Here is a 1153433-nt window from a genome sequence, read left to right on the forward strand (position 1 = left end):
AGGACAGCAATGCCAACTAACCAACCAACAAATCCATTCCTCTGCATACACCTCTCAAACTATAACCAACCACAAGCCTAAAACGCAGCAATCCGCACAAACTTCACAACAATGCAACAACAAAACAAACCACACATAGACTTGCACAACAGCACACGATGACTACGGACCATAAAACACCCCAAGCCCAGCCAACAGACCCACCGGGCTGAGGTTGCCAACAGCACATCACTGCTCTCTTGCACTTTTCCAGCTTATTCCCACTAACCCACTCCCTCCCCTCACCTTTTTCAGAGCCGCCAGTGCGCCAGGGGACCACTTCGGTGGTGATAGTGCACGGTACAAATCTCCTTTAACATTAACATTAGTCATAGTGAACAGGGGAACTCTTGACAGGTTAGCGAAACCCAATCAAGGTAAGCGTGGAGAGTGGTCAAGGCTATTAATAGAGTGTGAGTGAGGTCAGGGTTCCACAATGAGCCCACACAGTGAAGCACACAATAATTAAATTTAGACAGGAAAGTACAAAAATACTATATTTACTGTAGGGCCAAAAACACACACAAAGAAATAAAATAAGCAGGTAGTAATATCGCACAATACTCGAATGAAACAAGTATGCACCCACCTTAAGGTTTGTAGGTATGCATACAATAACTCAGATTACTAAAAGAAGGTAAGTAGTGATGCAGTAGAAAGAAACCAGTTTACAAGAATGATGCCCCAACTTTGTAAATCCAATCCCTATGATGTATGGGGTCTTGTGGCCAAATTGCAAAGCTTCTTTTTAGGAGAGTGTAGGAAGAGTTCTTCTGGTGGTAAAATGTTCCAGAAGATATTCAACATCGTTACAGGTCAGTAAAATTATATTCCTTTCTTTTAAATACCAGCTTTTAGATCTGATCAAAAAAGCAATGGAATTGAATAACCATAGTTTGTTGTAAGGTTTATTCTAAGGAGAACCGGGAGAGGTGAATATCCGATTTTACCAGATGACTAGATGGGTTGCTGGAGATAGGTTTTGTCTTGATGTTGGTTCCAGTGAGTTCCCAGGAGCAGCAGGTTCAAGGATTCTTCCAGTAGTTTCCAGGAGTACAGTGCAACCCTTTACGAAGAAGAAATGCAGGGGGCACTGATGCAGACATCTTCAGGACACTTCACCAGACTGGGGAGATGGCGAGTTCCAGTGACTGCTACTGCACACGGGCGACAGAAGACATCCTTCCAGTCGTAGTTGAAGACGATCTTCCAGAGCATGATCCTTTGATGTTTGGGCTGCTGAAATTTGCCAGGAAGGTGACTTAATTCACAAGCTGGCAACTGCTGTGTTTCCGGTGACAAAGGTAGAACTGCAACAATTCTACCGAGGTAGCCCACTGGAGAGCTGGTCAGTCCATCGGGGGTGGTCCAGGAAGACTTCAGACGGCTCAGGATGGCTGGATCCTTGGGAATGCCTTGAGACTTGTTGTTCCCACCAGTCCAAGGGTTGTAGTCCTGCAAGGCTTAACTGTGCCAATCACAGGAAAGGATGCTGGGCCTCTTCCGGAGGCGTCCACAGATCTTCAGTTGGCTGCTCTTCTACAAAGGATAGTTGGCTCCAGTGCTGATCTGAAGAAATGGCTGCAGGAGTCCTCTTATCCTAAATCCTGGCTGGAAGCAAGTCCAATCCCACCAATGGTAAGGATCTGTACCATTCAAACAGCCATCAGTAGTCCAATCCGAGACCACAGTGGGTTTTACTCATGCCACACACTGAGATTCTCTGACACCACGGATGTGGAGTGGGACCACAGCGTCCCACCCCCTTTCTGAGCCACACACAAAGATATTCCTAGCCTGCGGAAACAGCAGCTTTCCTGGGCAAGTGTATAACCTTATATGGGATTCCCCCATCTAGAAAGGCAAGAAGAAAACCAAACAATGTGGTCAAAGGACAAACGGAAATTCTTGTGTCATGGCCATTTTAGGGCACTAGCTGCGTTTAGTAGTCAAACACAGTAAATGAGAATGTGCACGCTAAAAAATACTGCACAAATGGTAAAGAGGTAAAAGTGCTGCTACCAGCTTGTCCTCGGGCTCATATAAAAGTAACCAAAAATCCCAAGTGTGAAAGACTAGGGTGTTGCAACTGTATCCCCACTGCACTGTGCATGCTATGTACTGTGGTTGCATGGAATGAGGAGTCTGACCAAACAGTGGCATAGTGATTGCTATAAACTTTTGTTTGATTATCAAACCTACTTCTCCGTAACTAGAGGTGGATTCCCTCCCTCAAACTATCAAATTCCTGGGCAGTCGGGAAGTCTGTGTAGTCGAAATCAAAAGTTCACTGACCTAGTCCAAACACCTATTCTTTCCCTGCTACTTAATAAGGGAAATAGTTCCTTCTAGAGCCCAGGAGAATGACTCCCTTCTCCTGGGTATGAGTCTCTTAGGGTGCAATGTTTTCCACTTTAGGGAATGTTCCAAGCTTCATAAACAAAAGGGGAGGTGTCAAGGTTCACAAACAAAAGAAACAAAGTTCCACAGTATCTATTTGGGGCTAGGAGAATGACTCCCTTCTGCTAGCTTGTTCCACAGTTCTCTGTAAACCTCTTTCAGGCTATCTTGTCTTCAACAAATCCTGTAGTTCCCTTTAAGGGACGATGAAGAGACTCCCTGAGTCCTCCATGACTCTCTGCTACCACAATCCTGCCGAACTGGCCAGGGAATTGCCTCACAACGTGTTTCACTGCTTTCTCTTCTTCTGCTTCTCTATTCAGTCTCAAACTTTCCCAGCTCCCTCCTGGATGTACTACTATTCCTGTTACCGTCTCTGGGAATGCTTCACCGGTTTTGCAAGGGACTGTGGATTTGCTCTTCTGTCTTTTACTTCTCTTTGTAGGCCCGCTTGTCTTCGTGACCAAGTACTGCTGGGCGGTCTCTCTGCCAGTTTCAGACTGGACAGTCCACCCATTACAGGTCATGCCACCACCACAGTTTCTTGTGCTCCCCATACATTTGCCTACACTGCTCCGGTGGTGGCCTCGGTGCAGTTTGCGGACCCCATGGTCCACCCACTCCACCACTTCTCAGTTCCTCCACTTAAAGTACGGCGGCTCCCAGCCGACTCTCCCTGGGTGTATCACTACTCTTGTCTGCTACTCTGAAGAGCTGCCTCGCTGCAGTCTCCCGAAACCCAGGTTCAACCTTGCAGGCTTCGCGACGGTGTCCTCGCTCGCTGGGTTATCATTCTGTGTTCAGAACCAAGTCCTGTTTGGTTCAAATAGCAGGGACTGCTCCAGCGTAACGTCAGTTCGATTGACAACTGCTTAGTCGAGCACTCTCCCTTTGTCCCTGTACTTGTCATATTGAAACAGTTTGCAATACCACATAGTTTCAGACTGTATCATAGGTAGAGAAGATTTGGGTGTTGCTATTACCCTGTGTGGTTGGGAGTTAAAGGGGCTTTGTCCTAGACTCACGTCCTTGTCCCTAGGAGGGGAATTCCTCCCCATGAGGTCTTCCTGCATGTTATCTGCCCCCAACAGGTGGGCTATTGATTAGCAGCCCCTCCTCCTTGGCCTCACGGAAAGGGGCTCCCCTCTGGGGAGAAGTAATTCCATCTGGAGGAACGTCACAGTCCACTGTTCAAAAGTTACCAAAAAGGTAAAAAAGGCAAACCTAGTTTCCCAGGGCTGATAGTTGTAAGGACTGATCAGTTTCCCTACGTTTGGGGGTCTGAAGAATATGGAGGGAAAGTTGCATGAAGATAAATCTTTCCTAACGATCGCATCTGCCCAGCGACAGTCTTCCAGGCACCAGAGGAAGTGGATTGAAATTAGGCAATCCCGCCCCTTCCTCTGGCTCGCACGACAGCCAAAGCTTTCCCCAGGAAAGGGATTTCATATAGGGTATTCCCTGACCTGAGAAGGCGGCCAAAGAATAGTGTCGCCAAAGAGCAAGTGAAAACTCTCAAGCCACCTTTCAGCCATTTGCGGTTGAAGCAAAAGTGCACAAGTAAAATAACATAACTGTATCAATTACACAGCTACCATCAGCTTGCCTTATGCAAACTGTCAAAGTAACCAAAAAGAATGTTAAAAGATATGAGAATACCAAGTATCCTAACTTCAATTCACTGGAAGGTGATTTCAGAAACTTTAAAAAAGCAGGACATAGCATTAAGACTGTCAGGACAGAGACTAAGTCTATTTCTCCATAAGAATGAGCAAAACAGGCAATGGAAGTAAAACAGAAGGCTTTATTGACCTCCAAAAGGTTAGGACCATAATCAGAATAAGCAGAATGCTGTGTGTATTGCATAATTGATGGAGGAAAATGTTCAAATATAAACTCTTTCAGAACAAGGAGAATCTATGAATAACTGAAGTCTCCGTAGGATAAGGCGTGCCTCAAGCCTGTTTTGGAATAGTCACATATTACTAGCTTGAAGAACCTCCATTTGTCCATATTCTTCTCAGTGAGAGAAATGCCTGCAGGAGCTAAACAAAATATGAAGGTTTCTCTGGGAAGGTGTCAAGATGGGAAATGTACTTGAATCAAGTGAAGGGCCTGTTCTAGTGAGGCACCGAGTCCAAAATGCAGGACTTAAGCTCAGTTGCAAGATCCTGGGGCATCTGCAACTTGGAAAGTTACTCCGAAAATACTTTATTTCGAATGGATTGTGTCCTCCCACATATTCCTCATCTTATGATATTCGTATCCAAGCTTCAGCTGCTCTGGAATTTTTTTTAACTAGGGAGTGCTGTGTTTAAGACCTCAGAGTCGAAGTCTCTTGAGGGCCGCCATCGGGCATCGATGTCATCTGCTGTATAAAGGGCTCAAGCAGCACCCGTTACCTCAGTTCCGTTTTTCTGACGCAACGGCTTCCTGTTACGAACGGCGCATCAAGAATTTCTTCGACGATGTCCTCGTCTTCAACTCCCTCCACACCCAAGACAGGGTTAAAAAGAATTCTGAAGTGTGACAGGAAGATGTCTATAACTGACCCCCATCGGAATTGCCTCTGGTGCCTCAGCCCAGACCATTGGGTTGATGAGTGCGGGTCCTGTCAGGCCATGTCAAATAAGACACTTGGGGAACGCAGAGGTAAGCTGGCAGTGGGAGAGGAGAAATATAAGTCTGAAAAGACAAAAGGATTCAAATGAATCTGGTAGAAAAATCTCGTCACGAGTCGAGGAGGTCGAGATCAGAGAGTCGCTTGAGGAAATCTTCCTCGTCTTCGACTAAAAAGTCAAAAAAGCAACGTCATAGGTCTTCTTCCTCTTCGTCCTCTTCTGAGAGGAGAGTAACTTGCCCATCAAAGCACAATTCCCCATAAAAATGGGAGGACTTCAGGGCTTCGATGCTTAAAATATTCGAGAAAGCTGCCCAGACTGGCTCGAAGTTGCTGCGTGGTGATTCATGCCTCTCTACTCACTCTAAAAGTGACCGAGGAAAATCAAGATCTAAACATGCAAAGGCTGAAAGAGTCGATAGTGTCTTCAAGGGAAAGTTCCCTGACGCCTCGCACTAAGTCTAAGCCTCTGGTGCATAAATCGGGGCTAGCGGAATCGGCATCGATGTTGAAGCCAAAACTCGACTCGACACAGTCGACGACCATAGCGTTGAGACCGCTGACAAAGATGACGTCAACACCTTTAGCTGTATCGAAGCCTCTTTCGACAGCATCAAAGCCAGCGTCTACTCTATCGACGCCTTTATCAAGGCCGCCTTTAATATCAAGACCCAAGCCGATGCCATTGTCCATGCCTAGGCAAATTCCACCTTCTTTGCCTGAAAAGATTTTCCACCCTCAACCTAGACAGGACTTTTTTAGCTCCATGTCATCTATATATGAAGAACATTCCTCTGAAGAGGATGTCACTCCAGCTGGAGTTAAATTTTGAGCCAGAGAGGTTCCTGAAGAACTAGTGGGCCCACAGTCTAAAATAACAGACCTTTAGGACTATCTCCAAAATGCCAGTGTCTTAGACAGTTCACCTGAAGTGGATTTTGAAAGGCCAGATCATGCTGATCCCAGTTATAGGAATCTTATGCGAAGGGTCATTGATTTTATGGGTTGGAAAGCAGCTTCCCCAGATTTTGACCAGGATGACATGACTGACATCCTGAGTGAGGGTCCTTTAAAAATATCCTGTTCTCCCATTCCATAAAGCACTGCAAAAAAGGGTAATGGTAAATTGGAACACTCCTGATTCAATTGCAGCAGTAAATAAGATACTGCTACCAAAATATAGGCCAGCTTTATCAGATCCAGAATATTTATCCAAACATCCATCTCCTGAAAGCCTAGTGGTGCAAGCTGCAACCTCCACTAGGCAATCGGCTTACCCATCAATACCAGCAGACAGGTACGATAAAAAAGTTGATGCTTGGGTGCGGAAAGCTTTTTCTTTGGGCAGCATGGCCCTGAAATTGACTGTCACTTGCACATTAGCAAGATTTATTTATACCCTGTGTGACTGCATGTCATCAGCGGCTGAACGCATCCCGGAAGGTGAGGAACGGGATGGTTTCCTGGCTATAGTGAAGGATGGTAAAAAGGCTATGGAGGAATGCTTTCAGTCAGGATTGGACACTTGTCATGATGCCTACCCCCGGGTATCCGGATCAAGCCCATCAGCCCCGGGAGCAGGCATCCAGACATTTACAAAAACCCCGGCAGCCCCAGCTAGGGGGCTGTCTGGGTTCAGTCCAGGCTCATAATAAAAATCAGTCCTGGCACCATAGGCGCCAGGCTCATAGACATTACTTACCACCTCATGCAGACCATGCTGCAAATAAATCCAAGCCAACGTGAGGCCTGGATGGGACTATTTTACCACAGGGACTTTTTTACTCGGGTGTGGTCCTGGGGAACTTCTTTCCTGGGACTACTTTTGGAGACTATTTAAACCACACCCGAACAGCAGCACATGCTTCGTGTTATTCTGCATCCAGCAGCGTGACTCTCACCGTGCCTGCAGCCAGCATCCAGTCTTCTGCCATGCCCGCCTCGAATCCAGAGCTCCTAGAATAAAGAGGAAGAAAAGGACAAGGTTAGAAAACAAACTTATTTCAAATTCCTCACCTGATTCCGGATCCATTTCATCTCCCGACCTGGAAAGTACATCAGTCCTGCACGCTTCGCCAGCTCCAGCACGGCGCCATACTCACCAGTTCTCACAGCATCTTTCAATCCGGCACTGTCTCCGTCATTTCGAGGGGATTGGGTCCTCCGACGTATTCCATATCTATGACATGTAATCACCACAGCTGTGCTGCTTCGGAAACTTTTTCTGCGTCCTGCGTCGATGCGCCGTCGTCGAGGACCTCCTCCGACGTCATCCGATGTGATAAGTAGGACGCACAACGCCCATAGCCTCAGTTCCGTTTTTTCCGCGAACGTGTTGCTTCGTGTTTCTCGGTTTAAACGCCTCGACTCTTTGGAGTTCTGTTCTTCTCGGTTCTTCGAATCTGTTTGTTTGTGAAAATCCTTCAGAAGATGTCTACTTCGTCTTCGACCCCGCGTCCGGGTTTCAAGAAGTGCGGGGAGTGTGGGTCCAAGATGTCGGTGACGGACTCGCACGACGCCTGCCTCTGGTGCCTCGGGGAGGCCCACGACACAGATGACTATCGACTGCCAGTCGCTCACGTCCAAAGCCTTACGCGAACATAAGAAGTTGTCGGTAGGTCGGGTGTCCAAGCCCCGGAAGTCGAAGTCTGCTGGGCTTTCGACGGATGATTCGAGGGGTGACTCTCCGTGTCATCGTCGGAAGTCTTGTGGGTCTCCTTCTAGGAGTCGGTCTCGCCACTCCTCAGCCTCTTCGAGGCATTCTCGGAAGCGCCGACACCGGTCGTCTTCCAGGTCCTGTTCGGAGGGCTCTGCCCGGCACGTCGCTTACCCCTCCAGCCGTGCGACGCCGGAGGAATGGGCTTCCTTCGGGAAGAAGATGCTGGCGATTCTTGAGTCGCAGGGTACTCAGCCGTCCGCGCCCCCGAGTGGGGTCGGTCGTGTGAGGTCGAGAGACACCGCTCGCAAGAGTGGTCGGCACGAGTCACTGGAGAGGTCCCGTTCGGACAAGGGGACTCGTTCTCGACGTACCCGTTCCAGGTCCCGGTCCTCGACGCGTTCGAGACCGTGTGCACCTGTGAGGTCTTCGAAGAAGGCATCGACGTCTGTGGCGTCGAGGGCGTCGACAGGCTTTCTCGAGGCTCTGGCTCCGAGGAAGTCGTCGATGCCGTCGACGCTCAGGACGTCGAGGGACACGCTCGGTGCTCCGGCCTCGAGGGCTGTGTCGACGCCGCCGATTCTGGAGGCGCTGCATCTGAGGTCGACGCCGATTTCCTCGACGCCGATGCCGGTTCTCTCGACGCTGGCGCCGATTCGCTCGACGCCATTGACGCCTTTCGTGTCGGAGGTACCCCAGGGCACGGGTGGTCCCCCTAGGAAGGCTCTGGTTAAGAGCAAGCACTCTCGAGTGCCTTCTTTTCGCCACCTGGACTATATTTCAGAGGCGGATGAGGATTCTGATGGCCTGGTTTCTAGTCAGGTTCCGGATGAAATTGTCTCGGGCCATAGTCAGTTTGACGAGTTGAGACAGTCACTGCATGATGCCAGTGGACTGGACACCTCTCCGGAGGTGGAGTTTTGTAGGCCTGAGCCTGGCTCTCATACTGATTCCTCGTACCGGCGCCTTATGGCTAGGGTTTCTGAGTACTTGGGATGGTCTGCTCCCCCAGGGGAGTTTGTGCAGGAAGATCTGACAGACATCCTTGATGTTGGTCCCCCAACTGACCCGGTTCTGCCGTTCCATATGGCTTTACAGAGCAGGGTGGCGGCGGCTTGGACTGCTCCGGAGAGTCTCCCGGCGGTGGGCAGATCCTTGTCGCGAAAATACCGTCCAGCCAGTGGCGACCCCTGCTACTTGACCAGGCACCCCACTCCGGAGAGTTTGGTGGTGCAGGCGGCCACGGCCCCGGCGAGGCAGGCGTCGTACCCTACCATCCCTCCTGATAGGGACGACAAACGTTTTGATGGCTGGGCGAAGAAAGTGTTTTCTTCTGGTGGTATGGCGCTTCAGGCGGCCAACTCCATTTGTGCCTTGTCGCGTTTCACGCACACTCTGTGGAACTGTGTTGCGTTAGCGGCTGAACATATTCCCGAAGGGGACGAACGGGATGGTTTCCTTGCTATGGTCCAGGATGGTAAGGATGCCATGTGTGAGTCCGTTCAGTCGGGTTTGGACTTAGCTGCATGCGTCAGTAGGTCCATGGCGGCGAGCACCGTGATACGCAGGTTTGCGTGGTTGCGGAAGTCGGGGTTTGCTCCTGATGTGCAGTCCCGGCTCCTCAACATGCCCTTTGACGGTGAACACCTTTTTGGCAGCAAGGCTGACGAGAGCCTTGAGAGGTTGCAGACCTCAAAAGCTGCAGCGAAGTCATTGGGCGCTGCAGTTCGCCAACCTCCGCCTTTTCGTCCTAGGGGACAGCAGTAGAGGGGTGGTTCCTTTCGCTATTACTCATCCTTCAGTAAAGCGAGAGGAGCTGGCAGTCAAAGAGGCCAACGCAGGGGTACCAGAGGTGGACGACAGGGTACCCGTGGTGCCAAGGCCGCTCGGGCAGTTGCCTCTCTTTGCCCTCAGGTAACTCCGCAGCCGCTCCCACTCAGTCGTGAGGCCATGTCCCATGGTTCGCCGGTTGGGGGAAGGCTGGCGCAGCATCTTGTAGAGTGGCAAGCCATTACTTCAGATGTGTGGGTTCTGGAGATCATAACCCACGGCTACTGTCTTCCCTTTCGGCACAGGCCTCGCGACAATCCACCGGGGAACCTCTCTTTGCAGAGTCTGGATCTGCTCCTTGCGCAGGAAATTCGAGCCCTGCTGGAGAAAGGCGCCATAGAACTGGTGCCTGTAGCGGAGAGGAACAAGGGATGGTATTCCCCTTATTTTTTGATTTCGAAGAAAGACGGGGGATTGAGACCCATCATGGACTTGCGCGGTTTGAACAAACTCCTCAGGAAGGACAAGTTCAAGATGGTTACTCTCTCTCAAGTCCTCCAGGCCCTTCAGCTTCAGGACAGGTTGGTGTCACACGACCTCAAGGATGCTTACTTCCATGTGCCGATCCATCCCAAGCACAAGAAGTACCTGAGGTTCGCGGTTGGCGACTCGCACTTTCAGTTTCGGGTCCTGCCGTTCAGATTGACCTCCGCCCCGAGGGTTTTCAGCAAGCTCATGGTGGTGGTGGCAGCGCATCTCAGGCAAGGGGGGATTCACGTCTACCCCTACCTGGACGATTGGTTGATCAGGGGGAGCTCTCCCGAGCAAGTCCTGGGTCATCTATCGGTCACCTGTCGCTCCCTTCACAGGCTGGGCTTCTCCCTCTATTTAAAGAAGTCCCATTTGAAGCCAACACAGCAGCTCCAGTACATCGGAGCAGTGCTCGACACTTCCCTGGGGAAGTTTTTTCCTCCCCAGGTGAGGGCTCTTCACATTCAGCAGATGGTGCACAAGTTTCAGCATGCCCAGACGCTCCCGGCGTTCGAGTTCTTGAGGTTGCTCGGCCTCAAGGCATCCTGCATTCTTCTGGTGCCAGAGGCTCGCCTGCGGATGAGATCTTTGCAGTGGGCACTCAAGACGCAATGGTCGCAGTCCTCTGGCAGGATGTCGGACTCGATTCAGGTGCCGTCTTCGGTCGCCCGGGACCTTCTGTGGTGGGCCGTCGAAGGCAACTTGATGAAGGGGGCTCCATTTTGGCTTCCCTGGCCGGAGGTGACGATCGTGACGGATGCATCCCTCACGGGATGGGGAGCTCATGCCAACGGGCTGACAGTCAGCGGTCGTTGGTCTCCGTCGGAGTCCAGACTCCATATCAATCTGTTGGAGCTGAGGGCCGTCAGGCTAGTCCTGAAGGCTTTTCTGCCGTCTGTGCGAGGGAAGAATGTCCTGATCCTGACGGACAACACAGTGGCCATGCACTACCTCAACAAAAGGGGGGGCAGGGTCACTTCCTCTGTGCAGGGAGGCGATGCAGCTCGAGTTCTGGGCCATCCAGCAGGAAGTTTCGATCTCGGCAGTTCATCTGGCCGGAGCCGAAAACGTGACGGCGGACGCTCTGAGAAGGCAGAGCGCGATCTCTCACGAGTGGGAGTTGGCTCAGGAGATTCTCCTGGAGATCTTCGCCCTTTGGGGGACCCCTCAAGTGGATCTCTTCGCCTCCAGTGTCAACCGGAAGTGCAAAAGGTTTTGCTCGCGGGAATTTCCTCCAAAAGGAGCCTTAGGAGACGCGTTCGTGGTGGAGTGGTCATTCCCGCTGCTGTAAGCGTTTCCTCCAGGCCCCGTCATCCCGCAAGTGCTGCAGAGGTTGCGGAAGTTCGGTTCCCGGATGATCCTCATTGCCCCGGCGTGGGCTCGGAGGACATGGTACCCGGATCTACCCTCCACGTCGTCTTCCCTACCGAGACGATCTGCTCTCACGGGAGGGGGGGGGTCAGGTTCTCCATCCAGAGGTCAGATCCCTCAACCGTCACGCTTGGCTTCTGAAAGGTTGAGGTATAAGGATTGGGACCTCCCTGAGGACGTGATGGAGGTGTTGCTTTCGGCCCGAAGGCCAGCAACAAAGTCTCTGTACCGTTGCCGTTGGCGTAAGTTCTGCGACTGGTGCAGAGTTCAGAATGTGGATCCTTTTGCATGTGACATCCCCATGGTTCTGTCCTTTTTACTTTCTTTGGCCCACAGGGGCTTGCAAGTGGGTACCGTTAAGGGTTACCTGGCGGCGCTGTCCATCTTTAAGCACTCGTCTGAAGAGTGTTCTTACTTTAAAATCCCTTTGATTTCACAGTTCCTGAAAGGGCTCACTAATGTGTTCCCTCCGTCACCTTTCCTGGTGCCCGGTTGGGATTTAAACCTTGTTCTTAAGTTTCTTATGGGTGCTCCGTTTGAGCCTTTACATTCTTGCCCTTTGAGGCTGTTAACTCTGAAAACTGTGTTTTTAGTTGCGGTTACTTCCGCTCGCAGAGTGAGTGAGTTACAGGCACTTTCAGTTAAGCCTCCCTTCACTGTATTTCACAAGGACAGGGTTGTCCTTAGAGTTCGTCCTTCTTTTCTTCCGAAGGTAGTGACAGAATTTCATTTGGCCCAGAAGGTTGTTCTTCCGGCATTCTCTCCTCCTCCGCATCCTGGTAAGGAAGAGGAGAGGCTCCATAGGCTTGATCCTAGGAGAGCTTTAAGCTTTTATGTTTCACGCATGTCCTGGGTCAGAGTGGATGATCAACTCTTTATTGGTTACGCTGGAAAGCGTTTGGGGCAAGCTGTGACGAAACGGACTTTGTCTCGCTGGATTATTTTGGCCATCTCGGAGTGCTACCGCTTGGCGGGTAAGGACCCACCGGCTGGCTTGCGGGCCCATTCTACCAGGGGTATGGCTGCGTCTACTGCCCTGCAGAGGGGTGTTCCTATTCGCAACATCTGTGATGCAGCCACCTGGGCTTCAGTACATACATTTGTATGTCACTATTCCCTCGATTCCATCCGAGCACAGGATCTGGCCTTTGGCAAGGCGGTCCTTTGCTCTGCTATTTGATTGGCTATTCTAAATTTTGATTCTAAATTCTTTCCCTCCTCCTTGCTTTGGTACTGCTTTGGGAGTCTGTCATAGATATGGAATACGTCGGAGGACCCAATCCCCTCGAAGAACAAGTTACTTTCTTACCTGGTAACGTTCTTTCGATGGGATGGTCCGACGACGTATTCCATATCGCTCCCGCCCTGCCTTCCCTGCTGCAGAATTTCTTTTGCGATTGCAGCTTACGTTCCGCAAGGCTTTGTGTCTGACTGGCAGTTGACTTATGTCACACGTTCTGGGGGAAAAAACTACAACTGAGGCTATGGGCGTCGTGCGTCCTACTTATCACATCGGATGACGTTGGAGGATGTCCTCGACGACGGCGCATCGATGTCATCGACGCAGGACGCAGACGCCGAAAAAGTTTCCGAAGCAGCACAGCTGTGGTGATTACATGTCATAGATATGGAATACGTCGTCGGACCATCCCATCGAAAGAACGTTACCAGGTAAGAAAGTAACTTGTTCTTCTTCGCCGTACTCCGGCACCTAGGGGCACAAGAATAACAAGGTGAGCCAAGGGAATCAACAAATACCCCTTACCACCATAGACTTACCTGATTTACCACCGGCGGTATTATTCTCCATATCTTCATATGCCGCATCTGTAAAGAGGGAGAAAAACAACACGTTAACGCATGCAATAGTTACCGGACAGCGTTGGGTAACAGACTCTTACCTGAACGCCAGCAGCAGCTACGAGACCTTCTTCTCACGAACTCAGTTGCAACTTAAGGAAGGGGACAAGAGTGAACATCAGGCACATTGAACTCTTTGATACTTACCAATCCCGCCTGGAACTTTAGAGTCAATGCTTACCGGAACTCTCCCAACGCCTTCAAACCAGTGAAGTAACTGGTATCTATGCGCCCCTGCAAGACACGCAGGATGGAGAGCTCATCTTTTACAAACATAAGGTGAGGTCACTAAAGGGATATCGGAGGTGATTAGTGGGGGAGAGCGAGAACAGTTGGGAGGCTATCACTAAAACCCACAGGTGGCTAATCCCTGTCTCCACGTGCAGGAAAATACTTCTTCGGGTCCAGCAGACAAGACTAGGTGGGTCAGTCCAGACAGTCATCTCTGCACTACGCATCACGTTGACGGAGACCGCAGCTGTCCGGATCCGATCGACACCCCTGTGGGGTCCAGGTGAGCGTAACAACACTACGGATAGTATAAGCAGGTCCATGGCATCTAGCACGGTCTTGCGCAGATTCGCATGGCTAAGGAAATCTGGTTTTGCACCTGATGTGCAGTCTATATTATTTAATATGCCTTTTGACGGCTGGCGGTTGTTTGGCAGCAAGGTGGACGAGAGCAGCTGCAGACATCGAAAGCGGCAGCAAAATCATTCAGCGCCGCTAGAAGGCAACCTCAACAACACTCTTACGCAGGCTCATCTTCCTGGAAGAATTGCCCTTTTCGCTTCTATTACTCTTTTGGAAAAGGGAGGGGGCAGGCCAGTCAGAGAGGCCAACAGAAAAAAACCTTTCGTGGTGGAAAAGGGAAGAGGTGCTAGATCAGGCACAGCAGCAGCGACTACCTCCTCAGCCACTGCTGCAGCAACTGCAAAGCCACTTTGAGGTCTTAACCCAAAACCCCCGGTGGGAGGCAGAATCAATCGGTATCTGGACGAATGGCGGGGCGTTACATCAGATCCTGGGCACTAGAAATAGTTACCCATGGTTACTGTCTTCTTTTTCATCAAAGACCTCAAGATCATCCACCGGGAGCCAACACTGTAAAAATTCCAGACCCGCTCCTTGTGCAGAAGATTTTAACCCTGCTAGAGAAAGGTGCAATAGAACATGTACCTGTAGCGGAGATGAACAAGGGCTGGTACTCTTCCCCCCCGTCCCCCCTTATTTTTTCATCCCCAAAAAGGACGAAGGATTGAGACCCATCTTGGACTTGAGAAGCTTGAACAAGTTCCTCAGGAAGGACAAGTTCAACATGGTGACCCTTTCTCAGATCCTTCAGGCTCTTCAGCTTCAGGACTGGCTGGTTTCATTTGACCTTCAGGATGCTTACTTTCATGTGCCAATCCATCACAAGCACAGAAAGTACCTGAGGTTCGCAATTGGTGGTTCTCGTTATCAGTTTTGGGTTCTACCATTTGGGCTGACATTTGTTAAGCCAGACCCAGGGGAACATGCCGAAACACCCTATAGAACCCTGATGGCAAGAATTATTGAATTCATGGGTTGGTCTGTGCCTTCGACTGTTTTTCAACAGGATGACCTGACAGACATATTAGACAAAGGTCAACAGGAGGATCCTGTGGTCCCCTTCCATACAGCCTTACAAAGAAAGATTGCATCTAACTGGGAAACTCCTGAAGTTATCCCTACTGTCAATAAAAGATTATCAGCCAAGTATAGGGTAGCTGCAGCTGACCCTGAATACTTATCGAAACACATGACTCCAGAGAGCCTGGTGGTCCAAGCGGCAACTTCATCAAGCAGCAGGACCGCTTACCCTACTGTCCCACAGGATAGAGATGACAAGAGGTACGATTCTATGGCAAAGAAAGTCTTCTCTGCTTGTAGTATGGCATTGAAGTCCATCAACGCCACCTGTACGCTCGCCAGGTTCAGTCACATACTGTGGGAGTGTGCTTCATCAGCGGCTGACTGCATACCCAAAGGAGAGGAAAAGGAAGCCTTACTTAACATTATTAAAGATGGCAAAGATGCCGTGTGTGAGTCACTTCAAACAGGCATCGATTCCGCTGACAGTATCAGCAGGGCCATGGCGGCAAGTACAACAATCCGCAGGCATGCGTGGTTGTGAAAGTCTGGCTTCGCTCCAGATGTACAGGCCAGACTTTTTGAATATGCCCTTTGACGGCTCTTCATTATTCGGAAAAAAGGCTGATGACAGTCTGGAAAGGTGCAGACATCTAAAGCAGCAGCAAAATCTTTAGGAACTGCTGTCTGCCAAACTCCTTCTCGCCCCTCAGGAACCTCTGGGAGAGGAAAGTCCTTTCGCCATTATTCTGCATTCGGGAAAGGCAGAGGACAGCCAGCTCAAAGAGGCCAAAGGAGATCCACCCGAGGTGGACAGGTCAAAAGTTCTAAGGCCGCAGCAGCAGCAGGTGCCTCTTTACTCTCGGCATCTGCATCAGCCGCCCCCAAACCACTCTGAGGTCTTTCCACACAAGACACCTGTAGGGGGCAGGTTAACTCACCATCTGACGGAATGGCAGGCTATTACGTCAGATGCTTGGGCATTGGAGACAGTTGCCCAAGGTTACTGCCTACCCTTTCTACACATCCCCCAGTCATCCACCGGGGAACAGCTCTCTAAAAGTTCCAGATTTGCTCCTCTTGCAGGAAATTATAGACCTGCTAGAGAAAGGTGTCATAAAACTGGTACCTGTAGCAGACCGGAACAAGAGCTGGTACTCCCCCCTACTTTCTCATACCAAAGAAGGACGGAGGACTGAGACCCATCCTGGACTTAGGAGAATTGAACAAGTTCCTCAGGAAGGACAAGTTCAAGATGGTAGCACTCTCTCGGATCCTTCAGGCCCTCCATCTCCAGGACTGGCTGGTATCTCTGGACCTTCAGGATGCTTATTTCCATGTGCCAATCCATCTCAAACACAGGAAATACCTGAGGTTCGCAATTGGCGACTCTCATTATCAATTTCGAGTTCTGCCATTTGGGCTGACCTCTGCCCCGAGGGTCTTCACCAAGCTAATGTCAGTAGTGGCTGCGAGTCTAAGGAGGGAAGGGATCCACGTCTACCCCTACCTAGACGATTGGCTGATCAGGGCTGTATCTTCAGAACAAGCTCAGACCCAGCTAGATTATGTCTGCCACTTCCTTCACAAACTGGGCTTCTCCCTCAATTTAAAGAAGTCACAGATGATACCATCACAGAGACTCCAGTTCATTGGAGCTGTCCTGGACACTTCCCTGGGAAAAGCCTCGCCACCAGAGGTGAGGGCTCAAAATATTCTGCAGATGGTCAACAAGTTTCAAAATGCCCAACGTCTCCCAGCCTTCGACTTTCTGAGGTTGCTAGGCCTCATGGCATCCTGCATCTTCCTTATGCCAGAGGCTCGCCTGAGAATTAGATCTCTTCAGTGGGCACTGAGAAGTCAGTGGTCGCAATTCTCAGGGAGAATGACAGATCTCCTCCGGATTCCGGACAAGGTAGCTTGTGACCTTCAATGGTGGGCCTATCCAAAGAACATCTTGAAAGGAGAACTGTTTTGGCAACCATGGCCGGAGATAACAGTAGTCACAGACGCCTCACTCACGGGGTGGGGAGCCCATGCCAACGACTTGACCATCAGCGGTCGTTGGTCTCCATCGGAGTCCAGACCACACATCAACCTATTGGAGCTGAGAGCGATCAGACTAACGATGGCCATGCACTACCTCAACAAAAGAGGATGCGTAGGGTCACTGCCACTGTGCAGAGAGGCAATGCAGCTCTGGTTTTGGGCAATTCAGGAAGGAATCTCTCTATCGGCAGTCCACCTAGCCGGAGAGAAGAACTTGACAGCGGATGCTCTGAGCAGGCAGAGCACAGTCTCCCACGAGTGGGAGCTAGCTCAGGAAGTCCTTCAAGAGATCTTCGCCCTTTGGGGGATCCCTCAGGTGGATCTGTTCCCCACAAGCACCTACAGGAAGTGCAACCTGTTCTGTTCAAGGGAATTTCCCCCGAGAGGAGCTCTAGGAGACGCGTTTGTAGTGGACTGGGAGTTTCCACTCCTTTGTGTTTCCACCAGTCCCTGTTATTCCTCAAATGATCTGGAGGTTGAGAAGATTCCGGAAAACCATGATCCTAATTGCCCCGGACTGGGCCAGGAGACCGTGGTACCCGGACCTTCTAGATATGTCCATCTGCCCTCCAATCCGTCTTCCACTCAAAGAGAATCTTCTCTCGCAGAAGGGAGGTCAAGTTCTCCATCCAGACATCAGAACCCTCAACCTTGGCTTCTGAAAGGGTGAGGTACAAGGATTGGGATCTCCCTGATGACGTCATGGAGGTGTTGCTTTCGGCCAGAAGGCCAGCAACAAAGTCTTTATACCACTGCCATTGGAACACATTTTGCAGCTGGTGTAGAGAAGGGACTATCGACCCTTTTTCATGTGGTACACCAACAGTGTTATCGTTTCTACTCTCCTTGGCAAACTCAGGCCTTCAAGTTGGCACTGTAAAAGGCTATCTCGCAGCGCTTTCAATCTTCAAGCGCACTGCGGAGGAACCATCGTATTTCAAACTGCATCTAGTGATACAATTTCTCAAGGGATTAACTAATGTTTATCCTCCAAAACCATTCCAAGTTCCCTTATGGGACTTAAATGTAGTCTTAAACTTCCTAATGGGCACTCCATTCGAACCACTTCACTCTTGTTCGCTGAGATTTCTCACGCTTAAAACTGTCCTATTGGTACCACTAACATCTGCTAGGAGGGTGAGTGAGCTACAAGCTCTTTCCTGTAAACCCCCACATACAATTTTCCACATGGACAAAGTTGTCCTACAGGTGAAGCCTAATTTCCTCCCAAAGGTGGTTTCTGAATTTCATATTACTCAGAAAATTACCTTACCTTCGTTCTACCCTCCTCCCCACCCGGGGAAAGCGGAAGAAAGGCTCCATAGGCTGGACCTAAGGCGAGCTCTAAGCTTATACATCAGCAGAATGGCTAGGATCAGGCAAGCAGACCAACTGTTTGTAGGATGCTCAGGTCACAAGTTGGCATTACCCATAACAAAACAAACCATTTCCAGGTGGATTATTTTGGCCATTCTGGAATGTTACGAACTGGTAGGGAAAGAGCCACCCCAAAATCTTAGGGCTCATTCAACCAGGGGTATCGCAGCCTCTTCGGCCCTCCAAAGAGGAGTACCGGTCAGAGACATATGTGCGGCTGCCACATGGTCGTCCGCACGTACATTCACAAAATTTTACAATCTGGATTCCTCCACTAGTCAAGAGACCAGATTTGGCAAAGCCGTATTACATTCGGTCCATCCCTAAAGGGATACATGACATTCTTACTCCCACCTCCAATTACATGCCACTGCTATGGGAGTCTATCAAAGATAAGGAATACGTCGGAGGACACAATCCCTTTGAAGAACAATTTACTTCTTACCTTGTAACGTTCTTTCGATGGGATGTTCCTCCGACGTATTCCTTATCGCCCCTCCATCCATCCTCACAGTAATACTTCCCTTGTGGTTGCAGCTTACGCTCCTTCAAGGTCAATAACCAATTCATGTAAAACAACTCTTAACGTAAAAACGGAACTGAGCAACGGACGCCGCGCGTGGCTATTTATGGGCATGGTGACGTCAGCGCCGATATGGTGGCTGTTGAGGGACATCGACTCGGCGGACGTCGACACGCAGCGCCTTCTACAGAAAAAATTTCCGAGGCTAGCAAGCTGGAAACGCATTATCAAAGATAAGGAATACGTCGGAGGAACATCCCAATCGAAAGAACGTTACAAGGTAAGAAGTAACTTGTACTTCTCTTACTTAGCCAATTTGGGGCTCCAAGTTGGAACTTTAGAAGGTTACTGGCAGCGCGATCTAATTTTAAGCGCACCTTGGAAGAGGTGTCATATTTTAAAATGCCTTTAGTCATTCAATTCTTGAAAGGGCTGACAAATGTATACCCTCTGACACCTTTTCAGGTCCCCATTTGGGATTTAAATCTAGTCTTAAAATTTCTCATGTGTGCTCCTTTCGAACCTTTACATTCTTGTCCATTAAGACTGCTCACTCTTAAGACAATTCTGTTGGTGGCTATAACATCAGCCCGCAGGGTAAGTGAGTTGCAGCCAATGTCTTGTAAGCCTCCTCACACCATTTTCCATAGGGACAAGGTTATTCTAAAAGTCAAACCATCTTTCTTGCCTAAAATAGTGTCTGATTTTCATCTGTCACAAAAAATTGTCTTGCCTTCCTTTTATCCTCCACCTCACGCTAGTAAGGAAGAGGACAGATTGCACAGACTGGACCCAAAAAAGGCTCTCGGTTTCTACATTTCCAGATTCGCAAATCTCCGACAATGTGACCAACTATTCATTGGATATACTGGGCACAAATTGGGCCTTGCAGTATCTAAACAAACTCTATCCAGATGGATAATTCTAGCAATCTCTGAATGCTATAAACTAGCTGGGAAAGAGCCTCCAGATGGATTAAGGGCTCATTCAACCAGAGGAATGGCAACTTCCACGGCTCTTCAGAGGGGTGTCACGGTGCAGGATATTTGTGCTGCGGCCACCTGGTCGTCAATGCACACCTTTGCAACGCATTACTGCTTCGACTCTACTTCATATCAAGGAGGACTATTTGCAAAAGCTGTCCTTCATTCAATCCATAATTAAAATATCTAGTACTCCCACCTCCAGAATTACCACTGCTATGGGAGTTTATCATAAGATGAGGAATACGTGGGATGACACAATCCATTCGAAGAACAAGTTTCTTACCAACTGTAATGTTCTTTCGATTGGATGTTCCTCCCACGTATTCCTCATTTACCCTCCCACCCTACCCTCTGTACAGTTTACGCCAGTTGCACTCTAACTTCCTTAAGAGCCTGAGGACTTGAGACCTGATCAGCTGATGCGACCATGAACACCATAAAAACAGAACTGAGGTAACGGGTGCTGCTCGAGCCCTTTATACAGCGGATGACGGCGGTCCTCGAGGGACTTCGACTCTGTGGTCTCGAACACCGCGCCGACTGGTGAAAAAAAAATGCTGAAGCTGGGATGCGCATATCATAAGATGTGGAATACGTGGGAGGAACATCCAATCGAAAGAGCGTTCGTTGGTAAGTAACTTGTTCTTTGGTGCTATAACATAAAAGCAAGGAAGCAGTAACATCGCATTCATAAAAAGCCTTTTGTGTATAGAGCAATTAAATAAATCACAGATCCATTTAGCTTAAGTACAATTATAAAGGAAAGTAATAAAAAAATCTTCAGGGCAAATCATTGAGCAATACGTTTTCAGTTCGGTTTTCCCCCTTCTTCATGCCCCGACTAGGTAGTTGCCTACAGTAAATGCCATGTCAAGGAGGAGAGGACTCCTGCACAACATCCATACTCTGTGGTCCTTAGGACACAATTTCAAATTGCCTGAGCAAATTCTGGCGTATCCTGGGCATAAACAAACTGTTGAAGAGATTCGGTAGTGCCTTCACAAAAAGTATAGCAGGCTTTTTCTGTTTGGCACCAGAGATTCGCGAGGCGGCGCAAGTGGGAGAATAGTAAATCCTAGTTTCATGAAAAGGGAGCATGCAAGTCTGATAGCTTTCATGATCCCATATTTTTTTGTTCGCCAGGTAAGTTTATCCAGCTGTTTGGGACAAAACAGTCAGTGGCCTCCTTTGTACGCACCCCTTCACTAAAGGCGTCTTTGATTATGCTGTTACTATTCCCCTGGATAAGCCTCAAGCCAGACCAAGAAGCCCCAAATTCAAAGGAAGCAATTTAGACCTAATATAGGCTAGCCATTGAAGACTATTGGCACCTGTGCAGCTCATCAAGTTGTTGAGAGCTTCACGATCGCCCAGGCTCTTGATTGGACCAATGTTTGGCTCAATATAGCAGTGGTTTAGGGTAATTAGTTCACCAATACTGGTCAATCCGTATGGTCTCCACTAGGTTCGGCATACTTTTAGGGAGCATGTGTGACTTCTTAAGGAAGATATTTTCTCTAGCTGCTATACAAGTGAGTCTACTATTGTGCCACACTGCACCATAAACTGCTGTCCCCACTGCCTGAGATCTATGGATCTCCATGGCAGTATTGACCACATTATTACGGAACTTTTTGATGAAGTTAAGGATTGCTGAACATCTGTGGGGCAATTATTTGGCTTTCTCATTGCTTTTTCCCAATTTGCCATTATTGGACAGTTTGAAGCCCAGATATTTAAATGATGTGACTTCATCTACTACACTGTCTCTGATTTGGATGGTTGTGCTTGTGTGTTTCTTCATTCGCTTTCCACGGTGCATCATATTTGTTTTGCTGGTGTTTACCACAAAGCCCTTCTCAAGGCAAACTAATCTTGTGAGGCTACTAGGGGTTCGGGAGACAAAAACAGCATCATCAAGCTGTTTCCCCCTTCTAGCCTATGTGGATCATCAAGATATATTGCCAAGTAGTTATTGTCATTAAAAAAGATGGAAGAGAGTGGGGATCAACACAGAGCCCCGTTGCACCTCCTCCTCTATTGAAAAATGCCTAGTGCACTCACTACTGCTCCCACATCTAACTGTAGGAGTATGGATTGTGTCCTCCAACGTATTCCACATCTTTGACATGTAATGGCCACAGCGGTGCTGCTTTGGAAATATTTCGGCAGAGGGCGCCCTGCATCGATGACGTTGGGTCGATGTCCCTTGAAGGCCCCCGTCGGGGGTGATGTCATTGGATGTTTTAAGTAGGACGCATGGCGCCCGTAACCTCAGTTCCGTATTTTCCCCAAATGTGTTTGCTTCGAGAGCAGCCGGGAGCTATGGATATTCCTATTTTGAAGTGGCTTCCATAGCTCAGAATGGGGTATGCCATTGAGTACTGTCTTATGGTCTACAAAGAGTAGATGCAGCTTGCCATTGCCCAGGACAACATACTTCTCTATCGGGGTGCCGAGTCTAAAGTCCTGTTTTGTAGTGCTGACTCCTAAAACCTGCTTGGAGATTACTAATACAGTTGGCATCATCTCCCCATTGCTCTAATCTTTTAAGCGCAAGTTTACCAAATATCTTTCCTGAGGCGTCAACAAAGGAGATGGGGTGATCATTTCTTGGGTCATGCCTACTCCTCTTCTTGTAAATAGGGACAATATCGGCCTGGGTCCAGGTTGGTTGGGGGGGGGACTCCATTTATCCTGCAAAAAAGTTTCACACAAGCTGACGTTAAGGGGCCCATACCCTTTGTTCCAGCTTGGAGACATCCACTGGGATTTTGGCAGGTCTGGGGCTTTCATCCCGTATTGAGATGCTACAGCATCGGCTACTTCTTGAGTGCATATACTAAATGTTTATAATTAGTTCCAGAGACTAGTAAAAGGGAATCTATTCCCCTTGGTTCGAGGTAAGCCAGTCTGTCCTCTTCATAGTGTTTGGAGAATTGACTATACCAAGCTTCTCCAGCTTGTGGTCTGGCATCGATTCACATGCTCATGAATATTTCCCGTTGTCAGGTTGGGAATCGATGGTAAAAGAAACAACAGTTTCACTTTCACTCTAAAACTGTATTTCGAATGGATTGTGTCCTCCCACGTATTCCTCATCTTATGATATTCGTTATCGCCAGCTTCGCTGCTTTTTTTTTTTCTTCGACAGAGGGCCCTGTGCTCGGGGGTCGTTGCGTCTATTGTCCCACAACGGCCTCTGTACCTTGTCAACGTCACTGTTGGTATAAATAGCTCGAGCCCCGCCGGTTGGCTTCAGTTCCGTTTTTCCGATTGCTTTGCTCTCGAACGGCGCGCTTCGAAGGAGGCGATGTGAGACTAAAGCTTTTGGGGATCTCCGTGTTAATTGTCCGCTCGATTCACGAGTAATATACTTACGTGGCCATTACGGCAGGGATTGTTATTTGGATGCGATGTCCGATTGAGTCTCACATCGCCTCCTTCATTTTTGAGGGATTACCCCTTCACGCTTTTTCAACAAAGTCACTCTGCATACGCCTTGAGAACGACCAGCGTGTCGAAACACGTGTCGGCTGTTTCTGCTACTATTAAACATCAACTATATTATTTGTGTGTCTTATTGTTGCAATATCTAGCGCATCTCCACCTCACCCCATCTTCAACCAATTTTCAGTTCCAGCCAGGGTGGTCTGGCTGTGTAGGTGGTAATGCTGCTGATATTTTACAAATTCTTTTGTTAGAACTCTTATTTCAATCAGTGATTACTAGCGCACAGACCGTATTTGCGAACCCACAGCCTTTCTTCAATTACCTGATTTTACCACCGGGGGTACTATTCCTCTTTACGGGTCGGCGCAGCTTCCACTGCATCTTCGTCGAACCCCGGCCCCTAAGGGGAAACAAAAGGACAGCAAGGTGAAACAAAGGGACTAACACACAATAGACTTACCTGATTTTACCGCTGGAGGCATTATTCCCCGAGACTTCATACTTTCTCTCAGCGCCTGAATAAGGGAGAAAGCAACATGTTACATATTGACATTATTTGATCGAACTGTGTTGGATAATACAAATCCTTACCAGAATATCACCGGTTGCCACGAGGAACTCTTCACTAGGGTCAAGAAACCTCAGAAGAGCCGGACCCCTGTCGCTCCATTGGACGACATAGGGAAGTCAGGAACTGCTGTGGTAAAACCCAGTAATATGGATGAAACTCGAAAAACTCGAGTCGACGCCAAGTCGTCAGACTCATCGAGAGTCGACTATTTCTCTGACACCTCATAAGAAACAGAAGTCGTCGCAAACATCCACAACTTTGTCGATGCCATCGGCGCCTGCAGCTTCGACTTCGAAGTCAAAAGCGTCTTCGACACCTGTGTCGAAGACTTCCTCAGGGTCGTCGCAGATTCCTTCCATTCCTTCGACGAAAACTCAGGAGGAAGAGAGGAGATTTACGCCATTACCAAAATCAGACTTTTTTAAGTCTGTCTTCGATTTGTGAAGAAACTGGATCTGAGGATGAGGAAATATCTCCTTTTGGAGTGCAATATGGCATTAGACAAGTTCCAGAAGAACTTATAGACCCAGAATCTAAAATGAGAGACCTGTGCGAGACTCTGCATTCTGCTAGTGCCATCGACACGTCACCTGAATTAGAGTTTGCAAGACCTGACCCTGCAGAACATGCAGATTCATGGTACAGGAGTTAAATGAACAGAGTAGTAGACTATATGGGTTTGGGTAGAGCCTCTCCCACTTTTGAACAGGACGATATGAGAGACATAATTGTTTGGGGCCCCCTGAAGGATCCATTTCTCCCCTTCCATAGGGCACTTCAGAGAACAGTGGACAAGAACTGGGAAATGCCTGACAATATTGCTGCCGTAAACAGTAATTTTCCTAAAAAATATAGACCTTCTAGTTCTGATCCTGAATATTTAAACAGACATCCCACTCCAGAAAGTCTGGTTATTCAAGCTGCAACTACTTCAAGACAGACTGCATATCCTACTTTCCCCCCGGATAGAGAGGATAAGAAAGTGGATGCTTGGGCCCATAAAGTTTTTTACTTTGGTTAGTATGGCTCTTAAATCAACCAATGTCCGTTGTACCCTGGCCAGGTTTACCCATACCCTGTGGGACTGCATTTCGGTGGAGGCTGATCATATTCCGGATGGTGAGGAAAGGGAAGGCTTCCTGAATATTGTCAAAGACGGAAAGGAGGCAATGGGGGAATGTCTCCAGTCAGGACTGGATACTGCTGATAGTATCAGCAGATCCATGACTGCGAGCACTGTGCTATGCAGATTTGTCTGGTTGAGGAAGTCGGGGTTTGCACCAGATGTGCAGGCCAGACTTCTCAACATGCCTTTTGATGGCTTGAGACTGTTTGGTAGGAAGGCTGATGAAAGCCTAGAAAAACTACAGACCTCAAAAGCAGCAGCTAAATCTCTTAGCCCCTCCATGAGACAGCCTCAGAAACCCTATTCGGGCTCATCTTCCTGGAGGGGTCGTTCTTTTCGTTACTACTCCTCTTTTGGTAGAGGAAGAGGACAGGCTTTTCAAAGATGCAAGAGAAATGTCACTCGTGGTGGACGAGGAAAGATTACAAAGCCAACCTCAGGAATGGCATCTTTGCCCTCAACCTCGCCTGCAGCTGCCTCCAAATCACTCTGAGACCTTGTTACACAAAACCCCAGTGGGAGGCAGGATCTCTCAGCATCTGAAGGAATTGGTGGGGCATTACCTCAGATGCTTGGGAACTGGAAACAGTAGCTCAAGGTTACTGTTGCCCCTTCCTAAAAAGGCCTCGCATCCACCAGGAACCAACTCTGTCAAAATTCCAGATCTGTTCCTGTTGCAGGAAATTTTAACCCTGCTAGAGAAAGGTGCTGTAGATCAAGTACCTGTAACGGAAAGGAACAAGGGTTGGAAACTCCCCATAATTTCTCATCCCAAAGAAGGACAGAGGATTGAGACCAATCTTGGACTTAAGAAACTTGAACAAGTTCCTCAGGAAGGGCAAGTTCAAGATGGTAACCCTTTCTCAGACCCTTCAGGCTCTCCAACTCCAAGACTAGTTGGTATCATTGGACCTTCAGGGTGCTTACTTTCTTTCATGTGCCAATCCATCTCAATCACAGAAAGTACCTGAGGTTTGCGATTGGCAATTCTCACTATCAATTTCAAGTTCTGCCATTCGGGTTGACCTCTGCCCCGAGGCTTTTCACCACATTAATGGCGGTGTTGGCTAATGGCGGTGGTGGCAGCGAGTCTCAGGAGAGGGGGGATTCACGTCTACCCCTAGCTGGACGATTGGTTGATCAGAGCATGTTCTCCTGAACAAGCTCAGGAACATCTTTCGATCACCTGTCACTTCCTTCACAAATTGGGCTTCTCCCTCAATTTCAAGAAGTCCCACATGATACCCTCCCAGAAGCTCCAGTTTATCGGAGCAGTCTTGGATACTTCCTCGGGCAAAGCCTCGCCTCCCGAGGTGAGAGCTCTCTACGTTCTGCAGATGGTAACAAAGTTCCAAAATGCCCAGCATCTGCCGGCCTTCGATTTTCTGAGGTTGCTCGGCCTCATGGCGTCCTGCATTTTCCTAGTGCCAGAGGCCAGATTGAGAATGAGATCCATTCAATGGGCACTCAGAACTCAGTGGTCCCAGTTCTCAGGGAATATGTCGGATCTTCTGCAAGTCCTGAGCGCAGTTGCTCAGGATCTGCTATGGTGGGCTTGCAACAACAACATCCTCAAAGGAGAATCTTTTTGGCAACCATGGCCGGAGATAACAGTAGTAACGGACGACTCACTCACAGGGTGGGGAGCCCACACCAACGATCTGACAATCAGCGGTCGTTGCTCTCCATCGGAGTCCAAACTACATATCAACCTATTGGAGCTGAGGGCAATCAGACTAGCGCTGAAGGCCTTCCTGCCCTCTGTACAGGGAAAGAATGTCCTGATAATGACGGACAACACGGTGGGCATGTACTACCTCAACAAGAGAGGAGGCCTAGGGTCACTACCACTGTGCAGAGAGGCAGTGAAGATCTGGTTCTGAACAATACGAGAAGGAATCTCTCTATCAGCAGTTCATCCAGGCCGGAGAACAGAATACGGCGGCAGACGCTCTGAGCAGGCTGAGCACGGTCTCTCATGAGTGGCAGCTAGCTCAGAAAGTCCTTCTGGAGATCTTCACCCTTTGGGGAACCCCTCAAGTGGATCTGTTCGCAACCACGGTAAACTGGAAGTGCGAACAGTACTGCTCAAGGGAATTTCTTCCGAGAGGAGCTCTAGGAGACACGTTCATGGTGGAGAGGAAGTTCCCACTTCTGTACGCGTTTCCTCCAGTCCCAGTGATTTCTCAAGTAATCAGGAGGTTGAGAAAGTTCAGGAACCCCATGATCCTAATTGCCCCAGATTGGATCAGGAGGACGTGGTACCCAGACCTCCTGGACATGTCCATCTGCCCTCCAATACGTCTTCGGCAAAGAGATGATCTTCTCTTGCAAGAGGAAGGTCGGGTTCTCCATCCAGAGGTCAAGATACTCAACCTTCACGCATGGTTTCTGAGAGGTTGAGATACAAGGATTGGGATATTCCGGATGACGTAATGGAAATGTATCTTTCGGCCAGAAGGCCAGCAACGGTGTCATTGGAATAAGTTCAGTAACTGGTGCAGAGATAAGGATGTGGACCCTTTTCAATGTGGCACCCCAATTGTGCTTTCTTTCCTATTATATCTAACCAATCTAGGGCTCCAGATCAGAACAATTAAAGGATATCTGGCAGCGCTATCCATTTTCAAGCGCTCCTCGGAAGAGGTTTCTTACTTCAAAATTCCATTGATAATTCAATTCCTGAATGGGCTTACTAACGTATACCTTCCAGTACCATTTCATGTCCCAAATTGGGATTTAAATCTAGTACTTAAGTTTCTAACTTGTATACCTTTTGAGCCTCTGTACTCTTGTCCCTTGAGGCTTCTAACATTAAACACTGTCCTTGTGGCCTTAACATCAGCCCGCAGGGTTAGTGAACTACAGGCTCTCAAGTAAACCTCCATATACTATTTTTTACAAGGACAAGGTAGTTCTTAAAGTTAAACCTTCCTTTTTACCAAAAGTAGTTTGTCTTTCATTTGTCACAAAAAATCATATTACCAACATTCTAGCCTCCTCCTCATTTGGGCAAAGAGGAGAGACTGCATAGACTGGACCCCAAAAAGGTTCTCAGTTTTTCCATTTCAAGAATGTCAAAATTACGTCAAGATGACCAACTCTTTGTAGGTTATACATGTCATAAATTGGGATTATCGGTGACCAAACAAACCATATCCCGCTAGATCATTCTGGCTATAATTGAATGCTACAGATTGGCGGGAAAGGACACCCCAGATGGGCTTCGAGGCCATTCCACTAGGGGGATGGCTCCTTCTGCAGCTCTGAAGAGGGCAGTTCCTGCAGCAGATATTTGTTCAGCTGCAACATAGAAATTGATGCATACTTTCATGAAGCATTATTGCTTAGATGCTTCCTCCTCCAATGATGGTTTATTTGCCAAGGTGGTACTTCATTCTGTCCATGAAAACAGTATCTAGTACTCCCACCTCCAAAATTGCCACTGCTATGGGAGCCTATCATAAGATGAGGAATATGTGGGAGGACACAATCCATTCGAAGAACAAATTACTTACCAACTGTAACGTTCTTTCGACTGGCTGTTCCTCCCACATATTCTTAACATATAACTTGTTCTTCTCCTCTAATCCAATCCCTGTCCTCTTGGTCACACTGCCCATATCCAATGACCATCCTCTCCCTAAGCCCTGCATCTGGCAGCCATCTTCAGATTGTTACTGCACGAAGCATTTTTGGGAGTCCTTGAGTTGCTCTCTGAGCAATTTGTACGTGTTTCCAGGTTTTTTCATGGAAAAGTTCTATTTTTCCACCAGAGCCTATGTGCTCCTCAAGGGCGAAGATTCTGCAAAGTTTCGGGAACACCGTCTTTGGCCTACTTTGCGCTCTGTGGCCATGACTGAAGAGAAAAAGGAGGGAAGGGTCCTCTTCAGGCCCTGCACCAAATGTGGGCTATGAAAATTCTTGGTAGAGGACAAGCATTTACAATGTCTTTACCGTCTGCACCTGGACCACAAGGAGATAGAGTGCGAGATATGTCTGGGCTTCTCGAAGAAGACAGACTGGCATAGGCTGGCGGCATGGCTCAATTTGAACAAGGCTCCTGTCTGGTGCTCTGAGCAGGAGCATGCCTTGCCCAGGTCCGGCCGGTCTGAAGAGCAGTCTCCCTCTGGGAAGAGATCTGTCCTTTTGAAGTCACCACATCTGTGGGGCTCCAAGATAAGGCCAAGAACTACAAGTCCAATTCCACCGGGTTCGCCACTGATGCGGGTCCCAGGCTGGATAGGCCGCAATCAAAATTGCCTTCAGCCTACGTAGCCAGCCTGCCATCAAGCTACTCCTCAAAGAGAAAGTTGTCCAGCCCAGCCAAATTACGGGAGAAATCAGATAAGCCTAAGGCAGATGAAGAGAAGAAGGCAGCGCTGCACAAGCAGGCTCGACCAGTGCAGCCAAAGTCCTCTTCAAACGCTTCGTCGACACCTACTTTGACAACCATGGTGAAGGTAGGTGCTGATCCTTTGAGGATCACTCCTACGGCCCAAAGGGTATCCCTACCTGCAAGGTGCGACATGGCTGCCGTGGCAGCATTGAAGACTGTAGGTGTCACTGGGGGGAGGGGAGTGAGGAGCACCGGCCATATCCCAGTACAAAACCCTCTGGGAGGAAAAAGGGGGCGAGGTGGGGGGGGGGGGTGAATAGGCCCCAAAACAGCCCTCCAGGGTTGACGTTCAACCGATGGACAACTTATCCACGGACGACGACAACCAAGTGTCTGTCCATATGGTCCACGAGGACGACAGTGGCACAGGGCCTAGTCATCCATTGTTCCCTTTGCAACCAAGGGACATAAATGGATACCCACACACTGGTGAATTGAGATCCAGCAGATGTTGCCCCCAGAACAGACACTGGTAGTGCCGCAGGCCCCTGACCAGCCTCTGTGGAAGATCAGCCTCCTCCATGTCGGCCCCTGACTCCACCAACAGACACTGGTTATGACACTGCCACGACGGCCACGGGAACCAACGATGATGAGGACTTTGTCGCTGCAGATGATGTATCACTGTGTCTGGACGCCCCTACTAGAGTCTCTCCACTTGCTGAGATGGGATCATTCCTCTGATTTCCAGGGCCTCAGAGCTGTTCCAACTAGTGCCAGAGGAAACCAGGAAAGAGGGCTTCTTGTATCGGGATGTGAGTCCAAGAGGAACACTATCATGGTGGTGCCCTTTCTGGATGACTGCCTAGCCCTCATGAAGAACCAATGCACGGCTCCCACCAAGAGGGACAGGTTAGAGAAGAAATACTGGGTGCCGGACTCCACGCCCTTGAGGTTGCAAACGTTGCAGGTCTCGGTAATGTTGGCTGCCTCAAGGAAACGCTCGGCTAATCCGGCCCCGTCATCGGTCCCCCGGGACAGCGAGGGGAAGAAGATGACCGCCATGGGAAAGAGGGTGATTTACACCACGGCTTCCACGATCAAGGTTGCTAATGCTCTGGTCATCTTGGCCCGATACCGGTAGGTTTGGTACAAGCTGGGCCCGATCCTGGAATTCCTCCCCGACAACAAGAGTATGGAAGCCATTGTCCTCTTTCAGGAAAGGGAGGTGGTCTCGGGACTATGCCCTTACGGTGGCAGTGGACATCGCGGACACAGGTTTCTGGCAGATGGGAAACAGAGTCTGCCTTCATCGGCAGGGACGGATGAAGGCCTCAAACTTTCGGCAGGACATTCAGGGGAAGGTGCTGGACATACCCTTTGATGGAGAAAATTGGTTTGGAAAGGCGGTGGACAAATCCCTTATAGCCATAAAGACGGATACAGAGACTGCCCTTTCCCTTGGCACTCTTCAACAGTATTGCTCGTCTTTTCACACCTCCAGGGGTAAATTGATGAGATCAGCTAAGGGATCATACAGATCCCTGCCCCTCCTCCACGCAGGAAGCCTACAGAGGTCACTCACAAGCCTACGGTAGCGAATGTTAACGTCACCCGCAGGGGAGGGCACCAGTGCTCAAACAGGACTGAACCGGCCAAGACGTCGGAGCTGTACCGGTGCACCTCGGTGGGAGGCCGGCTGACTAGGTTCGTCAGCGAGTGGAGGAAGATCACCACCGACAGATGGGTGCTGAACGCTCTTGCCAAGGGACAAACCTTGGCGTACCAACGCAAGTGCCCTTGTATCTCACCGGTTTCTCGTCAGGCGCTCCACATCCCTCAGCTACTAGAAGAAGTGCAAGCCATGTTACGGAAAGGGGCAGTAGAGCTTGTTCCCCCAACGGCTGCTGGGCTCTGGAGTCTATTCCAGATACTTTCTGGTAAGAAAGAAGACGGAGGGTTGGAGGCCCATCCTGGACCTACGCCGTCTGAACATGTACCTGATGTCCCAGAAATTCAGGATGGTCATGTTGCAGCATGTGCTCGGCCAGCTAGAGGATGTGTACTTCCACGTCCTCATCCACAGGAAACATCAACAGTTCCTATGGTTTGTGGTGCAAGGCCAGCACAACCAATACAAGGTCTATCATTTGGCTTAAAATTGGCCTAAGAGTGTTTACGAAATGCCTGGCCCTGGTGGCGACCCATCTGCGTCTGCAGGGAATACCCCTATACCCATTACCTGGACGATTGGCTGATACAGGCCGGCTTGGAGCTAGGATTCGCCGTAAACTATACGAAATCCTGCTTAACGCAATCTCAGAACGCCTGGTTCCTCGGCACCAGACTCAGAGACTAGCAGCCATTCAAGGGAAGGTGTGTAACGTCTGTCGGCGAACGGCCACAATACGGGCCATCAAGTAATTGCTGGGCATGATGTCATGCATCTGTCTTGTCCATCTCTGCAGATTGCAGATGCAACCCCTACAGGAATTCTTGGATGCACGTTGGATAAAAGTGTCTGGAAGTATTGCAGACAAGATCCCTCTCAACGATCCCAACGAGGAGTTGCGGCGGGTGATAGTATGGTGGGGGGAGTGCTCCTTCATCACCCAGGCGATGGGATTTTAGACCCACCCATACCTCCAGACAGTCAACACGGTTGCCTCTCTGGAAGGTTAGGGGGCTCACACCAGATTTCTACACACCAGATGTCTGTGGCTTCCGGAGGAAATAGGATCTGCACATCAACGTCCTGGAGCTATGGGCAGTGTTCTGGGCCCTCAAGTATTTCCTACCGTCACTGACAGGCAAGGTTGTGAGGATTTTCACAGACAACACCACAACCATGTTCTACATCAGGAAGCATGGGGGAACTCATTCGCTAGCGCTCTACAGGGAAGCTCAGGACTTGTGGCACTGGGCCATCGACCAGGGGATGTTCCTCATCCCTCTTCACCTGGCAAGCATCAAGAACACCATTGCAGACTCCATCAGCAGGGAACTGCGCGCCTGCCATGAGTGAGCACTTCATCAGGATCAGGTGGACAGCCTGTACTTCAAAAGGGGCAGACCCCTGATTAATCTCTTTGCCATGGCGGCAAACTCCAAATGCCAGCATATTCCACCAACCCAGGAGTTTGGGGGGGAGGGTACGCGTTCTTCCCGTGGGAAGGTCTGTTTCTGTACCCCTTTTCCTAGTTTCCTCTAATGCTACGTGTCATCAACACACTCGGATAGTGTTGATGCAAGATGATACTCATCGCCCCAGCGTGGCCGAGGCAGATTTGGCATGCGCCACTTCCAGTCAAGTTGCCAGTACTTCCAAATCTGCTTGCCAGAAAGGGAGGTGCAATCCTTCATCAAGATCCAGGCTCTTAGAGTTTGGAGGCTGCAAGTTGCCAGCGGACTGCAGGGTAGTCCTTGCCAAAGCCAGGGTGTTGTCGACTGAAGTACTTTGGCCATAAGTGGAAGCGCTTTGCAAATGGTTCCAGTCACACAAGATTACCCCTCTGAGGTTCACGGCTCAAAAGATTCTTCCATACTTGCCGTCTTTAACAAAAGCTGGACTCCATCAAGGTACACCTAGCAGCCATCTCTCGCTACACCAGATTGATTGTTTATTTATATAGCGCTTATACACAGTTGAAGTGCTTCAAAGTGTTTCCAAGGAAGATCCTCGCTGTGGTCCCACAGACTCCTCAAGGAGTTCTTCCGTTCTTTCCCACCAGTGAAGGCTCCTGCCCCGGCATGGGAACTCAACGTGGTTCTGACAAGGCTCATGGGGGCACCCTTCGAACCTATGTATCAAGCCCCACTCAAGTTTCTCTCGTGGAAAATGGCTGTCCTCGTGGCCATCAGGTCTGCCAGACGTGTGGGTGCGATCCAGGCCCTGTCCTGCAAGCAGCTGTATCTGGCTTTCCACAAATCGAGGGTGGAGCTGCGGAGGCACCCCTCGTTCATTGAGGGTTCTGTCGGAATTCCACCTCAGCAAGTTTTTGGCGTTATCTGTTTTCTTCCCGAAACCTTTGTCGCCGGCAGAGAGGACCTTGCATTCGCTGGAACTTTCTTGTGCCTTGAAGTTTTACGTGGCATGCACAAAGAGTTTTTCAGAAGACTTCACAATTGTTTGTAAACTTTGGACCTGTGAATAGTGGCAAGGCCTTGTCCAAGGCTACCATCTTAAAATGGCTCTCCGGCTGCATCATGCACGGTCATCGGCTGGGTAACCGGCCTCTGCCGTGCCACCCAAAAGCCCACTCCACGAGAGCGATCGCTTTGATGACGGCGTTCCTTTCTGCTCAACATCTTCAGGGCTACGATGTGGAGGTCAATACATACCTTCACAAGGTTCTTCTGCGTTAAGACAGTAATTCCAGGGAGGAGTCCAGAGTCAGCCAGGTAGTGCTATGCAACCTGTTTGCATGAGGTGAGTTTGTTCCAGGGCTAAGTGTTAATTACTTCTGTTGAGCCTTGCCACCTTCTATGGTTGTGTAATGCTTTGTATTAGTTATTCATGAGCACGTGAATCCAATCCAAACCCCATGCTGGAGAAGGAACAAGTTACCTCTAACTATTGTTCTCCAGCATGAGTCTGGCATGGGTTCACATGCAAACCCTCCCTCCGGACCCTCTTGGTCATACTGCCACTTTATTTGCTTACCAAATCAAAATATGGCTGCCAGAGTGAAGCTTAGGGAGAGGACTGTCGCAGGATTGAGGCAGTGTGACCCAAAGGACAGTGATTGGTTTAGATGAGAAATACAGTTTTACAGTGAAAGTGGAGCTGTTCTTTCTTTTACTGAGGATTCCCAGCCTGACGACAGGGAATATTCATGGACATGTGAATCCATGCCGGCCCCATGCTGGAGAACAATAGTTACAGGTAAGTAACTTGTTCCATCTTCAGTAATGGCAAACTCAAAGGGAGTGCCCTCATCTTCATCACTTAATAAGCAATTTGCCAAAAGGCTTTTTGGTCTTTCTTCTTTTAGCAGTGATCAAGTTCTCCCTTCTAGTGACTGCCCTGATGCTTTTGGTTTACCAGTCCTTAATAGGCTTTCCAGATAATGGACAACCCTCTCGGGGTAAGAGATTGGCTGATTTAAGTGTGAATAATAATCATGCTTTTTATTTCTGCATTTTGAGTCAAACCAACCAGGGCTCCACTTATGGGTTCTCTTGTCCTTTGAGGTTTTTACAAGGTTTTGTCAAATGATGATTTAACACTACTGACATTTTGTTGTTCTTTTCCGAAAGCATCTCGCCGTTAGCAGAACCATGGGCAGGTGCTATCTCTAGAAATGGCAATATGTCAGAAATAATTGTAGCCACAGTGACCTCTAGATCAATTGCATCCCATTTCAGTCTTAGCCTTTTCATAAAACGAGCAAGAGCAGGATTGTCTAGCAAAGAAGGCCTCTTGCTCTTCTGGATGACTGTTATGAACGATTGCAATAAAAAAATAAATTGCTTTCAGTATTAGATATATATTTGAACCCTGGGTGGTTTTATTTCCTGAGCAAACGGTCTTAGGGTATATAATTGATAACACTTGGTGAGGGGAGGTACCATCACCAGTACACGCCCATTGCACGCCCTCACACCTATTCTGAATAAAACGTGGGCCATTTCCAGGGTATATTTATATAACCGTGATGGTTTATATTGCTGCGAAGAGGGGATGTCCCGCATTTCATCAACTTCTAAAAAGTCAGATAGTTCTAGCTGTGGTTCATATTGCAAGTTAAAATCACTCAAGATCAGGATGATCCTTACCTTATTTGCCTTCATTTATAAGTGGACATTCTGCCAGTGTGTGAAAAGGCTATGTAAAGTCTGAAGAGCCTTTCGCCATAAGGGTGGTTGTAAATGTTAGCCAAGAGCAAACCTAGTTGTTTGGGTAACTGAATGGTGAGGCATTTTTACGAGCAAGAACTTCAACCTGTGCATTCAGTGCTGTTTTTACCCCTACAATCAAGCCCCACTCTGTCGTCCTGTGTCCTTAGATCTCACTGCAGGAATTTCAAAATTAGCGTACTCTATATTCACTGTGCTATAGGCCCAGGTCTTTGGAGTATTATTGTTATGAAGACGAATGAGTCTCAGGTAAGTCTTCATATAAGTTATTTATTTAAGTAAATGGATGAAAAGACCCCCCACAGCTGAGGACCTTTCTGCTCCAGTGCAAAGATACCAACTGACAAACATAGAACATTGAAACAACATAAAAGCTCGCAGGTTGGTTCTATGACATCACCAGAGCTACTTGAACCAGATTAACATAGCATTCTAATACATGCCTATTATGCATTACTCTCTGAATAAGCAACTTCACAACACATCTCCCCTTTTTATTTTTAAAGATGCACATGCATAACTCCATTCCTCACCTTTGGCTCACCTCACCTCGGACCTCTCTTCACAGTAGCAACTCTATTTTTGTTCCAAACCTGACCACCATCTACTCGCACTGCACCTTTCATAACTGCAATTACTCTAACTGGGTCAGAGTATAATGGCTCTCCCTTCCTCTTTACCACACCTTTCTTTATTCTTACCCAGTCACCTAGTTCCACATGTAATTCCTTCCTTCCTCTCTTCTTGTTTTCTCTCACAACCCATTCACTCTTCTTCTTTTTCATAACATGTCTCACTTGATCAATAACTACATCCGAATCTCTGCTCCTCCCTAACCATGGAGGACATGCCATAGAGGACGGTTTTCTACCCCTCATTAACTCAAAAGGGGACAATCCAGTGGCTGAGTGTGGCGCCATGCGCAAAGCCCACATTCTATTTTGAATGGTTACTAACTTGTCGAAACCACACTGTTCACCCATTCGTACACTCTCCATCACACATCTATTCAACCTTTCTACCATTCCATTAGTTTCGGGATGATATAATGCTGCCCTCTTATGATCTACCCCACATTTCTTTAGATATGCAGGGAATACACCTCCCACAAATTGAGTTCCATTATCCGTGAGAACGCTTTCAGGTAACCCTTCATTCGCAAACATTTCCTGCAACACCTTCACCATGTTTTCTCCTGATACTTCACGAACAACCTTGAATTCTACCCACCTCGAAAATAAATCAACCACAAGCACCACATACTTTTCTCGTCCATATCCTAGCTCAACAGGACCTAAAATGTCCATTGCTATTTCACTCCAAACCTTGGTTGGAACACCTACATCAATGAGAGGTTGTTTTCTAGCTTCCACCCCCTTCCCACTCTTGATGCAAAACTGACATTCTGCCAGTCGATTCTCAACTTCCCTGTCAAATCCCGACCACCAATAATCCGATCTCAAAACCCCCTTGGTTTTGGTCATCCCGATATGACCAGCATGTGCTAGGTCGATAATCCTTCTCCGTAACCCTGCCGGCACAACTGCTCTCTCCCACCTGAACATAACACCATCGATAACAGATAACTCATCCCTAACCTCCCAATAAGGTCTTTCCTCCTTGGCCAATTCAGATTTGTTGGGCCATACGGACGTCAATACGTAAGCAATTACTCTGCTAATACTTACGTCCCTTCCAATCTCTGCTAACCACTCTTCTTTGGACACAATTCCTTCAGTGTTTACAAATACCATTTCCATTTCCATCTCCTCAATTGACCCTTCCTGGTCTGCAACTTTCACCCTTGAGAGATTGTCTGCTAACCTGTTCTCCTTCCCAGGAATCACTTCCATAGAAAATGTGTGCGCTTGCATCCTGGTAACCCACCCGGCTACCCTGCGTGACACCTTATCCAAACCTTTACTTTCGAAAATAATCTTTAGGGGCTTATGATCCGTGCGTAAAATGAATTTCATACCCCACACAAAATTCTTGAACCTCTCAACTGCCCAATAACATGCTACAGCTTCCTTCTCAAGTACAGAATACCTTAACTCCGCACCTTTCAAGCCACGTGATGCATGCGCTATCACTTCTTCTGAACCATCATCCTGTTTTTGTGAAAGTACTGCACCCAGACCACCCTCACTGGCATCTACTGTGATGATGGAACACCTTTTTGTATCAAAACACCCTAACGGGCGGGCCATATCAATCTCTTGTTTGATCCTTGCAAATTCCATATCACACTTTTTGTTCCATATAAATTCAACACCCTTTTTTAGAATCTTCCTCATTTCCAACACCTTTGATGCATAATTCATGACAAACCTTTGATAGAATTCCGTCATGCCCAAAAATGAACGCAGTTCACTTTTATTGGTTGGTTTTTCAATCACCTTTATCGAATTTACAATGCTCTCTTTGGGTTTCACTCCCTCATGTGAAACTTCATGGCCTAAATAATCAACTTTAGAAACAGCGAATTTGCACTTTTCCTGCCTCAAAGTAATTCCTCTCTCCTCAAAAATTTTCAACACCTCAAGCACTCTCTTGTCATGTTCTTCCAGCGTTTCCCCGCATACTAAAACATCATCTTGGAAACAAAACACCCCCTTCACACATCTGAGCAATCGATCCATCACTTTTTGAAAAACCGACGAGGCCGATGCTAATCCAAACGGCATCCTTCTGAACTGAAAAACTCCCTCGTGAGTGATGAAAGCAGTACATTTTCTACATCCCTCCTCTAACTCAATATGATGATAAGCTGAAGCCATATCCAATTTTTAAAAGAATTTTCCCCGCCCAACCATGGTTAACATTTCACACATGTTAGGCAACGGATGTCTGTTCACCATGACACATTTGTTGAGTTCATGCATGTCTATACACAATCTTAGATCCCCTGAACTCTTTTTAACAACTACCACAGGGGACACCCATTCAACACCTCCTGCCTTCTCAATTACACCCGACTGTAACAACTTCATCAACTACTTTTTGACCCCTTCCCTTAAGGACAATGGTACTGGCCTGAGTTTTGCAGCTACGGGTATACTGTTTCGTTTTAGTACAATTTGGTGTATAAACCCTTTCACTTTCCCCATGTTCCCATTAAACACACCTCTGTGCTCTTCCACATATTTGCATGACCCTACACGTGGTTCTGACACCTGAAAAACCTGCTCAATTTTATTGGGATCTAGTCTGATGGCAAGATTTTTCTGCTCCCTCCATCCTAATAATGTCTGACCCCTTTTTGTTATATAAACCTTGCCATTACATTTGCGTCCCTTGAACTCAATTTCGCTCCAGACATACCCCAATAAGTCGATCTTATCTTGATTATAACCACCTGGATTTATATCAGGTTTGGATAAACTGGACACTTCTCCTTTCATGTCCTTCTCAAACACACTTTTAGGAACTAAAGTGATTTTAGACCCAGAATCTGCCATCATAGATATCTCATGGCCATCTACTCTGACTAATGCATATGGACGCTCACAATCATCCATGTTTTCGCTCTCAGACGCAGCATTAACAGTGTTAATGACAACATTCTGCAATGGAATGGACATTTCCTCTTCAGACGATCTTCCATCTTCTTCTTCATTTACATATAAGACTTTCCTTTGGTTACTCTGTCCAAATTAAAAGTTTTTACAGCAGTTTGCATAATGCCCCTTCCTTTTGCACCTAGCACATGTAGCTTTGCGACCCGGGCACACAACAGATGATGCAAAATGTGTGTTGCTAGCACAACGGAAACACAGTCTTTCCTCCTTCTTCTCAGTCTTCTGCACTGTCTCTTGACCTCTTTTCTCTTCTACAACTCCACGACTTGGCTGCCGAGTCCTGGACTTTTTCTTTGGCTTCCCATCCGTCACACTGAAGACTTCAGATTTGTTCTCCTTTGTATCTCCTATCTCATTTTTAGATAACTTGGCCACACATGCTAAAGAATGTTCCACTCTTCTTGCAATGTCCAACACCTCATCTAAATTAGGCTCATCTCGCAGCCATATCTCCTCTCGAATTTTATTTGCCCTGCAATGTGTCATAAACTGATCGCGTATGTGTTCATCAAATTTCTCTTGAAATTTGCAAGACAACGCAAGGTGTCTCAATGCTGTTACATATTCTTCCACCGATTCTCCAGCTGCCTGCATACGCATGCGAAAATTATAACGCTCTAATATAGTGCTGGTCTTTGGGTTGAAGTGCTTATCCAACTTCATCAAAGCCGCGTCAAATTCGTTCATGTCATCTCCAGAGGCATCACCATGGGATTGTGGGAGCGTCTCGTATACTCTTTGACCCTCATATCCCAAGAAATGCAGTAACAAAGTAATTTTCTCTCACTTGAGTAAGATGTACCGACAGCTACTTTCAAATAGTGCAAAAAGCCTTTGCGCCATTGGGCCCATAAAATCTTAACAGGTCCTGGATTTGGCATAAAAACTGGTGGGCCAGCGATGCCCGGTAATCCTGCCATGCTGCTGAGAAAGGCTCCTAACTAGGACAATGCACAGCTTTATTAACACCTATTTACTGTAAGAAGAACAAAACTCTTGGCCGGCTCTCCACACTCGAATCTCGAATCTAAATTAGACCAAGCGGTAGGTTGCACTGCTACTGTGTGTGCATCTGAGCTTGCGTTTTATTTGTGCTGCGCGTTCTTCACCGTGTATACGGTATTGTTCTCTGCTGTGCCCTGCCCACTGCCTGCCCGTCAAACACTGGGCGTCTTCGAGTTCACAACGCGGAATCGTTTCCGCACACAAACGTTGTGAGCCTCCTCGGCACACACGGGTGAGCTGATCCTTCGCTTATGCACTACGGGGCAGCAACCCAGTGCTGCCGGGCTAACGTACTCCTCCCCGTAATGTACGCACAGGGAGTTATGGTCCGGCCCCGAAAAGTTCTCGTATAGATACGACAGCACTGCAGGCCTCCGCGACGCTGGCAGGGCAACGCGCGCGTCACTTACTTGGCAGTGGGCGGCCGGCTCACACTGGGGAATAGCATCCGGATATCTCATTCACAGGCCCCGCTCCTGCACAGCCAAGAAATCAGGCGGTCCGGATCTCCAGACGACCGAGATCAGCAGGGAAGGCACGGCGCTGAGGGCACGACGCTAGAAGCTCCCTCGGAGGCCACTCAACGCTAGGGGAAGCGGAGCGACTTACACACAGTGGACTGGTCGTGGGGGGTCTCCTAATCATCCCATCCTCGTCGCCATTGTTATGAAGACGAATGAGTCTCAGGTAAGTCTTCATATAAGTTATTTATTTAAGTAAATGGATGAAAAGACCCCCCACAGCTGAGGACCTTTCTGCTCCAGTGCAAAGATACCAACTGACAAACATAGAACATTGAAACAACATAAAAGCTCGCAGGTTGGTTCTATGACATCACCAGAGCTACTTGAACCAGATTAACATAGCATTCTAATACATGCCTATTATGCATTACTCTCCGAATAAGCAACTTCACAACAATTATATATATATATTTCTGACGCTTGTGGATCTGCTTGGATCACGCGCTCTGCATAGTCTGACATCTAGTGGTAGTCACAGAGTATTAAAATATTTGTTTTCTAAACTCAAACAGATGTCGACAGGGCATGTTAATAATACTATCCCTAGTGTGACGTGTACTATACAGATGGGCCTTCACGCGTTGAGAGCCCTCAGATTGTTTCTTTCACCATAGTAGTTGTTTGCATGCTGTGGAGTTCCTTTCATGGCTGATGCCTTTGACTAGTTAAAGTTTATTTGTAGACTTCTTTCTTTTACTGTCTGCTTTTTGCTGCAGCATCATCCAACTGCTCGCTGGCCCTTGGCAAACAGCTCCATTTTTGTCATTGACGATGTCTGACTGTCTGTATGGCAAGGCACAGCATTTACAGGCCTCTCCGGGGCTCGGCCTTTACAGTAGGGAGAGCGGGGGAGGACTCATATAGCTACTTTGTTTAGAGAATGCATATTCTGCCACCCCTTTTGTCGCCAAACAGCCCTTTCAATTTATTATGGAAAAAACACCTGTAAATCTTTCCGGCCACAAACTCTTAAAGACTGCCAGACTACCTGCTGGGCTGGCCACTTGATGCAGGCTGAAGCCTCCATTGACGTGAAGTGGGACTCCAGTGAGGGCAGTATCAGTGTCCTTAGTGGCACCAAAAGTGACTGGAATTCGTCAGAACCCATGTGTGGGCCCCTGACTCCACTAAGCAGGCCTGTGGCTCTGTGCCGGAGATGACACCCGGCGGCCATAGCGTATACACTTCCAAACACACCAGGCACATAGCCCATGGCTGAACTTCGGCTGTCAAAGCCCACACAGTGTCTGCTGGGAAAAACCTCTCGACCTTCCCTGTCCTCTGGGCCATCGCTCACTCGATCACCTCATGACAAGCCTCCAAAACTGGCCTCAAAAGTCTGTTAGGAGACAGGCGGCAAAAGGCGCATCGGCGTCCCTCAAACATATGCTGAAAATGCAGAAACTTATTTAAAAAAAAAAAACAACTGTCCCTGCTATCCTTTTGAAGACACAGTCAAATCCTCAACACCATTGTGTCCAGACCTCGGGCTCCTCCTCCCCTGCAGGGGCAATGCATCACAAAGAGCAGACACCCTCCAAACCCACCTCTACCCCTTCAGGTTTCCCACCCTCCTATGAGTGGACCCCTGAACAATTCAACAAAATAATGAAAAGGATGTCATGCTTTGTTGACTTCATGGCTAAGCAGCCAGAAGAACTTGTGTCCCTTAGAGATGGCTCCGGGTTAGAGGCTGCAAAACATCAAGCCCCTGCCAAAAGACAAGGTCTTGACCTACAGCCAAGCACTTCTGCCCTAGGCCCCCCACCTCCATTTATCAAGATCTATGTCATCAAATAGCCTGACCACCCAGATCAGCTTGTAGCAGATTACACAAGGCCTTCTGGGTCCTCAAGACCTTCAACTCTCTCTGCCTAAATATCTACCTTCTTGAGCTCTATGCTCATCCGCCTCCAACTCCCTCAGGGTAGTCGCTTCTCCAAGCAACGAGTTGGTGGTAGATCTCTTTCTTCGGCTGAGGCCTCCCTCTGGAACAGCCTCCCTGAAACTTGTGGAGAACCATCTCTGATTCCAGAAGCACCTCAAGACCTCCCTCTTTACTTCTGCTTTCTCTCCCTGCTGAACTCCTGATTGAATCTGCGCTGGTCACCTGACTACCCTCTGATCTCGGGCCCAGGTCCCCTCCCCAGCCAGCTGCACACCTGCACTGCCTACCGGCAACCCCTGCACTTGGGAGCTGTTTCTCTATCCCTATAGTCCCCACCCTCTCTTGACGTCTGCACTTACCCCTAGCTGGCAGCACTTTTTACCTATTATTATTTTTATTTATTTTTTACTATTTACCCTATGTATTGCCCTGCTCCCCCTCCACCACCACACTTTCCCTTCCCCCCCCAGGCCCCTTATGCAATCTCAGTCACCTGGCCTAGTAACAACATTGTGTTTGTCTCCCTCTGTTCCTCCTTCCTTGCCTCATCGCGCCTTGAAACACTTGTGTATATGCGCATTATAAATGCCATATCATATCACCTGTATTTAATCAGCTTCGATACAACAAACTGCTGCTGAAAGCTGGCCAACATTTCAGTATTAACACCCAAGTGGCACAAGGAGACAAAGACTTTGTGGAGGACATTCTTGGCGACAAAATCCGCCACTCAGTTTATTCCACTGTTACAGTCCATACAAACACGTATACATACAGCCCTTACTTACTCCTAAACTCACAAGGGCGGTTAACCCTACAATCGAAATATTATTCAGGCCAGCGCCCACAGACCCCACTGTACATTAGGGGTCAGCACAAGCCTGGCTCACTTGTCATCACCACTACTAGGAAGATGGCTGGTACTCCTCTGGCGTCGCCTGAAGCCCCGTCAAAGAAATTAAAAAAGATCTACACTTTTGAAAGGAAGGTTGCATCCTCCATGGCATATCAGTCTAGAATTGTAAATAATTCTACACTCCTACCTATATATGTCATAAGTGGGATGAGTTGAAACACCAGGTTGAAGCGGTTCCAGAGTCCCTAAAATCACAACTACTAAGCACCATCTCAGAAAGCAAGCAGTTATCTAATTGCATCCTTAAAAACAACCTTGATGCAGCAGACGATGCAGTCCTCATCATTGCAGAGGGCACACTTAGACAGTCTGGATTTAAGTTGGAGAACACAGGCCACCCTCATTAACATGCCGGTGGAACCTAAATTCCTCTTCGGCAAGGCCATAGAAGATGTTCTCAAAAGCGCAAAGAAAGAATATGATACTCTCGAATCCCTTGGCCAACTAACCAATAAAACCCTACGTCCAATGGGATTCCTCAAACTCCAGGAGGTTTCGAGAACAGGGCACGCAATGCTTTTCCGGATACAATCAGGGTGGCCAGTCTTCCACATGGGGTCCCTCACAAGGACAATCTATCTCTTAATTTTCAAAGAGGACAAAAAAGATCCAGAGGAAGAGGCTCAACCACACCTGGGAGAGGCTCCACCCCTCCCAAGCAAAGACGCACCGCTACAGGTCCCCTCTATGCCACTCCAGTACGAGGTCGCATCTCATGCTTCAACCACGCATGGGAGGGGATAACGTCAGACAAGTGGGTGTTGTCCACCATAGCAGGCGTGAATTGCATCAAACCTTTGCAAAAACCACCCAACCGCCCGCCAATACACAGAAAGATGACTCCAGAAGGACAGTGAATTTTATTGGAGGGAGTAAAGACTGCTGTAAAAATACGCCATAGAGATTGTCACAGCAAATCAGGTAGACAAGGGTATTTATTCAACTTACTTCCTTGTGCCAAAGCAAGACCTGTCCATGTGCCAGTCTGATCTGGGCCCTGCAAATATGTTAAACCTTAAATGCTTTGTATGACCACCCTTCAAGAGGTAATCCCCCCCTCTTAAAACGGTGGAATTACATAACATTGGATAAGAAAGATGCATACGTTCATATTTCAATGCACCCATCTCAGAGAAAATATCTGTGATTCAAAATAGCAGGAGTTCACTACCAGTTCAAAGTGCTCACCTTCAGCATCTCCTCAGCCCCAAGAGTATTGACAAAGGTGTTCAAATTTGCAGACAAAACGCCCAAATAACTATAAACCTTCTTTTCCACTTGGGTTTCTCCATCAATGAGAAAACATGAAGTCTAGTTCCCAGCCCAATAAAACAGTTTCTGGGAGCCATTTTTAAGTCAAAATAGGAGCTGGCTTTCCCGCCAAACAAGAGAGTACAAAATCTGTTGCAAATACCTCACTACAAGGCTGGTCACCACATAACTACACTAAGCAATGCGCTTGCTCAGGATGATGGCCTCATGCATTGACTTGGTTCCACATGCGTGCCTGCACGTGCGCCCAATGCAGGAGTGGTTAGTAAAACAATGGTATCGGGCAAGTGGTCAGTGGGACGATCTAATGGTTGTTTCACTAACCCCAGTACAGGCCCTTCGCTGGTGATCCAGGGACAACTTCCTAAAGGGAAACCCTTTCGCATTCCACCGCCACAAGCAATCATGACTACAGACTCCTCACTCGCCGGATGAGGTGGCTCACTTCCTCCACCACACAGCACAAACACACATCAATTTCCTAGAACTTCTGACAGTTCTCAAAGCTGTACAAGCAACATCTATCAAAAGAAACAGTACAAGTCTTAACAGACAGCACCACTGCCATGTTCTACATAAACAAACAGAGGCACGCTCGCTAAGTCTGTCCAGGCTATCCCAAAAATATGCAAGTGGTCACTCAAGCAGAACATGTTCCTAACCTCTCAACCCGTTCCAGGAAAACCCAGTTCTCTGGCAGACACTCTAAACAGATACCCTCTACCAGAAGAACATGAGTGGAAAATCAACAGAGAGATAGTCTAGATGGAATCGTCTCCCAATGGGGTCATCCCACATTAGATTTGGTTGCAACAAGCCTAAACACGCAATGCCCAGACTTCGCATCCAAGTTTCCCCAACCAGGATCCAAGGGGAACGCCCTGTGGATGAACTGGTCAGGGAAATTTGCTTACACTTTTCCTCTGATGCCACTCCTCAACAGGATAGTGTACAAGATGCTCTAATCCTGGTTGCTCCTATGTGGGTGAGACAACCTTGGTTCCCACATCTGCTCAAACTGGCGATGTGCATCCTGATGAAGCTCCTGTACTATTACAACATGCTATCACAACGCAACATCTCTCCACCCTCATCCTCAATCTATGAACTTGACAGCCTGGCTCCTGAAATCATAGAGTTCAACTTAAATCTTCCACAACGGTGTATGGATATCCTAAAGAAGGCAAGGAAACCCAACACCAGACACTGCTATTTCAACGAGTAGAAGAGATTTGTGACATGGTGCAGGTCACAATCCATAAATCCAATTGAATGTTCCACAGCTAACATTCTACATTACATGCTTTACCTACTAGACTCCGGCCTAGTATTCAACTCCATCATAGCCTAGTATTCAACTCTATCACCTGGCGGCTCTGTCAGCTTACACCACTTCACCAGAACAAAATATCTTGGTGGAAAGTTCCTGTCATTAAAGCATTCATGGAAGGGATAATGATCCCACTGGGTTGGGATCTTAATTGTAACGCTCACCTGATTCTCGCAGAGGCGCCGGTCTTGACTGGGCGACTACCGTATCTTCAAAGGTGATGTGTAGCACCCGGTTGGCTCTTTGGGCTGGACCTCTGTGCACTGTATGCCTGACGTGTAGAGTAAGATGTCTGCAGATAGAAAATAAGGGGTTAAAGAACTGGGGTTATTGGGGTGTCCCTATCTCTTTCCTCTTCTCCTCTCCTGTAGACCCCCAAAGGTTAACGCTCTCACCTTAGGTAAGTGAATGCCGAGCTCTCCATCTGCCTCGGGGCAGGGTGCTGTAACCAGTTTCTTCACTGGATAGGTAGCGCAGGCCTCTTGACTTCAGAGGACTGCTGTCCGTCGTTTACTGCACGAACGGTAAGTTTTGAGTCATTCAAATGTCTGTAAAGTCTTTAGTAATGATGTCTCTTGTTTTGCAGGGTTCCGGCGATGGCGGATGACGGGCTGAAGTGAGTTGAAGATGGAGCCCGTGTGATGAATAGAAGCGCCTGGAAGCACGTAAGTAAGCGCTTGTTGCCTGCTTCACGATGCGCTCTAACTGTCTTTTTATTTTGCAGGTACGAGTTCGGAGCGGCTGCAGGGTGCCGGAATACCCACTGGATTAGATGTGGAAAGGAGTAATGGCACGTGAGTATTAAAGTTCCCCAATGTCTTAAACGCACCTTGTTGCGAAGAGTTGGTAAGCTTTTGTCTTTCAGATGCCGGAATGCAGTGTGAAGACCTCCGGAGCGCACAAAGAGTAGGTAAGCCTTTGCCTTTCAGATGCCGGAATGCTAACCTGTTCTTCCTTGTCTTTATAGGTGTTGCTGAAGACTGGATTCAGGATGGTAAGCCTTTGCCTTTCAGATGCCGGAATGCTAACCTGTTCTTTCTTGTCTTTATAGGTGTTGCTGAAGACTGGATTCAGGATGGTAAGCCTTTTTTCCTTAGGCCCAGGACCGGATGCAGAAGACACGATGAGCGTTCTGCTGCAGAGGTTGCAGAATAACGCAAAGCAAGATTCATCCACCGGGTGTGGTTTAAATAGCCTCCTGTAGTGCTTCGGTGTCTCCTTCCACAGCCACGCCTAGGTAAGAAAAGAGTTCCTGCTTTCCAGAAGAGTTCCAGTGTTCTGAATCTAGGGAGTGGCTCCAGCCCCACCCAACAGGAAAAGTAGTTCCAAACAGAAGGGGATCAGAGGTTCAACTGGCAGGCAAGTAAGCAGCATGGTCTGCTGCAGGTAAGTCCACCCAAGCATTATGAGCCCGGCGCTTCCAGCGCTGGGACTGGGCATATTTATGAGCCTGGTGCCACTGGCGCCAGGACTGGGTCCAAAAGGTCCCCATTGGGACTGGTTGGCACTCGGAACCTGGGTTATGGATCTGCTTCCAAGGGAGTTGGGAAAACCCTGACCTTTTGGAAGCAGAGATCATGACAGTACCCCCCCTCAAGGCCCCTCCCAAACCGGGCTTCTCCGGGGGTTTTGGCTTGTCAGGAAATGTTCGGTGAAATCTTTTGATTAGGCGAGGAGCGTGGACATATTCAGCAGGTTCCCAGGATCTCTCTTGGGGGCCGTAGCCTTTCCAGTCAATTAGGTAGAATAGTTTAGATTTGGAGATCTTGGAGTCCAGAATGCTTTTGACTTCAAACTCGAGTTCTCCATCAACTAGGATAGGTTTTGGAGATTTGGTTAGTCGGGTTTGATGTTGCACGGGTTTTAATAGAGAGACGTGGAAGACCGGATGTATCTTCATGTGCGGGGGCAAGTCCAACTTGACCGCTACTGGGTTTACTATGGTAGTGATGGAATAGGGACCAAGGTATCTTGGGTTGAATGTGCGTGGCCCTTTTAGAGATAGATATTTGGTGGATAACCAGACTTGATCCCCTACTTGATAGTGAGGGGCTTCCTTCCGATGTTGATCTGCTCCTTTCTTGTATTGTTCTTTAGCCCTTTGAAGGTGAGAAACAGCTTCCTTAAAGGCTTGGGTGATTGTAGAATGCAGGTAGTCTACTGCTGGTGTTTCAAGATCTTGGAGGGGATCCAACTCCGAGGTTCGAGGGTGACTGCCGTACAAAAGAAAAAAACGGGGTTTTCCCAGTTCCCGAATGGACAGAGTTATTGTAGGCATATTTGGCTATCCAAAGGATATCTTTCCAAGTTTTTTCAGTTTGTTGCAGCATGCAGCGTAAATACTGTTCCAGAGTTTGATTGGTCCTCTCGGTTTGTCCGTCGGTCTGAGGGTGGTGACTGGTCGATAGTCTCACATCAATTTGAGCCGACCGACAGCAACTTCGCCAAAAATGAGAAATAAATTGACTACCTCGATCCGAAATTAGAACCGAAGGAAAACCGTGCAGTCGGACGATGTTTTCGAGAAATTCTCGGGCCAGAGTTGCTGCTGTTGGCAAGCCTTTGAGCGGAATGAAATGCGCCATCTTGGAGAATAAGTCCACGATTACTAGAATCGTATTGTATCCGGAGCATGGAGGTAGATCGGTGATGAAGTCCATAGAAAGTGTATGCCAAGGGCGAGGTGGGATGTCAATAGGGCATAAGAGGCCTGCTGGTCTTTCCTTTTGACTCTTGTTTTGGGCGCATACTCCACAGGACATTATAAAGTCTCTGATATCTTTCTTCCAAGACGGCCACCAGAAGTAGCGCTTGATCTTTTCTGAGGTCTTGGCCATACCGGGATGACCTTCCATTAAAGAGTCGTGATAACAAGAGATTACTTTTTTCTGTAAATCTGTGCTGGGTAGGTATAATCGTTCTTGGAAATACAATAAGTTGTCCTTTACTGCAAAGTCCTTTCCCTGCAGATGCCAATTCTGTATGTCTGCTGGAGTTACAAGTTGCCTGGCTTTATCCTTAACTTCCTCTATGGATTCGGTGGCGATTACACCCAGAATTCTTTGTTCGGGAATGATTGGTACAGGTTTAGGGTTGATCAAGTGTTCTTCCACTCCCATCCGAGAAAGTGCATCAGCTTTACCGTTCTTTGTACCAGGTCGATAGGTAATTATGAAGTCAAACTCGGCAAAGAATAATGCCCAACGGAGTTGTCTAGAGGATTGGGCTTTTGCGGTTTTCAAATATTGCAGGTTTCGGTGATCCGTAATCACAGTAACGGTGTGTCGGGCCCCCAGCAGATAATGCCGCCAAGCCTTAAAGGCAGACTTGATAGCCAGAAGTTCCTTGTCAGTAATCGTGTAATTGATTTCAGGAGGCGAGAATTTGCGGGACCAAAATGCCACGGGATGCAACTGATTGGTTACCGGGTCCTTTTGTGATAGAACTGCCCCCATGGCAAGGCTTGAAGCATCAGTTTCCACGATGTAGGGGAGTTCGGGGCGAGGGTGTTTTAAGATTGGTGCAGAGATAAATTTAGTCTTCAAATCCTGGAAAGCTTGTTCCGCCTCGGTAGACCATTCAAAACGTTTGTTTTTCTTTAACAAGGCAGTGATGGGCTGGACTATTCGAGAGAATTCGGGGATAAACCTGCGGTAAAAGTTAGCGAAGCCTAACATGCTTTGCACACCTTTTACGGAGGATGGTGATGGCCATTTGAGAACTGCATCGACCTTCTTTGAATCCATACGCACTCCGCCAGGTGATAATATGAATCCCAAGAATTCAACTTCAGTCACGTTGAAAACACATTTTTCCAATTTAGCGAAAAGTTTGTGTTGACGCAATCTTTCGAGGACCATTTTCACGTGTTTCCGATGTTCAGATTCCGATGAAGAATAAACGAGGATGTCGTCAATGTAAACAACAACACATACATCTATGAGCTCTCTGAGGACATCGTTCATAAAATATTGAAAGGCGGCCGGGGCATTGCAAAGTCCGAAGGGCATGACCTGATATTCAAATAGCCCATACTTGGTGCGGAAGGCCGTTTTCCATTCATCGCCCTCTTTTACTCGTACCAAGTGGTAAGCTCCTCTAAGATCCAGCTTTGTATATATGCATGCTTTTCTGACTTGGTCCAGGAGTTCAGGGATCAAAGGTAACGGATATCTATTCTTAACGGTGATCTGGTTCAGGGAGCGATAATCGATACAAGTTCTAAGGTCTCCTTCCTTTTTTGGAACGAAGAACAAAGCTGAAGAAGCAGGGGACTTGGAAGGACGAATAAACCCATTTGCCAGGTATTGATCCAGGTATTGTCGAAGGTGAAGGTTCTCAGGCTCGATGAGGGCATAAATTCTACTACAAGGAGGAGTAGATCCAGGTATCAGGTCTATCTGGCAGTCATAAGACCTATGAGGAGGTAGAGAGTTAGCCTGATCCTTCCGGAAAACATCTTGGTATTCTAGGTATTCGGGAGGTAACTGGGGAGTCTCTGAAGAAATTGCGGCCAGTGCAACACCAGGTGGAGGGTGACAAGTAGAGACACATTCTGGAAACTGGACCGTTCTTGCTCGCCAATCGATCAGAGGATTGTGTTTCTCTAACCAAGGTATTCCTAGAATAATCTGAAACTGAGGGGCCTTGATCACATCGAACACGATCTTCTCATGGTGTCCATCTTGACTTACTAGCGTCACCTCTTGAGTGGTATGCGTTACTGGCCCGGAGGCTATCTCCGTACCATCCACCGTAGTAATGACGTCCTTTACAGCCTTGGGACAAAGAGTTAGATTCATCCTCAAAACCATTTCATGATCCACATAATTGCCGATGGCACCGCTGTCGACGTAAGCTTCAATTGCATGTAATCGATCCGGATTATCAGGGCTAATGAGGACCATCGGTATCACGAAATGCGAGGTCACGGAACTGGTTTTCACGCTCGGCAAGAGGACCTCTATTCTTGTCGGGCGAGGTCGTTTCCCTGCTCAGAGTTTGTAACTTTGGTAACTGCAGCTCCTACTGCCTTCTTGGCAGGTTTCACCGGACAGTCTCGAAGAAAGTGTCCTGAGTTTCCGCAATATAGGCATAATTGCAACTGTTTCCTCCTTTCCCGCTCCCTTTGTGTTAGAGGACCTTTCAGACCCCCTATTTGCATGGGTTCCCCGGAGTCTACACCTTTGGAAGGAGTTGGCGGTTTGGAAAATACTCGAGCATCAAACTTGGAACGATCGGCCTTCCTGTTCTGCAGCCTGTGATCTATTTGAACGACCAAGTCTATATAATCCGAACAGTCTTGTGGGGGATTCACTACTTGGGCTAAAACGTCTTTGAGCTCTCCACGTAGACCTCTATAAAACAGCGTAATCCTTTTGTCCTCAGGCCATTGAGTTTCCACTATTAGTCTATTGAAAGATGCAATATAAGCCAAAAGGTCTTGATTACCCTGTCGCAACGAAAGAAGCTCATTGTCCAAGGCCTGCCCCTGTGAATGTCTTGCGAACAGCTTTTCCATACTAAGCTGAAAGGCTTGAAAATCATGGAGAACCGGATCATCTTGATTAACTAGAGGGATCGACCAGTCTGCCGCATTGCCACTAAGGTACGAAAGTACAAAAGCTACTTTTGCTTGATCAGTTGGAAAGGCTGCTGGCCGGCATAAGAAGTGCAACCGGCACTGATTGATAAATACTGCAAACCTCTTTGGGTCACCAGAAAATCGTTCGGGCGGAGCCAGAGGTACATTCCCAGGTAGGTTGATCTGCACTGGATTCATAGAGGAGGTTGAAGGAAGATTTGCCCCTGATGCGGGTAACGGGGTCTGTCCGGCTTGTGACTGTAGCACTTGTCTAGCAAGATTGTCTGTTCTCTCCTTGGAAATAATTAGTTCCCTTCTTAGAGCATTCGTTTCCTGACGAGCTGCATGCACTTCTGCCCTTAGTTCCCCAAGTAACCGGGCTAGGGGGTCAGTATCCGAGGTTTCCATAGCGCCTGGGCGAGAGTTTTGCGGTAGGCTTTGCGTTCTGTAACGCTCACCTGATTCTCGCAGAGGCGCCGGTCTTGACTGGGCGACTACCGTATCTTCAAAGGTGATGTGTTGCACCCGGTTGGCTCTTTGGGCTGGACCTCTGTGCACTGTATGCCTGACGTGTAGAGTAAGATGTCTGCAGATAGAAAATAAGGGGTTAATGAACTGGGGTTATTGGGGTGTCCCTATCTCTTTCCTCTTCTCCTCTCCTGTAGACCCCCAAAGGTTAACGCTCTCACCTTAGGTAAGTGAATGCCGAGCTCTCCATCTGCCTCGGGGCAGGGTGCTGTAACCAGTTTCTTCACTGGATAGGTAGCGCAGGCCTCTTGACTTCAGAGGACTGCTGTCCGTCGTTTACTGCACGAACGGTAAGTTTTGAGTCATTCAAATGTCTGTAAAGTCTTTAGTAATGATGTCTCTTGTTTTGCAGGGTTCCGGCGATGGCGGATGACGGGCTGAAGTGAGTTGAAGATGGAGCCCGTGTGATGAATAGAAGCGCCTGGAAGCACGTAAGTAAGCGCTTGTTGCCTGCTTCACGATGCGCTCTAACTGTCTTTTTATTTTGCAGGTACGAGTTCGGAGCGGCTGCAGGGTGCCGGAATACCCACTGGATTAGATGTGGAAAGGAGTAATGGCACGTGAGTATTAAAGTTCCCCAATGTCTTAAACGCACCTTGTTGCGAAGAGTTGGTAAGCTTTTGTCTTTCAGATGCCGGAATGCAGTGTGAAGACCTCCGGAGCGCACAAAGAGTAGGTAAGCCTTTGCCTTTCAGATGCCGGAATGCTAACCTGTTCTTCCTTGTCTTTATAGGTGTTGCTGAAGACTGGATTCAGGATGGTAAGCCTTTGCCTTTCAGATGCCGGAATGCTAACCTGTTCTTTCTTGTCTTTATAGGTGTTGCTGAAGACTGGATTCAGGATGGTAAGCCTTTTTCCTTAGGCCCAGGACCGGATGCAGAAGACACGATGAGCGTTCTGCTGCAGAGGTTGCAGAATAACGCAAAGCAAGATTCATCCACCGGGTGTGGTTTAAATAGCCTCCTGTAGTGCTTCCGTGTCTCCTTCCACAGCCACGCCTAGGTAAGAAAAGAGTTCCTGCTTTCCAGAAGAGTTCCAGTGTTCTGAATCTAGGGAGTGGCTCCAGCCCCACCCAACAGGAAAAGTAGTTCCAAACAGAAGGGGATCAGAGGCTCAACTGGCAGGCAAGTAAGCAGCATGGTCTGCTGCAGGTAAGTCCACCCAAGCATTATGAGCCCGGCGCTTCCAGCGCTGGGACTGGGCATATTTATGAGCCTGGTGCCACTGGCGCCAGGACTGGGTCCAAAAGGTCCCCATTGGGACTGGTTGGCACTCGGAACCTGGGTTATGGATCTGCTTCCAAGGGAGTTGGGAAAACCCTGACCTTTTGGAAGCAGAGATCATGACATTAATATAACGCTCTCCAAACTCATGGGTCTGCCCTTTGAGCCTATGCACAAAGCCAGCCTAAAACATCTGACATACAAAACTGCATTCCTAGTAACCATCACCTCTATAAGACAAGTCAGTGAGCTTCAAGCCTTGTCTGTACAAACCCTTCATAATTCACAAGGACAAGTCCTTAGAACACACCCTAGGTTTTCACCTAAGTTCATTTCAAAGTTCCAAGTTAATCCATAGAACTTCCTACCCTCTTTCAAAATTCATTTAACTCGGCTGAAAGAAGCCTCCACACATTTGATGTACGAAGGGTGGTCCTGTACTATGTAAAGAAAACTAAACTAAGGAAAACGGCCAACTCTTTGTTCCCATAGAACCTGGGAGAGAAGGCGATTATTTATAAAAAAAAAAAGCCATCTCCAGATCGATAGTTAAATGCATTTAGCTCTGCTATTCCCTATCCAAAAGAGTTTCACCTTTCGCTCCCAGGGCTCACTCTGCCAGAGGTACCGGAGCTACCTTAACCTTAATTTCAAATGTCCCTCTAGACGCCATTTGCAAAGCTGCTACGTGGAGTTCCTTTCATACTTTCACAGAGCATTATTTTTTTATTTATTTAACGTGATTCAAGTGGTTATAAAATCAACAATCTTTGATCACCAAGTCATCATTCGATGCATCAAAAAACCTAAATTGCAGACTAAAACCAAATTCAAAAGCAAAAAGAAAGAAAATACAAGTTCATCTGTCATCTGCTAGCTTTCTTTGAATAACAATAATTTCACCAAAGCCAGAGTTATTGGTATTTTTTTTGCCTGACAGCATCATTGGTCTGCATCCCCATATTTGTTTATTACACCAGACATTAGGAGCACTCTTTGTGATGTCAAAGCTGTACAGTCCATGACCAAGTGCTGCATGTTTTCAATGGAATCACCTTCTTTGCATAGTATACATTTGGGGGAGCTTTCTTCCAGAGTTCTACACCATGTGGTCTCCTTCGTTTTCAATAGGTTCCGTCGAAACCTGAAGAATTGGTCTCTGAAAAACCAATGGGGAAATAATCGAAGATGGCTCCATAATGAGTTTGGTTTCCTGCTATCCTCCCACAATTTTCCATAGGCCCTATAGACCAGTCTTTCTTCCTCCGTTCTAAACCAGTCTTGAGCTTCTTTTTGACCTTATCGGGATTATTGATAAAAATGACATTATATTCCCCCAGGCTTTGTAGAAGACTTTGACATTTGGCTTCCCACTGAATCAGTCCCAGCTCTCTGTGTTGGATTAAGGCTTTTTTTCAAACACTTATCCCTCTTGGGAGATTCATCTATGCATTTCTTATAAAAGGAAAGCATCTTACATTTTGCTACTGCTGCTAAGGAAGTCAAACCCAGTTCCATTCTCACAGCCTGTATCGGGGTGTCCTTGGGCAGTCTCAATGTCTTTTTCTAGAAACTCCCCTCCAATTTTGGCCAGTTCTTCATTTCAAAGTTGAGGGAGGTTTCTGCTCCGTATGTTAGAATGGGAACAACCTTGGCTTTGTAGAATTTGATTAGGGGAAATTAGACTGAACCCACAGTAACGTTTGAGCATGATCTTCCCCAAGCTAGCCAGATTTGTGGGGTTTTTTTTTTGCTAGAGCTTGATACTTTGGGGCGTCTACCCTGCTCTTATTCAGGCAAACCCCTAAGTACCCAAGTGAAGGAACCACTGGAATTCTGATCCCCTAGCAAGGACCAAGATAATTTTTTAGTTCTTGCTAGACCTTTATGAACACCCAGGGGCATAATAGCAGATTTCTTTGAATTGATGGTAAGTCCGTTTTGGCCAATATAGGTCTGTAAGGCGTTTAATTGTCTCTGCAAGCCCACTGGGGTCTGATCAATAAGGACCACATCATCCGCATATATGAGTCTTCCCAACTGTGTCCGCTAGTGATGGAGGGAAGCATCTGGTATCCACAAATACTAGGTCCACATCAGAGATGAAAAGGTTGAATAATTCTGATGCCATCAGACAACCCTGCTTTAGGCCTTTGTTGGTGGTTATTGGTCTAGTTAACAGGCCTGCTTTATTGAGCCAGATTTTTATTGTAGTATCTAAATGAAAGTCTTTGATAGAAGCCACTAAAGCTATGGGGCAGCACCACTGTGAGAGTTTCGCCCATAGTAGGAGATGTGAAATGGTATCAATCGCTTGCGTAAGATCGATAAACGCAATATACATTTTCTGATCTTTTCTCCTTTCAGTACGACTCTTTAATACATTCAAGATGAAGATGTTAAGAGCTGTCCCAATCCCTTTCATAAACCCTGATTGCCAAGGGTCCAGGTGACCAGAGAGATATGCCCAAATCCGTGGGGATTTTAATATTAAAGTTCCAAAGATTTTTCCCGACAACAAGGTTTTCGGACGATAGATGGTTCCAGCCGACTGCCCTTTTTGTGAATCAGTATGATTATTGACTCATTCCACGAAGAAGGTATCTTCTGAGGTTTGGAGATGTAAGCGAAGAGAATAGGCAGAAACTTGGCCCATTGAGCTATGTCTTCCTTTAGGGTCATATTACTGAGCCCGTCCGAGGCCGCATGCTCTCGAGCGAGACAGTTTTTTGATGACATTTGTAACAGCATCAATAGAGGTGTCTATTAGTCCCCACTCATCATTAGGGGTACTTGATGTTAAAGCGTCGTCATTTCGATCACGGAAAGAGTCAAAATGAGAAATCCACGCCTCGGGTGGTATAGGCGTCGTCATTAGTGAATCCTGGGAAGTATCTAACTGATATATCAGTTTCCACATTCCCAAAGTTTTTGAGCTTCTTAATGTATTGAGCATTTTCTCTGCATCAAGCCTCCCTTGCGTCTGTTTGTGACGGCATGGCCATTTGTGGTAATGCTGCCGAATTTTATGTCTATGTATTGCGGCCAAGGGAGAATGGTCATGTTTTATGATGTTGAGTCGTTGCCTCGTGAGCTTTTTTTTGACAAGCAACATGATCATCATAGCATGGCGATGCAGTAAGTTTTTTGACCCAATTCGGTTGGGTTTCATTTCAAATGAATTAAAAAGGCTCAACTAGTCTAAGGTGTTAATGGCCCCCTCCGATTGAAGATGCTTCACAGAAGTGATTAAGCTGTTGATCAGCCCCCGGTATTTCTGGAGGAGGGATTTTTAATTGATATCGCCCCATCGTAACTTCCATAGGTGCCAAGTCAATGTAGCTACAGATGTTGAAGACTGGCATCAGGGGAGAAGAAAGTAGGTTGTGGTCGCTATCATTCATATGATCTACTACCATTCTGTTCTTTGGGGAAATCATCTCCAAAAATACATATGTAGTCCAGGATTGATCTCCACTGTGATTTTTTCCTAGTGATTTTTGCAGGAATGTCTCCCAAGGTGGAGCCAATAAGGATGTATAAGTCTTTTGATTTTACAGTAGAGATCCATTACTATCCTCTTTTTTCCCCTGGTGTTGCTGTGACAGAGTCATGATTAATAGGTTCACCCTCTTTGTCAAAGCAGTTGGAATTCAGATCTCCACATATCACAAACCACATATTGGGCCACTTTAATCTGCAATGATCAATCCATTTCTCTACCTGTTCTGAGAATCTCACGCTTGCCATACTTCCTGGATTCCAATATAAGTTAAAGATGATTAATGACTTATGGACATTGTCCTTGCTGATTTTCAACTTTCCCACTAAGATTTGAGTTAGTGGGGTCAGAGTCAGTTCTTCCATTATTGTGATCTGGAGTTTATTTCTGATAAGAATCAAGAGGCCTGACATGGGTCTTCCTTTATCACCCTTGACTGCAGGATTTAAATTGCTGGAATAGCCATCAACAATTGGGGGGTCACGCAGCCAAGTTTCTTGCAGACAAAATATGTTGTGTGCCTTAATTTGATCACCTCCTTTGGTAAAGAGGTGAGTAAAGCCCCTTGTATTCCATTATGCAATTGTCAGGAGTTGTAAAGCATTCAAGGCCCTGGCCTATGACAATTTGATTTGGTCTGCCACTAGGCCCATTAACCACTTCCAATGTTCTTCAATGCCCTTTGACGACAATCTCTGGTCGTTCCTTTTTGATGGATATCTATGCCGATCAGATCTTCTTGTGGAGGACAATCTCTGCTCCTCTCTTCTGTATTGCTCAGTTCTACTTGTGCTGGGAGTACGTCGCAAAGAAACCTAATGTAAATCTTTTCCATCTGCCTTCTTATCGGGTCGCCTCTCATAGGCTTTAGTATGATACACTCCTTTTTCCGTCGAGTTTCTCCTCTGCGACCATCGACGTCTGCTGATAGGGCTCGTTCTTTGAGCGTGCTTGTAATCCACTCTTGATGGTACGTGTAGGGATTTAGATGAACAAGGTGGAATTGTTGGTTCTGTAAGATCAAATCCCAATGATCTTGGGTAACTTTTGTTTTAGCGACTGAGTTATCAATTGCGTCATTGGGTAAATAAGTACTCTGTCTGGCGGGTATTCATCTATAAACTCCACTATAGCCAAGTCGCTGGATGTTAGTGGTCTTAATGAGGGTAATAATTTAATTTTGCATTTTCATATAGCGCTATGAACCCTCAGGTATCTGAACGCTGCTTATTATTACCCACAGTGTGTGGTGCTCATTTATCGACCTCGGAAGGATGAAAGGCTGAGTTTGTCCTGCCAGGATTCGAACCTCCGTCAGCAGGCTCTGCATAGATGTCAAAGCGAGCGCTCTAATTGCTGTGCTATCGGATCGGCATAGACATGGTGCAATAATCTCATCACATCCGCTCGATTCAGAATCAAGCCATCCTTTTCAGGACAGAGCCTTTCGAGCAATAGGCCATCTTTGTAATTGATCAACTTCGTCGAGTTCTGACCATCTTTCTTTGTCCAAACTTCTCTCTGATCACGCTCCAGTTTTGTGTCATAAATTCTGGATGGGCATGGGAGTTTTAGATGTGATATTTGATATGGTTTTCGCCAGCTGGGACATCGATCTTAGGGCCCCTTGCTGCAGTCTCCTGTGCATCGACGGTTGAGTTTGAGGTCACTAAAACATTCGTGTTGTCTTGAATGTTACTGGCCTCCTCACGTCCTCCTGACTTGACTAAGGCAATAATGGATTCAGGTCTTTTTTGATGAAGTTTCGGCATTAGGTCAAGTTCATGTATCACCAAAGGTGCACCTGGGAGCATTGTCTCCATCATCTTAATTTTATCTTTGTCAAGTTGTGTATGTGCAGACCTCCCTTATATATGTAGATGGAGTGGACCTCTAGGTACACCCTTCCATTCAGGCTTCTTGTTGGGATCCATGTTCTCATTTTCCTCCTCACTATAGTGGAGGAGACTTCAGTTGGCCTCTCCTCAACATCTTGACAAAGATTAGACACAGTTGTTTTTGCAGGTTTTGAGATTGCGAGGATTCAGCAGTTGGATTTTCGCTTAGCTCATCTATTGTCTCACACATGACTTGAGGGTGCTGCTTTCTATTAACTGAATAAGTGGCGTCCGATGAAGGATTCTTGTCACAAAATGCTCGCTGGTTTGGCTCCGCTATTTGATAGTTTTCACCCTTCCGGGTCGATTCAGTTGCTGGCAAGCAGGATGGCACTGCTTCAAAGGGGTTCACATTTTGGTCCTATGTCTTGTCAGGCAGTCCTCCAAATCCTAATGATACGAGACGTCTTGAGAGGCGTGATCTTCTCTGTCTTTGATTACTGGATCTAGAATTGAATGAAGCAAGGTAGCCACCTTTGCTTGACTCGCATCCATGTCCTTTTGTATAGCAGTGATGACTGCTTCTACAAATATTTTTTTTATTTTTATTGCGTTTGGTTACAAAGAAAACCTTTACAAATTAATTTCAAGCAAGAAAAAAAGCAAGAAATAAAACATATAACATTTTCCTTATACCATTTACATTTCAAATTTGATCTACTTAAAACAATATTTTGTGTCAAAATGACACCTTAAACATTTAAAATAATTTCATTCAAGATTACAACTTTGTTTCCTTATATAATTCACCCTTTGCATATAATTAAAAGATAAATAGGCATCCTCCTTTCGTATTTTTATTTCATTACATTTCCTAGTAAACAAAAACACACGCACTACGGACTGGTCCTGGGGTGGCACAGAATTCCCCCTTAGGGCCCCCCGGACTGCAGCGGAGCCCGCGGCAAGGGACCAACGACACCCCATGAGCTGGAAGAAGGCCCTACAAACGTTTTGCTTCCAAGAAACAGCAAACACGACTGAGGTCCCCACTGTCTCCGGAGCCATGGCCCACACGGAACCCGCAGGCCAACCCGCAATGACAATGGAAAAGGGCTTTGCCTCCATCCTTCAGGAGATCAGAGAAATGAGATCCGACATTGCCCAGAAGTTCGAGAAACTGGACCAAAGGGTAGACAAAATTGAGGATAGAGTCCTACAAGTGGAAAACTATCAATCGTCCTCTACATCTCAGGAAATCCAATTTGGCACACGGCTTGCAGCTTTGGAGAAGAGGGATGAAGAGAGAGCCAGGATCATGGACGACTATGAAAACAGGGAAAGGCGGAACAATCTAAGGTTCTTTGGAATCCCGGAGACAGAGGGTGAGACGGAGAGAGAGCTGACTCGAGTGGTGAGAGACATCATCACCCTCTTGTTTGCTGAAGAAATGACGACGGAACTCACGTTTGACCGGTTACACAGGGCTGGGGGAAGAGAGGGGGGGCCCAGAATTGTTCTGGCCCGCTTCCACTATTACACGGAGAAAGCCAAAGTTCAGGAGGCTGCGAGGAAGGCGGGGGCGATAACCTATAACGGCGCACAGATCGCCATTTTTCAAGATCTTTCAGCTTACACCCTAGCCAAATGGAGGATGTGCCGCCCTCTGACACAACAACTGAAAGAGAGGGATGTCCGCTACAGATGGGGATATCCCTTCTCCCTGTCCTTTGAATATTCTGGCCAACGCACAACGTTGGTAACCGAAGAAGACATTAAGGGCGCTATTTAAGATTATGTGGGCGAACCCGCCCCCCGGAGGGAACCAGTGGGTCCGGAGGCGCTCAGAGGGGGGTCCCCCGGGCAGCCCAACCCCAGAAGGAGAAAAACCGGAGCGAGGAAGTTCAAGAAATTGAACACACCACCAATACCAATGGAGGAGGACCGGGCCGACTCAGAGGGGTGACCCCAGCGACCCCACGGAGATCATCGGGTCTAGAAAGCAGAAAGACACTGGAGATGCCTGGTTTGCTGCACCCCCTTGAACTGCAAGTATAAGGGGGCATAGAGGGGATCATAACTGTGGGAACCAAGAGATGCATCAACCAAGGCCCGGGAGAGTAACCAAATTGGGAGGTTCGGGGGAGCGACGAAAGGGGGCAACGGGGGGGGCTCACGGTAGCGAGCTTGGGATCTGACGCCTGGCCGAGGGGAACCGGCTGGTGGTCCAGCCAACAATCCAGGAATGGAAGAACTACATGGCTGGACGCCGGGGAGGAGTTTGGGGGTTTGTTCACAAGTTGGGGGTTTTAGGGCGGGGAATCTGTTGGGGGGCATGTTGGGGAAACTTTTCAAAGAGATCCAAACAAGAAAATACAGTAAGCAGGGAGGGAGCGTCCATGCGACATCGGTGACCAAGGGGAAAGGAGACAGCGACTATGGCTGACGACCGACCGGCCCTAGGGGTGGGAACCCTGAATGTGCGGGGCTTGAACACCCCCACGAAAAGATCCCTGATCAGTAGGGAGTTTAGGAGGGCTAAGCTGGACCTACTCTTTGTGCAGGAAACACACTAGGCGAGGGGGAAGGAGCCCAGGTTGCGGGGTGGCGGAATTGAGGAGATATTCTATGCATCCCACAAGGGGAAGAAAAGAGGGGTTGCAATTCTGATCGCAAGGGGGTTGAGTTTCGAGAAAGACTCCATCCTAAGGGACCCCGAAGGCCGCTACCTCTTCGTACGAGGCTCCCTACAGGGATCACCCATAACCCTGGCGGTTGTATACGCCACGAATGAGGCCCAGGCCTAATTCTGGGAGGGAGTGGGGGAAAGGCTGAAAACCTTTGTCCAAGGCCCATTGGTGGTGGGAGGCGATTTTAATATGGTCCTAGACCCATCCAGAGATAGACAACGGGTAGGTGCACCAAACCCCAGACCCGCTGGAGACGCCACGTCACGCTGCTTCCAAAGGGTGAATGATGACCTGAATCTGGTGGACACGTTACCCACCCCCGAGTGGGGACTCCCTCTTTCTCGTACTACTCCTTCACCCACAAAGCCTTCTCCAGAATAGACTATATCCTTGCGGACGAGGTACTCCGACCACACATAGCGGGTTACAGGATAGACCCCGTCCCCTGGTCTGACCACGACTTGGTTAGGGTCACCTTGGCAGGGGACTGGTGCAGAGAACGGAGGAGACGTTGGAGATGTAACAATGCCATCTTGAGAGACGAGGTCCATACCCAGACTGTACTGGAGGCCATCACAGAGTTCTTCGAGCTCAACGATAACAGGGAGGTGGGCACGCACACTCTCTGGGACGCCTTTAAGGCAACACTAAGAGGAGTGCTCATAAAAATTGGTTCCCGACAGAAGAGGGAAAGGGAGACCCAGGAGAGGATTCTGAGGGAAAAAATAGCGCACCTCCAACCGGGGGGCTCCCCGGCACAAACCCTAGAGCGAGACCGCATGGCCACCCTGGAGGACTACAGGCTCCAATTGAAAGACCTACTCCTCCATAAAACGGAGAAAAGCCTCCAAATGGTCAAACAGAAATATTACGAGAAGGGGGACAGAGCGGATAGGATCCTGGCCTGGAAATTGAGGGAGGTCCAGAGAAGCAGAATGGTTAAGGGTGTGAGGGACAGCAGGGGTACTCTGGGATATGACACCCCCAATATAGGTGAAGCCTTCCGTCAATATTATGAGGCACTAAATGCCTCCGAATATGACGGCGGCGATGCCCATATCGAAGAGTTCCTCGACTCCATACAGATACCTTCCCTCTCACGGAATCAGGCAGAGGGGCTGGAGGGCCGGGTGACCGAGGAAGAGGTGGAGAAGGCGATTAGTGGGATGAAGGTGGGGACTTCCCCGGGGGAGGACGGCTTTTCGGTGTATTTCTATAAGAGGTTTTGATCCACCCTGTCTCCATACCTGGCGAGAGTCTTCAACTCGGTATTGGGAGGGGGCACTCTCCCCGACACCATGATGGGAGCCATTATAGTGGTCCTTCCCAAGGAAGGTAAAGACCTGAGGGAGTGTTCGTCCTACCGACCCATATCGTTGCTCAACATCGATGTCAAAATCTTGGCTAAGGTGGTGGGTAGGCGGATGGAGGGGATAATGCAGAAGCTAGTCCACGGGGACCAGGTGGGTTTCATTAGGGTCAGACAGGGATCGGATAATATCCGCAAAACGATAGACTTGGTTCATTTCGCCCAAAACTCAAATCTCGAGGCATGCATCCTGTCCCTGGACTCGGAAAAAGCTTTCGACAGAGTAGAATGGAGATACATGACACTCCTCCTCCAACGAATGGGCTTTGGGACGCACGTCCTGAGCTGGGTTGCCGCCCTCTACAGAGCCCCTACTGCAAGGGCCCAGGTGAACGGAGGGCTGTCAGAATCTTTCCCCCTCGCCCGAGGGACTAGATAGGGCTGCCCTCTTTCCACCCTTCTGTATGTCCTCACGATGGAGGCTTTGGCTATAGCGGTCAGGTCCCACGCAGATATCAGGGGTATTGGAAGGGGAGAGGTGGAATTCAAGCTATCCCTATTTGCGGATGATATCCTAGCATATCTAGTGGACCCGGGCTCTTCGATCCCTCCCCTCCTGTCCCTGGTTAGTTCGTTCGGGAGGTTCTCAGGCCTGAAAATAAATACCGCCAAGTCTGTCCTCCTTCCGATGCGCCTGGTGGACCCGGTACTAGACCCCCTGACTAGGTTTCATGGGATAGCGGTGGGCAAGAACAACATAAAATACCTGGGGGTTCTCCTCACTAGGGTTTTAACAAAACTAGGGTCCTCCAACTATGAGCCCATGCTAACTGAGATCGCCTCTGACTTGAGAAGATGGGGAGGAATGATCCTCTCATGGTACGGTCGGATGACGGCAGTCAAAATGAACATACTGCCTCGGCTTTTATACCTTTTTACAGCCCTCCCTACCCGGGTACCCGCTCAAACATTTATAGATTTACACAAGGGGGTCCGAGACTTCATTTGGCAGGGGAAAACCCTGCAGATTGGTAGGGCCACCTTGACGCTTCCGAGAGAGGAGGGGGGTTTTGGTCTCCCAGATTTTCAACTGTATTATCACGCAGCACAACTGCGGGTCCTTCTAGAACACATGAAGGAAGGTTTACGGACATATTGGTCATACCTAGAGGACATGGATGTCCACCCTCTAAAAGTCTGTGACCTGCTGTGGGCTCCTCGCAGGTCTATCCCGAAACAAGTTCTATCCCACCCGACTCTGGGTGTTCTTTGGGACATTTGGAGGGAAAGCCTCCGGACAGCACATCTTTCTTCATGGCCCCCCCTGAAATTAGGCAGCAGGGGGTTTAGACAATCCCAGAGTTGGTCAGATGCGGAACTGGAATGGGCGGGCCAGCTGTTCAGGGAGGGAGAATTCTTGAATTATGAGGACCTCCGGGAGGGACTGGGAGGCGGGACCCTCTCCATTTTCGAATACCTCCGTCTCAAGGGCATCCTTAATGACCCTGCGTGGGGCCCTAACCTGCGGAGACAACTAACTCCCTTTGAGAAACTCCTTGACTCAGCAACCTCTAGAAAGGGAGCGGTCTCCCGTATGTACACTGTCCTAAACACCCATGACCTCCAGGCTAGGCGAGGTTTCTGTGGTTTTTGGAGTTATCTGGCGGGGGAGGAGATATCAGAGGACGCCTGGGCTCGCATTTTCAGGATATCGTTTCATGGCAATCTTTTCACCTCGGATTTGGAACACAACTTTAAAATCCTGCAGGGGTGGCAGAGGGACCCAGTAAAACTCTCGAAAATGTTCACAGGGGTATCACCTGAATGCTGAGGGGCTGTGGCCAGTTAGGGACTAGAAGTCATATTTTTTTATTTTTTTATTTTTTTTATTTTATTGCATCAATTAGTTACCAAAGGAAATTTTAAATGCATTGTGGAGATAAAAAGAAAAGAATTGAAAAAAAGGAAGAAAAGGAAGAAGAAGAAAACAAAAAATCACAGTTACATCAATTATATATATATATAGGGGGGGAAACAGTATAACTCGAGAAAAATAACTAAATGTCCAAAATTGTAAAGGTTTCTCTCATAAAGTTCAACAGAGCCAGGGTCGTAGATACTTTTTCCCCCCTTCTCAGAATTAGCCACCTGTCCTGCAAGGTTAAAGTGCTTAAATTTGAAAGGTGCGTCCCCAACCATTTCTCTCTGAACTTAGTTAAGGTAACACAATTCATCACTAGATGCTGTAAGGCTTCAGCCTCTTGCCCACAGCCTCGACACAGCAGACTGGGTTTTTCCTCTTTTTTGGTTCTTCTCCCTAAGACTTCTCTTGTGTGGAAGAGGTTTAGTCTGAATTTTAAGAACCGCTGTCTTTCCGTATTTGAGGGAAATTTATCCAAGTAAGGGTGGACGGTGCCTCTGCAATAGTGCTCGTCCATGCCTTGGGTGATTGATGGCAAAGCACTGAGCCTGTCAGGGTGGCTATCCAGTCCAAGTCCAAGAGTTTTCTCTTTCCATGAGCGGATTTAACATGAGATTGTCTGGTTTTAGTGCTATGGTATTCAGGATTTCTAAACAAATTAATTGCCACTTGGTTAGGACCGGAATCAATTGTCTTTTGATTGCTTCATTAATTGCCACAAATCCACTTCTTTCCTGGGGGTGCAGACATTTGCAGAGGAGTGTCAGGGATTTCCAGACCGTAGATATGTAAAGGGACGATAGGCCTAGTTCCTTACGCACACTTTCCATTGGAGTTGATGTCTTGATGTCGGTAAGCCCAATACTCTTTTCCAGAATAGGCCCTCCAACAGTTTCCAAACATCTGAATTGATGAAGAATTTCGCCTCTGCTGCGTAAGTGAGAATTGGCACAACTTTCAGTTTGTAGAAATCTATCAGAGGACGAAGGGAAAAAGAACAGTATCGTCGCTTGATTAACAAGGCTTGCAAAGCTAAGTTCGTAACTTTACTTCTAAGACTGCAGACCTGGACCATCTTGGATGCTGTTGTTTAAAGTTACTCCAAGGTATATCATGGACGAAACCACTGGTACTTCTTCCCCGGAAAGGTACCACCTTAGATTTTTCATGCCGATGATAGGTCCTAGCCTCAAGATCTTTGATTTTTTTGGATTTATACGGAGGCCGTTTCCTTGTGTGTATGACTCGAGTGTCTTTAGTTGCCGCTGAAGTCCGATGGCCGTTTGGTCTAGCAACAGAAGATCGTCCGCAAATAACAGCCTTCCCACGACGGTCTCCGCGATTTTTGGGGGGAAACACCTCACTGCTTCGAAAGCTTGCTGCATGTCGGATATAAAAAGGCAAAAAACAGCGGGAGCCAACCGACAGCCCTATTTCAGACCGTGCATGGCCACCACATTGTTTGAGAGGTTGCCCTGTCTGTCCAACCTTACTCTGAGGGTTGTCCCCGTGTGTAGTGCTTCGAGAGGTTCTCTCAGGTTGGTCGGACATCCCCATTTCCTTAATTTGTGCCATAGCATTCCGCGATCAACAGAATCGAATGCCTGTTCCAGGTCTATTGACGCAATATAGAAGTTCTTATATTTCTTGGCCTTAACCATGCATTTGATTATGTTGATGAGTAGCACATTTAAGGATGTTCCAATGCCCTTTCGAAAGCCTGATTGCCAAGGGTCCAGATGGTCTGCCAGCCGACTCCAATCATTTAGATGTTTCAAGATTAGTGCTGCAAATATTTTGCCGACGACATCCAAATCGGTCTGTAGTTAGTGGGCACGGACCTATCTCCCTTCTTAAAGATCGGCACCATTATGGACGTCGTCCAAGATTTAGGTAACTTTTTTAGTCTTGTTATGTTGTTATACAAATCCAGCATGAAGGAAGCCCATTTTTCCGGGTCCCTTTTGAGGATGTCGTTGGTGAGACCATCAGGTCCTGCAGCCCTTGAAGAATTGGACTGTTTAATAAGGTATAGAATATCTTGTTTTCCAAATTTAAAGTCCCAGGGCTCATTCGATGGTAAGAATGGGGCAGGACCACAGATTTTCCCCATAGAGTAAAGGTTCCGAAAGTGAGTTTCCCAAACTTCTGAGGCTATTGGATTTACCATTTTTGAGTCGGAAGGGATGTTTATTTCATTGATCAACTTCCAAATACCAGTGATGTTTTTAGTAGATAGTAGGTGAAGCATCTTCTCACTGTCTTGTTGCATTATTTGATGTTTGTGTTGCTTAAGCCAGTTCCTGTAGGTGTTTCTAGCTTTAGTATACAGGACTAAGTCAGCTGGTGCTCTAGTTTTAACATATAATCTCCTGGCTTTTTTAACCAGTTTTTTTTTGTCACTACTTTGTGATCATAGTGGTGCCGCTTGCATTGGTGAATTTCCTTGGCGACTACTTTTGGGCGAAAGATCTTCAGTGTTTCAGCATATTCTATCAGGTTTGGACATTGGTCCTTGATTAAGGAATCCAGCACCAGGGCCATCTCTTTTCTTCCCATGCGTAGTCTATTGCCACCAGGAGTTGACTCAAGAAACTGGTTTGGTAGATGTTTGCCTGGTACAGACGAGAGCTTGTTCCAGGCCTCAGATTTGAGTTCCAGGATGTTGTGATCACTCTGGATTGTGGGGATCACTTCCAACGATATTAATTTGCCAAAGAGATTTTCTGATGCAGACATATAGTCCAGTGTACTTGTTTGGGCACCCAGTTTCCATGTGCGGGTGGCTGGTTTGTCGCCCGCCAAGTTACCGTTTACCAAGTATATATTTCTGGCTAGTAGTTCCTTCTCCATGACCACGCCTCTCGTTATTTTTTTTGAGGCGTTCAAAGGCAGGAACTCTATTTTCCTCTGCTTCTTGTCGTAACATTCCATGTTCAAGTCACCACATAGCAGAATTTCAAGTAGTGGGCATTCAATCCTGGCGTCGTCTATGGCTTCCAATAGGACTTCCATAAGTTTGTCCTCATCTCGGGCTGTCGGGCCCCAGTATACGTTGCATATAAGCAACTGCCAGTCTGAAGTAAGTGAAGCTGGTTCTGATGTGGATGAAATCCTAGTAAGTTGGATCCAAGGGTTTCTGTTTAGAGAAGAGAGCACTTTTATGCCACTGGTGCGCTTTACCCCCAACAGTAAACCCGAGCTCGGTCTGCCTTTTGAGCCCTTTGTTGCGGGGTTTAGATATAGCTCAAACCTGTCCAGAAGAGGTAGATCACACAACCAGGTTTCTTGCAAGCAAAATAGGTTGTAAGAGGACAGGTGTGTTGCTGAATTGCCAAGTAAATGCACCATAACCCCTTGTGTTCCAACTCATGATCTTTATCCCTTTTGCTTTGGAGTTGGAGTGGGCAGTCGTAGATGGGTGTTGGCGTTATGACTTAGCAGATAGGACCCCAGCCAGCCAACTCCAGTCGTCTTGGCTATTCACCAAGTTTAGTCCTGCTTTTTCTGATTGAATATGCACTTGGTCTCCTCCACTATCAACCTCTCGGGTCCCTCTACCACTATTTCCTGCTTTCATCGGATGATCCTTATAGGGTTTGATACTGGTACTTCGGTGGTTGTGTAGTAGATGTTTCCGAGTAGCTACACGGTCGGATCTGTTTTCCTCCTCCAACTACCTAAGCACGAATCCACATAAGTTAAGTTTTGGGCCCAACTCTAAGAGTACATTTTTAGTGTTTTGATCAGTTGTGTGAAGAATCACACTGTCGTGTCGCTGTTCATTATGAAATTCGATCCAGTCTAAATCCCTCGATTTTAATTTCTCCAGAAGATCCAGGGATTGTAAGAGCCTCATAACGTTAGCCCGATTCATAATTAAGTTGTCTTCGTAGCCTAGAGTTCTTTCCAATAGTATTCTGTAGTGTTCCTTGGCATTTTTTGCCCCCGGTCCATTGTGGGCATTGTGATTGTTGGGCCCACATGTCGGTTTTCTCTCAATCGTTTCTGCCCATGACACTGTTCTTTTTGTTTCCTTTGACGCGTCAGGGCTGACTCCTTTATTACTGGTAGTTTCCAGGGATCTCTGGACAAGAAAGTTCCGTCTGTCTTCCAGTGTTGTTTAAACCAAGGCGTTAGATGGGTGTATGTCTACCCTCTCTTTTTCTGTGGGGCTGGCCGATATTTCTCTACCGGAGTGCACTCTAGTTTTCCACTTGAGTTTTTTATCGAAGACCGAGTTCGGAATCGATAACGTGGGCATTGAGGGCTTTTTGAAGGACACTAGCTGCACCGCCCTGTCTTTAATCGTCTGAGCCTTCGTCTCCCCTTTAAGGTCGACTTCTTTTATCTGCTGTATATTTCTGGATCTTCTTCCTCGATACCACTTTCTGTTCCGGAGGTATTCAATCCGGACTCCCCCTCCCATGTGGTGTTTATGTCTGAATAAACAGATAAGTCCATGAGAGAGATGTCCTTCCTTCGGTGCTAGCCTACCCTCCTTCATTACTGGGCTAATTGCCCGCACAGCAGGGTCCGTGTTGGTAGAACTGTCCTTGTATTTAGTAGTGGAAGGTTCCTCAAAAGTACTCTTTGTAGACAGAACCACCTGCTGGTTATGAGTCTGTTCCAGGGAAGTCGGACCACTCTCCGGGCCACCTGCACTCCCTAACCTGAGACTTGTCCTTTCCGATCTTCTTATTTCTTTTTCTTTTATGATTGGCTCGATGATACTTTTCAAAATGTTTGTCGTATGTTCGTCATTTTTTTCGAGTTTCGACTGAATTGCCGAAGCAAAGCCTTCTATAAAGATCATTTTAGAAAACATCATTGCAATTGTTGTCGTATGGTCCCGAAGCTGATCATTTTGCGACTCAATAAGTTTCATAAAGGGGGCCATTACAAGAGCAAAAGCTGTGATCATTCCAGGATCGATTTGGGGATCCTTTTTAGAAGGAGCATCTCCTTGAGTTGATTGCAAGACGGACAAGAGATCCTCGTCTGTGGGAGAGGGTTGTCTTCTTTGCCGTTTACTTGGAAACGGCGCTTGCTGGGGGAATACTCCTTTATGGAATCTTTGTGGGGGTCCCTGAGGTAAAGTTTTGTTGACTGAGGCAAGAGACCCCCCCATTTATTTGGTGATGACCCCTTACGCTCAGGGATAAATGTGTACGACCCTGGGGTGGTCATTTGTTGGGATCTAGACCGTGGCGTAGAGGGGTCCAGAAGACACTCTCGAATAGTCACCCTGTTTTGCTGGTTCGTACTTGAATAGTTTGTGTGGAAATCGGTGTTCAGTAAGGAAATCCCGAAGGGTTTCCAACCGTTGTCCGATTTTTTTGCTGAAGGCTGTTATCTCTTTTGTTCCCATTTAAGGAACCGAAGACAAAGGGGTTCACAACAGGAGGTGCAGTTGGCCTTAGAGAACCCGTCTCATCATCATAAGTTGCGCCCAAGTCCTTTGGGGAGGAGAGAGTAGAATTTAAAGGAATCGAATTGGGCGAAACCTCCCACACTGTGGCCTTGGGGGACAGTCCTATTTGTGGTTTTGCGTTCTGGCCCCTATCGTCAATGACCACCGTGCTATTAAAAAGTCCCCGATTTTCAATTTCTATGGGGGGCACTGATGTATCCGGGGTCTTGGAAGACTGTTGGGGCTGTAGGTGAAGCTGTGTGTGGGAGCCTTCCCCTTCTCCTATACTTGATCCGTTAACCACCTCCTCAGCCGTTTCCACATTTGTTTGTAAAATATTTTCGAATGAGGCAGTGCTGCATGTAATGGCTACCTCGGGGTAGCAGCCCACCCCTGTCCTATATGGCGAGAGCTTTGAGACCGGTGAGTCCGCCATTGTCAACAGTTAGTCAGTAAGACCAGGCCGAATTACTAAGATTTCAGAAGTACCAGGTTGATATAAAGGTCTTTTCAGAATAAATAGATCTTGCAGTTACCTTGCTGCCTTCTTGTCTCCCTGCCACAGTCTGCACATAGGCGCACTTCCCGAGTGAATCTGGCACCACCAGCGTTTAACAGCCGCATAACAGCTGATGGGCTTTTCCCAGCCGGGCTTAACGCCGCGAGGGTGACCCACGGCTGAATAAAAGGTCCGGATAAGTCACGTGATCCGTCACGTGATGCAGCATGGCTCTGCCTCCTCCAGGAAGCAGAAGGGGCCACAGCAAGAGCTATCTGCAGCTCGCAATGCTGTGAATCGCAGGGTAGCGTTCAAACTGCAAAACGAAGCTCCAAGGTAATACAAACATAACGCTCAGCTGACTCACAGCTGAATAAAAGGTCCGGATAAGTCACGTGATCCGTCACTTGATGCAGCGTGGCTCCGCCTCCTCCAGGAAGCAGAAGGGGCCACAGCAAGAGCTATCTGCAGCTCGCAATGCTGTGAATAGCAGGGTAGAGTTCAAACTGCAAAACGAAGCTCCAAGGTAATGCAAACACACCGCTCAGCTGACTCACGGCTGAATAAAAGGAAGGTCCGGATAAGTCACGTGAGCCGTCACGTGATGCAGCATGGCTCCGCCTCCTCTAGGAAGCAGAAGGGGCCACAGCAAGAGCTATCAGCAGGTCGCAATGCTGTGAATAGCAGGATAGAGTTCAAACTGCAAAACGAAGCTCCAAGGTAATGCAAACACAACGCTCAGCTGACTCATGGCTGAATAAAAGGTCCGTATAAGTCATGTGATCCGTCACGTGATGCAGCGTGGCTCCGCCTCCTCCAGGAAGCAGACGGGGCCACAGCAAGAGCTATCTGCAGCTCGCAATGCTGTGAATAGCAAGTAGAGTTCAAACTGCAAAACGAAGCTCCAAGGTAAGGCAAACACACCGCTCAGCTGACTCACGGCTGAATAAAACGTCCGGATAAGTCACGTGATCTGTCACGTGATGCAGCGTGTGGCTCCACCTCCTCCAGGAAGCAGAAGGGGCCACAGCAAGAGCTATCTGCAGCTCGCAATGCTGTGAATAGCAGGGTAGAGTTCAAACTGCAAAACTGTAATGCTCACCTGATTCCCACGGAGGCGCGGGTCTTGGCAGGAAGGTGTCTGTGTCTCGAAAAGTGATGTGCAGGACTCGATTAGCTTCTGGGGTCGAACCACTTCGCACTGTGTGTCGAACTCGAAGAGTGAGGTTTCTGCAGGTGAAAGCATATGGGGGTTAATGGTCTGGGTTGTCTCTCTCTCTCTCTCTCTCTCTCTCTCTCTCTCTCTCTCTCTCTCTCTCTCTCTCTCTCTCTCTCTCTCTCTCTCTCTCTCTCTCTCTCTCTCTCTCTTCCCAGCTTTTTCGTAGAGCCCCCAGGTCAACATGCTCACCTTAGATAGGTGAATGCTGGGCTCTCCATCTGCGTCTGATGCAGGGTGCCGTTGCCAGTTCCTTCACTGGTGAAACATAGGCCTCTTGACTTCAGAGGATGGTTACCGTCGTTATCTGCACGAGCGGTGAGTTTCTGGACACCTTTTGTCTTTATAGTCTTTAAATGCATGACACGTTAATATTGAAGACACTGTATAATGCTTTTCCCTTATGTATTGCAGGACTCTTGAGATGGAAGATGGAGTGAAGCGCCTGGAAATTCGTAAGTATGGCAAGCGCTCTAACTGTCTCTTTCCTTGCAGCTTAGTTCGTGTTAAAGAGACGCCGGAGTATTCGCAGGCGTTTTATTGCGACGAGCGTGATGGGCGTAAGTAAATACCTGCTTAATGTCTTTTCTTTTGTCTTTCAGATGTTGGTTTGCAGCACCGGGGTCCGCGGAATGCCAGTAAGTTGTAACAATACTTTGTCTTCACAGGCGGCGATGCAGAATGAAGAAATCCGGAATTCACGGCGTGCCGGTAAGTATAACAATGCTTTTGTCTTTGCAGGCGAAGGTGCAGCGTGAAGACACGGCCGCTGCCGGTGGATCAGGTGAGTAAGCACTGCGTGTAAAGGTTGCCTTGCTAACCTGTTGTTTCTTGTCTTTTGCAGGTGCTGATGATGACTGGATACAGGAATGGTAAGTATAATTCTTGCAGGTTCAGGATCGAAAGAAGAAAGGCTGGAACAGACTCGGTGAGCGTTCTGCTGCAGATGCAGAATAACGCGAAGCACGTTTTATCTTTCGGGTGTGGTTTAAATAGCCTTGGAGTGATGAGGCGTCTTCTTCCACGGCCCCGCCTAGGTAAGAAAAGAGTTCCAGTTTCCAGAAGAGTTCCAGTGCTGTATCCAGGGAGTGGAGCTGCCCCACCCAGGTAAGAAAGTAGTTCCTGTTCACAGAGGGCTTCTAAGTGGCTGGTAAGTAAGCAACATGGTCTGCTGCAGGTAAGTCCACCAAAGCACTTTCACACCAATTATGAGCCCGGCGCTTCCAGTGCCGGGACCGATGGTTTTGATGAGCCTGGTGCCACCGGCGCCAGGACAAGGTCCAAAAGGTCCCAGTAGGGACCGGCTGGTGCCTAGGATTAGGGTTAGGGGCCTGCTTCCAAGGATGTTGGGCTGGTCCTGGCTCCTTGGAAGCAGTGATCATGACAAAAACGAAGCTCCAAGGTAATGCAAACACACCGCTCAGCTGACTCACGGCTGAATAAAAGGTCCGGATAAGTCATGTGATCCGTCACGTGATGCAGCGTGGCTCCGCCTCCTCCAGGAAGCAGAAGGGGCCACAGCAAGAGCTATCTGCAGCTCGCAATGCTGTGAATAGTAGGGTAGAGTTCAAACTGCAAAACGAAGCTCCAAGGTAATGCAAACACACCACTCAACTGAAGTCAAATGTGGTGGCTATGTCCTAAGGTACAGACCTATTGGGAAGCGGTGAGAGATTGGATAGCGGAGGTAACGGAGGACCCTCTACCCCTCAACCTGCTGACCATGCTGCTGGGCCTCCCCCCGGAGGAAGCGGAAATACACCGGTACCCAAGGATGTGGAAAACTATGTTGAGAGCAGGCAGAGTGGCCCTAGCCCAGAGGTGGAAGAGCCCGGAAACACATTCCAAAGAAGATTGGACAAAAAAACTTAAGAACATGTTCTTGATGGACAAACTGACTGCCTTAGTGAACAATGACTCATGCTCATTCCTCGCTGAATGGTATGGGGTCCAGCAGACATGGGGATGGGATGTCACTAGTCCCGAAAATCGTGCCCCCGGTTGGTCAGGGCGTGACCATCGCTGTGAAGGACAATACCCAAATGGGGGGTCCCCACGACCTGGGGCGACGTCGGCTTCAAGCCAGTAACTGAATGGGTCACATGTTGCGGCGCTTCAAAGACCTAGGAAAAGATGTGAAAGTTTGGTCTCATTTCTGCTGTTATGTTTGGTTTGGACACGGTGAGGGGGAGGGAGAGAGGGGGAGGGTCAGTTAGGCCCCATTTCCTGTCTTTACGTTTTACAAAATGCTAATAAAAACCAAAGTTTAAAAAAAAAAAAAACACTACTTCATTATTCATCAATGTGTGATAATTGTTCATCAATCTCTGCAAGGACTTTAGTGAGTCTAATGACTAGGTTAATACTATTGACATTAAGACATCGGAAGAAGTTTCACCCCTAAAATTGGGAAAGTGCATGTGGGAAGGCTCCTGTATGCAGATGATGTTATACTCCTTGATTATACACCAATAGGACTGCAACGTCAGTTGAGCAACCTCCAGCAGTATATGGAAAGAAACAACCTGGAGATAAATGACAAAAAAACCAAACTAATGTCGCTGTCCAAAAACATTAAAACCACCGGAAAGACGAATCTAGTCCTGAATAAAAACCAGATCGAAAACGTGACAGAATTTAAATATCTGGGCGTCATTTTGGACAACTCCAAAAAAGAAAAAACTAGAAAACTCATAGCACAAGCAAAACCTATTGATAGGAAATTTGGCCGATTTTCCTTGATCCCGGTGATCAACTTTTATAAAATGAAGGTGGTCCCAACTTTAGCCTACGGAGCAGACGCGTTGCCTAACATTTCCACATCCATCTGGTCTACCCTGGAGGCAATGTTCTGGCGGTCTATCTTCGGGCTCCCAAAATGCCTGCCTATAGCGTGCATAAGACAAGAACTCAGTCTCCTCTCCCTCGAGGGATCAGTAAGATGCAATTCCATAATGCTCTTCCGCAAATGTCAAACGGCGGACATTCCTTCTGTCTACTACTTGATTCTTCAAGAAATAAACGAACAAAAATGTCAGATGCTAAACAGCTGGTCAGACCGAATCAAGAAAATCCTTCGAGAAGTTTCCCTCGATATGGAGACTCTTAACATCAATCCAGTAAAAGTACTGACCAGAGTGAAGGAACTTGATTGGATCAAAACAACTGAGAAAGCGGCTTCAAACAAGCTAACGAGTCACCTGCCAGTGAATATTCGCAAACTAAACGAGCTACAACCATTCGTCAAGCAGTTCCGGTCCAAGCAAGCAAGGTCTCTGTTACTAAGAGCTACACTGAACTTGCTATATACAAATGAGATCTTATTCATACGGGGGCCCAACGGAAGAAACAGAAACAGAAACAGAAACCATCCCTCACTTGCTGCTTTCTTGTCCTGAAACCTTGAAGTTAAGATCTTCGTACCTGAGACATATCTTTTCGGACTACGTGCTGCAGGACGAAGCACTCTGTTGGTCAAGGCTAATAGCGGGTGACAAGACCCCATGGCTCTTAGCATCCTATAACATCTTACGCAAAATACAGGAAATCCTGCAGGCTCCAGCAAATGTAGTGGTGTCCGGCTCTTCACAAACTTCTTCTCCACATTAAAACAAAAGTGTCTTCGCTGACAGTTCCATAGAGACTCAAGATATGAAGTCAGATAAACAGTATCAAGTGGTAACGGAAAATTATTCTTCCTTTTGTAAAAATCTTACAGATTAAAAACAAAAAAAAAATACTATTTCCCCACATATTTATTTATTTATTTGCATTTGTTGAGTGCTCAGGCAGCCCGGAGGGCATCGTGGCGCTTGTTACAGATATGAAAATGACGTGTTGTACATACAGTGAAGTCATTACTTAGTTGCAAGAGAAGAGTAGTAGCTACAGGAGAGGAATTAGTTAAACAAGGTGGTTTTAAATTTTTTTCAGAAGGCAGTGAGAGAGGTTTCTGCTCTGAGCGTGCTAGGTAGTGCGTTCCATTTATTCCATGAAGCGCTCCTTGATAGGGCAGATCCTGAGTACCAGTAGGTCCCAAATTCTTTCACTCTCAGCACCTCAAATTGATCACAAAATATCATCAAATGCTTCAAGGTTTCAACCACATTTGGTGTCCTACAAAAGCGGCATTCCCCCCCTTTGATTACGAGAAATTTCCTTTCCTTTATCCCAGTGCTGCACACACTCGTTAGTGCAAATTGGTTCAATCTGCACCGCAGATATAGCCCTCTTGCAGCTAAACTGGGAAATTGCAGGATATATTTGGGTGAATGTCCCAATTGCCTCCTAAAAAGTGCATTTTCAGCATAGGCTTTATAGTTGCCAATACGATCCGACTGGACACACCAATTTAGCAATTAGAATTTGCGCTTGCAGCAGGGGAAACCTGCTATGAGTTCTTCCTTTGAAACTACAATCGGATCAAGAATTGTATCCGTTTTCTTTTTACAAATTTAGATAAGGATACCAACGACCCTGACGTAATCATAAGATTCAGATCTTCATATAGCGAGTTCTTAGGAGGAACTAACATCTTACTATAGTTGTTCAATATCCTCCAATTCCTTTTGGCTGAGAGAGGTAGTAAGCCTAGTTAATTGCGAATTATATCATTTGGAATTGATTTCGCCAGACCAAGCACTTTTTTCCAGAATTTACCCTTAGCTGTGGCCATCAATCTCTGCGGTGCAGATATAAAAAATATAGAGAATTGATGATTCCATTTTTAACAAGTAAAATTGTATGATGGGCAATATAGAGAACTTGCAATAGTTATGGTATATGATACACATCTGAGCAGTCAAAGTCTTAAGTTTTTCATTTAACAACTCATTCCACCATCTCTTTGAATTCTGATCCGATAATGTGTATCCCAAATACCTAGCAGCTTTCGCAACCTCAAGATTCAGCTTTCCAATGGTCCATTTGAATTTTACCACCCTTTTTCCCCATCTGAGAAGATGATAATCTGTGATTTTGCCTGATTCACCTTTAAATTAAGAGAGTCAGCAAATTTGGAAAAAAGATTCAATTTATTCTGCAACCCCAACAGAGTTTTGTCCAATATAAGCAAATCATCAGCAAAACTGATCCAATTTAGTTTAAGGTGGGCTATTTGCACAGGGTAAATTATAGCATCCTTCCATAAAGTTTCAAGATCCGAAAGGTAAAAATGAAATAAGGCTGCTGCCAGTGAGCAGCCCTGCTTTAACCCAACTTCTGTCACTATTGCCTCAGTAAGTGCACCCAGTCCATTCAGGCGTACCCTATAATTGGTCTTAGAGTGCAGAAGTGCAATAAACGCTACTAAGTGCACCGGAAAACCAAACTGGATCATTTTGTCCCACAACAATTCTCTTATCACATTGTCAAAAGCTGCGCTTAGATCGAGTGCCGCCATATACACTGCTCCAACATGAGGGAGTTTCGTCTGACACTGCAGATGAGAGACAATAGTCGCATTTCAAAGGGCAACCCATTTCCTAAACCCTATCTGGAATTTAGATAGGGTGTTGTGCTTGTACATATACTCCTGTATTTCCTTCAGAATTAGTTGGGAGAAAACCTTAGAAGAGGCGTCCGTCAGCGCAATTGGTCTAAAATTGGCAGGTTCATTAGTAAGCCCTTTTTTGTAAATGTGGACTATGATCGCAGAACACCAGGTAACAGGAATCTGCCTTGTTGCAAAAATATTGTCAAATTTATTCTTGAGGTTCCACACCCATAAGTGAGAGTCAGTTTTTATCAGGCAGGGAGGAATCCCATCCGGACCCGCTGCTTTTGATTCCTTTAATTTAGCAATGGCATCTGCAATGTCTTCCATGGACCAAGGGCAGCGCTCTAAAATTAATTCCGAATAATCCTGAGAGAGTGCCATTTCAAACTTTTGGGGCAATTTTTTTGTGATATAATCCACCCATACTGAAGCTAGTATGGCTGGTTCCTTCTGCCCTATAATTTGGGCGTTAAGAGTTCTAAGGATGGCCCAGGCTTTCCGTGTGTCATGTTTTAGTAAATTATACATGCCTATGTTCGTTAGGAGTGTATACCGTATTTGAGTCCCAAGCAAAATGCATTAGGTGCCTTTGGGTGCTACTCGTAATTTGTTTTTTCAACTCCACACCCTCACCAATGTCATAATGTCCCATGAACACAAAAGTTGGATCCCCTCTGATACAATTCATTAATCTCCGGCAAATGGCTGGATTCCATCTAATGGATAGCCCAGGTCTGTAGATCTCAATTACCTCAAGCATGATATTCGAGTCGTATCACCAATTTGGAATCCGCAACTCTATGGAGATGGCAAAGTGGTCCCCAAAACCTAAATCCCTGATTACCACAGGCTCACAGCCTTTTAAGATGCAGGCTGACAAAAAAAAAGTGATCTATATAAGAGCTAAGGCAGCCTCGATTCCAAATGAAAGGACTCAAATTTACTTGAGGCGGTACCAGCTGTATGTCCCAACCTAAAAGGTATTTTGCCCAATTCTGACCATTCCTAACGGTCAAAGGAACTATTCTATTAGACAAACTCCTGTTGTTAATTAGTGGCTGATAACAGGTGGAGATAAAGTCCCCTCCTATCACAATCCCTACCTGATCATTTTTCACGAATACACCTTCAAGTATTGAATCCAAAGTATCCACCATCTGCTCCCAGGACATACAGACCCTATTCCAATATATACATAGGATCACAATAACTAATTTCGTTACTCCTTGTGGGTTCAACTGTATCGCCATCACGGCAGCATCCTCATAGAGTAACTCTGTATCAAATTTACACAAGTTATTAATGAGCACAGCTAGACCCCCAGAGGGACGCCCCTTAGTTCCTCTTGTAGCCAAATGGGTATAACATCCATAACCCGCAACATCAAAGTGTGCCACATGTATGGTCTCTTGGAGCAAAATCACCTTGGGCGGTTCTCAATGCCTTTCTTACCAAACCATCGTAGAAAGTTTGCTAGACCACAACTATTCCATGAGATTAAAACAAAAGGTTCCTTGTTACGCTAAAATATCAGAGTTACCCATAGGAGGTGGGATAGCTTTTTTGCTTGTCAATGTCGTAATGCCACTAAGTGCAGCTGTTAATGCAAGAATTTGCTTTAAGGTATCTTCATTAATATTTGAAAGAGGACCATTTAGCAGCACTTCACTTTCAGAGCTCTCATTCTCAAGGGGTGTTTCCAAAAAGGTCTCTGCCTCATGATCATTTTGAAAGATATATGGGATCAAGCCAATAGAGGGAAAATTCTCCCTCTGCCCCCATACCCTCCTCATAATGATCATAGACTGGAACCCACATATGCAACGGTTAAAGTTAGTAGCTAGGCAAATCCATTCTATATCATCCGATCGTAAAGTTCTTAGTGGGGGGAACGCTTGAAATGTTTTGAGCATGAATGTTCTATTTAAGCTCGTTCTACCATTAATTGCAACATTGCTTTCCCATCCGATAAATATTGACATTCAATGGTGTAAGATCCCCTCATAATTACCATTCCCATTTCTTTCTTCCTCTTTGCCCCTTTCTTTTATCAATCTATAGGGTACTTGCTCTTCAGTACAATTCGGGGTGACATTACGACCCACGTCGCTGCCGGACAACTTATTCTTAGTTGGTCCTGCAAACACATGTTCCGCCTCCTGAACTCCCTCCTCTTCCCCATCACTTCTCCACATCTCTACGTCCCCTACTTGTTCATACCTACCGACCATTGCCATCATCCAGGGCTCGCCATTTCCCTCATTTCAGATCTTGGCAGGGCTGACTACTTCCGTGCTGTGCGAAGGTTCCTTACAATTCTTAGCCTTGATTTTCTTGTTCTTTACAGGATAAAATCGTGATAAAGCTGTTAGCACCTCCAGGGGTGGTATGGCAGGAGTGCAATCTGCCCTTTTTTCTGAGTTTGAGTTTGTATATCCTGAGGAACTTTTGATCCAGATGGTTTTCCCACCCCCTCTATGTGTTTCAACTTCTGTGTGCACTTCTTTAGAATCTTTAATCCGTTAACTGGTCCCTCAGAAAAGAGATCCAAATCCACCTTTGATTCATCATCTAATTGATGGAAATCAAACCCATTTTCCTCATCATGTTTTCCTACCACTTCTTTCAAGTAGGTCCCAAGTTCAACCTTCTCATCACATTTCTTTGACTTGGCTTTCTTGGCCTTGTTAATTCTAGCATTCCTTTTCTGTGCTCTTGCAACTACCCTCCTTTCGAAGGGATTGTGTCCTCCGACGTATTCCTCATCTTTGATAATTCGTCTCCAGCTTGCTGGCCTCGGAATTTTTTTTCAGCAGAGGGTGCTGCGCATCGACGTCCGTCGAGTTGGTGTCCCTCGACAGCCACCGTATCGGCGCCGACATCACCATGCCCATAAATAGCCACGTGCATCGTCCGTTGCTCAGTTCCATTTTTCCACGCTTCGTGGGGCCTCGGAATATCGTTGCTCAGTTCTTCAGTCAAGTATACTTCATTATTCCTCGTGAATACCGACTCGTACTCGATGGCTTCCTCATCCGAACCGACGACTCCGCGGTCCGACTTCAAAAAATGTCGAGACTGTGGAAAGAAAATGTCGTTGACGGATCCTCACAGGATCTGTTTGTGGTGCCTGGGAGTGGAGCACCATTGTTCGGAGTGCAAGGACTGCATGTCCATGACGGTGAAAGCCTTGAAGGAGCGTAAGTGGCAGCTCGAGAGAGGTAAGACAGTTAAAACTTCTTCAAAAGTTTTCTCGGCGGAGTCGAGACATTCGTCTCCTCACCAACACAAAAGACATTCTCTTTCTAGGTCTCGAAGCAGATCCCATCACTCTTCGAGATCTAAGCATTCAAAAAAGAGATGTCGAAGATCCCCTTCCTCGTCTTCTTCTTCTTCTTCTTCCGTTTCCACAAAAAGGGTCTCCTGCCCCACAAAACATAGCTCTCAGGCTGAGTGGGAGGAATTTAGGAAAAAGATGCTTAGCGTCTTCGAGAAAGTGGCCTCGACCCCCTCGAAGACTGCTGAGGGTGATACCCTGGGTGAAAGACCCGAAAGATCAAAACACCGCGAGTCGCAGTACCCGGCGAAAGACGCTACTCGAGAGCGTCACAAACCCTCGAGTAAAGGCAAGGTCGCGTTTTGACGCCTTCGTCGACGATCCCTTTGACGCATAGATCTATGTCTTCGACGCCATTATCGAAGGGTTCTTCGATGCACAGGTCAGTCGATTCTAGGCCGTCTTCGATGCCGACGTCGACGCCGAGAAATGACAAACCCACGGCCACCTCACAGCCAGTGGCCATACCCAGAGCCTCGATCACGAGAATGTCGTCGACAACCTCGAGTAGAATTCCGATACTCTCGAGTTTCTCGAGGCCTCTACCAACTTTCTCGACGACTTTTTCGATGGCTTCGAAGCCTTTAACGTCCGTGTCGACGACGTCCACGTTTTCTCAGCCAATTATGACTAAATTGGCCCCTTCTGCTCTGGAAATGGGATACCATTTCCAAGATCTGATCATTCCAGAGCCTTAGCATCTATTTATGAGGAAGGGGAGAATTTGGATCAGGAGAAACCTTTTGAGTTGCAGGGATCTGCAACTCCTGTACCAGAGGAATTTACCTCCGAGGAAGGTAGGTTTAAGGACCTCCAAGAATCCTTACATGAAGCAAGTGGGTTGGACACTTCCCCAGAAGTGGAATTTGCCAAACCAGACCATGGGGAACATGCTGAAACCCCTTATAGAACCTTGATGGCAAGTATAATAGAGTTTATGGGGTGGTCTACACCTTCACCTGCTTTTCAGCAAGACAACCTCACAGACATTTTGGTTAAAGGTCCACAGGAGGATCCTGTGGTGCCATTTCATGCGGCATTACAAAGGAAAATATTGGCAAACTGGGAAACCCCTGAGGTTGTCCCGGTGGTTAACAAAAAAATTATCAGCCAAGTATAGGGTGTCTACTGTTGACCCTGAATATTTATCCAAACACCCAACTCCGGAGAGTCTGGTTGTTCAGGCAGCAACTTCATCAGGTAGTAAATCGGCTTACCCTACTGTTCCACAGCACAGGGATGACAAGAGATATAACTCTATGGCCAAAAAGTAATTTTTGCATGTAGCATGGCGTTGAAATCCATCAATGCTGCTTGTATGCTCGCAAGGTTCAGCCACACACTTTAGGAGTGTGCTTCATCAGCGGCTGACTGCCTCCCGGAGGGAGAAGAAAGGGAAGCGTTTCTCAACATCATTAAGGATGGTAAAGACGCAATGTGCGAATCCCTTCAAACTGGCATCGATTCTGCTGACTGTTACGCTCACCTGGACCCCACAGGGGTGTCGATCGGACCCGGACAGCTGCGGTCTCCGTCAACGTGATGCATAGTGCAGAGATGACTGTCTGGACTGGCCCGCCTAGTCTTGTCTGCTGGACCCGAAGAAGTATTTTCCTGCAAGTGGAGACAGGGATTAGCCACCTGTGGGTTTTAGTGATGGCCTCCCAACTGTTCTCGCTCTCCCCTACTAATCACCTCCGATATCCCCTTAGTAACCTCACCTTATGTTTGTAAAAGATGAGCTCTCCATCCTGCGTGTCTTGCAGGGGCGCGTAGATACCAGTTACTCCACTGGTTTGAAGGCATTGGGAGAGTTCCGGTAAGCATTGACTCTGAAGTTGCAGGCGGGATTGGTAAGTATCAAGTTCAAAGAGTTCAATGTGCGCGATGTTCACTCTTGTCCCCTTCCTTCCTTAAGTTGCAACTGAGTTCGTGAGAAGGTCTCGTAGCTGCTGCTGGCATTCAGGTAAGAGTCTGTGTTACCCAACGCTGTCCGGTAACTATTGCATGCGTTAACGTGTTTTTTTTTCTCCCTCTTTACAGATGCGGCATATGAAGATATGGAGAATAATACCGCCGGTGGTAAATCAGGTAAGTCTATGGTGGTAAGTGGTATTTGTTGATTCCCTTGGCTCACCTTGTTATTCTTGTGCCCCTAGGTGCTGGAGTACGGCGAAGAAATGATGGAGACAGTGCCGGATCGAAAGATGCTGTGAGAACTGGTGAGTATGGCGCCGTGCTGGAGCTGGCGAAGCGACGCGTGCAGGACTGATGTACATTCCAGGTCGGGAGATGAAATGAATCCGGAATCAGGTGAGGAATTTGAAATAAGTTCGTTTTCTAACCTTGTCCTTTTCTTCCTCTTTATTCTAGGAGCTCTGGATTCGAGGCGGGTGTGGCAGAAGACTGGATGCTGGCTGTAGGCACGCGGGCGAGGCCGAAGACTGGATGCTGGCTGCAGGCACGGTGAGAGTCACGCTGCTGGATGCAGAATAACACGAAGCATGTGCTGCTGTTCGGGCGTGGTTTCAATAGCCTCCAAAGTAGTCCCAGGAAAGAAGTTCCCCAGGACCACACCTGAGTAAAAAATAGTCCCTGTAGTAAAATAGTCCCATCCAGGCCTCACGTTGGCTTGGATTTATTTGCAGCATGGTCTGCATGAGGTAAGTAATGTGGTAAGTAATGTCTAGGAGCCTGGCGCCTATGGCGCCAGGACTGATTTTTATTATGAGCCTGGTGCCTACGGTGCCAGAACCGAACCCAGACAGCCCCTAGCTGGGGCTGCTGCGGTTTTTGTAAATGTATGGATGCCTGCTCCCGGGGCTGATGGGCTTGATCCGGATGCCCGGGGGTAGGCATCATGACACTGACAGCATCAGCAGGGCCATGGCGGCAAGTACAACAACCCAGAGATTTGCTTGGTTGTGAAAGTCTGGTTTTGCTCCAGATGTGCAAAGCAGACTCTTGAATATGTCCTTTGACGGCTCTTCTTTGTTTGGTAAGAAGGCGGATGACAGTTTAGAAAAGCTTCAAACATCAAAGGCAGCAGCAAAATCCCTGGGAGCTGCAATCCGTCAGACACCATATCGCCCCTCAGGAACCTCTTGGAGAGGTAAGTCCTTTCACTTCTATTCCGCATTCGGAAGAGGCAGAGGACAGCCGGTTCAAAGGGGTCCGAAAAAATTCACCCGAGGTGGACGGGTTAAAAATACAAAAGCCGCAGCAGCTGCCTCTTTACCCTCGGCATCTGCATCAGCCACCTCCAAACCGCTCTGAGTACTCTCCTCACAAGACACCAGTAGGGGGCAGGTTAACTCAACATCTGACGGAATGGCAGGCTATTACGTCAGATGCTTGGGCATTGGAGACAGTTGCCCAAGGTTACTGCCTGCCTTTTCTACGCATCCCTAAGAGTGATCCACCGGGGAACAGCTCTCTGAAAGTTCCAGATCCGCTCCTCTTGCAGGAAATTGTAGACCTGCTAGAGAAAGGTGCCATAGAACCGGTACCTGTAGCGGAGAGGAAAAAGGGCTGGTACTCCCCCTACTTTCTCATCCCAAAGAAAGATGGAGGACTGAGACCTATCTTGGACTTAGGAGAATTGAACAAGTTCCTCAGGAAGGACAAGTTCAAGATGGTAACTCTCTCTCAGATCCTTCAGGCCCTCCAGCTCCAGGACTGGCTGGTATCTCTGGACCTCCAGGATGCTTATATCCATGTGCCAATCCATCTCAAACACAGAAAATAACTGAGGTTCGCAATTGGCGGCTCTCATTATCAATTTCGAGTTCTGCCATTTGGGCTGACCTCCGCCCCAAGGGTCTTCACCAAGTTAATGTCGGTAGTGGCGGCAAGTCTAAGGAAGGGAGGGATTCACGTCTATCCCTACCTGGACGATTGGCTGATCAGGGCTGTATCTTCGGAACAAGCTCAGATCCAGCTAGATTATGTCTGCCACTTCCTTCACAAACTGGGCTTCTCCCTCAATTTAAAGAAGTCACAGATGATACCATCACAGAGGCTCCAGTTCATCGGAGCGGTCCTGGACACTTCTCTGGGAAAAGCCTCGCCACCAGAGGTGAGGGCTCAAGATATTCTGCAGAAGATCACCAAGTTTCAAAATGCCCAACATCTCCCAGCCTTCGACTTTTTGAGGTTGCTAGGCCTCATGGCATCCTGCATCTTCCTTGTGCCAGAGGCTCGCCTGAGAATGAGATCTCTCCAGTCCGCACTAAGAACCCAGTGGTCGCAGTTCTCACGAAAAATGACAGATCTCCTTCGGATTCCGGACAAGGTAGCCCGAGACCTTCAATGGTGGGCTTATCGAGAGAACATTTTGAAAGGAGAACTGTTTTGGCAACCATGGCCGTAGATAATAGTAGTCACGGACGCCTCACTCACGGGGTGGGGAGCCCATGCCAACGACTTGACCATCAGCGGTCGTTGGTCTCCATTGGAGTCCAGACTACACATCAACCTATTGGAGCTGAGAGCGATCAGACTAGCGCTGAAAGCTTTCCTGCCATCAGTACAGGGAAAAAATGTCCTGATAATGACGGACAACACAGTGGCCATGCACTACCTCAACAAAAGAGGAGGCGTGGGATCACTGCTACTGGGCAGAGAGGCAATGCAGCTCTGGTTTTGGGCAATTCAAGAAGGAATCTCTCAATAAGCAGTTAACCTAGCCGGAGAGAAGAATTTGAAGGCGGACACTCTGAGCAGGCAGGGCACAGTCTCCCACGAGTGGGAACTAGCTCAGGAAGTCCTTCAGGAGATCTTCGCCCTTTGGGGAACCCCCCAAGTGGATCTGTTTTCCACCAACAGGAATGATCTCAGGTGCGATCTGTTTTGTTCAAGGGAATTTCCCCTGAGAGCTCTAGGGGACGCGTTCGTAGTGGACTGGGAGTTTCCACTCCTGTACGGGTTTCCACTAGTCCCTGTCATTCCTCAAATGATCAGGAGGTTGAGAAGATTCCGGAGGACCATGATCCTAATTGCCCCAGACTGGGCCAGGAGAACCTGGTACCCGGACTTTCTGGACATGTCCATCTGCCCTCCAATTCGCCTTCCACTCAAGGAGAATCTTCTCTCACAGAAGGGAGGTCAGGTTCTCCATCCAGACATCAGAACCCTCAACCTTCACGCTTGGCTTCTGAAAGGTTGAGATACAAGGATTGGGACCTCCCTGATGACGTCATGGAGGTGTTGCTTTCGGCCAGAAGGCCAGCAACAAAGTCTTTATACCGCTGCCGTTGGAACACATTTTGCAGCTGGTGTAGAGAAGAGAATATCGACCCCTTTTCATGTGGTACACCAACAGTGTTATCCTTTCTACTCTATCTGGCAAATTCAGGCCTTCAAGTTGGCACTATCAAGGGCTATCTCGCAGCGCTATCCATCTTCAAGCGCACTGCAGAGGAGCCATCGTATTTCAAATTACCCTTAGTAATACAATTTCTAAAGGGATTAACTAATGTCTATCCTCCAAGACCATTCCAAGTTCCCATATGGGACTTAAATTTAGTCTTAAATTTCCTGATGGGTACTCCTTTCAAACCACTCCACTCTTGTTTGCTAAGGTTTCTCACCCTTAAAACTGTCTTATTAGTGGCACTAACATCTGCTAGAAGGGTGAGCGAATTACAAGCTCTATCTTGTAAACCCCCTCATACAATTTTTCATAGAGACAAAGTTGTCCTACGGGTGAAGCCTAATTTCCTCCCAAAGGTGGTTTCTGAATTCCACATCACTCAGAAAATTACATTGCCTTCATTCTATCCTCCTCCCCATCCGGGGAAAGAGGAAGACACGCTACACAGGCTGGACCCAAGGCGGGCTTTAAGCTTTTACATCAGCAGACTTGCTAGGATTAGGCAAGCAGACCAACTGTTTGTAGGTTACTCAGGGCACACATTGGGACTACCGATAACAAAAGACCATTTCCAGGTGGATTATTTTGGCCATTCTGGAATGTTACAAACTAGCAGGGAAAGAGCATCCTCAAAATCTTAGGGCTCATTCAACTAGGGGTATCGCAGCCTCTTCGGCCCTCCAAAGAGGGGTTCCGGTTCGAGATATATGTGCGGCTGCCACATGGTTGTCCGCACATACCTTCACAAGATTGTACAACCTGGATTCCTCCTCTAGTCAAGAGACTAGGTTTGGCAAAGCAGTATTACATTCTGTTTATTCCTAAAAGTAAACATGGCGTTTTTACTCCCACCTCCAATTACACAACACTGCTATGGGAGTCTATCAAAGATAAGGAATGCGTCGGAGGACACAATCCCTTCGAAGAACAAGTTACTTCTTACCTGGTAACGTTCTTTCTATGAGATGTTCCTCCAACGTATTCCTTATCGCCCCTCCCATCCATCCCCGTAGTAATACTTCCCTTATGGTTGCAGCTTACGCTCCTTCAAGGTCAATAACCAATTCAGGCATGACTTATCTTATGCTACAAAACGGAACTGGGCAACGGACGCTGCGCATGGCTATTTATGGGCATGGTGACGTCGGTGCCGATACGGTGGCTGTCGAGGGACACCAACTCGACGGACGGCGATGCGCAGCGCCCTCTGCTGAAAATGTTTTCCGAGACAGCAAGCTGGAGACGAATTATCAAAGATAAGGAATACGTCGGAGGAACATCCCATCGAAAGAACGTTACCAGGTAAGAAGTAACTTATTCTTCTCTCTGCGCCAAATCCACAATCTGCTTTTCAGGCTCATCTTCAGGGGCCAGTTCTATCGTATTTGAAAACATCTCATTCATGCAGCCATCAGAGAGATCAATCAAATCCGTTAACACAGTCGGGCTATCCACCCCCTCCCCGATCGAGTCAGTCCCCTGTATTGGTGGTGTTGGAGTCGCTAATTGACCACCTCTTCCAAACATAATACAATCCTTAATTAGCTCAATATCATTCCTAATTTGCTGAATAATGGTAGCAGCGGAGCAGGTATCAAATTGCTATCCTTGTTAACCACCTTTAAAGCTGCCATTTCAGCAAAAGATTTCATTTCCGCAGCTATCATTCTTGAGTCCGCAGGAGTTTGTGTCAAATTGTAAGACATTACCACACCCTTATTTTGGTCAGCTGCAAGTGCTGACGCTGCTTTGCAAGTAAATAACAACCCCTCCACTTTGTTTATCTTGCATAAAAGGTCTGTCATAGTTGCCCTTAGGATCCCTATCTCACAGTGTGTCCGCTCATGGCCTTTATCCAGTAAATCTAAAATCCTAGATAGTACTGGAAAGTCAACCCCAAAGAAAGGCGCATCTCGGACACAAAGATCAAGTTCATCTTCTTGAGCTGCATGCTCGAATCTTCTTTCTCTAGGGATAATCCCTGCTTTTTGAGGGTCAATGAAAGGAATTTTTTGAGCTGGGGAACTGGCTTTCTGTGCGTAATCCTTTTTCTCATTTTCTATTTCCCTTTGCCATTCCCCTTTACACATCCCAGCATCAGTGGTGTACTGGGAGGCTAAACATGTGGACATCCTCTCTTCCCATACATCTTTTGGACACCAGGGTGGATGGTCCAAGTGAGAACCTCATTCGCTTCCCCACCTCGGCCTCTATTGCAGGTCCTAGCATTGAACAATCATTCAGACCTCCACTTGTGTGATTTATCATTCCCTTTGTATTCACCTTAGTTTGCAACCACTCCTCCCCTTTGACTTTTGTCTTATCTGAGGCATCTACTGATGAAATATTGTTTACTTCCTTGACATTATACTTGATAGGGGAGGGTTCTAGTACAAGGGACACCACATCTATTTGCACTTCATCACTATGGTCGACCATGATCACCTCCCGCTCATGGTTTGAACTCAAGTACCGGGACCGGGCTGGATTCTTTGCATTCAGAGTTCCCAACCTCACCCTGTGAGGCAGTTAAATTCCCAAAGTCATCATGTTCGCTTAAAGACGTCTCATTCGAAAAGTCGGGGACAACTGTTACTAGTTCATAGGCACCAGTGAGTTTTCTTCCACTTCTCAGCCCATTCACCATATTGGAGGTTGCAATCCTAATTCACTCAGCAAAAGAGTAGGATTGCAATCCCCACCAGACTATGGGCCTCATTACGACCCAGGCGGTAAGTTACCGCCTGGGCCGTGACTTTACCACCATGGCGTAAACTATGTTTACGCCATGGTGGTTGGCGGACTTACCGCCCCATTCCGACCTTGGCGGGGCGGTAAGTCCCCAATCCCCATTTACCTTTCCCCATTCCCATTTTTGCCCCATAGGGCATAATGGGAGTGGGGAAGGCGTTAATTACGCCACCGTAAATTACGGTGGCGTAATTAACTCCATGGTCCCTTAGCGCCATGGATTTTAACACCTGCTAAAAGCAGGTGTTAAGTCCGCCATGGCGCTAAGGGACCTCGTACTCAGGCGGTAAGGGTCGGCGCTGTTAACGCCGCCGTAAAACCCTTACCGCCTGAGTCGTAATGAGGCGCTATGTGTTAACATCTGTGTCATAGAATCATCTATTCATAATGCCTAAGGAATATACATTCCACACACCAATTTCAAACAATAATAATGTCACAGGAGATAAATTATGTCCGGGCTAAATACATATCCTTCCACTTTCAAAGTTCAAAGATGACGTCTGTACCTCAGTATGAGCCTTCAGCTCTATTCACAATCATACTTTACAATAGTTTCCTTTCCGAATATCGGTTTCCTTTTCAGAGCACATTTCTTACTTAGCGGCAGGCACCACGCACCCGCCGCGCAGCAAAACAGCACTTGCTGGCACTTCCGGGGGCGCACGGGCCCCGCTGTGAATATAGTGAGTGGAGTCCGGTTTGGCGCTAGTGATCCTAGTAAAGAATAAAGGAGACAAGCTCAGTTAGACACTGGTCCAATCAGGAACTTAGAACAATCAGTGCAGTGCAAAGTTATGCATCGTGCAACGTTAAACAACGCTAACAAGTTCCAATACCAGTGAAAGTTCCAACACCACACGTTACGGCGCAGTTTCTCCTCTGTAGCCTTCTCCTTGCCGACTCCTTGTTGACTCGAGAGTCACGAAGTGGAGAGGGGTGCAGAAAAGTGTTCAACACACAGCACGAGCAGAGGAAGCAGGGTCCACAGCAAAACAGCACTTGCTGGCACTTCCGGGGACACTTCTGGAGGCGGCTTCTACAAATATCACTTTTGAAGTTAGCATAGATAGTCCAGTCGTTTGATCTCTCAATTGGTCAGCCATCTGTTCATGAACGGGGCCAGAATTGCGTGGGTGTGGTGATGACATTAAAATCCCTTTCTGCCTTTGCCTCGAGAGTATTGTCCCTTGTTGGGACTTCACAAACTAGTTTTGCGGTTTGCGTAGCAACTTCTTCCCTGTTTGAGATGTTGGGCAAGGATGCCTGTGTCTGGACAGCAGCATGTTCTCTCACTTGGGTGGTTCGATCTTGCAGAGGGTAAGATCGTTTATAAGGGGCGATAAATCAGCCCCCTGATTCTTCAAATTAATGATGTTAAACTTGTTGTAGTTTCTTTCGACTTACTGTATAATGCTTCCAACTAGGAAGCTGATTCTAATAGTTGCTGATCAGAGACTTCCAGCTCCAATGGCCCTCCAGTTGTGGACAACCCCAAATGATGGCAACGCCCATTGGCATTTTGGCATTTTTTTTCACAATTGTGTCGCCACTTCACGGTTCCTCCAGGCTTCCAAATGGATTTTTCAGGTAGGTAGTAGGGCATGGAGAGCTGTTTATGCGGATGGATGCCCCGAAGCTTTATCTTGCCACTGGCCATCAGTTCTTCATGGGCAATGCAAGAGACGCCACCACCTGCCTTTTGTGGCATCATTCCAGGACCCACAGAATTAGAAACCCCTGCGCATTGACCTATTAAAGAGGCCAAAGAGGGCAATGTCACAGGGGAGTTTGGATCCATCATGGGGGAGTTGATTGGCACAACTAATTCCCTACCTGATTAGTTTGTTGATCTCTCGGATGTCTAGGGGAGTCTGGGAGTGCTTCATGGAGCTCCCCAAACGGTTCTTCGGTTGGCGGCAGTTTGGTTTCCCCCCTTTCCTTCAGACGGTTGGATGATGCTATATCCATCACTGATTCATGTCGTAGCCTGCTCACCCAAGTTTGAAGTAGCAGGTAATGTATTTGGACTAGTGTGTAAGTATAGCATTATTGCATTGACATTAAAGCAGGTTCACAGGTGGGACAAGCGGTTCTAAAACATCTATTTGCTGCTGTACCTTCTCACATCCCACCTCCTCCAGATCTATACTCGCTTGCTAATCTATACAGAGCATGTGATCTAAGCAGAGTCACAAGCCTCAGAAGGGATACATTATTCACTGTAAGCGTATTTCTGATGCTTGTAGCTGCTTAGATTCACATGCGTCCACGCTGCCTAACCTAATGGAGTCGAATGTGCATAGATGTTTTCTGGTACATCACTGTTTCTGCTTTATCACATCTGTACTCGTGCTACACTTCATGCAACCTCATGTCAGAAACAAACAATGTGAGGGACCTTAACGCATGAAGGACCATGGGTACAGTACACGTCACATTAGGGATAATATTACTAACACGCCCTAACGACATCCATTTTCGAGTTTCGTAAGCAAATCTTGTAATACTCTGCAGAGCATGTAATTCTAAGCAGATACAAGCATCAGAAATAAGATTACGGTGAGTAATGTATCATATATGTATATATATTTGCACATACACATACACATATGTATATATATATATAAGTCCTGACTCATCAACGCCCAGCTCAATGGTTTAACCTAGGAAATGAAATGTGGACGATGCATTTTTTTCATGAAGTAGCCACCCACTATGGACGGATTTTTTGTAATTCCATCCCTAATGTGGTGAAAAGGGGGGGTGAATTTGTTTAAGGATTCCTATATCTCATAAGATAAAGTTGTTAGATGTGAAAATTGGTATTTAGATTCTTCTTCAAAAATAGAGAAACACATGTTTTACCATTTTATGAAAATCCAGTTAAGGGAGGTGGAAATAGGCGGGGGTTGGGGGGATCGTGGAGGGTGAATTTGTTTTGGAAGCATACCCATAGCTCGCAAACTGAAGATGTTATAAAAGTCAATTGACATATTGAATCTATATTATAAAGTAAGTTTACGTGCCAAATTTCTTGCTCCTAACGTCAGTAGTTGGCAAGATATGGATTTCACTAAAACAAATGAGTACTCTTTTTTCTTCTTCACATGACACTCATAATACATAATTAAATTGCAATGTAATATTACAGTAATTGTAAACAGAATAATAACAATTTTAAATTGCCTGACTGACACCCTGCCCACAACTAAGCTGATTGGTGCCCATGTATGAGAAACGCAGCGAATTAACAAAAACTCACAAAGTTAATGTCAGCGAGTGTACAACCCAAATGGGCACACAGGTCGTTGCGAGTGGTCGCATTTTTCAAATTCAAAATGCAAATTGAAAATGTAGATGTAAATTGTTTAATGACACCACATGCAGTCATAACAATTGTAGGTGATGGAGCGTGCCTATTCCCAGGTGCTATTTTACGTTATGTATGGCAGTGAAAATCTAGATAGGAAGGTACACAAACAATTAGTTGATCATGTCAATGAAAACCGGGATGATTTCTCTATAATGTACCACGACAGTGAAAGTAACAACTATGTGACTGCCGATGCATACTTTGACGACATGTCCTAACTCCATACTTATGATGGTCTATGCGAGTTGACAGCAGCTGGACAGCTTTTCGAGTTAGCTTCAGAAGGTTATCGTAACTGAGCAATTTGTGCAAAATTCAGTGGCAATGGTAAACCCTGTAGAATGGTGCGTTTTACTCAAAATCTTTCCAGTAACGTTATTTGCCATATGAACCTTATGGTGTTTCTAATAGCAATACATTTTCCACTCAGGTCAGTAGTATCACACACTGCTCTCAGGAATCATCTGTTTCTATTTCCATACCTAAGACATCTCGCAAACGTTTTGCTAGATACACCAATGCCATGAGGCAAACACAACTTGGGACCGTAGCAAAGAACTATACTCCGTGTAATCCTGAGGTTCGCCATTCTGCAGTGGCTATTTATCAACAGAAGAATTCAAATATCCATAAAGCAGCATCAGCTACATAGCAAAAAAACAAGGTAGAGGTGCATAGGGCAGCGGCGGCGGCAAAGAAATATCAACAAGAAAAGCCAGAGGTACATAGGGCAGCAGAAAAGAAATATCAACAAGAAAAGCCAGAAGTGCATAGGGCGGTGGCAAAGACATAACAACAAGAAAAACAGATCCTGGTAAACGAGTCTAACGGCGTACGGTACTGTGGAAAGTTAAAGCTTACTCAGGCTTACAATATGCCCCTAATATGAGTTAGGAAAATAACAACACTGTACCTCTCAGTGCTATGTGCCACAAATGTCATTACTGCAGCACTCTCAAGTGGAGGGAAGAAGCTTGTGGTAGTGCTGGTAAAGTGCAGCTTCACCTGAGCCTCTTTACACTTTGCTAATGAACATCACCCATAACATACTAATTTTATTGATCTGTATTCGGAAATATAACGGTTGTTTTCAAATGACATCATTTGGTGTAAAATAGATAATCGAAGACCGTTTTATGCCAAGGTGCACGGTCAGGTATAACACTTAGTCGAAGGTCTTCTACCTGTTCCACATCAAGAACCTCAATTCTTGTGAAAAAAAACATTGGATAGGATGGAAGGGAGGCACGCTTAAGTGTCATGATTCCTGCCCCTCATGTCCCCAGCCCTCCAAGATGCCAGGCTGGACCCAGGCCACAATCACCTACATGGCCCTCAAGGGCCTCTCCATCCCTCTAAAGACCCACTTGCAGTCAGACTTGGCGCTTGTGGCACCAGAATCACTCACTCCCATAGGATAACATTGGGGATTGGACTTGTAGTGCTTTGATGGGGACAAGATGGATGTCCCCATATATTTTGGTTCCCAGAACTGCATGTGCAGTCTAGTCTTTTGGGTGTGGTTCAGCCCAGAGACACCTGGGATACCCAGAGACTATTTAAGCCACGCCCAGGCTCAGAAAAATACTTTGTGTTTTCTGCACCTGCAGCGTGACACTCACCGTGTTCGGATCGGTCTCCAGTAGGCCTGCATCTTTCTTCTGTGCTCAGCTCCTGCAAGAACAAGAACACTGTTAGGAACAGCCTTACCTTGCGGCGCTTCTGCCCATCATTCATCGCTTCTTCTATTCTGCGGGCATCTTCGGCGGTGTCATTCCCATCCTGACACGCCGCTTCCTAAGGAAAAGGGAAAAGAACAGAAAAAGGCATTCGTAAGCATTCAGCAAATCTTCGTTTATTTTTAAAGACTGTACAAGCTTCAAACGCTTACCTGAATCTCAGCCGCTCTGGGGGAACTCTGTCTCCGGAACTTCGCATCCATGTGCAAGAGGGAAAAGACACTCCAGGTTAGCGTGGAAACATCTAGAGGCACTGCATCCCGCGCTTACTGCATTTCTTCTACATAACCGGCATCCACGCTGAAAACATCGGGGCACCTAAAAGACACAGAAAAAGAACTCAGTTCAATACAAATATGAAAGGGTCGCATCGCGCTCTCACTCACCTTCAGCGCCACTCATCTCAGCAGCACGTCGCCATCCCCGGACGCCGGCCATCATCTAAGGAAGGAAAGGAACAAAGTTTGAGAACTGTTCAAAAGACTCATTATACTTACCTGTCGGACTCTTGCCAGTGAAGTAACTAGGCAGCAACGAGCCCGCATCAATAAACGCGCCCCTGTGCTGAAAGCACGATGGAGAGCACACTTTCCAAGAAAACAAGGTGAGCTGTGGATCAAAGGGAAGGGTTGCACCCCGGGGAAGAAGGGGTTCAAGCACACAGAGACAATAGGGAGTTAAACTCTACCAATCCTGTGTTTCAGGACCAGTCTCCAGTCGAATAGACTCCAGCGAAGGGTTTGAGGTCGTAAGAGGTCAGAACAGGCTCAGTGACGTCCCCGTAGATACCAGATGAGCGTTACATTAAGGTGCAGCAACTTTCCTGGTGTAAAACAAGGTTTGGTGAAACAATTGCAGCGTATGTTTGATACCTGAAAACCACTTTATATTATAATAATTGTTCTTTTATAATGCGCTTAATACCAGCGAGTGGTTTCTAAGCGCGGGATCAGCATATGAACTTGTGTGGCGCTGCGTTGTCTTGCTTCCAAGACAAATGCGTTGCCCCTAAGCTATCCTTCCTCCATTAAGGCAAGGTGCCGCCAAACTGCAAATTTGTATTTTGTATTTTGTTTATTTGTATCAGGAGTGGCACTCTATTAAGAGTGGCACAGGACACCCAGAAAGGGTTTGGGTGGTTGTGCCAAATAAAGTGGACAGATAAGAACACACACAGCGGAAAGGAAAGAGAACGAAGAGTAAGCAAGAGTAGCAAGGGAAAAGATACAGAATGAATACCCTCTTGGGGTGTATGCAGATATAGGAAAAGAGTATTCCATGAACCTTGGAAATACTCTAGCCTTCTGCACAGTTTGCTATAACAGAGGCCCACGCTGTTTGCTCATGACTTGGAACAGCAGCTCTGGGTGTCTGTAATGTAGAAACAGGACAAGGGAAGGGGCAGAGGTTGACTGATGGGAACCAACAGACAAGCTCTGTACAAAAGGGTCTACAAACAGTACAAGAGAAGATACTACAGACAAATCCAGTAAAGGAGGTGATAGCAAACTAGCAGAAGGAAATGAAAGGAAAGTCGTGTAACAGGATAGGATAGCAGAGGACAGTAAGGAACAAGGTTGAGAGCTCAGAGGAGCAGGAAAGCAATGAGTAAGCCCACAGGAGTAGGACTGTAAGGTAGAACGCCCAGAAGAAAAAGGGCTTAGGGCAGCAGAGTAAAGCAGACTGCACGGCAAGGATCCTGTTAGGGCCGGGCAGTAAGGAGTGAACCCTGAGGGACAGGGCCGCTGAACGTAGAAGGTAGCAGAGGACTGTAGAGGGCTGCTAGGCCGAGAACCCAGCGGAAAAGGTAGGTAGTAGGCAGCGGAGCGTGATAAGCTGCAAAGTAAGAAGACCCAGAGGACAAGGGCTAAGGCAGCCAGAGAGAGGTAGGCTGCAGAGCAGGGAGCCCCAGAGGACAAGGGCTAAGGCAGCCGGAGTGAGACAGGCTGCAGAGCAGGGGAGCCCAGAAGACAAGGGCTGAAGGCAGCCGGAGTGAGGCAGGCTGCAGGGCAGGGAGCCCAGAGGACAAGGGCTGAGGCAGGAAAGCAGCAGAGCGTGATCAGCTGCAATGTGGAGAGCCCAGCAGGGCAAGGGCGGAGGCTGGAAGGCAGCAGAGCGTGATCGGCTGCAATGTGGAGAGCCCGGCAGGGCAGGGCGGAGACTAGAAGGCAGCAGAGCGTGATCGGCTGCAATGTGGAGAGCCCGGCAGGGCAAGGGCGGAGATTGGAAGGCAGCAGAGCGTGATCGGCTGCAATGTGGAGAGCCCAGCAGGGCAAGGGCGAAGGCTGGAAGGCAGCAGAGCGTGATCCGCTGCAATGTGGAGAGCCCGGCAGGGCAAGGGCGAAGGCTGGAAGGGAGCAGAGCGTGATCGGCTGCAATTTGGAGAGCCCGGCAGGGCAAGGGCGAAGGCTGGAAGGCAGCAGAGCGTGATCCGCTGTAATGTGGAGAGCCCGGCAGGGCAAGGGCGGAGACTGGAAGGCAGCAGAGCGTGATCAGCTGCAGTGTGGAGAGCCCAGAGGAGCAGGGCTGTGAGGCAGTGAGCCTGGCAGGCTATGGCTGGAGGCAGCAGGGTGGAGCAAGCAACAAGGCAGGGTCCAAGCAGGAGTGAAGGTAAGCAGCAAACAAGATCCGTAGGAAGAAGCAAAAGGTGGAGGAAGGACTCTCAGATGCAAGAGGCTGAGCCACTGCAGGCAGCAGCCTTTATACTGCCTAGCCCAGCACAGAGGCAGGCTAATTGGTTGCACCTGGCGAAGCACACCTGCAGGCAATCGGCCACCTCCCTTTCTGTTCCTGGGCTGGTGGAAGCAGGGCAAGTCCCTCGGGCTTCTGGGGGGTGTAGTTCCTTTGATACCAATAGGAACAGCCAGGAATCAATGCTTGTAGCCAGGTGCATTATGGTATGCGTAGTTTGTTGGAAATAATAATAAAACACCAAAGTCTCGCAAATGGGAAATAAAGTTCCCAAAGTAAATATAGATGGATCCAAGAGTCTGTTGTAAATAAATGATAAACATATAGTCCAAATTGAGCGTAAATGGATGCGCCCATGGCGCAGGCATGACAGTATTGTAACGCTCACCTGATTCCCGCAGAGGCGCCCGTCTTGACTGGGTGAATGCCGTATCTTCAAAGGTGATGTGTAACACACGGTTGGCTCTTTGGGCTGGACCTCTGTGCACTGTATGTCTGACTCGAAGAGTAAGATGTCTGCAGATAGAAAATATGGGATTAATGAACTGGGGTTATTGGGTGCCTCTCTCCTCTTCCCTTTCTCTTCTCCTGTAGAACCCCAAAGGTCAACGCCCTCACCTTAGGTAAGTGAACGCCGAGCTCTCCATCTGCCTCGGGGCAGGGTGCCGTAACCAGTTTCTTCACTGGATAAGGGTGCAGGCCTCTTGACCTCAGAGGACTGCTGTCCGTCGTTAACTGCACGAACGGTAAGTTCTGGGCACTTCAAATGTCTTAAAAGTCTTTTGTAATGATATCTCTTGTTTTGCAGGGTTCCGGCGATGGCGGATGGCGGGCTGATGAGAGTTGAGGATCGAACCCGCGTGAGGTATAGAAGCGCCTGGAAGCACGTAAGTAAGCGCTTGTAGCCTGCTTCACGATGCGCACTAACTGTCCCTTTTATCTTGCAGGTACAAGTTTGGAGCTTTAGAGAAGCTGAAGGGTGCTGGAATACCCACTAAATTCGGCGTGGGAAGGAGTAATGGCATGCGAGTAATAAAATTGCCCAATGTCTTTAAACGCACCTTCTTTTGTCTTTCAGATGCGGGATGCAGCGCCGAAGGCCTCCGGAGCGTGCGAAGAGCTGGTAAGCTTTTGTCTTTCAGATGCCGGAATGCAGTGCGAAGACCTCCGGAGCATGCGAAGAGTAGGTAAGCCTTTGTCTTTCAGATGCCGGAATGCAGCGCGAGGCGTTGGTGCCAGCCGATGGACCAGGTAAGAGATGCGCTGCCACTGAAGACCGTAGTGCTAACCTGTTCTTTCTTTGTCTTTACAGGTGCTGCTGAAGACTGGATTCCAGGATGGTAAGCCTTTGTTCCCTTAGGCCCAGGATCAGAAGCAGAAGACACGATGAGCGTTCTGCTGCAGAGAATGCAGAATAACGCAAAGCAAGATTCATCCATCGGGTGTGGTTTAAATAGCCTCCTGTAGTGCTTAGGTGTCTCCTTCCACAGCCACGCCTAGGTAAGAAAAGAGTTCCTGCTTTCCAGAAGAGTTCCAGTGTTCTGAACCTAGGGAGTGGCTCCTGCCCCACCCAACAGGAAAAGTAGTCCCAAACAGAAGAGGATCAGGGGTTCAACTGGCAGGTAAGTAAGCAGCATGGTCTGCTGCAGGTAAGTTCACCCAAGCATTATGAGCCCGGCGCTTCCAGCGCTGGGACTGGGCATCTTTATGAGCCTGGTGCCACTGGCGCTAGGACAGGGTCCAAAAGGTCCCATTTGGGACTGGCTGGCACTCGGAACCGGGGTTATGGGTCTGCTTCCTAGGGAGTCGGGCAAGTCCTGATCTTTTGGAAGCAGAGATCATGACAGCACCCCCCCTCAAGGCCCCTCCCAAACCGGGCTTCTCCGGGGGTTTGGGCTTGTTAGGAAATGTTCGAAGAAATCTTTTGATTAGACGAGGCGCCTGGACATATTCTGCAGGTTCCCAGGATCTTTCTTGGGGACCGTAGCCTTTCCAGTCAATCAGGTAAAATAGTTTAGATTTGGAGATCTTGGAATCCAGGATGCTTTTGACTTCAAACTCGAGTTCTCCATCAACTAGAATAGGTTTTGGAGATGTAGTTAGTCGTGTTTGAGGTTGCACGGGTTTTAATAGAGAGACGTGGAAGACCGGATGTATCTTCATGTGAGGGGGCAAGTCCAACTTGACCGCTATTGGATTTACTATGGTAGTGATGGAATAGGGGCCAAGGTATCTTGGGTTGAATGTGCGTGGTCCTTTTAGAGGTAGATATTTGGTGGATAACCAGACTTGATCTCCTACTTGATATTGAGGGGCTTCCTTCCGATGTTGGTCTGCTCCTTTCTTGTATTGTTCTTTAGCCCTTTGAAGGTGAGAAACGGCTTCCTTAAAGGCTTGGGTGATTGTAGAATGCAGGTGGTCTACTGCTGGTGTTCCAAGATCTTGGAGTGGATCCAACTCCGAGGTTCGAGGGTGACTACCGTATAAAAGAAAAAACGGGGTCTTCCCAGTTCCCGAGTGGACAGAGTTATTGTAGGCATATTCGGCTATCCAAAGGATATCTTTCCAAGTTTTTTCAGTTTGTTGTAGCATGCAGCGCAAATACTGTTCCAGAGTTTGATTGGTCCTCTCGGTTTGTCCGTCGGTTTGAGGGTGGTGGCTGGTCGAAAGTCTCACATCAATTTGAGCCGACCGACAGCAACTTCGCCAAAAATGAGAAATAAATTGACTACCTCGATCCGAAATTAGAAAAGAAGGAAAACTGTGCAGTCGGACGATGTTTTCGAGAAATTCTCGGGCCAGAGTTGCTGCTGTTGGTAAGCCTTTGAGTGGAATGAAATGCGCCATCTTGGAGAATAGGTCCACGATTACTAGGATCGTATTGTATCCGGAGCATGGAGGTAGATCGGTGATGAAGTCCATAGAAAGCGTATGCCAAGGGCGAGGCGGGATGTCAATAGGGCGTAAGAGGCTGGCTGGTTTTTCCTTTTGACTCTTGTTTTGGTCGCATACTCCACAGGACATTATAAAGTCTCTGATATCTTTTTTCCAAGACGGCCACCAGAAGTAGCGCTTGATCTTTTCCGAGGTCTTGGTCATACCGGGATGTCCTTCCATTAAAGAATCGTGATAACAAGAGATTACCTTTTTCTGTAAATCTGTGCTGGGCAGGTATAACCGTTCTTGGAAATATAATAGGTTGTCCTTCACCGTAAAGTCCTTTCCCTGCAGATGCCAATTCTGTATGTTTGCTGGAGTTACCAGTAGCCTGGCTTTATCCTTAACTTCCTCTATGGATTGTGTGGCGATTACACCTAGAATTCTTTGTTCGGGAATGATAGGTACAGGTTTAGGATTGATCAAATGTTCTTCCACTCCCATCCGAGAAAGGGCATCAGCTTTACCGTTTTTTGTACCAGGTCGATAGGTAATTATGAAGTCAAACTCGGCAAAGAATAGTGCCCAACAGAGATGCCTAGAGGATTGAGCTTTTGCGGTTTTCAAATATTGCAGGTTTCGTTGATCTGTAATCACAGTAACGGTGTGTCGGGCCCCCAGAAGATAATGCTGCCAAGCCTTAACGGCGGACTTGATAGCTAGAAGTTCCTTATCAGTAATAGTGTAATTGATTTCAGGAGGCGAGAATTTGCGGGACCAAAATGCCACAGGATGCAACTGATTGGTTACTGGGTCCTTTTGTGATAGAACTGGCCCCATGGCAAGGCTCGAAGCATCAGTTTCAACGATGTAGGGGAGTTCTGGGCGAGGATGTTTTAAGATCGGTGCAGAGATAAATCTAGTCTTCAAATTCTGGAAAGCTTGTTCCGCCTCGGTAGACCATTCAAAACGTTTGTTTTTCTTTAACAAGGCGGTGATGGGCTGGACTATTCGAGAGAATTCGGGGATAAACCTGCGTTAAAAGTTAGCGAAGCCTAACATGCTTTGAACACCTTTTACGGAGGATGGCGATGGCCATTTGAGAATTGCATCGACCTTCTTTGAATCCATAGGCACTCCGCTAGGTGATAATATGAATCCCAAGAATTCAACTTCAGTCACGTTGAAAACACATTTTTCCAACTTAGCGAAAAGTTTGTGTTGACGCAATCTCTCGAGGACCATTTTCACGTGTTTCCGATGTTCAGTTTCCGATGAAGAATAAACGAGGATGTCGTCAATGTAAACAACAACACACACATCTATGAGCTCTCTGAGGACATCGTTCATAAAATATTGAAAGGCGGCCGGGGCATTGCAAAGTCCGAAGGGCATGACCTGATATTCAAATAGCCCATACTTGGTGCGGAAGGCCGTCTTCCATTCATCGCCCTCTTTTACTCGTACCAAGTGGTAGGCTCCTCTAAGATCCAGCTTTGTATATATGCATGCTTTTCTGACTTGGTCCAGGAGTTCAGGGATCAAAGGTAACGGATATCTATTCTTAACGGTGATCTGGTTCAGGGTGCGATAATCTATACAAGTTCTAAGGTCCCCTTCTTTTTTTGGAACAAAGAACAAAGCTGAGGAAGCAGGGGACTTGGAAGGACGAATAAACCCATTCGCTAGGTATTGATCCAGGTATTGTCGGAGGTGAAGATTCTCAGGCTCGGTGAGGGCATAAATTCTACTACAAGGAGGAGTAGATCCAGGTATCAGGTCTATCTGGCAGTCATAAGACCTATGAGGAGGTAGAGAGTTAGCCTGATCCTTCCGGAAAACATCTTGGAATTCTAGGTATTCAGGAGGTAACTGGGGAGCCTCCGAGGAAATTGCTGCCAGTGCAACACCAGGTCGAGGGTGACAAGTAGAGACACATTCTGGAAACTGAACCGTTCTTGCTCAACAATCGATCTGAGGATTGTGCTTCTCTAACCAAGGAATTCCTAGAATAATCTGGAACTGAGGGGCCTTGATCACATCGAACACGATCTTCTCATGGTGTCCATCTTGACTTACTAGCGTCACTTCTTGGGTGGTATGCGTTACTGGTCCGGAGGCTATCTCCGTACCATCCACCGTAGTAATGACGTCCTTTACAGCCTTTGGACAAAGAGTCAGATTCATCCTCAAAACCATTTCATGATCCACATAATTGCCGATGGCACCGCTTTTGACGTAAGCTTCAATCGCTTGTAATCGATCCGGATGTTCAGGGCTAATGAGGACCATAGGTATCACGAAATGCGAGGTCACGGAACTGGTTTTAACGCTCGGCAAGAGGACCTCTATTCTTGTCAGGCGAGGTCGTTTCCCTGCTCAGAGTTTGTGACCCTGGTAACTGCAGCTCCTACTGCCTTCTTGGCTGGTTTCACCGGACAGTCTCGAAGAAAGTGCCCCGAGTTTCCGCAATAGAGGCATAATTGCAGCTGTTTTCTCCTTTCCCGCTCCTTTTGTGTTAGTGGTCCTTTCAGGCCCCCTATTTGCATGGGTTCCCCAGAGTCTACTACTTTGGTAGGAGTTGGTGGTTTGGAAAATACTCGAGCATCAAACTTGGAACGATCGGCCTTCCTGTTCTGCAGTCTGTGGTCAATTTGAACGACTAAGTCAATATAGTCCGAACAGTCTTGCGGGGGATTCACTACTTGGGCTAACACATCTTTGAGCTCTCCACGTAGACCTCTATAAAACAGCGTAATCCTTTTGTCCTCAGGCCATCGAGTTTCCACTATCAGTCTGTTGAAAGACGCAATATAACCCAAAAGGTCTTGATTACCCTGTCGCAATGAAAGGAGCTCATTGTCCAAGGCCTGCCCCTGTGAATGTCTGGCAAACAGTTTTTCCATACTGAGCTGAAAAGCTTGAAAATCATGGAGAACCGGATCATCTTGATTAACTAGAGGGATCGACCAGTCTGCCGCATTGCCACTAAGGTACGAAAGCATGAAAGCTACCTTAGCTTGGTCAGTTGGAAAGGCTGCTGGCCGGCATAAGAAGTGCAACCGGCACTGATTAATAAATACTGCAAACCTCTTTGGGTCACCAGAAAATCGTTCGGGCGGAGCCAGAGGTACATTCCCAGGTAGGTTGATCTGCACTGGGTTCGTAGAGGATGTTGAAGGAAGATTTGCCCCGGATGCGGGTAACGGAGTTTGTCCGGCTTTTGACTGTAGCAATTGTCTAGCGAGATCGTCTGTTCGCTCCTTGGAAATAATCAGTTCCCTTCTTAGAGCATTTGTTTCCTGACGGGCTGCATGCACTTCTTCTCTTAGTTCCCCAAGTAACTGGGCTAGCTGGTCGGTATCCGAGGTTTCCATAGCGCCTGGGTGGGAGTTTTGCGGTAGGCTTTGCGTTCTGTAACGCTCACCTGATTCCCGCAGAGGCGCCGGTCTTGACTGGGTGAATGCTGTATCTTCAAAGGTGATGTGTAACACACGGTTGGCTCTTTGGTCTGGACCTCTGTGCACTGTATGTCTGACTCGAAGAGTAAGATGTCTGCAGATAGAAAATATGGGATTAATGAACTGGTGTTATTGGGTGCCTCTCTCCTCTTCCCTTTCTCTTCTCCTGTAGAACCCCAAAGGTTAACGCCCTCACCTTAGGTAAGTGAACGCCGAGCTCTCCATCTGCCTCGGGGCAGGGTGCCGTAACCAGTTTCTTCACTGGATAAGGGTGCAGGCCTCTTGACCTCAGAGGACTGCTGTCCGTCGTTAACTGCACGAACGGTAAGTTCTGGGCACTTCAAATGTCTTAAAAGTCTTTTGTAATGATATCTCTTGTTTTGCAGGGTTCCGGCGATGGCGGATGGCGGGCTGATGAGAGTTGAGGATCGAACCCGCGTGAGGAATAGAAACGCCTGGAAGCACGTAAGTAAGCGCTTGTAGCCTGCTTCACGATGCGCACTAACTGTCCCTTTTATCTTGCAGATACAAGTTCGGAGCTTTAGAGAAGCTGAAGGGTGCTGGAATACCCACTGGATTCGGCGTGGGAAGGAGTAATGGCATGTGAGTAATAAAATTGCCCAATGTCTTTAAACGCACCTTCTTTTGTCTTTCAGATGCGGGATGCAGCGCCGAAGGCCTCCGGAGCGTGCAAAGAGCTGGTAAGCTTTTGTCTTTCAGATGCCGGAATGCAGTGCGAAGACCTCCGGAGCATGCGAAGAGTAGGTAAGCCTTTGTATTTCAGATGCCGGAATGCAGCGCGAGGCGTTGGTGACAGCCGATGGACCAGGTAAGAGATGCGCTGCCACTGAAGACTGTAGTGCTAACCTGTTCTTTCTTTGCCTTTACAGGTGCTGCTGAAGACTGTATTCCAGGATGGTAAGCCTTTGTTCCCTTAGGCCCAGGATCAGAAGCAGAAGACACGATGAGCGTTCTGCTGCAGATAATGCAGAATAACGCAAAGCAAGATTCATCCATCGGGTGTGGTTTAAATAGCCTCCTGTAGTGCTTAGGTGTCTCCTTCCACAGCCACGCCTAGGTAAGAAAAGAGTTCCTGCTTTCCAGAAGAGTTCCAGTGTTCTGAACCTAGGGAGTGGCTCCTGCCCCACCCAACAGGAAAAGTAGTCCCAAACAGAAGAGGATCAGGGGTTCAACTGGCAGATAAGTAAGCAGCATGGTCTGTTGCAGGTAAGTCCACCCAAGCATTATGAGCCCGGTGCTTCCAGCGCTGGGACTGGGCATCTTTATGAGCCTGGTGCCACTGGCGCCAGGACAGGGTCCAAAAGGTCCCAATTTGGACTGGCTGGCACTCGGAACCGGGGTTATGGGTCTGCTTCCAAGGGAGTCGGGCAAGTCCTGATCTTTTGGAAGCAGAGATCATGACAAGTATGCCCCTCTCCAGGCTCCCTGAAGACCGACCTACAGGAAGAATGTCTGTCACACCGTACAAGAGTCTTAATCCAAAAAGGTACATCATGAAGCACCAGAAACGGGTTGAATGACGGAGATAGTACCAAAGTTCTGAACTTTTGATGTAGAAATCAGAATAGACGAAGTCTTTGGAACACAGACCCCAACTGTGTGTGCATGAAGAGAGGAACTGCGAAAAACTGCTGCAGGCTCCATGATAGATTTTGCTTAGACGGGCAACAATATGGTGCTGGAAAGTGGAGCCATAGGTACAGCAGAGTTGGTAGCTTTAGGAAGGCTTTCCAAGACATCCGGAGCAGCAATGACAATGTTAGGGTTAGCCGCAGAGAGTTCAGGAGTCACATCGGCGGTTTTCCCATGATTAGTAGACAGTTCAGAGGTAACAGCAGCAGTGAGATCTTGAATGGCTGTAGAGAGTATCAAGGCTGTAGCAACTGGGTGTGTGGGTGTCATGAGAGAGCCAGCGGGCTGGAACGCACCTGAGACTGGTAGAGTAGAGTCTGGCAGTCTCAGTGCTACAGATACACCAGCAGGAACAACTGGAGCAGTAGTCTTAACAGAAAAACCCTTTGCTGACTTTGCAACAGTTAGCATGGCGGATGTAGGATCAGGAAGAGAAGGTGCTGAGGGATCAGGTTGTGTAGCAGAGGATTCTGCTGCAGCGAGCACAGCTGCGAAGGAAGTAGAAAACTGGGCATCGGGAGCATCAGAATTAGCAGTAGCTTCAGGAATCACAGTAGCTATCGCAACCTCAAGATTTGCAGCAGGGACTTGAGGAGTCTCAAATGTGGCAGGGAGTTTAGGAACCACAGCAGCAGGAAGATCATGAATTGCAGTTGTTAGTTCGGGTGCTGTAGCAGCTACAGACAGTTCAGGAGTTGCAACTACTGGTAGATCGGGTACCACAACCACTGGCGGTTCAGGGGGTATCGAAAAAACTGAAGATGTTGATTGCTCAAGAGTGTTGTCTGATAGCAGAGCCACACTTTGGCAAACCCCGCTTTCCACTTCAGCATGCTTGGTGTGAACTGCGCCAGTCTCTTCAGCTGCCATTGTCATTTCAGAAGAGGTTGTAAGTGTGAGTACTGGACGATAGGCAAGGGTGAGGGCGGTACCATCCTTTGACTCAGAGGGATTTCCAATCAGAAGACCACCCTTGTTTTGTGGTGTAATGGCTGTGTGCGTGATTTGACCCACCGGAGGAGTTAATTCTTTTCTGTCAGTACAACAACCTGAGTTTCTGTGGCTGGAAGGTGATAGAGCTGTGTCAGTCTCTAGAAGGGATACATATGCTATATTTAGGTCTTCCATCTGCTTGGTATAAGTCTGTATACTTTTCTGTATGGCAATTCCAGGCCTTATCATGTCGATCTCTAAAGATAAGATGTCAGGTGTTGGACATAGTGTCAGATGGTCTGGTGACTTGTGTCCCTTCATAAGATTCTTATAATACAAATAAACAAAGTCATCATAGAGGTCTTCGGTCTTTCTTTTAAGGCGTAGGAGTTGTTCGTGTAGCAGGTAAGTATCATTAGTTTGATCTAAAGCTTCAGAAGCTGGTGTGGCAGAGAATTTGCTTGTAGCAATGGGAAGACTGACCTTAGGGTTATTGTGGTTAGTAGATACAGTGGAAGCATTAAGACAACCGATGGTTAGTATAGGTCTTTTGTACCCAGGACCAGATGCACAAACCTCAGGATAATGACTGCCTTGTCCTGTCAAATAAGGGTTTCCAGCATTCTGGGGAGCTTGCCAAGCCGATCTTGCGCATATCACTCTGGCAACAGCGTATTCTGGTTTAGAGTCTCCCACAATGAGTGCTATATCCTTGGCTGTTGCGGTGTTAGAAGGCTTGTCAGAAGACGCAGGAGTGTTTTTCACTGTTTGGTTTAACAAGATCTGTAAGAATTCATTATCTTGCTGTAGCTCTGCAACAGATAAGGACTGCGGGTCATAGTCGCAAATGTCATAATAATTGTACATGGAAGAAGGGTCAGCTAGCCAGTGAGTATAGTACCGTGCTTGTAAATCTTTGTTTACTGAGGCGAGACTGTCCTTTAGACTAAGGTTCTTGTTTGCTGTCTTTAGGGAAACCATAGGTTTATGCAAAGGTTTCTTAACCCGAAAGGAAAGCATCTTTGTTCTGTGTGTGCCTTTCCGGCCTATGGAACAAGACATTTTTGGCTCTTGCATTCTGTCAGGAGTGGCACTCTATTAAGAGTGGCACAAGACACCCAGAAAGGGTTTGGGTGGTTGTGCCAAATAAGGTGGACAGATAAGAACACACACAGCGGAAAGGAAAGAGAACGAAGAGTAAGCAAGAGTAGCAAGGGAAAAGATACAGAATGAATACCCTCTTGGGGTGTATGCAGATATAGGAAAAGAGTATTCCACGAACCTTGGAAATACTCTAGCCTTCTGCACAGTTTGCTATAACAGAGGCCCACGCTGTTTGCTCATGACTTGGAACAGCAGCTCTGGGTGTCTGTAATGTAGAAACAGGACAAGGGAAGGGGCAGAGGTTGACTGATGGGAACCAACAGACAAGCTCTGTACAAAAGGGTCTACAAACAGTACAAGAGAAGATACTACAGACAAATCCAGTAAAGGAGGTGATAGCAAACTAGCAGAAGGAAATGAAAGGAAAGTCGTGTAACAGGATAGGATAGCAGAGGACAGTAAGGAACAAGGTTGAGAGCTCAGAGGAGCAGGAAAGCAATGAGTAAGCCCACAGGAGTAGGACTGTAAGGTAGAACGCCCAGAAGAAAAAGGGCTTAGGGCAGCAGAGTAAAGCAGACTGCACGGCAAGGATCCTGTTAGGGCCGGGCAGTAAGGAGTGAACCCTGAGGGACAGGGCCGCTGAACGTAGAAGGTAGCAGAGGACTGTAGAGGGCTGCTAGGCCGAGAACCCAGCGGAAAAGGTAGGTAGTAGGCAGCGGAGCGTGATAAGCTGCAAAGTAGGAAGGCCCAGAGGACAAGGGCTAAGGCAGCCAGAGAGAGGTAGGCTGCAGAGCAGGGAGCCCCAGAGGACAAGGGCTAAGGCAGCCGGAATGAGACATGCTGCAGAGCTGGGGAGCCCAGAAGACAAGGGCTGAAGGCAGCCGGAGTGAGGCAGGCTGCAGGGCAGGGAGCCCAGAGGACAAGGGCTGAGGCAGGAAAGCAGCAGAGCGTGATCAGCTGCAATGTAGAGGGTCCGCAGGGCAAGGGCGGAGGCTGGAAGGCAGCAGAGCGTGATCGGCTGCAATGTGGAGAGCCCAGCAGGGCAAGGGCGGAGGCTGGAAAGCAGCAGAGCGTGATCCGCTGCAATGTGGAGAGCCCGGCAGGGCAAGGGCGGAGACTGGAAGGCAGCAGAGCGTGATCGGCTGCAATGTGGAGAGCCCGGCAGGGCACGGGCGGAGACTGGAAGGCAGCAGAGCGTGATCGGCTGCAATGTGGAGAGCCCAGCAGGGCAAGGGCAAAGGCTGGAAGGCAGCAGAGCGTGATCCGCTGCAATGTGGAGAGCCCGGCAGGGCAAGGGCGAAGGCTGGAAGGCAGCAGAGCGTGATCGGCTGCAATGTGGAGAGCCCGGCAGGGCAAGGGCGAAGGCTGGAAGGCAGCAGAGCGTGATCCGCTGTAATGTGGAGAGCCCGGCAGGGCAAGGGCGGAGACTGGAAGGCAGCAGAGCATCATCAGCTGCAGTGTGGAGAGCCCAGAGGAGCAGGGCTGTGAGGCAGGGAGCCTGGCAGGCTATGGCTGGAGGCAGCAGGGTGGAGCAAGCAACAAGGCAGGGTCCAAGCAGGAGTGAAGGTAAGCAGCAAACAAGATCCGTAGGAAGAAGCAAAAGGTGGAGGAAGGACTCTCAGATGCAAGAGGTTGAGCCACTGCAGGCAGCAGCCTTTATACTGCCTAGCCCAGCACAGAGGCAGGCTAATTGGTTGCACCTGGCGAAGCACACCTGCAGGCAATCGGCCACCTCCCTTTCTGTTCCTGGGCTGGTGGAAGCAGGGCAAGTCCCTCGGGCTTCTGGGGGGTGTAGTTCCTTTGATAACCAATAGGAACAGCCAGGAATTGATGCTTGTAGCCAGGTGCATTATGGTATGCGTAGTTTGTTGGAAATAATAATAAAACACCAAAGTCTCGCAAATGGGAAATAAAGTTCCCAAAGTAAATATAGATGGATCCAAGAGTCTGTTGTAAATAAATGATAAACATATAGTCCAAATTGAGCGTAAATGGATGCGCCCATGGCGCAGGCATGACAATTTGTTAAGCGCGCTGGGCCCCAAAGGCATCTGGGCGCATAATCTTAGGAGAACAACAATGAGTATTTCAAGTCGTCATTGTCATAGAGGTTGCTTTAAGGTAAAGAAAGGGAATGAAGAATCATAAGGAAATGGGGGGCGTGAGGGGGGGACCCCCGAATAAATCACATAGAACTACCTGGGTAGTACCTTATAATCCTGTGCTTTCACATACATTTAATGTATATATTAACGTTAAGTACTGCAACTCTGTTAAGTCTATAAAATACATTTGCAAGTACGTGGACAAGGGAAGCGACTAAACATATATTGCCCTTGAGAATGACAAAGATGAAGTAAAGCTTTACAAAAGTGGTTGATACGAGGTAGTGTGACAAATCTGGGGGTTCTCTTTTCATGAGGGATACCCAACTGTTTTACATCTTGCTGTCCACCTGGAAAATGGTCAACAGGTGGATTTTTACTTGAATAACTTGGTTGATAGAGTCAACAAAAGAAAAAACTTGGACACTCCTCGCTTTCTTCAAACTATGCAAAACTGATAGCTTTGCAAAGACTCTCCTGTACTCTGAAGTCCCTTCGTATTTTGTGTAGAAGAATAACAAGTTCAAGAGAAGGAAGCAGGGAAAGGATGTCGAAAGTTGGCCCGGCGTAAAGAAGGATCATGCGTTGGGAAAGGTATACACTATACACCCTAGCAACAAAGAATGTTATCACCTCTGCCTGCTTCTACATGAAGTGCCCGGTCCAACGTCCTTCTCTGATCTGAAAACTGTCAACTGTGTCCTCCATCCCACTTACCAGTGAGCATGTAAGGCGCTTGGCTTGATGGAGGATGACAAACATTGGGATACTACCTTAGAGGATGCTCTATGTGATTCTCCTCATAAATTGCTGAATCTCTTTTCAGTAATGTTGGTGTTTTCTCAACTCTCCAATCCCTTGAGTCTTTGAGGCAATGCGCTGCATGTGACGGATATTGTGTATTACAAGTGCCTGTTAAAGATCAAGAAGGAGGTATCAGCTTTGGGAGGGTAAGGGTTATCACAGTATAGTCTGCCGCATCTGTGAACGTCTGGAGGAGATTGGGGTAACACAGATTATTTAATGGATACCAGCTATGATATGAATTCTTTAGCACAATAAGTCTTGACTAATAAAGGTTCCTCGACAGATGAGCAGCTTACTGTCTATAGGCACGTCCTTAAGACCATTGACACAGTATCTGGTCTGGTGTTTTTCTTATATGCTCCCGGTGGCAGTGGCAAAACCTTTCTCATTAACCTATTAGCGAAAGTAAGGGGTAACAGTGGGTTAGCCTTAGATCATCTGGCATTGCCGCAACTTTGTTGAAGGGTGATAAAACAGCTCATTCTGCCTTTAAACTGCCTCTTAACCTAGCACTTAGCCTGAGGCGCTCCTCCTGGCTCCCCTTAGCACTTACCTCGTTGGCCCTTCCGCAGAACTTGTCCACTCCTCTGCTCCCGCTTTCCATCGCCCTCCCTCACTTCTCTTCAATGCACTTGTGCAGAAGGCCTAGTAGGACCACGACTGTATATATATTATTGTTGCTTTTTGTTTCTTGCCAGTGTTATCTCCCCTGTCATTTCCCTTCCCATTTAGCCTTTTGGCACTTTGAAATACAATTCTGTTGTATAAAGCGCCTTACAAATGATCAATAAATAAATAAATAATACACACAAACTCCTCTGGGCAATATTTCAAACCGAAGCAACATGGCCCAAGTGCGCTGGGATTGCAAACTCATTGTGACTAGAGCACTATGACACATAAGGGAAGTTTTGAGACTTTCAGCAGAACCCTTAAAGACATCAGGGGAAACAATGGAGTGATAGGAGGTGTCACTGTGCTTACTAGCTATGGAATTTTTGCAGACTTTGCCTGTAGTGCCTAGAGGAACGCAAGTTGAGGAAGTAAAGGCATGCATCAAATCGTCCTATTTATGGCCATTTATACAAAAACTGTCCCTCAAGCAGAACATGAGGGTTCATTTGGGAAATGTTGTGTCTGCAGGTCAGTTCTCCGAACTGCTTCTTAAAATTGTTAATGAAGAGTATCCGATATTTGAGAGCCAAATTGTCATCCCTTCTGACCTAGGCACAGTTGTCAATTCCCGAGCAGACCTCCAATCCAAAATGTACCCCGATGCAAAAAAATCGAATGGACAAGTCTACAGAATGGTTATGTGAGTGTGCCATGTTAACGCCAAAGAACATCTTCGCTGCCGCAATCAATAAGAAACTTAATCATTCTTTCAGAGTAGTCCAAATCTGTAAACTCAGTGGTACAATGTGATGATGCAGTCCATTACATCGTTGAGTTCTTGAACACTTTAAATCCTCCTGGTCTTCCGAACACAAACTTCTTCTCAAAGTGGGAGCACCTGTGATATTATTGCGGAACCACAACCCACCTAAGCTCTGTAATGGCACCAGATTGCAAGTGAAAGCTCGCCACAGAAATGGGATTGAGGCTAGGGTGCTAACCGGTTCTGGGCAGGGGGATTCTGTTCATACCAGGAATACCATTTATACCTTCAGAATATCGGTTTGACTTCAAAAGACTTCAGTTCCCCTTAAAGGTTTGTTTCGCCATGACCAGCAACAAATCTCAGGGGCAGACTTTAAAGGTAGTAGGGATTGACCTAAGTGAACACTGCTTCTCGCATCAGCAGTTTTACATGGCCTGTTGCAGAGTGAGCTCACCTAACTCTGTGCTAATCTTAGAACCTGAAGGGAGAACCACCAATGTAGTTTACAAAGTACTGAAATAGTATTTTTTTTGTAGGTTGCAGATGCCAAGTAAGTTATTTTCATTTTTTTGTCTGTCTCGTCTGCTTTTAATTGCAACACGAAAACATTTCTGGCCGCACATCAATGGAACAACTATCTTTATTGTTAAAACATCAACCTGTAAATTATATTTTGTACAGTTTGAACAAAAAACACATGTGTCTCTTAAAAACAATTGTACCAAATCCACGTGAGCAAAGCTGCGGTCAACAGCTAATATCACATATAGAAATGAAGTTGGACCAGTCTATATAAACTGTTTCAGACGTCCTGCTATGTTCCAACAGAGTACATTTACTTCCCCAGACAATTTATTTTCATGGGCCATATGGGCACTTCTAAGGGTGTCAAGTGCTGTGTGGGGGTTTAGGTGGCAGGTAGTTTCGCCAGTTTTCTGGTTTCTCTCGGTAGGATAAGTTCATACTGACGTTCCCCCTGATAGTAATTTGCAGTCCCGCAGGGGGCGCTGTTCTATAATCTGTAGCTAAAACATTTTAGGCTATATCATCTCAAAGAAACTTATTTTTATATAGTCTTACTCTGGGCGCACTATATCTTGAAAGTAAACCACTCCCTTAATGTCTTCTCTGATATCAGAGTAGCAGCCCTTCTTGCTTCTGATGAATATGTTTGTTTTTTCAGAGAGCCTACCCCTTCTTTGTGGTTCTCAGTAAATTTTGGAACCTTTTGGGGGGCGTGGCTAACATGCAAGCTGTGAGGACGTAGTCCGCCGAATCTCCTGCGGCCCCGATGATATCCTGATTCCGTGGTGGATTATTAAAAGGAAATACACCTACTGATTGGGAAATACTCACGGCACAACTGGGTAGCAGGAGAAATACGGTCTCCCACTCCTGGAGGAGAAAACAGGGACGGACCACAGCGCCGCATCGGCGCGTAACATCTTCGAGTAGCAGCCCTTCTTGCTTCTGATGAATACATTTGTTTTATCAGAGAATCTACCCCTTCTTTGTGGTTCTCAGTTAATTTTGAACATTTATTATGTACATGGCATCCACATTTGTCAACCTGCTGGATGATTGGGTTCCCCACATAGAATACTGATGCGGGGCGTTAGGAATCCTACTAGAATTATCGGCAACAAGGCCCCTTTACCCTAAGGAACTTAGTTGTTTAGTGAGCACAACATTGTGTGACTTATTCAGACAATTGTGATTCCCTGATGGTGGCGGGTGATTCTTAGCAAAATTCCCAATCATTACTTGGATAGCGGCAAGGTGATCTCCTGATTTGGCTGATTGACTGCTATTCACAGGCTCCTGACTGAGTGGTTTCCAGGGGCTTGGATGATATTGTTTTAAAGGCTCACCTGGGCTAGTGGGGATAGTCTTTTCCAGAGGTTTTCTCAGCATTGTTGATTGGGGCATTATCTAAGTTAGTTAACTGAGCAACCCTATTGAACAGCTTAATGCTACTAGCGCCCTGGAATAGCTATTTTAATGCCATTTCTGCTCCTCCCACCCCTGCACAGGCTACCCTTCAGCCAGCAATTGTGAATTAATTTGCTAAACCTTGATGCATTTCGTTTGGCAGTAATACCCTTTGGCCTGGCTTCTGGTCTGGATTTCTGGGAAGACGTTTCTCGCAGTCTTAACATTTCCCTCCAATGGATTCCTTTAGTAGCAAGATCAAAGGGTAACTTCGACTGCCTAAGCATCCCAGCATCGCTGGGGTTAGCGTGAATAGTGGCACTGAAATAATTGTTGTATTGGTTACATTAGAGTGTGGCTTAATGTCCACTTCATCATTTGTACAATCATACAACAGGACCTCAATTTCATCAATGAGGATGTTCACCTCTTTGAGTGGGACCATTATACTGGCTGTTTTCTATTTGGGGTCCTGTTTAGGAGAAGCATTGCCCAAAGCGTTGCATGTGGATGTTTTGATAGGTGTATATTATATATTAACAGCTATATCACAAATAATCATGGCAATAATTCATCAAAAAAGCCACAATTAAGAAATTGATCAATAAAGCTTGAGGGGCTGCCTTAACTTGTCTGTCTTCCAATCAAACTTCAAATGCTTCGATAGCATAAACTGCATCACCCTGATATTACCAGTAGCAAGCAGAAAAGGATGGGCCTGTGATGGCACAGAAAACAGACCAGGACAGACTTCATCAGAAATTGCCAGCTGACGGCCTTACAGGGATGCACAGGAGGGTAGAGCTGTAGTTCAAGGAGGAAATCTGCCAGAACATCAGTCTCAAGAACAGACTTGTGGTAGGTAAGGTTCAGTTAGTGGTTGCAGTGACACATGAATGCTGTGGAGAATGAGTGGCTAGCACTGTGCCAACAAAAATGTGCTCTGAATTGGTGATAGAGCTAACAAAGGCTATCCAAAGTAATTCTGGTACATAAAGTTTTGCACAGAGGACTTGGAAATTGGCTAGTCCTGAGCAATTCTGGCAAACAGATACTTGAGTTCCAGTTAAACCCCAGAAAATGCCACCTTTTGGCTGAACCTTCAGTTCCTGGGCCCTCATTAGGACCCTGGCGCTAAGTGATTAACGGCGCCGTAAAAGGCTGCGGCGCCGTTAAACACTTAGCGCCTTACTACGAGGTCCCTTTGCGGGACCCGACCTGAACGGCTGGCCTAGACCATCCATTAAAGTAGGGACCCGCAAAGGGACTCTCGAGGTAAGTACGGTACCGCAATTTGCGGTACCGTAGTTACCCCCTTCCCCAGTCCCATTGAGCCCTATGGGGCAAAAATGGGAATGGGGAAGGGCCAATGTTCAATGGGGAATTACCGCCCCGCCAACCTTGGAATGAGGTGGTAATTCCCCATTGAACATTGGCGGACCCGTTACGATACCGGCACCAACCATGGTACTAATAGCGCCATGGTTTAGCGCCAGTATCGTAATGAGGGCCCTGGTCTTTTAAAGATAAAACTGGATTGCATTGACATGGAATTGTAGGCAGGTTGTCTGTTGCAAACCTTCTGGTTTGTTGATCTGCATGTCAACCACAGACTATGCATGTGGCAAAAACTAAAATACAATGTAGTGTTAAGTCAAGTGTTTTCATATAGGTTATATAGCGTGTTTCCTGCACAATGATCACAAACTGGAGTGCTGTTATCTGTAGCACTCATGGGGATGCTGTAGCTACTGCATATCTGAGGAGAAGGCCTAGACAACTCTTACAAATGCACCTTCTCTGTGACCTCTTACAAAGTATTGTTTTATTGCTGGCATAGTGACTATTGAGGAGCTGCAGTCACCACCCACGTTTTTGGTAATTTTTGTGAGATCCATGCTTTTAATCTGCTTTACCTTCATGAAGTGGCATCTAATGTCTGGATCTTTCTCTTTATGAAATTTAAAAGTGGTAATTGCCTTTTATTCATTTGTATAGCACACACAAACCCTCAGGCAATCGAAGATGTTACAGACGTGAACATTGGTATTCAGATTCTTCTTCACAAATAGAGAAACATGTGCTTTACCATTTTCTGAAAATCCAGTTAAGGAGGTGGAAAAGGGGGGTGAATTGTTTGTGAAGCATACCCATAAATCACAAACTGAAGATGTTAGAGAAGTAAAAATTGACATTTTAAATCTTCAGTATAAAGTAGGTTTACGTTCCAAATTTCTTGCTCCTCATGTCGGTAGTTGTTGAGACATGGATATCACTAAACAAATTAATACTCTTTTTTTTCACATCTGACAGTAGTCATAATATATAATTACAATTTAATATTATACTATTACAATGTAATATTACAGTCATTGGGAACAGAATAATAACATATTTTTAATGTGCCGGACTGACGCTCTGACCACAACGTAGCTGTTTGTTGCTCATCTATGAGAAATACAGAGAATTAGCGAAAATCGCTAAGTTAATGTCAGCGAGTGCACACACGTCGTTGCAAGTGGATGCGTTGTTTGCTGTTTTTTAAAATTCGATGATTAATATTTTGGATCTGCATTGGTCTGTTCCTAGATACGATTAATTTCTTACTTCAATACAATTATTGTTTCTGTTTCTTTCATTTAAATTATCTTTCTACATTTAAGAAGTTTATTTATAGAAGTATAAATAGTAGAATAATATAGTCACCAAAAATAATATATTGACCTGCTTCATTTCTTTTGCTCCTACATAAAAAAAAATCAAAATGCAAATTGAACATTTTGATGTAAATGGTCTGATGAGACCACACACAGTCCTAACAATTGTAGTCGATGGAGTGTACCTATTTCGGGTGTTATCTTATGTTATGTAAGGCGGTCAAAATCTAGGTAGGTATGTACGCAAACAAATCATTGATCATGTCGTTGAAAACTGGGATGATTTCTCTATAATGGCCCACGACAGTGATAGTAACAACTATGCGAGTGCCGATGCATACTTTGGCGACATGTGCCAACCCCATACTTATGGTAGTCTATGCGAGTTGACAGGGGCTGAACCGCATTTCAAATTAGTTTGGTGGAGTTGGCTGCTGAGCAGTCTTTGGAGATCACTACCTCAACCCTGCTGTGATCTTCCGTCTTTCTACTATTCCAATTGAAATAAGGCGCTGCTTCACATACCCTGTCCTGCCACAGAACGGCCGAGGAGTTGTGCAGTCTTTGCAGTCCACAACCTCTTTGCTCAACCCTGCTGTGGTCTTCAGTCTCTACTATTGCAATTGAAAGGAGGCGCTGCTTCAAATACCCTATCCTGGCGCGTAGTTGGCTGCTCAGTTGAGCAGTCTTTGCAGATCACTACCTCTTTGCTCAACCCTGCTGTGATCTTCAGTCTCTCCTATTGAAATTGAAAAGAGACACTGGTTCAAAGTACCCTGTCCTGACGCGGAACTGCCACGGAGTTGGCTGCTGAGTTGAGCAGTCTATGGCAGCAATGGCGAAAAAGCTAAACACCGATGAGGAGGGACCCTGCCTGCGAAGCTCACGGCCCTGGTGGGAGGGGCCTGGTGAGCTGGGGCAGCTAAATTTATCTTTAGTGATGGTCTTTCCCCTGGCCGCTCCTCGACTTATAACTGCTCGGACTAGGACTGGGACCGATGGAGACAATGATCCAGGTACAATTCTAATTGACATTTTAAATAGTTCAATTGAAGCAGAACCTCTCTTGCGGAAAACTCATACAATTTAACCTACACTTCCTGTTAGTAGTGACTTCTCTGGTTTTGTGTCCTTGGTGGTTAGTAACCCTCTGTTTGACCAAACTAAGAGTGACCCACATAAACCTCCGACCAAAGAATCGTTTGTGCGCGGAAAGAGGGTTCGCTCTCTTGACACTTGTCTTACCTAGAGACTTATCCGTGCATTTTGCTGCCATAGCGACTGCAGTACGGTACACCTGATTAATCCACAGGGAGCACCTGCTGCATACCCACTTGAGAAAGCAGTCGGATCCGTTTTACCGACGGAAATCTCTGCGACTTGTAGAGGTCTGGTGAACGCCCTTGAAACGATTGAAAATAACCAGCAGAAGAATGCAGAGTTGGACACGGACCGGGCATGACCCCGTTTGTGGTTCAAATTCAGATTGATCTACGCAAACTGAAGATCTGAAGAGCCTATCTCCATCTCTAAATACATCTCGTTGCTCTCAGATGGAGTCTTCAACTTTATCAGTCCAATGTGAGACAGACAGAGAGGAACAATTAATGCTCCTTCCCAATAATGAGACACAAGAGACTATGCTACCTGCTTGCTGGGCTGAGAGGAATCAACTGAACCCTAATAACAAGATCCAAAATAACCTAAAGGAGAAGGACAAAGCACAACCGATTATCCGTCGTTGTGGAAAATCTTCAACAGCAATAAAGATATCGAAAGCTACGGAAAAGTCAACTTTAACATCTAAAACCTCACAGCCATATAAAAACATTCAAACTAAATACAGTCAAAATGGCTCAAAAACATCTAAAACAAAATGCTGAACCTACAGGGAAATCATTCCAACCAGATCACCTCATTCTAACTCGTTAGCAGGCTTCTTCCATAAACAAGGCAAAGCTACTCAAGCCAATACAAGTGAACTTTCGGACCCAGAGATTCTGGAAGGTGCTCAAGAGCAAACAGCCTGTGAAATATAATGGGAGGCGGATTTAACAATTTCCAAGGTGGCCCGAAACTGGGGACAGACATCGGCGTCTGTGAATTCAATGGCACCAAGAAAATGGTACTTTGGTCGTTGTCCAATCCTAGAATTCGTCTCACCAGCTATACAACATAATGGAAATCAGACTGTAACAACAAATTCAGCTTATTGCTTTGGCCAGCCAAGTGAAGTACGTACCACAGAAGAAGGGGGGCGCCTAAAGACGCAAAGGCCAATGACGAGCACTAAACGGATGATGGAAAGCACATCTCCTGAAACAGGCTTAGTGGAAATTAGTGGAGCACTCAGCTTGCCCACTCGAGATTCAAGCCCGACTGATTCTGGACATTGACCTGACCATCCCTACTTAAACAAATCATCCTGTCCACGAGAACCGAGAACCAAGAACCAAACGATAGTTCACATCAGTCAGTGGAGGCCTCCAACCAGCCAAATGAGGGTCCCTCGTCAGGAACTGGGGAGAATACGCAAGAAGTGGGGCACAATGGTTAACGAGAGGAAAAAATACTTGCTCAACGCCCCCGGTACACCATTTTTCCATCTCATCGCCTCGAAACAGAAGATCAAGAGGGACCCCGCACAAAAACAGAAAGGAGACCCCAAACAAAAAGCCTAACTTATTTACAATAATGTCAGCAGTTACCATCACATTAGCACCATTCAGCAAGCTTTATGAAGCTCTGACCGATACACTAAAGGATAGTACCACCATGATTGCGTTGATGCACTCCAAGTTAATTTACTTGGACGGCTACATCACAGCAATCGAAGCACGGAAATTGGACATGAGGGAACAAGGCTCTCTAATGACATTATTGGAGCCAACTGAAAGGGACCTCACGCTGCTGGACTTAGCTCCTAAAGAACAGTGACTGTTTACAACAGGTACATAGACGAAGACTGAAAAAAATAAACCAGCGGCTAGTCCTTACGGAAATAACAGTACGGAACACACTGTTCAGAGCCTTGATATAGCAGGTATTCTCGAGCGAAAGGAAAAAAGGACGCCTGAAATAATACCTAGCGTCTAAGAAAAGTCAACCGAAATGCAATTAAAAAAGACAAGAACAACAATGGTGATCGATGCTGAAAAATCTTCAGTCCATTCGAAGAAGAGGCTAAATGGATGTATAGTATTGGAAACTCGTGATCATGTACAAACTACGAGATCACCAATTTAAGTCACGCAAATGGGAAACAGTAATACTATGAACGATGACACAACCAATTTTTGCAATTTTTGCTCAAACAAGGAACAAAAATGACGACTTAAGAACCATTTCTGTAAGAGGAGCTCCACGAATCAATTCTCCCCTAATTAAATTAAAAATAGTAGAGAAAATAAAGAAATAAACGCAGCTCCTATGGCGGCTCCGCGGAAAACTAGTAACTGAAATCAACCGAAAGTCCAGGAAATTATATCAAAGGGAAAGAAAAAACAAACTCATCATTAATAACTATAGATGACTTGGAAATTAGCGTTGACTTGATGGATCTAAGCCAATACTCAGTCGAAGAGTCAGAATCTGAACTGACTAAAGTCCTGATGGTCAAACAAAGAACTGTAACAACTTGGCAAAGTCCACCGGCCCCTTAAACAACGAAGAACCAAAAGACAGATAAGGTGAAATCTCCAGATTTTTTAACATTGGCAAAGAGATGTGAAAAATTGGACAAGACAAGGTTCAGGCGAGAAGGAAGAATTAGCGAGCGGTCACCAACGACGGAAAGGACAAAAAGAAAATCCTCTCCAACCACTACACAAAGTCACACAAGAAGGAGAAACAGGAGCCGGCCATATGAGAACTCCCCAAGAAGAAGATCCGGTGGCTCCTGCTATACTTCCCAGTATCATAAAATCAAGACTACCGGGAAAAGATTGGGGTGAACCGAAAACTCAAGAACTCAGGATTGTGTCCATCCAGATCCTGAAGTGAAAAATCACAACAAAACGGATCATCGTCTTTTAAATCAAAAGAAAAACTGTACTGTCAAATTGGAACACATTTTAGACAAGGCAGACAACGTTATCTTTAACAGAAAGCAATCCTGTCGCTGTTTCATTGTATTCCTAATCTCTGGCAACTTCATTTAGAAGATCTGAAGATAATTGAATTTGGAGAAGATGGTCGACTAGACAGCGCTTACCTTCACATAGTTTCACCAGTAGTGAAGGGTATGCCATTGGACACAACGGAGAGCCTCTTGATGCTCAGTTTTAGCCTCATGAAGATCAAATCGGGTCCCAAAGATCCACAAGATCAAAGCCACTTTGAATGGGGGTCCAAACAACAAACAACTCTCTCCACTCACTCTGATTCGCATATTGCCGTAAAGCTGACCAATCAGAATAGAGAAAGAGATCCTCCTAACAAAAACACCTTTCAGCATCATACTTGAGGCAGAAGACCATCTGAACAAATAAGCATTCCAACGCATCACGCTACCTCGCGAAAAATATAGAAGATGGAAACTCAAGAGACATGAGTCGAGGAACTGAAATATATAAAGATCCATTGGACATAGGTCGGATGCCCCAAGGCCCATTACCAAAACCTAAAGTGACCTTTGAGCAACACCTGTCCACCAAGAAGTACAAACTAGCAATAATTCCAAGGATAAAAAAGAGCAGGAACATCAAAAGTGGGCATGGATCCCTGAGGTCTTAGCAACTCAGCAGAGAAGATAGCTACCCGAGGAATTGTTTCATCACGAGCCGTAGAGGATAGGGTTGGAGAACTAACTGTCAGTCCCAAGTGTATTGACAATGGCCTCATGGAACACATGAGGTTTCAACCATCTGACTATCACCAGCGATGTTAACTTGGGAAGTTTTGATATCTTCTGTCTCCAAGAAACCTGGCTTGTGGACAAACCCTATCTGGATGATTATGAGATCTTCATCTCACCAAGAAAATGGTACTTTGGTCGTCGTCCAATCCTAGAATTCGTCTCACCAGCTATACAACATAATGGAAATCAGACTGTAACAACAAATTCAGCTTATTGCTTTGGCCAGCCAAGTGGAGTACGTACCACAGAAGAAGGGGGGCGCCTAAAGACGCAAAGGCCGATGACGAGCACTAAACGGATGATGGAAAGCACATCTCCTGAAACAGGCACAGTGGAAATTAGTGGAGCACTCAGCTTGCCCACTCGAGATTCAAGCCCGACTGATTCTGGACATTGACCTGACCATCCCTACTTAAACAAATCATCCTGTCCACGAGAACCAAGAACCAAACGATAGTTCACATCAGTCAGTGGAGGCCTCCAACCAGCCAAATGAGGGTCCCTCGTCAGGAACTGGGGAGAATACGCAAGAAGTGGGGCACAAAGGTTAACGAGAGGAAAAAATACTTGCTCAAAGCCCCCGGTACACCATTTTTCCATCTCATCGCCTCGAAACAGAAGATCAAGAGGGACCCCGCACAAAAACAGAAAGGAGACCCCAAACAAAAAGCCTAACTTATTTACATTAATGTCAGCAGTTACCATCACATTAGCACCATTCAGCAAGCTTTATGAAGCTCTGACCGATACATTAAAGGATAGTACCACCATGATTGCGTTGATGCACTCCAAGTTAATTTACTTGGACACTACATCACAGCAATCGAAGCACGGAAATTGGACATGAGGGAACAAGGCTCTCTAATGACATTATTGGAGCCAACTGAAAGGGACCTCACGCTGCTGGACTTAGCTCCTGAAGAACAGTGACTGTTTACAACAGGTACATAGACGAAGACTGAAAAAAATAAACCAGCGGCTAGTCCTTACGGAAATAACAGTACGGAACACACTGTTCAGAGCCTTGATATAGCAGGTATTCTCGAGCGAAAGGAAAAAAGGACGCCTGAAATAATACCTATCGTCTAAGAAAAGTCAACCGAAATGCAATTAAAAAAGACAAGAACAACAATGGTGATCGATGCTGAAAAATCTTCAGTCCATTCGAAGAAGAGGCTAAATGGATGTATAGTATTGGAAACTCGTGATCATGTACAAACTACGAGATCACCAATTTAAGTCACGCAAATGGGAAACAGTAATACTATGAACGATGACACAACCAATTTTTGCAATTTTTGCTCAAACAAGGAACAAAAATGACGACTTAAGAACCATTTCTGTAAGAGGAGCTCCACGAATCAATTCTCCCCTAATTAAATTAAAAATAGTAGAGAAAATAAAGAAATAAACGCAGCTCCTATGGCGGCTCCGCGGAAACTAGTAACTGAAATCAACCGAAAGTCCAGGAAATTATATCAAAGGGAAAGAAAAAACAAACTCATCATTAATAACTATAGATGACTTGGAAATTAGCGTTGACTTGATGGATCTAAGCCAATACTCAGTCGAAGAGTCAGAATCTGAACTGACTAAAGTCCTGATGGTCAAACAAAGAACTGTAACAACTTGGCAAAGTCCACCGGCCCCTTAAACAACGAAGAACCAAAAGACAGATAAGGTGAAATCTCCAGATTTTTTAACATTGGCAAAGAGATGTGAAAAATTGGACAAGACAAGGTTCAGGCGAGAAGGAAGAACTAGCGAGCGGTCACCAACGACGGAAAGGACAAAAAGAAAATCCTCTCCAACCACTACACAAAGTCACACAAGAAGGAGAAACAGGAGCCGGCCATATGAGAACTCCCCAAGAAGAAGATCCGGTGGCTCCTGCTATACTTCCCAGTATCATAAAATCAAGACTACCGGGAAAAGATTGGGGTGAACCGAAAACTCAAGAACTCAGGATTGTGTCCATCCAGATCCTGAAGTGAAAAATTACAACGAAACGGATCATCGTCTTTTAAATCAAAAGAAAAACTGTACTGTCAAATTGGAACACATTTTAGACAAGGCAGACAACGTTATCTTTAACAGAAAGCAATCCTGTCGCTGTTTCATTGTATTCCTAATCTCTGGCAACTTCATTTAGAAGATCTGAAGATAATTGAATTTGGAGAAGATGGTCGACTAGACAGCGCTTACCTTCACATAGTTTCACCAGTAGTGAAGGGTATGCCATTGGACACAACGGAGAGCCTCTTGATGCTCAGTTTTAGCCTCATGAAGATCAAATCGGGTCCCAAAGATCCACAAGATCAAAGCCACTTTGAATGGGGTCCCAAACAACAAACAACTCTCTCCACTCACTCTGATTCGCATATTGCCGTAAAGCTGACCAATCAGAATAGAGAAAGAGATCCTCCTAACAAAAACACCTTTCAGCATCATACTTGAGGCAGAAGACCATCTGAACAAATAAGCATTCCAACGCATCACGCTACCTCGCGAAAAATATAGAAGATGGAAACTCAAGAGACATGAGTCGAGGAACTGAAATATATAAAGATCCATTGGACATAGGTCGGATGCCCCAAGGCCCATTACCAAAACCTAAAGTGACCTTTGAGCAACACCTGTCCACCAAGAAGTACAAACTAGCAATAATTCCAAGGATAAAAAAGAGCAGGAACATCAAAAGTGGGCATGGATCCCTGAGGTCTTAGCGACTCAGCAGAGAAGATAGCTACCCGAGGAATTGTTTCATCACGAGCCGTAGAGGATAGGGTTGGAGAACTAACTGTCAGTCCCAAGTGTATTGACAATGGCCTCATGCAACACATGAGGTTTCAACCATCTGACTATCACCAGCGATGTTAACTTGGGAAGTTTTGATATCTTCTGTCTCCAAGAAACCTGGCTTGTGGACAAACCCTATCTGGATGATTATGAGATCTTCATCTCTCTTGCTTTAAAAGGAGTGAAGGGACGGCCAATCTCGGGCCTAATAACAGCAATTAGATCCGTAAAGGGCTTACATTCTAACAAAACACTTGTCTCAAACTTATTTCTGCAAGCAGTATTAGTGACCTGGCACCAACAAAGTCCCCTAGCAGAGAAAGGTGCCGAAAGCTCTATATTAATTATGAACGTATACTGGAACCCCAACACTTCAAGTAATGGACATTTCTTAAGAACTTAAAATAGTGACCATAACCTGTTGACCACATCTTGGTAGACTCTGAGTAAACCACGTCTCAAAATGATGGCTCAAGTAGAGGAAAGTAATCGCGGTATGCGCCTACGATTAACTGCAAACGTCATTGGTAAATTAACCGAAAAGTACTTAGGGAACAATGGGCAAGGAGACAAGAACAATGGTGGAGTAGGGGTTGATTAACAACCTCTCCTCATTGTCATGATCTCTGCTTCCAAAAGATCAGGACTTGCCCAACTCCCTTGGAAGCAGTCCCATAACCCCGGTTCTGAGTGCCAGCCAGTCCCAATTGGGACCTTTTGGACCCTGTCCTGGCGCCAGTGGCACCAGGCTCATAAAGATGCCCAGTCCCAGCGCTGGAAGCGCCGGGCTCATAATGCTTGGGTGGACTTAGCTGCAGCAGACCATGCTGCTTACTTACCTGCCAGTTGAGCCCCTGATCCTCTTCTGTTTGGGACTACTTTTCCTGTTGGGTGGGGCAGGAGCCACTCCCTAGGTTCAGAACACTGGAACTCTTCTGGAAAGCAGGAACTCTTTTCTTACCTAGGCGAGGCTGTGGAAGGAGACACCTAAGCACTACAGGAGGCTATTTAAACCACACCCGATGGATGAATCTTGCTTTGCGTTATTCTGCATTCTCTGCAGCAGAACGCTCATCGTGTCTTCTGCTTCTGATCCTGGGCCTAAGGGAACAAAGGCTTATCATCCTGGAATCCAGTCTTCAGCAGCACCTGTAAAGACAAAGAAAGAACAGGTTAGCACTACGGTCTTCATGGCAGCGCATCTCTTACCTGGTCCATCGGCTGTCACCAACGCCTCGCGCTGCATTCCGGCATCTGAAAGACAAAGGCTTACCTACTCTTCGCATGCTCCGGAGGTCTTCGCACTGCATTCCGGCATCTGAAAGACAAAGGCTTACCTACTCTTCGCATGCTCCGGAGGTCTTCGCACTGCATTCCGGCATCTGAAAGACAAAAGCTTACCAGCTCTTCGCACGCTCCGGAGGCCTTCGGCGCTGCATCCCGCATCTGAAAGACAAAAGAAGGTGCGTTTAAAGACATTGGGCAACTTTATTACTCACGTGCCATTACTCCTTCCCACGCCAAATCCAGTGGGTATTCCAGCACCCTTCAGCTTCTCTAAAGCTCCGAACTTGTACCTGCAAGATAAAAGGGACAGTTAGTGCGCATCGTGAAGCAGGCTACAAGCGCTTACTTACGTGCTTCCAGGCGCTTCTATTCCTCACGCGGGTTCGATCCTCAATTCTCTTCAGCCCGCCATCCGCCATCGCCGGAACCCTGCAAAACAAGAGATATCATTACAAAAGACTTTTAAGACATTTGAAGTGCCCATAACTTACCGTTCGTGCAGTTAACGATGGACAGCAGTCCTCTGAGGTCAAGAGGCCTGCACCCTTATCCAGTGAAGAAACTGGTTACGGCACCCTGCCCCGAGGCAGATGGAGAGCTCGGCGTTCACTTACCTAAGGTGAGGGCGTTAACCTTTGGGGTTCTACAGGAGAAGAGAAAGGGAAGAGGAGAGAGGCACCCAATAACCCCAGTTCATTAATCCCATATTTTCTATCTGCAGACATCTTACTCTTCGAGTCAGACATACAGTGCACAGAGGTCCAGCCCAAAGAGCCAACCGTGTGTTACACATCACCTTTGAAGATACGGCATTCACCCAGTCAAGACCGGCGCCTCTGCGGGAATCAGGTGAGCGTTACAGAACGCAAAGTCCACCGCAAAACTCCCACCCAGGCGCTATGGAAACCTCGGATACCGACCAGCTAGCCCAGTTACTTGGGGAACTAAGAGCAGAAGTGCATGCAGCCCGTCCGGAAACGAATGCTCTAAGAAGGGAACTGATTATTTCCAAGGAGCGAACAGACGATCTCGCTAGACAATTGCTACAGTCACAAGCCGGACAAACTCCGTTACCCGCATCAGGGGCAAATCTTCCTTTAACATCCTCTACGAACCCAGTGCAGATCAACCTACCTGGGAATGTACCTCTGGCTCCGCCCGAACAATTTTCTGGTGACCCAAAGAGGTTTTCAGTATTTATTAATCAGTGCCGGTTGCACTTCTTATGCCGGCCAGCAGCCTTTCCAACTGATCAAGCTAAGGTAGCTTTCGTGCTTTCGTACCTTAGTGGCAATGCGGCAGACTGGTCGATCCCTCTAGTTAATCAAGATGATCCTGTTCTCCATGATTTTCAAGCTTTTCAGCTCAGTATGGAAAAACTGTTTGCAAGACATTCACAGGGGCAGGCCTTGGACAATGAGCAACTTTCATTGCGACAGGGTAATCAAGACCTTTTGGCTTATATTGCGTCTTTCAACAGACTGATAGTGGAAACTCGATGGCCTGAGGACAAAAGGATTACGCTGTTTTATAGAGGTTTACGTGGAGAGCTCAAAGATGTGTTAGCCCAAGTAGTGAATCCCCCGCAAGACTGTTCGGACTATATTGACTTAGTCGTTCAAATTGACCACAGACTGCAGAATAGGAAGGCCGATCGTTCCAAGTTTGATGCTCGAGTATTTTCCAAATCACCAACTCCTACCAAAGGAGTAGACTCCGGGGAACCCATGCAAATATGGGGCCTGAAAGGACCACTAACACAAAAGGAGCGGGAAAGGAGAAAACAGCTGCAATTATGCCTCTATTGCGGAAACTCGGGGCACTTTCTTCGAGACTGTCCGGTTAAACCAGCCAAGAAGGCAGTAGGAGCTGCAGTTACCAGGGTCACAAACTCTGAGCAGGGAAACGACCTCGCCCGACAAGAATAGAGGTCCTCTTGCCGAGCGTTAAAACCAGTTCCGTGACCTCGCATTTCGTGATACCTATGGTCCTCATTAGCCCTGAACATCCGGATCGATTACTTGCGATTGAAGCTTATGTCGACAGCGGTGCCATCGGCAATTATGTGGATCATGAAATGGTTTTGAGGATGAATCTGACTCTTTGTCCAAAGGCTGTAAAGGACGTCATTACTACGGTGGATGGTACGGAGATAGCCTCCGGACCAGTAACGCTTACCACCCAAGAAGTGACGCTAGTAAGTCAAGATGGACACCACGAGAAGATCGTGTTCGATGTGATCAAGGCCCCTCAGATCCAGATTATTCTAGGAATTCCTTGGTTAGAGAAGCACAATCCTCAGATCGATTGGCGAGCAAGAACGGTTCAGTTTCCAGAATGTGTCTCTACTTGTCACCCTCGACCTGGTGTTGCACTGGCAGCAATTTCCTCGGAGGCTCCCCAGTTACCTCCTGAATACCTAGAATTCCAAGATGTTTTCCGGAAGGATCAGGCTAACTCTCTACCTCCTCATAGGTCTTATGACTGCAAGATAGACCTGATACCTGGATCTACTCCTCCTTGTAGTAGAATTTATGCCCTCACCGAGCCTGAGAATCTTCACCTCCGACAATACCTGGATCAATACCTAGCGAATGGGTTTATTCGTCCTTCCAAGTCCCCTGCTTCCTCAGCTTTGTTCTTCGTTCCAAAAAAAGAAGGGGACCTTAGAACTTGTATAGATTATCGCGCCCTGAACCAGATCACCGTTAAGAATAGATATCCGTTACCTTTGATCCCTGAACTCCTGGACCAAGTCAGAAAAGCATGCATATATACAAAGCTGGATCTTAGAGGAGCCTACCACTTGGTACGAGTAAAAGAGGGCGATGAATGGAAGACGGCCTTCCGCACCAAGTATGGGCTATTTGAATATCAGGTCATGCCCTTCGGACTTTGCAATGCCCCGGCCGCCTTTCAATATTTTATGAACGATGTCCTCAGAAAGCTCATAGATGTGTGTGTTGTTGTTTACATTGACAACATCCTCGTTTATTCTTCATCGGAAACTGAACATCGGAAACACGTGAAAATGGTCCTCGAGAGATTGCGTCAACACAAACTTTTCGCTAAGTTGGAAAAATGTGTTTTCAACGTGACTGAAGTTGAATTCTTGGGATTCATATTATCACCTAGCGGAGTGCGTATGGATTCAAAGAAGGTCGATGCAATTCTCAAATGGCCATCGCCATCCTCCGTAAAAGGTGTTCAAAGCATGTTAGGCTTCGCTAACTTTTACCGCAGGTTTATCCCCGAATTCTCTCGAATAGTCCAGCCCATCACCGCCTTGTTAAAGAAAAACGTTTTGAATGGTCTACCGAGGCGGAACAAGCTTTCCAGAATTTGAAGACTAGATTTATCTCTGCACCGATCTTAAAACATCCTTGCCCAGAACTCCCCTACATCGTTGAAACTGATGCTTCGCGCCTTGCCATGGGGGCAGTTCTATCACAAAAGGACCCAGTAACCAATCAGTTGCATCCCGTGGCATTTTGGTCCCGCAAATTCTCGCCTCCTGAAATCAATTACACTATTACTGATAAGGAACTTCTAGCTATCAAGTCCGCCTTTAAGGCTTGGCGGCATTATCTTCTGGGGGCCCGACACACCGTTACTGTGATTACAGATCACCGAAACCTGCAATATTTGAAAACCGCAAAAGCTCAATCCTCTAGGCAACTCCGTTGGGCACTATTCTTTGCTGAGTTTGACTTCATAATTACCTATCGACCTGGTACAAAAAACGGTAAAGCTAATGCCCTTTCTCGGATGGGAGTGGAAGAACATTTGATCAATCCTAAACCTGTACCTATCATTCCCGAACAAAGAATTCTGGGTGTAATTGCCACACAATCCATAGAGGAAGTTAAGGATAAAGCCAGGCTACTGGTAACTCCAGCAGACATACAGAATTGGCATCTGCAGGGAAAGGACTTTATGGTAAGGACAACCTATTATATTTCCAAGAACGGTTTTACCTGCCCAGCACAGATTTACAGAAAAAGGTAATCTCTTGTTATCACGATTCTTTAATGGAAGGACATCCCGGTATGACCAAGACCTCGGAAAAGATCAAGCGCTACTTCTGGTGGCCGTCTTGGAAAAAAGATATCAGAGACTTTATAATGTCCTGTGGAGTATGCGCCCAAAACAAGAGTCAAAAGGAAAAACCAGCCGGCCTCTTACGCCCTATTGACATCCCGCCTCACCCTTGGCATACGCTTTCTATGGACTTCATCACCGATCTACCTCCATGCTCCGGATACAATACGATCCTAGTAATCGTGGACCTATTCTCCAAGATGGCGCATTTCATTCCACTCAAAGGCTTACCAACAGCAGCAACTCTGGCCCGAGAATTTCTCGAAAACATCGTCCGACTGCACGGTTTTCCTTCAGTTCTAATTTCGGATCGAGGTAGTCAATTTATTTCTCATTTTTGGCGAAGTTGCTGTCGGTCGGCTCAAATTGATGTGAGACTTTCGACCAGCCACCACCCTCAAACCGACGGACAAACCGAGAGGACCAATCAAACTCTGGAACAGTATTTGCGCTGCATGCTACAACAAACTGAAAAAACTTGGAAAGATATTCTTTGGATAGCCGAATATGCCTACAATAACTCTGTCCACTCGGGAACTGGGAAGACCCCGTTTTTTCTTTTATACGGTAGTCACCCTCGAACCTCGGAGTTGGATCCACTCCAAGATCTTGGAACACCGGCGGTAGACCACCTGCATTCTACAATCACCCAAGCCTTTAAGGAAGCCGTTTCTCACCTTCAAAGGGCTAAAGAACAATACAAGAAAGGAGCAGACCAACATCGGAAGGAAGCCCCCCAATATCAAGTAAGAGATCAAGTCTGGTTATCCACCAAATATCTATCTCTAAAAGGACCATGCACATTCAACCCAAGATACCTTGGTCCCTATTCCATCACTACCATAGTAAATCCAGTAGCGGTCAAGTTGGACTTGCCCCCTCACATGAAGATACATCCGGTCTTCCACGTCTCTCTATTAAAACCCGTGCAACCTCAAACCCGACTAACTACATCTCCAAAACCTATTCTAGTTGATGGAGAACTCGAGTTTGAAGTCAAAAGCATCCTGGATTCCAAGATCTCCAAATCTAAACTATTTTACCTGATTGACTGGAAAGGCTACGGTCCCAAAGAAAGATCCTGGGAACCTGCAGAATTGTAACGCTCACCTGAAACTCTGCGGGAACCTTCTGGAACTCCAACTGACTTCTACCTTCCTGGGAACTAGACACTGAATTTCTGTGAAGAAAATAACAATTTTCCCTTCCTTAGTTTTCTCTTGTAAAACAGAAGGTCAAAACTGGTAATATGGGAGCCAGCAAATATCTCACCTTGTTATTTAATTAGTTGAGCTCTCCATCCTGTTCTATAGAGGGGCGCAAGTTCTGAAGATGGGACACTGGATAACAGTTTCTTTTGAAAGGGACTAAAATGGCACAAAAACAATGACATAAACCCTATGCTATTTGAACCTACAAGGGGCCAATAAGCTGAGGTGTAATGCAAATGTAGAATTACAGAAAAAACTACCTCACTACATTACGGGATGGAAATAGGAAAACACCTTATCACTGAGCGTAATATGAATCTTAGCGTGACCAAAAAATATCTGACTAGAAAATCAGCTTCCAAGACAAAACTCCACAGGAAAGGGCGCGAACCCGCTAAAAACAACGTGATATCCTGACAATGCATGAGGAATTCAAATAACATTCATACACAACTTCAATGTATCTGATAAGGCAACAAAAACGGAGCAAATGCATTTGCATATATTAGGTGTACTTGCGTGAGAGAAAACTGCTACGAACTGAGAGATGAGGAGACCGCTATGACAGGACTTCAACTATGGACTGTGACTGAGCCGGGAACGGCAGCAACTGGAAAACACAGGAAGGGAGCTGATAACTAATTAAAGTTACTCAAGGAATGAATGGAATTATCTGTGGACAAGGTATATTGAGCGGTGACAGGGAACGGAGGTACGTGGCGAGCGTTCAGTCTGAACTCAGACAAACGACGCGAAGCGTGAGCCTCCTGAGGGGCGGGCCTTAAATAGCTGGCACATGAAAACAACTAGACCCGCTAACTAACTGACCAGAGGCGCCACCTAGCGGCCATTAAAGAAACTCAACCAACCATTAATATGGGGAGTTAGAATCAATAAATAGCTAGGGCAAATAAATTCCCTATGAACCTGGAACTCTTAGGACAAGTATGGGAAAATAAAATAACCTGTGGTGATGACAAGAATATGTCCACGCGCCTCGTCTAATCAAAAGATTTCATCGAACATTTCCTAACAAGCCCAAACCCCCGGAGAAGCCCGGTTTGGGAGGGGCCTTGAGGGGGGGTGCTGTCATGATCTCTGCTTCCAAAAGATCAGGACTTGCCCGACTCCCTTGGAAGCAGACCCATAACCCCGGTTCCGAGTGCCAGCCAGTCCCAATTGGGACCTTTTGGACCCTGTCCTGGCGCCAGTGGCACCAGGCTCATAAAGATGCCCAGTCCCAGCGCTGGAAGCGCCGGGCTCATAATGCTTGGGTGGACTTACCTGCAGCAGACCATGCTGCTTACTTACCTGCCATTTGAACCCCTGATCCTCTTCTGTTTGGGACTACTTTTCCTGTTGGGTGGGGCAGGAGCCACTCCCTAGGTTCAGAACACTGGAACTCTTCTGGAAAGCAGGATCTCTTTTCTTACCTAGGCGTGGCTGTGGAAGGAGACACCTAAGCACTACAGGAGGCTATTTAAACCACACCCGATGGATGAATCTTGCTTTGTGTTATTCTGCATTCTCTGCAGCAGAACGCTCATCGTGTCTTCTGCTTCTGATCCTGGGCCTAAGGGAACAAAGGCTTACCATCCTGGAATCCAGTCTTCAGCAGCACCTGTAAAGACAAAGAAAGAACAGGTTAGTACTACGGTCTTCAGTGGAAGCGCATCTCTTACCTGGTCCATCGGCTGTCACCAAACCCTCGCGCTGCATTCCGGCATCTGAAAGACAAAGGCTTACCTACTCTTCGCAGGCTCCGGAGGTCTTCGCACTGCATTCCAGCATCTGAAAGACAAAAGCTTACCAGCTCTTCGCACGCTCCGGAGGCCTTCGGCGCTGCATCCCACATCTGAAAGACAAAAGAAGGTGCGTTTAAAGACATTGGGCAACTTTATTACTCACGTGCCATTACTCCTTCCCACGCCGAATCCAGTGGGTATTCCAGCACCCTTCAGCTTCTCTAAAGCTCCAAACTTGTACCTGCAAGATAAAAGGGACAGTTAGTGCGCATCGTGAAACAGGCTACAAGCGCTTACTTACGTGCTTCCAGGCGCTTCTATTCCTCACGCGGGTTCGATCCTCAACTCTCATCAGCCCGCCATCCGCCATCGCCGGAACCCTGCAAAACAAGAGATATCATTACAAAAGACTTTTAAGACATTTGAAGTGCCCAGAACTTACCGTTCGTGCAGTTAACGACGGACAGCAGTCCTCTGAGGTCAAGAGGCCTGCACCCTTATCCAGTGAAGAAACTGGTTACGGCACCCTGCCCCGAGGCAGATGGAGAGCTCGGCGTTCACTTACCTAAGACATCTTACTCTTCGAGTCAGACATACAGTGCACAGAGGTCCAGCCCAAAGAGCCAACCGTGTGTTACACATCACCTTTGAAGATACGGCATTCACCCAGTCAAGACCGGCGCCTCTGCGGGAATCAGGTGAGCGTTACACACAGACTATTTAAGGGAGACCAGCTATGATATTAACTCTTTAGCACAAGAAGTCTTGACTTACGAAGGTTGCTTGACAGATGAGCAGCTCACTGTCTATAAGCAGGTCCTTAAGAGCATTGACAAAGGATCTGGTCAAGTGTTTTTCTTAGATGCTCCCAGTGGCAATGGGATACCCTTTCTCATTAACCTGCTATGAACGAAAGTAAGGAGTAATGGTGGGATAGCCTTAGCTGTTGCATCATCTGGCATTGCTGCAAAGGTTGTTGAAGTGTGGCAAGATGGCTTATGCTGCCTTTATGCTGCCTCTTAGCCTAATACACACAGAAACTCCTCTGTGCAATATTTCAAAACAAAGAAACATGGCCCAAGTGCTTCGGGATTGCAAACCTATTGTTTGAGATGAGAGCACTATGGCGCATAAGGGAAGTTGTGAGGCCTAAGCAGAACCCATAAAGACATCAGGGGAAACAATGGGCTGATAAGAGGTGTCACTGTGCTACTAGCTGGGGACTTTCAGCAGACTTTGCCTGTAGTGCCTAGAGGAACTCAAGCTAATGAAGTAATGGCACGCATCAAATCGTCCTATTTATGGCCAGTTATACAAAAAACGTCCCTCAAGAAGAACACAAGGGCTGATTTGCTAAATGATGTGGCTGCAGATCAGTTCTCCGAACTGCTTCTTAAAATTGGTAACGCCGATTATCCTGTATTTGAGAGCCAAATGGTCATCCCTTAAGATCTAGGCACAGTCGTCAATTCCCTAGCAGACCTCACATCCCAAAATTACCCTAACATAAAAAATCGAATGGTCAAATCTATAGAATGGTTATATGAGTGTGCCATTTTAGCGCCAAAGGACAGCATGGCTGCCGTAGTCAAAAATATACTTATTAATTCTTTCGGAGGAGTCCAAATGGACTACAAATCAGTTAACTGAGTGGTTCAAAGTGATGACGCAGTCCACTACCCTGTTGAGTTCTTGGACACTTTAAATCCTCCTGATCTTTCCAAACACAAACTTCATCTCAAAGTAGGAGCATCTGTGACATTATTGTGAACCTCGACCCACCTAAGCTCTGTGATGGCACCAGATTGCGAATGAAAGCTCTTCACAGAAATGTAATTGAGGCTACGGTGCTAACGGTTCTGTCCAAGTGGAGTCCATGTTCATACCACGAATTCCTCTTATACCTTCAGAATATCGTTTGAGTTCAAAAGACTTCAGGTCCCCTTAAAGGTTTGTTTCACCATGACCATCAACAAATCTCAGGGGCAGACTTTAAAGGTAGCAGGGTTTGACCTAAGTGAAGACTGCTTCTCGCATGGGCAGTTTTACGTGGCTTATTCCAGAGTGAGCTCACCCAACTCTGTGATAATCCTAGCATCTGAAGGGAGAACCACAAATGTAGTTTACAAGGAAGTACTCAAATAGTTGTTATTGTCGGTTGGAGATGCCAAATACGTAATTTTCATTTTTTTTGTATGTCTCATTGTCTGTTTCTAATTTCAACCCGAAAACATTTCTGGACGCACATCAATGAAACAACTATCATTGTTTTGTAGCCAATATGCACTGACTAATGTCTGCAATAAACATTGCTTATTGCATTAAGACAACAACCTGTAAATTATATTTCGTACAGTTTGAACAAAAAACTCATGTGTCTTTTAAAAACAATTGTACCAAATCCCCAAATCCACACAAGTGAAGCAGGGGCAACAGCTAGTCATAAAGAAATGACGTTGGAGCAAACCGTATCATCCGTTTCAGAAGTCCTGCTATGTTCCAACAGAGCACATTTAGTTCCCCGGACAAGCTCTTTTAAGTGGTCATCTGGGCGCTCCTAAGGGTGTCAAGTGCCGTGTGATGGTTTAGGTGTCAGGAGGTTTAACTATTTTTCTGGTTTCTATCAGTAGGATAAGCTTGTACTGGGGCTCCCTCTGATAGTAATTTGCAGTCCCGGAAGGGGCACTGTTCTATAATCAATTGCTAAGACATTTTAGGCCATATCATATCAAAGAAACCTATTTTTATATAGTCTTACTCTGGGCGCACTATATCTTGAAAGTAAACCACTCCCTTAATGTCTTCTCTGATATCAGAGTAGCAGCCCTTCTTGCTTCTGATGAATATGTTTGTTTTTTCAGAGAGCCTACCCCTTCTTTGTGGTTCTCAGTAAATTTTGGAACCTTTTGGGGGGCGTGGCTAACATGCAAGCTGTGAGGACGTAGTCCGCCGAATCTACTGCGGCCCCGATGATATCCTGATTCCGTGGTGGATTATTAAAAGGAAATACACCTACTGATTGGGAAATACTCACGGCACAACTGGGTAGCAGGAGAAATACGGTCTCCCACTCCTGGAGGAGAAAACAGGGACGGACAGCAGCGCCGCATCGGCGCGTAACATCTTTCCAAAATAGCTGCTGACAAATTCCTGGGCTCAGGTGAGCCTCTGCCTGTGTGGAAATGCTGCATGAGACCGTGACCGCAACCCCGGAGCCCATCGAACCACAAACCGAGTGCAGGAGGACGGCTGCCCGCATGCAGCACCTTCTGTGTTCTGGGTGAGTGGAGTGGACCCACCTACATGATCCTACTCAGCCAGAGACGCATTGCTGCCGGCATCTGTATAAAAGGACCCGAAGATCGGAGCTCCATGACCAAAAAAAGAGGTGGGAGCACTGACGGATGCCTCCTCCAACCTGAGGTCCCGGAGAGCAGAAACAAGACCCCACATGCCCCGATAGTCCCTGGAGGGGACAGGTGCTGTAGGGAGCCAACACCACGTGAAGGTGCATCCAGTCGACAACGAGCGGCAACGCCCCTCGTGGCTCTACACTGCTCCTGAACACATGTGAAACTCCCCGGGGAACAGAGGGTGCCGTGCTGCAAGGGGGAGCTATGATCGGTGGAGGAAGGTGCTGCATCACGGACCCGGTGCGACGCGGCCCTACGCATAGCATCTACCTGCAGAGTCAGCCTGCCTTGATGCCATCTAGAGCCCGCAGATCAGCACAGCTGAGACGAGGCACATCAATAAGAAGGGCCACGACATCCAGACCATTAAACAGTAGAGCGACCCCACGACAGAGGTCCACGGTCAAGACCGGTGAAACATAGACTGGCCGAACACACAAAACCCTCACGAACGCACTGTTGAATTACAAGAACAGTGCAAGATCTGTCCACGCTCCAACTCCTGGCAGACACCACACCGTGCTAGCTAACAACACACGACTGGGGTCATCCAGAGCAAAAAACTACCCCAAGACGGACGGTGGAAACACAGCTATGTCAACGACAGCACTCTGGCAGCACTGACATCCACAAGGCCACAAAATAGATAGAAGTATCTCTGAAGGGATTGCATACGTTACACTGATATACAACCCAGATCGGGCGGCCTTGCCCACGGATTAAACCGCCACCCCCTTGCTACAGGGTCACCCGAGAGACTTGGCGAGACAGAGTCCCCGCCCGCCAACCCCTGCTTGGCCAAAACAGTAAAAAAGGCTTGGCAACAGTGGCCACACTTCCGGATAGAGCTCACCCGATGGCAAAATAACCCTGCGATACCTGGTCATACCTGAAACCAGTTCAATACAATGCTAAATCTATTGCACCGGATCCTGCCTATAGATGTTCCAGGCAGTCTCTCAGAATAAAACGCATAGGTCATCGGGACTGAAAAAGAAACAACAGACCTATACAAACATAGACACGCAGAAGCAAGAACTGATTGCACAAAAATACCCATAAAGCACACGACTGCTGAGCAACACTCTGCCTAATTGCCCTAGTCCCACGCTACGATCAACAAACGGACCTGCAGACACCAGCAGTAACCCCTTACACAAGGCGACTGTGGGCGTAACCACTTGCTTCACAACATGGTTAAAGACAAACCTAAAAAGGCATCCACGCAGAGTAAAATGGACCAATACGCAACAACCACTGCTGCTGCGCTGGTGGATCAGGCACAGAACTCAGATACCCCGGCCATGGAATAATCCCTCTTCTTGAGAGACGTGATGGCTGCCATAGCCAGTTCCCACTCCTCAATGGAGAAAAAAATGGACGACATTACGACAGAGGTCTCCTTTCTCCATCACGACCTGCAAAAACGTTCCACCCGTATGGGAGAGGTGGAACAACGCATATCAGGAACGGAAGACAGCATCAGAGGAATTAACCAACAACTCTCACAGGCACTGACCCGTCTGAAGACCTTAGATTCCCGGGTCGACAAGGGCAGGTTGCGCCGCAACAATGTGCACCTCCTTGGGCTCCCTGAGGGAACAGAACGGCCCAGCATGGAAGTTTTCCTAGAACAATGGCTGGGGGATATCTTCACACCCAAATCCTTCTCTGTGGAAAGGGCTCACAGGATGCCATCGGGAAGACCCACCCCAGGTGCACCGCCAGGAACAGTGATTGCTAAACTGCTAAACTGCTAAACTATAGGGACAGAGATGCGCTCCTCCAGAATGCCCGCACGAAAGGACCGATCACACACAAAGGCTCTCGGATTGCCTTTTTCCACGACTATACCCGCGAGGTGCAGTGCGCTAGACAATCATTCGAACAGCTGAAAATGCAACTGTCTTCCATGAACGTGAAAGACGGACTGCTATTTCCGTCCAACTCAAGATTTATCACACCGGCACCACAGTGCACTTTACTGACCCACGAGAGGCCTAGAGATGGGCTGAAAGTCAAATTGAGGGCAACTGGAAAACAGCGCCAAAAGGATAAAGGGGAAAATCCCGTCCCGGCCCGATCGTGCCCCTCCTGAGAGACGCCCGGGACTGACATAGCAGAATGGCCCAGAGCAAGGAAAACACCCCAAAAGGCAAATAGCAGGATGAAGAGGACATAGAAACTGACAGGAACTGCGATGACACCGACCAGAGGACCAATCGACAAACTCTCTGAAATTTAAAGTTGAACACACCACGGAATTACCCTGACGGCGGCTCGTGCCGCGAAATCCAGTGACATTTTTCTTTCATCCCCCACACTCTTCTCCTCCTCCTGCTTCTTCTTGTTTTCTGGCTCTGCCCTTGACTGACTGTGGTACCAGGGCCTATTGCTAGTCAATGCCCGAGACCCTTTTGGATGGTCTGTGGACAGGCTATGTTTTTGGGTATTGCTGCCATCGGTTCATTTTGATTGGCAGATGTTGTTCGGGTGACAGATGCTTCGGGTTGGGGCGGAGTATAGGGCGGGGGGAGGCAGGGTTGTTTATCCATATTTAATAGGCCCACATTGGGGCTGGTTATTACCTATTGTTTACAGGTTTTGGTCACATGACAGCAGCAAAATCAGAGTCCACTGGCTGCGACACACGCAAAGAAAGCATGCAGAGACGGGGAGCGACCAACTAGGCCCACAACACATGACATCTACCTAGAACCCCACAAAACACTGTAAGACTACACATGGCACCTGATGGGGAGATATCTCACTGACATGGAATGTTAATGGGCTGGGATCAAGCATTAAAAGGAGGCTAATCCTTCAGTTCCTAAACCGATACTCCCCTGACTTTGCCCTCCTCACTGAGACTCACCTGCTAGGTATCGACTCCCATTTCTTTAGAAGGTCCAACTACTCACAGGCATATCACGTTGGGTTCTCACAGCGAGCTAGTGGTACCATGATTCTCATACATAAAAGAGTACTATTCCGGTTGAGAAAGGTGCATACTGACCCACGTGGCAGATTTGTTATGGTTCTCGGGACATGTGGGGGAGTAGCTGGGGTATCGTAGTGGTCTATGCTCCCCCTCCACTCACTAGAGAACTCTTGAACGACCTCCAGCTAGCAATACCTACTGAACGGGTGGACAAATGGGTCCTGGGGGTAGACTTTAAAGAAGTTATGGAATTGGGCAGGGAGAGATTGCATGGGGTAACAGGAACAGAGATACTCCGACCAAACTACACTCCTTTACGGAGGCAATGGGATTGATAGACACATGAAGGGCACTGCATGGCACAGAGTCTGGGTACTCATTTTACTCCAACGCTCATAGGTCACTTTCCAGGATCGACTATCTCTTTGTCCTGCGAGATATGGCCCATAGACTGCTGTCCGCGAACTTCCTAGTGGGAAGCATATCGGACCACTCCCCATTACTGATAACAGTGAAAAATGGGCACACCAAACCTGAGACAACCTGGCTCCTAAACGCATAGCATCTGGGAATACCAGACATTATGGAGGGCCTCTCTCATAAGACTACAGATTATTTTGGACTTAATGAGGTTCCGCGGATTCCCCGGTAACGCTATGGGAAACATATATAAGACGGTCCTCCGAGGGGAAGCCATCTCCCTGATATCGGCCTATCGCCGACAACGCACCTAGGAGATTATGGAAGCGGAGGAACTACTATTGGAGTCGGGGTCCAGAGCCTCACAAGAGGCCCTAGTGACAGCACAGGAGGTTTTAGGAAACCTTGCATTAGATAACGCACGCACCGCCCACTGGTCAGTCCTTAGTCAAATCTATGAGACTGGAGACAAAGCAGGTAAGACTCTCGCCTGGCTAGAAAGACAAAACAGTAATATGGAACAGGTGCGTGCCCTACTTGCAGAGGGAGGGGTATCGTTAACTGCAGACTCTGAAATCGTTGAGTCATTCGTTGCCTTCTACGAAAAACTCTACTCCCCCCGCTAGACGGATGACCAACATGGGCGTCCCAAGCTTTCTAGACTCGATCGAACTCCCTGGTCTCTCGGAACCACAGATACTGGATCCCAAAAGAGGAAATAACGAACGCACTGTCACAACTCCAGTCAGGGAAATCCCCCGGGCCCAATGGATTCCTGATGGAAACCTAGAAGAGGCTCGGGTGCGCGATAACTGGACACATACATCGCATGTTCCTACGAAGCAGAGATCAGGGACGCCTCCCCCAGGACCTTAGGAGAACATGCATAGTAGTGATTCCCAAAGCCAGGAAGCCCTCCAAGCGTTGGGCATTGTAGCGGCCCATATCTTTAAAAAATGGAGAGGCTAAGATACTTGCACGGGTCCTAGCTAATAGACTACTGGGAGTGATAGGATCCCTGGTCCACCCGGCCCAGTGTGGGTTCATGTCTGATAGATCTACCTGGATGAACTTGCGTAGGATACATCTTGCTTTAGAGCCGGCACCCACCATCTCGGACCCACTATTACTTTTTGCTGTGGACTTCGAGTAGGCGTTTGATTCTGTAGGGTGGGATGCCTTGTTGGACATAATGGGTCGGATGGGTTTTGGACTGGCATTCATGTCCTGAGTGATATTGCTCTATGATTCTCCAGAGGCGGTCGTAAGGGTGAACAACAAATCCTTCAGGGTGTTTTCGTTGGGGCCTGGGACCAGGCAGGGATGCCCCTTCTCCCCATTGCTATTTCTCCTTGCTATAGAGCCAATGGCAATAAGACTTAGAACAGATGAGAGCTGGACTGGATTCTCCTGGCCCGGGGGAGAGGAGACCGTATCTCACTGTATGCGGACGACCTTCTCATATATCTCAGTAACCCCACAGTGTCCATCCCGGTGGTGTCGCGTATTCTTTCGGAATACCAAACATTTGGAAGGCTCCAAGTTAACAAACAAAAAACAATCTTCTTCTCTCTCCAGGGAGGAGACGCCGCAATCCCTGAACAATGCCCTTACAAGACCTCGATTCTAGGCTTCACCTATCTTGGCATACACATTAGTCTGGTCTTGGAGGACTTTCCCCAGCTAAAACTACAGCCTGTGGTGGATAGATTCACAGCTGATATGTCCCACTGGAAAACCCTCCCCCTGACATTAATGGGCAAGGCAGCCCTGTACAGGATGCTAGCACTCCCATGCTTCCTATATATCCTCCAGAATGGCCCATTCTACAAACCCCAAACCACCTTCGCGGCTACAGATGTCATCTTCCGAGGGCTGCTATGGGGCGAAAAAAGTAACCCTGCATCACCAATAAGACCTCGCAATGCTCAGTGTGGGAGGGAGGGATAGGCTTGCCGTGCCTCCGTACCTACTACTGGGTGACACAGATAGGGGTGGTGAACGACTGGATACATGGGGACCCCACACTCCCGCACATTGGGGCCGAGATGAGCAAACTAGGCCTGATCATGTAAACAGAAACATGTTGGGGATGTCTAAGATGACACTACACATCCGTCAGGCTTGGGAAGAGGCTCACCAACATATTGGGTGGAAAAGTAAACCGACACTCGACCAACCATTGTGGCATAATAGACACCTCCCTGAGATCCAGAAAACGGGGCACTTCACAACCTTGAAGAAGCATGGCATCTGCACACTTGCAGATATGGTACGGGATGGACACCTATATTTCGAGGCTCTGCGAAGGAAATTTGGGATCCAATCGGGTGATTACATATGCAACTAACACATGCCATGAACACCCAATTTTACAATCTGAGCGATATCCCCAAATGCTCTCCCCTCGAAGCCAATGTCTTTCCCGAGCACATCACGACCAAAGTCACCTCCATGCTACATCAGGTCCTCAACTCCTTCAGAACACAGGAACTGCTGAGACTAAGACAGAAATGAGAAAGAGACCTGGGCCCACTGGACACTGAGGTATGGAGGTATGGTGAATTCGACTCAAAATACTATACTGAGTGTACTATTTTTGTACAGCGATGCTACACTGGGGGTGGGTGGACAATCGGGAATCCCTGTGTTGCAAAAGAGCTGGTGCCACTTTATTACACATGGTGTGGGGTTGTGACACAATCCAAAGTTTCTGGAAGAAATGTATTGACAAAATCTTTAATGTCTTGGTGTCACCGGTTCCACATGACCCAAAACTGATACTGTTGGGTATATGGGGCGAGACAGACTTTACTAGTCATGAGAAGACCTTTCTTACAGTGGCACTGGGTGTGGGGAAGAGACAAACTGCTGCAACTTGGGGCTCACCGGATAGATTGAGCATGAACAGGTGGACTAACAAAGTAGATAGATGTGCATCCCTGGAAAGACGCATGTATAAGGCTAGGGGATACCCCGAGAAGTTCTGGAAGGTCTGGGGGAAATGGGAGGATTATTGTTGATCGCATGAAACAATGGGTCTGGTAACCCCAGAGCGCCCCCCCTAGATGCACTAATGGACCTGGACTATCGGAGAGGTACTCTTGTGGCGCCCTCCGACTACACCCCCTGGCTAGCCGGAAAATTACTGTTGTTGTTAAATTCTGTATCCAAACCTGTAATGTGACTGTTGGGGGATGGGTTCAAGGTTATGTTGTATTGGTTTGATTCAATAAACAGATTTATAAAAATAAAAGAAATGTTGGAACCTTTATCATGTACATGGCATCCACATTTACGGACTTGTTGGATGATTGGGGTCCCCATTTAGAATACTGATGGAGGGCGTTGGGAATCTTACTAGAATTCTTGCCCACAAGGTCCCTTTCCCATAGGGAACTTAGTTGCTTAGTGAGCATAACAGCATGGGACTTTTTCCCCCATTTGGGTTTCCCCGATGGTGGTGGGAGATTCCTAGCAAAATACCCAATCACTACTTGAACAGCGGCAAAGTGATCTCCTGATTTGCCCGCTTGACTACTATTCACAGGCTCCTGACTGGGCGGTTTGCAGGACTTAGATCATATTGTTTTAAAGGCTCACTTGGGCTAGTGGAGATCGCCCTGTCCAGAGTTTTCTCAGCATTGTTGATTGACGCATTATCTAAGTCCATTAACGGGGCAAACCTATTGGACAGCTTAATGCTACTAGCTCCTTGGAAAAAAGCTACTTTAATGCTGTTTCTGCTCACCCCCCCCCTCCCTTCCGTTCTCACAAGCTGCCCTTCAGCCAGTAGGTGTGACTTAATTAGCTAAACCCTAATGCATTTCGTCTGGGAGTAAAAACCTTTGGCCTGGTCTGGATTTCTGGGAAGAAGATGTGGCTCGCAGTCTTAAAATTTCCCTCAAATGGATTCCTTTAGTAACAAGATCAAAGGGTTATCTCGCCTGCCTAAGCATCCTTGCATCGCTGAGTTTAGCGAGAATAGTGGCACTTGAAATAATTGTTGTATTGGTTACATTAGAGTGTGGCTTAATGTCCACTTCATCATTTGTACCATCATACAACAGGACCTCAGTTTTTAACTCATTCTTTCATAGAAAGATCAAGCTGATTCAGGAAAAGATCACACAATCACTCCATACTGGGATAGGTTCTGAAAATGATATCAAGGAACCAGATCTAATACGTACTTCTTTGTCCCGAGGAGCCTTTCTCTTTAGTCAAGGAAGATGGGGTGCTGTCTTTGCTGGAAAATCTAAAGCCCACCAACGATACACTCTTCTCCATACCAGCAAACGTAGAAAAATGGCTCTTGGCCTATTTATCTCCATTTCATTAATAAATCACTATTATCGCATTCAGTACCTGAAATGTTAAAATAAATCTGTGGTTATCCCTCTCTTAAAAAAAAAAAACGGGATCGCCAAGATTTCCATAGCAATCGGCCAGTGGCGGGGCTACCATGGCCTGTAAACATTTTGGAAAGGATTGTAAAATCTCAGTTACAGGATTATGTGGATAGGGAATCTCTATTAAACCCCCCTTCAATCGGGTTTCCGACCGCGTTTTAGAACCAAGACGGCACAGATGGTGGTGTGGGATGACCTCCTTGAAGTGGCAGATCAGGGAGAGTTGTCCCTACTGGTCATGCTGGATCTCTCCGCAGCATTTGACACAGTGGATCACTGTATCTTGCTTAGACGCCTCAGGGGGATCAGAAATATTTCTGACCAGGCACAGAGCTGGTTCCAGTCTTTTCTGTCAGAGCAGGAACAACGGGTCATACTGGCCGGTTGTCTGTCAAACTCCTCTCCACAGAATCCCACAGGGACACTCACTCTCTTCCCTCCATTTTAATTTATATATTACCCAAGTGTTCATCAAGATAGGGAAGGTGGAGGAGAGCTTTCAGTCGATCGATGCTTGGATGAAGTTAAATGGTGGATGTCCTCCAACTGGCTTCTCCTGAATGCTGGTAAAACAGATGTAGCACTATTCGGCCAAAAACATCTGTTGGAGTGTAGCAGGTGTCCACGGTTACCTTGCTTTTTGGGCTCACACTTAGTACTCGTTCCAAAAATAAAAAAATCTGGGTTGTATTTGGCAGAAGGACCTGGGGAGCAAAGCCCAGGTAAATGCTAAAATGAAATCCGTTTTCAGCACCATGCGCCTTCTAAGACAGGTTATCCCATTTATTCCTGCCAAGGATCACGCAGTGGTAGTAGGAACCCTGGTGAATTTGCACCTGGATTAATGAAATGGGCTGCTGGCTGGTATCCCTTCTACACAAATCTAGAGACTGCAAAAAGCCCAAAATGCAGCTGGTAGACTCTTCTTTGGAGTAACAAAATCCTCCCCAATCTCGGGAATTTGGGTAGAGATGCTTTTTATCATATTATTGCGTGAGTGTAGTCCATCAGCGCCCAGATACGATTTGGTTTGTTTAGGTGCGCTACATAGACTCAAAATCAAAAGAAATAAAATAAAAAAAGGACCTTGATTTGATCAATGAGGATGTTCACCTCTTTGAGTGGTACAATGATACTGCCCATTTTCTTTTTGGGGTCCTGTTCAGGAGAAGCATTGCTTAAAGCTTTGCGTTTGGATGTTTTGATAGGTGTATAATATATTAACGGCTGTATCACAAACAAATTCATCAAAAAAGCCACAATTAAGAAATTGATCAATAAAAGCTTGATGGGCTGCCTTAATTTGTCTGTCTTCCAATCAAACTTCAAGTGCTTCGATAGTATAAACTGCAGCACCCTGATATTACCAGCAGCAAGCAGAAAAGGTAGGGCCTGTGATGGCACAGAAAACAGGCCAAGAAAGACCGGACCAGAAATTGCCAGGAGACTGCTTTACAGAGATGCACAGGAAGTTACAGCTGTAGTTCAAGGAGGAGATCTGCCAGCACGTCCGTCTCAGAAACAGACTTGTGGTAGGTCAGGCTCAGTTAGTGGTTGCAGTGACACATGAATGCTGTGGAGAATGAGCGTCTAACACTGCTTCTGCTCTAACCAGAATTTGCTCTGAATTGGGGATAGAGCTAACAAAGGCTATCCAAAGTGATTCTGGAGTAGAGGACTTGGAAATTGGCTGGTTCTGAGCAGCAAGTCTGGCAACCATATACTTGAGTTCCAGCTAACCCCCAGAAAATGTCACCTGTTGGCTGAACATTCAGTTCCTGGTCTTTTAATAATAAAACTGGATTGCATTGACATGGAATTGTAGGCAGGTTGTCTGCTGCAAACCTTCTGGTCTGTTGATTTGCATGTCAACCACGGGCTATGCATGTGGCAAAAACTAAAATACAATGTAGTGTTAGGTCAAGCTTTTCATATAGGTTGTATAGCTTGTTTCCCGCACAAGGATCACACACAGGAGTGCTGTGATTTGTAGGACTCATGGGGAAGCTGTAGCTACTGCATATCTGAGGAGGAAGCCTAGACAACTCTTACAAATGCACCATCTCTTTTACCTCTTACAAAGGATTGTTTTATTGCTGGCATAGTGACTATTGAGGAGCTGCTGTCTCTCCACCCACGATTTTGGTACATTTTTGTGAGATCTATGCTTTTAATCTGTTTTACATTCATGAACTGGCATCTAGTGTCCGGATATTCCTCTTTATGAAATTTAAAAAGTGGTAATTGGTATTTATTTTTTATTTTGTTTTCATTTGTATAGCGCACACAAACCCTCAGGGCTGTGGGAAACCAAAGGGTGTCTCACCCGCTAGTCCTCAGGCACTTGTCATCCAGGTGACCAGGACACAGCCATCACTTTTGGATCAAGTTCCTGGGGGTGGACCAATGTGGGAGTATCACCTGGGTGAGAGGTCTTTGAGGAGTGGCGGTGAGGCAACCATTGGTGAGACACAGTATTCCCCCCTCTTTTGTTTATCTGATCCATCCTATCTTTTAGGATCTTCCGAAGTCCCAACTCTCCCCTGCCCCTTTTATTCCTTTATTACACAACCACTGGGCCGAGGAAGAGGGTGACTGAGAGTAACCAGACTAACTCTCTCACATCGTGTTGGACATGTCCCTTTTATCGGGTCAGGCAAAGTGAGGCACTTTAAGTGCATACACCTAATACCAATTAGCTTTCCTCACATGAATAATAGGCAACACCTAAAGACACACTCTGAGCAAGGTGGAACATAAGTATGAGCAGAACTTCCGGGACGAAGGAAAACCTACTAGAGCAGAGCAATGTACCAAGGGACGAAAGCAGCAGGTCAAAAACCCCAGGAGTTCCCTACTGGACATCTTTGCCTCATACAGGCTGGAAAAGGCATGTGGATAAGGCCTGATCCCACAAGTGAAGATAGCATTGTGTTCCAAGGATGCCAGCCACCCACCTGGGTGAACGGCAAAGTTGGCAGAGGCGAGGCCTGGTCTGTGTTACTAACCTTGATGCGTTAATTCATAAATAGCAAAAGAAAAAAAGAGATGCACAAAGCCGATGAGTTGGCTAACGACCTGAGAGATTAGTGTGTGTTAAAGCGAATGAAATAGCAACATTATATCGCAAGTGAAGGTTGCACGCATATGAATGAGACGTAAAGAAAGGCAGACCTGTGAGTGAACTTTGTAACAAGGACAGCTGTGAGATCAGCGATACTAAGTAACAGAGTGGTCTGGCGAAAAGAAGTAGCCCACTCAAAAGTCTCTGTGAAAGGTACATTGTTTGAAGCAATAAAGCAGATTAACAGAAAAGTGAAGTAATCAAGAATAGGCGTGAACTTTGAGTCGAAGTGGTCCTGCGGTGGTCTGTAAAGAAAGCCAAGCACCTTCAAAAGTCTTCGATGTCCGAAAGTGGCCCGAGCCCAACAGCTTGGGGGGAAGGGAGTCCCGTTGCAAGTTTCTGTTGAACTTTGGCGTGAGAGGTCTGAGCCCGGTAGAGATGGACCTTTGTGAATTTTGGGTTGAAGTACAATTTCGGAAAGACAAGAAAAGAGACTTTAACATGGAAGGTCAGGAGGGCCTCAATCAATGTTTTGGATTTGTTTATAGTGTTGGAAACCGAGCCAGAGTGTGTCATGCTGCTTAGAGGGACAGACTTACTCCGTGAAATCTAACATGGGGAGGAGAGCTGGTTCAACCACATTTATTCTTTTGAACACCGATTTTCCTTATATTTCTCCTCTTTTCACTTTTTGAACAAGAGATAGGGCAGGCATTAGGTTGTTAGCATAGGCTATTTTGATTTGACTGACTCCACTAGGACTGTTTTGTTTATCGTTTTGTGCTCGAGACTTCTCCCATCATAGCTATAGGGCAAAGTAGGAGTTTCTCCAGTTCCAACATTTTCAATAAAGGTTTTACAAATTGTATCCATTGTGTCAGTTTCATACTTGTGATATTATGCGTCCCCTACATTGCACTGTGGTCAACCGGTTACATGTGGCCCGGAGGCAGGGAAACACCTAATCAAATGCACAGAGTTACAAACAGTGTGTGCATTACATCAGGTACAACGGATCCTTACATGATGAGCAGAATTCAGGCAAATAGCCAGGTTTTGAAGGCTCTGTGGAAGGCCCACTAGGATTCTTCGGCCCTTAGCGCAGGTGGGAGAGAATTCTATTATTTGGCGGCAATGACTGGAAAGTTTTGGCGTGTTTGAACTTGGGTTGTACAACTCTATGGGTCAAAGGGGTTCTGGTAAGTCTAGCCGCCTGATTCTTAGCAATTTTCTGGGCCAGGTAGGGTGGGGAGGATTTGGAGATGCACCTGTGCGTGATAGTGAGTGTCTTGAATGAAATCCTTTCCCAGATTGGGAGCCAGTGTACTGCTCTATGGGCAGCAGATGTATGTTCTGATTTCAGAAAGTGCAGTGCGGCTTGTAGGGCGTAGTTTTGGATAGTTTGTAGTTTTTGTATGTTGCGTGCCGATGTACCTGCAAAGAGCGCATTGCAGTAGTCCAGCATTGTGCCAACCACTGCACGAGTGATCGTTAGGCAGCTGTCTTAGGTCTGGCATGTTGAGGAGTTTGGTTGAATAGGCTGCTGCATAGGATATGGCGTTTACTTTCCGGGTTAATGAGAGTGTTATGTCAAGGTATATGCCTGAAGTTTTTACCGCTGGAAGGACTGAGATCAGCGTGCCATCAATGTTGAAGACTGAGTGTTCTGGGTCCATTTGTTTAGCACAGAGGGGGCCCAACGAGGAGAAGTTCAGTCTTCTCATCGTTAAGGCAGTGGCCATGGGTCGCCAACCAGGCTTGGATGGTGGCATAGGTTGAGCAAAGCATGGCAGCTTCATTGGTGTAAGTAACGGAGAGAGGGAGGAGAATTTGGGTGTCGTCAGCATAGTTGGTATACACTATGCCCTGGGAATCCAGGAGGTCGAAAAGAGGCTTTGGGAATATATTGTACATAGTCGACGAGAGGCATGACCCCTGGGGTACTCCTCAAATGATAGAGGAGGAGGACGCAGCACAGGCTTTTTTGGAGAATACTTGCATTTGTATATGTATTTGTATTTTGTTTATTTATAACGCGCACCATCAGGCCCGGAGACATCAGGGCGCAACTTGTGCAGAGGTTACATACAAAACTTATATATATATACATAATTATATACACGGATAATATACAGACTTAGATAAGTACATGAGTTACAAGATGTTAACATTGGAGGCATAAAGATGAGCATGTACATCGAGCAGGGAGCAAAGGGGATGGCCGGCAGCGGCAGTACTTGTAGGGTAGTAGTGTGTAGAGCATATATAGGAGTGTCTCAGTTCTAATTGAAAAGCCAAGGTTTCGTTTTAGACTTGAAGGTGTTAAATGAGTCTTCAGATCTTATGGTGACGGGGAGGGCGTTCCACAGCTTGGAGGCAAGGACAGGGAAACTCGTGCCCCCAGCTCTTTGGAGTTTGAATCTTGGAATCGATAGACAGTGGGTCTGAGCAGTTCTTTGAGGTCGGGTGGAAGAATGGAGTGAGATCCGACTACAGAGGTGGGGGGGGCTTTATTAGCCAGGCATTTGTGTGTGAGGGCAAGAGTTTTCAATGAAATTCTCTGCTTGACAGGTAGCCAATGTAAGTTTGTTCTAGATTCTGAGATGTGGTGGTTGCGCGGGATGTTTAGGGCTGCTCTAATGGCATTGTTCTGGGTGATTTGAAGTTTGTTCAGATTCCCTTGACTAGTTCCTAAATATAGGGCACTGCAATAGTCAATTTTAGACATAATGAGGGTTCTGGCTAGGGTGACGCTGTTAGGAGTAGTCAGATATGGTCTACAGGCTGCGATGAGTTTACAGGTGTATGCAGAGGCTGATCTGACTGCATTTATTTGTCGGGATAAGGTTAGAGTGGCGTCAATGTAAAAGCCTAATGTTTTTGTGTCTTTAGAGACTTTGATGGTATTACCATCTATGATAAATGACTGGTAGGAGGGCTCTAGTTTTCTGAGACGCTGTGCAGAGCCCAGGATGAGGAGCTCTGTCTTGTCGTCGTTGAGGCATAGTTGATGTTGGGCCATCCAAGCCTGGATGACCAGCTAGATGTCGTTAAGGGCCTTGGTGTCAACTAGATAGTCTCCAGTGATGGGGATGAGTATCTGGGTGTCGTCTGCATAGTTTGTGTAGGAGACACCCAGATAATCAAGTACATCAAAGAGCGGTTTAGTAAAAATGTTATAGAGTGTAGGAGACACGCAAGATCCTTGAGGAACGCCGCAAAGAATTGGAGTGGTGCCCGCAGCTGCGGTTGGGGAGAAGACCCTCATGGATCTGTTACTCAGAAAGGATTTGATACAGGCCGAGGCTGAAGCCGAGAAGTGGGCAGCCGAGTGAAGGTGCCTGCATAAGATTTGGTGGTTGACCAGATCGAAGGCCGCAGAGAGGTCGAGAAGGCGTAGCATAGCTAGTCTGCCCTTGTCCTTCAGGACCTCAATTTGGGTTTTTAAGTCTATGATTGCCGTTTCAGTCCCATGTCTCGGGTGAAATCCAGTCTGTCGTAGACCTAGAAGATTGTTAGATTCCAAGTAGTCTTGGATCTGTAGGTATGCTGCACGGTCTAAGATCTTGAGCAGGAATGGGACGGTGGTTATAGGTCTGAAGTTAGTGGGTATGCTTGGGTCTAGAGAGGGTTTTTTAAGCAATGGGATCACCCATGCATCCTTTAGGTTGTCGGGGACAATGCCTGTTTTAAAGGAGGAGTTGATGAAGGCCGTGATGAATGGAGCCAACTCGCGGGCGGAGTCTGTGATGATGGGAGTGGGGCACAGGTCACCTTGACAGTTAGATGGTTTGATTCTCATGATGATGTTTTCCACTTCAGCAATAGTGAGAGGGGAGAAAGCAAAAGGTTTGATATTAGAGGTGTCTAGAGGGAGGACCCTAGCAGGGGTGTGTGGACGGTTGTCCAGTTTCAGACTGTCTTGTTTTTCTTTGATTTTAGATTGTAGCATAGAGATTTTACATTACTCTACCTTCTCTTCTAGGAAGGAGGCGATCCATGATGCCGCTTCCGGGGAAATAGATGCTGCAGAGGTGGCATAGTATATTATGGTCGAGTTGGTCGTAGGCCACAGAAAGGTCTAGTAGGAGCAGTAGGGCAGGTTTCCCCTCATTACTGATCTCGTCCATCTGGTTCTTACGGTCTAGGAGACCTGACTCCGTACCATGGCCTGGGCGGAAGCCAGACTGACGGACTCCTAGGATATGGTTGGATTCTGGCTGCCGTTGGATTTGAACATATGCTGCTCTGTCAAGTATTTTTTAATAGGAAGGGGACTTCTAGTGATGGTCCGGTAGTTGTTGGGTAGAGTCGGGTCAAGTGAGTTTTTTTAGAAGGTGTACATCCCAGGCTTCTTTAAAGGGGAAGTTTGCTCAGAAATGCTATTGTCCCAATCGATCGGGCATGTATTTTTAAGTATTCTGTAATCGATCTTAAAAGAATGTCCTATGCATCTTACCTTAGATTTCCTCACTTTTACACATATTAATGTTAAAGGTATTTATATAGCGCACCATCACCAAGGGAGTAGGTCTCCAGGCGCTCAGGCGGATCTGTAAACAAAGAGGTTGGGGTTGGGTTAGTGGATGAAGAGGGTGTAGGAAAGAGAGAGGTGGTGTCCTGTTGACAGCTTCAGTTCGGTTTTCACTGTGCGCTGAGCTTGGGTGTGAATACCAGATCGAAGCGAGTCCTCGTGTGCTGTTGTTGCGATTTATGTGTTGATTGTTTGTTATTGCGGTGTGGTGAAGTGTGTGACGTTTGCTGTGAGAGAAGTGGTTGTGTGGGTTTTTGTGTGAATTTAGTATGCAGAAATTAGAAATTATGGTTAGTGGGTTATATGTCTCTTAATCCTTGTAGTTTTGTTCTATGTATATCGTTATCATATTGGGTAGGTATAGTCTTTCTCTTTCTTTCCTGACTATCTAGTTTCTAGGGCAATGGTTTGGCTGGTTCCTAGCTAAGTTATTGAGCTTAGTATACCCGAGAGGGCGAGCATTATCCCTAGTTCGATAGTAGTGTTATATTATCATTCCCCCGGCTCCTTCCTATCTATTTACTGTTGCTAGTCCATTTGGTAGGTATATTCTTTCTCTTCCCTTTCCTGACTTTCTAGTTTTTAGGGCAATGGTGAGGCTGGTCCCCAGCTAAGTTATTGAGCTTAGTACCTTAGTGGTGTTATATTATCATTCCCTGCTCCTTCCTATCTCTTTACTGTTGGTGGTTCATTGCTGCCTGTGATTACAAGGTGGGCCAGGTGTTGTTGCTAGGTTATACCTTGCCTTCTTTCCCGATTGATCTGTGGATGTTTTGGCATGCTTCCATGTTGTTTATCTTTCAATTGATGAGTGGATATGTTGTAGAACCGTATATCCTTACTTCTTTTAAGGGTCGGAATAGGTTCCTCTCTCAGCCTAGTTCCGCTGTGTATGTCCTTATGTGCATTCTTTCTAGTTATGGGGTGAAAAGCCAGGATTTGAGGAGTTTCCTGAATTGTAGGTGGTCTCTTGTGTTCCGTGTGTTGTTTGGTAGCTCGTTCCAGGTTTTTGGGTTGAGGTGAGGGAAAGAGGATCCTCTGAGTTTTCTCTTGTTGTATGATTTGGGTTCCAAACGGATGTCACTACTGGATCTCAGTGGCCTTGTAGTGTGATGTATGTTTATTTTTCTTCTAAGGAACTCTGCACCTTGTCGTGGATTACTCTGGGCGTTAGGCACATTGATTTTAACTTGATCCGCTGTTTGATGGGTAGCCAGTGTAGCATTTTCAGTGCTGGCGTGATGTGTTCTCTTCGAGGTAGTTTAAGGAGCAGTATGGCTGCCGCATTTTGTATGTGCTGGAGTTTATTTAGGAGTCGTTCATGCATGCCTAGATATAAGCTGTTGGCGTAGTCTAATCTGGACATGATGAGAGCGATGATGGTAGTTGTTTTGTTGGTGAATGAGAGGAATGGTAGGATCCTTTTAGCCGCTCACAGGAGAAAGAAGCATTTCTTGATTAGGGCGTTTACTTCTGGTTCTAGAGTGAGTTTGTTGTCCATCAGGACTCCCAGTTTTTTTACAATCCATGATGGGGCTGGGGTTTCACCAAGTTCTGTTGGCCATGGGATGTAGAGGTTGTTTTTTCCATTTATTGTGATGGTCATTATTTCTGTTTTGCCTGGGATGAGTTTGAGGTAGTTTAAGTTCATCCAGTTGTATATTTCACAAAGGCAGTTCTCTAGTGTTGAGTTTTCTTCTTGTGAGTCTTTTATTTTATAGACTATTTGTGTGTCATCAGCGTAGTTGTACCAGGTGAGACCATGTCTTTCGATCATTTTAATTAGTTGAAACAGGTAGATGTTGATTAGTAGTGTCGAGAAGGATAATCCATGTGGGACTGCGCATGACGATTCTCTTGGGCTTGATTTGTAAGGTTTCATCCATATTGTTTCTGTTCTGTTTGTTAGGAAGGATCTGATCCATAGTAAGGCGTTGTCAGTGATTCCGAATTCTTTCAGTCTCATGATGAGGATATCGTGGTTAACTGTGTCGAATGCCGTAGAGAGGTCTAAAAGTATTAGAGGGGTGCTGTTGTTTGAGTCTGTGTTTGCCTTTAGATCATCCCAGAATGAGGTAAGTGCTGTTTCTGTTCCTCTCATCGGTCTGAAGCCTGCTTGCGTCTGGTTTAATAGGCAGTGTTCTTCTATGAATTATTGGGTTGTTCTATGTGTGTGTTTCCAGGAGTTTAGCTGGGTAGGGGATGTTGGAGATGGGTCTGTAATTGGAGAGGTCCTCTACGTTTCCTGCTGTATCCTTAAAGAGTGGTTTGATTTATGCTGATTTGAAGGATTGTGGCTCTCTCCCTGTTGAGATCGATTGGTTGAGGATGTTCCTGTAATATTCCATTGGTGTTCCTTGTGAGAGGATTGATTTGTAGATGTCAGGGGGAACGGGATCTGCGAGGGAGCCTGATTTGTTGCTTCGATTTACCAGTTTGACGAAAGTCTCCACTGATATGGGCGGGAAGTTTCGGAGTTTGTTCTGGTGTTCCTTGCATCGGTGGGTGTCTTCAGTGTTGTAGTTGTGTGGTCTGTTTTGTATGGTCTGTTGGATGGTCATGATTTTATTTTTGAAATGTTCTGCAAGGTCACTGCATAGTTTCTTTGATGGTATTGGAGCGTTATTGCAGCCCGGTGGGTTTTTTATTTCGTTTATGATTTTAAAGAGTTCTTTTTGGGTGTTTGGTGCTTTGAGGATTCTATTGTTGTAGTATTTCCTTTTTGCTTTTTGTATTTCCTTTTTGTATGAGTGGGAATGTTGTTGAAGTTTACATTTTTTTCTGCAGTCTTTATTGAATCTCCATTCTAGTTCAAGTTTTTTCCTTTTCATGGCGCCTAGTACTGGGGTGAACCATTTTGCCATTGCTCTTTTGCGGGGGTGGATTGAAAGGTTTTTCTTTGGTGATCTCGTCAATTGTTGTGGTGATCCAGTTGTGAAGTATATCTATTTTAGTGTCTAGGTCAGCTTCACCCAATGTTGTTGTTTGGGGTTTGGTGATCTCCAGTTGTTCTGTTAAGTTGGAGTTTTTTATGGTTCTTCAGTTTATTTTCATGATGTGATTACGAAGGGGATGATGAGGTGGTCGTTCCAGAGGATCTAAATCAGTGGCGCCGAGGTAATTCGTTTTCTGTTGGCAAAGATTGAGTCTAGTGTATATCCTGCCATGTGGGTTGCTCCTTTGACTAGCTGGTGTAGTTTCATTGCTGTTTGTTGGCTGGTAAGAGATTTTTGTGAGGTTGTGGTTTCTTCATCGAACCAGATGTTGAAGTCTCCAGTTATAATTAGGTGGTTACGCTCGATAGCTAGGTTGGTGATTGCTTCTATAAAGGTGTTTACGAAGGCCGCATCATACGTTGGTGGTCTGTATACCAGTATGAATTTCATGTTTGTTCTGGGATTTGTTGATAGACGTATGATTAGGGATTTGCATTTGTTGATGTTTAACGTGTCCTCTGCTTTAATTTCCAAGTGTTCCTTGTGGATGATTGCCAGTCCACCACCTCTTTTTGTTTTCCTATTTGCTTGGATGCACTTGAAGGTATTGGACAGGCAGTTATTGAGGGTGATCTTGTAGTTGTCATCTAGCCATGTTTCAGTTACGAAAAGGATGTCGATGCCTCCATCACTTAGGAGGTCATAGATTTCAGTGGCAGGTTTGCACATTGATCTTGCGTTGATTAGATTGAAGTGGATCTTTTTGGTTTCATTTGGTTTATTTGTTGTTCCCGGTTTTGATTTGAGGGTGTTCAGTTAGTGTGATTTCAGTGGCACCGAGGTAATTCGTTTTCTGTTGGCAAAGATTGACTCCGAGCGGTTCCGGTTCTGTGAAGGTGGCTTCGTCGTTGAGTCGGTCTGTGAGATTGATAATTGGGTTGCTAACTTCTGTTGTTTCTTCATCTCTTGTCATTTGATGTGGGTATCAATAGTGCCCTTCTGTTCTTGTGATTTAGGGAGTAAAGGAGTTGGCATCATCCCATTATCTTCTTGGGTCCACTCTTCTTTTGTTTCGTTGTTCGAGGGGGGTTCTTTAACCGTCTGGAAATCTCTGTGTCATTGAGGTATGTGAAAACAATGGTACACATGCGAAAACAACGGGTTGGGTGCCGCCATCTTGTGCTGATTTTATCCATTGATACATTGCCCTAAGTTTAAGTGCCCTTGCGGCAAGAATATAGATCGGCCACCCCTCAAACTGACATCCATTGTCCAATCGATATGCTCCACCTATTTTTATGACGTTAGTGGCCATAAAATTACCTAATGCAGAACCAGGAAGATAAACACACAAATCCACTCATAGCGCGAAACGTTTATTTCTTTTCACAAATAGGAGAAGAAAACATTTATTTTGAATAAAACAACAATAGTCTGCAATGTAACACATACTTTTATTTTTCACATAACGCTCAAAATAGAAGATTATGTTCAAGAAAATGTATAACTTTAGTCAATAGAAGTTATAACTAGCGAACAACGCATGCTTCGAATGTTTTATATTAGTTCCTCATGAAAAGATGATTGCGTTTAGCGATCGATTAACCCCAGTCTTTCATTTCTTCTATTTTCCTTGTGCCCTTATGTTACATCGCTGATGTTTTTTGTACCCACATGCTGTTCCATTAGTCAGATTATAAGGAGTTGTTTGACTATCAAACACAACGCCTTCACAACAGCTTGTTTTCGCATAAAAAATGCTGAGAGGTTGCTCCTTATTGCTGCTGCCACTAAAGGACAGATTGGTCCCTGGTGATCGCACCACATAATGGTAATCAAAGAAGACCTGTTGATGATTATCGTCCAATGTTGATTGAAGAATCCATCAGACGGGAGCTGGAAACTATGGCATACGCAGAACGGTAGAATATAGCTACGTAAATGACAGAATAAACAAATATATTTCAGTAGCCATTTTATATTCGAATATATGTTAGCTGACAAGTTACGGTATAATTCAGCACCCAAAGAAAATGATGAGCAACACCCACACGACACAGAATGAACACAGAGATGTCAAGAGGGGGAGTATGTCATACCACAACGTGCACGAATTAGTCAGACCACTGAATGGGAGGGAGTACCAGGTGCACCAGTTTCCCATAGCAGCCACTAACAGAAACTAAGGACACAGATAGGAACGTCTTAGGTTGAACCGCAGACAGAGGGCATTATAATTGAACTGAAAATAGTAGCAAGCAAACAGATAACCCCTGGGACCGAGGGAGCCCAAAGGCACAGGGAAAAGGTTCTGCCCCTGCCTTAATGGTGCCCAAAGATGCGATGGTGGCTGCACACCGGGATATGCCATGGGAAAAAGCAGTGTAGAAATCCATAGCCTGAACACAAGTTGTGGGTGCAGGTGTTGGATGAGTCATCACCACAATATAGGCCACCTAACAACCCACAATTCTGCACAGAATATATGATTGCAAAAGGCACAACAAACCCCAAGTGCAATACTCGGGCGGTTATAGTGCGCAGTATAAATATTCTTCCACATAACATAACATACAATGTGCATTCTTTTCGTCAAAAAATACATTTGTCTGTCACATAGTTATCAAGCACACAGCATGCATGACATTTTCAATCGCCTAAATATTATATAAAGTTACGCTTAGATAATTTCATGGTGTTACGTTCTCTGGATGTCAAGCAGAACAACCGTGCCGAACAACAGATCCCAGAAATGGAAACTGAAGTTTCGTATGTCCACTTTCAATGTCAGTATGCAGTATGCAGTAATAAAATCGCAGCAAAAAAGTTGTCTGCACAAAAAAATCGCAGAAATACGCCATTATACCATTTAAGGGGAGCAGGGGTTGCGGGGGTGTCCCCCGCTCTCCTTAAATGGTATAATGGGTCCGGGGGTTGCAGGGATGTCCCCTGCATCTATTACATGGATTGCGGTGGCAAATCCATGGCCTTATTGCCGCAATTTGTTGTGTAAACAGCAATTTGTGCTGCGATTTTAACACATGGAACCATCAATTCTTTTTGGCTATTCGACACATTATGTCGTTCGAACTATTTATGTGTTTTATCCAAGGACAAATAACAATGCCAGCCTGTATTCAGTGATCTAAGCAAGTGAAGGGTAGGTTATGTTTTGGAGAAAGAATGCCACAAAAAAAGATACAGCATAACACCTTGCTTCTGACACGTGGTTTAGAAAGCTAAGGACAGTTAAAAACAGCAATTTACACTATGTGCTATCTCTGCGCTGTAAGAATAGGAGATCCACACCCCTTTCTCACTCGTCCTGCACTCTTTCTTGGCCCAAAGCATACCCCTGCGCCTAGAGTCCTAAAAAACCTTAATTACTAAGTCCCTGTTCCACCATTGATTTCTTTGTTCGCTACCTACATTTCTAGCATATATTGTACGCTTTTTACTATAATTCCTGCATGCCCGTTCATCCTCATTTACGCACCTGAAGCAGCACCATGTACCATCAGGTGATACTGGGTGAGGTGGCGTGCTCACACTACATACGTCTCCCGTGTGTTTATTCTCATGGCAAATAGCCACACATACCACGAGGTGAGGCTTTAAAACTCTGTGGGCCTGATTCATGGAATTCTTTGCACAGTGCAAAGTGACTTTTCACTGGTGCAAAGTTACTTTGCAGTGCCAACATACACCCTGATTCATGGAACAGTAGAAAGTGCCTTTTTGTTGTGCAATGTCACTTTGCACTGCAAAAAGACACTTTGCACTGCTCCACCCTGATTCATGGAGCAGTGCAAAGGGTATTTCTGCAGTGGAAAGTGACTTTGCATGGGAAAAAGTCACTTTGAACTGTTCCATGAATCACAGTGTTTGTTGGCAGTTAAAAGTCACTTTCCATTGTGCAAAGAATTCTATGAATCAGGCCCTGTGTACTCATACCAATTGTGTCTCTAGCCTTTTTAATCGCACTTGAAGTGACAATTTCTGCTAGCTGGGAATTCATTTTGGTGTATTTATCTAGTATTTATTTTATTTTATTCAGCATTTGTATGGCACTTTACACAACAGAATTGTGTTTCAAAACGCCACAATGCTTCATGGGAACAGAACATGGGAAATAATAACAATGGCAACACCGTAATATACTGTCGTTGTCCTACTAGGCCTTGTGGCATTTGTCCATGCAAGTACATTGTGGAGCGGTGAAGGGGATGGAAGGAGGAGCAGAGGGGTGGACAAGTGCTGGAGGAGGGCCCAGGAGGGAAGTGCTAAGGTGAGCCAAGGAGGAAAACCTTGTGCTCAGTGCTAGTACAGGCGGCTCTCAAGGGTGGTATGTGAGCCATCAAGCAGGGGACCGCAGGGCAGTGAAGTTTTGTGGAGCGGTGTTGGTATTGACTGGGAGGATGGTCCTGGCGTCCTGTGATATTCATGAACATCAGGCCACTGTTCACAGCAGCAGTGGGGTGATTAGCAGTGAAGCGAATAAGGGATGATGCAAAAGTTCCTTGTCGATGATGAAGAAGGTCTTGAATTCGATCCTTTCAGCCACTGGGAGGAAGTGCAGAGATTTTAGGGCTGGACAGTTGCAGTACCTGGGCTTGAGGGCAAGGATAAGCCTTGCATCCCTATTCTGGATTATCTTGAGGGGGCAAAGGGAGGAAAGAGGAAGATTGAGAAAGAGGCTGTTTCAGTAGTCCCGTCTGGAGAGGACCAGAGCTCTGGGGACACTGTGCTTCTGGGTGAAGGTGAGGTAAGGACCTCTTCCTCGCACTTCTTACTAATGCACCTGCACTATCCAAATTTCAAATTAACTAGTAGGTAGGACCGCTATTGTTATCTTTATTCCTTGTCCCAGGGGCAGAACAAATCATTTAAATCTGGAAGTCAACCTCTCAACAAGTTCAGGTTTTAAGCCTCTTTTGCAATGTTGTGTGGCATAGTCCGGGCCCTGGAAACAAACTGTGGAGCCATTCCATGCGTATGGTCAGATCTTTCTCAAATTCAAAAGCCATTTCCTGGAATATTTGGTTGGCCTCCCACTGTTCGCATCATTTTGTAAACACCATTTCGTAACTAAGCATCCCAAAAGTTCCTGCAGTTCTTGCTTGTTCCCTCCCAATGTTCTTGTTGTACGCAAGTAGAGCCAGTCTTGTTCTGGCCGCCGTACCATCTATGCCAAAATGCAAACTTTTTCGCCTGTACTTTAGGCACATATTATGAAATGCATTTAAATCTCCAGTGTGGCAGAATTTGGTGAGTCCCTTCAAGTCTCTTGAAAGCGCTTTGTCGTACACAATTTTTTCCAGTGCTGCATGAGGAGGGCAACCTGACACCAAACACTTCTTCTTACGCTCCTGCTCCTTATTCAAAGATCCATGTCCGCATTTGTGGAAATGTTCATTTTCTCTCCAAGAGTTTATGTTGGAACAATGGTGCATCAATGAATCCCACTTTTCAAGTAGAATTTCTACAGATCCATTGCAAGTTTTTGAGCTCCACCAAAGATGGTTGCTGATAGACGGAGAACACTTTAAAATGTTTTCTGAACCCTTTTTTTTACCAGCAGCTGTAATTTATTTAGAAATTGATTTTGCAACGTGCCATAAATCAAATTGATGCTGTATGTGTGGGAACTGCTCTTGCATGGCCCTTGCTATTCCAGTGTGCCTGTCAGTGGCTATCAGATCTATTTTCATTACCCTGGATTCCAGATGTTAGATTGATTTAATGAAACCAGGTTTCTCCATGGCAACAGACAATGTACATTCCGACACCTTCACGATGACCGAACACACTATTTTGTTACTTTTCTTTTTGTTATTATTTCCTGTGTTCTGTTCCCATGTCTTGAAAGTGGTTAGTTCAGTATTTAGTGGAAAATCCTGGACTGTCACATTGTCCGTCACCAGCAACCATAACCCTTTTGCCAGCGAGTGTACTGTCAATTCATATCTGTTTGTGTTTCCAGGTCTGGATAATAGCGGGGTACAAGAAATCCCTCTGATATTTGTAGTACTGTGTTTTAGCTAAGAACTCAAGTCCCACAAATTGACAGAAACTTGAAATTGTACTGAACGTTGATCCACTGAACAGCAAAGAAGATGAACAAAGTACATTTTCAGCAGGCACTTTCACAAGCATAGGTTGTGCTGACCATGAAAATGTGTTATGGTTGTGGACACAGCTAGCCTGGATGTTCAGGGTGGTGCCTTTGACTACATGAGTAAAATTCACCAATGGCACCCCACATATCCTCCTATGTAATTTATTATCACATTTAATCATTTGTATAATCTCTAGCATGCAGCAGTTGGATACAATATATTATTGCCCCTTTAAAAGCCAATCGTGCTGCAGTACTGTGGTTTGCGACTTGATGGTGGTGGACAACTCCACCAAAGTAGGAATACTGAAGTTGAGATCATGAGCAGATTCGTCGATGTTTTGCAATGTAGCAATGACCCTTGGTTACTTTCCATGGCTCGCTCGTGACATACATTCATATTCCAGCCACTGGATATCTGCATCCCGACTCTGAATCTTGACTCGACCATGCTGTGACATAAAAAGGTAGTTGCTCCATAGTGAGATCCGTTTGGCAAGCGACATCATTAGTTTCTGTTGTTGTCTGAGTGTTTATGCCCCTCTTCCTCCAAGGCCTCTAACAGATTGAAATAAAAACATGCTCAATTTATAGCACACATACAGAAGATATGATTTACCAACTAAAAACGTAATATCAGCAAAATATCTGCTTACAAACTTCTCCTAAGCAAACTGGTTTATTCTTTACCCTTGTTTTCTTTATTTGCTTTGAAACAGTGACCTTTGATGTGCCGGCCACAAGACCAACGCAGCAAATTTCTTTTCCACTCAAAGAAACATATATGCATATCTACAAATAGAACCTACTGTACGTCGCAAAATATTGTAACATATTAAAAATGACAATGAACCCAAGAGACTACTCATATCTAACAACCAGTCGCTGTTGGCGGTCCCCCGCTTCAAAACCTTGAGAGCAGGAGGCAGCAGTTTCTTGGTCATGGCCCCTAAACTCTGGAATGAGCTTCCACTTCACACAAAAAGTGAAGACTCCTCCCCTCGCTTCAAAAAGGCCCTAAAAACTGGGCTCTTCAACCGATACTAACCAAAATCAAATTACCATGCCGAAACACCCATGCCCAACCACCCACTGTCCCAGTGGCGGTTGAAACCGTTATCGCTTCTCCACCACTGTAAATCACCACTAAATTCTTTAACCCGTGCAATTTTCTTGGTATTTATGATTGTGATCATGTCCTTGTATTACTGTGAATCTAACATTTGCATACTTCCTTTTAATTATGCCTGTGACTATGTATTTTTATTACTGTAAATTCTTCATCATAAGCTGTCTGTAACAACGCTGTGATACCTGAGGGTCTGGGCGTTTAACAAATAATTTATTTTTTAAAAAAGCCAATCAGATAAATGCGTATACATGATATTTCAGATTATGTTATGTATACCTCTGGTCTGTGTCTATTCAATTTCGACCGCTTCAGTGGTACATTGCTTGGACAAAATATTTATTTAAAAAAATTAACTGTCAAGCACATTTAATTGTACAATCTTTAATCTCACAAAGTGCTTCTTGACAAAGTTGTTTTAAACAATTGTCAACCGGAAATGATAAGGTTAGTCGTCGTAAAACAATTTGAAAATTCTTAACAAGATAACGTGTGATGTTTTTAACATATATATTTTACAATTCACCTGATGACCTTCCCAGAGGTCAAATGTAGTTGATGTGATATCCTACAAAACACAGTGACTAAAATGCTGCCTCCCAATTCCAAGATGGCCACCGGTGAGTAAGGACGTGCGGTCCTTTGCTTCGCTCTGGGTCAAAAAGAAAGCAAGCCCTGCTTCTCAATTTGGAGGCGGGCTTGGCACCAGTAAGGACCATAAACTGTAGTGTGGGGCAATTGGAGAACCATGGCAGTGTTCACCCCCCACCCTCTCCGAGCGCTGTGAAGATCCGGCAGGCTGGAAGAGACTGGGCGTTGGCCACACGTGCGACTGGCGGCGGAATCGATCCAGGCTGAAGCAGGGTGCCAGGAGGAACATCGGGGACAAGGAGCAACGTAGTGTGAGCAAGTAGCTCTGATTTGAAGACGCCGGGTGGGGAGGAACAGGGCCCCAGATGGAACGAGACAAGAATAAAGACTCTGGTAAGGTTAGAGGTGAAAGAGGGACGCATAGTGCTTACTGTGGCGGCTAAAACTGGAGATTGCTCCCAGATGGAACACCGTGGGTAAATAGCGGCAGGAGAAGGAGAAGGGGTGAGATAAGGCCTAAGGAGATAACAGAAGAAAGTGACTGTTTTTTTTTTTCAAAATTGCTTTTATTGTTTTAGGCCCAACAAGCTTTGCAAATATTCAAGTGTTACATGCTTTTAAGACTTGTAATGGCACACAAGAAAAGAAACTGCAATTAGTACAACTGAATCATAACAAATCATAAACTTTCTCTGAGAACAGAACAAATAATAAATGGAGGGGGGGAAAGGGACAAGGTTCAGGGTAGGAACAGGAAAACTGCTTCTTTCACAGTTGGCGTATTGTGAAAAGAAAGTGACTGTTTAAGAATTATACCCCACTGGATGAGAAATAAGCTTCCAGACGGGTGAAGGTGTCTGGGGAGGGAGCGCTAGAGTGTCCTGATGGCAATTTAAAAGTGGGGTGCAGCCTGGCAAAACTTTGTGGCACGCTAGTTAGGGTGCCCGCAATCAAAATAGCCGGTGGGGATGGAAGTGGTGATTGGACAAAGAGTTACTGGCAGATAGGTGTACAGAGGGATTGATGTACAAATGAAACTGTTAAACAAATAAATAAGAAACTGAGAGGAGGAAGAGAGGTCCATACACAGGGTGAGTGGCTAACCCCTACAACGAAGGATGAAGGGACATGCATAATACACAAGGGGAGAGACACCTCCCAGATGCCAAAGCCCAAAGAAAAAGATACCCCGGCCAGAAGAAAACAACCCAAACTGTGCAGGAAGGTCAGTTAGAGCAGTGCTGGAAACAAGGCAGAGATGGAATAACAAGGGCTAAAAAGAAAGCCATCGAAGAAGAAAAAGGAGACACCTTGGAGAAGGGGGTGATGGCTTCAGTAAGGAAGAGCTGAGGGAATGTCTGAGCGATATGGAAGGAAGAATAATTAACAATTTTTAGGAACAGTTTACTTCACTGCGAGAGTCTACCGAACTAAAGCCAGCGACCTTTGAGTCAGTGAGCATTCCAAAAGAATTCTATCCTTTTGACTTAGAGGTATCACGTAACTCTTCCCGAATTCAACTTACAGCAGCAAACATCAAGGAGATCCCCCGGAATTTCGACGAGGCAGACGAAACCATCACGTCCTCACAAACCAGGCCAAACTACCTCCCGCTACTTGTAAAGTACAGGAAAAAGCAAAGAAACCAAAGCTCATCAAATGAAAACAGGACCCACGAATACGATGTGCAACTGGTGGTGAGAAGAAGAGAAGTTCGCAAACTGAGGCGTTTGGCTAGAGTCTCTGATAATAACGAGCAAAAAGAAATCGCCATAGCTGCCGCGAAATCATATAGAGCATGGCTGAAACATCATAAAGGGGCCATGTATCAGAACAATGCCAAAAAAATGCTTAAAATCTTGCTGTCAAAAAACTCGAAAGATTTCTGGGCACTGATTAAAAATAAAAGCAACGAGACAGCCAACCAACTATCAAATGGAATATCAGAATCGACTTGCATATCCTTCTTCGCAGCCCAATTCGCACCCTTGCCTGAAACTACTGAAATATACACACCTCCCAAGGCGACATCATGGGCTGATCTCGCAGACCAAGAAGAGATTTTGGCCACAATACTGAAATTGAAAACATCTAGGGCACCGGGCCCTGATGGCCTAACCAACATGGACCTAAAACAGCATCCCCGGGAATGGTCCATTCTCATAACCAAAATTTTCAATCAATGCCAGGAAAAGAAACAAATCCCCAAAACATGGACAGAAGCACTGATAGTGCCCATCTTTAAAAAGTGAAACAGAGACAACCCAGTGAACTACCGACCAATAGCCCTCTTAGATATTATGGGCAAGATCTTTGCAACTCTTCTCCTCACTAGATTTCACAGATGGGCAAGAACAGCTCCATGTCGGGACGAACTCCAAAAAGGCTTTGTCAAAAAAGCGAGTACAAGTATCAATATCATGATACTAAACATCATAAAAGAAAACGTGAAGAACGGCGCGCCAAAAGTATTCATAGCGTTCGTAGACTTGACGCAAGCATTCAATAAAATCAGTCGACGGAAGCTTTGGTCGAAATTATCAAAATGGAACTGCCCGGGAGAAATCCTAGGACCTGTGATTGCTTTCCACACAGATACAAAGCTGAGAGTTTGTCTTAACAAACAAGGTTTGATGTCAGAGCAATTTCCATCTGAACTAGGCGTGAAGCAGGGGTGTCCGCTCGCCCCGGCCCTCTTCATTGCATTTCTGGGCGATTATCAATACACCCAACCGGCGGTAAGAGCGTTTCCACCAAAAGTAGTAAATATTTCAATATCTAGACTACTCTACGCGGATGAATGAATCCTTATCAGACCCAAATTGGGCTCCAGCGCCAACTTAACAACTTGGCCAAGTACATTGACGAAAATTACCTGGAAATAAACACCACCAAATCCAAAATTCTGATCATGGGGAAAAACCGAACACCCGCAAGTAACAGCGGACGCTGGTTTTTGAACAATAAGAGGATAGAAACTGTCACCAGTACAAAATACTTGGGAATAATGTTCGATGCTACATGCTCAGAAAAGGCTATCCACTTGGCCTTGTGGTCGAAAATAAAAACACTAACCACCCAGACTAAACTTGTAGACCGGAAATATGGAAGATTTTCCCTACTGCCAGCGATACAATTCTACAAGCAAAAAGTGGTTCCATCGATAATCTACGCAATGGACGCGGCTCTAAACATCGAAGATACGATATGGCCAAAACTGGAATGTTTTTTGTGGAAAGCCGTATTGGGCCTCCCAAAATCAACATCAATTTCAGCTATTTCCTCTTATCAATGAAAGCGTCTGTCAAGCAAAGTCAAATAAGACTCCTGCGCAAAATAATTTCTCCAGATGCTCTACCACTATTTAAAGCAATCCAGAAGGAACTTATTCAAGGACACTGCATTGCCCTGAATAAATGGGAGCAAGAACTACAAAAAAAAAATATATCTGACTGATCTGGCCTGTACGCCGGAGGACTTAATGCAAAATCCTGGCAAGATAAAGAGAAAAATAGCTCAGGAGGACTGGATTCAAACATGTGAGGTAACGATGACAAATAAGTTACTCACTCACCTACCGCCGACAACAAACAAGCTCAACATACCTTTGAATTATTGTATAAACTTTCCCGACAAAAGGTTACAGAAAATTTTCATGAAAATGAGATTTAATCTAATGCTAACTCAGGAAATCAAAGCCATTCGGACAAAATCCCTCTCTAAAACATGCAGATAATGCCCCGAGACTCAAGAGGTGGAAACTGTAAAACACTTACTTCTAAATTGTGCAAAAACAGCATATCTGCGAGAAGCTTTCCTGTGACCTTTAATGTACGATGCGGTACTTCGAGAGGAAGACACATGGTGGTGTCGCCTGGTTGCATGCGAAAAGACAAAATGGTCAACTGCGGCGGTAAAGATGCTGGAGGCTGCACTCAAACTAGCAATAGAGAGTGATAGCTCACTCAGTATCACCTAACAAAGTTTCTCCTACCCTGTCTGGCATCTCTTCTTATGTTCTACTGTGTTTTCCTAATTTCTACTTAGTCTTCGTGCAATGGTTTTTCTTCTCCTCCACTATGTGAGATATGAGATGTGATTTCTTGTAAAAATCAAATTTTGTTTTGATTATAGACAAGTAAATAAAAAAATGTTTAAAAAAAATAAAATTATGGATTCTGATTTGAAAAGCACGATACAACAATGTTTTTGAAATTCATTGACAGATGTACAGCCGGAAGACATAGGAATTGACTGGGTCCATAGAGTGGGATCTAGGACAAGGGAATCTGAAGATAGACTGCGTGATGTGTTGGTTGCCCTAACTTCATATGGTATAAAGGAAAACATTTTACGTGCAGCAAGAGTTGAAGGAGATATCTTAGTGAATGGGGCACAGGTCCAGCTGTTCCAAGACCTGCCACTGGCAACATTAAAAAAGCAACGAGATATGGGCCAGGTGACGCAAGCTCTGATAGAAAAACAGATCCTATATAAGTAGACATTTCCGTTTGGATTGCTTTTCAACTTGGAGAGTGCACAGCATAGCATAACAACATGCGCGGAGGGCCTGGCATTGCTGAATTTGGAGGAAGAAGAAGGGCATGGAGAGAGACGAATGAGATCATCCTCCAAAAGGGGAATGCGACAATTGGACTAGTCCACTGTGCACGGGAAGAGGGGAGCAGGGAAGAGGACAAGGGGACAGGGCGTAGGGTGGAATGGATGGTGTATCGTAAGAGTAGAACTATGCAAGGTAAAGCTAAAGCTAAGAGAGAGGTGGGTTTACGAAGAGGGGTTGGATATGGGAGTTTATGCCTGGAGCAGAGGACTGGCAGAAAATGTTTTGGAATCCGAGGGAGGAGTGAGGATACTTTCCAGAGTGGGTTACCTCAGGTAATTGTCTAGGCCAAAGCTTTGGGGATGGTCGCCAACGGTATCATAGAATATTTTGCATGGTCCTGAGATGGTTGTGTGCGGTCTTAGTGGGGCAAGTTGGGTGGGGAGGGGAGGCAGAGGGTGTGGAAAAATGGTCACAGATGGCAGTGGGGGAACGTAATAGGCATAGCACACAGCAATTTAAGTATATGTTGCATTCAAGGTTGTGTCTTATAATGTTTGGAGATTAAATAGCCCTGTAAAGTGAAAAAAGGTTGAGGCCTTAATGAAGAAGGAGAATGTAGATATCATTATGTTACAGGAGAGACATATTAAGAAGCCAGATAAATCTGTGCTGAAATGGCGGTTTTACCCGAGAATATTTCAAGCCAACACGAGGGGGAAGACTCTAGGGGTTTTGATAGGAATCCAAGACTCACCTAGTGCTACGATAGTGCAGTCTCTGGTGGATTCTGAGGGGAGATATGTGCTTCTGTTAGTACAAATGGAATTTCAGACAAATTACCTTGGCAACGGTATATGCGCCCAACACGGGGCAGCTGAGGTTCCTATAAAAGGTGACAACTAAGCTGGAGGGTTTTGCAGCAGGCGAAATTATATTCACAGGTGACTTTAATTTGGCATGGGACCCCATTATAGATAGCAGTGGAGGAGCAGGGAAGGGATCAGTAGTCTCCTCACGGGCGTTGAAGTAATGCTTTGAAAGTGTTACACTATGTGATGTTTGGCAGACTAAGAGCAGTGACGCAAAGGGATAAATGTGATTTTCGCACATATACCAATCCATGTATAGAATTGATTGTATTTGGGCAACACTGGTGCAAATGGGGGAAGTAAAGGAAATAGAGTTACGGTCCATATCATTATCCAATCATGCCCCTCTGATTATGACAGTTAGGGATGTGGGGCCACATAGGTGGTTGTGGGCCTGGGCGTTCCCAGCTAAATTACTGAGTGATGTAGTGGTGGTAGATGTAATTAGGGACAATACCAATGAATATTTTTCTATCAATAATAATCAAGTTGTCTCGCCAGAGGGGACCTGGGACGCTTTTAAGGCATTGATGCGGGGAGAACAGCAGATTACGCTACCTGACGGATTGAGTACAACTGAATCGGTTGCTATAATTGAGGCGTCCGCCCAATTTTATGAATCTTTATATACGTCAGAACAGCCCAGGCCTCGAGAGATCCATCAGTATTTCTCTGATGTATTAGTATCAAAGATAACGACCGGGGAGCAGGAAGGGTTGGATGGAGACATCAAGGAGGAGGAGGTGGAAGCAGCTATTAAGGCATTGCCATTGAATAAAGTGCCTGGATCAGAAGGCTTCACTGCAGCCTTCTACAAAAAATATGCTAGACAATTGGTCCCAAAGCTGGTGGAGTTATTTAATGCTATACTGGCAAGTGGCGGGGGGGGGGGGGTAACGTAGACTATGATGGAGGTGAAAATGGTGGTGATTGGGAAACCGGGTAAAGACTTAACGAAAATGCGGGTCGTGCAGACCTATCGCATTGATGAACATATATGCGAAACTATATACAGGTATTCTGGCAGCGAGACTGGCCCCTCTCGACCCAGACTTGATAAACACTGACCAATCTGGCTTTATTATGGGGAGACAGACTTCCGACAAAATCAGGACAGTAATACATTTAATAGAGGAAGTTAATTCTAAACAGATTCTATCAGTGCTAGTGTCGCTATATGCCGAAAAGGCATTCGACCGGGTGGAGTGGCCTTTTCAATTTACAGCAATGGAGCAGATGGGAATGGGAACTAAATTCATCCAGATGGTCCGGGCAAACTTTCAGGCTCCTAAAATATGTTTGTTGGTTAATAAACAATTGTACCGTAGTAAAGAAATAGGTTGGGGAACGACAAAGGGATGCCCACTATCGCCACTTCTACATGCTACATATTTGGAGCCATTTTTGCACAAACTCATATCGAGGCAGGTGATATGGGGCATCCCCTTTGGAGGGGAAGAGCATAGGTTCGCTAGCATGGGGTCTTGCATGGATTCACATGCTCATGAATATTCCCGGTTGTCAGGCTGGGAATCCACAGTAAAAGAAAAAAATGTTTCACTTTCGTTTATAAACTGACTTTCTCCTCTAAACCAATCACTGAGCTCTGGGTCATACTGCCCCCAGCCAATGACTGCCCTCTCCCTAAGCCCTTCCTCTGGCAGCCATCTTCAGATTTTTACTGCACGTTCAAGTGTTGGGAGTCCTCGTGTTTCGCTCCTAGAGCTTTTCTACGTTTTCGTACTTTGCTAGCTTAAAAGTTCTTATTTTTGAAAAATAGAGCCTGTGTGCTCTTCGTTTCTTTGACCGGCAAACAGGGATCCGTTGTCGGCGTCTTTCAACAACCATCAAGGGCAAAAATCGTCGAGAGTTTCATCAAAGATTCCAGAACGCCATCGGGCCTACACCGCGTGCCAGACCATGCCGGAAGAAAAGAAGGACAGAGGTTCCATCTTCAAGCTCGGCTCCAGCTGCGGATTGAGGAATGTGTTTGTGGAGGGCAAACACTCCCAGTGCCTCCACTGTCTTCAGCTGGATCACAAGGAAGTGGATTGTGAGATCTGCCTTGGTTTCACCACGCGCATCAGCAAGGACCGGCACAGTGGATTGGTGGCGTGGCTCAACGCCAAGGCCTCTACCCCATGTGGCTAACAGGTGCATGCCTCACCCATGACCGGCCGGTCCGAGGAGCAGGCTTCTAAGTCCTTTGAGGGTGCTGCATCCGTGGGGGCCCAAGACAATGTGGGATGTTCTTACCCATGCATCCGAGCCCTACCTCAAAAACAGTACAGTACTGACATGGAAAACATCATGATGGCCAGAGATTCCCAGAAAATGCACAGGGAAATGCATGAAGAATAGGCTGCCACTCATTTTTGCCGATGTTATGGGCACAAAAGGGCACTGCCTAAAACCACCATTGGACTACCCACACAGTAGCCTGAAACCATTGGGAATGGCAATGCTGATTGCCAAAAGCAACCTAGAATTGTGGGGAATTCATTTTCTTAAATCCCAAAAATGGGTGCATTACCAGTACTCACCACTATCAGAAAGCCGGCGGTTTAAAACAACACCAGACTTTTTTTCTTTTTTGTGTAAAACTGAATAAATGAACCCAAGGCAGGCCAAAGAAAGACTTACTGAGAGGTGGATACAATCTAAAGTTATATTCTGAAGTGACTTGAAGGTTTATAACAAGACTGGCTGAGTTGTGGATTTCAGCAGTTTAAGTAAATTTGGACTGAAAGACACTAAAAATCTAAATGTTGAAAAGAAATGAGTGACCTACTTTTGAGTGTCACATAGGTTGCAATTGTTTAAATGTCATAGTTTTAAACTTAGAATCAGAATTCTAGCTGCATATGTAAAAATGGTTAGTTTTATTTGAATGCAGAAAACGGGGTAACTAAAAGTGACATTAGCTGGGGCCTGGCTTAAGGAACTGAATTCTGCCCACCAGCTACCCCCGACAGGAGATGAGACTTGCACAACAGCTGTGTTCCCAGGCCTAGCTGCCCTTTTGCTGCTCCCACCAAAAGGGATATGACACTTCTCTGATTGAATTACCTGGGCTCTGCAGGAAATTGAACAAAGCCCTGTCCTGACTCAGGCAAATGTTTTATTATGGGGGCCGTAAAAAGTGGCTTCCTCCTGGAAGGAAAGGGGAGGAGCACTGCCTGTGAGAGCAAGCTGGCTTGGCAGAACTGGAAAAAACAGAGATTCAACCTTGTGCTGGGGGGAAACCACACCCCTGTAGCCAGAATATGGTTTTAGAAAAAGATGAATAACTCATAGTACGGACTTGTCATAATTATTTAAATGATACCATAATTCTTGTGATTTTTCTGCCCACATTTTAAGAGGTTTTTAGAACCGGTGGCATGATCTGGGGGAAAGCTAGCAGTTAAGAGGGTATTACTTAAAATGTATGCATGTTAAAAGTCTGATACTTCATCAATTAATGCCTGCATGCCTTGCACACATTTGGGTAAATTTGAGTAAGAATCTGATATTGGTAACCTGACCAAAAAGTGAAATATGTTGCCATTTCTGAATGCCAGATTTGGACAGGATATACCTCCTGTGATATGTGATGGGTGCATGTAATTTTAAACAAATGTGTACCTGTGCAAATATGTCTTTTGGGTCAAAATATAGATTGTGTGTAATTTGACAGGGGTGGGTTCTCTGTACCATAAACAGACCTCATCATGATGACACTTCATTTCATTCCCCCAATCAAGAGGATGAAGTGGCCAATGACAAGTGGAGAGGGGTAGAGCCTAGTGATGCTGCACACACACCCATTTTCAAAACACATAAAAGCAGACAGTCAGGACAGATCAGGACATTCAATTACATTTGCTGCAACGCGCTCTGCCGGACCATACCACATCCAGAGATCCAGACTTCAAATCCATCAATCTCCAGAATCCAGAGAGGCTAGACCAGCAGAGCAGAGCTGACCCAGACCACTGTTAGCAGAACCAGAGAGCTGACCCAGATCACTGTGAAGAGACCCAGACCAGACCGGAGCCCAGTCCAAAACCTGACCAGATCCGTGGCGAGGCCCATTTATTTCAAAAATATATTGTGAGTACCCAGCAGAACTGTGCAGAACCAATCTTCTAGTTAAAATAATATAATTCAATCTATTTTAATCTAAGTAGAACTGCCTCCTAACTGTCACCTGTCATTTGTAAAGCTGTCACCTGTCATTTCTAGTTGCCAGCTGTCTCTTGTCACTTTGAACTTTAAAATTTCAAATCTGAAAAACGACCTTTACCATATCGCTCATATCTCCGTGACCGTTTGTCTTAGAGACTTGCAGTAACTTTCCTTGGAAAGCTTAGAATCTTGGCTTTTCAACGAACCTAGAACCGCATTCCTATTCCATAGAATTTTGCCGCAATCACGAAAAACGCACTCGCAAATTTTACCACGATTTGCAAATTTCTCCACGTGTGAAAACAAAGCAAAGGTTTCCTTGCTAAAATTTCGTTTGCCTCTTAAGAACCATCCCTGAATCATTGCTAGAGTGAACCTGGACTAATATTAACTTGATACCACTCACCCTGAACCTCTAGAGGGAATTAAAAGCATTTTAGCATATTTTTCACTTCATTGCCAGCACATATAAAAGCATTTTGGGCCTGTGTTTCTAACTTCTGTAGTCTAAGCTTGCTGGGGTGAACGGGATTACATTTGATAGCATTTCTGAGAACTGTGTGCTTTCCTTCCATTTCCTTGCATTGCATAAAGGGGAGGGGATTGCCAGAGAAAAGTGATTACATTGTTTTGTTGAAATCATATTGAGTATTTTCTGTATTGCATTTTCATTCAACATTACATCCATCTGAACCCTATAAAGCATTCTCTACCACATTATTCTTCTGTCCCTATTTACCAGTGTTGCTATCTTATCCATCCTATAACCACTCATCATAGATTATAAAGAAGTGTGCTAGTGCCGGACCATCCATTATTGATTACTGCTCAGATTAAGTGTTATATTCAATTATTAATTTATTATAAAGTGTTATATATATATATATTGTTTAAATTATCAAATAAACCTTTTAAACTTGCAAAACAGAACTACTTCTTGGCTCAGTGGGGTCAGGGGGATTCCAAGAGAGGGGTGTTATATAGGGGTAGTCATCCAGAACGCATGAACTGGACATAAAGATATATTAATAAGGGTTTCCATTCAGTATCCCAGACTAGGCATTGACTTAGCTGTAGTGTTGAATTGAATCCTCTTACAACAAGGCCAAGCACTGTGAGCCCCTTTCCGACAGGGTCACCACGCAAGCGGCTCCCGTGACAAGTACGGCGCGCTCATCTTCACCTTCTGCCTCCATCTCAAGTCATCACTCCAACTCCTCCTCGAAGAAGAAATCGGCTAACCCGGGGAAGCTGCGGGAAAAGCTGAAGAAGACCAAGGCCCAGGGTAAGGTATCCGACCTGCTCCTGAAGGCCCAGGTTGTACAGGCAAAGTCATCCTCGACGATCGAGCTGGTGGCTGCCGCCCTCTCGAAGACGAAAGGGGCTGACCCGGTCCAGGAGACCCTGATGGCACCCAGTGTGGCCCTTCTCCCCCGGACGAGGTGGGATTGTTCCACGCTCATGCTAGAAGAGACCAAGAAGGAAGGTTTCCTTTAATCAACTCCGGGAGGCCAAGAGGAAGACAATTCTGGTGGTGCCCCTCCTGGACGAGGTTTGGGATGAGGGCCTGGCGCTGATGAGGAACCCCACCTCAGCCCCAGCGAAAAGAGACAGGCTGGAGAAGAAGTAGCAGATGCTGTAGTCTGCACCTAACTGCCTGCGGTCACAGCCCTCGCTGGACTCAGTGGTCTCGGCGGCTGCGAGGAAGAAATCTTCGAATCCCTCATCCTCAGCTTCTGTTCCTCCAGACAGCAAGGGGAATAAGTTGGACGCTGTGGATAGGAAGGTGATCTACTCGGTGGCGTCGATGGTCAAGGCAGCGAATGCGCTTGCGATCCTGGCCAGATACGACAGGAAGCTTTGGTATAAGATGACCCTGCTGCTAGAATTCCTCCCCGGCAACAAACGGGTGGAGGCACTGGAGATCCTCTAAGAGGGCGAGGTGGCATTGAACCATTCCATCACTGTGGCCCTGGACATCGTAGACATGGGGTTCCGACAGATAGAGAATGGGGTCTACCTCTGTCGTCGTGGCTGGTTGACAGCCACCAACTTTTGGCAGGAAGTTCAGACTACGTTCCTGGACATGCCTTTCGACATGAACAATCTCTTTGGGAAGGCTGTCAACGAATCGTGGCAAACCATCAAGACCGACACGGAGACGGCCGTGCCCTTGGCATGCTTCAGCAGTATTGTCAGTCCTTTCGTGTCTCAGGAGGGAAATCCGGGAAGGTCGTCAAAGGATTTCAGTGGGGGATCATCCTTGTACCGTCAGCCCTCCCGTTCCACGTCCCAGGAGGGCTAACAGGGTCGCTTCAAGGCCTTCGGATTTGGCCGCCGGGGACTTCCTGACGTTGCTGGATCTAGAGGACGCTTACTTCCACGTCCCCATTCACGAGAAGCATCGGAAGTTCCTGCGCTTCGTCGTACAGGGAAAGCATTACCAATTCAAGGCCCTCCCCTTCGGACTGATGTCGGCCCCCAGGGTGTTTACGAAGTGCCTGGCACCAGTGGTGGCAAATCGACGTCTGCAAGGGATATATGTATACCCGTACCTCGACGACTGGCTCATCCGGGCCAAGTCTAGGGAAATCGTTTACAAACACAAGGACCGGACCATCTGTTGAGGTATCTGGGATTCTCAGTGAACTATCCAAAGTCCTGCTTGATTCCATTGCAGACGCGCTCTTCCTGGGGTCCAGGCTCAACACGGTCTCCTGCCTGGTGGCCCCCTCAGATGAGAGAATAGCGGCCATTTTGGGCAAGGTGCAACAACTTGTGGTACTGAAGATCGCCGCGGTACAGACCATCAAGTCGCTGCTTGGCATGATGTCATTGTGTATTTACCTGATCAGGCTCTGCAGGTTGCGGATGCGGCCCCTTCACAAATTCCTGGATGCTCAATAGGTCCAGGTGTCTGGAAGCTTCGCAGACAGGATTGTGCTCAACGAGGAGTTCCGTCGAGTGATAAGGTGGTGGGACGTGCGCTCAAACATTGCCGGGGGCACAGATTTCCTGATTCCCCCATACCAAGAGACGGTTACCACGGACACTTCCCTGGAGGTCTAGGTAGGCCACACTGGACATCTCCACGCCAGAGGCCTGGGCTACCGGAGGAGAGGTAGCTCCACATCAATGTCCTGGAACTGCGAGCAGTGTTCTGTGCCCTCAAGTCATTCCTTCCAACCCTCAAGGGCAAGGTGGTGAGGGTCTTCACGGACAATACCACCATGATGTTCTATATCAGGAAGCAGGGGTGCACCAGATCCCCAGCGCTCTCCAGAGAGGCACAGGACTTGTGGCACTGGGCCGTAGCCCAGGGGATCTTTCTCATTCCTTTTAACATGGCGGGAGTCAAGAACACTACCGCCGACTCCCTCAGCAGGGAGCTGCACTCTTGCCACGAGTCGGAGCTTCGGCAGGATCAAGTGGACATAGTACTTGGAATATTTACTGGTTGTAATGGTGTGATGTGTGTTGTTTTGCTTTTATCGCTTAACACACATGCTGTGCAATCCCTAACAAGAGCTTCTAATTCACTCCACATGTCGGGTCACCAATAAGCTTCTCTCACTCTTCTCTTTGTTAAGTTTCTTCCTACATGTCCTTCATGCGCTATTTTCATAATTTTCTCTCTCATCTTTGCTGGTGGTATTATCCGATCTCCTCGATAAACACATGTAGTATCACTCGTTAATTCATCTTTTATCTTTTCCCAAGATTTTATATTCTCCTTGGTATCTGTCCACCAATTTTCAATGGCTTTTCTTAACAATCTCTGTTCAAAGTCTTGTTCTCTCGCCTCAATCCATTCCTCTTTTGAAAAGCTTGGATGTATTTGTGCTATAATGCACTCCATGTTTTGATCGTCTGTTAGTTCTCCTTTGGCATCACATTCCATTGTGTCACAGTTACATGGCAGGCGAGAAAAACAATCTGCCACTACATTTGTCTTCCCAGGAGTGTATTTTATACTGACATTGTATTGCATGATAATTAGCGTCCATCTCCTTATGCGTGGAGAAGTCATGTGGGGATTCTTTGAATTCAAAACATGTATACTTTTAAAATGTTCCAGAACCCATTTAACTCCCAAAGCATCCTTCTCAATGGTCGAATAATTCTTCTCAGCTCCTCTCAATGTCCTGGATGCAAAAGCAATGGGAACTACCTCACCATCTTGAATCTGCTCTAAAACACCCCCTAGGCCCATGTTGCTGGCATCCACCGATATTCTGGTCTTGGCACTTGAATCAAACATTTTAAGCGCAGGTGCCCTGTTGAATAATGGGCCTCATTACGACTCAGGCAGTAAGGGGTTAACGCCAGCGTTAACAGCGCCGCCCCTTACCGCCTGATTACGAGGTCCCCTAGCGCCATGGTGCTTTTAACACCTGCTTTTAGCAGGTGTTAAAATCCATGGCGCTAAGGGACCATGGAGTTAATTACGCCACCGTAATTTACGGTGGCGTAATTAACGCCTTCCCCACTCCCATTATGCCCTATGGGGCAAAAATGGGAATGGGGAAGGGTAAATGGGGATTGGGGACTTACCGCCCCGCCTAGGTCAGAATGGGGCGGTAAGTCCGCCAACCACCATGGCGTAAACGTAGTTTACGCCATGGTGGTAAAGTCACGGCCCAGGCGGTAACTTACCGCCTGGGTCGTAATGAGGCCCAATGTCTTCATTGTTTCAAACTCCTTCTTGCATCCTCCAGGCCAATCAAATCTCGTACCTTTGCACATCAGATTTCTCATTTGTTCCGTTCTATCAGCATAGTGATCCACAAACTTTGAATAGTATTCTGTTAATCCTAAAAAACTGCGGAGTTGATCTTTATTGACCGGATCAGGAATTTTGAGAATGGCGTCAACCAATGACTCTTTGGGTTTTATACCATCAGCATTTATACGATGACCCAAATAAGTTACTTCGTTTTTCTTTATCTTACATTTCTCAATTTTGAGTGTCATGCCTTTCTGTTGTATAACTTGTAATACTCCTAACAACTTAGCATCATGTTCTTCTTCAGATATCGCAGATATCAAAATCTCATCCTGGAAATAGTGAACTCCTTGAAGACCATCAAACAGATGATGCATTAATCTCTGAAATACTGCAGCTGCAGAAGCCAAACCAAACGGCATTCTTTTATATCTGAATGTCCCCAATGGTGTTATGAATGATGTTAAATGTCTGGAATCTTCATCTAACACTACCTGGTGATATGCCGACGATAGGTCAAGTGTCGTGAAAAAATTCGCTGGCTTCATCAACATTTCTCCTATATTTAGTAGTTGGTGACCGTCCACCCAGATATTGGCATTCAGGTCTCTCAGGTCGACACACATTCTAATTGATCCATCCGGTTTCTTAACAATAACAACAGGTGATAACCATTCAGAGCTTTCGATGGGTTTGATGATGTCTTGCATGCTCAACTTCTCTAGTTCACTTTTCAATGCTTCTCTGGTGGCAATAGATATGTTTCTTACTTTGTGTACCACAGGATTTGCCCCTCTTTTAAGTATGATCCGATGCTTGAAACCTTTAAGAATCCCGATGTTATCATTGAAGATTTTGGGAAAACTCTTGGCCAAATTCTCTGATGTACTACAGCTATTTTCATTAATGCAAAGAATAGGCACATTCTCGCCTGGATGTATCCGGATCTTCAATGAGGCTTGTTCCCACCATCCAACTATGGAAACTCCATTTTCAGCAACATACAATCTACAGTATGTCTTCCTCCCTTCAAAATTTAAATGTACCCACACATATCCAACTATATTGATGGGAGTTTTACCACATCCACCATAGTATATGGCGAACCTGTGTCCACCATGACCTGCAACGTTATTCCATTTATTTCCATTGGCACCCACGGGCCCAAACCACTCTCATTTGGTGTGAAAGCAAGTCTCTGTACTTCTTCTTCAAATCTGTTTGTGATTGCTAATAGACTACTTGGACCACCAATTTCTTCTAAAGCCTTTATGCTTGTCATGGCAGCACCTCTTCCTCTACCATATCGACCATTATTTCTTGCATATCGGGCATTGAATCTGCCTCTGCTGTTTTGACACATTTTACCAAAATGACCTATTAGTCCACACTTATAGCACTCAGCTGATACGGCAGGACAGTCCTTCTCTGCATTAACATATCTGAACCGACCACATTTGAAACACTTGTTGGTCGTTCTGTATGTACTGTCTCTTTCTTGTCTAGATCCAACATCACTGTCAGATTTAACTATTCTTTTGACAATGGCAATCAAATCCTCTTCACTGCCATATTGACCCTCCATTGTTTCTCTAACTGACTTTATTTCTGCAATCTCCATTTTGTTTTGGACTTCCTTCATGCATTTTTCACCAAGTTCGATGGACCTAGCTATTTAAATTGCTTGATCTAATGTAGGGTTCTTTGCCTGCCTCAAACGCTGTTGGATGCGTGGATCTGCCACATGCAAAACCAATTGATATCTCAAGTATTCCTCCGCCCCTCCTGTAAAGATACACGTAGCCAGTAGACCTCTCAAAGCAGCTATGTAGGCATCGGTGCTTTCCCCCTTATTCTGTTTCCTTGAAAAGAATCTATAACGTTCCAACACAATGTTGGTTTTATTTCCAAAGTGTTTGTTCAGTTTAGTAATTGCCACATCATATTTCCTGGCTCCACTTGATGATTCACCACCCAGAACTACATCCGTGTGGTCCAATTCTGGCAAGTTTCTGAAAATCTGAGTGCCTCAGCATCTATGCAGTTGAGGAGCGTGGCTTTCTTTAAATCATCATTAAACTTGGACCCTCCTATCGCTTTCAAATACACTTGAAAATTGTCCTACCATTGTTCCAATGGGCATACCGGATCCCCAGGTAGTGCCAAAAATGTCATTGGAGCCGCTATGTTCTTCATCATTCCTAATTGATAACACACTATCTCTGTACTTGTGTGGTTATCACAAATCCTTCTTGTTGTACAATATTGTCTGTATTTTATTATTCGCCTGCTAATTGCCTGGCAACTGCATTCACTCTCTACCACTTGAAACTTGGTGCCATTTGCCAATTTTCCTTTCAGTATCAAATTTCTTCAATTCAGTCCATATGCATCTCCACCAATTTTCACGTTGCAATGACTGATATGTGCGTGTTTTAATTTAACTGTGCTTCAAACTATATCAGCTGTCACACTTTGCTGCATCCGCTTGGGGCGCTCAGCATCACTTCACAAATGAACTCGATTCCTCAACACGTGTGTGCACTTCGCCTGAACAGCTGGGGCTGTAGTTCAAACACATTAACGCACGCAGGCCAGCGTACACATCATCTCCTATATCCTCGTAATGATACGCGCATTGTATGGCCCTTCGCGTAGCATTTGCCGGTGTGGAGAAAACGTTGTATCCCTCAAGATGGCGGTACGCAAGCCACGCATATAGGTGCTTTCCTCTAGCATTTACTCGCTGTCGGCCTCGCGCAGCGTTCAAAAGATGCCGATTTAACGTAAGCATATTTATCCACTTATAATTTTACTTCCAATGCGTGTCATTCACGCCGCTACTTGTGCTCACTTGCCTTAGTCATAGTACTTCTGTGGGTTCTGCCGCCTTGTAATATTTCTGATGTCGTTGGCAGGATCGGCAAACTCGCTTTCCGCTGCGTCTGGAGGCTCCCTCCCTGTGGACTCCTCGTCGCCAATTGTTAAGAAGTATGATGGCACTTAAATCATACCGCAGATTTATAGTTTTATTGGGAGGAGCCCCCATGGAGGGCAACCTTCATCTGTTGAAGCATCTTCGTGTATGGTTCCATCAACATTCTGGAACCATACACGCTGTTTTGGTTACAGAACTATGTACATCATAGGTTCATGACCCTGTATACATAACTCATGTAATAAACATCACAACAGTCATCTATTAAATATCCTGTAACTACTTTGTCCATGAATGACTTTTGATTCCCTGGCTGCGACGTGATGCTGTGAAAGTGCACTGTGGGCTGAACATAACACCTGGCTGCGAGTACTAACCCTGTATTTGGTCATCACTCGGTATTTTGATCAGGTGCGGTTGCTTTTCACAACAGCGCCATCATTTCAATTCGATCCACTTTAGCCCCGCCCTGCTGCGTAGCACCGCCTAGCGTCCTGACGTCTCGGCACGCGCAGAAGTCTTTAAATATCGGCAACGCGGGCTCCTGCGCTCCTCAGAACGGTTGGCACGTGTTTTGGAGTAGGAGAGCCCCCTTCATTCCCCCAGGCCGCCTGCACGTGCTGACAGGGGCCGCTGTGCGCGAGTCTAGGGCGCGCGCCGCGGAGGTCGGTCACCACCAGACGTCGGTGGAGTGTGCATGCGCACGCCGCCTGGGCGCGCGCGGCATCTTCTGACAGCTCGAGGCCCGGGCGCGCGCCGCGGCTCTCCGGTGCCATCTAGTCTTTCCTTTCGCGACCCCTCTGCTCCCCGGACATGGCGGACTATCTGATCAGCGGCGGCACCTGCTACGTGCCCGACGACGGGCTCACCGCCCAGCAGCTCTTCAGTTGCGGCGACGGGCTCACCTACAAGTGAGTGGCAGGAGTTGGAAACTAGTGGCGTGCAAGTTTAGAGGCGGGGTGCCGTGTCACGCGTGGGGCACACCGGGGCTCCACGTGGGTGGCTGACCTTGCTCTTGAATGGCGGGGGCGGAATCGCACGTGCCTGAGCGGCTGACACCTGCTGCGCTGATTTACAAGTTTAGTTGACACTTTTTTTAAGCAAAAACTGCGATTGATGCCCCGCCTACTTTGTGGAGATGCCACCCCCTTGGCACGCCCCTTTATTTATTTTGATTTATTTTGAAATTTGTATAGCGCCCCCAACCCGGAGGCATCGGCGCAGTTTATAGATTTGGAAACTAGTTCAAGCGCAAATAAAACACAAAATTAAAAAATCATTCTTGCAGCTTTTTTTTTAAAATAGTATTTACATTATTAAAATGCTGAAATAACCCTTTTTTGACCTAGAAAAGATGAAAAGCTTAGCTGGTTCTGACAAAATTGGATGCACTGACTGTTGCACTATTGATTTTAATAAGATGTTATGTTACTTGTCATTTATATAGCGCCTTATGTATCATTGGTATGACCTCAAAGCGCTGCTTTGAATGCCCTCGGAACCGTAGTTCGGGTCAGTAGAGAGAGAGAGAGAGTGTCGTGTGGTGCATGGGTGCACCGGATTTGTGCAGCTGGTGTAGTTGGAGGAAAGCTGCTTTCTAGTGATAGGTGTGGTGCTGAAGATATAAATTGGACATGTGCAGTCTGGTGGGTGGCCACTCAGACTGGGTTCTGGCTGCGTTAGGCCCGAGGAACGCCTGTGTGAACAGCTAGGCTGTAATGTGCTCCGCTAGCTGCGTTTTATTAGGGTGATGAGGTGTTCATGGGGTAGTATTCGTAAGTGAACAGCCAGGCTGAATTATGGGGGTATAGATGTGTTCTAGTTGAATGATGATGTATAGTAGAGAGTAAGCGTAGTGGTGTGATATGGTGGTTATCTTTAGAAGCCTGAGACACGGCACATGGACAGGACGGTGGGGCCATACAGGAAGGTTGGACATATGAATAAATAGTGACAGGTCTATACAGGTATATATGGGAATACAGATACACAGGGATACAGAAATATATCGTATATAGGGGGATACAGATATTTGGCAGCAATTCCATCGGCTCTGTCCAGTTCCGTTTCTTCCGTCCCGTGCTATTTACTCTGTCCAGTTTCAATGTATCTGATTCTATTCACCCCATCCATTCGGTCATTCAATCCACTCCATTCATCCAGTTCTATCCAGTACCACCTATTTCCTCCAGTCGTCCAGTTCCATCCATGTCATCCAATTTGATCCACTCTGTCACTCTATCCACTTAATTTCACCCGTTCCGTACACTCGATCTGTAGCGTCCGTTCCATCCGCTCCATCTGTAGAATCCACTCCATCTGTAGCATCCGTGCCATCCACTCTGTCCGTGCCTTCCGTTCCATGCACTCCACTACCATCACTCCGCCCGTGCTGTCCACCCTATCCGTTCCGTCCACTCATTTACTCCTTTATTTTCTCCACTAACTGTCATTTCGTCTACTCTGTCCACCCACTTCGTTCATCCATCAACCCCATTTACACCGACCATTCCCTCTATTCCATTCTATCCTATCCTGTGGGTAGGATCAGAGGTATTGAACACCAGGTAGGACAGCTTCATTGTGTGTTTCGTCGTTGCGTTGCTGGGGGATTCAGACACATCTTTAGTTGGTCATCGGTGTTATGGAAAGATGTGCATTAACCCACTTGACCATTTTGCCATGGCATTTAATTTGTGAAAATGTTACTAATTTTATAAGCGGCTGTAAAAGCATTTCTATTCGAATTGTGTTAAGCTTTGAAAGCCAGTGAATCCCTGGAATAGCACAATGGGTTAAGAACCTGCTGCTGTTAGCTACAGGTTTCACATCACTGCAGCAGGCTCCTTAATCCACCAAGCCAACATTGCATAAGAATCTTCTTGGGAGAAAAGTTGAGGGTGCTTTAACCATTTTATAAAGCGCACACCAATTACAGAATGGTCTGTTGCACTTTTGAAGAAACTTTGCCATAGTTGCACATCAAAATAAAATGTATGAGCACGAGTTTAAACCCTAGTTTAGGTGCACATAGCATTAAGATGGTACTTCCCAATCTCTGCCAACCCTTTGGAGGCAGAGGCCAGTCATAAAATATTTTCCACCAGAATTGCATTTGTTTTGTTAGATGAGATACTGGCTTACGACTTTCCCAGTTCCTTTCTAGCCTTCCGGAGATACTGCCTTGTTAAATCTCCGCATTTTGTTTCTTGGCATATGATTCGGCAATATTATGGGTATCTTGCTCCCTTAGACCATAATCAAACCACCCATCTTTTAGCAATTTTTTGCAATCTTTTAAAGTACAGGAAAATGAGCCGTCTTGCAAAAACACCTGCAAAATTAGCTGTTTTTGTAAAAACACATACAAAGACGGCAGTTTTTGTAAAAATACCAATTTATGGCAAAAAAATCTGTATTTTTAAATAAATTAAAAACTAGTCGCCATATGAGGGTAGCAGTGGGCCAGAAAGAAAGCCCAAAGGTGGGCCAGAAAGAAAGAACATCCGGGCCAGAGAGGGGGAGCGGTTGGCCAGAGAGCAGATTGGCCAGAGAGCACTGGGCCAACAGGGGGGAGGAGGGGAGTAATGGGTCAGAGGAGGGGGGTTCGCTGAAAAAGAAAGCGGGAGGAGTGGGCTAGAATGTGCGCTGGTTGGGTGTGAGTTTAAAGCTCGATTGATCGTAGTAGGGAGCAGGCAGTGCTCATTTGTGGCTTGTCAGTGTGACAAGTATGCATGCACATGATTGGCAGAGTGAGTGATTTGGGAGTACGTTAGATGGAGAATTGCTGAGTGGGGGCGTCGGTGCTTGGAGGATTGAAAAACATGGAAGGAAAATATATGCACCATTACAAATGAAATGATTGCGATGAATAAAGTTGACATAAAACAGGCATGTACAATAAACCATATAAGTAGAGAAAAACAATGTTTAGTCAAGCTGCGGACATCTGGGACTATAGCAGAATCTGCATACACAAGGGGCAAATAATGACCATTGGCTCTTTTGCAGCTTCACACAACCACTTTGCAATCTAGTCCTCTAGAACCCTCCCATCAATATAAAAAGTGAAGCACAAATACTGCAATAAATGTACATTTGTGCCACAAAATGTGATTTTCTTTTTTCTTTTTTGTTTTTTTTTGTTCAGTAAAATGTAAAATTTCATGCTGAAAAATCTTGGCGTGTCCGACTAATGAAGTTGAATGTTTCCCAATGGAAATGCTGATCTACAAATGGCAGGCTTGAAGGTTGATATGGAGCTGGATGCAATGAATGCTGTAACTCTCGGTTGAAATTGGTTAGTTAGATATTTCTAAGAGGAGACGGGGTTCCAAAAACTAGATAAGTGATCCCATAACATGTCTTCCCATCCAGCCCACTGCAGTTTTAATTCTGGGACTTCTAATGAATCTCTTCCCAAATATTTGTACCACACATCAAATGCATATTTGCTAGAAAGCAAACCCTGACAAATAGTCGGCTTCTTTCACATCACCTTCTCCTTCCTGTATAAAGTGGTTGTGAAGAAGAGATGTATATTCTCTTACACCATCTGGGCCAGGTTTGAGGGGTGCATCCTGTGCGGAGTGTTTCGTTGAAATCTGATATTCATAGTTTTGCTTTTCATTTACCATTGCAGAACTGTGACAGAATGCAAAAAAAATGAGGTAAGACTGGATGCTCTAATCACATGTAACACTCCAACAATTTAATGTCTGAAGTCTGGTTGTATAATTAGTATTGCTTACTTTTTCATTATTGAAAACCAGCATCTACTATATTGTGCATAGGTGTACATAAAATGTGGTTTTGCAAAAAAAGTACTTTCCTTTCAAACAAGCTGGACATTTCTTTAAATAAGCAGTTTACACTTTCTTTCACAAATACACCAAATAGCTGGTTAGATTTATTGTCTGGACCAAGCTTTAAAATGCATATGGGCCATCAAAATGAGGACCCCCAGCATTAGCACTTTGCACGAAGAGTTGGAATTGTGCACATGAAAGGGTCACTGAAAGGGAATCGGCTCCATAACTCCTTATCCATTCATTGTGCTGTACTGGGAGCCCTTATCAGTTGATGGAACTGTAAATCACAGCTCTCAGGAACTCATCAGTAAGTCCGTTCAGCCCTATCTGACACACATTGAACCCCCACAGGCCTGCCATCTCTTGGGAGACCTAAATCTGGATTTACTGTGTAAACCGGACAAAGCTCTGAAAATGCGGTCAGTCCATTCTAAATCCGGATGGCTGGCTACTCAAATGTTTGGATGACTAACAAGGCATGAGGATGGTCTACATACTGCTTCAAAAGTATTATGACCTCCAAAGTGAGTGAAAGGGACTTGAAGAGGAGATCCGATTCTGTTTGCGTACAAACTGTTCATTGGTTCGTTGCTCTGAATTGGAATTGGATTTCTGGAGTTTACTTCCAGCAATGGCTACGAAGTGGTGCTGTGATATGTGTGGCTTGTTAATTTAAATGGGCTTTTCTGATCACATTAGGTGGTAGATCTGTGAACCCGCCATAATATTTGTGTATAGCAAACTTGTTTCAATCACAAGTATGTCTGCTACCCATGCTAGCAATCTTCAATGAAGGTGAAACACATTACTGCTTCCTTCAGAGCTGTTGGTCTTGGGCTCGTGAAGATGTGTATGAAATGGCATTTCCCCGCAAGACGACGATTCTCGTTTCACATAGAGCGAAAATATGCAAGTATTAATGTACCTGGCCATGTGTGGCTTGTAAACCGAAATGGCCTATTCTACTCATGTTGTACATTGTGGGAGAGTTTTTCTTGACGTTTTATTTTGTTTTACTCCACCGCAGTGTTCCTGGTGTTTGGTTTTCATACCCCCAGTGATATTTACTATATCGGGCCACCTAAGAAGGCTAATGAATACAAAATCACATGGGAAACATTTTAGTGCTTTGTGTGGATGTATGAATGACCCTTGCAAATTCTTAAAAATCCCACTAGACGTGCACGACAAGTTCCTTAGTTTATATACTCAACCTGGGAGAAATGCACTTGCCCCAAGGTGACTGGGGACATAAAATTTACCAGTGCTTTTTATAAAATGGTGCTTGTCGCCATACGCACACTTAATATTTGGTGCAAAGCTGCTAAGTATGCACAGAGAAACTTGCATTTGCCAGTTTCTGATGGTGTTTGCAGTAAATGCAAACTAAGTTCTAACATCCCCATACTCCCCAGCAAGGTCGAGTATCCTGCAAATACTTCTCTCCCTTCATAAAAATGACTACAATGCTAGTGGGCTAGTAGATTTTGCAAGCCCTTCATGTTTGTGAGCCTGCTGCGTTCATGTTGATTGGGGGGGGGGGGGTTGCACCGGGAGTGCAATGCTGTATTTTCTATGGAGCGCTGGTATATATTGGAGACTAGGGCTTCGTGAGCATGTGCTTTATGGTGCAATTCTGGCATATATTGTGGGCACCATCATGAAGGTATTTTCTATGGACAAAATTGATCATTTGGGAACAGCCAGCATTACAAAGTGTTTTACACTGCAATGCTTGCATACACCAAGTTCTCATTCTCGTAGCCTGCTTTAACTCCATTCGCTTCCGGTGAATAGCTGTGTCAAATTTAAGATCCTCTGCATGGAGCACCGCGCAGTTCATCGGGTGCCGAATTTCTACAATCTAAATTGACCCTCTATATTCCAGCTATGGTGCTTAGCTCTGCTGCACAAAATGTGTTGAGTGCGCCTAGATGCTTCAGAGCTCGGTCTGAAGGCCATTCTTTTCCTGCGCCTTCACTGTGGAATTCTCGCCCACTTCAGTTTTGCCAAATGAACGATTATCTAGGTTTTGCGAAACTTTTAAAAACATCTAGATAATCTGTGTTCTTTTTTTATGGACTGTCTACCTTAGTGCCTAGATGCCTTTGGGACATAGTTAGCGCTTTATAAATATAATTACATCTCGTTATATTGTAATGCATGCTTTATAAACTAGTGTTTTATTTACAGTGGAGGTGCTGTCATATACTGTGTGCACAAGCAACATAAAAATTGTGTATTTTCCTTCGGTGTACTCTTGTTTACCTGGCATCCTTTTAATTGATGTTTTCCATGTTGCCTTACAGAACCAATTGTATGTCTTCTTACCCAGTTTTTCAAAAATCATTGTACAGTAAAATGCACATCCTGCAACCCATTATTCAAAACAATATTATCAATGAAACCTCCATCCCCTGAACTACCTTAAGTTAGTTACTTATTCAGAGAAAGTATTAATGCATTGTAAGTGAGATTCGTCACAATGCTTGTATCATGCATGCTTTTTCACCCGGATGTATCCATCCCTAGATGCTTATTTGATAGGGTTTTCAGCCCATACAACCTCGCACCTTAAACTTTCATTCATCTTCATATAATTCATTTTCCCCTTTCAACATGTCCCCATCTACTTGAGTCTTTGTGCTTTATTGAAAACTCAACCAATACACTCCCAGCTTAAACTTTCAATCAGCCCTGCGCATGACGTTGACGGTGTCCTCTCAAAGAAGAAATTGTGAGGATCCTCCTTTTAAATTGTTGCACCACAACTCTGGACCACTTCCCAAAATAGAACCTTACAGCACTGCCCCCAATTTAAGAGCATCACATCTTGGCTTTTCACCTAATAATACCTTTAACTATTCTCCAAACCACTTCAATCCACTAGATAGTGGTTCAATGACCCACAGAAACTGGCTGCTCACATCCTAATTGCATAAGGATCCAGGAAGTTTAGTTATGCCTCATTTTCACCCCACAGCACTTGCATGCTAACGCTCCTTTCACTACACTATGGAAACAGTTCAGTTCTCGCAATCAATGGAAAGTTGGACTGCCTTGGACAAGTCTCGCTCTGTTTTTCAAGTCACACGTGCACCCTACACTTTTGATCACTAATATCCCACCGATATTTGTTTCCATCATAGCTTGGTGTAACCAGACTAATTTCGCTCCTGGTGATTTTCCCCGCTCACCCAACCATATTTATAAATGACTGACTTGCCTCTAAAATAAAGTTCTCTGCTCAACCCCAAGTTGCACTTTGTGGATTCCTTATCCTTTTTGACATTTTACACCATCTTGCGCTTTCTCTGAAGTATTAATCAGTTCGATGGACCTGAACACTTAAAGCAGCATTCTACTTAGAATAGACGTATACTCTCCATGACCTGAAGCCTTTTGGTTTCGGCGTAGGCTTGGGAATCCTGTGTTGGACTATTATGACTTTGGTGCTTGGGGCCCCCACTCTGTGCTTGTCTGCTGCACGGAGGGACGTTTCCTTACTATTCTTGCTGACGGTCTCGATCTGTCAGTTCGGTGTTCTGGATACTGCTGCGGATCAGCCTCATTGCTCCATTTTCTCTTCCGAAATTATGAAACAGCCTTTCTCCGGCTTGCCCTCTGTAATAGAGACTCTACCTCTGTTTGCGCCCATCTTGTCATAATCTGAACCTTGCTCATACAGCTGCTACATTATTGCAACACTCCAGCTTCAGTCCTATTTCACTCTGCCTTTAGCAGCGGTACACATTGCACTTGTGCCATACTTCCCTGGCCAATGTTACAAGTGCCTTGGTTTAATGTTAAATGCTTGACTAAGCATCAGTCTCTTTGCTTAGGCTAGCCTAACTTCTTGCCCGTTAATTGCTGTGGCATGGTAAAGGCTTATAGTACGCTTCAACAGGTGTTTTTTCGTACTATATATGGATATTGCACTATGGCCTATCGATGAAGTTCCCGCAACCAGAAGCAGCACAGGCTATCCTGCCAGAACTCTGCACAGTATAACAACTTTCATTCTATTTCTATTGTTCCACCTATAGCATAGCATAAGTCCAGGACTTTCTATTACAATAAGGTGTGCCCTCTTCTATCCTCATCACGGATGCTATCAGAATATGGCTCCAGGTTGGAGGAGATTAGTTTATTTCACCCTTTTGTGTCCAACAACTTATCTTTCAGCGCACAGACAACGCTTGGCGCTGAAACCCCTGTCAGCAGGCTCCGTTGGACCAGGTATCTTGAAGACTTTCCCTATAAGGGATACCTTAAGCACATCTGGTCTCTAAGCCGCCACAACATCCAGGGACTCTTGAGGCCATCTCGCATCCATAACCTACTTAATATGAAACATACAACACATTATCAAACACACTGTATGTAACACTTGATGGTATTCTGCAGGCAGACCATCAGTGGCTCCAAAATGAGCGGATCGCCAGTTCTTTATAAGCAGTGGAAACAGTCTAAGGTGTTTGCCACTTCTGGTATTTCGCTTCTGTTCTCAAACAGGAAGTGTCAGTTGTGTAGAGGTTTTTAGGATGGTGGAGGCACCTGATTTGTGTTTGCATGCACGGTAGCCAATGTGCTTCTTCACAGCAGTTATTCGTCCATCTAGCTCCTCTCAAGGAATGAGTTATGTTAAAAGTTAACCCAACTTGCTTTCTTCCGTGTTCCCTAGCAATGTACCCTTTCTAATTAAGTTTCCTTGCATGCATTTTCACTTTTGGTTTACTAATACATGTAGGACCTCGGACCTTGCTGCTCTACAGCAGGTCCTGTCCGTTTAGTCTCACTTAACTCTCTGCAATGGCTTGCTACCTGATCAGTGGCAGCGTCGGCTATGTGCCAGATGATGGGTTCACTGCAAAGCAGCTCCTGAACTTCGAGGGTGGGCTCACCTACAAGTGAGTGGAGAAGAGGTGCTGACTAGCAGGGGAGTAGTAGCCAACTGAGGTACAGGGCAGGGTAGCTAGCAATTTAGTGCCGGGCACAGGTGCGATGCAGACTCACAAATGAGTGGGGAGATGATTCCAGGACAAACCAACCCTGGATTTAATGCCAGAATTAATTTGTCAGTGGAGTGTAGCAGCTTACCTTAAAGAGTGTGAAGTCTTATCTCCAGAATGACAGGATGGGTGGGCGGGGGAGGATGTCTATTCTTGAAGTTATTGGGTGGAGGGGATGGGCTTACTCATTTTTTTTTTGTGCTCAATTGATGAGCAAGCGTTTCACTATTAGACATTACTTGCATATTGAGCAGTATCAGAGATTTGAGTTAGTCTTTCCTTACTTCGACAAGGGTGTGCTGTGACCTGCCATTTAAATGGTCTAACACTAATGTGGACTGTCCTAGGATTAGCAAGCGGGTGACCTGTATGAATAGGACCGTCATTCAAGTGCTTGGAGAGCTGCCCTCTGGTGGGAATTGACATAAGTTAATGCAGAGCTAAATCAATGAAAGGGCAAGCCTCTGTCCTAGTAGTTGGTAATGGGTGCGGGGTGCAGTAGACTCAACATTGAGTGTGGGTCGGATGATCTTATCGGAGCTGCAATTTCTGATTGTCCTGCCTTGCATTTGGATCCTGTAAATAATTTATCTTGCCACCTTCTTTTTTTATCTTAAAAACTTCAAGTTTCCTTTGACTTTCTGGTTGTTTACATTTTTAACATAAAATAACTGCACTGTGCTCGCTAGATGCTTTGTCTCATGTGCCTTTTAAATATCCCGAAACAGACTTCTGTCACAATGTTTATGTGATAATGTATGTATAAAGCGCTTACTCCTAAGCACTGTACATGGAACATATTTACATACATTTAACTTCCCAACCGAAGTTGCACTCATTTACGCCCTCGGATGGTTGAGAGGCTGAGTTTGCCTTGTGATTCGAACGTGGGACCTGCAGATCACACATAGAGCACAGCAGTGAGCACTAAACCCGCTGAGCTATCTCACCAGCTGTCCTCGGGAGTAGTCAAAAGTAGCTGTTTGTTGTCAAGCTAACCAGGCTCTTTTGGACTACAGGAGCTCCATAGCACCCAACAATTTAAATTCATGCACCAATAGTTTACTATAAAGACCGATGCAAGAACTCCTTCCTCACTCCTTTGTCCACGTGTCAAGTGAGGGGCCATTGTCTTGCATTTAGTGGAGCTCTGCCCACAAACTTTCACCTTGGCTTAACCATTTTCCATAGTTGCCGCGACACTCCGGAACCCTAGCTCATCAGGTGGAAGGAGATTTGATCATTTTGCAGGAATGGTCTAGAGGTTTGCTGCTTCCAGGACCTGTTACTCCTGCCGTAACAGTGTGTAGCAGTAGTGAGTTTACATTTAGGTTTTTATGCTACTGTGCCGGTGAAGTGGCGATGTGTAAACATTAATAATGGGGATGGCATGTTTGTGTGCATGCACTTTGTCAGCGTACAGTATTGTAATTTCCCTATCTGACGTTTAGCTTATTTGCCAGGTGGATAGTTTGCCAGGTGGATAGTTTACCTAAGTTCCCTCGCCCCCTCTGCCCCCACGTTGTCTAGATTTGTACCCATTTGCAACCCTGTTTGGTTGCTCGTAGACTGCACGCCTTGAATTAATTTTAACTTTTATTTTGGGCTTTGCAATCTCTTTACATTTTAATTTGAGAAGATTTGGGCAAACGTATTTTTTGTGGTGTCATTAATTTTTCCAAAATGTTTTCTCTTTTGACCCGTTCAGATAAGCCACTGCATTAAAAAATTGAAGTGACATCTTTTTGGTGGATGTATTGGCAATAGTGTACCACTTTGAAAAGGTTGAATGGGGTTAATTAGTCACTTTGGTCCAAAGACTGCAGTTGTTTACAACGAGCTTAAAAATGTCTGCTTGCGACCTCGCGGAGTAGTTCTGCCCTGGCAGCACATGCATGGTGGTAGTAAATGCGAAGGCTAGGATCACTAGTTTATCTGTGGCCCTGACTTATGACCCAGACAGACTTCAGAGTATTAAATGCTGTTATTCCTTGGCTGTTGTCTGTTTTAACTCTAGGACCAATTTCAATGTCCTATTACTTAAATACTTTCCACTTCTTTTAGCAGGCGTTTTTATGACTGTCTTGAAACGCAGAATTTAGTGTTAAAACTTTACAGAATGTGCTAGTTTTAAAGTCTTGATCAAAGCTCCTACCTTGTCAAATTAGAATAGCCATGTCTTGAATTGCCCCACAAAGGTGTTCTACGAGTCCCGAGTTGCACAATGCGGTCTTTAAGCAATACCGACCGTAATTTCACAACACAGGTCCTCTCGGGTTACATCAAAGAAAGTTGACTTCCGTCAACCCACGGTTCGACAGTGAATGCGCAAAACTAAAGCTACGTTAATGGGTTGCTTTCCAAAAATCTCGGATGCTTGCACAACAGTTACCAAGTTCGTAAAGTGGAGGCTGAAGTTGAAGATCGTGGCAGCAGTAACGCAGTTGAGCTTGAGGCCACTGAAAACCTGAGGCATGTTCACGGTGGGTTCAGGGTATTTCTTCTCTGGTGGCTTCTGAAAGTTTACATGAGCTCTGTTGCTCTTTAGAGAACTTGGAGGCAAGTGGTAATTTCACAATTAAAAGCATGAAGGCTTTCGTCAAGAAGGGTGGCTCTACATAAAATGTCGGCAGTTGGCACTGTGATGGTCTTTCGGGACGCTGATTCTGGGACGAACATTTGAACAGCCTGCCGATGTCCAACTCTATGGAGTTTTCTGGCAAGCTAATCTTATATTCTTCACAGATCAGATTACTGCCACACTGGCCAAAGGAAGTGGTCACTTATGTTGCGGAAGTCTCTACCACCCAGAACTCTCTACTCTTTCAGTTTGCTTTCTTTCTGGTTAGCTTTTCGTAAGGCTTTTTAAACCTCTTCTGTAGCTTATCCTCAGTTTTGTTTTACTGAAATATATTTTATCATTCTACTGATTTTTTTTTTAAAAACTCTTTTTATTGAAGATTGCAAAAAGTTAACTGAGAAAAACATTCTCTCCCCCCCTTCCTCCTCCTCAATTGACGAACATTCAAGAGCAAAAACCAATTTGTTCCGGGCGGGTCCCTCAGCTTCACTGTAGGTCCAAGAGGTTCAATCGCTGCGGGCACCAGATCATTCTTTAAGAAAAGACATTATTTCCCCCCAATCTGCCGCAAAGTTCTGCACTTTATCGTTCATGGCGTAAGTTGCCCACTCCAGAGCCACTATTTCCCAAATTTTTCGTAGCCAATCCTGATGCAATGGGGTCTCGGAGCTTTTCCACCTCCGCGCTATTTGCATCATAGCCGCAAGAGTCAGGACCACTTCAGCTTGTTCCCTTCCTCTGCATCCCTCCCCTTCCGAAGTCCCACGGATGCACAAGAGGATCTGTACCGATGACCTTTCCTCCCTCTGACCGACCAAAGACCTGTTTCTGAGCTTCTTGTACCTCTCTCCAAAAGGGTTCAATCTTGGGGCATTCCCACCAAATATGCTCTGCTGTCCCTGTCAACCCACATCCCCTCCAGCAGTTGCCTGATCGCTCTGGGAACATCTCATGAAGCCGGGCGGGGGTGTAATGCCATCCGAACAGAATCTTATACCACGCTTCCTGTAGCTGGGAAGCTCTGGCCAGCTTCGGTATCCTCTTCCATAATCTCTCCCACTCCTCCCTGCCAATGGCCGGTTCTGTTATTTCGCCAAATGATTTTACATCGTGGGACTTTTCATCGCCACCCTTTCATCGCCAAAAACTCATTTTTTTTTTAATTTATGGGGGGGCTTTGCCCTCCCAAACCCCCCCTTACTTAAATAATCATACCCCAAACCGCACCAAACACCCCCCCCTAAAAACGTTTAAAAAAAGTTTTTGGCGATGAAAAGTCCCACGATCTAAAATCATTCGACGAAATGCGTGTATACCCCAATGGCCCTACCCAATACACGCTCCTATTTCTGCATGCAGGGATTATTGTTAATGTACATTTTGAATGTGCAGTCTCCTTCGGTTTTGTTGAGCATTATACATTTTTAAATAATAATGGGACTGGAAGTGACTGCAGTGACGAACCTTCAGATGGCATCACTTCTCGCCATGAGTGAGTCACTTTTTACGAGGCTATGGTGGTGAGGGCTAGGGTGGTGAGGCCTCAACAGATCCTGACCCCGTGGTGTATGCCAGTGTTTACCAGTTCATTAAAGGGTATAAACGAAGGGAGTGCCATTCATCAGGTCCATCATAGTAGCGACATCATGGGGGTTCCCAAAGCGCACGTAGGCCCTTCCAGGCCTGGGATGCAGTAGGAACAAGTGAGGCTAGGGGAATTTGTACTGAGAATGGGTCTGACAGACGCATCAATTTTCGTGCCCTGTTGAACATTCGGATGCCTAACAATACGAGGTGTGGGTGCCCTGTGGGCTGTGGTTTCTTGTACCATAATAGCTCTTTGAGAAAGTAAGTAGGTGTAGGGGGCTTAAGGAGCTTGATATCTGCAGTAGGCTCATCTGCCAGCCAACACACCAAAAACTGCAGTTGTCCTGCTGTGTAGAATGACTAAATGTGTGGAACCTTGATGCTGCCTTCCTCATGGGGCCTTTGTAAGGATTTTAATGCTATTCTGCATAAACTGTTGCGCCTTAGGAACAAAGGTTTTAAAAAAGGTTTTTGGAATATTATATGGGACATTTACAAAATGATATAGTAGCCTGGGGAGTACTGCAATTTTCCAGCAGGGCAACTCTGCCCAGTAATGAGAGGGGTAGTTAGATCCAGAACGTCGAGTTTCTTATGGTATCTAGCGCTTTTAGGGTGTTAATGCTGCGTCATATATGTTGATTCTAGGTATCTGTATGTGTCGGTACTCCATTGCAAAGCCAGAACAGGTAGGCAATCGTGACGTGTTTTGGTTAAACTTGCTAGTGGGAAAATGGATGAGTTGTCTTTACTAACTGTAATACTGTGCAAAGTTTCCTAGAGTCTCCATGATTTGCAGGTTTTCTTCGGGGTTGTGAACATAAAGCAATGTATCGACATACAACAATATGAGATGGCGTGTGCTGTCGATTAGTATGCCTGCGCCTGAGTACTCTGCCCTTAGGTATATTGCTATTGGCTCCATTGCCAAGATCTAAAGCAATGGGGTTAGTGGGCAGCCTTGTCTAGTACCCCTCACTAGTTCCCATGGCCATGAGAAGTGTTTGCCTCTTGCCGTTGGTTGGGTGTACACCAGCCTCACCCATCCAATTAACGTCTGCCCAAAGCCAAACCGGCGCAACGTGGGATACAAATACTCCCATTTAATGGAGTCCAATGCTTTTATGACATCTAACCAAGCTATCGCACAGGGACCTTCCTATGTCGCGGTGCACTCTTTTATGTGGTGCAAGCGCCTTTAGGTTCTAGGACATACGTCTACCTGGCACGTATCCTGTCTGATCAGGGTGCACCAGGGAATGTATCCCCCTTTTCAACCTATTAGCTAGTAAGGCTGTCAGAAATTTGCTGTCCTGGTTTAGCATGGACAAGGGTCTATATGAGCTACACTCTAGTGGCGATTATGCAGCTATGATTATTGATTCTCTTAGGCTTTGGGGAAGGATGCCAATTTCAAATGCCCTTTGTTAGCGTATTTAGTAGCAAATTCTTTATAGAACTCGCTTGGCAGGCCGTCTGAGCCCGGGGCTTTCCCTGATGGCAAGGACCTTATTGTCTGTGAGTTCTTCTAATGTGATGGGGGCATCCAAATTATTGACAGCCTCGTCCTCTAGTTGGGGTAGTTGTATCTCTTCTAGCACTTCCTGTGCACATGCACGTGGGGACGTAGGTTCATTGCTGTACAAGTTATGTTGGAAGACCGCACAAATGCCTTCATGTGTAGAGCAAGTGGTGCTTTGTGGTCTGTGAATCGAGTAAATGGGAACTCGCTGTTCTTTTTTGCTGGCCTGGTTTGTCCCCCTCAATGTGCTGTCTTGCTATATGTTGTAATTGTACATGCCAAACCTGTCCCAGCACTCCTTGCATTTATGCTGTAATGTTGCTTCATTGGGGCCCTCATCATGTTGGCCCTGTCCGACTGTGCAAGCTTTTCTAGTGCTTCTACGGAGGTAAGTTCTTTGTATAGTGAGGCATGTATGCCTCCTGATTTGCTGTTCCTCTGATACTACTTTTATCCTCCTTCCAAAGGGTGCCAGCCCCGGTGACGCTGCCAGAGATATGTATGAAGTATTCCGTAATACTGTCTTTGGTATGGTCGCGAAAGAGGGTTTCTTGCAGTGCCTCAGCTCTGAGTCTCCAAGTCAGGATTGGAGGTCTAGGAGGTGCCTATCACCACTTTAGTAAGAGGGGGGGGGCATGGTCTGATGAGACCAAACTTATATTTAACATCTATAAATTCAGGGGCCAGGTCCGTCCCAGCAAAGAAGTAGTCCATGTCCGGTGTGAACGGCATGCAGTGCTGAAAAGTGTGACTAGTGTCTAGAATACGGGTGGAGAGTTCGCCATATGTCTAGGAGATCAAAGGATGAAAGAAGTGTTATCGGAGACCTGTGTGGCGGGGCAGGTCTATGAAATTTGGTATCAGACCTATCCATTAGCGGGTTTATGACGCAATTAAAATCTCCACACAATATATTGCCATCTCGGTATGGCCCGATGGGTGGATACAGTGTTTGAAAAAAGGAGGCTGTGTCATGGTTGGGGGCGTATGTGCTAATTAAAAAGGTATACATGTTTTCTAGGAATCCCTGTACAACCACCATCCTGCTGGTCATTTTAAAAGGTACTGTAGGAGCTATCCAGATTAACACACAGCGGGCATACGCTGAGTATGGGGAGCCCAGAGTATGCCCGCCCCACTTACTGGCAATTAATGCCTGTTTATCTACAGTGAGGTGGGTCTCTTGTGGGAAGACCATGTCTATTTTGTGTCTGCGTAGGAATGTGTATGCTCGGTTCCTTTTCACAAAGCTATTCAGGCCTAAAACGTTCCAAGTGAGCAGATTCAGGTCGTTGGCCATATTGGGTTGTTTGATTTGGCAGGGTCCTGGGTGTTGGACCATGTGCCTTCGTTCTGGCACCTTGTAAAGGTTGATGTTCCATGATTATCCCCCAGGTTCCGTGTCTGGGGCCTTTGTCTTATAGTACATTTTAAGCGGTGGGCCAGATGTACTGGATGGCCTATTGGTGTGTTCAATGGTGCAGGCAAAACCAGATTCCCAATAACTTCCCCAACTTGCTTAACTGATAACAATCGCCGAACATTGTGCCTATGCTCAGTCGCGTCTGCTTTTCGCGTCCACCTCCAGAGTGCTTCCCGGAGGCTTGTGTGCAGTGGATGGGCGCAGAAACATGCGTTCCTAGGAAAAGCTTTGAGGGCAGGGAGGTAGCAGCCCGGGATCGGTCCCTCGCGTGCAAGAGTCATGGCTGCATACTTAAGGTGGGTCCTGCCATATGTACGCGAAGTGCTGCCTGCTATCCTGGAAGTGTCTTTTTCAGGTTGCCCCTAAATTGTACTAGGGTGCACAGCCTGGGCCAAGACCGAGGAGAACAAACATGATCAAGAGTGGGTGACATCCTCTTAAATTCTTATGTGCTGCTTACATTCTAGAGTGACTGCTATAAGTTGGGGCATCGCCGCCATCTCAGAGGGCTAATTTTTTCCCTGTCCATCCACGTATGTGCTTTTTTGGTGAAGGCCTCTTAATCGTGCCGGGTACAACATGTATTTTAGTCCAGTTCTATGGGTCCTGGCTTTGACTGATGCAAAGTGGGCCCTGCTTTTCTGGACCTGGAGGGTATAGTCTGGATTTGCTGCCAGGTTTACCAAAGCTCTTTGTATCATTCCATCTTGCCTTGAGTGGGATAAGATCTTATCCCTATCCTTGTAGTTAAGGGTGGAGTAGCTCCTGGTGGAGGTTTACGAGTCAGGGCTCGATGCGCTCTTTCTATTGTAAAGCCTTGTTTGTGAAAGATTCCCTTGGTCGAAATCTTGCAAAACAGGTTTTCCACATATGATGTGGGATCAGGACCATCTTCTCCCTTTGGCAGGCCGATAATACGAACATTATTGCGTCTCGCTCTCCCCTCTCCTTCGAGCAGTCTAACTTTCTGCTGTAAGATCTGGACCTCCAGGTGAATTTCATTGTGCTTGGCAGTATTATCTGTGACTTGTTTCCTGACATCTTTGTGCAGTAAGCCCACGTAAACCATGACTGCGTCTATTTTTGAGCACATTGAGGCTTTTAGTTCTGCAGTCGCCTGCAGGATTTGATTATCCGGCCCATCAAACTCTTTAATTTTTTGTTGTGCTGCCCCCATCTGCTCAGTTGGTGTCTGTGGCTGAGGTTTAGTGTAGCTGTCAATTGTTTGGCTGGCTTTTGTTTTAGGCGCATTGGGAGGCATTCAGCCCTGGGTGTGTAATGCTTATTCAGTGCTGTTTATTGTGCTCAAATCGTGGATGCACTTTCCTTCAACCAGAGGCGGGTGTTGACTGGTCATAGATGAGTGTATTTTCGTTCGTGTGTAGTTCACCTCGGATAACGCTGGCTGTTTTTAGGGCAGAGAGGAAAGTCTATCAGAGTGCAGGGCCGCCTGCGTTCTGTGTTTATTTAAATTTTTTTCCTTAGTTTTCCTCTTTATTTCGTGTTTCTTTGCTACCTTTTATTTTTGTCTAGCGTGCGGCTATAGAACCAGAGCCACAGAAATAGCGCTTTGGGCTGCTTGTGCGCTTACATCTTGTGTTGTCTATGGGGCCGCTGTGCCGCACTGTAGTATTGGGGTGCCCAATCTGTAACTGGTGCTGTGGGCTTCTGACGTGCAAAGAAGGGATCCATCCAGTGGTTGGTGGTCATGCTGGGGTTGTGTGGGGAGTGTTGATCGCGGGTTCGCGAACGCTGCGTTCCTTTACATGCAACTTGCAGGCCGCCATTTGGTGGCCAGCCTGAGATAGTCTTCGCTTGTTTGTGCGTTGGTACCTGGTTCGGGAAAATACCTGTTGAGCTCTGCGTAGGTTCCAGTCAGTGCGCCCTTGCGCTGACTGTTTAGCTCACTTTTTGCCTTGTTAGGGGTTTGCCGTCTTACTTGTGCACGCTCCGTTGTGTGGTCTGGTTCGTTCCTGTTTGGCTACAGCTACCCTGGTAATTCCCAGTTGTTGTCTGCATTTACTGTTACCGTCTCTCTATGGGGCCGGGTCGCAGGTGCCATTTTCTCTCCTCTGTCAGGATACAAGCTAAACCCACGAGGCTTCGATCTATCAACCCACAGTTTAAGTGCACCGTGGCTGGTGAGCACGTCCCACAAGTTCTTAGGCAGGTTTGTATTAAGTGTAAAGTAGAATCGGCTAGGCAGTGCAGTAATTCTTGAACGTATTGTGCTGGATCACGCTATAGTGCACTGAACTCCATAGGCTATTACCCCTTTCACCTTGTCTACGACAAAGGTGCATGGCTATTTGCAGTGTCTATCCAAATTTGAGATACTGCTTCTGTGCTTTTTGCACTACTAGGCCTACGCATAGCCCATCCAGTAGTTATGCTGGCCTGTACATCTGTACCTGCAGTTCCTGGTCCTACTGTACTTCCACTTGAGGACACATTGCAACCTTCCAGTGAGACAGTTTGAGCAGGGAGGGGTGTTCTGTCGACAATCACACCCCTGTTGACACTCGAGCAGAGGTTCTTCCATCTGCTTCAGCTGGAGGTTCCACAGATAAGCCACCCCCAAGGGAACTCTGCTCCTGCTGGCCAAATCTGAGGCCGGGTCTCACTCAACTGAAGTACTTTTGGTCGAGGAAGATGAATCTTTCAAGGATGTTCTGCGATTACAGGTCTTCATACTGGTACCAGTCCATCAACTTCTCGGCATCCAAGAGCTACAAGGGTAAGTCTCAGGCCTAACTGTTGTGGCTCCTCCTTGCTAGGGATTTCTACCTGCATTCTGTACATTTTCCGCACTGCAGGCTTCAAATGTGGCCTCTCCAGGAGTTTCTTGCTCGATGGAAACGGGTATCTGCATGGGGAAAGGCCAGATACTGTTAACCCACACCTTTCGCGATGTTCTTTGTTTGTGGATGCTTCACTTCAATCTCACCCAGGGAGAGAGCACCCTTTCGTCTGCCAGCCTACACTGGTTCTTTCCAAGTCAGGGGCCTATGGTCAGCTGAGGTGCAAACTTTACACATGAACTTCCTGGAATTGCGAGCTGTGTTCTGAGTGCTGAAGACCTTCCTACCGCAGCTCCAGGGCCGGGTCTGTGTGTTCACTGACCGCACATACACAGACTGCAGCCGGTTCTCTGTTCTGTCTGTGGAAGCTCAGACCCTACGAACCTGCGCTATAGCCCACAACCTCATCCCAACCCATTCCATCTGCCAGGGGAACACAACACACAACATGGTGGTGGATTCCCTCTGCAGGGAATTACGATCCTGCCACAAGTGGGGACTTCTGGATGATCAGGTCCTCCATCTTCAGCAGGTGGAACATCAGGTGTCCTCTATTTGCAACCAGGTAAAACGAGAAATGTGAAGTCTTTGCCAGCAGATTGCATCCCACAAGGAGCCTATGGGACGGCTTCACGTTCCCTGGGGATGGCATGTTTCTGTATGTGTTGCCTCCAATGATCTTGTCCCTAGAGTGATTGATTTGTTTAGAAGGCATCAGTACTAACTGATATTGGTGGGCCAAGCTTGGCAGAGGCAATTTTAGTTCATGCATCTCAACAGCCTCTTGTCGTCACCTCCCATCGAGCTACCACTGCTTGTTCACATTCTGTCCAGGGACCAAAGAGCAGTGCTACACCACGGCCCGGCCTCCCTCAATTGGTTGGACTTGCTCCTGCTTTCTTAGTTTAGAAGAGGAAGAATACCTAAGTCAGGTGAATGTCGTGAGGTGCTGGCCAAAGCCTGGGCTGCCTCCAGTTTTCTGCTTCAAGAACAGGAGGAAACTTTTCTACTCTTGGTTTCTGGTTGTGGCCTCTACTCCCATCCATGCGCAAGCTCAGGGCATCTTTTCCTACCTTTTGTCTTTGGCGTGGGCCGGTCAAGCCCATTCTTCTATCAAGACACACCTGGCTGCCTAGGCGTCCCAGGTTTATGCGTTCCCTGGGACACCTTCTCTGTGCTCATATACTGAACAAGGAATTCCTGAAAGGGCTGTTCTCGTTCCCACTTGTCAGAGCACCTGCTCAAGCGTGGGAGGTGAAAGTGGTACCCTCCAAACTCATGAAACTTCATGCCTCTTATCAAGCCTTTACACAAAGCCTCATTGTTTGCCAAGGAAGGCTTCTCTGTTGGTTGCCATCACGTCTACAGATCGAAGGCAGTCCTTCGCACTAGCACCCACAATCCCCTCCCCCACACTGCCCCAGCTTGGAAGCTGTGCATCCCATCCTTTGGATTTGTCCGCCCCAGCACTTAGCCTGAGGCCTCCTCACTGCACTTGCACGTCCGAAGGCCACAAGACCTAGTAGGACCAGGAATGTTTGTTTGCTGTTTTGCCATTGTTAATAATTCCCACTTTTTCCCTCCCCACTTAGCCTTGTTGTGCTTTGAAACACAATTCTGTTGTATAGGTGCTTATCCAAATGCTCAATAACCCAACTTTCATGCCCAAGGTTGTCTCCATTCCACCTTACTTGGAGGTAATAATATATTCCATCTCCCTGCTGTGGTAGTGGAGGTGGCGAAATGACAATAGGCAAGGACAGGCGCTGGGCCTTAAACACTGGGCCTTCAATACCGAGGCCGGCTCACGCCTTCCATTTCCGGCTTTCTCCAGATGAAGGTAATGGCCTATCTGAGCTACTGTGATTTGCAAAAATGTAAAACTGCAAAAGAAAATGTTCTGTGTTTAAAACAACCTTACACTGGTGCCACTTTCATCTTTAAACATCACCCAGCTTGGTTTTAGTAATGCACAGCCTTGTCCATCTATATTCAGGTTGAACACCATCAAATGAGGGCCATTCCTCCCTGAACAGCATTATTGTGTCAGTCCGTGAAAAGCAGGCAGTCATTTCAGTCCGCATGGCTAACATTCATTTTGGAAACCAATTAACACATGCAAAGCCCTTCAAAGTAGCTTTCTCTCCTTTGCCTGGTGTCAGTTTCAAAGAACACATTTCTCAAGCATATCCCCATCTATAGAAATTGACCAGAGCTATGAATGAAAATGCGAGGAAAACTGCATTTGTTAAATGAACATGAAAAATAAAATGAACCCGTATTATTCAGCTTTGCAAAGCAGTGAAAATGACAGTGTGAAAGCTGAATGGGAATAATACTGTAAAATGCACAGACACAACTGTATATTTTGGGAAGAAAAGCTGCAAAACTATAGATATATTATCTGTATATTTTATATTTCCTCACAAAAAGAAATTCAACAGCCTGGCTGAAGCTCCGGCATTCCTGTTGGCTTAAAGGCCAAATGTCACACCTCTCTGTGATTTGATCCTGCCAGGGCAGGGACTCTGTTCTTTGGGCTGACAAGTGTGATAATTACAGGGTGTCTCTGACTGCATTCCCTCAGAAGTGTGAAATCCCCCTGCATTCAAACTGAAAGACTTCAAAGGAGGAGTCATGACAACCCCTGAGCAAGCTGACCAGGGAGACATTTGGGTGGGTGGATTGGAAATGCCACCCACATTCGGGAACAAAGCCAGCCCATTTGAATGAAAATACTTTTTACATTAACACATTTATTTCAGTAATCTGAATAAGCAGTAATGTGACATTATGATGGTTTTCAATGAAATGTTTGTGTCAACAAGGTGAGACAATGTGGGTCTTCCTAGCATGTGGGGGACGTCAACGGCATTAAAGAGGCATTTCTGAGGAAAGCGTACATGACAGATTCAAATTTGATGGAAATATGCCTGACAATGTTAGGCTTATGTGTAGCCATTTGTAGAATTTTAGGTGAAATGTTTTCCAAAGAAATTGCGAAAGAGTGCCAGAAGGGCAAAGCAGCATCGCACAGACTTGGGGATTAAAATGGCATATTCCTTGTAAAATATGGAATCTGCCTATCTGATTTTCATGAGACTAACAATTGTAAATATAAGGGTTTTGTTTCATAAGTGATTTTGGCAAAAGTAACTGCAGTTCCGCCCACATAGTAAAAAATCCTGTAATCCTGCTTATAATAGGAGGAAGCATAGCAAGCCAGGAGACATTCAAAATCCGACATTCAGAATTCAGGACATCCAATATCCAGACCTTCAGACATTCCACATTCACCCTGCAAGACTCCAGAGCCAGGTCAGAGGTAGCTGATCCTATCCAGGCAGAACCACTAACAAGAACTAAACCCTACAATAATTCAGGGAGAAGGGAGGAAAGGTGGCTGATCCCTTTGGGAGAATCCAGTGACCAGACCTGTCTGGCCCAGCTGATGCATCCCGCTGTCCACTGTGATCAGACCCCGGTTGCCCCGCTGTTCCCTTAAAGGAGAGCCCAGCCGTTGCACAGTGACTAGATTCTTGTGCTGCTGTCCAGAGACCCAGTTACCTGTCCAAACTACCTGTAAGTATCGCCCCTCCCCAGTAACCAAAAAGCTGCATACACCGCTCTGTTACCTTGCATTCTGTCTAACCCTATAAAAAATCCTATAAATACCCTAGTAACTTTTAAATTGTCAAAATCCTCTCTGTATCTTGTCCTTAGAAGAATCTGTGTTAGTCTCCATGTGTTAGCGTATTTTGTTCCAAATCCTTTCAGTCCTTTGTGTAAGTCATTAGTACTATTTTAAATTAATTTCCCATAGGGATGAAAGCAGCGTGAATAGGTTAACCTTGCGTACCGTCTTTCTTTAATAATCTAGCCACTAAGATATAGTTGCAGTAAAACAAATCATTCTGTTAACAAAACAGAGTTTGCCCGTGAAAGTGTTTCCCTTTTTAAAATCGATTTTCCTTTCCAATAAAGATTCCTATACTGTCACCCTTTCACTTTAGTCTCATACCTCTTATGTGCCTTTGTACTTAATCAGTAAAACCGATTTTGACTATTTAGCAAATTTCTTAAGCTCTTTACTTACAATACTACCACGTGTGATTTTGCTGCACGGTTTACCTTCCCAAAGTCGATTTTCTTACTTGAATGCATGGTGTTTAGTACCTGTAAGTGATTTCAGTCCGGCACTCACCCAAGTCAACTCCTAGCATGTAGTGCACAACTGAAATCCTTATTTATTTTTTGTCTAAAAGTTCTTTATTCTGAACGCTATACCACTCATATCACGCCCCTCTCCTGGAATACACCACCTCCCCCCACCCCCCGGTCACTCCGAACCAGGAATCGGGCTGGTTTGCAAAGTCAAAATATTTATTTATGGATTTACAATTTAATCACTGTTTTAATGGGTACACAATAATCACCAATGGGGTGATGTAACACTGAAAAATCTTTAATACACAAGGAGTAATAGTGAGCAAAACAATTCAGCACAGAAATTGTACTTTTGTGTGTGTTCAGATCAAATAGCACTGTGGTTAAAGGTTCCCCCTGCACACCCCCCAACACCCCAATAGGCAATGTAAAGAGATAGGAGGAGAGAGCAGGTATTCAGGAATGGTAGAATTCAAACAGAATATCAATCCCACTTTCCCCCAGCAAGCACAGGAGAAAAACTGAATTGACTGTCAAGCTGTCAGAATGGCTTTTACAGTTATCTTAGAATGGACTGGGCAAAAACACTAAATATGGTCAAAATCGGGGAAATTGTTATAAATTCTTATGGGAGCCGCTTTGGGTAGTTGCACACAAACCCAAGCAATGATTTAATACCAAGAAACAATTTGAAATCTTAACATTCAAGTCGGAAGCAATCAAAAGCTGTTTTACACATGTAAGAATTTCCCTAAACGAAAATTTGCGGCAAACTTTTCACTGCGCAATAACAGGAGATCCATATGGATTTGGAATGCGGTTTTAGATTCAATTTATAACTGTGGGTGTTAGCTACAAGCAGAAATTTCTAGCACGAAAAATGAGGGAGTTATAAGTGTTTTAGTGAGAAAAATGAGGGAGTTATAAGTGTTTTAGTGAGGCCGTTTTTTTCGAGATGGGCGCAAGAATGGAAACAGGAATGTACTTTTAAAATGACAAAAGGATTTCTTACACTAAAGCGTGACTATTAACAAACGAATACCACACAGGAACACAGACACTTGATCCGAATGACTGCATGCAGAGGAAACTCGCCTTCTTCAGATGAGAAAGGAGCAGCGCAGAGATAGTTAGTACAGGAGAAAGATAGGATGGTTTGGATAGAGGTCTGACAATTCAAAAATACTCCTAACAATACGGGTTCTGAATACAAGATAGGATGGGTTTAAGATGGGGATAAACTAAGCAAGGTACATATGCTAGTGACACAGTTCTTTCTATACTCACTAAACAGAACTGTCAGGATTCTGGTCCGTCAAGATTCTGGTCCTGGAATTGGATCTGGTTCTAGGACAGACAGCTGGGCACATCTGATTGGGCAGCGTCAAGGCACTCTAGTCACCGGACTGGATGGGATCTGCAAAGCACTCTGGTTACAGCACGGCACAGGATTGGATTGGATCTGCCCTTCTTGGTTATGATGGAATTTATTTTCAGCAGGCAAGCAGTACAGCACAGCCCGGCTGTATATGATGCTTCTCCTTAGGTTTGTGGGGTTCTGGTTCTGGAATTTGAGGTCTAGCTGAAAATGGTTCAGCTATGCAATGGGCCTTTCTGCTTTGCCAAGTTTCTGGAGTCTGGACTAAGGAAGATCTAGAGTTCAGCAGCAGGGTGTTCTGCGAGCATCAGGATAGTGAGTGAATCTGCCTGTCTTGAGTTGTGAGCTGTCTCTATTTATTCTATGATAAAGGGGGTGTGTGAGCTGGTTTAGTATAAGCTCCCCCTTTGACAGGTGATTGGTCAGTCTCTCCTCTTTGCCTTGATAGGAGGAGAGAAAGTGTGTCACCTTTATGGTGTGGGTTTGAGGCTGAGAAACCCGCCCCTTGAACACAAAATCTACTTTTGGCAACATACATATTCACACATGTGCAACCTCTATAACAATCACATTATATATTTTGTATAGCAGCTGCTCCTCAAAACCCCATAGTTGTGGGATCTTGTGTCTGCTTCTCACAGAATTTTGCCCTTTTCATCAGCAACACAATGTCCTTTTTATAAGGAAATTTCTACAAGTGTGCGCGTTTAACGTGGGCATACGTGTTTAAAGTTTTATACTTCTAGTAGAAATACATTTGGTGTAAAATCACATTTCCTGCCGGTTCTTTCCAGAACATGTCACACGATTTTGCCACCTCTTGAAATGTGCAGCCACAATTTAGATCAATAAATCTGTTACTTTTGTCTTTTTGACAATTTTGAGTGGTAAGTTATAAGTCTTTAAACAAAATGTTCTTTGTGAATGTTCAACCACAGATGGTGGTTGGGGTCCGCCTCTTTCTGTCTCCCTGCAGTTCAAGAGCAGTCTCCTCCCTGTTTGCTCTTCGCAGAGGCCATTTATGACTGTCCTCACACCTCACACCTCGCATTTCCTGCTTTGCAGCTCGTCATGGTTTCCTTCCCCACTACAGCCCAGGTTCTTTCCAAACCCTATAATTACCACTTTGGTGTGATTTCCTGCTTGGGGTGGGGGAGCCTTTTCTCTGTGAGGAACGCTGTTCTCCCAGTTTGGTAGCTTTAGCCAAGCTTATTTTAATTGTTACGTGCGTTTACTTTTCTCTTAGCATACAACAAACTTGTGGGATCAAATCACAGCTAAATACTTAATCAAGATTTTAAACCCTGGGATCAAACCAATTACAAGATGGGTTACTCTTAATAACCGGCCTCTTAGATTGTAAACCTTTGATTTCAGTTTATACATGTTTAAAGTTTAAGCAGGCATGCTCCTGACAGCTATGATTCAGGCCGCCAGGGGTACTGCACCCAGATTTTGACAGATCCACAGGCAGGCCCCTTTTGCTGTGGAAATCCCTTTATACTTTCAGCTTTCCAGGACATTGTAAGTTCACACACTACACTAAGTGAATTGTAGCACCCAGCAAGAATTTTGGGTGTTTGAGGGTGTTTTGTACCAGCATTCTGCAGTTTCGGCAACAAAGAAAGTGATTTAAAGCAAGAGTTTGGGGTTTTATTTAGCAAAGCACTGCTTTTTCCTTCTGTACTCCATTTTCAATTGTTGTGGAGCCCAGTGACCTATTTCAGGAGTGAGATCTAGGTTCCACCACTAACAACATGCGTGGCAGATTGGGCAACCATCTTTTTGTGCGTTGTAAAGCGATTTTCAGGGGTGTTGGCGCGCACAAGGGATTGCAGCCATTGTTTCTGGCACCATCATAACACAATGATGCCGCATATCAGAGCAAAAAGTGGGTCAAAACATCCCTCAGAGCTTGCTTTGTAGCTTGTAAGTTTTCTTGCCTTTTTAGTACAGCCACACAAATTCCTGTCTTATTCATTCAACTGCACATGTAAAATAACTATTCAGTGAATTCTGAGTGCCATTTTGCTCATCTTCAATCTGATTTTGGCATCCCATTCAGGGGTGGTAGGTCGGATCTCCAATCTGATTTTCGCCTCTTATACCGGACTCCTTGATTGTCATGATCTCTGCTTCCAAAAGGTCAGGGTTTTCCCAACTCCCGTGGAAGCAGATCCATAACCCAGGTTCCGAGTGCCAACCAGTCCCAATTGGGACCTTTTGGACCCAGTCCTGGCGCCAGTGGCACCAGGCTCATAAATATGCCCAGTCCCAGCGCTGGAAGCGCCGGGCTCATAATGCTTGGGTGGACTTACCTGCAGCAGACCATGCTGCTTACTTGCCTGCCAGTTGAGCCTCTGATCCTCTTCTGTTTGGAACTACTTTTCCTGTTGGGTGGGGCAGGAGCCACTCCCTAGGTTCAGAACACTGGAACTCTTCTGGAAAGCAGGAACTCTTTTCTTACCTAGGCGTGGCTGTGGAAGGAGACACCTAAGCACTACAGAAGGCTATTTAAACCACACCCGATGGATGAATCTTGCTTTGCGTTATTCTGCATCCTCTGCAGCAGAACGCTCATCGTGTCTTCTGCATCTGATCCTGGGCCTAAGGAAAAAGGCTTACCATCCTGAATCCAGTCTTCAGCAACACCTATAAAGACAAGAAAGAACAGGTTAGCATTACGGTCTTCAGTGACAGCGCTTCACTTACCTGGTCCATCGGCTGGCACCAACGCCTCGCGCTGCATTCCGGCATCTGAAAGACAAAAGCTTACCAACTCTTTGCACGCTCCGGAGGCCTTCGGCGCTGCATCCCGCATCTGAAAGACAAAACAAGGTGCGTTTAAAGACATTGGGGAACTTTAATACTCACGTGCCATTACTCCTTTCACATTTAACCCAGTGGGTATTCCGGCACCCTGCAGCCGCTCCGAACTTGTACCTGCAAAATAAAAAGACAGTTAGAGCGCATCGTGAAGCAGGCAACAAGCGCTTACTTACGTGCTTCCAGGCGCTTCTATTCATCACACGGGCTCCATCTTCAACTCACTTCAGCCCGTCATCCGCCATCGCCGGAACCCTGCAAAACAAGAGACATCATTACTAAAGACTTTTAAAGACATTAGAATTACTCGAAACTTACCGTTCGTGCAGTAAACGACGGACAGCAGTCCTCTGAAGTCAAGAGGCCTGCTCCCCTTATCCAGTGAAGAAACTGGTTACAGCACCCTGCCCCGAGGCAGATGGAGAGCACGGCGTTCACTTACCTAAGGTGAGAGCGTTAATCTTTGGGGGTTCTACAGGAGAAAGGGAAGAAGAGAGAGACATTCAATAACCCAGTTCATTAATCCCATATTTTCTATCTGCAGACATCTTACCCTTCGAGTCAGACATACAGTGCACAGAGGTCCAGCCCAAAGAGCCAGCCGTGTGTTACACATCACCTTTGAAGATACGGTACACGCCCAGTCAAGACCGGCGCCTCTACGGGAATCAGGTGAGCGTTACAGAACGCAAAGCCTACCGCAAAACTCCCGTCCAGGCGCTATGGAAACCTCGGATATCGACCAGCTAGCCCAGTTACTTGGGGAACTAAGGGCAGAAGTGCATGCAGCCCGTCAGGAAACGAACGCTCTAAGAAGGGAACTGATTATTTCCAAGGAGCGAACAGATGATCTCGCTAGACAATTGCTACAGTCACAAGCCGGACAGACCCCGTTACCCGCATCTGGGGGAAATCTTCCTTCTACATCCTCTATGAATCCAGTGCAGATCAACCTACCTGGGAATGTACCTCTGGCTCCGCCCGAACGATTTTCTGGTGACCCAAAGAGGTTTGCAGTATTTATCAATTAGTGCCGGTTGCATTTCTTATGCCGGCCAGTAGCCTTTCCAACTGATCAAGCTAAAGTAGCTTTTGTGCTTTCGTACCTTAGTGGCAATGCGGCAGACTGGTCGATCCCTCTAGTAAATCAAGATGATCCGGTCCTCCATGATTTTCAAGCTTTTCAGCTCAGTATGGAAAAACTGTTCGCAAGACATTCACAGGGGCAGGCCTTGGACAATGAGCTTCTTTCGTTGCGACAAGGTAATCAAGACCTTTTGGCTTATATTGCGTCTTTCAACAGACTGATAGTGGAAACTCAATGGCCTGAGGACAAAAGGATTACGCTGTTTTATAGAGATCTACGTGGAGAGCTCAAAGATGTGTTAGCCCAAGTAGTGAATCCCCCACAAGATTGTTCGGACTATATAGACTTAGTCGTTCAAATAGATCACAGACTGCAGAACAGGAAGGCCGATCGTTCCAAGTTTGATGCTCGAGTATTTTCCAAACCGCCAACTCCTTCCAAAGGAGTAGACTCCGGGGAACCCATGCAAATAGGGGGTCTGAAAGGTCCTCTAACACAAAAGGAGCGGGAAAGGAGAAAACAGTTGCAATTATGCCTCTATTGCGGTAACTCAGGGCACTTTCTTCGAGACTGTCCGGTGAAACCTGCCAAGAAGGCAGTAGGAGCTGCAGTTACCAAAGTTACAAACTCTGAGCAGGGAAACGACCTCGCCCGACAAGAATAGAGGTCCTCTTGCCGAGCGTGAAAACCAGTTCCGTGACCTCGCATTTCGTGATACCTATGGTCCTCATTAGCCCTGATAATCCGGATCGATTACATGCAATTGAAGCTTACGTCGACAGCGGTGCCATCGGCAATTATGTGGATCATGAAATGGTTTTGAGGATGAATCTAACTCTTTGTCCCAAGGCTGTAAAGGACGTCATTACTACGGTGGATGGAACAGAGATAGCCTCCGGACCAGTAACGCATACCACTAGAGAAGTGACGCTAGTAAGTCAAGATGGACACCATGAGAAGATCGTGTTCGATGTGATCAAGGCTCCTCAGTTTCAGATTATTCTAGGAATACCTTGGTTAGAGAAACACAATCCTCTGATCGATTGGCGAGCAAGAACGGTCCAGTTTCCAGAATGTGTCTCTACTTGTCACCCTCCACCTGGTGTTGCACTGGCAGCAATTTCTTCAGAGACTCCCCAGTTACCTCCCGAATACCTAGAATACCAAGATGTTTTCCGGAAGGATCAGGCTAACTCTCTACCTCCTCATAGGTCTTATGACTGCCAGATAGACCTGATACCTGGATCTACTCCTCCTTGTAGTAGAATTTATGCCCTCACCGAGCCTGAGAACCTTCACCTTCGACAATACCTGGATCAATACCTGGCAAATGGGTTTATTCGTCCTTCCAAGTCCCCTGCTTCTTCAGCTTTGTTCTTCGTTCCAAAAAAGGAAGGAGACCTTAGAACTTGTATAGATTATCGCTCCCTGAACCAGATCACCGTCAAGAATAGATATCCGTTACCTTTGATCCCTGAACTCCTGGACCAAGTCAGAAAAGCATGCATATATACAAAGCTGGATCTTAGAGGAGCCTACCACTTGGTACGAGTAAAAGAGGGCGATGAATGGAAGACGGCCTTCCGCACCAAATATGGGCTATTTGAATATCAGGTCATGCCCTTCGGACTTTGCAATGCCCCGGCCGCCTTTCAATATTTTATGAACGATGTCCTCAGAGAGCTCATAGATGTGTGTGTTGTTGTTTACATTGACGACATCCTCGTTTATTCTTCATCGGAATCTGAACATCGGAAACGCGTGAAAATGGTCCTCGAAAGATTGCGTCAACACAAACTTTTCGCTAAGTTGGAAAAATGTGTTTTCAACGTGACTGAAGTTGAATTCTTGGGATTCATATCACCTAGCGCAGTGCGTATGGATTCAAAGAAGGTTGATGCAGTTCTCAAATGGCTATCACCATCCTCCGTAAAAGGTGTGCAAAGCATGTTAGGCTTCGCTAACTTTTACCGCAGGTTTATCCCCGAATTTCTCGAATAGTCCAGCCCATCACTGCCTTGTTAAAGAAAAACAAACGTTTTGAATGGTCTACCGAGGCGGAACAAGCTTTCCAGGATTTGAAGACTAAATTTATCTCTGCACCAATCTTAAAACACCCTCGCCCCGAACTCCCCTACATCGTGGAAACTGATGCTTCAAGCCTTGCCATGGGGGCAGTTCTATCACAAAAGGACCCGGTAACCAATCAGTTGCATCCCGTGGCATTTTGGTCCCGCAAATTCTCGCCTCCTGAAATCAATTACACGATTACTGACAAGGAACTTCTGGCTATCAAGTCTGCCTTTAAGGCTTGGCGGCATTATCTGCTGGGGGCCCGACACACCGTTACTGTGATTACGGATCACCGAAACCTGCAATATTTGAAAACCGCAAAAGGCCAATCCTCTAGACAACTCCGTTGGGCGTTATTCTTTGCCGAGTTTGACTTCATAATTACCTATCGACCTGGTACAAAAAACGGTAAAGCTGATGCCCTTTCTCGGATGGGAGTGGAAGAACACTTGATCAACCCTAAACCTGTACCAATCATTCCCGAACAAAGAATTCTGGGTGTAATCGCCACACAATCCATAGAGGAAGTTAAGGATAAAGCCAGGCAACTTGTAACTCCAGCAGACATACAGAATTGGCATCTGCAGGGAAAGGACTTTGCAGTAAAGGACAACTTATTGTATTTCCAAGAACGATTATACCTGCCCAGCACAGATTTACAGAAAAAAGTAATCTCTTGTTATCACGATTCTTTAATGGAAGGACATCCCGGTATGGCCAAGACCTCAGAAAAGATCAAGCGCTACTTCTGGTGGCCGTCTTGGAAAAAAAGATATCAGAGACTTTATAATGTCCTGTGGAGTATGCGCCCAAAACAAGAGTCAAAAGGAAAGACCAGCAGGCCTCTTACGCCCTATTGACATCCCACCTCGCCCTTGGCATACGCTTTCTATGGACTTCATCACCGATCTACCTCCATGCTCCGGATACAATACGATTCTAGTAATCGTGGACTTATTCTCCAAGATGGCGCATTTCATTCCGCTCAAAGGCTTGCCAACAGCAGCAACTCTGGCCCGAGAATTTCTCGAAAACATCGTCCGACTGCACGGTTTTCCTTCGGTTCTAATTTCGGATCGAGGTAGTCAATTTATTTCTCATTTTTGGCGAAGTTGCTGTCGGTCGGCTCAAATTGATGTGAGACTATCGACCAGTCACCACCCTCAGACCGACGGACAAACCGAGAGGACCAATCAAACTCTGGAACAGTATTTACGCTGCATGCTGCAACAAACTGAAAAAACTTGGAAAGACATCCTTTGGATAGCGGAATATGCCTACAATAACTCTGTCCATTCGGGAACTAGGAAAACCCCGTTTTTTCTTTTATACGGCAGTCACCCTCGAACCTCGGAGTTGGATCCCCTCCAAGATCTTGAAACACCAGCAGTAGACTACCTGCATTCTACAATCACCCAAGCCTTTAAGGAAGCTGTTTCTCACCTTCAAAGGGCTAAAGAACAATACAAGAAAGGAGCAGATCAACATCGGAAGGAAGCCCCTCAATATCAAGTAGGGGATCAAGTCTGGTTATCCACCAAATATCTACCTCTAAAAGGGCCACGCACATTCAACCCAAGATACCTTGGTCCCTATTCCATCACTACCATAGTAAACCCAGTAGCGGTCAAGTTGGACTTGCCCCCGCACATGAAGATACATCCGGTCTTCCACGTCTCTCTATTAAAACCCGTGCAACCTCAAACCCGACTAACTAAATCTCCAAAACCCATCCTAGTTGATGGAGAACTCGAGTTTGAAGTCAAAAGCATTCTGGATTCCAAGATCTCCAAATCTAAACTATTTTACCTAATTGACTGGAAAGGCTACGGCCCCCAAGAGAGATCCTGGGAACCTGCTGAATATGTCCACGCTCCTCGCCTAATCAAAAGATTTCACCGAACATTTCCTGACAAGCCAAAACCCCCGGAGAAGCCCGGTTTGGGAGGGGCCTTGAGGGGGGGTACTGTCATGATCTCTGCTTCCAAAAGGTCAGGGTTTTCCCAACTCCCTTGGAAGCAGATCCATAACCCAGGTTCCGAGTGCCAACCAGTCCCAATTGGGACCTTTTGGACCCAGTCCTGGCGCCAGTGGCACCAGGCTCATAAATATGCCCAGTCCCAGCGCTGGAGGCGCCGGGCTCATAATGCTTGGGTGGACTTACCTGCAGCAGACCATGCTGCTTACTTGCCTGCCAGTTGAGCCTCTGATCCTCTTCTGTTTGGAACTACTTTTCCTGTTGGGTGGGGCAGGAGCCACTCCCTAGGTTCAGAACACTGGAACTCTTCTGGAAAGCAGGAACTCTTTTCTTACCTAGGCGTGGCTGTGGAAGGAGACACCTAAGCACTACAGGAGGCTATTTAAACCACACCCGATGGATCAATCTTGCTTTGCGTTATTCTGCATCCTCTGCAGCAGAACGCTCATCGTGTCTTCTGCATCTGATCCTGGGCCTAAGGAAAAAGGCTTACCATCCTGAATCCAGTCTTCAGCAACACCTATAAAGACAAGAAAGAACAGGTTGGCATTACGGTCTTCAGTGACAGCGCTTCACTTACCTGGTCCATCGGCTGTCACCAACGCCTCGCGCTGCATTCCGGCATCTGAAAGACAAAGGCTTACTTACCAACTCTTCGCACGCTCCGGAGGCCTTCGGCGCTGCATCCCGCATCTGAAAGACAAAACAAGGGGCGTTTAAAGACATTGGGGAACTTTAATACTCACGTGCCATTACTCCTTTCCACATCTAACCCAGTGGGTATTCCGGCACCCTGCAGCCGCTCCGAACTTGTACCTGCAAAATAAAAAGACAGTTAGAGCGCATCGTGAAGCAGGCAACAAGCGCTTACTTACGTGCTTCCAGGCGCTTCTATTCATCACACGGGCTCCATCTTCAACTCACTTCAGCCCGTCATCCGCCATCGCCGGAACCCTGCAAAACAAGAGACATCATTACTAAAGACTTTAAAGACATTAGAATTACTCGAAACTTACCGTTCGTGCAGTAAACGACGGACAGCAGTCCTCTGAAGTCAAGAGGCCTGCTCCCCTTATCCAGTGAAGAAACTGGTTACAGCACCCTGCCCCGAGGCAGATGGAGAGCACGGCGTTCACTTACCTAAGGTGAGAGCGTTAACCTTTGGGGGTTCTACAGGAGAAGAGAAAGGGAAGAAGAGAGAGACATTCAATAACCCAGTTCATTAATCCCATATTTTCTATCTGCAGACATCTTACCCTTCGAGTCAGACATACAGTGCACAGAGGTCCAGCCCAAAGAGCCAGCCGTGTGTTACACATCACCTTTGAAGATACGGTATACGCCCAGTCAAGACCGGCGCCTCTACGGGAATCAGGTGAGCGTTACATTGATACTCCTCTCCACCCACATAAAACTTGGTTAGCAGGGGTTTGGGGGAGTGTTGCAGGGGGAATGGTTGTGCCATTTTAAAAGTATTACCAAAAAGTAATCTTGCTTTCATGTTTGCATGGATATGTCTGATGTTAGAAAGTTAAATTAAGGGTATCCTAACATTTTGTGGTGTAATTATCACCACACTGGTGATTGCTGCCCTATTCTGAATCTGTGTGATTTTTCCTTTGAATTTAAAAAATAAATATTTCATTATTACACACTGGCCTAGTTCATGGTCCATTGCGACTCAGGGTGTTCAAGGGGCGTGTGAGATGGGTTGGCTGCCTTCTCAAAGCAGAATCTGAAATCAATACATTTGAAAGCGTTATTGTGCGCTACATCCCTGGCCAGTGGAAAGAGTCCTGGACTGGAGTGTGCCTTATCTTTAAATCCGTGACAATACACATGACATCAAACCTTCAATGCTCACTCGCCAAGCTTAGCACCATGCACACTTTTCCCAGCAACACCTGCTGAATACTAAACGTTCAGTCTCAGGTGAGCTCCCAGAGGCCAAGGCTACACGTCATCAAGGCTGCACGTCTTTCAGTTGCTTCAAGCAAATTTGTGAGCTCTTTTTGAAACTTCATATCACACCACATGACGGTTCTTTGAAAGTCTGAATATTTGACTAATCGCATCAAAAAGGAACTCCACAGTGCCCTTTGACCGACAGAGTTGGATCTGAATACACTACCTAAAACGCAGTGCTTCCAAACTGAACTATTAGTTCTCTTCTAGGTGTCTTAACATGATCTCCATCAAACTGGGTGAAAACGGTCCGTTGTAGAAAATCCATTTCCTATATTTATTTCTTCATAAATCGGGAAAGCCACTGCATATTAACGAACGCTATTCAGTTTGTTCGCGCATGAAGGAAAGCATGGGCTTAGGAACAATGGGAAGCTGCCCTGTCCCTTTCCGAGCATCTGCCCTGTGATTTCCCTCTGGGGCGCAGGGTTCCTTTATCCCGCCCGCTACCAAGGGTGCATGCCAGTTTCTTGGCCTGGGTGCAGAGGTAAACGGCTGAGAAGGGTGCAGGAAAGGGCCGGCCCACCCAGCTAGCTGCTCGCTGTTGACTTGTGAATGATTGCGATACGTTCGGAATATGCAAATAAAGGAATGCATATTCCAAACGCAGTGTGTGAGATGCTCTGAAGTCAGTGTACCCCTCATTCTTGGTGTTGACAGCCTTCCAAGAAGGGCAATTTATAAGTGATGGCTCATTTAACCAGCCATTGTTTTTACATAGTATGCACTTAACATTTCAGCGTTAAAAACTGAACATGGGGCATTTTTATTCAGAAGGACAGAACAAGTATGTTAGTTGAGGGCATCCTTCAAAGAGAATTAACGTACCAAACAGAAAGTTTTAAACTATTTTCATGTCTCTATTTGACACGCCAATACATTTTTTTTTCTTTTTGTATATTACTTTTTAGTTCCATATGGCACATCCCTGTGAAGGTGAACTGTCATTTTCTTGCTTAAGTATTCTAGTGCCTTCTTTGGGACATGGACTAAATGTGTCCGCTCAGCATCAAAGATCTGTTGCCTAGTGCGCACACCGGATGGCAACTCCATGTCACTTGGCACCTTGATTAGGAAAGTAGAGTTCATTGTGTCTCACCATGCAGAAAGTCCATGGCAAATCAATGCAGTGATGTGTGCAGCAATGCTTAGTGCGCTTCATAAGTCGCCATCATGTTGGTTAATGGCATTTATGTGGCGCTCCTGTATGTAACGGCACATATGCCTGGAACGTTTTGTGTATGTGGCTCTGACGGGTATACCACACTTCAACACACAGCAATCAAAGACGTTGCCTCAAATTGTACATCCACTAGGTCAAAAGCCCTTTCTACACTGCCATGATTTTCACTAGTTGAAGGCCAGCACTAATAGGAGATGCTAATGCTAGCTCTGTTAGATAAAGCATCAGCCTGCTCTTTTCTTCAGAAATGACCCCCGAGGCCTGCGTAATGGTGAGGAGGAAGTAGCTGGAGAACTGGACCCTTTACCATGCATTAGAAGCTGGTTTTGTTTAAAAAGCTTAATCAGCTTATTACTGGTCAGGCTAAAGTTTGTAAGGGGGTACAAACCTTTCTGTGTATCCTTTCTGTGCATTGTTTATTGGGTGTCTTTTGTTGGTATCCTTTCCGTCTAGATATATTCCCTAAAGATGTTTCTGTATTGGGTGTTGGGCCTGCTCACATTGAGACCCAGCCCTTCTAAAATTCTTCAGAAACCAGAAGCAAAAGAGCCTTTGTACCCCATTTGAGTGGCTGATGTTCCAGCAATTTTATTCACATCTAAAACTAAGCTGTTGGAATACGTATGTATGGTTCATGGTTATTAACATTTTAATGTTGGGGTGAGTGTTGTGAGCACCAAGCCGTGCGTCTGTTATGAATTTAGAGATTCACACATTCAATCCTTTATCACAAACTTGTTTATAAAATATAGAGATCTGATTACCATTATATTCCTGAAATGCTCTGTGATTTAATGCAAAGCATACAGGAGCCCTCATTGGTGCGTTTTGTCCCCTTTCCCACTCTCATAGATGTATTTTGAAAGAGTGCAATAAGAGTGTACCAGACTGCCCATCTTGGAATGATAACCTATCAGAAAATAATTCATACTGTTAGTCTTGTGTTGCCCCTTGCGAAATACAAGTGATGTGGTAAGAACAGGACACCTGCAACCCAGGGCCAGTGGGCACTCGGACCGCAGCAGGCTGGTCACACCGCAGTTTGCCAGTACGAACAGTTGTACGAAGCTGCATTCAGACAAGGCTTTCCCTAAGAGCAGATGATCGAAAACCCATTTACTTGGGCAGCAACTTGTATTTTTACTTGTGTTTTCTCATTACATTGTAATTTAAGTACTTTACATAAGAAATGCTCAATTTATATAGCTATTGTATATTGATATTGAGTTTTTGTCAAACGACATGGGTGATGACACGTGTAGTTTGAGAGGTGTGCCAGTCTGGGGCGGGGGGCCCATTCTAGTGTTTCGTCCTGGGCACCAAGTTGGCTAGAAACTGCCCTGCATGGGGGTGTGCTACTCACGTGATGTGGTTAGATTGAAGACCATAAATACAACCGCATTGGTACAGTTTGGGCTTTCGAGTAGGCATTGGAAAGGCACTTGCAAAGAACTGCTGTAGTGGTAATAACTGGCCATTGATGGTGGCAGGTGCAAAATGGTGCAAGCACATGGGCATCTTATAGCGGTGCCTGGCAAATGCTTAAGAATTGTACACCAGCCAAAACTGTTGCCTTTGCCAATGCTTGATATGTCTTCAGGACATTGCGGTTGGTTAGGCCTGTTATGTGTTTGTTGTGATTTTAGATTGGTTCCCCATTGGTATTGAATATCTTGGAATTCAAATCCCTTTACCTGGCTCCCGTTGCATTTATTGCACGCACCTATTGGTTCTGTAGCATTTTAAATGCAGTGCATAGTGTTGCTGCCATCTTGTAAATGCTCTGGTATTTTGTTGCCTCTGCCCAACCATCAGGACTGCTGTTACCCACGTTCTGATTTCCTGACGTTGTTGCTGGGCCATGTCCCGACTTTATTCTGGACAGTAAATCTCTATTGTCTAAGGTGGCATGCAAGTCTTGTACTGAGTTTTGCTTAGCCGCCTGATTATATTTCCTTGGGTGTTTCGGAAGTGGGGATCTGCATCACCTCTCTGAATGCCCTAACGTGTCTTGGTGGGGGTGGCATGTCCACGAGATCCCACTTCCACCAGTGGGAGGCACACCGGTTGGCAGTCGTACCAACCCGTTCTCTAGTACAGCTCGTGCTCCTCGCATCGCAAGATGAGCGGTTTACTCCACTCTCCCATCAGGATGAGCTGTTTACTCAACTCACCACAGTTAGATTATTTTTTTTTCTTTGATTTTATTTATTTTTTTTAATTGTGGAGGTCATTTGTAAGTGAGCTGGCATGCATTTATGAGTGGTATTTTTATTTTTATCTTTCTTATAACTCCGGGATTGTGGTTGCACAGCAAAACGATTTGAAGCATTCCAGCGTGCCTATGATACACTTTGTATCTGGTTTCTTCCAAGAGGAAGAAAGTTTTGTTCCGGGTTGTAGCATTTTGAAATGCTCTATAAATAAAAACATCTCCCCGTTTTGAAACAAGTGTGGTGCTTATCATGGAAGCCTTGCACAGTGTTTGCAGTTTCCTTCTTAAAATAGATTTGGCATCGAGGTGTTCTTGTGCAGCTGTCGGTTATCCTATACACTGATCTTCACCGAACGCCAATGCAGTCACTGTCTCGCTTTTATCGAGCTACCGCTGCTTTCGAAGTATGCGCTATGTAGCGGTCAACATGTCATTTAACAATTTCATTTAGTGTCATTTGACCTATAGTCTTGTGGTATTGTTAGAAAATAGGCTAAACCAGAATGCATTGAGAAGCTAGCCGTTTTGGCTTTTGTATACGATCCCCTGTTGCTGAATGGTTTTCCTTCCAGGTCCATAACGGTGATCAGGGTGGCAGTATGGCTGCTTTCAATCCATGCCCTGGAACTTGCCTCATTGCTAAGGATTTTTAAGTTTCCAGATACTGACCCATGCCTGCTTCCACCACCTTCTTGCACCTCCACTCTAGTGGGGAGGCAGGTGTGCTGCAGTGTAAAGCGATACTGCAGCTTACCTAGTTCTGTTTTCTCCTACAAAGTGTAGAGATTTCCTGTCCGAATTTATTTTATTGTGAAGGACATTTCTTCATTTTTTATTTTCTCTTCTCTCAGCAGATCCAGATTTTCTTCCCATCTTTGGGGTCACCATAGTTCAGTTCACCAGGACTCAAAAGATGTCGCATCTCCTCAGACTCTTTAAGGTCTATGGTCAGAGTTCCAAGCGATCTCATGCTCGGTCAGTCTCTCTGATACAGTCTTGGTCTTTACTAATTGCTGTGGTGGGTGGGGGGGGGTTCGTGAACCATACTTTCCGGCCTCAACTCGAGTGCCTTCTTAACAGGACTCTGACATTCATTATGCTGGTCCGCGTACAGAGTTACTCTGCGTTTATTTTGATACTGATTTAAGGTTGCAGTTTTGAACTAGTGATGATACTTTTGAGAATTTGTTACGCGGTTTGGCTTACAAGGTCCCAGGTGAATCTGTTGTGGAGTGGGATGGCATATTTTTTGGTGAGTGCCTAGGCAATGACTGCTTAAGGCAGGGGCAAACACTTTAACTTGCAAGCTACTAGCCAGACATAGTCCCTTGTAACCACCGTTCTACTCATACACAGCACACAATTTCTTACTTGCCAAGAGTCCATTGTAACCAGGCAATGGCTAGCGACCACAGCATATTTTTATTGCTGATGGAAGGGTTGTCAAACACTTGCCTGTTAGCATAGCTGCATAATCTAAAGTATGGTAGTAGAAGGTATTATGACCCCTTGGGGTCAAATGCACCTTTTCGGAATAAGACTAATGTAGTGTGAGTATACATCTTTTTCTTTAAAGAAGCAAATGAGTTGATTATGTAGGTGATATTGTTGGATGAGAGGTTTTATCTGTACTTGTAAATCTTAATATCTAGAACCACTTATAAATTCAGATTCACAAGAGAAAATTCAAATAAATATATTGCAGATGTGGTAAACACTAAGATCGCAAAGTATACTTTACCAAATGTTTTATTTTTATTCCCAATACCATCAAGAGCCTACATGTCTTTTATTTCTTATCTCTGGATCCCTTGCAGCATTTGGGTACTGCTGCATGCTGAGAATTCGCTTCCATGGCCACATTGTTTAGAAGGCTGGTGCATGAGCAATGTGGTGGTGTGCCAGGATTAGCTGTCCAAGCTATTAATGTGAAGTCAAAGTAAAGGGGTCAGTGTATGAAGCGTGCCATTAATAAGGAAGGAATAATACCTAAGTGATGGCTAGTAAACGAGAGGCTGAATGTGTCGATACCTTTGAACAAGGATCAGATATGTTTATTTTTTCTTAGTTGATTATTGGGCCAGATATATACCCAATTAGGCAGCTTAATCCAGTACGAGAGCACTATCAAAGCAAAACCTTCTATTGGGACACAGAGTACCCAGAGAATTTAATGATTAGAAGAGCTGTGAATGTTTCTCGTATTTTATAAATGTTTGATGTCAAGGCATTCATTACTGTCGAGCTCATAAGTGAAGGTTTGACGAAGACTTGATTTAACACATTAGTTGCAATAGCTTTTGCTTTCGGGGCATTACACGGACCATGAACGAATCCTGGTCTAATTTCATGTAGACTCACTTGTAGCACTAATGACGGATACAGCATAGTGTCCCAGCAGTGCCTTCAAAAGAGTAGTCTAGGTGCTACGTGTGTGTGTGTGTGTGTGTGTGTGTGTGTGTGTGTGTGTATGACACACTGGATACAGGATTAAAGTGCTCTTTCCTTGCCAGTCGGATGTGGGACTTGCAGTGCTTAACTTGGTCTTTTATACACTGATGGACATAGACCCTTCAAATGAGACCAGGTACATGCATCTCCCCTTGATGGATTAGTTGAACCTTCATGAATGGAAAGGATCAAAACGTTTAAAAGGCACATGACAGAGTATCAAGAGTCGCATCTGCATGGCTGTGTGTGGTCTAATCTGGCATTGCGACACTAAATGGATAGTGCTGACTCTTCTAATCCTTCACTTGGGTTGCCTACATCACTAAACTGGGGACCCAGCATGGTAGCTCTCTGTCCACTTACTGTCACTTGCGTGCAAGTGCCTCTGAGGCTGAGCCAAGGCTACCACCCAGCAGTTTCTCTTACTGATTTTTCCTTGAGTTACAAGGCACACACTGTAAACTGGCTCATGGTGGTACCCCAAACAGACCTGGATTCGGGAAAGGAGCAGATTTAGTGCTTAGACTGTCGTAAGTAGTTCAAAAAGTCGAGATAAGCCGAAAATTGGCATTCATTATGTGCTGGGCTAGGTAGGTGGCATAGTCCAAAAGGCAGAAAGCCTACCAAGCCCGCAGTACGGACATTTGAAAATACTGCGACAGACCATAATCAAAAAGCAAGAGAGGCTATTGCTGTGGGTGTACGTGGGGCCCTCCACCTAAAGGCAAGTGAAGAGTAGCAGGTGTTGGCAGCCGACAGACAAGGGCTTTATCAACAACTTTTACTCCCTAAAAATAGGCAAGTACTCCCAAAAAATAAAGATAGGAAGTAAAAATACTTCAACAGAAAATAGGACCGTGTGCTCCTGCTTTCACCCACAGAGCTCCATGGATATGTTTTGATCAGTAGTGCACATAGTACCACAGGAAGAATGTACTATTACTGCCTGATGAAAACATGCATCTTTAAATATGTATGAATAACTAGATGCAAAAAATAATTATTACAAAAACATTTTTCCAAGTAAAACATGTTTCTGATGCTTAATCTGCTTAGAATCACATGCTGTGCATATAGTGCGACATCTAGTGATAATCGCGGAGTATTGCATCTTTCTTTTGAGGATCGAAAGGGTGACGTCGACATGGGCGTGCTTGTAACACTATCCTTAACGTGACGTGAAGGGTACCCCTAAAACAAACTTTTACTCCCAACATTAAAAAATAGGGAGTAAAATACTAAAATCTTATCTGGAGCACCAGGTGAAGGAATCCAGCTGCTTGATTGAGCACCATTCGCATTGGGTCACATGAGCTGCAGCAATGGAGAGGACGCATTATTTCTGGCCCATTTCTGGCCCATGTGTCTTAGTTTATACCATGTTCCACACAAGTTTCCCAACTCGTAATGTATGACGGCTTAAGTTGCAAAGGTTTAACCCGCAGCAATTTACAGACCTGAGATACCACATTTGAATATTTGACCCATATCGAAGAGGGAACCCATAGGGGTATGTGCGAAGGAATTGTCTACATAGCAGGGACAGAGCACAGAGCCTTGGTATCTACGGACAGGTGGTGTCAGGGGTTTTAGGATACCCCACTTTTTTGTCCCTGGAGAAATTGGTGATTAACTGCAGCGGGCCAATACCCGCAAACCTACTAGGTATTGTGGATCACACCAGGGGAGGGGTGGGGGAGAGAAATTTTAAGCAGTCCTTCATGGGACTCTCACTAGAGGCAATGGGGTTTGGTCCTTACAGTGAACTATATAGACCAGAAGATCAGGCTGCTCGTTAATAGCCTATTGTCCACACTGATAACAATTACACCGTCAGTGCTCCAGATATGATTTCGGAGTGAGAGTATTTCTCCCAACTTTCTTTCTAGCAGTGTGGTTAGTAGTGGCGCACAAATGGAAAAAAAAACAAGGGGCAACAAACAGGCTACAGAAGGTATGGAGTTTGTACAGCTGGTATGGGCTACCCACATGGCCCAAAGAGACCAAGCCGCCTTCAAACGTAACTGGGAAGATGTGCCTCCAAAGTGACTATGTTCCAATGGTGTCCAAGACTGGTTACAGTTCCGCAGCTCCCCCGCCCCATTAGACTGGAATCGATAATTGGGGGTGATGTGGGGGTGGTCCGAATTGTAGAAGGACAAGCAGTTATAAGTATTGGACCAACCAAGAGAGAAATACACTATGGAGCTCTGTACAATTTGTCCCGGATAGAGCGTATAGGTTCCGGTGATCTCCTGTGCCCCCAACTGGACATGGACGCAGCAGAGGGGCAAAACTGCCCTGGTAAATTCAGGCCACGAAACCCCCCGCTTCCCCGAAACTCCTGGACACTGCTTTACAACTTTGGCCGGAAAGCCGGAACTACGGGGCCAGCTTGGATTCGGTGCACATCCAGCACATTGCGATCAGGAACTGAATTCTGCACAGTTGGGGACCATGAGCTCTCTTGGCTCCTCCCGCCAATGCGTGGCCAATTCCCCTCACCAAATCTGCTCCCCTTAGTGCTCCCGAGACAATGAGCAGCCACTGATTGGCATTGGATCCAGAACAGCATGGAGGCCATCGGAGGCATCCTCTCATGAGCCCTCCCAGGCCATGCCACGTCCGCATATTTTATAAAAATGTATCCTTTTATGTAAGGAAGGTGAAGAGAAAAGGCAATCACAGATGAGTAACTTTGTAAAACGGAAGATGCCACAAAGTATCGGGTAAGTACAGTTTTGAGGAAAGAGTTCTTTAGTATCAAGAGTCCCTCCTAGAAAAGTAAGTTTCTGGTGGCTTTTCTGTCTAAGCTAGCAAGTTCCAAGGGACGAGTAGGTGGGCTGGGGGCGGTCTGACCCGATATTGTGCATGCAATTTGCCCAAAAGAGCAGTTCCAGGACTTCCAGTGGAGGGAAGCCCTAAAGGGCCCTGTGAAGATAAAGCGGTCCAAGGACCAAGAAATGTCGGAGAAAAGACTTTCCAGCATTGCTAGAGATTCGGAGCAATACCTAGGGACCAAAATGGTAGTTCTGTAGCAGACTGTCAGAGCTTTCCTAATTGAGTTTCTATACCTGTTCTTCAGAGACCATCAATGGCTCCAGTGACTCACCATTGCAAGAGGGACGCTGAGACCTTTAAGAGCAATTCTCTTTCCAGTGATTCCCAGGACAGTGGTTGTAGCCAGAGGGGCAGAAAGGCAAGTCTCCTGCAGTCTGTGGACGGTATTTGCCCCTGGCACCGGTTTTGTAAATCTTTCTATAGCACAAGAGTGTGCTTCTTATCTTGGGGAGACCGCCAACAAATATTGAAGAAATGTTGCTATATTGCCCCAGAGAGGAGCCAGCCACTGAAGGAAGACCGGATAGGTGAGTTGGGTGGTGTGGTTGTGGTTGCAGGATCGGTGGAAGCACGGGTCCCTGGAGCTTCGTACACTGGGCATATGGAACCAGGGAGCTCTCCTGATGTCCTGGGGATAAAGATTCTCTAAATGTTAGTCCTGGCAGTGAAGAGGCACCCGCTTCTGTGTCGAATTTTTTTTTTAACAATTCCTATTGCGTTTTATCCAAACAAACAATACAGGTAATGAGTCTCTTATTCATATCCATGAACATGTAGATATTCTAACACTATACTACTGCCCCCCCATAGCATTTCCCTTCTGTCAATAAATCGTCTTTAGCATGTTGCATCACCCGCCCCCGATGCCTGCTCAATTACTTCTCCGTTCGTCTCATTAGAACAATGTCTGTCAGGGTTCTCAATCGCTGGATGTCTTGGCTTGCTTCCGTTTTTTGTTCCCTCGGTGCCTTCTCCTATGCCCAAGTTTCTGCTTTGATCCATTTATCGAATTCCCTCCACCATCCAACAATGCTTGATCATTAGGATTCCTCCAGTTCATGGCTATACTCCGCATGGTTAATATATACATCAGATCTTTCAGCCTATTCCACGGTTTGTCCTTCACATTTCTCTTGTAGCTTCCCAGTAAGCACGCTTCTGGTGTCTTGAGTATCTAACTCGACGCCTCCCTGGGCTGCTTTGTCTGCTACTCCTCTCCAGAACTTCTGTACTATCGGGCAGCCCCTAAACAAATGTATAAGCTCTGCATTGACCACTTTGCATCTCAGACATTCCTGTTCGTCGCGCCTTTGAAGCTTCTGCGTCTAGTTAAGCAGGCACAGTGAAGCTTCAAGGACTCTAGGCCTTTGCGCTGCAGCTGTGATCCATTTGTCCCCACCCAATTAGGGGAAAGGATCACATCTGTGGGTTCCTTCTGGTTGCCCTGAAGAGGCAGAGCTTTGCCGTTTTGTTTCTTTGAAGTGTTAAAGGATGCTGGTTCTCAGCTGCAGGCCTTATTGAGCGCAGGTTCAGAGTTTCAGCTTTTGACAACGCGTGTCCCCAAGGGCTTTTTTCCCCCTCTTTGGCGGCAGTAAGTGAACACTGCACCCAATCTCACTCCAATTATCATTCTTGTAGAGCTGTGGTCCGCTAACGGCAGACAATCTCTCCAAGCACACCAAATACATCTGTCAGAAAAGGTTTCAGCCCCAGTCCTGAGATACATCCAGTGGTTAAAGATGACCACCTACTTTCATACAGAGGGACCAGTATTAGCCGTGCGACTCCACCCCCACCTCCTAAAAAATAACATCTAGTTGACTGCGGAGGTGGTTGAAAATGACCCAGCCAGTTAAAGATGCATTCTGCCCTGTGGAGCCACCAGCGGCCTTGTCATGTGACAAATGCACATTTCCTAGAAAAGAATGCACTGAAATAAAACTAAAACCAAAATTATGATTTTTGGTTAACCAAACAAATTGTACAGTTAGAATATAAAAGGTGTAACCGTTTACAGTAGTGAACTCCCTATGTTTACCCTAGGTCTGCTGTTTTCTAGTTATGGCCAATGGACCGCCCACATAAAATATCCAGCTAAGCTGGCCCTTAGTTTAAAAGGGCGTCTGAGCATCTACCATTTATACGGGGCGCTGAGGTTGAGGCAAGTGTATGCAGGCAGGGAGGTTTGTAAGTTGAAAGGATTATGATTAATGCTTAGTAGAAGTGATGTATGAGAGAGTCGGAACTGTAAACCTCTGGAGGTAGCACAGAATAGATTCTTGAGACAATTATGGGCCCTTCCACGTGGTCGTCCAAGCGGCGAATGGTCGTTTGAGCTGGGGCTCCGGACTGGTGGTAGTACTAGCACAGTCCAGATTTGTATCTTATTTTATAAAAACTAAAACTGGGCTATGCAGATAACCCCAATGTGGTTGCATGGTTCTCGGAGATGGAAGCATCCAAGAGCATGAGCAAACACCATATAGTTGGTAATGAGTGAGCAGGTGCCAACATAGTCATGGGCACCTTGAAGTAAGCCAAATTGTCTATCAAAATATTGTCCAGTAGAAGGACTCTTGAGACTGAAGTAGAAACAAATAAATCCTTATGCTCTTTGGACATGTACACAGACCTAAACAATGTTATGCCGAGTCATGGACCTACGAATGCGATTTACTTCCCATTGCTCAAAAGAACAAGCTAGTTGACAGTCCAACACAAATGTCAGTGGCACATGGAGCTGGACATGGACTTGGATCAGTTCCTCTTAATCTGTCCATCCTATCGCAAGGAAGGGAAGGTATATTCAAACATCCGATTGTGCAAGGGAGCTATGCCTGCTGCAATCTCAGGATGCATCTCAGGATGCATCTCAGGATGCATCTCAGGATGCATGGGCAATCTGAGTTTATAACTGGAATTTTAAATCTGAGGCTGCCCATCATGCTCGATATATGGACCTGAGCTATCATGAGCAACCAAATAGTACCTTACATGTTTAATATAATCTTTTTTAATTGTAACATTAAGCAGCAGACTGTCAAGAATGTAATATTGTATCAGTTCTTTTTATGTATGTGTATTTCACTGTTAATGGAGGAATCCGAAATAAATGTAAAGTGAGTAATGCGCGGGGGGGGAGGGGGCGGGGAGGGTAATATGTGAAAGATACATTTTGTTAAATTATTTTATTGATACCCCTGCCTTGGCAACCATAATTACTCTTAAGACGGAGTATATAAAACACAGAGCATCCCTGTCCTTTGGGTTACGCCTGGCTTGGAGGAAAAGTAGTCCAAAACCCAGTAAAGCCAGCAAAAGGTACAGGGGCCTTCCTGTGTGGTAGAAAGTGGCTTTCTACGGAACACATCTCTAGTATTCTGTCTTGACTGCTATTTTTGATTAATGCAGCTTTTAAAAATGTTGCTTTTTCTCCCACAGTGATTTTCTCATACTGCCTGGATACATTGATTTTACTGCAGATGAAGTGGTAAGTACTGAGAATTCTGTTTTATTACAATTGTTTTCTCAACGGAACTACACTTCTTGGCATTGTGAAAGTCTTTGTCTTCTGTAATTCTCTTGCAGATCCATTAACTTTTTACGTACAGTTCTGCTTATTTATACTTGCTGCTCTTTCATGTGTCTATTTTTTCATGCTCACTCTGTTTTGACAGTCTTCAGCCTTGTAAAATCTGGACAATTCTCTAGACTTGACTATTAGTGAAATTTACTAGAACCAGGAGTTCTCACTTTATTTCTGCCTCATATTCTAGTGCTGGCTCTTCCTCCTTTCTTTTGGTTTATTATTCTTTTATACATTGGTGCTTACTCAATCTTTAATTCCAGTTCCTTCACCTTTGTAGTAGACCCCTTCTTAGGGTGGGGAGACCTTTGTTCAGACTTGTTCTCAGTCTTTAAAGACCTTACTGAAATGCAAGACACTGGGTAAAATAAAATGCAAGTCCTCATTTAATGGCACCAAATCCTGATGTGGGCTCCTCATTGGTCCATACTTGGATATTTAACGGACGGGAGAGAAACTGGTATGGTGGCTGTGGCCTCCACCTCCGGTCTTGCAGGAATTGTGGGGAAGGTGATCGTGAAAACTAGCCTCACCAGAATTGGTTCTAGAAACACCTTTCTGTGAACGTAATGTTGCATGGAGGAAGGTTTTGCACACGAAGCAGCATGAGATCTTTGCTCCCTCTTTTTGAATTCTGCTGATGCTTGAACTTTTATGGGACTGCAGGCTTATTTATTTTTTTCTTCGCTCCCTCATGCCCCAGTTTTTTTTTGTCATTGCATGCCTCCCCCTTGTAAGTTGAAGTAGGCGGCGCTTCTGGTTTCCCCTTATTTTCTTAGGCGCAGTATATTTTATATTTTATTTTTGCCCCTGCACGTATTTGAGCAGGTTGTTCATGCCCCATGCAGTCAAGGCTTTCCTCTTTTACATTCGTCCCATTTAAAGCCTCTGTTTTGAGTTCTCATTTTTGATAGGTTTCAAATGACCACTTTTTTCTTAAGGGGTAGGCTGCCTGCTGCCCCTTGTCCGAGTGAGCAGAATTGCCTGCTGTGTTGCTGGACCGTGCACGATGTGTGGTGGTGCAGACATCCTTCCTGCTGCTGTTTGTGCTATGAAGAGGGAGTCTCTTCAGGTTTGGATGTGGCATAGCTTCTCGTTTTCATTTGATCTTAAAAGCTAATCTGAAACTTTAAGAGGTAGGGGTTACAGGAGAAAGAACCACTGTTTACGAGTGTAGGCTTGATTTTATGAACAATATTGGGTTGGTGGTTGTAGCCTTGCCGAACGAGACCAAATGTGAGTTACAAATGCTCCTTAAATTTGTGTTAAGTCATTGTTATTCTTTAACTATATTACTAATATTAAAATTTGTCTTTGAAGGACCTAACCTCTGCTCTCACCAAGAAGATCACTTTGAAAACACCAATGGTTTCATCACCCATGGATACCGTTTCGGAGGCCAATATGGCCATTGCAATGGCAGTAAGTATCAAAACCAGGGCTATGAAAGTGCTGCACCAACATCATGAACTTTGTGGCATATCTATACATTTTGTTCACGGGGTTGGGGGCGGCGGGAGCCTCTTGCCGAATATAGATGCCTATATCTTTGGCAACCCCAAAGGGAGTTCACAATCTGAAATGTGACTTAAAATAGATGGTGTGCTTTACTTCTCTTAAATAACGGCTGTTGGGTAAGAATCCCTGTGGGAGACTACACAACACCTGTCCTCTTGGTATTAGGTAACCCACCTTTTTGGTATAGGCCTGTACTACACAAGTTGGTAGTGTGACTGAGCAGCCAGGCCTTTCTCAAGAGTGGTAAATGTGAGCTCCAGAGCTGTAGCGATGGAATTCGCAAATGCAAGTATCCAAGTAACACTTGCACTCAAGGTTTAGTTTATAAATAGTTATTTATTGAACATCAATTTTTAAAAAGGGCAAGGTAGGTAACAATCAAATAGACTTTTCAGAATCAAACAAGTTAGTGGATACCCTTTGGATATGTTTCTTACACACTTACTACACCCTAGTTCTACTTTGCAGATTCTGAGGTTGCGGAAAGGTTTAAGGAAGGAAAAGGTTCTAAGGGCCTGTGAGTATACTTAAATCTTCCAAAGAAGTCTAGACAAGCCTTTCCCAGCAATAAGTCTAAAACAAGTTACCACCTACGAGGGACAGAAATATCAGTCAATGGACTAGAGTCTGCAGGGAGCCAGGACAAACCAGTGTCATTTGGAGCAGTCTATGGAGCTGAGACAAGTCTTACATAATATGTCTTGCATAGAGTTTTGTAGAAAAATCACTTGAAGGGTCACAAACTGTTAAGCTTGTTAAAAGCAGAGTTGGAATCAACTCTAAAGGTAAGCCACTGCAAGTCGCAACTGAACAAAGCACAGCTCAAAAACACTGAGGTAAGTACCCCAAGTCTAAACGTTACCTCTGGTTTGAAGAAGTGGTCCTACTGGATTCTGTCCTGTTGCAGCGATGCAGAGTTCCTGAGCCTCAGTCGTAGGGACAAGAGGGATGACGTCTGGAGGGCTCCTGCAGCAGCAATTTAGATGTCAGCAGCTACGCGGTCTTTTTGGATTAGCGGAACCTCACGGTTTCAGCGCTCAGTAAACAGCACTAACGTGGATCTCTGATTCCGGTTGGGCTTCCTACATTCCTTGGGTCCTGCACTCTAGTGAGGGGACTCGAGCTCTGATCGTCCTGCTAAAGAGGGTCCTTCGGAGACTCCTGGAGATTCTGGCTGGACTTCAGACGTTGCATGAGACTGATGATTTCTTGACCCCTGGCATTCAGTTATTGCAGCATTGAAGAAGTACCGCCAATCAGTGCAGATGGTCCAATGGAGTTCGTCTGGGGGTTAGTTGGTCCCACTAACTCAAGGGAAGAAGTTGTCCCTTCCGGTGCTTCCCTTGTCGATCAGAAAAGTTTCAGCACAGCAGCAGGGCTTCACCAGGCAATTAAACGGTCCACGAGGATGCAGCAAGCTTCATTCACGGTTTCTTCAGGTGTTTCTCCCAGTGGTCGACTCTGCCTCGGTGTTGTGGGACCTGTTACTGTCCGGAGATGGGTGACGTGATTCAGGAGAACAGTGCCTCGGGTCCTTCTCTGGGTATTGTCTGGGACGCAATGAAGGTGGTGGTTCGGGGTGAACTAATCAGCACAACCTCCGCTTACACCAGGGAGCAACAGCTGGTCCGGAAGGGGCTAGGGAGTGAGGTGGTAAAGAGCGAACAAAAGGCTGGGTCACGTGCGGCTCTGTGTGCATTGAGTGGCACGCAAAAAGTTGGGAAGAACACTTGGCAGATAGGACAGCCCAAGCAATGCTAAAGAACAGACAATACTACTATGCTACCTGAAATGGGGCTAATTGGCTCCTAGTAGCAAAATTAAGTGCTCCAAAATAAATCAAAATACAGTACTGGCCTGGCGTAGTAACCATGGAGTGATGAGATGGAATGAGGCTGACAAATTGGTGTTATTGGATGCACAATTCTGAACAGTGTTTTGGGAGGGTGCCGGTCTGGCTGATGCCCAGGTCAGCTACATCCTGTGCGCTTGCCGAGGTTGTCTGCAGATGAGCGCAATGCTTTAGAAGGACGGATCTTGCTGGCAGAAGTAGAAAGGGCCATTAAGTCACTGAAGAACAAGGCCCCTGGTCCAGATGGATTCACCGCTCTGGGGTGCTGAGGTGGGGATAATAGCCGTTGATGCACATAAAGCTTTTGCAAGGGTAGACGGAGGGTATCTCCAGGGGGCTCTGGTACAGTTTGGCTCAGGGCCGGGGTTCATTACACGGGTCATGGCCTTCTATCCGGACCAGTCCAGCTGTATAGGTGTCAACAGGTGATGCTCATCTGGCCTGTTGATAGCCAGCGGGACAAGACTGTGCTGCCCGTTGGACCCACTGATATTTGCACTGAGCATGGTACCCCTGGCTTGCCACATTAGGAACAATGCGGCCATTGAAGGGATTGTGACTGGGGGGTATGGATTAAAGGTTTTCTATATGCGGATGAAGTTCTGCTAACTCTGCAGACTCCCTGTTCCCCCTTGGCCACGTGGCTGTGTGAACTGGTGGATTTTGGCTGACCCCCTGGCTTCAAAGTCAATTATGATAAATCACATGGGTTGGATGTCTCTTTGCAGCCGCAGAATAGATTTTTGGTATCTTCTCTAGCCCCGATACAGTAGTCCCTAGAGCTTATCCCCTACCTGTGCGTGCATATTGCAAGCAAGACGTCAGGTTTTTTTGTCATAATTTCCTGTCCTTATTTCAAGAGCTGACTGAGGACCTGACTAGATTGGGAGGAGAGTGAGGGGCAGGACATATCTTGGTTTGGCAGGATTGCTGCATTTAAGATTAACCTAATCTCAATGTTACTTTATCTGTTTGACATTGCTCGTCAGGGTCCTGGACGCAGATCTTCACACATTACACGGGAAGATTCTCAAATGTATTTGAGGTCACAAGTGGGGGCTAGGATCTCTAGAAAGGTGTTTGAAACCAATAAGGTTGGGTGGGTTGGGGGTCTCAGTTGTTTCGTTGTAACTTGCCCGCTTGGGTCTCACGTGGTTTCCTGGGGTGATGCTAGCATAAAGCCAAAATATGAAACTATTCAACAGCCCTGCTTGCCGGTGGCGTTGGAGCATCTCCCTTATGTTGAGGAAGGAGAGCATGACTGGGGCATCTGGTTTCTCCTTACTGACAGCGACAATGACTAGGTGAGGGGAGTTGTGGTGTGGTTGGCTGGAAGGCTGGTTAGTCTAAAACCACTATATAGGGATGGTTGCCAGCCGACCTTTTAATGAGTGTAAGGAGCATTTTGCCTTGTCCGAAAACTAGAGATTTTGCTACACTCAACTGCGGAATTGGGCTTCTCACCCTCTCGTGAAGTGGGGTGCCACTAGGCTGTTGAACGCATTTGAATCGACACTTCAGACGGGGCTCTCGATGGGGATATATTTCTCACATATTTTGGACACAGGGGACCCAGTGGTATGTCTGCCGTATATGCGTAAGCGAGAAGACCTGGGTGGAGCAATGGTGGATGATGCTTGGCTGAAAATATGGGCAGGGATGCTCAAATCTTCTAGATGTGCGACGGACGGAGAATGCTCCTATACAATTTGCTATAAATGTGACTGAGCACTAGAAAGACTGCAGCACATATCTGCCGAATACTCGACGAATTGCTGGCATGGTTGTCCCACTGTGGGCTCACTTTATTTATCGTATCGTATGGCGTGGATGTGTGGGAAGGTGGGTCTCCTTTGATTAATAACGCCTCCCACAAATGTCACTGGTTTCTCTCTTCCAATGGATCCCTGGGTGGTGGTGGGGGGGAGGCGGTCAGATACGGGGATCGGCCTTTTCCTTTGTCGGGCTCCATGACTATGCTGATTGGGAACCTCCTCCTGGCGGCCAAACTAACATTTGCCCGTAACTGGAAATCAGTGGAGGGCCCGGTAGTCCAGATTTGGTGGGTGAAAGCCTGGATATCTTGATCACACAAAATCAGTACAGTAAGTGAGGGGGAGATATGGCAAATATGTCACCACCTGGAGACCTTTTGCACACACCACCTTATGTGGAGTGGCAAGTGGATGCCTAGAATCCCCCTTCTCTCTGCTCCTGTGACTTTTTAGTCAGACAACCTCCTAGTTATGCCTGGTGGAAGTAGATGTGTCCTACCAACTATTTTATAATTTATCCACTGCAGGCTATGTGCATAGCCTCGGTAGTGCACAATAGGGCCACCCAAGTACCAACTTGGTGCCTCCCTTGTTTTTTCCCCATTGCTAGCATGGTTGTACATTGTTAGCCTTTCTACCATTCTGGGAGGGGGAGGTTCTGTGTGGTTTGCTTTTGGCGGAAACCCTTGGGTGTCCGTCCTGTCTGCCAGAGTGCTTGAATAGAATCCGCTCCCACTTGCTGATTGGACAGCCAGCGCCCCTTTCTGTAAATTGCTGAGAGATTGCAGAGGAGTTTGTGCTGGAACTGTATAAAAGGGGAGGCTCCTGGAGGGAAAGAGTAAGTTGACCACTGAAAGCTGAAGTGACCGAATAAGACCAGAGATGCCTGCAGACCTTTTGCAACACAGTGAAGCAACCACTGCTGTCCTTACCCTGTTTTCAGTGCGACAGAGGAGCTCCGACGAGAACGACTCCTTCCCTTTGACTGATGGGAACGACCAGTCCCATGACTAACTTTGTTTTGAGCCATCTCCCGAGGTCCTGAGAGTTTCCAGAGCTGTGCAAACCTAATGCCAGGAGAGCTGCTGTCCATTTTGAGTTCATCATTGTGGAAAGGCTGAATTTTCAAGTTTTCAAGGACCTTCCAGAAATCTGATCCACCTCGCCCAGACCCCCTCAGTGTTGGACGCCAGGAAGCGAAGATGATTGACCGGGTGCATCACGTCCTTTGTTGGTGCTGCAGAAAAGGCGCCAAGACCGCAGTGACCAGAGAAGTTGCTAAAAGACGTGCCAGAGATCCTCCCTTGAGATTGCTGCAGAGACCCGTCCTTCAGTCATCAGACCAAGCAATCCAGAGGTCGGGTCCAGAGCTGCAACATGGCGGAGCATCCACCACAAACGTTTTCTTTTAACCTAAGGTTCTGTGGAGAAAAATGTATTGCTTACCTGATTGCAGAAAGTCGCTCAACAGCATTGGAGTGCAATAGGTGTCCATGGCAACACCCTCTTACTTCTGACTCAAGCCGTTGCTTGTGTCCCTTTCGAGTCCTTTAACAGGGTCTCCAAGGTTTTCTTCTAGTTTCCTTCCTAGAAACTAGAAAGCATGCAAAGGAACTTTTGATTGCTACTGCTTTTCAAGATGTTAAGCCGATACAAACTGCCTTTTTAGCTAGGGTTGCCTTTTTATACTTTGAAAGACTTGTTGTGCTGCGAAACTGCCTCTAGTACCTGAAGCTCTGATAGGATAACACTAACCAACTGTTTTTCCTTCCCCAAAAATCACCACTTGTATGTGTATGCAGACTAAATACAATTACTGTATTACTTTGTAGGTGTACGGTATTGCAGACAGAACTGTCAAACTCCTGTAACAATTGTATACGTTCAGCAAATACCAACTAAGAAGTGAACATTTGAAAGTATTGAAAAGTATACCCAGTGCTCCAGATAAGATTTTGAGGTGGGAGTATTTTACTCCCTATTTTTAAACTTTGAGAGTAAATGTGATTTTAAGAGTAAAAATGACTACTCCTTTGCAAGAGTAAAATGTATGTGACTTCCAGCTGACGTGTGCAAAAACTGTATGGAAATAATTACTATGCGGCAGCTTTCTGCATTGTGACAGAATACACCTTTCATTATTTCTCTAAGGTCTGGCCCTGTAATCTCTCCTGTATTTATTTAAATGTTGAAATCACAAAAATCTAGCCAATTACATAGTAAAGCAAACATGAATTGTGTGTTGAGGTTCGATAGCAGAATTGTCTTTTGACGTTTAATGAAAGTCCTAATTTCCTGGAGCTATTACTACCTAATGGTATGCCAATGTTGGGATACAACCGTGCACAGAAGCAAGGACTCCATGCTAAATTCTATATCTAATCTAATGGTCAAGTGGTTATTGTAAGTGATTTCAATCCGGCACTCACCCAAGTCAAAGCCCAGCATGTAGTGCACAACTGAAATCCTTATTTATTTTGTCTAAAAGTAAAATATTCTGAACGATGTACCACTCATATCGCACCCTTCTCCTGGAACCCCCCCCCTCGGTCACACTGAACCAGGAATGAGGCTGGTTTGCAAAGGTAAATATTTAATTAGGTATTTAAGATTTAATCGCAATATGTTTTAATAGGTACACAACAATCATCACCAATGGGGTGACAGAACACTGGATATTTTTTAGTACACTAGGAATAGGTAATAAGCCAAACAAATGCAGCACCGAAAATACTTGTGTTGCTTCAGATCAGATAGCACTGTGGTTAGCAGTTCCCCCTGTAACATCCCTCAACCCCCCGAATAGGCAATGTAAAGAGATGGGAGGAGAGAGCAGGTATTCAGGAATAGTACAGATCAGTGTCTCACTTCCCCCTTCTCCCCTTAGAAGTGGGCTTTTCAACTGTCAGAATGACTTTTAAAGTGGCTGAGCAAGAACTCTAAATGTGTGGAAAAATGCTTCAATTATTCTAAATTCCTACGGGAGCCGCTTTGAACAGTTGCGCACAAGCAATGATTTGGTCAGCAGAAAACAATGGAAGTCGGAAGCAAATAGAAGCTATTTAACACATGTAAAAATTTCTCAAAATGAAAATTCGCGGCAAACTTTTCCGTTCGCGATAACGGGAGAATTGCACTGAAATTTCGTTTCTATCACAAAAACTGAGGGAGTTATAGAGGTTTTAGTAAAGGTCATTTTTGCGAGATAGGTGGGAGAATGGAAAGAGGCTTCAGTTTTAAAATAAGAAAAATATTGACTAGGACTAGAGCATTCAAGATCAGCCGCTAGGACGGCACAACGCAAGAGTCAGGAGTGATTCGCGACTCAATCCTGGTTCCTCGCTGTCCACCCTGGAGCGCTAGGCTGGTCACTCGAATGAAATTAATACATCAAAGTTGACAAAATGACTACATGACTAGGAAAAGGTTGCCTTTACAGAGACAGAATACGATTTCACTACAGAGTTAAACAATATTACTGATTATGGAAGTAAGGATAGTTCAGAGGTTGGGAGGGGACAAGATAATGCACGGGAATCAACAGTTTCTTGCTTCCTGTGAATACTCACAAAACAATTGGATTTAAGATTCTGGACCGTCCGGATTCTGGACCATGAATCGGATCGATCAGGGACTGACAGCTGGGCACATCGGACTGGACAGGGTCAGCAAGACGCTCTGGTCACAGCACGGCACCGGATGGCACGAGATCTGCTCTCCTAGTCTGTGGGTATTAGGATCAGCTGGATGACGAGTTCCTCGGGCAAGCCAGAGAATTTCTGGATACTGGTTCAAAAGGCCTTATCACACCACACAGCGCTTTACTGAGTGGGTAGAATACATTTGAGGATTGAGGCCTTGCTGGACATCAATAGTTTCTATTGCTGGCAAGAGATTTGGCATCTGGAAGAATATTTCAAGCTGGATGTAGAAAGCTGGATCAGAGTGCTTCGCCGGAATCAGGAAGGTGGCTGGATCAGTGAGTCCGTATCTGCCCTCTATTTACGCCTTAATGACATCACAAAGGGGTGTATGGGCCGGCTTAGCTAAGCTTGCCCCTGTGAAAGGTGATTGGGTCAGAATCTTTTCTCTGCCCTGATAGGAGGAGAGGAACAGAGTGTCATCTTTATAGTGTAATTTTATGATTCTGAGAATCCACCCCTAGCCACTGGAACAGTCTAATTTTGGCAAAACACATATTTGCACATGTGCAACCTCTATAAAAATCACATACACAGCATATTTTCTGGAGTATCTGCTCATCAAAATCTCGCAGCTGTAGGATCTGTTATCAACTTTCTACAGAATTTTGTCCTTTTTGCTATGTACACAATGTCCAAATTGTATGCCAATTTCCACAAATGTGCGTGTTTAACATAGGGATATGCGTGTACATTTTCACAATTCTAACAGTAATCCATTTAGCATAAAACCACATATCTTGCCATTCCTGTCCAGAACATGTCAGAGTTCTGCCGCCTCTTCACACGTGCCGCCAGAAATTAAATTAACTGTAATTTTTATATTTTTCACCATTTTGAATAGCAAGTTATAAGTCTTTTAAAATGTTTTCTTTGTTCATGTTTAACAGATGTTCGCTTGGCTCCGCCTCTTTTGTCTTCCTGCAGTCCAGGAGCATGCTCCTTCTTGTTCCTTCCAGAGGCCATTTACGATCCTTCACACTTCTAGTTTCCTGAGCTGCAGCTTGTCATTGTTCCTTTGCTCTCTGTAGACCAGATTCTGTCCTACCCTGCAATAACGCCTCCTCGTGAGTTTCTGCTTTGGGGAAGGCCTTCTGGGGAAAAACCAGCTTTCCCAGTTATTTCAACTTCAGCCAAGCTAATTACTACTTAAACCTAACAAAACCCACATTTGTTGCATCACATACAAATACATTTCTTTCTTGGCCTTAAAATCCGTGGAATCAAAAACACAACTAAAATCTGTATTCCCTTTTGGCAACAATCCTGTTTGCTAATTCAGCAGACTTTTCGACTTTGAGGTCAATTTAAAACTGCCTTAGTACTACTCTGACAGCTGTCAGTCAGGTCGCTCCGGATACTGTACCCAGATTTTGGCATAGAGGCTGTCAGTTTTCAGACTTTGTATGTTTCACAATGTTTCATTTGATACATGAATTTTAGCACCAGGCAAGAAAGTGTTATAGGCATTTTGGAGTTTTCGGCAACAAAGCAAATGTCCTTTGTAGGCACATTTTTGGGTTTCATTTGCAAAGTGCTGCTTCTCTCTCTGCACTTCCCACTGGCACATTTCTGCAAGGTGTGCTCCATTCCACTGCCCATATACCATGGGTGGCAGGTTGTGCATCCCTCTTTCTGTGCTGAAGCACATGGTTTTTGTCGGTTTTTGTAGGTTTTTGGTGCGCACAAGGGTTTTGCCGCCATTGTTGCTGTTTCTTTCCCCCACACTGGCAGGGTGATGCCGCATAGCATAGCAATACATCCCACATTATTCATATAGAACTTTTGACAAAGCGCTCTACATAGAACATATTTGTCATAATTATCACCAAAACAAAGTCTATTCCTTTATCGACCTTGAAAGGATGAAAAGCTGAGTTGGCCTAGCCGTGATTCGAACCTGCAACCTACATATCATGCACAGATTGCAGCATCGAGTGCTCAACCACCTGAGCTATCTTATTGGCTAACATCCTTCAGAGGTTGGTTAACGGAGTATCGACTGAGGTATAATAATCACAGTACCTAGATGTATGACAAGCCATTCATGAAGCGCTACATAAAGTTAAATCCCTATCTGGGTTATTACAGGGACAGGTTTTGGTGTGTTTCTATTTCAATTAACAATGTAACTTTCATTCGTCTTTTCGCTTGTACTCCCTGAAGTCAGGTTTTGGATGTTGCAATTGTAGCCTTGCAGATTTGAGAGGCTAGAACACCTGTGTTTGGTGTAATGACTTACCCTTGAGCAAATAATCTGCTGCCACTGACCATTTATAGTAATATACCCCATTGACTACAAGGTTGAATGGATGTAAACTAGACTGTGCGTATTCATAATTTTACACACTGTTTTTATAATTAGATTGCATATTAAATTGGAAGTGTAAAAATTATGCATCTCTGCATGATTATGCACACAGCACCGGAACTCTGAAAAATACAATTGTGCAATACTGGTTTGCTCTCACTGGAAAAAAGCACAATTTGTTACAAAATATTCTCAATTGCAACTTGTCCATCTTATTATACATTCATAAAGTTTTATGAAAATCAATACGCACAGTGCTTCTGTTTGATCCATCAGCATCAACACAGCAGAATCTGAAGGGAAAGAAACCATTCCTTTTCAGTGTGCAGTTTCTTTTTTGAAAGGCTTCAGAGAAATTCTGTTTCAGAGGTGGCTTGCAATTACATCCATGTAGATAAAAATCAAAAGAAGCCTCCTGGTTTCTGTCAAGTAACCTGACCTTTGCACTGCTCTCTGCTCTAAACCAGTGTGTTAAAGTACACAGAAAAATAATAAATCTGTTGTATTGACAATATTTTCATGCGTAAAAATGCCAGGTATGCACCTTATATGGAGGACTGCGTATACCTATGCGTGTTGGTTTATTGTGCTAAGTATTTAACAATGACGTGTGTGTATATAGGATCTATATTTTAATGCACATTTGTGCATTACTGATTGGGTACGGTGTACTTGCCTACAGCTCACATTTTCCTCTTAAGATAGGCCTGACTGCTCTGCCCCTCACCGAGGTCCTTGAGTAGTATAGATTGCTACTGAAAGTTGGCGATCTACGTACCACTGAGATTGTTTACTTAAAGGCCTTACCTCCAAGTGGGACTTCAGGAAAACTCCCCGAACAGTACATTTCCCACAGTATGTTAAATATGTTTTGAAGAAAAAGAAGTTGCAGGTTGGCCCACTTAAGGAGAGCACTTATCTCTTCAACTCTTTACTAAGACATTGAGAAAATTGCATGCAATCATGGAATCAACGTAATTGACTTATGCCAGAATGTGAATTGGTATTGTCAATGGTCTCCAGTTACAATGGGTTTTGTCAACCATTCCTGCTAAATTTGTAATGATGTGCACAATCGCACTGATTGAAAAATCTGGTATTAAAATGCATCTGTTTTTGTTTGTGTACAGCTTACAGGAGGAATTGGTTTCATTCATCACAACTGTACTCCTGAATTCCAAGCAAATGAAGTTCGCAAAGTAAAGGTAAACTATTGAAATACATCTATGGCTTTTAACCACTGACACTGGGGAAATGATTCTACAGTTTAGAAGTGCAAGCAGGGATGCTTGTGGTTGAATGCATAGATTAGGAACGACTTGACTTGTTCTAGATTGTCTTTAAATGGGAAGGTCCATGCCAGCAGATGCCCAGCACTAACCATGCTCCAAGTTTTCTCGATGCGCCCTGATATAGCCACCCAAATTCCAGCAGTACCCACTGCTACAAGGTACCGCCTGCTACATTTTCAGACACTGGGCTTTGGTGCGTATGCGATGGGAGGAGTAGGAGGAGGGGGGGATTTAGGGAGGAGGAGGGAGTCCTGGTTGGGAGGTGGAAAATGAAAGGGTTATGCCAATGATGGAAGCACAGGAAGGAGTCTAGAAAGGTAGCCGTTGGGGAGATTTATCATTTTTATGCCTCATCCCCTCTCCTAGTGAGACCCCTAGCACTTGTTGGAGTTTTAGACCTTTTTCTTTCAATTCTAAATGAGTGGAGCCTTTTTCTACTTGTTCATTCTTGTGGGATCTGCCATTTGGAACTCTATTGTTTTGATACAACCTGTACTATGGAGTCTGCCTGCCCCATAGCTCTTAAATGCATCAGTGTTTTTACTACTGCAGCATGCAGTTCCTTATGGGCAGTGTTGCTGGGGCCTTTAGGGTTCACCTTTAAGGTTATTTTTCTATATCCACGAGCAACTACAGTTCTTAGTATCTCTCCCGAAGCTCATTGGACAATCTCCTAGTTAAGGCTGTTGGATGTGTTCTACCAACTGTTTTGTAATTATTTTTACTTCAAAAACTTTCTCTGCGAAGAAACCCTCTAGAACCTTGAACCAGGTTAAAGTTACACTAACCATTTTCCTCCCTTAAAGTGACTTTAATGTGTGTTTCTCCAGCATGGGGTCTAGCATAAATTCACATGCTCAAGAATATTCCCTGTCAACAGGCTGGGAATCCTCGGTAAAGGAAAAAATCAGTTTTGTTTCTACTAGTAACCAAACACTGGTCTCTGGGTCATACTGCCCCCAGCCAATGACTGCCCTCTACCTAAGCCCCTCCTCTGGCAGCCATCTTCAGATGTTTGACGCACGTTCAAGTGTTGGGAGTCCTCGTGCTATAGCTCTCAAGTTTTTACTGCGTTTTACTCTTATATTTTCGGTCGATCGAGCCTCAAACTCCACCGATTCTACTTCCGATCAATGGGGACCCGTTTCGGATTTTTCTATGCCCCTACAACAGCCGAGGGGGAGCGAGGCAGCGACCTTCCCCCCCTAAGGTGAAGGCCTCAGGCGCACCCAAGGTCTCAAAGGCCCTGATTCACCCGGCGAAGGCCTCGATCGAAGGAGTCGTGGCACCCATGGCGAAGCCTGTGGAGGCTACCCCAGTGGAGACGACTGCCGGGCCTAGAGTTTCCCTGCCCCCCCCAGAGGGAATCATCATTTCAGCCTATCGAGAAGACCCCCGTGAAACCCCGGGAGGAGAAAGAGGGCGGGGGGGGTACGGTAGCCATAACGGACACAGATACCACCTCCGAAGCTGAGCTGGCTGGCGTTGCAAAGATCCTTGACAAGAGGTTTGAGGAAGTCCAGTCCTACGGAAGGTATCCCGACGAGGTGGACGTAGAAAGCGACGGTGGAGCCGACGAGGAGCAGCAGGCCTTGGAGGAGACAAAGGAACCCGCTCCCCAGCCGTCGCTCCCGTTGCAACCGATGCCTATGCCACAGGACAACTCGGGAGCAATCTTGATGGCTATCCAGACCCTGTGTATGGAGATGAGGACAAGGTTGCCCTTACCCCCAGTGGATAATCCAGCGGCACATGGACCGTCGGGAAGCGCATGGACCGTCAGGAAGCCCACTGAACAAGCAGAAGCGACATCATTCTCCCTCTCCCTTCCAGCCTTCACCTCCTTCCCCTCCACCGAGGGATGAGACGGGAACGGCGACAACGGGGACGGACGCCGATGGTGGTGACGACAGGACACATCTCCCATCACCCCCTCCCTGGTACTCCCCTCCCGACGAAATTTGCTCCTTTCACACCATGATCGCCAGGGCATCAGAGCTCTTCCAGCTTTGCCCCGAAGAGCAGAAGGAGGGTTTCCTCTACCAACGACGGTAGGCCAAGAGGAAGTACGGTTGCTGCCCGACATCTGGGCCGAAAGACTGTTACTGCGCAAGAATCCGTCCACGGCTCCTGCGAAGAGTGGCCGGTATGAGAAGTACCAGGTCCCAGATTCCGCCCAATGTGCCTTAGAACTCTGCCGTCCCTGGATTCGGTAGTGTCCTTAGCGGCCAAGAAGAAATCGGCAGGGGTGACGGGGTCAACTTCCACTTCCCCACCGGATGGTGAAGGGAAGAAGCTGGACGCCATTGGACGAGTCATCTCGTCGGCGGCGACGACCATCAAAGCGGCCAACGCTCTCGCGATCGTGGCTTCGCTACAACGGGGAGCTGTGGTTCAATATCGCTCCCTCCTGGATTTCCTGCCAGGCAAGAGGACGGAGGCCCTTGAAATCCTACAGGAAGGCGAGGTGGCATCGGACCAGTCCATCAGTGGCCACGGACATCGCTCACACCGGGTTTCGACAGGCAACAGCGTTTGCCTTCGCCGATGTGGTTCGGTCAAGGTGACTGACTTCCGTCAGGACGTTCAGACCAGGGTACTAGACATGCCCTTCGACGGGAACAACCAATTCAGCAAGGAAGTGGACGAGTCACTGCAGGCCATCAAAGTGGACACCGACGGCCCGGGCCTTGGGTTCTCCGACGGCCACCCTTTCGGACCTCCGGAGGCAAGTCTCAAGGTGCCTCCAAGGGATTTGGTGGCGGTTCCTTGTACTGCCAAGCGGCCTGTTCATCGTCGCAGGACGCCTACAGATGCCGCAGCAAGGCCAGAGGACGTTGCCAAGTCCTCGGCGAAGCAAGATTGAACCTGCTACGACGTCGGGGGCCCCCACCTAAGCACCCCGGTGGGAGGCCGGCTGGCGAAAATTCATCAGCGTGTGGGAGTCCATCTCCACCGACTGTTGGGTGCTGGACGTGCTGGCCCACGGGGACACTTTGGAATGCCAAAGAAAGTGTCCCCGTCTACCACCTCTGGCCAGGAAGATAAACCACGTGCCAAGCTACTTCTGGAGGTACGAGCAATGCTGAAAAAGGGCGCGATAGATCTCGTCCGAAGAGGCTTCGGGGCTCGAGTGTACTCGCAGTACTTTCTCGTCCGAAAGAAGAATGGCGGTTGGCGACCCATCCTGGACCTTCGTCTAAACAAGTACATCAAGTCCCAGAAATTCCGGATGGTCATCCTTCAGCACGTGCTGGGGCAGCTGGAGGAGGGCGACATCCTATCGTCGCTGGACTTGGAGGATGCCTACTTCCACATCCCCATACTCGAAGGACATCAAAAGTTCCTACGATTCATGGTCCAAGGGCGACACTACCAGTTCAAGGCCCTGTCATTCATTTTGAAGTTGGTGCCCAGGGTCTTCACCAAGTGCCTGGCACCGGTGGCGGCGCGTCTGCAGGGGATCCACGTTTACCCCTACCTGGACGATTGGCTCATTCGAGCAAAGTCAAGGGAACTCGCCGTCGAACAAACAGCGAAGACCGTCCAACTGCTCACGGATCTGGGATTCTCGATCAACTTCGCGAAATCCCAGATGGTACCGTCGCAAGACGCCCTGTTCCTGGGAGCCAGACTCGACACAGTGGCGCGATTGGCTTCGCCGTTGGAGGAAAGGACGAAGGCCATCCTGGGCAAGGAACAACGGCTGTCGACCATGGACATGGCCAGGGTGAGGTCCATCAAGTCCCTACTCGGCATGTCATTGTGCATCTACCTCATGCGCCTATGCAGGTTGCGGATGCGACCACTGCAGGAGTTCCTCGACGCCTAATGGATGCAAGCAGCGGGCAGTTCCGAAGACGAGATCTCCCTCGAGACGTTCCGCCAAGCAATCTGGTGCTGGGGCAACCCCACACATCTTGCGGCGGGTATGGACTTCCAGACCCTGACACATCAGGAGACTGTGACAGACGCCTCCCTGGAAGGATGGAGAGTGCACACCAGAGATCTCCACGCAAGAGGTCTTTGGCTCTCGGAGGAGAGATCGCTACACATCAACGTCCTGGAGCTCCGAGCCGTGTTCTGGGCCCTCAGGTTGTTCCTCCCGTCCCTCAAGTGCAAGGTGGTGAGGGAGGGTCTGCACCGACAACACCACCACGATGCAAGGGTGCACCATTTCCCCAGCCCTATCCAAGGAAGTGCAGGATCTGTGGCACTGGGCCGTTGCCCAGGGGATGTTCCTGGTACCCTTCCACCTGGCAGGAGTAAAGAACACAGTCGCCGACTCGCTCAGCAGGGAGCTGCGCTCGTGCCATGAGTGGGAACTCCAGCAGGATCAAGTGGATCTGCTATTCCGACGATGGGGCAACCCCCAGATATATTCGCGACGGCGACAAACACCAAGTGCCGGAGGTTCGCCAGCAGGTTTCCCCAACGAGGGAGCATGGGCGATGCATTCTCCTCCCCCTGGGATGGCCTGTTCTGTGTGCGTTCCCACCGTTGCTCTGCGACTCATCAGTCAACTCAGAGGGTCTCGGTGCAGGATGATCTTCGTCGCACCGGTGTGGCTGAGGCAGATATGGTTCCCGGACCTTCTGGACTTGTCAGTGTTCCCCCCGCACCCAGTCAAACTACCAATGGACGCAGATGATCTCACCAGAGAAGGAGTCGCCATCCTACATCACGACCCGGGATTGCTGAACCTGCAGGCCTGGCTCCTGCAGCACTATTGTTCGGAGGCTACGATATCCCGGCGGACTGCACAAAGGCCAGGGTGTCCTCGACTGCTACGGGCATAAATGGAAGAGGTCCTGTGTCTGGTGCTGTGCACAGAAGATCAACCCTCTACGGATTACGGCCCCTCAAGTGCTGCCGTACTTGCCATCGCTGGCCAAGGCGGGGCTGGCGCATGCCTCCATCAAGATCCATCTGGCGGCTATCTCCCGCTACACCATAACTCTGGGGCGGTCGTCACTGGTTGCACGGCCTAGTGAAGGAGTTCATGAAAGGACTGTTCCGCTCATTCCTGCCGGTAAAGGCCCCGGTGTGGGAGCTCAACGTGGTGCTGACCAGACTCATGGGCCCTCCATTCGAGCCTCTGCATTTGCCACCGTTGACATTCCTATTGAGGAAAACAGCGTTTCTTGTGGCGCTCACCTCCGCACGACGAGTGGGAGAGATCCAGGCCCTCTCCTGTAAACCTGACATTCCACGAGACGAGCGTAGTGCTGAGGACGCACCACTCCTTCATGCCCAAGGTGCCGTCTGACTTCCATCTCAACGAGCCCTTGGTGTTACCTATTTTCTTCCCGTCGCCTTTGTTGCCGGCTGAGAGGACTTAGCACTCGCTGGATGTGGCTAGAGCGCTGAGGTTCTAGGTGGACCGCACAAAGTTTTCGGAAGACATCACAGCTGTTTTTAATTTTTGAACTGTGAACCAAGGGAAGGCCCTCTCGAAGGCTTCCATTTCCAGATGACTCTCCGGCTGCATCATGCACCGTTACCGGTTGGCAAAACGGCCGTCCGAGCGACCATTTGACCAGAGCGATCGCTGCTACCACGGCGTTCCTGTCTAGTGTGCCCCTGCTGGACATATGCAGGGCTACTACGTGGAGGTCGACGCACACCTTCACGAGATTCTACTGCGTCGACCGGGATTCCAGGGAGGAGTCCAGAGTCGGCCAGGCAGTGCTGCGCAACCTGTTCCCTTGAAGGTGAGCCTGGTGAGGAGGTGAGAGATGCTTAATGTTGAGTTGTTGTAATGTTTAATGTTGAGCCTTGCCTCCTCCCGTGGTTGTGCATGTGTACTACTATGTATTCTTGTATTCATGTGCATGTGAATCCATGCCAGACCCCATGCTGAAGAACGAACAAGTTACTTACCTGTAACTGTTGTTCTCCAGCATGGATCTGGCATGGATTCACATACAAAACCCTCCCTCCAACCCCTCTGCAGCTCTTCTCTTGGTCCTACTGCCACTTTACGTGCTACCAAATTTGAAGATGGCTGCCAGAGGGGCTTGGGTAGAGGGCAGTCATTGGCTGGGGCCAGTATGACCCAGAGACCAGTGATTGGTTATTAGGAGAAAGACAGTTCAGAAACGAAACTGATTTTTTTCTTTACTGAGGATTCCAAGCCTGACTGGGAATATTCATGAGCATGTGAATCCATGCCAGACCCATGCTGGAGAACAACAGTTACAGGTAAGTAACTTGTTCCTTTTACTACAGAGTAAATGTAGTACCGTATAAAATGTTAAAAACCGCAGGTGTGCATAATAACAGGTAATACGATAACATTTACTTTTCCAATATTGCAAAAAATGTAACCGCGAACAAACACAAAAGTGAAAGTGTCCTTTGAAGTGTATTCCGAAGTGTTACAGTGTAAACGTTTGAAGTCATTCTGGTGTGTGTGTGTGTGTGTGTGATTTATAAGTGTGTGATTTATAAGTGTAAGAGTTTCTTTGATATGCGTGTCTAAGGTTCAGTGTACTTGCCTACATCTTCCTCTTAAAATGAGGCTGACAGCTCTGCCACTACCAAGGTCCTGAGGTAGTACAGACTGATACTAAGAGTTGGAGATGTACAAAACACTGGCATAGTTTACTAAAGTCCTACTCGCACTAGGACTATAGGAAAGCTCTCCTAACAGGATCAGTGTTCCATAGATGGCCACCCTGCATGAAGGCAGTGTGCTGAGGAGGCCAAAGATATTCAACCTGTTTCATGGAATTATTTGCACCTAAAACACACATTTGCGCACCTTTCTGCCCGAAAATCCCTGTTTGAGGTATGGGGATTTTTGGGAAGAATGGCACGCAAATGTGCGTTTTCCGCGCAAATAATTCCATGAATCAGGGTGATTGTTTCTAGATGGCAAGGTTCAATACCTTGTCAAGAGGAGCAAAGGAGTTCGAGTCTCATGAGGAGACTATGGCAGTAATCCGGCCCGCTGAAAAGGGTTGCAATGAGTTTTGGTAAAATGAAAACCGAGATGGGGATTTCTCGGTCCTCAAAATGTGCAGTTGGAAATGGTGAGCATTGCATTTGAGGAATTGAGGGGGCAAGTGACTTTTTGTGCCTGGCTAGTAGCTTGCAAATGGAAATGTTTACCCCTGGAAGGCAGAATTCCTAATATTACAACTAAGCCTCCTGGCTTTATAGTATGTTAGTTCTATTTGTTTGGGTAATTTTTCTGTATTTCTCCCCATTTGTCATTTAAAAAGATAATTTGCTCCATTTGATGCAAGTATTTAAAATGCATTGGCTTAAAGCGACTATTAATCGATACGTATGTGGTTTATGTACAAATATACTTCCAATCCTCAGCTGCAATAATATACATGAGCAATCTTTTCGACAGCTTTTTCGCACTAATCATGTGCCCTTCTTTATTTTTCCACCATGAGTTTAGCATATATTGACACCAAGCCGTCATCTTCATCTGAAGCTATGATATCCTGCGCAAGGCAATTAAGGGAGGTTCTACAGGGAGTAGGGGGAATATCTGAGCTAATATTTAAATCTGAAATGGGTTAACGCTGAGGTCCTACCCCACACCCTAAACTCACTGAGCATTAAGAATTGACCACTTTGGAAACAAATATGCACCCCTGTCCACTCCAATCTTGACCATGGTGTTAGGCAGAAACCTGTGCAGTTCCCTTAGGGACCACTGCAAAAAGTTTAAGACTACAGGTGTTGGCAGTAAACCCAATTGGTAGCAGTCTGCACCACCCAGATTTACCTGGTAGCTGTGGCTAAGCAGTCAGGCAGTATACAGAGTGTACACATTAGGTACAAAGAGACAGTAGCACAAGCAAACACTGACCAGAGCTTTGGTATAAAAGTATATAATTATTTAAAAACACACTTGTAAAAATACACTGGCACTAATATGTCAAGCAAGTTCAAACAGTCGCTGGAAATATATACACCTCCCTGATTAATTATTTGACAAGTCTAGGTTAGTACACCACTTATTTAGCAAAACAGAGGTGAGTGTGTAACCATAGATGGCACTCCAATAATGATTTAAAAAGGGAGGAAAAAGGCAGAAATAGGAAAACACACAATACCAACACTTTTAAAAGAATCACAGCAAGTCAAGAAAGGCAGGGTCTACTGTAGAGCAAAAAGTTCATAGGCCAGGCCCACTCTTGGAGAGAGCAAGGCGGAATGTGCCCAAGATCACACAGTTGGAGTACACTTTAAAAGTCTTTGCAGATAGTTCAAAAAGGAGTTGGGTCAGTTCAGAAAAGCTAGTTAACAGGGCCGAGGTCACCCCAGGATAGAGAGTCAAGGATTTACGGGACACCTTGGACAGTCTGTTGCAAGGGAGACCAGGCGGGACACAGTACCTGAAATGGTGAGATAGCTCCAGCGGGGGCAGTTGTTCCTGGCAGCGGGTGCAAGTTGGTGCTTCATCCAGGGGAAGAGAAGATCTCGATGTGGAGGAAAGCTGGAGGTCATTGCACTGCCAGGGAAGAAACCAGCCGCAGAGTTTCCCGGTTAAAAGGTACTACCCTTTTATTCGCGGTAGTGGTGAAGTGTGGCTATCCGGCCGCCGGGGTGCTTGGCACGGGTGATTCGACCACAGGACGATCCAGGAGGCGAAAAAGGCGAACTGGTTAAGCCCACCACCTCAAAGGAAGACGACTCTCCTGGAAGATCTCCTCTGTCGTTGGGAAGTGGTGAGTCGGTTCAGCAGGGCTCCATCGGTGGTGTCGTCGTTGCAGGTCGGCTCAGCTTCTCCCTCTTCGGATTCTTTAGGTCCTGTGGCGACCTCTGAAGTTCAAGTCCCCAAAGCCCTGCTTTTATGCAGAAAACCCCCATTCATCAGTCCTAGCTGTCACTCAAACATGCTAAGTGGTGAGCCGGGCGGCTCACCACTGGGCCAATCATGCAAGAGTGCGACTTGAGTTGCCAAGGCAACCCAGTCCAGGGTGCCTATTCCCCTCTCCCACACATCCTGTAGATCCAGACAGAGTGGCACCACTTTTGGAGGCTTCTGTGCAGAAGCCCGCCAAAAGTGGAACAAAGGGCTCGACCTGGGTTGGAGTTAGAGGCGAACACAAACGCCATTTTAAAACCGAGTCCTGGCAAAAAGACCCAACCGGGGAATAAATATTAAATAAATAACCCGGCGGTATCTTTAACATTGTACCAAAAAAGTGGTGTGTTTAAAATGAATGGGAAAATCCCATAGTAAATATTCTTAAGGAATATTTCGCGTGGTAACCACTTCCACCAGCCAGAAACTCAACAAGGGGGGGGGACTGTACAGTGCCCCCTTGGAAAACAGACCCAGGGGAAATCGAATTACCCCTACCAGTACTTCCACATTATGATGGTTTGTACTGGTTCTGTTCACAATTTGAGACTAATAAAGTCAATGGTTACTTTACATGCCCTGGGAGACAGTAGTCAGTCCCAGGGTATGGAGTCTATGTTTGGGGGTCACTATGACACCCTTGTGTTACTGCACTGAGGGTGCTGTGTAACACACATACCAAAAACCACATGAAGCCCTATGGAGTAAAAAGACCCCATAGTCCATAAAACACATACAAAGTCATAAGGATATCTCAAATCATGTCTAAGAGTGGGAGAAAGAGTCTCACTCTTAGCAGGAGAAAAAAATAAACCCCAAAAATCCAGCAAAGCTGCTGGGGGACTCACTAGGTTTGGGAAATTAGCCTTAACAGAGAATTCTCCATAACACATGATTCACAAACCTAGTTCCTCACTACAAATTACCTCATGGATGTGTACAACCAGTATCAATGTTGAATAAATGGTGCTCGAATTTGGATCCAAGCCCAGCAGGTGGTAGACACTACATTTCCTTTCCAGGGTTATGCTTCACTCTTTTTGAAATAACTGTTCTCGACTAAGGGGGCAATTGCTGCCCCAGCTCTCTGACCATGCAGTCTGTCAGGCTCCCTTGTATACTAGAATGCCAAGAACTGAGCCTGAGCGGCCAGATAGTGAGTTTTCACATCGGGAAATGCAAGCCCACCCTGATTAAGGGGCAACGTGTGGTTAGTCAGCTGACCTTTGCCTGCCCATAGAAAGCCTCTGATGGTACTATTCAGTTCCTTGAAAAAACAGCACTATTGGGACATTAATAAGTACAGCTGGGGGACGGCGGGGGAAGTTGTGCAATGATTTTGATAAGGGATTGCCTGCCTGCCAAGGAAAGGGGAGACATATCGGTTTTTGGCCAGCGCATTTGCATAATTATTGGAAAGCAAACCGCTGGGCTTCTTGCCATTGTTGCCCAAGATATTGGGATTTCTCCAGATGCCATTGAAACCCAAAATCATCCTCAAACTTGCCTGTGCCTACAGTAAGCGGTAACAGGACCGATTTACTGGCATTGATCCATGACCCTGAATCCCAAAACCTCATTCCACAATTGGAATAAGATTTACAAGAGGATTTTAAAAAAACTGCCTCATATCGGCATACAATGAAATGACAAGCTTATGCACTTAGAGTTGAGTCCCCAGTGTTGGTGCCACTCTCGAACTAGGCCCTATACACAGAGCAAAAAGCAAGTGCCCCCCTCTAGCTCAGTCTGTTCTGGGAATCTCCTATTTACCTTTTATTCTAGTAGTAGGATGATTATACAACAGCTTGAGTAGTTGCCTATCCCCATCCGACTGAACAGCGCGAAGAGTAAAGGCCACTCTACAAATACCTTCCCTGCGTGAGGAAGCATGGTTGTTGCCTCAATCCTGGGGTCTAGGGCCGACTAGTCCTCTGAGTCCATATGACATTGATCTAAGAGGGATAAACCCGGCTTCGTCTGCTAGGACTCACTTGGACATGATCGGTAGTGGCCTATTTGACAATATCCTGGAAAGAATTTTGTCCGTAGCAATGAGCAATGTCAGGTGATAGCCCACACACTCCCTCTGGTCCTTACAACTTTTGCCAGTACTATAATCAAAGCTTCCTTCATCGTACTCAGCAACACACCTTTTTCTGTTGCATAGCTAAACACGTTGAGGCCGTAAGTTGCAAAGGTGACGCATACGCTTTTATACAATTCGACTGGCAGTCTCTCAAAACTTCGGGAAGTCAATTTTTGATCTTCATCGCCTCGTAAATGGCTGTTAAGAATTGAGACGGATTTAATCTAGATACTAATTGATTGTTGCCCCAAAGCTTTGCTCTTTGAGTATAGACCGAAACGTCCTGGGTTGCTTTGTTTGAGATTGTACCCTTTGTTCTTAATGATGTGTATAAACATATGCTTTCGCTCTACCTTGGCAAGACACTCCAAAACCTTGCCAGGGTTTTACCCCATCCACATATGGCCTTGCCAGGGTCTGATCCCTTGGGTATTTTCCTTCTCGTTGGCCCGTGGAAATGAATACCTTGCAATCTTTTTCATTGTATTTCTATTCCAACCTAAACTCCTCCACCTGTCCAAGGCAGCCCTTATTGTTTTTTGGACACCTACCTTGCCTCACTAGCAATCCAATGGCCACGGATGTAACACTTAAAATGGTCCCACAGCGTAGATGCTGAGGACACTGACCCATAGTTTATTTCATTTCCTTCCTCAGACTTGTCGCAAACACATTGATAAGTGCATCCGTTTTGAACTCTACCAACCTTTCTCACCGCTGGTGGGTCTATACCTACGCTATCAAGATTTGACAAGCTTTCTGGGGAATATGGCAGTCTTTGATCCACCGACACCCACTTTCCGATATCAAGATAGTCTATCCAGGACGACACATTGGGCTTCCTACACCTCTAAACATTCATCAGCCCGTACATTTCACAAAGCTGCTTAATCCTCTGCGCTGCTTTGTCTCCAGGCGTCGTTGTGGACCTGGCCCTCTGGGGTTCTAAAACCGTATTCTAGTGCTCTGCCCATATTACAACGCTGTCCCTGTGGATAACTGCTGGGTAATCAATTCATAGTACTCTGGTATCTGTGTTCGGTGCTTAGCTATTAATGTGACCTTGTGATCCCTGTAACTAATGTTCTCCCATCTGAAGCCTTGGCCTGTTCCATCAAACGAAAGGGGGGGGGGAGGAAGAAGGGGGATAGCCACCCCGAAAAACATTGCAAATCTTGTAAGCTTTTTCGGCCTAAAACTTTAAAGGACTGTAACACTAAATACTGGGCCCATCACGCCATGCAGGCTGAAGCCTCAATTGGTGTGGACGGAGCATCCAGCTATGGCAGTGTAGGCGTCCTAAGTGACACAAAGCGTTGGAGACCTGATGTGTGCAAGCCCCCGATTCATCAAGCAGGCCAGTGGTCCTGTTCGGAAGATTTCACCCGGCGACCCCAGGCACTCACACTGCACGCAAAACACATATCCCATGGCCGACAGTCGACCATGTTGTCGACTGAGGCCCACGCAGTGTCGAAGGGAAGGTCCTCCCAAACATCACTGTCCTCTTGGCCCTCACGCTCGCTGCATGACGGGCTCCCAAAATGGACATCCAAATCGGTTTCCAACACCGCCAACACCGCCAACACCGCCAATAAATTAGACCACACCACATTTCGGGTGCCAGAGAACATGCTTCCATAGACAAGTTGAAGGACCCCTCCACTACCTCGAAAATGAGGGTACTTAAACATGTGCCAGAGACACTCCTAAAGTCCGAGGCGTTTAACTCCCAAAATGTTGACGCCCCTAACGTCAAAAGCCTCTACTTCACAAAAATACCCTATTTTCCAGGCTAGGACCCTTCACTCCCCAAAGACACTTTCAGGTGCCATGTACCATAAACGGCCTACCCCTATTCCCTCAGTGTTCCCTAGCTCCACTCGATGGACCACAAAGTTTTGACAGGATAATGTGGAGAATGTCATGCTTTGTGGACTTACTTGACCGCCACCCTGATCAACTTTCTAGCCTTAAACACCCCTCACAAGGGGATGCAGCTAAAAGTCAACCAGCTGCCAAAAGAGCTCAGTTAGACGCCTCACAGGATGCTTCTCAGGATCTCTACTTTGACACATCAAGCTCTCAAGATCCTGGCTCGCAAGGAGATCAATATGATGGTGACCAGTATTATGATGACTGACTTCTGTTATACAATCTCCGGACTATCATGACCAGCCTGTAGCTGACTCCCCAGTAGATAACCAGCTCCGGTATAATGAGATCATCCTAAACGCTGAAGAACATTTCAAAATTGACACACAAGAAGCCCAGGTGGGTAAGGACTTTGTGGTGGACATCCTCAGACAAAGATTATGCGGCACAGTTCACCCCCCATCTCCCCCCTGCAGTCTATTCAGAGACTCCTTCAGCCTTCCCTACTTATTCCTAAACGTATGAGGACAGTTAGCCCCTGTATTGCGAATGTTCAGGCCAGCCCCCTCTGTTCCCTTGTACATCAGGGGTCAGTTAAACCGGACTCTTGTCGTAACCACCACAAGAAAAAGGGCGCGCAGACCTCTAGCCTCTGCTAAGGCCCCTCCTGATAAGGAGAGTAAAAAGATGTATACATTGGGCAGGAAAGTGGCTTCCTCAGCTACCTACTAAGCAAGAATTGCCAGTAACACCACCAGCTTGGATAGCTACAAATGCCATAAGTAGGACACAATGCTTCAGCAGATTGAGACCGTCCCAGAGCCGTTAAAATCACAGCTCTTATACACAGTGGCTGAGGGTAAGCAAGTGGCCAACTGCATCCTAACGAATAACCTGGATGCTGCGTATAGTGCGAGCCGAATAATGGCAGAAGGCACTCTAACAATGCCAAGGCGGTCGAGGATGCCCTTAAAAGCGCAGAAGAGGTGTACGATGCACTAAAATCCCTTGGCCAACAAACCCTTTGTGCAGAGAGGTGCTTTCAACACAAGGTGTTTTCGGGGACAACCTTCTCGACGCTCCTTAGTCAGGGAGGCCAGGCATCATTTTTGAGTCCCTCACAAGGACAGGCCTCCCTTCAGAACTTTCAAAGGGGCTACAGAAGATCTAGAAGCAGATGTAGGGCCTCCCCTGCCAGAGGCTCCGCCCCCCAAATCAATGTCCTCACCCCAGGTCCCCTCCCATGCCTCTCCAGTAGGTCACGTTTCACACTTCACTCGCGCATGGGAGGGGGATCACCTCAGACAAGTGGGTACTATCAACTGTGGCGGGCGGTTAGTGTATAGAGGTCATACAAAGGCCATCCAACCACCTGCCAAGACAAAGGAAGACACAGGAAGAACTCATACTGCTAGGAGAGGTGCAAGCATTGCTGGAGAAAGATGCTATAGAAATCGTCCCAGAAAACCTGGTAAACAAGGGTATCTATTCAACATACTTCCTTGTGCCAAAGAAAGAAACAATGCGCCTGGTCTTAGATGTGTGTCCAGTAAACGGATACCTCAAGCCCCAAATATTTCACATGACAACTCTGCAGGAGGTAACCCTCCCCCCTATTGAAACAAGGAGACTACATGAGATGGCAACATTGGATATGAAAGATGCATGCTTTCATATTTCAATGTTCCCAGTGCACAGAAAATACCTGCGCTTCAAAATAGTGCAACACTAACAGTTCACTGTAATCCCCTTCGGCATAGCCTCGGCGCCAAGGGTATTCACCAAGGTATAAGTGGTAGTGGCGGTGCACCTGCGCAGAGCATCAGTCCCACTGTACCCTTATCTGGACGACTGGCTGATACCAGGGAATCCACTGAAATTTGCAGGCACAATATCCAAAGAACTATCGACATTCTATTCCAATTGGTGTTTTCCATCAACGAGAAGAAAGTCTCGTCCCCTGCCAAACAAAGCAATTTCTGGGAGCAAACATAAAATCAAGGGAGGGATTTGGCTTCCCCCTCAAACGAAAGTTCAGAACATGCTGCTGCAAATACCTCACTATCTAGCCAGTCGCCAAATAACCGTACGCAAGACAATGCACCTGCTTGGGATAATGGATTCATTTATCTAGTTCCACACGCACGGCTGCGCATGTGCCCAATGAAAGAGTGGTTAGCGAAACAATGGTCTCAGACAAGTGGTCAGTGGGACGATCTAGTGGTTGTTCAGCTAACCCTACAAGAAGCTCTTTGCTGGTGGTGCAAGGAAAGTGTTTTAAAAGGAAACCCTTTCACATGCCACCAGTTCAAGCGATACTTAAACAGACTCCTCAATCTATTAACTTCACCACACAGTGCATGGCCATTGGACACACCACAGCCCCAAACCACATCAACCTTTTGAAGTTACTAGCAGTTCTCAAAGCCTTACAAGCTTTAACTGCATCTAGCAGGTCAGACTGTGCAAATCCTCAGACCACACCACTGCCATGTATATCCCAAAAAAATGTTGAAGTTCACACTCAAGCAGAACATGTTCCTAGTCTAAACACGTTCCAGGGGAACTCCATGCTCTAGCAGACACTCTAAGCAGAAACCCTCTACTGGAGGAGCATGAGTGGCAACTCGACAGAGACATTCTAAACTAAATCTTCTCCCTGTGGGGTTATTCGCCTTAAGACTTGTTTGCCACACACCTAAATGCACAATTCCCATAATTTGCATCCAGGTTTCCCCAACCAGACTCCAAGAGTAACATCCTGTGGATAAACTGGTCAGGGAAATTTGCTTACGCTCCGCCACCCCCCTCCAGACACCACTCCTTAGCAGGATACCGCATAAGATGCACCAGAAACAAGCCACACTAATCCTGATGGCCCCTATGTGGGCTAGACAACCATTGTTTCCGCATCTGCTCAAACTGGCGATGGGCATACCGATCAAACTCGCGTGCTCCTACATGCTCCATCCACATACTCTGTCTATGAACTTGGCAGCCTGGCTCCTGAAGTCAGAGTTGGATAATTTAAAATTACCCCAAAGGTGTATGGATACCCTAAAAAGAGGAACGCAAACCCAACACCAGGGACTGCTACTTCAACAAGTGGAAAAGATTTGTGATATGGTGCTGATCACCATCTTTAAATCCAATTAAATGTTCTCCAGCAAACCTTCACTACATGCTCGATCTACTAGACTCCTGCCTCGTTTTTAATTCCATCAAAGTTCACCTAGCAGTGATGGCCTCGTATACCACTTCTCAAAACAAGGTGCCTGTGTGCAAAGTTTCTGTTATCAATGCTTTCATGGCGGAGTAAAGATACTTTAACCTCCCATTTCCAATCCGCCACCAGGTTGGGATCTTAATGTTGTACCCTCAAAGCTCATGGGTCCCCTTTTGAGCCTTTGCACAAATCCAGCCTCAAACACCTGACCTTCAAGATGGGTTTCCTAGTAGCCATCACCTCAATAAGACCGGTTAGTGAGCTACAAGCATGGTCAGTGCAAGACCCTTTCTTTGTTATACACAAGGACAAGGTGGTACTTGCAACACACCCGAGGTTTTCACTTAAATTCATATCCAGGTTCCATGTTAACCAGTCCATTGGACTACCCACTTTTTTTATATCCATGTAACTCGACTGGGAGGAGCCTCCTTACCTTAGATGTAAGGAGGGCAGTTTTGTACTATGTTAACAAAACCTCTAAGAAAAACCGATCAACTGTCTCCTTAGCACCTGGCAGGGAATGTGATCACATTTCAAAGAACGGCATCTCCAAATGGGATAGTTAAGTGCATACAGCTGTGCTATTCTCTATGAAAGAAAACCCTGCCTTTCACACTAAGAGCTCACTGTACCAGAGGTACAGGAGCTACTTTGGCACTTAATGCAAACGTCCCTCTAGACGCCCTTTGCAAAGCAGTTACTTGGAGTTCCATACATCAACATTACTTTATTGACGCACATTCTGAAGCAGATTCACAGGTGGGACAAGTGGTGCTAAAACATTTATTTGCCGCCATACCTTCTCACAAACCACCTTCTCCAGATACTGCTCGCCGATCTATTCATAGCATGTGATCTAAGCAATTCCATAAGCCTCAGAAGGGATGCACATTACTCACCGTCATTTCTGATGCTTGTATCTAATTAGATTCACACGCGGCCACCCTTCCTTCCCTCATGGATTAGAGGGTGCATAGATGTCTTTCTGGCTTTATCACTTTTTATCTCTTTTATTACATCTGTACTCGCACTTAACTTCATGCTACCTCATGTCAGCAAAAAAATGGGACCTCGATGCGTGAAGGTCCATGGGTACAGTGGATGTCGCACTAGGGCTGGTATTTAGTTTAGAAAAATAATGTAATACCGACTACCACTAGATGTTAAGCTATGCAGATCATGTGAATTAAACAGAAACCATCAGAAATACGATTACATTGAGTAATGTATCCCATATACCTGATCTGTAAAATATGTTCCTCGTTTATCTTTTCTTGTGCCTTCTAAAGTGGGGTGAATGAGATTTAAACACTGTAAATTAACCCTACATCATTTTCCATAACGAGAAGTCTATCTTTTCCTCACTTTCTTCCATAAGCGGTCCTGATAACTTTCAGTCAGACTTCCTAAAATACTTTATTTCCCCAATCCATACTTTGATGCAGAAAAGGGATTGTCCATGACACATCTAAAGATAGGAGTCGGAAGATCTTTAAGAAGTTATTACTGGATCTCCGACATCTAAATCAGTAGTCAAGTAGGTTGATTTTTCAATTTTCCTATTTACAAGCTACCAAATCCTTCCCAGGAAAGCCAAAAGCCCATTGCATGAGGGTGGGTGAGCTGGCTACGGAAGAAGCATTCTGATATCTGAAAATAAATCCACATATTGACTGCTAATTGCTGGCAGGCTTCACATGCTATGCAGGGGCCCAAGTGGGCTGTGCCTCTGACATTTTCTTGTCCCTTTTAGTTTTTGCACTTCTTGTCCCATCCTCCAAGAGATAAAGGATGGCTTTAGTTTTCTATTCAGGGTTTGAAAATATATATGAAGATTTCATGAAGTTGCATATAATCGTAGTACGCCAATGTCTCGTCTGTCTGCCATACTGTAGGCATTTTGTCTGCAACAAGTATGCCCTCTTGAAATCTAGGGCACTTGCCGCAACATACAGACTCTTGTTAATGTAGTCTCTTTCAGGTAAGGAATACCTCCAAAACCTAGGATTTATGGAAGTTGGTATTAATTCTGTGTACAAGGATACACCAGGGGGACGTGGCCTGGCAGGCATGGAGTAGGCTGCACTCAACCTGGGCTCCTGTATCCTGCATCGATCCGTGCAAGAATCTGAATAAAAAAAGACCTGTGGCTGTATAAGATCGTGTGGACCACATTGGGAGAAACTGCAGCCTGATTGAATGAACACTGCCGGAGAAATGGATTGCTGAAGCTTGTGTTCGGACTGCGGACGCTGCTCAAAATGGCCGCTGGCCATAACAAAGGACTTTTAGAATGTCTGAGATATGGCCGCGACCAAGAGACACTATCGGCACACTGACGCCTCTGCCTGAAAGAACGAGAACAGCGGTACGGAATGCTCAGTGCGTTTGCCACATGCCTGAGGAAGCGAACGGCACACACCGAACGACATTTGGGGAAGAGGCCCCCATCGGAGAGCCGCAGATCAGGAAGCGCACTGTCGTGGATGAAGCCGGGACAGAGACCAGATGGCTCCGTGAGGAGAGCATGGCTCGAGTGTAGCTGTGCAGGCCGGTAGGCGGACTGCAGTATTGTAACACCGGGGCGGGCAGTAAGCGCGCGGTTCCATCTGCGTGACGAGAGGTTCCCCCGGGATGGTGGGAAAAAAAGCAGCCTGAAAAAGTGTAATGAACAGCCCATGCGATGCAGAGCACGAATAAAGACACATTGTTGCGCTGCGGAGCGCGAATAAAGATACATTGTTGTGCTTCCTTGCTACACCAACAGTGCGCCGGAGCGAACAGGAAGGAGGCGGGCCACCGGGCATAGCGAAGCTGTGCACAAGGGAGTTGACACTGCTGATAGTCTACGGTACTTATTAAATGGAGTGATCTGCCATGCGCACGAGGCGCGGAGAGCATGTTTGACAGAATTTAAAACATTTTTTCGGAATAAAATGCAGGAGAGACAGCTCTCTGCAGCTTAATGCTAGCAAGTAGTCAGTACGGCTGCACCAACCAAGGGACTACGGAAAGGAGGACACTGCTGAAAAAGACCTGGGGGCATAATAAGGGGAGAAGCAGATGCAAAGGAGAATGTCCAGTATCTCCACTTGAATGTAAGAGGAAACTGTAATAGTACTTGCAAGAGGGGCAGATGGTGGCATGACCCACAAAATTGCACAGTGGAATGACCCAGACGGGGATGAAAATCATGCTGTGAGTGAAGATTAGCTCGTGAAGCACCTAGTGGTCCCATCTGCGGTGCGGTCGGTGGTCACACTCGTCTCAATGAAAGGTATGTTATCGCACTGAAAGAAAGGGGGCGGAGAAGTGGCCCATTAAAGGACTGTAGGACATTATGGTGATACCCCAGCATCTCATCAAGTGGAGTGAGCACTTCTGAAGACCACGGAAAGTGGATGACCTTGGGGAGGTGGGGCACTGCAATAGAAGCCACCCAAAGGGCAACCTTCTAGTCTGGCGGTGCAGAGCTAAATAAGGAAAGTACAAGACTACGCATCAGCAAGGTCGACAGGACGCTAAGCTGTGACGAACTGCGCACAACAGCGCACAGTGGAAGACTGAGGACGGAAAGCTGAAGCAATGGCCCAAAGAGGAAGCAAGAGTAAAATCAAACAACCCTCCATCGACATTTTTGCCAAACCACAAAAGACCCCTAGTACGCCTACACAAGCAATGGCTGCGGCAGCAGAGGAAGTGGCTCCGTTGACGAAGGAACCCCAAATTTTAGTGGCCATAACGGAACTCCAATGCTCCTGGGGGTCTGCGTTGGATGACATGAAAGTGTCTTTGGAAACAAAGATTGATGCAGTAGGGCTGGAAGTTAATCTGCTCAGGCAAGATGTGAGAGCGCTGGCCGAGCGAACCAGCGAGTTGGAGAGCGCAGTAAAAACTAACAGACAAGTAATGCCAACGCAAAGGAAGTCCACATACTGAAGTAGCAAGTAGCCAACCTAGAGATTCGGGCTGAGGAGGCAGAAGGGAGAGCGCGACGCAACAACGTCCGGCTGGTGGGCTTGCCAGAAGGTGAAGAACGATCTGACCCTACGGACTATGTAGAAAACAGGCTCATCCAGGAAATTGGTGCCGGTGAGCTTTCACAAGGATTCACAGTGGAAGGCCAATGAGAAGGCCAAAACCGGGAGCTCCACCCAGAGCGATCATTGCTAAAATATTAAACTACAGAGACAGCGAAAAGATCCTGGAGTTCTTTCGGAAAGTGGGGAGGGGACTGATAAAACGCGCGTCGGCATAGGTCACTGCTTACCCGGATTACACGATGTTGGTACAGAGGCAGCGGTAAAGCTATGTGGCAGTGAAAAGAAGATTGAGGACTTCTGGCTTCAAATACATGTTGCTGTACCCCGCAAAACCTAAGGTCCTGCACAAAGGCAAGGCACACTTCTTTGAGACTCCTGAGGAGGCGACGAATTGGCTAGAGGCTCAAGGGATTCCGGATGTTGGAGAGATGCAAGGAAGCAGTGAACAAGATAAGTGACTTGAGCTGGAACGCAGCTGTGAGAGATGAGGGGGTGCATGATGGAAAGGGTTGCAGAATACATGGCAGGCAGGGGGTGCCGGGAAAGGAAATGGCAGACAAGGGAAGGAAGACCAACCAGCAGCCATAATGATGGGACATTGTAACATGAGACATTTGAATAATATAGACGGTGCAAGGCACTAGGCTTTAGGCGCGCTTGACTCGATTCGAAAAACGGAGCAACAGGGCGAAGAGGCCCCACCCCGGGATTTAGAATAGTAGGAACGCCACTAGGGCTACACCACCCTGTTGGGCTGCGAGTACGGCAATGGCCGAAAAGGGCTAGATGCAGGGGTGCACGAGATCCAGGGATGGAGCTGGGCAACAGTTGGGGAAGGGGGGGAGGGGATAGGGAGTTGAAGGGCGAAGTGAGGAGAGAGGGAGGGGGGAAGTTGGTGAACAGATGGGGTTGGGAAAGGGGGAGGGTGGGGTTGAATTGGTTAGTGGAAGTTTAAGTTGGGGTATGAGCCGACACCCTGAAAAGATGATACATGGACTGTACTTGTGTGGGGAGGAGTTGGAACATATGTCATGGGAGAAGTAGTTACCTGGAATGTCAGGGGACTCAATAGCTATCTAAAAAGGAATAAGGTAATGATGTACATGCGCAGGCAAAAAATAGACATAGCTGTGCTACAGGAGACACGCTTGACACAGGAAAAGCTAGAGTTGCTCTGGAAAAGGTGGAAGGGGACAGTTGCGGGTGCATCATATTCAGCATATGCCAGAGGGGTGATAACTTGGGTCGCGCTGCATGTCCCTTTTCAGCTGCTGCACTATACGGCTGAGCCAGATGGGAGGATGGTGATGATAAAGGGGTTAATGGAAAATAAAAAATGCCCCGAACCAGGATACAGCGGCATACTTTAGAACTCTATATAGCAAACTCAGTGTGAGCCTGGGTGAGGGGGCGGTGATTTGGGGAGGAGACTTTAGATCTGATACTTAAATAGATAGACCCACCCCAGCTGCCAGGTCGTTGCAGTCCCTGTTGGCGGATCTCGGGTTAGAGGATGCATGGAGGTCGCACCATCCACAAGATAGACAATATTCGCACTATTCAGCTCTCCTCAGAGTCTACATACCAGACTGGACTATATATTCGTCACACAAGAACTAATGACAGAAATAGTGCAGGTAGAATATAAAGCGAGGGTCCTCTCTGATCACGCACTATTGATATTAGTATGGCAATATCGGCCCCCGAGAGCAAGGACACCAACATGGCGCCTCCGAGCGGAGGCGTTGAAAGATATTTTCAGGGAAGACAGAAGAAATAAGCTATTTCGAGATCAACACTGGTAGCGTGCAGACAGCGGGTACGCTTTGGGAAGCCTTTAAAGTGGTAGTGAGAGGGATAGCTATAGCCAAGTCCAAGGCGCTACAAGGAGGTATTTTAGCGGACCTACAAGCAGCGGAAACGGAAATGGAATCAATATTGAAAAGGGGGTGGGAATACTAAGGCAGACAACGAAGAAATACTAAGGCTGCAGCAGAAATGTGTAAGATACTGGGAGAGATTGTGTAATCTTAATTACAAAAAATATGTAGAGAGGCAGCATGCAGGGGAATATAAGCCAGGGAGAATCATGGCATGGTTATATAAAAGTGAGACTCCAAGACCCATAATCAGAATGGTAACGAAAGAGGATGGGTGTATAGTAGATACTCAAGAGGCGGTCAATCAGGAATTCGCAGATTACCGCCTCCTGTATAGAGATACGGAAGACATCAACAGTGAAGAAATAAGGGAAACACTGGAGGATATAGGATTGCTGCAAATCACCCCAGAAGAGCGAGAGGAGCTAGATGCACCGATCACTCTGGAGGAATTGGAGGAGGTAGTGAGACAACTACCCACTAGTAAGACCCCGGGCTCTGACGGACTCCCCAGCGAATTTTATAAGACGTATAAAAATTAGGTGCTCCCTCCGCTCCTAGAGATGCTGAATGTGGCATATGAAGCAGGGAGACTAAGAGAGGCTATCATTATACCACTTCCTAAGCCCAATAAATCAGGTTGTGAGTGCGGCTCCTACAGACCCTTGTCGATGTTGAACCGGGGTAGTAAAATATTGACGGCGGTACTGGCTAACAGGATAACAAATTGATACACCCCGACCAGACAGGCCCCAATAGAAACATATCCAACAATCTTAGGCGACTACATAGTTATTGAACATGCAGATGGGGATGCGGGCGAGATGGCAATAGTTTCATTGGACGCAATAAAGGCCTTTGATTCGGTCAAATGGCCATGGCTGATTGCGGCCCTGACCAGTTATGGAATAGGACCGGGGTATTTTAGGTGGGCCAAGATATTGTACAGCGTGCCGCTGGCCAGGGTTAAAACGGGAAACGGTGATATCGGAGAGGTGGCAGCTTGGCAGGGGCAATAGGCAGGGATGCCAGGGGTCTCCCATGTTGTACATCTTGGCCTTGGAGCCTCTGGCGATCTACCTGAGACAGCAATATGATATAATAGGCATCACTATAAAGGGGGAGCCGCACTTAATTTCCTTGTACGCTGATGTTGTATTTACGCTACCCTGAGGAAAATCTTCAGTGTATTCTGGAAGTGATGGAGCGATTCGCAAGGCTTTTAGGGATAGCTGTGAACCACAAAAAATCTTGTGCATTTCCACTGGGCAGGTATAAAGGCATCTCGTTAGAGCAGTTACCGATCCTCCAGATACCATAGGAGGTCAGCACATTTCGATACTTGGGAGTAGATATATACCATATGGTGGAAGCAGAGCACCAACATAACACTGAGAAGGCTATGAAAAAAATCGAAAATAGTATGAAGTTCTGTTCTGGGTGAAGCTCCCTCTGGCAATGATGGGACGAGGGGCGATGTTGAAAATGGTGGTTTTGCTGAGACTGCTGCATTATTTTGGGAACCTCCCATATTTGATACCCAAGCGATTCTTTGCTAGACTAAGCAGCATGTGTAGGGAATTTCTTTGGCACGGGACAAGGAACAGAGTAGCCCTCTGGAAGCTACAAAACTTGCATGAGAAAGGGGGTATAAAATTACCTAACTACGAGATTATATAGCAAGTCAACTTCTATATGTAGCTAAATGGCTCTGAGGAACCAACCTCAGAATCTAGACTGTTCAGATCAGTCTGTGCCCCTTTCTTCCTGAAAGAAATGATGTGGTTGCCTAGATCGAATGTGGAAGGACGCCCAAAGATGGGAAGCCCAAAGATGATGATACTCTGGTGGGAGATATGGCGCAGAGCTTGTCAGATAATGGAAAATCCGTCCCCGTGTTCCCCGCAGGTGCCATTAGTTGCGCTGGCGGGAAAAGATAAGCAACTAAGATTAACGATTAGGAAGCACTGGGAAACTGTAGGGATAGCAACAATGGGCGACATATGGCAGGAGGGGAATATTGTGGACTTTGAAGGGCTAGTGGTGGAAACGGGGTTGCAAATGGGGCAGACATCACACATCATATGGTGGTGAGGCGAATTAGAGACATGGTCCGAAGTAGTACTGGCAGATGAACCGGACGCCACTATAGACACAATATATGATATAGCAGAGGGGGGGGACATGAAATATCTAGAATATATGAGCTGATGACCAAAGCGGGGAAGGAGGTGGTACAGCTTAGACAGGACTGGGAAGAGGAAGCGGGTACCCCAATGAGCGACGGGATGTGGGAGCGTGCTCAGGGATACCACAAGAAAGTGTCAAGAAATGCTTGATTACAATAGATACAATTATATATAACTCATATGGCGTATATGACACCCCAAAAGATAGCCAAATTCAAAAATGTAGGACGAAAGTCATGCCCTAAATGCGACGAAGTAAACGCCGGAATGGTACACATGTTCTGGTCATGCCCAATAATAGAGAGATTTTGGGGAGAAATAGCATTTAGGATGGAGGAAAAAGGGATTACATTGGTGGTGGATACGGTGTGGGCTTGTCTGTTAGGAGGGTTTCCCAGACCACATAAACTCAAGCATGTGAGCAAATTGAAAGATCTGGCGTATGTATTAGCAAAGAGAAGAATTGCTATGGGGTGGAAGGCATGCCATAGATCGAGAATAGAAATATGGTGGAAAGATCTACAGAAATGGGCAGAGGCGGATACTGCAGTATGGCAGGAAGCAAGCAATGTTGGGGGGGGAGGGGCCAAGGGGGGGAGATGAAGAGGCTGAAACCATAATAGCGTGTAAACAACTAATAGCAGAATTATTTGGGCTTACGCATGATGATGCAAGTGACCATGACCAAACCGGAAACGGAACCCCTACTGCAAGATGGAGAAGCAGAACATGAGGGATTGTAGGCTCAGGAAGGGGGGAGAGAATGGGGGGGATACAGTAGATATGGACAACGCGATGTGTATCTAAATATTATATGTACTGTAAGTTTGTGATGTTGAAATAAAATCAATGAAAATTGTTTTAAAAAAGATAGACCATCACTTACTGCTGGTGAATGGGCATGCTCCCCTTCCTCTCTTGAGACTCTGATGCCTGCCTGAGCAAATGTATGTTTGGACTTGGCACTTATCACACTGGTTACATTCGGTTCAGCACACAGCCTGCACTGTTCCGTGCCCCAGTCTACACCAATTGTGTTGCAGCAGACTGATCTATTTTGAGGATGTGTGTATGTGAAACATTTGCGATACCCAGCATTCTGCTACCACTGCTGTCCCCCTCCCACCTACTTGTATGCATAAACACAGTTTGGGGACTGCTGTGGTGGACTGGATGAGTCCTTTTGGGTTGAGTACTGTTCCAGTAGACCTGCCACCGTCCCGGAAGAGACACCATGGGGGAAAGATCCCCTCATATCGCTGGTCAGTTAAATGCAGGTGTAGTGCATTGTGCGAACTGACTTAATGGGCAGTGTAAGAATACCTTTCACAATATTCTACCACTGAAGAGGCAGTGTTTGCTTCTGGTGTTAGAATGTTGTACACAGTTTAGTTGATCCCACCAGGTTTTATTGAAAAGGTACCATCACATGGTGAATTGAAACAATGACTTTCGTTTGACACATTACATGTGCTACCTTGTAAAGCTGCGGAGGACTTTCTCCCCAGAGACACATGGTTTTTAAGGTTCCCATTTTAGGATTTCACTAAGCGCAGACCTACTGTAGTAAGTTGTGATCTTTCAGGGCATTACCACAACTATTTTGTTTGGTCTTATACGCTTACTCCTTGTTTCCAACCTATTCTGCTCTCAATTGTATTTCACCACACACTGCTTCCCTCATTGTGTTCTTTTCTGTATGACTTCTAACGTGATCTGCTTCCCGAAGGTAGGTCCACCCTCCATAAATGGCCTTTTAATAGCAGTAATTGAATCAGAATGCTCTTTTTTTCAACGTTGTGCAGACGGCTACTCCTGACATAGCTGATAGGCTGTGCAGTGTTTCCGTTCCATAGGTGACTCATTACAATGCCTGGTGTTGGGTAAGATTTTCATATTAATGATAAATCTTCCTGTCCTGCCTCAACCCCACAACATTTTGCTTTAACTAGGTAACTATTTGACCTTGTCCCTCGGTGAAGGGGAATCATTTTTTCCCCCCTCACCTAGCCTATTAATCTTTTCATGGGTTACCTTGTTTAGGTCCATCTACAGTGTATGGTTGAAATGAGTTTCCTACACATTTTGGGCTTAGTCTGGGCTGCCCCTACGGGCTCCCCTGTTAATTTCTCTCACGTACTTGGTTGAACTGCAGTTCCCAAGTAGGGAAGAGGGATTTTCATCCCCCTTTACATTTTAATATAGTAAGCCAGCACACCCCACTGGGGGATGCAGTGGATCCCCTTTCTTACTTACCTGGTAACATTTTGTTATAATTCAGTTTTACATGAATCGCTGGTGGCAGTGGTTTTACCTTTTGACTTTTAGTCTTTATTGCTCGCAGGCTGTTAATTCAGCTTCGGTAATGCACAGAAAGGCCTCCTTTTCTTGCCATTTCTTGTGTGCCTGCTGTTTCTGAAGTCTCCCCCTCCCATTCTAGGTGGGAACGACCTCGGTGGCTTTTTAGTCTTCGGCTGGATTACCTGCCCAGGCTCCAGAGTGTCTGGAAAGGCAAGAAGCATGGGAGGAGTCAAACTCTGCAGCCCTTTGTCTACCACTTTGTCTGAAGGGGAACAACTCCCAGTTGGGGAGGCTGGCTGCCTAGACCAAGGAATCCATCTACCAGTTTTTTGACTTCATATCCTGAAGTCTTCCTGCTGCAACACTTCTGTGCAGAGTTACTGTATTGGCGGGTGTATTTAAGTCTTTTGTGAGTCCTGTGTATCCTTGGGGTGCTACTGTGATTGGGAGGTCTCTCGTCCTGTTCACCTACTGCTGGAATCCCCCTAGAGTGTCATCTTTGAAGTCCCTGGATCCTAACATCAAAGTGAACTACTGGTTTGCCCAGTCTTCACTAGAAACTCTGACTTTGCCTGCAACTGAGCCATATCTTACCCTGCCTACTGCCGGTCCCTCTTCTTTTTGAGAGAACTCGTATGCAGTATAAAATTCAAATCCCCCTGCATCGCCAGAAGGCTGTCTGGGGCCGGGGACTATGCTATCTACAACTGGCCCTCACTAAATACTCTCCCTCCAGAGCTTTACTTTACTCCAGCACCAACTCTGTCAAGTGCTTCGCTAAACAGCAAGCTGGTGGCCAATCTCTTTCCTTGGCAGGCTCCTATAGAACAGCTTCGCCCTTCCTCTTCGTCTTGAGCCAGATCTCCTCAAATTCCAGAAGCTCCCAAAGACCTTCCTTTTCGCTTCCTCTTTCTCTTACTCCCTCTGCTGAACCCAGCAGTTGCCTAGATTGGTGACCAGGGCCCTTGTGTCCTCCTGGTTCCTGTCCTCCCACACCCAATTGCCTTAGCCTGCTCCCAGCACTTTCCTTGGCACCCACTGGCATATGCCACCACAGGCCTGGACTTATTTATTGGTAGCTGACCACTCACCTAGTCACTTAACAGCTGCTTACTCTCTAGCACTTCCCCCACACCCTCATCCCTAGTAGGTCCACCATAATCTTTCAACCATAATCTTTCATTGTTGCATTTGCTTTCCTTCCCATGTTCCCTCCCTTTTGCCTTGTGGGTGCTTTGAAACACAATTTACATGAAGTGTAAGCACATTACACATGCACAATAAAATAAATTAAAATAAATTGTGGCATCTCAAGTGACATGGCCATCCTGGTGAAAAACTTCACACCAGCAGAGTTGAAAACCCAGAAATTGGAGTCATACTCGAGGAATATTTATATTCTAGGACTACTTGAACTAGCTGAACCGGGATATATAGAACTCTTCATTGGAAGACTCTCCTGACATGTTTGGCAAACAAGTCTTGGTAGTAGCTTTATTGCTGGCTTGGCCACGATTCCATATCAAATAAGGCAATTCAACAAACAATATAATCCCTATTGAAAACTATATAATTCACTACAACCATAGAAATCTATTGATCCAGTTTATAAAACAAAAATAAACAATGTATTACTCTATCAATAGGATAGAAAATCTATTCAAATTAGACTAAATCTGCTAAAAAGGTGTAGAACATGTATCGTACAATACAGTTACCAATGATGGCAAGACAGCCAGCCAAGATGCATCCACCTTCATTAAATCTTGCCTGTTTAGTACGAAATCTCCATGCTCCCCCTATAAATTCAGTAATTTCAAAGAGTAGGAATGCATTGCACCATAAACCCTGCGTATGTTGTGCCTCCTAAATAAGAGTATTTTCTTAAATTGTTGAATGCGGTCATACCCGCAAAGCATGCTGAATTTCTTGAACATTTGTTTTTGTGTTTTTCTTTTGCAAAACCATTAAATATTTATAAGGCCGCCTCTGCATAAAACTAGAGGTAAAACACCTAATGTACAGTTTTAGAAAAAAGCAACATAGTCCTCAAATTTATCTAATCTTTGTCCAAGTGTACATATCCCCTCAAGATGATGGTGAAATAGCTGTTAGAGTGCAAGAGACTGACCACTTATACTTTCTAATGAAAAACCTCTGTGTAGGTAATGGCATCACTACCCATATTATTCTACATGTCTCCCATTTCCAAAGCAATCTGTATATGAACCAGGCCAAATCACGAGCTCCACCAATAGGCCGTTTTCTAATCCCCTACGGTAAGGTGGTAATGCAGAGTGGTTCCAGATTTGCAGCCAATATAACAATAGTTACAATTTTATATCTTAAGCGATACCCTTTATACCTAGTTTGAAGCAGAAGGGGGAGTGGGGTGGAATCGAAGTAGATTGGCTTCTAGAGTCAGGTGAGACCAGGAGTCAATGGAGAAAAGAAGAAACAGGAAATTCTGGGTATGAAAGACCTGGGTTCCCTGTAATCGTATCAAATCTATTTTTAACAAATTATAAATAACAAAAACATATTGAATTTCTTTGTTACGTTTGACCGACCCCCCCACCCCCCCACCACCCTCCAGGCCCCCTGTGTCCCTAGATTTATTACCCATCCAACCCTTTTTATTCCCTTACCCCACCCCATATATCCTTTTAACAGAAAATTGTGTTTTCCGTTATTTAGGCTTCATTATAAAAGTAATTTGTTATTGTCGCTTTAACATCACTGTATACCAAGAACTTTAGTAGAGAGGCAGAGTGAAAGGTGCTTGGGTGAGGTGCAGAGATGGAGCGAGAGACCAGGCGGATAATGGAAGGTGGAGCATTGTGCTGAGGAATCTACTCTGGTGGTGGATGTGAGTGCAGTCAAGGGATTATCTGTGAGCGCCGAGAGAGCGAAGCTGTGATTCAGCGTATGTGGGAAAGTGTGGTAGGAGACTGGTGTGGGAGAAGAGCCTGAGTGAGATTGGGAAGGAGACGTGTAGAGTTAAACTAGAAGGAGCTGAAGAGTGAGGGGTTCAGTTGGACAGAAGTGGAAAGGAGGACCAGAGAAGGAAAGACTAGTTGGAGGGGCGATGTGGATGATGTTTCTTATATAGCGCTACACACCCATAGGTCTTCGAGCACTGAACTAATGGAAGACATTATCCCACAGTGGTATCGACCTCAGGAGGATTAACAGCTGAGTTGAACCTGCCACAGCAGGTTTCGCACAGATGTCTGAGGTGAGCGCTTGGGACCGGGAGAGGGGGGAGAGACAGGTGGCAGTAAGAGGTCAAGGAGAGGCAGAGCTAGTAAGGGCAGAGTTGGTGACAACGAGTAAGTAGGGGGAGAACAGAGGGAGAGCTAGGAGGGAAAAGATGGGGGAGAGATGGGATGTGAGAGGCAAACCGGAAAGCGTGTATGTGGGCACAAACCCTGCCTTTAATAATATTGATAAGATCATGGGAAAGGGTAGTATACCTGTAGACAATCCAGTGGAGACCGATGGAAAAGGCCATGGCCATAAGGCTCTCACCAGAAACGTAAGAACAGACGGTAGGATTTGCCAATCTCTATTCTTGGCTACCACCATGGGGCGCAGGGTGTATATGCAAGGCCAAGGCAATTGTTTGCGATCCCCATTAGACTGTACCATCAGACAGTGTCCTACAAAGAGAAAATCATGATTATTTTAACATTGTCAAAATTCCTCGAACCATCTCTTTGGAGTTGAGCGATTATATTAGTATTTCAGTATTTCACCCGGCAAGTGTCACAGATGATTAAGTCAACGTTTCCCTGCCGACTTTCAGCTTGTCTGCTCTGATCTCTTCCCCATTCCATTTCCACACTAGTTGACCTACATGAGTTATATTGCCAGTAGAAAATCTTTAACTACCTGCCTTTCTGCATCCCTACGGTATTTCCCTTTTTGTTTCATACATTATCAATGTAATGATGTATGAAGACATGAATTCCTGACCTTCCATTTGTACCTAAGCAGAGGCATGCATCTTTCAATTTTGTGGACTTTACATTGGTTTTCAAATTTGGTTGCCTTTGCAGTGGGTTAGTAAACTCTAAAGCTGGATAATGCAGACAAGCTGGGATATTCCTTTTAAGGTGGTGTTGCTGCAGCAACGTTTTGTTAGCCCTTCCTACATGTAAACTATACTGTAAAGAGTGACCTGTGCATTTTTGAGACTCTAGAGCCTATAGCTGTGGGTTGGGAATCTAGTAAATTGCATGTCGAACGTCCCTGTGGTGTTCCTCTACTGTTGCTTTACGAAACTGCAAGATTTGTCTCCTGTGTTTTTGCTACCTACCAGTAGTGCTACCTTTGGACACAAAATGGTCTAAATTGTGGAGAATGTGAGCAGACTTTGTACAGTTTGTCAGCTTCCTCTTATTTCCCTTTTTCCATCCAACTGCTATACTTCACTGACAAGGAATGTTTGAATACCTTTGTTGCTTGCAAGTAATCCATTTTTTAAAAAACATTTTTTTCCTCAGAAATATGAGCAAGGATTCATCACAGACCCAGTAGTGCTCAGTCCCAAGCACCGAGTTGGGGATGTATTTGAAGCGAAGGCACGTCATGGATTTTGTGGTATTCCGATCACGCATAATGGAAAGATGGGAAGTAAACTAGTTGGAATAATCTCTTCCAGAGACATTGATTTCCTGAAAGAAGAAGAGCGCGACCTTCTCCTCAGTGAGGTTAGTAGACTGGAATTTGCAGCATGGGAAAATATTCGTAGTTCAATATTGGATTATTGGCTGCTCTGGAAACCTCACATTCCATCCTTGTGATCTTTCTGTGGGTTCATGGAATATCTATGACCAGGTTTAAATGCCATTGATTGATTTTTGATTGATATTTCATTTCTATCGCGCTTGTACACAAGTGTTTCAGAGCGCGACAAGGCAAGGGCGGGGAACAGGGAGAACAAAACAGCGATCTTACTAGGCCCAGTGACATTGAGAACGCGCAAGTGGATCGGAGAGGGTGGAGAGGAAAATGCATGGAAGGGGGGAGAAGTGGAAAGTGCGAAGCAGAGGAGAAACAGATAAATGACAATAAAGGCAATAAACAGTGGTAATGCAGCCAGCAATTTGCAAGTGCTAGGTTCAAGGCAGCAGACAGGGTAGGTCTAAGTGCAGGAAGAAAAAGGGGGGTGCTGTATGGGTACAGATACAGACTCCAGTGCAAGGGGTGGCCCGGAGGCAGTGCGGGGGGTTTCAGGATGAGCAGGTATCTGGGCCTGAAGGGCAGAGGGTGGCCAGGTGCACAGTGCCAAGAGAGAACAGATCAGCAGGGGAGAGGGGGAGCAAAGGCAGAAGAAAAGAGGAAGGTCTTGAGGTGCTTCCGGAACTGGAGATGGTTCTCAAGTTTTAGAGTGGCAGGGAGGCTGTTCCAGAGGGAGACCCCAGCCGAATGGGCAGTGCGGGAGGGTGGCAGGATGAGCATTCTGATTTATATTTTCTTGCAGGATATTTGATTGGTGTATGAAAATCTTTATCCTTTCTTCCTACTAGATTATGACAAAACGAGAAGATCTTGTTGTTGCGCCTGGTGGTGTAACCTTAAAAGAAGCCAATGAAATTCTACAAAGAAGTAAAAAAGGTATTTTAACTGAATATAAAGGCCTGTTAATTCTTGGGTTACTATTGAGGGCGGGCAGTCAGGCTGTTTCACCCAACTAGTAAGAGCCACTGTCTTTAAGTAGCACTTAGTCTGCCAGCTCCTGTTGTGGAAAAGGCACCTTGCTGTATATATTTTAAAATATTGTGTAGTTCACGCTTCAATGGGTCTATGTATCTCTTTGCACTTGAGTGGTTTTTATGTGAATCTAAGCCAAAGGTCAACCTCTGAAGCACCATGTATATAGGAATTCCTTTTTCTAGAAGTGAAATTAGTGCAAGTTTCTCGTGTATATTGTAGGTGTGGATTTTATAAAAGTTTAATTCACTATAAAGACCACCCCGGACTGTACATGGATGCCAGTGAGATTCCTGGTGTTCTCAGAAAAGACACTTGTAGAAGTCTTGTTTGTTGTGGAAAATCGTTGTAAATATGTTGCAAAGTATCAGTTGTCTGGATATCTGTATCTTCCTTCAGAGTCTGTCCTTTTCGTGAATTTAGTGGCAGAATTATTTCTACTCCCAACATGTAGCATGTTGGTTCTTGCGTTCTTTCCCATAATGGTTTGTGGACACTTTGGTAATTTTAGTACACATGCCACAGTGTAGCACAAGCGTTCTTTTTCTAGCATAGATTTTGCACACTTAGCATTTTTACTGTCTTCAATCCAGTGTCAGTGGTTTCATAGTGTTTTTCTAGAAATGGCATTTTCTAAGGGCGCATGACTCGAGTTCCCAGAAAGCAGCAGGTCGCTTGTCGCCATCCACTGCCTGCCTACTGATGCAGGTTCTTGGAATTGTCGCATTCCTTCTTGTCTGTGCGTAGCGGTAAATGGAGAGTGGGAGGGCAGGCAATTTGGCAGCAAGGGGATCTACAAGCAGCCATGGGAGGAAACTGTGGAGAGCAGATCACCCAGCCTCGGGTAGGGTAGGATGTAAAGGGTGGGTTATTGGAACCCCGCCTCCTGAACTGTACATGCCGAGGGGGGATGTCGACGGAGGAGGTTGCAGTGTGTGGGGGCGTAAATCTGAGAAGGCCTATCTTCTGGTCCTTGCCCTTCTGTGCCGGCAGAGTTAAGGTCTGCGTTAGGGAGAATTCTAATTCCCTTCTACCTTGGATACATACCCCCAGCTCTTTTTGCTGGACTTTAGGACTTTTAATTTCTAACCTGGAGAGAGGGAGACCTTTTTCCCCACTCTCCTGTATTTTTCTATGATTTGGATTGGTTTCTTTTGACTTTGGAGTCTGACAAACTCCATCAGCGTCAACTTTACATTGTGACACACAGCACCTTCAGTGCAGTGGCACAGGGCAGTCTTAGATTTACCTTCTCTTGGTAAAACTGTTTCCAAGAGCAGTGAAGTGAAATTGACTTTATTTACATTTAGTAACTTTCTAGACCCAGCACACACTTACCATATGGTGCTGGAGGGGTTACTTAGTATCCCCTTTGTCTAGTTTCTCATGTAACATTTTTATGTTACTCTTTCTACAATTAATGGCTGGTGGCAGTGGTTTACTTTTTCCTACCGTGTGTTTTTACCTCGGGCTGCAATCGTCAAAATGGCCCTGGTATTCTTTTTTTGCCATTTCTTGTTGGAAAGGTCCTTCTTGTGATTTACTCTCCGTGCCAAACCAGGTTTGGTCCCTTTCTTAGTTTTGTCTTTGGCCGGATTCACGAGTGAAGCCTGCCTCTGACTCCAGCGCGTCTAGCAGGGCAGGAAGCGAGGGAGGTACCCGTAACTCCCTGTGCTTACTCTCCTTGGTTACAGGAATGCACCCATGGGTGATTGGCTGGAGGACAGCCCCCCCCTGCTGTGTGATTGACAGCTAGGCTGTGAATGAATGGGAGAAACCTACATAAAAGGTGAGGCTTTTTGCTTGGAAGACAGTTAACCACTGGACGAAGGAATCCGAAGAAGAACTTGGAAGAGACGCCTGCGGCAACTCCTGGACCGTTTGATTGCTCAGTGAAGCCCTGCTGCTGTGCTGAAGCTCCAAATTTGTCTAGACTAGAGGAGACCTGCAAAGGACGACATGGGTTGGTGAGACCAATTGACCCCAAGACGAGCTCTTCTGGAAATTCTCTCGGAGCTGGCTGTACTTCCATTGCTGCTGCAGGTACCGAAGTGCCAGGGAGATGATTGCCACAATCGAGTGGGTGCCTTTAAAGTCGGACCCGAGCTCCAGGAAGATACTCCGGACTCCCAGGAAGCAGGACCGACCAAGCCTGAGCCACCTCAACAGAGTGCTGGACCCCAGATGCGAGGAAAGTCCAAAGTGGTGTCCAAGAACCGTAGTGTTGCTATTTGCGAGAGCCGCGAGGAGCTGAAACCGTGAAGTGCCGCTGATCTGAAGTTTGTCCATTGCTGCCGACCTTCAATTTGTAGTGCAGGAGTCCGCAGACGTCCTTCCTCTTGTCCCCACGACTGAGGCCCAGGAACAGGATCCGCAGACCTACACAGGAACAGAAGCCGGCTGGAACAGATTTCTTCTAACCAAAGGTACTGTAAAACTAAGAGGACTTACCTCTTGTTGTGTAGCCTTACTTGTTCTCAGTTGAGACTTGTCCAGGTTGCTTTTGCAGAGTTGCTTGCAGCTTTGCCCCTCACAGCTTGTAGCCCTACAGTGATTCTCTTTTTTTCTTTGTGTAGAAAAAAAGACTTCTAAAACATTGAGACTTTTACTTAATTGCAAGAAGTTCTTCAGCTCACCTACACTTTGTGCAATTAAATGTGGCTGGCCTCGCTCCCTGACACTCTTCTCACCTCTGACATTATGCTTTACATTTCCTCCAGGAAAGGGTTAATTTACCTTGCATGGGGGGGAGAAGGGGTTCAAAAGTACTTGCCTGCTTCAGAATATTTGTGTAACCTTTGTTTTATTCCCAAACCCTTTTCTTTGACATCAAACTCTGTATTGCTCTACTCTAAATGTACCAGTGATATATTAATGCCCACAGTGTCCTAATTATTTAAGTCACTTCAGGGTATAGGAACCATCTGTGTGCCATCCCAAATGGGTACTTGCTGATTTAGAGAAACTAAGTGTATTTTGTAGTGTTTTTGTGTTGTATATTGCTCCCTTCTGAAGAAGGCTTATTCAACCGACTGTTAAATACATTAATAATTGTTTAATCAATAAACTTTGAGTGTAAGAGTTTATTTGAATACTTGTCACTGTGAACCTCTGTGTAAAAACCCTACTGCTCACATTTAACCCTCTTGAGATGAGCCTGGCTGCTCAGCCACATTACCAACCTGTGTAGTACAGACTGTTGCCAAAGGTTGGGTTACCTATTGCCAGGAGGACAAGGTTGGTGTAGTCTCCCAAAGGGCACTGCATACAATCTTGCTTAACAGTCTGCACACATGTCCTTACTTCTGGTGGATCGTGGGCTTCCGGAGATGTTGAGTTTGGCTTCTATGCCGACTTCAAAGGCTTGCTGCAGTTAGCCCACCTTTTCATCGCTTAACGGCTCCAACTGATGCCAGTTTGCTTTCTTTGGTTCTGCAAAGCTCTACATGACTGAGTTACTCAGCCTGTCTATACTCTGCTATGCTTAGGTCGAACGCAGGAGTGTGCTTGCCTTTTTGTAGCGTGGCAGTGCTCATGCCTCACAACCAGGTACTACTTCTGACACTTCTCGGGCCCTTTTACAGCGAGTTTCTCTCTTTGCATCTGCATAGCTGTGTTAAGCCTCTCAGCTTTTTGTGGTAGTCTCTGCCACTTCACCAGATACCAGTCTTAACAGCTCTGCTCAGATTAATCATGGAAAGGCGAAGTTCAGCTTTGATTTGGTCATCTGTTTTCCACAAGCAAATTGTGGCATGTTTGTTTTTCAGGCAGTTGTCTGGTTTTAGTATTGAATCTCCACCACCACCAATCTGTAGCAGTTGATGTTTGAATATATATACTCTGTAGAATATATATTTTTTTGTATTGGTGTGCTCCCGCAAATCTTTTTGCACTTATTACATGAAACAAAATCATTTAAAATAAGATGGAAGAAATGTAGACAAATAGATGGATAAAAGAAAACTGCAGCAATTTTCTACATAATAAATCACCTCTTCCAATCTTGCCATGAGTTACTATCACATCTACTTGTACTATAGCCACTAGACCTAAGAGGTAATCGTGCCCCTTTTGTGCAGCACCTCAGTTCTATGATCCATCTCGTGCAGCTACACAGTAAACCAGCTTGTTGCATTCATCTAGCAATCTAGATGCTATTTCCCGTTGCTTCATGATAGCAATTGTTAATCCCGTGATGGAGCCAGCCATACATCTCCCCAAAACATCAGGGAGGTAATTGTGCTATTATCAGGCAAACTGATTTAAAAGAAACTTGCACTCCTGCTGTTCCAGTGTCAGATTAGAAGAGATTAACGCCTTCTATTTTCTCATCTAAAGGTTGTCCCCTGAGATCAGGTAGAGGTTCACTGTCTACCTCCTCTTGAGCTGAAGCTAGAAGCAAAGCTCCCACTTCTGGTCTTGAGACCTAGGATTTTAGACGGTTGGTGTGAAAGACCCTGGGGCCCTCCTTAGGATTGCTGAAGTCCACCAAATAATTGACCTCCAAGTTTTCCCACAACCTTGAAGGGTCCAATCCATTTGTCCTGCAAGGCCCTCTGCCTTGTAAGTACCATAACAAGAACTAGCTGGTCTTGAGTAAACTCAACCATGTTGGCCTTCTAGTCATGCCAATGCTTTACCAGAGCCTGACCTGCTTTCAAGTTTTCTGAAGCTTCTGTCATCATTTGTGTCATTCTCCTTCGGAGACCTAACACATAGTCAGTGACTCTCACTGGCTTGTAGGAAGGAGCACTCTCAACCCTTCTTTGATTAGGGCCAATGGACCTCCAACTGTATGACCATAGAGAAGTTCAAAGGGACTAAATCTAACCCCTTCTTGATGGACTTCTCTATAAGCAAAGGGAAGGCATGGCAGTAGAAGGTCCCACTTTCTTCTAAGGAGTTCTTCTAAAGCACCTATCATGCTCTTCATAGTTCTATTAAACCTCTCTACCAACCCATTCGTCTGGGGATGGTAGGCAGTTGAGAACTTGTAGGTCACTCCAGTTTTTCCACATAGCCCGCATGTAGTGGGACATATAATTGGATCCCCTTTCAAAGATAACCTCCTTATGAAAACCACTCTGGTGAAAATACCAAGTTGGCCCTTAGCAACTGCCTGAGCAGTAACAGTTGTCCTAGGTATAGCGTCGGGATACTTGGTAGCATGGTCTACCATAACCAATATAAATCGGTTGCCTGAAGATGTGGGAGGGTCTAATGTAGATTCCTATCCTCTCAAAAGGAACTTGCACCACTGGTTGGGGCACCAAGGGAGCCACATTCTTGACTCCACTCTTGCCAGATGTCTGATAAGTGTGACAGTTCCTACAGAATTCATCTAAATCAGACCCCAACTTAGGCCAGTAGAAACATAGAGAAAGCCTTTCCTTGGTCTTCTTTTATAACCCAGTGACCAGCCAAAGAAATCTCATGGGCTAACTGTAGGAACTGAGGCCTCCCCTCCTGGGGCACCACAAATCTCCTGTAGTCTCCTGGGGCAGACTCAGTAGGCTCACTGTAGAGGAGGCCATCCTTCCAGTATAACCTGTGCTTCCCTGGTGTCATGATCTCTGCTTCCAAAAGGTCAGGGTTTTCCCAACCCCCTTGGAAGCAGATCCATAACCCAGGTTCCGAGTGCCAACCAGTCCCAATTGGGACCTTTTGGACCCAGTCCTGGCGCCAGTGGCACCAGGCTCATAAATATGCCCAGTCCCAGCGCTGGAAGCGCCGGGCTCATAATGCTTGGGTGGACTTACCTTCAGCAGACCATGCTGCTTACTTGCCTGCCAGTTGAGCCTCTGATCCTCTTCTGTTTGGAACTACTTTTCCTGTTGGGTGGGGCTGGAGCCACTCCCTAGATTCAGAACACTGGAACTCTTCTGGAAGGCAGGAACTCTTTTCTTACCAGGAACTCTTTTCTTACTTAGGCCTGGCTGTGGAAGGAGACATCTAAGCACTACAGGAGGCTATTTAAACCACACCCGGTGGATGAATCTTGCTTTGCGTTATTCTGCAACCTCTGCAGCAGAACGCTCATCGTGTCTTCTGCATCCGGTCCTGGGCCTAAGGAAAAAGGCTTACCATCCTGAATCCAGTCTTCAGCAACACCTATAAAGACAAGAAAGAACAGGTTAGCATTCCGGCATCTGAAAGGTAAAGGCTTACCTACTCTTCGCACGCTCCGGAGGCCTTCGGCGCTTCATCCCGCATCTGAAAGACAAAACAAGGTGCGTTTAAAGACATTGGGGAACTTTAATATTCACGTGCCATTACTCCTTTCCACATCTAATCCAGTGGGTATTCCGGCACCCTGCAGCCGCTCCGAACTCGTACCTGCAAAATAAAAAGACAGTTAGAGCGCATAGTGAAGCAGGCAACAAGCGCTTACTTACGTGCTTCCAGGCGCTTCTATTCATCACACGGGTTCCATCTTCAACTCACTTCAGCCCGTCATCCGCCATCGCCGGAACCCTGCAAAACAAGAGACATCATTACTAAAGACTTTAAAGACATTTGAATGACTCGAAACTTACCGTTCGTGCAGTAAACGACGGACAGCAGTCCTCTGAAGTCAAGAGGCCTGCGCTACCTATCCAGTGAAGAAACTGGTTACAGCACCCTGCCCCGAGGCAGATGGAGAGCTCGGCATTCACTTACCTAAGGTGAGAGCGTTAACCTTTGGGGGTCTACAGGAGAGGAGAAGAGGAAAGAGATAGGAACACCCCAATAACCCCAGTTCATTAACCCCATATTTTCTATCTGCAGACATCTTACTCTACACGTCAGGCATACAGTGCACAGAGGTCCAGCCCAAAGAGCCAACCGGGTGCTACACATCACCTTTGAAGATACGGTAGTCGCCCAGTCACGACCGGCGCCTCTGCGAGAATCAGGTGAGCGTTACAGAACACAAAGCCTACCGCAAAACTCTCGCCCAGGCGCTGTGGAAACCTCGGATACTGACCCTCTAGCCCGGTTACTTGGGGAACTAAGGGCAGAAGTGCATGCAGCTCGTCAGGAAACGAATGCTCTAAGAAGGGAACTAATTATTTCCAAGGAGAGAACAGACAATCTTGCTAGACAAGTGCTAAAGTCACAAGCCGGACAGACCCCGTTACCCGCATCAGGGGCAAATCTTCCTTCAACATCCTCTATGAATCCAGTGCAGATCAACCTACCTGGGAATGTACCTCTGGCTCCGCCCGAACGATTTTCTGGTGACCCAAAGAGGTTTGCAGTATTTATCAATCAGTGCCGGTTGCACTTCTTATGCCGGCCAGCAGCCTTTCCAACTGATCAAGCAAATGTAGCTTTTGTACTTTCGTACCTTAGTGGCAATGCGGCAGACTGGTCGATCCCTCTAGTTAATGAAGATGATCCGGTTCTCCATGATTTTCAAGCCTTTCAGCTTAGAATGGAAAAACTGTTCGCAAGACATTCACAGGGGCAGGCCTTGGACAATGAGCTTCTTTCGTTGCGACAGGGTAATCAAGACCTTTTGGCTTATATTGCATCTTTCAATAGACTAATAGTGGAAACTCAATGGCCTGAGGACAAAAGGATTACGCTGTTTTATAGAGGTCTACGTGGAGAGCTCAAAGACGTTTTAGCCCAAGTAGTGAATCCCCCACAAGACTGTTCGGATTATATAGACTTGGTCGTTCAAATAGATCACAGGCTGCAGAACAGGAAGGCCGATCGTTCCAAGTTTGATGCTCGAGTATTTTCCAAACCGCCAACTCCTTCCAAAGGAGTAGACTCCTGGGAACCCATGCAAATAGGGGGTCTGAAAGGTCCTCTAACACAAAGGGAGCGGGAAAGGAGGAAACAGTTGCAATTATGCCTATATTGCGGAAACTCAGGGCACTTTCTTCGAGACTGTCCGGTGAAACCTGCCAAGAAGGCAGTAGGAGCTGCAGTTACCAAAGTTACAAACTCTGAGCAGGGAAACGACCTCGCCCGACAAGAATAGAGGTCCTCTTGCCGAGCGTGAAAACCAGTTCCGTGACCTCGCATTTCGTGATACCTATGGTCCTCATTAGCCCTGATAATCCGGATCGATTACATGCAATTGAAGCTTACGTCGACAGCGGTGCCATCGGCAATTATGTGGATCATGAAATGGTTTTGAGGATGAATCTAACTCTTTGTCCCAAGGCTGTAAAGGACGTCATTACTACGGTGGATGGTACGGAGATAGCCTCCGGGCCAGTAACGCATACCACTCAAGAGGTGACGCTAGTAAGTCAAGATGGACACCATGAGAAGATCGTGTTCGATGTGATCAAGGCCCCTCAGTTTCAGATTATTCTAGGAATACCTTGGTTAGAGAAACACAATCCTCTGATCGATTGGCGAGCAAGAACGGTCCAGTTTCCAGAATGTGTCTCTACTTGTCACCCTCCACCTGGTGTTGCACTGGCCGCAATTTCTTCAGAGACTCCCCAGTTACCTCCCGAATACCTAGAATACCAAGATGTTTTCCGGAAGGATCAGGCAACTCTCTACCTCCTCATAGGTCTTATGACTGCCAGATAGACCTGATACCTGGATCTACTCCTCCTTGTAGTAGAATTTATGCCCTCACCGAGCCTGAGAACCTTCACCTTCGACAATACCTGGATCAATACCTGGCAAATGGGTTTATTCGTCCTTCCAAGTCCCCTGCTTCTTCAGCTTTGTTCTTCGTTCCAAAAAAGGAAGGAGACCTTAGAACTTGTATCGATTATCGCTCCCTGAACCAGATCACCGTTAAGAATAGATATCCGTTACCTTTGATCCCTGAACTCCTGGACCAAGTCAGAAAAGCATGCATATATACAAAGCTGGATCTTAGAGGAGCTTACCACTTGGTACGAGTAAAAGAGGGCGATGAATGGAAGACGGCCTTCCGCAGTATGGGCTATTTGAATATCAGGTCATGCCCTTCGGACTTTGCAATGCCCCGGCCGCCTTTCAATATTTTATGAACGATGTCCTCAGAGAGCTCATAGATGTATGTGTTGTTGTTTACATTGACGACATCCTCGTTTATTCTTCATCGGAATCTGAACATCGGAAACACGTGAAAATGGTCCTCGAAAGATTGCGTCAACACAAACTTTTCGCTAAGTTGGAAAAATGTGTTTTCAACGTGACTGAAGTTGAATTCTTGGGATTCATATTATCACCTGGCGGAGTGCGTATGGATTCAAAGAAGGTCGATGCAGTTCCCAAATGGCCATCACCATCCTCCGTAAAAGGTGTGCAAAGCATGTTAGGCTTCGCTAACTTTTACCGCAGGTTTATCCCCGAATTCTCTCGAATAGTCCAGCCCATCACTGCCTTGTTAAAGAAAAACAAACGTTTTGAATGGTCTACCGAGGCGGAACAAGCTTTCCAGGATTTGAAGACTAAATTTATCTCTGCACCAATCTTAAAACACCCTCGCCCCGAACTCCCCTACATCGTGGAAACTGATGCTTCAAGCCTTGCCATGGGGGGGGGGTTCTATCACAAAAGGACCCGGTAACCAATCGGTTGCATCCCGTGGCATTTTGGTCCCGCAAATTCTCGCCTCCTGAAATCAATTACACGATTACTGACAAGGAACTTCTGGCTATCAAGTCTGCCTTTAAGGCTTGGCGGCATTATCTGCTGGGGGCCCGACACACCGTTACTGTGATTACGGATCACCGAAACCTGCAATATTTGAAGACCGCAAAAGCCCAATCCTCTAGACAACTCCGTTGGGCATTATTCTTTGCCGAGTTTGACTTCATAATTACCTATCAACCTGGTACAAAGAACGGTAAAGCCGATGCCCTTTCTCGGATGGGAGTGGAAGAACACTTGGTCAACCCTAAACCTGTACCAATCATTCCCGAACAAAGAATTCTGGGTGTAATCGCCACAGAATCCATAGAGAAATTAAGGATAAAGCCAGGCAACTTGTAACTCCAGCAGACATACAGAATTGGCATCTGCAGGGAAAGGACTTTGCAGTAAAGGACAACTTATTGTATTTCCAAGAACGATTATACCTACCCAGCACAGATTTACAGAAAAAAGTAATCTCTTGTTATCACGACTCTTTAATGGAAGGTCATCCCGGTATAGCCAAGACCTCAGAAAAGATCAAGCGCTACTTCTGGTGGCCGTCTTGGAAAAAAGATATCAGAGACTTTATAATGTCCTGTGGAGTATGCGCCCAAAACAAGAGTCAAAAGGAAAGACCAGCAGGCTTCTTACGCCCTATTGACATCCCACCTCGCCCTTGGCATACGCTTTCTATGGACTTCATCACCGATCTACCTCCATGCTCCGGATACAATACGATTCTAGTAATCGTGGACTTATTCTCCAGATTGGCGCATTTCATTCCGCTCAAAGGCTTGCCAACAGCAGCAACTCTGGCCCGAGAATTTCTCGAAAACATCGTCCGACTGCACGGTTTTCCTTCGGTTCTAATTTCGGATCGAGGTAGTCAATTTATTTCTCATTTTTGGGGAAGTTGCTGTCGGTCGGCTCAAATTGATGTGAGACTATCGACCAGTCACCACCCTCAGACCGACGGACAAACCGAGAGGACCAATCAAACTCTGGAACAGTATTTACGCTGCATGCTGCAACAAACTGAAAAAACTTGGAAAGATATCCTTTGGATAGCCGAGTATGCCTACAATAACTCTGTCCATTCGGGAACTGGGAAAACCCCGTTTTGTCTTTTGTACGGCAGTCACCCTCGAACCTCGGAGTTGGATCCCCTCCAAGATCTTGAAACACCAGCAGTAGACTACCTGCATTCTACAATCACCCAAGCCTTTAAGGAAGCTGTTTCTCACCTTCAAAGGGCTAAAGAACAATACAAGAAAGGAGCAGATCAACATCGGAAGGAAGCCCCTCACTATCAAGTAGGGGATCAAGTCTGGTTATCCACCAAATATCTATCTCTAAAAGGGCCACGCACATTCAACCCAAGATACCTTGGTCCCTATTCCATCACTACCATAGTAAACCCAGTAGCGGTCAAGTTGGACTTGCCCCCGCACATGAAGATACATCCGGTCTTCCACGTCTCTCTATTAAAACCCGTGCAACCTCAAACCCGACTAACCAAATCTCCAAAACCTATCCTAGTGGATGGAGAACTCGAGTTTGAAGTCAAAAGCATTCTGGACTCCAAGATCTCCAAATCTAAACTATTCTACCTAATTGACTGGAAAGGCTACGGCCCCCAAGAGAGATCCTGGGAACCTGCTGAATATGTCCACGCTCCTCGCCTAATCAAAAGATTTCACCGAACATTTCCTGACAAGCCAAAACCCCCGGAGAAGCCCGGTTTGGGAGGTGTCTTGAGGGGGGGTACTGTCATGATCTCTGCTTCCAAAAGGTCAGGGTTTTCCCAACTCCCTTGGAAGCAGATCCATAACCCAGGTTCCGAGTGCCAACCAGTCCCAATTGGGACCTTTTGGACCCAGTCCTGGCGCCAGTGGCACCAGGCTCATAAATATGCCCAGTCCCAGCGCTGGAAGCGCCGGGCTCATAATGCTTGGGTGGACTTACCTTCAGCAGACCATGCTGCTTACTTGCCTGCCAGTTGAGCCTCTGATCCTCTTCTGTTTGGAACTACTTTTCCTGTTGGGTGGGGCTGGAGCCACTCCCTAGATTCAGAACACCGGAACTCTTCTGGAAGGCAGGAACTCTTTTCTTACCAGGAACTCTTTTCTTACTTGGGCGTGGCTGTGGAAGGAGACACCTAAGCACTACAGGAGGCTATTTAAACCACACCCGGTGGATGAATCTTGCTTTGCGTTATTCTGCAACCTCTGCAGCAGAACGCTCATCGGGTCTTCTGCATTCGGTCCTGGGCCTAAGGAAAAAGGCTTACCATCCTGAATCCAGTCTTCAGCAACACCTATAAAGACAAGAAAGAACAGGTTAGCTTTCCGGCATCTGAAAGGCAAAGGCTTACCATCCTGAATCCAGTCTTCAGCAACACCTATAAAGACAAGAAAGAACAGGTTAGCATTCCGGCATCTGAAAGGCAAAGGCTTACCTACTCTTCGTGCGCTCCGGAGGTCTTCACACTGCATTCCGGCATCTGAAAGACAAAAGTTTACCAACTCTTCGCACGCTCCGGAGGCCTTCGGCGCTGCATCCCGCATCTGAAAGACAAAACAAGGTGCGTTTAAAGACATTGGGGAACTTTAATACTCACGTGCTATTACTCCTTTCCACATCTAATCCAGTGGGTATTCCGGCACCCTGCAGCCGCTCCGAACTCGTACCTGCAAAATAAAAAGACAGTTAGAGCGCATAGTGAAGCAGGCAACAAGCGCTTACTTACGTGCTTCCAGGCGCTTCTATTCATCACACGGGTTCCATCTTCAACTCACTTCAGCCCGTCATCCGCCATCGCCGGAACCCTGCAAAACAAGAGACATCATTACTAAAGACTTTAAAGACATTTGAATGACTCGAAACTTACCGTTCGTGCAGTAAACGACGGACAGCAGTCCTCTGAAGTCAAGAGGCCTGCGCTACCTATCCAGTGAAGAAACTGGTTACAGCACCCTGCCCCCAGGCAGATGGAGAGCTCGGCATTCACTTACCTAAGGTGAGAGCGTTAACCTTTGGGGGTCTACAGGAGAGGAGAAGAGGAAAGAGATAGGGACACCCCAATAACCCCAGTTCATTAACCCCATATTTTCTATCTGCAGACATCTTACTCTACACGTCAGGCATACAGTGCACAGAGGTCCAGCCCAAAGAGCCAACCGGGTGCTACACATCACCTTTGAAGATACGGTAGTCGCCCAGTCAAGACCGGCGCCTCTGCGAGAATCAGGTGAGCGTTACACCTGGCTCCTGCCATTCCAGCTGGGAAGCTGCCTGTTGGCAAAGTCCCTCAAGAGAGGGATTCTCTCTTTGACCTCTATTGAAGTCTGCCCCACAGGGGCCACCCTCTGCCAGCAAAGACTGCAGCTCAGGATGGTCTCTAGGATCCAGATCTCAACAGGATCCACGTTCCAGCTCTGAATCCTCAGCAGCGTACTCAACTTCTCCTGGTTGTGTCTCACACTCCACCTCAGCTGGTGGAGCAGTCACAGCTGTGACCCTGGACTGTCCTCTCGGAGATGTCACCGTTAGATGCACAAGCATGCCATTCTACTTGTTTCCCGAGACCCTTTGCCTCCCCCTTCTTGGAAATAGAAGTTGGCTTCTCCTGTGGACTGGGTGTTATATTTATTTAAATTTATATAACGCGCCACATGCCCGCAGACCTCAGGCAGCACACAGAACAAGAGACAAGACACACTAACATAGAGAAGAACAGGCAAGAGGAAGGGAATAAAGCAGAGCGTTCTAAATTGAGATTAAGGCTGGATGTTCTTAGTTTAGATTAAAGAGAGTAGTTCTGAATTTGGCATATAGCCGTCGGAAGTAAATTCCAAAGTATGGCGGCCTGAGAATCAAATTTGGTGCCTCCGAACTTGGTTAGTTTGGATCTTGGCTGAACAAGTACTGTAGCTACAGTGGAACAGACTTCTGTAATTTGGTTTCATCTTGATAAGCTCTAATAGATAAGTAGGACTAGAAAGCGACACGCATTTGTGCGCTAATGTGAGCGCTTTGTGCGTTAATCTGTTTTACAGGGAGTCAGTGTTTTTTCCTGAAAGAGATGTTTCAAAGTGAGCTTTCTGGCCTTCCCTGTCTGCTCCTGCTTCCTTTCACTGGGAGGCTTGGGGGTGCTTGATACAACTCCAGAGTTTCAAAGTCACTCACCAGCAGGGCTCTCCCAGGTATCTCACTTTGTACACTAACAGGTATTCTTACAGTCATGTTGCACTGGATGGGAGCTGGTAGTATTGGAACCATTTGGATATGGCCTCCAGCAAGCCTAGTGGGGCCCCTGGGTGGCCCAGCAACGTCCTCCAGGTTTGAAGAAGCGTTCATCCACCACTGCGATGCTGGCCCCAGTGTCTTCAATGGCAAGTACACTGTCCCTGTAGTAGTATTCTGTGTTATCTGGTATCGAGTTGTACACATCTACATTCTGCTGCTCCCACAGACCCAGGGACAATAAAGAAACAGTGGCAGAGACTCAACTGAGGTCCTCCGCCAAAGTTTCCACTTGCCACATGTACCTCTCCCTCAGGGACGAAGGCCAAGGAGGCAGTGTGGACCCCTGAAGGTCTACCCCTGCATCTACGATCCCACTTCACATGCTCAGTTGACCCACAAGCACAACACCTTTCAAATGCCTTCACAAATGGGTCTCCGCTGACCACTATCTGGTCGGGCATCAGAGTCCTCACTAGACGGACCTGGTTTCCCATGTGGCTTACCCTTTTTCTGTTTGTGGCCCTCTTTTGGATGGGAGGTTTTAGAATTCTTTGTCATCTTTCCTTTGCTGCTTCCCCTCATCCTTTTTGAGTGGCCCCAGAATCCTTGTGAGTAGCCCTATTGGCAACCCACAAGTCAGCAGCTTTTGCTAGCTTCTTGGGATCAATCTCTTTAGAGTCAGCCAAATGCTGTCTCAGCTCAGGAGAGCAGGCATCAAAAATAGATTCCAACAAAAACAGATCTCATTCCTTCAAAAGAGTTCTCTGTAACCCTTAACCCAACCATCTAAGTGTTTCAAACATTCACACACCCAGGTAGCCCAAGGGGTACCATCAGTCTTTTTGAGGGTCCTAAACCTCTTAACGTACTGGGAAGAAGTAGCTATCAAAGCTAGCTTCACATTTTCATACTCCAATCTTTCAAGTTCCCCCACCTCCATTACAGCATCAGTTGCAACTTGGGGGAGCCTAGACAAAAGCCCAGTAATCAACTGATTTCCTGTGAAACCCTGAATCCCCTAGTTATATTCAAAAGCACCCAACCAATACAAAATATCAAGTTTCACCTCATGCACACTCACAGCTTCCTTAGGCATGCAAGAGCATGTTGTAATCCCATTTCCCTTAGTTTGAGATCATGTTTGTCTTCAGCTTGGATTTGTAATCTTTTTTAAACAATAACTCAAGTCTAATTTTTTCAATAGAGACAAATTCTGGACTCAGTACTGGACCTGGTAAGGGTCCCTGTGGCTAAAGGTTGAGGTATTATAAGGGCCTGTTGAGGTAAAGGGGGCTCACATCCTGAGACTCCTCTAACTCTTCAATAGAATCATCATCATCCTCATCATTTTCCACATTTCCTGGATTAGTAGGTACGACAGGCCTACTACTCTGACTTTGATCTTCAAACAACCTTGCAATAAGTTTCTTTTTCTTTTTTTATTGTGATTTTTTTGTTTATACAAACTTATCACCAAGTCTCCATCTGTTCACATTCATCTCTACAAAACATATGTTTCCACATTGCCTTTATCCAAGGCTTGCGTTCTGTCTAAGAGTCTTTTAGCATCACATCCAGAAAGTCGATTGTCGCGCAAGTTATTTTCATATTTTGACCTGAAGTCACGCACAACCCCCATTCCTCAGTATTGCCGTTTAGTGGGAAACAAAACCCCAAATAAAAAGTCCTTTGAGGTGAAATTGCCTCGCATCCTATAATCAAGTGATGCAATGATTCCGTCTCTTTTTTTACAGTGTCTGCATAAGTTGTTTTGTATATCCGGGTCCTTTCTTACCCATCTCATCTCTTTTGTTTAGAGCGCATTTAGCGGGAGCTGCAAAAATTGGTCTCGGTGATGCCGTGAGGGACATTTTAAGAGATATTTTGGTTGTACATTTAATCTATTTGTTGTCAACCCTAGTGGTAGGGTGTTTTTAAAGCGAGTTCTTTTTTCGCTATTCAAGATCCACTCCCACCGTTGGAGACGTTTTTTAACCAGTTGTGGGTGGTATTGCAAAGAATTTGTGTCAATGTCTGCCGCCACCATAATTTGGTCTACTTTCAGTGCCCAGTCGCTCATAATGTGAGGAGTTAACTCAGAATTGTTCTCTTTAAATATTTTATAGGCTGGTTCGCCAGAATGTTCTCATTTTGCGCAACAGTGCACAGGCTTTCCAGATTGTAAAACTATATAGAGAGTTGATTGCCAGTTTGTGACGCAACATTGTCATTGGCACAAATCGGGGTAATCTTAAGGCTTTGCGCCAAAACAACCCTTCCAGTATATCCCATACTTTAAAGTCAAGATTCCACGCGCACTCGGCCCCAAATGAGATGTCAGGTATTACTTTGTTCAAATACAATGTTAACAGAGGACGAATTGAGAATTTTCCATATTAGTTATGTAGTTTTAGTCCTTGTAGAGCATATGTTAACATTCTACTTCTCAGATCTTGATACCAGGGTCATTCGCGAATAGAAGTGCTGAAAATGACTCCGAGGTATCGGATTGATGTTGTTATTTCGAGTTCTTCATTTGCCACATACCATTTGAAATTCTTGTTTTTTTGCCTATTCAAATTCGTCATTGATATTATCTTAGTTTTAGCTGTGTTGATTTCGAGCTTATTCTTTGTTAGATAAATATTTAATTTGTTCAGCAAGCGCTGTAGACCTATTGCTGTTTGATCAGCTAGGACAATGTCATCTGCATAGATAATGCAGTTTACCGCTTGGCCGTTTATTCTCGGAGGAAAGCATCTTACTACTTTTAGCTCAGCAGGTAAGTCGTAGATGGCTTAAATAACAGCGCGGCCAGTGGGCAGCCTTGTTTGACTCCTTTGGAGGTGGGGATTGAATTTGTCAAATCGCCGTGCCGATTAGTACGAATTTGCACTGAAGTTTCTTCATGTAAGGTTCTGATTGGATCCAATAATTCTGACGGAAAATTCCACTTTATCCATTTTTGCCAAAGGAGTTTTCGATTTATTTTATCAAAAGCTTGCTTCATTCCCACAAAGGCTAAAAAGAGGTTTTCGACCTTTCAGCAAGGCTAATTTCAAGAGATTTAATAGTAATAGGTTTACTTCAGTACCTATACCTTTTGTAAAGCCTGTTTGGCGGCAATCGCCAATTCCCGCCTTTGTTACCCAAGCTGACCATTTTTTTTGTAAAATTAGGCGAATATTTTGCCGATTGTGTCAAGCAAAGCTATGGGACGGTAATTGCCCGGGTCGGATCTCGAGCCCTTTTTGTGGATTGGCACTATTGCAGCTGTTCGCCAAGTTGAAGTAATTTGTTGATGAGTTGCTATTTTTCTAAATAGCAGTGCGATGAACTGTGCCCACCGTTCTTCCTCTTTTTTGAGCATCACGTTTGAGATGTTGTCGGGTCCTGCAGCTCTCGAGTTTTTCAATTGCTTGATTGCATTCCTAATATCGCTAGATTGTACAACCTGCCATAGTTTGGCTGGTAACCTTTGGTTGAGATCTTTTTCAGCTTCGCCGTCATTAAAGAGATTGGAGAAATAAGCTTCCCACACTTGCGGTGCAATTTCGTTACTCAGTAGTTGGTTACTTTTGGTGTTACCAGATTTCTCTCGAGTTATGTTTTTGAAATGACTCTAGCAGCATTTCTGCCTGTTCTTGATCTCGTTGAGTCTTAAAAGATTTGACCCAATTTCGATAAAGTTGTCGGCGATGTCGTAACAGTTCATCTTGATTTCTCTTATTTGATTTCTGAATTTTCCTTACATCTTGCAAAAGGCTTTTTTTTCTGTCACCAGTTGACTGCTATATTTATGCTGATGTAGATGACCTGCTGAACCTTTTGTATTTGTCCTCACCAAGAATTTACTCAGCAATGGCATATAGTTTAGATCTTTTGAGACTGTGGTCTGATCAAGTGTGTTAGTCATCTGGGAGATCTGACTCCCGTTAATACGCAGACGATTTCCAGTTGCATTTGAGCAAACAGCATTTGTGTATTTCGACAGAGACCTCTGCTTGATCACCTGCCAGGTTAACTTCAATGATATGATATGATATGGTATTTGTAACGTGCCTATACACAGGTGTTTCAAGGCGCGACGAGGCAGGGAGGGAGGGAAAACAAGGGGAAGACAGACAAACGATCCTACTAGGCCAAGTGTCATTCAGATCGCGCAAGTGCAGAGGTAGGGGGAAAAGGAGAAAGTGCAGGGGGAGGAGGTGGGGGGGAAAGTGCAGTACAAGGTAAGTAGTGTAATAAATATTAAATAATAAATAATATATAAAAAGGGCCAGCTAGTGGCAAGTACGAGGTAAGTGCAGAGCAAGTGCTGGGAAGTGCAGGGAAGGGGGCTGTAGGGATACAGTGACAGTCCCACAGTGCAGGGGGAGCCAGGGAGGCAGTGCAAGTGGAGAGTGGCTGGGTCCTGGACCGAGGTCGCTGAGAGTGGCCGAGATGCAAGTTTAGTGCAGAATTCAGTGGGGAGTTAAGCAGGTTTAGCAGGGGAGAGGGAGAGAGAAGGCAGAAGCGAAGAGGAAGGTTTTGAGGTGCTTCCGGAACTGGAGATGGTTCTCCTCAAGTTTCAGGGAGGCAGGAAGGCTGTTCCAGAGGGAGGCCCCTGCTGCGGAGAGAGATCTACCCCCAGCTCGTTGCTTAGAGAAGCGGCTGACCATGAGGGAGTTGGAGACGGATGAGCGAAGGGCTCGTGAAGGAAGATATTTAGGAAGAGAGAGTTGAAGGTATTTAGGCCCCAATGGGAAATGGTTGCTATTGAGCGCAGTTGTCACATTGAAGTTTGTGACCTTTATGAATAGATTATGACATCCAAATATAATCTAGCGTTTTCTTGCTCTGCTTTTGCTGCCAGGTTATGTTCGCTGGTGTATCCCCTTGAACCTGTCCATTCACCATTACGCAATTTCGACTCCTCATTGCCATTTGCCACAATTTTGCTTCTGCTGACAGTTTATCAAACAATATGGCCTTTTGATTGATTTTGGTATTATCAAACTCGTGCCAGTTATTTAAGTCTCCACATATCATAATTTCAAGATTTTTGCTTAGTGTTAAATCAGTGTCCATCATTGTTGTTACTGATGTGACAAATTTGTCAGAGGTGATCATTGCCGAGTTCCAATAAATGTTTATCAGCAGCATCCAAGATTTTCCAAGAGTTGAGTCACTTCGCTGCTCCAAAAGAACTCCTTGTACAAATAAATTTAGAGTTAGGACTTCTTTCACCTGCCAGTATAGAGTGTTTGATCATCGTCAATAGGCCTGAGAAAGGACGTCCATTTCGATTTTTCCCTGCTGGATTCAATAGGATTGTATAACCATCTTTTATCGGGGGTTCACGCAGCCACGTTTCTTGTAAACATATGGCAAAGTTTGCATCAAGGTTTACTGGGAAGTTATTAAACAGATGTACGAAACCTTGAGTATTCCAAGAGATTAGATTCTGCGCTTGCACTTTCCATTTGGTCCGTGGCTAATTCCCAGTGATGTTATGAAATCGCCGCCTTGACACGTGGGATTGTGGAGACATCATCAGTTTGTCTTGCATTAGCCCCAATGAATAGGGCTTCAAATGTGCCCTTCTTTGTTCTAATCGTTTCACTGGGACAAACTGTCCTTTAGGTGCATGATCGTTATTGATTGTTTCCTGTGGTTCAAGAGAAAGATCAAAACCATATAATAGGAGGGCGTCTTTTGCATCAAAAAGCGTTCTCCTAACAGCCATTGAGTTGATGTGCAATAGCACTTGATCAGAAGATCGTTCAGTAGCATAAGTTCATTTTTCTTTCTTTAACAGGGAGAGACGTGACTTTACACATTTCTTTCAGTTGCTCTGTCAAAATGATCAGGGCTTCCTGTCTGAAGTTAACCATATCTGGCATGTTACAATTGCTTTTCTAGTGGAGCATAGCCTTGTCAAGGTTACTATTTGAACAAAGGTAAAGTAAACTCTAAATGTAACAACTCTACAATATATCCTCACCGCCTGCCACCAGTGTTGGACAAGGTTTGTATGCAGTAACCTCTGGTAACACTACAAACAACTATGACTACAGATATAGGCAACCCAACCTTTGGTATAAGCTTGCACAGTTCTGGTAGCAAGTTGAGCAGCCAGGCTTATCTCAATAGGGGAAATGTGAGCTGTAGTGGAGTTACACAAAGATTCACAGTTACAGGTATTCAAATAAATGTACACTCAAGGTTTCTTGCATAAACAATAATGTATTGATCCTTCAGTTATAAAACCTTCAGAAGCGAGCAATAGAATAGTAACACACAAATATACTTCAATACTGTACCCTCAGTTTCTGGATCAGACAAAGCCCTTTTGGGTTGGCCCACAGACACAACCTACACCCACAGGTGACTTCAGTAACAAGGTTGCTGGGGATATTAATACCTTAATGTTGGCATACACAATACTCTTTAAAAAGTAAGGAAAAGGCAAAAGTTATTAGAACACAAGAAATACAAATAGTCATAAGCAGGGCAAATACTTTTAGATGGCTCTGAGAAGAGTCATTCGTTTTTACAGTACCTTAGTAAAGAAGAAAAAGATGCAGCTGAAGACATCTGTTCCTGTACAGCTCTGCCGATCTCACTGTTCCTGTGCCTCAGTCGTGAGGACAAGAGGGAGGACGTCAGGACTCTTGCACTGAATTGGCACAGTCAAAGCTGGCAACCGGCAAACTTTACTTGCAGTGGCTGTTTTGCGTTTTAGCTCCTTGCGGTACAGCAAATAGCAATAAGCACAGTTCCTGGCTGTCAAGGTGGACATTACTCACATCGGAGGTCCCGCACTCGACTGAGGGGGTCAGGCTTGGACAGTCCTGCTTCTTGGGAGTCCGGAGGATCTTCCAAAAACTTTAGGCCAGCTTACAAGCAACGCACACAATCTGGTGTCCTTCTGCCTGGTTCTACAGTTTCCTGCAGCAACTCTGAGAAAATTCAGGAGTAATTTTGCTCCCTATTCTTATTTTTGTGGAGTACTTGCCGATTGTTAGCGAGCGAAAGTGGCTGTTACTTCCCTTATCTATACAACTTGACTAGGGTTACCCATTACAACAATAGGCAAATGGGCAAATGAGCAATAAGTAGTTGCAACTTATTGTGTATTTGAGCAACTACCCCTCCACCCAACCTTGGTTATGTGTATGCAACTTGTATTTCACTAGAATGTTTGAAACTTATAATCTTCAAAGAGCTATATCTTTTCTAAAATTTCAATTAATTCAGTTTTATTGTAATTTTTAAGTGACTGTTCATAATCCTATTCTTCCTTCTTTAAGGCAAGCTACCAATTGTGAACGAGGAGGATGAGCTGGTAGCCATCATCGCTCGTACAGACCTAAAAAAGAACCGGGATTACCCCTTGGCTTCGAAAGATGCAAAAAAGCAGCTGCTGTGCGGCGCCGCAATAGGGACCCATGAAGATGACAAGTACCGTTTAGATCTTCTGGCACAGGCAGGCGTAGATGCCATTGTACTTGTAAGTACCTTGCTATTCTTGCTTTAACAGTTGCTCTTTCCATCATCAATCCAGCATCTCCGGTAATAAGATTAGTTTGGATAATATTGAGAAACCCACGCTGAATGGGTTGAATAACGTTTGACGGTAAGTTGCTTTCTTGTGCCACTAGATATTGCCGGTTTTGTTTTTGTTCAGCTTATTCATAAATATCAAACAGCGGACATTGATCAAATAGGCCAGAAAATTCAATATAGTTAACCAAAGGTTTTATTAATAAATGTGCAGATTTGGTCAATAAAAACAAATGGTGTCCGATTTTACACTCTGTTGCCAGATTGATTCTTCTACTTGGTGTTATTGTGCTGTGGGAAAACATATCTAAAGAAAGTGTCTTGTGAGAATAAAATGTACAAACTAAAGTGCTGCCTTTCTCCATATGTTCAGGGACTGCATGTCCCCTAGAATTTCAACCAATAATTGTGAGCTCAGTCCTGGGTTTAAGGGTTCGCGCAACAGTAAGCAATTTAAGGGTGTTGAGATGGATTTCTAGAATCTTTCCTGGTAGACAGATTTTAGGCAGGCACCCTAGTTCTAGTGAACTGGGGGAACTCTGAGGTTAACCAAACCCAATCAAGGTAAACATGGAGTGGTCAAGGCTATTCTCAAAGTATGCCTAAACTCACGGGTCCACACAGTGAAGCAAACAATTCAATTTATACAGGCAAGTACAAAAACATTACATTTTTTCTAGGCTGAAAACAGATACTAGGAAATGAAACGAGCAGGTGATATTACACAACACTCAATTATAAGACCTATATAGTCACCTTTAGGTTCTTAGAAGAAGGTAAGTAGTGATGCTGTAGAATGAAACCAATTCACAAGAATTATACCCCAACGTTAGAAGTCCAATCTTTGAGCCAGGCCCTGGGCCCAAAAATCACAAAGCTTCTTCGAAGGAAAAGGGGCTGATGTAGGAAGAGTTCTTCTGGTGGTGAAATGTTCCAGAAGATATTCAACAAAATTACAGGTAGGTCAAATTATATTGCTAACTTTCAAGATTCTGACGATCCAAAAGCGAAGGAGTGGAATAACCAACGTTTATTCGAAGGATTAGGGAGAGGTGAATGTATAGCGATTACTTAGCCCCCCAGCCCCACCCGACTGATTTTTCAAGCCGACTAGATGAGTCGACAGGGTCGCTGGAGGTGGGTTTTCCCACTGTTAGTTCCATTGAGAGGGGCCCAGGAGCTGCAGGTGCAAGGATTCCAGTCGGTTCCAGGAGCAGTGCATAACCCTATGCGAAGAAGAAATGCAGAAGGCACCAATGCAGACATCTTCAAGACACTTCCTCTAGACTGGGGAAGGCGAGTTCCAGCAATTGTCTACCACACACAGGTGACTACATGCGTCCATCCAGAGCAGAACCCTTGACGCTGGGAGGCTAAACTTCTGTAGGAAGGTGACTTGCATCACAAGCTGGCAGCTACCGAAGATCCGGCGGAAAACTTGGAACTGCAACACTTCTAGCGAGGTACCCCACTGGAGAGATGGCCAGTAAACCGGTGTGGTCCACAGACAACAGAACAGCTGGATCTGGTGTCGACTAGTTAGTCTCACCAGTCCAAGGTTGTGTTGGGGAGAATTCTCAAAAATGTGCTAATTCCCTTCACCTTAGAGACCCCCAGCAGCTTTGCTGGATTTTGAGGACTTGTTTTTTTTCCTGAAAGAGTGTGAGCCTTTTTTCCCCACTCTTTCATATCCTTTGTATGTTTTACTCTTGTGTTCTTTGACTATGGAGTTTTAGGATAACTCCATAGGCATCTTTTCATGTGTTAAATAACACCCTCATTGGATTGACACAGGGATGTCTTTTTAGACTTCCCAAAGGTTTAAATACCTTCTCTGGGATAAACTACTGTTTCCCAGAAAATGTAAGGTTAAATTTACTTTACTAGTATTTTTAAATTCCTAGACACAGCACACACTATCTTCCCATAGTGCTGGAGTGGCTACCTAGTATCCCGTGTCTAGAAACTCATGTAGCAGTCAAATTCTAGCCTTTTCCATCGAAATGGCTGGAGGCAGTGGTTTTACAACGAACTACCATGACCTTTCCTGACCGTGAACACTGGTAGCGAAAAATCACTGAAGCCATGTTTTTCAAGATGGCGCCTTAAGCCCCTTTGTTTAAACAGGTACCGGTCTTCTTTTTTCACCATTTCTTTTTGGAAAGGTCCATCTAGTGTTTGTCTCTGCGTGCCAACCCAGGTTTGGTCCCTTTGTTTCTATGCCTTTGGCGGGCTTCAGGACTGAAGACTGCCTCTTTCGTCTGAGTGTCTGGGGTGGGCAGGAAGTGAGGGAGGTGCCCGAAACTCCCTGTGCTTAGTCTCCTAGGAGACCCAAATGCACTCTGGCGTGATTGGCTGGCTGACTGTCCGGCAAGGACAGCCACCCTGCTGGGTGAGTGGCAGCAAGGTTGGAATGAATGGGAGAAAACAGTTCAAAAAGTGAGTCTCTTGGACTGGAAGGGAGAGTCGACCACTGGACGAAAGAACTGAAGACGAGCTGGAAGAGGACGGCTGCTGCAAATCCTGGACCATTGGTTTGCCCGGCAAAGCCCTGCTGCAGGTCGAATTGCCAAGTTCACCTCGACAGAGAAGCAAGCCCCTTCAAGGACGACTTCTTCCTTTGAGTTGTTCTGACCAATCAACTTGTAAGCCACCTGGATATCATTCTCGAAGCTGGTTAGGATTAACCAGGGGGAACGACACCAGCTTGTGTGCTTGAATTACAGCTACTAGAACTGAAGTGACTTCATTCTGTCAGTGTTTTCTGATGATCCCGTGCAGTGCAGGGGTCCCCCGACGTTCTCCCGCTTGTCCCCGCGACTGAGGCGCAGGAACAGTGAGATCTGCAGGAACTACCAGGAACCAACGTCTTTTGCATCTTTTGCTTCATACTAAGGTACTGTGCCAACCCGATTGAGAGAACGCATCTCTCGTGGTGAAAGTTTGAGAAACTTTCCCAACTTGCAGACCTAATCGGCTTATGATTCTTTTTTGTACAAACTACTTCTGAGAACTTTTTCAAAGACTTTAAAGAACTGCTCTTTCCTATCCAAGACTTTTGCCTAGGCCTATTGGACTGAATCGAGTCCTCTAGGGAACTAAAACTACTTGCACTGCCTAAGAAAATATTTGTGGTCTATTTTGCTAACTTGTGCCTTTTTACTCCCATTGAAAGTAACAAATGCCATTTTGCTCCTATTTCAGGGGAGCCTAATTTGTTCAGAAACTCATTGGTTTGTTATTGAAGTTTGTGTATAATATTAAGTTGCTTCCTTCTAGTGAATGTTTTCTAAATGATTGTGTAATAAATTAATAAGTGTTTTACCAAGAAACTTTGAGTGTAAGTGTCTACTTGAACCAATGGGATTGTAAGACCTCTGTGTAACCTCTTGTACTGATCACATTCCCTCTTGAGATAAGCCTGGCTGCTCAGCTCGCTACCACAAAACCGTGTAGTACAGACTTATACCAAAGGTTGGTTTTGCTTACACCTGTAGTCCTCATTGTATGTGGTGGTCCCACAGGGTACTGCAGGCAATTTTGCCTAACAGGTTGAAGCACCTCACAGGGCCTTCACAGATCAGGTAGTCCAGCAGGGCTTCTGTGCCAAATGCAGGAAGGGACTGCTGGGCATAGTTGGGAGTCATCCACAGATCTTCAATCGGCTGATTGTCTATACAGGTTACAGGATACGCTAGTCCTATTCTTATCCTAAATCCTGGCTGGACACAAGTTCAAGCGCACCAATGGTAAGGATCTTAACCATTCAAACCGCCATCATTAATCCATTCGGGGACTACTGTGGGCTTCACTCATTCCACACACCTAGACTCTCATGCACCACAGATGAGGAATGGAACAGTCCCACCCTCATCCTTGGCCAAGCACATAGGAATCACTAGCAGGCAAAAGCAGCATCTTGCCCGGGCAAGTGCATACCTTTTATGGGATTTCCTGACCTAAGAAGGCAGGAAGGGAAAACCAATATGGCCAAGAACAAGCAAAAATCTCATGGCACAGCCATTTTTAGGGCATAAGACACGTTGAGTAGCCAAACGACACGTTGAGTAGCCAAACGTGGTAAACTTGAATGTGCGCACAAAAAATAAAGAACCTTTTTAAAAATGCAAAACAAGATGTTGTTCCATGGAAGATGTGCTTTCACATATATTTTGTTGAACGAGAAAACAGATCGCACAATTTGCAGTCCGTGTTTAATCACAACAATCTGCTTTGTTTGGTACTGTCTTTGCCAACACGCGTTTCAACCACTTTTGGTCTTTTTCAAGGCACAGCTTATTACAAAACAAATTGATGTCCATAAATGATCACATTACATATGTCAATCAAAACCATCAAAGAAAAGCAAATGAGCAAATACATTGCATGGAAGGGAGAGGAAATATCCTTCGCATATCCTGTACTTTTGCGCCCTCTTACCCTCGGGTCTGGTGCGCATTATAAGTGAATAAAACAAAGGATTGGACATATTCAAAAAACAGATGCGTTGAATACATTATGGTAAGTACCATATACAAAAGGAAAAACAATACGAAATATAGAGGAGAAAATCAGAAAAAAAACACTGAAAAATCTAAGGTAACAACTTTGCTCTCATTCTTGTTCAACTCATTTGACGTGCTCAGTGTATCATGCTAAGTTGCCATGTCAACCAATGTAACAACCCCCATTGGACTAAGAGTAACAAGTTGCATAACTAAAAATGTTATCATGCCATATCCTGACATTTGACTTCGGTGAGATGTTGAGAGATACTTGAAAAAAGACAATGACAAGCAGTTCAAATCGATATTATATAGACACTGCAAATGCAGTAAACCAAAGACTCATTTGTAACCGGGGTAGATGATGGTCTCCAATGCAGAGGATACCCTTTCGTTATTTAACAATCGGTTGTCAAACATTTGTGTTGAGAAACTGCTAAATTTGAAGCACCTGTGTTAAAAAAAATGGATTACCTTCAGGCGGGTGCCGTAAAGTCCTATAAGGGTTCATTATTATATGTGCTCCCAATAAGTATATTGGCCACCAGTTTGCATGCATTGTGCGATTAAGTTAACCTTCCTTATGGTGCGCATAAGGAAAAGGTGAGATACCAGTTAAATTATCTTATCACCTTTCCCCATTAAAGTGTTGAGTCGTAAGACTGTAAACAAAGGGAATGACCCTGTTTTATGGTCAGTTCTTGTGAGAGAATAAAGCAAAAGTATATTGTTGCTCATATTGTTCCGTGAAGGACTAAGATTGTTTGCGATAAAGAAATCCATGGAAGTTATACTTCGGCTATATTAACCTGAGTCCTGTGTAATTCTCATACGTTCGTGTCTTCTTGGTAACTGGTTATCTCGTATGTGTCCCAATAATAAGTCACGTTGCAGAGTTCCTATAATTGAATATAAGTGAACAATTTGTCTCAAGATTTTTGTCACAAAGTCTTGCAAAGAAAAGATGGCAAGTACACACACATTGTGAAGAAATGAACAAAAGTTACTGTGTCAGAGTTTGGATTCCATGGATGACCAGCTGCCGGACTGCTGCTACTTGTGACCTTGGAACTGTTAAGGGCCAAATTCTGCGTGTCCCCCAAGCGTTTAGGTGGTCTTATGCATAATCAATTTACAGGTGGGTTCCCATAGGGTGTGCTAGTTAGCAAAGTACCTGTGTTTAAAAAGAAAAAAGACTGGATTGTCTCATTGTTGAATCGACGGAAACCACAGTAAAATCGGAGTACATGTATGATTTGGCAATGTTCGAAATGGATTACCATGTGTCTGCAGGGGTAACGCTTGTGATAATGTCGGTGCACCGCCTACTAAGTTGAATCAGATTCTCGTGTTTCCGGTTGCTGTCAGATCCTCGGGAGCTAGATTCTAGTACTGCTAAATACAAACTTTGCTAGGTCGTGTGACCTAGAACAGTCACATGACACATAGCGCGGCACTGTTTAAATAATTGCTTCCTGTAATTATTGCTAAATTAGGATTAAGTCCACCAGTGGCCACAAGCGATATAAATTAAGTCGCAACAGTTTCCCATATTGTCAAGGAACATTACCCTGACCGGGTAATCTCCCTCGGGTGTTGAGACGGCGCTTTCTGTCAGGGAAGCTTGCCATACCCTACAGTAGGGTCAAAGGTACTGAGTTACATGTTTGTCCAACAACTCGCCTGTTTGTGGAAGGGGATGAGCAGCTGTTTTGGTGACCGCATTAAGAGCTCTATAGTCCGCACAGAATCTCAAATCTGTGGGGACTGGACCATGGACTGTTTGTTCAATCACCCCTAGACTCAACTTCTTGTTGACCTCCAGTTTGATGTGTGATAATCTTGTCTGACATCCTGTATCTCCTACTTTTTTGTAGGAGCACTATCGCCAGTGTCATTTGTCATACGGGCACCAAGCTGTCAAGACTGGAGTCGGAGAAAACCAAGGGTTGAGAGGGAAAGCACAGGTTTCACTGCTCCCTGAGTTGAAGGGGCACTTTGACGCCCTCAATGGAGCCTTCTGAAGGATTTCTCTCGAACAGATCATGGTGAGGTTCAGATTCCTCTTCTCCCGATGTGAAGCCAGAAGCAGTTTCCCTTTCAACCCTTGGGACGAATGGTTTCAGTCTGTTTACATGAAACACTTTAGGAGACTGATTAGGCCTTCCAAGGTTGACTGAATACTTTACCTCGCCTGGTCTTTCAATTATCCAGTAAGGAACAGCCCATCAGGATTTCTTACCCTGGTGAAAATGAACAAGTGAAGCTTTCTGGTCATAATCATTGTTTCACCAATGCTTGTGCAGCCTTCAACTTGTCATTGGCCAGGGCCATCTTTCTTAAACCGGTACAGTCTTTTCCATTTGTGGTAACCGGAGGAGTGGGGGACTCTCAACCGTCCTTGACTAAAGATGAGGGACCACTGACTGGGTGACCAAAATGTGCAAAGGTAAAGCCAACCACTCCTTGAGGCACCTGACTGTAGGCAGAAAGTAAGCATGAAAGAAGGTTCCACTTCCGTCTCTCGTGCTCCTAGAGCTCCAATCATGCTTTTGATAGTTACTAGATGATTTGGCTGCAGATGGTAGGCCAATGGAAATTTGACACCCCACACTCCTTCCACATGGCCTGCATATAATTGGTCAAAGTGTTTGCCTGTCGGGCACAACATCTTTAGCCAGGCCAACCCTAGTAAAAATGCCTAATCATGCTTTAGCAACTGACTTGAGTCACTGTTTTCAGTGGGATGGCTTCTGGGTATATGGTGGCATGGTCAGCAGCCACCAGGATAAACCTTCTGCTGAAGCATCAATGGGACCAACCACGTCCATTCCAACTACAGTAAGTGGTACCAATGGAGTCTGAATCATTGTTCAACGTTTGCCAGACAGCTGAAAACTCTACTTGGACCCCTAACTTAGGCCAGTAGAAATGCATGCAAACACTCTCCTTAGTCCTCTTTACACCAAGATGACATTCATGTGGGACTTCAGGCACCAGCTGCAAGAGTAATAGCCTTGAATGCTTAGGGGCCATCTATAGTATAGTAAATCCCCTTTCCAATAGATTATATGCTACCCAGAGGATGTACCCTTCACTGGGAGTATGCCTTCCTCCGAAGACCTTCCACAGATGGACACTCCGACCCTTACTAAATGCATCCCTAGATGGACCCCCTTCTGGAAGCAAACTTTGAAATTCAGGATGTTCACGGGCATTGAACAATTTTCCTTGTCATGTTAAGGGGTTTGGTCAGTTACCTCATCCTATTCATACCATCCTATTCTAGGTAAAATAGGGGAGCCATTTTTCTTTCCCTTTTTAGGAATCTTTGACTCCTTGGGTGTGCATTTCGGCTTCCCCTTAGGTTTGGCTATGGTAGCCTTTGTTTGAGACCTAGTACATGGTAGCTATGCTGTATCCCCCACAAGACTGAAGTCTGAGGTAATTTCCCATCCGAACCCTACCTGGGAATTGCCTCTGAACACTTCCGGACCACTCCTCCATTTACTGCTAGAGTGACTGACATTACCGAGATGTAAAGGGAGTGAGGGGTGGAGATAGCTGCCATCTTGGTGGGCATCAGAGGAGCTGTGGCCAGAGATTTAGGGTTTACCAACGTTGAATCCACCAAAGATCAACTTGTCCCTGATGGCAGAGGTTTCCACACTATCTACCAGTGCACTGTACTTGATACTAAGCATTCTTTCATCAGGCATGGAAACATACGCTTCACCAACTCTAGGATTCCAGGTACACAAACTACTTCTGATCCAATGCCACTGGGCAAGGAGTGAGAAAAGAAGGCTGCCCCTTTGAGTAGCTCTTCCTCATAAGGGAATGCTAGATTCACAAAATGGTCCCCCAAGTTCTTACCCTCACTTCGGTGATCCCCTTTTCACATGGTCACTTGCTCCACAGGTTACATAAGAACTTGTGGAACTTTGTATGTAGACCTGCCCACTTCCTCGGTTAGGATGGCAAGTCCCACTAGCGTTTAAATGATCACCATGAGACTTACTCCCCTTTTGGAACTTTTGAGAGTCTTATTGAATGCAGGTTGTCAGTAGACCCACCCTCTTTCTGCTTTTTGGTCCTCCACATGCTTGCTCGAATACTGTCCTTATGGGTCACCCATACGTAAGCAGTAATTGCCATTTTCCTGTATCAAACTTCTTGAAATCTGAATGCTGTTTGAACCGTGGGGAACAAGAAGCAAGAATATGTTAAAGTATAACCATATTTTCCTATCATTAAAAGTGGTTAATGAATGACCTTCAACCCAGCCACTCAAGGTCTTCAGAGTAATACACATAGGCCACTCCAGTCTTTTTTTTTCTTATGGTCTCAAACTCAAAGATTAGGCAGGATTCTTCCCTTGAAGAGCAGAGCCCGCTTTAAAATGTCTTTTCTTTTCCTTAGGCTTTGACAACTACTTAATTGCACTGCAGCCGTACTGGGCAAGTCTGCTGAGCAACCAGGCATTTTTATCAGACTCGCCTCTTGTGCTTGAGAAGCATACTCCAATGCAGGCAACCAATCAAGGCCATTCTTGTATCATAAGCATTCAACAGATCCTTAGGAATTCTGGATGAGGGGAAGATGCAGAACCATTCCCAGATGCTCTGGAAGAGCCTGAAGACCCTTGTAGTCTGGCAACTCCAGCTGGAATGCTCTGTTCTTCTTTCTCTAATATTTTTTTAAATTTATTTATTGTGCACATGTTTAATAAAAACATTGCACAAATGGTACCATTTGTATATAAATAAGACATCAGAAAAGATGTACAAAAATACTTAAGGAACAGTGTTCTTTGCAGACCCAACCAGTGTTCCCTCGAGTGCCAAAGGGGTTTGCTTTGGTGCACACACTGTTCCATGTGCACAACTGACTAAGTAATCCACTTTGTGAACATTTGTATTTAGTGAGCTATCCTCTCTGAAGGGAGTTTGGAAGAGAATGTCCCCTTCCTGACCACTACAATTCTTTACAAATCAGTGTAAAGGGTCATCACTTTCTTCAAATATATAGGCTACAAGCCCAAATGTTTTATGTGATTACAAAGGGAGAATGTTTAATCAACCAGTTAAAGATTTAAAGATCTGCTGCAGTTCTAGCAAAATTACTTGTGCATGTCGAAAAAAACAAAGTATGCTCAGAATTACCAATGGGTTTAGTTGTGGCTATTCATTTGTCAACCATGCTCCAGGGGGTCAAAATTAAGATTGGATAGGCAGGCGCAAAAAGGAGATCCTGGGTATCAAGCATTAACCTGTGAGTAGGAGCTACCACTGGAGAAAGAGTAGCTAGTACATAGTGTTTCTTAAAGCTAACTTTCACATAAATAATAGACAAAATGATAGGTTTACATCTTATGACCCCCCCTTAGTCATCAAATGTCATATAGATGTGTCCTAATGTTTGTCCCAAACAGAGTTAAATTCACGTAGGTGTTTGTTAGGTACCACGTGGCCTGGGCATCCAAAAGTAGCTCCTGGTAGCTGTTGTCAAGCTAAGCAGGCACTTCTAGACTACATGCAGGTGCTGAATGGCTCCCAGCTCACCTCCATTTCAAACCCTTCTGCTCAGACAATGCTGATCAATACTATAAAGATGAGAAAGGAAGGTAACCATGTACAAAAATCGATTCATAACATTTTAAATGAATCCATGTCGCTGCTTATAGCTGTAACCACAAAAGTGATGGGTGGAAGGTTTTGAATGAATCTGTACCACTGGCATTGCTCTGGGCAACCTTCCACACCACCGCTTTTTAGCCGTCTGCGCCATTGCAAAAGAGGTCCAGCCTTTTGCAAATCAGTCAGGTACTGCCACCAATCATAGCAGCCCAGCCGAACTGCTAGGCCAGGTCCCCCTCCCCCCCGCACCCCCCTCCTGCACGGAAACACAAGCAACCCCAGACATGTTTCGGCCTTGTTGGGTCTCCTCAGTGAAGTGCAGCTTGGTTCCATATGGCACAGCGAGCACATAGTGAGACAAACTGTAACCGGAAAAGCTGGCCAGTGACTGTAAGGCAGAATTGCATGCAGTACCCTCTGGGACCACCGCACACAATTCGGACTACAGGTGTAAGCAAGACCAACCTTTGGTATAAATCTGTACCACACAGTTTGTTGGTAGCGAGCTGAGCAGCCAGGCTTATCTCAAAGAGTGAACGCGAGCAGTACAAGTAGTTACACAAAGGACTGTCAATCACAGTGGTTCAAGTAGACACTTCTACTCGAGGTTTCTTGGTAAAACACTTATTAATTTATTTACACAATCATTTGTAAAACATTTCACTAGCAGAAGGCAACTTAATATTATAAACAAATACACTTCAATACGAAACTAAGCTTTTGAGGCAGTTTGAGCTCCCCTGAAATTGGAGCAAGATGGCAGTTCAAGTACTTAGCAGTGAGCAAAAAGGACAAAAGTAAGTCAAATAGATTATATATACTTTCAAGGCAGTGTAAATAGTTTAGTTCACCAGAATAGTTCAATTCAAGTCAATAGGCCAGGCCAAAGTCAATGGGCTAGTGTTCTGGATAGAAAGGAGCAGATCTTGTATCAAACGTTAAAGTCTTTGCAAGTGTTCTCAGAAGTAGTTTAGGCGGAAAAGGATCATTTGTGGGGCCACAAGCTGATTAGTCCTGTAAATTGGGAACGTTTCACAAGCATTCACCGCGAGAGTTAGGATCTCTCAACCGGATGGCACAGTACCTGAAAGTGAAGCAAAAAGATGCAGCTGGAGATGTTGGTTCCTGGCAGTTCCTGCAGATCCCGCTGTTCCTGAGCCTCAGTCGTGGGGACAAGAGGGAGGACGTCGGACTCCTGCACTGCACGTGATCGTCGTCGGAGCAAACAAAATTGAATCACTTTGGTTTAAGTAGCAGTTACTTAAAGACACAAACTGGTTTCTCTCTCCCTGGCTAAACCTTAACCAGCATTGAGAATGGTATCCAGGTGTCTTTTGAGTTGTTTGGTCCCACCAACTCAAAGGAGGAAGCCGTCATTGAAGGAGCTTCTCTGCCGAATGGAGTTCTGGCGATTCGGATTTGCAGCAGGGCTTTGCCGGGCAAACCAACGGGCCAGTGGTTGCAGCAGCCGCCCTCTTCCAGCTCCTCTTCGATTCTTTTGTTCCAGTGGTTTCCAATCCGAGACTCGTCTTTTAAACCGTTCTCTCCCTTTCATTCCAACCTAGTTGTCACTCACCCAGCAGGGTGGCTGTCCTTGCCGGACAGTCAGCCAGCCAATCACACCAGAGTGCATTCGGGTCTCCTACGAGACTAAAAACAGGGAGTTTTGGGCCCCTCCCTCACTTCCTGCCCACCCCAGACACTCTAACGCCAAGGGCAGACTTCAGTCATGAAGCCAGCCAAAGGCACACTAACAAAGGGACCAAACCTGGTTTGGCGCACAGAGACGAACACTAGAAGGACCTTTCTAAAAAGGAAATGGCAAAAAAAACCGGGACCCGTTGGCTCCCGTGATTTTTAGCTACCAGTGTCGGCTGTCGGGAAAAATGATGGTAGTTCGTTGTAAAACCTCTGTCACCAGCCTTTTCAATAGGAAAGGGTAGCATTTGACTGCTACATTAGTAGTTGGACACAGGGGATACTATGTAACCCCACCAGCACTCCACTGTAAAATGGGGTGTGCGGAGTCTATGAATTTGGAAAAGACTAGTAAAGTCAATTTCACTTTACATTCTCTGGGAAACTGTAGTTTATCCCAGAGAAGGTATTTAAACCTTTGGGAAGTCAAAAAAAGACCTCCGTGTCACTGCACTGAGGGGGCTGTTTAACACACATGAAAAGATGCCTATGAAGTTATCTCAAAACTCCAAAGTCAAAGAACGCAAATGTAAAATGCACATCAAAATACATGGAAGAGTGGGGAAAAAAAGGCTCACTCTTTCAAGGTAAAAACATCCTCAAAATCCAGCAAAGTTGCTGTGGGTCTCTAAGGTGAAGGGAATTGGCACATTTATGAGAATTCTCCCTAACAGTGATGTACACAAGTTAAAGAAGAAGAGACAGACCTACAAAACAGTCGATCATAACAAAAGCATAATGAAGAGGTTAGTGCATGGATGTAAAAAACAAAACGATGAAAATGAAACCTATGACATACATTTATATCCTGTTCAAAGGGGTTCCTTAAAGGAATGGTTCGCCCAAAATGTTGTATTGCACAAAAAGATGGGCAATAATGAAACAAATACTCACACTTTTTTTTTTTTTTTAGTTCCTATGTAAAATTTTGAGCAATTCAAGCTCAAAATTTGCAAAAGCAAGCACAGGGGGGCATCCATTTAGTGAAATGGATGCCCGCCTGTGCTGGCTTTTGCGGCACTAATGAAGGAAAAGCCAGCCAGCTGTAGTAAACAAAAGGTACCACTGGGTGGCTTTTCCTTCATTGGTGCCGGGACTCGGAGGACGCGGACCGGAGACTACAGGCAGAAAAGCTGCAGCTGCATCTCTGTAAGTGCTATTTATTTTTAAAAAAATAAGCACTAGCTGTGGTTTTTTTCCTAAGTTTTCTGGGCTGGAGGAGCCCGGAAAACGTAGAAATAAAACCGCAACTTTAAAAACGTATTTATGTTTGCGGTAGCTTTTGAAGCGACCACAAACATAAATACGACAATGTGTTTGAAAACGCTGCGGTTTTTTCTTTCTAAGTTTCTCAGGCTCCTCCGCCTCCGAGCTAAATGCTGCAGTGTTTCTGCCCAAATCTGCTTTCCCATTTCCCAAATGGGAAAGCAGATTTAGGCAGAAACACAACGCGGTTGTGTTTGAAAACGCTGCGGTTTTTCTTTTTCTCAGGCTCAGAGGAGCCTGAGAAACTTAGAAAGAAAAACTTAAAGCTGCGGTTTTATTTCTAAGTGTTCTGGGCTCCTCCAGCTAGTGCTCATTTTAAAAAAAAAAATAAATGGCACTTACCGAGATTCAGCTGCAGCTTTTCTGCCTGTAGTCTCCAGTCCGCGTCCGAGTCGCGGCACCAATGAAGGAAAAGCCACCCAGTGTTTGCTTTTGTTTACTACAGCTGGCTGGCTTTTCATTCATTAGTGCCGCAAAAGCCAGCACAGGCGGGCATCCATTTCACAAAATGGATGCCCCATGTGCTTGCTTTTGCAAATTTTGAGCTCGAATTGCTCAATTTTACATAGGAACTTAAAAAAAAAAAGTGCCAGTATATTTGTTTTATTATTGCCCATCTTTATGTGCAATACAAAATTTTGGGCAAACCATTCCTTTAATAGCAAACCCTCTTGATTCACAATCTGACAATTGAGTCCAAATTGAGTGGGGGGGCAAAAAGCAATGTCCGTGATTGCCTGTGAGACCAATTAACGGGTGACCCTGGTATCCGGTCTACTAGGTGAGACAATCTGGATCTAAACGATTGTCTTCCAATGTATAAAAATCTTGAACACTGTGGTGGGGGTGGGGGCGGAGACAAACTGTTCGCCCCAATCCTAGTTTCAACTAAAGCCAAAGATGGGCTGGTTTTATTATATGCCACTAAAGACTGGTATCAAAAACCATGCGCTGAATAACAGGTGTATCAAGCATAAAAGCAATCTATAAGAAAATAAAAATGGACCACCGGGTGCAATTTGATGCCATTCAAGTACGTGCACGGTATACTCTGGCGTCATGTGTCGATCACCCACAGTAAACTGAAGAAATGCTGAAAAAAAACCCAGAAGGGTTAAGGTTAAGCATGTAGAAAAAGCTTCGCCTAAATGTAACACTTAAAGCAGGTAAGTAAGGGAATGTACTCACTTGCTGGTTAAAGACTTGGTGAGTTGTGTGTTTGAAACAGTATACCTGGGGCTACACTGCAATAGTGAAGGAGACAGTGGGGGAAACAGCACAACAAGGAACGAAGGATAGACAAACCCGCGTTAGTGTGGCTGGAACACGCTGGGAATAAGGATGCCGGTAGGAGGCCAAGAAGGGTATGGGGAGGGGGGGCCAGGTTGATCCGTTGCCCTCTGTGGGCCAGGGGTTACCTAAGCATGAGGGTCCAGGGAGACTGCCTCGGATGGCGCTGCCTCGAGGGGTAGATAGAGGAGCCTAATGGGGAGAAATTTCACTTAAGTGCTAAATTCCTCCCACCTTGGAGACCCCCAGCTCTTTTGCTGGATTTCGGACTTTTTAACTTTAACCCTTTTCCTCTCTCTCATGTGTTTTTACCCGATTGGTTTTGGAGTCTGACAAACTCCATAGCATCTGCTTTTTGTATGACACACAGCACCTTCAGTGCAGCGTCACTGAGAAATCCTTTGAATTTCTCTTAAGGTTTAAATACCTTTTCTTGTGTGAACTACAGTTCCCAAGAATAGTAAAGTGAAACTGACTTGACTTCATTTTTCTCTTTGTAGGTTCAGCGCACACCATCTTATGTGGCAGTGGTTTATTTTTTCCTACCATTGTGCTTTTCTACCGCAGGCTGAACTCTCAGCTGCAATACAGTACCATGGGTGACCATTTTGTCAAAATGCCCCATCTCCTTTCCCCCCCCCCCCCCACTTTCTTGGATTTTAATGTGCATTGACAGGTTTGAGCCCTTAGTTTGTTCTGCCTTTGGTGGCCGTCAGCCCTGCGCCTGCCTCTCCTTCCAGTGTGTCTGGAAGGACAGGATGTGAGGGAGGGCCCCCAAAACTCCCCTGTCCATTGTCTCTAGGAATGTCTGAATGAAACTATTCCTGAGTGACTGGCTGCCTGTCTTCAAAGGACAGCCACCCTGCTGTGATTCACAGCCTAAGCTGTGCATGAATGGGAAAAAACGACTTTAAAGGCAAGCGTTTTGGGACTACAGGCAGTCGACCACTTGAACAAACATCTGATTAAGAAACTGAGAAGAGAAGCCTGCTGCAACCTCCTGGACTTTGAATTGCCGGGGGTAGCCCTGCTGCTGTGCTGACCTCCTTTTCACCTCTACAGAGAAGCTCCGGACAGAACGACTTCTTCCCTTGGGCTAGTGGGACCAACTAACCCCAAGACAAACTCCTCTTGTGCACTATCCCCGACTTGCTGTTTCTCTATGTTGCTACAGAAGCCCAATGCCAGGGTCGTAGGTCCATAGTTGAGTGCAACGTCTGCTGTGGAACGAATATGGCTAAAAACTCCAGGAGCCTCCTAAGGACCCCTCAGAAGCAAGACCTCCAGTTCCAGAGTCCCCTCACCAGAGTGCCCGGACCGAGGGAGCAAGGAAAGTCCAACCGGTGTCCATTGTTCTACATCAGTGCTGTTTGCTAAACATTGAAACCGCAAAGTGCCGCTGACCTGAAGAAGACGACGATGGCAAGTACCGCCACAGAATCCCTACAGACGTCCTCCCTCTTGTCCCCACGACTGAGGCTCAGGAACCAGGGCCTGCTTGGCTGTAGCAAGACGTAATCCAGCTGGACCACTTTCTTCTAACCAAAGTTACTTGTTCAAGCTTGGGGGTACTTACCTTTTCGCCTTAAGTCGTTCTGTCTCACTTGAGACTTGTACCTGCTTACATTCTGAGTTGATTCCAACTCCCTTTGCGCAGGCTTAACAGTTTGTGTTCCTACAAGTGTTTTTTTTCTGAATTCTCCAACTTTGTGCAAGACTTTTTATCCAAGAAGTGCATCAGATCCATAGACTGTCCCAATTACTTTGGCTGTCCTGGCTCCCTAAAGACACCCTTTTAAATCTGTTAACTTTGATATTGCTTGTCCCTCCTAGCTTGTGTAATACTGTTGAAGGATTTTGTTGTCCTAACCTTTTTACTTACTTAACCCTTCCTGCAACTCAGGGTTTATAAAAAGTATTGGAGTGATCTAGAAGTGCAAATACTATCCTTGTGATTGAAGTCACTTCAGGGTGTATGAGAAGTGTATCAAGCATATCCAAAGTTTATCCACTAGCTTTACAAATTCAGAAAAATAATTTCAAAGTTAACTTGAATTGTTACAATCATTTGCCTTTTTAAAGATGTTTATTTAAAACTGATGTTAAATAAATAACTTTTTATAGCTGAAACCTTGAGTAGAAGTGTTACTTTGCTACTTGTATTGACTTCATCTGTACAGCTCACATTTACCCCTCTTGATAGGCCTGGCTGCTTAGTCACACTACCAACTTGTGTAGTACAGACCTATACTAAAATGTGGGTTACCAAATACCAAGCAGGTAAGACTTGTGTAGTTTTAGTGTGACTGCACCAATTCTTACCTAACGGAGCCTGTGGGTTCGTAGCCGAAGGAATAGTGGGGAAGGGGCACACCCAACGAGACACATGGTGCCGTGGAGGCCAGTGGCGCACTGAGGTAACCATTGGATTGGGTACAGGATGGCAGTAACCAAGGAAGTAGTTGTCGGCATCATGGCAACACTGCCGCGAGAATAAACGGCGGCGGAAAAAACCGCCGGTGGAGGGGGCTACCAGAGATGGGTCAACCCACATGGATCAAGAAGCACAAGGGCAAAATTATGCGCCGCTGGAATGGACACAGACACCGGGGGTGACATCTGGTTTGTAACGACGGGCTTCAAAAGGCACACTGGGACATGCCATCCTGATGGACAGGGGCTGGACAAGGTAGTGGATATTTACAAAAAATGGGAATGTGTATGGATTAAACCCAGACAGTGTGGGTAGAGGCACCCAACTGTTGCCATTCTTCTTGCAAATTAAGGCCAGTGTGAAATGTGTCAAGAGTGTTTAACCAGAATTGTTCTCTTCTGGCTCGTTTGGTATCAATTCGGATGGTGTTGGTTCCCTGTATTTTATCCACCACCCACCATTTGATGTCATTTTCATTGTGGTTCATGGACAAAACAAAATTCCACCAAAGGTGCAGAGATGTTCTTGGTCCTGATTTTAGATCGATATTCAGTGATCCTAAATTTGACTTGCCTTGAGGTTTTCCGTACATAGGATTTTTGGCAGGGACGCTGAATCACATATTGCATTGCCGCTTTTGCATGTACTGTGAAAGTCCAGATGCCAAACTTTGAGGGCTACTTTAAAGTTAAGCATTTTCACTGTGAATTTGCAGATATTACTGCTACCACAGGGCAACGGTTGGCTGATACTAGTGTTATGCTCACCTGGTCTCTGTGGGGGTGTTGAGGCACGGTTTGAGCCCTCCCTTGACTTGACTCCTCTGAATCGTCTCCCCCTCCAGGTTGCTGCTGGGCCTGCTGCTCGAGATACTGGTGTTGCCCCTGAGTGAAGATGAGGGGCAATGAAAATGGAGTGGGGATATCGTGACTTCCCCCAACCCTTTCGTGCCAAAATACAGTGTGCAAGCACTTTCCCATACAAGCTCACCTGTTTTGTAATGTTGAGCCATCTGTCCTGCTTATCAGAGCAGGGGTGCGTAGAACGGACAGAGTTAATTCACTGGTCCGTGGAAGTGTTGATCCAGACCAGCTGCGACCAATCCACTTAGAAGGTAAGTCTTTTAGTTATGACTATTGTTTGATTAGACTGTGTATTGTCAAACAATAATTCTTGCAATGTCTCATTGCATCCCCATAGGTACGAAGAAGTAAATCGGAGCCGAGGAGGGTCCGGGAAGCCCTTAGAGACTGATGGAGTTTCAACAGTGACAGGTAAATTGGTCTTAATAAGGAAACTCTAGTCTCTTGTATGGCGCGGCCAAGCGTTCGTTATTCGCATGAGCTCTAATTTGTTGTGTTCTTTATTTCCTCGCAGGTGCAGGCCGACGGTGAAGAATGGCGTCCGGATGCTCAATGAAGATTCACGGTTACAGGATGAAGATACTGCTGAGAAAATGGAGAGAAGAGGAGCTTGGGGTAACTGGGCGCTCGGATTAGGTAAGATGAAAACTCAGACTCCGGCCGTGATGGAATGCAGGTAAGATGCGCGCACAGCGATGTAGCGGCTGGCAGCAGGTAATGAGCACCCTCAGAGATGTCTTCAGGAATGGAGCTGCAGGAATCCACTGATGCACAGGTAAGCACAGCGGAGAGAATTGTGTTTTTTTTAAGGCAAATGAAATGAAAGTAGTCACACAGTCCTAGATGTTTCTTTTTTTTTATGGGCCGACTTGTCTGTTTTTTTTTCTATATTTTCTGAGAGCATGCCTGGGTTAGCCCCTATCAAGGAACCTTTAAACAATCACTGCTTCCTTTTTGCAATCCTCAACGAGGGTACAATTTCTTCAGACCCGCAGAAACTGTCCAAATGGTATGTTGTCCCAGAGGGCCTTTGGGTGGAAACTCTGGTGATCTACGGTGGCATTTCGGTCATTGGCCTTCTAAATAGGCTGGTACTGAATGTGCCATCAATCAACTGGATTGTCGAGTCTAGAAAGGGAAAGCTTTGTGTTTTTTTACACATAGTGAATTTCAAGTTGGTACTGAGATTGACCCAATCAAAAAAGGTTTGAATATTAGCTGTCCCATACAATGAGGATGTTATCTGTCTTTTGTATAGACACAATACTGCATAATGGGGGTTAATGGGCATTTTTTTATTTTTTTTTGTATTTAGTTAATAACACCTTTTACAAAACATCGTACATTCATTATTAAGTCCATTACATATTTACAATACTAAAACAATTTACTTTCCAACAGATAAAACAAGAGACCAAAATTATCATATCCACGATATGTAAAAACAATGAAAATATCGAATTCATATTTTTCCGCATAGGTCATCCTTAGACATTCAAGGCCAGCTTGTTTTCGATGATCCTTATGAGATGGCCTAGTGCAAATATTATCGGATAGTAATTGCAATTCATCAACCTTTTCCACATGTATTCTTTTGAGTCAGCAAAGTCAGAATTTGCAAATTTCATTAGGAGCATAGAGCGCGCTGATTTGAAGTGTGGACATTCCACACTTGTTTCAGTGTCTACAAGGCTCGTAACAATCAGGAAATCGACAATTCATACATTGCATTTCAGTTGACATATTGGCCCAATTTCTACATCGCGCCTTTGTATGATACTGATTCAATTTGAAGCGCATATAATATGCTCTTATGGTCATACTTGGAAAAATAGATATACTTGCTACAGGGAACTCGCTTATGGATAAATTTGGCATATTCAGTATATGTTGAATACTGTTGTATTTGTTCGATAGTATAAATCCAGTCTTTCTCAAAGTTTTTTTTAAACATATGCCGGTCTGAGGTAAAGATCATCCTGGGAGACCAATAGACCATCCAATACATTCTGCATACGTGTTTTATACTGATTAATCGAAGGGACCGTTTGTGCCTTAGTCAATGCTTGCAATTCAACATATAGGCTGTTACTCGAAGGATTTAACATTTTTGCATAGTTGCATAAAACACGCCATAATACCCTACATGATGATTGAATTATCCCCAACTCATGCCTAATGACACAATTGGGTATAGCGAATGCTAAATGCAGTGCTCCTTTAATTAAATGGCCCTGTAACATGTCAAGGAAAATGGTTAGGTCGAACAAACACATATCTAAAAAGTCAATTAATACAGTGTGTACTTTCATTATGAGAAAATACTGCAACGGGATTAAAGAGAAACAGTATTTCGCAAAGATGATTTTCATTTGGCTTGCTAGGGGCCGTGCTTTTTGATTAGATTCTTTCTTTCCAAAGGCTAACCGAGGAGTTGCTACTGAGTTGGTAACCTAAATAGCATATCTCTGGTGGCTGGGGCACCACCACGTCGCCCAATTTCCATTTAAATGTCTAACTTCTTTCCTGCATGGAGGACCAATATACTTGTTTTTGCTGCGTTAGGTGCAAGATTGATCTCATGAGCATAGTTCTCAAAAACATACAACTTTGCTTGCAGGCCCGCTGGCGTAGAATCCATAATAGATTGTCAGCGAAAGCCAGCCACTGGATTCTTAAACCACCCATTCTTACAGGGTACATACCCATCACACTCCAGATATAGGCTCAGTCGTGGCTCCCTCTTTATTAATTCTCGCACTGTATGCTGTTCATGAGTATAATCTCATGATCCATTATATTAGTCCTGCTGGAATGCTGAGGTTAACCATTTTTTCCCCAAGTAGCTCCCTCACCACATTGTCAAACGCTGCAGTCATATCAACACTTGCGCTATAAACCGGAGCCACCCCATTTATTTTTGTATTTGCCAAAAAGTGCAACATCAGAGTTGCATTCAACTTTGGTTTTAGAAAGAATATGGGAACAATCTGTGCTTTGGATAAGATGTTCTTCTTTGATATATAGTTCTCAAGTTCGTGCAACACTAAGGATGCAAATATTTTTGCACTAGTATCGATTAATGATATTGCCAGATAATTCCTAGGATCGCTACAGTTGCTTTTTTAAATCTGGGAACTATTATTGATGTTCCCCATTGCTTGGGGGTGTTCCCTATCGTTCGTATTAAGTCAAATTTGATCTTCAAAATGCGAGCCCATATGGCAGGATCGGCCTTGTACACATACACATGGGGGACTCCCGTCCGACCAGGCGCTTTGGAGTGTGAAAGCTTTTTTTTATAGCCCAAGAGATGTCAGATTCAGAGCAAGCGAAAGATTCCCACTCCAAATTGGTGATAAGACACTGTTCCACGATTTCGAAGCGCGGGCAGGAAAGCACATTTTTCAGATATGAATTTTTTCCAAGTTTGTGCAGCTATATATAGTATGGTCACTATTTATTAGCTTAATATCTGAGGTACTCCGTATTAAAATCCATACTGACTTAGTATCATGTTTACAAATCTTTCCTATGAGCTCAGAATTGAGATTGTTCTCTTTAGTAATACGCAAGAATACCAGTTTATTTTTGTATCTCTGAAGGATACATTTTTTAAGTAAGCATACTGCCCAGGATTGCTAGTTTATTTTTGAATAAGACGAAGATCTTTATTTTTATTTAATTTTAGCAAATGGATCTCAGGATCAAAATGCAGGGCTGGAGCCATTGGTTTGAGGATCCATTTTTCAAGAATAGTTTTTATTCCATTGGCAACAATCTCATTGATCATATTTTCATCTTCATATATAGAGGCCATTTTTAAGAATTTACTTAAATAATTTCTTACTAACTCCGTTATTTTCAAACATAAAAATGGATTCCATCTTATCGAAGGGAAAGGTCGATCAGTTTCAATCAATACGAGTAATGTGTTAACTTTATGACAGTTAAAGGAAATGTCCAAATGTAGCTGTATAGGGGCGTGGGCACCACTCATTATCGGATGAATTAGAACAGGGTCAAATGCATGCATGCATCAGAGTGTTCGACACTGCAAAAAAATCAATCATTCATCTCGAATCCCCACGACTCCATGTAAATTTAGGTGAGACTTCTACACATGCTACAAAAGAGAGCCCAACTTTCAAAATATGCAATCCACTTTCTTCCTCTATTCCAGGCAGTTCTCTTATTTCCTACTAAATTACAACTCAATTCACCAGACCCTGGAAGACACATTGCATTAAAATCACTGCCAATTAAAATTTTGCACATTGGCATTGCGATAAGATATTCGCTAAACATTGATCTAAATCATCAAACATGGCCTCCAAAAGAACTTTCAATGGGTTCCAATATATTGTGATGACTAATAATTTCTTCCATGTTATTACCCATCTTGAGTGATACTGCAAGCACATTGATGATCTATATACAATTTCAGATTTACATTTCACATGATTGCCGATAGCTAATACAAGTCCACCCATTGGACGACCTTCTGAGTCCCTACTTGCAGGACAGCAATAAGTATTAAAACCTTCAAGCGTTATCATCTGTACACTCATAGTTTCTTGTAAAAAATATCACATTTCAAGTTGAATGAGTTAGCTGCCGACCACCTTTGTAGCATCAAATGCCCACAAGTGTTCCATGAAATGATATTCAAGCCCAACTTGCATTCATGCTAGGCTGAAGGTTTTACAGATTTCATATTGGAAATTGAACGCAGTAGCGGTTCCACCCAAGCCAATTCCTAATTACCCGCTGCAAAGGCTAGTAAATCAGTTATACATTTTTGTTCTTCACCTGAACCATTTAAATCAAGTTCACTCTTTTTTTTAAAGGTTTATGAAGAAACTCATGTGCTTCAGTTTCATATTTAAATGTATAGAGGAAGAAGCCCATCTCCTTTAGGTCAGATCTAAAGCTCCAGATATGTTTTAGAACACGTGCGTTGGTTGCGTAGCTTAGCATACAGTAATTATTTTTTTGTGCTAAGGCAATCCTATCAAAGTTATTACTCTTGAGAATTTGCAATGTAGGAATGAGTGCCATTAGGTCCATAAAATATCTCTGATTAATCCTTTGACCTCGTAGGACCTCGGGATCACGCTCAAGACCAATTATATCAAACTCCTTTGGGTATTCTGTGGTTCCACTTGAGTGTTAGGAGCAAGTGCTACCTGTTGGTTTGAATCTTTAGTAGGAAACAGGAGCCTTATTGCTCATAGATGGACCCCCAAAAAGGCCTTCGGCATGAGCCAACATTTCCACCCGTGGCACAGCGGCAGATAGTTCTGCAGATTTTGCTACTTCGCTTTTGTAAAAGGTAACTACTGCTGTTTATTATTGGGATTCCATTTTCTTCCAATGTACACCATTTCCCACCATGGACATTCACTTCATTTCTAAATGGTTGTACGAGGGATGAAACACCTCCCACCTCAATATTAGGGGGTAGCTCAATACTTAAATGATCAGTTTTTGAGGTCGACAAAGATTTTGCATTCACAATCGGACCTAAGAGAACTCTTAACGGATCTCGCCCATATGGAGTCTAAAGGATTACTGGTGCCATTGAGGGGCATGGTCGGAGCTCATTAATAGTACTAAAATCTATTGGAGAGCTCCTCGTCTCTAATAGATTTGCGTTCCTCTACTACAGGTATGTGTCTACATTTACCCGAGCCACTATTTATAACATAATCATTTTGAGTGGGTGGATGTGTTAGAAATTCCTTTTCCTGTGGACGATTGCACATTTTTGGCATAAGAAACACCATTATTGGAGTTTACCTTTGCCTGGATGCATACTTGGTTGGCCTTTATCTTTGTTTCGGTCTCCAACAAGGGAGTCTTTGATTTGTCTCCCACTAAAGCCACCTTATTAGTTAGGTTCTCAGTAGTAGTCGGTAAGCTCTTAATATGCTTCTCGCCTGGAAAAGTAATTCAACATACTATTTCGAGGTTTATCATTCACATTTGTGTATGGGATGAGGGGTCCAATCGAAACCTTTTTGGATATTGCATTTCCCTTAATATCAGGGTGAATTGTTGGCTTTAGTGCTACGGTTTGTTTGCATTTCTTCCCCTTGTTAGCGCAAAGGGGAGCAGATTCAGAATCCAATACAGGACTGGGTAGGAGAAGCACACAGCTTTCTTCCAATAATTGCTCCATGTCAATTATATCGTCATCCTGTAATAGTATTGGAAGAGTAATCTGCCCCTGATCCTTGTTTGTCCTTGGAACCGTAGGCCCCTCTTCTCCTTCCTGTGGAGTCGGCTCCTTTCCCAAGGACTTTGCGCGTCTCCTACGTTTCTCTGCTCGTTTAACGGCTTTGAGATGTTTTTTTAGCCTATGGGATAGAAAGCCTTTTTTCCTTTTTGATTCAGAATTGGGATAATCCTCGAGGTTGGTTTCTTCTATTATTTTTACCAACGCAGAAGGACTAGCTGGAGTCGCATCCTCCGTATTTTGCGTGGGGTCCACAGGAACAACTAATCCTGGACTCAAACTGGTTTTTATTTCCCTGATGTCATTTTTTTTATGGCATCAATATCCTTTTGCAAGCATTCATATGGGAATGTATAGGGAGTTGCAATATTGTCCACCATCTCACCTTCTGGGACCAGCGTTTGAGTGTATTTCGTCGATTTTTTTTGTCTGAAAGTTTTTTTTCATTATTTGACCCAGATGGATGCTTCATACAATCATGGTGACAAATTGCTACTGGTGTAGCTTCTTTTGCCATCACAAAGCCTTCCAACCGGTTAGGTTTTTGGAGTAAATCATTGGATATTGCTTTTAGTTCCCTTAACTCTAAATGCGTAAAATTATGTCCTTTATCTAGGAGATCCAGGATTCTAATTATCACTGGGAAGGGAAGGAGTAGGGACTAGGTGGATTAGAGTTTTGGTTTGAGTCGCCATCCCTGTTTACTTGCTGCATGTCGAGGTATGTTCTTTGTGGGTGTGAAGTTACTCACTCTCTTCAAGAGGTGCTTGTGAGATATCCCACTTCATATCCTGAGTCTTATTTGTCGGATATAAGAGTTTTGGATCCATATTGTATAGAAGCTTGTTATGCAAAGCGGCGCCTCTGAATGGTGTAAAAGATGGAGGTTCATAGTGGACATTACGGTGAACTATGGGCAAGCAAAGTGAGCAAATGGAGAACAGGCAGCACTCCAGCCCAAACACTTTCGATGTCACTTGCGAAGGGCGCGCGATGCGCGATCATCGCTTATTTGAAGCTAGTTCCGGGAGCAGGGTGGGCGTGGCTGAGCGGGGGAGCGAGTGAGTAACGTTGATGCACACCAATACAACCAATGCATTGAGGTTGGAGCGTTCAGGCAGTATCCACGTTACGCGGCAGTGAAACTTCTTGCTGACTTGTGAAACAAGAATGGGCAGGCAAAGTGAGGAAATGGAGAACGGGCAGCTCTCCAGACCAAACACTTTCGATGTCACTTCCGATGTTCATACTTATTGGGCATTAGTATGAACATTTCTTCACATGTGGAATATACATTTGTCAGGTTTGGGCAAATGCAGCTCCCATGGCAGTTACTTTTTTATTTTTTTTATAATTTTTTTTTTATTTTTGTTATTTTATGTGGACAAAGAATTGGGTCTTTTAATAGTTCAAGAATAAAGTCTGTGGGAACTGAATGCGGCTCTGAGATAATCTTTGCATACTCGTATGGCTCCCCCCTGGGATATATTGGAATAAAGGGATTCAACATCCAATGTCATCAGATTGTCGTTGGAATCAAAGGAAAAACCTTCAATCATGTTGATCACATCGGTAGTGTCGGACAGAAAAGCAGAGCTGGCAGTCACCAATGGCTTGAGAAAATAATCAAATGTCCCCACTTGTTCAAGCACCATGCCACACAGTGATACTATGGGTCTACTGGGGGGTTTTGTACGACTTTTGTGTATCTTAGGTAGGATATAAAAAAGTAGTGTCCTAGGATTGATGTTCATTCATTCATGATCTTCGTTGGTGATGAAGCCTGCTTTTCCTGTCGTAGAAATTTCATGGGTTCAAGCTTGTACAATTGGGGTGGGATCGCACTCTAGTGGCTTGCAAGTGTCAATGGCATGGAGGATTCTATAAGCTTCAAGGTCATAAAAATCACTATCCATGATGATGATGACTCCTTTGTCAGCACTTGTTATTCCAATACTGTTGTCTTTCTGAAGATTTTGCAAATTCGTTTTGGGGTTCTGTCCAAAGTTGTAGTCCCCTTGAACTCTGAAAATGGCATCAAAACATCTGCGAATAACTTTCTCAAAAGTAATTACTTCCTCTGAAATCATACTGTTGGGTGGGGGTCAAATAATGGCCGGAAGGGCCTCTTAGCCATTTCCAGATCTGCATGATGGCCTTCAAAACAATTGTGCAGGACGATTTTGCGAAAGAATTGTCTTTATTCTTTTTCGCAATTCATTTTAGAGCTGCAACGCATGGGTACGAAGGACAGGACAGTCCCAATTGGAGGACTGCTTCAATAGTCGGAATGTTTTTAGAAACGTTGAGGACTGAGTCTTTTATCTCCAGTGTCCCGTTTCTGGTTTCCATGCCATGTGGCTTGTGTAATGGAGGTATCTGTGTGGGTGGTGGCGGTGGGGCCATGTCTCCCCGCGGTTGCATCGGGAAGAAGTGTTGGACTTCCCCTACTGTTCTTGCCCTCCAAGGGCCTCTCACTGAAAAAGGCCTACTAAAATGTCTGCGTCCTTGTTTCCCTCGTTCTCAATAGGAATCTTGTTCAAGGTCTGTACCAGACAAGGAATCTGAGGTTATCCATTTCTTGCGGTCCCCCTCCTCTGAAGCCTGTCCCTGTCCAGATGTCCACTGGGCTCTGCCCATTTAGTCGTCCTGCAAGTATGCATAGACATTCTGTAAATAAAAAGAGCCAGATCCTTTTCAAGTTTGTCCATTTTACGATTGGCAAGGGTTTTGGTGAATTAATCTCGCTGCTTTTGGTTTATTTCTATTTTGTCTTTAGCCTTTTGGATTGTGCCATCATTGATTTTGCACTCACATTAAGTGCTATGTTGATGTTCAGAACTATCCAATCTCGACTGCATTTGGTCTCGATGTTAGAGATTGACATTTTGTATTTCTCGTTTAAAAATAAGACAGGTTCATTCTTGACTTGTAATCCTACTGGAATAATGTTGCCTCTGAGATATTCCTTGAGTAAATGACTATGCATCAATGTCCAAAAGTGTTTCTTTTTAAGTTTGAGTAAAGAGTCACTGTTGATTCTGTTTGAGTAAGGAGTCTGAGTTGTCAGAGGGTTCTATAGCAAAAAAAGAAGTGCTACTAATGGACTCGGCTAATTGTTCTTCGGTGAAGGAAAGAACTTCCATATTGGCAATGTGTGGAAATAGCTTGGTGGGTGGGGCAGTCACAAAGTGGTCAAATGAATAGAGTATATAATTCGGCCTACTCTGCCCAACTCGCTGTACTTGTAGCTTACTATAATGTAGGGAAGCCTATAGATCCTCTCATTCAGGGCAAATACAATATTAATACTACAAAGATGAGAAAGGAAGATAACTGTGTACAGAAAATGAAGTTTATACCATTTTTAATGAATCCATGTCGCCACACATAGCTGGCCAGTGACCCACAAGATAACCCTCTTGATAATCTTTACAATTGAGTCCGAATTGACTTGGGGGCAAAAAAAACAACTGTCGCTGATTGCCCGTGAGACCAACTAACAGGGGAGACCAATGCGAACATGTTTTGTCATAACGTTACTCGCCAGACTACCTCGCCACACCCATCCACATGCCTGACTAGCAGGGAACTGGCCACCCCTACCTTCATATTGGCTAAAACGAACCCACACGTTCTAGAACGATGACAAACTTACCATACCTGGACTTCTGTACCCTCCCAAGGGCGTTTATCCTACAGCGCATTTGGTCCATACCAATGGTCAAGGGCGTTATACAAATGACAATTACATTGGAAAGAAACACTTGTGTGTATTACAAAGCATAAAGTGCTTATAACTGATGTGACATACAAAAACTTCAGACATGATACATAATTTGCCAGCTGGAATAAAAGGAGTGTGCCAGAAAACATGCCACTAGGAGTTCTTGTGGCACTAATGAAGTAATTGGGCCAAGAGAATATGCCTCTCATAAAATTGGGCCCGGGTTATAATTGCACCAGAATAACTACACCAGAGTACGATTTGCATATCCGATTTCCTGTGGCATTGGATACCAATATTACATTGTCCTGTGAACAGAGCAATGGTAACTCATCAAAAACATGCCTTACTGCTAAGCATACATGCCACCCAATCTAACTCCCCTTAAAAGGGAAAATGTGTCCAAGAAAGATGCGAAATAAAAACAATCTCCAGAAATTGGGAACAGCAAATCCCTTGGTATTTTTGCATCCGTGACCGGCAGATCAGTTGCATAGGAAGGAGCTCTAATAATTTTCCAGCCCATCAGATGCATAACCAGTAGTATAAACACCCGCCCAGAGAAAGAACAACAAACACCCAATAAAAGGTAGACCATTAAAGTGAAATGTTTCCACTCCAACATGAAACACTTCTTTCTTCAACATCAAGTGGTAAAATTATGTTAAAACCTTTTAGTTGCAATCATGTTGAGGTTTAGTAAGCACTGAATGTCAAAAGGTAACCATCAACATTTACAACCCTTTGACCAAACCCGTTCTAAGAATTGAACACATGTCCTCATAAACGACATTCAAAACCATACTGATCAGTAGTGATTTCTAGTTCTTGAGGGCTAGCCCCCTTGGCAGTCTCTGCTTCCTTAAATGTGACACACCTATATTAAATCTCATGTCGGATTTGTCCTCCGGTTCTCTTCTCCTGTAGATTTCTGCATTGCTTCCTCCTGCACTGATCCATGGAAGTCGATCTTGAAGTCCAATGTGCAGATGATCAGGCCTCTTGCGTAGCTCGGTCCTCGTTTGTATCCACCATCCACAAGATTGTTGCTTCACCATAGGTTGTGCAGTGCTGCTGTTTTCAATTATAATGAAAGACTAAAGGGGTGGCCCCATTTGAGGTTATCCTTTTTTACCCATGGCCACATCCTGAGGACCCTGCATCATCGGAGGGTTCTGCCTACAAGACAAAGTTCTGTTTACCTAGAACACCCAGGACTCTTCCCGCAAGTGTGGAGCCATCTGGAACACTTAATTTATGTTACATTTGTATAGCGCGCAGGCAGCCCTTGGCATTACAGCACTGTTATTTGTGAAGAGCTTCGTTACAAGGGAATAGTTGCATGGTTACAGTATTTGATATACACAGCAGTTACATGTCATACAGTATACATTTTCATAAAGGTATCATTCCAGGCTAGAAGAGTGAGGTTGAAGGTGATCGGGTGAAAATATCCACATTTTTACCCTGTTTTGGAATGCTAGATGAGTTTTCCGCTCTCACGGGTGGTGGTTAGGGCATTCCAATGTTTGGCTGCTAGGTAAGGGAAGCTGACCCTTCCTGCTCGGTCTCTTGATTTTGGGTAATGTGAGCATGTTTGTGTAGGGCATTCTGGTCGGTCTTGTGGGTGTGGAGCAGAGAGGTAAGGAGGGGCAGTTAGAGGGACGCACTTGTGGGTCAAGGCTAGGGCTTTAAAGAGTACTCGCTCTTTGATTTGGAGCCAGTGTGCTTGCTTCCTGGCGGCAGCAATGTGCTCCCTTTTGGGAATGCTGATGGCTGCGCGCAGGGAGTTGTTTTGGATAATTTGTAGTTTTTCTATGTTTTTTTGAGATGTGCATAGGGAGAGGGTATTACAGTAGTCTAGTCTCGACCCTGTAATGGCTCTAGCAATGGTGATGCCATTGTCTTTGGAGAGGAATGGTCTGACTGAATTTAGATTTTTGGTGTGGTAGGCTGCATATGAAGCAATGGCGTTGACATGACTGGTCATTGATAGGTTGGAGTCAAGATAGACTCCCAGAGTTTTCACTGAGTCTGCAACTAGGATTCTGATTCCATCGATGTTGAAGTGGCTGAATTGAGGATCGAGGTTTGAGTGTTTCAGTAGATCCTATCATGAGCAGCTCGGTTTTGTCAGTTTAAGACAGTCCGTTTGTCACCATCCACACTTGGGTGGTGGCGTAGATCTTATTGAGGGTCTTGGAGTCAGTGTCATAGTATCCTATCAGTGTGAGAAGGATTTGTGTATAGTGTGCATAATTGGTGTAGGAGATACCCAGTGAGTTGAGAATGTAGAAGAGAGGATGTGTAAAGATATTATAGAAGGTGGGCGAGATGCAGCATCCTTGTGGTACTGTGCATAGTATGACGGTGGGCGAGGCAGAGGCTACGTCAGAAAACCTGCATGCTCCTTCCCTCTAGGAAGGATGAGATCCATGCAGTGGCTTCAGGTCAGAACTTGGCTGTGGAGGTTAAGTGGTGGCATAGGACATTGTGGTCCACAAGGTCAAATGCTGCTGAGAGATCAAGGAGAAAGGAGAGCAGGTTTGTCAGAGTCTCTTGCAGAATCATCTGGTTTTTAAAATCAAGTAAGGCTGTCTCAGTGCCGTGTCCTGGGTGGAAGCCTGATTTACGAAGCCCAAAGAGTTTGTTGTGCTCAATAGATTGTTGCACCTGTAGGTAGGCAGCTTGGTCCAAAATGTTCAGCAAAAAGGGGACAGTGGAAATGGGCACATAGTTATTGGGTGAGGTAGGGTCTAGGATGGGTTTTTTGAGAGGGCGCACCCAGGCTTCTTTTTTGGCAGGACAGAACTTTTCCGGTGGCGAAAGAGGAATTGGCGAATGCAGTGAGAAATGGGGTGAGGGTGCCGGCACAGTCCTTGATGATTGCGTCCGGGCAGATGTCTCCTTTACAGTTGGATGGTTTAATGGATTTCATGATGTTGATCATGTCTTTCCATCGATTATCTTTGAAAGAGAATGAGGTGGCTGTGTCTGTGGGTAGGAGCTGCGTGGTAGGGTTGTTCGTCGGGGTCTGTCAGGTTGTTCGGATTTTGGTTTTGGGGGTGTTCAGTTTGTTCAACATAGCCGTTTGAATTCCATCCCACCAGGTCTTGTCTTTAATAAGATTCTGTTTTATCGGCCAAACTCACACTGTCACCCAACAGCACCATCAACATTCACCTACTATACCACCCCCACAGGCAACACCCCAGACTCCCAGGACAACATCATTCACATCCTCAGCAATAATATCAAAAGCTCCACCAAAACCCTTCTACTAGGAGACCTCAATCTCGGATTCAACGATACTAAGGACACATCTGTAGCCACTCTCACCAAGGAACTCAATGACCTGGGCTTCACCCAAAAAGTAGAAAGTCCTACTCTCATCAAAGGCCGCATTCTTGATTGGATTGCAGACCATAACTGCCTCTCCACTATTGCCTCTAACTCCTCACTGCCCTGCACTGACCACAACTGCATCAAGTTCTCTATTCCTATCACCAAAAACCACAAAACTCTGACCCATGCTAGCGCTGCACAAGTCAGAAGCTCTAAAAAACCCATAGAGGATAACCTGCGCCCATACCTCAATATCCCCGAGTTAGCTCTCTGTTCGCTAATGACCCCAATATCCTAGCAGACATCTACAAGGATGTCATCACCAAAGCTATCAATGAAATAGCACCGCTCAAATGGAAAAAAGAGAAGAAATCCCTACACACCAACTCATGGTTTACTGAAGAACTGCACTCAATGCGATCCCACAAAAGAGCAGCACTAAAAAACTGGCAATCTAACCTCTGCACCAGTACCAAAAACAAATTCAATGTAATCTCCCACCAATACAAGATAGCTATCACCGATGCCAAAGCCAACGCTTTCAACACACGAATCTCCAATGCCAAATCATACTCCAAAGAGATCTTCGCCATTTTTAATGAGCTCATCTCCACCCTAATACACCGGACGAAATAATCAAAGATGAAGCTTGGTGTACCAGCATTCAAGCTGCCATGCTACACAAAATTGACCTTCTCCAAAAGAAAATCAAAGACCACTGTAAAGCACTTCCTCAACGGACAGGAACTAAACCTACCAACACCCCACCCACCTCATCCAAGTACACCATACCTGACTTCTCATTCAGAGATGTCACTGAATCAGAAGTTATTAACCTACTAAAAAATCTCAAACCCTCCCCCTGTAAAGGCGATATTTGCCCACCAAACTCGTCAAAGACTGCGCAGACTGCTTTGCGCCGCTCTTCACGGCTTTCATCAACGCGTCCTTTAAAACAGGCATCATCCCAGCTAACCTCAGAGGCCTGGGTCCGGACTCTCCTTAAAAAAAAAAAAAAAAAAACCTACTCTCGACCCCTTACAACCAAACTACAGACCAATAACCACGGTGCTATTGCTGCTGAAATTACTGGACAAAGCCACACACTGCCAAATCCAACACTTTCTGGAAACCCACTCCATCCTCGTGGCTAGGCAATCAGGTTTCCGGAAAGGACATGGCACAGAAACAGCCCTGGTAGATCCGAAGAGTCAGATCACCCAAATCATGGACAAAGGCAAGCCTGCTCTTCTGCTCCTTTTAGATCTCTCAGCCGCTTTAGATCTGGTTGATCACAAGACTCTCACTTCACACCTCACACACTCAGCCAACTTCTCCAAAAAAGCAGCCCTCTGGATCACTTCCTTCCTAGAGGGAAGAGTCATGAAAGTCTTCTCGGACATTGCCAACGCCACTCCCACAACAATCCACTGCGGGGTCCCTCAAGGATCTTGCACTGCACCCACACTCTATAACTTGTTCACCAAGCCCCTCTTTGACAAACTTGACTCATATGGCATCACATACACGAACTACGCGGACGACACACAAGTACTGCTACCCCTTTCAGGATCATACAACGAAGACGCCAAGGCACTCCACACAATCTACTCAGTCATCAAGGTATGGATGGCAGTTAATGGCCTCTGCCTCAATGGTGACAAGACTGAAATCATATTAGGTCAACAGAACACCCAAGACAAACGTGTACGCTAACTTCTCCATTGACAACTCCATCATCCCTGTATCCACAGCCGTAAAGACACTGGGAGTATACCTTGACTCTTCACGATCTATGACTAGACAAGTCGGCACAATCACCTCCGCATCCGCACACACCACCAAACTCGTAAACGGCATCAAGCCCTACCTCTATAAACCCAACTGCCTCTCTATAGCGATGGCAACCATTGGAGCCAAACTGGACTACTGAAATGCACTACTAGCAGGCACATCAGCCAAAAACATAAACAGACTACAGGTCACGCAGAACAATGCTCTCCGGGCCGCTCTTAGTATCCCAAGAAGAGAGCAGATCACCCGGGCCAGGCACTCAGCCCAATGGCTCCCGGTCAAAGAACGGATCACTCTCAAAATCCTCACCCTCACTCACAAATGCCTCTCTCTCCGCCCCGTCCTATCTATCAGAAACCACCCTCAAACCTTCCTCCTCCCACTCCCACCAGGACGCAATACTCCAACCGTATCTGCATCCCACGCATCAAAAAAGCCAAAGCCGGAGGTCTAAGTTTCCCCTACATTGCAGCCAAAACCTGGAACGCTCTCCCTGCAGACATTAGAGCAGAAAACTCACTCCTTATTTTTCGCAGGAAACTGAAAACCTCATTCTTTGCAAAATAATTAGGAAACTCAGGAATCCATGTAAATATACTGCATTGCTAATGTATACATGTCTACTGTAAATTCTGTATTGTATGTAATTACTGTATCCTGTGTAACGAAGATATTGTCTGTAACAAGCGCCATGATGCCCCCGGGCTGACTTGCGCTCTACAAATCTGAATAAATGAGGTGTGGGAGTTTTCTAGGTCTCTGAAAATTGAGAAAATCTCTTTGGTGTTGGATTGTGCTTCAGTGATCCTTGTTTCAAATGAGGTGGCTTTAGCTCGAATGATGCTTCCGTGTGGGTAGTTTAACATGGGGATAGTAGGGCTGCTCGTTTCTTAGTCCAGAGTAACAGGAGGCCAGCAGTGAACCAGGCATTAGTGTGGCTAGTGGGTTTGGCTTTTTGAGGTTTGAGTGGGGCGATTGCTTCCACGGCTGATTTGATAGCCTTATCATAGTTAGGGCGAAGGTTTCTGGGTCAGGTGAGAAAGGGGGGTCTGAAGGCTGGACCTTGTAGGTAAGGCAGTATACTTTCTCTTAGTGAGCTGCCTGGAGTGTCTAGAAAGTGTTTTGGGCATGGGTGGTGGTGCAAGGTGCTTGTTCCTGGCAGTGGGAATGTTGAAGTGGATGGCATGGTGGTCAGACCATGGAATAGGGGCATTGCTGGTGATGGTGAGGGAGCAATTGTGTTGTCTCCCAGAGGAACAAGTGCCTCCCTTCCACTTAAATGTTTGTCTCAAACAAATACTGTCTGTGCATGCATTAGGCTTTCCTCACAGCATCATTTTGTGTGTGTGACACTCTGCTGTCCTTTTTTGTGCTTTTCTCCCTCTAGGTGTGGCGTTCCTGGTTGTGCTCTGCACACTGCTTCTGCTGTGCTCTCTAGGCCTTTGTTACCTGCTCTAGGTTCCTACCCCATTTCTGTATACTGGTGACTACTATTGGTGTCGACTATGCTTTTCTCCCTACTCTAGGTTCCTGCTCTGCAGTACGACTACTGTGGGATACTGTTGGTGTGCACTAGGCACTGTACGTGATGGTGCTGTCTTCTGTTGCATTCTTCTATCACCTTTCCTATCCCTCTCACAAAGTCTGGAAGCAAGAAGTTAGAGGATATCCTGGTCTCCAATCCAGGCCTTCCCATCGCCGATGCCTACATCAGTGCCTCCTCCAGACACACTCGACGACATCCATCATTCCCTTTCCTGACATATGGACCCTACATATGGTCACAGTTCTCTCCCCTTCTTCCTCCTCACCCATCAATGGTGGCAGAAGATGGAGGTCCTCTGGGCCTCCTTCCTGTCCTCCAAAGCCATCATTGTCCGTCCAAATGGCACCGTCATGGCCAGGGCACTCGACCCAACATCCTCCTCTTTGATGGGCGACTCACGCGTCTCAACTTCCTCCCTTCTCCTGCTACTCAATCTACCACACTATAGATCCTGTGCCACCTACCTCCTCTACCTCTCTAGCTTCCCAGCCACTCCCTTCTGCTGCCTCCTCGATCCGCCACCCCCTCTTCCTTCACCCTTGGCCCATCGCCCTCTCTTTCCACCTCTGCCCCCTCTTGAGCCCCCCTGCCACTTCCACTGGTTGTACCTCTCTCCTGTACCCCTCCCCCGGAAGTCTTTCAAAAGTGGCAACCTGCTCCACATAGCTACTCTAAACTCTCACTCTGCTGTCGCACTCCTGACATCTGCCACCTGCTCGATGACCTGGATGCCCTTGACCTAGATGTCCTCATGGTTCACGGTCAGCTCTGTCATGAGTTTTGAGACTCGTACCTGAGGGCTACAAGATACTCAGAGCCCAGGACCAATCGGCCCGGGGCTGGAGTGGCCCTGATCTGTCCTGAATGGGGCCCTGCCTCTATCATTCCCACAGACCTATTCCTCATTTGAATGCCTGGTTTGCAGGCTCTCCATGTTACCCGTCCTCTGACTTTAGCCACCTGGCCAGGTCACCCTCTATTTATCTGAATGGGCTGATCACGCATCCACTCTCCTGGTCTCTACCGCTCAGATTCTCTTCCTTCGGGATTTCAACATCCACTTGGACTCCTCTGACCCCACCTGTTTTTTTTTTTCTAGGACATATGTAACTCTTTCCTGCTCTATTTTTCCCTCTGGTCCGACACTCAGCCGTACACACCCTGGATGTTCTCATCTCTACAGACATCCCCCGCCCCTTCTCTAACCCTCACTACTCGATTCTCTTGGACTGACCACTTTCTGCTTTCCTCTCCCCTGAAACTGCTGGTCCCCCTGGCAAAAACTACCTCAGCACCTTCCGTCGCAGTCATTCAACCTATGAAGCGAAAGTCAGTGACCGCTTTTGCCTCCACTTTCTCTCTTCCTACCCCTGTGGCTGACTCTCATTCTGACCCAGCCCCTTTCAACCTTCATCTCTTTATCTCCAGCCCTCTTGATATCCTTGCCCCCATCATGAGGATACACCTGAAGCCTGCCTCCAAGTGCAACTCTTGGTATGACTCTGAAGTGCAGAGCGGCTGAGTGGAGGGCTTCCAAAACATCCTCTGCCAGGCCAGTTTATCAGGACTGCGGACGCGGTCGTCTCCTCCAAAGATGAGGAGGGCCGCTATTTGATGAGCACAAGGACTCGAGCAACTACGATCACGCCACAGCAAGAAGACTCCTGCACGTCGGCAATGCTTGCCACGCTTTAAACGCCCGGTAAGCAGAAAGGGATGGTGAAAATTCAACCTACATCGAGATCATTGTCGCCTAAACCTGCCTTATTAGAACATTTGCAGGTTAGCCCCCCTAACTTGCTAAATTCAAGCATTAGTGTGGTTACGCCACACCTAGAAAACATCAGTGACCCTGACCAGAGACTTGCAACAAGAAATAACATGTCTCACCTAAGTGACGGAGATGCCGCCTTAACGGTCCGCTCACCTGCCTGATTACAGCCTCGGTTTGCGCCTCGGCCCCTGCCAGCTTATGCTAGGCTCCGGTGGCCCCCCGGGGACACTGTTTGAGCGGGTGGCTATTTCGGGGCGTAGCGCCGAGCAAGAGTTCTGTCAGACCAGGAACATCAACCTCAAATTTTTTCAAACTGTGCCCCAATGCAAGAAACGAAAAAAGAAATGACCATTTGGAACTTTCAGGCATGAAAATCCTGGAGGCAGTCAAAGAATGTTTTCCGCTCTCCAAACAACGTAGGATGGAGAACGCCTCAATAAAAATGTCTAATGACGCGCTGCCTCAGCATAGTAATGTATAGTTTCACTCAGCCTTTTTCAAGAGCAGCCAGAACAAGAAGTTTTTAAATCTGGCAGCACCCTTAGAAAAGGACTTGTTGTCAGTAGCCCAGTAAAAGGCAAAACAGTCCATCAACCTGCCAACCAGCCTTGAATTCTCCAATTCCATCAGCAAACCTGGACTCCTCTATTATGCTGGAAGGGTGCTGCCCAAATTCGACTGCTCAGAACTCCTCTTCAAGAGAAAGCGAGACCACAACTGAAAAAGACCAAAAAACTGGCAGTCAAGGGAGACCAGCCCTACCAGTTATTCACCAAATGAGTGACCAAGACCATAACACAAGTACTGGAAAAATGGGACTTAAAGCGACCAAACAACAAAAAGACAGAACTCTGGTCTGGGACCTGAACAATCAGCTAGCAAGCCAAATTGAAGACCAGTTTTTACCTCCTTCACAATCTGGTGCAACCAGAAGGTACTTGCTTGACACATACAGATCTAACAAACCTCATTGATTGCAATTTACGGCCCGCCAATTAGAATCACCTACCAAAAGACCTTCCACAAACTTAGTCGCTGAACCAAACAGACTTCTACCAAGAAACCGGATATTCTTTCCATAATGTCAGCTGTGACGATTGCTCTAGCTCCGTTCACCAAGCTCTATGGAGCTGTAGCCGACACTTTAAAAGATCATACAACCCTACAAGTGATGATACACACCACGTTAATGTTTCTTGAAGCCTACGTCATGGCTCTTGAAGCGAAAACCAAATCTCTGCCAGTCCTACAAGATCAACTTCCGATGATGACGAAAGTGGCTAAAAAATGTATAGAAACAGGAACACAAACAATATGGATAGACCTGACAAACAACCCAGAAACTTCGATTTCCAGCTCCTACCTTGTTGGCAACCTCACCCTTGAGAGTCCCTAGACTGCAAGAAACAAATCACCTGAACAGTTGAAGCGGTAGGAAAAAAGGCTGAAACTTGGACTCTGGCAACGAAAAAAACAAGTCCATCACTACTGGGGGTAAACGCGAACCTGAAAATCTTCAGTTAAAGCGCTGGGAAAGCCAAATAGTCTTTAAGGACGGAACCTATTTTTCAGATCAACAGCTCCTCAAGGAGAGCCCAGGACCAAATGGTTACTAACATTGCTAATATAGACTCCATTTTCTCTAAGAAGCACATTCTAGCCAGCGTCTCTGCTGCCAATGACAGCATGGCCAGACTTTTTAATCTGCAAGGAGCTGACCAATCTGCAGTCTCTACCTCTCCTGCACCCTCCCAGGCCCTCTGTACGGCCCTGACTTCTCATTTCACCACTAAAACCCTGGACATCCTGTGCTCCCTTTCCTCTTCTCATCGTTCTCCCTCTACCTCGCTCAGGCCCCCTTCCACCTCCTCTCCTCTCTCTCTCCTATAACACTGATGTTTCTAGACCATGCCGATCTATGAAAGTTTCATTCATCCAAACAGGTGCTCCGCTGCTCCTCCAGAACCATTAAGGACAACATTGTTTCCATTTCTCCAGCTTTGGCAGATTTCTGTAATCATTCCTTTGCTACCGGAACTTCTCCTCTCTTATCAAGCACTCCCTTGTGCACGCTCTTAAAAAAGCTGTCGATTCCTCAGTGTGATGCAAAGATCTTGAGTTTGCAAGAGCAATTCCCCTAAGATTGGCTTGAGCAGCTGGTGTTGAGTGCATGCACTGATTCGAAGAAGACTGCTTGGCTGCAGGTGAATACAATTTGGCCTTCTACAAAACCTAGCGATTTGCTTCTTTTTAATTTAGCTGTTCCTATTGTTGTAGATCGATATTCAGAGGTTCTGGCCACACTTCTATATGACCTATATCTTCAACTTGGTGAAAGGCGAATCTAGGGAATAAAGCATTAAACGTCATTTTTGGAAGTTGAATTTTCCACAATGCTGAATTTAACTTGTTATAAAACCTTGTTTTGTCTTTCAATTTTTCTTTTCTTCCTTATTTTTAGGATTCTTCTCAGGGAAATTCCATTTTCCAGATTAATATGATCAAATACATCAAGGATAAATACCCAGAATTGCAAGTCATTGGAGGCAATGGTAAAGAATATTAAAATTGTATACTTTTTTTTCTCTTAACTATTGTACCATGTAGAATATGCAGCAGCTGTGTAACAAAACACTTTTTTACTGCAGATTCTGGGTAGTCAGTGTGGTTACTGATGCATAAAATTATAGTATTTAAACGTCCCTTTTCCTTTCCTCCTTAATCATGGGACCAAAGCCTTTTTGATCAACAACTATTTTTGCAGTTCAATATTGGTTTGTGTGCCCAGAATACTGCCCCTTTGCCCTGCTGTATGGCTTCATCTGCCAGTGTTTTCAAAAGGGTGCGGTGGAACTAGATCCCTTTCAGCGCGCAGGACATTTACTCCTGTGTTGCTCCACGCACTTTCTTGTTTAAAAATGTTTTCCTTCGGCCTCATGCAAGTTGTCACTGCTGGCTTCTGCTGCAGCAAGATGTTTTTCCTCCTGTAACCTGCGCAACACACATTTTTCTTCAGCGGATCTGCGCCCAATGTGTTTGGGATGTTTAGGTCCAGATGTTTAAGTGCAGACCATGCATGCAATCTTTGTGCTCTTTGTAGCGGTCTTCCGTCAGATCCCCGAAGGGACTATTGGGAGGCCCTATTTTTCAAGGCTCCCCCTTAAACTCTCAAGCAGCTCATGACGAGCAGCTATAAAAGAAAATACAAGTTAAGCCTAGGGACGTTTATTTACATACAGGAACAAAAATGCTCTTTTGATCGAAAAAGAACATACAATAGATATGAAATCAGGGTGAGCTTCTCACAATTGGGTGAGTTTGAGGGACATTTTGACTAGGTTGTGGAGGGGAGTAAATGGAACAGTCACCAGGAACAATGCAGAAGTGAAGATGCATAGATTAAGGACAATCCAACATTTGACATTTTTAAGTGTAAGTAGGCGGTACGGCCAGCTGTGCTCAGGATGCGACCATGCTCGGTGAAGTGCAAGAGTGGAGGCGGTGGAAGTGAGGGACAGGCCTGTTAGAGGCAAGGAAAAATGGTTAGCTGTCAGGCAGATGAGATAGGTTAAGAGGGTAACTCACAGGTGAGGAGGTAGGCTTTTAGTTTGGTGTTGAACACTTACATTTATTTATATCGCGCTCAATAGACCCGCAGGCATGATGGCACATAAAAGATATTAAAGAAAAAAACACAAAATAATATAACATAAAACCAGATGGACACAAGGGTTAGAATTCTAAGACTGGGAAAAATGGGCAGGATCTGATTAAACAGATCAGTTCAAGACAAAGTTCATCTCAGAGTGTAATGATGCTAAATCCGGTTAGTTAATATATGCAAGAACTGGGGGAGACTGCTAGATCCGCACCCCACCACAATGCAATCAGTTTTGTCAAGGCTGCACCAGTTCTCAATTTGAGTTCTTCGGAAGACCCTAAAATCCTGTCGTCCAATACAGTTAGGGGCCACCTTTAAATTTAGCCAAGCAAGAATTTTGTTTTTTAGGGACTCCTTAGATTCATAGTGGTCCGGTTTCTCCACGTTTGTAATAATAGTCTTTTATCCAGAACGAAACTCCTGAGGTTAGGGTTTATAATTTTGGCATTGTTGATTTAAGTAGGTCCTTCTGATTGTCAGATGGTATAGCGGATTTGGCGGAAGATACGGACCCAACCAATGTAGTTTCAACTTCAGGATGTTGGGGAGAATTCTCTTTATGGCTAATTTCCCAAACCTAGTGAGTCCCCCAGCAGCTTAGCTGGATTTTTGGGGTTTGTTTTTTTCTCCTGCTAAGAGTGAGACTCTTTTACGCCCACTCTTAGGCATGATTTGAGATACGTCTTCGACTTATGTGCTTATGGGCTTTGGGGTTTCTTTTTACTCCATAGGGTATCATCTGTTTTCCTGTATGTGTGGTACACAGCACCCTCAGTGCAGTACCACAGGGGTGTCACAGTGACCCCCAAACATAGACTCCATACCCTCGGACTGACTACTGTCTCCCAGGGCATGTAAAGTCACCAGTGGCTTTACTAGTCCAAAATTGTCACAGAACCAGTACAAACCATCATATTGTGGAAGTACTGGTAAGGGGTAATTCGATTGCCCCTGGGTCTGTTTTCGAGGGTGCACTGTCCCGTCCCCCTTCGTCGAGTTTCTGGCTGGTGGCAGTGGTTACCACGCGAAATATTACACCGGAATATTCTCTATGGGATTTTCCCATTCATTTTAAACGCACCACTTTTTGGTGCAATGTTAAAGATACCGCTATTATTTAATATTAAATCAACGGTTGGGTCTTTTTGCCAGAACTCTGTTCTAAAATGGCGTTTGTGTCCGCCTCTGTAACTCTGACCAAGGTCGAGCCCTTTGTTCCACTATTTTGCCGGGCTTCCCCACAGAAGCCCTCCAAGTGGTGCCACTCTGTCTGGGTTCCATAGGAGGGGTGGAGGGGGGAATAGGCACCCTGGACTGCATTGCCTTAGCAACCGAAGTCGCACTCCACTCGGATTGGCCCAGTGGTGAGCCGCCCGGCTCACCACTTAGCATGTGTGATTGACAGCTAGGCTGATGAATGGGGGTTTTTCCTACATAAAAGCAGGGCTTTTGGGACTGGAACTTCAGAAGTCGCCACAGGACATAAGAATCCGAAGAGGGACAAAGGTGAGCCATCTGCAACGACGACACCACCGGTGAAGCCCTGCTGCAGCTACCTCACCACTTTCCTGACAAGAGATCTTCTGCTGGACGAGTCTTCTTCCTCTGAGCTGGTGGGACCAACCAGTTCCCTTTTCGCCTTCCAAAGACGGCCCTTGGTCGAATCGCCCATGCCAAGCACCCCGGCAGCCGGATAGCCAAGCTCACCACTTTTGACCGCGAACAAAAGGACTGCACCTTTTAATCGGGAACTCTGCGGCTGGTGGTATCCCTGTGCAGTGCAACGACTCCAAGTTTCCTCCTCGACGAGATCCTCTCGTCCCCTGGTCGGAACGACGAACTGCAGCCACTGCCAGGAACAACTGCCCCCGCTGGAGCTTCCTTCCTCTTTAAGGTACTGTGTCCTGCCTGGCCTCCCCTTTCTTCAGATTGCTAAAGGTGACCCTTAAATCCTTGGCTTCTATACTGGGTTGGCTCCAGACCTCTATACCTTTTTGAAGCACCCCAACCTCTCTTTGAACACTCTGCAAAGACTTTCAGTGCACTTTAAACCGTGTGATCCTGGGCACATTTCGCTTTGCTCCATTTAAAGTGGGCCTGGCCTATGAACTTTACAGTATAACCTGCCTTTTCTCCCCTTGCTCTGAACTCTTAAGTGTTGGGAACTGTTTTATTTTATGACCTGGCTTTTCTTTCCCTTTTTAACCTAAACTATTGGAGTGCCATCTAGGTTAAGCGCTCACTCCTGTCGTAACAAATAGTTGTGCTTTAACCCTGACCTGTCTGATAGTTATCAAGGGTGGTGTATATACTTACCTGCCTACGTTTTAGATTACTTTTCATTGAGTGCTAGTGTATTACCTAAAGTGTGTTTTAAATAAATAACTATATACTTTTTATACGAAGCTCTGGTCAGAGTTTGTTTGCTCTACTGTGTTTTGGCCCTATTGTGTATACTCTGCCTACTGCCCTACTCTTCTTGAGAAGTCTGACTGCTCAGCCACAGCTACCAGGTCAACCTGGGTGGTGCAGACTGCTACCAATTGGGTTTACTGCTGCTCCTGTAGTCTTAATCTTTTTGCAGTGTTCCCCCAAGGGAACTGCACAGGATTCTGCCTAACACAGGACAAACAGAAGCCACTAATTTGTCTTGTACTGCTGCAGTTGGATTATTCAGTACCGAAGAGGATGTTTGACAGGCTTTGTGAGGCCCATACTGGCCGGGCGCTGTTTGAGAGGACTTTTCACTTCCATGCTGGCCGAGTGAAATTTGAGAGGACTTTTCACTTCTTTCCACTTCTGAGATGAGTACGTTTTGTGATATAGAATGGGGACACTTGAGGAATTCATGACCCACCGATAACACCCAGCGTTGCTAATCCTCAAAGTTTCAGCAAGACTCCAAGTCTAGCATTAACTTCCCCTTATATGGCTCCCAATTCTGATTGATCTTCGGGGTAACAAATTCCTTGTCATACTTCTCAACAGATGTCCCTTTTTCTCTCCGTGTACTTGCAAAAACTTTGCAGAAGAGGGCTGTTCATATATAGGAGAGGTGACATCGGAGCATAGCACCTCAACTCCATTCTTGATTTCAACGTTGAGCTTTACATTGTTACAGATAAGTTTAGATAGAAGGTGCTGCTCCTTCTACAGCATCTGCCTCCTCTTAGCTCTAAGCGCTAAAACCTCAGAGGCGACTGCTTCTCGCCTGATATTCCTGCGATGTGCAAGGTATACAAGGTACAGGGTTTAATGGGAACATCTCCATTCTCCCCATGATCGACTGGTCATGGTATGGCGGTGGAGTGGATGTTGGGTCTGCTTCCAAAGAGTGGACTGTATCCCTGTCCATACAGAGCTTGTGTTTTAGCCTTGTGTTGGGCATAGCTATATAATGAGGTGCAAAGCAGTTGAAGAGCCGAATCGTAAAATAATGAAAAAGTTGCAAAGGTAAGGAGAAAGGGACACATTACCCACCTATTGGGAACAGGACCGACATGACTCCAAACCTGAGCGTGATACCGGCTATCAGGGGCTCCCACGGAGTACAACCTTCGACCGGCCGCCTGCAGATGACTGGAGTAGAACCTCTTGTTTGTGAGAAGAGGGCTCTATGCAAGTGGACCAAAAAGAGCAGAAGCAAGAGGAAGCACAGAGATCTAAGGAGGCGGAGCCGAGATTAAAAGGAGGCTTTTGTAGAGCTGGATAGAGGATAAAGTGGTGCTTTACCGTGAATCGATTTGGAAACCGGGAGAAGAAATGTAAATCTGGTCCTGTTTGCATTGTCAACCATCCAGCTTGGTGACAGTACGAGGAAGTAGGTGTGAAGTGTGAGTTCAGATTCCTGATAGCGAAGTTAATGATGCTGGCACACTAGTCCAGTTTAGAGAAGACCAGGGTGGTTAAGAGATGCTTGGTGGTGTTGAAAGGAATGCAGTTCCTAATTTTCCTAATATTTAGGCGGTTGCAGCTAGCTGCTGGTTCCTGTTTTGGAGATTAAATTGGAGAAGGTGTGGGAAGGGTCATAGATGTTGCTGAGGTATGCTCAGGCTCGCTCTCACTCTCATTGTGAGCCTGCCAGTAACATTCACTGGCTGGTATCTTTCTTGAATGTTAGCATGTGCCACACTTAGACAGAATTCTTAACTTTAGCCTGCGTCGCATCTAGATATGATTGTGAATGTTAGCATGTGCCACATTTAGATAGAATTGTGATCACTAGCCTGCCTCACATCTAGATAGGATATTGAAGATTAGCTAGTGCCACACTCGGATGGAATCGTGAATGATGACAAGCATCACACCTAGACATAATTGCAAGGACAGCAATCCCAATTAACCGATATAACAATTTCACCCATCTGCATTCCCCTCTCAAACTCTAACCAAACACAACCACAAGCCTACAACACCACAATCCGCACAAACTTCACTACACTGCAACAACAAAACAAACCACACATAGACTCGCACAACAGCACAGGACTACCGACCATAAAACACCCCAAACGTGGCCAACGGACCCACCGGGCTGAGGGTGCCAACAGCACATCACTGCTCTCTTGCACTTTTCCAGCTTATTCCCACTAACTCAACCCCCACCCCTCTTATCTCTTTCAGAGCCGCCAGGGGACCACTCTGGTGGTGATAGTGCACGGTACAAATCTCCTTTAACATTGATATGGCTTTTGTGACTCCTATTTTCTCTTTTCCCCAATTCTTTTGTCATGGCTCATGTCTGTCCCATTCCTTGGTTTATTCCAGGAATAACTTACTACTTGTAGGTGTACTTGCATCAGGACTTTTGTCCTGACCACCACTGGGACGTGTGCAGGGTCTACGACTCTCTAGTAGTTAAAGAAGCTCTTCCTATGATAAGAGATGTTATGATCACTTCATCCTGGGCATCTACAAATGCCCAAGGAAAAAAGTTAAGGGGCCCTCTGTATCAGGGCATCTTCTGGAATCCTTCAGCGTCTATGACTCGTTGCCACTTTACGAGGGGGTTTGGGCGTTCAACCCAGAGGCTTGTATGCTTTCTACCAGCACATGCATCAAAGATCCGATTGGCTCGCCTACTAGTGGGAGCAAGGACGCATCAGGGTATCACCGGTGGTGTCACTGAGTGTCCATCTGGGCCTCCGGGCACTTGCTCACATTCCAAAGGCTTTAGACCGCCTGCAGCTTGCTCCACGTGGCCCAAGCCTATGTCACAGGACCTAGGAAAGAACAAGACCTCTTCAGTCCATAATTGTTTTGAAGCCCTTACAACAGTGGCAGCTCAATCTGAGGCATGGGCGGCTGCTGCCAGTGACCACTGACTGGGCTGGATCCTCGCCTCAGGACTGATGGGTAGTACCTTTAGGAGACAGGTTGTGTCTGTGGCCTCGCTAAATAGGAGTTTGGGCTTGTTTAACGTCTTCTTATAGTTCCAAGTTGTCTTCTGTGCCACGTGTTGGTCATCTTTGAGCACAGCTTCATGGTCCATGTCCAGGAGGATCCCTAAGATTCTTGGACGGTACACCATTGACTCCCACCTGTTCGTAGACGCTCCTCCTCCACTTCGATGACTGCCTCTATCTTATTCTTACTGCTTTCAGGACTGCATGGTAGGATCGTTTTTTTCTTTTTATTTAAACGTTCAAGTGCATTATACAGTTAACGTCTACAATGTCCTATTTAAAGGGCTTTATCAAGGAGATGTTGGAACAGGCTATGCTGCGTCCTCACCCTCTTTCTCCACCACAGCCAGTTTCGGCACAGACTGCCACATTGCCCTTAGCACTTGGACCTCTAATAACATTCAAATGCCTGTGGACCCAGCTCAGAGTACCCACAGATTCATTTGCTCTGTTACCATTTAACTAATTGTTATGGTAATGTGGTGGGGTTGTGCTTATATTGGAGTCCAGTATATTGCATTTATAAACTATAAATCAATGTGAAATAAATGGAAAATAGGTATTGAAGAAAAATGAATACATACTGAACTCAAACTGCCTATTGAAATGTGTAAGCATGTGGCTGCTAAAGCTAAGAAACATAATTATGAATTTGGGATTATATTGGGAATTCTTTTTGTTTACCTTAGTTTTAGCCCCCAGTTCCTGACAGTTGGGTGTGGTCTCCCTTTCGTATAGCAGTTCTGTTAGTTTTTACGGTACTAGGGACCAATGTTCCTCCTAATTCTTTCTCTGTGCGGAACTGGCCTGCTGTTGTGCGCACATTATTTTCCATGTGCGCAACTGACTAACGAGGTAAGCTACTTTGTGAGCATGCGTATTCAGAGAACTACCGTTGCAGAAGAGAATTTGGAAAGGAATTACCTCTTCCCAGCCACTGAAATTCTTGACAAATCTTAAAACACTTTTTACAAACTCATAGGCTAAAATAGAATGTCATATCTGATTAAACAGAAAACTCATCAACCAGTCCAAGACTTCATCATCTGCCACAGGACCTTGCAAACGTTTTATGCCACTGGAAAATTACTCACGTGTAATACAAAACACAAATATCTCTAGTCCTAAACTGATGTAACTGCCAAAAAATTCAGACAGACTACAACATGTACTGATGAATTAATGGCAATGTGTCAAAAAACATGCTGATAGGAGATCAAGTGCCACTTTAAGTAATTCAACGTCCAGGAGAACATGCCTCTAATAATTTGTGTAAGGTTGATAATTGCATCAGATTAACTGCATCTCAGAATATGATTGATCAAATATTCATGTGCCTCTGCTTACTATCCACATTATGTTGTCCTTTGGGTAGTGATGACACCAGCCTTACAGCTAAGAAACATAAACATCATCCATTTGTACTCCCTAAATATGAAAATGCGCCAAACAAAAACGAGAAACAATACACATTTTGTTGCTTCAACCCACAAAGCTCCACTGATATTTTTTCAAATTAGTGACCAGTAGAGCAGTGGCATAGGGAGGAACTCTAATAATCATGCCAGAACTCAACAGGAATTTTAAGGGGAAGAACCACTTTTAATAAGCAGAAAGTATCCCTATTGGCAAAGCAAAGTACTTTTTTACACCCTGAAAAATCATTTGATTCCAATTAGGGAGCAAAATCTGATTAGAACCTTGCTTGTAACCTTGACGTAGAAAGTGAAATTACAGAGAACACAATGTAGTCTATAGTTTTGCCCACCCTTCCTCACCAGAGCGTAGACAAATTAAACAAGAGCTTTATTGAGGTTTATTATGGATCCCTATGTAAGAACAATATATATATTTCTGATGTTTGTTAATCTGCTTAGAATCACATGCTGTGCATAGGTCCGACATCCAGTGGTCACTGCGGAGTATTGCATTTTGTTTTTGGTAGTCGAAAAGGGACGTCGACAAGGCGTGTCTGAAACACTATCCCTATAGTGACGTGCGTTGTACCCACAATCCCTCACGCGTCGAGGTCCCTCAGATTGTTTTTTTCCGCCCAGCTACTGGTCGCCTTTACGCGGAGCTCCTCGAGAGACATTGCAAATTTCATCTCCTCGACCTTTGGTCGTTTTCTCATTAATATTAAACATATACTCCCTCCCTCGACGCAGTTGTGAAGCTGTTCTCCGCCGAGCAAGATCTTCGACGGAGGGTCGAGCGGAGGAGATCCTTCGGCGTTGCCGAACACGTGGCCTGGCCTCGCAGGCCATATACAGTAGGGAGAGTGGGGTCGTGGGACATCTCTGGTTCTTTTCTGAGAATGCCTTTCCCTTTCCCCTTCCTTTCCCTTGGGGTGGTTATCACGATTTATTACCTCGGCTATGGAGAGGACACCATTTAGATTTTGCCCGCTTTGCAAAGGCAAATTTACTTGGAAGGACAAGCATTCACGGTGTAACCGCTGCTTGCCCCTCGATCACAAGGAGGAAGGTTGCGCGGCTTGTCGGCTTCTTAAGCCTAAAACTCTAAAAGACCGTAGGGTTAAAAGGTGGGCGGCCTACGCGATGTCGACGGCCGAAGGTTCACCCGCCGCTGCTACCACCGACAGTGACGAGGAACGCGATAACACGACCTCCGCTACGGAAGTCGAAAACCCCTCTAAGGAGCGCTCGCGCACTTCGTCGTCTGTCCCCGGCCCCGACGGGCTCGGCTCACGCCCTGCTTATGGGGATGAACACCCCGGCGACATTGACGCACACAAAAACACACTTAAGCACACAACCCACGGCTCTTCTTCGTCTAAGACGAAGAGAGCTTCGGCGCCCAAGGAGATGCGGGTTCCACCGGCGGCCTCCTCGGACCGTTCGGGTTCGAAGCCCCTCTCGCAACCGCAGCCGCGACCAGCGACTGGGCTTTCGGCAAATAAGGGCGCCGCCCCCAAACCATCGGCCGGCGCGCATCAACAGAAGGCGCATACCGCCGTAGAGCGATCGACACCCGTAGCGTCAAAAACGCAAGCTTCCGCCGACAAACAAGTCGCCGACAAACAAGTCGCCGAGAGCTTGGCGAGGATCGCTGTAGCAGACGTCCAGAAGCGTACGCCGAAAGTCACGTCGAGCACAAGTCGAAAGACACGCCGAAAAAGCACGAAGGAAGGCAGGGACTACCCCCTTCAGTCGGGGGGTCACCCAGCACACCTAAAGGCTTTTCGGAGGGCGACGGGACACTTTCCTCGACGCTTTGGGAGAGGTCGAGCCGTTTCCAGCTAGATGACTCTATTTTTCCCCCGCCAGACCGCTCTGGGGTACCCCATGAAACCATGGAAAGACTCCACCTCTGTATGGAGAGGATGGAAAGGTACCAATTCTGGTATATGGTGCAGAAAATGCCTTTGGTTCTCAGGCTCATTATTAACCTGCGTTCTCTTTTAATTTCGCTTCGACAATAGCCAGAAAGGAAGTCCAGGGCAAGATTAGTTTCATGTCCAGTCCATTCCACATTTTCCGCCACCACTCCTCTGCGCACGCAGAACGATTTGCATCTGACCATTGGCCCAGATGTATTGATCTAGCGTCTCTTAGAGCTGAGCAGAAGAGGACTAAGTGTTTTAAGGACTCTAGCTCCTTATTACAAAAGCGACAAGTAGAGGTTAGTCCCGCATTACACGCCCAATAACTGGTTCGCTCTTTGGTTCTTAATGCATTCAACCGGAACAGTAAAAATAATCTTCTTGCATTTGCGTTTGGAAAGCGGGACAAGTATTTTTGCAAGATGTTGTACCCTCTTGCTTCCATAGGAGAGTCTGTCATCGCGTTAGCCATCAATCGCTCACATGTATTTATCCAGTCAGCACGCCATAGTCGCACTTTTGCGGCCGCAGGATTACTATGGAGAATTTGCAAGCTGATGTTGTTGATCACCAGAAGATCTTCACAGCGTTTTATCCATTGAGAAAGGATATCTGGACTTCCTGATGCCGCCTTATGAAATATCTGGAATTGAAATATTCCCGCTTCTACACACGTTTTTCGAAATAGTGCAAGTTGATTCCAGCATATTCTCGCATGCAAGGAGATTAATGCTAATTCGTACCGTATACAGGCAGTTGGGATTCCAGGTGGTAGATTTAGGGTCTTTGACCAGAACATATGTTCTAGTGAGCTCCAATGTGTTTGTTCATAAAAGTTGCGTAATGGTATCATTGAAAATTGCCCATATTTTTTGTGTATTACCAGACCTTGACAGGCCAACTGGCCACATTTCCTTTTTGAATCGGCCACCCAAGGCTCCTCACAGATACTGGAAGCCCTGAGGACCGAAGGGCTGTGGATCTTGCTGTTTGCTGTGGCGAGTGGAAGGAGAAGGAGAAGAAGGTGTTGAGGTGCGTGTGCCTATACCTTTAACAGCAGCTGGCCTGGTCACCTGACTTTGGTCACAAGGTATATAAGGCCGCCTCTTTCACCCTTGTGGCGCTAAGCCCTGAGGACCGAAGGGCTGTGGATCTTACTGTTTGCTGTGGCGAGTGGAAGGAGAAGGAGAAGAAGGTGTTGAGGTGCGTGTGCCTATACCTTTAACAGCAGCTGGCCTGGTCACCTGACTTTGGTCACAAGGTATATAAGGCCGCCTCTTTCACCCTTGCGGCGCTAAGCCCGGAGGACCGAAGGGCTGTGGATCTTACTGTTTGCTGTTTGGCGAGCGGCGTACGGCGATATCGCACAGGTTAACTGTTACCCGAGAAATGGATCCATCAAATCTATATACGTCTAAGGTGCTACGAAGGACTAGAGCACAAGTAAGACAAACAGCAATGACTACCATGACCCAAGCAAACATCATCAGAAGCAACAAAAAAGTGAGTGAATACTTTTCTTGTGGGTCGCAATCTGGTAATACTGACTTAACTGATGATAACGCTGCCACACAGTTGGAAGAGGTGTTTGAACCCGTGCAATTCACGGACGAGGTTGCACCCATTAAGCAGATCTCGCCATCGTCCCTGGCTCCTCCAGTGTTGGCTGAACTCAATTCACCCCCCCATCCGCCCCATTTTTCCATGTGCATCAGGCGGAGGAAGAGGGGTGCATAGTTATAACATCCTCGAACGAAGCGAAGGGGGCAAAGAATAACCTTGATTTGTCGAGTAATACGAGCACATCTAACCTGGATGAGCCGACTAGCAGTGGCGCCATGCCGCCAGCGATGTGCGCGTCGGCTGTTGCCGGTGCGACTGGAGGCGTCCCGGTTACAGAGGGGGCCGCAGCGGCCTGGTGGTCCAGTGCTGCGTCTGACTCTCCTGCCGCGGCGCTCGTTGATGACGCAGGTGGGCCGGCTGGGGGGGCGTGGCCTTCAGCGGCAGCCAAGGTCACGTGTGGGGAGCGTAATGTGGGCGTCCCGGAGCTGGTGTTGCGCCTGGGAGATCTGGCTGCCGCGGTGATTGACGCAGCAGCGTCTGCTCGCCCCGAGATCCATACGGGGCTGTCCAGTGGAACAGACAGTGCTAGGTCTGCCATTAATAAAGCTTTGAACGACAGCCCTTTTAAGGAGCCCAGTGGGACGACCGTTTGGCATCAGAATTTGAGCCCGCTTACACCCCACGTTAAAGAAGCTGCCCCGTTGGGCAATGACAAAAGAAACTCACTAGAGGTCGTCTCGGCCGTGTTACAGAATCTGATTAACTTAAATAAATCTAGATCGTGTAAACGGCCATCTGTATCTACCCTAACAGTCGAAATATCTCCAAAAGCCCCTCAGAAAAGAACTTGTATGAATGTCACCGAATTAAATCGTGATATATGGGGATCGAGCAACTACAAAAGAAGCAAAGCATGCACTGCTGAATCGCCTGAGAGCCTTATTCAATCTCAAGTTGGTAACGTTGTCGATTCCCAGAAAAGAATACCGATCCCACACACGAGCGGTCACTCTCATAACAGGAAAACCCAGTTCGGTGTAAGGGAAAGTTTAACTTGTGAAGAGTCGTCTGATGATTCGGAAACGTCAGATTCCTCAATGGGAGACCGTCCCTTCCCAAAGATAAGGAGGAAATGGGCCGGAGGGAGGCGTTTTGTTCCTGAGACAGAGAGGAAGATAGCAGAAGATCGAACCGCTCCTTGTGTTCATGTGCCCTCTAGCGATCTCATGATGGCGCTTACATCGGCAATGGCAATCTCGATGGCACCCTTTACTAAGTTATACGAATCCTTGAGCGACAATGTCAAGGACGTCACTACGTTACTAGCCTTGTTGAATTCAAAACTGATCCATCTTGAATCAATGCAAGAGATGGAGAGACATAAACAAGAAGATGTATCGCATCAAATTTTGGCTGGTATCACAGCAGTAAAAGAGGCAAAAAAGAATGACATGATTGACAAAAAATTATTCGCTGAGGTTGCAAAGGAAGCCTTGTCCTTGTTTCATAGATCACATGTTATCAAAAAAAGCGAAGACCGGCTGGGCGACGAAAATCCAGAAGAGCCGGGAAGTAAAGCCCTGCCCACTAATGTGAATACATTTGCAAGTTCCTCACCGTTGGCTAAGATGTCGCCTCTATGTTCAGAACCAATCCACCAATTGAAGCAAGTCCTCCAGGATGATAAGGCAGTTGATGCCGTATCAAGTGAGGTGATTAACATCTCACATGAATCACTGAAGGACAGACCAATGACTGTGAGTGAACCTCGGGATAAAAACGTTGGCCAAACACCTTCTCTTGATATTTCCTTTAACACAGCATTTCTGCAAACAAAAAATGCATTCAATCCAGCTTTAGGGGACGTGCAAATGGCCTCCGGCACTTCTATAGTACAGAAAACTACAGAGTTGGCCCCCGAGCTGCAACTCGCAAAAGTGGCAACTCCAAAGCCTGTAGGCTTGTTTTCCATCTTCGGAAGCTTAGACAACGAAGTGCATTCGCCTATACATGCTGGCAGAAAGTCTTGTAACGTACAATTGAAAAAGCAAAAAAACATGCCTGCCAGAAAAAAATCGCAACTAAAAGGAGCTCGCAAATTTCTGCGGAACTTAAACATGTTCCAAATAGTTGACAAGGCTATTACTACCAGCTTGAAATTAGCGGACACTATTAAGGAGACTCAAAATGCTCATCACGAACTGGATGACTTAAAGACCAAGGTGTCGCAGAATCCGTCGAACGTTGAGGACTCAGTCATACAAACAGAACTCTTGAACATGTCAGTTTATGATGATAACATCGATCCTGATGATGAGGTGAATAAAACTACTGATGACACATGCGCCGTTCAAGAAGTGGTTACTTCTTTAGCTGGTAAAAACATAAGTAATAACTCTCAGAATCCAGCACCAGAAAACCAAAGCTGTCCTAAATTGGAAGCACAGCAATGTGAAACTCCTTCAACTTGCCCCATTCGAGTAGCCAAAAATAGAATTTGCGAGATTATGCCACAGGTTAATGATGAGCCTGACATAATCAGAGAGCAGAGGAGTCCAGTTTTCCTGACCTTGCATGCGAAAAGGGAAAGACAAAGGCTTCAAGGCCTACTTAAGTCTCAAAAATCTGATCTAACTGGGCCACTTGCCAAAAAAAAAAGAATTCTGTTCAGAGGTGTCCCCCGTTTTTGACGCCATTACAGAGAAATCCCAGAAACTGGTCTTTCATAAGGCCTCCCCGGCGACACTAAATCTGAAAAATAAGACAGCGCCGCATGCTCCTAGACAAACAGAACCCTCATTGCTGATCAAATTAGTGCTTGAGCGTCTGGAGGGCGAGGACAAACTAATTTTGAACAGAACCAATGTGTTAAAACTGCTTCACTATGTACCCCGACTTCGCTCTTTGGAGTCGAAAGACTTGAAAATAATCGAATTTCCTGAGGAACGTCGCACCGATAAGGTGATTCTACATGTAAATTCCAACTTAATCGCAAATGTAATCTTGGAGGCGAATGAAGAGCTACTATCAATGGGTTTCGACACGTATAAAGCGAGAAACCCGGAACAACGAGAAAATGTTAAAGATGCGACGACAACTGAGCTTGGCGATATCCAGCTTCCTATGAAATGTACGTCTAAAGCTCACAAAGAGGCGAGAAAACCAGTTCAAGGAGAATTAAATCGGCAGGTCCATCCTGAACAGATCGATCTCTCTTGCACGGCCCAGTTTCCATCTCTTCCGTCCCAAGGCTTTATGGCGGCAGAAAAGAACCCGCAGAGTCGAATTGTCCCAATTGAGAGAATTAAAATTACCATTGAAAATGGGAGATGCCCAGGAAATTACGTGCCACCACAAACAAATAATCAAAGGGAACCCGAACGGGCGGAAGACTGGAAATGGATGGCTGTGGCCTTGAATGCTCATTCGATCAGCTAACGCCCAAATACTATTACCGAGCAGGAATGTTCCTTTGCCTCATGGAACACACGCGTTTTTTTACATCTTCTAAACAACAATTGGGCACAAGACCTACAATTTATTTGTTTACAGGAAACCTGGAAGCGCGAACTACCAATAGCTCCAGAGTACGAGTGTGCGCTAAATCCAGCGATTAAAGCCGAGAAGGGCCGTCCAGTTGCAGGCCTGTTAACAATGATCAAAAGATCATCGGGCTACCAACTGCACAACTCAGTCAATTACACAGCATTCATTCAAGTCTGCGAGATACGTAAAACTGCTGCTGCTGCCAATGCTTGTGATGTGATCTATATCATTAATGTATACTGGAACCATCAACGGACTGGTTCACTGCCATTCGTCGACCAAATTACTGCAATCCTTGATAAGTTGCTGGAATCAAGCAGTGGAAGCGCAGTGATAGTTTGTGGTGATCTAAATATCGATTTCTTCAAACCTCAGAATTCCTCTAAAAACCGTTTGGCAGAGATATGGAGAGAAGAGATGGAAGTGAGAGGGCTCGCGATGTTAAACGGTCACACGCAGGGTGACATTCCAGCTAAGTCCACATGGCAGCGTGATGGGCAAAGTTCCACTATCGATTACATGTTTGTATCCGATACGTTGCACAGAAAAATAAAAACTATGAAAATCCGCTCAATGCCCAACAGTGATCACGATATGCTGGAACTTAGATTCCTTGACACGAAAGGCCCGCAATGCAATAAGTGGAACTCCAAAGTATTGGTGGAAACCAATCGCCTTCGCTTAAAACTGAAAGAACACGACGTGATGAAGATAAGCCGCCAGTTTAAGGCAACGACGGAAGAGGTTGAATATACGCCAATTCTGTCTCAGTTCAAAAGCAGGAATCTTGGTCTCAAAAACCAGTCATTTACGAAAAAACATAGCTTTGAGCTTATGATAATGCAACGGAAAAGATCCATGAGAGCAGAGATTCGAAAAAACAATCAGGGCACCAAGTCTGAAATAACTGCAAAAAACAAAGCGGTTAAACAAGCCTATAAAAACTGGCTTAAAAGTCATCGAGTTGTACTACAGCAAAACGACGCCGAAGCAATGATGAAGATTCTCAGGAATAAGAACAGTGGCGAGTTCTGGCGTACCATCAACTGCATGGAAACCTCGCAAATGGCTCTGCAAGCGTGCCCAGTATTAGAAAAGGAGTGGGTCAAGCACTTTACAGACCTATACTCCAAAGACGTTGTTCCAATTGTGCCAATCTCCAACATAACCTCATGGAACCTACACTTTACCAAGGATGAAATCCGAGAGATAATTGTGAGAGCTAAAAACTCTCGTGCGCCCGGTCCTGACGGGTTATCTAACTGTATGATCAAACAATTTCCTGACCTATGGACTGACATATGTTTTGATCTATTTACGAGAATCAACCAACAAAAGCAAGTCCCAACCTCTTGGAAGACTGGCATTATTGTGCCGATCTTCAAGAAGGGGAATAGGGCATCACCAAAAAACTATCGCCCGGTGGCCTTGCTTGATGTGTTGGGTAAGATTTTTGCATCTCTTTTGCAAGTGCAACTGACTAACTGGGCCAAATCAGCAAAAAAAATAGATGAACGACAAGCGGGCTTTGTGAAATTTGTTGGATGCTCGCTAAACCTGCTGATTCTAAATCTGCTTAAAATGGAAGCCCTAAGAACGAACACGAGAGTGTATCTTGCCTTCGTCGACTTCTCTATGGCCTTCGATATGATCGATCGTGAACTGTTGTGGGAAAAACTAGAGTTGTGGGGTTGCCCGGTTGGCCTACTAGCGGCAATTAAAGATCTCCACACAAACACCTCAATTGCCATTCGGCTGGATCCTTCAGGAACGTTGTCCACCCAAATCAAGACACTGAAAGGAGTGAAGCAGGGTTGCCCACTAGCAGCCGCGATTTTCAGTCTATTCATCTCCGATATCGGTGAAGCGATTCAAACAGTGAGATCCTTTCCACCTAATCTCAATGGATCGAAGATAAACTGGCTGCTGTACGCAGATGATTTAGTAATCCTGGACTTAACATCTATCGGGCTCCAACGCAAACTTGATGCTGTACAGAACTATGTTTGCCAGAATAAATTGAAGATCAATACATCTAAAACAGAAATATTGGTGTTCGAGAACTTGAAAACAAGTCACAACTCAAAAGGCTCAAAGTATGTATGGTCTCTAAATCAAGAGAAATTGCAGATATCAAAAAGTGTAAAATAACTTGGCATGACACTTAATTCCAGTATCTGTGAGGAGCCTTGGGTGGCCGATTCAAAAAGGAAATGTGGCCAGTTGGCCTGTCGAGGTCTGGTAATACACAAAAAATATGGGCAATTTTCAATGATACCATTACGCAACTTTTATGAACAAAAAGTAGTACCAATTCTGGTATATGGTGCAGAAAATGCCTTTGGTTGCCCATCAACACATTGGAGCTCACTAGAACATATGTTCTGGTCAAAGACCCTAAATCTACCACCTGGAATCGCAACTGCCTGTATACGGTACGAATTAGCATTAATCTCCTTGCATGCGAGAATATGCTGGAATCAACTTGCACTATTTCGAAAAACGTGTGTAGAAGCGGGAATATTTCAATTCCAGATATTTCATAAGGCGGCATCAGGAAGTCCAGATATCCTTTCTCAATGGATAAAACGCTGTGAAGATCTTCTGATGATCAACAACATCAGCTTGCAAATTCTCCATAGTAATCCTGCGGCCGCAAAAGTGCGACTATGGCGTGCTGACTGGATAAATACATGTCGTGAGCGATTGATGGCTAACGCGATGACAGACTCTCCTACGGAAGCAAGAGGGTACAACATCTTGCAAAAATACTTGTCCCGCTTTCCAAACGCAAATGCAAGAAGATTATTTTTACTGTTCCGGTTGAATGCATTAAGAACCAAAGAGCGAACCAGTTATTGGGCGTGTAATGCGGGACTAACCTCTACTTGTCGCTTTTGTAATAAGGAGCTAGAGTCCTTAAAACACTTAGTCCTCTTCTGCTCAGCTCTAAGAGACGCTAGATCAATACATCTGGGCCAATGGTCAGATGCAAATCGTTCTGCGTGCGCAGAGGAGTGGTGGCGGAAAATGTGGAATGGACCGGACATGAAACTAATCTTGCCCTTGACTTCCTTTCTGGCTATTGTCGAAGCGAAATTAAAAGAGAACGCAGGTTAATAATGAGCCTGAGAAAAGGGCTGAGAACTCTTAAAAACCATCTTCAAGGGGAAATCTGGGTGACAATCTCTGTTCGAAGGTATGGGGAGAATGAAATCGATCCAGTCGGGGGCATTGATAAAAGATGACGGAGTCGGTAAAACTCTTGTTTTGTGTAGATGTTTGTGCAATATTTTAAAGGTTTGTTTTAAACCAATAAAATTAAAAATAAAAAAAAAAAAAAAGAAAGGTTTATGAATACCCAGACCTCTCAAACTCCCAAGAGGACTAGAGAAGGGCCTCAGGAGGACCCCAGGGCCAAAAATCCGAGGCTAGTCGATCCCCAGGTGGACACAGCTTCAGACTTCCATAATGTATACGACCTCACTGGGGAGGAACAATACTTGGAGGAGGAGGATGATTTCATGGACGATGAAGGACAGAACCAGGAGGAATGTCTGGAAGACAGGCCAGACATTATAGAAGAAGGCTTCGGAGAGAACACAGAAGGACGACCTTCGCACCCCTGGCAATCCCCATGAGTATATTCCGACACTGATGTCCTAAACCTAAATCCTCCTGACAATTCACCGGTTAGGAACACGTCTCCAATTGACGATCAGCCCACTTTCAATGCACTGTTGCGCAGAGCAGCAGCACATTTCGAACTGGACACGGGGGAGCTCTCTCCAGAATTAGACTTTGTGGAAAGAGTAATTAAAGAGAAACCCCCGGTCAGCCAGACCATTCCCCTCCTAGCTTCAGTGAAGAGAAGAATCATCCCTTCGCTGGCCGCTCCCGCATTGATCAGAGGGGTCAATCCGAGAATTGAAAAACTTTTCACTCCTTCTCCCTCGGAGAATCCCGATTGTCTTTTACCTAGGATGGAGTTAGCTTCGAAGAAGTGTTGAATCTGATTGTGAGTCGCTTTGTCCAGAATCTTTAGGAGAAACGGGACAGTGGTGTATGGGTCGGTAGTTGCTGGGGGAGGTGGGATCTAGGGAAGGTTTTTTTTTTTTTTTTAGTAGTGGGCGCGCCCAAGCTTCTTTGAGGCTAGGTGGAACAGTGCCTGTTGCAAAAGACCCATTAATGAAGCCGTTATGAGAGGTACTAGTGAGTCAGCACATTCTTTAATGATGCTAGGACGACAAATGTCCCCTTTGCAGAAAGATGGTTTAAGGTGCTGAAGGAGGTCAAGGACTTCCGATTCTGTGATGTCTCGGAAGGAAAAGAGCGAAATCGGTGGCAGGAGTTAGGAGACTGGGCAGAGGAGGATGGTCTTGGTTAGGTAAGGCTTTAAATTGTGCCTCCATTTTTCCTTTATGGAGTTCAATTCTACTGAGTAAGGCTGCTTGAATGCTTACGCACCACCCTTAGTCTTTAATTATTTCGTCAGGGCTAGTAACAGGCGTGATTAGGTCTCTGAAAATGGTGAACATTTCCTTCGATCGAGAATTGGCTTTTGAGATACGTTCATTTAAGGAGTTACACTTGGCTTTGATGATTGCTTCTTTATATTGTATGCACAGCCTTTTGAAGTCTTCCTTGGTGGAGTTACTGGGTTTGGATTGCCATTTGGTTAATGCTTCACGTTTACTTGTGCGTAGGGCCTGTAGTTCATCTGTGCACCATGAGTTAATGTGCATTGATTTCTTCTCTTTTTTGCATTCGAACAGCGCTATGGCGCCACTACCTTTAGTGAGGGTGTCCACATAGATATCTGCTAATGTGCCAGGGTCACTAGAGAATGGAGGCTATAGTTGTGGGGGTGTCAGAAATGGATGATGGTTGTCCTTGGTTAATTTTTTGGAGCTTCTAACCTGTGCTGGTGGCGCATAGTTGAGAGCTTTGGAGTATGGGCTGTGGGTGAATTGAAGACCGTTATGGTCCGTTCAAGGGTAGCAGAAATGGAGCCAATAGTGGTGGAGCAGTTGTGGTCAGCCACCCAGTCGAGTGTGCATCCTTTACAGTGAGTCAGGCTGTTGATTTTTGTAGGAATCGGAGTTCCTTAGCTAGGGCTGTGGCTGCTTTATCTTTGGGATCATTAAGGCCCAAATTAAAGGTTACTGAGTACGAGAGTTTTAGTGGAGCATTTTAAGTTATCACCTAATAGGTGGAGGCGGTGCCCTTGAAAGTCTGGAGCTTGGTGGCTGGTAAACTGGATGTATATTTATATTACATTTAGGGGACAGATAGTTTAGTACAGATGATGGCGGTGTTGCCTTCCCCAAGGGGTGTTGCGAAGCATGATGAGGGAATCTTTCATCATGAGAGATACTCTTCCTCCTTTCAACAGCTGTCTGTCTTAATGGAGGATGGAATATCCAGGTGAGCGGGCTAGAGCGATGGCAGGACCTGAAGCCTCGTGGAGCCATGTCTCCGCAATGGCAAGTCTAAATCATGGACAGTGAGGAGGTTGTGGATCTCTAATGCATGGGCAGAGAGGGAATGTGCATTTATGAGTGCATATTTGAGCGAGGGTGGTGTGAACTTCTTGGTAGGGTGAGAGGAAGCAAGAGCTGCAGGGTGAAGGGAGGTGGCACTGAGCTGAGAAGTCGAAGTCACTGGCTTGGTGGTGTGGTGTGAGTTTTGAGCGTACGGCCGGAGTAGTTGGGGGAGGCGAGAGTCTCATGAATGGGTGTCTTGGATGGTGTATCTGGCGAGATGTCTGTGTATGGCTCTGGTCCGCATGGAAGCATAGGCGCCTCGACAAAGAGTGCCCAGTCTATAATTTCTCAAGTCTGTGGGCAACAAGAGACAATGATGTTGTAACGGATACTTGCGAGATCCGAGCCTAGCAAGCCTTAAGGATGCCGAGAGGGGCAAGAATTGGGTTGTGTCACTGTGGTGACTGCAGGAGACCAGGTTATCATGGAGAGTGTGTTGGGGGTTGGTTTCGGTATTGGTGCTCCAGTCCCATGTGGGGACCAGGGATGGGTGTGTCACATTGAGGTTGTACATTGTAGTTGGGCCAGAACTGAAGTGGGTGATTAGGACAACCATAGGAGAGGCATATGAAAGCTAGTTGGTGTAGTGAGATGTGTGTTATGCGTCATGAGCATATGAGACGCATGTAGCTTAGATTTGGAATACATTGGAGGTAGGGGTACAGGTAAGAATGATGCACCGCTAGTGAGTGTCAACCAATAGGGAAGGAGTAATTGACAACAGACAGTGATAAAACGGTATATATAGTGGGCAGTGTGGCACGTCAGATAGTCAATGGCAGGCACAAGCATGCAAAATGCAATGGGTAAGGTGGTACCTAGATATACAATGACAATGCAATGGGCATGGTGGCATCTAGATACACAAAGGGGTACAAATGCAATGGGCAGGGTGATAGACACTGGTACGCAAAATGCAATGGGCAGTGTGTCACCTTAGATAGTCAATATCAAGGGTGGGCACAAAGCATAGAGGGTGCAATGGACAGGGTGGCACCTAGATACACAAAGGAATACAAAATGCAATGGGCAGTGTGGTGCTCAGTGTGAGAAGTTGGAGGCATGTTGCTGTGAGGAGTTTGAGAAAAAGGCAAGAAAGACTACAGCGGATGGTTGAAAAGGGGGATATGTTCTGTAGACAGAACACCTCTTCAATCTGTGCTGACAATAATTGCGGCAGAGTCGATTGCCAGTACTGTAGAGCGCATATCCAAAACAACCTGGCTAGATGTGCAGTTGAGCTGGTGCAAGGGGAGCTAGGTCACGTCACCTAAACCCCCCCCACACACACACACGCTTACTGCTGCCCCTTCCTTTCCCTTCTTAACTATTAATACACAGGATGTCTCTCACCCGGGTAGTCGAAGAAAAGGGCGACACCCGTTTGGTCCTGGTAAATATCACCATATGTCTCCACTCGCCACAGCCCATTCCCATCCTTTCCAAGGATCGCACAACTACACACCCAAATCAGCCCCGGCAGCTAAGCTGCGAAACATCAGCAATATCCCCCCCGTAAACCACCTACAATATGTACCTTCTATTTTGGTTAGCGTGTGCACAGCGAGCGCGCACGCTTACGATATGATTGACCTCCGTTTCAATGCCATTTTCATTACTAAAGCATGTTTTGCACCCTCCTCCCACTACATCTTTGATGTCCTCCTACCCCATAGCTATAGGATCCAAAATACTGCTGCACAAGAAAAACTGAAGGTGGGGTAGAATTCATCTATAATGACTGGCACCCTATGTGAATTCCAACTCCCCGCACATAGCTCCTTTGAATCCCTGGCAGGCTGGTTCTACATCTCAAACAACATTCCACCTTATTTATCGGCCACTTCAATGGAGTGGTAACTTTATCGATGACCTTTCTAACTTTCTCTCCCCTGCAACGGTTTCCTACTCTAATATCCCCCTCTAATATTTCAACATCCCGAGACCCAAACAGCTAAATAGCTGGTGGGGGCATAGCCAATGGGCAGCGGATGCCATTTGAACTCCCCGAAGCTCCAGCGGCCGCACATATTTATCCGACATTTATCCTGATGCCAGATCCTCGTAAAAGAAAGTGGACCGGTATACCCAGGGCACCTGGAAATTTCTCTGTAATGCTACGAGAAGGTTTCAGCTGTCGAAGCCAGCAGTAATCTCTGGACAGAGGGGCGCGCACCGCTGATATCAGAATTGACACCTCACGTCCCAACTAACCCAGTTGACATGACACAGGCGGAGCGGGCTGGACCGAATCGGGCTGTCTGAAGGTCCAACCGCAGGAGTGGATATCCATGTTAAGTGTCCAGGGAGTTTGAGGTCAGGCACTCTTAGTGAAGGCCGCCCCAAGCAAGAGAGCACGCTGTGGAGGACAGCGAGTGCCCATATCCTAATCCACACGCCGCACAGAGTAGTGGACAGCAGCAGCATCACGGCTGGGCCTGGTCAGATGGACCCGATCGGCACAAACTTAATAGCTGCCTGGATCTTTAGATGAATGATTGCTAGTGGTGCACCAGTCAAACACACATGGGCAAAGCCACCGACGCTCACTCAACGCATACAGTGGGGAGGGAGACCCAGATCCTTTGAGGCTGCACATGTTCAGACAACTGCATCTGGACAGTAATCTCGAGGCATCAAACCCACGGTACAAGTGCTCGTGCCTCGATACAAGGTATTGCCCTTTTTGTATCATTTACCACTGCCAATTTGGTGAGCTCATACAACCCCCCTCACCCCTGGCCTTCCTCCCCCTCTCCATCCCATGTGCTGAGTTTGGGGACACGAGGCTCCTTTGTTTGAGCCGGACCCACGGTAATAGAAGCTCCACTGCGCTGAAGGCAACTGCGCAGATACAAGGCCACATCGAACTAAACACTAAGCCACATACAACTCCAGTCAGAAGAAGTCTATTGAATTTGGAATCCTTCAATTTTACCCCAACAGCTCATGTCAGTGAGAAACAACTTTACCTGGATGAGCCTGGGGCAACAACTGCACATAGGGAGGCACGCACCCTCTAATCCCACACATTAAGGCCTACGTAACATCAGTTTAATAAAAGGAGTGCTGGGCCCATGTCAACATAAATGGAAATGAACAAACCAGTCTCACAATGTGGTTGGTGTGTCCAGGTTTCTCATACCCTCCGGAATGAAACAATTCATAGAAAGCAACCCACTGATGGGGGAGGAGGGGCAGAGGACGGCAACCAAAGAGATAAATATGCATTAACAATGCACTTGCAGAGGGCATGAGCGCAGTCTCCCACGTTGAAAATTAACCCCACCATAAATTTAGAGAGAAAAATTGCAGCAGTACTACTGGCAGTACAACATTCTAGGGTACAGTGGACGTCACACTAGGGAAAGTATTACTAGCACACCCTTTTCGAGTTTCGAAAACAACTAATACTACGTAGCATCCACTAGATGTTGACTTATGCACAGCATGTGATCTACGCAGATTCCACAAGCCTCCGAAAGTGTGTTGCACAGGAACTCTGAGGGTACTATAATGCCCTACTGCCATAACAATTCTCATGTATTTCCTCATCTTCTCTTGATAATAGATCTTGTTGCACTCTGGATACCACTGCTCCCTGCTTCAACTTCATATGTACTGTTCCTATGCTCTTCAAGAGCCCTACATTATTATTATTACATCATGGGGGTTGTCTGTCCATAAGGTGCTGGGGACATTTAACAAATCTTCCTGTAAATACGAGGGCATGCACTTGGCAATCGGAATGGGGCAATGTACATTCCTATGCTGGATCATTATTTGACATGGAATACAAACCTCAGGTATCATCTCACCATTGTTATCAGCATCCTCAAACAACTTCCCATCCGACAGCCCACTCAATGGTTGTCGGGGGGGGGGGTCAAACACTGCACCACTCATATCCCTCTTTGTCATTCCCTATGAGCAATATCTTGGAATCAGCACCCCTCCAAATCTGGCATAACAGTACCCGCAGCATGATCTTGGGGTACTGCCGACCTAAACTAAAATTCTGACAGCACCCTCCACGGTTTGTTTACGGATGCCTGGCACCCAACACACACCACGGTCTCTCCATACATAAACAAATCTTTGTGCAAAGGTATTCCCCCTAGTAGCACCATGACTGTTACGCTAGGGTCCTGGCAATAACAAGAGCGTTGTACAAATTTCTGGTGTGGACCACACTACCCCTTCTTCCAAGAATAAAATGGACAGCTTCAGCTAGCTTACCAAATCCCAGCCCAACAAATTCACTGGTGTCACCGTTGAAAACAATAGCAGAACCAATACCTCTTGGTTACCTACCTTGATGCGCAATTCTGCAAATGGAACCCTACTTATTGCCCCAGAGAACTCCTGCGTGTCAATAACCTTACTTCATAAGGGGAAACGTCCTTCCTTTATATATGATTTTGTTGCGCCTGTGTCAACCATAACTACTAGGGCTTCTTATTCCAAGTCAGCTGTGACTGACTGGGCACGTCAAGGCTCTCTGTGGGCTGCCCTAATCTGGATATATGTACGCACCTGGAAACACAAAGGAGTTACTGCCCACCACACTAACCCCTGTGTATGGGGTCACTGGGCCATGCGGGAAAGCATTTTTGTCCCAAACCTGTGGGGCTGGCTGTGCCTGCTGCTGCACATGCACTGGTGCACTAATGGACACTGGGAGTTGCATCAGTTGTGGTACTGCCCCTTGACTGGGGCTGTTAAAGCACCTGCGCAGGCACCACTCTATACAGGGCACTTTGAGGCATTATTCCATACTGCTGTTTATACATAACGGAGGGCAGCAGGATAACACACAAGCTTGCCTGCGCCACACTCGTGCAAAATGGCCCATTCTCCCACATGTCCAACACAGTCCTGGACCACCAAATCTCAGTTCCACCCAGTCAAATCCTCCTCATCCTTCCCCATCCACCATTGGGAGCCTCCTCTTACCTGTGGATAACCTCTTTAGTAACCTCAGTTGTCTGGATAACCTTGGTACCCTTCTATCCACTCCGTTGCCACTCTCCCTTCTACTGGAGCCATTCTTGGTTCTACCTGCTGTATAAGTGGATCCATAATCACGGCTCCTTCACCAATTTCTTCAGTATTAAATTTCACTTCTGTGCATTATTCACTACTTCCTTTTCCTGCTCCTGTCGCCATCAGCAATGATGTACTAGGATTGCCTGAATTTCTGCCTATCCCTTAATCTCGATCCCTACTACCTTATCCAAATCTTTCTGCTCTTCTTTTGTGTCCCTAACGCATGATAGACTATTGGTATAGTGTTATCCCACGGCTCTCCCGTCTCAGGCCTCCAAATCACCTGAACCTGTAATATGCATTGTGATGGTTCTTCATCTTCCTTCATAGTACGTGCCATGATTGAATGTATGTCCTTTGTGTCATAATATACTGCTCTTAATGCAGCACATACTCTAGCCCAACAATCGTTAAACTGTGCCCCATCATGATAGTCATTGCCCATCCGTACCCCCTGGATATCCTGCCCTTTTCCAAATATCTGCTTGATACCGTAATAATGCAGCAAACGAGCTTCATCACGTCTCCTACCACTGATGTAATGCCTGCAGTCTTGTTTTCTCGAGCGCATATATCCACCTTGATGCCATCTACTGCAAGCAATGCAGTCCCTACATCAAACTGTTTCTATCATGTGGCCAGGGCACGTATTGTGCTGTCGGGACCTTTATGTAATAATGGCAACTGTGCTCCCACCTGCTTCGACAGTAACTTCTGCGTCCCATCACTTCCCTTTCACCAACGCCCTGTGACCTGGTAAAGCTCTCAGCCTTCGACCCCACAATCTACATTGTTACTCAGTGGCATCTTCTCCCAATTCCTCGTCTGTTTCCCCCATTCCTCCTCCTCTGCTACTCCTGCATCAGCATCTGATCTAATTGACTCAAAACTATCCACCTGTGGTAGTCCCTCTCAATACCTCCTAGTTGGGGCCGACACCCGCTCTCCATACATAGGAACCAATTGGCACTCTTTACCTTTCTTCCCGTTCTAAATTTACTCGTGCAAGCTCATCCTCCATCTTTCGCAATGCTGTTTCCAAGTCTCTATGTGCCCTGTTCTCTGTCTCCGTTACTAATGGGTCACACATGACATTCGCTGTTGGGGGCTGCAGGACATTTTGATATGCTGCAGGAGCTCTGCACTGCATGGGGCACACACCCTGGATTAGCATACCCTGCGGCTGCCAGCATGGGGTAACACCCATGTGGGATTGTAGGTGCATCAAGGACACGACATTACAACAAGTGCAAGGTTGACACATCGCGCTTGCATTACAAGGTCTTCCCTTTTAGGATCCTCAGTGACATCTTCCAAATCTAGAATTGAACAAAGTTAAAGAATAACATTCCTATTCTTCAACTTCTTCCCTGTATATTTCACAGCTAAATAAGTGTACATGTGGTACAGATCATCTTTGTTATTCGTTCCTTCTTCGGGTCAAGGCTTGCACATTCCTCCTCTCGTATCAGCAACCCACTCCCCGCAACATTTCATGATCTTTTCCCAGTCTAGCGGGAGTGCTGTACAGATGTATTCAAGAGGAGTAAGGGAACTAGTTACTTCTAATCCCACTCTTACTAATTCATCTGTTTCCTGCACACTGATCCAAGCGGGTTCAATGTAACCCAACCTCCCACACCTGCCCACACTCCCAGTCCCCCATCCTATTCGCCCCACACAGCTGAACAACCACCACTCCACGCTACAATTCAACAAAACGTCTTAAACCACAAGTCACCAAAAACACAATTATATACACAATGGCTTAGACCCTTCGTCAGTCTCCACTTCGAGGCGAGGGAATTTACCTCCCTAATACTGGGCAAAGGGATCCCAGGCCCAACATTTAATGGGCCTACACAACAAAATCATGCCTATTTACACAATGGTTTAGACCATTCCTCTTTCCCCTTACCTCGGGAAGAGGGACTATACCTCCTCACACTCCCGTGTGCCGAGTAGAGGGATCCCAGGTCCTCCATTTACAGGACCGCAACCGGTATTTTACTTGCATCGTTGCCTTTCCTCCACAATGGAGGAGATACAGTTTCCTCTCCCTTTTCTCATGCAATATTATCATGATATCACCCTTCAACGGAGGCACCTCCTCTGGAGAAATATATATATATGTGCAACTATATATTGCCATGTGGCCTTTCACAATCCACACCCTCACAATCAACTCACTCCCCACACATTGTCTGCATTTTCTCCCACAAAGGTGAACTTACATCCATGCTTTCTCCAGAGTAACACGGATACGGGGTCTCATTAACGCCCTGTATAATTTGGGAGCAATGCCCCACTCCAAGAAACAGGCAGGCCTTCTGGCAACATGGTGCCTGCTAACCTCTTCAGATCGTGCACAGGGGACTGGTCACTGCAGATTGGCGCCGCATCCCAGCATGCGTGGCTGGGAGACCTCCAACTTCAAAGAGCATAGGTTCCCGTTGGGGTCACCAATATGTAAAGAGAAACAGCAACTCCATACTCGCCAAACATTATCTTCTGGATTCCTTTGCTTGCAGGGATTCTTGAGTGGGCTGGTCGGACCAGCAACATCTTCTGTTGTAGGTGGCCTCATCCTTATTCCAGGCACCTTTTTGTTTGGGCACAGCTTTTGGGGTCCGTCGAAAGATGAATCTGTAAACGGTATTTATTTTAATTTGTTTATTTCTATTGCGCCAGTAACTTGCAAGTTTGGGGGTGCAGATACAAGTACAACATGTAGAAGACGGGACGGACAGATATGAAAGCTGTGGGATCCTTTGGAGGGAAAGTTAGTTGAAGATGTGGATCTTCACGAGTTTACGGAAACGCATATAATTGGTCTCCTTTCTGATGTTGGCTGGAAGTTTGTTCCGCAGCCCTGCTGTCATGGTGGGGAACGACTTTCCCAAGGCCAATTTGCGCTTGAAAGCAGCAGCTGATATTACACCTTGGTCGGTTGATCTCAGCCTGCGATTAGGTATGTATGGGTATATTTTAGTTTTTAAGTAATCAGGTGCTTTTCCGTGGATGCCTCTATGTGCCAGGGTCAGTCCCTTGAACTGCGTTCGGTTTTCAATTTTAAGCCAATGCAGATCTTTGTGTCGTTAATTGTTCAAATTTAGTTTTGGTCTGAATGATCCTTACATCATTGTTTTGTATGATCTGATATACTTGGATGCATTTTTTATTGGATCGTAATATCAAAGCATTGCCTTAATCTAGGCGCAAAAGTATGGTTGCTCTGGCCACCGTAGCACAGTTACCCTCCAAGAGGAAGGGCCTAATGGCTTTGAAAAGTCTTAGATAGTATGTACAGGTTTTCTTTATGTATTGGGCCTGTGCCTCGGCACCCAGAGAGGCCTCAAGCATCATGTCCAAAGTTTTGCCTTTATCCAGTACCGGTATGAGTGTGTTTTCTATCTGAAAAGCACGGTACTCAGGGGGAAAGAGTGGCTCTGGCTTGATGGGAACCGAATACCATTAACTCTGTCTTCTTGTCGTTCAAGCACATCCAGTTTGTATCCATCCACTGTTCTATGGTATGTATACAATCAATGAACAAATTGCCTTGGTAATGTTCTTTGTGAGGGGATATGGTTATTTCACACAAAGTAACTCCAGCAAACCTACCTCACTCAATTAAATGTTCTCAAATTGAAGTACTTTTCAGTCAACCTTTTTAAAGAGTGGCCCTTGTGCTGTTAATGTAGGCTGAGATAATCACCAGTTTCACAGGGATGGCCAGCCCCCCCTTACATTCTTTGTCCCTGGACATTGCTAATTTACTTTCGGTGAGACTTGGCTATGATGTTCTGTGTTGTCTAAAAGGAACTCTTCAATCTAGTACCGGAGGATGAGGCGTCACTCTGCACTTTTTAGAGTCGAGGATGTGGGGCACAGAAGTATTACGATTGTGTAGCCAACTAATTTCTTTTCCCAACTTTACTTCCGAGCTTGACCTGACTTTGTCCCCTTCTACTCTTCAAGCTGTGAATCTCTGCAGTGAGAGGGTAAAAACTCCAAGTCTCTACTCTCTTGAAGTCTCTCCTTCTGGTCAGTGTATCCAGTCTCCCCCGTTCTATACTGTCACTCTTTGGCCTGTGGCCATGTCCAACTCCTAGTTTGGCCTGCTCTCCTTCCCCTCTTTGACCACAATGATCACTACACCCCCTGGATGGATTTTCTGTTTCTGTTATTAATTCAGTTCCCCGCTTTACCTCAGAGTATGGCATTACTGTAACCATGCAAGGGGACCAAAGTATGCCGACCCTGCAGGACCCATCCCTCAGTTCCTTAAGGGTCTTTTAACTGCGCGGGATCGTCAGGTTCAGGAGAAGCACACGACTGCTGCTTTGGGATTGGCGAAAGCCCGATTTCCTGGATGCCACATTACCTTCACTGCCAAAGTGCAGGGTCTGGGCCACTTAAAGGACCTGGACCCTAGCTGGTGTCATGTGACTGGCCTCTGCCCTAAAAATGGGATAAAATGATGATCAGGGAAATCCTCCCCATACTGTTTCTAGTTAGGTCGGACACAGATACTCACATATAGCAACACAGAGCAACAAATGTATTAATGTTGCGGTGGCAGAGGTTATAGATCGGCCCTGTGTTTATAAGTAAAAGACCAAATTGTGTTTTTGGTTTGGTGTTGACAAGAACCGAAACAAGTGGAAGATGGAGTCAGAAAGGTACTGTGGTAGAAGAGAGGTCAGCATGTTATATGGCAGAAGTGTCACCAAATTGGAAGTTCAGCTCAAGAGACAATGAACGAGAATAGAAAGTAGGCATTGATGTGGAGCCTGTGACTCTTTAGCTCAGGTCCAAAACAAATCCCCTTTGTTTCCCAGCAGACAAGCCGAGGTCAGAGGCACCCATGGTACACAGATGAGTTCTACATTTATCTAGCTGCAGGGTCTGAACGTGGTAGGAAAGTTGAAGAAAGGGCAGGAAGGGATGCACCCTTTGAAGAACAAATTCATGAAAATAGGGTGAGAGGTTTTGTGCTGTCAAGAGGCCAGGCGAAGAGTTGGAGCACTACTGCCCTCAAACAAAGAGCGGTCATCCCATTTGAATTACAATCACACGTACAACTAAACACCAATACATGCCTGAAATTCAGACTCGTGGTGCCCTGGTCACATTATTACCGGGCACCTGGGGTTGGAAAGAGATAATGGGGAGCCGTGTCTGGAACGTTCTGTAATTTGGTACAAGGCTAGAGGGGGGTTCAGCTTGTGTACGCCTATTGTCTTATCAAAGCACAGTTGGCCTCACCAGTTTACTTTGAACAAGTCTGGAACGGAGGAGTGCACATCTTGTGACAGTCTCAATGTATTGGATTTGCTAGTGACGATGCAACGGGGCACGTGTCTGGGGGAATGGGTTTAGATATGGTGTAGCCAATTGGTCGAGGGACTATAAGGGGGTTATTAGCATGTTCTATAGGCGGTAGCCTGTGATGGTGGTGGTATAACATTGTAACCTACATATTCAGATTCTGTGGTTTTCTGCTATATGAGAATGAATTACTTACCGTAAAAGCATTTCTGATGATTGTATCTGCTTAGATTCACATGCTGTGCATAGGTCCGACATCCAGTGGTCACTGCGGAGTATTGCATTTTGTTTTTCGTAGTCGAAAAGGGGACGTCGACAAGGCGTGTCTGAAACACTATCCCTATAGTGACGTGCGTTGTACCCACAATCCCTCACGCGTCGAGGTCCCTCTGTATTTTTCTGCCCTGAGGGAGCCTTCTAGACGTGAGTGAGTACAGAAAAGAGAGAGAGAGAGATATATAAAGGAAGTCTATGTTCCTTCCATCCGAGCGGGGAGGAAGGGCGGGCGCATGTGAATCTAAGCAGATACAATCATCAGAAATGCTTTTACGGTAAGTAATGCATTCTATTCTGATGTTTGTTAATCTGCTTAGAATCACATGCTGTGCATAGACTAGCGAGCAGTACCCGGAGTTGGCGGTGGGTTATGAGAAGGAACAGTAGAGAAAAGGTGTCGTAATACTGCCCATCCCACCTGGGAGTCAGATCTAGAGTGTGTATCTAGACAGTAGTGTTTTGTAAAGGTGTGCACAGAACTCCAGGTAGCCGCTTTGCAGATGGACTCAAGGGGAACATTTGCAATGAATGCTATGGATGCCCCCGTGCCTCGAGTAGAGTGTGCTCTTGGCCTAAAGGGCAGTTCTCTCTTAGCAAGAGTATAGCAGAGAGTGATGCATTGAACAATCCATCTAGAAATAGTGGATTTTGAAACTGCATCTCCTTCTCTTCCTGCTGCCACCGAGACGAAGAACTGATTAGTCTTCCTCAGTGGTCTGGTTCTTTCCATGTAGAACATGACCGCTCTGCGTACATCTAGTGTGTGCAGAGTCCTTTCTCCCAAATTGGAAGGATTTTGAAAGAACGTTGGTAGTTCTATAGATTGGTTTACGTGGAATTTAGAAATAAATTTCGGAGCAAACCTAGGGTGAGTGCGTAGAACCACCTTATCTTTGTGAACTGTAACGAAGGGGTCTAGAATAGAAAGAGCCTGAAGTTCACTTACTCTCCTGATGGAGGTGATAGCTATTAAAAAAGCAGTCTTAAGCGTGAGGTGTTTAAGAGATGCTTTGTGCATGGGTTCGAATGGAGAGCCCATGAGTCTGGTAAGTACCACATTAAGGTCCCATCCGGGAGCTGGGTCAGCTATCGGGGGGTGTATTCTCTTTACTCCCTCCATGAAGGCCTTTATAACAGGGATCCTCCACCACGACACTTTGAGTTGGGAAGTGGTGTATGCAGAAAGTGCAGCTAGGTGGACTTTAATGGAGTTAAACACTAGACCTGAATCCAAAAGGTGGGTCAGGTATAGGACCACATGTGTGGGAGAGCAGTCAATAGGGTTGATGCTTTTACTCCTGCACCAGATGACAAATCTTTTCCACTTGCTAGAATAGCAGTGGCGAGTGTTCGGCTTTCGGGCTTCCCTGAGGATGTCCATGCATCTTTGCGGGAGTTGTAGATGTCCGAACTCTTTGATCTCAGGAGCCAAGCTGCTAAGTTCATGTTCTGGGGGCATGGATGCAGAGTCCTGCCTTCGTCCTGAGACAGCATGTTGTACGGGCAGGGGAGTTTTACTGGGGGGGATAGAGACATCTCCATCAAGTGAGCGAACCATGGTTGTCGTGCCCACATTGGGGCCACTAGTATCATGGTCACTTGTTCCTGGTGCATCTTGTGCACCACCTTGTTGAGAAGGGGAGTCGGGGGAAAAGCGTAAACAAATTTCCCTGACCATTGCATCGACAGACCGTTCCCCTTGGATTGGTTCTGGGGGTACCTGGAGGCGTAACTTAGGCATTGTGAGTTTTCCAGGGTTGCGAACAGGTCTATATCTGGGAATCCCCATTGTGTGAAGACGTCGAGGACGATGTCTTCGTGCAGGCGCCATTCGTACTCTTTGGGCAGGGGGAAATCTCTGCTGAGACTGTCTGCTAGCAGATTGAGTTCCCCGGGTACATGTAGTGATAGTAGGAACATGTCCTGTTTGAGAGCCCACTTCCATATATTCTGGGCCAGCTTGGACAGGCCTGGAGAGTGGGTGCCCCCTTGCTTGTTGATGTAGTACATGGCTGTGGTGCTGTCTGTAAGGACCATTACTGTTTTGCCTTGTAGGTGTTCCTGGAAGGCTCTTAGCGCCTTGAACACAGCTAGTAGCTCCAGTAGATTTATGTGTTTGGATGCTACGTTCGGAGTCCACACTCCGTGAGCAGTCTGATGGGATAGGTGCGCCCCCCATCCTGTGAGGGATGCGTCTGTGGTTAGAGTGGCTTCCGCCGCGGGTGTGGCAAAGGGTTTCCCTTTTTCCATGTTTTCCTTTGTCCACCACCGTAGCGAGAGAACTAAGGCCTGCGAGACCACAACTAGATCCTCCCATAGTCCGCTGGCCTGACACCACTGGCTGTTGAGCCACTCTTGCATTGGGCGCATGCGCAGGCGCGCGTGAGGTACCAAATAAATACACGACGCCATCATTCCTAGCAAGCGCATAGCCTTGCGTACCGTCACCTCTCGACCGGTTACATATTGAGGGATTTGAAACAGCATGTTTTGGACCCTCTCTTTGGAGGGGAAGTCGAGGCCGTCCTTTGTTTGAATTAGAGCCCCTAGGAATTGCTTGATTTGACTGGGGTCTAAATTGGACTTCTTTTCGTTGATGGAGAAGCCCAACTGGAACAAAAGGTCTACTGTCTTTTGGGTATTGGAGAAGCATGTTTCGTAAGAATCCCCTGTTATGAGCCAGTCGTCGAGGTAAGGGTAGACTGGGATGGACAACCTGCGCAGGTGGGCCGCTGCCACCTCCAGCACCTTCGTGAATACCCTTGGTGCTGATGCTATGCCGAAGGGTAGCACTTTGAACTGGTAGTGTTTGCCCTCTATCATGAACCTGAGGTATTTTCTGTGCGCTGGCAACATTAAAATATGAAAGTATGCATCTTTCATGTCCAATGTTGTCATGTAATCTCCCTGAGAAAGCAGTGGGATTACTTCCTGTAAGGTTACCATACGAAACTTTTGGGGTTTGATAAACTTGTTCGCTGGGCGCAGATCTAATACAGGGCGCATGGTTAGATCCTTTTTGGGTACAAGGAAGTACACTGAATAAATACCTTCCGTTACCTGAGATAGAGGCACGACCTCTATGGCTCCTTTTTCCAGCAGTAGTTGTACTTCTTGGAGAAGGATGGCAAGATGTTCCGGTGTCATGCGACGTCCCCTCGGGGGTCTGTAGGATGGGGAACTGTTGAATTCGATACAGTATCCGTGGGCTACGGTGGACAGTACCCAACGGTCTGACGTTATCTCCTCCCATGCAGGAAGAAAGGATGTTATCCGGCCCCCGACCGGTGTTGCATGGGAGGGGACGCGAATCTTCGCGTCACTTGGAGTTGTTGGGGGCTTGGGAGCTTCTGGGGGTGGATCCCCGACCCCTCCCTTTGCCCCGGCGTTGGCCTCTTTGGCTGTACTGCCCACTATTGGTTTGGTAATTGGTGGCAGGGTATTGCTGATGTTGGTTTTGTTGTTGGTGTTGGCGTTGGCCACGAAAAAAGCGTTTGTTGCCATAGCCGCGCCTGGTAGTGGGCTTAGAGATTTGGTCAAGAGTCTTGATAGTGTCGAACTCTTTTTTAGCCATCTCTAGGGCTTCATCTACCGCTTTTCCGAAGAGGTTAGCGTCCTCGACAGGTTTATTTGTCAAAGACGCCTGTGTCTCTGGTTTAAAGCCTGAGTTGCGCAGCCATACATGGCGCTTTAGGAGTATTCCTTGTACCAAGGAACGTCCTGCTGTTTCTGCCGCGTCCAGAGAGTTTTTAACAATGCTCTGGTTCACTTGGGTTCCTTCGCCAATAGTTGACAGTAGGCGCGTACGTAAAGGCTCCGGTGCTTCCTCGGCGTCTTTTCGCAGTTTGGCCCACTGCGCGTCTGCGTAGCTTGCAAGCAATGAATTGTTGTTGGCAATTCTTGCTGAGAAGGCAGCCGAGGAAGTAACTCTTTTTGCAAGGGCATATAGCCTCTTGCCCTCCTTGTCAGGGGGTGCCTCACTGGTGGAAAGTGGTACCCCTGCCCTCTTTCTAGTATTAGATACCACTAGGGAATCCGGAATGGAATGTCCCCTAATGTAGAGGGGGTCTGAGGGTGAAGGAGTGAAAAGTTTTTCAATCCGTGGATTGACTCCTCTGATCATTGCGGGAGTGGACAGCGAAGGTATGATCCTTCTCTTCACTGAAGCGAGGAGTGGAATGGTCTGGCTGACCGGGGGTTTTTCTTTTATCACTCTTTCTACAAAGTCCAATTCTGGAGAGAGTTCCCCGGTGTCCAGTTCGAAATGCGCTGCTGCTCTGCGCAACAGTGCATTGAACGTGGGCTGATCGTCAATTGGAGACGTGTTCCTAACTGGAGAATTGTCCGGAGGAGTTAGGTTTAGGACATCAGTGTCGGAATACACTGATGGTGATTGCCAGGGGTGTGAAGGTCCCTCTTCTGGGTTAACCCCGAAGCCTTCTTCTATAATGTCTGTTCTGTCTTCCAGACATTCCTCCTGGTTCTGTTCTTCATTGTCCATGAAATCATCTTCCTCCTCGAAGTCTTGCTCCTCCCCAGTGAGGTCATATACATTTTGGAAGTCTGAGGCTGTGTCCTGCTGGGGATCGACTAGCCTCGGATTTTTGGCCCTGGGGTCCTCCTGAGGCCCTTCTCTGGTCCTCTTGTGAGTTTGAGAGGCCTGGGTGGTCATGAACCTTTCCATCCTCTCCATACAGAGGTGGAGTCTTTCCATTGTTTCATGGGGTACCCCAGAGCGGTCTGGCGGGGGAAACATAGGGTTATCTAACTCGAAATGGCTCGACCTCTCCCAAAGCGTCGAGGAAAGTGTCCCGTCGCCCTCCGAAAAACCTTCAGGTGAGTCGGGAGACTCCCTGACTGCAGGGGGTAGTCCCTGCTTCCCTTCGGGCTTTTTCGGCGTATCCTTTAATTGATGCGTAACGCTCGACGAAATCTTCGGCGTACGCTTTTGGGCGTCGGCTACAGCGATCCTTGCTAAGCTATCCGCGACTCGCTTGTCGGCGACTCGTTTGTCGGCGGAAGCTTGAGTTTTCGACGCTATAGGTATCGAACGCTCTACGGCGGTCTGCGCTTTCTGTTGGTGCGCACCGGCCGATGGTTTGGTGGCAGCGCCCTTGTTTGCCGAAAGCCCAGTCGCAGGTCGCGGCTGCGGTTGCGAGAGGGGCTTCGAACCCGAACGGTCCGAGGAGGCCGCCGGTGGAACCTGCGTCTCCTTGGGCGCCGAAGGTCTTTTCGACTTCGTCGAAGAAGAGCCGTGGGTTGTGTGTTTATGTGGATCTTTGTGTGCGTCTGTGTCGCCGGGGTGTTCATCCCCATAAGCAGGCGTGAGCCGAGCCCGTCGGGGCCGGGGACAGACGACGAAGCGCGTAAGCGCTCCTTAGAGGGGGTTTCGACTTCCGTAGCGGAGGTCGTGTTATCGCGTTCCTCGTCACTGTCGGTGGTAGCAGCGGCGGGTGAACCTTCGGCCTTCGACATCGCGTAGGCCGCCCACCTTTTAACCCTTCGGTCTTTTAGAGTTTTAGGCTTAAGAAGCCGACAAGCCGCGCACCTTTCCTCCTTGTGATTGAGGGGCAAGCAGCGGTTACACCGTGAGTGCTTGTCCTGCCAAGTGAATTTGCCTTTACAAAGTGGGCAAAACCTAAACGGTGTCCTCTCCATAGCCGAGGCAATAAATCGCGATAAACACCCCAAGGGAAAGGAAGGGGAAAGGGAAAGGCATTCTCAGAAAAGACCCAGAGATGTCCCACGACCCCACTCTCCCTACTGTATATGGCCTGCGAGGCCAGGCCACGTGTTCGGCAGCGCCGAAGGATTCCTTCCGCTCGACCCTCCGTCGAAGATTCTTTTCGGCGGAGAACAGCTTACAACTGCGTCGAGGGAGGGATTATTAATATTAGAGAAAAAACGACCAAAGGTCGAGGAGTTGCAATGTCTCTCGAGGAGCTCCGCGTGAAGGCGACCAGAAGCTGGGCGGAAAAAAACAATCTGAGGGACCTCGACGCGTGAGGGATTGTGGGTACAACGCACGTCACTATAGGGATAGTGTTTCAGACACGCCTTGTCGACGTCCCCTTTTCGACTACGAAAAACAAAATGCAATACTCCGCAGTGACCACTGGATGTCGGACCTATGCACAGCATGTGATTCTAAGCAGATTAACAAACATCAGAAAATCTATTACTTCTAGATGTGATGAGCTCTAAGTCAGGTTGTTTCTGCGGGACCGTCTGACACCTTTTTGCATGCAATACATCTTGTTTAAGAGGTGCAGTGATTATGTGTCCTTTGGATTATTTGGGAGTTCTCATTCCTTGTACCTCAACGAATCAATAGCCAGACATGAAGGATCAGTTTCCGGGCACTGGGGTAAAGCACCTTGCTCTAAACATGGGTCAGTATTTCCCCCTCCAAGCAGAGTAAAGCAGCATGAGCAGCATAGCTGGCTATCAGGTTCTCTGCACCCACTCTGCAGTAAACATCATGGTTGCTCAACTCTGCGTCACTTGCCCAGCCCCAAAGGCATCCGCGGGGACAGAGGGAATGCTACACCAGGTGGAACTACACAGGGGTCACTTGTACATCTCCCATGGAGCCTCCCTGGAGCAGATATCACTTCTTGTTCAAGCTGGTTGCAAACAGGTTTATGAGGGGAAGACTTCACAAGGAGAAGTACTGCTCCATCATCTCCCAGCGCTCCTGCCACTCGTGCAAACACCACTCCAATTCCACTGTATCAGCCTAAGTGTTCAGGCTGCCAGTGAGGCGAGAAGCAGTCACAGTTCCTTCATTCAAGCATCTAGTACTAAAGTATTATGGTCTACTAACTATACAACATTGACAATTAAACTTCCAGCAAACTGACATGGAACGACTTGACCTAGCCTTGCCACGGACCATTCACGGATAGATGCAGATTAGCATTCCATCCCGTGACTATGGTGAACATCAGCTACAGCTGCTCGAATGCACCCCTCCACTTCCCCCTGGAACGAGGTGGGTAAACCCAATAAAACAAGTCTCTGTAGGCCTGTTTGGAGAGTGGGTGGTGGGGGAGGGGAGTCAGGGGTTGGAAGGTGGGGAGACAATGAAAAAGTAGGGCATCCCAGATGAAGTAGGACTGTAGCAAAAGTATCCACAGACTTTCTTCTGGGACTATGACTATGCAAAATCTCATGAGTCACAGCAGTGGCAAGTGTAGCCAGTACCGCATGATTCCCACATGTCCACCCAGTCACATTAAATACACACTTGGGAGGGGAAGAGTTTGGCATGGGAAGCTGCCCCATTCATAAGTTAACTAAATACTGATAACTGTGTGCTGATAAGTAAACACTTAAAACCCTGAGAGGGACGTCCCACATGGTGCACTGCTGAGGCGCGAGGCATGTGGTCTAGCTGTTGATAAGCGGTCTGATTGATTAGTGCTCCAATGCATGCAGTGTTCACTGTAGTGCATTCAGTTTGCACCATAGCAGGACTTTGGTCACTTCATCTTTCTGGGGAAGATCTATTGATCACGTGCAATAACCACATTTCAAATGCATGCTAAGGAGTGGAGTGCCACAATGGTTCAGAAGAACTAGATTTACGTCACATCAGCTGTATAATCTAGCAAGGCACAGCTAATATTTGCTCTCTGAGGTTGATAAACTTGATTATAAGCTTTGGTAATCGTAACAAAAGACCAGAAACTACCTATGGAAAGGGAAATCAGTATAAAGCGTTGTCGACCAAATGAGGTTTGTAGAGACTAGGTGGCCACTCCAAATGAAAAGCATAATGCTTTAGAGTTGATGAGGTAGCCATATTAGAGACAGTGCTGCCAAATGGTAAAAGCCTGCCATATGATAGCGTGATCCTGAACAGATCTCATCTCATTGTAGAGTACTGTTGCATTCAGTGAAAAAGGATGCTTCTCAAATTCTGATGGTATTTGTTAGCTTATTGCCTTCACATTTTTTTCCAGGTAGAAAGAGGCCCTGCAGTTAGTGACCATATAACTGAGGCTCGACATAGATGCCTGGTTTTCAGATTAGGTTCTCACTGGCCTTTAGGTGATATCGATTTAGATTGGCTAGTCAGTAAGGACTCAAAGATTGGATACACAAGTGACAGATTTAGAATCATTTGAGTATTTTTAATGAAATGCACTCTATAAAGAACCAATCATGTCAACACGTATATGTTGTATTGATGTATGCATGTTCATTCTTGTATACAAAGATCTGATGTATAGATATTTACCTTTTTGAAAGATTAGGCAATATCTATTTTTCTAACAATTGGTTTTATGTCACAGCCGACACGTCGACTTTTCATAACATGCAGTACATTGGTTACAAAACTTAAAAGAACATCAGTTCATTGAATCATTAAAACATTAATAAACCTAGTATTTGCAAAATGTTTAAAAGGTCATTGGTGAGTAGAATCTCATGCCCAGCAATTAGTCTTTCCCAAAGACATCCATATACAATCCTTCTCTATGAACAAAACGTTTCAGGAGTTTGATTCTGAGCAAAGTTCCTACGCATTCCATCATGCGTTTCAATGTCAGTATTGATCTGCAATTGACAGCCAGTGCAGGAACTGGTATATGGAGTTGAGGTGGACCCGTGGGCAATGTGTTCTACCTGTAGGGGTTGGACATTTCCTAAGATACTTGGCAAGAAAACCCCATGGTTTGTCTATTTGGACATTGGTCTCGCGACCCTTGAGTTTCGAGCTTTATGACGGCGTTTATCCAATCATTTCTAAAGATAGCAGTTAAGTTCCTGAGGGTTACTTAATACTCTCTGCATTCACATCATTTCAGGATTTCGCATGCTTCACAGTCAAGATTGATTAAAAAACAGTTGGACATATGTTAAGCATTGTGTTGATATTTTCGAACAGAGATACTGAGCAGGAAAGCCGTATTAGTCTGAACAGTTAGAACCTTCCAATCCACTTCTGTTTGCATGGATAGGAGACCCAACTCATGTCAGGCAGAAGATTGGCATGCTCATGGGTAGTATCACGATCCATGCCCCTGACCCCCCTCAGGTATAACAGCCCCCTGGCAGCAGTGGGGCTAAAGCCCTTCACACTGGCCTCAAGGGCCTTAAAACTCCATCCGAAACATACAAGGAGTTAGTCCTAAAGCCTTTGGCGCCAGGCTCATCATCAAGAATAAAGCAATACCCAGCCAGAGTACGCACCAACACCACCCTATCGGCCGCCTTCAACCTAGGCAGAGGCACGGGACAAGGTTGCCCACTCTCCCTGCTAATATTTGCACCAACAATAGAGGGAATGGCAGCTCGTCTACGCCACAGCCATGCCTGGAGGGGGATCCGCATACTGGGAATACCTCAATTTATCTTGCTCTATGCAGATGATGCAATGCTATACATCAGGAACCCGGAGACTCACTTACCACCGGTGCTACGGGACATCACCGAATTCACCAGATACTCGGGATATAAAATGAACCAAGCCTGAAGTAATTCCCCTCACTGAGACCACAAGCCAGTCTGCAGCCATGGAGGGCCTACGTTGGTACCCCACCACAGCAAGATATCTAGGGGTAATAATGGCGCCAGACAAAAGAACACTTTATACCAACAACTACGCCCCTTACCTAGCACAACTGGAATGCAAACTTAATGCCTGGACCAAACTGCTGTTGTCAATGTACGGGCAAATTTCCCTTCCTGAAAATGTTAACAGTACCAAAACTGTTGTACCTATTTAATAGCATCCTCATCTGGCCAGGTATGAAATTCTTCGACACACTGCAAAAACTTAGTACTTGTTTTGTGTGGGCAGGAAGGTCAACTAGACTGAGTTGGTCCAAACTAGTCGAGAACTTCGACACAGGTGGCCTATCAGCCCCGGACTACCAACTATACTACTACTCAGCACAAGCACACTTCGTGAAGTACTGGGCCAACACCAAAGAGCTATATACCCATATACATGCAGAAGAGTTTGCAGCCTCACCACTGAACTGATATTTGCCAAGTCACCCAGAGAAAATTGATGACTGACCCAATGGAATCTACAGCGAGAGCATGGGAGCAGATCCTGAAGAGAGTGAAATGCGACACCCTACTGGCCACACCTTCCCCTATGGAACTACCCAGGTCTGGAACCCACAATGGACCGCACTATACAGACACTGTGGGACACCGACAAACAGGCCAGGATTGGAGACCTCTTCCCAGAGGGGAGTTTCCTCACGCTGGCAGAAATCCAAAATAGAGTTGGAAAAAGTCTAACCACAACCCTGCACCACCAACACCTGAAGGCTTCCTGCAAGGAAAAATGTCCATCTTTCCCCAATGCACCCCCGACGCATACATTCCTAATGGAGATCCTTACAGAGAAGGCTTCGTGGGCGGCGTATCCACCCTGTACAGAACTGTTCAAGCTACTACGCCATCTAAGAACAATATGAAAACCAAATGGGAAAAAGACTTGAGTATTCAAATAGATGAACACTGGACAAACTACTGTAAATACACCAAAACCATCTCCCTATGTGCCAACTTCAGGCTTATCCAATTCAAAATCCTGAACCAACTTCACATTACACCTAAACAGATCGCCCAATTCAATTCCGCCAAGCCACATCCATGCCCCAAGTGTGGAACACAACACATCAGCCATACATGTGTATTGGGAATGCCCCCTGATTAAGCAATATTGGGAAGAAATAGCCAACATAATGGACCCTATACTGAACACCAATATCCCAGTCACACCCCTGAAATATCTCCTGTGAGACATCGGAAAGGCTTCCGTCAAGACTCGCAAGCTATTTGCAGTGGGGGTGCCGTGGCTAAACGGAATATCCTTAGGAAATGGAAATCAAAAGACCCCCCCACACACCAAAACTGGTTAAGAGACTTAATCAACACACAAGAATGTGAAGAGACATAAGTCAGAGGGATTCAAACTACCGCGAGACCCAAGGACATATGGGCCCGCTCAGATCATACCTGCTCGCTGAGGAGGAAGAGACTAGAACTACGAGCACTGTAATATCTCCCGAATGATACCCTTTCCTGATGTCACTCCCCCACCTGCCTTTGCCCCTTTCCCCCCCATGCCTTCCCCCTGTATGTAAAAATTACTATTAAATATTTCTCATACTACACTGCACAAAAAGTATGCCATGACTATATGTGTGAAACATGCTTGCCCTCATATGCGAAAATGTCAGTATTAAATAAAGTTTTTAAAAAAAAGAAAAAAGAATAAAGCAATACCAGTTTTGGACCTTAATCCAACATGGAGGCCTATTACACAGCTCAGTTCTTTAGAACCAAGCCATGCGGTCTAGTGTTTTGGGTGTGGCTGGGCCTGGAACTACTTGGCCTGGAACTACTTTACCTGGGCTATTTAAACCACACCCAAACAGCAGAACACGCATCGTGTTATTCTGCACTCCTGCAGCACAACGCTCACCGTGTCCAGCTCCTGCTCATCTGCTTCTCCGGCGGCCCGATCCTGAAGCCCTATATCCAGATTCCATTAATATGCTGGAAGAACAAGAACAGCATTAGCGAGCAAGAACACTTACCTGTGAAGTAACTGGTCTTGAATCCATCCTGCGCTTCGCTTACCTCGCCCATTTCCGGAGTTCGCTGCAACCTGCAAAGGTAAAGAAACAAGGACAGCATTAATAACAATTCCTACCTGGGCAAGTAGTGAGTCCTGGCAGCACCCTGTGCTTCACTTACCTCACCCATCTCCGGATTTCAACGCAACCAAGGGAGAAGGAACAAGGTCAGCATTAACAAAGCACTTACCTGGGCAAGCAGCGCTTTGATCGCTCATCACTCGGGAACATCACCGCAACCTGTACAAAGAGAAGAGAACACAGGTTAGCAAATAACATCAATAAACAGCGCAGCGCTCCGCCCAGCAATAACTCACTGTGGTCTTCGCCATAGGCGCAGCAACTCCAAGATCGCAACCATCCCTGTGAAAACAAAAAGACATTGTTAGGGAACAGCGTAGTGGAGCAAGACGCCGAGAAGACAGAAAACTGAGGGAAAGAAAGACAGAATAAAGACTGAAAAGACATAACTCACCTGGTAGACAGCAAGCAGAGTCAGAGTCACAGCCGGTCTGGGCCAGACATAAGGGCACATGGACCAGTGAAGCAACTAGGTCCACCGAATGCCCGCAACAACCACACGTCCCTGCACAGAGACACAGGACGGAGAGCTCAACGCACAAAAACCTGACGTGAGCAATAACCCCAACGGAGGGGATTTGGACCAGAGGGAGGTGGGAGTCCACCCATCACAGAACCAGTATCTTAACCCTCCATTCTCCTGTTATAGGTGCTAACAGTCTGGCACATAACCAAGCAGAGAGGGGTCCGGGATAGAGCTTAGACCTCCATCCAGTATCATGTGTCGCCCCCGTGGATACCAGGTGAGCGTAACAGGTAGGCTAAGTACGGTTTTCTATATTTGGTCTTCTACCCGGGACCAAATCAGTCTTGTAGTCATTGGATGTACTTGGACACCATATGTTTGTTTATTTGATAATGCGCGCCAAACCCATGGGTAGCTGGCCGCAGTAGGACAAGATAACTTAAGCTTGGTTAAGGAGAATCAGATGAGTACATATACACACATATATCATACAAGTAATATATGGTTACTGCACTACTGGTTACAGTGTAGTGGTAAGGCAATTGGCAGAGATGGAGTCACCTTCGATGTGTAGAACCTTACCAAGAGAAGTAGTGAGAATCGCCAAAAGAAGAATAATAAGGTTTTCATTTGGCATATTAACTGTTCCACCTTGGTTTCTAAGGCAAGCTCTATTGCGGTCAGCCTCAATTTGAAGCCCGAGCATGCCATTTCATTTGTGTTTGGGACTATCAATTTGTTCAGTGTACACCTGAATTTTGCAGATGATCGGTGGGGCCTTTTAATATAACTTTGATTTAACTAGATTTATGGACAGGCTATTGAGGTTTGCATAATCCTCCAATGCATTCTGCATTCTTTGAAGCACAACTGATGCATAATCTAGGAAAACCAAATGATCTGCATATGTAATCCAATTTAGTCTTTCTCCCCCTACTCTCGGGCTATTGAGGGCGGATGTACCAAGTCTGCTAGATATAAATTGAAGAGGGAGGCTAGGATACATCCCTGGCGGACGCCTCTATGTATTAATGTCACTGGTTAAGTGCCCTTCCATATACAAACTCCCTTGTAGCTTCGAGTTGTCATGAAGTGATTCTATGATTGCCAATAGAGGTATGGGTATCCCCCCGGATTTCAGTATACTCCACAGGTGTTCTCGGTTTACTGTATCAAACGCCTGCAATAGGTCAACCCAAGCTCCTTAAAAAATGCCCTCCCTACCCCCTTATCCAGGATTTTTCAGACACTACGCTAGTTACCAGTCGGTTTACGTGCCCATGCCTTCTCGGAATCCTAATTGATGTTTTGAAGGGATTCCATTGCTTTCTACCCAGGATTCCAATTCCCTCAGTACGAGACCTGAACAAATCTTGCTATCAAAATCCATTAGAACGATCGGTCAGTAATTCTTGGGATCCGCCCGGTCGCTCCTCTTGTATACTGGAATAACGACTCCCCGCTTCCATGACTCTGGAAGGCATGTTCGTCCGAGTACTTCCCCATACATTATTTCTAGAATTGAGGACCACATGTCTATCAGATTTCAGAATCTGGTTGGTAAGGCTATTCGGTTCAGCTGCTCGAGAAGCCAAAGATCTCAATCAAATCTGCTATTCCTTCTTTTGTTACGGTTACACGCCAAGGACAGTGTCTGTCAACTTAGAAAACCTCTTTTGATGGTTTCTTATATAGATTACTAAAGAACAGGCACCAGGCATACTGAGACAACATTGCACTGTATCAACCCTTGCATGGCATGCAGGTTTTTAACTTAGTTTAGTGAAGATTTCACACTGACTGCACCACTGGCACAGTCACAGTGAAAAATCTTCACTAAACTGGTCTAAAGCCTCGGAGGAGGGGTAGTGGTTCCTCCGAAAAATCTTTCACACAGACGTGACATGTGAAATTTGAAATACTATAAAAGGGGCGCAAGGCCTAGGAGGTTGACCCCAAACAACTTCCCAACCACAGTATCAGGTTTTTCACTTAAGTCCAGCCATTTCTTGAGTCGCTATGTTGAATGGAGCTAAGCATTAGCTCCACATCATTCTGAAGGCATAACTGCCTTTGACTCTTTACCAATTTCTATAGTAATTTCTTAGGGATTTTAGCTTAGTTGCGTATTCTTGGGGGTTGTTGCTTTCCTAGTTAAGGAAGCAAATTAATTTCCTTAGGGCCTTTTTCGTTTGTGACGTCTTTTCATCATACACATGATTGTGCTTGTGATGTTTCTTTGCTCAGCCTGGTCTTGGAGGGTTGTACTTAGGAAATCTGCAATATACTTCAGTGAGCATAGCTTTTATATTTCTGAGTCTATTGCAGTGTCCCAGTGATATTTAATGTTTTGTTTCAGAAAGAAAGCATTCCTTCTCAACTTTCTGATCTGGTTTCTCCCTTCATTGACAGTTACTTCCCCTGTGTACACACCTATTTTACCAGATGGCAAGGCAATCTTGGCTACTAACATGTTATGGTCAGTGACTGCCTACTGCAGGAACTGAAAGCTAGTGCATTTGGAGAACAGCAAATTAGAAAGGAACATAATCAATGACAGAACCCTTCACCCCTTGCTTCCAGGTAAATCTCGAGGGTAGTCCATCGTTTGGTTTGCCGGTGATTTTACTTGCTTTTTATGTACCTTGTGTGTTACTAAGAACTCATTGCGAGTTGAAATTACTGTCAATCAATAGTGGAAAGTCTTCATATGTGTTTTCAATAATCATAAGGACGGACATCAAAGATTGTATGAATGAAGTCTGACTTGTTACAGGATTTCAATATAAGCTTGTTACAGCCATCCTCCTGGGAGAAATATCATCTTTGGTAATTATACCAATGGCTAAAATTCCAGGGTATTGATCACTGATGAGAAAGGATTTGAGTATAGTGGAGTTGCGAACAGCAATAATAAGCCACCCTATGGTCGACCACCCCTCTTAATGCCAATTGAATGTTGAAAAATAATCCACTCCCAATCGTTCCTGCAGACATGTTTCCTGTAATAGTACTAGATCAAAGTTGCCAAAAACTAATCCCCAGTCATTTGGGTCTTTAAGTGAACCTGAGCTGCATGTGGTCCAGCATAGCACAATCAACTCTTCTTTAGCTAGTGAGATTGATTTGTAAGTGCCAGCTTCATCAATGCCAGAGTAATTATTTCAGGTAGCAGGGGACAGATCTTTCTCCCCTCTTTCCTCATAGGTAGAACCATTGCTTTTGGTATGCTTATTTTCCCCCCACTCAATTTGATTCTCTAATATAATTCAGGGGGGGGGGGATTCGGTCACTGTGATCCTGACTTTAAGTCAGGGCTCACATCCATCCATGCTCTCGCACCCAACCAAGATTTGATATCCTAATTCTACAATGTGTGCGTGATTTATGTGTGGAAAACGCACATACTCTAGATCTTGGGATGAGAAAAAGTACAGTGTCTGCATTTTTTAAATATCATGATGCTTCTGTTAAGGGCTTTATGGGCCCTACCACTCGAACCCTGCATCCATAATCTCAGAATAGCAAATGGATTGTTTTTACTTCTGTTGTAGACTTTCCTTCATAGGCGATCCAATTGAGTGTTCTGGGCCGCTGATTCTTGAGGCTTCACTTCCATCCCATTGTCTAACCGTCTTTTGTCGATGTGTCTGATTGTCCATTGCTGTCTCATCCATTGTTTCGATGGAGTTGGAGTATCAGTAGGTCTCTGGATGACTTTGCGCAGAAGTGCCTTTTGTCCCTTAAGGAAGATGGACGCCAGCTTCAACGCTGGAAGTTCTTGTTTTGCCATTATGGCATCGTTCAGTTCACTTGACTTTAGTGTCCGATTTTCAGTATCAATCAGATTTGATGGTGTTCCGTTTGCACTGCTTGGTCTATTACATTACATCTTTGCTGTCCTGACTGCCCCCTTTTCTGCTCCTTTATTTATCAGATTTCCATGTGCAGATGTCTGTTTTTTCTTCCAGAGGTAACAATATCCTGCTAAAGCAGCAAGTATTTGTCATTCTTCTGGTTTTTTCCTTCTTTGGTTGTTAACATTTTCTGTTTTTGCAACAGGGGTAGATGATGAGACAACTGTTTCTGATGGCTTGAGATTGGTAGCACATTGTCGGCAGATCCACTGCTTTTCTTTTTCTTTTGAATTTTGCCTGCTCCTGCTTGGGTGTAGGAGATGTTTGCGAGGGAACTCTCTTTCACAGTATTAGGTGGAGAGATGAGTTCATTTGAACTTCTGTTACGCTCGGATCTTCTCATTTGTACGAGCATCATGAAACTCTTCTAGCACAGATTCCGACAGAGTTTTGTCATCCAGATCACAGTACATGACAGCCTCTAACAGGATCTGGGTTGTCCCCTTTTAATGACGGGGAGTTAAATTTCTCTTCCAAGGATTCTAATTTACCTTTGAAGTTTCTCAAGCTGCGACATTTGCAAATTGGAAAGTGATAGTTGATTTTGGCTTTCATGTTACAGCTGTGAGTAAATTCCATATTGTGAGCAAGTATGGGATCCACATATAGCTTGGTGTTATCTGCGTGGCCGATCACTTCTGGCAACTCAAGACAAGTGTTTGTTCACTACATTCTTTTCTGCATCTTTCCATTGGCAGATGTTCTTTAAAAGACCTACTGGGCTTCGAGTTTTGAAGGTTTTATTGGGGTCTGATCCCTACTTCCCTCAAGAGACGGATGACATGCATTACTTACCGTAAAAGCATTTCTGATGATTGTATCTGCTTAGATTCACATGCTGTGCATATAGTCCAACATCCAGTGGGCAACGCAGAGTATTGCATCTTTTCTTTCGAGAATTGAAAGGGGACGTCGACATGGGCGTGCCTGTAACACTATCCCTAACGTGACATGTAGTGTACCCAAAAACCCTCACGCGTAGAGGTCCCTCCGATTGTATTTTTTCTGCTGTGGGGGAGCTTATGACTATCGCGAGTGAGTACAGAAAGAGAAAGTAGTAAGACGTCTATGTTCCTTCCACCCGATCGGGGAGGAAGGGTGGGCGCCTGTGAATCTAGGCAGATACAATCATCAGAAATGCTTTTACAGTAAGTAATGCATGTCTTTTGATGCTTTTTAATCTGCTTAGAATGACATGCTGTGCATAGACTAGCGAGCAGTACCCGGAGTTGGAGGTGGGTTGTCAGAAGGAACAGTAGAGAAAAGAGGTCTTAGTACTGTGTGTCCCACCTGAGAATCAGACCTAGAATGAGTGTCCCGGCAATAGTGTTTTGTAAAGGTGTGTACAGAACACCAGGTTGCCGCTTTGCAAATGGACTCTAGGGGAACATTTGCAATGGATGCTATGGAAGCCCCAGTGCCTCGAGTAGAATGCGCTCTAGGCTTGAAGGGCAGTTCTCTCTTAGCAAGACTGTAACAGAGTGATGCATTTGACAATCCACCTGGAGATCGTAGATTTGGAGACAAGGTCTCCTCCTCTACCTGCTGCTACCGAAAAAGAAAAAACGATTCGTCTTTCTTAGTGGTCAAGATCTTTACATGTAAAACATGACTGCTCTGCAGCTTCTTTTCCCCATGTTTGAGGGGTTCGGAAAGAACGATGGTAGTTCTATGGATTGGTTCACATGGAACTTTGAAATTAATTTAGGCACAAACCTAGGGTGAGTGTGCATAACCATCTTCTCTGAACTGTAACAAAGGGGTCTAGAACAGAGCGCTTGTAGTTCACTGACTCTCCTAGTGGAAGTAATGGCTATTACAAAGGCAGCCTTATGTGTGAGATCTTTGAGACTTGCTTTATGCATGGGCTCGAAAGGAGACCACCACCCCCATCAGTCTGGTCAACACCACGTTAAGGCCCCATCAGGGAGCTGGGTTAGAAATGGGAGGGTGAATTCTCTTTACTCCCTCCATGAAAGCCTTACTAACTGGTATCTTCCACCACAAAACCTTTTGGCAATATCGTGCGTTAGGTTTTCTTGCCTCTCTCAGTAGGTCCATACATCTCTGAGGGAGTAGCAGGTGCCCGAACTCTATGACCTCAGGAGCCAGGCCGCCAAGTCCAGTGTTTGCAGGCATTGGTGAAGTGTCTCCCCTTTGTCTTAAGACAAGATGTTGTACAGGCAAGGCAGTTTCATTGGAGGAGATAGGGACATCATCAAATGAGCAAAACCATGGTTGGGCGGCCCACATGGGAGCCACCAATATCATTGTGACTGGTTCCTGGTGCTTATTGTGCACTATTTTGTTGAGAAGGGGAGTTTGAGAGCGCAAACAAATTTCCCTGACCATGTTATCCACAGTGCGTTCCCCTTGGAACGGTTCAGGGGGTACCTGGAGGCGTAATCTTGGCATGGAGCGTTCTCCAGAGTTGCGAACAAGTCGATCTCTGGAAGACCCCATTCTGCGAAGACGTTGGAGAATGTCTTCGTGTAATCGCCATTCGTACTCCATGCGTAGTGGGAAATCTCTGCTGAGTAAGTCTGCCAGAAGATCGAGTTCCCCTGGAACACGTTGTGACAACAGGAACATGTGCTTGAGAGCCCACTTCCAAATGTTCTGGGACAGTTTGGACAGCCCTGTAGAGGGAGTGCTCCCTTGCTTGTTCAGATAGTATATGGCCGTGCTGCTGTCTGTGAGGATCAGGACCGCCTTTCCCTGCAGGTGTGTCTGGAAAGCTTTCAGTGCTTTGAATACTAACAGTTCCAACAGGTTTATGTGGTCGGATGCTATGTCTGACGACCAAACTCTGTGGACTGCATGTTGAAGCGAGTGAGATTCCCACCCGGTGAGAGATGCGTCTGTAATTAGAGTGGCCTCCACTGCGGGGATGGTGAAGGATTTCCCCTTCAAGAGGTTCTCCCTCGACCACCACAGTAGCGAGAGAACGAGGGCTGGCGAGACAACCACTAGATCGTCCCATTGTCCACTGGCCCGACACCACTGGCTGTTGAGCCACTCCTGCATTGGACACACGCGCAAGAGCTTGTGAGGAACTAAAATGCATGACACCATCATCCCCAACAGTCGCATATAAATAATTGCGTACCGTCACCTCACGACTGGCTACATATCGAAGGATCTGAAACAGCATGTTTTGGACCCTTTCGTTGGAGGGGTAGACAAGGCTGTCCTTTGTTCGAATTAAAGCCCCCAAGAATTGCTTGACCTGACTGGAGTCTAGGCTGGATTTCTTCTCGTTGATGGAGAATCCCAGACTGAAAAGAATATCTATAGTTCTTTGGGTATTCGACAGACATGTTTCGTAGGAGTCCCCCGTTATGAGCCAGTCATCGAGGTAAGGATGAACTGGAATGGATTCCCTGCGCAGGTGTGCGGCTGCCACTGCCAGTACCTTTGTATATACCCTTGGTGCAGAAGCTATGCCAAAGGGTAGTACCTTGAACTGATAGCGCTTGCCTTGTATCATGAATCTGAGGTATTTTATGTGCACCGGCAACATTGAAATATGAAAGTATGCATCTTTCCCGTCCAATGTTGCCATGGAATTCCTGTGTGAGCAGGGGAATTACCTCTTGCAGAGTGACCATACAAAACTTTTGGGACTTTACACATTTGTTCGCTGGGCGCAAATCTAGTACACGGCGCATGGTGAGATCTTTTTTGGGTACAAGGAAGTACACTGAATAAATACCCTTGTTTACCTGTAGATGAGGTAGGACTTCTATGGTGCCCTTTTCCTGCAGGATCTCGACTTCTTGCAGCAGGATGCGCAGATGTTCAGGCATCAGGCATCTTGCTCGTGGCGGTCTGAACTGTGGGTTCTGGCAGAATTTTATTCAGTATCTGTGGGCGACGGTCTTTAGCACCCACTGATCTGTAGTTATTCCCTCCCATGCTTAAAGAAATGTTAGCTACCCCCTGACCGGGAATGCATGGGAGGGGACCCGGAACTGTGGGTCATTTCTGGCCTGAGGCCGGGGAGCCTCGAGGGGTAGAACTCCAGCCCGTTGTTTTACCACGTTTTTGCCCCCTTGAGGGGTATGGGATGGTGTAGCTGCTAGTTCCTTGGGAAGAGGACCAGTTATTCCCCATGCTGTATTGATATTGAGGAAACCATTGCACACGAAAGGAACGTCTATTCCCGCTTCACCTTCTTTGAGAAGGTCTCAGGTTGATCTGATCCAGTCTTAAGAGCGTCATGCTCCTTTTTTGCAGTTGTGAGGACTTCATCCACCGTCTTCCCAAATAAATTAATATCCTCCACTGGTTTATAAGTGAAGCTTGTGTTTCTGGTTTGAACCCAGAGTTCCTAAGCGATGCATGCCTTTTCAGGAGGGTGACTTGAGCCAAAGATCTTCCTGCACTCTCTGCTGCATCCAAAGTATTTTTTAGCATACTTTGGTTAACTTGCCTGTCCTCTGCCACTGTTGAGAGCAGACGGGTTTGCAGTGGCTCCGGGACTTCTTGAAGGCCCTCCTCTAGCTTGGCCCATTGCACATCAGCATAGCTGCCAAGAACGTTGTATTGTTTGTGATGCGCCACTGCCGCAGTGATCCTTTTCCCTAGAACATAAAGTCTTACATTCCTTGTCAGGCGGTGCCTCCCCAGTAGATAGGGGAACCCCTGCTCTTTTCCTGGTAGTTGTAACAACCAGTGAATCTGGAGTAGAATGACCCCTGATGTAGAGGTGGTCAGAGGGGTAGGGTCAGAAAAGATTCTCTACCCTCAGATTCACTGCTCTAGTAATTGCAGGTGTTTATAAAGAAGAACCCATTCTCTTAATTGAATTTAGTAGAGTAATTGCTTGGCTGGCAGGTGGTTTTACTTTCAAAAAGTCTTCCAAAAAAAATCACCCTCTGGAACAGCTTCTTGAGTAGCAATGTTGAAGTGTTCCGCTGCTTTCCTCAATATGGCGTTGAATGCCATTTGATCGTCCACCGGGGAGGCCTGTCGAGTGGGGGTGGTTGGAAGGGAGTCCAAGCACAAGGCATCAGGTTCCGGTGTTGGAGTAGGTGACTGCCAAAGGCGAGGATCAATGGAATCCGGGTCAACTCCACAACCCTCAGTGGGGTCTTCATGAACCTCTCCTCAGAGTCGATAAAGGCATCTTTGTTTTGAGCCTCCTCCTAAGTGAGGTCATAAATGTACTCTTCTCCCTAATCTTGAGTAGGGTCAAAGACCCTCTGTAGATTAGCCACAGCGAGAGGGGGATTTTCCTCCCTAGATCTCTTGGATCTGGACTTCAGAGAGTTCCCCCAAACCTCTCTAGCCTGTCCTATACATCCTTCAAATTTTTCTCTGGTCCAAAGCGATGAAACAGAGCGGTCCAGGGGTGGAAAAGGCTCTTCTAGTGGATCATCCGTTTGTAAACGTCGAGATTTCTTCTCCAACGCAGAAGAAATCCCTTGAGGAGCTTCCGATTAGTCAACCGTCGGAACACCGAGAAGACTGGTGTCCCTTTGTCTGTGGCCCTTTCCGTATGGCTCCGGTAAATCCTTCGTCCTATCCTTGGATCTCGATGAATCCTTGGGATTTTGTCTGAGAATCCGCCGAAATGATCCCGACGATGCTCAGTCATCACCTCAGAATCGGAAAGTTCTGATGTTCGGGCCTCGTTGCGCGGCTTCTTTCGGCAGAACCACCCTTTTCAGCCGTGGACTCTTTCTTCCGATGCGAAAATGTCAGTATTAAATAAAGTTTAAAAAAAAAAGAATAAAGTAATACCAGTTTTGGACCTTAATCCAAAATGGAGGCCTATTGCACAGCTCAGTTCTTTAGAACCAAGCCATGCGTCTCGATGGGTGGGTGGATATTGGGGACACCGCTCTTAATTTTGGACGGCCCAATCGCAAAACGCGCCTACAGTTGCGTGGAGGGCTGCCAACCTTGACGGTCGGCGGGCAAGGCTGAAGTTTTCGGTGTGCTCATTGACACTATGACCACTCAACTCGTCAAAGACGTCCTTGGGGTTGTGTGTTTAGTGTGTGTAACATGTGCGTCTGTCACCGGGGATGTACATTCCCCATAGCAGGACAAAAGTCTTGCCTAGTGGGGCCGGGGACAGACGACGCGGAGCAAGAATGCTCCGCCGGGAGTTCAATCAACTCCTCATCACAATCGGCGGTTGTGGCAGCGGGAGAACCAGACTCGGCCTGCGACATTCCGTAGGCAACCGAGCGCTTAACACAGCGCCCCTTTGGAGTTTTTGGGCGCAGGAGCTTGCAAACCGCACAAACCGGCTCATCGTGGTTAAGGGGTAAACACTGGCTCTATTTGCAGTGTTTATCTTTCCAAGTGAATTTGACCCTACAAACAGGACATAACCTAAATGGAGTCCTCTCCATAGCTGAGGATATAAATGGTGACGAAGAGACCCAGGGAACAAAGAGGAAAGGGAAAGGCAGTCTCAAAGAAATGAAATGTCCACCCCGGCACCACTCTCCCTATTGTGTAGGCCGGCCAGAACGCCCAGCCACGTGGTCGGCAACACCAACCGGAATATACATGTACACAACCAAAGGTCGAAGAAGCATAAGGCGACCAGTATGCTGGCCGGAAAAAAACAATTTGAGGGACCTCGCGCGTGAGGGATTTTGTGTACACTACACGTCACGTTAGGGATAGTGTTACAGGCATGCCCAGGTCGACGTCCCCTTTCGATAATCGAAAGACAGATGCAATACTCCGCGGTGACCACTGGTGAGCATGCGATTCTAAGCAGATTAACAAGCATCACAAATTCTGTTTCCGGAGCCCTTAGTATAAACAAAGAGCATCTCCAGTATCTCGGGAACACAGTGGAGCACAAAACTAACATAGAACAAAAGATTTTCCCGAAAGGCTCAAGTTGTAGTGTGATTTAGAAAACTGTCAGTGCATATTCAACTGATAGTTTAAACGAATCATACAATCACCAGTCAAACCTCAATTGTGCCTATTGTTGGTAGCACATATAAAGCAACATTCAAAAAGATATGTAAAGAAAAATATATTTTTTTTTAATTTTAGAAAAGAACACGAATATAGCCACTTATTGGCTTCATACATGAGAAATATTTACACAAAGTAAATATGTATAAGCAACATCTGCAAATATAAATCAAAATTCATTCACTTTAGTAAGGGAGGGTAACAGAAAATATATATAAAGGGGAAAGAAATAATACGAAGAAGAAGAAAGCAGCAAAAACAATTAGCAAATCAAAAAACACTTATTCTGTTGAAGGTCTTTATCCATCCAAGTTACATTGAGAACATTGGTTCTGATAAAGACCTTGTCTATCCATGCAATTGTCTGTGGATAAGTTAAAGAGGGGGGCAAACCATAACTAACTGGCCCTTACTAGCTCAGGGGTATGCTTTGTGAAATTGAAAAGTTATGCAACAGGCAAAAATACTGTGCATTACGCCCAACTCAGGCAAGGAAACAAAAAAAAAATCACAAAAGAATTTGTGTAGCAAACTAAACATTTCCTATTAATAGGACAAAATACCTGACAGGTTGTATCACAGGCTGAAACGATGTACTGATGTACTACTGTACAATAATGCTTTTAGTAAGACAAGAAAAACCCTAGACGGTTATGTCACAGGCTGAAATGGTGTACCAGGCTGAAATGATGTACCGGAGCCCTTAAGTCATCTTGTAGCAATCCGCTACGAAGATTATATGGGCAAAACATTTGCAACTGTTATGCATACCTCACAGTGAGTTTTATTTTTCTCATTTTAATGGGTCGGCTCAAAGGCAGGGAGCCTGCAGTTACCGGCTCAGGAAACAGATTCAGTCTCCGCACAAGAAGTCAAGGGGTGTCAATTTTGTGATTAATGCACTGTACAGTTCTCCACCCAAATTAACTCAGGACTAACAATTATTAGCCACAGTCACAACTCGACAGAGGTGTATCAATCACAGTATTCGACGGGGAGGTCAATTAATGCAAGTTGTAAGGAAAGCATTGCTCTAGCCGCAACGACCCTGGGTCAGGTCAAAGTCACTAGGCCCACAGTCGCTGATCATGCACTTAAACTCATAATTCAGTATGTAAGGGAGAATTCCTTAGGTATTTTTTGAGTTGCAGATAAATGGTGATGCAGGGCGTGGGCAGAAGGAGAAATACTTTTCATCTAACAACTGGATAGCGTCTGGTTAGCATGTAGATTTGAAGCGTGGCAAGGAACAATCTGTAAATTAATGACTACAAAACTTTTTTTTAAAAAACATGTGCTTGCTCCTTGCCCTTCACGCCTAAAGAGAATGGTTCACAGTGCGTATCGCAGCGAGTCGATTGCCTTCCGATGTGTAGCAGTTCTGGCAGACACAGATTGCACAGACTGCCAACTCTACCAACTCCGCTCTGCGGTCTTAGAGCTTTGTTTGTATAGCTCCCCATTCCCTCGAATTACCAATGTAGATAGAATAAATACTGCAGACTGCACAGACTTCCAACTCCGCAACAATAAAATATTAAACCGGTAAATGACAGGACTCAAAATGGATGTGTGATGTTTTGAAGACACAAGAAATAAGCGGTTGTATATAATTAGTACCTGCATTACTAGGCGATGACCGGCAGAGTATCATTAAGTGCATCTGCGCCCACTGCATTTGAATAGTGCATTGAATTTAGCTCTGAAGATTCATATATTTCCTGGCAGGTAATCTTGTTTAGTTTCGGGTTTACATTACCCCAGCCCCTGTCAAAGTTACTGAAGTGTAACAGTGCATTTCCATCTGTAATCTTTCCATTTAGACTACACTTAAGTCTGCCATTATTATAAATGTTCAATTCCAGGAAATAATGTAGACTGAACTTGCGGATCAAGGTCATTGATCCACCCCAGGAAAGTTTCCAGTGCGAAAATAATAAAGTTGAAATTTCTTTTCCATATGTGTATGTTGTGATGAAAAGGATTATTTTGGGAGTATATGTCAGAAATATTCGTTCCTCAAACCATGCCATGTATATTATGGCCAGGCTTGCGGTGAACGCTGCACCCATGGCAGTACCACACACTTGTAATGCATTCAAAAAGGTGAAAAGGTTCTTGGTGAAAGCAGTGGACATCAGGTCGATTATCAACTCAGGTGGAACTTGACGCTTTTCTTGTACATTCAATGGCCTGCTGCTTTGGTATACTTGTGTATATGCTTTAATATTATTTCTTCTTCCAGGTTAAAAGGTTTGTCCTCAAAGCATGCATTAGTGGCCATTGTATCAGGGAGGTAGGATTCAGTCATGATACTTAAAAGGATTAAATAAGCATCTATGAATTTGCACAGAGGTTCCAGAAATCGAACCACACACTGACACTATCGGTCTTCCGGGTGTATGCAGTTTGTCTTTGTGGATGGCACAAAATGCTGGTGTTCTACCCTCAGTTCAAATATTAAAATTATTGTTGGGACATCCACACACTGTTCAAGCCAAAAGTGGTAGTTTCGAAGATTTGTTTGATAGACAAGATCGGGTCCCTATCTAATCTAAGATAGTTCTCACCCTGTTCCAGGAGATCCAACACCATCCAGTGACATTGGTCAGTTTTAAAAAATACAATTCCACCTCATTTGTCCGCCAGTTTAATTGTTAGATTAGTATTGGAGCTCAGTGATTTTCAAAGCTATGCGCTCATTGTTCGTAGAATTATGCCTACCGTGTTTTCTGTTTTGTAGACCCTGAATTCCCTGCAGAATACATTTTTCAAATGCCAGAAGTTCTTTGGGCGCCTGACTTTGTGTAAAGCTAGCGACTGTAACCTTAGTCCTGGATCTTCCATTTCATATTTCACGACAGTTGTTAAAATATGCTTTTAATCTGAAAGTCTGGAGAAAAAAAAAATCTGACTCAGCCAGATACCAATCCTAAGGTTGGTAGGAACAAAGGATAAGCCCTTGGCCAGAATGTAGTGTTCATCTGAGGAAAGTTCATTTCCTGACAGAATAAAAACACCAATGGTCCAATGGGGGTTTACCACCTCAGTCTACGTCATCGTTACCATTCTGGGTCCTTCAAACCAATAGGGTTCTGCTTGGAACAGACCCCAGGGACGTCCTATAGGGTCTCAACACACACTAAAAAAAGGGTGCGGTTGACCTCCATCTTGCCCCAGGAGGTAGTCACTATAATCTTGAAATTCACCTGGCAAGTCGGACCCCGATGAATCCGAAAATGTGACCCATCTCCTATGGGGTTTGAACCAGTCAAATGTAGATTGGTCCCTCAATTTCTTTGATCTAAATAGTTCTCTACTAAGGTAACACTATTTGAACCTTATACTCCTTAATATCCCTAGGAAATATTGTTTTTATTAAGAGTGGCCATCTTAACTAGTCCAATTGTGAATTTATTTCTTAACTTATCTCTTTATTGGACTATGGCTGTATTGTCACAGCACTCAAGTACTTGCTGAATCTTGTTGCATGTCCTTTGTGCAGTAGTAATTGTCACCACCATTGGCAATCTGAAACCCGTTCTGTACTCCTGTACTCCTACAAAAACAGGACAGGTTAGTTCCGTACAAAAGGTCCCACAGGAATAAGAATGTATGCCGTTAGATACCCCCTAAGAAATGCTGTGAAGATCTGTTCGGAAGCACTTTTTCATGAAATGTAGGAGGTCTTTTCCTGACAATATCTTGGGCAATGACTGGTCTGTTCCCGTAGGATTGAACATGGCTGGACAACTTATTACTTCAGTTATTTGCTCTGCCTTGTAACCAAGTGTATTTTTACCCACCATTGTTTATACAGAAGGCTCACCCTTTCTCTGGTAATCTCTAAGGCAGATACCCTTAACGATGTCTTCTGATCTTTCGTAGTCAGGCGAACCCCAGAGGGGCGTTTTTTGAATATTATGCAATTCCTAAAAAATACCTAAATAGTGCAGTCCCTAACAGTGTTCTCGCTAAGCTGTGCGCATGTGCGCTTGCCCAGCTTCCTTCTGGGTGCCGCTCAGAAGATTTTTAGCAGCGCACACAGACAATTCTAACCTATTAAAACATTTAATAAAGCACAAGCCACAGCAATGAAATGAAATTAACTTTCTCTTAAAATAAGCAACTAGTCTTGATATTCTGCTAATTTGGATTGCACTACTATGCAAGGGTGACCGTAAACACCTAAAATCCCTAACAGCAAAATACACACATGAGGTTAAAAACTAATATGAACAGAAGAATCTAACCAAGATATGGCTGCACACATTAACCGAATAATGTTCCCACCCCACCTATGACTCCTAAGCTTGATTCTACCACACCTTGACCAATTGTCTAACTTCTGCCCCAGAACACAAGATAGTAACGGACAACCTTGACGAATCCTCTCTTGGCTCTGCGAAAGATTAGCAGACGCGCATCTACATCCACTGGTTTTATGTTTGTTGTAATATGAATAAGATGAATAACGTTAACGTGCCAGAATTTCTGTTATTCATTGTGCCTTACTCCACACGATACAATCCAACTACCAGCTAAAATATTGGATACTGACAGTAAGAAACACTTGTGTATCTGTGCGTTATAAATGCCATATCATAAGTAAGCAGGCTACCTGGAGGTGTAACTTTACCCCATACTTACTCTTCTTTTTACATATGTCACGCAAATGCATTGAAATGGCATCCTTGCAAGTTAACACACAAAACTAAAATATGAATTTGCCCTGTAAGGATTTTGAGAAGACAAATGATGTTTAGCGTCTCCTACTTTAGCATTACTAACATTACCCAACAAGTAGAGTGCAACATTGCAATATCATTTACTATGTCTACAAGGGATAATGGTTATGGACTATGCCTGGGATTACTAGTCCATAGTATCAAGGAACCAGATATTCAGACAGGAGAATGCTTTTCATACAATATGCCCCGTTTCCAAGTGTTCAGTATTCCTTTGGGCATAGAGCGTCACACATTATATGTTAACTCGTTATTATGCAAAAAACAGTTTCACTGGGCACTGTGTAATCCTACACAATGATATAAGGGTGGGGTATGTTTCAAACAATCTTGTATGTACTGCCAAAGAATTGCGTACATGCAGAGTCATGACTCTTAAAATGCGCATATGTTTAAATATGCCTTGCTTGCAAAGTATTGTAGGTATGCAAGTATCCCAGTGAGTGTTTACTGCTACAATCCCTCACTTCTTACAGTGCTCTATCAGCTAGTATTGGAGGCAAGCACAGGGGCCGGGGAATGGTATGGGCCGAAAAGCACAGGTCATCACTCCTTGCGGGTGATGAACAAAGCAGCCAATTTAAAAAAACAAGTCAGAAGTTTCGGCAGCACACTGAAAGAAATGTGTGGCTTGTTTGCTAGAGGATAGGAAATTCTAGTTCCCGTCTAGACAACAGCATCTTATCCTTTCTATGCTCAGCTGCTGAAGTGTTTTGAATATAACCAAGTGCTCTGCATCGTCTCTAGCATCTCTCTGCATCTTACTTAACTCAAAGAATTACAGAAGAGGTATCCATAGTTACAGACGAAGGGACTCAATCTGTTCTCTTGCGATTGGATGCCATTAACTTAAGAGATATATGACAATGCATTACTTACCGTAAAAGCATTTCTGATGGTTGTATCTGCTTAGATTCACATGCTGTGCATAGGTCCGACATCCAGTGGTCACTGCGGAGTATTGCATTTTGTTTTTCGTAGTCGAAAAGGGACGTCGACAAGGCGTGTCTGAAACACTATCCCTATAGTGACGTGCGTTGTACCCACAATCCCTCACGCGTCGAGGTCCCTCTGTTTGTATTTTTCTGCCCTGAGGGAGCCTTCTAGACATGAGTGAGTACAGAAAAGAGAGAGAGATATAAATGAAGTCTATGTTCCTTCCATCCGAGCGGGGAGGAAGGGTGGGCGCATGTGAATCTAAGCAGATACAAACATCAGAAATGCTTTTACGGTAAGTAATGCATTGTCTTCTGATGTTTGTTAATCTGCTTAGAATCACATGCTGTGCATAGAGTAGCGAGCAGTACCCGGAGTTGGCGGTGGGTTATGAGAAGGAACAGTAGAGAAAAGGTGTTGTAATACTGCCTGTCCCACCTGGGAGTCAGATCTAGAGTGTGCATCTAGACAGTAGTGTTTTGTAAAGGTGTGCACAGAACTCCAGGTAGCCGCTTTGCAGATGGACTCAAGGGGAACATTTGCAATGAATGCTATGGATGCCCCCGTGCCTCGAGTAGAGTGTGCTCTTGGCCTAAAGGGCAGTTCTCTCTTAGCAAGAGTATAGCAGAGAGTGATGCATTGAACAATCCATCTAGAAATTGTGGACTTTGAAATCGCATCTCCTTCTCTTCCTGCTGCCACCGAGACGAAGAACTGATTAGTCTTCCTCAGTGGTCTGGTTCTTTCCATGTACATCTAGTGTGTGCAGAGTCCTTTCTCCCAAATTGGAAGGATTTTGAAAGAACGTTGGTAGTTCTATAGATTGGTTTACGTGGAATTTAGAAATAAATTTCGGGGCAAACCTAGGGTGAGTGCGTAGAACCACCTTATCTCTGTGAACTGTAACGAAGGGGTCTAGAATAGAAAGAGCCTGAAGTTCACTTAGTCTCCTGATGGAGGTGATAGCTATTAAAAAAGCAGTCTTAAGAGTGAGGTGTTTAAGAGATGCTTTGTGCATGGGTTCGAATGGAGAGCCCATGAGTCTGGTAAGTACCACATTAAGGTCCCAACCGGGAGCTGGGTCAGCTATCGGGGGGTGTATTCTCTTTACTCCCTCCATGAAGGCTTTTATAACAGGGATCCTCCCCCACGACACCTTGAGTTGGGAAGTGGTGTATGCAGAAAGTGCCGCTAGATGGACTTTAATGGAGTTAAACACTAGACCTGAATCCAAAAGGTGGGTCAGGTATAGGACAACATGTGTGGGAGAGCAGTCAATAGGGTTGATGCTTTTACTCCTGCACCAGATGACAAATCTTTTCCACTTGCTAGAATAGCAGTGGCGAGTGTTAGGTTTTCTGGCTTCCCTGAGGATGTCCATGCATTTTTGCGGGAGCTGTAGATGTCCGAACTCTATGATTTCAGGAGCCAAGCTGCTAAGTTCATGTTCTGGGGGCATGGATGCAGAGTCCTGCCCTTGTCCTGAGACAGCATGTTGTACGGACAGGGGAGTCTCCCTGGGGGAGATAGAGACATCTCCATCAAGTGAGCGAACCATGGTTGACGGGCCCACATTGGGGCCACTAGTATCATGGTTACTTGTTCCTGGTGCATCTTGTGCACCACCCTGTTGAGAAGGGGAGTCGGGGGAAAAGCGTAAACAAATTTCCCTGACCATTGCATCGACAGACCGTTCCCCTTGGATTGGTTCTGGGGGTACCTGGAGGCGTAACTTAGGCATTGTGAGTTTTCCAGGGTTGCGAACAGGTCTATTTCTGGGAATCCCCATTGTGTGAAGTCGTCGAAGACGATGTCTTCGTGCAGGCGCCATTCGTACTCTTCAGACAGGGGGAAATCTCTGCTGAGTCTGTCTGCCAGCAGATTGAGTTCCCCGGGTACATGTAGTGATAGTAGGAACATGTCCTGTTTGAGAGCCCACTTCCATATATTCTGGGCCAGCTTGGACAGGCCTGGAGAGTGGGTGCCCCCCTGCTTGTTGATGTAGTACATGGCTGTGGTGCTGTCTGTAAGGACCATTACTGTTTTGCCTTGTAGGTGTTCCTGGAAGGCTCTTAGCGCCTTGAACACAGCTAGTAGCTCCAGTAGATTTATGTGTTTGGATGCTACGTTCGGAGTCCACACTCCGTGAGCAGTCTGATGGGATAGGTGCGCCCCCCATCCTGTGAGGGATGCGTCTGTGGTTAGAGTGGCTTCCGCCGCGGGTGTGGCAAAGGGTTTCCCTTTTTCCATGTTTTCCTTTGTCCACCACCGTAGCGAGAGAACCAAGGCTTGCGAGACCACAACTAGATCCTCCCATAGTCCGCTGGCCTGACACCACTGGCTGTTGAGCCACTCTTGCATTGGGCGCATGCGCAGGCGCGCGTGAGGTACCAAAGAAATACACGACGCCATCATTCCTAGCAAGCGCATTGCTTTGCGTACCGTCACCTCTCGACCGGTCACATATTGAGGGATCTGAAACAGTATGTTTTGGATCCTCTCTTTGGAGGGGAAGACGAGGCCGTCCTTTGTTTGAATTAGAGCCCCTAGGAATTGCTTGATTTGACTGGGGTCTAGACTGGACTTCTTTTCGTTGATGGAGAAGCCCAACTGGAACAAAAGGTCTACCGTCTTTTGGGTATTGGAGAAGCATGTTTCGTAAGAATCCCCTGTTATGAGCCAGTCGTCGAGGTAAGGGTAAACTGGGATGGACAACCTGCGCAGGTGGGCCGCTGCCACTGCCAGCACCTTTGTGAATACCCTTGGTGCTGATGCTATGCCGAAGGGTAGCACTTTGAACTGGTAGTGTTTGCCCTCTATCATGAACCTGAGGTATTTTCTGTGCGCTGGCAACATTAAAATATGAAAGTATGCATCTTTCATGTCCAATGTTGTCATGTAATCTCCCGGAGAAAGCAGTGGGATCACTTCCTGTAAGGTTACCATACGAAACTTTTGGGGTTTGATAAACTTGTTCGCTGGGCGCAGATCTAATACAGGGCGCATGGTTAGATCCTTTTTGGGTACAAGGAAGTACACTGAATAAATACCTTCCGTTACCTGAGATAGAGGCACGACCTCTATGGCTCCTTTTTCCAGCAGTTGTTGTACTTCTTGGAGAAGGATGGCAAGATGTTCCGGTGTCATGCGACGTCCCCTCGGGGGTCTGTAGGATGGGGAACTGTTGAATTCGATACAGTATCCGTGGGCTACGGTGGAAAGTACCCAACGGTCTGACGTTATCTCCTCCCATGCAGGAAGAAAGGATGTTATCCGGCCCCCGACCGGTGTTGCATGGGAGGGGACGCGAATCTTCGCGTCACTTGGAGTTGTTGGGGGCTTGGGAGCCTCTGGGGGTGGCCTCTTTGGCTGTACTGCCCACTATTGGTCTGGTAATTGGTGGCAGGGTATTGTTGATGCTGACTTTGTTGTTGTTGTTGGCGTTGGCCACGAAAAAAGCGTTTGTTGCCATAGCCGCGTCTGGTAGTGGGCTTAGAGATTTGGTCAAGAGTCTTGATAGTATCGAACTCTTTTTTAGCCATCTCTAGCGCTTCATCCACCGCTTTCCCGAAGAGGTTAGAGTCTTCCACAGGTTTATTTATTAAAGACGCCTGTGTCTCCGGTTTAAACCCTGAGTTGCGCAGCCATACATGGCGTTTTAGGAGTATTCCCTGCACCAGGGAACGTCCCGCTGTTTCTGCCGCGTCCAGAGAGTTTTTTTTACAATGCTCTGGTTCACCTGGGTTCCTTCGCCAATAGTTGAAAGTAGGCGTGTACGTAAAGGCTCCGGTGCTTCCTCGGCGTCCTTGCGCAGTTTGGCCCACTGCGCGTCTGCATAGCTAGCAAGCAAAGAATTGTTGTTCGCAATTCTTGCTGAGAAGGCAGCCGAGGAAGTTACTCTTTTTGCAAGGGCATATAGCCTTTTGCCCTCCTTGTCAGGGGGTGCCTCACTGGTGGAAAGTGGTACCCCTGCCCTCTTTCTAGTATTAGATACTACTAGGGAATCCGGAATGGAATGTCCCCTAATGTTGCCCTCCTTCTACTTTTGGATCTCTCAGCTATCTTTTGATCTTGTTGATCACAAGATTCTCACATCACACCTCACTCATGCTGCATAATTCTATAAGAGGCCTCTTCATGGATCACATCCTTTCTAAAAGCTAGAGCCATGGAGGTTTTTTCAAACCAGGCCAGTGCAGCTCCAACTACCATCCACTGCAGAGTCCCTCGGGGCTCTTGTACAGCTCCTACCCTCTACAACCTGTTCACAAAGCCGCTCTTTGACAAACTGGACACCTTTTGGCATTGCCTACACCAACTATGCCGATGATACGCAAGTACTCCTGCCACTCTAGGGCAACTATAACGAAGACACAGTTACCCTCCACTTTATTTACTCCACCATCCAAGCTTGGATGGCGGCAAAAGGGCTGTGTCTCAATGGATCATCCTCATCGGCCCTAAAGAAACTTTATCCAAACTAAGTGATCAATACTGCAGCTTCACCATCGATAACTCCACCATCCCTGTCTCACCTACAGTTAAGACATTGGGGATATACCTAGACTCCACCCTTTCGAGGACACGACAGGTTAATGCCATTGCCTCCTCAATTGCCCACACTAATAAGCTTTTAAATGCAGTAAAAGCATTCCTCTCCAAACAGAATTGCTTGTCAATAGGTAGAGCCACCAATGGGGCTACACTTGATTATTGTAACGTCCTCTTAGCAGGCACATCTGCAAACAATCTAAAAAGACTCCAAGTTATACAAAATAATGCCCTTAGATCATACAAAATAATGCCCTTAGAGCAGCACTAAACATTCTGAAGAGACCACATTGCGCAGGCCAGGCAGGCTGCTCACTGGCTTCCTGTTAAGGAACGGATCACCTTAAAGACCCTCACTCTGACGCACAAGTGCTTAACCCTCACAGCTCTGCCTTACTGCTCAGAAACAATCGTCGGAGATACCACCTCACGTCCTAAAAATTGGGTTCGCACACATCACACCCAAACTCTGGAATGCCCTTCCCAACACACTCAGAGCTGAGACGTCCCTCACAGGGTTCCTTAAAGTCTTAAAAACTACACTTTTCAACAAACACATTCAGCCTCCTCTTCTTTTGCCCCTGCCTCTCTCTCCCATTCACTTATGTAATGCTGTTGTACATATGTATAAATGTATTCTGTAACTACGTATGTTGTCTGGTAACAGCGCCTCAATGCTTTAGGGCTGTTCCACGGTTTATAAATGTTAAACGTCCCCTTCACCTCCCCACCTAACTTCCCTATGCTGGGATTTTTGTATTTTTTTTTTGTTCAGCACCCTTATGTTCTTTCTCTTTTTGCTGATTCTCAAACTGAAATTCGTCTCCTCTCTACCCCTCCTTCAGTCACCACTCAAACCTTCACTATTTCTTTTTTCAGCTTTCTGCTCCATGCTGCCTTCTCTGTTCTCTATGCCAGCCTACTTGATGTCTGTGCACCTTCTACCCTCTTGGCTTCCTCCCTATTTACTCTCCTCCCCTCCAGACCTAGATAATCTTTTCTCACTCCTCTTCCTGCCAGATCTACAAAGCCTTCTGCACTTTCCTGTACGCACCCAATCTACACGCGCCTTATCTCTGGCTCTCCCTGTTTTAACTGTTCCTTCCTTTTCACTCTGCTACGTTCTGCTTAATTGCCTTCCTGCCTCACACCGCTAATGCTGTATTCGTTCCAACTCCCACTACCCTCCATTTACACTGTGGCTACCTTTTTAGGCTCCTGCTGTGAATGCCAGTTTGCAATCAACTACAGTTATGGACAGTTCTGAGCTGACAGTCCCAGGAGCTTAAATTGCCTCTGCTGTGACTGTTTTGAGGGACAGCCATCATCTTGCCTCCCCTCATGCTCAGGTCACTGCTGGCCCACACTTGTCTCCGTGCAATGCCAGTGGTCTGTGCAGTTTTTCTCCAGTTCTGTGGGTGGACTCAGAGTTCCAGCCAGTACAAAAAGAAAAGTAACTTGCTGTCCCCCAGCAAGAAAACATTGGTGATTGTTTGATTGCAGACAGCTCAACCCTTGGGCTGGTAAATCTCTTGCAAGTCCTTTTGTCAGGAGTCTGCTTACTGGTGCAGAAAGCTGACTGGTTATCAGAAGTTGGCATATGTTGTGCAAAACAAGTCTGTTGTGTCTGGGCCCTGCTGCTTACGGGGCACAATAATTCTTTCAAACTCTGCCAAACAATGAGGTTTGGGACAGATCAGGACTTGGTGTGGATGGAATGTTATAGGCTACAAGGTTCAGGAGTCTGCGGGGGGAACACCATAGGTTACAGAATGGCTTGGAAACCTGAGACCCTCCCTGTTAATCCGGCAGCACACACATGTAGCTTGTGCTGGCCCCCGGCCCTTGGGCTTACCAGCTGCATCATCTATTCTACAGCATTGGTGGTCTTCACAGCTCACACTGCTCAGGTCACACAGCATGCCCTTGTTTTGATCCTAAGGCCAAGATGGTCCAGCACTTAGTGGTAGCTGGACATGCAGAGTAGGGGTTTTGTTTAGCACCCTTAGGACTTTCTTCCAACCTGACATTGGAGCAATCCCAGCAGATGCACTGCATATTTATTGAGGACTAGGTGACCAAGACGCAACTAGCACGTGATTGTACAGAAATGTTTGGACTCCGGGGAGACTCTTCTCATACGTGTGCATGCAGGAACTTACCACAGCCAAGTGTCCACATCCGTTTACCCAGCCGAATTAGCAGCATGGCCCACGGAGGACCCGCTCGTTGGGTAGTGCTCTTTGGAGCAGTGTGGCTACACACGTCCGCTTATGCTTTGACCAACGTTGGTAACCCATGACTAGTGGTTTAGGATTATCTCAATCGGACAAAAACCCATAGCAAGAGGGAAGACCTACTTGCTGGTAGTTTGTCCATGGTTGTATACCTTAAACAAATGGGGTGAGGAAGTACTTGCTAGTGATGAAGCAATCCGCTTGCTATATTCCTAGGGACAAAATGGTCATGAGGTGAGTAGGGCATTATAACACTGGGAATGAGGTTAAGTGATATGGGCTCTATATGGTTTGTCGGAATAGGGATTGCTGATAAAGGACAGGTAATTTTTAGAGGGGCCCTTTGAGCGCCCTTTCACCATTGTGAGTGCAGTCTTTTATTTATGTTTGACTTTTATAACGCCTTTCCCCAAAACACAGGACATGGGTATGTAGTAGCACAATAGTTATAAAGACAAAGTACTCAACCTAGAAATAATACTTCGCAAGGCAAATGGTCCAAGAGGTACTTCTGTAAACAGATGAGAAAGCAGTGTTTTTACAAATATTTTTTTTTATTTTTTTTTTAACTTGTTTATTTTCAGTAGGCATACAGGAGAAAGCATTGACATATCAGTTTAACACTTTATCTCGGCATTATAATACGCTTATTTACATCCCCCCACCCAACCCCACTTCTTAGTCTCGGGGGTCTACCGGGGACTGTCTTTTTCCCTCCCTATAAGGTCCGATTCCTGACTCATTCGCTCCTGTCTCTTCCCACCTCGGTTCGCCTTTCTCCTTCCTCTCCCGGCTTACGCCCCCAAATCCTGGATTTGGCTGTCCTCTAGGGCCTGCTCCTCCATCAGCTGGGACCGTTCCCTGTCCGCCGCTTGCTGGGCCAATTGCACCAGGCGCGGTTTGTATGTCATGGCCGGGAAGTGTAAGTCATAGTCAATCACAGGCGACCAAATGTTTGTGAAATGATGGAGGCGGCCTCTGTTTGCTGCCATCACTTTCTCAGCGATGAAGATGTCCCAGATTTTCAGCCACCATAGCACCGTTAGGGGGCCCTCCGGGGTCTTCCATGTCCGGGCTATTGTGATTTTAGCGGCTAGAAGTAATTGCGTAATGAGGGTCGCGGGTGCGCCCGTTTTCGGGTAGGTGTCTGGGATCGGGGTCCCCAGCAGTAGCGGCTCCGGTTCCAGAGGCAGTGGAATTTGGGTTATGTCTGTGATGGTCGCTATACATTGGGACCAGAAGCTCTTCACCACCGGGCATGACCACCACATGTGTAGGTAGGAGCCTGGCGAGCCGCACCGACGCCAGCACTGTGGGTCCAGTGACTGGTTGAAGTGGTGTAGTTGTAGTGGTGGGAAATACCATCTCATGAGCAGTTTATATGCACATTCCCGGTTGGTGATGCAGAAGGATGATGAACGTGTGCGGGCCCAGATATCGATCCAGTCTTGATCCTGGATTGCGTGCCCTAGGTCCTTTTCCCACTGCGCCATATATGTCGCTCTCTTGGACAGGAGGTTCTCCTGGAATAGTCTGTGCAGCGTCGAGATCCGCCCTCGGGAGGGGGGGTCCGCTACTGTTAATTCCAAGGCATCCAGGGTCCGGGTGGCAGCCTCTCGCGTCTGGGGGTGTGTGCACCAGTGTCTGATTTGGCAGTATGTGAACCTGTCTGACTCTGTTAGGTTGAACGTACTTTTGCATTGGGCGAATGTCAGCGGCTGAGTTCCCTCAAATAGTTGGCTTAGGGAGGAGAGTCCTCCGGCGATCCAGTTCTTGAAGTTAGTGGGGTGAGCTCCCGGGAAGAACGCCGGATTGTGGAAGACTGTGGCTGAGGGGCCCAGAGCTCTCGGGATACCTCTGGATTTGCGGGCCCAATCCCACGCCTTCAGCGTTTGCTTGGTTGAGGATAGTATAGCTGGCCATGTCCGGCGCAGCGCGGTTGGCAGGTGTAGAAGAAAGCGCAATGGGAGGGGTAATCTGGACTGCTCTATGTCCATCCATTTGGGGCGCCCTGACGTTATAGTCCAAGCCCTAGTATGCGCTATCTGCGCCGCCATTTGGTATTTTTGGAGGTCAGGGACCCCTAGGCCTCCCTGGTCCGGAGCACATAGCATTGTCTTCCGGGGAATGCGGGCCTTCTTCCTCCTCCATATGAATCCAAATATCTTCCTTTGCAGTCTCTGTAGTTGGGGGCGAGGGACTATGATGGGGAGAGCCGAGCAGGCGTACAGGAATCGTGGCAACAGGTTCATCTTACAGGCTGTGATACGACCTATTAAGGATATTTCCTGCTTGTGCCAGGAGTCTAGGTCTTTTTCCAGAGTTTTCATCAGGGGCGGGAAGTTTATCCGATAGATGTCTCCTGGATTAGCGGGGATCCGCACCCCGAGGTAGGGGATGGATGTGTCATTTAACGGGACCGCGCACTGAGCACTGAAGGATGCCTTCTCTCTCTGATTCAACCCTATCCCCAGAGCTGTCGATTTCATAAAGTTAATGGCGAATCCGGATACTCTCCCAAATCTGTGAATTTCCGCTAGGGCGGCTTTTAAGGATTGCGAGGTGTCTGTGATGGTTAGCATCACGTCGTCAGCGTAGAGCGCTATCTTGTGCTGGGTAGGGCCCACTTGGAAGCCTTTGATTCTAGGGTTAAGTCGAATCCGCTGGGCCAATGATTCCATTACCATAGCGAATAACAAGGGGGAGAGGGGGCAGCCCTGTCTGTTGCCGCATGTCAGGGAGATCGGGTGAGTCAGGAGGCCGTTCACTCGGAGCAGGGTGGTCAGGGATTGGTAGTTCGCTAGGGTGAGCTTTAGGAAGGAGGGCCCAACGCCGAATGACTCCAGAGTGAGGCGGAGGAACGACCAGTCCACTTTATCGAAAGCCTTGGTCGCGTCTAAGGCTAGCAGGGTGAGTTTCTTCGAGTCTTGTCTGGCTATCTCGATCAGGTTGAGGACTCTGCACGTATTATCTGTGGTGGCTCTGTTTAAGATGAATCCCGTCTGGTCTGGGTCTATGATGTCCGGAAGAAGCCTTGCTAATCGGTTTGCCAAGACCTTCGAGTAGATATTCGCATCCAGGTTTAGTAGTGAGATGGGTCGATAGGATGCTATGTCGCTGGGGTCCTTTCCTGGTTTCAGCGCTAATACTGTTATTGACTCTCTCATTGACGGGGTTGTTGATCCAGAAGTGGCGAAGGAGTTGAAGAGGGTCGTCATTGCGGCTAGTAGCTGAGGCCGGAAGAGTTTGTAGAATCGGGACGAGAAACCATCTGGGCCCGGGGCTCTTGTTCTTAAGCTTTTAACGGCTTCGTCGATCTCCTCCCTGGTAATCGGGGCCTCCAATTCTTCCCTACTCGTAGCTGAGAGCTTAGGCAAGGCAGCTTCCCGCAGGTAGGACTGCTGCTCTTCCTGGGGCTTTTGGGTAGCTGACATGGTTTCGGTGACGTGAGCTTCTGCAATTCTCAGCTTATCTCGATCCGCGAATTGGGCTGCACCCTGGGGGTCTCGGAGGCTTAGTATAGTGTTCCTTTTCTTGATTCTTGCGAGTTTTTCCACCAGGAATTTATTAGCTTTGTTTCCCCTGGCGTAGTAGCTCTGCTTCGTCTTGGTTAGTAGCTGGGCTGTGTCCTCCGCGTAATGAGCCTCTAGTTTCCTCCGTGCCGTCTGCAGGATTCGGTAGGTTCTCTGGGACCAGTTTTTAGCTTTACATGCCGTTTCCGCCTCCAGAACCTTGTCTTCTAGGATGCGGCGGGTCTGTTGCTTTTGCCTATGGTAGGCCGCTCCTCGAGAGATCAGCACCCCTCGTACTACGGCCTTCATTGCATCCCATGTCGTCGCTGGGGAGGTGTCTTCGTTTTTATTGTCTTCGAAGTACTGTTTGATGGTTTTAGCTACTACGTCTCTCGTCGCCATGTCATTTAGGATCGGGTCATAAAGAGACCATCTGCGTCTTGGGGGTGGGTCCGGGTTATAGGCTCTTAGCGTTAGCATTACGGGTGCATGATCTGAATGGATTCTGGGGCCTATGAGGACATCGTCTGTGTACGACAGGATCTGCGGGGATGCCAGCAAGAGGTCGATACGTGAATAAGTCCTATGCACATAAGAATAGCATGAGTAGTCTCGTTCCTCTGGATGGAGGATCCTCCAGGTATCCACCACTTCGAAGGTTCGGAACAATTTAAGTAGGGCGATCGCCAAGCCAAAGTCTCCGCGGGCAGGGGGGTGTGATCTATCTACCAATGGTTTGGGGACTCCGTTGAAATCTCCCCCGATGATGGTCTGACCTTCAACAAACGGAAGCAGGGAGTTTTCCAGGGTCGAGTAGAATGCCTCTTGTTCTTGGTTTGGTGCGTATACTGAGATCAACGTGTATAGTTGGCCGAGAATTCGGCATTTCACCGCTACGAAGCGGCCGTTTGGGTCCCGTTTAGAGTCCAGGATTTGAGGCTTCAAATCTTTGGCGATTAAAATAGCTGTGCCACCCTTCATTCCGTTCGAAGCTAGGAACTGCGTTGGGAATTGCCGGTCTCTGAGCCTTGCGAAGTCCGCTGGGATCAAGTGTGTCTTCTGCAGGATGACAACGGAGGCTTTATCATTCTGGATGCGTTGTAGGATTGTTTTTCTCTTCTGTGGGGCGTTGAGGCCTCTAACGTTCAGTGTTAGGAACCTTAGTTTCTGGATCGGCCGGGGGGCCTCTTGGGTGCCTTCTGGGGTGGGATACTGTTCCTCGTGGGTGGGTTGGGGGTATTCAGTCTTCATATCGAGATTCCGAGTTAGCTAGGTTCTCCTGCAGCCGGGTTTTCTGTATCCTCCAACGGGAGGGCAATATTTTATCTGAGTGGGTCCACCAACGGGTGGGCAAACTTAAACGGGTGGGAGAACTCCCAACTGTACGGGGGCTGGAGTTTTCTGCGCAGCCGCCCTTACGGCCAACCTGGCCCACACAGTTTTCCTCGCCAACGGGGCGAGGGTCGAACCATTGAGATCCGCTCGGCTCCAAGGGTGGGTAGGTGACATACTCCTTGGAGAGGGGGGACTGGGCCGTTCGGGGCCCGCGGCATTGCCATGCTTCGTTTTGGCTTCAGCGTCGGTCTTAGTATCATGGCCGCCAACCTCTAAATCATTTCATCTTTCGGCGTCTTTGCGCTTTAGACCAGGGTTGTTGCTGTCTTTGAGGTGATTGATCTGGTTCCTCTGGCGGGAGGAGTGGACTAGGGGTGGTCGAGGTCTCCGGAGAGTTTGGGTGCAGGATCGGTTTCGCATCCTCTAGGTGGCTAATTTTGCGTAGAGTTCCCTGGAACGAGAATTGTAATGTAGCGGGGAAGAGCCAACGGTAGCGGATTTGCTGGCTCTGGAGGAACAGGGTCAAGGGCTTGAGAGCTCTCCTTTTCTGTATGGTGATCGGGGAGAGATCTTGGTATATCTGCAGGGGGGTGCTCATGAACGACAGTTCATCTTTGGAGCGGCTTATTGCCGAGATGGCTTCTTTGGTAGCGTAGAAGTGTACTCTCGTGATCACATCCGGAGGGCCGTCTGAATCTACTCCTCGTCTCGGGCGTAGTCTGTGGGTTTGGTCCAGGATGAGTTGGGCTTTGTCCGTTAGTGGAAGGAGAGCCTGGAAGAAGTTGCCTATATACTCCGGGAGCTCTTTATCTTGGATCGTTGCTGGGACCCCACGGATGCGCAAGTTATTCCGTCGGGCCCTGTTTTCTAAGTCTTCTTGCTTGAATGCGAGAATCTCATTACTGGACTGAAGCGCTCGGATCTCACGCCGCATTTCTATTATTGCTGCATCGTGGTTCTGGGTCAAGTCTTCGACTTCTCCTATCCTCTGTTCCGCTTCCGTGAGTCGCTGGTCAGTTTGTTCTAGTCGTGTGGTGAGCTCGGTCATGCAGGACCGAATTTCGGCTTTAATGTCTCTCATGAAGGCCATTAAGTCATCTCTGGTGGCGAGGTTACCTTGTTCTTCTGAGGGCTTTTGCGGGGTAAGCTTAGGTGAGGGGTCCGGTTTTCTTGTCTTGTCTGTTACTAGGAGCATGGTGGAAATGTCCGCGGTTTTGGCTGGCTTGGTGAGTCTCGACATTTTGCCGGGGCTGGGACTCTGGGGATCCTCTTCTGGCTGGAAGCCCCTGGGGGGGGGGCGCGCTTTGGGAAGGATGATTAGTTTCGGATGAATCTTCTGTGTAGGGCGAGTGATCCGACCACCGTGTTAGTTGTCAGTGTTGCAGTGGTTATGTTTGGGTCTTGCCACTCTTGGATGTAGTAGAGGGGGTCGGCTCCGCTTGCGGTAGGTGTTCACCCAGCCAAGGGGCTGCAGCTATCCAGGATGATAGGCCTGGTGGATGAGTTGGGCTGGAGCGCCCCAGGATGTTTTGGCAGTCGGAGACGTGGGGGTGCCTTCAGAAGGAGGTCTGGGAAAGGTGAGTGGTCAGGGGGGGGACCACCCGATCACTCTCCCCAGCTGGCACGGTATCTGGTGGGCCGGGGCGCCCCAGGAAGCTGGAAGGGGGGCTCCGGGTTCAGTGCTGGGGGGATTGTGGGGGGACGGCGGAAACTCACCCAGTCACGCCTCCGACACCGCCTCCAGGGTGCTGGGCTGCAGGGAGGAGCCGCAGCCTCCTCCGTTCTCCGGGTAGATCGTTGCCAGTATAGGAGGTGGGGGGGGTGGTAGAAGGGCTCCTGCCCCCACAGCTGGTCTCGAAGCTAGAGGGCCTCAGGGGCTTGGTCGTCCCCCCCGCGAGCTGGTCCGCCGTACGGGGTCCCTCCTCCAGGAGGGCCCACCTCTGAGGCCGGAGAGTCAACCGGACTGGGGGGTCGAGATGGCGGTGGGGGCTGACGCCGATCCCGTACTCCGATCCAATGGAGGGGGGAGGCGGCTGGGAGAAGCACTCGAGCCCGCGCCGAGGCTCCAGGTGGAAGGGGACCGGAGCGGCCGCTCCTCCGGCGAGGCTTAGGATCGGAGCAGAGGGCGAGAGCAGGAGGTCCTACGGACGTCTCGTCACTGGGCGTCGGCGGGGAAAAAGGGCCTGGGCCCCGGCCGCCATCTTGGTTCGGCGTGGAGAGGCACCCGCGTCGAGTTCCGTCGCCGCGTTTTCAGGGTTCCCACCGCGATCGCTCTCCCAGATTGGAGCGGTGGATGCACCGGAGGTTCCGCCAGCTTCTCCCGCCAGAGGAACAGCAGCGGCGGCGCTGGAGCCGGCTAAATTTCAGCTGAAGCCGCGGGTCCTTACGGAGGCCATTAACGGAGCAGCCTCATCAGTGGCGCTCCAGGCCACGCCCCTTACAAATATTTGTTAAAGTGGAATATAAACTTCAATCAAAAGGAATACTGCTCCATAAGTCTGCTTCAACATCTGAAAGGTGAAAACTGGAAGATGCCCAAGGAGTGCACTTTAAAAGATCCTATATGCCAAGAAGACTGATAAAATGAGATCAGAAAGATGTGGCAGAACAAAGCCCGTAACACATTTTTCAAAACACATGCAACTCAAATCCTGGAATAATAGGAAGCTGCCGAAGACGTGCAGGGTAGGGGAGACTTGAGATGTAAAAACTACCCAGAAAATGCAAACTACAGAATAGAATGGAAAGTAACATTTTGGTAGATCCACATAATGAGCGGACAGGTAGTTTAGGAACAAGTTAGTAGAAGAAAAGTTAATTGACAAATTGCTCTGATATTTTAGAACTGGAAATGTCATGTACAAGCTCTTAGTTTGTTCCGAAGTCAAAAATAAAACATGAATGGTACTTGTGCCAGAAAATGGTCTTTCCTTGTGTGGTACATTTAAGGAACAGGATCTGCTGGACGAACACCAGTGCCCACCTCCAATGCCAGTCCCCTGCTGTCATTGGTGTAATCCTCAAAGCAATATTTTGTCTGCAAGATCGGTGTTCAACCACGGACCTCATCAGCATGATATCTGTACAGAGACCCCAGAAAACAAACTTTCAGGCACACAGAGGAAGTTAGTCACTACACACCACCCTCCTATAACTCAACAGAAGCCTGTACTTAGGGGTGGGGGGTAAAAAACCAAGAGGAATCCCCAGCCAGTTTATCAATGGCTTTGCATTACCAAAATGACAAAGTGAAATGAGAATAACTTGGCTGCCACCCACGTTGATTTTACATACAGTGAAATTATCACTCCTGCAACTGAATGGTAACGTAACATCCTCCTTTTAGGGATTCAGAAAGGTAAACTCTAATAGGACAAAAGCTAGGGAAGCCACCCTACTCCCATAAACTGAAAAGGATGCTCATAGGTCCAGCTTAGTATAAATCTGTGTGCACATTGCATAGGTAATAAGGGAGCAAGGATGGCACAGTGGATGGATGTGGCCTCCTAACAACTGAGAAACTAACCCAATGTCATCAGACAAGACCGAACGGTGGCATTGGGAAATAGCTGCATATTACAGACCCCAGATGAGATACAAGCACAGAGAAGACCAAGCCACCCAATGGGACTTGAGATAAATGTCAGGTAGGCTTTTGCCATTTCCTTCCCTGTAATCAAGGAGACCTCTATTCAAGTGAGAAACTAATGAGATTTTAATGAGATCCTTTTCTTTCCCCGTCATGGAAGGGGTGGGGGAAAGGAGCAATGATCAGGGGGACACGCAAACCCGTGACCAAGTATTTGTTGGTGCCTGCTATTCAGTAACTGGATCCTAGAGCAATTAATTATGTAATAGCACTTCGATGGGCACCAACACTGGATGGGACCTCATCCTAACCAGTCTCTTCAGACTTCCTTGGAGGGACTGAGTCCCATATTAGTGAAGATGTATGCTAGTATCTTGTGAGGAAGACTAATCCCAGGCCTAACTGCCTTTCTTGGAAACTAAAAACCTGTTTGAGACATAACCCGCAGCATGTAGATTCTGGAGCAGGTGCTGAGCTGGAGACCCATTGTTAAACGTAAGTAACTTGCTGGTTAAATAGGGTCGCTCATTGAAGTGTATCTTTTTTTAAGTTATTATAAAGAAATGTAATACATCCTATTAAGTAATGGTTTCTTCTTGCTTCCCAGTTGTGACAGCTGCCCAGGCAAAGAACCTGATTGATGCTGGAGTTGATGCTTTGCGAGTTGGGATGGGCAGTGGTTCGATTTGCATCACACAAGAAGGTAAATTCACATTGTAGCATCTGGCCAGTTTTGCTCAAGTGTCCGCTTAGAGCAGTCCAGCATAGTTTGTCGAGTTGTGCTGTTTGCACATTCATCATACATGTTTTAGTCTGGCAATTGTGTTACTGTACACTAGTAGGGTAACAAGAGCTTAACTAGGAAATACAATTGAGAAGGTCTCCTTTTTCGAGTGGAAGTATTAAGAAGCCAGGGTAGGACTCCAGGATTGAGATGCATTTAATACGTGTGGTTCAGGCATTGCCCAGTAAGGAGGGACTGCTTGCCCTTTAACCAAACATTAAGGAAAAACATTTTTTTTGCCAGCCCATAGATAACTGGTATCAACGTAGGCGCATTTCTACCAGAAAGCAATCCAGATTTTCCAGTACCAAGGGAGATTCTTGGACACCTTTCCAAAGCAACATCAACAGTGCAACAATCCTATTTCCTATGAGCACTCGGACACATAACTCATTTTTCCTTCGGAAGAGAGACTGTTCTTAAATGCATGATCTTTCACATTTTCTGCCGTTAGGTACATTTTATTATTCCACGGCTCATTTGTACCTTGCATGTCTATGTTCTCCATGCAAGACTGAACAGGAGGCCTCTGCAAGAGGGTTTGTGAATGCAGAAAATGGATTGTTGGAGGACACAGATTTGATTGTACCGTCGCCTTGACAGTACGTTATTTAAGACAATGGGGAACAATCTGGTAGTCTAAGGACCCTCGCCAGATTATGACTTTGCACCTTTCTAAGCACTGCAGTGCCCAGAAGTGCATAATTTCAATCCCACAGTTAATTGTGGGGGGTGACCTTGCTCATGTAAAATGTAATCACGGGCAAGGCTGAGAATGTGCCATATTTGGCATGAATCCTAATAATCTGCCTTGCAAAAGACAGCAATTTGATCTCCAAGAATTCTGTTTGATTTTTTTTCTTGCATAAACAATTTATCAGTCAGTTAGAAAGCCTTCTTCAGAAGGGAGCAATATAACGCACAAATACACTTCAATACTGTTCACTCTTAGTTTCTAAATCAGTAAAGATCCTTTTGGAATGGCCCCACAGACGCAACCTACACCCACAGGTGACTTCGATAACTACGGTGCTGGGGACATTAATTTCTTACTGTTGGTATTTAGAATACTTTAATGAATTGGTAAAAGGCAAAGGTTATTAGACCACAAGAGACCACAAATATTCTTAAGCAGGCAAACGCCTTTTGATCCTCCAAGAAGAGTCATACGATTCTATAGGCTAAGCCAAAATCAATGGGCAAAAGTCTTGTATAGGATGAAGCACTTCTAGTAAGTAAATGGAAAAGTCTTTGCACAAGTTCCTGGGAGTCTTTGATGAAAACAAGAATCAAATGTAGGGCCACAAGCTGATTAGACTTGTGAGTTGCAGAAGTTTTAAGAAACTCTACACGAAGAGGTACGTTCTCTCAGCTCAGACTTTTTACAGTACCTTAGAAGTTAAGAAAAAGATGCAGCTGATGACCTCTGTTCCTGTGCAGCTCTGCAGATCTCGCTGTTCCTGGGCCTCAGTCGTGGGACTCCTGCAATGCACTGGGACGGTCAAAACTCGCAACCGGCAAACTTCACTTTCAGTGGCTGTTCAGTGTTTCAGCTCCTCTCGTCTACCGCAAATAGCAGCACTACCGTTCCTGGCTGTCGAGACAGACTTTCCTTGGTTCTGGCATTCTGCACTCTGTTAAGGGGCCCTAGGCTTGGTCATTCCTGCTTCCTGGGTGTCCGGAGGATCTTCCAAAAGCTCTAGGCCAGCTTAAAAGCAATGCGCACAATCTGGTGTTCCTCTCCCTGGCTATACGGTTTCCAGCAGCAACTCTGTGGAAATTCAACAGCTCCGAGATGGATGTCCAGATGGCTTACTTTGGAGTTGATTGGCCCCACCAACTCAAAGGGAGAAGTCGTCCTTGCAGGGGCTTCTGTGTTGATGCAAACTTGGCGTTTCGGCACTGCAACAGGGTTTCACTGGGCAAACCAACGGTTCAGGAGTTGCAGCAGGCGTCCTCTTCAAGCTCTTCTTCGGTTCCTTCGTCCCGTGGTCGACTCTGCCTTCCAAGCCAAAGGACTCTTTATTTCGTTCTCTACCATTCATTCCAGCCTAGATGTTAAAAACCCAGCAGGGTGGCTGTCCTTGCCGGACAGTCAGCCAGTGAATCACCACAGAGTGTATTTGGGTCTCCTAGGACGCCAATTACGGGGAGTTTCGGACACCACCTTGACTTCCTGCCTACCCCAGACGCTCTGCTTCCCCTACCCCAGACGCTCTGCTTCCAGAGGCGGGTTTCACTTGTAAGTCCCGCCAAAGGCAAAATGTAAGAGTCCAAACATGGTTTGGCACGCAGAGTAAATCTCAAGAAGGACCTTTCCACAAAGAAATGGCGAAAAAAGGCCAGGCGCCATTTTGACAAAGATGGCTTCCGTGGTCGTTTTACAGCAGCTGTGAATGCAGCTCACGGTAAATGCACACCATGGTAGTTAAACGAAACCACGGCCACCAGCCTTTCAATGAGAAAAGGGTAACATAAAAAATGTCACATGAGAAGCTATGGATACTAGGTAACCCCTCCAGCACTGTATTGTAAGGCTCTAGAAAGTTACAATGAGTAAAGTCAATTTCACTTTAGTCCTCTGGGAAACACTAGTTTATCCCAGAGAAGGTAGTTAAAACTTTGGGAACTCTGGAAGACTTCCCTGTGTCACTGCACTGAAGGTTCTGTGTGACACAATGTGAAAGATGCCTATGGAGTTTATCAGACTCCACAACCAAAAGAAAGAGGTAAAATCCACATTAAAATACATGCATGGGGAAAAAGGGTCTCTCTCTCCAGGGTAAAAAAATTCAAGTCCTCAAAATCCAGCAAAGTTGCTGGGGGTCTCTAAGGTGGAGATAATTGGCACATTTCGGAGAATTCTCCCTAGCAGGGAGCAATATAAAAGCAACACACATATACAATTCAAAATACTCTTATTTTTTCTAAATCAGCAAGTACACATTTGGGATGGCACACAGGAGGTTCCTACACCCTGAGGTGACTTAAATAACTAGGGCACTGTGGACATTAATAGATCACTGGTACATTTAGAGCAATACTGAGTTGGTGTCAAAGAAAAGGGTATGGGAATAAAACAAAGGTTACACAAATATTCTGAAGCAGGTTAGTACTTTTTAACCCAGCCAATGCAAAGTAAGTTAACCCTTTCCTGGAGGAAAGGCAAAACACAAAGTCAAAGGTAAGAAGAGTCTTTCAGGGAGCCAGGTCAGCCAATGTCAATTGAGCAAAAGTCTAGGTGAAATTGAAGCACTTCTTGTAGGGAAGTAAATAAGTTACACAATGTTTTGGAAGTCATTGGAGAAAATTAGAATCACTGTAGGGTCACAAGCTGGGAGGCTTGTGAAGAACAAAGCTGCAAGCAACTCTGCAAAAGCAAGCAAGGCCAGTCTCAACTGAGAACAAGTAAGGCTACACAACAAGAGGCAAGTCCCCTTAGTTTTACAGTACTTTTGGTTAGAAGAAATGGTTGCAGCTGGCTTCCGTTTCTGTGTAGGTCTGCAGATCATGTTCCTGGGCCTCAGTCGTGGGACAAGAGGGAGGATGTCTGGGGTCTCAGGAACTTCAATGGGAAGGTCAGCGGCAGCAATGGGCAAACTTCAATTCAGTGGCTTTTCGCGGTTTTAGCTCCTCGCGTCTCTAGCAAATAGCAACACTGCGGTTCTCGGATACCACCTCCAGACTTTACTCGCATCTGGGGTCCAACACTCTGCTGAGGTGACTCAGGCTTGGTCAGTCCTGCTTCCTGGGAGTCCAGAGGATCTTCCTGGAGATTGGTTCCGATTTGAAGACACTTACTCGATTCTGATATTCCTCTGCCTGGCACTGCGGTTCCTGCAGCAGCAATGGAAGTACAGGCAGCTCCGAGAGGATTTCCAGATGAGCTTGTCTTGCGGTCGATTGGTCCCACCAAACAAAGGGAGAAGTCGTCCTTTGCAGGTCTTTTCTAGTCAAGGCGAATTTGGAGCTTCAGCACAGCAGCAGGGCTTCACCGGGCAAGCCAACGGTCCATGAGTTGCAGCAGGCGTCTCTACCAAGTTCTTCTTTGGATTCCTTCGTCCAGTAGTCGACTCTGTCTTCCAAGCATCAAGCCTTGCCTTTTTATGCAGGTTTCTCCCATTTGCAGCCTAGCTGGCACTTCACACAGCCCTCCAGCCAATCACCCTTGGGTGCATTCCTTTAACCAAGGAGACTAGGCACACAATTTCGTGCACCTCCCTCACTTTCTGCCCCTGCCATACACGCTGGAGCCAGAGGTGGGCTTCACTCGTGAATCCTGCAAAAGACAACTCACAAAGGGACCAAACCTGGTTTGGCACGTTGAGTAAATCTCAAGAAGGACCTTTCCAACAAGAAATGGCGAAAAAAGAAGACCGTGGCCATTTTGATAAAATGAACACCTATGGGTGTCTTGCTGCAATTGCAGCCCGTGGTAAAAACACAATGGAGGTAAAAAGTAAACTACTGCCACCAGCCATTAATTGTAGAAAGGGTAGCATAAAAATGTTACATGAGAAACTAGACAAAGGGAATACTAGGTAACCCCTGCAGCACCCTATTGTAAGATGGTGTGTGCTGGGTCTAGAAAGTTACAAACTCTAAGTATATTCAATTTCACTTCACTGCTCTTGGAATCAGTAGTTTATCCCAGGGAAGGTATTTGAACCTTTGGGCAATCTAAGACTTCCCTGTGCCACTGCACTGAAGGTGTTGGGTGACACAATGTAAAGATGCCTATGGAGTTTCATACTCCAAAGTCAAAAGAAACACAGAGTCCAAATTACACAAAAATCCATGAGTGGGGAAAAAGGGTCTCGCTCTCTCCAGGTTAAAGTCCTAAAGTCCAGCAAAAAGAGCTTTGGGTCTCTAAGGTAGAAGGGAATTGGCACATTTCTGAGAATTCTCCCTAACCAGGTCAAAGGACGAAGTCCGATCAATGGAAGCAATATAGATTGTTGAATAGTTTTTCACCTATGTTGGGTCTTGGCATAATTTTAATAGAATGCCATTGATGGAGGTGCTGTAATGGTTCCTAAATCCAATTTGAAAGATTCTAGGGCGCCCAATACTATCTTGCTTTCAGCATCCAAGATGGACATTGGCCAATAGTTCCTAGGGTCAGATCTCGGCCCTTTCTTGTGGATGGGAATGACACATAGGCAGTTTGTCAGGATTCTGGAAATTAACCACTCCTCTATTTCTCAAATATGGTAGCTCATGTATGGGCGTCGGACTTAAAAAGCCAATTTGACAAAATATTCACACCAACTGATCAAGATGAATGGACATTTTTTAAATTAGGTTGAGGACCCCTTCCCTGGCAATCCAGGGAGACCAAGTCCCGCCGTCATTGCTTGGGCTAAATGAACTTCCAGCTTGTCCTTCGAAGCATTATGTAATGACACAAAATGCTCCACCTGGGTTGACTAGAGTATTGTATTAATTTCACACATTTTAGAATCACTCTACAAAGAAAAATGGACATCATCCCTGCATGACAGAATCGCTAACATTGCTTTCCAGTCCCTCTGAACTTGAATTAGATCATGGCTCTTTGGCCTATTTTTGTGCCTGCTTGAGCCTAGAAATTTCCTTGGACTTGTGTTCCTCATCTGACTGGCTGGCCTTTGCGGCACGAATCCCTCCTAAGCTTTTTTCCTTTTTTCCTTTTGCTGACCGTATTGTCAAAGGCATAGGAATGTACAACCTTATGGGCATTCCCTCTCACCCCCTTTCGTGAAAAAGTACTGTACAAAGTATTTTCTATGAAATGTGCGTGTATCGAAGGTAAAAATCCCCAGCTTCCATACATACGATGTGGTTCCAACTTAACGTTGCATTTTTGCTTTTATAAGCATTCAATTTTTAACAGTTTTTGGCCTGGTTCACTTCTAAGTTAATCAGTGATGACAACTTTGATTTTATTTTAAGATCAAGTCATTACAAGCATAGACCAAACTGATCACTCATAGGTCTCTTGTACGTTAAAATATTTACATTTGTTATATAAAATAGTTACAAATAAGTAATCTTAACGTGTTGAGGAGTCCCCTGCCAACACTCTATGCCAAGTAGGTTGAATTGCGGAGTCAGCAAGGTTAATATTCAATTTAAGACCTAATGAATCAAGGGACATGGCCCATCTACTCCCATTGTACCTCCTTAGTCCATGCGTCTGCATGTTGAATTTCAGTTCCCAGCTATAATAACATGACCGTTAATGTTACTACTCAACCACTATTGTACACTAAAATCTCTAAGAACTCCTTAAGGGGGGAAATCCCCTCGTTCCAGTAAATATTTGTTGTAAGTAGAGTGAAAGCGGATTCTCCCTGTGTCCCCAACAACTGTTGCAAGAGTCCCTCTCGCTATGTTCTTGTCAGAAGCAATATTATGTCCCACCCTTGATTTAGTTCATTTTAAGAGACACCTGAAGGGCTGGCCCACATCCTCTTTGATAGCAGATTGAAATGAACTCTCATCATGCAATCCAACAACCATGTTTCTTGTAAAAGAATAAGTTCATATTGTTTTAGATTTTGACCGATCTCTGGAAAATGTATCAATTCACGATATCCCCTGGTATGCCAGGTCAAAATCTTAAAATCAGACTTTCTACTGAAGTCCGCTCTTCCCCTTTTTCTAACTTCAGAAGAGTTTAACACATTCGAGTCATGACCAGACACAAGCTTCAGTGCCAGAACTGCTTTTGGAGGCCAACGTAACAACCTCTCTGTTTACTATTCTTGAGCAAGCACATCCTGCCCAACATCCAGAGTCCCAAGGTGACATCTTTCCATAGCATTAACACTAAAAGGGGTGGTCTCACATCCCAATTGTCGCAGCTGGGCAGATTTGTTTAAAGTAACATCACGCACAATGTTAGAAATTATGTTAATAGGGAAATTATCCAGGAACTCCACGTAACCTATATCTCTCGGTTGAAATTGTCCTCCAATTGGGCACCTCATTGAACAAAGCTAACAAATTGGAACGATTTACGGGAGAGGATTGTCCTTCAACAAGTATTCCAGCAAAAGCTGATGTGTCCCTGAAGCAGACCCTGCATTGGTCCTAGGAATAAAAGGCTTGTATAAATCAAAGGCTACCAAAGCAGGCTGTTCTGCGTATTAGTAAGTCTCAACGTTGAGCCAGCTAGCCCAGGTTTGTTGGAAGAAGTTGACACAACCCCTTGTTAACTTACATTGAGGCTCCTGACCAATACTGTTGACAGCCAGGGAGACCGATGCCCGTAATGAATTGTAATTTGGGTCAGGAGCTTTCTATGCTTCATTTAAGTTCGCTGGGGTCAACCTACGCACCTCAGGAAATTCCTTGAGCCCTTATTCTTGACCTACCAGGGGTTTTCAGATTTGTTTTTACTTCTTGTCCTGGCTGATTCCATGTTTTTGTTTATGCCCCGACTCTTGATTGTGCCCAGACGGCTCTGTATACTGCTGAATCTCCCTGTGCTGCGGAATTTGCTCAATAACATTGTTGCAGACTTGCCGGCTAGTGCTAGAGGTGCCGCTGGCAGATGATTCAATTGTGATCACGGAACGGTCTCTAATCTCACACAATGAATCGGCCACTTCAATCACCTCGTCTGAATGGGAAAATGTGGACCTTAATGCCATGTCCTCTTTCTGATGATTTGGCGTATATGTAATCTTCCAGATCATTTTTTTTAAAGACCGTCATTAAGAGAATGCACGACTGCGCTATAAAATAGTCCCTGATTTCATACAACTTAACTAGCGACATCAAGGTAAATTTAAGGACAAATAAGGCAGAGTTGATTCCATTAGACCTCTCATTCAAGGATGGAAGAGGAACCAATGGTGGGAACTTTGCATGAGAGGCCTGATAAAAGTAAGCTGATGGCTCAAATAGTCTTGAGGTTATAGGAGCGTAAAGAGGGTGGTGACTGGGAAGGTCTTAGCCCACTTACCTCAAAAAGTTCTTGTTGTAGCAATGTGCATTTGTGCAGCAAAATCAGACCACTCCCATCACACTGCTCCATACACGAAGACTCAGTCTCCCACTTAACTCCCCTTACACTTCTGGATATCCTGAATAAGTTGCAATATAATAGCATTGCACCTACCTTTTCTTCATGAGTGCTTTAATTTGGGCATAGTGGTAATGTCAGATCAGTGCTCTATGCAAGCCATATTACAACCCAACAAATATTGAAAACACAAGTACTTCTACTTGCTGGGCCAATATTCACTGCTTTCAATTGCAACTGTAACCAGATCTAACTTATGCGCCCGTATGCCCCTGGGCCTGGCTGCGCTTTATAAATAAAATACAAAAAATACAAATACAAAATTCTGTTTGCAATCCATTATGCAGACCTCAATCACAGCCCTTCTTTTCCAGAGACTTCTCAAATACAGGTCCTTGTGCATACTGGTAATACATTGTGCAGGTTTTTGCATGCCGGTCTCCACTCCATATAAGGCTTTTTGGGACCAAGTATGACAACCTCTATTCGCACTTTGTTCCTATCACTCAAGCTTTTACAGGTCTTAACCAATGGATTCAGGATCACAACTTTAGTTTGACTGTTGTGGTGACAATAGGTCCAAGTACACTACCGTTGGAGTCCCAAAGAGAAGTTGCATACAAGCATACTGGCCCTTTGTATATTTATTCCCTCCATACAGGGTTTGGAGGGTTTGGAGGGTTTTGGTTCTAACGCTCAATACCATGGCAATGGTTTTTCTCTTTAATAAATGCCTGTTTACAGATTTTCTTCATCAATATCAATAGATATGTATTCTCTACTTTTATCCTCACCCATCGGAAGAAAGAGAAAGGTCTCTGATTCAGAGAGCTATGACATGTCAGAGAAATTACCTTTTGATAATCAGATGGGTGTTTTTTCTTTAAGCCTTTTTGTCCATGCTCCTTCAAAATATAGAACTAAAACGATTCCAAGGCACCACTGGTTCTGAACGCCTCAGCAAGGAGCAGTCATTTGTGATATTCAGACCTAAGAAGCACATGGAGAATGATGATGAAATGGTGGTCTGTCCTGCATGTCAACCACAGTACCTCTACAACCTATCTTGCACAACCTGGTGGTATAGCTCTTGTATACCTACAAAAGATGTTACCGTTGGAGCAGTGAAGCAGTTGACTGTATTAGACTAAGCAAGCTCCATTTATAAGATCAAGCTATTGTAAGGCTTGCAATGGGATGCGACTGACTTGTCTTGTGAGGTCAGCGCAGCAGGCTTCTGGAGCAGTGATGGCGTGTTGCGGAGCTTAGCCCCTAAAGGTATCCGCAAGCCCAGATAACTGGCCTTGTGTGCACCCTTCGGGCAGAGCCCCAGGGAAAACCCTTTTGGGAAAATACCCAGATGTTGAGAAAAGTCTGTCCCGGACCGGCTCGAGATGCGATGAAAGAATCTCTTCTGAGGTAGCAGCTCTATCGCGGGGGCGGGGGTGGATTTGATAGTAGATTTCACCGCAGAACGTGGGCGCTCACTAGAAGGCAAGCAGATCGGCGCGTAATAAGAAGGCAGAGTACAAACGGAGCGAAGCAGCAGAAGGCAAGGAAGAACAGACACTAAACGGAGAAAGGCAGAGCGATGCGAGGGATCACAGCGACAGTGCTCGTAGGAATGAAGCGATGCACAGGGCTTGCCGCAGGTCATTATTAGTGCGTTCTTCGGATTCTGAAAGGATGTAACTTCCGGTAACTGTTCTGCAAGCTAAACCACAGAAGATATTCGTGTAGGCCCAAATGTGTTACCATCTTGAAGTGGCATAAAGACCATATAGGTGGGCTTTCCTCCATTGCTGCCAGAGACCAAGCCTTGGTGGGTGTCCTAACAGCTGTGCCATCCTATGGTTTAGATGCCGCCTTATCTTTCTAATGGTCTTATCCTAGTGGCCTCCTCTCTGGGCTGACCTGGGGCGGATCCTCAACACACCTCCTCCCATAAAATCTAAAGATTAAAATTTGAGAGCAACAAAAGTGAAAATACTCATTTTTATTGCTTGTTTAAATGACCCAACTCCAACGCAATTAAGTGTTGTTGAATTCATTGATGCTTATTTGAGATCTGGAAATCGTTTCATGCTTAATCCACTCTTCCCTATCTTTCCTACATGGATTACTTGCTGTATTGTGAGGTCCAAAGGGCCTTCAGTGACATGTCCCTCTTGAGATTTCAACATAGGCTGCACTCTACACTGAACTTTGAATTGCTTTAAAAGGATTGTTTTTTCTCCAAACTGAGTTAATCATTGAGAGTAGGTATTTGTAAACCATAAACCATCTTCTGGTTTTGGAATTTGTCGTAAGCTAGGAGAAACATGAAGCATTCCTCCCTAAGGTCTGCCCTAACATCCCGTAGCAAAATCACAATTGTGAATTGCCAGCCACTGCGACCTTGAAGTTTGCCCTATTAGGGAGTCGGAGACCCATTCTGTAAGGAAAGATTTCCGTTTGTGTAATTTTCCCTCCAGTTGTGTACCCCCCAAACTTGTTGCTGCTGTTTAAACACCATAGTCTGACTTTACCAGTGAAGCACAGCCTTCAGATGCACTCCGCTGGGTTTTCGCTCACTTTGTTATGGGGAAAATGTCATGCCCTTAAAGACAATCAGTACTGGGAGACTGCTCCCCTTCGTCCTTTCCAATGTTGCAACTTTTCTGCAACATGTTACCAGTGCACAATGAGTACAGTGCGCTGGGGTCTTCCTTTTTTTTTCCGAAGGCCTAGATTCCCTCAACTGATTTTTTTAGATGTACAGATGTGCCTTGGACAGGGCTGGTCGCAGCTTATCTTTTTGCATAGTTTTTATTCAACACTTTTTATTGTTTTATGATAAAGAATAACACAAAATAAGGAAAAATATGGCAGGAAACTGACAAAACGTCAGGTATAAGGTGACATTGAAGCTTAGTTTCAACAAAACTGGCAAAACATTAGAACTGAAGTCGGAAAAGGAACCAGTGGGAGGACTGGAAAGGGGAGACAGGGAACATCATTTTTCACAATAAGCTGTATCGGGAGTCTTTTTGCTGCCTGAGTTCATCTTGCGGCTAGGGAGGCGGGAGGGTTGTCAGTGTTGGGGTCCGAATTGGCCTCGGGAGTGTGTCTTCGTCTCACCTCTGCCGGTTGTCCCTAGTCGAGTTTCTCAATCCATCGCAGGGTAGAGGGCTGCCTTGCAATTTCCGGGAATTGCTGTGTGTAGTCCAGGAATGGGGCCCAGATTTGATGGAATTTGCTTCTGTTGTTGAAGCACACTGCCGTGATTTTTTTCTGCTGCGACGATCTCCCAGCATTTGGCCCACCACATTGGGACTGATGGGCCCTCGAGATGTTTCCATAGCCTGGCGATGGATATTTTTGCTGCCGTTAGGAGGTGCGAACAGAGATCTGCTAGGCGGCCGGTTAGCAGGAATTGTCCTTCGCCTGTAGCCCCTAGCAGGATTACCTTTTCGCATAGTTTTAACCCTTTCTTGCCGTTCAAACCACAATTACCGTGGTTGGCACAGGAAGGTACCTGGCTCCAAAATGGCCATGCCACAAGGTTTTGTCCTGTCCTTTAGCCATCTTGTCTTTTTGTCTGCCCCAATTCGAGCAGACCGGTCAGTCCTTATTTGGTCATGCATTCTCCAGCGAAACACCAAGCTTTTGCGGGTTTCTACATGCTTTGTTGTTCCAGGATGTGGGTGGACTGTCTAGTTCCAATACACATCCTGGGTGCCAGTCTGGTGTGCTGGGAATGACTGGGACCACCGTGGTTCGTGATTAGTCCATGCTTGATGTGCCTGTATGTGAGCAGATCTCCCATTGGGTCGTATTCCTTTTGGCGCAGGAGATTCTGGATAAGAGAAGGCTCCAAACACCCATTCCAGGTCGATCTCTTGATTTCTCAACCTAGGATAGGATCCAAGCATCCTGAAACAAAGAAGTGGAGTCAAGAAACCGCTGGTGACCTGCTAGATTTGGCACCCTAAACCCGCTGTTCCGCAGCACCCCTCCTCATCTGATCGAACTTGAAGGTCTGCAAAGACGCTTCGTCCCATTTGAATAGTGGGAACAACTATTCACAGCACCTTCATCTTAACCTGCAAGCGAGCCTCTTCGGAAGTGTTTCTGGGCCAATCAGCGAACTGACCAGCTTGCACAGGACCTTTGCTCTAAATCTGTTGGCGTTTCGAGTTGACACTTGAAACTTGGTAGATCGTAAGCTCCCTGTTCATGGCACTCACCCCGAATTCCATACACTTGGCGTTCCCAGGTCTGGAATAAAGAGCGGGCGCCTGAACCAGTGCCTGTTGTCACTTTGTCGCCAAGCCGTGGTGACAAACTTCGCAGGTGCCTTGCTGCTGTGCCCTAAATCCTTCTGCCGTGAAACTGGCCTGATCCCTTCACCAGGAGGGGAGAAATCGCCACTGTCCGGACACAGAATCATTGCTGTATGAGAGCTGCTGAGAGACGCCCAATTGCTGCATTTGAACCTGCAACTGAAGTGGACTCAACTACCAAAGTTTGGTCCCGAGTGCGCCTGTGGTCAGTGAGTACTTGCAACCCTTTCCGGTGGCCCCTAGCGCATCCATCCATTTTTACGCACAAGTGTCCTGAGGGCCACTCACCTTTCCACGGGTTGCATGTGCTACCGTCCTATTTCCAACTTCAGGAACTTTTTTTGCCCTTTGGGGAGACTCTCCTTGAATAGTGGGATCCTATTCTTCATCGCTTCATCCACCTTACCGAGTTTCTACAGCCCCTGCAAGACGCCCAGTTTTCGTTCAATGCACTATCGTGTGAACCTGCTCCCGAAAGTACTTTTGAGTGATAGGCTCAACTCTTCGTAGGTAGTGGACTGCCTCTTAGGGATTGGTTGATGAACTGCCTGAAGTGTATTTGAACTGCTTGATCCCTTTCTTCTTAGGTTGTGGACCCGTTCTGTGCACTATTCCTTTAGGCCACTTGGTAACTGTATATATGTTTAATAGTACTGTTGTGGTGTTTTGAAGTGTTACTGTTGATAGTTACTTTGTTTGATTTCAAAGGCCTTGAATAAATGTATGCATTCTTGATATACACCTGACTGGGAGTGATTTGTAGTGTTTACTCTGTGCTCATTGTGGGCTTTCAGTCACCCTCACCCCTCCTGAGACCTAGTCTTGACCGCAGCCAATGTTATCTTGATTGGTCTGGCATGTCCAGAAGGTTACCCTGTTTCAAGAAACTAAGCTGGCCTTCTGAACCGCTGCCCACCAGGTCAGAGTCATAAGTCCATGTTAACACTGTCTTTTAAAGGTAAAAGTCCACGGGTGAGTGGACTAATGTAAGCCTGCTTTAGGGATCCTATCCCTGATCGTGGACTAAGTGGACTTGGCCTTCTGACATCGCACCCAATGTGCCTTGTGCTAAAGGAAGTGGAGGAGACCGAAGAAACAAAATGGTGGTACCTGTCTTGCGCTGTAAAGAGCTCCCACTGACTACAGTAACCCCACCCCTTTCCCACTCTGATGAATGGCCCTTTTGGAATGCAGCACCCTAGTGTGAGGCTACTCCTGTTTGTGAATGCCTTTTGTTTCCTGTTCCAAGGGCAGCTTCCGTGTAGAGTGGCCGTGGTTCTGTGGAGGGTGTTACCTGCCCTCACAAAGGAACAAAGAGGCAATTCCCAAGGCTACACTCCTGCTAGTGGTAGCAAGACCAGCCTGTTTGGGGAGAAAGCACATCCTTTCACAGTTGTACTGGGCTCATAGGTCTGCCACGTGTGATATCAACTGGCTGTGGCTGTAATTGTGAAAATACCATCCACCATATCATAACTCGGGTAAGGCTTATATTTAAAGATTTAGCTGCCACCAAGACAGTAAACTCCTAATTATTGGTATTTGGTACCGGGGTGCATGTCTTCATTGTAGCCCAGACATGCAGAGCCTTGGCTGTCACTGCAGCTGCTAAATGGGCACATCTGTCCTCTGAACCTTCTCTGTGCCACTGGTAGAGCATGCGCTGCAGATCATGATACTGATACAGCAGTGCTCTGGTACAAACTATGCTTTTGACATGTAATCTAGAAAGAGGAATTTGATCAGCAGATTTCCCTTTCAAAGAGAATTACCTGCATCATTTTATTAATAAAAATATTAATAAAAATAAAAAAAGCCATGGCTTCTACATCCTTGCCAGAGAGCAATTCCTCACAACCACACTCCCATCCTTCACTTAATGGATATTGTGACGAATTAAGGGATTTCATCCATTCTGCCTTAGGAGGAGCCCCCCCCCCCCACACTGTGAGGATTGGGGGGTGAGCACCCCCTCTATGTGGCAAAGATTTGCGTTTCTGTGGGGGAACTCCTTAAAACATTTCATATAATGGCATACATGGGACACTATAAAATACCAAGGACTATAAAATACCACGGAACACTGGGATGCCGCAGAAGCGAGAGAATCCCAGGAAGAGGACAATGGTGAAAGCGAGCCAACGGGAGTGAGAGAAACTACCAGACACTGATCCCAGAGATGTTCCTCCTACGTTGGTGAAGGTAACTGGGAGAATGGGAAGACCGGAAGGCCAAAAGCCAATTGTTCAAGGAACTTGTACAAGTAAAAAGTTGAATACAAAACTGAACATAAATTGCTTTGATGCAAGAGAAAATTAGTCCCTGAGATGTTGAAAGCGCAACTTTGGATATTACTACCCTGGAAAAATGGATGTACCCAAGTGTTCAACGCAGACGGAAGGGAACATGTGAGAATGTTATGAACGGAAGTGCAGAGAAATGTTTATGAATTATATTAATGTGAGAGAAGCTCAGTCATCCCTAAGAGGGAGAACAAGATAATTTGTATACCCATACCCTATGAAGAGGAAAAACACACTAGCTATTCGGGCTAGGAAGAGAGGAACATAAGAGTCTCTTATACATTGGATCCCAGGGGAACCACCAAAGTAAACCATATAAAAGACTGAGAATGTCGGCCTAAGGTGAACTACAATTGGCCAGAACTACAGAAGAAATTGTACATTTCCTGGTTGTTCAGAGTCCATTAAAGGATCAAAGAGTATATAAAAGGTCACGGAAAGATATATTCTTGAGGAGAGAAAAGCTACCAATCCGATGAAAGAGCTGCAGGAACTGATAACAGCAAATAACTAGGGATTATATAAGATTACCTATTAACAAGAGATACACAGACTGGTACAAATATCCTCTGGAGAAGGGAGCCATTCTCTTGGCCTTCATTTATTTAAAAAAAGTGGTAGGGCCAGTTTAGTTTTGGACAGCAGACATATTCTTGTGGGCATTCAAGGAGGAATGACAAGCACCCTAGTTAAACATATTGGTAGGGAATATCCTATATAGCGATAGGGAAAATTGGGCCTTCTTTAATAAAAATATTTAGTACATATCCTCAGTGTCCGCATCCTCCTTCTGACCCTCCAGTGTTTGTAGATGACTGTGGAGAGGTATGACAAAACACTGATATGGCTACTAGGGCCAATAAATAGCCTTCATTTGACATAGTTAAGAGTTGTGTTTCCCATTAGTCTGATGGAAGGAGCCCTAGAAGTACTAATTAATTTCTCAAAACACAGCAAACTATATTTCGAATGGATTGTGTCCTCCAACGTATTCCAGATCTTTGACATTAGATGTCAAAGATGTGGAATACGTTGGAGGAACATCCAGTCGAAAGAACGTTACCAGTTGGTAAGTAACTTGTTCTTTATCTTGGAACACGTCACCATGGTCCAATACCATTTGAGAACACGAAGTACAGTAACTAAATATAGTGACTGCTCTCTCGAAGCTCAACCCATTGGGCAGGAGACAGACACCTGTCTAAACACTGGGGGCCTTCGCAAAATACCTTGCACATACTAATATGTACTGTTACACGTAGAGACTGCTTCGACAGATGGTCCAGTCCACTGCCCCAACACTCCTCGTTCCCTCTTTTCTATATTCTGGCAAGACCGAAGGGGACAACCCCTGCTGGGAAAAGGATTGTATTTGCTTTTGTCTTCGCATAACAGAAAATTCCAGGAGTCCATAGGAAGGGAGACTATTGACTATCTCAATTACAAGAGCTCTTATGGTTATGATGGTTGGATAGCCAATAGCATCAGATGGTGGGGTCAGCATTGCTATAGTGCTTACATACCCGTTTATCTTCTGTGCAATGCACTGTTGCAAAACAAATTTGGCTAGCATTGTAAAGTATGTCTAAAAGAAGCTGGTTAATTAGTCCCTTGGACTAATAAGAAATATTGCAATCCTATTTAAGTAAATTGGCGAAACATGGTTAGGATCCAAGGGGGTATCCCAAATGGGATAATTTAAAGAAATATCTAGTTAAATAATTTCATCTGGCGAGAACTACTAAGGAAATTCTGGATGGAAATAAACTGAAAACATACTGATTAGTATGTATTTAAAACTTCTAAGTTGTTACACACCATTGTAAAAATGCTGTTTGTATTTTTTCACAAATGCTAAAATACATGTATGATCTGATATTTGCAAAATATTTGTTTTCATGAGTGATCTTCGAAAGGAAGCATGAGGAAACTGTTTTACTTGTTCCATTAAGTCAGCAAAATGTATTGCTGATTGAATGTTCACCTGGCTGACTGTTTCTGTCTTTCATATACTCACAAAAAAAACCTTATAGGACAACTATGAAAGCGATTTGATTTAACTGTGCCTGTGTCTTCATGGGCATTTGGTGTCTGTATTGTAGCAACAATTTATTGATATTCCACCAACAAAATGGCTATCAACGTACAAGGCAATTCAGTGGGGGAATAACCAAGTGCAATGCTATGGTATAACCTGGCATTGTAATGCAGAAAACTTGCATTCTCCAGCATGGGGTCTGGCATGGATTCACATGCTCATGAATATTCCCCGTCAGGCCGGGAATCCTTGGTAAAAAAAAAATCAGTATCAGTTTTGTTTCTGATCGGTCTTTCTCAGTAGTAACCAATCACTGGTCTCTTGGTCATACTGCCCCCAGCCAATGACTGCCCTCTCCCTAAGCCCCGCCTCTGGCAGCCTTCTTCAGATTTTTACCACACGCTCAAGTGTTGGGAGTCCTCGTGTTTAGCTCTCGAGCTTTTGCTGTGTTTTCGTGCTTTTTTCAAAGAATTTCTAATTTTTCGGTCAAATAGAGCCTCAAACTCCGTCTCTACATCCGATTAACGGGTATCCGTGTCAGATTTTTTTTCTACGCCCCTCAAGGGTGAAGATTTTGTCGAGTTGCGCTTCTTGGGGGTTCCAGAAGTTTCTGCGGCTTACCCGAACATGACCCAGAAGAAAGGAAGCTCGACGCCCGGAAAGCTGTTCAGGGTTTGCTCTGGATGCCCGCTACAGAATGTGTTCAAGGAGGACGAGCATTTGAAATGTGTCTACTGCCTTCATGAGGACAAAACGCACGTGGAGAAGGACTACGTTTTGCAGGAACATGTCGGAACGGACCATCAGGGACTGACACCTTCGTCTCTCCAACTGGCTGGAAGGGAGGAGTCTGTCAGCTGAGAAGAAGTCTGAGCGCTCTTCTAAGTCCTGTGAGGGCACCCTGGCGACAGGGGCCCAACAGAAGGCAAAGCATCGCAAGTCTGCGGGCAGCGGGAGCGCCGTAACGGTCGGGCTCTTCGGCTGCCAGGCAGGGCACGCCTTCCCCGGTTAAGCTTCTGGAGAGGCCCCGGTCGATCTCAAAGGATTCGGCCGAGGGGGAGCGAGGCGGTGACCCTTCCAAGGTGAAGGCCTCCAGCACGCGTAAGGCGGTGAAGGCCTTGATTTACCCAGCCAAGGGTATTGAGGGAGTCGTGGCGGCCCTGGCGCAGCCTGTGGAGGCTACACCAGTGGAGGCGACCTCGGGGCCCAGCGTCTCCCTGCCTCTGCTGAGGGAAGCCTCTTTCAGACCCATCGAAAAGACCCCTGTGAAGACCCCAGCGGAAAAAGAGGGGGGGCGGTGGCCATGTGGACAGGGACACAGCATCCGTGGAGGAGCTGGTAGAAGTCTTAGAGGGCCTCAACGAGGGCGTCGAAGAGGGCCGTCCCCACAGGAGGGATCCCGACGAGGGTGACGACGAGAGTGACGGCGGCACCAGCGAGGGTCCTAGTCACCCGTCGCTTCCGGAGACGCAGGATAACTCGGCGGCCATTTTGTTGGCAATACAATCCTTATGTTCGGAGATAAGGACGAGACCACCGACGGATGATCCGGAACCAGGCTCGATGGAGGAACCAGAGCCGGGCCCGGCGGGAAGCCCCCCGAACAAGAGAAGACTGATCCATCCAGCCCCGCCTTCTCCGCCCTCGCAGCCTGCTCTGGAACAGACACGGCCACGACGGGAACCGACGACGGGACGGAGCTCCCATCACCATCCCGGGCCTCCCCGTCCGACGAGATCGGATCTTTCCATGCAGTGATCACCAGGGCATCCAAGCTTTTTCAGCTCCTCCCCGAAGAGGAGGAGGAAGGTTTCCTTCACCAACGGCGCGAGGCCAAGAAGAAGGCGGTCCTCGCCGTGCCTCTGCTGGATGACATCTGGGACGAGGGTCTCACCCTTCTCAAGAACCCGTCTACGACGCCTGCCAAGAGGGATCGGTACGAGAAGTAGTACCGGGTCCCCGACGAGGCCCCTTTGTGCTTTAGGGCACAACCGACCCCTGACTCGGTCATCTCAGCGGCAGCCAAGAAGAAAGCTGGGGGGGCATCAGCCTCAATGTCAACTTCCCCGCCTGACGGCGAAGGGAAGAAGCTGGACGCAATGGGACGACGGGTTATCTCGTTGGCGGCAACAACGATTAAGGCAGCCAACGCCCTTGGGACCGTGGCCCGCTATGACAGGGAGTTATGGTACAAGATCGCCCCCCTGTTGGACTTCCTACCGGATGACAAGAGGGCCAAGGCCCTTGTGATCTTGCAAGAAGGCGAAGTGGCGTCGGACCACGCCATTACCGTGGCAACGGACATTGCCGACACTGGTTTCCTCCAGCTAGGCAACAGCGTTTGCCTTAGACGACGAGGTTGGCTCAAGGCGACGGATTTTCGCCAAGGTGTTGGACATGCCGTTCGATGGGAACAACCTGTTTGGGAAAACAGTGGATGAGTCCCTCCAAGCCATCAAGGCGGACACGGAGACAGCTAGGGCCCTAGGCGTTCTCTGGCAACGAAGGCCGTCCTTTCAGAGCACCAGAGGCAAGCCGGGTGCCTCCAAGGGATTCGGCAGAGGCTCCTCTACGTACCGCCAAGCGGTCCGCTCCTCGTCACAGGAAGCCTATAGAGGACGAGGCAAGTCGGGTGGGCCTCGCCGTCGTCGCCAGGGAGGCCAAGGCGACAAGGCGTCCTCCAAGCAAGATTGAACCGGCAGCGGTGTCAGGCCCCCACCGAACCTCCCCTGTGGGAGGCCGGCTGGCGACGTTCGTCAGCGTATGGGAGTCCATCTCCACCGACCGTTGGGTGCTGGATGCCCTGGCCCAGGGGCACGCCCTTAAATTTCTAAAAAAGTGCCCCTGCATTCCACCCATGGTCAGGAAGGAAAATCGCGTCCCTCAACTGCTATTGGAGGTAAGGGCATTGCTGGTGCCATCGAGCTCGTCCCGAAGAGGCTCCGGGGCTCTGGAGTATACTCAAGGTACTTCCTAGTAAAAAAGAAGACAGGAGGATGGTGCCCCATCCTGGACCTGCGACGACTGAACAAGTACATCAAGGCACAGAAGTTCCGGATGGTCCCCCTCGAGCACGTGCTGGGACAGCTGGAGGAGGGCGATTTCCTGTGGTCGTTGGATTTGGAGGATGCGTATTTCCACATCCCCATTCTGAAAGGCACCGAAAGTTCCTCAGATTCGTGGTCCAAGGACGGCGCTACCAGTTCAAGGACCTCCCGTTCGGATTGAAGTCGACACCCAGGGTGTTCACCAAGTGCCTCGCACCGGTGGTGGCGCGGCTGTGCCTGCAGGGGATCCACGTCTACCCCTACCTGGACAACTGGCTCATCGGAGCAAGGACAAGGGAGCTTGTCCTGGATCACACAGCAAAGACCGCCCAGGTGCTCACGGACCTGGGATTCTCCAACTTTCCCAAATCCCACCTGGTCCCGTCGCAAGTCGCACTGTTTCTGGGAGCCAAGCACGACACAGTGGCGAGTCTGGCCTCACCGTCGGAGGAAAGGACGAAGGCCATCCTGGGCAAGGTGCAGCTTCTGCTGGCCACGGATGTGGGCAGGGTGAGGTCCATCAAGTTCCTCCTCGGAATGATGTCCTCTTGCATATATCTTGTGCGCCTGTGCAGGCTTTGCATGCGCCCTCTGCAAGAGTTCCTTGACTCCCACTGGATCCAAGCGACGGGCAGCTTCGAGGACGGGATCCTGCTCGACGAGACCTTCTGACGAGCGATCCGGTGGTGGGGCACCCGCGCTCATTTGACGGCAGGCAGACTTTCAGACCCCATCCCACCAGATAACGGTGACAACGAATGCCTCCCTGGAAGGGTGGGGAAGCACACACCGGACAACTTCACGCGAGAGGCCTTTGGCTCCCGGAGGAGAAGATGCTCCACATAAACATCCTGGAGCTCCGTGCAGTGTTCTGGGCCCTCGGGTCCTTTCTCCCATCCCTCAAGGGCAAGGTGGTGAGAATCTTCACCGACAACACCACCACGATGTTCTACATCCGGAAGCAGGGAGGAACCAGATCCCCAGCCCTCTCAAAGAAATCCCAGGATCTGTGGCATTGGGCCGTCATCCAAGGGATGTTTCTGGTGTCCTTTCATCTGGCAGGGATAAAGAACACCATTGCCAACTCACTCAGCAGGGTGCTGCGCTCGTGCCACGAGTGGGAACTGCGTCAGGATCAAGTGGATCGACTCTTCCGGCGATGGAGAAAACCGCAGATCGACCAGTTCGCGACGGCGACGAACTCCAAGTGCCAGAGGTTCGCCAGCAGGTTTCCCCAGCCGAGGAGCATGGGCAATGCTTTCTCGTTCCCCTGGGACGGCCTGTTCCTATATGCGTTCCCTCCGTTGGTGTTGCTGCTCCGACTCGTCAACCATCAAGAGGTCCCGGTGCAGGATGATCCTGGTCACACCGACGTGGCCGAGGCAGATCTGGATCCTGGACCTTCTGGACTTGTCAGCGTCCACACCAGTCAAACTGCCGATGGACGCGGATCTTCTCTCCAGAGAAGGAGCCACCATACTTCATCACAACCCGGAGTTGCTGAACTTGCAGGCCTGGCTCCTGCAGCACTAGAGTTTGGAGGGTACGATATCCCGGCTGACCGCAGAGAGGTCCCTGCAAAAGCCAGGGCGTCCTCAACTCTCAAGTGCTACGGACATAAGTGGAAGAGATTCTCTGTCTGGTGCCGTGCACAGAAGATTAACCCTCTACGGATTACGGCCCCTCAAGTGCTGCTGTACCTTCTGTCGCTGGCCAAGGCTGGACTGGCTCACGCCTCCAGCATACATCTGGCTGCGATCTCCCGATACAAGGACGGGCGTCCTTGTGGTCCCATCGCCTGGTGAAGGAATTTATGAAGGGACTGTTCCGATCGTTCCCGCAGGTGAAGGCCCCTGCCCTGGCGTGGGAACTCAACGTGGTGCTGACCAGGCTCATGGGGGCGCCATTCGAGCCCCTGCATTCAGCACCGTTGAAATTCCTGTCGTGGAAGACTGCGTTTCTTGTGGCCATCACCTCCGCACGGCGCGTGGGAGAGATCCAGGCCCTATCCTGCAAGCCTCCATACTCGACTTTTCACGACACAAGGGTGGTGCTGAGGACGCACCCCTCTTTTATGCCCAAGGTGCCGTCGGACTTCCACCTCAACGAGCCCTTGGTGTTTCCTTTTTTCTTCCCGTCGCCTTCGTCACCGGCCGAGAGGACTTTGCACTCGCTGGATGTGGCTAGAGCGCTGAAGTTCTACGTGGACCGCGTAGAGTTTTCGGAAGACATCACAGCTTTTTGTGAACTTTGGACCTGTGAACCAAGGGAAGGCTCTCTCGAAGGCTTCCATTTCCAGATCACTCTCCGGCTGCATCACGCACTGTCATCGGTTGGCAAACCGACCGTTGCCTGGCCGTCCGAGAGCCCATTCGACCAGAGCTATTGCTGCTACCACGGCGTTCTTGTCTGCTGTGCCCCTGCTGGACATCTGCAGGGCTGCTACGTGGAGGTCGACGCACACCTTCACGAGATTCTACTGCGTCGGCCGGGATTCCAGGGAGGAGTCCAGGGTCCGCCAAGCGGTGCTGCGCAACCTGTTCGCCTAAGGTGAGCTTGGTGAGGAGGTAAGAAATGCTTAATGTTTAGTTTTGATGTAATGTTTAATGTTGAGCCTTTTTTCCACCTCCCGTTGGTTGTGCATGTGTACTGCTATGTATTCTTATTTCTGATGTTTGTTAATCTGCTTAGAATCACATGCTGTGCATAGGTCCGACATCCAGTGGTCACTGCGGAGTATTGCATTTTGTTTTTCGTAGTCGAAAAAGGGGACGTCGACAAGGCGTGTCTGTAACACTATCCCTATAGTGACGTGCGTTGTACCCACAATCCCTCACGCGTCGAGGTCCCTCAGATTGTTTTTTTCCGCCCAGCTTATGGTCGCCTTACGCGGAGCTCCTAGAGAGACATTGCAAAACAATTACTACGGACCTCGGTCCTTAATATATACTTATTGTAAAGATCCCTCCCCTCGACGTTAGCTGTGAAGCTGTTTCTCCGCCGTGCAAGTTTTCGACGGAGGGGAAGAGATGGAGGAGATCCCTCGGCGCTGCCGAACACGTGGCCAGGCCTCGCCGGCCAACATACAGTAGGGAGAGTGGGGGTTTGAACTTTTTTCTTCTCGTCGAGAATGTCTTTCTTTCTCCCCTATCTTTCCCTTGGGGTTGTTATCACCAGTTTTTATTGCCTCAGCTATGGAGAGGACACCTTTTAAGTTTTGCCCACGCTGTAGGGGCAAATACACTTGGAAGGACAAACACAAGCTCTGTAATTGTTGCTTGCCCCTCGATCATAAAGAGGACAGCTGTGCGGCCTGTAAGCTCTTGAAACCAAGAACACTTAAAGAACGGAAAGTTAAAAGGTGGGCGGACTACGCTATGTCGAAGTCAGTTTCCTCACCCGCTGCCGCTGTTACAGAAAGTGACGAGGAGGGTGATAACTCGACGTCCGTTACGGAAGTCATTAACCCCCAGAAGGAGCGCTCGCGCTCCTCGACGTCCGTCCCCGGCCCCGACGGGCTCGGCTCACGCCCTGCTTATGGGGATGAACACCCAGGCGACAAGGACGCACACAACCCACGGCTCTTCTTCGTCGAGGACGAAGGATCCACCAGCGCCGAAGGGGACGCAGGGAACTCCGGCGTCGACCTCAGACCGCAAGGGTCTCAAGCACCACCCGCAAACGCAGCCGCGACCAGCGATTGGGCTTTCATCTAACACGGGCACTACCTCAAAAACATCCGACGTAACGCTCCATAGAGCGGCCGTCGAAAAACAACGCGCAGCGCAGGCAACGCCGACTCCAGAACCCTCGACTGACGAACTCGTCGTCGAGAGTCTGGCGAGAATTGTTTCTGAGGATAAACGTAAGCGGACGACGAAACAGACGTCGAATACCGCACCCAAGGAAATAGAAACGCCGAAAAAGCACAAAAGTAGCCAGGAACTGCCCCATTCATCTAAAGGCACTTCTGAACTACCGGAGTGCTTTTCTGAGGGCGACGGAAACCTTTCGCCGACATTGTGGGAGCGTTCGAAGCGTTTTGAAGGTGATAACACTGATTTCCCCCCTCTAGACTATTCAGGGGTTCCCCATGAGACCATGGAAAGACTCCATTCTTGTATGGAAAAGATGGAGAGGTTTTTGGGTAGCCAAAACCCACCCACACCCAAAAGACCAAGGGAATGGACCCAGGATGACCCTAGGGTCAAGATTCCTAGGCGGTTTCCCCCTTCTACAGATGCATATGACCTCACTGAAGAGGAGCAATACCTCCAGGAAGATGAGGAGTGTTTAGGTGGAGAGGAAGAACATGAGGAGGAGAGGTTTGAGGAAGACCCTTACACTAGCGCAGGAGATTTTGAGGAAGATACAGCTACCTCACAGCCCTGGCACTCCCCATCAGTGCAGCCTTGGCAGTCCCCATCAGTGCACTCAGACCCTGATGTCTTTCACCCTTCTCCTCCCAAGGACTCACCTATTGGGAACACCTCCCCCATAGATGACCAGCCTTCACTTAATGCACTATTGCGCAAGGCAGCAGCGCATTTTGAGATAGACACAGGGGAGACTCTTCCGGACATAGACTTTGTAGAAAAAGTTATCAAAGAAAAAGCCCCGGTCAGTCAGTCCATTCCACTCCTGGCTTCTATAAAGAGAAGAATAACTCCTTCCCTTTCCAATCCGGCCTTAGTCAGAGGGGTCAACCCTCGGATAGAAAAGCTCTTCAGCCCTTCGTCTTCGGACCCTCTGTACATCAGGGGACATTCTATTCCGGACTCTCTGGTAGTTACTAACGCAAGAAAGAGCGGGGGTACCACTATCTACTAGTGAGGCACCACCTGACAAAGAGGGCAAGAAGCTCTATGCACTTGGGAAGAGAATCACGACCTCCGCCGCCTTCTCAACTAGGATTGCGAATAACAATTCCCTATTAGCTAGCTACGCAGATGCACAGTGGAGCAAGCTGCGCAGCGAAGCAGAGGATGCACCTGAACCCCTGCATTCACGCCTGTTGGCTACTATATCCGAGGGAACTCTTGTAAACCAGGGCATCGTAAAGAACTCCCTGGATGCCGCAGAGACAGCTGGACGTTCCCTGGTTCAGGGAATACTTCTCAAACGCCATGTCTGGCTGCGCAATTTGGGATTTAAGCCAGAAACCCAGGCTTCCCTAATAAATAAGTCCATAGAGCAAACACATCTGTTTGGAAAAGCAGTTGATGAGGCCCTAGAACATGCGAAGAAGGAGTTTGATACCATCAAGACTCTTGACCAAATTTCTAGGCCACCTAACAGACGCAGCTATGGCAATAGACGCTCCTTTCGTGGCCAACGCCAGCAGCAAAGCCAACAACAATTTTACTCTGCTACCAACTGGCCCTCTAACCAAAGCACCCAGTTCAGTCAAAGAGGCCAACGTCGTGGCAAAGGAAGAGGGCGCGGCTCCAGTCCAAAAGGCCCCACGCCCAATACCAACAAATGACCCAAAGGTTCGTGTCCCCTCCCATGCATCGCCGGTCGGGGGCCGGCTAACATCGTTCCTTTCAGCATGGGAGGGAATAACGTCAGACCGCTGGGTATTATCCACCATAGCCCACGGATACTGCATCGAATTCAACGGTTCCCCAAAATACAGACCCCCACGGAACCGGCGCATGACACCGGAACACCTCACTATTCTTCTTCAAGAAGTAGAAGAGCTACTGAAAAAAGAAGCTATAGAGGCTGTCCCCCTATCGCAGGTAACAGAAGGTATTTATTCAGTGTACTTCCTTGTACCCAAAAAGGATTTAACCATGCGCCCTGTATTAGATCTGCGTCCAGCGAACAATTTTGTCAAACCCCAAAAGTTTCGTATGGTAACCTTGCAGGATGTAATCCCACTGTTATCACAGGGGGATTACATGACAACACTAGACATGAAAGATGCATACTTTCATATTTTAATGTTGCCAGCGCACAGAAAATACCTCAGGTTCAAGATAGAGAACAAACACTACCAGTTCAGAGTACTACCCTTCGGGATAGCATCTGCACCAAGGGTATTCACGAAAGTACTGGCAGTGGCAGCGGCCCACCTGCGCAGATTATCCATCCCGGTTTACCCGTACCTCGACGACTGGCTCATAACAGGGGATTCTTACGAAACATGCTTCTCCAATACCCAAAGGACCGTAGACCTTTTGTCCCAACTGGGCTTCTCCATCAACGAAAAGAAGTCCAGCTTAGACCCCAGCCAAATCAAACAATTCCTAGGGGCTCTAATTCGAACAAAGGACGGCCTCGTCTTCCCCTCCAACGAGAGGGTCCAAAACATGCTGTTTCAGATCCCCCATTATGTGGCAGGTCGAGAGGTTACGGTACGCAAAGCAATGCGTATGCTAGGGATGATGGCGTTATGTATTTATTTGGTACCTCACGCGCGCCTGCGCATGCGCCCAATGCAAGAGTGGCTCTACAGCCAGTGGTGTCAGGCCAGCGGACAATGGGACGATCTAGTGGTGGTCTCGCAGGCCTTGGTTCTCTCGCTACGGTGGTGGACAAAGGAAAACCTGTTATTAGGGAAAACTTTTGCCACACCCGCAGTGGAAGCCACTCTAACCACAGACGCATCCCTTACAGGATGGGGGGCTCACCTATCCCATCAGACTGCTCACGGAGTGTGGACTCCGAGCTTAGCATCCAAACATATAAACCTGCTGGAACTATTAGCAGTGTTCAAAGCACTGAAAGCCTTTCAGGAACACTTACAAGGAAAGACAGTGATGGTCCTCACAGACAGCACCACAGCCATGTACTATCTCAACAAGCAAGGGGGCACTCACTCTCCAGGACTGTCCAAGCTGTCCCAGAATATATGGAAGTGGGCTCTCAAACACAACATGTTCCTACTATCACAACATGTACCAGGGGAACTCAATCTGCTAGCAGACAAACTCAGCAGAGACTTCCCCCTACCCAAAGAGTACGAATGGCAATTGCAAGAAGACATCGTCTTAAACGTCTTCACGCAATGGGGTTTCCCGGAAATAGACCGGTTCGCAACCCTGGAGAACTCACAATGCCAAAGTTACGCCTCCAGGTACCCCCAGAACCAGTCCAAGGGGAACGTTCTGTTGATTCAATGGTCAGGGAGATTTGTTTACGCCTTTCCCCCGACTCCCCTCCTCAACAAGGTGGTGCACAAGATGCACCAAGAGCAGGTTACCATGATACTAGTGGCCCCAATGTGGGCCCGGCAGCCATGGTTCGCTCACTTGATGGAGATGTCCCTATCTCCCCCAATGAAACTTCCTTGCCCGTACAACATGCTGTCGCAAGACAAGGGCAGGACACTGCATCCATGCCCTCAGACCATGAACTTAGCAGCCTGGCTCCTGAGATCATAGAATTTAGACATTTACATCTCCCTCAGAGATGTATGGACATCCTCAGGGAAGCCAGAAAACCTAATACTCGCCACTGCTATTCAAGCAAGTGGAAAAGATTTGTCATCTGGTGTAGAAGTAAAAACATCAACCCGGTTGACTGCTCTGCCACTAACATTATTCTGTACTTGACCCATTTACTGGATTCAGGTCTAGTGTTTAATTCCATTAAAGTCCACCTAGCGGCACTTTCTGCATACACCACTTCCCAACTTAAAGTGTCGTGGTGGAAGATACCAGTTATAAAGGCCTTCATGGAAGGGGTAAAGAGAATACACCCCCCGATAGCTAGCCCAGCTCCCGGATGGGACTTAAACGTGGTACTTTCTAGACTCATGGGCACTCCTTTCGAACCCATGCACAAGGCAACTCTTAAATACCTCACTCTTAAGACTGCTTTCCTAATAGCCATCACCTCCATTAGGAGAGTAAGTGAACTACAGGCTCTTTCTGTATTAGACCCCTTCGTATCAGTTCACAAGGATAAGGTGGTTCTTCGCACACACCCAAGGTTTACACAAAAATTCATCTCTAAATTTCATGTAAACCAATCTATAGAACTACCAACGTTCTTTCAAAACCCTTCCAATTTGGGAGAAAAAAGTCTGCATACACTAGATGTACGCAGAGCTGTCATGTTCTACATGGAAAGAACCAGATCACTGAGAAAGACTAATCAGTTCTTTGTCTCGGTGGCAGCAGGAAGAGAAGGAGATGCAGTCTCTAAGTCCACTATATCTAGATGGATTGTACAATGCATCACTCTCTGTTACACTCTTGCTAAGAGAGAACTACCCTTCAAGCCAAGAGCACATTCCACTCGAGGCACTGGGGCATCCATAGCATTCATTGCAAATGTTCCCCTTGAGTCCATCTGCAAAGCGGCTACCTGGAGTTCTGTGCACACCTTTACAAAACACTACTGTCTAGATGCACACTCAAGATCTGACTCCCAGGCGGGACAGGCAGTATTAAGACATCTTTTCTCTACTGTTCCTTCTCATAACCCACCGCCAACTCTGGGTACTGCTCGCTAGTCTATGCACAGCATGTGATTCTAAGCAGATTAACAAACATCAGAAGACAATGCATTACTTACCGTAAAAGCATTTCTGATGGTTGTATCTGCTTAGATTCACATGCGCCCACCCTTCCTCGCCGCTCGGATGGAAGGAACATAGACTTCCTTTTATATCTCTCTCTTCTGTACTCACTCACGTCTAGAAGGCTCCCTCAGGGAAGAAAAATACAAACAGAGGGACCTCGACGCGTGAAGGATTGTGGGTACAACGCACGTCACTATAGGGATAGTGTTACAGACACGCCTTGTCGACGTCCCCTTTTTCGACTACGAAAAACAAAATGCAATACTCCGCAGTGACCACTGGATGTCGGACCTATGCACAGCATGTGAATCTAAGCAGATACAACCATCAGAAATGCTTTTACGGTAAGTAATGCATTGTCATTCATGAGCATGTGAATCCATGCCAGACCCCATGCTGGAATAGGAACAAGTTACTTACCTGTAACTGTTGTTCTCCAGCATGGGTCTGGCATGGATTCACATGCGAACCCTCCCTCCTATCCCTCTACGGCTCTTCACTTGGTCATACTGCCACTTTGCGTGCTACCAAATCTGAAGATGGCTGCCAGAGGCGGGGCTTAGGGTGAGGGCAGTCATTGGCTGGGGGCAGTATGACCCAGAGACCAGTGATTGGTTACTACTGAGAAAGACCGATCAGAAACGAAACTGATACTGATTTTTTCTTTACCGAGGATTCCCGGCCTGACGGGGAATATTCATGAGCATGTGAATCCATGCCAGACCCATGCTGGAGAACAGTTACAGGTAAGTAACTTGCTCCTTGTGATTTACAGTGTATTGGTAAAACATTTCGATTTCATAATAGATTTTTCTGACTCCAAAAGACATTCTGCATAAGGATGATGAATATGCAGCAACAAAACTAGTAAAGATGGGGGTAAACCTTAAGATGAAGTGCCTAACTTGGGTTCTTCAGAAAAGCAAGGTCAGAGGGGAGATATCCAATGTATTTTGATAAGTGAATCCTAAAAGCAGAATATAATTCACTTAGTGAGATTGCAATATTATTTTGTTATAAGGAGGAAGGACAGAAAACCCATAGACAAGATAGCTTTTTATTCTGAAGTAAACATCTGGTAAGGTAAGCAGTGGAAAGGGTTCATATCATATACGGGATGGGTCAACTTGGCAGAGTTGACTATCTTATACCGTGTACAACTTTGTCTAGCTTGTATCTGAGTCGCAATCAATTACTAGCAATTGTTCTCCTCTTGTCTCCTATTTGTTCAGAGTAGGTTACTTGTAGACATTTGCTCCAAAACCTAATTTCCCCATATAGCTTTTACGGTCAGGGCAGGTTGCGACAAACACCTTCAGGACCTATGGTAAGAGCTAAATAAAAAACTAGGGAGGAGTCTTTAAGAGGACCTGGAGTATCTTTAGTCCCTATTCTACTTCAGATAGGTTTCTGGGGTGCATGTCCCCAGAAAGTGTTCTGACTGTCTCAGGGAAGTTTTACTGTCAATGATCCGAAAATGGAGTGCCATTCTAAGAAGATGTAGCATTACCAGACAAGGACCTGTTGTCATGTCTGGCTCTTACTAGGGTGCAATGCCCTTAACAAGCTATCTAGGTTTCCTCTAATCCTTGCCAGATCTACAGTGTCACTTGTATTTCCCTCTTTCAAGATGTGGCCTTATTGGCTTGGCCACTTCAGCTTCTTACACCTTGACTGCTCTCCTACTCTCCAACACCACTGGCATCCTAATCTTGCCATAACACCTTCAAAGTCAGGAGGTGGCTTCTGTCTGTTTTTATACTTGGGCTTTGGTAGTAACTGGTTCAGTATGTGTCCATTTTGGTGGCTGTGTTTTCCCACCATTAAATGTGGTGTTTGAGATTGGTGACTTTCTTATGGGTCCTCTACCTCCCCAGGTGTCAGCCCTAGCACTGTGTTGTGCTTCAGTGAATGATTACATGTACCCCTTGCACTGACCCACAGTCTAAACTAGCCTGTCCACCATTTGGTATCGGGCACTGGTATCACGGCAACCAACCAATTCAGCCTTCCCCACTGCAAGTGGATTTTATTAAGGGGGCTTGATAAGGGCATAACTCCTTGTGATGAAAGGCCTTGAAACAGCCTCGGGCATTCCTGCAGAGTTCGAAGTGAAATGCAACCAGTGGTCTTGCAGTAACTGGCAAGTCACGATTTAAAAAAAAAAAAAACAGATCTCTGAAAAGGAATGTTTTTTTTAATGTGGGACGCTGCAGACTGCTACCACTTAACATTTGTATCTCCGCCCAATACCTCTTTTCACTAGATTATTTAATTACATCAAACAAAACTGCACGTTTCTGCTGATGAATATATGTACTCATCTCTTATTACGGTAAATACACTGGGCACAAAGGAAAGTGTGCATTCTACCCGTTTGTGTGGAAATCTTCAGCGAGAAGAAAATGTCCCATAATGCAGAGTTGATGCTTAATGAATGAAATGCATCTAATTCAGCATTCGGGAAAGTGCACAGTGTATCGGATTGCAGGTTTATGGGAGCTAATGCAATTCTTCATGCCTCATCTTGATAATGTAATGCATATGTTAGGAACATTATGTTGCTGCATCTTATTGGGGTGAGGGGGGGGATCAATATGGGAACCACAGAACCCGGTTAAAATCAGCAATTCTAAAGAGCCTATGACTATTGTTTGGTTTTCCTACTAAAGATTTGCTGGGGAAATTCATATATTAAAATGTACAATTACAACGGATGGCATACATTAGGACAGTATAGTTTACACAACAAAAAATGTCACCCGGATCTGCTGCTGTGCGATTTAATGCATTCTAGATTTTAGTTCTCCTGTTTTCATTCTTCCAAGTAAATTGCTGCCTGAACGAGAACACCCCTGTCCGACTTGTTTACTTTTGTGTTTTTCATTGTATAGCTGCTCCAAAGATCCCTCCAGACCTAAAGTCCCACAGCCCCAAATGCTCTTCTACTGTCATGGGCAATTATAGTAAGTTACATGCCCCTGTTGCCTACCCTTGTCCTGTGCCTGGCAGCAGCATCCTGATTGGCTGCATATTTTTCTTTCGCTTGATTGATAACCAGTTAGTTGTAGATGCACTTGGGGTTTTGTGGCTTTGGATACTGGTTGGTATAAAAAAAGTACCAACATTGTTTTTTTAATTCAAAAAGCAGGGTTCGAATTGTTTATTTTCCTTTAGTGGCCATTTTACTATTGGTTTAAACGAGGGTATACTGTAGAAGCTGATCTGCAGAGGTTTATCAACATAAAATGTCCATAAAAGGGCACAGACGTAACCTACATGTCCTTTAAACTACTGCTGCTGGAATTTGCCATGCAATTTGGTTTTCCTGCAGTTTTTTCATGGCATGATGCTACATAGGTGAATTGGAATCACTTTGCAAATGTACAATATTCCACAGTAATGTCTGCTGTGGAAGAGTTCTTGCTCGATACTTGTATACAAATGACCACCTAAAGGATCTGGTTTTGTGTTTGCGTTTTGAACCCTGCTTTTGGGTGTGTACTCCACTGTCCGTCAGCTCTTTAGCATCATGCGGTTGGGCTGGTCAGCACTACCGATCATGGCAGAGGGAGCCCAACCCAATCTGCCTGGTGCTAATGGGCGGACCCTAAAGGGCTGGTCTCGGAGCGATCACTGGAGTGTAGCAACACTTAAAATGGCATGTAAAACTGTGTGTTATGGGGGACACTGTGCTGCCTTTGGAATGAGTTTTATCTGTGAAAGGAACCCCATCCAACACATAGCTCTGATATTGACTCTAGTTCCCTTCTCGGTGCCCCCCTGCACCCGCCTGTTATTCTAGCGAGACAATCTCTTGAAATGGCCATGCCTCAGTCCCTGTGCATCGCATTTTATGTGATGTAATGTGTCATTTTAACTTGTCGTAAAGCCCAAACATTAGACTGATAACCTGTATGTTAACCAATCGCTCTTTAATTCTATGTTGATTCCCCTTTTGTGTGTGCGTGTGTGATCAGTCTTCTCTCTGCACAGCTTTGAGAACTAAGAATTTCTCTAGCCCCATGCATTAAAAATTGAAGTACACGTTTTGAATTTACTAATGTGCATGCTGATATGTAAAATGCATTAACTGTTGTGATTTCAATATAAACATTTCTTTTTGGGATGGGTCAAGAAAACGAATATGAATGAAGGCATTGTTTATGGTATGTGCGCCTGTTTTTTTTGTCCGTTCTGCCAATGCATTTACTTCCATTGGTTCCTGATGATATGAAGTACCAGGTATGCAAGTCAATTGTCAGCCGACTTACTTTTGTGTCCTGCTGTACTTCCTTATCAACTATTTGCAATGGCCTGCACTCCAGGGAGGCAATAAAAAGCATATATTTTTGCTAAACAGTAATGGAAATAACAAGTACATTTGTGTGAATCGGAACAGCCATAAAACATCTCAAAAAGCTTACATAAAAGTAAGGTACCCAGTTCTTCCTTCATAGCCATTTTTTAAAAACACACTTTGTCCTAGTAATTAAAAACCTTTGTCCCAATAACCAGCAAGTTCAGGGGGGGGGGGCGCAAATTGAATGGGGAAGGAAGGCAGAGGAGCAAGGTAAGGGAGGGCAAAACCAGCTCCAAAAACACACCTTTCTAAATAAAATGGGTCCTCCCTGTTGCTGTAATAATAATCGGGACATTACACTGTTAAATCACTAATGTACATGACCCAGGAGACAAGATATGTAGTGAGCCTCAGAATGGATAATTATAGGCCTTAAGTCATACTTCCCTTAGGCATATAAAACCATGAGCTATGATTGCAATCACAACCTTCCTACTGCTTGACCACTCAGGTCATCCCCATGGCATCTTCCATCAGCAAAACATCTTGCAGCTGCTATATGTGAGACCGCCAATGATTTTGATCTTGAATTGCCTATTCATTTAGCTAAGCTTAGAGGCTTCTCAAGCTGTAAAGTCTGTTCTTGGTGTTTAGCGTCTCTGGAATAAATCCAGAAACACAACAAAATCCTACTATCATGATTTTCCAAGCCGCAACAGCCAGTACATAACCCTACAGATCAGTGTTCTGTAGTATGGTAAGCACTCTACCACCTCCCAATCATTTCAGTGACAGTCTGTAAGCATTTGAGCCCTCCACCAACGTCTGAGACCTTTAACAATCTTGGACGAAATACAAAAAAGCTGTAGTTTTCCCTCTTTAGTTTGGTCTTCCTAAAATTCCACCTTGGGCTCCAAATGTTGAGCACAACACGTAGCACTGTTTCGAAACTCCCCAAATGCGCTGATGAACTACTTTCCATGGTTGACTTCAAAATTGCAATCTTTCATTCCACACCATATGTACCTTTCTCTGTAGCTTCCAGCCGGGAAGATGTTGCTCCATAGATACCAAATGCAAGGTTTGTGTGTAGTTTATTTTTGTTTTTCTATTCTAGCAAGTCAGTATATTATGATTCCCCCAGACTAGATCTATTACAGAATTGTTGATCATGCCACACACACTATGTGCCCCACTAAGGCTGAAAGCACATGGTCCCCCACTTCCCTTATACTTTTTCTTCAGCACGTTCCAATTGTCACTTACACACCAAATGTTCAGCTGTTTGGAAGAACATCACTAGAATAGCTGTGGTCATTTTTCAGAATGGAAAGGAAAGATGGCTGCTTTCATGAAAGGATAGAAATGGATAGGGCTTCTCTTAAAGGTGCCTGTACTGAACCTCTCCTCCAAAGTACCCTTGGGTTTCACAATATTTCGCTTGCCATTTCTGCATCCATGCAGTGACGCTAATCTGTGGGGCCCACTGAAAGGTACTGTAGATTGCTTCCTGTTGTCTAGGAGGTTGGTTACACGGTCACCAGTCCCCAGAAATCCTCCTCTTTGGGGCAAGACTGTTCTGTAAGAAGAAAATGTCCCCCTGTGTGGTTTTCACTTCAACATGCAAATGGTTATCTGCCTGGATTCTGCATCTCCCCATAACCCGTCACTGACACAGCTGATGTGTGTACACATCAGGATGCACCCTACTGCAGCCCCACAGTCCAAAGGGGGCAGTTACTGTGTGCTTTCATAACCCTGATTCTGCCTTTCCGGTGCGGCAGGAAACAACCAAAAACATCTGGATTCTCAGTTGCCATTGTAGCAAGTGTGGACAAAACCCAGCAGGATCACAGTATGGGAGCTCTGCGAGTGGAGCCTATTCAGGAGCCCCAATAAAACATGGTGATTTTGGGCCCGATTAGTTCTGCACCCTAAAAAAGCATACATAATTCTCCAGCATGGGGTCTGGCATGGATTCACATGCTCATGAATATTCCAGGTCAGGCTGGGCATCTTCGGTAAAAGAAATGTTTCACTTTCACAAACTATTTAGGATGGATTGTGTCCTCCCACGTATTCCTCATCTTTGATATTCATCTCGTCAGCTTTGCTGCTTCGGAAAATAAAATTTGCGGCAGAGGGTGCTGTGCACGATGTGGCGTCGATGTCAGTCGAAGATCGGTGTGGCGTGTCGACGTCACCAGTAGTATAAGTAGCTCATGCTGCACCCGTTGGCTTTAGTTCAGTTTTTCCGATAGCTTTGCATAGAGTTTGAGTGCGCACTTACTATTTTCCTCAGGAAAATGTCTTCTTCGACCCATTCTACCCCTAAGTCGGGCTTTAAAAAATGTTGCGACTGTGGGGCAAAAATGTTGATAACAGACCCTCACTGTGTCTGCCTTTGGTGTTTGGGTCCTGGCCATCGGACCGACGACAGTGGCTCCTGTCAGTCTATGACTGAAAAACCTCCTAGTGAACGCAAAGATAAATTGGCAGTGGGGCGGGAAGCTGGTGAGTCCAAGGAGTCTACTCTGCATAAGCACTCCAAGAGGTCTTGGTCGAGATGTAGGTCGAGACAATCTTCGTCTGCTAAGAAGGCGAAGAGGAGACGACATACATCTCCCTCTTCGTCATCGGACACCTCTGCTGTTATACGATGTCTGACTAGGTTGGATTCCCCCAGCAAGTGGAATGCTTTTAGGGTGGAAATGTTGCGAATCTTTGAGAATGCGCCCCAGATCCCCTCAAAAGAGCCCTGTCGCTCCTTTGGAAGATGCAGCAAGGTAAACTACTTTGGCTAAGTCAAGTAGTAGGTTGGAAACGTGACATTCTCGACCCAACACTAAAGTGTCAAAGGTTTTGACCCGAGAGTCGAGACCGTCTCCGATACCGGCAAAGAAGCATAAGACGTCAAAACATTTGACTATTTCATCGACGCCGATGGCTTCGACGCCGAAGTCAAAGGAGAAAGTTACTCCTTTATCGAAGACGTAATAATAACAAAACCTCGGCTGTGGCCAGGCACTGGCTACACAAGAAACATAACTTGGCACAAATACGTTTTGCTATCCTAGAGACAGTGGAAAAGAGAGATCCACATGAAAACTTCCAAAAAACAATGGATCAACGAGAAACCTTCTGGATTGACCGTTTGAGTTCTCTAATGCCTAAAGGAATGAATGAAGAGATTAACTATATGTGTTTTTTGTAATCTAGAATTTCCGATTTTGCATATATACTTACAGACGCAGGATAACCTCAGATGAACTTCAGGCATTGGTGCATGAGACCGATTTATCTAGACACTTGGATTAACATTTATACCCTTTTTGAATAAATCATTGCATGCTTTAATTGTTTAGAAATCACCCTGGGTGAAAGATTGCTGCTTGCACCTACAAATGAATAATAGTATAGCACATATTTTATGACATATACGTTATGCACCGTACAAATAGTATGTCTAGTTATCCGTAATGGAGTTAAACATAGGCATTGACAGCTTTGACCTATTGCATATAGTGGAACAGAGGTTTCCATGGAGACATCCCCGCCCCAGGGTAATTACCCGGGGGTGGGGCGCGAGGCGTACGTGCTCCGGCAACCCGGTTGGACCACGGCGCCTCGTACCGTCTCCATGACAACGTTTAAATGAAACACACAGGCGCCTGCGCGCACACGTCTCTCTACAGACCGCAGGACAACGCTGGAACTCCAGGTAAGCATCGGCGAACACTCGCCGCGCTCTACAGTAGACATAATAACATTAGAATGGCTGTCTAAACCGCCTATCTCTTTAACAGAGAGACGATGGACTTATGTGCCTTGAGACGCATTTAAACACACACAACTGTGAAACTAGAGAGAAAATGCCTTTAAAGCGATCAGGTAGGACTGATTTCCGTCCTAAAAATCAATGCATACAAAACCTATAATGCTGAAACTAAATGGCTTTTTGTTGGTTGTTTATTTTTCATTTGGCGGAACTATTGCATATACGTGGGACAATCCAAATGGTATGTGTGAATTTGTTAATATATTGTATTTAAACCGTAAAGTGTATTTAAATTCATGAATACATAATTATGACTAGCTTGATGACGTAATCAAGTGCCTTTATACAGCCCTGACGAAGGTTTAAACCGAAATGCATTGGCAGAATGTATATTGAAGGCAATATTTGATCGCCCAACACAGTGCAATGTGAATCAATACATGAGAATGTGAATAAACATTCCTGTCTAAAAGCACATAGATATATTTGACTGTTCATATTTTGATTGTAATAAGATATTGAAGAAGGAATCGAATCTTTCGAAAATTTGCAGCCCTATAGAAGGGCCAACTGAGATGCGCCAGTTTTAATAAGGCAGAGTTGCCTTGTTTCTTCATTTGCTGATAATGACGGATAACACAGTGGCTATGTACTTCCTAAACAAGAGAGGAGGCGTAGGGTCACTACCACTGTGCAGAGAGGCAATGCAGCTCTGGTTCTGGGCAATACAAGAAGGAATCTGTCGGCAGTTCAACAAGCCAGAGAGCAGAACACAGCAGCGGATGCTCTGAGCAGGCAGAGCACAGTCTCCCACGAGTGGGAACTAGCTCAGGAAGTCCTTTAAGAGATTTTCACCCTTTGGGGACCCCCTCAAGTGGATCTGTTTGCAACCAGTGTCACCCCGAAGTGCGAATGTACAACAGACGCGGTTCGGTTGCCCTGAGAGACAGGTAGCAGGATATGGCAGGTATGAGAATAATCGAAAGAAACACGCAGAGAACCAAACAGGTGTTGTAATTTGTTAGGCAGAATCCTGTGCAGTTCCCTTGGGGAACACTGCAAAAAGATTAAGACTACAGGAGTAAGCAGTAAACCCAATTGGTAGCAGTCTGTACCACCCAGATTTACCTGGTAGCTGTGGCTGAGCAGTCGGACTTCTCTCAAGAAGAGTTAGGCAGTATACAGAGGATACACAATAGGGCTAAAAACACAGTAGAGCAAGCAAACACTGACCAGAGCTTGGTATCAAAAGTATATATTTATTTAACACACACTTAGAAAATACACTAGCACTATTAATCAAAAGCAAGTTCAAACACAATCAAAGAAAAGTATACACACCTCCCTTAGCATTTATTAGACAAGTCTAAGTCAAAACACCACTTTTTGTCAAAACAGTTAACTTAGATGGCACTCCAATAATTAGGATAAAAGGGAGAGAAAAAGGCAGGTTATAAAAATAAAACAGTTCCCAACACTTTTCTAAAACCAAAACAAGTTAGTGAAAGCAGAGTATACTGTAGAGCCAAAGTTCATAGGCCAGAGCCACTTTAAATGGAGCAAGGCGAAATGTGCCAAAGATCACAGTTTAGAAATGCATTCAAGTCTTTGTAAAAATGTTCAAAAGAGGTTGGGTTGATTCAGAAGGTAAAGTTTAGAAGGTCTGGGGGCCAATCCAGTTGGAAAGCCAAGGATTTAATGGTCACCTTTAGCAATCCGTAGAAAGGGAGGCCAGGTGGAACACAGTACCTTTAAAGTTGAGGAAGCTCCAGCGGTGGCAGTTGGTTCTGGCAGCGGGTGCAGTTCGTGGTTTCGACCAGGGGAAGAGAAGATCTCGTCGAGGAGGAAACTTGGAGTCATTGCCCTGCCCAAGGAAGAGACCAGCTGTGGAGTTTGTTCGGTGAAAAGGTACGTTCCTTTTATTCGGTGCTTGGCACGGGCGATTCGACCAAGAGACGTCCTGGAAGGCGAAATGGCGAACTGGTTGATCCCACCAGCTCAGAGGAAGAAGACTCTTTCAGCAGAAGATCTGTTGTCGTCGGGAAAGTGGTGAGTTCGTTGCAGCAGGACTCCACCGGTGTCGTCGTTGCAGATGGCTCAGCTTCTCCCCTCTTCGGATTTCTTAGGTCCTGTGGCGACTTCTATAGTTCCAGTCCCAAAATCCCTGCTCTTATGCAGAAAAACCCCATTCCACAGCCTAGCTAGCTGTCACTCAAACATGCTAAGGCCAATCAGAACAGAGTGAGACTTGTGTTGCTAAGGCAACACAGTCCAGGGTGCCAATTCCCCCACCCACACATCCAGAGTGGCACCAGTTGGTGGGCTTCTGTGGAGAAGCCCGCCAAAAAGTGGAACAAAGGGCCCGACATTGGTTGGAGTTAGAGACGGACACAAACGTCATTTTAGAAAAGAGTTCTGGCGAAAAGACCCAACCAGTGATTTTATATTCGATAAACCAGTGGGAGAAAAAGAGTCGCACTCTTAGCAGGAGAAAAAAACAAACCCCAAACATCCAGCAAAGCTGTTGGGACTCGCTAGGTTTGGGTAATTAGCCTTATAAGAGAATTCTCCCTAACATAATTTAAGTAAAAGTTATCCATTTACTTTTTAGTAAGCACTTTGGGCACATGTTGAACAGACAAAACGAAGGAAATGGTGCTGAAGACCTAAAAACTGATAATAAAACAAGGCAATAAGACAATGAAGTTTGTAACAAAAAAAGGACATTTTTGGTAAAAATAGCCCCAACAACAGATCTGTCAAGGGAAATAACTCATAACGAACAAGAAATGCACATGTTCAATAGCGAGACATTTTTGTCATGTAAATACATAAATACAAACCTTCAAACGAGAGTCATTTATGCTGAAAGGTTTTGCCGTAACTAAATAAACTGATCCCGTAACGTTAATAAATGAGGGCATTCAAAAGAAAAAGGACATGCATCTCATGTAGTAATTTCAATAGAAACAAGACATTTTCATCATGTGGCAAATGATGCCATGGAGCAACAACCTATTTATGTTCCAAGTGCTGAGTTTTCAAAGTCTATTCTTTGGCGTTCGAGGGAGTCCTTGATCAGAAAATGATTATGCCTTGAAAGGTCCTTGATTGAAAACAATTTGTGCCTTAATCAGAGGCAGGTTGTGCCAACGCAACAGAGGACAGGTTGATATGGTGAAGTAAACTGGTAATTAAAAATGGGCCAATGAAAGGAATGTGTGCCCCCTTGTCAGGGTTGCGTTCCGGTGGCGCAATTGTAGACATTAAAGATGGTCGCCTTCATCAGGGCAAAGATTGCAGACCCTGTAAGGCAAAAGAAACTTTAGTTCTGCGTGTATCCTTACTGGCACTCAGAATAAACATTTAAATTGAAACCATCAATTTGGAAAATTATAAGGTGGCAAAAAGATTGCTTGCCGTGGAAGGAAGCAGCTTACCAAGGGAGCTCTGAAACCCCTTTCTCTCACCGGTGTATCCCAAAAACACTGTTGCCGTGGCTGTCCTCTAATATATGGACCGTACATCTGGTGTTGCGGTCAGCCCGACCAGTGGTGACGCAGGTAAATGGTTAAGGGCGCATGAGCTCAAGAGCAGATGGAAACTGGAATGATGCAGAGTCGTGTGGGTATGTGGCTCCGATGGTGGCTAAAATGTGCTGCTTTGCATTTGCGACACACGAGTGGACTCAGACCGTGCCGAGGTAAACCTAGTGAAAGGAAAGGAAACTAAGAAAGGGTTGTTGGTGAGCTGGGATTCTGTCAAGGTTGCCTGTAAAGCAAAAACCCCATGGAGGTTGTCGATTACCTTAATGTGCAGATTCTGAATGTGGACGCTGTCGTCCAGGTTATTTATTATATTGATTTCTAACGCGCCGTAGCCCACAGGCATCAGGGCGCACATGTACACACAGAATCACATTATACAAGCGAGTCATGGGACAACATGAATCTGCAGATTTTCAGTCAGGTTTTGGCCTAGATTAAGGGAGTTATCTAAACAAGTGGGCCTTGAGTTTCGTTCGGAAGGTAATGTATGAGAGCTTAAGTCTGATCTCTGGTGGGAGGTTATTCCATAAGGTCGCAGCTTTGGTGTGAAAGGCTTTGCCGAGTCTGTTGGTTTTCCCAAACTGGTGGTTACGAGGTTGCTCTGGGCTTCAGACCGGAGTCCCCATCTTGGTGCATATGTAACCAGTTTCTTCTTGAGGTATGTTGGGTCTTTCCCATGGATGCACCTGTGGGCTAGTGTCAGGGTTTTGAACTGTATTCTATCTTCGATAGTAAGCCAGTGTAGATTTCTCTTATCTTCACTGATTTGTTCTGTTTTCCTTTTTCCTTTGATTCGCACAGCCCCATTTTGTATTTTTTTACATTTTGCAATGTGCCTTTTTGTTAGCTTCTAGTAGCAGGGCATTGCCATAATCTAACCTGGACAATATGGTGGCTTTTGCTACTGTGGCGTAGTTTTCCTCGCTTAGATAGGGGCGTATTCTGTGTAGGAGTCTCATGTAATATGAGCAGTTCTTAGTCAGTTGCATGACTTGCTTCCATGTGCATCCCCAGAGTTTCGACTTTGTTCACAACTTTTATTTGGGTCTCATTGATGTCGAAACACTTGTATTGATGGTTCAGTCTTGCTCTGGGATTATTAGCCCCAACAATTATTAATTCTGTTTTTTTGGCATTGACAGAGCCAGTTGTTGTTTTTTCAATTAACTTGTAAAGTATTTTTACATTGGCACTGTCTTGGGTGTAGTCACCGTTAAGTTCTATGACCAGTTGGGTATAATCAGCGTAATTTGTGAAAAAACGCTGATTTTCTCCAGAATCATACAAAGAAACATAATATACAAGTTAAAAAGAAGTGGTGACAGACTGGCTCCTTACGGTACACCGCAGCTCATTTTTTCTGTAAAAGAGAAATGATCCCCCCAGTGGACAGTTTACTCCTCTGTAATGCTAGTCTGCGTTGGCTGTGGTCCAGTAAGTCAAAGGCTGTGCTGAGATCTAGTAGTAGATCTAATAGTATTAGGAGCCCTGTTTTTCCATTCTTCACTATGTTTAGCATGTGGGAATGGAGATCTAGAAGTGCTGTCTTGGTACTGTGTGCCTCCCGGAAACCTGACTGTTGGCTGTTAAGGATCTCATTTGTTTCAACAAAAGCCTGAAGTTGGTTTGTGGTGATTTTTAGATTGCCCGGTTCACTTTGGTCTAATTACGTATTTTTTTTGCTAGAGGTGTGATTGACTTTTTTGATGTCAGTCGGTACCAGGCCTTCCTGAAAGGTGGTCACCATTTTGGTAAGAAAGTGGGCAACAATATTGGCATTCTCTAGTATCAGTTTTGGTGGGATAATGTTTTCTGCACATGTGGTGGGTTTCATTGATTTGAGATTTTTGAGCATATCTTCGGTCTTGGATTTCATGGAATTTAAAGATACCTTGCTGTATTATAGACTCCACTCTGTTTCCTAGTTCCGCCTGGCTTTTTTGTGCCTCTTTGAGAGCAGGACAAGCTTTCCTTATTTTATCTGCAAATGCTATTTGAACTTTGTTGCAATCTTTACTGGACGGAGAGAATGTGGGGGTTAGTGTTTTGGGTTTTTCTATTGTTTTGAGGATTTCAAATAGTTGGCTAGATGGGTTTTCTGCAGTTTTTTTTAGCATTGTGATAATTTCTCTTGGTGTCGCAGATGCATTTTCTGTAGTTTTTTCGCTATCTTGCCAACTGGCTTTGTTTTCTTGTGTTTTTTTCCTTTTTTTCTCTTTTGAGCTCGACCAGTTTTGTTAAACCATTTCTGGTGGTTTTTATTGGGTCTTAGTAATCTGTTTCTCATCTCAGGGGGGCTTTTAAGTCCATTAGTTGCTTTGCCTGTGAATTAAATTCAGTGATTAATTTATCGCAAGTGTCCTCTTCGTTTATTTCTTTGAGTATATTTTCTATACATTGTTTTAAGTGTTGTGGTTCAATTTTATTGTAATTCCCGCTACTCACTTTTTTTTGGTTCATTACCAAAATAGTTTTTAGAGGGGGTATTTAGCGTCAGCGAGAAGGTGACTAAGTGGTCTGACCATATGCAGGATTGTTACAAAATCACTGGTCTCTAAGTTGTTCGTGATGATCCAGTCTAATTGATTGCCGTTTTTCATGGTTGGGTCAAATGTCTCTAACGATCATGGCCACTCCTCCCCCTATGTCTGATTCCCTGTCTTTGTGGTATATCACATCACCTTGGGGTGCTGTAACCATGTCTTGGTTATGCACGCACATCCACCGAATCCCTGATGATTAGGTCGTGAACATCTTGGGCATTTTTATTTAACGAGTGAGTGTTGAGCAGGCAGAACTTCAGTTGTCTAGGTTTGTCAATACTGTCTCTGTATTTATTGTGATATTTTTTGGATCAACCTTAGCAGTTTTCCGGTTATGTCCTTGTTTTTTGTGAGGCTGTTCCTCTGAAATTATGTGGCATACCATGTCTGACTTTCGTTTCTCTTTCTAACACCCGGTGTGCCACCATTTCCGCCACTTCTAGGCGTGCATGTTGAAGTAGTCTAAAATTCATTGTGTTTACATACCTGTCTCTCATTGTTCTTTCTGTGGGTCCTGGGGTGTTTGTGGCACTTCTGTGACACTTAGTCTGTTGGAGAGCTGCTGACCTGCGCTTAAAGGCGCCGGCTGAAGGTCCCTATTAGAGCAATGTGTCCCTGTGTGGTACTTATATTTGTCAGACTGACCTCAACACTTGTGTTGCTGTGCAGGGTTATTTGTTTGTGTCTTCTGACTTTATACTTGGCGTTCCTGCTCCTTGCCCTGTTCTTTTATGCTGCTTCAGGGCCTTCCTTTGCTTGATCCCTGCTATTGAGGAACTTTGTTGCCGTTCATGCCTGGTTTAGTGGGCTGGGGGGGATGTGAGGGCTTTCAGACTGCACTAGGTGACTTCGCACTGTGACATGTTCACTAAACAGCAGCCTGTCATAAGATAACCACTGACCATTATGTCCCTGATCTTTCTAGAATTCTGGTTAGTCCCTTGTCTGCAGACAATATGCCATGGCCTCAGGGTCTGCAGGTAGCTCGGCTTACAGCTGGTGGTTGTTGCGCAGTTCAGACCACAGGAATACAGAGCAATGATGAGCGGTTGGTGGTGGTGGCGGCGGTTCCTGGGTCTACAAATGCAGGCAGGCCCACACAGTTCAATCAGGTCCCCCCGGTGTGCCCCTGCAGCCAGCGAAACCGGGACTCTGTGCTGATCCTGCGATGCATCCCCCCACTGTAGCAAGGAGGCAAGTGCCAGTTGCGTGTGAGGGGCGGGGGAGAAGGAAGGCAGGCAGGCACAGTGAGTGAATCGTACAGTTCTCCCCTGGCCTGACTGAAGCGCAAAACAGTACGCTAGGGCAAGGAGGAGGGCTGGACTGTGTGGGTGTCTAGTGATGGAACCGCCGCAGGAGGAGAGCTTGCCAGCAGCAGTGAATTCTCAGTTTTGGGAGCAAGAGACTCGTGTCCCGCACGACTAGTATCCGCCCGGCTCCAGTGGTATGTGACCAGTGGGGAGCAGGTTCCTCCCAACCCGCCCCGTTACATGTAGCAGTGGGGGCTGTGAGCGGGGGGCCCGAGCACCGCAGGATAGGCCGGTGTAGTGCTCAGGGCATATGGCAGGCCAGCATGGTGTCGTATAAATCAGGTTCTCAACTGCTGTGTATGGAATAGCGAGGCAGATCATAGGAAGTAGCCCAACAAGTTATATGTAACAGTTATGTGTCTGCGCGGAGCCGCAAGGTGGGTGAGATGTGCGAGAAGGGAGAACATGCTGTTCCTCTCGCAGTGAAATCAGAGGTCGATGTCATGGAAACAAACGCTTCGTGGTGGGTGTGGCTACTCGGTCTACAGGTGGCCGAATCCGGCCCTAGGGTGTGTAGCAGGGGCAGCCAATCCGGTCCTACCTCTGCCGTGTCGTATGGAAGGTGTGTGTTTGGGCACAAATCAATGGTTGACACGTCGTCGATGGCAGGGACACAGGAGTCGGTGTAACTCTGTAATCCTGCGTGTGCAAATACAAACTTCACAGGCAGGAGGGGCATAACAAAGTATAAATTAAAAAATGTTCAATAAAGGGGGCGCCTGGGCTTGAGGTCATGTGGTCGGCCAAATAAAATAAAGTGCAGGGTACTAGTCCCCGCGGGGCAGGAAAAAAAGCCCCATTCAATGGATTTGTAGGGCGAAGATCGTAGAAGTTTCCAGAAGTCCATTGGGCCTACTCCACAACTCCGGCCATGACGGAGAAGGAAGGAAAGGTCCCTTTTCAGGCCCTGCACCAGATGCGGGCTACGGAACGTGTTTGTAGAGGACAAACACCTCCAATGCCTCTACGGGCTTCACCCGGGCCAAAACTAGGGAGAGTACTAGAACTGCCTCGGCTTCTCGAATGAAACGATGGATTAACACAGTAGACTGGCGGCGTGACTGAACGTCAAGGCCTCTACCCCATGCCCCGAACAGGGTCATGCCTTACACAGGTCTGGCCGGTGCGAGGAGTGGGCTTCTAAGACCATGGGGGCCCAAGACAAGGCCAAGCGCTGCAAGTCTAGCTCCACCAGGGTTACCGCGCATTCGGGTACATCGATGGGCAGGGCACGATCAACATCACTATCTGCCTCCATCGCTAGCCAGTGATCGAGCTGCTCCTCAAAAAAGAAATCGCCCAACCCGGTTTAGCTGCAGGAGAGGTCCAACAAGCAAGCCCTGCAAGTTTTGTATCCCTGGACATCCGATCGACCTGGACACGTTTGTCTGAAATCCAGAAAGGATGCCCCAGTGCCTGGTTCCTGTGGCCCCGATCAGCCTCCGGCTATGAGGAAGCGTCATCAGATGCCCTCGTATTAGCTTTCACATCCGCGTCAGGGGCCCTCCCCGGTACAGACATGGCGACGATGGATGATGACTATATTGTTAGGGCGGGGCGATCTCTGCAGTCGAGGGCGTCCACACCGGACGAGGTCGCCAAAGCTTCTGAGCTTGTCCATCTTACGCCGGAGGAGACCAAGGAGGGATTCCTATACCAGAGGCGCGAAGCCAAAAGGAAGATCATGGCAGTACCCCTTCTAGATGACGTACGGGAGGAGGTCCTGGCCCTCCTTGATGAACCCCTGCATGGCCCCAGCCAAACTGGATAGGCTGGAGAAAAAAGTACTGGTGACGTAGTCCGTACCCAAGTGCCTACGGTCGCCACCATCACTGGATATGGTGGTTTCGGCGACCGCAAGGAAAAGGTAGTGGAACCCTTCCTCGTCCTTGGTCCCTCCAGCCAGCAAGGGGAAGAAGTTGGACTCCATGGGAAGGAAGATTTACACTGCAGCATCAACCATCAAGGCGGCCAACGCACTGGCCAGGTACGACTGGGAGCTGTAGTACAAGCTGGGCCAGATTCTGGAGTGCCTCCCTGATGACAAGAGGATGGGGGCAATCGCCTTCTTCCAGGAGTGAGAGGTGGCCCCAGATCATGCCATCGCAGTGGTACTGGACTTCGCCGACACAGGGTTCTGGCAGATGAACGGTGTCTGCCTCATTTGTCAAGATTGGCTGACGGCCACGAATTTCCGCCAGGAGGTCCAGGCAAGGGTACTGGACATTCCATTCAGAGAACCTTCCCAAAAAGGTTGTCGATGAATCTCTGCAGGCCATCAAGGGCAATACAGACTGTCTGTGCTATGGGTACGCTCAAGCCACACCGCTCTTCCTTTCACTCCACCGGAGGAAAGTCTGGCAGATCGACGAAAGGTTTCTCCTCGTTCCGCCAGCTCTCCAGGTCCACGACCCAGGAGGCCTACAGAGGCCGTTCCAAGGCCTACGATGGAGGTGGTCGACGCTCAAGGCAGGACACCGGCGCCAAAGCAGGACTGAAACGGCCAGGACGTCTGGCCCCCACCTATGCACCCTGTTTGGAGGCCGGCTGACTGGATTAGTCAGCGAGTGGAAGATCTCCACCAACAGATGTGTGCTGGACGCTCTCGCCCATGGACCTACTTTGGAGTTTCAGCACAGGTGTTCACGGATCCCACCGGCGGCCCGGCAGGAGAAGCACATCACTCAACTCATGGAGGTACCGGCCATGCTGCAAAGGGGTGGGGGGGGCAATACAGCTGGTTCCATGACGACTCCGGGGGTTCAGAGTCTATTCCAGATACTTTTTAGTCGAAAAGAAAACCTGGTGCTGGCAGCCCATTCTGGACTTACAGCGTCTCAACAAGTACCTCTAGTGCCAACGATTCTGGATGGTCACATTGCAGCATGTGCTCGGCCAACTGGGGGAAGGAGGCTTCTTGACATTGCTGAACCAGGAGGACCCCCTACTTCCACGTCCCCATTCACAAGAAGCACCCAAGATACAACGCTTCATAGTGCAGGGATGGCAGTACCAGTTCAAGGCCCCCTCCCTTCTGCCTGAAGTCAGCCCCCAGGGTGTTCACGAAGTGGCGGCCCTTCTGCGTCTACGGAGGATACACGTGTATCCATACCTGGACGACTGGCTCATTGGGTCCAGTTTGCGACAATTGGCCATCCGAGGCAAGGCGGCGACTGTCCAGCTGCTGACAGATCTGGGATTCTCCATCAATTATCCAAAGTCCTAATTGGCGCCATCGCAGAACGCAGTGTTCTAAGAGCCAGACTCCATACAGTCTCCTGCCTAGCGTTGCCCTCGGAGGAGTGGGTAGCAAACATTCTGGGGGAAAGTGCGACGACTGTCACTGAAGACTGCCAAGGTGAGGACCATCAAGCCGCTTCTCACCATGTCGTCTTGCATCTACCTTATCCAGCTCTGCAGGTTACGGATGCAACCCCTTCAGGAGTTCCTGGATGCTCGCTGGATTCAGGTGTCCGGAAGCTTCGCGGACAAGATCACAATCAAGATCCCGCTCAACAAGGAGTTCCATCAGGTGATAGGTTGTTGGGCGTTTACTCCGTCGTCCGGGGCACAAGGTTCCAAAACCCCCAGTGTTAAAGGGCAAAGTGGTGAGGATCTTAATGGACAACACCACCACAATTATCTATATCAGGAAGCAGGGGGTTCTCTATCCCCAGCGTTCTCCAAAGAGGCGCAGGACTTGTTGAACTGGGCCGTCTGACAAGAGCTGTTCCTCGCCCCCTTTCCCCTGGCGGGTGTCAAACACATTGCCGACTCCCTCAGCAGGGAGTTGCGCTCCTGCCACGAGTGGGAACTTCGGCAGGATCAGGTGGACCGCATCTTCATCAAGTGCAGCAGACCCCAGATTGATCTGTTTGGAACGGCAGCAAACTCCAAATGCCAGAAGTTTTTCCACCAACCGAGGAGCATGGGCGAATGTGTTCTCCTTCTCGTGGGAAAGCCTGTTTCTGTACACGTTCCCGACGTTACCTCTCCTGCTGCAAGCCATCAATCAACTCACAGTACATATGCAGGATGATACTCATCGCCCCGGCGTGGCTGAGGCAGATTTGGTACCCGGACCTTCTCAGCTGGTGGGCGTCACCCTGGTCAAACTGCCAGTGGTCCCAGATCTTCTCACCAGGGAAGGAGGCGCAATCCTGCATCACAACCCAGGATCGCTGAATCTGAGGGTTTGTCTCCTGCAGCCCTAGTGTTTGGAGGATACGGGTTGCCAGCGACTGCAGGGAGGTCCTTCCCAAGGCCAGAGCCTCGTCAACTTTGAAGTGCTATGGTCGCAAGTGGAAGCGCTTCGCTACATGGTGCCCGTCGCAGAAGATCACTCCTGTGACGGTCACAGCCCTCGGATTCTTCTATACTTGTTATCCTTGGCCAAGGTCGAACTGGCGCACACCTCTATCAAGGTGCATCTGGCGGCTATCTCCGCTATACCAGGTCTCCAGGACGATCTCTTTGGTCTCACTGTCTCGTCAAGGAGTTGCTCAAGGGACTGTTTCCATCTTTCTCCAGCATTGGATCTTTCATGGATTCACATGCTTAGAATATTCCCCGTCGTCAGGCTGGGAATCCCCGGTACATTATATGGACCCTTTCCCGTAGGAAAACTTTTTCGACGCTTATGCGTCCTATCCACCTCGTTTTGTATCATGCGTGCCCGCGCCGTCAGGACGCCATGATATAAATACAGGACCCGCCCCCGCGCTCCCTCAGATTTCAACCGTCTTTCAAAGTAGTGGGATCCTCGTGGTTACTGCTAGTCGAAATTAGGTTGTATTTTCGCTTCGGTGACGTTACATTCTGGAAAAAATATGTCCGGAAAAGCTTTATTTCGTCCTTGTGCGACATGTGGACTCAAAAAAGTCTATGAAGGTGATGCCCACATGGATTGTATCTACTGTCTCCACCCGCACCACACGGCGGATACATGCGAGATATGCCAGGGTTTCTCCCAAAAAACCCTTAAAGACCGGAAAAGAAGGTTGGTCGACTGGCTTAATGACAGAGCGGGTGCCTATCCAGCATCAGAAGTTGGCTCCACGGCCTCCAGGAGCAAGTTGGAACCTCCCTCGAAGAAGGTGCGACCTGTCGAAAAACGCCCTGCGGACAAGCATACGGGGAAGCATGCTGGGTCTTCCTCATCACACAAAAAGTCCTCCTCCTCCTCATCCTCTAAGACGGAGAGGCAAGCGGCATCAAAATCCTCCTCAGGGGACCGTCCTAGGTCTTCCGTGAGTCGAGACTCTTCAGCAGGGAAGTCGGCAACGAAATCAGCTACGAAGTCTAAAGGCTCGGTGCCGGCTACTTGCTCGTCGACCCCGGTGTCGCTGACGATGCCTATTACTATTCAGGCAGCAGTGGTGGGGATTCCTTCGTCGACGGTGACTCAATCTATGGCCTGGCAGCCAGAGGCTTGTGACCCGGCCCCCCCTGAGGTCCTACTGCAGCCAGACACGGCCTTGTCGGCGTCATCGGTGGAAGGAGAATGTGGCATGGTTATGCAGCCGTCGGACTTGGGCTTACAGCCTTCCAATACGTCGACGACGAGTGCGAGTGGGGGTGTGGTCCCTCTATCCTCGACGTTGCTGACCCCCCAGACGGTTTTGTCTCTGGATGTGCTTAATACACTTCAGAAGCTCCTGCAGCGTCTGGATACGCAGATCCCTCAGCCTGGCACTTCATCGTTGATATTTTCTGCACCTTCTGTCGACGAACAAGCACAAGCAGCTCGCTCGACGACCAAAAGCCCGTCGGCCTCCCAGGTGGCGAAGGATCGTCCTCGAGCGCAGGAGGAGGGTGAGCTATCGGAGTCCGATTCTATACGAGGTGACTCAGGGTCGGACATTTCCCTGTCACCGTCGAGAGACCCAACATGGAATTCGGATGTAGAGGTAGAGTCTACGAGGAGCCAGGCACAACCATCTCCTCCGGATGATGTGGGAGCCTTCCATGCAATGATGGGAAAAGCGTGTTCCGAGTTCGGCTTAATTCCTGAGGAGCAAAAGAAAGACTGTTTTCTTTTTGATCACATGGGTCAAAGGAGGAAATCGGTATTTGCCATCCCAATCCTGGACCACGTGTGGCAAGAAGGCCTCAAGACGATACGTCATCCGTTCTCGGAACGGGCTATTAAGGGGCGTATTGAGAAAAAGTTTAAAGCTCCGGAGTCCACTCCAAAATGTCTAACATCACAGCCTCTGTCAGACTCTGTGGTATCGGCGGCAGCGGCTAGGAAGGCCAGAGTACAGCAAAAATGTTCAACCCCACCAGAAAGCGAGGCCAGGAGGCAGGACGCCTTTGGAAAAAAGGTGCTCTCAGTCGGCGCTCCGACGGTAAGAGCAGCCAACTCCTTGGCGATTGTATCACGATACGATAGGGAGATGTGGCATAAACTAGCCCCTATCCTAGAACATCTGCCGGAAGAACATCGAAAAGCAGCCATGTTGCTAGTACGAGATGGTGAGGAGGCCTCGAACCACGCAATTAATATTGCGGTGGACCTAGCAGAGTCTGGCTTCAAACAAATCAATCATGGCGTAGTACTACGTCGACAAGCGTGGCTCAAATGTACTACTTTCAGACCTGAAGTCCAATACAAAGTCCTAGACATGCCATGTGAAGGAGAACATCTGTTTGGAGACAAGGTAGATGTAGCCTTGAAGGGGATGAAAGAAGACACGGATACCGCTAGGTGTCTCGGCGCCCTCCAGACAGGTAGAAGTTTTCGCTCTTTTCGCCCCTTCAGGGGTGCTTCCGGAAACTCCCGCTTTGGAGCCTCTAGGGACCGTGGATTTAACAGGCCCTCATACTCCTCACAAGGTTACAGACGTGCATCCCAGTCGGCACGTAGAGGCAGAGATTATCAAGCCTCCAGACGACGCGGCTCTGGTCCCTCGTCGACGAAGGACAAGCAAACCAGCAACCAATGACGGCCTTCGGAACGTCCTGGGGGGTCGAGTCTCATCATATCGACCAATGGAAATGCATCACCACAGATCGATGGGTTCTGGACACGATTCGCATGGGTCATGCGCTGCAATTCAAAAACAAGCCTCCAAGTCTTCCGCCAGTGTTTTCGGCCCAGCCCCACCTTCGAGTTCTAAGACAAGAGGTGGCGCTTATGCTGCAAAAAGGAGCGGTAGAACGGGTTCCTGTGGCACAGGAAGGACAAGGGGTTTATTCCCGGTTCTTCGTTGTCAAGAAGCCAAATGGAAAATGGAGGCCCATTCTCGACCTGAGGGTACTCAACAAATGGCTAAAGAGCTCAAAATTCAAAATGCTAAAGCTCCAGGAGGTTATCAGGTCAGTGCAACCCATGGATTATCTGTCGTCGCTAGACCTTCAGGACGCATATTTTCATATCCCAATACGTCCACGACACAGGAGATATTTAAGGTTCGTCGTCGGGCGAAAGCATTTTCAGTTCAAGGTCCTCCCGTTCGGTCTCAAGTCCTCCCCCAGGACGTTCACCAAGTGTTTGGCCCCTATAGCGGCCCATTTAAGGAAGGACGGTCACCATGTCTATCCCTATCTAGACGACTGGCTGGTCAGAGGTTTGTCCATGGAACAAACACGAAACAGTCTGGGGGCCACGATGTCCCTCTTACAGGAACTGGGCTTCGCGATAAACTTCAGCAAGTCCTCTGTCAAGCCTTCGAGGACCTTGGTCTTTCTAGGAGCGGAGTTTCATACGCACACAAGCCTTGTAAGACCATCCAGCGAAAGAATACAGAAGCTAAAAAGCAAGGCGTCGGAATGGAGATGCGGTACCAGGGTGTCGGTGCGCAAATACATGTCCCTGCTAGGGACCATGTCATCCTGCATTCCGTTGATAAACAACTGCCGTCTGTTTATGAGGCCTTGCCAGGAATTTCTAGCGGACCGTTGGGCGCAAGCCAAGGTCGCTGGTCCGACAGACTCGTCATCGACGAACAACTGGTACAAGCACTCTGTTGGTGGAGAGTTTCTACTCATTTAACGAAAGGAATGCCTCTGGTGGAACCGGAGTTCCAGAAGACGGTGGTGACGGATGCATCGCTGAGCGGATGGGGAGCTCATCTGGATACGTTACAAGTACAAGGCCGGTGGTCGTTACAAGAGTCCTCCCTGCATATCAACCTGCTAGAACTGAGAGCAGTGCGGTGGGCTCTAAAATCTTTTCTTCCTCAATTGAGAAACTCTGTGGTGCGTGTCATGACGGACAACACGACTACAATGTTTTACCTAAGGAAACAAGGAGGAACACGTTCCAGGTCCCTGTCGATGGAGGCACAGAAAATCTGGCATTGGGCCCTGCAACACAATATGCTAATCTTGGCGTTCCACCTGCCAGGTGTGAGAAATATGGAGGCCGATGCCCTCAGCAGGGAAATGAACGAAGTTCACGAATGGGTGCTGAACGACCAGCAACTACAACATGTATTCAAGAAGTGGGGACATCCTTCCAGCGATCTGTTCGCGACGAAGGACAACAGGAAATGCCCGCAGTATGCAAGCAGATGGCCTCAGCAGGGCTCACTGGGGGATGCATTCTCCTTCCCATGGACGAACAAATTCCTGTACGCATTCCCTCCATTTCCTCTTATCCGGAGGACGTTGCAATGGATCCTCAAGTACCCATGTCGGGTGATTCTGGTGGCCCTGTATTGGGCCAGACAGGTGTGGTTTTTAGACCTGCTGCACATAGCGGCGGCGGAGCCAATGAGGTTCAGGAAGATCCCCAACCTTCTGTCTCGACAGGAGGGTATTGTTTGGCATCACGACCCGGACAGCCTCAAGTTGACGGCCTGGCTCCTGACTTCGCCGAATTTGGTCAGCTAACGATTCCGGAGGAGTGTCGTCGTATTCTGCAAGCGGCAAGAGCACCTTCCACAAACACTTCATACTCGTACAAATGGAGGAGTTTCGGTCAGTGGTGTGTGGATCAACCAGGTTTGGTTCCGCAGTCGATTACGCCGGAACAGCTCCTTCCATACTTGCTGTTCTTAGCTCAAAAGGGCTTATCGGTGTCGTCGATAAAAGTACACCTGGCCGCCATCTCCAGGTTTACACGTCAATGACATTCCGCACCATTATTCAGCGACCGTCTGATTAAGCACTTCCTTAAAGGTTTGTTTAGGAGTTTCCCTCCCGAGAAGAGATTTCCTCCGGTGTGGAGCCTCAATCTGGTGTTAGCGTCTCTTATGAAACCTCCTTTTGAACCAATGTCATCATCGTCTCTAAAGTTTTTGTCGTGGAAATTGGCCTTCCTTGTGGCCATCACTTCAGCCCGACGTATTTCGAAAATCCAAGCTCTAATGGTAGACCCACCATACTTATGATTTTTCAAGAACAAGGTGGTCCTTGCCACTAACCCACAGTTCATACCGAAAGCTCCTTCAGTGTTCCATAAACATTCCTCTATTGTCTTACCTACGTTTTTTCCAGAGCCATGCTCGGGAGCGGAGCGCACGTTCCACACATTAGACGTGAAAAGGGCTCTCAAGTTTTATCTTCATCGCACGCAACCTTTCAGGAACACGAGGCAATTGTTCGTGGCCTATGGTTGGGTGCTAAAGGCAAAGCCATTTCAAAGCAAGGAGTGTCAAGATGGGTTTCGTCTACCATTTCGTACTGCCACTCCAAGGCTGGGAAGCCTCTTCTGTGACGCCCAAGAGCTCATTCAACTAGAGCGGCGGCATCGTCGACGGCGCTGTGGTCTGGAGACCCTCTGGGGGACATCTGCATGGCGGCTACCTGGGCGGCTACACACACTTTTACCCGCCATTACTGCCTGTCACAACAACATGCCGAAGATACTCGAATGGGACAGGCGGTGCTTCGACACCTATTCCAATAAGGTACGCCCCGGTTGAGGGGTTAGATCTTGTTGCAATTATGACTGAATATTGTTCGTTTTCTATGTTAACAATTGCTGATGGGTACACGACCATAAGGAACGGGCATTGTGAGGAAAGTATGTGAGTTTGCATGCACGCCTCCTCTTTTCGGGATGGTACTGCTATGTAATCTATTCTAAGCATGTGAATCCATGAAAGATCCAATGCTGGAGAAGGGAATAGTTTCTTACCTGTAACTCCATTTCTCCAGCATTGGTATCTTTCATGGATTCACATGCGCCCGCCTGCCTCCCCTGGGCATGCAAAGTGGTTCCCCCACTACTTTGGGGGCCGAAATCTGAGGGAGCGCGGGGGCGGGTCCTGTATTTATATCATGGCGTCCTGACGGCGCGGGCACGCATGATACAAAACGAGGTGGATAGGACGCATAAGCGTCGAAAAAGTTTTCCTACGGGAAAGGGTCTATATAATGTACCGGGGATTCCCAGCCTGACGACGGGGAATATTCTAAGCATGTGAATCCATGAAAGATACCAATGCTGGAGAAATGGAGTTACAGGTAAGAAACTATTCCCTTCTCCTGCCTTGGCGTGGGAACTCCTCCACATGGTGCTGACGAGGCTCATCAGGGGCCCCCTTCGAGCCTATGAATCGGGCCCCTCTCAAGTTCCTCTCATGGAAAGCAGTGTTCCTTGTGGCCATCAGCTCTGCCAGGAGGGTGGGTGAGATCCAGACCCTTTCCTGCCAACAGCTATATTGGACTTTCCACGAGTCGAGGATGGTGCTGCAGACGCACCCCTTTTATGCTGAATATTCTGTCAGAATTCCACCTCACACCTTTGGTGTTACCTGGTTTTTTTTTCTGAAAGACTTTCAACAGTTGAAAGGGCCTTGCACTCGCTGGATGTTGCTCGTGCCCTGAAGTTGGCACACACAAAGTTTTCGGAAGATGTCCACATGTTCGTGAACTTTGGTCCTGTGCACCATGGGAAGGTCTTGACCAAGGCTTCTATCTCAAGCCAGCTCTCCGGCTGCATCATGCATGTCATCTGTTGGCGAACAGACTGCAGCCCGGCTATCCGAGTGCCCACTCCACCAAAGAGATTGCTGCAACAAGGTTGTTCCTGTCTGGTGTGCCCCTGCTGGACATCTGCAGGGCTGCTATCCACGCACACCTTCACGAAGTTGTACTACGTCGTCTGGGATTCCAGAGCGTAGTCCAGAGCCGACCAGGCAGTGCTACACAACCTGTTCGCCTGAGGTGAGTCTTTTCCAGAGGTAAGATTATTGCGTCTGTTGAGCCTTGCCACCTTCCGTGGTTGTGTAATGTGGTACTTCTATGTATTGTCTATTCATGAGCATGTGAATTGATGCCAGACCCCATGCTGGAGAAGAAACAAGTTGCTTACCTGTAACTATTGTTCTCCAGCATGGGTCTAGCATGGATTCACATGAGAACCCTCCCTCTGCTACTCCAATTGTTCGTACTGCCACTTTACATGCTTACCAAATCAGACGATGGCTGCCAGAGGAGGGCCTTAGGGAGAGGACTGTCATTGGCTGGTGGCAGTTTGACCCAGAGGTCAGTGATTTGTTTAGAGGAGAAATACAGTTTGTAAGTGAAAGTGAAACTGTTTATTTTACCAAGGCTTCCCGGCCTGACAACAGGGGATATTCATGTGCCTGTAAATCCATGCTGGAGAACAATAGTTACGAGTAACTTGTTCCATATTCATCTTTTAAAGTTTTAGATGGGCCAGGTGGCCTTTGAACTGTATTCTTGCATAGAACCTACCCTTACAGATACTGCATGTCAAACTGTTACTCAAGTTAAGGCCATGTTGACTCCCAGATCCTTTTTCCCTAATGAATGTGAAATCCTCATTTCACATTGATGGTCTTTTCCTTGGGCCATCTCCACTGCATCAAAAACCTTTCTCCACAACTTACAAGCTAGTTGTAATCACTTTCTACGAATGAAGCAATGTTCGGACCAAAGGGCTCTATGTGAAAGGACTTCTTTCTTAAGGTCTCATGCGAAAAAGACTGATACTCCTACGTCCCGTCCCCTTTCCTCCATACTGCAGGGGCGCCCTTTCTTAGGGACGGGAGACGGAACCCTTTTCACCAGAAAAAAAACCTTCTTCCCCTAAAGGCGCATGGGGGTGCGGCCCTGGCAGCATGCACTGCCCTGACTCTTCTCTCCAGCGCCACACCTCAGTCCCATTTTCCGCATCGACGGGAATGGGATGAATGGGAATGGGATGAATTCACCAGCGCTCCTGGGTTGGGCTTTGGCCAAGTAATTCCACACGTGGATACTTCTGTCTTTTTCCCTTTTTTACATATAGGTAGGTCCTACGTCCACAGATGTCACGCTTTTCCCTGGGACATATCGAGTTCAACAGGTGTCCAGCCTGCGAAGGGCTCTTTCCTATGTCAGACCCCCACACCCTTTTCCTCCATTGCCTTGGTCACGACCACGGCTGGCATGGCTGTACCGCGTGCAACACGCTTTCCTCAAGGGCTCCGAAGAATAGACTGCTAGGTGGAAAGAGCTCTTCCAGAGGTCGCTTCCAGAGGACCTAAAGAATTTTGTCAATCATCGATCAAGGTCCAAGGTAGGGCTGCTCTTTTCTAGCGCACCTCGCAAGGGAGACTCCTTCCCAACTGCTCTCCCGAGCGGGAGGAACCTCACAGGTTCTCATACCAGCGCCAGCACTGAGGCTAGTCTAGCTACCAGCCGTCAGGCCGAGGGGGGTTCAACAGATCCTCCCGGTGACAGTGCTGAGGGACCGGAAGGTCCTTTAACCGGGTGTTCACCTGAGGGGCTGCGCCCTTTTACCAGCAATATGTCAGAGGGGGCGCCTATACACAACACAACCGGCAACTCCTCAGAGGGTGAAACGCCTACCAGATCTCAACCTGAAATGCAGGGTAGGCCTCATGATCCACACTCGAGACTTGGACGAGTATGGGCTCAGAGAGCCAAGAAACATGACGTCGGCACGTGGAAGGCAGCTTGACAAGATGGCTGCTGCGCCAGACGACATGGGCACCTGTCCGATACCGCTCCTAGGAAGGGAGCAGGTGGTGGGAACGAGTGTCAAGGTGGGACTGGGTACCAACCAGATACATGGCCTACAGCCTATCCATCATTTGCGCAGGGCAGGTTGCTGCTGTGTCCATATAGTCGGGGCATGCAACGGCCTCTGCAGTCGCCCGCTACCCCATCAATATCCTCTACCACCTCTCCGACCTGCAAGGACAGGTTCTTTGAAAGGTTCCTCGGACCCATGAAATCTCCTCGAATGGCGGCCATCCTCGGGGACGCCATCAGGGATGTGCTACCGCCGGCCGCGCCCATAGTTATTCCTCCCATGGCTCCAGCAACGCCAGCCCCAGTGCAGCTTCCTCCGGCCCCCCAGCCGATAGTGCAGGTGGTCTCGTACCAGCCATCGGTGCCGGTCCCCACACTGCAGCCTTTGGCTCCCAGCTGTCCTCCAATGGCGCCGGACCCTCCAGACCCCCAGGCGGACACAGATGAGTAGGACCCCGACACACCCTCGTCAGTGAAGGCCTTCCACGAATGCCTTGCAGGGATGGCAGAGTATTTGGGCCTTCCTCAACCCGAGATCGAGCTGTGGCAAGAACGGGGATCCTGATGCAGAAGGACGTATTTGTATTTGTATTTGTATTTGTATTTTATTTATTTGTAATGCGCACCTAACCCGAGGGTAGCCAGGAGCAGAGGCAGCAAGATGGTTGCAAAGCTTTGTTACATACGTGTGGTGAGGTCCAGCTAGGGTTACATTGCCGGACGTATCACGCCAAATAGGAGGGTAGAACATGTACATTAAAGGCAGTACTATAAACATATTTACATTCAATGAGTAGGGGTAGAACATAACATGTACATTAGGGCAATACTATAAACATATTTACATTCAATGAGGCGCCTCATGGAAGTGGTGAATCTGGGTCTATAAGAGTCGTTATGAGTCGAGAGATTTGAGCCAGTGGACGGTCCTAGCTCTGAACTGATGGTAGGGTAGGTCCTCCCTGCACGATGGAGGGAGGGAGTTCCAGAATTGTGCTGCTTTTACTGGAAAGCTGTTTCCTCCAGATGTAGTACGTTTAAACCTGGGCACCAGAAGAAGGTTGGAGTTGGCCGTTCTCGCGGGGCGGGAGAGGGTAGGTCTAGTAAATCTGGCGGTGAGGTATTGGGGGGCTGCTTGGTGGAGGCATTTATGAATCAAAGACACTGATTTAAGAAATATCTTGTCCTTGGTGGATAGCCAATTAACAGATCTTCTGGAATCTGAAATATGGGCTTTCTTCGGGATACTAAGGGCCGTTCTGAGGATTTGGATTTTGTTAGAGATATATTTGTTGCAGCCTACATATAAGGCATTGCAATAGTCCAACTTGGACAGTATCAGCGCCCTGGCCAAGGTGGTGCAGTTGGTGGGGGAGAGAAAGGGTTTGGCTGCCCTGATAAGTTTGCAAGTGTAAAAAGTGGCGGAGGTCATTGCGTTCACTTGTTTGTTGAAGGTAAGGGTGGAATCTAGATAGAATCCGAGGGTTTTAACCTCCTTAGCTACCATGATTTTGTTGTCGTCAATTATGAATGAGGAGTATTTGTGGCCCAGTTTGTTGAGGTAGTGTATGGAGCCTAGAATGAGAAGTTCCGTCTTGTCATCATTCAGGCATAGTCCGTGTGAGGCCATCCATGCCTGGATGATGAGGTACACTTTATTAACGAAGGCCAAATCCTTGTCATAATCCCCCGACAACGGGATGAGGATCTGGGTATCATCGGCGTAATTAGTGTAGGTAATACCCAGATCGTCTAGATCATCAAAAAGGGGCTTCGTGAAAATGTTATAAAGTGTAGGGGAGACGCACGATCCTTGCGGTACGCCGCACGTGATCGGGATAGGGTCGGCTGCTGCTGTTAATGAGAAGACTCTCATCGTACGGTTATTAAGGAAGGATTGGATCCAGTTAGTTGCATCTTGAGAGAAGTGGGCAGCTATTTGTAGGTGGTTGAACAAGATCTCATGGTCGACCAGATCGAAGGCCGCAGAGAGATCAAGGAGAAGCAATAGTGCTGTCTTCACCTGGTCTCTCAACTATCTGTGCCTTGAGATCTACGAGTGCGGTTTCTGTTCCATGTTGTGGCCTGAAGCCTGATTGACGGACGCCTAGGAGCTGGAAGTGCTCAAGGTAGTGTTGGATCTGTTGGTATGCTATTTTATCGATGATTTTAAGGAGGAAAGGTACTGTGGTAGTAGGGCGGTACTAGTTAGTTGGGGTGGATGGGTCCAGATTCGGTTTTTTAAGCAGAGGGAGGACCCAGGACTGTTTTAAATTATTAGGTACGGTGCCTGATGTGAAAGACGCATTTATTAGTTTGGTAATAAATGGTGCGAGATCACGGGCAGCATCCTTAATCAGTTGAGCGGGGCATAAGTCTCCATGGCAGTTTGAGGGTTTGAGGGTGAGAATAGTATTCTCTACCTCTTTGGTGGATACTTTGTGGAAGTTAAAGGAGGAGTTAAGCGCTGGGGGGGGGAGGATTGAGTCGGGTGAACCTTTTTGTGGGAGACGGTACTATGCTTGGTGGAGGAGAGTAGAGATTCTTTTTTAGTGCTTATTTTAGTCTTAAGGGATGAGATTTTGTTCGCTAGGGCATTTTGAATGCCCGTGCACCAATTTTTATCTTTGATACACGAATCACGTACTTGAATCGGGGATTCAATCTCTTTAAGTATTGTGAAAAGCTCTCTAGTGTGGATTTGGCTTGTAAGATCCGCATGCTAAATGACGATTGTTTAGCCAGTATAATTTCTTTTTTATATTGGGAGGCTAGACTACTCAAGTTTTTTTTTCTGAGGGGGAAGCTCGCCAGATTTTTTCACAGCGTCGCTTTTCCTGTCTGAGGGCTTTGAGATGAGGCGAGAACCAGGAGTTAATGTGTTTCCGGGGCTTACTCTTTTTTAGCTTCAAAGGGGCTATAGCGTCGAGGGATGAGAGCATGATTTTATTGTAGATATCCACCATCGTGAGTGGATCAGTGTGGTCCGGGATGGCATTCAAGGTTGGTGTGATAAGCGGGATCAGGTTTTCCGGGGTGATGTTTTTTTTATTTTGGGATTGGACAGCTGAAGCTATGCTGTTAGCTTGTGCTGGGGTTGCCTTTAGGGTAAACGAAATCAAATGGTGGTCTGTCCAGGGCTGTTGGAGTATGTAGTCGCCTTGACCAAAAAAGGGGTGGCTCAAGCCCCACTAAGTCCGGCCGGTTAATCGATGCAGGGACGCCAAGTACAGGCAAATGGAGGGGGGGGGGGCGATGCACTCTGGCTGTCGGCCCATCCTCGGCCACACTCTTCAGTGATTGCTGACGCATCACTCTACTCCAAGCCTCAGTCGTCCTTGGCCTCTTCATCAGCGGCGCTGCTAGGTAAGGAGATGATGATCTTGGAGGCGTACGGGAAAAGCTTTATTCCAACGCTTCGCTGCATCTTTGTCAAGCCAACGCGGATGCCTTGCTGGCAGCCGTTAACCAGAGGCTTTGCTGGGAAATAGCAGACTTTCTCCCGGAACTTTTGGCTCGGAGCCAGTCATGTTTCCGGCAGAGGCTAAAATGGCAGCCCCGCCAGAGGCTAAAATGGTGGCACAAGACACCATGAAGTCCACCGTGGCCCACATTGGCACCTCTGGCCGGTCCATTTGCATAGCCAGGGACATGAGGACGGCCTGGCTCTGTGCGACAAAATTTAACCCGGATGTCCAGGAACGGATTTTGGACCTGCCTTTCGAGGGGGGTGACGTCTTTCACTCCACCATGGACGAAGAGCTAGACAAAGAAAAACAGCTCGCAAACAGCAAAGTCTTTATCCACACAAAGGCCTCGACCAAGTCATACACCAAGTCACAGCAGCATTCAGACAAGGGGCGTACATACAGAGGGTTCCGCGGCTTCCAAGAGCAGAAGTCCAAGCAGCCAGACCGTTCGCCGACTCAACATTGGCATAAACAAAGGGGTGGAGGGAGTAGGGGCTTTTTCCAGTCCCTGTCCTACGCAACAGCCTCAGAGGGACAGAAGGCATGAGACGCCCCTCCGGGTTAGGTGTCTCCAGTGGGGGGGGGGGGGAAGTATTATGCTTGCCCTCCATGCACAGTTCTTACATCAGAATTTTGCGGCCCCCTGGATCCTCTGTGGTATCCACATGGTATCGCCTACCTATCCCTGCCTCCCCTCCAGCCTCCTCTCTGCTCCCACAGATTGGGACAGCAACTCTACTGGCGGAGATCCGGTCGCTCGTCGAGAGCCATGCAGTGGAGGAAGTCCCGGCCTTGCAGCGGGGCTTGGGCTTCTACTCCAGGATTTTCGCCACTCAGAAAAAGAACCAGGCTGGCCTGAGTTGTGTTGGACCTATCCACCCTCAACCTCTGCAAAAATTAAAGATGGTAACGCCAGCTCTCATAGCGGAGACATTGTTCAATGGAGACTGGATGTGCTCCCTGGATCCGATAGACGCGTACCTACACGTCCCGATTTGGCAGCCCCGTCTTTTTCTACGATTCAGAATCATGGGCCACCATTTCCAATACAAGGTGCTCCCCTTCTGCCTCAACCCGGCCCCCAGGGTCTTTACCAGGCTTATGAATACTGTGGTAGCCCTCTTTAGGGCCACCCCATCTACCCGTACCTAGACGACTGGCTCGTCAGTGCACCACACTTCACACGCTCTTATGAACACACTCCACGATCTGGGCTTTTCGCTCAATCTCAAGAGGTTCCAGCTGCAGCAGAGGCCTGGGTCTCATCTGGGACTCATGCTCCAAGAGTTTTTCCTTCGGAGGACAAGATTACAGCTATCAGGAGGGCCACTATTGGAGAAGTGGCATCGGTCTGGTGTTACCAACACCTACTGGTTCTCATGGCAGCGGTCCCACTGGCTGTCCCCCACACGAGACTAAGGATAAGGAGGATACAGCTGCACTTTTCAGCATCATGAGCGGGGCTCTCCGGCAGCCTCCCCCGCAGGTCACCATACTACAGACTCCTCTCTCTCGAGGGCTGGGGCGCCACTCTGGACAACCACAGCGTCCATAGAACCTGGACCCGGCAGGAAGTATATCAATTGGTTGGAACTAAAGGCCATCTGGCTAGTGCTCAGAGCCTTCCTTCCGGTCATTGGGGGCAAGGTCATACTCATTCAGACAACTCGACCAGCATGTTCTATATCAACAAGCAGGGAGGAACCAGATCCCCTCCCTTGTGCAGTCAGCATGTGGGAATGGGCCCTGGAGAACAACATCCAACTCACGGCCGTTCACCTTCCGGGGGAGTCCAACTTGGAGGCGGACAGGCTCAGCAGACTGGGAGCGGACAATTACGAGTGGCAAATGAACGACTAGGTGCTGCGAGAGATGTTTGGCGGATGGGGATACCCCCAGGTGGACCTCTTGTTGTCCCAAGAGGCAAAGAAGTGCCAACAGTTTGCGCCCTGGCAGGGACAGGGCCCCGGCTCCCTTAGCGACGCATTTCAGATTCAGTGAAGGAGCATGGCAGCCCCTCCACATGGATCAGCTTAGTGGGCGGGATAAAGGAGTCTTGCCACCTCAGTGTCATTCTGATTGATTGCTCCATGGTGGCCAGCGAAGCCATGGTTCTCGGAGCTGCTCAGCCTCTCGAAGAGACCACCCATTCACCTTCCGATGGGCCCTGTACATCTTCTGGTGCAACAGGGGGGCAGGGTCATCTACCCCGCGCCTCAGAAATGAGCCCTTGCAGCGTGGTTACTGAGCAACTCATGCTAGGGCACCTCAGCCTTTCACAGGCCAACCTAGGGATCATACAGTGGCTAGGAGCAAAGCTACCAGATCCCAATATCAAAGCAAGTGTACTAGGTTCTGTCACTCGGCAGACGCTAAGGGTATTGATCCCCTTGCATGTACATTGGATGATGTGTTCTCCTTCTCGGCGCACCTCGCCCACTCTGGCGTGCAGGTGGGCACATGCTGCACTTATTTGGCGGCCATAGGAGCTTACAGAAACTCGGAGGAAGAGGTATTTTCCTCTTCCAACCCGATGGTCAAGAAGCATTTGACAGGCCTTGCCAGACTCTACCTGCCCATCAAGAGTGACCACCACCAAGGTGACCTTTGTCCAGCTACAATAATCATAGAAGGTGCCAAAAACCTTGCCCCCTTCATCGCTGCACTAATAAATTCCCCATTCACCACCAATCAAGTTCCTAACAACCTCAAGGAAGCATGGGTTATGCCCCTTCTAAAAAAAAAAAAAAAAAGAAATCTCGACCCAAATGTTCCCACGAACTATAGGCCAATCACCACTGTCCCAGAATTTTTAGAAGGAAAGGATCGGGTGGCTTATCCACAAATACAGAAGCACCTCGAGGATAACGAACTACTTGATCTCAGACAATCAGGTTTCAGACCCAGACATGGAACTGAGACTCCCCTTCTAGACCTAAATATCCAAATGGACGAGGCAAAGGACAAGGATAAGCTCTCTATCCTCCTATTCCTAGACCTTTCCGCAGCTTTCGACCTCATCGACATCAGATCCTTACCAAACATCTGACCTCAGCAGCAGCTTTCTCCACAAATGCTTCTGACTGGATCAAATCTTTCTTATCTAACAGAACTACCAGAGTCTTCTCCCCATCAGCTTCTGCTGACCCTACACCAATTCTCTGTGGTGTCCCTCAGGGCACTTGTTTGTCACCCACACTGTACAATATATTTACAAAGCTGCTCTCTGACTGTCTGGATAACTTGGGTGTCATCTACACCAACTATGCAGATGACACCCAAGTCCTCATCCCCCTCACTGGCCGCTATGACCATGATTCCAAACTTTTAAACACTATCTACCTCGTAATTCAGGCCTGGATGGCGACCAATGGCCTGTGTCTCAATGACGATAAGACAGAGCTGATGATCGTGGGAACTCGGGCGCGCCTGAACAAACTTGACTCCAACTACGCCTCCTTCGTCATTGATGGTAACACTATTAGGGTTTCCAGCGAAATAAAAACATTGGGGGTCTACCTTGATTCAACACTCTCCCTCAAAAAACAGGTTAACAGCCTAGTATCCTCCACTGCCTACACTAACAAACTGATCTACAGTTGTAAAGCCTACCTGTCACCAAGTAGCTGCCTAACACTGGCCAGAGCTCTTGTGCTCTTCAAACTCGATTACTGAAACACCCTTTTCCTGGGCTCTTCTGAACAAAACCAAAGCAAACTCCAGGTACTTCAGAATAGCTGAGAGCAGCACTCAGCCTCCCTAGAGCTTGCCCATTTCCCTTCACAGACAGAGTGTCAACTGGCTACCGATCCGTGATAGAATCACGTTACGCACCCTAGTCGTCACGCACGAATGCCTAACCAATTCTGCCCCAAAATATCTGGCTGGTAAGTTTTGCAAACACTTCCCCACTCATACTACCAGATCAGCCCACTCACATAACCTGATTAGTACCAAGATACAATCTAAAAACAGCTGGACGAGCCAACTTCTCAGTACAAACTACCAAACAATGGAATTCCATTCCCATCCCTTTCAGACAGGAACCCTCATTCCTCACCTTCAAAGCCAATATAAAGAATTGGCTGAGCAGCAAGTCTCTTACTCAGTAGACCGCTACCCTGCATACGTACCATTATGTATTTACTGTATCTAAAAATTAACTGTTTTTTTTCATATTCGTATTTGACTCTACGCCTCCTTCTCAAGCACCGGTCCACCTGTAGCCAGGGTCCTTCATCGTTATCTTTATTGTCTGAATTATGACTGCACCTTTTGTACATTGCCTATAAGTTTCTCAAGTGCCCAGTTACCTCAGGGTTTGGTGCGTGATACAAATAATAAACAAATACAAAATACAAAGAGGCCACACCCCGTGTGGAATCTCAACGTAGTGTTGGGTGCCCTGGCGCACAAACACTTTGAGCCAATGACGTCCCCGGACTTCAGGCTGGCCACCATTAAGACGACATTGCTAGTTGGCCTCACTTCTGCTCGCAGAGTCAGAGAAATCCAGGCGCTAGTCGCCTCAGAGGTCTATACTACATTTCACAAGGATATGGTGGTCCAGCGGACACACCCAGCATTCCTACCTAAGGTACTCTCTGCTTTCCCTCTAAATGAGTAGATAGTACTGCCTGCGTTATTTACTGAAGGACGAGGCTCAGCGGGCCCTGCACTGGCTCAATGTCAGGCGTGCTCTAAAGTTCTACTTGGAAAGGATCAAGGGCTTCATCAAGTCGAATGCACAGTTTGTCAGTTTCGGCGGGTCAAGGCCTGGGTATCGGGCATCCATGGCCTCTATAGCACGATGTATGGTCTCGGCCATCAGGGAAGCATATGAGGGGCAGCATAAACCACTTCCGGTTAACATGCATGCCTATGCGGTCAGAGCCAAGGCCACGCCCGTCGCATTCTAACGGCAGGTTCGGTGGCAAGTCTGAATCAGGGCGGCCACCTGGTCCACCCTTTTGGCTTTCTGCAAGCATTACTGTTTGGACTCTGGCTCTAGATCAGAGGCGGCTTTCGGACAGGCGGTTCTCAGAAACCTGTTTGCTTGAGGAGGGTTTCCTCTCCACCCTGGGGCTACACTCAGTTGTAATCGCCCATGCAATATGGAGGAAAGGAGACAGGACGTAAGAGTAATTATAGGTTACTCACCTTAGTGACTAACCTACTTAGTCCCCTTTGCTCCATACGTCCCACAATCCTCCCCCTAATAAAACCGGTGTCATTAGGCAATGTTAAACTCTCGTCGACGCGTCTATGGGTCTGAGGTGAGGCGCCGAAGGGCAGTGTCAGGGCAGCACCCCTTCATTTAAATGGGAAGGTTTTCTCCAGTGAAAAAGCTCCCATCTCCTGTCCCTGTGAAGGGACACGCCTGCAGTATGGAGGAAAGGGGACTAAGGACTAAGTAGTCACTACGATTAGTAACTTATTTTCTAATCATAGATTTTCTTTTGCTCGCACAACCAGTATATTTAAGCACTGTCAGGTGCAGCGTTCACTTATGCCTCCATTTTTGAGGGGGGAAATTCGGGGTGCGAGGCTTTCACTCCTCCCAACCTGCACGATTACATCTGAATCGTGGTGTTAGTCCCCCAAGCGCGACCCATTCCCAAGCCCCTGACTTCCCAAACCAAAACCTACACACCAGCACTCACGCGCCCCTACTTACCTGTTCTCTTCTGGTTCCGAGTAAGCCCGTCATTCATGTGCGGCAGGGGCGTGGCAGTTCAATTTTAGAAAGACCGCTCTGTGCAGTTTCAGAGCAGTCTTTCTAAATCATTTTTTTCTAGAATCCGGTGAAATTAAAAGGTCATTTCACCTAGAACACTGCAAAGACCGAAGCTAATGCATGCTGCTAATCTTCGTTTCAGTTCATGGACTACGAAGTTTCAGAATCTTCACTTTCATTAAACACCTGGGTATTGTACAAAGAGGTTGCTGGTGTTAAAAACCAAACCGATTTCTTTAATTCCAATTTCTGAACACCTTTTCAACTTAAACTGCGCTAAAACGTCTTGGTTTTGGCAGTGCCACTTTAACCTTCACTTTAAGGTTCACATCATTAAAGTATGTTTTTTCTGGTGTCCATAAGTCTATAGTTGAACTTGATTTAAGTTAACAATTTGGACGTGTTTATTTTAAAAATGTATCATTTACCAAACCACTCACTAGTATAGCAAAGATACATTTTGTAAGCCTTTTTTAACAACCAATAGTCTCCCTAATGTACTAATCGGCATGCATCCCTCGTTTGTACACAGCACTATGAAACAAAATAAGTATATTGGCAGTTTATTGCACCAATTGATGACAAAAATGCTCAACTGAGTACATGGTGATCAATTATTCTTGCTTGCATACATTTTCAGTGCAAAAATTCTGCAACACAGCATTGGAATGATAATGTAACTTTAATACCCAAAGGCTACTCTTGCAGTTCACCAGGGATATTCATATGCGAATTATAATGGCAGTCTATCTTCATTTCCGATATTTGTCTGACCAGACAGAATGTAGTCTGCTTCGAATTAGTGTATCAAGCCAAATGGTTTACTTTTAACCAGACTGTTGAATGTTTTATACGTGTGCTACACAGAGCAATATTTCATAGTGGATCACTCAAGATGCAATTTTTGATCAAATTGTTTTTTCAAGTGTAAGCTATACACTTGTCCTGGAGGATAGCTCAGCGGCAACGTGCTCGCCTTGAAAACAAGACGACACGAAGCAACACACGTTCAATCCCCGGGTCCGTGCTTCGAAACCTCTGGTTAATAAGCGCGTTATAAATACGCAACTAAGACAAAAGAGAAATCCTGTAACAGCGCCTTGATGCCCCCGGGCTGTGTGAGGGCTGTGTGAGCGCTTTAAAAATGCAAATAAATACGTTTTCTTTGTATAATACTTTATAAGTTACTGAGTCTTATGCAGATCTCTCTCTGCCAGATGTTATTGCATGAATGATGTATGGTATCCTAGAGACGATGTGCCCCTTTCTCTTTTAGAAGCAAAAAGTTTTTATGTAAACCTTGACTTGGTGATCTTTAAACTTTTCATACTGTTTGTACAGGCACTGATGCCCTATATGGTATGTATCTTGTTGAGCAACATTTAAGATGAGTGTGATCCAATGGCCTTGGACGATTCCTTTTGTTTTCTCCCACCAACACATCACAGGATAATTCTCTTTGATAAATCACCACCTGAACTTTGCTGAGAGAACCTCTAGTTAGCGGTAGGTCATGCAGCTTGCAGCACTGCTGTTGCTTGACAAACCTCTTGGTGAGGAAAGAGTGGTAGTTATCTGCCTACAGAGAGGAAATGGTGCACTGCGTGATTGGAGGAAATCCGCCCAATGTAATATAGTGGTGCCAGGGGTATGCGATCAATGTTACCTTCTGGACTGATGTGCAGGAGATGAGGAACGAGGGACACAACCTAGGGCAGGCAATACCGATGCCGCCGCTGTCGGCACTGGAGAGGACTTGCATCCACTTGGCTTGAGATTAAATGGTGGAGTCTAACTAGAGCAGAATAAGCAAGAGGATGATGGCGGCTAGCTACTAAAAAAGTGTGGGTGAAACTGGCATGGTCGGTTGAGTGGAGGATGAGTCTACAGCCAGAGGGAGAACCGAGCTTGGTTACTGGCAAGGAACCATCAGAGGCCCACTGGTTAAAGCGGGGTAAGAGGCCTGTAGCGTTACTCATTTTCCATCGTAGAAATTTTCCTTTGGCAACTAGTTTTGGACTGTGTTTCAAGGTCTTTCAATGGTTTTTAAAAACACAAAACAAATCCTGGCATGCCTGCCCACAATTCGAGACCCTTTCTCCCCACATTGCCCCAAAGCCACCCCTTTCTCGCCCATAGGAAATATGTTTAACAGGTTGCGCTTTTTTGTGCCGAGGAGACTGGATCTATGCAGTAGATCTGAAGGAGGCGAAGCTCCACATACTGATTTTGCTGCAGCATTGTGTGGGGAACGGAAGACAATTAGGCATGTCACTCTTTGTTTGGGGTTCAGCAAGGCTTTATTTTGATTGATGGAATGGTTGGGGTTAGAGAAACGGATTAAAAGTACTAGGGGAGGAGCTCTGTTTCGGAGGACTAACTTCTAAATAAAAGGGTGTCGGGATGGATGGAATTCAATCAAACCTATTGAAGTCCCTGTCCACCACCCTCCCCTGGGATGCCCCAATTCACAAAGAAATATCAAAATGATGTGGCCAACATAACATTTGTAATCTTAAACTTAATTTAGCCTCTGTTACCCTGTGCCAATAATACAGGTTCCAAGGGTTTGGCCAAGTAGAGGTTTAAAAACCTACTCTTCCAACTCCATCCGTATTGTATTGCAGAGCAAACCGCTTTGTCATTCTTTCACGGTATTGAGGGCCCATTTAGAACCTTGGACTTAGGAATTGCTGGCAGGTTCCTCGTGGACATTGGCAACACCATTCACTAATGTTCCCTCCTTGACCTTCCATCCTGTTTCCCCCTTTATCATGGTTCTTTCCCTTCTTCCTCTGTTTTTGAGATTCACAGTAGGCCCTGCTCATAGGCCATTAAGTACAGGATTTGCGGAAGGCCTCCATCATTTAAGGGCTCAGGAAGAAACAAGGCAGTTAGGCCTTTGGTGATGGGACTTTCAGTAGACCGCTTACCTATCCCAACCTACCCTGGCCAGGAGATGTGGGTGGAAAGCCTGAGGCGTTGACTTTCTAATCCCCTCAAAAAGTGGAGTGGCAGTGGTGCCCTCAGGTAATCTTTCAACTTCCAGGCCTGAACAGCTCTCCTCACTCTCCTAGCCTTTTCAGTTAACACTGCCTTCCTCCAACCAACAGTCTTTCGAGAATCCTTCCTCCAGCAGCCTCCTTGTGTCAAGGAAGCATCAGCAGCTAGGTTTGCTTCCTTTGGTCTCAAGACCCAGACTGAAGTTTCCCTGCCCCTTTTTTATAGCCATGGGTCTCGGTGCACTGGACTCATTGGTTCTTTTGTTGGCTCACCGCCCCCCAATCCCCATTACAATCTCTGCCAATTTGTTCTTGGTATTGCCCAATGGGTGCCTCGATTTCCTCCACTTTAGCCTGAAACCAAGAGGATGTAGAGCGACTAGTGTGCGCATCCTTTTGAAACCCATTGCTGCTTCTCACCGGCCCTGCTTTACTCTAGGAGATCACAGTAGCAAGTGGCTTTTCGCCACCTGATGCGTGCACACGTTAACCCCTTGTTCTTACTGGACAATATACTGTCTCGTATTCAGACCGGTCATCTTTGGAAGTTTGGGTAGGTTCTTGCTGGTCTTCAATTGCATCTATTGTAGCTCTATCTTTCTCCTGCTCTATTCCAGTGGTGAATCCTCTTTTGGACAGACTGTTACACTCCTTTGTGTGTTACTTGCACCCTTGGCTTGTAAGCATACTCTAGCCTAATGCTTTGATCTGTAGCCGGTCACTTAGCAAAGTTTTCTTTGTTGTTCCCTGTTTAAGTATGGTTCGTGAGATTCAGAACCTTTCTGCTAGCTAACCTTAGTCTTCCGCAAGGACAGTAGTGTTGAGGAACCATTCTTACTAAGGTTGTGACAAAATGTAAAGTAGGATATGTTTACCAATCTCTTATCCTGTCAAAGACTCCTCCCTACCTCCTCCCCACCCCCATCTTCTTGATGTTCGTAGGTTATCGAAGTTCTAATTTGACAGAAAAGGAGCTTTTAGGGCCTTAACAAGACTGTGAATAATCTTCCAGACACATTTTAGCACACTGTCTCCCCTAACTCTCCATGCTCTATCCTCAATGTGCACAGTAAAGCTGATTCTTAAGCCATTCAGGGGTACTTGCCAATCTGGAAGTTGCAGGACAGGGAAAGCGTCGGGGGCCTTAAATGTGTGCTTAGCAGTGCTTAAGTCACAAGCTGCGTTTGCGGGAGCCCTTCAGGCTCTCACTTCTCCTGATATAAACAACTGATCTTAGCAGCTTATTGCCTTTTTTAATACCGCTTTCTCCCCATCTGCCCTCTGCTGACAAAGGATTTATAGCATTTCCATGGGCATTGATTGTTTGAGTGACCTACTGGCTGGCCGTCTTGTGATTATCGGCGGCTACTAACATGGCTGTTTTGTGTTCATTATAATGTATGCACCCCATGGTTGCCTCATTCCATTTTCCACTTTAAGCAAGGGAGCCTCCCCAGCCATCATGCTGAAATGGGCACCCTGCGTACGATGACACATCTTCAACCAGCCCTGCTGAACAATAAACACTAGTACTCTTATGTCCTGTCCCCTTTCCTACATACTGCATTGGCGTCCCTAGCGAGGGACGGGAGACAGAACCTTTTTCACCAGAAATAACCTTCTTACCCTTTAAATTTAGAGGCACGCTGGGATGCGGCCCTGGGTGTATGCTCTGCCCTGACTCTGCCCTCTGGTGCCACACCCCAGTCTCCTTTTCTGCATCGATGGGAACGGGCCGAGTTCACCAGCGCTCCTGGGTTTGGCTTCGGCCATGTAATTTCACGTGTGGATACTTCTCTCTTTTTTGTTGGCTTTTTATCGTTCAGGTACACGGTCCTCGGGCGTCAAGCTCCTCCCCGGCACATGTCGACTTCTACAGGGTTCAGCAGACGTTCATCCTGCGATGGGCTCTTCCCGACTAAATAGCCCCACGCCCTCTGACTACGGTGCCTTGGCCCTGACCACGGCTGGCAAGCTTATACCGTGTGCAACTCGCTTTCCTCGAGGTCTCTGAAGAACAAACTGGCCAGGTGGAGGGAGCTCTTCCATAGATTGCCTCCAGAGGACCTAAAGGACTTTGTCTACCATCGATCCAAGCCCACGGTAGGGCCGCTCTTTTCCAGCGCACCCCACAAGGGACACTCCTTCCCAAGGACTCGTCTGGGTGGGAGGGGGGGGGTGACCAACCAGGTCCTCGTACCAGCTCAAGTACCGAGGCTGTATCAGCTACCGGCTGAGGGATCTGTAGATCCTCCCAGTGAGGGTGCTGAGGGACCGTAAGGTCCTTTTACCAGGGCTTCACCCGAGGGGCTATGCCCTGCACCTTTACGCAGTTCCAACGGCAGATATGCTGAGGGCATAATGCCTAATGCCTACCGGGCCTAGTCCTGAGGAACAGGGTAGGCCCCATGATCCACACTCAAGAGTCCTGGATGCGGCGGGGCCCATTGAAACGACTAATACGACACAGGCACGTGGAAGGCAGCTCGACAAGATGGCCAACGCGCCAGAAAATCCAGACATCTGGCTGAAGCCCCTCCAGGGAAGGCAGGCGGAGGACTGTGTGTCGAGATGGGACTGGTGTCAACTAGGTATGTGGCCTACAGCGTATCCTTCCTTTGCAGCGGGAAGTTTCCCGCTGAGTCCATATGGGCAGGGCACGCTACGGCTCCAGCAGCCGCCTGCTACCCCGTCAATATTGCCTGCCGGTGAGGACAGGTTCTCTGAAAAGTTCCTCGGGCTCATGAAATCTCCACAAATGCGGGGGGGGGTCATCCTCGAGGACGCAGTCAGGGACTTACTCCCTCCAATTGCCCTGCCCGTGCCTCAGGCCCCAGAACAGGCTCCTCCGGTCCCTGTTCAACCAGCCCCCTAGCCGATTGTGCAGGCGGTTCCGCACCAGCCTCCGCTCCGGTCCCTGTACCGCAGCCCATGGCACCTAGCGTGCCCCCTCCGGTGCTGGACCCTCCGGATCCACAGGTGGACACAGATGAGGACCCTGACACGCTGTCTTCAGCCAAAGCCTTCCACGAATGGCTGGCAGAGTACTTGGGCCTTCCTCAGCCCGAGGTCGAGCAACTAGCAGAGGGGGTCCTCCCTGAAGTCCTCACGCTACACCCCATTGCCAGAACGGGGGTCCCGATGCAAAAGGACACAGTTGCCTTGGCCAAGGAGGTTTGGTTCAAGCCCCACTCAGCCCAGCCGGTGAATAAGCGCCTGGACGCCAAGTACAGGCAGATTGAGGGGGTACACTTGCTATCAGCCCATCCTCAGCCACACTCGGTATTCGCTGCGGCATCACTGTACTCCAAGCCTCAGTCGTCCTTTGCCGTCTCCTCTGTGGCGCTGCTAGGCAAGGAGATCTGTATTCCAACGCGTCCTTGCACCTGCGTGAAGCTAACACAGATGCCATGCTGGCAGCCGCCAACCAGAGGCTCTGGCGGGAAATTTCAAATTTCCTTTGAGCTTCCGGTGCAGAGCCAATCGCGATTCATGGCGGGATTGGCAGAGACAACGATCGTGTCGCAGGACAGGAGTCCTCCGTGGCCCACATTGACACCTCTGGCCGTGCCATCTGTATTGCCACGGACATGAGCAGAAGGCCTGCCTCTATGCTACGAAATTCAACCCAGGTGTCCAGGAACGCATCTTGGCTCTTCATTTTGAAGGGGGTGAACTCTTCCACTCCAACGGAGAAGGAGCTGGATAAAAAGAAAAACGTCTCTCAAACGGCCAAGTCTTTATCCATTCTTACAAAGACCACGTCCAAACCGTACACCCAGTCACAGCAACGCTCTGAGAAGGGGCGTACTTACGGGGGTTTCAGCGGCTTCAAGAGCTAAGGTCCAGGAAGCCTGAATGTTTGCCGTCCCAGCATCGGCGCAAACAACAAAAGGGTGATTGGATGTGCGGGGGGTGAGTAAGGGCTTTTTCCAGTCCCCCTCCTCCGCAGCAGCCTCAGAGGGAAAGAAGGTATGACGCGCCCCTCCGGGTCCATGTTTCTGCAATGGGGGAGGGGGAGCAGGCTTGCTCTCATGCATATTCCTGGCGCCAGAATTTCGCAGACCCCTGGATCCTCTCTGTAGTCTCCACGGGGTACCGCCTCCCTATCCCAGCCTCTCCTCCACTCCAACAGGTTGGGACAGCAACTATTTTGGCAGAGATCCGTTTGCACATCGAGAGCCAGGCAGTGGAGGATGTCCCAACCTCCCAGCGAGGCTTGGGCTTTTATTCCAGGATTTTCGCCATTCAGAAAGAACCAGGAGGGCCTGAGAGTTGTGATGGACCTTTCGACCCTCAACCTCTCCCTACCTCAGCACAAATTCAAGATGGTTACACCAGCTTTGATAGTAGAGACACTGCAGACACTGCAAGGGAGACTGGATGTGCTGCCTGGATCTGAAGGATGCGTACTACACGTCCCGATCTGGCAGCCTCATCGTTCCTTTCTACGATTCAGGATCATGGGCTACCATTTCCAATACAAGTTGCTCCCTTTTTGCCTCAACTCGGGCCCCAGGGTCTTTGTATTTGTATTTTTTTATTTTAACGCGCACCGAACCACAAGGTAAATGGGCGCTGGAAAAACATGCATGTTACATACATGGAGAAAAGCAAAACAGTGGCAGTTGGGCGGACCAATGGTTACAGATGGGTCTGGGGTCAAGGAGCATTTATAAAATGACAAACATAAGTGCATCAGGCAATCAAAGAGGAAGTACAGGATGGTAGCAAGATAAAGACCAGGCTGAACACAGTGGCGGCCCTCCTCAGGTCGCAAGGCCACCATAGTTACCCGTACCTGGATGACTGACTGGTCAGGGCTACATTTCCAGAAGCAGTGCACCATACCTCCCACGCTCTTATGAACACACTGCATGAGCTGGGTTTTTCACGTAACCTCAAGAGGTCACAGCTGCAGCCCATGCAGACTCTGACCTTCTGGGACCTCATTTGGGACACGTGCTCCGAGAAAGTTTTTCCCTCGGAGGACAAGATCATGGCATTCAAGAGAGCCACAGCGCACTTCATCAGCAGAGAAGTGACCTCGGCCTGGTGGTTCCAACACCTACTGGGTTTCATGGCAGCAGTCCTATTGGCCATCCCCCCACACGAGACTCAGGATGAGGAGGATACAGCTGCACTTTGCAGCATCCTGGAACCAGGAACTGGGCCATCAGTCAGATGATAAACGTTGCGCTATCACTTCACCCAGACTATACATGGAGGTCAGGGGACTGCAACCGAAGGACGGGCAAGCCTTTCTGGCAACCTACACCACAGTTAACCATCACCACAGACTCCTCTCTCGAGGGTTGGGGGGCCACTCTGGATGAACACTACGTCAATGGCACCTGGACCCGGCAGGGGCAGGAGTACCACATCAATTGGCTGGAATTGAAGGCCATTTGGCTGGCGCTGAGGGACTTTTTCCTGGACATTGAGCGCCAGGTCGCCCTCATTCAGACAGAATACTCAACCAGCATGTTCTATATCAATAAGCAGGGTGGCACCAGACCCACACCGGCCCCCCACTGTGCAGGCTGGCAGTCAGCATGTGGGAATGGGGCCTGGAGAACCACATCTTCCTCACGGCGGTCCACCTGCCGGGGGAATCCGACCTAGAGACAGACAGGCCTAGCAGGCAAGCAGTGGAATGACCTAGTGCTCCAGGTGGACCTCTTAGCTTCCCGGGGCAACATGAAGTGCCAACTGTTCACCTCCTGGCAGGGTCAGGGCCCGGGCTCCCTGGGCGATGCCTTTCAGATCAGGTGGGACGGAATGACAGCATACGCCTTTCCACCCACTCCCCTGATTCACAGGGTGATATGCAAGATCAAGGAGCCTCGCCTCCTCAGCATCATTCTAATAGCTCCATGGTGGCCAGCCAGACCATGGTTCTCGGCGATGCTCAGCCTCTGAGAGGCCTCCCAATCACTTTCCGACCAGCCCAGCACATCTTTTGGCAGAGCAGGGGGGCAGGGTCATCCACCCTGCACCGGTGAAATTAGCCCTCCCAGCGTGGTTGCATCCTGAACAGGTCACGCTAAGACATCTCAGCCTCTCTAAAGCTAATCTAGAGATCATAAAAAGGGCGCCAGGAGCAAATCCACCAGGGCCTAGTATAAGACCAAGTGGACCAGGTTCTGCCACTGAGCAGATTCTAAAGGCATTAACCCTGTAGCATGTTCCCTGGATGATGTGCTCTTTTTCGGCGCATCTTGCCCATTCAGGCGTGCAGGTGGACTCTTGCCGCGCTTACCTGGCAGCCATTGGGGCTTACAGAAACTCGGAGGAGAGCTTTTCCTCCTCCAACCCGATTGTCAAACATTTGACGAGTCTCGCCAAGCTCTACCCATCAAGAAGCCACACCCTGTGTGGGACCTCAACATAGTCTTGGGTGCCCAGGCTCACAAACCATCCGAACCAATGGCATTTGCAGACATCAGGCTGGTCACCATTAAGACGGCCTTACCTCGCAGAATCGGCTAAATTCAGGCTCTGGTCGCCTCGGGAGCCATACACTGCGTTTCATAAGGACCTTCCTAAGGTGCCTTCTGCATTCCATCTGAACGAGGAAATTGTGCTGCCCACATGTTTTTGCTGAGCCCATAGACGAGGCGCAGAGAGCTTTGCACTGCCTTGACGTTGGGCATGCACTGAAATTCTACTTGGACAGGATGAAGAGCTTCTGCAAGTCGGATGCTCTATTAATCACCTTTGGAGGTTCAAAACCGCGGTATCAGGCATCCAATGCCTCCATAGCCCGGTGGATGGTTTCTGCCATCAAAGAAGCCTACGAAGGACAGCATAAGCCACCGCCGGCCAACATGCATGCCCACGGTCAGAGCCAAGGCAACTGCCATTGCTTTCCAGCGGCATGTCCCCTGGCAAGTCATAAGCAGGGCGGCCATATGGGCCACCCCTTTGGTTTTCTGCAGGCACTACTGTTTGGATCCTGGCTCTAGATCCGAGCCGGCTTTCGGACAGGCGGTTCTTAAGAACATGTTTGCTTAAGGAGGGTCTCCTCTTCACCCTGGCACTACATTCAGTTGTAATCGCCCATGTAGTATGGAGGAAAGGGGATGGGACGTAAGAGTAATTAACTAACATACTCTTAGTCCTTGTCCCCTTTCCTCCATCCGTCCCTTTTGGGGCTTGGATGGAGTTTACCAACCTTCTGGTTAAGAGCCCTTAAATGTGGACCTTGCTGCCCTTCAACCCGGCAGTGGCAGCCCCAGTGTTTGTAGGCCTTGAAAACACTGCCCCAGTCACTATAGTGGAGTGGGACCTGGCCAAGAAACTCCTTCCGCTACCTTCTGATCTGGCTTTCCTCCAGTGCCTCCACAGAGAACCTGGTAGCCACGCTAGCCAACCTCAAGATCACCTTCTAGCCGTGTGACTGGGAAAGCAAGAAAGTGTTCACCTTGGACAGCTTCGACTTAGTGTAGTGAATGTATCTAGCGCCTTGACTTTTTACTTTGACTGTGGTTTGAGGTGACCCAGGAATCGCCCAGTGGGGGGTGATGGGGTTGCAACACCCTGGTGCAGGATGGCAGAGGCGGCACGCCACATGCTACAGTCAGGCCTTCACACGACTGAATGCGTAGCACATGTCATGGTCACTGGAATAGTTCTCAGGTGGCACTCCTGAAGTCGGCCTTCAGAGTTCACTCTAGATGTTAACGAAAAGCACCTAGATATGCCTTTCGTTGAGCACAATCTATTTGGAGGCGAGGCTTATGACTCCCTTCAAAGTTAGTCATCCAAGTCCACGGTGACGTTATTGGGCCTGCCTGTCAAAAAGCCCACAATTAGAGCCTTTGATATTCATTAAGTTTGCTCACGATTAATGTAAGTGGTCTTGAATAGCGCCCGTCTGCCCCTATTGGCGGCCTTGCTGCGCTTGGCTGTGTAAGAGAAAAGAGGGGAAGGGTTAATAAGTAGTGGGACAGTCAGAAAGGCAGATGCAAAACGTGTGTAGCAGGTGCAATACCTGATTCCTGAGTGCCAATCTATTTTCTATAGGTTGACGGAAGAAAGTTATACGTATGATATCCATAGAGCAGAGCCCAGGATCAGATGGACTATAGCGCAATGTGAGAGACATGGCTAAAGTTGTGGCCTGGTTAGTGTTCAAGTGCTATGGGCTAAGCCTTTGGTAGCCTTAGTGTAAGGTGGTAGATTTTGGACGGTAGTGGGTTTGGCGCGATGGGGGGGGTGGTAGAGTGTAGGTCTTGCAAGGCAAAACAAGCTGCAACCTTGCACTCCTACCCAAGGCTCTTTGCAGACCGGTTCCATTTCTTTCCCAATACCACCCCTCTGTGCTTCAAACGGATATATTAAGGTGCTCTTGCTGATAATGATTACTTATGCGAAATGGTGCCAGTGAGCTCCACGCATTATCTGTGAAACTCCCTGCTAGCGGTTTTACAAGGTTACTTTGAGAGAGAGACTGTTCTTCCCAAGGTTATTTTTGACTTTCTATCTCAGAAGATGCATCTTGCCAGTGTGCTTTTATTTCTCTTCCCTCACCCATCTGAGACGGAGGTGTGATTCTTTTGAACAGTGCAGCAGAATTTGATCACGCATTTATTATTTTAGAACTTTTTTAATATGTATTTTTCAACTATAAGGTACGCCTCATAACATGAATAAAAGTGTTCAGAAACGTTAAAATGAAACGGTTTCAGGACCTACCATCTCCAACTCTTCAAAAATGAAGCACTGTGCCCTAAAGTAATAAAGTAAATTGGGGGGTTTTCCTTGTTCGGAGAACAGTGCATACGAGGGGCAACAGTGGTCCATTGCGATGGTAAAAGTGGATCTACTGAAACAAGAGAATCGTGAAGCTTTGCTTGACCCCCTACCAGAGTAACTCCTAGCAGCCGAAAACTCAAGTTCACCAGCTGAAAAGGAGTTTAGAAGCTTGGATGGAGGGAGAAAGTGGACCTTATGAAGAAGGGGTGGTGGAAGATTACCTGACCACCATTGCAGGATATTGCTCATTTTGTATAAGAATTGTTATATGTATTGTCTCGAAATAACTGCACAATATGGGGAGTGCTAAAATGGATTTTCAGAACCAGCCCTGTGCGAGGATTAGAGAGGTCAACCTTCTTAGTGAACTGGGTAATTGACGCTAGGGTCTAGCTACACACTGAGCTAATGTGGAGTTGAGAAGTGTTAGGCAGAAACCTGTGCAGTTCCCTTAGGGACCACTGCAAAAGATTTAAGACTACAGGTGTTTGGCAGTAAACCCACTTGGTTGCACTCTGTACCACACAGATTCACCTGGTGGCTGTGGCTGAGCAGTCAGACTTCTCTCAAAAAGAGTTAGGCAGTATGCAGAGTATACACAATAGGTACAGAGACACAGTAGTACAAACGAACACTGACCAGAGCTTTGGTGTAAAAGTATATAATTATTTATTTAAAAACACACTTGTAAATCACACTAGCAAAAAAAGAGGTAAGTCATTTCAGCACAGTCACTATCATATATATACAACCCTATTCACTTATTAGACAAGTCTTAGTGAGAAACACCACTTATTTTCAGACAGAGGTGAGCGCTTAACATAAGATGACACTCTAATAAGTTGTAAAGAAAGGGAGGGAAAAAGGCAGAGTTAAAGAAGCACCCAAATTACAATACTTTCTCAAAGAACCACAGGAAGGCAGGATAGGCAGAGGTCTACTGGAGAGCAAGGAAGTCAATTGCAAGGCACACTCTTGGAGAGAGCAAGCAGAAGGGGTCCAGGTTCACCAGTGGGGTTATGCCCAAAGAGTCTTTGTAGATAGTTCACACAAAAAGGATGAAATTAAAGTCAGGAAAAGTTAGCTAGGTTGTCCCCGGCCAGCCCAGGTTAGAGAGTCGAGGCTTTACTGTCACCCCGAACGATCTGTCGCAAGGGAAGCCAGGCGGGACACAGTACCTTAAGTGTGAAGGAAGCTCCAGCAGGGGCAGTTGTTCCTGGTAGAAGGTGCAAGTCGGTGTTTCGTCCAGAGGAAGAAGAGGTCTCGCCGTGGAGGAAAGATGAAGGTCGTTGCACTGCCAGGGAAGAAACCAGCCGCGGAGTTCTCCGGTTAAAAGGCACCACCCTTCTCTTTGCGGTAGTGGTAAACCGTGGTATTCCGGTTGCCGGGGTGCTTGGCATGGGCAAGGCGGCCCAGAGATGCTCCAGGAAGGTGAAAAGAAGGCGAAACTGGTTATCCCCACCAGTCAAAGGAAGAAGACTCTCCGGACTGGAGATCTCCTCTGTCGTCGCGAAAAGTGGTGAGACGGTTCAGCAGGGCTGCACTGTCGTTGCAGGTCGGCTCAGCTTCTCCCTCCTCGGATTCTTGGGTCCTGTGGTGACTTCTGAAGTTCCAGTCCCCAAAGCCCTGCTTTTATGCAGCACACCCCCATTCACTCAGCCTAGCTGTCAATCAAACATGCTAAGTGGTGAGCCGGCCGGCTCACCACTTGGGCCAATCACACAAGAGTGCGACTTGAGTTACCAAGGTAACTCAGTCCAGGGTGCCTAAACCCCCTCCCACACCCCCTGTGGTACCCAGACAGAGTGGCACCACTTTTGGAGGCTTCTGTGGAGAAGCCCGCCAAAAAGTGGAACAAAGGGCTCGACTTGGGTTGGAGTCACAGAAGAGAACACAAACTCCATTTTAGATCGAGTTCTGGCAAAAAATACCAACCGGTGAATTAATATTAAATAAATAAAGCGGCGGTATATTCGAGGCTATAAGAATTAAATAATTAAAGTTGGTAGCCTTGAACAATGGGAAAATCCCATAGAGATATATTCGCCGTCGAATATAAAAAGTAGTATCCACTGCCACCAGCCAAAACTCGAACAGACCCCGGGGCAATCGAATTGCCCCGACCAGTACGTCCACAATATGATGGTGTGTACTGGTTTCTGTTAATAATTTGGGACTAGTAAAGCCAATGATGACTTTACATGCCCTGGGAGACAGTAGTCAGTCCCAGAGTATGGAGTCTATGTTGGGGGGTCGCTACGACATCCCTGGGTTACGGCACGGAGGGTGCTGTGTAACCCACATCAAAAAAACACGAGACCCTATGGAGTAAAAAACCCCATAGCCCATAAGACACATGGAAAGTGAAAGGAACACCTGAAATCATGTCTAAGAGTGGGAGCAAAAGAATCTCACTCTTAGCAGGAGAGAAAAAAATAAACCCCAAAAATCCAGCAAAGCTGCTGGGGGACTCACTAGGTTTGGGAAATTAGCCTTACAGAGAATTCTCTCTAACAAGAAGTAATGCAGATTATGGGAGCCATGGGGTGGTGGAAGAGTACAGTTAAGTACACACAACACCCACATTAAAAAGGGCAACACATGAGTACACATGTACTAATTCATTAGGTATAGCTCCAAGAAGATAAAGTAAAAGTCAAGGAGCTATCACTAAAATGCACTTAACACATATATTAGATGCACCCAGTTGATCTCAAAAAGAGATCACTTGCACTTTACACTAAAAACAGTTCGAACTTATGAATAATGACCGAGTAAAATGAGGAAACTTTGCATTAAAACCATACACTCTGCAGCGAAGTTCACACCGATCAGAGGGTGTCTGGTGAGACGCATGTCAATGAGGAGAAACCTAGCTAAATGAAGGCCCCTCTTTGTACGACCAGCAGCAGGAGGGAAGGCCTTAACCAATACATTGTAGATCTGCAGCGCTCACAATGGGAACCAGTGCTGCAGGGAACCTTTTGCAGAGGCTACAGAGTCCACAGTAGGGTCGGGGACACTTTTGAGGGCGGCTTGTCGTACAGGCGGATAGAATGGTTGTTCCACCAGTCCAAGGGTCAGAGCACTGACATGGGTCTTCTTGATTGACCGCAAGAGAGGCAGGGCTTCGCCATGGCTTTGCTTTTGCAATCCTGTTTGTCCTCCGCAGCAGTCTGGGCTCCAGTGCAGGGTCTTTGGGTTTCTGGCTCTGGTGATGGATCTGAGAAACATCTGCAGTGCTCTTCCTATCCCAAATTTGGGCTGCACCCAGCCCATCAATGACAAGGATCTGCACCATTCAAACTGGTACTGTCAGCCTAGTCATGGGCATACTCAAACACCACATCTGCCCAGCAACATTCAGCCCCTGACTGGCATGTGAATTCATGCAAGAGGGCACACACACTTATGTCATGCTCACCTGGTTCCAACAGGGGCGTTGATCGGACCCGGACAGCTGCGGTCTCCACCAACGTGATGTGTAGTGAAGAGATGACAGTCTGGACTGGCCCGCCTAATCTTGTCTGCTGGACTCGTAGAAGTATTCTCGTGCAAGTGGAGAAAGGGATTTAGCCAACGTGGACTTTAGTGATCCCCCCAACTGGTCTCGTTCTCCCCACTAATCACCTCCGATATCCCCTCTTGGTAACCTCACCTTATGTTTTTAAATGATGTGCTCTCCATCCTGCATGGCATGCAGGGGCGCGTAGATACCAGTTACTTCACTGGTTTGAAGTTACTGGAGGAGTTCCGGAGGAATATTGACTCCAGTGTCTATACATTTCAAAGAGTTCAATATGTCCGATGTTCACTCTTGTTCCATTCCCTCGTTAGGTTGCAGCTGGGTCCAAAAGAATATTGCCTGGAGGCAGCTGATGGCGTTCAGGTAAGAGTCTGTATTACCAAACACTGTCCGGTAAAAGTTGCATGAGTTTAACTTGCTGTTTTCTCTCCCTTTATAGGTGCGGCATAGAAAGATGCGGCGAATTAAAGGATAATACCTCCGGTGGTAAAGCAGGTAAACCTATGGTGCCAAAGAGATTGTCTATGTCGGTTTTCTCGGCTCACCTTGTTGTTCCTTTTGTTTTCCCCCCAGGTGCTGGGTTTCGACGAAGAAAATGATGGAGGCAGCGCCGAGTTGAAAGATGCGGTGGACTGGTGAGTATAACGCGGCGCTGCTGCTGGCGAAGCAACGCGTGCTGAAATAATGTCCTTTCCAGGCTCGGAGATGTGCTGGGTCTGGAATCCGGTAAGGAATCAAATAATGTCCGTGATCTAACCTCTTCTCCTTTCTTTTCCTTTTGTCTAGGCGCTCCGGATTCGAGGCGGGCGTGGCAGAAGACTGGATGCTGACTTGCAGACACAGTGAGCGTTACGCTGCTGGATGCAGAATAACACGAAGCATGAGCTGCTGTTCGGGCGTGGTTTAAATAGCCTGCAAAGTAGTCCCAGGTAAGAAGTTCCCCAGAACCACACCCGAGTAAAAAAATAGTCCCTGTAATAAAATAGTCCCATCCAGGCCTCACGTTGGCTTGGACTCATTTGCAGCATGGTCTGCATAAGGTAAGTTAAGTCTATGAGCCTGGCGCCTATGGCGCCAGGACTGATTTCTATGATGAGCCTGGCGCCTAAGGCGCCAGGACTGAATCCAAACAGCCCCCAGCCTGGGCTGTTGGGATTTTAATGAGTATCTGGATACCTGCTCCCGGGGCTGATGGACTCGATCCGGATGCCCGGGGGTAGGCATCATGACGGCTTACTCTGCCTGGGAGTGCAACTAGAACCTATGAAAGAGCATGCCTTAGATACCACATCCTGACCCCAGTTAGACCAAAGGACATGACTACAACCACACAGCATGGCCATGTTGTGTATATGGTATGGTATCAAAATGGTTTTCTCCAGCATGGGGTCTGGCATGGATTGACATGCTCCCGAATATTCCCGGTTTTTGGGCTGGGAATCCTTGGTAAAAGAAAAAACAGTTTCACTGTAATACTGTATTTCTCCTCTAAGCCAATCTGTCCTCTGGGTCATACTGCTTCCAACCAATGACAGTCCTCTCCCTAAGCTCCACCCCTAGGGACCATTTTCAGATTTTTACCGCACGCTTCAGTGTTGGGAGTCCTCAAGTTGCTCTCCGAGCTATTTTGAATTTTTGAACGATTTTCGACGGCATCAAAGTTTTGAGAAGGCTTTTGGCCTCCTTTTGCACCTTTCAGCCATGACTGAGAAGAAAAGTCAAATCCTCTTCAAACTTTGCGCGAAGTGTGGATTAAGGAACTATTTCATGGAAGATCGGCATGCTAAATGCTTATATTGCCTGCATCTGGACCATGATGAGGGATGCGAGGTGTGCCGTGGTTTCTCGAAGAAAACCAAAAAAGACAGCTACAGAATACGGGCAGTGTGGCTCAAGTCGAGCAAGGCCACTAACTCAGCCTCAGGGCAGGGTCAAGCCTCATCTAGGACTATATGGTCAGAGGAGCGAACTCCCTCTGGGAGGAGGTTGAGAACCTTTGAGGATGCCCTAATCGCGGGGGTCTAAGAGTAGGCCAAGCTCCGCAACGCTGGCCTTGCCACTGATGCGGTTCCCGATTCCGACAAAAGGATATCTCCATCACCATCGGCCTCCACGGGGAGCCTACCAGCGAAAGGGGCCTCTTCAAAGCGGTAGTCCCTAACCTTGTCCAAACTCTGTCTGCGGATAAACTGACAAGGGACAAGTCTGGAGAGGACTGGTCGAAGCTGGCTAAGACATTGCAGCCTGCTAGGTCAACTGACGAAAGCAGATACGGGCACATCGACTAAGTTGCCGTCCACTACAGCAGCACTGGAGGTGAGTGGACTCGCTAAGGGAGTGACCGCAACTCCACGGTTGTCCTTGCCTCCCGTGGCGAGATAACCGCTGTGGAGGCAGTGGCCACTCTGGTGTGGAAAACCACCAGCAAGGGAGACCATGATCTGCAAACACTGACTCGGCTACGGGCACTGACTAGGGCGACGACTACATCGCGGCTGACGGAGAAACACCACACACGGACGAGCCTCATAGGGACTCGCCACTGGAGAAAGTTGGAGCCTTTCATTATATCTTGTCAAGGGCCTCTGAGCTGTTTCAGTTGGTTCCTGAGGAGACCAAGAATGAAGGCTTCCTGTGCCAGCAGCGTGAGTGGTGAAGAAAGACCATGTCCATTCCCTGCCTGGACAACATCTCTGGGAGGAGGGCCTAGCTCTAATGCGAAACCAGAATAGGACCCTGACCAAGCGTGACAGATTGGAGAAAAAGTACAGGGTTCCAGATTCAGCTCCCAGGTGCTTAGGGTCTCAGCCCTCACCCGATTCAGTGGTCTAGGCCGAAGCCAGGAAGTGCTCGGTGAGCCCATCATCATGGTACCTCCTGACCGGGAGGGTAAGAAGCTGGGTGCAATGAGCTAGAGAATAATTTATACAGAAGCCTCTACCATCAAGGCAGCGAACGCCGTAGCCATTTTGTCCCGATATGACCGGGAACTATGGTTCAAGCTAGGTCCTATTGTGTTTATCCTCCCCAAAGACAAGAGGTTTGAGGCACTAGAACTCTTTCAAGAAGGGGAAGAGGCCTCTGACCACGCTATCGCAGTGGACATCACAGACACAGGTTTATGCCAGATGGGGAACGTGTCCCCGCATCAACAAGGTTGGTTGAAGGCAACAAACATCCGCCAGGACGTTCAGACTAAGGTACTGGTTATGCTGTTCGATGGGAGTACCTTTTCGGCAAGTCTGTGTCATGACTCTTGCCCCTGGCGCTCACTGGCAAATCAGCCTTCCAGTTAGGGCCAGGTAAAAGGCCTTAAAACCTCATCCAAGACTCTCTTGGAGTCAGTCCTGGCTCATAACCATCATGAAGACCAACAATAGAATGGGACTATTTACTAGGGACTATTTAACTTGGGGGGGGTGGGTGGGGTTCAGCCAACATGGAGGCGCACACATAGCTCAGTTACAAGGAACTGAGCTCTGCGGTCTAGTCTTTTGGGTGTGGCAGGCCTGGGACTACTTTACCTGGACTACTTTGGGTGTGGTAGGCCTGGGACTATTTTACCTGGACTACTTTACCTGAGACTATTTAAAACACACCCAAACAGCAGAACATGCTTTGCGTAACGCTCCCTGTGTCCAGTTTTTTGATGCCAGCTTACCTGAAACCAAGGACCTGCAGAGAGAGAAAGAACACTACAAAACTTACCTGGAACAGTATCCTGTCTTCAATCCATCGCTGACTTCAGTTCCACTCACGTTCCACTCACCTGAAGGTACAAACTCCATCATCTGGCACTGCACGCATCCTGGAATAGCATAACCTGAAAAGAGGAGAAATAAAGACAGCATTAGTAAGCGTTTACTCATGTTTCCTCCCGAATGAAGAAAGCCACACAATTCTTACCTGGGTATTCATCTCCTGGTCAGTATCATTGCTGGAACATTACGGCGCTCGGCGAGGAACATCACAACCTGCAAGGAGAGAAAAGACACGGGTTAGCAATATAAAAGGTGAAACAGCGCCACGCATCACTCACCGGACAGCATCGCGCACACCGCGCTTTCCACTACCGGCCCATGCTCATCTTCAAACTGCATGACAACACCAAAATACCTTTCCATACCTAAAAGGAAAGAAGCAAGACATTATTCGAACTAAGAGGAACATAAGAACTGCATACAAAGACTGTAAAGCAGCAAACCTACAGAGTCGCAGAAGGCCTGGATTCCCACATGGGAACTTGCACCAGTGAAGTAACTTGGTCGCTGCTCGCCCCCCACATCTACACGCCCCTACCACGAGGAGCATGACGGAGAATCCACCTTTTACAATATAAAGGTAACGAGAAGGCCCAAAGGGGAGGAAGGAGTTGAGGCCAAGGGAGGTGGGAAAATAAAGACAATCTGGTATTGAATCCAGCTCTCCTATATTGCAGACCCATCTTTAACCAGAGGCCTTACCAAGGGACCGGGAGAGGGTTCGAGAGTGCAAATCATCCAACCAGGGCTGGATGGCGTCCCCGTGGATACCAGGTGTGCGTAACAGTCTGTCAACAAGTCTTTGCAGGCAATCAAGACTGACAGACGGCACACTCTCTGGGAAGCTTGCTGCAGTGACGGCTGTCATTCTTTTCCTCTTCCAGAGGAAAACCCGGAGGATCTTCAATGGGTTATAATATCGCGTACTGGTAGCCTTCACACTCCTTCACTCAAGAGTGTAAAGGGGTCGCCCTCAAGGCAGCTGAGGACAGCTCTGCGACCCCTAAGCAGGCCTAAACTGGTTGTGGCCTCGGGCCCCCACTTTTGCAGCCCAGTGGGGGGCCGGTTGACTAAGTTCATCGACCTGTGGTAAAAGATCACCACGGACAGATAGGTGCTGGGCGCTCTCATACAGAGACACACCTTGGAGCTCCAATGCTGGTGTCCTTGTATTCCGCTGATTCACAAGAACTGCTTCTGCGAGAGGTGCGGCCCATTTTACCGAAGGGGACAATAGAACCTGTCCCCCAGCATCTCCGGGGCTCTGGAGTATATTCCAGATACTTTCTGGTTCGAAAGAAAACCGGGGGTTGGAGGCCGATCCTGGATCCAAGTCGTCTCAACAAGTACTTAAAGTGCCAAAAGTTCTGTATGGTCATGTTGCAACACATGCTTGGCCAACTGGAGCAAGGAGATTTTGAGACGTCTGATCTGGAGGACGCCTATTTCCACATCCCCATTCCCAAAAAAACACTGCTACGATTCATAGTTCAAGGTCAGCACTGCCAGTTCAAAGCTCTGCCCTTTGGCCTGAAGTCAGCCCAAGTGTTTTTACGAAGTGCCTGGCCCCGGTGGTGGCACATCGTCTACAAGGCATCCACGGATACCCCTATCTGGACTACTGATTGGTGCATTACCTCTCACACACACTGACCGGCGAATACACAAAAAACTGTAGGTCTGCTGACAGAGTTGGGGATGTCCATAAACTATCCAATGTTCTGCTTCATGCCATCTCGGGTCATGCTGTTCCTAGGTGCCCGACTCAACAGTGACGTGTTTGGCGTCTTCCCTTGGAGGAGAGGGTGAGAGTCCTACAAGACAAAGTGCAGCGCTTGTCTGCTCAGATGACGACGGTGCGGTCCAACAAGTCGCTACTGGGCATGTCTTCCTGCATCAGTTACGTTTGCCTCTGCAGTCTTCACATGTGACCTCTCCCAGGAGTTCCTGGATGCGAGGTGAATGCAAGTATTGGGGAACTTAGCAGACAAGATCTCCCTCAACAAGGAGTTCCGTCAGACGATAGTGGTGGGTTGTACGGCTGCATCTCATCCAGCGGACTCAATTTCAGGTTCCTCCTTACTAGGAGACAGTCACCACGGAAGCCTCTCTAGAGGGATGGGGAGCCCGCACCGAACAGTTGCATGCCAGAGGCCTCTGGCAACCAGAAGAGAAGCACCTCCACTTTGTCCAGGAGCTTTGGGCCCTATTCTGGGCTTGCAAGTCTTTTCTGCCGCCGTTGAAGAGCAAGGTGGTGAGGATGTTCAGACACCACCACCATGTTCTACGTCCGGAAACAAGGGGGTACTCGCTCACCAGCACTTTCCAAGGAGGCCCAGGGCCTGTGGCGTTCGGCCATTCGTCAAGGCATGTTCCTTGTCCCGTTTCACCTAGCTGGCATCAAGAACGCCATCACAGACCCGCTCAGCACGGTACTGCGTTCTTTCCACGAGTGGGAACTGCACCAGGACCAGGTGGATCTTCTGTTTGGCAAATGGTGCCATCTCCAGATCAATCTCTACGCGAAGGCAATGAACACCAAGTGCCAGAGGTTCACCAGCAGGCTCCCTCAACCTGGGAGCATGGGGGATACATTTGTGTTCCCGTGGGAGGGACGGTGCCTGTATGCTTTCCCTCCGTTTCCACTCCCCTTGCGTGTGATCAACGCTCACAGTACCACTGCCTGGTAATACTGGTCGCTGCAGCATGGCCAAGACAAATCTGGTATCCGGACCTGCTGCGTCTGTCGGTGACCCCATCCATCAGGCTGCCACTATCCCTAGAGCTTCTCGCCAGAATGGACGACGATTCTGCATCACAACCCGAAGTCTCTGTACCGGAGGGCATGGGTCCTACAACCTTCGAGTTTGGAGGTTTTGTTTTACCAGCAGAATTTAAGGAAATCCTGGCCAAGGGCAAAGCCTTGTCAACGTTGAAGTGCTACTGACATAAATGGAAACTATTCTGTGTGGTGCCGGACCCAGAAAATTACCCCTCTGCGGGTCACAGCCCTGCAACTTCTACCATACTTGCTTTCCTTGGCCAAAGGCATACTTGCTCCCGCCTCTATCAAGGTGCATCTCGCTGACCTATCCAGGTACACCAGTTCACCTGCCAGTTTCTCTTGCGGAAGACTGCTTTCCTTGTTGCTATCACCTTGGCCAGGCGGGTCGGCAAGATTCAGGCCCTGTCTTGCAACCAGCCTTACTTGTCTTTCCACGATTCAAGGGTGGTACTGCGTACACACCACACCTTTATACCAAAGGTACCATTGGAATTCCACCTCAACAATCCTTTGGTGTTACCAGTCTTCTTTCTGAATACGCCGTCGCCAGGAGAAACAGCCTTGCATTCGCTGGATGTTGCTTGTTCCTTCAAGTTCTATGTGGCACGTACAAAGAATTTTCAGAAGACTTCTCAGTTCATTAACTTTGGACCGACAAATCAAGGAAAGGCCTTGTCGACGGCTTCCATCTCCAGGTGGCTCTCCGGCAGCATCATGTACTGTCATCGACTGGCTAGCAGCCGCTGTCATGCCAGCCGAGAGCCAACTCCACAGAGCAATTGCATCAATGACAGCCTTTCCCTTTGGTGTTGCCCTGCTTGATATCTGAAGGGCTGCTGTGCAATCTTTATTCATGAGCATGTGACGCCATGCCAGACCCATGCTGGAGAAGGTTTAAGTTACTTACCTGTAACTATTGTTCTCCAGCATGGGTCTGGTATGGATTCACATGCAAACCCTCCCTATGACAAATCTCCACTTTGGGGTCTATCTTCTATCTCCTAAGGAGTTCGTTGGAAGAGGCAATCTTTTCCCTTGCTTCATTGGCTTCCAATTTAAAAAGTCTCAAGTTTAAATCTGATGTGGTCAGCTGTGAACAATCTTTGGTAGTTGGGTTGTATGCCTATTCTTACAGGTGAAGGGGCATGTTCCACAATACTGTTGACGGTCCCCACCTCTGCGTGCACACTTCCCTGGTGCTGGAGCAATATCAAGTGGCTCTCTATATTCTTTCACAGGCACTCAGGCAGGCTTGCCTCGCCAGCTGATTGCCAATCTTTGTGGAGCTGGGAGGTGCCTTTCCATTTGTGGCCTCCCCACAGTTCTGCTAGTTTCATAATCGGGCCATCATGTCAGGCCCAGCAGGAGACTTTAGTTTACACCACCCCAATGGTGGTGTGCAGCATAGCTAGGCCACATTTGGTACCAGAAGGGTCAGTGAAGTCTTCCCCTCCCCCTGATACCGAAAATGAATTGGCTACAAAGTCACGGACATTACATGCTGAATATTGAAAGTTGGGGAGAGGTCCCTTGACGCGACGGAAACAATCCTGGGAGTTAGCTTCACAGTTTGGTATTTGTTTTTCCTGGTTGTTGGGGACAAACCTAGGGGGCAGGAGAGCGGATTGGAAAAGGTAAGTAGGGGTGGTTGGGACTGCCAGTGGATGGGATGATCGACTTAATTTCCAGGTTTAATTATCGGTGAGAAGCCCAAGATTAAAAACAAATGGTAGGTTTCCAGACTACCCACTTCAATGGTCAGGGGCTCAACTTGCCGTTTTAAAGAAAGGGTTACATTGAACAGTTACAGGATCTGGGATATGTGCTTCCCATGCTTAAAGACAATAGCTCTGCCCCAACAGGAATTTGGACAACAACATAGAGGTATTTCTTTGAAACATGTTGCCTCGGGTTGTGGAGAGGAAATACAGGATGGCCATTCTCATTGCTAGAGGTATTCTTTTTGTACCGCTGGATGTCTACACTCCAAGGGTAGATATTGTAAACTTGATTTCTGATGCTTGTTAATCTGCTTAGAATAGCATGCTGTGCATATGGTCCGACATCCAATGGTAACCGCATCTTGTCTTTTGGGGACCGAAAGGGGACGTCGGCATAGGTGTGTCTGAAACACTATCGTGACGTGTGTAGTACCCAAAATCCTTCACGCGCCGAGGTCCCTCGGATTGTTTTTTTCCGCCCAGTTCACTGGTCACCCTGTAGCGGAGCTCTTCATGAGACATTGTTTATTTTACTGAATTGTCGGTTTATCCCCGTTAAGTCACTTTGCCCATCAAGAACATAATCGACGACTACGGGGGAATCGTCTACGGCTGTGGGTTCCGACGCCTAAGATTCGGCGTTCGGACTTCCACGTGGTTAGATATCCGTGGAAAGACGAGCGCACCTCGTGTAACGCTTGTCTCCCCCTAGAGCATGACGAAAGGCGGTGTTCGGCATGTAAACTCCTTAAACCTAAGACCCTTAGGGAGCGCCGGTTAAAGCGGTGGTCCGCGTACGGCATGGCATGCGTGGAGCCTCCTTTCCCTGCCGTGACACCAGCCGAAAGTGACGGCGGCATGTCGGATGACCAAACGTCCAATGCGGACATTATAGACCTTGAGGCGGACACTTCTAGGGCCGCCATGCCCGTCCCTGACCCTTCCAGGCTCGACTCTGGTCTTGCTACAGGGAACACACCCGGCGACAGGGGCGTACAATCGCACACAACCCAAACGCCGTCCTCGACGACATCGTCAAAGAAGGCGAAAGCGCCAACAGGCCGGCCGGAAATTTCGGCGGTGCCCACGGATCGGTCAGGTCCGAAGCCTTCCCCCGCATCCGCAGCAGCGCATGACTGGGCATAACAAACATAACAAGGGCGCTATTACACGCGCTGAAGTTTCAGAACAAAAAACTTCGACGGATTCCAAGGTTTCCAAGACCCGTACAGGCCTGAGAACTACGAGTAGGCCTCTACCCGATAAGCCATCTGCTGGCCCTTCTGGAGCCGCGGAAGACACTTCTACTGCCGACACATCATCGGAGGCGTTGTCTCCCGAAGATTCAGTGACTATCCGTAAGAGCATCAATAGGATTGCTACGGCGGTGGGCCTAGTACCGGTTCCGCCCACAGTTATGGGCCAATCCGCCAAAGTTTTCCACGGATTTGGAAGACGATCCCGAAGACACTTATGAAGAAAGCCAGGTACCCCTCTCAAGCACCCTGAGGAGATCCTCTCAACACCTTAGGGCGGAGAACACGGTTCCTACTCAGCTAGGTCCATTTGGATCCTCCAAGTGGACCACGGAGCAATTCGAGGGGTGCATGGATCGGCTGGAGCAGTTTTTCAGGGCTTCTGATCAATCTCCGCCGAAAAAAGCTCGGGTAGACCCTAAGCCTCAAACAAAAGATGTCCAACACCTAGATGTCCAACACCAAGTTGACTATCAAGAAGATGTCCACATGGACACTTATGGAGATACAGAAGAAGAGGCCTCTTTTCTGGACAACTATGGGGAAGATCAAGGAGCAACGGACAACTGGGAGGACACCCAGCAGGACGATCACAACTCTGATATCGTTTGCCTCGACTCTCCCCCATCCACCCCGATTCGACAAGCTTACCCGGTGGATGATCAAATGGCTTTCAAGAACATGTTGAAAAAAGCAGCGGAATTCTTTAAAATTGCCACGCTTGAAGCCTTGCCCGAACAAGATTTCGCGGAGGACATTATTAATGAAAAGCCTCCGGCAAGCCAGTCTATCCCTCTCTTGAGCTCTGTAAAGAAACGGCTGGCCCCTTCCTTACTCACACCCGCTCAGACTAGGGCTGTGAACCCAAGGGTCAAAACTTTTCCGACCCCCCTCCCCCCTGACCCACTTTATATCAAAGGACACGCAATCCCAGACTCGCTGGTGGTGACCAACACTCGCAAGAGAGCAGGGGTTCCCCTTGCCACGGGAGTCACCCCCGGACAAGGAGTCCAAAAGCCTTAGGCAAACGGGTTACTTCGGCGGCGGCCTATACCGTCCGGATTGCCAATAACACGACATTACTGGCAAGCTACGTTGACACCCAATGGAACCTACTCCAGGAAGGCCTTCAAGAGGTTCCGGAACCAACCAGAGCCAAGCTTCTCGCCATTGTCTCGGAGGGCAAACTTGCCAATCAGAATGTGGTAAAGAATACCCTGGACACCGCAGTGACAGCAGGCAGGTCTCTCGCACAGCATACTCTCCTAAAGAGGCACGCACGGCTGCGCACGTCGGGCTTCAGGCCTGAGACCCAGGCATCCATTATCAACAAACCCATCGAAGAGGCCACCCTCTTCGGGAAGGCGGTAGACGATGCGTTGGAGACAGCCAAGAAGGAGCACAAGACTGTTAAGTCGCTGCACTAAATTTATCAGAAACCCTCTTCACAGAGGGGCAGTAATTCTTGGCGGTCCTTTCGAGGACAAGCCCGCGCCGCTCAAAACAATTTTGGCACGGGCAACTTCAACTCAAGTCAAACTGCTGGAAGCCCCACTTACTACCCCTAGAGGGGTCAGAAGCATGGAAAGAATAGAGGCAGAGGCTCCAATTCCAGAGGAGCGTCAACTTCGGGTCAGAAATGACCACCAAGTCCATGTCCCCTCCCATGTCTCCCCGGTCGGGGGGGGCGATTAACATCTTTACTCAAGGCATGGGAGGGGATAACTTCAGACCAGTGGGTCTTAAAGACGGTCGCCCACGGTTACTGCGTGGAATTCGCCCTACCTGCACAGTTCAGACCGCCGAAACATAGACGCCTTTCACCGGAACATCTGCAGATCCTGATCCAAGAGGTGGAAGCGCTGCTGGGAAAGGACGCCATAGAAGCTGTCCCGATTCTTCAGGTAAACGAGGGTATCTATTCAGTGTACTTCCTTGTACCCAAAAAGGATCTCACCATGCGTCCTGTTCTAGACCTGCGCCCAGCGAACAAGTTCATAAAGCCCCAGAAGTTTCGCATGGTAACACTGCAAGAGGCGATCCCATTGCTAAAACAGGGGGACTTCATGACAACATTGGATATGAAAGATGCACACTTTCATATTTCAATGCTGCCAGCGCACAGAAAATTCTTAAGATTCGTGATTCAGGACAAACACTACCAGTTCAAGGTACTCCCCTTCGGCATAGCCTCGGCGCCCAGGGTGTTTGCCAAGGTCCTGGCAGTGGCAGCGGCACACCTGCGCAGACTTTCAGTTCCAGTTTACCCTTACCTCGACGATTGGCTCATCACAGGGGACTTGTTCGACGTCTGTTTTTCGAACACCCAAAAAACAGTAGACCTACTGTTCAGCCTGGGATTTTCTATCAATGAAAAGAAATCCAGCTTAGTCCCCAGCCAAGTAAAACAGTTCCCGGGGGCTCTAACTTGTACGGAAGATGGTCTAGTCTTCCCTTCCAGCGAGAGGGTTCAGAACATGCTCTCTCAGGTTCCTCAGTATGTAGCTAGTCGAGAGGTGACGGTGCGCAAAGCTATGGGTTTGCTAGGGATGGTGGCGTCATGCATATACTTGGTTGCCCGCGCGGGGCTGCGTCCCATGCAAGAGTGGCTCAACAGCCAGTAGTGTCAGGCCAGCGGACAATGGGAAGATCTGTTGTTTGCCAGCCCTCGTTCTCTCTCTGCAGTGGTGGTCGAGGGAGAACCTCTTGAAGGGGAAAACCTTCACCACCCCTGCAGTGGAAGCCACTCTCACGACAGACGCATCTCTCACGAGGTGGGGGGCTCACCTGCTTCAACAGACAGCGCACGGAGTGTGGTCCCCTTAGGTAGCGTCCAACCATATAAACCTACTGGAGCTACTAGCAGTGTTCAAAGCATTGAAAGCCTTTCAGGAGCAACTGCAAGGGAAGACAGTGCTGGTTCTAACCGACAGCACAACAGCAATATGTTACCTGAACAAACAGGGGGGAACTCGGTCTGCAGGGCTATCCAAGCTGTCCCAAAACATCTGGATATGGGCTCTCAAACACAAGATGTTCCTGATATCCCAACATGGTCCAGGGGAACTCAATCTTCTGGCAGACGTACTCAGCAGAGATTTTCCTCTGCCAGAAGAGTATGAATGGTGACTGCACGAAGACATTGTATCCAACGTCTTCGCAGAATGGGGGTTTCCAGAGATCGATCTGTTCGCTACTCAGGAAAGCGCCCAATGTCAAGATTACGCCTCCAGGTACCCCCAGAACCGATCCAAGAGGAACGGTCTCTGGATAACTTGGTCGGGGAAATGTGTCCCCGACTCCCCTTCTGAACAAGTACCAGGAACCAGTCACCATGATTCTGGTGGCTCCCATGTGGGCCTGCCAACCTTGGTTCGCTCACCTGATGGAAATGTCCCTTTCCCCACCAGTCAAGCTGCCCTGTCCGTACAACATGTCTCAGGACAGGGGGGAGTCTCTGCACCCATGCCCACAAACTCTAAACTTAGCAGCCTGGCTCCTGAGGTCATAGAGTTTGGACATCTGCAACTCCCTCAAAGATGCATGAACATACTGAGGGAGGCAAGAAAGCCTAACACACGTTATTGCTATGCCAGCAAATGGAAACATTTTGTCATCTGGTGCAATTCCAAAGGCGTCAATCCCACCGATTGCTCGCCTTCACACATTGTGTTATATCTAACCCATCTGTTGGACTCTGGGTTAGTCTTCAATTCCTTAAAGGTTCACCTAGCGGCGTTGTCAGCCTACACCACGTCACAGCAGAAGGTATCGTGGTGGAAGATAACTGTGATTAAAGCCTTTATGAAAGGGGTTAAAAGAATGTATCCCCCCCCCCCCATCACTCACCCAGCCCCTGGGTGGGATCTAAATGTGGTTTTAACTAGGCTCATGGGACCCCCTTTTGAGCCTATGCATAAAGCTAGTCTGAAAGACCTGACTTACAAGACAGCCTTTCTAGTAGCTATCACTTCTATCAGAAGAGTTGGCGAACTACAGGCCTTCCCGGTTTTGGACCCCTTTGTTACAGTCCACAAAGATAAGGTAGTTCTGCGCACTCATCCCAGTTTTGCGCCGAAATTTATTTCAAAGTTCCATGTGAACCAGTCAATCGAACTACCCACGTTCTTCCAGAGACCTATTAACATGGCCGAAAGAAGCCTTCACACACTAGATGTGCGCAGGGCAGTCATGTTCTACATGGATAGAACCAAACCACTGAGGAAAACTAAACAATTCTTTGTTTCAGTGGCAGCTGGTAGGGAAGGGGACCCTGTCTCTAAATCAGCAATATCAAGGTGGATTGTCAAATGCATCACACTGTTACACTCTTGCAAAGAGAGAACTGCCCTTCAAGCCTAGAGCACATTCTACTCGAGGCACTGGGGCATCCATAGCATTCATTGCAAATGTTCCCCTAGAGTCTATTTGCAACCTGGAGTTCTGTACACACCTTTACAAAACACTATTGCCTAGACACTCATTCTAGGTCTGATTCTCAGGTGGGACAAGCAGTACTAAGACCTCTTTTTTTCTACTGTTCCTTCTCACAACCCACCTCCAACTCCGGGTACTGCTCGCTAGTCTATGTACAGCATGTGATTCTAAGCAGTTGAACAAGCATCAGAAGACATGTATTACTTACCGTAAAAGCATTTCTGATGATTGTATCTGCTTGGATTCACATGCGCCCTCCCTGCCTCCCCGCTCGGGGTGTAAGGAACATAGACTTCTTACTACTTTCTCTCTTCATGTACTCACTCACTATAGCCTTGGGCTCCCTCATGGCAGAAGAAATACAATCTGAGGGACCGCGGCGCGTGAGGGATTTTGGATACCACACACGTCACGATAGGGATAGTTTTTCAGACACGCCTATGCCGACGTCCCCTTTCGGTCCCCGAAAGACAAGATGCAATACTCCGCGGTTACCACTGGATGTCGGACCATATGCACAGCATGTGAATCTAAGCAGATACAATCATCAGAAATGCTTTTACGGTAAGTAATGCGTGTCGTATTCACCCAATGAAAGCAAGACGCTGCTTGAACTCCTCCCAAGAGTTGTAGCCTTTATTGATAGATGTGTTTAACTGTTGGGGTTTTCAATCTGGTACCTGATCAGACTATGGATAAATCACTCCATCCTGTGTCCTCCCCTTTTAGGAGCTCGATTGTTCTTGAAATGGTACTATGTTAGCTGGAGTTGATTGAGGAATGGCGACAGCTGCTTCCAGGTGCAGAAAGATACCAGTTTTTCTCATTTGCAGGGGCTTCTCCATGTTTGTTTCCCCCACATTTAAACAGTAAATATCTAGGATTGCGGTTGAATCTCAAGTGCGATCTGATCACTCCCCAGCCGCCTCTGTGTAGACTGTCTGATCCCATCCCTTGACTGCGTGATGACATTTTTTTTTTTATTAACATGATTTAGTTTGTTACAAACTTTTAATTTCATTTTTAAAACTCAGTGATACACAAAATTATAAAATATAAAAGTTCAATTAAGAGCTAGAGTAGATAAAATAAAAAAAAAAGGAATGTAGAGACAATAAGACAATAACACTTTCGGCATCAATTAGGCCAGTCGTCGGTATCTTCACTTGGCTTTCTGTTGAACTCCAGGCTGCAATCTCAAGATATGTTGTAAGTATTGAGCTATCGTGAAAATTAGTTTGTTTTCGCCTCCATTCAATAATAAAGACCAACGCATATCCGTGTCCATCTGTTGACTCGATATTTTGAAAAAGTTAACAAAATTCAGTCTCTTGGTCGTTAATTCTGGGCAGATCATAACTAGATGATAAATTGTTTCTGGTACTTCTCTATCCTTACAGAAACGACAATAGTTGTCACTTTTCGGGATTTGTCGTATCATTGCCAGTTTGTCTCTTGTAGGTAAGTTATTTAAACAAATTGCCATGTACACTGTACGGATATTATCAGGAAACTTCCATGTACTTGGGAATTTCGTTTTAGTGCTTGAATGTCCAATTGACTTTGAAGATTTCTTAGATATAGAGTTTTGGCATGACCTGTTCGGATCCAGTCGTTATTTGCTAATTTGCGTTTTGCATGTTGTGGTCTGTTCATGAGGGTTTCGAGTGATATTTCTTCATCCTTTAATTGTTGGTGCAAATGATCTTTCCATTTCCTTAAAAATGTATTGTGAAGAGCAGTTTGATTATATTTCAAAATTGCTGTTGCTGGTGTTTCATCGTTTGTCAGAAGTTTTCTTAGTAGGTCGAGGTGTTTCCATGTCACTATCGAAGATGGGGATTGGGTTGCCACCTCATAGCGAATTCTAGCCATCGGATAAGAATCTGGGAGCCTTAAGATCTTTCTCCAGAATATAGCTTCTAGTTTCGCCCAATTGTTGGATTGTGAGTGGATCATTGCGTCTCTGCCATATCTAATTACCGGGATTACTTTCTGCCTGTAGAATGTTATGACAGGTTTAAAGGAAAGTTTGCCATATTGGCTGTGTAGGGGACAGCCTTGTCTGGCTAGTGTCTGGGTTTTCATTTCCAGGTTATTGAACCACTGTTTTTCTATTTTAGATTGATTTAGTGTAATGCCGAGATATTTGAAGGTCGATACTTCTTCTAGACAAATGTTATCAATAGAGAATTTTAGCGCTGGATGTTTCTTGAATGGAAGTTTTATTAATGGCATGATTTTAGTCTTTGCCATATTGATCCTTAGGTTGTTGGATTTCATGTAGGTTCCCATAAGATTTAAGCTCCGTTGTAGTCCCGAGATGGTTTTGTCTAATAGGATTATGTCGTCGGCGTAGAATAACGCTGGAATTGGGACAGAGTTCAGTTTTTGAGGGTTCAGAGCCGGGTCATTAAGATGTTCTTCGCAATCTGCTGTGTATAAATTATATAAGGTGGCTGCGAGAGTACAACCCTGCTTTAAGCAACTAAGAATTGTGGCGTTGGACACAAATAAAGGCTTTGATCGTTGACTGGCATTGCATCCATAATAGACTTTAAGCCTTCAGTTTTGGCCCCACATTCATTTCCCATATACTAACAAATCGGAACCCGAAAACTAGTATCCTTAACCCCATACATATCTTTGTAATTCCTGCTTATACTCTAGGCAAATGGGTCCATTGATAAGCTAGACGCCAATGAGGTTGGTGTTTGCCCTGTCAATGGAATTTATTTGCAGAGAGAATAAGCGGGAGGCATGACTTTCAAGGGGTTCATTGGGTGAAAAGTTCCAGCAAAAAGGCCCTTTACTAAGGTAATGGTCTATTGCCAAATCCAAGGGAGGATACTCCTCCCTAACCACAGAAGCCGAATTGGTTGGCATGGGTGCTTGATGTGTAGCAAACAGGACACACCGATGCAGCCAATGTGGGGGAAGAGTTATTCTTTGAGTTAAATGTACAGTTAATGGACCAATTGTATTATTGCAGACTTGACCTAAACATTTAACCTTTTTAAAAGAAACATTGCTCGAAGTTGATATACACATTACACAGCAGGTTTATTTTCATCATTGCATTGCAAAAGATTTCCAAATTGCTAAACTACTGAACACATTTTACTGTACTAAATATGTTAATGCTAATTGGGGCTGGCAGGCTCATTTTTCAAGTCTAGCATAAATGGCTTACTTATGTCAAAGTATGATCCAGCCAAGACATCAGGACATGTGAGCAAGGTATGCAGGGTATATGGTGGCTGGTTATGGTGTTTGCAACTGCTTCTTATCTAGGAGTCATTGTACCTCTTTGCTTTTTCACATACAAGAACGTGGAATTGTTTGAGGAAGGGAGGCTTCACTTTAATTTACTGTCTCAATTAAAAAGTGATCCTCTAAGAAAAGGCTTTTCTGTATATTAAACCTAAAACGCCTGGCCAGAGCTGAATTAACAGCATGGAAAGTGACAACTTTTTAAAAAACATTTTTTATCGTTTTACTTTTTTTTGCCTGCATCGGAAAATGTTTGGTCCCATCATTAAAAGCTTGCAGGGGCAAATATTCTGCGTAGTGTCCTGTAATGGGCGGTTTTTCCACTTGGATCCAAGCTCAGTAATTTGGTCCTTTGAGGTTTGCCACAGTAGTACCCCATAAAGTAGCGGATTATGATGGTTTCAGACTGCTTGTGTAGTAGTCATTGCACTGTTGTGATGTTTATTACTATAGTTATCAGTACACTGTGCTGAAACTATGATGTTCATAAGTTCTGTAACCATGACAGCATGTTCGTGTATGGTTCCAGAATGTTGATGGAACCATACACGAAGATGCCTGAAGAGATGAAGGTTGGCCTCCATGGGGGCTTCTCCCAATAAAACCAGATACTATATAAATAAATCATATAGTATGACTAAGTGTCTAACTCACACTTCCTAACAATTGGCGACGAGGACTCCACAGGGAGGGAGCCCCCAGAAGCAGTGAAAAACAAGTTTGATGACTCGACCAACTGCGTCGAAAATATGGTGAAGCAGCAGAACCCACGGAAATATTATGACTGATTCAAGGCAAGTGGGCGGAAGTAGCGGCGCGAATCGCACGCATTAAAAAAATAAATTAAAAAAAAAAGATATTTGTGCTTACGTTAGCTTGGCATCATTTGAACGCTGCGTGAGGCCAACGGGGGGAGAACGCTAGAGGAAAGCACCTACATGCGTGGTTTGCGTGCCGCCATTTTGAGGGATACTACATTTTCGCCACACCAGCAAACGCTACGCGAAAGGCCGTCAATGCGCGTATCATGACAAGGATGAGGGTGATGAAGTATACGCTGGCCTGCGTGCGTTACTGCAAGTGAACCACAGCATTCAGCTGTCTATATTAAGTAAATGTGAACGCGCCCCAAGTGGATACAGCGAAGTGCAACAGCTGATCGAATTGAACAGATGTAAAGCACGTTTGAATCAGAACACGCACATATTAGTGTGGGAACGTTAGGATTGCCAGAGTTACATGTGAACTGCATTAAAGACATAAATACTGAAATAAAAGTTGGCATGATGGCACCGAGTTTCAAGGAGTGAAAGTTGATAGTTGCAAGACAACTTGAAATATACAGACAATATTGAATTAAAGAGGAGGATTCTGTGACAGTCACACGAGTACACAAATAGTTGTGTGCCAATAAGGAATAATGCAGAACAGAGCGGCTCCTATGAAATTTTTGGCACTACCTGGGGATCCGGTGTGTCCTCGGGAACAGTGGCAGGACAATTTTCAAGTATACTTAAGGGCGATAGGAGGTTCCAAGTTTAATGATGATTTAAAGGATGCCACGTTGCTTAACTGCATAGGTGCGGAGGCACTCAGGATCTTCAGGAACCTACCAGAATTGGATCACACGGATGTAGTTCTGGGTGGTGAATCCTCAAGTGGAGCCAGGAAATATGATATGGCAATCACTTAACTAAATAAACACTTTGGAAATAAAACCAACATTGTGTTGGAACGTTATAGATTCTTTTCAAGGAAACAGAATAAGGGTGAAAGCATCAATGCCTACATAGCTGCTTTGAGAGGTCTGTTGGCTACGTGTATCTTCACAGGAGTGGCGGAGGAATACTTGAGAGATCAACTGGTTCTGCATGTGGCAGATCCTCGAATACAACAGCGTTTGTGGCAGGCAAAAAACCCTACATTGGATCAAGCAATTGAAATAGCTAGGTCCATAGAACTTGGTGAGAAATGCATGAAGGAGGTTCAGAACAAGACGGAGAATGCAGAAATAAAGTCAGAGAAACATTCGATGGACAATATGGTAGTGAAGAGGATTTGATTGCTATTGTCAAAAGAATAGTCAGGTCTGACAATGATGCTAGATCTAGACAGGGAAGAGACAGTGCATACAGAACGAACAACAAGTGTTTCAAATGTGGTGGATTTAGACATATGAATGCAGAGAAGGACTGTCCTGCTGTATCAGCTGAATGCTATAAGTGTGGACTAATAGGTCATTTTGGTAAAGTGTGTCGCAACAACAGAGGCAGATTCAATGCCCGACATGCGAGGAATAATGGTCGATATGGTAGAGGAAGAAGTGCTGCCATGACAAGAATAAAGGCTTTAGAAGAAATTGGTGGTTCCAGTAGTCTATTAGCGATCACAGACAGATTTGAAGAGGAAGTACAGATACTTGCATTCACACCAAATGAGTGGTTTGGGCCCGTGGGTGCCAATGGAAATAGATGGGATAACGTTGCAAGTTATGGTGGACACAGGTTCTCCATATACTATGGTGGATGTGGACACATATGTGAACATACTAAAGAAAAAAATGGAAGAATTGAAATTGACCAAGATTAAAGCGACCGGATATGGTAAGACTCCCATCAATATAGTTGGGTATGATTGGGTACATTTAAATTTCGAAGGAAGACATACTGCAGATTGTATGTTGCTGAAAATGGATTCTCCATAGTTGGATGGTGGGAACAAGCATCATTGAAGATCCGGATACATCCAGGCGAGAGTGTGCCTATTCTTTGCATTAATGGAGATAGCTGTAGTACATCGGAGAATTTAGCCAAGAGTTTTCCTAAAGTCTTCAATGATAACATTGGAATTCTTAAAGGTTTCAAGCATCGGATCATACTTAAAAGAGGAGCAAATCCTGTGGTACATAAGGTAAGAAACATACCTATTGGCACTAGAGAAGCATTGAAAAGCGAATTAGAGAAATTGAGCATGCAGGACATCATTGAACCCATCGAAAGCTCTGAATGGTTATCCCCTATTGTTATTGTTAAAAAACCAGACGGATCAATAAGAATGTGTGTCGACCTGAGAGATCTGAATGCCAACATCTGGGTGGACCGCCATCCACTACCAAATATAGGAGAAATGTTGACCACTATGAAGCCAGCAACATTTTTCACGACACTTGATTTATCGTCTGCATATCACCAGGTAGTGTTAGACGAAGATTCCAGACATTTAACATCATTTTTAACACCAATGGGGGGCATTCAGATACAAAAGGGTGCCTTTTGGATTGGCTTCTGCGGCTGCAGTATTTCAGAGATTAATGCATAATTTGTTTGATGGTCTTCAAGGGGTTCACTATTTCCAGGATGATATCCTGATATCCGCAATGTCTGAAGAACATGATGCTAAGTTGTTAGGAGTGCTACAAGTTATACAACAAAAAGGCATGACACTCAAAATTGAGAAATGCAAGATAAAGAAAAACGAAGTAACTTATTTAGGTAATCGCATAAATGCTGATGGTATAAAACCCAAAGAGTCATTGGTTGACACCATTCTCAGGATTCCTGATCCGTTAAATAAAGACCAACTCCGAAGTTTTTTAGGATTAACAGAATACTATTCAAAGTTTGTGGATCACTACGCTGATAGAACAGAACAAATGAGAAATCTGATGTGCAAAGGTATGAAATTTGATTGGTCTGAAGGATGCAAGAAGGAGTTTGAAACAATGAAGTCATTAATAAACAGAGCACCTGCGCTAAAAATGTTTGACTCAAGTGCCAAGACCAGAATATCAGTAGATGCCAGCAACATGGGCTTAGGGGGTGTGTTAGAGCAGATTCAAGATGGTGAGGTAGTTCCCATTGCCTTTGCATCCAGGACATTAAGAGGAGCTGAGAAGAATTATTCGACTATTGAGAAGGAGGCTTTGGGAGTTAAATGGATTCTAGAACATTTCAAAGGTCTCATATGGGGCATACCAGTTGAAATCAGAACTGATTACAAGCCACTTGTACATGTTTTAAATTCAAAGAATCCCCACATGACTTCTCCACGCATAAGGAGGTGGACGTTAATTATCATGCAATACAATATCAGTATAAAATACACCCCTGGAAAGACCAATGTAGTGGCTGATTGCTTTTCTCGTCTACCATGCAACTGTGACACGATTGAATGTGATGACAAAGGAGAACTGACAGATGATCAAAACATGGAGTGTATAATAGCACATGTACACCCAGGCTTTTCAAAAGAAGATTGGATTGAGGCGAGAGAACAATATCTTGAACAGAGATTGTTAAGAAAAGCTATCGAAAATGGATGGACAGATACCGAGGAGAATATCAAATCTTGGGAAAAGATAAAAGACGAATTATCAAGTGATAATACATGTGTTTATCGAGGAGAGCGGATAATACCTCCAGTTAACATGAGAGAGAAAATTATGAAAATAGCGCATGAGGGTCACGTAGGAAGAAACTTAACAAAAAGAAGAGTGAGAGAAGCTTATGGTGGCCCAACATGTGGGGTGAATTGGAAGCTCTGGGTAGGGATTGCACAGCATGTGCAGTAAGCAATAAGAGCAAAACAACGCACATCACACCATTACAACCAGTAGAGATTCCAAGTACCGTGTGGACTAAACTGGCAATTGATATAGCAGGACCATATGAAACTTTAGGACCGCAAAAAGTCTATTTCATTGTACTGGTTGACTATACATCCAAATGGGTGGAATGTGGAATTGTTGAGGAATCAATATCAGCGAGGAAAGTTACTAAGTTTTTGGAGGAAATTTTTAACAGAGAAGGGGAGCCTCTAGAAATAATATCTGACAATGGAGCTCAATTTATGTCACAAGAAATCCTAAAATGTCTTAAAGAAAGGGCCATCAAACATAACACAACAGCTTTGTACCATCCTATGGGGAACGGATTGGTGGAGAGGATGAATCGTTTCATAAAAGTTATCATTCAATTAGCTATTGTCAACAACATACCATGGAAGGAGACACTAAAGGAGGCACTTAACACGTATAAAGTTACTCCTCATTCAGTGACTGAAGAAGAACCTTTCACTTTGATGAGAGGGAGAATAGCTACTAACAGATTCAGACCTGCGTGGATAACAAAAAAAAAACAAATAAATTTGGAGGAAATAGTTAACAGAGTAAAAAGAAAACATGAAGAATACAAAAATTATTATGACAGACAGAAACATGTTCAAGAAAGCAAGTTTGAAAAAGGAGATTGGGTTAGAGTAAGAGAACCCAAAAGAGTAATGAAAGGAGAGTCAAGATTTCGTCGTCCTCAGAAAATAATGGAGTGCTCTGGAAAATCGGTAATTCTAGAAGATGGAAAGAAGTGGTCATGTAATGATGTTATTTTGGCAAAGGAGGAGGAAGTTGTAAGAAACCAGGAAGAACAGTTGGCAAAGGGCGAAATGTTTAAAGACAAGTTCAATGACTTGGGATATATGAACAAAGCATTTGCTCAGGAGAATGTAACAAAAAATGGAATACATGAGAAAAAGGTAGAGAATGTTCAGTCATCTTCAAGAGTTAGGAAAAGAGCGTGGAATTATAATCAAGACTATGTATATTAAAGAGAAATTGTGACTGAGAACTACAGCAACACAAGGAAGCAAGAGCATCAAAGGATATGAAATACTTTATAGGTGTATCTTTTTCTTAAAATGGCAATAAGTCAAGATATATATATATGGTTATGAAATGTTAGTAACATATTTAAATTGTTAAACTTAGTTTGTTCAGTTTATTATAGAAGGGAAGATGTTGTGATGTTTATTACTATAGTTATCAGTACACTGTGCTGAAACTATGATGTTCATAAGTTCTGTAACCATGACAGCATGTTCGTGTATGGTTCCAGAATGTTGATGGAACCATACACGAAGATGCCTGAAGAGATGAAGGTTGGCCTCCATGGGGGCTTCTCCCAATAAAACCAGATACTATATAAATAAATCATATAGTATGACTAAGTGTCTAACCCACACTTCCTAACATGCACCTCTTTGCTTTTGCACATGTCGGTCATGGGAAATGTGTGAAAGGAAGGTGCCAGAATAGAGGGACAAATTGTCAGACCAGGCAGTTTGCAGGGAAGAGTTGTGGCTACCCGAAACAAATGTCTAGCCTGCATAACCGAAAGTATGCACAGCAGTCCAAGAATGGGCTATAGTCAGGCAAATGGTAGTGTGTACGGGGGTCTTTACCATTCACTCTGCATGGTCACTGGAATATAATGTGCTGAGGGGGTTCTTGATTTAACATCGGAGTAGGCCTGGAAACATACACTTATTGCTCAATCCCTTTGAGAAGAGCAGTCTTGCCTATATTTCCAGTTCTTTTTCTGTCATCTGCCAGGCTACGCCCTGCACCATACTTTGGTGCTAGTTTAAAAAAATGTATGTAGTCCTACAGTAATGGCTTAGAAAGACAATCTTTTAGGTGTACAGGGTTAATGCAAAACTCTCAATGGTTAATGCGAGCAAGCCATTGGGCTTTACTCTTAGGATGCGAGAGCATTTGTGGACGTTACCCCCTTAAACACATAGGTATAATATAAAGGCTTGTCCACACAGTGTAATCACTGAAAATATATACTCTTTATTTAAAGGTTGTGAATTAAACAATCTACAGTAAAGGCTTATACTAAATCTTATATGGTAAAATGGAACAACTCACTATCCGTTTTGTGGTGGTTTGGTTGCTAGCTAATATGCCTTCTAGAACATAAGGCGGACTGAACCAGATTGCCATAACTAGTCACCTGTTCTGTGACATGATATGTTCAATTCCTCTTTGATACACATACCTAAATCATTAACAACTGATTAAAGGTATCAGGAGTCTCGATTTTAAGAGACAAGAAAGAAAGTTCCTGTACTGTGAGCCTTTGGTGGAACAAACATAAATAAATATTCAAGGAAAAGGACGACAATTGACTGCAAATAAACTGTGCGCTGTTGTAGGGAGGAAGGGGGAGGTGGACTGTAAGTTGTTCTGTTCACTTTTTTTTAATTTAGATAAAGAGAATGCCTTACTGACCCTAGTCTATGGGATGCCCTACCTAATAAAACTATAAAAGGGTGCTCGGCAAATGGGAAGTCCAAACTTATCCATCCTCCATCAGAACTAGCCTAAGCTGACCATACCACCATTGATGCATAACAAAAGATCAGGAGAATGAATCCCTTCTCCATGATTATGCTTCACAGCACAAGTCTCTTCAATATGATATCTTCAAATAGTCTATTGCTATTCTCCAGCATTGGAACTTTCATAGATTTTCGTGCTGTGAATATTCCCTGGCGCCAAGCTGGGAATTCTCAGTTACCTTTTTTGATTGACTTCTTACATGAAAATATTTGGTCTATTTTGTATGCCATCATCTTCTTTATGGGGGCTTTAGGCCCAATCAAATGGGACATCGAGTAGTAAGCCCCTCTACGACAGCCGTTCCTCAGATTCTAACTGTCATGCTGGAAGGAGTCCTCGTTGTTTACTCCAGTGAGAAAAACATGTTTCCTGTGAAAGTTCTTCTTTAAACATACTTGAAGGAAATTCAGTCTCAGTACCTTCAGAGAAGATGTCAGTAGTGTCCTCCACAACACCAGATGGAAGCCAAAGCCAAGGAAGCAAATGCCAAGAAGTTAAGTAAGGCCTGTAATGCACATGGCCTTAAAACATGCATCTACTGCCTCTACCTGAACCACTCAGTAGAGGATTATGAGATCTGCAAAGGGTTTACTGCCAAAACCATTTGGTAGAGGATTGAGATCTGCAAAGGGTTTACTGCCAAAACCACTTGGTAGAGGATTGAGATCTGCAAAGGGTTTACTGCCAAAACCCTTAAAGATAAACACTGAGGAATCGTGTGTTGGCTTCAGGAGGGAAATTACCCACCTTCACAGTCAGAATCCACAAGGAGCATGGCTTTGACCAGGGAGAAAAAAAACCCCTCTAAAGTAAGGGCAAGATCTGAGGATAGGCCCCCTAAAAAACATAAGCACTGCCACAGCCATTGACATCTACCATAGAGACGAGAGGGTTAAACACCTTGACTGTGCAAGGACAGAAGCCTAGAAAGAGTGACGATGCCATTGCCGCACTCAAACTGACAAAGTTTGTCGGCGGGATTGTTAATGTTAACGGCCGACGACAGGCTTACATTCCAGCAAGGCAAACACCTTAACTGTGTGCATAGCTGTCGCCGTCCACTGGTAAAAAGCATAAGTCCTCAGCAGTGGCACATCCATCGGCCAAGAAGAGCTTGTCGACGACAACTCCATTGCCAAAGGGACAACAGTCATCAAACAAAAGATAAACACTGAGGAATCGTGTGTTGGCTTCAGGAGGGAAATTACCCACCTTCACAGTCAGAATCCACAAGGAGCATGGCTTTGACCAGGGAGAAAAAAAAACTCTCTAAAGTAAGGGCAAGATGGTAAGATGTTGACTACTTTGGTGAGTAGAGACGCTCAACAAGCTTGCCATCTACAACAAATAAACCCTTGTCCACGACACTGTCCATGACCTCATTGATGCCTAAACTGTCAGGGGAAAAACACCCACAGCAGTCTGTGAGGAAGTCACCACGCTCGTCCATTGACAATCCAAACGCAGCACAGGAAGCAGAAGTGCCTGAAGCCACAGAAGACTCCTTAACACAGGGAGCAGCAGGAGAGGGCTAAACTGCAGGAGACAAAAAATGCAGGCGATTACTTTGCCAGTGTCGCATATCACTTACTCGGAGTTGATACCAGAGGATATTCTGCAACATGAAATTGCCCCACATTTCGAGGAACAACAAGCTGTTACCACAGGTTTCTGACGCTGAAGTTTCCATAACCAGTCAGCCACACTCCCCCAGGCTACCACCTACACTAGGACAAGCTCAACCAAGGATTTCCCTGCCACAATTGCCTCGGCCCCTAGTTCCAGTGGGGTCACGTCAGCCACTGCCAGGACCCATTTACCCTTTGAGGGCGGGCCTACCAATACCAGGGTCCAGGTCACCCTCACATTGTAGATCACCTACCGGATCCAGGTCTTAGTGCTGCCACCCATACTGTGATTCAGGTTGGAAGACCAAGGGGAGTTTCCTGATACAGAGGACGATGACCCTCAGACAGTCTATGACAACAGCGTCTACAAGACGATTGCGATATGGACACTCTAGCTGACTAACCACTGGATGAAGCGCCTAAACCCTCACCGGCAGACTACATAGGGGTGTCTCATGCCATGATTTCAAAAGCCCGCCAAGAGTTTGGCCTGGTTTAATCAGAAGGCAAGAACAAGTATTTTCTCTTCGACCATATGGGCAAGAAGAGAAAGTCGGTGGTATCAAGCCCAATTTTGGAACACGTTTGGGAAGAGGGGCTATGTACATTAAAATACCCTTTTACAGAGCCTGCTATTAAGGGTAGGTTGGAAAAGAAATTGAAGCGCCCAAATGCCTCGCATCACAGTCCACACCAAAATCGGTCACAGGAAAAGGGGTTTGCTCCCGTTACTTTTTGGTGAAAAAGCCAGATGGCAAATGGCATCCCACATTAGATCTACGGGTGCTAAACAAATTCATCAAAAGAGAAACATTCCAAATTTTGATGTTGGAGCAATTCAAGTGCACGATTTTCAAGAGTCCTTCGACCTACCTCCATGCTGCATACTTCCACAACCCAATGCAGCCAAAACACAGGAAGTACCTGAGGTTTGTGGTGCAAAACACCCACTACCAGCTTAGAGTTCTACCATTCGGCCTCAACTCTGCCCCTAAACATTTACCAAATGCCTAGCCCCGGGGCGCACAATTCTCGACTGGGGAACCGAGAGTACGGCAGTCGGTGGACTGGGTGAACCAACCCACTGACCCCCCACCCCATACCTCATGCATGAAGCTGGACATAAGTGCTCAAGAGCATGCACCTTCTTGGCACTGTCATTGTACATTCCGCTAATACCCAACTGCTGGCTCCACATGCTGGCCCTGCAGGAGTTCATAGCCGCTAATTATTCCCAGGTAGCCAGAACATGGGAAGACTAGATCCTCATTACCCCCGAGCTCATGCACATGTTTCAATGGGGAGCCAGCTAGGCCAACCTTGCAAAAGGTAACCAGTTTCAGGAACTGTGACCCCGTCCCCCCAAAACACTCATTATGGACTCCTTCCTTTCAGGCTGGGGAGCTCATGTTGACCAGCTGCATGACAGAGTGCTCTGGACAGTCCAGGAAGCGACACTCCACGTCAACGTACTGGAGCTAAGAGCAGTGAAATGGGCCCTTCAGTCCTTTCTGCTGGTGCTAAAAGGATGCACGGTCAGGATACTCACCGACATCAGAGAGCTGGGGGGGGTGTTGGGGGGGGGGGGTGACATCTGCGACCCTGTCCCAGGCCCAGTGGGAGCGTCACTGGGCCATCTCCACATTGATGCTCTTGCAAGCCTTCAACCTCCCAGTAGTCCAAAACGCCCCGGCGGACCGCCTCAGCAGGCAATCCACTCAGTCTCACGAATGGGAACTCTACAACAGTCAACTTGAAAGATGGTTCCAACGATGGGGGCATCCATCCATAGACCTCTTTGGCATTGACCGCAACCAAAATGGTCCTCTCTTTGCCAGCAGAAGCCCACAGCAGGGGTCGAAGGGAGATGCCTTCTTTCTGTAGACTAACCCGTTTTCCTACACATTCCTGCCAATTCCGTTCATACATGGGACAATACAAATTCAACAGCAGACCTGTGTCGACTCATCCTAATGATTCCCAACTGTCCACGCCAGTCATGGTATTCTCGCCTTCTCTAAACGATAAGCTAATCGTTCGACCAGACATCATATAGTATCCCTGGTGTACTCCTAACTTGACTACTGCAGGGTCTTCTGGCAGGTATTCCACCTAAGTAATGCCAGCGACTGCAAAGAGTGCAAAATGCTGCAGTAAGACTGATATGTAGAGTGAGGAACTCTTCACCCATTTCAGGATTATGGCAATCTCTTCACTGGCTTACTGTAAAGGACAGTTGATTTTAAAGTCCTCTGTTTAAGCAATCTCGCTCCCTCGTACTTGTCGAACACAAACTGCAGGTATTTACCCACACGTCGGTTACGTTAAGGGGATAAATTACTGTTGCACCTTCTGTTTCTATTTTCAGAGGCGATCAAAGGTTTGGAGTGTATGGTCTTAAAATATGGAACAGGTTACCGATGGAAATTCGGGTCCTAAAATCCCTCTTGTTCTTCCGTAAGGCCTTAAAAACCCATCTATTGAAGTGATGGATAGATGGCAATGCAATTCCAATGTAGCCTTTAGGATAGCCTTTGTTGCTGATTTTGCTTCCCAATTGTTCTTGCTGATATATTGGTTCCCATCTTCGCTTAAATACGATTTAGTTTGTCCATAGCTCAAAATAAATACCTCAGCACAAGATCGCAGCAAGGTCCTGGATTTTGCAGAATTCTGACAACTTGCCATTCCGCAAGATTGCAAAGACATCCAAGATTGCAAAGACATCCTTGCAGCAGTCCGAGAACCCTCCACAAACTGTTTGCATAGTTTCAAGTCGAAGCAGTTCTGTTGGTGGTGCGCGAATCAACAAGTTGTTCAGCCGGAACATCTCCTGTACCTGCTGTCCCTAGCAAAGGGAGGCCTCAGTCACTCATCTATCAAGGTACATTTAGCAGCCATCTCTAGATACACTAGGAAAAGGGGACACATGCCCTTGTTCAGTGACAGACTGAGTAAGCATTGCCTAAAGGTCCTTTTTCTAAAGGACAGATCTGCCAACAAACCTTCACCAGCCTGGAGCCTGAATACAGTCCTAGCAAGGCTCATGAGACATTTTTGAGCCACTGGCCACAGCAAACATAATGGGTCATGGAAGGTCACGTTCCTAGTGGCGATCGCGTCAGCCAAGTGGGTGCCGAAGCTATGTTTCCATAAAGGTAAAGTTCTGTTAATGACCAATCCGAGGTTAATTCCCGAAGTTCCCACGGATTTTCATTAGAACGCCACCATTGCGTCACCAGTTTTCTTTCCGTATGCCACTTCCCCGGCTGAGGTTACATTGCATTCGTAGGACGTTAAGAGGGCCATCAAGTACTGCATTTACAGAACCAAGTCTTTTTTTAGTGCATCAATCCAGCTCTTCGCAGCATTTGCTCCTACCAGCAAAGGCAAAGCAATATCCAAGCAAGGGATATCCAGGTAGATCACGTCTATTTATTTCCGCCACACGAAGGCAGGCAGCCTGTTTGATAAGCCGGCCCATGCTCATTCAACAAGGGCCCCGGCACCCCTATGGGCAGGGGTCCCACGCACTGACTTTTGCCATGCAGCAACCTGGAGGATGCCTCGCACGTTTACAAGGCACTACTGCATGGAAGGACTGACCCTAAGGTCAGTTAGGGAGGGCTTCCAATAAGGTAAAACGGTTTACCTGCTTACAGCCACCAGTTATACTGCTGCATATTCTATTCACAGCATGTGAATCTATGAAAGATCCAGTTCTGGGGAAGGAGTAAGTTGCTTACCTGTTACTCCTGTTCTCCAGCATTGGTATCTTTCATAGATTCACATGCACCCTCCATCCAACCCTACAAAGTAAAAGCCCCATAGCCCAATTATATAGCTAGCCAGCATGATTGGTCATAATCTGTGGAAGGGTTGTAAAGGAGGGGCTTACTACTCGATGCCCCATTAGATGGGGGGGGGGGGGTTATAGCATACAAAATGGCCGATGAGGATTCCCAGCTTGACACTTGGGAATTTTCACAACATGTGAATCTATGAAAGATACCAATGCTGGAGAACAGGCGCTACAGGTATGCAACGTACTCCTTCCTTGCATTAATTTTTCTGATGCTTGTTAATCTGCTTAGAATCGCATGCTCTGCATATGGTCCGACATCCAGTGGTAACCGCGGAGTATTGCATCTTGTCTTTCGGGGGACCGAAAGGGGACGTCGGCATAGGCGTGTCTGAAACACTATCCCTATCGTGACGTGTGTAGTACCCAAAATCCCTCACGCGCCGAGGTCCCTCAGATTGTTTTTTTCCGCCAAGATAACTGGTCGCCCTATAGCGGAGCTCTTCATGAGACATTGTTTATCTTACCGAATTGTTGATTTAATCCCCGTTAAGTCACTTCGCCTATAAAGAACATCTTCGATGAAGACTACGGGGGAATCGTCTATGGCTGTGGGTTCCAGCACCTAACATCCGACGTCCGGTCCTACACAGTAGGGAGAGTGGGCTCGGGGTTTGCCATACTGCGATGTCTTTCCTCTTTTCCACTTCTTTCCGTTTTGGTCTGGTCACCCTTCCCTTCTGCTATGGAAAGGACTCCATTTAGATTCTGCCCTGTGTGAAGGATCAGATATCCGTGGAAAGACGAGCACACGTTGTGTAACGCTTGTCTCCCCCCTAGAGCACTAAAGCGGTGTTCGGCGTATAAACTCCTGAACCTAAATCCTTAAGGAGCGCCGGTTGAAGCGGTGGGCTGCGTACGGAATGTCACGCGTATCCCTCCCCTGCCGCGACACCAGCCGAGAGTGACGGGGGTACATCGGATGACGAAACGTCCAACCCGGATGTTATAGACCTTGAGGCGGACCTTTCTAGAGCTGCCACGCCCGTCCCCGACCCTTCCAGGCTCGACTCCGGTCTTGCTACAGGGACCACACCCTGTGACAGGGGCGTACAATCGCAGCACACAAAGTCCACAACCCAAGCACCCTCCTCGACGACTTTGTCAAAGAAGGCGAAAGCGCCATCGGATCGATCTGATCCGAAGCCTTCCCCGCATCCGCAGCAGCGCATGACGACTGGGTTTAACAAACATAACAAGGGCGCTACTCCCCAAACTACACACGCCCAAGTCTCTGAACAAAAAACTTCGAGTTTCACAGTTTCCAAGGCCCGTGCAGGCCCTAAAACTACGAGTAGGCCTCGACCCGAGAAGACCTCATCGGAGGCGTTGTCTCCCGAAGATTCAGTGACTATCAGTAAGAGCATCAATAGGATTGCTACGGCGGGCCTAGTACCGGTTTCGCCCACAGTTATGGGCCAATCCGCCGAAAGATTTTCCAGGGATTTAGAAGACGATCCCGAATACTCTTATGAAGAAAGCCAGGTACCCCTCTCAAGCACCCTGAGGAGGTCCTCTCAACGCCTTAGGGTGGAGGACCCGGTTCCTGCTCAGTTGGGTCCATTTGGGTCATCCAAGTGGACCACGGAGCAATTTGAGGGATATATGGATCGGCTGGAGCCGTTTTTCAGGGTTTCTGATCAACCTCTGCTGAAAAAAGCTTGGGTAGACCCTAACACTCAAACGCAAGTTACCCAACACCTAGATGTTCAACACTATGTTGATTATCAAGAAGATGTCCAGAAAGACACGTATAGAGACATCTATACAGAAGAAGGGGAGGCTTCTTTTCTAGACAATTATGGGGAAGATCAAGGCGCAACGGACAACTGGGAGGACACCCAGCAGGATGATCACAATTCGGATATCGTTTGCCTCGAATCTTCCCCCATCCACACTGGTTTGACAAGCTCCCCCGGTGGATGATCAAATGGCTTTCAACATGTTGAAAAAAGCAGCGGAATTCTTTAAAATTGCCACGCTTGAAGCCTTGCCCGAAAAGGATTTCGCGGAAAACATTATTAATGACAAGCCTCCGACAAGCCAGTCTATCCCTCTCTTGAGCTCTGTATAGAAACGGCTGGCCCATTCCTTACTCACACCCGCTCAGACTAGGGCTGGGAACCCAAGGGTCGAAAAACTTTTCCGGCCCTCCCCCACCGACCCGCTTTATATCAAAGGGCACGCAATCCCAGACTCGCTGGTGGTGACCAACACTCGCAAGAGAGCAGGGGGGGTTCCCCTTGCCACGGGAGAATCCCCCCTCCCCGGACAAGGAGTCCAAAAGGTTGTATGCCTTAGGCAAACGGGTCACGTCGGCGGTGGCTTATACCGTCCGGATTGCCAATAACACGACATTACTGGCAAGCTACGTTGACGCCCAATTGAACCTACTCTCGGAAGGCCTTCAGGAGGTTCCGGAACCAACCAGAGCCAAGCTTCAAGCCATTGTCTCGGAGGGCAAACTTGGCAATCAGAATGTGGTAAAGAACACCCTGGACTCCGCAGAGACAGCAGGCAGGTCTCTCGCACAGAGTACTCTCCTAAAGAGACACGCGTGGCTGCGCACGTCGGGCTTTAGGCCTGAGACCCAGGCATCCATCATCAACAAACCCATAGAGGCTAACCTCTTTGGGAAGGCGGTAGACGATGCGTTGGAGACAGCCAAGAAGGAGCATGAGACTATTAAGTTGCTGCACCAGATTTCCCAAAAACCCTCCTCACAGAGGGGCAGCAATTCTCGGCGGTCCTTTCGAGGACAAGCCTGCGCCGCTCAAAATAATTTCGGCACGGGCAACTTCAACTCCAGTCAACCGGCTGCAAGCCCCACTTACTACCCCCAGAGGGGTCAGAAACGTGGAAAGAATAGAGGCAGAGGCTCCAATTCCAGAGGTGCATCAACCTCAGGTCAGAAATGACCACCAAGTTCAGGTCCCCTCCCATGTCTCCCCGGTCGGGGGGCGATTAAAATCTTTCCTCAAGCCATGGGAGGGGATAACTTCAGACCAGTGGGTATTAAAGACGGTCGCCCACGGTTACTGCGTGGAATTCGTCCAACCCCCACAGTTCAGACTGCCGAAACATCGACGCCTTTCACCGGAACATCTGCAGATCCTAGTCCAAGAGGTGAGGCGCTACTGGGAAAGGACGCCATAGAAGCCGTCCCGATTCTTCAGGTAAACGAGGGTATCTATTCAATATACTTCCTTGTACCCAAAAAGGATCTCACCATGCGTGTTCTCACCATGTTCTAGACCTGTGCCAGCGAACAAGTTCATAAAGCCCCAGAAGTTTTGCATGGTAACACTGCAAGAGGTGATCCCATTGCTAAAATAAGGGGACTTCATGACAACATTTAATATGAAAGATGCATACTTTCATATTTCAATGCTGCCAGTGCACAGAAAATTCTTAAGGTTCGTGATTCAGGACAAACACTACCAGTTCAAGGTACTCCCCTTCGGCATAGCCTCGGCGCATAGGGTGTTTACCAAGGTCCTGGTAGTGGCAGCAGCACACCTGCGCAGACTTTCAGTTCCAGTTTACCCTTACCTCGACGATTGGCTCATCACGGGGGAATCATTCGACGTTTGTTTTTCGAACACCCAAAAGACAGTAGACCTACTGTTCAGCCTGGGATTTTCAATCAACGAAAAGAAATCCAGCTTAGTCCCCAGCCAAGTAAAACAGTTCCCGTGGGCTCTAATTCGTACGGAAGACGGTCTAGTCTTTCCTTCCAGCGAGAGGGTTCAGAACATGCTCTCTCAAGTTCCTCAGTATGTAGCCAGTCAGGAGGTGACGGTACGCAAAGCTATGCATTTGCTAGGGATGATGGTGTCCTGCATATACTAGGTCCCCCCAACAGCCAGTGGTGTCAGGCCAGCGGACAATGGGAAGATCTGTTAGTTGTCTCGCCAGCCCTCTTTCTCTCTCTGCAGTTGTGGTCGAGTGAGAACCTCTTGAAGGGGAAAACCTTCACCACGCCTGCAGTGGAAGCCACTCTTACGACAGACGCATCTTTCATGGGGTGGGGGGCTCACCTGCTTCAACAGACAGCGCACGGAGTGTGGTCCCCTCGGGTAGCATCCAACCGTATAAACCTACTGGAGCTACCAGCAGTGTTCAAAGCATTGAAAGCCATTCAGGAGCAACTGCAAGGAAAGACAGTGCTGGTCCTAACCGACAGCACAACAGCAATGTATTACCTGAACAAACAGGGGTGCTCTCACTCTGCAGGGCTGTCCAAGCTGTCCCAAAACATCTGGATATGGGCTCTCAAACACAAGATGTTCCTGATATCCCAACATGTTCCAGGGGAACTCAATCTTCTGGCAGACGTACTCAGCAGAGATTTTCCTCTGCCAGAAGAGTACGAATGGCGACTGCACGAAGACATTGTATCCAACGTCTTCGCAGAACGGGGGTTTCCAGAGATCGACCTGTTCGCTACTCAGGAGAACGCCCAATGCCCAGATTACGCCTCCAGGTACCCCCAGAACCGATCCAAGGGGAACGGTCTCTGGATAATTGGTCGGGGAAATTTGTTTACGCTTTTCCCCTCCCTGACGCCCCTTTTGAAAAAGATAGTGCACAAGATGCACCAGGAACCAGTCACCATGATGCTGGTGGCTCCCATTTGGGCCCGCCAACCCTGGTTCGCGCACCTGATGCAAATGTCCCTCTACCCACCAGTCAAGCTGCCCTGCCCAAACAACATGTTGTTTCAGGACAGGGGTGAGACTCTGCACCCATGCCCACAAACTCTGAATTTAGCAGCCTGGCTCCTGAGGTCATAGAGTTTGGACATCTGCAACTCCCTCAAAGATGCATGGACATATTGAGGGAGGCAAGAAAGCCTAACACACGTTATTGCTATACCAGCAAATGGAAATGTTTTGTCATCTGGTGCAGTTCCAAAGGTGTCGATCCCACCGATTGCTCGCCTTCACACATTGTGTTATATCTAACCCATCTGTTGGACTCTGGGTTAGTCTTCAATTCCTTAAAGGTTCACCTAGCGGCGTTGTCAGCCTACACCACGTTACAGCAAAAGGTGTCGTGGTGGAAAGTACTTGTGATTAAAGCCTTTATGGAAGGGGTTAAAATAATGTATCCCCCCATCACTCACCCAGCCCCTGGGTGGGATCTAAATGTGGTTTTAACAAAGGCTCATGGGACCCCCATTTGCGCCTATGCATAAAGCTAGTCTGAAAGACCTGACTTACAAGACAGCCTTTCTAGTAGCTATCACTTCTGTCAGAAGAGTTAGCGAACTACAGGCCCTCTCGGTCTTGGACCCCTTTGTTACAGTCCACAAAGATAAGGTAGTTCTGCGCACTCATCCTAGATTTGCGCCGAAATTTATTTCGAAGTTCCATGTGAACCAGTCAATCGAACTACCCACATTCTTCCAGAGACCTACTAACATGGCCGAAAGAAGCCTTCACACACTAGATGTGCGCAGGGCAGTCATGTTCTACATGGATAGAACCAAACCACTGAGGAAAACTAAACAATTCTTTGTTTCAGTGGCAGCTGGTAGAGAAGGGGACCCTGTCTCTAAATCAGCAATATCAAGGTGGATTGTCAAATGCATCACACTGTTGCACTCTTGCAAAGAGAGAACTGCCCTTCAAGCCTAGAGCACATTCTACTCGAGGCACTGGGGCATCCATAGCATTTATTGCAAATGTTCCCCTAGAGTCCATTTGCAAAGCGGCAACCTGGAGTTATGTACACACCTTTACAAAACTATTGCCTAGACACTCATTCTAGGTCTGATTCTCAGGTGGGACAAGCAGTACTAAGACATCTTTTTTTCTACTTTTCCTTCTCACAACCCACCTCCAACTCCGGGTACTGCTCGCTAGTCTATGCGCAGAATGTGATTCTAAGCAGATTAACAAGCATCAGAAGGCATGCGTTACTTACCGTAAAAGCATTTCTGATGATTGTATCTGCTTGGATTCACATGCGCCCTCCCTGCCTCCCCGCTCGGGGTGGAAGGAACATAGACTTCTTACTACTTTCTCTCTTCATGTACTCACTCACTATAAAGACATAAAAGGCAGACTGACTACCCCTCTCTCAAGGTCTGGCAACACAACAGGAACAGGTGCTGAAAAGCTGGCATATAAATCTACAGCTATTGTCTTTTAAGAGAGACAGTTGGTATACAGAAGCCGTAATACAAATATCAATAAATCTCTTTAATAGTTAAAAGTAAAATTTCATAGAAAAATATACACTTAATAGGCTTTATCATATCTCACTCATTCCATTCATACCAATTCGCTCATTCTGTGACATCCGGGTTAGGCAATTGACAATTTCTTAACGCATATTAATTATTATTAATATGTATGACAATTGGAAAACACACAATTGGATTTTCTGTAGGTCGACATATGTTTCGGCCCCTTTTCCATAGTCCCATCGTTGTCTACGGTGGTCTAAATAGTCAGTGTTGGGCCATCTTCAGGACAATCATGATTTAGTAAGAGCTTAACGTCTTCACCCTGCTTCCATATGAAAAGCCAAATCTGTGGCCGAGAACGTAGTTGTGGACCACGGAGAAGAAATAATGAGATGGAGGGTATTTTCTGTATTACCCTAGTCTATAGCCCTTTTCACAAGTGGGTGGAGCTTCAAATCTCTTTATCTCCATCTTATTTCATGGGCAAATTTCAAGAGGGACTTGCTTCCTTCGACACTTGAACACATAGTGTCTTGAAATTAGTTCGAACGAAGCAGCGAGGTTGCTCGAGCGGCGTCTGCTGACTTGTGAGTAAGTCGCGACTTAGACTAGGGTAATACAGAAAATACCCTCCATCTCATTATTTCTTCTCCGTGGTCCACAACTACGTTCTCGGCCACAGATTTGGCTTTTCATATGGAAGCAGGGTGAAGACGTTAAGCTCTTACTAAATCATGATTGTCCTGAAGATGGCCCAACACTGACTATTTAGACCACCGTAGACAACGATGGGACTATGGAAAAGGGGCCGAAACATATGTCGACCTACAGAAAATCCAATTGTGTGTTTTCCAATTGTCATACATATTAATAATAATTAATATGCGTTAAGAAATTGTCAATTGCCTAACCCGGATGTCACAGAATGAGCGAATTGGTATGAATGGAATGAGTGAGATATGATAAAGCCTATTAAGTGTATATTTTTCTATGAAATTTTACTTTTAACTATTAAAGAGATTTATTGATATTTGTATTACGGCTTCTGTATACCAACTGTCTCTCTTAAAAGACAATAGCTGTAGATTTATATGCCAGCTTTTCAGCACCTGTTCCTGTTGTGTTGCCAGACCTTGAGAGAGGGGTAGTCAGTCTGCCTTTTATGTCTTTATTCCCCTTTACTCTCCCTGTTGACAGACCTGACCCCCCCGACAACAAAAAATTTGGGAGTACCCACTATTATACCTCACTCACTATAGCCTTGGGCTCCCTCATGGCAGACAAAATACAATCGGAGGGACCTCGGCGCGTGAAGGATTTTGGGTACTACACACGTCACGATAGGGATAGTGTTTCAGACATGCCTATGGCGACGTCCCCTTTCGGTCCCCCGAAAGACCAGATGCAATACTCTGCGGTTACCACTGGATGTTGGACCATATGCACAGCATGTGAATCTAAGCAGATACAATCATCAGAAATGCTTTTACGGTAAGTAATGTCATTCAGTTCTTTAATTGGATCTTCCATGCCCTTATGTATTTGTTTCTTATTTCTCCAAATGCTGTTCTTCTCGATGTGTAGACACTGTCTTATTCCTCTTAGTCTTGCCATTCACAGGGGCATGTATCAAATACTCCTAAATACTACGTATACTTTTGCCAATCACTGGGACGACTAGGTCAGTCCCCTGGATGGTCTTCACTCTTCATATACTTTTGCCAATCATGGGACGAGGAGGGATGGCCCCTGAGTGATCTTCAATCTTTCTGCTTCGCCTACCACTCTACCCTGTACCTGTAATAAATGGATTCTGCATCACCGGACAGCGTTTTCTCTTCGCTGGTCGGTCAGAAAGATTCTCTGGTTCCTTCCGTGTTGTTCTTCCAACACACTTTGCTATTCCTTGGTGGTTTCGGCGTGAAAGGGTTTCTCCTTCGGTTCCATTCCACGTCACAACCACCTTCCTTTGATTTGTTGTTTGGGTTCTGCGGTCTGTTCCAGGAGCATAGTGTTGCTGATGGACAGGGACAACAAATGTGCCAAGAACAGCAACAGCAAAGTCCCTCAGTGTATGCCGCGTCCACTCATAAGGAGGAAGGGGGCATTGTCCGTGTCAACTCAATGGAAGGAGGCAGCACTCTGCTGCGCTGCCGGAGTCCTGGTTGGATTTTGAGAAGTAATGTGGGAAGTTAACAAGTCCTTTTCAAGACACCAGTCGATGACCAAAGCGTCATCAAAACCATTGTCCACAACAACAGCAATTTCCACAGGTTCTACGGCTCGTCTCCAGTTGTCGACAGCCACTACTCCGTCGACCACCACCTCAACAACTACAACCCTGTTGACGACAAAGAAAAAAAACGCTGGTTGAGAAGCCGGCGCGTCCGCTGACCACGCTGCAGGCTCTAGAATTGGAAGCCAATGTATTGTCCCCTAAGGGTAAATTAAAAATCCCATTTGGGACCAGGATGCAGAGCGACCAGGCCTCCTGGGAAATGTCCCCAATTGAATTCCCAGTTGTCATGCCAAAAGATATTCTGCAGCACGAGATCACATCAGACTTCGAGCCTCCTCCATATGAATGCCAGGGAGTCTTTGAATCGGACCCTGAGGAAGGAACTTCTGAGGTTCCTATTCAGGGACCACCTTCAGTGGTAGACGTGCCTCTAAGATCTCACACACCTTCTCTTCAACAACGGCAGGAATAGGAGGTGTGCAATTGTAATGCTCCCTTATAAACCCACAATCTCTGCTATCCATACAGGTCCTTACCACCCTACAATCTCTACAAGGGCAGCTTGATGCCATACTTGCTCTTCCTCAAGCTCCATATATCCATCCTTATGGAGAGCTGCACATTACCCCTCTCAAGACCAGGGTGCACGCCCTAGGTTGCAAACTCCTCCTAGACCTCCACATACATTTAGTCCACGAAGGAGGGACCAAGAAGAGGGTGAATTGGTCGACACGGAACAAGGACACTGATCTGCGAGACATGACTTCCGCGTCCTCTCCAAGAAGGGCTGACTCATGGGACACAGATCCTGATCAAGATGCACCAGGTATCCCGGCTCAACCTTCACCCCCAGATGATATTGGAGCTTTTCACTCCATGATGTCTAAAGCATGCCAGGAGTTTGGCCTTATTCCAGAGGAAGAGGAGGATTGCTTCATCTTCGACCATATGGGAAAAAGAAAAGCCGTCTTTTCCATTCCTATTCTGGATCATTTGTGGCAGGAGGGCCTCCATACCATGAAACAGCTGTTCACGGAGGCTGCAGTGAAAGGAAGATTGGAGAAATTAAAGGCTCCAGATTCCACTCCAAAATGCCTTACTTCACAACCAGCACCAGAGTCGGTGGTCTCCGCTGCAGCCAACCGCAAGGCTCGAACACAGCAAAAGTGTGCCACTCCTCTGGACAATGACAATAGAAAAATTGATGCGTTTGATAAGAAGGTTCTCCCCATTGGAGCGACAACGGTAAAAGCAGCCAATTCCCTGGCTATTGTCGCTCGATACAATAGAGATGTGGCACCGCTTGGAACACCTGCCAGAACAACAAATAAAGGAGGCTATGATGTTGGTGTGAGAAGTGGTGTCAAATCACAGCATCAATATAGCTGTAGATCTGGCGCAGAAACTGACTTTCAACAGATCGGCAACAGAGTAGTTCTTAGATGCCAGGCTTGGCTACGCTGCACAGACTTTCGCCAAGAAGTGCAGCACAATATTATTGATATGCTTGTGCGAAGATGAAAACCTATTCGGAGACGAGATCCAGGAAGCCGTTAAGCCCATGAAGGCAGATTCAGACACGGCTAAATCCCTCATTGCTCTGCAAAACAGGAGATCCTTTCGAGGAGTCTCGATAACTCAAGATTCTCTGGCTCCAGAGACAGCAAGGGCTGCAGTAGGTCCGGATATTCTCAGGGCTACAAGTGCAATTACCAATCCTCCCAGCACAATCGAGAGTACCAGTGGTAAAGAGAGCGTGGATCTTCCACCTCCCAGAGAGTTCGCCAGAATAAGACACAATGACTTGCGCAAGAGCAGTCGAGGAAATGTGGCATACTACCTCAACAAGTGGCAATCTATAACTACAGACACGTGGGTGCTCGATACAATCCAGTACCCACACTTGTTGGCGTTCAAGCGCCCACAGTTGCCAATCCCCCAAATAAAGGTATCTCACTCACACATCACATCTTACGGCACGAAATGTCAAATTCTACGAAAAGAGCCATCGAAAAGGAGTGTACTCAAGGTACTTTGTGGTCAAGAAACCAGATGGCAAGTGTCACCCGATTTTTGCATCTAAGAGTACTGAACATAAACATAAAAAAACAAATTCTAAATGGCAACACTCCAAGAGTTAAGAGCCTTGTGGCCCTAGACCGCAAGGACTCATATTTCCATGTGCCAATACACCCAAGGCACTGGAAATAACTCTGGTTCATAGTGGGAGAAAGCCATTCTCAATTTCGTGTTCTACCATACAGCCTAAAATTGGCACCCAGGGCATTCACAAAATGCCTGGCACCAGTAGCAGCCTTCCTCCAGAAGCAAGGACACCGTTTACCCGTACTTGGATGATTGGTTAAATCGAGGATCGATGTAACAAGCCTTATCGTCTCAACAAAACGGAGATGCTGCTCCAGCAATTGGGCTTTACCATCAACTATATCAAATCCTGTACAGTTCCCTCAAGGAGCTTAGTTTTCGTGGGGACACAATTCCTTACAAGCCACAATCTAGGCAAACCTTCTGCAGAAAGTCAACACTACCTTTTGCAGGACAGAGTGGTACTCAGAACGCATCACGCCACTGACACTGCCTTTCCTCCACTGCCAAATTTTCCCCAGAAGCCACAGCGTGGATCACCGGCTTCTTACAAGACAGAACCATGCAAGTATTCTCTGAACTAGCCGCCGCATCACCAACCATTATACTCTGTGGGGTGCCCCAAGGCTCTTGCCTCTACCCCACGCTATACAACATCTTTACACGCCCCCTCTTCCTCGACGCCATGGGCATCTCCTACACCAACTACGCCGACGACACTCAGATCCTCCTCACTCTCACAGGTAACTACAACATGGACTCCCTGACCCTCAACAACCTCTACAACACCATCCAAGCCTGGATGTCAGACAACGGACTATGCCTCAACTCTGACAAGACGGAACTCCTCCTGGTAGGTTCTCCTGACACTCTAAAAAATCTAGATGCCCAATTCAGCCACTTCACCATTGATTCCATTAAAATTCCAGTTTCCAACTATGTCAAAACTCTGGGAGTCTATCTGGATTCCAGCCTATCCATGGACAGACAAGTCAATGCAATAGCCTCTGCAGCTGCATATCATGCCAAACTTATCAATGCAGTCAGACCCTTTCTCTCCAAAGAGAACTGCACCAACATAGCCAGAGCCATCACCGGCTCTAGGCTAGACTACTGTAACGTACTCTTTCTAGGAACCTCCAATAAAAACTTAGAGAGATTACAGGTAATACAGAACAATGCTCTCTGGGCAGTCCAAGGCATTGCTAAAAGAGAACACATCTCTGAGGCCAGAAAACTAGCCCACTGGCTCCCAATAAAGGAAAGGATCGTATTCAAAGCCCTGACACTGACCCACAAGTGCATTCACCTCACTGCTCCTGCATACCTCTCACAAAGGATACACCCTGTCTCCATTACCAGGCCAACCAGATCACCGTACACCAACATGCTCTTTGCCACTAGTAAAGAGTAAAAGCGGGCGGATCCAGCTTCCCTTATCTCGCGCCCTCTCACTGGAATGCCCTACCACCAACTATCCATGGTGAGGCCTCCCTCACCACCTTCCGCAAAACGCTGAAGACTACCTTCTTCAGATAAGGCCAGACACATCAGCACAAATACTTTTCATGTATACTGTATTATATGACCAAAAGCAATATCTGTAATAACAGTATGATTTCCTGTAACATTCATAATGTGCCAACAATCGCTACCATGCCTGTACCATGTAACTAAGTTATTGCAAGTAACAGCGCCTCAATGCCCCTGGGCTGCTAGCGCTATATAAATGTAAATAAATAAATATGTACCTGGGGTAGTCTCTGCGTTCCATCTAAATGAGGAGATAGTACTCCCTATTTTCTTCACTGACCCTAAGGTGCTCAGACGGTTCTGCACTGTCTTCATGCTAGACGAGCGCCAAAGTTCTATCCGGACAGGACTAAGAGCTTCCGCAAGTCTGGGGCTCCGTTTATCAGCCTCGGAGGGTCAGGGCCAGGATAGCAGGCTTCCAAGGCCTCCATAGTAAGGTGGATGGAGGCCGAGGAGGGGCAATGCAAGCTTCCTCCGTCAAACATGCATGCCCACACATTCAGAGCCAAGGCCACGCAGGTCGTCCGCCAGGGACACGTATCGTGGCAGGTCATTAGCAGGGCGGCCACTGATGCCACCCCCTCTGCTCTTTGCAAGCACTACTGTTGGGATGCCGGCTCCAGGTCAGACGCGGCATTCTGGCAGGCAGCATTAAAGAACTTGTTTTCTTAAGGAGGGTCACCTCTCCATCCTGTGGCTACATGCAATTGCCCATACAGTATGGAGGAAAGGGGACGGGACATATGAGTAATTACAAGTTACTCACTGTAGTGACTAACATACCCTTTTCTCCATACGTCCCACCAACCTCCCCCCTAATAAATCTGGTGTCACTTAGGCAATTATAATATTGTCTACGCCTCAAGGGGGGCTGTGGAGTGGCGCCAGTGGGCAGAGTTGGTGGAGCCCATGCTCCCAGGACCGCACCCCTGCGCGCCTCTAGATTTAAAGGGGAAGGTTCTTTTCTGGTGAAAAAGGTTGTCTCCCGTCCCTAGCGAGGGACGCCCATACAGTATGGAAGAAAGGGGACTATGGACCCAAGAGTAAGTTACTCACCGTAGTGACTAACTTGTAATTCTCAGCCTCAGCTCCAGGGGAAAGTGATGCGGGATCTTCAGACACCACCACCACCATGTTCTAGATCGGGAAGCGGGGCGGGACGCACTCTGCTGCTCTTTTTCAGGAAGTGCAGAATCTGTGGCACTGAGCCATCCCTCAACGGATGTTTCTCATCCCATTTCACCTGACAGGTGTTCAGAATACCATAGCAGACTCTCTCCAGGGAGCTGCGGTCCTGCCACGAACGGGAGCTCCAGCAAGCACAAGTGTCTCGTCTCTTCAATGAGTGGGGTCTCCCTCAAATCGTCCTTGTGACAGCAACCAACGCAAAGTGTCAGACGTTTGCCAGCAAGTATCGAAGGAGTCTGGGGGACGCCTGCTCTTTCCCTTGAGAGGGCCTCTTCCTGTACGCATTCCTGCCGATTCCTCTGTTGCTACGAGTGATAAACACACTCGAGCATTGCCACTGCAAAATGATCCTCATTGCACCGGCATGTCCAAGGCAGATGTCGTACTCGGACGTACTCCACCTGTCGGTAGTCTCGGCGATCAAACTGCCTCCCCTTCAAGACATCTTCAGAGAAGGAGGAGGGTCCATCCTGCACCACGACCCAGTGTCTGAGACTTGTGGCCTGGCTCCTGCAGCCCTAGAGTTTAGACACTAGTACTGCCACAAGAACCTGCTACAAACACAAGTGGAATCACTTTACAGTGTAGTTCCAGATTCCCTGCTGCGCATCACAGCGCTGCAGCTTCTTCCTTACTTGCTCTTGCTGGCCAAGGCTGGCCTTGCCCATGCATCTACTAGTGGGCACCTGGCTGCCATATCCTGATACACCTGTGCTCCGGGCAAGCTCTCCTTGTGGTCACACAAGGTCAAGGGCCTCTTTGGAACATTCCCTCCAGCGAATGCTGTGCCCCCTGTGTGGGAGATGGTATCTTCGAAAACTGATGGGGCCTCAGTTTGAACCTATGCATCGGGCCTCTGTGAAGGTTTTCATGGAAGGACCACCTTCCTGGTGGCAATCATCTCGGCCAGGTGGGTTGGGGAGATGCAGGCACTCTGCTATAAGCCTCCATATTTGTCATTTAATTAAGCTAAAGTGGTTCTGTGAACTCATCCTTCCCTCATGCCAAAGATCCCTTCGGACTTCATCTAAACAAACCTTTGGTTCTGCCAGTTCTTTTTGCAAACACTTCTACACCTGCTGAAAGATCTTTCCATTCGCTAGATGTTGCGTCTGCTTTGATGTTCAGTGTTTCGCGCACAAAGGACTTTCAAAAGATATCTCTGCTTTTTGTCACTTTTCGACATGTAGGGCATGTGAAATCCCTGTCTAAGTCCTCTATCTCCAAGTGGCTTTCTGCATGTATCACCATTGCCATCGCTTGGCCAACAGACCACTACCTGGCCTGCCGAAAGCCTATTCCACCAGAGCTAATGCACTTACAGCGTTTCTCTCTGCTGTTCCACTGCTCAGCATCTACAGGGCTGCTATGTGGAGGTCTACCCACACGCTGTCTACAGGGATTCCCGTCATGCCAGCCAAGCATTGCTTCACATCCTGTTTGTATGAGGGGAGTTTGTTCCAGGGCTACATGTATTGCTTCTGTGAACCTTGCCACCTCCTGTGGTTGTAGATATGTAATGTTGTGTAATCGTGTTCATGAGCATGTCAATCCATGTAATATCCCATGCTGGAGAAGGTACTAATTACTTGTAACTCTTGTTTTCCAGGCTGGGTCTTACATGGATTCACATGCGTACCCTTCCTACTTCCCCTCTCTGGCTCTTCTTGGTTCATACTGCCACTTTGTGCATGACCATATCTGAAGATGGCCACCTGGGGTGGAGTTTAGGAGGACGAATGTCATTGGCTGGGGCAATAGTATCACCCAAAGTGGCAGAAGCAACTAGCAATTTTAGCTTTAAAGCAAAATTGTTTTAATATTGGAGGATTCCCGGCCTGACGAAAGGGAGTATTCATGAGCATGTAAATCCATGTAAGACCCATGCTGGAGGACAGGAATTACAGGTAAGTAACTAACTAGTTCCTTCCCTCTTCATATCCCAGTAGTTAAGACACTTTACTGCACTCTCAAGACTGCATCCTCTATTTCACGCTCCTCCCAATCTGAAAATAGTACTCATTGCTAAGTCACAAGTCCTTTAATGGCGTCTGATAAATTAAGGCTCATGACTTGGACAACAATCTTTTTATTGGCTGTGACCTCCTCCTTTAAGATTGTAATTCAAGGTTTGTGGTCTGAATAGTCTTTCCATATACACAGTAAAAAGACATGGTAGCCCACCGTATCCACTTTGAAAAGAAAAAAAAAACTTTTACCTATGGGTGCGAAACATTCCTTTCGAATGGATTGTTTCCTCCCACGTATTCCTCATCTAATGATAAATCGTTATCTCCAGCTTTGCTGCTTCGGAAAAAGAAATTCTCGGCAGAGGGTGCTGTGCTCGAGGCCGTGGCGTTGATTGTCCCTCGACAGACTCGTCACCGATGGTATAAATAGCTCGAGCCACGCCCGTTGCTTCAGTTCCGTTTTTCCGATCGCTTTGCTATCGAACGGCGCGCTTGAGATTTTCAGTGACGAAAATGTCTTCGACTCCTTCGACACCCAAGACTGGGTTCAAGAAGTGTGTAGATTGTGGATCGAAAATGTCGATCACGGATCCCCACCGAGTTCGTCTCTGGTGTCTCGGTTCCAGTCACCGGACCAAAGACTGTGGTTCCTGCCAATCCTTGACAGAGAAAGCTCTTCGTGAGAGGAGAGGTAAACTGTCGGTGGGGAGGGAAGCCTCTAAGAAGGCTACGTCCAAAAAACATAAAGCGACTGATTCGAAGGAATCGGCTCACCATAGGCATTCAAAGAGATCTCGATCTACAAATAGGTCGAGTAACTCTTCTTCCTCGTCCAAAAAAATGAAGAGGAGACCTAGATCTCCCTCATCATCATCTTCCAAGTCAACTGAAGAAATTCGATGTCCGACGAAATCGGATTCTCACAGAAAATGGGAAGAATTTCATAAAAAGATGATGGAGGTATTCGAGAATGCAGCCCCGACCCCCTCGAATGAATCTTGGAAGAGCCATACACCTAAGGTCGCTCCATTGGACGACAAAGGGAAGTCTAAGACTACCTTGGTAAAAACTGGTAGTGTCGAGGATACTTGAAAAACTCGAGTTGACGACACGTCGTCGAGGACTCTTCGAGAGTCGAGCACCTCTCCGGTGCCATATAAAAAACATGTCAAAGGCTTCGACGACTTCATCGACGCTATAGGAGTCGACCGTTTCGGCATCGAAACCAAAAATAACCTCGATGCCTGTATCAAAGTCATCTTCGAAGTCATCGAAGATTCCTTCGACAACTTTGAAAGATTTTTCTTTTCCTTCGACGTGTATAGTAGAGGAATAAAGAAGATTTACTCCGTTGCCCAGGTCAAACTTTAAGTCCATGTCCTCAATTTATGAGGAATCTGGCTCGGAGGAAGAGGAAGTTACTCCCTTTGGTGTTTCATATGGCACGAAACAAGTTCCTGAGGAACTCGATCAAGAGTCCAAAATGAGAGACCTGAGTGACACTACATTCTGCCAGTGGAATTGACACCTCCCCAGAATTAGTTTGCCAGACCTGATCCTGCAGAGCATGCAGACTCAGGGTACAGGAGTCTTATGACCAGATTAATTGAGTATATGGGTTGGGGTAACACTTCACCCGTTTTTTTAACAAGATGACATGACGGATATACTTGTCAGAGGTCCTCAAAAAGATCCAGTTCTCCCCTTTCACAGGGCTCTTCAGAGGAGGGTGGAGAAAAACTGGGAAAAGCCTGAGAGCATTGCTGCTGCAGATAGTAATTTCCCCAAGAAATACAGACCAGCTGGTACGGATCCTGAATACTTAAACGGACATCCGACTCCAGAAAGTCTAGTTATTCAGCCAGCATCCACAGCAAAGCAAACTGCATATCCCACTATCCCTCCAGATAAAGAGGATAACAAAGTTGATGCCTGGGCACGTAAAGTTTTCACTTCAGGCAGTATGGCCCTTAAATCGACAAATGTCACCTGTACCCTGGCCAGGTTTACCCATACCCTGTGGGACTGTATTTCGGCGGCGGCTGAGCATATTCCGGAAGGCGAGGAAAGGGAAGGCTTCCTGAATATAGTCAAAGACTGGAAGGAGGCAATGGGGGAATGTCTCCAGCCTGGACTGGATACTGCTGATGGTATCAGCAGATCCATGGCTGCAAGCATTGTGCTACGCAGATTTGCGTGGTTGAGGAAGTCGGGGTTTGCACCAGATGTGCAAGCCAGATTCCTCAACATGCCCTTTGATGGCTCGAGGCTGTTTGGCAGTAAGGCTGATGAAAGCCTAGAAAATCTTCAGACCTCAAAAGCGGCAGCTAAATCGCTTAGTGCCTCCATGCGCCAGCCTCTAAAACCCTATTTCGGGTCATCTTCCTGGAGGGGTTGTTCTTTTCGTTACTACTCCTCATTTGGTAGAGGAAGAGGACAGGCTTCTCAAATGGGTAAAAGAAACTTCCCTCATGGAGAACGAGGAAGAGGTGCAAAATCAGCCTCAGGAGCGGCATTTGTGCCCTCAGCCACTCCTGCAGCCGCCTCCAAATCTCTCTGAGACCTTGTTGCACAAAACACCAGTGGGAGGCAGGATCTCTCAGCATCTGAAGGAATGGCGAGGCATTACCTCAGATGCTTGGGCACTGGAAACAGTAGCTCAAGGTTACTGTCTCCCCTTCCAAAAAAGGCCTCAGAATCATCCAACGGGAGCCAACTCTGAAAAAACTCCAGACCCGCTCCTGTTTCAGGAAATTTTAACTCTGCTAGAGAAAGGTGCCATATAACGGGTACCTGTAGCGGAGAGGAACAGGGGTTGGTACTCCCCATATTTTCTCATCCCAAAAAAGGACGGAGGACCGAGACCCATCTTGGACTTAAGAAACTTGAACAAGTTCGTCAGGAAGGACAAGTTCAAGATGGTCACTCTTTCTCAGATCCTTCAGGCTCTCCAACTTCAAGATTGGTTGGTATCATTGGACCTTCAGGATGCTTACTTTCATGTGCCAATCCATCCAAAGCACAGAAAGTACCTGAGGTTCGCGATTGGCAACTCTCCTTATCAGTTTCGGGTTCTGCCATTCGGGTTGACCTCCGCCCCAAGGCTTTTCACCAAACTGTTGGCAGTTGTGGCAGTGAGTCTCAGGAGAGGGGGTATTCACATCTACCCCCACCTGGACGACTGGTTGATCAGAACAAGTTCTCCAAGACAAGCTCAGGAACATCTTTCGATCACTTGCCACTTCCTCCACAAATTGGGCTTCTCCCTCAATTTCAACAAGTCTCATATGATACCATCCCAAAAGCTCCAGTTTATCGGAGCAGTCTTGAATATTTCCTCAGGGAAAGCCTCGCCTCCCGAAGTGAGAGCTCTCCACATGCAGCAGATGGTAACGAAGTTCCAGAATGCCCAACGTCTACCGGCCTTCGATTTTCTCAGGTTGCTCGGCCTCATGGCATCCTGCATTTTTTTAGTACCAGAGGCCAGGTTGAGAATGAGATCCCTTCAATGGGCACTCAGAACTCAGTGGTCCCAGTTCTCAGGGAATATGTCGGATCTTCTGCAAGTCCCGAGCGCAGTTGCTCAGCATCTTGTATGGTGGGCTTGCAACAACATTATTCTCAAGGGAGAATCTTTTTGGCAACCATGGCCGGAGATAACAGTAGTGATGGACGCCTCACTCACGGGGTGGGGAGCACACACCAACGATCTGACAATCAGCGGTTGTTGGTCTACATCGGAGTCCAAACTACACCTCAACCTTTTGGAGCTGAGGGCAATCAGACTAGCGCTGAAGGCCTTTCTGCCCTCTGTACAGGGAAAAAATGTCCTGATAATGACAGACAACACGGTGGCCATGTACTACCTCAACAAAAGAGGAGTAGGGTCACTACCACTGTGCAGAGAGGCAATGCAGCTATGGTTCTGGGCAATACGAGAAGGAATCTCTCTCGACAATTCACCTAGCCGGAGAGAAGAAACAGCGGCAGACGCTCTAAGCAGGCAGAGCACGGTCTCTCACGAGTGGGGATCCCCTCAAGTGGATCTGTTCGCCACCGCGATCAACCGGAAGTGCGATCAGTACTGCTCAAGGGAATTTCCTCAAAGAGGAGCTCTGGGAGATGCATTCGTAGTGGTGTGGAAGTTTCCACTGCTGTACGCGTTTCCCCCAGTCCCCGTGATTCCTCAAGTAATCAGGAGGTTGAGAAAGTTCAGGAAAACCATGATCCTAATTGCCCCGGATTGGGCCAAGAGGACGTGGTACCCGGACCTTCTAGACATGTCCGTCTGCCCTCCAATACGTCTTCCACAAAGAGAGGATCTTCTCTCGCAAGAGGAAGGTCGGGTTCTCCATCCAGAGGTCAAGACACTCAACCTTCACGCATGGTTTCTGAGAGGTTGAGATACAAGGATTGGGATCTTCTGGATGACGTAATGGAAGTCTTGCTTTCGGCCAGAAGACCAGCAACAAAATCTTTGTACAGATGTCGCTGGAACAGGTTTAGTAACTGGTGCAAAGATAAGGATGTGGACCCTTTTTCAATGTGGCACTAAGATGGTGCTCTCTTTTCTGTTACATCTAGCCAATCTGGGGCTCCAGATAGGAACAATAGAAGGATACCTTGCTGCGCAGTCCATTTTCAAGTGCACCGTGGAAGAGGTTTCATATTTCAAAATACCATTAATTATTCAATTCTTAAAAGGGCTTACTAACGTATACCCTCCAGTACCTTTTCATGTCCCAACTTGGGATTTAAATATAGTACTAACATTTTTGACTTGCATACCTTTTGAGCCTCTGCACTACTGTCTACACTAAAGACTGTCTGTAGTGTTGTACTTATCTATTTGCACTGGGTGCACACAGTGCTGCTGATGGTAGAACACAGCTATGTCATATGGAATATGGGACCTGAAGGTTCCAAGAGCTACAGTTGGGAACACAGGATGGGAGAACCTTACTGAAAGGATGTCATCTGTTTAGCTCCCTGCCCCTTTCTATATAACTAGCCCTGTAACCCTGTAACTTATAAATAAACTCACTCCTTTTATATATATAAAAAAAAAAAAAAAAAAAATCATATGAATGTTAGATGTTCCATTATGGGAGCAGCCTACAAGGAGATACGTTTGGTACTTGTTATAGAGAAATAACCCTCCAGCAGCAGTCAATTAATGGAGCAGGGGAGCACCAGCAATGTTACCCGTTCCGTTGTAGCGAAACGTGAGGTACTGTTTGTTAATGTTTCATTTATTTAAACAAGTATTGTCTCCGGTACTGCTGAATCAACTGGAGAGTGGGAGCACCAGCGAGCGTTTCCCGTTCTGTTGGATATAAGGTACTGTTTATCATTTTATTTTCGCTCGCTGGTGTGTTTAATGTGGATTTTATAGAACATGGAAGTAACAACAATGTCTCCCGTGACAAGCATTGTATCTACGTGCAATTTATGGACAATATGTGCACATTATAACTTTTCAGTGAGAATGCCATTTGAATTTGTTATGCCCCATTTTTGCTGCATAATGAAAATTTGGGAAATTCTTTTGGTTTACTGCTGACATATTCCTTCATGTAATTCATGGACATTTTACTTTTAAGTACAGAAATGTTGCTGGCTGATTTTTCATGTGAATTTATGCACTTCAATCTATTTAAATGTTTATTAGTAATGCAATTTTATAATGCTTGCAACTAATAGGAACCAGTCAGTGTTGCCATAATCTGAATGTTTAGGGTATGTGCCACGGTAATATATGTTACTTTGTATTGATGCATATGCCAATATTTTAAAGGGTGACTGGGTGTGATTGCACTTACTATATGAGGATGAGTGGGTGTATTTATGCATAACACTATCTAACCAACAAACAACACAAAGAAAAAAATTATTTTTTCCTGCGTGTAGTGTTTAACAATATTATAGGATTTTCAGGTCTTCAAATGCTGAATTTCATATATATTTGCAATGCATATTCATATATTAAATGTGTTATTTCCAAGGGGAAATATGTTCATTAATAATATATTATCCAAGATGTGGATTGGAATAAGTATAATTTAAGTGGCACAGCATCGTTCTGTTGTCATGTTAGAGTATAATATTTTTTTTTTGGCACAGCATCGTTCTGATGTCATGAAATATATAAGTGAAATTGCTGAGTGATCTCCATGTTAAAGGAGATAGCCCTATGGTTAAATGTGACATGAATGTTGCATGGTATGTATACCATTTTTTGGGCATATTACATATGGCATGCATGTGAAGATATTACCGGTTTATTTTCCTTGGCCTAACATGTTTTTTTAAACCTTGGATACTTTCAATTTTTGGCTGCATTCAAAACAATTTTTTTTTTTCCCAAAGATCATTTGCACTTGGACTCAGATCTGATCAGTCTCTGTCGCGGTGTATTCTCTTCTCGCGCTGTTTTTTTCCAGCTGCGTTGTTTTAATGTGATCTTTGTTTTGTGAGTTTGCTTTTCTGCATTTTCCCACTTTTCATTGTTTCTTATGGCAGGGTGTGTATGTGAATATGTGATGGCGCAAACCACAGGTATTTCTGAGAGGAATGGTGGTGTATGTAGTTATGCAGTTATGGTTGTGAGGCAAATGTAATGTTGATAAGGATAAAATATAAGAGGTTCATATGAATGTTAGATAGTTCCTGATGGTTGCGTGAGTATGCGGTTGTGCTGGGTGTGGCAGACCCTTGTCTCCAGGTGGCAGATGGAGTGGGAGGAGATACGCTCTGATGGTTGAGAGTGTGGCAAGGAACGTATGTGCTCGCAAGTGGCAGTTGTGAGGCCCGGGAGTGGCAGTCCCGGGCAGGTGGCGATTTGTGTACTTGGTTGTTTTGATTGTTAGTTACGTGAATGTGGATACGCTTTCTTGGTTGTGAATGTTGTATAGGTTTTACGGATTTGCAGGAGTGTGTAATTTTGAGAGCCTCTTTTAATGCTTGGTTTGTGATACTTTGTTTGGTGTTCAATTGATGAGAGGGAGATGTGTAGTGTTGTACTTATCTATTTGCACTGGGTGCACACAGTGCTGCTGATGGTAGAACACAGCTATGTCATATGGAATGTGATGGGACCTGAAGGTTCCAAGAGCTACAGTTGGGAACACAGGATGGGAGAACCTTACTGAAAGGATGTCATCTGTTTAGCTCCCTGCCCCTTTCTATATAACTAGCCCTGTAACTCTGTACCTTATAAATAAACTCACTCCTTTTATATATATATACTGGTCTCCTGTGCCTTACCTGAATCCAGATGTCTTCTTACCATCCCCGATACTACACTGTCCTTCTTGTGGCCCTATCATCAGCCCGCAGGGTTAGTGAACTTCAGGCTCTCTCATGCAAACCACCATATACTGTTTTTAGTCCTTAAGGTTAAACCGTCCTTTTTACCAAAGGTAGTTTCGGACTTCCATTTGTCACAAAAAATAATACTACCAACATTTTATCCTCCTCCTCATTTGGGCAAGGAAGAGGAGAGACTGCACAGACTAGATCCCAAAGGGCTCTTAGTTTTTATGTCTCAAGGATGTCTAAATTACGACAAGATGACCAACTGTTTGTGGGTTATACTGGTCATAAACTGGGCTTATCAGTAACAAAACAGACCATATCCTGCTGGATCATTTTGGCCATAATTGAATGCTACAGATTGGCGGGAAAAGACCCACCAGATGGGCTTCAAGCCCATTCTACAACGGGAATAGCTTCTGTGGCTCTAAAGAGGGGAGTTCCGGCAGCAGATATTTGTTCAGCTGCAACTTGGAAAACAATGCATACTTTTATCAAGCATTACTGCCTGGATACTGCCTCCTCCAATCAGGAGTTATTTGCCAAGGCAGTTCTGCATTTTGTCCATCAAAACTGTAATTAGTACTCCCACCTCCAAAATTGCCACTGCTATGGGAGTCTATCATAAGATGAGAAATACGTGGGAGGACACAATCCATTCGAAGAACACAATCCATTCGAAGAACAAGTTACTTACCAACTGTAACTTTCTTTCGACTGGATGTTCCCCCCACGTATTCCTCATCGACCCTCCCATCCTACCCCGCAGTACAGTTTACGTTTTCTTACTTTCCTCTCACGAAGAATGTATCTGTCATGGGGCACACCTGGGTGGAGTTCCTATATTTTCATCGAAAAAACAGAACTGAAGCAACGGGCGCGGCTCGAGCTATTTATACCATCGGTGACGTCGACAGAGTACAGAGTCCGTCGAGGGACAATCGATGCCACGACATCAAGCACAGCGCCCTCTGCCGAGAATTTTTTTTTCCGAAGCAGCAAAGCTGGAGATGACGATTTATCATAAGATGAGGAATACGTGGGAGGAACATCCAGTCGAAAGAACGTCACAGTTGGTAAGTAACTTGTTCTTCTGAACCAGAAGACCCTTCGGTTTCTCCCCCAACCTCCTAATTATCAACCACACACATTCTGCTACACGTCTTTGGCATTAGAGTGAAACATTCTTAAGTTAAATGAAAAAGTGCTCTTCCCTTCCAAGTAATCTTTGGAGAATGCATGTCCTGGGACAAAGGCGACTGTAGCAAGATTGCTTGCTTATTCTAATCCTACAAGTTGGATCCTCTATGAAAGGTAGTAAATCTCACTTGGTCATTGGCCTCCACATGCTCATTACACACAATGTATTAAATACAAAAGCCAGATGTCTAACCAATGGCTAGAGCCTGATATTTGCATCTGTGGTATACCAAAAACCTGTTGTAATAGAGGAAATTTGCAAAGGGGCAACATGTGCCACTCTAATCATGGTCTGCCTTCATTACTCGAACACCAGCTCCAAAGCGGATCCTTAGTTTGGGTAGGCTGTTTTCAAGAATGTGTGCAGAAACTGCAGTTGTCAATCTTGGCACACTTGTTTACCAGTCTCCGACTTTGCAGAATGTTTTGGAATTCATCCATTACTAATGGGATAAACTGACAGGATAATGGAGTTGGGTAAAGTAGCGAATACTGTCCTAATCTTATTTACTCCATAAAGTCCACCCACATCCTTGCCAATAGGCATCCGATATTTACCTGCTGGTGAAAGGACTGGGGGTGGGACTGGGAGCATGTGCAGGGTAATTCTTGGTCTGGGTGGTGGGACAATTTTATTTTGGCATTAATGCTGTTGCACAGTGGGTTGTCTATGCCAAGAATGGTTGTGAACAAATGGTGGGATGGTATCTGATTTTATGCATCTTTGTGTCATTGGTGTCATAACATACTACTCAATATAGAAAATATTCCATAATGACGCAACATAAGTAGTGTCATATTTGATTTGAAACCAACACTTCTACGTCTTAATCGGGGGAGGGGTGGCAAAGATTTCAAGTTGCAAGGTACCATCTTACCTCTACATATACAAACAGCACACCACTTCTTACTTGTCAAGAGTAAGAAATGGTGTGATTTCACTAGCCAGTGGCGGCGGCATATTTTATACCCTGGCCTAAATACTTTTGTTAGCTTAAAATACATGTTCACTTTTGTTCTTTGATTTTTGCATCTAATACCAGAAAATTGTTCATTTAAGGTATGTAAAGTTTTGTGAAGTGTATCGTTTTAGGGCACTTTTTAAGATGCCTCGCATAAACTATTTAAGGATGACTGTCTGGTATCCGAACATATCGTCCGAGATTGTTCTTTTAGCTTTCCCTTCTGACAGTTGGATCATTGAGTGCAGGCTCTTTCTTCTAAGGAGTCATACATTGTGTTTCAAGTAAACAGTGGTCAATTTTTTTCAGGACCATATTTTTCGTAAACTGTCGTTATTTTTCATAAATTAGGAAATGTGTTCTTCCAGCATTACCTTACCAGAAGTAAACCTTTCGGATCATTGCTGTGACCCATCAATCTTCCACTTTAGCTGCTTTTTTTATAAAAAGTTTTACGTTGAAGGAAATGTTTCCTGCATTCCTCTGCACTATGAACTTCATGGGAATTGCTGCATATAGGGCATTGTCCACATTCCAGCAGAACAAGGTACCATCTGTGACATTTCAGAGACTCTTATCTATCTCAAAATATGTAGGCTAGTAAAGTGGGTAATGTCAAATGCTTTTTACAGGCAATACTCCTTGGAGGCTGCATCAAAGAATGCATCTTCTTCTCCATGGCGTGCAGAAGCTTGAACTTGGTCTGCAAATATTGTCCGTGCCAACCGTGTGATTGAGCTGTATGGTCTGGTTCCCAAGCAGTTGGTTAAGGGGCGGTTAAGGGGATGGAGAGTGGGATAAAAGATGCGTAGTCTTTGCTCTCCCATTTACAACACGCTTTCACTTCTTTTGAGCAGATCATGTTCTCCAACCTTACTGGGTGGTGGTGGTGGTGGTGGGGGGGGGGGGGGAGTGTTATATTGCAGTTAAGTATTTGGTTTTTATAGAGGTAGTTGCATGATGGACTCGAAGACCCAGAATAAGACCACAATCCTAAACATGCCTGCGGTGCAGGCAAATACCAACCAGTTGTGACGGATGGAGAGTAAGGCCTTAGTTTACCAGAATCCCCATAAATGTATTGCTCGTTTAACTTCTCATGTTTCTCCCAGGATCAACTTGTTTTGCATACGAGACCAGCAGTACCCTCCCATGAGGTGTTTAGGTTATTTTAAAAAATATATAGATCTAATCATGCATAAAGCTGCCTTTTAAATAATGAAATAACGTTGTCCTTTCCCCCTTTTAGTGTTGGCATGTGGCAGGCCTCAGGCCACTGCAGTATACAAAGTGTCAGAGTATGCAAGACGGTTTGGAATTCCAGTAATTGCAGATGGTGGCATTCAGTCTGTAGGACACATTGCAAAGGCTCTTGCACTGGGGGCTTCCACAGGTAACACATCTTGTTTGGATTGTGAAATGTTGACAACGTACTTGTTTTTTGAGCATGGACACCATAATGTACAAAGATACCTAACAGGACAACTGTTTTGACAACCTCACAGCTAATTGCTTAGGCCCTCTTCTACCTACATGATTGAATGCAGAACATTTAAGAGGATGACTGTTATAGTGTATATAGTCTGTTATATTGAATCTCCTACATTTGAGATAGAGAAAGTGGGATTGACCAAGTCACTGATCCCTTTAATTGGTTCAGAAGTTTGGTTTTGGTTAAAACATTGACCAGGTCTATTTTGTATTTTTTCAACTGCTAAATTTCCAATGAATGATCGATCTACAGTGTAGCACTCAGTGTTGCTGCTTTCTTGTGTTTTGCCTTCTCAAACAGTTTGAATAGATTCTGCAGATTGTTAATGTCCTAAAGGTTGCAGTGAATTGTTATCAGCAAAAGCTGGCACTGTTTGTGGGCTGAGTCATGATCCGGGTGAAGAATTCTTGGGTGGATCAAGTCTTGTGCCTCAAAGTTAGTTGCACTAAATCAAAGGCCCTTAACCAGCAGTCTAAGGACTGATTTTGTTTTAAATGGGTTGAGATGAAATTGCCTTTGGTAAACCTCTCCAAATCTTGCAACCCACTTTATAGACTAATCTCAGAGGTGTTGACTGAGCTACAAGACAATATATTTAGTATGTAGGCTGTTGCTTGCTGGCTCAACTGCGTCCCAAGAAATAAGAAATAAATGCTGAAATGCAGGTTGTCCGCTGCACATGTTTGGAGCAAATTTGGTGTTTTCAGATCCATTCATCCTGTGACTGACTCCATAAATAGTAGTTGAAGAAGCAATTGCAATTCTTTTCAGAAGTACAGAGTCTCTAAGCTACTTACTGAATTTAGAACAGTCCCTTAATTACTCTTCCTAAAATCTAACTGGTTCTTCCTACACCAGAACTGAAGATGCAACTTTCCTACATTGTGCTGTACTTGCATTAGCATGCAACACTTTTCACCAAAGCAGGCCCTTAAGTTATTTATTAGCTTAGAATTGTTGCAGAGTCCCATCTTTCGTTTGGCATTGCATGTAACCAGTACAAAGCGCTTTCTGAAAATTTGTATTCCCAGAGAGAGACCGAAAACATCCAAAAATGGGGGGCCATATAGTCTCGTTCAGAGATTGTACTATTTAAAGTAGCACTTGAATATGTGGAGCGTCACACATTAAACATGCGGGTGGTATTTCCAATTTCTTTGAATGCATCCCACATGCCTTACGTATACTTCCTAGGTCTATATTGAAATGTGTATGAATACAGTTAGGTTTTTTCTCAGATTTGTAAAATCAAAGTCTTGAAAATACAAGCAAACTTTTCTCTTGCAGTTCATCACAAAAGTAATTTACTCCCAAACGTTTAAGCATGGCAGTCTTATGACTTCCGAAAATGAACTTTTAGGACTTACTCTACCAAAAAGTTAGTGGAGTTCTAAATGGAACTGAATTTCCTGTACATGTTAAGTACTTCATTCTCGGATATGGTGACAGCCTGCATGTTTTCAGTACAAATCTAGGTCATGGCCAACTCAGTGCTTCATTTTGAGGTTGATAATCTGAAAACCATTTATTTGGGTAATAACCACTACTATTACAGCATTTAAACATTTTCAGTGTAAAGTGGGACAAGCAATCAGTAATAAATTGTAAGTATGTGTGACGAAGTGTCATGTGGTGTTAAGGAACCAATGAGGAATTAAACTTCAGTTGAGATAGGAAGACCGGGATACGGTAAGAGAAAGGAAGATACTCCTTGGGAGAAGGTTGGAGCAAGTGATGGTGAGAGAGAAAGCTACTTCAACTTTAGAAGTGAGGAAGAGATCATTTTGGAGATTCGTCTTGAGGTGAAGGAGGGGTGTTTAGGGTCTAGGAACAAATTCTTGTGGAGAGGGGAGCTTAGGATTTGGAGGTGAGAACATTTTATTGCAAGGGAGGAGATAGTGTTTCAAAGGTTTGTCTTCATCAAGATAGATGAAGCAGGATTCTGCGGTAGAAAAGATATGATGTACATTTCTTTTACATTTGTTAGAGGGTCCAGTTGCACACATGTTAATAGGAATCAGGAGCCCACCCACTGGTCATACTTGGGAATCCCAGGTCGGGTCCCAACTAACCCACTCGGACACTCTTAATAATATGAACCATTGAGTCACTCAAAACAGACCCCACACACCCCATTCCCTGTTTGTTGGAGACGAGAAAGACTGACTCATCCAATCACTAAAGACCAATACGGGAGACCAGTTGTGACGACACCTACCCTATATATGGTTCGGTGTGTTATTGTGAAATATTGAAGGCCTTGCAACAAACATTATTGTTTTTCCACCCCATTGCACCAAATCCCCTGCCCTCCACTTTAAAACAGGGGGTGTTTTGGCCCTAACGCCAATTTTCTCCTTCTCGACAACATACATCATCCTAAACCCACTGCTCTCATCTCTCTCTCTCTCTCTCTCTCTCTCTCTCTCTCTCTCTCTCTCTCTCACACACACACACACACACACACACACACACACACACACACACACACACACACACACACACACACACACACACACACACACACACACACACACACACACACACACACACACACACACACACACACACACACACACACACACACACACACACACACACACACACACACACACACACACACACACACACACACACACACACACACACACCCCCCCCCCCCCCCCCCCCCCCCCCCCCCTCCTTCCATTACACAAACACACTTCCTGAACCCCCATTTATCCCCCGCCCTCACCATGCTACATTCTACCTCAAAATACATTTGCCTGATTCGGCCATGTCTTCAGTCTGCCTTGCCTAACGGCCCCTGCGTGCACTTTGTTAGGGAGAATTCTCAGAAATGTGCCGATTCCCTCCACCTTAGAGACCCCCTGCAACTTTGCTGGATTTTGAGGAGTTTTTTTTTAACCTGGAGAGAGTGAGACCCCTTTTCTCACTCATGTACCTTAATGTGAATTTTACGCGTTTCTTTTTGTTATGGAGTCTGCCAAACTCCATAAGTGGCATCTTTTACATTGTCACACAGCACCTACAGTGCAGTGGCACGGGGGGGGAAGTCTTTCAGATTTCCCAAGGATTAAATACCTTCTTGGGGATAAACTACTGTTTCCCAGAGCAGTAAAATGAAATTGACTTCACTTACCGTTGTAACTTTCTAGACCCAGCACACACTATCTTACAATAGAGTGCTGGAGGGGTTACTTAGTATCCCCTGTTTCTAAATGCTCGGGTAACATTTTTTGTTACCCTCTCCTCACTGAATGGCTGGTGGCAATGGTTTTGTTTTTGAACTACCATGGTTTGCATTCACTGCGACTGTTCGCAGCTCGGTAAAGCAACCGCAGGAGCCATCTTTTTCAAAATGGCGCACAGACATCCTTAACAAAATGGTCCCCGGTCTTCTTTTTTCGCCACGTCTTTGTGGAAAGGTCCTTCTAGAGATTTTCTCTGCGCGCCAAACCCGGTTTGGTCTTTGGTCATTTCGCCTTTGGCAGGATTCAGGAGTGAAGCCTGCCTCTGGCTCCAGAGTGTCTGGGGGTAGGCAGGAAGTGACAGAAGTGCCCGAAACTCCCTGTGCTGGGTCTCCTAGGAGACACAATGCACTCTCTGGTGATTGGCTGGCTGATTGTCCGGCTAGGACAGCCATCCTGCTGGTTGAGTGACAGCTAGGCCGGAATGAATGGGAGAGAACTGAATAAAAGGCGAGTCTTTTGGCTTGGAAGGCAGAGTCGACCACTGGACGAAGGAAACTAAGAAGAGCTTGAAGAGGATGCCTGATGCAACTCCTGGACCGTTGGTTTGCCCGGTGAAACCCTGCTACAGTGCCGAAAATCCAAGTTCGCATCGACAGAGAAGCCCCTGCAAGGACGAATTCTCCCTTTGAGTTGGTGGGACCAGTCAACTCCAAAGTAAGCCACCTGGACACCCATCTCGGAGCAGGTTGAATTTCCTCAGAGTTGCTAAAGGAAACCGTATAGCCAGGGAGAGGGAGACCAGATTGTGTGCTTTACTTTTAAACTGGCCTAAAGCTTTTGGAAGATCCTCTAAACTCCCAGGGAGCAGGACTGACCAAGCCGGAGCCCCCTCAGCAGAGTGCGCGACCCCAGAAGCAAGGCCAGTCCATCTTGACAGCCAGGAATCACATAGTTGCTATTTGCGATAGCCGCGAGAAGCTGAAACGCGAAACTGCCAATGAAAGTGAAGTTTGCCGGTTGCAAGTTTTGACCATCCGAGTGCAGGAGTCCCCCAAAGTCTTCACTCTTGTACCCACGACTGAGGCCCAGGAACAGTGAGATCTATAGAGCTGAACAGGAGCAGAAGTCATCAGCTGCATCTTTTCTTCTTTGCTAAGGTACTGTAAAACAAGTCTAAGAACTTACCTCTTACTGTGGAAGTGCTTGTAACTTCTGCAACTCAGAAGTCTAATCAGCTTGTGGACCTACATTTGATTCTTCTTTTTATCAAAGACTCCTAAGAACTTGTGCAAAGACTTTTCCATTTACTTACCAGAAGTGCTTCATCCTATCCAAGACTTTTGCCCATTGACTTTGGCTTAGCCTATTGAAATGTATGACTCTTCTAACAGGGTCTGAAAGTATTTGCCCTGCTTAAGAATATTGGTGATCTCTTGTGTTCTAATAATCGTTGCCTTTTACCAACTTTTAAGAGTGTTCTGAATGCCAATAGTAGGATATAATGTCCCCAGCACCCTTGTTATTGAAGTCACCTGTGGGTGTGGGTTGTCTGTGGGCCATCCCAAAAGGTTCTTGTCTGATTGAGAAACTCAGAGTGTACAGTATTGAAGTGTATGTGTTTTAATATTATATTGCTCCCTTCTAAAGAAGGCTTTACAACTGACTGTTAAATTAATAATTCTTTATGCAAGGAACCTTGAGTGTAAGAGTTTATTTGAATACCTGTAACTGTGAAGCTTTGTGAAACTCCACTACTGCTCACATTTCCTCTCTTGAGATAAGCCTGGTTGCTGAACACGCTACCAAATCTGTTTAGTACAAGCTTATACCAAAGGCTGGGTTGCCTGTAGTGTTCCCAGGGGGTACTGCATTCAAACTTTGCCTAACACACTTGTCTGCAGCAGAGGCGTGAAAGTTTGATTTAGAAAACCGCTCTGCAGGGCTTTTCTAAATTGTTCCACTCTCCCAAAACCAAATCCCCCACCACCCCCAACAAGTGCACATAGTGATTCTAATGCTTGTGAATCTGCTGGAATCACATGCTGTGTATATAGTCAACATCCAGTAGTAATCGCAGAGTATTGCATCTTTTTTACCAACAGGGACATCCACCTGGCTGTGATTGTAATACTATCCGTGACTTGTAGTGTAACCAAGATCCCTCGTACATCGAGGTCCCCCCAGATTGTTCTTTACACCATACTGGTTGGTAGCTTTCATGATTAATGATGAGATTTATTGCTATATTCGTTGCATCCTTGAAACATCATTTCAGCAATTTCATCGATGGCCGTTCTGTTTATCGTCCTGTGAATCTTATTGAATTCTTGATAGCTGCCAGCAGCCAACACATCAGCCTTCGGCCGAACAGTTGGGTAATTATTCTCAACATTACCTTTTAAGAGAATGCCTTTTCTTTCTTTTCCCTCCTCTTCTTTCCCTTGTCTGGCTGTTCTTTTTCCACTTAATGATGGAGAGAACTCCATTTAAATATTGCCCTTCCTGTAATGGGAAGTTTCCGTGAAGGGACACTTATAGTGTAATAACTGCTTACCTCGTGACTACAACTAGTGGCGTTGCAAGGCCTGTCAACACATTAAGCCTAAGATGCTTAAAGTAAGGCACACAAATCGGCGAGCCCACTACGCCATGCAGGCCGAGTCTCATTAGCCCACTGGCGCTGTCGCATCGAACGAGGATCCCTCCAGCAGCCATGGCTACAATTCAAAGCCAAAGATACTGTTGTGGAGTCGATCAGCCTGCATGCCCATCACCGGCCCCTCTGGGCATGCCGAGCGTACTTCTACAGGGAGACCACCCACTGGCGACAGGGGCACGCATTCTCACACCACCAAGGCTAAACACAACCCCTCTGCTTCCTTTGACCGTACCGTCAGTTTCGGTGGGCGTGGTAACCCTGGGGGTTCTCGACCATCTGCACCTCTGCATGTGATGCATGATTCCAAGTCTTCCACTCCACAGGATGCCGCCCCTAAAGTTTCAGCGCCTGTTTCCGACACTTCGAAAGACACAAAACGTACCACTTTAAGTAAGTCTTTAAGAATGACTCCCTTCTCTTGTGGATGGGTTTTTGAACCAAGTTCGATTCAATAAAGTATCTTTAGATAGTTCTTAGCAGTTCCTTTCAATTGAATCATTCAGTTCTAATATAGTGCTCTTCAGTTTTGACAGTCTTTTCTCCTTGTTTAATCTTCCTTCATTGTACTCCTCTTGTCTTATTTTTAGATTTGTTCCTTTCCTTTGTGCCACTTTCAGGTTCAGATCTTGTCTGAAACGAACCTTACTGTTCCAGAGGTTTTCCTACTCTTTTCTTACTCTTTTCATTCTCTTTGGTTACTTTGTTACAACTGAGACGTGTATAAGCACTCCAGTGATTATCTTCGGTCCCCCTCCTGGGTCTCCCGATTTCCCATTACTCTCCTTATGGGTGCTTTTGGCCCACCCAATGGGACATTGAGTATCTAGCACTCCAGGTTCTAACTGCATGTCCTGCTGAAAGGAGTCCTCGTACATTTCAAACACGAAGAAAACCTACTTCAAGCAATCTTTATAACTATTTCTCCAAATAAAACCGATCCATGACAAACCCTGCTTCAAAACAGTCTACAGAACACATAAGTGAACGTTCTTTTGAAGGGATGGAGATTAGATCAAAAAAGTCCCTGTTTATTGTCGCTTTCCCAATCACCCCAGTGAGGAGTGTGACATACGTCAGGGCTTCAGTGCTAAAACACTGAGGGACAGGCAGATGACTAGCCTGCTGGCTCAACAAAGGGAATTACTCCAACCCCAGAAGCGGAGTCCTCCAGGTGCATGGCAGTAGCAATACATTCTGGGGGGGAAAAAGACCCACCGCCACCATATAAAAGAAAGCAAGGTCCGAGGAGAGACCAACAAAAAATATACACACTTGTGAGGTGCTGTTATCAAGCCAGGCCTCACAAGAGCCTATACTATTGACTGGTTCATCGGCGAAAGGCACAGGTGGGGGCTCCCGCTATCACCTGCGGTAAAACAGTCACCGAAGACCTCAACACCGTTAGCACAACCAGTACCACAAAAAGGCCCAGTCAGACCACTGTCGTCAACGAAAGATCAAAAACCGTGATCCATCATTGACGGCCCACTCATGGACGACTCACTTGTCGACGAAAGCCCCCTCAGGCCGTACCGTTGACATGGCACTAGACTTAATTGTGCACAGGCATCCCAAACACACTCGTCCATGAAATAAATCGCATACGGCAGTGCAGAGGGAATCGCAGCATCACTATGGATTGTCATCATCCACGACCAGGCAAGAGCCATGCACAGACGTAACAAAAAAAGGCTGCAGAGCCGGAGGGCGGCAAGTCACCAGGCCTGCTAAAATGTGCAGCGTAATCTGCGCCAGAAAGCCTCCCCTGCAGCATAGAAGAGGGGCATATACAAAAGGAGGTGCAAACGTTCATGTCACAAGTATCGTCAATCAACTACTCTTACATCATGCCAGAGGGAATATTGCTGCATCGAATAGTCTCGGACTTTGAGGCACAACAGGGTAATTCACCAGACTCTGACTCGGCCATTGTAGAAAAACAAACAAAGGAGAGGCCTTTGCTGCCAGCACGGCCCCCCAACTTCCAATACACAGTCCTCCGGTAACGCCTAAGGCAACTCCTGCCCTGGCTCCACACATCCCTGTACCAAGCCAACCCCTGTTAAACTCTCAGGTGGTGTTGTCACTAAAAGTCTTGATCTTGCAAAGCCTCTTGGCACAGCTTAATACAATGTTACTACAAGTGCCACAGGTGGCACTCCCAACATAACACGAAGTGCACCAAGAAGCCCAACGTCTCCTGGAAAGTCCAGATTGCCAAGGAGGTTAGGATCATCTACCAGGTTAAGATCACCTACCAGATTCAGATCCCCGAGAAGATCCACATCTCCCCATCAGCCCCATCCAAAAGAAATGGCCAAGCGCATGATACCTAGACCCTATAGGTCTTCATCACTAATAACTGGGTTGCCCGAACGGCTGCTAAGACATTTCCCACCTAGAACAGGTGGAATGGGCTTTCAAACATGGAACCCAATGATCTGCAGGACAGTATCACTACGACCGGTCCTCCACCCAATAGATGACCCACCGGAAGAAGCGCCAAAACAGTCACCACCGGATTAAATGGGAGCGGTCCATTCTATGGTCACCAGTGTGTGCCAGCAGTTTGGCCTTGCACCTTCTGACCAAAAGAATGTTTGATCATATGAGTAAAAGACGAAAAGCAAATAGTATCCTTTCCCATCTTCGATCACATCTGGGAAGAAGGCCACCGAACAGTGAAACACCCCTTCACTGAGCCAACCATTAAAGCAAGGCTGGTGTAGAGTTTTAAGGCCCTGAATCCACGTCACAATGCCTCGCTACTAAATCTATCCCTGAATCAGTGGGATCAGCTGTGGCTGGGTGTCGAAAGCCCACTCCGAAATGCAAGAATGCACAGTACCACCAGAAAATGAGGGGCGTAAGATAGACGCTTTTCGGAAGAAGGTCCTGACAATCGGAGCCACTAGCGTTGGCGGCCAACTCCCTGGCCATAATGGCAAGGTGTTGTAGGATGGAAGCCATTCTAAGCCACAACTGCCAGAAGAAAAAAGAAAGAAGCAATAACCATCCTAAAGGCAGGAGAGGAGGCGACGCGACCAAATATTGCTGTAGACCTTGCCGAAACCAATTTTAAATAGATTGGCAATGGGGAGCTACTAAGAAGAGGCTGGCTCAGCTGCACTGTCCTCCGGCCGGAAGTCCAACACAAGATGATCGATGTGCCTTTTTGCTGGAGATAATCCATTTGGAACCAAACTAGACGTCGCTATGAAAGCAGACATTGACAGTGAGATCTCTCAAAGCGTTACAGGTGTATAGGAATTTTCGTCCCTTCTGTGGAGCATCTGGAAAAGCCTGCTAGTCTTCCAAGAGGCTCAAGGGCGTGCAGAGTACCTATTACACTCAAGGGTACAGAAGAAACTTCTAGGGTTAACACAGGTCGAAAGACTACAGGCAATTGCGGCAACGCAAAGGGGCTGCAGCCTCCCAAAGAGGAAGGCAGGGTTATCATCAAGCATCCCTCTGAATCATCCACAAGGCTGTCTGGGGCCGGGGGACCACTCGGTCTGCAGCTCTTTCTGGCCAACTACTCCCTCTGTAGACGCCTGCGTTCCTCTGGAACCAACTCTTTGTGTGAAGCGGTTTGCTAAACGGAGCAGGTGGTTGATCGCTTTCCTTAGCGTGCTCCCTTCTTTGGAACAGCATCCCTCTTCGTCTTGAGCAGGACCTCCTTAAGTTCCGTAAAACCTCAAGACCTTCCTCTTTACCTCTTCCGCCCCTCCCCCTTTACCCTGCTAATGGCACTGTAGCTTAACTGGTGTGCAGGCCCCTTATGCATCCTCGGGGGGGGCCTGACCTCCCACATCTTGTCATCCCAGCTGCTGTCTATCCTCTGCACTTGCCTCGGCTCACCCTCCACCACTGGGGGTTGCACTTCCCTTTTTTCATAGCACTTCACCTGCTGCTCTCCATGAACACCACAGCACCTATACCATATCCCTCTCCCCTCTGCACTTGCACGTTCTGAACACTCCCTCTTTGTGTTGTATTTAATTGTTTAACATTGTTGTAATTGCATTGCCTTCACCCCCTGTCCCCTCCCTGTTGCCTTGTGGGTGCTTTGATACAGTATTTGTGTATCGGTGCCAAACAAATGAGCACTAAATAAATAAGCGTTACTTCACAAATCATTGAAACAAGTGTAATGGGAAATATTACAGATTACATTTAAGAGTGGTATCAGATAATAAAGTGGGACCTGAGCAATGACTTAGGCACAGCAGTCCATCTCAGGAACGCAACAGATTCTTCAACACCTAGGATTTACCATAAATTACAGCAAGTCCTCTTCACAGCCATCCAAGAATCTAGTCTTTCTTTAAGCATAATTTACCACAACTGAAGTGCTTGTCAGGCCAACAGACCGGATCAAAACTTTAGCATCATTGATCCCACTTTCAAACCAGGGCGATGGATGTTCATTTACAAATGCATGGTTCTACTAGGCCTAATGTCATCTTGCATCCCCTTAATCCTCAATTGCAGGCTTCAACTAAGGCCCCTGCAGGAGTTTATAGCCAACACATAGTCCCACATAACTGGATCTTGGGAAGACCAGGTACAAATTACCCCATTGTTCACACACAAACTCTGGTGGTGGACCCCCACGCAGAACAGACTGTTGGGAAATCCCTTACAGGAACCAAAACACCAGAAGACACCCGTCACAGATGCCCCCACATCCGGTTAGAGGGTGCACGTAGACCAGCTTCGCATCAAGGAACCTTGGACTGACAGACAGCTCTGATTATAAATGTTTTAGATTTGAGAGCAGTTGGGCTATCTGATCGTTCTACTGGTGTTGCAGGGATCCACAGCGAGTTCTCAGACAATACAACTGCTATGTATTGTATTAGTAAACCAGGTCGGACAAGATCAACAACCCTCTCCCAGGAAGCACAGCAGGTCATGGCACTGGTGATCGCCAACCGCATATTTCTGCAAGCGCAACATCTCCCAGGGATCCAAAACTCAGTGGCAGACAGCCTTAGCAGAGCAGCACCACAGTGCCATGAGTGGGAGCTAAAAGACTGGTCAAATCAGTGTTTGCACAATGGGGACACCCGCCAATAGACTTGTGTGCCACCAGACAGAACAAAAAGTGTGCATGAGTCGCAAGCAGAATTCCACAGGAAGGGTTGTTGGGGGAGGGGGAGCGGGGAAGAGTGCTTCTCTATATCAATGGCGATTAATCCTAATTGCACCAAACTGGCCACGCCTACCGTGGTATTGAGATGGCTCTTTATCTGACTCGTTGCTTAGTTACTCCAAAACGCAGCTGCCCACTTGCAACAAATCTGCTTTAAGGCTCTGTATATTGTACATTGGGCATTCTATTCCCAAGGAGTGGAGTATCTACAGGAAAGGTTTTGTGCATATGGACCTTTTGCTCTCTAGATGCTTGGCTTCTTCCTGTCCCACACTATTGGCTGGAAACGGTTGGCAGCTGCTCGTTCTTGGTACGGCCGCCAAGCTTTGGATCTCCATTCCTTTCCCTCTGCGAGTCACGAAAAACCATCTGGCCTTCCACCGTGCCCAAAAACGCACCCTTTTTAGGCGGTCTTATTCCTGTCCTGTGCGATTACCCCAGTGCCAAGATGCTGTTGGTGTATGTGCACTTTATAAAAACAGTTAACATGACCTCCGACCTTCGGCGGACCAGCCAATCCATCTGCAGGACCACACCGACATATCTCAAGACCAGGCAAAGTGCTGCACCACGACCTGCAGTCTCTGAAGTTACCAGCATGGCGCCTGACTTCACAGAACTCTGGCACCTAACCATACCACACAAATTTATGTAAACTCTTAGCACGCCCTACACCAACCACTCCTATAAGCTCAGGTGGAAATTATTCTGTACATGGTGTGCACAACCTGTCCAACCACTTTGTACGTCCGGAACAACTCCTCCCATACCGGTTATCTTTAGCAAAAGGAGGCCTCTCCCACTCATCAAAATACACCTGCTGCCATCACCAGCTACCACCAGGAAGAGGAAAATATGCATCTGTACAGCAACAGGCTTGTTAAACCTTTCCTGCAAGAGCTGTTTTGGTTATTTCCACCTACCAGAAAGGCACCACCAGAATGGACTGTAAACCCATCTGAGCATAGCTCATGAGGTTGCCGTACTGCAAATCTCATGTATAATGGAAGGTCACCTTCTAGGTAGCGTCGACATGCACCAGAAGGGTATCAGAGTTGCAGGTGCTGGCAGTGAACGAGCCATACTTGTGGTTTGGGAGGGATAACTCCCCACTTAACCCCTAAGGTCCCAACTGACTTCCACGAAACTGTTACATGGGCTGTGTTTTTCAAAAACGCTACATCACCTGCAGAAATTGCATTTCACTCCCTAGAAGTCAAGAGCAATTATGTATTATCTGGATAGGACATAGTCATTCAAAAACTACACACACCTTTTTTTTTTTAGCTTTAGGCCCTTCAATTAAAGGGAAAGCAGTCTCAAAGCCAGGATCTCATCAGCAATCGTTCTGCCATACAAAGGAAAATAAACAGCTAAAAACTCAGTTTGTGCCCATTGCACAAGAGCCACAGCAGTGTTGGCGGTTCTGTGGGCTGATATTTCATTAACGGGCATATGTCAAGTGGACACTGGGGCGGTACCACACACGTTTATGCTACATTACTGCCTAGAATGGCAACATGCAGCAGACGCAAGAATGGGGAGAGCTGTCCTTCAGCGTCTGTTCCAGTAAAGTAGGCCTTTACTCCGTCGCCAAAAAGTTAACACTGTTGTATATTCTATTCACAGCATGTGAATATGAAAGATCCAGTGCTGGAGAAGGAGTACTTTGCTTACCAGTAACTTCAGTTCTCCCGAAATGGTATATTTTATAGATTCACATGCACCCTCCGTCCACCCCTTTGGTAAAAGCTGGATAACTGGAGTTGCAGGTAAGCAACTTATTCATTAATGTAAAGCTAGTCCCTGGGATCTGTCATCCAGTTGACCAGGATACGCCCATCGCTATTGAATCCAGTTCCTGGGGGTGGACCAGTGAGGGAGGATCACCTGGATGGGGCTCCTTGGGGAGTGGGACACCAACGGGTGATACTTGTATCCCCCCTTCTTTCAACTGTTTCCCCATCCAACCACATAGGACATGCAAAACCACTGCCCCTCCCCCTGTTTCCGACACCAACGCTTTCACCCGACACAATAGAGAACGGACTAACACCAGAGCAGTTTACCTGACATGTCTCAATACAAGGGTCAGGCAATTGATCAGAATCACACACCTGACGGCCCTTTCTCTTCCCCACAGGTATAAAAGGTGGAGTAAGAGCACAGTATGAGCAAGGCAGACCGCACGATGAGGCAGCTATCCAGGTCCAGCAGTTTAAGAGGAGGTGAAAGGCGGTGAATATCAAGAGGCTGACAAGGAGAGACACGACCTTGCCCTTTCCGACGCAGACCCGCGAAACCTCTGCAGAGGGAATCGTAAGACCGAGGACAATAGCCCAAGTGTGCTACAACAGATGTCAACGGTACACAGAGCGTGTCGACACCGATAAGCGAGAGCGAGGGAAGCTCCTGTTACTGTGGTACCGGCCTTGACTCCAATTGCAAAGAAAGCCAAGCGGTTCATCACAGCTGGTGAGTCTAGGGGAGAGTCGATAATAGCCAAGCTGTGGTGGATGAAAGACGCAAAGTGGCAAAATGAATTAAGTTCAAAAGAACTGTAATGTGGGTGCTAACTCGAGACTCTGATGGATCCCAGTGTGAATGAAAACTACAGAAACCAGATAGCCGCCAAGATGGGTCAAAGTGGTCATACAGGAGGTCTGGCAAAATCCCTGTACAGTCGAAAGCCTTTGATCTACGAACTTGAGAAAGCCAGGGAAGTGAATCCTGCAAACCTTTATGAATGTGATGCTGTCAAGAGTGAACCCGACCGAAGGATGTCGACAAACTGTTTAAAAAGACATTAAGATTTGTGAACAAAGGAAAAGCCTTAGTGAACCCAGAGAAGGGAGGCTGAAAGTAAAGATGGGTCAGCGCCCAGAACAGAGGGGACCCATGGGTGAAAATTCCTCACCCAAAGTGAAACCAAGAAACAAACTTTCACTTTGTTTAGGGAACTTTTGTTTTGTTGACTACATCGGGACCTCTAAGGCAAGAGACTTTCAAGAGAAATGAGATTTAGCCATCAATGGTCCAGATAGCCTTTAAGTGGAACTCTCGACTCGTGCTGGGGAAAGCTAGAGTGTGTGCTATGCTCCAAGATCCCATCTTACCCTGTGTTCAAACGTGGGGAAGGGAGATCCAAGCGATCGCATCCTGACATATTATTTGTGGACACTTCTTTCTTTTCTTGAAAACTATCCCACACCCTTTTAGTATTAGTTGTAAGGATTGGCAATAGGTTTCTTAGTATAGGCCCTTTTTATTTGACACAACGCCACTAGGACTGACTTATTTTCATTTGATGGACGCTTGCTCCCACCTTAGATTTCGGTTTAGATTAGGCGTTTTTTCAACCTGCGTACAGTTTAATAAACACCCTTTAACTGTGATCTGTCTTTACTGTTGCCACCTTGAGTTCCACACAGTACCCCTGTGTCCACCACAATGGACTTGTGGTCACGACACCACTTGCCGTCCACTTCAGCTTCTCTCCAACGTGAGGTGTCGGTCTGCTACTATGCTCACTGGCAAAGTTTGACTCTGCACGTCCAGCTGTTCTTTCCCGTATCGTGACAAGCTGCTTTGAAGCTTGCAGGTTCTCTCCCTTCGAAGGTCTCGTCTCCCATTCGTATTACATGTACGTGGGGCTTCCACCGACGCAGCGTCCCAAGTCCTTTCTCTTTGTTTGATTACGACTCTGTATTCTTCCAGTGGGTTTCCTCGTCTGTGTTATGTTTCTTTCTCCATAGGTATAGTTAAAGTATTTGGATAGCAATAGTAGATTCGGAGTGGTTTTTCACGGTTCCTTGTTGGCTTTGGTCCGAGATGGGTTGATGAGAATTTGGTTAGGGAGTTCCCCATAAGAAACGGGAGGCTTTGTCACTAGGTGGGGTGTCTCTCCTGGTGAGGTTCTGCATGCCTCTGTACCTAGGGAGGGTATTGCGTCGCAGACTCACCTCCCTAGCCTCGCAGGGAAAGGCTCCCCTCTGGGGGGAAGTGACAGAATCCTGCGATTCGTCACATACCCTTTCTCTTAGGTGACTGACTTCCCCTTCTTCATTGAAGGAAGTCTGCATGTCCCTGTTCCTTCCCCTTCCAATGTTGCACCATGAAACGAAATGACTAAAGGTCTAAGAACCATCTCCTAAATCGAGCAATGGCATCCTTTCTCAGGCTCATCTAACTGGGAGAATGACCAGTCTGGATTTTCTCCCGGTTAAGTAATATTTGAGGTGAGTTATGGCCCACCGGATAGCCAGTACTTCCAACTCAGTAACCTAATTCTGTTCCCTTGGGAAGAGTTTCCTACCAGCATCTAGTACCAGAGGTTGTATGCTGTCGTACTCTTGGGACAACAAAGCAGAGACCTGTTTTCAAGGCATCCGTTTGTAAAATAAATACTTGCTTAAAGTCTGGTACCTTCAACACTGGTTCCTTAGAGACTAATCTTTAGCCCATTGAAACTTGCTTGATCTTCACTGTTTCATATTAACTTTTGAGGATGTGCATTCCTGAGTTTATCTGTGAGATTAGCAGCAATGCTGGAGTAATTTTGGATTAATAGCTGGTAATAACCAGTTAGTCCCAGAAAATGGACAACGTTCTCTCTTGGTTTTGGCCGGTGGAATTGTACGGCTTTAACTTTCTCACTCTGTGGTTTGGTGAGGGGTCAGAAATTTGTGACGGACATAAAAGTAACATTTTTTCAAAGGTTGCCATTTATGAAATCAAAAAGGGTGGGATAAACCCTTATCTTTTCCTATCCTAACAAGGAGGTCCCTGCCTAGCAAACAAACTAAAGAAAATAGACCTAGTATCTGAAATGTGCCTGACCCTCACACTAATGCATATTCCAAAATTATACAAGGAGCATAAGGCTAATTTTAGATTAACAAGAACATTTCTCAATTCAACCTTAAAGGGTTTTGAAAGCACTCCTTGTGAACAGGGTTGGGGCTCCTTTCCCCTGGATCAATTCAGGAATACTTTGAGCCCAGTTCTGATTAAACAAAGTTCTGATCAAGGTAATGCAAAGTCTCTTCCATTCACTGTCTTTCTACTTGACATAGCCAATAGCTTTTCCACAATGTTTTCTCACAATTCAAGACAACTGGTGTTTTCCATAGTATTCTTCTTGTAACAGTAAATGTGGTTTTATTTGTAACACCAGAAACCCAAATCATTGTTCTTTTCAAAATGTTCAATTCACAGCTTCTTCAAATGAACTACTTTTCTCGGGATAGCACCACAACTCATGGTGATGCCACAACTTACCAAACAAATGATAAGGTCAATAAGTTATTTGATTTAACAAAGGTCTTACCAAAACACCCTTTTATCAAAACCTACTTCTTCAAACCATCTTCTTTCGTGGTGTACTCGCCTGCGAGGACTAACTACTATAATCACTTTCCCTGGATATTCTCCTGTCAGGAGGAAAAAACTTCAAACTTGGCAGCAATATTGATACCAAGATTCTACACACCTGAAAGGATTGTTGCACAATAACTGACTTTTCTTATAGCCTCTAGGCAATGTGTGCAGGTTTTCCCCAAACTGAGAACTTGATAGAGAAAGATTATTCTCAGAGGTGTCTCAACTATTTCTTTACCACTTCTTGACTGTTATAAGTTCCCCTAGTTGATATCCCAGAAAGGGAGCGTTGTGCCCTGTTTGCCTCTGTATGGTGTAGGTATCTTGGCTCTTGACAATGCTGGTTTTAAGCTTTTCCCCAATTGCAGTCTCTCCCAGCCTCTTGGCTATGCTTGTTATAAGCTTTTCCCAATTGCAGTCCCCTATAAGGGAACTTACACTCTTGCCACTTCTGCTCTGTTTCTTTAATTGTTCGGTCTTCTGGTTTATGGGGTTTCTGCTCTGCTTAATTAAATGTTAAATTATATAGTTGTAACACTTTTCTTATACAGAGTGCATCGGGGTCCGTGTTTGCATCTAGTCAACTCACCGGCTTTCTTCGGAAGCTCCTTGTCACAGTCGAGTGATGCGACAGACCTCCAGCTTCCTGACTGCTTTTCTGCATCCGCATAACTTTGAGCTGAGTGTCTGTCTTCGGGAGCTCTGTCAGTTCAGTTGACCTGCCACGGCTTCTGTATCACTGGTTCGCCATGTGCTGATTTGGGAGCATGTCTCCTTATCAGCTGGGCTCCTTCTACACACGCCGCTTCCTGCTGCACGTCCACTGCAATGCCGTACCCCTTTACTCTCTTCGACGGCATCAGCTGCCATTATTTTCTCTGGAGCAGTTCCTTCGCCTCAAACAGGCTCTACTTCAGCTATGACTTTTCGAATGGATTGTCCTCCTACGTATTCCTCATCTCTTGACACATGCTGTCCAGCAAAGAGCGCTGTGCGTCGATGGCATCGACTCGGTCGCTCGAAGGCCTCCGTTGGCTTCAATTCTGTTCATCCGCAACAGCTTCGACGAAATACGGCACGCTTCTCACATCTTGTGACGTCTTTGTTAAATCTTCGACAATGTCTTCATCGACACCGATGTTCGTTATTAAAAAGTGTCATGATATCGGATTGCAAATGTCACTCACTGATCCTCACTGAATCTGTCTCTGTGGTGCCTCAGAGTGGACCATGCCACCTATGAATGCTCCAAGTGCCAGTTTATGACTGGAAAGGCCTTGAGGGAACAGAAGAGAAAGCTGAATAGGCAAAAGCCCTAAAGAAAATGAAAATCCCCTACCCGATACATTAAACCTTCTGATGACTCGAGAGGCGACTCTCCTCGGAGGAAGAAGGCCGAGCGGTCCAGGTCGAGGGGTGGCTCACATCACTCTTCTTCGTCCTCTAAGTCGAAGAGAAGGCACTGTAGGTTGACTTTGTCATTGGAAGCTCCCCCAGAAAGAGTGGCTTGTCCAACCAAGAAATCCACTCGGCTGAGTGGGAGGCCTTCAGGACTGAAATGTTATTGCTTTTCAAAAAGCAATAACCAAACCATGTTCCTACCACGCTTTCGAAAGAAGCCGGGAAGGAAAGGTCTCGGCATAAGTCTTGTGCACCCTCGAGCCTGAGACAAAGGCCCAATCTGCATCATGAGCCTTCGAGGCCTCGATCCGATGTTTCATCGAAGGATCACTCGAGCCATTAACACAAGTCTAGGTCGTCGACACCTTCAACACCACCAACACCTTCGATGCGGGCGGCACCTGCCAAACCATTGACATCGCGGAAGGCATCGACACCTGCTGCGCCATCGACACTGAGCGCCCCAGTCAAAGCTATGGCACAGATAAAGCCTTAATGACTACTTCAGCATTGAAGTCATTGTCAGAACCCATGATTCCTGTCAAAACCTATGCCCCCAACCTAGGAAAGACTTTGTCTTGTTCTTCAATTCTCGAAGAGCAGTCTGATGAAGAGGACCAATTTGGCCTACAATATGGTACGGCTAATGTACCAGTGAGTTTCATTGCAGAGGAGTCTAGGACCTCTGTGATAATTTGCAGACTGCAAGTGGGGTGGATACCTTTCCAGAACTAGAGTTTTGGAAACCGGAGGCTGGGGAGCATGCAGATGCATCCTACAGGCAACTCATGTCAAAGGTAGTGGATTACATGGTAGGCTGCCATTACCGTACGAACAAGATCTTACTGACACTCTAGACAAAGGTCCACAGTCGGATCCCATCTTACCATTCCATTTTGCTTTACAGAAAAGGTAGGGGGCGAACAGGGCGACACCGGATACCAACCCGGCTGTTCATTAAAACTTGAGAAAAGTACTGCCCATCCAATAGTGGCCCCGACTACCTGTCAAAACACCCCACTCCGGAGAGTCTGGTGGTGCACGCAGCTGCTGTGACATCGAAACAGGCGGCGTACCCTACCATCCCTCCTGATGGGGACGACAAACGCATAGATGGTTGGTTGGGCAAGGAAGGCATTCTCTGCAGGGAGCCTTGCACTAAAATCTGCCAACTCCACTTGTGCCCTCGCAAAGTTTACATTCACTCTCTGCGACTGCATTTCCATGGTGGCGTAGCACATTCCCGAGGGGATGAAAGAGTCGGCTTCTTGGCCATAGTTGGAGACAGCAAAGTGGCCATGTGCGAGTCTCTTCAGTCAGGTTTGGAATCTGCTGATGGCATCAGCAGAACCATGGCTACCAGCACAGTTATGCGCAGGTTTGCGTGGTTGCGTAAGTCTAGTTTTGCACTCGGCGTGCAATCCAGACTGCTCAACATGCCTTTTGATGGGTCTCACCTTCTTGGCAACAAGGCTGACGAGAGTCTTGTTGATGACCTCAAAGGCAGCCAAATCTTTAGGCACCGCTATTGGGCAACCTCAGCCTTTTTGACCTAGTGGACAACCTTGGAGGGGGTAGATCTTTTCACTGCTACTCCTCAGTTGGTAGGGCGAGAGCAATGGCCAGTCAAAGGGGCCAAAGAAGATTTCCTCGTGGTGGACGAGGAAGGGATGTAAAGCCAGCTCAAGCAGCAGCTCCCTTACCGTCAGCCGCTGCATCAGCTGCCTCAAAATCTCTGAAGTCTTGAGTCAAAGTTCACAGGGGGGGGGGCAGGCTGTCTCAGTATCTAGAAGAATGGTGCAACATTACTTCGGGTTCATGGGCTCTAGAAACCATAGCACACGGTTACTGCCTTCCTTTTAGAAGGAGACCTCGGAACAATCCACCGGGGAACCACTCTGAGGATTCCGGATCCGTTCCTTGTGCAGGAGATTTTAACCCTGCTGGAGAATGACGATATAGAGCCAGTGACTGTAGCTGAGAGGAAAAAGGGTTGGTATTCCCCTTATTTCCTAATTCCCAAAAAAGACGTGGGACTGAGACCCATCTTGGACTTGAGATACTTGAAAAAGGTCCTTGCTGAGGAAAAGTTCAAGATGGTCACTCGGATCCTTCAGGCCCTCCAACTCCAGGATTGGTTGGTGTCATTGGACCTTCAAGATGCTTATTTTCATGTGCCAATCCATCTCAAGCACTGAAAATACCTGAGGTTGGCGGTTCTCATTATCAGTTTCGGGTTCTGCCATTCGGGCTAACCTCCGCCCCAAGGATTTTCTCCAAACTGATGGCAGTAGTGGTAGCGAGTCTCGGGAGAGGGCGGATCAACGTCTACCCTTACCTGGACGATTGGCTGATCAGGGCACGTTCTCGCAAACAATTCCGGGATCATCTCAACATCTGCCACTCCCTTCAGACTGGGCTTCTCCCTCAATTACAAGAAATCCCATATGACACCTTCTCATGAACTCCAGTTCATCAGAGCTGTACTGGATACTTCCTCAGGAAAGTGCTCGCCACCTGAGGTGAGGGCTCAAGACATTCTTCAGATGGCTACCAAGTTTCAGAATACCCACAGTATACCGGCCTTCGATTTCTTTTGAGGTTGCTCGGCCTCATGGCATCCAACATTTTTCTGGTGCCAGAGGCCCGCCTTAGAATGAGATCCCTTCAATGGGCTCTCAGAACTCAATGGTCTCAGTTCTCAGGAAAGATGTCAGACCTACTCCAAGCAGTGTCTCACAGGATCTTCTGTAGTGGGCCTGCGTGGACTCAATTCTGAAGGGAGAACCTTTTGGGCAACCACGGCCGGCGATAACAGTAGTGACGGACGCCTCACTCACGGGGTGGGGAGCCCACACCAACGATCTGACAGTCGGCGGCCGTTGGTCTCCAACTGAGTGCCAACTACATGTCAATCTTTCTGAGCGGAGGGCAATCAGGCTACGGCCTCCCTGCCTTCTGTAAAAGTAAAGAATGTCCTGATAAGGACAGACAATACAGTGGTCATGTAATGCCTCCTCGAGAGGTGGTGTAGGGTCACTAGCACTGTGTAGAGGCAATGCAGGTCTGGTACTGGGCAATTCAAGAAGGAATCTCTTATCAGCAATTCACCCATCCAGAGAGAACAACACCGCGGCATACGCTCTGAGCAGGTAGAGCACAAGTCTCCCACGAGTGGGAACTAGCTCAGGAAGTCCTTCAAGAGATCTTCACCCTTTGGGGAACCCCTAAAGTAGATCTGTTTGTGACCGGGTTCAACCAGAAGTGCAATCTGTACTGCTCCAGGGAATTTCCCCCAAGAGGAGCTTTAGCAGATGTATTTATGGTAGACTGGGATTTTTCACTCCTACGTGTTTCCTCCACTCGCCGTCATTACTCGCATGATCAGGAGGTTGAAAAAGTTTGGTTTTGCTTTCGGCTAGAAGGCCAGCAACAAAGTCTCTATACAGTTGCCACTGGAATACAATTTGCAACTGGTGCAGAGAAAAGAAAGTAGATCCGTTTCTAAGTAAAACACTGGATGTCTTATCCTTTCTGCTATCTACAGCTAATCTGGGTCTCCATATTGGTACTATTGAAGGATACTTGGTGGCACTGTTCATCTTTAAGCGCTCGTCCGAGGAATGGATTTACAGGTCATAAGCTAAGTCCGTTGTATCAAAACAGACCTTCTCCAGATGGATCATTCTGGCCATTTCAGAATGCTAATGGTTGGCAAGGAAGGATCCTCCAGAAGCGTCAAGGGCCATTCCACCAGGGGCATAGCTACCTCTACAGCCCTGCAAAGGGGCGTACCAATTAAAAACATTTGTGAAGCGTCAACGTGGTCTACTATCCACACTTTCACAAAGCATTATTGCCTGTAATCTTCCCTCTGTCCGGATGGTACCTTTGGTAGGGCAGTCCTGCATTCGGTCCATGAGAACTATTAAAATACATATAAGATCACTCTATTCTCTCCACAAAACCGAATACTGCTGTGAGTCTGTCAAAAGAGGAGGAATACGTGAGAGGACACAATACATTCGAAGAACAAGTTGCTTACCTTTCGACTGGATGTTCCTCCCATGTATTCCTCATTGCCCTCGCATCATACACCTCAGTCGAATTTCCTGTGCTATTACAACTTCTGTTCCTTGTAGGCCGAGTACGGTCTCTCCTGTGTTTTGTGGGTATTTCTGCTGTAAAAGGGAAATGAACAGAACTGAAGCCAACGGGCGCTGTGCGTGCTACATGCCTTCGATGACATCACCCATGACGGAGGCCATCGAGGGACAACAAGTCGACGCCATTGACACAAACGGCCCTCTGCCAAGAACATTTTTTCCAAAGCATCTGGAGCTGGACAATGTGTCAAAAGATGAGGGATACTTGGGAGGAACAACCAGTCTAAAGAAAGTTACCAGGGGTAAGTAACTTGGTAATCTCATTGCAGCTGTACTTCATTTTGGGATTTAAATATCCTGCTCAGGTTCTTTGGTCTGTAACTAGACTGCACCTTTTGGAAAGTAGCATTCTGAATCTTTACTGCTAGAGCCCTCCCTCGTCTCAGTACCATAAGCATTATGGATACTGAAGTCCATTGGGGACTGTTTGTTCTATTTTGCAATAGGCCATCAATATTGTAGGAAGTATAGGGGAATTGTGAGAGGTCACCAATTCCCCATGGCATGAGTTCCTCCCATGTGATCCTCACACATGCTGCCGTCCCCATGGTAAAGATCAGGTAGTAGTTGCCTTTGCCTGGCCACATGAGGGGAGGCTCATACTGGGGTCCTAGTGATGATCTCACTAGATTCATTTCAGGATGTACTAATCCGGTGCCTACGAAGATGCCTAGATATTTCACGGTTGATTGTGCCAAATGACACTTTCGGGGTTTGGCTGTTACGCCATACTTCTCAGGGCTCAGACGATTTCATATAGATGGAAAACCTGCTCTGCCCAACTCTCACTATGGATGATGATCTCGTCCAAGTATATCCCACCAAAGTGTGAAAATGGTCTCGAAGCCCTGTCCATCAGGTGTTTGAATGTGGCAGAGGCCCCATGGATGCCAAGTTACAGTGCCTTAAATTGAAGGCTGGGGGGTCGAGAAAGTGGTTTCCTCTCGGTCTGCCGGATTGCAAGGGACCTGCCAATACCCATTTGTAAGATCAAAAGTGGAGATGTACTGGCGGATCCTAACTTATCAATTAGATCTAACCGAGGCATCGGGTAACTGACGAACAGGGAGAACGTATTGCGTTTTCTGAAGTCGCTACAAAATCTCCACGATTGATTGGGTTCTGCAACCAATACTATTGGTGAAGACCAAGGAATCTCAGATGGCGTGATATCGGCCTCTATCATGTTCTCCATTTTACTCTGGGATACTATAGGGTTTTAGGTTTGCAATCTTTCGCTGAGGTGTTATAATCTATTGAAAGACATCTTTAGCCCTCCCTGGTTGATCCACTAACGCATCCAGGAAATGGGCTACTAGATCCCCGTCTGCCTGCGGAGATTGTAATGGTTTACAATTTTAAACTTTTTATGCTACATTAGTCACCATAAAAATTATTTTACATATTATTAAGAAACAAACAAATGATGACAAAAGAAAACAATTCATATAAATTATTAAAATATTGATAACACCATATTATTGTTAGGCAGAATCCTGTGCAGTGCCCTTAGGGACCACTACACACAATTAAGACTACAGGTGGCAATACAAGTTTTACCTTTGGTACAAGCATGTACTACTATGTCAGAGTGGAAGCAGTGGCAGAGCAGCCAGGTTTATCTGAAGAGTATATGAGCAGTAGCAGAGATTACACAAAGGGACCACAATTACTGTGACTCAAGGTTTCAGGTAGAAAAATAGTACATTTATTTTTAAACCATTTGTTATAAACACAACACTTCTATTAAACTCAAATAAAAACCACACATTAAATATACCACAACTAACCAATTCACTTTGTACAGTAAGTCTCAAGGTAAGTACCCTGTATTTGAATGAACCGGTGTTACGAACAAAACAGGTTACCGCGAATATGATTGTGATCACTTTTTGACAGTTCGGTCTACTAAATAAACGCGTATCCGTGACATGAAATGCTACCGGGGCAAAACACAATTGGCACCTGAGATACCCAGAGGGAGTTGGAGGCAAAAATCACAGGCAATATTTTGGTTAGGCAGGCAGAAGCAAGAAACACTCAGACAGGAGTTCAAAAGTCAAAGGGCCTGAGCCATGGTCGAAAGATACCGGGCCTGGTGCCGAAGATCAGTCAGTTCACGATTCGACGTAGCCAAAAGTACTTCGATATTGTCAATGTTCGGAAGCAAAAGTTATTAGGAGGGAAGACAAGGGCAAGCCTTGGAAATTAAGAAAAGGGATTCACCCAGTTTCCTCAAGTAGAACACAGTACCTTGTTCCAATGGTGCAGCTGGTGCCCTGGTGGTAGTTCCTGTTGGTTTCCCGCAGACCCACGATTCCTGGAGTTTCGTTGTGAAGGACTACGTCTGAAGGGGGTCTGCACCACACAGGGATGAAACAGGCAGCAGCGACGAGGAAGAAAAGGTGTGCTCCTTAAAAACAGGAGAGGCTCTTCAGGTGGCTATCCAGACCACTAAAGCAGCGTGCAGCGATTTTGACCAAGGAAGAGGATCCTCTGGCTGTAGAAGGTGAGCTGGTTAGCCCCACCAAGCTCAAGGGAAGAAGACTCCGGACTGGATCTTCTCTAAGTCGTTGAAGAGAAGATAGCTCAGGACTGCAGCAGGGCTTCACCGGGACGGGGTAGTTGCAGCAGCCGTTGTTCTCTCTGCTTCTCTTCGGTTCCTTGTAGTTCCAGTGGTGACTTGCTGACTTCTAGCCCAAGAGACCTGCCTTTTATGCGAAAAACCCCCATTCACAGAGCCTGGCTGTCAATCACCCAGCAGGGGTGGTTGTCCAACCCGGACAACTACCCTGGCCAATCATAACAATGTGCGACTTGGGTTTCCTAGGATACCCTGCGCTTGGGGTGACTACACCCCTTCCTCACATACAGCCCACCTAGACACCCAGGCGCCTTGAGGAGGGCTTCTGGACAGAAGCCCGCCAAAAGGCAGTGAACAAAGAAGGCGAACCTAGTTTGCCACGCAAAGTAAAACACAAGAAGGACTTAAACAAAAAGAAATGGCAAATAAACCCAACCGGAGCCAAAAGAAAGACTTATTTGGTCAAGCGGGTTTATGTTCGAGGCTAATATAGCCAAGAACAGTACCACGTTCATCTAATATAATCGCGATAGAAAGGTTAGGGTAGATGCTACTGCCACCAGCCAAGTACGAATTAACCCTTTCCAGTACTCCATGGAAGATGGGGTGTACTGGATCTGTGGTAGGTTGACTAAGTAAAGTTAATGGTAACTTTACCCTTTTCTGGGGGACAGTAGTCGCCTCAGAAATGGAGTCCAGGGAAGTCTCGAAGACAACCCTGTGCCACGGCACTGAAGGTGCTGTGTGACACACAAAAAGAAGGGGGTTACTGAAGTGGTGTACTTCAGAGTCCACAATCACAAAAAAAGGTAGAAACACAACAAAACACAGGTAAGAGTATTTTTGGAAAAAAAATAAGCTCCAGAAGTCCAGCAAAGCTGCTGGGGGACTCACTAGGTGAGGGAAATTAGTCATAGATGAATTCTCCCTAACACTCACATTTCCAAGGGACAGGAGGATTTAATCCACTCTTGGATGGACCTCATATCTCTAGTCGATTACAAACATCCTAGAGAGACATCAGCATTTTGGTGGCGACTTCCTGCTCTGTGCTCAATGGAAAAATCAAAGCCTTTTGGGTTTTCCCCTTTCATTTGCATCAGACATCTCAAGGGTTGGTGGTCAGTCTGAATGGTGAAGGTAGATCCATACAAATATGGTCTAAACCTCTTCAGTGCCCACACAATAGCAAAGCATTCTCTTTCTATTGTTGCCCACCTTGTCTCAGGATCCTTTAACTTCCTGCTGATGAAACAAATGGGGTATTCCCTACCTTTCTCATCCAGTTGACTAAGGACTGCACCTATACCTACATTAGAAGCATCTGTTTGTACAATGAAGGGTTGGTGATGGTCAGGAGCTCTTAGGACTGGACCTTGACTTGACTAAGGGCTTTCTTTAGACCTTCAAAGGCTTGATTGCACTCCTCATTCCACCTGACATTTTTAGGAAATTTGGGAGAGGATAGGACATTCAAGGGAGAAGCTATGGTCCCATGGTTCTCTCTGAAGTTCCTATAATACCCAGTGAGACCTAGGAAGGCTCTTACTTGGGTTTGAGTAGTCGGGGTGGCCCAGTTTTGTACAGCTTGTACTTTGCTAGGCAATGGCCTTATTTAACCTCCTACTACCTCATATCCAAGGTAGACCACTGAACTCTGACCAATTTGACATTTGATTGCCTTGATGGTCAGATGGGCCTGTTCAAGAGCCTGCAATACATAACCTAGGTGTTCAACATGTTCTTTCCATGTAGGGCTGAACACTGCAATGTCATCCAAGTATGCCATGCAGAAGTCCTCCATCCCATTCAGAACTTGATTGACCATCCTCTGAAATGTAGCAGGTGCATTTTTTAATCCAAAAGGCATTACCTTGAATTGGTAGAGGCCAGCTGGGGTGGAGAATGCAGTTTTCTCCTTGGCATGGTCTGTCAGGGCTATTTGCCAATAGCCTGACGTTGGGTCAAATGTGCTGAGGTACTTGGCTGCGCCAGGTTTGTCCACCAGCTCATCTGTCCTAGGCAAAGGATGGGCATCAGTCGTGGCGACTGCATTTAGAGCTCTATAGTCCACGCAGAATCTCGACTCCTTGGATCCTGCCTTTGGTACAAGCACAACTGGGCTAGAATATGGGCTAGTAGAGGGTTCTATTACCCCGAGTTCAAGCATCTTGTTGACATCATTCCTTATGTGGGATCTGACATTGTCTGACATCTATAACCCCTGCTTTGGACATGCAAACAGTCACCAGTGTGTATGTCACGCTGGCCCCAAGGGGTCAAGCCTGGTGAAAGTGAGAACAGGGAGGCAAACTGATTTAACAGTAATTCACACTCATCCTGCTGGTCCGATGCGAGACTGGAAGAGAGATTAACGCCTTCCACTTGCTGAGCTAAATGTAAGCCTCTGAGGAGGTCAGGCAGAGGTTCACTCTCCTCCTCCAGAGCTGTTGCTAAAAGAAAAGCTCCTATGTCAGGTCTGGAGACATAAGCCTTTAAACGGTTGGTGTGAAAGACTCTGGGAGCCTCCTTAGGATTGCCCAAGTCCACCAGATAGTTCACCTCTGCAAGTTTACCCACAACCTTGAATGGTCTTATCCAGTGCTTTAAGTGGGGTAAGAAATTGAGGGGGGGCCCTGATTTGGGGGCGTGGCATCCGCTGTGGGCGTGGCCTAAAAGTGCACAAAACATAGTAGGGTGCGCAAACAAATATATAAATGTAGTAGAGCATTTATATATTTGTATGCGTACTAGTATGGTTTGTGTATTTTTCAAGCCTTCTTTTATAAACATTGCAATGTTACATATTTCTATGTTTATAAAAGGTGGCTTGAAAGTGTACAAACCATAGTAAGTTGCGCACACTTGTGTGCTACCATACTACGGTTTGTGTACTTTTCAAGCCACCTTTTATAAACATAGACATTTGTAACATATTTCTGTGTTCATAAAAGATGGCTTGAAACGTACAAGCCATCTTTTATAAAGCGTTGAGGACGGACAAAACCCAAGGTGGTTTTGTCCGTCGACAAAGCTTTATAAAAGATGCCTTGAATTGTGTACGTTTCAAGCCGTCTGTTATAAACGTAGAAATATTTCTACGTTTATAAAAGATGGCTTGAAACGTACACATTTCAAGGCATCTTTTATAAAGATTTGCCAAAGGAGACAGGCACCTCGGGCTCAGTGATCGCTGCTCTGAGCAGAGATCACAGAGCCCAAGGCGTCTTTCACCCTCTGGGAACCCGCGGGCTCCGTGATTTAATCTACATATTAAATCATGGAGCCTGCGGGTTCACAGAGGGTCAGTGACCTGGCGATGGCCAACAAAGGAACTGTAACTTCCCTGATGACCCCTCAGATGGGGGGGGTCATCAGGGAAGTTACAGTGACTGACAGAAGTGCCAGCCAGCCTCAGCGACGCTGTGGCTGGCTGGCACTTCTGTCCACTTGCCTAACGTTACACTGGCGGGCGCATCTCCCGTCGCGGCTGCGGCCGTGGCGGGATAATGCGTCCTGCCATGGCGTGGTGGGACCGGGGGCCCCGGCAGGGCCCCGGCTCAGCCCCACTTTTTGGAGACTGGCGGGGCCCGGCCCCGGCAGGCCCCGGCCCACTTAAAGCACTGGTCTTATCCATTTGTTCTGCAAGGCTCTGTCTTGTGGGGACCATAACACGAACAAGCTAGTCTTGAGTAAACTCAACCATGTTAGCCTTCTGGTCATGCCAATGTTTGACCAGAGCTTGACCAGCCCTCAAGTTATCACTTGCCTCTGCCATCATGTGTGACATTCTCCTCCAGAGACCTATCACATAGTCAGTCACTCTGACTGGCTTGGGGGAAGGAGCACTCTCCAACCCCTCCTTAATCAGGGCCAATGGACCTCTGACTGGATGGCCATAGGTTCTAAGGGACTGAATCCTACTCCCTCCTGAGGTACTTCTCTATATGTAAAGAGAAGGCATGGCAGTAGAAGGTCCCACTTTCTTCTAAGGGTTTCTTCTAAAGCACCTATCATGCTCTTCATAGTTCTGTTAAACCTCTCTGCCAGCCCATTGGTTTGGGGGTGGTAGGCAGTTGAGAACTTGTAGGTGACTCCACAGGTTTTCCATATGGTTTGCATGTAGTGGGACATAAAATCTGATCCCCTGTCAGATATTACCTCCTTAGGAAAACCAACTCTGGTAAAAATACCAAGTAGGGCCTGAGCCACAGCCGGAGCCGTAACAGTCCTTGTATGTATAGCTTCAGGAAATCTAGTGGCATGGTCCACTACAACCAGGATAAACCTGTTGCCTGAAGTTATGGGAGGGTCAAGAGGACAAAAAATGTCAATCCCAATCCTCTCAAAAGGAATTCCCACCACTGGGAGAGGCACTAAGGGTGCCACATTCTTGGATCCACGCTTGCCAGAGGTTTGGCAAGTGTGGCAGCTTCTGCAGAATTTGTCTACCTCTGTACCGATCTTAGGCCAGTAGAAGTGCATAGATAGCCTTTATTTGGTCTTCTTAAAACTTAAGTGACCAGCCAAAGGTGGTGCCTCATGGGCTAACTGCAGAAACTGGAGTCGGTTCACTATAGGTACTACAAGTCTGTAGAAGAGGCCATCTTCCCAGTGCACCCTATACTTCCCAGGCTCAGTCCCATTGAGCTGAGAAGTTGCCAGTTGGCGAAGACCTTCCAAGGTAGGACACTCTTTTGTCCCTTACTGAAATCTTCCCTGTTGGGTCCACTTTCTGCCAGTAAAAGCTGCAGCTCAGGACGGCCAACAGGGTCAAGATCTCCTACCAAGGTAAGATCCTCTTTTAGATCCGATTCCTCAGTATCTGGTTTGACCATACAGGGTTGAACCTCACACTCAGCCTCAGCTGGTGTGGGAGTCACAGGGGTGAATTTGGACAATCTTGGAGATGTCCTTCTGGGCACAGGAGTGCTTGCTGTTTTCTTTCTGGCAGACTTAGGTTTCCCCTTTGTCTTTTCTTGCCCTGCAATGGCAGTAAGTCCTGTGGACTTGGGATGATAGCTTCCTCTATCATGTCCCCAGGAGAGCAGAGCCTCTTAAGGTTCCCTCCCTTGCAGACCTTGTGAACTCCCGCTTCCTTCTGCTGGGGGGCCTGGCGGTGCTGGACTCAACTCCAAGAGGTTTAAGGTCATTACCCAACAGGACCCTTCCATGTACGTTATTTTGCACACTTACAGGTATTCTGACAGTCATGTCATTACACTGGATGAGAGCTGATAACTAGGGAAGCATTTGCACAGGACCTCCAGCTAACTTGGTTAAGTGTTTGGGTGCCTTAGCAACATCCTCCACTTTGAAAAAAACATTAATCAACCACACAGTTATACTGGCTGGTTGATTAATGTTCTGCTGGCTCCAGTGTCTCTGATGGCAGGGGTCTCCTGACCATTCACAAGAACACTATCTTTAGTATTATCTGGGATTGAGTTATAGACATCGAAGTTCTGTTGTTCCCAAAGACCCAAGGACACTAAAACACTAGCTGAGACTCTCATGGGCTCATCAGCTAGTAGCTGAAAGTTTCCACTGGTCATAGGTACTTCATCCACCTGGGAAAGGCTAAGGAGACAGTATTGATCCCTGAAGGTTTACCCTTACACTTGGGATCTCCTTTCACATGGCCAGGCAACCCACAAACAAAGCATTTTCCAAATGCTTTCTGGAATGGGGGTTTGCCCTGGCCTCCATCTGGTGTGGGACCAGGTGGTACACTAGCCTGATTCGGTTTACCATGTGGCTTACCCTGGTTAAGTTTGGGGCCCACTTTTGAATTGCAATTATTGGACTTCTTTGTTGTCTTTCTTTGGCTGCTTCCCTTCATCCTTCTGGGTAGCCCCAGAATCTTTGTGAGTGGCCCTGTTGACAACCCACAAGTCAGCAGCCTTAGCTAGCTTCTTAGGATCTAACTCCTTTGAATCAGCTAAGCGCTGTCTAAGCTCAGGAGAGCATACATCAAAAATAGATTCCAACATTACAAGATTCCTCAAACTTTCATAAGTGTTCACTTTGTAACCCTTAACCCAACCATCTTAAGTTTTTCAAACATTCACACAGCCAGGTAGCCCAAGGGGTACCATCATGCTTCTTGAGGGTTCTAAAACCTTTTTTTTTTTTTTCTTTTTTTTCTTTAAACGTATTTTATTGGTTTTTGTTGAGGAAATACGTGCTATACAACATGAAATTAAGCAGTGATGCAAACAAAGGAGGAAATAGTGAAGGGGGGGGGGACAGAAAATCTAAAACCTCTTAAGATACTGGGAAGGGATCTTCCCAAACCTAGCTATTAATGCTAGTTTCACACATTCATAATCCTGTTTATCCTCCTCTCCCAACTCCATTACAGCATCACTTGCAACAGGGGGGAGCCTAGAAAAAAGCCAAGGACTCAACTGATTCCTCGAGATACCTTGAATCCCATGATTGTACTCCAACAGTGCCAACCAATCCAAAACATCAAGTTTAGTCTCATGCATACCAATCATTTCCTTTGGCATACGGGGTCTCTTAGGGCTGGAAGACCTTGAAGACTCAGGGAGAGAAGCATTTTCTAGAGACAGTTTCTTCGTTTCTAGTTCATGGTTCAGCTCCATTTCTCTGAGCCTTACCTCTTGATGTTTCATGGCAGTTTGTGCATCAATACGTTTCACTTCCAATTCAAGTCTCATTTTCTCAAGTGCAATAAATTCAGGAGTAAGTGTAGGACCTGTGGTGGTCCCTGTGGACACAGGTTGTGCATTCTGAGCAGGCAAGGGAGTTGCAGGGTTTCCTAGCAAGGACTCATCTACTTCTTCACAATTAACACTCTCAGAATCAGAAACCTCAAAATCCACATTTGCTGGAGGGGTAGGTCCTTCTGACCCACTCTCCAGGCGTTTTCCCATTAACTTTGCAACCAGTTCAGTTTTCTTTCCTTTACCAGAGATATTCTTATCCCGACACATGGTTCTCAGAACCTCAGCAGTATAGAGTAAAAGACTCTCTTCAGTGTAGCTTTCCATATTTGACATGATTTCTTCGTTAAATAGAATTAGTGGTGTTAGCCTTGTGGTTAGTTGAACCCAAGCAATAGCAGCACTCTAAGTGTAATCACTCTACTTCCAAATCCTCACCGCTGTACACCAGTGTTAGGTAGAATCCTGTGCAGTGCCCTTAGGGACAACTAGACACAATTAAGACTACAGGTGGCAAGACAAGTTTTACCTTTGGTACAAGCCTGTATTACTATGTCAGAGTGGTAGCAGTGTCGGAGCAGCCAGGCTTATCTCAAGAGTATGAGCAGTAGCAGAGATTACACAAAGGGACCACAATTACTGTGACTCAAGCAATTACTGACTCAAGGTTTCAGGTAGAAAAATAGAAGTACATTTATTTTTAAACCATTTGTTATAAACACAACACTTCTATTAATCTCAAATAAAAACCACACGTTAAATATACCACAACTAACCAATTCACTTTGTACAGTAAGTCTCAAGGTAAGTACCCTGTGTTTGAACGAACCGGTGTTGCGAACAAAACAGGTTACCGCGAATACGATTGTGATCACTTTTTGACAGTTCGGTCTACTAAATAAACGCATATCCGTGACATGAAATGCTACCGGGGCAAAACACACTTAGCACCTGAGATACCCAGAGGGAGTTGGAGGCAAAAATCACAGGCAATATTTTGGTTAGGCAGGCAGCATCAAGAAACACTCAGATACAGGAGTTCAAAAGTCAAAGGGCCGGAACCAGGGTCGAAAGACACCGGGGCCTGTTGCTGAAGATCACACAGTCAGACAGTTCACGATTCAACGTAGCCAAAAGTACTTTGATATTGTCAATGTTCGGAAGCAAAAGTTATGAGGAGGGAAGACAAGGGCAAGCCTTGGAAATGAAGAAAAGGGATTCATCCAGTTTCCTCAAGTAGAATTTAAGTCTCCTCTGGTGTGATGGAACTCTTTTGCAAATCCGTAAACCTGTTGGAGATGTCTTTCAAAAAGGCCATTAAACCCAATGTTAGTGATTCTTCTCCCTTGCAGAAGCCATGATTCCCTTGAAGACAATGTAGAGATGGTATTTAGAAAGTCACCCAAGTGTTTTGTCCTTGAGTCTTTTAAAGCTAAGAACTCTGTCGTTGGGTGCATCTGAGTTTCAAAGGGATCCGCGCATAGTCTACATATATAGTAGCGCAACCTTTCCATCCGCCATTTGTTACTTCCTTGGTAGGGAAGAGATTGAGGCGAAGTCTCAGGAACTCTAGTCTTAGAGTTGGCAATGGAAATTTCTTAATGTAGCTCAGTGTGTCCCCTCTTTTCCCAGGAAGATTTCCCAGTTCACCTATTTTAAATGAAATAATCTTGTTTGTGTTTATCCAATCAAGGTCAAGTAATTTTCTTTTTGTGTCCTGGGTTTTCCAGCAGACTTCGGAAAGGGCCAATTTTTTTAGTATCTCTGAGCATATGCTCTTCCACTCAATCGGGGATCTTTCCTGGTTTTTCTTTAAGGCGTGATGCAATAAATCAAAGCCTCCCTCTCCCGGAGGCTCCAGGCATTTTCAAAGGAGGGATAGCGTTTTCCACTCCAGAACAGCGTAGAGAGATGTCAAGCCTAACTCTACAAATTATTTCGACTGGCAATGAATTGGGCAGATCTGGCGTTCTTCTCCAGAAGATTCGATAACCGGAGAGGGGGAGAACTTACCATACCTCTGTTTGATCATTCTAGCCTGAGAGGCCAGATTCCTGGCTTTGGATTTTAGGATTTCCAGGCCAAAAGAGTCTGTTATTCGAGGACAGGCCGGGGTATGTCATTTCTACCCTTTAAGGAACCAGGCTTTTTTGGAGTGTTGTGGGCACCTGGCATTGCTCAGCGTTAAGATATATTTTTTTTTTTGGATTGATAGTTTACGCTTTGCCGTCAACGTAGATTGCCATTGTGTACAGTTGTCTTTGCAGACCGATCTCTGTTTGGTCTAAGAGCAAGAGGTCGTCTGCATAGAGGAGTCTCCCCACTGCTGTTCCAGAGATTCGTGGTGGAAAACATCTCATTTACAAACTCTTCTTCGATGTCAGGCGTAATAGAGATTGAAAATTACCGGGGCCCGGCGACACCCCTGCTTTTGGCCCTTTGAAGTAGAAATTTCCTTGGAAAGGGTTCCCCATTTGTCGAGCCTTTCTCTGATCGTGGTTGACTTATGGAGTAGTTCCAGGGCTTCTTAGGTGTAACGGGCAGCCCCATTTTTCGCAATTTAGACCAGAGAATATTCCTGTCTATGGAGTCAAAGGCACGTGCCAGATCTCGCAAAGCAATATACATTTTATTGTTGGTCTTCGAGCTTTTTATCCTGCACTTAAAAAGATTAACCAGGAATAGGTTCAGAGATGTTCCTGTGCCTTTTTCTGAATCCCGCTTGCCAGGGGTTCTGATGCTTTTGTAGCCTTACTCCACAAATTTAATTCCTTTTAGTACAATTGCTGAGAACAATTTTCCAACCACATCAAGAAGGGCAATAGGTCTGAACCTACCAACTATAGGCCTATCCCTATCACTGGGTATGTATTGGTTCTTGCGGCGCGGCCCCCCTGTATTCTCCATTCTCATGACCTGTTTCCAATAGGGTTGCTTGGGGGTCCCATTTGAACCATTTTTTTTTTTGATGATGTAACTTTTGAGTTTGACTGAGTTTGACTCGGAGAGCCAGTAGTATTTGTTACACCGGCCCTTCTTTGCAGGCATGTTTCGTTTACTTGAGGTGTGGCAGCCTTGCTATTTCCGGAGACTACTTTTCCAACCCTTCCCATGTGTACACTTTTGTTCATCCTAGTATAGAAGAATCTTTGCGTTCCTTGCAGTGAAACTGGTGTAAGTCCCCTGGGCCTCCACAGCCTTGATGCCTCTGATTGGAAAGGGCCATTAGTTGAAATTTCTTTGTTTCGAGCCAAATGTGTATATGGCCTCCTGCCTTCAGAGGTTGCACACGGCTTACAGCAGTTAACTTTTCTGCCCCACCTACACCTTGAGGGGGGATCCTGCTTGATCTTTAGAAGAGTCTTTGTCCAAGGAACAGTTGCATCCTTTAAAGTTGAATTTACAGAGTCTTTTACGGCGTCATCTCCCACAGCTTCCTTTCAAATATTTCGTCCTGCAGCATGTTTTTATAGGACAGTGTTTTGGAAGAGATTTCTACAAAGGGGCTCAACCGACAACCCCTGGGCTGTGAAATAGCCGTAGCCCTGCTTGTGTCCACATTTATGACCATACTACTAGGCCCTGTTACAAGTGGTAGTTCAGTGAAACATGGCCCGAACGTATCACCTGTATCGTCTAGATCAACGGGGGCTGATGTGGCATGTAGCCGGTCAGTGGTGGGGCTGGGAGGCAGGGGCCAAGGTCAGGTCGACCAGATTCGTCGTTTCCTTCTGAACTTTAGTTGCTTTGTACACTAGTTCAAAGTGTTTTTCACTATGTTTATGCTTTGTGATCACGGCAGGGTTTATAAAGCTGTCACTGCCTGTGCCTACTCTTACCTGGAACTTGCAAAACGTAATAGCAAGCCTTGGGTTACTCTCCCGCCGCTTTTTGTCAGAGCATAAGAGTAAAAATTAAAGTGGCACGCGTCTGTCATTTAACAAGAGCGGTGGGACCCCAAGGGGCCTGAGTGCCCGGAAAATGACCACAACGGCCACAACAGGCACACAACAGGAACAGGAACACAAGGCCGGCTCATCTAAGGATACTGTGGCCTTGCACTCCCTAATCTAGGACTGATTCCACTACCTCAGCCAAAGAATGTTAGGCAGAAACTTGTGCCGTTCCCTTAGGGACCACTAAAAAAGATTTAAGACTACAGGTGTTTGGCAGTAAACCCACTAGGTAGCAGTCTGTACCACACATTCACTTGGTAGCTGTGGCTGAGCAGTCAGACTTCCCTCAAGAAGAGTTAGGCAGTATGTAGAGTATACACAATAGGTACATAGATACAGTAGCACAAGCAAACACTGACCAGAGCTTTGGTGTAAAAGTATATCCTTATTTATTTAAAGACACACTTGTGAATTACACTAGCAACAAAGAGGTAAGTAGATTCAGCACACAGTCACTATTATATATATACACAACCCTAATTACTTATTAGACAAGTCTTGATGAGAAACACCACTTATTTTCAGACAGAGGTGAGCGCTTAACATAAGATGGCACTCTAATAAGTTTTTAAAAAGGGAGGGAAAACGGCAGAGTTATGGAAGCACACAAATTTCAATACTTTTAGAAGAACCACAGTAAGGCAGCATAGGCAGAGTTCTACTGGAGAGCAAGGAAGTAAATTGCCAGGCCCACTCTTGGAGAGCAAGCAGAAGGGGTCCAGGTTCACACAGTGGGGTTATGCCCAAAGAGTCTTGTAGATAGTTTGCACACAAATAATGAAATTAAAGTCAGGAGAAGTTAGCTAGGTTGTCCCAGCCCAGATTAGAAAGTCGAGGCTTTACTGTCACCCCGAACAATCTGTCGCAAGGGAAGCCAGGCGGGACACCGTACCTTAAGTGTGAAGGAAGCTCCAGCGGGGGCAGTTGTTCCTGGCAGCGGGTGCAAGTCGGTGTTTTGTCCAGAAGAAGAGGAGGTCTCGCCGTGGAGGAAAGATGGTCGTTGCACTGCCAGGGAAGAAACCAGCCGCGGAGTTCTTCGGCTAAAAGGTACTAACTTTCTCTTCGCGTTAGTGGTAAGCCGTGGTATTCCGGTTGCCGGGGTGCTTGGCACGGGCAAGGCGGCCACGAGATGCTCCAGGAAGGTGAAAAGAAGGCAAAACTGGTTATCCACATCAGTCAAAGGAAGAAGACTCTCCGGACTGGAGATCTCCTCTGTCGTCAGGAAAAGTGGTGAGACGGTTCAGCAGGGCTCCACCGGTGGTGTCATCGTTGCAGGTCGGCTCAGCTTCTCCCTCCTTGGATTCTTAGGTCCTGTGGCGACTTCTGAAGTTCCAGTCCCCAAAGCCCTGCTTTTATGCAGCAAACCCCCATTCATTCAGCCTAGCTGTCAATCAAACATGCTAAGTGGTGAGCCAGCCGGCTCACCACTTGGGCCAATCACACAAGAGTATGACTCAGTCCACGGTGCCTAAACGCCCTCCCAGACCCCCTGTGGTACCCAGACAGAGTGGCACCACTTTTGGTGGAGAAGCCCGCCAAAAAGTGGAACTAAGGGCTCGACTTGGGTTGGAGTCACAGAAGAGAACACAAGCGCCATTTTAGAATCGAGTTCTGGCAAAAAATACCAACCGGTGAATTAATATTAAATAAATAAACCAGCGGTATGTTCGAGGCCATAGGAATTAAATAATTAAAGTTGGTAGCCTCGAACAATGGAAAAATCCCATAGAAATATATTTGCGGTCGAATATAAAAAGTAGTATCCACTGCCACCAGCCACCAGCCAAAACTCGATCAGGGGGGGACGGAGACGTGCCCCCTCGAACAACAGACCCCTGGGCAATCGAATTGCCCCGACCAGTACGTCCACAATATGATGGTTTGTACTGGTTTCTGTTCATAATTTGGGACTAGCAAAGCCAATGGGGACTTTACATGCCCTGGGAGACAGTAGTCAGTCCCATGGTATGGAGTCTATGTTGGGGGGTCGCTACGACACCCCCTGGGTTACGGCACGGAGGGTGCTGTGTAAACCACATGAAACCCTATGGAGTAAAAGAACCCATAGCCCATAGAACACATGGAAAGACAAAGGAACACCTCAAATCATGTCTAAGAGTGGGAGTAAAAGAGTCTCACTCTTAGCAGGAGAAAGAAAAAAAAAACAAAAATCCAGCAAAGCTGCTGGGGGGACTCACTAGGTTTGGGAAATCAGCCTTTACAGAGAATTTTCCCCAACAAATAAGGGTCTATCAAGTGTCAAGATGTCCAAAGCAAAAGCATCCTGTGTCCGAAAATCTAGTGTAAAGGACTTCCTTCCCCAGGCCTTTTTTCCCCTTTCAGTATAATCTCAAATCTTAGTCTTCCGTAGGATTATTTTTTCAAGATAACTTGAATTTCCTTGATAAAGCTTTGGAACCCAACACCAAATAGCATGGCAATACATCCCATCAAACTCCACTGAGTCATCGTGTAGGTGCACAGGTAAAAGAAACGTACACCATATATAGGAGTTTGCTCTGACAGACATGACAGAACAGTAGAAACACATCTGAAACATGTCACACAGCAAGCACTGAACCTTCGACGAACAATGAATGAAAAGATGTACACAGCAGAGCACCCCTTTCCAAACATCTGGAATACTCCCCTGTCAGATTCTCTCATACAACACAATTCTTTATCCGCTCTTCAGCTTGTATACTCTCCTGCCAGGACTTTATTATAATTTCTCTCTCGATTCAGTACAACAGGGCATGGGTCTTCCCCAAGGTACTTTATGGCAAATTACTATGGCCCTCATTACGACCCTGGCGGAAAGTGACTGACCGGACCGCCACAGCGTAAATAGCGTTTCCGCCATTGCACGATGGAGCAAAGTGCGGCCCATTCCGACCCATCGGGCACGAGCACCACGCCATGGCGGAAGTGCAAAGTCCGCGATGGCGGAAATGACCCCAAAACGGCCCACACCGCCGCCGTACGGCGCCCTAGGTGCAATACCGCCACCCATCATAGCGGACACCGCAGTGAGCGCCAACCGGAAAGTACGGCGACCGTAAATATACGGAAACGGAAGTAAAAACATGGGCCCGGAACGGGAAACAACACCCTGTACACCTATAAAACCACAAAATACACACAACCACTAAAAACACCACCCTGAGACACATCCCAACCCGTCATCCACCCTAGTGAAACCAAGAAAAATGGGAAAAGTAGCGAAGTAAGCGTGCGACCGCAAGCGGCAGGTCCACTTCTCCCGTGAGGAACTCACCGTACTCACAGAGACCCTCCAGGAGAATGCCGCCGCCGTCTTCTCCACGCAAATGACCAGGACGGCACTTGCGAACAAGAAGGCCATATGGGCCCTGGTGGCACAGCGGGTAAGTGCGGTGGGTACCGCACCCCGCAACCCACAGCAATGCAGGAAGCGGTGGGACGACCTGCGGATACGCGTCCGTAGCATACTTTCTGCCAACCGCAACATTGCCACAGCCACCGGGGGAGGGTCGGAATCACCCATCAAGTTGACCCCCTGGGAAGAAATCTGTGCCTCCACCATTGGAATGGAGAGCACAGAGGGAGTCGGAGGGATGGAGAAAGGAGTGCAGACATCCGGAGAATCAGGTAGGTGGCCCAAATAAAACCATGCCAAATCCACAATGTCCAATCATGTGACTCACATGTGTCCACATAGCGCAACAGCAACACATGGCCAGGGGAACGTCCACACACATTGGCCTGATAGCGCACTTTAAAACCACAATAAATACATAAATAATTAAAAACCCCAAAAACACCCACTACACGTGCAGCAGGCACACCCTAACTGCAGGCTGCCAAACAACTGCACCCTCACTCCACACACAAATGAAAGCACCTCCAAGGCCCCGACCCAAATCACCCTCAGGTACCACCCCAATGCATGTGATACATTGCCATTCCAATTCCCACAGACCCATTAATAACGCTCGCCCTCCTTTACTCCACCACAGGGTCCGATCCAAACGACGAGCTCCAGGACACCCCTACCAGCACACCTGCAAAGAGGGCCAAGACCGACGGCCAAAGACCCTCCACCTCAGCTGCACGCATCAAGACACGGCAGCAGCACATATCAAGTGGCAGCACACAGGAGGGAACATCAACAGGCACCCCAGCAGCCAGCATGCCCACAACAGCACCACCACAGGTCCCCCCAATGGATGCCACAGAAGGTACTGCCTCTGGTGGCAGCAGCACCATAGGTGACACCCCATTAATGGCAGCATGCTCCGACACAGAAGACGGGGATGTCGAAGTCAGATCCATCCATGACCTGTCCCAATCCCCCTGTCTGTTCCATCCCCTACACCATGAGGATACCACGCAGGGGCACCCACAAGACGACGACTGGCCATCCCCCACAAGCCCTGTGGCAGGGCAACATGAGGCGAACAGCCCCTCTGTGACACCACCGCAAATGGCCATGGCCCAGCGGAGGCAACAGTCCCTCGACCAGTTAATCGTGCAACAGCAGCAACTGGCCACGCTCCTCAAGGACCATGCCGATGGATGTGGGGGCACTAAGGCAGACATAGAAACATCAACTGAGACACTTAGGGCACACATGGAGAGTAGCACCGAGAGCCTGAGAGTCCAAATGGAGAGTAGCACTGAGAGTCTGAGGGGGGAACTGCATGCGACGTCCAAAGACGTATGTGCCGAACTTGCCGCAGTGCGCCGTGTGCTCACTGAGCTCTCACAAACCCTTAGGGACATGCATGGACGTGAGCAGGCAGAGACATCATCCGTTGCAAGTTCCGTCCAGGGCAGCCCCCAACGTAGATCTGGGAGGAACCTGCGCTCCACAGGCAGGGGTGCCCCTGATACCCGCAGAGGGGGCTTGCAATAGCGACTGCCCACTGACAATGAGCATCTTTGGACACTGGTGTTCGGGGGGGAGGTGGGAGGGTGGAGGGGGTGTGTTGGGCTCACTTGGGTGGCGGGTCGATAGGGTGTTCCACATGATATCACATATGCCATAAACAATGCACGATCAAACAATGAGATGTGTGGACAATGATCTTTGTGTACTAGGCCATCATAGGCGTACAGTCCATATTGTGCATGTACCAGACACACACAGTGCCACGAGTCCCGTGTCCATGTATCAGCCACCAGGCGTGAGTGCTAGAAGCATGCATCTATGAGATGCTGACAAATTTCACGGCCCTCCTGTGCCTCGCAGACTCCTTGAGGTGCTGCCACATCCCCACCCTCATCATGACCATCTTCAGGTGCTTGCAGTTCTGCGTCAGGGGGCATGGGCACATTTCTACGTACGCACATGTTGTGGAGCATGACACATGCCATCACCATCTTTGCAACCTTCTCATGGCGGTACAGGAGTGCCCCGCCAGACCTGCTGAGGCACCGGAAACGAGTCTTCAGTAGGCCGAATGCCTGTTCAATGACTACACGGGTACGTGAGTGGGCATGGTTGTAGTCCTCCTCATGCTGGTCCCGTGGGTTCCGGACTGGTGTGAGGAGCCATCTCTTCAGTGGATATCCGGCATCACCTGTATGTGGACGATAAACCAATTATGTGGAATGCCATTGCTACGTACGCACCCCCCGCCCCCTTTCCTGCCAGGTCATTGCCGCATCACATACCCCACATCATCATGCATGAAATGAGACTCACCGAGTAGCCAGGATCTGTTCCCTGCGTGTCGCTCCATGTAGCGTGGTATTGTAGAGTTCCTCAAGACCATAGAATCATGGGTTGATCCAGGGAATCGGGCAAAACAATGTGTAATGATCCTGTTGGAGTCACACACCATTTGTACATTCAGTGAATGAAATTGTTTTCGGTTGCTGTACTGGGCCTCCATGGCATGTGGGACGACCAATTCCACATGGGTGCAGTCGATGGCACCAATGCAACCCGGTATGCCGGCAAGTGCATGGAATCCCACTTTTGTGTTGGTAATTTCCTGCTCCGAGCGTGGTAGAGAGATGTAGTCGTCTGCGTGCTGCAGGAGGGCATCAAGCACTTGCAATAGTGTCCGTGAGAACAGTGGCTGAGAAATGCCATGCAACTGTCCGACTGTGTGCTGGTAGGGGCCTGTGGCCAGGAAGTGGAGTACAGACACCACCTTCAGTAGGGGTGGGATGGCGGTTGGGCTATCTATCATGCTGACAAGGTCAGCCTGTGTCATGTCCACAATGGCGGCTATGGTGTCCCGGTCCAAACGGTAGAGGGTGTGGATCTGCTCATCAGTGAGGTTGAACGGATGTGCTCGGAGGCGTGGGATTGCGGGCTGCCTGCGTGGTGGTAGTGGCTGTGCTGGCAGCCCTTGCTGGCCCTGCCTTGCCCTCCTCCTCCTCCTGCGTCTCCTCCGTGCGGCCGGTTGTAGTTGGTGTTCGTCTTCTTCTTGGAGTTGGAGTACTTGCAGTGCTATCAGGTCCCCCAGGGCCAACATCGCGAGTCCTGCCGGTAGCATTTCGGAGTGGTTGTGGGAGGAGACTGGGCGTGCAATTTGTGTTTTCAGGCTGTATGGCCTCCACCTGTGGTGATTCATTCCACCTGTGCAAGCTGCTCTCCCCTTTGGGCGAGCACGTCCCGCACACAACGCTGCAATTCGAGGAATGGCATCTTGCTATTACAATCATGTATTAGTACCCGATGGCCGTGTAACATTGGTTGATATGTTCATTCGGCTATGGTCCCATTGTTTCACATGCATTCTTTGCAGTCGCGAACAGACTTGTGAAGGGTCAGTGGAACGTAGTACTCGAGTAACGGTGGGCCCTCATGCATCACTGTACCGAGTTGCACCGACGGGGGGGGCGTCCCATTTGTGGGTGAAGGCAGTTGATGGATTAATTTGTGATTTCAAGCGGCCACAGATGCCTTTTCGACGTGATGTTGCAAATGAGGAATTCGAAGGGCGGCGCTTTCGGTCTTCAGCTAGCGGCGAGGAGATGCCCACAGGTCTGACTGCAAATATAACGTTCTATTGTTCAGTGTCCTTGGGACAGGGGCCATGGCGAGGATGCAATGATTGATATGAATAGTTTGGGATGCGCAATAGCGAAGTGGATGATGAGGGCGGACGTTCCCAAATACATGTTACTTCACAACACTGGAATTACGGGCTGGGGCACAGTGGATTTTGCAGGCTGCATAACGCACAGACTCAATGGAATTCTCACATGTTATGTGAGTATGGAAACAGGCGTTATCATTACGGGATGAGGGAATGATTAATGGATGCATGGGCAGATGATTTGATACAGTGTTTGCCATGTACAGGGCTTCTTGGAATCTGTCCGCCTCCCCTGCGCTATGTGATGCAGGGCTGCCATAGTGGGACCATCGTCTATCTGGCCTTGTTGAGCCCCCCCTGTCTCGACGCGCCTTCAGACACTTGTGTCCATGCACGTTACCAATCCCATCTGATGGATTCTGTTTTCACAGACGCATGCACAGGTACACTCGTTTGTGATGGTGTTTTCACCTCGATATGGATAGTTATGAGTCGCAAGTGGTTTTGGGGTGGTGATGATCCTTTGGAGTGGGCTTGCATGCATATGGCTGTGGATTTAGTGTGATCATTGAGGTGAGTTGTTCGGATGTAGTTCTGATGGCCATTCTATTCTTTTTCTTTTCTTTTGGTTGACAGGTATCTCCTCCCCTTTTGCCACTGCCATCTGTATGCCACTCCTGCAGATGGCTTTTACTCCCGACACCTGCTGCTTCGTGTTAATCAGTGGAGCAGCATTACGATCTTATGGGACGATCGCCAATGGGCCACATGCCCTTACGCAGTACTAGTGGCTCGGAGCAACATTTCGGCCTTTCAGCTGGACTAGTGCCTCTCTATTGGGACGGCCCTGCGGTTCTAGGCGCTTCCATGTTGCCTTTTCGTACGGAATGTAGCCCCTGTGTACCATGAAGGAACAGGGCGTCACACAGGAAGTAGCTGGTCATTTCTTGCGGATGCAGCCCACAATGGTGAAATGTGTTTTGGAGTTCATGGCCTAATGGCTGTATGGGCTTGGTGAATCTGTTGTGCATTAAATTTCTATTCTTTTTTTTAAACTTTTATTTTTTCCAGCTTGGTAGCACAGATACAGGTGAGCGACAACAGAGCATATAAAAACAGGCAATTAAAACATCATATAATCACACAATAAGTGGAGGGGCACGCCCCGCGGGCAATGAAGAGTAGCAGGACAATGTAAGACCCGGTGGAGGGCCATTTAAGGGGCTGCAGGGGATTGACGAGTAGAGGCTGCTGGGGATGTAGGACCTGAGTTGGTGTCGGGGGGGGACATGAATAATCGGAACTTGAACCAGATGTTCCTGGGTCTAGAGCAGGCGGGCTGTTGTACCGCCCATGATTCCTCCGTGTCGGAAGCCCACGTAACTGCTCTGAGCCACTGTGCGTGAGTCGGGGTGGTAGGCCTGAGCCAGCAGAGTAGTATTGCACGCACAGCCAGAAGCATACAGAGGCCGGCCAGTCTCCTAGAATCTCGGTGCAGGTCAGGAAAGTCATGGAATAAGCATTTCATTGGGGTAGGGGAAATAGGGTGATCAAGAATAGACGAGGTGGTGGAGCAAACAGTGTCCCAGAATTGGGCAAGGTTGGGACATGCCCAGATCATGTGGAAATAGTCAGCTTTATCGTGGCCGCATCTAGGGCATCTAGAGGAGAGACTATTAGAAATACGGTGTAGTCTGATTGGGGTGTAGTGGTATCTGTGGAGTAGTTTAAATTGAATTAGCTTGAATCGGGAGTTGAAGGAGACCCTCTGGATACGTGAGCACATTTGGGACCAACGGTCTTCGGTCATTTCCACTCCAAGGTCAGACTCCCAAGCGAGCTTTAATTTAGAGAATGAAGGGGGCGATCTGGATTGTACCAGGGTATATAATCTGGACGTTTTCCCCCTCATCGGGAAAGGAGAGGTCAATTCAGTGATCGCCAGCTCGTCCGGCGGTAATGCCGGGAAGCATGGGTACTTATGTTTGAGGACCCTACGGAGGGATGAGTATTGAAGCCACACTGAGGGGCGCTGTCTGAGGGACGGTGGGAGGTCAGGCCATTCAATGAAATTACCATCTACAAATATGTCTCGGAGCAATTCAAATCCTGCCTCAGCCCATGTGCGAACCACCGATGGGGGGATCTGTGGGATTCCCGGGAGAAAGTTCCAGATCGGGAAGTTACCATGGAAGGGATGGGTGGTGCCCAATAATTGCCATGTTTTGGATAGAGCCAGGGATGTGCACCGCAACGGGTCTAATGAGCCCGATTCTATTGGCATGGGTGCAATCACTAGGGATCTGATATCGCGGTCACCAACCGACAACTTCTCTAGTCTGACATGGGGAGGGGGGTCAGATATGTTGAACCAGTGTGCGATGTGCTGAAGCTGGGCTGCCAGCCAGTACTTGAGAAAGTCAGGTGCCCCAAAGCCACCCATCTCCATCGGAGAGGCAAGGGTCTCAAACTTGAGGCGGACTGCACCGGAGTGCCAGAGAAAAGTATTGAGGGTACGTGTCAATGTCTGGAAGAACTCAGTTCCCGGCCATTGCGGGATGTTAACAAATCTATACAATAGCTGGGGGAGTACCACCATCTTTAGTATTCCCACCCTACCTGCCAGTGAAATCGGGAGTCTGTCCCAACCCTGAATTTTTTGCGTTAGGTTTGTGAGGTATACTTGATAGTTCTTCTCGAAAACCAGATCGATATGTCGCGACACCACTATACCTAAGTAGGTGAACTCAGCTTGGGCCCAGGTGAATCCAAGAGTATCGGGAGGGGGGAGCGTGATGGGGGTGAGCGGGAAAAGAGTCGATTTAGTGCAGTTTACCGTCAGGCCAGACATGCGGCCAAAAAGAACAACATCCTCCAGTATTGGGGCAAGATTGGTTTCAGGGGAGCGAATAAAGAGTAGAGCATCGTCAGCATATAGGGAAACTATATCTGAGACCCCGGCTGTGCGTAAACCTCTATGGGAATGAGATTGGCGAAGCATATCCGCGAACGGCTCTAGCGCTACAGCGAAGATTAATGGAGAGAAGGGACAACCTTGTCTAGTACCTCTAGCTATTTGGAAGAGGGAAGAGCACCGGTCCCCGGTACGGACCCTGGCCACGGGGTTTGAATATAGCAGCTTGACCCAGGAGAGAAATGTGGGGCCGAATTTGCATTTATTGAGTACCCGCCAAAGATACCGCCAAGAGACGGAATCAAAAGCTTTATGCATATCGAGCGTGGCGGCCACAGCGTGGACGTCCGGGCTCACCCTGCTTATAATATTGAAGAGGCGCCTAAGGTTCAGGGAGGTAGAGCGACCCGGAATGAATCCCGCCTGGTCTGGGTGAATAATATGTTGCATGAAGGGGGCCAGACGTAGAGCAAGTAGCTTAGCATAAATCTTGACGTCGGAATTGATTAGCGAGAGTGGACGGTAAGAACCACATTGCGTGGGGGATTTACCCGGTTTCAACAGGACAGTTATGGTGGCTTCGCGGAGCGTGGGAGGGAGCTGGCCCGTCTCCAACGATTCTTCCCAAAGAGCGACCAGGTGAGGAAGTAGAAGAGACTTGAAGCGCTTATAGAACTCAACCGGTATACCGTCCGATCCCGGGGTTTTGCCTGATGAGAGGGAGTCTATGGCCTCCGAAAGTTCCAAAGAAGTGAATGGACTCTCAAGGGCTTCGATGGTATCGGGGGAAAGAACCGACAGGGGGAGCTTGTCAAGGAAAACATCTATTTCTGCTAAAGTGGCATTATCCGCGTTAGCATAAAGGGATTGATAGAAGGAGAGAAATTCGGAATTGATATCACCGGGGGAAGTGGCAAGGGATCCGTCAGGTCTCTCAATGCCAGGAATGGGGGGAGCGCCGAACTCACGACGGAGAAGCCTAGCCAGAAGGCGAGATGGGCGTTCACCCTCGCCATATCTCCTCGCTAGCCCAGGGTTGTCGAGAAACCTCTGCTCTCGGTCCGCAAGAGCGCGGAAGGTGTCTAGCTCCGTGCCGATCAATGCAAGGGTATCAGGGGTATGATTTAATGCATATTGGGCCTCCAGCTGGGATAGTGTGGCCTCGCTCTTAGCAATCTCTCTGCGGATGGTTTTAAGGATGCCATTTTCTTTAGAGAGGGCGATGCCTCTGATATAGGCTTTAAAGGTTTCCCAAAGGGTGGCTTGTGATGAGACGGAGCCAGTATTGGTCTCAAAGAACTCCTCGATTGCCGACTCCATCTCCGAACTGAAAACCGGGTCGAGGAGGGAGAATGGTTTCATCTTCCAGTGTCTAGAACGATCTTGATCCGAGCCCCAGGATAGGGTAATAGTTACTGGCGAGTGATCGGAGAGAGTCCTGGGGAGAATCGACAAGCCTGAGATGTTCCTTATGAGTACGTCAGACACTAGCCATCTATCAATCCGGGAGAAGGAATCATGTACCGAGGAATAGAAGGAAAAGGTGCGGGAGTCAGGGTAAAGAAGCCTCCATGCGTCGAACAGGGCCAGGCGAGGGAGTGAAGATAGTGTAGAATATGCGGCCCTAGTGAGGTGACGGGGACGAGAGCCAGATCTATCGAGATCCACGTCGAATATTGTGTTAAAATCGCCTCCCCAGAGAATAGGTATCAGTGGGAAGCCATCTAGGAGGGACGTGAGATGTGTGAAAAATTCAGGATCGTCGATGTTGGGACCGTAGATATTTAGTAGGACCACTTCCCTATTCTGTAGGATGCCATGAAGTAAAACGTATCTTCCCAGGGGGTCTATTGTCGTGGTAATGGGGATAAATCTAATACTCTTGTGAATAAGGGTCATAACCCCGCGGCTTTGCGTGGAATAGGAAGTATAATATCTCTGTGGTCCCCATGTTTTAGCAAACTTCTCACAGTGATCAGTTATCGCATGCGTCTCCTGAAGAAACAGGATCTTAGTCCCATGCCGTTCAGCTTGGAGCTGTAGCAATCTCATTTTCTTGAAGTTCCCCAGCCCCCGCACGTTCCAACTCAGGAATGTAAGGGTTTCCTCACCCGACACACTCAAGGCAGACATAGAAATACACAGGTGGATGGAACAGTGTCCCCCATAAGCGGGCCCCATTGCTGCCATATCTGCAATGGTATAGAGACCCTGGTTTCCCGAACTCAACCTTCTCTGCAGTTACCAAGCCTTTTTTAACATTAACTCCCCTACCCCCCACCCCCTCCCACATCCCTCCCCCAATCAGAGAGATGAACAACCCATATACAACCAACAAAGTCAAAAACATTGGCATCAACGCCTGGGGGGCCTGTACGTCGGCCTGGCGGCGATGCTCCGAACCTTGAGGCAATTTGAGGATAAACTTAATGCCTGGCAATGAAAACAAAACACATATAGGGGTGGACCCGCAGGGGGGAGGGGGGAAGGAACGACCATCAATAATGACCAATGTAGCGAAATAATGTGGAGCAACCATCCGAACAGTATGAATGGGATGGTGTATGTGTACAGACCAGATATCAGGAACTGGGGATTACCACAGTGTTTCAGAATAATAAAGCGAGCGAAGGGTGCATTGTAGTGGATAGCTGGGACGCGCCGACGAAGAGAAGTCGGTACCGTCCTCAGATCAGCAGCCAGTTCCCACTGCATCATACCCCAACACCAGCAAATGTAAGGCTTAGAGAGAAAACAGAGACATAGGCATTTACAATCATAACACCAAGAGGACGAGATGTGTAGTATCCCTCCGGCCCAGAAGTCCACACAGTGCCGTGACAAAGAAAGCCGGGACGCCACGAGACCAACCGAATTCCGGGCTAGGGCTCAATGGTGGCGACCCCACGATAAAAGCATGTTGTGGTAAAACAAAAGTACAGCGAGTGGGCCAATGGAGCGAGGCATAGGTGGTGGAAGAGATCGTTGTAGGTATAGTTCAGCCGGGAAAATGTTCATCTATGAACTTAGAGGCCTCCTCCGGTAGCGTGAAGAAGTATACTCGATTCGCGTGCTCGATCCGGAGTTTGGCGGGGTATAGCATAGCGTATTTAACCTGAAGCTCGCGCAAACGTCTCTTCACCGCCAGGAAGGATTTACGCTCACGCTGGACCGCCACCGAGAAGTCCGGGTATAGATGGATTCTGGCCGCGCCCAACAAGAGGTCTCCCTTGACTCTCGCCGCCCTGAGCAGGGCATCTCGGTCCCGGAAATTAAGGATCCTGGCTATAATCGGGCGAGGAGGAGCGCCAGGCCTAGGTTTCGCCGTAAGAGCACGGTGGGCTCTCTCGATTGCAAATTGTGAGGAGAGCTTTGGGGAATCAAGGAGACGAAGTAGCAAGCTCTCGACGTAGTCCTCCATGGGTTCTTGTATGCCATCCTCTGGTACCCCGATTATACGGAGGTTGTTGCGTCTTGAGCGAGACTCAAGATCCTCATTTTTCTTCTCCACCTCTGTTACGCGTGCGGATAATGTGGAAACCTCTGCCCGAAGGGAGCCCAGCCCGTCCTCAGCGGTGCTCACACGTGACTCAATCTCCGTCACACGACCATCAGTCCTCTCCATGTGTGCTTTAATGGAGGATATCGTACCATTCATGTCGTCTAGTTTACTATGGATCGCGGTGAACCCCTCACGAATGTATTCCATCATTTTCTGAGATTCGGATGGTTCCAGTTCTAGTGCAGTGGATGGTTCCTGTGCAGGTGTCTCCGCGCCAGATCCTCCCGGAGGCTTCGCAAACATGTTGATAGAGGACTGCTTCTTTCCCATCCTCGTTGACATGTTGTCAGTAATAGGTGAAGACAAGACTGGTGGATCGGAGGATAGGGGTACGAGAGGGACGCCAAGAGAGAGCGTCAGGTACGTGTGAGGCCACGGCAGGCTGGCAACACGAGATGCGGTGTTTCAAATTCAGATGAGGGAGACCAATCTACGTTGGGTCGCCAGGGCAGCCGATGTATGTGGCGGCCAGTGAACCACAAGTGCTCCCCCGAGGACCTGAGGAGGCAAGGGCCGGGGAGACAGTAACCAGAAGAGAAACAAGAGGAGCCTCTAGTAGCTATTGCGATGAGTTGGGGTAGCCAGGTGGTTAGCACTCTAGTGAGCAGTAAGGCGGGTATGGTCCAACTCGGTGGTGCCTCCGTACAGTGGACTCAAGGGTCAAAGCATTCCACGGTGAAGTAACATGAGCAGTATTAGGTAAGCAGGGAGGAGCCGCTGCCTGATGATGAGATGGAACAGCCGGGTGGTTAGGCCTCTTAGTAGAGCAAAGGCGGGTATGGTCTAAATCGGTGGTGCCACCATACAGCAGGTCCGGGGGGCCGGGGCACTCCACGGCAAGTGCGCAGCATAAGGTAAGTAGGGGGGGGTGGATGTTTCGTGCCGCCTCCAAGGGCCCAGGGAGCGGCACGGCTGAGGGTGAAATTCGCCGGGGGATGGGCTCCGGAGGGACCCGCCCCCCCCCACAGAGTATCAGGACGCAGGGGGGATGTGTTGATTGTCGCAGGGCCGAGGCGCCGCGTCCAAAATCGTGTGGGGGATTGCACCGTGCTATAGGCTCAAGGCCGTCAGTTAGTGCGGAGCGTGGTGCGGAGATCAGGGGTCCCACTCACCGCCCGGAGCCACGGGCTGGGGGCTCGATTCAAAACAGCACGCCGCCTCGGGTGGGGCAGCGGAGCGAGACGCTCTCGGATCCAATCAGCCGGGGGATGAGCTCCGGAGGAACCTGCCCCCCCCCCACAGAGTATCAGGATGCAGGGGGGATGTGGTAGTTGTCGCAGGGGGCGAGGCGCCGCGTCCGAAATCGTGTGAGGGATTCCGCCGCTCTGCAGGCTCTAGGCTGTCAGTTAATGCGGAGCATGGTGCGGAGATCAGGGGCCCCACTCACCGCTTGGAGCCACAGGTTGGGGGCCTGCTTCATAACAGCACGCCGCCTAGGATGGGGCAGCGGAGCGAGACGCTCTCGGATCCAATCCGCCGCTCCCCACAAGGCAGCAAGGAGCGGCCGCGCAGGGCGGGAATGACGCCCCTCCCCCTACGGAAGGCCGCAAGCCGCGGAACACGGCCGCGGATCCCTGGAGCCCCGCAGGGGATCGGAGGAAGCACCCGCTCCCGGCCCTCCCGTAGGGGCGAATAGCTCCGCGGTAGAAGAAGTTAGGGAGGCGGGACGAGGCCAGCTGGATCCCAGACACACCAGCTTCCCCCTGCTGTCAATTGCTGGTTGAAACGCCGAGGCAAACGGGAGGATTTCGATTAAAGGAGCGCCTCGCGGCTCGGAGCTGATCAGCAGGCGTCCATCTTCGTCGAGCGCAACAGCGCCCCCCTTAAATTTCTATTCTGATATGGGCCGTGTAGCGTTCTTCTTTGCAAGTGATGTGGCATATTCCTATTTGGGGAGCGATGTATTGTGAGGAGATCTGCATTGGGTTCCAGCTTCGGAGTATAGTTGCGTGGTACTGTGCTGGGCGCGTTTGCCTACGAAGCCCAGTGAGGTCAGGGGTGAGGGCTGCCAATATGACTGTTTGGATGATGTCATGCTCAGGGGCGGGGGATTAGGTTTTGTGTAACAGATGCCGGTCAGCCAGGTGGATTGGTGGAATGATGTGATTATCGGAATTATGCTGCCTGTGTTTGCGTGCGTTTCTTGGTGGGAGACTGAGGTCATGTCCATTGGTATAGCTTCTGTATTCGTGCCATCTGTGCCCTGCAGCTCCCATTGGCCCCTCTTGTGATTCTTTTGTTCGTTGGCATGCATGGGTGACTTGTACATTTCACTGGTTGCATTGTGACTTCGTTGCACCTACGGGGAGTTGTACTATGTGGCCAGGGAGCGGTGTACAGGCACTCAGTGGGGCCGTTTACGGTTGATTCGCGATGCCGTACTTCTCACCATGGCGGAATGGTACTTTCCGCCGTGCTTGATGGCGTTAGGTACATGTCCGCTAGGGTCGGAATTCGCGTACCCTTGCGCCATGGTGCTAATTACGGTTTGGCATGGCGCGCGCGCGCGCGTACTTGGTGCAGTTAGCGTTGGCGTTCACTACGGTGTCGCTAATGGCATCGTACTTTACGGTGACGGGTCATAGTCGCACCGAGCGCTATTCGATGGCGGTATTGCATTTCCGCCATCGTTTTTCGCTTTCCGCCAGGGTCGTAATGAGGGCCTATGACTGTTAAAATGACTGATACAAATGAGAATTACTCTTCCCCCACTCTTGCCAACAAATTCACTCTTTCAGGGTCTATTTATCTCTGTTTCAGCGTTCCCTGCTCCCATCTGGGTTCACCAGCATCCTCTGCATTCTCGCTCCAATCGCACACATTCCAGTCCTCGCCTGGGTATCTGCTGAACACTAGCACTCCTTGCATCGGAACAATCTGTCTGCTGTCCAAACTACCCTTGCCTAGACCTACCCCTATTGGAGAAAAATAAATACAAGAGAAAGACTCCCTCCTTTTATGGATAGGTTATGGCACCAAGTACAATTCAATAAAGTATCTCTAGATGGTTCTTAGCAATTCCTTTTAATTCATTCACTTCTGATAAAGGGTTCCTCAGTCTCTACCATATTTTCCCCTTTTTTAAATGTCCTTCTTTCCTTGTACTCCTCTTGACTTTTTATATTTGTTCATTTCCTTTTTTCTTGCACTTTAGGCTTAGATTTTGTCTGAAACAAACGTTACTGTACCAGGGGTTATTCTTACTTTTTACGTTCAATTTGGTTACTGTAGTAATGGGCTTGTGGTGCTTTACACAAACGTGGGATTCGGCCTGTAGAATCCTGCGCTCGTGCTTCGGGGGTTGGTTGGTTAGTTATGGTTTGAGTTGGCTGGGAGAGACTTGGAGGGAGCCGTGGGCGCAGACACGGCTGTGCGGGTTGAAGGAACTGAATAATAAAAAAGTACTCAACTTAGTAGCTCGTCATTAGTTACTTTGTTATAACTGTGAATACTCCAACCCTTATTCTTGCTTCCTTCCTTCACTTCAGATATTTTGTTAAAACTGGGATTATCATTGGTGCCCCTCCTGGATATCCCACTTTCCCGTTACCTAATTTGTTAAGGGATAATGTAATTGGGATTAGTGGCAGCTCGGGACCCTCTTTTCCAATTGTCAGGTTAGCTTCCTGGTTCTTCGGGACACTCCCTGCTCTACTCCGATCGGTTTGCTATGCGGAACGGTGTTGTAAGTGTTACTGTCTTAGTTAATGGACTACCAAATCCACCACAACAGACTTAGTCACTCCACCACTTGCCTTGGTTTCAGGACGCTCCGCGTCTACTTAAGCTTTTTTACTTCTCTCTCCAATGCGCCAGTCTGCTACCATGCTCGCTGGTACAGTTGGACTCTGTGCATACAGCTGTTCTGTCTTGTATTGTGACAAGCAGCTTTGAAGCTTGCAGATTCTCTCCTTCCTTTGAAGGTCTCCGCCTCCCATTCTTATTATACTGCTGTGGGGCTTCCCCGGCACAGCGTCAAAGTTCTTTCTCTTTGTTTGATTGCAGCTCTGTATTCTTCCAATGGGTTTTCTCGTCTGTTCCAGGATTTTTTTCTCCATAGGTATGGTTAAAGTATTTGAATGGCAATAGCAGATTGAGAGGTTTTTCAGTTCCTTGTTGGCGTTGGTCGCAGATGGGTTAATACTTTGGTTGGAGAGTTCCCCATAAGAACACTAGTTCTTGTTGCCAGGTGGAGTTTCCCCTAGTGAGGTCCTGCTTGCCTCTACCCCTGGGGAGGGTATCGTGTAGCGGTCTCACCTCCCTAGCCTCACAGGGAAAGGCTCCCCCTGCGGAGAAGTGATATACTCACGCTATTTGTCACACACCCCAATGCATTTTTTGTCAGTGAATAAATACATGAGGGCAGAGTGTACCCATTACCTGAGTCACAATATGCTATAATAAGATTGGATCTCTCAAATGTAACAAATGCCTCGCAAAGTCCTGGAGGAGGGGGACCGCCTTGCATACCAGGGAAATCTGAAATTCAATTACTTATTTAGTACTGGCAAAGTGTAATTTCGACAATACGGGAAGACTCCTTCAAGTACCGGCAGTCCCAATAACTAATACATAATGTAAGAGGTAGGATCTTCGAGTACTGGCTGCACAGCCCGTCAAACAATTGGGGAAGTCACCATTGAGTCCCAGCTGTGAAGTAGGGAGTGGTGGGGCCCATGGAGTACTGGCTGCCAGTCTGTCTGACATTTGAGCAGGCCCACCAACTGAATTTTGCAACATTGAAATTGCATCTTCAGCTCGCCTATCCAGCCTTTTGGCCAAATTCAAGTCCCTCGGTTTTGCTTTTCAAATCTTGCACCACGGCATCAAAGTCTCCCACTTTAGATGCTGCGTCTGTGACCCGGTCTTCAACTTGCCGCACACCAGCCCAGAGACGCATAGCACTCACAGCCACTGCCTCCATTTTACCTGCTAGTGTACAGTGAGTCCTGTACAGCGACTAGGACACTACCCAAGGAGAAACTATTCCCATCTGCTTCCATTCCAACGAAATTCTGTTCACTCAATTTCCTTATCAACTTCCTCCTGGTGGCCAGACTTATCCTTTATTGCTGTGGATAGCTGCTTTATCCTGGTGTGCTCCTTGTGAGCAGCCCCACTTGCTATTTGCATCTGCATTTGTGTTGTACAAATAAAGTAGGTGACTTGGTACTGTCTCCTCAATTTGTAGCCCAGAAGTGCTCACCTCACTTTATCTCCCAACTGTGTGCCCCTGTAGGCTCAGCAATTAGTTGTAGGCTGCTCAGCGTCGCCTTGCTATAACTGTCGCAGACAGCACCCACATGCCCACCTGCACAGAGGATATCTGTCCCAGATCCTAGGAGCTTACTACCCATTCTTTCTTATCCCTGGACCGCATGAGATCCAGGAAGCAAACCCACACTGCCGAAGTGTAAATTTCGTAGGAAGTGGAATCTGCTTAGATCACATGCTATGCATATGCCGACATCTAGTGGTAGCTGCAGAGTGTTACATGTTTTGTTTTCGAAACACAAAGGGACGTAGACCGGGCGTGCCAGTAATACTATCCCTAGTGTGACGTCTACTGTACTCGCACGTCAAGGTCCCTCAGATTGATTGTTTATGCCATCATAGTCAGATGCATATCGCAGAGTTCCTTCTTGGCCGATGCCATTACGTAGAAAAGTTTAATTCTAGTATTTCTTTGTCCTTTCAATAACCGTTTACCGCAAGATCCTCAGCGACGGCTTCAAGGACAAGTTTTCATTCATCGCTGACATCCAATCTCGGCGATCCTTTGACTACGGCCTCTCAAGACCCCACTGGAACTCGGCCCTGCACAGTATTCAGAGTGGGGGGAGGTTGATATCTAGTCCTGTTAAGAGAATGTATATGCACCTTTACATCCATCTATTTCACCAGGCTGCCATCCCCATGCATCACCGAAACGCCCCATTTAAATGTTGCCCTTCCTATAATAGGGAGTTTCCCTGGAAAGACTGGCACCGGGTGTGCAACCTTTGTCTCCCCAGGGACCACGCAGAGGGACAGTGCAAGTCTATTCAGGCCAAAAACAAGGACTGCAAAACCAAATAATGGGCCCACCGCGCCATGCACGTCAAGGCCGCCATCGACGTCGAGGGAGCTTCCAGCGATGGCAGCATCAACGTCTTAAGTGACGCAGAGGGTGATTGGATCCATCAGATTCCCACGTGCGAGCCCCTAACAGGCAGGCCGGCAGTTCTGCTACGGGACGACACCTGGCGGCTCAGGCACTACCAAGTTCTCCAGCATGGGGTCTGGCATGGATTCACATGCTCATGAATATTCCCCGTCGTCAGGCTGGGAATCCTCGGTAAAGAAAAAACCAGTATCAGTTTCGTTTCTGATCTGTCTTTCGTAGTATTAACCAATCACTGGTCTCTGCGTCATACTGACCACAGCCAATGACTGCCCTCTACCTAAGCACCGCCTCTGGCAGGCATCTTCAGATTTTTACCGCACGTTCATGTGTTGGGATCCTCGTGCTATTGCTCTCGAGCGTTAGTGCTATTTTTTTCACGTTTTTTCTCAAAAACTTTGTTTTTTCGGTCAAAAGAGCCTCAAGCTCCACCGATTCTCCATCCGATCAACGGGGACCCGTGTCGGATTCGTCTGCGCCCCTCAAGGGTGAAGATTTCGTCGAGCTACGCTTTTGGAGGACTCCAGAAGTTTCTCAGGCCCGGTCATGGCCCAGGAGAAGGGGAGCTCGACGCCCGGAAAGCTGTTCAGGGTCTGCCCTGGATGCCAGCTGCAGAACGTCTTCAAGGAGGACGAACACTCTTTTTGTCTTTACTGCCTACATGAGGACAAGACGCACGTGGAGAAGGACTGTGCGTTTTGCGGCAACATGTCGGAGCGGACCATGAAGGACCGCCATCAACGTCTCGCCAACTGGCTGGAAGGGAAGAGCCCGTCCGGCGAGAAGAAGAGGAAGAAAGCCGAGCGGTCTTCTAAGACCTTTGAGGACACCCCGCCTACGGGGGTCCAACATAAGGCCAAGCACCGCAAGTCCGCTGGCACCGGGAGCGCTGAACGGTCGGGCTCTACGGGCGCCAGGCAGGGCGCACCCTCCCCGGCACCATCAACCACGAGCCAACGCTCTGGTTCGGGTAAGAGGAAGGCCGAGCACCCGGCGAAGCTCCTGGAGAGGCCCCGGTCGAGCTCGAAGGCGGAGGGGGAGCGAGGCAGTGTCCCCCCCTCAAGGATAAGGCGGTGAGCGCACCTAAGGTGGTGAAGGCCTTAATCCATCCGGCCAAGCCCTCTATCGAAACTGTCGCGGCGGCCCTGGCTCAGCCTGTGGAGGCTACACCAGTGGTGGCGACCTCGGGGCTCAGAGTCTCCCTGCCACCTCGGAGGGAGTCCTCTTTTGTGCCCATCGATAGGACCCCCGTGAAATCCCCCGTGGGGAAGAAAAAGGGGGGGCAGGGCGTCGTCGTAGATTCGGCCTCAACCTCGGAGGAGGAGCTGGTCGAAGTCTTAAGCCACGTCCTCGGCGTGGAAGAAGACCGGCCCGTCGGGATGGATCCCGACGCAGGTGACAACGACATCGTCGAGGGTACCGACGGGGCCCCTGATCGCCCGTCGGATTCCCCTCTGCCGGCGCCGCGAGACAACTCGGCGGCCATTTTGTTGGCTATACAGTCCTTATGCTCAGAGATAAGGACGAGACTACCGTTGCCGACGGAACCTCTCCCGTCGGGGGACCCAGAACCGGGACCTTCTGGTGTTCCCCCTACCAAGAAAAGAAGGATCCACCCTCCGCCTCCTTTTCAGCCGTCGCGCCCCTTCCAGCCCTCCTCCCCGTCCACCCGAGGGGATGATACGGGGACTGACACGGCAGCGACGGGTACGGACGACGAGGATGTACCGTCGTCGCCTCCCACCAGGGCTTCTCCGCCCGGCGAGATTGGATCGTTCCACTCCATGATCACCAGGGCATCCGAGCTTTTCCAACTCTGCCCTGAGGAGAAGAAGAAGGAAGGTTTCCTTTATCAGCGGCGCGAGGCCAAGAGGAAGACGGTCCTCTCAGTGCCTCTATTGGACGACATTTGGGATGAGGGCCTCACCCTCCTCAAGAACCCTTCCACGACGCCAGCTAGAAGAGACCGGTACGAGAAGAAGTCCCGGACACGGCCCCCCTGTGCCTCCGGGCGCAGCCTACCCCGGACTCCGTCGTCTCCGCACGTCCTGGGTCAGCTGGAGGAAGGAGACTTCCTGTCGTCGTTGGATTTGGAGGATGCCTACTTCCATATTCCCATCCTAAAGGGGCACCGAAAATTCCTCAGGTTTGTGGTCCAAGGGCGTCACTACCAGTTCAAAGCCCTCCCCTTCGGACTACGGTCGGCACCCAGGGTATTCACCAAGTGCCTTGCACCGGTGGCGGCGGTGGCGGCGCAGCTGCACCGCGAGGGGATCCACGTCTACCCCTACCTGGACGACTGGCTCATCCGAGCCAAGACGAGGGAGCTCGCCGTGGATCACACGGCAAGGACCGTCCAACTTCTCACGGACCTGGGATTCTCCGTGAACTACGCCAAGTCCCACCTGGTACCCGCGCAAAACGCACTGTTTCTGGGAGCGAAGCTCGACACAGTGTCCCTTCTGGCCTCCCCGTCGGAGGAAAGGACCAGGTCCATCCTGGGCAAGGTACAGCGGATGTTGGTTTCCGACGCGGCCAAGGTGAGGTCCATCAAGTCCCTCCTCGGAATGATGTCTTCTTGCATCTACCTCATTCCCATGTGCAGGCTCCGGATGCGCCCGTTGCAGGAGTTCCTGGACGCGCGCTGGATCCAAACGACGGGCGGCTTCGAGGAGAGGATCACACTCGACGAGAGTTTCCGCCGAGCGGTCCAGTGGTGGGGCATCCGCGCGCATCTGACGGCGGGCATGGACTTCCAGACCCCAGACCACCAGGAGACAGTGACCAGGGATGCCTCCCTGGAAGGGTGGGGAGCGCACACCGAAAATCTGCACGCGAGAGGCCTTTGGCTCCCGATGGAGAAGTCCCTCCATATCAACGTCCTGGAGCTCCGTGCAGTGTTCTGGGCCCTCAGGTCCTTCCTTCCGTCCCTCAAGGGCAAGGTGGTGAGGATCTTCACCGACAACACCACCACCATGTTTTACATCAGGAAACAGGGCGGAACCAGGTCCCCAGCACTGTCCAAGGAGGCGCAGGACCTGTGGCATTGGGCCGTCGCCCAAAGGATGTTTCTAGTGCCGTTTCATCTGGCAGGGATAAAAAAAACACCATCGCCGACTCACTCAGCAGGGAGCTGCGCTCGTGCCACGAGTGGGAACTACGGCAGGATCTAGTGGATCGCCTCTTCCGACGGTGGGGCACACCCCAGATCGACCTGTTCGCGACGGCGACGAACTCCAAGTGCCGGAGGTTCGCCAGCAGGTTTCCCCAGGCGAGGAGCATGGGCGATGCTTTCTCGTTCCCCTGGGAGGGTCTGTTCCTCTACGCGTTCCCTCCTTTGCCACTGCTAATCCGGCTCGTCAACCAGCTCAAGAGGTCACGGTGCAGGATGATCCTCGTCGCACCTGCGTGGCCGAGGCAGATATGGTTCCCGGACCTTCTGGACTTGTCAGCGTCCCCGCCAATCAAGCTGCCGGTGGACGCGGATCTATTCTCCAGGGAAGGAGGCGCCATCCTCCACCACGACCCGAAATCGCTGAACTTGCAGGCCTGGCTCCTGCAGCGCTAGAGTTTGGAGGATACGACATACCGGCCGACTGCAGAGAGGTTCTTGCAAAGGCCAGGGCGTCCTCGACTCTTAAATGCTACGGACACAAATGGAAGAGGTTCTCTGTCTGGGGCCACGCACAGAAGATTAACCCTCTACGGATTACGGCTCCCCAGGTACTGCCGTACCTGCTGACGCTGGCCAAAGCTGGACTGGCACACGCGTCCATCAAGATTCATCTTGCTGCGATCTCCCGATACACCAGAACCACGGGCCGGACGTCCTTGTGGTCTCATCGTCTGGTGAAAGAGTTCATGAAGGGGCTGTTCAGATCGTTCCCGCCGGTGAAGGCTCCGGCCCCGGCGTGGGAGCTCAACGTGGTGCTGACCAAGCTCATGGGACCTCCGTTCGAGCCTCTGCACTCGGCCCTGTTGAAGTTTCTGTCGTGGAAAACAGCGTTTCTTGTGGCCATCACCTCCGCACGACGGGTGGGAGAGATCCAGGCCCTTTCCTGCAAGGCCCCGTACTTGACTTTTCACGACACGAGGGTAGTGCTCAGGACGCACCCCTCCTTCATGCCCAAGGTACCGTCGGACTTCCATCTCAACGAACCCTTGGTGTTGCCTGTGTTCTTCCCGTCGCCTTCGTCGCCGGCTGAGAGGACTTTGCACTCGCTGGATGTGGCTAGAGCGCTGAAGTTCTACGTGGACCGCACGAAGTGTTTTCGGAAGACGTCACAACTCTTTGTGAACTTTGGACCTGTCAATCAGGGGAAGGCTTCCATTTCCAGATGGCTCTCCGGCTGTATCATGTACTGTCATCGGTTGGCAAACCGACCGCTGCCTGGCCGTCCGAGAGCCCATTCCACCAGAGCGATCACAGCTACCACGGCGTTCCTTTCTGGTGTGCCCCTGCTGGACATATGCAGGGCTGCTACGTGGAGGTCGACGCACACCTTCACGAAATTCTACTGCGTCGATCGGGATTCCAGGGTCGGCCAAGCAGTGCTGCGCAACCTGTTCGCCTGAGGTGAGCCTGGTGAGGAGGTAAGATGCTTAATGTTGAGTTTGATGTAATGCTTAATGTTGAGCCTTTGCCACCTCCCGTGGTTGTGCATGTGTGTACTGCTATGTATTCTTTATTCATGAGCATGTGAATCCATGCCAGACCCCATGCTGGAGAAGGAACAAGTTACTTACCTGTAACTGTTGTTCTCCCGCATGGGTCTGGCATGGATTCACATGCGAACCCTCCCGCCTACCCCTCTGCGGCTCTTCACTTGGTCATACTGCCACTTCACGTGCTTCCAAATCTGAAGATGGCTGCCAGAGGCGGTGCTTAGGTAGAGGGCAGTCATTGGCTGTGGTCAGTATGACGCAGAGACCAGTGATTGGTTATTACTACGAAAGACAGATCAGAAACGAAACTGATACTGTTTTTTTCTTTACCGAAGATTCCCAGCCTGACGACGGGGAATATTCATGAGCATGTGAATCCATGCCAGACCCATGCTGGAGAACAACAGTTACAGGTAAGTAACTTGTTCCTTACATCACACCAAGCACATCCCCCCGATCACCCCTGTGGCTGAGAGTCGACCACGTCGACCGATGGGCACACGCGTCGTAGAGGGGGCGGTCCGAACTTTCCCTGTCCTCTGGGCCATCGTGATCACCACACGACAGGCCCCCGAAACAGACGATAGTCAGTTTCTGACACCACGTCTAAAACCGCGGTGTCCTCCGGCGCCGCCGACCGGGCATCAAGACGTGTCGACTGCCTTGAGAAAAAGCGCTAAGAGCTAAAAAAAAAAAAAATCCTATTAACCTTTTAACTGCCATGGGTCCCCCAACCCCCGTGCCAAGGCCTTTTTTGGTGAGTTTGGTATTCCGCCATTCAATGCCTTTTAACATTTTCGGTTTGTTTCATTAACCCCTTAAGTGCCAAGGACGAGGTATCTTGTCCTTAGAAACAGGGAGGTAATCCCAAGGACGCGATACCTCACCCTTGGCACTTAAGGGGTTAAGGGCCAGAACGTTGAAAAAACGTGAGTCTTCGCCCCAGGTTGAAGAAGTTCAAGATACTAAAAGCAGGGATTACACAGCCCCAGAGGGCACCCTTTCAGGGGCTATGCACCATAAGAAACCCCTGTCCCAGAGCCCACGCACTGTCGTGACCCTTGCCCCGGGCCCTCACTGGCAAGTCAGCCTTCCAGTTAGGGCCAGGTCAAAGGCCTTAAAACCTCATCCAAGACTCTTGGAGTCAGTCCTGGCGCACATTAGAATGGGACTATTTACTTGGGACTATTTAACTTGGGAGGATGAGGTGAGGGGGTTCAGCAAACATGGAGGCACACACATAGCTCAGTTACAAGGAACTGAGCTATGTGGTCTAGTCTTTTGGGTGTGGCAGGCCTGGGACTATTTTACCTGGACTACTTTACCTGAGACTATTTAAACCGCACCCAAACAGCAGAACATGCTTTGCGTTATTCTGCTGTGGGCAGCATAATGCTCACCGTGTGCAGTTCTTTGACAGCCTACCTGAAACCAAGGACCTGCAGAGAGAAAGAACACTACAAAACTTACCTGGAATAGTATCCGGTCTTCAATCCATCGCTGACTTCAGTTCCACTCACCTGAAGGTACGAACTCCATCATCAGGCACCGTATGCATCCTGGAATACCATAACCTGGAAAGAGGAGAAAGAAAGACAGCATTAGTAAGCATTTACTCATGTTTCCTCCCGAAGGAAGAAAGCCACACAATTCTTACCTGCTTAGTCATCTCCTGGTCATACGGCAAGGAACATCGCAAACTGCAAGGAGAGAAAAGACACAGGTTAGCAATATAAAAGGCGAAACAGCGCCGCGCTTCGTGCATTACTCACCGGACAGCATCGCGCACACCGCTCTTTCGCCACCGGCCCATGCTCATCTTCAAACTGTATGACAACACCAAAATACCTTTCCATAGCTAAAAGGAAAGCAGCAAGACATTATTATTCGAACTAAGAGGAACATAAGAACTGCATATAAAGACTGTAAAGCAGCAAACCTACGGAGTCGCAGCAGGCCTGGATTCCCACAGGGGGGCTTGCACCAGTGAAGTAACTTGGTCACTGCTCGCTCCCCACATCTACACGCCTCTGCCACGAGGAGCAGGACGGAGAATCCACCTTTTACAATATTAAGGTGAGGAGAAGGCCCAAGGGGGAGGAAGGAGTTGAGGCCAAGGTAGGTGGGAAAACATAAAGACAATCTGGTATTGAATCCAGCTCTCCTATATTGCAGACCCATCTTTAACCAGAGGCCTTACCAAGGGACTGGGAGAGGGTTCGAGAGTGCAAATCCAACCAGGGCTGGATGGCGTCCCTGTGGATACCAGGTGAGCGTAACACATATATGCCTCTCCTACTCCCTCTGTATTGCCAAGCTCCTCACAATGGACGATCAAACAATTAGATTAGTTATGAAGAGAATGTCCTGTTTTGGACATTTCTTAGACGACAACCCTGAAGTTCTACATAATCTTCAGGGGACCCCACAGAGAAAGCCCGCCTAGACACCATGCAGGCTACCACCTCGTCCTATCAGGACCTAGGGCAAGACACTTATTACCAAGACCCTGGCACATACACATACTCAGAGGATGAAGGAGACACGGTGGACTTGGACAAATAATAATATGATGGCAGCGTATACGTCCTCCAGTCTCCAGATCACACCGACGGCTGACAACCAGTTCCTAAAGGCTGCAGAACATTTCAAGATGGGCCCACAAGAAGCCCAAGTTGACAAGGACTTCGTTGAGAACATTCTTGGGGCTAAACAAATCAACTGAATGTATCCCCCTGTTACAATCGGTTCAGAGACGCATCCAACCCTCTCTGCTTACACTGAATTTGACACAGGCAGTCGACCCACACATCGCTAAGATATTCATACCAGCCCCCTCATGCCCCTTATAGATTAGGGGGCAGCTAAAACCTGACTATTTAGTAGTTACTACTACAAGAAAGAGGGCGGAAACCTCTCTGGCCTCAGCCAAAAACAATCTGACAAGGAGATTAAGGAAAGCTACACCCTGGGCAGGAAGGTAGCATCCTCGGCAGCCTACCAAACAAGGATAGCTAATAACGCAACGCTATTAGCCAGTTATATTTGACACAAGTGGGATAAAATCACTCAACAGACTCGGTGCCAGAGCCCCCGAAAACACAGCTCTCACTCACTATCGCTGAGGGGCAACAGGTAACCAACTGCATTCTTAAAAACAACCTGGACGCAGCGAACAATGCAGGGAGAATCGAAGCAGAAGGCACACTGATTAAACGCAACACATGGCTAGGACAAACGGCCTTCAAACTAGAAACCCAGGCAACCCTCCTAATTGAACCCAATGCTTTGTTTGTCTCTAATTACAATCAAGGTGGGCAAGGTTCGTCCTGGGGTTCATCACAGGGGCAGTCCTTACTGCATGGTTTTCAAGAGGCTAAAGAAGTTCTAGAAGTAGGGACAGATTCTCCTCCTCAAGAGGGGGCTTAACCCCCCCCACCCCCCCAAAGCAATGACCACCCGCTACAGGCTCCCTCCCTTGCCACTCCAGTAGTAGGTCATATTTCACACTTGACCCACGCATGGGACGGGATTACTTCGAACAAGTGGGTAAGTTCCACAATGGCGGGGGGGGGGGCGCGATATTACAAAGAGCTGATCCAAACACCAGCCAACCACCTGCCAAGACAAAGGCAGTCTTTACAGGAAGAACATTGTGTGCTGTTGGAAGAGGTGAAGGCGCCGCTTCTAAAGGATGCCAGACCAGGTGAACTGGGGTATCATGTGCCAAAGAAAAGACTTAACAATGCTCCCTGTCCTAGACCTGCGCCCTGCAAACACCTATGTCAAGCCACAATTCTGCATGACCACGCTACAGGAGGTAATCCCACTGCTAAAACAGGGGGATTACATGGCAACCTTAGATATGAAGGATGCATACTTTCATATTTCAGTGTTCCCAGCGCACATAAGGTTGGTGCGTTTCAAAATAGCGAACCAGCACTACCAATTCAAGGTGCTACCCTTTGGCAAGGCCTCCGATCCAAGTGTATTCACCAAGGTACTGACAGGGCATCATTTCATCTTCTGTAACAGCGCCTCGATGCCTTATGGGGCTGCAAGTGCGCTTTACAAATGCAAATAAATAAAATTAAATAAGCAGGGAATCTATCCCAGTGTACCCTTATCTGGACGACTGGTTGATAACTGGGGAATCCCCCCCCCCCAAATTTGCAAGCAAGACACCCAGAGAACAATCAATCTCCTGTACCAGTTGGGATTCTCAATTAACGAGAAAAAATCAAGTCTGGTTCCAAGCAAGACCAAACAGTTCTTAGGGGCTGTCAAAAAAACAGAAGAGGGTCTAGTCTTTCCTTCAATCGAAAGAGTGCAAAACATACTGCTGCAAGTACCTCAGTATCTGGCTGGTGGCCAAATAACCATACGCAAAGAAATGTTTGCTCAGGATGATGGCATCATGCATTTACCTGTTTCCGCCCGCACGGCTCTGCATGCGTCCAATGCAAGAGTGGCTAGTGAAACAGTGGTCTCAGTCAAGCGGTCAGTGGGACGATTTTAGTGGTGGTTTTGCCTACCCTAGTTCAAGCACAGCTCTGGTGGACAAAGGAACACCTGTTAAAAGGAAATATTTTTACAACCCTACAGTGCAAGCAGTTGTCACAACAGACTCGTCACTCACTGGGTCGGGAGCCCCTTACCTTCACCACACAGCCAATGTCCTGTGGACACTGATCTCAGCCCAAAATCACACAAACCTTCCAACTCCACTTGTCAGGTCAGACAGTACAAGTCTTCACGGACAGCACTACTGCCATTTTTTATATAAACAAGCATTGGGGCACACACTCTCCAAGTCTGTCCAGGCTAGCACAAAAAATGTGGAAGTGGGTACTTAAGCCGGGCATGTTCCAGGGGAACTCAATTCTCAGGCAGACTCATTAAGCAGAGATCCTCTACCCGAAGAGCACGAGTGGTACTCGACTGAAATATCCTAAACGATATCCTCTCCCTATGGGGTTACCCCCCTTTAGACTTGTTCACCACAAGCCAAAACATCCAATGACCAGACTTCGCATCCAGGTTTCCCAAGGGAAACGCCCTTTGGATGAACTGGTCAGGGTAATTTGCATATGCTTTTCCCCCGACCTCGCTACTGAGCAGATTGGTGAACAAAAATGCACCAGGAACAGATCACACTAATCCTAGTTTCTGCTATGTGGGCGAGACAACCTTGGTTTCCACATATGCTGAAATCGGCGATGTGTGATCCAGTTAAACTCCTGTGCCCCAACATGCTCACACAGCACGGCGGGACAACGTTCCACCCACAACCTCAGTCTATGAACTTGGCAGCTTAGCTCCTGAAGTCATAGAATTTGGCCATTTTAAAACTACCTCAAAGGTGAATGGACATCCTCAGAGGTACGCAAACTAAAAAGTTATTTTAACAAAAGGAAAAGATCTGTAATATGGTACCAGTCAAGAGTATAAACCAAATAGAATGTACTTCATCACACATCAACCACTACATGCCCCACTTACTAGACTCCGGTCTAGTATTAAACTCCAACAAGGTTCACCAGGCGGCTTTATCCGCTACAGCACTTCTCAAAGCAGCGTGTCCTAGTGAGAAGGCCTGGTCATTGAGGCATTCATGGAAGGAGTAAAGTGTCTCTACCCTCCCATTTCAAACCTGCCTCCAGGTCGGGAACCTAACGTGCGACTTGCCAAACTCATGGGACCCCCCCTTTGAGCCTATGCATACATTCAGCTTTAAACACCTTCCATATAACACTGATTTTCTGGTGGGTATCGCCTCCATAAGAAGTCTGTGAACTACAAGCATTGTCAGTGCAAGACCCTTTCTTTGTTATCCACAAAGACAAGTTGGTACTACGTACACTGTTTATAGTGATTGCATTGAATGCCAGAGCATCGAATGCCTTATCTAAAAAAAAAAAAAAAAAGCTGCATCAAATGCATTTCTTTTTCATTTTTTTTATGGTGGGGGAGGTCCTCCAACCAGTTTTTTATACCCCTTAAAACCCATTATAATTAAAATAAAACCTTTACCTTTGAAAAAAATGCAATGCTTTTTTTAAAATGCTTTTGGCATTCAATGCTTTGTATTCGATACAATGACTGGATACCACCTACACACCCTAGGTTTTCACCTAAGTTCATATCTAAGTTCCATGTCAACCAGTCCATCAAACTTCTAGTTTTCTTTCAAAGCCCTTAAAGCGCAGCTGAGAAAAACTCAATACACTAGATCTAAGGAGGGTGGTCCTTTACTATGTAAACAAGACAAAACCTTGAAAAAAACAGACCAACTGTTTCTCTCCAGGGAAGGTGATCACGTTTCAAAAAAACGCCATCTCCAAATGGATAGTGAAATGCATACAGCTCTGCTACTCTGTCAAATAAAACTGCCTTTCACCCCAAGAGCTCACTCTACCACGGGTACAGGAGCTACCTTGGCCTTTATTGCAAAAGTCCTGCTGGACGCCATTTGCAAAGCCGCTACATGGAGTTCTATTCATACCTTTACTCAGCACTTCTGCATTGACACACATTCTAAAGCAGATTCACAGTTAGGATAAGCAGTGCTACAAACTCTATTTGCTGCTGTACCTTCACAACCCACCACCTTCTCCAGACACTGCTTGCTAATATATGCATAGTATGTGATCTAAGCAGATTCCACAAGCCTCAGAAGGGATACATTACTCACTGTAATCAGATTTATGATGCTTGTATCTGCTTAGATTCACATGCGCCCACGCTTCCTTCCCTGTGGTTTTAGAATGCGCATAGATGTTTCCCTGGCCTCATCGGCTTGATTACATCTGTACTTGCGCTACACTTCATGCTACCTCATGTCAGAAACAAAACCATCTGAGGGATCTTGATGTGTGAAGCACCATGTGTACAGTAGACGTCACACTAGGGATAGTATTACTGGCACGGCCTGTTGACGTGTTTTTTTTCGAGTTTCGAAAACAAAAAATGTAATACTCTGCAGCTGCCACTATAAGTCAGCCTATGCATAGCATGTGAATATAAGCAGATACAAGCATCAGAAATAAGATTACGGTGAGTAATGTATCCCCTATCAGTTCAGCAGTGGGTTTGTAGTACACAGGTCCATGGTCTTTGGCACACCTTCCTTCACTTTCCAAAACACTGCAGGACTGGCCATGCAAACTCCATACCATGAGGCAGGTACAAGTGCCACCAGGCTCACCAAGGAGCTCAGGCTAAACCGCTCCTCACTCTGTTCTGTCCACACTACTTACAGTGCTGAAAAGGGTCCAGAGCGCTCCGCTCATGTTTCATGGAGCACCCCTTAGCATGTCTTGACCAGCGTTCACCAGCACATCAACTGCTATTGCTCTGCACTCGCTGCACCATAGCTCTAGCCTCCGTTTTCTTCCTATAATGGTGGAGGAGAGCCATCATTTTGAAATTAACATACCCCAAAGAGAGTAAGCTTCTCCTAACCATCGGCCAGAATGTACATTTTTCCAGTACTCCCCTGGATTTGCATCTACAATTTCTGTCACTCAGGTTTCATGGAAAGAATTCACGCCGATATTTGAACTGTTTGGTTCCCACGCCATCTGCTGATTTCTAAGGAGTGGTCTAAGACTGCCGGTAGAAAACTGAATGACCGCCAACTTTTCAAGACCTACTAGCCTGATAGTTTTATTCGTGCACTTGGGTACACGGTCGTAGATATTTCCAGGTCACTCACTAAGACCGAGGTCATCTGCATATAGTGCCGCATTTGTTGCTGCCATTCCTGCCGTTTTGCTGTGGAACATTTTCGTTTTTGCTGCAAACTCCCTGGAAGTCCTCTCTCTGTCCCTGCAAGTGGAGGCAGAGACCGCACCAGCTACAAAAACTCCACTGGAAGCGGAGCGCAGCGGTGTGCTGCAGTGTGTTCGGTGTTCAGGGGCTCGCGGGTCAGCGAAGCATAAAAGATTCTGTTTGAGCTCCGAAATATTTGGAGGGTAAGCACTCCGCTAACATATCCCTGCCTGGTAATTTCATTGCTTTTGTTCCCTCTGTTGCATACAATGGTACTAAACCGCAAACTTTTATAGAGAACTCTGGAAGACATAATCATCCGAAAATAGCAGTCCCAATCGTCATCTGACTTTAAGATATGCTAACTTTCTCTAATAACTTTAATACGTTGTTTTTCCACTGAACTAGGAATACGAAATTAATATGTGCTTCTATTTGTCCTAAAGAGACTAATGATGTACAAAAAGTACTGATTGCCTATAACTGAAAATATCTGCGCTTGGGAATTTAGTTACATGTCCAGTGAGGGTTTTATTTTTTTCTCTTTTCTTTTCTCTGTGAACACGGACGTAAATGCGTGTTAGTTGGACCAACGGAAAATTTTTGATCTTACAAAGTAATGACTAATAGCATTTGGCGATTATTGTTGGAATTTGGAAACAGCCAGGCAGACCGCTTCTGCTTCATAGCCCTGTTGTTGAGTGGTAGAATCTCACAAAAAAACTTAAGTGGGGGTATCAGTGGGCCTTGTGCTTTGAGTTCTGAGATAATAATCTAACAAACTATCCTACAGTACACGCGCTGCGAGGGGTGAATGCGGGCCTTGTACCTTTTGAGCCCTGACAAAAGCCCCCATATGGCCACTCTATTAAGAAGGGGAAAATTGTGCGTACCAATAACAAAGTCTTTAGCCACTTTGGGAAACGATTCACAGGTTGTCATCTAAAGATAACCGAAATGAAGAAATATCAATAATAATGATGAATTTGGGCAGCATTCAGTATTTTCCACCCCTGTCACCCATAGTTATGGGGTTGCTAGGTATGGATACACACAAAGCTGCGATAGTGGAGGAGGTGGAGTTTGACTGTATGCGGGCTCAGATTTAATTGAAATTGAAATCCCATAAAAAGGTAGAAAATGATTCAAATCTAATAAGTCCAGAGAATACTTCAGATAGGGAGTTGCCACTTCAAAATGGTTTCCTAAGTAATGCTTCCCCCCAACCGATTGCAGCATACCATCCGACATTATGCATATAGATGACATATCTATGATGGCTCCTGCTGTAAAACTGGAGCTGGGCAGAAGAACAAGACTATCTTTAAGCCCCTCGACACCAGTGAATGCACCCAGAAATGGAATGGATAATGTGAATGTATATCACTCCTGGTTGCAAGATACATTTCCTTTTAGGGATGTTGCCAAAGGGGCCAAACTTCTCCCTCAGCCTCCTTGTTCCAAGAGGTACAATCACATTTTGAATCAAAAGGGGAGGAAACCCATCAGTTACTCTCCAACCACGCCACCATGTCCAGCTCCCTGCTGGGAGAACCAAACTCCGTAGCCAAGATGGAAGCCTCACTATTAGTAGCTGGTACAAATGCATTATATACATCGGAAAAAGAGGATTTGGAGAAGAACTGTCCAGTCCAGATGGCACGAATACACTGGGGCGAAAACTTTTCCGAAGCAACCCGATACTGTTTGGAGTTCCCCAAGGTGCCAGTTTGTCCCCTCTCCTGTTTAACCTTTATATAAGAAGCCTCTGCTCGCTGTTAGAAAAAATTGGCGTGATTTTCACCAATTACGCTGATGATACCCAGCTAATATTTGGGTTAACAGGAGACCATGCTGTGGACAGTGCGAAGATCGAGAAAGTTTATAATACTATCGACATCTGGATGAAGAAGCATTGGATGTGCCTAAACAACACCAAAACGGAATTAATGATATACGGATCGAATCAAGCCAGGTCCAAGTTAGACCCTCAATATAAGAATTTCCGTATTAAAGATGCAGTCATAACAGTGGAACCTAAGGTAAAAACCCTAGGAATGATGGTCGAAGCCTCACTGGGATCAGGTGCACAGGTTAGTTACTTATATAAAAACATTCTGTACTACCTGCGTCTCCTAAGAGCTGTCAGACCATACATTAATGAGACCAACGCAACCTCCGTTGCCAGAGCTATTCTGCTATCACGCCTGGACTACGGAAATGCGCTGTTATTGGGAGCTTCAAAAAGGGAGCTAGCTAAATGCCAGGTCATGCAAAATGATGCTGTTCGCATCATTAAAAGGAAGAAACAAAAGGACCATATATCAGACAGTAGGAGGGACTTGCACTGGCTCAGAATCGAGGACAGGGTTAAGTTTAAAGCGCTAACGATTGTCCATCGATGCCGTTTTGGAAAGGCGCCAGCCTACTTTAAAAAGCACTTCTCCTGGTATGCCCCCCGTAGAGGCCTAAGACCTGCTGATACTGGCCTCCTAATCATCCCAGAAGCCAAACGGGCATCAGGAAGGGGCAAATCCTTCCCCGTCAAGGCATCCAAATATTGGAATGAGCTCCCCATGCACTTAAGACAACAAGAAAATTACGCTACTTTCAGAAAAGCTCTGAAAACTAGACTTTTCCAATAAACTTAGCGTAGCCTTGTTTTTTTTTCGTTCACCCCAGCGTAGTCCAGTTTCAAGCGAATTATTGAGAGATATAAATTGCAAGTGACCATAAGTGCGCTTCACCGCGCCCTGATGCCTGCGGGCTTTCGGCGCGTAACAAGCAAAAAGTAAAGTAATAACAAGAATACTAAATTTGCTGGACAAAGTTCATGAACTAACTCACATGGAGATTAGAGATCTAAAACGTTTGGCGTTGAATAATCTAAATAAAACAAATACATTGGAAGGCTTCCTGATTGGTAGGGAGAGGCCGTCTGAAGGTAGGAGACAAGACATGTCAATGTTGTAATGCATCTGAGCTTAGACCAAACCTAAATTTAGCACTTAAATGCCCGCGTGAATAATCTAATCCAATTACATCTGATCAGGACCTGGATTTGCAACCTGTACCATATTATTCAGAGATATTGGCAACAAAGACAAAAAAGATTCCCTCTCGAATGCCACTCGATATGCAAAAATACTGGCGTATCTGTTGGGAGTCTCAGAAAAAGTATCCAATTTAGAGATGGGAATTACTGAATTAGCATCTATAGTTACATCTTGGGTGGAGTCCAGGGACCATAAAGGGATTATGAGTGAGGAAGTTATCGATACAAATGACTCCCCAGACAGTCCCTCAGCTCTTACGAACTTGTTGCAAAAGCAAAATGAGGAAGAGGGGAAATAAAACTAAAAATGAATATACTGAGGACTTAAAACAAATCGATAAAAATCCAAATGAAGTATATTTATCAAGGCGCCAAAAGCGCCTAGATCTTAAGGCAAAGAAAAATTTAAACAAAAACAAAAAAAGAGCAAAGTAAAAAAACAAAAAGCAAATAGTTATGTAAATGAGGTTGCTATCTCGGACCTGATACAGTTGGATTCAACTACCTGGTACACCAGATATGAAAATCACTAAGGGGAATCGGATTAACATCACAAATCTTATAAAATCACGTTGATGGACCTTCTCCCAGGATTTCCAAAATTGTGGGAGCAAGAATGTAGGGTAGGAAATGAATTCGAAATAATTCAACAAATAAAAAAGTGGATAATCAGTATGGAGTAGACGTACAAAGTCAGCCCCAAATTATAACTAAAGTTGTGGAAAGGGAATGGGAAGGAGGAGAAATGGTCTCCTCTGTACAGAATAAAGTAGTGACTAATAAAGTACAGAATTTAGAAATGGGAAATTTACCACCTAATAGTATAACACTAGAAGCAGAAAGTAACATTGTGAATCATGAACTGATTACAAATCTCATTAAAACTTCTTGAAAGAAGTTAATTTCTAGTTTAAAACCATTCGGTACTTCACTTAACATAGGAATTGACCCACTCCGAAAAGGGCACCCTGAGAAAAACGAAACTGGCAAGGATAGCTTGGTAGCTGAATTTGGAGTTGTTTTGTCCGGCTTGCACCAAAAATGGACAAATCAAGAGCTGTATCAACAGACAGGTTTACGATCATCAAAAGATAAATCTACCCTACCAAACCTTGTTTACAATGGTGATTTAGGAAATGTGCAAGTATCCTCCTTTATAACCTCTGCGATCACGGGGGACCTCAGTCACTCCATAGAGGGCGGGGACTATCCCTACTAAAGGAAATCCCCGGCCTGAGATTAATATCTACGGCAGATATAAAACGAATAGATTTCATACATCTTGATAGACTGGATCACATGAGGGTTGTGCTAAACACTAAAGGTGTGTTTGACGCAATTCTCTGGGAATATGAACAGTTTAACAGGATGGTATATGATAGCCTTGTTTTTGGTAGAGGATCAGGGATGGGTAGGGAGGAGAAAAGAATACTAATAAATTGATTCCTCAGGAACAATGAGATGGAGTTGAACAACAAGAGATCTGATGTCCAAGGAGAGGATAAGGAGTGGAGATAGTTAGCATTGTCGCTAAGGGAATCTATCTCCCAAATTGTCACTGCAACAAAAACCCGAACACTAAAATTGGCCACAGCATAAGTACATTTTTGTCATGGAACTCCAGAGGCCATAGAAACCTACAAACCTCAGAAGGTTTGTGTGAAAAACCTAAAGAATTTAAAATGATATGTATCCAAGAATCCTGGATGACATCAAATTTTCAAATTGACTGATATGAAACTATAAATCGGTACACAAATATAGGAAATATGGGAAGACCATCACAAGGTCTATTCATTGCAGTTAAAAATGAACCAGGAATAAAAATAGTAGAACCCGTGGATATTGCAAATTGAGCTTTGGCAGTGATCCTGGATTTTAAATTAGAACATGATCCATTAAGGGTATTGGTAATAAACATCTATTGGAATCCTCTTGGAGAACTGCTAGAACTCATACAAAAGATAAATGAATGCCTCTTAACAATGATGTTGAAATTTAGAGGGTTAGAAGTCTTTGTAGTGGGAGATATGAATGCCGAGATTAATCATGGCAGTGGTCAAGCAAAAAACTATGGGGCAATTTCACTTTGAAGTAAAACATTAAACCAAAAAATAGAAGGAATCCCATTAGGTAGCAAAAGGAAAGAAATCCAGGGATATATCTGGAAGCACATTTTTTGAAAAATGGGGGGCTGCATCACATAAATTCCCTGTCTGTGAACACCAACATGGATACACCAACATCAGGCCTAAAAAGTTCCTGTATAGATCATATGTTTGTCAACAAATCTGTTTGACCACTGTAAACATTTTGAGGTGGTGGACTCCAACGTGAGCGATCATAAATTCCTTCAAGTGGAGATGGAGGGACATCAATGTAAATAGTTAATGGGCATTATGGGAAATGTACCAACTGTAAATTCCCAAGGAAACCGAATTAGATTGCATGAGGGAAACGTGGAAACATTTTAAGCATTATTCACTAAAGACCACCAAGAGAACTCATGGGTAAAAAGAAAATTAATATTCTCTGTTGCCACATTTCCAGAGTACCTTGACTCAATGCTATCTAATTCTTTTTAATATCTCACACTATAAAGTAAGCAAACCCCAAAGACAACATGTTTTTGATCCTCTAGTAAGACAAGGGAAAAATCAACTAAAAAGAAAGATTAGATCAATTCTAAGAAGCGGAGGAAATCAAGAACATACATTGGAAAATGTCAAACAAAAACAGGCATGGAAAAAATTGGCTAAGATCACATAAGGGGGCAATGTTACAAGCTGATAGTGAAGCTATGATTTAAACCTTGAGAGACAACTCGAGAAGACACTTTTTTGGTTATTAATTAATAAATTAGAGTCTCAACAGGGACATTTTCTATAAAATAGTATTTCAGAGGTGACTTGGACTTCCCATTTCCATTCCCTATAGGCAGAGAAATACACATTACCGAAAGAATGTTTAGAAATTAGAGATTATCTGTGGGAATGTGAATTTACTATCTCAGAGATAGAAACACAGATACAAATCTCGAATCCATCTAGGGCTTGTGGACCAAATGGTTTGTCCAATGTAAATCTTAAGGCTAATCCTGAAACCTGGGCAAAAGCTCTCTACTTGCTTTGTTCAGATATAAGGCTGAGAAGACACATACTTTCCTCATGGAATATCTCCTACATAGTGCCCATCTATAGACTAGCTCCATTAAACTACAGGCCCATAGCAATTATGGACCAAGAATCTAAAATCTTTGCAGGATTAATTCTTAAAAACATTGTAGCTTGGGCAGATTCAAATAAAATCCTTTCCAAAAAAACAATTTCGATTTTGTGAAGGGATGGGTCCGCAAATTGGAGGTTTGATCTTCAGCCTTCTATTGGAAAAGGCATGTAAAAGAGCAGCCATTCCAGCATGCATAGCTGCGATTGACCTTTCCCTTGCCTTTGAAAAGGTTGACAGAATACTGTTATGGGCTAAACTTCAATATCTGGGACTACCCTCAAGGACACTGACAATTTTAATTCATCTGCATGAAGGATCAATGCTAATTGATTACGTCAGGGTTGTCTATTTGGGCCAGCACTGTTTAATCTCTACGTATCCGATTCAGGCAGGGTTTTGGACGAAGTATCCCTAATTTTACCTAAAATATAGGGAATAATGATAAATTGGTGCTCATATGCAGATGACTTTCTACTAATAGATGGTACACCTATAGGTCTCCCAACGGAAACTCTCTGCTTGTGAAAAATACACAAAAGAAAATGGATTTACAATAAATGAGAAAAAATCGGTAATGTGTTTGACACATCAGAAAAAGTCAAAAAATGTAAATGGAATATTAAAAAAGAAATTGTAACGCGTACTAGGTCTATGCGTTATTTGGGTTTTTCTATTTTTGATACAAAAAAATCTGTCTGTATAAGAATAGCGTGCTGCAAAGAACTAAATTCTATACGGCAACTGAAAAAGGTAGCAAATAAGTACTGCAGGTACTCTTTAACCCCTTTTATAAGATACTATAAGCAAAAAATAATTCCAAAAGTTGTATATGGTCTAGAATTATTACCAACTTTTTCTGAGCAACTTAGAATCCACAAGATTATCTATTTCTTCCGAAATCCCACTAGTTGCCTTGAGACACAAATTGGGACTCCAATCAATAGTATGCGAGGTACAATAGAGAAGGCTCAAATTATACAGAAATTTGTTGGGCTCCAATCGGAACAGTTAATGGCGGATAGAGGTTTGAAGATGGGGGAAATATTGATAAACATAGGTTCTTCGTTTTCTACTTTGATGCTAAATCCTAATAAGGCAAAAAAAAGTACTTAAATACGGACTGGATAAAAACAGATAGTGTACGGGATCAAAGTTATATCCTCATTTAGTCCTACATAGGAAACTTTTAGGAAATCTGTAATCTTACAAAATTCCCTGATCCGGGTCTGCGTATTAAGAATCTGTGCTTTCCATTTTAATGTTAGGTGAAATCCGTGGAATCAGAGAAGGTCTTGGAAATAAATGTATTCCCTGTCGTTTTTGTAAAAACCCTTTAGAAATGGAGATTTTGAGACATCTTTTAATAGATTGTGAGGTGATTCACCCTCAATGTATTGAGACCTTTGGAAAATGTGTGTTTAATCCTGAGAACGTTGACCTGGATGCCCTATAGATTGAAATGTTACATGGAAAGTCTATACCACTAAAATTGGCGATTGATAAGTTTCTAACCAAAGTGTGTGACATAACATTTATTAATGTTAGGTAAATACAAATACAAACTGCTGTAAATGAAATTGAGCTAAGCTGATCTTAATCTAAATTGACTTTACTTCAAAATGTTTTCAAATGTAAATAATTGAGTTGTTGGTACATTTTTAATTTTTGTTTTTCTTTTTCGTTCTCCTTTTTATGAAAATGTGTTTTTGTAAAGTTTGTTAAACCATACACAAATTTTAAAAAAAAGTATATATGTTCCCGTTAGTCATTATGGCTTCACCAAGGGCCCCAATGGTAGATGAAAAAGCAAAGAGGAGGCAGCGCTGATGTGTTCAACAGCTCTCACTGAAAAAGCTGGAGTGATGGTAATTGATTTAGAGACCTGTCTCCTGGGGCATGTACAGCGCCTCCATCATCCTGATTTGAAAATTATAAAAAAAGGTGCTGTGAACGAGAACTTGCAGATCATGCGATCAAAATCCTTGACGCCCCGTTAATTAATATCGCTACATTTGGCTTGGGCCGATTGTGATGAATCTGATGTCATCACTCCTTTCCCTGAGGTAGCCTCTCCTCATGTGGCCAGGGGATGGCAGATGCTATCTGTTCCAGACCCTGGGGGTGGGTATTTCAGAGAGTGGCAGGAGGATGATATGACATTAGGTGAGACATGGTATCCCCCTTTCCTTTTTTAGGATATTCCTCATGCCTTGATGGCATACTGCCATAATCCCCTTTGACAACTTGCCAAGTCTACTGGCAGTACTCTTCAATATCAGATAATGAACAATGTGACAAAAACTGAGACATGGACGAGGCATGGAGCAATGATTACTCCCAATGAGAGCCAAACCAGCAGTCTAGTAGCTGGAAGAATCCGATTGGCCGGGCATGGTTGAAAGCCATGCCGGGAAGAGCAGTATAGGGGTTATTTTATTCATCCTGTTGCATTTGGAGGACGCTGTGATCTGTGAGCGGTCGGTCCGACAGGCTGAGGTGTTGTCAGAGAACCCAAGCTGTCACGTTGACAGGCGAGCAGAGAAACTGTGTGCGGTGACCGGTGGAAGTGCTGCTGGTGCCTGCAGTGTCTGAGAGCCGCAAGAGCCAGAGGAGGACCAGATTTTGAGTCACGAACGCAGAGACTGCAGAAAAAGAACCAGTGGGCCGAGGGAAAGTGTTGGGGCACAGAAGCATTAGACAGTGGGACTGCGGTCTGGGGCCCAGAGTATGAACTTTCGGAAGACCAAGAAGGGAAGATCAGAGAGACATTGTATATTAAGATCTCGCAGGAGAGTATAACCGGTATTTGTGTATCAAAGTGAATGAATAAATTAAGAGAACTGGGCACACTCTGTGTAAAGGAACTGCATGTGAGAAGTTCTGACGAGAATATATCAGGCGTCTATGAGATTGGAACTAGCACCCATGAGCTTGAATTGAAAGCCCTAGCAGGAGAGGGAAACTGAAGTGTGCGTAGTGCACTGCATCCCAATGAAAATGCATGTCCTTAGGGTTGTGAATTACATTGATGGCGGAAAGAAAGCTGGGGAAGGGAGTTGTTTCCCCGGGAGTGGGTTGTGACACCAAGATGAGGGAACTATCCTATTGCCCTACAAAGAACTTGATTATTTTTGAACTTTTTATTTTGGAGGAGCAAAACCTGGGGAAGGGAATCGTTCCCTGGTAGAGTGAATCTAAATCATTTGAGACTTTTGTTGGAGTTATACCGATTTGCGCACTAAGCAAAAGACAATACCCTTAAAACCTTAGAGTTCGTTTTAGAATGTGAGGGCTAGGATGGGATTTCGGACACAGGACGTTTATGCTTTTGACATCTTGACACAGGACAGAACCTTAGTTTTAGTTGAGGTTGGGAAATACCTCCCAGAATGGGGAGTGTGAGGCATTTTCAAACCCCTTTATTTAACAAAAGTCCATAAACAAAAACACGAGTCCTGTGTCCACGTTTCATTCATGCCTCACACTATCCTTGCACAATTGCTGTATATCGTGGGGTCTGTGGGTGGTGTGGACTCCCTCTCTGTTCTGTACAAAGTTCACTCAGTCTACCTTTAATTCCACTTAAATACTCCTGTAGCCTATAAGGAGTCACCTTTGTGGAAAGTTTGGCATCTAGATTGAAAAGCGAGCTTGGTCTGTAACTAGCACAATCTGTTTTGGAACTGCTCTCTTTGTGGGAGTATTTTATTGTGATGTTTGCTTGTCTGAGTGTTTTTGCCATTTCCCTATGTTGTGCTTTTTCCCAGAAAATACTTCCCAGTATCTTCAGAATGTGACTACTATGGTGTTTATAAAACACAGAAGGCGTCTAGACCTCACTATATCCTTCTCCACTTTGGACCTGTCGAATTTGGCCATTAATGTTACAACAGCCTCCAGCAGGTCCAACATGTCTAGGACCTCATGCCTTCTCGCGTGACCTTTCATTCCTTTGTATAGAGGCTCTTGTAAATGTCTTCACATTCTGTACACGCTTGTTTAAACGCTCATCCTATTGGCCGACACAAGAACATTGCACTTGTTTTGCATAACTCCTTTGTTGTATCATGAGAGTTTACCAAACTTCTTTTTCCAAAGAAAGTTATGATTGAGATCTCACCGAAAATGTCAGCCTTTTGGGTGTAATGCTAGTTTATTTGGTATTTTAGTCTCATTAGATTTTTGCCGGTTTTCCTCTCTTGGAATTTGTTTGTATGACCCATTAAAGTGCTCACCTCATTCTGCCATGGCCAGCTTTTTATTAGACTAGCCTGGGCTATTCCCCTCCTTGGGTACACTTTCATTGTGACCCACAGCGGGTACACTTTCATTTTGACCCACAGCAATCCTACAGTGTATGTGTCTTGTTTAGTTCATATGCCTCCCAATTCCTTTTGAGCCCATGCCCAAATATTTAAAATTGGACGTTACAAGAGTGGTTCTTATTTACCAAGATAGACTTGTAAGTATAGGGCTTTATGAGACTTAAGGACAGAATTGCTTTTGTCAGGCTTTTTTCTGATATGCACTTCCATATGTACTGTTGTGAAGAGTGGGGGAGGCCTGGCTTTAGTGATTGGACTAAAAATACCAATACGTCACCTCCAATTTGAAAGGGAGCTGCTGTTGCTTGTATTGGAAGCTGAAATTAGATTATACTTCAAAATGCCCTGATGTTTCTGGTTTCTCAGGAAAGTTCTGCTGACTGCCCTTGCTATTGGAGTGGATCAGAGCAGGAGGCTAGCTACACTACAGCAATGGGGGATGAACAAGCTACTTAAGTAAAACAATAAAAATACAATTAATATAAAGGATGCTAAAATCATACTTTCTTTTTTCCTGAGAGTTGTTATCCGTAGGATGTAGATTGACACTGGCAATGTGCCTACACTGTGATGCATGTGAACTCCTAAATATGCTCATCTGAAATCATGTGCTAGTGGGGTACTTTGCTGGCAAACTGTGCTGGACAATTTCACCACAAAGTTTTAGGGTTTGAGTATTCAGGAATATGAGCTTTGGAACTAATTTGAAGTAGGCAAACATGCCAGTTTATGTTAAATTGTTTTATGGACTAAATTGTATTTTTACATTATTCAACTTCCGAGGCATGCAAGACAGTAGTAATACAGTAGGGTCTGTAAAAGCGTCTCCCCTCGCCCCCACCTACACTACAGATACTGTGCCATTTAGAGTGGAACAAAAGGGTAATCCAGCGTTTTTGATATTTCTGGAGAATCGGTTTCAAGATGTGGATGTTATGGAGGAGTGACGATTTGGAGCCCCACAGTTGTAAGGATGTTCTACAAAAATAAATGTTGATTTTTTTTCTTTTCTTTTCTTTTCTTTTTTTTTCTTTTAAGTTGATTTTTTTCAAACCGTCAACTAGCTCATTGGTTCTGTCATCGCTTCCTTCTAAATAACAATGCATTCACAAAGCTTATGGACAGTTTTGGTTCCCTGACCTGCTTGTAAAATGTCCGATGGGGTTTGTTAAGGTCTACAAGTGCTTTTGTATCTTCAGTAAATATGCATTTCTTCCAGGAATGACTGCCTTTTCTTGTTTCTAGTTATGATGGGGTCTCTGCTTGCTGCGACATCTGAGGCTCCGGGGGAATATTTCTTTTCTGATGGTATCCGGCTAAAGAAATATCGTGGAATGGGGTCTTTGGATGCCATGGACAAAAATCTGGGTAGCCAGAACAGATACTTTAGGTAAGAAATCTTATTTAAGGTGCATTTAGCATTTTTTTTTTCTAATGCTTACTGAAAACCTTTGTAGGATAGCTATTAACAGTGAGTGCTTTCTGCAAGGTGTAGAAAAGGTGTAACACATTTGCATTTGAATTAAGAAATATAGTGACCAATCAGAAATCTATCATGCTTGATCTATTAGAAAATAAAGACACTTTTATACTCCAAGGTGTCCTTCTCAATCGGCTCCTGAAACATTGGGCTGAATAGAAGGTGTGGGTGTTTCTGTATGATTTTGATGTGCTAGGAGTTGTGCATGTGCACTTCATTCCTGCATGTCAGAAAGCTCAATTATAAACCCCTTATTGGTTTTTCCTGCTAACCAATTTTAATCGATACCACTGTTCGAAATTCATAATTTTTGCCAGATATTGTGACTGTTTTCTCACATTTTGTTTCATGAACTTGAATTTTGGACCATTCCTAGGAAATCCCATTGTGTAAATCCAGCTTGTGATTCCTTAGCAGACCATTAAACATAAATATATGTTTAACCTAGTACCAGATTCTGCAAAGGTTTGCACCCATGAGATTGTCGCCTCTGCATGGTAGCAGACTTCCTCCATTCACGTTGGGGCATTCCTGTCGTGAGCTTGAAAGTATAACCATGAACTAAACCAGTGTTTGAAAATAATTGGTCTGCTGGGACACTTTGGTAATGTTGTGCTGCAATATCATCTTGAAGTTCCAGACCCTCAGTCAAATTACACAGAAGGTGATCATGCTTAGTCCAGATCATTTTTGAAAAGATAATCCTGGCTCTTTTCAGATTGGTCCTCAACTAATTTTCTGGGATGTTAAATGATTGGAGTGGATGCTGGTTCATCTTTGATCCATGATTATTCTGATTGTAAGTGCTTGCCACGGATTATGGCCTCCATGTCCATAGTACTGCCTACTCATCCATTGCTCTTGTAGGTTACTTGGCCCATCTTTGCCTGCCTCTGTTTTGTTGACCTGAACCCCCTTGATGGCAGTCTGAGCCCAAGGAGGATGATACTGATCTAAAATGGAAACAAGATTCTCCGCTGTTCAAACTTTATGCTCAGGGAAGGATAAATGTTTACATTTTTCTTAAATCATGGTGTTGATGGGGCTTAAACTGGCTTGTGGAGCTATGGCTCACATTTTGCCATCAAAGGTGGAGAAGGTGAGCCTCCCTATCTAGAGCTATGTGATGGTTGCGGTTAAAACTAGAAGAAGCTTGTCTCTTCTCTGCATCAAGACGTTGAAATCTTGGCACCTTGAGCCTCATAGTCAAACCTTCTGTGTAGTGCTATATGGACTTTCTGGCCCTTGGATGAAGACAATAAGCAGATTGACACACTTGATAAAAAGATGTATTGGAATTCCTCCTGATGGACGGCAGGCCTTGACCACTCCAGCAGGTTGAAAGAACTACATTTGGAAAGGGTTGTAGGCCCAGCAGAAAACCCAATAAAGGGTTGGGGAATAAAAAAGAAATGGTAAAATGAATGGGGGTCTTGTGGGGGGCTGGGAGGAGTTCACCTCCCAAGTAATACAAAACAAATTTCAATGAGTTTTCTTTCTTTAATTTCTTTTTCTTTTTTTTTACTCCCGCATGCGAATACCAGTCGTAAAAACGGGTGTGGGCTGAAATTACATGGAACCCTCTAGTGCTAGTAAAAGGCAGGGGGTGCCCTCTATCTTTACTGGCCACCGAACCCTGGAACCTCCTACTCAAGCACCTTAGCATGGAAGAGAAGCCCTGGGTTTTCAGGAAACTGCTCCAGAAGTGGCTATTCAATTAAATGTTATAACTGCTTTGAAGGCATCACAAAGCAAGACACAGACAACACAGTTAAAGTTCAAACAAAAGATGTTTATTTACTTAAATGTCAGGATGGTTGATGGTTGAATGAATTACTTGCCCTATACTAAGGTGGGATTTCCCTACCTGAACAAAACGAAGGAATGTCGGAGTCAGACTTCAACTGGAGTCTGTGTCCAAAACCTCCCTTGCCTTCACAACGTCAGCTAAACAATGTGTAGGGATTTCAGTCAAAAGTCCCTCCAGGTCACAGCTTTCCTTCAGCTCCGTCCTTCCCCAAGCACAAAAAAAGTTCCATGAAAAAGTCTCACGACTACCTTTCTCCAGTTTAAGATGTTAATAATCACTCCTTTTAAGTAGCACAGTTCAAAACGAAAAGGGGTCTTGAGACTCTGTTTTCAAGACAACATGTGGTCCCTTAAGTTTCAAGGTTGCCTTCCCCAAGACTTCAACTTCGCCACTTATACCTTCTGGCATCCTTTGCCAGTTCATTTCGAGTGGTTTCATTGGGCTGTTTCAGTGACCTTATTTTTCACCAGTCAGGGCTCACTGGTCTAGGTGCAGTTGGGTTCCTGGACACTTGCTTCTGTGCACTGTCACCTTCATTTAGTTACTTTTGTTGGCTTCTTGGCTTTGTGTAGTCTTGCACTCTGTTGACTTTTCCCTGTTAGCCTTGTGACTATGCCACCACGTGTCGCACACAATTTGCCGCACTACAGTCACTCATAGTTCAGTCTGTGGCTCCCTTTAGCCTTTGATCTACTTAACTCCAAGATTTAAGTTAAAACATTGTGCAACATTTTTATATTGTTTACTTTCAGCTCACTGTTCAATGTGCACTTAAATTGCTTAATTGTAAGATCTCATTCAGTTAATTATTTAATATGCACTTATTTGCTTCAATATTAAGTATCCGTTTAGTTCGGTATTCAATCTGCATGTATTGGTTTATATGCACGGGCCATTACTCACTTGCGGTCCCACAGGAGCACCGCAGTGATTAAACTCCCGCCCGTCGCTCACCGGCCTTTTCTACGTCTTCCCGGCGATTCCATCAACTTTCTCTTGACTTCTGAAGTGTTGAACCCCACTTGCGCGAACCCCGCTCGCCCGCTGTGTCTTTCTACACGCCTACTCCAAGGCTGCTTCCTGGACAGGGGGCATCCTCTCTTCACTGGGCTTCTTCTCAGCAGTTCCTGCAGCTCGCACTGGAAATGGAGGTTCCCAGACCTGGGGAAAATGCACAACCCACTCGTTTCAGATCCCAAGTCCTCTGGGATGATTGCCAGCTTCCTGGCTCTTTCCAGTCGCACCATGGCTGTTTCCTCATAAGGGGTCTCCTGCTGCTCTCCTGATCTCCCTTTCATACACCTGCAGCTCATTGACAGGCTGCAGGTGTGGATGCTCAATCAGCCCTGCCTGACCATGATTAAAGTGACATGCCTGACCCTCACTGCTCTTGATGGGCATCTGGGTATCACCGATCAGGCCCTGGCTTGGCTGACCTTTTTCCTCTCCGATCGACACTCCCAGGTCCATCTTGGGTCCTTCCTCTCCTCCTATCGCTACTTGTGGTGTTCCCCAGGGGTCTAATCTCTCGCTCTCTCTCCCTGGCTGTTCAACCAATACCTTGCACTTCTTGCCCACCACATTGCCGCGCTCTCCCCCACCTTTCAGTGCTATGCAGACAACGCTCGGCTCATTTTCAGGCTCCCTTCCGCCACCTCTTGTTCTCTAATCTGACTGTATGTACGCTATCCTGGAGTGGTGTGCCGCCAATGATCTCAGGCTTAATGCCAGTAAGACTGAGATTCTACTCATCGGCACACCTGCTCCCTCCTTTCATGTCGCTCTGTGGCAGGCTTCTCTTGGCCCTCTTTCTTCTCACACCTATGAGGCTAAAAACCTTGGGCTCATCTTCAACTCCTCTCTCATTCTCTCATCACATCTCTGACGTCTGGAAGAAGTCATACTACCAGCAGCACCTCCTCAGAGGTATTCCTTTCCTCTCCTTCCCCCAGAAGCTCATGGTCTCCAGAGCTCTGGTTCTCTCTAGGCTGGACTACTGCAACAGCCTCTTTCTAAATCTGCCTGCTTCTACTCTCCGCCCTCTGCAACTCATCCAGAACAGGACTGCGAGAGCCCAGGGATGTTAACTCTCCAGGACTGAAATCTCTGCACTGGCTCCCAGTGGCTGTGAGGATTAAGTTCAAAACCATCTGCGTTGTCCACAAGCCTCCTGGGGCCACAATACCTTCAGCTCTCTTCCTAAACATCTTCCTTCTCCAGCTCTTCGCTCATCCGCCTCCAACTCCCTCGGGGTCAGTCGCTTCTCCGAGCACTGAGTTGGTGGTAGATCTTTCTTCGGCGGGGGCCTCCCTCTGGAACAGCCTCCCTGAAACTTGAGGAGAACCATCTGTGGTTCCTGAAGCACTCCAACACCTTCTTCTTTGCTTCTGCTTTCTCTCCTTCTCTTCCGTGCTGAACTCCTGACTGAAACTGCACTGGTCACCTTCCCTGCCAGCTGCTCACCTGCACTGCGTCCCGGCCAACCCCTGCACTTGGGGGCTGTTTCTGTATCCCTACAGTCCCCACCAGCTGTTTGATTTCTGCACTTATCCCTGCACTTGCCACTAGCTGGCTACACTTTTACCTTCTGTTTTTATTTATTCCATTTATTTTTTACTGTTAATCCTATGTATTGCACTGGCCCGTCTCCCTACCCACGCTTTCCCTTCCCCCCTACCCTGTACTTGCGCCACCTCAATTTCACTGGGCCTAGTAAGATCGTTGTCGGTCTTCCCTCTGTTCCCCCTCCCTTGCCTCATCGCGCTTTGAAACGCTTGTGTATAGGCGTGTTATAAATGCCATATAATTTCTGATGCTTGTTAATCTGCTTAGAATCACATGCTGTGCAGATAGTCCGACATCTAGTGGTAACCGTGTAGTATTGCATCTGGTCTTTCGAGGATTGAAAGGGGACGTCGACATGGGCGTGCCTGTAACGCTATCCCTAACGTGACGTGTACCCAAAATCCCTCGCGCGTTGAAGTCACTTAGATTGTTATTTCCGCCCAGCTAGCTGGTCGCCTTATGCGGAGCTTTTACCAAATTGCAATATTGTTATTATATTTCCCAACCTCCAGTCATATTTATATTTTGGTCCCATTCTCGATGATTGTTTCCTGAACCACCGCTGCGACAGCGAAAAAACACTCTTGAACAACTGGGGCTCTATACAGTAGGGAGAGTAGGGCCTGGAGTTGTCTATTCTTTTCAAATATGTATTTCCTTCTCCTCTTTGTCCCTTTGGTCGTCGCTTTTTAATTCCTGCGCTATGGATAGGACACCATTTAAATGTTGCTCTTCCTGTAAGGTAAATTCCCATGGAAAGACCAGTACCAGCGGTGCAATAAGTGTCTTCCCCTCAATCACAATGAGGTGTCCTGTAAATCCTGTAAGCTCCTACGCCCTAAGACTATTAAGGAGCGTTGAGTAAAGCGGTGGATAGCCGCCGAGTGTGAGATAAGCAACGACCAAGGCTCCAGTTCGGGCGCCATTGACCTTACATTGGAGTGCTCTCGCTCCACGACGTCTGTCCCCAGCCCTGCTAGGCACAACGCAAGCCCTGTTATGGGGAATGTACATCCTGCTACACAACCCCCGAAACTGCCTTGACGGTTCAGACAAAGCAATCCAAGGCGCCAACGTGTACGTCGGATAGTTCGGCACCCGCCATGTCGGGTGATCGGCAGCCCTCCCCACAACTGCAGCAGCTGCATGCGTCCGGGCAGTCAAAAAGTAAGGGCGCTAGCACCAAAAGCCACGCGGCCGTCGAGGCCTCAGAAGAGGGCGCCAATGCCGCTTAAAGCCCTGGTTTCGTCAAAATCCACGGTGCTATTGCCTACACAGTGCAAACACCTCCCAGTTCTCCAGCATGGGGTCTGGCATGGATTCACATGCTCATGAATATTCCCCGTTGTCAGGCCGGGAATCCTCGGTATAGAAAAAATCAGTATCGGTTTCGTTTCTGATCTGTCTTTCTCAGTAGTAACCAATCACTGGTCTCTGCGTCATACTGCCCCCAGCCAATGACTCTCCCTAAGACCCGCCCCTGGCAGCCATCCTCAGATTTTTAGCGCACGTTCAAGTGTTGGGAGTCCTTGTGCTTAGCTCTCAAGCTTTTGCTGCGTTTTCGCGCTTTTTCGGGAGATTTTCTAATTTTTTCGGTTAAATAGAGCCTCAAGCTCCACTGTTTCTACTTCCGATCAACGGGGATCCGTTTCGGAGTTTCTACGCCCCTCAAGGGTGAAGATTTCGTCGAGTTACGCTTTTGGAGGATTCCAGAAGTTCCGAGGCCTACCCCGGACATGGCGCAGGAGAAAGGGAGCTCGACGCCCGGGAAGCTATTCAGGACCTGCCCTGGATGCCAGCTTCAGAACGTTTTCAAGGAGGACGAGCATTCGTTATGCCTCTTGTCTCCATGAGGACAAGACGCACAAGGAAAAGGACTGCGCGTTTTGTGGGAACATGTCAGAGCGGACCATGAAGGCTCGCTACTCCGTCTCGCCAACTGGCTGGAAGGTAAGAGCCCGCCAGGCGAGAAGAAAAAGAAGTCTGAGCGGTCTTCTAAGTCCTGTGAGGGTGCTCCGGCGACGGGGGCCCAACAAAAGGCTAAGCACCGCGAGTCCGCGGGCACCGGGAGCGCCGAACGGTCGAGCTCCTTGGCTGCCAAGCAGGGCGCACCCTCCCCGGCGCCATCAACCACGAGCCAACGCTCTGGCTCGGGTAAGAGGAAGTCCGAGAACCCGGTGAAGCTTCTGGAGAGGCCCCGGTCGATCTCGAAGATTCCGGCAGAGGGGGAGCGAGGCTCGGACCCTCCCCCCAAGGGAGGCTCGGACCCTCCCCCCAAGGTGAAAGCCACAGGCGTACAGAAGGTGACGTTGGCCTTAATTCACCCTGCTAAGACCTCGATTGAGGATGTCGCCGCGGCCCTGGCTCAGCCTGTGGAGGCTACACCAGAGGAGGCGCCCTCAGGTACCAGAGTCTCCTTGCCACCGCAGAGGGAGTCGTCTTTCAGGCCCATCGAGAAGACCCCCACGAAGTCCTCGTTGGAAGGGGGGGGGGTGGCCATCGTGGATACGGACACGACCTCTGAAGAGCAGCTCATCCAAGTCGTGGAGGAGGCCCAGCCCATCGGGAGGGATCCCGGCGAGGGCGACGGTGACGCAGACGAGTCTCCTCAAGAGCCCTCGCTCCCGTTGTTTCCGGTGCCGCAGGACACCTCGGCGGCCATTTTGTCAGCCATCCAGTCCTTCTGCTCGGGTATAAGGACTAGTTTGCCCCTTCCCCCGACGGGGGTGCCTGAGCCAGACCCGACGGAGGAACCGGAGCCAGGACCTTCGGGGAGCCCACCACTTAAGAGGAGGAGGATGCATCCTAGGCCTCCTCTCCCGCCTCTGCGGCCTTCTCTGCCTTCCCCCCGGTCCACTACCCACGGGGATGATACAGGCATGGACACGACTACAACGGTACGGATGACGACGGAGGCGTCGACGGGACGTGTCCCCCGTCACCCCCTGCCCGGGCGTCCCCGCTCGACGAGATTGGATCCTTCCATGCAATGATCTCCAGGGCATCCGAGCTCTTCCAGCTCTGCCCCGAGGAAAAGGAGGGGTTCCTTTACCAGCGGCGCAAGGCTAAAAGGAAGACGGTCCTCGCCGTACAGCTTCTTGATGACATCTGGGATTAGGGGCTCGCCCTCCTCAAGAACCCTGCCACGGTTCCTGCGAAGAGGGACCGGTACGAGAAGTAGTACCGGGTCCCTGACGCTGCCCCCTTGTGCCTTAGGGCGCAACCTACCCCGGACTCGGTCGTTTCGGCGGCGGCCAAGAAGAAAGCGGGGAGGGGGGCATCTGCCTCGACTTCAACCTCCCCTCCGCACGGCGATGGTAGGGAGCTGGATGCGATGGGACGACGGGTCATCTCATCTGCAGCAACGACCATCAAGGCGGCCAACGCCCTGGCCTTCGTAGCCTGCTACGACAGGGAGTTATGGTTCAAGATCGATCCTCTGTTGGACTTCCTTCCGGATGCCAAGAGGGCTGAGGCCCTGGAAATCTTACAGGAAGGTGAGATTGCCTCAGACCATGCCATTACGGTGGCTACGGACATCGCCGACACCGGTATTTGTATTTTGTATTTGTATTTGTTTATTTATAACGCGCAAAACCAACAGGCCCGGAGGCATCAGGGCGCACTCTGTACAAGGTTGCAGTAATGTACATACACAAAATTACACAGAAAATTACACTAGCAAATTTACAGTAACAGCATATTAACCGTCTTTCTAATTACATATATTACCTAAGTTACAGTGCCACTGGATTAACAGAGGGTAAAATCAGAGGCAGCAGGTCAAGGAATGTCAGGCAGAGACGCGGAGCATGTCTTAGAGCTGGTCAAAGAGCCAGGATTTGGTTTTGGTCTTGAAGGTGTTGAAGGAGTCTTCAGCTCTGATAGTAGCGGGAAGGGTATTCCATAGTTTGGAGGCTAAGACCGGGAAGCTGGTGCCCCCCGCTTTTTGCAGCTTAAACCTGGGGATCGATAGACAATGAGTCTGGGCAGTTCTAAGTGGTCGTGAGGTAGAATGGCGGGATAGCCGACTGCAGAGGTAGATCGGGGCTTTGTTAGCCAGGCATTTGTGTGTAAGGGCAAGTGTTTTTAAGGAAATTCTCTGCTTGACAGGTAACCACTTTAGGTTGGTTCTTGATTCTGAGATGTGGTGGTTGCGGGGAATGTTCAAGGCCGCTCGAATGGCATTATTCTGGGAAGTTTGGAGTTTATTCAGGTTCTCTTGGCTGGTACCTAAATAAAGAGCACTGCAGTAATCTATTTTTGCCATAATGAGGGTTCTGGCCAGTGTGACACTGTTGGGGGTAGTGAGAAATGGTCTGCAGGCTGCAATAAGTTTGCACGTGTAAGCAGAAGCAGACGTGACAGCATTTATTTGTCTCGATAAGGATAGGGTGGCGTCAAGGTAAAAGCCTAGCGTTTTGGTGTCTTTCGAGACTCGGATGACATTACCGTCTATGGAGAAAGACTGATAGGATGGCTCAAGTTTGCTCAGGCGTTGTGGGGTACCCAAGATAAGGAGCTCCGTCTTATCGTCATTTAGACATAGCTGGTGTTGGGCCATCCAGGCTTGGATGACCAGGTAGATGGGGATGAGTATCTGGGTGTCATCCGCATAGTTAGTGTAGGAGAAACCCAGCCAGTCAAGCACATCAAAAAGTGGTTTCGTAAAAATATTGTAAAGTGTAGGTGACACGCAGGAACCCTGAGGTACGCCGCAGTGAATCGGGGAGGGGTCCGCGGCTGCGGATGGTGCAAAGACCCTCATGGATCGGTTGCTCAGGAAGGATTTGATCCATGCCGCAGCGGAAGATAAGAAGTTTGCAGCAGAGTGGAGGTGCCTGCAAAGGATCTGGTGGTTGACCAAATCAAATGGGGCGGAGAGGTCAAGGAGCAATAGCATTGCTAGTTTGCCCTTGTCCTTCAATACTTTAATCTGGGTTTATAGGTCTATTAGAGCAGTTTCGGTCCTGTGTCTGGGCCGGAAACCGGATTGTCGTAGACCTAGCAGATTGTTAGATTCCAAGTAGTCTTGGATCTGAAGGTAAGCTGCGCGGTCCAGAATCTTGAGCAGAAACGGTACAGTAGTGATGGGTCGGAAGTTCGTAGGTATGCTTGGGTCTAGGGAAGGTTTTTTGAGTAACGGGATTACCCACGCGTCCTTGAGGTTGTCGGGGACAATACCTGTTTTAAAGGAGGAGTTGATGATGGCCGTAATGAAGGGGCTAGATCATGGGCAGAGTCCTTAATAATGGGAGCTGGGCAGGGGTCACCTTGGCAGTTGGATGGTTTAATTCTGCTGATGATATTTTCAACCTCAGTAATGGTGAGCGGTGAGAAGGCGAAATGTTTGGTGTTGGTAGTGTCTAAAGGGGGGGACCTGGCAGGGGAGAGTGAGCGGTTGTCCGACTTCAGGCTGTCCTGCTTGTCTTTAATTTTGGATTGAAGCGTGGAGATTTTGTTTAGTAAGGCTGCTTGAATGTTAGCACACCATTTACTATCTTTCGTGCATGTGTCTGGAGGGGAGACTGGAGTTTCGAGCTCTTTTAGAATTCTAAAGAGTTCCTTGGAGTTTGAGTCAGCTTGCAAAATACGATTGTTGAGCGACTCTTTTTTTAGCAGTGATGATGGCGTCTTTGTAGGTAAGGGAGGCAAGAAGGAAGCCATCTTTATGCTCGTCAGACGGGTAGCTTTTCCAGCGGTTTTCCGCAAAGCGTTTAACTTTGCGGAGGATTCTTAACTGTGGCGTGAACCAGGAGTTAAGATGTGCTCGTGGTTTGGCCTTCCTAAGTTTGATGGGTGCTATGGAGTCTATAGCCGTGAGCATGGTTTGGTTATAAGTTTCTGCTAAGGCGGTGGGGTCAGAGCATGCGTTGGTAGCCTCGTTGAGGGCAGGGAGTAACAGAGGGAGGAGTTGTTCCTTGGTTATGTTTTTTTTACTACGAGTGGGAGTGCTGGGGCTATCGGTGTCGGGGCTCGTGGGATAGCTTCGATATTGAATGTTATGATATGATGGTCAGACCATAAGCATGGGGTATTCTTGAGGACCTGGATATTGCAATTGGAACCAGCTAGCCAATCAATGGTCCTGCCTTTGATGTGGGTCGGTTCTTGAATGTACAAGGTGAGGCCAAGGTCTGTTAGAACATTCTCCAAGTCAGTTGCCACGGGATCTTTTGAATCACCACAACCTAGATTGAGGTCACCTAGGATGATGGTTTGTGTATTGTTTTTCATTTTGTCGAGGAGGAGAGTAGAAATTTCACTGACAAAGGTGGGTGCCGGGCCAGGGGGCCTATAGATAAGGTGAAGGGTAGCCGTTTGGTTGGCCGTTAGTAGTAGTTTGACAGCAGTTCAGCTGATTAGAGTTTGGAATTGGAGACCACTCTTAGGTCAAGGGAGTTTTTATGGATGAAGGCCACGCCACCGCCTCTGGATTGGGCAGAAGCGCGGTCACAACGTGTGATGCCGTAGTCAGGCGGTAAAGCCAGGGATAGAGCGGGGCCAGATGCGGCATGTAGCCAAGTTTCAGATATGGCAATGAAATCAAGGTCAGCCGTGGTGATGAGGTCGGCTATGTCTAGAGCGTGTTTCCGTCAGTTGGGCAACAGCGTTTGCCTGAGACGATGAGGATGGCTCAAGGCGACAGATTTCCGCCAGGACGTTCAGACCAAGGTTGTGGACATTCCCTTTGATGGGAACAACCTTTTTGGCAAGGCGGTTGATGAATCCCTTCAGGCGATCAAGACGGACACGGAGACGGCCCGTGCACTGGGTGTGCTCCAACAGCGACGGCAGTCCTTTCGGAGCTCCGGAGGCAGACAGGGAGCCTCCAAGGGAGCCGGCAGCAGCTCCTCTACTTACCGTCAAGTGGCAAGGTCTTTGTCGCAGGAGGCCTACAGGGGACGCGGCAAGTCAGGTGGATCCCGCCGTCGTCGCCAAGGTGGTCAAGGAGGCAAAGCGGCCTCCAAGCAAGATTGAACCGTCCGTCGGGTCGGGCCCCCGCTGAAGCACCCCGGTGGGAGGCTGGCTGACGAAGTTCGTCGGCGTGTGGGAGTCCATCTCCACCGACCGTTGGGTGCTGGACGCCCTGGCCCTGGGGCACGCCCTCGAGTTCCAGAAGAGGTGCCCCCGCATTCCTCCCGTGGCCAGGAAGTAAAATCATGTCCCTCAACTGCTGTTGGCAGTACGGGCGATGCTCAGGAAAGGTGCCATCGAGCTCGTCCCGAAGAGGCTTCAGGGCTCTGGAGTCTACTCAAGATACTTCCTCGTGAAGAAGACAGGAGGATGGCGTCCCATCCTGGACCTGCGACGACTAAACAAATACATCAAGGCACAGAAGTTCCGGATGGTCACCCTCCAGCACGTGCTGGGACAGCTGGAGGAGAGCAATTTCCTGTCGTCGTTGGACTTGGTGGATGCTTACTTCCACATCCCTATTCTAAAGAGGCACCGAAAGTTCCTCAGGTTCGTGGTCAAAGGGCGGCACTACCAGTTCAAGGCCCTCCCGTTCGGATTAAAATCGGCGCCCAGGTTGTTCACCAAGTGCCTAGCACCGGTGGCGGCGCGGCTGCGCCTGCAGGGGATCCACGTCTATCCCTACCTGGACGACTGGCTCATACGGGCAAGGACAAGGGAGCTCGCCGTGGAACACACTGCGAAGTCCGTCCAGCTGCTCACGGACCTGGGGTTCTCCATCAACTTTCCGAAATCCCACCTGGTCCCGTCGCAAGTCGCCCTGTTTCTGGGAGCACAGCTTGACACAGTGGCGCGGCGGGCCTCTCCGTCGGAGGAAAGGATAAGGACCATCCTAGGAAAGGTGCAACATCTACTGGCCACAGACGTGGCCAGAGTGAGGTCTATCAAGTACCTCCTCGGAATGATGTCCTCCTGCATTTATCTGGTGCCCCACTGCAGACTTCGGATGCGGCCCTTGCAAGAATTCCTCGACGCCCACTGGATCCAGACGACTGGCAGCTTCGAGGACAGGGTCCGAGCTCATCTGGCAGCAGGAACAGGTTTCATAGCCCCGGCCCACCAGGTGACGGTGATGCGGATGCCTCCCTGGAAGGTTGGGGAGCGCACACCGGGGGCCTCCACGCGTGAGGCCTTTGGTGCTCAGAGGAGAAGACTCTCCACATCAACATCTTGGAGCTCCGCGCAATGTTCTGGGCCCTCAGGTCCTTCCTTCCGTCCCTCAAGGGCAAGTTGGTGAGGATCTTCACCGACAACACCACCACGATGTTTTACATTCAGAAGCAGGGCGGAACCAGATCCCCTGCCCTGTCCAAGGAATCCCAGGATCTGTGGCATTGGGCCGTCGCCCAAGGGATGTTTCTGGTACCCTTTCATCTGGCAGGGATAAAAAACACCATCGCCGACTCACTCAGCAGGGAGCTGCGCTCATGCCACGAGTAGGAACTGTGCCAGGATCAAGTGGACCGACTCTTCCGACGATGGGGCGAACCTCAGATCGATCTCTTCGCGACGGCGACGAACTCCAAGTGCCGGAGGTTCGCCAGCAGGTTTCCCCAACCGAGGAGCATGGCCGATGCTTTCTCGTTCCCTTGGGACGGCCTGTTCCTTTATGCATTCCCGCCGTTGCTACTCCGGCTCGTCAACCAGCTCAAGAGGTCCCGGTGCAGGATGATCCTCGTCGCACCGGCGTAGCCGAAGCAGATCTGGTTCCCGGACCTTCTGGACTTGTCAGCGTCCTCACCAGTCAAGCTGCCGACGGACGCGGATCTTCTCTCCAGAGAAGGAGGCGCCATTCTTCATCACGAACCAGAGTCGCTGAACTTGCAGGCCTGGCTCCTGCAGCACTAGAGTTTGGAGGATACGACATCCCGGCCGACTGCAGAGAGGATCTTGCAAAGGCCAGGGCATCCTCAACTCTCAAGTGCTACGGACACAAATGGAAGAGGTTCTATGTCTGGTGCCGGGCATAGAAGATTAACCCTCTGCGGATTACGGCCCCTCAAGTATTGCCGTACCTATTGTCTTTGGCCAAGACTGGCCTATCTCACGCTTCCATCAAGGTACATCTGGCTGCCGTCTCACGTTACACCAGAACTACAGGACGGAAGTCCTTGTGGACTCATCGTCTGGTGAAGGAATTTATGAAAGGACTGTTCCGATCATTCCCGCCGGTGAAGGCCCCTCCCCCGTCGTGGGAGCTCAACGTGGTGCTAACTAGGCTTATGGGGGCCCCATTCGAGCCTATGCATTCAGTGCCGTTGAAGTTTCTGTTGTGGAAGACAGCATTCCTCGTGGCCATCACCTCTGCACGACGAGTGGGAGAGATCCAGGCCCTGTCTTGCAAGCCTCCATACTTGACTTTTCACGACACAAGGGTGGTGCTGAGGACGCACCCCTCTTTCATGCCCAAGGTGCCGTCGGACTCCCACCTCAACGAGCCCTTGGTGTTGCCAGTTTTCTTCCCGTCGCCTTCGTCGCCGGCTGAGAGGACTCTGCACTCGCTGGATGTAGCTAGAGCGCTGAAGTTCTACGTGGACCGCACAAAGAGTTTTCGGAAGACATCACAGCTGTTTGTGAACTTTGGACCTGTGAATCAAGGGAAGGCTCTCTCGAATTCCATTTCCAGATGGCTCTCAGGCTGCATCATGCACTGTCACCGGTTGGCAAACCGACCGTTGCCAGGCCGTCCGAGGGCCCATTCGACCAGAGCGATCGCTGCTACTACGGCGTTCCTGTCTGGTGTGCCCCTGCTCGACATCTACAGGGCTGCTACGTGGAGGTCGACGCACACCTTCACGAGATTCTACTGCGTCGACCGGGATTCCAGGGAGGAGTCCAGAGTCGGCCAGGCAGTGCTGCGCAACCTGTTCACCTAAGGTGAGCCTGGTGAGGAGGTAAGAGTTGCTTAATGTTGAGTTGTTGTATTGCTTGATATTGAGCCTTGTGCCACCTCCCGTGGTTGTGCATGTGTATACTGCTATGTATTCTTATATTCATGAGCATGTGAATCCATGCCAGACCCCATGCTGGAGAAGGAACAATTTACTTACCTGTAACTGTTGTTCTCCAGCATGGGTCTGGCATGGATTCACATGCGAACCCTCCCGCCTACCCCTCTGCGGCTCTTCACTTGGTCATACTGCCACTTCACGTGCTACCAAATCTGAGGATGGCTGCCAGGGGCGGGGCTTAGGGAGAGGGCAGTCATTGGCTGGGGGCAGTATGACCCAGAGACCAGTGATTGGTTACTACTGAGAAAGACAGATCAGAAACGAAACTGATACTGATTTTTTCTATACCGAGGATTCCCGGCCTGACGACGGGGAATATTCATGAGCATGTGAATCCATGCCAGACCCATGCTGGAGAACAACAGTTACAGGTAAGTAACTTGTTCCTTATGCCGAACATCAGAGAGTCTCGCTAAGATTGTTTCAGCAGCTAAACATAAAGACAAGTCTACGGTTAAGTCAAAAGATGAGTCAAAAGGCCCAGAGGGGTGGAAAGACTACTCTGAGAGTCCTCTATCTTTATCTAAGACTCTGGTGAGAATTCTTGACGTTCTAGGGAGGGGATCATCAGGTAGAGCCCATTCCTCTTCTAGACTCCTCGGGCTCCTCCTCATGGACCAGAGGGGTTTGAAGGTTGCATGAATAGCCTGGAAAGGTTTGAAGACTTTTCTGAAAGATTTGCTCCTAAGAGGCCTCATGAATAGAGCCCTTATACTCCAGTGGCTAAGTTCCAGAGGACTTCTGACGTCATGAAGAAAAGGTTTTTGACCTTACTAAAGGAGTTCCTATTGACCCATACCTACCTACAGGATGATGCTGATCCTGCTGATGATCCCACTGATCACACCCAGGGATGGGGGCGGGGGGGCGCCCAGCCGGTAGCACCACCTTGGCTGTCCCCTACCATACCCCGGTCCCTGACACCTTATATAGGGACTCGCCCCCATCCCCACCATTACGTCAGGCATTACCTGTTGATGACCAAATGGCGTTTAACGCCATCTTAAAGAAGGTAGCTGAACACTTCCAAATCGCCACGCAGGAGGCAGTGCCAGATTCGGATTTTGCTGAAGACATTTTAAAGGAGAAGCCTCCTTCCAGTCGAGCTATCCCATTACTTAATTCTATTAAGACAAATTGCTCCTTCGTCATTAACGCCCTCCCAAACCAGGGCTGTTAAGCCATGGGTGGAAAGGCTGTTTTGCCCGTCCCTTTACATTAAGGGGCATGCCACCCCGGATTGTCTGGCGGTCGCGACAACCAGGAAGAGGGCAGGTGTCCCCTTGTCCACAGGCGAGGCACCGCCTGACAAAGAATGTAAGAATTGTACGCTCTGGGAAAGAGATTCACTAGTGTGGCAGCATACTCCACCCATGTAGGCAACGACACTACGCTGTTGGCCAGCTACTCTGATGTTCAATGGAACCTGCTGCAGGAGGGCCTGAAAGAGATCCTTTAACCTGTGCGTACTCGCCTGCTTACAATTGTATCCGAGGGTAAGCAGGTGAACCACAACATTGCTGCGGAAACAGCGGGAAGGACTTTAGCCCAGGGTACCCTGCTAAAACGTCACGCCTGGTTGAAGAACGACGGGTTCAAGCCAGAGACTCGGGTGTCATGAATCTACAAGCCGGTGGAGGACTCCAACCTGTTCGGCAAGGCCGTTGATGAGGCGCTAGAAGCAGCAGAAAAGGAGCACAAGACTCTTAAGATTTTGAACCATATTACTAAAAAATAATTCAACTAAGAGGAGGAGGTTCTCGCCACTCCTTTCGTGGGCAGTCCTACTCTCACTCCCCTCCCAACCAATATGGTTCTGTTAGCAATTGGTCCTCAGGACAGGGGTCTGTCTCCTCTACCCCGTACCCACCTAGAGGACAATGTCATGGGAAGGGAAGGGGTCGTAATTCCACCCCCAGAGGCTCCCCGGCCTGCAGTCAGAAATGACTTTCAGATCAGTGTCTCCTCCCATGCCTCCACGTTCGGGGGACGTACAACATAATTCCTGCTCGCATGGGAGGGGATTACAACAGCCCAGTGGGTGCTCAAGACCGTCACCCACGGTTACTGCAGAGTTCAGCTGACCACCTGGATTAAGACCACCGAGACCAAGACGCCTAATTTTGTCTGGTATTAATATAACGCTCTATATATCTTTAATGTGACCTCAAAGCACTGGTAGGTTGAACCCCCTCGGGGACCGTAGTCTTAGTCAGTTGAGCGAATAAGGTGTCGTAGGGTGCTTGGGTGCATCAGTTATGTGTGCAGCAGGTGTAATTGCCCGATTGTAGCTGCATCCTAGCATTTAGGTGTGGTGTTATTGATATCAGTTAAATGTGTGCAATCTGGCAGGTGGACACCAAGACTGGGGTTAGGCTGTGTTTGGCCTGTAGGACTCTTCTGTGTGCAGCTAGGCCAGTTTAGTGTTTGTATGTGAGCAGCTAGGCTGAATTTGATCGAGGGGGGTATAGCTGTACACTGAGTGATGGTGTAGAGTACAGAGCAAGCATAGTGATACAAGGCACAAAATAAACAGTGTGACAGTCATTTGCTATGCAATTCTGTAGGTTTGCTAATCAAATGGACACTTGTGTAGCAAAGTTTGCTATTTAAGTTTAAGCCCTCTTCAATGAACGCACAGCTCATCCTTAATTTTTCTCTTGCCCATGATGTTCTCTTCAAAAGCTGAAGACTAATTGGCCAAGAGCACACCTTAATTAACAAATAGTAGACAATTTAAGGTAATTAGTGGGGTGTGGGGGAGAGCATCAACCCTGACACTGGGTTGGATCAAACTATGTGAGAACAACGGGTGACCACAAATTTGTTGAACACTCCCGTCCCCTGCACACCCTAATGTTGCAAAAACAACCAAAAACTCATATGTTTCTAAAAAATAAACCTTTATAAATTTTGTAAATTGATGAGCATGTCATCAATGAATGTTTTTTGTCCCACCAACAAAAGGGGAGGGAAAAAAGGTTTCTTAGTAAGTACAAACACTTCCACATAATACTTATGTAACATTAAACAAAATGTTATCTTTTTGACAAATTATAGTCCATCAAACCAATCCCTCAAATTTCATAAAGCTAATTCAATTATTGTATATCACAGGTAGACATTTGTACTGTACATATTCTCATGGACCAACTTTCTCGATGGTATAAATTGTTGTCAATGTTACGTAGTACAGAACTCGCGTTTCGGGGAATATGTCTCCCCTTCTTCAGAAGCTATCTACCGGAGTTTTTCATCTCTGTGTATCTACATAAAATTAGGCAGATAACTGATCAAACTAGGTGGAATATTGTAGTTTGTGGTGATCTATCTGCCTGCTACGCAATCCACTCTGCTTAGTCTTTCTTACTGATTACAAAATGAATACATAAAGCGAACTAGATGCTTACGCAAAAAATGATCAACAGTTCCGTCCAGTCTCTACATCTACGGATCTACTGCAATACCAAACACTGTAGTTGGCCTGCCGAGTACACTTTGCTTTATGATTGTATTATATATTACTACCTGCAGGAGACAGCTGGCCAAACTGTTTTCAGAGCCTTTTTTCATATATATTAGTGTCCATTCATGCAGCTAACCTTTTTACATTTTACAGACACTAATCTATGGCTAACAAGTCTTTTTGCCCACTTGCATAGTCAAGTAGATTTTTATAAAGGGCGAGTAGCATTTGCAAGAGATGTCTGAAACTTTTATTTAACATTTACTTTGCAGAAAAATGTCAAAGTTTCACTGTGGATGGCTGGCCTCTGGGTGGCAGCAGTGTGACAAAGTTGGTTTGTAGGGACTCGCACCATTTTAAAGAAATCACATTTTAAATGTGTTGTCCTCCGTTGCTATGGGTCGAGTGCATTTCTCTTAGGTTGAATAGGTAAACTAAGTTACCCGACCTGCAGGTCTCGTTGAAGTTTAAATGCCTGACTCCTCTCACTAATGTCTTATTTCAGCAGTACGCAAAACTGCTGTATGGTTGCTCATTTCATGTCTTGGGCACAAATAACTTCTGGTGACATTAACATTAGTACAAAATTGCTAATCAAATCAGCCAGTTTGCTAATAAAAAATAATTTAATTAGCAAACTCTGCTAATCAATTTTTTAAAACTGATTCATGCCTTGTGAAATGGGGGTGAGAGAGTGGTTTGTTAAGACGCTATGTTTAAAACATGGTTAAGTGGCTTACAGAACTATCTCAGGGAGTTCTTTCTAGCTGTGAGTCGAGCGAGTGAGAGCAATTTTAATTGAGAAGCGCATGCCAGTGAGTCAGTGTTAACTCGGTGGTACTTCAATATGGGAGTTAAAGTTGTTTTCTAGAAGTGAATCAATCTAACAAGAAAAATTCCTAAGCGTGTTGATAATGACAGTATCATCCGTGTGTATCCTCTAGATTTGAATCAATGTAACAAGACCAATGGAAAAAGTTAGTGTGCGACAGACTAGTGATGCAGCAGCAGTTAGCCAACACAGTGCGCATGTCGTCCCCTCATGCTTGACGACTACATGTATAGGCATTGCTTACGGAGGTTGCCGGTATTAAAAGCTTGTAAAGTGCATACAGTATTATAGACGTACGCCCAATCTTACCGGAGCTATTCCTGCATATCACTGACCTTTTATAGTAACTGTGCATGACTGTCAATGTGACTGATTATTTACTCTTGCCCTACGATTACGTATACATGTACTGCTTATCTTTGTTATCCTTATTAAGAGTGCTTTTAAATGTTTAAATTAATGTAGGCAGGCGCCTAAACTTCATTGGAGCTATTCCTGCCCGTCTGTGACCTATTGCATGCAACTGTGCATGATTGTCTATGGTAGTCATCACTAACGCCATAGCATTACTACATGTAACGCTCTGATAAATGTCCAATTACATCCAGGGAAGTCACATCTATGCCGCTAACCAGATCTAAAACATACTCCCTTTTTTTTTGTATTGCCACACTGAAACCTCACTTGTGGACCAAGTTCCCACTATAGCCTACACATTATTATGCAGTGGAATCACTGGACACATCGATCACTTGCCTTGCTACTTATTACTACCTTAAGTGGAGGCACGCCCTGAACGCTAGTGCCCCCGTGTTGCCCTCTCACATGACTTACCTGCAAAACACACAACATAATCTTACCCGCCTCCTTCTCATTCACTGCCTTGCCTATCTATCCATCTTACGCTGCCACGCCTTATCTTCTCCTTAAATCATGCGCCCCTACATCACAAAGCTCTCCTACACCATGCCCAGTTTTATCCCCTACCTGAACGCTCCAGCCCTTTGGTTGGAACATTTTGCAACAAAACCGAAGCCTAACCAGCGTTGTGCTCTCCACCTCAGAAACCTTATGCTAGGTTCTAGATTTATCCACAAAACCTATCACCCTCACTCTCCCACCATTACCAAACCCTCTACTCCCAGGATAACATCACAACTCCCCCCGATCTTGTAGGCACCATCGACTCTAAAAAATACCCTGGCTCCCCATGTCAAGAGTCCTATTAATTCCAAAGAGACACTGATCAAAGGTGCACTTAGTAATGCAAGATCTATCTTGGCACATGCACTAAATATTGCTGCCTTTATTGTAACCGAAGTCCTTGACTTTTTAGGCATCACTGAAGCTTGGTTGCATGCTGCAGCTGGATCTTCACTATCCCTGGCAGTCCCAGACAACTACTCTATCATCAGATGCGATAGGAACACCAACCAATCTAAGGGTGGAGGCGTAGCCTACATCTTCAAAAGCTCCCTCGAACTCAGACCTATTCCTAATCACTATATCCCATCTGCCGAACTACGACCAGTTAAAATGACGATATCATCCAATCAAACCGCTACTATGCATCTTATCTATCGCCCACCAGGACCCATTTCTACCTTTACGGATGACATCTCATCTGTCCTTGAAGCGAACACCAAGCCGAATTCCCAAATCTTATTACTTGGGGACCTCAATATTGGCTACCAAGACCCCAATGACCCTAAAGCCTTAGACCTTGCCAACACACTAACTGACTTAGGCTTCACGCACCACATATAGGAACCCACACACATCAAAGGTAGAACCCTTGATTGGCTCGCTGACCTGAACTGTACAGTTAATAATCTATCTGTCACACCATGCATATGGTCTGACCACCACAAGATAACCTTCACTATCAAATCTGACTACCAAAAATCTAAACAAAATATCACCCCATCACCAAACCCGCAACAAAGATCACCACAAAGGAAAACGGGTCCCACTTATCCTTCCCCTCCTCAACGCCTCGGTATCCCACTCCGACCCCACAAGCCTACTTGATACCTACAATAAAACTGTCCTGAAAGTTCTAAACACCATAGCACTGTTGAAACTGCGTAAACCTAAACATTGCGCTCATCTCAACTCGTAGTTCACACCACACCTGAGACCTACTTAAAGCTAAAAGAATTGCAGACACCGTCTGGAAAAGCCTCCCCACAGATGTCAATAAAAGCTCCCTGATTATTGCCTCATCTAACTACAAAGAGGCGAGGCATTCCGATCAGCAAAAAAGACACCTACAATAAACGTATCCTGCAGGCAGAATCCAACACTAAAGAGCGCTTCAAAATTCTTAAAGAACTTGAATCTCCTATTGCCCCCATCGACAACTGCAATTCAGACACCACTTGGTGCTCCAACATCCAAAAAGCGCTACTCAATAAAACATCCACACTACAAATCAAGATTAATACCAAAAAATGTAGCCTTCTATTCAACTCTCTACCAACCATATGTCACCTGCACCTGCCCTCAAACCATTCAGCTTCTCTTCCCTGTCCATTGCGGAAGCGGAAAACATCATTAAAAACTTAAACCCTCTAACTGTCAAGGTGACTCGTGCCCTGCCCCTCTCATCAAAGAGGCTGCACATGAACTAGCCCCCTTCATCACCACCTTTATTAATGCCTCCTTTAAATCTGCCACAGTGCCTGACAATTTGAAGGACGCTTGGGTCAGCCCTTTAATAAAAAAACACTATCTTGACCCAAGTAACCCATCCAACTACAGACGTATTACTACGGTGCCCTTTCTTCTAAAAATCTAGGACTGTGCTGCATATCTACAAATTCAGAATGATCTAGAAACCAATAAACTCCTTGGTCTCCGTCAATCAGGCTTTCGACCCAAGCACGGAACAGAAACTGCTCTCATCGACCTAAAAACGCAAAACTGAAGACTTAAAAGACCAAGGTAAACTAGCACTCATACTGCTCGACTTATCGGCAGCATTCGATTTTGGTCAACCACCAAATCTTATGCCAACATGTCAAAACTGCAGCCCACTTCTCTTACGAAGCCACAGACTGGATCAGATCCTTTTTGGCAAACGGAACTATGAGGGTCTTCTCTCCTTCTGCTGAACCCTCCCCAGTCCCGTGCTGAGTCCCGCAAGGGTCCTGTGTCTCCCCTACACTCTACACTGTATTCACAAAGCCAATTTTTGATATTCTTGACTATCTGGTTGTCACCTACACCAACTATGTGGATGATACCCAGATACTCATCCCTACCACTGGTGACTATGCGACTGACTCGAAAACACAATCATACAGGCTTGGATGGCTCACCATGGGCTGTGTTTTAAATGAAGAAAAAACTGAGCTGCTCATTCTATGATCCAATCATAGACTCAATAAATTGGACCCGGCCTTCAAATCTTTTGATATTGATGGCAACAATATCAAGGTTTCCAACAATACAAAAACCGTAGCCATATACCTTGATTCCACCTTGTCCTTTACAAGACAAACTAATGCTGTGGTCTCATCAGCCTACACATGCAAACTCATCACTGCCTGTAGACCCTTCCTTACCTCTGCCAACTGCATTATACTGTCTAGAAAACACATCATGGCTAAAATTGATTACTGTAATGCCTTGTATTTAGGGACTAGTCAAAGGCACATCAGCTAGCACTTAGCCACAAGTGCCATGTTAACCTTGCCCTTGACTACCTAGCTAACAGATTTATCCCCCATACTACCACCGCCCGGTCAGATCTGCCCAAGCTCACTCCTTGTCAACGCCTAGATTCAAGCTGCAGAAAGCTGGGGCGTCTAGCTTCCCCGTCCTTGCTAATAAACTTTGGAACACCCTCCCCAATTCACTCCGAGCTGAACCCTCATCACTCCTTCAAGAGTAAAACTTGGCTTTACGAGCAGGATCTTGCCGATACCCGCTCTGCATAAGTAACGCCAATGGACATAATGCCTGACCGGTGCCCCTCTAATCTGACCTAGTCTGGCACTAGATCTACTTCTTTGCATATTTATTACATTCCTGCAAACTCGGCTGCAATCCCCCTGCACACACTGCCTAGCTGCATGCACTTCTGCTCCCAATGTTTTATTTCTTACCCCTCTTTTGTACTGAGATGCACCTGTGATTTATTGTAAACTACTAGTATTATTCTCACTTTGTCAACTTTTGATGTTGTTATATATAACGGATGTACTCTTAAGATATGTGCCCAGATGCCCCTGGGCCAGGTGCGCAATACAAATAAACAATTTACAAATATAGTATGTACACTGTGGGCACATTCTAGGTTTGGTTCAATGCTATGCTAACAGTTTCTAAGTGTTGGGCAATGCACATTTCGAATTCTACCTTCGACATAGACTAGTAAACTCCGTTCTATCACGGTGGGCACGTTCTAGGTTCGAGGTTTGAGTCATGTGGGTTGATGTGAGTCAGTATTCGCAGTTCTATCTAAATGTGGCAAAGGTTAACTTTTACAATCCTGCCTAGTTAATGTTCAAGGATAACACCAGAACACCTGAGGATCCTGCTGCAAGAGGTGGAGATCCTGCAGGAAAAGGGCGCTATCGAAGTCGTACCTCTTCTACAGGTAAACAAGGTATTTATTCAGTGTATTTCCTTGTACCCAAAAAGATCATCACCATGCGCCCTGTACAAGAGGTGCGCTCCGCAAACAAATTTACGAAACCTCAGAGGTTTCGTATGGTAACGCTGAAAGAGGTAATTCCTCTCTGCTGACACAGGGGGATTACATGGCAACATTGGACATGAAAGATGCATACTTTCATATTTCAATGTTGCCGGAGCACAGAAAATACCTCCTATTCATGATACAAGACAAGCACTATCAGTTCAAAGTAGTACCCTTCGGCATAGCCTCTGCACCAAGGGTATTTGCAAAGGTACTGGCAGTGGCAGCAGCACACCTGCGCAGGCAGTCCATTCCAGTTTATTCTTACCTCAATGACTAGCTCATAACGGGGGGGGGGGAACTCCTACGAAAAAATGTCTGTTAAATACCCAAAGAACTATAGATCTTTTATTCAGTCTGGGATTCTCCATCAACGAGAAGAAATCCAGCCTAGACACCAGTCAGCTCAAGCAGTTCCTAGGGGCTCTAATTCGAACAAAGGACGGCCTTGTCTTCCACTCAAACGAGAGGGTCCAAAACATGCTGCTTCATATCCCTCAATATGTAGTCAGTCGAAAGGCGACGGCACGCAAAGCTATGCGACTGTTGGGGATGATGGTGTCATGCATTTATTTGGTTCCTCGTGCGTGCTTGCGCATGCGTCCAATGCAGGAGTGGCACAACAGCCAGTGGTGTCAGGCCAGCTGACAATGGGACGATCTAGTGATTGTCTCGCCAGCCCTCGTTCTCTCGCTACGGTGGTGGTCGAGGGAGAACCACTTGAAGGGAGAATCCTTCACAACCCCCACAGTGGAGGCCACTTTAACTACAGGCGCATCTCTCACAGGGTGGGGAACTTGAACAGACAGTGCACAGAGTTTGGTCATCAGGCATGGCATCCAACTACATAAACCTGTTGGAATTGTTAGCAGTGTTCAAAGCACTGAAAGCTTTCCAGACACAACTGCAGGGAAAGACGGTCCTGATCCTCACAGACAACATCAGGGCCATGTATTATCTGAACAAGCAAGGGGTCGCTCACTCTCCAGGGCTGTCCAAACTGTCCCACAACATTTGGAAGTGGGCTCTCAAACACATATTCCTGTTGTCACAACATGTTCCAGGGGAACTCATTCTTCTGGCAGACGTACTCGGCAGAGATTTCCCACCACCCATGGAGTACAAATGGTGGTTACACAAAGACATCGTCTCCTTCGTTTTCGCAGAATGGGGCTTCCCAGAGATCGACTTGTTCGCAATTCTGGAGAACGCTACATGCCAAGATTACACCTCCAGGTACCCCCAGAACTGTTACGAGGGGAACAGAATCTGGATAACATGGTGAGGGAAATTTGTTTACACTCCCCTATTCCTCTACTCAACAAGATGGTACACAAGATACACCAGGAACCAGTCCGTGATCTTGGTGGCCCCCATGTGGGCCCGCCAACCCTGGTTCGCTCATCTGATGGAGATGTCCTTATGTCTCTATCTCCTCCAATGAAACTGACTTGCCCGTACAACATGTTGTCGCAAGACAAATGGGAGACGCTTCACCCATGCCCGCAAACACTGAACTTAGTGGCCTGGCTCCTGAGGTCATAGTTCAGGCACCTGCAACTCCCTCAAAGATGTATGGACCTACTCGGAGAGGCAAGGAAACCCAACACACGATATTGCTATTCCAGTAAGTGGAAGCATTTTGTCATCTGGTGCAACTCTAAGAGCATCAAACCCATTGACTGCTCTCCTACCCATATTGTTTTGTACCAGACTCATTTACTTGACTCGGGCCTGGTCTTTAACTCTCTAAAAGTTCACTTAGCTGCTCCTTCAGCCTACACTACATCACAACAAAAGGTGTCAGGGTGGAAGATACCAGTTATTAAGGCTTTCATGGAGGGAGTAAAGAGAATGTGCTCTCCCATTTCTAACCCAGCTCCAGGATGGGCCCCTAACGTGATGTTGACTAGAGTTATGGGGTCTCATTTCGAGCCCATGCATAAATCAAGTCTCAAAGATCTTACCTACAAAACTGCCTTTTTAATAGCCATTACTATACATAGTCGGTAAACTACAAGCGCTCTCAGTTCTAGACCCCTTTGTTACAGTTCAGAGCTAAGGTGGTGCTGCGCACTCACCCTAGGTTTGCGCCTAAATTCATTTAAAAGTTCCATGTGAACTAATCCATAGAACTCCAACATTTTTTTCAGAATCCCTCAAACATGGGAGAAAGAAACCTGCACACACTGGATGCAGGCAGAGCAGTTATGTTTTACATGGAAAGAACTCGACCACTAAGAGACAAATCAGTTTTTCGTTTCAGTGGCAGCAGGGGCGAGAAGGAGATCCGTTCTCCAAATCTACGATATTTAGGTGGATTGTCAAATGCATCACACTCTGTTACACTCTTGCTAAGAGAACTGCCCTTCAAGCCTAGAGCGCATTCTACTCGAGGCACTGGGGCTTCCATAGCATTCATTGCAAATGTTCCCCTAGGGTCCATTTGCAAAGCGGCAACCTGGAGTTCTGTACACACCTTTACAAAACACTATTGCCTAGACACTCATTTAGGTCTGCTCAGGTGGGACAAGCAGTACTAAGACATGTTTTCACTACTGTTCCTTCTCACAACCCACCTCCAACTCCGTACTGCTCGCTAGTCTATGCACAGCATGTGATTCTAAGCAGATTAACAACCATTATAAGACATGCGTTACTTACCGTAAAAGCATTTCTGATGATTGTATTTGCTTAGATTCACATGCACTCACCCTTCCTCCCCGCTCGGATGGAATGAACATGGACGTTCTTACTACTTTCTCTCTTTTCTGTGCTCACTCACGATAATCATAGGCTCCCTCAGGGCAGAAAAAAATGTGAATCTAAGCAGATGCAATCATCAGAAATGCTTTTATGGTAAGTAAAGCTTGTCCTCAAATCTTATCCTACCGCAACAGTGGCCTCGTCTGGGCACTTGCTGTCGGACTGAGATACTGATAACATTATTCAAGGGGGCGTGTGAAGTGATCTCCTCCTTCCATCTCCCCCTCCTGTGCTAACCATCCCCTCTCTCATTGAGATTGGTTGCCTGGTCCCACAAGAGTCCAATAGCGGCCTGGCCTTTCTGCCCAATCGTCCCTAGAAGACACCCAGCACCACCACCCCCCACCCCCGCAGAGCCAGCGTGTGTTTGACCACCACCCTGCACTTACCTGTTGGGTGGTAGACCTTCCTCTTCACCTGGGATGTCTCCGCCCATGCATGGCTCACTAACGGGCACCTCTGGCACTTCTTCCCCTAGGAAACCTAATAGCACTTACTCCCACCCAACACCCTTTTTTCCCCTTTTCTTTTCACTGTATGTGCACACGCTGAATGTCACAAGGCTTAGTAAGATTGCTGTTCTTTCTATTAATTCATCGTCAATTTCATTATTTGCTCCCTTGTGGCGCTTTGAAAAACTGTCTTGTATAAGTGCCTTATAAATATCCAATAAATGAATCCATAAATCAAAGGAATCCACCCAGTCACAGAAAGTCCTGATGAATTTTACACTGATTCAGATCATGGATGATCTTGTAATTAATATTTCCAGTTTACCGCTCCACTAGGCTCCTTGTTTTCAGGGCATGGCTGTGCCATAGCTTCAGCAATCACAGCGTTCATGCTTTTCGACAGGCATTGCAGCGCTTCCCTGAAGACTGATGGGATTTGGACGGAGTTACCAGGTTGACTAGGGCCAGTAACTTTGTCAAACATGCCAACAAGATTCTTCTGAATGGTGACTGCTTCTGGACATCCACGGCAACACCCTCTCTTTCTCTCCTTAGTCCGAGCTCTTTTTGCAAAGATGTTGTCTTCTCGGGGCACTCCTTGCCATAATCTCCAGCACACAGTTGTTGGCCGTGACTACACATGTAGGAGAAACTCTTTCAACCACATACACTTCTCGTGGGGCCCAGAGGCACGGGTCAGAGAGGCACAGCGGCACGGGACCTTAGAGGAGCGGTACACAGCACAGTGAGCCGAGCTGACCGCTTCCAGGTTAGAGCAAGGGACCTAGAAGCCTGACGGCCGTGCTCGCTCAGACTGTCGAGCTGCACTGCAGCCGCTCCAGCAACTGCTTCCGACGGATTACCTTTGCATACCTTTGTCCGAAACGTTATTTTTTTCCTTGATGCTCATACCCAGACTAAATCTACACCCAAGGAAGGTCTCCACCCCTGCATCTGAGTTTTTGACTTTTATTTGTTTATAGAGCCGACCTAGCTCAAAAGCACCATACACTGTGTAAAATCCAGCTGAGGCCCTGCTGTTTTTGGACCGCCTGAGGTTAAAAAACATGGATGTAGTTGTGCAGGAGGCATTAATGGAAGACACATTTTAACTGTTTTGCAGAAATTGAGAATGGTGGGGGCATTCTGATTTTCAATGGGTTAGAGCTCCGCAAGATGAGGGCGTGGCAGGAGGACTGTTTGCGTATCTTGTCTTTGCTAGCTAGATTTTACTCCAAACCTTTGTTGGATTTTCTACTAGAAACTAGCCGCCAGGTATGTAGTTGGTGTTCATGTCTGCTTTGTAGATGATTCAAGCAATTTTAAAAGTGATTCTTGTGGAGTGCATGAGCCAGTGAAGCTAGTCCAGGGATTAGGAGAGGGCGGGGGGGGGGGTAGGAAAGGGGTTGAATTTGAAATTTGAGTGTGCCTGTAATGAGGAAAGCTGTGACGCGGTGAACAGCCTTGAGAAGCTAGCTGCGTGGCTTGCAGCCAGGTTAATGGGGCACTTCTCACAATCTATGTGGGAGATCACAAGAGCATGAACCACAATCAGGAAGTCGTATGGAGGGATGAAGGATTTGATTTTGCAGAGTGTATTTGTAGCCCATACTTTTAGGACTTCTTGGCTATGTGCGTTTTGAAGGAGACTCTGTTGACAATGAAGCATATGGATTCTTCCGAGTCTTAACAGCAGTGGAGTTGATCATTCCAGTTGCATATCCACGAGTCACTTTTGGACGTGCTTTTTTGTAGGGGGACAGATGAGAATACATTTGGTTGCATGGTTAGCTTTTGACTTCCATATTTGGAAGGTGGCCTGTACTCAGACGGGAGATGTCTTGGGGACATATGACCTGTACAAGCTGGGTGTAGTTGACTTATTGATGGGCTTTTTCAGATTGTTAACAATAATTCCCAGAGGTCCCACATAGAGGTTAAACCTGATTCTGGGGAGGATTGGACCCGACCTGTGACTGGAGTCATTTGTATATGAATGGACCCATCTGTTCACTAGGTGTCTGCAAACCATTTGAGATTGGTATCTGGGTAGTCCACCCTGTTGGCAAGGAAGGGGAGGAGTGTCTGTGTTGAATGCAGCCGAGGGCTCTGTCTAGGAGTCCTAAGTGCTCATTGTCAATGAATTGCAATGAGTCTTCCACTACATGGATGATGGCAGTCTCGTTGCTGCATTTGGGGCCGAAGACAGACTAGTTGTTGCGGAATAGGCAAAGTTGTTCAATTTTAGCCAATAGTTGTGTTGCAACAACTTTGAGTTTCCAAATGGGAGGCGTGTGATGTGTGTAGGTGGCTATATCCTCCGGGTTGAATGTGGACTTCTTTAAGAGGGGTTATGAGGTCTGTCTTGAGCGTGTCTGGGAATGAGCCCTCGAGTTCACAATGCCGAAAAGTGCTTGGAGTGCTGGGCCAGTGAACTGTCATCAGGGAGGCTGGAATGACATCTGTGCAAGTGGTAGGTTTGAAGGAGAGTATTTTCGAGTGATTCTTGGGGCAGAAGGGTGTGACATTTGTCCAGAGGGGCAGTGTGAAGGAATGGATGGAAAGCGCACTCCTTCCTCCTTCCCACGGTTTCGGCGTACTCTTCTCACTGCTAAAATATGTAGTCACTCCCCATTAGACTGCCCAAAAGATCTAGCTTATGAATCCGACTCCAAACCTCTTGTTGCTATCTGCACTCTTTGGAAAGAGATTCATTTTGCAGATTATCCTCAAATGACAACAGAATATAAAATAGAAGCAGATGAACTACTGCTTAAATTTTCTCCTTAATCCTTTTGAAAGAGGCATCCATAGCTAGGGCCAAACCCGAGGAGGAGGAGGGGGCAAGGGGGGGGGGGGGGGGCAGAACCAATATTTTTACTTTGGGGTCTCGGAATGAAAAGGTTTGAACACTACTGCCATACAGTGAAGTGCTACAGGGAAACCTTTTCCTGTTGGTAACCTTTGTTACTGTCTTCATGGTCCAAGACTAGATGTTGGCAGAAGATAGAATTATACTATGCATTTCGTTTTTTTCTCACGTGCACTTTTGCATTTTCCCTGCATAATGCATTTTTGAGTGACATACCCAAAATGGCCATACCTCATGTTTTTGCTCTGTTCTTTGGCCGCCTTCTTAGTCTCTCTGGTCAGGAAATGATATAGATTTATATAGTGTGGCAATCGCTGCACTATAGTTGAGGTGAGTCCCATAGGAAATCAAAAAAATGAATTGCTAATAAATGTTGATTTATACAATAAATTTGGCTGACATTCTGTTGACAATTTTGTACACCCGGGACGCCTAGACTGAAAATTTGGGGGGAAAGATTTTTTGCTGGACCGCACCGTGAAAACCACTGGCCGGAATTGGATCAGGTCCGAAATAACTTGTGACTTGTGACTCGCAATGCTTTTCGGGCCCGGGGTTATGGTGTGCAGTTTTTATTTTACTATTTGATGGAGAAGGTGGTGGCCCCTGCTACCAAAATTGGAGATCTCCCCATCTTAACTAGAGATTACAGGGTTTGAAAGATGAGCATCTTTTATACTTTGTCAGCATATTTATTGGAACATTTATCCTCTCAGGTTATTTTTCTGGTGTTCATTACTTATTTTATAAGTCCAATGCTATTTTGTCTTGCACGCTTTCTTCATTGGCAAAATCAGTCTGTGATTAACGTCTTTGAGTGATGGGTTGCAAGTTCTTTAAAATAGGAAGTGGGCAGGAACGAAGGCCGTAGCTAGTGGCTGAGCCCCCCCCTGTCCATAGGCCATGGCTAGTGAGTGTGGTAATGATTTAAAAAATACAGTGGGCACGACCTGAGACCATGCCCACTGGTCATGTCCAAAGGCTCGGCCAAAGGCTATTCGTTTCAATATGTTTATATTGAAGCCTTTCCCCAGGCAAAGCTGTGGTATGAGCATCTGGCCAGTTGTGGAGGATGGCACTGTCTGGTTCTTATCCACACTCTAGCCAATGATGACTGTTGCTGGGCAGATGTGGATCAAGGCTGTCCATGATTGGAATGCTCTTACCGGTTTCAATGATTCAGATCCTTACACTTGGTGGGCTGGGGGAACCGAATTTAGGATAAAAGGAGGACTCATCGTTGGAGCAAGACCAAAGAGCTGTAGCCTGCCGAAGACCCATGGATGACAGTTTAAGACGTCCAGCATTGCCTCCAGGAAAGTCTCGGTAAAGCCCTACTTCTGGATCATTTTTTGAAGACCCTTGTCAGTGCTTCGACCATTGGCCTGGTGGGGCAAACCAGTCCGGACCCCCTGCATGCTGATCCTGCCCCTGGAGCCTTAAGAAGTGTCAATACTAACCTTTTGCCTGGCCAGCTCCATCCATGGCACCTGTTGTGGATCTGTTACGCTCACCTGGTATTCACAGGGGCCCCACACAATACTAGATGGAAGGCTGTGCGCTATCCCGGACCCCTCTCTGGTGGTGGCGTGGTTGTGTGCCAGTTGTTGGGTAGCGCCTATGACAGGCGAATGGAGGGTTAAGATGCTGGGCCTGTGATGGGTGGGCTTCCACTGATCCAAATCCCTTCCCTTGGAGTTATGTCTCACGTTAGTTTTTTTGTGCATTGAGCTCTCCGTCCTGCGTCTCTGTGCAGACGCGTGTGATAGATGCGTGTTAGGGAGAATTCTCTGTTTAGGCTGAATTTCCTAACCTAGTGAGTCCCCCAGCAGCTTTGCTGGATTTTTTGGGTTTATTTTTTTCTCCTGCCAAGAGTGAAACTCTTTTACCCTCACTCTTGGGCATGATTTGAGTGTGTTTCTTTGACTCTAGATGTGTTGAATGGGCTATGGGGTCTTTTACTCCATAGGGCTTCATGTGTTTTTCTGATGTGTTACACAGCACCCTCAGTGCAGTAACACAGGGGTGTCCTAGTGACTCCCCAGTATAGACTCCATACCCTGGGACTGCCTACTGTCTCCCAGGGCATGTAAAGTCACCATTGACTTTACTAGTCTCAAATTCTGAACAGAACCAGTACAAACCATCATATTGTGGACGTACTGGCTGGGGCAATTCGATTGCCCCGGGGTCTGTTAGTCGAGGGGGCACGTCACCGTCGGCTGGTGGCAGTGGATACTTTTTATATTCAACCGCGAATATTTCTCTATGGGATTTTCCCATTGTTCGAGGCTACTATCTTTATTTAATTACGATAGCCTCGAACATACCGCCGGTTTATTTAATTATTATTAATTCTCCGGTTGGTATTTTTTGCCAAAACTCTGTTCTAAAATGGCGTTTGTGTTCTCTTCTGTGACTCCAACCCAAGTCGAGCCCTTTGTTCCACTTTTTGGCGGGCTTCTCCACAGAAGCCCTCCAAAGTGGTGCCACTCTGTCTGGGGTATTTAGGATGGGTGGAGGGGGATTTAGGCACCCTGGACTGAGTTGCCTAGGCAACTTAAGTCGCACTCTACTCTGATTGGCCCAAGTGGCTCACCACTTAGCATGTTTGAGTGACAGATAGGCTGAGTGAATGGGAGTTTTCTGCATAAAAGCAGGGCTTTGGGGACTGGAACTTCAGAAGTCGCCACAGGACCTAAGAATCCGACGAGGGAGAAGCTGAGCCGACCTGCCATGACGACACCACCGGTGGAGCCCTGCTGGACCGTCTCACCACTTTTCCCAACGACAGAGGAGATCTCCGCCGGAGTGTTTTCTTCCTTTGACTGGTGGGGATAACCAGTTTCACCGTCTTTTCGCCTTCCCGACGCATCTCGTGGCCACCTTGCCTGTTCCAAGCACCCCGGCAACCAGAATACCACGTTTTACCACGACCGCAAAATAAAGGGTAATACCTGTAACCGGAAAACTCCACGGCTGGATTCTTCCCTGGCTGTGCAACGACCTTTATCTTTCCTCCAAGTCGAGATCTTCTCTTCCCCTGGACGACGAGACTCGCACCCGCTGCCTGGAACAACTGCCACCGCTGGAGGATCCTTCCCACTTAAGGTACCATGTCCCACCTGGCTTCCATTGCCACCGACTGTACGGGGTAGATTTAGCCCCCGGCTTTCGAACCTGGGTTAGCCTGGGACACCCTGGCTAAACTTTTCTGAGCCTCTCTAAACTCTTTTCGACCTCTCTGCAAGACTTCCTAAGCCTAGTGTAACTGTGTGATCTTGGGCGCATTTGTGCTCTTCTCTCTCTAAGAGTGGGCCCAGCCTATGGACTTTGGCTCACAAGTGACTTTTGCTCTTCTGCCTTGCTAAAAGTGTTCCTAAATCTTAAGAGTGGTGTATCTTCACATATTCCGGCTTGTTCCCTCCCTTCTTCATGAACTTATTGGAGTGCCATCTATAGTTAAGCAAATAAGTGGTGTTAACTAAGACTTATCTGATAAGGAATAAGGGTTGCGTATATTATAATAGTAACTGTGTTTAGAGTGTTTTACAATAAGAGTGCTGGAGTGTTTCAAACAGTGTGTTTTTAAATAAATAATTATATACTTTGATACCAAAGCTCTGGTCAGTGTTTGTTTGTATTACTGTATCTGAGTGCCTATTGTGTATACTTTGCATACTGCCTAACTCTTATTGAAGGAAGTCTGACTGCTCAGCCACAGCTACCAGGTAAATCTGGGTGGTACAGACTGCTATCAAGTGGGTTTACTGCTAACACCTGTAGTCCTAAATCTTTTGCAGTGTTCCCAAAGGGAACTGCACAGGTTTCTGCCTAACAATGCGGGCATTCTGAGGACCTAGCTGCTTCACTGGTCCATGTGCCCTTGTGTCGGGTCCAGACCGGCTGTGACTTCGACTCTGCTTATTGTGTTCAGGTGAGTCTTTCAGTCTCTGTTCTGTCTTTCTTCCTTTCGCTTTCTGGGTCTTCTCGTGTTACTTTTTTCCACTACGCTATTTAATTTCTCTTTGTTTCCACAGGGATGGTTGCGATTTCGGAGCCGCAGCGTCGGATGGTGAAGACTATGGTAAGTTATTGAGTGCGGAGCGCGGTGCTGCTTCTTTGGAGAAAAAGGCCTATGACGTGGGGCACCGCTGTGTCAATGCTGCAAATGAGATTGCGTCACCTCATTCACAACGCAACAGTTTCTTGGAATTTGAAGCAGATTCATATCTTGCCAACACCAGAGATGTACACATAGCAACTCAAAGGCTAGTCAGCAGTGTGCAGACGCTCAGAGTATCCTTAGCCGTTCCTTCTCCTGTTTTCGTTTCATTTTATCCTTTGTTGCATTCCTGATCTCATTACTCCAGTTCTTGGCACATACTCCTTCCCTCTCCAAGCTCTGCAGTCCTTGTGCTTCCGAACATTTAGAGTGCATCAAGGGTTTTTCCGTGCTGTTTTTACCCCTTAGCGGTCGGTGTAAGGTCCCTGCCTTTGTGTTTCAGTGGGCAGCTTGGACACTACTGAAGGCTCGCCATTCTCAACGGTTTCATCTGCCGCAAAATGAAGTACGGGTTTCAGAACCTATTGCTATCTGGATACAGACCTAACCAGTCGACTAGCCGGACCTAATATAGATGCTGAAAATGCATTACTGCACACTTGTCCCCTGGACCCCTGCAACTGGTAATCAATAGTGGGCCCAGCCAATCTAGAAAACGTAGAGGAATCGGAGCAATGAGGAAGAAAACTGCATAGCGGTTTATACCCCCATTCCTTCCCTCCATCATAGGGTTGTATAGGTGCATGATAGGTGGTGTTTTGGACAAGGGTCCCCACTGGACTTCCCCTAGAGTGGTAGGACTGGGAGCGGGCACCTAATCTTTTGTACTTACCTTTATACTTCAACACTAGAACAGTTTTACTCACCTGTGGCATTGCTATAACTTCCCATATAAAAATCCAGAGTCCCAAGGAGGGCGCTGTTGGACGCCAACTTGAATGGCCGCCTAATTGTGTAGCTGTGCTGTGCACAATAAATCCTTCATAAATTCCTGCAAATCCAGAGAGTAGATACCTACATGCTGTAGATGGCAAGAAAGCTGAGGCACCGGAGCACCGGCGGATACGCTTTTGAGGATACAGAGACCAGCAAATACGGTGAAAAATTGTGTGGAAGAGCCGACAGAGTCTTAGGGAAGGAAGCATTAACGTGGCCTACTTCACCTCCCCTACCCACTGCAAACTCGTGGCCCTCCCGCACTGTCAGGAAGTGGCCTTGTACGACCCGGAGAGAGCGTGTAAGCGGAGGGAAGAGGACCAATGGTGACACGCAGAGAGCCCTGTAATACGGAGACAGATGGGAAGAAGCAGACAAGTCACCTGGTGCAGGCTGAGGACAGTGATGGTGCGGAGTCCCGAAAGTACTACAAGTAAGTGGGAGGTGTGGCCGTCCCCTCCCCGGAGGCCGCCGTGTACGCTGTGAGCGAGCGGCTGGCCGGCCGGGTCGAGGGTGAGTCCCCCTCCGCACTCAAGGAATAATTGCATTGGTGTGTGCAAGTAACGGAGAGCCATCTACATGCCTCCGATATTGCACCGGGCCCCCTTCCAAATACCTATTACAGTAGGGTCAGCTGCCGAACAAAGGAGGTTACTGGGCAAGGGGAAAAGTGCTGTGAACCCGTGGCACAGTGTGCGGTTCAGGCCACCCCTCTCCGACGTGCTGTTATTTTTGGAGCACACATACTACGGTGGGGGAGGGGGAGAATAACGTAGCAGCAGAGGCCCTACAATACACCCTAGCAGACTACACAGCCATAAACCGCGTGATCTGGAGGTGCGGCGAGTAAAACTGAGGAGATCAACAATACCAACCAAGTGACCCCACCAACACGGTTAAATAGCCGTGGGGCCGGATACTGTCCGTAACACACACAATAGTATTTAGCTGAACCCTAGCTTCAGGTATTGAACACTTCCACATACTGCTCGCGTTCAGCAAGCCCAGAGGTAATAAAACAAATAAAAAGGGACCCATGGACGCTTTTACTAACGCTACCATGGAGGACAGAAACGCTGGAGTGCCACGGCCCGTCACACCAAAGCCGCAAAGCCCAACAGGTGAAATACCAGATCCCTATATGGTGGCACTACAGGCAGGATTTGCTGCAGTCAACACAAAACCTGATGACATAGGAAGCACAAGGGCATCCATTAAAGCAGACCGCCAACAGGTCAACACACGAGTACTTGAGACGGAGAACCGGATAAGCATTGTAGAGGACCCTGACAGGCTAGGGTAAGGAAATGGAGACCATTAAAAAGAGCTTGGAACTTGTTCAAATGAAGTGCGAAGAATTGGAATCCCGATCCCGCTGCAATAACATCAGGGTGGTTGGGCTAGCATAAAAACAAATTAATGTTCCAATGGAGGTGTATGTGGAAGTAATCGGAGCAGTCCTCCCTGACACACACTATCACAACCGTTTTTAATTGAGAGGACCCACTGAGCCCTGGCATCTGCTCCTAAACCTGGGTCACCGCCTCGCACAGTCATCGCCTGCCTTCTAAATTACTGCGACAGGGACATACTATGCCTTCTATCTATCTGAGAGAGACCCTGAAATACATATATACCCTGACTTTTCAAATGGAGTACAAGCTGCCCGCATCAATTTCGACCAAGCACTCGGGGCAAGGTCAGTCCCCTATGCAATGTTGTTCCCCGCTAAACTATGCCTGCAATACGCTGGGAAGACGCATTTTTTTTAATCACCTGATGAGGCCATGTGATACATAAAACGAAATATCCCGCAGATGGTTAAGGATAAGAACCCACTACCCGGACCAAGTACATGAAGATATACTGAGCACGACAACACTTAATAACCCAAGGCTCCTAAATACACAAGGTAACAGGTGCAGCGGCACATAAGGCGGTCTGGTTGGCACATGGGAAAGAACATAATAACCGTGCAGAACCACCCAATTTTTCAAAGGTTGAAGTTTTTTGTGGGGTCTACACTGTCTAGTTAGGGGGATGGTGAGGGAGGGGGGTGGGAAGGGAGTTGGGTCAGTTGCCCTTTGGTTGGAAGGGATGAGCCACCATACAAAAGGTGGTCGAGGTATATACAGGCTGATAAGGGAATCGAATCTACACAAGAGCGGGAAGGGAATGTTACTAACAAAAACACTGATGGGTGTGGCGTACATGGCATGGCGCACTAGGGGATGAATCGGAGACTGCAACATACCCACGACACCACTACTATAGCTGCCGTACATGCAGGAAATTCGACAGCTCACTTGGAACATACGGGGCCTGGCACACCCGATAAAAGCGTGGAACATAATTGCGTATGCAAAATGACACAAGATCAACGTACTCCTATTGCAAGAGACACATGCCATTAAGAAAATCAGAGATATTTGCCAGAAACTGCGGCCTCATAAAAGCAGCTATGAATTATTCCTCAATGGCGAGAGGAGTACTCAGTCGTACATAAGCGGGCCAATTTCCAAATGTCCAAATCACTGACAGACAATGGGCGCTACATGATTATTTAGGGGAAATTGTACAACAGGGAAGTCCTACTGGTCAACACGTACAGCCCCAACATAGACGGCCCGGAGTTCTATCTACGTGTGGTGGAATTGATATCCCCTCTGGGAACGGCAACAGTGATATGGGGAGGTGACCTCCATGTAATACTGGACCCTGAAATGTACCGATCGACTGGAGGCCATAGGCAATATACTAGAGCAGCACTAGTGCTGAAGCAACCTATGACTATATTACCCCTGGCAGATGTGTGGAGGGAATTGCATCCTCTCGAAAGGGAATATACATTCTACTCCCGGGTGCATGGATCCAGCTCCTATATAGACCATTGGCTATGCTCCCTCTGGTTGGTCGCAGAGACAGAACAGTGCTTACTCCTCCTGCGTACGCTGTCGGACCACTCCCCAGTCCTCCTGAAGCTGGGCCTAAAAGATGTGGAGCGTACTACCCGAACCTGGCGCATGCCTCCTGAGCTATTGAAGGATGAGTCGGTGATAGAACCGAAATAGAGCACTTCTTTGTGCGAAATACAGGCACAGTTCAGACCCAGAGTTCAATATTGGAAACATTCAAAGTATGGCAATAATAACTGTCCTGCTCAAGCCCCACAAATCTCAAGACCCTGCCTCTTACTGCCCATTGTCACTGATCAACTCGGACGCAAAAATCTACGCCAAGGCAATGGCAATGGTACATGAACAAACTAATCCATAAGGACCAAACAAGATTCATCCCCGCCAGATCAACAGCGCTGAATTTGAGGTTTTATGCGATTTAGATCACAACTGGATCCAAACGCCGAAACAGCGGCAATCACTCTAGATGCTGAAAAAGCGTTTGACTCAGTATCATGGAATTATGTTTTCAATGCTGGGAAAGTTGGGGTTTGGTCCAATGTTTATTTGCTGTATTTGTCTGCTCTACAAGAACCCGGCTGCAATGGTAAGACCCAACAACACTATATTATTTGTTTGTATTGGGTAGAGGCACCTGACAAGGCTACCCCTTGTTCCCCCTCATATTCGCACTCACGCTAGAGGGCATGGCCGCTTAAGGTCAGACATGAACACATATGGAGGGGCATCTGAATCAGGGGGGCTCCTCAGCTGCTCTTATTATATGCAGACGATACGATGTTATACGTTAGATGTCCGGAAACTCATTTGCCCCCGATAATGCAGGAAATAAATACCTTTTCCAAGTACTCTGGCTACAAAATAAACCAGACCAAGTCGGAGATGATTCCACTGACGCCTACTACAGGGCAATCGCAGGCTACATTAGATTTTAAATGGTCCCCCACAACAGCGTGATACCTGGGTATATTAATGGCCACAGACAGACCCTATATACCAATAATTATGAACCCCATCTTCAACTCCTTGAGCACAAATTAGCTGTATGGGAGAAAACTCCCAATATCCATGTACGGACGAGTGGCCTTGCTCAAGATGGTGGTGGTGCCCAAGTTGTTATCCATGTTCTGTGGTATTCCCATACGGCCGGGTAAGGATTTCTTCCAGAGGCTACAAAAACTGGCGGTACACTTTGTATGGGGCGGGAAAGCAGTTAGAATTAAATGGTCTAAGATGTGCAAAAGATATGAAACAGGCGGTCTGGCAGCCCCAGACTTGATATATTATCACGCAGCCCAAGCACACTTCGCGAAATACTGTGGGGTGGACGGGGGGGGGGGGGGGGTTCACTGCAGAAAATCATGCACATGTAGGGGCTGAGAAATTCGCAGCAGCCCCAGCTAATATTCAAGCGATGCCATTTGTAAAAAGTAAAGCAAATATCAGAGAAGTAGACCCTGTGCGCTCAACAGTACGAGCCTGGTCGGCACTATTTGCAAGGGTGGGATGTAAAAACCCATACTGGCTGTTTACCCCCCTTATGGCACTAGCCAGATTTGGAACCTACATTTGATGCAACCTTGCAGTGCAAATGGGACCCGGGCAGAGAAATGAGAATAGGAGATCCATACCCGGAGGGGAAATTCGCAATTGTGCATAATAAAGTGGGGCCGGGCCTTATTACTACATTACAATATTACTGTATGAAGGCAGCTTGTAAGAAGTGGCCGTCGTATCCTGAGACCCCCCCCCATACATGAATTCATGCCTGCGGTTATGTCAGAGGATGGCTTTTCAGGTACTATATCTAGACTGTATGGAGCAGCTCAGGAACATACCCCGACTGGGAATACCATCAAACAAAAATGTGAGCGGGATCTTGGCATTACCATAGAAGATGCCCAATGGGCCAGATATTGCCAATATACCAAATCCATCTCAATTAACTGTAACTTTAGGTTAATTCAGTTTAAAATACTAAATCACCTACATCTGACCCTGAGAAAGATCTCCAAGTTTGACCCTACCCTCCAGGTGAAATCTCCCAAATGTAATGTCCACGATACAAATTCATTGCATATGTATTGGGAGTGTCCCCCTCTCAAAGCCTTCTGGGTGGAAGTAGCAAGAAGTATAAGCGATATTACGGTAATACATAATCCAGCTATACCACACAAATACCTCCTGACCGATATAGGAAAGGCATCATTTAAGACCCGTAGACTGGTTGCTATTGCAGGTGCAGTGGCCAGAGAAATTAGTCATGGAAATCCAAAGCAGCCACCACCCATAAAACATGGTTACGGAACGTAATATATGTCCAGGATACCGGGGAACGATATGTTGAGTATCACACCTACCAATAGCCCTAAAGACATTTGGGCTCCTTTATGAGCATACCTCGGAGACAATCAGGACAGTGACACAGAGGACTCCTCATGAATGCTTGAAGACAATGTTACTTACATGATATGTATGTAGTAAAGTCAACTGCCATTTCTGTGTACAGCTGCTATAACCACTCCCGAGGTCTGTGTGATTGTGTTATAACTGTCAGCAAAAAATAAAGGTTTAAAAAAAAAAAAGGCCAGAGTACCTTCAAAATGACTTGGCCTTTAAGGGCAGTAGGCAAACTTTCTTTAGCAGGTAAGGACTTTAAGTGTTGGGGGGCTTTTATTGGAAGACAGAATCATATTTTTTCCATCGCCTTTACAATACTTGCCTTGAATTTCAATTGCCTTTTCAGTACCTACCCATTTTACTTGCTGTATTGCCCAGTTATTGGTGTTTTACAATTGAATAATTTTCAACCGCCTTAGGTGTTGATCTCTAGGGAGATCACCCATGGTGAATGTATTTCTATAGTAGTAGTTTGGGTAATACTTGCCCGTTTGTATTGCGTAGTTTGTTCAAGCCTAATGAATGGATAGGAAGTATGCAGATATACTGATTTGATTTGCATATTCCTTGTATGCATCATTGTACTATTACACCAACCCCACAATTCATAATGTCTAAACCGTACGACTCTTCCTCCTACCTTGATTGAGTTTGGCAGACTAGAGTGGATTTCCCCTGTTCACCAGAACATGGACGCCTCTTGGAACCCTCCCTTAGACCTAGTTCTGAACATGCATCTAATCAAACACCCACATTGCAGCCATTGCAACTCGCAACCTTTACGTATCCCTTATGGATAAGCCACCCAAGCATCCTCTTCCCCCCCCAAATGGAGAATCCCTACAGCCACACAGGTATTTGATGCTTCTGGCTTCCACTAATCAGCCCGACCTGTTTCTAGATCTGCTTCTCCCTGTATCCCACTAACCGTTGACCCCGGCTTTCTTGGCGACATGCAGCGAGCCCAACTATATTAGCAGATGGGCGCTTTACAAGAGCCCTGCTTTACTGCTGTGCAAGAAAAGGAGCATTATGTAACATACTGAATTGCCTCAAGGCCAGTCGGTGCATTCTAGCTTCACGGATGAGTAATGCCATTATGTAACTAAACAGGATGATTGACGCTGACTTTGCTCCCTGCAATGCTTTTTTGCAAAACCTGATTTGCAAATGAGTATTTTCTAGGCCTTCACTTTCCCATAGACTAACTTTTCAAACTATGTTTCTGGGTGAAACTGCTGAATTCAATGTTACTTAAGTTTATCTGTCATCAGTTTAATTGTCAGTGTCTTGAAGCTACTGTCCAGTAGAATTATTGCCCTTTGTAAATCAACCTTGCTATGGTTCTGGCTACATCAGAGACTAGATCTTTTCTTCCTTGCGGCGCTGAGGAGGGCCATAACATACTTTGTGGGAATGGTCCACTACTAGGGTATCTGATTTCATAGGGAACTGGGACATATATCTGTGCCCTGGTGGGTCTGCACACTCTGTTGCATGTGGGATTGTCCCATTTCTACCGGGTTCCAAACCGGAATCAAACCACATAGTTAAGTGTCAGCATTTTCTCCTCAAAACAGATGAGCTGAACCGGCTTACGTTGTGGACGGTGGTTTTGTCTGATGGCTCAAATTGTGCCTCCTGAGCTTGAGTTTTCCTTAAACAAACTCATGGATGTTTGCTTGTGGTGCTACCGTCCAATCATCTTGGCGTTCATAATTTCAATCTGCCAAAACAGGCCGTCCAACACCACTGCTTTTGAGCTCGAGGCAATGTTTGTGGCCATGAAGGCCTTCTTCCTATCCTTTCTGTGAAAGAGGGTTTTAATGTACACATGCATTACACCTAGCATGCTATAAAGTAACAAGTAAGGGAGAAATCCCTCCCTCAAACGCATGCTTCGCCTTTGGCTTTTACTCGCCTCTCTAGGCAACAAAGGTGGCAGATGTGGGCAATTGGAGAATAGGATTCCTGTACCGACTGACAATCCCCCACTTGAGTTTAGGCTGCATGACCAGGTTGTCGACCCTCATTTGGAAACTGGGATATCCACCCTTCAACCTTTTTACGACTCATTAGAGCTCATTGCAGTTATATTCACTGTCGATGCACATAGGTCCTCTCCCTGTGAATGTCTTCCTTTTGACAAACCTTTGGTACATTCTATAACTCAATACATGTTGGATATTGTTAGTGGCTGAACGGTGTCTGGTACTTTCCAGCTTTTAGCCATCCAACCTTTTCCCTCTACTGCAGAGAATGGACTTATCTCAACAGCTTGGATAGATTCTGCGCCCATGCTGAGCTGGGTGCCTTGAATTTGTGGGCATCTGGGGACATGAGGGCAAACTAAAGTCCTTGCTAGCACCTAGGTAGCCCGCAAATAAACTTCAGTAGAAAAGCATTTGTTTTAGATTGGGTATTTTCCTTTGCTTCTCTGACACCACAGGACCTTGTGGTTACTGGTACATGTATACATTCTGAGGCCGTCGTTTTCCTTGAACAATCCACATGGCAGTTTAAGAAACTAAAGTTTTTTTCTCTATTGTAAAGAACCTCTTGTGCATTTTCGAATATTTTATGCTAACACAGAAGTAATTAAACTCTATGGTAGCACTACATTCCAAGATTATTTTGGTTGTCATTTCTTCGACCTTTTGAGCCAGTGAGATTCAGCCAGGGAGCCATATTGGAAATTCCACAAGGACAAGGTGCACCCAACCCCAGCAAAAAATATTCTCCTGTGATCGGTTTCAACCCTGCCTTGATGTATGCTTTGATAGCTTTTATTAAGACCTACTGTGTGAATTTTTTTTCCCAATAAATTAAGACTTTTCAGAGACCGGACAAGCATTCGAGGGGATTGGGTCCTCCGACGTATTCCAGATCTATGACAGGTAATCACCACAGCTGTGCTGCTTCGGAAACTTTTTTCTGCGTCCTGCGTCGATGCGCCGTCGTCGAGGACCTCGTCCCACGTCATCCGATGGGATAAGTAGGACGCACAACGCCTGTAGCCTCAGTTCCGTTTTTTACGCGAACGTGTTGCTTCGTGAATCTCGGTTACGTCTCAGCTCTTTGGAGTTCTGTTCTTCTCGGTTCTTCGAACCTGTTTGTTTTTGTGAGAAGATGTTTTCTACTTCGTCTTCGACCCCGCGTCCGGGCTTCAAAAAGTGCGGGGGGTGTGGGTCCAAGATGTCGGTGACGGACTCGCACGACGTCTGCCTCTGGTGCCTCAGGGAGGCCCACGACACGGATGACTGTATCGACTTCCAGTCGCTCACGTCCAAAGCCTTACGGGAACGTAAGAAGTTGTTGTCGGTAGGTCAGGTGGCCAAGCCCCGGAAGTCGAAGTCTGCGGGGCTTTCGACGGATGATTCGAGAGGTGACTCTCCGCGTCGGAAGTCTTGTGGGTCTCCTAGGAGTCGGTCTCGCCACTCCTCGGCCTCTTCGAAGCATTCTCGGAAGTGCCGACAGCAGTCGTCTTCCAGGTCCTCTTCTAAGGACTCTGCCCGGCACGTCGCTTACCCCACCAGCCGTGCAACGGCGGAGGAATGGGCTTCCTTCGGGAAGAAAATGCTGGCGATTCTCGAGTCGCAGGGTACTAAGCCGTCCGCACCCCCGAGTGGGGTCGGCCGTGAGAGGTCAAGAGACACCGCTCGCAAGAGTGGTCGGCACGAGTCACGGGAGAGTTCCCGTTCGGACAAGGGGACTCGTTCTCGACATACCCGTTCCAGGTCCCGGTCCTCGACGCGTTCGAGACCGTGTGCACCTGTGATGTCTAAGAGGAAGACATAGACGCCTGAGGCGTCGTGGGCGTCGACAACCTTTCTCGAGGCTCCGAGGAAGTCGTCGAAGCTCAGGTCGTCGAAGGACACGCTCGGAGCTCCGGCTTCGAGGACTGTGTCGACGACGTCGATGCTGGCGGCACTGCTTCTGACGTCGACGCCGATTTACTCAACGCCTTTCGAGGCCGGGGTGTCGGAGGTACCCCGTGGCACGGGGGAACCCCCTAGAAAGGCTCTGGTTAAGAGCAAGCACTCTTGGGTGCCTTCTTTTCACCACCTGGAATATATTTTGGAGGTGGATGAGGATTCTGAAGGCCTGGTTCCTAGTCAGGTTTCCAGATGAGATGGTCTCGGGCCATAGCCAATTTGACGATTTGAGGCAGTCACTGCTTGATGCCAGTGGACTGGACACCTCTCCGGAGGTGGAGTTTTGTAGGCCTGAGCCTGGCTCTCATGCCGATTCCTCGTACCGGTGCTTATGGCTAGGGTCTCCGAGTACTTGGGATGGTCTGCTCCCACAGGGGAGTTTGTGCAGGAGGATCTCACGGACATCCTTGATGTTAGTCCCCCAACTGACACGGTACTGCCATTTCTATATGGCTCTACAGAGAAGGGTGGCGGCAGCTTGGACTGCTCCGGAGAGTCTCCCGGCGGTGGGCAGGTCCTTGTCGTGAAAATACCGTCCAGCCAGTAGCGACCCCTGCTACTTCACCAGGCACCCCACTCCGGAGAGTTTGGGGGGGGTTCAGGCGGCCACGGCCCCGGCAAAGCAGGCGTCGTACCCTACCATCCCTCCTGATAGGGACGACAAACGTTTTGATGGCTGGCCGAAGAAAGTGTTTTCTTCGGGTGGTATGGCGCTTCAGGCGGCCAACTCCATATGTGCCTTGTCTCGTTTCACATACACTCTGTGGAACTGTGTTGCGTTAGCGGCTGAACATATTCCCGAAGGGGACGGTTTCCTTGCTATGGTCCAGGATGGTAAGGAGGCCATGTGTGAGTCCGTTCAGTCGGGTTTGGACATGGCTGAATGCGTCAGCAGGTCCATGGCGGCGAGCACCGTGATACGCAGGTTTGCGTGGTTGCGGAAGTCTGGGTTTGCTCCTGATGTTCAGTCCCGGCTCCTCAACATGCCCTTTGACGGTGAACACCTTTTTGGCAGCAAGGCTGACGAGAGCCTTGAGAGGTTGCAGACCTCCAAAGCTGCAGCGAAGTCGTTGGGTGCTGCAGTTCGCAACCTCCGCCTTTTCGTCCTACGGGACAGCAATGGAGGGGTGGTTCCTTTCGCTATTACCCGTCCTTCAGTAAAGCGAGAGGAGCTAGCAGTCAAAGAGGCCAACGCACGGGTACCAGAGGTGGACGACAGGGTACCCGTGGTGCCAAGGCCGCTCGGCAGTTGCCTCTTTGCCCTCAGGTACCGCCGCAGCCGCTACCACTCAGTCATGAAGCCATGTCCCATGGTTCACCGGTTGGGGGAAGGCTGGCGCAGCATCTTTTAGAGTGGCGTGCCATTACTTCAGATGTGTGGGTTCTGGAGATCATAACCCACTGCTACTGTCTTCCCTTTCGGCAGAGGCCTCACGACAATCCACTAGGGAACCTCTTTGAAGAGTCCGGATCCGCTCCTTGCGCAGGAAATTCAAGCCCTGCTGGAGAAAGGCGCCATAGAACTGGTGCCTGTAGCGGAGAGGAACAAGGGATGGTATTCCCCTTATTTTTTGATTTTGAAGAAAGACGGAGGATTGAGACCCATCATGGACTTGCGCGGTTTGAACAAACTCCTCAGGAAGGACAAGTTCAGGATGGTTACTCTCAAGTCCTCCAGGCCCTTCAGCTTCAGGACTGGTTGGTGTCTCTCGACCTCAAGGATGCTTACTTCCATGTGCCGATCCATCCCAAGCAAAAGAAGTACCTGAGGTTCGCGGTTGGCGACTCGCACTTTCAGTTTCGGGTCCTGCCGTTCGGATTGACCTCCGCCCCGAGGGTTTTCACCAAGCTCATGGTGGTGGTGGCAGCGCATCTCAGGCAAGGGGGGGGATTCACGTCTACCCCTACCTGGACGATTGGTTGATCAGGGCGCGCTCTCCCGAGCAGGTCCTGGATCATCTGTCAGTCACCTGCCACTCCCTTCACAGGCTGGGCTTCTCCCTCAATTTAAAGAAGTCCCATTTGACGCCAACACAGCAGCTCCAGTACATCGGAGCAGTGCTTGACACTTCCCTGGGGCAGTGTTTTCCTCCCCAGGTGAGGGCTCTTCACATTCAGCAGATGGTGCACAAGTTTCAGCATTCCCAGACGCTCCCAGCGTTCGAGTTCTTGAGGTTGCTCGGCCTCATGGCATCCTGCATTCTTCTGGTGCCAGAGGCTCGCCTGCGGATGAGATCTTTGCAGTGGGCACTCAAGATGCAATGGTCGCAGTCCTCCGGCAGGATGTCGGACCCGGTTAAGGTGCCGCCCTCGGTCGCCCAGGGCCTTCTGTGGTGGGCCGTCGAAGGCAACTTGATGAAGGGGGCTCCGTTTTGGCTTCCCTGGCCGGAGGTGACGATCGTGGCGGATGCATCCCTCACGGGATGGGGAGCTCATGCCAACGAGCTGACAGCAGTCGTTGGTCTCCGTCGGAGTCCAGACTCTATATCAATCTGTTGGAGCTGAGGGTCATCAGGCTAGCCCTGAAGGCTTTTCTGCCGACTGTGCGAGGAAAGATGGTCCTGATTTTGACGGACAACACAGTGGCCATGCACTACCTCAACAAAAAGGGGGGGGCAGGATCACTTCCTCTGTGCAGGGAAGCAATGCAGCTCGAGTTCTGGGCCATCCAGCAGGAAGTTTCGATCTCGGCAGTTCATCTGGCCGGAGACGAAAACGTGACGGCGGACGCTCTGAGCAGGCAGAGCACGTTCTCTTACGAGCAGGAGTTGGCTCAGGAGATTCTCCTGGAGATCTTCGCCCTTTGGGGCACCCCTCAAGTCGATATCTTCGCCTCCAGTGTCAACCGGAAGTGCGATAGGTTCTGCTCGCGGGAATTTCCTCCAAAAGGAGCCTTAGGAGACGCATTCGTGGTGGAGTGGTCATTCCCACTGCTTGTACGCGTTTTCTCCAGTTCCCGTCATCCCGCAAGTGCTGCGGAGGTTACGGAAGTTCGGTTCCCGGATGATCCTCATTGCTCCGGTGTGGGCTCGGAGGACTTGGTACCCGGACCTTCTTGACTTGTCCATCTGCCCTCCACGTCGTCTTCCCTACCGAGACGATCTGCTCTCACGGGAGGGGGGGGGTCAGGTTCTCCATCCAGAGGTCAGATCCCTCAACCTTCACGCTTGGCTTCTGAAAGGTTGAGGTATAAGGATTGGGACCTCCCTGAAGACGTGATGGAGGTGTTGCTCTCGGCCCGACGGCCAGCAACAAAGTCTCTGTACCGTTGCCGTTGGCATAAGTTCTGCGACTGGTGCAGAGTTCAGAATGTGGATCCTTTTGCATGTGACATCCCCATGGTTCTGTCCTTTTTACTTTCTTTGGCCCACAGGGGCTTGCAAGTGGGTACCATTAAAGGATAGCTGGTGGCGCTGTCCATCTTTAAGCGCTCGTCTGAAGAGTGTTCCTACTTTAAAAACCCTTTCATTTCACAGTTTCTGAAAGGGCTCACTAATGTGTTCCCTCCGTCACCTTTCCTGGTGCCTGGTTGGGATTTGAACCTTGTTCTCAGGTTTCTAACAGGTGCTCCCTTTGAGCCGTTGCACTCTTGTCCTTTGAGACTGACTCTTAAAACTGTATTTTTAGTTGCGGTCACTTCCGCTCGCAGAGTGAGTGAGTTACAGGCACTTTCAGTTAAGCCTCCCTTCACTGTTTTCCATAAGGACAGGGTTGTCCTTAGAGTTCGTCCTTCTTTTCTTCCGAAGGTAGTGACGGAATTTCATTTGGCCCAGAAGGGTGTTCTTCCGGCATTCTATCCTCCTCCGCATCCTGGTAAGGAAGAGGAGAGGCTCCATAGGCTTGATCCTAGGAGAGCTTTAAGCTTTTGTTTCACGCATGTCCCGGGTCAGAGTGGACGATCAACTCTTTATTGGTTACGCTGGAAAGCGTTTGGGACAAGCTGTGACGAAACACTGTCTCGCTGGATTATTTTGGCCATCTCGGAGTGTTACCGCTTGGCGGGTAAGGACCCACCGGCTGGCTTGCGGGCCCATTCTACCAGAGGTATGGCTGCATCTACTGCCCTGCAGAGCGGTGTTCCTATTCGCAACATCTGTGGTGCAGCCACCTGGGCTTCAGTACATACATTTGTACGTCACTATTCCTTCAATTCCATCCGAGGACAGGATCTGGCCTTTGGCAAGGCGGTCCTTTGCTCTGCTATTTGATTGGCAATTCTAAATTTTAATTCTAAATTCTTTCCCTCCTCATTGCTCTGGTACTGCTTTGGGAGTCTGTCATAGATATGGAATACGTCGGAGGACCCAATCCCCTCGAAGAACAAGTTACTTTCTTACCTGGTAACGTTCTTTCGATGGGATGGTCCGACAACGTATTCCATAACGCTCCCTCCCTCCCTTCCCCGCTGCAGAATTTCTTATGCGATTGCAGCTTCTGTTCCGCAAGGCTTTGTGTCTGACTGGCAGTAGACTAATGTCACACGTTCTGGGGGAAAAAACTACAACTGAGGCTATGGGCGTTGTGCGTCCTACTTATCACATCGGATGACGTCGGAGGAGGTCCTCGACGACGGCACATTGACGTCATTGACGCAGGACGCCGAAAAAAGTTTCCGAAGCAGCACAGCTGTGATGATTACCTGTCATAGATATGGAATACGTCGTCGGACCATCCCATCGAAAGAAAGTTACCAGGTAAGAAAGTAACTTGTTCAACAGTGCTCCTTGCCCCAACGACCCCCCAACCTCACCACCCCCCACATCCCCTCTCGATCCAAGAGCTTCTTTGAAAGCTTTTAAACGGTTGTATAAGAATTGTTTGTTTTACAACTGTTCGAATTACAATTGACCTTTTCACAATTGACCAAATTGTGAAGGTCAATTGTAACATATTAACATATATGTGGGGGGTAACCCCCCACCCAACGCCAAAACCTATATATATATATATTCAATTGTTACCCTTTAAATTCGGTCAATTGTTCATTCGAACAATTTGGGTAATACCTTTTAAATATATACAAACAAAATAGTAGCAAGTAAGCTAGTTCGTTACCCTACTTTCTTGAGACAGCCTCTTGGGAGGATCGCTGCGGTAGTGCTCACAAGTCCGACTCATCCTGGGGGTTAATTATGTCCAGTAGTTCCATGGCATTGGGGCACCAGGCTCGGCGGGTTCCCATTCTTAGGTATGATAGTAAGTTGGACCAGTCTGAGATGAACAGCAAATGGTCCCCTTGAATGGAGTAGGTAAGCCATTCCAGCGCCACCAACGACCAGATTTGAGCAATCCCTTCATGTTCTAGTGGTGGGGTCTTTGATTTCTACTTTCGGGCGAAGACCTGGGCTGCCGACAGCATCATCAATTAAAGCTTGCGGTCCGCCTTGTTAGTGAGGGATGCCATGTGACCGCCTGCTGAACCTGAGTCCAGAACTGGTCAATTTGTGGACAATTCTACCAAATATGAGCCCAAGAGCCCACTGCGCCGCACTCCCTCCAGCACCACCTTGAGACATTAGGGTATATTTTACTTAGCTTAACTGGAGTTAGGTGCCAGCGTAACATCAGTTTCAGCCACATCTCCCAGATCTGAATCGATCTTGTGAGTTTCGGGATCTGAAACCACAGCTTCACCCATGCCTGTTCCTCTGTGGCCGTCCCCACGTCCTGCTCCCATTTAACCATATATTTTCTGGGTGGTAGGGTTTCCCCCACTTTGATAAATGTATAAATGGAAGCCAAAACGCCCTTGTCGCCCGTGTCTAGGTACTTTTCGAACATGGTGAGAGGACGAGACACCCCCTGCCTCACCACCAGCTGGGAAACCCAATGCCTAATCTGGAGGTAGGAAAACCTCTGCTTCACCCCTATACTGAAGTCATTCTTGCACTGCTCGAAATGTTTAAGTTCGACTCCAACCATGTCCCGCACCATCCGGCAACCCCCTGGGAACCAACGGTCGAAAGCCCACGGAATGGTAAGTGCTGGAGTAATTTGTGGATTACCATGCAGGAGATGGGAAAGAGGTAGTGTTCGCCCTTTTAACAGCTTAATCCCAAGCCTCACCTGTAGTTGCTGTTATAATACTGCAGTACATTTGGTAAGGTATATCCGGCCTTGGCAACCACAGAACCCCCTCTAGGTTCCCTCCCACCACAGCCCTATCCATCGGTCTCCACACTTCCCCCTGTCATTCCTTTGCCAATCCCTAATAACACGGATCTGAGCTGCCAGATAGTAAACCCTAAAGTCTGGCATCCCCGCATCCCCCCCGGGCTGGGAGAGCTTTCATGAGGGAGGCAGACACCTCGGGCGTTTACCCTTCCAGACAAAACGATTGGCTATTCTCTGGATGGCCTTGAAGAAGCTTGTCGGGACTGGGACAGGAAGAGCTGAAAAATGATATAGGAGCAAGGGCAAGATCGTCATCTTTAAGGCGTTAATTCGACCCAGCCAAGAAATCTTGAGGGGTCCCCAGTCCACCAATTTGGACTTAATCTTCTGAAGAGGCGGAGGGTAATTTGCCTTGTAGAGGTCCCCAATGACATTAGTCAGTTGAATACCCAGATACTTTAGCGAGGTGTCGACCCATCTGTACCTGAAGGCCCTCTTGAGGTCCTGCTCGGCACTGGATGTCAGAGAGAGAGGTACGCTTCAGATTTGTGAAGGTTGATTTTTAGCCCTGCCACCTGGCCAAACCTATCCAATTCCCTAGTTACTGCCCGCAAGGAGGTGACCGGGTGAGTCGATGACAAAATTATGTCGTCAGCCAAGGCAGCCACCTCGTGGACATTGCCTCCGAACGGGACCCCTTCTATATCTTCGGCAGCTCTTACTGCAGCATGGAATGGTTCTAAGTGAAGCGCATAGAGAAGGGGTGACATTGGGCAACCCTGTTTTGTGCCTCTTGCTACCTGAACCGGGCTGAGATTTGGCCATTTATTGCTAGCCCGATTATTGCATTTTGGTAATTCGTCCTAACTCGGGTGATGAATCCTGGGTCAAAACCCATCTTGCTCGTAGCAGTAAACGGATATCCCCACTCGACCCGATCAAATGCCTTCTCAGGATCGATCACCAACAGTAGGGCCGGGAGATTTCTTTTCTGTGTCTTTTCGATCAGGTGGGCCAATTTTCTAATAGCAGATGTTTGCCTGCCGCTAATAAAACCCAACTGTTCGTGGTGAATTAATTTAGGAAGGAGTGTTTCAAGGCGATTGGCGAGAACTTTGTATGGATTTTTATATCCACATTTATTAAAGCTATTGGGTGGTAGGACCCACAGTCGGTCGGGTCTTTGTCCTTCTTGTGAATCAGGATCACTTTGGCTTCGTTCATAGAGTTGGGGAGTACCCCGGTGGACCCTATACAATTAAACCATTTTTTAAGGATGGGAATTAAGATAACCTTGTGTGTCTTGTAAAAAATAAATACAAACCCATCCGGGCCCGGGGCTTTTCTGGAAGGTAGGTTATTAATTACCCTTCTAACTTCGTCGGTAGTGATCCCGACCTCCAGAGCCGATCTGTCGGCAGACTGTTTCGTTTAGAGGCCTCCTGATCCACAGATGTGGGGTCGCCCAACCGATAGAGGGCTGTATAGAATTTGCAAAATTCCCCCTCTATGTCAGAGTTTTTGGTGTAGAGGACCCCTCCCTCCCATTTTATTTTCAAGATTGTCTTGTCTCCTGCCTCCTTCCTTCGCTTTCTGGCCAGAAGGCAATCCGATTTGTTAGCTTTAATAAAGTACCTTTGATGCAGCCAGAGAAGATTACGCTCGGCCGCCCTTGTTTGTATAAGGTTCAACTGTCCTCTGACCGCCCTAAATTCCCTTTTGGTTGCTGCTGACATTTTACTGCCCAAATGGGCCATGATGTTTTTGAGTTTGGCTTCTAGCTGTTGCTCCTCAATCTCAACTCCTGTCCCCTTCTGGCCCTTAAGGAGTCCCACCAAAGTTGTGGGGCCGTATCATCCCAGTTGTTGTGGTTGGCATATTCTACAACTTCCCCCTCTATCTCTTTAACAAGAGTTGGATCTTTGAATAGCGATACCGGGTATCTCCATTTCCAAATCCCGGGGGGGGGGGGGGGTCCCTTTGGTCTAGCTATGGAAAGGATAAGTGGAGCGTGGTCTGCGAGGGCGATTGCCCCTGTGTCCAAGGCCATGGCTCTCCCCAGCAGAGGTTTTGAAAGCCAAACATAATCGATACGCGAGTGTGACCTGTGTGCGTGAGAATAGGTGTAGCCCTCCTCGTCACTGTGGAGTACCCACCACGCATCCACCAAGGCCAAATCCTGCATCTCATCAACCGCCTTTCCAAACAGGTTGTCCCTGTCGAAGGGCATGTCCAAAACGTTGGTTTGTACGTCCTGGCGGAAATCCGTCGCCTTGAGCCATCCTTGTCGTCTCAGGCAAACGCTGTTGCCCAATTGACGGAAACCGGTGTCAGCGATGTCCGTTGCCACTGTGATGGCGTGGTCCGGAGCAATCTCACCTTCCTGTAAGATTTCAAGGGCCCAGCCCTTTTGGCGTCCGGAAGGAAGTCCAATAGAGGGGCGATTTTGAACCACAACTCATAGCGGGCTACGATAGCCAGGGCGTTGGCCGCCTTGATAGTCGCTGCGGATGAGATGACCAGTCATCCCATCGTGTCCAGCTTCCTGCCCTCGCCGTCCGGCGGGGAAGTTGATGTCGAGGCCGATGCCCACCCAGCTTTCTTCTTTGCCGCCTCCGAGACGACCGAATCCGGGGTAGATTGTGCCCGAAGGCACAAGGGGACAGCGTCAGGGACCCGGTACTTCTTCTCGTACCGGTCCCTCTTTGCAGGCGCCGTGGCAGGGTTCTTGAGGAGGGAGAGCCCCTCATCCCAGATGTCATCCAGAAGTGGTACTGCGAGGACCGTCTTCCTTTTAGCCTCGCGCCGTTGGTAAAGGAACCCTTCCTTTTTCTTGTCTTCGGGGCAGAGCTGGAAGAGCTCGGATGTCCTGGAAATCATGGCATGGAAGGATCCAATCTCGTTGGGCGGGGACGCCTGAGCAGGGTGCGACGGGGGACACGTCCCGTCGTTGCCTCCGTCGTCATCTGTACCTGTCGTAGCCGTGTCCGTGCCTGTATCATCCCCGAGGGTAGTTGACCGGGGGGGGGAGGCAGAGCGGGCCGCAGAGGTGGGAGAGGTGGTGGAGGATGCGTCCTCCTCTTCTTATGCAGTGGACTTTCCGAAGGTCCTGGCTCCGGTTCCCCCGTCGGGTCTGGCTAAGGCCCCTCCGTCGGGGGGAGGGGCAACCTTGTCCTTATCTCCGAGCATGAGGACTGAATCGCTGACAAAATGGCTGCCGAAGTGTCCTGCGGCACCGGAAGCGACGGGCACAAGGGCTCTTGAGGAACCTCGTTGGTGACACCGTCGCCCTCGTCGGGATCCCTCCCGATGGGCTGGGCCTCCTCCACGACTTCGATGAGCTCTTCAGAGGTCGTGTCCGTATCCACGATGGCCACCTGCCCCTCCCCCACCTTTTCCAACAGGGACTTTGTGGGGGTCTGTAGAAACATTGGATCTTGAGGCTCTATTTAACCAAAAAATGAGAAAAATCTCCTGAAAAAGCGCGAAAACGCAGCAACAGCTCGAGAGCTACAGCACGAGGTCTCCCAACACTTGAACGTGCGGTAAAAATCTGAGGATGGCTGCCAGAGGCGGGGCTTATGGAGAGGGAAGTCATTGGCTGGGGGCAGTATGACCCAGAGACCAGTGATTGGTTACTACTAAGAAAGACAGATCAGAAACGAAACTGATACTGATTTTTTTCTATACCAAGGATTCCCGGCCTGACGACGGGGAATATTCATGAGCATGTGAATCCATGCCAGACCCATGCTGGAGAACAACAGTTACAGGTAAGTAACTTGTTCCTTCACATTTAATGAAAGCAACTTAAAAGGTTCCATGCTAGCCATTTGTAGAGTTAGTGAGGCTCCCTTTTAGCCCAATGTGTGGCCATCGCCCCCCCCCCCCCAGTCTACTGCTCCTAAATGTGGGATTTCATTCTGTGACCCGCTGGCCGAGCCTCCAACACTTGGACCTTGGATCAACCCCCCCCCCCTCCTACCCCCAACCCCCTCGCGCCCCCTTCCAGGCAAAACCGGCTGGCGCCAAGCCCCCCACGTGTTATCCAACCGAGAGCCAGCCTCAATAAAAGACCCAGAATCACCCCACGCCGGATTTCCCAATCCCATTCCAGGACCCCAGGATCCCCCCCCCCCCCCTCTCTGCTGCTCATTACTGCCTCTAATGTACCACCCGCAACCAATTACTCCACGTCTGTGTCTGGCGCTCTCCCCGGGCTGAGTTCTCGGCCACAAGCCTCTTCTTAGATCCTCAAAATCCACTAGGGGGTCTGCTCGCTGCCGCCAGGGATTCCACATCAGGATTGATAGATTTCCCTGCGTCTCCTCCCGACCGCCCAAACCCCCCCGTCCCCCCCACCCCCGCCACTCTTCTTCGCTCACTTGGGCCTGACCGTAGACCATCCCAGCAGGGCCATCCCCTTTTCACAGGTTGTGATCTTCCGGCGGGAGCTCTGCCAACAAAGGTCAGACCGAACGGGTGGGACCATCTGTAGTGGATTTGCTGAGATCGCACATGAGCCAATACTGGGCCCATCCGCCGCATCTTGCTTAGCGTTATCTGCCCAAGATCCTGGTAGAGGAACATTTTGTGGCCGTTGCAGGTAATGCTCGTGGCTCCTCTAGCCTTTTCCAAAACTTTCTCCTTTACTGCTTAATCGTGAAAGGCCACCAACACATCCCGCGGCCTTGATCCTTGCTCCTGCCTTGGCGGGCCCACCCTGTGAACTCTGTCAAATAGCATCTCTGAGTCGGAGTCCGAACTTAGTAGATCTGTAAATATCCCTTTTAGTGTTCGGGACAGGTCTTGATCTGGAATGTCCTCTGGTAAGGATGTAACTCTAATATTCGCCCTTCTTGACCTAATATACAAATCCTCAGCCTGCAGCTCCAGGTTTTATGTGGCCACAGCCTGGGTTTCCAGCAAATTGTCGACCTTCCTAGCGTCCTCTGTCAATTCTTGGATGGCCCGCTCATTAATGTCCACTCTCTCTTCCACTTTGTTGATGTCCCTTTTGATTTCTTAGGCCTTCCGCCAGATCTTCTCGCAACTTGTCCATCTGCTTCTGCCCTGCTGCTGTGATCTTCTCGACCAGCTCCCATGAACTGCGATAACATTGCCTGAGAGACTGGTCTATCTTGTTCGTCTCGGGCGACTGGTGCCTCGTTATCCTCCAATGGGGTGTCCCCTCCCCTTGGGCCTCTTGCGTCTCGGAGTCTTTTGCCCAGTATTTCGTGAGGGAGCCGTACATCCCTTTTCTGGGGCCTTTCCCTGGAGCTGACATGTCTTTTCCCTTATTTCTTGACATCTCAATGTGGAAAGCGTAGAAGTGGTGTTAGCAGGATTGTAGAAGGACCAGTCAGCTGGTGAAGCGTCTTCCGTTGAGATGAGGAAGCCCACCCTCTTCCGCCGAGGGGCCCCCGGGCAGCAGGGGAGCCGTCAGACCACCGAACTGGTGCAGCGCAACGTGCCTACCCCCCGACACCACCACCGGGGCCTCCTTCGTACCTTCTGTGGAGCCATGCCCTCCGATGCTGTCTGTTTTGCACCTCCCTATCAACGGTGGCAGGGGCAGACAGGGCACTCCTTTTCGGGCCGTGGGGGCTCCGCAAACCTGGCCGCACTCCCCAGACCGGGGGCTGCAGAATCCGCTCACCAGGCAGGCAACTCCTGCTGCTGCGCGGCTATCCCGTGGAATGCCTCCCGCGCCCGGCCTCAGTGCAGTCAGATGAAGCCCCGGCCTTCTGCGGCAGAGCCGACACTCCTCCCACGCCGCGACCTGTGCTGCCTCCCCCGGGATCTGGATGTCTCTCCCCGCTCCTAAGGTTCCGCTCCGCCTGACCAACGTGCCGGGGAGGGCTGTAGCTGCTGCGGGCAGTGTTTTAGGGTCTAGCAGGACAGGAGCCCGGGACGCGACGTCCTCGGGAGCATGCGGCCATCTTGGAATCTCTAATGTGTGAATTTTACTAGCTCTTGAAAGGTTATAAGACTGTGTGCAAATGTTCCTTAAGAATACTCTGGTACCTTTACTAGCCCGGGATACTTTGTTAAAATTGAGTGCTACATTGAATTTTATTATTTTGTTTGCTTTTAAAATGATATGCTTAAAAACTCATGTATCGTTTCATGCATGTAATGGATCCCTTGTTAATTAAAATGTGTATCTACAATAAACAGCTAAGAATGGGTCTGCAACCTGTGGCTCTCCAGACATTTTGGACTAGTTTCTGGGCCATAGATCAGATCCTGTCAAGTGGGCATGGAGCAGGAGGGCATACCAGGGTGTTTTCTAGAGCCAGTCTTGTCCCAGATGAGGGAATGAGGCAGTTGGAAGGGCCCCAGTTTCTATTCCTTCTACTTGTGCCTGGCTGAAACTGTCAAGTACCACTTGTTATCACCCCATACTTTTTCTGGACTCTGAGCCAGAAGTCCTTGCAGAGGAGGGAATGAGCAACCCAACAGTGAGCCACCGTTGAATGTTGTGCAGCGGTGTTCGATGCTGACCGGCAACCACGAAGCAACAAACGCTCATAGGAACATGTGATTGTTTCTCGCTGGTTGACATTGCTGAGTTCCGGCAGACCTGTGTTTGAGAGGGTTGTGGCTTCAGAGGTATTCTAAAGCCTTGAATCTGTATGTCATGATCCTGAGTATAGAAAAGCTATTGATTGGCCTGGAGAGTGAAGGCAAGTCCCTGGAAATAGGCCAGGCGATAGCATGGCAAGCATAACCAGGTTTATTTGTACAGAATATAAATATCAATAAAGGTCTCTGCTGCTCGAAAGCGCTTAAACTAGTACATTCACAAGCAAGGGCTTAAAGACCACTAACGTGTCACGCCACACAGTACAATTTGGGGCTACTGATTGGTGGCACCCTACACATGAGCCTGCTCCATAGGAGATGCCATGCAGTAATTGGCTGGTTCCTCCCCGTCAGTCTGGATCCACATGGGTCAACTGGGCTCATCGCGGTGAAGGTCAGGACCCATAATTATACATTGTTCCTATCTAAACTATACAAGCTAAACCAAAATATTAACTCCTAATGGCAGGCACCAGGGTGGCATGTGAAATGGTGCCAGGGGGAAGGGAGTATAATATACAGGCATGCTGACCCACGCATTCAGGGCTTCATTGATTCTGCCGTTCCCGCACTCAAGGTCTCCACCCTGGGATTCGTCTTTAATTTATACCTCCTGATACCTTGTGTTACAAGGGATGTGTTGCTTCGAAGATATAAAGCCACGCATGCTTAGATCTTCTGTGGACACATGATGGAGGGAGGGTTGGAACTTGAGGGTCGTGTGCTGGTCCAGGAATGCAGAGGTGTGGCCGTTGAGTCAGGGGTGTGGGGCTGGCTCCGACCTGGCTGGGTGGGGGTTAGAGGCCTAATGGCAGTTTAGTGGACATGAATGGACGCAGCATGTGGTGTTGTCTCATGCTCTTGCAGGGTGCATTACGTTTGATGATACTAAATATTCGCAATACTGAGGGGAAGATTAGGGAAGTAGACTAACATGACAACAGAGCTCTTGCTAAACCAGTGTGTTGCACAGAAATCGGGCCTTGTGAAACGGGAACGCAAACAGCGCGAGCCTGTAGCTTATCTCTTTTGGGCCTGATACAAAATGGAGTCAAGGGCTATGAGATTCTCTAGTGCCAGGCATCTACTTCTAAGTGCTGCAGGGTTCCCACATGTTGCCTAATACTGCAGATTGCTCCTCCCTTGTATGGTATATCACTTCATATGGGGGTTATCTTATTTGGAAGCATCTAAGAGGGTGGGATAGGCTCATTTCGTTCCCAACAGGAGCCAAGGTGGACACCAGGACTAATGGGGGTGCGGTAGAAAGGAACATAAAATGGGACACAGGAAACTGGCCTGTGTGGGTTGCTCGGTTGAGGTCAGGGGAGTACAAGGCAGACAGAGGAGGAAAATATGTTCAGCAGAGGGTGGAGGAGGCTTGTAAAGCACATGAGCTCCAATGTACTGTCTCCGCTCTCCCGCTAGGTTCTGGGTACACTTTAACTAATGTAAATACAATTGCCCTTTCATCAAAACGGGACCCTTAAGAGTTTTCTAAAGGAAAAGTTAAAATAGCAGAAAATGATCTTGTAAATCGTCCCTTAAGACGTTCATAATGGTGTGGTTCACATAATTAACATTACTTGATGTAAAATGCCAGTGGCTAAATACTTAATTGTGTTTGGAAACAAGCTGGTTGTATTACGTTTCTAAACTGAATGCAGTGCTTTAGGAAAGACCTAGGCGCTATGCTTTCACTGGTTGATATTGTGGATCACCCATTGTTATAAAATCTTACGCATTTATCTAAACACCAGACTTGGACATAAGCTAAGCTATTATGACACCACCACCAATTGAAAGATTTCCACTTGAACTAAAACTATTTCTTCTAGGCTGGAAAGGCTGAAAGAAGGGCTGTAATTCTATTTTCGTTTTGTGACTAGAGAAAGGTCTGTAGAGCCTCTAGTAGTCTGATTTGTGACGTGTGGCACTTATGATGGAAAGTAGAGTTCCAGATCATTCTTGTGACCTTGGGTAGTCTCTCGCAAACTGGAAGTAAACCAGGTTCACACCATCCTTATCTGGTATGGATCCATGCATGTCCTCTATGGACAAAAGCAGCTTTGGTGGCCTTCTAAGGACATTTGCCGTTGGATGTAATCTGTAGAGCAACTACTTGAATTGCAACACAGTTTTTGTAAGTATCACTTTCTGGATACCATCTTTATAATGTATTCTGTTTTTTGCCCCGACCATACTTAAGAATACTGTTGGCTAAATCAAGTTGCCATTTCCCATGACTTCTTGGGGGTTATCAGTGTCTGGATTCTGAAGGAAGGATCAGGATCTACCAATCGTAAAATGCACTCATTGTAGCAACAATTGCACTGGTAATCAATTTCCTTCTTTACAGACAACCTGCCAGTCATCTCCCTAATTCTATTTTCTGGCATTCTCAGTGGGACTGATGTTTGGAAGCTGGTGTATGCAAAATGCATGAGTGCCATGAATGAGTGACTATGGTGCTGCGCCTTTCACACAGGCTTATTTTTGTTTCTAGCATTGCATGCTCGATTCTCTTTACTGATGCTATTGCTATCTAAAAACTATGGCTGGACAAGGGCTACCACTACAGTGGCAAGTACATGATTCTCTGCCTCAAGACTAATTTGTCAATCAACACAAGCGTTAGACTAGAGGATTTACAATACAATGGGATTACAAACTTCACATCCTGAAGCCCGGAAAGCCCGACATGTTTAGTGACTAGTAGCTAGAAGGGATGTCCTTTGCCATTGGTTGGAAGGCCAAATGTCTTCATAAATTAGTGGAAAACATGAAACTGGGGAAAAGATTTGTCCTTTAACCCTTAGTGACGGTCGTTTTCAGAAGTGAAATCAAGTGGCAATTGTGTGTACAGTGCACGCTGGTAACTAAGTAGGAGGCGGTGGTTGGGAGGGGAGGATCTGGGGGGACATTTCAGACAGGTATTTGTTTTGTGTGAACATGTGCTCGATTGCAGATAACTTGCGTTTTGAAGTTACCAACTTTCCAGGTTGTGGTATAGGCAATTAAGTGTACACTTGGTCACATTCAACAAAGTCCCGGGAGGATAGCTCAGTGGTAACATGCTTGCCTTGGAAACAAGTCGACACGAAGCAACACGGGTTCAATCCCTGGGTCCGTGCTTAGAAACCTCTAGGTATTAAGCGCGTTATAAATGTACAATTAAGGCCTATCCCTGTATCAGCGCCTCAATGCCCTCAGGCTCTGTGAGCGCATTTTAAAAATGCAAATAAATAAAAATAAGTAAAATAGTGCATTGGAGGCAAGACTCTAATTATGTGCCAAGCATCTTCTCTTGCTATGGAAGCATGATTTATTGTGAGAAAATGAGGTGGGTATGTATATTCCTAGTGCTGAGGAAAGATTCTGCTTTGTATGGTTTGTGAAGCCAGAATTTGAGGATGCCCTTGCCAGAGTCTCTCCACAATGCAACCTTTTAACGTACAATGATCAAACTATCAGCTTTTTAATATCATTCTCAGATTGAGGTCTATGCATATGGTTATCTTTGCACTTCTGGGGGTTGGAACTTTTTGAAAACACTATTTAAGTAATAAGTAGACGTTATTCTGACACATTTAGCATTGTGATGTAACAATTGAAATGAGTGGTTGAGAGAGGCTGAGAAAGTGGAAGCAGAAACACTTGGGAAAGAAATTCATGCGGGCACGGTTTGCATAATTTACAATATTCTAGCTGGCAAACACCAACCTTCCTGAACTAGGTAATGGGAGGGCATGCATGGACTAGGTTACTTCAGTTTTGTTATTTCTCTGTGATTGTTGAACATTAAACGACTGAGACCTATTCTAGGATTTTAAGTGTTATTCATTTGAATGTCTGTCGATGCCTTGCAGCATGGACTATATTTCGTTAATGTATCAAAAATGGCACCTGGTTGATGCATTACTCTGCCCAGGTGGGTAACATGCTAAAAATAACACAATTGAGCAAGGACATAAGTGTTTCACTGTTGAGTGCTTAGATGAACACAATCCTCAGAGATAGCCACCTGTAGGTGGTGGAGTTTATACTAAAATGAATAGTTGTAACAAATATTTTGATGAGACGATTCAGTGAGCTGCAATAGGGTTTTAATTAGAATGGTGCATTCACGGGTCTCGTGTTTGTCTACAGACACTCCGCTGCAGACATCCAGTCTCTGACCTCGAGTCATCCCTTGGCGGATTGACACAGCGTCACCCGATGCCAACCTGATGAAACACCCTACGTCAGGGTACCTATAGGATCACAAGACCTTGTAAATTCTAAACAGTTTATTTGGACACTGTTTTCTTCCAAGCCACTGCGCTCCCCAGACCCGACCTCTTAAGATACCTCCGCCTTTGGAATCATCTTGTCCTGATGAAGGCCGTCCCACCAGAGCTCACTTAAGCTCACTTCCTGGCCGAAACACTGTTGGGTTGACCTTCTGTATTGTTGCGTTGTTGTTGTTCAACCTTACATTGTTCTGATTATTTATGTTACTCATATGCTATCACATCACTAAGTCTGCTGGTTTCCTTCCCAAGGACACCCTAGTAGACGTAGAAGCAACTGATTGAGACCACAAATATCCAGCATTTGTACCCGACTAACTGGTTAATTAACCTCAAAAATGTGCACCGGCTGATGTATCTTTTGCTTATGATTACGTGTATTGAAAACACCCGCTGCAATCTAATTAAAACCCTATTGCAGCTCACTGAATCGTCTCATCAAAATATTTGTTACAACTATTCATCTTAGTATAAACTCCACCACCTACAGGTGGCTATCTCTGAGGATTGTGTTCATCTAAGCACTCAACAGTGAAACACTTATGTCCTTGCTCAATTGTGTTCTTTTTGCTATATTTCGTTAAGACACACATCCTTCACATGGTAGAGATCCTGACTTTGCGAGAGATAGCAATGTGAAGGTGCTTTTGTTTGCATAATATATAATTGTAACTCTTTATTTTTCAGTGAAACGGATAAGATCAAGGTTGCACAGGGTGTCTCTGGTGCAATCCAAGATAAAGGCTCCATCCACAAGTTCATTCCCTACTTGATTGCTGGCATCCAGCACTCCTGCCAGGATATTGGTTCCAAGAGCCTCACCCAACTCCGGTAAGCGTAAGCCTCAAACACATTCTTAAGACTGGCTTTTTATTTTAATGCAGACAAATTGGTTTTTATTTTGTGTGATATGCAACTCATAAACAAACTGTCCAGCATTGTGTGACTAGAACATTTAATTTTGATCTATCCCAGTTAAATTTCCATACATTGAATGATACCCATTCATAATTTTCCTCGAGTCCTGCTTTATATTCCAAATAACTTTTCTATGGTTTTGAGAATAGGGATGTGATGAATCCCAGGCTATTGTCACATCTACAGGGGAGGCCTCTTTCTATGAGGCCATGGAGGTGAGACCGCTACCCGATAGTCTCCCTGGGGGAGGTGGTCAGTGTGTGGATTTCATGGGGAGGGAACACCTTCATGTGATTGGTGGCAATGGCCCTTGGAGAATGTGGTATCCATTGGGCCCCCCCCCCCACCACTATGTATTGCAGTAAGGTAGAGGGTGTCCATGAAAGGAATGAGATGAGGAAAAGGGAAACTCGAAAAGCTGGATGCAAAATATCACTGACGAAGATGGTGCAAGGAGAATGCCCACCACGGAACCAACACATGCAGTAAAGTTTTCAAACAAAAGAAAGGAAAGGACGACGGCTGTTGCGCAAGCACAGAATGTCTGCTTATCAGAGGAGCTCCGGTCCGTCGCAAATCCTTTACATCAATAAATCCGTTTTGGAGCTACCCAAAGATGTTGTTTGTTGCGACACCGCTCACGTATGGGTTGGAGAACATGATTTGAAAAAAAGGCAGAAATCAGACAGATAACGGCCGCCCATGAGATCCAGGCGGTACCCACTCTAGGTCCCTGGGGGATCTCCACTGAAGGCTGCAAAGGAGGAGGAGCTTACTAAGTGTACTGGCAAACAGGCGACCTGACGCCAAAAGCCTCCATTAGACTGATGTCCCTGCAGCCGCTGCATACTGCACCTCCGCCCGACCAACTGGCCAAATCTCCCTCTCCAAACAAACCCTTGGCAGGCGCTGTGCGCAGCGACTGTTGACACCCGATCAGTCATACTTGTCATGATCTCTGCTTCCAAAAGGTCAGGGTTTTCCCAACTCCCTTGGAAGCAGATCCATAACCCAGGTTCCGAGTGCCAACCAATCCCAATTGGGACCTTTTGGACCCAGTCCTGGCGCCAGTGGCACCAGGCTCATAAATATGCCCAGTCCCAGCGCTGGAAGCGCCGGGCTCATAATGCTTGGGTGGACTTACCTGCAGCAGACCATGCTGCTTACTTGCCTGCCAGTTGAGCCTCTGATCCTCTTCTGTTTGGAACTACTTTTCCTGTTGGGTGGGGCAGGAGCCACTCCCTAGATTCAGAACACTGGAACTCTTCTGGAAAGCAGGAACTCTTTTCTTACCTAGGCGTGGCTGTGGAAGGAGACACCTAAGCACTACAGGAGGCTATTTAAACCACACCCGATGGATGAATCTTGCTTTGCGTTATCCTGCATCCTCTGCAGCAGAACGCTCATTGTGTCTTCTGCATCTGATCCTGGGCCTAAGGAAAAAGGCTTACCATCCTGAATCCAGTCTTCAGCAACACCTATAAAGACAAGAAAACAGGTTAGCATTACGGTCTTCAGTGACAGCTCTTCACTTACCTGGTCCATCGGCTGTCACCAACGCCTCGCACTGCATTCCGGCATCTGAAAGACAAATGCTTACCTACTCCTCGTGCGCTCCGGAGGTCTTCACACTGCATTCCGGCATCTGAAAGACAAAAGCTTACCAACTCTTCGCACGCTCCGGAGGCCTTCGGCGCTGCATCCCGCATCTGAAAGACAAAACAAGGTGCGTTTAAAGACATTGGGGAACTTTAATACTCACGTGCCATTACTCCTTTCAACATCTAACCCAGTGGGTATTCCGGCACCCTGCAGCCGCTCCGAACTTGTACCTGCAAAATAAAAAGACAGTTAGAGCGCATCGTGAAGCAGGCAACAAGCGCTTACTTACGTGCTTCCAGGCGCTTCTATTCATCACACGGGCTCCATCTTCAACTCACTTCAGCCCGTCATCCGCCATCGCCGGAACCCTGCAAAACAAGAAACATCATTACTAAAGACTTTAAAGACATTAGAATTACTCGAAACTTACCGTTCGTGCAGTAAACGACGGACAGCAGTCCTCTGAAGTCAAGAGGCCTGCTCCCCTTATCCAGTGAAGAAACTGGTTACAGCACCCTGCCCCGAGGCAGATGGAGAGCACAGCGTTCACTTACCTAAGGTGAGAGCGTTAACCTTTGGGGTTCTACAGGAGAAGAGAAAGGGAAGAAGAGAGAGACATTCAATAACCCAGTTCCTTAATCCCATATTTTCTATCTGCAGACATCTTACCCTTCGAGTCAGACATACAGTGCACAGAGGTCCAGCCCAAAGAGCCAGCCTTGTGTTACACATCACCTTTGAAGATACGGTATACGCCCAGTCAAGACCGGCGCCTCTACGGGAATCAGGTGAGCGTTACATACTTTGCTGAAGTCCCGCTACACGGATAAAGCTCCTGAGAAGCCAAACTCGAACATACGCAGACCCAGGAGTGCTGGGTCGATTGCCTGCATGTGCGACCCTGAGAGGCCTGGATGTGAGGGGACCCTTGACACCGCAGAGACACGTGGGACTCGCCAGAGACTAACGGAGGAACATGCCGGGTGTGAGTGTGACGGGCGACACACGGCAGAACTGCAGGCTAGTTGGCATGGCCCGCGATGACCACTGTCTGGCGAACCGTTGTGAAGACCATCGGGAAGGGGTGACCAGCACACCCCCTCCCCATATCCCCCCATCAGCAGCCCAAGATACGCACGGGGCCTGGCCCTGTGTCGCCCAGAGTCTAATGCTCACCCATCGAGTGGGTTAGCTCTGTTACGCCACCCAGCGCAGCACCAGTAGTGGGATCAGTTCACCCAGGCCTCGTCACACACCCCGGCAGACAACGGCAAGGGCGGATTGCCTTCAGAAGAGGTGGGGGGGGCACCATCATGTGGGGCGACCGAGTGAGGTGCAGATATCCTTGGCCCTTGCATATACAGAACAAACTCGATAGGGGGGCACTGCAGGCCATGATACCGGCTGTGTTGAGGAGCTAAAACATATTGTCGGCCTGCTTGCAGCACTTACGTATTACTCCCTTGAGTGCTGCCCGTGGTTGATAAATTCCAATACTGGGACACACAACGCTGCAGAGGTGCTGGCACTGCTGCAGTGACCGACGATGGAGTCAGACACTTCTGTGCAAGGCCCTCACCCGACCCACCTCTCAAAGCCTGGCAAACGGTCCTATGTGGCGAAACTAGGACCCTAGGTGGACAGCATCTGCCGTGCAACTGAGTGAGTCAATAATCCCACCCTGTTCCCTGCACGTCGCTTTGGCCCGATTAGCCCCAGGCTCCAAATCAAACAATACGACAGGCCTATGTTAACTTCTGTTTGAGCACTCTGCCAGGTGCCACCATCAGACAAAACACTAGGGACCCGGCATGTGCTCTGAGAGATACTGCTGGCTGCGGTCTGGGCTGGTCGCAAGCAACACCATTGTGGGTCTGGCAGTGTATAGCTCAACGGGGATACTATGTCCCGAAATTGGTGCATATCCCATAAGGTATGAAGCCACAAACGGAGGAGAGTCCACCCCTCTCCGCCCTTCGTGCCCGCGAGGCTTGTGGACCCCTCATCCCCTTCGCCAGACCCTAGAGAGGATACGGCGACGGATACAGTGACTGGGACGGACGACGACGACTGCGGCAATGACGCAGTGGACATCCCGTCATCACACCCCCCCCTCGGGCTTCTCCAGCCGACAAAATTGGCTCATTTCATGCCATAACCAGGGCATCCGAGCTCTTCCAGCTCTGCCCTGAAGAACAGAAAAAGGAAGGGTTTCTTTACCAACGACGAGAGGCCAAGAGGAAGACAGTCATCGCGGTGCCTTTGCTCGACGACATCTGGGACGAGGGGCTTGCTGTCCTCAAGAACCCTTCCACGACACCCGCCAAGAGGGATAGGTACGAGAAGAAGTACCGAGTCCCCGATGCCCCCCACTTGTGCCTCAGGGCCCAGCCCACGCCGGACTCTGTCGTCTCGGCAGCGGCTAAGAAGAAAGCAGCGGGTGCGGCAGCTTAAATTTCCACTTCCCTGCCGGACAGCGAGGGCAAGAAGTTGGACTCCATGAGACGACGAGTCATCTCGGCAGCGATGACGATTAAGGCAGCCAATGCCTTCGCAATCGTGGCCCGCTACGACAGGGAGCTCTGGTTCAAGATAGCTCCCCTGCTAGACTTCCTACCTGACAAGAGGGCATAGGCCCTACAAATTCTGCAGGAAGGCGTGGTGGCGTCGGATTACGCCACAACGGTGGCAACGGACATTGCCGATACCGGATTTCGCCAACTGGGCAACAGTTTGCCTCCGTCGACGAGGATGGCTCAAGGCGACAGACTTTCGCCAGGACGTCCAGACCAGAGTGTTGGTTATGCCGTTCGACAGCCTCTTTGGTAAGGCGGTGGACAAGTCTCTCCAGGCCATCAAGACCGACTCGGAGACGGCCCGGGCCTTAGGGGTACTTCAACAACGACGGCCCTTTCGGAGCGCCGGAGGCAGACAGGGTCCCTCTAAAGGATCCAGCAGTAGCTCTTCCACATACCGCCAGGCGGCTTGCTCCTCTTCCCAGGGAGCCTACAGAGGTCGCGGCAAACAAGGGGGATCCTCCAAGCAAGACTGACCCGGCCGTGTCGTCGGGCCCCCACCGAAGCACCCCGGTGGGAGACCGGCTGACTAAGTTCGTCAGCGTGTGGGAGTCATCTCCACTGACCGTGGGGTGCTGGACACCCTGGCCAACAGGCACTCGCTTGAATTCCAAAAGAAGTGCCCTCGCATTCCTCCCGTGGCCAGGAAGGAGAATCGCGTCCCTCAACTGCTGTTGGAGGTAAGGGCGATGCTCAAGAAGGGTGCCATCGAGCTCGTCCCCAGGAGGATCCGGGGCTCCGGAGTGTACTCAAGGTATTTCCTCATCAGGAAGAAGACAGGCGGTTGGCGCCCCCTCCTGGACCTGCGTCGGTTAAACATCTACCCCTACCTGGACGACTGGCTAGTCGGGGCAAGGACAAGAGAACTCGCCGTCGAACACACGGCGAGGACCGTCCGGCTGCTCACGGAACTGAGGTTTGCCATCAACTACCCCAAATCCCACCTGGTTCCGTCGCAAGTAGCACTGTTTCTGGGAGCGAAGCTCGATACAGTGGGGCAATTGGCCTCCCCGTCGGAGGAGAGGAAAAGACCATCCTGGGCAAGGTACGGCGCCTGCTAGCCACGGACGTGGCCAGGGTGAGGTCCATCAAGTCCCTCCTCGGGATGACGTCCTCATGCCTCTATCTTGTACCCCTTTGCAGACTTCGGATGCGTCCGCTACAGGAGTTCCTCAACGCCTGCTGGTTTCAGGCGACGAGCTGCTTCGAGGAGAGGATCCCTCTTGACGAGGAGTTCCGTCGGGCGATCCTATGGTGGGGTACCCGGGCTCACCTCACTACAGGCACGGACTTTCAAACCCCAGCGTTTCAGGAGACGGTGATGACGGACGCCTCTCTGGAGGGTTGGGGGGGCCCACACCGGAGACCTCCACGCAAGAGGCCTTTGGCTTCCGGAGGAGAGGTCTCTCCACATCAACATTCTGGAGCTCCGAGCAGTGTTCTGGGCGCTCAAGTCGTTCCTTCCGTCCCTCAAGGACAAAGTGGTGAGGATCTTCACCGACAACCCTGTGATGCTGGAAATGTATCAGAGGGACAGGGCCTCTGAATCCTTGTCCTTTACTGCTTTTTATCGTGTGTCCTGTCATGTTTTCTGCCCAGGAGTCCATGTGGGACTCCTGGCAGTGCAGCTCTCTCTTTTGGTTTGATACCCTTATGGCACCCATGGGTAGGGGTACAACCCTGTACCCCTAGTGTATGTTTTTGGGCACCTGTGGGTGGCCCACAGAGCAGGGTATGGGCTGGTGGCAGCTCCATGCTGAATTTGACAGGTGCTCTGGGTGCCCTCCATTTTGGGATACCCAGGCCCTGCCATTGGGATCAGTTGATTCCTGATGGGAAACAAGATGGCCCCTGTGGCCTCTTGCTTTCTATTGCCTGTTACCTTGTTTCCCCCAAAGTCCTGGGAAGCCCTGACTCTATCCCTTCCCCCTGACTGGCTGTTGGGTGGAAGTTCCATATATGGTGTTGTTGTGAAGGCCCAGCTAGACTGACTGGAGCCTTCCCAGTGACTGTATGTTGTGGGTACCTCCTGTGGGTGGGACCTGGGTGAATGGAGTGTGTGACCAATATACACTCCTTGTTGTGGTTGTCTGGTTTCTGGCATGAGAGACAAAGACTGAGACAGCCCTGCCCGAAACTGGCCTGAATGCAGTGTGTAGGGTTGAATGGCTGGGTACTTGTCCCAATCCACATTCCTTGTTGTGAGTGTCTGAAAGGGAGGAGTGTGGCCTGAATGCACCGTGTGCCTGATTGGCTGACTGACTGCATGAATGCCCTTCTGTATGATTGTCTGCTGAGTGTGTGCCAGCAGTGTGGATGAGAGACAGAATAGTATATCTGGGGACCTCTCACCACTGGTAATTGTTCAGAAGCGTTCAGGAGCTGAGTCTCCACTCTAAGAGTAACTGGAACTGCTGATCCTCGACGCCCAGCTGGAAGAAGAAGACTTGCTGTTGCACTTGCTTCGACCGATCTGAAAGCTGCCGAATTCGTTGAGGACTGACCCGAGAGAGGACCTGGTAAGGCGCCCTCTTCCCGTGCTCCGAGGGATCATCTAGCACCGCTGCATCTTCGCCGAAGCACCCTGGAATGTCAGACCCTCGAAAGGCCGCCGACCCGAGACGGGACCGCCGAGGAGATCGAAGTGAAGCACCCGGACATCGCCGCCGTCGAAGTCCACCAGGGTTCGCAGGTCTGTGTAACCGCTGGAGGCCCGTCGAAGTTGTGTTGCCCAGCCGTGGGAACCACTTGACGCCGTGCCGCCGACGACCGGAGCCGTCCGCTCCTTGCCTAAGAACATTTGAATCGAAGGACTCCCTCGTCCGCACTGTCGGCCGCTTTATCCTGCTGGAGAAAGTCGAGGACGACCAACGCGCCGACGAGAAACCTGCCGGTGGGTTTCCCGCCACCCGAAGACCACAAAGACTCGAACGACTCGACGCCCTTGCTGGGCCCCCGTCTTCACAATCTTTGCAGTCCAGAACAATTGTCATCGAGGTGCCCCGCACGCCTCTGCCTTGCAGGACGCCAACGCTCCGTCGTCGACGAGCACCGCTTGGATCGAAGCTGCCGCCTCATCGACGTGTTTCTACCCTGTTTGTTGTCGGACGTTCGACGCCCCGTGTCTCCCGCTTGAAAGGGAAGGCATTCAAGAAGGGCCGTCGATTCCCGCCGCCGAACGCCGAGTTCCTCGACGCTTCTCGACGATCCGTGACTCCCGCTTGAAAGGGGGTCGCTCAAGAAGGATCTGTCGACGCCTCTTCGAAGAACTAGCCTCCACCAGGTACATTGGGGGGGGGTAAAAACATTATAGGAGGGAATAAGACTTGCAGAACAATATATGGACTGGGCTTGTGCTATAACTTTATTTTACAGGTTGCCCAGGTGGGGGGATTTCGACACAGAACTGTGTCTAGTGGTAGGGGCCAGTATTCTGCCTATTGCTCAACCATCTTATTTTCTCCCCTCTCTCTATTGCTGGTTTCACTCTATTGATCTGTGTGACATTGTTACAGTATTGTTGATGCACTTTAATGAGATCTAATACAAAGGGTGGTACCACTTTAGAATTGTATATATTTGCCATTGTTGATTTTCCTAAGTACAAAGTGAGTTATTATGATAAGTGTACATAACCTTGAATATTGATTATATAAAGACTGTGTTCTAACCAATACAGTGTGTGGACATTCCTTTGTGGGGGCTTGGGGACTACACTGTACTTAAGAACCAGCCTGCATCACCTCCTGAGAAGCTAGGCCTTGATTGCTCGACCATAGCTACCGAATAGAGAATCTAGGCTGGGGTCCTCTGTGCCTCCCCTCTACCATATAGAGAGCAGAAGTACAGACCACCCCCTACCAGTCTTTACAAACACCACCACGATGTTCTACATACGGAAGCAGGGGGGCACCAGATCCCCAGCCCTATCCAAGGAGGCCCAGGATCTGTGGCACTGGGCCGTCGCCCAGGGGATGTTTCTGGTTCCCTTCCACTTGGCAGGAATAAAAACACCATTGCCGCCTCACTCAGCAGGGAGCTGCGCTCGTGCCACGAGTGGGAACTACGTCAGGACCAGGTGGATCGGCTCTTTCTACGATGGGGCAAACTCCAGATCGACCTTTTCGCAACGGCGACGAACTCCAAGTGCCAGAGGTTCGCCAGCAGGTTCCCGCAACCGAGGAGCATGGGCGATGCTTTCTCGTTCCCCTGGGACGGCCTGTTTCTATACCCGTTCCCTCCGTTGCCGTTGCTGCTCCGCCTCATCAACCAGCTCAAGAAGTCCAGGTGCAGAATGATCCTCGTCGCACCGGCGTGGCCGAGGCAGATCTGGTTCCCAGACCTTCTGGACTTGGCAACGTCCCCACCAGTCAAGCTGCCAGCGGACGCGGATCTTCTCTCCAGAGAAGGAGGCGCCATTCTCCATCACGACCCACAGTCTCTGAACTTGCAGGCCTGACTCCTGCAGCGCTAGAGTTTGACTACAGAGAGGTTCTTGCAAAAGCCAGGGCGTCCTCAACTCTTAAGTGTTACGGTCATAAGTGGAAGAGGTTCTCTGTCTGGTGCTGTGCACAGAAGATTAACCCTCTGCGGATTACGGCCCCTCAAGTACTGCCGTACCTATTGTCGCTGGCCAAAGCTGGACTGGCTTACTCCTCCATCAAAATATATCTGGCTGCCATCTCCCGATATACCAGGACTACGGGACGGGCGTCCTTGTGGTCTCATCGCCTGGTGAAGGAATTTATGAAGGGACTATTCCGATCGTTCCCGCCGGTGAAGGCTCCTGCCCCGGCGTGGGAGCTTAATGTGGTGCTGAACAGGCTCATGTGGGCCCCATTTGAGCCTAGGCATTCGGCGCCTTTGAAGTTCCTGTCATGGAAGACGGCGTTCCTCGTGGCCATCACCTCCGCACGACGAGTGGGAGAGATCCAGGCCCTATCTTGCAAGCCTCCATACTTGACTTTTCATGACACGAGGGTGGTGCTGAAGACGAGCCCTTGGTGTTACCAGTTTTCTTACCCGTCGCCTTCGACGCCGGCCAAGAGGACTTTGCACTCGCTGGATGTAGCTAGAGCGCTGAAGTTCTACGTGGACCGCACGAAGAGTTTTCGGAAGGCGTCACAACTGTTTGTGAACTTTGGGTCTGTGAATCAAGGGAAGGCTCACTCGAAGACTTCCATTTCCAGATGGCTCTCCGGCTGCATCATGCACTGTCACCGGTTGGCAAACCGACCGCTGCCCGGCCGTCCGAGAGCCCATTCGACCAGAGCGATCGCTGCTACTACGGCGTTCCTGTCTGGTGTGCTCCTGCTGGACATCTGCAGGGCTGCTACGTGGAGGTCGACGCACACCTTCACAAGATTCTACTGCATCGATCGGGACTCCGGGGAGGAGTTCAGGGTCGGCCAAGCAGTGCTGCGCAACCTGTTCGCCTAAGGTGACCTTGGTGAGGAGGTAAGAATTTTTGGAGGAGTTTTGGATGTGATGCGTAATGTTGAGCCTTTGCCACCTCCCGTGGTTGTGCATGTGTATACCGCTATTTCTCCAGCATGGGGTCTGGCATGGATTCACATGCTCATGAATATTCCCCGTCGTCAGGCTGGGAATCCTCGGTAAAGAAAAAACCAGTATCAGTTTCGTTTCTGATCTGTCTTTCGTAGTAATAACCAATCACTGGTCTCTGCGTCATACTGACCACAGCCAATGACTGCCCTCTACCTAAGCACCGCCTCTGGCAGCCATCTTCAGATTTTTACCGCACGTTCATGTGTTGGGATCCTCGTGCTATTGCTCTCGAGCGTTAGTGCTATTTTTCGCGCTTTTTTCACAAAAAAACTTCGATTCTTTCGGTCAAAGAGCCTCAAGCTCCACCGATCCTACATCCGATCAACGGGGACCCGTGTCGGATTCATCTGTGCCCCTCAAGGGTGAAGATTTCGTCGAGCTACACTTCGGAGGAATCCAGAAGCTTCTCAGGCCCGGTCTCGGAGATGGCCCAGGAGAAGGGAAGCTCGACGCCCGGAAAGCTGTTCAGGGTCTGCCCTGGATGCCAGCTGCAGAACGTCTTCAAGGAGGACGAACACTCTTTCTGCCTTTACTGCCTTCATGAGGACAAGACGCACGTGGAGAAGGACTGTGCGTTTTGCGGCAACATGTCGGAACGGACCATGAAGGACCGCCATCAACGTCTCGCCAACTGGCTGGAGGGTATGAGCCCGTCTGGCGAGAAGAAGAAGAAATCCGAGCGGTCTTCTAAGACCTTTGAGGGCGCCCCGGCGACGGGGGCCCAACATAAGGCCAAGCACCGTGAGTCCGCTGGCACCGGGAGCGCCGAACGTTCGGGCTCTACGGGCGCCAGGCAGGGCGCACCCTCCCCGGCACCATCAACCACGAGCCAACGCTCTGGGTCGGGTAAGAGGAAGGCCGAGCACCCGGCGAAGCTCCTGGAGAGGCCCCGGTCGAGCTCTAAGGCAGAGGAGGAGCGTGGCAGTGCCCCCTCCCTCAAGGATAAGGCGGTGAGCGCACCTAAGGTGGTGAAGGCCTTGATCCATCCGACCAAGCCCTCTATCGAAACGGTCGCGGCGGCCCCGGCTCAGCCTGTGGTGGCTGCACCAGTGGTGGCGACCTCAGGGCCCAGAATCTCCCTGCCTCCTCGGAGGGAGTCTTCCTTTGTGCCCATCGATAGGACCCCCGTGAAACCCTCCGTGGGGAAGAAGAAGGGGGGGCAGGGCGTCGTCGGAGATTCGGCCTCAACCTCAGAAGAGGAGCTGATCGAGGTCTTAAGCCACGGCCCAGGCGTGGAAGAAGGCCAGCCCGTCGGAATGGACCCCGACGCAGGTGACGACGACGACATCGTCGAGGATACCGACGGGGCCCCTGCCCGCCCGTCGGATTCCCCTCTGCCAGCACCGCAAGACAACTCGGCGGCCATTTTGTTGGCCATACAGTCCTTATGCTCCGAGATAAGGACGAGGCTACCGTTACCGACGGAGGAACCTCTCCCGTCGGGGGATCCAGAACCGGGACCTTCTGGTGTTCCCCCTACCAAGAAAAGAAGGATCCATCCTTTTCAACCGTCGCGCCCCGTCCAGCCCTCATCCCCGTCCACCCGAGGGGATGATACAGGGACTGACACGGCAGCGACGGGTACGGACGACGAGGCATACGACGAGGATTTTCCGTCGTCGCCTCCCACCAGGGCTTCTCCGCCCGACGAGATCGGATCTTTCCACTCCATGATCTCCAGGGCTTCCGAGCTTTTCCAACTCTGCCCTGAGGAGAAGAAAAAGGAAGGCTTCCTTTATCAGCGGCGCGAGGCCAAGAGGAAGACGGTCCTCTCAGTGCCTCTGTTGGACGACATTTGGGATGAGGGCCTTTCCCTCCTCAAGAACCCTTCCACGACACCAGCTAGAAGAGACCGGTACGAGAAAAAGTACCGGGTCCCGGACACGGCCCCCCTGTGCCTCCGGGCGCAGCCTACCCCGGACTCCGTCGTCTCCGCGGCAGCCAGGAAGAAAGCGGGGGGGGGTGCGGCCTCCACATCGACTTCCCCGCCGGACGGCGAGGGAAAGAAATTGGATGCTATGGGACGTAGAGTCATCTCGTCGGCAGCGACGACGATTAAAGCGGCCAACGCCTTGGCTATCGTGGCCCGCTATGACAGGGAGCTCTGGTACAAGATAGCTCCCCTGCTGGATTTTCTGCCGGACGACAAGAGGGCGGAGGCCCTTGAGATCCTGCAGGAAGGTGAGGTGGCCTCGGACCACGCCATCACCGTGGCGACGGACATCGCCGACACCGGGTTCCGCCAGCTGGGCAACGGCGTTTGCCTTCGACGTCGTGGATGGCTCAAAGCTACGGATTTCCGGCAGGACGTCCAGACCAGAGTCCTGGACATGCCCTTCGACGGGAACAACCTGTTTGGGAAGACAGTGGACGATTCCCTTCAGGCCATCAAGGCGGATACTGAGACGGCCCGGGCCCTTGGAGTCCTGCAACGACGGACGCCCTTTCGGAGCGGCGGAGGCAAGGGCGCCTCCAAAGGTTCCGGCGGCGGTTTCGCTTCCTACCGTCAAGCGGCCCGCTCGTCGTCGCAAGAGGCCTACAGAGGACGAGGCAAGTCTAGCGGTCCCCGCCGTCGTCGCCAAGGAGGTCAAGGCGGCAAGGCCGCGCCCAAGCAGGATTGAACCGGCCGTGGGGTCGGGCCCCCACCGAAGCACCCCGGTGGGAGGCCGGCTGGCGGGCTTCGTCAGCGTGTGGGAGTCCATCTCCACCGACGGTTGGGTGCTGGACGCCCTGGCCCGGGGCCACGCGCTCGAGTTTCAAAGAAGGTGCCCGCGCGTCCCCCCCCGTGGCCAGGAAAGAACTTCACGTCCCTCAACTTCTCCTGGAGGTAAAAGCGATGCTCAGAAAAGGCGCCATCGAACTCGTCCCAAAGAGGCTTCGGGGCTCCGGAGTCTACTCGAGATACTTCCTCGTGAAGAAGACGGGAGGATGGCGCCCCATCCTGGACCTGCGACGTCTGAACAAGTTCATCAAGGCGCAGAAGTTCCGGATGGTCACCCTCCAGCACGTCCTGGGTCAGCTGGAGGAAGGAGACTTCCTATCGTCGTTGGATTTGGAGGATGCCTACTTCCACATTCCCATCCTAAAGGGGCACCGCAAATTCCTCAGATTCGTGGTCCAAGGGCGTCATTACCAGTTCAAAGCCCTTCCCTTCGGACTACGGTCGGCACCCAGGGTATTCACCAAGTGCCTCGCACCGGTGGCGGCGCAGCTGCGCCGCGAGGGGATTCACGTCTACCCCTACCTGGACGACTGGCTCATCCGCGCCAAGACGAGGGAGCTCGCCGTCGTCCACACGGCAAGGACCGTCCAACTCCTCACGGACCTGGGATTCTCCGTGAACTACGCCAAATCCCAGCTGGTGCCCGCGCAAGTCGCACTGTTTCTGGGAGCCAGGCTCGACACAGTGTCCCTTCTGGCCTCCCCGTCGGAGGAGAGGACCAGGACCATCTTGGGCAAGGTGCAACGGATGTTGGTGGCCGACGCGGCCAAAGTAAGGTCCATCAAGTCCCTCCTCGGGATGATGTCTTCCTGCATCTACCTCATTCCCATGTGCAGGCTCCGGATGCGCCCGTTGCAAGAATTCCTGGATGCGCGCTGGATCCAGACGACGGGCAGCTTCGAGGAAAGGATCAAGCTCGACGAGAGTTTCCGACGAGCGATACGGTGGTGGGGCACCCGCGCGCATTTGACGGCGGGCATGGACTTCCAGACCCCAGCCCACCAAGAGACCGTGACCACGGATGCCTCCCTGGAAGGGTGGGGAGCGCACACCGAAAATCTGCACGCAAGGGGACTCTGGCTCCCGACGGAGAAGTCCCTGCATATCAACGTCCTGGAGCTCCGTGCAGTGTTTTGGGCCCTCAGGTCCTTCCTTCCGTCCCTCAAGGGCAAGGTGGTGAGGATCTTCACCGACAACACCACCACCATGTTTTACATCAGGAAACAGGGCGGAACCAGGTCCCCAGCGCTGTCCAAGGAGGCGCAGGACCTGTGGCATTGGGCCGTTGCCCAAGGGATTTTTCTGGTGCCGTTTCATCTGGCAGGGATAAAAAACACCATCGCCGACTCACTCAGCAGGGAGCTGCGCTCGTGCCACGAGTGGGAACTACGGCAGGATCTGGTGGATCGCCTCTTCCGACGGTGGGGCACACCCCAGATCGACCTGTTCGCGACGGCGACGAACACCAAGTGCCGGAGGTTCGCCAGCAGGTTTCCCCAGACGAGGAGCATGGGCGATGCTTTCTCGTTCCCCTGGGAGGGCCTGTTCCTCTACGCGTTCCCTCCCTTGCCTCTGCTAATCCGGCTCGTCAACCAGCTCAAGAGGTCACGGTGCAGGATGATCCTCGTCGCACCTGCGTGGCCGAGGCAGATATGGTTCCCGGACCTTCTGGACTTGTCAGCGTCCCCGCCGATCAAGCTGCCGGCGGACGCGGATCTACTCTCCAGGGAAGGAGGCGCCATCCTCCACCACGACCCGAAGTCGCTGAACTTGCAGGCCTGGCTCCTGCAGCGCTAGAGTTTGGAGGATACGACATACCGGCCGATTGCAGAGAGGTTCTTGCAAAGGCCAGGGCGTCCTCGACTCTTAAATGCTACGGACACAAATGGAAGAGGTTCTCTGTCTGGTGCCACGCACAGAAGATTAACCCTCTACGGATTACGGCCCCCCAAGTACTGCCGTACCTGCTGACGCTGGCCAAAGCTGGTCTGGCACACGCGTCCATCAAGATTCATCTTGCTGCGATCTTCCGATACACCAGAACCACGGGGCGGACGTCCTTGTGGTCTCATCGTCTGGTGAAAGAGTTCATGAAGGGACTGTTCAGATCGTTCCCGCCGGTGAAGGCTCCGGCCCCGGCGTGGGAGCTCAACGTGGTGCTGACCAAGCTCATGGGACCTCCGTTCGAGCCTCTGCACTCGGCCCCGTTGAAGTTTCTATCGTGGAAAACAGCTTTTCTTGTGGCCATCACCTCCGCACGACGAGTGGGAGAGATCCAGGCCCTTTCCTGCAAGGCCCCGTACTTGACTTTCCACGACACGAGGGTAGTGCTCAGGACGCACCCCTCCTTCATGCCCAAGGTACCGTCGGACTTCCATCTCAACGAACCCTTGGTGTTACCTGTGTTCTTCCCGTCGCCTTCGTCGCCGGCTGAGAGGACTTTGCACTCGCTGGATGTAGCTAGAGCGCTGAAGTTCTACGTGGACCGCACGAAGGGTTTTCGGAAGACGTCACAACTCTTTGTGAACTTTGGACCTGTCAATCAGGGGAAGGCTCTCTCGAAGGCTTCCATTTCCAGATGGCTCTCCGGCTGTATCATGTACTGTCATCGGTTGGCAAACCGACCGCTGCCTGGCCGTCCGAGAGCCCATTCCACCAGAGCGATCGCAGCTACCACAGCGTTCCTTTCTGGTGTGCCCCTGCTGGACATATGCAGGGCTGCTACGTGGAGGTCGACGCACACCTTCACAAAGTTCTACTGCGTCGATCGGGATTCCAGGGAGGAGTCCAGGGTCGGCCAAGCAGTGCTGCGCAACCTGTTCGCCTGAGGTGAGCCTGGTGAGGAGGTAAGATGCTTAATGTTGAGTTTGATGTAATGCTTAATGTTGAGCCTTTGCCACCTCCCGTGGTTGTGCATGTGTGTACTGCTATGCATTCTTTATTCATGAGCATGTGAATCCATGCCAGACCCCATGCTGGAGAAGGAACAAGTTACTTACCTGTAACTGTTGTTCTCCAGCATGGGTCTGGCATGGATTCACATGCGAACCCTCCCGCCTACCCCTCTGCGGCTCTTCACTTGGTCATACTGCCACTTCACGTGCTTCCAAATCTGAAGATGGCTGCCAGAGGCGGTGCTTAGGTAGAGGGCAGTCATTGGCTGTGGTCAGTATGACGCAGAGACCAGTGATTGGTTATTACTACGAAAGACAGATCAGAAACGAAACTGATACTGGTTTTTTCTTTACCGAGGATTCCCAGCCTGACGACGGGGAATATTCATGAGCATGTGAATCCATGCCAGACCCATGCTGGAGAACAACAGTTACAGGTAAGTAACTTGTTCCGTATTCTTTTATTCATGAGCATGTGAATCCATGCCAGACCCCATGCTGGAGAAGGAACAAGTTACTTACCTGTACCTGTTGTTCTCCAGCATGGGTCTGGCATGGATTCACATGCGAACCCTCCCGCCTGCCCCTCTGCGGCTCTTCACTTGGTCATACTGCCACTTTGTGTGCTACCAAATCTGAGGATGGTTGCCAGAGGGCAGTCATTGGCTGGGGGCAGTATGACCCAGAGATCAGTGATTGGTTACTACTAAGAAAGACAGATCAGAAACGAAACTGATACTGATTTTTTCTTTACCGAGGATTCTCAGCCTGACTGGGAATATTCATGAGCATGTGAATCCATGCCAGACCCATGCTGGAGAACAACAGTTACAGATGAGTAACTTGTTCCTTGTGTATCATCGGCATAGTTGGTGTAGGCTATGCCGAGGGAGTCCAGTTTATCGAAAAGGGGCTTGGTGAACAGGTTGTATAGGGTACACATCAGTGGATGGTGGTGGGAGCAGAGGTGGCAGAATCTGAGGGAACTTTCATAGCTCAATCTTCTGAGAAGAAGGTTATCCATGACGTGGCCTGTTCAGAGAAGTGGGCTGCGTTGGTGAGGTGGGAGGTAAGTATTTTGTGATCCACATGGTCAAATGTGGCTGATAAATCCAATAGCAGTAGGAAGGCTGGTTTGCCTTTGTCTATTATAGTGGTTATTTGGGTTTTTTTTTAAAGTCCAAGAGGGTGGTTTCGGTGCTGTGGCCTTTGCGGAATCCAGATTCCTTTGTCTAGGATGGAGTTTGATACAAAGTAGTGCTGGATCTGGTTGTGGGTCGGCTTTATCTAAGATCTAAAGCAGAAATGGGACAGTGGTAATGGGGCGGTAGTTATTGGGGGAGGGAGGGTTTCTTGAGAAGGGGGTGGACCCAGGCTTCTTTTAAGCTAGACGGGACGATACCGGAGGTGAATGATGCGTTAATGAATGCAGTGATGAGGGGGGGCAAGGGCTTCAGCGCTGTCTTTAATGATGTTGGGTGGACAGATGTCACCTTTGCACGTGGATGGTTTGAGGTGTTGGGGAGAACAGTGACTCCGGTAACAGACTTCTCTGAAGCAGAAGAGGGCGGGAGGCTTCTGTGCAGGGGTGGTGGGTGTGGCAGGGGGGGGTCGGGCTTGGGTAATGCATTACGTTGGGCTTGTATTTTGTCTTGGAGAAGAGATATTTTTGTTTAGAAGTGCTGCCTGGATACTAGTGCACCAAGCTTGATCTTAATGATTTCATCTGGGCAGGTGGTGAGATCTTTAAAGATGGAGAACAGCACTTATTGGAGTTGGCTTTAGAAATACAGAGGTCGAGGTCATTGGATTTAGCATGGAAGATAGCTTTTTGTATTGCTTAGAGATTATTTAACATTCTTCAGTCACAGGGGTTGGACTGCCAGTTGTTTAGGGCTGCACGTTTGTTAGAGCGGAGGGCTTGTAGGTCATCCTTGAACCAACAGTTGGTGTTCATGGATTTCTTTTCTTTTTTTGCTTCAATCAGGGCTATGGTGGTAAAGGCATTAGTGAGGCTGCAAGAGTAGGTGTCATCAAGGGTGTTGGGGTCAGTGGCGAAGGGAGGTTTTAATTCCTTAACATCCAGGAAGGGGCGGAAGGTTGTCTGCTGTGAGTTTTTTGGAGCTCCTGGCCACGGTTGAAGGGGCGTAGGATGGTTTGGTGGTGGGCTTAGTGGGGATGGAGAATTAGATGCAGTGGTGGGCCGTCCAGGGGTAAACCAAGTTGGCGGTAACAGTGGAGGAACAGTTATCGTCTACGACCTAATCAAGGGTGCGGCCTGTGGAATGGGTGGGGTGGGTGATTTTGTGTGAAGCCAAGGTCTTTGAGATCTCTCGCAAGAGCTGAGGCTGCTTGGTCTTTGGGGTTGGAGAGACCGAGGTGAAGATCGGAGAGTAAGATTGTTTTGGTGGAGTTTTTTAGATTATTGCTTAGGACATGGAGGCAGTGCCCTTGGAAGCCGGGGGCTGTGCTGGGCAGCCTGTAGATGACGTGTTTTTGTTATGGAGCAGTTCGCAGATAGGGATAGCTTAGCTGAGAGGAGGTCAGAGTTCCCTTCCCAGGTGTGGTGGCATAGTCCGATGGGGAGCTCGTCTTTGGAAATAATGGCAACACCTCCACCTTTGGAGAGCTTTCTGTCCTGGTTGAGGATAGAATAGCCCTGTGGGAGAGCGAGTGAGATGGCAGGACCGGGGGCCTCATTAAGCCAGGTTTCTGTGATGGCACGTTGGTCTAGGTCATGAGTGGAAATTAGATCATTGATCTCGAGAGTGTGAGCTTGGAGAGATCTGGCATTAATGAGGGTGCATTTAAGGGCGTGGGTAAGTCTAGTCTTTCTAGGGGGGAAGAAGGGAATTGGTGGAGTGTAGGGATGGTGTGGCTGAGGATGTGGTAGGGCAGGTAGGATGGGTTGGTCCCTGGGCGTTGGTGGAATGTGTGTGGAGGTGCTGAGGTGTGGTATGGTGTGCTAAAGCTAACTTATATGGTTTGTGTTTTGCCGTGTGATTGGGGGTGTGTGTATGAGTAGCTTTGGTGCGAATTAGTTTGGGTGGCTGGGGTGAGGCAAGGGTTCTGTGCGTGCTCTGAGCCTTGAGTTCCTAGTTTCACCGTGTGTTGTGAGGATATGAGGGGAGGAGAAGGTCCTCATGGCGGGGCGCTCGTGGTGGTGATGGCTGGCCAGGTGGGCTTGCATGGAGAGAGTGAGGGGGGTTGAGTATAGGATGTGTTCGGTATAGTTGTTTCAGGGTGCAGGAGAGTGGCTAGTGTTAAGGCTAGTGCAATGAGTGCACAGAGAAGTGTTTTGAAGAGTAAGCATGAGGGGAGACCGGTGAGGTGAGGGTGGATACATTGGTCTGCAAGTTGTGTACTGCCGTAGTGTTACGATGCAGTATTCAGGTTACAGGTAGGTTAGATGCAGCATGCATTGTTCGGGGCACAAGTACGTTCAATGCAGTAATCAATTTTACAGGCCCAGGGGGCTAGATGCAATATTCAATGAAGAGGGCGCAATGGGCTTGGCTGCCATGGTCAACAGTTCTGGTACAATGGGCTGGAAGCAGTAACCAGGGGGCTAGGTGTAACATCTAGTAGTAATAGCACAATGGGCAATGGTGCGGTAGTCCTAGCGCGTGGCCTATATGCAACAATCAATTTTTAGGCATAGTAGGCTAGATGCAGTAGTCTATTTACAGGCATGGTGGACAAAAAGCAATAATACATTTTTCAGGCACAGTGGCCTTGGTGCAATAATCGATTTTACAGGCACAGTAGGCACAATGCAGTACTTCATTTTCAGGCACAGTGAGCTTCAATAGAGCATTCAATAGTCAAGGCAGTGAGCTATGGTGCGAAAGTCAAAGGGGTTAGATAGAATCATTCATGATGGAGGCACAGTTGGCTGCGGTGCACAGTGGTCAGCAGAGATGCCACAATGAGCTGCGTAATGCATCATTTAATGTTCCATGAACAGGTGTGTTAGAAGCGATAGTCAAATTAAGTCAGAAAAGGGCTAGATGCAGCGTTGTGCATGATATGCGGCGCTTCGGAAGGCTGCAAGATACAGATGCAGCTGAAGGCATACAAAGTTAATACGTAGGTTAGGAAGTATGAGACTAGGCGAGCGGGGGTGGGGAGGACAGTCCTGTTCGGAACGGTCGATGCAGGCACTAGCCCTCCGGTGGTGGAGTGATCAACCACGGCGGGAGTGGAGGATGAGAAATAGGTAATATTTCTTGGGCCAGTTCAGCGTGTATACGTACACTTGTGATGCGTTCGTGGCTGGAAAGCCGCGCTCTGAGTGTACAGGTACGTTTTGCGAAGGTGGAACAGCAAGTTGCTCCAAGACACAAGAATTAGCTGTTGAACATGGTGTTGACGCCAATGATGTCTAGGTAGTGCTGGTAGGATGCAGCGCCTCATGCTCAGGACTTGGGCGAAGGGCAGATATCAGTAGGTAAATAGAGGAAAAAAGGGGGTAGGTACTTACTCCATGCGACAGGCAAGGTGGCGAGAGGGGCCAGCGGCCTGCCACGGACAGGCACAGACAGGCCCTTAGTTGCGGCCCTTGTGCGAACGGCCCGGCTCCGCCTATAGGTCGCAGCAGTGGGAGGATGAATGGATGCCCTGAAGTTCTAGATGGCACGCACGAAGAATTTTTGTAAGACTTCACAGCTGTTCGTGGACTTTGGTCCTGTGAACGATGGGAAGGCCTTGTCCATGGCTTCCATCTCAAGGTGGCTCTCCGGCTGCATCATGCACTGTCATCGGTTGGCAGACCGACCGCTGCCCGGCCGTCCGAGAGCCCACTCCACCAGAGCGATTTCTGCGACAACGGCGTTCCTGGCTGGTGTGCCCCTGCTGCACCTCTGCAGGTCTGCTAAGTGGAGGTCCATGCACACCTTTATGAAGTTCTTCTGCATCAGCAGGGATTCCAGTGAGGAGTCCAGAGTCGGCCAAGCAATGCTACGCAACCTGTTCGCTTGAGTTGAGTCTCTTCCAGAGGTAAGAATTAATTGCTTCTGTTGAGCCTTGCCACCTCCTGTGGTTGTGTAATGTTGTACTGCTGTGTAATCGTTATTTGTGAGAATGTGAATCCATGCCAGACCCATGCTGGAGAACACTAGCTACAGGTAAGTGACTTGTTCCTTTAGGGACACAGACATCCAATGGCATCCTCTCTGGCAGCTCGCTCCTCAACTCGTATATAGCACTCTCACTGGAAATCCCACATTAGCATTCCACGACAAACGTGCCACGGGCAGTCAAGCAGCTCACATTCTCACAGCCTAACATAGGGGAAAGAAGCACCTTACAACATATCCCTCGCCCCCTTACAAACAGCCAAAGGAAGATATGGATTTCAGAAACACTCCACTCACACAGAACAACATTATTCCCAAACAAGCCATGACAAAATACTCCCACCCAACCAACCCCTCACCGTCCTACAGGGTGAAAGAACCACAGGACCAACCTCCTGAAACCACACGAGTTCAGGCCTGCTAGCGAGACAACAGAACAAAAACACTCAAAGCAACTCACAAATGGCAACTACCCAACAGCACAACACAACCATCTGTGACATCACAAACCAACCAACACGACTGGGGCATTCGGCAAGGTGGAATTTATTTTTCTTTTTTCTTTTCTTCCAGGTGCAGATTCATAAACATTTTATGAGTTATTTGATTACATGTCGAACACCAATCCATATCCCGCAGGGTTTTCCTTACACTCAGCAGATCTCGCAGGCAATCTCTGGTCATATTAACATCAACCAATATAGTTTCACAAGACATTGCCCAATTTGAAAGGATCTTTGAGTCCCTTAACATGATTGCGTTTTGTAATATGAAAAAAGAGTTGGGAGGAAAGCCCCACATTTTCCGCTAGAATAGACTTTTTTTATTTAATCCCTGATGCCAAGGACATAAGACCCAGTTCAAAGTAAATAACCACAGGCGAAGCGTTCGGAAAGGGCCCCAACCTTCATCCACATCACACCCTCAATACAATCTCAAAATGATGTTCTGAGTAAGATTGTAAAAATGTCCATATTTACGATCAAACTTAATCATTTAACCTGAAAAGACCATTGCTTTTTTGTTTCGTTTATTTGTGTACTTATAAAGCACCTATTCAACAAATGATGTTTCAAGGCACCACAAGACAAAAAGGGGGGTAGGGAGGGACAGGGGTGAAGAATAACAAAACATTGTTCTACTAGGCCTTGTGACATTCAGATCGTGCAAGTCAAGTAACAAGAAGTGCAGGGGATATACATCCATTTACATGCCCATTTTGTTTTATAGGGCCTCCTTTGTTCTGGGCAACAACGTTGAGAGGCTTGAAATGTCCGTTCTGAACAAAAGGGGTCTTTGTGAGCCCACATAACAGCGTCCATTTTGGTTTGAATTGGTTTAGACCAGGTTTTCATTGGTGTAGACCAGTGTAGGTCCCTCACTTCTTGTTGGGACAGTGATCTAGGCTGAGTGGCAGTCCTAACCAACTAGCCATGGTTTGAATTGTGGCAGGCCAGAAGGACGCGGACACTCTAGGGACATGATTCAGAATTTTATTAAAATATAGTTATAATGGTTAACTTTTACTATCACTGTCGGTAATCTCTGCTTATCTTACTAAGATGCTCGTCCGTCGGATGTGAAAGTCCAAAAAAAGGTAAATCCGCTGTCCTAACTGACCCTACCACTATGAGAACTAACAAATAACAGGAACAGGACTCCCTTCTCTTGAGGCACTTCTAGCACCAGTCTAGCATGTTCCTATTTAATACACCACTCTTAAATGGGCTCCTGTGACTTTATGTATTACGCTTTGTAATTATTCAAAGGGATTGACTATTTTCGTCCCTTTTGGTTTCCACTTTGGCAAACTTGTGTAAGATCTAGTATTTAGGTAGTTGATGTAAAAGTATCCTTGATTTTCTTTGTTCTTCTGATGCACTTTCTCCCCTGGATCATTCTAATCCTATTTGTACTAGTCTATTTGGCTTGACACATTTCTCATTTGGTTAGTTCCTCTGAACTCTGGTTCACAAACTTCTCTTATCATTTGATTCTTCTTGAATAGAACGGGATGCCTATCCCCTTTTTCCAGGAGTTTATTATCCACTTTTCCTTTCTCCCCGCACTTAGATTAGAATCTTTTTCGTAATTCAGTCCTTAAACTCAGTAATTTCTGGTATGACTCTGTCTCATAACTTCTACTGAGACAAGTTACTTGCTTACTATAACTATTCCCTCAGTTCGTCCCGTGACTCCTGTTCTCTCCGTTAACTTCTAGTATGATGGAAAACCTCATCACCTGAGACACTCTTTGGGATTTTGCTTTGCTGTCCGCATGTCTCTGGTGGCGCTCTGTTTCAGGCTTCTTTTGCCGCTTGCATTCTCTGTGCGGCACTTGACACTTTTGCATAGTGTCCCCAAAGGTATCCGTGAAGTTCTGTGGACCGAATATCTCGTGGTCTCGCCACCACCTCTAGCTGGGCCCTTCGGGATTCTCAAACTCCGGGTTCATTGTAATGCTGGCTTCCGGGTTTGCAATGTTAAGTGAGTTTGAATTTCGCAGGCGTCCTGGTCTCTGTGTTCATTTATATCTATGTGCATCAAGTAGCCTGGTCTCGTCCCGTGCCTACGCTTGGGCTTTTCGTCCTCCAGCTCTCTGTTGCTGGATACTATGCATCTTAGGTTCTTCCTGTGCTCACGTCTCGACTTCTCGCTCTTTGGATCGCTCTCGCTCTATTGGTCATTCTCGTCTGGTGTTGTCGGGCTGAAGTGTTTCAACATACTTATTAGTAGATTAGGTATTTTGTCTTAAAGGGACATCACCTTCCTCCTGACCATAACTATCTGTGTTTCTTCGTTCCAGTCTTGATTTTTAGCAACCTCTGGTAGGTGATCTCATGTAGGCCAGGGTATGCACTGCTATGGGGAGTTCCTCACATGAGGAGGAGTCCTTGTCCCCGCGGGAGGGGTGGTTTTCCCGGTGAGGTCCCACTTGCCCTCACTCATAGGGATGGTATTGTGGAGCAAGCTCACCTCCCTAGCCTCGCAGGGGGAGGCTCCCCCTTGAGGAGAAGGGAAGAATTCTCTAGATTCGTCAGTTTGATCTGACAGTTTGTCCCCAGCGCCCACTAGTGATTTGGCAAGCCCCTTTTTTGCAGTGTTTGCTTGGTCCATGCTTTTGTCTTGCTGCTTTGTTCAGGAAGTAGGAAGAAGCAGGTCTAACCTGCTGAAGGTGTTTGTATTTGTATTAAGTTTATTTAGCGCTTTACTCCAAAATGATGCATATTTTAACAGGATACATTTAACTATAACAAAATAACAGTAGAAGCAAATTACAATTTTGAATCAGACCAACAAAACAGTATGTTGAGCAATTAGACAGAAGGGAAGGGGGAAGAGTAGTGGAGTAGAGCTAGGAGGAGGGAGGAAACAGAAGGGGTGAGGATGGGGTGGAGGGAGAGGATTAAGGGGAAGAGGGAAAAGGTGGGAGAGGGGAGGGGTATCATGGCGGGGAATAGAGGAGAGATTTAAAGGACGTGCGGAATGAGGAAAAGGTAGGAATAGAGCGGATTGAGAGGGGTAAGGAGTTCCAGTGGAGGGGGCTAGTCGTTGGAAGGAGCGGAAACGGGAGGAGGCACAAGGGGAAGGAGGAACAGTGAGAAGGAAGTGGTCAGCGGACCGAAGGGAGTGTAGAAAGGGAGAAGGGAAGAGAGATAAGGGGGAGCGAGATCATGGAGAGATTTGAAGACTAAGCAGAGAAAATGAAATATAAGTTTGGAGTGAAAGGGAAGCCAGCCAATGGAGGATAGGGATGCCGAGATGGAGTCTCGGAAGGTGAAGAGACAGAGGGTACGGATGGCAGTGTGGTAGATGGATTTGAGGGGGGCGAGATGGGAAGTAGGTAGACCAAAGAGGAGGAGCAGTAGAAGAGGCAAGAGGAGATTAAGTTTAGTGGCATGGAAAGTAAGAGAGGGGCGGACTTTGCGAATATTAGAGGTGGTAGCGACAGGCAGTAGAGGTGAGAGATATGATGGGGGGGGGAGTGAGAGGGGAGTCAAAGTGAATGCCTAAGATGCGAGCGTGGGGGGAGAAAGTAAGATTAGAGGGAGGAAAATTAATGAGAGGAGGAGTGGGAGGGAGAAGGGAGTTGGCGGGGAAGAAAACTACTTCAGTTTTGTCAGAGTTTAGGGAAAGAACGCGAGAAGACATCCAGTTTTTAAAGACAGTAAGACAGGAAGAGAGTTTAAGGTGGAGAGAAGGAAGAAGGAAGAGAAGGAAGAAGGAAGAAAGAAAGAGCTGCGTGTCGTCAGCATAGAAATGGTGAGAGATGCCAAATGAGGAGATAACAGGGGCAAGGTGGGCGGTGTACAGTGAGAATAGGAAAGGGCCAAGCACCGAGCCTTGGGGTATTCCGTATTCCAGAGGCTGGGTAGGAGAGGAACGGCCTCCCCAAGAAACAGTAAAAGAGCGGGAGGAGAGGTAAGAGGATAGCCAGTTGAGTACAGATCCTTTGAATCCAAAGGAAGAGAGTGTTCAGAAGTGGGTGATCGACAGTGTCGAAGGCAGAAGAGAGATCAAGAAGAATAAGGACAGAGGATTGCTTAGTGTGTCGGGCATAGAGGAGGGCGTTAAGGATGTAAGTGAGGGCCGATTCCTGTGGTTTGTCATTTTTAAACCTTCTTGGCAATACTGTCTGAGTGCCCTATTTTGGGCATATCCAAGTTTGGGTTTTCTGTTCCTGTAGTTCCAATCTTTGCTTCTTGAATTCTGCTGAAGCCTCCCTTTGAGTACTGGGTTGAGCCTTAATGCTGGAACCATTTTCTGGGATGTTTACTGTTGTTTTCTTACACTTTACCGCCAAGGTTTGCGTCCTTGGTGCTGGAAGCATAACACTGTTCGGAACAGGGTTGAGACATTAAAACCCCGCCTGAAGTATTCCATTGGACATTCTAGAGTATCTTCAGCAGTTCTCCCCGTTGTGGGACAGTTTTCGGATGGGATCCCACTTTGTGTTACCCACCACGGGGATCAATCTCTATGGGTGTCTCCTTTTCGGAGTCTGCCTTGCTTGTGTCTTTGCTCCAAGCTTGAACTTTGTTGTTGCACCAGATCTTGTAACCAGCACCTAGGAAACAAGCATGTACTGCCTCCCCATGCTGGGCCAATTTCTGGTAAATCGTGTCCTGGTGTGGTACATTACTGATGCCCTCAGGGGTCCAACTCGTCTGGAGTTGTTATTCTTTGGTGGCCAGTCTCAACCGTGTTTTCTCTTTGACTTGCATTGCGGGTCCTCCTACTATGTTGCAATTTTTCCTCCGGTTTCTGGTTCTGTATCGTTGGATCTCTGGATTGGTGTCTCACAAGGCCCTCCCTTTGGTTTTCGGAATGTGCACCTGTGGAGTGAAACGGACAACTCCCCACCCCCTCCCCCCATTCAAGCGTTTGTCCCGTTAACTTCTCAGGAGCTTTCTACTTGCCATGGAACTATCCTACATTTTCTTTGGGGGGTACTTACCTGGCTGTGGACATTTTTGCTGTTCCGACAAGAGGTTCATGGAGTTCCAGGCCAATAATGTTTTTTTTAGTATTTATCCAGGATTTGTAACGTCTGTTATTTTCCCTGTAAATGTGAATGATTGCTATACTGTTACTGATTTTAGTAACTATTTGTCTTGAGTTAATTTGCCCTGATAATTGTTACTAAAATGTATCTGGAATCGTTTTTTTGTTTTTAAAAGCAGTGTGCCGTGAGTAGAAATGGATTTCCTCCCTCTAGCCTGATATAATGCATGCATTTCCATTATTTTAATACTATTGTTTAATCTATGTATGTCCACTTAAATATTGTCCACAGTGACTGTTCCATTTACTCCCCTCCACAACGCTGGTCAGAATGCCCCTCTAACTCACTCCATTTGTAAGAATCTCACTGTCCGGTCTGATTCCTTATCTATTGTACATTTGTTTGTGATCAAAAGAGCACTGTTCCTCCTGTATATAAATCTATCTATTTCTTTTATTGCGCCACTCGCCCATGGACCTCAGGGCGCTATAAATAAATAGGAAGGCTTAATGTGGTGTCAGTGCTGGCCTTTGAGGCATTTACGACTATTTTACTGGCAGGTAAACATTTCTTATTCCCTGTCTACCTGAGCGAGTGGGCCCAAAAAGGCTCTGAGGTGAGGAGTCGTAAGAGATGTGATGTTTTTATATAGTATACTATGTATTTTTAATACTGTTATGTGCCAAGTACTTATTTGACTTTGAGATCTATCTGTGTAACCTAATGGAAGTATATATTTGGTATCACTGCAGTGTATTTTCTAGAGATACGTATGGGGACAATTGTACCTTTTTGGGTCTGCCTGCTACTCCTACCCAAGAGTTGAGCCTTCCTTGCCGCTCTGTCTACGTTCCTGAACTTTGAGAGGTTTGGCTTCCCTTTGTTAGGTGCGTTGGCCCGTATTGATGTCAATGGTTGTAGACCCCTCAACATGGTTGTACAAAAACGGAGCCCTTGTAAATTCGAGCCTTCTCAGACTGATTAAAGGGAACTGTTAGTGGTGCTCCTTCCCCTTTACCTGGTGGGACCTGCTGGGTGGAAGGCCTTGAAAGCACCTCTGCTCCAGAAGAATCCTTGCTGCTTGTCCTAAAAGGCTGACGGAGTGTGATCGTAGGATGACTGAAGGTGGGTAGCCTGCAGAGATTGCAGCCGGCAATTACAAATACATACTACAAAGAATCCTTCAAAGAACTCAGTAACTTGATGATCCCCAAGCTCACCTGTTTTGTACTACTGGGCGGCCACACAGCTAACTTGGCTACTGGACCTGCATCTGCTTCCACAGCTGCCCTGTATCCCATCTCCTGTTCCTGACCCAGAAACCTCTCTGGCAACTCTTTCCGCATGGGAAGCTTCTGTTTTGTCACCAGAATTCTTTTGGTCCTAATTGTAGATCACTTTTGACAGTATTAACTTTTGTAATGTTGTAAACATTTTCAGCTTGCAAATGCTTTACTATTGCAAACATGTGCCTATTCTATAACACTGCATTGACTTTGCAGAGGTTGAAAGTGAACACTCCAGGTGACCCTAACTTGACAGGGTCATGCTACCAAGACTTGAACTATACATTTTAAGTTATTCTCCAGAAGCACTGCACTTAATATTTCTTGATATATGTTGAGTAGTCTATTGTGTTGATCTTTCACAATTGTACTTTTAAGCAATAAGCCCTGAGCTGGGTGTTGGGGCATCACCACTTCAGGTAATACCCGGCGTGGGCCTTAGTGCAGGCCTGACGTGGTAATGCCACTGCTCCCCACACAGCTAGGGGCTTATTGCTATTAGTATCTTGGACCGAAGTACTAATAGATTCTGTCAGCTTTTAACAGCTCAAGAAAAATAATAAACAAGATGACTTCCATGGAAGCGAGGGGAAGGGACTACACTTAGTCTCTTAACCCTTTCCATGGTGGACATTCGCACAGCTATGGGGGAGCTTTAATTCTCAGCTGGACTATTGTAACAGTTTACTTGCAGGCATTCCAAAAAAAGGTTATATCGGTTGCAGAAGGCACACAATGCAGATTGGAAGGCAGATTCTTAGAGCTGGTAAATCAACTTCAAGATCTTGTCTGATTTATAAATGCGTACATAATATGGCACTATTATACCCAATGGAAAATCTGAGCAGCTATCAACCCGACCGGGATCTACAATTTGGGGAGAAAGTGCTGTTGGTGTTACCACTGTCTGTGGATCTCTAGAGATAGGTTTGCAGTTCTCCGTCCCTGGTTGTGGACTAAGCTCCCCTGTGAACTCAGGACAATTGAATCATGGTATCAATTCTGTAAAGCCCTTAAGACCTCTCTTTTCAAATGAATTGGGCCGGTAGTACGGAGGGGAGGACACAATCATGGGTGAAGTGTAGCATCAGGTTCTTTTTGATAACAATCTGTGCCTAGATGCGGTTTAGTTCATCAGCCCCACTTAACAAATACCTCAAATATAAAATGTGTACATAGATACCGTACAGCCTAATCATGTAGAAGAAACTAAGGCGGATGGTACATCCAAGGCAGGAACCTTACGATAGATGTGAATACTTAAAACACTCCTAACCAAAAACATACATTGCATTAAGGCATGCATGACAAGGAAAGTGATTCCATGTAGACTTGGATGATGAGGTGGACCACCAGAACACAAGTTATGCAACCTAGATAACTGAACTCTTAATTGGAAACTGTATGGAATATCAAGAATATGCATGGCCACGTTCCTCCACCCCTTGTCCATTGTTGCATGTTTTCTTGTGCCCCAACTGAAAGTGATATCTAGGGTGAGCAGAGAGCCATCTTATACCTTGGGTAAATCTACTACAGATACATCAGCAGCCCAACCGAAAACATGGAGGTCTGGATCTTCGGTGTCTCTTCTCGCCTCCAGTGTCAACAGGAATTTTAAGTTCTGCTCAAAGGATTTTCCACTTCACCCCTTTCCAAAGTGTCCCATAGCAGCAGTGGGAGAGATTTTGATTGCTGTGTGGAACAATGATTTCCTCAGAGTTGCTGCAGATTCCAGTCATCCCACTGGTTCTTAGGTGGCTGTGGAGGTTTGGGTTCACCATGATTCTGATTGCCTTGCGTTTGGTTTGGAGGATGTGGTACCCAAAGGTGGTAAACCTGGCCATTTCACTTACTCTTCTCGTTCCAGCCTGGGTGGACTGCCTCTCCCAGTTGGAGCAAGTTCTTTTTCCAAATCGCGGTAGCCTCAACCTTCATGCTTGGCTTTCGAGAGGTTAAAGTGAATGGTGTGGGATAAGTCCAATGAGGTCCAGGACGTGCGCATGTGGGTGGGGGGAGTTTTCATTTGTCGCATAAGACGCTGGATCCCCTGTTCTGCCTTACATATACCTTCTTTTTTTTGTTCTTGTACTTTAGTTGGTTCAGCAGGGCCTCAAAGTTGTGATTGTTGATATTTGGGTACCATTTCAGTATTTAAGAGGAGCCCTGTACAGGGCTTGCCCTACCCTATTCTACCTGGTATGCCGTTTTTGAATGGTCTGTTGAATAACTGTTCAAATCTTTCCTCGTCCATCCCACACCAATTTGGTTCTGAACCGTCACATGGCAGCTCAGTTTGAGTCTTTACATTCGTTTTCTGTGAGACCACTTGCCTTAAAGTGATTTTCCTGATGGTTGCCACTTCTGTTTGACTTGTGTTGGATCTCCAGCTATCGGTTAAACCCTGATAAGACCACAACACTTTTCTTTAGAAAAGATCATTTATCTGTTACATGTGGTCCACAACTCTCCCAAGGTGTTTGTGTTCAAAGTTATTTGTGATTGTTATTGTTCAAGTGGTGCATGCACTGAGCCTTTCCTGGCACCGTTACATGTCTATAATTGAACTGATGATCTGAGTTCTACGTTCCAAGCCACGCTGTAAGGTTGAGAGCACTATTTGAGCTGCTGTTATTCGAGCTGAAGGAGGGCCTATATAAAGTCTCGTACATGCCGCAATAAAGAAATACAAAGAATCCATTAATGGTTGTGTACGTTTTTGGCACTCGCATTAAAAAACGGTTACATTGAGAGTGGGACCAGTCTGCATAAGGCTGTGTCGGACAAATGATGAATTTGCCTTCTTCCATCTGTCTCATCCAGTTACGGTGTAGCCGTTTCACCATCTGGATCTCAAAAGGCATCTCGGCTACTATGTTTCTTAGGTGAAACCTATGGAAGGTCTAGCAAGTTTGTCAATTTAGCTGGGGATCAGATGTTCAGTACTTTGTCCAAAGACGCATTCCAGATTTTTCTTTTCCTTTCTAAATGTATGATCTGGCTGGCAAGGGGGTCCCAGAGAGTCTCGGACCAATTAGAGGCCTGGCAGCCACAGAGTGTTCTGCTTACAATATCTGCCTGTCAACCACATGCGCTTCCTTACCAAACATGATTTCCTGCACTATGTCGGGTTAGGGTGCATCCTATGGACAGACAGTACTGCAAAGCTTTGTGGGTTTAGGTGATGGTTCTTGCTCTTCTCCCTCCTTTAAAGCAATAAAGAACCTGGGAGTCTATCGAAGATGAGAGATCTGTGATGGGAAGGAATCAATTAGGATAAATTACTTTTGGTAATAATCTTCTGATGTATTTGTTTTTCGTCCCACATATTTCTGATCGCCCTCTGTGTTTTTTGTCTAGTGTTTGTTAGCATCATTCTGTCCTCATTTAGCTGCTGAAAAAGGTAGAACTGAGGTCATGGGGCGCAGCTGGCTAAATCATGTATGCTTAATGAGTCCTGAGTCCGTGATGCAGAGCAGACATAGTGGAGTCTCATTGCATCCCCTGGTGGCAGATAAAGCTTTCTGAAGATTAGCTGTGCTGGAGGCTATATCCAAGATGGGCAATCATTGGCAGCCCTAATCCGTTAGTAATAACGACCAGCATGCGGTCTTGCATGGATTCACATGCTCATGAATATTCCCCGTCGTTAGGCTGGGAATCCTTGGTAAAGAATCAGTTTGAGTTTTGTTTCTAAATTGTCTTCCTCCTAACAACCAATCACTGGTCTCTGGGTCATACTGCCCCCAGCCAATGACTGCCATCTACCTAAGCCCCTCCCTCTTCAGATTTCTACTGCATGTTCAAGTGTCGGGAGTCCTTGTGCTATAGCTCTCGAGCTTTTACTGCGTTTTGCGATTTTTCTAAATGTTTTGCTCTCATTTTTGGCGATCGAGCCTCACGCTCCATCGATCCATCATCCGACTAACAGGGACCCGTTTTTTGGAACTTTCTACGCCCCTCAAGGGCGATTTTACGTCAATTTCACTAACTGGAGGATTCCAGAAAATTCTTGGAGGCCTCCACTGCGTGGACATGGCCGAGGATAAAGAAGACTCAACACCTCTGTTCAGGATCTGCCCAGGATGTGGGCTGCGGAATATCTTCCTGGACAATGGGCACTTCCTGTGCCTTTATCGTCTTCATTGTCTTCATTCGGACAGCGCACACGTGGAGGAGGCCTGTGCGTTCTGCAAGGACATGGTGCCATGCACCTTGAAGGATCGTCACAAGCAGCTCGCCGAGTGGCTGCAGACGAAGACCCCGGCGGCGGGTGAGCCCCGGCAGCATGCTTCTCCCAAGAGAAAATCTGAGCGCTCTTCTAAGACCTTTGAGGGTGCTCCGGCGACGGGGGACCAACATAAGGCAAAGCACCATGAGTCTGCGGGCACCGGGAGCGCTGTTGGTATTGGCTCCGCGGCAGCCAGGCCGGGCGTAGCATCGCTGACACAGTCAACCACGAGCCAACGCTCCGGCTTGGTGAAGAAAAGGTAGTCGGACCACCCGGGTAAGCTTATGGAGAAGACTCAGTCGACGACGGAGAAAGCCAAGGGAGAGCGAGGCGTTGACCCTCCCCTCACGGTGAAGGCCACAGATGCGCCCAAAGTCGTTAAGGCCCAGCTCCACCAGGCTAAGGCATCTATTGAGGGAGTAGTGGCGTCCCTGGTGAAGGTCGCAGATGCGGGCCTAGTGGAGACAACCCCCAAGATGAGTGTCCCTGCCCACTTGGAGGGAATCCCCTTTCCTGCCAATTGCAAAGACTCCCGTGAAGGCGATGCCGATCTCCCCGAAGCAGTCGCCCCTCGCCGAGAAGGGAGAGGGGTGGAGGGGGAACGGTAGTCCTGCCGGACTCGGATATCTCCTCCGAGGAGGTGCTCTCTGGCCTGAAGACAGTGCTTGACAAGAAGTTCGTCGGGGCCAGGTCATACGGGAAGGACCCCGAGAAGGAAGACGTGGAAAGAGACGAGGGAACAGACGAGGAGCGGTAGGGCGTTGAGTAACCGGAGGACACCACGCCACTGCCGGCGCTCCCGTCGCAACCGCTGCCATCACCGACGGACATGTCGGCAGACATCCTACAAGCTCTGCACACACTGTGCTCGAAGAAGAGGACAAGGATGCCCGTGCTGTCGACGGGCGATCCAGCGGCGCCTGGACAATTAGGGGACCCTCACCTAAGCGGAGAGGAGTCCATCCACCCCCGCCCAACCATCCTTCACCTCCATCCCCTCCACCGAGGGACAAGACTGAGTCGGAGATGGCGACGCCGGGTACAGACGACGATGACGGCGGTGACGACGGAACGGACCTCCTGTCGCCGGTAGGCGGAGGCCCAGGGCTTCTCCACCCGACGAGATTGGCTCCTTCCATGCCATGATCTCTAGGGCCTCAGAGCTATTTCAACTTAACCCTGAGGAACTGAAAGAGGGGTTCCTTTATCAGCGCTGAGAGGCCAAGAGGAAGACTGTGCTCTCGATCCAGCTGTTGGACGACATCTGGGACGAAGGACTGTGCCTCCTGAAGAACCCGTCCTCTGCCCCGGCAAAGAGACCGGTACGAGAAGAAATAGAGGGTGTCGGACTCTGCAGTGTCTCAGATCTCAGCCGTCCCCGGACTCAGTGGTCTCGGCGGCGGCCAGGAAGAAATCTACAGGGTCAGCAGCAACGATGTCCACTTCACCACCGGAAGGCGAGGGTAAGAAGCTAGACGCCATGGGATGAAGGATCATCTCATCTGCGGCAATGACCATTAAGGTGGCTCTTGCCATCGTGGCCCGCTACGACAGGGAGCTTTGGTTTAAAATTGCCCCTCTTCTGGACTCCCTTCAGGACGGCAAGAGGGCGGAGGCCCTTGAAATCCTACAGGAAGGTGAGGTGGCATCGGACCATCACGGTGGCCACGGACATTGCCGACACCGCTTCCACGAGATGGGCAACAGCGTTAGCCTTCGGCGCGGTTGGCTGGAGACCACAACTTCCATCAGGACATCCAGACAGGGGTATTGGACATGCCCTAAGACGGGGACAACTTGTTCGGCAAGACGGTGGACGAATCTCTGCAAGCCATCAAGGCAGATAACGAGACGGCTCGTGCTTTGGGCACTCTCCAACAGCGACGGGCGTCCTTTCAGACCTCCACAGGCAAGTCCCATAGTGCCTCCAAAGGATTTGGTGGCAACTTCTCATTGTACCGTCAACCATCCCTTTCCTCTGCTGAGGAAGCCTACAGGGGCTGCAGCAAAGCCGGAGGAGATCTTCGCCAAGGCTCCCGGATAGTGTCGTCCGCGAAGAAGCAGGACTGAACCGGCTGTGACGACGGGCCCCCACGCGAGCACCCCGATGTGAAGCTGGCTGGCGAACTTTGTCAGCGTATGGTGGTCCATCTCCACCGACTGTTGGGTGCTGGATGTCCTGGCCTGCGGACACACCCTGGACTTCCAAAGGAAGTGTCCCTGCGTTCCACCGGTGGACAGGCAAGAAAATCACGTCCCTCAACTGCTTCTAGAAGTTGGGACGATGCTTAAAAGGGGTGCGATAGAGCTTGTCCCGAAGATGCTCCGGAGTGTATTTGTGGTACTTCCTCGTCAGGAAGAAGACCAGCGGTTGGCGGCCCATCCTGGATCTCTGCCGCCTCAACAAATTCATCAACTCCCAGAAGTTTTGGATGGTCACCCTTCAGCATGTGCTGGGACAAGGAGGATGCTTATTTTCACATCCCCATCCACAAGGGGCATCGAATGTTTCTACACTTTGTAGTCCAGAGGCAGCACTATCAATTCAAGGCCCTTCCCTTCGGCCTGAAGTGGGCGCCAAAGGTCTACACCAAGTGCCTGGCTCCGGTGGCAGTGCTGCTGCGTCTGCAGGAGGTCCACGTCTACCTGTATCTAGATGATTGGCTCATCTGGGCGAAGTCAAGGGAACTCGCTGTCGAGCGCACAGCAAGGAACGTCCGCCTGCTCACAGAACTGGGGTTCTTGATAAACAATGCAAAGTCCTGCTTGGTGCCATCGCAGGACACTCCATTTCTGGGGCCTAGGCTCGACACTGTCACGCTCGCGCCTGGCTTTGCCGTCAGAGGACAGGATAAAGACATCCTGGGCAAGGTACAACTGTTGTTGACCATGGAAGTTTCCAGGGTGAGGTCCATCAAGTCCCTGCTCGACATGTTGTCATGCATCTACCTCGTTCCGCTGTGCAGGCTGCGGATGCGGCAACTGCAGGAGTTCACCCGTTGGATCCAAGTGTCAAGCAGCTTCGAGGACAAGAACGCCCTCAACGAGACATTCCTTCGAGCGATTCGGTGGTGGGGCGTCCGCGCTCATCTACCGGCGGGCCCAGACTTTCAGACCCCAGCACATCAAGAGACGGTGACGACGGACGCCTCCCTGGAGGGAATGGGCACGCCCACTGGAAATCTCCACGCAAGAGGCCTGTGGCTGCCGGAGGAGAAGTCGTTGCACATAAACGTCCTCGAGCTCTGGGCCGTGTTTTGGGCCCTCAAATCATTCCTTCCATCCCTCAAGGGAAAAGTGGTGCAGGTTTTCACTGACCACACCACCACGATGTTCTACATTTGGAAGCAGGGGGGGGGCACCAGATCCCCGGCTCTCTCCAAGGAAGCGCAGGATCTATGGCATTAGGCCGTCGCCCAGAGGATGTTCCTGGTTTCCTTTCATCTGGCAGGAGTGAAGAACACGGTCACTGACTCACCCAGCGGGGAGCTGCGCTCTTGCCACGAGTGGGAGCTTTGGCAGGATCAGGTGGACCTACTGTTTCGACAATGGGTCGATCCTCAGATCGACCTGTTTGCGACGAACACCAAGTGCCGGAGGTTCACCAGCAGGTTTCACCAACCAGGGAGCATGGGGATGCATTCTCCTTCCCCTGGGACGGCCTGTTCCTGTATGCGTTTCCCCCGTTGCTTCTGCGATTCATCAGTCAACTCAGATGGTCCCGGTGCAGGATGATCCTCGTCGCATCGGCGTGGCCGAGGCAGATATGGTATCCGGACCTTCTGGGCATGTCAGCGTCCCCTCCAATCAAGCTTTCGGCAGACCCAGATCTTCTTGCCAGGGAAGGAGGTGCGATTCTGCTCCACGACCCAGGGTCGCTGAACTTGCAGGCCTGGCTCCTGCAGCGCTAGAGTTTGGCGGATACGATCTTCCGGCGGACTGCAAGGAGGTGCTTGCCAAGGCCAGGGCTTCGTCGACACTAAAATGCTACGGCCATAAATGGAAGAGATTCGCCGTCTGGTGCCGTGCACAGAAGCTCGACCCTCTACGGATTACGTCACCGCAGGTGCTGCCGTATTTGCCGTCGCTGGCCAAAGCAGGGTTGGCCCATGCTTCCATCAAGGTTCATCTGGCGGCTATTTCCCGCTACACCAGAACTCTGGGGCGGTCGTCATTGTGGCGCACCACCTGGTTAAGGAATTCATTAAAGGACTTTTCCGTTTGTTGCCGCCGGTGAATTCTCTGGCCCCGGCGTGTGAACTCAATGTGGTGCGGACTACGCTCATGGGTCCCCCGTTCGAACCTATGCATTCGGCGCCACTAAAGTTTAGGTTTGTATCGTGGAAGATGGTGTTTCTTGGGGCCATCACCTCCGCACGACGTGTGGGAGAGATTCAGCCCCTCTTGTAAACCACTGTCCTAGACATTCCACGAGACAAGGGTGGTGCCGTGGACGCACCTTTCCTTCATGCCCAAGTTGCCGTCGGACTTCCATCTCAACGAGCCCTTGGTGTTACCAGTTTTCTTCCCGTTGCCTTCATCGCCGGCTGAGAGGACTTTGCACTTGCTGGATGTGGCTAGAGTGCTGAAGTTCTACGTGGACCGCACAAAGTGTTTTCGGAAGACATCACAGCTATCTGTGAACTTTGGCCCTGTGAACCAAGGGAAGGCCCTCTACAAGGCTCTCAGGCTGCATCACCCATTGTCAAAGGTTGGCAAACCGACCATTGCCTGGCCGTCTGAGAGCCCATTTGACCAGAGCAATCGCTGCGACTACGGCGTTCCAGTCTGGTGTGCCTCTGCTGGACATCTGCAGGGCTGCTACGTGGAGGTCCACGCACACCTACACGAAATTCAACTGCGTCGGCCGGGATTCCAGGAAGGAGTCCAGAGTCGGCCAAGTAGTGCTGCCCAAACTGTTCGCTTAAAGTTGTGCGTGGTGAGGAGGTAAGATGCTTAATTTAGAGCCTTGCCACCTCCTGTGGTTGTGCATGTGTACTGCTATGTATTCTATATTCATGAGCATGTGAATCCATGCCAGACCACATGCTAGAAAAGGAACAAGTTACTTACCTGTAACTGTTGTTCTCCAGCATGGGTCTGGTATGGATTCACATGCGAACCCTCCCGCACACCTCTTCTGCTCTTCTCTTGGTCCTACTGCCGCTTTATGTGCTACCAAATCTGAAGATGGCTGCCAGAGGAGAGGCTTAGGTAGAGGGCAGTCATTGGCTGGGGGGCAGTATGACCCAGAGACCAGTGATTGGTTGTTAGGAGAAAGACAGTTCAGAAACAACTGTTTTTCTCTTTACCAAGGATTCCCAGCCTGACAGAGAATATTCATGAGCATTTGAATCCATGCCAGACCCATGCTGGAGAACAGTTACAGGTAAGTAACTTGTTCCTTCCGAAGATAAGGAACTTGGCACCAAAGCATAGGGAGAACAGGTGGCTAAATGCCAAGTTACCAAGTATTCTTTAATGGACTGTGACTCCACCAGCTATGCCTCAGACTGCCAATAGATTTTACAATATCTGAGATGATCTGGTAAACTGCTACTTCATATTGCTGCTTTTCTATTGATTTCCGGATGATTGTCGATTAGTCACACCTGTGCTTTGGATAACTGAGAGGTCTGCGGCCTGCTTCACTTCATTCACATTTTACTACTGCCTATATGGTCCCAAACCAAAACAATTCTGTGGAAGGAGTATTTGGTGTAGAATATGCACACATGCTCTGTACAATGGGAGCAATTGACCTGTTGACCGTAACTTGCCATGTTTGGTTCTTTTATTTGATGGTTAGGGCAAAATGTACACAATTCCTGGCCAGTGACATTGTTAATGCTATTTCGTCATTGGGCAATATGTAGTTGGAATTGAGCTTGAAAATTTGCATTAACCATATTTGGTTATATTTTATAGTGCATGAAAGACTTGTTAAAGTCTACAAGTACCCACAATGCTTAATAGTTAAATTATGGAGTTAAAGAAAACCGATATTACAAAAAACATCTGCTTCCAGGGCAGCTTGACAGGTGTGCTGTATATTTCTGTGGATAATTCCTAGTTTGCACAAAATATTGAATGCATATTCAGAACTTTTTAGCATATGTATGCTTTGTCCTCTCTGGATGCTTTTTGTATGTCATTATTTTGAAGACCATTCCATTCTTGAAATGATCAATTCTTTTCTGTCCTCAGAGCAATGATGTATTCTGGAGAACTCAAATTTGAAAAGAGAACCATGTCTGCACAGGTGGAAGGAGGTGTGCATGGCCTACACTCGTAAGTTTTTACAATTAAAGTTTACCAGGCGTTGGCACACATTCTTCTCACAGTAAAGCAATGACAAACCTGGCACATGTGCATTCAACATTTTCTTTTCCAAAGCTTTATTTATGCCTGACCAAAAAAACATACACTTTGAGGTCCTTAAGATGGGGATGAGGGGGCCAAGGGAAATAGAAAGGGGGGAGCAGGAGCCTAAACAAAACCCAACCAGCATATGTAATGGGCTGGGGTCGGTGGGTGGGTATGGCATGAGTGTGGGTGTATACAGGCACCCTCGGCAAAACTTATCTGCAGTTGAAAGCAGCCCAATATTGAAACCTTATCTATATGACATTTATGACACGCCTGCACACAAGTGTTTCTAAGTGCGACAAGACCAGGAGGGGGAAACAAAGGGAGGACAAAACAATGATCTTACTAGGCCTTGTGTCAGGGGGAAAGGGGTGGGGTGGAGGAGTGCAGGTAACTCCATAAGTGCAGCCAGCAGGTAGCTCATACGCGCAGAGAGAAGGGACTGTAAGGTTGCAGGTACAGACCCTTAAGTGTAGGGGGAGCCCGGAGGCAGTGAGAGGGCAACTGGACATGCAGGAGCCTGGGCCAGAGTTCAGAGGGTAGCCAGGTGACCAGTGCGCGGAGCAGTCGGAACCATCAGCAGGGGGGAGAGGAAGCGAGAAAGTGAAAGTGAAAAGGAAGGTCTTGAGTTGCTTCCAGAACCGGAGATGGTTCTGGTCAAGTTTGAGAGAGGCAGGGAGGCTGTTCCAGGGCGAGTCCCCAGCCAAGGAGAGGGATCTTCCGCTCCCCCTAATCCCCCTCTCTTGCTTGGAGAAGTGGCTGACCCTCAGAGTTGGAGGTGGATGAGCGGAGAGCTCGAGAAGGAAGATGTTTAGGAAGAGAAAGTTGGTGGGAGTGCTGTCCCAGGCCCCAGAAACCTTGTGGACGATGCAAAGGGTCTTGAACTTGATCCTTGCAGCCACAGGGAGTCAGTGGAGAGATTTCAGAGCTGGAGAGATACGATCCCTGGGCTTGAGGCCAGGGGCAAGTCTTGCAGTTCTGTCCTGGATAAGTTGTATGGTAGAGGCAGGCAGATGTAGAAAGAGGCTGTTGCAGTAGTCCAGCCTAGAGAGGACCAGAGCGCTGGACACAGTGGGCTTCTGGGGGAAAGTGAGAAAAGGAAGAATAACTCTGAGGTGCAGCTGATAGTTTGACTTAGAGCAATGTGAGGAGAGAAGGGGAGGGTGGAGTCGAAGGTGGCACCAAGGTTCTAAGCCTCACATGAGGGAGCAGGAAGAGGGCCCAGAGTGGAAAGCCAGAGAGAGAGCATAAAGGAGGGAGCAGGTGTACTGATGTAGAGGATCTTGGTCTTACTGGCATTGAGGCAGAGATCATTGCCGGCACACCATTCCTGAATTGCGGCCAGACAGTCTGATATGAGCGAAGGAGCAGAGGTGGCTGAGGAGAGCCTGAAAGAATGCTGGGCGTCCTCTGCATAGCACTGAAAAATTGGAACAAAGTAGCAATGCGCTGGGCAAGAGTTGCCAGGTAGTGGTTGAAAAGCCAGGGAGAAAAGTTGGACCCCTGGGAACACCACAAGTGGAGAAAGATAGAAGAGTTAAGACCCCAGTTGTACCTGAGAAGGTCGGTCAGTGGGAAAGTAGGTCAGCCAAACCGGAGCCTCATCAGCGATACCCAGGTTATCATGGAGGTGATTGAGCAGGATGGCATGGTTGTCCATATCAAAAGCAGAGTATAGATCGAGGAGAATGAGGACAGAAGGAAGATTAGAGTAGAGATTAAGTTGGGAGATGGCCTGCTTTCCCAGGAGATTGCCCAGGAAAGGAGTGATGGAGATCAACGATAGTTAGTCGGAGAGGAAGGATCTGCAGAGGGCTGCTAAAGAAGGTGCACAAGGGAGTGCTTGAAGGGAAGGTTCCAGTGAAAAAGGAGTGATAGCAGAAATCGGCCAAGGCTGGAGCAAGGGTGTTGATGTGGTTCTGGATGAGCAGGGGAGAACCCGCTTTGACAAGACTTTCATAGATGGACTTGTCTAGAAACACTGTCAGGGGAGAACAAGGGAAAGGAGGAGAGGCGGCCACTGACCGGTCAGAAGTGGTAGTGACGGAGGATGTAGAGCGTGGCCAGGATGTCATGAGTTTTAGTGGTGAAATGAAAGGGCAAGGCCGTGCAGAAGGCCTAAGAGGGAACAGGAGAGGTAGACTGCAGCAAGATTGGCCAGCTCCTTGCAGATTTTGAAAAGTTCAGCCGAGTTGTTAGATGCCACAGAGACGTGGGGTTGGATGTAGGCTGTCTTCTTAGAGCGGACAGTCTGTATTGCCTTTGGAACAGGCGGCAGGCCAGTTTGTCAGGGGGTGCGCCTGATGCCCTCAACTTCCTCTCGGCCGCTCTACACTGCGTTTAAGAGTGGCGAGGTCTGAGTCGTACCAAGAGTTGCACTTGGATTTGGGCTTTAAGCGGGTCCTCATGACAAGGGGAAGGCCATTCAGAGTGTTAGAGAGATGAAGGTCAGAGATGGCTGTGTCCGGGTGCGGGTCAGCCAAAGGTGCAGGAGGAGGAGAGAAAATGCCGGTGAATGCCTCAGCTGACACACGCTTCATGGGTTGAATGACCGAGAAGATGGGTGGCAGTGCTGGAGTCGACTTAACCTGAGGGATAGAGTTGTGGGAGGAAAGGAGAAAGTGGTCACTCCAAGAGAGGTGTGGTGAGAGGGTTGGCGAAGGGGTGGACGGAGGAGATCAGAAAATCCAGGGTGCCCTGCAGAGTGAGTCGGGCCAGAGGGAAGGAGAGTTTGCAGATGTTGCAAGAGTCCCGAAGAAGAGCTAGTAGCATTGAGGTGGATGTTCAGGTCTCCGAGGATCAGAAGTTGAGAGGTAGAGGCAAGGAGGGAGGAGGAGAGGTCAGCCCACTCAGAGGAAGAAGGCGCCCTGGCCACGTGGCTTGTAGATGGTGGCCCTTGTGAGAGAGAGGCCAGGAGAGATGGAGAGCCTGCACACCAGGCATTCAAAGGAGGGGGAGGAGGAGGAGGAGGAGGAGGAGGAGTCCTGCAGTGGAATAATAGAAGCAGAGATCCGGGAAAATCAAGGCTACACCCCCACTGGGACAGTTGGTTCTAGGTTCTGAGAGGATCTTGTAGCCATCAGGAAGAGGAGTATCAAAACTGGCTGGCTGTGAACCAAGTCTCAGTGAGAGAGTACATCCAAATCAAGCTGTTCCAGGAAACTGCAGATGTTCCGAGGAATGTTTGACAGCTGAGAGTGTTGAGAGTAGCAATGTGGAGCATATTTCCACTTTTGAAGGACTTCTGTGAATGGGTACAGGCCAGCAGTACGCCCTGCGGAAGTGTTCGAGGTGCCAGAGGAAGCAAGAGAATGCAGGGTAGTCAGAGAGGAAGAAGAGTGCCAGACGGTTGGCAGAGGAAGGAGGCAACAGGATGGTCAGAGAAGCAGCTGTGGGTACCAGAGGGGTGGCGAAAGAAGATATGATATGGCATTAATAACGCACCTATACACAAGTGTTTCAAGGCGCGACGAGACAAGGGAGGTGGAACAGAGGGAAGATGGAGACAACGATCATACTAGGCCAGGTGTCATTCAAATCGCAAGTGCAGGGAAAGGGGAACAGTGCGGGGGGGGGAAAGGGGAGGGGACAGTGCAGTACATGGGATAAATAGAATAAATAAAAGCAATAACTAAAAGTACGGCCAGCTGGTGGCAAGTGCAAGGGTAAGTGCAGACATCAGGTGTCAAGTGCTGGTAGGGGACTGTAGGCATACAGAAAACAGTCCAAGTGCGGGGGTTGCCAGGGAGGCAGTGCAGGTGTGCAACTGGTGGGGGAGGGGACCTGGGCCCGGGATCAGAGGGTAGCCAGGTAACCAGTGCAGTTTCAGTTTCATCCAGAAGTTCAGCAGGGGAGAGGAGGAGAGAAGGCAGAAGCAAAGAGGAAGGTTTTGAGGTGCTTCCAGAACTGGAGATGGTTCTCCTCAAATTTCAATGAGGTGGGAAGGCTGTTCCAAAGGGAGGCCCCAGCCGAAGAAAGATCTACCACCAACTTGTTGCTTGGAGAAGCGACTGCAGGCGAAGGAGGCAACAGGGTGACCAGAGAATCAGCAGGCAGTTCCAGAGAGGTGGTTGAGGAAGGAGGTGGCGGAGGAGCCAGAGAGGGGAAAGAAGTGATAGCAGGAGAGGAAAAAAAGTTGATAAGGTGCAGGAAACATCTGTCGAATAGGAGATTGGGCCAGTGGGCCTTGTACATTCAAGTAGACTTTAATGATGGTCTTAGAGGAGTTGAAGGGGGCTAGGAGGGCCTCCCACTGGGTGCCACCATTAATGGGAGAAGAGAAAAAAGTAGAGAACCGAGATCATATTGGAGGGTCCATAGGCCTGGAGAGGGAACAACAAAGAGGATGTCGGTAAGGGTCTGTCTGGAGGAAGCACTGGTGTAGACATCGATGGGGAGGCCTGGATTGGAGAACAGGATGTTCCTTTTGAGCTTCTTCCTGACAGACTTTGTGAAAGGGATGCAATAGTCAATAGAAAAGCAATTGGAGAATATGGGTGAGACAGAGAGCACCATAGAGGGTGCAGGGAGGAAAGAGAGGAGGGGGGAGAAGGGAGCCCAAGCAGGTTTGGCGTGGGGGGGTTGCACAGCTGGGAAATGGGAAGCCTGGCACAGTCTTCCTTATTGCAAAGCTGCTCTTTGAAACAAATATTATATATATATTTCTGATGTTTGTTAATCTGCTTAGAATCACATGCTGTGCATAGGTCCGACATCCAGTGGTCACTGCGGAGTATTGCATTTTGTTTTTCGTAGTCGAAAAGGGGACGTCGACAAGGCGTGTCTGTAACACTATCCTTATAGTGACGTGCGTTGTACCCACAATCCCTCACGCGTCGAGGTCCCTCAGATTGGTTTTTTCCGCCCAGCTACTGGTCGCCTTTATGCGGAGCTCCTCGAGAGACATTGCCAAATAGTTTCTTCCACCTTTGGTCGTTGGTTATTAATATTAATAACGATAAATCCCTCCCTCGGCGCAGAGCCGTTTCTCCGCCGAGCAAGATCTTCGACCGAAGGACGAGCGGAGGAGATCCTTCGGCGCTGCCGAACACGTGGCCTCGCCTCGCCGGCCATACACAATAGGGAGAGTGGGGCTTTGTGGTCTTTCTTTTCTTTAAGAATGCCTTTCTCTTTCCCCTCCCTCTCTTTCGAGGTCGTAGTCACACCTATTAGCCTCAGCTATGGAGAGGACGCCATTTAGGTTTTGCCTGCTTTGCAAGGGTAAATATACCTGGAAGGATAAGCATAAACGGTGCAACCGTTGCTTACCCCTCGATCACCAGGAGGACGGCTCTGCGGCCTGTAAATTACTAAAGCCCAAAACTCTAAAGGACCGCAGGGTCAAAAGGTGGGCGGCCTACCCCATGTCTAGGCCTGACTCCTCGCCCGCCGCCGCAGTCGAGTGTGATGAGGACAGTGACTACACGGCCCCCGTAACGGAGGCTGTAGACCTCTCAAAGGAGCGCTCGCGCTCCTCGTCCGTTCCCGGCCCCGACAAGCCCGGCTCACGCCCAGCTTATGGGGATGAACACCCCGGCGACAAGGACACACACAGAAAAACATCAAAGCACATACCCCCAGGCACACATTCGTCGAAGACGAAGACAGCCTTAGCGCCAACGGGGACGTCGGGCCCACCGACGTCTTCCACCGACAGTAAGGGTCGGCAGCCCTCCCCGCCACCGCTTCCGCGACAGGCGACTGGGCACTCTAAAAATAAGGGCGCTAACACCAAAATTTCCGGCGACACGCATCGCAAGAGTGCTCACATTGCCAACAAGGACTCGACGACCAATGACTCGACGAGCAAAGGTTCGACGCGCCATAGCGCGACGGCGACCGATCCCTCGGAAGAGAGAATGATCGCCGAAAGCCTCGCGCGCATAGCATCTAAGGACGGCCAAAGACGTACGGCCAGTGAAACGCCGAAAACCGCGCACAAGGCTAAAGATACGCCGAAGGCGCCGGAAAACAGATCAGGTCAGTTCCCGACGCCGTCGGCAGGCCCTAGCCAGCAAGAAGGCTACCTAGAAGGCGAAGGCTCTCTTTCTTCGACGTTATGGGACAGAACCAGACAATTACAGGAGGAAGAAACCCCCTTTTCTTTCCCAGACCGTCCTGGCCGACCTCAGTGGACCTTTGAAAGGTTCCAGTCCTCTATGGACAAACTAGATAGGTTCATGTCCATCCCAGAAGAGATGGCACCCAAGAGACCAAGGGAGGCACCCCTTGAGAGTCCAAGGGCTAAATACCAGAAGTTTTATAGCCCTATACAAGAGGACATAAACTCTTACAATCCCACTGAGGAAGACACCTTCTTCCAAGAGGAAGATGAGTTCACCTATGTTGAGGACCAACAAGAAGAGGAAGGTTTTCACGAGGAAACTAACCTATGTGAGGAAGGATTCCAGGAAGACACAGGCGAGGGCGACCAAAATCCATGGCAGTCACCGGCTAGGTCGACTGAGACAGGCAGTAGCAGTATAGTCATCAGGTCTACTGAAACTACACCAGTCAGGAACCCTTCGCCTGTCGATGATCAACCCACCTTCAATGCACTGCTGAAGAAGGCAGCAGCACATTTCGAAATCGAAACTGGAGACGTCACCCCAGACACCGATTTTGTGGAGAGGATTATCAAAGAAAAAAACCCCCACTAGCCAGGTCATACCTATCCTCGCCTCATTTAAGAGACGCATTACACCTTCTCTTTCCACTCCTGCATTGGTGAGAGGGGTCAATCCGAGGATTGAGAAACTGTTCTCTCTCTCTCAATCAGACCCATTATATATTAAGGGTCACTCAATCCCAGACTCCCTGGTCGTGACCAACACCAGGAAAAGGGCAGGAGTCCCACTATCTACTAGCGAGGCGCCCCCAGATAAAGAGGGGAAGAAGCTGTATGCCCTAGCCAAGAGCATTGCCACCTCTGCAGCATTCTCTACAAGAATCGCCAATAATAATACCCTATTGGCAAGCTACGCCGATGCTCAATGGGCTAAGCTCAGACAGGACATTGAAGAAGCTCCCGAACCCCTAAGGACTCGTTTACTGGCTACAGTTAACGAGGGCTCTCTGGTCAATCAAAGCATCGTCAAGAATACCCTCGATGCAGCAGAGACGGCTGGTGTAACGCTCACCTGATTCCCGCAGAGGCGCCGGTCTTGACTGGGTGAATGCCGTATCTTCAAAGGTGATGTGTAACACACGGTTGGCTCTTTGGGCTGGACCTCTGTGCACTGTATGTCTGACTCGAAGAGTAAGATGTCTGAAAATATGGGATTAATGAACTGGGGTTATTGGGTGCCTCTCTCCTCTTCCCTTTCTCTTCTCCTGTAGAACCCCAAAGGTTAACACCCTCACCTTAGGTAAGTGAACGCCAAGCTCTCCATCTGCTTCGGGGCAGGGTGCCGTAACCAGTTTCTTCACTGGATAAGGGTGCAGGCCTCTTGACCTCAGAGGACTGCTGTCCGTCGTAACTGCACGAACGGTAAGTTCTGGGCACTTCAAATGTCTTAAAAGTCTTTTGTAATGATATCTCTTGTTTTGCAAGGTTCCGGCGATGGCGGATGGCGGGCTGATGAGAGTTGAGGATCGAACCCGCGTGAGGAATAGAAGCGCCTGGAAGCACGTAAGTAAGCGCTTGTAGCCTGCTTCACGATGCGCACTAACTGTCCCTTTTATCTTGCAGGTACAAGTTCGGAGCTTTAGAGAAGCTGAAGGGTGCTGGAATACCCACTGGATTCGGCGTGGGAAGGAGTAATGGCACGTGAGTAATAAAGTTGCCCAATGTCTTTAAACGCACCTTCTTTTGTCTTTCAGAGGCGGGATGCAGCGCCGAAGGCCTCCGGAGCGTGCGAAGAGCTGGTAAGCTTTTGTCTTTCAGATGCCGGAATGCAGTGCGAAGACCTCCGGAGCATGCGAAGAGTAGGTAAGCCTTTGTCTTTCAGATGCCGGAATGCAGCGCAAGGCGTTGGTGACAGCCGATGGACCAGGTAAGAGATGCGCTGCCACTGAAGACCGTAGTGCTAACCTGTTCTTTCTTTGTCTTTACAGGTGCTGCTGAAGACTGGATTCCAGGATGGTAAGCCTTTGTTCCCTTAGGCCCAGGATCAGAAGCAGAAGACACGATGAGCGTTCTGCTGCAGAGAATGCAGAATAACGCAAAGCAAGATTCATTCATCGGGTGTGGTTTAAATAGCCTCCTGTAGTGCTTAGGTGTCTCCTTCCACAGCCATGCCTAAGAAAAGAGTTCCTGCTTTCCAGAAGAGTTCCAGTGTTCTGAACCTAGGGAGTGGCTCCTGTCCCACCCAACAGGAAAAGTAGTCCCAAACAGAAGAGGATCAGGGGTTCAACTGGCAGGTAAGTAAGCAGCATGGTCTGCTGCAGGGAAGTCCACCCAAGCATTATAAGCCCGGCGCTTCCAGCGCTGGGACTGGGCATCTTTATGAGCCTGGTGCCACTGGCGCCAGGACAGGGTCCAAAAGGTCCCAATTGGGACTGGCTGGCACTCTGAACCGGGGTTATGGGTCTGCTTCCAAGGGAGTCGGGCAAGTCCTGATCTTTTGGAAGCAGAGATCATGACAGCTGGCCGCACTTTGGTACAAGGAATTTTACTGAAGCGTCACGTCTGGCTTCGCAATTCCAGATTTAAGGCGGAAACACAAGCATCCCTTATTAATAAACCCATAGAGGAATCCAATCTCTTTGGGAGAGCAGTGGATGACGCCCTGGAGAACGCGAAGAAAGAATTTGATACTATAAAGACCTTAGACCAAATTTCTAAGCCCCCTAATAGGTGGGGATTTGGTAATGAGCGCTTTTTTCGTGGACAACGCCAGCAACAAAACCACCAACAACAACAGTACTCTGCCAGCAACTACCAGAGTAATAGCGGCCAGTACAACCAAAGGGGTCAACGTCGTGGCAAGGGAAGAGGCCGGGGTTCCACCCCCAGAGGCTCCCAAGCCAACAACACCACCAAGTGAGGCGAAGATTCGCGTCCCCTCCCATGCAACGCCGGTTTCTTCCAGCATGGGAGGGAATAACATCAGACCGCTGGGTACTGTATAGAGTTCAACAGTTCCCCAACATACAGACCCCCGAGGGGACACCGCATGACATCAGAACACCTTGCCATCCTTCTCCAAGAAGTGGATCAACTGCTGGAAAAAGGAGCCATAAAGGTCGTGCCTCTATCTCAGGTAATGGAAGGTATTTATTCAGTGTACTTCCTTGTACGATCAGCGAACAAGTTTGTCAAACCCCAGAAGTTTCGTATGGTGACCTTACAGGAAGTAATCCCACTGCTATCACAGGGAGATTACATGACAACACTAGACATGAAAGATGCATACTTTCATATTTTAATGTTGCCAGCGCACAGAAAATACCTCAGGTTCATGATAGAGGACAAACACTACCAGTTCAGAGTGCTACCCTTCGGCATAGCATCTGCACCAAGGGTATTCACGAAAGTACTGGCAGTGGCAGCGGCCCACCTGCGCAGGTTATCCATCCCAGTATACCCTTACCTCGACGACTGCTCATAACAGGGGATTCTTACGAGACATGCTTCTCAAACACCCAAAAGACTGTAGACCTTTTGTTCCAACTGGGCTTCTCCATCAACGAGAAGAAGTCCAGCTTAGACCCCAGCCAAGTCAAACAATTCCTAGGGGCTCTAATTCGAACAAAGGACGGCCTCGTCTTCCCCTCCAACGAGAGGGTCCAAAACATGCTGTTTCAGATCCCCCAATATGTGGCAGGTCGTGAGGTGACGGTGCGCAAAGCGATGCGTTTGCTAGGTATGATGGCGTTGTGTATTCATTTGGTACCTCACGCATGCCTGCGCCTGCGCCCAATGCAAGAGTGGCTCAACAGCCAGTGGTGTCAGGCCAGTGGACAATGGGACGATCTAGTGGTGGTCTCGCAGGCCTTGGTTCTCTCGCTACGGTGGTGGACAAAGGAAAACCTGATAATAGGGAAACCCTTTGCCACACCCGCAGTGGAGGCCACTCTAACCACGGACGCATCCCTCACAGGATGGGGGGCTCACCTATCCCATCAGACTGCTCACGGAGTCTGGACTCTGAACGTAGCATCCAAGCATATAAACCTTCTGGAGCTACTAGCGGTGTTTAAAGCACTAAAAGCCTTCCAGGAACAACTTCAAGGGAAGACAGTGATGGTCCTTACAGACAGCACCACAGCCATGTACTACCTCAACAAGCAGGGGGGAACCCACTCTCCAGGACTGTCCAAGCTGTCCCAGAATATATGGAAGTGGGCTCTCAAACACATGTTCCTACTGTCACAACACGTACCAGGGGAACTCAATCTGCTAGCAGACGAACTCAGCAGAGACTTCCCCCTGCCCGAAGAGTACGAATGGCAATTGCACGAAGACATCGTCTTAGACGTCTTCACGCAATGGGGATTCCCGGAAATAGACCTGTTCGCAACACTGGAGAACTCACAATGCCAAAGTTACGCCTCCAGTTACCCCCAAAACCAGTCCAAGGGGAACGGTCTGTCGATTCAATGGTCAGGGAAATTTGTTTACGCCTTTCCCCCGACACCCCTCCTCAACAAGGTGGTGCACAAGATGCACCAGGAACAGGTTACCATGATACTAGTGGCCCCAATGTGGGCCCGGCAGCCATGGTTCGCTCACTTGACGGAGATGTCCCTATCTCCCCCAGTGAGACTTCCCTGCCCGTACAACATGCTGTCACAGGACAAGGGCAGGACACTGCATCCATGCCCTCAGACCATGAACTTAGTAGCCTGGCTCCTGAGATCATAGAATTTGGACATCTACAACTCCCGCAGAGATGTATGGACATCCTCAGGGAAGCCAGAAAACCTAATACTCGCCACTGCTATTCTAGCCAGTGTAAAAGATTTGTCATCTGGTGCAGAGGTAAGAGCATCAACCCGGTTGACTGCTCTCCCACAAACATTGTTCTCTACCTCACCCATTTACTGGATTCAGGTCTAGTGTTCAATTCCATTAAAGTCCACCTAGCGGCACTTTCTGCATACACCACTTCCCAACTTAGTGTCGTGGTGGAAGATACCAGTTATCAAAGCATTTATGGAGGGGGTAAAGAGAATACACCCTCCGATAGCTAACCCAGCTCCCAGATGGGACTTAAATGTGGTACTTTCTAGACTCATGGGCCCTCCCTTTGAACCCATGCACAAACCAACTCTTAAGGACCTCACTCTTAAGACTGCTTTCCTAATAGCTATCACCTCCATTAGGAGAGTAAGTGAACTACAGGCTCTTTCTGTTCTAGACCCCTTCGTAACAGTTCACAAGGATAAGGTGGTTCTACGCACACACCCAAGGTTTGCACCGAAATTCATCTCAAAATTTCATGTAAACCAGTCAATAGAACTACCAACGTTCTTTCAAAACCCTTCCAGCTTGGGAGAAAAAAGTCTTCATACACTAGATGTACGCAGAGCTGTCATGTTCTACATGGAAAGAACCAGACCACTGAGAAAGACTAATCAGTTCTTTGTCTCGGTGGCAGCAGGAAGAGGAGATGCAGTCTCAAAGTCCACTATATCTAGATGGATTGTTCAATGCATCACTCTCTGTTCCACTCTTGCTAAGAGAGAACTACCCTTCAAGCCAAAAGCACATTCCACTCGAGGCACGGGGGCTTCCATAGCGTTCATTGCAAATGTTCCCCTTGAGTCCATCTGCAAAGCGGCAACCTGGAGTTCTGTGCACACCTTTACAAAACACTACTGTCTAGATGCACACTCTAGATCTGACTCCCAGGTGGGACAGGCAGTATTGAGATATCTTTTCTCTACTGTTCCTTCTCATAACCCACCGCCAACTCCGGGTACTGCTCGCTAGTCTATGCACAGCATGTGATTCTAAGCAGATTAACAAACATCAGAAGCCAATGCATTACTTACCGTAAAAGCATTTCTGATGGTTGTATCTGCTTAGATTCACATGCGCCCACCCTTCCTCCCCACTCGGATGGAAGGAACATAGACATCTTCTACATCTCTCTCTCTTTTCTGTACTCACTCGCGTCTAGAAGGCTCCCTCAGGGCAGAAAAAATACAAACAGAGGGACCTCGACGCGTGAGTGATTGTGGGTACAGCGCACGTCACTATAGGGATAGTGTTACAGACACACCTTGTCGACGTCCCCTTTTCGACTACGAAAAATAAAATGCAATACTCCGCAGTGACCACTGGATGTCGGACCTATGCACAGCATGTGAATCTAAGCAGATACAACCATCAGAAATGCTTTTACGGTAAGTAATGCATTGTCATATATATATATTTCTGAGGCTTGTGGAATCTGCTTAGATCACATGCTGTGCATAGGCCGACATCTAGTGGAAGCTGCGGAGTATTACAGTTTGTTTTTCGAAACTCGAAAATGGGCGTCGACACAGGCGTGCCAGTAATACTATCCCTAGTGTGACGTCCACTGTACCCAAGATCCCTCACGCGTCTAGGATCCTCAGATTGTTTTTTTCCGCCATACTGGTCGGAAGCATCTTGCGGAGTCCCCTGGCCTTAGCCATACTTTTGCTATTATATTGCAATTTAAAATTATTTATTGACATCCTTCCCCACCCCAACGTCGACCATCGTTCTCGACGACGGCTGGAGAAGACATCGACCGTCGGCTGCTGCACGACGGATCTGGGCCTCGGAAGGCCGCTGGCCTCGGCCCGGGCCTAGTAGGCCGCTGGCCTCGGCCCTGCAAGTAGGGAGAGTGGGGGGTGGTACATACTCTTCACTCTTGGTATATAGGTACATATATATATTTCCTACACTTATCAGCCTGCTGCCTCAAGGTGCGTATGGAGGGTACCCCTTTCCAATTCTGCCCCAAGTGCAATCGCAAATACCCTTGGGTCGACAGGCACGCCACGTGCAATCTCTTCTTGCCGAGGGACCACCCCGAAGCGAACTGCAGAGCGTGTAGTAGGTTTAAACCTAAAACACTTAAGGACCGTTCGACAAAGCGTTGGGCCCACCACGCCAGGCAGGCAGCCATGGCAGCGGAGGGCGCCTTCAGCGATGGCAGCGACGCCGTACTTTCGGACGGCGAGGGCATTACGGCGTCGAAAGACTGCCGAGCGCAGGTCCCCGACCTCGGAAGGTTGTCCGGCAGGGCGGCTATGGGGAAGACCCCCGGCGACGCAAGCGCTACACCTACACACACTAAGCACACTAAGTCCAACCGAACCTCGACGACGTCGACTTCTCGGAAAGAGGCACGGATAGAACGGTCCGACTCGGTGTCCTCTGGGCGCTCTCGATCGAGATCGCCTCATGACGCAAGGCAATCATCCACTCTTGCCAAGAGTGCCTCGCTCCCTAGATTAACGGAAGTTCCATCGTCAGAAGACGAAGACGACTTCCACCCCCAGGGCGCGCTCCAAGAGACCGAGAGCGCAGTTAACACCAGCGAGGCCCCACGCTCCAAATAGAATACCTCTCCCGACCCTCGGCGCCAGGCGTCGAAAGTCTCTGGGGCCTCTAAGGGGCAGGGAAAACATTTTTCCACGCACGGGGAGGGAGGGAAACAGCGGAAAGCTCAGCCTTCCACTCCTGTAAGACCATCCTTCCACCCCAAGCAGACAGATAAACATAAATCTACTGGGACAGCAACATCCAGCAAGGGTAACCTTGATAAGTCCTCTAAGTTGCCTACTAAAGCCATACCCTGTTCCAAAGAATGGTCCAGTGAGGACATAGACAGGGTCATGTCAAGAATGTCTTCCTTAGCGGATTTTTATGACAAAAACCCAGAACATTTCCTTTCGTATGACCCTCAAGGGGCCACACCCTCAGGCTCCTCTGATCCTATCCCCCTAAGTAAAAAGGCCCGGGTCGAAAGACCTGACCCCTTCGAGGTGCAGCCTTACTCTACTCCATACTCTACTCCACACCCCAGATACCAAGGACAACCTTTCCCTGAAGGGGACCAGGAGTTTTCAATTATGGAGGAACGAACCGGGTCTGAATACTATGCGGAGGATGAGGACCTGGAGGAGGTAGAAGATGAGGAAATTTACAGAGTAGATTCCCCGGTAGAGAGCGAAGCCCCAGTTACCGACTCGCCAGTTGATAACCAACCCCTCCTTAATGAAGTTCTTGCTCGCGCAGCAGAACATTTTCACATCGACACCCACGGTGTACAGGAGGAAAGGGACTTCGCAGAAGAGTTGGTGGGAGAGAGGAGGCCGGTCGCTCAGACCATCCCTATCCTTAAATCCATCCAACGTAGAATCGATCCATCCCTGGTGAATCCTAACCTCACCAGAGCCGTCAACCCCAGAGTCGAAAAACTTTTTCGGGCAGCCCAGTCTGACCCTCTTTATATAAGAGGTCATCTTAAACCAGACTCCCTAGTGGTTACCAACACTCGGAAGAGGGCTGGGACACCCTTATCGTCGTCGGAAGCTCCTCCCGACAAGGAGAGCAAAAGACTGTACGGGTTTGGCAGGAAGGTAGCCTCAACGTCCCCCTACCAAGCAAGGATTGCTAACTCCACCACCCTGTTGGCAAGTTACAACTGCCATCAATGGGAAGAGGTCGCGGCGCTCATAGCCTCTGCTCCTGAACCGTTTAAGGGCCAGTTGGCTCGGATCTCGGCAGAAGGGAGAGCCGTGTCTGGTTGCATTTTAAAAGCAACTTTCGACGCTGCAGACAACGCAGGAAGAGTGATAGCAGAAGGTACTGTTATCAAGAGACATGCGTGGTTACGGCAGTCGGGGTTCAAGACAGAAACACAGGCGTCATTAATAGACAAGCCGGTGGAACCAGATCTATTGTTTGGGAAAGCGGTCGAAGACGCACTTAAAAATGCCAAGGACGAGTACGAGACTCTCAAATCCCTTGGCCAGCTTACCAACAAACCCCCGAACCAGAGGGGGAACAATAATTTTCGTCGCCCACGCGGCCAAAATTCACATAGAGGCAACTATGCCCAAGGACAGGGTACACAATGGAACAACAACCAGCAGTCTACCCAAAGTTACAGTAAAGGTAACAAGAGAGGTCGTGGAAGAGGCAGAGGCAGCCCCAACAAGGGAGGTGGCACGCCTCCGCCAAAGCAGTGACGCTCAGTTCAGGGTCCCTTCTCACGCAACCCCAGTAGGGGGACGCATTTCCAACTTCACCCAGGCTTGGGAAGGGATCACCTCAGACAGATGGGTGCTGTCAACAGTGTCCGCAGGATATTGTATAGAATTACTGCAGCGTCCCCGGAACCACCCTCCATGACAAAGAATACACTCCTTAGAACATCAGAAGATCCTTCTCGAGGAGATCGCCATTCTGCTAGAAAAGGACGCGATAGAACTCGTCCCAGGACACCAGGTAAACAAGGGTATCTATTCAACTTACTTCCTTGTGCCAAAGAAAGATTTGACAATGCGCCCAGTATTGGACTTGCGGCCTGCCAACAAGTATGTCAAGCCCCAAAAATTCCGTATGACCACGCTACAAGAGGTAATCCCCCTCCTAAAAAAGGGGGATTACATGGCAACCTTGGATATGAAAGATGCCTATTTTCATATTTCCATGCTCCCAGCGCACAGAAAATACTTGCGCTTCAAGGTGGACAGTCGCCACTACCAATTCAAGGTACTGCCCTTCGGGATAGCTTCAGCACCAAGGGTATTCACCAAGGTACTGGCGGTGGCAGCTGCACACCTACGCAGGGAGGCAATCCCTGTATACCCTTATCTGGACGACTGGCTCATAACGGGGGAAACCCCAGGAATTTGCAGGTCAAACATTCAGAGGACGATCGACCTCCTCCACGAATTAGGCTTCTCTATCAACGAGAAGAAGTCAAGTCTGGTGCCAAGCACCTCAAAACAGTTCCTAGGAGCTATCCTAGATACTCAGAAAGGGTTGACCTTCCCTTCGGAAGAGAGAAATCGGAATATACTACTGCAAATTCCACATTATCAGTCAGGTCAACAAATAACGGTACGCAAAGCAATGCGGTTACTGGGCATGATGGCGTCATGCATTTACCTGGTCCCCCACGCGCGTCTGCGCATGCGTCCCATGCAGGAATGGTTGGCGAAACAGTGGTCTCAGGCAAGTGGTCAGTGGGACGATCTAGTGGTCGTTTCGCCAACACTCGTACAGAGCTTACACTGGTGGACAAGAGAGAATCTCGCAGGGGGAAAACCCTTTTACGATCCCGAAGTACAGGCAGTGGTGACTACAGATGCATGCCTGACTGGGTGGGGAGCTCACCATCTCCACCACACAGCTCAGGGTCTCTGGTCTCACTCAGCCAAGAACCACATCAACCTGCTCTCCATCTGCTTCGGGGCAGGGTGCCGTAACCAGTTTCTTCACTGGATAAGGGTGCAGGCCTCTTGACCTCAGAGGACTGCTGTCCGTCGTAACTGCACGAACGGTAAGTTCTGGGCACTTCAAATGTCTTAAAAGTCTTTTGTAATGATATCTCTTGTTTTGCAAGGTTCCGGCGATGGCGGATGGCGGGCTGATGAGAGTTGAGGATCGAACCCGCGTGAGGAATAGAAGCGCCTGGAAGCACGTAAGTAAGCGCTTGTAGCCTGCTTCACGATGCGCACTAACTGTCCCTTTTATCTTGCAGGTACAAGTTCGGAGCTTTAGAGAAGCTGAAGGGTGCTGGAATACCCACTGGATTCGGCGTGGGAAGGAGTAATGGCACGTGAGTAATAAAGTTGCCCAATGTCTTTAAACGCACCTTCTTTTGTCTTTCAGAGGCGGGATGCAGCGCCGAAGGCCTCCGGAGCGTGCGAAGAGCTGGTAAGCTTTTGTCTTTCAGATGCCGGAATGCAGTGCGAAGACCTCCGGAGCATGCGAAGAGTAGGTAAGCCTTTGTCTTTCAGATGCCGGAATGCAGCGCAAGGCGTTGGTGACAGCCGATGGACCAGGTAAGAGATGCGCTGCCACTGAAGACCGTAGTGCTAACCTGTTCTTTCTTTGTCTTTACAGGTGCTGCTGAAGACTGGATTCCAGGATGGTAAGCCTTTGTTCCCTTAGGCCCAGGATCAGAAGCAGAAGACACGATGAGCGTTCTGCTGCAGAGAATGCAGAATAACGCAAAGCAAGATTCATTCATCGGGTGTGGTTTAAATAGCCTCCTGTAGTGCTTAGGTGTCTCCTTCCACAGCCATGCCTAAGAAAAGAGTTCCTGCTTTCCAGAAGAGTTCCAGTGTTCTGAACCTAGGGAGTGGCTCCTGTCCCACCCAACAGGAAAAGTAGTCCCAAACAGAAGAGGATCAGGGGTTCAACTGGCAGGTAAGTAAGCAGCATGGTCTGCTGCAGGGAAGTCCACCCAAGCATTATAAGCCCGGCGCTTCCAGCGCTGGGACTGGGCATCTTTATGAGCCTGGTGCCACTGGCGCCAGGACAGGGTCCAAAAGGTCCCAATTGGGACTGGCTGGCACTCTGAACCGGGGTTATGGGTCTGCTTCCAAGGGAGTCGGGCAAGTCCTGATCTTTTGGAAGCAGAGATCATGACAGCTGGCCGCACTTTGGTACAAGGAATTTTACTGAAGCGTCACGTCTGGCTTCGCAATTCCAGATTTAAGGCGGAAACACAAGCATCCCTTATTAATAAACCCATAGAGGAATCCAATCTCTTTGGGAGAGCAGTGGATGACGCCCTGGAGAACGCGAAGAAAGAATTTGATACTATAAAGACCTTAGACCAAATTTCTAAGCCCCCTAATAGGTGGGGATTTGGTAATGAGCGCTTTTTTCGTGGACAACGCCAGCAACAAAACCACCAACAACAACAGTACTCTGCCAGCAACTACCAGAGTAATAGCGGCCAGTACAACCAAAGGGGTCAACGTCGTGGCAAGGGAAGAGGCCGGGGTTCCACCCCCAGAGGCTCCCAAGCCAACAACACCACCAAGTGAGGCGAAGATTCGCGTCCCCTCCCATGCAACGCCGGTTTCTTCCAGCATGGGAGGGAATAACATCAGACCGCTGGGTACTGTATAGAGTTCAACAGTTCCCCAACATACAGACCCCCGAGGGGACACCGCATGACATCAGAACACCTTGCCATCCTTCTCCAAGAAGTGGATCAACTGCTGGAAAAAGGAGCCATAAAGGTCGTGCCTCTATCTCAGGTAATGGAAGGTATTTATTCAGTGTACTTCCTTGTACGATCAGCGAACAAGTTTGTCAAACCCCAGAAGTTTCGTATGGTGACCTTACAGGAAGTAATCCCACTGCTATCACAGGGAGATTACATGACAACACTAGACATGAAAGATGCATACTTTCATATTTTAATGTTGCCAGCGCACAGAAAATACCTCAGGTTCATGATAGAGGACAAACACTACCAGTTCAGAGTGCTACCCTTCGGCATAGCATCTGCACCAAGGGTATTCACGAAAGTACTGGCAGTGGCAGCGGCCCACCTGCGCAGGTTATCCATCCCAGTATACCCTTACCTCGACGACTGCTCATAACAGGGGATTCTTACGAGACATGCTTCTCAAACACCCAAAAGACTGTAGACCTTTTGTTCCAACTGGGCTTCTCCATCAACGAGAAGAAGTCCAGCTTAGACCCCAGCCAAGTCAAACAATTCCTAGGGGCTCTAATTCGAACAAAGGACGGCCTCGTCTTCCCCTCCAACGAGAGGGTCCAAAACATGCTGTTTCAGATCCCCCAATATGTGGCAGGTCGTGAGGTGACGGTGCGCAAAGCGATGCGTTTGCTAGGTATGATGGCGTTGTGTATTCATTTGGTACCTCACGCATGCCTGCGCCTGCGCCCAATGCAAGAGTGGCTCAACAGCCAGTGGTGTCAGGCCAGTGGACAATGGGACGATCTAGTGGTGGTCTCGCAGGCCTTGGTTCTCTCGCTACGGTGGTGGACAAAGGAAAACCTGATAATAGGGAAACCCTTTGCCACACCCGCAGTGGAGGCCACTCTAACCACGGACGCATCCCTCACAGGATGGGGGGCTCACCTATCCCATCAGACTGCTCACGGAGTCTGGACTCTGAACGTAGCATCCAAGCATATAAACCTTCTGGAGCTACTAGCGGTGTTTAAAGCACTAAAAGCCTTCCAGGAACAACTTCAAGGGAAGACAGTGATGGTCCTTACAGACAGCACCACAGCCATGTACTACCTCAACAAGCAGGGGGGAACCCACTCTCCAGGACTGTCCAAGCTGTCCCAGAATATATGGAAGTGGGCTCTCAAACACATGTTCCTACTGTCACAACACGTACCAGGGGAACTCAATCTGCTAGCAGACGAACTCAGCAGAGACTTCCCCCTGCCCGAAGAGTACGAATGGCAATTGCACGAAGACATCGTCTTAGACGTCTTCACGCAATGGGGATTCCCGGAAATAGACCTGTTCGCAACACTGGAGAACTCACAATGCCAAAGTTACGCCTCCAGTTACCCCCAAAACCAGTCCAAGGGGAACGGTCTGTCGATTCAATGGTCAGGGAAATTTGTTTACGCCTTTCCCCCGACACCCCTCCTCAACAAGGTGGTGCACAAGATGCACCAGGAACAGGTTACCATGATACTAGTGGCCCCAATGTGGGCCCGGCAGCCATGGTTCGCTCACTTGATGGAGATGTCCCTATCTCCCCCAGTGAGACTTCCCTGCCCGTACAACATGCTGTCACAGGACAAGGGCAGGACACTGCATCCATGCCCTCAGACCATGAACTTAGTAGCCTGGCTCCTGAGATCATAGAATTTGGACATCTACAACTCCCGCAGAGATGTATGGACATCCTCAGGGAAGCCAGAAAACCTAATACTCGCCACTGCTATTCTAGCCAGTGTAAAAGATTTGTCATCTGGTGCAGAGGTAAGAGCATCAACCCGGTTGACTGCTCTCCCACAAACATTGTTCTCTACCTCACCCATTTACTGGATTCAGGTCTAGTGTTCAATTCCATTAAAGTCCACCTAGCGGCACTTTCTGCATACACCACTTCCCAACTTAGTGTCGTGGTGGAAGATACCAGTTATCAAAGCATTTATGGAGGGGGTAAAGAGAATACACCCTCCGATAGCTAACCCAGCTCCCAGATGGGACTTAAATGTGGTACTTTCTAGACTCATGGGCCCTCCCTTTGAACCCATGCACAAACCAACTCTTAAGGACCTCACTCTTAAGACTGCTTTCCTAATAGCTATCACCTCCATTAGGAGAGTAAGTGAACTACAGGCTCTTTCTGTTCTAGACCCCTTCGTAACAGTTCACAAGGATAAGGTGGTTCTACGCACACACCCAAGGTTTGCACCGAAATTCATCTCAAAATTTCATGTAAACCAGTCAATAGAACTACCAACGTTCTTTCAAAACCCTTCCAGCTTGGGAGAAAAAAGTCTTCATACACTAGATGTACGCAGAGCTGTCATGTTCTACATGGAAAGAACCAGACCACTGAGAAAGACTAATCAGTTCTTTGTCTCGGTGGCAGCAGGAAGAGGAGATGCAGTCTCAAAGTCCACTATATCTAGATGGATTGTTCAATGCATCACTCTCTGTTCCACTCTTGCTAAGAGAGAACTACCCTTCAAGCCAAAAGCACATTCCACTCGAGGCACGGGGGCTTCCATAGCGTTCATTGCAAATGTTCCCCTTGAGTCCATCTGCAAAGCGGCAACCTGGAGTTCTGTGCACACCTTTACAAAACACTACTGTCTAGATGCACACTCTAGATCTGACTCCCAGGTGGGACAGGCAGTATTGAGATATCTTTTCTCTACTGTTCCTTCTCATAACCCACCGCCAACTCCGGGTACTGCTCGCTAGTCTATGCACAGCATGTGATTCTAAGCAGATTAACAAACATCAGAAGCCAATGCATTACTTACCGTAAAAGCATTTCTGATGGTTGTATCTGCTTAGATTCACATGCGCCCACCCTTCCTCCCCACTCGGATGGAAGGAACATAGACATCTTCTACATCTCTCTCTCTTTTCTGTACTCACTCGCGTCTAGAAGGCTCCCTCAGGGCAGAAAAAATACAAACAGAGGGACCTCGACGCGTGAGTGATTGTGGGTACAGCGCACGTCACTATAGGGATAGTGTTACAGACACACCTTGTCGACGTCCCCTTTTCGACTACGAAAAATAAAATGCAATACTCCGCAGTGACCACTGGATGTCGGACCTATGCACAGCATGTGAATCTAAGCAGATACAACCATCAGAAATGCTTTTACGGTAAGTAATGCATTGTCATATATATATATTTCTGAGGCTTGTGGAATCTGCTTAGATCACATGCTGTGCATAGGCCGACATCTAGTGGAAGTTGCGGAGTATTACAGTTTGTTTTTCGAAACTCGAAAATGGGCGTCGACACAGGCGTGCCAGTAATACTATCCCTAGTGTGACGTCCACTGTACCCAAGATCCCTCACGCGTCTAGGATCCTCAGATTGTTTTTTTCCGCCATACTGGTCGGAAGCATCTTGCGGAGTCCCCTGGCCTTAGCCATACTTTTGCTATTATATTGCAATTTAAAATTATTTATTGACATCCTTCCCCACCCCAACGTCGACCATCGATCTCGACGACGGCTGGAGAAGACATCGACCGTCGGCTGCTGCACGACGGATCTGGGCCTCGGAAGGCCGCTGGCCTCGGCCCGGGCCTAGTAGGCCGCTGGCCTCGGCCCTGCAAGTGGGGGGTGGTACATACTCTTCACTCTTGGTATATAGGTACATATATATATTTCCTACACTTATCAGCCTGCTGCCTCAAGGTGCGTATGGAGGGTACCCCTTTCCAATTCTGCCCCAAGTGCAATCGCAAATACCCTTGGGTCGACAGGCACGCCACGTGCAATCTCTGCTTGCCGAGGGACCACCCCGAAGCGAACTGCAGAGCGTGTAGTAGGTTTAAACCTAAAACACTTAAGGACCGTTCGACAAAGCGTTGGGCCCACCACGCCAGGCAGGCAGCCATGGCAGCGGAGGGCGCCTTCAGCGATGGCAGCGACGCCGTACTTTCGGACGGCGAGGGCATTACGGCGTCGAAAGACTGCCGAGCGCAGGTCCCCGACCTCGGAAGGTTGTCCGGCAGGGCGGCTATGGGGAAGACCCCCGGCGACGCAAGCGCTACACCTACACACACTAAGCACACTAAGTCCAACCGAACCTCGACGACGTCGACTTCTCGGAAAGAGGCACGGATAGAACGGTCCGACTCGGTGTCCTCTGGGCGCTCTCGATCGAGATCGCCTCATGACGCAAGGCAATCATCCACTCTTGCCAAGAGTGCCTCGCTCCCTAGATTAACGGAAGTTCCATCGTCAGAAGACGAAGACGACTTCCACCCCCAGGGCGCGCTCCAAGAGACCGAGAGCGCAGTTAACACCAGCGAGGCCCCACGCTCCAAACAGAATACCTCTCCCGACCCTCGGCGCCAGGCGTCGAAAGTCTCTGGGGCCTCTAAGGGGCAGGGAAAACATTTTTCCACGCACGGGGAGGGAGGGAAACAGCGGAAAGCTCAGCCTTCCACTCCTGTAAGACCATCCTTTCACCCCAAGCAGACAGATAAACATAAATCTACTGGGACAGCAACATCCAGCAAGGGTACCCTTGATAAGTCCTCTAAGTTGCCTACTAAAGCCATACCCTGTTCCAAAGAATGGTCCAGTGAGGACATAGACAGGGTCATGTCAAGAATGTCTTCCTTAGCGGATTTTTATGACAAAAACCCAGAACATTTCCTTTCGTATGACCCTCAAGGGGCCACACCCTCAGGCTCCTCTGATCCTATCCCCTTAAGTAAAAAGGCCCGGGTCGAAAGACCTGACCCCTTCGAGGTGCAGCCTTACTCTACTCCATACTCTACTCCACACCCCAGATACCAAGGACAACCTTTCCCTGAAGGGGACCAGGAGTTTTCAATTATGGAGGAACGAACCGGGTCTGAATACTATGCGGAGGATGAGGACCTGGAGGAGGTAGAAGATGAGGAAATTTACAGAGTAGATTCCCCGGTAGAGAGCGAAGCCCCAGTTACCGACTCGCCAGTTGATAACCAACCCCTCCTTAATGAAGTTCTTGCTCGCGCAGCAGAACATTTTCACATCGACACCCACGGTGTACAGGAGGAAAGGGACTTCGCAGAAGAGTTGGTGGGAGAGAGGAGGCCGGTCGCTCAGACCATCCCTATCCTTAAATCCATCCAACGTAGAATCGATCCATCCCTGGTGAATCCTAACCTCACCAGAGCCGTCAACCCCAGAGTCGAAAAACTTTTTCGGGCAGCCCAGTCTGACCCTCTTTATATAAGAGGTCATCTTAAACCAGACTCCCTAGTGGTTACCAACACTCGGAAGAAGGCTGGGACACCCTTATCGTCGTCGGAAGCTCCTCCCGACAAGGAGAGCAAAAGACTGTACGGGTTTGGCAGGAAGGTAGCCTCAACGTCCGCCTACCAAGCAAGGATTGCTAACTCCACCACTCTGTTGGCAAGTTACAACTGCCATCAATGGGAAGAGGTCGCGGCGCTCATAGCCTCTGCTCCTGAACCGTTTAAGGGCCAGTTGGCTCGGATCTCGGCAGAAGGGAGAGCCGTGTCTGGTTGCATTTTAAAAGCAACTTTCGACGCTGCAGACAACGCAGGAAGAGTGATAGCAGAAGGTACTGTTATCAAGAGACATGCGTGGTTACGGCAGTCGGGGTTCAAGACAGAAACACAGGCGTCATTAATAGACAAGCCGGTGGAACCAGATCTATTGTTTGGGAAAGCGGTCGAAGACGCACTTAAAAATGCCAAGGACGAGTACGAGACTCTCAAATCCCTTGGCCAGCTTACCAACAAACCCCCGAACCAGAGGGGGAACAATAATTTTCGTCGCCCACGCGGCCAAAATTCACATAGAGGCAACTATGCCCAAGGACAGGGTACACAATGGAACAACAACCAGCAGTCTACCCAAAGTTACAGTAAAGGTAACAAGAGAGGTCGTGGAAGAGGCAGAGGCAGCCCCAACAAGGGAGGTGGCACGCCTCCGCCAAAGCAGTGACGCTCAGTTCAGGGTCCCTTCTCACGCAACCCCAGTAGGGGGACGCATTTCCAACTTCACCCAGGCTTGGGAAGGGATCACCTCAGACAGATGGGTGCTGTCAACAGTGTCCGCAGGATATTGTATAGAATTACTGCAGCGTCCCCGGAACCACCCTCCATGACAAAGAATACACTCCTTAGAACATCAGAAGATCCTTCTCGAGGAGATCGCCATTCTGCTAGAAAAGGACGCGATAGAACTCGTCCCAGGACACCAGGTAAACAAGGGTATCTATTCAACTTACTTCCTTGTGCCAAAGAAAGATTTGACAATGCGCCCAGTATTGGACTTACGGCCTGCCAACAAGTATGTCAAGCCCCAAAAATTCCGTATGACCACGCTACAAGAGGTAATCCCCCTCCTAAAAAAGGGGGATTACATGGCAACCTTGGATATGAAAGATGCCTATTTTCATATTTCCATGCTCCCAGCGCACAGAAAATACTTGCGCTTCAAGGTGGACAGTCGCCACTACCAATTCAAGGTACTGCCCTTCGGGATAGCTTCAGCACCAAGGGTATTCACCAAGGTACTGGCGGTGGCAGCTGCACACCTACGCAGGGAGGCAATCCCTGTATACCCTTATCTGGACGACTGGCTCATAACGGGGGAAACCCCAGGAATTTGCAGGTCAAACATTCAGAGGACGATCGACCTCCTCCACGAATTAGGCTTCTCTATCAACGAGAAGAAGTCAAGTCTGGTGCCAAGCACCTCAAAACAGTTCCTAGGAGCTATCCTAGATACTCAGAAAGGGTTGACCTTCCCTTCGGAAGAGAGAAATCGGAATATACTACTGCAAATTCCACATTATCAGTCAGGTCAACAAATAACGGTACGCAAAGCAATGCGGTTACTGGGCATGATGGCGTCATGCATTTACCTGGTCCCCCACGCGCGTCTGCGCATGCGTCCCATGCAGGAATGGTTGGCGAAACAGTGGTCTCAGGCAAGTGGTCAGTGGGACGATCTAGTGGTCGTTTCGCCAACACTCGTACAGAGCTTACACTGGTGGACAAGAGAGAATCTCGCAGGGGGAAAACCCTTTTACGATCCCGAAGTACAGGCAGTGGTGACTACAGATGCATGCCTGACTGGGTGGGGGAGCTCACCATCTCCACCACACAGCTCAGGGTCTCTGGTCTCACTCAGCCAAGAACCACATCAACCTGCTAGAGCTTCTGGCAGTATTCCGAGCGCTTCAGGCGTTTGAGCCCCATCTGCTAAACTTGTCGGTGCAGATCCAGACGGACAGCACGACAGCCATGTTCTATCTGAACAAACAAGGAGGGACTCGTTCGCCAAATCTGTCCAAGCTTGCCCAGAAAATCTGGATATGGGCACTCAGACGGAACATCTTCCTGTCATCACAACATGTTCCAGGGGAGCTCAATTCCCTAGCGGATGCCCTAAGCAGAGACTCCCTCCCAGAAGAACACGAATGGGTCCTTATCGTAGAAGATCTCTTCTCTCAGTGGGGTTTCCCCACTATAGACCTATTCGCCACAAGCGGAAACAAACAATGCCCAGGATTTGCATCCAGGTTCCCCCAGCCAGACTCCCAAGGGAACGCCCTGTGGATGAACTGGTCAGGGATGTTTGCTTACGCTTTTCCACCAACTCCTCTCATCAGGAAGGTGGTGTACAAGATGAATAAGGAATCGATGACGCTCATCCTAGTTGCTCCCATGTGGGCGAGACAACCATGGTTTCCACACCTACGCAGGATGGCTGTGTGCGAGCCCATCAAACTCCCAGCCTGGTACAACCTACTGTCCCAGCAACAAGGTCAAACAGTGCACCAGGAACCCAACTCAATGAACCTGGCAGCATGGCTCCTGAGGTCATAGAGTTTGGGTATCTCAATTTACCACAGAGGTGTATGGACATCCTAAAAGAATCCAGGAAACCAAACACAAGGCACTGTTACTTTGACAAGTGGAAGAGATTCGTTATTTGGTGCCAGAATAAACAAATCAACCCAGTTGATTGCACTCCTTCCAACGTTGTAACATACATGCTCCACCTGCTGGACGCAGGTTTGGTTTTTAACTCTCTGAAAGTACACCTGGCAGCCCTCTCGGCTTACACCACATCCCATAACAAAGTATCGTGGTGGAAAGTACCAGTAGTTAAAGCCTTCATGGAAGGAGTAAAGAGACTTCACCCTCCTATTTCGAACCCACCGCCAGGATGGGACCTCAATGTGGTGCTAGCTAAGCTCATGGGCCCCCCCTTCGAACCCATGCATAAAAGTAGTCTCAAACACCTGACTTATAAAACGGCCTTCTTAGTAGCCATTACCTCTATAAGAAGGGTCAGTGAAATTCAGGCTCTGTCAGTGCAGGATCCTTTCTTTACTATCCACAAGGACAAACTGGTTTTACGCACACACTCTAGGTTCTCACCTAAATTTATATCTAAGTTCCATGTAAACCAGTCCATCGAGCTTCCGGCTTTCTTCCAGAACCCGCAAAGCTCAGCTGAGGTGAAACTACACACCCTTGATGTGCGTAGGGCGGTCCTCTACTATGTAAATAAAACCAGACCGCTAAGGAAAACAGATCAACTGTTTGTCTCCGTAGCTACAGGCAGAGAGGGGGATCGCGTCTCTAAAGGCACGATCTCGAAGTGGATTATCAACTGTATACAGCTATGTTACTCTCTTTCTGAAAAAACTCTGCCTGTTACGCCAAGGGCCCATTCTACTAGAGGCATTGGGGCCACTCTGGCTTTCATTGCAAATGTTCCCCTCGACACCATTTGCAAAGCAGCTACTTGGAGCTCTATTCACACTTTTACTCAGCATTACTGCATTGACACTCATTCCAAGACAGATACACAAGTGGGACAAGCGGTTCTGAGACACCTGTTTGCTCATGACTCTTCTCACATCCCACCTCCTTCTTCTGGTACTGCTCGCTAATCTATGCACAGCATGTGATCTAAGCAGATTCCACAAGCCTCAGAAGGGATACATTACTCACCGTAATCGTATTTCTGATGCTTGTATCTGCTTAGATTCACATGCGACCCACCCTTCCTCCCCTCCGAGAGAAGGCGCATGATTGCTTGTAGTCTTACCTTTCTGTCTATCTGCTTGGATTATCTGTACTCACGCTACTCCTCATGCTTCCTCATGTCAGAAAAAAAAATACAATCTGAGGATCCTAGACGCGTGAGGGATCTTGGGTACAGTGGACGTCACACTAGGGATAGTATTACTGGCACGCCTGTGTCGACGCCCATTTTCGAGTTTCGAAAAACAAACTGTAATACTCCGCCGCTTCCACTAGATGTCGGCCTATGCACAGCATGTGAATCTAAGCAGATACAAGCATCAGAAATACGATTACGGTGAGTAATGTATCCCATATATATATTTCTGATGTTTGTTAATCTGCTTAGAATCACATGCTGTGCATAGGTCCGACATCCAGTGGTCACTGCGGAGTATTGCATTTTGTTTTTCGTAGTCGAAAAGGGGACGTCGACAAGGCGTGTCTGTAACACTATCCCTATAGTGACGTGCGTTGTACCCACAATCCCTCACGCGTCGAGGTCCCTCAGATTGTTTTTTTCCGCCCAGTTTCTGGTCGCCTTTCGCGGAGCTCCTAGAGAGACATTGCTATACTTGCCACGGACCTCGGTCCTTTTGTCATAACTTAATATACTGATAACGATCCCTCCCCCTCGACGTTAGCTGTGAATCTGTTTCTCCGCCGAACTGATTTTCGACGGAGAGGAAGAGCGGAGGAGATCCTTCGGCGCTGCCGAACACGTGGCCTGGCCTCGACGGCCAACTTACAGTAGGGAGAGTGGGGGTTAGAACTTTGTCTCTTCTCTTTGAGAATGTCTTTCTTTCTCCCCTTTCTTTCCCTTGGGGTTGTTATCGCCAGCCTTTATTGCCTCAGCTATGGAGAGGACACCATTTAAGTTTTGCCCACGCTGCAGGGGCAAATATACTTGGAAAGATAAGCACAAGCTCTGTAATCGTTGCTTACCCCTCGATCACATAGAGAACAGCTGCGCAGCCTGCAAGCTCTTAAAACCCAGGACTCTTAAAGAACGTAGGGTTAAGAGGTGGGCGGACTACGCGATGTCGAAGTCAGTTTCCTCACCCGCTGCCGCTGTTACTGAAAGTGACGAGGAGTGCGATAACTCGACGTCCGTTACGGAAGTCATGAACCCCCAGAAGGAGCGCTCCCGCTCCTCGTCGTCCGTCCCCGGCCCCGACGGGCTCGGCTCACGCCCTGCTTATGGGGATGAACACCCCGGCGACAAGGACGCACACAAACCCCATAAGGCTAAACACACTACCCACGGCTCTTCTTCGTCGAGAACGAAGGATCCATCAGCGCCGAAGGGGACGCAGGGCACTCCGGCGTCTACCGCAGACCGTAAAGGTCACAAGCCCCACCCGCAAACGCAGCCGCGACCAGCGATTGGGCTTCCATCTAACACGGGCGCTACCCCAAAAACATCCGACGCAACGCTCCATAGAGCGACCGTCGAGGTACAACGCGCAACGCACACAACGTCGACACCAGAGCCCTCGACGGACAAAATCGTGGTCGAGAGCATAGCGAGAATTGTCGCCGAAGACAAACGTACGCGGACGACGAAACAAACGTCGAATACCGCATCGAAAAAACATAAAAGTAGCCAGGAACTGCCCCTTTCTCCAAAGGACGCTTCCGAACTACCTGAAGGCTTTTCAGAAGGAGACGGGAACCTCTCGTCGACGTTGTGGGAGCGTTCGAAACGATTTGAAGGCGAAAACACTAATTTCCCCCCTCTAGACTGTTCAGGGGTACCCCATGAGACCCTTGAAAGACTCCATTCTTGCATGGAGAAAATGGAAAGGTTTCTAGGAAACCAAGACCCACCCACTCACAAAAGACAAAGAGAATGGCCACAGGATGACCCTAGAGTCAAGATTCCTAGGCTGGTTGACCTCACTGAGGAGGAGCTATACCTCCCAAGAAGATGAGTGTTTGGGTGGAGAAGAAGAGGTAGAACATGAGGAAGAGGGGTTCGAAGAAGATCCTTACACCACTGCTACAGGGTTTGAAGAGGATACAGCTACCTCGCAGCCCTGGCATTCACCGTCAGTGCAGCCTTGGCAATCCCCATCAGTACATTCAGACCCTGATGCCTTTCTCCCTTCTCCTCTCAAGGATTCACATGGGAACTCCTCTCCCATAGATGACCAACCTTCCCTCAATGCACTATTGCGCAAGGCAGCAGCGCATTTTGAGATTGATACAGGGGAAACTCTTCCAGACATTGACTTTGTAGAAAAAGTCATCAAAGAAAAAGCCCCGGTTAGCCAATCTATTCCACTTCTGGCTTCTATTAAAAGAAGAATTTCTCCTTCCCTTACTAACCCAGCTTTAGTAAGAGGGGTCAACCCTAGAATAGAAAAGCTCATCAGCCCTTCATCCTCTGACCCTTTATACATCAGAGGACACTCTATTCCGGACTCCCTTGTGGTTACCAACACAAGAAAAAGAGCAGGGGTGCCACTATCCACTAGTGAAGCACCTCCAGACAAAGAAGGCAAAAAACTCTACGCAATAACAACTCACTTTTAGCTAGCTACGCAGATGCACAGTGGAACAAGCTGCGCAGCGAAGCAGAGGAAGCACCTGAACCTCTGCATTCTCGCCTGCTAGCTATAATATCAGAGGGCACACTGGTAAACCAGGGCATCGTTAAAAACTCCCTAGATGCCGCTGAGACGGCTGGCCGCTCCCTAGTGCAGGGAATACTTCTCAAGCGCCACGTTTGGCTACGCAATTCAGGTTTTAAGCCCGAAACCCAAGCCTCCCTCATAAATAAACCCATTGAACAGACGCATCTGTTTGGGAAAGCAGTAGATGAGGCCCTAGAACATGCTAAAAAAGAGTTTGATACCATCAAGACTCTTGATCAAATTTCTAGGCCCCCTAACAGGCGAGGTTATGGTAATAAACGCTCCTTTCGTGGCCAAAGACAGCAGCAGAACCAACAACAACAATATTACTCTGGCTCCAACTGGCCCACTAACCAGGGTAACACCCAGTTCAGTCAAAGAGGCCAACGCCGTGGCAAAGGAAGAGGTCGTGGCTCCAGCCCCAGAGGTTCCACGCCCAATACCAGCAAATGACCCGAAAATTCGGGTCCCCTCCCATGCATCACCGGTCGGGGGCCGGCTAACATCGTTCCTTTCAGCATGGGAGGGAATCACGTCAGACCGTTGGGTATTATCCACCATAGCCCACGGATACTGCATCGAGTTCAACGGTTCCCCAAAGTACAAACCCCCACGGAACCGACGCATGACACCGCAACACCTCTCCATTCTTCTTCAAGAAGTGGAAGAACTACTGAAGAAAGAAGCTATAGAGCCCGTCCCCCTATCACAGGTAACAGAAGGTATTTATTCAGTGTACTTCCTTGTACCCAAAAAGGACTTAACCATGCGCCCTGTATTAGATCTGCGCCCAACGAACATATTTGTCAAACCCCAAAAGTTTCGTATGGTGACCTTACAGGAGGTAATCCCACTGTTATCACAAGGGGATTACATGACAACACTGGACATGAAAGATGCATACTTTCATATTTTAATGTTGACATCGCACAGAAAATACCTCAGGTTCAAAATAGAGGACAAACACTACCAGTTCAGAGTACTACCCTTCGGGATAGCATCTGCACCAAGGGTATTCACGAAAGTACTGGCAGTGGCAGCGGCCCACCTGCGCAGATTATCCATCCCGGTATACCCTTACCTCGACGACTGGCTCATAACAGGGGATTCTTACGAAACATGCTTCTCCAATACCCAAAAGACCGTAGACCTTTTGTCCCAACTGGGCTTCTCCATCAACGAAAAGAAGTCCAGCTTAGACCCCAGCCAAACCAAACAATTCCTAGGGGCTCTAATTCGAACAAAGGACGGCCTCGTATTCCCCTCCAACGAGAGGGTCCAAAACATGCTGTTTCAAATTCCCCATTATGTAGCAAGCCGAGAGGTGACGGTACGCAAAGCAATGCGCTTGCTAGGGATGATGGCGTCATGTATTTATTTGGTACCTCACGCGCGCCTGCGCATGCGCCCGATGCAAGAGTGGCTCTACAGCCAGTGGTGTCAGGCCAGCGGACAATGGGACGATCTAGTGGTGGTCTCGCAGGCCTTGGTTCTCTCGCTACGGTGGTGGACAAAAGAAAACCTGTTATTAGGGAAAACTTTTGCCACACCCGCAGTGGAAGCCACTCTAACCACAGACGCATCCCTTACAGGATGGGGGGGCTCACCTATCCCATCAGACGGCCCACGGAGTTTGGACTCCGAGCTTAGCATCCAAGCATATAAACCTGCTGGAACTACTAGCGGTGTTCAAAGCACTGAAAGCCTTTCAGAAACAGCTACAAGAAAAGACAGTGATGGTCCTCACAGACAGCACCACAGCCATGTACTACCTCAACAAGCAAGGAGGCACTCACTCTCCAGGACTGTCCAAACTGTCCCAGAATATATGGAAGTGGGCTCTCAGACACAACATGTTCCTACTGTCACAACATGTACCAGGGGAACTCAATCTTCTAGCAGACAAACTCAGCAGAGACTTCCCCCTGCCCGGAGAGTACGAATGGCAATTACACAAAGACATCGTCTTAGACGTCTTCACTCAATGGGGTTTCCCGGAAATAGACCTGTTCGCAACTCTGGAAAACTCACAATGCCAAAGTTACGCCTCCAGGTACCCCCAGAACCAGTCCAAGGGGAACGGTCTGTCGATTCTATGGTCAGGGAAATTTGTTTACGCCTTTCCCCCGACTCCCCTTCTCAACAAAGTGGTGCACAAGATGCATCAGGAGCAGGTTACAATGATACTAGTGGCCCCAATGTGGGCCCGGCAGCCATGGTTCGCTCACTTGATGGAGATGTCCCTATCTCCCCCAGTGAAACTTCCCTGCCCGTACAACATGCTGTCACAAGACAAGGGCAGAACACTGCATCCATGCCCTCAGACCATGAACTTAGCAGCCTGGCTCCTGAGATCATAGAATTTGGACATTTACAACTCCCACAGAAATGTATGGACATCCTCAGGGAAGCCAGAAAACCTAATACTCGACACTGCTATTCTAGCAAATGGAAAAGATTCGTTATCTGGTGTAGAGGTACTAGCATCAACCCAGTTGACTGCTCTCCTACTGACATTATTCTATACTTGACCCATTTACTGGATTCAGGTTTAGTGTTCAATTCCATTAAAGTCCACCTAGCGGCACTTTCTGCATACACCACTTCCCAACTTAAAGTGTCGTGGTGGAAGATACCAGTTATCAAAGCCTTCATGGAGGGGGTAAAGAGGATACACCCTCCGATAGCTAACCCAGCTCCCGGATGGGACTTAAATGTGCACAAGGCAACTCTTAAAGATATCACCCTTAAGACTGCTTTCCTAATAGCTATCACCTCCATTAGGAGAGTAAGTGAACTACAGGCTCTTTCTGTACTAGACCCCTTCGTAACAGTTCACAAAGATAAGGTGGTTCTACGCACACACCCAAGGTTTGCACCTAAATTCATCTCGAAATTTCATGTAAACCAAACTATAGAACTACCAACGTTCTTTCAAAACCCTTCCAGCTCGGGAGAAAAAAGTCTGCATACACTAGATGTACGCAGAGCTGTCATGTTCTACATGGAAAGAACCAGACCACTGAGAAAGACTAATCAGTTCTTTGTCTCGGTGGCAGCAGGAAGAGAAGGAGATGCGGTCTCAAAATCCACTATATCTAGATGGATTGTTCAATGCATCACTCTCTGTTACACTCTTGCTAAGAGAGAACTACCCTTCAAGCCAAGAGCACATTCCACTCGAGGCACGGGGGCTTCCATAGCATTCATTGCAAATGTTCCCCTTGAGTCCATCTGCAAAGCGGCAACCTGGAGTTCTGTGCACACATTTACAAAACACTACTGTCTAGATGCACACTCTAGATCTGATTCCCAGGTTGGGCAGGCAGTATTAAGACATCTTTTCTCTACTGTTCCTTCTCATAACCCACCGCCAACTCCGGGTACTGCTCGCTAGTCTATGCACAGCATGTGATTCTAAGCAGATTAACAAACATCAGAAGACAATGCATTACTTACCGTAAAAGCATTTCTGATGGTTGTATCTGCTTAGATTCACATGCGCCCACCCTTCCTCCCCGCTCGGATGGAAGGAACATAGACATCCTTTTATATATATTTCTCTCTTTTCTGTACTCACTCACGGCTAAAAGGCTCCCTCAGGGCAGAAAAATACAAACAGAGGGACCTCGACGCGTGAGGGATTGTGGGTACAACGCACGTCACTATAGGGATAGTGTTACAGACACGCCTTGTCGACGTCCCCTTTTCGACTACGAAAAACAAAATGCAATACTCCGCAGTGACCACTGGATGTCGGACCTATGCACAGCATGTGAATCTAAGCAAATACAACCATCAGAAATGCTTTTACGGTAAGTAATGCATTGTCATATATATATATCTATCTGAGGCTTGTGGAATCTGCTTAGATCACATGCTGTGCATAGGCGGATCACTAGTGGAAGCTGCAGAGTATTCGTTTGTTTTTCGAAACTCAAAAATAGGCGTCGACACAGGGTGTGCCAGTAATACTATCCCTAGTGTGATGTCCACTGTAACCATGATCCCTCACGCGTCTAGGAACCTCAGATTGTTTTTTTCCAACCATACTGGTCAGAAGCATCCAGCAGAGTTCCCTGGCCTTAGTCATTTTTCAAAAATACATAGTTCTCTGTTTTCTAATTCCCAATGTCGGGGTTGGTACATACTATATATATATTTCTGAGGCTTGTGGAATCTGCTTAGATCACATGCTGTGCATAGGCCGACATCTAGTGGAAGCTGCGGAGTATTAGTTTGTTTTTCGAAACTCGAAAATGGGCGTCGACACAGGCGTGCCAGTAATACTATCCCTAGTGTGACGTCCACTGTACCCAAGATCCCTCACACGTCTAGGATCTTCAGATTGTTTTTTTCCGCCATACTGGTCGGAAGCATCTTGCGGAGTCCCCTGGCCTTAGCCATACTTTTGCTAATTATTGAAGTTTAAAATTATTTATTGACATCCTTCCCCACCCCAACGTCGACACTCGACGACGGCTGGAGAAGACATCGACCGTCGGCTGCTGCACGACGGATCTGGGCCTCGGAAGGCCGCTGGCCTCGGCGAGGGCCTAGTAGGCCGCTGGCCTCGGCCCTGCAAGTAGGGAGAGTGGGGGGTGGTACATACTCTTCACTCTTGGTATATAGGTACACCTTATATATTTCCTACACTTACCAGCCCGCTGCCTCAAGGTGCGTATGGAGGGTACCCCTTTCCAATTCTGCCCCAAGTGCAACCGCAAATACCCTTGGGTCGACAGGCACGCCACGTGCAATCTCTGCTTGCCGAGGGACCACCCCGAAGCGAACTGCAGAGCGTGTAGTAGGTTTAAGCCTAAGACACTTAAGGACGGTTCGACAAAGCGTTGGGCCCACCACGCCAGGCAGGCGGCAGTGGCAGCGGAGGGCGCCTTCAGCGATGGCAGCGACGCCGTACTTTCGGACGGCGAGGGCATTACGGCGTCGAAAGACTGCCGAGCGCAGGTCCCCGACCTCGGAAGGTTGTCCGGCAGGGCGGCTATGGGGAAGACCCCCGGCGACGCAAGCGCTACACACCCTACACACACTAAACACACTAAGCCCAACCGAACCTCGACGACGTCGACTTCTCGGAAAGAGGCACAGATAGAACGGTCCGACTCGGTGTCCTCTGGGCGCTCTCGATCGAGATCGCCTCATGACGCAAGGCAATCATCCACTCTTGCCAAGAGTGCCTCGCTCCCTAGATTAACGGAAGTTCGATCGTCGGAAGACGAAGACGACTTCCACCCCCAGGCCGCGCTCCAGGAGACCGAGGCCGCAGTTAACACCAGCGAGGCCCCACGCTCGAAACAAGATACCTCTCCCGACCCTCGACGCCAGGCGTCGAAAGTCTCTGGGGCCTCCAAGGGGCAGGGAAAACATTTTTCCAGGCACGGGGAGGGGGGGAAACAGCGGAAAGCACAGCCTTCCACTCCTGTAAGACCATCCTTCCACCCTAAGCAGACAGACGCACATAAATCTACTGGGACATCAACATCCAGCAAGGGTACCCTTGATAAGTCCTCTAAGTTGCCTACTAAAGTCATACCCTGTTCCAAAGAATGGTCCAGTGAAGACATAGACAGGGTCATGTCAAGGATGTCTTCCTTAGCTGATTTTTATGACAAAAACCCAGAACATTTCCTTTCGTATGACCCTCAAGGGGCCACACCCTCAGGCTCCTCTGATCCTATCCCCCTAAGTAAAAAGGCCCGGTTCGAAAGACCTGAACCCTTCGAGGTGCAGCCTTACTCTACTCCATACTCTACTCCACACCCCAGATACCAAGGACAGCCTTTCCCTGAAGGGGACCAGGAGTTTACAATTATGGAGGAACAAACCGGGACTGAATACTATGCGGATGATGAGGACCTGGAGGAGGTAGAAGATGAGCAGGAAATTTACAGAGTAGATTCCCCGGTAGAGAGCGAAGCCCCAGTTACCGACTCGCCAGTTGATAACCAGCCCCTCCTTAATGAAGTTCTCGCTCGCGCAGCAGAACATTTTCACATCGACACCCACGGTGTACAGGAGGAAAGGGACTTCGCAGAAGAGTTGGTGGGAGAGAGGAGGCCGGTCGCTCAGACCATCCCTATCCTTAAATCCATCCAACGTAGAATAGATCCATCCCTGGTGAATCCTAACCTCACCAGAGCCGTCAACCCCAGAGTCGAAAAACTTTTTCGGGCAGCCCAGTCTGACCCTCTTTATATAAGAGGACATCTTAAACCAGACTCCCTAGTGGTTACCAACACTCGGAAGAGGGCTGGGACACCCTTATCGTCGTCGGAAGCTCCTCCCGACAAGGAGAGCAAAAGACTGTACAGGTTTGGCAGGAAGGTAGCCTCAACGTCCGCCTACCAAGCAAGGATCGCAAACTCCACCACCCTGTTGGCAAGTTACAACTGCCATCAATGGGAAGAGGTCGCGGCGCTCATAGCCTCTGCTCCTGAACCGTTAAAGGGCCAGTTGGCTCGGATCTCGGCAGAAGGGAGAGCCGTGTCTGGTTGCATATTAAAAGCAACTTTCGACGCCGCGGACAACGCAGGAAGATTGATAGCAGAAGGTACTGTTATCAAGAGACATGCGTGGTTACGGCAGTCAGGGTTCAAAACAGAAACCCAGGCTTCATTAATAGACAAGCCGGTGGAACCCGATCTATTGTTTGGGAAAGCGGTCGAAGACGCACTTAAGAATGCCAACGACGAGTACGAGACTCTCAAATCCCTTGGCCAGCTTACCAACAAACCCCCTAACCAGAGGGGGAACAGTAATTTTCGTCGCCCACGCGGCCAAAATTCACAGAGGCAACTATGCCCAAGGACAGGGTACACAATGGAACAACAACCAGCAGTCTACCCAAAGTTACGGCAGGGGTAACAAGAGAGGTCGTGGAAGAGGCAGAGGCAGCCCCAACAAGGGAGGGGGCACGCCTCCACCAAAGCAGTGACGCTCAGTTCAGGGTCCCTTCTCACGCAACCCCAGTAGGGGGACGCATTTCCAACTTCACCCAGGCTTGGGAAGGGATCACCTCAGACAGATGGGTGCTGTCAACAGTGTCCACAGGATATTGTATAGAATTACTGCAGCGTCCCCAGAACCACCCTCCACGACAAAGAATACACTCCTTAGAACATCAGAAGATCCTTCTCGAGGAGATCGCCATTCTGCTAGAAAAGGACGCGATAGAACTCGTCCCAGGACACCAGGTAAACAAGGGTATCTATTCAACTTACTTCCTTGTGCCAAAGAAAGATTTGACAATGCGCCCAGTATTGGACTTACGGCCTGCCAACAAGTATGTCAAGCCCCAAAAATTCCGTATGACCACGCTACAAGAGGTAATCCCCCTCCTAAAAAAGGGGGAGTACATGGCAACCTTGGATATGAAAGATGCTTATTTTCATATTTCCATGCTCCCAGCCCACAGAAAATACTTGCGCTTCAAGGTAGACAGTCGCCACTACCAATTCAAGGTACTGCCCTTCGGGATAGCTTCAGCACCAAGGGTATTCACCAAAGTACTGGCGGTGGCAGCTGCACACCTACGCAGGGAGGCAACCCCAGTGTACCCTTATCTGGACGACTGGCTCATAACGGGGGAAACCCCAGGAATTTGCAGGTCAAACATTCAGAGGACTATCAACCTCCTCCACGAATTAGGCTTCTCTATCAACGAGAAGAAGTCAAGTCTGGTGCCAAGCACCTCAAAACAGTTCCTAGGAGCAATCCTAGATACTCAGAAAGGGTTGACCTTCCCTTCGGAAGAGAGAATTCGGAATATACTACTGCAGATTCCACATTATCAGTCAGGTCAACAAATAACGGTACGCAAAGCAATGCGGTTACTGGGCATGATGGCGTCATGCATTTACCTGGTCCCCCACACGCGTCTGCGCATGGGTCCCATGCAGGAATGGTTGGCGAAACAGTGGTCTCAGGCAAGTGGTCAGTGGGACGATCTAGTGGTCTTTTCGCCAACACTCGTACAGAGCTTACACTGGTGGACAAGAGAGAATCTCGCAAGGGGAAAACCCTTTTACGATCCCGAAGTACAAGCAGTGGTGACTACAGATGCATGCCTGACTGGGTGGGGAGCTCACCATCTCCACCACACAGCTCAGGGTCTCTGGTCTCACTCAGTAGCCAAGAACCACATCAACCTGCTGGAGCTTCTGGCAGTATTCCGAGCGCTTTGGGCGTTCGAGCCCCATCTGCTAAACTTGTCGGTGCAGATCCGGACGAACAGCACGACAGCCATGTTCTATCTGAACAAACAAGGAGTGACTCGTTCGCCAAATCTGTCCAAGCTTGCCCAGAAAATCTGGATATGGGCACTCAGACGGAACATCTTCCTGTCATCACAACATGTTCCAGGGGAGCTCAATTCCCTAGCGGATGCCCTAAGCAGAGACTCCCTCCCAGAAGAACACGAATGGGTCCTTCACAGAGATATCGTAGAAGATCTCTTCTCTCAGTGGGGTTTCCCCACTATGGACCTATTCGCCACATGCGAAAACAAACAATGCCCAGGATTTGCATCCAGGTTCCCCCAGCCAGACTCCCAAGGGAACGCCCTGTGGATGAACTGGTCAGGGATGTTTGCGTACGCTTTTCCACCAACTCCTCATCATCCTCCTTTTCCACACCTATGCAGGATGGCGCTGTGCGAGCCCATCAAACTCCCAGCCTGGTACAACCTACTGTCCCAGCAACAAGGTCAAACAGTGCACCAGAAACCCAACTCAATGTATCTGGCAGCATGGCTCCTGAAGTCATAGAGTTTGGGCATCTCAATTTACCACAGAGGTGTATGGACATCCTAAAAGAATCCAGGAAACCAAACACAAGGCACTGTTACTTTGACAAGTGGAAGAGATTCGTTATTTGGTGCCAGAATAAACAAATCAACCCAGTTGATTGCACTCCTTCCAACGTTGTAACATACATGCTCCACCTGCTGGACGCAGGTTTGGTTTTTAACTCTCTGAAAGTACACCTAGCAGCCCTCTCGGCTTACACCACATCCCATAACAAGGTATCGTGGTGGAAAGTACCAGTAGTTAAAGCCTTCATGGAAGGAGTAAAGAGACTTCACCCTCCTATTTCGAACCCACCGCCAGGATGGGACCTCAATGTGGTGCTAGCTAAGCTCATGGGCCCCCCTTTCGAACCCATGCATAAAAGTAGTCTCAAACACCTGACTTATAAAACGGCCTTCTTAGTAGCCATTACCTCTATAAGAAGGGTCAGTGAAATTCAGGCTCTGTCAGTGCAGGATCCTTTCTTTACTATCCACAAAGACAAACTGGTTTTACGCACACACCCTAGGTTCTCACCTAAATTTATATCTAAATTCCATGTAAACCAGTCCATCGAGCTTCCGGCTTTCTTCCAGAACCCGCAAAGCTCGGCTGAGGTTAAACTACACACCCTAGATGTGCGTAGGGCGGTCCTCTACTATGTAAACAAAACCAGACCGCTAAGGAAAACAGATCAACTGTTTGTCTCCGTAGCTACAGGCAGAGAGGGAGATCGCGTCTCTAAAGGCGCTATCTCGAAGTGGATTATCAACTGTATACAGCTGTGTTACTCTTTCTAATAAAACTCTGCCTTTTACGCCAAGAGCCCACTCTACTAGAGGCATTGGGGCCACTCTGGCTTTCATTGCAAATGTTCCCCTCGACACCATTTGCAAAGCAGCTACTTGGAGCTCTATTCACACTTTTACTCAGCATTACTGCATTGACACTCATTCCAAGACAGATACACAAGTGGGACAAGCGGTTCTGAGACACCTGTTTGCTCATGACTCTTCTCACATCCCACCTCCTTCTTCTGGTACTGCTCGCTAATCTATGCACAGCATGTGATCTAAGCAGATTCCACAAGCCTCAGAAGGGATACATTACTCACCGTAATCGTATTTCTGATGCTTGTATCTGCTTAGATTCACATGCGACCCACCTTTCCTCCCCTCCGAGAGAAGGCGCATGATTGCTGGTAGTCTTACCTTTCTGTCTATCTGCTTGGATTATCAGTACTCGCGCTACTCCTCATGCTTCCTCATGTCAGAAAAAATACAATCTGAGGATCCTAGACGCGTGAGGGATCTTGGGTACAGTGGACGTCACACTAGGGATAGTATTACTGGCACGCCTGTGTCGACGCCCATTTTCGAGTTTCGAAAAACAAACTGTAATACTCTGCAGCTTCCACTAGATGTCGGCCTATGCACAGCATGTGAATCTAAGCAGATACAAGCATCAGAAATACGATTACGGTGAGTAATGTATCCCATATATATACGCCCGCTGCCATAGGGTGCGTATGGAGGATACCCCATTCCAATTTTGCCCTAAGTGTAACCGCAAATACCCTTGGATTGACATGCCTGTAACCTCTGCTTGCCAAGGGACCACCCTCAGGCAAATTCCATCGAGACAGCACAGCGCAAGTCCCCGACCTCGGAAGGTTGTCCGGCAGGGCAGCTATGGAGAACACCCCCGGCGACACAAGCGCTACCCACGACACATCCACTAAGCACTCGAGGTCCAATCGAGGTTCGACGCGCACGTCGAGTTCTCGGAAAGAGGCACGCAGAGAACGGTCCACCGAATCGGTGTCCTCTGGGCGTTCTCAATCAACATCGCCGCATAACACCAGGCAACCACCCACTGTTGCCAAGAGTGCCTCACTCCCTAAAGTAACGGAGGTTGAATCGTCAGGAGATGTAGACGGCCTCCATCCCCAGGCTGCACTCCAGGAGTCGGCGTCAGCAGACCGCGGAACGGCTGGTCCCGTGCCCCGACCTCCACTCGCTAAGGAAAGGGTCACCACCCCCGAATCTCGACGCCAGACATCAAAGAGCTCCGAAAAGGTGAAGACACCGGGGAAGCACTCTTCCAGGTACGGGGGGGGGGGGAAACAGCAGAAAAGGCATTCTCAGCATTCATCTGCACCACAGACACATAAGGACAAGTCGCAACCTTCTGAAAAGATGGCCAAGACCCCTGCACAAGGGCATAGGTCCAGTCAGGAAGGGAAACACTCCCAGGAGAGGGTAATCCCCAGTTCTAAAGAATGGTCAAGTGAGGATATAGACAGTCCTGTCTAGAATGTCATCCCTAGCAGACTTCTATGCCAAGAATCCTCAACACTTATTTGCCTATACCCCTGACGGGGCAACCCCCCCAGGGTCTAAGGACCCGCAAACCCCTGGTAAAAAACCTTGAGTTGAGGCGCCAACGCAAAGTAGGTCTTTCGACCCTTACCACGTTAAGCCATACTCTCTATATGATGAGGATCCATCTTTTAACGAGGATCCAGAATTGGCCACGTTGGACGTCCATACTGGAATGGATTATTATGGGGGTGACGAGGCCCAAAAGGAGGACGAAGATGACGCACAAGTCTACAGAGTAGACTCCCCAGTAGACAAGGAACCTCCATTTACCGACTCTCCTGTCGACAACCAACCTCTCTTAAATGAGGTTTTATCTAGAGCGGCTGAACACTTCCGCATAGATACGCAGGAAGCACAGGAGGAGAGAGACTTTGCCGAAGAACTAGTCGGAGAGAAGAGACCTGTTGCCCAGGCCATCCCTATTCTCAAGTCAATACAAAGGAGTTTAGACCCTTCCCTTCTCAATCCCAATCTCAATCTCACCAGGGCAGTAAACCCCAGGATTGAAAAACTGTTCAGGGCAGCCCAATCAGACCCACTCTACATAAGGGGGGCAACAGAAGCCGGACTCCCCGGTAGTGACTAATACCCGGAAGAGGGCGGGAACACCCTTATCTTCTGAAGCTCCCCCCGACAAGGAGAGCAAGAAGATATATGGTTTGGGAAGAAAGGTAGCCTCCACTTCCGCCTATCAGGCAAGGATTACCAACTCCACCACCCTACTGGCGAGTTACAACTGCCATTAGTGGGAAGAAGTTGCGGCACTCATTGACTCCGCCCCGGAACCTTTAAAGAGCCAGTTGGCGCAGGTTGCATCTGAGGGAAGAGTCGTGTCCGGTTGCATTCTTAAAGCAAACTTTGATGCCGCGGATAACGCCGGCAGACTGATAGCAGAGAGTACTGTTATCAAAAGACCTGCTTGGTTACGACAATCTGGGTTTAAACCAGAGACACAAGCATCTCTAATAGACAAACCGATGGAGCACGATCTGTTTGGTAAGGCGGTAGAGGACACCTTAAAAAATGCGATAGATGAATACGAGACTCTCAAATCCATGGGCCAGTTAATTAACAAACCCCCCAATTAAAGAGGGAATGGTAATTTTCGTCGCCCACGCGGCCAAAACTCACAAAGAGGCTCCAACTATTCCCAGGGGCAGGGTACACCATGGAATAACAACCAGCAGTCTACTCAAGGTTATGGCAGGGGTAACAAGAGGGGACGTGGTAAGGTTAGAGGCAGCCCCAATAGCCTCCAGCAAAACAGTGATGTTCCGTTCAGGGTCCCTTCTCACGCATCCCCAGTAGGGGGACTCATTACCAACTTCACCCAAGCTTGGGAAGGAATCACATCAGACAGATGGGTGCTGTCCAGTGTCTGCAGGATACTGCATAGAACTGTTAGAGAGTCCCCGAAACCACCCTCCACGTCAAAAAGTACATTCATTCGACCACCAGAAGATCCTCCTGGAAGAGATCGCCATTCTTCTAGCAAAGGATGCGATCGAACTCGTCCCGGGACACCAGGTAAACAAGGGTATTTATTCAACTTACTTCCTTGTGCCAAAAAAAGATTTGACAATGCGCCCAGTATTGGATTTACGGCCTGCAAACAAGTATGTCAAGCCCCAAAAGTTTGGCATGACTACTCTCAAAGAGATAATCCCCCTCCTAAAAAAGGGGGATTACATGGCAACATTGGACATGAAAGATGCCTATTTTCATATTTCCATGTTCCCAGTGCACAGAAGATTCTTGCGCTTCAAGGTGGACAGTCAGCACTACCAGTTCAAGGTACTGCCCTTCGGTATAGCCTCGGCTCCAAGGGTTTTCACCAAGGTACTGGCGGCGGTGGGGGCGGCACACCTACGCAGGGAGGCAATCCCAGTGTACCCTTACCTGGACGACTGGCTCATCACGGGGGAGACCCCAGTAATTTGCAGATCAAATATTCAAAGAACTATCGACCTCTTCGAATTGGGATTCTCCATAAACGAGAAAAAGTCATGTCTAGTGCCAAGCACCTCCACACAGTTCCTAGGAGCTGTCCTAACACACAAGAAGGGTTGGCCTTTCCATCAGAGGAAGGAATTCGGAATCTAATGCTGCAAATTCCGCTATATCAGGCCGGTCGCTAGATAACGGTGCGCAAACCGATGCGTTTACTCCACATGTCATGTATTTACCTGGTCCCCCACGCGCGCCTGCGTCCCATGCAAGAATGGTTGGCGAAACAGTGGTCTTAGGCAAGTGGTCAGTGGGACGATCTAGTGGTCGTTTCGCCAATACTTGTACGAAACCCTTTTACAATCCCGAGATACAGGCTGTAGTCACAACAGACGCATCCCTGTCAGGGTGGGGAGCACACCTTCTCCACCACACAGCTCAGGGTCTCTGGTCTCACTCCGTGGCCAAGAATCACATCATTCTGCTAGAACTTCTGGCAGTATTCAGAGCTCTTCAAGCGTTCAAGTACTACCTGTTAAACCTGTCAGTGCAGATCCTGACAGACCGCACAACAGCAATGTTTTACCTGAACAAGCAAGGAGGGACTTGTTCGCCAAATCTGTCCAAGCTTGCCCAGAAAATTTTGATATGGGCACTCAGACGGAACATCTACCTGTCAATTCAACATGTTCCAGGGGATCTCAATTCTCTGGCGGATGCTTTGAGCAGGGACCCCCCCCCCCCACAAGAACACGGATGGTGTCTACACAGAGAAATCGTAGAAGATCTCTTCTCTCAGTGGGGTTTCACCTTCACCACTATAGACCTATTTGCCACAAGCGAAAACGGACAGTGCCCAGGATTCGCATTCAGGTTCCCCCAACCAGACTCCCAGGGGAACGCCCTGTGGATGAACTGGTCAGGGATGTTTGCGTACGCTTTTCCACCAACGCTTTGCCACCAACCAATCCCCCCCCCCCCCCAATCAGGAAGGTGGTCAACAAGATGCACAGGGAATCGATGACACTCGTCCTAGTTGCTCCCATGTGGGCGAGGCAACCTTGGTTCCCACACTTAAGCAGACTAGCAGTGTGCAAACACATCAAGCTCCCGTGCTGGTACAACCTACTGTCCCAGCACCAGGGTCACAAAGTGCATCCTCAACCCAACTCATTGATCCTGGCAGCATGGCTCCTGAGGTCATATAGTTTGGACATCTCAATTTACCTTGGAGATGTATGGACATCCTAAAAGAATCTAGGAAGCCAAACACGAGGTATTGCTACTTTGACAAATGGAAGATATTCGTTATCTGGTGCCAGAATAAGCAAATCAACCCAGTTGATTGCACTCCTTCCACTATAGTCACCTACATGCTCCACCTGCTGGACGCAGGGTTGGTATTTAATTCACTGACGGTACACCTGGCAGCTCTGTCAGCGTACACCACCTCCCATAACAGGGTTTCGTGGTGGAAAGTACCAGTGGTTAAAGCCTTCATGGAAGGGGTAAAGAGACTCCACCCTCCAATTTCTAACAGACCACCAGGATGGGACCTTAATATGGTGCTTGCTAAGCTCATGGGCACACCATTTGAACCCATGCATAAAGCCAGTCTCAAACACCTGACCTATAAAACTGCCTTCTTAGTAGCCATTACATCCATAAGAAGGGTCAGTCAAATTCAGGCTCTGTCAGTGCAGGATCCTTTCTTTACTGTTCATAAGGATAAACTGGTTCTACAAACACACCCTAGGTTCTCTCCTAAGTTCATTTCAAAGTTCCACGTTAAGCAGTCCATTGAGCTTCTGGCCTTCTTCCAAGAACCCAAAAGCTCTGCCGAGGTAAAACTACACACTCTAGATGTGCAAAGAGCGGTCCTCTACTATGTAGACAAGACCAGGCTGCTAAGAAAAAGAGACTATTTGTCTCTGTAGCTGCAGGCAGAGAAGGAGATCGCGTCTCTAAAGGTGCCATCTCGAAGTGGATAGTCAATTGTATCCAGCTATGTAACTCCCTTTCTGAAAAACTCTGCCTTTTACGCCAAGAGCCCACTCTACAAGAGGAACTGGGGCCACTCTGGCTTTCATTGCAAATGTACCCCTTGACACCATTTGCAAAGCAGCTACATGGAGCTCTATTCACACTTTTACTCAGCACTACTGCATTGACACTCATTCCAAGACAGCTATGCAAGTGGGACAAGTGTTTCTAAGACACCTGTTTGCTCATGACCCTTCTCACATCCCACCTCCTTCTAACACTGCTCGCTAATATGCACACTATGTGATCTAAGCAGATTCCACAAGCCTCAGAAGGGATACATTACTCACCGTAATCGTATTTCTGATGCTTGAATCTGCTCAGATTCACATGCGCCCACCCTTCCTCCCCTCTGAGGGAAGGCGCATGGATGCTTGTAGTCTTCTCTATCTGCTTGGATAATCTGTACTCGCGCTACTCATGTCAGAAAAAATACAATCTGAAAGTCCTACAGGCGTGAGGGTTCATGGGTACAGTGGACGTCACACTAGGGATAGTATTACTTGCACGCCCTGTCGCCGCCCATTTTCGAGTTTCGAAAAACAAACTGTAATACTCCACAGCTTCCACTAGATGTCGGCCTATGCACAGCATGTGAATCTAAGCAGATGCAAGCATGAAAAATACGATTACGGTGAGTAATGTATCCCATATCTATCTAAGTAGAAGCTTTTTGCCATTTGTAAGGTGTCGAACTTCGGCAGTAGTGAGGAACGTAGCCACGTTTTCCAACGTTCGGCTGATGATTTGGACACAGCGTCTGCGTCGTCTCGCGACTTTGGGGGATGTCGTGTTGCGAACCAGGCTAGAGTGCCCAGATGACCGAGAACTGGTGGACCTCACACTCGACGCCGTGTGGACGATGTTGTCGAGTCTCCGCCCCCTTGTGTATGTGTTTAGTGTGGGCTGTAGTGTGTGTGCTACTGCTGCCAGGTGTCGTCCCCGTAAAATCACTGCCGGCCTGTCTATTGGGTTCAGGGACTAGCACGTGGGAATAGATCGGTTCCCCATCGCCTTCGTCGTCCGAAAAGACAGCGATGATGTCGTTGCTGGATGCACCCTCCATGTCCAAGCTGGCCTCGGCATGCATGGCGTGGTGGGCCGAACGCTCAGTCTTTCGGTGCTTGACTGTTTTCGGTTTGAAGAGCCGACAGGCTCGCCAATGGCCCTGGTCATGGTCTTGTGCAAGACGAAGTTTGCCCAGCCGGTGCTCGTCTTTCCAGGGGAAGTTCTTATCGCAACAAGGGCAGAATTTAAATGGTGTGTTTTCCATATTTGGATGGAAGGGCAACTAGGTGAAAATAGAGAGGGTAAAGGGGAATATGCATAGCCCTAAGAAATGTCCACCCCCCCACTCTCCATACTGTCAGTGCCGAGGCCCGGTGCAGCCTTCAAAGGCCGAAAGGTGTTTGTCCGACGTTCGTCTTTTGCACTGCCGTCGAAGATGTTGTCAAAAGTCAGCAATTCAAAGGATAGAAAGAGTAACTAATTTTTAATCAATGGCGTTAGCCGATAAGAACTCTGCGATTTAGCGTCGGTCGATGGCGGAAAAAAAAAATTGGACATTGACGCGTGAAGGTCCGTGGGTACAGTGGACATCACACCAGGGGTAGTATTACTGGCATGCCCTTTCGACCTCCCTTTTCGGGTTTTTAAAACAACGGTAATACTCTGCAGCTTCCACTAGATGTCGGCCTATGCATAGCCTGTGAATCTAAGCAGATACAAGCATCGGAAATGCATCAGAAATAAGATTACGGTGAATAATGTTTCCTATTATATATGTTTTTTATTTATGGTTACGAATAATTTATCCTTTATTCATTAGGAGACAAAAGCTATTTTGAATACAATTGTTACGTACATCCTAAGAATTGACAAGACCCAAACAAAAATCAGTTTCTCCAGCATGGGGTCTGCCATGGATTCAGATGCTCATGATTATTCCCAGTCAGGCCGGGAATCCTTGGTAAAAAGAAAAAAACAGTTTCATTTTAACTTTGTTTCTTCTATAAACCAATCACTGTCCTCTGAGTCCTACTGCCCCCATCAAATGAGTCCTCTCCCTAAGCCCCGCCTCTGACAGCCATCTACAGATTTGTACTATACGCTTTAGTGTTGGAGTACTCGAGTTGCTCTCCGAGTTATATTCAGGTTTTTTCATGTTTTTCAACGAGAAAAGTTAAATTTTTGTTTCAAAGAATCTAATCTTTTCTTAATCTGCCGACAGCAGGGGTCCGTTGTCGGTAAAGTTCCTCGCCCCTCAAGGGCTAGGATTCATCGAAGATTCTCCGAGGCCATTTTGGTTCTACTTTCTACTTTGCGCCCTCCAACCATGACTGAGGAAGGGGGAGGTAAGGTCCCTCTTCACGCCTTGCCCCAAATGCTGGCTGCGTAATGTTTGTGGAGGACAAGCACCTACAATGCATCTGCCTTCATGTGAACCATAAGAAAGTAGAGTACGAGATATGCCTTCGTTTTTTTAAGAAAACGAAGGACAGGCATAGTAGGCTGGCGGCATGGATTAACACGAACAAGGCCTCTGACCAGTGCTCCGAGCAGGCCGGTCTGAGTAGCGGTCTTCTAAGTCCTTAGAGGGTGCATCATCCTTGGGGGCACAAGATGAGGCCAATGTCTGCAAGTCTGAGACCACCGCTGCTGAAGCGGGTCCGAAAATGGATAGGGCACAATCGGCATCACATTCCGCCTCCATTGCCAGCCTACCATCATGCTCCTCTTCAAAGAGGAAGTCCTCTACCCCAGCTAAACTACAGGAGAAATCTGAGAAGTCGCGGACCGAGGAGAAGCAGGCTGCCAGCCTAAGCAGGCTCATGCGGCAGAGGTAAAGACCTTGTTGGCGACTGTGTTGACGTCTACTACCACCATGGCAGCTATAGATGCTCGTCCTACAAGGGTGGCTCCCACGGGGCAGAAGGTGTCCTAACTCCCATAGCGCGACGCCACCGCCGAGACTTTGGTAAAGTCTGCATGCACACAAGAAGGGGTGAAGATACCGGCCCAGGTCCTGGTTCAACACCCAAAGGACGGGGTATGGGGGGCGAAACACGCCTCCCAGGTCGTCGCCCAAGCCATTGAGGTCTCGTCCACGGACGACGATCGGGATTCCATGCATATGGTCAATGAAGACGATGGTGGCCCAGGGCCTAGTTTTCATGTTTTGTCTTCTCAGCCGAGGGACATTTCTTTGGATATTCTATTGACTCTCCACCACATCGGAACCCAACTCCGCCAGCAGACCCAGGTACGGGAACGGATACGGCCACGATGGCGGATGACGAAGACCCCCTCATCCCAGCGGATGGTGAGTTGCAACATAAGGATTCCCCGCGTAGGGATTCCCCACCGAACAAGGTGGATTTGTTGCACGCCCTGATCGCCAAGGCCTCCGAGCTATTCCAGCTGGTGCCCGAGAAAAACCAAGGAGGGCTTCTTATATCAAAGGCGAGAGGCAAAGAGCAAGGCGATCATGCCGGTGCCTTTTCTGGTCGATATTTGGGAATAGGGGCTAGTCCTCATGAAGAACCCTTGCACAGCTCCAGCTAAGCGGCATAGGCTGGAAAAAAAGTATAGTGTGCCGGACTCGGCATCCAAATGCACAAGGTCGCAACCATCGCCAGACTCTGTGGTGTCGGCAGCGATGAGGAAACGGTCGGCTAAACCGTCCTAGTCTTCTGTCCCTCCAGACAGCGAGGGGGAAATGGACACCATGGGGAAGAAGGTGATTTACACTGCAGCGCCCACAATCAAGGCGGCCAACGAGAAGTGGCATCGGACCACACCATCAGTGGACGTTGCCGACACAGGGTTCCGCCAAATGGGGAACGGTGCCTGCCTTCGTCAGCATGGATGGATGAGGACCACTAACGTCCGTCTGGAGGTCCAAGCAAAGGTGCTGTACATGAAATTCTCCAGCATGGGGTCTAGCATGGATTCACATGCTCATAAATATTCCCCGTCGTCAGGCCGGGAATCCTCGGTATAGAAAAAAAATCAGTATCCGTTTCGTTTCTGATCTGTCTTTCTTAGTAGTAACCAATCACTGGTCTCTGGGTCATACTGCCCCCAGCCAATGACTGCCCTCTCCCTAAGCCCCGCCTCTGGCAACCATCCTCAGATTTTTACCGCACGTTCAAGTGTTGGGAGCCCTCTTGCTGTAGCTCTCGAGCTTTTGCTGCGTTTTCGCGCTTTTTTCGGGAGATTTTACTCATTTTCCGGTTAAATAGAGCCTCAAGCTCCACCGTTTCTACATCCGATCAACTGGGATCAGTTTCGGAGTTTTCTACGCCCCTCAAGGGTGAAGATTTTGTCGAGTTACGCTTTTGGAGGATTCCAGAAGTTCCGAGGCCTACCCTGGACATGGCCCAGGAGAAAGGAAGCTTGACGCCCGGGAAGCTGTTCAGGACCCTGGATACCAGCTTCAGAATGTTTTCAAGGAGGACGAGCATTCGTTATGCCTCTACTGTCTCCATGAGGACAAGACGCACACGGAGAAGGACTGTGCGTTTTGTGGGAACATGTCGTAGCGGACCATGAAGGATCGCCACCTCTGTCTCGCCAACTGGCTGGATGGGAAGAGCCCGTCAGGCAAGAAGAAAAAGAAGTCAGAGCGGTCTTCTAAGTCCTGTGAGGGCGCCCCGGCGACAGGGGCCCAACAAAAGGCTAAGCACCGCGAGTCCGCGGGCACCGTGAGCGACGAACGTTCGGGCTCCTTGGCTGCCAGGCAGGGCGCATCCTCCCCGGAGCCATCAACCGCGAGCCAACGCTCTGGCTCGGGTAAGAGGAAGTCCGAGAACCCGGCGAAGCGTCTGGAGAGGCCCGGTCGATCTTGAAGATTCCGGCAAAGAGGGAGCGAGGCTCCGACCCTCCCCCCAAGGTGAAGGCCCCAGGCGTCCAGAAGGTGACGATGGCCTTAATTCACCCTGCTAAGACCTCGATTGAGGATGTCGCCGCGGCCCTGGCTCAGCCTGTGGAGGCTACACCAATGGAGGCGACCTCAGGACCCAGAGTCTCCCTGCCACCGATGAGGGGGGAGTCTTTCAGGCCCATTGAGAAGACCCCCACGAAGTCCTCGTTGGAAAAGGTGGGGGAGGGTCTGGTGGCCATCGTGGATACGGACACGACCTCTGAAGAAGAGCTCATCGAAGTCGTGGAAGAGGCCCAGCCCATCGGGAGGGATCCCGATGAGGGCGACGACGAGAGCGACGGTGTGACTGACGAGGCTCCTCAAGAGCCCTCGCGCCCGTCGTTCCGGCGTCGCAGGACACTTCGGCGGCCATTTTGTCAGCGATTCAGTCCTTGTGCTCGGAGATGAGGACAAGGTTACCCCTCCCCCCGACGGAGGTACCTGAGCCAGACCCGATGGGGGAACCGGAGCCAGGACCTTTGGAGAGTCCACCGCATAAGAGGACGACGACGCATCCTACGCCTCCTCTCCCACCTCTGCGGCCTGCTCTGCCTTCCCCCCCGGTCTACTACCCACGGGGATGATACAGGCACGGACATGGCTACGACAGGTACAGATGACGACGGAGGCGACGACGGGAAGTGTCCCCCCGCCTCCCCCTGCTCGGGCGTCCCCGCCCAACGAGATTGGATCCTTTCATGCCATGATTTCCAGGGCATCCGAGCTCTTCCAGCTCTGCCCAGAAGAGAAGAAGGAAGGGTTCCTTAACCAACAGCGCGAGGCTAAAAGGAAGACGGTCCTCGCCGTACCGCTTCTTGATGACATCTGGGATGAGGGGCTCGCCCTCCTCAAGTACCCGGCCACGGCGCTGGCAAAGAGGGACCGGTACGAGAAGAAGTACCGGGCCCCCAACGCTGCCCCCTTGTAGCTTCAGGCGTAACCTACCCCAGATTCGGTCGTCTCGTCGGCGGCAAAGAAGAAAGCTGGGGGGGCATCGGCCTCGACATCAACTTCCCTGCCGGACGGCGAGGACAGGAAGCTGGACACGATGGGACGACGGATCATCTCATCCGCAGCGATGACTATCAAGGCGGCCAACGCCCTGGCTATCGTAGCCCGCTACGACAGGGAGTTGTGGTTCAAAATCGCCCCTCTGTTGGACTTCCTTACGAACGCCAATAGGGCTGAGGCCCTTGAAATCCTACAGGAGGGTGAGGTTGCTTCGGACCATGCCATCACGGTGGCAACGGACATCGCCGACACCGGTTTCCGTCAGCGTTTGGTTGAGACGAGGATGGCTGAAGACCACGGATTTCCACCAGGACGTACAAACCAAGGTTTTAGACATGCCCTTCAACGGGAACAACCTGTTTGGGAAGGCGGTTGATGAGTCCCTTCAGGCCATCAAAACAGACACAGTGCTCCAGCAACGATGGCCGTCTTTTCGGAGTTCCGGAGGCGGACAAGGTGCCTCCAAGTGATCCGGCAGTGGCTCCTCCACGTACCGCCAAGCGGCAAGATCATCGTCCCAGGAAGCCTACAGGGGACGCGGCAAGTCAGGTGGTGCCCGTCGTCGTCGACAGGGAGGTCAAGGAGGCAAGGCGGCCTCCAAACAGATTGAATCGACTGTGGGGTCGGGCCCCCGCCGAAGCACCCCGGTGGGAGGCCGGCTGGCGAGGTTCGTTAGCGTGTGGGAGTCCATCTCCACCGACCGTTGGGTGCTGGACGCCCTGGCCCAAGGGCACGCCCTCGAGTTTCAGAAGAAGTGCCCTCGCGTTCCACCCGTGCCCAGGAAGGAAAATCACATCCCTCAACTACTGTTGGAAGTAAGGGCGATGCTCAAGAAGGGTGCAATTAAGCTCGTCCCAAAGAGGCTTCGTGGTCCGGAGTTTACTCAAGGTACTTCCTCGTAAAAAAGAAGACAGGAGGATGGCGCCCCATCCTGGACCTGCGACGACTGAACAAGTACATCTAGGCACAGAAGTTCTGTTTGGTTACCCTCCCGTCGTTGGACTTGGAGGATGCGTACTTCCACATCCCCATTCTAAAAAGACACCGAAAGTTCCTCAGGTTCGTGGTCCAAGGGCGGCACTACCAGTTCAAGGCCCTCCCGTTCGGATTAAAGTCGGCACCCAGGGTGTTAACAAAGGGCCTCGCACTGGTGGCGGCGCGGCTGCGCCTACAGGGGATCCACGTCTACCCCTACCTGGACGACTGGCTCATCCGGGCAAGGACAAGGGAGCTCGCCGTGGAGCACACTGCGAAGACCGTCCAGCTGCTCACGGACCTGGGATTCTCCATCAATTTTCCAAAATCCCACCTGGTTCCGTCCAAGTCGCCCTGTTTCTGGGAGCCAAGCTCGACACAATGGCGCGGCTGGCCTCGCCGTCGGAAGAAAGGACCAGGACCATTCTGGGCAAGGTGCAGCATCTGCTGGCCACGGACATGGCCAAGGTCAGATCTATCAAATCCCTCCTCGGGATGATGTCCTCCTGCATTTATCTGGTGCGCCTTTGCAGGCTTCGGATGCGCCCCTTACAAGAGTTCCTCGACGCCCGCTGGGTCCAGTCGACGGGTAGTTTCGAGGACAGGATCCCTCAACGAGACGTTCCGTCAGGCGATCCGGTGGTGGGGTACCCGCTCCCATCTGTCGGCGGGCACGGACTTTCAGACCCCAGCTCACCAGGTGACGGTGACGACGGACGCCTCCCCGGAACGTTGGGGAGCGCACTCGAGAGGCCTTTGGCTCCCGGAGGAGAGGTCACTCCATATCAACATCTTGGAGCTCCGTGCAGTGTTCTGGGCCCTCAGGTCCTTTCTTCCGTCCCTCAAGGGCAAGGTGGTGAGGATCTTCACCGACAACACCACCACGATGTTCTACATCCGGAAGCAGGGCGGAACCAGGTCCCCGGCCCTATCCAAGGAAGCACAAGATCTGTGGCATTGGGCCGTCGCCCAAGGGATGTTTCTGGTGCCTCTTCATCTGGCAGGAATAAAAAACACGATCGACTACTCAGCAGGAAGCTGCGCTCGTGCCACGAGTGGGAACTACACTAGGATCAAGTGGATCGACTCTTCCGACGATGGGGCGAACCCCAAATCGATCTCTTCGCGAAGGCGACGAATTCCAAGTCCAAGCCGAGGAGCATGGGCAATGCTTTCTCGTTCCGTTCCCTTGGGACAGCCCATTTCTCTATGCGTTCCCTCCGCTGCCGTTGCTGCTCCGGCTCATCAACCAGCTCAAGAGGTCCCGGTGCAGGATGATCCTCGTCGCACCGGCGTGGCCGAGACAGATCTGGTTCCCGGACCTTCAGTCAAGCTGCCGACGGACGCAGACCTTCTCTCCAGAGAAGGAGGCGCCATTCTTCACCACAACCCGGAGTCGCTGAACTTGCAGGCCTGGCTCCTGCAGCACTAGAGTTTGGAGGGTACGACATCCCGGCCGACTGCAGAGAGGTTCTTGCAAAGGCCAGGGTGTCAACTCTCAAGTGCTACGGACATAAATGGAAGAGGTTCTGTCTGGTGCCGTGCACAGAAGATTAACCCTCTGCAGATTACGGCCCCTCAAGTACTGCCGTACCTACTGTCGCTGGCCAAAGCTGGACTGGCTCACGCCTCCATCAAAATACATCTGGCTGCAATCTCCCGATATACCAGGACTACGTGACGGGCGTCCTTGTGGTCGCATCGCCTGGTGAAAGAATTCATGAAGGGACTATTCTGATCATTCCCGCCGGTGAAGGCTCCTGCCCCGGCGTGGGAGCTTAATGTGGTGCTGACCAGGCTCATGGGGGGTCCCCATTCGAGCCTATGCATTCAGCACCTTTGAAGTTCCTGTCATGGAAGACCGCTTTCCTCGTGGCCATCACCTCCGCACGACGAGTGGGAGAGATCCAGGCCCTATCTTGCAAGCCTCCATACTTGACTTTTCATGACACGAGGGTGGTGCTGAGGACACACCCCTCCTTTATGCCCAAGGTGCCGTCGGACTTCCACCTCAACGAGCCCTTGGTGTTGCCAGTTTTCTTCCCGTCGCCTTCGTCGCCAGCCTAGAGGACTTTGCACTCGCTGGATGTAGCTAGAGCGCTGAAGTTCTACGTGGACCGCACAAAGAGTTTTCGGAAGACGTCACAGCTGTTTGTGAACTTTGGGACTGTGAATCAAGGGAAGGCTCTCTCGAAGACTTCCATTTCCAGATGGCTCTCCGGCTGCATCATGCACTGTCACCGGTTGGCAAACCGACCGCTGCCCGGCCGTCCGAGAGCCCATTCGACCAGAGCGATCGCTGCTACCACGGCGTTCCTGTCTGGTGTGCCCCTGCTGGACATCTGCAGGGCTGCGACGTGGATGTCGACACACACCTTCACAAGATTCTACTGCGTCGATCAGGACTCCAGGGAGGAGTCCAGGGTCGGCCAAGCAGTGCTGTGCAACCTGTTCCCCTAAGGTGAGCCTGGTGAGGAGGTAAGAAATGCTTAATGTTGAGTTGTTGTGTTGCTTAATGTTGAGCCTGTTGCCACCTCCTGTGGTTGTGCATGTGTGTACTGCTATGTATTCTCTTATTCATGAGCATGTGAATCCATGCCAGACCCCATGCTGGAGAAGGAACAAGTTACTTACCTGTAACTGTTGTTCTCCAGCATGGGCCTGGCATGGATTCACATGCGAACCCTCCCGCCTACCCCTCTGCGGCTCTTCACTTGGTCATACTGCCACTTTACGTGCTTCCCGGGCGTCAAGCTTCCTTTCTCATGGGCCATGTCCAGGGTAGGCCTCGGAACTTCTGGAATCCTCCAAAAGCGTAACTCGACAAAATCTTCACCCTTGAGGGGCGTAGAAAACTCCGAAACGGATCCCCGTTGATCGGATGTAGAAACGATGGAGCTTGAGGCTCTATTTAACCGAAAAATGAGTAAAATCTCCTGAAAAAAGCGCGAAAACGCAGCAAAAGCTCGAGAGCTACAGCACGAGGACTCCCAACACTTGAACGTGCAGTAAAAATCTGAGGATGGCTGCCAGAGGCGGGGCTTAGGGAAAGGGCAGTCATTGGCTGGGGGCAGTATGACCCAGAGACCAGTGATTGGTTACTACTAAGAAAGACAGATCAGAAACGAAACTGATACTGATTTTTTTCTATACCCAGGATTCCCGGCCTGACGACGGGGAATATTCATGAGCATGTGAATCCATGCCAGACCCATGCTGGAGAACAACAGTTACAGGTAAGTAACTTGTTCCTTCTGTTTGGGAAGGCCATTGGCGAGTGCCTCCAGGCCATTACAGCGGATACGGCCTGCTTTCTCGACACTCTCCAGCAGCACCGCTCGTTTTTTCGTTCCTCCAGGGAAAAATCGAGCAAGTCATCAAAAGGGTTCTCCACATCTTAGACAGCCTTCCCGTTCTTCAATGCAAGAAGCCTACAGACGCCGCTCCCTGGCCTGCGGTAGCAGAGAACAGCGTCGCTGTTGCACCCAGGACCCTGGCACCCAAGCAAGCCTGAACCTGCCAAGATGTCAGGCCCCCACTCATGCACCCCAGTGGGAGGCCGGCTGACTAGGTTTGTCAGGGAGTGGAGAAGATCACCACCGAAGGGTGGGTGCTGAATCGTCTCGCCCAGGGGCAGACCTTGGAGTTCCAACGCAGGTGTCCTCGTATTCCATTGTTTCTCCCACAGGTGCAGCACATCCCTCCGCTTCTGTAAGAGGTATGGGCCATGCTATGAAAAGAGTTCCCCAACATCTCTGGGGTGTATTCCAATACTTTTTAGTCGGAAAGAAGACAGTGGGATGGAGACCCATCCTGGACTTGCAACGTCTGAACAAATATTTGGAAGCTCCATAAATTCAGGATGGTCATGTTGCAGCACATTCTCGGCCAACTGGAAAAAGACTTCTTGACGTTGTTGAACCTGGAGGACGCATATTTCCACATCATTCACAAGAAACATTGGAGATTCTTACGTTTCGTGATGCAGGGCCAGCACTACCAGGTCAAGGCCCTACCATTAGGCTTGAAGTTGGCCCCCTAGATTCTTCATGAAGTGCCTGGCACCAGTGCGACCCATCTACAGGGCATACATGTATACCCAAACCTGGACGACTGGCTGATTTGCGCCCGCTCGCTTGAGCTGACTGAGGAGCATACAAAGGAAACCATCTATTGATGGATTTGCGGTTCTCCATCCACTATCCGAAGCCCTGCTTAATTAACGCCATCGCAGATCACCCTGTTCCTAGGCGCCAGACTCAACAGTGTCTTGCCTGGCATCGCCCTCAGAAGAGAGGCTAGCAGCCATTTAAGGAAAGGTGCAACGACTGTCATTGGCGAAGACTGCCACGGTGTGGGCCATGAAGTCGTTACTGGGCATCCTGCATCTACCTCATCCGTCTCTCCAGGCTGCATATGGGAACCCCCCCTTCCTTCCTCCCCCCAGGATCCCTCTCAACGTTGAGTTCCGATTTGTGATGGTGGTGGGGGGTCCGCTCCCACATCGCCCATGGAAACTCTCCATACCAGGAGACGCCCACCACCGACTCCTCCCTGGAAGGTTGGTGAGCGCACACCGGACGTCTGCACACCCGAAGACTGTGGCTGCCAGAGGAAAAGAATCTGAATATCAACATACTAGAGCTACGGGCAGTGTTCTGGGCCCTCAAGTCATTCCTGCTGTCTCTGAAAGGCAAGGTGGTGAGGATGCTCACTGACCACACCACCACCATGTTTTACATCACGAAGCAGGGGGGCACTATCCCTGGTGCTTTCCATGGAAGCCCAGAACTTGTGGCACTGGGCCGTTGGATAGGGGATGTTCCTCGTCACACTTCACCTGGCGAGTCAAAAACACGATTGCAGACTCCCTCAGTAGGGAAATGCGCTCCTGCCACGAGTGGGAGCTTTGTCGGAATCTGGTGGACTGCCTGTGTGCTGAATGTGGCAGCCCCCAGATCGATCTGTTTGTGATGGTGGCGAACTCCTAATGCCAGAAGTTTGCCAGCAGATTCTACCAGCTGAGAAGCCTGGAGGGCGCGTTCTCCTCTCCGTGGTAAGGGCTGCTTCTACACACGTTCCCTGTCCTCCTATGAGTCATCAACACAATCAGACTCTGTCGATGCAGGATGATACTCATCATCCCGCGTGGCCGAGGCAGATTTGGTATCTGGACGTTCTCAGCCTATCCGTGTCGCCTCCAGTCAAGTTGCTGGTGGTTCCAGATCTTCTCACCAGAGAGGGAGGCGCAATCCTTAATTACGACCCAGGATCGCTGAACCTGAAGGCTTGGCTGCTGCAGCCTTAGAGTTTGGAGGTTATGAGTTGCCAGCAGGCGGCAGGGATGTCCTTGCCAAGACTAGGGCGTTGTCGACTCTAAAGTGCACATCAATAAGTAGAAGCGTTTTGCTACGTATTGCTGGTCCACAGATTCTTCAACACCTGCTGTTCTTGGCAAAAGCTGGACTGACTCACGCATCCATCAAGGTACATCTAGTGGCTATCTCCCACTACACTTGGTCCTCAGTGAGATTCTCGCTGTGGTCTTAGACTCGTCAAGGAGTTTCTCAGGGGACTTTTCTGATCCTTCCCGCCAGTGAAGTCTTCTGCACCAGCGTGGGAACTCAACGTGGTTCTGACGAGGGTCATGGGGGACCCCCTTCGAGTTGATGCACCAGGCCCCACTCAAGTTTCTCTCGTGGTTAACTGCTTTCCTTGTGGCGATCACCTCTGTCCTGCAAGCAACTGGACCCGACTTTCCGAGAATTGAGGGTGGTACTGCGTACACACCCCGCTTTCATGGCAAATGTTCTGTCGGAATTCCACCTCAACAAGCTTTTGTTGTTACCGGTTTTGTTCCCGAAACCTTCGCCGGCGGAGAGGGCCTTGTACTCGCTGGACATTGCTCGTGTCCTGAAGATCTGTGACACAGTTTTCGGAAAACATTTCTACTGTTTGCAAACTTTTACCCTGTGAACCATGGGAAGTCCTTGTCCAAGGCATCCCTTTCAAGGTGGCTCTCCGGCTGCTTCATGCACTGTCATAGGTTGGTGAACCGACTGCTGCCTGACCATCCTAGAGCCCATTCTACACCAGAGTGATTGTTGCAACGGCGGCATTCCTTTCTGGTGTGCCTCTGCTGGACTTCTGGAGGGCTGCTACGTGGAAGTCCATGCACACATTCAAGAAGTTCTACTGCGTCAACATGGATTCCAGAGAGGTGGCCAGAGTCGGCCAAGCAGTGCTACGCAACCTGTTCGCTTGAGGTGAGCCTTTTCCTGGGGTAAGAGTTAATTGCTTCTGTTGAGCCTTGCCACCTCCCGTGGTTCTGTGATGTTGTACTGCTGTGCATTCGTTATTCATGAGAATGTGAATCCATGCCAGACCCCATGCTGCAGAAGGTTTAAGTCACATACTTATAACTATTGTTCTCCAGCGTGGGTCTGGCATGGATTCACATGCAAACCCTCCCTCCGGCCCCTCTGATGCTCTTCTTGGTCATACTGCTACTTTACCTGCTTACCAAATATGAAGATGGCTGCCAAAGGCGGGGTTTAAGGAGAGGACTGTCATTGGATGGGGGGCAGTATGACCCAGAAGACAATGATTGGTTTAGAGGACAAATGCAGTTTTAAAGTGAAACTGTTTTTTTCTTTTTTTACCGAGGATTCCCAGTCTAACGACAGGGATTATTCATGAGCATGTGAATCCATGCCAGACCCATGCTGGAGAATAATAGTTACAGGTAAGTAACTTAAACCTTGTCAAACTCCAGTGAGTTGGCATTTTCATGCTGGGACTTTGTCGGTTGCTATGCCAACCAGATCTCAGTTCAGAACACCCCTCTTTTGTAACAATGGTTTTGGCAATTTTGTGACTCAAGCACCACCAATTTGCCAAATCCAATGAGCTGGGAATATCTGGAAATATGTCAGTGACTGTCCGCATATTAAAGGATCACAGGGCATAGTCTCACTATCTGGCCATATACCAATTCCTAGCGTATGCCAGTGACTAAGCATATGATGCCCTCACTTAGCCGGTTGCGGGTGTATTAGACCGAAATAACCTGGCGTGAGGTACCAGTAAATGGCTATGTTATGGACCCATATTAATCCATTACACTCATCCATGCATTCCACAATGCAAACCTCATTCGTTTTGATAAAATTGGCAATAAAACAAGTTTCCAATTGAAATAGTACCATTCATTGGGTTTCTGGACCAAATAAGTTGGTTGGGCATTGATCTGCTCACATACCTTTTTTAAATTGTCATTCATAAAAATACTTTTATTACATTTTGGTACTCGGTTTATAAACTGGAATTGGAGGCTGCTTGTTTTTGAAACAACTACGAAATGGGTAGTTCATCAGGTAAAGGTTTTTAAAAAACACATTATTCTTTGAGAATACGATTGGTCTGAAACTGGTTTAAACATGTATTTCACCTAATGGCACCTTTTTTAATTGTTCACAGATACGAGAAAAGACTCTTTTGAACCTTGCGGCGGCGCAGACCTTTGTCCCGGTAACATTCGGGCATCGCGTGGAATGCAGCATCTCCCTGGAGCCTTTGGTCCGCAACCTTTCCATGGACATACATTGAAGGACATATTTTGCTGATACGAGATCCTTCACCTGTTGCCTTTTTCGTTTTTGAAACTATGGGTCACCGGGGAACTTCATGAACTGCTTAAAATCATCCTCTGATATTTCTGTGGTCTTTTCAGTGAATCCGCTATTGTGAAAAACACTGTTACGGCTTACATAGAAATGTGAGCTGTATTTTGCAATAAAACATTAAAAACACCTATGTGGTCTTCTTGGCAACATCCAAACTTGAACATTTTACAAATGTCTTGAGATATTTCTTTGCATAAATGATGTTGGTGAATGGCTGTCCAATAGATATTTATGGTGCAACTTTCCATCAACGTTGCTGAGAATCCTGGAAGCTTTCAAAGGGTGTAAACCTTTGTATCCCCACTAACGCCCAACTTCCAACAGCACCAAAAACGTAATCTGAAGCCATCTTCCATTGTGAAGAAAGAACTTTGTTGAAGGCTATATCAAAGGGTGGGATACCGTTTAATATCCCTAACCTTTTAAACACCATTAATGTTTGTTTGCCTCAAATGTTTCTTGTTTTTCTGATGGCTATTTCTTCAGAAGGGGGTACCCTTTCCACTTTTTTTATTCTTTTAAAGGTCATAGTACCAAGTCGTTTTTTGTATATTTTATTTCGTATTTGTAATGTACAAAGGGCAGCTTGAAGGCTGGAATAGTTCCATTACAAATACAGGATATCGTAAATTAAAGCATATACTGCTTGGTGGTGGAGAAGGAGCAGGAAACGGTAAATGCGGACAGCACAAGATGGACTGTAAAAAAAATTGTCATTAATAGATGCACAATCCAGGGATTCTGGTGTTTGGGGGTCATTGCCATGGGAGCTGGGGGTTGAAAGCCTCAAACTCCCAACGTTTCCCTCTTGGAAGAGGTGGTGGTTCTTAAGATAGATCTTTTACAGGGACGGTTTGAACTTTCTTAGCCAGGTTCCCAGGAGAGCGAAGGAGCAAAGTGGTGGACTGCACAGTTTCGACAGAAGACTGTTGGGTTGAAGAGAGTGGAGGATGATATTAGTAAATTGATTCAGCCAGCTGTGGTGTGGCGTGGGTGGGAAGTGGCTACTCCATAAATGAATGTAAAGAAAAGTAGAAGGAATTTGAATAGGACCGATTTTATATGTATTGTCAAGTCGCATGGGGAGAGTGGAGGCCCATGCTAAAAAAAAAATCCAAACCTTAAAAGGAGCAAATGAGATGTAGAGTGGGGAGTCTCATGAAGAGGCTCAGGTGATGATCTAAACTGCTGGAGACTGGGTTGGCAATGAATCTTGGGTATCCAGATAAGCAGGATGGGAGTAGATTTTCGAGCGGTAAATCCTGGTAGATGCAGCAGGGGATGTGATAAAATGTTGGGTCACTGTCAAAGATGATACCCCAGTTTGCATGCCTTGAAGGAAGGTACAAGGGGTACTTAAAAAAAAAAAAAGTTAAGGTTAGCCATTTTATTGAGCATTTGGCCTTTGCCTACAAAAATAAGTTAATCCGAAAATACAAGAACATGGAAAGGTTAGACTGGGGATGATTGACGGAGAGCAAAGAGAAGAAATTAGTTTACAGAAAGAAGGGTTAAAACAATTCAGAAAATATAAGTTTGCAACATGCTTTTTCCATTTTTGAGCAGATGACTGTTCTCGTGATTGTAGTGTTACAGAACTGAGGAAGGACATTGGCAGCCTCGCAAGTAGCTTGACTGTTTGAGAGGTTAGAAGTCCCGGGAATGATGGTTTGGGGGCCCAGGCAATGGGGAGAGGGAGCCTGGGATAGTGCTTCATCGAACTTGCTGTTGGCCTCGTGAATCAGCGCATTAAATCTTTTCAGAACCATTTGGTATCATGACCCATAACGCGCATTAATTCTATAAATGCCCCGCCTCAGTGGCCTTTGGACTTTCGCTAATCTTTCATTGTCATCTATTTTGTTATTATATTTGATACTTGTGTTCTACTGTTTGTCCTACATTTGGTTCCCATTGGTAAAAATGTGATGTATTCTGTGACCTTCTACCCTACCTAGCAACGCATCGTAACACTTGCCATCCCCCAGCCCACTGGCCTTAGTCTTTCCTCCTCACCGCCCATTTAAGTCTCCTCTCCAGGCCCTCCAATCTATCCCTCTTCTTGGGAATAATTTGTATCTGCTAAGTATTTTACGAGCAAACAAAAGAAAGTGATGAATAGTCTAAATACCTATTGGTTTATTTTTTTTTAATCAAAGTAGCTAATGGCCAGGACCATTGTGTTGATGAGCTGAAAGGATTGCATTAGAGGCTATGACCCGACTACAGTGTGGAAAGAATCGGGGCAAGCAATACTTGACAAAGGTCTTAACTTTGGAGGGTACTCTTAGATCTAGAGCATTTCCATCTTTTTTCGTCACATATGATGTATCCTAATATACCAATTTAAAGCATTTAGGATACACTAAAGCCAAGAACATTACTTTTTTTGTAACACAAAAATGGATGGTGATAGGTACAAAATGTGACCAACATATTTGTGGGCATTTTGAAGAGATTATTTTGCACATATGCTGATTTCAACACCCAGGTGGCATATGTTGGTCAATTTATTGAAGATATTCTGATCACTTGGATAGGTACTGTTAGGCAGATTCCTGTGCAGTTCCCTTAGGGACCACTGCAAGAAGATTAAGTCTACAGTAGTAAGCAGTAAACCCAATTGGTAGCAGTCTGTACCACCCAGATTTACCTGGTAGCTGTGGCTTAGCAGTCAGACTTCTCTCAAGAAGAGTAAGGCAGTATACAGAGGATACAAAATAGGGCCAAACACACAGAACAAGCAAACACTGACAAGAGCTTTGTATCAAAAGTATATACTTATTTATTTAACACACACTTTAAAAAATACACTAGCACTATTAATCAAAAGCAAGTTCCAACACAATCAGAAAAGTATTTACACCTCCCTTAGCAATTACTAGACAAGTCTAAGTTAAAACACCACTTTTTGTGAAAACAGAGGTGAGCGCATAACTTAGATGGCACTCCAATAATTAGGTTAAAGGAAGAGAAAAAGGCAGGTCATAAAAATAAAACAGCTCCCAACACTTTTAAGAGACAATCAAGTTACTGAAGGCAGGGTATACTGTAGAGTCAAAGTTCATAGGCCAGGCCCACTTTGAATGGAGCAAGGCGAAATGTGCCCAAGATCACACGGTTTAGCAATGCATTCAAGTCTTTGTAGAAATGTTCAAAAGAGGTTGGGGTGATTCAAAAGACAAAGTTAGAATGTCTGGGGGCCAACCCAGTTGGAAAGCCAAGGACTTAAGGGTCACCTTGGGCAAATAGAAGAAAGGGAGGCCAGGTAGACCACAGTACCTTAAAGAGTGAGGAAGCTCCAGCAGTGGCAGTTGTTCCTGGCAGCGGGTGCAGTTTGTGGTTTCGACCAGGAGGATCCCGTTGAGGAAACTTGGAGTCGTTGCGCTGCCCAGGGAAGAAACCAGCCGCCGAGTTCGTCGGTGAAAGGGTGCGTTCCTGGTATTCGCGGTCACAGTGGTGCAGCTTGGCTATCCGCCACCGGGGTGCTTGGCACGGGCGATTCGACCAAGAGACGTCCTGGATGGCGAACTGGTTGATCGCACCAGTTTAGAGGGAGAAGACTCTTCCAGCAGAAGATCTCCTCTTGTCGTCGGGAAAGTGGTGAGGTCGTTGCAGCAGGGCTCCACTGGTGGTGCCGTCGTTGCAGATGGCTCAGCTTCTTCCCTCTACGGATTTCTTAGATTTCTGAAGTTCCAGTCCCAAAAGCCCTGCTTTTATGCAGAAAAACCCCCATTCAACAGCCTAGCTGTCACTCATACATGGTAAGTGGTGAGCCGGGCGGCTCACCACTGGCCCAATCAGAACAGAGTGCTACTTGAGTTGCTAAGGCCACGCAGTCCAGGGTGCCAATTCCCCCACCCACATATCCTGTGGAACCCAGACAGAGTGGCACCAGTTGGAGGGCTTCTGTGGAGAAGCCCGCCAAAAAGTGGAACAAAGGGCCCGACCTTGGTTGGAGTTCGAGACGGACACAAATGCCATTTTAGAAAAGAGTTCTGGCAAAAAGACCCAACCGTTTATTTAATATTAAATAAACCAGCGGTATCTTTAACATTACACCAAAAAGTGGTGTGTTTAAAATCAATGGGAAAATCCCATAGGAAATATTCTGGTGGAATATTTTGCGTGGTAACCACTGCCACCAGCCAGAAACTCGACAAGGGGGGGACTGGACAGTGCCCTCTTGAAAACAGACCCAGGGGCAATCGAATTAACCCCTTCCAGTACTTCCACAATATGGTTTGTACTGGTTCTGTTCACAATTTTGGACTTATAAAGTCAATGGTGACTTTACATGCCCTGGGAGACAGTAGTCAGTCCCAGGGTATGGAGTCTATGTTTGGGGGTCACTGACACCCCTATGTTACTGCATGGAGGGTGCTGTGTAACACATACACAAAAACAGATGATACTCTATGGAGTAAAAGACCCCATAAGCACACAGTCAGAAATACCTCAAATCATGCCTAAGAGTGGGAGGAAAAGTCTCACTCTTAGCAGGAGAAAAAAACAAACCCGAAAAATCCAGCAAAGCTGATGGGGGACTCACTAGGTTTAGGAAATTAGCCTCAGAAGAGAATTTTTTTTTTTTTTTTTTTTTTTAATTAAAATGCATATGGTTTATCACTTTAAACCTTACATTTATCCAAGAAAATCTCATTACATTAGGTCACACAAAAGTTTAACAAGATAGTCTGCATTTATCCAAGATAAAGCGATTGTCCATGATCAGGTATTACGTGTGTCTGGATTGTTTGCCAGAAGCGGATAACCGCAGTTGTCATAGAAATATTATTGCCAGATAAAATGTGTGCCCATCGTTCTTTAGGGTCCATAGGTTTGTTGGATTGCATATAGAGTATAGCAACTGCAAGGCGCTTGTCTGCTAAGGCTGGGCATTGCATTAGTAAATGATGCAAAGTTTCGATAGTGTCATCTTCCTTGCAATACCTGCATATTTGATGTCGGAGGGTTTTCTGCGCTCGTATCGGAAGGATTTGTTGTGTTGGGAGTATATTGAGACGCAGCCTCATGAAGGTGTCTCTAATAAGACGGTCGGGAAATAGCTTCAGATAGCGAGGAATCACATTTAGGGCTCTAACTTCGGTGGTACAATTTAACGTAAGTTTATATCCTTTTTTTTTCATTTATTGTTGATATCCAATCGAATCTTTTAATTTGAATTTTGGCTCTTTGGGGTCTACAGAGTAGGGTTTCAAGTGATATATCATATCTTATCCTTTCTTGGTTAAGGAATACCTTCCATTTGTTCAGAGCCATTGCATTGATGTTTCCATCGATTGGACGAAGAATATTCAAGGCGGGAATCTTCTCATTGTTGTTTATTTTCCTGAGAAGATCTAGTTGTTTCCACCGTATGATTGAGTGTAGGGATTGGAGGCCAAGTTCAAATCGGATTCTAGATGTTGGAATACATTTTGGGATGGCTAAGACCTTTGTCCAAAAGATTCGCTCCAGTTGGTCCCATACGGTTATTGATAGGTTTATCAATGACTCTCCGCCGTATGTTAAAATGGGAACAACTTTTTGTTTATAAAAGATTATGACTGGATTCATTGAATATTTCCCAAATTTTTTATGTAGTATTAAGCCCTGACGCGCTAGAGAATGGGCTTTGCTTTTCAGATGGTCAATCCATGGTTGTTCAACTGAGGATTTATTGAGCCAGACCCCTAGATATTTAGTTGTTTGCACTTGCTCAATTTTTTCCTTCTGTAGAAAAAATGATGGTGTTTTCTGAAAGGGGCCCTTTTGTGTGGTTAACGACATGATCTTAGTTTTCCTGGTGTTTATTTCCAACTGATTTGTGTCCATGTATTTTTGGAGGTTATTCAGGGCAGTCTGCAGACCTCTCGGTGTTTTGGCAAAGATTGCAATATCATCGGCATAAAGAATCATTGGAATTGATGTGGAGTTTAGTTTTGGCGGATTCATTTGTGGAGTAGCTATAGTCTCTTCAAAATCTGATGTATACAAATTGTACAAGGCTGCAGCCAGTGGGCAGCCTTGTTTGAGTCCATGCCAGGTTTTGATTGGTTGTGTGATAAGACCACTCTTGCTCAAACGGATCTGCACTTGTGTCGATGAATATAGCAGTTTTATTGGTTCCAGTATGTTGTCTGGGCAACCCCATTTTGACAATTTTTCCCATAAGATGTTTCTATTGATTTTATCAAAGGCGAGATGGAGGTCGATGAAGGCCGCGTAGGTCGGGATGTTGGATCTGATGGTTTCGTGTTTAAGTAGGTTTAAGATGAGTAAATTGATATTGGTCCCGACATTTTTTACGAAACCAGTTTGACGAATGGCGTGTCTGTTTGCTGCGGTGGCCCATTGGTTCAGTTTCAAGAGAAGGATGTTTGCGAAAACTTTGCCTAATGGGTCCAAAAGCGCAATGGGCCTATAGTTTGAAGGGTTCTCAGTTGGTCCTTGCTTATAGATGGGGATTATTGTCGCTCTCTGCCATGACGCAGGGATTTTTTTGGTGCGATTTATCAGTACAAATGGCTGCAGAAAGCTGCCCATGTGTCAGGATTCTTTTTAATAATGGCATTAGATAAGCCATCCGGGCCGGGGGCCCGAGATACATTTAGATGGCGTATTGCATCGTTTATATCCGGAAGATTCCACTCGAACGTCCAGTCTGGTTGTCGGGGTGCTGATTCGTCGCAGTTGTTCACGGGGCGCTTTTGATATAGCTGGTTGTAATGGATAATCCAGCTTGTTTCAGGGACCTCGGAGATCATGTGGTCAGCTGTAGTGGTTGTTTCATTCAACAGTTTCCAAAGATCTCGTGTATTTCGCGTCCCCATAGCTCTTAACATGGACTCTGCGTCATTTTGTTCCAGTGTCATCTTAGCGTTTTTCAACCAATTCTTATGACTTTGTTTTAGGTGTTTAATCTGAATGTCCTTGGTTGGATTTGGTAGTTTCTTCAGTAGCCTGATCTGAGTTCTTAGGGCTTTTTTCCTTAGAGCTATCATGCGGCTGTATGCATGATGATGTTGTTTTCTCGGTTGGAGTCCAGCTGTTGGAGAATGATGGAAATTTTGTAGTATCCATTCATAATTTAGTTTGGATTCATCTATCATCGTTGTGCTGGTGAATTTGTCTGGGAGGGATTTTATTTCAGATTGTGATAATTTCAGTCTTGTTGCCCTAGAATTAGCTTCCAATTCAGGCAATTGAAGTCGCAGTGGAGGTTCTTTGCTGTTGGACCATGATCTAATCAAAATATAGTGGTCGCTATCCTTTGTGGCAATATTTTCCATCCGGCGTATGGGCTCTTTGATGCTCCGTGAACGATAGATGTAGTCGATGATCCCAGAGCTAGTACTGCGTGACCACGTTGGGGAAAATGAGTTAGAAGATGCATTAAAGGCATCAAGCCGCATCATATTTCGATCTGTCATTTCTTTAGACCATCGCCGAGCACGAGGTTCTAGCAAGTGGTCGGGTAGCTCTTCGCCGTTCGAGGAAAAAAGGTGGATATTCAAGTCGCCGCATATGATAAATATAGTTCCAGGATATTTCAATGAGTCTTCGTCCATTGTTGTCAAGAAAGAATCTAAAAAGAGGTCGTCACATATTTTATTGGGATTCCAATATAGATTGAAGATGCCCATATATTGCTTGTGGCCAGGTATCGAAAGGTCTTGTGTAGAGTTCTTCTCCGGAGTCCTCTCTTGTTGTATAATGAGTCTCTGGATCCACGGAGAGATGTCTTGCGCTTCTACTACATTAAGATGGGAGCCCATTTTGATGAAAGTTAGAAGGCCAGCGGAAGGGCGTCCTTTTTGCCGGCAAATCGCTGGATTCATATAAGCAGTGTATCCATCACTTACTGGTTTTTGATGTAGCCATGTTTCCTGGAGACAAATTATATCAGAGTTTGTTAGTTCGGGTCTCACAGATTGGTACAGATGAAGGTGACCGCGGGTGTTCCATGAGCAAATTGTCAAAGAGTTTGAGTGTTGATCCGGTCGTTGCTAAGTAGATTCTTGGACGCTCATGTTTATAGATGTGGATATGTAGCTCATGTCTCTCCATATTGGCTGTCGGTCCTTTGTCGACTGGTGTATATGATAAAGGGTAGACTTCTTCACAAGGTTTATTGATCGCGCGTGAGAGGCGGGCCGGTTTGCTAAATAATGACTGTCACTGGAGCTAAATGAAGAATATATTGTTGTATTACTCATTTCATCAATCTCTTGTTCAAGGTTAGGGCCGTTTGTCATATCTGTGACGCTGAGATGAAAACCCAACGTGCGGAGATCTTCGGTATGGGCTTCAATCAAGCGCAGAATTCCCCCTGACAGGCACATTACACAAACATGCAATGGTTTGCACTTACATGAATGATGACAACCTGAAATTCACAAGAAATGATACCTCTTCAAACATCAGAGGAGCCTGACGTACTTGCTTGCAAAATGAAACTCCCTGTTCCTGCAACACCCAGGACCCATCATGATTGCTCCCCAGATAGTCATGTGACTGGAGGTTCTTTTCCATTTCGGTTTCTTTGTCACATGCTTTGCCATAGGACCTTGGACCATCTGAAGGTCCTGCCTGTAAGCTTCCCGGGCCTGCAACACCCAGGACCTTGTCTGGAAGGCATCTGGAGCACTATGATTGGCCCACAGAGGATCATGCGACACAATGCCTACCTATTTAATCTCTGCTAGGGGTCTGCCGCAAAGGCCACCATCCTGTTTGGGCCTGGAAAGGGACTAGTGCTTGAACTCCTATGATTGTAACTAACCACATAAGTGATGGGTGGAAGGTTTCAAATGAATCTAAACCACTGGCAATTGCTCTGGGCCAACCTTCCACACCACCGTTTTTTAGCCCGTCTGCGCCATTGCAAAAGGGGACCAGCCATGTGCAAATCAGTCAGCAGCTGCCGCCACCGAAGGTAGCAGCCCAGCCCGAACTGCTAGGCCAGGTCCCCTCTGCACAGAAAACCAAGCAACCCCAGACATGTTTCGGCCTTGTTGGACCCCCTCAGTGAGGTGCAGCCTGGTTCCCTGTGGCGCAGCGAGCAAGGGACCCACGTCTGGGCATACCCTCTCTCACAAGGAGAAACAAACTAACTACAAAAGTGATGGGTGGAAGGTTTCAAATGAATCTAAACCACTGGCAATTGCTCTGGGCCAACCTTCCACACCACCGTTTTTTAGCCCGTCTGCGCCATTGCAAAAGGGGACCAGCCATGTGCAAATCAGTCAGCAGCTGCCGCCACCGAAGGTAGCAGCCCAGCCCGAACTGCTAGGCCAGGTCCCCTCTGCACAGAAAACCAAGCAACCCCAGACATGTTTCGGCCTTGTTGGACCTCCTCAGTGAGGTGCAGCCTGGCACTCCTTTGCTTCCCGAAGCTAGGTCAGTGCTCAATAAATACCCTAATAATATAAAACCCTGCTGAAGCCAGAACTTTGAGCTCACACTTAACTTCTGCTTCCACACAGAGGTATACTTGCACCCATTGACTATCTTTTCTTTGCAAAGCTCCTATTGCCTCTCATGACCAAGGAACATTCCTGTTTTGGTCTAGTTATCTGTCTTGGCTACGATAGCCCCATTCTAGCCCAACTCTGAACTTCCCTTTGCTCTCACCTGCCTACCCTCGCTCTCTAGCGCTGCACCCTTTCTTCATTGCGCCCACTTGTCTATTTCTACTACCCCTTCATGCATCTTGACTTTGCTCCATTTCTCCTTCTACTCTTCTTCCCTCACAGGGGCAGTGAGGGTCGTTAGATGCCTTCAGAAAAGAGATCACCTATCAGAGGCTAGAAGAAGTCTTCATTGGCTCCCGATCCGGGCTAGGGTTTCCTTTAGATTACTTATTACCCACAAATGCCTGCCTATTTTAAGGAAGCCATTACATTAAAACACAGCTCAAGATCCTCAAGATCGGATAACTCTTACCTTCTCACTACCATTCGGTTTAAGACCAACAAGGCAAGGAATGGTGCTTTTGGTATAGCGGCACCTCTGGCATGGAATGCCTTAATGCCCTCACTAAGAACCATATCCTCGACAGAGGCTTTCAAGAAAAAGCTTAAGACCGTACTCTTCTCTTAAAACGCACACACCTCATGAACTTTCTTTTGCCCTTGTCCCAGTTCATTCCTCTGCCCTCATGATCCTCTGTCTCTCCTAGACGTTTGTTTTGATCAGTTCAATGTGCGTAAGTTAGCACCCGTAAGTATTTGGGTACCAGGTGTGCTCTATAAATACATAAGCCTAACCTTCAGCCTCCACTCGGTCTAACTTCTACCTCCCCTTCTCCCACTTTCACCCCTAAATCCCTCTCCCAGGAGCTCCTTCCTCATTGAGCCCCCTCACCTTCCACACAATACTGGCTCCTCTCCCCCACCTTCTATCATTCTTTCACTTGGCCTCTGGAATACACAATCCCACAGCAACAAATCTTCCTACATCACGGAACATTTCGACTCGCCACATTCTCAACCTTCACTTCTTGCTAACACTAAAACCTCAATCTCCTCTCATTACGCTGCTACACTAGCAGCTCTGCACAGACTATCCTACCTTCTCCTGTACCCGACCTGTTTGGGAGGGTGGCAGTGTGGGGTTCCTTATCAATGAGGCCCCCAGCACTGCCCCTCTTCTCCTGTCTGGCATCTCCAATTGCTTTTTTGTATATGCCACTATTTAACTTTTCCCTCCTTCTCCTCTTACTGTTCTGGCTCTCTGTTGACCCCCTGGTCCTCTCAGCTCCTTCCCTGATTGGAACGTTGTGCTTAGTCATTTCCTACTAACATCCCCTTTGATGCACTGCAGCCTTTAACCTTTCGACAGAAGCCCTCTGCAGCCACTCCCTATCTGACAACTCCCTCCACAACCAGCCCACCTGTTCTGGTGGGAACTCTTGGCCTTGTCGTTCTAAATCACTTGCCTCCTCTGACCTCCATTTACCCATATCCCTGTCCCAACACCTTTTACTCCTCTCTTCAATGACTAAGGGGAAATAAAGGCAGGACTCCCTTGCCACTTGATATGAGGACCTCTAACCTGTCTCTTTTCCCTATTCATGCCTCTGCCATTAACCATGCTTTCTCCGACTTTCGCTATTCACATATGGCTCAATTTGGCCAACACTATCCTGGAACACACCTTCCCATTCCTGTTGTCTGCTTTGGATCATCTCTGAAATTCAGGGCCTCAAAACAAACGTGTACTGTAAAATATGATGCTGGTGCAAATGACAGACCCCTACCCCACAAAAATTCCCTTGCTGCCCTCACCTTTTTAAATTTATTTTGTATTAAATGATATTTTAATTACAAACTTCATTTATATCCAAATTACAAACATATCTGCACCTTATAACTATATAAGAAGGAACTATAAAAAGAAAAGCAACAAATGTAAATGCCTTTCCGTTCAGTCCAGCTTACTTTTCATCTAAATTGTGTTAATACGTTCACTTAAACTTTTATGTTAGATTTGTCCATTATATTATTCCAAAATTGAATAATCCTAAAAATCAGGGCTGTATTATTCCCCAAAATAATCGATGCCCATCTTTCATTGGCATCATAAACAGTTCTTGTTTGTGGAAGCATGTCTTTAAACGGGTTTCTTTTTTCAGTTAAAGCCATACAATACATTATAATATGATAGTGACTCCATTGTTTCTGGCCGCTGGCAAAAGTGACAAAATTTCAATTCTGCTGGCAGCTGTTTTGTCATAACCAAGAATTCACGCGTAGGAAGAATATTAACGTGTAGACGTAAGTAGGTGTCTCGGATATTGCATGTAGGAAACATACTATAAGATATTGGGGTAATTGATTCAAAGGTCTTGATTCCATCGCGCAAGTTAATGCCAGGTGATATTGCGCTTCAAGTTGTATCGTTCTAATTCAATCATTCCATCAGATGCGCTTTTTTGCCTCTTGTGGACGCAGTTTAAGCATCTCCATATTTATATCTGCATTGTGTAGCATTGCCATGGCAGCCTTTTCCATTCATTTAAAACTGACATTTTTGGCAGACTGAGTTACATGCAATATATCTATTGCTGGGATGTGATCATTTATCACTCTTTCTGAAGAGATCGAATTGCTTCCAATGTACTATAGACTCCAGAGATTGAATAGCTATCTCATATTGTGTGCGTGGCATGGGATAGGTCACTGGTAGGGCTAATACTTTATGCCAGAAAATCCCTTCTAGCCGTTCAACATGGTTTCACTGCCATAGGATAAAATGGCATAATATCAACACAACAAGAGGTAGAGGGAAAACAAAACCCACAGCTAACCAACCCTCAATTAGGTCAACAACCTTTAGTAAACATTAGGGTTAAGTCGGGCATTGCTAATTCCATGATCCAAAGGTAAGACTAGGGGCACGCAAAGGCTGGATTAAAAAGAACCGCCTCCTATTTCATTAAATTATCAGGCAGTATCAACAAACTTAGAAAAAATACAATTTTATTCATATACAAATTATACAAATAAAATTAAAAAAGATGTAAAAATACACAAATGGTGTAGTCTTGTCAAGAACATTATAGATGCAGGACAAGGTGGCTTTGTAACATTGCTCTGTATTGCAGCTTAACCATCAAGCAAAACAATGTAGACCAGACAGCAGTCTAGTGGGGTGTGAGGGGCTCAGGATTGTACCAGCACTCGAGTCTGTGGTGTCTACAGAAAGTGTTGTATGTTGTGCAAATATAGGCAAGGATTTACGAGCAAAATTTTACATACAACATATCACTCTCTCACTCCAAAACACTACATACACACCCTTCTCAACACAAATCATCCAACCTGTTTCTTTCCAACAAACAAAAAAGTGTAAACCAAGTGTAGGGAAATTTGTCAGGGAGCTGTCCGGGGTAGTGAAGTCAACAACAAATTATTAAACACTGTAAGTCAACTACAGCAACAGTTGACATCTGCTTTAGGAAAAGACAAGCCCCTCTATTGGGTGCTTTGAATTTTGTAGTTACAGCTAAACAATACACATGATGGTGCAAACAAGTAGCTAATAGCGTTTGCAGTAATAATGCATCAGTGAAGAAACCCCTTGTAAGTCCACGTGTTACCTATAGAGAACAGGAGAAGAGAAAAAGGACAATCAGGAACCTTGTCTAGATGTCAGGCCAAACAAAGCTGAATAGTTAATTACATAGGATAAAATGGCAACCTTTTGTCTGTAGTAGGTGATTACAGGCTTTATTGAAAATTTGCCACATTTCTTGTGTAACAGTAGACCTTGTCGTGCCAACGAGAGAGCTTTAGATTTTAAATGGTCTACCCAATCCTTTTCGACCTCTGATTGATTGAGCCCTATTCCTAGGTATTTGATTGAATTCACCTGGTCTAGCTTTTTCCCATTAAGGCAAATTGTTTTGCTTTTAGCTTTAGGTTGGCATGTCAAGGTCATTATTTTCGATTTCTTACTCTTCCAGATTTCTTAGACTTTTCTGAAGCCCCATTTGTGTCTGGTCTAATATTACTATTTCTGATGTTTGTTAATCTGCTTAGAATCACATGCTGTGCATAGTCCGATATCCAGTGGTCACTGCGGAGTATTGCATTTTGTTTTTCGTAGTGGAAAAGGGGATGTCGACAAGGCGTGTCTAACACTATCCCTAGTCGAGGTCCCTCAGATTGTTTTTTCCCGCCCAGATATTGGTCGCCTTTAAGCGGAGCTCCTTGAGAGTCATTTCTTGTTTCTCTCTGAGAATGCCTTTCCTTTTCCCTTTCCCTTTCCCTCGGGGTTGTTATCACAGTGAAATATTTCCTCAGCTATGGAGAGGACACCCTTTAGGTTTTCCCGCGTTGCAAGGGCAAGTTCACCTGGAAAGACGAGCATAAACGGTGTAACCGTTGCTTGCCCCTCGACCACAAGGAAGACAGCTGCGTGGCGTGTCAGCTTCTTAAGCCTAAGACTTTAAAGGACCGCAGGGTCAAAAGGTGGGCGGCCTACGCCATGTCGAGGTCCGATTCCTCACCCGCCGCAGAAAGTGACGAATGTGATAACCCGACATCGGTTTCGGAAGTCGTAGACCTCTCTAAGTAGCGACCGCACTCCTCGTCTGTCCCCGGCCCCGATTAAGCTTGGCTCGCACCCTGCTTATGGGGATGAACATCCCGGCGACACTGACGCACACAAAAAACACTCCCATAAACACATAACCCACGGCTCTTCTTCGTCAAAGACGAAGAAACCATCAGCGCCAACGGAGACGCAGGTTCCACCGGCGTCCTCCTCGGACCATAAGAGTCTTGAGCCCCCCTCGCAACCGAAGACGCAACCAGCGACTGGGCTTCCCCCAGATAAGGGCGCTACCCCCAAACGAAGCGCTCCGTCAGAGAGCGGCCGTCGCCGTAGAACACGTGACGCCCGTAACGTCAATACCAGAGCCCTCCACAGACAGATTAGTCGTCGAGAGCCTGGCGAGGATCGCTTCCGCCGATAGCCAGAGGCGGACAGCAAGAGATACGTCGAATACCGCTCAGAAGGCTAGAGAAATGCCGAAAAGGCCGGAAGGAAGGCAGGAACTGCCTCCTTCATCTAAAGGGTCTCCTAGCCTGCCATAAGGCTTTTCAGACGGCGACGGAAAGCTTTCTTCAACGTTATGGGAGATGTCAAAGCGTTTTCAGGCCGAAAACCCTATTTTCCCCCCACGCCCCCAGACCACTCGGGGGTACCTCATGAGACCCTGGAGAGACTCCAGTTCTGTATGGAGAAGATGGAGAGGTTTATGGAGATTCAAAACCTACCACCACTCAAAAGGGCAAGAGAGGGACCTCAGGTGGACCCCAGGGCTAAATTCCCTAGGCTGTTTAATACCTCCCAAGTGGATGTAGATTTATGACCTCACTGAAGAGGACCCCCACTTTCAGGAGGACGACGAATTTTTAGGCAACGAAGAGGAACTAAACCTAGAGGAGGAGGGTTTTGAAGATGATCCAGATATAGGTGGGGGGCTTGGGAGAAGACCCAGAGGAAGGTGCTTCACAGCCCTGGCAGTCCCCATCAGCGTTTTCGGACCCTGATGCACTAAACCTGTCCCCTCCCGAGGACTCACCTAATAGGAACACGTCACCTATAGATGATCAACCTACATTTAATGCACTACTACGCAAGGCAGCAGCGCATTTGGAAATAGACACTGGGGAGATTTCACCTGACATAGACTTTGTGGAGAAGGTAATCAAGGAGAAACCCCCTGTCAGCCAAACCATTCCCCTCCTCGCCTCAGTAAGGAGACGAATTATCCCTTCACTATCTATACCCGCGTTGGTCAGAGGGCTCAACCCGAGGATAGAAAAAATATTCAGTCCTTCTCCTTCAGACCTGTTGTACGTCAGGGGCCACTCTGTACCAGACTCCCTAGTGGTGACAAATACAAGGAAAAGAGCAGGGGTCCCGCTGTCTACCAGCGAAGCACCACCTGATAAAGAGGGTATAAAATTGTATGCCTTAGGGAAGAGGATCACAGCCTCCACTGCTTTTTCCGCAAGGATTGCTAACAACACCACCTTGCTAGCAAGTTACGCAGATGCACAATGGAGCAAGCTACGTAAGGACGCCGAGGAGGTACCAGAACCCCTACATACACGGCTTCTGGCCACGATTACTAAAGGGACCCTAGTCAACCAAAGCATCGTGAAAAACACTCTGGATGCTGCAGAAACGGCTGGCCGTTCCCTAGTCCAAGGAATACTCCTCAAACGCCATGTCTGGCTGCGTAATTCGGGGTTTAAACCTGAAACACAAGCATCTCTAATCAACAAGCCTATAGAAGATGCCAACCTCTTTGGAAAGGCGGTTGATGAGGCACTAGAAACGGCAAAGAAAGAGTTTGACACCATCAAAACCCTAGACCAGATTTCTAGGCCTCCTAACAAATGTGGCTATGGCAATGGGCGCTTTTTTCGAGGCCAACGCCAGCAGCAAAATCAGCAGCAGCAATACTCTGCAAACAACTGGTCCTCTAACCAAGGCACCAGTGGGCAATACAACCAGAGAGGACAACGCTGTGGCAAAGGGAGTGGTTGGGGTTCCACCTCTAGAGGTTCCCAAGCCACCAACACCAAATGACTCAAAGATTTGGGTCCCCTCCCATGCATCGCCGGTCGGGGGCCGGTTAACATCCTTTCTTCCAGCATGGGAGGGAATAACATCGGACCGCTGGGTACTATCAACCATAGCCCGCGGCTACTGTATAGAATTCAACAGTTCCCCAACGTACAGACCCCCAAGGGTACAAAGCATGACACCAGAACACCTCGGCATCCTTCTGCAAGAAGTGGACCAGCTACTGGAAAAAGGAGCTATAGAGGTCGTGCCTCTATCTCGGGTAACGGAAGGTATTTATTCAGTGTACTTCCTTGTACCCAAAAAAGACTTAACCATGCGCCCTGTATTAGATCTGCGCCCAGCGAGCAAATTTGTCAAACCTCAAAAGTTTTGTATGGTGACCTTACAGGAAGTGATCTCCCTGCTATCACAAGGAGATTACATGACTACACTGGACATGAAAGATGCATACTTTCATATTTTAATGTTGCCCACAGAAATACCTCAGGTTCATGATAGAGGGCAAACACTACGAGTTCAGAGTGCTACCCTTTGGGATAGCATCAGCACCGAGGGTATTCACGAAAGTACTGGCAGTGGCAGCGGCCCACCTGCGCAGATTATCCATCCCAGTATACCCTTACCTCGACGATTGGCTCATAATGGGATTCTTACGAAACATGCTTCTCAAATAACCAAAAGACTGTAGACCTTTTGTTCCAACTGGGCTTCTCCATCAACGAGGAAGTCCAGCCTAGACCCCAGCCAAGTCAAACAATTCCTAGGGGCTCTAATTTGAACAAAGGACAGCCTCGTCTTCCCCTCCAACGAGAGGGTCCAAAACATGCTGTTTCAGAACCCTCAATATGTGGCAGGTCGAGAGGTGACGGTACACAAAGCAATGCGCTTGCTAGGAATGATGGCGCCATGTATTTATTTGGTACCCCACGCGCGCCTGCGCATGCGTCAAATGCAAGAGTGGCTCAACAGCCAGTGCTGTCAGGCCAGCGGACAATGGGGCGATCTAGTGGTGGTCTCGCAGGCCTTGGTTCTCTCGCTACGGTGGTGGTCAAAGGAAAACCTGGTAATAGGAACCACCCCCGCAGTGGAAGCCACTCTAACCACAGACTCATCCCTCACAGGATGGGGGGCTCACCTATCCCATCAGACTGCTCACAGAGTTTGGACTCCGAGCGTAGCATCCAAGCACATAAACTTACTGGAGCTACTGGCTGTGTTCAAGGCACTAAAAGCCTTCCAGGCACACCTACAAGGGAAGACAGTGATGGTCCTCACGGACAGCACCACAGCCATGTACTACCTCAACAAACAAGGGGGTACTCCCTCTCCAGGACTGTCCAAGCTGTCCCAGAACATCTGGAAGTGGGCTCTCAGACACATGTTCCTACTGTCACAACCTGTACCAGGGGAACTCAATCTGCTAGCAGACGAACTCAGCAGAGACTTCCCTCTGCCCTCAGAGTACGAATGCCGTTTACACGAAGACATCGTCTTCGACCTTTTCACACAATGGGGATTCCCAGAAATAGACCTATTCGCAACTCTGGAGAACGCACAATGCCAAGATTACGCCTCCAGGTACCCCCAGAACCAATCCAAGGGGAAAGGTCTATCGATTCCATGGTCAGGGAAATTTGTTTACACTTTTCCCCCGACTCCCCTGCTCAACAAGATTGTGAACAAGATGCACCAGGAACAAGTTACCATGATACTAGTGGCCCCTATGTGGGCCTGGCAGCCATGGTTCGCTCACCTGATGGAGATGTCTCTATCTCCTCCATTGAAACTTCCCTGCCCGTACAACATGCTGTCACAGGACAAGGGCAGGACACTGCATCCATGCCCTCCGACCATGAACTTAGCAGCCTGGCTCTTGATCATAGAATTTGGACATTTACAACTCCCGCAGAGATGCATGGACATCCTCAGGGAGGCTAGAAAGCCTAACACTCGTCACTGTTATTCTAGCAAATGGAAGAGATTTGTCATCTGGTGTAGAGGAAGAAACATCAACCCTGTTGACTGCTCTCCCACACAAATTGTTCTGTACCTGACCCATTTATTGGACTCTGGTCTAGTATTCAATTCTATTAAAGTCCACCTAGTGGCACTTTCTGCATACACCACTTCCCAACTGAAAGTGTCATGGTGGAAAGTCCCAGTTATTAAAGCCTTTATGGAGGGGGTAAAGAGAATACACCCTCCGATAGCAAACCTAGCTCCCGGCTGGGACCTAAATGTGGTACTTACCAGGCTCATGGGCTCACCCTTTGAACCCATGCACAAGGCAACTCTTAAAGACCTCACTCTTAAGACTGCCTTCCTAATAGCTATCACCTCCATTAGGAAAGTAAGTGAACTACAGGCTCTTTCTGTTCTAGACCCCTTTGTAACGCAGGCTCTTTCTGTTCTAGACCCCTTTGTAACGGTTCACAAAGATAAGGTGGTTCTACGCACACACCCGAAGTTTGCACCGAAATTCATCTCGAAATTCCATGTCAACCAGTCAATAGAACTACCAACATTCTTTCAAAACCCTTCAAATTTGGGAGAAAAAAGCCTGCATACACTTGATGTGCGCAGAGCTGTCATGTTTTATATAGAAAGACCTAGACCACTGAGAAAGACTAATCAGTTCTTTGTCTCGGTGGCAGCAGGAAGAGAAGGAGATGCAGTCTCAAAGTCCACTATATCTAGATGGATTGTTCAATGCATCACTCTCTGTTACACTCTTGCTAAGCGAGAACTACCCTTCAAGCCAAGAGCACACACTACTCGAGGCACTGGGGCATCCATAGCATTCATTGCAAATGTTCCCCTTGAGTCCATTTGCAAAGTGGCAACCTGGAGTTCTGTACACACCTTTACAAAACACTACTGTCTAGATGCCCACTCTAGATCTGATTCCCAGGTGGGACAAGCAGTATTAAGACATCTTTTCTCTACTGTTCCTTCTCACAACCCACCTCCAACTCCGGGTACTGCTTGCTAGTCTATGCACAGCATGTGATTCTAAGCAGATTAACAAACATCAGAAGACAATGCATTATTTACCGTAAAAGCATTTCTGATGGTTATATCTGCTTAGATTCACATGCGCCCACCCTTCCTCCCCGCTCGGATGGAAGGAACATAGACCTCTTTTTATATCTCTCTTTTCTGTACTCACTCGCGTCTAGAAGGCTCCCTCAGGGCAGAAAAATACAAACAAGGACCTCGATGCGTGAGGGATTGTGGGTACACCGCACGTCACTATAGGAATAGTGTTAGACACGCCTTGTCGACGTCCCCTTTTCGACTACGAAAAACAAAATGCAATACTCTGCAGTGGCCACTGGATGTCGGACTATGCACAGCATGTTAATCTAAGCAGATACAACCATCAGAAATGCTTTTACGGTAAGTAATGCATTGTCATCAGCGTACATGATGTAAGGCAGAGGAATTGCATTGATTTTCGGAGGGTTGACTATAGTAAGTCTTTGGCACTCTGCTATGTAAGATGTGTACAGATTAAAGTGTCGCCGCTAGGGGGCAACCCTGTTTCAAACCATTCCAAGTCTGAATCTGGTTAGACAATGCACCATCCTGAGACCATCTTATTTTGATTGATGTTCGTATACAGTTCCTTGATAGGTTTGAGGATCTCTTTTGGGCAGTTGCATTTTGATAATTTGTCCCATAGTTTTGATCTATTTACTGCATGAAATGCAAGTTGCAAATCAATAAAGGTCGCATAGATTGGTGTTTTCTTCTTTATAGATTCCGTTTTAAGATGGTCAAAAGGATCAAATGGATGTTGGTGCCGACATTCTACACAAATCCTGTTTGCCTTGGATCTTGTTGTTGGTTTGCCTTTGCCCAATCTAATATGCTCTGCAGGAGCAACAATGCAAAAACCTTTCTGAGGGGGTCCAGCAAGACTATAGGGCGATAATTTGCTGGTGATTTCCTCTCTCCATTTTTAAAAATAGCTATTAATATAGCAGTTTCCATGTAGATGGAATCCTGTTCTAGTCTGAGATGATTGCAAAAATCTGGAGACATGGATTAGCCAAAAGTCACGCATTTTGTTTTAAGATCGCATTACTTAAACCATCAGGGCCAGGGGCCCGGGATGAATTCAAGTTTTTAATATATCAGGATTTCTTCAAATTCCCACTCAGTCCTCCATTTCAAGTTCTTTTCATCAAGGGATTTTTTCTGAATTTTATATTTATTTTTGTATAGCTCTGAGAAATATGCTATCCACTCTACTTCTTGCACTTCAGGTATGAGACAATCTTGTTGGTAACATTTCTCATTTAGTAGGTTCCATAGGTGTCTGGAATTATTGTTTTTCATTGCTTTTAAAATATTCTCGGCATCATGTTGGATTATCATTTAGTTATTAACTAATTTATGTACTGTTATTTTAATGTTTTAGAGATTTTTAATTGCTCCTCTCATCCCAGATTTGCTGCTATTTTTAGTTGAAAGTTTTTTTTCTACAATTTGGATGTTATAGCTGTGTACATGGTTTCTTCTCTGTCTGTTATGATGCTGAAATGGAATCAACATCCATTCATAGTCCAATTTCTCTATTCCGACACAAGAGGAATTAAGCAATGTTTCTTTTAGGCCTTCAAGCTCATCGTTAGTTATGCGCAGTCTGTTCATGCCGCTACTAAGCTCCAGGCGGGGAAGGGCTACTTTCTTCTGAGATGGTATATAAGACGACCAAGTAACCAAAATGTTATGGTGATCACTATTTACTGAATGAGTATTATCTGTATTGATAATTTTATCCTTTATTCCCTGGGTATAAATGTAGTCCAGAATAGCAGTTCACGTGCCTCTTTGCCATGTAGGTTTGGGCAGAAGCTTATCACTTGGAGGTCCATCAAGAAGTATCCCATTTCGTTTAGACAGTTCTTTCGACCACCTTGGGACTTTAGTGAGTAATTTCTCATAAGGGGTTTTAGTTTCATTACGTCAAACCGATGTATATTTAAATCGCCACAGGCAATATAATCAATGGCAGTGCATGTTTCCTGCACAGCATCCAAAGCTGTGAAGACCGTATCTATAAAACTCATCATTGATGGCCACTGGGTTCCAGTACAGATTCATAATACCGATGATTTTTTTTGTTCTTTTTTGTCTTTTTCCTCAGTTTGAAATTTTTGTACATAATCTCCTACATGTTGTAACAGAATATTTTGTTCCACAACAATGAATTGGATGCAAGAGTTAGGATTAGATGTTTCCAGTACTTTGAGTCTTGCATCCATTTTAATCAGTGTTAACAGGCTAGCAGGATGATGCCCAGTGGTACGATGTATAGCAGGATTCATGTATGTCAAATAACAGTCACATAGTAGCCCTCACCTTTGCATTGGACTCACCAATCCTCCTGCTTCACAAACCGTGTGTCCTTCCTTTGCAATCACCCTGCAAACGTGCAGCTACCCTCCCAGGTTTTGTTCACACCTCCCATGCCAGTTTGCTTACTTTTTCTTAAGAATGTGACTCATCCCTCCCCAACCCTCCTTATGTTAATAAACTCTCCTCCTACCTTTTCTATTCTCAACTACTTCTCCCTTGCCTATCGTATTGAACTAGCACCCAGTCATCGCAGCACCAACCCATCCAGTGCTCTTATTGACCCTTTTGCTACCCAAATAGTCAAATACTTGGTCTCAATTACTTGCCCTTATCTTTCTGAGTTCTTTAATCTCTCACTCCCCACTGGACTATTCCCGGCCTCCTCAAATCTGCTACTCACTCCTATTGAAGAAACCCTCTGCTGATTCAAACAGCCTAGCAAAATTTTACTGTTTTGCTCCCCATTATTTAAAGATCCTGGTGGTCTTTAACAAGATCACTAAATACCTTGAGGAGAACAGCCTTGGAGATTAACTTGATTCTGGCTTCCATAGTTAACACTCCAAGACGACACAAGTCTTCAACTTTCTCTATGCACACCACTCCAAACTCTCCTTTTATAAATTAGTTTATTAGCTTTCCTCTATACAAATTAGAGAAATAAAGAGTTAATGGCCCATCCCCCTGAATCTTTACAATTCCTTTCATACTAGCTCTAGAAATGTTCCCCCAAATGTCTTCAAATATTTTACTTTTCCTTTAGCTCTGGACGAATAACCCTCTCTATTAGTAAGAGCTTATACATTTCTTGATACAGAATTATATTTATCTGTTTCCCAAGTAAATCTACCAGGGTATCTTGTCCCAGTATTAGAGTTTCAAAGTCTTAGAACTTTGAGGCTATCTGCCAACACAACCCAGAAAGATTTCACTTTATTGCACTCCCATAGCATGTGTTATAGGGTACCAGCCCTGTGTTTACAACCCAACCTGCCTCTGAGTCAGTCCTTTTTTATATAGTCGTTCCAGAGTCCAATACACTATTCAAAATCTTAACTAGTCAGGCACTGTCTCTCCTAAACTCAGAGGAGATAGTGGGAATTTGCTGCAAATTTTTGCCCACCTATTATCAGACATTCCATCATTCGATCTGAGACCATACATTTAGTGGAGACTCCTCTCCTTTCCCGGCTGGCATTAGATGGACAAATGTTCCTTCTTTTTTAGCATTCAATATTATATAGCCCAAATTCTTGGCCTGTATTGCTATTGTTGTGTTAATGGCTTTTCTTAAAATGCGGTATTACCTATATGTGCAGTCGGATCTGAGTTGGTTAAAAGAAAGTCCCCTATCTTTCTAACCCCTGCCCAAGTACAAATTTGACCAGAACAGCACCTTTCTCCTTTCTCTCACTTCAGGGTTGCACCAGATGTACGAGTCTGTTGCATGAAAGTGTCCATACTGTAAATCATTTTCAAGCAGGCCCCCTCGAATTCTGTTAATCGAGTTCTATACTTTTCGATCATTCTTTGTGGACATAATAGCCATTGGTGCTAGTGGGCCACTCCTGCTCAATTCATTACATAACCATTCATCAGTGTCTTCCAAAAATGGTATGTCTTGAAGCAAATGCTGGTGGTATGCAGCAGAATTGGGTACATTCATACCTCCTTTGTCAATCAGTAACTGTAGTTTCCACAACTTCAGACGTGGAGGTTTATTCTCCCATAGAAATTAGTCTATTAATTTATCAATATTTTTCAAGGCTACCATCGGGATAAAGGGATCATACTAAGGATATAGTTAATTTGTGGTGTGCTGTTCATCTTCAGGGCATTTAACCTTTCCCCACAGTGTTGGATTTAACAGCTTCCATCTTTCCAGATCTGTGTTCAGGTTCATTAATATTGACCTCATGTTCTCTATTTGTTCTACATTACACATCAACCATATGCCCAGATATTTCATCTTCAGCGGGCATCATTTGAAGCCATGTGCTACAAACTGTTTTCTTGCATGTTTGTGAAGGTGGCATGGCCTCTAGTTCATCTTACATCCTGAGGTATTTTAAAGCAGTCAAATCGTTCCATTGGAGCGGTTAGTGAACCATTCAGATCCTTTAAGTCTAATATGAAATTGTCTGAGTAAAGCCATCTTTTTTTGGCCGCCTCCTCCAAATTTGACACCCTGAATTCTCTCATCTCTAAGCACTATTGCATATGGTTCCATCGCTAGTACAAAAAGTGGGGAGACATTGGAGTTCCTCTTTCCAGTTTAATTATATACAGAACCAAATCTATCAGTGATGACAAATTGCCTTTGCTCTGGTATAACAATTGAATCCAATTTAGAAATCCTTCACCACATTCCATTGCCTCGAGTCTGGTAAAGAAACTTGCAATCCATTTGATCAAAGGTTTTCTCCACTTACGCTAGAACTGCCACCTCCTCTTCTTGCCTATTGGCCTCTTATTGTTTGAATTCGTTTTCTCATGTTGGTTGCTGCGTGTCTGCTCTTTACAAATCCAGTCTGATTTGGTTTAACCAGCCTTGGTAATATTTCTTCCATACGTCTTGCCATAGATTTCGCCAGGATCTTATCAGTATTAATCAGGCTGACGGGTCTGTAGTTCCCAGGGGCCTTTGGTGGTTTCTCTTTTCACTAGCTCAGAAATTGTGGCATGTTGTGTTGATGTAGGAAGAATTCCTTTTTCTTTCGAGTGTACATTTCCCCCATGTGTTTAAGTGCACTGTCTGGCATTATTTTTATAGCATTCCACAGGAAGGCCATCTAGGCGGGGCATTTGCCTGTGTTCAAGCTATACACCGCTTTTATCAACTCTTCCATAGAAAGTTCCTCTTCCAGTCAAGCCTTCTCTATTTCAGTCAGCTTCTGTAACGACAGTACAAAAGGTTGGCTTTATCCCCTGTTCCTTCAGTGGAGTAGAGCGTCTGATGAGTGAAATTCCTTATTGATCTCTGTTGGTTTGTACATCGCCCATAAATGCTTTTCAATAGTGGAAATCCCTCGACCTCTTCAAGAGTCGTAGCTGATGAGCAAGCAATCTCAAATTGTTCTCCTCTTTCATGATACGCGCATTGAGTGCTGAATAATGAGTAATCTGCTTTTTCAGAGCAGTTTATTTCGCTCATCTTTAGTTTATCTTTTCGTCAGTTTGCACGCTTACAACATATCTTTCTAGTTCCTGATGTTTATTTTGTTAACTTTTGTTATAAAAGTGCTTAAAGTTTTAATGAATTAAACTAAATTCACAATTAAAAAAAAGTTCCTTAATTTTCAACAGCAAAGTTCTGATCTTCCCTTCCTTTCAGTCTTTTAAACGAGATGCTGGACAATAGCCGTCTCATACTGCATTTGAAGGCATCCAAAATTGTTTGCACTGCATCCATGCCATTCATATTTTTCCCCAGAAAAAAATGTGCTTGTACAATCCTGTCTATCGCACCTTCTTCCAGCACTGAAGTATTCATCTTCCATCTATTTTTCTTGATAAAGTCAGTGAAATATCTATCTTGATCGGGGCATGATGAGAAATATGTATGTTCCCTATTTTACATGTAAGGAAATTCTGGGTGACTTGTCCAAGTGTCCTTATAATATCTATTCTGGGGTAAAAGCTGTAGTCTCTCTCCAATGGATGCTCCAATCTCCATGCCCATTAGATTGTTTGTCCATTACTTCGATCTACAAGTGGATCTATCATTTCGTTAAAGTCTCCGCCCAATATAATAATGCTTGATCTGCTATTTTGTAGATGCTGTGATCCCTCTAAAAAAGGAACCGTGTCCCTTGTATTTGTATCTTGATTGAAGTCTCACCTCTTCATCTTTTTTTGTGACCACATGTTCTTCAATATTAACATTGCTACACCTCTTGATCTCTAATGGAATGTTGACATGGAAACTTCCCATACCCAGCCTTTGCTTTGTTTTTTTGACTCCCAACTTTGTGAGTTGATTTTCTTGTATTAATGTTACATCTGCTTTTAATCTGTTTAGATGGCCTAAAACCTTTTTAATGGGGTTTTTAACACCATTAACATTCCAAGAGACAACTAATATGCACTTCTTTGTATAATCCATTTTTTATCTTCTATAGTTTACCTTTTCTGTAACTAGTGTTGTAACAGCATAAAATGAGAGAAATAAATAAGAGGTAGAAGAACCCCAACACCCTCTTGAGCAAATACTGCCCCAATAAGTTGCTGTTTAGGCTCAATCATGAACCAGAAGAAACACCCCACTCCCTAATGACAAATGCATTTTGATAACTTCTAATATCTATAATGAATTTAATAAACTCAAACAGACCTTGCTTAATCATACATATAAATTATTCTATATATTTTGCAGACTATCCCCTTAACTATTAGATGGCTCTTGTTCGGCTAATCTAACATAAAGCCTAATATCTCAACTTCAAAATCTACGGTGCAAATTCTCTATTCAGTTTCACACACTGACAAGAGAAGTTTTTTGGAGTGTCCACAGGCATTGATATGGTTTTCATTCCATGTGGAATGAAGTGTGCACAAGTGGCACGTCCTCCAATCAGGGCAGGCCTCTTCGCGGAAGACAATGTATGAAATCTAGGTTGGCACTCTATGCTTTTTGTATCTAGCCCTGATGTTGACTTAACAAAGACGTCTGTCAACAAACTCCAGCATGTGAACCGGCATTTTCGCATGTAACAGTTGGGGACCAACCGTGTATCAGTTTCTTTGTTACTTCATGCACTGCTCCTGGTATTCAGTAAGCTGCTAACTGTCACATTTCCCGGTGCCATTTTTAGCCATAAAATTGCAATTGAGTAGTTAATCTATTCAATATTATAAGCCTACATTAAAAAGTCAATAATTCAGCATCAACTTGGGGTCGCTGTTTACAATCAAGGGGTCCTTAAATTAGCCCTGGGTCTCGTTTGCCCAATTCAAATCTGGTTGCAAACCCTACATACTTCCTCAGATGGGTCCTCTGTCAACTTTACACCCTCTGGCAAGAATATCCTAAGCATTGCTGACTTTGTTAATATGACACTGACCTCTCCTTATCCAACGCCTTGGCTTAATTGAAAGATTTCCTTTTTTCCATCACATCCCTCGGTTAATCAGGAAAACGCAGATAAGTTTATTACCATACATTACACAGCCTTTTTCTCTAGCTGCTTTCAAAATCAGTTCTTTAACGCTGATTTTGTTGAGGACCAGTACTATTTGGTGTAACTAGCCCTTATCCATACTTCCCACTCTGTAGGCAAAATGTAAGCCATGGAAGTCAATTATTCCTACTCCATAAAGCTCAGATAATACCTGGATCACATGGCTGTTGATTCCTGTTTCGTTTTCATCTTGTTCTACCAGGCCCAACAAACACGTTTTAACAGTGATTTTTGATACCAGGTCTCCAGTTCACTTTTCAACCTTGGCTATCCTGCCTTACAGGTGGCTAACTTTCTGAGACAAGTCAGCAAGAGTGGTATTCCTTTCCCAAACATCCTGCACCACTTTCAGTGTATATATCCTGTGGACCAGAATCGTAATCCATTTCCAGAGTAGTTTGTTAGGGGCTTCCAGGGCTGGATTCTCTCCTGTCTCAATTTTCTTCTTTGTATTACTCATTTATCTTTTTTATTAGACTTAATCAGTGAGTAACGGGCTTAAGCTGCTGCTCTGTCGGTTGACGTTCTGTAATTTCCAAACTTTCTTTTATACTCATCCTTTTGGCCGTCTCTGCTGCTTTCGACAGTCGACCACTCCCCTCTCCTCCTCATTCTCCAGGATCTTGGGTTTTGCAAATCTGCTCTTGCATGCTTCACTTACTACCTAAAAGGTCTATAATTGTAAATGTCCTGGAAAGCAAACCTTCTGACCCCCACCCCTCTCCCTGCAATGGTCCCCCAATGATCAGCCATTTGACCTCTGCTCTTCACCCTTTATACCTCTGCCCTGGGAAGTCTTGCCTTGTCCTTTGGCTTTCACAATCGCCTTTTTGCTGATGACGCATGTTTTTGTTCTCCTTTACCTCCTTCACTCCAACCATCTCAGAACAGAATACAAACTGGCTCACTGCAATTTGTCACTGGCTGGCTCCCTACTACTTTGTGCTGGACTCTTCAAAAACAGAAGTCATCTTTCTCCTGGCTGCCAATGGCAACCCTCCACTCCCCTCATCCATCTCTTTCTGCCTGAAGGTATTGCTCCCTTGCCCAAGGATCGTAATTTTGGGCCTCTCTTTGATAGCAACAATTCATCACTACAACTGCTTCTGTTTCTCCACATTCGGAAAATGTGCTCTTTTCTTACTAACCTCTCTACAAAACATCTTCACTCTCATGCTCAGCCAACGTTAGTGTTCAAGCACACTCATTGGCCTTCCCCTCTGCTCCTTACTCCATTTTAGCTAACTGCACTCTTTACACACTGTTCAGATCCTTCCTCCACTTCTACCCAACGACAACCTGCCGGTTAGCTCTCCATGCATAACCTCTCCCTTTTCAAGTTCCTCCTCCTAGTCTCCAAAGCTATCAATGGTCTTGCACCTCGGTAACGGTCTCATTGTATTTGTTTACTCACTGTCTCGTCGTGCCCAATTCTCCTCTGCACGCAAGCTCAATCCCATACCCTCCTTGTGCCTCCACTTGCTTACGCATTCTACTTGCCCAGTTCCACTTGAACCCACTGCCTATAACAATCTAAGCCAGCTCACTACGGTATCTATTTAAAGATCAGCTTAAACTTTAATTAATTGCTAAAGAGGGAGTTCCACCTGCCCTTTCCCACAGGCTCCCTTCTTGACCCCACCGTCATTTACCCTTAATAAAGCAATTTTGTACATTTATATAGTACTCATTTAGTTTGAAGCACTTGCTTCCTTTGGTGAATGTTACCTTTGTAAGTCACCTGTTCCCTATACCTAATTTTCTGTCTTGATCGTTTAAGTTAGATTCACTTTATGACAGTCTTCTTTAGGTATGGATCTTACATATATATATATTGCAAAATATCAGCTTTGTGGATTTTATTTTTAGGATCAGTATGCTAACCTAATGAACTGATGTTTTTCTGGCGTTCGAATTGCTGAGTGGATTCAACTTGAGATCAAGGTATAAAATTGGGTGCAACACTTTTGTATCTACAACAGTTGTTTTTTGTACTCGCATCCCACTCTACTTTGAATGGTTAATTTATAAAAAGACCCTGAAGGATCCACTGTTGTGAAAGAAATTGTTCCACTAAATCGGTACAGAAAGAGTCCCAACAATCAATTGCAAGAGGCATCTCATGTTAAACACCAATTTCTTGAAAAATATATTCTAAAAACGTATATTTACAGAGGGAAAAAATCAGAGGAAACAAATACAAGTTACATTGTTTATAATTTACTTAATGGAAACAAAGGATATTGTATCCAATTTTCATTTTTGTGTGAGTGCATTATCACTGTTTTGGTATCAAATTTAAGTTTCAAGTGAAGTGACATAATTGCTAATTGCTTATGTCCTGTTTTATATTTGTATCTTTAAGCTCAATTGTTGATATTGCTTTGTTTGCCAAAAAATAAATGTACTTTGAGCATTTTAGCAGGGCTCTTGCATTAGCATTCCAATAGCTGCAAAGATAGTCCTATACTCTCGCAATTTGTAACCACCAGCACAGGCAAATTCTTAATGCCTGTTTTTTAATGGATACTATTAATTAAAAATACTTTCTCTACTATACTCCCCACAAGCAACCAATTTCTCCTATTTTAATGTTGCCTGCACACGACTTCCTGTCCCTGAATGCCCACTTGAGTTTTTATCCACTTACTGACACCCCTATATGCCCGCCCTAAAAATTATTCTCACTTCAACTCAATTCCTTCCTATTAGAGCCTTAACATTTCCTCAACATAGAATACCAATGTTTTCGTCTCTGCTCCTGCCACATCTGGAGCCTATTTGTGTGCATGTTTATTTGACCTGTGCATGGCTTTAAGTGGACCGAGGCTAGGTTCTGGCATGGATTTACAGACTTAACTTTGGAATTCGGCTTAGATTAAATGTCCTTGAGTCAGGGCCCTCGACCACAGGAAGAGTCTCCCCTCCTTTGCTGATATGCTGCTTTGGCAGAGCTAATCCTTTAATGCTTTAGCTAATAGAACACATTGTAATGTGCCATAGGATAACGAATCGTTGGCTGATGAGCCAAGACCAAGAGCTGTTATGCGTACCCCAATTGTCACATGGTCCGCAGTGTATTTGGTACGGTGCTGAGCGCATACTCCATTGGGCATGCCTTGTGCCCCCGACTCGATTAGCGGCATCTAGCTTGGAGAAACCATGCAAACACTGTAACATTCCTCCTGTGTGATGACCAATGCAACTCTTATTTTAAGCAAGCCATGTATGCTTTCATTTGGAGCACACAACCATAATCGGTTATATACTACGTACTCAAAACCTTTAGCTCTGGTCTATGATGTTCTCTGGGTAGCAAGACTCTTAAATAGGGTCACTTGTTCCTGACGAGGTTATATCCTATTTATCCTCATGGCTTCCATTTACTCTTGCTCCTGCGAAGGCACTGCTTCATGTCCAGGCACGTCATCTTGATCTTCTTTGGAATCATCCCCTACATTCTGGATAAAGCCAAGGTTTGTGGAGTTATTTGCTGTATCCAGTTTCTTAAAGAAGCTTGTATTGCGGGTCACCTGTCTCCCATTGGAGGCAGTGATCATGGACCCTTTTTTGTCCTATCATCTAATGGGTGTGGTTCATAGGTGACGCATCTTCCCTGAAGGTTTGCAGTTTTTCAAGGTAACAATGTCTCCAATGCGTGTGTTCTGATCCTGTAATTCTCTGCGAATACTTTGTCGAGGGTTCCTAGCCCCTCTCGCCTCCCTGGTTTCACATCTTCAATGACTAGTACTTGTGATGCTGGAAATGCATTGGAGGGACAGGGCCTCCCTGTCCTTGTCCTGTAGTCCTTTTTCATTGTGTTCTGTATTGTTTTCTGCCCAGGAGTCCATGTGAGACTCCTGGCAGTGCAGCTCTTCCTGTTTTTGGTTTGGTGTACCGACCCATGGGATACCCTTATGGCACCCATGGGTGGAGGTACAACCCTGTGCCCCTAGTGTATGTTTTGGGGCACCTGTGGGTGACCCATAGAGCAGGGAATGGGCTGGTGGCAGATCCATGCTGAATTTGACAGGTGCTCTGAGAGTACTCCATTTTTGGATACCCAGGCCCTGCCATTGGAATCAGTTGATTCCTGATGGAAAACAAAATGGCCCATGTGGCCTCTTGCTTTCTATTGCCTGTTACCTTGTTTTCCCAAAGTCCTGGTAAACCCTGACTCTGTCTCTTCCCCCTGACTGGCTGTTGGGTGGAAGTTCCATATATGGTGGTGTTGTGAAGTCCAGTCCAGACTGGCTAGAGCCTTCCCAGTGACTGTATGTTGTGGGTACACCCTGTGGGTGGGACCTGGGTGAATGGAGTGTGTGACCAATATGCACTTCTTGTTGTGGCTGTCTGGTTTCTGGTATGAGAGACAGACTGAGACAGCCCTGCCTGAATGCAGTGTGTAGTGTTGAATGGCTGGGTACTTGTCCCAATCCACATTCCTTGTTGTGAGTGTCAGAGAGGGAGGAGGATGGCCTGAATGCACTGTGTGCCTGATTGACTGACTGCATGCATGAATGCCCTTCTGTATGATTGGCTGCTGGGTGTGACCCAGCAGTATGGATGAGACACAGGATACTATATCTGGGGACTTCTCACCACTGGAAATTGTTCAGAAGCTGTGTCTACACTTGAAGAGTAAGTGGAACTGCTGATCCTCGACGCTCAGCTGGAAGAAGACGACTTGCTGTTGCATTTGCTTCGACATGATCTGAAAGCTGCCGAATTCGTCGAAGACTGATCCGAGAGAGACCCTCGTAAGGCACCCTCTTCCCGTGCTCCGAAGGACCATCGAGCACCGCTGACCTTCGCCGAAGCTCCCTGGAAGTCAGACCCTTGAAAGGCTGCCGACTGGAGACTGGACTGCCGAGGAGATTGAAGTGAAGCACCCGGACTTCGCCGCCATCGAAGTCCATTGCCGTCGACCAGGGTTCGCAGGTTTGTGTAACCGCTGGAGGCCCGTCGAAGTTGTGTTGCCCCAGAAGAGGGGACCGCTTGACGCCGTGCCGCCGACGACCGGAGCCGCCCGCTCCTTTGCCTAAGAACATTTCAATCGAAGGGCTCCCTTGTCCACACCGACAACCGCTTTATCCTGCCGGAGAGAGTCAAGGTTGCCGACGCGCCGAGGAGAATCCGCCGGTGGGTTTCCCGCCACCTAAAGGCCACAAAGACTTCAACGACTCAACGCCCTTGCTGGGCCACAGTTCTTCTGAAACTCTCTGTGGTCCAGAACTATCAAACGCTGAGGTGCACTGCACACCTCATCCTCGCAAGATGTCACCGACGTGCACCGCCTGGATCGACGCCGTGGTCTTGGCACCCTTGAACTTCTCATCTACGCCATTGACGCCAAGTTCACTTTCTTCAACGCCTCTCGACGATCCGTGACTCCTGCTTGAAAGGGGGTCACTCAAGATGGATCCATCAACGCTTCTTCAAAGAACTCTGCTCCACCAGGTACATTGGGGGGGTAAAAATATTATAGGAGGAAATAAGTCCAATATATGGACTGGACTTGTGCTATATCTTTATTTTACAGGTTGCCCAGGTTGGGGGGGTCTCCACACAGAACTGTGTTTAGGTAACTGACTCAGTATTCTGCCTATTGTTTCAACCATCTTGCTTTCCCTCCTCTCTATTGCTGGTTTCCTTTTTATGGATGTGTGTGACATTTTAACAGTATAGTTGATGCACTTTAAAGAGGTCTGATAATATTGGTGGTACCACTTTAGAATTGTATATATTTGCCATTGTTGACTTCTGAGTACAAAGTAAGTTATTGTGATAGTGCACATACCTTTGAATATTAATTATATAAAGACTGTTTTCACTGTACTTAAGACGACGTACCAATAATAGAGAATCTTGGCTGGGGTCCTCTGTGCCTCTCCTCTACCATATGGAGAGCAGAAGTACAGACACCCCCCTCCAGTCTTTACAGTGCTCTTGGACAAATGTGGGAACAGTGCCTGGGGACATCTCGTAGGAAAGCTTCAGCAGTTGAAAAACGATGCGTGGATTGATATAGGATCCGTTCAATGCTCAACTCTTGCCCCTGCGCAATACTGAACACCTTAGAGTGCCCCGATGAACCATTCTGCATCACCATTGGCACGCAGGCACATGGGGGAGGGGGAGGAGTTTGATGATGGGGGTTAAGTAATGATGAATCACATGACCGACTAGAAACTTTTGAAATTGGCCCTCTTGAAACAGAGGACCGTTGTCTGATTTAACCTTTGAGATATCCATAGGTAGCAAAAACCTTTGACAACAGTGGAATGATGTCACATGGTGCTGTGGATGAAACATACTCTACGTCTGGGTAACTAACCATCACAACCATCGGGAAATGTGTCGCTGCACTTATAAATCCAAAGTCAATGCTCACTGTTGGGGTAAATCTTCATATATATATTTTTTATTGAATTTTATTCAGGAAGTCCTGAATTTTATCAAGATTCTGAACAACTTGGTTTCTCCAGTTCTAGGTTCCTCCCCAGTCCTCTGTTGAGTCCCTCTGGTTTATCTAGGGTGGTCAGAAGATTACCTCATCAACCCAATCCACTAGTTGAGTCTCAGTTCGCCTGGGGAGTCGATGCACTCGGTGCCTGGTTGATCTGCTGGAATGCTAGTTCAATTAAGTTTATTCATTTATTTATTTTTTAATTATTTTTATTAGCATTTTCAAATATAACATTATGCCCCATCCTCCAACCCATATTTTAACCCCCCCCCTCAATCTCCCAGGCAGAGGTATATCATTTTCCCTTTACAAAAATGAAGGTCCTGTTCTTAATCACAAAATGTTCAATATACTAAAATTATGAGGACATCATTACTGTACAAAATCTCTCTTTAAAAAATCCTGTTGACATTTTGCATATTGTCCTTGCAACACGTCATCCATTCCATTGCCATGAACCCCCACAATGTAAACAGCCAATCCCTAACCGTTGCTGGTCTCTTTTGTTTCCATGCACTATCACTAACCATGAGTAAACCGCTTATATTCCAACTGTACAAGTAAAAAACATTATCAACATTATCATGAAAGCTTTACTGTGCATTTTAGTAGATAGATGCATATTCAATCAATCCACACATCCATTCCCGAGGTGTCAGGTTCACGTTTGTGAGAATCATAGTTCAATTACCCAATAGTGCCTTAAGTTTGGACATTCCCACCATACATGACTCCAATCAGCCTTCTTGCCACAATCCGGCCAGCATTTTTCCATTATTGTCGGGAACATTACATGCACATTTTCTGGGGTATAGTGCCATATGACCATGATTTTATATCACATTTCTGTAACCATAATCAACCTTGTCAATTTGGGAATGTTTGCCCATAGATACTACCAATGATCTCTGGGTATTTCCACTTCTAAATTCTTCTCCCATTTGTGCATATATCCCCAGGTCTGCTCCATTTCACCTTCCATCAAAATCCCATATAGCTTAGACACCATGTGTCTGTTTCCCGTATGTGTGGTTATACATTTTTCAAACCCTGTGAGTTCCCGTACTTCTGCTATGTTGTCCCTGGAACCACTATCCAATGTCTTAGCTGATAGGCTGGAATACTATCTTTCTCCGAGAGACCTATCGACTGTTTATATTCCTCAAATGAGCGAATATTTCCTCCATCATATTTCAAATTTTTACACAGCCCATGGTCCGCCATTATCTAAACGCTCTTTGCACCATCCCAAGACGGAATTGCGGATTCTCGAATAAGGGAGTAAACTGAGGTTGGCGCGTGGTTAGCTTCCCTTTCCTAACAGTCGGTCCCAGATATTATGTGTCACTGCTAATACCTGGCTAGCCTGCATATTTGCGGGTCTACATAGCCAGGGAACCGCTTCCAACTGCCACCGCCCCACCACCCTATCCATCCTTTCCCGGAAACTATTCCCTGATTATCCGTAGGTGTGCTGCGTCGTAGTATTTTACAAAGTTCGGTAAGCCCACCCCCCATCTCTGTGACTTTAACGTTCATAATGCAATTCTGGGGGTTTTATTGAACCAGAGGAATCTCAAGACCATTTTATTCATAGCTTTAAAATAAGAATGCAGGACCATAATTGGAAGAGTCTGAAATGTATATAGCAAAAAAAAAAATATATAGCAGTCTCGGAAGGACCACCATTTTAATGAAAGCTACTCTCCCTAACCACAGAATACGAAGTGGGATCCATTTCCCTAAATGCTCTTTTACTTTCTGCAATCGTTGCGGGTACTTGTGTCCATACAACTGTGAGATTAACCCCTGGATACTTGATGTAAGTATCTGCCATAGCAAACAGTGAATAGGAGGGCAGAGTGCCCTTCTGCACTGTGGTAAGACATTGGTCCAAAATCTTGAATTATCCATATTGACCTTCAGGCCTGCCACCCTCTGACCTTCAATTCCTCCATTCATGCCGGTATTGACTGTTCAGGATCTATCAATGTGATCAACATGTCATCTGCAAAAGCAACAATCTTATGATCCTCTCCTCACAGAAGAATGCACCTTCTTGTTGATCTCATTCTAATGTTAGGCAGGAACGGTTCTAAATATATTTCGTAGAGGAGCAGCGACACCCCTTCCTATTTCTAGTTTACGGGAAACTTGTTTATTAATCACCAAACGTATCGTAGTAATCTACTAGTTCGCTTGTACCATCCGTATAAATGTGGTCCCAATTCCCATTTGTTCAATGGCAGTAATTAAAAAGAGCCACTCAACACGATCAAACGCCTTTTCGGCATCCAATGATACCAACACTGAGGGTATTTGTTTGACATAGACTTTTTCTAGTAAGTGAACCACCCTCCTAATATCTGAGGACTGTCGACCTATGATAAAACCTGATTGATCAGCATTTATTAAGCCCGGAAGGAGCATTGCAAGTATTGCCGCTAAAATACTTCTATACAACTTTGCATCAATAATGTATTTTGTTGGATCTTTACCAGGTTTCCCAAATACCACAACTTTCGCCTCTGCCATAGTCAGTGTTTACGCTCTTCCAGGTCCGCATCCATTTCTGCCCTCTTTTTATCCAGTTGGGCTTGTAATGCTAGAAGTTCCCCCCGCATTACAGTCTTAAAGGCGTCCCAGATCCCTTGAGGCGTTATCATTTGGTTGCTATTAGCCAAAAAAACACCCCTATTTTATCCCCTACCACCACAGCATTGTTCATTAATTCTGTTGGAAATGTCAATATCCACAACCCAGTTTGTGGCTCCACATCCCTAAAGTCACTATGAGAGGGGCGTGATCCGACCATGAGATGGATCCTAGGTCCATTCCCCTAACCTCTCCCATTAGCCTGGGTGTGACCCAAACATAATCGATGCTAGATAGGGATTGGTATATGTGAGAAGCCTGTATACAGTCTTTAATCTCCTTTCTTAATTTGCCATGCATTGCGTAATGCCAACCTTTCTCAATTTTCCCTTGGTGCCTGTGTGGGGAGCACCGTCCCTTTCCCCGTGCCCCCACTTCTATCGCAGGGATCCAAGCCAAATTAAAATCCCCCATTGCAAAGTCCTCTAGTTTAGCTATCACTTCTCTTAAGAACCCTACCTGTCCTGTATTAGGCGCATAAATTGTTGCCAGAGTAAACCGCTTATATTCCAACTGTACAAGTAAAAAAAAAGAAATCTCCTGTCCTTATCCACCAGGGATCGCTCCACCGTAAGTCTTAGTGGATCTCTGAATCCTATCATAACCCCTAGGGTCTTCCCATCGCATGACATTGATACATTTGCGAGAATGACCGTATCTTGACCCAGCTTTCCCCACCTTCTTCCTATGCATCTCCTGCAACATAACGTTTGGCTTTCCTTTTTTCAACAGTGCTTTCACCTTTTTCCGCTTGACAGGGGAATTCAATCCCCTAACATTATAGGATATGACCTTGAAAGCGAAACATTAAGTAAACAACCTCTGACCTGTTAAATCTGATCCTTAACTGTAGTCATCTCCTCTCTGCCTCCCCTCCAGCCCCCAACATCACCACAGAGCCCCACCCAATCCCTCTCAGGACCAGACTGAAGATCCTATGATACCCTCGGGAACCATCCCCAAAGTTAAGAACTAGTGCATAACCTGAGGTCACTGCCTTTGGGAAGCATTCTAACACTTCCCTCCAATTCCAAGACATTAGCTGCCAGTTTGCCCCATCTGGCTTCCCAGTTATCCCGTCCTCCTTATATCTCTACATTTCCTTTTTATGCAAACATCTCCTTTTTCCTCCTACAATACCCCTTCCCCTCGTCCCTCTGCACTACCCCCTTGCCCTCGCACCCTGGACCTTTCAATTTATCTCTGCTCCCTCCTTCCTTCCCTTATACCCTGGACCATTCCCATTGTCTCATTCCACGCTGGGAGGTAAGCCTCAATTGTCTCTCTCCCAGTCCTTCTTCCTCGAAGTTCAACAACACCATCCCTTCAGCACATATTATTTGATGTCCTTCTGCCAAAGTGAAGAGTAGACCAAACTGGAACATCCATTTATATGGGATTTGTTTGAAGGTCAGGGCACGTGCGACCTCTACCATGTCTCGTCTTTTCCGCAGAGTTGCCAAGGTAAGATCTTGATACGGCTGAACTTGTGTCCTGTTGACAGTGATGCTCCCCTCCATACTTGCTGCATGTTCTTTCATTCCATATGATGTTAGGGCAACAAGAATGTCTCTAGGCCGTGCCTCAGGTTCTCTCCTTTTTGCCAATCTCTAGGGTATCCTCTTTCTGATCTTCTAATTCTTTCTTTGCCTCCCCACACTGTTTCCAGCACCGCTCTGTTTGACCTTCCTGCTCCGCTGGGTGTTGTCTTCTTTTGGCTGACGTGCCTCTTTCTTTGGGTCTTGGCATCAGGGATGTGTCACCTACTTGTTGAGTATGTGCTTTCCTCGTGCACTCACAGCCTAGAGACATCTCCTCCCCCTGGATATGTTCCAATGCTTCACTAGTTCTTACAGTTTTGCCTCTTCAAGTTTGAGCTCAATTGCCTGTTATATTTGTCTCTGTATACTTATGAGCCTACTCCAATCTGTGCCCTTAAGCCCCACCACATCACATACCTTCACTGGGTTCATTCCACAGTTTTTAGTCCCAAAAAAGCCACCAAAATGAACCCTTTATTTCTAGCTTCCGGGTTGGACTCTCACCAACTTGGGGAGGTGTCTCCGCCCCCCCTAGTATTACATAAGTGTCTTGGTGTCTCGGCAGTTTATCAGGCCCAATGGTATCTAGCTGCCTGTTTATCCTTGTCTCCTTCCCCTCGCCTCTCATCACCATTAGCAGCATGAAACAGGCTTGAGGATGCAATGCACTTTCAAATTGCTGTAGCTACTGTCTCTGTATTATGCCTTGCACGGAGTCGAGAGCGCAGGCCTTACCGGACTACTGCTGCCCACAATCGTTTGTTTCCCCCAATCTGCTGTGTCAAGAGCGTCCCTGCTACGCCGCCTCCAAGGCGGAGAAGGAACGCCTTCTCTCTTTCCCTCCTTCCGTTCTTCAACGATGCAGTACTTTAAATGGCTGGTGGAAGTGTTTTAATTTTTTCTAACAATATGCTTTTCGACCGCAGGCTGAACACTCTGCTGCAGTATAGCACCCATGAGTGACCATTTTGTCAAAAAGGCCCATGTTTTCTTTTTTCGACATTTTCTCTCTGTGAGGTCTTTCTTGGGTTTTACTCTTTGTCAAGGCAGATTTGAGCCCTTTGTTAGCCTTGCCTTTGGCAGGCTTCAGCCCTGAGGCCGGCCTCTGGCTTCAGTGTGTCTAAAAGGACAAGATGTGAGGGAGGTTCCCGAAACTCCCCTGTCCTTTGTCTCTAGGAATGCCTGAATGCAACCAGTCGTGATTGGCTGGCTGTCCTTTTAGGACAGCCACACTGCTGTGTGATTGACAGCCTAGGCTGTGCATGAATGGGAGAAAACTGCATAAAAGACGAGGGTTTCGGGACTAGAGGCAGAGTCAACCACTGGGAGAAACACATGACGAAGAAACTGTGAACGAAGCTTGCTGCATCCTCCTGGACATTTGAATTGCCTGGTGAAACTCCTTTTTCAATTTGACAGAGAAGCTCCGGAAGGGACAACGTCTTCCTTAGGGTTAGTGGGACCAATTTACCCCGAGATGAACTCCACTGGACCATCTTCCCTGACTGGCTGTGCTTCTTGCTGCAAAAACCGAGTGCCAGGGGTCGAGTAATATGTATTCTAGTGAAACATCTGAAATCTGGCTAGAAGCTCTAGAAGTCTCCCAAGGACCCTCCAGAAGCAGGACAACCAGAGTTTGAGTCCCCTCACCACAGTGCAGGACCCAAGGAGAGAAAGAAGCCCAACCGGTATCTGAGATCCGTGATGGTGCTGTTTGCTAAGCACTGAAACTGTGAAGAGCTGCTGAACCGAAAAGATCCTGTATCTGCCAATGATCTCCCAAGTACTGCTTCAGGAGCCCTCCAGACCTCCTCCCTCTTGTCGCCACGACTGAGGCTCAGAAACACCGGGTCTGCACCGCTGTAGCAAGACAGAATCCAGCTGGACCACTCTTCAAACCAGAGGTACTGTTTAGGCTTGGTACATGCCTCATTGCCTTTTAGCTGTGCTTTTCTCGGTTGGGAATTGCAGTGGCTTACCTTTAGCGTTGATTCCAACTCCCGTTTCACAGGCTTAACAGTTTGTGTCCCTACACGTGATTTTCTACAAACTCTCTAACTTTATGCAAGACTGTTTCTGATCTAAGAAGTGCCTCAGCTCCATAGACTGTGTTCCAATTGACTTTGGCTGTCCTGGCTCCCTGAAGACTCTTGTAAGGGAGGAAGGGTCTGCCAGGCCCCCTTCATTCCTAATGATGCACACAATATGCTCATTCCACGGTTGACAGCACACCTCTGGCCAAGGTGTGAGGTTGCCATTGAATGACCCCTAACTGTGCACTGCCTATGAGCCGTCCATTTTGTGTTAACTATCGCCTCCTTTTTCTACTAGGCCGCATGTAAACGCTGAATGCAAGCCTGCACCTCTCCCCTCCATTCTCCACGCACTGCCAGCATGCCACCCCCACCTCCTCCCCTCTGCCATCTCCACGGCTGTCCTTATCTCACGGAAACTTGGGCACGAAGTGTAGCGAGCTAAACACTGTATCTCTCCTCTTCCTTTGACATCATTGCCCTGTGTGTGATCGGGCCGGTGTCTGGCCCTTGAAAAAAAACACTCATCTCCACAAACCTGCCTCTACACTAGCAGACCACTTGTAAAGAAATATAGACCACAATCCCCCTAACCCCACACCTCTTTGATGTTTACAGTTGCAAGCCCTTGCCAATTTGCCACTCTAGTTCACCCCATATCACTAATCCCATGCAGCCATAGATTCTTCTTGTACTAACACCTGCGTCAGATTCAAAGATATACTCGATTAATGTGTTTTTGAAATACTGTTAGATAAGACACCTGGACCAATGTACCCTCACTCTTGGTGGTTCAGGTCAAGTGCTTAAAATGTGTGACCAAAAGGGCAGGAAGAAATACGACAGACATCGGCTGACCCTGCACCCCTCCCAGATGAGCCCAGCTGACCTGTGTGCTTCAAGAAATTACAAGTCTGGCGCTGTCCAATCCTGGAGCAGCACCCCTACATAAAGTGTATTGTCCAGTCCCCTTTGCCCATTGAGCACTACTTACTGTAGCCCCTATAGCACACATCATAATGACGTGTTTTTGTAATATAATGCATATTTTCTGTTTAGGCACAGTGCTCTTGGAGTAGCGGAGTACTCTGCGTGCCCCATTTTAACTTTATATACAGACTTGTCTTTTACCTCACTCGAAATTGGTCCTGGTCTCATTCCCTGCTGGGGTGTGCCCATTAGTGTCTCTTATTTGGTTATTTCATTGTAAATGAGGCGAATGCCAGATTTCACTCTTCTAGTCCATTGACTTTGATATTGTTTGTCCCTCATAGGTGGTAGCTTGTTGTGAAATGGTACTGCTGGGAAAGGCTTGTGTAGGTTTAATTGAAAGATGTAGATCTCACATTTCCTGAGAAACCTGTTTAACCGTTTTCCTTCCTTAAACCATTCCTTTCGGCAGCCTCAGAATCTGCAAAGTATAACGTGTGAGATATTAATGCCATCACTGTTCTTGTGATTGAAGTCCCCTCAGGGTGTAGGAATTGTGTAAGAAGCATATCCAGAGATTATTCACTGACTTGTTCTGATTCTGAAAGGTAATTAAAAAGTGTATTTACATTGTTACACGATTTGCCTTTTTAAAGCACGCTTATTTAAAAATGGATAATTAACTATAACAAACCTTGAGTGTAAGTGTTACTTGTATTGACTGATTTCATCTGTACAGCTCACATTTACCCCTCTTGAGGTAGGCCTGTCTGCTCAGTCACACTACCAACTTGTGTAGTACAGACCTATACCAAAAGGTGGGTTACCTAATACCAAGCAGGCAAGTGTTGAGTAGTATTGTATTGTTTATTTATAGAGCACTCCGGCCCTCAGGCATCTGGGCGCTTACAAGGTTTTTGGTTACAGGATAAGAACATATACATAAAAAGGAGGCAATACATGTTGGGTGAATTATTTCCAGAAAATATGCAGTATTTGCAAAAGAATGTACGTTTATATACATAGACAGGCTAATTCATAGAATCCAGCGCACAAGTAGCGCACGCGGCTGGCGCACAGCGTGCGCCTGCGATAGTCTGCGCCAGGCACGTGCGCTAAAACAGATTTCCGCGCACAGCGTATTCATGGATTTCAAGCTCCCAAAACAGCCGTGGCGCAGAGAATCGCAGCGAGCCTGCAGCAGCGCCAGTAACGCCCCCAAGAACGCCCTCGCGCACGGAAAAGCCATCAAAAGCGCTAAATCATCGCTAAGGGCTGCGCTAACCCCGGACCACTTCACAGGGCAGGCAAACAAGGAAAGCAAAGCGGGCAATCTCCAAATCAGGAGTACTACACGCGACTAGGCAGGGAACGTGAATCACAGGGGTACGCGGGAATCATCACACGCGAACAGCCAGGGTGCGTGTATTACAGGGGTAGCGGGAAGTTCAACACGCGATGGGCCAGGGAACGTGTATTACAGGGGGACGCGTGAAGTAGAACACGCGATAGGCCATGGAACGTGCATCACAGGGGTACGCGGGAATTATCACACGCGAACAGCCAGGGTGCGTGTATTACAGGGGTAGCGGGAAGTTCAACACGCGATGGGCCAGGGAACGTGTATTACAGGAGGACGCGTGAAGTAGAACACGCGATAGGCCAGGGAACGTGTATTACAGGGGTCCGCGGGAATCATCACACGCGAACAGGCAGGGTGCGTGTATTACAGGGGTAGCGGGAAGTTCAACACGCGATGGGCCAGGGAACGTGTATTACAGGAGGACGCGTGAAGTAGAACACGCGATAGGCCAGGGAACGTGTATTACAGGGGTCCGCGGGAATCATCACACGCGAACAGGCAGGGTGCGTGTATTACAGGGGTAGCGGGAAGTTCAACACGCGATTGGCCAGGGTACGTGTATCACAGGGGTGCGTGGGAATTATCACATGCGAATAGGCTGGGTGGGCCCCCACAGGTGTACCCTGTACACCCTCCCCGGCCCCTGCAGGCAGCCCACAAAACAGTGGACTACCCTGCACACCTGATCATGTCCCCCTGCACCCCCATCCACCAGGGGCACCCTCCACCAGGCCCCCACCCATGTCTCCCACCACCCCCACCCCCCAGCAGTGCAGGGGCACCTGCCATCAGGCCCCCATCCATGTCTCCCACCACCCCCAACCCCCATCCACCAGGGGCACCCTCCACCAGGCCCCCACCACCCCCACCCACCAGCACTGTGGGGCACGTGGCCAGCAGGCAGTCAGGCAGCAGCCGATGGCAGGTGGGAGCGTGCTCAGGGTTCTTGGGGACTTAAATTTGGCCTCCTGGCCAGGAGCGTGGTCTTTCGTGTTAGAACGCGTGGACAGCCTGATAGGGAGTGAATGTGCACCTGAAAACCCCCCACTCATCGCGCGAAAACCCGTCACCAGCATATGTGCGACAATAGTTACCTGCACGTGCAGTGTCAAAGCGTGTGATTGGTGAAAAGTGAGGGACACGCAGGAGTGTCGAAGCGCGTGATTGGTGAAAAAGGATCCACATGCAGGATTGACAAAGCGTGTGATTGGTGAAAAGTGAGCTACACGCTGGAGTGTCGAAGCGCGTGATTGGTGAAAAAGGATCCACATGCAGGAGTGACAAAGCGTGTGATTGGTGAAAAGATACCTACACGCAGGAGTGCCAAAGCGTGTGATTGGTGAAAATGGGCCAAGCACGTACACGCCGTAAGTGACGATGTACGTGTGGGCCTGTATAAAAGGTAGTGTTGAACACTATTTCCTTGTACGTGCTTTTCGTGGAGAGCGAGTGGGTGAATTCGGTACTTCTTGTCGTTTCACACGCGATTTACTTCACGGCGTTTCCAGTTCGTACTCCCTGTTACCTCTGACAGCTCTTTTCTCTTTTTCCTCTTGTACTGGTTTTCCTCGGCCTGTTCCCTCAAACAGTGTCCCCTTCTACAGTTGTCCTGTCTCCTCAGACAGCGTACACCTCTTCTTTTGGCGGGGGTGTTGCCAACCAAAAGTGCTATTTTTTCACGCTCTTTTACCTGGCAGACGGTGAGTCACGCACGTATCTAACATCTGTGCTTGCCCCGTGTGTAGCCTACCCCTTCAGAGGTCAATCTAGGCCGCGTGTGACACGCATACGTTCATTGTGTTACTGGATGCCACAGCGTAGTGCAGGGTTTTCCATCAGCACACGTGGTCTAGGAGGGGTATTGTGCACGTTCCTTAACTTTTCTGGGGTGCCTGTGCGTTGCGTGACCCGTCATCTTTCCCCAGGGGTGTCATATAGCCTTGCCACTGCACTAGGGTACGAATACCATCTGGTACCCAACCCCTTTGACACCCAATTGCCCAGGACAATTGTGCACACCCACTCCCATACGCACAATACCATCAGTGCCATGGTTGGGAGGCGTGCAAGCCGTAAGGGTGGCAAAGGTGGCCGAGCCACACGTGGTGGCCGTGGAGGATCCAACAGGGGACGTGGTTGTGACTTGCAGGGCGCCCCTGTTCCCCCCAGTCTGGAGGAACAGTCAGGGACACCCATGCCCCCCCCCCCCCCCCGTTGAGAGTCATGTGGCTGATACCAACCCTGATCAGCCCATGTCGGACCAGGCCATTGTGGCACCAGACCTGTCCGAGGGTGATTCCATCGCTGACATCCAGGTCAGCAGGTCCACTGTACGTGCACCGGTGCACATTGGTGTCATCAGGGCACGCGCATCTATGCCAGATAGGTCATCTGCTGGCCCCCGTAGCCAGGGTGTGGCTCAATCCACCCCACCTCTCATACACCCTGCCAAGACTGTGTCGGTCCTAGTTCATGCACCTCAGATCAGGCCTGACCCCATCCCACTACCCCCAATGCCTGCACCTACTCCCATGCTGAGTGGGCAATCACACACACCCAGTACAGAGTCCACCACGGCTCCTGCCCCTAGTGTCCACAGCGGCGTAGGACACTCTGGATCCCCACCCCCTTCCAAGCGCAAGAGGAAGAGTGCACGTCCGGCACAGGCTGATGCCCCAGACACGGCTGCACAGTCCGGCCCATCAAGGAAGCCAAGCTTCACAGACGCCGAACTTAATGCACTTGTTCAGTATGTGTCAGATCATGATAGGGAAATGGTCATCGTTGCAGGGTCCAAGACCACACATGCCAGACGCCAGGCACACTGGCAGACCATTGCTGACAGAATAAGTGCCCTTGGAGTAGTGAGGCGCACAGCTAGTGATTGCCAGAAGCGCTGGAATGACCTTAAGCGCAGGGCAAAGGATAAGCTGGCCTCAAGTCATGCCGCAACCTTGGTGACTGGAGGTGGGTCCCCAGCACAGGAAATAGAACTCACACCACACGAGTCCGTAGCTGGATCCTACGTCACCGAGGGACAACTCCAAGGTGTGGGAGACCTCCCTGATTACGAGGCATCATCCGGTGAGTGCACATGCATGTGTGTATCATCCCTGTGCATGTTGTGTGTGTGAAGCATTCATGTAGGGTGCCTGTCAAGGGGGTGTGTGGCAGAGTTGATAGTGGCACCCATGTGCCTCATCCAGTATGTTCAGTGCAACACCATCTGGCCACAGCACTATCCCTACTGGCAACAGTGCACATATGGGCCAACACCATGGAAGTTGCCCTTGATTAGTAATTTTGTCACTACATTGTTGCTCATACTCCCCTGTCTATTCATCTGATGTCTTACATACCATTCCTCTCCTTTCCCCCAGCCATTCAAGTTTCATCTTCACATGCCTGACATGCAATGATACCACATGCTAATGCGTCCTCTGTATATAAATGCCTACCAACATGCAGTCATAATGTGGATGTAGCCTTGAGATCCACCTCCTTCCTGGGTCCTTTGGTACCGTCTGGTTTCGAGCCCCATTCCCTCACACTCCATGCTGCTCTTCATGGTCTATCTTCCATGACTTCTACAGTTCAGACCATCGTGCCCTACGCACGACACCTGCTTGCCAAAAGTCAAATGAGGGCAGCCTGCCCTCCAATGCGACCCACCCTATTGCTGACCAGTGCATCTGAGCCTACTCTAAGCTAACTCTCACTGACATCTGCTCATACATGCCTTTGCCTGTCCCATAGACCCTTCACATGGTCCCTGTCCTCTCTCCTTGCTCCTCTTCCACCATCATAGGTGGGACCCGTTGGGGTGTACTCCTGGCCTCCTTCCAATCCTCAGATACCACTAATGATGTGCATGGTAATGGGAGCGTCTCAGTCCAAGGCCCTTAGGCCAACCTCAATCTCCTTGAGAAATGCTACCCACATCTCATCAACTTCCTTACCTCTCCTGCTGTCCCCCCTCCTCTCTCCTCATCAATCCTGCACTGCCTCCCTGCACCCTCCCATGAACCTTCTCCGCCTCCCACTCCAACTCCTACACATGCGGCACCTCTGATCTCTAGCACTCCCCGTAAGTCCTACAAGGCTGTCAACCTCCTCCACAATTACACTCCTTTCACTGCGGCTGCATCAGGCATTCCTCCGATAACTGTCACTTACATGAGGTAATGCACCTTGACATCCTTGGTCTCATGGAAACATGTCAGACGGCCAGCTCTGTCTGCATCCTTGACCCTCTCCTTGGCCCGCCACCACTGTGCAGGGGGGGTGTGCCCTTGGCTTCCCTGAGGGTATTCCTGCCACTGTCACACCTACTTAGACCTACTCCACTCTGGAATGGCTTGTGTGAGGTTACTGTCCACCACACCTTGACATTCCAAACAGTGCGTACTGTGTCTGGGAAAACTGGTCAAATGTACTACTTCCTTTCTGAGTGTCCTCACCTCTCCTCCTCACTCATGTCCCCAGACACAGAATTCCTCATCCTTGGTGCGGTACGCATCCACCTGCATGCCTGTTGACGCCCCCACCTGACCTTTCTGTGACCTCAGCAACTCCCTCTCACCCTCTAGACTCCCGTCTGTCCCTACTCATTCTGCAGGGCACACTCTTGATGCTCTGATCTCATCTGACTTTCCCCTCTCCGTCCATCTCTGCACTCCTCTCTCCTGGAGTGATCACATTCTCCTCTCCTCCCAGCTCACCCTCAACACCCCACAGGCAAAGCCACCCTCACCACTGTCACACACCTTCTTTGTATTCCGACCCATGAAGTGTGTGTCAGTCGAGGCTCATGCTGCCAAAATGTCCCCCCCATCCAGCTCCCCCTTAGGCTCACTCCCATCCTGACAGGGCCCACTCCATGCTCCACTCCATGTCAGGTACACTGGATGTCTTAGCCACGGTCATGACCACCTGTCTGAAGCCCCATGCCAATGCAGAGTCCTGGCATGACTCGGATCTTGGGAACCCAAACCACAGGTGCCGGGTGGCAGAGAGGGAATGTCCTGCATCATGGCCATCCTCTGGCAAACTGGCCTGCCACATGCTCCAAAGGCAATAGCGCCTCACCCTTCTCACCAAGATGAGATCCCCAATCCAAGGGCACATATCTGCGGCATGTGACAACTCTGCAGGACACATAGAAATCTGAAAGGACCTTGCCGAGCCAGAGGCAGTGTGTACCTCCCCTGTCCCCTCCGAGCCCACAGCACAGCATGATTGTCTCTGTACCCCTATAGGCCACCCCCCCCAGCACTTGTCTGCGCCTAACACCATCTGCCCTTGACGTCAAGTCCTACTTACCTTGTACAGCACTTCCAGCCGCCACTCCCCCTTGCACTTCATTGTGCCACCCACCCCTGCACTTGCGTGACATGAATGACACCAGCACCAGTAGTATTGTTGACTGGCATCCCCTTCTGCCCCACCACCCCTCAGTGCTCCGCTGCACCTACAAACATTACTTGACCGGTGCTTCAGGAATGCAAAATTATTCCGTTACAGGTGTTGGGGAGGTGGAATCACAATGTTTACTGCATTATGTTGATCTAGACAAGGCACTGTGCATCGTTGCCAATTTGGACTAGCAGATCCATGTACAACATGTATACTAATTGATGTGACGATGCAATGTCAGGACCAGAGTGGTTGAAATCCAAAAAAGTAGCCCTCCTCTCCCTCCTCACTTGGTGGCTATGTCACATGCCATGTGTGTGATGGCATGTGCCTTTGACATGGCAATCACCGCCCAATGTGTGATGGCAGTGCTAGGCATCAAGGTGAGCAGGCGTTGCTCTCCAATCAGTACATAGTATGCCCTGAGCCTCCCCTACAGACCCAGTGATGGTGAATGCATAGGAGGACTCCCAGTCATGTAGGACATGTGTCGTAGGACTACTGCCTATGTTGTTCATCAGCCCTTGTTGCATGCCATGGTGCTAATGCCTGTTTCCATTTTTCTCTTTCATGTCTTTGCAGGGGACGAAGCACTTGTTGATGCTGGGGATGTGGTGGTGGAGCCGTCCCAGGAGGGCAACCCGGGCCGACCTACCACAAGTGAGGGACGTGGTGTGTTTGTGGGTGAAAACCCACAAGTGCTGCAGGCCGTGCTGTCGAGGGGTGTCTCTGGGGGTTCCTCCCCCGAGCAGTATTCAGGTGTAGACTCGGAGGATGACACCTATGTGCAGTCGCAGGTGAGTGTTCTTGGGAGAGAATCTCCTCTGTCCGACCCACCTGCAGCCAGGCCATTGGCCTCAATGGGGATGTCAGTGTCGGCAGATCAGCCTCCGGTGGTTACGGATGCAGGGCCACACCACCCAATCTCTGATCCTGTTCCTGGGGCTGCAGATCAGAGAGGGAATGCAGTCCTGCAGCCTGAGGCCTTGCCGGCACAGCAAGGCGCAGTCCGCCTTGCCCCAGGCAGGTGTGGTGCCCGTCAACGTGGTGGCCGTATGCCACCTGGCAATACCGTATGGGAGCAATCCATCTACGGTATGGCCACCCAACAGGCAGCATCATCCGAGATGATTGCACAGGCCATGGATAGGGTGGCCACTTCCATTGTCCCCCCAGAAAGGCTGATGGAGCGACTGGAGCAGGCTACAGAGTCCATCTGCCAGGCACACAGGGAGGATATGTTGGCGTCCAACATGGACAGGCGGGCGGCACTGGCGACTCTGGGGGAATCACTTTCCATGGAGTCCCAGCGCCACAGGGAAGCCCTGAGGGAAGAACTCCGTCACCTCAGGTCGACCCTGTTAGAGCTTGAGGCTTCATCCCATAGAAGGACAGAGGAGCAGCTGGAGCGTCTGACATGGACGCTCTCGGCCGAGATGCAGGCAACTCGTGCGGAGGTCAGGTCATCCCGGGAGTTACTGCATGGGGACCTCCGCATGATTATAACCCAGAACCAGAACTACCAGACCCGCCTGCTTGCAGCCATGGAGGAGCAAACTCGTGCTTTGCGTGGGCTGCCTCCCATTGTCACACCATCTTCTGAGGCAGCTCCCCCACCTCCAGAGTCAGCTGCAGGGTCTGGGCAGAGCCATAGCGACTCATCTCCCACAACAGAGTAGCCGTGTGGGCCACGAGCCTATGGGGTGTTTTCCTTTCCCATGATCCACACAGGTGGATTGTGGCGTGCATCCTGTCCTCGGACCTCATAGGTGGCCCCCCCCCCCCCGCCGGCCCTTTCATGGCCATTTTTTCTCTTTTTCATTTTTATTTTGCAAGAGTGTTGCCTTGTGTGGGTACCTGGGCATACACTGTATTGTGGCTGGGCACATGCAGGCTTGTCCTGAGTTTGGTTTCGATGCTTGGGTAGCAGACATCCACACCCCTCCTGCTTCCGTTTCCATGGGCTTGCAAAGGGTGTGCCCAAGTGACAGCAAATTACACGGTGACATTGGACTCCCATGAGCTGTTGGCCAGTCCATAGTCAATACTGTGTAGACATTCATAGTGTTCATTGTTGTTGCACCTAACTATGCATGATGGTATGATATGTGCCTCTACTTACATATGTTGCTCATGTTTTGCAGGTATTTCACACAGATCTTCACAAGGGCATACTCTCTGGAGTCACACTACATGTCGGTAGATGTGCACTGACACTTTAGCATGGCGCCATCACTGTACACCTGGACGGTGAGGACATACCAGCAGATTCAGGTAATGAGACTACCATTGATTACATGCAATGTGTCTTGTTTGGGTGGGCTTCAGGGTGGGTTGGTGTGTAATTTGATAGAAATTACTCTTACACAGGTGTGTAGTAGTGGCCCCAGGGCGGTTAGCTGCTCAAGTGCGGCTATGTTCCATTTTGGGCACTGCTATTTGTGACACTGGTGTCATGTTGTGATGGCCAGTTTGTTTGCTGTCACATACCATGACATGGTGTCCTCAGTGGCGGGACTGTGAAGGGAGTGGGTGACATGGCAATGTTGTCATGTAGTGAATCGCCTGTGGCAATGCATTTTAGATTGATGGAGTTGTGTCTTTGCATTGTGATGCATAGCTGGTGTATGTGTAGCTAGGGGTGCACACATATTGACACTTCCATGTTAACAATCTCAGGCTGATGTGTATCTGACAGTTCATTGTCAAGTAATTTTCAGACATTGTCAGGTAGAGTCATCATTGATTGTCAGATGGTATGTGCCAGAGCAGTGTGCACTAGCCAGCACTGTGATTCCTAGGTGAAGAAGTTGGCCACCAGTTGCGTACGGGCTGCCTCCCCCCGTGCCCTTTCCCCTCCCATGCGCAGCGGGCGTGCATGTGGTTGTGGATGTGGGGGCACCACCATGTCCACGGGCAGGCCCCGGCGTGTTGCAACGTTGTGCAGGACACATGCTGCCACTATGATCCTGCACACTATTCGGGGAGCATATAACAGCTGCCCGCCAGAACGGTCAAGGGAGCGAAAGCGTGACTTCAGCACTCCGAATGTGCGCTCCACTATGCCCCGTGTAGCAATGTGGGCTGTGTTGTACCTTACCTGGGGTGGCGTGGTGGGGTTCCGGATTGGGGTCATCATGTGGGGGCTGATAGGGTAGGCACTGTCCCCTGCGGAGGTGGTGATGGGTATCATTAGTGGTGTTGTGTCATGACCCAGTATCTGACATGCATGCATGTGGAGTGGCATTCATGCTCACCAAGCAGCCATGTATCTCCATGCTGGCCAGCCTCTAGGTCCCGGCATAGGGTAGACATTCTGTAGATGAAGCTGTCGTGGGTGGACCCTGGATAGTTGGCATATACTGATGTGATGATTCCCTTGCCATTGCATACAACTTGGACGTTGATGGAATGCCAGTGCTTGCGGTTTCTATAGATGTGCTCTGTTGCCCTGGGAGGACGTAGAGCCACATGTGTGCAGTCAATAGCACCAAGCACTTTGGGGATTTGAGCCACACCATAGAATTCCTGGATGCACGTCCGCCTTTCTGCATGAGTCCTGGGGAGATATATGTGCCTGCGGACTGAGGGCCGTGCAGTGATGATGTTCAAGACCTGGTGTAGGCAGCGTGACTGCGTGGCCTGTGACACACCACCCACTATGGCACTTGTCCGCTGAAAGGATCCAGTGGCCAAGAAGTGCAGTACATTCAGGACCTTCTGCAGGGGGCTGAGTGCTTGGGAGCACAGGGTGGGTGATGTGAGGTCATCCTCCCACTCACTGACCAGGTCCAGTATGATGTGTGCTGGAAACCTGTACCTCCCATACACCTGGTCATCAGGCATCCCGAATAGGCTGGTTCTGGGTGTGAATATTCTGGCCCTGACTCTCCTCCTCATCCTCCTTTGGTAGCCCACTGCCACTGCTGCTAGGAACGGTATGTTCATCCTGGCATCTGGCTTGTTTATTGAAAAGTGCGCAAATTAATGCCTTGCGCGTGTAGTAGGCAGCGTGTGAGCCTCGCACCCCTGGAAACGAGTTCCCACTCCAATCGCTTGTATATATTCCCACGCTGCAGGCATACAGGTGCGCTGACGTACTTGCCTGTGTAAGGGGCCGCGCGGCCCTGAAATACACGTACATAGGCCAATGGCGTGTACGCGCACTTTTGGCCAATTACACGCGATGAAATACACGTACATAGGCCAATGGCGTGTACGCGCACTTTTGGCCAATTACACGCGATGAAATACACGTACATAGGCCAATGGCGTGAACGCGCACTTTTGGCCAATTACACGCGATTACACTCAGACGTGCAGGATTTCCACGTGTGCTCCGTCTTCACGTGCTGAGTGGGGAACGCCCGTGCGGATCACGTCAGACGCGCTCACGCGATGAGGGACTCTGGTCCAATAGAATCGCGTATGCGTGCTGACGCACTTACGCGCTAAGGGCCTTTCCTCGGATTTCACGCTGACGTGCAGGAATTTCACGTGCCAAATCACTCCGTATCAAGCTGGCCACCCGAAAACACACGGAACACCACGCTCCTGCCCCGAAGGCCGAGTTACTGCCCCCCAAGTGCCCTGAGCAGCCTCCCACGTGCTATCTGCTGCTGCCTGCCTGCCTGCCTGCCTGCCTGCTGCCACCGTGCCCTGCCATTTGGTGCCTGCACATCAGCCATCTGCAGGGGTCCAGTTGCTGTGTCCACCCCTGCTGGAACTGAAGACTCCCAACTGGGATTACATCGCTCCACAGCCCAGCCCCAGGACCCAGTTGCCCACCCACACCTGCCTCTGGGGTTGCCATGTCGGGCACTTCTACATCTGGCACCAGTGGCAACCCCAGGCCAGAGGGGCAGAGGGGCACCAGCTTCACTGCCACCGAAGTTGGTGTCCTGGTGGAGCATGTCCTGGGGCAGTATGATGCCCTCTTTGGATCGTCCCGCGCCAGCAAGGAAGGACGGGAGAGGATCTGGGCCGACTGTGTGGTTGCCATCAACGCGGAGGGGGTGGCAACCCGCAACGTCTTGAAGATCAAGAAGCGCTGGGAGGACTTGAGGTCCAGGACCCTTGTGAAGGCCCGGCGCCTCGTGGAGGGGGGCCGGGGCCACATGAGTACCATCCAGAAGAGGGTCCTGGAACGCGTACGCCCAGCGCTCCACGCCCAGATCCTTGAGAGGGAGACCCGTCTGGAGTTGAGCGGTAAGTGTCCAAGCATCACTGTGTGAGACAGGGCATGTTGCGGTGTGCTGGTTCTATGATACTTGCCTGTATGTGTGCCATGTGCCATATATGCATGTATGTGTGCTGGGACATCATGGTACTGCCTGTGCGACCAGTGATGTGTGACCCACATGGTTGTTGCATGTGTAGAAATGCGGCATGGGGAGCACTATGCAGATTTGGGACATGAGAGCATGGCAGTCTCTGTACCTGGACATGGATGGGGGTGAGGATGGGTGCTGATGCCAGGTACATATATGGTAGCCATGTCTGTGTGCCTGACCTGCATGTCTGTGACTTGTGCATGCCATGGATGCATGACTCATGTGTGTGACAATGCACAGATTCAGTGACGCACCCACCTTACCCTTGTTTTGCCTGTGTTTGGTGTGATTGTGGCCAGATGGATGTGACTGAGGTGTAGTGTGTGCATGTGATATGCATGAGCCATGATGCATGTGAGTTACATTTCATTGAATGTTTCAATAGTCATTTGGACATGCATGGAAATGTGCATGGCATGCACCATGCCTGTTACTGTGTGTGTTTCGCCTGCACTGACCCATGTGTTGTGGAGGGACATGATGGAAGTGTACTTTGACAGGGGTGCTCATCTGCTATTGCTTCCTGTCTAGGGGACCATTGTACAGTAGCCTGATGCTTGTGTTCTTTGTCTCCCTCTACGCAGCGGCTAGTGAAGAAGAGGGCGGAGACGGCGCTGTGGAGCAAGGCGGCGGGGATGCCCCCACGGCTGCAGCGGAAGGGGTGGGTGAGCCCCCACAGGGGCCTGCTACGGCGGGAGACGGTGAGGAGCCATCCAGGTTGGTGGTTTGCACAGAGGAGGAGGAGGCCGACACTGGTGCACACATGGGCCCTGGTGGGAGCATCCCTGCTGGTGCAAGTGGTGCAGTCCAGGGCCAGGGGCAGGAGGCAGCACAGGTCACCGTGGAGGGGCCTGTGCATGTCGCTGTCCCTGACCCTGTGAGTGCACCACCATGCACCAGCAGGGATGCCCCGTCCCAGGCCCGTCCGCAGGTAGAGGGGATGTCCATGTCAACTGACTCCCCTCCACCTGCGGCCGTGGGAACCCCTGGCCGCGTGGAGCAGGTCCTGATTGGGGTCGCGATGCGCACGGCTGTGATTCGTGATGCCGTGCGTGCTTCCCGGGAGGAGCACGCACGTCATCACGAAGTGCACCGTGCCGACGTGGCCCAATTGGGATCGGCCATGTTCGGGGGGTTCCTGCATGTGTTGGCCAATCTGACGGCCCTCTCCTCCTCTGTGCAGGCTATCCACCAGTCGTTCTCCTTGCCGTCTTCCGGCCCAGATGCCACCATGGCCCCCTGTGGACCTGCCCCAACCAATGCAGCCAGCTCGGTGGGGATCCCATCCCTGCCGCAGTTGGGAGTCGGAGGTCCAGCAGGGGTGGACGACACAGCAAGTGGACCCCAGCAGATGGAAGATGTGCCGGCATCATCGGGCAGGGCACGTGCACGACGGCGTCGGTGGTTACCATCAGCCTGGATGCCGTCGTGCTGGCAGAGGCAGTGGCGTCGCAGGCAGCAGCGGGCTCGACGTGGGAGGCATCATGGCTCAGGGCCATCAAGATCGGAGGGGCAGGCATCGGCCGGAGGGCAGGGCAACCCTGGCATGGCGGTGTGTTCCGTGTGGGAGGAGTTTGGCCAGCGGATAGATGCGGAGCGGCAGCGGGCGGAAGAGGAGCGGCTCGCCATGGCCAGGGCGGAGATCTCCATGCATCAGGCATTGAGGCGGGCTGCGTGCCTCGAGGAGGCTCGCAGGGAATTTGGAGAGCACATGGGGTTGTCCCTGCGAGACCTCGGGGCCAGGACTGAGTCCCGCCTCCAGGACATAGACATGGAGTTCGAGGATGCCCTGGCCAACATCACCAAGTGAGCCGCAGGACTAGCCCGCTGCCTCTGTATATAGTTTTTTAGTTAGTTAGTGCTAGGTTTCCTTTATTTGAAATTTTTTTTTGGACCGCTTGGACAATGGCCACTTCTTTGTACATATTTTTTTAGATAGTTAGTATTAGGTTTAATTTGTGGTGTTGGGCTCATGGACCCTTGAACAATCCTGTAAATATAGTTATTTTTTTTGTGAGATAATTTATTTTTACTTTCATATTGGTCACACCATGTCGTAATGGTTTATGTTTCATTTCATTCTACTTGTGTTTACTTTGGACAAAATCGATTCTTTTTTCTATCCTTTGTTTTTTGGTTTCTCATTTTTGTTCCCGGACATGGACCTTTTATTTGCTTTCCCAGATAGTTGTCAGAGTTTACTTTATTTTTATTTTTTAATACATTTTTATATTATCTTACACTTGTGTCATTTTTTCTTTGATTTCTTACATGCCATGATATGGGTTTTGACATTGACTTGCACCCATTGTGTATGTGTGTGTGGCGGACATGTGTTCTTTTGCTTAGTTGCCTTTGGGGTTGTGTCATGTGATTGCATTCACTATGTGGGTGCATGCAATCCTTGCCTGGGTGTTTGTGCTGGGTATGCTGGTCATTACTGCCATTATTGTGTATCGTCAGGACCAGGGGCCAGGGGGACATGGGTGGGGGCCTGGTGGAGGGTGCCCCAGGTGGATGGGGGGTTGGGGGTGGTGGGAGACATGGGTTGGCCATGGGTGGGGGCCTGCTGGCAGGTTGCCCACAGTGCTGGGGGTGGTGGGAGACATGGGTTGCCCATGGGTGGGGGCCTGCTGGCAGGTTGGCCACAGTGCTGGGGGTGGGGGTGGTGGGAGACATGGGTTGCCCATGGGTGGGGGCCTGCTGGCAGGTTGGCCACAGTGCTGGGGGTGGGGGTGGTGGGAGACATGGGTTGCCCATGGGTGGGGGCCTGCTGGCAGGTTGCCCACAGTGCTGGGGGTGGGGGTGGTGGGAGACATGAGCAGGTGTGCAGGGTAGTTCCCTGTGGTGTGTGCTGCCTGCAGGGGCCGTGGAGGGTGTACAGGTAATGCCTGGGAGCACACAGCCAAATCGCGTGTGCAACTTCCCGCGCACCCCTCGAATCCACGTTCCCTGCCATATCGCGTGTGGGACTTCCCGCGCGCCCCTGAAATCCACGTACCCGGCCATTTCGCGTGTGCAACTTCCCGCGCACCCCTCGATTCCACGTTCCCTGCCATATCGCGTGTGGGACTTCCCGCGCGCCCCTGAAATCCACGTACCCGGCCATTTCGCGTGTGCAACTTCCCGCGCACCCCTCTAATCCACGTACCCGGCCATTTCGCGTGTGCAACTTCCCGCGCACCCCTCGATTCCACGTTCCCTGCCATATCGCGTGTGGGACTTCCCGCGCGCCCCTGAAATCCACGTACCCGGCCATTTCGCGTGTGCAACTTCCCGCGCACCCCTCGATTCCACGTTCCCTGCCATATCGCGTGTGGGACTTCCCGCGCGCCCCTGAAATCCACGTACCCGGCCATTTCGCGTGTGCAACTTCCCGCGCACCCCTCGATTCCACGTTCCCTGCCATATCGCGTGTGGGACTTACCGCGCGCCCCTGAAATCCACGTACCCGGCCATTTCGCGTGTGCAACTTCCCGCGCACCCCTCGATTCCACGTTCCCTGCCATATCGCGTGTGGGACTTACCGCGCACCCCGGTATGCACGCACACGTTTTTCTCTCTGCGCGTGTCTGTGTTTGTGGGTACCCCTTTGTACGTCATTTGTCCAGGAGGGCAACAGTATTGTACATTGGTTATGTCTGTATATAGGTGCTATTTGTTGGCGCGCCTTTTAGCGCACATTTCTTGCAGGCGCAGACACGCTACCGCCTGCTTTCTTGTGGCGGTCGTGTTTGTGCCTGTTTGTGCCTGTGCGCTGCTTTGAGCGTGCGCTTTTTTGCCCTATTCTATTCCATGAATACGTGTTGTATGCGAGCGTGTGGGCGTTCCGCGCACTTGCCTCCTGAACTTTCCCCGTGCCGCCCACATTCTTCCCCATTCCGAGTGTTGTGCCCCATTTTATTCCCCATTCCGAGTGTCCCGCCCTGTGTTCCGCCTACTTTAGAGCTGTGCGCTGCGCTCGGAGTGATGGCGCAGTGGCCGTGGCGCACGACGTTGGTTGACCTGTGCGCCGGCCTGCGCCGCGCGCTTTTTCGGCGCACGTCCTCTGCTTTTCTTGCGCACGGACTTCCATGAATCGACGTGCGCTGGTTTCCCTGCGCTTTGCGCTGATTTTCGGCGCAGCGCACGTATTGGCCCCTCTGCGCCGGGATTTTCGGCGCACATTTATTCCATGAATCGGCCTGAGAATATCTTCTACATTATCATGTGAGCGTGCTCTAGGAAATGTAGAATTTAAGTGTGGGGAGCATCACTGTTTGCATGAGTGCAGCCAAAGTTTCACATTCTCTTTGAAGGAGTGGAATGTGGGTAGTGCTCTTAAAGTGTCTGGTATCGAGCTCCAGAGTTGGGCTGCCCTCACTAGAAAACTAGAGCATTTGCTTTTTTTTTTTTAGTGTGAAGTTAGGGATTCTGAGGGTGTTAGATTGTGCCTTTCCGATAGGTCATTCAGAAGTGTGTTTGCTGAATCTATTCATCAAGTATATAGGTGCTTTGTTGGTGAGACATTTGTAGGTAAGGTTTAAAGACTTGAACTTAATTCTGTCATTAACGGCCAGCCAGTTGATAGAGCGTCTCTCCTGGGAAATGTGCTGTGATTTAGGTATGCCTAGTGCAGGTCTTAGTGCGTTATTTTGGAGCGTATTAAGATTATTGGTATTGTTTGCTGGTACCGAGATATACTGCATTGCAGTAGTCCAACTTGGGAAGTATTAAAGCATGTGCTATGGCAGTGCAACTTTCAGTAGTTAAGAATGGTTTGCATGCGTATATCAATTTGCATGTGTAACTCATTGCAGAGGCAGTGGCATTTGTTTTTTCAGGTTGAGTGCAGAGTCTAGGTAAAAGCCTAAGGTTTTTACTTCCTTAGTGACTTTTTATTTTGATTCCATCAATAGTAATGACGTTGTATCGAGGCGAAAGTTTGTTCAGTTTGGTGGTGGAGCTAATGATTAAGAGCTCAGTCTTTTCATCATTGAGGCACAATCCGTGGGTTGCCATCCAAGTTTGTATGATTAAGTAGATTTTATTTATCAGTTCTACATCCTTGTTGTAATCCCCTTGGATAGGAATGAGGATCTGGGTGTCGTCAGCATAGTTGGTGTATGAGACACCCAGATTATCAAGTATGCCGAATAGGGGCTTTGTAAATATGTTGAACAAAGTAGGGGAGACACAGGAGCCCTGTGGGACACCGCATGTTATAGGTACAGGGTCTGCTGCTGAAGAAGGTGAGAACACTCTTATCGATCTCTTATCTAGGAAGGGAGTTTATCCAAGTGGTGGCATCCTTGGAGAAATGGGCTGCTGATTTTAGGTGGCTGCACAGTACTGTGTGGTCAACCAAGTTGAAAGCAGCAGATAAGTCCAGGAGGAGAAGGATGGAAACATCTCCTTTGTCCTTAAGATCGTCGAGTTGGTTCTTCAAATCAAGAAGGGCAGTCTCTGTCCCATGTCTAGGTCTGAAGCCAGATTGACGGGTACCTAGTAAGTTGTTGATCTCCAGATAGGATTGTATCTGGAGATATGCAGCTATGGCCAAGATTTTAAGGAGAAACGGTACTGGGGTGATTGGCCTGTAGTTGGTAGGGAGGCTAGGGTCAAGATTAGGCTTTTTTTTAATAAGGGTAGTACCCAGGCGTCTTTAAGTTTAGTAGGTACTATACAGGATTTGAAGGAAGCATTAATGAAAAGTGGTGATGAAAAGAGCTAGGTCCTTCGCTGCTTCTTTAATGATAGTTGCTGGGCAGGTATCCCCTAGGCACCATGAAGGCTTAAGGGATGTGATGATATTTTCGGTTTTAATTGTTGAGATGGATTTAAATTGGAATTGGTTGCGCGGTTTGATTTGATTGTGGTTGATTTCTTGTAGGATAGTTTCTTGCGTTGCTAGGGCAATCCTATGTAGTGTAGTTTTTTTGGTCATGATTTTGTCTTGGAGCATGGACATTTTATTGCAGAGAGCGTTTTGTTTTTAGTGCAAGAGTCAATGGGGGTGACCGGGGATTGAAATTCTCTTAGGATGGAGAAGATGTCACTGGTGCTCGAGTTGGCTTTTTTGATTCTGTCATTGAAAGTCTCTTTTTTTGGTTTGAACGATTTCTTTTTTGTATTTGGCTGAGAGTGCTGAGAAAAGGTTTTTCTTCTGTTCAGAAGGGTTTGTTTTCCAACTAGTTTCAACCAGTCTTTTCTCTTTATGAAGGGCTTTTAAACTAGGGGTAAACCAGGTGTTTAAATGTGCTAGAGGTTTTTCTTTGCTAAGTTTCAGTGGTGCGATGCTGTCGATAGCTGAGTTGATTGTTTTATTATATAAATCGACCAGGTCTGTGGGGTTGGCAGTTAGGTTGATTGGATTGGTTAAGGGTTGAATAAGAGGTAGGATGTTAGCGATGGTTGTTTTTTTCTTTTTTTTTACATCGAGTTAGGGCTGGTGAGGCCATAGGCTTGGCAGAGTGAGTTTGAGTGCTGTCTTGAATGGTAAACGAGATCAAGTAATGGTCTGTCCAGACGCAGGGTACAGTGGCGGTTATGCTTGAGATGCAGTTGATGTCTGCTAACCAGTCCAGGGTGCAACCTTTAATGTGGGTCGGTCCATTATTCCTGATAGTGAGGCCTGCTTCCACAATGGTATTTGCTATGGTGGTAGCATTGGCGTCCTTAGGGTAGTTTAGTCCCAGTTGAAGTCACCCAATATAATTAGTTAGGAACCTGGCTTGGTGTTGGTATTCAGGAGGGACGTTAAGTCGTCTTTGAATATTCCTAATGGGCCATGTGGTCTGTAGACCAGATGCAAAGTAATAGTTTGTGCGGGTGATAAACCCAACTTAACTGAGTAGATCAGCAGAGGGAAATGGGCTTGGTTCTATCTCTCTCTTATGGCTAGTGTGGATTTGCAAATTAATGCTAGCTCACCTCCATGTTTCCCTATCTCGTCTAATAATGGTAAAGTTTGCTGGGACAGCTAAGGAGAGGGCAGGTCCAGCTGCTTTGTGGAGCCATGTCTCTGAGACCGCTAAGAAGCCTAGCTGGTTGGATGTAATATCATCGATTTCAGTAGCGTGTGCTACAAGGGACCTGGCATTGATAAAGGCTCCCTTAATTTTGTGATTTTTCTTACTTGTGATCTTAGTAGGGGCTGTAAGGCGGGTACTAGTGATGCTGCGCTCTTGATTAGGTAAGGTTTTAGGGTGAGGTCTGAGTGATGTTAGGGTGTTTGTTCTTATGGAGGTTACAGCGGGGTTAGTGAGTCTAGACCCCAGTCTGGAGTTTCTCCATTTAATGGTGCAAGGTTGGTTCGGTTTAGGTTTACTGGCAAAGCACAGTATCCATTGAATAGGTGTTAGCTCAGAGGTTTGTTGTTTCACGTTACTAGTAGTGCATAGTTCCTTTTGTCTTAATCCTAAAGATGGCAGGAAATGGGTAGGCTTGAGTGAGTCAGATAAGGGTAGTGATTTTCTTAAGTGTTGAATTAGGGGCTATGTGACCCATGGTATTGTTATCTTCCAATGCTAGGAGTGGCGTGCTGCAACGGTATACCTTATGGGTAAGGATAGGCAAGGAGGCTAAGATAAAGAGGGTTTAGGTGACTATCTTAATCATCACATTGATCATGATATGACCACTCAGTGGGAGTCAAAGTGGCTGCTGGCAATACCAGGCGTACAATTCAGGTACCACTAGGCAGAGTACAGTGTGTGTATTCAAGGCATGAGTCAATAAAGGAAGTGTTTCTATTTAGTCAGCATCAATACGTAGTTCAGGCATGAGCATGCAATAGCGAAATGCAAAGTTAACATGGAATGTATAATGTGTCAGATGGAGGATTGATGTGGAGGGCTCACACAGGGTGGATGCTGTAGATGGAAGACTCCGGGTCAGGCTGTGTCGCGGTGATGCGGGCGGACTGGGTACTGGGCTCCGGCCCTCCCCCCCTCCTCCCTGGTTGGAGTAGTTGCTCGGTAGTCTAACACAGTGACACTGCATCAGTTCTTGCTAACACTTGCTCCAAAGGCTTTCAACTCTTTTGTGGTGATTCAATAGGAGCTCCTTGCAGTGCTGGCAATGCCGCTTGATACCACACAGTTCTGGATGTATTCATCAACTTTACTTTCCAACAGTCGAATCCACACCTTTTGCTGCAGTCTCGCGTTTGTTGTGGCCTCTCCTTGGTGATCTTAAAGAGCAAGTTGAACTACTGTGGGTAGCAGGGTCGTTGGGATCACCATTCGTATGTCTCTCAAACATAGCCCATCAGGAGCCATGGTCAATTCAGGTTTTACTCCCCGTAACTTCTCAAACTGCTTTTGCTTCAAATGGTCTGTGATCAAGCATTGGAAGTACTTCTTTCCGCTCTTGACTGATTGATAATTTGGAAACCCATGGCCATCACTGACGCCTAAGAAATTTGACAGTGACATTGATTTCAGAACTGCAGCTTCAGTAACAATATTCACGTGTTCTGTTAAATGCTCTTCCTCAATGCACTGTCCAGCTTGTGATGACTGGTGCCAGGAGAGGTAGTCGGCCGGGTTATTACATCCCTGTATGTAATGGTCACATTGTATTCCTGTAACCGAAGCACTGAATTTTCAATCCTCGCTGCAGGATGCAAGGAAGCACCCGTCATAATGGGTATTAAATGCTTGCGATCCTTGATTACGGAAATGGGTTAACCCTATTCATATATTAAGTAGTGTCAGCATCCCAGCACAGCTAACCGTTTCATTTTGATCTGTTGCTGACAGCACGTCTAGCATATGCCACAGGACAGATTTGACTTCTGGTATCTACTTGCATAAGGACAGCACTGAGGCAAACCAGACTTGCATTGACTATGTCAATGTCTCATAGGGTTAAATAATGCTGTGGTGGCATAGGACTTCAGCACTAGCTCCTGTAACGCAGATTCTGCCAGAGCTGTCCATTGCCAGGCATTCTCTCCACGATTGGTTTCAGTGGTTCAGATAAGGTTGCTAAATCCTTGATGAGCCTCCTGCAGTATTTATTTGTATGCAAGAAAGAACAATGCGCTTTTTAATCACAAAAGAACCTACAATGCATAAGAAGTCCGATTTGGCAGGAAGTGGTGTGTTTCTTACACGAGTTTGATACCTGACCAGGTTGTAGACGGGAGTAAATGGAACAGTCACCAGGGCCAATACATCGGTGGACTTGTATAGATTAAGGACAATCGGCATTAGACAATTTTAAGTGCAGGTAGGTTATACAGTCAGCTGTGCTAAAGATGTGGCCATGATGGATGGGTAGGTACTAAGTAAATATACTGATTATTTTAAATTGATTTGAAAATGCACCAATTTAGAAAGACAGCTAGGAGACCGCTCCAAGCAGTCAGCCCCTGCGACATACATGAGTGTGCGCATGGGCTGACAGTTCCAGGTGTGTGTGCAAGTAAAAAAGTAGAATGTTTGAGATGGGGGACAGGAAGGGGAGTAAATGTAACTTTGTGTGGTTGGGCATTGGGTGGGAATGCTTGGGGTGAAAGGCAGTGGAGGAGCGGAGTACCAAAGAGAAAAGGAGTGTTTGGGAGGTGAAACCCCCGAATTATAATAAACCCCCATCACCGTGGGAAGCGCAGTGGGTGTCGGCGTGTAGGGAAAAGTCTTGCTTGAGAAGGTGCGGTTGTGAAACTCTACAGCAGGGGTGCACAACTGATTTTGACAGAGGGCGGCAAGTGCCTTACATGATGGCTATAGTGGGCCGAAAAGTAAATGTGGGTGGGGCGGCAGGCGCAGCGGGGTGTGGTGTGGCAGGAGGCATTTTCAACCCCCAATTTTTATTAAACACATGGCAAAAGAATACATTTTTCAGGTGAAATGATTTGTATTTCAAACTTACATTTTGTACTACACATTTTCCATTGTCATCTTTTATTTCTATTTAGTTATTGCATATCATCGGTTTAATTAAATTATATATATTTTATTGACCTTTGATTAGACATTCCATTATTTTGGACTGCTATACTTTGCTGTTTGGGTTGCCCAAGAGGAGTATGGCCTTCGTTGAGTCAGGTTTCCACAAAAAGCAAAGTATGTACATCTCCTAACTGTGCCTGTTTTAGCTTTATCATTGGGTTCACTCTTGGAGTGCGACACTATGCACCATGTCCCCCTGCCCCCAAACAAACACTATGCCCCATGGCCCCCACCCCCCAACCAAACACAATGCCCCATGACCTCCCACCCCGCAACCAAACACTATGCCCCATGGCACCCACCCCTCAACCAAACACTATGCCCCGTGGCCCCCACCCCCCCAACCAAACACTATGCCCCGTGATCCCCCACCCCTCAAGCAAACTCTATGCGCCATGGCACCCACCCCTCAAGCAAACACTATGCCTCATGTTCCCCCACCCCCCCAACCAAACACTGTTCCATGGCACCCACCCCTCAAGCAAACACTATGCCCCATGGCCCCTACCCCGACCAAACACTATGCCCCATGGCCCCCACCCAAACACTATGCCCCATGCCACCAAGCATGCACCATGCATACATAATCATACAAACCCCAACCCCACACCTCCACCCCTGCATACAAACTAACAAGCATACACCATGTACCCAGACAGACCCAAACCCCCCCACCCCAACTCAGCACAAAAACTCGCAAGCATACACCATGCCCCCATACAAACCTGAGCCCCCCCCAACTCAGCACACAAACTTACAAGCTACACCATGCACCCATCCAGACCTAAACCCCCCACACCCAACTCTGCACACAAGCTTAGAATCCTTCACCCATACAGACCTGAACCCCCCCCGCCCAATTTAGCACACACACAAGTATACACCAATACACCATGCATCCAGACACCAACCCCCAACTCAGCACACACACAAGTATACACCAATACACCATGCACCCATACAGACCCAAACCCCAACTCTGCACACAAACTCACAAGCATGTCCTATTTCTGCTTTTTTTTTTTTTTTTAAACTTTCTTTATTGATGGTCACAAAGGTACATCGGCATCACATTACATAAAAAAAGGAAAAGGAAAAAAGGAGCTTGCATGTATGACAATGAGTGCGTTCAACCATAGTTCTATGTACACTGTTACAATGGCATGTCATCATTCTCAATCGTGTTACACAAATAGACCCTGAAGGGGCCCCATATGTCCTTGGGCCTGCATATTGTAGGTCGGGTAATAACAAATTGTTCCTCTGTCTCATTTACATGCGTTACCTCTTTCAAAAAATGATTCATACTAGGCGGGGCGGGACTCTTCCATTTCTGGAGTATGCATTTCTTGGCAATGGCACAGATAATATTAAATAATCTACGTATTTTTTCAGAACATTTGCCAATATCGCCAAATAAGTATTTCTGAGGAGTCATAACCGGGGGAACTTGTGTTATTTCCTCCAGTAATTCCGCCACTTCTCCCCAGAACCCCGCCACCACCGGACATCTCCAATACATATGGAAGGCATCAGCCTGAGGTGAATCGCATTTAGGGCAGGAATCGGAGGCCCCCGGCACAAACCTAGCAACCTTGGAGGGTGTATAATGTAACCTATTTAGGATCTTAAATTGAATCAGTCTCAAACCAGAGTTAAGCGAGACGTTTTTAGTAAGCATGCAATACCTTGCCCATTTGTCCTCCTCAATTGGTGTCTGTAGGTCTGCCTCCCACCTCTCCCTGACGCGGCTAAGTGTAGGCGTATGGGCCTGAACCATGGTGTATAACCTGGAGATCCCCAAGCCTTTGGTAGTTGTTACTAACTGTATACACGGATGACCAACCGGTTCATCCGGAAACATCGGCCATCGCTTAATAAATGCAGACCTCATACGGTAGTATTGGAGAGTTTTAAGTGGTCCATCTCCCAGTGCCCTCAGGAACAACTTCAAATCCGCAAACTTTCCCTCCACAAACATATCACCTACTTTCATCTCCCCATCAGGGTCCCACGATTCTCGTATACCAGTATCATGCGTGGGAGGCAAGCCCGGAAAGTTCCAAAGAGGGACCTCCGGGTTATAGGGTGTCTCAATCTTCAGCCTTTTGAATATCGCCTCCCATGCCCCTACAGTGGAGCTCACAGGGTTATAATCACAAGTATCTCTATACTTGGTGTCGAAAAGGACAGATTGTATATTTGTGGGGTGTGTGGTACGTTTCTCTATCCATGCATGTGGTGTGCTTTCTGGGGACTCGTACCAGTGTTTTGCAAACTGAGCCTGGGAAACATAATAGTACAGCTCAAAGTCAGGGGCAGCTATGCCCCCCATGGAATATGGTTCCGTCATTTTTTCCCAGCTTATTCTAGCCGTTTTTCCGCCCCAGACAAATGTGACAGCCATAGTACGGAGTTTGGTGAAAAAGATTCTGCCTGGCCATATGGGGATGTTGACAAAAAGGTACAGTAACTTGGGAAGGATCACCATTTTAAGGACCGCGACTCTACCTGCCAGCGAGAGAGGGAGGCGCCCCCACATCTGGAGTTTCGCGCCTACGTTACGCAGTACAGTCTCATGATTGTCGGTGTACAACGTGTGTTTGTCTCTAGATACCAGAACCCCCAAGTATCTGATGTGGTGCTCTGACCATCTAAGCCCTCCAGTGGTGGGGGGCCTAACAGTGGCCGGGGTAAGTGGAAAGATCTCAGACTTGGTTTTGTTTATGGTGTACCCGGAGTATGCTGCAAACTCCTGTATCTCTTCCATTATAGGTGTCAAATTCACCTCGGGTTCTTTGATATATAGTAATGTATCATCCGCATAGAGTGAAACCAGCTGGGTGGACCCCTTCATCAAAATCCCTCGGTGTGAATGTCTCAGTCTGACTGCGGCCGCCATTGGTTCAATGGTTAAGGCAAACAGAAGGGGCGAGAATGGGCATCCCTGTCTGGTACCCCTGCCCAAAAGGAACATATCAGAGATGGTTTTATTGGTTAATACTCGTGCACCAGGTTTAGTATATAGTAACCGAACATAGTTTATAAAATTGGGGCCCATCCCGAACGCCTCAAGAACCGCAAGAAGGTAGACCCACGAGACAGAGTCGAATGCCTTTTCTGCATCGAGGGCTATAGCCACCGCGCTTTTACCCGGATCTATCTGTGCCATAATGCCAAAAAGTCTGCGCAGATTCAGGGCGGTGGACCTCGTGGGAATAAACCCATTCTGATCAGGGTGGACAAGGGTGGGAACAGCTGGGAGAAGTCGGTTCGCTAGGACTTTCGCAAATATTTTTGCATCTGTGTTTATAAGTGACAGGGGTCTATATGACGAAACGTCCTGTGGTGGTCGTCCTGGCTTGGGGAGGACCGTTATTACAGCTTCCCTCATGGTTGGAGGAAGGATTTTATTTTCAAGAGCCTCCTCCCACACCTGTATTAATATAGGGACAAGTTCCTCGCGGAACTCTTTGTAAAATTCGGCCCCAATTCCATCCGACCCAGGGGCCCTGCCTGACGAAAGCCCCTTGATTGCTTCCGTGACCTCGTCTGGGGTTATCGGTAGGTCCATGGTGAGGCGTTCCTCCTCAGTGAGCTTAGGGAGTGAGAGGGCCTCTAAATATGACCTAATTTCCGGGAGTGACTTCAAATCTTTGTTTGAATAGAGGTGTTTATAGAAGTTTGAAAATTCCCCATTTATCTCTGCGTCAGTGAGGCGTACATCGCCTTGTGCTGTATGAATACTGGTGATCAGGGTGGGTTGTCTACCCTGCTTAAGTAAATTGGAAAGGGTTCTACCCGCCTTATTTCCCTCCCCATATCTGCGAGCTCGTATGGGTGCTGCGATATATTGCACCTCTCTGCCGGCCAATTTGCTAAACTCTAGCAGGTGTACTTGTATGTCTCCCAATATGTCTTTATTTTGGGTACGTGTGAATTCAGCTTCCAACCTATCTAGTTTGGACTCAACCTCAGTTAACTCGGTTCTCACCCTTTTAAGCATACCAGCAGACCTGGATATCAACACTCCCCTCAACCAAACCTTAAAGGATTCCCATACTGTTGAAATCTTATCAACCGATCCCACATTGTTCACCAGATACTCCACAATTTCAACATGCAATGTCTCAATTTCCCCGGGGTCTGAGAGCATTCCACCGGGCATCCTCCACCTTCTGGCGGGTGCGGGAACATTCTGGAGCAATAGGTTCAACAACACTGGGGAATGGTCTGTCATAGTGCGTGGAAGAATCTCACATCCCTTCAGCGCCGTCATCATTGATGAAGAGAGCAGCCAGTAATCAATTCTAGATTCAGAGTCGTGGACTGAAGAGTAAAATGTGTATCGTTTACCATCAGGATGTAGCTCCCTCCAAGAATCCACTAACAGTAGTTGAGACAGGATGTGTGTGAGAGTCTGGGCGGCTTTGCTGGGAGCTCTAACAGCCTTAGAGGCCCTGTCTAGGCTAGGGTCAAGGACCAGATTAAAATCTCCACCCCAGATTATCTTTGAAGTTTCAAGCGAAACAATTATCTGATAGAGTTCCAGGTAAAATGCAGGGTCGTCGACATTGGGCCCATACGTGTTGACTAGAAGAAGGCGCAGGGAGGAGATTGCCCCCCAAACCAAAACATACCTCCCCAGCTGGTCCACCCTGTGGCCCTCCGGCCTAAACCCCAGTCCTGGATGTATGAGTGTGATGACCCCCCTGGACTGAGACGAATAGTCTGTGTAGTATCTAAGGGATCCCCATCTAGGCAATATGCGCATATTATCGGTCCCCACCATGTGAGTTTCCTGTAACATCAGTATCTGGGGATTGTGTCTGGTGATGTAGTTATCAATCTTTTTCACTTTCATATGATTATTTAGCCCCCGAACATTCCATGTTAAAAGTTTAACCTTCAGACCCTCGCCTGGACATTATAAGGAAGCGTCTGTCATTGCCATGAGCAGGAGTTCTATAGTATTCATACACTTTGCTCGGTACCGGTACAAGTGTGACCACATTTTTCCGTTTCAAATCATAGATACCAACTTTGTGCCACAGTAGGGCTGATCCAGTCCTGTAACGTCCAATCCCAACTCCCCTTCCCACCCCCCCACCCTCATTGTCACCCCCAACTTGACAATGGATCAAACCAAACTCGTGGAACCTTCCGAGGGTAGCCATGTTGCTTCACATGGCCGCCGACTGGGTCCCAGCCTCCACCTGCTCGTAGTGTCTGGACCAATAAGTGTTACTCATCTTCTTAATTACATCCCTCGAGCCCCTTATGTTATATCTGCATTTGTCACATGCGATCATAATCCCCCTTCAGTCCGCCGGTCTGGGCCTGTTGTTTTGCGCCGGCCTGCCCCCCTTGGGAGGTAGAGGTATAGAGGTTTCGATGTAGTGTGTAGCCTCAGCCGGGGATTCAAAAAAATGCGCCCTGCCTGCATGCTGGATCCGCATCTTGGCAGGAAATATGAGAGCATATGGGATTTGACGGTTTCGCAGGAGCTTTTTAACGGGCTCGTAGGATCTCCTGTCTGCCTGCACCCCGGCAGAGAAGTCAGGATATATATGAATGCGATTTTCCTCGAATTGAAGTGTTCCTTTCTCTCTTGCTCTGCGTAGGATTGTGTCCCTATCTCTGTAGTTCAGGAGTTTTGCAATAATAGTGCGTGGCGGGGCACCCGGTTTAGGAGCCGGGGCCAAAGTGCGATGCGCCCTTTCGACCAGAAAGTGATCTGAAAATGCCTCTCGCCCAAATAATGTTGTCAGTAGCTCCTCCAATTGTCGCTCCATCTGGCTTTTCCCAAAGGATTCAGAAACCCCCACCACACGGATGTTGTTCCTCCTTGATCTAGATTCGAGATCCTCGCACTTGTTTTGCAGTTTGGCCAAGTCTCCTTTGATCTGGGCGATATCTCGGGTGTGGTGTGTGATGGTATCTTCATTGGAACTTATTCTGTTTTCAACCTCTGTGACACGTGAACTTTCCTTCTCCACTCTGGCCTTAAGTGAGCCCATGGTGGAGACAATGTCATCCAATTTCGTATTAATAGAAAGGAAGCCACTCTGAACTATTTTTGTTAATTTATCAACGTGATCGCCAGGTTCAGGGTTCGAGGTCACCTCAGTGGAAGAATGGAGCTCCTCAACCGTAGCAGTGTTTTGACTTCCCGTGTATGCGTCCATCGGGCCCCTCTTCTTGCCTGCCGGGGTTTTGGAGCCCCTTGCCGCCTTGGATGGTTCCCCCATAATAATATCCGCTATATTGGCTGTGTCGATGGAGTGGTCTCACCCTCGTGCTGTGTGTATGAAACGGGACGGGATGAGGTGATTCACCCCCGACTCCTGAGGGAAGCCACCCAATATGTCTGAAGGACCGTCCCCAAACCCGCTGTGGAACGGCGGTGCCAACTCGTGATCCTGTAGGTGTATGTTAACCCCTCCGGCCCCCGAAAGTTATTTCACCGGGAGATGGCTGCGAGCCGAAAATGTAGGAGCGCCGGGTGGGTCCACCTCACCTTATTCGGATGTGAGCCGCTCCCGGGGGACCTCCGTCAGGCGGGCTATGGCGTATGCAATTCCCTCCTTCAGCCGGGAACCCGCCAAAATGATCAGCCCGGCCGCTGGACCCACCGGAGCTCCAAGCGCGGCGTCGCTCTAGGATGGGTGTCCAACCGGTCGCGGGGTCAAGTCTTCCAGGACCGCTCCCCCAGCAGCAAGCTCAGCAGCGCGATCCCAGCACGGAGAGCGGGCGCCGGAATGGGCCTCAGGCTCCTCCCCCACGCGGCCTCTCCGAGCGCCAAAGCCGCGGCTCTCGAGTGAACCGCCCTGGTATCCGACTCCGGGCCTCGACCGCCGCAGGGGCCGGTTAATGTTCGGGCCGGAACAGCTCCGACCTCCCCGGTCACCGGCAAACAGGAGTTGCAGGGGATGGTCTCGAGTACCTGGGCCAGCGATGCCTGTGTCCTGGGTACGCTAGGCAGGTCCAAGACGGATTTATTCCAACAGGATTTGTCAGTGGAGCGGGAGCTCAGCAATCAGGCGGCCATTTGCAGCGTGCGCAACAGCGCCCCCTATTTCTGCTTTTTGAGGGCTGCACAAAATCGACCGAAATAAATCGGTCTTTTTTGTATGTGCAGCCTTCAAAAAGCATAAACATCACATTGAAACGATGTGTGAAGTGTTAGAGTGGAGGCAGAGAAAGCGAGGGTCAGTGGTAGCTTAGAGGCTGTTAGGCAGAATCATATGCAGTACCCTTTGGGAACACCACACACAATTAAGACAAGTGACAGTACAAATTCACCTTTGGTACAAGCATGTACTACACAGTAAAGTGGTAGCGATGGCTGAGCAGCCAGACTTATCTCAAGAGTAAAGTGAGCAGTATCAGAAGTTACACAAAGGACAACAATTGGTATGGTTCAAACAAACACTGACTCTGAGTAAAAGAATATACATTTATCTACACAATAATTTGTAAAACAGTTCACTAAGTAAAGCAGCAGAAAATCACAATTGTAATACACTACACAACACCCAATGAATTCTGGACAAGTTAAGCTTAAAATGAAGTGAGTAAATTGGCACTCCATCAATTTAAAAAGGGAGGGAAAGACAAAGTTATACAAAATTAAACAGCACCAACACGTAAGTAGGCAGGGCAATCTAGAAAAGACTTACTACAATGAGGATTCAAATCAATAGGCCTGGGCCAATGTTAATGGTTCAGAGTCTTTGCAGAGGATCACACAGTTCAGAGTAGTTCGCGTTTAAGTCTTTGCCAAGAGTTTGAAATGAAGTTGGTCAGAAGAAAAGTTACTTAAGAGTAGAGAAGGACAAGCCCTCGGATTGGCAAAAGATTTAAAACACTTTCACTGCGGTTGGATGGAACGAACAACTGGGTTTGAACAGTGCCTTAGAAGAAGAAGAATGCTGTAGCTGAGGCAGAAGTTCCTGTCAGAACCTGCAGACTCTAAGTTCCTGAAGCGACTGTTGGACTGACATGAAGGAGGAAGACTAGAGGGTCCTGCAATGCCCAGGGAAGAAACCAGAAGCAGAGCAAAGCAACGAATAAAAGGTGCGCTCCTTAAAACCCAAACAGGGTCCGGTCCTCCTGGCTATCCGGTTCACTGAAGCGATGCACAGCAAATTCGACCAGGGGAGGGAGGCCTTGCTTGGTGTTTGGCGAACTGGTTGGTCCCACCAGCTCAAGGGAAGAAGATTCCTTGCAGATCTTCTCTGTTGTCGAAGTGTAGGAGATTCAGACCCGCAGCAGGGCTTCACTGGAAGGTTCAGTAGTTGCAGCAGTCCTCTTCCTTCAGCTTCTCTTTGGTTCGCTCGATCCAGTGGCAACTCTGCCTTCCAAGTCCCAGAGACCTGCCTTTTATGCAGTTTCTCCCATTCACACATCCTGGCTGTCAATCACACAGCAGGGTGGCTGTCCTGGCAGGACAGTCATCTAGCCAATCAAACAAGAGTGTGACTTGGGTCTCCAAGGAGACCCAGTGCAGGGGGCCTAAAACCCCTCCCTCACATCCTGTTTACCTAGACTCTCAGGCGCCTAAGGAGGGCTTCTGTGCAGAAGCCTGCCAAAGGACAGCGAACATAGGAACCAAACCTGGTTTGGCAAGCACAGTAAAACACGAGAAATACCTTTACAAAAAGAAATGGCGAATAAACCCAGCCGGAACCAAATAAAAGTAAATGGGGTCAATCGGATTAAAGTTTGAGGCTACTAACTTAGCCTAAAACAGTACCTGGGGCTATTTTCATAGACCGCGGTAGGAAAAATATGGTATATACCACTGCCACCAGCCAAATCTTAAAGAAAGGCGAACAAAATAATGTTCCATGAGAGAGAGAGAGACAAAAAGGGATAACTAACCCTTTCCAGTACTCTATGGAAGATAGTTTGTACTGGGTCTGTGAATTTAAAAAGACTAATAAAGTCAATGGCAAGTTTACATGTTCTGGGACACAGTAGTCAGTCCCAGAAAATGGAGTTTAAAGTGGGAAATCGGAAAAAGACAACCCTGTGTTACTGCAGTAAAGGTGCTGTGTGACACACAGTAAAAAGATGCCAGTGGAGTAGGTGAGGCTCCACAGTCTATGAACACAGAAACGTAAACACACAGCAAAACACATGTAAGAGTGGGGAAAAAAGGCTCACGCCCTTACCAGGTGAAAAAAATAAATCCTAGAAATCCAGCAAAGCTGCTGAGGGACTCAGTAGGTAAGGGAAATAAGCCATTCTGGAGAATTTTCCCTAACAGAGGCAAGAGAAAAATGTTAGCTAGAAGGCATACAAGAGGCAGGTAAAGAGGTTAACTCTGAGGCAATGAGCTATGCTTTTAGTTTGTTTTTGAACAAATCATTGTGGACTGTTTCTCAGATATCCGGGGGAAGAGCGTTCCATGCAATTGGTACAAGAACAGAAAAAGGGTGGAAGCACACAGAGGGTGAGGTGCCACAAGGGTAGTCGAGGCAGAGCAGAGATTATGGGAAGACTTGGAGATCTAGAGGAGGATAGATACAGTGGTGTTTTACTGTTGAAGGATTTGTGAACCAGGAGAAAAAAAAATGTAAATCTGGCCCGGTATTGCATCGCCAGCCATCCAGCCTGGTGATGGTACGATGAAGTAGGTGTAAAGTGAGTGAGTTCAAAGAGAGTCCTGGTAGCAAAGTTAATGATCTTGTCGAGCAGACAAAGCATAGTTGAGTCGAAAGAGGATTTTTTATACCTGCACTTCAGGCACAATATCATCAACTGGATTAAAGAAAATGACCGCGAAAAACGTAGAGCTTCTGCCCGCTGGTTCACCTAATACCCTGCATTGTATATAGCTTTGTGTTTTTTCAATATCTTTTTGTTAGCCTGCCTTTATTCTGCCTGTATATCATTTCTAGATGTTTTTGACTACTCGACTATAGATTTTGTTTACCTTATTGTATATATTTCCTGTTGTATATATCTGTACAGCTCTGTAACCCAAGCTGAAAACATTCCTGTTGCTTCTGCGCCCTGTTTCCCTTGGGTCTGATGCGCATTACAAATAATACAAACAACAAACTAAGGGTCTACACCTGGCTGAATAGAGCAAAAGTACAAATTGCCATGCTACAAGAAACACATTTGACAGCGGAAAAGCAAATAAAGATAGCTAAGAAATGGGGAGGACAAATGTATAGCTCAACATATTCAAATTATGCCAGGGGGGTTTTGACATGGATAGCTCTGGGAGTTCCCTTCAAACGAATAAGACAAGAGAGGGACATGGAAGGCAGAATAGTGATTGTACACTGAATGGTGGAGAACAGAGAGGTGTGACTGATAAACACATATGCTGCCAACCACGATGCACCAGAGTTCTTTAAGACAATTACACCCTGGCTAGCCCCCTACAGAGGAGCGTCATTCATATGGGCAGGAGATTTCAACTGGCCGCTGAACCCACAGGTGGATAGATCTAACAGCAAGCAGAAGAAACCAGCTCTGCCTGCCAGGGCCCTACAGAAGACTCTAGACCAGCTGGAACTGGATGGCGTCTGGAGGAAGGTACATGCCGATACCAGGGGATACACACACTATAGCACCCCACACACCTGCATAGATTAATTATTTACGGGCAGGGAGTCCCTCATGGAATTCACGGGGATACATATTAAGGCAAGAACGTTATCCGATCACGCCCTGATGGTAGCAAAATGGACATACACAGAGGAGCCCCCATACCCACCTGGAGACTGAGGCACTGACAGATGAGGTCTTCCAAGAATATATTAGAGAGACAATAGAGGACTATTTTGACCATAATGTGGGGATCATCGACAGCACTGGCACGGTCTGGGAAGCTTTTAAGGTGGTGGTCAGAGGAGCAGTGATAGGGAAGGCAGGTGGACTCAGGAGATCCATTATGGCTTATCTGGGGGGAATAGAAAAGGAGATAGAACGGGCAGAAGCACGGGCGGGGGAGAAGGAAGAACCAGAGGAGCTCACAGCACTGCGATTGCAGTGTTGCGCAATCTGGGACAAACTGGCCTATTAGACTAGTGAAGTATGTACAGAGACTACACTCTGAAGGGCACAAGCCTGGCAGGCTCCTAGCCTGGCTCACTAAACAAGAGAACAGGGACAAAGCAATAACTGCAATTAGGGATGAGCAAAGCGAGGAAGTGAGGACCGAAGACGGGATTAATGGAGTGTTTGTGTGGTTCTATGAAGAACTGTATTCCAGTAAACAGGAAGCGGAGGCAGAAGATTTAACTGATGCCCTAGGGGAGATTCCCCTCCCCAGGCTATCGGAGGAGCAGGTGCAGACATTGAATGCGCCCCTTAAGCTAGATGAGCTGACCTCCCAACAGGCAAATCCCTGGGAACTAATGGGTTACCCAGGGAATTCTCTAAGAAATACAAAGACACCTTGGCCCCATGACTGCTAGAGATGTTTCAGGAGGCATACGAGGGAAGGTTGCCACAGAGCCTATCAGAATCGGTCATCATACCCGTATTGAAACCGGGGAAGCCGCCGCTTGAGTGTGGCTCCTATAGATTGATTTCCCTGATCAATCAGGACTACAAAATCCTGACCGCAGCCCTAGCGGAGCGACTCAAGCGGGTCATATCCACGCTGGTGCACCCAGCTCAAACAGGAAATGTACCAGGGAGAAACACGACATGGAATCTGTGCAGACTCTACCACGTTATTGAGGGACCGAACCAGAAACAGGGGGACTGCACGGTGCCATCGCTAGAGGCCATTAAGGCATTTGATTCAGTGAACTGGGACTGGCTCCTTGGGGATTTTGCCCATTTTGGGATAGGGGAGGGATACCTCTGCTGGATATGGCTTCTTTATAGTGATCCCAGAGCAAGGGTGACAACGGGTAGGCACATCTAGGAGGGGTGGATGATTGGCAGGGGTACAAAGCAGGGATTTCCACTATCCCCAATGCTATATATATTGTTCTTGGAGCCATTTGCCATTTTCATTAGGGCAGAGTATGGGAACGCAGGAATAGAAATAGACGGGTGGTATACTTAATTTCGATATATGCAGACGACGTACTGCTCTATGTTGGGAACCCAAGGGAAGACCTGCCAGACCTACTAGAAGCACTGGGGGCATTTGCTAGACTGTCGGGTATCACGATCAACAAGGCGACATCCTCACTCTTCCCCCCTGGCAGGCTTGAGGAAGGCCAGCCCTGACCAGTTACTGAGTCTAGGACTCACATGGACACCAACCACTTTCTACTACTTGGGAGTGGACATACACCACAACAATGCACACCAACACACAGGCGGCCCTAGCCAAAATAGAAAAAGCTATGATGTTCTGGAAGACACTCCCACTGGGGATGATTGGAAGAGCAGCCCTATTCAAGATGACGTTCCTGCCTCGCCTTATGTATTACTTAACTAATATCCCATATAAACATTCCCAGGCCCTTCTTTAGATGGCTACACACATTGGCAAAAGAGTTCCTGTGGGGGGGAGGAACAGGATAGCTCTGAACACACTGCATAGAGATTATGAATGGGGGGGGTGAAATCAGGATACCAGACTTTGAACGCTACTACCTAGCGGGACAACTCCAATTCGTTGTAAAATGGTTGGGGGATGACACATCCATAGATGCACTGCTTTTTCAGCCAGCAATACAACACTATTACCCGCTGGAACTCTCATGGATGGGCAAAGCTTTAGCCAAACCACTTAATACCTTTAATATTAACAATTCCTATTGCACAATAGTATGATACAGAGGATCAAGAAGAGGTGGATGACATTGCCAGGAGGAGATAGTGAGGGAGTACTGGACACGTGGTACGATGTGTCGGAGGGAGGGCACATGATATCCAGACTCTATGAACAGCTCCTGCGTAGCAATAATGAGAGCGCGTTGCAAGCAAGAGCTAGATGGGAAGAGGAAATCCAAAGGACCTTCACTGATGAGGAGTGGAGCAGGAAACTTCAGTATGTCAAAGAAAAGTCTCCAGAAACTCACGATTCAAAAAAATCAGCTGTACCTCATGCACAGGGCATCCCTCACACCCAAGAGAATGTCACACTTTGGACAGAAACAAACCCAAAGCTGCCCACGTTGTGCGACAGAAAAAGCGGATATGATACATATGTTCTGGTCCTGCCCACTGATACTTAACTTTTGGGACACAGTGAAAACAAGGGCGGAGGCAGGAGGGATCCAAATTCAAACGTGGTCGCCGGAATCTTACCTCCAGGGGCTGTTCCAGAGGCATGGCAACCAAAGAACACATATAGCGAAAAAGAAAGACCTAATGTCTATTCTGGCAAAACGCTGCATAGCGATCGCATGGAACTCACGCACAGGGCCATCAGTAGAAATGTAGTAGGCAGACCTGAAAAAATTGACAATAGTGGGAACATCAGTGTGGACCAGAGCGAGGGGGAGAGTGGGGCCAAACTACTTGCGTGGAACTCCCTCAAACAGGACCTGTTTAACAGCACAGATGGGCAAGACACGACAGGCCCTAGTGGGCTCGAGGAGGATTGAATTCCCGGCGACAGTGTGAGCGAGGGAACTTGGTGGGGACTGTGAACATGCCACAAGGGGCCTAACGCGGGAGCTAGGGATGATCAAATACTGAACATTATGGATAGACAAGTAGAGAGCCAAGCCGATGCACCAAGGAGACGGATGATAGAGTGCAGATCCCAACACGAAGTGCCAGTTATAGTGCAATAGTTGTTTGTTTTGTGTTGGAAATGAATAAAGAGTTAAAAAAAAAACATTTCACACACTTAACTCGTCACAGTGAAAAAATAAAAAAACAGAGTTAATGTTGAAAACAGATAGATACCAAGCTTGCGCATCAAGAGAAATGCTGGATAAGAATTTGGAGAAAGAGAGAGAGAATCAGAGTGAGAAAATACTCTGGAAAAAGGGAAAATTAACTTGCTATCCTTTTACAAGAACACTTTAATAATGAAGACAAAGGGAGGATCCTAAACATACACATGGAAACCAATCACAAAAGCAAGTGACCCAAGAGAAGTAGAACTGTGATAACCTGAGGGGGAAAGAGTTACAGTCAAATCATATTCCCTCAAAAGGGACTCAAAGGAAAAAGTTCAACTCCCCACTACAGGAGTTAAGGCGAGAGACTCTGTGGCTCGAATATTAAAGACTGGTACTAGCAGTACCCTCAGGAGAGGGGGGTAATTCTCCTGATATATGTTTGTTTTCTCTTAGTGGTAGGATCAGTTAGAGTCGTTTTGGACAGTGGACTTGTTTTCTTTGGACATCAGGAGTGACGAACGAGCACCGTAGTTAGTAAAGCAGGTAGGGATCACCCATAGTCATAAGGAAAGTTAGGCCTTATATCTTCACTTTAATAAAGGATCCTACATCATGTCATCTGAGTGTATGTGTCCTCCTTCTGGCTCACCACAATGGCTACAGGTGGTAACAAGGTGCTCTGCAGGAGTTTCACATCTGCCCACTGAAACCCAAAATTGAAATGGGGAGATGAAAAATAGGAGGTTCCTTAGGCATTATGTTATGTTAAAGGTTATTTATACCGCACACTATGACCACGTGGTGGTCCCTTGGCGCTCTGTAAAGCAAGAGGGTAAGGTGGGGTAAGTTAGTAGGACTGAGCGGGGAAAAAAGAGCAATAGAGCTGTGATGTGCTGTTGGCAGCTTCAGTTCGGTTTACATAGTTCGCTGAGTTTAGGAGTGTTTGTCAGTTGGTAGCCATCATGTGCTGTTGTGCGAGGCTGTGTGGTTTGTTTTCTAGTTGCAGTGTAGTGTGTGCAGCTTGTTGTGCTTTAGAGGTATGGTTGTGTTTAGTTTAGTTTGAGGTGTATGCATAGGGGGAGATTTTTTGTTTAGTGGGGTTGGTTAGTGGCATCACTATCTAGATGTGACCAATGCTAATCTTCACAATTCTATCTAGATGTGACGCATGGTAATCTCCACAATTCTGTCTAGATGTGACACATGCTAATCTTCACAATTCTATCTAGATGTGACGCATGGTAATCTCCACAATTCTGTCTAGATGTGACACATGCTAATCTTCACAATTCTGTCTAGATGTGACGCATGCTAATCTCCACAATTCTTTCTAGATGTGACACATGCTAATCTTCACAATTCTGTCTAGATGTGACACATGCTTATCTTCACAATTCTGTCTAGATGTGACGCATGCTAATCTCCACAATTCTTTCTAGATGTGACACATGCTAATCTTCACAATTCTGTCTAGATGTGACACATGCTTATCTTCACAATTCTGTCTAGATGTGACGCATGCTAATCTCCACAATTCTGTCTACATGTGACGCAAGGCTAATATTCACAATTCTACCCCATCCATAACTGTTTAAAATGCAAACTGTGTCTGACTAACTTAATTGACGATGCAAAGTATGGTAACCTTACCAATTGAGGCTAGGTTCAGAATGGCTATTTTATACAAGTGGGTTAAATGTAGACTATGGCTGATGAACACAAGTAAGCCGAGTGCCTAGGGGAAGTAGGATATTAGGTAATGAGACAGGTGGGGTAGTTAATGGAGCACAGTAACAGCTGTACTCCCTACCTACACCACGCTTACCTTATCAGTCGCTGCCGGTTGACAGCTGCAGACTTTCCAGGCGAACATGGGCAAACACGGACATGAACTGCTTCTTTGTGAGCTGCTCTTTGCCTTGGGGCCCTTAGCCAAAGGGGCTGCCCGGGTAGGAGTGCTGCCCTGGGAGACTGTCCTAAGTAGGCAACAATGCCCAATCACGGGGAGGGGAGGGCGGGTTGCAGGAACTGGAAAGGAGATTGAGTGGGAATGGAGTCTGCAAGCACTATAAGTACTTTTACACTAAAAAAATAATAAAATGTTTAGAAAAAGGGAATTATTTACTTGCCAAAATAGCAATCACCTGGCCTCTGGGGCACACGGGTAGTGCAGAAGCCTGCAAGGATCTTGGACCCTCAAAGAAATGAAAAACACAGCAACGAGGAGCAATCAAAGAGCGGGGAGGGAAGCGGGCAAGCTGCAGGGACTGGGAAGGAGCTAGGGGTTGGGGTGGGAATGGAGTCTGCTAGTCCTACCTGTAAAAGGCTTTTAAAGTGTTTGAATAGAGGGGGGAAAGAGGTATTGGTCATTACAGAGCACTGAATTGTGCACACTGTACACAGACCACCAGCGTATTGCTCATGATGCCATTTATTAAGAAGTGTAGCACAATAAAACATTGTTTCTTTTAATTCTGTAGTCTTGTAATAAATATTCAATCACACTGTATTGTTGTACACAAGGCTCATCATTGTGGAGCATGTTTCTTTCAGTTTATAGTGCTTGCAATTTAAGTTTTGCCTTTACAAAAGCAACTAAATAAAAGCACAGAAAATAAAGAAACCCAATGAAATAGGCTATTCTAAATGGAGAGGTTGAAACATGGAAAGCGACATGGGAAGGAACTATTAGCTTGAAAGGTTGGGGGGCTGAAGGTCTAGCAAGGGCTATGAGAATGTCATACTGTACCGCCTATGATACCATTCTCATAAGGGATTTATGGGATTACTACTCTTTTTTCACTGTGAATCCCGGAAATTTCAATTTTCCTTTTTAATCTTTGCACTTTTTCCTCACAGATAAATGCAGGAAGACCCCAGGCAGCCCTTCCCCAACATCCCCATGCCCAATTAATACTCCTACCCCACTTACCATCTATATTTGTGATAAAAAGTGCAAAGATTACTTACATTTTCGGGTTTGCAGTCAGACACAAGTGATCCTAGTTCAAGGGTGTTTATTAAACTGCACTCACAAGTTGGAAAAATGCCTCCTCTAAACCTAAATCTAAGATGGGGCAAGCTACGACCAGCGAATAATAATAATAAGGCAGTCCTAGTGGCACCTTTTCAAATAAAAAGGCCTATACTAAAAAAAGAAACTATTGCCAATCCTTACAACTAAATACAAAAAGGAGTGTGGTTTACGGTACACAAGAAAGAAAGAAGTATTCCCAAATGAAAAGTCAGGATGTGGTAGCCAGGGGTTTCTCTTCCCTGTGTTTTGAGAACGGGACAAGGCGGTACTCAAGCTTTCCCAGCATGAGACGACAGTTATGTTTTCAGCTATCAGGACCTTCGGAGGTTAAGTCTCTTTTCTACAAAAAGGTTTCTCGCCTCCGAGCACCTGATGTGGTCAAAGTAACAAAACAAAAAGTTCCTTTCCGATTGTACTTTGGTGATGATTCTTCACCCGAGTCGCCCTCTTCCAGGCTCAGACCCCTCTCGAATATCAGCCTCCTTCCGTCGGGTTCACTCTGGCTTGTATTCAAAAGATTTCTCTGTTGCATTCACTTGTCGATGGGGTGATGTCTTTTCACCCCTGGACCCCCCTCTTGCGGGTTCAGTCCCTTCTTGAATAGCAGCCTCCCTCTGTCAGGTTCACTACGGCTCTCATTCATATGCTTTTTCCTTTTGTATTCACAAATCTTTGGGTGACAGCTTTTCACCCCTGGGTCCCCCTCTTGCGGGCTCAGACCCTTCTCACAATGTTTGCCTCCCTCCGTTGGGTTCACTTCGGCATTCACGTGTCGTTGGGTGATGGCTTTTCAACAGTGGGTCCCCCTCTTACGGGCTCAAACCCCTCTCGAATATCAACCTCCCACCGTCATGTTCACACCAGCTTTTTCTCAAAACCATTTAATCTGTGGCATTCACAAGCCTTAATGTCTTTTTAAACAGTTCACTATGGACATCCCTCTGTCGGGTTCACTCTTGCAAACACACTGTTCATTGGGACTTCAGGCCTCTTCTATCGGCATCCCTCAGTCGGGTTTACTCTTTCCAGTCTCGGCTATTTCTCCTTTCTCACTATGCAGGATTCATCTCCCTTAGCTTTCCAATGGTTTGGCAGTCAAAGACTTCGACTGTACAGAGGATTTTGATAGACCCCTGCATGACCACTCTGACAATTTCGTTGCGGTTCTACTTAGGCCTTCTGGTATCGGTAGTTTCACCAAACGGGAAATCAACCAGAGTCTCTTGAGTAAGCACCACATGGTGCCGGACCCTCTGCAGCTGGTTTCCCCCTAATTTCTTAACAGTTCTTTGAACTTTCCATAATTTGTCAGTTGCAACTTTCGTTCAACACAGTTCGGTTTCTTATCGGCACTCCCCTCGACTCGCCGGCTGTGATGAACCACTTGGCTTTTCTGGTCTCCGGAGTGAAGGCTGGTACCACGGTAGCAAGCGTCTCTCGCTGTTCTGATTATCAGTGTAGGCGTGCTGCGTGTACAGTTGACATCTGCTGCAACACACGCTGGCTATTGTTAACTGTCTTACAATTCCTTTGCGGGTATGGGCCGGAAAGGGCAAGGTCACTTCTCTCCTTGTCACCCTTTCGGTTCTTGCCACCTTTCTCCTCCTCTCGAAATGCCCTCCTCTTGAACTGCTGTGCTTGGATAGCTGTCTCGTTGTGTGGTATGCCTTGCTCATCATGTGCTCCACCATTTATCCCTGTGGGAAAGGGAAAGGGCCGTCTGGTGTGTGTGGTTCTGGTCAATTGCCTGACCATTGGGTTGGGACATGTCGGGTAAACGGCACTGTTGTTAGTCCGTTGTTTTCCACGGTATGGGAAAGTGTTTGTGTTAGAAAAGACGGGGGTAGGAGTTGCTTAAGTATCCAATGGGGTAGGATGAGGAAGAGGTGTTATATTGAATTATAACCTTCGTACAAAGGGGTTTGGTAAACTCAGAAGGATGAGATTGGTAGGGTTTGTGAAACAAACTGGAATGACCGGGATTATTATCATGAAATGCACATGGGATTTGTGGGAACAGTAGTGTTTTATCAAAGTAGACTGGGTGTTTGGGAATGAATTATCAGAGGGATTTGGAGAAGAATGATTGGGAGTATTTGGGTAGGAATCAAGGCAACAGGGATTCTGGGAGATATGGTTTTCGATTCTAACAGGGTTTCTAATGGATTTACCAGATGTGGAGGGGATGTCGGATTCTGGTATAGGAGGTTCATTGGGTGGAAGGGCAGTTGTTGGTACAGCCTATAAAAGCCTCAAGGACCCAGTCTTCCTCATCCCTTTTTCTGGTATAATACTCTGCATCAACTGGGGCAATCTCCTCCTGCTCGAAAGCCCCCCCATTCGCCCGGGCATAACCCCGGACTCCCGAAATCCTCTCCCAGGTGATCATCCCTCGCTCATCCACCCCCATCATTGGGATCTGAGAGCCCCAGCCCTTCCCTGGCCACCTGAATAAGGGATTCTCGAGGTCTGCTTGGGAGAATACCCTCAGGTTTCTTCACACATCTGAAGAACTTTGTAGCAATTACATTTTTTTTAAAGCCACTGATATGGTCCCAATCAGTGGCAAAGGAACCAAGAAGCGGGCAGAGCATCCTGGTTCCTGCACTCATGGAGGAGCCGGAGCACTCCCCAATTAACACACCAGAACATCTGAATGACTAGTGAGGTGCAAGAGCGCACTGTACCCACACTCAAGCCTGCAGATCCCCAGCATGCCACTCTAATGGGCCGTGCAAGGCTTGGGAAGGAAAATCTCCCTAGCCTTTCATGGCTTATTGGGCATTCGAGCGGGAGAGGCCAAACTGTCCCTTTGACAGTTAAAGCCAGCCTAGGGGCACTGCCTTCAAGGCAGCAAGCAGCTGAGGGAGCGCTCAGTGTGAACACTGGGCTGACTTAGTTAATCCACAATGGGTTTTACTTTGGGGCCCATCGGCCATTATTTATGTGCTGCCACTGAATTTAGAAATCGCTGTCAAATCTCCCATGAGGAAATAGTTTTGACGCTGTTTCGAGAAAATTATCTTTTTGCTTTAAATAACTGATTATGAACATTTTAAAGTTCTTGAAGCGATGTACGCATCCAGTAAAATCAGCAGCCAGTAGTCCTAACATATAAGTTAAATAGTACATTACAACATGTGAGAAAGACGCTGGAAGATACGTTTGTGGTGAATGGAAAATTACATTTATTTTTACAGAGATGACTAGTACTGTGACGTTTTAATTAGTAGACTTATGCGCTGTTTGATTTGCTATGATCAGGAAAGTCATTTCTGACAGACTGACTATAGCAAGGACCTCACACATCTAGTATTTGATACTGCACTAAAAGGTGAGGCGAGTACAGTTAAAAGAAATAAAAGCCTACAGAAAATGATTGCAGTTAATGTTAATGTGTGTATATTTAGTATGAGGGGTAGTTGTGGGGGAGAACCCACATAATACTGTGCATTTACTATTGCATGCAAATAACAATGTTGGAAGGTACGAGAACCTTAATAATCTTAATTCTGTCCCTTGTATTTGATGGGTATACTAAGCATATGAAGCACTCCGACCACTGCCCTTCACAGACAGCTCCCATTTAATTTTCACACTTTTCCATTGTCACGCCCCCACACTCCCTGGCTCAAAAAAATATGTGCAATGTGGGCAACAAGGATCTAGCAATTGGCCAATGAGGGGAGGGGGTCAGTCTGTAGACTTCACCCATCACCATAATTGATGTGCCAAGGATTATGGGAGACATGACATTTTGGTTCAGAGAAATGGCTTTGCACTCATTTCAGTTTTTAATATGTTAGTTGGCAGGAGGACCCAAAAAACTGAAATTTGGCAAAGTATTTACAGTGGAAAGTAAAGGTGTAGGTTTGCTGCACTGAATAGGGGAAGGTGTTACACATCAGCTGCAACTACCAAATATATTTTAGAGAATTGGACAGCTGAGGTAAAGTGGGGTGCAAGGAGGGGGATGAACAAGTCATCAGCCAAACCACTGACGAGCAATTTTACTGCTCGATTGAGACTGCTGCAATGGTTACATGCTAGTCAAAAGCAGTTCTAATTGCACTTTTTAAAAGGGACAACAGCGATGAGGTGTGAACCCTGTTGGCCTGACCTCGTCGTGGGGGTAGTTAAAGGGAAAACAAGAATGAAAGGAAGATTGGTGGACTACAGTGAAAACACAGAAATACAAGTTCCGAAATTGAACTATACGTCCTAGGGCTTAGATCCCAGGAGAACAATTGATGTGATTTACCTGAACTTCAGAGAATTTTAAGAGAAAAGTTGCATGCAAGATAAGTAACCTTCATATGGGTCCATAGGCGGTAAACTGGAATATTAAATAGCTAAACCACAGGAAACAAAGGGTGCAAGAGAACAGGTTTCGACTTTTCCAAAGAATAGGGACACTTCCTCTCTGCATGGGGCAGAGTTGATAATCCAAGCAGGGGGAAATAAATATATGTCAATAAATTAGAATTGGCAGCAGTCGGTTCAGCAAAAAGTTCTTTGCTTGGGGTGAAAAACCCAGGACGAACACGGCATTCCTGCAGAAAAAAGGCAACACAGAGAGGCATCTTGTAGTATTAAATTAAACAGTTTCCTTTGTTGCACAAACAATATATTTCGACTGCAATCAAAAGAAAAGTATCCTAAGTTTAAATGTATGGAAATCAGATTTATGGACGTTGACGATCAATGTGATCTTCAGCTGCGGTCAGATCATTATTTGTACTCTGCTGAGAAATACATCTGAAAAGCAAGCCCACATGTTGGCTTATTCATTTAAAGACTATGGCTGCAGTGTGCGAACATGGGCCATGCCTCAACTGATTCTTTCCTAGAAGTCTCACTGTTTTCCCCTGAAGAGGACACATTTTGTATGCATCAGTAGCCAATGGTCAACCTGCGTGTGTAAAACACAGGAAGCAGTCCAGTCTTTGGAGTTGGGCATTTCTTTGTGCCCCAATTGGCCTCCTCGGTGTAGTTTTCTAAGAGTTGTCAGGCTTATGCAAATTCTCTCTCAACGTGGAGTGGAGGGATCAGGGCAGCAGCAGCGAGTCGCCTTTCACTGGTCAAGAAGTTGAATGTTGCACAGGCGTTGGCCTGCAGAAGAAAGCAGACAAAGTTAGATCTCACACAAAAGCAAGAGTTGATCACGCTGCGTCGTCTTTGAATACAGGTGTATGGTGTGACATGTCATACAGTGCCCTTCAATTACTTTCTGACACCATGAAATCTCAGGTTCACCTTTTGAAAGCGTAATACCCGGCAGCCTCAATGAACTTGACTCCTTTATGTGACACTATATTCATTATTTTCTGGCCCAACAACTTATTTTGGCTGGAACTGTCACCTAGCAGATCTTTGGGACCCTGGGTACTCAGATGTAGCTGCCCAAACATCGCTCTCTTATTACTAAAAATGAATTTCTAACCCCAATTTCTTGCGCAACTTTTGGTGTGGCAACCTGGACAGTTTTAGGCCACGTGGGGCAAAGCATGTAACAGTCCCCCTAGGTTGAGCTCTGTGTGGCTTCCAGATTCCAGAGGGGAGATTGCCTGATACTCTGAGTAGTAACTTGTCATCATAGCTCAGCACATACTGCCTTTGCCTCAAATCAGACCAACATGGAGGGCTAACATTCTTTGCTGACCTTCCCTGACCCCTTTTCTCCCAGGAAGCCCCATCTGGCTGTACCAGCAAAAGAGTAATAACTTTACCCAGCTGTGATGGTTTTGACAGTTGAGAACCCCCTAACCCACATAGAAGAAAATATTTATCAGTGGGGCAGACCGTGAGGTGTTTCACTGATTCAGCATGACAAGAGTTTCTGTGCACACAAATATTTTTACATAAAAATATGAACAGTTTTTAAGCAAGAAGAACAAGTTACTTACTCCTGGTAACGTTCTTTCGTCTGGATATTCCTTCCACGTAGTCCTCATCTTATGAGTGCTTCGTTTCCTGCTTCGGAAAAACATTTTCTTCTCAGCAGAGGGCGCTGTGCATCGAGACGGTCAATGTTCTTAGAATGGATTGTGTCCTCTCACGTATATGAGAATATTGCTTTGGGAGTCTAAGCTCTTTTGGAGGAGGGAGTAAGAATTTGACAGTTAATGTTTGTCAAGAATGGAGCATATAACTGCCTTCCCAAATCTTCCCTCATTGTTAGAGGTGTCTAAACAATAATGTTTTGTAAACGTGTGGATGGTGGACCAGGTAGCTGCCTTGCAGATATCCTTATCTGAACTCCCCTCTGAAGTGCAGAGGAAGTTGCCACGCCCCTAGTGGAATGAGCCCTTGAGGGTTCTGGGGGATCTTTCCCAGCTAGCTTGCAGCACTCCGAAATAGCCAATTTGTTTGGTAACTGACAGACCTAGTTTCTATCCAGCAGTGCTTTAAGTGGGATAAGAAATTGATGGGGGGTCCTCGTTTGGGGACGTGGTAGCCACTGTGGGCGTGGCCTAAAATTGCAGAAATCATAGTAGGGTGCACAAACAAATATATAAATGTATGTGAGCATTTATATATTTGTATGCGTACTACTATGGTTTGTGTACTTTTCAAGCCACCTTTTATAAACATAGACATTTGTAACATATTTCTATGTTCATAAAAGATGGCTTGAAACGTACACAATTCAAGCCATCTTTTATAAAGCCTTGAGGACGGACAAAACCCAAGGTGGCTTTGTCCGTTGACAAAGTTTTATAAAAGATGCCTTGAATTGTGTACGTTTCAAGCCGTCTTTTATAAACATAGAAATATTTCTACGTTTATAAATGATGGCTTGAAACGTACACAGTTCAAGGCATCTTTTATAAAGATTTGCCAAAGGAGACAGGCGGCTCAGTGATCTCTGCTCTGTGCAGAGATCACAGAGCCCAAGGCGTCTTTCACCCTCTGGGAACCCGCGGGCTCCGTGATCTAATCTACATATTAGATCATGGAGCCTGCGGGTTCACAGAGGGTCAGTGACCTGGCTAGGGCAAACAAAGGAACTGTAACTTCCATGATGACCCCTCACAGGGGGGGGGGGGGTCATCAGAAAAGTTACAGTGACTGACAGAAGTGCCAGCCAGCCTCAGCGACACTGTGGCTGGCTGGCACTTCTGTCCACTTGCCTAACGTTAAACTGGCGGGCGCATCTCCCGTTGCGGCTGCGGCGGGATAATGCATCCTGCCATGGCGTGGTGGGACCGGAGGGCCCCCGCTCAGCCCCACTTTTTGGAGACTGGCGGGTCCCGGCCCCGGGAGGCCCCGGCCCACTTAAAGCACTGGTATCCTGTATAAACAATGAAAAGTTGGTTGTGCCGTCGCAACTTTGCCATCCTTGAAACATAAAAGCTTATAGCTCTCCTAGCTTCGAGTCTATGAAATATTTCCTCTTCCCAGGCCAGGATGAGGTGGAGGACAGAAGGCCGGAAGGACAATCTTTTGTGCTAAATGGGAATCCGATACAATCTTGGGTAGAAAAGAGGGTTTGACCTTCTGGACAACTAATCCTTGTAAAAGGGTGGTAAACTCAGGTTTACATGTTAAGGCCTGCCACTCACTCACCCTGCAGGCTTATGTTATTGCTACTAACAAAACAGTTTTATAAGTTAGCAACCTTAAAGGGGAGGAATGGAGTGGCTCGAAAGGAGCAGATGTCAAAAACATTTAAACCAAATTAAAGTCCCAAGTTGGAAATTGGAAAGGTGTAGAAGGAAACACATTTGGGAGACCTTTAAGAAATTGAGTCAAGGGAATTTTGAAATAGGATGCCTCCCTTATAGATAACCCTCGACTGCTCTAATCTGGAGCCCCAGATTTGCCAAATGCAGCAGAAGCTATGCGTAGGCGTATCGCATTGAAAAAGGTTCCACATCTTTCTCCCTACACCAGCTGCAGAACTTGTTTCAACGGCATTGGTATACGGATTTTCTTGCTGGCCTTCTGGCCAAAAGCAAAATCTCCATTGCGTCATCCTGGAGGTCCGAATACTTGTATCTCAGCCTCTCGGAAACCATGCACGATGGCTGAGTGTCTTGACCTCTGGATGGAGAACCCAACCCCCCTCTCACGAGAGAAGGTCCTCTCTTTGTGGAAGACGTATTGAAGGGCAGAGGGACACGTCCAGAAGGTCCAGGTACCACGTTATCTTGGTCCAGTCCGGGGCAATAAGGATCATGAGTTTCTCGAACTTTCTCAACCTCCTGATGACTTGAGGAATGACGGTCACTCAAGGAAATGCGTACAGGAGTGGAAACTCCCAGTCCACTATGAACGCTTCTCCTAGAGCTCCTCTTGGGTGAAATTCCCTGGAGCAGAACAGTTCGCACTTCCGGTTGACACTGGTCGCAAACAGATCCACTTGACTTCCCCTCTCCGGCAAGGTGAACTGCTGATCGGGAGATTCCTTCTTGAATTTCTCAGAACCAGAGGGAGAATACCATCCTTTGTTCCTCTCCATCACAGGTACTGTTCTATAGCATCTTTCTCTAGCAGGGTCAACATTTCCTGCAACAGGAATGGGTCTGGAACATTTAGCGAATGGCTTCCTAGTGGATGATGCCGAGGTCTCTGTATGAAGCGGAGGCAGTGACCTTAGACTACTGTTTCCAGTGCCCATGCATCCGAAGTAATACCTTGGCGTTCTTTCAATTGCTGTGACAGTCTGCCTCCCACCAGTGTCGTGCATCAAGAACGCTGAGGTTTTGAGGCTGCTGAAGCAGAAGCTGATGGTAAAGATTCTGCTTGGGCAGACTTTGCACCTCTCCCTCGTCCACCACAAGGGAATCTTCTTTGACCCATTTGACCAGCTTGTCCTCTCACTCTTCCAACTGAGGAGTAGTAGCGAAAGGACCTGCCTCTACAAGATGATCTGCTGGGGTGAAAAGGCTTTTGCTGCCTGATAGCAGCACCAAGAGACTTGGCTTCCGCCTTTGAGGTCTGCCGTTTCTCAAGGCATTTGTCAGCCTTATTACCAAATAGGTGCGAGCTGTCAAAGGGCATGTTGAGGTGTCTAGAATGCACATCAGGTGCAAACCCTGACTTGCCCAACCATACAAATCTGCGTATGACCGTGCTTGCTGCCATGGCTCTGCTAATGCAGTCAGCAGTCTCCAGACCTGATTGCAGAGACTCACACATGGCTTCCTTACTATCGTTTATCAGGTCAAAGAAGTCACTGCAAAGCAATGGAACTCCTTGCTGCTCTCCCTGAAAACAGAACCCTTGCACCTTGTTTTTCTTAAGCCCATCAAAACATGTCTATTTACTTAAACCTGTACAGGAAAAGCATGCACCGTTATGCACCGCTACCATGCTAGGCCAATACGCAATCATGATGTGCTAGCTGTATGTAACGCTCTAATGACGCAATCACATTATGTAAGCCCTCTGTAACCAAATCCTCTTCCATGTAACACTATGCAACACAAAATGCAATACCTCTGTAACTAAGCCCCTCTCCAGGTAACAGCACCACGATGCCTCTGGGCTGTTTGTGTGCTTTATAAATGCAATAAATAAATAAATAAGCTGTCTCTTTCCTCACTTTCAGGAGTGTGATCAGCCACCATTGCTATGAATAAATCACAATTACCCTTGGTTACGCGCTTCCAAAAAAAAGCGTTTTATTTTTGTTTTCACAAATCTAAATTACGTTGCTTCTAATTTTCATCTTTTTCAATTTTTTCTTGAAATTTCACGATTGTTTTAACAGTTTTGTAAACAGAATTTGTCAGTTCCTCATTACAGTTTTGTAATCCATTCATCTGGTGTTTAACAGTTTGTATATTCCTCAACCATTCGTCTGGTGTTTTCACGATTTGTCTATCCCTCTACACGTGTTTCCCCATCATGTGAAATGGTTCCTCAGGAGGGAGTGTTGCCGGAAAAGATTTTGGAAACGGGAGAATGAATGACATGGGTTGTGTCCCCAAAATAATATTTAGAGATTGCATGACTGATAAATTAGTTAACAGTCCTGAATTTTCAGATTTTATTATATGAAAAAAGGCACTTACGTCTTTGTTTCTGCAGTTGAATTAAACTTGTTCCGTTGTCCGTTTCCCTTTAATTACAGTGTTTATTTACTTCTCAAAACGCGCACCAGGCAGACCAAACTTCATTCGGGCGCAGTTGTTAACTAAGAAATGACATTTGGCTGTGGGGAGCTGAGGGGGGCTGTATAGGCCCTATAGTTAGGTTCACTTGAATAGGTAGGCTTTCAACTCTTTCCTGAAACCCTCTAGAGACTTACATGATCGTATGGCAACGGGTAGCTCGTGCCATACTTTTGGGCCAGATACAGAAAACCTCCTATCGCCTTTCGATGTACATTTGGTACGTGGAGGTCTCTAGTAGGTTGGTGATGGTGAATTCTTGTGATCAGGTATCTGGGTGCAGTTTTATAGTAGCACTTATACATGAGGCATGCCACTTTAAATTGTACTCGATCCTCCACCATAAGCCAATGGAGTGCTCTCCGAGATGTTGAAACATGATCTCTTTTCTTTGGGCTATAAGTCTAACTGCTGCATTCTGTGCCCTCTGGAGTCTCAACATCTGTTTCGCTGGAATCCCTATCATCAAACTATTACAATAGTCAAGATGTGAGTTTACCAGCGCTCCTACAACCCCGGAGTGATCTTGGGCTGCTTTCCTCTGTCTGCAGCTTCCAGTAGATCGTCCTGGACCACCAAGAGGGCGGTCTCTGTCCCATGGTTAGGGCGAAACCCTGATTGGCATTCATCTAACAGGTCTTTGCTATCTATAAACTGCTGAAATTGGCTACAAACCACTTTTCCCAAAATTTGGTTGGCCAACATAAACTGGCCACCGGGCGATCATTTTTCAGCACCATCGGGTCTAAATTCGGCTTCTTCAATAACGGTTTCACCAAGGCTCCTTTGAGGGAGCGTGGAACGCAGCCCTCCTTCAACGATTTATTTATAAATGAAGTTTTAATGGGGCAAGGTTAGCCGCCAAACGAATGGCGGTACAAGCTGGCATAGGAAAGGCCAGTTCTTTTGTGGGTTTTAGTTTTAATATTAGAGCTTGTGCTATTTCCTTCTCAATGGCCTGAAAACAAAAGTTCTCTTCTTCCTGATTTTCCTCCACCTCTATCTCTTCTCCAGGTTTTTCCCACTTTTCTATAGTCATTACGTCAGTAATACTTTCCTGAATATCCACATTTTTTTGTTCAAAGAAGCGATTGAACTTATTAGCTTGTTCCTTTGAGTCAGCTGTGGGTACTGCCATACATTTGGGGTTCCTAAACCTTACCACCACCTCAAATAAGGCTCTGGCTTGGTTACCTGCTTGCTTGATTTCAATTTGAAGGAAATCTTTTTTTGCAGCAAAAATAGCTGTTTTATATTACTTTAAGCAGACTCTCGCCTTCTCAGCGTCGCTATCTGCTTTGGAGGTCCTCCATAGTCTATTGGCCCGGCATACCTGTTTACGCATCAGCCCCAGTGCTGGGCTAAACCAAGATTTCAATTTTTTTACTAGCTTTAAGTTTGAGCGGTGCGTATTCATCGCATATCTCTTTTAGGATGGCTGTTCCTTTCTTGAAAAATTCTTCACAAGGGAGGCCAGGGTCTAGATTTGCCAATTGCTTCTCCACTTCCTCCCCGGGGATTTTTTCCAAATCCGTTACCCTCCGGCCCCAGACTGGAGTCGCCTCCCGCCCTTTCTCCTTATGTGAGCCTTTAATAGAGAATAATTGCAGGTAGTGGTCTGACCACAGAAGGGGGATAGATTTACAGAATTGTGCAACCCCTCCTCTTACTGCCAGGAGGTCTAAACAGTGACCCTTATTATGGGAGGGGTCTCTGGTAATGACGTCTAAGTCATGATTGCCTAGGAGTTCCAACAAGGCACCATGGTTGGGATGGGTATTATCCCTCTCCAACCTAATGTTCCATTCTCCTAAACATAGTACATTTTTATGTTTACTTCTCATTAAGGTGAGGTGTGCATCTAGTATTTCCGAAAGTTAAGTAGGGGGCCAGGTGGTCTATAGCCCAACATCACTTTTATAGCTGGAGTATGGGACAGGAAAATTGAGAATTCCCCGAACTGGGCATTATTGTTCCAGTCCAGTTTCTCCATGTGTGAAATGGTCAGGGAGGATTTATAAATTATTTCAATGCCCCCTCCTCTCTATTGATGATCTGAATAGTGTACTTCTCGGGTATAAGCTTATGAAATATTGTTTGTGACCCTTCTGTAAACCACGTTTCAGTTAGGCATAGGAGTTCCAGATCCAACTCTTGGATTAAGTCTCCCACTTCCACAGCATGAGCCACTGCTGAGCGTGCATTAAGTGATGCCATTTTTATACTGGCATTCTCCTCCTCTTGTACCATCAAAGCATCCCTTTGTAGTCCATGCTGCCGAATTTTGTTTAAACATCTCAAATGCAAATGGCCCTACGCGTGATCCCAAGATCACAATTGTGTAGGTGTGTAACTTACTTTAATTCCCCTTTTTTTCATCCTCTCGCTTCCCCTTAATACTGTGGCTCTGCGACCTTCACCTGCGATTCCCGTCGCTCGCCGCTCCAGGCCGCAAACAGGCCTAAACAGGCTTCGCGTCAGCGCTTCCCGCTGACGCGAGCAGTTATAGGCTGTGTCTGGGATGAGTGACGTGCCTCAGGCGCATCCCCCGCACATGTATCTGGGTAGTGTAGTCCAAGTGGACCTATGCTCTACCTAGGATCCCAGATATACAAAAAAATGCAGGTGCGGGAAGTGCAGTGTTACAGGATTAACACAATAACACTTCTATTATTTTACCAGCCTCCCCCACCAATTTAGAGCTTTTCCCAAAGCTGTTCAACACATTTTTAAAAATACGTGCTAAAAGAATTAAGAGGCTAAAATGAGCATACAAGTTAAAAATGAGCATTCACTTAGTCACCTATCGGCTAACCTGGGCTGAAAGCCACTTCCCACAACTGTTAGCAGTCTAACTCAGTAATGTAATGGTTCATTTACAAACTATATAATCTTATTTTCCATCTATTTTGAAAGTAATAAATATATTATTTGAATCATCTTACCTCTGTGTGGATTGTTTTTCTTCCTCACTCGTTTCCGTGTGTCAGATGGACATAATCCATTGACTGACTTAACAATGGCGGTTTTTATATGTCTACGTGTAGACGTTTATGCGTAATTAAGCGTGTGGTGGTGTCATCACGTTTTAGGCTGCCATTTTGTATTGGGACCAGAAGCGATGAAGCTTAGCCTGAGTATAATCTATACCATGTGTTTCTGAGACAATTGAAGCCCTGTTGTTACCGGCTGGGTGTTATTTCTGATCAATCCTTATGTGAACTTTGAATTATATTTATTATCTTGTGATTCTTTTGCAATTAAAGATGGAATTTGAATAAGGTGACTACGCCATTTTGTGTGAGCATATTCAAATATGCATTTTCTGAAATTAAAGGGACACATTGTTCATAGTCATTAGAAAGGGCTCTCCTTGTTTTTTATCTATAATTGTGTACCAGTCGTTATGAGAAGATTATGCTGGTTCATTTGAAATCTTGTGGCATAATTACAGATGCACATATGTAAATCATCATGCTGTGTAACATTTCAATATCTAAATTATGTATGTACCGATACCATGATCATAATTATAAAAAATGTCCCATCTCGGAGTCTGTATTCAAACCTGTTATGCAACAGTCCATATTACATATCCAGATAGCTTCCTGCTGTCTTAACACTTTCTTTCTATTTCCACCTATTGATGGAATGTTGACAATTTCTAGTCCAAAAAATGTTATTCCATCAACATTGTCCCGTGGGTGTTCTGATGCAAAATGCTGTCCCAATGGATATTTCAAGCATACCAAACGGCTATAACTAACCCCAAAAACTCACTATCAGTTGTCTAATAGGCTGCAAATATATAATTCAGCCGCCATCGCTATGCAGTCCCACAGGATGAACGTGAATTGTGCAAGAGCACATGTAGAGTTAGAGACTTTTAAGCCATTCTGCTAGCAGAAAAAGACGTTCTTTGCTCAAGAGTCAACACGTTTATCATCCCTATCAGTTCGATACGCAACATGCTTAGAGGCGGATGCAGCTGCTTGCACTACTAGACTCTCCGTTGTCTGATGTATTGACAGGTAGCCAGGGTCGCTACTGGATGGCCTGTATTTCTTTTGTGAGATTTTTTATTTACTACAGGGCTGGACTCTGGTTCCTCCCAGTTAGTTTAATATGTCCGTGAGGTCATCTTGCTCAAATGAAGGAGCTGGCCTACTCCATCCTAGGAACTCTACAACTCTAGACATTAGGGTTCTGTATAAAGCATCTGCATGATCAGCCCGGTCCAGTTTCAAAAAATCTAGCTCTGGACAGGGTCTACCCCACTAGCTGTCTGTAGGGTTCCATGTAGCCTCCTAACCCTGGTCTCTTCTGAAATGAAGCATTTAGGGATATTAGCATCTTTAGGAATACCATGGGTATCCAGTTGAAGACCACATGGAGGGGTTTAATCTGAAGTTTCGTACCCCTCATATTGAGGTTAAGGATTTGAAAAAAATCCTTTTTAGGTAGAACCTTTTCTTTTTCCCGACTTTGAGACAAAGGCGTCGATGAATGCACAGTCAGCATTGTTTTTTTTCCATCGGTGTCGACGTCTTTGGCGTCGATGGTATCAACGCTTTCTCCTTGGACTATGAGGGATCGACCCTCGACTCAACGGTTTTGCCTTGGTCTCATAATTGTCATAGCATGGACACTTTTCTTATGTTTCGAGGAAGACCAGGACTGTTCCTTGAAGATTTTACACGTTTCCTTTCTAAAGAGCTCCCACTCATCTTTGGAGGAGGACTTAGTCGGCAGACTACGCTCATTTCATCTGTGGAAGAAAAAGGAGAGGGTGATCTATGCTTTCTCTTTTTTTTTTTTTATGACGAAGTGGAGTGTGTGCTCCTCAAGTGGGATTGTTTTTTCGACCTTATTTTATGAGGAGATGAATCCTTGAAGGAGTGGACAGGGATTTGGCGACAATCCTACCCAGTGACAGTTTAGCTTTTCTCTCTTTTAAGACTTTAGCTGTCATCGACTGACGGGATCGACAGTCGACTGTTTTTTGCTAGATGCGCAGGCACCAGATGCAAATTTTATGCAGGTCCGTGATGGACATTTTGAAGCCCGTCTTCGGAGTAGTACGAGTCGAAGACGAGGACATCTGAAAACATTTACGTGGAAAACTGAAGCGCGCCATGATTCTCAAAGCAATCGTGGAAAAACTGAACTGAAGCCAACAGGCGCTGCACGTGGTATTTGTACTCGACGATGACGTCAATCGAGATGGGAGCCCTCGAGGGACATTGGGTCGACCATCTCGACGCACAAGGCACTCTATCGAGAAGAAAAAAATAATAATCTGAAGCAGCTGAAGCTGGGAACGAAGATCTCATAAGAGGAGGAATACGTGCAAGGTCACAATCCATTCGACATGTGTGCATAAGATATCCAAGCTCTGGAAAAACACTGGCTCACAAAGCACCAGATTTTGGAGCGGAGTGGCACTAAAGCCTTAAAAAACAAGCACTTAGGATGGTGTTCACATGCCAGGTTGTGCAGTAGTTCACATGCAAGCAGACCAGAGCCTGTGATCACCGAAAATAATCATTTTGCTAATGAGTTTCACAATAGGTTTACGTTGGGTCCACAAATTCATGGCAAGGTGCACCTGCCACATTCATAAAACACCAAGTAGCACCTCTATTGTCCTTAATGACATGCATCCACATATAGAGAGAAGAGGGTACTTGGGGTCAGTGAGCATCCAAAGGAGAGAGCCCAATCATGCTTGCCTTCCAGCACCCACCCCTTTTCCACCCAATTCTCTTAACATCGTTAAAGCATTTACATAACACATTAAATCCCCTTTAAAGATGATTCTTGTAGTTCTCACCGTGTCCTGCACCTCCACGGCTACCCCTTTTTGTCTCATAAACTTCAGAATGGAGCTGTCCAGTCGCTGAACTCGGTCCCCTGTTCCGAGCACAATGATTTCTGAAAGGAGCCGAAGAGACCAACAGGGATCAAAGTAAGGATAAAGCAAAGTACTGACAACATCTTCCATTGGGGGGGGGTTTCTTGCTACACACAAAGAAGAGTCATGCAGCAAGTGTCCCCGCCCACCACTCCATCATGTACCAGTGAAAAACATTCAAGCAAGATGAACCGTACGTGCAAGTAACAATTATTTGGAGCACACCAACCGAATATTGGACCCAAACTCTAGTCAATTACGGATTAATGGCTCTTTCACCGGGACGATTGCATGCCCCCTTCGCACAGTCCAAGACATTTTGGCTTGAGGTCTCGGCTACTTATGGTCAAGGTTTCAGCTCTTTCAGCCAATGTCCAAGCTATTTCAGATTCAGGGTTTAAACGATGAACTGTCCAGTTTCAAAAAGTCACTTGGGCCAAGTTAGTGAGGAGAGAATGAGGAATTTTGTGGGCCAGGCGGGGGCCTCCACTCTGTGACTCAATCTTTGGTGGTGGTAAATGGGGTCCACTCTGTGCCGCAATCTTTGGTGGTGGTAAATGGGGTACCCATCAGATCTCTTGCAGCACCACCTTGGATGACATTAAGAGTTAGAAACCATCCAGACTAAAAGGAGACCTTAGGGGTAAAATGTGCCACCTATGATCTGGAAAGCGGTAACTAGCTATTGCACAAGACCCCTGAGCAGTGATGGGGAAGAAAGGTCTAGAGGGATAAGCACCAAGCAGTTAAACAGGTTGCTAGCAAGAGAATGGGATATTAACAGATTGCTTTGGACCCAGTGGCCATTCTACGCATAGAGCAAGAGTCTTAGCTCTGAGAGCGTCGGATGGACAAAACTCAGCATGGATTGGTGTTTCAGATGGAGAGGCTGAGGGGGCAGGTGGAGGAGGAGAGCAGGAGGCAAGTTGCCAGGAGCATCAGCTTGAACCAGAGTCAGATTAAAGTAGCTGGCTCTAATCAGGGAGCCACAGCATTAGAGAGGCCAAGCTAGTGCATGAGGCCTGCTGCAGACCTGAGACTGGCAGGGGCAAACAAGTAGTTCAAGAGGAGGTGGTGGTGCCCGTCAGGGCGCTATATCCCCTAAATTACTTGAGTCATGTTGCCTAAAAAATGATCTAGAAACATGCTGCTGCACTATAGGAACTACCTGCAACTGAGACACTTAGTGAACATTGACCTTAGTGTTAATACTAAAAGGAACTTTGATTTTTAGACTAGGGAGAGGACTTGGACTCGGGGCAATAGGTCCTTCTAAAATAGGTGATTCAGAGATTGGTTTTCCCCATCCTTAAATCTTTCATTAAAGAGTGCTTCCTATTTTTGTTGTGTAGTGAAATCCCAGGGTCACACAAGAGTGCACCTCACCCTACCCATCCCTTGAAGCCCAAGACCCGGTCAAAATTCCGGAACAGAAGGCTGGTGTAGTCTAGAAGGGTTGAAAAGGTCAACAGGAATCGGGTGTGTTTAGGCTGTCCTCTTACCCGGGCAAACTCAGCAAAACTGTGTATGGGGAAGCCTTTTGGGTGGTACATATTCTCTATATTGTGTACTGTTCTAAAGCTACTGCCCAGAAGGCATCTTCTTTCGCACATGTGCAACAACTTGCATAGTTATTGCAAAGACTTGTGAGAACTGCATTCCTCACATCAGAGTCGTCTGCCCCACCCTTGTGGAGAGTTCTGGTACAGCTAGTATTCGTACACTGCCGTTGGAGTGAAGCATTTCAGAGCAATGCTGCATTGTTAAGAATTCCGAACTGTGGAAAGCCTGCTGTTCAGCACAGAAAGGCTTAGTTTTAGCACATATGTCAGCCAGCAGAAACAGCTGTCTGTGGTCTAGCTGCACCACTTACTGGCAGACACAAGTGCTGTTTCATGGATACTGAATAACCTTTATTTGCTTTGCTATACTTTGTAAAAGACCCTTGTTCGTTGTAACAATCTGCTTTGTTATGAGTCATTGCTCCAATCCCTCCAGGTTTGAGAATGGACTGGGATGCAGCTCTGATGTCTGCAAGAAGTGGGCAAGTGTGGCATGAGGATTCCATGTTAATACCACCAGTTATGTAGTTTCTAGTGATTTATTTTCCTGTTATATCCATATTTTATTTTATTCCATCGCTTCTCTTTATTCAGTTCGGTGCTAGTAATCCCGCCTACGGGCGGTTTCAATCCTTAGATCGGTTCTCTATACATCCCCCATTTAAATCTATGCTGGTGGGAAACTTTATTCCATAACCTTCATGCAGCCACTTTTTCACTGCACATGACTTTGTCACGTTATAGAATTTTCTATTCAACTATTGGAACTTTTTAGTATGCATGTACTTTTAGTCCTTACTTATCCTTTCCCCTCTTTGCTATTTCCTAATTATGTGATGCACAATGTTTCTAATGTGAATTTTCATTAGGTTTGGCTATAATTCCCGTGCAGTTTTTTCTGTCACGTGTCCTTAATTTCATCAATGAATCCTTTCCTATATATAAGTCCCTTGGCGACCGCTTTTTAGCTTTGTCTTGGCACTTACCTCTTTAATCATTACTTTTATTGAGTTCCATATGAAGATATACACTTTCCGTTCATACCTCTCAGTGGGCCGTAAAACAGGATACACAGTGACGGTAGCTTTTTTCTATAGTGCTACGTTATCAACGTTCTGGATCACGTGACTTTGTCACATGATCTTTAACAGAGGATAAAAAAAGCGTCATTCTTTGGAAGACGCATAGCTAGTACGAGCCGTGGCGAACGTCAGTTTTCTTCTTACATTGTAGTGAGTTCTATGGACAGAAGACTTATTTCCGTGTCTTTTTATCCCATGAGTTAATATAAGCTGAGTTTATTTGTATTTTCCCTTTGTTCTGGGTTAACTTAGACTTGTTTTAAAATGCCCTCCGAATTGCATTAAGTTGGTTTGTCACATGAATAGACTGATTCTATGGCTTCTTTATCTTTTTCCTTTCCTCGTTAGATGTAGTGGTTAACTCGCTCTTACCCGTTCTGCATTGATATTTCACAGGTACCATACACAGTGAAAGTGGACTTATATGGGAATCTGTTTACCATTCAGTCGATGGTCCCAGTGGGACCCTACATCATTTAATAATTGGCTTAGTGACCGTGGCCCTAACCATTGGTAAGCATCACATTTAGCTATTATAATGTGTCTTTGGACTCCTTGAACCTTAGGTCAACTATGCAACATCATTTACTAATATATCTCCTCTTTCCCTTAACAGGTTATTGATCACATTTTTGGAATTAGCAAATATATACCCTAGCTACATTTGGACTTTTCATCCCACCAGACCTTTGATTTATCGCTGCTGTGAACTTAGCAGTTCTGCCTTTTGCCTTTTCGCTCATCAGGTATATTTTACTTTGGCATACCTTTATACTCTAGTGCCCGTTTGAGGCTTGATTATGTTCTTTCTTGGAGTCACATGTCTACATTTTTTTTGATCCTAACTAAACTATTGTAGTTATATAAATGTGGATTGTTGTGTTCATTATACTACTTCACAAATTAGGTTAAATTCTGTACATTGTATGCCTTGGATCTCTCCATCTCTGTGTATACTGTAAACATGACATTGAGTTTCTGATACTGATGGTTTCTTTAATGTATATAATTCCAGATCACTTTGCTCCTGAAGAAGGGGGTCCCCCCGAAACGCGTAGAGCCCTTCAGTACATCGCAAGAATATTGTTTTTGGCTATTTCTCTTTATTCTAAACATTTATTCATCTGTTTTCTCTAAGATTATTTTGCCTCACGATGGCCTTATTCAGGTGTTTGTATGTTTTCATATTCTAATGTTAACCAGAAGTGTTCTGGTCACCATTTTGTTAAAATTGTCTGCTTTGGCAAACATTTATTTATTTTCTTGAAGTAAAAAGTATAATTATACTTGACTGATTCTGTATCAGCTTTAATGGTGCGCAGGGGACGGGAGTGTCTTTAGATTTAGACACTATTTTCTGTTTCATGTTTTCCACAAGCCCCGTGTCAGGGCCTCTATTCCTCCCCAGCACCCGGAATAAATAAGTCTTTGGTTTACTAAATACCATTTTTCTTCAATTTGGAGTGCACCTATTGATCCTTCCATTAGTTATGTAGTTTCTAGTTCCCTGTCCTCTAAATTTGCCACACCTGGTCCTGCTTGGCTTGGGCAGAATTGAGTGTCTTTATTAGGTGTTCGACCACCACAACACCTGTGGTGTTTTGGAGCTTGTATGTCCCGATATACCCCTATGGTTTGAAGCAATAAGACAAGGTAGTTTCTCTGTGGGGCTGGGGGCACTGACATTGGGGTGACTGGTTATAGCAAAGTGCTTCCCCCCTAAACAAACATGTTGACTGAGGTTCATTTCGATTGCAATAAGTGTGGCACCAGAGGCTGAGATCGCTCCCCCACTGAAAACTTCACATCACCTTGCTCCCATTTTAACTTGGACGGCACTCGTTCATGTCTGTTCTACTTATTGTCGTGAGATATTTAGATTAATACTCCGATCACCCAATCAAAGTGAATACTTGTGTAAATATGTATACGCACCTATCTTGGGCTCAAGCATGTGAAACAGAGCCAGACTCTCATGGGAAATATCTTTATAGGAACCAACCTGCAGAGGGAAAGCAGTAGAATTTTTTTTAACATAGTGAAACAGTAAAACCACAAGTCGGTGTATAATGGAATTTACTTTCAAAGAACAAACGCTATACAAATTCAATAAAATAACAAAATACAAAAATACATTTTTATTAAAGAAAACCAGGTTTACATGTCATTATATCCGTACAGATTCTCAGATCCCTGCTTCACCCCAACACCCTCCCTACCTCCCCAACCAAACAAACATTAGTGATTCCTTGCACGTCCCTTCAGTGGGCCAAGTGTCTCTCTTCCTCGAATTGGTCTCCGCGGACGTAGCTTGCTCTCCCAGCCCTCAAGTTCTTGCCTGGCCTACTTTCCCTGCAAGATTTGCTCCTTTTTTTCCATTGATCTCGTCAAGCGATGCTTGCCCGCAGAGTTCCAATCACACTGATCCTATCCTCTTGCGTGGTTCCCTCCTTCCTTTCCCCCTCCCTCTTTCTCACCTTCTCCTGCCCTTGCTGTGGCGGTCCGGGATCCCACCCCGACCTAATGCACGTCCCATCCCCATTTTTGTATGGCCACGTCCCAGGCCACCCTGAATGTGATCATTTCATCGTTCACCATTGCCGTCAGCTTGTCCATTAGGTACATATCTCTAGGTTTCTTCAACCAATCATTCTTGTTTGGGACTGCTACACTCTTCCACTTCTGGGCCAATGCCACCCTACACGCCCTGAGCATTGTTTCCCACATTCTGGTGTACCTATAAGTATCTGAGTCTTTTGGTAGAATCCCCAATAACATTTGCAGGGGGTCGAGGGGGAGTCTCACACCCGTGATGTCAGGCATCCATCCAAGTAGGTCCCTCCAGTAAGTTTGGATTCGTGGGCAGTGCCACAACATATGTTCTCTAGAACCAACCCAGCCACACCCCCTCAGGCACAATGGGGATGACCCTGCAAACATCTGAGAAATCTTGAGGGGGAGGAGGGGTCTCTGGCCACCCTTGGAGTAATTTGAAATTATCTTCCATATCTGCAGTGAAGAGGTTTCTATGGAACACTGTTTAAAGCCCTGCCTGTTCTTCTAATCACTTATATTCATGACCTTGTAGAGTTTGGACACCATCCCTTTCCTTGTATAACACTTCTAGTGTTTTCTCAAACTGAGTAAATGGCCGCCTCAATTTCTCTCCCCACTTACGATCGGTCAGAATTCCTTTCAGTCACATGTACTCAAATACAGTATTCTTACCAACTCCCAAAACCTCTGTCACTGCCCCATAGTCTAAGAGTTCTCCCTCTGAGAACAGCTGTCTCACCCTCTCCAGCCCTCTTTCCGACCATATTTGAGTGTTGAGGAAGCCCCTGTCTCCCAATCCTATGTCAGGGCCCCAGACGGAGGTCATCCGGATGACCAAGTGGACAGGTTCTGCGTGTGTTTACCCTGCTCCCCTCCATAGGGACCAGAGTACCCCTAGTGTAGGATGATTCTGTAATCTGCTCTGTATCCCTTTATGCCGGGCCCATAGCAAGTCCCTCACTTTGGCCAGATGTGCCTCAAGGTATGTCCAATATGTCCCCAGGTCCTCCCGCATATGGTCCAGGATCCCTGTAAGTTGGGCTGCTTTGTCATATAGCTTGAAGACCGGGAGGACAAAGCCCCCCCCCCCTCCTCCCTGGGCAGGGAAAGGGTAGATCGCTTGGTCCTTGGGAGTTTTGTCCTGCCATACACATGTTTGCATGGAGGTTCAGAGCTCTTTAAAGACTGAATTGGTACCTTTGTAGGGAGGGCCATAAACTGGTATAAAAGCCTTGGAAGGATATTCATTTTTACCGCCGTCATGCGGCCATACCAAGATAATATCATGCTACCCCATCGGTTCAGGTCTGCTTTAATGACTGTCAAAAGAGGGTCGAAGTTAGCGGTTGCCAGTGACGCTAGGTCTCTGGTTAGTTGCACCCTTCAGGTATGTCATTGCAAGTTTTTCAACTTTGATCACTAGCAGTCGATTCACTGGGTCTAAGCCGGCTGCCCAAAGCGGCATCAGCATAGATTTAGACTTATTAATTCGTAGACCTGAGAAGGCCCCAAACTCGTCAATAAGCGAGAATAAAGCCAGGAGTGTGGCTGGAGCATTTACCAGATATGATCCGCAAACCATTTGACTTCCCACTTCCGAATACCCTTTATTCTCTGGTGGTTTCTTACCGCTATCACCGGGGGCTCCATAGTGAGAGTGAATAATAAGGGGGATAGTGGACACCCCTGTCTCGTACCGCTTGTTAGTCGGAGAGTGGCAGTCAGTTCCCCATTAACTTGTACTCTCTCAGTTGGTGCCCTGTACAACCCCCACCCCATTTACTCACGTTTTCCCCAAATCCCATTTTCTGTAAGAGGATGGCCATGTACCTCCATTCCACCCTATCGAAGGCCTTCTCCGAATCAAGTGAAAGCAGGCAGGCGTTTAGGTCGGTCTCTCACGCATAGTGCATCGGATTGATTGTCTTCCGGATGTTATCCGATCCCCGATGCCCCTTAATAAAGCCGCCCTGGTCACTGTGGACCAGGGTATGCATGACCCCTCCATCCTCTTTCCCAAAACCTTCGCCAGGATCTTGACATCTGTGTTCAGTAAGGAGATTGGGCGGTAGGATGAACACTCAGTTGGGTCCTTACCCTCTTTTGGGAGAACTACTATTATGGCCCCCATCATTGTCTCTGGCAGGATTTCTCCCTTAAGGACAGCATTAAAGACTCTTGCTAGGTATGGGGCTAAGGTGGACCGATACAGCTTAAAAAACTTCACGGAGAACCCATCCTCCCTCCATTGATTTAATTGCCTGGACAATTTCATCCTCCTACACCGGAGCCTCCAATTCCAAGGCTATGTCCCTAGCCAATCCGGGTACGGGGAGCCATGCTAGGAAATCCTCTATAAAGGTGTCATCTCAGTTGCTCATAATACTGCTAAGAGGTCCCCCCTCTATGCTCAAGGTATCATATCCTATTGCCCCTCATTGGTTCTTATGGCTCTAACCATTTCGCTTTTCTGGGTAAGCTGAGCCTTATAGTTTTGTAAAGCCAAGATCTGATCTGGGGAGATGGAGCTTACGGGAGTCTGCCCCGGTTGAATTTTAGAATTGTTTCCATGCAGGGCCTCTTCTTGGCTTTCCTGTCCCCTCTTTTTTTGTGACCCTATTATTATTAGGGTGCCCCGAATTGTGGCTTTGAATGCGTCCCATAGGGTGTGAGGTCCCACCATTCCGTTGTGCTTCAGCTCAAAGTATTGTATACTGTCTAGTACCTTTTGGGCCATTTCCCTATCCATAGAAGAGGGCATCGTTACATTTCCATCTCCCCTTCCGATGGAGTTCCCATACCCATCTCAATGTGACCCACACCAGATCATGGTCCGACTACGGGACAGGGTCTACCCAAGGTTCTTTTATATAACCAGATAGGGAGCTCTCCACTAAGATGTGATCGATCCTCGAGAATGGTTTGTGGACTTTCGAATAATACGTGATGGGGGCATCTCCCGGGAATGTGCTGGTCAGCGTATCTACTAAGCCCAGCTCTGAATTGATCTTGCGGAAGTTCTGTGATGTGGTTTCATCTAATGATGGAGCTTTCTGCACCATTATTCTTTACCTATCTCGGGCGGGGTCCAGGACCATGTTGAAATCTCCCACTATAAGGATACCACCCACAAACAATCTCAATATATTTATTTATTTGCATTTTTAAAGCGCACAGCTGCCCTCGGGCATCGTGGCGCTGTTACAAGAAAGTTTTACTTGGCATGGTGAATATAACGAGCACAGAAATGGAGACATGGTTACAGGCATGGCTACAGTTCCGAGGTTACATGGGAACAGTGAGCAAGGTACAGTTGTAATTTACATACATTGTTGCATGCAGTAGTAGTATAAGTGAGATTCACTTAAATAGGGTGGTTTTCAGGGCTTTTCTGAAAGCTATGAGGGATGTTTCAGCTCTTAGTTCAGGCGGTAGGATTTCCAGGCTTTTGGCGCTAGGACTTCGAAACTCGAGCCGCCAGCTTTAACTCTAGTGAAGCTGGGGATTGCGAGTTGGTTAGCGTACAAGTCCCTTTTGGGTCTGAGTGACTGGACTGTTTGTAGCTGTTCAGTAAGGTAGCTAGGGGCAGATTGGGATATGCATCTGTGGGTAATGGTGAGAGTCTTGAACTGAATGCGCTGTTTGACTGGGAGCCAGTGGGCATTTTGTCTTGCTAGGGAGATGTGTTCCCTCTTTGGAATATTGAGGGCTCCTCTCAAAGTGTTGTTCTGTGCGATCTGAAGTCTATTAATGTTTTTGGCAGAGGTGCCTAATAGGAGGACGTTGCAGTAGTCCAGTTTAGCGCCTATGGTGGACCTGGCGATGTTGAGGCTGTTTGTAGTGGACAAGTGGGGCTTTACTGCGTTGATTATTTTGGTTGTTAGGGCTGCTGAGGAGGAGATGTAACTGACATGTCTGTCCGTGGACAGGGTAGAATCTAGGTATACTCCCAGTGTTTTTACAGCAGAGGAGACGGAGATTACCGAGTTCACACTTAAGAAGGTGCTGTATTTGCGGTCTAGTTTGCTGAGGTTTTCTTTGGGGCCCACCAGTAAGATCTCTGTCTTGTCTCCATTGAGACAGAGGCCATTGGCTGCCATCCATGCCTGGATGATGGCATAAGTGTTTTGTAAGGTTTTTAGGTCTTGCTCGTAGTCACCAGTTAGTGGGAGAAGGATTTGAGTATCGTCGGCATAATTGGTGAACGTTATGCCAAATTCTTCTAGGTCATTGAATAATGGGAGTGTGAATAAGTTGTATAGTGTGGAGGAGGTTCAGGACCCTTGTGGTACTCCACAATTGATAGGGGAGGGAGTGGCTGACGCTAGGTCTGAGTAGACCCTCATAGCTCTGCCCTCCAGGAAGGATGAGATCCATGTTGTGGCTTCAAGAAGTGATCTGTATTGGTGAGGTGTGTCCTTATGGTCGACTAGGTTGAACGCAGCCGACAGGTCAAGGAGTAAGAGGATGGCACATTTGCCTTTATCCATATTTTTTAGGAGTTGGTTCTTGAGGTCGAGAAGCGCTGACTCTGTGCCATGGCGTGGGCGAAAACCAGACTGTGTCTTGCCTAGGATGTTGTGAGATTCAAGGTAGGCTTGTATCTGTAGATAAGCGGCCTTACCCAGGATTTTCAGCAAGAATGGGACTGTTGTAATGGGTCTGTAGTTGTTGGGTGAGTCTGGGTCTAGAGTGGGCATTTTTAGTAGTGGGCGAACCCAGGCTTCCTTGAGGGAGGAGGGTACTGAGCCAGTGGCGAATGAGGCATTAATGAAGGTAGCAATGAAGTGGGCTAGGGGCTCAGCGCAGTCTTTGATTAGGTTTGCTGGACAGATGTCCCCCTTGCAAAGTGAGGATTTTATTTGTTTCATGATGCGTAGGACCACCGGAGCGGTTACCTTTCTAAAGGTAAATGGCGGTGGAGGATTGCTGTTCTGTTGGATAGGGTGTTTAGGGCTGGGGGCAATCCACGTTTTGTGAGGAGACTTGGGTAGACCATCAAGGTTGGCTTTGATTTTCTTTTGGAGTAGGTCTATTTTGTCAAGCATAGCCTTCTGGATGGCATGACACCATTTCTCGTCTTTGACTGTTTGATGATTGGATGCGGGCTGTATGACTAGTTCACTGAAGATAGCGAATAGTTCTTTTGAGTGTGATTGGGCATTGTCGATTCTAGTGTTGTACGAGTCAGCTTTAGCTTTGGCTATGGCGTTTTTGTATTGTTTAACAATAGTTGGGTATGAGTTGCGTAGTGGGGTGGAGGGGCAGGATTGCCATTTTTTGAGTGCTTGTCTTTTGAGTGTTTTTAGGTCACATAGGTTTTGGTTGAACCATGAGTTGGCGTGGAAGAGTTTCTTTTGCTTTTTTTGTCTCTAATGGGGCAATTGTGTCGATCTCTTTAATGGTGGTGTCATAAAGTTCGACTAGTTCTTCAGGGTTGTTGGACGTGGCTGATGCTAATGTTGAGACTTCTAGGAGAGGACACATTCTCTCTTTGGTGAGTAGCTTTTTTGATCTGGCTGGGGCAGCTGGCATAGGAAGGTTTTGATGAATAGCTGCCTTTGTCGGGATGTAGAAGTGGATGAGGTGGTGGTCGGTCCATGGTTGTGGCATGTTTGAACTGATGTCTACCATGCAGTTGTGGTCGACTAGTCAATCCAGTATGCGGCCTTTAGTGCGAGTGGCAGAGTCAACTCTCTGGATGAATTGTAGGTCTAGAAGGGCTTTAGCAAAGGTTTTACTGTGTTTATCTTTTGTGTCATTGAATCCGAGGTTCAGGTCGCCTAGGAGTATGGCTTTAGTATTAGGCTTGAGGTTGTTACCTAAGAGGTGTAAGATATCGGCTTGGAAGTTCAGGAGTGGGCCAGGTGGCCGGTAGATGAGGTGCATTGTCATGGTGTCATTGGGAGATAAGGAGATTTGTACTGATAGGGCATCGAAGTTCTCAGATGTGATGGGTTTAATTTGTCTAGCCTTCAGTGTTTATTTGACTATTAGGGCCACACCTCTGCCTTTGTGTGTTGGTCTATCTTGACGGAGGATGATGTACCTAAGGGGGAGAGACTGGCATATGGCTGGTCCAGAAGCTTCATGCAGCCAAGTTTCTGTAATGGCTAGAGCGTCTAGCTCGAGGTCAGAGATTAGGTTGTGTATTTCTGTGGCGTGTGCTTATAGGGATCTAGCGTTAATGAGAGCCTGTTGGATTTGGGAGGGTTCTTGTGTGTTCGGTTTGGCGGAGTTAGTGTGGTGTTTGGTGGTGTTGGTATGGCGTTTGGTGGCGGGGTGTTGGGGTATAGGAATAGGAGTGATAGAGGGTGTGGGGAGTGACTGCAGTGTGAGTTTGTGAGTCTTGGTGTGAACTGTGGAGGTGCAGACTCCTAGTCTAGCGTTTGTGCACTGGTAACATGTGGGATGTGCTTCCGGCAGTGGATTTCAGGTTGGGGACAGTGTTAGTGGGTGGGGATTGGTGGCTGTGGCGCTCATAAGTGAGTAAAGCTGGTAGGAATGCAGTAGGGCGAATGGAGTCAGAGCATGGAGGCCTGTTGGGGTGGACGAGGCCATGTTAAGTATGGTAAGTGTTGCCTGGGGTATGGGAGATGGGTATATGTGCGTACAAAATAGGCAGATTCGACTTTAAGCTAAGAGCATACAAATAGGCAGATTCGACTTTAGGCTAAGAGCATACAAATCGGCAGATTCGACTTTAGGATAGGTGCATACAAATAGGCAGATTCGACTTTAGGCTAGGTGCATACAAGTAGGCAGATTCGACTTTAGGCTAAGAGTATACAAATAGACAGATTCGACTTTAGGCTAGGTGCATAGGCTGGTATATGCATATTGACATGGGGCTAGGCGGCTATGTGCCAGAAGTAGGCGGTGCGCATAGTCGGTGGGGAGTGTGCACAGAAGTAGAAGGACTGGCTATCTTGCGGTAAGCTTATAGTTATAGGATCAGGTGTGGCTACAAGGGGGAGGATTCAGTACAATGTGTGAGGCGCAACGAGGAGTAACAGAGTGGCTAATGTCAGTGTTCATTTAACAGCTTACCAGTTAGCGGAGCGCAGTATGCTTACGGGTGGCTGTGGGCACCGGGCAGGTCCTGACATGGCGTGTATTCCACTGGAATATCCCTAGTCTTCTCCCAAAAGGGAACTTGACCCTCGTTCGGACCATAGATCACTCCTAACAGGAGGGGAGTCCCTTGCAAATCACCTCTGATGAACAGATATCAGCCTCCTGGGTCCCTAATTGTTGCCTCCGTCCTAAAGATAAGATCATTGGCCAGAATGATCGCTACTCCTTTCTTTTTGATCTGGTGCGAAGCATGATGTACCTCCCCTATCACGCCTCCCCGGATGGTCGGCTCCTTCCCCTCACCTAATGTGAACCCCGCGAGGAGTCAAGGGTGCGCTGTTGTCAGCTGTTCGGCTGGAGGCTCAATCTGGTGACCTGCTGGTGCTTTTGTTACCTGTGAAATTGGTGCATCTGTGAAATCATCTCTAAATCCTTCGACCCGCTCCATTCGCGTAAGTCTAGCAGCATAACACCTGGAGCTGCTAGCAGTTTGACGCGAGCGGGCCCTGTGACTGCCTGACCACGTGACATCGGTCACGTGACTTTTGAGACACACCCCCAGGAAGTGACACACAAATACAGTGCAGCACGACCCTTGCGGCGTGAAGCCCGCGAGGAGTCAAGGGCGCGCTGTTGTCGGCGGTTTGCGGCTGGTAGCGGTGGTAAGTACTCTCTGAAGAGTAAGAACTCTTCCACTTGATTCGATTCACATTGGGGCCTGATACAAACAATGGAAAGCCAAAAACCAAGAACCAGGCTACAAGGGAAGTTAGAAGAATCCCCTGCATATATATCCAAAATCATTGTCCCTCAGACGACATTTGAGGCACTTACTCTTAATGAGCGTAAGGACCAAAAAGAGTCTCCCTTGCACCAGGTGGAAATGAACCATTCGATGCCACCAAACTATGACTCTGAGATTCTAGATCTTGATGTCCCGATAACAAATGGTAGCCAAAGAGTCTTACGAGTGGTGCAGAGCAATGTGAGAGCTCAACCAGATCAACCAGGAGATCTAAAGAGGACGAAACAAGGTGAACAAGAACCCTTTGTTACACCGTCGCAGCAAGAACGAGCTAAAGCGGCGAAATTACATTGGCAATCTACTTACTCATCAGTACAAAACCATAAGAGTGATCAAAGCAAAACAGCATCACACAGAACTGCTAGACTTTCACTCGATATCACTGAAATTGAGGCCATAAGGGAGTCTCAAGAAAAACGAAATGAACCTTTTGCTGGGGTAAATACCCCGAAGCATCTAAAAAACATCAAGACTTCAACACCAATTATGCGCCCAAGATCGAGCTCAATTGGTGACAAAAAGACATTTCACTTGACTGAAGTGATAGATAAGCCCAGGATGGAAGAACCGTATGCCTCCCCGGAAAAGGTTCAACTGGAACAGCAAGAACATGTATCCGAAACCCAACAAAGAATCCCAACAACAATGCTATATTTGCAAAATACATTGGTTGCAGTCCTGTCAACTACAATGATACCGTTTTTGAAGATTCAAGAATATATGGTTGACGCTACTAAAGACCAGGCAACGCTGCTGGCTATGATAACGACGAAACAAACATATGTGGAAACATTTATAAATACCATTCAAGATCGTCTAAATCAAGAAGCCGAAATATCCAGACTATGGCAATCTCGTTTGGCAGAACTCGCAAGAGTCGACCGGGTAGATAAACAGAACCTCTTGGAGACTGTATCAAACCTAACCAAAAAATTGATGAAGAGAAAACGAAAAAACAGCCGTATTTGTTGGAACACAAACAATCCGCAACATGCCATACACAAACGGAATCAAGAGATAAAATAGTAGATAAAGCAGATCAAAATGCTCAACATGAGACCCAATTGATCCCGATGGTCCCAACGAACTTGATTACATCCACACACCCAGTCAATACCGAACCGTTGGTGTGTACCCAGTTTGATATATTTGATCTTACAAAAACGTAGAATTGTAGGACAAGAGCCGACAATTAGACCTAAAGGCAAAAACACAACTAAAAGAAATCAAAATGGATCCTGTGCATTTTTGAGGAAAATAAATTTAATACACAAAGTATTACCAGAGGACGCTAAGAAAAATAACAAGCAGCCGACGCTTAATCAAAAAGATATTCAACAAAAAACTAAAGAAGCTAAAAAGATGATAACACACACACAGAATACCAATGTTGATGACAATGTAATAATCGACCCATTGGATGCACTTCTGGAGATAATTAATAAAGATACTCCTGTCCAACTGGAAAATCTCACTCCTATAATCTATCAACAGCTGACGATATGAGCGATTATAATTTCATATCAATCAACTCTCAAGATAACACCTTGATATTGGTTGATGAATATCATGACACGGCAACCAAACAAACGTTAATGGAATCTCACGAAGAAGAGGCAGTGGACCTCGATTTGAAATGCTCAATAATTTCAAATGATGAAACGTGGTTAGAAAGTGAGATGCTTCCTGAAGCTAGTATCCTTAAAAGTTTGGTTCCCCAACCCAGTCCAATTTTAATTAGACCTAAATTTCAAAATCCAAACGACACAACAGCTGCCTATAAAATAGCTTTATATCCAATGACAGAGAATACAGAAGATCCGGTAATAATGAATAGAGCAAACATTTTACGCCTGTTTAAAGCTATTCCACAACTGGAGAAAATAAAAATCGGATGATTTGGACCTAGTACTTTTTCCAAATAAGCAAGACATGGAAGAGGTCCAAATGGATTTTTTCAAGCAGGATATATTCCAAAAAGTTCTAGCCACGCACTATCAGTTTGAGAAACTTGGTTTCGGCGTAGAGGAAATCTTTGTCACAAGGGCGGCAGCAGAAAAAAAGGCAAAAAACATGGCTCCCTTTAAATACTATAAAACAACCGACAAGGAGGAACGACCACAGGGACAAAGGCTTCTCAAAATTATAATAATGCAAGACCAAGGAGGCACGCGGAGGATGATTTGTTGCAGCACCCCATATGGCGTGACTATCAAGAGTCCCCACACATGAAACCAAATTCAACGTCCCAACAAACTGGTAACAAAACCTATTTATAACAATCAAATAGGAATGTAGCCCAAAAGCAATCAATAGCACTGGGATCGTGGAACACAAGAGGAAATAAACACCTCCTAGAAAAACACTCAAATGTCCTGCTGAATTTAGATATCTTATGTTTGCAAGAAACATGGATAAAGGATGAGGTAATTTGCGATGGATTTAGTACCTTAATCAATCCGGCGATTGTAGCCCATTTGGGTAGACCAGCATCAGGTATGTTGATTCTAACAAAAATAGTTCCCACATGGACAATCTTAACAAGCAAAAATATTCATCCGTGGGCCCAATATGTAACTATTGAAATTTCGTCAGACAACAAGGACGTTTCACCTGCTGTCAGGGACAACTATGCGATATCCATATTTAATATATACTGGAACCCAAAGGTAATGTCGGAGACGAGATTCATTGATTCGATATTTGATGAAATTGACAATCTGGCCATTACTAACAGTGAAATGGACTTCGTTATAGCAGGAGACCTTAACTTTCATTTATTCGATAAAAAAGGAGGAAAGCTAGAGTCCACCGTACTCTCAACTAGATTAGCAAAATGGATGAGAGAAGCGAACCAGAGGAACCTCTTCTTAAGTACCCAACCAACACATATTGAAGGTACACCTTTACCAACTTGGGTAAGTGAAACTTCCAACTCAATCATTGATTTCATATTTACTTCGGAAAGAATCAATAGATTAATTTTTTCAACAACCAACTTGTCTCAGCAGGATAGCGATCACCATTTAATACAGATAGAATAGACCACTCAAATAAGAACCGAAGAAATGCCTAATAATCCCAGACCTGGAGCTAACAAATGGGATGAATAGACTCAGAATAAAACCGACCCATATGGTGGAAATAATCGCAACCTTTGAAGATGCACCAATACAAGATAACATAAAAATGGAATACGGTTGGATACTAGAAAAATATCAACAGAAGGGTGAAAAGAAGATCCAAAAACAAATACACTCCCACTACTTCAATATTGAAATTCAAACAAAAAAGAAACAACACTACAAAGTCCTACGAAAACTGCGGAAAAGCAGGGGACCTAATTTTGAAATTGAAATAAAAAAAGCAAAGAACAAGTACTCTAACGAAATAAAAGCAATCAAAGCTTCATTAAAACAGAATGATGCAGAAGCAATCTTGAGAGCTCTTAAAGAAAAAAATACGCGAAATTTATGGTCAATGTTAAACATGTCATCCGCTAATCAAAACATGATCCAAGAAGTTGATGCAAGTAGATGGGTGAAGCACTACTCAACATTATATCATAATATGGAACAGACAAGTATGAAGTGTTTAGCATCTGATGACGAGCCTTGGGACCTTAAATGGGAGAATGAAGACATTATTAATACCATCAATTGTCTCAAATCCTCTAGAAACTGATGGATTAGCAAATAGCGATCTAAAAAAATCCCCAGTCCAGTAGGCCAAGTTCATGAGCCACTTATTAAGATTAATTGCTAAAACAAAAAAGATACCTCACACCTGGACGACAGCGGTCTTGATACCAATCTTGAAAACTGGAGATAGAAAAGATCCTGCTAATTACAGACCGATAGCTTTACTGGACCCTTTGGGAAAACTATTTGCTGCTTTCCTTCAAACAAAGCTGACTCAATGGGCAAGAGATAACAAAAAAGGTATAAGACAAACGGGATTTGTAAAACAAATAGGCACCAATGTCGAATGAAATAAAAGCGAAAATGACAGCGGAAGATATCACAGACGAATTGTTACTTAATAGACCACAATACGCAAAATGCAAATTACAAATGAATGATTGGCTAAGAACAATAGAAGCACAGAAAACTTTCAAACAACCCCTACACTCAGAAACAGGAGGTGAGGGCACTTAACCAATTACCTAAATACTTAGTACAATTCCCCAGTGGCAGTATTCGTGACTTGTTTTTGCGTTTTCGATTGAATATTCTGCCGACCTGTGAATATCAGGCGCTGATAGGCAAAACAAACAACAAATTGGACGCCTGTCGCTTTTGCAAGTTAATCCGACCAGAAACCCTGTTCCATGTGATTATGGCATGCCCGGCCTTGAAGGAGAAAAGAGACTTATATAAAGACTTTTTCAAAATTTCAGGCAAACAAGCAACTACACAGGAAAGATGGGCGGAACTCCTCGAAGGAAGCAATCAACGATTGATATTTACCGTCATCAAATTTTGGTCAGACATTACTAATGGAAATATAGTTGATTAAGTTGAAGGTTCCTTTCTGTTTTATTGATTACGTGCAGACAAATGAAAAGTTTGTTAATTCAAACAAAACATTTTAATAAAAAAAATAAAAAATAATAAAAAAGTTTCCTGGAGGAAGAGCAGATCTAATTTGGCTTGTCTGAATTCTCTGACCAATGGGATCTCTTTGTAGATGAGCTAACTCCCCTGGCATTTAGTGAGCCTATCTCCAAGGCGGGTCTTTTATTTTGCCAATTGGCCAGCTCTCCATGGGTATTTAACTGCTTCTTCACCCTGGGGCTCCTGTCTCCTGTCCTTATCCCAGAATTCCGGGCAGAGGTGAGGAGCACCTGGGCCCTGTGTGGGGCCAATCCATACCTGCGGGCCCCAATGGATGTAGGGGAAACTTAGTTTCCCTGCGGTCAGGGGGTAGTTTGTTATCCGGACGGGGGCTGGCGATCCTAGATTATAATCATTCCCCTGGGTCCGCAGTGGGGGTTGGCCCTGGTCTGCTCCCCATGGGTTCCTGTACTCTGAGGCTCCCTCCTGCCACCCTGGCCCTGCTCACTGTGTGTGCTGTTCTCCCGATGAGCTGGAGGGCTGCACAGTCTCTCTGCAGCTGCCGTTTGTCCCCCTGGTATTACATTAAAGGACAGTGAACCTGAATATAGATGGGGTGTGGAGCTGGCTGCTCCTGCAGAGCTCTGGCTGGGCCTGGCCCAGAGTATCTCCCCTGAAGCTCTGGCAGCGAAGTCTGATGCCTCTCAGTAAGGAAGTCTAGCTGAAGTTCACGTGAGTAAAATAGAGAGGATTTGCCATACGATCACAGAAGGGTGGTGCCGGTTGGCACTACTCTTATAATGCGTAGGGAAGTGAATCAATTATGTACAGTGTTCTAGAGTGACAATACTGGTGTCTCCACCCACCCCACGCTGGCCGGTGGATGCTCCCTAAGTCTTTCGCTGTGGCCCCAGTGACCCTCGAATGGGCCTCTGTTAGGTTTCCCTCCGCCCGGGGTCCTCAATTGCACTTGATGTAAAAGTCCTTACCGCTGCTGACAAGGGGAGGGGCCCCGAGCGGTGTCCCGCAGCCTGGCTGCTCCATCAAACACGGTGAGGCCTGCGGGGGGGGTGTGGGGGAGCACAGTGGACGCCTCTGAGGCCCTCTGTGTCCGGGTGGAGATGGCAGTCCAGTCCCCGATCCCAGCCGGCCTCCAAAGCTGCGTGGAGTTCCGTCTCCCTTCCTTCCTTCCTTCCTTCCTTCCTTCCTTCCTTGCTGGTGGAGGTCAGGGGCACCTTGCACTGTGCTTGCCGATGTTGCAGTCTTGCCCCCAGGGACCCTGAGCCTCCCAGCGGCCCAGAGGTCCCCAGGTAGCAGGGTCTCAGGCAGCCTCCCGCTCTGCAGAGAAGCCACCAGCCTTAACGCACCGATTTCACCGCCTCTGGCCCGCAGTCTCCTGTCTTGCTCTTCCGAAGCTCTGGGACCGGTTGTGGGCTCACTGAGTGCTGCTGCCTCTAAGGATGTGCATTTCTCCCGTTTCCCGGGTTATGGGGAGACACAGGATGGACCAGGGGTGTGCTTCCCAAATGTTCATAGGTGGGCTTTCTAGCTTTTCAGCCCGTAAGTGGGTAGTCAGACGCAGAGGCTTCACAAATCCTGCGCCCCCTGGTGGCCACCCCATCTATAACACTTTCAAGCCCTAAGATCATCCAAGCCCATAAAAAAAGTGACTTCACTGAGATAACCCTACACAGTAAGTGGAAAAAAAATATGTACAGAGTGCGCGCAGGGGCAGACAGGCATGCGGGACCGAGAGTTGTCGCAGAAGTTATAGGTGAGTGTCACTGTGTGGGTGTGCGTGTGTCTGTGTAAAGTAATGATTGGGAAGGGTGAGGGAAAAGGAAGTGTGTGTGTGTGGATGGGGGTGGTCTTTGGGTGACACCGCCCGAACTGGAAGAAAACCTGCAGGTTTGTGCTTTTTTTGGCTTTTTGAGTGCTGAACAAAAATCTACGGGAAAAAATAAATAAATAAACCGTTTTTTCATATGTGCAGCTTTCATAAAGCAGAAAAAATTCACATTGAACCATTAAATTATGTACTCCTATATAGTCTTACACCATATCTCGTCCTTGATCGCTCTGGCTACTTAATCTGCGCTACCGATGTTCGTTTGACGTTATCCTGAGGCATCTACAGTCGCCTTTTCCCCAAGTGTCTGATTTCAATGTATATATCTTTTTGGCCTCACTGAGTGGCTGCCTGCCCTTGCTTCTCCTGCATATTCGCCTCCTCTGTGTGCTAACTAGTCTCATTCCAATCAATGCTGTTTAACATGCTGTGTGCAGTGGACATTACAGCCAAAGCGCTCTACTCTCCTCCTTAAGGCCTTAACTGGATGAGGAATCAACTCAACTAAAGGCATGTTTCACTCAAGTAACCAACACCTTCACTTGCTGCATCTTTTCATCTGCTTCGGTGGAAGAAGGCCCCGACTTACCGTGTGGCCCTGAAGAGGCAGAAAAAAAGACACGGCCTGCTTCTTTCTTACGTCACCTGTTTGCAGCGCTCCACCCCCCACACCCCTTTCCTTCCATCTCTGCCTTTTCTCTCCACCAAGGTGCTAACCATCTCACCCATTTACTCTGTTACTCTATCACTTATCCTTCCTCCGTCTCGAAGCCTGAAAGAAAGAAGTTCAAAAAGGATCTTCTGATCTCCAACCCAGGCGTGCCCATCGCTGACACCTACGTCAAGGTTTCTTCCAGGCAGACTGTCACAGACATCCTCTTTGTCATGCCCTCCCCGCTACAGATTACACATACAGTCTCTGTCCGCTCTCCCCGTCTCCCATTAATGGTGGCACCAGATGGGAAGTTCTCTTGGCGGGTTTCTCATCCTCTAGGTGCATCATTAATGTCGATCACAACAGCACTGTCATGAACAAGGGCGCTCAGTCCAACATGGTCCTTCTTGACATGTGCCTTCAGTGTCTCGTCAATTTCCTACCTTCTCCCGCCACTCCTCTGGTGCCCTCCTACTTCCCCTTCTCCACCTCCGATGGGTGTATCACGCCTTTGTACCCCCCCCCCCACCTCAGAAGACCTTCAAAGGTGGTAACCAGGTCCACCTTGCAACACTCAACTCTCGCTCTGCAGTCAAACATGCTTCCGATATCGATCTCCTCCTTGAAGACTTTGACCTCCATTTTCTCACCATCACTGAGACGTGGTTCACTGCCAGCTCCCTCACTGCTTTTGACATACTCCTGCCTGAGGGTTACAAGATCCTCTCCAAGCCCAAGCCTACCCGGTCTGTAGGCGTAGTGGCCTTGATATTCCCTGACTGGATCCCTGCCTCTATCATTCCCACTCAGTCCTACTCCTCATTTGAATGCCTCAGTGCAGGCTTGGCATCTCTCCAACCCCTTCGCCGATTGTTGCCACCATCTACAAGATGCCTGGTCCAGTCGCCCTCTTCCTCTCCGAGTGGTCTGATCTCACCCCTTCCCTTCTTTCCACTGCCTCCTTAGTGACTTCAATATTCACCTCGACTCTTCCAAGGTGGACACTAGAAGCTTCCATATTCTTGGTGACATAATTTCCCTCACCAGTCATCCCTCAGGTCTGACGCACTCTGCCTGACATACTTTGGATGCTCTCATCTCCTCTGACATTCCTATCTCCAACCATTTCACTACTCCCTCTCCTGGTCTGACCACTCACTCCTGTCTTCTCATCTGGATCCCTTAGGTCTCCTTACTAAGCCTCTGCCGGCCCTGCCCATCTCTTCTCAGTCATTTGACCGATGAAGTGAGTGTCAGTTGGTGCCTTGGCTTTCACCTTCATTACCCCCTCCCACTCCTGCAACGGATGCCCACACTGACTTTTCTCTTGCTTATCTTCACCTTTCTATCACCAACATCCTGGATATCCTTGCCAGTCATGAGGATCCGAATGAAGCCTGCCTCCAAGCGTAACATCTGGTACAATTCTGACATAGCCTCTCTGAAACACAAGTGGAAATGGGGGGTTTCAGTCTCATCCTCTGACAAACTGGCCCGTCACCTGCTCCAAAGGCAATACAGACTCTCCTTTCGCTCTAAGAAGAGGTCTCCCATCCAAGCCTGCATCTACGGAGCCATTAACAACTCTGGCAAACTGTTCGAAATATGCAAGGAACTCGCCAATCCGTCTGCAGTCTCCACATCTCCCCCTTCCATCCCAGACCTTGTGTACCTCTCTGGCCGCCCACTTCCTTTTCAAAACCCAGGACATTCGGTCCCCTCTCCCCTCTAGCCCCCTCCACCACCCTCCCCAGCTATCTTGCCTCCATGGACATCCCTCTATCCTCCTCCTTTCCCATAGCACCGGATGAGGTCTCTACACTAGTCCTCTCTATTAAGGTTTCCTCCAAACAGGTGCTTTCCTGCTCCTCCAGAATTCTCAAGGACAACATTGCCTCGCTTGTGCCTTCCCTGCATGATTTCTGTTATCACTCCTTTCCACTGGCTACTTCCATCAAGCACTCCATTTTGCATCACCTCCTTAAGAAGCCATTTTCTGACCCTCCTGCCCTGCTAACAATCACCCTCTATTACCCCCATTTTGGGCAAACTCATAAATGAGCTTGCCATATCCCAACTGGCCCAACACACCGATTCAGTCAGCTGTCTCTACGACCACCAGCCTGGCTTCAGAGCTGCCAGCGGCAAGGAAACCGCTCTACTGAACACCCAGGACAACCTGCTCTCTAATCTTGACTAACTCTTCCGTTCATTCTTTCCTCTGCCTTTGACACAGCCAATCATGCCTCCCTGATAAATCTGCTCTGTGACTCCCTTGGCATCACAAGTCTGGCTCTGGACTGGTTGACCTCCTTCCTCTCAAACAGACCTTCCCAGATACAACTGGTGCCTTTTCCCTCCCCTATCACACGCTCCACATGTGGCGTACCTCAAGGCTCCATCCTCTCACTGTGGCTTTTTAATATCTACCTTGCCCCTTTGGCCCATCTGATCGCTTTTTTCTCGCCTCACTTCCAGTGTTAGGCAGACGACACCCAGCTCTCCTTCAGGTTTCCCTCTCCTTCCTTCTCCTCCTCTCTCATCACTCATCCCTGTCTGTCTGACTGACTGACAGACATTCAGTCTTGGTGTGCTGCCAATGATCTCTGTTTTAAGGCCAGTAAGACTGAGATCCTTTCCATTGGAACCCCTGCTCCCTCCCTCTCCCCCTCTGGCCGTCCTCTATTGGCCTCTCCCCTCTCCCGCCGGTGAGATAAAGAACCCTGGTGCCATCTTCGATTCCTCTCTCTGCTCACATCGCGGACCTTGCCAAGAAAGCCCGCTATCACCTGCACCTCCTCCGAGGTATTCTCCATTTCCTCACCTTCCCCCAGAAACTCAATGTCTCCAGAGCTCTGGTTATTTCTAGGCGGGACTACTGTAACAGCCTATCCCTCAATCTTCCTTCTTCGTCCCCTTCAACTAATTCAGAATAGACTGCAAGACTTATTCTTGGCCTCAAGCCCAGAGACTGCATCTCTTCACCTCCGATTTCTCTCCACTGGCTCCCGGTTTCTGCTAGGATAAAATTCAAGACCCTCTGCATCATCCACAAGACTTTCTGGGGCCTGGGACACCGCTAAATTCAACTCGCTCTCTCACTAAATACTACCCCATTGTGTACAGCCCTTTGGTCTGCTTTCTCCAACTCTCTGCGAATATGACGCTTCTTTAAGCAAAGGGGAGGGGGGAGGGGTAGATGTCTCTCCTCGCCAAGAACCTCCCTCTGGAATGGTCTCCCCGCCCCTCTCAGGGTTGAGACAGATCTTCTTAACTTCCAGAAGCTCTTCAAGACCCTCCTTTTCTCCTCCCACGCTAATCTCCTTATCTATGGCTGGCTCCCTTCTGAGTCCTACAGGGTCCCAGACCCCTCCCACCTGGAGACCCCTCCCCGCCTTCCCCGCACTGTACCTGCTTTCCATGGCACTTGCCCTTGGGCTTCCCCATCAGACCTGCACTTCGCCCCCTTCACCGTTCCCTTCCCACCTTCGCACTTCTGCGCAGACCTGCACCCCCCACCTCCCTCCCGCATCTTCTTCTGCACTTGCACGATCCGTGTGTCATTGTATCTTTCTCCTTTGCCCCCACCCTTTTTGTTGTCTTGTGGTGCCTTGAAACAAATAAAATAAGTAAGGTTTCTCAATCGCAATATTTTAGTATGATATTAATGCAACGGTAACACATAATGAGAACAATAATAGAAATAGAATAGAGAAAAAACAAGACGGAAGACTACCAAAACAGTCAAAATGATTTGATAGTCAGTGGAAACAATAGATAATGAAGGTAAAGCAACATGAGGAACTTCTCCCAAACAAGCCCAACTGAAAATGTGGAATCCTAAAAAGTTCTCAAAATTGCAAACGAGAGCAGAGGAACTAAAGTCACGGGCCCAAGAAACCGCTCCAGATGTAAGGTTCAAACATGGTATCCAAAGGCAGACCGGGCCGACGGGTCTGCAGGTGTTGACAATGGCATCAATTCGTAATGGAACAGGCACTAGCTACGTAGACAGCATGAAACAATCCTGCAGCATGTCCACCGTAACATATGCCTCCAATTAGTTCCCGACTATTTCCATTCCAAACCATACCAGGTATTAATAGCCATAAAGTGTGGTCAGACGCAGAGAGGATGAAGTTTTCAATATCTCAAAACGAATGCAATTCAACTTAAAACATTATTCAATTTTTATTGTAGTCCTGAGCAGAGCGTCTTAGGACCACATCCCTAGTTCGGCATTAGCCCTTAAATGCAGCGGTCACAGTCTGGCTTATTTACCCCGAGCTCTGAACTGGGGGTAAATTCACAGAGGAAATGCCCATTTTGATACAATTACGAACGGACTCAATGGGGATTAACAGCGCCCAACCGGTGATCCGGCAGTAATACCGCAGGACCGGTGAGAGTGCTAACACCAATATAGTTGGCCGGGGTAACGCCCAACTAGTGATTAGGCCCTAAAAGTGTTTTCACCCAACATGTTGCGTTTCTAGATGGTGTTCTTGGAACTTCTTCCAGCGGTATTTAAGCATCAACTCAAAAGGTGGATAGGCACAACAGCCTACAGAGCAATTAAAAACTGGAGTACAAGGTCTGTTTATTCTGATCAGATGGAGGAGGCATAACTTACCTTTCCTATCTTAGTCGTCGGTCTTGCACTTCCTCTGGATGTGCTTCAGTTGCAGAGCTGTCTATTATACAGCAATAAGACTTGTCAAGATTCCCTTCATCAAGCAGGCATACATACCCTCAAATGAAAATACACCGAGATATATGCACACTTCTGTGAACGAAAGATTCCCACTGTCAGCAGCAGGATAAACATCCACTGTTTTCCAACGTGTTGGAGCGTAGGTAGGGTCTTTAGCTTCTGCAACAATAGGTTAGAAAACAGGGAGACAGGGGGGTTTCCAAAGGCCCATTGGTTGAGGGCTCAGCAAGACCAACTGCTTGCGTATGTGCAGGGCTTCCATCAAGTTAGTGATCGTGTGGTTGACTAGCGCAACTTCACTTTTCGGAAGGGAGAGAGGTGGCACTAAGGTTCAGTTACTCCCCCATCAGCATGCAAGAAAAGTAAGACTGTAGAGCGTAGTAGATGAAAAATGGTTCCTAGTATAAAAACAAGCATCAAGAAATAGCTAAAGCACAGTTAAGTTCTTAAAAACATTCTGTACTCTTGTAAAAGAAGTAGTTTGTCAAAAAGAGACTACACAATTAAAAGCAGTTTTACTCATGATTAAAAACGCGTAAGCTATTTTAGGAGTATTTAAAACGTGCTAAAACTAAACCAGCCCATCAAAGACAATAGATAAATACTTAAAAATCAGGAACAATGTCCACATAAATGTCAAACCGCAGTTCGAACCTTTGCCCATGGGGTTTAATTTGGCAAATTATGTAGGCAGCTGTAGTTATAGTAAAAAGTAAGGACAGAATTACCTGCGTTCCAGAGGATCTATAATGGGGAGGACCTTCGGTCTGGTGAGGGTAATGGACCCACTTACCAGTAGTGATCCAGATCCAGGTTCAACAAACAAAGGCCCAGAGAAGCCGTGTTGCCAGGATGGAACCAAGACCTGCCACAGCGGATGTCATGATCGAAAGGGGGGTGGGGGGGCGCCCCAAGACCTATGAAGAGAAGATCAGCAGTGGATTGGAGGTCACAATCCCCTGGGTATGTGACCCAGGCTGCTGGAAGGCGATTTTGAGGAGGATTTCGGTTTGTTCACAGTGCCTGTTGCAAGGAGAGCCGCTAATATTTCAGGATAAAGTCTACCACAACGTGTGTGGGTCTAACAAAAAGGGCCATCAAAATGGAAGGCATGACAGCAGCTGTATAGCAATAAGGAAGCAGGATGGTGAACCTTAAAATTCAGATCACAGGTCAGCTCTGGCCCAAAGGGATTCAGGACAGCCCCACAAGGAGGAACAGATGCAGCTGTGGAGTCCGGATGTAACATGAAGGAGCAGTTAGTTTTGAGCAGCAGCCTCAATGACACTTGGTTCCAGCAGGTTCTCCCACTTACGGTCTGGTGAGTATCACATGTCCAAGAAGCTTCGGGGAAGAAAAAAGGGCCCTCCGGCACCAGTGGCTCGAGCTGTTCTCACAGGATGAAAGAAGAGGAAGAGCCTGAAGCAAGATCTTAGTGCACGAACAGACCCCGTCAGGAGATCAGAGGTCTGCGACAGTCAGCCTCAGGTATCTTCATGGGACTGTCTCCGTCAACAAAATGTAGGCAGCAAAAGGTTTGAGTGACGACCAAAATTAGTAAAAAGATCCTAAAATGACTGTGTCCTGTTGGTTTGCAGCATCATAGGATTAATACTTTTGGCTTTATAGAATGAAACGGCCTGACCTCTGCTCTTGATCCCGGTTACGCTCGGTCATGATTTCACGGACAGGATTCCACAGACAAGCTTTTTCTGTGGCTCGAATGGAAGCAAGTCTCTCCATATTATAGGGCAGAGAGGAAGCGGCAGAGGAACCTGCCAGCAAAGAGAAGGAACTTGGGATGGAAAAGGGATAAGGATTCACGGCGGGTGTCCCCCTAAAGAAATAAAAAAATAAAAAACAGGGGTGTACCACATGGAAGCACACGCAAACGCAGAGAAAAGAATGTGAGAGACCCCTGTGTAAGAAAGAGAATGAAACCCATCAGCAACGAGGAAAGATGCAAGCAGTCCAAAAACAATGGCAGAGATGGCGCAGGCATTGACACATGAGAAGGGGGAGAGGGCCATAGAGCACCACTGGAAGCAGACAAGCCAACAAAGACGGGGGACCGGCAGGTGGAAGCTGGAACATGGTGCGCGACATCAGGTTCCGTGGAAAGGTCATCCGTGAAAGCAGGACCCCAATCCATAGAGCCTGGACTCATGTGCCTCAACTTGCCTTCCTGTTGCTGCCACTTTAAAAGTGCATGCAACGGCACTCTAATCTAAACGTGCCGCTCTTCAATGGTGTGCGCTATATATGGTTCACCTCTCAAGGTATCGGTTAACTGTGAACATATTCCCCACCTGCCCACAGAATAGATGACCTAGTACAGCAATAGATGACACCGCTCAGCGGATATTGCTATGTGCCCTGGGATAATGCTGCGGCTCTGGAAGGGAAGAGCATATTGGTGCTCGAGTGGATTGCAAAAGAAGGCCAGCCCAACGCCAAGACGGGTACAGTCTCACAGAGCCCTAAAGCCATGCCCATAAGGTTTCCAGCCTCTGAGCATGCAGGTCAGGTCAGGCTTAGGCACTGTGTTATGGGAGTGTAGAATTCTGCTCTATTCAATCTCGCATTTATGGGGGAGCAGGAGGCAGAAGCACCACCGGGCCAAAGTCAAAGGGCAGGAGACAGAAGGTTCCAGATGGGGAAAATGGGGGACAGCAAGGAGATACCTTGAATCTGTGCAGTGTACGTCAGGCCAGGTGCATCTCTTGCTGCCGTGACTCTGAAGCTCAGATTTCTATTGCGCTTACCAAATTCTTTACCTTACAGATTCATTCTAGGGGGTTTCAGTCAAAGGCCAGAGCTACAAACAGTTCAGTTCGTACAATGCATGTTAAAAACATACCCCAAGATGACACAACTGACCTTTCTTTCCCCCATTTCACTACTCTTCCCATCTTTTTCTCCTAGCCCCACCCTATTCCCACTTGCATCTGTGCTTAGACACCCTCCCCCACCACCTTCTCCAGAGCCCCTACGCCCCATCTCTTGCTTCCCACTTTCTTACTACTAGGAATGGCAGATGGAAAAATGTATTCCAAAAGATGTTCACCTGGGGATCCCAGGATGAGAAGGCTGCATTCACGCCAAGTCGAGGCCGTCATTCGCGGGTGTAGGGGCACTGGATTGCCCTCACTATAGGACGACACAAGGTGGCACAATATGCACGCAAGATGATTTACCAGTGAGGAGAGCCTGCTGTGCGCATTATTTTGCATCTTGATTAGTGGTGCCTGGTGGATGGAGCATTTGGGGGTTCCTGCCTTTGGCTGGAATTAAAGCAGAGTTCTGACAGACAAGCGACTGCCTTCTATAATGACGATGAAGATTTGGGGTTAGATACTGGAGATACACAGATGGTTCACCCTGAAGAAGGCTAGATTGCATGCAAATAGTTTCAATCCGATAGCTGAAATTCAAGTTGGCCCTGTATGACTTTTTGGAGTTGCATTGGATTGGCCCTATGTATTAACATCTGTACCTCAGTAGTTAAGCTTAACATGTTTAGTAGCCGTGCCAGACTGTATTCAGCACCAGTCATCTTATATGCCAATTTGCACTAAGAAAAATATTTTTTTTGCACAATGGAATAGGTTGCGAGTTTGTTCTCTTGTGTATATTTTGGGATGAAGGAGTATTAATGTGGGTGGGTTGTGTATTTCACACAAAGTGAAGACTTACATTTGCAGATATTGTGTACAAGTTAATGATGTCTTTGATAAGATTATGTGCGATGTGATTTCACATTCGAAGGTTCTTTCTTTAAATTAAAGCACACATTACTTTTTGATTTACTTTCTTTAAAAAATGTACTGATGTTAACCAACGCTTTGAACCAAGTGTGGCAATTGATCTTTTTTTGCGTTTTGTTATTGGATTTTCCCTGATCAATGCTATAAAGTGTCTGTGGAGGACCTCATGTTTGTGTGGCGTGCATTCACAAGGAGGCATTTTGTCCCTATACCTCTAGCAGTCCTTTCGCCACCTGCACTCACCTCTGCGGCACCCCTCCATCACCCTGTGCCCACTAAACCTCCCCCAACCCACCTGCTGTGATCCCCGGCCTATGACTGATTCCGTCGGTCTGTTTACGAACCCAGAAGCCCGACGCCCAGCATGTTGCGCTTTGAGCGCTACCTTTTGTTCCAGTGGCTTCCGGGGTCAAGGTAATTAGACTGCAAACGGGAAAAACCATCTAGAATCACGTGTGCTCTAGTATGGCCAAAGGCTTTCAAATGGGTATCCAAACAAATATCCAGAGAAGTCCTGATAACAACCAGGTTCTAATGTAGATGAGATATACAGTTCCATTATGTCAGATTGTAGCACAGGGGAGGCCCACATTCTTTTAAAAGATGCCCAACACGTTTCGGTGCGTACAATCATCTTTCTGAACAATAACACAAACAAAGAAGGCAATCAGTACTAGCTGAAGCACAGTATAAATAAACTCAGTAAAGCAAGGGAGTAGAGTGGTAACGTCCAATTTACTTTAAAAGAGCAAATGCCCAAGCATACTGTGTGCAGCCCGGCAGAGCACTCTGGTTCTATGTGATTTTATTCACCCGCCATTTATTGTTCTTTGTATACTAAGTGGCCAGCAGGTGTATTCACATGGGTGCAACATTTCATTACTATTGGTTACTACAAACTTCCAAAACCTTGAGTGCGATACTTTCTTCCTAACCACTCTTTTCTAAATTCCTCTTTAGGTCCTTCCTGGAATCGCTCTATGGTGGCTTAAACATCACACGTCGATGTTACACAAGAGCCATTCATTTTTGGAGTTTTAACATTTCAGTCACTAAAACCTTCATCTTTGAACTGGCGGACTTGCTTGGTATCACATGTCAGGAATGCACAACGCTTAGCATATACACTGTGAACTTACGTGCCATTGTAGAATGACCCTCGGGAGAACCACACATGGGCCCACGACCTTGTCCCCGTTGATGACAAAGCCTTCGGGGCTGTAGCTATCTATGAACATCATGTCGGGAGACTCTTTTTCAAGCATGTTTATCGTAGTCTTCTGATAGAGCTCATCGTCCGATGGAGAGAGACGATGACCACGATATGGCTGCCTGTCAAAAGATTAGCAGTGCACAAAAGATTAACACATATTTACCAATGGAAAGGGGCTTCAACCAGTATCCCAAACTAGTAGTGAGGATGTCTAACTGAGCACAACGCTGGCCTTGTTCTCTGCACATCTCCACATCGGTGCTGTGCACCTAAATGCCATCCACCAAAACAAATCTTCTGTCATTACATCAGCACTGATGAAATATACATGCAACGCAAGCTGACAACGATACAGGCACACTCCTAGAGACCCTTCCACAGCTTCTACTAGTTAGTCTCCAACAGGCGGACAACATACAAACTCTCTGCTGACCAACTTCATACACACATCTGCACATCAGCCTTCATGAACCTGCAGACAGCCCATGACAACTCCAACTGCACCCCCAAAAGATACAGCCCCCCCCCATTCTAACCACCCAAAGAGTTCCTGATGCACACAACCCTTGGTGCACCCAAAAATAGTTTTGATTACCGCTTTTGCAGATGTGTTTCACTCCTGTGAGCGTAATCACCTTTCCTAAGCCTGGCTTGAGAATTTGTCCGGTAACTAAGGGTCTTGCCATGTGCATTAACTTATATGGACACCATGGTTATCTTGCAAGACAGTCAGGCGTGAGAATTCCTAGCAAAAACCAACCTTGTGTAGATCTCAGAACTTCTTTTTCTCAAAAGCACTTGTCTATTAATGATATAACTTCCCCTGGTGATACTGAGGTATCATTGTTTGCATTTTAAACTGCGCAACTTTAAGTCACACTACAATATCAGCCTAGGGTTGTATATGACTGCCATAAATATAAAGGCGTAGGATACCCCAGAACTTCAAGGAGTGTAGTCTTCAGCCGTTTCCAAAGGCCTGCTTACCACCAATGGCACTAATTGAGTATGCAAGGTTATTGCCTATGGAAAGAGCTAGAAAGCCAAAATGACCCTCATACTGTGGCTAGTTCTTTGCGGCTCAGGATGGCATTAGCTGATCCCAAGTCTCTGGGAGCAAAGTGGAGTTTTTTTGTTCACATGAATTGGAAACATCGTATGAAAGCCTAAGTAAAAGTGCAGACCATGCAGGCCCAGACACCCATCCGCTGCCATCTATATGCCTGCCTCAGCCCATTCTTGACTGCACAAACACCCTGCATGTACCCGCACTGGAAACATTGCTCAGAATAACCAGTGGAATCTATGATCTAATTTAAAACAGAATCACTAAAGACGTCATCAAGTTTTCACATTTTTGTAGCAGTGAATGCCCAAGAGCAGGTGCTCCATTAGCTAAATCTAGCAGCCAAAATGCCCTTTAAATTGTGCTGGTGCTCTGACTTTATTCTCATGTACTGTAGACCGCCTAATGGTATGTCTGGACCGGTACTGAGCTTGGTAGAACAATAGAAAGGCTTGCAGTCAACTCTGGGACAATGTATAGCTCCCCATAATATCCACAGGAGTAGGATTAAAAGTTTGGTCGAAGAAGTGTGGGACATAGCGGTTATAAAAATTCACATCATTCCCCTCGCCCTTCCCGCAGCTGTTTTTTAATCCTCAATTCACTCTGGGCATACAACCAAGGGCATTTAGTAAGAGGAAAAAAGTCGGCTGCATGAAACCGCAAGACATGTTTCAGGGCACAGATTCTAAGCCCTTTACTCAATGCAAAATAAAATGGGGACTAGATGAACTAGCCAGTTTTCAGTACTTCCAGGACCGGTTCTGGATACTGGCTCCCACAAATAAACAGGTGGCAACTAGAGAGCTCACCTCTTTTGAACAATTTGCCAGCTCAAATCGGGGGGATAAGGCTCTAATCTCAAACGTGTATAAAATGATTGCTGAGGTTCCTCCCGCTTCTCCCCTGTGCTATAGATCCCGATGGCAGCTAACTTTGGGAGAAAAAATTCGCGAGTGGAATGGGAGGGGCTTTGGAAAGATATTTCCAAATTCACAAGCTCCTAGTTCAATGGCATTAGACCCCAGCCTGTTTGCACAAATTTAGACCAACTATTTCATCGCAATGATGGAGGCAATGTGGCTTACATGGGGATTGGGGGGCACATATGGTGGAGCTGCCAAAAACTGAGGGGCTACTGGGCAGAAATTGACGATAAAATGGTGCAAATATTTGGTGTATTGAAACCTTACTTCCCCAAGTCTAATCTTTTGTTGATTTTTGAGTTAAAAATGATCCATGCTCGAAAAAAAAATGTAAAACCTATGTTATATTGCAAGTGGCTGCTTTATTCGGTATTACTGTTTGTTGAATTGAATATTTGTATAGCGCACCGGACCCTGAGGTCACTGGGCGCATTGCTTTAGGTACATAACAAGGTTACAACAATGGCAATAAGCACAAACTTTACATACATAAAAAGGTTACATAGATGGTAAAGCTCACGGAAGTGGCAAACATATCAAGTATATACAGAGAATTAAATCAAGGCAACAGTAATTTACAGAAATACACATATAGAAGAGTAATCAGTGAAGGAGTGGTTGAGTGTTCTAGTAGGATATGAAATGTATTAAGTCTCCTGAGAGGTAAGCCAGTTTTTTAGCTGTGTTCTGAATAGTGAGAATGAAGGTTCAGCTTTGAGCACTGTAGGGAGGGAGTTCCAGAGTTTAGAGGCTAGGACAGGGAAGCGACTTGCCTCCCGCTTTTTGTAGGTTAAATCTTGGGACTCTGAGGCAGTGTAGTTGGGCGGCTCTGGTAGGTCGGTCCGATTGAGTTTTGGTGAATCTGTCCAACAAGTATTTTGGCGCAGAATTGGACAGGCACTTGTGAGTAAGAGTGAGAGTTTTGAAGTTACTTCTATTCTTAACTGCAAGCCACCCGGCACTGCGCCTAGCTTCCGATATGTGGTGTGACCTAGGGATATTATAGGCGGATCTCAGTGCATGGTTTTGCAATACTTGAAGTTTGTTCAAGGTTCGCTTGTTAGCACCCATGTAAAAAGTGCGTTACAATAGTCCAGTTTGGAGAGGATAAGAGCCCTGGCTAGAATAGAGCAACTTGCTGTCGAGAGGAAAGGCCTACTAGAATTTATGAGCATGCAAGTGTAGGTGTGGCGGAGGCAGTAGTATTTACTTGCTTGGTCAATGTTAAAGTGGAGTAAAAGTAGTGTCTTCATTTCCTTCGAGATTAGGGTGTTAATTCTGTCGATGATAAAGGATTTGTACCTAGTGTCTAGTTTGATGAGTTTAGTTTGGGAGCCTATGAGAAGTAGTTCTGTCTTCTCATCATTTAGACAGATGCTGTGAGTAGCCATCCATGCCTGAATGATGAGGTAGATTTTGTTTAGTAGTTTTAAGTCCTCCCGTGATGGGTAGGAGGATTTGGGTGTCATCTGCATAGTTAGTGTAGGTGACACCCAAAGGGTCCAAATCATCAAACAGAGGCTTAGTAAAAATGTTACACAGCATTGGGAATACACAAGACCCTTGCGGGAATCCACAGGTAACAGGTGCTGGATCCGCCAAAACTGTAGGGGAGAAAACTTGCATTGATCTACTGTACAGGAATGCCTGAATCCAGGCAGTCGCTTGTCTGAGAAGTGGGCTGCTGAGATAAGGTGGTTGCAGAGAACTTCGTAGCTGTCAAGGTCATAAGCGGCTGATAAATCTAACAGCAGGAGAAGTGATATATTGCCTTGGTCTTTTTGGTTTTCTATTAGAGTTTTTAGGTCTACTAGAGCTGTTTCTGTGCCATGTCTAGGCCTGAACCCAGATTGACGGAGGCCCAGGAGATTTTTGGTTTCTAGATGTGTTTATATTTGTAAATAAGAAGCCCTATCTAGAATCTTTAGCAGATAGGGCACAGTGGCAATTGGTCTGTAATTGGTGGGGATGTCAGGTTTAAGGGTGTTTTTTTAGCAACTCAGGTACCCAGGCATCTTTGAAATTGGAAGGGAACATGCTCGTTTCTAAAGAGACATTAATGAAGAAGGTAAGGCGCAAGTTCTCTGGCTGCATCTTTAATAATGTTAGTCGGGCAGATGTCATTCTGGCAGCAAGAAGGTTTGATATCATGTTTTCAACCTCTTTAATAGATTGAGGGGTGAAGTTAAATATGCAATTAGGTTTGGTAGATGTGAGGTCAGGCTTGCGAAGGGGAGGATTGACGGTGATACTAGATTTTTTCTTCTCAATTCTAGATTGCAGCATCGATATTTTATCCATTAGTGCAGCTTGGATCTTGGTACACCAAACCTGGTCTTTGGACCAGGTTTTGGGGAAAGTGGGGAGGGTGTAGGTGACTCAAGTTCCCTGAGGATAGTGAACAGTTCTCCGATACCGGATTTAGCAATGGATAGTCTATTGTTGTACTTTTATCTTGGATAATGGCAGATTTGTAGCAGTTAGCAGTTTTGACGTAAAGGTATTTATTGTTGGCTGAGGGGACGTTTTTCCCAGGCTGTTTCTGCTTTTCTTTTATTGTTCCGTACAATTTTAAGGCGCGGTGTAAACCACAAGTTAAGGTGTGCTTGTGGCTTAGCTTTATGTAATTTTAGTGGAGCTAAAGTGTCAATTACTTGGGTGAAGATAGAGTTGTAAAGGTCTACAAAAGTAGATGGTTTCAGTGTTGGTCTTTGTGTATTTAAGGATGGGTCGTATGGGAGGAAGTAAATTCTCTCTTGTGATGTTGTTTTTGTTCCTGTTTAGGGCCTGTGGTGCTATGACAGAAGCACAGTTTAGGGATGTGCTAGATTGTAAGGTGAATGAGACTAAATGGTGGTCGGACCAAGTGCATGGTGAATTAGATTAGTGAGAATATTAGTCTTGCAGTTAATTTCGGCCAACCAATCTAGGATTCTACCTTGCTTGTGTGTGGGTTTGGTTATGCAATGAGAAAAGCTTAGTTCCGCTATGGAAGCAGCAATGGTTGTGGTGGAGTTATCATTAGGGTCTAGGAAACCTAGATTGAAGTCACCAAGGAGTGAGATTTGTGAGCTAGGTTTAATATTCGTAGAGAGTAGTTGAAGGATATCTTCCTCAAAGGTCCGGATAAGACCTTGAGGCCAGTATAGCAGGTGGATATTTAGGGTACACGATTCTGAAAGGGGTGTTTCAGGGATAATAGTTCAGCTGATGGGAAGGGTATATGTAGCAATGCTTTTAGGCCTAGGAGAGTCTTAGAGATGATGGCAACCCCTCCACCTTTAGAGGTTTCTCTGTCAAGTCTGGAATAGCTAGCGAGTGTAGGTCCCGCCTCTGTATGTAACCAGGTCTCTGTTATGGCCAGGAAGTCCAGTTGATTGGTGATGATAAGGTCAGTAATATCTAGGGCATGTGTCATTAGTTATCTAGCATTAATGAGTGCCCCTTTGATTGGAGTGTTGAGGTTATCAGGTGTAATGCGTGTAATTATATTACTAGGTGAGCAAGTGGAGTCAGATTTATTTTTATTTGAAGAGATAACCAGGGACTTTTCCTTAGTGGCAGTCGAGGACGCACACTTCAGTTTGAATGGGGCTTTGATGATGGTGAATGTAAGGAGGTCAGCCTGAATCTAGTACAAAGTCAGATTCCGGATTGTTAAGGAACAAGGTAAGTTCGGAGTTGGTTTAGAAGCTTAACGCTGGATACATTGGATAGGTGTGAGGGTATTAGAATTATTTGCCAAGGACAAGATGGTAGAAACAGGTAAGGTTGGCTGTGGTGAGCATGGAGGTATATACAAAATGCCAATAAAAAATATTTAAAAAAAGGAAAGGCTTGTAGTATTGTGGAGATCGTCAACACCAGTTTTAGGAACTTCTCTCATCATCTACCTATGCAAGTGGTTTGTCCGAAAGGAAAAGAGGAGGGGTGGAAGACAGCCCCTACAGAGGTTTTTAAAGGCAGACACAGTTCTTAGATATGCAGTACTGGGATGAGCCACTGGAGTTTCATGCAATCTTGTGGTCGAGCCGGTGATTGCCAAATCCCACGGAAAGGTTGCTTAGTCCCTTCTCTTTTCACATGCATACTAGCACTTCCGCTTTTCAGATTCTATGGAGGTGGAAAGAATAAGCACCAGGCAGCTATAAAAGGCAATAAAGAACTAGCCTCAAACCACAATACAACTCCGATTGCAGTTCCTCTTGGGAGTAAACATTTGAAAGCTGAAAGACTCTGCTATGCTGCACAAGGGAGACCTGTATAGCATGGCCGCCTGGGGAATTTTCATTACTCTGGTCACAACCAGGCATTTCTTAGATGGCCATGGTTTGAGAGCTACCAAGAGGATTTCCTTCTCAGCAGAACCAGAAAGCTCCTACATGCATTGCTTTCTAAACCTGAGGCTGTTTAGATGTCAGCGCGGTTTCCTAATTCAGACCACTCCAACCTGCAGACAATTAGGCACTTTACAGTTCGTCCACAGACAGAAAATCCATAACCTACTGGAGGCATGAAAGGAGCATCTGTGAAAGGAAAGTGTCTTTATTCCTGTGGGAACTATTGACATAGGAAAGCAGAGTGGTTCAATGACAGTATCATAGTGATGGGGAATGATTATTTTCCATTACAAGCAAATAATCAAGTCTCAAATGGAATTATAATGTAATCAGACCGCTGTTAGAATTCCTTTTTACTACCCTTCTCCGTTAACCCCATCTTTTAAAGCCCCAATAGCACTTCCACAAACGCCCCATTATGGAGAATGAGCACGTGAACAGGGTCACGCTTTCCATCGCTTCTTTTACAACTCTCCTTTACCCAGTAGTCAAAAACAATTTGTCTTAGGACGATATGCCTGCAAAATCCCAATTAGATCCGGCAACCCGATACTTGGCTAACTGGATTATTAAATCTTGCATCCTCCCACCACTACTCTTATTGGCAGTTCCCAGATTTTCTGCACTTTGGCATACAGGCAGCCAGAATTTGTAATGCCCACCTCACAAATCTACACTCTACCACTTTGGTAATGTTGTTCAGACCAGATGTAAAACCACTTTCATTTCATTGATAACATGCTTTTAAAACAATTGTTATTACAGCCTTACCATTTCATAGCACTATAAATAACGGGTGTTACTGTCATCCAACTTAATGGTACTCAGTTTATCATGAATGAAGGAATGAGTCGGCCTTGGCAGGATTCAAATCTAGGACCTGCGGCTAATTTTGCATCTCAACACTTACCTCACTGAGCTGCATGACTGGCTTCAGAGGACATTGTTCAGGACATCAGAAACAAGACACGCCTAAGGCTAGAGTGTGCTCTAAAAATGTAATCATTAAGCTTGCGTTTCTCCTGGCAAAAGGTTCTAACTTTCCCTCTCAACTCCAAAAAGTAGGCAAAATCCCCGCCTGGTAAGGGTTGCAGCTCCCCTTCATATGTGTCTGTTAATGGCAGACTTTTGATCTAGGAGTGGGCACCACTGTGCTACAACCTGGGATTGATTCTGCCCTCATTGCATTTTAAAAGAACCAATTAAAAAAATATATGTCTATGCATTTTGTTGCACAGGGCTTAATGGCAAATCACCCCCAAATGTTTGGGAATTTTAGGGATCCACATGGCTGGCAGCTATTTAGCTCTTGCTTGTAACTTACAAGAGCCTGGTACCAACACCCCAACAAGTACCAGGAGCCCACTGGTGCCATATCAACATAGCTAGGTGACATTAACTCTGTCTGAATGAGCATAGGACACATTGAGCAGATCCTTAAAGAGTAATGGGTCATATATAAGGGCGAAAGGTTGTAGGTTGCATCTTGTGTTTAAGTCCCTGTGTGTATTGCATTGTATAAAATGCAGAAAATAGAAAGGAGGTGTCAAGTGCAGGTTCTTTCACGCACTCCTCCTTACGCCATCCTCATCACACAACGCTCAGTTTCCTCTCCTTACACCGTCCCTATATTCTTCACAGACACCCCTCTGCCCTACACCACACCTTCCCCAGCCATTTCTCAACAACTCTTTGTTTTTCCTTTTCTAACTGTACATTACCATGGCCTAGGTGCTGGCGCTACATAAATACGTACAGCATAAGAAACACGTGTGATACACATATCATTTCCCCCACTATTTATGTCCCCTTAGTAAATGTCATATCGATGTGTCTTAATGTTTATGTATAGATTGGCCAAATCGCAAAGAGTTAAATTTACATTGGTGTGTTTGTTTGCCAACAGTTGGCCTGGGGACCCAAAGGTAGCGGCTGGGGTCAAGTTAACCAGACTCTACTAAGCTAGAAGGAGCTACATAACTGCCAGCTCCCCTCAATTTCGAAACCTGCGATACCCATGTACTGCAATGACTGATCAGCGTTCTTCATATGCATAGATCACAGTGGCAGATAAGGACTGCCAGGCTAAAGGGAATAATAAATAATAAGTTTGGGAGAGCTCTTCATCTTGGATTCCTCTTGCTTTTCAGCACTCGGGTGTTATTATGCAATTCAGTGGTAGGCACTTTACTAACCTCACAAGGTAGAAGGGATGAATTTGTCTGCTAAACTGAGATTTCAACATAGGACTGCAGGCTGCAGCTGCACTCAGACCTCTGAAGTCCATGCTTAATTCGTTGCACTCTTATCAAAAGCTGCCCATTTCCCTTTCAAATGCATAGAATGCTATTTTGTCTACAAAACAGTCTCTGCACTTGTGCCATCTTTCCTCTGTGTGCATTTCCCTCTGCCAGACTTTTCTGTAGTATGATATTAAGGTCCCTTATATTTCAACACGCATCTTCGCACATTTTGCCATTTGTTTAATGGGAATCCTTCTATGATACCTTGCTGAACATTCGGGTTTAACCCATTGGGTGCCTCTTCCCAAGACTTCTACTGCAGCTCTAACATTATCTTGCTATCCCTCCACTGAACGGTTTCCATCTACTTGTATCCTTCTGGAGATGGGGCTTCCAGAATTCCTCGGAATCATCCAAAAGACCGATAAAAAATTGCCTGAATGCATGATTTGGCCAAATTACGGCCATTCGAAAATTCCGAACGGCCGAAAAGTTTGACCAAATCACCCTTTCAGTGCTGGGGCTGTACCCCACCACCCTTGCTCACTATATTGTGAGCGGGGGTTGCGGGAGTGTCCCCTGCAGCTGTCCTGAAAAGAAAAAAAAAAAAAGAAAAAAGGAAAGGACCCTGCGGCGCCGGTTCCCGATCACAGAAGTGAAAGGGAGCAGGCGTTACAGGGACCAGCGAGTTGGAACCAAGGTAAGTAGGGGGGCAGGGGTGGGGGGATGTGCCAAGTCAGAAGTGTTCAGGGGAGAAAAGACAGGTTATTTTTTAAAAAATCATCTTCGGTCGTTTCTCCCTCGAACATTTGTAACTCTGTCTTTCAACCTTGAACAGGGAGAAAAGAGCGAAGATTATTTTTTCGAAATAACCTTCGATCTTTTCTCCCCTGAACATTTCTGACTTGGCCCACACCCCTACCCACACCCCCATCAACACCCTCAACACACCCCTAAGCACACCCCCACGCCACTACTTACCTTGGTTCCAACTCGCTGTCCCTGCGAGGCCTGTTCCCTTTCACTAGGTGCCGCAGGGTCCATTCCTTTTTTTTTTCTTTTAATGTTTTCTTTTCGGGATAGGTGCAGAGGACACTACCGCAACCCCTGGTCACAATATAGTGAGCAAGGGTTCGGGGTACACCCCCACAGCCCCCAGCACTGAATGGGTGATTTGGTCAAACTTTTTAGCCGTTTGGATTTTTCCAACAGCCGGAATTCGGCCAAATCATGCATTCAGCTATTTTTAATTGGTCTTTTTGGAAGATTCCTTTTCTCCCTCGAACATTTGTAACTCGCTCTTTCAACCCGATCCAATTCCTCCACTAATTTCTATGGCCGTGTCACTCTGTTTGAAGGTACTCACCAATTTGGTGACCTTGCGGCAACACTGCTGAGTTTCCAACAGAGTGTGGGCACTTGCCAGGACCTCCTGAGCGCTGCCAGAACCACCATGGTGCTCCCTGGTTCTTCTCACACCCCTAGAAGATACAGAAAGTTAATTACATTTTCTTCAGCCTTTGCAGCGATGAGGAACTATCATGAAACATGCGCACATGAAAATGAAGAGCTTTTTTAAGGCTGGGCAGAAGGATGAGGGGGGATTCTTAAGAAGAGCTTCTTAAGTATATATTTGACATGGGTCTGTTATTACCATACAAGGGTACCGATACAACAAATATTTGTGTAATGTTCTCAAATAGTGTACACAGTGTGCAGAATCCCCTTGAGAAGCTTGGTGTTCACCCATAAACTTGACGGCAGCACCCAAGTGCTGTGGGTCAGGTTCCTGATCAAGCAGTCTTCCCACTGCTTAACGGGGGCACCCGATCAAAACAGCAGGAATGGTGATGGTTATACAACTTAAGTAGGCAGGTAAAGCAGTGTGGAGGAAATCAGTCAATTCACCCGTCAACATAGGCTCAGCTCTCAGTGTGTTTTTTCAAGGATTGCAAATCTTGTTGAACCTCATCAACATGCATGCTTAAAATCTGGTCACACAATGGTTTTTAAAGCATGAAACAGAGTACTGTGAGTCCAGGCACAGGTAAGAGAGTGCGAGCGCTGCAGTATAGGATATCTGCAGTGAATCGCTACTGATGAAATGCACTTAACAGCTGGCACCCTCAAAGGTGTCAGTCTGCTTTGAGAGCGACGGGTGCCAAGGGGGCACTTCATAGAGAAGCTATAGCTCTCAGAGTCCATGCGTCTGCAGGTAATAGTAGACTCTTCTTCCTTTCCATGACTGCCTGCAGCAGTTCGGGAATGGACGCGCTGGGGACAGAAGTGTTCCCAGCGCGTCCACTCCCGAAATGGACAGATAAGAAGGTAAATGGAGGGGAGAGGGAAAGACTTACCTGATTCCCCAGCGAGGGGAGATGGCAGTCGCCAGCCCAGAGGCGGCACAGGGCGGCGGGATCACTGTCTGGTAACGCCTGCGCCCTGAGCCTTCCCATTGGCTGGGAAGCCACCACACCCCCCTCGCCGCGTACTAAAAAAAGGAAAAAGAAAGAAGCATAAAAAGAGCAGTTGCCTCTTTATCATATTCCTCATCGTCTATCGCCTCCTCCACCAGTGAATTGGAGTCCTCATGGTGGCGACCACGAAAGGGAATATTTAGGCGGACAGTTTGGCAGAGAGTTCCAGAGAGGGACCCGAAGATTTTCCAGGTCACGCATACTATACTAGCAGTAGTAGCATCTAGTACCCTACTGTTAGGTTTGATATTTATATCCATAACTAAAGACTGGGCATTGTGTCGTTTTTGAAATGTTATAATGTAGAGAGGATTAAGGAGGCTTATGCTCTAGGATGCAAACCCCATGGCCTGTTCACTACATTACTCAGAGAGCATAGAATGCTCAAATCCATTTCTAGGTGGTATGAAAAGCTACATAAGATCTTAAACAATTCTAATGCTTCTCAGTGGATCCCACTCTTTACTAACTGTCCACATCATCCGTTACTGTTAATGGGTTTAGACAGTTGCCCTGGGACCTGATAAGCTCCTTGCATCACTCATGCTACAACCCATAGAACACAGCTAAATCCCACCAAAATTCGTTCCAGCTGTCAGATCGTCACAGACACAACACTCTATCCTATGCCTTTACAATATGTGCTGCATTAATTAATTGCTTTAACAGTCATCTCTGCTTACCACCGATTTGCCAACAAATGTTTGCACGCATTATACAGCTCCAGTCTTTTACATGTATGCCCAGACCTCAGTCTTCCAAAGGGCGTTCATCCACCACAGCACTTCGAAGCCATACCATATGGTGCTATACAAATATCAAATAACATCATATTGTGTTGCCTCACCGTAGAATTCAGTCCACGTATTTTGGACTTGAATGTATCTACACTAATACTGCACATTTTCACCCGGATCATCCCCTCGCTCTGGCTGCAACCTCCTTTCCACTCTCTTACATGAATTACCCTTTTTTTTTTTAATGTTTTCTCTTCTAGCAGAGTAATGGCTTTTTTCGTGGGGCCTCGCCACAATATGCAACTTTATGGTCCATGACAGGCACTTTGAAATTACTACGGTGGTGCGCAATAAGAATGCATACCAAGATAACATTATACACTGCCAGTCATATCATGATTTTTTCATTGCAGGCGGCCGACGCGAGGTAAGGAAGCCCTTCTGGGCATGCCTCCGATTTTGGAGCCAACTGGGCCCCCAGGCCCTCGGAGCGTCCCTCTCCCACCCCGCACCCTCTTCCTGTTTCCCGCTCCCCTCCCGCCTCCCAACCCGCCCACCCCCGCTCTCATTGGGCCGTGAGCCCTTCATCACAGGTCCTCCCAGGGGCAGCCCTCTGCCCGGCAGCCCCAGCGGCTAAGGGCCCCAAGGCCAAGGGCGGCTCCAGGAAGTGTCAGCAGGTGTCCGCAGGGGAAGCCAAGGAAGCCACCAGACACCGACAAAACTGTAAGTGCTGGCTTGGGTGGGGGGTAGAGCAATTACTCTACTCCAGAAAGCTCCTGCCACTCTCACATACCTTTCAATGGCCTGCAGTCTAATGTTAACCAGCACCATTGCCCTAGAGAACCACACTGATTAGCCTGCCCCTCATCTAGCCAGAAATGTGATTGTTAGCTTATGCCACACTAAGATGGCTTCTAATAGCCTCTCTGTGAAAGTAGAATATAGAAGTTCATTTAGAAAGTTGAATTTAGAAGTGTACCCAATAGCCTCCCTTTGAAAAGTACTATTTAGAAGTGCGCCCAATAGCCTCTCTGTGGATGGTTGAATCTAGAAGTACATTTGGAAAGTTACATTCAGAAGTGTGCCCAATAGCTGTGAAATGTTGCATTTAGAATTGCGCTCAATAGCCTCTCTATGAAAAGTTGAATTTAGAAATGTGCCCAATAGCCTCTCTGTGAAAAGTTGAATTTAGAAGTACATTTAGAAGTGTACCCAACAGCTTCTCCGTAGAAAGTTGAATTTAGAAGTTACCCAATAGCTTCTCTGTGAAAAGTTGAATTTAGAAGTGTGCCCAATAGCCTCTCTGTGGAAAGTTGAATTTAGAAGTACATTTAGAAAGTTGAATTCAGAAGTGCACCCAATAGCTGTGAAATGTTGAATTTAGAAATGTGCCCAATAGCCTCTCTATGAAGTTGAATTTAGAAGTGTCCCCAATAGCCTCCCTGTGAATTAGAAGTCTCTGAAAGGGCATGAAACCCAACATATCTCACCAACACGCTGACTCTCTCCTTACATCACCACTCAACTAGAACACAGAGATACTATGACACCATTCGGTATAACTGTTCTCATATCAACATTCGCTGCTCACTCCACATCATTCTAAATAATCACTGCTGGTTACACACCCCCCAGCAAGGCGTGCTCCTCAGGCCTAACGCACCACATCCAATCTGGATTAATCCTGCCAGAACGAACACATACTCCTGACCTCTCAACCACCACACCTACCGCTAGAAAGCAGCTATTACACTGATACTGCACGAGCTGTACACATACCTGGTGCTCACACGCACCTTTTTGACTCTCTCTTCTCTCTCTCTACTGATATGAACTTCGGTTCCCAGGGCGTTCAACCTACCAGCGCCTTCAGACCATACCAATGGTATATAAGGCGCTATATAAATGCAAAATAACAATAACAATAACAACAATATCAGACATTAAGAAAAAGATGCTCAGAGAATGGGTAAAAAAAAAAGAATTAAAAAAAATTAAAACAAATACACTAAAAGTTGCACCCGTTCCTCTTAAAACTTTACCCGATAAGGTGAGAGGAAAAATCTATGCCAGAAAATATCCAGGTAGATGACATCCTGCCAAGGTTGACAAGAAGGTGAATGGGGCACTCAAAAAGACTTGTACTAGTACACATCGGACTTTCAGAGCAAAGGGGTTACTCGTACCTTCCCAGGCTTTCATAACCTCACAGAGGTAAAGGTCAAAGGGAATATTATGCGCCCTCACAGGATGGTACAGACAGCTTTTCAATGGATTCCGGCTTCAGCCAAGACAATAGGGGTGCTAGTGTCAGGGAGGAGACACATCCACATACACGGCTGGCATGTAGAAGCCTCTCAGATATCTGCAGTCATGAAGGGGTCCTTTCAATGTGCACCGTTGTTTGGCAATAGCCTAGAGGAAAAGATGCACTGGGAGTTCAGAAATGACAAACAGGTCGATAAACCGAGGAAAGGGCAACCCTATAAACCAAAGCTAGGGAGTTGCAAAATGTAGCACAAGGTTTCCATCCTTTACAAAAATAGATTTAATCACAAACCTCGGAATAAGTGACGTCAGCCTCTCAGCAAAGTAGCACCTCCTTAGAGACCCTGATGACTAAAGCAGCCCCGTTATCAAATTCCATTTTTAGGAACCAGAATTGGATATTCAAGCATCAGTGAGGTCGAAGGAACCGTCTGGTTCCCCCTTCCCAGTCCGGGGTCATATTTGCCACTTTTCACAAAGAAACGGCCAAGAGGTGAGCTCTTGTGCAAGATATAAAGGACTTACTGGAGAAAAGTGATCACAAGGCTGCTACTCTATTAAAGTCCTAATGCTCACGCAGTCATCAAATCACAGTCTAGTACTAGACCTGAAGCTCCTAATCAAATCTGTGCCCAGCAAACATTTCAAAATGGATACTCTAAAACAAATATCATCCAGATGATCCAGAAGGGCGTTACCATGTATCCATGGGCCTCCAGGTTACACATCTCACATTTGCAGTTTGGAGCCCTTCCCTATTTTGCACCAAAAACATTGACAATGTGGTTTATAAAAGGTTCTAGCACCGGTCGAGGTAGCTCGGCACCGGGAAGAGATCCACATCTTCACCTACCGCTGGCTGACCAGGAGACTACTGATCAATCATGATATGATATGATAGGTTATTTATAACACGCTTAATACCTAGGTTTCTAAGCGTAGACCCGGGGATCGAACCTGTTGTGCTCTGTGTCGTCTTGCTACCAAGGCGAGCATGTTGCCCCTGGGCTATCCTCCCGAGACAATGATAAAACATTTTTGGAGATGGTAAGTTAATCAGAAGGTATCCCTCAAGACAGGGCAGAAAGAAACGGAGGTGTCCTGAGCAGAAAGATATGGAGCTATCCTGAAAGTGAACGATCTATGTCCAAATGGGTTGCTTTGTCCCGCTTGTCATATATGCGAGACAAAGCAACCCATTTGCACCTGGAGCGATCACTTTCAGGACAGCTCCATGTTTTCCTTACATGCACTGCATTTATTAATGCTTCAAGTGACTTTATTCAGGCGCAGATATGTCCCTGCGCCATTCTGGCCACTACACACAGGGCGGCACGCCCAATAGCGATCCGTGTCCAAAGTTCTGTGGCAAAACTGCTGGCGTTAAACCGGCAATGGATGAATGCCCTGCATTTCCTCCAAGGCACGACATGTCACATTCTTCGCCTCATGTCTCCGATGAGGGAAATTATAGAATGTATAGGACATCTGACCGTCTGCATTATACACACCAAGTTTGCACTCCATGGGCTCGACCCAGGCCCATGAAGCCCCACCAGGGTACGCCGAACAGGATTTCCGTATTGTACACAGGGTCTCATTATAAATGATGTAAGGAGAGGGGGGCAGAGCAATAATCAAGAAAAGAAGGGACCTAATCACATAGGCGGGGGCCTCAAGGAAGTACTGTGATGAGGAAGAACATGACTAGGGGTAATAAAGATTACTCAGTACGTAATCCCCCCATGCCTCCACCCCAGTATACCAATATATGAAAATCGGTTGTATTGGTTTTATGGAAAGTAGTAGTGCCTTACAAGAGCTTGCAACACTGTAGATGAAACTGTAACCTAACCACATGCCTTTCGGTTTCCATAGTTTGTCAATAACAACTGTTGTTTTTTTAATTAACTTTCTTGAATTTCATCGGGGAAACAAAAACCCAAGAGAACCCGAGGAAGAGAGGGCTTCTTTAAAAGTCATTTGGATTTTTTTCTTGGGAGTCATTATCCCTTGGGAGTCATTATGCTACATTGTGTAAGAGACCCATTTCCTAAAAAGGGGAAGAATTGCACAGATTTGACAAGATCTATCATTTTTAAATAAAGCAACTTAATGAGATTTACTTACAAATATTTTGGCTATTGGAATTTATCCACATTGATTTGTTCTTCAAATTAACTTATTATCAACATTTATCCAAGTGGAAAAGATGTATTAAAGACACGGGTATATAAATGAACCCGAGCTCTCTGTATATGTACGTACGTATAAGCTCTTGTAAATCAATATTTCCTCCATTTTACCTCTACAACAGGGGTCTCCAACCTTTATGCTAGCTGGAGCTACTTGTAGTTGAGGGCCAATAGTGGAGAGCTACTAGTGGGCGATATTGGCAGTGGGGATGTTCATAAGCAGCAAGTAATTTGTACCCATATTTTTTGGGGAGGTTTATTTGCTCTTATACATAGAGGGAATAGCAATCTTTCATATGAACACTGTCTCAACCTGACACACATGGGGAAAAAAGCAGGGCTTGCTCTTTGGAGCCCTGCTGTTTATAAATGTGTCTCCTGTGGCTAACAATGAGCCATCTCATGCCCTCCCATGCATGGGCGCCAAGTTTGTTTTTGTTCATGGGCAGAATTTCTGACACTGAGCGAGGGGGCCATGCCCAACCCCAGGTCAAAACAAGCCATTTTAGAGCACTGTGTGCAGCTAGAATAGGGAAAAAAGCCAATGGATTTGGATTCAGGTCTAAAACATAACAATTCAGCAACAGTCGCCTAACGTGCTGAGCTAACTTTCCTCACATTCTGCTTTTGGTCCCCACTCTCTTTACTACTTCTACACATGCCAAAACAGCTTTGGCCTTTCCAGCCCTCTCCTCTTTCAGCATGGCTGTCACCCAGTACACCAGCACCAAGCGAGGGCAGCTACAGCCCTCTGCGTTACAGCTCCTTGCACACAAAAAACAAAGGCTCATTTAAGAGCCACTCACCAACTCCACTGAAGAGCTTGCATGCTTTGCCTAGCCCTGCTTTATTCTATCCCAGGGAAGCATAAGGGGTGGATCCCAAATAGGGACTTCAGACTCAGGGTCAAAGTGGGCCAATTATTTCTATGCGCTGTGGCAGGAGTCATACACTAACCTGACAAATTCGCTGGGATGGAAAACTCAGGAGCTCAGCTTATTGTACAGAGGTGCCCGCTGTTAAATCTTTTGGTTTCAATATAAGCTCCGATATGAACTTTAAAGCACACATACCGCACCTCAGATAATCTTGTGTGTTTCTGTTCTCTCAGCTTTGCAAAGTACAACGTGTTTTCTCTCCTTCCGAGTGACTTCCTCACTGTTTGGGAAGGGAGCAGAGGAGGGACAAGGGGAAGGATGTGAGAAAGGGAAAGGGCGTGAGAGGAGGGACGATGAGAAGGAAGAAAAGGATGTGGGGAAGGAAGGAGAGGAGAAAGGTAGGAAAGGATGTGGGAACAGAGGGGAAAGAAGGAGAGGAGAAGGGAAGGAAAGGATGTGGGAACGGAGGAAGGAAAGGGTGTGGGAAAGGAGGGGAAGGAAGGAAGGAAAGGGTGTGGGAAAGGAGGGGAAGGAAGGAGAGGAAGAAGGAAGGAAAGGAGGAGGGGAAGGAAGGAAGAAAGGTAGGAAGGAAAGGAAAGCATGTGAGAAAGGAGGGGAAGGGAGATGAGTAAGGAGGGAGGGGAGAGGGAGAGGAAACTGAGAACCGCAAAGAAGGCCTTCACTGGATGCATTCAGCGGGACCCCTCTGTAGTGGCGTCTTTCAGAGCGCCACAACATTTACGGAGCTTTTCGCGTTAAAAGGAGCCTCCATGGAAGTAGGTGGTTGCGGGCAAGGGGAGTGCAGGAAGAGCCGTTTTAACTAACAACCACCTTATCTTGACTCCCCCACCTTTTCACCCACAGAACAAACAAGCACAGAAACGGCAGGGCTCCAGTGAGCCATCCCTGCTCATTTCCCCAGTGTTCCAGGCTGAAACGGTGTCCATAGGACAGTATTTCACAGGGACATTGTTCAGGGACGTCATTTCACCAAAACGCCAGGGGTAGCGGAAGTGACATCACAGTGCCACGCCCATAAGAGTGACATCACAGGAAGTGATGTCATTTGACCACACCCCACTCGACATCACAGGAAGTGATGTCATTTGACCACGCCCTCCACATGACATCACAGGAAGTGGCCTCATAAAGCATTATCCCCTCAGTACACTAAGAAATATATGGTTACGATATCAGTGTTTTGTGACATTTCATACAAGAATGGATCATCATATGTAGCAGTGTCAAGGTCCATGTTGCCACGCGAAGTGTATGAACCCAAATCCCCTCTTAATCTGGATCTGCCCTGTTAGTTCAACAGGACTACAGAGCGAAATCACATTCTGGGGGGACAGGGACGGATAGGCGGGTATGGGGATAGGGGAAAGCCAGGATAAAAGGCGAGAGGGAGAATATTTCACCAGAAAACATGTATGGCATCCACAGTTTTTAATAATTCTTCTTCTTGTGTTATTTTGGCTGCCAAAAGATTAGTTCAAAATGTGTTCAAGGTGTACAGTGCATTACTGAGCGATGCCACCTTCAGTACCAAAAGCCTCATAAGTCATGTCCCCATATTTTACGGGGAAAAAATCCTGGCTGCATTTTGCATTACTCCCACACTCACCAACACTCTTTATATGCCTAGGTTTCTGTTCCTACATGTTCATTGTCCTCCACACCCCTCACCTCTCCATAATGGTACACATTCCAACAATTAGTACTATTGTATAGATTTTGGGATAATGCCCAACCCTTCACTCTGATCATAAGACTTAAAATGTAGTTTCTTACCAGATTGAGCAGAACAGTGGCTTGACAGATGTGTCCGAGGCTGCTGTTTCAGTGGCATGTAAGGTGAAGATTCTGACACAGAAAGGAAGGAACTCCACATGAAGATGCAGGTCTGAAAATAAAAAACAAATTATCAGAATGGAAGAATCATTTGTACAACAGCACACCAGAATATCATTTGTCATAGAGACAAGATACTGACTGAACGCACTGAGGGGTGTGCTTTCCAGACTACCATTAACTGCAGTGCCCTGCTTCTGACCTTGCAATCCGGCCACCCAGCAGCCTATTCCACCCTCCGTTTCCCGGCATCCCTGGAGCCTGTGGTACCTCTCATCCCGGCACATCTAGCCTCCCCTCACTCACATGAGCACTTGGGGTGACGTGATATTATCGAATTATACTCCTGAAACTGAATACCCTACACCCAGTGACCCTAATGTGGCTGGGAAGAGGTGGATGGTGACGTCCCATCACCATGTGAGGTCATACACTGGGAAACTGGGGCGTGCAGCGTAACCCCTCACTATTTACCCAGAGGCAGAACTGATTATTGTGGCAGATATTCATTGGCCCATTATTTTTATGATGATGATATTTTGAATGCACAGAGCTGGATTCCAGCGAGCACTGAGCAACTCAATATGATCTCTGCTGCATAGGAGGCATTTCAATGAAGATGCAGGAAGGACAGTTGTCTCAGGTAAGGAGCGATTGTGCTGCGAAGTGACTCTGTTGAAAAGTCTACATGTCCCCTTTGTGTGAGGGACCGGCAGGGTTCCACGACTCCCACCACACTTGCCCAGTCAAGGAGGCGTGAGAGAAGGGAGGCCACAGAGAGACAGTACACCCTGCACTCCAGACACACCTCCACAGCACGGACCCAGGGGCCAGAGAAGCACCCCAGGCACAGGGGTCCCTTCCAGATACCAGGGAGCGCACAGACCACACAGCTAGGGGGCCGAGAGCGTAGCCCGCAACACTCCAGATAAAGCCCCCTGATTTGGGCCAACCAAGCCCTGCAGCACTCCAGATACAGGCCCCCCACATCCCACAAACGCACACACAGACTAGAGCAAGCAGACATTTGCATGCATGCACACCCCCACCCCGAAAGCAGAGCTCCCTGCCCTTGGCCACAGGCACCCTGCCAGTGGAGTGTGTTGGGACCCTGATTACATTCTGCTTGAGGAATCAGATTTTAGGCTTTTAGCTCCAATTGTGTGTAAGTATTTGAGGTATTACAGATGTGTGCAGCGCACTTAGTTGCTGTATTGAATCCATGCTCCTTCGCCAATGAGGTAAATTCACAAAACCCCCAATTCTATGGAAAGAGGCAGAGAGAAGCTTCATCATTCTCCAATGGTACTGTGTTTTACTTTGTGTATAGGCGCGTTATAAATGCCATAATATATCATATGTTGACATTCCTTGCCAATGACATTTTAGAATATTGCAAGGCCGGGACACACATGATACTTTATAAATCGGGGCCACTGTCTATATTCTAGGGACTCTAAGGGGGAGAAACTGGGGTGGCTAAACCTTAGCAACTCGACAGTCCGTGGGGCAGATTCCTAGCTCAGGGGCAACTGGAAGCAAGACGACGTGGGAGCAAAACAGGTTCGATCCCCAGGTCCATGCTTAGAAACCTCTGGGTATTAAGCAACACGTGTAGCTGTTGTCGCCTGAGGTGCCAAGCTATCCGCCTGCGGCCGCAGGCGGGTAGTGGGCTAGCACAGCACACACGCAACCTAGGCTCCACCTGGTCCTGGCGGCCGCAGGGGAATGCCACAAGAGCACACATCTGACCTCAGCCTGGGGCAGGGCTTTAAGTGGGCCGGGGCCTGCCGGGGCTGGGCCCCGGCAGGTTCCGAAATTTCGTTTTGAGGCGGGGCCCTGCCGGGGCCCACTAATCTCCCCGGGCAGCCCCGGCCACTACACGAAAAGGCATTTTTTTCTACAGCCTGAAACTCTCGCTCGTGTGCGAGAGCTTCAGGCTTCAGAAAAAAATGCCTTTCAGCTATAATGGTGGCGCCGCACCTGCGAGGCATCCCTTTAATCAAGGGATGCACGTGGGCCGGCGCCACCATTAAGGCTGAAAGGGTGAGGCCGCTGGAAGCAGAGGCCTTGCTTCCTAAATACTGAAGCTCCCGCGGATTCGCGGGAGTTTCAGTCTTTAGGAAAAAGGCCTCTGCTTCCAGTGGCCTCACCCTTTCAGCCTTAATGGTGACGCTGCCCCTCCCCAGCTGGCGAGGGGCAGCACCACCATTAAGGCTGAATAGGCGAGGCGCTGTCCCCTGCCAGGCAAGCCTATACAAAATAAATGCAGAGATCAGCACCCTCTCCCCCATAGGGGAGAGGGTGCTAATCTCTACAAAAGGCTGCCTGGCAGGGGTGCCAGTAGCCCATTGAGCCGGGGCTCGTCAAGGGGGCGTGGCCTAACGGCCCATCAAGACCACGTTGTTGGGCCACGCTCCCTCGATGGGCCCCGGCTCGATTTGTAGTGCCACTTAAGGCACTGGCCTGGGGCCTACGGCGGCACACGCCAGCAACATTAATCCACCCAGCAGCTCACACACACCCGCTCGCCCCCGACCTCAGTCACACACACAACACAGACTGACTCACCGCTGTGTGTTAGCTTGGAAGAAGTTAGTTGGCCTGGACTTTCTGGCACCAAGAGAAACCACGAAGCTGCTGCTGCACGCTGGCTTCGCTGCAGTGCTCACAAAATGGAGGACCACCAGCACGCTGCACCGCTTGAGTGGTGGCCACGCCCCCTCCTCCTCTGATTGGAGGAAATGCCAGAGGTCGCAAGAGAGTGACAGAGGTCGCTGGCCAATCGGCAGCGGTCGCTCTTGCGACCTCTGGCGACCCCCAAATGACGTCCCTGACATTGTTTCAGCCTGGCACACTTCCGAAATGACCAGTGCTTGCTCGCTGGAGCCTGGCGTTTATAATCTGGCTCCTGTGACTTAAAAAGCACCCAGGATGAAATGGAGACATTTCTCTATCATGCTTAATGTCTCAGTTTCGTCCTCGGCTCGTTTTCAACGTGCAGCTGAGCAGCAAACCACCTCTCCTGACCCTCCCAAAAATGTACCTTCTAAATCGGGATGCCTCCGTTTCCTAATACGGCGCTGTCATTGCCTAAAGCTGGATGCCTCCGCCTCCTTTTCAGAGTTCTTCGCTGCTGGTCCGCGGGCACATTTCTTGCAGGTCCGCGGGCACATTTCTTGCAGGTCCGCGGGCACATTTCTTGCTGGTCTGCGGGCACATTTCTTGCAGCACAGCTCTACAGCAGGGGCCACCAACATCAACAGCACCCCAGTGGCAAACTATGGGCCAATGGGAGCGCAGCATTTAGCAAGGAAAGTGCTCTGGCCAATCACAGCATTCATTCTATGTGGCGCTGACATATGCTGTACTGTGATTGGCCAAAGCACTTCCTTGCTCCAGACAGTGTTGTTTTTTGGTCTGTTTAGCCGCGAGCGACTGAAAAGGCTCAAACGAGCTACTGGTCGCCCGCGGTCGACTGTTTGTCTACAACAAATGCTAGATCTCGTGACTGCCCTTGGTAAATGGGACACGTCTATACAGCACTTTAAAGAGCATCAAGTCACGCCATACGGTAAACCAGAGGCACCCAAGTCATTACCTGCCACGCAGCGGTGTGGGGGTGACAGCAGGTAGAAAAGGGCGGGGCGGAACGCAAGGCTGGCTGGCCCCCCACTTCAGGCCGACCCACTCATCCCAGCGGCAGCGGCAGCACAAGCATCAAACACACGACATGCGAACACTGACCTTCCCAAGGAGAGCGGGATGCGGGAGGCAAGAGGAGCGCTTCCGGGAGGCCTGGTAGGCACAGCTCCACCCACAGCGCCCTCTGCTGGCTGCAGAAGGTCACCGCATAAAATGCTGCAGTGCACTGGCAAATTTAGATATATAATCTGACTCGGATAATTTTAGTGGACGAAAGGACAGCTGGATGGTAAATATTACCCACACATTTATATTCATGGCAACATTCTCGAGCACCTGGCAGGGAGATGTTGCCCCATAAAACCATAGCTTTTAACTCTCACGCTTTTTTCATAGCTCTCAACCATTTATGTGGCAATGGCGGGTGAAAACACCCGATTTTATTTTTGGCGGGTGAGAGGCCCATTGAAACGAATGGGCGTGCAGGAGGCTTGGCGGGTGAGGCAGCTGTTTACAAGGCGGGTGACACCCGCCAAAAGCGTGTGAGTTGAGAGCTAGTTTTCACCCGCCTTTGCGACACAAATGGTTGAGAGCTATGCATAAAACGGGAGAAAGGAATTCTCCCATAGGCATAGCTCTCAACCATTTGGGTCGCGAAGGCGGGTGAAAACACCCGATTTTAGTTTTGGCGGGTGAGACGTCCATTGAAATGAATGGGCGTGCTGGAGGCTTGGCGGGTGAGTCAGCTGTTTACAAGGCGGGTGACACCCGCCAAAAGCGTGAGAGTTGAGAGCTATGCATAGGATTGCCTTGGGGTTAGAATTATTTAGGTGGGAGAAAGTGAACAATTATCAATATTTTTCATAAGTGGAAATCTCCCACTTAAATCGGGATGGTTTTCATATTTGCATACATCATACATGCCAACCCTCTGGATTTAGGCGGGAGACTCCTGACCTTTCAATGAAAAATATTGCTATTTTTCACGTTCTACTTCTTAAAATAATTTGAGCCCCAATGCATTCCTATGGAAAACATTACGTCTCCTGACTTCTCTGGCGAAATCTCCCTCCCATATGCGTCGGAATGTTGGCATGTATGATACATGACAACCATGCCGATTTAGGTGGGAGACTCCAGATTTTCCGGTGAAAAATATTGCTATTTTTCACTTTCTCCAACCTAAAATAATTCTTTCCCCAATGCATGCCTATGGGAAAACTGTTGTCCCCCGATTTCTCTGACGAAAACTCCCTCACAGGTGCGTCGGAATGTTGGCATCTATGCATATAGCATACCTCCTGTTGGGAACTCCGGCGAGGCCAGCCCTTCTCCAACATGCACGCAACAAATACACACAGAGTCAGTTTAGGAGTAAATGTAACTGGCGAGCGGGAAGCCGCTCGCCCCTTTTATTGAGGCACCACACATCCGCCCTAGTAAGCGAAATGCTATGACCACTGAAACCACAACATGTGATGTGACTGCACGAAAGTGTGCCTTGGGCACAACATCCCATGCCAAGGGTGGGAACACAAACATTAACAAACATTGGTAACGGCAGCACTCTTCAGTTGCAGAGCCATAAACACTAACATAAGCTTTGGTAACGCCCGCACTCTTCGGTTACACAGCTTTTAGCCCTGGCCACTGGCATTTCTGCGCTGGCGAGCACAAGCCTTCTTTTCCCTCTTCTTTTCCGCTCTGCCACCCAATGGTCACTTGCCGGTGGTCCTGGTTCCTGCTCTGACAGGAAGAACAAGTCTTCGATATCAAAGCCCTACTCGACAAGGGCTACCATTCTGTCTTCGTTTTTGCGTTCTCCAGACTCCTACTCTGAAAATGAGCGCCATGTTGGCTGCTAATTTGGCCCGCCTTTTTTTTCCTTGGCTTCAGCTTGCTGGCCCTAGTAATTAATGCCCAGGATGCCTTGCAGAAGTTGGAGTATTGTCCTCCTTGTGGCACCGTCCAAACCGTCGCCCCACCGCAGGACATGGTCCTACATGTGGCAAACCCCTCCACAGAATTCACACAGTCTCTGGGGTGCCTCATCCTTGGTCTTCCTTGTTGTGGCTCCACCTCCGGCCCCTGTCACTGGAGCAGCCTTCTTGCTTGGTATCCTGATGGAGTGCACCTCCTACCCTTGCAGCCCTTTAATTTCCACCTCCATCTGGGTCGACCACAAGTTCAAGGATTCGCGCCAGGGGAATTCCTGGTTCATTCAGCATCTGGATGCGCAGTTTGTTGGACCAACATTTTTGAATGATCTGGTCCCTCAATTCTCCCTTTTATTAAAAAAATGCTCATGTCGCTGCTAGCTGGTTAAGCCGGTGTAGAATGCATCAATGGACTCAGTGGGCCCCTGCATGGCCTGTCGAAGCTGGAATACTGACCATTGGGGCAAAGTAGTTAGACAGTGCTCTTCCCGCAGCTCGGTACGACCCATCACCCGGTGGCAGCACTCGGTATAACCCATGAACCTTGCTCCCAGCGTAGAGCAGCATGAGTGTCTTCCTTTTGGCATCATCGGTTATTTCGGCCACCTCGAAAAACAAATCTAACCTCTCCAGCCAATGTGTCCAACTTGGGCCTAAGGTCACTGGGTTTTCCTTCATATCGAAATACTGGCACCAGATGGTTGTGGAACGACATGCCTGTGGGCAGTACAGTGCCTGCTTGGGCTTGGTGTCAGGAAGTCGGGGTGTCCTGGTGTTGTGAGCCCGGCCCCTTGGGCATCACCCTCCCGTCTTCTTAGAGTGCAGGTGTGCTCCTTTAGGACCTTTTGTGACCTTGTCACATGAGGACCTTCCTGTGGGCAGCGGCAGAGTAGGTCACTATGTGTTTTGGGTGTTGCCTCACACTGATAATGGTACTGGACCCTTTGGAGGACCCAGATAGCTGGTGGGCACTAGTGCTGGTCCCCTCTGATGGTGCTGGGCCCATCTGATATGTATAGGCCTTTGAAGGCTGGTGGGAACTGGTGCTGGGCCGCACTGATGTGTATAGGCCTGTCCCCTATTGGGGATTGCAGTATGGGGCCTTCTGCTCACTGATCTCTGTGGCCCTTCTCAACAGAGTCCACCTCCCAATCCTGCTGCACAAGCACTCTCAGACGGAGAGCCATGGCCGGGACGGTCAAATCTTATGGGGCCCCCTGCTGGCTGTACCTCCATACTGTGTGCACCTTGCCGTAGGCGCGATCCAGGAACCTCTTTGCCTGTTCTGATGACTTGCGCGTCGCCGCCAAAATACTCTCCCAGGCAAGGGCATCAGGGTCTGCTGGTGGACATTGATCTGCTGGGCAGGCAGATCCAGATTGCTGGATGCAGCTACACTGCTTCACCGGTGGACCACCAGTGTCCTAAACCGCGCGCCCTCCGCCTGCACTCCACTATTGAGGGGAACCTCTAGGCAGAAGCGTGGGCAAGCACGACACGGGCTGCAGGGGTTAACCGGCTGCTCACGGGCTGCCCGGCCAGACAGGTGCTGTGTCACGCTCTGTCCTTCTTTCCTTTTATTTTGAACCTCTCATCAGGGAGGCAGGGACACCTCCACAAGGAGGCACCACCGATGTGCCTGGAAGTCAGGCCGCGCCGCAGAATTCACCTGCCACCAGGAGCTCCACCACATGGAGCCAGGCACGAGTGTACTCCGGGGAGGCCGTGCCCTACTCCAACATGCACGCAAGGAATATTCAGACGCCAGTTTAGGAGTAAACGTAACTGACGAGTGGGAACCCGCCTGCCCTTTTATTGAGGAACCACACGTGATCACAGCCGTCCTAGTTAGCGATGCGCTGTGACCACCGAAACCACAACATGTGACTGCACAAAAGCGTGACTTAGTCACAACACCTCCCAACCTTATAGGGCCACAGGGCGCGTGAAAGCAGGGGATTTTATTTGAAACCTGAGAGGGAGATTTTGTCACTGAAAGTGGGAGAAATGAGTGTTCCAATAGTCTCATTGGGGTTCAATTTTTATTGATCGCCAGCACCCTATATAGCAATGTATGGCTTCAAACATCGTATTGTCCTGAAAAGAGGGGCGAGACCTGTTGTGCATAAATTGAGAAATATACTGGTTGGAACACGAGATCCTTTGAAGAAAGAATTGGAAAAGTTGTGTTCTCAAGATATCATTGAACCGATAGAAAGCTCTGAATGGTTGTCCCCCATTGTTATAGTAAGGAAACAGGAGGGGGCTATTAGAATGTGTGTTGACTTAAGAGATTTGAATAACAACATATGGATAGATCGCCATCCCCTGCCAAACATAGGAGAAATGCTCTCACCACTATGGAGCCGGCCAAATATTTTACCACACTTGATTTATCATCTGCATATCATCAGATTGAATTAGAGGAAAACTCCAGACATCTCACATCATTTATAACACTGTTGGGGGCTTTTCGTTTTAAAAGGATGCCGTTTGGTCTAGCGTCGGCAGCTGCTGTCTTTCAGAGACTAATGCAACATTTATTTGAGAGGTTACGTGGAGTGTACTATTTTCAAGATGACATTTTGATATCAGCTATGTCAGAGGAGGATCATGATGCCAAGCTTCTTGCGGGTCTTCAGATATTACAACAAAAAGGTCTTACTTTGAAAATTGAAAAATGCAAGGTGAAAAAGAGTGAAGTAACTTATTTGGGTCATTGTATTGATGCTGATGGAATTAAGCCCAAGGAAGTCCTGGTGAACACTATATTGAAACTTCCTGAACCATCAAATAAAGATCAATTTAGGAGCTTGTTGGGCTTAACTGAATATTATGCGAAGTTCATTGATCATTATACTGACAAAACGACACACATGAGAAGTCTTATGAAAAAAAGTGTGAAGTTTGGATGGTCAACAGAATGTAAAAATGAATTAGAAACAATCAAGAAGCTAATAAACAAAGCCCCAGTTTTGAAAATGTTTGATTGTAGTGCTAAAACAGTTATATCTGTTGATGCAAGCAATTCAGGTTTGGGAGGAGTACTCGAACAGGTTCAAAATGAGAGAGTTGTTCCAACAGCTTTTGCTTCTAGAACACTGAGAGATGCTGAATAAAATGATTCGACAATAGAGAAAGAGGCCTTGGCTGTGATGTGGATTTTGGAACACTTTAAAGGATTAATATGGGGTATTCCTATTGAAGTTAGAACCGATCACAAACCATTGATCCATATTTTAAATCCAAGGAATCCGCATTTAACATCTCCTCGCATTAGAAGATGGATTCTTGTTATAATGCAGTACAATCTCTCTGTCAAGTATACTCCAGGTAAAAGTAATGTAGTTGCAGATTGCTTGTCTCGATTACCATGTTCCTCGGATAATGAGGATAACAGTAGAGAAGAAATAGAAATGAACAGTGTCATAGCACAAATACATCCTGGTTTCACTAAGGAAGATTGGATGGAAGCTGTCAAAGCAGATGATGAACAAGAACAACTTAGATTGGCAATAAAGAGTGATTGGAAGAATGTTCATGAAGGGATGTTGTCATGGGAAGGCAAGAAAGAGGAAATGTCTTGCAATGAAGTTTGCATATATCGGGGTGATCGTATTGTACCGCCCATGGGTTTAAGAGAGAAGATCATGCAAATAGCACTTGAAGGACATATAGGGAGAAATCTCACTAAAAGAAGAGTAAGAGAGACTTATTGGTGGCCGAAGAAGTGGAATGAGTTGGAAAACATGGTGAAAGAGTGCTCTGCATGTGCAGTGAGTGACAAAGGGAAGATTGTCAGAGCCACACATTTGCAACCCATAGAGATACCAGGATCTGTGTGGACAAAGTTAGCCATTGATATTTCGGGGCCATTTGAAATATTAGAGCCTCACAAAATTTACATCATGGTACTGGTTGACTATACTTCTAAGTGGATTGAATGTGGTATTGTGGAGGAGTCTGTCTGCAATAAAAGTCAAGAAATTCCTGGAGGAAATATTTGATAGGGAAGGAGAGCCTCAGGAGTTGAAATCAGATAATGGGGCACAATTCATGTCAAACGATGTACAAGAATTTCTCAAAGAAAGAGCCATTAGACACAGAACCACTGCTTTATATCATCCTATGGGAAATGGATTGGTTGAGAGAATGAACCGATTTATCAAAGACACCATTCAATTGGCAGTAGCAAACAGCCTTTCTTGGAGAGAGACTCTTAAGGAAGCATTGATTACTTATAAAGTTACGCCACATTCCACAACAGAGGTAGAACCATTTACAATGATGAGAGGAAGAGTTGCTACTAACAGACTGAGACCAGCTTGGTTAACAGAAAGGAAAAATAGGGTTGTTGACATGGAAGCTGTTGTGAAGAGAGTAAAAGATAAACAAGCAAAGTATAAGAAATATTATGACAGACAGAAACATGTGAAGGAAAGTACTATAAAGGAAGGTGACTGGGTTAGAGTGAAAGAACCCAGAAGAGTTGTAAAAGGAGAATCTAAATATCCCTCTCCGCAGAGAGTGGTGGGTTGCTCCAGTAAATCTGTGGTATTAGAGGATGGAAATAGGTGGTCATGTGATGACGTAATCAAGACAGATGAGAAAGTGGAGCAAATTCTTGACATCGCCAAAAGAGTGGAGTGGAGAGATGTCAATAAAAGTAATGAGAAGTCAACAAGCAAACATACTAATGCTGCAGATGTGATGAAGGACAATACTTTTATGGTGACCCAGGAAAAGAGTGCCATATGTCAAGAAGGACTTCATGTATTATTAATACTCTTAATTATAAATGGTTTCATCATTTATATATTTGAAAAGCAACAACGACATGTATCCTTTTTGTGGTTTTGCTATATGTTTTAGAATACCTTGTCAAGTTCTGTTGTTTTATTTTAAAGGAAAGTATGGTCATACTTTGTTTAAATATGAAGGGGGGGAGATGTTATGATAATGTAATCTGTGTGATGATGTGGCTATATGTAGAATCTTCACTGGCTCAGGTTCTAGATGACGTGTGTCTGCCGAGCTCTGTTCTAGAGCTGAGGCAGAGATAACGACATTTGAGCCGTGATGCTGGAGGGGAACTCTCCGTTATAAATAAACTAATAGAAGTACTAAAATATGAGTCACGTCATACGTATGCTGGAGTTATACGCTGTGGACTAAACATAACAATGGCAAGCAGCGCGCCACAGCATGGTTCTACAATGACATGCAGTAGACAGGGTTGATGGTGGGACTGCCGAGCCGGAAGCCGCTTGGCCCTTTATTGGCGCAGTGACGTGGGTGGCCACGTGTCACCAAACATGTGACTAGGCACGAGCCATGTGGCTGTGCCTATGTCACAACTTCCCATGCCAAGGGTATAAAAGAAAATGATGGCAAATATAACTTTACACAGTCCATTATGTACTTTGCCCGTATACACTATTTACAATCACACACTCCATGCATTTACATATATACATGGAGGTGGACAATGACATTTATCTTCTCTGAGTCCAGTTTCAGCCCCGGGGATGGTCGGGTGCACAGCATCAAATTACATCACTGTCCCTTTGGGCATTGGGAGACTCACAAAAAGGGGGACATCTTTATTAGTGCTTGAGCAAAATGTCAGCATGTAGGCAAAGCTGCACCTGTGTTACTGGGGACCACATCTGCTGTGTAGGGTCAGTCCTCAGACGGCAGCAGTCCCTGATGACAGGCAGTGCCCGCGCAATGTTGTGACTGGCTGTTGGCGGCACATGGGCCGTGCCGATTTTGTGGCAGCAGACAGTGGGAGTCAATGACAGCTTCCATCAGGACCCACTGCAGGGAGAACATCATGGTAATCACAGAAGTCCACACTCCCAGCGTCCAGGCGACAGGACTTCTTAATTCTTCCCCTTCCAGGCACCAACAAAGCAGGACCTGCTCCTGGCCCAAACTACGCAGCGGGCCACAAGTATAGGCAACGTCCAAATGGTGAGTACAGTGTAGAATGACCTGCCCCTGGCCCACACTGCGCAGCGGGCCACCAGGATAGGCAAGGTCCAAGTGGTGAGTACAACATAGAATGGCCTGCGTCTGGCCCGCTCTGCGCAGCGTGCCACAAGGATAGGCAAGGTCCAAGTGGTGAGTACAGCGTAGAATGACTTGCCCCTGGCCCACACTGCGCAGCGGGCCACAAGGATAGGCAAGGTCCAAGTGGCGAGTAGAGCGTAGAATGGCCTGCCCCTGGCCCACACTGCGCAGTGGGCCACCAGGATAGGCAAGGTCCAAGTGGTGAGTACAACATAGAATGGCCTGCGTCTGGCCCGCGCTGCGCAGCGTGCCACAAGGATAGGCAAGGTCCAAGTTGTGAGTACAGGGTAGAATGACTTGCCCCTGGCCCACACTGTGCAGTGTGCCACAAGGATAGGCAAGGTCCAAGTGGTGAGTACAGCATAGAATGGCCTGCGTCTGGCCCGCGCTGCGCAGCGGGCCATCAGGATAGGCAAGGTCCAAGTGGTGAGTACAGCGTAGAATGACCTGCCCCTGGCCCACACTGCGCAGCAGGCCACAAGGAGAGGCAAGGTCCAAGTGGTGAGTACAGCGTAGAATGGCCTGTCCTGGCCCACGCTGCGCAGCGGGCCACCAGGATAGGCAAGGTCCAAGTGGTGAGTACAACATAGAATGGCCTGCGTCTGGCCCGCGCTGCGCAGTGTGCCACAAGGATAGGCAAGGTCCAAGTGGTGAGTACAGCATAGAATGGCCTGTCCTGGCCCACACTGCGCAGCGGGCCACAAGGAGAGGCAAGGTCCAAGTGGCGAGTACAGCGTAGAATGGCCTGCGTCTGGCCCGCGCTGCGCATTGTGCGCTGCAAGGATTGGCAGGTCGGTACAGAACAAATGCTCTGGGCTCTCTGGTAGCATTGGCCCACCTATGGCGGGACCTCATTGGCAAAGCCAACGGTCATTAGGCATGTACTAATAGTTGGGGAGCACAACGATGTGCCCCCCCCCCCATCCCACCCCAGGGACTCTGAAGGTGGGAGCCAGTGTGTTATGGGCCTCGCCAGCACCAGTCAGCGGTCGTCGGGCAGGCCCGACCAGCAGCAGGGAGATTCATGGGCAGACACTTCCTCAGGCATCCTGGCACCCTCTAGGGCAGGACCGAGTGAGGCAGGGCACAGTGAGGCAGGCACTCTGCCTCCATGATGGCGCGCAGCTCGTTGCTGCATGGTGCTGTGGTAACTTGCAGGAGACAGGGTCGATGGTTGGACTGCCAAGAGGGGAAGCCACTCGGCCCTTACTTGGTGCCGTGACACGGATGACCACGTGTCACCAAACATGTGACTACATCACAGCATCAGCATGCATGCAGCACCTGGGAGGGAGATTTTGTTACCCAAAGTGTGAGAATTGAATTTTCCCATTGGATTGCATTGGGGGTTAGAATTATTTTTGTAATTTTTAAATAATTTAAATTTAATAATTGTAATAGTCAGAAGTCTTCCGCCTAAATCGGGAAAGCTGGCATGTAAGATCTATACATGCTGATAGAAAGTTGATGCATGGGCGTGGCGTGTCTGACAGCTCAGGAGAATGTTGATGAGTGCTTGAGTCTGAATGTGTCTGTTGGGGGCCTGAGAGTAGGCCAGTGAGTGGTCTTATTATGTATATACTTGGGAGTAATTGGAACCTATTAACTAATATATGGCTATATGTGATTTTATTGCTGACAAAACATCTAAATACATTTATAAAGTCACATTAATAATGTCAACATTCTTTATGACATAACTGTTACATCACCCATATGATCTACATGCAGATGTATATATCTACTGTTCTATGGTCTGTGACTGCAATCTTGTGGACCTTATAAGAATTACATTCCTGGTTTTTTGCTTTTTAAATGTTTTTTCACTTTTAACATAAACTTTCTGCCTACTTTTGCCCTGCTAATACCCTTCACGAGGGGACCCAACCCCTTAACACCAGGGTCCACTTAAACCTCTTTCATGTACACGTATAACTGCCATTCCTCTTTTTCGCCCACCCCTTTCTACTTTTTTTCAACTGAAGTCGATTTGTTTTTTTCCCACTTAAACCCAAACCTACACTACTATATTATTGGCAATATTTATATATTTTTCCATCATGTAATTTGGCGCTATCTGTGTGTTCTTTCTTAGCTGCAAAGGTGCCCTTTTTGTAGAATTAAAATAATGTTTTATACTGCAATTGAGCCACAGTTCTCAATTTTTTATGTCCCCCTGTGCGTTAAAAGCCAATTTTCTTTTTGGCGGGTGATAGGACATTGAGTATTTGGGCATATAAGGGGCTTGGTGGGTGATTTAACTGATTATATTGTGGCGACACCAACAAAAGCATTTGATTATAGCTCTCAACCTAATGAGTCTACAAGGCGGGTGAAATCAGGTGTGTAATGGGTACCACATTAAAGTTTATGGGAACAAATGCATTTTTTAATGTTGGTTAAAGCTTTTCTGGGCGGAAGAGCCTATTTAAATCTATAAGGTCGTGGTGTGTTAGGAGAGTGACAATATGTCCAATGCTGGTGTCACCCTTCAAATGCGGGTGAGTTAAGAGGTTTGTCTGTTTTAGAATTGGGCATTGAAAACCTCACCACTAAATACGTGAAAAACAGGAACGCTATGCATTTTATTGTGAACTAGTGTAGAAGCCTATGTACATGGGCCAAAGTGCAGGTTACATTAACACAGTAGGTCCAGTATATATCTTAAGGCAACAGCTACCTCTAGCGGTGACAACAGGTGAAGCTACTGCACTGGACAAACATACATCTGGCCTTTTATTGTATTGATTAGATGGTTATTGTGATGCTGGAAATGCATTGGAGGGACAGGGCCTCCGTGTCTTTGTCCTGTACTCCCTTATCATGTGTGTTTTGTGTTGTTCTCTGCACAGGAGTCTAGTGGGACTCATGGCAATGCAGCTCTTCCTCTTTTTGGTTGTGGGGAACAGATACCCTTGGGATAACCTTATGGCACCCATGGGTGGGGGGTACAACCCTGGACCCCTAGTTAATGTTTCTGGGCTCCTGTGTGTGGGCAACAGAGCAGGATATGGGATGGGGTTAGCTCCATGCTGAATTTGACAGGTGCCCTTAGTGTCCTCCATTTTGGGATACCCAGACCCTGCCATAGGAATCAGGGGATTCCTGATAGGAGACACAATGGCTCCTGTGGTTTCTTGGCTTCTATTACCTGTTACCTTGTTTTTCTAAAATCCAGGGCTGTCGCAGGGTGAGGTGAGGCCTGGGGCAAAACAGTTGGTGAGGCCCCTTCATTTTTTGCACTTGGCCAGCGGCACCGTAAACAAGTGAAGTGAGAAATCTCCACTTGAGTTTATTTATGGAAGAACTTGAATATGGCTTATTTTTATGACTACAAATCAACTAAAGCAAAGCCATGTTTCTAAGTTGAAGAAAGGTTTATTCCAGAGTTGGTATTGTAACATATGCATTCAATATTTGCATGCATTTTATTTTTAGAAGGGCGAAGAGAGAGCACTGCATCTTTCTGGACTAGGACAGTTTGATGAGTTACTTTACTATGCGGCTAGTAGTTCTGACCATTGTGGCTGGATAAATATTGTTTAAATCGCACAATTTGCATCATATTTCATCAAAAAACTCCCCCTGGGTACTATTCAAACAGTCTGTCACAAAAGGAATGAACTGCCATTTGCAACTATGGCCACTTTTCTTTTTCATTAGTGACCAAGACAAATATTTGCCCCAGTCCTACCCTTGTGATGGCCCTGCCTGGGAGACAGGTGTACTGTGTTCCCTTCCTTCCATGTTCCCCCTCCAATCGTCAGATGTTGCACAATGCTTTTAAAAATCCTACATAGGCAGCCACTGCACAGTCTCCACGTTTGCCACAGTGATGTGTTTGGCAGGTCACCCAATCCCTATGCTTTCCTCCAGTGCCTTCATTACAAACATTGCTCCAGAAGACTGAGAAAACCTCTTCAAGCCAATGTAATTTACTATGAATTGGGTTAATGCAGCCATGTTTATTCAGACCTGCAATGAGTCTAGCAGGTGAGTTGTGAAAAAGTTGCATTTGGGAGAGACTTGGAAAGGGGAGCCCTAAATACAGAGCATAGTCATAGTCAAGACGCACGTGTCACAGCAAAGCATTTGGCACTGTTGAAAGTAGTGAATGCACTATCTTCAAGGGCTTCTTAGGAATACATATTTATATCAACTAAACTTGTGAAGATGTGCTCAGTGGCTTAAATTGTCCACATCCCAGGTCCACCATTTAACCAAAGTGTGTGATCCCGGCAGATCATTTAATCACTCTGTGTCTTATCTGCAGCTCTGTGATGCACTTCAGTGCATATGTTAATATATCATGCTGTTTTTTAAATAAAGCCTAACTATAGAGTTGCTCCATATATAACAATACCTATACAGTAGACACAACTGTTGGCTTTGTCCGTGTTTGTTTTTAACAGAACATCAGCGCAAGGAACAAATATAAGTCAAGTGGCTGAAGGCATTATAGCTAAAGCCATTTTTATTACACCAGTAGCACATTCATAGTTGCAATTAAGCCATTAGCTCTCAGACTGCTTAGAAATAACACTGACAAGTTTGAAGTTACTGCTTGATAGAACTGGCTCAAAGATCTCAGGGGAATTTGTTTTTATATGGAGGGGCAGGTAGCTAGTGGGAATGGCCATAGGAATTGACATGCCCACGGACAGTCAATAGGTGGGTAATAAAACAACACGCTGCTCACGCTGTGTCCTTCCTCACCTGTCAGCTCCATCCTAGCTGTGCTCCAATACAAGTGTCCGTTTATAGGTGGTGCTTTGCCACCAAGTAATAGCTAAAACAAAAAAAGACCTAAGGTTTAAGAGAGAGGGTGGGTAGGATAGAGAAATATGCAGAGGAGGGGCAATAAAGGTAGACAGAGAACGGAAACAGGGTATGTGAGCCACAGAGGAGAGAGTGCAAAAAACACACTTCTGTATTAAGGTAACTGCTCGCCCACTATTGCTAGGCTACCATTTCAGGCCACAGACAGTGCCACATTAGCACGGCTTGCACTCTGGCAGTCATGCAGGATTCACACTGCCCGTCTATACCATCTCCCACCAGGCCTTCTCGAAGCATTCCATGGCTGCTTCGAGGTCAAGGAAGGGGCATTTCTTGGCATCATGTGCTCTCCCACACTAGATAACCATCATAGACTAACCTTTAGTTTCGATAGTTAGCAAATCGTATTTACATACATGAATATGTGCAATTTCTCTTATACATGTGCTGACCCAACATCATTCACACTCGTCCTGCTATTTCAGCTGCCAGCTAATCTTGGGCCGTGCTTCGCCACAAGGTTTTTACCCAGAAAATCATTAGCCGCCTCTGGGGATGATGCACATCTCAAACAAACAGAAAGCGTTGTAGGCTACTAGCTGGCATCTAATCTGCCATTCTGTCAGCTTCTTCTTAACCCTTTAACTGCCAGACTGTTATGCAAGTCTATGCAAAAAGGACGAGCTGCGAGCATACTGGTCCTTGGCACTTTGTCACGGAACGGTTTTCTGGTCGGTTTGTTCCGCTAGCTTGAAGTTGAGCAGATTAACATGGTGCTGGAGCTCAAATTTGCTCCATTGCGGGGTAGTTTTAGAAAAGCGAAACCAAGGGGACAAAGCAAAAAAACTGTTTTCGATTTGCCTAAACCCTGCCAAGCAAACACTTAGGCATTTACTTATGGACTGTGAAGGCTCATGGATACATCGGTCAAGACTATTCAGGAACTTTGTGCGCAGAGAGGAGGATATTATATCAGACTTCTTGTGGGACAGACTTATTTCTGGTACCAACGCCGCATTGACATCAGCAGCTATCCAGGTGTTAATCAACTGTGAAATAATCATTTAACCTCTATAGCCCAGGAAAATAGTCTACCACAACACTGAGCACTCAGACTGTTTTTGAAAATATACAACCGGAAAGTACCAATGCCTTGAAAAGTGGCAGGCTTGGCAAAAAAGGAGTACAAAAGGCTTTATTCTCTTTGTCCTTTTTCTTTTATTCTCTTTTTATGTTAGAAAAACATGTGTACATTTGCAAAGAAATTGTGTAACTTGTTTGTTTTTTGATCTGATATTTTGGAAAGGCTCATTGAACCAAAACAAATAAAAAAAATAAAAAAAGTATTAGCACCCGGCAGTTGACACTTGGCCAATGAGGATGATCAAACAGTGGGCATTATTTAGTAGTAGATACCTGTATTCCGAGCAGATTGACTGTCTGCTCACAACCCAGCCTCTACACATTTCCTCCTACAATCAAACATCCACCCATCCATGGCTAAGTAACTCACCCGCCTTTGATGTCAAGCCATGGCAACAGTCCTCCATATTGATCACTCCTTGGATGTTACAAAAATGCAAGATGAGCACCTTGGAGAGCCCATCAGCCTTTCCATCTTTGTTGGATGTTGTCACAAAAGATAAGGCTCTTTGCATTCCAGTTTGGTGTGCCAAAGCAGATGGTGACATCATACCACCCTTTCTTTACTTTGGCATATCAGCCTGGTACTGTCCATCAAACTCAAAAGCATGGCTTAAGGAAACAATCTTGGTCGGCACTGAGCAATAAAAAAGGTAATTGGGTTAGATCAGTTAAATGGCGACTGAATGGAGTTAACATTTTATGTTGAAATCTACAAGCCAGCCATAAAACGTCACTCTTGCCACCTCAATTCTATTCAGTCACATACGTGACAGTCAACTGTCAACTATAGGGGGGGAGGGTGTCTGTGTGTATGTCAGAAATGTAATAATCTGGGAGTCAAAACTTGTATAAAGGAAATCAGACAGAATATTACAACAGCACAGTTGTAGAAATTACCAGCAACAAAACAGCAACAAAAAAACACAACATTGGCCTGTAGCATGGGACATTTCTGCAAAACCTGTAGGGATGAGTAGCCCTAGCTAACTGCCAGGCATGAGGTATAGAGAGGTTGTGGGAGGCGTAGTTTGTGAGCAAGACCAATGAGTACCATCCCTGGTCAAAGGAGAAAGTATGGCTGGCATGCCTAGACCATGCTCTTACTGTCCCATTAATAGTATAGCAGCCCTGCCGAGAAGTGCCAGTATGGTACAAATGACAAGTGTAGCAGCCGTATGGGTAAAGTGGTAGGACTGCCCCAATACATGCAATCCAGCTCTTCTGTGGAGTGCATGCAGTTCACTCTTAATGTAGCACTAAAACAACTGCTGCCATATTAAGCAGATGAGAAGTGTCTGCAGTTCCCCATTAAATCAAATGTATTGCAGCCCTGTTATGAAGTGTCATGCAAATATGTATGACATATATGAACCGTCTCTGGAAGCGCAAGACATTATGTTATGGGTTATATTTGGCAGCGGGGTCTTAAAGGTCTTAGGACTGTCAGATAGATCTGTAAGAGAGATATGGGGCTGCGTTCAAGAACAAACACGTGTGTAACGCCACTCCCTCAACAGGGCTACTATACTATTAACGGGACAGTAAGAGCATGGTCAAATGTATTATATGTATAATATATAATCCACATGTTTTTAAAAAGCAGCAGGGGGCTGCAGCAGCATTTAGTTACTTACATTTGGTCAGATACTCAGATTCTCTCTCTGCTGCAGGCCTGGCTTTGCAGCCAGCAAATCAATGGAAACTTGCACCTCATACAAAATGACACCCCATGATCCAGTCAGCCGCCAGGACACCCCCCTGAGCGCGAGGCCTGGGGCAGTTTGCCCTCCCTGCCCCACCCTCGTGACGGCCCTGCAAAATTCTTGAGAAGCCCTGACTCTGTCCCTTCCCCCTGACTGGCTGTGGAGCAGAAGAACCATATATGGTATTGTGGGTACACCCTTGGGGTGGGACCTGTGTGAATGGAGTGTGTGGCCAAAATGCACTTCATTTTATGGGTGTCTGGTATCTGTGTGTGTGACAAAAAGAATGAGACATCCCTGCCTGAAAATGACATGAATGCCGTGTGGTGTGCTGAAAGGCTGGGTGATTGCCCCAATCCACATTCCTTGTTATGGGTATCTGGGTGGAAGTGAATGCCTGTATGCCCTGTGAGCCTGATTGGCTGCCTGCCTGCCTGCATGTCATGATCATGAAGTTAGGGGCACAGGCATGCAGGGGTCGCATGTACAGGAGACCTGGATAGACACTGTCCTGGCGCCTTTGGCATCAGGCTCATGAACAAAAGTAAACAAGAACATCCATTTAACACCAAAAGGCTTTTATTATGGACATAGCACTTCAGATGCATTAACCGTGAACATTCCATCCATTAAGCAGGATGCATTAACCTTGAATATTCCATCCATTAAGCAGCCCCAAGTGTATTCTTGGATGTGGCTGCTAATGGATTGCCTTCGCATGTGCTCACTCTCTAGGAGTGGCAAGGTGTGGCTGATGAGCCGGCCCTAATGGGCATGCCCACAATCTCAGCTATATAAGCTGCCCCGATCCTCAAGACGGACGCTTTGCGTTATTCTGCACCTTGTTATGGGTATCTGGGTGGAAGTGAATGGCCTGAATGCACTGTGAGCCTGATTGTCTGCCTGCCTGCATGTCATGGTCATGAAGTTAGGGGCACAGGCATGCAGGGGTCGCATGCACAGGAGACCTGGATAGACACTGTCCTGGCGCCTTTGGTATCAGGCTCATGAACAAAAGTAAACAATAACATCCATTTAACACCAAAAGGCTTTTATTATGGACATAGCACTTCAGATGCATTAACCTTGAACATTCCATCCATTAAGCAGGATGCATTAACCTTGAATATTCCATCCATTAAGCAGCCCCAAGTGTATTCTTGGATGTGGCTGCTAATGGATTGCCTTCGCATGTGCTCACTCTCTAGGAGTGGCAAGGTGTGGCTGATGAGCCGGCCCTAATGGGCGTGCCCACAATCTCAGCTATATAAGCTGCCCCGATCCTCAAGACAGACGCTTTGCGTTATTCTGCACTTGCAAGCAGCGTAACGCTCACCGTCGCCTGAGGTCAGACTTACCTTTGAAGATCCTGCTTCCTGGACATCCTGCTTCCTGCCAGCATACTTACCAACTGGGGGAAGCTGTTCTTACCTGTACATCTCTTCGGCGAACCAAGTATTCATCTTTACACTTTCTGGAATGCTGAAATCTATATCTTGGCACCGCAGCACAACACGCACCATCGTCGACAGCAGCACCTGCAAGGAAAAACAGAAGACAAGGTTAGACATTGAAAAAAGAGTCAGTTTAAGTTTGCGCTTCGCCATACTTCGTGCTTTCCTTAAACCATCGCTTACCTGCTGTCGAACATTGCGGTAGCATCCATCTTCCATCCGGCCGCGTCTCGCGTCTCACAGCTGCATTGAGGCCGCATTTCCATCTAAGGGAAGAAAACAGAAGAGAGACATTATTGCGGGCATAAATAGGAACAACATATAAAGACATTAAACAGAATGAACAGCATCACAAGAGCTCAAGAAAGACTTACCAATCATAAGGAGAATCATAGTCGCAGCTGGACTGGACTAATCCTTATCAGGGATCAGTGAAGGAACTAGATCCCATTCGACGCGCCCTGCCGGAAGTAGCAGGACGGAGAGCTTATCTTCCATAATTCACAGATGAGCTTTATGGGCTGGCCTATGCTCACAGAAACCGCATATTGGGGTGGAGGGTTTGAGAGGTACAACAATCACAGATTGGCGCACTCACACACTCTTATCTCCACGCAGGAGCAGTATCACCACGTACCAAAGTTCACAGCTTTTCTACTGAGGTAGAGGCCAGAAGGGGGTGATTCAAGTTCAGGGAGGGCTGCAACCGTGCCTCAATGCCTCCGCAGAGACCATGTGAGCATAACAGTGCATGAATTCCCTTCTGACTGATTGGCTGACTGAGCTTGGCTCAGCAGTGTGAGTGAGGGACCAATGTGTATATCTGGGCACCTCTCGCATACCAATTTGTTCAGAAGCTGAAGTTGAAACTTGAAGCTGCTTATCCTTGAAGCTCAGCTGGAAGAAGGTTTGCTGCAGCACTCCGTCAACGAAATCCGAAAGCTGTCAAGTCTGTCAAGGACTGATCCAAGAGAGGAACTGGCTAGGAGACCTCTCCCGAAACAACGAGCGAACATCGTGCAAAAGCGGATCTTCATCGAGGTTTTGATGAGTTATAAAGCTGCTTTCACAAACAGACAACCAGCTTTATAGCACCCCTGCAAAGGAGAAGAAGGGGTCTGACAGAACCATCGGGGGATACATCCCTGCTGTATCTTCCCTAGCAACACCCCCCCCTCACATATCTCCTTACGTCCATGTCACACCACCTCGATGAGCCTGCAGGGCCTCTTCATAGTTCGCTTGGGTCGCCCCTCTGTCCCAGTCTTCTTTCCCCTTCCAGCTGCTGTCGAGACACTTTCCTTGCTCTCTACTCCTTCCTCTTCTGGTGTCCTCGTCTCTTGTCCGGTATCTTCGTCTGGGCTGAAGTGTTTGAAGAACAACGCATTTCTTGTGACGGCCCTCTGGATGTAAGCAGCCGTCACCATAGTCCCTTTTACTTGGGTCACTCTGAGGGGGGTGCTGTTGTATCTTGTATCTGTCTTCCTCTGTATTAGCTGTTTTACAAGCACCTCTTCTCCTTCTTCGAACTCCTTTACCTTCGCTCTCCTGGTCCGGTCCCTTCGTTCCTTTGCTGCTTCCTTCGGCATCGCTTCTCTTCTCTTTCTCCCACTTCGTCCTGTAGTAATCCTTGGTCTTCCGGCTCCCTCTGAGGGTTGGATGCCCCCTGGGGTAGGCGTGTCTTGGCTTGGTACGCTCTCATCAGATCCCCGGGTGGTACCCAGGTCACCAAATGCGGCACATGGCCTGCTGGATTGGCGTTCCTCGATCGCCTTCTGGATGGTTCTCTTAATTGATGACATAAATCGCTCAGCCATCCTGTTGGCTTCTGGCCATAGTGGTGTTATCCGCTGGTGAGTGAAACCCAGGTGTCTCGCGCACCTATGGAAGTCTTGGTCACTGAACGGTGGCCCATTGTCCGTTTTGACTGTGGTGGGGATGCCCCACTCGCTGAACACCTCGTCTATGACCCTGATGAACTGGGTGAAGGACGTGGACGATGTGTATTTGACGATGGGGAATCTGGAGAATTCATCAATTGTTACCAGGATTTAGTTCCCCGTCTCGAGTGGCCCATAGGAGTCCATTGCAACCCCTTGCCACACCTTCTCTGGAATGCATGCAGGTTGCATGGGAAGTGGCGGGTCACTTATCGCTGCCCACTGACATGGGAGACAGCTTCTCACTAAGTCATCCACCATCCCATCCATGAGTGGGAACCATGCCGATTGTCAGAGTAGTTTCTTGCTTGCTTCTCCCCCTGTTCGGACACTGCCAGTTCTGTGCTGACCTTTGCCACGCGTTCCAACTCCTGCCTGTTCACCCCTTCACGATGATGCAAATAACGCAATAGTTAATAGTCTCTCCATTTGTTTGATGCAGTGAGTTCTCTGGCCCACCTGGTTGATGGGCTGGCCTGTGTCTCTTTGGCTAGGTCCTCGGTGGTGAGAGCGGGCAGTAGGGCCTGTTCTGTGAAGTAGCCTAGATATTCTGCGTCGCCTTCCCTTGGTGGCAGATCTGCAGTTGTCGGGTTGTAGTCGGCTGGATTCCTGTCTCCCTGAGGTCGGTGCAGAATGGTATAGTCGTATTCCTGGAGGTGGGTGCCCCATCTTTCTATCCTGGGTGGCATCTTTGTTCTCGGCTTGCCAAACAGTGACAGGAGGGCCTGGTGGTCTGTCACAAGGGTGAACCTTTTTCCGATTACAAAGTGGTGGAAATATTCACCCGCACATACCGTTGACAGGCTCTCTTTCTCCGCCTGTGAATATGCACCCTCCATCTGGGATAGGGATCTCATCTTGGGAGGATAGCTTAGGGGCACCGTGCTCTCCTTGGAAGCAAGACGACATGAGCAACACTGTTATAAAAAACCAATCAAATCATATGTTTTATTATTATATCATATCTGCTCGCATAGGCTACAACAGAGCTTGCGGGGGCATCAGGCCTTTCACGTTGAGAATGGCTCCCAGGCCAACTGGGCCGGTGTCAACCACCAGTTCTGTGTGCCATCTTGAAGATTGAAGTATGCCAGGTACGCAGCACTTGCTAGTTCCATTTTTATCGCATCAAACACCTTCTGGCATTCTTGCGACCATCTTAACGGCTCGACCTTTCGTCAGAGCAGTCGTAGTGGCTCGGTGGTGATGGCGTACTTTTGTAGGTATCGGGCGCAATACCCAGACATCCTCGGAAAGGATCTTACTTCTCCCACGTGGGTGGGCTCCTGTAGCTCGTTGATGGCGCGCACCTATTTTTTGGGTCGCGCTGCATTCCCTCCCCTGAGAAAATGTGGCCGTAGGACCTCAACTTGTCCCTGCTTATATTGCACTTGTCGTAATTTAGGACGAGACCTGCTTTCTTCAGGATGTCACACACATCTAGTAGCGCCTGATTGTGTTCCTCTTGTGTGGTGCGGTACACTAGGATATCGTCCGAATAGTTAAAGGCTATTTTGACCGGGAGGCCACTTGTACCTAAAAAGGCCATTGTGGGATGCAAACGTTTTTATGCCTCTGGAGCCAGGATGTAGCTCCAGCTGATGGTACCCTTGATTGAGGTCTATTGCACAGCTTAGGTTAACAATCATGTAGTCTATCTTTGGCCCCGGGCTTCCCTCTTTCAATGGCAGTATTTGCCACTCTCATGTCGACGCAGAGTCGGAGTCCGTTGCCATCCTTGGGCACCATTACCAGGGGCGAGATCAATGGAATGGGCCCCTTCGCATGTTCAATGATGTCACTGTCCAAGAGCTGCCACAGCTCACGTGACATGGCTTCCTGGATTCCCACCCTTCGCGGGTGTTGTGGGAGAGGCTTGACCTGATCAGTTTACCCAGTCCTTGGAAATGTTAGTGGAATGTGTCCCTGATAGTCTCCTTGGTCAATGGTGACCCCTTCAGGTGGCATATGGACTTATAACTGTACTGATCTCTGCTGCATACTACTATGTTATCATCCTGGTATTTAATGTCCATCAGGCAAATCGCTTTCTCCATTCAGTAGCTGAGTAGGCATTTTTCTTGAACTGGGCTCCTGAGGACGTGGATGATGGTGTTGATCTTCATCCCTTTGAATGAGAATGTTTTTCTGAATTGTCCTATCGACGGGAGTGGTATGCTGGCCCCCCATTGGAAAACTCTTGCCTTCAATGGTATCAGCTCTTGGGTGTTCCCTGCTAGTAGGAATTCCTATTCTCCCATAATGTTGACGGTTGCACCACTGTCAATGAGGAATGTGTGTGTGTGACTGCGTCCATCATCACCAATACTTTGGGTGCTTCGCTGCAGTCTTGCTCCCCATATATGAGATTGATGAACTCATTTGGGAATTCTGGGTCCTGTCCGTATGAAAATTCCTCCCAGTTTGTATATGGGCCATCTGCGTAACTGTCTGCATAATGCTCTCACCATGTCGACGGGTCATTCATGGGTGTCTCTCCAAAGTCCATACCCTGTTCTATTGCTCTCATCTTTCTCCCCGGCTGTAGTGGGTAGGGCTGGGTTTGTCTCCACTGATTGGTCGGTGGGTTTAGTCTGTATGGCTGTCTCCACTTGAGTTGTGCCACTTGTTTATGACGGGTCGGCGGGAATGGCCTCCCTTCTCGGCAGACCGTTTGGAAGTGTCCTTCTCTGCTGCACCTGGATCACCGCTAGGTCATCGCTGGGCATGGCCCCCCATAGGGAAAAATCTGCCTACTCTGGTGTGGCCCAGGTCTCGCCTGCAGGTATCCTTCTCTCTGCAGTCCCCTTGGTGGTGTCTGGTGGTCCAGGGCACCCCTTTCCCCGTCTCTGCTAGTAAGGGCTGCTATTGCGTCGTCCCTCTCAGTTTTCTTCCTTGGGGTCTCTATGGCGGTAGCTGGATCTCCACCCTCTCATATACTCTTGCCATCTCAATAATTTCATCGATCGTCAGAGACTTCCTCAGGAACTGTTTGCGGAGCACTGACGCCATGCACCCTTCGTTGACACGGAGCGAATCGCTTCATCATTCAAAAAAGCGGAGAATTGACAGTGAACTCGTTTTGGTAAAGTTGTGTGATTAACTCCTCCACCGTCTCATGAGATGCCTGTTGGCATTGATTTAACACATATCTTTTGTAGTCTCAATTTGGCTGTATTACTAGTTTCTTGTCCAAGGCTGCCACAAGGGCTTCATATGTGTCCCTGTCTTCCACAGGGATGGTCTTGATGATGCCATTTACCTCTGTCCCTGCCAGATTCATAAATGCAATGCCGCCAGTGGTGTGTAGTAGTGCGCCTTGCCCTCCAGCCTGGTCTACCATGGTTGCTGGCCCCCAGGTCATGTGGTGTAGGCTGTGCTCTTAGCCTTCACTGCTGCTGGCAAGGGCGCGCACATGGATGCACCTGTCGCTTCATGTGTGGGGCGCTGCAGGGCGTAGTGGTATGGGTGCAGTCTGTATGGGCATTTCCTTTCTTGGTTATGGTCTGGCATCCACAGTACTGGTCAGAGCTGCTTAGGTAGCACAGCAGTTGATTGCTGGGAGTCGCTAAAAGCTCTCCTGCTTGCATGCAGGCGTGCCAGCTGTGAGGCTCTCTCCCTCTCACACTGTGTTCGTCGAACGCTGGTGGGTGGGGCTTACCGTAGGGCCACACAGTGCTGTTACTCGCTCCTGGTGGATATGCAAGCCACGCTGTTTCCTCTGCTGCTTTGGTTCCACGCTCGAGGGAGGCACAACGCTGCACAGGCGGGGGCCTTTGATTCCTCGTCGGTCAGCTTTTTTTGATTCTCTCTTGGGACACACCTCTTCCGGTGAAAGGATGTCAGCACAGGACGCCGGGAAGGATGCTGGAGCACTTGCACAATAAGGACGGGCTGTCACCCAAAAGGACGCCAGATGGCGGTTATGAGCCGTGTGCTACACACGGAAGGACGGCTGCTCTTCACACCGGTACGAATGAGGCTTATTAATTTCCTTTTACCTTCATTGCCAGTTTTTATTTTATTTTATTTTTATATTTATAAAGCGCACTACAGCCCTCGGGCATCGATGCGCTGTGCAAGGACATGGATGAAGGCTTGATTCAGGGTTACAAGAATGCGGCCCAACAAAAGTACTTAGTGCATAGTGATCAATTACATTGTGATCAGTTGCAGTTAAAATTACAAGTAAGCATACAGTGTGTGCAGCCGCTTAAGGCTGTGCAAGGGAAGACATGTCATACAAAGAGCCTAGTCTTGATAGCTTTCCTGAAGGCTGCGTGAGAGTCAATCTGACGGAGTTCCGGTGGGAGAGAGTTCCAGAAGGTAGCAGCCATGTTAGGGAAGCTTGTGCCACCCGCCCGCACTCTGTGTGTGATGGGCGCCATTATTCTGTTGGTGTAGGCTGCTCTTGACGGTCTGGAAGTGGTGTGGAGGCAATTTATACTTGATTCACTCTGCTCACTCATACAAGGACGACAGAACACGTCTTGCCTTAATCTCTACTTTATTGTAAATGCCATTTCTTCCTCCGTGAGGCTCCTCCTTTTCCTCCTGCCGTGTTTCATCCCTTTAACCATTTCAGTCCTGCTGCATCTTCCCTCGCAACCGTTACGTTGGTTATGTGGCCATGGTCAGAAATAGAACGGGGCAATGGGGAGACCGCAGTCTCCCGGTACAAGCCCATTAACTTGCATGCCCATTTGTTCAAGGCCCATTTACACGAGTTTATTTTGACACATTTCATGCCAAGAGTAGATGGGGGATAGGTTTAGGTATATATTAAGGTGGGAGGGATGTGGGAGAGTGGCGGGGGTCTCGGCCTTTTTTGCAGTGAAATGTGTAAAAAGAAAAAAAGTAATCATAGCAAATGGGCCTCGAACAAATTTCCTCGACCAAAAATTGTACAACCCGGGCTCCCTATAGAGTTGGTTGCCAGTGTTTTAAGTATGGAGGATCTGAAGCAATCTTTTAGAGGAATGGGAGGTGTAACATTGGGTCATGGTTGCTGGCAGTTAAGATTATGGGGGAACCTCTGATGATTGGGGCCTTGCAAGTACGAGCAAGAGGTACTGTTCAGCAGCTGGTGGCAATAAAAAAATAATAATAACGAATACGATGGAGGGGCAGGAAGGAGAGTTGTCTCAAGGGTGTGCTTTGTGCATCAGAGGCAATTTGGGAGAACTGCACCTACGTTTTTCTTGCGAAAGTTTCTTCAACAATTTGAAGGATTTGGACCCTACTCTTTGGGATGTTTATTGGAAGATTGGTAGTATCCGCATACATGATGAGTAATAACTGTGGGTCAAGTCAGGTGTTTCCGGGGCCGGTGTTTTTAATATTCTGTTGTGTATTTGTGGTGGACTCAATGTTTAGGGTTGGGTTGATTTCCTCCCTAAGGGGGGCAGAGGGGGATGATGTAAGTTTGCGAGGCTGGTTGTTCATATATTATGTTTGTGTTTATGTTGTGGCCTCATGTCCGGGCATTAATAAAGTTCGGGGGCTAGGTTTAGGAACCTGGAATTTCTATTGTGACTGTGATGGGCATCATAAGTCACAGAGTTTGTGACATTTCACATTGGTCAGTTTGGGTCATAAGGGTGTGGGGAGCATCCATTTGAGGACATGAAGGAGCAAGGAGGTCCACTAGTATCCAGTTTTCACTGGTTGTATGTGTTTACTGGGTCGTATTATTGTCAACGTTTGGGGCCATCAGGGTGAGGGGCGCCTCCATGTGAGGTAATGACAGAGGAGGGAGATCTGCTGACTTTTTCATTGGTTGTATGCGTTCACTGGGTTGTATAAGTCAAGATTTGGGTTATTTGGACTTGAAGGTGTGGGGAAGTCTGCTGTTGGTTGTCTCCATAACCATCAGTCTGGCTTCAGAGCTGCTAGAAGCACGGAAACTGCTCTCCTGAACATCCGTGAAGACCTGCTCTCTACCCTTGATGCTAATCTCCCCTCTGTCCTCATCTTACCTGATCTCTCTTCTGCCTTTTGACAGGGTCAACCACGCCATTCTGCTCAACCGGCTCCATGATAACCTGGGTATCACTGATCAGGTTATGGCCTGGCTGACTTCTTTCCTCTCGGACTGACCCTCGCAGATCCAATTTGGGTCCTTCCTCTCCTCTGTCTCTCTCTCTACATGTGGTGTTCCCCAGGGGTCTAACCTTTCACCCTGGTTGTTCAACCAATACCTGGGACCTCTCTTCCATCACATTGCTGCTTTCTGGTCCAACTTTCAGTGCTATGCAGACTACACTCAGCTCGCTTTCAGGCTCCCCTCTGCCGCCTCTTCTCCTTCTCTCATCCCAGATTGTCTGTCTGCAATCCAGGAGTGCTGTGCCACCAATGATCTCTGCCTGAATGCAAATAAGACAGGGATCCTCCTCATCATCATACCTGCACCTTTCTTCCTGCCACTCTCTGGCCAGCCTCCCTTGACCCTCTTCCAGCTCTCACCTGTGAGGTTAAGTACCTCGAGATCAACTTTGACTTTACACTCTCATTCTCTCCTTACATCTCTCACGTCTCTAAGAAGTCAAACTACCAACTGCACCTTGTCAGGGGTATTCGTCCTTTCCTCTCCTTCCCCCAGAAGCTCTGGTTCTCTCTAGGCTTGACTACTGCAACAATTACAAAACAACAAAGTGTCCATACCTCATGGACACTCCCGTCCCATGCACACCTATCTTTACTGAAACATTATCAGTCAACATTTTAGTACAATATAATAATATTCAAGTTCTTTCAAAAAGGTTTCTTATACACCAAAATAGTGTCCAGAATCTTATTTAGAGTCTTTCATCAATAGTTTACTAAGTTTCATCAGTTTCAACAATGAGTTCAACAGAGTAACAATAAAGTAAACAAATAGCTTTCTACAGAATCTTCTTCAACATATATTGATTCAACAAAATCACTTTTTCACAAAATGTTTTACAAATAGTAGAGCTCGAGGCATTTTGAGAATAAGTTCTCTTCCTCATTCCCCATTATATCTATACTATTAGCTTAAATGACAGGGAATGCTAGTAATCCCATGAATCATTACGCGTTCGTCTCTTCACAGGGGCTTGTGTCTTTCAACATATAGAGGGTGACTCCTAGTCCATTTATACAACAACGAGGAATACCTTCACCACATCATGCTGGGGAGTACCAACTATGGATATCAAATGGAGATGCTTTGATTGTGATAGAAGTATCATGAGATCCTAATATTGAGCATCCATTTATAGGGGGTCGCACTTGTGTAACACGACCGAAGACGTCCGGTCATCTAGTTAGTGCGGATGATTTCTGGAGAAGGGACGCCACTTTAAGCCACCTGTTGGAGTCTGAGGACACCCATAAGGTAATAGGTCTACGTGAAGACATACAACCCAACCATTATGGATCGGTAACGCTACCAATAGATTGTTAAAATATTATCCACAGACAATCCCCCAAAGTTTGACATAAGCATCACTGAATTTCATCATTGACCGCTAAGCCAAAGGACTGTAGGTGAAGTACCATGACAAATAATACATTTTATCTTGACAGTAGATGGCGCGTCTTAATAACCAGATGAACGAGGGCCAGACTAACATCCGAATGTTTTACATTTATTTTATATAAATGTGTTTGCAATATGAAAACTGAAGATGAAGTGACATCTTGCTCCGGAGGAAGAGAACTTATTCTTGAAATGCGTCGAGCTCTACTATTTGTAAAACTTTTGGTGAAAAAGTGTTTTTGTTGAATCAATATATGTTGAAGAAGATTCTGTAGAAAACTATTCTTTCACTTTAGTGTTACTCTGTTGTACTCACACCATTGTTGAAACTGATGGAATACTCTTAGTAAACTATTGATGAAAGACACTAAATACGATTCTGGACACTATTTTGGTGTATAAGAAACCTTTGTGAAATATCTTGAATATTATTATATTGTACTAAAATGTTGACTGATAATGTTTCAGTAAAGATAGGTGTGTATGGGACGGGAGTGTCCATGACATATGGACACTTTGTTGGTTTGTATTTTATGCATTGACTTTTGATGCCAGAGTAGTAGATTTCTCCCTTGCACCGTAAACTTATTCTTAATTTCTCCTAGGCAGGATTCAGTATCATAAACCTTAATTGTGATTTTCCACATTTGAAATTGGTGTGCTTAGCCACTTCTCAATCTTGTTGACTACTGCAACAGCCTCTTTTTAAATCCGTCAGCCTCAACCCTCTGGCCTCTACAGCTCATCCAGAACAGGACTGCAAGACTTGTCCTTGGCCTCTGAAACGTGAGCAGAACCTGAAACGTGAGCAGAACTATCTCTGGTTCTGGAAGCATCTCAATACATTCCTCTTTGCTTCTGCTTTCTCTCTTCCTCTTCCCTGCTGATCTCCCATCTGATACTGCACTGGTCACCTGGCTACTCTCTGAACTTCGGGCCCAGGTCCCTGCCCAACCAATTGCACTCCTGCACTGCCTCCTGGCAACCCTTGCACTTGTGTCTGTATCTGCAACCCTACAGTCCCTTTACCTGCACTTATCAGATACTTGTTGCCTGCACATAGCCTTTGCACTGTCACCTGCTGGCCACACTACTTGTTTTTGATCCTATGTCCTGCACTTGCTCCTCCTCCCCTTCCTCTGGCACCTTTCCCCTTCACTCTCCCCTGCACCTGCATGATCTCTATGTCACTTGGCCCAGTAACCTTGTTGTCTTGTCCCCCCTTTGTTTCCCCTCCCATGCCTCGTCGCGCCTTGAAACACTTGTGAATAGGCATGGTATAAATGTCATATCATATCATGGATTGCCCAGACTGAATGCTTACTTGAATTGAATCAAACCATGTTTTATGTATATTTTTCAATATTTCCACTAGTATCTTCTATATATTTCTTAATGCAATGTTTGACAACCAAGAATGTTACACAAAAATGTTTGGCAAACCATATGCCGTCTTTTCCTCCCTGTTACCTTCAAGACAAGCAACACCTGAACATTAGTCCGAGCCACACGTCAGTTTCTCAAACATAGTATTGAGAAATATGTAACATAGAAGATACTGATAAGAATTAAAAATATACAACAACATTTTGATTCAATACAATTAGTGAACCGGAATAGTACTGGGCATGATGAGGAGAAAGTAAAAAATAGAAATAAAAAGAGAGATGTCAAAGAAAAATTGAGAAGAGAATGGGAAAAACGGTACCAATGTGTTAATAGAAGGTAATCCGCCCAAATATGGTGAAGGCATCGACTCATAAAGGGGGGTCGGGGAAGAACCTGTAGGCACAGCTTGCAAATATATTTATTTATTTATTGGTCACTTATTAGGCACTAATACAATTAGGAAAACGGTTTCAAAGCACCCACAAGGCAAACAGGGTGGGGACAGGTGAAGGCAGACAATGAATTACAGCAAGGATAACATTGCATTAATAGTACAAACAAATAATGAGAATACTGGGAAGGGGAGACAAACCTACTATGCCTTGTGAGTGTTCAGAACGTGTAAGTGCAGAGGCAGTGGGGAGTTAGGGATAAGGTGCTTTGATGCTCAAGAAGTGCTCGGGGTAAGTGCTAAGAGGAGAAGAATGTAAGTGCGACCACCGATGTGTGGGTGAGCCAAGTGAGTGCAGTAGAAAGACAGCGGGTGGGATGAGAGATGTGTGAGGTCAAGACCACAAGGACACATATGGGCCCTGCACATCAGTCACGCTGCTGTAAGATTACTAGGGGGGAGAGGTGGAGAAGGAGGAGGTAAAGAGAAAGGTCTTGAGGCTTTTTCAGAACTTAAGGAGGTCTTGCTCAAGACGCAGAGGGAGAGGGAGGCTATTCCACAGGAGGGAGCCAGCCAAGGAAAGTGATCCCCCACCAGCTCTCTGTTTAGCAAAGCGCTTAAAATGCAGGGAGTTGTTGCCAAAGGAACAGAGGAGTCTAGAAGGAGAGTATTTGGTCAGGAAGCATTGAAGATAGAGTGAATCCCAGGCCCAGATAGCCTTGTGTATGATACAGTGGGAATTGAATTTCTTCTGTGCTGGGACCGAGAGCCAGTGAAGGCTTTGTAGAGCAGGAGAGATGCGGTCCCTTGGCTTGCGGCCAAAGATAAGTCTTGCTGCCCTATTCTGGGTTAGCTGGAGGGGTCGCAGGGAGGAGGAAGGATGATTAAGGAGGAGGCTTTTGCAGTAGTCTAGACTGGAGAGAACCAGAGCACGGGTACCATTGAGTCTCTGGGAGAAGGCGAGGAAGGGTAGAGTCCCTTTGAGTAGAAAGAGCTGAAAGTGACATTTATTGACAATATGCTGAATATGAGGAATGAAGGAAAGGTAGGAGTCAAAGATGACTCTGAGATTCCTAGCTACAGTAGAGGGGGCAGAAGGGAGCCCTTGGAGGAAGACCAGAGTGCAGGGAAGAAGTATGGTGCAGGGGACCCAATAAGGAGAATCTCTGTTTTGCTGGCATTGAGGCGGAGGTCATTGGCAGTGCACCAGGCCTGGATGAAAGAGAGGCAGTCAGGGATGAAGGAGGGTGCAAGGGCATCAGTGGGAAGTTTGAAGAAAAGGTGTGTATTGTCAACGTAGCACTGGAATTTGGGGGAGAAGGAGGAAATGAGTTGTGCCAGCAGAGAAATGTATATGTTAAGGAGCCAGGGCGAAAGAATGAAGGCCAGAAGGGGAAGAGAACAGGCCCAGAATGGTTTTGGAGGAACGGTCAGTTAGGAAAGAGGCAAGCCAGTCCAGTGCCTGCTCAGAGATGCCAAGGGTGTCGTTGAGCCTTTTTATGAGGATGGAATGATTCACTGTGTCAAATGCAGAAGAGAAATCAAGAAGGATGAGGACAGCAGGGAAGTTGGAGTCAAGAGATGCAAGCAGTTCTTCATGGGTGTTCAGAAGAGCAGTTTCCGTGCCTCTGAATGCTCGAAATCCAGACTGGTGGTCATGTAGGCTGCCAACCAGTTCGGCATGAGAGTTGAGTTGGAGGAGGGCCAGCTTCTCAAGCAGTTTACCCAGGAAGGGAGTGATTGAAATAGGGAGGTAGTTAGCTGGGCAGAACGGGTCTGTAGAGGGTTTCTTAAGGAGGGGGCGCACAAGGGAGTGCTTGAGAGAAGATGGAAAAGCACCAGTAACAAAGGAATGGTTGCAGAGAACAGCAAAAGGACGGACGAGAAAGGTGATATTTTCCTTGATGTTTCTAGAGGAGCAGAGGGCAAACTGTTTGGACAAGACCTGCATGAAGTTGACAACTCTGGTGACTTCTTCAGGGGAGACAGGAATGAAGGAGGGCAAAGAGGAGGGTGAATGGTAGGGGAGGCAGAGGGCTGAGGGTTGGGTTGGGAGAGTGCGTGACAAGGCTGTTCAGTATGTCCTGGGTTTTGGAAGTGAAGTGAGAAGCGAGTGCATTGCAGAGGGCTTGGGAAGGAGTAGGGGCAGCAGAAGTTGCAGAGGGGTTGGCAAGTTCCCTGCAGATTTTGAAGAGTCCAGCCGTGTTGTTGGATGCATTGGACACTTGTGATGGTGAAACACGGAGCAGATGCAGAGCATAGAAGTCAGAGATGGCATACTGAGCACAAAAAGCAACTAATATGCTGCAGACAGCTGCAAACAACACTGGGACTTAGCATTATCTTTACAGGGAATTTGCCCCATAAAACAGGTTCCAGTGTAGGCAGTGAGGAGGCAGGAGTGTGGTACAACACTGTTGGTCTGCGGATAGTGGATGGAATGGATGCAGATGGGCCAGCGGTCCCAGCCTCACCTAGGATGACAATCTTCTGTGCCACTGCAGGTGACCAAGATGGCAGGCACTAATACTAGGACGTGTAAGGGTGGCATGTTGCGGGTTATAGACTTTTATTTCAAATCAAAAGAAAAGGACCCAAACTGTCTCTATTTCTACGAGGGGTTTCCTTGCCTCAAATAAACTAAGGACTCTGTCAGGAGGTCTTGTCAAAAGCAAATTGTCCACCATCATGTCAGAAACCTTCCCTTCTAAATCAACTAGAAAAAGGATGATCTTCGTTGACGAGAATGTTTCTCTCTTTCTGCATTCCCCCAGCTTCAGTTACAAGGAACAATCAAATGTTTATCGTCAAGGGCAAGGCAGCAAACCAAAGTCTCAAAAGGATTAACTCTTCACAAAGGGGCAACAAATGTAAAGGCTTTTATCTCCACACTGTTCACAACTCCTGTGGGAATGTTTCCTTCCCCAGGTCTATCTCCAGTCTCTTGCGATGCGAAGAGAGTGGTTTCCTTCTCTTTGCTGTTGCAGAATGTTCACATCAAACTAGTCTCAGAATTCTTGTGCTGCCAAGAGATTGGAGGTCATTCTGAGTTGGGCGGTAAGGGTATTACCGGCACCGGTAAGGATGCGGGTGCCGGTAACCCCCGACCGCCCTATTCTGAGGTCCCTTAGCGGGCCCCCCCCAGGAAAGGCTGGTCTGACCAGCTGTTCTTAGCGGGAACCGTTAAAGGACCTTGGAGCTAATAACAGGCCAGACACGGACCCGAGATTGGAGGCGGCCATGGTGCTAACAGCATCATGGCCGCCTCCAATCTCGGAATGACCCCCATTGACTCCCTTCATTTGGCTGTTTGCCAAGTGTAAATAAAGCACCAGGAGATATGACTCCCTTCCCCTGGTTTTGTCGCCAACTTAGTTTGTCAATTGGCCAGATATTTGCTATTATAATGTTCATGAGACTGTGTCAAGGGTAATGCTTCCGTTCCCTTATTTTACTTTAGTACTTACACTCAACTTGACTCCATTCACTGTCAGGCACTTTGACGAATCAACTTCCGGGGCACCAGTGGTCCAGGGATGAATATCGGTTTCTAAACCATCAATCAGCCCCACACCTCTAGTACACCAGAAGGGATCCGAACAGATTGGACACACATGCAAATTATAAACCTCCTTGTCCAATTTCGGTAACGTGGACGGAACGGCAGGCTTATCTCCGCAAGGTTGTGGATCATTGATTAATTGCAACAGAGAGAAAATACAATTATTACCCAATGATAAAAGGGACTGAACAGTCAAGGTTGTATAAAAATATCTATTTTATTATTATAACAACAGACAGTTCTTGCACACTACAGAATACAACCCACCCTCTAAAGGAATGCAGACGACAGACAGTTTCAAAGAAGGAAAATGGATGCACTCTGGATACTGACATGAGAGTAGTTGGTAAAGTAATTAATCTCAATAGTTCAAGGATACTTGGTTTCAACACAAAGGGAGCAATGGGTCATAAAATGTCACTAGGCGCATTTGGAGAAGCACCAGGGAGACAGAACCACAATGTTCCTTGTGCTTGTAGAAGTTATTGGTCCTCGACAGTGTAGAGTTGGTTTCAGGGCGCTTTGCAGCTTCTGCGACAGAGTTCAAGATGAGAGACAGCTGCGGGTATTAGGCGGCATGCAGTTGGCAAGCGAGGCTCGACGGACGGCTGCAGACTGGCCTACATGGCAGCTCGGGGCCAGGAATCGTTGTCTCAGTGCTGGTTGGTGGGTCTGAAGCACTGGTGGAGGCGTCTCAGATGGCTTTAGTGACTGCGGGGTAACAATAGTCAGCGGTGCAGTCGGTTGCAGCTCGAGTGGGTCGACTAGCTCGAAAACGTCCTTTAAGGCCGACTTCATTAGATGCTTGTCGATGCACTCCTCTTAGCTTCTACACTGGGCTTGTGTCGTCCTTTACGGCGGACACAACCCAAAGCTGAGGAGAGTGTTACAGGCAACTGCCTTGTCCTTGGTTTGGTTCAGAAACGTTCTGTTCCTTCCCACCTAGGAAGCGTTCTGCAGAGCTTAGCAGGTCACGCTGTGTGCTGCTTGGGGTGAGGTGGGCATGGTATCAAAGGTAGACACAGACACAAGGAAGCAAGTTTGTAAAACCTTGATTAACTTGAAAAGGGGTTGGAGACTTCCTAACTGGCCCTATTTCTAAATGGGAGAGGTATCAATCATTAAACTAAGTCAAAAGGTAGTCAAATGTCTGTCAGTCAAAATAATAAAGATGTCTGTGTCAAACCTATGCTTGCCCTCACTTTATTCTAGAACATTAATATGTACCGGATTGGATCAAAATAAAATAGTGAGTCAAAATAATATCAGGATTGCACTGGAGCTGTCCCACAGCTCACTTCCCCAAGCTTGAGTTACTTGGGAATCAACAAAGTTCCTTGGGTTCAAATAGTTCATACAAAGTTCCTTAAGGTGTCTAAGAGCTTTCTTTCTCCACAGACTTAGAAGCCCTTCTCGTCATCTTCTCTCAGGAATTTCACAGTTCACAGTATTTTGCTTTCACAAGACTCACTTGCTCTGGTTTCATCAGGGGTTTCCTTCCCCTACATTTCCAACAACTGGACAGTTCAATTGTTTCTCTTCACATCAGATTCTCTTGTTCAAAAATGCGGTTCCCTTCTGTTAGGAAAGTTACCCATTTATGTGTAATTTTCCTATTTGTGTAATTCTCCTGCCAGTTGTGTACCCCCCAACTTTTTGAGGCTGTTTAAACACCTAAATCTGACTTTTGCCAGTGAAGCACAGCCTTCAGCTGCACGCCACTGAGCTTTCGCTCACTTTATAATGGGGAAACTGACATGCCCTTAAAGACAGTCACTACTGGGAGACTTTGTTTCCCTTAGTCCTTTTCATTGTTGCAACTTTTCTGCAACATGTTACAAGGGCACAATGTACCTTACAGTTGTCAGGTAAGTCCACTTCAATCTTTGAATCAATTGTCTCACACTCTTCCTCACCTGAGGATATCGTCGGAGATGCTTTCTTTTCTCTTACCACTGATTTCTTTTTATGCAGGTATGGCCGACCGTGGAACGACGGCAGAATGGTTACTGGAAGAAAATCCAGAAACCAGAGGCCCCGGATCCGCAGCCGCCAGCAGGGGAAAAAGCCGTGTAGGCAAAAAACCTTGCAGAAACACAGTGCGAGGAGCAGAGGCTGGAGACAGCAGGGACAAAGCACACAGAGCAGGGGTGGGAGGTTGCAGGAAACAATACAAGGCTCCCCTCAGCCACCTCTGCCACTTCTCTCATACCAGACTGACCACAATTCAGGAATGGTGTGCCACCAATGATCTCTGCCTTAATGCCAGTAAGACTGAGATTTTCCTCATTGGTACACCTGTTCCCCCCTTTCCTCTCTCTCTCTGGCCGTCCACTCGGGGCCAATGTTGGGAAGGAACCAGGGTCCTCCCGAACCCCCAAGTGCTTTACAGTTAGGCAAGACCTCTTTAAGGCACTATAATGGACTAGGGGGAGGAGGAGCACTGGGAAAGCTCTCTCATGCAAATATAATCACATACACAGACATAGGCAAGCACTGAAGAAGGTAGTTATTGTCTAATATAAGGCGCTGTAATGCTCACCTGGTTCCCACGGGGGCGCTGGTCTAGTCTGGATTGCTGTGGCCTCTTCTAGCGTGATGCGCAGGACCCGGAACACCGATTGGACAGGACCTCCAAATCGTGCTTGCCTGGCCCGTAGGAATATCCTTCTGCAGATGAGAAAGGGGATTAACAGTCTGCAGAATAGTGTGCTAGCTCCCCCCCTTCCCCCTTCGTTCCTCTCTAACTTCCTCCAAACCCCGGTTTAAGCTCACCTTATGGTTTGGAAGGATGAACTCTCCATCCTGCTTCTGGTGCAGGGGCGTGCCTTCGTCCAGTTACTTCACTGGTTTTCAGAATGGCGCTGGCAAAATCCACTTGACTTTCCTGAGCGATGCGCCGTAAGTATGAAAGTTCAAGTGAGGCCCCCTTTATGTTGTCTTTCCAACCTGTGATCTGTCCTTTATTTCAGGTGCAGAATGAAGGCGATGCGTCGAGGGGTTAAACTGCTGAGGTGAGTAGTGATGAGGGCGATCCCTCTAAATGTCCTTATCATTCCCCAGAAATGTCTCTTGTCCTTTCCCCATAGGGGCCGGGGTACGGTACCTGCCAACGGGGCGGCGCCGACCCGAAATGTGGAAGAAAAGCCGGTAAGTATTGTGGCTGTTAATCAGGCTTTCCTTCTGTGTTCCTTCTGCTCACCTTTTGTTTCTTCCTCTCTCCCCTAGGTGCAGAGATGTGGCGTCCGATGCTGACAGCCGCGATGGAGCCGGGAGATGTCTCGAGGACAGGTGAGTGAAGCGTGGCGCTGCAGCGAGCAACGCAATGCTTTTAAATGGAAGTCTTTCTTCAGGGATGCTGGCGAGAAGATTCCGGATGCAGGTAAGAAGTTTGAAATAGTCCTTGGTTTTCACCTTTCTCTTCTCTTCCTTCCTTGCAGGTCTTCCAGGTTCGAGGCGGGCGTGGCTGGAGTCCAGGAGCAGGAGCAGACACGGTGAGCGTTAAGCTGCAGGAAGCATAACAACGCGAAGCATGAGCTGCTGTCTGGGCGTGGCTTAAATAGCCTCCAAAGAAGTCCCAGGTATGTATCCTTCCCCAACTAGGTATGTATCCTTCCCTGGCCACGCCCGAGTGAAAAAATTGTCCCTATGAAAAAATAGTCCCTTTCAGGTCTCAGGGAGGCCTGAAGCGTGCAGCATGGTCTGCATCAGGTAAGTGCAGAAAACACCTCCCTTATGAGCCTGGCGCCTATGGCGCCAGGACTGAGGTCCAACATGAGCCTGGTACCAAAGGCGCCAGGACTGAGTCCAAAGAGCCCCTATAAGGGGCCGCTGGGCTTTTACCCGAGGACATGATGCCTGCTTCGGGGGGTGCTTGGCCTGGCCTGGTGCTCCGGGGGTAGGCATCATGACAGCACTCCCCCCAAGGCCCCTCCCAAGGTCGTTCCTTCTGGAGGCTTCGGTTTGTTTGGGAAATTCCGATGGAACCTTTTTACCAGCCGAGGTGCATGTACGTGATCACTGGGTTCCCAAGACCTTTCCTGAGGCCCGTACCCTTTCCAATCAATTAGATAGAAAAGTTTTGATTTTGAGATCTTAGAATCCAAAATGCTCTTCACCTCGAATTCCGGCTCCCCATCTATCTGAATCGGTTCTGGTGGCTTTGTTAATCTGGTTCCTGGGTGCACTGGTTTCAAAAGTGACACATGAAAAACAGGGTGAATCCGCATGTTAGCTGGTAGATCGAGCTTGACTGCCACTGGGTTGATTATAGCTTTGATCGAGTAAGGGCCTAAATACCTTGGATTAAAAGTTCGAGGCCCCTTGAGTGATAGGTGTTTGGTAGCCAACCATACTTGATCCCCTATTTGGTATGGAGGCGCCTCTCTTCGATGCAGATCCGCATTCTTTTTGTATTTCCCTTTCGCATGTTGCAAATGTGCAGTTGCATCCTTGAAGGCTTGAGTAATCGTAGAATGCAAATGGTCCACTGCGGGCATTTCAAGGCTCAGAGGTGAGTCCAAGTCTGAAGTACGAGGGTGATGTCCATATAGGGTATAAAAGGGGATCTGACCAGTTCCAGAGTGTATCGAGTTATTGTATGCATATTCAGCCACCCATAAAATGTCCTTCCAATTACCCTTCGATTGGTGCAACATACATCGTAGATATTGTTCAAGGGTCTGGTTCGTTCTCTCCGTCTGACCATCGGTCTGTGGGTGGTGGCTGGTCGAGAGTCTTACGTCGATTTGTGCCAGTTGACAACACTTTTTCCAAAAATGAGAAATAAACTGGCTTCCCCGATCGGAGACTAGTATGGACGGGAATCCATGCAAACGGATGATATTTTCGAGGAATTCCTTGGCAAGAACAAAGGCTGAAGGTAATCCTTTCAACGGAATAAAGTGGGCCATTTTGGAAAATAAATCCACCACGACCAGAATAGTATTGTAACCATTACAAGAGGGCAGGTCCGTGATAAAATCTAGTGACAGGGTGTGCCAAGGTGCTGGTGGAATGTCTAAGGGCTGAAGAAGACCGGCGGGTCTTGTCTTTTGACCTTTGTTTTGGGCACAAACTCCACAGGACATCACAAAAGATTTAATATCCTTTCGCCAGGAAGGCCACCAGAATTGTTGTTTAACCTTTTCCTCTGTTTTGGCAATGCCAGGATGTCCTTCCATCAGGGTATCATGATGACGGCAAATAACCAGTTCTTGCAATTCCTTTTCTGGCAAAAATAAGCATCCTTGGAAGTAAGGTAAGCCATCCTTGACTGAAAAGTTAGACTCCCTTTTGATCCAATCCTGCAAGGCTGAAGAGTCCAGGAATTGTTTCACTCGTGCTTGAATGTCTTCAAGGGTTTGTAAAGTGGTTATCCCCAAAATTCTTTGTTCGGGAATTATCGGCACAGGTTCTGAGTTTGTGTCTATTTCTTCCATTCCAATTCGGGATAGAGCGTCCGCCTTACCATTCTTATAGCCGGGGCGGTAGGTGATTACAAAATCGAACTCAGCAAAGAACAAAGCCCATCGGAGCTGTCGAGACGATTGAGCCTTGGCAGTTTTTAAATATTGTAAATTTCGGTGATCACTGATCACGGTGATGGTATGCTGGGCGCCGAGGAGATAATGCCGCCAAGCCTTAAAGGCAGACTTAATGGCTAATAGTTCCTTATCGGTGATCACATAATTTATCTCCGGCGGCGAGAACTTTCTGGACCAAAATGCTACGGGGTGCAGTTGGTTGGTTTCAGGGTCTCTCTGAGACAGGACAGCTCCCATGGCTAAGATGGACGCGTCGGTTTCGACTATATATGGGAGATCGGGACGCGGGTGCTTCAAAATAGGTGCGGATGTGAACTTAGCTTTCAACTCCTGAAAGGCCTGTTCAGCTTCCTCGGTCCATTCAAAACGTTTATTTTTTCGCAAGAGTGCAGTGATGGGTTGCACCACGCGTGAAAACTCCGGGATAAACCTGCGATAAAAGTTGGCAAAACCAAGCATGCTTTGGACACCTTTCACCGAACTAGGTGATGGCCATTTGAGGATGGCATCCACTTTCCGTGAATCCATTCGGACCCCTTTAGGTGTCAGGATGAATCCGAGAAACTCAACCACGGTGGTATGGAAAACACATTTTTCCAGCTTGGCAAACAGGTTGTGCTGGCGCAGTTTCTCTAGGACGGCCCTGACATGCTTTCTGTGATCAGATTCCGAAGAGGAGTACACAAGAATGTCATCGATATACACGACAACACAGACATCGATGAGTTCCCGAAGGACATTGTTCATGAAGAATTGGAAGGCTGCAGGCGCGTTGCACAACCCGAAAGGCATCACCTGGTATTCGAATAGTCCATATTTTGTACGGAAGGCCGTTTTCCATTCGTCGCCTTCTTTTACTCGTACCAGATGATAAGCCCCCCGGAGATCTAACTTGGTGTATACGCAAGCGTCCTTCACCTGGTCAAGGAGTTCAGGGATCAGAGGCAGAGGGTAGTGATTTTTAACAGTTATCTGGTTCAATGCGCGGTAATCGATACAAGTTCTAAGGTCGCCTTCTTTTTTAGGCACGACGAACAAAGCTGAGGATGCCGGGGACTTTGACGGGCGAATGAAACCATTGGCGAGGTATTGATCTAAATATTGTCTCAAATGCAGATTCTCTAGTTCAGTAAGGGCGTAAATCCTGCTACAAGGGGGTTGTGCACCGGGCACCAGATCGATTTGGCAATCGTACGATCTGTGGGGAGGTAACGTGTTGGCCTGTTCCTTTTGGAAGACGTCCTGAAAGTCTTGGTACTCTGGAGGTAGTTGCACGGGGACAGAGGTTACTGATGCTAGATTAATCTTTGGATTTTCTGGGTAGCAGATTTGTGCACAATCCGGGAAGGTTATTCTCTTCGCTCGGCAATCAATTCGAGGATTATGTGTCTCTAACCAAGGGATTCCGAGAATAAGCTGAAACTGTGGAGCCTTGATTACATCAAACACAACTGCCTCCCGATGGCCATCCGGACCTACAAGTGTCACCTCAGCTGTGGAATGTGTTACCGGTCCAGAGGCAATTTCGGTTCCATCTACTGTGGTGATGACATCTTTGTTGGTTTTAGGACGCAGAGGGAGGTTTATCCTAGAGACCAATTCTCGATCCACATAGTTTCCTATAGCCCCGCTATCGATGTATGCCTTTATAGCATGCAACCGTTTAGGCTGTTCCGGATCTACGAGGACCATTGGCACAATGAAATGCGAGGTCTGAGAGTTAGTTTTCAAGCTCGGCAAGCGGACCCCTACGCTTGCCGGGCGTGGTCGTTTCCCGATACAGAGTTTCCATGGATTTTATCAGCGGCTCCTACCACCTTCTTGGGCGGCTTAACCGGGCAATCTCGTAGAAAATGTCCAGAGGACCCACAATAAAGGCATAATTGCATCTGTCGTCTTCTTTCCCGTTCTTTTTGAGTTAGGGGTCCTTTAACCCCTCCGATTTGCATAGGCTCCGAGCCATCAGCCCCCTTGGGGTTAGCGTGGGTCTTGGCCAACACCCGGGTTTCAAACTTTGACCGATCTGCTTTTCTGTTTTGCAGCCTGTGATCCAATTGTACCACTAAGTCTATATATTCAGTGCATTCTTGGGGCGGATTTACAACTTGTGCCAGGACATCTTTAAGTTCTCCGCGTAGACCTCAATAGAATAACGTGATTCTTTTATCCTCTGGCCAACCAGTTTCCACAATAAGTCTATTGAAGGTTGCAATGTAGGATAGAAGGTCTTGCTTGCCCTGTCGCAGAGATAGAAGTTCGTCATCCAGAGCCTGTCCCTGGGAGTGTCGAGCAAATAACCTTTCCATGCTTGTTTGAAATCTGTGAAAATCACGAAGAATCGGGTCATCTTGAGTTACCAGTGGGACTGACCAATCGGCAGCACAGCCGCTGAGATATGACAACACAAAGGCTACCTTGGTCTGATCATTAGGGAAGGCCCGAGGTCTGCATAGGAAGTGCAAACGACACTGATTCATGAATAGGGCGAATCGTTTGGGGTCCCCAGCAAAGCGTTCAGGTGGGGCCAGCGGCATGTTTCCAGGTAGATTAATCTGCACCGGGTTACTGGAAACCACAGGAGCAGGGTTCCCCCCGGAACCGGGTAAAGGAGTTTGTCCAGCTTGACCTTGCAAAAGATGTCTAGCCAGGTCATCAGCTCTATCCTTTATTACAATCACTTCCCTCCTGAGGGCACTAGTCTCTTGACGAGCGGCGTGTACTTCGGCCCGTAATTCCCCCAGTAATTGGGCCAACTGGTCAGTTTCGGAAGTTTCCCTAGCGCCTGGGTGGGAATTTGTAGGAAGGCTTCGCGTTCTGTAACGCTCACCTGGTTCCCACGGGGGCGCTGGTCTAGTCTGGATTGCTGTGGCCTCTTCTAGCGTGATGCGCAGGACCCGGAACACCGATTGGACAGGACCTCCAAATCGTGCTTGCCTGGCCCGTAGGAATATCCTTCTGCAGATGAGAAAGGGGATTAACAGTCTGCAGAATAGTGTGCTAGCTCCCCCCTTTCCCCCTTCGTTCCTCTCTAACTTCCTCCAAACCCTCGTTTAAGCTCACCTTATGGTTTGGAAAGATGAACTCTCCATCCTGCTTCTGGTGCAGGGGCGCGCGTTCGTCCAGTTACTTCACTGGTTTTCAGAATGGCGCTGGCAAAATCCACTTGACTTTCCTGAGCGATGCGCCGTAAGTATGAAAGTTCAAAGTTCAAGTGAGGCCCCCTTTATGTTGTCTTTCCAACCTGTGATCTGTCCTTTATTTCAGGTGCAGAATGAAGGCGATGCGTCGAGGGGTTAAACTGCTGAGGTGAGTAGTGATGAGGGCGATCCCTCTAAATGTCCTTATCAGTCCCCAGAAATGTCTCTTTTCCTTTCCCCATAGGGGCCGGGGTACGGTACCTGCCAACAGGGCGGCGCCGACCCGAAATGTGGAAGAAAAGCCGATAAGTATTATGGCTGTTAATCAGGCTTTCCTTCTGTGTTCCTTCTGCTCACCTTTTGTTTCTTCCTCTCTCTCCTAGGTGCAGAGAAGTGGCGTCCGATGCTGACAGCCGCGATGGAGCCGGGAGATGTCTCGAAGACAGGTGAGTGAAGCGTGGCGCTGCAGCGAGCAACGCAATGCTTTTAAATGGAAGTCTTTCTTTAGGGATGCTGGCGAGAAGATTCCGGATGCAGGTAAGAAGTTTGAAATAGTCCTTGGTTTTCACCTTTCTCTTCTCTTCCTTCCTTGCAGGTCTTCCAGGTTCGAGGCGGGCGTGGCTGGAGTCCAGGAGCAGGAGCAGACACGGTGAGCGTTAAGCTGCAGGAAGCAGAACAACGCGAAGCATGAGCTGCTGTCTGGGCGTGGCTTAAATAGCCTCCAAAGAAGTCCCAGGTATGTATCCTTCCCCAACTAGGTATGTATCCTTCCCTGGCCACGCCCGAGTGAAAAAATAGTCCCTATGAAAAAATAGTCTCTTTCAGGTCTCAGGGAGGCCTGAGGGGTGCAGCATGGTCTGCATCAGGTAAGTGCACAAAACACCTCCCTTTATGAGCCTGGCGCCTATGGCGCCAGGACTGATGTCCAACATGAGCCTGGCACCAAAGGCGCCAGGACTGAGTCCAAAGAGCCCCTATAAGGGGCCGCTGGGCTTTTACCCGAGGACATGATGCCTGCTTCCGAGGGTGCTTGGCCTGGCCTGGGGCTCCGGGGGTAGGCATCATGACAGGCGCAATTAACTATTAGCTGGATACATTTGTAATGTCAGATCCTAGGCATTTTAAAATCTTAGTGCTATAGATGAGTCAAGCTCCATCCCAGAATGAATGCGGCCTGTGGGATCTAAAATTGACCACAGGTGCTTAAGTGTGCAGTGTTCGTCACCATTGCCAGCACACTGACTCACCAGCTGTCCACTGTCCGTCAAGGGTCCATGCAGGTTAAAAATAGGAATCACATGTTGTGTGTGACAAAATGTAGAATGGGATACTTTTAAGTGTGGGGGGAAACTACAGGACCCAGGTAACGGTAGCAGGAGGAATGAAATATGGATAGAATGAATGGAAAATTTTGTACACATAAAAATGCTTCATTTTTCCTTGGGCTAGGCCTCAAGGTTTGTAAAGGTCTGCAGAGCTGCTGGGTGTTTTTGAATTTGCTAGCAAAATGTAGAACAGAATGCTTTGAAAAAACCACTGGCAACAAAGAAAGAAGACTTTGGAGCATCCCTATTATAGAAAAAGGACAGATTGGGATGAAGCCATGAACCATATCCATTGACACCATTACAGCAAGTCAGGCCTATATAAACCCCATCCTGAAACCACTTTGGCAGGAAGCAATGGAAGATGGACAGGAGAAGACTGTTCAGGCAGCAGAGTCCTTTGCTAACATCCTCATTTAGTAAGATTAAACTTGTTATCCTTACAAGATCACCTTTTTGCCTTATTTTCCTAGGGGGGTGTATTGATTCTGGTGTGAGCATAATTAGGGACACCCTTAAACCCTCTTCCTGCTCGTTCTTGTGAGGCTAAGAACCTTGGTGTCATCTTTGGCTCCACCCTCTCCTTCTCGCCTCACATCTCCGACGTCTCTAAGAAGTCATACTATCAGCTGAACCTCCTCAGAGGTATTCTTCCTTTTCTCACTTTCCCCCAGAAGGTCACTATCTCCAGAGTTCTAGTACTCTTTAGGCTAAACTAGGCCACGCGTATTGAAGAAAACTGCGCCCGCCGGCTCGAATGCAACAAAGGATTTCCAAACAAGCTCCGACTCACAAAGAGGCAGCACTCCAGTTAACAGAGGTGGATCAAGCCACAAATGATGGAAGCTGTCCACCATTCAATGATATTAATATAAAAGTGGCTTTGAAGACATACCTACACAGAGGTGCCCTCCGGTTCCGGGCACTGGAGAATAATCCATATAACTAGAAGTCCTAGCTCACTGGTCCTTATTAAATGGTGCGGATCACAGATCTGGCATTTATATGTGAATGGGGAACGAAACTAATCTTCTAAGAAAAAATGAATGTCCTGAAGATGGCCCAACATCTGCTTTATTGACCATCTCCGACAACGGTGGTACTCCATCAAGGGCCGAAACATAGTCGGCTCAAAAGGAAACTAAATGTTTTTTCCTATGTCATGCATATTGCGAATAACTAATATGCCAGAAGAACATTCAAATTGTAGAACCCCATGTTTGTAAAACGTATGAGTGGAATGAAAGGTATGACTGTTTCACGTAGAAGCCAATAATGTGTTTTAATGATGTTTTTATGAAGTAACATTAAAGTGATTTATAATTATGCTACATTGCAATGAGTTGAAATACATTTTTTCCCATAAGGTGCTTAGTCTGTAAAATTAGTAAGCAGCCTCTCTGTATCTAAACCTGTGTCTTCACAGGACCATTAGAGAGGGGTAGTCAGCCTGGTTTGTATTTTTTCTCCTCTCTAGGCTAAACTACTGCAACAGCCTCTTTCTAAATCTTCCTGCTTCTACCCTTCGACCTTTACAAGTTATCCATATTGTGGAAACATGGGTGAGGAAGACTCCAGTATCTGCTATTGTCATGCAGAAACCATAAATATCTCTTTAAGGGGAATATCCCATTCTACTGGGATGAAGAGACCAAGTGGAAGTAACAATGAAAGACCCAGACATATGCTGGGGAGGGAGGAGATTGGCAAAAGAAACGCCAGCGAGATACAAAGCGCGGCTGGTGCCGGTTGCTGGGACAGAAGTGGATGCACAGCGTCTTAAAGGGAATAGAGAAGGAGAAACAGATGCTCTGCATCTTACATGGAAGAGAGAAGGAGAAGAATTGGACATGCAGCGTCTTACCCGCAGCAGAGAGAGAAAATTGGACGTGCCTCGACCTATACTGAAAAGGTAAAGTGAAGCCAAGATAGACGTGCAGCGCCCTACCTGGAGTGAAGCTAGAGAAGCAGACAGAGGCGGAGCATCCTGGAGTGCAGATGGAGAGAGACACACCAAAGGTGGTAGCATGACCACGAAAGACTCGTGGTGGACCAGTCATTCTCCAAACAATGCAGACACCACCCCGCAGACACAACCCCATAACGAACAGTACAGGAAGTACCTCACAACCATCCTTGACATCGACATGAAAAGGAAAGTCTTAAAGGAGTAAAAGACTGAAACCTGACAGTACAGAGATCTAAATCCGAGCCACAAGAAGCCCCAGTGACATTGCTGCTAAAAATCTCTGGTAATGGGGAGAACGGGAGACCCGGGAGAGGAAGTGAGAATCGTTATGGGACTAATCCTACTCGTCCCAGTCAAAGTACAGAGACTGTAATACTTGAATCAAGAAGAGAAATTGTGACAATTAAACCGAGAGGAGTGAGTGATCATCATTACAGGACCCATGATACTCGTCCTAGGCAGAATAAAGAGACTTTAATACTTAAACCCACCAAAGTAAATGGAAATCGTTATGAGACCAATATTCCTCGTCCTCATTATGGGTCTGGCGGTAACCGTGCCGGTGATACTGGCAGGTTGCCGCCAGATCCCTAATGATTTACTGGTGTCTGACTTCCCGGTAACACCGGGGGATTACAACCTCGGCAGACCGGAAAGTCGGGCACCGGTAAATTGTAAATCCAGACCACGGAAACATTAGAACTGTTATTAACAGTTCCGGTGCCTCTTTGAAAACTCTGCAGGCGGGTGCCGTTCTGCCCCTGCAGGTCTGGAATGCCCAGAGCTTGGATTGCAAGGAATGCCCAGAGCTTGGATTGCAGCACATACGCCAGAGGCTTAAATCAGAGATCTGTTTTTCAGCAAAATAGGTTGGTAGCTCATTGAATTGCAAAGGCCCTAGATTGCACAGAAGACACACGGATGCCCTAATGGAAGTTGTTTTCTGTACATATTGCATAGTACTCTACGGCAGTGTAACAGGGCATAATTTGAAAACCGATTAAAAAACTACAACAGGTACAGGTAAATTCACAATATAAAGGAAAGAAGGAATCGAAACCCCCCCCCCCCCCCATAAAAAACAGATGCAGGTGGAGAAGCTGTCGGATTTGTGAGCAGAGTGGATGGAGGTGACAGAATCGGTAATTCCAATCTGTACCACTTCTTGGTGTCACAAATCCAAGGAAATCACGCGGTGGGTAAAATATATGCACAGTGAGAATCCCCCACCAGAATGAAACTGACTCCATGAGTGTGTTGCTCACTTAGGAAGCACTGAGGTCTATCGGGGTGCGTGGCATGTTTTACCCAATTAGGACACCAGAACATTCCACACACTTTCAGTGGCCATGAATGGCCTGCTTTTTATCCAATTTTGCTGCCAGAACTCTTTGATCACTTTGATCGTGGTACTCTGCCGAAACCTAAAACACGCTCTATCTCCTACATTGCCTGCTGAAAAAAAAACATGGAATTACATTCCACTCGTTGACGTGCATGCTTCGGCTTGTGGGCAATACATTGCGCTACAATTTCTCCTGATAACACCTATGATGTTTCACTGCTTATCAAACCAATTTTCCCTTTCCTTGTAACCCCCCTAGCTTCTTCATTTCAATCTATCTCTCAATTTCCATTGTTGTCCTCCCAGAAAGTCCACAGAGGACAGAATACAAACATATATCCATCATGTAGGATCGCTTTCATTACCTAGCCTGAGAGAAGCTGGCAGGCGAAGCCAACATCCGCCAATGAAGGCCGACAGGTAAGGCGTATGCCGGTCTGGCCCTGTCTGGCCATGGAAGGGCCATTCCATCCCCAAACGGTCCCACCTTCGCTGTTCCTACCAACTGCATTAAACAACATTTCTAAAGTTATCCCACGTGGACCTACATACCCGCCCGATCCCATTGGGCCCACCAGTGTCATACCAATGACGAGGTGCCCCTACCTCAGACTTCACAGGCTAGATCACATTACTGCTCGCACCTCTCAGCCGGTTGCACTAACCTCTACTGTACCACCTCTCTGGTGCCGAAACGAGCACCTCCAGGCTCGTACCATTACCACATCCAACCTAACTCCTAAACGGCCAGAGATCGTGCAATCCCGCGTGACTAAGACTTTGTACCGGCCATCCTCCAAGAGGCTGGGTAGCACATCTTTAACCAGTCCTACCAGCACCAATCTAAGTGGCCTTACTCAATCTAAGTGGCCGGACTCCTCTAGTGCCAACAGTCTGTGAAGAGTCCTGCTCTACCCCCATCCTCAACCACACCGCCACAGCCTACGTCAGGCATAAACATGGTAGTGCAGCACCTTGTCCCCCAGTAATGAGTAAGGACTGCCCCATGGCATCCTTGTCACAGTCTCCTGCAAGACCAAGTAAAACACTAAAGAGTCCCACAGCCGGGCCCTAAATGGGGCACTAATCAATGCCTAGCCCGTATTTAAGCATTCTGTGGCCATCTCAGACCTCATCTCCTCTCAAAAGCTTGACTTACTAGCAATCTAGGAAACGTGGCTGCACTCGGCCTCAGGTCCAGCCCTTTCCCTAGCTATACCTCTTAATTACACTATTTTGTGATCTCAATGTCACTCGGCCTAGTAAGATTGTTGTCTCTGTCCTCCCTCTGTTTCCCCTTGTTTGCCTCGTCGCGTCTTGAAACACCTGTGTATAGGTGCGTTACAAATGCCATATCATATATCATATCATATCTAAAGGGAAGATAGACCTGATTGCCATGATAGCTAGAGACCATCTATTATACACAAAAAGGACAGCAATGCTTAATCCTTAGCAATGCCATGGCAGTGCTAGGATTTATGCAATGCATCCTCAGCCCCACGCACACCAAAGGGCTGCATACTGGATTGGCTTGCTGACTTGAACTGCAATCACTCAGTCACGTCAAATACACCCTGCCTCTTGTCGGACCAAAACGTGATATCTTTTACAGTACCTATACCCAAGCCAACGCCTACAGAAGTGGGTAACATGCTCCCCATTCTAACTCGTACCTCAAGAAACATAACCATGAGTAGCATTTTACGACTGCTGGATGAGATTATCTCCCCACCTATACCGGCTGATGACCCAACCGCCCTGGTTGATATCTACAATTCAACCAACACTAAGGCCTTTAACACTGTGGCTCTGCTTACCCAGCAAAAAGCCAAACCCCTATCACACTGCAATTCTTCGCTCACCTCCGACCTTAAAGCCCTATGCCTGAATAAAACGTGAGGCGTAGCCCGCTTGGAGGAACGCCACCTTCGGAGACCAACAAAGGCCGCTTTGCAGACACAGTGAAATCCTATGAAAATGCACTACTATGAGCCAAATAATCTAGTTCCAGCTCTCCAGTTGCAGCAAAAACAGCACGTGGTGTGCTCACATCCAAAATGCCTTGCTTGATAAACTTGACGCACTTAAGAAGAAGATTCTATTAAAAACACCCTTGCCTCAACCCCTATTGATAGGGTAGCTTCTGCCCCTCCAGTCCTTCCAGCTTTTAACTTTAAACCAGTCGCTGAAACAGAAATCTTACAAATCATCAAAGGCCTTAAACTCTCAAGATGCCAAGGGGACCTCTGCAGAAGTGATTAAGGACTGTGCGGAAGCACTGCCATGCCTCTCTTTACTGATTTACGCCTTGTTCGCCACTAGTATAGTTCCAACTGACATAAAAGATGCGTGGGTCCTTCCCTTGTTAAAACACCTCAGCTAGACCCAGATATCCCTACCAACTAACACCCTATTACTACTGTCCATTTTCTCTTTACAATACTTGATGGAGTAGCTTATATCCAAATACAGTCCTTCCTTGAAACGAACAACCTCCTAGGTCTATGGCAATCAGTTGTTAGACCAGGCTATGGAACGTAATTGACCCTATTCGATTTGTAAAACCAAATGGATGTAGTCAGAGACTCTGGCAAAGTATCCGTGCTACTCCAGCTGGACTTGTCAGCAGTGTTCGACCTCGTGGATCACCAAATCCTGTGTCAACACCTCTCATCTGCAGCCCACTTATCAGAACAGGACATTGCCTGGATCGCCTCCTTCCTTTCTAACAGATCCTTCAGAGTCTTCTCAGACACGGCTTCAGTCCCACCCGCCCCTATCTCCTGCTGCATCCCTCAAGGCTCCTGTGTCTCACTCGCCCTATATAACATCTTCACAAAACCCTTATTCGATATCCTAGATGACCTAGGCATCTCCTATACTAATCATGCAGACGACACACAAATACTCCTGCTCCTTATGGGCGACTACACTGCTGACTCCAATGCACTACACTCTATTTACCAAACCATTCAAGCTTGGATGGCTGGGAACTTGTTATGCCTTAATGATGACAAGATGGAAATCCTCTTGACTGGTTCACAAGCCACTTCAACAAACTTGACCAAAAATGCCAATCCTTTACTATTGACAGCATCACTACACTAGTTTCAAGTATGGTCAAAACCTGGGCGTCTACCTAGACGCCACCCTGTCAATAAACAGGCAGGTTAACGCTATTTCTTCCTCTGCTGCACATATTACAAAACGCATCTATGCCTGCAGACGCTTTATTTAATCGGACAGCTGCCTCACCAATTTTCGGGCACTCATAGGGTCTAGATTGGACTACGACAACACCCTATTTGCAAGCACGTCCGCTCGAAATCTCAATAAACGGCAGACCATTCAAAATAATGCTCTCGGGGCTGCTGTGAACATCCACAGGTGAGAGCACATCACTGTGGCCAGAAGAAATGCACACTGGCTCCCTTCCCGACAGTGGATCATCTTCAAAACGCTGCCTATCATGCATAAATGCCTAGCTAACTCGGCACCCAGATACCTGTCACAAAAACGACTGAAGGACAAATCAACCAGGCCCACACGGTTGAGCCATACCAACCGACTGGTTACCCCGAGATCCAGACTTAAAAGATCTAGTGGCCTGAGCTTCCCGGTCATTGCTACTGAAAACTCGGATGCCCTGCCCCACAAACTTAGATCGGAAGAATCATATTGTTTTTTTTGGAAACACCTTAAGACCTTGCTGTTCGCTCAGGATGCTCCAGCTTTCTAGGACTCTTTACATTCTCATGTCCTGGAACAAGTTATGCCTGTTTGATGTTCTGTGTTGTCCTGTGTTGCCTGTATTTTTGTAACCATGGCCCTGATGCCTATGGTTTTGGTGTGCTTTATAAGTGCAAACATTTATTCAATAAGTAAATAGTTTGATGCAAAGAAAGAATAAACAATTAATGTTCATATTTACCTCTATGTAATGATATGATTGCATTAAAAAGGTATTTTTGACACATCTTCATTAGACACCCATGTGCCGTAAAGCGTTACACTTCATCCGGGTAGACACCATGGCCTTTCCAAAGCTTAAACAAGACGTCTTATGTTTAGAAGGAATATTTTGGGCCCATCACAAATGAGGCTTTGTGTCTCAAGTGAGAGAAAATGAGGCAAGACCCAGTTTCTTTCGACAAACAGGATTTTGTTATTCATAAGGTTGGCATATGGCTTTCTATGAGCAGGATGCTGCTCCTGCCAGGCGCTCAACCTGTTCTCTCCAGGGCGCTAATCCAGATCCCCCTCGTGAACAAAGGTTTCACATCACCTGTCGGTTACTGGCACCAGGCCACAGCCTTTACGTGCCACCTTTGCCATCTGAAGCAGAGGGGCACACTCATTATGTGGGCGTAACACTCAACCTTCCAGTCTTTGGTCAGGTGGGCAAGTGGCACCCCCTCATTACTTGAAGAGCTAGCATCTTGTTATTTACCTGCCTGAAAGGGCAAATGTGCAGCCGAAAAGGTGTGCTGGGCGAAGCCAGACAAAGGAGGTTGGCACGGGCACAGATGTGCCTGGGACCGGTGCCAGACCAGCGTGCTTTCTTAGGAACAGAATGGCAACGAGTTTACAGATAACTGATCAAATCTTTTGGTTCAATATTCAACCCACTTCATAGTTTTGGCCTTGAACCATAATACGTTTCACACACAGAAAAGAAAAATCACCATTACCCCTGCACAAAAGGCAATCAAGCAATCCAATTACAAAAAGGCGGTATATTATATATATTTGTCCAAATTGAAACTTACAATAAGAACATTGTGTTCAGATAAAAAGCTTGTTCTTCAACATTAGATCTTGTTTTCCCACTGTGACGAATCCCAGGGGGTAGCCGCTTCCATTCGGCCAAGGTGGTGAGGCCTTACATGATAGTCCCCCTGGAGCTGGTACTCAGTGGGTGGATCTCATGGGAGGGGAAACCTCCTTTGGGACCAAAAATGACCATATCATGAAAACGCAGTATCCGCGCAAACACCTGACCATAGACCCCGTCCCTACCAAAACCCCACTTCTCTTTCACCTCCTCGCTCACCACTCCCACCCTCATATTCCATGTACTTTTGTAGCCCAGAAAGTATTGAGATGCCCAGAACTAAGTGAGACGAGAAAGATCTCTAGTGAGTTGCAACATCATGCCTCCCTCAGTACTGGGACCAGGAGCAGGCACGAAGCAGTACAGAATACTTACCAGAACCACTTTGTGCTTTCTAGTGGTTCACAACAACTGATTGGAAGAAGACACGTTAAAAGTAAAGAAGGACTTGACAAACTGTCAATCCCACCCTGGAGGAACTACGAGAGCAAGCACGGAGCCGGAGTGTAGACGGAAGCTGACCGGGACGCCGGGTACACAGAGAGAGAGCCTGAGTCCGATCCAGGATGTGGGCAATGACAGTTAGAAGGCGAGCTGACGCTCGTGGCATCCCCGAGACCTGGGGTGTGCGCGGGAAGGGAACTGTGCAGCCGGGAACACCGAGAACACTGTGGAGCTGCCGCAAAGCGAGAAAGACTCCCAAATGCACCGGAGCCTGTAACAGAGCCCAGCTGCTCCAGAGGAGCAAACACCCATGCAGACCATGCAATAAGATATGCGGGTGATCACAGAGACGTTGAAAGCTTAAGGAGGTGGTGGCATGAGCGAAAAGGTTGGCAAAGGAGGATCCGAGACTGCAACAGTGGAAGGAACGGTTGACTCCACAAGGGCTTGTACTAAGGCTTAGCAGGAGAGTGAACCAAGCCTACAAAGTGGGAAACTAAAGTCAGAACTGTGAGTCTGGGTCCCGCACCCATGTAAAGAGAACTGTGAAACTGGTAGACTGTACATGCAGTACTTGGCAGGCGGGTAAACCAAATTTGTATCCGTCACCACAGCTTGGGAGTGCATGCAGGCTGTTCTTTTTCATCACAGTACTTGGTGGGAGGAAACCAGGTCTGCCAACCATGGTCAGGGACCCACCATAGCTTGGCAGAGCATACAGTCTGTTCTTTTTCAACGCATTAACTGGTGGGAGGAAACCAGGTCTGCCAACCAGGGTCAAGAACCCACCACAGATTGGGGGGTGCAACTTTTCTTTGTCAGTGGGAGGAAACCAGATATGCGAACCAGGGTCAAGGACCTACTCCAGTTTGGAAATGTATCCAAGCTCCTTTTTTGTGTGTGCAATTGTACCTGGTGAAAGGAACCCGGTCTACCAATCGAGGTGAGGGACCCAGATACAGAAAGATGCCTGAGAAAGGCCAACCAGTCGACAGGATTTCCCCAACAGTTGTTTAACTTTACGAGGAGCCTGAACATTCCAGAACTGTCTTTTGTCCAGGGGAAGGGTACCACTCCTTTTCAGCTGGAAAGACCAAATGTTTACTTTAGTTTAAACATAGATGTGAGGGACAGAGTTAGGATTCTGATATTGGACATTGGAACATTCTGACACTAGTTTTTCAACTGAGGCATGGAAACCCCTCTTAGGGTTAGGGCGAGATAGGGGTTTCTTTTCCTTTTTACCTTTGAATAAAAGTTTCTAATAACCACGACGACCCCTAGGTGTCAGAGTCTTACTTCTGCACCCTTGCACCACCCAATGCCTTTTTATTACAGAATGGTCTAAACATCTAAAATTAAATATGGTACTGTGTAACAGAGGATGCCGGATCCAATACTTGATTTATATGTAGGTTTATGGCTGGTTCCTCAGACATAAGGTAAGGACATATCATAGAAGACAGACCACTGGCCACCCACACCCTACCAGTCCAATCCATCCTCTCCAACTGCCAGTCCTAGAACCACACACACACCAGGGTTCTACACTGATATCACAACCACACATACACCCAAGGTTCCCTGACATCATCCCCAATACTCCACACCCACCTGCTACAGCACATTGCAGACCACCCTGCACCCCTAGTTCTTTAATACGTCCCCACATGACCTAACATGAGGCCAAAACGTCAACACAACAGCAAAAAACCTAAGCATTTACCTAAACCTTAAGCACAACCACACTTTCCAAAGACCTAAACACCACCGTAAATCGAGGCCACCACATGCGACAAAACAGACATTTAAAGACAGCCTCACCCTGCACAGAAGCCATTTAATTGCACCACCTCTTGTATGCTGAGGTTCCTAATCTCTTGATATAGAGCCCACAAATCAGGATCCAGTTCCCTTAACACATACACCACACTACTGAGGGATACCTTCTATTTCCAGCCCCACTTGCCCATCATTAGAGCTCAATTGCCTACACCTCTTGACATTCACCTTCATCCCATGATGACCCTTCCTCTTACTGCTGGTTCCCTGCTCCGTCACCACCAAACTGCCCACATGTCAGACCGTGAATAGAGCTGACCAAAAACACCTTCCTTTCCTTGGCAGCCGCTTCCTCTGTTTCTTTTCCATATACCATCTTATTGCCAGGTGCCTGCAGCATGTAGTGTTGATTATGCACTTCAGGGACGGGGAGCCCCATCACCATCCACTGCAGAGTTTGCACTCTCCTTCTCTAACAGTTACGCGTTGGAAGACTCTGAGCTGTCTTCTGACTGCTGCGCATAAAGACGCGCACCGCTCATCCACTGGCACGTTACTATGACGGGGCTCCTCAGAGTAGAGGAGCCCCTTGCTCCCTTGCTGACACCTCACCACCTGGTCACAGCCCTCATTGGTTAATCAATTCTTTGTATGGTCACTGATTTTGTTTTCCCTTGGGCCACGTTCACAGCCCTCTGACTGGGTGGCAGCAGTGCCGCACCACATGTGTTCCTCCTGTGGCGGTGCTACGGCATGGCTTACATATCTGCTGGCCCACCATTAACACTCTTTGCATGTCTTTCCACCCGGCGCTCCATTTTGTATTTGAATTTGTATATATTTCTTTCCATTTATTTGCAGCGCACATAACCCGTAGGTATCAAGCACGGATCCGCGATTCGAACCTGTGTTTGCTCGGCGTGGTTTGCTTCCAATACCCACGCATTGCCACAGAGCTATCCTTCTCTCCATAGCACCTTGCACACTGCAACCACAGCCATCTGGTTCTGCTGTTATATAGCAGATGCACCTTCAGACCACAGCTATGCAAGCTCCTTGCAACTGGCCCCCCTTGCCAGCCCCTTGCCTGTCCCTTTGGCTTCCCTGTCCCTGCCTGTGCAATCCTTTCTCTCCAACTGTCACTCTTAGAACCACACACGCACCAGGGTTCCACATTATCATCACAACCACACACACACATACACACACAGGGTTCCATGACATCACCAAATAAGATCACAACAAAATCCGTCAAAATGAGCTAGCACATCAACTGGCTGTGTGCTGTCCAAGTGCACACCTTTTGGGCACACAGAGCCCCATCTAAGGAGGCTCCTTTGAGTGTCCCATGGTTCCTTGGGCATTGGTGGACATGCTATGGTAGATGCACATCACACCTGGTGAGCGTCATTATCTGACTGCCTTCGGATTGTCCTAAATCCAGAGATTTGTTCATGCGGTTAGATTTCCAATATCTACTGTTAGTCTCCATTTTCTTTTATGTAGGATCATGTCTTTGTTATGAACTGATAAATGATTGCTGGATTGTGAAGTTGACCTGCTTTTGGCCATCTCTAAAGGATGACCTTTACTAGTGAAATTACAACCCCCTTAATTCTCTCCTTGGTGCACCCTATGCCTTTGTTTGTGGTTGTTAAACTACTTAGTTTCCAGATGAGACATATTCTGAGAGCCTAGCTCACTGTGGAGCAGGATTACGTGTGTTTTTAAGCCACACCAGGGACCACCAAAAAAGTGATAGGCCTGCATTTTGAAGGGCCCCGCTTTAGAGTCATTGGGAGCCTCGAAGGCGTCTGCATGCACCCTTTTCGTATTGGCAGCTCCAGGTAAATATCAGCAGGGGTGTTCACTTGCTCCTGGAAGCCTCGTTTTAACAAAAGGAACTTTTACCTGCTCTCAGCTCCTGCCACAGCACTGCGAGCTAAGGGAAGCTCTTGCTGTGTCCAGACCGCTTCCTGGAGGAGGCGGAGTCTATCGCCGTCACGTGATCTCGTCACGTGATTCCAATTGGGCTTTTAGCCAGCCGCCCGAGCGGGGTGTTCACTTGCTCGTGGAAGCCTCGCTTTAACAAAAGGAACTTTTACCTGCTCTCAGCTCCTGCCACAGCACTGCGAGCTAAGGGAAGCTCTTGCTGTGCCCAGACTGCTTCCTGGAGGAGGCGGAGTCTATCGCCGTCACGTGACTCATCACGTAATTCCAACTGGGCTTTTAGCCAGCCCCTAGCCACCCTTGCGGCATTAAGCCCGACGGTGTCAAGGGCGCTGACTGTTTTATGGTGCTGGGGTGCCATATAACTTAGCTACACTGGGCCCTATACAATCGAACCGAAACACTACGAACTTCAGTGGAGGTAAGGGCTGTGAAGCTGAATTTTACTATTCCACGAAATATGCTAAGTAAGCAAACATACGTGTGATCAAGAGACTGCGGAGGTGTTAACAACCTCTTTGATCCTGGTTATCTTTTAATTGTTCAAATTGCTCAAAATGGTTAAACCTAAAACTTCCAAAACCCACTACAACTTGAGGAGGGGTAACGGTGCCAAGGACGATCATACACCTACTGTTAAAGACAATAAGATTGTGCATGAGGGGGAGAAGCCCGATAAAGGCACTATACCTGCGTTATTCCAAAAAGTCATCCCTAAAAAAAAAGAAATTGGGCTCTGACCTTTTAGGTGATTCCCATGAATTTAATCACAATGGGAGTCAACCATTGGATGTTTCTAACTATGAGGATATTGATAACAACTCGCTGTTGAATCTCTGTCTGTCCATACAAAAATCTATGACCCCTCTCCCAGGAGGTGGAAATCCTGCCACCAATGGTGGCCAGACAGTGGAAGCGCAGGCTTTGCGTGCAACAGATGCATTGGCAGCATCATTCGCTGAGCCTCAAGACCTGATACCAACTGGTGGCACTTTCCCTGGCAGAGCTGAAGACCTACAATCACCTCTCCCCGATATCCCATCATCTACCTCGGATAGGGACCGCCTTTCGGCCTCACCTAATCTGTATATCGACCGGGAAGGGTCAGCCGGGGCCGATGAGATCAGGGGAAACGATAACTCCCATTTCCAAGCAACATCAATTGCTGAACTTCAAACTTCGATGGGCACCATGCAATTTGCCCTAAAAATTCTACTCAAACTTTGTGGCAGAATTCATGTTAATACAGTCCTTCATCTGGGTCTACCCGACCCTCGAATCCTGCAAGACACCCCCCATCTGGAACTTGCGAGTCTCAAAGAAATCTCTACAACTGAGGCTCCTTCTATCAATGAAGAAAGGGCATCTGCTTTAATGGAAGGGGAGGTGGCTCCTTTATCCAAGAAGCAACGGAGACTGACCGGACGGTTAAAGAACCAAAAGGTGCCTGTGATTATAGCCTCCCCACTCCCAGCAACAGCACCCGTGCCAATAAAATCTAGGAAAGCACGGAAAAGAGCCCGCAGATCAAAGAAGCGCCTGAGTGCACAAGCAGGCAAACTAACTAGCTGGTTACTGCCTGATAAACCTAATGAGATCTCGTATGTCAGTAGCAATGATCAGGAGCCAGGATCACCAATCTATTCAGAGGAAGAATCCAATGTATATTCCACCCCACGCAGGATAGATAAATATCCACAGAAATCTTCATCAGCCGTGAAACAAAACGGTAAACCTAACAATACTCTATTGAAAATATGCTACATTAAAAATTTGAATCAAAGGAATGCAAATAAATGGCTGAACAGAACTCAAGTGCTGGCCAAACTTCATCTAATCCCACAACTGCGGGTTATACGGTCTGAAGATTTCTCCTTTGTGCAACCTTTGAACGTACCCAACCCCAATGTAACTGCGCTACACTGTGAGGTACATGAAATGATCGAGCTAATTCGTACTCATAAATCTAGTCTAGCACAGGTGGGATTGGGGGTTGATGTAAACAAAGAAGAAGAGGACCCATTAATACCAAGCGTAGATAGTACCAGGAAGACCAGTCAGGCCATAATGCCTAACCTCCCTACTAACAAGAAGGTACAACTAAGTGATATTCAAAACACCTTGAAATGGCTGGCTGACTCACTCCCTATGGTCTTCCAAAAGCAATGAACTTGTTCTCTTTTGTCTTGGAATACACGAGGCTTCACTCATCTTCTTACCTCTCAGGGTTATCTTCCGCTTATTGGTACACAAGATTTTTTCCTACTCCAGGAGACTTGGCTCATGTCACCACTTCTCATGGACGGTTATGCTATACACTACTGTCCAGCTAAAAAAGGACCCAGGGGTCGCCCATTTGGTGGATTATTGATTGGAGTGAAGAATACCATCCCTAGTATCAGGCTATCCACAACCTATGAGGACTATATCTGTGCAATTGAAGCAGTACTAGGGATGGATGTCACAGCGATAAAAGTGCTCATAATCAATGTCTACAACCCCCCGGGTGCTAAGCACCGAGAACTAATACAAGAAGCACTCCACGATTTAATTGGCAAATGGAGAATGAACACCGGGTCTAACCAAATTATTTTTGCCGGCGACTTGAATTGTCATATTATTGGGGCCCGGGGATCTGTTCACACTAATGGCCTATACCAAGACAGCAGAATGGAGACTGCATTAGAGGATACTGAGGGTGAATGCTGGCGTCTATTCTTCAAATGTTGGGACTTGGAGATAATGAATGGTCGAACCCAGAGTGATAGACCAGGAATGAGTACCTGGCATCAGGGATTGTACCAGAGTACAATCAACTATATTTACACCAGTACTGAAGTGGCAACTAAGGGCCTTGATATGTCAGTAACCCAGAGCCCTTGGAGTGATCATAATCCGCTTATTTTGACCATAGATAATATTCTTTCCATTCCTCAGAATATCCATAGCGGTGAATTAATTGTAAACTATCCAGCAAACCGAATTATCTGGTCTGACAATAATATTATTAAGGCCTCTAGGGTTACTGACCAGTGGAACTTAGACTATGCAACAAAACTAGGTGCCATGTCGCCCGATGAAATTGAAAACTGGATAACCAGTTTCTCGGGGGAACATGCGATATGCAGACGCCCATTGGCACTGAAGGAAATGTCCTCGAATCCCCCATTTGATAAGATAATTCGCAATGCAAAACGTAAACTTAGGGGAGATATAAGGAAACTCAGAACCACTAACCATTCTTTAAATCTAATCGCCCTCAATACTCGAAAATTAAAAAATAAATACCATACGTGGTTAAAACACTATAAAAAAAATCTGAAATTGGGCAACTGGTGTAAAACAGTAAGTGTGCTTTGCTCCAGAAATTCCCGTAATATTTGGGCAATCCTAGGGGGAGCAAAGAGTAAAGGGAGAATCCCAATGCTGAACCCAATAGGTGCCCAGGAATGGGTTTCCTTTCTTGAAATGCGTAATGGAAGTGGCGCTGGGTTCGAAGAGTCATCTGGTTATATCTCCCTAATACCTTCCCCCTTTGCAGTCACTATTAATGATCTATTAAGTAACATCAAAAACTTAAAAGCTTCTCGTGCCCCGGGACCCAATGGACTTTCCAACGCAGTCTTAAAGAGTAATCCCCTATTTTGGGCACACTTAATGAAGTTACTGTTCGAGAAAGTAATAGCTGACGGTAGAGTGCCGACCACATGGCAAAGGGCCATTGTGATACCAGTTTTTAAAAAGGGTAACAGACTGGACCCTTCTAATTATCGACTCCTCTCAATGCTAGATAGCACTGGAAAATTATTTTCTTCATTCCTACTAAAAAAGCTACAAGCATGGGTGGAAAAAACGGGGATCTTAGACCATTTTCAGAGCGGCTTTAGACCTGGTTACTCAACGTCACACAACTTGTTAGTCATGGATTCATTTAGGAACAAGGCATTACAGCCCAATAGTCCACCTTTATATGCTCTTTATGTCGACTTTAGGGCAGCTTTCGACACAGTCAATAGAGCTCTACTCTGGCACAAACTTAAAAGTCGTTCTTGTCCTCCAGCTCTCATTTACTATTTAGAGTTACTTCACACAAACACCTTGGTACAGCAACGCTTAGATAGTACAGGTAATTTAACACGCCCAGTTACACAGTTAAGGGGTGTTAAGCAGGGCTGCGTTACTGCTCCCCTGCTTTACAACCTCTTTGTCTCAGACATACCTGAATACCTTCGGGGCATACAGAATTTTCCCCCAAAAGTGGGTAAGACCCAGTGTACTATCTTGGCCTACGCTGACGATGTTGTGATTTTTGATCACACATTCAGTGGACTTCAGAGATCAGCGGTTAGGCTGTGGCAATACGCAGAGGTGAATGAATTGACCATCAATCAGAATAAAACCAAAGTACTTCTATATACTGCAGGTAAAGTTGCACGCCCCACTATGTATGTTTGCAGGCTTGAAATTAATTACACAAACTCCTATAAATATCTAGGAGTGGAGTTTGATAATCGAGGTAACTATACACTCTGTATCCAGGCAAGAAAGATAAAAGCAGCTCAACTTACAGCTTTAATATGTAGGTTGACCCAGGATCAGAGTGGCTATTCAGTCTGGGGTGCAAGACAACTTTATGTGCAGTGTTTCATACCTATGGTCACCTATGGGCTAGAATCATTGACTAACATGAATCTAGACTGGCTTCAGCTCTTGGAGGGGAAATTCTGGAAACGTATACTTGGTCTCCCCCAATGCATCCCGGTGGCAATATTACGTTTAGAACTAGGGCTTCTTTCCCTTAAATCTGTTGTGTTGCGTAAGAGAGCTGAGCTTTACATTAAGATTAAGAACAATCCAACTAACCCCTTATTGAAATGTGTAAAAGATCTTTTGGGAGGCTGTAAACAGCCTAAATTGGAGCAAGATATGTTGGCGCTGAGTGAGGCAAGCGGCTGGTCCGCGTGTTGGGGCCAAGATACCAAAGGATGTTTTACTGTCTGCAGAAGTCCATCGCACTTTGGGACTGGCAGGAGAATTATGTGCATTTGGCTACCCTGAAAAGTTATAGTTTTGTGACTTATATCCTCTATACTTTCAAGAAGAGTCAATTATATCTCAATCTCTGCCCTTCCCCGGCGTTGAGACGTTTCATCTTGCTCCTGCGCATCAATTATCTATCCACATTAGTAAATAGACCTTGGGTTCATGTGTCTCGACAATCTATAAAAAATTGCAGAGTTTGTGGTATCTCATCCAACTCTGAAACAGCAAGGCATGTGTTAACACAGTGCCCACCGATGAGTCACCATTATTCCAAGTATCTCAGAACTTATGTACAGAAAATGGATCATCTGGGATCTCATGAGTTCTGGAATTATTGTATTAACACTCTAAACTCTAGACTCCATATCGCACTATTTAACATCTGGTTAATTGCCGAAAAACAAATGAGTAGTTGTGATCAGTAAGAGGTATCATTCTTCGCTCTGATCTTAATGACCTGACCTAAGATCTGATTAATTTGAACACCCCCTTCAGGGAAATTTGCTTATTAAGTGTGTTACTAAGGTTTTCTTCTGTCAATATACATATTAAGTATATGTATTTATACGAGAAAGTCCAATGAATTGATTGACATTTGATGTACTGATGTATTAATTATTAAGCAAGTATTCTATATTTTTTTTTGTGCCTTCCTGTAAATTTGTGTTAAATGTGTAAAGTTTTAATTTCTTTAAAACTGTATCACATTACAATAAATAAATAAATATCAGCAGCACCCTGGCCATATGAAAAAAAGGTTTCTTATGCCATACCATCAATGGGCACCTATAGGACCTGTGAAGTGCATCATATATCGTGGCAGAATATTTAAAATGGTAGTTATATTTTGTGAAACTGACACTATTTCTCCTGTGGGAAACATTTTTTGTTGAGGCGCATCCAGGGTTTTTTTGGGACGCATATTTCTTGCCAATGAATTATTGTACTTGATACTGTGATGGCCACTTAAATTGTTAATTCATGATCTTCCCTTCACTAACATTTCTAATCTTTTGCCCCTGCAATCAACATATTTAGTGAAAAGGTGATTTCAAAGGTATAATCTTGAACTATTAATTTTCATATTTCTTGAAGGTACCCCCCCCCCCCCCCCTACTATGCAGTTCTTCTTGATCCAACGGCGGTTTTGTCTAGGCCTCCTTCCGGGGCGCGTGCAGTGACACGTGATGTCATCTGTCCAATGAAAGGGCCGCACGTTGACAACCGAACTGCTGGAATCTACGTCATGCAACATACTGGACGGGGCCCGGCCTTATCCAAAGCCCCATAACAATGGCAGCACCCGGACATGTCATTTGCTTTTACCGTGAGCCCCTCATTTTGTTTTGTTTTTAATTGCCTTGTGATGTTTTATTATGCACGATTGTAAAGCCATGCACATAAACAAATGCATTACGTTACGAGGTTGATGAGAATCCCAGTTTGGGCCACAGCCCTTTTGCTGCTTGTCCAAGTCACCATTTTGCTGTGCCCCTGACATGCTATCCATTTCAGTGGAGGTTGCTCTTTTGCATTTTATTAAGGGGAGTACAATTTAAAAATGTCAATACCTAACGGTCCGTGGTGTTATGGGGGCTGGTCCGGATCAACGGACAGCCCCAGATGCCTGTCGGGAGCACCCGATGCGGACCGTTGGGGTGGCGATCACGCCACAGACAATGGAGTGGGGGTCACCCCACTCGCCCCCAGATCACTGGAGACATCCACGTGGCTGGGGGCACCCAGCACACGACGGCCCGGCTCCTGGGGGCACCCAGGCCGGGGTCACCACCGGAGCCATGATCACATGGCTGAGGGATCACCCTTGAACGGTGTTGCCCTTCAGGGGCGCCGTCGGTGTGCAGTCTCGAGAATGCGTGATAGTCGCATGTTCTTCTCTGACAGGATTGCCCTCCTTAGTTTTTCAGAAGAGATTCCATTGATGATCTGGAGGCGAATGGCGAATTCTTCGTCCGGGAATTCACAGCCCACGGCCATTTCGCGAAGGCGAGCGTGAAACTTGTCTACTGTCTCCCTCTCGCGCTGACGTGCCATGCAGAAATGGAACCGCTCATAGTCCGGATTAAGGTCAGGCTTAAACATGTTGGTAAGCGCAGTCCTCGCTGCAGCGTAGTCAATGTCGTTCCCGCGGTTTGGTAGAGCGTTGAAGAGGCGCAGGGCTGCCAACCCCACGTTGAGCAAGAGGAAGGTGCGCATCTTTTTGGGTGTGGCGATCTCTCGTGCCTCTAGATGCATCTCAAATTGTTGTATCCATATTTCCCACCGGATGGCTGCTCCGCTGGTGAAAGGGTCAAATGGTTGCATGAACGTTGTCAGTGAGGGGTCGCTGCGCTCCTCGGTGATGCTCCTCCTCGAAGATGAGGAGCCGGTGCTGATTCTTGTTGGGCTTGTGTTCGGGCTCGACATGTTGTTCTTTGGGATGACTCCTTGGGGCTGCGCGTAGCTGGTGATGTTATCTTGGCTGCCTGGTGTGACGACACGTGGCTTCGTGTGAGGCGCTGCGGTTTCGGGCCGTGGTGGGCTGTGTAGTGGCTATCCTGGGGTTTTCCCTTGCTGTATGGTGTGGGAAGCGAGAGAGGATAGAAAGAAAAAAAATTTTTTTTTTTTCTTTTTTTTTTTCCTTGGGCGTGGGCGGAGCCGGGGCTAACGCTTACCGGCCTCCGCGGAGTTGTCGTGGGTCTGTGGACGCCGCGGCTCTTTCTGGTGCTGGGAGGCGTGCAGTCCACACCCGCCTCGTCGCCAGTGTGATGTATAATCCACCGCCTCTAGAGTGGGCGGTGGTGGCAGCGTGTTCGCGGCCTCCGGCAGGAAGGCCCAGCTCGCGGAGCAATGCAGCGCGCCGCGCAATGATAACACGCGACTCGTTGGTTGCATGCATAAACCCGGACTGGCGCGAAGCCGCCAGTTCCGGTGATTCCTTTATTCTCCTCCCCTTCCTCGTGTCACGTGACCCTCCTCTCCCGGCACGTGACACCACACCGTCCTTGGGCCCAGCACATGCAATGTGGCACCAGCATGGCGCGAAACAATGAACACACTGGAGCCTCTGTTGGTGGGACTAACGAGCCAGAAGCGGCTCATAACTTTAATTAAGTTGACCTATTACAGCATCCTGGGAGCTACCATGCTCCCAGGAGGGGTGCTATGCAACACCACTCCTTTTTTTATAACAACAGAACAAAACCTTACACAAACACACATTCCTACTATTACAACCACTCTGCTATGTTTTCACACCCTTTATTAACCTGGGTGAGTGGCTCTACTATCACAAACTACACTGGCACCACACGGTGCATTCCGAATGTGCGGGTGTGCACGACATCACATTGCCCACCCACTGGGCCATTTTCAACAAGTCCACTTCCGCAGGCCCCCCAGTCTTCATGGGGATTTCGATGATGACGTCCCTCTTCCGCACTTGTGGATCTGCACTAAAACAGTCTGTGTCCCCCCCCAACAGTCGCCAGAGTCAAAAGGGCTGGCAAAGCCGCACCTGGGGAGACCACATCAGCGACGTCCATAGTCTGGGGATGCCGATGGTGCGCTGGTGGCACGTTGGCGGCAGGCCCCTCCTTCCACTTTCTCTCCCTGGTGAGGCAGGTGTCAGGACAACACCGGTGGCAGGATGATGGGTTGCTCTCCTGGGAGACGCTGACGCCTGGCTCTGGGTGTTGGTACTCTGCCTGGCACCGGCAGCCCAGGGGCAGTCTGCACCCTTCCTCGGCGTGGCCCCATTGGCTGATCCTTAGTTGAGGATGCATGAGCACTCACTTGGGGAGCTGCTACCCTGTGGCTAGGCGATGAATGCAGCCCTTTTGGGGTGGGAGGTGCGGCCCTCTCCGCATGTTGAGCGTGGGGACCTTCCACGCTCGTCCCTCTTGGTGGGCTTGGCGGGGTTACCCTTCTCACCCTGCGCCCCCCCGTTGATCGCTGGGGCGGATGGGCCACAGGCTGGTGCTCCGTGAGCCACACACTGCCCCTCCCTGCCATAGGGGAGGCAGGGTACGCTGGCTGTCCAGGGTTCTTCACCCACCTTTCCTTGTCTTGGGGCTGGGACACTCCAGGCACACCTGATGGATGCTGGTGGGCTGGCCCATGTGGCTGGGAGAATGCGACCAGTGTTGCTGTTGCCTCCCGCGGGCCACTGCAGGCCTCAGTGTCTTTTTTTTTTTTTGAACTGCAGGCCTTTGCGCCCTGCAGCCGCAGCATCACAGCTACGCCCCAATTTCCTTGCGGCCGAGGCCGCCTCTGCCGTTCTTTCCATGCGGCTATCTGGCTCCGCATACGATTGGGCCGCCTTAGCTGTTCGGCGGCCCCCACTCCTGCTCCTTCACTGCGCGGCTCCGTCCGCCAGCATTTTTTTTTTCTGCGGTGGCTGCCGCCACCACGTGCTGCGGCTGAAGCCGCAGGGGCCTCCTCACACGGGAGATGCCGCTCGTTTCACTGTGGGGGCATGCACCTCTCCCACCGCGGGCGACGACCCGTATCTTCCACCTCTCGGTGGGGGAGGGGCCACCCCAATGCCATACCTGACACCAGAGAGCGTGCGGGCCCAGCCGCCTCACGCTACGTGGCCCACGGGTGGGGAGGGGCAGCGCCTCTTTGTTGCAGTGCAGCCGCTCCCTGACTTCTTGGGGGCGCACCTCGCTTCCCCATTGCCCAGCCAGGCGTTCTCCTCAGGCCTAAGGCAGCTGCAGCCGTTCTGGATAAAACCTGCCTGAACAAACACATTCTCCTGACCTCTCAACCACCACACCTACCGCTAACAAGCAGCTACTACACGGATATCGCACGAGCTGCACACATACCCAGTGCTCACATGCACCTTTTGACTCTCTCTACTCTCTCTACTGATTTGAACTTCGGTTCCCAAGGGCGTTCAACCTACCAGCGCCTTCAGACCATACCAATGGTATATAAGGCGCTATATAAATGCAAAATAATATAACATAACATTGCGGGCTACGACCCGCATTGTTCTCATTGTGGCGGGGCCGTTTCTTCCTCCTCCGGGGCACATATACATCCTCCTGGTGTGGCCACGCCGAGTGATCCTCCTCCACACATGGGGGAAAAGCAAGGGGGGGACCGCTCCCATGCCCCCGATGGTGGGGGGCAGACCGCCCTCTTCACGCGCCGACGCTGCTTCGCCAGCCCGTGCTGCCGGTACCACTGGCAAGTGTTCCTCAATCGACGACAGAAGGACTGCCTCCATACACGTTTGGCCGAGGCCGCAATATCGTGTTCCTCCTACGAGGCACGCGGGGCCCACATCCTTTGTCGCCATTGTTATGAGGGCTGGTCCGGATCACCGGGCAGCCCCAGATGCCTGTCGGGAGCACCCGACGCTGACCATGGAGTGGGGGTCACCCCACTCGCCCCCAGATCACTTGAGGCATCCACATGGTCGGGGGCACCCAGCACATGACGGCCCCGGCTCCTGCGGGCACCCAGGCCGGGGACACCACAGGAGCCATGATCACATGGCCGAGGGAATCACCCTCGAATGGTGTTGCCCTGCAGGGGTGCCGTCCTCACGCTGGGCCCCGTCCTTGGGCCCAGCACATGCAGTGTGGCACCAGCATGGTGTGAAACAATAAACACACTGGAGCCTCTGTTGGTCGGACTAACGAGCCGGAAGCGGCTCATAACTTTTATTAAGTTGGTCACGTGGTTACAGCATCCTGGGAGCTACCATGCTCCCAGGAGGGGTGCTATGCAACACGTGGTAATTAAATGAGTGGCTCCATCTATAGGACCTAACCTTTGTTAATACAGTGAGGAGGGCCACGTGTGCCCTATTCTGGGAAAGGCCCTCTAGTGCTAGAGGCAATATGTGTGACACATATCAAAAGGTGACACTATAGGATGTCTTGGGCGTGCCTGGTTGTTTAGCACTTCACTGACTGCGGGGTAGAGTAATGCACCATTTACAGGGCGTTTATGCTGGAGGTTTCTGGAAGGGTTGCGTAGTATTGGTTTCAATTTCCAGGCCGACAGAAGGCTACTTTCAACTGGGCTCATGTTACCATTTAGAGAGATGGCCGTCCAATAAAAAGAGGCTAATTTATTATTGGGTCGTTACCCGCACGCTGTCTAGCTAACGTGAGGAACACAGCAGGGCCAGGAACATGAAGAAACATGCAGGTGCGTAAAGGCAAGAGGACTCACACAGCGATTGAGCATGGGTCAGCTGCACCTGACTTCCCCCGGCCTGCTCGTTGGGTAATTACTAGGCTCCCAGCATCTTATCAATCTTGATAATAAATATCCCTTACTTTACCTGCTGCATACTCCCTCCCTGCATGAGTCATGTGTTGCTCCACATCCACACACTACAATTGATGGCGAGTTCCAGTCATGCCTCGTCCCGCCATGTGAGTGCATGATGCCTGATGCCTCTCCCCTATCCTCTTTCCTCCAGTTGCCCAAAGAGCCATCCTTCCAAGGGCACCAATAACTACTGCTATTTTAGACCTATGTGGAAGTGCTGGCAAGTACAGATTTTACCCCCCAAAAAGAAAGAATGGCATGCTGTTAAATGCCTAAGAGTTGAAGGTCTAAACAAATTTGCCAGGTAGAGGGATCCCATCTGTAGGATTGAAAAAGATTGACACAGAGCACCTAGAGAGAATAAGAAGACTTGCTAAGCACTTTGTAAATAAGGAGAACATTGTACTGCACAAGATCAGATCTTATTCTCTGGGTATAAGCCCCCAATGAGCCCCCAATGAGCAAGTGGAGGATCATATAGTCATACTGAGAAAAATGCCATCATTCTGCAATTTCTAAGACTGGGTCAGCAATATGTTCCATGATATGCTGATAGTATACACCAACAGCAAGTAGACACCAACAGCACGAAGACACCAACAGCAAGAAGACACCAAAAGCAAGAACACACCAACAGCAAAAAGACACCAACAGCAAGAAGACACCAACAGCAAGAACACAACAACAGCAAGAAGACACCAACAGCAAGAACACACCAACAGCAAGAAGACACCAACAGCAAGAAGACACCAACAGCAAGAATATAATTCAAGCAAAGTTTCAACAGGAGGAAGACATTTCCTTAGATAAACCTCTACAAGTTTCCAAATTGCTGGAAGGATCATTGTCAAGGAGGAAAGAAGTACGAAACCTGACGCATGCCCTTATATACAGGCCATATGTCATGCAAGGGTACGTGAAGTGCACAGACAATCACTGAGTTACTGAATGGGACAGAAAAGTAAGAACACACATATCCAATGAACAACAATGTCACAGGTGTGGCAGGGAGTCCCGCCTAACCAACAACCGTACCTATCCAGTGAGAAACAAATATTGTGCGGTATGTGGCAAGTTAGAACATTTCACCAGGGTTTGTCAACAAAAGTTTAAAAGTGCAATTACAAACTTTGCAAGAAACCCCCAACAACCAAATTACTTTGAGGAAGATATTACCACAATACGTGTACTAGAACTCGCCAATATCGAGAGTTTGAAAACGCGTTGCACCGTCTTCATTTATGGGAACATAGTAGATCTTACGCCAGATTCAGGATATAACCGAATTATGATCGCCATCAAAACACAAGGAAATGATTGGTAAGGAACACATTGAAGCCAAGACAGTCGATGTAAATCGCACTGCATATGGTAGCCATATTGTAGATTTACTGGATTACTGTACGTGTGTTCATTTTCAAAGGACACACAGCTACCACAGAGGTGTATTTTTTGGTCACGCCCAACTGTTTTAGGCTGCCATGACTAAGCCAAGCTCACATCATACAAAACCCAAAGAGCACGGATCAAGTTACGAACAGTATGAATTGGAAAGAACTTGTCAATGATCAGAAAGATCTGTTTGGCGGGAGGCTAGGGTGCCTCAGGAACTACATCCACAAAATAAGTCATGGACATGAGTAGCCCCTATTTAACACAGAGTTTCCACTATTCCCACAATAGCCATAGAGGAACACAGGGAATGTACAAGAGGACAATACCATCCATCCCATCTAAGACTCTGTGTTACACCTTGGCAGAGAAAAGCTTCCCTGTGGTGTACGTCTCATTCACAGGCTCCTTTGTGGTGCATATACAGGTTGCCATGGCACCTGTACAAGCTATGGCGGAACCCGTGTCAGCTGACACGTCTCGTACGTGAAGGACGTACAACAAGGCACGCCCCCCCATACGGATTTAAAACTGCCGTCTTCCAGAGGGCTTGTTGCTGCTAATTAGTGTTTCTTACTATTTGCGGTTACGTCCGTTTTCCTTCGTGAAACCTTTGTCACAAAATCCCGAATTGATCTCCTGGTTCCGACCCATGCTTGACCTTTGGATTGTTACGTCTTCTACTCTATTGGCACTTCTTTCAGACCGCTACGGTATCGACCCGGACTGCTCCTGGACTGCCTTTTCTCCGTCCTTATCATTGTCGGGATCTCCTGGTATTTGGATTGTCCTTCCCTGCTCCTGCTGTCTTTGCAGCTCATTCGCCAGTGGTTACTCGGAACACCTCAGTTGTTCCAATCCTTGTCTGGAAAGTGTGTGTTTCAGGTCACCTGCTGTGTTTGTTTTCTGCTATTTCTGCCAGCGCCATCTTTGACTATTGTACCTCATTTACCTACTGCTCTGTTGGTATTCCTCTCTACTGGATTTTGGGACATTCATTGGACTACAACACTCAGTGAACTTATTTTCAAAGTGCATATTGACGCTCTCCTGATCCTTCACCAACACAGCTCTAGCGCGTCCCTCGTGCCGCCCGGGTTAACTTCCCTGTACTATCTTACCTGTTTATTATTTTATACTGTCGCTTTCGCCAATCCTGGATTTTGTTAACCCTTGAGAGTCCCACAATTCAGGTCTGTTGTCTTGGCTAAAAACTCTATAGGAAGAATCCATTAGACTATTTTCGCTCATTTGGGTTTAATTCTTTACTTGTAGGTCCATCCCGGGGAAAGTTCCACTCTAATCCATGCCTAGGTATTTTCTGTCCAATACTGTTTCTTGATTGCTTATTTGTTTATCTCAGCACTGTTTAATATCTTTGTATTCCTTTGCAGCATTGGTATTCGCGGTGCGTGCTCTCCCCGCTCTTTTATTCAACTGACACCTCTGCCTGTTCCAATAGAAACAGCAGAGAGGTATGTTGTAAAGAAGAGCCCCTCTTTGAGGAAGCCTAAGTCTTGTACTCAGGGGAGCTGGAAGTGGAGGCTGAATATCGATTCCTGTACACATATCGTCTCCAAGGTCATCTATCTACCTTCCTGACCTGTTTACAGAGCGGTGAGTAACAGAATTATCAGCCTAACAATGTCAACGGAGACCAGTGATGCTTTGAATCAGATCATGCAAATGGTCGCGAATCTGCAAACCGACTTGACCAATGGACAAGAAGCACTACGTCAACGTATGGATGATATCCAGGCCTTGGTAACTACCCCAGCCTCAGGCACTGGGGCTACTGCTTCGGGGTCCGGGTTTCCAGCTCCCACGCAGGAATCAAACCCTATCATGCTTACCACCCAGATTCCTCTGGCTCCTCCTGAACGCTTCCTGGGTGATCCTAAACAAAACAGGACCTTCATTAATCAATGCAAGCTGCACTTCGTGTGTCGTCCTGCTTCATTCTCTACTTCCACGACTAAGGCGGCTTTTGTTTTGTCACATTTGGGTGGCACCGCTGCCGCCTGTGCAAATCCATTGTTAGAATCAAATAGTCATGTTCTCTTCAATTGTAATGCCCTTTTAGCTATGATGAGTAAAGTGTTTGATACACGTTATACTACTCAAGCTACCGACTTGGAACTGTTGAAGCATCGACAAGGGAACAATTCTCTATTGGTTTATTTGGCTCGCTTTAATCAGCTGGCAGCGGAAACGGATTGGCCCGAAGAAAAAAAGACTGCAGTCTTCTACCAAGGTCTCTCGGACGAACTAAAGGGCATTCTATCCACTGTCCCAGTGGTTCCCACAGTATTCGGGGAAATGCTTGATTTAGTCCTTCAGATTGATGCCCGTAAAGCTGAAAGGCACGGAGAGAAGAAACCTGCTCTATTCGCCTCAGCCCCTGTGGATGCATCCTCCTCGACATTTCCTGCATCAGAACATATGCAGGTCAGTGTGGTTAGGGGTCCACTCACGCCTGCTCAAAGTGAATACCGCAGATCGAACAATCTTTGCATGTATTGTCGGGCCTCTGATCATCTGCTGCCCGAATGTCCCAAAAAACCTAAGAGAAAGGCGGGAAACGCCAAATCCCGACAGTAGATGGAGTCCCTACGTCGGGAGGACCACCTTTGGACTCTCAGATACAGAATCAGGTTAAGCTGGTCCGCCTTCCTGTTACATTTTCTTTGAACCAAGGTAGTTTGTTTCAGGCAATGGCTGTGATAGATTCGGGTGCAACCGGTAACTATGTTGACCAATGCTTTGCCTCTATGTCAGGCATACCGCTAATTCGCAAAACCGTACCTGAAACTGTTAATGCGGTGGACGGTTTGATCCTTGTATCAGGAATGGTAACCCATCAGACGGTTCCATTGCATATGAGCACTGACGAAGGCCATACAGAAGTGATATCATTCGATATTATCAAAGCTACAGCCTACAAAGTCATCCTGGGTATCCCATGGCTGCAGTTCCACAACCCTGTCATTGATTGGTCGACATATCAGATCCAGTTCCCTTCCAACGTTTGCAATACCCAATGCACTTCATTGCCTGGAATCAGGCAGGGTAGCTCTGCCAGGGCACTGGTATCCTCTACCATGCATATTGGAGCCATATCAAACAACATTGCGTCCACGGTTCCTTCTCATTATGCAGAATATTCAGACGTGTTTGACAAAGGTATGGCAGAAACCCTACCTCCACATCGGGCTTATGATTGTCCGATAGACTTGATACCAGGGATAAAGATACCTGCTGGAAGGGTGGATTCACTCACTCTCAAGGAAGATGCAGTACTCAAAGAGTACATAGATAAGGCTCTTGCCATGGGGTTTATTCGTCCTTCAAAATCCCCAGTTGCGTCCCCGCTCTTTTTTGTTCCAAAGAAAGAAGGGGATTTACGTCCTTGTATTGACTATCGCACCTTGAATGCAGCTACCATAAAAAAGCAGTACCCCCTTCCCCTGATCTCTGTTCTCCGTGATCAGTTGGGATCCTCAAAAATATTCACTAAAATCGATCTCAGAGGGGCCTACAATTTAATCCATATGAGAAGAGGGGATGAGTGGAAAACTGTGTTTAAGACACGTTACAGTCTATTTGAGTACTTGGTGATGCCCTTTGGGCTCTGTAACACCCCGGCCACCTTCCAGGCATTTATGAACGATATATTCCATGACATCCTTGATCAGTACGTGGTAGTTTACCTGGATGATATACTGATCTATTCGCAAAACCAGAGGGACCATTTACTACATGTCAAAACGGTGCTCCAACGTCTGAGGGAGCACAAATTGTTCGTAAAAGCCGAAAAATGCATCTTTCACGTCTCAGAGGTGGAATTCTTGGGTTACGATCTCACTAGCAATGGGGTTCGTATGAGCCAATCTAAAATCAGTGCCATTTTGGAATGGCCAGTGCCCAAAACTGTTAAATCACTACAATCATTTCTGGGTTTCGCAAATTTTTATAGGCGTTTTATCAACGGCTTTTCGGAGATTTCTGCGCCTCTTACCTCTCTGACCAGTGCCAAGGTGCCATATGTATGGTCATCTGAAACCCAAAAGGCTTTTGACCAGCTAAAAGCCGCTTTCACTTCCGCGCCTGTCCTCAAACATCCCGATCCTGATCTCCCGTTCTTTGTGGAGGCCTAGGCCTCGGGTTATGCAGTTGGTGCTGTGTTGTCTCAACATTGTCCCTATTCTGGCGACATAAATCCCGTTACCTACTTCTCTCGCAAGTTGACACCTTACGAGAAGAATGATCCCATTACGGAACGTGAACTCCTAGCCATCAGAGACGCTTTTCTGGAATGGAGACATCACCTCCTGGGGGCAAAACATCCTGTAACAGTATACTCGGATCACAGAAGCCTGTTAGCTTTCAACTCAATGAAATGTCTTACTGCCAGGCAGGCGCGGTGGCACTTATTCTTTTCACAGTATCAGTTTGTTATCACCTACCGTCCTGCCAAGGCCCAGGTGTCAGCCGACACTCTCTCCCACCTCCATGCGGGGAACCAGTCCCAGCGAACTGAAGCACTACCTCTACTACCGAACAGAGTTGTTTGTGGATGTTCTGTTCAACCGTCTTTACGTTCAATCATCATTGATTGGGTCTCAACCCATCCAACGGAAGTTGCTGATTTCAACCTGGAACTGGTTCAAGGTTTGCCATTCATCCAAGGACGCGTCTTTGTTCCACCGGGCCAGGCCCAGACCTTGGCTCTCCAGTGGTCCCATGATTCTCTGGTTGCAGCACATCCAGGAAGTCAGAAAACCCTTGAGGCATTACGTTGTTGGGCTTGGTGGCCTTCCATGGCATGCAACGTAAAGGATTACATCCAAACCTGTGCCATTTGCACCCAATGTAAGACCTCCAGAGCCAAACCTGTGGGTTTGTTACAGCCTCTACCGATCCCATAGAAACCTTGGCAGATGGTCTTGATGGATTTCATTGTTGACTTGCCTGACATTCAGGGACACGTCACCATTTGGGTGATTGTGGACTATTTCACAAAATATGCTTTGTTCATTCCTTGTTCCGTTTTGCCGTCAGCTCCCGGACTGGCTAGATTGTTCATGACGAACGTGTTTTGTTTCTTTGGGTTGCCATCTGTCATTGTTTCCGATCGTGGGACGCAATTTACCTCACGATTTTGGAAGGCTCTTACGGCTTCCCTAGGCATTGAGGATAGGTATTCCTCGGCATACCATCCTCAGACTGATGGGCAGACTGAAAGAACCAATGCTACTATCGAACAGTTCCTACGTTGCTTATGTCTTCAGTTTCAACAGTCATGGTTCACTTCATTGCCTTATGCCGAGTTTGCATACATTAATTCTATGCATACGTCCACAGGGGTGTCTTCCTTCTTTGCCCTTTATGGTTGCCACCCTAGGGCACTCCCGCTTGATCCGACCTTGCCGGCCGCAAAAGATTGCGTAAGAGATCTGGACCAGATTCATCGGGATGTTCGCTGTCACTTGCTTCAGGCTCAAGATCGTGCAAAGAAATACACGGATGTTCATCGTTCACCAGCACCAGTCTATCGGATTGGCATGAAGGTGTGGTTGTCATCCCGTAACTTACGGATTGCTGGTAAACGCTCTCTTCTGCCTAAATTCGTGGGGCCCTATACCATTTCTGATGTTATTAAACCTGCGGCGGTCAAGTTGTCATTGCCACGTTCGTGGTGCATTCACCCGATCTTTCACGTCTCCCTGCTCAACCCTTTTGTCCGGTCTACTCGTCTACCGACGCGTCCTTCACCGATTCTGGTGGACAGCGAAGAGGAGTACGAGGTCTCACGCATTCTGGACTGCAAAGTCTCTAAGGGTACGGTGTTCTATCTGGTGGATTGGAAGGGTTTCGGGCCTGAAGATCATACCTGGGAACCTTTGTCCAACTTGAATTGCCCTGATCTTTTGAAAGATTTTCATTCCGTCAGGGGGTTGCCGGTGTCTTTGGAGGAGGATGCTGTTACACTTCGGCAGGGAAAAGCTTCCCTGTGGCATACGTCTCATTCACAGGATCCTTTGTGGAGCAGATACAGGTTGCCATGGCACCTGTACAAGCTACGGCGGAACCCGTGTCAGCTGACACGTCTCGTACGTGAAGGACGTATAACAAGGCACGCCCCCCATACGGGTTTAAAACTGCCATCTTCCAGAGGGCTTGTTGCTGCTAATTGGTGTTTCTTACTATTTGCGGTTACGTCCGTTTTCCTTCGTGAAACCTTTGTCACAAAATCCCGAATTGATCTCCTGGTTCCGACCCATGCTTGACCTTTGGATTGTTACGTCTTCTACTCTATTGGCACTTCTTTCAGACCGCTACGGTATCGACCCGGACTGCTCCTGGACTGCCTTCTCTCCGCCCTTATCATTGTCGTGATCTCCTGGTATTCGACGCAGAACGTTATTTGGATTGTCCTTCCCTGCTCCTGCTGTCTTTGCAGCTCATTTGCCAGCGGTTACTCTGAACACCTCAGTTACTCCAATCCTCGTCTGGAAAGTGTGTGTTTCAGGTAACCTGCTGTGTTTGTTTTTTGCTATTTCTGCCTTCGCCATCTTTGACTATTGTATCTCATTTACCTACTGCTCTGTTGGTATTCCTCTCTATTGGATTTTGGGACATTCATTGGACTACAATACTCAGTGAACTTATTTTCATGCATATTTTTCGTGCATATTGACGCTCTCCTGATCCTACACCAACCCGGCTCTAGCGCGACCCTCGTGCCGCCCGGGTTTACTTCCCTGTACTAACTTACCTGTTTATTATTTTATCCTGTTGTTTTCTCCAATCCTGGATTTCGTTAACCCTTGAGAGTCCCACAATTCAGGTCTGTTGTCTTGGCTAAAAACTCTATAGGAAGAATCCATTAGACTATTTTCGCTCATTTGGGTTTAATTCTTTACTTGTAGGTCCATCCCGGGGAAAGTTCCACTCCAATCCTTGCCTGGGTATTTTCTGTCCAATACTGTTGCTTGATTGCTTATTTGTTTCTCTCAGCACTGTTTAATATCTTTGTATTTCTTTACAGCCTTGGTATTGGTATTGGCGGTGCGTGTTCTCCCCGCTCTTTTATTCAACTGACACCTCTGCCTGTTCCAATAGAAAGAGCAGAGAGGTATGTTGTAAAGAAGAGCCCCTCTTTGAGGAAGCCTGAGTCTTGTACTCAGGGGAGCTGGAAGTGGAGGCTGAATATCGATTCCTGTGCATATATCGTCTCCCAAGGTCATCTATCTACCTTCCTGACCTGTTTACGGAGCGGTGAGTAACACTCGGAATGGTTGAGCCCAGTGTTCCTTATAATGAAACCTGAATCCAACACACTCTGATTGTGTATAGACTTATGAAGCTTAAATCAGGATAAGATGACTGACAATTTCCAGTTACTTAGCATATCCAAGGTAGTGATGATTTTATGAGAAGCAAGGAAATTCACCAAACTGGAAATGCATGATAATGCTCCATGTGGACTCAAAATCCCTTACCTCGTTTATCACACCGTTTGGAACATTTGGACACATCCACGTGCCAGTTGGCCTCTCTTCAGCAATTTCAGTATTCTAGCAGATGATGGACTACAAGATGTTAATGGCGTGACTTATTTTAGGGAAGATATTCTCATGTATGGGAAGGCATGTTCAGGCCATAACACAGCACTAGAGACTGTGCTCCAGAGACTACAAGCCACAGGAAATACAAGGACAAGTGTGTATATCATGGAGAATCTTTATACTCAGAATATACACTATCAGCCAAAGGCATAAATCCCAAATAGAACTTAATGAAAGCAATTGCCAAAACACCTGCACCTATGACAAAATAGGAACTGAAGTCATGTTTGGGCTTAGCAGAGCGTTGCGCTAAATTCATGCCTGCTTTCTTGCTCTACAACAGTTGGCATTTGACAATGTAAAAAAACACATCCTCAATACACCATGCCTTAGAGTGTTTGACCCCAAACTAGAGGCATTCATCAGAATGGATGCCAGTGCCCTTTGCATAGAAGCCACCCTCACACAGAAGAAGGGATGTTGGCGTGTGAACAGGCAATGCGCCATTTTTGTATGTACGCTTGGGGCAACATATTCATAATCCTTACTGATTACAATCCCCTCACGCTCCTACTGTGCCCAGGTGGGATTAAGACAGCCACTCCCGGACTAGCTAGCCTTTCTGCAAAACTCCAAGAGTGCACATACACAATAGAAACATGTGGAGAATCAGTCAAGAAGATGTTCTGTCTAGCTTGACCAGAAAAGAGAACCCTGCAGAAACCTTTTTTATGCGAAACGTATATTGTAGGCACACTTACCGATGTGTATGTGTGGAAGCCAACGTAACCATCAACGAAGATGAATCGAAATCCTGCATGAGTAGCAATGTCACGCTCCAGAAGATGAGACGATTCATAGCAAAGGGATGGCCCGATGAAAAAGAGTACTGCTACCGATCCGGCACTCCCAAAACTCAATCATCATGCGGTTTAGCTCATCAAGGGCCACTGGCCCGGATGGCTTGACAAATTACATGCTAAAAAAAGATCCACAAGAATGGACTGACTTCTGTTTTAATCTCTTCGAGAATATACTAAAAGAAGGGAGAATTCCATCATCTTGGAAACTTGGTATAATAGTGCCTATCTTTAAAAAGGGCACAAGAACTGATCCACAAAACTACCGCCCTATAGCATTACTTGACGTGATAGGAAACATCTTTGCCACCCAACTCATTGTTCAACTAACAGCCTGGATCAAATCCGTCCGAGCCTTTCGATCCTCGACCGACAGGATTTGTAAGAGGCGTGGGGTGTAATTTAAATCTGCTCATCCTAAACCTTCTAAATATGGAGGCAATTCATAAAGGCATTCCCATCTACTTAGCCTTCACAGATTTGGCGCAGGCTCTCGATGGTGTAGACCGCGAGTTGTTGTGGTCAAAAATGGCTAATAAAGGCTGCCCAGTAAGCCTATTGTCGGCAATTAAGGAATTGTACTCCAATACACAAATCCAAATTCGACTAGACCAAAATGGACAAGTGTCTTTGTTGATAAAGTCATTCCAAGGAGTTAAACAGGGTTGTCACTTGGGTGCAACACTATTTAAACTATTCATAGCCGACGTTGGATTTGCCCTCGAAGAACCACAGTCGTTCCCGCCGAAAATGTATGGCAAACAAATAAACTGCATGATATATGCGGACGACATTGTGCTTCTAGATCTGACGCCAATAGGCTTACAAAGAAAGTTGGCTGCTTTGAAAGAATACATTGATAAAAATGGTCTAGATATTAACGTTGAGAAAACTGAAATTTTGGTGCTCAGAAACCTCCATGGCTCTAAGAAAAGGACCAAAAAAAAACTTTCAATGGAAATAGGGAAAAGAAGCACTTTGATGCGTTTCTCAACCGTAATATCTCGGAATAACAATGAATGCAAACATCAATGGTGAGCCTATGAACAAATAGCTGCTCAAGGGGCTATGATCCACAAATAGTTTGGTAAATACTCTTTAAAACCAGTGGTAAGCTTCTACAGAAACAAAGTCATTTCTGCACTCATTCACAGAGCCGAGACACTGTTTGGCTGCCCCTACACACTGTGGGCCCAATGTGAGCACATATTTTGGAAGCAAATCCTCCAACTGCCACAAGGCTTCCCTATAGCCTGCACACGATACAAGATCAGCCTGACGTCCATCAATGCTAGAGAGGACTCGCTGTCATTATATAGAAAGGTCCTAGGAGCGGATAATCTACCACAATTTGGGATCCTGAACAATCCTATAGAGGCAGGAGAAGACACTCTTTTATATGAGTGGACCCAAAGTTGCGTAATAATCCTCACAGAATTGAATACTACCAATGAAACTCAGATACAAAATCCGAATGCAGTCAAAAAAAAATGATGGCAACAAGATTGGTTCAATACAATCGACCAGAGACAGCAGCATAAGTGCATGAGGAATGCTGCATGGGAAGTAAAACCACTGAATAAGTTACCGAAATACATGCAACAATTCCCATGTAAGTGGCTAAAATCTACGTTCTTAAAGTTCAGGGTAAACTTATTTCAGACTAAAGATATAAAGAACATGAGAAAAGAAAAGATAGGTGATGAACTCGCATGCAGATTTTGCAAAAAATCAGAAGAGCCACTAAAACATCTCGTCCTGTATTGTCCGGAGCTAAAAGATCTGAGAACCAGGCATATGGGGCTGGAAATCGAGAAAAATCCATCACTAACAGGAGACGACTGGTGGATAAGAATGTATAAGAGAGAAAACAACAAATTGGTCTTTGCCCTGACTTTCTTTCTCGAGGAATTGATAAAAGAATGACAAACACATGAGCTCAATAGCCTCTCAGCAACGCGAACTGTGTCCTAGTTACCCAGAGATTATTCGAAAAACAAGGAAGAAATTGTTTCTGATGAGGGCCTGAACCGTAGGAAGGCTGCACCAGCCCATCTTTTAATAGCACTCTTGGCTGGCCAGTGGCCCCTTTATTTTTTCTTATATTTTGACTTCTTTCACTCTCCTATTCTTTTGAAAAGCCTTACATGTTTGTAGGCAGGACCACTCCTGATGAACTTTGCGTAGGTTTTAAGTGACAAATGTGTAATTGAGTAGTCTAGGAAATGGACGAGTTGGGATGAAAGTACTTCATTTGCTATCAAACAACTTATTGCTTTCGTCGAAAAGTTTTCTGTGTTTCTTTTTTAAAGGTTTGTAACAAACCTAATTAAACAAAAAAAACAATATTTACGCTCTCATTCAGGCCTTTCTGGCAAGTATCCCCAGAACTCACCTTGACTGAGGAAGACCTATTCCGAGGAGATAAAGCTGTTCTTCCACATAGCATCAGATCACCAATTATAGACAAAGCTCACCAAGGACATCAGGCCATCACCAGTGCTTGAACAGGGCCTGATTTTCCTGGATTTCCACAGATCCTACATCCAAGAATATAATGTGCCCATGCCCTTGCCCGAGCCCCTTTGATACATTGCACCTGCAGTGATCAGCTGCGCTCATCGGTTGCAGACATTCTGAGCTGAAAGGAGCTCCGCTCTGGCTTGTCTTGCTTTTTTTGTGGTATGTTTTGCTTTGAATGTAGGAATATAAAAGTGCCTTAAAGGCTATATGGTGACAGTCACATCAGAAGTGAGTGACTAGAAGTGACTATTGTGTCTTAATAATGCAAATGGGGTGTGATTAAAATGTGAGGGGTGTATACATCTGCATTCTGTGTGACACAATGGGCCTCATTCCGAGGCTGGCGCAAAGGGATTATGGGCACCAGTAAGGACACCAGTGCCGGTAATCCCTTTGCGCCCTATTCCGAGGTCCCTTTGCGGGTCCCGCTAAGGCCGCCCGGTTTTACCAGGCGGCCTTAGCGGGAGCCGCAAAGGGTCCAGGGAGCAAATAACGGTACCGCAAATTGCGGTACCATTATTTGCACCTTCCCCATTCCCATTGAGCCCTATGGGGGCTCGAATGGGGAATGGTATTTTCGAAGGGGATTTACAGGTCCCGCAAAGGTCCGACTAGACCGGTAAGTCCCCATTGAATGAGGGCGGACTCTGTACCGTTAGTGGAGGCAGCCATGGCGCTTTTAGCACCATGGCTGCCTCCAATCTCGGAATGAGGCCCAATGACTAGAAACCGTTGCCTTTTCTTGCACTCTGTCTTTCTGGATTCAGAGGCATTTTCTATGCTTATATTAATCTGCATGCTGGTAAGTGTAGGCTTCCATTCAGGATGTGGAAAATCAAGCAAGAATGATACTCTTTTCACTCAGCTGTATTGCCAGGTTGGATTATTATTGTAGTTTTACACATTTCAAGTCATCTCAGTTATTTCAGTCCTGTGTTTATAACCTTTTTACAAGCCTGTCACTTGATGCCATACCTTCACCCCTTCACCTGCCCCATTACATAATCCTCAGTCCTCATGGGATTTCAGAGTACATTTTTCCCATTTCCAGCAGTGGGCATCAAACATACCAAGCGATGCATTGGAGAGGCTAACGGGTGTCACACATAGATTTAAATGTAGATAATTCTATTGCACATTGCACTTAGTGAACTAACAGTGACAAAAGACTAAATGAACATCAGGCCACCTTCAAAATGTTGACTACCCTTCAAAAATCATGGGAAAATATACAACTGGACTTTATAGTGCAGTTAGAATACATTGAACTGAAACACAGGAATTCAATCAAATTACACTTAGTGCCCACTATTACAACCTCTACAGTCATCAAAACACTCCAAAATAAATTTGACAGGGAGCGCCTGCCCAAACACATTCGCGGATAATGCCGTTCAACAGGTTTCCGTTGAAATTAATGGTTTTCTAAACAATAATACAATAATTTAGCAGCTCTCTATCATCCTCAAGCCTTCATTTTAAAGGCAGTCTTCAGTTGGCCTTAATCTTACGCAAAGACCCATACAGGAGAGTCATGGAACCAACAGATGCTCAGAGAATCGCTGTGACCACAAGTACTGGAGTGTTACCCATCAAAATTATTAGAGGTCGGAGAGCACACTCTTCCCTGAAACAATCATGGCTGCCAGACATAAGAATTGAATAAACAATCTGTGGTGAGTAAGGAAGATGAGAAGGAAAAGAAAGGAACAGTACGACCAACGGAATTCCATGCAGCCTCACAAATTGAAGAAGGGGCCTGGGTCAAAATCAGACTGTATCATAAAGACCACCTTATTATGTCTATGTTCTATACACCTAAACAAATACTACAGGCAGCAAAAATACACGTTCTCACAGATGACAGTCGGGTGTGGAATCTGGAGAGAGTAGCATTATTACACAAGCAAATATTGGGAGAACCCTCACACCAGAACACCTTGAAGGAATCGCAAAATCAGTCCTCCAAAAAATCTACATTGAACATACAAGAAAGTGCCTCAAAGTGTTGTTGGAGGCTGGCGAGTGAAGACCCTTATTGTTTCGCTGCTGTTGAATGCCTGAGAGCATTGGCAGTTGCACACATGGCGTGAAAATCCTTGGCACAGCGCAGAGTGCTGCAGAGTGTCTCACAGTGCTGTGTAGAAAACACAAGGTTCTTTTTCCTCTCTGTCGCAAGCTGAGTGGAAAGATCAGGGAAGAATGCCAAGAGAGAAGAACATCATTAGGAAGGATAGAGGGTATTCCCCCTCCCTCTATTGTACTTTCCTCTCCCTACGTCACCTCAGCTTGTGAAGAATGCTGTCATTCCACATCAACCTCATCCCAATCATGTCCTTCTTTGAAATATAACATCTGCAATCCCAATCCTTCTTCTCCCTGTCCCTCTGACTATTATTTTCCGAATTCCAAATCTGCTTTTATAAAACACTACAGTTCCCATAACACCCCACTGTTCATTCCACTACCCCGATATAAAACATTGTGACAAAGCTAAAAGAAATACCTCTGGCTTTTTCCTGACATGTCCCAACACAAAGGTCAAGCAGAGTCGGGCAATTACCGAGAATTACACACACCTGAATGCCCTTTCCTTTCCCCATAGGGATAAAAGCAGCGCATGAGAGCACCCTTTGAGCAAGGTCGAAAGCACGAGAAAACAGCTATACTGTACCAGCAGTTCAAATGGAGGAGAAATGCAGCGGGACTTGGAGGGACGACGAAGGGGGAACTGCCCTTGCCCTTTTCCTTTTCAAATCAGACCCGCGAAGCCTCCGAAAAGGGAATCAGAAGACTTTGAAGTACAGCTGGCGTGTGGTGTGACCGGTGTCAAGGGTACACAGGGGCCTCCCGCATTGATAACACAGACAGGGAGGCATGCTGGCTACCATGGTACCATCCTTGACTCCAGAAACCAGACAAGCCAACAGGTTCAACACAGCCAGTGAGTCAGAGGAAGCTGATAGCAAACCGAACTGTGTTGAGCCCAAGGTTGCAAGTGGCAACATTATATGAATGCAAGGAACTTGAGGACAAAGAACTTGTATGTGTTTGAACTTTTGGGAAAGTCCACACAACGGCCTGCTGCAGAGTGGTCATGCGCCGCAGGAGTGCTTATTCGAAGCACTCTCTCTGGCCCCTTGTGTTTCGTATAGAAACTGCAAGTACCAGAAGGCCCTGGGAGAGGGTGGTGTGAGGTGTCAGAGTGGTCCTACAAGGGTCACGTCAAATCCCTTGTACACTTGAAAGTCTCTGACCCATTGCCTAAACAAGAGTAGGGGAAGGAGAACCCCCTCCTTTGATGAGATGAGTAAATCTTTGACACGCTGAGAAAAATAAAGTGAACATTGCGTTAAAATGGCTATTTGAACCCAACGGAGGGATGCCACGGGAAAAGATAAAAGAAGTAAATCCTGCATCAAAAGATAAAAAGCAAAGTAGACGGTTAAATTGGCAAACGTGAAGCCGGTTGAGGCATGATACACCCAAGAACATTTTGTTAAGGTGGAGAGTGAAAGGCGATAGTGAACTCGACGGAGGGAGGCCCCCGTATTGTGAATTAAAGCAAGTGTGAACTCGACAGAGGGATGCTGAAAGAAAGCTACGGGAAGGGAAACCTCACTTTCTGGTGAGATAAAAGCAAAGCATGAACTGTGTTAAAAACTCATTAACTGTGTTAAAGAAGGCTGTAGTGAACCCGCCGGAGGGAGGCCCACGTTGCAAGGAGGATCCAAGCCCGGCAGAGGGAGATCCTAGGGGTGAAGAGCAATCGGCCAAGGTGCAAGACCACTGAAGGAACCTTTGTTTGTTTGTTTGTTGTTTTTGATCCAGCAGGCCTTCTAAGACAAGAAACTTTGTAGAAAAGAGACTTGGCCCCTGAAGGTTCCAGTATCATTGAATGGAATTGCATACCTCGTGCTGGAGAGGTCCAGGAGTGTGCTGTGCTCAGAAGTCCAGCCTTGTCCTGTGCTTAAAACGTGGGGATGGGAGACCCAGTCATACCATTCTGACTTATCATTTTGTGAACTCTTCTTTCTTTTCTGGTGAACATTATCCCACACTCTTTTGTAACTTAGTGGTAAGGATTGGCAATAGATATCTTTTAGTATAGGCCCTTTTTATTTGAACGACGCGACTAGGACTGCCTTATTATTATTTGATGTGATGGTTGTAGCTTGCTCCCATCTTAGCTTTAGGATTAGATTAGGCGTTTTTCTCACCCATTCATACAGTTTAATAAACACCCTTGAACTGTGATCACTTGTGTCTGTGTTTACTGTTGCCACCATGAGTACCTTACAGCTGTTGGCCGTCAAAATCCTTGGCACGGCGCAGAGCACCGTAGAGTGCCTCAGAGTGCTGTTGGCTACTGGTGAGTGAGGACCCTTATTGTTTAGCTGCTGTTGAAGGACTGAGAGCATTGGCGGTTGTATATGTGGCGTGAAAATTGTTGGCACGGAGTAGAGCGCAGCGAAGTGCCTCAGAGTGCTGTCGGCTGCTATTGGCCAGAAGTGGGCTTTGTTGCTCCTTTCAAGTTATTGATGCATAACATGGCGAGTGTTTGTGCCGTTCGGGATACTTGGATGAATGAATTGCGCAGCCAAAGTATGTCGGTAAGCGTGCCTGCAGACAATTCTCTAATGGACTAGGCAAGCTCCATACCCCTGCCACCATCCCCCATCGATTCTGTCAATACACATTGTACGAGTTTGGATGAGCCCCTGACTATTCTCCGCTTCGGAACTCATGAGAATAAGAGGGGCGAGGGGAATAACATCATATTTCAATATCGTGAATGAGACAGCCGATCGGTCAACTGTTGCCCATGTTTTGACATCAGGTTAAACTGGTGAAATTACTTTTTTAAATGTGTCAGCAGCTGGGAATAATTCACCCTCAAATATGGATCTTTTAAACCCCCTAGATGGAAAAAAGATTGGTAATGATTGATATCAAAATACAGCGATCTTCACAAAACAGTCCTCTGAGGGAAGTGAAAGTGAGAGATCCTTTGCCATTTCGCCTGGGCAAACGAGACGTAAAAGTGTCACAGCTGTTTTACGCCGAGCTACATCACAGGACACAAATACATTTGCCCTCCTTGCTATAAATTATACGCTGAAACAACTAATCCCATTATATGAAAATATTAATGTAGAGGTGAAATCACATTCAGCACTTTTAAATGAAACAAAAGAAATGGTACATAGTCTTGATTTTAGAAGTGCCATTTTGCAAGCTCTTAGGACTGGTTTCTGTAATAGAATCCCTAAAATCATTGCGAGTGCAGCATGTTTTTCTCAGGTTAATAATCCGGGGGTGTTACAAATCTGATTTCTACTACCTACAAGAGATATTTGCCCATTTCATTGTGTAATGGGGCATCTGCCCCAGAAATACATGTGGAAAACCTTGCATCTGTACCTATAAGCATCACTCTAGACGGAGGATCAGATGACAATACAGAATTACATCAATCGGACACTTTTGGGCCTTAGCAATCAAGTAAAATGCAGAAGAATGTAAAACTCACATGGAAAAACGGGAATAACCCACGCAATTTTCTGTGGAATTTGACTATAGCCGAGTCCTTTTCTTCAGCAAATAATCAGGTGGTTGCAGGAAAAGTACAACCTAATCACTCCACTAGTGTCGGAGAGTATGATTCCGATTATTACGATTTATATCAATGCATTATCAATGTGAACGTTATTGGAAGTGAAGGCAATGTTGCGAACCCTACTTTGGCTGGGAAAAACATGGTTGCTGCTCATACGCAAAGAAATATGAAGATGGACACCCTGGTTGCTATTGTCCTTGACAAATGGGTGTTAGGGGATATTCAATCTTCCTCAAATTGGAAGGCTGACGGCGAATTGTTTAAATACATCCTTAAAAAGCAAAATAGGAGGTCTGAGGTGTAAAGATGTCACTCAAACTCAAACGGAAGAGTCTGGTAACTTGTTATGCAGCATTTCTGGAACTTTACAGGGTTCCATTTCTCAGCCATTTCCGGGTGCATCTTTTGGGCTTAGTTTACCGAGTATTGCACAAGTACTTACTACCACATCCAACTGGAAGGAGAAAGTTAATAGAAGCAGTGCGCTTAGGGGAAAAGGGTTACGCTCTAGTGTCTCTTCTCTGGGGCCAGCGTGGTTGAATAAGGAACATAAGGAACAATTGTGGAAATCAAAAATAGGAAGTTTTAGCACCTCATGGAGCTACTGACACCAGAGGACAAAACAGAATTTTGGTGGAATGTGTATTTCCAGAAGGTAAACAATTGGTCCTTAATAGGTCGAATGTCTTGTCTATTTCTGCTGAGATACCAAACCTATGCTCTATTGTGTCTAAGGACATTTTACTAGTGGACTTATTTGATGATCAACGGACTGATAAAGTGATCTTGGTCAAGATTCTAAGATTGTTTAAGAAGTAATTTTGCAGGAGGCGATGTATATTCTTCAATTGTGATATGACATTACGCCTCTAGCATCAAATTGTAATAGTGGGGAAGAAATCTCCTGCAATAATTTACAGGGTTTGAAATCATCTGAAATGTTGATATCTTGTGATAAGAGGGAGCAAGGGAATAGGGACATTTCGATAGTACGGGGCACAAAGGGATGCTAATGCAGGTATACAAGATTTGTCATAGCTTGCAGGGGCACTAAACTGTGAAACACAGAATAAGATATGCAGGCCACCCAGTCTTTAGTTTGGATAATCACTTTAGTGTAATTTCCTGGAATACTAAGGGCCAATCCGCCTTATTTACCAACCAGGACCTAATGAAGAACTGGAAGTGAAGTGATCTGATTTTATTACAACAAACATGGTTCATACAACAATCATTTCTAGATGGCTATAACATAGATTTTCAAGCAGCTACCAAAAATGTGTATGGTTTGCCGGTTGGCGGTCTGCTAATCACATCTAAAAAAGGGACGGGTTTGACGTGATTAAATGAATGGAACATACAACCACGGGCACTTGCCTCAGTATTTCAGATTGGACGAGCCCCAGTATAGAAATGTTATTAGTGATAAATGTATTTTGGCAGCATCCCAGTATACATCCATTGAGAGAATTCTTAGATATTTTAATGAAATTCATTTTTGATTGGAGAGAAAATGTTGCAATTGGACACATACTTGTTGACCTGTCAGGAGCACCGGACCATGCAGGCATGGTTTTCACAGAAGCACTGGCACCGTTTGCAACAGTGTTGATGCTTCCGTGTCCCCATTCCTGTGGTATCCTATGGTACTCCACGGGAATTGGGACTTACACTTTCGCCCGTCTGCCATCCCGGGCCCGGAACTTGTAATGTCCCGATGGCACCGGGATATCAGGGGGCGGAGCAGTGTTACGAGTTCGGCTTCAACACGCCGATAGCACCAGCGGGTTACCACCAAACTCGTAATGAGACTCAATGTTTCTATTAATATCAGTAGCAATCCTGCAAAAAAGAGATTATTTGGTAAATTATGGTTGAAAACCCTTAGTGAATTATGGAATTTCATTTGACAATGACGGTTGAAAAGCCACCTGGCAGGGTGGGGGCACTAAGACAAAGAATCCATACTTGATTACATATTTGTTGATGAATTTCTCCTTGGCCACTGTAAGAAATCTGAGGTTGTAATTACCATATTTAGTGACCATAATATTTTGGTGGCTTTTTTTCAGGTTGACTTTATATGAAGAGAAAAGTGTACGCTAAATATTGGTTAATTCAGGTGCAACTAGTTGAAATGGTCACCTAAGGGAACTGAGATTTTAAACAAGGAGCTAGTAAACATACTCCATGTAACTATGGAGGAATGGAGGTTCGATACATTTACTACTGAGCAGTTTCGCCCATTCTTGGCTGATATTATTGGTGGGACTTCTCCCAACAATAAGAGACCGAATGGGTCTAAGATTATACGTAAGCAACACGTTCATATCTTTGATCCCACCTTGCATGATAGAAAAAAATCTATGCAATCCGAAATTAATGGGATAAAAAGAATCAAGAAGGATATTACTACCTCAAATTGTAAGATAAGGACGGTGAAACAATCCTATATGAATTGGGCCAGGTGTCATTGTGCTCAAAAGCTGCAAAAGGATGGTGAATTAATGCTGGGGATCCTAATTAAAAAGGATAGTCAGTTTTTGGACCATCATTAACTCTCTGGGGAAGCCTCAGCCTTTAGATCAGTTGAATCCCATACCCAAAAACATATGGGTTACACATTTTTCCTCAATATATTATAAGGTTGATACTGGCCCTCATTACGAGGGTGCTGGTAACCTGCCGGTGCTACTGGCGGATTACCGGCGGACTCGCCTTACCCTATCTGCCGCCTGATATCCCGGTGCTATGGCAGGCAACAGAGGAATGGTAAGTACCCATTACCATGGAGTCCAAAAGGATTCCACAGGAATGGGAACCCTGAAGCACCGGTACCGTTAGTAACGGTGCTGGTACTTCAGTGAAAAATCTGCTGGTTGGGGCCAGAACTACCGGCAGACTTGCCGGTAGTTCACAGCCCCCAGCTTCAGACCCGAAGTGAGCCAGTCCTTACCGGCACCTTTATTTCCGGACCGGCTCACTTAGAATGAGGCCCGCTTGGATATGGATGGAAACCTCTCTGGTTAAATCTTGACGAATGTAGGCTTCAGGCAGGGCTGAACACTAGTGCTGAGTTTATTTAATCTCTATGTGTCGGAATTAGAAGATTATTTTAGCTCCGCCACCTTTGTAGCTCGAAAAATTGCTAGAAAACGTTGTTACTGCGCGGTATGTACTGATGATTTTCTTTTAGATTGCACCGCCAATGGCCTTCACAGGCTTGTCAATCATTTGTGGAATATGCAGAGGAACGTTTTTTTTACATATTAATCCAGTAAAATCAATCTAAATAATGCAAATGACTGGCTCTAGAAACAAAAAATTACATTTTATTGGAAATTAGGGGATATTAAGATGGAAAATGTAGGCCTTTTATTTATCTGGATTTTACTATTTTTAATCAACCTAAGAAAAGTGACTCACGATTATTTGAGATATAAGGCTACGGCTTTCGCAGGCCGAATGCAAAAAATCTATTCTGTGTGTACCGTAAGATCTCCATTAAACCACTTATTCATTTTGTTCCCAAAATGTTATACGGAATAGAATTCTTGCAATGATGGGTATTAGATAAACTTATATTTTATGAAGCCTTGCATATGCCTAACTGTATACCAATCGCTGCATCAGATTTGATTTTTGCTTAAAATCATTGGAGAATCGAGCAGTTTGGGGATACCTGATGCTTTACGCTAATATACTTAATCCACCTAATGCCTCTTTATATGAGGATTTTCATGATATTTGTATTACCAAAAGAGGGAAAACTATAAATGTATTGGTGGATTTATGTGCAGTGTATCTACACACCCCGAATCCTGTGAAAGAACAGCTATATAGCAGTGATTGGATGGCAATGACTGAACATTTGCACATGTATCAATCTGTATCAGTCATATTCATAAACAAATGGCTATCGTAGCACCATATTTTAATACATACCTAGACAAATAGTTGTGCAGCCAATTTTTTAGATTTAAATAATACTTATTCCGACTCACCATATTTTACTCAGGAGAGGTCTTATTGCAAAGGAACAGGAACAGGCCACTTGTAGATTTTGCATGAATTCAACTATTGAGGAAACCATGATGCACTTGGTTTATTTTGTCCCGCACTTACTCCTTTACAGATTTTATATTTTCAGAAATTGGTGTACAGATTACATTATGTAGAGTATGAGAAACTATAGCCCTCATGTGTGTTGCAGCAGGTAGACCTAAAGCTCATATGCACCACCTCCCATGGCAGGCAGCGCCATTCCATGGTTTCAATGCGTGGTTATTTCTAGTTAGGCATCACTGCTAGGCACCACACGCAGCTTCGAATAAAATCTTCTACCTTCTCCTCAAGTTCTGGAAACCAGACCTTTAGGCAAAGGCACGCCTTGGTTTTGGATGCACCCTGGTGATCTTTGTGGGCTAGCTGCAGCACACGTGGCATCAAGCTCGCAGGGATTACCAATTTCGACACTCTCGCACGTGCATCAGTCTAATTTCTCGAGCACCCTTTTCCACTCGCTGCTGTTGCTGGCATTCTGCAATATGAGAAAATATTAATCACCCGCCAATGCCTCTTTGGGGTCTACGATGGACATGGAGACGGGTGTCCGTGCTGTCGTGAGGCTGTGTAGAAACTCTTATGTCTCTCCATCTTCCTTACTGGATTCCTGCTGCTCGGATCGTGTGGGGTGTTATGATATCATATGAAATGATATTTTATTTCTATCGCGCTCATACACAAGTGTTCAGACAAATAGCCTGCTGCATTAGCGTTACCTGGTCGGAATCCCAGTTCAATATCATACTCTTGGAGAGTGAGCATCCATTTTTCAATGCAAGCCGGTGGTCTGGAGGAGACAAGGCTATGCTTGCGGAAGGCTACTAGGCGACTCTCCCCTCCGTTGTCCGGATTCATGAACACCGCACCTAGGTTAAAAGGGATGGCGTCCACGATCATCTCTGCTCCCTTTCCTGGGCCAAAGAATATCATGGTGTCATCTGCGGTAAGGGCGCCCTTGATATCTTTGAATGCTCTCTGTTTCAAGGCGGTCACCTGCATGAGCAGTCTTTCTTGGTCAGGTTACGGAGGGGCTCGCATAGGGTGGCCAGATTCTTTATGAACCTGCCGCAGTATGTAACCAACCTGAGGAAGTTGCGCACCTCAGACACGTTGTTGGGAGCCTCTGCCTCCTGAATGTCCCTTGCTTGCCTGGTCAGAAGAACTTCCTCCTTCCTGGAACACAAAGCCGAAAAACTCTATTTTCTTCTGCAGGAAGGTGCACTTGTCCTTGTGCAGCATCAACCCCAGCTGCTGGATCAGGACGTTCCCTAGTCTGTCTAGGTGTTCCTGTTCAGATTTAGCAAACGCCAGGATATCATCGCTGATGTTAATGGTGGCGCTGAGTCCAGCCAGCGCCCCTCTGATGGTGTTTTTGAAGACTTCCGCGACCGACGCTATCCTAAAGTTCAGGCCCCTGTACCTGTATAAGCCTTTATGTGTGGTGAATGTCATGGTGTAGCGGGATGATGGATGTAGTACTAGTTGGTAGTAGCCAGATCTGAGGTTGAGTTTCGAGAAGTACCTGGTGCCTTGCAGATCCGCCAGAATCTCGTCTTGTATCGGCATAATGTGCCTCTCCCTTCTGATGGCACAATTTGGGAGATGCATGTCCACGCAGATGCGGATCGACTCTGGCAGCTTGGGCTTCCTGTTAATGACTATGGGGGTCCCCCACGGAGTCGGACCTTCCACTTCTTCAATTATGTCTATCTTCACCAGGTTGTCCAACCCTCTTTCCACTTTGTCCCGCAGGTGGATGGGAACACGCCACTGTTTTAGTGCTATTGGCTGGATGGTGGAGTCAATATGAAGGCGAACAGGGTCTCCTGTTAGCTTCCCTATACCTGTGAATCCGCCCAAGAAGCGGGCCAGTAGGGACTGGATGTGCTCCAGGTAGACACCAAAGGCAAAGTTGACGATATGAAGTGCCTCAGCAGTGCCATAGCCTAGTAGCGTTAAGTCACTTACTTTGGTGACGAATAACCTGGCCTAAATGGTCACATCGTTGTGCTTCACAGGGGCCACAAAAACGCCCTCCATGGGGTAGCGGGTGCTTCCCTCCAAACATGTAGAGGTGGACGTGGTGTCTTTCAGGGGTGAGGTCTCCCTCAGCTTCCGGTAGTGATCATCAGCCATGACACTCACCAACGCTTCTGTATCAATCAGTACGGGCAGCTATAAAGATAAGGGGTGTTACAGCCACTTTTACTCCCTACAAAAATAGGCAAATAGTCCTTGAAAATTTAAGTAGGGAGTGAAAAATGGGAAATTGACACATAGGAGCTTGTGCCCCTGCCTTTACCCAAACAATTCCATGGATGTGTTTGAACCAGTAGTTCATGGAGTACACAGGAAGAAATGACTATAATTATGGATTCAGACAAATGTATCTATTGTATGCATGAATAACTTGGTGCAAAGAAGAATTTCTCACAAACACTTTTCTGTTTTACAGATGAACATATTGTTTACTTGTTAATAAAATGCTCCCATTGGGAACAGGACTCATGTATTTACTCGCAAAAAAATTATGTTTCTCCCAACTTTCCAAAAATTGGGAGTAAACTACTCCCACTTCAAAATCTTATCTGGAGCACTGAGCCTGGGGATCGATGAGTCGCAGATCCGGACCATGCACTTGGGCTGGTGCCTCCTGGACACCTGTAGTTCTTTCATGTTGGAAATGAAGAACACCTCTTCCTCGTCTTCTTCTTTGTCTGGTTGGTCCACCTCAAGAGGAGACTGTTCAACTTGGGCAACAGCGTGACCGCCTTTAAAACGTCTGTCTTGGGGAGGCCTACCCTCTAGAATGTGTGGATGGTGATGGGGCACGGCAGGCACATGCAAAGTGATTTGAGATGCTGCATCTGCCACAGTCATGGCCTTTTGCTGGGCAGTCTTTAGAGTGGGGGAGGTCATAGCCACACTGGGGGCACGGGTTTACATCATTGCCCCAGACCTCTTTCTTGCTCCAATGCGTTTTTCTGTCTGCCGTTCGTGTATGTTGTCTCCCCAGGGAAAAGGCGTCCTCTAGCTTGACCGACTTCAAGGCGGCACACATCTTGGTAGCTCTGACGTCAGCCAGCTGGTGTGAGCGTCACAGCGCCAGGATGTGGGCTAGGGTAATACTGTCTCCTCATATTTATTGAGAAGCAACCTAGAATGAGCTGCTGTCGCAATTCGTGCTCCTCATCGCGCCAGGCACACATTACTGCCATGCATTACAGTCTACCATGGAAGGCATCGAGGGATTCCCCCTCCATCTGCGTGGCTGCCCTCATGAAGAACCTTTCATAGTCTAGGCTTGTCATCGGCGTGAAATACTGTTGAAGAGCATTCTTCACAGCAGCAAACATGCTGTCAACAGGTCGTAGGGTCTCAAAGATGTTGTTCACAGCGGGGCTAGCTGAATATAGCATGATTGACTTTTTGGTGAGGTCGTCGTCCTCAGCTTTGGATGCCAGGAACAACTCAAGATGCGGGTGGAGAACCCAAGTCGGGGTGCACAAACACTCCAGGCAGGAGCTGCAATTCACTTCTTGGTCTGGGCGTGATACAGTTCCTTCCTGTACAGTTTGGTTACAATGTAGGGTTTCAGAAACTTCTCTTCTCTTTTATTTTTTATTATATCTTGTTCCTGGCACGTACCTTACACGTTGTCTGCATACAGGGTGGGGCCAGCACACATCCATAAGCGTGCAGCCCTTCCCCAGTGCCACGTGCCAACCCGGGAGCGTGTTGCTGGGAGCGACTCTTTCCCCAGGAGTAGATGGTGCGCAGGAGATATTGGGCGAGGGCCTGATGCCCGTACACGCTCACAATTTCTCTGCCAGCGGCCCAGGCAATCAGCAGGAGGGCGCCTGTATGGCAGTTCCAAACTGAGTGCAGCTGCCGACCTGTGGTGCACAGCGCAGATGTCTGTGCAGCTCCTCGACTCGGCCCAACTGCACATCGCAGTGGCTGGCCTGGAAGGCAGACAGCGGGTCGGGTCCATTGTAGCGGGTGCTTCCTGGGGTTGAGCATGTGTCAGCCACACGGATGACATCTCGATGTGGCAACCCTCTTGTCGCTAGTGTTATGTCAGGGCCACGTCCATGTCAGGGCCACGTCCAGGTGCGGCCTCCCCAACGTACAAATAAGACGCAGAGCCACTGTTCACGTCTCAGCCTCCAACTCTCATGTTACCCTTGTGGCGCGGACTGCCCCTTTTATTGACTTGACGCGATGATGTGGTCCGCCACCACTTTCTTAAAGAGGCACACATTACAATGTTGTCCGGTTTCAAGTAACGGAGATATGTGGTATGTGGACTTGACTTTGCCCGCGTAGCGTATGAAATGGACCCATCAGGGCACGTAATGGGAAGAAAAAACGCATGCGCAAACTGAAGGGTGTATTCAGGTGTAAAACGAGCATGGGTCAACTGCGTCTTACCTACTTTTGGCCGCCTACTCTGGTTGCAGCATCTTGTCAATCCTTTTAATAAATATTACTTCCTTTACCTTCCGTCTGCTTCTCCCTTGCATGAGTAGTGTGTTGCTCCACATCACACACTACAGGTAGCTTGCCTTGGTGTGTGTTTGGAAGTCACACCTCAAGTTCCACACATGTAGCTGAGGGTGTGTGACAGCAACTACAACTGACCAGAGAGAGGGCAGTGATGGCAGAGTGAATGTGCCTGGGTAGCAAGGAGCGAACTGAAAAGAGGACTGTACAGTATACTGTGAATTAACGCTGTTCAGCTGCTGTGAATCAGAGTGTGCAGGCAAGAGTTGCTAATTTACTGGACCGCAGTTGAAACAGCTGGGGTTTATAGCTCATGGACCATGCTTCTGTACTCAGTGGTCGGTCCATTTTGGCATAGATGTTGTGATATCTTAAGAGTGGACCGCCTCACGCACCCGCTCAGCCACCCTCATACGCACAAGGACACGCCGACACAGGAGCTGGGGTGCAACACCTCTTTATTCAACCGAATACTATCTCGAACTGCCCGGTGGGCGGTAACCCCGCCCTCATGCCCACGTGGGTCGTAGCCCACTGATTGTCAGACACAGACAGAGGACTCATCCTCTAAACATGTAAATGGTGACGACACCACACCCTCCCGTTACTAACTATTTAGTGGTGCCCTCAATTCATTTCTTCGATGAGGCGGTGAGGCTTCTTCCTTGTTCTCTGGGGTCGACAATCCGCTCTTGCCGCCGTGTCAGTTCATGTTTCTACTACCATGTCATCTTCAGAGTCTTCTCGATCTCCTTCATAAGGTGCGTCCCATTGAGAGAAAGTGTCATTCATGTTTGTGACACCAGAGGATGGGTGGTCAGGCATCCGCCTAAAATGAGAAGAATTTCTGGTGACGGACCGGCGATCCCCTTCAGCAGTGATGAGTGATCCCTTCTTCTTGACAATGATGAGTTTCTCTTCACTGAATGGAGCTACGTTTTTCCGCTTTTGATGTTGTCTGACCACTACCAGGTCTCCTGGTGCTAGGTCACTTCCCTTGGCCCGGCGAGTGGCATCAGCATTTCGCTTCATGTTCTCTTTCATGAGCGTGTCTTTCTTCCTCATTTGGGTGTCATTCTCGTATTGATCCTCGTCTGCTATTACGTGGGGTAGTCGCGTTCTGATCACTCGCCCAAACATTACCTCCGATGGTGACTTTCCTGTGGTGCTGTGTGGGGTGTTCCTGTAGTCTCGCATCAGTTGGTATAGTAGTTTTTCAACAGGTTCTCCTGTGAGTCGTGCAATTTGTGTTGTGCGTTTGATGTTACTCATGAACCTTTCAACAGTCCCGTTTGCCTGTGGCCACAAAGGTGTTACTTTTCTGTGGCGGAATCCCATGTATTCTGCGAATCTTTGGAAGTCTTGTCCAGTGAATGGAGGTCCGTTGTCGGACTTGACTACCTTGGGTATTCCGTATATTGCGAACATCCGATCCAGTGCTGGTATGGTGTGATGGGCTGTAGTGGACGGGACTGTCTGCAGGTCAGGATAGCTTGAGTATTCGTCCACAGCTACTAATATATATTCACCCCCTTCCATGGGCCCAAAATGGTCAATGGCTATTTCTTCCCATGTTCCTTCGGGTAGTGCGGTCATGCTTAGCGGTTCAGGGACTGTATGTGGCTTCACGATGGCACAGGTGGGACAATTTTGCAGTAGTTCTTCCACGGATGTGTCTAGTTGGGGAAACCAAAGTTTTTGTCTTAGCATCCTTTTGGTGGATACGATGCCTCTGTGTCCTTCGTGTGCTAGTTCTAGCACCTTCTGTCGTAAGCTTCTCGGTATTACAAGTTTTGTCCCTTTCAGTAGTAGTCCTTCCTCTGATTTTGCGAGTTCTTCCTTCACAGCTAAAAGGCATGTGATGTCTTGTTTGGTGTCATCATTCATGGTTTCGCGGAGCTGCTTTGCATGCTTCCATCGCCCTGTTTCTAGGCATCTTAGGATGGTTTGTATCCCCTGGTCTGTATTGGATTCCCGTGTTATTTGCTCCATGTCAAGTCCTTGCGGTGTGCTGCTGTGGATAACATATCTTATATATTGATCCACGATGGATGTTTCCGGTCCACTCTTTTCTCTCGGGTGGCGGGAGAGAAAATCCGCAGGGTTTTGTTCCTTCCCTGGCCTGTGTATGATCGTGAATTGGTAGTCCTGCAGCCGAAGGGCCCACCTGGCTATTCTAGGTGGCATTTTTGCTTGAGGATTGCCATAAATGAACGTGAGTGCCTGGTAGTCTGTTACGACTATGAAAGGTTTTCCATACAAGAAGAGGTGAAAATGTTCGCAGGCCCAAACGACCGCCAGTCCTTCCTTCTCTGCTTGAGAGTAGGCTTGTTCAGTCTTGGAGAGACTTCGACTGGCATAGGATACTATGTGTTTTCCACCTCCCTCCATGTCGTCCAATTGCGTGAGAATTGCACCTAATCCAACGGGACTGGCGTCAACGATGAGTTCTGTGGTCTTTCTGGGGTCAAAATATGCCATGTTTCGGGCATCAGAGATGCGGTCTTTTATGATTTGGAATGCTTCTTGGCATTTGGGTGACCAGACAAACTCGCTGTTAAGTTTGGTGAGTGCTCTGAGGGGTTCGCTGATGGACGCAAAATCTCGTATGTACCTTGTGCAATAGCTTGCAAGTCCTAAGAAAGATCTGAGGTCGTCATGGGTGGTTCAGCTTCATGGAGTGCGCTAACTTTTTCGGGGTCAGCCGTCATGCCCTTCTCCGAAAATATGTGTCCAAAGAATCTGAGTGTCTTCTTGCGAAATTCACACTTTTCCTTGTTGAGTGTTAGCTGGGCTTCTTCCAGGGCCATACAGACTCTCATTAGCGTGTTGTCGTGTTGCTCTCGATTCTGACCGAAAACTAAGATGTTGTCGCTATAGTTCAGACAGTTGGGCACGTGTTTGATGACATTGTGAATTTCTGCTTGAAAAATTTCTGCCGCAGAGGATATTCAAAAACTGAGCCGCTTGTAGCGGAATAGACCTAGATGAGTGGCAAATGGTGTTATGTATCGGGAGTTCTTGCTGAGCTCTAGCTGGTGGTAGCCTTTATTTAGGTCTAGCCTAGAGAATATTGTCGCTCCATTCAGTAGGTGCACCATGTCTGTTATTCGAGGAGCTTGGTGTTGTTCTCTCAGGATGGCTTCATTTGGTCTCCTCATGTCCACACATATCCTGATCTCGGGGGAGTCTCTCTTGGGCACCGGCACTATGAGGGAGACCCATGGTGTGGGGCCTTCCGCTGGCTCAATGATGTCTGCCTCAAGTAGTTGGGTTAGTTCATTCTCAACTTTCTGTTGAATGTTGATGGGGATACCCCTGTAATGCTGGGCTATTGGCGTGACGCTGGTGTCGATGCGGAGTTCAATTTGTTTGTCCTTCAGTTTTCCGAGGCCTTTGAATAGTGCTGGGAAAACTTGGTCGATGCTTGCCGATGGGTCTAAGTATTTGTGCACCATGATGCGGTACAATATATGAATGAGTCCCATCTCTATGGCTGACCGATAGCTTAGGATGCATCCGCTCTCGGTTGCAGCCTCTAGCACGTGCATGGGGATGTTTTTCTCATGTTCCTTGTATTTGCATGATGCCATGAAGAACCCTTTGCATGCCAGTGGTGTTTTTGAGCCGTATTGATAGATGAGGGCTCGTGCTGGCTGTAGACGAGGAGCGTTTGGTATGCTTTCGTATACTTTCTCACTGATCACATTCACGGTTGCTCCCGTGTCTATCAAGAATTCGGCGGCTGTTTGATTGATTTGCATTCTCAGTATTGGGCTGTGTTCTTTTGCCGTGTTATTTCCAAGGGCGTATAGATATCCCCTTCTCCGCAGTGTTTCTTGGTGTTTTTCCTGTCTGCGGGATGTCTCTTCCGATGATGCACTTGACACGCTGTCTGACTGTGACTGTTCTATGATGCATCATACATATCTCCTAGGCCTTCTCCTTGTTTTGGATGAGGTGGTTTTGTTCTCCCTCCAGTCTCTCTTCTCTTGCCTTCTTTCGGGTTGTTCATCGTGGTGTCGGTGCCGCCCTTGTTCATGGAGTTGGTGCGCTGCTCTGTGGTGTTGTGCGGGCTGGTTCTGCTCCAGTTCCATTGTGGTTCTTCCACTTCTCCCGGCTCCTTTCATTTTGCTGCGAAATATCAAGCATACAGACTTGTAGTGGTTGTCGCCACCACATGCAGAGCAGGTCTGGCCCATAGCGGGGCACGTTCCTTCATGCGGGTACTCGTGTCCGCATCTGTAGCAGAAGGGGTCACTGTTGGTTCTCATTGTCCCTTCCAATTTGTTGATACTTTTGTGCTTCCCGTGCGTGATCTTTATGTCGTCCAGTCCTTCCACTTGCGCCGCGAGTGCAGCATCTGACCTTGCCAACCGCAGGATTTCCTCCAGGCTTCTTGGCTGTTGTAGTAACCTCTTCCGAAAATCTGCACTTTCACAGCCCACTATGATCTGTGACCTGAGGGCCTCTTCATTGTAGTAATTGTTGAAATCACAGTGTTTCATTTTCGATCTTAGTCTCATGACAAATGCGTCTATGATTTCTCCTCTGATCTGCTTGGTAGTGTGGAATATGTGGCGTTCATAGTCAACATTTGTGTGGGGCGTGAAGTATTCCGTGAGTGTTGTTTTTAGTTTTGTATAAGTGTCTATGGTGTTTTCTGGTATTTCGTCGAGGATGTCTCGCACATTTGATCCTACTGCATGGTTTAGGAGGTTTAATTTTTGTTCATCCTCTAGTGGTCAAGCCGCTTTTAAGCATACTTCGAAATCTCTCAGCCATCTTTTCCATCTTGATCCGAGGGTGCCGGTGTCAGTGAGGTCAAAGTTAGCTGGTAATTGAGCTAAGAGGCTGTCTGTCATTTTCCTGTGCTCTCTTCTGGCCGGAGTCACTGGGACCGTTAGTGACTCTTCTTCCGAGTCACTCTCTCTGGCTGGGATCCCTGGGGCCGTTGAAGATACTCCTCCTGGTCCGCTCATGGGCTGAATTCGGTAGTCTCTCTTGCGGCTTTGTCGTTCAGCAGTGACGCTTGTGTCCTAGGCGTGGTGAGGCCCTCGTGACTGGCGGGGCACTGCGCAAGTGTGCGTGGCTGGTTCGTGGGGCCTTGCTATGTGGTGCAGATTTGGGGCTTATGATGCCTGGGGCCTAGGAGGCGCATGTTGTAGCTTGTTGGCGCCTTTTCATGCGTTAGAGACACATGACCTTACCCTTGTTGGGGATAGGTGGGAGGGTCGTGCCCTTACCGTTGCTCTAGGAGTTTCTTTCGGACAGTTGCCGTCGGCAGGAGGCCAGTGCTCCTCGACCGCCTGGAATTCTGTGCAGGGAGCCGCTGCTCCACCTGCAGATGATAGGATGCCTGCCGGCGTTGCTGTTGGTGGGAGCGAGTTTCTTCCTCCGCGCCCGGGGAAAGATATGCGGGGAGCTGCCACGGTTGCTCCACCCGCGTGGTGCGTGCGTCGGAGCCCGTCCGGCTCACACGCGCAGGGCTCTTTTGGACGGTGGGGAGCCTTCCCGCTCTGACCCACTGTCTCCGGGAGTCCGAACCGGGAGATGTTCCGCCATACCAGTGGTGCTTGATCGCACGCCACGAGCACTTGGAACTCGAGATGGCGGGCACGGTGCGGCAGGTGTCTGCCTCGTCGCCAGTGTGATATCTTAAGAGTGGACCGCCTCACGCACCCGCTCAGCCACCCTCATATGCACAAGGACACGCCGACACAGGAGCTGGGGTGCAACACCTCTTTATTCAACCGAATACTATCTCGAACTGCCCGTTGGGCGGTAACCCCGCCCTCATGCCCACATGGGTCGCAGCCCACTGATTGACAGACACAGACAGAGGACTCATCCTCTAAACATGTAAATGGTGACGACACCACAGATGTATTACCCCTGTGTGTATGGCTCTGGACTGTATTCAAACCCCGCCCCCAGAAAGGGAGACAGGGATGCCCTAGAGCACAGAGCGTCTAGATGTGAAATCAGGATGAGCAGTCCCAGAGTGCTATGGCCTGAACCTAGACATTATAAGGACTGACTGTAGACAAGCACTGGTAATTGAACAGAAAGGAGCTTAGTATAAGCCTATGGTTATTGTTTGAAAGGAGCTTGATCTGTTCTTAAAGTTGTTCTTTAATGGGGTCCAGAATGGGTAGATTTGTGATCATAGAGTACGACATGAACTGGTAGAGTTTGAGTTCTCTTTAAAGGCAGATCATCTCCCTGTACTCCCCAAATGTGCTGATCCAGAGGTTGCCCCCCCCACCTCCCGAAAAGAAGGCCCACAGCACACTCATTTCAAGTTTGTAGCAATTTGGAGGTCGGGAAGCAGAGCTAGCCCTATGGTGAGTTTCGGTGGGAGCAGAAGCATGTTTGATCTGCCGAAGCGACCAGGAAATGGACACTTGAGGCCGCGAGGCAGAGAGGAGCCCCTATGGTGCAGGCCTATAAGTCTAGTGGGCGGTGCAGGGTCTATACTGCTTCAGATTCCGAGGCACATAAGCTCTGTGTGAGGCCCCCCGCCAGCATCTAGTCGTGGGGAGGAGACAGTGTTCGTTCTGAGGCTGGACATGAACCATTGCCAAGTGCAACGAACAGGCGCGAGGTACGAGAGGGATCCCTGGGGAGGGCTGATACTTGGAGACGGCGGGTGGCTAACGCGATACCCCACGGTGCTGGTGCAGGGGTGGAGCACTGGACACTGCCCTGTGGTGGGACCCCCGTGGAGCCCGGCGGATTATTTCATCCACTGCTCCGGCACCCAGGTCGGTGATGCAGCAGGGTTGCATCATCGCAGGCTGAAAGGTGTTTTCATGGAGGAGGCCGGTGGCAGGGCCCCGGGGAACTTTCTCCACCTTTGAAACCCAGACCGAGAGCTCTTGATGAAGAGTGAGGAGCGGACACGCAAGTCGGTGTGAGGCGGAGGACCCTCCAGAGGTCCTCTGAGGCAGCCGGTCTGTGCTAAGGACCAGTGGCCTGGCTGGCTCCCTAGAGGTAAATGGCGCGCAATCTTTAGGGCTTTATGAACGTGGAGACGCTGCACCCACAGCCAGAGAGGACACGCCAATAGACGGCCAGGGCAGGCAAGGTCACAGGCCCCCTAAGAGTGCAGCCCCCAATCTGGAAGTTACGCAATGAAGCACGACGTGGAGGTATAACCTAACATAGCGGAAAGTGAAGGTCTGGAGGTGGTCACATGGGCCCCAATTGACTGCCTGCAAAGAGCGCAAGTACGGACTTTTTGGAGTTGCCTGGTCCCAACCGGAAGAGACGAGCTGAAAGTGAGAGCCATGAGTGAGAACCACCCTCTTCTGACATAAAGGTAACAGTTTGCAGAGGAGCTGGGCTGAATAGTCGACCTGGGAATCCCTAACATGACATACCACCAGCAAGTGATATGATATGATTGATTGGTTATTTATAACGCGCTTAATACCCAGAGGTCTCTAAGTGCAGACCCGGGGATCGAACCTGTGTTGCTCCATGTCGTCTTGCTTCCAAGGTGAGAACGTTGCCCCTGAGCTATCCTGCCAAGACTCCTAGAAGCACTACCACGAGCTCTCACACAGTGAATAAAGCCATAGACTCCTTGCCCGAGGGGCCCTTTGTCACCCCTTGGAGAGTACAGGAGGATAGAGTCCCGTTAGAACAAGCTACCATTCCCCAGGGAGAAAGTGTCCACACCAACTGTCTACGACAGGTGGGCTGACCTACACCAGGAAGCGCACTTGGCCTGGGTGAGTCGTCATATGGGGCCCCGGGAGTAGGTGAACGTTCGACTTGTCTACTCAGAGATAAAGAACAGGAGGAAAGGTTACACTAGAGAGCTACGTGGGATTTGATGCAGTACAGCAGGAGGTCGTGGATAGAGGACCTGGAGACCTGCGCTACAGAAGTTCCGATTTCAAGCCATTGCAGCAAATATCGTCCCTACTGAGAGACACAGGGGGTTTGAGAGGAACATAAGTTGGCTGGCTGTAGATGACCTGGAGAACAGCGCAATAGAAATGCCAATTTCAGGTCCCTACGGCAAACACTGATCCTATTGGACCGGGCCAAGCTATGACTATGGCGGATGACCCGGTATCCACAAAGAAAGACATTGCAGCGCTTATGGAGGAAATGAGGCGCATGAGCACAGCGCTGGGCCAAAGGCTGCACAAAATGGACCAGAGGATGGACTCAATCAATGACAGGGTACAGGGCCTTGAAAGTAATCAGACATTGTTTTACAAATTAGAGACGCAAATGGATATGCGTCTATCAGAACTTGAAAGAAGAGAGACCGAGGTCAAGTTAAAGCTGTATGACTTGGAGAATAGGGAGTGAAGAAAAACCTCAGTTTCTTTCGGTTCCCTGAGAGGGAGGGGGAATTCGAGAGTGACATTAAGGGTTCAATATTGGAGGTCCTGAGGCTCGTGTTCGGATGTCATTGATGAACCCACGATAGATTGGGCACACTGGGCAGGAGGGAGTGCCAGAGGCCCGCGGACAGTATTGGCTAGGTTCCACTATTTCTCAGAAAAAATGAAGATACTTGAAAGGTCAAGGAAAATGGGCCCCTCGACTATGGATCTGCCAAAATAACAATTTACCAGTATTGATCTGCTTTTACTTTGGCTAGGAAGAGGCAGTGTGGACCCCTTACCAAATGGCTAAGTGAAAAGGGGGTTAGGTACCGCTGGGGCTTTCCTTTCTCAATCTCATTCTAGCATGAAGGATATTTGCATAAATTAGTCACTAAAGATGACATTCAGAGAGTGACTGCCAAACTCATGGAAGACACGCATGCTCAGCGTAACGGCCCGAGGGACACAACAGAGGAGGCAACAAGCCAGGAGCTCTTGAGGAACAGACTGAAGATTCCCAAGTCACGCAAGTATAAGAAACTTACCCTCCGACCCCCCTGGTGGAAGGGCGAACCGCTAAGACTGGCCCTGGTGACTACAAATACTGATGTTTCCATTGTGAGACAGAGTTGGGAATTGATGGGGAGGATGTTACAGACTTCTCCCGCTCTCCGGGGGGCACTGACGGGAGGAAGTTGGTGAGTTTAGTAGGGGGGGAATGAGAAGGTATTGGTTGTGGCATTGGGTTGGGGGCTCAGGGAATAAGGCTTTCTCAGACGGGTTCTACAGTTGGGAGGAAAAATTGTGATTCGGTCACATCTAAGGTGAAGCAATGGGACAGGATTGGATGGCGGAGAGGGGTGCGGGAGGGAATGTTAAAAGTTATACGTTTTTATAAGTTTCATGGAGTGTTTTTAGAAAGGTTCCAGGGGTACTGTGGGCTCAGGTGTTAAGGACTTTTTGCAAAGATGGTCTCGGGAGTGAATGGAGGTGGGCAGGGCTTTGGAAGAGGAAAAATGGTATCAATAGGTGAAAAGACAATCGGCTCCCTCAATGTAAGAGGCCTCAATCACCATGTAAGAGGTTGATGGTTCTGCAGGAATTTAGGAGGGTAAAACTTTACTGGATGTGTTTTACAGGAGACACACTGGCAGAAGGGAATGGAACCCCGTCTGGATGCCAGAGAGGTGGAAGAAGTGTTCACGGCCTCTGACACAAGGAAAAAGAGGGGCATGGCGGTTCTGGCCTCGGCCCGTCTAGGATTCCTTGTAGAAGGGGTGTTGTTAGCCCAGAATGGCCGGTCTGTTTTTGTTAAGGGGAAACTCAATGGCTCCCAGATTACATTGGGATTTGTGTATGCTCCTAATTCGGGTCTGGGTGACTTCTGGGAGAGTGTAATGGATAAACTGATCCTGTTTGTGGAGGGCCGACTGGTCTTTGGGGGAGATTTCAACATGGTGTTAGAACCAGTGAAAGACTGCAAGAGAAAGGGAAAGGAATCAGCATTCCGTTTGTATGATGGGGATTTGGATCGGTTTAGAAGAGTGAATGAGGTCCTGGGCTTGGTAGAAACACTACCCTCCCCGAAGGAGAGAGGCCATTTACTGATTTTGCAGCTGTATACATCTTTTACTCGCGTATAGATTTTATTTTAGTGGATGCAAATTTAAATGCGCAGGTCTTGGACTCCCATGTTGCCCCAATTCCATGGTCGGATTATGATATGGTGAGGGTGGTTGTGGGGTTGGGATGGATATTGGGCCCCCTCGGGAGCTGGAGATGTAACGATTTCCTGCTGAGGGACAAGGACACAGGGCACAGGGCACTTAACTCTCCCCTGCAGTCACAGTTTCAATACTATTTTGGTTCAAGATAGATTGAAAAAACTCCTGTTCTTGAAGCAGAAATACTACGAAATAGGGGACAAGGCGGACAAGATTTTAGCATGAAGATTGAGGGAGGAGAAAAAGCAGAGAACCATTGGGGGGATTAGGACCGAGGAGATGTAGCATGGTATATGATCAACAGAGTATCTGGAGGGAGTTTGACACATATTATGCGAAACTCTACACCTCAGAATTGTAAGGAAGGCATGGTATCAAACAGTGAAGACAGACACAGGTGATCACAGTTCAAAGGTGTTTATTGAACTTCAATGAGTTGTTTGAACGCCTATCTAACCTAAATCTAAGGATGGGAGCAAGCTACGACCATCAAATAATAATAACGCAGTCCTAGTTGAGTTGCTATCAAAATAAAAGGACCTATACTAATGAACCTATTGCCAATCCTTACTTCTAAATACAAGAGGGTGTTGGACAATTGTGTATACAAAACGAAAAGTGTTCAAGAAATAATATGTCAGGACGGTTGAACAGTTGGCTTCCCTTCCCCACATTTTCAGCACGGGGCAAGGCGGCACGTTCGTGCTTCACACACACTCTGGCTTCTCTCTCAAGAGGATGCAGTTCAAAGCATAGCTATTAGGGCCTTCTGCCAAAGCCTCTTTTCCAATAACAGTTTCATACTGCAGAGGGCCTGTCCTAACAAGCAAATATCAAATTTCCATTCTTATCAGGATCTTCACATGCACAAGTTCTCACATCCAGTGTCCATCATGAGTCTCCCTCCTTCAGGCTTGGACCATGATGTTTATACTCGGTCGCCCTCGTTCGGGCTCGGCCCATGGATCTCCCTGGTTCGGGCTTTAGATCCCTTTAACACAATATTCATATTTGGTCTCCCTCGTCCGGGCTCGGACCATGTAATCTCACTTTCTACGGTTTCCTCTTGATATCAAAATGGAAGACTTTCGAATGTATGATGGGTTTTGCTTAAACCACGCAGGACCACTTTGATTGACTTTGCACAATGTTCTGATCAATCTTCTACTTTTGTTTCTGCCACTTCTTGGCAGGATACTGTTGTGTCTTGTGTTCCCTGCTTTGGTCCTGCATGAATGGGGTGTTCTGCCACCCGTGAAAAAGATTTTGGGTTTTGGAACCCGGCACTAGTTTTATAGTGGTGTTCTGCCACCCGTGCCACAGATTTTGGGGTTTGGAACCCATCACTAGTTTTATAGGGGTGTTCTGCAACCTGTGCCACAAATATTGGGATGTTGGCCACCGCACTTGAGGGGGTTTTCTGCCCGTGCCTCGGGGAGTTGGACGCTGTGACCTTAGGGGATGGTCTTCTCTGCCTGCCGTGCACGGAGTGGGTGCCTGTGCTCTGTGCATTTTGAGATTTGATAATTTGTTCTGGTAGTATAGCAGAAGATGAAGGGTGTGCTGTGTTTCAGTACACCTTAGTTGCTGGCAGCAGGATGAATGAGGGTGTTGTTTTGGGATCGTGTGCCAATGCTGGTGTGTTGGGAGTTAAGGCTGGTTCCTTGGTCTGAGTGTCTGTGGTAGGCCTGCTACAGATTATGAGTGTATTGGATAGTGGATTGGCCGCTTTGCAGGTCATTGAAGGGACTATGTGGGTGGGAGCATGAGGCATGTCTCCTTGTTCTTCGGAATGGAGTGAGTGGGATTTGGATTGGAGTTTTGGAGTTTGGAGTGGAGGTGGCCAGAGTGTTCTTGGTTTCATACTTTGGTCGCATTACCCCGTGTATTTTGCCTCGCACTTCTTTCCATACCTTTATCTTGGTTTCTATTGAGGAGGGAGATGTGTTGTGACTTGCGTTCCTTGCTTCGGTCCTGCATGAATGCATTCTTGAGAGAATGCATGATGGAATGTTATGCCTATGGAATGTTGTGGTGTGAGTGCCCCTGTAAGCTACATGAAGGTCAGTTGGAGTGAAGCAGCCTGTGAGAAAGGAGGCCTGTGGATGTCTCCTGTGTACCTTCCTACTTACTTAGCCTTACCTGATGTATATACCTTGTCACTGGAACTTAGTAAAGAAATGACCTCCCCTTACCTGAGTATCAGACCATTTAATTTCACCCTGGCGACGAGCTGGCTTGAGGGAAAGGCCAGGAACCTACAGCTGACTAGAGTAAGCAGTGCCTGAAGGAAGAAAGGAAGTAGTGAGACCAGGGCAGGGGCCATCCATCGGCCTCCCGTGTCCCAAATGTGAGCGGACCCCTGTCCCATAGCCCAACAGCAGTTGCATGGCAGGAAGGAGACAGCTGGGTCGGGAGTTAACTTTAGTAGCAATTGGAGTACCAGTGGGGCCACCTTACCTTCTCTGGCCACTGAAGCAGCACTTCCCAGTGGGGCCACCCTGCAGTGTTTGGCCACTGGAGCAGCACATCCCAGTGGGGACGCCTTAGTTATTTGGCTACTGGAGCAGTGTTTACCAGCAGGCCCACCGTGAAGAACTGGTCACTGGTTCCCAGCGGGGCCACTTTACAGATTTTGGCCACTGGAGCAGATATTCCAGCGGGGCCACCTTACCGTTATTTGACCACTGGAGCAGCATTTCCCAGCAGGGCCACCTTGCAGTTTCTGGCCACTGGAGTTAACATATGATAGCAGCTGTTGTAGCAGCATTTACCAGTGGGGCCATCTTGAAATTATTTTTGGCCACTGGAGCAACACACTTTATCATTCGCACAGACACAGCCTGGGAGAGCTTATGTAGTTAGAGGATAAGGCACCAGAGGGGCTGCCTTAAAGCTCCATGGCCTTATCAAGTATGCAGTTCAGGAGGTGGGCACAGACAATGATGAGACAGTGAGCACTCACAGTCATGAAAGGAAAAGGTACTATTGCAAGCATTTCGTTCTGTGCCCTGCATGCTGTTCGGCGTCAGGGGGCATCTGCTCATTGGAGGGATTGTTGGGGATATTGCAGACGTTGTGGTTCTACCCTTGAGGATCCTGAGAGCACATATCTGATAGTTTTGGAAGAAATTGATCCTGATTTTTTGGCTTTTTTCTGAGAGCTTTCAGTGTATATCAGAGAATGCTGACTTCGTTATTGTGTGTGATGTGAGGCCTGTGATATGTCTTGGGTCCTACCTGGTTATTGTTGGCTCATTTCTCTTTTGGCTTGGCTGTGGTTAAAGTGTTTTTTGGTGTGGTTGACATGGCCTCTGTTTAGGAGAGTTGCAATGTTTTCTGATCATTCATGGTTGTGACAACAGTGCATTAACAGGATGTATCTTGCACTAACGTTTTCTTCCACAGGACCATAGTGTACGTTATGGACTTAAAAAGTTAGGGTGTTATTTTCACAAAATGTTTAGAGTTCAATATTTGGATTGCAATGTATCACCTTGTGTGTGCTTGAGGGTGATGTGCATTGGGAGAATGGTTGTAGCTTGCTTGGTAATACTTTTAGGGGGTTTGGAACCTGGCACAAGTTGTATAGGGGTGTTCTACCACCTGTGCCACAGGCTTTGGGGTTTGGAACCTGGCACTAGTTTAATAGGGGTGTTCTGAAAACCGTGCCACCGAATTTGGGGTTTGGAACCTGGCACTAGTTTTATATGGGTGTTCTGCCCCTGTGCCACAGATTTTGGGGTTTGGAACCCAGCACTAGTTTTATAGGGGTGTTCTGCAACCCGTGCCACAAAATATTGGGGGTTTGGACACCGCACTTGAGGGGGTTTTCTGCCCGTGCCTTGGGGAGTTGGACGCCAGTACCTTAGGGGGTGGTCCTCTCTGGCTTCCGTGCACGGAGTGGGTGCCTGTGCTCTGTGCATTTTGAGATATGATTATTTGTTCTGGTAGTATACTAGAAGATGAGGGGTGTGCTGTGTTTCCGTACACCTTAGTTGCTGGCAGCAGGATGAATGAGGGTGTTGTTTTGGGATCGTGTGGCAATGCTTGTGTGTTGAGAGTTAAGGCTGGTTCCTTGGTGCGAGTGTCTGTGGTAGGCCTGCTACAGATTATGAGTGTATTGGATAGAGGATTGGCCGCTTTGTAGGTCATTGAAGGGACTATGTTGGTGGGAACATGAGGCATGTCTCCTTGTTCTTCGGAATGGAGTGAGTGGGATTTGGATTGGCGTTTTGGAGTTTAGAGTGGAGGTGGGCAGAGTGTTCTTGGTTTCATACTTTGGTCGCATTACCCCATGTATTTTCTCTCAAACTTCTTTCCATACCTTTAGCTTGCTTTCTTTTGAGGAGAGGGATGTGTTGTGTCTTGCGTTCCTTGCTTTGGTCCTGCATGAATGCCTGCTTGAGAGAATGCATGATGGAATGTTATGCCTATGGAATGTTGTGGTGTGAGTGTCCATGTAAGCTACATGAAGGTCAGTTGGAGTGAAGCAGCCTGTGAGAGAGGAGGCCCGTGGATGTCTCCTGTGCACCTTCCTACTTACTTACCCTTGAACTTACCTGATGTATATACCTTGTCACTGGAACTTAGTAAAGAGGTTCACTTCCCTTACCTGAGTAACAGACCATTTCATTTCACCCCATAACATATACCTTACAGAGATCTTTGATTGAGCACAGTCACGGTGCCGGACCACTCTGTCAACGCTTTCGTATCGTTCTTTCTCAAGTTCAAACATTCATCAGCAGTTTAGCTTTACTTGCATCTTTCATCACACACGTTTAACAATGTTTGTTCCAGCGCTCATTATACAATGTTACTGCTTGCAACCTTGACTTCAACACAGACTCGTCTTGCATCGATCTCCGCAACTCACTGGCTGTGTTGATCTCTTTGGCGCTTCTTTGTTCTTGGAGCCAAGGACGATACCACTGCGGCAGCTGCTCCTCTCCGCCTTGGTCGGTTACACGGGAGGGCCTCTGGTATGTCTGACACACAATGCAGGATTCTTCTGTTTCTTGGCCTTATGCTTTCTGACTCAAAAGTTTCTCGAAAGTAATGTTTTCTTGCCGAAAAGGTCAAGGGTATTTCCCTCCTTGCAAATTCTTCTTGGTTTGCTGTTTTCTCCCCTCATTCAGCTGCTGACTCGAAACTGCTATTCCTTTGTGTGCTTGGCCTCGCTCAGAGTGTGCTCTCGTGCTCCGCCTTTTATCCATGTGGGGAGGTTAAATAGAAGTCAGGTGTGAGTGATTGTCAATAATTGCTTGACTTCGCCTAACCATAGTAGCGGGACATGTCAGGTACACTGCTCGGTTGTGAGTCTGTTTTCTCCCAGAGCGGGTTGTCTGTGTGAAAGTGTTTGTGAAAGGAAAGGAGAGGTGGTAAAGTTCCCATGTATCCTACCTGATAGGATGGGATAAAGGTGTTACAGGGAGAGGGAGACCGCGTCTCACCATCCGGTGTCCCACTGCCACTCCCCGATGACCCCTCACCCAGGGGATCCTCCAGCACTGGTCCACACCCAGGGTCTGGTTCCAAAGGCGATGGACGTGCCCTGGCCACCTGAGAGAGATTCTGCGGGGACTAGCGGGTGAGGCACCTTCTGTTTTCTCACATACCCTTCCACTATGCGATGTAGCCTCATCTGTTTCACAGGGAAGCCGGGAAAGGAAATCAATGTTCCCCTGGTCTTTGCCTTTTCGGTGTTCCACAGTGAAACAGTAGTGTTACAGGTCTAAGAACCATTGCATGACTTGAGGGTTATACTACTTTTGTTGGCTTATCCATACTAAACTGAGTGGTCTGTGACAAGGGGAACTTCCTTTCTAAAAGATAGTATCTTAGATGGGTGATTGCCCATTTGATGGCAAGGGCCTCTAACTCCAACACAGAGTAGTGAATATTTTAGGGGGTTCTAATCCATCACAAATTTGCGATAAGACTGCTCCTAACCCTGTGAGAGAGACATCAGTTTGAAACTCCTTTGAAAAGTCTGGCACTTTCGGATTGGGTTCTGGCACAAGGTTTGTTTTAAGTTGTTGTAACATATATCGCCCTCATCAGTCCTATAAATCATCTGGGGTTCAGCGTTCTTTAATTTGTTGGTTAACCTAGCTGTTTTATCCGTGAAAATTAGGGATAAACCTATGGCAATAACTAATCAATCCTAGGAATGCCCTGAAGTCTATCTTGGTCTTAGTGGGGGTATCTAGTACGGCTTTCACCTTTTCTCGTTGGGGCTGGACACTACAAAGAAGCCGAGGTATTTCACGGCTGATTGGGCAAGCTTACATTTGGATGGATTGGCAGTGAAGCTGGCTTCTCTGAGGGTTCCCGGCTTCTCTGAGGGTTCTCATAATAGTAAAGAGATGGAAAAGATGGTCTTCCCAAGTCTTACTGTAAATGACTATGTCATCAATATAAGCCTCACAGAAATTGGAGTAGGGCTGTAATATCCTGTCCATAAGCCGTTGGAAAGTGGCTTGGGCCCCAGGCAGGCCAAAGGAAGGGCTTTAAACTGGAATAGTCCCAGGGGCATCGAGAAAGCTGTCTTTTCCTTATCAGGTCCATGTACGGGGACCTGACAATATCCGTTGGTTAAGTCTAGGGTCAATAGAAAGATGGCACTTTCGAGTTTATCTATTAACTCATTGACGCACGGCATAGGATAGGCATCTAAGGCGGAGATGGCGTTAACCTTCCTGAAGTCTATGCAAAACCTACAAGAATTATCAGGTTTAGTTACCAATACAATAGGGGAGGACCATTGGCTGGAAGAAGGTTCAATAATGTTTGCCTTCAGCATTTTTCCACTTCCTCTACCACTACTTGTTTTTAGGCTTCTGGGACTATATAGGGTTTTTAATTGACCACTTTTCCCTTTGCAGTGCTGATATAATGATAAGTACCATGTACTCTCCCTGGTTTTACACAGAATACATAGGGGAATGCCATGACCAGGTTGTTTAAATCTTCTTGCTTTTGTCTAGATAGTTCTTGGAGAATATGCTCTGAATGTCTATCTCCTCTGAGGAAGCCATTTTCCAGTGAGGTGATGGCAAAGATGTGGGAGATTCTAGGGGTAAAAAGAAAACTCCACATTGCCTACCGCCGGCCTCAAGCAGGAGGGTAGAAAGATACAACAAAACAATTGTGAGTATTTTAAAGAATTACCGCTTGTCCTAATGGCCATCTTCTTTAACAAAGATGTCTCCATTTGAGCTCATGACTGGATGAAAAGTGGTGTTACAGCAGCATCTGCTCTATAGGACTCAGGAGCAGACACTGATAAATGCGTCCACTACTCATGAGTACATTGAAAATTTAAGGAAGCACCTCCAGCATGCTTTTTCTTATGCTCAGCGCAATTTAGAAAAGTCAAGATGAAGGAATTAAGGTCTATTATGACCTAAAGACCACCAAGAAAGAATATAAGGTAGTGAACAAGGTTTACCTGTACAATTTTCAAAGGAATCAGGGCAAGAAACATAAAATTCCTTCCATCTTGGCATGGTGCCTTTAAAATTGTAGATAAAATATCACCTGTTGCCTACAAGGTCTGCATCCCAAAAGGAGAAGAGACAAAAGAAAAATGGGTCCACATCAATCAGTTAAAAAGCTGAAACACATTCCTTTCGTTTCTCCACTAAATTTCAGAGCCTTGCAATAAGGACACACTTCATTCGCGGTGCCAATGAGAACATGCTGGTTCAAACTATAATCATCAGCTGGGTTGTACCGGAATGCAAGGCGATTGTTATCGCGTGATTGCTGAGCACAGAGTCGTGTTTGACGCTGATCTGCTGTTTCTCATTGATGTCTTTTAGCCACTCTCAGCCTGTCGTGTTCATTCTGTTGAGAACGAAGCAGATCTGAAGCTGCAGAATGCGATGGCAATGCTCGCAACCGTGCATCCTAAAGTCTGGATGGACGTCGCTCTGCTGCTTCCTTGGCACATATTTGAGCCATTCTAAACCGGAAACATTGAAATGGAATCGTATAATAGCGTGTGTTGATTTTACGTCCAACAGATGGTGCTGTTTTGCAGTAAAATTTTCAGTATAGCGTGTGTTGCTTTTACGTCCAATAAATGGCGCTGTTTTTCAGAAAAGCATGTTTTTACCTGTCACAGGTGTGACATCTATGTATGGTGGGTATATAAAAACATGCGCCTATTCGAATGCAACGTCGTGTCAAAATTTCAAAGCAATCGGTGAAGAACTTTCAGAGATTTAAAATTTTGAACTAACGAACATTTACATTTATTATTAATATTGATATATAACAGGGAGCAATTTACTTGGTGCTCCAGGTGAAAAAAATAGAAAATAAATAAAATGTCTTTTGTGAAATTGAGAACGTTTCTTTTTATACTTGTATGCTGTTGTTGTTCATTCTATGTAAATCTTCCAGGGAAATATGTGTGTAAAAAGTACTCAACCTCTTTTTCTTTCCATTATTAGAGAACTAACCTCCTTCATTTCCAGCCTGGAAGCAAGAGGGGAGTTTGGTGAGAACCCCAGGGACCCCGGAAAAGAAGGAAGAAAGGGGATGCTGTGCTACACTCTCCAACCGAAAGAGGGAAGGGGAGCCTGGAGTGCCCACTTCCTAATGAAGGAAGAAAGGGGGTGCAATGCCACACCCTCCAACCCAAAGATGGGAGGGGAGGCTGGAGTGCCCACTCCCTAATGAAGGAAATTGCACCTACTGAAACCCCAATCTACCCTGCTCTTCCCCACCAACAGAAAAGGGTGGGGGGGGCATTCAAAGGCCCCAAACTGAAGTTCTCTTTCACCTGAAAAACAGGATTTTTAAACACTGATACAAAACCGGCTTTGCACGTGACTGCAGGGGAAAACTGAAGGTCCCTTTCACTTGAAAAGCAGGATTTTTAAACACTGACCCCAAAAATGGCTTGACATGTGTATTTGGGTTTATAGTGTTAATGTCGAATTACAAAATGTCGAAAGTCAAAATGTCCAAAAATAAATTCCGAAAAAAAAAATTTCGAATGTCCTTTTTTTTTAATTTTCGGTTCGAAATGGGGGGTGTTCCTCCCCAACCCCCCCTTTTTTTTAAACCCTTTTTTTAAACGCACGAAAGCACAAAAAAACATGTAAAATAAAAAATGACATTGGAAAAAAAACATTTTGGCCATTTTATTTCGACATTTTTGTCATTCGACTTTTTGCAGTCAACATTATAACTGCACACCGTGTATTTGCAGTTTAAATTTGAAAAATGTACCACTGCTAGCAGGAGAAAAGTCAGGGAAAAAGTAATGGTGCCCGTTGACAAAAAGTAATGTATGTTATGTTTTGCATGCAAAATACCAATGACATTTGAAAACCACTCTGTATTTCATGTGAAAATGTCTGTAGGATAGAGGCAAACCCTGTTGCTGGCTGTTGGACACATGTCACAAGGAACCTCAACACTGAAAGGCCGGCATCCTAGTGTTTACAACTGCAATAAAATGTGGCTTCCTGAAAGGTGCTGTCCCCTGAAGACTGGGCACTATGCAGGACCATTTCACCTGGCTGATGAATGACCACAATGTAGACCGTAGGTGTGTAGAGGGGAGCTGTGAAGAAAATTCAATTAAGGGAGCGTGAAACGCCAGTTCAAACAGGTAACCCACTCCAAAGAGACTGATTGTCATGCCTGCCAGTCCTCGCTTACCTTTGTCCACTCGATTCTCCCCCAGGACGGTGGTGTCGCCTTACCACATTGCCAATAGAACGGCCAGACCATTCTATACTCACTGGCGGCTGTTCAGCTCCCTTCCTGGGAGGCGAGCTTGGGTAAAGTCACGTTTGTAATCACGTGTTACGCGAGCAGTCATGTGGCCTGTACGCATATAAGCAGTCTGTTTGGAAACGCTTGCTGCTTCTAATCGTCGCTTTTCCTGGCGTTCCTGAGCTACCTACACTTTTGCTTCTGCAATCCTTTGCCCTGTAGGCACCTAACCGCTGTATTCTTCCATAGCGGTACGTCAATTCCTTGACTTCGTTCTGAACGAAGTCTAGTTCCTTTCCTCCGTGACTTTGAATGTGCTCATCTCATTCAGCACGGAAACAGAGCTTGGCGACCCCTTTCTATAGCGGGCTCCATTATTTCCCGTTCCTCGGTCACGGGCGTGCTATTTCCTTCCAGCATTTCAACCTAAGTGGTTCCCTGTCATAGCGGGTCCTACTATATTTCATAGTTGGTTAACTCTGTTGAACTTTCAGTAGTTTTGATTTGTCTGGGATTATTTACCCTTCTTGTTTACTTCCTTACGCCTGACCACCCTATGACTACTGACAAGTCTTGTCATCATTACAGGGGCTGATACTTCCTCTGCTTATATCAAAGACTGTGAACAACAACCACTCTTACCATTATCAGAACTTCCTTTGGGTAATTTTTCCTTTCTTCTGGATATGTGCACTGGACTTTGTGGACGCTATCCTGAGGTGCACCACCCCGACTCTAGTGCGGCCCTCGTGCCGTTCGGGTTTAGTTTCCTCTACTAACTACCCTAACCCTGTTTTTGATTCCTATTGAATTACTTGGTGTTAAAGGAAGACTTACCTGGGACTACCTTGCAGGTTAGTGTGTTACTAATTGCCCATACCTTGAAATTCAGTCTCCTTAGCTATTCACTAAATTAGTCCTATTTCTTTGCAGTTGACAATTGTTGTTCACCTCGTCCCCTTTCCACTGATTACTCACTCTGGTTGTCAGATTGTTACAACCAGAGAGTGACATCAGTTGGAAGGTCTCAAATTGATGGGACGCCATTCTACCTCTGCCCTCTCTTCAAAGTCATGAAAGGCTGTTCAACTTGTATCCTTTAAAAAGTATTCAACCCGTATCCTTTGTTGGTGTACTATAACAGTACGTTCTGATTTATGACTCTGATAAAGAAAAATACTCTGGTTACAGGTGAGCCCAGTGAGACCATATGTGTTAGGAATTTGCTATCTTCATGGTCCTTATGGCAATGTTGGTGTCCAAGACTTCCATATGGCTCTCTAACCCACCCAAGATGGCGGAGAATGGGTCATCACTTGATTAGCAAACTCAGCTCTCTAGTTGATCCACATGATGGCACACCGAGCCCTGCTCGGGAAGAGATGCTTACAGCTATGGGAAAGGTTCATAGGTAAAGAAGTTGGTGAGTGCTGTGCGTCGATTCATTTCTTTTGACAAGCACAGATGCTAGCTTTCCTCTTCATTCTACAAGCTTCCGCTCCTTTATTCTCCATTCTGGTTCCCCTTCGCTCTCCTCCTTCCCTCTGTTGCAGTTCTGGGGCTCTCCTTGCGGCCTGCGTCCCCCTGGTTATCTCCCTGCTCTCCCACGTTCTCTTGCTTGCTTTCCCCTCAATCCCCCGGCTGTCTCCTGCTGTTCCTACAGCTCTCTCTCCTTTTGGACACTGCAGCCTCTGTCTGCCGTTAACTCAGCTCACGGCTCCCGAAGCTTCCACTGCCGCTTTCTGAACTTTCAGTTCCCGCTGCATTCACTCTCAGCCTTTGTTGATTGCTTCCAATATCGCTGAGCTTTGCCAGTCAAGTCTAGGATCCACAGACACTGTATCTATCACAAGGACACAGTGCATCAGGGACAGACAAGCCTTTCATTACTGCGGTCCTGCGCACCCCGGGAAGCAAGAAGACCTGCACTGGATTTTTTTCCTTTCAAGGGTTTTTTCCCCTTTTTTGGGCTTGGCCCCAGGAGTTCCTCCGGAGTTCTTTTCTGATACCAGGACTCTGGAGAGGCTTCTGGGCTTCGACCCACTTACAACATTTCACCTACACAAGACTTCAAAGAAGAACACGCAAGTTCCTTTCCTAATAGACTGCTACATTTTCGTGCCATTGTGAGTTCCTGGTTGTCAAGGTTTAACCATATGGCCTGGAGGCAGGGGAATTGCCATTTGTCCCACATGAAGATTTACTATTAATTTAAAAGGACTATTATCATTTAGGCCTTTTTCCCAGCAACCATCAACTAATTTTCTTCATTTATGTGCCATTTGTAGGTAATTTCTAGGCGATTTTGGAGATATAAAATTCACGCACCTACGGGTTAGGGAACTGTAATGGCCAGGTAAACTAGGTTAATGGCTGTTCTGAAAATGGGCCAAATGTAAGAGTTGGCGAACTGGTGAAGGGCAAAATTAGGAATATGGGTAGGAAATTACATGCTCATAACTGTTATGCTTTCTGTGAAAACGGCAGACAATTGCCAACCGGCTGTGCGAAATGATGCAGACCTGGCTGTTATCTTATTTAATTCCCCATGATTAACTGAAAAGGAAAATATATATGTTATGGCAGTTATTAGTAAAATTATGAAGTTTAGCCACATAACTAGACTTTTGCAAACATTTGACATGAGAACAAATGGGGTTTGTAAATTAAGCTGCCATATGTCTACTCCAGATCCCTAAACCAATCCGCACTGTGTGGCTGGGTTTGGGAGGTGTTATGCTCACCTGGTCTCTGCAGGGACTTTGGGGCATGGTTGCAGCCCTCCCTGGAAGTGGATTCCCCTTGTCAGACTTCTTCCCCTGCTCATGTGCTGTGGGCTGCGCTGATTGTTGACACTGCTCCTGCGTGGAAATGAGAGATTGTGAGAATGGGGCAACATGACTGCTGTCTCTCTCAAACCCTTCTTCCCAGAATGTGGTGAGCATGCTCCGACCCATATAGTCTCACCTGTTGATTGATGATGACGAGCCCTCCGTCCTGCTTCTCAATGCAGGGGTGCTTTTGATGGACTGAGTTCCTTCACTGGCCCATGTGCGTGGCAGCACAGACCAGCTGTGGCTGAACCACTCCTGAAGGTAAGTGTCTTATGGCTTTTAAGATATTGTTATGTTGATTCTTGATTATAGTCAGTATCTTTTAATAATGTCTTTCCTTTGCTTTCTCCCAACAGATGAAATGCGGCTGAGCGGTAGTTGCGGTGCATGAAGCAAAGCCAAATGGGAAGAAAATGGAGTCCATGATGCTCCGACAGAAGGTGGGTGTTGGTTTAAGGTTAAGCGCAAGGATTTGTCAAAGCTAGGGCCTAGCTCTGGCCATGCTCATCAGCCTTGACTCACCGGCCCCACCCTGCCACTTCTAAGCGATGCTTACATGTGCAGTCTGACTCTCCCCAGCAGCCACGCCCGACCAAATGCACGTGCAGGCCCCTGAGGGAAAACAAAGTATTGCACCAAATAAAAATGTGGTAGTGCACATTTAATCATGAGCCTGGCGCCAAAGGCTCTAGGACTGAGTTCAGATGGGCCTTCCATGCTGTATTGTCCCCAAGGGACAATAAAAGGTAGTGTTACCCGGTGCTCTCGTTCCCTGATGGTGCTGGGTCTGGGGTTCCGGGCCAATGGCCATGACAGGAGGAGGGAGAAGGGTAACTGTCCAATCCTATTTGTGTGACCTCTTGCAGAGTACTCCCCCAAAGTTGTAAAATTGGTGGGGTCATTGCTGCTATATAAGGGGGTCTGCACCAGGAGGAAGGGACAGAGCTGCTGAAATTTACCATCAAAGGAGTGCTGCTGCAACTTACATCTGACAGCTGCAAGGAAACACCAGAGGAGATTGCTCAGAATACATCTGGGTGGAGCTGTCTATTGCTAGGAAGGCCTGAATGCTGACTGGGTCCTATGGTGGAGAGCGGGTGGCCATTCGTGAGAGTACAGTGACCAGACCCCTGCCATATTTTTCCAGAGGGTCTTGACATTCAGCTGGCTGTCCTGAACTTTAAACAGAGGCTCTCTATTTAAATAGAACTGAGCACTGGGAAATGAAAAGATAGGGTTTCTGCTTTCCTTAAACCCTTTACCTTTATAGGGGGCTGGCGGGGTGGGGTAAAACTGTGTATATCCTTAGCCTATTCAACTAAAAAGATTAGTTTAATTAATTTCCCATTTGGTGGGACACAACAGGGTGATTTGTGTTCAAATTTGAAATTAACAAAGCTCACTTCCCACTGTGCGCTGAAAAATGATAGCCTGTAATTTAATTGAGTCATCCTTTTTGTCCTGTTGACCCTGGCTTCTTAAAGAGGAGGGGTGTCTTTGTTCTAAAATCAGTCCAATCTTTTTGTCCAACATTCCCCTAACACAGGACTTTCAGTGGAGGGGGATCTGAAATCCAAAATTCCCCAAACCCCAAATCCTTCCCATTTTTCTGTCCAACTTCCCCAACACAGACCAACGTAGTGGGGGGTCTGACAAACAAATTGCTAAATCACCCTGTGTTTATTGTAAACCAAAAGTGTGGGTGAAATCGTAATTGCCATGTGTATTTGTACCAATCTTGAAGTCTTACTGCTAGTCTTTTAAGCCTGCAGGAAAAATGTAATTGCACAGTGAAGAATTGTGATTTGTGTTCTTTTTAACTCACCTTTGTGATTTATTTATGTAGAGAGAAGTTTACTGTGTGTGCCACGGATAAGGTGGTGTTTGATATTTTCGTGCGTATTTCAATTACTTTTCATTTAAATAAATACAAATATGTTTCCTGTACACTGGCCTGGTTCTTGGCTCATTGTTAGCTCAGAGGGGGAGAGGGTCGGGGGGGGGGGGGGGTGTTTGCATGATATGTGTCTGAAGTAGGGCTGAATAAAAGAAGCCATTAAACAGTTTGTTGCATAACACCTTGAGTGGGGAGAGAAAGAACTCCTCCCCACGTTGAGGATGGCTTCTCAGTAAACCGTGACAGGACGTGATTGCGCCTTAGTGACTCTAAAAAAGGCAACTGGAGAATGAGAAAGTCAGTATTGGGGGGACCTAGCTGCAACCCCGGATACTGTAGTTTACGGTAGAAGAATTGCAAGCAGGCGTTAAATAGAGAAAAAGGGGGGGAAGATGAAAGGTTCGCCCAAAACAGGACACTAGTGTTCAGATCTGTGCTTCAGGGGAGGCGCTTCTGGTGGGCTAAAGAAAGCGAGAGGTGGGGGGTACTGACCTCTGAATTAACAATGTAGGAGGTCCTGGTTTTGGACTCTGTGTCTTGTCTTGAAAGAATTAGGTAATCCATGCTGATGGATGACTACCGATCCTAGTTAACCATGAGGCCAACAGAGGAGAATGCAGTTCAGGGTAGCATTTAATGCATTGAAAATATCCATGCTACCAACCTTCCACCGTGAATCTGAGGTCGTCTCTGGGATGCAACATGGTGGCCCGGGTGCCTGAACAATGGGGAAACATGGCTTGAAGGACGATTGGGTGGCACTTGAGTTTAGGTTGCGGCAGGAGTTGCTTTATCAAAGGAAGGGGTGGTCTGATATGGGATGACACTTGGTATAGTCACAGATGTGCTGCATGATCAGATATCGACGATGCGGTCTGGACGCAAGGTGGTTGGCAAGATTCCTTAGAGTGGCAATTTGTTGGTGAGGATCTTTGTAATTGGCCTGCATTTGGATGGCATTACCTGAGGAGCCAGGTGGGGCATGGCACGGGGTAGGTCAGACACCAGGCTTTTCACCCAAAACTATTATCCTTGATCTTTGAAATGAAATGCTTATGGCCTCCAGCTTCTAATCGTTGTGGGGCGGGCATCATTGAGGGATGCAACATGTTTCATTAGGATTAAGTGTGGTGTAGTTTGGAATGGGTTTGTGGTGATTGGTGGTATTACAGAGTTTAACACTGCGCCGTAGGTAAGTCATTGTTAGGATTCGCCCTTCGCTTCTGGTAACACCTAGAAGTTGTGCCCCCTACTTCAAGAAAAATGTTAGTCTGAGCAGATATTCCCAATTGAGCGCTGAGCCGGTTATTTGTTAGAGTTTGGAATGAGAGCAGTTATTTAGGTCAAACAAATAAAAAAATGCATCTTTTGGCAGCGGGCAAAGCAAACATTTATTTTGTCACAACAATAACCTTCAGGAATGTATGCATGTAGAGAACACAATTTCTATTTTTGAGTAAATTGCAAGGAGGGGACCACTTGTGTTTGCACTTATTTGCCAATATGTCCCCTTTAGGCAATCCTAATAATTTCCACTGCGAAACACAAAATGTAGGTGCAATGTAGGTGCAAAAGTAGGCAAACATTTCTTTACGCCTTCTTTTGCACTTCACTGTACACATTGAGTACATGCTACTTCCCATTTACGTACGACAGGCAGCATTTACAGGAATTCCCCTGGAATCCGCTTGCTTTCTGCTGGTGTTAAAAACCAGCCGTAGAAATCCATTGGTGTTATCACGGCATGAACATACCATGCTGGCATTAAACCAAGTGATTTATGGAGGTATGAATCAAAAGGAGGTAGAAACATAACTCCTGCTCAGGCCACGCCCTTCGCCTTCAAAAACCACAAAAATCTCTGTGGCGTAAAACAATGTAATACGAGAGGCGTCTTTATCACCTTTTCTTATGCTCTGAATGGATGGAGGATTAGCCCCGCCAGGGGTCATTTTGCAGGCCTTGTGGATGGGTAAAAATGTAAGTAAGTAACTTTTACCACCATTTTACCAATCTCAGGTGGTTTTTAATAATTTGCTAGTGGGGGAGCAGGACAGACTTTACATGTCTGGTTGCTCTTCCCACTCAATGACCCATGCAGCTGCATCACCCCCAGAATGTATGTTCATGCTTGTAGCAATTCAAAGGACACCTATGAATTCCTATGGAATCCTCTTGAAATTACGACCTTATCAAAGCAGGTAGATTCCCTAGGAATCTATAGTAAATGCCTCCTGCAATTGTTAATTGGGGCAGGCATTTACTGTCTTACAGAAACGTAGCAGAAAAGTAAAGTATAAAGGCAGTTTGCCTTGTTTTACTTTTTGCTTTTCCACTACATGGTGGAAAAGTTAAACATTGCACGGAGGGCACCTTTGCACTGAAGAGAGAACGTTAGTGATCCTCTCTTCGGAACATAGGTTTCAAATTAAAAGCACTCCCACTGGTCATCATTATTCATAAATATAAATTAGTTGAGAGAAATGGTTAAAGTTTGGCAACTGAAACCCTTTGTGTAATATGTTTTACTACTTGCTTTTTGTGCTTGAGCAAATGTGTTTCTGATTATGTGTATAAACATTATGGCTCAGAAAATAATGTGTGGATTAAATATTGGACTAATTGCCTTACTTCTCTGCAAATCCATTGGCAGTCTGTGCGGCATCTGGCCAGCGCATACCAAGTCAATGACATAAAAGTGGTGATAAGTAGCCCGATCAAGACTGCCAGCCATTGATAATGTGCCGCGAGCGAGAATCCAGGAGGCCACTCGCCAGAAGACTGGAAAACCGCAGTAAAAAGCTGGCTTGGTGACAAGCCTATCCGATGAGGCTTTTCTCTTCCACCTTTTGCTGCTGCTCCCTTAGGTCTCCTTCTTCTCACTGCTTAACGCGCATGCTCTCACTTGTAATGATTGTCATCAGACCTAACTGTAACCACTGGTCTTCCAACTACTGTCAACGCTTTATTTATGCCTGTAACACTCACCTGTAACTTTCTGCCCTCAGACCTAACTGTAACCACTGGTCTTCCTATCTGTTGTCAACGTTTTATTTATGCCTGTAACACTGAAGTTTTCCAGCGCCCAGTTACCTCTGCGTTCGGAGCGTGATACAAACAATAAACAAATACAAAAAATATTGGGAAATACCTGTGTACCGGAGCAGAAGAAAATACTGAGTGGCAGCATTAAATCACAGGTCAGTCCAGTGCATTCAACCAGTTTCTAAGCCAGCCTGCCTGTGTCTGAGGCCTTCCTCCAGCATCTTGAAGACTTAGTTCAGGACTGGTAGGACCATGGTTAGGGCTGGTGCAGCCTCAATTCGTGACAGGTCCTACCCACAGGACTGGGAACACACTGGATCTGGTGTTAGTCGATAAATCGGAACTCTCCCTTCTCCCTTCTGAACCTGTTCTGTGGTCAAATCACTATCTCTTGACATTCACTATGAAATCTCTGCACCCTCCCTCTAAAGATCTTCCTTCCAGAGTACTGTGTCGCTCGGCTGACCGTAAGGCTCTAGTGTCCTCTGTAAGGGCCAAATGTGGTATGGCCCAAGAGACGGATCTTTCGCTACTGGCTCATTCCCTGAAAGTGGCAGCAGATCTAGTTGCCCTCCTTAGACTGATCCAACCACGGAGGCTTCCATCTAAGCCATGGTTCTCTGAGCAACTTAAAAGAGCTCCTCTCGAGCTCAGGCAAGCTGAGTGGAAATGGCATCTCACATATAGCCCAACTCTTAAAGCACACTTTAAGCAGCATGCCTCTCATTACTATGCAGCTCTTCTGGCCACTAAGAAGGACTTTTTGGAGCAAAAAATGTAGAAAACCCCTTCCAAACCAAGGGAGTTATTCTCAGTGGTTGGGTTGCTTTCATCTGCCACTAATCTCGCCTCTTCTGTGATTCCTTCTCAGGAGCTTTGCGATTCTTTATCTCAGTTCTTAATTTCTAAAATTAATACCATTAGACATAACATCTCGCTGTCTTCTCAGGTTACTACACTAGGTAGCACGGTCCTTTGCGTGGATTTGACAGTTTGTCCACATAAGTGGGCTGTGTTTCCCACATTCTTCATCCCCTCGATTACTGCAGCCATTAACCAGCTTAAGACGTCCGCCGCCTCTGATCCAGTGCCACTGCGAGTGATGAAAGATATTTTTACTGACCTTCTGGGTGAGATCTCTATGGCCATTAACAGGTCCTGGCCACATCCCTAGGGAACTGAAAGAAGCCACGGTTATTCCTCTTCTCAAGAAACCCTCTCTAGACCCTGCTCTCCTCTCCAATTATCGGCCAATATTACTGCTGTCTTTCCTCATGAAGCTTCTCGAGGCTTTGATCTCCCCACTTCTCTCCTCGTTTCTAGAGACTACAGGGTTCTTTGACCCCTTTCAACCTGGCTTTTGGCCAAACATGGGGCACAGAGAGTGTCCTGGTGTCTGCCTTGGATGATCTGATGGGGCTGGTCAATGCAGGTGGAGTGGGTGCCCTGATTCTGCTCGATCTGTCCGCGGCTTTTGATACCATTGACCACCCCACTCTGCTGGCCTGCCTTGCCAAAGCCGGTATCTCTGCCAAGTACTTGCCTGGTTTGCCTCATTTCTGGCATAGAGGGGCCAAATTAATTCACTGTCTCCGTTCCTCTCACTTCCCTGCTCCTTTTCTGTTGGTATTCCCCAAGATTCCGCCTTTTCCCCTATACTTTTTAATATATATATTCAGCCACTTGTGTGTCTCATCTGCTCCTTTGGCATGAGATGCTATTCATATGCAGACGACACTCAGATCCTGATTCGGTTAGATCTTGAACAGGCTGAGATGTCATCTCGCCTCTTTTAGTGTATCTTTGCCGTGGGAAATTGGATGAACCACAACTGGCTGAAACTTAATGGTGACAAGACGGAGGTGTTGGTGGTGGATTCTCCCACGGATCCTTCACTTTGGGTGTCTTCCTTCTGGCTGTCCTCCCTTGGATCCCTTCCTGTCCCCATCACCACTGTAAAGGATCTGGGGTGGTGATCTCTTCATCCCTTTCGTTGGAGCACCAGGTCTCGGCGGTGTGTAAGACAGGATATTTTCATTTGAGGGTCTTGAGGAAGGTTCTTCCTCTGATACCCTCTAATCTTAGACCGCTAGTCGTAGCCGCTCTGGTCTTGAGTGGGTTGGATTATTGTAATGCTCTCTATCTTCCCCAGCCAAAAGGTCTCGTCCAGCAGCTTCAGCACCTACAAAGTCTTGCTGCTCGGCTGGCTACCGGATCCCCATATAGAGGCCACATGGCTCTAGTTTTGCGCACACTACACTGGCTACCCATTGCTCAGCGCGTGAAGTTTAAATCACTGTGTTTGGTTCTGGGGCCCGGGTGCGTAATATCTTTGGGACAAATTTAGTGGCTATGCCCCTAATCGGTGTCTGAGTTTAGGACTGCTGGCTTACTTCGTGTACCTTCCTTCTGCCACTCCCGAGTGGGAGGTAGGGCCTTCTCTGTGGCAGCGGCCCGATTATGGAATGACCTGAAGTTTGCACTTAGATCTATTTCAAATCATCTACAATTCAGGAGATCTCTAAAAACTCTCCTCTTTTAGGTTACAGTGTTTACCTACGTGTGTTCCTAGCACCAAGATACCTCTGGGTGAAAGTGCGCTAAATAAACTCTGATAACATAACATAACATGACATAACATAACATAACATAATATAGGCTTATGGGGGGTTCACAAGATCTGCTGCTCTGTTCCTAGATCACCTTCTTTTGTGTCAAACAGGACACTAGTTGAAACCTACAGCCCACGCATTCACGCTTTGGGGAAAGGTTCCTAAGCAGAGTTGCCCCTTAGTGATCTCTCAGATACATTCCTTAAATAGATTTACTCAGAGAGATTCCTTAGACGCCTTGAACGACGCTGGCTCAAACACCTTCCACCCCCTTCTAACCAAGCCACTTACTTTCGCTATCACACTCTCTTTTACAACTGTCTTAACTCTGCTAAACGTACTTACTTCTCTGATCCGCTCCACTCTCAATCCTCTCAACCCCGCCGAATCTTTCAAACTCTCACACGTCTTCTCTCCTCCTACTCCTGATCATTCCATTGCCTCTCCTCTTTCTGCCACTGACCTTGCCAATTTTCTAACAAAGTCCTTAACCTTTGCCAAAACATCCTCTCCTCCCCTCCTTTCTCTCCCCCACCACCTCCTCCATCTCCCCCTCCCTCTACTATGTCCTCCTTCACTCCTGTTACTCAGTCCGAAGTCTCCCTCCTCTTATCTAAAATTCATCCTACCTCCTCCCCCTCTGAGCATGTTCCTACTTCTCTTATTTAAAAAATCTACCCCTCCTCATACCCTACCTCACCTCTTTTTTCAACACTTGTCTAGCTACATCTACCTTCCCGTCTCCCTTCAAGCACGCCGCTATCATCCCTATTCTAAAGAAAACATCTGCTAATCCCCATCTAGCCTCTAACTATCGCCCCATCTCCCTTCTGCCCTTTCTAAACTTCTCAAACGCATTGTCTATTCTCAACTCTCCTCCTTTGTCTCTAATCTCTCTCTTCTCCCTCCCACTCAATCTGGATTCCACCCTCACCACTCCACTGAAATTGCCCTCACTTCAGTTCTTAATCCTCTCCTCTCTGCCTGCTACTCTAAGCACTCCTCCATACACATCCTTCTCAACCTCTCTGCTGCCTTCGATACTGTTGATCCACTCCTTAACTCTCTCTCATTCCTTGGCTTCAAAAACTCTGTTCTCAACTGACTCTCCTCCTATCTTTCCAACTGTACCTTTCTAGTTTCCGGGGGCGTTAGCACCTCCCCTATCTACCCTCTCAATCATGGCGTTCCCCAAGGCTCTGTCCTTGGCCCTTTTCTCTTCTCACTTTACACTTCCTTCTTGTCATCTCCTCCTTTGGTGTCTCACACCATTTCTACGCTGATGACACCTAACTTTTCCTCTCCTTCTCTTCCTTCACCTTTGACATCCATCTTAAGCTCTCTTCCTGCCTTTCCACAATCAAATCTTGGATGTTCTCTCATTCTTTAACCCTAAATACAGACAAAACATAAGTCCTATCCTTCCCTGCTAACACACATCCTCCTCCATCCCTCCCACCTTCTATTCTCTACTCCTCTTCCCTACTCCCCATCTCTCCCCATGCCCACAATCTTGGCCTTCACATTGATTCTAATCTCTCCCTCTCCCATCATATCTCTCTTACAGCCGGATCTTGCTGCTTCCACCTTTATAACATCCATAAAATGTGTCCTTTCCTAACTTTCCATGCTATTAAAATCCTAGTCACCTCTCTCGTCTTTTCTAGACTCTTCTACTGCTCCACCCTCTTTTTTGGACTCCTCTCAACTCACCTAACCCCCGATGAATCTATCGACCACTCTGCTATCCGCTCCCTCTTTCTTCTTTCACCCTATGATTCCATTTCCTCTTCTCTCTCCTCCTTAGGTTGGCTCCCCTTTCACTCTCAACTCAAATTTAATTTCCTCTGTCTCGTCTTCAAATCCCTCTATGGTCTTGCTCCACCCTACCTTTCCTCCCTCCTCTATTTCTACACCCCTTCTCGCCCCTTCCACTCTGCCTAACATTTCCTACTCACTCCTCCTCCATCACCCTGTGCCCCATCCCGCTTCCGTTCTTTCCAACTACTTGCCCCTTTCCACTGGTACCGTCTCCCTCTCCCTATCCGCTCCATCTCCTACTACCCTTCTTTCTGCACCTCTCTAAAATCCTATCTCCTCCATTCCCCACCCTGACATCTTCTGCTACCTCTCTCATTTCTATCCTACTACCCATCCTTACTCCTTCTTGTTGCTTCTCTCACTACAGTCCTACACCACTCATGTTACACCACAGCATTCAAGTAATCTGTTGTAAATTGTTGTATGTATTGCTTTCTGTCACTTGATTCAAATGTTGTTTTTCAATGCTTATTGTGTTCTCCATGTCCTCTTGTAAAGCGCTTTGGCATAAAGCGCTATATAGAAATGTAATAAATACAAATACAAAATACAAATACACAACGCACCTCAGAATGGGCGCCGTTCTGGAACTGGGAACCATGTCTGCTTTTGCAGGCATTGCTATCCCCCGCTCACAAGTGCAACCTTTCCTCTAAGGTTGGCTCGCAGTTGTGTCATGAATGTGGTTTCCTGCCTCCTTAGGTGTTGTCGCCTTAAGGCATTGATCCAGCACAGAGACATGGCAGTATTTCTCCTTCTAGCTGACTGGAAAGTGATGGATGGATTTTTTAAGCCCTTGGCTGCCGCATCAGCCCTAATTAGTTATTACATCAGCAGAACACCTGACAAGCTTTGTAGAGCTAGGAAGACACCTGAAGGGAACACAAAAGTAACAATGGCTTTGCAGCAGGTGCGACAGAAGGGACCAGTGACTGTTGAGACAAAGTGCAACGAAGAGGAGATGCTAACTGAGAAAGCAGCCACTAGAAAAGCCGGTCCAGGCCCTTGGGACACTTATGATAGTGGCTGCCACAAGGTCTGACCAAGCCTTGGAAGTATACCAAAAAGAAGCTACTTGACTGAGTCAAGAAGATGACCTTGTCAGGTTGCCCAAATCGTTGTGTGGGCGGACCCCCGTTGGGTCCCACAGGACATGACGTCCCGGACGTGATGTCAGGGGAAGGGGAGGGACGAGGGCAGGTTCGGCAGTTCCGCCGATGCGTTTAATAAAAGAGGTTGTATCACACCCCGGCTCCCGCGTATCATTCCTGCGCAAGCAGGGCCTAATCAGAGGGGACGCTTCGCGAAGAAGCGGCACCTCAACACTGGCGACGAGCGGGCACGGACTCCCGCTGGCACCGTGCCGAGGTCTGCGGTCGAGCAGTTCAGCGCGTCGGCGCGCCTCGGGCACGACGGCCGACTCTACACGGCCCCGCCTCCCGCATGACAAAGGCCTGGATTCGGCACACGGGCGCCCCAGAATTACGGGAGCACTGACTACGGGCGGCCCCGCCTCCCGCGTGACAAAGGCCCACGGGCGCCCCAGAATTACGGGAGCACTGACTACGGGCGGCCCCGCCTCCCGCGTGACAAAGGCCCAAACTCTTCACACGGGCGCCCGCGCGAAGGCGTGCAGGCGCGCCCAGTGACAGCAAGAAACGGGAGAGTGGCGCCAGAGTAAACCTTCCTCTCGCGCCAATCACGACCTCCCTCCCACGTGCGGCGTGAGGCTGCGCAGGCCAAGACATAAGGCCACACCGCAAGGAAGCGGTGAGGTGGAGAAGGTAATTCACCACACACAGCAGAAGGGCTGCTGCAGCTGCCCAAGCACAGTCCCAGGTGCCACAGCATATCGACACACAAACTCTCCACTGCAACGCAGTCATGTCGGACACGGCGACCACGCCAGCATCCTCCTCGGGAGGGGTAGGATCGGCGCCTGGAAATGCTGACACAGCACAGGACAACAGCCAGCATGCACACCAGGAGGGAGCAGCCCAAGTCATGCACATGCCCAACCCATTCGAAATCAGAGATACCTCTAATCTGGGGCCCAGATGGAACATATGGCTACGGGACTTCAAGTTCTACACAGGTGCCATAGGATTGACGGACGACACGAGGCTGAAAAACACACTGTTCATGGCAGTGGGACCAGCGGTAAGAGACATTGCGGGGGAGCTGCTGAATGTAGAAACAGTCACATACGGGGAGCTACACGCCAAGCTGTCCGAATACTTTGCACCACATACAAACGTGGATTATGAGCGCCACATGTTCCACACAACAAGACAGGAAAAAGGGGAATCAATAGACAATTTTGTGATGCGCCTCCGCATCAAACTGAAACATTGCGAATTCCATAGATACTCCAATGAAGAGGCGCTCAGGTCCCAAGTAATAGCCGGATGCCTCTCACAGCCTTTTCGTAAGCAGCTCCTACAGAAACAACGATCGCTAGAAGAAATCCTGGCGCTGGCCCGCATGGAAGCAGCGGTGGACTCGCAATTGGACAGCCTAGGAAAAGTGTCCATACACCAACACAGTGACAACACCGAGTCGATCAATAAACTATATACCCACCCTAATCAAGGCAACAAACACCCCGATGCCACATGTTTTAAATGCGGTTATGAATACCCACACAGAGGGACATGCCCGGCTGTAGGGCAAAAGTGCGCCGCATGTGGGGGAATGAACCACTACAGGGCCATGTGTAAGAACGCCCCAACCCACACAAATCCCAAACATCGCTACCAAGAAAGGCGCCGGCCCACCCCCCAGAGCCCGCCCAGACCTGCAGTGGACAGCGAAAGACGGCGCGCCAGGAAAGAAGACAGCGACCGCAGAAGCCGTTACACACGCGAAGACAAACGCTCATCAGAGGACACGAGACGATCACACAGGCGGCGTTTTGTAAGATACGTTGAGACCTGATCCCCCACCAGTACTGACACTCCCTTGTCAGAAGAGGATCAGAGGAGGAAAGGTTACGTGTGGGCCCTACAGGACAACACGGCGGCCACCCAACACAGCCCCATTTTGATACTTCAAGTGAATGACACCCCACTGAAGTTTCTCGTGGATACCGGAGCAACGGTCAACATTATTAGTGAAAGCGCATATCAGTCCTTGACCACACAGCCAAAGATCAGAAAGGCCACGGTAGACATATACCCCTATGGCTCCACGACACCCCTGCCATGCAAAGGCATGATCACAGCCAGATGCACACATAAAGGGCACTCCGCAAAGATCCCGCTGTACATCCTAGACACAGAAGCTAACAGCGGATGTATACTGAGCTTCCGGACAGCAGTAGACATGGGACTAGGACACATCTTGTACCAGCTGATGGCCCACAAGTACTTTACAAAACCGGACTCAATTGAACAATCATTCCCAAACCTCTTCACCGGCCTAGGCAAGCTGCGAAACCGGAAAGTACACCTCCACATTAACCCTCAGGTCAAACCAGTGGCCCAACACTATCGAGGCATTCCGTTTAATATCCAGAGACAGGTGGAAGAGGAGCTGGACAAACTCATCAAAATGAGCATTATAGAACCTGTATCGGGCCCGACGCCATGGGTATCGCACATCGTCCCCGTCCCCAAGAAGTCACCAGAAGGATCCATACGTTTATGCGTAGATATGCACAGAGCCAACACAGCCATCGAAAGGGAAAGGCATCAAGCGCCCAGGATCACGGACATGATTCATCTTCTTCATGGGGCGAGAGTCTTCTCCAAGTTAGACCTTACAAAAGGATACCACCAAATTGAAATCACACCGGAATCCCGCTACATCACCACATTCGTCACTCATCTCGGCCTGTTTCAATACAAAAGACTCAGTTTCGGCATATCCTCGGCCGCCAAGATCTTTCAGGAGGAGATTCACAAGGTCATCATACACGTCCCCAACTGTCTGAACTATTCGGACGACGTCCTAGTCTACGGCAAATCACAGGAAGAACATGACCTAGCACTACACAGGATATGCCAAGCACTGGACGACGCAGGGCTAACCTTGAACAAATCCAAGTGCGAGCTCTCGAAAGGATCTCTGAGGTTTTTCGGGCACATCTTCTCGGATAAAGGCATGAGACCCGACCCAGAAAAAGTAGAGGCCCTTAACTCAGCCACGCCCCCCGTGAACACCACCGACCTCAGGTTGTTTGTAGGACTGGCCAGCTATGGCTCCAGATACCTGAAAGACTATGCCACAGTCAGTAATCCCCTGCGCCTACTCACCCGGAAGGACACGCCATTCACATGGTCGAAAGAGTGTCAAGCAGCGTTCGAAGCAATAAGGAAGGCCATCGCACAGGCAGAAGACATGGCATACTTTGACGCCAGCCGCGACACCGAACTAATAGTGGATGCCAGCCGGGTGGGACTTGGCGCCATATTGACCCAGAAAGATCCCAGGGAGCCACACATCACACACGTGGTGGCATACGCCAGCCGGAGCCTGACGGCCACGGAACAGGCATACTCACAGGCCGAAAAAGAGAGCCTCGCGGTCGTCTGGGCTTGTGAATACTTTCATCTCTTCCTGTTTGGTAAGGAGTTCACCATCATCACGGACCACCAGGCACTACTTACGATATACGGCAGCCCGAAGGCCAGGATGCCACCGAGAATTGCCAGATGGGGCCTACGCTTACAGGACTACAGGTTCCAAATACAGCACCGGCTAGGAAAGGAAGAAAACCCAGCGGATTACCTCTCCCGGCATCCCATGTCCACGACGGCGTCTCAACCGTCCATAGCGGACGCATACATAAATTACATCATACATCACCTGCAACCACTCCCAGTAGGATGGCTGGAACTATCGATACAATCAGAGGCAGACCCAGCGCTGCGAATCGCCCGACACTGCCTACAGATGGACAAGACGACCCTCATGAAACATCAAGCCAGAGGTGAATCGGACACTACGAGGGAAGACATCAAGTGGCTGGACCAAGTCCGGGAAGAGCTGACCGTGGTAGAGGACAACATCATACTAAAGGGTTGCAAGGTCATCATCCCGAGAACGCTCCGGGAGAGGATAGTACACCTAGCGCATGAAGGACACAGAGGCGTAGTCGCCACAAAGCGCCTCCTTCGCCAGAAAGTCTGGTTCCCTCAACTCGATCGCTTGGTAGAAACCATCGTGGGAAGTTGCCCAGTGTGTGCGCAAGTGCCGCCCCCGCCACACCCGAACCCATTACAATACTCACCGTTGCCAAACAAAGTGTGGGAGGAGCTAGCCGTAGACCTATTCCGACCACTGAACAATGGGACACGCGTGGTCGTACTTATGGACGAACATTCAAAATACCCGGACGCCCAAATAGTAGAGAGCAGTGCCACATCATGTGTCATTCCAGCTCTTGACAGGATGCTCTCTGCCTATGGCATCCCCAAGATCATAAAGTCCGACAACGGTCCCACATTTATAAGTCAAGACTTTCAGCAATTCGCAAAGTACATGGGGTTTCAACATCGACGCATAACCCCCCGATGGCCACAGGCCATCGGTATGGTCGAGAGGTTCATGGCCAACATAAAGAGGACCCTCCAAATAGCCCATGTGCAAAACAAGCCATTCGAACAGGCCCTCAATCAGTTACTACGAGAATACAGGCACACGCCCCACAGCACGACGGGAGTGTGCCCCGCAGACCTGATGTTCCGAAGACCGATCACCACGCGACTACCTGAAGACCCGAGACCACAAGATCTGACACCGCTAGAACAAGAAGCGCAAGCAAACGACACCGCGAGGAAAGCAAAGACGAAAGAGATCGCAGACAGGAAAAGAAGAGCTCGAGAGAACATAATGCAACCAGGAGACGAAGTATGGCTCAGGCAACACAAGAACCGGAAAGAAGAAGCCACCTTTGCACCCACGCCTCTGGTCGTGACACACAAGAAGGGCTCTATGGTCACAGCACAAAGGGATGACCGCTCAACGGTAACCAGGAACAGCTCGCACTTCAAACGAGTCAGACTGACTCCAGCAGGTCAATGGACCTGGGACAGAGATAGCGATGAGGACAGACCACGCGAAGAAGCGTACCAAGGAGACGGGGAAGAGTCAGAAGGGGAGGCGCCCCTCCCCACACTCACCAGGGACGGACCGACCCCGATCAAGACAACACGACCGCAGAGGAGTCGCATGAAGCCGACGCGACTCATCAAGGAGATAGGGTAAGAGGGGAGCCCCTCAACTCGCATGTTAAAAAGGGGGGAGATGTCAGGTTGCCCACATCGTTGTGCGGGCGGACCCCCGTTGGGTCCCACAGGACATGACGTCCCGGACGTGACGTCAGGGGAAGGGAGGGACGAGGGCAGGTTCGGCAGTTCCGCCGATGCGTTTAATAAAAGAGGTTGCATCACACCCCGGCTCCCGCGTATCATTCCTGCGCAAGCAGGGCCTATTCCGAGGGGACGCTTCGCGAAGAAGCGGCACCTCAACAGACCTCGCCAAAGGGTGAGACCACCTGATTACTGCAATTCGAAGAAGTGTAGAGGAACAAAGGGCCTCACTGGGTGGTCCAGGGTTGGATGGTAGCTATGTGAACTATATCACAACCTGCCAAAAAACGTAACCAAGGGAGAAGAAACGATAGCTGTTAAAGTATGTGAAAAGGAGCATGTGTTTATCGGGCCAGGTAGGTGATCAATGGCTAGAGCATGACCATATCTTTACTCTCAAGCAAGGGGGGAGAAATACTTGCTGGCAGGAGATTGTCCAGAAGTGGGCATAGCATTTTATCCCTGGGATGGAGGTTATCAAGAGGAAAGCAAGGCACTCTATGCAATGGACGCTATATCCCTGATACTGTGTGGCAGATCTGAGAACCATCAGGAGGACCAGTCTAGTTAGCCCTTGAGACACTATGAGCTAATTCATCCTGACAATCCTTATTATTTCTGGTCAACACTCCAGAGATCATTCACCCTAATTCTGACAAAGTAAATAAAGGTTTAAAACGTGTCATTTTGGCACACGAGTGATCTTTGGATTCTCCGCAACACACATCAACAAAACATGTTGTTGCATCGTTTAGCAGGCCATTCAAGTCTCATTTGGATGGGAGATGCTGGTCTTGTGCGGCTGCCATGCTCACAGTGGTCAATAATCATTTTAGTGACAAAAATACTACGGGGCCTAAAATTGCTTCACAGGTTTGTGTTCAGTTGATAAATGGCGGAGTGGTGTGAGAGTGGGCAGTCTGAGGCAGTCCACAGTCTTTTGTGTCTGGACACTGCAGTTTTGGTGCCATTTTTCTACAAAAGCTACATCCAGGAGCAGAGTGGTGTGAGAGTGGGCAGTCTGAGGCAGTCTAATGGCGTCTGTGGCAGATGGGGGAGTTTCTCTGGATCTGAGACTCAATACCTCTGGTGGTGAAGATGAGCCCCGTAGGCTGCGGAGTGCCAACAGCCCCTCTTTATTCTTGACATCCTCACTCTCCAACTACGTTCCTTCTACTCTTCAATTAAACAACCTACCTAGTGCAGGCGCATTAAAGCGACCAGGTGGCAAACTGCAAAACAACCCGTCGTAAAAATCGGCCAAATTTACAGTACAACAACAAACTGCAAAAACCAACTATTCAGCTCAAAAACAAAAACTCTTGCCTGTGGGTTGGTTTGAGCCTGTGTGTGGATCCACTTCAACAGCAAACATAATCAGACGCAGGAGCTGGAGGCTGGCTGTAACACCAGCGGAGCCGTAGCACCTGGGTCCCAGTTTCTAACGGTGGAAAACACGGTCGGGCACCCCCTCGAAGGAGACAGGGCCACCTGTGTCGGAAGCCGAAGGGATTGGGGGACGGGCTTCGCGTGCTCCGACTCACAGCCTGTGGCCAACTGTGGCCACGTGGAGGAGCGGAGCTGCAGGGGTGTGTCCCCGCGGCGGCATCTGCAGGAGGGAGCCGGCTGCATTGCGAATTCCAGTGGGGCTGGCGGAGCCGTGGTGCCCAGGCCCCGGCCCCTGCGGATGGTGGAAGACGCGGAGGAACCCTCCCTCGAAGGAGGGGGGGCCACCCGCGTCGGAATCCGGGGGGTGCCGCGGCCAGGCATCGCGGTCTCCATTGCAGCCACGGAAGATCAGCACAACCTGATCGAAGATCAGAGCGACGAAGACCCGCTCACGGCTCGGCTCTCCTCCGAGCAAACCAGAGACTCGGGGTAGCGAGGTCTTTTAACTCGACGCTTCCCATCACAGCAGCCCCACAGTGCCATCTGGCGGCTAAAGCTGTGATCACATCAACCCCTTCAGAAAAAATCATAAAGGCACAGATACACAGTACTCCAGCTTTGACATCGGCTGAAAGCACAGATGCAGAACAGAAGGAAAGAAACAAAATACAGACTCATGAGGGGGTTTCTAAGACTTTGGGATGCCCTGGTGAGCCAATGACAACGATCCCTTCAATAACATCTTCTTCGGTCCCCTTGCACCCTGAGAGCTCCATAAGCGAGTCTGTTAAACCTAGTGATCTGAGAGAGGGAACTAAACAAGGGACATATAACAAGCATGCGATTGGAATTCCACTTAGGCGGATCATAAAAAAAAACTTTGATCTCCCTACGTCTAACAAGCGAGCCCAAGCAAAAAAACAAAAAAAAAATGTTTGAGATCTATTAACACGTCAACTCCATCGGTGAGATCGCGCCTGGAAAATTCCCTGAAAACACTTTTTCAAAGACAAGCAAAAAAGATACTTCAACAAACGGGGATCGGAGAAATTTCAGACGCAGACTTGCTAGAAGCACTCCTTGAACCTCTACACACAGCCTCATCAGGCTCCCAGAAGAACACGCAAGGCAGTGAGGTCCAAGCACCCTTACAACAACAAAAAGAGCAAGTTAAAGAAATCTCTAATCTTGTGCCAGTAGCTCTACCAACCATTGTGGAAACTCAAGAAAATTGGCTTGGGGAAACTGCTGTCTTTTCACCCTCGCCAGCTCAAAACGAGATTCCGAGTGAAGATCTAATCTTATTAGAGCCTGACCAGATAAGCCATTCTCCACTGGGAAGTTCGAAACCAACGCCCCAGTTGGACTCTACAGACTTTCCAACGGCCTTACCAGTGCCATTTGAAACAACTGACCTGGGTTTACAGGATAATGGAAGTCTACCGCCTCAAACTTGTGAGACAAAAAACTTGGCGAATAAGCCCATGGAAACGGCAGATCGCCTTAGCATTGGGGGGCAAAGGGGAGACGGAAGCAAGGAAGCTCTGTCAGAACCTAGAGAGGGTTCTCTTCCAAGGATGGCTACCCCAAAACAAAAAACCCAACAAATTCCGCGTTTATGGCCGCCTACATCACCAATAAGTTCTTCAGCAAATAGAAGACTAAGTGAGACATCTTTCAGCATTCCAAAGGAGACTCCATCGAAAAAAGCAGACTTCATGTACATTATGTCTTCTGTAACGATTGCACTGGCCCCATTCTGCAAGCTATATGAGGCGATAAATGACTCTTTGAAAGATCATACATCTATCTTCGCGATGATGAACTCAAAGCTCATATACGTAGAAGGTTATATCAACGCCCTGGAGAGAAGGAAAAATGACCTAGCCGGTACTCCCCTACTTCATCAACTGGAGTTAATGGAACTTTTAACAGACTTAAGAAAAAACCTGAAATCTGCGCCAGAAGATTGGACAAACTTATTGAGTATGAGCTTCCAAAAATGCACGATCTTGAGTACAATCCCGCCTTCATGGACCTCAGCGGTCATCATCCCCATATTTAAAAAAGGTAGGAAGGATGATCCTGGGAACTTTCGTCCAGTGGCTCTCCTTGATGTCATAGGGAAGGTCTATGGATCCCTTTTGTTGGACCACTTCAATCATTGGGCGAAAAGCGCACCCTGTAATGACCCCCTTCAATCGGGGTTCAAAAAAGGATTAGGAACCAGCATTAACATCTTTATTCTCAGCCTATTAAAAGCAAAAGCCCGAGAATCAAATCGGAACTTGTACCTGGCATTCATAGACCTCACCCAGGCCTTTGACTTAGTCAATCGAAAGAAACTTTGGGAAAAACTCAACAACTGGGATTGTCCACAGGAGATCTTGAATCCCATCAAAGCTCTACACGCTGCTACAACGGTGCAGGTGCGTTTGAATACTAGTGGTCTGCTTTCATCAGCTATAATAACTAGCAGAGTGGTCAAACAAGGTTGCCCTCTAGCTCCGGCCCTCTTTCTCTCATACTTTGGGGACTACAAAGAAACATCAACCACAACTCGAGCATTCTCCCCACAATTAGGCAAGAAGAAGATCCCAAGACTCTTGTACGCGGACGACCTTATCCAACTCGACCAGACCGCGATTGGCATACAACGCCAGTTGACTGCATTGACCACATACACAGCTGCCAATGACCTAGAAGTGATCAAAAAAAAACAAACATCATGGTGTTTGAAAAAAACAACAAGTCGAAGATCAATTCATGGTTCTTGGCGGGAAACAAAATTGAACAAGTAGCAAAATTCAAATATCTGGGGGTTCTCATTGACTCGACAGCTAAAGACTTAGCAATGCAACACCACCTCTTGGAAAAAATGAAAACCCTCGTCTCACAAGCGAAAATACTGGACAAACAATATGGGTGCTTTTCATTGATGCCCCTACTCAAATTCTATCAGGGCAAAGTTATCCCAACGATTACCTATGGAGCGGATGCCATGCCATCTTTACCTATCTTACTGTGGTCCAGACTGGAGAGCCTTTTCTGGCGTTCCGTGTTGAATTTACCGCCTTCCACTCCGTTAGCCCTGATAAGACGTGAACTATCTCTTTCATCTCTGGAGTCAATACTAACTAGGGCTTCTGTTATGTTATACAGGAAGATCAAAGACCCTTCTTCCCCGACAATTTTTTCGCTGGTGCAAGCGGAGATGAATTTAGGTACAAGCACACTTCTGTCCAAATGGGAGGCAATGTGTACAGCACAGCTTGATATCTGCGGCAGTTCTATGGAAGAACTTTTGGGTAATCCAACAAAAACCAAAACCCGCATGGAAGAAATGGATTGGATAAACACACTGGACAAAGCCTCCGAGTACAAGCTGACTAGAAACCTACCTCCAACATGCAGAAAACTAAATACAATCCAACCATTTCTGATAAAACATCCAAGCAGAAAAACCCGGCATACTCTACTCCGTGCTAGGCTGAATTTGCTCCCTACGAACGAAATCCTGCACATAAGAGGCCTCTCTTCAATCAATATTTGCCGCTTTTGTACCGACACCCAACAAATCGAAACATTACGGCATCTTCTTCTATTGTATCCAGGAACAGACAAATATAGATCGCCGTACCTGCTTCATCATTTAAAGCAAGCTTACTTGGTCGATGAAGCACTCTGGTGGGATCGCCTAATAGGAGGCTTGAGACCCTCTTGGACAATAGCAGCCACCAATATCTTGGATCAAATCTTTTCACACACAGATTCGCAGTCTGGGCAGAGCGGACCCACTTAAGCACAAGCACAAGGGGTGAAATGCGGGGTGGGCGTTGGATGGACCACTCACCAGGAGGGCTGGGCGTGTCTTTGAATTTGCTTTGAATCTGCACATGCTTCCCTTAGCTACAGCTTCTCTTGACTTTGGATTTCTTCTTACAAACATTCTGTAAAGACTTTTTAGAAATTGTAAATTGAAGTTCTTCTTCATCCTCTTGTAAAAATCACTTCGGTGATTATATACGCGTAATAAAAAAAAAAATAATAAATAAATAAATAAATAAATGACGCCTATTAAATAAGTCTCAGTGTGAACATTCCTTGCTTTCTATGAGTATAAACATGTGCCACACTGCATTATAATAGCTATCATCATTACCCACTTCTTTATCTAAAACTATGCATTAGTTTCCATATAATACTCAGCAACTTAACAAGATATTTTTTCCAGAACCAGCAATGTCAAATATCTCCCCAGCAGTTGATCCGCTATAATTAACCTGCTATAGGTGTCCCATTTCCAATCGTGGCTCACCTGGTAGTAGAGAGTACACATTGTTTAGTGAAAAAGAGAGTCATTGTGTCTGCAAATCCAGTCCACATAGTTCAAGCTCGTTTTCTGAGGCTGAAGCCCTCATTATGCAATCCTTTTAGAGAGCTTTTAATGAAACCTAAACACGTAGGGGGGTAATTCATAGAATTCAGCGCACAAGTGGCGCACGCGGCTGGCGCACAGTGTGCGCGTGCGAATCCCTGCGCCAGCCGCGTGCGCCAAAATACATTTCCGCGCACAGCGTATTCATGGATTCCAGCCACCAAAACCAGCCGTGGCGCAGCGACCCTGCAGCAGCGCCAGTTATGCCCCCAAGAACGCCCCTTGCGCAGGGAAAAGGCATCAAAATCCCCAATCCAGCGCAAAGGGCTGCGCTAACCCTGTACCATCATGGCAAGCGGGGTACGTGTATCACTGGGGTGCGCGGGAAGTACCTCACGTTATTTCAGCTTGGTACGTGTATTTCAGGGGTGCGCGGGAAGTTCCACACGCGATTCCATCAGGGTACGTGTACATCAGGGGTGCGCGGGAAGTTTCACACGTGAATTCAGCAGGGTACGTGTATATTAGGGGTGCGCTGGAAGTTCCACACGCGAATGTCCTGGGTACGTGTATTTCGGGGTGCGCGGAAACTTACACACGTGAATTCAGCAGGGTACGTGTATTTCAGGGGTGCGCGGGAAGTTTCACACGCGATTCCATCAGGGCACGTGTATATCAGGGGTGCGCTGGAAGTTCCACACGCGAATGTCCTGGGTATGTGTATCTTGGGGTGCGCTGGAAGTTTCACACGCGATATCAGCAGGGTATGTGTATTTCAGGGGTGCGCTGGATGTTCCACACGCGAATGTCCTGGGTACGTGTATCTTGGGTTGCGCGGGAAGTTTCACACGCAAATGTCCTGGGTACGTGTATCTTGGGGTGCGCGGGAAGTTTCACACGCAAATGTCCTGGGTACGTGTATCTTGGGGTGCGCGGGAAGTTTCACACGCAATATCAGCAGGGTACGTGTATTACTGGGGTGTGCTGGAAGTTCCACACGCGAATGCCCTGGGTACGTGTATCATGGGGTGCGCGGGAAGTTTCACACGCAATATCAGCAGGGTACGTGTATTTCAGGGGTTCCGTGGAGTACTACACGTGAATTGGCCGTGTGGGTCCTCCCAGGTGTTCGCTCCACAACCTCCACGGCCCCTGCAGGCAGCCCACACCACGGGGAACTAGCCTGCACCCCCACTCATGTCCCCCAGCACCCCCACCCCCCAGCACTGTGGGGCACCCTCCACCAGGCCCCCAACTCATGTTCCCCTGCACCCCCACCCCCCAGCACTGTCGGGCACCCTCCACCAGGCCCCCAACTCATGTTCCCCTGCACCCCCACCCCCAGCACTGTGTGGCACCTGCCAGCAGGCCCCCACTCATGTCCAACTCATGTTCCCCGGCACCCCCACCCCCCAGCACTGTGGGGCACCCTCCACCAGGCCCCCACTCATGTCCAACTCATGTTCCCCTGCACCCCCACCCCCAGCACTGTGGGGCACCTGCAAGCAGGCCTCCACTCATGTCCAACTCATGTTCCCCTGCACCCCCACCCCCCAGCACTGTGGGGCACCTGCCAGCAGGCCCCCACTCATGTCCAACTCATGTTCCCCTGCACCCCCACCCCCCAGCACTGTGGGGCACCCTCCACCAGGCCCCAACTCATGTTCCCCAGCCAACATGTCATCACAATCTAGATCCCTGGTCCCTATGGTCAGCCTCCAAATGCCAAACAGCCACCTGAGTATTGCATCCACCCACTTAGAAATGGCAATAACATGATAGAACCCCAATTGCAAGTTTGGAAATGAACACATGTCCCTCACATACACCCAATGGGTGTCAGTGAATCTCAAAACCCATATCATGATATGCATGAAACCAATGAGATGATACTACACATTGAAGTTTGAACAAAAAATATGTATTAAAGGAAACATAAATTGAATCAAAAATAAACAAACAGAAATGGGAATTTAAAAAAATAAAAAGCAGCATGTCCGTGAAATAATGCAAAACCAAAAATCATAATCCAAAGGAATGGTGTCCAAAGTCACAGTCCACAAAAGAAAATCCAATGGAAAATTATAATTGAAAGCCATTGCTCCATGGGTAAAAAAAAAAAAAATCCAACATTCAGCTATATACAGATGAACAAGCCAAGGTCCATGATCCCAACAGAAGAATTGAAACCTATCTAATAACACTACCTAATAAAAAAAAACTATATACAAAAATGTGGCCCATTGTCCAAAAGGTCCAAAAAAAATGCAAAACCAAAGGAAACCTAACACTAACTACAGAACTATTTACAAGGGCAGTGGGCTAGTCCAACGGCTCACTTTTGGATGTCCCGGGCCAGGGCATCATCGAACTCCTGCTCAATGTCCCGGAGGCGGTCCTCCTCCATGGCCCCGAGGGTCCGCAGGGCCGTCGACGTGTCCACCTCCAACCCCCTGCGGATTGCCTCGAGGCACTCGGCCCACCTCAGGGCCCTCCGCATGGAGTTCTCCGACCTGACCATCGTGAACCGTGCCTCTTCCGCCTGCTTCCGCTCCGCATCTACGGCGTGGCCCAACCGCTGCCACACGGAAGACACTTTCTGTCCTGGGTCCTCCTGCCCTCCGGCCAATGCCTGCCCCTCCGATGTCGAAGGCCCCGAGCCATCATGGCTCCCACCACGTTGCTGCTGCTGCTGTGCCTCTGCCCGTGCACTGCCTCCTGCTGCCTGCACATCCTCCGCTGGCTGGGGTGCAGTCGTTGATGTGGCCACCCCTGCTGGACGTCCGACTCCCGACTGTGGCAGGGATGCCTCCTCCACCAGCCTGGCCGCACCGTCAGAGGCAGCTCCACAGGGCACCCAGGTGACTGATGGGTGGGAAGATGGCACGGAGGACGACTGGCGCATAGGGGGTTCAGTTTAGGAGGGGGTCGTAGCAAGCCCCATCAAACGGAGGAATCCGGCCTGGGTGACCTGTCCCAGTAGGCCGACGCGGTCAACGAGCCATTCGAGATGACGTGCAGTCTCCTCATGAAATGGCCCGTTGACGCAACGCCACACCAGTCAGGACAGGCTCAACCCGGACCCGGATAGCCACGTCCGCAGGCAGAGGAAGGCCAGTTGTCGTGAGCTCATCCCCTGCCTGAAAACGGGTCTGGACGTAGGCATCCCTGCTGGTGCAAGATGATGCAGGGACAAGATTGCACACAGGCACCTCCGCGGCGGCCTGTGCTGCCTCCTGTCCCTGGTCCTGCACTGCACCACTAGCACCAGTGGAATCCCCACCTCCAGACCCCGTCTCTGTTGCTTGCATGGCCTCCTCCTCCACCAAACCCCCCACCAACCTGGATGACTCTGTGCCATCTTCCCCCGTTGGGCCCTGTGGGGTCCCAGCTGCCCCTTCTGCTGCCGAGGAGTCCAACTCCAACCTCCGCCTCTTGGACCTCCCCCCGGCAGCTGCGGCCTGGGATGCGGCACCGGGCTCCTCACTCCCCGACGAGATCACAACCTGGGAGGGGAGCCGGGCCTTGCGTCTCCGGCTGGCGGTGGGATCCCTGCCGCTGTGCTCCACAGCACCTTCTCCGCCCTCTTCATCAGTTGACTCTGCAGACAGGGAGAAATAAAACACAGGCATCAGGGCACTGTACAATGGACACATACACACATGACAGTTGTACATGAGTGGCATTGGCAAACCTCAGACATGCCATCACAATCCCCAACACACATGTCATTTCAACTTGCACACATGAGCCATACCACAGCCATATCGCAACTGCCAGCACCATCCATACACATACAACAGCATGAGCCGGCAATGGTGAGCCAGACATCACATGCAACACAGGGAGTGCACTACACATGTACAAACACCACCACACTTGCATGCATGTGTACACCTCTGCCAAGTGTCGCAGTGTTCAGATGGGCATCCATGTCACATCTGCCAATCAGGCTTCCACATCCCGCTGTCACATGCATCCATGTTGCATCACTGTTGCACCCTTGTCAAATACACACACATGCACATGTACACAGTGCTGATACATGCAGCTGAAAACAACATACATGCGTGACATCACGAACATGTCTACTTACATACACATTCATCCAAACATGTGTGCCCACACAACTGCATTTGGCATGCAAGCCTACACACACAAGCACCATCCATGTCTCACACATTACAGCCCTCGCATGTGTTAGCCTCACGGCCCTGTACACCCCCACCCATACTCTACCCCATTCAAACAGATGTGCAACCTGCACACTACTGAAACATCACCACACGCACAGCTCACAATCAGGATGCATGTACACTTACCGCTCGACTCCAGACGGGTCTGCCGCTCAAGGACCTGGACGTGGAGCGCTGGGGATATGCGTTCCAGGACCCTCATCTGATCTTCCGACAAGTGGCCCCGGCGCCCCTTAGCATCCGCTGCCTTCAAGAGGCGCCGGGCCTTGTTCAAGGTCCTGGACCTGAAGTCCTCCCAGCGCTTCTTGACATGTTGGAAGTCGCGGACTGCCACCCCCTCCGCGTTGATGGCAGTCACGATGTCCGTCCAGATCCGAGTCCGTCCTTCCTTGTTGGCGCGGGAACTTCCGAAGAGGGCATCATACTGCCCCAGGACTTGCTCCACCAGGACACCAACTTCCCTGGCACTGAAGCTGGTGCCCCTCTGCCTCTCTGGCCGGGGGTTGTCAGTGGTGCCAGATGTTGCAGTGCCCGACATGACAACCCCAGAGGCAGGAGTGGGTGGGCAACTGGGTCCTGGGGCTGGGCTGTGGAGCGATGGAATCCCAGTCGGGAGTCTTCGGTTCCAGCAGGGGTGGTCACAGCAACAGCACCCCTGGCTGATGTGCAGGCAGCAAATGGCAGGGCACGTGGGCAGCAGGCAGTCAGGCAGCAGCAGATGGCAGGTGGGAGCGTGCTCAGGGCTCTGGGGGGCAGTAATTCAGCCTTCTGGGCAGGAGCGTGGTCTTCCATGTGCTTATGCGTGGCCAGCTTGATACGGAGTGATTTGGCACCTGAAAATTCTGCACGTCAGCGTGTAATTCGAGGAAAGGCCCTTAGCGCCTAAGCGCGTCTGCACGCATACGCAATTTCATTGGACAGAAGGCCCCTCAAGCGCAAGCGCCCCTGTGACGTGACGCGCGCAGGCGTGCATGGGCATTTCAGCGCGCGTGAAAAACTGCACGTCCGCGTGTAATCCGAGGAAAGGGCCCATGCGTGTAAGTGACATGGCGCGCGCGGGCGTTTCCCTCAGCACGGATTAAAGGTGAGCAGGCCCAGTAGTTCGCTGTACGTGCCTTTCGTGGAGACCGACGTGTGTTGCTGCTTCCTGTTGTTTCGCGCGCCATCACAACTTCACAGCTATCAAGGACATATCTCTTCTTTTGGCGGGGGTATTGGCTACGCGTGTTTTTCAGCATCGCGCTAGTCAGACGGTGAGTCGCACACGCTCTTTTTCCCACTGCGGGTGCCCCTGTGTATCGCACCCATTTTTGATGTCATAGTAGCCTGCATGTCCCACGCGTACGCATTATTCGTGTTACTGGGTGCCACCGCGTACTGCGGGAGGTTGAATCCACGCACGTAGGCTGCAGTTTTGGGGTGCCTGAGCGTTGCGTGACCCGTCACTACATCACCGGGGTCACATACAGCCTTGCAGGTGCAGGGGGGCTGTTAACATCTTGCTTCCCACCCCCTTCACCCCAATTGCCCAGGTCAATTGTGGTGTACACCTCCCATTGGCACCACTCCATCTGTGCCGGCACTACTACATCTGTGCCATGGTTGGGAGGCCACCAAAGGTGAGGGGCACCTCAGCTGGGCGTACTCCTCGTGGCGGGCGTGGTCGGGGACATGGCCGTGGTGACCAGGGAGTAGGGGGACTCCAGAGTGTCCAGGGCGGCCACAGAGGGGGAAGAGGCAGGGGTGCGCCACTTGAGCACAATGTTGTGCCATGTGTCGGTGCAGTCATGCCACCACCCCCTGTGGTTCTGGGGGATGCAGCTTCTGCATCTGGCACTGGCGCCCGTGTGACCCGGCAGTCCGTTCCATCGACTGCCACGGGCCCAAGGGTAGTGGTAGCTGCAGGTGCAGCTGTGGACACCGCCACCCAGGCTCAGGGTCTGCCAGCGCAGGCTGCGTTGGCACTTGAGGAGCCCTTGGTAGATCTCCAACAGGCCAGGAGGGAAACCATAGGGGCAGGCCGGGCTGCTCAGACCAAGACACGTGTCCCTGGGGCAGTCATGTCATCTGCTGCCCCGAACAGCCGGGTGTTGGCAAGTGCAGGGGCAGATGCACCCAACAACACCCCGGTTGTGAGTCTGCCAACCAGGACCGTTGCGGTCAATGACCCTGCCACAGCTGATTTTGCTGCGCAGGGTCCATTAGAGGGCACCCAGCTGCCACTGACACAAGTCAGGCCTTTGGTCGTCCCTCCACCTGCCACTCCCTCGACTCAATCCACCGAACCCACTGGCCATACTGGTCAGGGCGGCATTAGCCAGCCAGGGTCTGCGCCGCAGTCCAAGAGGAGGAAGGTTGCACCTGCAGCACAGGCTGGGACCCCACACACAGCCACGACCTCCTGCACGTCGAGGAAGAAGCCTTTCTGCAAGTAGGAACTGGACTTCCTCGTGGACTACATGCGGGGCCACAGCCGTGACATGCTAGTGGGTGCCAATAGTCAGACTACGGCTGCCCAACGTGACACCCACTGGAAGCATGTTGCGGAACATGTCAGTTCATTCGGCCATGAGGTGCGCACGGCGCAAGAGTGCAAAAAGCATTGGAATGACATCAAACGCAGCACTAAGGCTAAGCGTGCCTCTAATTACAACTTGACTCTGGTGACTGGCGGTGGGCCTGCACCAGAGGAGGAAGAGCTCACTCCGCATGAGGCACTCGTTGCGGAGTTCATACCACCTGAATTGGTCGAAGGAGTGGGAGAGATGCTGGACTTTGATGCCCAGTCCAGTGAGTGTTGATGTGTGTTTGTTGAGGACATGTGTGTTTCACTTGTGGGATGTGTTGTGCATGATTGCCACTACATGTGACGTGTACATGGTTCTGATGTGTAAGTAATGCAATGCTTCTGTAATGCATGTCTCCTCTGCCTGCATGCGGGGACTCCATGTAGGCATGCTCCCTTGCCCCTCCTCCGCCACTCTGCACCCCGGTTCCACCTTTGCACTGGTCTGCTTCAATCTTGCCAATGTGTACTTTCTTGTTCATGCGTCCTGTGTAGATGCTAACTTCCAGCGCAGAATCTGCCAGACATGTGCCGTGTGGTACAGCCTTAGTACTTGATGCAGGGTATCTCACTTGTACTGTGCATAGGTCAAATGTCCCGCAGGGACATGAGTGCCCATTCATGCTCCATGTGCATTGCACGCATGCCCCTATGTGTCCTTGACTGGATGATCACTGTAATACAAGTCCTTGGTTACATACATTGCATGGCATCTCATCAGCCTTCCCATGTCAACTGTGGCTCAGTACTGCGTTGCACACCTGTTTAGGGTCTGACAATCTGTGTGGCTCACAGGCCTCAGCCTGTTCAATGGCCAATGACTCTGTCCAACTGTTGTTGTGTCTTCTTCACACATGGGCGGCATCCAGAGTTTTCATCATGTGTCCGGCTTACTTTCCCATCATCATTTGCAGTGTTGTCACTTGAATTACATTAAGCTGTTGATGCCAGTCAACACTGCCTGTCAATACACAGGTGTATGGTCAGCCTTTTGATACCATGCTAGGCATCCCTGCTTTGGTACTGGAGTGGAGGGGTGCTTGGCTTCTAGATATGGTACACATTGAATGCACAATGAAGGTGATGCCTGAATTTCACATTGCACTGCCTTCACATTTCCTGGCACACACCATGGAGTCCTTGTACATGTAGGTAGTGAGTTGCGTACACATTTTCTGCACTGCATAGACCCACTTCCATGGAAACTGCCACCTTTCAACAGGTCTGATCACAGAAGTAATTCAAAGTTGACCCAGCATGCATGCCAGGTTATATGTTGTGTGTCACATGTCTGCCTGATGCGTTTGCTGTCGGTGTGTGTTTGTGTTGTGTGCTTCTGACATGTGTAGTGACCTTTTTTCTCTCTATTTTTCAGGTGATGACGCAATGGAGGCGGAGGATGGTGTTGTCATGCCAGACACAGGGTTGTTACCACTACATCAACCCGGCACTAGTGGGGGTCGTGGGGTGGTAGGCCACGAAAACCCCCAAGTGCTACAGTCCATCTTGTCTCTGGCTGCCTATGAGTCCAGCCTTGATGACGACTCTGACGTCCATGTTGAGTTGGATGAGCATCAAGTCCATGTGTCAGGGGTGAGTGATTCTGATGTGGACACTCCTCTGTCTGCGACATCTGCACTGAGGGATCAGACAGTCTTGGTTCCTCCGCCCGTGGTGGATCGGGACGCAGGGTCACCCTCCACACCAGTCACTGATGTGCCTGGGACATCATGTCGACGGGGGCATGTAGTCGTGCAGCCGCGGGTGGTGCCAACACAGCGAGGACCCCCGGTCCTTGGGTCCCGCAGGGGTCAAGCCTGGCAACGCGGTCGCCGCGCGCAACCGCAGTATACTGAGTGGGAGCAAGACATGACTGCCAATTCAGAACGGCAGGGGGCAGCAATGGAGAACATCGCTGAGAGCATGGAGCGTGTGGCCCGGTCTGTGCTCCCCCCTGCTAGGCAGGTGCTTCTCCAGCAGCAGGCGGCACGGTCCACGGCCCGCTCTCTCAGGCTGGGCATGGCGGCCTCAGACAAGGCACGCCAGGCTGAAATGTCATCTCTGCGTCAAGCAATTGCTGCTCACGCAGAGGCGCACATGGATGCCCTGAGGGAGGAGTATGCTTCCCTTAAATCCACTCTGGGTGTCCTTATGATGTCCCAGAGGCAGCGGGCAGAGGAGAGGTTTGCACAGCTTGAGCGTACCATCTCGGCTGAGCTACAGGCTTGCCGGGAGGTGCAGCGGTTGTCCAGCCAGGCCTTGCAGGAGGAACTCCGTGTTACACGTGCTACCTTGCAAGAGGAAGCACGTGTATCACGTGAGGTTCTGCATGCAAACCTACGTCACATCGCCACACAGAACCAGGCTCACCCGTCCGGCAGACTTGCTGCCGACGAGGGCCAAGCTGCGGCTAGGCGTGGCCAGACTACTGTGCCACATCCTCCTTTCCAGGATGAGCCAGACTCAGACGACCATCTATCTCCCACATAAGTCGGGCTGTGCAGGCGTTGAGCCCATGGAGGTTTTTTTTTTGGCTCAGCATCATCGCATGTGGATGTTGAGCAGCACCCTGTACCTCCCCCCTCCTGGGTGCCTCCCCTCCCCCCTGGGTCGTATGTGGCCATTTTTGATTTTTCTTTTAGTTTAGTTAGTTAAGTTTCTGTTTGATAGTTAGTTTAATTAGGTAATGTAGGTTTTCCATAGTTAGTGTAATTAGTTAATATAGTTTAAAATTGCCTTTTGAAGGCATCCACTGTCTGTTCCAGCTGGGCCCTTCAGGCTTGTCTTGTGTATGTGTTTGCTGCTTGGGGTCCTTGACTCACATATGCCACTCCTGCCTCCCTTATCCATGGGCTCGCAAGGATGGTTCGGTGTCACAACCTATTACACAAGGGCTTTGGACTGTCATATCTGTGGCATGTCTGGTGCTGTGTGACTTGTGTTTACACCCCTAGTGGGGATGATTTCGGTGTTATTGTCCACTGTTCAGCTTTTGCTAGATGGGGTGTTTCATGATTAATGTGTACATTCATTGCTATGCATTGTGTAGTATGTTTCTTATCTTTACTGTACACGTGCTTGTTGCAATTCATGCCGTAGATAGTGTTCCACACTTTGGATGTGGAAGACGGACTGATGGTGTGATTTCTGATGTAACTCTCTGACATGGTCAAGTAATGAGATGCCTGAAGAGACACACACAGATGACTCTAAAGCATTAATCTTGTGTTTCATGCACTTTCTGCAGGTGGATGAGCCTCCAGAGCACCTTTGCCAGCAGACATGGCCCATTGGACGTCGGAATTCTGGACACGTTTGTTGGTGCCCACATGCACATGTGTGCACAAGCAGAGGCACAGGGATTGCAGACCTACATCCTAGAACTGCTGACGTGTTCCAAGGAACTCCAGGCAAGGTGAGCAGCACAGGGGGGCCACAATACAGCAAAGCTTGCACCAGGCGAGTTGCACATGCAGGCTTAGTCACAGCACTGAGGGTGAGCTTGGACGAATATTGGTGTTGAAGCACACAATGCAGCTCAGATGTGTTGGTGGACTGATGGCTGTTGATTGTAAGGTTGTCTGGGACACCTGCAGGGGCAGTGGTACATACCCTCCGGTACACCAAGGTCCATTGAGGCACTTGTATCAACCATGTAGCCTTCCGAGACATGGAAAGGGGCAGCTCACAGGGACATACAGCAAGGGACATACTCGGGTGCATTTCCATGTACATTTTGATAAATGCACTGCCAACTTTGTTTCGGTCATGGTGGTACACAACTTGCTCTGAAGTCATGCCTTGCTATATGGGTCTGTCTGCTTACCCAGGGAACATTGCATGTTGTGTGAATTGTGACACATTGCTGTTCCATTTGCCACGCACCCACCGGCGGCTGACTTACTGCATTGACTGTGTATGACCCATCACAGGGGTAATGTTATATGGGTACGAAGCATCTACACCAGATTGTCTGTTTGTAGAGTAGTTTGTTGCTATGGGGCATGTTTGGTGGTGTGTTTTTGTGTAATGGGCACGTACAGGTTGTTGACTGTGGCTCTCTTTGCAGCATTGCAGTGCTCCTGTAACCGGACCTGAGAGTGTGCAGGCAGGAGGCCAGCACTCAAAACCAGAGCTAAGTGTCTTGTTGTTTTTCTTTCAAACTGCTCTGCATAGGCTTGCTGGGGGGTGCACTAATGCATGGATGAATGTGTAATTCAATTTGGTATGTTTTTTCCCCCTAATCACCCAGAATCCTATGCAATTTTGAACCCTGTACCCTCTACCTGGTGTTCCTGCTTCCCGTACCTATCCAAGCAACGTTCCCTAACCCTCTTTCCCCGCTGGGGTTGTGGATGCCTGTGTAAGCCCCAAACTTGCAGGCGCCAAAACCTTAGAGGGGGTGGTTGGTTCGTGCCACTCCTAAACCTGGACTACAGAAGGCCATGACAATGATGTCCAAGTTTGTTTGGATTGTGTATGTGTTCATGCAGGTAGTACATTTTCGTGCATTCCCTACTTTCATGTGTCATTCCTCCTCCCCTCTCCTGCCACTCATTCCCCTTATCCAGTGTGCCAACACCTGTCCCGACTGCATATCCCTGACCCTCCTTCCCCACCAGGGTCTCAGAGGCCTGTGTGAGTTTGACCTTGCAGGCACCCGGGTCACGGTGGGGGAAGTTGTTTCGTGACACTCCCGCACCTGTACACGGGACCTGTGACAGTACACATCCGTTCATGGTGCGTCATTCTATGTTATGTACCACACATGGTTCACATCCTGTTGTGACATTGTTTTACTGTGCTACCTTGGTTGTTACATCATTGTGGTAGTACTTGGCCTTTGTGAGGTACTGCTACGTCAAGTCATCTACTAGAGGTTGTTCTGGTTCGTTTTTTCTGGCTTGGATTTTGTGATTTTCGGAATGAGTGTGGACTCTGAGGGTGCAGGCACCTTTTTACACACAATGTGGGAGATGGTGACGAAGGGGAAAGGTGATCCTGTGGCCAGGTGGAATTGAGGGTTGAAGGCTCCATGACCCAGGTGCAGTTGTTCAGTGGGTCATGGTCATTCGTGAGTGAGGGGGGGGTTGTTGTTGATAGTTGCCTTGCCCTGCAGTGTGATGGGAACCCTGACATTGTAATGGTGGTATCCTATGTACATGTTGTGTTCTGCTGATCAATGCCTGTTCATGTGTTGTGTTTACCTTTCAGGTGCGAGGGGATAGTTGTGGTTTGACATGCTGGGGTGTACACATGGTGAATGTTCACATGTGATGTGTAGAGGACACTGATGGTCACTTGATTGCACATGCATATGTTGAATGCATGTCCTTACTGACCCACACACTTGCACTCTGATGCACTACATGTACAGCCACCCTTGCATATCCATGTGTACACTGTTTGCCTTCTGGTGCCCACTGTGTCCCTGCAGCACATGTTCTGTGACCAATTATGGATTCTGTACATGCCTAATTTGCTTTTTGATGTGGTCTGTTGCTTAGATGTGATGCTCAGGGTGTGCATCACACACAATGGCTGTTCACTGTGCTGTGCGCTGAGCAGTGTGTTGCAGGAGTTGGACACAGCACACAGAAGCTGCAGTGTTATTTTGCAATGCACAATGTGCATGTAGACAGGCATTCATTGTTATGTTACGTCTTTAACTCTTGTAATGCATTTGGAAATGACTTATTTTGGGTGGGAGGTTGTTGGTCAGTCATTTCATCTGATTCCATGTCAGGCATCATTGTCTGATGCCACTGTACATTTTGGACATGGCAATGTGTACCTTATTGTTACTGTGTTGGTGTATGGGTATTGCTTGCCATGTCATGTTGTGCTTTGGGAGGGTTTGAGTGACATAACAGTGATGGCCATGGCCTGTTTTGCAGGTGTGCGTGATTCACACCTTGCATGTCAGGGTCATCCGCTTCTCAAAGCAACTAGCTGTGGGTAGATCTCTCTCCGCGGCAGGGGCCTCCCTCTGGAACGGCCTTCCTGCCTCACTGGAACTTGAGGAGAACCATCTCCGGTTCGGGAAGCACCTCTCCTCTTGCAAAATTCTTCACTGGAACTGCACTGGATCTGCAACTGGGCCACTCTCACCGACCTCGGTCCCTGGCCCAGCCACTCTCCACTTGCACTGCCTCCCTGGCAACCCCTGCACTGCGGGACTGTCTCTCTATCCCTACAGCCCTCCTTCCCAGCACTTGTCTGCACTTACCTTTGCAGTTGCCACCAGCTGGCCTATGTATTTGTTTTTTAGTCTACTTACCCTGTACTGCACTCCCCCCCTCCCCTTCCCCTTGCACTTTTCCCTTCCCCCTACCCCTGCACTTGCACAATCTAAATGACACCTGGCCTAGTAGTATCGTTGTCTGTCTTCCCTTGTTCCCCCCTCCCTGCCTCATCGCACCTTGAAATACTTGTGTATAGGCCATATCATGTCATGTCATATGTGTGCCTTTTGGTCACACAGGATAGCTTGTGTTTAAGTAGCTAGGGATGCAGACAATGTGGCACTTCCATGGCAACTATCTCAGGGTGGTAGGGTTGTGACAGTTGACTGTCTCTTTGTCATCATCGATTGTCACCTGGTATGTGCCAGGCCTGTGTGCACTCTGCAGGGGTGGGAGTTTAGGTGAAAAATGTGGCCACAAGCTGGGTCCGGGCTTCCTCGCCACGTGCCCTGTCCCCTCCCATGGGCAGCGCCTGTGCCTGTGGTTGGGGATGCGGGGGCACCACCATGTCCACCGGTACGCCCTGCAGTGTTGCAACATTGTGCAGGACACATGCTGCCACAATGATCCTGCACACTACTGGTGGTGCATAGAGTAGCTGCCTGCCAGAGCGGTCAAGGGAGCGGAAACGTGACTTGAGCACTCCGAATGTGCGCTCCACTATGGCCCTGTTTGCAATATGGGCCGCGTTGTATCTTACCTGGGGTGGTGTGGTGGGGTTCCGGATTAGCGTCATCATGTGGTTGCTCAGAGGGTAGACACTGTCCCCTGGGGAGGTGTAAATGGTTGTGATTATTGGGGTTTGTGTATTTGTGTGTGTGTGTGTGACATGCATGCATGTGCAAGGGCATTTGTACTCACCTAGGAGCCAGGTGTCGCCATGCTTCCCAGCTTCCAGGGCACGGCTCAGGGCGGACATTCTGTATATGAAACTGTCATGGGTGGAGCCAGGGTAGTTTGCATAGACAGAGGTGATGATTCCCTTTGCATCGCATACCACCTGTACATTGATGGAATGCCAGTGCTTGCGGTTTCGGTAGATGTGCTCAGTGGCGCTAGGTGGACGTAGGGCCACATGGGTGCAATCTATGGCACCGAGCACTTTGGGGAAGTGAGCCACCCTGAAAAAATCCAGGACAACGGCCTGCCTTTCTGCGGGTGTTCTGGACTGTCAAGATTGCCAGTACCTGGTGTAGGCAGCGTGACTGCGTGGCCTGTGAGACCACCCCCCACTATGGCAGTCATCCGCTGAAATGACCCAGTGGCCAAAAAATGCAGGACAATGAGCACCTTCTCTAAGGGGCTCAATGCTTGGTAGCAAAGGGTGGGGGATGTAAGGTCATCTTCTCACTCCCTGACCAGGTCTAGGATGATATGGGGTGGAAACCTATACCTGCCGTAGACCTAGTCGTCAGGCATCCCAAAAAGGCTTGTCCGTGGTGCGAAAATGCGTGCCCTGGCTATTCTCCTCCTCCTGCGGAGTCCCACGATCAGTGCTGCGACAAATGGGGCATTCATCGTAGCTGTATATACGTGTTTGTTGTTTGCGCGCACTTTTATACTGTGCGCGGGGACGCTTCCGCCTGCCTTCGTGTGGCGGACGCGTTGACGCCTATGTGCGTCTTTTGCCGTGCGCGGGTTTCCCGTATTCGAATCCATGAATACGGGTTGTTGGCGTGCATGTGGGCGTTCCGTGTAGTTCCCTGCAGTACTTCCCCAGTTACGCCTTCTTTTGCATGCGTTATTCCCCATTCCGCGTGTTACGCCCACTGTTGCGCCCACTTTGGTTGTGTGCGCCGTGCTATGTGCGCTTTTGCTGTGCGCGTTGCGCACGCCGTGAGTGCCTGCGTGCGCCATGGCAGGATTGGGCGCACGGACAGCGGAAAACACGCGCATCGTCTTCCTTGAATCGCACGCGTGCGCGTGCTCTGCGTTTCTCACGCTTGCGCTACCTTGCGCCTGCTTGTGCTGGGATTTCCGGCGCACGTTTGCTCCATGAATCGACCCCATAGAGTGCTCGAAGACTCGCAGGACATAGCACACGCCTGTATTCAGTATTCAGACAATTTCCTCCCCTAAAAGCCTGCCGGCCTATCACTAACATCAGCAGTTAGTCTTCCCATAGGCAATGTAAACCGCATGCAGGGGACGGGGGTGTCAGCCTTTCTCCAGTATACCTCAACGTCCATCGTAGACGCTTACAACAAAGTCGATACAGTTCCCATTACATTCATCGGGAGTCGCCGCTGGTACTCCAAATAAAACCCACCCATGGGCCTATATTGAATTCAGTGACGTGTGTAATGGCTCTTGTGAACGCCACCCAGTAACCCTGAATCTTCGGGCCCTCCCACCAGTTACGTAGCAGGGTCCCTGGTTTGCCACATTCTCTCCAGCAGTCTCCTGTGTACTGCCCTGAGATACGGGCAATCCTCTGGGGGGGAGGGGTTATCCACTTCTTCTAAAAATGTGCAATTATTATTATTTATTTTTTTTATTACTTGTATATAATCAGAAAACAGATTTTTACAAGAACTGGTTCCATTCGAAGCGAATCCGCTTTGCGTTGTGGACGATTTGACAGTAGAGTGAACCACAGTCTCAAGTTTCTGTGGGTGAGGAATCAACGGCCGTGCTGATTTTTATCTTTTCAATTGCAAATTCCAAAAGTTTGGCGGCTGCCGTGTGCCATCGGGTCTTTTCGCCGTTGATAATGCGGTTCCACCAGATGTCTTCATTACCCGCAAAGGAGGTGGCTGTCAGAGAACTGAAGTAAGCGATTCTGGGTTGGTGCAGGGCAGGGCAGCACATCAATAGATGTCTTATCGATTCGGTCTGTTCAGAGTTTTGGCAAAGTCTGCAGGTTTTTTCTTTTGATCTCGTTCTGATAGCTAGAATTTCTTGCGTCGGTAACACATTCAAACGGGCTTTCAAAAAGATTCTCATAAGAGATTTACTGGGGTATCTTTTACAGTAGGCCATTGGTTCTTTTAGCTTATTCGTATTCATTGGCAGGTGGACTAGAAGTTTGTTAGAAGTTGCTTTATCAATGGTTGTGATCCAGTCCCAGCAATCCAGTTTGGTTTTGATCCTGGTTGGGTTGTTCTTCAGTTCCTCTTCCGTACAGGCAATTAGGTGGAGTTTTTGTTTTTGTTCCATGGCCCACTTATTCATAAAGTGGTTTTTGCCTTTTCCAATTTCTTCAGCTATCATGTGATAAATTTTCAGGCTATCTGGATGGATGACTTTCCTGTATAGCTGTAGAGTACTGTGGTCCACCACTGCTTTCAGGGATATGAGGCCGAGTTCTCGTCTGATCGGCGCTACCGATGTAGAATTAGGAAGTCCTAGAACTGCTCTCCAGATTAACCCTTCAAGTCTTGGCCAGAGATGTAAGGGAATTGAGGGTGTGGCGTCCATGCCGTACGTCAAAGAAGGGATGATTTTTGACTTGTAGAAACTGATTGCTGGCTGAAGTGAAAATTTACCATATTTTCGATCAACAGCTCTTAATTGGGCGGCTAGGTTCTTTGCCTTGGCCCAAAGGGTAGCTTGCATGTTCCGGGAATTCTTTGTGGTATCGAGCTGGACTCCTAGGTATTTAAATGAGTCGACCACTTCGATTTTTGTTTCGCTTAGGTGCCATCGAAAAAGATCTTTCATTTTGCTCCCTGGTTTTTGCAAGATCATTATTTTTGTTTTCGATTTGTTGATCTCCAGGTTATTGTCAGTGATGTAAGTTGAAAGGTTATTTAGTTGACGTTGCAGACCTACCTGAGTTTGATCAAGTAGGATCAGGTCGTCCGCGTACCAAAGTCTGGGAACTCTTATAGAACCTATTTTTGGAGGAAAAGACCTTATCTGTTCCTGGCTATCTTTGAAGTCTCTGAGGAAGGATATAAACAGGGCGGGGGCCAAGGGGCAACCTTGCTTCACTCCACGAGAGGTCGGTATGGACTTCGAGATGAGACCTTGATTGTTTAGCCGAACCTTTATGCTGGTGTTCGTGTGGAGACTGATTATAGGTTCCAAAATGCTTTCCGGGCAGTGCCATGTCCTCAATTTCGACCACAGTTTTGACCTGTCCACTCTATCAAAAGCTTGGGACAGGTCAACGAATGCTAGAAAAATCCGAGGAGCACCTGTCAAAACTCTTTCCTTCAGTATGTTCAAACACATTATGTTGACATTGCAATTAAATGCTCTATATTGCAGGCACACTAAAAATTGTTAACCCCCTTCCAAATATCTTCACATTCTTGGGACAACAGCTTCCTTTTATGTTCACTCTCCTATTTCTTCATGCACCCCCACTTTGGAGTTCCCCATCTGATACAAGTAGTTTGTAAATATTAGAGATTAGAACTCTAGGCAGGGACGCCATTTCACCAAAATGCCAGGGGTAGCGGAAGTGACATCACATGACCCTTGACCTCTGACAACATCACAGGAAGTGATGTCATTTGACCCCACCTCGAAGTGACATCACGGAAAGTGATGGGACACACATTTTCAACTCTTGACCAAACAGGAAGTGGCATCACATAGCATTGTTCCTTAGTACATTATGACACATATGGTTACGATATCACTGTAACGTGATATATATTTCATACAAGAATGGGTCAGCATATGTATCACTAAGATCAGTGTGTACAGGCCCATATTACCAAATTACTGTGAATGCAAGCAGACGACCAAGGCCAAATGATAATGATGTGTAATTATACAGGACTTACGCGTAAGTGCTTTCTATAGACCAAATATAAATACAATATCACCTAACCTGGGTTGGTACTCATTTATCAACCTGAGAAGAATAAAAGACTGAGTTGGCCTTGCCAGGATATGAACTGCAACCTGCAGATCTCACGCACATCGCAGCAGCCAGCACTCAACCCACTGAGCTATTTTACCGGCTACATCTATCATACTGGCTATAGTAAAATTAGAAATTACATGTCTGAATGTTCTCAAAGTCAGAAAGCAAATTACACTCTGTAGAGGATACCATTAAACTGGTAACTGAGATTTAGTAGCAGGCCAGTTCATCTGCAGGTCTGGGGCAAAGTTGGTCACATGTCAAGCCTGCGTGGGTGGTAATTGCGTATTAAAGAATATAAAGTATCGGAAAGCAGCACACTCACACAGCATCTCGTACTCTGGGCACTCGTTACCTCCTACATGCAAACAAACATCCTGAACAGCATGCCAGGGAGATAGGAAAGATGGACACATTACAACAAAGCATTAATTGTGGTACAATTAAATCAAGGGTCACTTTATGTGCTATGGTCAAACATTTCTACACTGTACACAAACGTTTAGGCACAAGGATTTTGTCAAGTGACCGAAGACACCGAGATGGAATGTCTTGTGATGATCGTAACAGAGACAGCGGCTGAAAAAAACATGCTATTACTGCAACTGGTGAAAAGTAAAATACATAGTCCGAAATGAATGCTTATTCTACTCTAAATGCATTTTTCGTTCTTACCTGCATTGTGAATTTGAGGTGTTTCAGAACAGACTAAATCAACAACTCACCCACTGAAGTGTGCCTGAAATAAACATTTAATGAGTCTAGCAATTATTGTATAGAATTTCGAAAAACAAATTATTTGTTATTCCTATTCTTTCTTATTTAGGGTCGCTGCTCAAAGTGTTAAACGTGTGGAACCCCCCCATTTTCCCCATTATTTTTTTTTTAAAGATGCCTGAACAAGATAGCCAACCACTCCAGAAACAAAGAGCCACATGGCGCTGGCCACCGCCCATGAGCTTCAATAAAAAAGATGACTTTTTTTTTTTTTTAGGGGTAGCAAGGAAGACCACATGGTTAGCAAGGCAGACCTCAGGGGTCACAGACCCCTGGCAACCCCCAAATGACATCCCTGATTCTAGGTGAAGTGCTGCTGGCCATGAACTACTCAAATGGTAATAGCTGCCTTACCGCTACATTTTTTATAGTTTGCCTAGCCCAATGGCGCAGTTGCACATTTTGCAGTCTGTCTGTCTGCCTCCTAGTCTGTACTCCCTTTTGCAAACCAGGAAATATTTCATCCGGCCTACCCTGACCAAACCGCAAATGCCCAATCCCTTGTTTTGTCTCCAGCCACTAAAAGAGTTTATTTCCAAGGCTGAGGAGAAGTCTATATTGTCATGGATTGATGTAAAATGATAGAAAGTGAGTCAAGCCTGCCCAAGTTGCTAACTCATCCCAGACTTCGAATTTAGTGATTGGGTTAACATATAACAAGTGCGACGACTGCTTTTGGGAACTATAAATGCCTCTATAGCTTTTGCCCCTACTGCTTCATCCACGCTATGCCATTTTCCCCCAGATTCCACTTTCCCAAAATTCTCAGTTGCGCTGCTCGAAAGTACGCCTGAAAACTGGGGAACCTAAACCCCACTTATCCAGGGGTTTCATCAATATTCGTCTCTGCGCCCCCCTGTTTCCAGTCCAAACTAAAAGCTTGGCGCCATTCTGTAGTTTAAGCAGATCTTTTTCAAGAGCCATTGTCGGAACAGCCTGGAAAAACAACCAAAGTTGAGGTAGTACCATTTTAAATGTATTCATTCACCGCATCCGGGGAAAGTGAGAGGTTCCGCCACCTACCAGATCCTCTCTAATGAAGGCAGAAAGATGCAGGTAATTGACTTTATACAAGTCCCCAAGCACCAGGGTAATATGAACCCCTAAATATCTTACATACCAGCCAGCCCATTTAAAATGAACGAAATGTCCCAATCTCTGCCGTTCCATTGGGGATATGATCAACAACAGCTCTGGTTTAAAGTAGTAAATCTTGAAACACAAAACAGGACCACATTCTTTTTTAGCTGTGATAAAAGATGGCTCATAAACATCTCTGGATTTGTCCAAACCAGCTACACATCATCTGCAAACATTGCTGGTTTGTGCTCAATTTTACTGGATATGTTGACTTGCTCCGATTCCATTGGGCAGCAGATCCACCATGACGGCAAAAAGCAAGGGGCGAGAGCGGGCATGACTGTCTCGCTCACCTTCGGATTCTGACCTCACCAGACAGTCGTCCATTCTCTTGAAATCTAGAGAAAGGACCAGCATTCACTGCCCCAACCCATATTCTAAAGTTTTCCTTAGTGCCCACTACTCTCAGCGTCTTCCCCAGGCACCCCCAGTCCATCCTATCAAATGCTTTTCCTGTGTCCAGTGCTAAAAGAGCAGAAGTGGCACCCAGAAACCTACGTGTCTTGTCAATCACGTGAGCTACTCTTCTAATATTGTTAAATTCCTGTCTTCCCTTGATAAAACCTGCCTGATGTGGATGGATTAAAAAGTGGAGTGCCTCCTCTAGTCTTATTGACAGGATCCTATTTAAGATCTGCGAGTCTAGGTTCAATAGGTAATGTCCCTCGGCCTGTCATTGGATCCTTGGTCTTTGAACCTACTGTGTGGGTCCTGTCAGGTGCTCTAAAGTGCTCTAAAAATTGAATGCAGAAGGACCGCCAGGTCCTTCTCCTCACTGCTGTCTTCTAAAATGTGTAACCGGATGTTTTCACTTCTCGACCTATTCTCCATGTCTTCACACCTCACATCCACCACGCAAGCTCTCCATTGCATATCCACCTTAACCTTTGACACCATATACGCTATACCGTATACGGTATCTCATTCAATGAGTGCTCTGTTGCGTTCACTCTTTCCCCCAGGCTATCCACGTCTTTTCTAAGTTCTGCAATATTTCTGTTTACTCCAACAACAAATCTTGAAGCGTTTTTATTGAAGCCAATAAATCTTGGGTGTACTGCAATGGGTGTTTCCCTCTTTCTCAGGCTCCAGCATTCTGGAGAGTTCCTGCGTGGTCTCCCAGTGTAGGAACGCATTAATTCCCATCTTTGCCTGGTTCACTCATGAGCACCCTTATCTGGTTTTATAGACTTCAGGTCAGCAGGGACTCCTTCTGAGTCTGGGGGACTCTTTTCTGCACAACGTCGAGTCCATGTCCCCACAGCTGGAGTAAGCACATAATGCTCAGGTCTGCGGGGGTCACCTTTCCTAATCTCTCTGCTCAGTACCCCCCCTGGCCATCTGTAGTCCACTCAGCATGACACCCGATTTCAAGAGGTTTGCTCAACTAATGCAGGAGAACCAAGTGAGCACTTGCTTCCATAGGTATCACGGCCACAGCCACCCGCCACAAAAATGCCATCTCATTGATGGAGTGCATTGAAATGGATTTCATCTCTGGGAGGTTTTGTCGTCCATTGGAGGATCCTCAACCCATCACCTCTACCCACATGGCCATCGGCTTCCATATTCCTCTGCCACCAAGTACCAGCTTTCTTCTCTTTCCAAGGGGAGGGAAAAACCCACAGCATGCCAGGGGTTCGCTGGATCTTCTCCACTACACCAAGTAACCTCCACTGGGCTCAGCAAATGGAGAGACCTGTTTATTGCCTTCCTGCTCGGGTGGTCCAGCTAGAGCGTCCCTACAGTGCGGCCATCTTGTGTTGCAGCCGGCATAGCACAGAGTATCAATTTCAGGGCAATGAAGGACTGAGTCCGTGCTGACAGGATTTGAACGTGTGATATGTAGACTGCCCCATGTGAGAGGTGTGGGCAGTGTAAATCAGACATATTCAAGAGCAAAGTTTTAATTTTGAGGACAGTTTTTTGTATTTTCCAAAGGCTGATAGACCTCCTTCCAATCTTCTTGTATGTTCAGTGCATTGGATTGAGATAAAGGCTTATTGCAGTGGGTACACAGATTTGGCAACAAGCATTTATATTATGCTTGTAGAGAAAACAGTCGTGAAGCACCTGTATCAGAATTTTGTAAGCAAATTTAGCAGTGATGAAAACAAGTATTGAAAAAAACAATGCAGTTATTGTTTGATAATTTGATTGACTGTTTTGGTTTGCCTATTTGTTTGAGGATGATAGTATGTGCTGAGTAGCAATTGAGTTGTATTTAGAGGCTAGATGTATTCCATATGCCACCATAAGTGTGATGTAGACTATGCTCCCTGATTATTCACAGTTCCTTGAACCGAAAGTGTGGTTACCACTGCCAGTAGTGCTTGGCCACTCCTACAAAGTGGTCAACTGGCCAGTTGTTGTATTCCAGCTTGAAAGTGAACAAATGGTTATTGGACCATGATAATGTTCTTCCATGGTACTTCTGGGTAATTTATATTTTTCATCGTGACCAACATAGGAAAAACCAAAGCATTTTCTTGCAAAAGTGTAGGACAGCTGTTGTGACTGTATCCATTGTTGATTCTACAGGAGAGATACTATGGGGGTCATTATGGCTGTAATGCAACACATGGGCCCTAACACTATCTTTTTTAACACCCACCTAACTAGGAGTTAATGAGGTATTTACCTTATGTGCAATGCTGCATGGTTCCAAGTAGTTAGAGCTCCCCACATTTTTATCTGATTCCAAATGTTGGTGGTAAAATATTTTCATCAACAGAGCATGTTAAAAAGTTTTTATCCTTTAAGTGATGGGATCCGCTAACACCACCCTTCAACTTAAAAGACACAAAGCTATTGCAGTCCTCAAAGGGAGTGAAAATATGGGCATTTTGAATGCCCACATTCTCATCCCTTCTGCTGCATAAGGGGCGGAAGGGTCACCGATGACCATTCTGTGCATTTTTCTTCATGGGATGTTGCCGTTTGGACAGCTACTGCCACATATCTTCCAAACAGGGATGGAAATGTGTTTTTATCACCTTGACTATGACAAATGTCGGGCAGAGGGACTTCCCAGGACCCTCCTTGTTTTTTACATAATTGAAGTAACTTTGGGTCTCACCCTAAGTTACTAGGGGAATCCAGACGTGGATCCCTTGCTCACTATTCTTAGAGAGGCACAGCTCCACCGTACTGGTGAGGTCCAACCAGACCGAAACACGTTCCTGGGGTTGCTGTTGGTGCTCTTGTTCAGAGGAGAATTGTCTAGCATTTTGGTGCTGGACTGCCCCAGGGCAGGACAAAGACTGATATGTTTAGGATATTTCTCCTCTGTGAAAGATAGTGAGCTGAAGAATCTGGCTAAGTCTCTCGTAACCGGGACTAATGTCCGGTAATGGGACATCCCAGGAACCCCCTTTGTTTTTTTAGGTATTTTGGTAATATTAAATGTTTACTATGAATTTAGTGTCTTATTGGCAGCAAACTGTACATCCTTGAAATTGTCAGAATTCCACATACAGTAGCGCTAGTTACCTCATGTTGCATTAATGACTAGGCACCGCCTAATTCATATTGATGGCCATGGTGTAGAAGCAGGAGCGATTTGATCGTGTATGGATAGCGGAGATGGCCAATACCGCTCTTATCCCGGCGGTTTAGACAGGGAGTTTCCTTTGTCATGATATCTTTCAGGATGAAAGATGACATACTAATTCAAATGAGAATAGAACAGCACCTGGCATGGAGCTGATTATGAAAATGGGCATGACTAAAAAGCACCTATTATGAACGGGACAGTTTTAATATCAATGGTTGACTCTCCGAGTACTTCCTGCAATGCTTGAATGCCACGCTAATAGCGGAAAGCCCCTGTTCCACCTGGCTAAACGTCCATGAGTGATGTCCCACTGGATATCTCACGCCTTTGTGATTTCTCTGAGATAAGAAATCCCCCATGGCAACAATTGAGGCATCTTCTTCCAGAATAGAAAATGGAAAATACGAAACACATTAGGCTGATTCAAAACAGGTGCAGAGCAAAAGGCTTTCTTCGAGCCTCAATATGGTTGCATAGCTACAGTAGAGCACGTACATTTTACATTTACCATGGCAAGAGATCTTTTAACTGGCATGTCTACCTGGTAATTACCAGATCTCAAGTTAAAGCCATTGTTCTGTCTAGGCAAGGCTAGACCATCCTGCCAGCCTTCCTCAACATCTCCTAGACACGCTCCAAAGAATCCAAGACACCACTGCCAGCTCTTTCTTTGCCTGATATGGATGATTACGCCACCGCTGCTCTGAAGCAACATTATTGGCTCTTTCTTTCCACCCAAATTGTGTTACAAACGTTGTGCATTTCTCCCACAGCCTTCCATGGCAATGGCCCCTCATCCTGCAAGACTGTATTAAAAAGAAATATCCTACTATTAATTGCCACCCTCGAACGCCTAAGTTGTCTATGTGCCCACCTTCAAAAACCTCTGGTCAGGAGGTTCCCATTGGCTGTCTAACCTCTAAAGATTTGAGATGCCATATCAGTTTATCAGCTGAAGAGTAATTGACACCTTTCCAAAAGCCATTAAAGACTCACCTGTTTCCAATCTCCTACTGTACTTCCTTTGGGACTGGCCATTGTCCTTGCCCATCTGTCTTTCATCTGGTTTTCACATTGGTGCGCAACTAATGCTAATTAATCAAATACTGAATAAATAAGTGTTGTCAGAGGAAAGACCATGTTTTAATTTGACAGTAGTAGAGTTTCACATAACTTACTCAAGACTTTCTTTATAGCATGTGCAGTTTCTGGCAAGTTCCAATCCATTATGGCCCGTCTCCTGGCATTACCATAGTGGAAAAGGATTAAACCGGAGGTGATGGCCATTGAAAGGCCTAAAGTCATGCTACTTGCTCATGCCTTGAGAGCATATATTAAGCTATGCTACTAAGCATTTGTACAGTGCCATTCGGTGGTGTTACTTTGCAAAGGCTTGTCAGATAATAGCGGTTTGCATCCCTGCCAGAGGGCACCAGACCACAGTGTGTGGGAGAAAGGGCAAAGGGTGAGGAAGGCAATGCAGTAACAGGATGAAATCATCAGTGGACAATTAGAAAGATACAATGGGCTTGTGGGGGAGAAGGTGAATTACGCAGTAGGGGTGCTTGTGTATAAATAATCAGAAAGTTTATCTCAGGCTACTCCAAAAGGTACTCAACAAGTAGACAAAAACACCAGGAAGATACACATTTTACACATTTTATTTTACTAATAAAATGGTCTAGATTGGAAAGAATATTTTAGCTTCTCCTGCAGACTTATCTACTCCCACTTATTCTCATGAAGATATTGTTGGGAGAGTTGATTGGTCTTTCTCGACCTTCCCATCAGGTATCAGTATTTCTAAAGTTGTCAACCAACTTAAATCTTCGCCACTGGATCCAGTTCACTTAAAAATAATAACAAAAAGCTTAGTGCTGGATTAGTGCCGGTACATACTACAAGACTTAGCCACTCTCTGAACTCTGGATTGATCCCCTCAGATCTGAAACGTGCTATTATTTCGCCTCTTCTGAAGAATCCTACCTTGGATCCTGCCGCCTTGGAAAATGTATGGCCAATTTCTCTTCTGATGTTTTGGATGAAGAAGCAATAGCTCCCCCCAACTCAGGGATTTTCTAGAACAGTCAGCCACCCTGGATGTTTTTCATTACGGCTTTCGGCCAGCAATGGGAACAGAGTCAGTGTCAGTGTCTTGATCAGGGTGGAGTAGGCCTGTTAATCCGGTTAGACCTCTCTGCAGCATTCAACACAATACCATTCTGTCACCATTTGGAAGGGATTGGCATTGGTGGCCCAGTTCGTGATAGGTTTAGATCTTTTTTGGCTGACCGGGCACACATGCTTTCTCGCCCTCCTTTCCTTTCCTTTCTGCTTCTTCTTCTTTGACCTGTGGGGTTCCCCAGGGATCGGCCATTTCCCCTTTGCTTTTTAACATTTATGTTCTCCCTCTTGCTAAATTGATTCATTCTAACAGGTATTGGATTCATGCCTACACAGATGATACACAACTAATTCTCAGAATTGAGAGCAGGATTTGATGGCTTCCCTCCTCAGAAACTGTTTAGCTGATATTGGCAGCTGGATGAATACCATCTGGTGAAAGTTAAATGCTGAGAAAACCGCAGTCATGGCCCCTCGCTCAGTCTCCAGTTGCCCAATCCCTCTGGAACAGTGACCTCTGGCCTTCGTGGTAAAGAGTGCCTCATCTCTTTCCGCATCACCTCAGGTTAACGCTAGATGTAGTTAGGGGCACGCTAAGCTTAGAACGCTGATGAAAACTTGCACATATATTCCAGCAAACCTGTGGAGCCTGTTAGTCTCACCCGCCATCTCAGGGACCCTTGACTACTGCAATGCAACGCTGATTTCTCAATCCAAGTTTTTAATACAATGTCTTCAAGTACTGCAAAATTCTGCTGCTCATTTGGCTGTGGGCTTTCCTAAATTTGCCCCCACATTCCTGGTACTATTGTCCGAATCTTGAGCCAAAGTTCGTCTCGCCTCTTGTTTTCAATGACTTCTGGAGTCGTAGAGGTATGGTCTATCTCTGGGAGTGGACAGGCGGACACCCCAGTATTCATATACAAAGTGAGCAGCAAGGCCACCACCAGGGCTGGATCCAACATACAGAGGGAAAACCCTTTGGAGTAGAAAACCCCTCTGTGTCTTGTGCAGCAGGATGTTTCAGGCAAGGAAGGCTATTCCACTCAGCAACAGCAAACCCAGCCAAGCTTTGCAGCCAGACAACGTAGGAATACAAAATAGCAAGTCAAGTAGAGGAAGAAATTAAGACATAGAATGTAGAGCAGAAGTTCAAGGCAAGGATAGAAGGAACAAGGTAGAGGACTGGGAAACTAAACAAGCGTGGTAGTAACTCTCCGGAGAGCAGAGAAAAGTTGCGATGCAAGGAGGCTTCGGTCACGGCTGCTGAACTCAATTCCTTCCATATAAATCACGTTGTAGCATCCGATAGAATGTGAAGTTCAAAACAACTAGACCGTCAAGTGTGTCTCCCAAAGACGGCGTGGCGGGACCATAGAGAAAAGTAGAAGCGTGCCGCCCGCTGGGACATGACAACTATGGAATCTTCACTGGCTGTCGAGGCCAGAATTAAATATAAGGCTTTGTGTTTGGTCCATTGGGCCTATTATGGCTCTGGGCACTTTATTTGGGTGAAAAGCTCACTAAGTATGTCCCTTATCAGAATTTTCATTTCACGAATCAGCTGCTTTTGTGTGTCCCCTGGTACTTCAGAACTATAATCGGTTGATGAGCTATTTCAGTTACGGTCCCAGTGTTATGGAATGCACTTCCCCTGGCCCTACGTGCAATGGTAGTTCATTTTGCTTCTCGGAACTCACAAAAAACTTATGTTTTTTACATGATGTGATGACTCCAATGGAGTCATCACGGATTCCCCGGTGGTGTCCTCCTCCCATGTGGCTAGTGGACAGCAGCCGCCACCTGATCCTGACCCTGGGGTGAGCTATATGAGGGAGGATCCCATGGGAGGAGACAACAACCAGGAAGAGGTAATGGCTTCCTTGGATGAGACATGGAATCCCCCCTTTACCCATGAAAAAGAACCCCTTATACCCAATACCCTAATGGCATATTGCCATGTGTCTGTTCCCCCCTTAAGGGAAAGTAGACACACGTTTTCCCAACACCCTTCAGATCAACTTCGTTCATGGTGACTATCCCCTTAAAGAGATAGGCATCACAACAGGCATTAAGGATCAACTTCATGGTGCGGGAAAATCAATTTTATTGTGCAGGAAAATAAATGTCATGGGGCGTGAGAGACAAGCATGCGCACAAGCACTGAGCTCGGAGACGTCAACTTTCAGTGCTGTCGAAAGACTATTAAAAACAGTAGTGTAAGGAATGGATTATGAAAAAGCACACTTCCTAGTTTTCAAATTTTGTATTATTTTTTATTTTTTTTATTTTATATTTAAAATGATTTAGTTTGTTACAAACTTTTCATTTTTAAGACATTACAATTCGAGCGGGTAAAAATTCATAAGGAAAAAGTAGAGAGAAAAGAGAAAAAGAAAAAGTATAACACATGTAAATAAAAAGGATTTATTTTTGTCATTGTGAGGCAACTAAAGTGATATTCGTCATTGTCTTTGCTTCGGTTTTGGTTGGTTTCCAGCATCTAGTCCTAAGATATGTTGTAAGAACTGCACTATCGTGAAAATTCGTTTGTTTTCATGTCCATTCAATAGTAGTGCCCATCGCAGTTCTTTGTCCATCTGTTGAGTTAATATGTTAAAGAATTTGCCAAAAATCATTCTCTCATGCATCAATTCAGGACAGATCATTACTAGATGATTTATTGTCTCTGGTTCTTCTCTATCTTTACAAAAGTGGCAATGTCTGTCGGTTTTCGGGATTTGTCCGACCACTGCAAGCTTATCTCTTGTCGGCAGATTGTTCAGACGGATCGCCATATACACTGTGCGGAACTTGTCGTCAGGAAATAGTTCCATGTATTTTGGAGTTTCGTTTAACGCTCGGACATCTAGATGGCTTTGGAGATTTCTTGAATATAGGGTTTTCATTTGGCAGGTTCTAATCCAATCGTTGCTTGCCAATTTACGCTTTGCATATTGAGGTCTGTTCAAGAGAGTTTCAAGTGATATGTCTTCATCTTTTAATTGTTGAAATAATTGTTCCTTCCATTTCCGTAGGCATGTATTATAAGAAGCGATTTTGTATTATTGTGTTTTGGGGTGAGAAAGTTCCAGTGACCTGTAGAGAGAGGGTGAGGCCTATTGTATATGTATGTGCTATGTATGCATGACATTGCTGCCCCGGTAAGTCCAACAGTATTTATCTGGGATTATACAAGCAGCTTAGGCCAAGGGTTCTCTGTTAGTTCTCAGGCCTGATTGGGTTCTTGAAGAATTGGTGGCCCTTTCTCTCTCAGCTGTCCCAGACGCTACTTACTAGGCGTCTTTAACGGGTGTTAGTACTTTTGATCAATGTCACCTGTGGTCTTTGCTCTTTCTGGGGCCAAGTATGACTTCCCTAAGACGTGGGCTAACTATCTCCCTTGGGGTCTTTTAGCTTTCTCTGACCTATCCCTCTTAGTAGTCTTAGAGAGTTAGAGATGGAGCCTTCTTCCACCCGGCGTCACTCTTACTTCTCTCAAGCCCACTCATCCCTGACATTTCGCTATTAGTCTCTACGGAAGTTCTCTTCCCAACGTTCTACTGTCCCTCTGATCTCTCACTCTGCCTTTCCACCTCCACCATTTGATCTAACTCCTCCTCTCACTTCTTTACCCTATAACTTCTTATTGTTGCTACCTCCTGCTACCTCTGTTGTTTCCTTACTTCCACTGTACTTCCTTGCCTCTTGCTATTCTTGGGTTATTTTCTCTCACTCTACTCTTATCACTAGCTACTCCTATTCTCTCTGTCACTCCCACTATTCTCCCTCTACTGCCTATCCTACCTACTCTGCTATTACCACTCACTCCCATTCCTCTACTACCGACTACCGCTCTACTGCCTATTCTACCTCAAGCTTATCCTTAGTTCCACCCACCACTACTACTACTTACTACCAGTCTCTCACTCGCTACTCCCATACTCGCACTATCTCGACTTCCAACTACTACTACCTCTGTCACTACTACTACCACTAACACTTGTTACTCATTCTAAGTCTTTTTTAGAGCTATCATGTGACTACAGGACAACTGTAGCAGTAACATTGTTTGGGCCAAAATTCCGTAACTAGAATTTACAGGTCAGATTCATAGGAGTAGTTCTAATTTGGTATATCCCTTGCTATGGCAGGCGGTGAGATACACATTCAAGATAATAGAAAATAGCATAACATCTATGTGACCATTTATAGGCCCAGGTTTATTAACTAGATTGAATGTATATCGTGGAATGTATGTGTGGGAGAGGATTGGTTCTGTGTTGCGAGACTGCTTAGCAAGGCTTGCCTAACTCACCCTGCTTCCCACTGGCCGGAAACCCTGCCACCAACTTTGGTTCAGTGTCTTCTTAAACATATGTTTCTGCTATCAGTGTTGGTGTTAGGCTCTGTACTGGGTTTCTAACTCCGTATGAGTGATATCTGTTAAAGGCCGCCCATTTGCAATGCCCCTTGGAAGCTGTACTGGGTCTCCGTGGTGCTGACTTTTGCTGGTTGCATGTGTACACTCAGAACCCAATGTTTAGGTTAAATAGAGCTTGATTGGTAAGTTGTCTGAGAAACACTCCACAGTTCTCTGATGCAGTTCCCATAAAAGCCTATCGAAAATGTGAAAAAGGTATGGTGCTCAGAGGTAGACCCAGACACAAGGGTACAAGTTTCAAAAACCTTTATTTATTGAAATGCCGTCTGAGGAATGCATGATTTGCCCTATTTCTAAATGGGAGTTGCCTCAACCATTAAAATAAAGAAGAAAGAATAGTCCAAAAGCCTGTCTGTCAAAATAAAATAATCTGTCTGTGTCAAAACTAAGCTTGCCTTCACTTTCTAACTTAACAAAGTGTGGGGTATTGGGTAAAGTATTTAAGTGTCTCAAAAGATTAACAGGATGAGCATGGATCTTCTTCTCAGCTCCCTTCCCCAAGCTCAAGTTGCTCAGCATCTCTTAAAGTTCAATTTGTTCTAAACAGTTCACAAAAAGGCAGTTCTAATAGTTGTATTATTCAGCTTCCAAACAGTTCACATACGTCTCTCAGGCTTCCCTCACATGATTCAATCTTCTATAGTATAACACACTTCTGTTTTAACAATCCTCTCTTTATCAGGCTTCCCTCGCCTAATTCAATGCTTTCTAGCATAACACAGTTCTACTTTAACAATGTTCCTGGAAGGATCTTTTATCACTTTCAACTTTTAGTAAATTTCATCATCTTGATACTCGGGGCTCCCTCCCCCAGACTTTCTGCTTTCATCAAATGCTTTACGAAAATGGCATAGCTTTACTCATCCGGACCACTGCGACCCTGTTTCATTCTGGTCAATGTATTCCACACTTTTTCAAACATGCTTTATAGCACCACGACAAGTTCCACTTTCTTGTCTTTCTCCCTGGGTCACTCTCACCACCTTGTTTTTGGATTACTCTGACCCTCTTGGTTTCACAATATTACCAGCTTCAAGAAATGGTTTCACTTTTAGACTCTCTATTTTGATCGCACTTCGATCTTCACACAGCTCCCCTTCACTTCAGGGATCTTCACTTTCATTTCACAGAGACTTTCGATAATATGTTGTTTTATACAGGACCACTTTGCTACTCTGTTTCCTATCATTGCTTGTTTCACAGTTCATAGGTGATTATTAAATGTTTTTTTTATTTGTCTTTGCACTAAAAGTACCATAACGCCTTTGTCCTTATGCATTGATTTCTTATCTCTACTGAACTTGGCTGCCCTACCACTGTTCCCGCTCCAGCCACCAGCAAGCTATCGAGTTTCTCTGTCTTCTGAAACTCACCCATAGCACGGAGCTGGTGGTCTCTCCTCTCTGTATTCTTATGTCGAGGTCAGGGTCTCATCTACTGCTCCTCAGACATCCGTAGGACTAGTACATGTCTCAGGGGAAAGAGCAATGGCTTGGGCATGGCCAGCAAATTGAAGCTGGCGCTGTTCTTGCTCCTTGGAGACACAGCTCCCTCATCACACTGCAGCCCCCCACTTTATACACAGGGTCCGCGTCCTGGCACTCCATCCTCCTCATACTCTCCAGGCTTCTCCCAGCTGCTTCTTCTTTCCCCTGGCTTCCACGTGCCATCCAGCATCCCCAGCTCACTCGATTTGTTGTTTCTGGCCCCACCACTGATACCTTGCTGGGCAGTTAATAAGCTCCAGGTATTGGTGATTGAGATCCCATGCCTGATCCTGCCTGGCCTTGTTAATGAGACATAGACATAGAGCTGGTAGGGCTGCTTCTGTTGGAACCTTCCTCTCTTCAATGGTATCCCTATGGGTAATCTTCCCCACTCCTGGTTGTCTCTTCCTCGTCTCAGTACATGCGTAACTCAGTGGGGAAAGGGAATTATGGGAGTTGCAGTGTTCCCTAGGGATTGTGGGTAAATCGGGTAAACTACTGTCAGGAAAGGGGGATAGACATGTTGTTGTAGAAAACAGGGTAATATGTTTAATTCCCCTTTCCCTGTTCTTGGACGCCTTCTCTTTATCTCAGTAGAGGTGGGAAATGGGGAGGGGGTAACAGCACATGACTCATAATAGCCCATGAAGGCAGAGGGAATGTCGAGAAGGGGGCTGTTGGGAAAAAGGGGGTACCATGTCTCACCTTCGGGCTCCTTCTTCCCAATCCCTGAGGGCCCTCTACCCAGGTGATCCTCCCTCGCTTGTCCACCCCCAGTTTCTGGATCCAAAAGCGATGGCCGTCCCCTGGCCACCTGAATAGAGGATCCCGAGGGAGTAGGTAGGGAAAATCCCTCATGTTTTTCACAAAATGCACTCCAAGATCACATTAATATTGGAAATAATGGGCCTTATTATAACTCTGACGATCTGGTAAAAATGTGCCGCTATTTACATATACTGACACTTTACTGCACTGGCACTTTACCGGACCAGCAGAGTACAAGTATGCCAGTGGGGATAAACTGACTTAACTCCATGGAATGGGGATTTTCCGCCCTTAACTCCACCTGTAATATCCCGGTATTGTCGGGATATCAGGTGGCGGAAACGGTTGTTGTGTTTGCTGGTAACCTGGCGGATTTTCCACCAGATTATCGGCAGATTTTAAATGTGGCCCAACGTCTTTAATTTGGAGACAATAAGGTTACTTTCCTGGAGATGATCTGAATAGCAGCAGTGATTATTACTTCTAGTGATTAATTTACGCATGAAATCCATTAAAAAAGTGTCTGTGTAAGGTGTGTTATTAATTCCCCGAAATTGAGTTTTTAATTGTGCCTTATATGAAAATGTACATCTGTTTCTTATGTCCGTAAGAATCATTATGCTGTTTTGCTCTGTCTGGATTTCAGCTTAAGCTTGGTTAGAGGGAAGGGCAGTTAGGAAGCTGCATTCGGGCCTCATTACGAGTTTGGCAGTGTGGGAAATACCGGCAGTAATGCAGTGGTTACCACCGCATTGCCGCACCATCGAATTACAGGTTTGTCAGTGATATGGAGGAAAACCTTCAGCAAAATGCTCGAGGTAATTCTGCCGCCTTACTGCCAAAATACACCCATTTCACCATTATTACCATCTGTGGTATTACCGCCTGGCAGTAGTACCACTGAAATCCCCATGGAGCTACCACTCCCAAACCACTAATTGTAATCCAGCGGTAATACCGCCAAACCAAGTGGTGGTAACAGTAATTCCGTTTGGTGGTATCTTTGCGGATTTACTGCCTATATAGCAACACACCTACAATGATGTCAAGAGTGACTCCCAGTTCCTCTGCTCATTGGCCTCAAGCTGCAACCTGCACCCCTGCAACAGCCATGAGGACCACAGAGCAGCACCTGCCATAGTGAGGAGGCGCAGTTATGCAATTTCACAGAATCCTGCAGAAATCCAGCAGCACCAACTTTGCACCATTGGGTTCCATCACGTTCTGGCTGGCAATGCCCTGACTATTCATTCCTCTGGCCCCCAACCCCAAAGCTTCGGGACATTCCTGCACCCTAAAGCCAACTCGAACCCCCATACTTGACTGCCACCTACCCGTCCCATGTGTCCAGCTACCACCATACCCAGGCAGATAGGAAAGGAGTCATTTCATGGTCATACAGATATATATATTCATATGTAAACTATCATATTAAGGTGCCAGTTTAGGCCCCATTTGACAGCCCCAAGCAACCCTTGGAGACTGTGCAGCCCTCCTCCGCATTCTCACAGCAGGTCACCAAGATGAAAAGCCATCTGACATTTTCTCGGATTTCTTCAGATAAGTCTTTGCCATTGACGTTTATTAGTGCACTTGGACATTCTGGGCCACCCGACCTCGGATAGTTAATCCTAAGGAATGTGTGGTTCTGTGAAAAATATATTCCAAACTCCTGACAAAGCCCTTAATGTTTCTTTCTTGGCGCTACCTTCCAAATGTCAAGAAACTGAGATACCTATTCTCAATGCATTTAGATGTAATTGCAGTTATCCCTTCATATGAAGACTAGATGTTGGTCAAGATTTAAACCATATCTCTATATTTTGTGACTGATGCATTTTCAAGCTATTGGTTGCAACATACCTTTCTTTACAGGTATCAGGGGTCATCTGAGAACCAGGTCAAGGTTTTACACCTTTTGACAACTTTCAAAAGTGGTTTAACTTTTGCTAACTTAAACTACTTAACATTTAATTTCCTATGGCGGTATGGCCATTTCGCGGCGTGCTCCGCTCAAAGACAGTCGACGGGTCTTAGCCCTCTTTTGACGACTTCCACATGCACATATATATCCTGGGAGGGGAAGGCAGGTTCGGATTGTCAAGGGGAAACTGTCCAATCAGTAGCGAGGGAGCAAAATCTAATGGGAGGTGTGGTTTACTCGGCTGAGGCCAGCAGTGGAAGTGCAGGAGGACCACGAGACCTGCAGGACGAAGGAAGGAGACCGAGGTGTGGAGAAGATTATTGGAACAGGTGTGGTATTGGCTTAGGAGTGAAAATGGTTCTACAGTTTGAGTGTGCGTGGTTGTGTGAGGAGTGAGAAGAGGTTGTGTAAGGAGTGGATTTGAAATATGTGGTACTGGGTGAAAGGAGGGTGTTTGAGTAGTGGGAGGAGGAGAGCAGTAGTACAAGGAGGAGAGTAGTTGGGGAGGAATAGAGTAATAGTGGGAGTATGAGAGTAGTTGTGGAATGAGTAGAATAGTAGTAGGAGGGAAAGTGTAGTAGTGGAAGGTGGAAAACAGCAATATGAAGAGAGTGGTAGTGGGATGAGTGTAAAAAGTGGATGGAGGAGTGCAGTAGTGGGAGGAGGAGAGTAGTTGGGGAGGAATAGATTCATAGTGGGAGTATGAGAGTAGTTGTCGAACGAGTAGCATAGTAGTAGGAGGGAAAGTGTGGTAGTGGAAGGTGGAAAACAGCAGTATGGGGAGGAGAGTGGTAGTGGGAGGAGTGCAGTAGTGGATGGAGGAGTGCAGTAGTGGGAGGAGGAGAGTAGTTGGGGAGGAATAGAGTCATAGTGGGAGTATGAGAGTAGTTGTGGAAGGAGGAGCATAGTAGTGGGAGGGAAAGTGTAGCAGTGGAAGGTGGAAAACAGCAGTATGGGGAGAGTGGTAGTGGGAGGAGTGTAGAAGTGGATGGAGGAGTGCAGTAGTGGGAGGAGGAATAGTAGCAGAGGGGGGAGTGGTGAATTGGAGTGGGAGGAGTGTAACATCAAAGGGTAGAGGCGAGAGTAGGAAGGGTAAAACATCTGATGGACAGAGGATTGATGGGGGAAGTAAGCTGGAGGGAGGGGAGTGAGTGTAGAGGAGAAGGGTAAGTGGGCATGATTGAAGGAGCTTGAATACCACAGAGCAGGTGCAAGGCACTATCCAACTTCCCACATGGAATACTAGCCTCTGGTTAGAGCAGGGAGAGCTAGGAACCTAGGAAGCCATCAGTAGTCACAGTCAGCCATTAGGCAGTAGGGCCTATCGTTCATTAGTACTAACCGGGGTTATGGACACCTGAGTTAGGGAGGACATCCCGGTGAGGATGAGTGGGGGACAACCCCAGGGCCCACACAAATACAAATATAAACCTTCAAACTACCTCAAAGACTCAGTGAAGTGGGCCTACCAATTAGATAGATGGGGGAAAAGGATGAAGTCTAAGTGACTGACTGATTATCAATGGTAAAGAGGGCCATACAAATTGGATTGCAGGGGGTAATACAGAAATAGAGTCTTTGAGCGTGAAATGACTAGTCGTAATGTGCCTATATTTGTTCCAGTTTCCCTGACTTGTTTAGTGTATGTTTGCCTGCTGAATGCTAGTGTAAGGAGGATTCACAAACAAATGAATGTGTGCCATCAGACACCCTAAGTCCCACAGTGGCTGGGTCTCCCTGTGCAAGCAGCCCTGGATGGTTGGCTGTGGGTGTCTACTGGTTGTTGGCAACCTTTTAAGTAACTTCAGGAAGCACACCTAATCTGCACTCCGGGCAGTGTACCTACTGTTGATCTGCATGTAAGATGATTTTGGCCAATGTCCTTTGTGTGTATGTGTGTATGTATATATGCATGTATGTATGGGATCTATAAAGTGTGACCCTAGCTGGGACGCAGTGGAGCACTGCACAACGGGGATGCACCAAGGGGTTGCAAGTAGAGCGCGTGGCTAGCAGTGGAGCTGGAATTGATAGGGGAGTAGGGGAATGAGGACCACAGAAGGAGGGGATTTATGGTTGAGTGGAGTGATTAGTGAGACGTCCTTTGAAGAGTAGGATCTTTAGGTCGTTCTTGACGTGTAGGATTGAGGAGGTCAGTCTGATCTGCATTGCTGCCTTCATCCAGAGACAGGGAGCATGGCAGGAAAAGACTGGTTCCTGTTTTTCGCACTCTCTCAGTTCTTTGTTTCCAGTCTGGCGATGTTGTGGCTTTTGATGATGTGCCGGCCTACAGAGATGGTGAGTTTCTCTGCCAGGTAGAGTGGTGTTTTGTTTGTGACAGCTTGAAGGGTTAGCCAGTGCAGCTACTTTAAGATGGGGTGATAATATGGTCACATTTATTTAGTCCTGTGTAGAGGCGTGCTGAAACGTGCTGGATGGCTTTCAGAGGGTCCAAGCTATCAATGTGGCATCTAGGACCTCCGCCACAATCCAAGTAGGAGATTACCAGCGTTTGGACACTTGCTATGAAACTTGGAAGAGTGATGCAAGGCTTGATTTTGCAGTGGAGCGCAAGCTGATATCATGCTCCTTGGGGCTTCTTGGTGATGTGTGTTTTGAACGAGAAGTTACAGTCTATGAACAGCTGAATGTTTTGCACTGGGTGAGAGTTGAGGTGTGGATCAATTGAGTTTCATGTTAGCCTGGCTATTCGTGACATGGCAATGCTTGGTGAGATCTTCTAGGAAAATTAATTTGGTCTTTGCTTTGTTGATCTTGAGGTAGGTGCTCGACATTGAGGTTGAGGGACAGACAGCGCATGAGCAGATCCATGTCGTTGATGCAGCTGATCTTTTGGTAAAGCTGTCTGTCATCTGCATATTTGTATTTCTTGATGTTGGTGTTGGCGAGGCGTTCCCCCAGAGGTTCCATGTAGATGTTGAAGATGACAGGGGACAGGATGGAGCCTTCTGGAACTCACCAGGTTGCGTCCTGTGGGGCTGAGGCAGCAATACAGATGTGGCATGTAGGGTTATGACTCTCAGAGTTCCAAGGCAGCAGAGGGCCTGGCGAGATATGAGCCTTTCTGAATGGGTGTCCAGATTCGGTCTGATTCCTTACTGTGAGGGTTTGCCTGGAAAGGATCTTGCAATGTGTTAATGGGGTGGCTCCCACCTAGGGGGTGGCTTCCAGAATGTTTGAATAATTGCAACTCTTTGATTGGGGCTTCAATCCGTAACACTAGTCGCAATTCTCTATAAAAGGGTGAGACTAAAGATGGTGCTCACGCATTCTAACTTGGTGGGACCAGCATTGATACAGGCCTTGACCTCTGTGCCCTCTGGGAGCCTTTCTGAGCCAGATCACTACACTCAATCTAATTCATCATATGCACTATCCCCTGACACAGCCTTGAGTCCTGCAGCTGCTTTGGATCTACGTGATCCGACCGCGGCTGAATGTCCCACGGCCAGAACTACCAAAGGTTTGCGCCTTTCTCATGCGCACACACATATATACCCACACCCTCACTCACACCTACAACACACCCACGACACACCCACGACACACCCATGACACACCCCCCACCCACACCCTCAACACCCCCCACCCACACCCCCAACATAAACAAACCCCACTTCTCCAGCATGGGGTCTGGCATGGATTCACATGCTCATGAATATTCCCCGTCGTCAGGCTGGGAATCCTCGGTAAAGAAAAAACCAGTATCAGTTTCGTTTCTGATCTGTCTTTCGTAGTAATAACCAATCACTGGTCTCTGCGTCATACTGACCACAGCCAATGACTGCCCTCTACCTAAGCACCGCCTCTGGCAGCCATCTTCAGATTTTTACCGCACGTTCATGTGTTGGGATCCTCGTGCTATTGCTCTCGAGCGTTAGTGCTATTTTTTCGCGCTTTTTCACAAAAACTTCGATTCTTTCGGTCAAAAGAGCCTCAAGCTCCACCGATCCTACATCCGATCAACGGGGACCCGTGTCGGATTCATCTGTGCCCCTCAAGGGTGAAGATTTCGTCGAGCTACACTTCGGAGGACTCCAGAAGCTTCTCAGGCCCGGTCTCGGAGATGGCCCAGGAGAAGGGAAGCTCGACGCCCGGAAAGCTGTTCAGGGCCTGCCCTGGATGCCAGCTGCAGAACGTCTTCAAGGAGGACGAACACTCTTTCTGCCTTTACTGCCTTCATGGGGACAAGACGCACGTGGAGAAGGACTGTGCGTTTTGCGGCAACATGTCGGAACGGACCATGAAGGACCGCCATCAACGTCTCGCCAGCTGGCTGGAGGGTAAGAGCCCGTCTGGCGAGAAGAAGAAGAAATCTGAGCGGTCTTCTAAGACCTTTGAGGGCGCCCCGGCGACGGGGGCCCAACATAAGGCCAAGCACCGCGAGTCCGCTGGCACCGGGAGCGCCGAACGGTCGGGCTCTACGGGCGCCAGGCAGGGCGCACCCTCCCCGGCACCATCAACCACGAGCCAACGCTCTGGGTCGGGTAAGAGGAAGGCCGAGCACCCGGCGAAGCTCCTGGAGAGACCCCGGTCGAGCTCTAAGGCAGAGGAGGAGCGTGGCAGTGCCCCCTCCCTCAAGGATAAGGCGGTGAGCGCACCTAAGGTGGTGAAGGCCTTGATCCATTCGACCAAGCCCTCTATCGAAACGGTCGCGGCGGCCCTGGCCCAGCCTGTGGAGGCTGCACCAGTGGTGGCGGCCTCGGGGCCCAGAATCTCCCTGCCTCCTCGGAGGGAGTCTTCTTTCGTGCCCATCGATAGGACCCCCGTGAAACCCTCCGTGGGGAAGAAGGGGGGGCAGGGCGTCGTCGTAGATTCGGCCTCAACCTCAGAAGAGGAACTGATCGAGGTCTTAAGCCACGGCCTAGGCGTGGAACAAGACCAGCCCGTCGGAATGGGCCCCGACGCAGGTGACGACGACGACATCGTCGAGGATACCGACGGGGCCCCTGCTCGCCCGTCGGATTCCCCTCTGCCAGCGCCGCAAGACAACTCAGCGGCCATTTTGTTGGCTATACAGTCCTTATGCTCCGAGATAAGGACGAGACTACCGTTACCGACGGAGGAACCTCTCCCGTCGGGGGATCCAGAACCGGGACCTTCTGGTGTTCCCCCTACCAAGAAAAGAAGGATCCATCCACCGCCTCCTTTTCAACCGTCGCGCCCCGTCCAGCCCTCCTCCCCGTCCACCCGAGGGGATGATACGGGGACTGACACGGCAGCGACGGGTACGGACGACGAGGCATACGACGAGGATTTTCCGTCGTCGCCTCCCACCAGGGCTTCTCCGCCCGACGAGATTGGATCGTTCCACTCAATGATCGCCAGGGCATCCGAGCTTTTCCAACTCTGCCCTGAGGAGAAGAAAAAGGAAGGCTTCCTTTACCAACGGCGCGAGACCAAGAGGAAGACGGTCCTCGCAGTGCCTCTGTTGGACGACATTTGGGATGAGGGCCTTTCCCTCCTCAAGAACCCTTCCACGACGCCAGCGAAAAGAGACCGGTACGAGAAAAAGTACCGGGTCCCGGACTCGGCCCCCCTATGCCTCCGGGCGCAACCTACCCCGGACTCCGTCGTCTCCGCGGCAGCCAGGAAGAAAGCGGGGGGGGGTGCGGCCTCCACGTCGACTTCCCCGCCGGACGGCGAGGGAAAGAAATTGGATGCCATGGGACGCAGAGTCATCTCGTCGGCGGCAGCGACGATTAAAGCGGCCAACGCCTTGGCTATCGTGGCCCGCTACGACAGGGAACTCTGGTACAAGATAGCTCCCCTGCTGGATTTTCTGCCGGACGACAAGAGGGCGGAGGCCCTTGAGATCCTGCAGGATGGTGAGGTGGCCTCGGACCACGCCATCACCGTGGCGACGGACATCGCCGACACTGGGTTCCGCCAGATGGGCAACGGCGTTTGCCTTCGACGTCGCGGATGGCTCAAGGCTACGGACTTTCGGCAGGACGTCCAGACCAGGGTCCTGGACATGCCCTTCGACGGGAACAACCTGTTTGGGAAGACAGTGGACGATTCCCTTCAGGCCATCAAGGCGGATACTGAGACGGCCCGGGCCCTTGGAGTACTGCAGCAACGGCGGACGCCCTTTCGGAGCGGCGGAGGCAAGGGCGCCTCCAAAGGTTCCGGCGGCGGTTTCGCTTCCTACCGTCAAGCGGCCCGCTCGTCGTCGCAAGAGGCCTACAGAGGACGAGGCAAGTCTGGCGGCCCCCGCCGTCGTCGCCAAGGAGGCCAAGGCGGCAAGGCCGCGTCCAAGCAGGATTGAACCGGCCGTGGGGTCGGGCCCCCACCGAAGCACCCCGGTGGGAGGCCGGCTGGCGGGCTTCGTCAGCGTGTGGGAGTCCATCTCCACCGACCGTTGGGTGCTGGACGCCCTGGCCCGGGGCCACGCGCTCGAGTTTCAAAGAAGGTGCCCGCGCGTCCCCCCCGTGGCCAGGAAAGAACTTCACGTCCCTCAACTTCTCCTGGAGGTAAAGGCGATGCTCAGAAAGGGCGCCATCGAACTCGTCCCAAAGAGGCTTCGGGGCTCCGGAGTCTACTCGCGTTACTTCCTCGTGAAGAAGAAGACGGGAGGATGGCGCCCCATCCTGGACCTGCGACGCCTGAACAAGTTCATCAAGGCGCAGAAGTTCCGGATGGTCACCCTCCAGCACGTCCTGGGTCAGCTGGAGGAAGGAGACTTCCTATCGTCGTTGGATTTGGAGGATGCCTACTTCCACATTCCCATCCTAAAGGGGCACCGAAAATTCCTCAGATTCGTGGTCCAAGGGCGTCATTACCAGTTCAAAGCCCTTCCCTTCGGACTGCGGTCGGCACCCAGGGTTTTCACCAAGTGCCTCGCACCGGTGGCGGCGCAGCTGCGCCGCGAGGGGATTCACGTCTACCCCTACCTGGACGACTGGCTCATCCGCGCCAAGACGAGGGAGCTCGCCGTGGTCCACACGGCAAGGACCGTCCAACTCCTCACGGACCTGGGATTCTCCGTGAACTACGCCAAATCCCACCTGGTGCCCGCGCAGGTCGCACTGTTTCTGGGAGCGAGGCTCGACACAGTGTCCCTTCTGGCCTCCCCGTCGGAGGAGAGGACCAGGACCATCTTGGGCAAGGTGCAACGGATGTTGGTGGCCGACGCGGCCAAGGTGAGGTCCATCAAGTCCCTCCTCGGGATGATGTCTTCCTGCATCTACCTCATTCCCATGTGCAGGCTCCGGATGCGCCCGTTGCAAGAGTTCCTGGATGCGCGCTGGATCCAGACGACGGGCAGCTTCGAGGAAAGGATCAAGCTCGACGAGAGTTTCCGACGAGCGATACGGTGGTGGGGCACCCGCGCGCATCTGACGGCGGGCATGGACTTCCAGACCCCAGCCCACCAGGTGACTGTGACCACGGATGCCTCCCTAGAAGGGTGGGGAGCGCACACCGAAAATCTGCACGCAAGGGGACTCTGGCTCCCGACGGAGAAGTCCCTGCATATCAACGTCCTGGAGCTCCGTGCAGTGTTTTGGGCCCTCAGGTCCTTCCTTCCGTCCCTCAAGGGCAAGGTGGTGAGGATCTTCACCGACAACACCACCACCATGTTTTACATCAGGAAACAGGGCGGAACCAGGTCCCCAGCGCTGTCCAAGGAGGCGCAGGACCTGTGGCATTGGGCCGTCGCCCAAGGGATTCTTCTGGTGCCGTTTCATCTGGCAGGGATAAAAAACACCATCGCCGACTCACTCAGCAGGGAGCTGCGCTCGTGCCACGAGTGGGAACTACGGCAGGATCTGGTGGATCGCCTCTTCCGACGGTGGGGCACACCCCAGATCGACCTGTTCGCGACGGCGACGAACACCAAGTGCCGGAGGTTCGCCAGCAGGTTTCCCCAGACGAGGAGCATGGGCGATGCTTTCTCGTTCCCCTGGGAGGGCCTGTTCCTCTACGCGTTCCCTCCCTTGCCTCTGCTAATCCGGCTCGTCAACCAGCTCAAGAGGTCACGGTGCAGGATGATCCTCGTCGCACCTGCGTGGCCGAGGCAGATATGGTTCCCGGACCTTCTGGACTTGTCGGCGTCCCCGCCAATCAAGCTGCCGGCGGACGCGGATCTACTCTCCAGGGAAGGAGGCGCCATCCTCCACCACGACCCGAAGTCGCTGAACTTGCAGGCCTGGCTCCTGCAGCGCTAGAGTTTGGAGGATACGACATACCGGCCGATTGCAGAGAGGTTCTTGCAAAGGCCAGGGCGTCCTCGACTCTTAAATGCTACGGACACAAATGGAAGAGGTTCTCTGTCTGGTGCTACGCACAGAAGATTAACCCTCTACGGATTACGGCTCCCCAAGTGCTGCCGTACCTGCTGACGCTGGCCAAAGCTGGTCTGGCACACGCGTCCATCAAGATTCATCTTGCTGCGATCTCCCGATACACCAGAACCACGGGCCGGACGTCCTTGTGGTCTCATCGTCTGGTGAAAGAGTTCATGAAGGGACTGTTCAGATCGTTCCCGCCGGTGAAGGCTCCGGCCCCGGCGTGGGAGCTCAACGTGGTGCTGACCAAACTCATGGGACCTCCGTTCGAGCCTCTGCACTCGGCCCCGTTGAAGTTTCTATCGTGGAAAACAGCTTTTCTCGTGGCCATCACCTCCGCACGACGAGTGGGAGAGATCCAGGCCCTTTCCTGCAAGGCCCCGTACTTGACTTTCCACGACACGAGGGTAGTGCTCAGGACGCACCCCTCCTTCATGCCCAAGGTACCGTCGGACTTTCATCTCAACGAACCCTTGGTGTTACCTGTGTTCTTCCCGTCGCCTTCGTCGCCGGCTGAGAGGACTTTGCACTCGCTGGATGTAGCTAGAGCGCTGAAGTTCTACGTGGACCGCACGAAAGGTTTTCGGAAGACGTCACAACTCTTTGTGAACTTTGGACCTGTCAATCAGGGGAAGGCTCTCTCGAAGGCTTCCATCTCCAGATGGCTCTCCGGCTGTATCATGTACTGTCACCGGTTGGCAAACCGACCGCTGCCTGGCCGTCCGAGAGCCCATTCCACCAGAGCGATCGCAGCTACCACGGCGTTCCTATCTGGTGTGCCCCTGCTGGACATATGCAGGGCTGCTACGTGGAGGTCGACGCACACCTTCACGAAATTCTACTGCGTCGACCGGGATTCCAGGGAGGAGTCCAGGGTCGGCCAAGCAGTGCTGCGCAACCTGTTCGCCTGAGGTGAGCCTGGTGAGGAGGTAAGATGCTTAATGTTGAGTTGATGTGATGCTTAATGTTGAGCCTTTGCCACCTCCCGTGGTTGTGCATGTGTGTACTGCTATGTATTCTTTATTCATGAGCATGTGAATCCATGCCAGACCCCATGCTGGAGAAGGAACAAGTTACTTACCTGTAACTGTTGTTCTCCAGCATGGGTCTGGCATGGATTCACATGCGAACCCTCCCGCCTACCCCTCTGCGGCTCTTCACTTGGTCATACTGCCACTTCACGTGCTTCCAAATCTGAAGATGGCTGCCAGAGGCGGTGCTTAGGTAGAGGGCAGTCATTGGCTGTGGTCAGTATGACGCAGAGACCAGTGATTGGTTATTACTACGAAAGACAGATCAGAAACGAAACTGATACTGGTTTTTTCTTTACCGAGGATTCCCAGCCTGACGACGGGGAATATTCATGAGCATGTGAATCCATGCCAGACCCATGCTGGAGAACAACAGTTACAGGTAAGTAACTTGTTCCTTACCTTCTACTTCACGCTGGCTCCCTGCAGCGCCCGTTCCCTTTCACTTCCGTGATCGGGAACCGGCACCGCAGGGACCTTTTTTTAACGGAATGCTGCAGGGGATGCCCCCGCAGCCCCCGTTTCCTTTTTTCTTTAGAATGCTACCACCAAAGGTTTGAACTTTTGGAGTTCGAACCTTTGCTGTTAGCATTTTTAGAACTTTTGGTAAAAAGGTACAAACCCGCTGCTTTACGTACCAAACTTATCACATGAGGTTACTGCACTCTAAAGAGTGCCTGGAGATGATAAATAGGTTGAAACATGTCTGGGATTGCTTCTGGTCTTGTGCATCAGGAATTTGTGCTGATGTTCGGACTGAACTGCCCCCTTTTGTGTGGTACCAAGCCTGATTTGCATATGCTCTTCCCCTTCTGTAACCACTTGGCCGGTTGAAAAATGATGGCGTAGAAGGTTGCCCAGAGCAATGCCAGAGGTTATGATTAATTAAAGAAAATCAAGCTATCACCTTCAGTTTTGCATTAGTCTAAAGAATCCACAGGGTGGTCTTCCCGGGGTGCTTCTTTATTGAACCGAGCCCTGTTAACTAACCCAGATCCCCTCGGTTGAATCTAACCCTTATGTTTATGAGCTATTGGATACTTACCCCTAAAAACCTGAGATTCTGTAGGTTTTACCCTGCTCATTATAGTATGTGCAGATTTAATTACTGTCAACAAGTAAATAACATGTGCCTCTGTGTGAATTCAAAATGACAGGGGATTCCTTTTCCACCTGCATCTCTATGAGAGCTCCTACAAGCTCAGCCTTCCTCCGCCACTGCTACCGATAGATATGATATGATAGTCTATTTGTGTAGCGTCGATACAGAATGTGTTTCGAAGCGCTTCAAGGCAAGGGAGGGAACAAGGGAAAATACAATGACATTCTTACAGGCCATGAACAGTAAGGGTGTGAAATTAACTATCGTACTCGGCCTGACGACATTTCAGATAGTGCAAGAGCTAAGACATTGATAAGGAAGGGAGGGGGAGAGTGCGAATGAAGGAAATGGAAACAGACAGGCCTGACGACACCTTACTAGGCCTGACGACATTTCTGGTAGAGCTGGAGAAAAACAAAAGGTGAGGGAGAGGGGTGCAGAAAGGGAGGGTAGGAACAAAACAAGCGACTATCATACTAGGCCTGACCACATTTCAGATAGTGCTGGGGAGGGGGCAGGGGAACAATTAAAGGGAGGGGTGAGGAGACAGATGAGGTTGCTATCATACTAGGTCCAGGGACAATTCTGATAGAGTAAGTGCATAGAAGAAAGTAAGGGGAGGAGATAGGAAAAGGGAGAGGAGGAGAGAACAGTGAGTAAGCAGTTGTGCCAAGTGAAGCCTACAGAACTCCTATCCTGCTGATAGAAGAAGCCAATAAGGACCTGGGTTCCAGGCGACTCTCTCGACATTGAGAGATGAGATATAAAGTGCTAAGAAGAGGTCGCATTCCTATAGGGTTTCAGGAGCTTAAGGAAAAGGCAGGATCCATGAGTGACCAGTCGCATTATACACCGGGGGTGGTGCTGCCCCTTTAAGGGAAGCAGCACGCGGCAGAATGACATTGCACTCCACCGCGTGCACTATGTGCACTATAAATAAAGGGGGCATTCTCCGCCGCAGTAGTGTGACCGGGGAGCCCGAACACAACAGACGTCTGGAGGCTGAGTCTGTGTGGGGTGTTTGGGGGCTCACAGGCATCGCGAGCGGGGGCACTGACAGACCCGCAACAGTGGCGACATGTCTGGTATGTCGCCCCGGCCCCGGCCCCAGCGGTGATAATTTGAATAATTTTTCGTAACGGAGCAGATGAGGAAATTCATTTGTTCTATGCTGCGGGCCGGGTGGATACCACGCGGCAGGCGGCCATTTTGAGAATCAGGCAGTGGATTATCACAGCGCTCCGGAGGGGCCCGTGATTGCCATCCAGGCCCAATTTTTGGACACAATGATAGCGGGCAGCTATCTCTGCCCACACATGCCCAAATTTAGAATTTTCTTTTCATTTTTGGGCGATCTACACTGAGTGAAGGTGAGGTGCTGGGGGAAAGACTGCTGAGGCCTGCTCTATCCCTAGACCTCGCTGGCTCAATTGCTGGAACACCCTTGTTGGACTGTGGCCCATTTACACAGTTCTGCAACTGGAGATCTTCATCTTCATTATCATCATCATCATCATCATGACCAGCTGCTGAGCTCAAGTCAGATCCTTTGGACTGGTAGACTTTGTGGCCTGCAGGTCCTGTTACAGATCATCATCATCAGGTCTGGCGACTGGGCTCTGGTGGAATCGTTGGACTGGTGTACTTCATGGCCTCAGAGGCCTGTGCTGGCTGGGTGAGTTGCGGCCCCTGCCTCTTCATGCGGGGGTGCCTGTGTGCTTTAACCCATGAGTGCACCTGGTGACCAAGATAGTGGGCAACCTGCGGACCAGCAGTTACCTCAAGTTCAGCCTCCACCTGTGGCCCAACCAGTTGGTCAACCAGGGCCTAAAGCCATGGCACAAATGCGGGCCCCTGTGGCGCTCCAGCCAATCCCGGAATTCGATGTCTCGGGCCCTCCATCCTGGGACCCAGATGGAAGCGGTGGGTCGACCGTCTTGACATGTACTTTAGGGCCACCATGGAGACTACAGACAACAGTAAGTTGGCGACGCTGCTGTATGCTGCTGGGCCTGCGGTACAATAAATATTTGAGTCACTCCAGACTGCTGATGCCTCATAAGGTGCAGCCAAAACAGCTCTGCGCAATCATTTCATCCCATTAGCCAACGCAGACTATGAGCGGTTTGTAATGCTATCAGCGCACCAGAAGGAAGATGAGACTCTGGACACTTTTTATGGTCGTCTCAAATGCCTGCCCCTGGCGTGTGCATCGGGTGACCCCGGTGATATGATCAGGACCCTCCTAATCCAGGCTTGCTCGTTGGGGAAACTGTGACGACAGGTGCTGAGGGAACCAGGGACTACACCCTTGCTCGCATCCTGGAGCTGGGGCGGTGTCACGAAGTCTCAGAGGCACGTGCATCCAGGATAGAGGCAGGAACTCGTCCCGTGAAAACGGAGGAGGTATGTGCGGTGGGGCGTGGCAGTAGAGGTGCCAGGAGATCCAGCAGCAACTTCCACGACAGGGGCGGTAGAGGTGGAGAAGCGGGTCAGAAGTGCGGCTACGACCTGCCCCACCCTGCCGAGTGTCCAGCGGTGGGAAGAACCTGTGGGCGGTGTGGCCTTGCTGACCACTACGCACGGGGATGCAAGGCATCTCTGCCAGTAATGGTGACCAGAGCCCCGGTACGGTCTGGCTTCCTTCGTCAATCTCGCCACCCAACGTGGACCAAGTCGACCAAGGGGAGGAATGTGCCCAGGTGGACGAGGAAGAGGAAGAAGAGGAGAACATCTTCTTTGTGTCGAGTGTGGAGGCCCTCAAGTAGAAAAGCAGACGACAGCCACGGTGCATTGTTGCAGTTAACAGGTCCCCGTCCCGTTGTTGGTGGACACGGGTGCGTCTGTCAACGTGATGGCCCGAGGACACTATGATGCAATGGAAAGCCCACCAAAGCTGGTCACCCCCAGAACTTGTATATTTACGTTCGGAGGGTCCGAGCCAATTCCCCTGGATGGGGCATTTGTGGCCAAAGTAGAGCACGCAAAGTCAAGGATCACAGCAAGATTCTACATGATGCCTGTCAGCACTAATACGATGCTAAGCTGCGTGGTGGCAGAAGCCCTGGGCATCGTGAGTTTTGCTTACTCTGTGTACATGGAGGACATTCACAACTTGCTAGAGAAATACTCTGGCCTGTTCCAAGGGATAGGACAGATGGTCGGTGAGGCTACACATAGATGAGTCCGTGCAGCCCATCGCCCTGAAACACTGTAGCATGCCCTTCCACCTGAGAGAACTAGTGGACAAAGAGCTGGACAATTTAGTAAACCTGGACATCATTGAAAAGGTTGAAGGTCCCACACCATGGGTGTCCTCTATAGTGGTTGCCAGGAAGCCCAAACAACCCGGCTCAGTAAGGATCTGCGTCGACATGAGGCTCCCCAACAAAGCCATACGGAGGGAGCGACACCTAACACGACCATCGATGTCATTATAGCGGAGCTGCAAGGAGCTTTCTTCGTCTCGAAGCTTGACCCCAGGGCCGGATATCACCAGGTTGTTCTGCAGTTCTGAGTCGAGATACATAACAACCTTCACCCCTCACAGAAGATTATATAGGTACAAGAGACTCCGTTTTGGGGTGCCATCGGCAGCCGAGGTATTTCAGAATATCATCAGAAGTGCCCTGGCTGACCTGGAAGGGCTATTGAATATCAGCGATGACATCCTGGTATTTGCAAAGACTGAGGTAGACCATCTACGCAAGCTGGCCAAGACTTTTGAGCGCCTTCAGTCACTGGGCCTTACCCTCCACACAGAAAAATGCAAGTTATTACGACCAACCATTGAATTCTTTGGGTTCATGTTCAAAGAGGGTGGCGTGTCACCGGACCCAAGGAAAGTGAAGGACATTAAAGAGGCCCGGCCCCCGGAGAATGTGTCTGAGGTGAGACGGTTCATTAAGAATTTAGCGTCCAGGTCGGAGCCCTTGAAGTCACTCACCAAGGAAGAAAGAAACGGTGTGGCAGTGGGGCCCTCTCGAGCAGGCGGCGTTTGATGACATCAAATGCGCCCTCACGGCCGAAGACACAATGGCATTTTTCGACCCCGCACTCCAGTCGGAGATAATTGTGGATGCCAGCCTGTTTGGCCTGGGGCCGTATTGACGCAGATCGGCCCTGATGACAGCGTCCGTCCAGTGGCATATGCAAGCAAGGCGCTGTCAGACACTGAACAGCGCTAATCCCAGATCGAACGGGAGGCCCTTGCCGTCCTGTGGGGGTGCAGGCACTTCAGGCTGTATGTCCTTGGCCGGACCGTGACTGTAGTGACTGATCATAAACCGCTTATTCCCATTCTGGCGGTGTCATCGTCAAAACCACCGGCGAGGATTGAACGATGGATGCTCGCAATTCTTGAGTACGGATTCTCGCTGGTGTACAGACCCGGCTCCAACAATGAGGCAGACTACTTGTCCCGCCACCCGGGGAGCGGCAGTGGAGATGTACCGGACGCATGTGCGGAGGAAGCGGACGTTCACGTGCAAATGGTGATGGAAGCAGCCACCCCGAATGCCATGCCGCTAGAGGATCTGGAGGCAGCAGCTGCCCAGGATGAATGTTTTCGCATCCTGAAGACCACCATGCAACAGGGGTCGTGGAAGACTGTGCTTGAATCCCTGGCCGGACACACGCAAGAAGCAAAAGGGGTGCTGGAACAGATGTGGAAGGTGAGGGAGGAACTATTATTGTCCGCCATAGGTCTCCTGCTGAGGGGCGACAGAATTGTCATCCCTCAGGCCAAGATCCAGGAAGTAATAAGTCTGGCCCATCAAGAACATGAAGGGGCCACGAAGACAAAGGCCCGTCTACACCTCAAAGTGTGGTTCCCTGAACTGGAGCGGCGGGTAGATGATCATGTGGCTGCATGCGTCTGGTGCAATGTAGCGTCCAACGTACAACAAGAGCCCGCCATCGAGGCAATGCCCAGAGGTATTTGCCCGTGGGAGGTGGTACACGCGGACTTTGGGTCCAACACGCAGTGTACACACTTCCTGGTGGTGGTGGACGAATACTCCCGATATCCGGAGGTTGAATTCATCGACTCTGTGGCTTTTGAACATGTGGTGGTGGCCCTAGAGAAAGTCTTTGACTCTCATGGTTTTCACCATACCCTGTGCTCAGACAATGGGGTGCCCTTCCAGGGTGAGCGGTTCGCGGAATTGATGGATGGGTTTGGGGTTCAACATCGGAAGATCACCCTACTCTGGCCAAGAGCCAACGGGGAGGTGGAAAGACTCATGCGGTCTCTGAACAAGACATTCCGCATTGCGCAAGGCCAAGGCCAGTGTCTGAGAAGACCGTTTTACCAATTTCTGAGGGTCTACCGTTCCACTCCCCACACATCGACGGGAGTGGCACCGGCGGAGACCCTGTTCAAGCGGTGCCCACAGGGACTGCTGCCAGAGGTCGTGGAAAAAATACCAGGGGTCATCGATGACCAGCAAGTGGAGCGTCATCGCCGGCTGAGGATCGAGCAAGAGAACGCGAGGAGAGGACTCCTCCCCCAACACCTGGCACCTGGGGATGAAGTGCTGATTCGAAATAGCCTCCCCCACGGGAAGCTGTCCCTCCCCTATGAACCTGAGCCGCTGGACTTTGCAGCTGTGAAAGTCTCAATGGTGACAGCATCTGATGGCAGATCATCAGTCACCCGGAACGTGAACTTTTTCAAGAGACTGGGTGACACAAGGACTGACACACCCTAGGAGCAGGACAGTATGGAGGTACCCGACGAGGGTGGAGGTGCTGGACCCTTCCCTTCGTCTCCCGCCGAGGGGACGCCGGCTGATGGGTCTGCCGGGCCGGAGGCGAGCAGGAGGTACCCCCTGAGGACAGGGTGAGGGAAACCTTGTCGCCTCAACGACTACGTGGTAGGACAAGTATCCTGAATGACCCGCGGGTCGTTGTAGTCACAAGGGGGACCCAGGGCGGCTGTGATTAAAGGGGTACCGCGGGGTGATAAGTTTTCGTTACATTGGTGGATGTGCTTTGCTGTTGTGGAAGTTTGTTAATGTAAATTTGTCGTCCTCATGGAAAAGGAGGAATGTGGTGCTGCCCCTTTAAGGGAAGTAGCATGCGGCGGAGTGACGTTGCACTCTGCCTCGTGCACTATAAATGAAGGGGGCGTTCCCGGCCGCAGTAGTGCGACGGGGGAGCCCGAACACAGCAGACGTCTGGAGGCTGAGTCTGTGGGGGGTGTTTGGGTGCTCACGGGCATCGCGAGCGGGGGCACTGACAGACCCCCAACACCGTGGGCACATGAAGAGCCCACCCCTCCCTTCAGGAACGACTGCGATTACCCTGGAATACCCCGATATTCAGGAACAACTGCTATTACCCTGGAATACCCTGATATTTGCTCTGCCTGTGCAACATAGGACAGTGCTGACCAAATGGTCCTGCTTCTTATAATTGGATAGGCGAGGAGACCTCAGCTCAGTGGTGCCCATTTAATAAGAGAAGGAAAGGCTGGCACGCGCTGTATCACTGGCAGGTCCCAGATCCTCCTTAGCAGCAGACTGTGACCCCGCAAATCTATCTCATGTGCCTACAAGGGTCAGAGGGGTAGACCGGGGAGGGCCTGAGTGGGCCAGGCCCACACAAAATCTGTAAATGCCCACTCATCACAGCTGTGTGGTCACAGGCAGATGCCAATGTCGCTGCAGTGGGCCCAACTACATTAGCTTCAGGCCCCACTAGTTAGACAATCCTGGCTATGCCTCTATGGGGGTGCTAACAGCTCTTTGCAGATGCCGGTTGCCTTCAGACGTAGCTGCTCCTTCACCCCTGGATGCCATTGAGTGGGCATAGAAGGCTTCATCATTACGAATGATTGTCACCATAGGTGGACCACACGCTTGCAAGAGCTTTGTTCCAGACATGAGCTCCCATGATAAGTTCTGCATTCCCCCCAAAGATGAGTTGGTCACACCGCCTTTCTCATGGGGCCACTTAGATGTCAAAGTAATGTCTGGTTTCCACAGATCACTTGTTGCTTTGTGCCCTTGTCGATCAAGTTCAGTTATGTAGCATTTTGCATCACATATCAGGGTCCACAGAGGCTACCACCGGCAGCATTATGCACATGACTTGTCACATTGTTGTTGGAGAATCAGTGGTGTTTATTTATTTATTTTGGCATTTGTATAGCGCACCAAACCCGCAAGGCATCTGGGCGCTTAAGCATATCAAGGTTGGTTACGTGTGTTGCTTACATAGGTGGTAGGTTACAGACTTTGGTTACATCGGTTACATATACAATAGGTTACAGTGGTTTAACCTGCTATGTGAATGCCCAGCTTTTGTATGGCAAAGGATCCACGCTAACTTCTAAGGGAGCAGAAGCTCACACAGATGATGTATGTGGCGTGCCCAAGCTCACACAATGTTGTAAATGGTCAAAGATGCAATAGTATATTATGTTACACCACTGTTTGACTCAAGAGGCACCTTGGCACTGCAATGAGAGCCCAAGTCTGCTTAACCACTAGATCACCCACTAGATCACATACTAGAACACCCCTTGTTGCATAGGACCTGCTGATACATATTTTGCCATTGTATAATTCTATGAATAGTAAGTGTTACTATTTAATGATTTAATGATACTCCATGTGTTGACCTTGGTAGGCTAAAGCCTGAGACAGCCCACCTTAGAGCTGCAGATTACACGGTCACTGCATCAAATCACTGAATTATTTCACCAGCCATACCTTGGAGGTCAACAGAACAAGAACAATAGAGGGTACTAGGAATGCAGCAGACATCCTCCAGGAATCCTGTAAGACTAGTTTGGAAGGATATAAATATAGGCCTTTCCAACAGGAGCTCTTACGCAAATGTTATAAGACGGCCCTATAAGAATCCTAGTGTAGCTGGGTTCTGTTTTCTTCACACAGGGATTTCCTAGTAAACCTGCAAGAAACAAGTGCTTTAGAAATCACTAGGAAAGTAGGCTACGGTTTGGTGATATTGATCTCTTTTCAGTAATCGAGGCACAGAGACAGCCTGCGGTTGGTGGCTTGGGTGTCTTCGTCCAACTGAAAAGAATATAGTGGTTTGACCACTTGCCAAACCATCTGGCAACGACGCATGCAATCCTAGTTGGATTGAAGCCAGAGTGCACATGGGGAGGGATATCAAATCCTTGATGAGGGAGAGGTCTACTGGGGCATCCTTGTGTCACTTTGGAAGTATCACTACCCAAGACAGGTGCCTCTCTGTCGAGCAATACACCGGATTTCATATTTACCTGCCAGGGTCTGGAAGGCCCAGGCACAGATTCAAATGAATGTTTACAAGGCAGGAGCAAGGGGTCATGCATGAGTGCCCAGAAGGGCGTCGCCAATGTCAGAAATAACGATCTACGGCGTCTAAAGTGTAACCTTACACACCTCAGCGGCGCCCATCGAAACAACAGCTACCGGCAGAAAGGAGTCCTGCCACCTGCAAGCCATCCCATGGCTCCATAACGACTGCGCATAAGCTTACCTTTGGGCGATCAAATAACACCAAATCCAGAAAGTCCCTTGCCAAGTCAACAGTTGGGGGCTTTTTTCGGTACGCCAAGTTGTTTTTAGAAGAGGCTATCAACCCTCATGGTTTGGGGATATTATTTCCTTACCATTGCCATGGGCATGACAACAGCTGCTCAGGCGCCAAGTTTGAGTAATATTGAATGTTAAACATGATGCAACTGATTATATAATATCAGCATTATAGGAACATCTGGGACCAGCCCCATAAGCTGCAGCCAATTAACTCTATTCTGGTAAGGTTTAGTTCTTTACATGTTCCTCATCAATGGGTAGTTATCTTATTTCTAAGTGCTCCCAGTTTTGGCAGAAGAAGGCAGGAATGAACATGGAGAAAAAAAATGTACTCTACATTGTACAATTAAATCAAGTCAGGAAAATTAGCTGAAAACCCAAAGCCCTCTTCTTCTGCATGCTACATCATAGCCCCTACATGACATTTCATGGGATTTGTGTCTGGGAATTTGGAGCCTAGAAACAGGACCTAATTTCTTCACACAGTCATCATCATCATCATTTGTCATTTGAATAGTGCCTTTCACCATTGTTATGGTACCAACGCGTGCTGTAGGTTGAACGCCCTTGTGGGACCGAAGACCATATATCGGAAAAGCCCTCAGAGGAGTTTAGAATGCGTGTGTGCATTTTAGCCAAAGTGAAGTTGGGTAGGAGTGGCCATGTCCTTACAAGCTACCCGTATCAAGCTGGCAAGTGGATGGGTGCTTTGAAGTTGCCAAGAGAGTGTGCAAGGTTAGTAGATTCATTTTGTGTCCAGCTAGACCGAATTTTAGTTGTGGGGGCTATCTGCATTCTAATGGCAGGGGTGTTGCGTGAGATGTCGTTGAGAGTGGAGAATGGTTGCTTATGCATGCGGGTGAGTAGCCTTGCCTTAGGCTATCTTCCAAGAGCAATGAGTGTGATACGTACCTGTCTGCAGGGGCTGGCTTCTTGGTATTGTACTTGCGGAAAGGACATTCTCCTTTTTTCTGCTAGGGATTATTATCTTACTAGCTTATTCTTACCATCCTTTGGAGAATTTATTGAAAACCCTTGCTGCCCTGGTCTGGCTAGAGTTCTTGGTTGGCTCAAGAGGGCCGGAAGGGTCAGGGTTCAGGGCAGAATAGCCATATCTTGAGGGCTCTCAAGAATGCCAAGTGCTCCTGAATGCGGCATTGAGTTCCAGATAGGATGGGGAAGGTAGAGCCTCCTAGTATGGTTGATTTGAAGGAGGGGATCACCAGGAGGAGTGCAGTGCCTGACCGCAGGTTTCTGTTGGGTTGGTAGCAGGTGATTTTCTGTTGAAGGTATTCTGGGCCCGTCTTGTGGAGGGCATGGTGAGTGATGCACATGGCTTTGAAAGCTTACTGTCGTCTGACCGGGAGCTAGTGGCGAATCCGTAAGTCATGGGTTATGTGCTTTCTGGGGCCAAGGCCAAAGAGGGGCCTAGCTGCAGAGTTCTTGACCTGTTCGAGTTTCCTAAGTTAATAGGTAGTGGGATCTAGGTAGAGGGAGTTGGTGTAGTCTAAGTTGAAGAGGACAATGGACAAGACTGCAGTGACTTTGTGGGGGTAGGAGAGGTAGGTGAAGATGCATCTGAGGGTGCAGAGGTGACAGTAGAAGGTCTTCGACACAGTGTTAATGTGGTGTGACAGTATCAGGTTAGTGTTGATGGTGCAAACCAGGTTGGGGGGGGCCATAGGGAAGAGGGACATGGGGTGGGTTGAGGGAAGAGTGCTGTCTTTCCATAGCGCATGATTTCGTTTTTTTCAGAATTGAGGAGGAAGTGGTTGGCTGTCATCCACTGGTCAATGTCAGTGAGGCAGGATGCGAGGTCAGGGTGCAGCATTTTTGAGGTCATCCTATATTGAAGATAGGGATGATTCTGTTCCATGCCTTTAACATGCACTATTCAAAAAGGATGCATAGGCCACGTCACCAAATTAAGCAGCTCCTTTTGAACTGTGTACACAGAATAACGCTGAGGGCTAAAACAGTTACACATGGATGATTTTGCTCTAGCGCCATGGGCTTGGAGCCATATAGGAGAAACCTCTAATTCTGTATGCAACAGACAACCCATCATACTGTTATAGCAGTGTGTCGAGGCAGTTTTTGGACCAGGTAAGGCAGAGAGTGCAAGTGGTACTCTGCTGTGCGTGTTCGTGAAAGAGTGGCAAGTGTAGTCAGGAGAAGGAATGCATGGAGGAAATATGAATAGAAGGTGGGCGCGAGGAGCAGTAGCGAGGTTCATTGAGCAATTTCACAACGGGAGGAGCAGTATCGCGGCGGGTGGAGAGGAACTGCAGAGAAGGCTCTATTACAGCAAAGTGAAGAGGTAGGAAATAGTGAAAGACTTGGAGGGATAGAGGAGGAAGAAACAAGGAGGGAAAGGAGTTAAGGAGGGTGAAGTTGGGAGTGGGAGTGTAGTGAGAGGAGAACATCAGATAAAGAGGAAGGGAGAGGAGTAAGTGTCCGGAAAGCACAAATGACTATTCCTTTTAGTCGACTAAATATTTGATAGTGCAGGGAAATTTAGGTAGCCCTGGAAGGAGATTAGGAAGATACAGTTTTGGCCTTCATGTTTTCCCTTTTAGCAAAAGATAGAACTTAGGCAGTCACGAAAAACCTTCTGCCTATACTAACCGGGGGAATAAGGATACCTGGGTTAGGATGAAACTGGTGCTTATAGACTAGAGAGGGAGACGGCCTTAGCACTCTGCCTGAAACTACAATAAAGACCATTGAAATATCTATAGGAGTTGTAGTGTTCTGTGAGCCATCTGTGATGCCGCAACACTTTAGAGCCCTACAAACATTCGAGATCCGAGCCATTTCCTCCGCCGAGGTGGGATTCAGAAAGGATTTAGGGAGAGCTCCTTTAGGTCTCAGAAGCTAAATATGAATGATTCTACTGAATGTGGAACCCAGAGGCTCTAAGAGAAGGTTTGCAGTGTAGGCGTTCTGTGTTGAGATCCATCTCACCAATCTTAGAACTTTCAAGAAAACAGTAAAACTCTGCTTATTACGGTCACTTCTACAGTGGTGCGACCCAGTGCAGCTACAGCTAGCAGTAATTTAGTCTCCGGGGTCCTTTATTCATTAGAATGTTCATTAAAAAATTAAAAATTGAAAACATCAGGAATAATTCAGCAATCAAATAAACTAGCACTTCTATCATCTAAGAATGATCTAAGAAAATGACGTAATGCAAGTTACATAAAATGGGTGGCACTTAGATGAGAACATGTTTCAGTTCACCAGAAACCCAGTCTAACCATGTTGATCTGCATTTGTGGGCTTCTCCATATAATTCTATGGAAAAGCCCACAGACCATCACCCGTCTATGTAATTACCTAGCCACCATCCAGACCTGGAGGTCGGCTGCCGACCTCTAACTTAACGCAGCCAACAATGAATTCAACATCATCGGTCCCCCTGCTAAACAACTTCTTGTACAACAATGGCTCAATGATATGCGCCTAGAAGGATTTTATCTGCAACTCTTGGATTAAGCAAAATTCTTAGGCTTCACCATTGACAGCAACCTGTCCTTCAGGAAACACATGTCCATGAAGGCACAAACAGCTCGAAATCTCCACCCTTCACAAAATCAAACACTTCATCCCGCCGCAGGACCTACGGACGATAGTGCAGGCCCTTGTAGTCTCTCTGATCAATGGGGGAAATGCCCTCCTGACAGGGCTCCCAGCTGCTCACTTGGCTCCCTTAAAAGCAGTCCACCACATTGCGGCACGTCTTATTATGGGTGCGTGGAAATTTGATCAAATTCCCATCGTCCTACTCTAACTACATTGGCTTCCTCTCCCGGCCGGGATACTGTTCATGACTGCATGCATTATCTGCAAAGCAGTCACTTGAAGCACACCAACCTACCTTGCAGCTAGTCTTTACATATCTGGAAGCACACGCTGCTTGCGCAGCAAATTGACCAGCCGGCTCAGATCATAACTAGTCAGCAAAGAACAGACCCGCAAAGAATCCTTCTTTTGTCAATCAGCCACCATCTGAAACTCGATCCTAGTATTGACCCGGAATGCACCAGCAATTCTCCAGTTTCGCAAACCTGTCAAAACATAGCTTTCCAACAGCACCTGACTGTGGACTAATCCCAATGGATTCACATGCCGCAACTCACAGTACTGTGCTATTGTTAAAAGATGCAAGCCCAAATGCTGGGCTACCCAAACCTTGTACAGCGCTCCTCTGCTCTCCATCTAGGTCTGCGCTTTAAACAATAAAATCAAATAAAATAAGGAAGTTGGTACCCATGACCACATTTTTTGAGCCTCTAATCACATATTGTAAATTTAGAGTTTGCAGGCCTTAACATCATTTAAATTTATTATCAATTTTGAATTGTTACTAGGGTTGATATTTCCATGGCCTTTGGTCTTGGTCATGACAGCCTTTTTGCCGGGCGAGTATTATGCGGTAGTTAGGTGCACAACCATCATACAACCGGTGTTGATAATATTGCAGAAGCTCGAGCCACATCACTACATCTCTTTTTATCAGTAACTAGCTTATATACCCGGCATTGCCTGGGATTTCATTTTCACAAAGGTACTATTTGTTAGAAATACCGTAAGGTAGCTTTACGTTTTTTGGAAAGGCTCCATAAGAAAGGTGAAACCAAAACTTCACTACATTTTTCAATTATATAACATTTAAAAAATATTTTGAAACTTCTTGAATGCTACCTGCCTTCACCTTCGCCTCTCAGGTCCATTCACTTCTCAGGCGCCTCGCCTTCGCTCACACGCCTTCACCTATGTGAAAAACCAGAGGCTGTTTCACTGCCTAGACCCCGGGGATTCCTTACTCAGGTGGCCAGGGCACAGCCATCGCCTTTGCATCCAGACTCTGGGGGTGGACAAGTGCGGGAGGATCACCTGGGTGAGCGGTCTTCTCGGAATGAGGGAGGAACGCCCGATGGAGAGACATGGTATGCCCCCTTTCCAAATACCCATGACCTATCCTATTATATAGGATATTCCAACTTCCTAGGTCCCCCCCCCTTTCCTACACAAACACTGAGGTGAGGAAGAGGAGGACTGACACTGAAAGGAGTATCACCCATGCAATACATTTGACATGTCCCACTAATAAGGCCAGGCAACATCAGGCACTTGATCTTAAATTCATACACCTGGTACCTATTAGCTCTCCCCACCTGGTTAAAAGGTGCAACACTGAGACACACTCTGAGCAAGGCAATGCACGAGAAGGAGCAGTTCTTTCAGGGTGCTGGCGAACCAGGTGCAACAAAGCGACAGGCCGAGGGATGGAACCGAGGTACGGAGAAACCTTGGACACCACAGCGAGAGATCGTTACCGCCGAATCACTGAGCTATTTTACCAGCCATACACTGGAGGTCTACAGAACAAGAACAATGGGGGGTACTAGGAATGCAGCAGGAATCCTTCAGGTACCCTGTAAGACTAGTTTGGAAGGATATAAATATAGGCCTTTCCAACAGGAGCTCTTACGCAAATGTTATAAGACGGCCCTATAAGAATCCTAGTGTAGCTGGGTTCTGTTTTCTTCACACAGGGATTTCCTAGTAAACCTGCAAGAAACAAGTGCTTTAGAAATCACTAGGAAAGTAGGCTACGGTTTGGTGATATTGATCTCTTTTCAGTAATCGAGGCACAGAGACAGCCTGCGGTTGGTGGCTTGGGTGTCTTCGTCCAACTGAAAAGAATATAGTGGTTTGACCACTTGCCAAACCGTCTGGCAAGGACGCATGCAATCCTAGTAGGATTGAAGCCAGAGTGCACATGGGGAGAGATATCAAATCCTTGGCGACTGAGAGGTCTATTGGGGCATCCGTGTTATTTGTCAAGTGTTACTTTGGAAGTATCACTTCCCAAGGCAGGTGCCTCGCTGTCGAGCAATACACAAGATTTCATAGTTACCTGCCAGGTTCTGGAAGGTCCAGACACAGATTCAAATGAATGTTTATAAGGCAGGAGGGGGTCATGCATGAGTGCCCAGAAGGGCGTTGCCAATGTCAGAAATAACGATCTACAGCGTCTACGGTGTAACCTTACACACCTCCGCGGCACCCATCGAAACAACAGCTAGCGGCGGAGAGGAGCCCTGCCATCTGCAAGACATCCCATGGCTCCATAACGACTGCGCATAAGCTTACATTTGGGCGATCAAATAAGACCAAATCGAGAAAGGTCCTGCGTGCGCTCATAGAAAGTCCCTTGCCATTTCAACAGTTGGGGACTTTTTCAGGAAGGCCAAGTTGTTTTTAGAAGAGGCTATCAACCCTCATTGTTTGGAGATATTATTTCCTTACCACTGCCATGGGCCTGAGAACAGCTGCTCCAGCGCCAAGCATGAGTAATATTGAATAGTAAAAATGGTGTAGCTGATTATTATATCGTATGGTGTTAATATAATGTCAGCATTATAGAAGCTTCTGGGACCAGCCCTATAAGCTGCAGCCAATTAACTCTATTCTGGTAAGCTTTAGTTCTTTACATGTTCCTCATCAATGGGTGGTTACCTTATTTCTAAGTGCTCCCAATTTTGGCAGATGAAGGCAGGAATGAACATGGAGAAAAACGATGTACTCAACATTGTACAATTAAGACAAGTAAGGAAAATTAGATGAAAACCTAAATCCCTCTGCTTCTGAATGCTACATTGTAGCCCATACACGACATGTCACCGAATCTGTGTCTGGCAATTTGGCCCCTAGAAACAGGACCTAATTTCTTCACATAATCATCATCATCATCATCACCATCATTTGTCCTTTGAATAGCGCCTTTCACCATTGTTATGGTACGAACGCGTGCTGTAGGTTGAACGCCCTTGCGGCACCGAAGACCATGTATCGGAAAAGTCATCAGAGGAGTTTAGAATGCGTTTGTGCATTTTAGCATGTGAAGTTGGGTAGGAGTGGCCATGTCCCTACAAGCTACCCGTATCAAGCTGGCAAGTGGATGGGTGCTTTGAAGTTGACAAGAGAGTGTGCAAGGTTAGTAGATTCATTATGTGTCTAGCTAGACAGAAGTTTTGTTGTGGGGCTAGCTGCATTCTAATGGCAGGGGTGTTGCGTGAGATGTCGTTGAGAGTGGAAAATGGTTGCTGATGCGTGCGGGTGAGTAGCCTTGCCTTAGCCTTCCAAGACCAATGAGTGTGATACTTACCTGTATGCAGGTGCTGGCTTCTTGGTTTCGTAGTTGCGGTAAGCGCATTCTCCTTTTTTTCTGCTGGACATTATTCACTTTTTAGCTTAGTCTTACCATCCTTTGGAGAATGTATTGAAAATCCTTGCTGCCCGTGTCTGTCAAGAGTCCTTGGTTGGCTCAAGGGGGCCGGGTAGGTCAGGGGGCAAGGCAGAATAGCCATGTCTTGTGGGCACTCCGGAATGACAAGTGCTTATCAATGCAGCATGGAGTTCCAGATAGGATGGAGAAGGTAGAGCCTCCTTGTGTGGTTAATTTGAAGGAGGGGATCACCAGGAGGAGTGCAGTGCCTGACCGCAGGTTTCTGTTGGGTTGGTAGCAGGTGATTTTCTGTTAAAGGTAGTCTGGGCCCGTCTTGTGGAGGGCATGGTGAGTGATGCACATGGCTTCGAAAGTTGCCCGTTGTCTGACCGGGAGCTAGTGGAGGATCCGTAGGGCTGGGTTATGTGCTTTCTGGGGCCAAGGTCAAGGAGGGGCCAAGCTGCAGATTTCTTGATCCGTTTGAGTTTCCTACGTTAATAGGCAGTGGCGTCTAGGTATAGGGAGTTGGTGTAGTCTAAGTAGAAGAGGACAATGTACAAGATTGCAGTGACTTCGTGGGGGTAGGCGAGGTAGGTGAAGATGCGTCTGAGGGTGCAGAGGTGACAGTAGCAGGACTTCGACACAGTGTTAATGTGGTGTGAGAAGGTCAGGTCAGTGTACATGGTGCAACCCAGGTTGGCGGGCCATAGGGAAGATGGACACAGGGTGGATTGAGGGAAGATTGCTGTCTTTCCACAGCGCATGATTTCTGTTTTTTCGGAATTGCGGAGGAAGCGGTTAGCCGTCATCCACTGGTTAATGTCGGTGAGGCAGGATGCATGTCAGGGTGTAGCGTTTTTGAGGTCATCCCATATTGAAGTTAGGGATGATTCTGTGCCATGCCTTTAACATGATCCAAAGCACAGTCATTTCTGAAGGATAGGGTATATAGAACTGCACTCTTCAAAAAGGATGCATAGGCCGCGTCACCAAATTAAGCAGCTTCTTTTTAACTATGTCCACAGAGTAACACTGAGGGCTAAAACAGTTACATATGGATGATTTTGCTGTAGCGGCATGGGCTTTGAGCCATGTAGGAGAAACCTCTAATTCTGTATGCAACAGACAACCCATCATACTGTTATGGCAGTGTGTCGAGGCGGTTTTTGGAGCAGGTAAGGTAGAGAGTGCAAGTGGTATTGTGCTGTGCATGTGCGTGAAAGAGTGTCAAGTGTGGTCAGGAGAGGGAATGCATGGAGGAAATGTGAATAGAAGGTGCGCGCAAGGAGCAGTAGCGAGGTTCATTGAGCAATTTCACAACGGGAGGAGCAGTATCGCAGCGGGTGGAGAGGAACTGCAGAGAAAGGCTCTGTTACACCAAAGTGAAGAGGTAGGAAATAGCAAAACTTGGATCCATACCCTGGGGGTGGAAACGTGGGCGAGGATCACCTGGGTGAGGGGTCCTCAGGGACTGGGGGAGGAACACCCGATGGTTAGACATGGTATCCCCACTTTCCAAATACCCCTGTCACATCCTATTTTATAGGATATTTCAACTTCCCAGGCCTCCCTCCCCTTTCCTACACAAACACTGAGCCAAGGAAGAGGATGTCTCAGAATGAAAGGACACTTGATCTTAATTACATACACCTGGTACCTATTTGCTCTCCCCATATGGATAAAAAGTGGAACACTGAGACACACTCTGAGCAAGGCGATGCACGAGAAGGAGCAGTTCTTCCAGGGCGCCGGCAAACCAGGTAGAGCAAAGCGACAGGCCGAGGGATGGAACTGAGGTACAGAGAAACCTTCGACACCACGGCGAGAGATCGTTACCTCCAAAGGGCCTTGAAGATTGCGCCCGGGAGCCCAGCTAGAGAGAAGAGACAAACCTCTTTTACTGACATTTCTTTTGAAGACTGATTTTTACACATTCCTTTTACAGATTTATTGTATCAGAAAAAGAGGGCAGACATTAGGTTTATTAGTATAGGCCATTTTATTTTGATTAGGACTGTATTTTCTTTTTGTTTGATGGTTGAGAGTACTCCCATCTTAGTTATAGGGCACGCTAGGAGTTTTCCAACCCCTTTTAAACCATCAATAAAGGTTTTGAAACGTGCAGCTCTTGTGTCAGTGTCTACTTGTTGTACCATGCCTGCCTCACACCTGCCATATACCAACGCACCTCCCATACACTGCCCCGCCTTCGCCTCCCATACGCCTTCACCTCCCATACACCAACATGCCTCCCATACGTAAATGCTTTGCCAAGCCACAAACCCACAAACAAACCATTTTTTACTTTAAATAAATAGATTGGGAGTTGGATCCCGTAGCCAATAGAGTGCATCTCATATCAAGGTTATTTGAAGATGGGCGGACATCCTATAATGATTATGTGGACGGGGTGCTCACGCACTGATAGCCAAGGCGGGTAGAAGCGCTTGCTGCCGTGGTACCATCCTTGACTCCAGAGGCAAGAAACGGCAACGAGTTTAGCACAGCTGCTGAGTCGGAGAGAGCTGATAGTAAACCAAACTGTGTTGATCCTAAGGTTGCAAACAGCAACAATACATGAACAAAGAATGTGTGTATAAGTTGAACTTTTAAGAAAACCCAGTGAAGGGCCAGCAGCAGAGTTGTGCAGCGCAACGTGGGCATTCATTCGAAGGACTCTGGCTGGTCCCCTTCGTTGAAACTACAAATACCAAGAGGCCCTAAGAGAGGCCAGCGTGAGGCGTAAGTGGTCATACGAGGGTCAAGCAAAACCCCTTGTACAATCAAAAGTCTTTTATACGCTGAGGAAACAAAGTGAATTGTGTTACTGGGAGCAAATGTGAACCCGACTGAGGGATGCTTACGAATTAAGGTGACTGGTAACACCCCCAAGAACATTGTGTGAATAGAAGTATGTGAAACCTGACTGGGGGCTGAGACCCGGACTTAGGTAACAGTGGCAAGTGTGAACCCGATGGAGGGATGCCAAGAGAAAGCTAGGGGAAGGTAATCCCGCTTTCTGATGAGATGCTAGAATCATGAACTGGGTTACAATGGCTATGTGAACCCGACAGAGGGATGCCAAGGGAAAAGCTAAGGGAAGTGACGCCCGCATTATGATAAAGCAAAGTGAACTGTGTATTTGGCAAATGTGAACCCAGCTGAGGGATGCCTGCAAATCAGGGTGAACCATGATACAGCCGTGAACATTGTGACAACAAGTGTGAACCCGGCTGAGGGATGTCCACAGTGAATGATTGTTTAAAAAGACATTGAGACTCTTGAATGTTACCAGTTGCTGATATTTTGAATGAAAGGCCGTAGTGATCCTGACTGAGGCCAACTTTGCAAGAAGGATCGGAGCCTGGTTGAGGGTGATCCAAGGGTGAAGAGAAATTACCCGACGTGAAGATTACTGAGAGGAACTTTTGTTTTGTTGTTTATGGCACATCAGGCCCTCTGAGACAAGAGACTTTGGGCCTCATCACGAGTTGGGCTGTAGCCCTTAAATGCGGTGGTAACGGTATTACAGCCGCATTTAAGGGCTGGCCCTATCACGAGTTGGGCGCTAACTGGGCTGTTTTACCTCCAGCCTTTCTCTGGAGGTGAAAATCCCCTGTTTTCGGCTGTATTACCGCTGGCTGTATTAGCCCGCATAATTAGCGCTGAAAATACCCCATTGAATCCAATGGACCAAATGGGGATTTACCGTTAACACCCAATTCGTGATCCGGCGGTAATACAGCCGGACCGGTCGGTGCTAGGGCTATTACAGTCGGCGGTATTACAGCCGGGAATACAGCCCAACTCGTGAGGAGGCTCTTTGTGTGAAAGGGACTTGCCCACAGAAGACCCTGATATTTTGGGAAGGAACTGTAAACTTGTGCTGGAGAAGCCCAGGAGTGTGCTGTGCTCAAAAGACCAGCCTTGTCCCATGCTAAAAATGTGGGGAAGCGAGACCCCAGCTGTACCATCCTAATTTATCAATTTGAAAACACTTCTTTCTTTTCTTGTGAACATTAACCCACACTATTTGGTAGCATAGCGGTGAGGATTGGCAATAGGTTTTTAGTATTGGCCCTTTTTATTTGACTAGATCCACTTGGACTGTATTATTATTATTTGATGGTCATAGCTTGCGCCCATCTTAGATGTAGGTTTAGATTAGGTGTTTATCGCACCCATTATGCAGTTTAATAAACACCCTTTTTTCAAAAAACACCAGTTACAAACAGACATACAAACATTGCAACACAGGAGCAAACAAATAAGGCAAGGCACAGTGTGCTATATTGCTGTGTTCATACACAGAGAAGGAAAACGGGGAGGTATCCGGCGTAGGGGGTTTGCAAGAGTGTTAGAGCAGAACTTCCACGACCCCTTATCCATCCCCCACACACTTCCCCCAGAACTTCTCCCATTTCCTAGGACAACCTTTTGCATTATATAATCGTTTTTGCAGGCCATCCAACAGTTCATTTTCCCCGCCCACCCTGCCACTCTCAGACGCTACTCTGCCCCCCACAGTACCTCGATGATCTGCTTGCCAGTCCGGACGCTATGGATACAAATAGTTTCTCTGACCTAGTGAATCCTGCGTCCTCCCAGATACCCAACAGTAGTGTTCTCTGTTCTTCTGCAATGTTCAGAACGGTCACTGACCGTATTCTATCTAGACATTTCTGCCAGAAGCAGTGAACCATCGGACATCCCCATATGATGTGGAAAAGGGTCCCCTCATCCCCTTTACACCTCAAGCATAGAGGATGGTCTGCCGGCCCCCATTTATGTAAGGTAGTGCGTGAATACTAGACCCTAGCCTTCAGAACCAGAATCCAACGCCATCCGAGGACAGGAGAAATCCAGGGACTGCTCAATATAACAAACAAAGGACATTCTTCAATAAGATTAAAATTTATTTCATACAGAAACCAAGTTGATTTATCTCCAGAAACAGTTAACAAGATTTGACCAATACTGTTGTTTCAATCACAGTTTACCTCCTGAAGAACCACTACATCATAAGTGGGGAAACATGTATCGACGGTTAAAATATATGACAATTACTCTATTGTTTAATTTCATCTGTGAAAAGAACAGACTTTCCCAATTATTGAAATCAAACAAAAACTTGTTTTTGGAGCGCCTGGCAAACAGTGTTTGAACCTTTTTCTCTGGACCTTGAGTTGGATCAGTCTCAGCCGAATCGAGATACCAATCTCCCTGGGGAAGAGGAGTGTCTGCACCCAATCATCAGATAGTATCGGGCCCAGATCCCCCTCCCAGTGCAATTTAAGATTGACCAGTTCCTTTGTGGCAAAGGCAGAGAGGACCCGATAGAGGGTAGAAATTACCTTTCTTTGTATGTGCTGCGGGAAAAGATTTGGCTCCATGGGTGAGCAGGGCGGGATCTCACTTAGTGACTGGAACTGAGCCGCTAGGGCATGAGAAAGTTGCATATAGTGGTACTTTTTGGTCCGTGGCAGCCTATGCTCCTCACACAATGTCCGGAAGGGAATCATCACCAGGAGCGACACCTCCCTGTGGAGTCAGTCGTTTAGCACTACCAACTGGGCAGCCCAGTAATAGCTATGCAAGTTCGGGAGTCCCACCCCTTTTTCCCACACCAAGCATTGTAGCATGACCAGGGTGATGCGAGATTGCCCCCCCACATGAGCATTCGAAGATCCGCCTCCACCCTTTCAAATTCCACCTTGGGGACCAGTAGTGGGCGTTCTGCAGTATATACGTGTACTGAGGTAGGGCCAGCATCTTGAACAGTGCCTCCTTCCCCAGCAACGTCAGCGGGAGGGATTTCCAGTGCATGACATCCCGCAAAAGTCTCTCAGTTACAGGATGTAGGTTCTGGCACACATACTCCGCCGTATCCGGGCTCACCCACACCCCTAGGTATTTAAAGCCCACCACTGAGACCCGATATGGCCAGTCCTGGGGAAGGGCCTCCCCCGCTCCCTGAAGAGGAAAGAAGATGGATTTGTCCAAATTTACTTTAAGCCTGCTAGCCCCTTGAAATTCCTCCAATGTATGAGTCACCCTTGCACATCAATCCCGCGGCCTACTGAGGTACACCAAGTGATCGTCCGTGTATAGCCAGACTTTATCTTCCTCCCCCATGTTCCCAACAGAAACTCGATCAAGTCCGGTCACTCCTCATGCCGATGCTAAAGTAAAGAGAAGAGGGGATAGAGGAAATCCCTGCCTTGTACCCCTCTCCAGGGAAAAAGCCCGGGAAGATACACCGTTTACCCTCACCTCTGCGATCGGCGATGCACACAAGAGATGTACCCATCCCAAAAATCCATCCCCAAACCCCATGCGCGAGAGGACCTCCCACAAAAAACTCCACTCCACCGAGTCAAAGGCCTTTTCTAGGTCCACTGAGAGAAGTGCCAACGGGTCCGACACTGTGTGTGCCCGGGATATGGCCATAAACAGCCTATGGATGTTCATCCTCAAGGATTTCCTGGGCAAAAAAGCTGCATTGGTCTGGGTGGACCAGGGATTCAATAACTTTGGTTAGGTGATTAGCAGGCACCCTTGCAAGGATCTTTACCTCACCATTAATAAGAGAGATTGATCTGTAAGATGCGCATGAGTCTGGGGACCTATTTACCTTGGTAATTACCACAACGCGTGCCTTTCTGAGGTCCGGTGGGAGTATATCAATAGTGTTTTTTTTTTAATAACTGTTTATTTGGATTTAAACAGCACAACAACAACATAGATATATAAACATAGGCATTCATCAGAAAAAAATGACAATATTGTCAGTGGCAAAGGCGACCCAGGGCGATGAAGCAATGATACAATCGCGAGACAGGTAATTGCTGGCAATGCTGGTTGCGTCTTGTGTCCTTGAGTTAAGGGGAGAGTGAAGGGGAAGAGCAAGGTGGGGGGGTAGGGAAATGGAGAGGGAGGAGTCTCAGTGAGCAACGAGCCATTTACCACATATCTTTTCAAATTTACGGGGGCAACCCCACGCATTATAGATTCGGCGCTCCAAAGCTGCACATCTGTTTAGTTCATTGCTCCAACGGTTCGGGTTTAGTGGGTCTGCAGAGCCCCAGTTTGCAGCAATAAGCCTTTTTCCCGCCCCCAGCTCCACCGCAAGAAACATTATTTCGTACTTTGTCAAGCCCACTTCTCCCCAGATGCCCAGAAGTGTCATTTTGGGGTCTTTAGGAATTGGTGTCGTTAGGACGGTGGAGATTGTATTGATGCAGCCCCCCAGAAAACTTGTAATACTTGACAGTCCCAGATCATGTGGTAGAAGGTGGCCGGGTCTCGCTTGCATCTAATGCATGTCTCATCCTCGGTCCCTCCCCATCTGGCCATGGCTGTGCGAGAGTAATATGAGCTGTGGAGTATTCTGAGTTGTGTTAGTCTGAGCTTGGCTTCTATCCCAATCTCTCGGGGGGACATTAGTGCGTCTATCCAGTCCTCTGGTTCCAGAACACCCAGGTCTCTTTCCCACCTTTCCTTTAGCCTATCAAGTTGTTTAGCCCCGAAGGAGTTAAGGGCCTGGTAGAGGGTGGAGGTGACTTTGGAGAGAATTTGTTGCAGGAGAACGTTGGTCTCTATGGGGGAGGAGTGGGGAATAGTTGTTGTGTCTGGGAACTGGGTATGTATGGCATGAGCTAGTTGTGCGTGTCGAAACCGGTCCATAGGTGCTAAGCCAAATTTGTCCTGCATGGCCTCAAAGCTTAGGAGGTGACCCTCTTGGATCACATGGGCTAGTGTGGTTATCCCTTTTGTTCCCCAGTGTTCAAAAGAGCCCATTTTCACTATTTCTGGGAGATAGGCGTTGTGGCATATGGGCTGGGATAGTGTTGGTTTTGCCTTCCAGTCAACCAGTTTGTGTGCATCTCTCCAGGCTTGACGGATTTGGCGTGATATTCTTGGTAGTGTCGGGAATTGGTTGTTGGTAGCATTCAAGACCTGTAACGGCGGCACTGAGAGCATGGTCTCCATTTCAATGCGGATGTGTGGTAGTGTGGGGTCTGCGTGCAACCAATCATTTACCACCCCTATTTGTGATGCTAGATAATATGTGCATATACAGGGTAGACCAATGCCTCCCTCCCATACCAATCTTTGGAGTGTATTGAGGGCGATTCTGGGTTGTTTCCCTCCCCATAGCAGTGTGCAGAGGTTCCTATCAATGAGTGTGAAGGTTTCCTGGGGGATGGGAAGCGGGGCATTTTGGAGAACGTATAGGAGTCTGGGGAGTGTCATCATTTTGAACAGCGCTGCCCTGCCCATTAGTGATAGGGGGAGTGATTGCCAGTGGGAGACATCTCTGTTAAACCTCTATAATTCGGGTTGTAGGTTGAGTTGAAGGAATCCATCTAGAGTCGGGCCAATACGTATGCCCAGGTATTTAAATTCCCTGATACAGACATGGTAGGGGCAAGTCTCTGGGATTGCGGACTCGCTTCCCTGGATCGGGAAGTAAATGGTTTTGGCCTCATTCACCTTTAGGCCTGCGAAGGTTTGGTATTCCTTAAGGATAATGGAAACAGTCTGGCATGAGGTAATCGGGTTGCTAAGGTATATAAGAGGTTGTCTGCATACAGCGAGAGTCAATCCTCCCCTCCCCCTGGACAGGCGAATCCGGACCAATTTTTGTTTGATCCAAGTTCAATTGCTAGTGGCTCGATAGCGAGGAGGAAGAGAAGTGGAGACAGGGGGCACCCCTGCCTAGAGGGAATGGTCCGGAGGACTTGCTGTACACCCTCACAGTGGCTTCTGGGAATGCATAGAGGAGTTTGACCCACGATATGAAGCTTTGCCCGAAGTTCATTTGGGCCATGATTGCCCATGGGGCATCCCACCCACAGAGTCAAATGCCTTCTCAAAGTCCACCGCCAGGAGGGCCAGTGGCGATGGTATTTCCGCAGCTCTGCTCAGGGCAAGTTGAATTCTACGTAGGTTCATGCGGGTGGATTTGTTGGGCATGAATCCACATTGATCTGGGTGGACGAGTGTCTCAATCACCTTGAGTAGTCTATTAGCTTGTGCCCTGGCGAGGACCTTAGCTTCTCCGTTGATCAATGAAATGGGGCGGTAGGAGGCACATTCTTCCGGGGGCTTTCCGGTTTTATGTATGACTACTATGCGCGCCCTTCTGAGGTCTAGGGGGAGTGCGCCTTGCTCTTTACTTCGTAGGAACATGCGGTGCATGTGAGCCGATAGTGTGCCGCCTAGGCATTTCCAGGTCTCCGTTGGGAACCCGTTGGGGCCTAGAGTTTTCCCCGGTTTGAACTGTGCAAGCGCCTCCTGTATTTCATTCTCAGTGATTTCGGTGTCAAGGAGATCTGTTTGTTGCTGTGACAGTTTCGGGATCTCAATCCGGTCAAGGAAGTAAGAGGGCTCTAATGTGGGGTGTTTGTTTGGTGGAGTATAGAGTTTCTTATAGTAGGCGGCAAATGCTTCCACTATGTCAGAGTCTTCCATCAACAGCGTTTCCTCCAGAGATCTGATAGCTGGCACCTGTCCTTTACTTTGTTCCCGTTTCTCTAACCAGGCCAGGGTTTTATTTGCCTTGTCTCCTTTTTCATAGATTTGGCTCCGGACCAGCCAATGAGCTGTTTGCGCATTATCCAGAGCTATGTTGCTGAGGGCTTCCTGTGCTGTAACCAGGGCTTCCTTTGCGTCTTGGGTGTTATATGCAAGAAATTGTCGTTCACATTCTTGTACTTGCGTTTCTGCCTCCCTAACCTTTTCCGGTGGGCCGATACCGCCGAGATGGCTTCCCCACGGAGGACGGTTTTATATGCCTCCCATATCGAGATTGGACATTCCACTGAGCCTTCGTTTATTTCAAAGTATTTGTCATGATGCCTACCCCCGGAGCACCAGGCCCTGCACCTCCGGGAGCAGGCATCAGGCCCCCGGGTAAAAGCCCAGCGGCCCCTTATAGGGGCTCTTTAGACTCTGTCCTGGCGCCGTTGGCGCCAGGCTCATGTTGGACATCAGTCCTGGTGCCATAGGCGCCAGGCTCATAAAGGAAGGTGTTTTGTGCACTTACCTGATGCAGACCATGCTGCAAGATTCAAGCCTCCCTGAGACCTGAAAGGGGCTATTTTTTCATTGGGACTATTTTGCCACTCGGGCGTGGCCAGGGAAGGATACTTACCTGGAACTACTTTGGGGGCTATTTAAGCCACGCCCAGACAGTACCTCACGCTTCGCGTTGTTCTGCATCCAAGCAGCTGAACGCTCACCGTGTCTGCTCATGCATCTGGTCTCCAGCCACGCCCGCCTCGATCCTGGAACACCTGTAAGGAAAGAAGAGAAGAGAAAGGTGAAAACCAAGAATTTTATCAAATTTCTTACCTGCATCCGGAACCTTCACGCCAGCATTCCTGAGAAAAGACTTTCATTTAAAAGCACTGCATTGCTCGCTGCAGCGCTGCACTTCACTCACCTGTCCTCGGGAGTTCTTCTGGCTCCACCGCGACTGTCTGCACTGGTCGCCACATCTCTGCGCCTAGGGGAGAGTAGAAGAGACAAAAGGTGAGCAGAAGGAACATATGCGGAAAGCCTAATTTTCCGCCATAACACTTACCGGTCTTCTGTTGGTGGACCATTCCTCATTTCGGGTCGGCGCCGCTTCGTTGGCAGGTACCGCACCCCGGCCCCTATGGGGAAAGGACAAAAGACATTACTGGAGGAATATAAAGACATTAAGAGGGATCGCCCCCATCGCTAACTCACCTGAGTTTACCACCGGCAATTCAATCCCTCAACGCATCGCCTTCATTCTGCACCTGAAATAAAGGACAGATCACAGGTTAGGAAGGCAACAGAAAAGGAGGCTCTACACTTGAACTTTTGTAATCTTCATACTTACGGCGTTCCGCTCGGAAAAGTCAAGTGGATTTTGCCAGCGCCATTCTGAAAACCAGTGAAGTAACTGGACAAACACGCGCCCCTGCACCAGAAGCAGGATGGAGAGTTCATCCTTTCAAACCATAAGGTGAGCTTCAACCGGGGATTTTGGAGGAAGTTAGAGAAGAACAAAGGGGGGAAAGGGGGAGCAAGCACACTATTCTGCAGACTGTTAATCCCCTTTCTCATCTGCAGAAGGATATTCCTACGGGCCAGACAAGCAAGATTTGAGGGTCCTGTTCAGTCTGTGTTCCGAGTTCTGCGCATCACGCTCGAAGAGGCCACAGCAACCCAGACTAGACCAGCGCCTCCGTGGGAGTCAGGTGAGCGTTACAGAATGCGAAGCCTTCCTACAAATTCCCACCCAGGCGCTATGGAAACTTCTGAGACTGATCAGTTGGCCCAACTACTGGGGGAATTACGGGCCGAAGTACACGCCGCTCGTCAAGAGACTAATGCTCTCAGGAGGGAAGTGATTGTATCAAAGGAAAGAACTGATGACCTGGCTAGACAATTTTTGCAAGGTCAAGCTGGACACACTCCTCTACCCGGTTCCGGGGGGAACCCCGCTCCTGTGGTTCCCAGTAACCCTGTGCAGATTAATCTACCTGGAAACATGCCGCTGGCCCCACCCGAACGCTTTGCTGGGGACCCCAAACGATTTGCCGTATTCATGAATCAGTGTCGTTTGCACTTCCTATGCAGACCTGGGGCCTTCCCTAATGACCAGACCAAGGTAGCCTTTGTATTGTCATATCTCAGTGACTGTGCTGCCGATTGGTCAGTTCCACTGGTTACTCAAGATGACCCGATTCTCCGTGATTTTCAAAGATTTCAAGCAAGCATGGAAAGGTTATTTGCTCGACACTCTCAGGGGCAGGCTCTGGATGACGAACTCCTATCCCTGCGACAGGGCAATCAGGGCCTCCTATCCTACATTGCAACCTTTAATAGACTAATTGTGGAAACTGGGTGGCCAGAGGATAAAAGAATCACGTTATTTTATCGAGGTCTACGCGGAGAACTTAAAGATGTCCTGGCCCAAGTTGTAAATCCGCCCCAAGAATGCACAGAATATATAGACTTAGTGGTCCAATTGGATCACAGACTTCAAAACAGAAAAGCAGATCGGTCCAAGTTTGAGACCCGGGTGTTGGTCAAGACCCACGCTAACCCCAAGGGTGCTGATGTCTCTGAGCCTATGCAAATCGGAGGAGTTAAAGGACCTTTAACTCAAAAAGAACGTGAAAGAAGACGGCAGATGCAATTATGTCTTTATTGTGGGTCCTCTGGACACTTTCTACGAGATTGCCCGGCAAAACCGCCCAATAAGGTGGTAGGAGCCGCTGATAAAAACCATGAAGACTCTGTTTCGGGAAACAACCGCGCCCAACAAACGTAGGGGTCCGCATGCCGAGCTTGAAAACTAACTCTCAGACCTCGCATTTCATTGTGCCAATCGTCCTCGTAGATCCGGAACAGCCTAAGTGGTTGCATGCAATAAAGGCATACATCGATAGTGGGGCTATAGGAAGTTATGTGGATCGTGAATTGGTCTCTAGGATTAACCTCCCTCTGCGTCCTAAAACCAGCAAAGATGTCATCACCACAGTCGATGGAACCGAAATTGCCTCTGGACCGGTAACACATTCCACTGCTGAGGTGACACTTATAGGTCCGGACGGCCATCGGGAGGCAGTTGTGTTTGATGTAATCAAGGCTCCACAGTTTCAGGTTATTCTCGGAATCCCTTGGTTAGAGACACACAATCCTCAAATTGACTGGCGAGCGAAGAGAATAACCTTCCCGGATTGTGCACAAAACTGCTACCCAGAAAATCTGAAGATTAGTCTAGCGTCTGTAACCTCTGTCTCCATGCAACTACCTCCGGAATACCAAGACTTTCAGGATGTCTTCCAAAAGGAACAGGCCAACACGTTACCTCCCCACAGATCGTACGATTGCCAAATCGATCTGGTGCCCGGTGCACAACCCCCTTGTAGCAGGATTTATGCCCTTACTAAACCTGAGAATCTGCATTTGAGACAATATTTGGATCAATACCTAGCTAATGGTTTCATTCGCCCGTCAAAGTCTCCGGCATCCTCGGCTTTGTTCTTCGTGCCCAAAAAAGAAGGCGACCTTAGAACTTGTATCGACTACCGCGCATCGAACCAGATAACTGTTAAAAACCGTTACCCTCTGCGTATGATCCCTGAACTCCTTGACCAGGTGAAGGACGCTTGCGTATACACCAAGTTAGATCTCCGGGGGGCTTATCATCTGGTGCGAGTAAAAGAAGGCGACGAATGGAAAACAGCCTTCTGTACAAAATATGGATTATTCGAATACCAGGTGATACCTTTCGGGTTGTGCAACGCGCCTGCTGCCTTCCAATTCTTCATGAACGATGTCCTTCGGGAACTCATCGATGTTTGTGTTGTCGTATATATCGATGGCATTCTTGTGTACTCCTCTTCGGAATCTGATCACAGAAAGCATGTCAGGGCTGTCCTTGAGAAATTGCGCCAGCACAAACTGTTTGCAAAGCTGGAAAAGTGCGTTTTCCATACCACCGAGGTTGAGTTTCTTGGATTCATCCTGACACCTAAAGGGGTCCGAATGGACTCACGAAAAGTGGATGCAATCCTCAAATGGCCATCACCTAGTTTGGTGAAGGGTGTCCAAAGCATGCTTGGTTTTGCTAATTTTTATCGCAGATTTATCCCGGAATTTTCACGTGTGGTACAACCCATCACTGCACTCTTGCGAAAAAATCAACGCTTCGAATGGACTGAGGAAACCGAACAGGCCTTTCAGGAATTGAAAGCTAAATTCACGTCCGCACCTATTTTGAAGCTCCCGCGTCCCGATCTCCCATATTTAGTCGAAACCGACGCGTCCAGCTTAGCCATGGGAGCTGTCCTGTCTCAGAGAGACCCTGAAACCAACCAACTGCACCCCGTAGCCTTTTGGTCCAGAAAGTTCTCGCCGCCTGAGGTAAATTATGCAATCACCGACAAGGAACTATTAGCCATTAAGTCCGCCTTTAAGGCTTGGCGGCATTATCTTCTTGGCGCCAGGCATACCATCACCGTGATCACTGATCACCGAAACTTACAATATTTAAAAACTGCCAAGGCTCAATCGTCACGTCAGCTCCAATGGGCTTTGTTCTTTGCTGAGTTCGATTTTGTAATCACTTACCGCCCCGGCTGTAAGAATGGCAAAGCGGACGCGCTATCTCGAATAGGAATGGGAGAAATAGACACAAACTCAGAACCTGTGCCGATAATTCCCGAACAAAGAATTTTGGGGATAACCTCTTTACAAACCCTTGAAGACATTCAAGCACGGGTAAAACAATTCCTGGACTCTAGAGCCTTGCAGGATTGGATCCAAAGGGGGTCTTCCTTTTCGGTCAACGATGGCCTACCTTACTTCCAAGGACGCTTATTTCTGCCTGAAAAGAAATTGCAAGAACTGGTTATTTCCCGTCATCATGATACCCTGATGGAAGGACATCCTGGCATTGCCAAAACTTAAGAAAAAATTAAGCGACAATTCTGGTGGCCTTCCTGGCGAAAGGATATTAAATCTTTCTTGATGTCCTGTGGAGTTTGCGCCCAAAACAAAGGCCAAAAGACAAAACCCGCCGGTCTTCTTCAGCCTTTAGACATTCCACCAGCACCTTGGCACACCTTGTCACTAGATTTTATCACAGACCTGCCCCCTTGTAATAGATACAATACTATTCTGGTTGTGGTGGATTTATTTTCCAAGATGGCCCATTTTATTCCATTGAAAGGATTACCTTTAGCTTCTGTCCTAGCCAAGGAATTCCTCGAAAATATCATCCGTTTGCATGGATTCCCGTCCATACTAGTCTCCGACCGCGGAAGCCAGTTTATTCCTCATTTTTGGAGAAAGTGTTGTCAACTGGCACAAATCGACGTAAAACTCTCAACCAGCCACCACCCACAGACCGATGGTCAGACGGAGAGAACGAACCAGACCCTTGAACAATACCTACGATGTATGTTGCACCAATCGGAGGGTAATTGGAAGGATATTTTATGAGTGGCCGAATATGCATACAATAACTCGGTACACTCTGGAACTGGACAAAGCAACTTTTATACCCTATATGGACATCACCCTCGTACTTCAGACCTGGACTCACCTCTGAGCCTTGAAATGCCCGCAGTGGACCATTTGCATTCCACGATAACTCAAGCCTTCAAGGATGCAACTGCACATTTGCAACAAGCGAAAGGGAAATACAAAAAGAATGCGGATCTGCATCAGAGTGAGGCGCCTCCATACCAAATAGGGGATCAAGTATGGTTGGCTACCAAACACTTATTGCTCAAGGGACCTCGAACATTTAATCGAAGGTATTTGGGCCCTTACTCGATCAAAGCTATAATTAACCCAGTGGCAGTCAAGCTCGATCTACCAGCTAACATGCAGATTCACCCTGTTTTTCATGTGTCACTTTTGAAACCAGTGCAACCAGGAACCAGATTAATAAAGCCACCAGAACCAATCCAGATAGATGGGGAGCCTGAATTCGAGGTGAAGAACATTTTGGATTCTAAGATCTCAAAATCAAAACTTTTCCATCTAATTGATTGGAAAGGGTACGGGCCTCAGGAAAGGTCTTGGGAACCCAGCGACCACGTACATGCACCTCGGCTGGTAAAAAGGTTCCATCAGAATTTCCCAACAAACCGAAACCTCCAGAGGGAACGACCTTGGGAGGGGCCTTGGGCGGGATTGCAGTCATGATGCCTACCCCCGGAGCACCGGGCCAGGCCCAGCACCCCAGGGAGCAGGCATCATGCCCCCGGGTAAAAGCCCAGCGGCACCTTATAGGGGCTCTTTGGACTCTGGCCTGGCGCCATAGGTGCCAGGCTCATAAAGGAAGGTGTTTTGTGCACTTACCTGATGCAGACCATGCTGCAAGATTCAGGCCTCCCTGAGACCTGAAAGGGACTAATTTTTCATTGGGACTATTTTGCCACTCGGGCGTGGCCAGGGAAGGATACTTACCTGGAACTACTTTGGGGGCTATTTAAGCCACGCCCAGACAGTACCTCACGCTTGCGCCTTTTGTGAATCCAGCTTGGTAGGTGTGCGGGTAGTTGGATCTTTTGAAGAAGCTGTTATCAGTGCCAATCAGAGGTTTCAGTAAGGAGAACTATGTCTGGTGAGTATCGATTGAGATACTGGAGCACCAATCTTTGTTTCACACTGGAGCCGAGGCCATTGACATTCTAGGACAATGAGGAGAGCGTGTTGGTCTTGTAGTGGGGCATCTGGGAGGATTAATGGTAGTTTCGTGTGTTTTCAAAGTATCCAGAAGTATTCACAAGAGGGAGACGTCCAGAGGTTGCCGTGTGATTGTATGATTGGTAGCTGGATAATGCGGGTATCATTGGCCCCACCGGTGGACAGTTTATGATTCCTGTGCCGGTATGCGTAGGTGTCTTGCCTTCTCATCCTGTGATTCTGGTTGCTTATACCCTTAAAACTCCCCCCACCCTTTACTTCCCCCCAACTGGGAGCATCTGTCGCCCAAACATTGAATTTACAACTAGAAAACTTCTTTGGGATAACCTGGACTGGGGTAGTGCTTACACTGCATGATGAGCGGCTGCCGCTAGATCACAGTTCCCATGATGTTACGCTGTAGGTCGGGCCCCGTGTTGCAGAGGCCTCATCCATTCTCTGTGGAGCTGTTGGCAAGATGCTGCATGGTTTTGGCATCCGAGCCCGCCGGGGATAAAAGGGGCGAGGGCCACCCGGGCCCGGGCTTCTGTGCAGACTGGTCAGGCGGTGCACGTCATGCTCTAGGACCATTGAAGTCATGTGTTTCGAGCCAATCCCATGCGTCTTTGGGGTTGTAGAACAGGTGAGTGGTGCCCTCGTAATGGACTTTAAACAGTGCAGGAAATAACAGAGCATACTTAATTGATAACGACTGGAGTTTCTTTTTAACTGAGTCGAACGACTGGCGGGCCTTTTGGTGTAATCAAGGTAAAACCCAACTCTGTAACCGTTGTATGTGATTGGGCCGTAGGCCCTTGCCATTTGAAGGATAGCGTTGTGGTCTCGATATTTCAGCAGGCATGCAATTATCATTCTCAGCGGGGCTCCAGGGGTAGGTCGTCCGGTGGGCACCCTGTGTGCTCTTTCTATGGAGAAGAACTTGGATAGTTTTTTTGGGGCGAAGACATGAGCCAGCCAGTCTTCGAGGAAAAGTTTGGCACTGGGGCCTTCTTCCTTCTCCGGAATCCCCAGAATCCTGAGATTATTGCGTCGTGCCCTCCCTTCACTGTCCTCAGCGCAGTATTCAAGTTGGGTGACTTTTTGGGTGATTGCGGCCAGTTGCTGTTCCAGTCGGCGGACTGTGTCTTCTGTGTCTGATACCCTCTGTTCTGCTTCGCCGACTTTAGCCGACAGGTTACATAGATCCTGGCGAATGAGGGACACCTCTGTGGATAGGCCTCCAATTTTGAGTTCCAGAGATGTTCTCGAGTCCCCAAACGCTTTCATGAGGGCAGTCAGAGAGATAGGAGGGTCGTGGGGCTCCTCTCTGGCACCTTCCTCTTCTGGGGTCTGAGTCTCTCGGTGGGGAGGGGGGGCCCACAGTGTAAAGGTCCATTCTACTTTGGAGGTTTTGTCTTTTGACCTTTTCTTTTCCCATATCGCTATCAGTGCACCCGGTATGGTGTCAGGTCTGGGTATTTCGTGTTGCCGTCCCAAGGAGGGTTGGTGTTGGAGTTGGGGGGACCTTGCGTGGCTCAGATTTCTATGCTGCCAGCAATAAGGAATGCCCACGGTGTGTCTGCACAAAGGCGGTGTCGAAAGCTGTAGAGTGTGTTCCCCTTTGATGTGGATCCCTCCTCCAGGACTGCCTGTCTCGTTGGGACGGTGCTTTGTGTATTGGGGGGTAATCGTCCTTTTAGTGATGTTGCCCCGCAGGAGCTGCTCCACAGCCAGTCATCGCAGACTCCAGACCACAGCGCAGTGAGGGAGGGGGTGCCTAGGGGTCTGCTGTGGTCGGAGGGTGATTATGTTGGTTGGGAGGAGGGGTGCCCCCAGCCACCGCTCCCCCACCGCAGCCTGATTATATGTAGTCTCCGTGGAGGGGGGGTGGTCTCCCCCACTAGTGTGGGATGATGCCCTTGCTTCACTCACAAGTGCAGCACTGTCCAGTACTTATCCCTTCACCCCACAGTTCTTTTCAAGGGCTCCGTGGCCCTTGTTGCTGGTCCGCTTGTGTATGGAGCCGTGAGGGGAGGGGGGAAGACAAGATGAGACCCCTACCCCTCTCACACATACCTTGTTGTTGTAGGGTCCGTTACCTGCATGTTGTTCGCCAATAGGGGAGCGCGGCACCCAGATCCTCTTGTCGTGCCGCATCTCGACCCAGGGCATTGCAGTCTCGCTGATGGGGGGAAGGAGGAGATCGCAAGGGGGGAGGCTGGCGGTGCAGGCCCGGGCCACGGGCAGGCGCGTGGAATTGCTTCCAGGTCCGTCCACGGGACGTGGCGGAGTGTTCCCTTCGTGGTGTTCCGCGGCTACAGACAGGGGAGGTGCCACATCTCAATTGCGCAGCCGGGGTCACGGCAGCATCAGGCCTCGGCCTCCGCGAGAGAGGCGCGTTTTTTGAATTGCTTCGTCAGCGGGTGATGTTCCGGCATCTGCACTGTCACCGGGACTAGGTGGGTGGGAGGTTTCCCGATTGGTGGTCCATCGGCGCTGGTAGAATGCTGTCGGGTCTCGTCTTATGACCCATCAGCGTGTCTCTGGCACGTCTTCTCTCCCCGGTAGCCACAGCGCTCTCAATGTCTCGGCGGGGGAAGGGTGGGCGGAAGGTCCCACCTGTGCAGCAATGGCCGCGGGCCTCCAACCGGCGGTCTTCGGGATGGATCTGGTGTCCCCAGGTCCGGTTCTTCTCCCTGATGCAGTGACAGCCGCCCCAGTGGGTCCGCTTCTGCTTGTAGAACAGTTGAGGCGAAATTGGTTGGCATAAAGGGAATATATTTAGGATAATTGTTGCGGCCGCCGGAGGCCGGTGTATATAGCTCTGCATGCGCTGCTCACACATGCACAGTCTCTATCAGTAGTGTTTGCATAAGTAAATAACTTGTGAAGGTGCGGTAGAGTCATCTCGCCTAGCTTTTTCCAGACCTCGACCGGGAATCCATTGGATCCCGGGGCCTTCCCTGAATTTAGATGTGTCACCGCCATTGCCACCTCTTGCTTAGTGATGTCAGCCTCTAGGGCTACTCTCTGTGTGGGAGATAGTCACGGGAGGGTAATGGCATCTAAAAACAGAAAGTTTCTTATCTGCTCCCCCTTCCGCCTGGAGCTGTTGAGTTTCTCATAGAATTTGAAGAACTCCTCTGTGATCCCTTCGTCTTCTACCACCCTCTCCCCAGCTGAACCAGCTATCTCCCTTACATGACTATGGCCTTCCACCCTCCTTTCCAACCAGGCTAGCATCTTACCGGCTCGATCCCCTGATTGGTATATCACTGATGGCGGAATCACTGATGGCAGACATGATGTCCGTGAGCCACAATATATGACCCTCTCCTGTACTCTCCCCACATACAGCCATCATTTCCCATGTTGAGGAAGAGGGTGTCAGAACCCTTGCGTGTATTGGTCCATTTTGTTCTGTCTGGTCCCTTTCCGGGACTTGTCCTTTGCCATCGCTGTGTAAGTCACTAGTGCCACGCTGTCCACGACCGGATCGCCTCCAAGGATGGGATATTTAAGTTTCCCCCTTCACTGGAGGCCCCTGGGCACATATAGGGAAGAGTAATAATTCCCCCCACCAGTTGGGCACTGGGGGGCACTGAGGGCTGCTGCCATCTCCAAGGAAGCATGCACAGGGGGACTTATGGGGATTGTCTGTTTGTCCACCCACAGGTCTATGCCAAAGTCCCCTGCCCCACCACAGATCGTGGCACAGTGATCTGTGGGTTCTCCTTACTACCAGGCCTCCTGTTTTTCTTGCCAGCCAGGGGGCCCAGCTCTTCCAGGCAGATCAGCCTTCCGACGGCCCTGATAAGGGGGTCCCATCACCCTCACTCCAGCCCCAGGTGCTGGGTCCGCTATCCCTATGCTGCAATTATGTCCGCAGCAGAGGCAGTGTGGGGGCTGAAGGGACCACCCAACCCTTGTCCCCCACAGATGGCCCCACTCCTGGTGCCTTTAGTGCACAGGCGCAATTGTACCGTGTCAGCGTGTTGGGTTGTTCCCCGCTCCCCCGCTGGGACTGTCTTGACCACCGCGGGCCGGGACTGTCAATATCAGCTCTCTTTCACTCGCTCGTGGCCTGGGTCGCAGGTGTTGGCCCGCACTGCAGCTGCCCCGGTGCTCTCACCTGCAGGTTAATTTACAACTCTTCTCCATGGCGTACGACAGACTCCGGCGGGCACTAACCTCCTCCAAAGCCGCAGCAAGCCTGCGGGTGTGTGTGTCAGCGTGGTCCGTGGGTGTCGGGTGAACCGCCAGGCACCTCCTCCCCTTCCACTGCACCTCTCTGTTTGAAGATCACTGCAGACCAGCTTCGGGGTCCGGGCACGTCTCCTCTGCTGATGCTGCTAACAGGGTTCCCGTCGCCACACCAGGGTCTGTTTGCTAGAAGGCTTCCCTTCAACGATTTGCACTGGCTCTTCTGAAGGGAGCTGCGGAAGAGTTCCGCAGCGTTATCGTGTCAAAGCAACTGCCGGATCCAGGCTGCAAACAGGATATTAACTCAAGGATTTAGCCACCACGGCAGAGCAGCAGAGACTCACGTCTGCATGTGTCAGCTGCTTCACATTGCCCACCTAATAAACACCCTTGAACTGTGATCACTTGCGTCTGTCTTTACCTTTGCTGCCATGAGTTCCTTACAGCATCCCAGCTGAGCTAGATTTTAGCTCCCTCACTTTCCTCCTGTAGCCAGTGCTACAGCGTCGCTGAGAATTCTTCTCAGGAGAGGGGGCCTCTTGGTCCCTCCAGTGAGGGCTTCTCCAGCTACCCTCAGACTGTTGGTGCTCAAGGGTTCTCCCCCCCTTCTCTGGGAGTCACACTGGTCCACAGCCTCTTCTGCTTCAGCACTGCACTCCTGCTCTTTGCTCCTCCAGGGAAAACTTCACTCACACTTCCTGAGTCTCTCTGCCCTTTTATACTGGCTCTGGCCAATAGGATTTGGGAAAACACTAGACTGCTCAATGTGGTCCTACAGGTAATCCTCCACACTTCTCCTTCATCACAGTACTGATCTTATGACTCCTTTGTGAGTCATTGGGGTTCTTCTACATCACAGTACTGGGAAGGGGATCTTCACTTAGATAACTCCTATTCTTTCTCGTCCCAGTTATTTCTAGGGGAAGGGTAGGGTGACAACAACTCATATGCCTATTTGGAAGGGGTTGGTCTTAGGGTTGTAGGAAGGGGTCTAGGTTCAGGTGATGGGCGGATATAGCATAATTGTAGGGGATGGCCGTCCCTAATCCCATAAGGGATATCCTCTCCCATGTGATCCTCCCCCTGTGTACCACGCTCAGAGAGACTGTTGGACTGTGACTGCACTGCCCTGGCCACATGGGAAAGATTTCTCCCTAGGGCAGAAGGGACGACATCCATAGATTGGTCACATAGTGCAGACCAGCTATTCCATCCTTAATAGCAGTGGCTTTAGGCAGTTCAGCTATTTGGGCATGAAAGAGCAGTGGCTTTAGGCGGCTCAGACCAGATATTCCATCTGAAAGAGCAAAGGCTGTAGGCAATATAGACCAGCTATTCCATCCCATAGAGCTGAGGCTTTAGGCATTGCAGACCAGCTTTTCCATCCTAAAGAGCAGAGGCTTTAAGTAGTGCCAACCAGCTGGTCCATCCTAAAGAGCAGTGGCTTTAGACAGTGCAGACCCAATATTCAACCCTAAAGAGCAGAGGATTTAGGCAATGTAGACCACGTATTCTTATTCTTCAACATCTCAATGATGTAATAGTTGCCTGGACAACTCAACCTTATTTGCCCCTTGCTCTCAGGGTAAGGTCCAAATGCCATAAAGAAACTGAAGGTATGTGCCAGTTATCAAGATATTACTATCAAACACTGTCCACGTTTTAGATATGTTTTATGAAATATGTCTTCTTTGCCTTATTGTAGTCGATGTCCGACTGATTTTTATTTGGCTATGGCATGACTTGTGCTTTTATGGTTATTTTCACTGTACTGCTTTGTATCATCTGAAGCAAATTGGAGAGTGCTCAACCTCTTTTGCTGCAGTGAGAAGGGATTTCACCCTATTTGAACATTCTTAGAACATCACCAAATCCTGTTATTTTAAAAAACAAATTAACAAGACATGGGAACATTACTCAAAGATCACAAAGAATTTAAAATGAATGTGCCTTCAGGAGCTTCACCTAAAAAGGCAAAGGATAAAACAATAAATTATCCTGATGCATTACAGGTTGTTGTAACCAAAACCAAAAATCAGTCATTCAATGTGAAGGCAAACAGCAGATATTGGTAATAAGCAAAGGCATGAATGGAGGGAGGATTCTGGTCTCAGACTGCCAGCCTAACCCCAGTCTCTCCTCTAATATGTAGCACCCTCAAGCCAGTTGGAAAGCAGGGCCGCATGCTGGCATATCTAAACTTTTTATAATCATTCTCCTTAAGTGCTGCAGGTAGGCACGCACTTTCCCATATGCAGCCATATGCAGGCTACCCAGAGTACCACAGGGTACCATCCCCCCATGTCCTGCCCCAGACCAATCCTGTAGTACCTGTCCACATAACAGGTCGTCCTCTTGCATGTCTAAGTCAAGTAACTTGGCGATCCTTCGATATATCAAACTTCTAGGCTCATCTCGGCTCTGCTCACAATGGCAGACCGAGGACACATACAAGGTTAAATCTCAACAGCTTTCTAGTTACTCTTTTATTCTGGTTGGTGCTTTATTCTTACAAATAATAGCATCCTTTCTCTTTTTTCTTTTATCTGTTTTTTGAAGAATAGTCCAATGCAGTTTCCAGTGAGATATAATTACCTTTCTTACAGGTCATGAAGTTCAGACCCCCAGCTCAACCTCACACCTGGCTGGCAGTGATAGAAGCAACATTAAGAGTAAACATTATTGTTGTAATATGCACGGGCTCGTGCATGGGCACCTGTGGAATGTTGATGTATGTTCAGCAGTCAACATTCCACAGTGGCCATTAGGTGGAGGAAGCTGAAGCTGGAGGCCTGTGGGGTCGAGCAATAAAGTACATATAATCTTCGTACCTGTGTCGGTGAGACTTTGTCAGTGGCGACGAGGATTTTGCTCGACCCCGTTCCACGTGTGCGCCGGCTGGTTGTCCTCTGCCACCTGCCCACCTCCGGCGCTGCCATAAGAGAGGACGCGGATCGGTTGCAATTGATACCCTGGGAGCTGCCTGCCGCCCACCCCTTCATCGCTAGGGGCAGCGGTGGCCACAGTCGGGCCCTGCCGGTGGGTGTGTGGTTCCCCACGGTGACTGGCTGCCCAGAGCCCAGCCGGGGCAGCGGAGGAGGGCACGCCGATCCGTGGGGGCAGCTGTGAGGGCGCAGGGCGCCAGCGGATTTGCGCTGCTGGCCTTCCCCTGCTTCAAGCGCGGCGGCGATTGCAGGGGGGCTATGTTGTTTGTGGTGGGTAGTCACCACCCACCATCTGGCTACTCGGGGTCCAGTCGGGGCCTCGGAGGTGGTGCAGCCGCCACGGAGTACGGAGGCCTGTAGGACGCTGAGCGCCGGCTGGTAGCTCCGCCCCCGGCAGCGTCTACGCACCAAGCCGCTCACTGCTTGCTGCCTGTCGGGGGGACGAGGGGCGGCGGTGGCGCTGCGCGGCTCAGAAATCAGCTGACCGCTGCTTTTCGGCTTATCGGAGAAGGCACAGTATTCGGAGGATATAAACGCAGGAGCTGACTGTTGCTGCTCGGTGGTTGGGAGAAGGCAAGGCAGGAGCCTCATTCAAATACGGTCCAGGGACACCTGGGAGTCTGAGTGGCCACAAGACATCCATTATCTGCAATCTAAAGGGCCGTTGGTGGTAAGATTGGGGCACACAACTTCTGTGGAGCCCTGACAAGTGGAGTTTGGTGCATCTGGTTTGGGCTGGGATCACTGCAAGTTGGTTTGTGTACCAGTAGGTTGTGACTCACCCAGTGCCAATTCACCGGTTGTTCTGCATTTACGTGTGGGTGCACGTGTACAAGCTGACAGTGGGGGACATCCACCATCTCAAGTGAGCAAGGAGTATTGAGACTTGCGTAGTGGTGGGCAAGTTCCTGTTGGGGGCCTAAGGAACAAGGCATTCTATACAGCCATGTTGCATACGGCTGCCAGGCCTCCGCCTGCCTTTTTTCCAAACCCTGGAGAGCCTGTTGCTCCTTGTGAGCAATGGGTAGACGCCTTTAAAGTATATTTGAGGGCTGCAGGTGGGGCAAAGTTCAACGATGATGAAAAGGAGGCTGCATTGTTGAATTGTATTGGTACTGAGGGGTTGAGGGTTTTTCGCCACTTGCCTGAAGAGAATGTAATGGTTCAAGGGGGAGGTGAGGGAGAAATGGTTATAAGTACCTATGAAACTGCTTTGAGGAAATTGCAAATACGTTTTGGTAAAAGAGTTAATGTGGTTTTAGAGCGGTATAAGTTTTTCTCGAGGGCGCAAGGTTCCACGGAAAGCATAGATTCATATGTTACAGCACTACGTGCACTCATGGCTACATGCGGGTTCCCTGGTAATGGAGAGGAACACATAAGGGATCAGATTATGATGAAGACATCTAATCAAAAAAATCAGAGAGAGATTGTGGATTGAAAGTGATCCTTCACTTGATAAGGTGTTGGAGATTGCCAGAGCAATTGAAGCTACTAAGGCGAGCGTACAAATTGTTACTGAAAGGGATGGGAATAGGGAGATGGTGCATGCCGTAGTGTCAAGGAACAAGAAATGGTTGGATAAAGCTGTGGTACAAGGGAATAGAGCATCTAAGGGCAAGGAGGGGTGCAAAAATTGTGGCTGGTCGAGTCACACTGCTGATTCTAAATCCTGTCCTGCTTGCAATGTTGAATGCAGGACATGTAAGTGTTTGGGCCACTTTGAACGCATGTGTAAGGGGCAGATGATCGCTAGTGTGGCTACAGAGGACTCTACCATATTGCTAGAAGGGGCATCAGGAGGTGGCTCTAATCAAAGTGTCATATTACATGTGGAGGTAAGTGGGCGGAAGGTTCCATGGGTGTCGGTATTGGTGGACCAGCAACCTGTGGATATGCTTGTGGATTCAGGGTCATCTTGTACTCTGGTGTCTCCGGACGTGTATCAAGAAGTTTTGGGTAAACAGATTTCTACTTTGTTGACCCCGGACATCAGACCATATGCTTATGGGAAGAGTCCCATCGACCTGCTTGGTTACAATTGGTCGAATTTCTCCTTCAAAGGGAGGCAAACTTTGGGTAAATTGTATGTGGCTTTAAAGGGCACGAGTGTGTTGGGTTGGGATGAGCAGGCTGCACTAAAAATACATATACATCCAGGTGAGAAGGAACCGGTTCTCAGTGTCATGGAGGGAGCGGGACAGAATGACATATGGGTTACTCCTACAGTGCTCATGAGTGAGTTTCCTGAAGTATTTTCAGACACCCATGGTAAGCTTAGGGGTTTTACACATCGCATTGTGTTGAAGAAGGGTGCAGTTCCTAAAGTACATAAAGTGAGGGGAGCGTCAGTAGCGTCGAGGGAGGCATTCAAAGCGGAATTGACTAAGTTGCAGTCAGCAGAGGATAATTGAGCCTATTGAGTCCTCAGAATGGTTGCTTCCCGTGGTTTTATTTAAGAAGGGCGACGGGAGCATCAGAATGTGTGTAGATCTCCGAGAGCTAAATTCCAGCATATGGGTGGATCGGCATTGCAGGAGTGTCAGGTTGCTTTGGTGGCTTCTGCTGTGGAAAAGTCGTTGTGGGATTTGGAGTCTGAGGCTGATCTTGAGTTAAAATGGATTAGGGAAGGTCTAGTGAAAGGTTGGCACACGGTAAAGGATAGGCCGGAAGGGAAAGCATATGCCCAAGTTCTCCATGAATTAGCTGAGGGTCCTTGGGGTGTGTCTAGGGGAAGTAGGTTGATACCCCCTGTAAGTCTGAGAGGTAGAATGGTGGAATTGGCACATGTTGGTCATTTAGGTCGATCTTTGACTAAGAGGAGACTGAGAGAGGAGTACTGGTGGCCGTCTATGGACTAGGATGTGGAACAAGTGGTGAAAGATTGTCAAGCATGTTCTGTCAGCGATAAGAGCAAGGTACTGTATTCACAACCTGTACATCCTGTAGAGGTTCCAGAGCAAGTATGGTCGAAATTGGCTTTGGACATCATGGCTCCGTTTGAGTGTTTAGAGCCTGAGTCCAGATATATGTTGGTGTTGATGGACTATACGTCCAGGTGGATTGAGGTGGCGGCGTGTTCCTGTGTCACAACCAATTCTGTTATTGCCTTCTTGAGGAAAGTATTTGATCATGAGGGGTTAACTGCAAGTTTAGTTACTGATAATGGGGTGCAGTTCACCTCCAGAGCAATGAGAGAATTTTTGGAACAGCATGCCATTTCCCATTATAGGACAGCTCTGTATAATCCTTCTGCGAATGGATTAGTTGAGAGGGCCAATGGTACGATTAAGTCAGCCATACAATTGGCTTTGGCTAATGGTTTGGATTGGCAGGAAGTGGTGACACAATATCCGGCTGCATATCGGAGAACCCCTGCCACGGTTACGGGCAGATCTCCATTTGAACTCATGAGGGGTAGGAAAGCAGGTACAATGTTGAGAACCTTGGCTATGGGTGGTGGAGGGCCTTGTAATATGGATTTGCAGGCTATTCATCGCAGCATTTTGGCGCGCCAGGAGGCCACGGTGTCTTCACAAAACTTTAGAAAGGAGTTGAACGTTAAGCCTGGGGATGAGGTGTACATAAGAAATCCCAGGATGGTTCACAAAGGCTACAGCAAGTTTTTGCCCTCAAGGAGAGTTGTTAAGGTTGGAAAAGGCCATGTGCAATTGGAGGATGGCTCTGTCTGGAGTAAGAGACGGGTGGTGGTGGATGGACGCAATTGTGTGGAGAGTGCAAGTGAGGAGTCTGATCAAGTATCTCAGGATACAATGCTGGATTATGATCTTGTGGGTTCACAAGTGATCAGGTTCAAACAGGAAGAGGTTTACATATAATCTTCTTACCTGTGTCGGTAAGACTCAATTATCTGGCCACAGGCATGCTATGACACCCTGCTCAGAACTATATAACACTGTGACATTCCACATAGAACTATACTACATCATACACAATGAACACCCCACTCTCTATGAATAGCAAGCATGGCCATAACTATTTACATACAGTGAGACAACTTCATAACATATCTCCCTCTCTTATTACCCACACGATCTGCTCACCACAATGATTCTATTTTTATTCCAAACTTGTCCTCCACTCACCCTCACAGCACCCCTCAACACTGCTACCACACGTACGGGATCCGAATACAATGGATCTCCCTTCTTCTTGATCACCGCCTTCCTGATCCTCACATAATATCCACATTTCACTCAGAGTTACTTATTCCCTCTTCTCCGCTTCTCCCTCATAACAACTGCTCTTTCTTATTTCTGAGATCTTTTCTCAACTTTTC

The 1153433-nt window shown here is 47.4% G+C and overlaps 2 protein-coding genes across 8 annotated transcripts; one reads left to right on the forward strand and one right to left on the reverse strand.

Annotated features, from left to right (window-relative positions):
* The first annotated feature begins 178389 nt into the window (after window positions 1-178389).
* IMPDH2 (inosine monophosphate dehydrogenase 2) lies at window positions 178390-781778 on the forward strand. Of its 4 annotated transcripts, XM_069643306.1 has the most exons (16): window positions 178662-178795; window positions 182527-182554; window positions 225227-225275; window positions 226692-226793; window positions 237659-237733; window positions 268771-268977; window positions 269797-269884; window positions 291106-291305; window positions 329942-330032; window positions 405749-405844; window positions 437083-437154; window positions 542983-543126; window positions 622382-622526; window positions 684013-684156; window positions 721914-721997; window positions 781447-781704. In XM_069643306.1, the coding sequence occupies exons 2-16, from the start codon at window positions 182550-182552 to the stop codon at window positions 781466-781468; spliced, it is 1524 nt and encodes a 507-aa protein (XP_069499407.1). In that variant the 5' UTR covers window positions 178662-178795; window positions 182527-182549; the 3' UTR covers window positions 781469-781704. The 4 variants fall into 4 exon arrangements, with proteins under 4 accessions (XP_069499405.1, XP_069499406.1, XP_069499407.1 ...); XM_069643304.1 differs by lacking the exon at window positions 182527-182554 and having other exon boundaries at window positions 178390-178795; window positions 781447-781778; XM_069643307.1 differs by lacking the exon at window positions 437083-437154 and having other exon boundaries at window positions 781447-781778.
* A 78411-nt stretch (window positions 781779-860189) lies between these two features.
* Window positions 860190-929427, reverse strand: NDUFAF3 (NADH:ubiquinone oxidoreductase complex assembly factor 3). Of its 4 annotated transcripts, none has more exons than XM_069643308.1 (7): window positions 929270-929427; window positions 925609-925720; window positions 916626-916740; window positions 906611-906803; window positions 881428-881494; window positions 876768-876868; window positions 860190-865925 (listed from the first exon to the last, which is right to left on the reverse strand). In XM_069643308.1, exons 3-7 carry the CDS (start codon window positions 916712-916714, stop codon window positions 865827-865829), a joined length of 549 nt encoding a protein of 182 aa, XP_069499409.1. In that variant the 5' UTR covers window positions 916715-916740; window positions 925609-925720; window positions 929270-929427; the 3' UTR covers window positions 860190-865826. The 4 variants fall into 4 exon arrangements, with proteins under 4 accessions (XP_069499409.1, XP_069499410.1, XP_069499411.1 ...); XM_069643309.1 differs by lacking the exon at window positions 929270-929427 and adding an exon at window positions 928715-928941; XM_069643310.1 differs by lacking the exon at window positions 925609-925720.
* Window positions 929428-1153433: the final 224006 nt, after the last annotated feature.

This window comes from Ambystoma mexicanum, chromosome 2p (genome assembly GCF_040938575.1).
Source record: "Ambystoma mexicanum isolate Mex_15411 chromosome 2p, UKY_AmexF1_1, whole genome shotgun sequence".
In the NCBI taxonomy this organism is placed as follows: domain Eukaryota; kingdom Metazoa; phylum Chordata; class Amphibia; order Caudata; family Ambystomatidae; genus Ambystoma; species Ambystoma mexicanum.

Coding starts and splice junctions, on each gene's coding strand:
- IMPDH2 (XM_069643304.1), top strand. CDS start 178,698: ATGGCGGACTATCTGATCAGCGGCGGCACCTGCTACGTGCCCGACGAC. Junction 269,885..291,105: donor TCTACAAAGAAGTAAAAAAG/GTATTTTAACTG, acceptor TCCTTCTTTAAG/GCAAGCTACCAATTGTGAAC. Junction 330,033..405,748: donor GCAAGTCATTGGAGGCAATG/GTAAAGAATATT, acceptor CTTGCTTCCCAG/TTGTGACAGCTGCCCAGGCA.
- NDUFAF3 (XM_069643310.1), bottom strand. CDS start 916,714: ATGGTGGTTCTGGCAGCGCTCAGGAGGTCCTGGCAAGTGCCCACACTC. Junction 906,804..916,625: donor GCCGCAAGGTCACCAAATTG/GTGAGTACCTTC, acceptor ATCTTTTGACAG/GCAGCCATATCGTGGTCATC. Junction 876,869..881,427: donor CATGCTTGAGCCCAAGATAG/GTGCGTATACAT, acceptor GGCTCCTTTCAG/AAATCATTGTGCTCGGAACA.